Source organism: Symphalangus syndactylus, chromosome 7 (assembly GCF_028878055.3).
Source record: "Symphalangus syndactylus isolate Jambi chromosome 7, NHGRI_mSymSyn1-v2.1_pri, whole genome shotgun sequence".
In the NCBI taxonomy this organism is placed as follows: domain Eukaryota; kingdom Metazoa; phylum Chordata; class Mammalia; order Primates; family Hylobatidae; genus Symphalangus; species Symphalangus syndactylus.
Window position 1 is genome coordinate 125,523,326 of NC_072429.2, and position 1,141,927 is coordinate 126,665,252.

The 1,141,927-nt window shown below is 40.3% G+C and overlaps 2 protein-coding genes, 4 long non-coding RNA genes and 1 other non-coding gene across 38 annotated transcripts; 3 read left to right on the plus strand and 4 right to left on the minus strand.

Annotated features, from left to right (window-relative positions):
• Window positions 1–47,681: 47,681 nt before the first annotated feature.
• LOC129487088 (U11 spliceosomal RNA) lies at window positions 47,682–47,814 on the plus strand. Its single transcript, XR_008659213.1, has one exon. It is a non-coding gene; the product is annotated as a U11 spliceosomal RNA (small nuclear RNA).
• Window positions 47,815–231,460: 183,646 nt separating this feature from the next.
• LOC134737143 (uncharacterized) lies at window positions 231,461–748,684 on the plus strand. Of its 3 annotated transcripts, XR_010121777.1 has the most exons (6): window positions 231,461–231,573; window positions 355,401–355,464; window positions 633,377–633,528; window positions 670,560–670,715; window positions 736,583–736,706; window positions 746,359–748,684. It is a non-coding gene; the product is annotated as an uncharacterized lncRNA (long non-coding RNA). The 3 variants fall into 3 exon arrangements; XR_010121775.1 differs by lacking the exons at window positions 231,461–231,573; window positions 355,401–355,464; window positions 746,359–748,684 and adding an exon at window positions 581,806–584,705 and having other exon boundaries at window positions 736,583–743,693; XR_010121776.1 differs by lacking the exons at window positions 231,461–231,573; window positions 355,401–355,464; window positions 746,359–748,684 and adding an exon at window positions 628,971–629,035 and having other exon boundaries at window positions 736,583–743,693.
• LOC129486808 (serine/threonine-protein kinase Nek4-like) lies at window positions 459,197–558,575 on the minus strand. Of its 28 annotated transcripts, none has more exons than XR_010121773.1 (12): window positions 544,591–544,954; window positions 543,188–543,245; window positions 542,071–542,179; window positions 541,048–541,201; window positions 537,496–537,585; window positions 534,140–534,337; window positions 532,388–532,457; window positions 530,536–530,590; window positions 530,102–530,201; window positions 503,665–504,069; window positions 491,630–491,686; window positions 489,325–490,936 (listed from the first exon to the last, which is right to left on the minus strand). XR_010121773.1 is itself a non-coding variant. In XM_063642957.1 (10 exons), the coding sequence occupies exons 1-7, from the start codon at window positions 544,672–544,674 to the stop codon at window positions 485,582–485,584; spliced, it is 522 nt and encodes a 173-aa protein (XP_063499027.1). In that variant the 5' UTR covers window positions 544,675–544,954; the 3' UTR covers window positions 465,922–466,143; window positions 482,434–482,548; window positions 483,187–483,284; window positions 485,475–485,581. The 28 variants fall into 28 exon arrangements, 13 of the variants coding, with proteins under 13 accessions (XP_063499037.1, XP_063499027.1, XP_063499033.1 ...); XR_010121768.1 differs by having other exon boundaries at window positions 530,520–530,590; XR_010121771.1 differs by lacking the exon at window positions 534,140–534,337 and having other exon boundaries at window positions 530,520–530,590.
• On the minus strand, window positions 630,358–639,696 carry LOC134737142 (uncharacterized). Its single transcript, XR_010121774.1, has 3 exons — window positions 638,880–639,696; window positions 637,857–637,924; window positions 630,358–634,327 (listed from the first exon to the last, which is right to left on the minus strand). It is a non-coding gene; the product is annotated as an uncharacterized lncRNA (long non-coding RNA).
• Window positions 748,685–773,452: 24,768 nt separating the features above from the next.
• LOC134737144 (uncharacterized) lies at window positions 773,453–817,628 on the minus strand. Its single transcript, XR_010121778.1, has 5 exons — window positions 817,126–817,628; window positions 816,225–816,568; window positions 815,201–815,303; window positions 814,577–814,662; window positions 773,453–773,821 (listed from the first exon to the last, which is right to left on the minus strand). It is a non-coding gene; the product is annotated as an uncharacterized lncRNA (long non-coding RNA).
• A 235,609-nt stretch (window positions 817,629–1,053,237) lies between these two features.
• Window positions 1,053,238–1,081,922, minus strand: LOC129485861 (uncharacterized). Its single transcript, XR_008658796.1, has 4 exons — window positions 1,081,776–1,081,922; window positions 1,064,827–1,065,048; window positions 1,055,686–1,055,879; window positions 1,053,238–1,053,473 (listed from the first exon to the last, which is right to left on the minus strand). It is a non-coding gene; the product is annotated as an uncharacterized lncRNA (long non-coding RNA).
• A 2,504-nt stretch (window positions 1,081,923–1,084,426) lies between these two features.
• MYC (MYC proto-oncogene, bHLH transcription factor) lies at window positions 1,084,427–1,089,378 on the plus strand. Of its 3 annotated transcripts, none has more exons than XM_055287240.2 (3): window positions 1,084,427–1,084,573; window positions 1,086,206–1,086,977; window positions 1,088,340–1,089,378. In XM_055287240.2, the coding sequence occupies exons 2-3, from the start codon at window positions 1,086,221–1,086,223 to the stop codon at window positions 1,088,900–1,088,902; spliced, it is 1,320 nt and encodes a 439-aa protein (XP_055143215.1). In that variant the 5' UTR covers window positions 1,084,427–1,084,573; window positions 1,086,206–1,086,220; the 3' UTR covers window positions 1,088,903–1,089,378. The 3 variants fall into 3 exon arrangements, with proteins under 3 accessions (XP_055143215.1, XP_055143216.1, XP_063499045.1); XM_055287241.2 differs by having other exon boundaries at window positions 1,084,435–1,084,573; window positions 1,086,209–1,086,977; XM_063642975.1 differs by lacking the exon at window positions 1,084,427–1,084,573 and adding an exon at window positions 1,085,797–1,085,814 and having other exon boundaries at window positions 1,086,209–1,086,977.
• The last annotated feature ends 52,549 nt before the right edge of the window (window positions 1,089,379–1,141,927 follow it).

The window sequence follows — 1,141,927 nt, forward strand, 5'->3', positions numbered from 1 at the left end:
TTATGTCAGTCCTTACAGAGATCATCCTGAATCAGGGGCTTGCACAAAGACCATGTATAAAGGAAACTGAAAAGCAACCACCACCTACCTCTACTTCTTGTTGAGCACACGTTCAGTGTTGAGTGAGCGAGTCACATGAGCTTGCAAATGATGCAAATGTTTTAGGGAGAGAGAAAAATAAGTTTGTGGGCAAATGACTCCATCGTTTCCTAGGGTTAATGATATCGATTTTGCTCCATGGCATGTAAGAACAGTGGCTTTGAGAAGTGGTTGGTAACCAGCAGCAAAAGGCCAAGGATAGCATCTGTGGTCATGAGAGAAAGTTTCTTGAAGTTTCTCTGTCCACCAATAGGAAGACTTTGATTTATCTTCATTTATCCAGTCTTAGAGTTTGGAACAATTTGTACACACAGTACCTTAAACAGCGAGCTTAGCAGATCTGAAAAAGTTATACTTAGGGTGTCAGGATCTGTTGCTGGTATTTGAATTGAGAGAGGAAAAGCGAGTGGGAGTAAGGACCAGAAAAGTGTGTCCCCAACTTGCCTGATCATAAACTCTACTTGGGCTTGTATCAGTTAATTATGTGCACAACTTTTTTACATAGCACCCTCATCTGTACCAATCACATTTATTTAGTTCACACTGTAAGGTGGATGGGAATCAGCTAGTGTACATTAAGCTTGGCTGATAGGGTCGCTCGTCTTTGGTCTCAGCTGGGCTGGCTCATGAGTCTCTGGTTGCCTGTTCTGGGTTGGGCATAGCAGAGGTTCACATGTCTCTCATCCTTCTCCTGAGGCAGTGGGTTAGCTAAGGCACCTTTTTCTCACCACAATGTCAAAGGTCCCAGAATTAATGCAAGTGCACAAGTGCTTTCCAAATTTTGGTCCAAGAATACCTGACATTCTATTGCAAAGAGTGCAGGTACAAAGGAAGGTGAAGAACTGGAGCCATTAATGTGCTCCACCCTAGGTTCCTTATTAAATATGTTCAGTATAAATGAACATAAATATACTAATATAGAAATATTTGTATAAATATAGTATAGATATTTATATTAATATTTTATAAATAAAAGCATTATAAAAATACATTCATATTTTTAAAATATGGCTTTTTATATTTAAAAGGTTAATATTACTAATATTATTTAAAATATTAAATATTTTATATATGTATGCTTTCTCTATTAATTGCTTTATTTTCTTTTTTTATTTCTTTTTGTAGAGGCAGAGTCTTGCTATATTGTCTAGGCTGGCCTAAAATTCCTGGCCCCAGTTGATCCCCCTGCCTTGGCCTCCCAAAGTGCTGAGATTACAGGTATGAGCCATCAGGCCCAGCCTTGATTGATTTTTGAATCATACTGTCTATTAGTGGCACCTGAGCCTCTGGCTCTTCTCATCAAGTGACTTTGACTCTAACATAAAACCTTTTGAGCATTATTATGATTTTTTACTTTGAGCATTATGATGAACTAATCAAACATGTGTAAATGTGTACATGTGCATGCATTCAGTCATCTTGGAAACGTCAGGTTAAAATTTCTTTCAAAGAAGCTCTGAATCTTTCTTCAGTATTCTTTTTATAACAGTTTTATTGAGATATAATTTACATACCATACAATTTACCCCCTTTAAAATGTACAGTGCAATGGCTTGTACAGAGTTGTGCAACTATCACCATAATAAATTCTAGAATCTTTTCGTCAACTCACAAAGAAATCCTGTACCCTTTAGCTGTGACTCCCAAACCCCTATTCTTCAGTTTTTGAGGCAAAGTTTGTGATAATTTTCAAAAAAACATTTCTATTTCTGTGTTTCCCTAGAGCTTTGGAAATAATTGCATTATAACACGTATCACATTGCAGGGCTATTATTTGTTCCATTTTCTGTGTCTTGTATGAATCTGTGACTTCCTTGAGGAGAAAACATTGTGCATTATGGAATTTTATACTCTCAGCCCAGTGACTGGTACATCTCAGGCTTCAAATAAGGATAGAAGGGAGGAAAGGAGGAAGGGAAGGAGGGAGGGAGGGAGGAAGGAAGGAAGCAAGGGAGGGAGGGAGAGAGGAAAGAAGGAAGGGAGGGAGGGAATTTCATGAACAAATACTTGGTTTAGACTATAGAATATGGTCCAGAGAAAATATTTCCATGGGCTACTTTGGCAAATCTTCATCAGGGAAAGAATAGCATTTTTTTAAGGAAAAGAAAAATCTTGAGTTTTGAACAGAAATCTTTCTCTGAATTAGCACCATCCTGGAAATTCTCAGATGTTTTCTTCACAATCTCGCCAGGATTCTCCACCTAGATCACCATTTATTTGCTTGTATTAGTTCAGATATATATATACATGTATATATATATATATATATGCATATATATATATATACATGTATATATATGGCTACAATCATGGAAAGACTTAAAAGCAACTCATAAAAGCTAAAAATTTATTATTCTCTGACATAAAAATTGCCTCATAGATGGTTGAGAACTGATAGGGAGGACTTGCTCTACAATATTGTCTAAGAAACTTACCTTGGGCTTCATTATTCTCCAGGATTCCATCTTCAATTGTGCTATCTGGTATAACTTCCCAGTATTTCTCCATTCTAGCCAACTGAAGGGCAGGGGCTACAGCCTTAAGGAGAAAACCTGGAAGTTACACACATCATTTCTGTATGCACCCCATTGGCAGATTGAATCATATGGCCATACCTGGTTGCACAGGGGCTGTGAAACAGACTCTTTATTCTGGCTGACCTTGCATCCAGCTGTAAGTTAAGTGTTAGTTTCTCTTTCTAAAGGAAGAGAGGAAGAATGGATTCTAAAAGACAGCTAGCAATGTGTTTCATACTGCTATTATAAGTACCAATAGGCAATGTAAAACAGTTATTGTTAATTTTTCTTGTTTTAAGTTTTATGTATTAACAGACCTTGACCCCAAAAAGTTATTGTGACTTTTAAATATATTTTTGCTATATTCTCCATGTTTACATATGTTTTACGGCATTTAAAAGAAAATGGCACCTTCATAGCATCGTTTTCTACTTTCATAATGGCAAGTCTATTTCAGCTAAATTTTGGAACCAGTAGGTTTTGGTAAGCCAGCCTGGAAAACTTACAATCACTTACAATATCGTTTCTATGGGAAAATGGCTTTGACTTCTTAAGAGAATCTGACAAAGAAGTGTGCTTTTGGAATTAAACCCATTTGAAAGTTGGGAACTGCTAAATGCACTGAGGTTTGCACACATGAACTAGCAGATGAGATTTACTGGAATGTTTTCTCAGTAACGCCTTACGCAATGCTCCAGAAGCTTCTGTACTCAGCCAAAACAAGTCCAGCAAGAGTCCCTTCCTTTCTCCATATGTTCCTCAGGCACACAACGGTTGGAGTCCCTTTTTCACTTCAAACATTTAGCTTTTCATTGGAAAGTTGTTTAGTCGGGAAGTTGTAGCTAGAGTATCTGGGTGAGGATATATTAAGATGTTTGGATTATGAGCTAGATCAAGGCTTTCTTACTCTGGGAATTAGCTAGAAATAAAATTGAGGTCTTTTGAAATAACACAAAGCATTTACGTATCATAACATTAAATAGCTGTTTATAGGATGGTTTGATTCCAAAGTTCTGGATAAGTTTATTAAAGGAGTTTTATAATGCTTTTAAATGTTTTTTTTTTTTTTTTTTTTTTTTTTTTTTTTTTTGTCTTTCCCTACTGCCCTAAGCACATGCTTAGCCTGAGAATTGGAGAGTTTAACATTGATTGTATAACTTGACTCCCAGTTCGGTCTCAACCAGACCAAAACATTCTCTTTCATGCACTTAGCAAGTATTGACTACATGCCTGTTAATAAAGTACTTGAATGATGTACCAGGCATCAGAAAATAGATGTTGAGTGAGACGGTCTCAAACCATGCTCTCAAGGAGGATTACCCTCGTAGAAGAAGACATACATTGAACAAGCAGTTATAACAAGATGTGAGAAGGGTCATATTTGGGGGCATGCAGTGTGTTGTGGGAACAGATTTCAGGGACAGGGATGGATGTCTCAGTGTAAGAGTCATGAAAAGCCTCCCTAAGGGAGAATGAGGAGGTGTGAGACACAGGCAGAGGCAGGGAGAAGATTACGACATGTCTTACTCAGGTGATTATTACATCACTGGGGAAGTGGGGTACCAGAAGAAGAAAATAGATTTACCCTAACACCCATGACTTCTCTGTGAGAAAACAGCTAGCATAGAATTTGACACATAAATGTCAAAAATAAATAAATCAACGACTGGTGGAATTTCAGGCAATCTTGCTGATAGCAAGGAAAAGTTTTCTGCCTATCCTAAGGAGTAATGACCTAACATAAAACCTTCTTCCAGATAAGACTAATGCTTCTAAAATTACTTAGCGACAGCTACACTGGTCAGAGGTTGAGGGATTTATTTTAAGAAAAAAAGCACTGGTAAAGAGATTGGAATGCAGTGAAGATATGAGATCATAAAATCAGTGTCTGAACCAACAGAGCTCCAGAGGTAGTTGTGGTCATATCTTCCATTTTAAACATAGGAGGTCAAGTTTCTGAATGCACGCACTTATGTGTGTGTGTATGTGTGTGTGTGTATGTGTGTGTGTGCGTGTATGTGTGTGTGTGTGAAATGAGTTTACAAACTTCAGAGTGGAGAGCTCTGGGAAGAGTCTTCTACTAACCAAGGAGGTCTTTTCACAACTGAGAAATAAAACAAAAATGATGAGTTAAAGTTTTGGCCAGAGAGAAGTGTATTGGAATGTGAGCTGAAGAATGCTTCTGGATTAAACCCAAGGAGGAGATCAGAAATGGATCTCTTCTTCTCTTGGAAGGCAGTAAAAGAGTCAGAGCACTGGAGAAACTACCTTGAAACGGTATACAAAGAGTTGATATTTCTTTTATTCGTATATATATATAAAATCATTAATGGATTCATTTCTTCAAAGATACATCTTGAGCAACTAATATGTGTTTAGCATTGGGAACACAGTGGTTAATAAGACAGGATTTGTACTGTCATGAAAACATTTAGACTAGTGGGAAGTGACAGACTATTGAAAAAACCTAGTAAATTCTAGGATGGAGAAAACAAAAAGGCTCTTAAAAAATAGGGACAAGGGATAGTTAACCGCAATTTGGTGATGTGTATGTGAGGGGTTTCTAATGAAGGCTTCCTGGAGGAAGTTATATATACTAAAATGTCTGGAAAATACATAGGTCATAATCAGATGAAGGCAAGCAGGAACAGAGAAGGGGGTAATGAGAGTTCCAGGGGTAACAAACAGCATGGGTTGTAAGAGCTCAGAGAAGTGAGAGCATGCTAGGGTTGGAGGAAACCCTGTGAGAACAGCAGACCGCGTATGGTCAGTTGGTGTAGATACAGTGCTAAGTTTACATTCTACAGAGAAATGAGACAGGATTTCTGTTTTATCCTAACAAACCACCCCATCCCCCCTCCCCACTCCAGGATTTAGAGTAAAGCTGTTCAATAGCTATTCTGAAATCATTAGTGCTAATTTTCAAATATTCTACTTTCTGCTTTCAAGGATCAGGAGTGAAATTGCTGGTCCATTTGTAATTAGGTGGGGGCCATATAACTATGTTCTGCCAATGAGTTGTGGATGGCAGTGAGTTGTGAATGAAAGGGTTGTGTCTCACTTCTGGGTCAGAGTTTCTACTTGACAGTGTAAGTCCCTCCAGGTCTTTACCTCCTCCGTGAACAACCTAGCAATATTTCAAATAGTGTCTAAGCCGTCATCCTGGGGCACAGCATGAAACAGAGGCCCCAAATGGCACATGATTGACACGGTGTTGACACACAGAAATACCATTTTTTAGAGGCTTTTTTGAGATGTAGGTATTGTTTGTTACTGCAGCATAACCTAGCCCACTGTTTCAGACACAAAATAGGAAACAGGGCCAGGCACGGTGGCTCACATCTGTAATCTCAGTGCTTTGGGAGGCCGAGGTGAGAGGATTACATGAGGCCAAGCATTGAAGACCAGCGTGGACAACCTAATGAGATCTGTCTCTATAAATTATTAAAAAAAAAGAGGAAACAGAATGTCAAATTAATTTAATTAATAATTATTTTAAAATTTCCCACTTTGTTAGGCACCATAGATTTAAAAGCTGGAAAGAGCTACCGGCCAAGAGCTTAGAGATCATGGAGGAGACAGACTCATGATCAGGTCAATTGAAGTTCAGTGAACAGTAAAAGTGCAAAGCCTTGTGGGAGCACATAGGAGCGCCAGGCACTCCCACCCAGAGGGGTGTAGAGGGTGGAGGAGGCTGAAACTGACTCGGAAAAGATGCAAAGGAGAAAGCCAGGTTGGAAAGACAGGAAATGATATTTCAGGCAATGAAAAGAGTGGGAGTAATAATACAGAGAGATGAAGCCTTGCCTTGAAGAATGGCAGCAAGTATTCTCCTTGTGAAGACTATGAAGCCTGCCATTTTCTGGGCCAAGACTGAGAAGAGGTGTGTATTTGGGAATACAGAACATAAGATGTAAACTTTAGAGTCCGTGGTTCCAGTGGATTTTCTGCAAAAGCCAAATTAGAGCTCAAGAAAGAAAAGAGACAGAAATAACCAATAACCAAGCAGAGCTGATAGGAGGAACAATCTATAATTCCTTCAGAATCCTGCTTAGTGAGGCTCCAATGGAGTAACAGGCTTCCTGTTCAGACTCTGACATCTAAAGGGCTCTCTTTGTCTCTAGAAGCAATAACAAAGAGAAGGAAGCAGGGGACAAAGCCATGCCCATGTGACATCACTGTGCATGATCCTAGAAACTGGAAACCTCTTAAAGCCAAAGCGTATGCAAGGATATCTATTCAGTGGTTCTTTAACAAGAGGAGAAACCTGGCAGAACAGGAGTTTCAACTCACCACGTGGCTTTTCAGGTGGAGGGTCTGTTTGTGATTATTTGAGTGTGGAACAAAGGGTGCACAGAGAAGTCACCCCAGTTTTCCTGAAACTGCTCCTCCTTACCTCATTATTGACTGGTAGCCTTGCACTCAAATGCTGATTTTTCTTAGTTAAATATATGACAGTTTAAAAAAAATGACTTCACTTTCTATTCTAATGAGATGTTAGCAATTCTGTTTTTTCAGCTAATTACTGCATATCTTCCTTCTGAAGACTCCCTTTCTATATATATATGTAATTATATATGTATTCATATACACACAGATATATGTGTGAATATTTGTGTGTGTATACATGCATATACACACACAGATATATGTGTGTGTATATATATGTGTGTGTATGTATATATATATATATATATATATATATATATATAATGAAACTTTAATAACTGCCTCTTGGGAGAATCCAGAGACTCCATCATTGATAAAAATACACTTGCATTGGGTTGGTGATTTTTTGAGATTTCAATTTCAATAGCTTCTTCCATATTAGGCCTCTTTCACTTCAGAGGAAATAATTATATCCAGGTTTGGCTCTGTTCAATGGGGCATGACTACACCAGAATGAGTCTCTTCCTGAATGGAAAAAGAAAATTGAAAAGAAAAAGACAAGGCCTGACACACCAGACCCCACATTATTTAAATCCATTTTCAACGAAAAGCTTGGTAGCTTGGTAAAGACGACCTTTGAAGGAAAATTCCATTGAGAAATCCCATTTCCCATGTTGTAAGTTTAGAAGAATAAATTGCACTCGGGGAGGAGGGGGGAAGTTCCTTTCCACATTTAATAAAGCAGGTGGCCTCATTTGAATTTTCCCATTAGGTCTCCTGGAGCGATCTCAGAAATATGTTGGCCTTGCAAACTGTAACTCGGCCTTGGCTCTCTGTCTATAGGACTCACACAGTTTTTCATGAGCAGTAGAATTAGAGTCTGGATTACTTGAAATGTCCAGCAGAAAGTTATTTCTTAGAGTGTTGGATTTCTGATTTGCTATAGACTATTAAATAAGTTTTCTTATTTTCTGCAGAATATTAATAATCTGACTTTCTAGTAGGCAAATGCCTCATCTCTCAGCCAGCCTATTTTTTTCCTCTCATCCTGTTTTTTTTTCTTTTTATATTTGTTTATTTTATTTTATTTTATTTATCTTTTTAAATTTTACTTTAAGTTCTGGGATACATGTGCTGAATGTGCAGGTTTGTTACACAGATATACATGTGCCATGGTGGCTTGCTGCACCTATCAACCCATCATCTAGATTTTAAGCCCCACATGCATTAGATATTTGTCCTAATGCTCTCCCTTCCCTTTCCCCCCAACCCTCTGACAGGTCCTGGTATGCAATGTTTCCCTCCTTGCCATGTGTTCTCATTGTTCGACTCCCACTTATGAGTGAGATCATGCAGTGTTTGGTTTTCTGTTCCTGTGTCAGTTTGCTGAGGATGAAGGTTTCCAGCTTCATCCATGTCCCTGCAAAGGACATGAACTCATTCCTGTTTTATGGCTGCATAGTATTCCATGGTGTATATGTACCACATTTTCTTTATTCAGTCTATTATTGATGGCATTTGGGTTGGTTCCAAGTCTTTGCTATTGTAAATAGTGCTGCGATAAACATACATGTGCATGTATCTTTATAGTAGAATGATTAATAATCCTTTGGGTATATACCCAGTAATGGGATAGCTGGGTCAAATGGTATTTCTGGTTGTAGATCCTTGAGGAATCGCCACACTGTCTTCCACAATGGTTGAACTAATTTACACTCCCACCAACAGTGTAAAAGCGTGCCTATTTCTTCGCATCCTCGTCAGCGTCTGTTTTTCTATCATAAGAGTCAATGGGGATGTTTTCATCACACATGGAGGGAGAGGGAATTCTAGAAAAAGCATCTGCTTCTGATAGGCTTGGTGTTGAATTCAGTCCTAATCAATCCAAATGTAGGCATTCCCACTCTGTGTGATGGGGCAGGCCATGCAGAGTCAGTTGCATCCCTTTGTTTATTCAACCAATGACTATTGAAGGAACTTGGTTTGATGTGCCAGTCATGGCCCCTGTCCTCATGTGGTATATAATCAGGAGGCAGAGCAAGAGACACTCAAGAAATAATTAGGTCCATCATTAGTTCAATTGTGAAAAGTGTTACACAGAAGAAGTATAAGATGCAATGAGAAGGTATATCAGAGACTCATATGTATGGGTGCCCCCATGCAGGCCAGTAATTTGGTATGTTTTCAAACAGATTAAAACATTTTACATTTTCTTTTTTTTTTTTTTTTTTTTTTTGAGACGGAGCCTCACTCTGTCGCCCAGGCTGGAGTGCAGTGGTGCGATCTCGACTCACTGAAAGCTCCGCCTCCCAGGTTCACGCCATTCCCCTGCCTCAGCCTTCCGAGTAGCTGAGACTACACGCGCCCGCCACCACGCCGGCTAATTTTTTGTATTTTTAGTAGAGACGGGATTTCACCGTGTTAACCAGGATGGTCTCAATTTCCTGACCTCGTGATCCACCCGCCTCAGCCTCCCAAAGTGCTGGGATTACAGGTGCGAGCCACCGTGCCCAGCAACATTTTACATTTTCATTTAATGGAAACAGGAAGAAACTAATTAGAAAAATACTCCATTTTACTAAAGGAATAGCAAACAAGCTCTTTGAGGGCTATGTGTGAGGACAAGATGGATGTTGATGTAGGCAGGCACAGCTTCATGATGTGCTTTTTTATAGGGTTTCAGCAGACTCTTCAGAGTGACAGATTTACTGGGTGAGAGGGCTATAGACCTTCCAGCTACCTACCTTTCACCTTCATTTAGAGTAGTGATCCAGTCTTAACTTTTGGGTTGGGTGCACAATTTCTTCCCATGCCATAGCTAGGAAGTATATAGAATGCTTCCAGAGCATCCCACATAGCCTAATGACTCTCATCTTTTATTTCTTGCTTCACCCATTGAGCCTATATGGCCATATGTTCCCGTATAATGTTCCTGGGGAATCCCAGCAATAACTGGGTGAGATATTTGAGGGATAGTTGCAGATCATCCTAAAGTAGGGGAGGGAGAGAAAGAGCAAAAATTAAATAAATACATTCGGTTACTGGCAATGCCACCTATCCATAACCCATGGGGTGGTAAGAATTATAAATTCTCAACTAACCTCAAATAAATAAATAAATAACTCAATAAATAAATAAATAACTCAAATAAATAAATAAATGTATTTAATTTTTGCTCTTTCTCTCCCTCCCCCACTTTAGGATGATCTGCAACTATCCCTCAAATATCTCATCCAGTTATTGCTGGGATTCCCCAGGAACATTATATGGGAAGATATGGCCATATAGGCTCAAAGGGTGCAGCAAGAAATAAAAGATGAGAGTCATTAGGATATGTGGGATGCTCTGGAAGCATTCTAGCTGACGTAATAGACATGTGTGGAAAAGTCTTGAGGATCCTGAATTCATTAAACAGCTTCTTCTTTTGCCCTGGTTCCTCATGTTTTCCAGCAGCAAAATTACTCTGTCCCCTTGGTGCCTTGGAATGCTCCCAGCGTAAGCTCAGCCCACATCCAGACAGGCCATGCTTTGGTAGCAAGCTGACCACACAAACCCTTGTAAACCTTGTAAAGTTCTTAGATATTTTGGCTATTTTAGCCTTTTATTATTGAAAGAACATATTAATTTTCTTTTTTAAATCAAGGGTGGTGTCTGTCACTTCCACATCAGTTATCTCCCATGAACTTGAAGCTCTGTCCCTCCTCCCCCCTCCAACATGGCCACTGTCATTTTGGGATTCACTCCAGTCTTCCTGGCACATCCCTCTGGTGATTCCTGCCGCACAGCTGCACTGTGGCTCAGGGCAGGAGAGCAGTGTGTGCAAACTGGGGCCATCTCTGAGGGCTGGCCAGCACAGTTCTGGCCACGGGACTCTGACTTCACAGCCCTTTCGTGCCAGAGCTTCTGTACAGCTCAGAGATGGTGCCAAGGCAGACTGGAGTGGGTGCACGGGAGGAAAACACAGACACACAAAGGCCGGCTCCTGCTGTGCCAGGTCTCATGCTCTGACGCGGGGCCCCACTGACTGAGCACAAAAGAAGCCTTTCTTTCTGTCTCCATTTTCTGGGAATGCAGCCTGAATAGAAGCTACAGGACAGGAAATAGCTGATGGCGAGGGCTTAAAACATGGGCTTCGGAGTTAGTGAGAAGGAGATTTACATTTCTGTCCTCAAACTTACAAGCTATGTGACATTAGGCAGATGCCAACGGTCATGGAGCCTTAGTTTTCATATCTATAAAATGGGGATACTGACATCAACCTGTAAGAATTGTGATAATTATATGAGATGAAGCCTGCAAAATGCTGAGCATAGAGACCAGTGGCTATTAATTAGGACTGATTTCTCTGGGTTTGGCTAGATTGTTTGCATGTGACTGTCCCTCCTCCTCCAAAAGGACAAATGTTAGGAAGAATATTTGGCTTGACTGAATTGGTAGCGGAGTAGTGTCACATGCTTGCACTGTGTGGCCCAGGATTACATCAGAGACATCATCTTCCCAGCACGCCTTACCACGCCTTCAAACGAGTGCTCCGTCTGGCACAAAGACCAAGAAAAGGTTCCAGTCCCTTGAGGTTGGAGAAGAAAGCAACGGCAAAGAAACAAGCTATTAATATTAATGTTCCAGGAAAAGAAGAAGAGAGAAAGGACACGGGCGCCCAGGAAGAATGACTCCATATGGCTTTGATGTGTTCGTTTCCAGAGGACGGGGAGCAGCGTGGAGAATACAAAATAGTGAGGAGGAGAGAAATGAGGAGCTGGAGGTGGCCTGGCAGCATCTGAGAAATTACGTGAGCTGTAGGGAGTAGGTTTTGTCCAGACAAAAAGTCAGCCAGCCACACTGCCACCTGCAACCATCAGAGAATAAGCCGGAAAGGGAAAGGGAAGCTCGGAGTGCCCTGTTTGTTCCAATTAGTGGGTGTAGGATATTTTCTATAAGGGTTTATTGTGCTAAACCCAGAGGGCACTGGCATTATTGAGACCTCTTCCAAGTGTCTCCTCTGTGGATCTCTTCAAGCAAAGTGCTTTAGTCCCTCTATTGCGATCCCGTTGTACCTCTCAATTTCTCACATGTATATATTCTCCGTTGCATAAGAGCCCAGCCTTTGCAGTCTGAACTGGATTAAAATCCCGTCTGCACCTCTACCTGGCCATGATACATTTGGCCTATTACTCCAGCACCCAGAGCCCCTGTTTCCTCATCTGTAAGTAGTTTAAGTAGTATAATAGGGTGAGGAAGTAGTTTGTGAGGAATTGAAAAGAAGTAAGAGTGTACAGGACCTAACAACCGTGGTGGGTATTATAGATATTAGAGCTCATTCTCTTTCTTTTACCCATACCAGAGATAGCACAGAGCAAAAGGGTGAAGGAATCTATGGCAAATGGAAAAATCTCAGACTAATATGTTACTAGCAGCACAGGTATTGCAGACCCTGTTGAAAAAAGGGAGCTTCCTCGGGAATACTGCAGGCAAAGCCTCCATACATTGAGTGAACTTTGAGCCCTTTGTACAGATAGAAACTGAGAATACACTGCCAACCCAAGTAAAAAAGATCTCTGACATGTGAAGAAATATTCCAGCCTAGAGCACATGGGAGGTACAGCATTACATTAAAAGAACTTTTTGGAGAAGGTACAAAGAAGAGAAACTGTGCAGCTTCAGATACCCCATCTCACCGAGCTGAGATGATGTTGATGTCTGGCTAAGTGTTTCTATCATTTCCTTAGTGACGGGGAATTGGGGTGTATAGCAGAAGCCCACCAAATAATATCTATAGGCTATTGTACATCATAAAACTTCAGTTAATTGTTCAGTAAAGTCTATTTGCCATGTTTTACAATACTTTTAGTATTGTTCAATTATTTCTTTGGATTATCTTTTGATCATCTTTGTAGGATCTCATATTAAATTAATCTTTAGGTATTAAATTCAGCATGAATGGACTGTACCTCAATCTTTTGTTAACAACATTCTTTTTTTTTTTTGTAGACAGAGTCTCGCTCCGTCGCCCAGGCTGGAGTGCAGTGGTGCTATCTCGGCTCACTGCAAGCTCCACCTCCTGGGTTCTCGCCATTCTCCTGCCTCAGCCTCCCAAGTAGCTGGGACTACAGGCGCCCACCACCATGCCCAGCTAATTTTTTGCATTTTCAGTAGAGATGGGGTTTCACCATGTTAGCCAGGATGGTCTCGATCTCCTGACCTTGTGATCTGCCTGCCTCACCCTCCCAATGGTATCAACATTCTTTTTTCTAGAAAGAGTAAAACCTCATCGAGCAAGTCCCCTTAAGAATGCTACATTAGAGAAAACACTTCTTTAGGTAATCTTGGAATGGGGAAGACCCTTCTAAACACGAAGAGAAAATACTGACAAATTTAGCTATATAAGAATCGAACATTTCTGCCCAAGAAAAAAGCATGAAGAATGACAAATGAAGGATTGCCTTTCTCAACAGGTAAAGAGTTATTGCAGATCATTGAGAGACCATTTGATGACAGAAAGAATAAATATGAACAGGTAAAAACATGAACAGACTGATCTATGAAAAACAAAATTGGCTTATGAGCATATGAAAAAATGCTCAGCATCACTTATCATTAAATAAATAAAAATGATAATACCAATGAGACAAGTTTCCCAGGTTAGACTGGCAAATATCAGAGTCTCATCATATTGGTGAGGTGTGAAGAAATATATATTCTCATCAAGGATTGGTGCAAACTTTGGAGGGCAATTTGGCAATAACTGTCGAAGTTTTAAAAATGCTTGGTCAAGGACTGACATTTTAAATATTTTATCTCATTGATATGTCTGAACATATGAACAAAGATGCATGCACATAGATTTTTTGCAGTGTGTAATATAATAACAAAGACTAGCAACAAACTCAATCAGAAAGAGACTGTTAAATAAATGATTGTTCACTTTTAAAATGGAATACTACACAGCTATGACAAAGAATAATGTGTGTGTGTTTGTGTGAGTGTGTAGGGTGTATGTGTATACATTAAAAGCATGGGGAATTAGGAGTGTTATATGTTTATAAAGAAGTTTCTTGTGAAATTAAGTTAAAGTTAAATAAATACAATTAAGCATTTGTCTGTTGATTTAAAATAATTATTTCTAGCATGTAGAACAGTACTTTGCACATAATGTAAATACCCAAATATTCATTGAGTGTGAAAAAGTAATTTGGATGAAATGTTAAAAGAAAGTATCTCTTTAATGAGAGTAGACCCAATGAATACCTTCATGTCCTTCTATACCCATCATTAACCTCTTTTACTGGGAGTGTAACATGTGGAAAAGTACACGAAACAATATACAGTTCAATAAATTATGACAAAATGAACATCGTATAACCACTAATCTGATAAAGAAATAGAACGTACCCTGTATTTTCACCTATGAGTTCATGGATGCTTTGTCATTAGAGCTTCTGTTTCCTTACCTGTAAATTGGGGATGTTGAAAATCATAACACAAATGTGCTTGTAATATCACATGAGATAATGTTACTATCGTGCTTATAAGTGATAGAGAGTTTTGCAAATGGGGAAGATTATAGGCCATTCAGTGTGATTGATGTGTCAGAGGCTGGTAGGTACCATCAAAGCCCAAGGGCATCTTGCTTGAAGTCATCCCTATGGTCCTTACTATCCTGGGCAGATGTGATGTAGGGAAAACAGCTGCCCATTTATTTATGCTTAGCATTCCAATAATGGAACACTGCACATTTATGCCTAGTGTTCCATTATTGGAACGCTAAGCATGTGGGAGTTATTTATATCCTACTGCTCAAGGTCATCACCAAGGTCTGATTTTTCACACACGTCTGCAATTCAAAAAATTGCAACCTCCAGGATAAATGGGTTAATGGACTTAATAGAATTAACTGGTGGTCAATATCCTGCCACTGCCCTGAGAATAAACAGTAAGCCTTTCTCCTTATTCTGAATCTGTGAGTTTTGCCAGGGAACAGAAGAGATAGAGCCATGGAAGCTCCTGGAAGACTCTCAGAGCGCTTGTTGGAATGGTCTACAATGACTAGCGGAGGAGTCACCTTGCAGTAGCCTCTAGGGATGTGGAGTGGTTTGCCTGCTCTGCCAGGTTCCTTCTAAAGGCACTCTAGCTATGTGACCTTGGACAAGTTACTTAACCTTGTGCAGCCTCAGCTACCCCATCTCTTTGAAGGCAAACTTAGTCTCGGCCTCACAGGGTACTCGGCCTCACAGGGTATCACTGTGGATACCCTGTGATAATCCATGTAAAGTGCCCAGCAAGATGTCTCACTCAGCCCGTGCTCAGACATGTTTGCAGAGTGTTAATCTCTCAGAAGGAGCTGATTATCGACATTCGTTTGCCTAGAGAGAGGAAAGTCTATTTGCCATTTTATGCAGTTTATATACGTAGATACTATTTGCTATATTATACAGTAACAGATTTTACTGGACAATAATCTCACCAGATAATCTTGGTGGATGAGATTGCAGCATGTGGGCTACTTATATTCTTTAGGGCAGAAGAGTTTATGTGGATCTGGAGTGGAGTGGTGGTTTTATGACTCCTGTAGCACTCGGTTGATTCTCCATTGCTCCTGAATAGGTCTTTCTTTGCTCGTGACAGGGTCTCTCCATACAGTGACACATGGGGCTTGATGAGGGAAGACAGGGTAAGTGAAGCTTAGGTGGGGACAATGAGAGCAGGAACACTATTCTTAGGCTTTATGCTTGTGTGGGCAGGGAAGTGGAGGGCAAAGGGAAGAGAGAGGGAGAGAAAATGGCTCAGGACTAGAAATGTGTAAAGCATGATTTGAGAACAAGAAACACTGAGATAGGATGTTCTCTTAGGGAAATATTAGATGCCAATGCAGAACATACAATTTGGGGTCTTGACCGGAAGGCTTTGTTGCCAGAAAAGGCATTAAGAATTTATCCTGCAAGTAGTGGCGAACCATTGAACTTAAACAGTGTGGTGACATGTCTCAAGCACGGGAGGTAAAATTGAATTAGCAAATTAGCTAGAAAACAGGGATAGTTACTAGCTACAACAATTACTATGTTCAACTCAAGAAAAATCCTCTGGCACAGAGCCTCATGTACTTAATATACGCCTGCTGAATTTTTATTTCAAATATAAAATTGCTGTTACTTAGATGTCATCTGGCCTCTCCAGCTTTTAATATAAAATGACTTTGCATTTTATTTAAATCTGAAGTTAAGTGACTATTTCTCTTGCATAAACTCAGTCCAAGGGATGAAATGAGATTAAACATCATAGTATCCCTCCAACCTCCTTCCTCTACCCGCCCCTGCCCATCACCAAAGTCCTCTTTTCTATAGGTGCTAGATGAAAATGGATATTCATTGTGTTGATGATGGCAGGACTTCATGGAAAAGTACCACTGGGTTCCAGCTTAGTCAGCTGCATGATTTCACAGAGCATCAAGGCAGATGCTAATGGGAGGTTGGTGGAGAGGTAGTCAGAAAAGGAACTGACAGTGCAACTCAGAGAATTGGGGGGAAGGTTTAATGGCAAAGATGGAAATTCCGCTGGGCTTCTATGAGTTTAGTTTCGTTGAGAACTAAGGGACAGGGAGAGACCAAAGTGGGAGAACGAATTAAAGCTGCTGAAAGAAGTCCTAAGAGTCAGTGTAGTATATGAGAAGGGCATGGACTTGGGAATCAGCCACGGCCAGATCACAGAACAGCACTGTGAGCTTGGGGAAGTACATTATGATTGTATGCTTACCTGTAGAGAGGGGGATAAAATACGGTTTCTGTGAAGATGAATCAACGATAGGACATGAAAGAGCTTGAGACAGTGTCCAGCATGCATACTTCTCTATGTTTCTGTTTTTCTATTGTTCCTTGTTCTCCTTTTAACTCCCATCACCTAAAATTTTGACACTGGTCGTAGGCACCTATTTTGTTGGAAAATGTCACTGGCCTTCTGTTAGAGAAGAGTAACTCTTTATACTGATGTAGCACTTTGCTGTTTTGAAAGTGTTTTTATGGATATTACTATCATCTGCTCTTCATAGCAACTCTGTGAATTACCGTCTTATCCTAGCTTTTCAACTGGGGACATTGAGGCTCATTGTTGCACAGCTAATAGTTAGTGGTAAAATCAAGTTATTTGGCTTTTAAAGTGCGGTTTTCAGCCGCAGACAGTACAGAGGCATCTATGAGGACTCCCCCGCTTCTGGTATCAATACTGTGTGTAATTGTGGTATCCTGGAAACCACTTTGGGTATCCTTTTAACCTGGTTTTCCAGATGTGTCTTGCCATTTGACCAGGAGACCGGGAAGATTAGAGTGAAATGAAAATGGAGACTGGGCCACCCTGCATTGGTAATAAAGTTTCTCCATGTTACCAATCTTTAACCCATAGCCATGTTACACTGAATTAATTACTAGCTACTAAGAATTGCTTCTAAGGCACCCGACAAAGGGAGAGAACTCTCCCTCGTCTATCTCTCTGCTGCACATATATACCTGCATGCCCCAGTTCTAGCATTAAAAGTTAGCAGGGATTTCAAGATTTCCTCTACATGCACGCAGATGGCTTGCTTATAGTCTTCTGACTCCTGTTCATTAATTTGATGTGCATTTTGTTACCTGCTCAGTTTTCTTTCTTGATTCTGATCATGCTCTTATCCCTGCTATTGTAAGAATGACAACTTCCAGAATCCTGTCTTAATTTAGTCATGTCACAATTATAGCACCCCACCTCACTTCCCACTTCAGCTACTCTGCAGCCTGGGTTAAGCACCACTGTTGACACTTGTGGTTCTTCCTCTGACATAACATATTGACAGACTGTATACCCCTGGCCATCCAGAATTCCATGGTAAGCATGGTGTAGAGCTCTGATAGAGAATGAATGAAGCTGGACAAGATGCCATAAGGCAGTTTCACCAGTGGAGAGAGCCACCTCTCATCAGAGGCTTCTGCCTTCACCAAATATTGATGAGGTCCCTGCCACAGTGTCCTTGTCCTAGGAATTGATAAGGGTGAGGGAAAAGACAAGGGGAGAGAAAAGTATACATGAAATAAAATCTGGTTGACCACAAATCATTGACATGTTATTCCTCGTGTCCTAATTACCTTCGGATGTTTTCCTTGTCCTTTAAGGTTTTATCTATCATTAAAAAATGAATTGTCTCATTTGTGGAGAACCGTGAAAGCTAATTAAAACCGAAACCAAAAGCCACAGATGTAATTATTATGCAATGAGATAAGGATAACATTATCTGATGCCATTTCATATACCAAAAGTGCATTTTAATTAGAACCCCAGGTGGTAACTAAGAAATCAGGTATAAAGACATTTTATCTTTACTGCTTATTTGCAAAATAATTGTGCATCACAATTATTGTTTGAGGGTATACACCAGATTTCTTGAAAATGTTCCCTAAAAGGAGGGCTGTTCTTGATCTTGGCCCATACAACACAAATAAATAAACATAATTCTTTATCAAGACCGATGTGCTGAATCTGATATTGCAGGCATACAAGATTTAGGACCATTTGAAACTTGTAATCATTTAGTATCAAAAGATTAGATTCATTCTTCTTAGTTCTGTAAAGCATAAATATGACATGTATCTGTAATGGCAATGAAATAAATATTTTAAAACATCTACTTTTGTCTTTACACATGATTTATAATGCTATTTTATGACTCTCTGTGTGTACATATAAAATACACAGTTCATTTGAGTGCAGTATAGCAAAATAACAGTAATATACTTGTACATATTGTGTACAGGTTGAAATGGTACTGAGCAATTGGGAAAGCTTTCTAGTAAGTAATTCCTAAAAGACCCTTTCTAGAATCAAAGACATGTGCTGTCTCCATCTTGTGGATGGGAAATGGAGAGGGCAAAAGGGTCAATAGGGTAGAAGGTAATGGCACATGTATACCTATGTACCAAACCTGCACATTCAGCACATGTATCCCAGAACTTCAAACAAACAAACAAACAAACAAAAAACGCAGAGACAGAATTTAATTTTATCTGTACATAAGAAAATAGGTAATCATGACAAAGCATTCTGGTTTTCCAAATTTCACTGAATTATAATCCAATAAAATTCTTGAAACTATAAAAAAACAGAAGGCAAGCAGGAGTGTTTATCTCCCTTAACATCAATTGCTTGCCCAAGGCTAGCAGGAATGCTGTGTTAAGGAGGACCCTGGTACCACCCCTTGGTCCAGGGTAAGTGTGTCATGGAGGTGGTGGATGATCAGTGTCTGCCATGGCCATGGGGATGCTGTGGAGGGTGGTGATGAGGTGCATGTAATCAATTTCCTGGTTTTGCCAAATAAAAACGCTCAGTTGGAATCTACATTTCTGTGTTCTAACTTTAGTTACCTGTTCCCCTTTTCCCCAATGGCTAAATTGCTGTGTGACTTTGGGCAAGCTCTGTAACTACCCTGAGTCACAGCTTCTCTGTCTTTCAGATAGGAACAATGATACGACTCAGTTCTCTTCGTGTAGCGCCAGAATAATCAGTCTGAAATTATTGGTCAAAACCTCAGATTAAAAAACGGACACAGTTAATATGTGTTCTGTCTTGTTTTCTTCATTCAATGTAGCATTTAGGTAACTCAAGACCAGGGTCCCAAGAGATAGGACAGAAAGCACAACTGGAATCAGTTTTGCAGCTTATTTATAATTCTCATTTAAAGACAAATTAATAAATAAAACATACCTCTAAATAAAGATAAAAATAAAGATGAACTTTGCTTAGAAAAATATTTATTCACCTTTACTGTTATAGACTGAATGTTTGTGTTCCCCCAGAATTTATATGTTGCAGCCTTAATACTTCAAGGGATGGTATTTAGAGATGGGCCTATTAGGAGGTAGATTTAGATGAGATCCTAAGGATGGGGCCCCCATACTAGAATTAGTGTCCTTATAAGAAGAGGAGGAGACTGGAGCTCTCTCTTCACCTTGTGAGGACACAATGAGAAGGGGGCCATCTGCAAGCCAGGAAGATGAGGCCCTCCCTCGCCAGAACCCAACCATGCTGTCACCTTGGTCTTGGGCTTCCCGGCATTCAGAACTGTGAGAAATAAATGTTGTTTAAGCTACCCTGTCTTTGGTATTTTTCTGTAGTAGCCTGAGAAGACTAAGACACCTACTATATGCCAGGCTTTGTTATAAATATTTGAACTCCTACAATGAACACAGAAATTCCTGTTCTTGTGCAATTTACATTCTACTATGGATAGATAGACAATACACAAATACAAAACACGATAAATACATGAATAGATAAATACATGAATAGATAAATCCATAGATATATACAATTATAGCAAAAAAGTAGTGAAGTGACATTTAAAGTGTCAGATGGTAATAAATGCTATGAAGTATAAGTCAGCAGGATTGGAGAGACAGCAGGTACTGGTAGGGAGGATGCTATTTCAGATAAGATGATTGGAGGGGTCCCTGATGGCTTGACATATGATCACAGATCTGAAAGAAGTGAGGGGGTTGTAGCTCTCTTGGGGAACACTGTTCCAGGTACAGGTATAGCAAATGCCAAGACTGTGTTCCCTGGGTTCAAGGAACAGGAAGGGAGGCAGTATGGCTTTTCCACTTCTGCAAGCTTTTCCATCAAAGTGCATTCTTGAGGTGTAGTCCATGTATTTCAGGGGCCCAGAAAAATCATACACTGGTGCTTCTGGACATGGCCTCATGTAGGAGATCAGAACTCTTTTGTTACCACTGTCAGTTAATTTTCTATTTTTGCCATTATAGATACATATTTAGACCACAGTGGTGTTACTCTTGCCCTGTAAGTAAACAAATATAATTTATTATTCTTGCAGGGAATAATTTTTTTATTGTTTCAAAGTCTAATTTATTGTGGCAGTAGAAACAAACATAAATGTTGCTTAAAAGGTGTAATCTACCAAACAATGGACGTGTCTCTGACTTATCCAGGGCAGTTTCTCCAGCAGGAGTGTGGAAACTGCATTGTAGTCATCCCTCGGCCTCTTCATTTCCCTCCTTCTCCTGCTCTTCCTGGACAGCGCTTCTAGCTCACCCTCTTCAATGCCAAGAGAAGCCACTCTTTGCTGTGTTCCTACTGTGTGCTAGGGAGTGTTCTGCATAGTCTATGCACATTTGCTCAGTTTTCTCCGTCCTTACAGGGGTGCAATTTTAAGAAATATCAAGTAAGACTGACAAAATTAGGTGACATAAAGCATGTAAGGTGTTTAGCACAGTGCCTGGTACATGGTATTTTTCCTCTGAGTGGTAGCAATTGTTATCACTAGTTATCTTATTTAGTCCTCCTAAAGAAATCTATGGAAGGGGCATTGTAATTCTCAATTTATGGGCCCAGGGAGTTTAAGTAACTTCTCCAAGGCTACTCTGTCAGTTTCAGTCTAAGTTCGGATTTAAATCTCAGTCTATCTATGTGGAAGCCTGTGCTCTTTTTCTTATTCTGTTGCCACTCTGCCCTCTATTTTCCTTCCATGTATAAAATGGGAATAAGATTCATATACCAGTCCATACCTCTATACCTCTATATATGTACATGAATATATGTCACAGGAGTGTTTTGAAGATTAAATGTTTTCTATATGTAATTGAGATGGTATTATTCAAATACAAATTAAGATATTATCTAGATATCTCAATATCTGATATTATTAGGATATCTGTATCAGAAGACACGATGAAATAGAATTAAAAACAGTGAAGAGTGCTAGTCAGTCAATAGTTGTGATGAGGCACTAACAAGCTTGTGGGTATTCAGAGAAGAAAATGATCCTGATGGGCTGATGTAGGTGGAAAAGAAAGCCAGGGAATATACTAGGAGGAGCAGAGTGCAGGCAGGACATTGCAGGTAAAGAGCAGCACACCTGTGCAAAGACCAGAAGGATGTGTGTGTGTGTGTGTGTGTGTGGGTGTGTGTGAGATTGCATGGGACAGTGAGGAGACAGCACTGTGTACAGGCTTCATAGGCAGAAAGAGGGGGATGGAGCCTGAGGTCTTTGAAGGTTTGATGTTGGTATGTGAGGTCTTGTTCCTGTGTACAGGGCCTCAGTCAGGCATATAAGTAGAAGATGGATGGGTGAATAAGATCATGTGGGATAGAACCAAAGAGGGGGCCTGAAGCAACATGTGCTGTGCAAATCTTATACATGCCCGTATTAGCCAGGGTTCTCTGGAGAAATGGAACTGATAGAATATATATAGATACATAGAAGGGAATTTATTATAGGAATTGGCTCACACAATTTTGGAGGCTGAGAAGTCCTGCAATCTGCTATCTGCAAGTTGGAGACCATGGAAAGCTGGTGATGCCATTTCCAGTCTAAACATGAAGGTCTGAGATCCAGGGAGTCAATGGTGCACGTCCCAGTCCAAGTCTGAAACCCTGAGGACTGGGGGTGAGACAGTGGGAGCAGATGGTGTGAATCCTGGTCAGAGTCTGAAGGCCTAAGAAAGAGGAGCACTGATGTCCTAGGGCAGGAGAGATGCACATCCCAGCTCAAGGAGAGAAAAAATTCACTCTCTTTCCTTTTTTTTTTTTTTTTCATTCTATTTGGGCTGCTCAGTGAATTGGCTGATACCCATCCACATTGGTGAGGGCAACTTTATTTACTTAGTCTACATTTGAAGAGTGAAGTGAAGCTTCTCCCTTTCTCTGCCCTGCTTTCTTCCTCTCCCCTCCTCTCCTCTTTTCTCTTCTCTTCTCATGTCTGACTGTCTTTTATTCCTCTTTTTCTTTCTTCTTTCCTGCCCAGCTGACAAGGTAAGGAAGGACGGGAATGTCCTTCTGTTTAGAAGGCATACATGGGCCACAGTGGACTGAGAAGTGTCATCTCGGGTATTTCCACATGCGTCTATGGCATTGTTTTCTCCAGTTATCCAAAAAGGGATTCCAGATCCAATGGCACCATTTCAGGATCACTTTCAAAGTCAAGCCAGAACCAAGATGGGAGTGGCATGGGATGCTGATGCTCTGTCTGCATTCTGTCAGAACCAACATTTCCATGCACGGTGGCCAAATTTCTGATGACCAGTACCTGCATCTTCATGAGGAGACTGTCAGGCTGCTGGAGCCCACTGTGTCCATCCCATGATGGGGGCCTGACATCTGGGATGGGGGTAATAATCAATGACTGCTGGGTGCGAGTATAAGCAGCTCAGCCTCCTCATCCCCCAGATGGAATATTCCTGATGCACGTGTTGCACACAATTTCCCATGTATCCTCTGGGGATGACGCTCCAGCTGTCTACTGTGGTCACTGACTGAACAATGCACTCCTTATTGGGCTTCATTCTTCATCTATCCCTTTTCCATTCCCCTGCCAGTTCTCTGCACTTCCAAACTAAACTCACACCGTTGGTCCTCTTCTCAGGACTTGCTTCTGTGGGCATCCCACCTAGAAAAAGGGGTAGGATGTTAACAGCAGTCTCTTTAGATCTGCCTCTGACATACACAAAAGTCTTCTCTGTTATTGCAGGATTCAGCTAAGCTCACTAGGTAGGAAACAAAATAGAAATGTGAAATCAAAAATCTAAATGCAGTTATAAAGAAAGTCTCTTGTGTATACCTCTCTTAGAACCAGCAGTGATTTGAAAGGAATAACTGGCTGATTACTTAGTGCTTTAAATAAGGGATGAGCGAATGTATTGATAAGGGCCAGATAGTAAATACTTGAAGCTTCGCAGGCCAGACAATCTCCGTGGCAACTACTTAATTCTACCGCTGTAGTGAAAAGGAGGCAATCATAGGCAATATGTAAAATGACGAGTGGGGTTATTTTCCAACAGAATTTTATTGACAAAAACAGAGGCCCAGATTTGGCCTGCTCCTGGTTTAGATCCTGCCTATCTTCATCTATTTAATAAAGTGTTCACCTTGCATTTAATTTCACATGCTTCGTCCTTTGCCTTTCCCTCTCTGTCTCGACCATCCTTCCCACATATTTGTGTTTTCTGCTTGTACTTAAAGGTGCAGCCCAGGGTTTCTTCCTCTGGAAATTCTTCCTTGACCCTCAAGCCTGGGTTAGGGGCTTCTCATCCATTTTCTCCTATTACCCAGTGCTTACCTCTGTCTTGGTACTTACAGCTTAACTGATTATCTTTACTTTTGCACAATTTTTAATGAAAGCCCTTTCAGTTGTGACGGAAATCTATCTCAAAGTTGCTTCAGTGCAAAAAAAGTTTTTTCTTAAGTTTGCATTTATTGGCTTTGTGATTGAATTGCAAATATAAACCTAAAGCACTTTTAACTTTTCCAAAATCTGTTAACAGTCTTGCTTTACTGCAGCCCCTTTCCTCGTGGGCATAATGACACATGTCGCTGTTTGCCTGGGAGTGTTCTGGTTTACATCTTTTGTCCTCAAGCAATTATAAATAGTGCCCCCTTTGACTCTCATTAGTGCCCTGGAATTTGCAATAAATTATATGATCACCTACTTAATGACATGCTAGTCATATTTTCTAACTTCTTTGTCACTTTCAAGGACGAAGAGTTAGTCCTCTCCATTCCTAAACTCATATCTCTTATTTTACCCCAGGCCCCCCACACAGGGGAGTCTGTGGCAACTCTCCATATGCTCATTCCCCTGCCCTGTCCTTGCCTCTCTGAATTTAGGAATGGGAAGGAAAGGGACAGAAAAAAAGGGTATTTCCTTTTATGGTTTTTCATAGTTGTTTTTTCATGACCTTTTGGACTTGATTTTATTATTCTGGCTTGTAGTCCCTTCTGTGTCACAGGAATATAAACACTGGCTGTCTTGTGGGGACATATATGGATTATATTTTTGGGAAGATCTCAAGGGGACCCATCTTTGTATAGTCAGCTTCCTTGCAAGAGGCCTGGTTGAGGCTCAACCTCTTCCCACTTCCCACCTTCATGCGTGGTCAAGCCCACAGCCTCTGGCTGCTGGGGCTCTCTAGACAGACATGCAGCTCTCTTGGAAGATACTGGTAAGATGGTTTGAGATGGTTTAAGACAACTTCTGTTGTATGAGCTCTGCCTGTGGAAATGTCATCTCTTCCTGCCAAATGGAGGTAGTGAGGGTTCCCTTGGCTTTTCTTTCTTGGCCTTTTGGGTCTTTTCCTTTTGTTACAGATCAGCAGCAATGGTCACCCTATTGGTTCAGAAGACCAGAAACTCATACAACAGATCATCACCAGTTCCTGAGTGGTGGAGTAGTGATGGTGGTGGGAACAGCATGTTTTGTACAACTCCATCTTATAGGAAGAAAGGGGGCTGAAATTAGTTGAAAATTATCTTTAATGTTGGGGGTAGATATGTGAAATCGTTGTTTTTTCATAATCTCTCTCTTCCAAAAGACAAATTTCCTTTTCTGCACCTAGTCCCTCCCTGGAATCTTGAAGAAAGTGGAAAGGTACATTAAAGGGGGATATAGTACACCCCAGGGCCTCCAGGGGGCTGTAGGAGAACTTAGCATTTTTTCATTCTATCTTCTCACATTTATCTCTTCACAATTGTTCCTTATGGTTGGTTCCATCACAATTCATGGAAAATGGGAACATCTCTCACTTGACACTTCATACTACCATGTTACACATTCAAAGCACTAACAGGCCACCGTGGAGTTGGCCTTACACAAGAGTGTGCTGGCTTCGGGACTCACTATGTCCCCACCCTTCAGTTCTTCTCCTTTTGCACTGGTCTTATTCTGTTCTAGGTCCCAGAAGCTTTTTCCATGTAGTGAAAGAGAAGGCACATTACTAATGACTGTCCCAGGTTTATATTATTTGCAGTTGCAGTTCCCAACTTAGAGGAGAACAACCTTCACTCTTATTTAATACATATAGACCCCAGGGAATATTTATGATTGGCCCTGCTTAGATCACATATTCAAGCTTTGGCCAAATACTGTGGCCAGGGTGATGAGGTGCTTGACTAGCTGGACTGAAGCTATGTGTTTATTTCTGTGATAGGAGTGGGGAGGAGATGATGTGACTGGAAGCTTCCCACCCCCACCAGGAATCATGTGGAGTTTTAAAATGGGGAAATAGCCATGACATCAGTGACAGGGACAGTGAACTGAAGAGGAACAGAAGAGAGAACGACAAGTCAGTCCAGTTTAGATCATCTTAGATCAGCCAGTCACTTGCCAATCCACTCACTGATTACAAATCCATGAGTGAGCCTCACTGGGATCAGTACAAACTATCCAGCTTAATTGTTTTCAATCCACAGAATTGTGAGCTATATAGCTTGTTATTGTTTTGGAATGATTTGTTACTCAGCAAAGGCTAACTAATACAAGTACTGAGGAATAATGTTTTATCACTATTACTTCACAGATGTGCCACCAAATCTTGATGAACATAGAATTTTAGTTTTGCTGTCACTGAATACACATACACACACATGCACGCAGGCACACACGTGTGTATCTATCACATATTGTTACTGCAAGATCTACCATTAAGTGTTAAGCTTATGTAGGTTATGGAATAAGGTATCCAGATGGTTACAACTTGAAACATGAGGCAAGAGGCATAATATAATAAAAAGTTGGCACCAGAGAAAAAGTGCAGACTTACTAGAGCTTGCACAGGACGTTTGCTCATTAGTAGAAAAGACAGCATGGTCAGAGCAGTAAGTTCTAATGAAATAATAATATAGTACTGAAGAATAATCATCACATTAACAGTGCAGATATTGTGGAGATTTTTATAGATCCATAGAGATCTCAGTGATTTTTGAGCCTCAACCAACACCTTGATTTCAGCCTTGTAAGACTCTGAGCAGAGGACCCAGTTAAGCTGTTCCTAGACTCCTCACCCATGGAAATTGTGAAATTAAAAAGTATATTGTTATAAGTTGCTTATTTTGTGCTAATTTGTTATGCAGCAATTGAAATCTAACACAGGGGAAGAAACATTAGCATGGGGTAAGCTATTAACTATTCCTGAATTAAACTATAAAGTCTATGGGGGCAGGTGCTGTGTCTGTCATGATGGTTAACTTTTTTTTTAGATGGAGTCTAGCTCTGTCTCCAGGCTGGAGTACAGTGGTGTGATCTTGGCTCATTGCAACCTCCGCTCCTTGGGTTCAAGCAATTCTCCTGCCTCAGCCCCCTGAGTAACTGGGATTACAGGCACGCACCACCATGCCCAGCTAATTTTTGTATTTTTAGTAGAGACGGGGTTGCACTATGTTGGCCGGGATGGTCTCAATCTCCTGACCTCATGATCCGCCCACTTTGGCCTCCCCAAGTGCTGGGATTACACGCATGAGCCACTGCGCCTGGCCCATGATGGTTAACTTTTTGAGCTCTGAGACTGAATGCAGGCCCTGCCACTTATTAGCTGTATGGCTTTGAACGATGTATCTCAGTTTCCTAATCTGTAAAATAGGAATTATAACATTATGGTAATTGAGGGGGAATAAATGTAATAGTCCATACACAATGGTTAGCATCCCATATGATGTATGCACTCTGTAAGCATTAGCTATCATATTCAGCTGAAATCACTATTGAATTTGTAGCAGGTGACACAGTGCCCATCTTTATAGGCATTCAGTACATATATACAGAAAGCAAGGAATGGATGGTAGAGTGAGTAATTTGAGTGGCTGAAGAAATGGATAAATGGTGAATAGCTACCCGAGATATTCCATTCGTGTTTCTTTTTCTTTTTTTAGAGACAGGTCTTGCTCTGTCACTCAGGCTGGAGTGCAGTGATGCAATTATGGCTCACTGCAGCCTCAACCTGCTGGGCTCAAGAGATCCTCCTACCTCAGCCTCCCAAGTAGCTGGGACTACAGGAACACACCACCATGCCTGACTGATTTTAGAAGCTTTTGTAGATTCGGGGTCTCACTATGTTGTCTAGGCTGGTCTCTAATTTCAGGGCTCAAGAAATCCTCCCATCTTGGCCTTCTAAAGTGCTGGGATTACAGGCATGAGCCACAGTGCCGAGCCTCAATTCATATTTCTTTAAAAAGTCAGAGCTTTTATAATTTAAGCCTGTCAGTGCCTGTGGGATAAACAGCCAAAGGAGGGCAGGGCTTGCACAATAGGCTGCTTGCTCTCCAGCAGTCATGACAGCAGAAAACTCGTGCTCAGATGCATCACCTGGTAACTCTGACAGGGACCACATCTGGAAATTTCCAGGCTAGGGAGACACTTAGGATTTATCCTTCCTTACTCTGGTCTTCTTTGTTTGCACTTGCTTTGTTCTCTTGCTGAGCTGCTAACTCACTGGCTAAGTGGAAACTCACATTTTCCTTCTTTCTCTTGCCCCCACAGACACCCTTACCCTTGGCTGCATGAAAAGGATATGCTTGCTGAGCAGCAGGTATAAATTAACTACATGAAATGTAGTTATTTCATCCTGGATGTGATAGGAAGAGGGAGGAACAGAAGGAAGGTTTGCAGTGCCGAGTTTAGACTCTGAGAACGTGATCCAGATAAGAACCAGTGAAGTGATGCCTGTTTAATAAATATTAAGAACTGGTAGTCACTGGAGTCTGGGAATTTCAGGCCATACAGAACAGTTCTGGAGCTTTGCAAAATTTTTTTAATGAAGCACAAATTTCCCTCGCTCATGAGAGGCCCTAGATGCAGCTGTGGAATGGAGGAAAGGCACAGAGCCTGGGGTCAAAAAGCCTGTGGTGGAATCCTAGCTCCAAGTCCCATCCTCCAGGTGCAGCTGGGCAAATCACCACTCCTCATAATACACTGATATATTGACATGCGGCAAACAGGGTTCCGTGAGAAAATAAAGGTAGAAGTCTGAAGACGTAAAAAGTTGTCTCTCAGTGGATCTGTTCCTCTCTCTGGAACTCAGCTTCCTCAGTGATCAAATCTGGGGGTTGGTCTGAATGAAACTGTTCTCCAAGCAGGTGGCCACTTCAGGGTACAGCAGGGAGAACTCAGAGCTATTGAGGGGGTCAGACTCTACTCCTCCCAGCATTTACAATGGAAGAAGCTGAGTCAGATTTGAATCTATTCTACAGAATAGTCTTCCTGGTGAAATGTATCTTTCAGATTTTGATCTAAAGAAATTATGAACTTTAAAGTAGTTTTTTCCAATTCTGTGAAGAAAGTCATTGGTAGCTTGATGGGGATGGCATTGAATCTATACATTACCTTGGGCAGTATGGCCATTTTCACGATATTGATTCTTCCAACCCATGAGCATGGACAACAACGATAGACTGGATTAAGAAAATGTGGCACATATACACCATGGAATACTATGCAGCCATAAAAAATGATGAGTTCATGTCCTTTGTAGGGACATGGATGAAACTGGAAAACATCATTCTCAGTAAACTATCGCAAGGACGAAAAACCAAACACTGCATGTTCTCACTCATAGGTAGGAATTGAACAATGAGAACTCATGGACACAGGAAGGGGAACATCACACTCCAGGGACTGTTGTGGGGTGGGGGGAGAGGGGAGGGACAGCATTAGGAGATATACCTAATGCTAAATGACGAGTTAATGGGTGCAGCAAAACAACATGGCACATGGATACATATGGAACAAACCTGCACATTGTGCACCTGTACCCTAAAACCTAAAGTATAATAATAAAAAATAAAAAAATTAAAAAAATAAAAAAAAAGTCTGTAATAAAAAAAAAAAAGAAATTAGCCACTCCATTCGTTGATGACCTCATTCCCATTGATTCTCAGTATATCTTCCTACAGTTCCCAGGATTCTTGTGATTTAATCAGGGAGGTAAACGAGAAGTTAGTTAGAAGACCAAGGCAGCCACATGGTAGCATCAAGGTCGTGGAAGTTGAAACCAGAAGATTTGAGTTTGAGGTTCTACCTTGCTACTGACCAGACACATTGCCCTTATTGGCTTCTTACCCTCTTGCTTTCAGTTTCTCCCTTGTCTAATGTAATCCCAGCTTCCCATGAGTGCCCTAGGGGTCATGAGATGGATGTTCATAAGAATGTCCCACACAATGCCTTGCTCCTGGTCTGCACAGGGAACAGGTGGGATTTGCTGGGATACCAGACCTCTTGCTAGCTGTGTTATTAAATACCAATTCCTGGTGGTCTGGATAGTACAATCTGGTATTTAAAAGCATTCAGAGAGATGCTTGAATACAGGAGAAATACATATATCCCTGCTGTTGCTATGCTGGCTTATGCAATACATCAAAGTGTACTCCAACAGCGGTGCCTGTTGAAAAAGAGGAACAGGTAACCTCCCCGCTGGGCATCAGAGAGAGGGGCCTAATGACTTATTTTTTTTCTGCTATTCAGCTGGTTTATGCATTTGGCATTTAGCCTCAGCTCTCTACATGATATTTATCACCGCAGTTAAGTTGGGGGCAGAAACATTTAGAATGGCTCTGGCTAAGGAGCCGCCTGAGCTTTGTCGTTTTTATGTTGCAGAAACTGAGCACAAGTGTTGTATCTTCCTGCTCATCTTGGGCAGGGCAAGACTTGCCATTTAGATGATAAGAGGAAGGCAAGTCTCCGTGATGGTAACAAGAATACACCAAAATAAGAGCTGAAGTCCTCACCATGTCTTTTCCGTACTCACTGTCCACTGAATGAAAGCGGGAAGGAACTCTTCATGATAGTGTTCACTAATTGATCTTCACTGAAGGCCTTCTATGTGTTGGACACTCACCGTGTCTTCTTAATCCTTTCACCATTCCCATGTGATAGGAAATCACATTATTCCTGCTTTAGGTGAGTTAGAGGCCTCCCAAATAGTCTAAGATTTTTGTTTATGGCTTAAGGGGTTCAGCAAAGACTTTGGATGTGCTGACAAAGAGCTGAATTTTGTACGGTAATGAGGAGTTGATATGTTGAGGAGAATGAAGAATCTTTAAGTGAAGTACATGGCCATACTCTGTAACCTTAAAGAGCCAAGCAAATAAAAGGCATCACCAAATAATGTAGTGTTTCAGGGAGAGAATAAAATCTTCTATTAAAAGTCCCCAAGATTTAGGAGTTGCTGGTGTCTTCTTCTAGCTCTAGACACAGTGCATTCATTTGTTTTTAACCCCATCACCTCCATCTGCCCCATAAAGAGAACATACTTGGCTCTCCTTCCTGTCAAGGTATGATGTGCTGTGTTCAACTGCTTATGTGACATGAAATGAAAGTGTTATGAAAAGCAGAAAGTGCTGGGTGCAGTGGCTCACACCTGTAATCCAAACACTTTGGGAGATGGGGGCAGAAGGGTTGTTTGAGCCCAGGAGTTTGAGACCAGCCTGGGCAACATAGGGAGACTCCCATCTATACAAAAAATATAAAAAATTAGCCAGGAGTGGTGTCTTGTGCATGTAGTCCCAGCTACTTGGGAAGCTGAGGTATGCAGGTCACTTGTGCTTGAGAGATTGAGGGTGCAGTGAGCTGTGATTAGTGAGTGAGCAATGAACAACAGAATGAGACCCTGTCTCAAAGAAAAAAAAAAGAGGAAGAATTTACCAGATGCAGCTAATATTTCATCAGTTCTGGCTGTTCACTGGCATTATAAACCTGAATCCATGATTTCACCATTCACAGATCGTAAAACAAGAGCCTCTTTGGTCTACAGAGTTCTACAATCTTTATGGCTTAGACAGTTGGATGGAAGCTATTTGCAGAACAGTTCTGTCCATTCGGTTCACAAGTTTTTGCTTATAGCCTGCCAGATGTCCCAGGATTGCACTAAGTATGTGTATGGATGAGGAGGTGTGTGGGAAGACAGAAAAAATACAGTAGCATTTAAAAGAAAAAGGGAATCGCTTTCCTGACACCACTAGCTCTTGGTTTCCCTCCTACTTTCCTCACCATTCTTTCTCAGTCTCTCATGCTTCTCTTCCTGCCCACATTTAAGATGTTGCAGCCCTGGGAAGACTTCATCCTTAGACCTTTTCTGTTCTTACTCTAAACTATGGTAATTCTTATTTTGCAAGAGTAGATCTCCATGGAGTACAAGAGAAGAGAACTTTCCTTTTCTTCCAATTGCCCTTTCATATCTGCTCTGTGAGGCTCGTTTTCCCCTGACCCTTGAATGAAGTCCAAAGCCATTCTCTCAATTCTGATCACTCTCCAATAGTCAATTGTCCTCTGGTCACTTTTAGTCACAAATTCTCATGAGAATAATTAACATGGCCAGTAATAATAATCAGAGTTCCATAGACAATTTGAAGTTAAAACTTTAGTAGTGCTGTACCCCTATGAACTTTAATAGGGATAGCACCATGTTTAAGAGGCCAGAGAAGAGACCCAGAGCCAGCAACTGAGATACGGAATTGAATGAGGGAAGCTACATACAAGGCAGACCAGTAGTGGCAGGCTGGACAGGAGAACTGCAACCGCTTGTAAAAAACCATGCAACTTACATCACATTTTCACTTAGCACCCTCCCGCTACTAATCTCCACCTTGCAATCTTCATTTAACCCAAAACAAAGAGCCTCCATCCCCTGTATGGCCTGCGTTCCATGGAGTGGGCCAGCAGTTCAGGAGTTCCTCATGTATAAAGAATGAATCTCCGAATTGGCCACTCCTGGATTCCTTAGCTTGAAATTCTTGAACACACATTATTCTTAGACCATACGGTCATTCTCAGAGTATGCTTAAGTTATGTTATTGCTTTTAGATGCATCTGCCATACGCAGTCAATTCTTAGGGTATGATTCAGGTTAAGCTATTGCTGTCAGGTGCACCTGCCATACAACTTCTCCCTTCCCCTCAACAAGTTCCTCCTTCAGGGTGGAAGTCAACATTAAGAAAGAATAATCCTCTTTCCTACCTTACTATTAAGCCCTTCTCTATTCAACACCCGTTCACTCCAAGCTTTGTGATCAAGCTTTTTTCTCTCTTTTTCTATCTCTGTCTCCCTCTTTCTTCATCAGAGCTGTGAGAGAAAAGATCAAAGAGAGAGGAAAACTCTTACCTGTATGGTACTGATGCACGCCTGGGCATTGACATTCTCTTCATTTAATCTATGCTCGATGTTGATTCTTGTAAGGTATGCCCAGGGTTCCTTGGAAATTCTATCGCCAGGATTGTGCTACTGTACTTCCAGCAGCATGGTGGTACCTCTGGAAGGCCACACATAGTTTCTATCTGAGCTGTTCTGCTGGTCCCTCTCTCTGATTAACATCACATCATCCCTTTGGATCGTCTTCTTAGGGAAGATTTAAGATGGTTGTAGGGTGTGATCTCCCTCTCCCATGTAGCCCTCTTTTGATCCCCAAGAAGCACTCAGGCATCCTCATTCTTACTCTTGATGAAGTGCAGCTAACTCCCTATCCGTAATCGTCTGTCTCTGTCCTGGTGCCTCAGGCTGATAACATAGACCCTGACCTTTACATTTCTGCGATCTGTGTCAGACAGGAGTCAAAGGTGTTCAAAGTGCACCTATTAAACTCTCTGAATAATTTATTTGAGGCTACTTTTACTCTTAAACTAGGAGGGGGTTTCCCCTTCTTTGTTTCCTTTTACTGGGAGGCACACACACAAATGCGAGAATACTCCAACAACTTTCTCCTAAGGAAATTCTCTCTCTGAGATTTTCAACTTCAATTTTCTTATGCCAGAAAAGGGATATTAGGTTAGAGATTGCAAGCCATCTTCTGAAATTTTCTTTGCAATCCCTGCTTAGGTGATCTATCACCTTGCTTTGGGATGTGAGGTTAGTTGGCACCTTGTTTCTCAGGGTCTCAGCTGAAATGAGACAGAATGAGTCCTATTTCAAAATCTTACCATACTCTTGCTCCATAAGCTCATCCCTTCCAATGGCTTTTGCTCTCTAGGGTCATGAATACCATGTAGTACATAAAATCAGCACTTTTTTTTTTAAATCTAAGGACAGTTTAACCCATGTTAAGGTACACCAAAGATCTCAGATGGGAGTAGTTTTTTGGAAAGAAGCAGCTGTTCAACAAGCTGCCCCTGAGGTACTCTGGCTGAGTTAGTGCTGGGGCACAGAACCCGCTTATACACTGAATCCTCTTCGTAGAGGCAAGGACTGTCTTCTTTTCCTGCAGTCCTGGTTTGTCAGGACATGGAAGTTTTTTTGCAGACCAATAAATTCCTGTGTAGTAGCAGACTTCTGCCTCTATGAATTGGCTACAGTCAAGGACAAGATTAAATGGACACTAGAATATTAAGGATTTACTCTAATTTGTTTTAATTGTGATTTAAAATTACATGCAGTGTATTCTTCCCTCTGTACCCCATTATCACCCTAACCAATAAAAAAATTAACCATACCTCTCTTTTATGAACTCCAGATCCACATATCTTACTCCCTGATGGATAATTTCATCCAGATATGCCGAAGTAACTCAAACTTAACATAAAGGAAATGGAAATTATGACTTTCTTTTTCCAAAATTTGTTTATTATACCACATGTCTTATTTTTTAAATAGACCTCATTTCCCACACCCCCAAATCCTAAATCCTAACTTTAACATTTTCAGGTAACATTTTTCCTTCCTACCCCACAACTGATCTGCTGCCCAATTCCAATCAACCTGGCCTTCTAATATGTTGGAAGTCTGTCCCCTTTGGATCCTTGTAACAACTCATTTTACACTCTCATCATTTCCTTTGGAAAACTGCATCAGCATCTTAACTGGCTTCACTGCATTTACTCTCACCTGCCATAACTCATTTTTCACAGAACAAACACTCTAACCACTTTAAATCATGTCTCCCTTACTTAAACTTTTCAAAGGTATTCATCGCCTAGAGTGATGGTCTCTAAGATAGAGGGTGGACATCCCAGGCATCAGTATGAGAAGAAAATATCATAGCTTTTATTTATATGTTGTTTTTATCTTTTAGGAAAAAAATAAATTAAGCTTTATTTATTCTATGGCTTGACTTTGGGGAAGTCCTCACCTAGAAGGTGGGTCAATCCCCATGCGGTCAGGAATGAAAAATGGGAATTCCACAACATGGACGTCTTGACAGTGGTGACCTACTCATTCCCTGGTTCTCAGCATTCTGCAGCTCATTATAGTTTATATGTGAAGTTATGTAGTTCATAGCCCCTCGTTAAAAAGACTTATGAGATTATTTGAGTTATTTTGAGATTTTATGAGTCATTTTAAATAGTGCGAGGCTGGCTAAGGTGGCTTGTGCCTGTAATTCCAGCACTTTGGGAGGCTGAGGTAGGCAGATCACTTGAAGTAAGGAGTTCGAGTCTGGCCTGGCCAACATGGTGAAACCCTGTCTCTACTAAAAATACAAAAATTAGTCAGGCGTGATGGCGTGCACCTGTAATTCCAGCTACTTGGGAGGCTGAGGCAGGAGAATCGCTTGAACTCGGGAGGCAGAAGTTGCAGTGAGCCAAGATTGTACCACTGCACTCCAGCCTGGGCGGCAGAGCGAGACTGTCTCAGAAAAATAAATAAATAAATAAATAAATAAATAAATAAATAAAATAATAAATGGTGTGATCGCTACAATATTACATTGAGAGATAAGCAATTTTTATAGCACAAGATGTTATACATTTTCCATAGCAAAGAATTGAAAAGTATCACGAAACCTAAAGATGGGTTACACATTGCATTAGTCTGTTCAGGCTGCCATAACACAATTCCTCAGACTGAATGGCTTCAACAACAGCAATTTATTTTCTCACAATTCTGGCAGCTAGAAGCCTGCGATCAAGGTGTTGAAAGGTTAGTTTTTTTTTCCTGATGCCTCTCCCTAGGTTTACAGGTGGCTACCTCCTCCCTGTGTCCTCACGTGGCCTTTCCCTGCAAGTGCCTCCCTACTATCTGTTTAAATTCATGGAAGTACTCTAGTCATATTGGATTAAGGACTCACCCTAACAGCCTCATTTTAACTTGATCACCTGTTTAAAGATCTTATCTCGAAATTTAAGACTATAATCTGAGGGCCTGGGGGTTGGGACTTCAACATACGAATTTTAGGGAGATGCATTCCAGCCCATAACACTTTTTTTTTTGTAAACTCATTGGCCTTTTTATGATGAAATGTGGTCAAAATAGGCTGGTGCAGTGATTTATGACTGTAATCCCAGCACTTTGGAGGCCCTGGAGGGTGGATCACTTGAGAGCAGGAGTTGGAGACCACCTGGCCAACATGGCAAAAGCCCGTCTCTACAAAAAATATAAAAATTAGCCGGGCGTGGTGGCATGCACCTGTAGTCCCAGCTACCTGGGAGGCTGAGGCAGGAGTATCACTTGAACCCGGGACGCAGAGGTTGCAGTGAGCCAAGATGGTGCCGCTGCACTCCAGCCTGGGTGACAGAGTGAGTGAGACTCCTTCTCAAAAAAAAAAAAAAAAAAAAAATTATTCTACCTACCATATATTTTGAAAAAAAATTGAATACTACACTTAAACTGTACACCAAAGATCTGTTTCTTCAAGGTAAATGTGATGGTTTAAGAATGAGTAAAAAAAATAACTGTTTGTCAAATAAAACCTATGCTCTGGAAAGAACATTTAAAAATGGGTGTCTAAAAATATTTTCAGTGTTATATGATTCAGCCTTTCAAAAATGAATTAAGAGTGAGATCTCCCCCATGACACAAGTTTACCTATATAACAAACCTGCAGTTATACCCCTGAACTTAAAATAAAAATTAACAACAAACAAACAAATAACAACAAAAAGAGTGAGAACTATGGTAACTCTCACATCTGCATTTATAACACTGGGTGTCATGCTAGACCTCTGTTCAGTCCAGTAGGGATGGCATTATGTCCAGGAGGCTGAAGAAGAGGCTTGGAGACAATGAATGAGATGTAGGGTTCACTGGGGGACATACATACAGGGATAGTCCAGTGGCAGTGGGCTGGACAGGAAAGCTGCTACTGTTTATAAGTAGCATGTCATTTATACAGCATTTTTACTGAGCATTCTATTCCTAGAAACCTCTACCTAATAACCTCCATTTAAACCCAAACAAAGGGCCCCTGGATGGGGATAGGCCAGGGATTCAGACATCCTTTGTAGATGAGTGATTCTCCAGGTTGGCCACTGCCAGATTCCTTAGCTCAGGATTCCAAATACACATTCTTCTTAGACCCATAGGGTCATTCTCAGGATATGCTGAAGTTGTTGCTGTCAGGTGCACCTGTTATACACTGGGAAATAGAATTTTTAACCCATTTAAAAAGCTTTTAAATAAAAATATTATAGTGGGATATAAACCCATTTGATTACACACACACACACACACGCATGCACAGAGTTTATACATAAAACACAACATATTCGTATCAGTTCACAATAAAACTAACATCAGAGAAGACAGTTTTTAAATCAAAGACATTTTAAGTAATGGTGGTGGAATTGAAAGATAACCATTAGAATTTCATATTTGAACCAGCTTACCCCTATGAAGAGTATTTTTGCAGCTATAACATCCATTAAAACCAAGTATCAAAATGAACTAAACTTAGAATCAGACACGTAAATTGCTGTATAACAGAAAATTAAATCAAGATTTTTAAAAAAGACACATATTTGTTTTCATTTGTTAGTGGATAATTTTCAAAAAGATGAAATTGTGACTATCAGACATATGTAAAATGAATATTTGTCATTAAATCTAGTTTATTAATTAATGAGAGAACTGTAAGATGACTAATGTAGTTCAAAGGAAAATCTGAAGAGTAGACATATTTACAGGCAATCAGGAATCCTAAAATTTATTTGCTAATAGCTGCAAAACTGGTTGATATCATGTAGGGCAACAAACTGTGTGTTTCTACAGGGCAGAAATCAATTGTATCTCTACTGCAGAAAATCCATTTGCATTTCTATGGACAAAAATAATTTGCATTATCATCAGTTTCTTACAGTTTACAGAGTTGTAAAATAGCCTAGTCAAAGATAATCAAAGGCATGAAGCTCTATAGGATCAAATAGCCCTGAAGGGTTTGCTAGCTAATGCTCAGCATTCTGCTGTAAGGAAGCCTACTAATCATTTGTGCATTTGAAAGTCCTTTCAATTTTGATGTTGTACTCTCACAAATATATTAGTTGGTAGTACTAATTTTAGCGATATAACCAGAGATTTTGATGTACTATTAAGTAAATTTAAAATTATTTTAAAGTGTTTTTCATTTCATTGCTATTTTCTAACTTTTACATTTACATTTCTATGCTTTTTAATACACACAAAACAGGAACTTGCAAATTTAGTATGATTTGAGATAGACTCTCACTGTGTCACCCAGGCTGGAGTGCAGTGGTGTGATCACAGTTCAGAGCATCCTTGAGCTCCTGGGCTCAAGCATTCCTGCCATCTCAGCCTCTCAAGTAGCTAGAACTACTGGCACGCACCACAGTGCTCAGCTAATTTTTAAATTTTTTTTTGCAGGAATGAGGTCTCACTATGTTGACCAGGCTGGTCTTAAACTCCTGGGCTCAAACAGTCCTGCTGCCTTGGGTTCCCAAAGTGCTGGGATTACAGGCATGAGCTACTGTGCCCAGCCTTGCAGGTACTTCATACAAAAGAGCATATATGTGTGGGTGTATATATACATATATATATGTATGTATATATATACACGTATATATTGGACACTAGTAATTTAAAAAATAATTTACTAATAAAGATGTACTGTCATAACATTTGGAGATCACCACTCCAGAGGATGCAGATCCGAGTTCTCGATATCTACAGAGACTCAGTCTCTTGGCAGGAGTTTGAAACCTCTGCTTCCCTTGTCAACTATGAAGACTCTATCCCGTGCTATTGGCTGGGCTCTTATTCTAAAATGGTAAGCATTTACAAAAAGAAATCTAGATGCGTGCTTAAATCTTGACAAAAATTAACTCGAATGGATCACAGACTTAAATGTAAAATGCAAAACTATGAAACTCGTACAAGATAACATAGGAGAAAATCTAGATGACCATGGGTTTGACGATGATTTTTTTAGCTATGACACCAAGGGTATCATCCATGAAAGAGATAATCGATAGCTGGACTTTATTAGAATTAAAATTTTCTGCTCTGCAAAAGACACTGTCAAGAGGATGAAAAGGCAAGCCACAGACTGGGAAACAATATTTCAAAAGATATATGTGATAGACGATGTTACTTAAAATATACAAAGAACTCTTAAACATAATTAAAAAAACAATTAAAAAACAGGCCAAAGATCTGAACAGCCACCTTACTAAAGAAGATATACAGATGGAAATCAGCAAATGAAAAGATGCTACACATTGTATGTTATCAGGGAAATGCACATTAAAACAAAAATAGGTTATCATTATACACTTAGAATGGTCCAAATCCAGAACACTAACAACACCGAATGCTGGTGAGGATATGGAGCACCAGGAATTCTCATTCATTGCTGATGGAAATACAAAATGGTGTAGCCATTTTGGAAGATGGCTTGACAGTTTCTTATAAAACTAAACATACTATGACCATGTGATCTGGCAATCACATTCCTTGGTATTTGCCCAAAATAGTTGAAAAAGTATGTCTACACAAAAACCTGCATACGGCTGTTAATAGCAGCTTTATTTCAAATTCTCAAAACTTGGAAGCAGTTGAGATGTCCTTTAGCGGGTCAATTAATAAATAAACTGTGGTATATCCAGACAATGAAATATTGTTCAACACTAAGGGGAAATGAACTATCAAACCATGAAATGACATGGAGGAAACAAATGTCTATTACTGTGTGAAAGAAACCCATCTGAGAAGGTTACATACTATATGATCGCATTATATGACATTCTGAAGAAAGCAAAACTGTGGGGGCAGTGAGATCAGTGGTTTCCTGCAGTTGTGGGGAGGGAGGAATGAATAAGTAGAGCACAGAGAATTTTTAGGGCAGTGAAAATACTCCATATGATACTGTAAGTGTGGATACAGCATAGATTTGTCCAAATGCATAGAATGTAAACCCTAATATACATTTTGGATTTTGTATGATAATGATGTGTCAATGTTAGTTAATTAATTGTAGCAAATGTACCACTGCACTGGGGATTGTTGATACTGGGGAAGAATAGGTATGTGTGTGTGGAGGGACCGTATGGGAAATCTCTACCTTTCCCTCAATCTTCCATTAGGTTAGATTTAAGCTTAAATCTAATCTTTAAAAGTGAAGTCCTCAACTGGGCGTGGTGGCTCACGCCTGCAATCCCAGCACTTTGGGAGGCTGAGGTGGGTGGATCATTTGAGGTCAGGAGTTAGAGACCAGCCTGGCCAACATGGTGAAACCCCGTCTCTACTAAAAATACAAAAATTAGATGGGCAGTAGTGGTGTCGGCCTGTAGTCCCAGCTACTTGGGAGGCTGAGGCAGGAGAATCACTTGAGCCTGGGAGGTGGAGGTTGCAGTGAGCTGAGATCGTGCCGTTGCATTCCAGTCTGGGTGGCAGAGTGAGACCCTGTCTCAAAAAAAAAAAAAAAAAAAAAGATTAAAAAAAAGTCCTTGAAAAAATTTTAAAAAATTAATCCCACGTATCTTTAATTCAAGAATGATGATTAAACTAGAATGTTTTATATTTTGAAAGAAGAAAAAATAGTTAGCATGCCCAAGAACCACACCAGTCACCAGCTGTGAAACTTGTTCCTGAAGAAAACTGGAAAAAAGGCTGGCTACCTTAAAAGAGTTTTACTAAATTTATTGGAGGAGAGAAAGCAAAGGAAGGATGTTAATGAGGTTTCTGGAGTCTGGATAAATGCAGGTAATTATATGCAGGGGCTTTATTGATTTGGGAATGTAGGTGACATAATTCTTCAGGGTTGGTGGTCAGAGCTGGGTGGAGGTTTCAAAGTAAATCTTGAAGGGTCAGTTGCTTGATGTTATTTATAGCACCAAGAAGGTGATCCATTGTAAGAATAAATTGAGCAACTCAACTGTCAAATTAATAGGTTTTCAGAGAATTCCTTATATTAGTTTCCTCAGGTTGCTGTAATAAACTCCCACAAACCTAGTGGCTTAAATCAACAGGAGTTTATTTTCTCACAGTTCTGAAGGCCAGAGGGCTGAAATCTGGGTGTTGGCAGGGCTGCACTCCTCCCAGTTTCTAAGGGAGAACCTGCTCCTGCCTCTTATCTTCTTGTGGCTGTCGGCATCCCTTGGCTTGTGGCCGCATCTTTCTCTACTGTGTCATCACTTCACCTTCTCTTTTGTGTGTGTGTCTCCTCTAAACAACCTTTCTCTCTGTTTTATAAGGACACTTGGGATTGCAATTAGGTCCACATAGCTAATCTAGGGTTATCCTCTCCTCTTAAAATGCTTAATTTAATCCCATCTTTTGCCCTGTAAGTTATTTTCCACTCTTTTGCCATAGAAAGGAGTATTTACAGGTTCCAAAGATTTGACATGGACATCTTTTGGGAGATGTATCCATTTAATATCTATGTCTATCCTGAAACTCAGAATGTGGTCTTATTTGGAAATAGGATCTTTGCAGATGGAATTAGTTAAAATGAGGTCATACTGGATTAGGGAGGGCCAGAATTCAGTGACTGGTGTCTTTATACGAAGAGAAAACATCCCAGCACTTTGGGAGGCTGAGGTGGGAGGATTGCTTGAGCCCAGGAGTTCGAGACCAGCTGGGGCAACATGGCAAAACCCGGTCTCTACTAAAAATACAAAAAAATTTAGCCAGGCATGGTGGTGTGCGCCTGTGGTCCCAGCTACAGGGAGGCTGAGGTGGGAGGATCACTTGCACCTGGGAGGTCGAGGATGCAGTGAGCTGTGATTGTGCCATTGCACTCCAGCCTGGGTAGCCCAGTGAAACCCTGTCAAAAAAAAAAAAAAAAAAAAGGAAAGAAAACAGAGACACAGAAACACACAGGGAAAACATCCTTTCATAGTGACAACAGATTAGAGTGATACACCTGCAAGCCAACAGATGCTAAGGCATGCTGGAAGCCACCAGAAGCCAGGAAGAGGAAAGAAAGAGTCTTCTACTAGAACCGTCAGAGAGACAGGGCCTGCCCACATGTTGATTTTGGACTTCTGGACTTCAGAGCTGTGGGAAAATAGATTTACATTTTACTAAACCACCCAGTTTGTGGTAATTATGGCAGCCCTAGGAAGCTAATACAGGAAGGCATTTCTTGGCTTACTACATTCATGAAAAACAAATTTCATCATCCTGGGAAACCGTTAGCGGAAAAGTCAAATGATATTAATAAAGAGCTTGGATTTGAAATCCTGAATCTGCATGGCTGACTCTAGTTCTCACCAGTCTCATCTACAACCTCTATCTCTTGAAGACCATTCTTGCCCCCTAGCAAATCCAGTCTTTTCAGATGACTGAGCCAGCATGACTGGCATTGTAATTTGTTTGATCTTCACCCCACCTGAATTCACCTGAAGCTCTGGTGGGCAGCACCTGTGTTCTCTTCTTCTCTGCTGCCTTCTCTGGTATTTCGAACTTGTTCCGGCACAGGTAGCAACAACCCGGAAATGCTTATGGGAGTAACTCTTGACTAATGAAGATTAACAGTTAGCAGGTCAATGCCTCAACCTTTTTCCCTAGTGGCTTAATTCTGAGATTTTTTTTTTTTTTTTGCTGAAAAATATTCTGTTTTCCTCATTCCTTCACTTACATTTCTTGTTATCACCTCCTATGTTAGGCCATTGTTGCTTTACTATAAAGAAATACCAGAGACTGGGTAATTTATAAAGAAAGGGGGTTAATTGGCTCATTGTTTTTCAGAGTATACAGGAAGCATGGTGCCAGCATGTGCCACTGATGAGGGCCTCAGGAAACTTACAATCATGGTGGAAGGTGAAGGGGAAGCAGGCGTGTCATACTGTGAGTGTGACAGCAAGAGAGAGAGGAAGGAGGTGCCACTAACTTTTAAACAACCAGATCTCGCATGAACTCAGAGTGAGAACACACTTATTATCATGAGGATAGCACCAAGCTCTTCATGAAGGGTTCAATCCCATGACCCAAACACCTCCCACGAGGCCTCACCTCCAACACTGAAGATTACATTTTTTTTTTTTTTTTTTTTTTTGCCCAGGCTGGAGTGCAGTGGCATGATCTCGGCTCACTACAACCTCTGCCTTCCAGGTTCAAGTGATTCTCCTGCCTCAGCCTCCCAAGTAGCTGGAATTACAGGTGCCCACCACCATGCCCAGCTAATTTTTTGTATTTTTAATAGAGATGGGTTTTCACTATGTTGGCCAGGCTGGTCTCGAACTCCTGACCTCAGGTGATCTACCCACCTTGGCCTCCCAAAGTGCTGGGATCACAGGCATGAGCCACCGCACCCAGCCTGAAGATTATATTTCAACATGAGATTTGGAGGGGACACACGTCCAAACCATATCACCTCCCAAGTAGACTACACATCCCAAGTCCCTGTCTCAAGGTCTGCATTTGAGGGATCCCTGAGAGACCCACACAGCATTGGACTTTACCAGGTCCATATCTCATTCTGTCTGTGGCCCCTCTTTCTCTTCTCCATAGAATGAGCTGCTGTGGCCTCAACTGCTGTTGTTGTGCCTCCTGGCCTGGCTCCTCATATTCCCCCAGCCCCCTTCATGGCATTTTACAGATATTTTTCACAAATTAAGAAAGAAGCAGCTTTTAAGGAGTCACACCTGTAACACAACCCATGCACCATTTCCCCCTTTCCCTCTGTTGGAGCCAGTCAGGCAGGAAATTACAGAGACTTTCTGATTGGGTAATATTTCCAGCCTCTTGGCTATGCTAGAGTTCATATGATCATATTCCTAGTGGTTGATAAAAAGCTCTGTTTTTCAGCTTGCTTCAGTCCTTTTTTCCACATTCACCTGAAAGCCAAAAAACATATAGCAAATATAGCTGGGTTGAAGAACGTGACAATGCACTAGTTATTCTCTTTCCTCTTCAGATCCACCCTCCTCTGTGCCCTGGAGGCTGAGCTGTGTACTGCATTTCCCAGAATGCTTTGCCTTCTGGCATCTGGTTGGGTTCACCCAATGAACCTCCACATGTAGGGGTGGTCACAGCCTTTTTCAGTTGCTATTCCCTGGGTGCTTCACCATTTCATAATGGTGTTCCCATCTTTGGTACAAGGGATGTTCATAAAATTCTTCTTAGTTAAAACTTTCAGAGTTCCATTTATTTCCTTCCAGAAAGCAAATACAATATAAAATTATACTGACCAGAACAGTATAAAAACCATGCCACTTTCTCGTAATATCGTCTGAGAAAAGTTACTTAATGTTTGCATCTGTAAAATGGGCATTGGTACTTCTTTGTCAGAGTCATTGTGAGGGCATGCAATTAATATTGGTTTGATTTCTTTTTCTTCCATTCTGGCTCTCATGAAAGAAGCCACAGCCAAAAGAGGATTAATAAGCACTGAAATAAGCATGTATCTTATCCTCCAACTTATATCACAGCATTGTTTTGTTATGTGTGTTTGTTTTATTTCATGTAAAAACAATTATTTCGTGTTGACTTTGACACTTTCTCTTGTCCTAACACCAGCATTTTCAAAAAATACGGACATTTTCAAACAATGAAATTAACCGTTGCCCAGTCTCCTTCTGATTGACAGCCTGCCTTTGTTCAGTCTGGTACAAATGCCTGAGAAAGCATGCTATTCCAACCAGTGGGAGAGGAGCCCAGTGGGACTGTGTGTCTGCTGCTCCATTCGTTGTAGAGGTTAAAGTGTGTGTCTGTCTATAAAAATAGCTCGCTGGACATAACTTACACCCCAAACCCTATATCTCCATAAATAACCCCTGGCAGTTTCATTACAGCCTGGGGCACCCCAGCTAACACTGGCAGCTAACTTAACTCCAGTCAATCTTTCTAATGCCTTTCATGGTTTGGTTTCATTAAGACCCAAGACCATCACTCACCCAGTGCCTGCTCAGCCACCATGTTGATTTGTGTCTCCTTATTGTGTGAATGAATATGCATCCCAGAAGACCTGAGATTTCCTCAGGAAGACAGTGCTGTTGAGTGTTCCCTATTTATTGCTTAGTATAAGAATACATATTACCTTTTATTATATGCCCATTAGACAGTAAAATCTGGTGAGGGATTTCTATTGGAGGGTAGTGAGCACAATTACAAATTTGGAAATGATGTGAAATACACCCTTGCAAAGATATTCAATGATTTATCAAATGCTTTTTTTTTCTGGTGACATGGATTAATTCATAGCCTATGTGAGATCATTAGGGTCCTCCTTCCCCTCACACCCTTATTTCTGCTTTTTGGGCTTTGTTTAACTCTTATTTATGCCCCAGTATATAGCCAAGAATGGGCCAATTTGAATGAAAAAGGGACTGCTCCTAGCTCCCTGGTAAAGCCCCAGCAAAACCAGTGTTTCTCTCTCATTTTCTGTGTAGAATTTGAGGCAAATATCTAGGTATTGAGGGAGAGAAGAGAGAGAAGAAATTTAAAAGATGCTTCTCTGACAGAGTAACCAGGAACTACTTCATCTGGCTCAGCACAATTACCTGCAATGTGGTCACCTCAGCCTGCCCCCAACACCGTTCCCTTATAAAATCTGGAGGCGAGAGAAATTGGTACTTAAGTTAAAGCTTCAACCAAGCAGTTTTCGATTACATAGCTAGAATTTACTCAGCAGATCCTAATGGTTCACTCTAACCTTGGCAGGGTCTCAGTGGCCATATTTTCACAGTTGACTTATTTTTGAATAATTTCTGCAATAGATTAGATATGGGAAGATTTTCCTTGAACCTCAGTCATGCGTTTTTTCTCTTTCTTTCCCCTTCCTTTCCTTCCTTCCTTCCTTCCTTCCTTCCTTCCTTCCTTCCTTCCTTCCTTCCTTCCTTCCTTCCATCCTTCCTTCTTTTCTTGCTTGCTTGCTTGCTTTTTTTCCCCCTCTTAACATTATCCCTAAACCCCTCTGGAATTCTTATCATAAAGGCCACAGGAGATGTTACTCGGTGTTTTTGCCTTCAACTGTGTGTCCGTAGTGGATTTTAATAGGTAGACTGAAGTAGGTTTAACAAGTGCTCACTCAAGGCATCATTGAGAGGTAGATGGAACTTATCTTTCCAGCTGTGTCCCCTCCCTCTAACTTCTCTCTTAGCTTGTGTCAGCAATAAACTCATCCTTACCTGTCACCTCCATCACTTCCAGATCCCTAGTGACCTTATGCAGTCTACTCAGTTTATTGCTTTCCACTCCAGTCCCTTGCCTCTATGCATCACACACACATAAACCTTGATTCGCATCAGTCTTTATAATCTCCACGACAAAAATGAAACAAATAACAACAACCCCTTCTAGTTAGTCCCTGCCTTCCGAATCAATGATTTGTGACGTGTGTGTGTGTGTGTGTGTGTGTGTGTGTGTTGGATACCTTGGGATGATGGTGGAGAAATAAAATCAGAATCTCTGATAAGGAAGGATAGCTTGAAAGATCATACTCAGCATTATGATTTTACATTTAGAAAATAGAGGAAAACTCCTTGTTTCCTTATATAAATTACAGAATGTAAAAAAGGCTTGCCAAAACCTGGACAGACTCCAAGAAAATATTTTATTTTATATAAAAAAAATTACAAAGTGCAAATGTGACTTAGAAACAGCCGGGAAAGAAGGAAAAGTAGTTATTTGCCATTGCACAACGGAAGGGTGTGGTGTCACACTTCCTTGGAGAAGGGATCAACATTACGAAGGAAACTTATAAGGATTCATTTGTTGATTTCACAAATGGAATCTGCTTGGCTAATAGGTTACACCTCCACTGTAGCCTGTCTGTAATGGAAGTCTGGTAACATTTATTAATAAAGCAGTTTGATGCTGAAGGCTGGAATAACAGAAGTGACGGCAAATGGGAAACTGGGCCAGTTTTCTTATTTGTGGCTTCAGTGTGTGAGGTTTCTATCACAAGCTTAGAGATGAACAAAATGTCAAACACATGTCTTCTTTCCCTTGGTTTAAGATTTCTTGCCCCATGTTGAAATACAAGTATCCTTAGGAGCTGTAGTTCTTTTAGACAAGCCTTAGTCACTATCACCTCAGACTTGACAGGATTCTCTAAGAGAAAAATTATGTGGCAGAGCAAGGAGAGTGTATTAGGACAGTGAGCAACTGAAAGAGGGAAAAGGAGGTATCATAATTTGCGTTTTAGCACCAGTACTTCCCAGCCCCTTGTATCCTTACCTGTTGCCATCTAACCTAGTAGTTCTTCTCTTAAAAGGGGTAGAGTCAGGGGAAAATCTTCATGACACTGGATTTGGCAATGATTTCTTCGCTATGATACCAAAAGCATAGGCAACAAAAGAAAAAAATAAATAAATTAGACTTCATCAAGGTTAAACACACTTGTGTATTGAAGGACACAATCAACAGAGTGAAAAGTCAACCCATGGAATGGTAGAAAATATTTTCAAATAATGTGTTTGATAAAGATTAATATTCACAATATATAAAGAACTTCAACTGAACAACAACAACAACAAAATGAAAAGTCCCAATTAAAAAATGGGCGAACTATTTCAATAGACATTACTCCAAAGAAAATATGCAAATGATCAGGAAGCATATAAAATGATGCTCAAAGTCATTAATCATTAGAGAAATGCAAATCAAATTCACAATGAGGTACCACTTTACACTCAATAGGATGGCTAACATCAAAAAACTGGAAGATAACAAGTGTTGGTGAGGATGTAGAGGAATTAGAACCCCTATGCATTGCTGTTAAGAATGTAAAATGGTATTCCTGCTCTGGAAATTGATATGATAGTTCTTTAAAAAATTAAATAGAGAAAAAGGGCTTCGGTCATGAGTGGCCTATGTAGGGCAACCAGATTGCTCTTCGTGCGGAATTGACATCAAGAGCTTTCAGAAGCATATTTTTTGGAAGTTGGGCAGCTGGTAATCATTGGTCTTGGCATCCTTATTATTAAAAGAAAAAAATTAAACAGCATTGCCATATGATCTAGCAATTTCTCTTCAGGGTATACGCCACAGAGATTTGAAAACAGATGACTCAAACAGATATTTGTACACCCATGTTCATGGCAGTATTATTCACAATTACCAAAAGGTGGAAGCAACTCACATATTTGTTGGTGGATGAATGAATAAACAAAACGTGGTATAAACATACAATGGAATATTATTCATCCCTAAAAAGGAAGGGGATTCTAACACATGCTTCAGCATGGATTGACCTTGAACAAATTATGGTATCAGGGCAAAGAGGATTTTCCTTTCCCTTCCTTCTGAATGTTTGGTAATTTGAGTCTATAAAACAAACTGACAATAGATTAACAGGAGAAAAGGCATACAAATTATTTATGGGCAAATGTACAGGAACCACAAAATACAAGACTCAAAGAAGAACCAGTGACTGAGGTGTTTATACTGTACTTATGACTTCAAGACCACTGTGTTCTCATGTCAAGTTTCACTGATGATTCTGTCAGCAAAAATTTCACCTCAGCTCATTGAATGTTAAATTGAATGAAAACTTAGAGATTATGTAGTCCAATTCTGAATGTGAAAACTGAGGTTCCTTCAAAGATGATAACCTCGGGGATGTTTCTCTTGACAGACTCTAAACTGGATGGTTCTAAGAGAATTACAGAATGATGAGTGTTTCTGCCCCTAACCTCTGGGTTTACTAAACAGAACATTTATTCTTGATCCCTGCCTTTTAACTGAGCCACACAAGTCTAGGACCCATAGAAGAGGAAATTTATGGGCCTATGAATCTTCATTTGCTGTTCTGGAGAGCATAATTATGACCTTTGATTTAGACATTCCCCAGAGATGCAGCTGAGCTGGTGCTAATAGCCCTTAGCTATTCACTGGGACATCATTTCTTCCCATCAGGACATTAATTCCGAGGAATGCCTTGGTTCCTCAATTGGCAATTTCCATCACTCATTTCATGACTAGTAATTAATATTCATTAAGAACTCATGGGGCATCTAATCCTCCCCTATATTGGTTAAGTATCTATTGTCAGCAAGAGAGTTAAGACTTGGAGCCCAAAGTCCTAGTTTAAGTTTTGGGTCATTTCATTCAAAATTTATTTATAATTCATGCCAATTATTTATCCTAATCACCTGATACACACGCACATGCGCACACACACACACACACTCCAAGAAACACAAAAACTAGGCCAAGTGCAGTGGCTCACGCCTGTAATCCCAACACTTTGAGAGGCCGAGGTGGGCAGATCACCTGAGATCAGGAGTTGAAGACCAGCCTGGCCAACATGGCAAAATCCCGTCTCTACTAAAAATACAAAAATTAGCTGGTCGTGGTGATGTGTGCCTGTAATCCCAACTACTCTGGAGGCTGAGTCAGGAGAATTGCTTGAACACAGGAGGTGGAAGTTGGAGTGAGCCGAGATTGCACCACTGCCCTCTAGCCTGGGCAACACAGTGAGACTCTGTCTCAAAAAAAAAAAAAAAAAAAAGCCAGGTGCAGTAGCTCACACCTGTAATCCCAGCACTGTGGGAGGCCAAGGCCCGCAGATCACCTGAGGTCATGAGTTCAAGACCAGCCTCAAGACCAGCCTGGCCAATGTGGTGAAACCCTGCCTCTACTAAAAATATAAAAATTAGCCGGGCGTGGGGGCGGGCACCTGTAATCCCAGCTACTTGGGAGGCTGAGGCAGGAGAATCGCTTGAACCTGGGAGGCAGAGGTTGCAGTGAGCCGAGACCACGCCATTGCACTCTAGCCTGGTCAAAAGGAGCAAAACTCTGTCTCAAAAAAAAAAACAAAAAAAAGAAACAGAAAAACAGGCTTTTGAAACAAAAGTACTCCATATTTTGGTATTACTTTAGTATTTTCCATTTGAGTCTACTCCACTCGATGCTGTTTCAATCTCTTAGACTTCATTTTGTTTTTATTATTGTTTTTAACGGTAGTCAAAATCACTTTAACTGATTTTTAACCTACAGATTGGTAAACACTATACAACTTCACAACAAACAAAGATCAACTCTATATTTGTAAGTGCATTTTAAAAACAGCATTATGTAATTAATTCCTAGGAACAACTGCTATATATAGGTATATAGAGAGAGCTAAGTTTTGTTTATTTATCTGCTTTGGGTGTTGGTGGGCTCTGGAGGTGTTTTAATCTTCATTTCACAAGTGTGAAAACTCAAGTTTGGAGAAGACCAAAGCCACATAACTGGCAAGTGGCAGAGGCTGGGTGGAAACCCAGGGCAGCTGACACCACATTTCGTACCCTCTCTACTTTTCTATGCCACAAGCATGTCTATAAATAAGGAGTTACTGTGTCCCAAAACAAAAAACAGGAAGTATTTTGAACAAGAACATTATATTTGATTGTACAAAAAAATCTAGGTTCTAAGTTCTTGCTGCCTAGGACTCTCATATGCTTTTCTAACTCTAGAGCTTGGTGGTATATCACTGCAGATGGAGATCTGTACATTTAATCCAAGAACAGAAGATGAGCTACACCTCACTCACGTCCTTCCCGGTTAGTATTTTTCTCTGACGGTGGGACCTTGAAACAGCTGTGAGACAGTGTGCTAGTCTCCACGAAGCCTGAGATATTTTTAACATCTAAATTTCAATATTCTTATTTTAGCTTCTATCATTAGAAATACCTCCCCACACTCCTTTATGTCTCTCCAAAGACATCTATTAGTGAATGGTTATAAGACACGTTGTTCCTTTCTGTCTTTACCTATAACCATCCGTCCTTGCAGTTCACATGCCTGCCATACTAAACTACTTGGAGCCCTCTGATTATGACTTGCCTATTACATTTCCCTTTCTTTATATGTGCTATTTCCTCAGCCTAGAAAATCTCCCCCGATTTTTGACTGAAGCACTAGTTACTTCCTCTGAATCCTTCTCTAATGCTCCTGACTGGTTTGAGTTGTTTTTTTTTTATGCTTCCATTGTGCCATATGTAAATATGTCATGCAAAGTTGATCATGTTATTTTATCATTTTGCAAAACAAAACTCTCTACTACAGCTAAATAATAACAATTCTTTATTCAATATCATATCGCCAAGCACTTGAAGCCCACATCGGTTGTTTTGCCTGCCCAGGTTCCATTTTGCCTACATCTGAAGACTGCGTCAGGGCTCTGATTTGGGGATCTCCTCCTCTTCCATTGACACAGTTGGTAGAACTGCATCAGTCAAGATGACCCACAATCTCCTGGCCAAGAGTGAGCATATGATTCAAGCTACACTAGCTACATTATGTGTTTTTTCCTAGAATTTGAATCTCAAGTGGAATGACTCATGTATTCTCTTGGTACAAACCAATGGCAAATTAGATTGAATATCAAGAAAAAAACATAACCATAATTGCACTACTTAGCTCAAAAAGATATACATTTCCTTGCATAAAAGTACCTGAAGCAATGGACATCAGTGAGTGAGAGTTTGGAATTTGACCCCACAACTCTTTCTGATATTTGTCCAATATCACCATGGGGCAATAATTCTAAACCACCTTAAAATATTTAAAACCTCTGCATAATTGAAAGACACCATAAAAAGTTAAAAGACAAGACACAGATTGGAGACTATATTTACAACACACATAATGAACAAAGAATTAGAGCCCAGAATACATAAATCAATTTTGCAAATCAATAAGAAAAAAATGAACAACTAAGACGAAGAATCCACAAAGGATGTGAACAGGGAGTTCACAGAAGAGGAAATATGAATGATGAATAAACTTATGAAAAAAATGCTTACTCTCACTAATTATTAGAGGAAATAAAACCACAGAGATATCACTTCATACTGACTGGCAAATATATAAATGTATGAACAGTTCCAGGGTTTAGCAATGATGTTAGAGAAATCAAACTCTTTTTAAAATTAATTTTTTTTGTTTTTATAGATTTATTGGAGACTTGGAAAGTCAGGAGAGTTCAGGGGTGAGGGATGAGAAATCAAAGTCTTATACAGCAGGTCCTTGAATAACATCTTTTTAATCAAAGTCGTTTCATTCAAGGTCATTTCATTCAAGGTCTTTTTGTGATAATGTTGATTTGATAAAAAATTGGATTTATTATACATCGTTTTGTTTAAAGTTGCAATTTTCAAGAAGCTAGTTCTCCCTAATGTTCTTAGATACTGACTTTGAGTGAAACATTGTAGTGCTATACCAGGGGGAGCATAAGGTGATAAAATAGTTTTGCGGCACCGTCTATTAATGTTGAAGACATGCCCTTGTGCCCCAGAGAAATTCTTGCATATATTTAAGAGACAGTATGTATAAGTATATTTATTTCAGCATTGCTTTTAGTAGCAGTGATATGTTTTGGCTGTGTCACCATTCAACTCTCAACTTCAATTGTATCTCCCAGAATTCCCACATGTTGTGGGAGGAACCCAGGGAGAGGTAATTGAATGATGGGGGCTGGTCTTTCCTGTGCTATTCTCGTGACAGTGAATAATTCTCACGAGATCTGATGGGTTTATCAGGGGTTTCTGCTTTTGCTTCTTCCTCATTCTCTCTTGCTGCCACCATATAAGAAGTGCCTTTCACCTTCTGCCATGATTATGAGATCTCCCCAGCCTTGTGGAACTGTAAGTCAAATTAAACCTCCCTTTCTTCCCAGAATCGGGTATGTCTTTATTAGCAGACATTAGTCCATATCAAAACAGACTAATACATTAAATTGGTGCCAGGAGTGGGGTATTGCTGAAAAGATACCCCAAAATGTGGAAACTTCTTTGGGAATGAGTAACAGGCAGAGGTTGGAACAGTTTGGAAGGCTCAGAAGAAGACAGGAAAATGTGGGAAAGTTTGGAACTTCCTAGGTACTTATGGAATGGCTTTGACCAAAAGCCTGATAGTGATATGGACAATAAAATCCAGGCCGAGGTGGTCTCATTTGGAGATGAGAGACTTGTTAGGAACTGTCACAAAGGTGACTCTTGTTATGTTTTAGCAAAGAGACTGGCAGCATTTTGCCCCTGGCATAGAGATTTGTGGAACTTTGAACTTGAGAGAGATGATTTAGGGTATGTGGTGGAAGAAACGTCTAAGCAGCAAAGCATTCAAGAAGTTAATTGGTTGCTGTTAAAAGCATTTCATTTTAAAAGCGAAACAGAGCATAAAAGTTCAGAAAAATTGCAGCTTGATGATGAAGTAGAAAAGAAAAACCCATTTTCTTGGGTGGAATTCAAGTCGGCTGCAGAAATTTGCATAAGTAGCAAGGAGCTTAATGTTAATCCTCAAGACTGTGGGGAAATGTCTCGAGGCCGTGTCAGATATCTTCACAGCAGCCCCTCCCATCACAGGCCCAGAGGCCCAGAAGGAAAAAGTGGTTTTGTGGTCTGGGCCCAGAATCCCTGTGCTGTGTTCAGCCTAGGGACTTGGTGCCCTGTGTCCCAGCTGCTCCAGCCATGGCTGAAAGGGGCCAACGTACAGCTTGGGCTGTGGCTTCAGAGGGTGGAAGCCCCAAGCCTTGGCAGCTTCCACGTGATGTTGAGCCTGTGGGTACAAAGAAGTCAAGAATTGAGGTTTGGGAGCCTCTGCCTAGATTTCAGAAGGTATATGGAAATGCCTGGATGCCCAGGCAAAAGTTTGCTGCAGGGGTGGGGCCCTCATGGAGAACCTCTGCTGGGGCAGTGCAGAAGGGAAATGTGGGGTCGCAGTCCCCACATAGAGTCCCTACTGGGGCACTGCCTAGTGGAGCTGTGAGAAGAGGGCCACTGTCCTCCAGACCCCAGAATTGTAGATCCACTGACAACTTGCACCAAATGCCTGGAAAAGCTGCAGACACTCAATGCCAGCCTGTGAAAGCAGCCAGGAGGGAGGCTGTACCCTGCAAAGCCACAGGGACGGAACTGGCCAAGACCATGGGAACCCACCTCTTGCATCAGCAAGATGTGGATGTGAGACCTGGAGTCAAAGAAGATCACTTTGGAGCTTTAAAATTTGACTGCCTTGCTGGATTTCAGACTTGCATGGGCCCTGTAACCCCTTTGTTTTGGCCAATTTCTCCCATGTGGAATGGCTGTATTTACCCAATACTTGTACCCCCATTGTATCTAGGAAGTAACTAGCTTGCTTTTGATTTTGCAGGCTCTTAGGAAAAAGGGATTTGACTTGTCTCAGATGAGACTTTGGACTGTGGACTTTTGGGTTAATGCAGAAATGAGTTAAGACTTTGGGGGACTTTTGGGAACACTTGATTGGTTTTGAAACTTGAGGACATGAGATTTGGAGGGGCCAGGGGCAGAATGATATGGTTTGGCTGTGTCCCCATTCAAATCTCAACTTTAATTCTATCTTCCAGAATTCCCATGTGTTGTGGGAGGGACCCAGGTGGAGGTAATTGAATTATGGGGGCCAGTCTTTCTTGTGGTATTCTTGTGATAGTGAATAAGTCTCATATGATCTGATGGGTTTATCAGGGGGTTCCACTTTTGCTTTTTCCTCATTCTCTCTTGTTGCCACCATGAAAGAAGTGCCTTTCACCCTCTGCCATGATTATGAGACCTCCTCAGCCTTGTGAAACAGTAATCAAATTAAACCTCCTTTTCTTCCCAGTCTCAGATATGTCTTTATCACCAGTGTAAAAATAGACTAATACAAGTAGTTAGAAAAAAATCCAAATATCTAACACAAATTACTAAATAAAATGATAAATAACTAATGTAAATTAGTCAGGTTTCAGGTGCAGGACCTTGAAATCACTTGGGTGATTTAAGTGGGGAGGGGAACATTTAAGGGTAGTAAGTGGCTTAGAGAATCCTTGGGGGAAGCACTGAAGAAATAGCCTAGAGATGTCTGGTACGGCCTCCAGAGTCACACCCCAGAATGGGGCCCCAATGAAGAGCAGCTGCCTCCTCTGAGATCAGCATACCTCTGGCTCTAGAACCAACCTGCCATGACCACAAGCAGGAAGTTGCCAAGATAAGAAGTTGGAGCTGCTGATTCTAGAACATGCTGCCTCTGCTGTGTGACCTGCTTCTGCAGAAAGGATGCCCCCCTTGGCTGTTTCTCAACACCCACAAAGCTAGCGCCTGGACACTAGAGTCTCTGCCATCACTGGTGCAGGAAAGCCACCTGCTCTGTCCTTTCCCTCCAGCCTCTGCTTGCCAGCAGAAATGCAGGAGCAGAAACACAGCGTCCATCTCATGCCTTCCTTTCGAATCTCACACAGGTGCAAACTAAGCCATATGTACAGTACTACTTCTAAGGGAGGCTGAGAAATACAGTTGGAAGCTTTCTGGGCTTTCCATTACAAGTCATACTGGAAGAAGGATAGAATAAATGTTGAGTGCCAAAACCCGTATCAGTCCATGGTGGATACTCGGGTCCTCTGCCCAGATCCTCTCTTCAGGCTGGCACCCCAGCTTCCCCAGTGCTTGGATTTCCAGGGGCTGAAGGCTCAAAGCTGGGAACTGTCCTTGCACACTGAGAACTGGCTTGCCCAAGGCTATGCTTCTTCCCAGGGCACAATTGCTAATGATTGGTTAATCTGGTGATGCTAAGGACACTTCACCTCCATTTAGGACAACCCTGAAGGCCATCGCATTTCCAAAGCTCCCTGTGGGATAGGCTGAGACCCCTGCCACAGCCAAATCTCAGTTCAACTCTCCCTCTTCCCAGTCTTCCCCTCTTTATGTGTATCTTCCAAGAATACTTCCTAACAATCCTTACCATGGTCCATTTCAGGGTCTAAGAGACAAAATAAAAAGAGAGACAGAGACAGAGAGAAAACAGGATCAGGAGGAGGAGGAAGAGGAGGAAGAGGAGGAGGGGAGGAGGAAGAAGATGGAGAATTATCTAGATCAAGCTTGTCCAACCCACTGCACTCAGGCCGCATGTGGCCCAGGATGGCTTTGAATGCAGTCCAACACACATTTGTAAACTTTCTTAAAACATTATGAGATTTTTTTTTTTTGCAATTTTTTTTAGCTCATCAGCTATCCTTAGCGTTAGTGTATTTGGTGTGCGGCCCAAGACAAATCTTCTTCCAGTGTGGCCCAGGGAAGCCAAAAGATTGGACACCCCTGATCTAGTTAATGGGCTATTATACTTCAGTGAAAATGAACAAGCTATGCCTGGATGAGTAAATTTGGTTAAAACTCAAAATAAAAATGTTGAGCAAAAAAGGCAAGTCGAGAAACAATGCCATATATTTTTTATGTATCCAAATATATAATAATAGAAACACATATGTAAAGGATGAGTGTCATGACTGTTGAGAGACAAATATGGAATGAGAGAGGAATATGGAATGAGATAGGAGAGGAAACTCAAGAGTACTTTCCATTGTATCTTTAGTAGTTGATTAAAACAAATATGACAACATGTAATGATTTGGTGGTCCTGGAATGTTGGGAACACAGTTTATAAATATATATAAATAATGTTTATTATTTTCTATGTTTGTCTTTATGTTTTAAAAACTGTAAAATGTGGAAAAAACATAAAAAGGAAATGGTTGGTCCTGACTCATCCTCATGTTGCATCCTCTAGGGCAGGGCATTCTTTCATGCACCGTGGAGCCTGGGACTGTTCATTTCCTGACCTTTGGTAATCAGTTCTTCAGTTATCTCTTTAATTCTTAGCAGAATATGTTTCTTTTGTTTCCAGTCAAAAGGCACTGATACAGGCCGGGCGCGGTGGCTCATGCTTGTAATCCCAGCACTTTGGGAGGCCGAGGCGGGTGGATCACAAGGTCAGGAGATCGAGACCACGGTGAAACCCCGTCTCTACTAAAAATACAAAAAAATTAGCCGGGCGTGGTGGCGGGCGCCTGTAGTCCCAGCTACTCGGAGAGGCTGAGGCAGGAGAATGGCGTGAACCCGGGAGGCGGAGCTTGCAGTGAGCCGAGATTGCGTCACTGCACTCCAGCCTGGGCGACAGAGCGAGACTCCGTCTCAAAAAAAAAAAAAAAAAAAAAAAAAAAAAAAAAAAAAAAGGCACTGATACATCACTGTATTAGATATGTTACATTATTACTTATTTAAATAATAAATATAATAGTGAATGTAAAAATACTTTCCAAATGCTAAAGAACAATTACTGCTTACTGGAAGTTTTCAAGAGAGCATAACCTTGTTAATCAAATTGTGAAATCTGACGAAAAGAGGTCTTCAGGACAAGTAGATTTGATGATGTCATTCACTGCTTAAGAACCTTTCAGTGATAACCGTTTGCCAGAGCATCTTAACACTGCATGTAAGGCTCATTACCATCTGGCCCACATTACCTTTTTGGAGTCACTCCCCACTCCCACTTCATTCTGTTTCTTTAGGTTCTCGCTCCTCCTCTTCCTTCAGTCTAGGCAGCCTCTCTGTTGAAGAAACTCTTGAACACTCCGAATGCCTAGCCCCTAATCCCATGGTTTGGAGGCCTTCCCTACACTGCATCCCTGATAGAAGGAATTCCTCTCTCACAGCACAATATACATAGTCCTGGGACAGCTCCTTTCTCATTGTGCCAAAAAACCTGTGTGCATGCAGGGACTGTGCCTTATTCACCTCGCCGTGCCAGAGACCCTGGCATAAAGCTGCTCCTCAAAATGTCAGTTCCCTCCCAGAGTGCACAGCTAAAACCAACAAGGAGGTCTCTTCTCTCCTAGGGATGGTCTCCTAGCCTCTCTTTGGTTACTGAACAGTAGGCCAGAGTGGGGTTGATTAGGGTTTCATCTGGGTTAACCAATCTCGCATTGAAAAACACATAACATAAAATTTACCACCTTAACCATTTTAAAGTGTGCCGTTCTGTGGCATTAAGTGTATTCACATTATTGTGAAAATAGATCTCCAGAACTTTTTAATCTTGCAAATAAACTCTCTACCTATTACCAAACAAGTCCCTAGCAACCAGCGTTCTACTTTCTGTCTCTATTAATTTAACTCATTTATATACCCCTTATAAATGGAGATGTTTGAAAGCTCTGCTGCCTTCAGCCCTCAAGTTGTTCTCCATGATTTTCTGGAGGCATCCCAGGCTATGTCTCTGTAGATGCCAGACTTTACCCACTTGGTAAACAGTCATCCTAGAATGACAGCACTCGGAGTCTTCTTTAAAAGCAAGGCTAAAAAAAAAAAAGTAATAATGCAAGGCTGGAGGAAACCTCTCACTTGTGGAGCACCTGCTGTGTGAAGCCACATCTGTGCCTGGTGTGTTTATGAGCATCAGCTTGTTAATCTCATATTCTCCAGATGAGGTGACCGAGGCTCATAGAGGGGAAGGGACTTGATTAGAATCCCATACCCAGGAAGTGGTGGGGACTGGGTCCGCCTAAGCTTCTCATCCTTTCCCATTCCCCTATCTCGGGAGAGACATCTTGTACAATTCTACTCCAGTCACTTGCTTAAATGTCCCTGGAAACTTACCCTAGACTGTTATGATCCAAGGCAAAATGACAAATGACTAGAAAGGAATAGAAATCATCCTTTAATCATCTCCAATGCCATAAGATGCACATTAATGACTTTCTAGGGAGGGAGGTACAGTGCTTTCAGAAGGCATTCTCAAGTCTGGCTGAATACTATCAATAACAATAACAATAAAACAGAGAAAGCAGGGAGCATGTGGACAGGGCTGGTGAGGACTTTGACACAGTCAAAAGTTCACATTCAATAAAGGATATTCATATTTCACATTGAATTTCTTTGTTAGCCCAGACACCTGCGGTCATTTGGAGAGATTTTTTAGGTTACCAGCTTGACGGTCTTTTTCAGGAGAGACACTGAGCACTCCCAAGGTGAGGTTGAAGATTTCCTCTAGATAGCTGGATAAGAAGACTAGGAGGGATGCCTAGAAAATGATTAGCAAGCACATTTCTACCTGCCATTTCAAAACTGTGTGTCAGCCCACATTCAGCTGCTTCGTGTGAACTGAAAAGAGAGAGGTATTGAGACTTTTCTGATGGCCCCTCTAACATTGTAACGCAGTAATCTGTGTGTGTGTGGGTGTGTGTCTGTGTGAGGCGGGAGTGTAGGCTTTTTCAGTTTTCCCCACTTTTTTCTCTGTCCTGACTGAGAAACAAAGAGTATTTTGACCTGTCCAGCTGCATGATTTCCACTGTCGGCTTGAACCCGAGGTGGGGGCTTGAACATTCTAAGGCACTGATGAAGGTATTTAGATTGTTGCTGAAAACATTGAAAGAAACTAGCCTGTGGCTTTAGCCAAATCTCTTAAACCCTCATACAAACTCCGTACCTCAACCCCTGTGACGTGGACTTAATGAAGTAGAACATCTGTTTTGTTCTATGTCCTTTGTGAGGATATACTGAAGCCCTGTCTGTGTGTAAATTCCCCTAATAAATATTTTGGAATAATAAATAAATGAATACATGAATGAATGAATGAATGAATGAATAAATAAATGCTTTAGCCTGATCACCCTGTTGTTTGGTGCTTCTTTCTTTGGAATCCCAGCTGGCCCCATCTTTGAAGAGTTTGGGGCTTTCCCTTTCAGGACCTCCCTTGCCATGGATTAGAGTAGACAGACCACTGTGTGAATTCTTATCCAACTGAGAGCTGCTCAAGCAGTGACTGAGTCTTACTTTTAATTATGGTGAAAGTGAGGATTAATCATCCAAACGGATTTTACTGGAGCCCTCTGGGATGCAGAATATTGATGAAGATAATGCAAGCAGTCAGGAAGCTCTGCATGAGATTCTTTTTAAAAAATTCATGAGACAGTGGCTCACGCCTGTAATCCCAGCACTTTGGGAGGCCGAGGCAGGCAGATCACAAGGTCAAGAGATGGAGACCATCCTGGCCAACATGGTGAAACCCCATCTCTACTAAAAATACAAAAATTAGACAGGCATGTTGGTGCGTGCCTGTGGTCCAAGCTACTTGGGAGACTGAGGCGGGAGAATCTCTTGAACCAGGGAGGCGGAGGTTGCAGTGAGGCAAGATCTTGCCACTGCATTCCAGCTTGGCAATAGAGCGAGACTCCATCTCAAAAAAAAAAAATCATGAGAAAAATATAACACATTCTACAAGTATTGAATTGACAATATACACAAATACATGTTTGTATGAGTTTTCTCATGGGAATACTTTCAACTACTTAATTAGCATTGGATAGGATGCATCCATTCATGGGATATTTGTTGAGAGCCTACAATGAACTAGGAAAACCTGGCAGGAAGACTAGAAGAGGAACACTAAATATGAGGAGGAGAGGGCACGTTATCAGGGCACAAGGTGGTGAAGAGGGAGGATGCATTTGAAAAGAGATTAGGACAATGCTTTTCAGAAAATATTCTCCAGGACAGAATGGTTTATTTGGTGTTAAACCATAGGCCCTGGAACCAAGTAGACTTGGATTCAGACCTCATCTTGGCTACTTCCTAGTTCTTTGCCTGGGGTTGTTATTTAAGCTCTCTGTATTGTGATTTCTTCATCTATACGTAGGAATGGTAAGAATATCCACATCATAAAGTCCTTCTGAGGGCCAATGGATAGGTTACATAAAGTTCTCAGTACAATGGTGAACATATAAAAAGCAGTCAGTTACATTACATTATTATCATTCTCATTATCATTAATTTTACAATGAAAAGCATCCTGAGGTCAAATACGTTTGAGAAGCAAACTTTTTAAAAATGTTAAATAGAATTCTTTACTGCCAGAATTTATATATTTTACATCATGGGGACTGGGGGAGGATTGTAAAGAGTCCAATGCTTTTCCAATGTGTTAAGGCACAGACCTATCCTCACCCCCTCCATGTGCCATTTTTTTTTTATTCTGATGATCTTGCGTATCACACTCCTATAAATGCTAGTGGTCTAGGACAAAGTGAAGGTTTAGATCAGAAGCCTATAAATAATATAGGATTCAGGGTGGGCAACTGAAAGACAGGAAAAGATGATAATTTCTGAGTGAAGGCAGGCAGGGAGAGGCAGCTATGTCTGCTTATCTAGAGAATGATGGCTAGAAGTTGATTGGCTTTTCGACGTCTTATGGTGGGAATTCTGCAAGACCAGAGGGACTGTTCCCTTGCCTCTGAGACAGTGGAGGCTGGTATTCATTCTGGTTATGCTTTGGCCTTCATGTAGACCAAGGAATCTCAACACTCTGTACTTTTTTTCACTTCTTATGTGTCCATCCTGTTTCTGTTCTCCCACACAAATAGTCTGGGCCAGCATCTTGGCAGCAGAGAATTCATTTGTTCACTCAGTCATTCACTTACCCATTTGTTCATTCTATTTTTCAACGCATATTTCCTTCAACAAACTATTATGAGTGACTTACCAGGTGCTGGGCATAGGAATAGCTCCTGAGGACACAGAAATGGAGAATATTCAGTCCTGGCTCTGAGGAAACACAAAGGCTCTGAGGATAGCATGTGAATTTCTATCTACCTGGAGAAAATCTCCATAAGCAACTATTCTAATACAATATGATATCTTCTATAATAATAGTAAATAAAATATTCTTTGGATGCATAGTTTCTGTGATCCCAAGCACTCATCAATGCTGTTCCCATCATGCTGTTTATATGCTAAGATCTTCAATGATCCCATACCCTTCACAAGGCCTTCTGGTGTCTGGGGTAAGAAGATTTCTGTCCCCTTAACTGAACTACTATCAGCAGCCTATCTGACTGCCCCTGCTCTTTCAGGGCTTGGATGTGAACTGCCTTGTATGTGGCTTAATTCCTTTACAAAATTGTATTCTGGACAGCAGAAATTACATCTAATATTATATTTATATGTCTCAGAGCACAAAGATCTTATAATGCATTGTGATGGTTTGAAAGTTCATCCATACATTTTTTGACACTCCTCCCTTCAAGAGGTGAAGACTAATTCTCCCTATCTTGAGTGTGGACTGCACCTTTTCAACTTACTTCTATTGAGCAAAATAAAGCAGAAGTGATAGTATGCAATATTAGAAACTACATCATAAAAGATAGTGTGGGTTATGACTTCTTTTTTGAATCAGTTTCTCAGAGAGGAAGCAGCTGATATGTCACTAGGACACTCAAGAGGTCCACGTGGTGAGAAACAGGCCTCCTGGCAACCATCACAACTAACTATCCAGTCCTGTGAGGAAGTCACATTGGAAGCAGTTCTTCCAGCCCCATTCAAGCCTTCAGGTCTTGAAGGTTTCAGGCAGCCCAAGCTGACATCGTGACTGCAACCCCATGAAAGGGCCTTAGCCAGAGCCACCCAGTTATGTCATTTCTAAGCTCCTGACCCTCAGAAACCATTAAGATAATAAGTGCTTGCTACTTTAATCTGCTAAATTCTGGATAGTTTGTTATATAGCAATAGATTACCAAGAACCAACACACATGTATACTTGCTCTATGAAAGAAAGAAAATACTTCTCAGGCCACCAGTGTCATCCATGTTGCTGAATCCTGTGGATATTTTTTAGTATTTATTTTACTTGTATTCAGCCTCACTCAACACAGAAGCAGAAAATGTCTCTTTTCTCTTTTGAAAATTATTATAAAATATTTTTGTATAAATTCAAGTGTGTAACCAATCCTATTTTCCTTCTTACCACCCCCAGAGGTAATTATTTTTTGAAATTTATATTTATTATCCCCATGCATGATTATCATCTATCTATCTATCTATCTATATTGATATATCTATCTATAGATATCTATCAATATATCAACATCTATCTATATATGTATGGATTGATAGATTGATAGATAATCTATATTTGGCAGTTTATTAACATTGATATGAATGACACTCTTGTGCAACCCACTTTTTTGTGAGTGCAGCATTCTGACGTTTAATCTACGTTGACACATATAACACTGGAGCTTTCATATTAACTGTTGTCTGGTATTCATTCTATGACTACACCACGATTTATTATTAGTGCTCCTTTGGGGGCACTTAGGCGTTTTCCAATTTTCCGCTCTTAGTAACATCACTGCATTGTCATTCTTGTGGATGAATATTTAACTCCATACATAAGAGTTTCTCTAGGGTACATATTTATTTTTAACTTTCTAGATATTATCACAATAATTCTCAGAATTGTTGTACTAACTCAAGCTCTCATCTGATGTATATACAAAGTACCATTCTTCCACATCCTTACCAACAGTTTGTATTAACAGGTTTTCTTTCTTTTCTTTTCTCTTTGTTTCTTCTTCTTTTCCTTCCTTCCCTTGAATTGATGTAAGATATCATTTTTGTTGTATTATTTATAGGGAAATTGAACATCATCTGTGTTCCTTGGCCATTTATGTTTTCCCCTCTATGACTTGTTTATTTACATATTTTGCTCATTTTTCTTTTCAGTCATTTGCCTCTTTTGGATTGATTGGTAAGAATTATTTATAAATGATATATATTAATATTTTCTTAAATAAATGGATAGCTTGTCTGGGACTTATTTAAAAAAGAAACTGTGGTGTCTTTCCTAAGCAGAAATTTAAAATTTCAGTGCAGGCAAATACAGTCTTTTACAGTTTAGGCATTTTGTGTCCAGTTTAAGAAATCACATACTCCTTGTTATGAAAAGGTGGTTACATATTTTTGGATACACAGATTTTACTTTCTCACATTTGGTTATTAATTCATGTGAATTTGTTTGGAGTAGGTATTATGCAAAGATCTTACTATTTTTTAAAATAAGTATCATTTCCTCAGCTTTATGTATTGTATAGTTCATTCTTTCCTCACTGATTGACTGTATTAAAGTATCAAAATGGCCACAGATCTGTTTCTGAAGTCTCTGTTTTATACCATTGGTTATTTTTATCTGTTAATAGGCAACTGCCACACCGTTTTAATTGTTATAAATTTCTTATAAAGTTTGATATCTTATCCTATAAATCATATTTGTCATAGATATTCTTGACACTTGTACAAATAAATGTTAGAAACAGCTTGTTTTGTAAATAGCTTTTTGTGATTTTGATTAGAATTGCATTTAACCTTAGATCAATTTCAGGAGAATTGACATTGCAATCATGTTGGGGTCCTCCATTCATAAATATGGTTATCACCAATTCATTTAGATCTTTTTAAATGTACTTATAAAGTTTTGTAAATTTTTTCTTAAAGAACTTGCAAATCATATCCTAGAAATGGCATTTTAAGCACATTTTAAGCTTTCAATTTCTTATATAACAATTGTATAAGATAGCAATTGATTTTTTAATCAACCCCTTTTTCAACTTTGATGTACTTTTTATTAATTCCAATGGTTTGAAATATTCTGAGATTTTCCACTTAAATTATCTTATTGTCTGTTAAAAGCAATGGTTTTGGCCGGGCGTGGTGGCTCACGCCTGTAATCCCAGCACTTTGGGAGGCCAAGGCAGGCGGATCATGAGGTTAGGAGATTGAGACCATCCTGGCTAACACAGTGAAACCCCGTCTCTACTAAAAACACAAAAACATTATCCGGGCGTGGTGGCAGGTGCCTGTAGTTCCAGCTACTTGGGAGGCTGAGGCAGGAGAATGGTGTGAACCCGGGAGGCGGAGCTTGCAGTGAGCGGAGATGGCGCCACTGCAATCCAGCCTGGGCGACAGAGTGAGACCCCATCTCAAAAAAACAAAAAAAGCAATGATTTTGTTTTTTCCTTTCTGATCTTTATTCTTTTCTATTTTTTTGTCTTATTATTCTGGCTAGAATATTCATTACAGGGTTTAATGGAAATCACAGAAGATATTCGTGACATATTCCTAATGTTTTATTATAAAGTATGATGTTTCTGTAGGTTTATGGTAGATATTCTTTATTAGAACTTTATTTTCCTTCATAGCACTTTATAAAATTTGACTATGTAATTATTTTTGACTATATAATAATTAAAACATAATATTTGCAGATTATTTTTGTAAGTACTTGTTTAATGATCAGTTCTGTCTAATTTTGTTGCTGGAATATAAATAGGTTTAAGGAACTATTTAAGAAAGAAATGAGTGCACCCTTAACTTGATCACTTTACACCTCTAATGAAGTTCTGGTAAAGTTATTTCCCCAGTCTTATCCCTTGCCTTAAGCTGTGATGTTAAATTCATAGTTGAAAGAGGCCTTGGACATTATTTATTCTAAACCACTCGTGTTTTAGATTGGAAGTCTGCAAATCAGAGAAGTTAAGTGACTTCCCTGAAGTTACTCAGACTGAGGTCTCAAGAAGGCTTTTATGGTCCTTCTTGAGATGACCCCTATCTGCTTGAACAACTTCATGTTTCAGATACTCTTGTCTTATATTTCTACGAGTGACTTCAGTATGTCATGTTCTCTCTTTCCTGAATCTTCATACTTGTTTTTCCTTTTTCTAGCACAATCTCCTCATACCCACCCACCTTCCCTCACCTATTTCCTTCTGATCTCAGGTCTTAGTAAAAATATCACTTGCTCCAGAAAGTCTCCCATGACATGCTGACACTTGGAGTATCTATAAAACCTATACTTCTCCCATCATAGCATTTATTTCATTATAAGCTATCACTTTCAAAATTATCTACTGACATACTGGACTTAAGAATTCTGTGCAGAAAGTCACTGCACCAATCTTGCTCACACTTTTATTCCCAGTACCCAGCCCAGTTTTCAGTGCTTAATAAATAGGCCAGCAATGAATGCAGTTTCAGTCAGGGAATGTATGTATTTTCCTTTATAAGAATAAAAGGTCTCTGCTTTTATTAGACTGATAAATATTCAAAACTCTGGTTGGAGATAAAGGAGGCCCTTGCTTGATATGGTAAATGTGTATCTGAAGAAATAAATTGAATGACTTTTAAATGTTCTAAAAGAGATTGCTATTTAAAGGGTTTATTTAGTAGATCTTTTCATGAAGCAAAAAATGTAATTTTAAAAGTAAGCATTGCTTACCTTTTTAGCCTCTAAGACTATTGGAGCTTGTAGAGCCTCGGGGCGTTGATGGCATCTGCCTATGGCCGAGGGGGATGGAAGTAGCAGTTCTTGCTGGATGTGGGAGAAGATGAAACAAAATGTTTGAACATTAATCTCACTGGCATATTTTTGCAAAACATTTATGAGACTGATTTTTGACCTCTTGATAGAAATCAAGGATGCCAATCCCATTTACAGATGAGGGGACTGGGAGATCTTGCCCTTTTGCTTTGAAGAAATCTAGTATGGATAGGTAGTCCCCAAATCACCATATCACAGAATATCAGGATTGGAAGACATTTCTGAGATCAACTGGTCCAATCCCCCATGTTAGAAATGGGGAAACCAAGATCCAGCTGTAATTAACCTTGCCAAGTTCAACAGAATTATTTACTGATTGTCTGGACTGAAACACAGACCTTAGGACTCTGATTCGGATGAGCTCCCTATTTATGAACTGATTTCCTTATTCGGAAGTCGAACAATCTCAGGATTGAGATCCCTTAGGATGTGTGCAGCACCCTAGTTGAGAACATAAAGTGTGGAACCAGAAAGATCTGGATTTCAGTGCAAGCTCCCTTACTTAACACCTCAGTGACTTTAGGCAATTTATACTATCTCTAGGAGTCTCACTTTCCTCATCTGCAAAAGAGTGCACAGTAATAGTATCTACATTATAGAGTGTGTACATCCCTTATAAGGTGATGTACATAAGAAGCTTAGATGAGAGCCTGGCACACAGCAGAAGCTCAGTAGTGGTGATAATGATGATGATGAAGAGGATGATGGTGACAATAATGATAATGAGGATGGTTTTAATGATGAATGGGCTTTTTACTTTGTTACTTCCTCTTACCCATAGATAAATGGGCACATGTCCATCTTCTGTAATCTGAGATACTTAACTCAAAAATGAACCGCAAATTGAAACAAGTGGCTAGAAAGAGGTGGTTCTAGGTGTTACATGGATAGCAATTACCTGCATTTAAGCTTGTTAAAAGTTAATGTGCTCCTTACAGCCTCCAATCCAACTGAGCTGATGTCTAGCTCCTGCCTTAAAAAAAAACTGCTGAAGAGAGACTTTTATTTTCTTCTCCTTTCTAGTTCTCCTCTCACCTCTGCCTTGAAAAATAAACAAACTCTTAGCACACAAATTAATAAGTAAATAAGATGCTAAGAAAAGCCTTCACGTAAATCCAGCTCTCAGGAAAGGTGAGAGGAACATTCTATAGGTTCTAGTGTTAATGACGATTATTTTATAGTTTTCGTCTCCTCCTTTCTCTACCAGCTTTGATCAAGGCTACGAAAAATGGGACACAGAGCTTCCAAGGGAGCTGATTTCTAGGACATTGCTCATTCCTAGGAGAACATATTCCTAAGACCACTTTATTTTTCTAACACAAAATTTCTGTTTCTGCTTCTCAAAAATTTTAAAAGAATTTACCCTCTTGGCTGTTTCCCCATAAAACATCAGCTCAAATAACATGGAAACAAAAAACAATATTTTGTATTATGACATTAGATTTGAGCGTAGCCACAGTCATTTGGAAAAGCATCACAAAATGTTAGAATGACTAATGATAGCACTTAAGCTATGGTAACAAATTTCCACCTGAAATCTGAAAAACGTTGTGGAGCAGCAACTCATTCATGTGCCACTCTGGTCCATTCAGTGTGGCCCCAGATGAGAAAGACGTCATCCAGGATAAATGTAACATGTAGTCATATAGACATGCTTACCTGGCTGAATTCGGTGGTATGTATCATTAAAGCCTTGGCATTATCCCCTGTTGCCTTGGCTGGAGTGCAGTGGCATGATCTCGGCTCACTGTAAGCTCCACCTCCCTGGTTCAAGTGATTCTTCTGCCTCAGCCTCCCGAGTAGCTGGGACTACAGGTGAGCGCCACCACGCCCGGCTAATTTTTGTATTTTTAGTAGACACAGGATTTCACCATATTGTCCAGGCTGGTCTTGACCTCCTGACCTCGTGATCTGCCCACCTCAGCCTCCCAAAGTGCTGGGATTACAGGTGTGAGCCACTGCACCTGGCCTGCACAGGGAAACTTTTCAAACCATTTTAAAAACCATCAGATCTTGTGAGACACATTCACTATCATGAGAACAGCACGAGAAAGACACACCCCCACAATTCAGTCATCTTCCACTGGGTCCCTCCCACAACACGTGGGAATTATGGGAACTACAGGATGAGATTTGGGTGGGGACACAGAGCAAAAGCATATCAGCAATTTTAGATACATATTAAAATTGAGTGGGAGGTATAGAGATTTCCCATGCACCCCCTGTCCTCCACAGATGCATAGTCTTGCTCATTCTCAACATCCCCCACCAAAGTAGTATGTTTATTGCAATGACAAACCTGCATTGACCCATCATCATCACGCAGAGTCCACAGTTTACATCAGTTTCACTCTTAACATTGTACATTCTATGAATTTGGAAGAATGTGTAATGACATGTGTCCATCATTTTAATACCATACAGAGTAGTTTCACCGCCCTAGAAATTCCCTGTTCCCTACCTATTCATGTCTCCTTCTCCCTTAACCCCTGGCAACCCTTGTTCACTTTACTATCTTCATAGTTTTGCCTTTTCCAGAATGTCATAGAGTTAAAATCATATAGTATGTAGCCTTTTCAGATTGGCTTCTTTCACTTAGAAAAATGCATTTACATTTCCTCCATCTCTTTTTATGGCTTGATAGCTCACTTTTTTTCAGTACTGAATAATATTCCACTGGCTGCATGGACTAGTTTATTAATCCATTCGCCTACTGACATATTACTTTTTAAACATCCATAATTGATCACGATAAGCCATTATGCTGTGTCAATAATGGTTTAGATCTTGTAATTTACTATATGCGATAACCTGGGCTAAATCACTTCATTTATCTTGCACGGACTGTATTTCCTCTGTAAAGTGAACTGTGGGGATTAGATGTCCTTTATCTCCAAGCACAAGTTTCCATGGTTATGTGAGAGAGTCTTTAAAAGTGAACAAAGGTTCTGAATCTAAACCATGGATTATCAGTGGTCAGGAATGTTATCCTCCGGGGCTGAGGTTGTAGAGGATGTACAAGAAAGGAATATGGAATATTTGCCTTTTAAACCTTTGCAAGATTCCCTCCCAATCCTTGCCCAATTTGATGTACCCAGTGCTGGATCCCAGGAGAAATTTTGAAATAAACACAAATAAACACAACAATTTCTGGTTAAAAGAATAGTCCTGGAGCCGAACTGATGTGGAGGAAACAGGCTCTGGGAATAGTAAAACCAGATGGGACAGTCTTTCTGGGCTCACACCCATGCTGCTGTGGCCTCCTGGTGTATCTCCCTGCATTTGTTCTCTTCATTCCAGTTTATCCTTCACATGGTTACCAGGGCGATGTTTCTGAAACAACAAATCTGATGGCAACATCATTTCTGCTTAAAATTCTTCAGAGATTGCTTTTTGCCTCCAGGATAAGCCCAAACCTCTTAACATGGCATTCAAAGCTACAAGTCCCCCTCACCATTCCTGCTGCTCACCACTCCCCACCTCCTCATACCTCAGGCTTGCAGAGAATACTGAACCGTTTTCTGCTTACAAATGACTAGGCTCTTCACCTCTGCACCTTTGAAAAGGCTGTTTCCTCTGCTTGAGCCACTGCTCCTCCTCCCCACCCTCCTCTCCATGCTGTGCCTGGGAAACTATTCATCTTGCATCGCAGCTAGAATAGTACTTTCCCTACAGAGCAATTCCTCACCCTCTCCTCTCTCAGACATTTAGTCTTTGACTCTGGTTTCACACATCCCCTGGTTTGTTGCATTTATTTATTTGCATCTCTGTCTCCCCGCTTGTCTGTCAGCAACTGGGAGAGCCTGGTTCATAGTAGGTAGTCAGAAATGTTTATTGATTGCATCAGCAGAGGTAAATAGATGCATCTGAGCTATAGAATGAACCTAATTGTCTTCTTATTTATGCAAAGAGGAGCAGATTAAAAATTAACAAACATGTCCATTCCCTAAGAAAATCTCATAAAGAAGCATCAGAAAATGCCAAGCATTTGGCCTTGGGGGTCATAAACCAGGCCCAGGATATATGTTTGTTTTGTTTTGTTTTGCTTTCTCCAAACTGCTGGGGCCAATGACTTGTTGAAGCTGAACTATTTGGCTGAATTAGTAATTACTGTGCCTCACCTGGTGAAAATCAAAAGGCTGCAAATAAGTGCTGTGTCGTGTTAGCAGCACTTTCTTACAAGCAGGATTTATGAAAATCTTAAAGGACTGTGGAAGAGCCACACTTATAGTGTGAGTGATATTCAGGTAATATTTTCAGAAGGGTTATAGCACTTCTATCAATCATTCTGACAACGAATTTGATGGCCTCTGCCCTCTTCTTGCTACCTTCTTGTGTGATACGTAGATAAAGTATGGGCTGGAAAAGAATAATAAGATGTTCCGTGGCTCTGAAAAGAGGACAGCGTCTCTGACCTAAATTAGTCGAATCACTTCACTGCACTTTCCTCCTGACACCCTGGGTTGGGCTGGGTTTCCTCAGCTCTGCTCTCACAGAATTACACATCTTTCCATTTTAGCTGCATACTCAGTTTGTCATATACATTTGTTAATGCAAGCATTTCCTTATTGTTTTGCTCTTCCAGCAGACAGGAAGCAACATGTGGACAGGGACCACATCCTTAGTACCTAGCACAGGGTCTGGCACACGATCAGGATGTCTTACTGAATGAAGTGATGGGTAAAAGACCCTGTTCAGATAGTGTGTCTATGTAGAAGTGTGTGTAGGTTTATGAGGCGGGAGCAGGGAAAACGGGAGCTGGAGGACATGTAATTGATGTGTGCCTGTGAATAAACATATATCTGCTTCGTTTTGGTCTTGTATTGCAAGTCAACAATCTTCTGCATCCCAGCTTTGCCAGTTCATAAAAGCAAGCTGAAAATGCCTGCCGATATTCTTCGCAAATATTTCTCAAACTGCCTTTTCTGGAAGAAGATTTAGTTTCCGTAGTTTATGTTATGAAAACAATAGATTTTAAAAATTGCTCTCCAGTAGAAATGTATAGGATCATTTGGAATACGCATTTTAAAAATTACACATCTCTTCCCTGTTCCCCTGGAGATGTACAAGCAAGCTCATGGCAAGTTATGCCTTCTCTGCTTCTCGGCTCAAAATCATTATTCCAGATAATGCAAAAGGTAGTCTCCAAACCCCTTGAGGACAGGGGTTATGTCTCCTTTGCTCATCATTTCATCCTCTGTGCTTACAATAGTGCCTGAAACATGTCAGATGCATAGTAAGTAATTGTTGAGTGAATCATTGAAACTTATTCCTGTCATCTGCGTTTGTACCCGCTTTTATTGGTATAGTTTGAATTTTTGGCCCTTTTGACACCTTGTCCTGTCTCCCTAGGATTTGGCTCTCTTCTTGGTTTCTTTCTCATCAGTTAAAATCCTGGTGCTCCAGCCTGTTGCTTCCTCTGTCTGTTGGTATGGTCTTGGCATCTCCCATCATCTTGAGAGACCACTTCCTGCTTTAACTCTCTGGTTTTCTAGAACTGACATCTGCTCCTGCATTTTGGCTCTTATCTAAATCTGAGCCCTATCTTTTTCTTCTTGAGGTAGGAGATCTGGAATGTATTTAATGCTAATAGAGATACATCAAGGTGATATATCTCCAAATAGGGAAACCATTTGTCCACTTAATAACTTCCTTTAGTGGCTTTTGCAGGCAGTCAATTAAAAGTTGAAAGAACACTGGATAGGAAGGCACAAGGCATGAGTCCTAGCCTAAAATCTCCTCAGGTGGTGTATTAGCATTTTCCAGACCAACAGAACCAACAGGATATGTATGTATAGACATACCTCAGAGATATTGTGAGTTCATTTTCAGACCACTGCAATAAAGCAAATATTGCAATAAAGTGAGTCCCATAACTTTTTTTTGTTTCACAGTGCCTATAAAAGTTATGTTTACATTATGATGCAGTGTATTAAGGGTGCAACAGCATTTTGTCTAAAAAACAACATATATAATACCTTCATTAAAAAGGCTTCATAGATTAAAAATGTTAATGATCATCTGAGCCTTCAGTGAGTCATAATATTTTGGTTGGTGGAGAGTCTTGCCTCCATTTTGGTGGCCTGACTGACCAGGGAGGTGGTGGCTGACAGCTGAAGTGGCTGCGGCAATTGACTAAACTATGACTACAATGAAGTTTGCCACATGGATTGACTCTTCCTTTTATGAAAGATTTCTCTGTAAAATATCATAGTATTTAATACCTTACCCACAGTAGAACTTTATCCAAAATGTAAGTCAATCTTCTCAAACCCCATATCTGCTTTATCAATGAAGTTGATGTAATATTCTAAATGCTTTGTTGTCATTTTAACAATATTCACAGCATCTTCACCAGGAGTAGATTATGTCTCAAGAAATCACTCTCTTTGCTCATTCATAAAAAAGCAACTCTTCATCTGTTCAAATTTTATCATGAGATTGCAGCAATTTAGTCACATCTGTAGGCCCCACTTCTAATTCTAGTTGTCTTGCTACTTCCACCACATCTGCAGTTACTTCCTCCAGTGAAGTCTTGAATTCCTCAAAGTCATCCAAGAGGGTTGGAATTAACTTCTTCCAAACTTTTTTAGACGTTAATACTTTGACCTCCTCACATGAAACATGAATGTTCTTAATGGTACTTAAAGTGGTTAATCCTTTCCAGTTTTCCGATGTACTTTGCCCAGATCTATCAGAGGAATTACTATCTATGGAAGCTATAGCCTTACAAAATATATTGCTAAAATAATAAGACTTGAAAGTCAAAAATATTTCTTGATCCACAGGCAATGGAGCCAACCAATGAATGTTGTGTTAGCAGGCACGAAAATAACATTAATCTGAGCTTCTCTCAGTAAACAAGGATCAAGTACATACCCATCCCTGTTGGCTGTAGCTCCTCTTACCCGAAAGCGCCATCTACTGGCCTGTAGGTTACACCACACAGCCCAATATAAAACCTGCTGACGGAAGCGCACATAGCTATAGAGCAAAGTCAAAAGACTCTACCCAATATTCTGTACAGTCACACACCTGTAATGATAAAGGTTAGAAACAGTTTGTCTTGAGGCCATGTCAGAGACCTTCACGGCAGCCCCTCCCATCATAGGCCCAGAGGCCCAGGAGGAAAAAGTGATTTTTTTGGACTGGGCCCAGGGTCTCCATGCTGTGTGCAGCCTAGGGACTTGGTGCCCTGTTGTCCCAGCTGCCCCAGCCATGGCTAAAAGGGGCCAATATAGAGCTTGGGCTATGGCTTCAGAAGGTGGAAGATCCAAGCCTTGGCAGCTTCCATGTGGTGTTGAGCCTGCACAGAAGTCAAGAATTGAGGTTTGAGAACCTTTGCCTAGATTTCAGAAAATGTATTGAAATGCCTGGATGCCCAGGCAAAGTTTGCTGCAGGGGTGGGGCCCTCATGGAGAACCTCTGCTAGGGCAGTGCAGAAGGGAAACGTGGGGTCAGAGCCCCCACATAGAATCTCTGCTGGGGCACTGCCTTTTGAAGCTGTGAGAAGGGGGCCACTGTCCTCCAGACCCCAGAATGGTAGGTCCACCGACAGCTTAAACTGTGCACCTGGAAAAGCTGCAGACACTCACCACCAGCCTGTGAAAGCAGCCAGGAGGGAGGCTATACCCTGCAAAGCCACAGCAGTGGAGCTGCCTAAGACCATGGGAACCCCCCTGTTGCATGAGAATGACCTGGATGTGAGACCTGGAGTCAAAGAAGTTCATTTTGGAGCTTTAAAATTTGACTGCCCTACTGGGTTTTGGACTTCCATGGGCCCTGTAACCCCTTTGTTTTGGTCAATTTCTTCCATTTGGAATGGCTATATTTACCCAATACCTGTACCCCCATTGTATCTAGGAAGTAACTAGCTGATTTTTGATTTTACAGGCTCACAGGTGGAAGGGACTTTCCTTGTCTCAGATGAGACTTTGGACTGTGGACTTTGCTGAAATGACTAATGCTGAAATGAGTTAAGACTTTGGGGAACTGTTGGGAAGCCATGATTGGCTTTGACATGTTAGCACATGAGATTTGGAGGGGCCAAGGGCAGAATGATATAGTTTGGAGGTGTCTCCACCTAAATCTCAATTTGAATTGTATCTCCCAGAATTCCCACATGTTGTGTAAGAGACCCAGGGGAAGGTAATTGAATCATGGGGGCCAGTCTTTCCCATGCTATTCTCATGACAGTGAATACGTCTCACCAGATCAGGTGAGTTTATCAGGGGTTTCCGCTTTTGCTTTTTCCTCTTTTTTCTCTTGCCACCACCAAGGTGCCACCATAAGAAGTGCCTTTTGCCCTCTGCCATGATTATGAGCCCTCCCCAGCCATGTGGAAGTCTAAGTCCAAGTAAACCTCTTTTTGTTTCCAGTTTCGAGTATGTCTTTATCGGCAGCATGAAAATGAACTAAAACAAGGTTCAGTTAAGCAAGAAGACTTAACTATCTGAAATATATACACATCTGACATTGGAACAGCCAGAATCGTAAACAAGTACTTCTAGACCTACAGAAAGACTTAGACGGCCACACAATAACAGTGGCATCTATAGAGTACTCCACCATCATCCACAGAATATACATTCTTCTTATCTGCACATGGAATATGCTCTAAGATCAACCACATGCTTGACTATAAAACAAGTCTCAATAAATTAAAACAAATAAAAATCATACCAACCATACTCTTGAAACACAGGGGAATAATAGAAATAATAGAAATCAATACTAAGAAGATCTCGGAAAACCACACAATTACATGGAAATTAAACTACTTGCTCCTGAATGACTTTTAGGCAAACAATGAAATCAAGGAAGAAATCAAAAACTTCTTTGAAATAAATAAAAACAGATATATAACATACCAAAATCTCTGAGATGCAGCAAAAATAGTATTAAGGGGAAAGTTTATAGTACTGAATGCCTACATCAAGAAGACAGAAAGATCTCAAATTAGCAATGTAACATCATACCTAGTGGAACTAAAAAAACAAGAACAAATTAACCTGAAAGCCAGAAGAAGATGAAAGTCACAAAAATCAGGGTAGAACTGAAGGAAATTTTGACTCCAAAATCCATACAAAGAATCAATGAATCAAAAATTGTTATTTTTAAATAAATAAACAAGATTGATAGACCACTAGCTAGATTAACAAACAAAAAGTGGGAATACCCAACTAAGCAGAATCAGAGATGACAAAAGGTGACATTACAACTGACCCCACAGAAATACAAAAGATCGTCAGAGACTATTATGAATACCTCTATGCACATAAACTAGAAATTCTAGAGGAAATAAGTACATTCCTAAAAACACACAACCTTCCAAGATTGAATCAGGAAGAAATTAAAATTCCGAACAGACCAAGAATAACTTCCAAAATTGACTCAGTAATAAAAATCCTACCAACCAGAGAAAGCCCTGGACCAGATTGATTCATAGCCAAATTCTACCAGACTTACAAAGAAGAGCTGGACCAATTCTACTGAAACTATTCCAAAAAATGAAGAAGAAGGTACTTCTCACTAACTAATTCTATGAAGCCAGTATCACCCTAGTGCCAAAACGTGGCAAAGACAAAATGAACAAAGAAAACTACAGGCCAATATTCTTCATAAACATAGATGCAGAAATCCTCAACAAAATACCAGCAAACCAAATCCTGCAGTATATAAAAATTTTAATTTGCCATGATCAAGTAGGCTTTATACCTGGTTCAACATACACAAATAAATAAATGTGAGTCACTACATAAATAAAATTTTTAAAAAAACTATATGATAGTAAATGTAGAAAAAAGCTTTTATTAAAATCCAACATCCCTTCTTTATAAAAACCTTCAATAACTTGACATCTAAGGAACATACCTCAAAATAATTAGAGCCGTCTCTGACAAACCCATAGCTAACATCATACTGGATGGGCAAAAGCTTGAAGCCTTTCCATTAAAAACAGGAAAAAGACAAGGATACCCACTCTCATTACTCCTTATTCAATGTAGTACTGAAATTCCAAGCCAGAGCAATCAGGCAAGAGAAAGAAATAAAAGGAATCCAAATACGAAAAGAAAATGTCAAGTTATCTCTTTCTTTGCTGACAATATGATTTTATACCTAGAAAATGCTGAGGACCCTGCCAAAAGGCTCCTACAACTAACAAATGACTTTGGTAAAGTTTGAGGACACAAAATCAATGAACAAAAATCAGTAGTATTTCTATACATCAATAACGTTCAATCCAGAGCCAAATAAAGAATGCAATCCCATTTACAATAGCCACAAAAGAAAAATACCTAAGAATATATCTAACCAATCAGGCAAAAGATCTGTACAAGGAGAACTACAAAACACTGCTGAAAGAAATCATAGATGACACACGAAACAATGAAAAAACATTCCATGCTCATGGATTGGAAGAATCAGTATTGTTTTAATGGTCATACTTCTCAAAGCAATCTACAAATTCAATGCTATTCTTATCAAACTACTGTTATTTTTTCACAGAATTAGAGAAAACTATTTTAAAATTCTTATGGGATCAAATAAGAGCCCAAGTAGCGAAAGCAATTCTAAGCAAAATGAACAAAGCTGGAGGCATCACATTACCCAACTTCAAACTATACTATAAGGCTAAAATAACCCAAACAGCACAGTACAGGTACAAAAACAGACGCATAGACCAATGAATGGAACAGAATAGAAAATGCAGAAATAAAGTTGCACACCTACAACCATGTGATCTTCAACAAAGTCAACAAAAATAAGCAATAGAGATAGGACTCCCTATGCAATAAATGATGCTAGGATCCCTAGGTAGTTATATGAAGAAGAATCAAACTGGACTTCCTATCTTTCACCATATTCAAAAATTAACTCAAGATAGATTAAAGATTTAAATGTAAGACCTCAAACTTACAAAAATCCTAGAAAGAAACCTAGGAAATACCATTCTGAACATGTGCCTTGGCAAAGCATTCATGACTAAGTCTTCAAAAGCAATTGTAACAAAAACAAAAATTGACAAGTGGGACCTAATTAAACTAAAGAGCTTCTGCACAGGAAGAGAAACTGTCAACAGAGTAAACAGACAACCTACAGAATAGGAGAACATATTTGCAAACTACACAAATATTTGCAAACTATGCAAATCAACAAAGGTCTAATATCCAGAATCTATAATGAACTTAAACAATTAAATGAGCAAAAACCAAATAACCCTGTTAAAAGGTGAGCAAAAGACACAAACAGACACACCTCAAGAGAAGACATACAAACATCCAACAAACATATGAAAAAAATACTTCACTAATCATCAGAAAAATGCAAATCAAAACTACAGTGAGATAACATGGTCACAATCGCTATTACTAAAAAGTCAAAAAATAAGGTGCTGGTGAGTCTACGGAAAAAAGTGAATGTGTATACTGTTGGGGATGTAAATTAGTTCAACTACTGTGGAAAGCTGTTTGGAGGTTTCTCAAAGAACTTAAAACAGAACTACTATTCAACCTAGTAATCCCATTACTCTGTATACACTCAAGGGAAAATAAATTGTATTGAAAGGATACATGCATTCATGTTCAGCACATCTCTATTTACAGTGGCAAAGCCATCAACCTATGGGCCCATCAACAGTGGATAGAATAAAGAAAATATGTTATCGATACGTATACACTGTGGAATATTACATAGCCATGAAAAAGAACAAAATCATATTCTTTGTGGCAACATAGATGCGGCTAGAAGCCATTATCCTAAGCAAATTAATGCAGGAATGGAAAACCAAATACTGCATGTTTTCACTTATAAGTGGGAGCTAAACACTGGGTACACATGGATATAAAAAAAAAAAGAACACTAGAAACTGAGGACTAAGTGGGGGACTAGTAGAGAGGGAGTGAGACAAAGGCTAAAAAGCTAAATATTGGGTACTATGCTCACTACCTGGGTGACAGGATTATTTGTAATGCAAACCTCAGCATCACACAATGTACTCATATCACAAGCCTGCACATGTACCCCATGAATCTGAAATAGAAGTTAAATTTATTTAAAAAACAATGAGATACTATTTCACACCACCCGGATGGTTACATTAAAAATGACAAATAATAATATGTTAGCAAACGTGTTAGAAATCTGATTCTCTCATACACTAGTGGTGGGAATGTAAAATGGTGCACGTTGTCATTCCTCAAAAAGTTAAATATAGAGTTATGATATAACCCAAAATTGCACTCCTAAGTATATACCCAAGATAAATGAAAACATATGTCCATACAAAAACTTGTATATCAATGTTCATAACAGCATTAGTCATAATAGTAAAAAAGTCAGCACCCCAAATGTCCATCAACTCATTAATAGATAAATAAAATGTGCTACATCCATACAGTGGAATATTATTCAGCCATAAAAGGAATGAAGTACTGATAGACGTTGCAATATAAATGAACCTTGAAAACATTATACTAATGAAATAAGCTAGTCGCAATAGACCACATTATATGATTCTACTTACATAAAATGTCTGCTGGGAAGTCTATTGAAGCAGAAAGTAGACTGGTGGCTGCCTAGGGCTGAGGGGAGTGGGTTCAGAGAGAAATATGGTGTGACTGCTAATGGATATGGGATTTTGTTTTGGGTGACAAAACTTCTACAATTGATTATGATAATGGATAGAAAACTCTGTGAATATACTAAAAGCTGTGGAATTCTACACTTGGAAGTAGTGCCTTGTATGACATGTGCATAATATCTCAATAAAGCCATTTTAAAAATTTCCCTCTAAAAAAGAACTTTTCTTTTGCATTAACAACTTGACTAACTGGATCAAGACGCCTAACTTTTGTCCTATTTTAGCTTTTGACATGGCTTTCCTCACTAAACTTAATCATTTCTAGCTTTTAATTTAAAGTGAGAGGTGTCTAGTTTCAATATTGCTCTGTTCAGAGAACAGAGAGAATTAAGAAGAGGAAGAAAGATGGGAGAATGGGTGGTTTGTGGAGCATTGAGAACACAGAACATTTATTAAGTCTGCCATCTATATGGGTGTGACTGATGGTGCCCCCAAATAATTACAATAGTGACATCAAAGATCACTGATCACAGATCACCATAATAGATATAATAGTAAAGGAAAGGTTTCAAAGGATTGTAACAATTATCAAAATATGACAGAGACATGAAGTGAGCACATGCTATTGAAAAAAATGGCTCAGATAGACTTACTCAATGCAGAGTTTTCACAGACCTTCAATTTGTAAAAAATGCAATATTTGTGAAGTGTAATAAGGTGAAACTACAATAAAAAGGTATGCCTGTATATAGAAAGAGATTTATTTTAACAAATTGGTTCATGAGATTATGAGGCTGACAAGTTCAAAACTTGCAGGGTGGGCTGGAGGCTGGAAACTAGGAGTGAGTCGATGCTAAGGTTCAAGTTTGAAGATCATTTGCTGCAGAATTAATTCTTGCTCAGAGAAGGTCAGTCTTTTCTTCTATTCTGGCCATCAACTGATTGGATGCAGCCCACCCATTTTATAGAGGACAATCTCCTTTACACAAAGTGCAATGAACAGATTTAAGTGTTAATCTCATCCCAAAACACTGTCACAGGAACATCCAGAATAATGTTTCACCACATACCTTGTCACCATGGCCTTGCCAAGTTGACACATAAAATTAGGCATCATAAGAAGTTTCCAAGTAACCCTGAGTTTCTGTTCCTTCAATAAAAAACAGGAAAACTAGATTTGATATCTTTCAACTAAGTAAGAAATTCTGCATTTAAGAACAAGACTAATAGGACAGAGTCCTGAGATTTATTCTGAGATAAAGAATGTTCAAACAGTTTTACCTCTTTTGATGCCTGACATCTAATACACTAACTTATGCCTTCCAGGGAATCATAGATGGTTTTTGAAGGGGACTGAAGACCTAGCTTTGAAAAGAGCCCACTTAAATTTTTTGCTAAACATGATTGAGTAGCATCTCCCTGTCTCAAATGAGAGATAAATTACAATTTTAATTTTAGACATATTGCAATTTCTGTGTTGCCATTATTTCTTGACTTTTATTTTGTTCATTAATTTTCACAAGATTAATTGGCCTTTTGGGCTTTCAAATCAATATGACATTTTATCTCATGGCCTTTTCAAAACATGCTTTTCCTGGAGCAATTTATTGCAGATCATTTCTTTGAGGCTTGCCACCTTTTAGTTAGCCCTGCTGCACTGGACGCAGAGAACACGTTTTTCCCCTTTGCCTTTTGCTTTTTTTGTGACCCTCTGAGAAAAGAAAAATGACCCAAGATAAATAAGCGAGTGTTTGTCCAGCATCCAGAAAAGGCTGCATGGAAAAGTTAAAGTGTAAATACCAATATTTGTAAATACCAATACTGTTGAATATTTGCACAGCCCTTCATAGTTAACTGATACCACAGAGTAGTCTTGCAGATTCAAGTACCTAGAGGGTCAGGCAGGGAGTATAGGCAATGGGTTAGGTAGGTCTTAGGCAAACTGAAAAAATATATGCACACTAAAACCAGCTTCACCTGTTGCCAGGTGGGAGTGAGAGCCTTATGCTACTGAAATTTTCAATAAATGCCTGACATCTGAGATTCCGTAGTATATATCTTAATTTTAAAGGGCTGAAAATTTATTTAAAACATTTAAATCCTGTGAGAATCAACAAATTATGTCTGCAGGCAAGCTCCCAGACTACCAACAGCGAGTTTGTGTCCTCTCTCTATTTTAGAATTTAAGAGATTGAGATAATATACTAGCCTGTTACAAGAACACATTAAAAAATGTTTGTTTCTGTTCGATGTGTAATAGGATGGTAATCAAGGACTCTTCCTGCTGCCTCTGTTTCAACAAGGATATGAAGACAAGACATATTAGCAGAGGTGGATTTACTCTGAAACTGATGAAGGTAAAGAAAGCATCAAGGTGGATTAGAACCCCCAATTCCTTTTCCAAGGCCTTGGGAGAGCCCTTTAATGTGATTACATGATCATTTATTTTTGCAAAACTTACAAAAGTAATACTTTCTAACAGCAATGCATTAGGATCACAGTCTATTGCCACTTGGAGTTTTCTTTCTTTCACACCTCCCAAAGGATCGGGTGTTGTTATAGCGACTAGGGGCATTTTTTGGAAATCTAGATAGAAGGGTCCATCTAGTAACACTCCTCAGTCTCAGCAAAATTGACATTTTGAGCCAGGTAATTCTTTGCTATGGTCACTGTCCTATACATTGAAGGATGTTTAGCAGCATTTCTTACCTCTACTTACTAGATCCTGGTAGCAACCCCCTATTCTCTCACCCACCCAGTTGTGACAAAGTCCCCTGGAGAGATAAAATTGAACTCTCACTCCATTGAGAACCACTGAACTAATGAGAAGTTGATTTGTGGACACAGCTAGTTTGGGTTGGAATATAATTACGTGGTTCCAGGTCACATTTGTGTTACAGTTTACATTCTTGCTAACAGTTTGAGTGTGGGCGTGGTTTTCACAAATACTTGACCTTCTCATAGCACCAACTCACATGGGTGCAGAACCAGGATGGCAGATCCCAGCACAGAAGCACATGGGATGAGGCAAAAATAAAAGCTGGAAATGGAACCACAGGCCTGGGTCTGTGGAAATGTCTTCCAAATCTTACAACTCCTGTGTGAAAGAAACTTGATGGAGACTTTCCCAGTTTTGGCAACAATCCTAGACATTTACATGACATTGCTAATAATGTGTTATGATGCTGAAAAAAATATCGAAATTATCACAATACAAATGAATTCCAAAACAAGCGTGCTAGAAGGAAGACTGGATTGTCTTTCTTTTCACACTATTGAAAATGTTACAAAGTTTGTTGTCTTTATAGAAGGAATCAAAGAGTCTATAGCTAAAATTAAAGGAAAAGGCATAATAGAGGAATGTCAGATAGTTAATAATGATATCACATTTTTGAGTTTTATAATGTTTGTAGTATTCATCAGCTTTCAAAAAATTTGTTTTGTTGTGATTTATGATATCATTCAAAAAATATTCTTTTAGTACCTTGTTTTGTACTATACTTTTATTTTTTTGTAAAGAAGAAAAATCTCATTCCAAATTATAAAAACTTCAGGACACTTAAAACTTAGATTCGCATCTGGATTTTAGATATCAAAATGAGTTGTGAGATAAATACTTAGAGTCTTTATGAAATAACTTTCTGGATAAAGCTACTGGTTCACTATGAGCTCCTTCACATTTCCTCCTTCCTCTCCCCTCCCCATCTTCCCTCTCAATCCCCAAGGTGAGAAAAAGGAGAATCCCACTTTTTACATTAAATGAAAAGAAATGCATCAAAAAGACCACTCAGAAAGCTTGATGCTTAACTTAGCTCCTGATAGTGGGAAAACAATGGGGCAATAACTGATTGACTCTAAGCTGGAAAATTAAGAGAAAGTCAGGCTGGCTGGCTCTTCAGGCAACTGCAGCCAAGGTGAGGGGGCTACAATGGGCTGTCTATATTCAGAGTGTTTAGAGGTGTAGAAATGCATAAGCCAGATGTGGGCTGAACACAAGAGAGAGCTCACATGCAGCTCTTTTACATCCTGTCTGGTAGGGCTACTCAGAAGTGTGATGGAGCTCCAAGGGAAACCACGTAGAAAATCCCGGGGCTGAGGGGCCACCTCCAGCCAAGAAAAATGTGTCACCACATCACAGAAGTTCTATTAAATCCAGGGAAGAACTTTGAAGAACCTACAAGGATGCCAGTGAGACACAATGCCAACCTTTAGACACCAGCCAGACCCAGATGTGTGCAATAAAGTTATAGCAGTACTGGGTAAGTAAGAAATTTCCTGCACTTCTTGAGGAATTCAAATTGTCTCTGTTTGCAGATGACCTGATTGTATATTTAGAAAACCCCGTCATCTCAGCCCCAAATCTCCTTAAGCTGATAAGCAACTTCAGCGAAGTCTCAGGATCAAAATCCATGTGCAAAAATCGCAAGCTTTCCTATACACCAATAACAGACAAACAGAAAGCCAAATCATGAGTGAACTCCCATTCACGATTGCTACAAAGAGAATAAAATACCTAGGAATCCAACTTACAAGGGATGTGAACGACATCTTCAAGGAGAACTACAAACCACTGCTCAAGGAAATAAGAGAGGACACAAACAAATGGAAAAACATTCCATGCTCATGGATAGGAAGAATCAATATCATAAAAATGGCCATACTGCTCAAAGTAATTTACAGATTCAATGCTATTTTCATCAATCTACCATTGACTTTCTTCACAGAATTAGCAAAAACTACTTTAAATTTCATATGGACCCAAAAAAGAGCCCATATAGCCAAAACAATCCTAAGCAAAAAGAACAAAGCTGGAGGCATCATGCTTCAAACTATACTACAAGGCTACAGTAACCAAAACAGCATGGTACTGGTACCAAAAGAGATATATAGACAAATGGAACAGAACAGAGGCCTCAGAAATACTGCCACACATCTACAACCATCTGATCTTTGACAATTCTGACAAAAACAAGTAGTAAGGAAAGGATTCTCTATTTAATAAATAGTGTTGGAAAAACTGGCTACCCATATGTAGAAAATTGAAACTAGACCCTTTCCTTACACCTTATACAAAAATTAACTCAAGATGTTTTAAAGACTTAAATGTAAGACCTAAAACCACAAAAACCCTAGAAGAAAACCTAGGCAATACCATTCAGGACATAGGCATGGGCAAAGACTTCATGACTAAAGCACCAAAAGCAATGGTAACAAAAGCCAAAATTGACAAATGGGATCTAATTAAACTAAAGAGCTCCTGCACAACAAAAACACTATCATCAGAATGAACAGGCAACCTACAGAGTGGGAGAAAATTTTTGCAATCTATCCATCTGACAAAGGGCTAATATCCAGAATAGAACTTAAACAAATTTACAAGAAAAAAAAAACATCAAAAAGTGGGCAAAGGATATGAATAGGCACTTCTCAAAAGAAGACATTTATGTAGCCAACAAACATATGTAAAAAATCTCATCAACACTGGTCATTAGAGAAATGCAAATCAGAACCACAATGAGATACCATCTCATGCCAGTTAGAATGGTGATCATTAAAACTCAGGAAACAACAGATGCTGGAGAGGATGTAGAGAAATAGGAACGCTTTTACACAGTTGGTGGGAGTGTAAATTAGTTCAACCATGTGGAAGACAGTGTGGTGATTCCTCAAGCATCTAGAACTAGAAATACCATTTGACCCAGCCATCCCATTACTGGGTATATACCCAAAGGATTATAAATCATGCTGGTATAAAGACACATGCACATGTATGTTTATTGCAGCACCGTTCACAATAGCAAAGACTTGGAACCAACCTAAATGCTCATCAATGATAGACTGGATTAAGAAAATGTGGCACATATACACCACAAAATACTATGCAGCTATAAAAAAGGATGAGTTCATGTCTTTTGTAGGGACATGGTTGAAGCTGGAAACCATCATTCTCAGCAAACTAACACAGGAACAGGAAACCAAACACCACATGTTCTTACCCATAAGTGGGAGTTGAACAATGAGAACACATGGACACAGGGAGGGGAACATCACACACCGGGGCCTGTCAGGGGGTGTGGGGCTAGGGGAGGGATAGCATTAGGAGAAATACCTAATGTAGGTGATGGGTTGATGGGTGCAGCAAACCACCATGGCACGTGTATACCTATGTAACAAACCTGCATGTTCTGCACGTGTATCCCAGAACTTAAAGTATAATAAAAACAAAACTAAACAAAAAAAAAAAAAGGAAAAAGTTTCCTACTCTTTTTACCTCTCTTTTCTCCCACAGTTCTTCCATACTCAGTTGCAGCTAGATGGTTGGGAAGAAGGTAGGGAAGAGCAAAGAGAAGGATGCACATCTTTCTGCACTGAAGTCACCAGCCTCAGAGTTCATGTAGCAGGCTTGACTGTGTTTCCTCAGAAAGGCCTGCTTACAAGGCTGACCCTTGGCTAGTATCTGAAAACTTGGCTTTCAAGAGGGTTTCTGTCTCTCTAACCGATCAGAGTAGCTCACTGTGCCTAAAAAGTTTATGCAAACAATATGTTTTATGCCGAACTCATGCTTTATTTCTGAGAGACTGGAATTTTGATATGTGTTAATTAGGGGGTGCCTATGTGATAAGCCTCCAATAAAAACGCTGGAACTGAGCCTCTCTGGTTAGCAAACTTTCACCTGTGTTGTTACAGTTCATTACTGGGGAACTAAGCTCATCCTATGTGACTCTATTAGGAGAGGGTCATGGGAATTGAGTCTAATTTTTCCAAGATTTTGCCTCATGCACTTTTCCCTTTGCTGATTTTGTTTTGTACCTCTTTGCTATAGTGAATCACAGTTATGAGTACCATTACATGATGAATCTTATAGGTCTTCCTAGCAAATCATTGAAACTAGGGGTGGTTTGGGGGAATCTCCTGACACAGGCCCTAGTTGTGAGGGTGGAGAGAAGTTTTCCTTTTTAATAAAGATTGACTCTGTGATTATTACAGTGACTAGACACTTTTGGTGACTGAACTGACACTATATTTCAGGCTTAAAGTGGGCAGAAGTGCCATGGGGCTGATCAAGTTTTCGTCCAGTGATAGAACAACTAACCCCATGAAATAAGTCTAATGAGGTACTAAAAAACAAAAACAAAATTGCATTCTGGTTACATCCCAGGAGGCAGGCTTGTTTGGCAGCTCAGTGCCATGTACGTTATTCCATTGAATTCTCATGGTAGCCATGGAAGGCAGGAAGGACAAAGGTTTCATCCTGCTTTACAAGAGATATGAGAGTACATGGTACATGAGAGTTAAAAAGACTTTCCCAAGTTCACATGGCAAAAATTGAAGTTCGGTTCTCTGATTCCAAGACCTGCCTGAGCTTTTTCCACTTTGTCACGTTGACTGGTTACTTATTTTAGAGTGATGAGATCAACCTAAAATTCATTGTCCTATCCTCTAAAAATTAAAAAAGTAAGACTTAATTGCTCCACCAATCTCTTTTCAAATTATCACTCATGTGTCCTTTGAGATATCTAACTTGTTGGGGAGCTTAGTTTGGACTGGGTCATCTTTCCTACTTCATCTAATGATCTTGGAGCAAACTGATCCATAAGAGAATTGAATCGGCACCTGTGCTCTCACAGGCACAGACAAGAACAGGGCGGTGGTCTGTGTGTTTTTGTGTTTTTTGGGAGTGGGGGATAATTTTCTCCTACCTGAGTGACATGCTGAATGTGTTCCATCTGTTCTGCTTTGATCAATAGATATGAAATCCAGTCTTTCTGCAAATACCATCAGTTATGGCTCAGCTAGATTAATTTCACAAGATTAAAAACTGAACAAAACTTTCTCAAACACCATCTGTTCAACAATGAGCTCCGATTTTTCCAGGCACTGTGCTAGATATGATGGATGCAGTAATGAATATAACTTAGCTGTTGAGCCAGGGTGGTTCAGAGTCTGGTGGAAAAGATAGACAAAAGAATAAAATAATGATTCCAGTGGGATGTACTATAGCAGGGTCAGAGAACAGGCTATTCAGACAGACTGCTGGCTTGGGGTCATACTCTAGCTCTTCTATTTTCTAGCTTTGTGAGTTTGGGCAAGTTTCTTAACCTTTCTGTGCCTCTGGTTTTTCATCTACAAATATTCAACTAACATCAACTGTAGGTGAAGCTATTCAATCATATGATATTAGTGGCTCTGGGTTACAATTGTGACAAGAGAGCAAGTCATTGCTATTAAGAAGTTCCCCTCTAATGTGGGAGATGCACAAATAAACAGACAGCCATTATAATCCAGAATAAGGGTTCCCACGAGGGCAATTAAGGGCTACGTGGGAGCACATTGCTCCCTAAATGTAAAGACTGCTCTTTGTTAACTGATTGTTCTACCTGGTTACAGGCCCCATACAGAAAGAAGAAACAGACAACCTGAATCACATTCAAAAGAGAGTCTCCACAATAGTGAGGGCTGCAAAACCACGTGACATGAAAACCGAGAGAATGAATTACGTAGATTTGTTTAACCTAACGAAGAAAAGATTCTGCATACGTCGGGGCCGATTTTCATTCCTCAGAGCTCTCTCCTTTGGAGGCTTCTTTGTTTGGGCCCCACTTCCATTCTTCACATTCAGCAGTTTCTGGAAGACTGACCTTACCATGGCCTGTCCCTCCGTGTTTGTCCCAATCGCATCCAGATGCCTCTCTGGCCTCATCTCCTACTGTTCCTGTGTTTGGAATTGGTGGGTTCTTGGTCTCACTGACTTCAAGAATGAAGCTGCGGACCCTCACAGTGAGTGTTACAGTTTTTAAAGGCGGCGTGTCCGGAGTTTGTTCCTTCTGATGTTTGGATGTGTTCGGAGTTTCTTCCTTCTGGTGGGTGCATGGTCTGGATGGCTCAGGAGTGAAACTGCAGACCTTCGCAGTGAGTGTTACAGCTCTTAAGGTGGCGCGTCTGGAGTTTTTTGTTCCTCCTGGTGGGTTCATGGTCTTGCTGGCTTCAGGAGTGAAGCTGCAGACCTTCGCGGTGTTACAGCTCATAAAGGCAGTGCGGACCCAAAGAGTAAGCAGTAGCAAGATTTATTGCAAAGAGCAAAAGCACAAAGCATCCACAGCGTGGAAGTGGACCCCAGCAGGTTGCCACTGCTGGCTCCGGCAGCCTGCTTTTATTCTCTTATCTGGCCCCACCCACATCCTGCTGATTGGTCCATTTTACAGAGAGCTGAGTGGTCTGTTTTGACAGGGCGCTGATTGGTGCGTTTACAATCCCTGAGCTAGACACAAAGGTTCTCCACGTCCCCACTAGATTAGCTAGATACAGAGTGTGAACACAAAGATTCTCCAAGTCCCCACCAGAGTAGCTAGATACAGTGTTGATTGGTGCATTCACAAACCCTGAGCTGGACACCGGGTGCTGATTGGTGTTTACAAACCTTAAGCTGATACAGAGTGCCGATTGGTGTATTTACAATCCCTTAGCTAGACATAAACATTCTCCAAGTCCCCACCAGAGTAGCTACATACAGAGCGTGGATTGGTGCATTCACAAACCCTGAGCTAGACACAGGGTGCTGATTGGTGTGTTTACAAACCTTGAGCTAGATACGGAGTGCCGATTGGTGTATTTACAATCCCCGGGCTAGACATAAAGCTTCTCCACCTCCCCAGCAGACTCAGGAGCCCAGCTGGCTTCACCCAGTGGATGCCGCACTGGGGCTGCAGGTGGAGCTGCCTGCCAGTCCCGCGCGGTGCACCCGCCCTCCTCAGCCCTTGGGTGGTCAATGGGACTGGGCACCGTGGAGCAGGGGGCTGCGTTCGTCGGGGAGGCTCAGGCCGCACAGGAGCCCACGGAGGAGGGGGAGGCTCAGGCATGGCCAGCTGCAGGTCCCGAGCCTTGCCCCGCGGGAAGGCAGCTAAGGCCCGGCGAGAAATCCAGTGCAGCGCCGGTCCGCCGGCACTGCTGGGGGACCCAGCACACCCTCCGCAGCCGCTGGCCCGGGTGCTAAGCCCCTCATTGCCTGGGGCTGGCAGGGCCGGCCGGCCGCTCCGAGTGGGCGGCCCACCAAGCCCACGCCCACCCGGAACTCCAGCTGGCTCACAAGCGCCGCGTGCAGCCCCGGTTCCCGCTCGCGCCTCTCCCTCCATACCTCCCTGCAAGCTGAAGGAGCCGGCTACGGCCTTGGCCAGCCCAGAAAGGGGCTCCCACAGTGCAAGGGTGGGCTGAAGGGCTCCTCAAGGGGGCCAGAGCGGGCGCCAAGGCCGAGGAGGCGCCGAGAGCGAGTGAGGGCTGCGAGGACTGCCAGCACGCTGTCACCTCTTATTCCCTTCACACTTGCACTGCTCTGGCCACAAGGGCATCCTGGTGTTTCTTAAAGTCTCCAGGCACATTTCCTCCTGGGGTCTTTGCATTTGCTGCCTCTTGTGCCAGTTCTGCCTCTCACCAGTTATTCGCTTACTTACTCCCTTTCTCCCGAAACTTACTCAATGCCAGAGTTCTCCCTGTGGCCCTTCACTGTTTTGTTTTCAGTAGATCATATCTGTTCCAACCTAGAAAGATAATTCATGTACTTATCTTTATTGTCTGACTTTCCCTACTATAACTTAAGTCCCATAAGAGCAACAAGATTTGTGTTGTTTGTCTCATGCTGAGTCCCAGAGCTAATGGCATTATCTGACAGTAGGAGTCCCTCGTACATATCTGTTGAGCAAAAGCAAACAAGAATGGATTCTATAATAGCCAGTGCTCTTGAAAGATTGAATTGGAGAGCTTGGGATGAAATGAGATCCCTATCATTGGAGGTGTTCAAGCCTAGGTTGGAACAACCTTGGTAGTGATTTTGTAGAGAGCATTCGAGAATTGGGTGGTAATTTAATGTGTTTTGTTCTCTTGAATCACTGACAGAGCCGAGTTTATAAATAGATGAAGGGTAAATAGCACTATATTTTACAGAAGCAATGCCCTTTCTGACTGGATCTCAGACTCTGCAGCTAACAGAAAGTACCTAATTGCCTTATGAGTTGGATTTAAAAATAATTATTGATTTGATTAAATATTTATAATTTAAATGCATGTTAATTATTAAATCATGCTTAATGATAATCATTTTGCTAATCAAATATTTTTTAATAATTAAAAATTAAACCATACTGGCTTTATTTTTGATAAATCACAACATCCTAAACCTAATTTTCAGGGTCATATGATTTTAAACATAGACACTAATTACACTGGTGGCATTTTACATTAATTGTATGACCCAATCTTAAATTGGCATCTTGAAAACTAGAAATATAAATTTCACTGTCAAAAACAAATACAGCAATCAGGATGTGTGTTCTGTATGGTCATTATTTTACATATATGATTTTCTTAATGGACAGATAACACTTTTTTTGTTTGTTTTGAGACGAGGTCTCACTATGTTTCCCAGGCTGGACTCCAACTCCTGGGCGCAAGTGATCCTCCCTCCTCAGCCTCCTGAGTAACTGGGATTACAGGCACGTGCCGCTGTGTCAGACTAAACAGTGTTCATTTTTAAAAGAATATCACACAGTAGGAAAATAGTCATTTCATCATATCTTTTCCTTAATTTTAGACCACTGAAATTAAGTATTTTTTTTTTTACCCACGCTTTCTATGGGCAGTAATCCTTGGCTCCTTCTCCTATGCCCCTTCAGAAACATTGAATTTTACACATTTCTGAGTTCCTCCCAATTTAAAACCTTCGGCATTTTCTCACCACAAAAGGACACAAAGTCTTTTGTTAGTTTTCTGGGGCCTGGCTGTCATACTGTGTTACTGTATCTGCTCTGTTCTCATTTCTTATACTTGCATCTCCGTAAGACCCCTGTGTGAAAAGATAGGAAGGTATAGAATTTTAAAATTTTGGATTTTAGAATTTTCAAGTGTTTTACATATCTGTAATTTATGGTGCGTGAATGTGTGCATGTGTGTGTGTGTGTGTTTTAATCTCATTCCAGTTAGTTAACATTGAAGCACCCTTCTTGGCAATACACATTTTAAGTTAGTTAGCCTTTGAAAACCTAATCAGAAGCCTACAGACTAGCGGTGCTATTAGAAGGATGTACTTATGTCATTGTAGTCGTGGTTTCACAGGTGTGTACTTATCTTCAAACTCGTCAAATTGTATAAATTAAATATACAGCTTTTTTTTGTATGTCAATCATACCTCGGTAAAGTGGTTTGAAAAAACGATTCAACTTTCTTCATGAATGATCAACACTAGAGAGTTTATTAATTAGTATGAGAGTTGTTAGACAGAATTTTTAAACTGGTGAAATGAACTGGTCCAAGAACGTGAATTGGCCACATGGATTGCAAGGCCTCTGCCGTTGCATGAACGCATTATAACAATCCATTGATGAAATTACTCTGCTTCAGAATAAATTTGTCAGAGTATATAAAAGAAAAGAGAACAGAAATGTCATTGAGCTAGTACAGTTTGTTAACTTACTTTTTTTTTCTTTACAGCTTTACTAATAAACATTTGAATATCTGACCAAATTTGCTCAGAGACTAGCTTTCTGGGAATATGACAGCCGGTAGAAAGACCCAAAGGGGAGACCCTGCACACTCACCAAACTCCAACCATTAAAAGCTACTTGTAGTTAACCCAAAGTCATTTAACTGTGAGCAACCACGTGGGCTAATGTTGATGAAGATATACCCTTCAGATTCCCTGTGAACTTCGAAACTTGCAAAAATCCTACCAGTCGAAGAACGTGATAACTATCAGAAACATTTGCCAAGAAGTAAAAAAATAAACTATATGGTTTACACTACATTAAGTGAGCTATGAATTTTCTAAAATCAACTAATAGCTTATATGCAAGCAGCAACTATCCTTCAAATGAATTATATTCCCAAAATGTAATTGTATATGGGTCGTTGAAATTTAACACCTTGTATTCATATAAATATTATTGTGAATGGTGGTTAAGTATCTTATTTAGGCCATGAACCTGCCTAACATGAGGTAAACAGAAATACTACAGCTACAAAGACAAATCAGCTAATTTAAGAATCTAACTACTAAATAATACCAAAATATGTAAGTCTTGATGAAGAAGTATAATTTCATTTATTTGAGTAATTGAATTCATTTATTTGAATATGAGCTTAAAAATATGGAGGATAGGATTTCTAAAAGAAAATTCTGGGCAAATTTGTGAGTTTCAATGTTGAGGACACTTAAAATTTTCTTTATAGAAAGTTTGAGTTAGGTTGCTTGGATGTTCAGAAAAGTAACAAACTAAGCAGGGAGATAGAAGTTCTTAAAATAATTGGATAAAACATGAAGAAGATGGGGAGGACTAAATTAGCTAAGGGGAATGCATATAATTATGGAAGAAAACATTTACCTGGGATGATATTAACTTAGCTATAACTAAAGGTAAGATGTTGAGAGAGAAAAAATGAAATAGTATGGTTTGGGTGATTTATTCTGAAAGAGAGAGAAGGGAGGTGATAGTGATAGAAAAAAACCTTCTAGGAAATAGATTTCTAACCTCATCACCAGGACACGGTTAGCTGAAGACAACCGTGGTCCTTAGCAGCTACACCTGAGGTCCCTGAGCCATGGGGCAGCAGCATGCAATGGTTCTCACCCTTTGAATCTTCATTTCTATTGCTTTATGTTTATAAGTCACAGATTTTCAATGCATCTGTAGCACAACTTATTGTCTGCTCTCAAAACCTCAACTTTAAAATCTGAGGTCTTGTCCAGGCACAGTGGCTCGTGCCTGCAATCCCAGCACTTTGGGAGGCCCAGGTGGGTGGATCATTTGAGGTCAGGAGCTTGAGATTAGCCTGGCCAACTTGGTGAAACCTCATCTCTAATAAAAATACAAAAAATTAGCCAGGCGTGGTGGTGGGCGCCTGCAATCCCAGATACTCAGGAGGCTGAGGCAGGAGAGTCGCTTAAACCCTGGAGGCGGAGGTTGCAGTGAGCGGAGATCACACCACTGCACTCCAGCCTGGGTGACAGAGCAAGACTTCATCTCAAAAAAATATAATAAAAATAAAGTAAAAATAAAATAAACATAAAATGAAATCTGGAGTCTTAACTTTTAGGCTCATTATTCATTTAATATAGACTCGAATTATAATTCATGAATCAAATTTCAATCATGATCCTGAGAGAGTAACTAAACAATGCAAAACAAAATGAAGTAATAAAACCCTATTCTTACACAACTAACTTATGAACTAGTGCTAGTCCTTGTTTTAAAACAACACGGAAAGAAGGAAATAACTTCAGTAATTGAGTACCTACTACGTGCCAGACACTGTAATGAGGATGCTCTTTATGCTGTCTGCCTTATTTGAATTCTGTGAAGACGAAATTATTTTTTCTCCATTTTACAAGCAATGAAAACAAAAGCCAGATACATAATATAAAGCATGGACAGTCACAGAGTGAGTAAATGGTGGTTCTTGCATTCAAAACTCAGACTCTATGCCATTATGCCATACCACTTCTCAATCTACTAAGTTCTAATAGGTATCACATCTAAAGGAGGAAAAGATTTGTCGCACTTAACGTCAGAAGACAGGAGAATCAGTCACTTTTTAGATTTATCAAGTTGAATTACAGGAGGATGGCAGTTGTTGAAAGCTCTGTCGGTCATTGTTGCCAAATACCATGGCCAGACAAAAGTTGCATTCTAAATGATCCAATTGTCCAATAGAGATAGAAGCTGGTCCTGTCATAAACCAGGCTGGGAGCAGGTTCTATACCTGCTAACCAGCAGTGCCATTGTTGCTGATACCAGGTTTCTGTAAAGCCCATAAAGATCATGCCAACCTGAGAAACCACATGCTAAAGGAAATCATTAATGCACCAACAATTCTAGTATATTTTTTTCCAAGAGAAGGTGCTAACATCCAAAACATCAGCCAAATGCATTTCATGTTTGTAGCTGTCTTGCGTTTACTTGAGCACAAGTAAAATCGTTCCATATGTACTGATGGGAGCCAGTTTTGATTTTCTGTTTATCTCTGAGTTTGCCTTCTGGGAAAAAAAAAGACAGGTTTCTTTTCTATCATCAAGGGTGGTGATTATAGGAAATCAAATCCAAAAGTTAATAATAGGAATTCATTGCTACAAGTATGTATTGAATGATGCTCATTCTGTCAACAAAGGTGTATTAAGCACCTATTCTATACAAATCTCTCTGAGGATACAAAAAGAAAACGCTGGACTGTGCCTTAGAGAATTCCAGACTTCAGAAAAAGAGATGAAGGTGTTCACACAGAAATAACTCTAATAGTGGGAAGAAATAAAATCAGCCTCATAAAAGAAGTACACATAAAATCTAGCCTGTTTGTTGTACTTGGAGTTTAAAAGGCAGTGCATGGGTTTTGGGGTCCAAAATATCTGAGTTAGAATCCTGGCTTGGACATTTATTATGACATTGGGTACACAATCATGCTGAATCTCAATTTCCTGTGTGTAAAATGGTTCCACTGGCACCTATTTCACAGTCTAAGGTTTAAAGGGCAAAATGTATGCAAATTGCTTAATGCAGAGCTAGGCAGAAATTGCCATTATAAAGCATGAAAAGATTCTTTTATGGAAAAGTTTCATGAAAGAAGTGACACTTAAACTGGGTCTTGAAGCTGGATGGAAGAAATGACATTATCCAAAGAGCAGAGATAGGAGAGCACACAGTACATTAAGGGAACAAACTGGCTTAATTTCTTAGGAGTGGCATAATGATGCAGTAGGAACAGGGAGAACTAAAGCTAAAGAGATGGCTGGATTTTTAAGGTGTATTAATTTGAATGTTGGACTAAAGGACTTTAGATCTGGAAGTTTCCAAATGATAGCCTATAGGTCAAACCCAACCTGCCACTTGTGTTAGTATGGCTCATGACCTAAGATGGGTTGTTATATTTTTTAAAAGTTTGGAAAAAAAAAAGAATATGAACATTTCATGAAATTCAAATTTCAGTGTTCATAAATAATGTTTTGTTTGAACGTAGTCAACTCATTTTTTAACATATTGTTTCCGGCTGCTTCAGCACTACAATGGCAGAAGACAGAGTTGAGTAGTTGCAACAGGCATTGTCCGGCCCCCAAAGCTAAGGATATTGGCTATCTGATCATTTGTGGAGCAAGTTTGCCAATCCTTGATTGAGAAAGTCTCTTGTAGGCCATGGGTCTACACTACAATTAAGGTTTTTGAACAGGGAGGTAATGAGCAAGGAGATGTTTACAAAATTAAATTTGCAGTTGAATTTGAGAAGAGAAGGGCAAGAGTCTGTGATACTTCAGATGCAAGTGATATAACTGGCCAAGAATGAGGGCAGGAAGAATAAAAAAGAAGGGGACTGTTGTATTATAGAAACACTTAAGGCAGCCACAAGCCTGGTCATTCTCTATTTCTGTGTGTCTCATGTCAGCATTTTCAGTTCAATTTAAAAGCCTATATTATATATTAAAATCTTTCACCTACAAAACACCTACTCAGAGAAAGAAAGTGGGAAAGAATTCTGTTTACCCAGGGGAAGAAAGGACCCTAATGGGCTTAGTGGCCTAGCTGGGAGCAGCAGGTTTATGATAATGGCCCAAAGCAGAGGGAGGATTGGGAGATGCTCCAAGAGTTGAATTGTCTGACATATTTCCTTCTGCATATAAACTGGAACTAATCCTCTAGGCAGACGTGGTATCCTGGGCTGCCACCATCCACCTTTTTTCCCCATGGAACAAAAACGCTTTGTGAAAGGAGGATATTTATCTCTATGGAACTGGTATAACCCTAGATGAGGAGTGAATATTTTGGGATCAACTAAAAAGAGCCCAGTAACTAGCCCAGCTCATCTTTGTTCCAGTGTTAAATATTTTAGAGACACCAGACACTGGGGCAGCATTAAATACAGACCATTATCAGTAGCAGACAGAAGAAATTAGAGAAAGCTTATCAGACCGAGATGTTTTGTTTACCACTAGTCATTTAAAAAATTATATTTGCATTCTATACCTTTTGGAATTTTTAAGTACAACAGAGTTACTTTCCCATGAACAAATGATAATCATAAGATGAACTAAATGTCACATCAATATTTATTATTGTACAGATATTGTTATTATATATTTATAATACGACTGACTTTCCTTCAAAGGTTTCTATGGGCATAACATGCATGTGCCTTGGATATCCTCTTACTTTCTGGACTTCAAATGCTGCATTTAGTTATTTTCATAAGTGCATTACTCTAGAACAAGTAACTTAATTTTTTGGTTGGGTAAATGTGGTTATCATGCAGCTCTGGAGGTGTAGCTGTACAAACTGGGTGCTGGATTGTAAGGAAAAGAATTATCAACTGGGCATGGTGGCTCATGCCTGTAATCCCAGCACTTTGGGAAAGAATTATTGGCTGGGCATGGTGGCTCACACCTGTACTCCCAGCACTTTGGGAGGCCGAGGTGGTGGATCACCTGAGGTCAGGAGTTCAAGACCAGCCTGGCCAACATGGTGAAACCCTGTCTCTACTAAAAATACAAAAAATTAGCCATGTGTGGTGGCATGCACCTGTAGTCCCAGCTACTTGGGAGGCTGACAGGAGAATTGCTTGAACCCGGGGGCAGAGGTTGCAGTGAGCCCACATTGCGCCACTGCAATCCACCCTGGGCAACAGAGCAAAACTCTGACTCAAAAAAAAAAGAAGAATTATCTGGTGATAATTATCTGGAGAGTGGTTTTCTAAGTTGCAGAAATTAGCCTGTGGTTTTATATTTAATTTGTTCAATGCTGACTCTGCCATTTGCCAACCATTTGACTTTGGGCAAATGTAGTGTACTCACTGATGGGCTATTTAGCCGCCATCCCCCTTCTTCCCTCCTACAAGCACCCAGTGTTTGTTCACATATGCATCTGTCATGACTCAGAGGAAAGTGGTATCATTTCTAGCTCTGGGAATGGCCCTTATTGTTAGCATTCTAGCACATATGTCCTTGAGCAGCAGTTATTGATTTAGGACTCATCTTATAACCTACGTTGTCCTAGACATCTTGAAGAGAACAGATAGTTCATACCCAGGAGGAAGGAGCATTCTTCCCTATGCTGGACAGGAAAAAGGAAACATGTAGCTCAGATTGTCACCATGACCGATGTGTATGAACATCAAGGGATACAGATATAAGATAAAGCTGGCACTTAGGTCCTTGTATGACACCTAGGGAGAGTTCAGCCACTGTACTCTCAGTTGCAGGTGATAAAGAATATTTCCTTATTGATGGAGTTTGAATAGGGGCTTCAGTTACTTACAACCAAAGCATTCTAGTGGATGGTTAAAATGCCTTAAAACTAAGCTCACTCATCTTTAAGTATCTACTTCATAGAATTTTTTTGACGATTGATGGAGAGTAAATAATTGATTTAGCAAACACTCTATTTTATATTCCCCTTAGTAGACAATATAGTTCTCAGACCGAATATTAGATACTTCATCATATTTGTTGATTCACAGTTTATGTGAAATCTACTCTATTTGCCAACTGTTCACTGGCTTTGTTTTGATTTTCTCTTTGTTTCTACATTTGCTTTAGTACGTTTACCAGATTAGAGAATCACGGTGTCAGCATCCGCTTTGAGAAATGAACACTCCCCTTACTTCCCAAGCCTCTTTCTCTTTTACTGCTTCTTCCATCTTTAAAATAAGATAGAAAACTAGGAAACCGAGGTTATGTTATTTTTCTAGCTCTAGTGAAAAGGCTAGTCATATGAGAAAATAATTTTCACATTTTTTTTGTTAGTGAGAATATTTTTACTTAGCATTGCTAGTTAGCAGCAGAGTTAACCCTTCCCCCTATTTTTGGTCTTTAGTTTTGTTGGTCTGTTTTCCCACCTTATGGGGAAAATAAACCAATACAACAATTCTGTGAGGATAGCTCTCACGATAAGTTATTGTTGGTTTTACTAATTTGCAGAATGTGGTTTGTTGAGAGGGATATGTTAGTCTATCATTGTTAGTTTCACCCTCTACATTTTTGAGCTGTTGTCTTTATATTTTTTTTTTTGCATTAGCATTTCTTTATTAACCCACATCTGGGGCCTGGTGGCGGGTGTGTAATTGTAATAATGTTATTACGTTTACTGGTGTAGGCCACAGGAGCCCAGGTGGCACAGTCTTGGATAATGTCTTTAATTGCTTTGTTAAATGATGTATATTTTTTAGAACTTTCATTAAGTAAGTTCTCTTTGTGATGTGCTTGTAACAATTGCCCTAGGCCAGTAGATTTCAAAGTGCTTTCACTCTAGGGATGTTTAGAGGTGCTCTAGGGAGTCATAGAGAAAAATGAGGTAGAAATCAAAGTCGTGAGGCACCGGCTAGTGAATGCCTCCTAAGAACATATTTCAGCAGAGCCCTCTGATAGTCATCACCAGGGGATTGGAAGTAGATTGAAGATGAAGTCTCTTTGCTAGTCTGGGTGTAAAATCATTTTTAAAAGTGCTATGGTCTGAATGTTTGCATCCCCTCAAGATTTGTATTTTGGTATTGTAACCCCCAAGATATTGGGGTATTAGGAGGTGGGGCCTTTGAGAAGTGAGCAGGTCATGGGTGGAGTTATCATGAAAGGGATTAGTGCCTTTATAAAAGAGGCCCAAGAGAGATGTCTTGTCCCTTTAGCCATGTGAGCACACAATGAGAAGATGGCCTTTATGAATCAGAAAGGGGGCCCTCACCAGACACTGAATCTACCAGCACCTTGATCTTGAACTTCTCAGCTTCAAGAACTGTACTGTGAAAAATACATTTGTCTTGCTCTTAAGCTACCCAGTTTATATTTTGTTATAGCAGCCTGAACAGACTAAGACAAAAAGGTATCTGGGTGTCTGATCAAAGTGAAAGCAAGAGTTCTAGATGGATAGCAAGAGCTGGAGAGGTCTGACTGTGGAGTTCTGACTGCAGGGGACAGCATCTAACCCTTTTTCAAAATCGGCTTTGTGACAGGCCCTGCACTAAGCCTTTAAAAAACATTATTTCATTCAGTCCTTATAACTACCTGTGGGTGGGTATTATCATCTCTCTTTAAGTTTTGGAGAGGTAAACCAATGGGTTCAAGGTGATTCTGCTTGTAAATAAAGAGACAAAGGATAGGACTGCCAGGCTTCAAAGCTACGATATGAGTTTTACAAGATCTCAACATGTTCCAAATATGAGGACTGGAGTTTGCAGGCCTCTACTCTCTGGAGTGAGAAATGAACAGGAGCAGTGTAGGAAATTGTACAATGCAATGGAGATGTAAGGCACTATAAAGAGTTCAACTTAAACAGAGAAACAACTTGCTTATCTAGCAGGATTTAGAGGCTAAGAGTATTCTCAATTAATTTTCTTTTAATATCAGTGACAGAGGCATGCTGATGTCAACTGGCCAAGTCGTTTTTGTCTATTTGGTTATTAAATGCCACTTCCATGGTGAATGCTGTCATAGGCAATAACCTGCAATTAAAAGATAATCTCATATCCTGACCCCCTGACATAGTCCCCATTCTCATGCCTCTTCTCCAGACAACTTAGGATCTAATCTTCCAATCTTTCTCCTTCCAGACTCCCGGCACACCAGCTATTCCATTTGCTTTCCTACATGTCCATATATCTCCTTACTTCAGGCCACTTCTCCTCTAATACAAAGTGGATGTCCAGGTTCATTGACCAAAGCTCTGTTCATTGGGCTAATTAACCTCATTATTATTCTCAGTGGCACCCCTCAATGGGTTTTGAGTTCAGCACCAATCCATTTTCATTATTCCACATACCAAGCCAACCCATCACTGAACCAAGCTTGGTCCTTTTCCTCCTTTGTCAGCTGGTCATAAAGTTTGAACTGATGAAAAGGCACCAGTGTAACAGTGGTGGGTAACATGGGAAAATGGGCCACATCCTCTTGGAGCTTACTTATACCTTATGAACATATTTGTGCCGATCCTGGATATACATCCCGTCTTATGATGGATCACTGTTGGCCTTCATGCACTTAGGTCTTTGTGAGTCAATCTGTTGGAACCCAGCTCATGATAGGCATCTCTAGCCATATGGTCAGTCGATATCCCATGATTAGATGCATGGTCTCTATTAGAGTCCATTAGCACACCAAGATGTGCTCTTTGAGTGGTATATATTTCTCTGCTGCAAGTAGTCCACACAAAGTGGTAGACTTGGAATAAGAGGTCGAAAAGGGTCAAATAAATGAGCATATGAGAATATATCTCCCTATACCAGCAAACCAACTAGTTTATTATGATTTTCAGGAAGGCTTAGAGCTCATCCTACTTACGAAAGTAATAAGAAACATGCTAGTGACAGGGGCACCAGCATCACTTGACAAGCTCAAAGGTGTCTGTCTTCTATAAGTTAAATTTCTCATTAGAGTTCTCTCTCATTAAAGTTCTCTATAACAGAACTGGACTCCTTAATATCAATAAATATTGAAGTATTCCCAAATAGTGGAAGCCAGTTAATGGCACTTAAGCATAAGAAGCAAGGTAAATGTAATCACTATTACAGAGGTAGCCAAGGGAACCTGGCCAATAGAGAGCTATGCGATGGTTAATAGAGCACAGTGCTCCTAGTGGTAAGAGTGATCAGCAGACAAGTGAGTTTCTTAATTTATACCATTACAATAAATCATGAATGGATAATCAGAAGACTGAAGACAACTCCACCAATTAAAAGTAATGGTTCTTTGCCCCATTTCTGGTCCCGAGCCAGTTCTCAGCCTTAGACTACATTAACTGAAGGAGAGGCCAGGTCCTCCAAGGACAGACATTCCAACATCAGAGTAAGTATATACAGTAATGATTCCCTTAGTTCCACAGTATGGGGACCTATGGCCTTTACTTGAGTAACCATACATTGAAGAAATTGGAATATCCAGAACTTCTGAGGGGTATTAGACATATCACAGCATATGGTACGATCATGATTTATTGTTACAGTGAAAACGTATGAGGACGAGGCTGTATATGAAGTCTTAGCCTGGGTTTATCTTCGTGGCCCCATCCATTTCAGAATGTATAATTGCAATGATCATACTTGGTAGTTGACAGAAATTTCATAATTCTTTCTAAAAAATATAATTTCGACTTTTGTTTTAGATTCAGGGGGTACATAGTCAGGTTTGTTACTTGAGTATATTGTATGATGCTGAGGTTTGGAGTACAATTGATCCCATCACCCAGGTAGTGAGCATAGTACCCAATACATAATTTTTCAACCCTTGCTCTACTTCCTTCCTCCCCACCTCTAGTAGTCCCCAGTGTCTATTGTTGGCATCTTTATATTCTTGAATACCAATGTTTAGCTTCCACTTATAAATGAGAACATGCAGTATTTGGTTTTCTGTTCTTTCATTTATTTGCTTAGGATAATGGCCTCCAGCTGCATCCATGTTTCTGCAAAGAACATGATTTCATTATTATTATTATTATTAATTATTTTTAGACAGAGTCTCACTGTGTTGCCCAGGCTGGAGTGTAATGGCACGATCTTGGCTCACTGCATCCACCATCTCCCAGGTTCAAGCGATTCTCCTGCCTCAGCCTCTCGAGTAGCTGGGACTACAGGTGCACACCACCACACTAGGCTAATTTTTGTATTTTTAGTAAAGATGAGGTTTCACCATGTTGGCCAGGCTGGCCTCGAACTCCTGACCTCAGATGATCCTCCCACCTCAGCCTCCCAAAGTGCTAGGATTACAGATGTGAGCCACCGCACCTGGCAGATTTTATTATTTATTTTTTATGGCTGTGTAGTGTTCCATAATGTCATACTTCTTTCTTGACCTGTGGTATAAGAGCTATCATGCTGGAAAAGGGTGAGTGGAAGCTTATGACCTCCCCTCTCCCTGGACAAATTAGTAAGTCAAAACCAATATTGCATCTCAGGAAGAAAGATTAGTTCCTCAGTGTTTGTAACTGAGACCACAGAAAAAATTCTATAGGAAGCTCAGGAGTTTAGGCAGACCTTTCAGAGTTAACATAAATTGAGGCAAGTCGGCCAGGTGTATGTATTTCCACACCAGCCACTCTGACTATAGACAGTTCCCTGGGAACTGTTCCCTGAGACAGTTTCTTGTAGCCAACATCAATTCCCAGTGAAGAACAGAGCTGTAAATTCTTCATGCTAATATTCCCAACAGCTAAAGGCTGGGTGAGTTGGCCCTGCTAAGGGAATCTGGGTGCAGCAGCAAAATGTATTTTACATAATGTCCTTCAATATATGCTAATTGCATTCCACCAGTGCTAGTCCATGATATATGAGCCAGTGCTGGTAGACAGGAAGAAATGGGCTCAGAGTAACAATGTCTGAATTTCCATAGCAATTTATTTAAGCAACAATTGGTACTTTGCTGATTCTAAGAAAGCTTAAATTCCACTTGTATATGTCTATCAGATACCTTAGGAAAGTAAGAAGGCTTAGACGCTGAGTTGGGATCTAGGGTAGAGCAATAGTGGAGCGGGTAGGTACAGGCATACACACCTCTGGCATGCCATTTCCATCTGGCTTGTTCCTGCTCTAAACTGGAAAAGAAGCACGGAGTCTTGTTTACATCTTTTGCCTTCGTTCCTCCCATCCCAAAGCTATCCCTGGATGTGGAAGGAGACTAACAACTTAAGGTAGTCAAGAATTACACCTCTAGAGTCAGACAGAAACAGATTTTAGTGTTAATTCTGCCTTTTACAGATGGGTAAACTTGGCCAAATTTACCAAAACCTGTAAGGCTCAGTCTTCCTATCTTAGCACTGCTGTGAGAATGATTTGAGTTATACTTATTATGGCATATAGGCCATGATTAGATTTTATTAAACACTAGTTTTATTCTTTCTACTATTATTAACAAAACTGGGCAATTATTTTATAGTCTCTTCCTCTCATTATGTGACTCCAAATAAAATTGGGTTAAATGGAATTCCCAAGGCAGATTTAAAGAGCAAAAGTAGTTCTCAAAGAACAACGTATGAATCAGGGAAGAGGAGTCCACCCTATTTGTATAGAATGTCATCATAATCCATCATCATCATTATCACACTTACATAGCCTTGTCATACAGCAGGCATGGTTCTAAGTGATTTTAAAATGTTTTATTGTAAAATCTTAATGACAAAATAATGAGGTAGAAACTATAAACTCCTTTTTAAGATTGAGATGTTGAAGCATTTAGAGATAAAGTAATTTGGCCAAGATCACGTATTTATTAAGAGGCAGAGCTGGGATCCAACTAGGGCAGGCTGGCTCTGGAGCCCATATAGTTTATGATGCCGGTGGAAGAGGTTAGGGGTTCACGTCAATGTCACTGTGGACACTGCCAAGTGTCTACTCTTAGTTCAGGGGTCTTCCACCATGTCTTGCAAAATAATTACCTCTGAAATTCTTAGCAAAAGGGCTGTGGGACCAGAAAGACAATGAATGTGGTGGGTCAGGGACAGTTCTGTGTGAGGCCTTGGTGACAATCCTAATTGATCAAATAACCTCATGTTTTTTTTTAAAAAAATGTTTTTCCTGTCCTAAATAATAGCTCAAGTAAACCAACAGAAATGAGTCCAAATTTATCCTTTTTGAAAAATTACTCATTGGGACCCAGTGTCTGAAGTGACTTCAAGGCCAAAAAGCATGCAAGCAGCTGCGTCTTTCTCTCTATATAGGAACCCTGTTTTTAATTCCCCCCCCTTTTATTTCTTCCCTCATGAAATAGTTCTGGTGTCTTGGTCCATTTTGTGCTGCCATAGCGAAATGCCGAAGACTGGGTAATTTACAAATGACAGAAATTTATTTAATAACAGTTCTGGAGGCTGGGAGGTCCAAGCCTCTGATGAGGATTTTCTTGCTGCATTTTCATGTGGTGAAAGGCAGAAGGGCAAGAGAAAATCAACTTCCTGTGTCAAGCTCTTTTTTAAGGGCCTATAATCTCATCTGAGGGAGAAGCACTTATGGATTGATCTCTTCTTAAGGGCTCTACCTCTTAATACTATCGCATTGGCAACCCCTGAATCTTAGAGGGGACACATTCAAATCATTGCCATCTGGGAAGAAAAAGACTGAACAAATTGTTACATAATTGATGAATTAATAAACCACTATTGTCTGAATTGATATAGTAGAGAAGGTTTGTATGCTTGACAATGTACAACAAGGAGATGGTAGATCTGGGGAAGTCTTCCTCAAGGAAGTAGCATTTAAGCTGAGATCTGAAGGTTGGTAAGACATTACTAGGTGAATTCACCCATATACTGGAGTGAGAAAGAGTGTGGTATTTTTGAGAAAGTGCCTAGGATAGCTGGAATCTAGAGATGAAAAAACAAAACCCCTCTATTTAGGATGGAAAGAAATTAGCTTATATCATACCACAAGGAGCCTTTGGAAGTCATAAGAGTTTTTACCTTTATTGTAAGTGTTGGAAATCTATGAAGGTGTTGTAAGCGAGGGGTTACTTTAAAAATATATCAGATTTAGATTTTTAGATTTTAATTATAGCTGCAATGTGAAGAATAGCCTGGAAGGAAACTAGAGAGGCTGTGGGAGCCAAGTTAGGAAGCAATTAGACATGAACAGAATGACTTGGGTTACATGGCATGGGCAAAAGTTGAGAGATTCAAGAGACATAGATTCAACTTGATGATTCATTAGAGATAAAGCACAGGGAGAAGGAGGTGCCAATTCCAGCTCCCAATTTTCTGGCCTGAGTAACTGGTTAAGAGATGGTGCTTGTTACTGAGATCAGTGGATAGGAGAAAGAAGCAGATAGGAGGAGTAAATCATGACATTGTATGTCTTTCTCTATGAAAGAGATTGCTGTTAATGAGAATTTCCATATATTCAGTTCTACATTTTATTTGGATCTTCTTATAAAAAAGATATTCTGGAGCCTAAAAATGAAAATATTTTAAATCTCACACTTTATGGAAAATGGTAACATTTTGATGTAACAGGAGTAGAAACCATAAGTCATAAAATCACAGATGTTTATGACAAAAATATTTGTATTCCCAAAAATTCCACCCTTGGCTTTCTGTTCTACGTGTCTTCCTGGATAAGCATATTTCCTACCATTTATTCATTATCACTTGCATTTCAGTGATTCCCAAAATGCTTATCTCTAACTTGAAACTCTATTGTTAGATCCAGATTCTTCTATCAACTGTCTACTTGGATGTTACTCAAAGTATCTTAACCTCAACCTGTCTACAAATGAACAAATTATCCTTCCCCCGTTTACTCTTCTGTGTTTTGTATGCAGGTGAAATGATTTGCCATCTAGCTAAGTCCCCTACACCAGAATCTCAAAGAATTCAAGACTCACCTTCTGTATTTCACCAACTACATCTAATCAAGTCACCAAATCTTGTGGGATAACTTTCTTTATTATTATTATTGTTATTATTATTATACTTTAAGTTCTAGGGTACATGCACACAACGTGCAGGTTTGTTGCATATGTATACATGTGACATGTTGGTTTGCTGCACCCGTTAACTCGTCATTTACATTAGGTATATCTCCTAGTGCTATCCCTCCTCCCTCCCCCCACCCCACGACAGGCCCTGGTGTGTGATGTTCCCCATCCTGTGTCCAAATGTTCTCATTGTTCAGTTCCCACCTATGAGTGAGAACATGTGGTGTTTGGTTTTCTGTCCTTGGCGATAGTTGGATGGTTTCCAGCTTCATCCATGTCCCTACAAAGGACATGATCTCATCTTTTTTATGGCTTCATAGTATTCCATGGTGTATATGTACCACATTTTCTTAATCCATTCTATCATTGATGGACATTTGGGTTGGTTCCTAGTCAACTTTCTTAAGTATGTTTTATCTTAGCTCCCTCCTTTCCATTCCTATTGTGATTATTATGTCCAAGGTCTTCATCATTTATCACCTTAATGACAATGAGATTTTCCCACTGGTGGTCATTCCATATGAACTTTAGTATTTTTTTTTCTATTTCTGTGAAAAATTCTATGCGATATTGAAAGGAATTGCATTGAATCTGTAGATTACTTTGGGTAGGATGGAGTTATTGACAATATTAAGTCTTCCAGTCCATGAACACTGAATACCTTTTCATTTTATTGTGCTTCTTTCACCAATGTTTTACAGATTTTATTATGCAAATCTTTAACCTCCTTGGTCACATTTATTCACAAATATTTTGTTATTCTTGGTGCTATTTTATTTATTTTTTATTATACTTTAAGTTTTAGGGTACATGTGCACAACGTGCAGGTTTGTTACATATGTATACATGTGCCATGTTGGTGTGCTGCACCCATTAACTCGTCATTTACATTAGGTATATCTCCTAATGCTATCCCTCCCCCCTTCCCGCACCCCACAACAGGCCCTGGTGTGTGATATTCCCCTTCCTGTGTCCATGTGTTCTCATTGTCCAATTCCCACCTATGAGTGAGAACATGCAGTGTTTGGTTTTTTGTCCTTGCGATAGTTTACTGAGAATGATGGTTTCCAGCTTCATCCATGTCCTTACAAAGGACATGAACTCATCATTTTTTATGGCTGCATAGTATTCCATGGTGTATATGTGCTACATTTTTTTAATTCAGTCTATCATTGTTGGATATTTGGGTAGGTTCCAAGTTCTTGCTATTGTGAATAGTGCCGCAATAAACATACGTGTGCATGTGTCTTTACAGCAGCATGACTTATAATCCTTTGGGTATATACCCAGTAATGGGATGGCTGGGTCAAATGGTATTTCTAGTTCTAGATCCCTGAGGAATCACCACACTGACTTCCACAATGGTTGAACTAGTTTACAGTCCCACCAACAGTGTAAAAGTATTCCTATTTCTCCACATCCTCCCCAGCACCTGTTGTTCCCTGACTTTTTAATGATGGCCATTCCAACTTGTGTGAGATGGTATCTCATTGTGGTTTTGATTTGCATTTCTCTGATGGCCAGTGATGATGAGCATTTTTTCATGTGTCTGTTGGCTGCATAAATGTCTTCTTTTGAGCAGTGTCTGCTCATATCCTTTGCCCACTTTTTGATGGGGTTGTTTGTTTTTTTCTTGTAAATTTGTTTGAGTTCTTTACAGATTCTGGATATTAGCCCTTTGTTGGATGAGTAGATTGCAAAAATTTTCTCCCATTCTGTAGGTTGCCTGTTCACTCTGATGGTAGTTTCTTTTGCTATGCAGAAACTCTTTAGTTTAATTAGATCCCATTTGTCAATTTTGGCTTTTGTTGCCATTGCTTTTGGTATTTTAGACATGAAGTCCTTGCCCATGCCTATGTCCTGAATAGTATTGCCTAGGTTTTCTTGTAGGGTTTTGATGGCTTTAGATCAAACATTTAAGTCTTTAATCCATCTTGAATTAATTTTTGTCTAAGGTGTAAGGAAGGGATCCAGTTTCAGCTTTCTACATATGGCTAGCCAGTTTTCCCAGCATCATTTATTAAATAGGGAATCCTTTCCCCATTTCTTGTTTTTGTCAGGTTTGTCAAAGATCAGATAATTGTAGATATGTGGCATTATTTCTGAGGGCTCTGTTCTGTTCCTTTGGTCTATGTCTCTGTTTTGGTACCAGTACCATGCTGTTTTGGTTACTGTAGCCTTGTAGTATAGTTTGAAGTCAGGTAGCTTGATGCCTCCAGCTTTGTTCTTTTGGCTTAGGATTGACTTGGCAATGCGGACTCTTTTTTGGTTCCATATGAACTTTAAAGTAGTTTTTTCCAATTCTGTGAAGAAAGTCATTGGTAGCTTGATGGGGATGGCATTGAATCTATTTACCTTGGGCAGTATGGCCTTTTCACGATATTGATTCTTCCTACCCATGAGCATGGAATGTTCTTCCATTTGTTTGTATCCTCTTTTATATCATTGAGCAGTGGTTTGTAGTTCTCCTTGAAGAGGTCCTTCACGTCCCCTGTAAGTTGGATTCCTAGGTATTTTATTCTCTTTGAAGCAACTGTGAATGGGTGTTCACTCATGATTTGGCTCTCTGTTTGTCTGTTATTGGTGTATAAGAATGCTTGTGATTTTTCACATTGATTTCGTATCGTGAGTCTTTGCTGAAGTTGCTTATCAGCTTAAGGGTATATTGGGCTGAGACGATGGGGTTAAGTGGTTTCTTAATCCTGAGTTCTAGTTTGATTGCACTGTGGTCTGAGAGACAGTTTGTTATAATTTCTGTTCTTTTACATTTGCTGAGGAGTGCTTTACTTCCAACTATGTGGTGAATTTTGGAATAGGTGTGGTGTGGTGCTGGAAAGAATGTATATTCTGTTGATTTGGGGTGGAGAGTTCTGTAGATGTCTATTAGGTCTGCTTGGTGCAGAGCTGAGTTCAATTCCTGGATATCCTTGTTAACTTTCTGTCTCATTGATCTGTCTAATGTTGACAGTTGGGTGTTAAAGTCTCCCATTATTATTGTGTGGGAGTCTAAGTCTCTTTATAGGTCACTAAGGACTTGCTTTATGAATCTGGGTGCTCCTGTATTGGGTGCATATATATTTAGGATAGCTCTTCTTCTTGAATTGATACCTTTACCATTATGTAATGGCCTTCTTTGTCTCTTTTGATCTTTGTTGGTTTAAAGTCTGTTTTATCTGAGACTAGGATTGCAACCCCTGCCTTTTTTTGTTTTCCATTTGCTTGGTAGATCTTCCTCCATCCCTTTATTTTGAGCCTATGTGTGTCTCTGCATGTGAGATGGGTTTCCTGAATACAGCACACTGATGGGTCTTGACTCTTTATCCAATTTGCCAGTCTGTGCTGTTTAATTGGAGCACTTAGCCCATTTACATTTAAGGTTAGTATTGTTATGTTTGAATTTGATTCTGTCATTATGATGTCAGCTGGTTATTTTGCTCGTTAGTTGATGCAGTTTCTTCCTAGCCTTGATGGTCTTTACAATTTGGCATGTTTTTGCAGTAGCTAGTACTGGTTGTTCCTTTCCATGTTTAGTGCTTCCTTCAGGAGCTCTTTTAGGGCAGGCCTGGTGGTGACAAAATCTCTCAGCATTTGCTTGTCTGTAAAGGATTTTATTTCTCCTTCACTTATGAAGCTTAGTTTGGCTGGATATGAAATTCTGGGTTGAAAATTCTTTCTTTAAGAATGTTGAATATTGGCCCCCACTCTCTTCTGGCTTGTAGAGTTTCTGCTGAGAGATCAGCTGTTAGTCTGATGGGCTTCCCTTTGTGGGTAACCCGACCTTTCTCTCTGGCTGCCCTTAACATTTTTTCCTTCATTTCAACTTTGGTGAATCTGACAATTATGTGTCTTGGAGTTGCTCTTCTTGAGGAGTATCTTTGTGGCATTCTCTGTATTTCCCGAATTTGAATGTTGGCCTGCCTTGCTAGATTGGGCAAGTTCTCCTGGATAATATCCTGCAAAGTGTTTTCCAACTTGGTTCCATTCTCCCTGTCACTTTCAGGTACACCAATCAGACGTAGATTTGGTCTTTTCACGTAGTCCCATATTTCTTGGAGGCTTTGTTCATTTCTTTTTTTCTTTTTTCTCTAAACTTCTCTTGACAGTTAATTTCATTCATTTGATCTTCCATCTATGATACCCTTTCTTCCAGTTGATAGCATCGATTACTGAGGCCTGTGCATTCGACACGTAGTTCTTGTGCTGTGGTTTTCAGCTCCATCAGGTCCTTTAAGGACTTCTCTTCATTGGTTATTCTAGTTATCCATTTGTCTAATTTTTTTTCCAAGTTTTTAACTTCTTTGCCATTGGTTCAAACTTCCTCCTTTAGCTCGGAGTAGTTTGATCTTCGGAAGCCTTCCTCTCTCAACTTGTCAAAGTCATTCTCCATCCAGCTTTGTTCCATTGCTGATGAGGAGCTGTGTTCCTTTGGAGGAGGAGAGGCGCTCGATTTTTAAAGTTTCCAGTTTTTCTGCTCTGTTTTTTCCCCATCTCTGTGGTTTTATCTACCTTTGGTCTTCGATGATGGTGACGTACAGATGGGTTTTTGGTGTGGATGTCCTTTCTGTTTGTTAGTTTTCCTTCTAACAGTCAGGACCCTCAGCTGCAGGTCTGTTGGAGTTTGCTGGAGGTCCACTCCAGACCCTGTTTGCCTGGGTATCAGCAGCGGTGGCTGCAGAACGGCGGATATTGGTGAACCACAAATGCTGCTGCCTGATTGTTCCTCTGGAAGTTTTGTCTCAGAGGAGTACCCGGCCGTTTGAGGTGTCAGTCCACCCCTACTGGTGGGTGCCTCCCAGTTAGGCTACTCAGGGGTCAGGGACCCACTTGAGGAGGCAGTCTGCCCATTCTCAGATCTCAAGTTGGGTGCTGGGAGAACCACTACTCTCTTCAAAGCTGTCAGACAGGGACATTTAAGTCTGCAGAGGTTATTGCTGTCTTTTGTTTGTCTGTGTCCTGCCCCCAGAGGTGGAGCCTACAGAGGCAGGCTGGCCTCCTTGATCTGTGGTGGGCTCCACCCAGTTCGAGCTTTCCAGCTGCTTTGTTTACCTACTCAAGCCTGGGCAATGGTGGGCGCCCCTCCCCCAGCCTCACTGCCACCTTGCAGCTTGATCTCAGACTGCTGTGCTAGCAATGAGCGAGGCTCCGTGGGCGTAGGAGCCTCTGAGCCAGGTGCGGGATATAATCTCCTGGTGTGCTGTTTGTTAAGCCCATTGGAAAAGCGCAGTATTAGGGTGGGAGTGACCTGATTTTCCAGGTGCCGTCTGTCACCCCTTTCTTTGAGTAGGAAAGGGAATTCCCTGACCCCTTGCGCTTCCTGGGTGATGTGATGCCTCGCCATGCTTTGGCTCATGCACGGTGCACTGCACCCACTGTCCTGCACCCACTGTCTGGCACTCCCCACTGAGATGAACCCGGTACGTCAGTTGGAAATGCAGAAATCACCTGTCTTCTGCGTTGCTCACACTGGGAGCTGTAGACTGGAGCTGTTCCTATTCAGCCATCTTGGCTCCACCCCCCCCATTTTCCCACACTGTTAACCCCTGGTAACCACTCTTCAACTCTCTGTTTCTATAAGTTTAAGTTTTTAATATTCTACATATAAATTAGATTACGTAGTATTTATCTTTTGTGTCTGGCTTATTTCACTTAACATAGGATCCTCCAGGTTCATCCATATTGTCACAAAAGACAGAATTTCCTTCTTTTTCAAGCTGAATAGTATTCCATTGTGTGTACGGATGTGTATACACACATAATACATACATACATATATGTACATATCTATACATATGTATCTATCTAGTACATAATTTCTTTCTTCATTTATTCACAAAAAGAAACTTAGGTTTTTTTTTATTCTTGAACAGCCTGAATAATGCTGCAATGAACATGGTATTGCAGATGTCTCTTAGAGATAATAACATTATTTCCTTTGAATAAATACCCAGAAGTGAGATTGCTGGGTCATGTGATAATTCTATTTTTTTTATTTTAGATTTATTTATTTATTTATTTATTTATTTATTTATTTATTTATCAAGACAGAGTCTCACTCTGTCACCCAGGCTAGAGTGCAGTGGCATGACCTCAGCTCACTGCAACCTCTTCCTCTTGGGTTCAAGCAATTCTCCTGCGTCAGCCTACTGAGTAGCTGGGATTACAGGCATGTGCCACCATGCCCGGCTAATTTTTGTATATTTAGTAGAAATGGTGTTTCACCATGTTGGTCAGGCTGGTCTCGAACTCCTGACCTCATGATCTGCCTGCCTTGGCCTCCCAAAGTGCTGGGATTACAGGTGTGAGTGCCACTGTGCTTGGCCAATTTTTATTTTTTATAGGGAACCTCCATACTGTTTTCCATAATGGCTGTAACAATTTACATTCCCATCAACAGTATAAAAGAGTTCCTTTTTCTTCACATCGTCATCAATACTTGTTTTTTGACTTTTTAAAATCAAGTTCAGTTCTTACTTCTTTCCTGAATTAATGCATTTGACCCTGTAACAACCCTATGACAAATACAACAAGATCTGACTTATATGTGGAATCTAAAAAGTCAAATCTATAAACATGGAGACTAGGATGGTGGTTAACAGGTACTGGAGGTAGGAGATGGGAAGATGTTGTTCAAAGGATACAGATTTCATTTAGGCAGGAGGAATAAATTCTGGAGACTTAATGCAAACCATGATGATCATGGTTAATAATAATATTCTGAAAATCGTTAGATAGTAAATTTTAAGTGTTCTCACCACAAGACAAATGATAGGTATTTGAGGTGACAGATATGTTAATTAGCTTGATGTACTCATCCCATAATGTGTGCATATATCAAAATACCACAATATCCCCCATAAATATATATAATTTTTATTTGTCAAATAAAAATAAATTTTTGCCATGTTGATTTTGGATATTAAAGTCAATTAAGAAATTGTTATATTAAACAACTTTAGGCTTCCAGTGATAATGGGTAATTTTAGGGAATGTGGACGGAGAAAAAAAATAGGGTCTGACAGACATCATCACTCTTTCTTATAGAACAAAGCTTTTTATCAGAGGAAAACTAATATGGTTTGGCTCTGTGTCCCCACCCAAATCTCATTGTGAATTGTACTCCCATAATTCCCACATGTTGTAGGAAGGACCAGGTGGGTGGTAATCGAATCATGGGGCAGTTTCTCCCATACTGCTCTTTTAGAAGGAATAAGTCTCACGAGATCTGATGGTTTGATAAGGGGAAACCCATTTTGCTTGGCTCCCATTCTCTCCTTGTTTACTGCCATCCATGTAAGATGTGACTTGCTCCTCCTAGCCTCCCACCATGATTGCAAGTCTTCCCCAGCCACATGACTATAAGTCCAGTTAAACCTCTTTCTTTTGTAAATTGCCCAGTCTTGGGTATGTCTTTATCAGCAGCATGAAAATGGACTAATACAAAGACCAAAGCCTAATCAACCAGGATTTCCAAGATTCTGACAAACAGCTATTTGCATCAGATTAATGCTGTATAACTCAATTATTTCTGCCACCTCCTGATACTTTAACTCTGGGGTAATGTGGTACATCAATGGAATGGAGATGGATAGAAGGAATTCATGTTCTGCTGCCCACTCTCTCATTTTAGGCTCTTCTTCCACCCAAATATACACATGGTCCCTCTTGTATATAATTTTGACTGAAATCATATAAGACAATGATTTCTAGAAGCAACTGCTGTGAAGAGCAAAGCCACAGAGGCACTCCAGACAGGATAATACTTGAAAGTAGCAGAAGTGCACATCAGAGGGATATTCACCTGGAGTCAGGTAACAGCAGGTTCAAGATCTTTTAAGCCATTACTTGCACAGATCTAAATTAAAAGGCCCTAGGAAAAATTGCGCTAATCTAAAAACTATCTTATTCAGTCATATTTTTTAACTAGAACAAAGTCAATAAAGAGAATGAAACTCAGTTCAAATTGTTGTAACAATCTGCATAGAGCAATGAGTAAGTTTGCAAACTTTAGATTTAGATTTGTCTGGGTTCAAATCTTGACCTTGGGCACATTATGCTCTCACTTAAAAATAAAATAACCTTGTTTTACATTTCTCTACATTCTTATTTTTAAGGTGTGATACCCTATTGTGGCATCAGATTATTAGGATAATTATTATATCCTAATATATCCCAAAGGATAGTATATCCTAATATATCCTATATTATATATATCCTATTATATATAGGATATATAATAATTAGGATACAATTATTAGGTTATAATATTATTAGCATAAACATTATCCTAATAATAATTAGGATATAATATGATATATTAGGATATAATAATTATCCTGATAATCTTATACCACAGTAGGGTAGCAAATGTGCACACTTCTGTGTACTTTTGTGTGTGTCTGTGTGTGTTGGGGCTGAAGGATTGGCAGGCATGTGATCTTAAAGATGTTGTATTCATTGCTTTGGACCTGGAAATTATTCGCTAGCCTATGACATACTGCAGTGCTGTGAACATATTTCAGTTGTGCCAAGTTAACCATCCCCTTAGTCTTCAGGGTGACTGGTTAGGACCTAGAAGAGTCACACCTCATTGCAGGTCACCTCTAGTTTGCAAGCATCTTTGTCCCTTGACCACAGTGAGCCATATGAAACTCTGACTTTTCTACTAGTGCTTTGATGTAAAGTTTGGGAAGCACTGCTATAGGCAGAGGGAACCCACAGAAGACTTTGTAAAAGAGTGGCACTTGCCAAGAGGCTATTGTGATGTGATGTATCTAAAATGCTTACTTAGCACAGTGTCTGGCTTATTGTAAGGCCTCAATTGAGGTATGTGTCTAGCTAGGTATGAGCTCATTGAGAGAATATATGTTGAAAAATATTTGTCATGAATTTAGTAATAGAATTAAAATCAAATTGCATATGTTAATTATAAGAGATTAGCAAACAATAGAGTATATAATTGTTTTTACAGCATTTTTGTGTGAGGCACATTAATGACTTAATTTGTTATGTAATGCTTAGTGTGCACATAATTTTTAGTTTCTTTTTTCTTTTTTTTTTTTTTTTGAGACAGAGTCTCGCTCTGTCACCCAGGTTGGAATGAAGTGATACAATCTTGGCTGACTGCAACCTCTGCTCCCAGGTTCAAGTAATTATTGTGCCTCAGCCACTCGAGTAGCTGGGATTACAGGTGTGTGCCACCACTCCTGGCTAATTTTTGTATTTTTAGTAGAAACAGCGTTTCGCTATGTTGGCCAGGCTGCTCTCAAACTCCTGACCCCAAGTGATCAACCCACCTCAGCCTCCCAAAGTTCTGGGAATGTAAGTGGGAGCCACTGTGCCCAGCAAGTGTGCACATACATTGGAGGAGCTCTCAATGAATCACACCTGCTCAGGGGTTCTAGGATTTCAATTTGGGATCCATTGCCATAAAAATCAACAATGATATAGTCCACATTCTTCTATCCCTACACCATTTCCTGGTCTTTTAATAAGAATTACGGATGTTGGGGAATTTAGAGACAAATTAGAAATGATTAATTTTCTTAAAACTACTAAATTCTAGTGGGGGGATTAGATAGATACATAAGTAATTGTGATGCATGATAGAAAGTGCTAAATTCCACAGGACAGGTACAGGAACAAATGCTATAAGAATATACAAAAAGAAATCCTGTAAGAGGAGAGAGAAATCCACTCCATTTGAGAGGATCTGGAAAGGCTTCATGGAGCATGTGTCAGTTAAGGCTCTTTAGTTACTAGCGACAGAGAACTGAATGAAAAAGGGCTTCAGAAAAAAAATAGAAGATATGGACTTTCATTATTAATATTCCATGAAGAGGTATAGCTTCAGGATATTTTGATCTGGTTGTCATACACCTAAGACCAGTGTTTCTCTCTTCCTTTTCAGCTTTGCTTCCTCTGTGATGGCTGTATTCTCAAACAATCTCTCTGCTCACTCCATTATCCTCTGAGGGGCAAGCTTGGCAAAAAGGAGAAAGATGTTTCCAGCTGGGTTTCAGACAAATCCTAAGATTCACCAGGAATTTGGCCAATTTGGTCAAATGTCCACCCCTTGGGAACTACTATGATGGAACGGTAGACTACCTTTCTTGCCTTAGGCTTGATTTCATGCTGTGCTCTACAGCTCGTGAACTGAGAGTGAGGGGCATTTTTCAAATAGGAAAGTGGGTTCTATTTCTAGACAAAAAAAAACAGTATTATTTTCAGAATGGCTACAGAAAAGTCAATAACTATCCATCAAAGGGTTTGATTTTTTTGTCTGGGCCTTGGAGTATAGGTGAGATCAGAAATGTTGAGAGCAAAGTAGTGTGAAAGTGAATAAATAACTTATTGGCACACAGATCCCGTTGCAGAATTCTTGTTGGGTGAAGTCATAGTCATAACCCTCCTCCAAAGGCACACTTCTCATGCCCTTAATTCCTTCCACTACCGTTCTCCCATTTATGTCATGAGAGGTAGCATAAAACTCTGAAGTTGGATCACTCAAAATGACAATGAATTTAGTAAAATTTACAAGTGAGCTCTTTAGGCTTAAGTGTCTTTGTATGGTCTGTCATATCAATGGGCAATCTGTGGGACAAAAAGATACCAGGAAGTTCCATATTTCAGGAAGAAAAGGGTGGATTTTGTATCATATATCTCCCTATATCCAATATAATGCTCAAGAATGATGAAAATGATGATGATAATGACAGCAATTAAGAGTTTTTGAATGCGTGGAATGCATCAAGTACCGTGCTAAGTGCTTTGCATGGATTATTTCACGAAGTCTTTATAACACTACAAGGTGAGGGCCATTTTTATCTCTATATTATAGGTGAGGAAACCAAAACATAAAATATTAAATACATTGACTAAGGAAACAGTCAAAGATCAGATCTGGGATACAAAACCAAACTCTGATCTCTATACCTCCTCTCCCCCAGTTCTTATTCTTCTCTAATCTTAATCTCAGCACCTATGTAAATCAAGTAGCTCAAATCAGAAACTCAGAACTCATCATTGACACCAACCTCTCCTTTACCCTGTGTAAAGACTGCTAAGTGTTTCTCAAACTCCACACACCATTTCTCCTAGACCTACAACTGGGCTACATTTCCCCAAATTCCTGGCAATTAAAGACCATAAGACTGAATCTTGGCCAATAGAATGTGGGTGGAGGTGATGTGTATATCCCATGGTCCTACACACTTCCGATCTGTCTCTGTATCAGTGGAGAGGGCTTGAGGAACGAGGGTAAGGTCCTGAGGTTGGACTGTGCTGCAAGGTGGCATGGTTCCCTAGATGACATCCTAAGGCAAACCCACATTGCTAATGTACATTGGAAATACATTTCTATTTTATTTTTCTATTATTAAGCAGGAAATACATTTCTCTTATGAGAAGCTACTGAGATTTTAAGGTTCATATATAGAGACATTAGTCTATCATGATTAATATATCCACCCTGAAATCCATTACTAAAAATCTATCCTGAATATATCCAGTCTTCTGATTTCCATGCCTCTATCCTAGTCTAAGTTACCACCCACCATCCCTTGTCAAGATTGCAGCAGTAGCCACTCAAGGTGTTTCTTCTTTTTACTGGTGAGAGTCTGTCACCCAGGCTGGAGTGCAGTGGTGCCATCTTGTCTCACTGCAACATCTGTCTCCCAGGTTCAAGCAATTCTCTTGCTTCCGCCTCTGCAGTAGCTGGGATTACAGATGGGCAACATCATGACTGGCTAATTATTTGTATTTTAGTAGAGACAGGATTTCACCATGTTGCCCAGGCTGGTCTCGAACTCCTGAGCTCAGACAAATCACCCACCTAGGCTTCCCAAAGTGCTGGGATTACAGGTGTGAGCCACCACGCCCGGACTTAAGGTGTTTCTTATCACCACCCTTACCCCAACTACATTTTCCATATACTTTCAAAGGTAGACCTTTTTTTCCTTTTTTAGTAAAAATTGTATTCAGTGGTGAAATGATTCTGTATAATACTATAATGCCAGATAGATGAAATTATGTATTTGCCAAAACCCATGGAACTGTACAACATAAAAATGAACCCTAACATAAAGACCTCAGTGGATAATATTGTAACAGTAATGGTTTATCAACTATAAAAAATATACCACACTAAAGCAAGATGTTAATAATAGGGGAAACTGTGTATAGGTCAAAGGAGAAGAGGTATATGGAAATTCTCTGTACTTTCTGTGCAATTTTCCCATAAACCAAAACTGCTCAAAAATGGAGTCAATTAATTTTTAAAAATCTGGTTATATACTTCTTCTCCATAAAATCCTTTAATATCTTCTCATTGTTCTTAAACAAAACATGGTCTATGTGGCCCTAATGGCCTGGCCCCTCCATGTGCCTCCAGCCTCATTTCCCACACTTCACCAACTTCACTGTGTCCCTGACACGTGAACCTTCCGTCAGTTCTTCAAAGGGGGCAAATGCTGTTTAACCAGGACCCTGCACGTGCTGTTTCCTCTAATTGGGCATTTTGTCTCTCTTCTTTGTCCTCTCAAACTTCAGTTTTCAGATCCAGCAACACCTCTTCCAGAGAGGTTATTTTCTCACCATTCAATAAATCAGATTCCCTCACAGTCCCATTATTTTCTCTCACAACTCTCTATTCCACTATAGTATTTATGGTGGTTTACAAAATGAGAAATATTGTTTGTTTTGTTCCCTTTGCAAAACTTAGTAGCTAGTGTGGGAATTGGAATACAGCAGATGCATAAAACAAAACAAAATAAAAACAAAACTTATATTGGACTCATGATGTGCCAAGCAGGGTTTTAATTATCTTATCTATGTTAGCTCATTAAACTTTCCTAGCAACCTTATGAAATAGATACCATTAGCATGTCCATTTTACAGATGAGTAAACTGAAGCCAGAGATGTTAAGTCACTTGCTGAAGACTTCACAGCTTGTCAGTGGTGGAATTGGGATTTGGTTCCAGTACGTGTGGCTGTGGTGTCTGTCCTTTTAACTAGTGTGACTCTCTCTCACTGACTAATAAATGAACAAACCAATGAAGGTAGCCTGTGCTCCTAACTTCTCATTAAACTGCCTGCCCTGTTCCCTGAAATTCACAGGAATGTTCTTGACCATTTTTACTTATGTTTTTTGCTCTTGCTCATCAGTTTATATTCCAAGTCCAAAGCTAAAAACTTCTCATTATCATTATTTCAAATCTCCTCTTATGTTCCTTTTTTTTTTTTTTTTCAAAGGGCAGCTTCTTTTTAAAGTCTTTTGGTTAAGTGATAATAAATATATTGCCTTTCTCTCAGTAGAGTTTTGGGTGAATGGTATTCTGACTTTAGAGGTGATCAATTAACTTTAGAGAGTAAAGAAAGATAAATCGATGTGGCCCATATTCAGCTACATCCTTCAGTGGATTATTACTTGAAGATCAAAGCTGGATTAATGAGGAAAAAAAACCTCCAGAAAACACTAGAGCATTATTGCATTTTGAGCCCATGGAACGCATTTTTCATTTATTAGCTTTGGGGCTTTCTGCTCATATTCTGTACCTGAAAATGTAGGAACATAAAGACAAAGGCAAAAAGAAAGAGCAGAAATAATCAAGAAAAAAATGAGAATCTGTATAGTACAACTGAAAAGGCTCATCTTTAAATTTAGTTGTAGAAACACAGGCCATAGCATTCAAAAAGGTATCAAATGACTTGGAATAATACAATCCATGGGCTTAACTAAGAACTTTGCCACAGGGAAGCCATACACATAAGCGGTTGCTGTATAGCTGTGATTTGAATTGCCAGTCCCCTCTGGGGGCCCAGAAGATTTTAAAGAGAAACTACAGTTGCTTTCCATCAGCTTACAGCATAGAGGCAATTGCTTCTTTAAAAGATATATCTAAATAAAATGTCAAGATGATACATGCTTTTAAAGGAATGTTTGTAGAATGTTCAACACAGCTACGATTCTTTCTGGCACAATTCAATAGCAGTTCACAATTTTCTTTGAAGGGAAATATGCAGGATATAAGGAAACCCGCACTTTGCAGAGATGATAAGTGCAGTTGTCAGATCGAAGTAATATTTTTAGTTATGGCTTTAGTATATTAAATTATATTTTTATGGTGAATTATTTTTCTGGTTAGTTCACTGAGCTTATATTAATGTTAGCATATGGACTTACTATCTGGGAATTTATATAAATTATCAGAATGGGGGTCATTAGGGGAAGACAAAGAGAGGGTCACACAACATTAAGATTTTTAAAAGAAAGTAGGCATAGAACTAGGAATGCTGAGCTGTAGTTTTGGTACTAATCAATGAGCTGTTGGATCTTAGATAAAAATTAATAACTTAATTTTTCCTGCCCTCATTTATATAACTTACAAAATAATTAGAAGTAACTCAGTTGCTGTAGGGTTTTGATGATATCGTGTACACGTATATGAACTAGCTGTGTAATCTTGAGGAAATGGCCTTTTTCATTTATTTGATATTTATGGGATGTTTACCATGTGCCAGATCTGTGCTTGGCCCCCACGATATGGTAGTATGTGTATACTATAGTACATGCTGATATCTACAAAGAAATACATGGTAGGTCCTCTTACAATGTTTATGATTTACTAAGGATGAAAAACTTTAAATGATTAATCCTGCTAATCAAGGTGTAATTATATCCTGAGCTCAAGACTTGTCAGGAAAGGGACATGGTCCTTTAAACCATGAACAAGGGAACTGACTGGTATTGGGAAGGCAGGGAAAGCTTCCCTAAGGAGTGTCCTTGAGCTGAGATCTAAAGAAGAAACAAGAGATAACAAATGGAAAGAGAGACTAGCAGTTCAGACTGATGAAACAGCATATACAAAAACCCTGGGGCCAGCAGAATGGTGACTGGTCAGCTGAAAGAAGGCTGGGTTCCTGGAGGCAGTGTAAACTACAGCAAGTTTTCAGAGAAAAGCAAATGTAGAATAAAATGCCTTGCAGGTGGCATTTGAATTTTGTTGTTCTTTCCAGTTATAACAGGAATCTCAAGCTCCTCACTTAAAAATGGGGGAAATGGACTCAAAGAGCTGATTATGCATGTAAATCACACAAGGCTTAAGTTACATTAATCCATCTTGCATTACTATAAAGGAACACCTGAGACTGGGTGACTTGTAAAGAAGAGGTTTATTTTGCCTCATGGTTCTGCAGGCTGTACAGAAGCATACTGCTGGCATCTACTTCTGGTGAGGTCTCAGGAAGCTTACAGTCATGGCAGAAGGTGAAGGGGGAGCAGGCACATCACATGTCCAGAGAGAGAGAGAGAGCAAGCGATAGATGGGGGAGATCCTACTCTTTTTAACAGCCAGATCTTGCATGAACTTATCACCACTCATTACCTTGGGGAGGGCACCAAGCCATTCATGACGGATCCGCCAAATGCCTCCCACCAGTCCCTACTTCCAACACATTTCAACACAAGATTTGGAGGGACACACATCCAAACCATATCACTGACACACAGTAGGCATGTAATAAACAATTCTCTCAGACCATGTTCTGAACTATAAAAGTCTTTCACTATTAGACCCACTCTTCACCAAGAGGTTCTTATTTTATGCATATTTACAAAGCCTGATGCATTCTCATAAAACATTTTTCTTCTCTACAGCTGCAATAAATAGTAAATAGCAGGTTAATACTACCATTTTAATATCTAAAATTAGTAGTCTGTGGACTACTTGCCCCCCAAAACTTTTCTCTGTCTCCAAGAAAATATTGATAATTGAAATATAATACACATAGAGATGTGCACAAATCATAGCTGGACAGCTTGATGAATCTTTACAAAGTGAACATGTACATGCAACCATCACCCAGATCAAAGAATAGTATATAAGCAGCACCCTGGGACCCTCCTCATGCCCCCTTCCAGTCACAGCCTTCCTTCCTTCCCAGTGGTAATCATTATGCTGTTTCCTGCTATCACTGATTCATTTTACCTTGTTTGGAACTTTAAAATAGTAGACTCATACAGTATGTATTATTTTTGATAAAACTTTTTTTATTCATAACATTTGCAAGATTTTTCTATATTATTGCATGTAGCAGTAATGTATTCATTTTCATTATTTCATAGTATATATGAAATATATAAATATATAAATATATATATATAGTATGTATTCTGCCACGAATACATATAATTTATTTATCTGTTCTAGTGAGGATAACCACCCAGGAACATTTAAGAAATATTTTCAAATGAGAAAATAAATACATTTCTCAAAGACTCTCTTCAACTGTAAAACAAGCTCAATAATAAAATCAAAACTTACTCTGTAAGATTGTTGTGAGGATTAAATGGAACAAAGCATACAAAATGCCCATTCAGTGACACACAGTAAGTCTTCATAAGTAGTATCTACTTATAACTATTTCAGGAATTTTTTTTTTTTTTTTTTTTGTGGCAGACTCTCGCTCTGTCACCCAGGCTGCAGTGCAGTGGCAGGATCTCGGCTCACTGCAAGCTCCGCCTCCCGGGTTCACGCCATTCTCCTGCCTCAGCTTCCCGAGTAGCTGGGACTACAGGCGCCCACCACAACGCCGGGCTAATTTTTTGTATTTCTAGTAGAGACGGGGTTTCACCATGCTAGCCAGGATGGTCTCCATCTCCCGATCTCGTGATCCGCCCGCCTCGGCCTCCCAAAGTGCTGGGATTACAGGCATATTTCAGGAATTCTTTTATAAAAGATTTAGAAAATGGGGGAATGTCCACAAGTGAAAAATGCTACCTTAACTCGGAGTGGCTAGAGTAAGACTCTAGAATTGTGAAGAAATCAAACTAAAATAAACATGCAAAACGCTGTCTGTCACACCTTGTACTTTTTAAGCTAATTTGGCCCATCCAAGTACTATGTACGTGATAAACGATGAAGTCAAGCTGTAGATGCTTAAGCACTTTAATTGCCTTGGGCTGTTCCTGTCCTGACTTTGCACTTGTTCTATCTTGTTTCACCAGGCTCTTGACCCTCCCATTGTTTCTTGGTTTCTGTACCACCCTTGCTATTTGGTACCAAACAATCTTGAATTTAAATATTTATACCTGCTGCTTCTTTATGTCTAGGACTGTAACTTATTCTGCAAATTCCTCCTACTTCTGGTCACCATATCCAGAAGCCTGAAGAGGGTTCAGATAGTTGTGCTGAACATATATGGGGCATTCGATATGTAGACATTGACTGGCATATTGCCTGCAGATTTGAATCATGGTAAATAGGAATTAGTGGAAGCCTAATTATAGATTAATGCCACAAAGTCACTTAAATGACCCTTCGGACACTGTTTGCTTAGCGTATCATTGATTATACAGAGCAATTATAACAGCCCCAGGATTGCTGTGAAGGGCTAATGCACACAACGCTGTCACATTTCCCTGACTCCTCTGTTCATGGGCCATATCCAATCAAAATTCTTACTGCAGAGTACGCTGGTGCCAACAAAATCTCTGAGTCTGGCACAGAGCTCTCCTGTGAATATAGTGAATCCAGCTACCTGGTGGCAATCTCTACTTAAATAATCTGTAGATAGTTGAAACTTAACATGTCCAAAGTACAACTTATTATCATATCTTTTATCATTTCTAACCATTTCTCTCATTTGCAAACTTCATGGCACCATCATGCATTTTGCGTCTTCAGTCAGAAACCTGAGCATTGTCTTTGACATCTCTTGCGACTTACCCATCACATCCAATTGATCATCAAGACCTGTCCATTCTGTCAACTAAACTTAAAAATCTGTCTACTCCTATCTATTCATACTCAGTTTTCCTTGAATGCATAATTTCCAGTCCACAATAACACGTACAACTTTCAATTAATTTTCTTGGTCTTTTTTACTTGATCTCTCTACTCCTACTCAGGAAGACCCCTATAGTCAAAGGGGTCTTTCTAAATGTCATACCTGATCATGTTAATCCCCAGCCTAAAATTCTTTCATAATTCCTTCTTGCCATTTAGATGAATCAAGCCAACAATTTAGCATGGACTGTAGATTCCTTTGTAATTTTGTGCCTGGGGGTTCACCACTTGTAAAGTTCTCCATTCCAGCCATTCTAAGATATTTGGAACATGCCATTTTAACATTCATCTCTGGACATTTGCATATATTCTGACCTCCACATGGAATATTTTTCTTCCTGATTCACCATGTCCAGACTAGTCCTAATTATCCTTAGGTTTGTACTTCTGTTAGCTCCTCCTCCAGTACCTTATACTTACTCCTTCAAACCAATTGTTGACTTCTTTGAAATTGCTTGTTTACTCGTTTCAATCCTCTCTAGACCATAAACTGATTGAGCATAGTAGTCTATCTTCTTTCCATTTTATGACCAGCACTGAGTGCAACACATGGCATAGAGTACTAGCTCAAAACATTTGTTGAATATATGAGCGAATCCATTAAAAGTTAATGAAAGATGTGCTTATAGGAAAGTATTCTGCAGCTGCCATTTTATTTTATGATAGCAGTGTACTAGATGTCAAACCAAGAGTATCTCAGTATATTTTTAAAGCATATACTTATTCTAAGTTTTCCTGAAAGAGACAGATAACCTGTTAAATGCTAAATGCTAATGGAGTACATGAAAGTAAATATCACACTCCAGGCAAGCCATGTTTTCTTTGTATACAGAGATGGACGTAATTAACCCAGTATCATCCATTCATTCTTTCTATAGACATTTACTATTCTCAGCAAAAATCCAAAGACCATAAAAGTTGAGTTCTTTTACTGATTTTTGAGATGTAACACTAACTTATACATATAGATATTCTTGTTCTCTCAGTGTTTGGTGGCTTATAGCTATCTAGCTTAGAAGAGAAGGCAGCTGTGAAGTAGGGTAAAAGGTAATACCTGTATTTTGCCACTTACTTAGCTGAAGGACTTCAGATATGATTTGGCTCTGTATCTCCACCCACATCTCATATGAAATTGTAATTCCTAGTGTTGGGGGAGGGACCGGGTGGGAGGTGATTGGATCATGGGGGTGGATATCCCCTTGCTGTTCTCACGAGATCTGGTTGTTTAAAAGTGTGTAGCACTTCACCCTTCTCTCTCTCTCCTACTCTGCCATGTGAAGAAGGTACTTGCTTCCCTTTTGCCCTTCTGCAATGATTGTAAGTTTCCTGAGGCCTCCCCAACCATGCTTCCTGTACAGCCTGCAGAATTATGAGTTAATTAAACCTCCTATCTTCATAAATTGCCCAGTCTCAGGTAGTTCTTTATAGCAGTTTGAAAACAGGCGAATACAACTTCCTATCAATTCTAGCAACAGAAGCATCTTTTTTTGCTTCCATCTACTTCAAATGTCATCAACTTGTTTCTACTTTCTATTACCAGCCAAGCCCAGGCCACTATTATTTGTCACTTAGCCTTTCTATTGACTTTGCTGTTTCTAGGCTTGTCATAATCCAATTTATTCTCTATCCTTCAAATAGCTAGGGTGATCTTTTCAGAGGGCAAATTTGATTTTGACACTGCTCTGTTGGAAATCCTTCCATAGCATCCCATTGACCTCGAGATAAAATTCAAGTTCTTTATTGTCACCTAGGAAAGTGTGCCAGATTTGGTTCCGGCTCCCTTTTCCCCTTCAGATGGGGAATTCCACGTTTCCTTTCTTTCTTTTGTTGTATCCAGCTACACTGGCTTTTTCTTTAGTCTTAGGTGAGCAATGCTCCAAATCCCGAAGTAGCTACTGTTGCTGGTGAATAGTGCAAGCTCCTCATTATATAGCCCACTGTCTTTCACCAGGGAGGTCACAGAGCTCCCACTGCATTCCAATGGGGACCCCCACACTCTAGGAAGATAGCAAATCATAGAGGGAACAGCTCAAAGGCAGACAGGCCTGGGTTTAAATGCCCACGTAAATGAAAAACAATAATATAAATAAGGAGAATAAAACATATTCACTATTATTTATTATTTGTATAGGGACTATACTAATTGGTTTTCATTTATTGTCTCTTTTTGGCCTGAAAACTGCTGTATCTTATATTTATTCCCATTTGATACATAGAGAATGAATATGCAAAGAGGATAACTATCTTGGCCATCCAGTGAAACAGGCAAAAGGAGGGTTTAAATCTTTCTAGTAGCCAAGGTCTGTGACAGATTCTAGTGACAAGATTCTAGTGACAGAACTTAACTTCTGTCATATATAGAACATTTCCAAGATATAACAAAGTATTTAGTGTGCTGCTTAGCGAACACTAAATTTTTACTATAAATAATTGTCCTTTCTGGGAGGAGCCAACCCTGTTTCTTCTCTGCCCGACCACATTCTTTTCACGCTTCAATGTTTACACAGCTTTTCTCAATCCCTGGTGTCACACCAGTCATCCTCTGACTGACTCTACCATGAATTTGGCCTTTGTTTTGTTTTGTTTTTCATTCACCATGTAGGATCACAAACTCCTGGAGAGCGCTGGCTGCTTTTTTATGTTTTTCTGGCATTTCTCTCTGGACCTTGCATGGTGCAAAGCAATTGCAGACCACTCAATTCAGTGCCGGTTGAATGAATGTATTAAGCCTCATAAGGATCAATCTTGTGACCTTGAACTCATTAGTACTACACTCTAAACAACTGAGCTAATGAATTAGACTAAACATAGTTAATTTTTTTTAAATAAAGAAGTGCTTTGTGAGCCCCATTTATTGAATAGCCCTATGTCTCTTAACTAGGGGATATTTTTCCACCAGGAGACATTTTGTCACGTCTGGAGAAATTTTCGGTTGTCACAAAGCGGGTGGAGTTGGTACTAGCAATTTGTGTGTACAGGACAGGGATGTTGCTAAACATCCTACAATGCACAGGACAGCCCCATCAAGAGAAAAGATTATCCAGACCATCATGTCAATAGCATGGAGGTTGAGAAGCCCTGGGTTAGACTAGGTTATGTCAATAGATTGTAAAGCTTACATAGATTTTATCAGTTTATAAATATGTAGTATGAATCTATGTTGCAGCTTACTTAGATTGCATATAAACGTATGAACAATAGCATAAAACCTCTATCTGTTAAAGATTTTTTGAATCAAATTTTCAAAAACTACTAGAAAAACTCATGTGTAAACTTCATTAATTCAGAACTTGAGGGAAAGCTTCTTCTTACAGTGTGATTTGTATTACACAGGCAACCAGTTTTATGATTTGGCATAATATAACAATAATTCAATGTGTCAACTTACAGAATAATGCTCAGAAGATTTTAAAAATAGTTTTCATAAATTGATAAGAATTATCTGTTACTTACATGTTTTTATAGTCAAAGGATTGATGATAAAGTTTTCTAAATATTTTGAAACTCATTATAATTTTAACACTTCACTCTCTTTTACCTTTATAATTTCAACTAAGAATTGCAACTCGTGTATCAAAGAGCATAAATTCCAAGTTAGTGGTATTTAAATTAATATGTTATTTCATGATAACATTATGATCACATAATTCTAATATTGAAGTATAGTGCAAATGAAACACACACACACACATATCACACACACACAGAACAGCTGATGTTTGGATAGAGGCTAGAAACAGGGTCATGAAGATGGAACACTGGCTGTAAGAAAAGAATAGGATTAGAAACAGGGATTCTTTTTTTGAGAAGTTGAACTTGTGTACCTGCAATGAAAGAATTTTTATATGTTATCCTAATATCTAAATTTTAAAATAAAATTCAAAATCAATAAAGTTTCTCAAAACCAGAAAGATCATTTTTCATGTTAAAGAAAAGCATGTCTTTCCTTGGTCATTTGCACAAAGATTCCAAGAGGGAATTGGAAACTCTAAGTTAGGCATCAGAAACATTTTCACATTCCGCCTTTCTCTTAAGCCATGTAGCTCCTAAGAGTTTGTAGGAAATTTGTCTGAATTTCCATCCTGAAGGTTGGAGAAAGTTGTGAAACCTCTGCCAAAGATGAGAAGACTGTTATAAAAGAGACATCTGTAAAATGATGAGTTATAACCAAGAATTGCTCCAATTCTGAATCCCTGAAGACCAGGGATACCTTGATGAAATTAAAATGATAGCACTTTCGGGCAAGCAAGACAAAGACGGATTTTACATTCTTCTTAGAGAACCTACTATAGACAGATATAACTGTGGCAGTTTGGATCAAAAATGGAATTAAACACATACATGCATATTACCAGCAAAGTTAACTCAAATGAAGCCAATATTTCCATGGTTAAGTAGGTCATCCCTCTGATTGCGGCAAGAAGGCTGTGATTAAAAAAGAACAACTGATTTGTCAGGCTTGATCGCTGATGACTAATTGCTAAAAGAATTCAACCACTTCAATTACCATGAGATTTCTTTATAACATTACCTGAAATAACTGTGCCTTTTGAAAGTGAGACTAATTCTAATGGTATCAATAGCACTTTTGCAATGTAAAAAAAAATTAGCAGATTATTATGAGAGGCACCCTGTTGCAGCGTGATGAGTACTGGAGTAAGAGTAGGGCTCAGACAACCTGTGTGCTGTTCAGCTCTGCCACTCTCAAACTGTGTGGCCTTGGATGAGTCACATGACTTTTATGAGCATCAGTTTTCACATGTTAAGATGGGAATGATAATGCTTATTCCACTTTGAGTTTTGTTGCTGGAGAAAATATTCAAATTCTAGGATCAGGAAAATAAAGAACAGTGGTGATATGGTTTGGATCTGTGTCCCCACCCAAATCTTGTATTGAATTGTAATCCCCATTGTTGGAGGTGTGGCCTAGTGGGTGGTGTGGATCATGGGACTGGTTTCTCGTGGTTTAATACCATCCCCCTTGGTGTTGTTGTGGCAATAGTGAGTGAGTTTTCTCGAGATCTGGTTGTATAGCCCCTGCCCCCAACTTCCTCCTGCTCAGGCCATGAGAGGTACTGCTCCTTCTTTCCCTTCTGCCATGATTGAAAGTTTCCTGAGGCCTCCCTATGCTTCCTGTACAGTCTGTGGAACGTGAGCCAATTAAACCTCTTTTCTTTATAAATTACCCAGTCTCAGGTGGTTCTTTATAGCAGTGCAAGAATGGACTAATACAGTTGGTGATGAAGCATTGACAAGAAGACTAAGACAAGCTTAATTCTGAAAATGACATGTATTTTCTTTGGAGGAGAGTGAATCCAAGCCTATTCTCACATCTGTATTCAACACAATTTCTAAACTTGAAGAGATACACTGATATTATTGAGGGTATGGGGGCAAGATGTCCACTCTGTGGAAGAGAATGCATACTAGACTTCAGTAGAGTGCCTGATGGAGGAACTAAACTGGGAAGCACATGGGTAGTATATGCCTACACTCTGGCTGCAGGCAGATCTTGAGTCCAAGTTGCTACTAGTCACATGTGTATGTTACATACTTGGGTGGAGGAGAGAAATGGAATGGGATTTATTTGGAAGATCTTATCTTTTAATTATTTAATGACTATCCACCATTCTACAATGACCTCCCATTATAGATCCCCTCCCATCATAAAAATAATATTACCAATTATTATTGCCATTATATGTTGGTCACTATCCATATATAAACTTCCTTTAATATTGACAACAATTTTGAGGTATGTACTATTACTTGAGTTTTACACATGAGCAAACCTTTGTTCAGATAGGTAAACTGATTTGACCAGGTCCCCACAACTACTAAGTAAAGGAAGCAGACATCAGCCCTAGGTTTGCCTGAATCCGAATCTGAATTTTCCTGCCATTCGTTTATTCTTTTCATTCCCTGTATAAAACTGGAGAAGCACTCCATGCCTGGGATGGACTCCAAGCTTGGCATTGTTTCTAACGATGAATGATGGACAACATTGCCTTGTAGCCCCAGCTTCTCGGAACACTAGCTTGGTGACCACCTGACTGGAGTGATTTATTGAAATGTATCAGTTCTTGTTTTGATGCGCTTAAGTGCGTTGCCATTGTACCTTGGGGTAAATAGAATGTGGATGACGAACGGCCATGGCAACCACCCATGGAGTTGTTTATGTCTTGAAGCTGCAGTGCATGGCCCCCAGAGGGCTCTTCATCCTGTTAAGGTTTGCTGTGGGTGGTAGAGGCTGGGTAGGGAGATGGAGGGATGAGCACTTACCTGTCACCATGGAGACAGGGATGCTGATAAAGAGCAGGCATCCTGAGGAAGGAGCATCTGGAATAGCAGTATTGCATTTCTCAGAGGGCCCTGGTGAAGCCGACCCTTTTCAAAGTTTCCATAAATAATTTACAATCCATCTCCAAAATTAGTCCTCATGCTTTTTTCTTAGAACCTGCAATTCTTTTGGCAGTAACCAAATTCCAGCTCAAAACATATTGTAATTCTTAAAACATTTTCACCTTAATAAGCCCTTTGGTTGAAATCAGATAATGATGTGGCTCATCTACCTTTAATAGCTGGAGTGGACATTTGGTGGATTTATGTTTGCATTTGAATTTCCTTTGAATAGCAGTTTATGGTTCTTCGAATGAAAGCTTCCCCCAAAGAGCCTCTATTTTCAGCTGTATTTAATTAAACTTTTAAGACTAAGCCTTCCCATCCATGTTGAAACCCAACCAAATTTTTCAGATAAAGAGTGAAGGAGAAAGTTAACTAGCATGAGTTGAAAAACTTATTTTAAAAATAGATTTTATTTATGTGTTCTAACAAAAGGTAATACTTTATAGGGTCTTTTCAAGAATTAAGTTGTGACGCAGATGTGGCAAATTCAAAAGTCTATAGAAGACAAGAAGATAGTATCATTGGTGACATGAGCTATATGCCATATAACAGGGCAGAGTGAGACCTGGAGGAAACTGCAGAGCGTGTGTCTAACCTAACATAGGCATTTGTTACTCAGCTTTGCCATTAAAAAAAGAAGAAGCAATCAGAAAAGCAAAAATGGCAAAAATACGTGGTAAAATTCCCCCATTTTAAAATGATGACAACTAATTTTAAAATAATGGAACAGCTAGTGGTTAAAAAACATGCCAACATACAAAAAAAACATGTCATGTCCTTCCAGTTTGAGACCTCAGTTGATGTATATACCTTAAAACCTTAGCACAGTGCTGGCACCTAGTAAGCTGTCAATAAAAATTAGCTATTCATATATCTATATGAATATATATAATATATAATAAAGTAAAAAATATATAATATATAATAAATTAATATATAATAAACTATATAAATAGAATATGCAATAAAAATTATATATAATTGTGTATAAGACTCATATATATGAATATATATATAAGTATTCATATATATTTTTGTACTTGAAGAGATACTGACAGTTTTGTACTTTTTTCCTCATTTATGGAGGGGAAACTAAGGCTCAAAGAGCTAAGCTTGTATGTGACCTACGTGTTTCTGATCTTGAGTCTCAGCTACCCAGCAGTGGCTGGTAAAAGTGTCATTAACAGCTTATGCTTTTTTAATGCTAACCTGAATTCCATAATTTTTTTAAACAAAACATTACTTTTGCTGCTTTTACCACTCTTGTATTGCATGTCTGTCTTAAATTCAGAGAATTAATAGGCAGAAGCTACTAAGACACAGAAGTGTCTTATTTATTTATTATTAAAGGAAAAAGGCTCATATATGGAAATCTCAATTTAAAAAAAGAAAGACCCAGAGGGGTATTCTGGATTTACTCTTTTGAGGCCGAACTGCCTGCACTGTGACAGTTGCAGGATCTGAATTCACAGTTGTAACACTTTTTTCTTATCTTCAGAGAAAATAAGTCTCAAAAGACTCTTTGTGGCCTCAGTCTAAATTCCGGGTTCCCTAATGCTTTTTTACTTTAAGGATAAAAAGATTTCAAACAGACAAAAGCTTCCTCCGTTCTTGGTATTGCTTACAAAGCAACAACCATGAAGGTAATATTTCATGTTTTTGCATCTTTATTTTTGAGGTCCAAATATGTCCATAGACTAGTACGGAGAACCAAGGAGCAAAATCAAGGTCAGTGAGATGTGAGTTAAAGACCCAGGAAGTAGAACAAGGTCAGTGAATGCAGATAAGTTATTGATCTAGGAAGTTGAAGTAGGTCAGTAAAATAAAATTAGAACTATGACCCAGGAAGTAGAAGGTGGTCAGTGAGTGAAACATGAGCTTGAGATCTAGAAAATAGAATCAGGTCAACAAAAACAAGACAGTGTATTAGTTAGAGAGTAGCTGTTGGAAGTCAAGAATAATGTTTTCTTTATTTCTCTGTCTTTATGCCAAACAAAGGCTGGTAACATCAGGAGATTATTTGAAGAAAAATGAATAATTTCTTTTCTTAAGGCAAAGTCTCACTCTACTGTTTAGGCTGGAGTATAGTGATGAGTGATGTGATCATTGCTCACTGCAACCTCGAACTCCTGGGCTCAAGGGATCCTTCTGCCTCAGTCTCCTGAGTAGCTGGAATTACAGGTGCTTGTCACCACACCCAGCTAATTTATTTTATTTTTTGTAGAGATGGGGTGTCACTATGTTACCCGTTACCCAGGCTGGTCTTGAGAGTCTCGAATGACCCTCCTGCCTTGGCTTCCCAAAATTTTGAGATTACAGGTATGAGCCACCATGCCCAGCCATATGATTCCTTTTAAATTAAACTTTGTAGGTTCTCTGCCTCTTTGCAGTTGTCAAGCTTCGGGGATTTCCTTAACCTCTTTCTGCCTCAGTTTCTTCATTTGTACAATCAAGATAATAATATGGCGTACCTCACAGGTTGTTGTGAGAATTAAATGATGTATGTGAATGCTTAGAACGGTGCCTGATAAGTATTCAATAAGTACTTATTTTTATTATTATTATTAGTATAATTATTATTACCATTATTATTCTCTTTTAAATATTTCAAATTGCCTTTCTCTTTTTTAATGAGCATATTCTGTCACCTACTGGTGTGTTTCTCAATTATCTACTGGCTTCTTTATTGCACAGATCCATCCACTAGTTATTAATTAATAGACAGCAAGGGGGTTCTTCGTGAGACAGGCTCTCTCCTGCTGTGAAATACTATCAAAATCACATCTGCTAATTCAGTAGCACCGAGCCCCAAATTCCCAGGGCATTCTCCCAGAGTAAATCTATGATAAATAAATTGATAACAAATGAGTTGTTTATTTCCTGGTAAAAGGAACATGGGAGAGTAAGAGATATTGGTTTTGTTTTATAAAACAGATTGTCATGCCAAGGATAGCTTTAAATCAGAGACTGTGGGTTTGATACACATAATGCCTGAGGGAAAGAGAAATCTCAGCCTGCTTTCCTTAGCATCACTTGACAGTTGAGTGGAAATTTCCTCTCTATTGTATGGACATAAGTATGATGAAAATCATGTCTACTTGGCTTGAGGTTCTTATAAAGATGAATTTGGGTAGGAGCTCTGTATTAATAAAAAGCACACTGGATTTCTTCCCTCCATCTCCATAGAGGTCTGCTTTTGTGACCAATATCTTTTTTTGTTGTTTCCTTCTTGCTTTTTATTGCTTATTGATGTGCATTTTAACAAAATCTGTATTGCTTTATTACAAGGTGAGATTTTAAGTCCCTGGCAAAGCAGAAGTCTATATAATATAATGTGTATGTCTAGCTTTGATAGTCTGGTTTCCACTGATTTGCTGACTACTTAAACCACTATACTGTTATCAAAGCAGGGCCACTACACACAGTGCATCCCTAGCCCCTGCCCCAAATTTCTACTTTCATAAAAAATGGTTTGGGGAATGCCATTTCAGCAGAATAATAACCATTCTTTCTGTGTGTATGGTGCTCTACAGTTTCAAAAGCTCTTTCCCACACAGTTTGTCATTTGATTTTCATAATAAACCTGTGAGTCCAGCAAAGCATTATCATTTCTATTTCATATATAAGGCAAATAAACCTGAAAGAATATAGTCAATTCATAGAAGGTCACAAAGTGACAGTGTGGGGATTTGAACTCAAGAATACATGACTCCAGGGTCCTTGCTTTGTCCTCTATTCTCAGGCAGAGAGAAGAGATTTCTCAAAAACCAGTCCATTCATTAGAGTGCCTCTTTTTCTAAAAGGATCTGTATACCGAAAGCATGCATAGAGGCACAATCTGAGCCATGAAATGCAGTATTTTTTATCTAGAGTGCCTCTGATCTTGTTCTGGTCCTTTACCTTTTTAAAACTGTTCTGGGAAAAACTGCAAAAAGGTGTAGATTCTTTCTGGGTTCAAGTTTGTTAGGACAGAAAATCATCCAGAGGTCACTGATGTTGCTGGTCACTGGTGAGGTGGCATAAAGGGGAGAGAAGTTAGACCTGGGTTTGGGTACTGGAACCACCAGTTTCTAGTTGTAGTATCATAAGAAATCTCTGTAAGCCTCAAAGTATTTATCTGGTAAATGGGAACAATAACAATATGTGCCTTATATAGCTGGCATGAAGATTAAAAACTTATTTGCTATAAACTGCTTAGTAAAGAACATTGTTTCACAACCACTTAAATAAATTATAGTTACAGTTACTATTATGCCAATTTTTTCATTGCTATTTGAATGGTATAATACAGGGAAATAATCCTACTGGAAGTGCCTCAAGCATATTTTGCCTTTGGGGGTGTTACAAATCTTGGGTTCTTCAGACATAAAAATGATGAGTAAAGAGAAGGATACATGATAAGTGTTTGCTTTCATGCCCTCTATGCCCCATCTGTCCTTGTGCAAAAACTGATCATAACAGTTACCACATTCCTTTCAATAAATTCAGTTTATTTCAACACATGTTATCTGAGGGCCAACCGCGTGTCAGTCACTGAGGGGAGAGATGGAGAGGACATGGGTTTCAGCTTCAAGAAGTGAATGGTTGAAGGGGGATGATGAAAAACAGATATCTTAGAACTGTGCTTCATGTACAATTATGTCTGTATGCCCAGAATAATATGAAAACTATTTAGGGTCATTATGACATACCAGGGGCTTAGAAGATGGTGAGAGGAATCTTTAAAGCACTTTGACATTAACAAAGTATAAACAAAAAGTCAACAAGAGGTGAAAGATAACTCTGAAGTGGATTTCTGAAGTTAGGTTGCCTTAGTCAGTTCCTGCTGCTGTAACAAAAAGCCTGAGGCCAGGTGATTTATTGGGACAGAGGTATATTCCTTACAGTTCTAGAGGTTGGACAGTCAAAGTACCAGCAGAATCGACATGTGGTAAGGGCTGCTCCCTGCTTCCAAGATAGTGCCATGTTACTGTATCCTCACATGACAGAAGGGCATGAAGGCCCTTTTATAAGGGCACTCATCCCACCCATAAGAGCTTTGCCCTCATGACTTTATCACCACCTGAAGGCCTCACCTCTTAATACTATCACATTGGAGTTTAAGTTTTAACATATGAATTTTGAAGGACAAATGCATTTAAACCATAGCACAGGTCATGGGATGCTATTGATAAGATGTGGGCATTATCTTATAGGTTAGAGGTCATAAAGGCACAGAACATGGGCCACATACAGCTCATACAGATTTTAATTGATCTCCAAGATCTTTTAAAAATGCATTCACGTAAATACGAAAGCCTACTTCACTTAAAAATCTCAATGACCATCATCTGGAGAAATCACTCAACCCACATTTCAACACAATATCAATTAACTGGAACTAAAGTGTGGCTACCTACAAAATACCAGGCACGCTAAGATTTGCCACAGTTTCTATCAGCCTTATTAATTACACTTGGCCTACTGCACTCATTTTTACTATGTATTTGATACCCACAGGTATATGAGACTGCCTAATACTTCCTCCATTGTCCAGTGCTTAACATGCGTATAAAACTACACCTATCAGAAAATTTAATGTCGATCTCTTTACTGCAATGAATACTGCTTTACAAAGAGCCAACAAACTGCTCCACTCCCCAAACACCAACATTCTCATCAAATCATCTCTATCTGAATGCAGCAGATTGGAATAAGGCTGATAGGCAGGTTACAGCAAATTAATAGCAGTAATGTTGGTACTACTTCTTACTGCTGCTGATAATAGCTAACATTTATTTAAGTCGACACCATGCTAATAAATTTACATTGATTATCTCAACTGATGGACCTACAAAAGCAGTTATATTATTATTCCCATTTTACTGATAAGGAATATGGGGCTTAGACGTTAATAAAATTGTTGGCAAGGCGCAGTGGCTCATGCCTCTAATCTAGCACTTTGGGATCCCAAGGCAGGCAGATAAGCTGAGGTCAGGAGTTTGAGACCAGCCTGGTCAACATGGTGAAACCCTGTATTTATGAAAAATATTTAAACAATTAACTGGGCTTGGTGGCATGTGCCTATAGTCCTAGCTACTTGGGAGGCTGAGGAAGGAGGATCGCTTGAACCTGGGAGGCGGAGGTTGCAGTGAGCCAAGTTGGTGCCACTGCACTCCAGCCTGGATGACAGAGCAAGACTCTGTCTCAAAAAACAAAAACAAAAAAAATTGTCAAGGTTGGAGTATCTTAAACACACACACAAACACTCTGTAGTGCTGCATACTAGAGGGAAAATCCTCCCAGTTGGTATTATGAGCAGGAGGGGAAAGGCAGAAACAGGAAGAACTATGATAGAGTACATATACTGGGGCTTATGATGTTTGCTGTTTTATATCTTCAAAGAAAATATCATTTTAGCCCAATTCAAGCCTATTCAATGACAGCTGCTTGATAATTGGTCTAAGAGTTGTACAAATAAACCTGCCACTCAGCTATAGACCTGTCTATAGCTGACCACCGTAGCTGACAGAAAGCTATTAATAGTGATCTATAAACTCTGTCAATAAGTCTGAAAGAACTTCTAACAAAAAAAACCCGGAAAGACCAATTTGAATAAATTGGGCGACAAATTTTTAGATAAAAGAAAGGGAACATTATCCTGAAAACTCAGAAGCATAAAAACCTTATGGATATTTGAGAAAACGGCCTGGTATTTTCAGCAGGATATGAGAAAATCTTGCCTCTCTGAAACAAAGGCAGAGTCCCATAGGGAAGAACTGGTTAGGAGAAAAGATAGTAGGATGAGATGAAAATATGCAAATTAGTGAAGTAAAAGATGGCTAAGAAACGGAAAACACTGCAATAGCACAATTAAAATAATTGCCCAAAATAGAAAAATAGGAGGAAAAGTCAGAAATTCTGCTTCCTGAATGGCAGACTATGAGTTTCAGACTAACCTTCTGTTGAAAAAAAATTTTTTTAAATAGGCAAATTGTTTTAAACCAAAATATTTGCACATCAATTTGAATGAATTTTAGGGCCAATAAGGAGACAAAGAATTAAAAAGCCAACATTAAAGAATGTAACAAAATCTTGAGAGATAGATTTGGCCTTTAGAGCCATTTTTCTTTCTAAAATCCTTCCAGTTTGTCAAAAGGCAGATTAGGGGTAGAGAAGCTGAAATGAGATTTTAACAGCCTCATGGGTTTGTAGAGGAAACAAACGAACAAACAAAAAATGTGATTTCAGTACTTGTTAATGATGTGTAGTACTCCATTCAGGTCTTAGAATATGACCATACGGGCTACATCCTATGAATAAAGGTCAATAGATCAACCTGCAAAGGGATTGAAGCTGAGTTTTGAGTTATTTAATAACTGATACTAGATTAAATTATTTCTGAGTTGATCCTCTAGGTTTCCACCTTCTCTAGATGAAAGTAAACTTCTTAAGGTTGAATTTTTGAATATATTTTTATTTAGACCATTCAGTGCTCAATAGAAAATTAACAGGATTTTATGGAGTAAAATCACATGATATAAAATCAAGAGAAACAATGAGCAAGAAAAATGGATTCAGAGGCGATAAATATAATAAAGTTGTCAGACATAGATAAAACAAATAAACAACTCTGTTAAATATGTTTAGGAATGTAAATATAGGACTGATAATTTTGGCAGGGACTTGAAAACTATAAAAAGAAACCAAATTAAAATTGTAGACATGAAAAATATATAGTAAGTATAAATAACTTAATGTATTATGTGTTAAAGAGTTAAAGAGCAGATTAGACAAAGCCAAAAGTAGAATTAGTTAACTAGAGGATAACCCCCCAAGTTATATTATATTTTATTATATCCAAAATAAAGCATGTAAAGACAAAAGAATGAAAAATCTAGAAAAATGTGTAGCATACACAGAGAAGCTAGCAAAAAATCTTATGCACATATAATTGGAGACCCAGAAGGAAAGGAGAGGGAGGGGAAGGGCCAAAAAACAATAAGAATTTTCTTAAAATGACAAAATAAATTAAAGTACAGATTCAGGAAATATCTAAATCTCATGCAAGATTAATATAAAGCAAATCACACCTAGGACCATGATAACATGACTGCTAAAAACTAAGGGCAAAAATTAAAGTCTTAAAAACAAAGTGAAGTGAGGGAAGACATATTAGCTTCAGATAACCAGCAATAAGACAGCCTATTTATCAGAGAAACAAAGAAAGCAGAATACGAAGGAATAATTTCTTAAAAATACTGAAAGAAAAGGATAGCCAATCTAAAATACCATACTTAGCACTGGGTGTGGTGGCTCACACCTGTAATCCTAGCACTTTGGGAGGCCAAGGAGGGCAGATCACCTGAGGTCAGGGGTTCAAGACCAGCCTGGCCAAATAGTAAAACCCCGTCTCTACTAAAAATACAAAAATTATATGGGCATGGTGGTGTATGCCTGTAATCCCAGCTACTCAGGAGGCTGAGGCAGGAGAATTGCTTGAACCCAGGAGGCAGAGGTTGCAGTGAGCTGAGATGGCACCACTGCACTCCAGCCTGGGTAACAGAGTGAGACTCCATCTCAAAAAAAGAAAAAACAAAAACAAATAAACAAATAAAAAAACATACTTAGGAAAAAAGTCCCTCCAAGAATTAATGTAAATTTAAGATCTTTTCAAAGAAGCAAAAATGAAGGAAATGTATCACCAGCAGAATTTGCACCAATACAAATGCTAAGAACAGTTCTTCAGTGCAGAAAGAAGATATGTTATATGAAAGCTCTGAAATGCAAGAATGAATAATAACATCAAAAAGAATAAATGTACAGGTAAATGTAGCATATAACCATAATCCATAAAAATTATTTGATAGAGTTATCAAATAATGAGAACACACAGCTTTAGGAATATGGACAAAATGTTTTAGTCAGCCACATGTGAAAGAAAACTTCTGCAGCCAATAAACATGTAAAAGTGTTAATCCTCATCAGTAATCAAGTAATGGAAATTGAAACCAAAATGACATGTCACTAAACACTCATTAGAATATTAAAATTAAAAGGGTGACAGTAGCCAATTGTTGGTGAGATTGTGGAACAACAGGATCTCTCATACACAGATTTGGAAGTTAAAGCGTAGAATCATTTTGGAAAACAGTATTGACAGAGCAGAAGCACCGTCATCTTGGACAAACACTGCCACTTTAAGTTCCAGCTCCCTTTGTAGTTTCATGCGTTTTAAGAAAATCCTTTCTCCTCTGACTACAAGCAGCCAGAAAGAACAGACAGTAAAACACAGATAAGACAGCTCGGGCACAGAGGGAGCCTGGGGGAAAGTCTCCTGGGTAACTGCCAAACTTCACCCTCATACAATGCACCCCAGTAAAACAGTGGGCCTTAATAAGCACATTCCTTTTTCTTTAGGTGCGCTAAGATAGGGAAGCTAAAAGCAGATTTAGGGGTATGCCTGCAACTGCAGAACAACGTATGGGAACAAACACACAACTCTCCCTCCCAGATAAGTGCAACAGAAAGACACAGAAGCAGTCCAAGCCTCTGATAAACTCTCCCACCCTGTATCCTTAAAAACTCTTAGTCTATAAGAGAGTGGGCCTCTGATCTAACTCGGCCAGAAGCTCCTCTCAAGTTTGTTTTCTCTAAAATAAACCTGTCTTGACTAGTGAGCCACCTTTCATGTTTCTTTCCTCTTTCTTTAATTCTTACAAGTATAACATTATCAAAACTGAAGAGTGTCATGCTTTATGACCCAGCAATTCTATTTCTTTACAAATACCTAATAGAAATGTGAGCACATGCACAACAGAAGACACATTCAAGAAGGTTCTTAGAAGCAATATTTGTAATACCCTAAACTGAAACAACCCAAATGTCCATCAACAATGAAATGATGCGGGCACAGTGGCTCATGCCTGTAATCCCAGAGCTTTGGGAGGCTGAGGTAGGAGGATTGCTTGAGGCCAGAAGTTTGAGACCAGCCTGGGCAGCATAGAGAGACCTTATCTCTAAGAAAAGTTGAAAGGAAAGAAGAGGAGAGGAGAGAAGAAGAGAGGAGAGGAGAGGAGATGAGAGGGAGGAGAGGAGAGGAGATGAGAGGGAGGAGAGGAGAGGAGAGAAGAGGAGACGAAAGGAGAGGAGAAGAGAGAGGGGAGGGGAGAAGAGGGGAGGAGAGGAGAGGAGAAGAGAAGAAGCCAGGTGTGGTGGTGCTCACCTGTAGTCCTAGCTACTAAGAAGGCTGAGGCCAGAGGATGACTTGAGCCCAGGAGTTGGAGGTTACAGTGAGCTATGATTGCACCACTGCATTCCAGCCTAGGTGACAGAGCAAGACCTGAGACCCTGTCTCCAAAAACAAACAAACAAACAAACAAACAAACAAAGATATGATAACAAACCATGACCTAGTTGCACAACAGAACAGTGTAGATCAAGGATCAGGAGATTACAGCCTGTGGGTCAGATATGGCCTACTATTTTTGTATACACATTTTATTGAAATACAGCCATGCTTATTCTTTTACATATTGCCTATGGCTAATGGCCCTCAGGTCTGCAAATCCTGTCTTCTTTACAGGAAAAGTTTTCCAAACCTTTTGGAAAACTATCCCTGGCACAGATCAGTGAAAATAAACTATGGCTACATTTGTTAACAAGTATGAGTGTTACAAATAAACACTTGAGCAAAAGAAGCTAGACCAAAAAAATTACATAAATATTATGTTTTAAACCGTATTTCTGGTCTCCTTTCCCTACTTCTCCCAGAGTTTTTACCATGTTAAAATGTAACCCTGTTCTTCCAGTTTCCCACTAGAAACATCTACGGTTCCACATCCAATTCATCAGAAATCTCATTGTGAACAACATTAAATATCCAGCCCCTGGCTCTACCATTCTGGTTGAAGTCATTATCATCTCTCATGAGGATGATGATGTAATAGCCTTCTCACTGATGTGTCTCTTTCTGCCCTTGGCCCTATGCACAGAAGGCAGAGTAATTCTATTAAAAATCAGATTTGCTCATGGTATTCCTCTACTCAAAACTCTTCACTGCCTTTCATTCTTATTCAGTACAAAAGCCAAAAGTTTCACTCTTACTAATGTGGCCTTTATCTGGCTTTTGATTCCTTGCTGGCCTCATTTCCTACTACTCTCTCTCTCTCACTCACTCTAGCCAGGGTCTTCTTGGAACACACAAGTATTCTCCTGTCTCAGGACCATTGCACTTGCTGCTTATTCTGTCTGGGAGACTCTTTGATGTATCTGTTTGGCTCACTCTCTCAGCTACCTGATGTTTTTACTCAAATATTTCCTTCTTAGTAAGATCTTCTTTTCTCACCCCCATTTAAAAGTTCAGTTTCCCTCTTCTGACCCTCACTTTCACTTTATTTATCTCCAAAGTATTTGGCACTTTCTAAAATGTTCTCCATAGCTCTATTTTCTTTTGTAGGCTCCAAAAGACAGATATTTTTGTTTGTTTCTCTTGTTCTCTGTTGTATCCCCAACACTTAGAACAATCAATGGCATAGAGTAACACCCAATATTTATTAAATAAATAGGGAATTAACTGAGAAGTTATTCTGGAATGCTAAAGAAAAAACAAGTGAGAAAACCACAACAGAAATAAACATGAAGGACAAGGAGGGGAGGTCTGCTCTAAAGGTGCAAAAGTGCACAAAGGAAAAAAAAATCCAAAGCAACTGCAACATGGGCAAAAGAGACATAATTTTAAAAGATCCTCATAGGAAATTAGATTAGAAAGTAATGACAAAAGTGCTCTTGCTTCTTTGATGAAATCAGTGAAAAAAAGACGGATTCCGGCAGTATTGATACCGGGATAAAGGAAATTTTGACAAGCACTCTCAGCTAAGAAAAAAGGAGAGAAACAAACAAAACAGGTTACTAACAAAAAGCACAAATCAGTCTGACTCAGACTTCTTCACTATCAAAAGCCAGAATGAAGAGGAGTGACAGCTCATGAGTTTGAAGAGAAGAAGGTTGTGACCCAAAATCTTTACACATGTCCCAGCTATTTCTCATGCATGTGACAACAGAAATATATTCACAGCTCTCCAACAGCTTAGAGACACGCTACCCATGGATCCTTATTGGAAAAAAAATTACATGAAGAGATGACTATAAAATAAATTCAAATTTAAAAATATCAAGACTAGACACATAACAACATAAATATACCAATATCCTTTGTCTTTATCATCAGGGTAACAATGCCGAAGAATGAATACAGTCGAGCAGAAAGAGCAAAAGATAGAACATCTGGGTGTGAATCCCAGCTCATTCACTAATTAATGTTGTGACTTTGGACAAACCACTCAAGCTCTTTGAGTCTTAATTTTCTTATTTATTAAGTTAAGAAAGCAATACTTAACTCTCACAAGTTGGTTGAACAGATAAAACTAGATAACGCATGTATGAGGGATTTGTAAATTACTCTAAAAATGTCGGTACTTATTATTATTCCCTAATGGCTTATGCATTTTTCAATTAAATCCTCACAGTGGCTTCTACTTTTCAAGGGATGGGCATGTCCACCAACAGGAGAATTGTTTTGGAGCAGTGAAGATAGCTCAGTGTATGCAGAAAACATAAATCTTTTTATTGTGGGTCTCAATTACCACATTCCAGATATCTCTGCAACACAGTGACTACCATCACTTATTTCTATAGAATGCTTAAGAATCGGATCTGGCCGGGCACGGTGGCTCACGCCTGTAATCCCACACTTTGGGAGGCCGAGGCGGGTGGATCACGAGGTCAGGAGATGGAGACCATGGTGAAACCCCGTCTCTACTAAAAATACAAAAAATTAGCTGGGAGCGGTGGCGGGCGCCTGTAGTCTCAGCTACTCAGGAGGCTGAAGCAGGAGAATGGCGTGAACCCGGGAGGAGGAGCTTGCAGTGAGCCGAGATCGGGCCACTGCACTCCAGCCTGGGCGACAGAGTAAGACTCCGTCTCAAAAAAAAAAAAAAAAAAAAAAGAATTGGATCTTACCCTTAAGTCTTTGTGAATTCCTGTATTAACAAATCAGGTTACTCTTTACTGGAATCTATACCTCCTACCTGGAGCATGCTTATTTATTATTCAGGTTATATGTACTAGCTCTCATCCTAGCTAGGGCTGCCTTGATCTTGTGTTCCAGTCTTTCCAACCTTTGCTCAAATCCCTTCTCTGCACGGTCTTTCCTCTTATCTCCAGACACCCATCATTTTTGGTCAGCCCCTTTAAAACCTTTAGTGTGAACTACACATCACACTATTTGCAGCTTAATCATATTCTTTACTATCTTGCATTAGAATTTAGGATTGTGTTGGTTACATTATCCACGAACATTTATACTGGAATTGCAACTAAACTATCACTGATGTCCATAAAAATATGTACACTGATCAGAACAATGTTCATGACATAACATTAAGAAGAAAAAGGAAGTAAAATTATTTGTACCATGTGATCTACACAAAGTAAAAATGCTAGCAAAAAGATTAGAAAGAACTGAACTTCAGGTTGACGGCAGTTATGTCTGGGACGTAGGAATAGGATGCTATTTCAGAAAATTGGTTTTATGGTGCTATAGTTCTTGAGATATTCCAAGGGATCAAACGTTTAAGAAATTCTACAAGTGAAATCCTCCTCTTAAAAATTCGTATCACAAGTAAAATTATTAAGTAATGTGGCATCATTCAGCTAAGATAATTGTTTAAATGTATCCGCAAATACAATTCTCTGGAACACATTTTGGAAACTAAACATTCCAGAATTTCCCTAGTGGATATAAACTATTTGAAAAAATATTTTTGTTTAAAGTTTTTTATATTAACAAAGTAACATATCCTCTTTTGAAGCAGTAGAACAATGCAAAGTTGTATTTAAAAATTAATCTTCTCTTCCCATTCCATTTTATTTCCATTCCTAAGGTAAGAAATATTAGCAAGTTGATGTGCATTAATTCATTTCTTTCCCCACAAAACAAGTATAAATGTACTGATGCACAAATGCTTAGGACTTGAGTTATTTATTTTACAAAAAAATTATTTACAAAAGCAAGATTATATTTACACATTTTGTGACTTTTTATTCTTATCTAACAAAATTAAATAACTATCTCTCAAAGTCTAACTCAGCCTTTCGATTAGCTGGATAATTTTGCAGAGTAATATGCCACCATTGATTTACTTATTTTTCTACTGATGGATATTTCATTTGCTTCCATTTTGTTTTTAACACAATTAATGATGCATCGTTGCACGACCATATTTACGTAGAAGCAATTTTATTTTTATGGGATCAATTCCAATACATAAAATTCCTGAGTTCAAGGACATATATTTATTTTGACTTCAGTAGATAATGTCACTAAAATCATTACTTTTTATTTTAGTAGATATTGTCATGAAAATCATTACTTTTCAATATTGTAACAATCACATTCTCTCTTGGTAAATATGCCCATTTCTCTACATCTTTGCTAGCACGTGATGCTATTATCATTTTTATTTTAGTAGTGTAATGAATAAAAATTAAATGCTTGTATTTTCTTAATAATATTGTCACATACATATATCCATAAATTAATGATTCTTTGTTTTCCTTGGTTTTGAACTTGAAAAAACTGTATCCCGTTATAGGTGTTCTTTCACAACTTGATTTTTTTCCACATTGTTTTTAGAATCCATGTTGAAAATCACAGCTATGATTCTCGTTTTCACAGCTGAACAGTATTTCACTGTGTGGATATATTTAATTAATTTATCCATCTCCTTTCAATGGACATTTATGCTGCTTCTATTTTTCCTTCTCTTTATTTCTACTGGCATCAAGACTGCCATAAATATTCCTCGGAATATCAATTGATATACATGCTCCATGTCTATACAGCTCCATAATTAGGAGTAAGGTTACTAGTTCATAGGATATACACAATTTCAACTCCATAATTTTATTTAGCAAATTCTTTTCTATTGAATTTTTTGATCCATTTATATATTAGAGGCTTTTATTTTGTTTTGTTCTGTTTTTTTGAGATGGAGTCTTGCTCTGTCACCCAGGCTGGAGCGCAGTGGCACGATCTCGGCTCACTGCAACCTCCACCTCCTGGGTTCAAGCGATTCTTCTGCCTCAGCCTCCCAAGTAGCTGGGACTACAGGTGCACGCCACCACACCCAGCTAATTTTTTTGTATTTTTAGTAGAGACAGGGTTTCACCATATTGGCCAGGCTGGTCTCAAACTCCTGACCTCGTGATCTGCCCGCCTCGGCCTCCCAAAGTGTTGGGATTACAGGAATGAGCCACCGTGCCTGGCCTATGTTAGAGTTTTATACAAGTTTTTATTTCCCCAAATTCTTTCCTATACTTGGTGCCATCAGGTTTTAAACATTTCTGAAAAATGTGTTGGTTTCTAATGGTCTATCACTACAGTATCTCATTTTAAATTTTCATTTCCCAGATTTTTAACGAGGTGAGACTGGAAAGAACATCCTTTTATGTTTCTTAGTCTTTCATGTGCCCTCTTCTTGGAATTGTCTATTTAAGGCTTCCGTGAATTTATCAATAAGATATTTGCCATCTTTTACCTACTAATATTCTAGAGAATTATTTGTCTTTTACACCTGTGGAAAAGACTGGTTAACAGTTGGGGGTTTTAACTTTGTTTAATGAGTTTTGATAGAGTTACTCACTGTTCCAGTTTGTTCAAGACTGAGGGGTTTCTTGGGACACAGGACTATAAACTGCTAAAACGTGGAAAGCCCCAGGCAAACCAGGGCAAATTGTTTACTTTGTCTTCAATGACTACACATTTTTAATTTTGACAAAATTGAATGTACTAATCTTTGCATTTATGGCTAGTGCTTTTTGTGTTCCAAAAATAATGCTTCACTTCCTGGATCAGAAAAGAACATATTCTTGTAACTTACTGTCAAAGCTTATCTTTCATATTTAAGTCTACAAACATCTAAAATAGAATTTTGTGTATATTGTGATATAAGAATGCAATTTAACACATTTTAAAAGTTTATTTTATTAAGGTATTGTCTACATAAAGTCCATCCATCTTAAGTGAACAGTTTTGCCAATTTGGGGAATTATATACAGCACTGTAACCTCCACCATAATCAAGATACAGAATAATTCTCTCACCTTAAAGAAGTTTCATTGTGAGACTTCACTCCCAGCCCTGTGGCAAACACTGATCTGATTTTCACCCATTTAGTTTTGCCTTTTTAAGGATTTAATTCTAGTGGAAGATAGAGTAGATAGTCTTAGATTTGACTTTTTTCACTTAGCACTGTTTTGAGATTGATCATGGATTTCATTTCTTTTTATTGCTAAGTGGTATTTCATAATATCATATGTCAAATTTGTTTATCTTTAGCATTTGATTAGTTGGCACCATTTGGATTTGCTATTTTCAGTCTGGGTCTATTATGAATAATGCTGCTATGAATATTCACATAAAAGAGTTTGTGTGCATACATTTCCATTTCTCTTAGGTAAATACCTCAGATATATGGTAAGTGCAGGGCTGACCTTTTAACATACTGCTGTACTGTTTACAAAATGGCTGTGCCACTTTTTTTCATACCAGCAATGTCTATACACTCTTTTTGGTTCGTCCAAGAAATATTTTCTTAAGCTAGTGTTAAAATGATTTCTTCCATGTTTTCCTCTCTAAGTGTTATAGTTTTAGCTTATATGTTTAGATCTCTGATTCATTTCAAATTTATGTGTATGGTGTGAAGGAATTTTATGATTTTTCTTTTTATTTTTGTACATATACACAGCAGTTTCATCACTGTTTTTGGAAATGCACACTTTCCACTCTTTAAATAACTGCACTTACATGGAAAATCAATTTTCCATGTAAGTGCCAGGTCTATTTCTGAACTTTCCATTGATTTATGTATCTAGCTTTACTTCAGTATCTCTATGTCCTAACTAATGTAGCTCTATATTGCCTTGCAATCAGGTTGTATGAGTTTTAATTTTTTTTCCAAAATTATTTTGGTAAGTTCTGTGGTCTAAATGTTTGTATCCTCCTAAAATTCCTATGTTGAAAGCCTAATCACTAATGTGATAGTATTGAGAGGTGGAGCTTTGGGGAGGTGATCTCATTTTGAAGGGGAACCCTCATGAATGGAATTCACATCCTTATAAAAGAGATCCCACAGAGCTGATCATCCCATCCACCATGGGAGAGCACAGAGAGAAGGCGCCATTTCTATGAACCAGAAGGCAGCCCTCACCAGACACTGAATTTGCTGATTATCTCCAGAACTGTGAGAAATAAATTTGTTGTTGACAGCATTTTGTTGTGGCAGCCCAAACAGACTAAGACAGCTAGTATAGATCTCTTCCTTTCCATGTAAATTTTTAAATAAGCTTACCAATGAAAAAAAAAAATCTTGTTAGACTTTTTATTGGAATTACCTTGAATCTGTAAATCAATAAGTAAAGGACTGCCGTCTAGACAGTGTTGACTATTGCAATAGTTATCTCTGCATTTGTTTAGGTCCTTATTACTTTTTATTTACAATGTTTTGAAGCTTTTGTTGTATAAGTATTAGGCATTTTTATTAAATTTTCCACTAAGGATTTTTAATACTATTATAAATGAAGTTTAAAATATTTATTTTCTAATCACACATCAATAGAATATAGAGATGTAATTGATTTTTGTATATTGGTATTGAATTCTGCAATCTTGCTAAAATCATTTATTATTCTAGTATATGTAGATTTTCAAGGCTTTTTTGCATACATGGTTATATAGCTGGAAAATGAGGACTGTTTTGCTTCTATTCTTCTAATCCATGTGGGTTTTATTTCTTTGTGTTGGTGGTGGCATTGGACTTCCAATATAATTTTAAATAGAAATGGTGAGAGTGGATTGTCTTGCCTTGTTTGTGATCAAACATTGGGCTTAAAGTATGATGTTAAATGTTATGATAGTTCTAGGTTTTAAACAGATGTTCTTAAATTGAGTAAGTTTCCTTCTATTTTTAGTTTGCTGAGTGTTTCTGTCATAAAATGGTGTTGAATATTTTTAAATGCTTTTTCCACACCATTGATATAATGATATGGTTATTTCCCTTTATTCTATTATTACAATGAAGTACATTGATTTGTTTTCAGATTTTTAACGAATTTTGAATTTCCTGTCAAAAAACTCTTGATCATAGTATCTCTTTTTCTATGTGGTTGGATTTGATTTATTACCTTTTCTTTTTTTTTTTTTTTTTGAGACGGAGTCTCGCTCTGTCGCCCAGGCTGGAGTGCAGTGGCCCAATCTAGGCTCACTACAAGCTCTGCCTCCCGGGTTCACGCCATTCTCCTGCCTCAGCCTCTCCAAGTAGCTGGGACTACAGGCGCCCGCCACCACGCCCAGCTAATTTTTTTTTTTTGTATTTTTTAGTAGAGATGGGGTTTCACCGTGGTCTCGATCTCTTGACCTCGTGATCCGCCCGCCTCGGCCTCCCAAAGTGCTGGGATTACAAGCGTGAGCCACCGCGCCCGGCCGATTTATTACCTTTTTAAAAGGATTTTTATATTATGTTCTTGAAGAATATTGGTCTACAGTTCTCTTTTAATGGGTCTTTGATTTTGAAATCAGAATAATATGGGTCTCACAAAATGAGCTGGGAAATGTTTCCTTCTTCATTGTCTGAAAGAATTTGTCTAAGATTGGTGTTATTCTCTGAATGTTTGACAAATTCATCAGTGAAGCTGTTTAGTCCTAGAGTTTTTTATGTGGAAGATTTTCAATTTCAGACTCACTTCATTCAGGTTTCTGCATATTTTGATTTCTTTGTCATATATTCTTAGTAAAGATTTTTTGGTGGCAACTCAGCTTATGTTTTTCTCAATGTCTTTATTTTATCCTCATCCTTCAAACAGAGTTTACATGGGTAGACAATTTTAAGATATTGTCTTCTCTTCTGATTTCTATTGTTTTTATTGACAATACGCTCATAGTCAAATTTCTATTTCTCTTCATTTATGATTTGCAAGCTTTTCAAATCTGAGTTTTTATCGCTGTAGCCAAGTATGAAAAATTTGCGATTGGATTCATATTCTGCATGTTTGGCAGGAATATTACAGGAGTAATGCCCTGTTCCTTCTTTTCTTGACTTCTGTTAAATAATGCCCAATTTCTATTTGTTATTTTACTCTTGATTTGCATTTTCCTTATTTCATTAACATGGTGTTATCTTCCTCTCCAGAGTAAAGTTTCCTTCATAATTAATATGTATTTTGTGGGGAGTAATTTAGAACTACATAAATAACGCATTCCTCACTAAACTTTCCATATTTTCACTTGCTTATTAATATCTATGTGGATTCATAGCTTCCTATTTTATTCAATGTATGACAGTGCGCTACTACCATTATTTATTTTAATGCTCCAGTTGTCTTTAATTTAGCCAGTGGGAATCCCTTCAGGTTGGCTTCTGTGTCTTTTTGGTACATCCCATCCTTCTTTGTGTCTTTCCTTGCTTTCTGGCATCAAAAGATGTTTCAGGCCCATCGTATTTTTTCATGCTTCAGCTCTGAATCAGCCATTTCTCCAATGAACCCTCATTCTTTTTTTTTAATTTTTATTTTTAAGTTCTGCGGTACATGTGCAGGATGTGCAGGTATGTTATGTAGGGAGACATGTGCCATGGTGATTTGCTGCAACTATCAACCCGTCACCTAGGTATTAAGCCCAGCATGCATTAGCTATTTTTCCTGATGCTCTCCCTCCCCTGCCCCTGCCCTGACAGGCCCCAGCGTGTGTTGTTCCCCTCCCTGTGTCCACGTGTTCTCATTCTTTACAGTAGAGAATGTTATTTAGAAGTCCTGCTCTAGGCCCTTTCACGTGTGTTCATTACTATTGGAGTGTCATTAGCCCCAGGATTTCCCAGTAGACAGAACAAGGGAATAATATGTGTGTATCCACATGCTCACATATATGTATAAATACATACACACATTTAAATCTATATTTACTTTTCTATCTATACATACTAAAAATTGTAAATATTCTGTAGGCAGAATAATGGCTCTCCAAAGATGCCCATATTCTAATTCCTAAAACCTGTAAACATGTTAGTTACCTTATGTGGCAAAAGAGACTTAAGGTAGTAGATGGAATTAAGCTTGCTAATCAACTGCTCTTAAAAATAGGAAGTTTTGCCGGGTGCAGTGGCTCACGCCTATAATCCCAGCACTTTGGGAGGCTGAGGCAGCGCGGATCACGAGGTCAGGAGATCGAGACCATCCTGGCTGATACGGTGAAACCCCGTCTCTACTACAAAATACAAAAAAATTAGCCGGGCGTGGTGGTGGGCTTCTGTAATCCCAGCTACTGAGGAGGCTGAGGCAAGAGAATGGTGTGAACCTGGGAGGCGGAGCTTGCAGTGAGCCGAGATTGTGCCACTGCACTTCAGCCTGGGAGACAGAGCAAGACTCTGTCTCAAAAAAAAAAAAAGGAAGTTTTTCCAGAATTATACAGGTACATCCAATGGAATCACAAGGGGCCTTAAAAGTGAAAAAGGAAGGTAGTGATGCAATGCGAGCATGCCTCACCTGTCATTGCTGGCTTTGAAGAAGGAGGAAGAGGGCACAATCTAAGGCACCCAGGCAGCCTCTAGAAGCTGAAAAAGGCATGGAAAAAAAATGACATCTTGCATTTCATAAAGAAATGCACCCCTGCCAACACCTTGATTTTAGCCCAGTAAGACATATGTTAGGTTTCTAACTTTCAGAACTGTAAAATAATAAACTTGTGTTGTTGTAAATCATAAAGTGTGTGATAATTTGTTAAGGCAGCAATAGAAAAGTAACACAACATTGATGTTTTAATTCCAATTCCATAGCCCATAGTGTATTCCAATTTTCTCCTGTTTTTGATTTATAACTACCCTTTCCAGCAGTAAGAATTCTGTTTCTTATTGTTTTTAATAAACTTATTTCATCAATCTCTGGGTATGTAAACAATCTCCCATCCCCACCTCCACCTACCCATAAGCATAGATTTCCTCTACGCTCAAGTTCTAACATTGAGTCACCTTCATGCAAAGATGGCTGAATCCTGCTTAGTCTCTGACACCACATGCTGGACTGCCCCTTAATGGGCATGTCTTCCTCACTCTGCTTGGGCTTTGCTTATCAATATTGAGTTCCCTTTCCCCCTGCATTAATGCCTTCTCACCCTGCTTAGTTCTAACATTCTGTGCAACGATTTCTCACTCCCTCAATCTACTGTCTAACTTGGTTTGTCCCAACTGATGGCTTTTCGGCTACATTATTCAGAAAAGGTAAGTTAAAGAAAAGGAAAGCAGGAGGGAGAGAAGAAGGAAAGCATAAGGGAGAGAAAGAGAGGCTCTTTTCTATATTTTCTAGACAGCAGATATTTTACTTATTTTATATTTTCTTCACTCTGTGTTGCATTTTCTATAATTTCCTTGACTTTATGTTCCAGTTTTCTAACACTTTCTTTAACCATGTCTCTCATTTTTTAAACTGGTTTTTGTTTTGTTTTCTTTCAGTTGGCATTTCCCCAATAACCAGTGGAGTCAAGGATAGTTTATTATTTTTTAACACTTACTGGAATTTTCTCTCCTTAATTGCTTAATCAATATTTGCTGCTCAAATTTCTATTGAGTATAAAACATTCTAACAATGGTTATCTCTGAATGATTGTGCTATGGTTGGTTTTATTCTCTTATTTATAACAATCTGTGTTTTCTAAACATTATTTTATACTTGCATTCACCAACAGAAAATTACTAAATTTCAAAATAAAATAATTAAAAGTATTTATGTGACTTATTTCATACTTTCTTTTATGACAAAAACAGAATGACAAATGTTGAAAAATGAGAAAGGATGGGATTTATTCTCTATCTCCTAAATAACTGGATCAGCCCTATAAGCTTCCATTTTTCTTCTTCAAAGCCAGTAATATATTTTTATTACTGACTTTTGAATAATAATTAAAGCCTTTAAAATGTTCTATATCCAGAGATGGATGATGTTTGATTTTCATGAGGTCTTATGAGAATGTTACTGCCAGATTGCCAATAAAATGTCAGCCTTTTCATGAAAGGTATCACATTATTTAATGGATTCAACCTCTTATCCCTGGCATTCGATAGATTAATTTTGTTTTTATTAGTTTCTGACCAACACCATCCTCAATACTTGAAGCTACACACTGCTCATAAAGGATTAATTTTACGCAAGAATATCACCAAGATTAAAAAACGGGGTGGGTGGGGAAATGAAAAGGAGGTAAGATATAGAGCTCCAGCTGAAGTGATCAATAGTAATCTACATTTCACTTGTTTTTCTTCTCACTTCTCTCACTGTCCTGTCATCTCTGCATATCTCTTTTTGCAAATTATAGCATTGTTTTGGTTTATAGGCAACTCAAATTTTGAAGGTGATTTTAGCTAAAAAAAAAAAAACAAAAAAAAAAAAAGAAAAGCCACATGGGGGCCATGTACTATGCACTATGCTGTTGAGAAGTCAAGGACAGATTCTAGAAAACAAGAGGTAGAATGGGGAAAGGGAGGAGCTGGGGGTTGTCATTAGGCACACCTGAATCCCAGCTCCACTGCATCCTGCCTCCATTACCTTGGGGCACTTATTTAATCTTTGACCACAGTTTCCTCATCTATAAAGTGGTAACTAAAATTAACTGATTAATTTCTTCATTAATTCAGTAAGTATTGCTTGAGCACCTACTATGTGTCAGTAATATGAGCTATTCAAAATATTGAATCAGAAGAAAATGGCACATTCTAGGAAGTCAATAAAAGCTAATTTCCTTCCCTTATATAAGAAAATATGTACAGAGGACATTGGATTATAATTTTCAGTTCCCTGATGATAACGTTAAACTGAAATTATTCCATTATTGATCCACTAAGTTGGGGCTTTATGGTGAAAAGCAATATCTTATTACGTGGAAATTGACTTGTAAGTTTAAGTAATAACATTCACAGCCTTGAAAATCCCAGGAGAGAAATGATGCAGAATGTAATTGAGATGTTCTCTGTCAATTTATTTAGTGGCCATTGAGAGGTAGGCATGAAGTTTTAAATAAAGTGTTTTGCACAATACCTTGCATATACCAAACAACCCAATATTTGAAATTATCATCATCATCTTACTCATTTAAATAGGATCCTTTGATCTGAAACCCAGAAATGATGAAAGAATCATATAATCAGTGTTTCTTCACTATAAGTCTATTACATATTGTGATAAACAATAAAAATCACTCACTCTCATGCACCACACACACACACACACATGCACGTTCATCTCAAAATTACGATATATTTTCTTTGGTATTGTGAGGCAGTAGTACCTGAGAATAAGCCTCATTTATAATCACTGTATTTGCCATCTGCTTCCACCAATTAAGATACAGTTTGTGATTTAAAAGTGGTGACTTTTTCCAAAATATAAAATTGTACCTGAATATTAATCCAATGTTTTTTTCTGAACATGTAGCCTGAAGGATCACTGATATGGCTAATTTCCAGATATTGGGAATCTGGAATTCAAAGCCCAAAGAGGAGACAGGACCTGCCCAAGTATACACAGCTTGTTGTTTATAGAACCAGAACAAGACACAGTTCTCTTTTCTTCCAGAAAAGTGCTGCTGGTTCCATTTCTCACTCCTGTCTTCCTTTGGATGGAGGAAAATGATAATGAAACCTAATATAATGCCTATGTCAACTTCAGAAATTTCCCTCAAATAATTGAATCAGTAGGTTTGAGGCATCTTGGGAATCATTATGTTAGACCTGAGACAGAAATAGCCAGTCCCTTGGTTGAAACGTGTTACATTTAAATTGATACTGCTTTTCCCCAATGTGCAATTAGAAAAGACAAAGACCTACTTCTGTAAATGTTGTTAAGGGAAAATGGAGCAGGTGTCTCCTTTCTTTCATTTCTCTGGGTCTGTTGTACTCCTGAAGTCTCTCTCTGTTTAGATGTCTATTGTTCTCAGTTGCCAGGGATGATTGTCCCAGTGGCTGCTGAAGATTGCTTTAGGTGAAAAGATAAATTCACAGGGCCAGGGAAAGGGGCAACCTCAAATGTGCCAGACACTTCCCATACACTGGCTCCTTCAGGCTTCACAACCACCCTGCAGGCCACACATTATGTTTCCTCTATGTATTATTTCATCCATTTATCTAATAGAATATTATTTAATGTCCATTAAGTTCTAGCACTGTGGAAGCAGTGATGAGACTGAATAAAAGAGACACTGTCCCTGTCTCTGTGGATCTTGCTTTCTGGCAGAAGAGCTGGTCAGTAAATGAATAATTAAATACAATTTTCACTGCCAACCCCATTTTACAGATGAAGAGGCTGAGGCTTAGTTGATTAAAGTACCTTGCAGGAGCCATTCACCAATTAACCAGGAGAATGTAAGGTCCACAGCTTGCCCATGTTCCACCACACTGACCCTTAGCATTATGTTTCTGGAGAGAATAAACAGATAGGAATCTCAAGGGGTCACTTTCTTTCAGAACACAAAGTGGGCTGAGCCATCACCAACAAACACAGGCAAATGCAGAGCACCAACAGCCTGAGGTAAAAACCACCACAGGATACTCACAATTTCACTTTTTTTTTTTTAACAGAACTCCTCAGTAGCCTTTTAATTTTATTTTATTTTTAATAGACTTTATTTTTTAGAGCAGTTTTAGGTTCATAGCAAATTTAGGCAGAAAGTACCAAGAACCACACATGATGGCTTCCTCCACCGTCAACATTCTGGACCACAGTGGTACATTTGTTACAACTGATGAACCTACATTGACACATCATTATCACCCAAAGTCTATAGTTCACACAAGGGTTCACTGTTAGGTGAGTGAACCCTAACGTGAACTGAGTGAACCCTAATGTGAATTATCTCTTAAACTAGGGTTGCATATTCTATGGTGATACAGTTTGGCTTTATGTCCCCACCCAAATCTCATCTCGAATTGTAATCCCCACATGTCAAGGAAGGGAGGTGATTGGACCATGGGGGCAATTTCCCCCATGCTGATCTCTTGATAGTGAGTGAGTTCTTATGAGATCTGATGGTTTTATAAGCATCTGGCATTTCCCCTGCTTGCACTTCTCTCTCCTGCCGCCATGTGAAGAAGGTCCTTGCTTCCCCTTCTCCTTCCACCATAGTTGTAAGTTTCCAGGCATGTTAAACTGTGAGTCAAATAAACCTCCTTTGTTTATAAATTACCCAGTATTAGGTAGTAGCTTTACAGCAGTGTGATAATGGCCTAATACATATGGATTTGGGCAAATGTATAGTCACATGTATGGACCATTATAATATGAAACAGAGTAGTTTCACTGCCCTAAAATTCCTCTTTACTCCACCTATTCATTTCTTCCTCCTCCTTGATGCTGGAAATCTACTGATCTTTTACTATGTCATAGTTTTGTCTTTTTCCAGAATATTGTAAAGTTGGAATCTACAATATGTAGCCTTTTCAGATTGGCTTCTTTCACTTGGTAATTTGCAAGTTTCCTCCATGTCTTTTCATGACTTCGTAGCTCATTTCTTTATAGTGCTGAATACTCTATTGTGTAGATGTGTAGCTCTGCACAATTTTAATTCTGCTTGCCCTAGCAATTATCTTTGCAATTAAGAGCACTAGCTCAACTAAGGTGAGTTTAAAAGGAAGACACACACACAATAAAATCTAAAAAGGAATGAAATAAAGAAAAAGAGGAGCAATCTGAAAAGGGAGAGTGCTGGGAGCCCAAAACACACATTTTACACATTACATAATTTCTGAGAGCCTCAATTTCTCACCTGTGAAATGCCCGCGGTAATAGTAACAGTCACTTCATACTGTTTCTATGGTGAGTAAATGAGCTGAAATATGAAGTCATCTAGGAGGATGTTAGGCACCAACAGGTGTGTATGAGTCAGAGTTCTCCAAAGAAACAGAACCAATAGATACATATGGAAAGGAGATATATGGGGGTTATTGGCTCACACAATCGCAGAGGCAAAGTCATAGCGATGATAGGCGGTCTGCAAGATGGAGAACCAGAGAGGCCAGTAGTGTGGCTCCCAGGAAAGCCTGTAGTATGGCTCAGGGCAAGTCTGAAACCTCAGAACTGGGGAAGTTGACAGTGGAGTCCCAGTCTGAGGCTAAAGGCCTGAGAACCTCAGGAGATCATGGGTTCAAATCCCAGAATCAAGAAGCCAAAGACCCTGAAGTCTGATATCAAGGGCAGGAGAAGAAAAAGGCATCCCACTCTGGCAGAGAGAGAGAGAGACTGGGAGAGAGAGACAGAGAGAGCAAGAGAGAGATGAGTATCCCTCTTCTTCTGCCTGCTTTTTCTTAGAGGGGCCCCCAGCCAACTGGATACTGCCTGTTCACATTGAGGGCAGGTCTTAGTTCACTGACTCCCATGTCAATCACCTCTGGAAACACCCTCACAGACACACCCAGAATAACACTTCACCAGCCATCTAGGTATCCCTTGATCCAGTCAAGTTGACATCTGATATTAACCATTACAAGGTGTTTCTTTCTTTCCTCTGGAACATAAAAAACAGTCAATAGTGCTTTCTACCCTATGGTTAAGGTACATTCCTGTAGCCTTTACTTTTATCCACATGATGTTTTGCTTGTGTTAAGAAAGAGCTGCTATTCCCTAGACTAGACCCTTTAGGCATTTTTCAGACTAGTGCTCTGGGGTGCATGTTTGTGGGATACAGCAAAAGTATGGCGTATTTTCTAGAATTTAGATAAATTTACTTTTTCTTCAGTGTACTTATTGCAAGCTTTTTTTTTTTTTTGAGATGGGGTCTCACTCTGTTGCCCAGGCTGGAGTGCAGTGACCCAATCTCAGCTCACTGCAAGCTCCGTCTCCTGGGTTCACGCCTTTCTCCTGCCTCAGACTCTCGAGTAGCTGGGACTACAGGTGCCTGCCACCACACCCGGCTAATTTTTTGTATTTTTAGTAGAAACAGGGTTTCATCATGTTAGCCAGAATGGTCTCGATCTCCTGACCTCGTAATCTGCCCGCCTCAACCTCCCAAAGTGCTGGGATTACAGGCATGAGCCACTGTGCCCGGCCGCAAGCTTTTATTCAGAAACTTTTACGCATCCATTTCCCCTGATAGGCTGAGTTTCTAGAAAGCCCATACCTTATCTATATCTTATTCCTCTTTATATTCCTGGTAAACAGCCTGCTACATATTGGATGCTGATTAAATACTTGTAAACAGAGAGTAAAATTAGATTATTAAAGTCCAATGCAGACTTAATATAAACATCCTAAAAATATCTTTTTTTCATCCCATGCTCTAATACAGGTTTTCTCAACCTCACCACTATTGACATTTTGGATGGGATAATTCTTTGTCACAAGGCTGTGAGCTGTTTAGCAGCATCCCGGCCTTTATCCACTAAACACCAGTGGCAATCCCTCCCCTGTGTTGTGACAACCAAAAATGTCTCCAGACATTGCCCAATGTCCACTGGGGAGCAAAATCACCCCTGGTTGAGAACTGCTATTGTAAGATAACTTGTTAATCATCTCACCCACCATACTTTTCCAATTAAACTTTTATCCACTCCACAAAATATCCTGACTTCCTTTTCTTATTTAGTAGTATGGGCTCCCTGGACTCCCAATGACTCAAGCTTAAAACCCCAAAGACTTCTGTAACTTCTTTTTGCCTTTGTTTTCTCACATCAAATCAGTGGTTAAAAGTCTTGAAAGCTCTACACTCAGGCAGCTAGATAAAATAGTTAGATTTAAATTCCAGAGAAGCAACAAATAATAGTTTTGTGTAAGTATGTTTCAAACGTTGCAGGGGAGAGGTAAACTAAAAAAGTATTTGTTGTTTATCTGATATTCAAATTTAACTGTGTGCCTCGCATTTTTATTTGCTAAGTCTGACAGTCCTATTCTATGCCTAAATTACCTCTCAAATTCGTTCAACTTTTTCTTTTCCTGAGGACAACATCTTAGCTCAAGCCTTAATTACCATTTGCCTGGATAGTTCTGATGGTCTCTTTATTCATCATTAAGCTTTTGGCTTTAAGTACTATGAAACCTTGATGCCCCTGGATAAAATGATAAGGAAATTTATTTTCTCTAAAATAACACATCCATAATGGTTCTAGGCATAACGCTAAGATTACAGCTCAGATTCTCTGCAATCTCTTGGTTCTTTATGTCTCATGGGTCAGTCTTGCCCACTGACTGGTCCTCTCTTCTATGTGTTTCTTATTTTATTTTATTATTATTATTAGCAAAACTCCCATATGTCTCCACAGGCCAAAACTCTAACACGTGTCCATGCTTAATCCATGCTTAAACCAATTCTTGGAAGGACCTCTGGAATTATTTTGGCTAAGCAGGATCCAGTTCCTGAGGCTTGGGCTAACCTCCTCTGTAGTACCTGACTGTGTGGAAGCCAGAATGAAATAGGATTGATTTGAGAGGAATGGGGTGGGGAGATGGGATTTGGATATGTAACTGACAGTGCATTACAGCGTCCTAATTGGATTCTCTACTTAACGTTTCTATTTTTTCAAAGCATATTTTACTTTGTTGCCATTTATCTAATGAACATTTGTTGAGTATCTACTTCATGCCAGATACTGATAGATAAATTTTCCTAAGACACAAATCTCTGCATACTCTCCCACTCTGAAAGCTTCAATGGCTCTCCCTGGCTTATCTAATTAAATATCCACTTGTCACCTTGTCATTCAAGGTTTGAATCCTGTGTTCTTCTTGACTCATGCTATGCTCAGTCAAGAGGCACTCAGTGTTTTCTAAAGATGCCATATGTTTTTATGACTGCTTTTCCTTATCCTAATTGATCCTTTAAAGAGTAAAATGTGGCTGGGCGTGGTGGCTTACACCTTTAATCCCAACACTTTGGGAGGCTGAGGCAGGCGTATCACGAGGTCATGAGATCAAGACCATCCTGGCTAACATGGTGAAACCCCGTCTCCATGTACTAAAAGTACAAAAAATTAGCCGGGCGTGGTGGCAGGCACCTGTAGTCCCAGCTACTTGGGAGGCTGAGGCAGGAGAATGGCATGAACCCGGGAGGTGGAGCTTGCAGTGAGCTGAGATCACGCCACTGCACTCCAGCCTGGGCAACAGAGCAAGACCCTATCTAAAAAAAAAAAAAAAAAAGAGTAAAATGCCACATAATAATCAACCAGATTTTCACAGCAAATATTAACTGTGATATTAACTGTGGGATTTTATAGATGTCCTATATTAGATGGCAGAAATTCCCTTCTATTCCTATTTTTTGTGTGTTTTTATCATGACCAGATGTTGGATTTTGTCATATACTGCTTCCACATCTATTGAAATGATCATGTGGTTTTTGTTTTTTATTCCATTGATATGATATGTTACATTAATTGATTAATTTACATATTAAGCCAATGCTGCATTTCTGTTATAAGTCTCACTTGGTTGTCGCACACATTGTTTAAAATATGTTGCTGGCTTCCATTTGCTACAATTTTGCTGAGGAATTCTGCATACCTGTTCATAGATATATTGATTTACAGTTTTCTTTTCTTGTCAAATTTTTGTCTAATTCTGATATTAAGGAAATTTTGGCCTCATAGAATGAGTTGGGAAGTGTTCCCTCTTCTATTATTTTTTGGAAGAGTTTATGAAGTATTGATATTAATTTTTCTATAAATGTTTGATGGAATTTAACATTGAAGGCATCTGAGCCTAAGCTATTTTTGTGGGTAGTTTTGTTGTCATTGCTGTTGTGTTTGTTTTGTTTTTTAATTAGTAATTCATTCTCTTTATTTATTATGGGCCTATTCAGATTATCTTTTTCAAATTGAATCAATTTCAGAAATGTGTCTCTTTCATCTAATTTGTCTAACCCATTGACATATAGTTGTTCATGGTATTATTCTATAAACCTTTTTATTTCTGTAAGGTTGGTAGTAATGTCCCTTCATTTCTGATTTTAGTAATTTGAGCCTTCTCTTTTCTTTTTGGTCAATCTTGCTCAAGGTTTGTCAATTTTGCTTATCTTTTCAAAGAACCAACTTTTGATTATGTTGACTTTTTTCCTATTGTTTCATATTTTTTATTTCATAAATGTATGCTCTAATTTTTTACTTGTGTAAGTTTATGGGGTATAAGTGAAATTTTGTTACATGCATAGATTACATGGTGGTGAAGTCAGGGTTTTACGGTATGCATCACTCAAATAATGCTCATGGTACCCATTAAGTAATGCTGTAATCTTTATTAGTTTCTTCCTGCCACTTGGTTTAGGTTTGATTTGCTCTTATTTTTCCAGTAGCTTAAGGTGGAAAGTTAGGTTATAGATTTGAGATCTTTCTTATTATTATTTTAATACAGGCAAGTATTGCTCTAAGTTTCTGTCTAAGCACTGCTTTAGCTGCATTCCGTATGTTCCGGTTATGTTATATCTTCATATTCATTAATTTCAAACTATTTCCTAATTCCCCATGTAATTTTTCTTTGATTAATTGGTTACATAGGAATGTATTGTTAAATTTCCACATAATTTCCAGTTTTTCATGTTCCTTTTCATTATTGGTTTCCAATTTCAACCTGTAGTTCTCAGAATCAAATTTAAATTTAATTCCTTTAAGATTTATTGAGGTTAATTTGGGGAGGGGGGCTAGAATATGGTTATTCCTGGAGAATATTTGTGTGCACATGACAAGGATATATAATTTGATGTTGATGATTGCATGTTCTATAGATGTTTGTTGGGACCAGTTGGTTTATTTGTATTCTTCATCTTCCATTTATTTGTTGGTCTGCTGCCTAGTTGTTCTATCCATTATTGAAAGTGGATTGTTATAGTTTCCAAGTGTTATTATTAAATTCTTTGTTTCTTTCTTCATTTCTACCTGCTTCTGTTTCATGTATTTTGGTGCTCTATGATGAGGTACAATGAATGCTTTTAAAAAATCATTTAACATTTTTTTATGGATACACAATATTTATACATATTTATGGTACATGTAATATTTTAATGCAAGCATACAATGTGTAATGAACAAATCAGAGCAATTGTGATATTCGCCACCTCAAAAATGTATCATTTCTGGCCAGGCACGGTGGCTCACGCCTGTAATCCTAGCACTTTGGGAGGCCCAGGAAGGCAGATCACGAGGTCAGGAATTTGAGACAAGCCTGACCAATATGGCAAAACCCCATCCTACTAAAAATACAAAAATTAGCTGGGTGTGGTGGTGCACACCTGTAATCCCAGCTACTCAGGAGGCTGAGGCAGGAGAATTATTTGAACCCAGGAGGCAGAGGTTGCAGTGAGCTGAGATTGTGCCATTGCACTACAGCCTGGGTGACACAGCAAGACTCCGTCTCAAAAAAAATTGATCATTTCTTTATGTTGAGAACATTCCACATCTACTCCTCTAGTTATTTTTGAAATATGCAATAAATTACTGTTAACTTATAGTTAAACTTTTAGTTTAAATTTATAATTAACTTATAGTTAACTGATGTTATGTTATAGTTGCCCTATTGTGCTTCCAAACACTAAATTTTATTCCTTTTAACAATATTTTTACACCCAGGACAGGAACTCATTCTCAATGAAATCCAGGACAGGATTTCATTTACCTTGATGGCTGAATAATATACCATCAGGTATATATACCACATTTTTGTTATCCATTTATCCATTGAGAGAGACAGGTTGATTCCATATTTTGGCTATCGTGAATAGTGTTGCAATAAATATAGGAATGCAGCTATCTCTTCAATATACTGATTTTCTTTCTTTTGCATATATATACCCAGCAGTGAGATTGCTAGATCATATGGTAGTTCTATTTTTAAGCCTTTTGAGGAAACTCCGTAGAGTTTTCCGTAGTGGCTGCACTAATTCACATTGCCACCAACAGTGTACAAACATTTCCCTCTCTCCACATCCTCAGCAGCATCTGTTATTAGTTGTGTTTTTGATAATAGCCATTTAATGGGCTGAAATAATATCTCCTTGTGGTTTTGTTTGCATTTCTTTGATGATTAGTGGTGTTGAGCATTTTTTCATTTTTCATTTGTATGTCTTCTTTAGAGAAATGTCTATTCAGATCTTTTGCCCATTTTGTAAACAGATTGTTTATTGCTGTGTTGGGGTTTTTGTTTGTTTGCTTTTTGCTATTGAGCTATTTGAGTTCTTTATATACTCTGGTTATTAATCCCTTGTCAGTTGAATAGTCTGCAAGTATTTTCTCCCATTTTGTAGGTTGTTTCTTCACTTTATTTCCTATGCTATGTTTCCTTTACTATCTTTTCTTTGCTGTTTCCTTTTCTATGCAGAAGCTTTTTAGTTTGATGTGATCTCATTTATCCATTTTTGCTTTTGTTGACCGTACTTTTGAAGTCTTACTCAAGAAATTTTTGCCCAAGACAAATGTCCTGAAGCCAACACTTTTTAATAAAAGAGAATAGAAAACCTTAGAATGTATTTTTTGCAGTCCAGTTAAGCAATGTTTGAGTAAGTATTGTTTTACTTTCGTGTGTGGGGGGGTCTGTGTAAATATTTTGATGTAAAATATAATTTTTACTGTAAATTGTCATCAAAAGTATTTGAAAGCCATGACTGCCAAACCCTAGTCTTTGCCTTTAGGCTGTCATAGCTTGTACAAAAATCCCATCCCACTTCTCTCCTTTACCTGACTGCTCTTTTCATCAGCGTCAGTTTAGATGATACTTCCTTGAATAGGCCTTTCTTAATTCTACCTGACAAGACAAGTTAACTCTGCTGCATGCTCCCATAGCTTCCTGGACTTCCTCTATTGTAGAGCTTACTAGAATGATTTATCTCCCTCTCCTTTGCTCTACTGTAAGGCATGTGCGGGCGTGGATCATGTAAATCTGAACTGCTCCATTTCTGGCAGCAACAGATGCTTGGCAAGTCATTCGTGTTCAAGGAATATTTACTGAGTGCATAACTGAAGCACAGGATGGTGAAAAATGATACTTCCTATATTATCAAAGACTGGTAAATAAATATATTTATGAGAATTTACTATGTGTTGGGCACTGTGTTAATTGCTTTACATGTATTATTTTATTCAAACATAACAATTTCATGAATGGTGTATTATGGCTGTTTCCATTAGATAGAGGGAAAACTCACCCACATGTAGGTAAAGTAATTTTTCCAATGTTACACTGTACTATTTATTAAAGAGCAAAGCAAAGGTATTAGGAATTGGGGAAAAAAGAGGAATTTAGGAAAAAGGGATGATAGTGGACTGGAAAGGTCAGTGAATGCTTATTACAGAGGAGAAAACTGTTTGGGGCCTTGAAGAAGGCTGAAATGTGGGGCAAGGGTGATGAGGCAGGTGAGCAGCTCATGCTTAGGGGTGGAGAGTGGGGAATTAGAATTCCTCTGATGGTTTGATTTTCAAATATGCAAACTCTCATCACAGCATCAACACACAAAAATAAAAAATTAAATTAAAAAACTCCCTTTCAAGCTAAGCAAAGCAAAACTGTATTCGACTCTGTTCCTTCTCACAAGATCACGGGCAAGTAAGGCAGGCAAGTGGAATGACAAATTAGGATAGCTATCTGGTAAAGTGTTCCTTGTAATGGACTAAATTCACCTCCGGGTTTTAGTGTTGAGGAAATATGAAGGCATTGCACCATCTAGTGGTTCTGTTGGGCCCACAGCCATTTTTTGCTTTCTCTTTTGGTTGGTACTGACATTCTCTGAGACAATGAAGATTCTAGCTTGCTGAAGGATCAGGATAAATCTTTGTCCTTCAAGATTCTCAAAGACTGTGGTGTGTTGATAAAACAAAAAAAAAATGAATCAAGCCTTTCAGGCACTACGGTGGATGCAGGTGTCTTGAAAGATCTGCTTTACTGCTACAAGTGCATAGAAAATCTTAGGTAGATTTCACAAGAAAATTATTGGAAATGGTGCTGATCTTAAATTCAAGAGAGAGAAAATATCTAAGAATTAACAACAGAAATAGATCTCAATGCCAGAGCTGTGAGCCACAGCTCCGGTCAGGGTGGCTCAGGTTATGAGAATAAGTTGTTTCATTTGTTCCATTTCTTGGTTTTGATTAATTTTTATCTTCATTATTGTTGGTATTTTGCTGCTTTTTGAATGCCTGGCAATTTTTATTGGATATCAAACGTTGTGAATTTTACCTGATAGAGTACTGCTATGGTCTTAATATTTTTAACTACCACCCCCACCCCACCATCCCATTCATGTATTGAAACCTAATCCCCAATGTGAAAGTTTTAGAAGATGAGGACTTTGGGAAGTGACTAGATTATGAAGGCAGAGCCTCATGAATGGGATTAGCATCCTTATAAAAGAGATACCGGAGAACTGCCTTGCCCTTCCCCATGTGAGAACATGGTGAGAAGTTGCCATTTCTATGAATCAGGAGGTGTACCTTCACTAGACACGAAATCTGCCAGCACCTTGATCTTGGACTTCTTAGTCTGCAGAACTGTGAGAAATAAATGTCTATTGCTTATAAGCCATCCAGTCTATGGTATTTTTTCAAATAGCAACCAAACAAATTAAGACAAGTACTGTTATATTTGTATTTCTATAAATATTATTGAACTTTGTTCTAAGACCCAGTTAATAGCTTTGACATAACTTGATCCTTTTGGGTTTTGCTTTTAAGTTTAGTTAGGTAGGACCAAAGCAGTGTTTAATTTAGGGCAGGTATTATTTTTTGTACTATCTACAAGCCAAGAATAGCTTTTACATTTTTAAATTATTATAAAAGAAAAAAGAATATGCAACAGGGACTCTCTATGTAGCCTTCAAACCCTAAAATATCCACTACCTATCCCTTTATAGAGGAAGTCTGCTAGAATTCATTTTCCCCAGTACTAAGACAAGACCCTTCTTAGTATTCTAATAAGTTCACCATGTATTATGAGGATTTTCATTCTGGTTCTCGATGACTCTTACAAAGTCTGCTTGACTGTGGTGTATGTCAAATCCACTGGCCTGCCGTTAGCCAAAGAAACAACTAATCCCATCAAAAGTTGGCAAATGACACTCACAGATATTTCTCACAAGAAGATATAAAAATGGCCAACAAACATGAAACATCACTAATCATCAGGAAAACGCAAATTGAAACCACAAAGAGATACCACTTTACTCCTGCCAAGAATGGCCATTATTAAAAAGTCAAAAAACAGTAGATTTTGGCATGGATGTGGTAAAAAGGGAATACTTATTCACTGCTGGTGAGAATGTAAGTTAGTATAATCTCTATGGAAAACAGTACAGAGATTTCTTAAAGAAGTAAAAGTAGATCCACCATTCAATCCAGCAATCCCATTACTGGGCATCTACTCAAAGGAAAATAAATCCTTGTATCAAAAAGACTCCTGCACATATGTTTATTGCAGTACAATTCACAGTTGCAAAGATATGAACCAACCTAAGTGCCCATCAACCAATGAGTGGATAATGAAAATGTTACATAATTGAAAATCAAATTCAACATATACACCTAGATCAAACAGGAGAGTCATTTAATGCAACGCTAACTTTGAACCTTCAGTATACGATTGCGGTTTCTTGTAATGATTTCCATGAATTACCAAGAATTTTTGTTTTAATTTGTTTCTGTTTCAGTGATAATTTTAATAATTTTATATAAGCTTATTCATAATGTTAGTGAAAATTTTGAATTGTACTATTATTAGGAGAGTTCAGAGTGCACATTTATATGTATGTTTCCACAATTTCAATAATAAGAGATAGAGGCAGAAAACAAACAATGTATTTGGGCACCCATGTTCTTCCAAGCACTGTGTAGAACTCTTATATTTGTTCCTTCTTTTCATCCTCACAGCAACTCTTCATGGTAGGTATTAATAACTCTTTTTTTTTTTTTTTTTTTTTTTTTTTTTGAGACGGAGTCTCGCTCTGTCGCCCAGGCTGGAGTGCAGTGGCGCAGTATCGGCTCACTGCAAGCTCCGCCTCCCAGGTTCACGCCATTCTCCTGCCTTAGCCTCTCCGAGTAGCTGGGACTACAGGCGCCCGACACCACGCCCGGCTAATTTTTTGTATTTTTAGTAGAGACGGGGTTTCACTGTGGTCTCGATCTCCTGACCTCGTGATCCGCCCGCCTCGGCCTCCCAAAGTGCTGGGATTACAAGCGTGAGCCACCGCGCCCGGCCTTGGTATTAATAACTCTTTGACGGATAAGAAACTTGAGTTTTACAAAGGTTAAGTTGGTCATAATTCAAATTTTGGGGACATGGTGAAGCAGGACTTAGAGCTCATGTCTGTCTGACCTGAGCCCTTGATCTTACCTGCCATGACATGATGCCCCCACAGCAATCAGAGAGGGAAGTGGAGTCAGCAGCTACATATAATCAGCAATGTACACCCATAACAGTCCTTCCTTACTCATTCATACATGTTGGCCATTAAGAAAATGAGATCACTTTGGATGAGAAAAAATCGAGACTCTGGGCTCATGGCAACTCATGATTCTCATCTGAAGAAGAATCCAAATTTGATATTCACACTTTCTGATTTACTAGTACTGAAAGTAACGGTCTGGTCAAAGCAGTAATTTGGAATTAGTTCTTTGATTAATGACAAAAATATTATGAAAAAATTAAATGTTCTATATAAGAAGAGCATTTAATGGAAGATTCTCAAAAGAAATAATTGCTCACAATCATTTTAACTTAATCTAGTTGCATCAATTGTCCTTACTATTAAAAACAAATTAAGCATAAAGCCTAATAATCCTTTGTGTAGTTTGTCCACAGTACATTTTATCCTGAACATCCATAAGGACATTTAGGTTGTTTCCAGTTGCTTGCTGTTATAAATAATGCTTCCTTTGTATCAGCTTTTCCTACAAAAGTGCAAAGTGAATATATAACTACAACTAATTTAACTACAACTCAGTGAATATTTAAAAGGTCACCAGTTGTTTATAGTCCTTAAGGCCCAGCTTTGGAACTTATACACTGTCACTTCCAATTGCATGCTAATATTGAAACAAGCCTCCTAGTCAAGCCCATGGTCAAGCCCATTGTCAAAGGTGGAGAACTGCTCCACTCATGATGGAGTCATGTGGACATGGGGAAGGCTGAAGTGTTAGAGTGAGTTACCTAGCCTTGGGTAACATTTTGACAAAGTGTGTTTGAAATATATTTCTAGAAGTGGGACAGCTGGGACAAAAATTAAGTGCACATGTAATTTTCTTAGATATTACCAAATTCTCCTTCGTAGTAATTGAAATATTTTTAATTTCTACAGGCAATGGATGCGATTGTTTTTATACAGCCTGTCTTGTCAGCCAGTATAGTTTTAACTTTTATTTCTCTTCGTAAGAGTAAAATTAATAATCCTTTTATGTATTTAAAAGCCATTTACATTCCTTTTTTGCATGAACACTTTGTATCTCTGGCCCTACTTAAAAAATTCATAAGGTTTTGGCTTTTATTTATTTATCTTAAAAGTTTTTTATGTAATAAAGAAAAGGACCAGTTTCTTCATAACATACATGGCAAATATGCTTTCCAGGTTTTTTACTTGGTTTACTGCATTTTGTCATATGCAGATTTTAAATTTTTATTTAATCCAATTTATTACTTTCCTTATTTCTGCTGGATACTGAGGTATAGTTGGGAAATTTTTCCCCATTAGTGAATGGGGAAAAACTTCACCCATATTGTCTTCTCATACTTAAAGAAGTTTAATTCTTTTTTTAGAGTTTAATTCTTACCCTTAAATTTTTTATAAATTTATAATTTATTCTGTTTTAAATAATACAATTTCAACTTTTAAAAAAAGTCCACCCAGTTACCGTACTTGAGATGCTGCTTTATAAAAATATTATTAAAAGTCATATGCAATCAGATCTATTTCTAAATTTTCTACTGTGTTACATTGGTATGTCTGCCTATTCAAGTGCCAGAACAAGCTTTTCATTATAGAGGCTTTATGTTTAAATGTCTGATGAGCTAGTTCATCCAATACTTATAATGCTTATTTATTTCTGTTCAGAGTTCACTGTTTATTTGCATTCATTATCCATTATGGTTATATAACAATTACCACAAACAACTTTGGGAGGCTGAGGCGGGCAGATCATGAGGTTAGGAGATCGAGACCATGCTGGCTAACATGGTGAAACCTGGTCTCTACTAAAAATACAAAAATTAGCTGGGTGCGGTGGTGGGCGCTTGTAGTCCCAGCTGCTCAGGAGGCTGAGGCAGGAGAATGGCGTGAACCCAGGAGGCGGAGCTTGCAGTGAGCCAAGATTGTGCCATTGCACTCCAGCCTGGGCAACAGAGTGAGACTGTCTCTTAAAAAAAAAAAAAATAGGCCGGGCGCAGTGGCTCACGCTTGTAATCCCAGCACTTTGGGAGGCCGAGGAGGGCGGATCACGAGGTCAGGAGATGGAGACCACGGTGAAACCCCGTCTCTACTAAAAATACAAAAAACTAGCCGGGCGTGGTGGCGGGCGTCTGTAATCCCAGCTACTCGGAGAGGCTGAGGCAGGAGAATGGCATGAACCCGGGAGGCGGAGCTTGCAGTGAGCCGAGATTGCGCCACTGCACTCCAGCCTGGGTGACAGAGCGAGACTCCGTCTCAAAAAAAAAAAAAAAATATATATATATATATATATATATATATATATATGTGTGTGTGTGTGTGTATATATGTGTATATATGTATATATGTGTGTATATATATGTATGTGTATATATATGTGTATATATGTATGTGTATATATATGTGTGTGTGTATATATATATATGTATATATATATAAAATAAAATTACCACAAACTTGCTGGCTTAAAACAACACATTTATTTTCTACAGTTTCTGTGGTCAGAAATCTGGGGGCATGGCTTAGCTCAGTCCTCTGCATATGGTCTTACAAGGCTACAGTTAAGGTATTGCCTGAGCTGCATTCTCATCAAGAGTCTTGACTGGGGAGGAATCTGCTTCCACGCTCACTCCAGTTTTGACAGCATTCATTTCTTTCTTTGTCAGACTGCAGGACCCTGACATTTTACAGACTATTTCCTGGAGACTGCTTTCAGCAACCAGGAGCCACCCACAGTTTCTAGAAGCATCTAGGAATATTTCCATATGGTCTTTCCCAACATAACAACTTACTCTATCAACTTATCAAGGATACTCTTTAGAACATGTCTGCTAGACAGTCTTACGTAACGAAACATAGTCATTCAGTGACATCCCATCATCCTTGCTTCATCATTTTGTTCAGAAGCAAATCACAATTCTCACCCACACTCAAAGGGGAAGATCATACAAAGGCATGAACATAAGGAGGCTTGGATAATAGGGTACTTACCTCCAGAAAAAGGTAGCATTTTTATCAGACTTGTTTTAAATTTGTAAGTTAACTTGAAAGGACCAATTTTTAAAAAAGTATTACATCTTTCTGTCAAAATACAGAGTATATTTTCTTCAAGTCATATTTTTTAAACTTTCGAAAGCATTTTATAGTTTATTTTATATAATTTTGAACATTTCTTCCTAAATTTATCTATAAATATTTTATTTTTAATTTTGTTTACTATCTACAATGGGTATTTCTTTCCATTATAATTTCTAATTGTTCTTTTTATGTATATGCATGACATCTACTGATTTTGTTGGTTAATTCTATTTTATGCTTCTCTTCTAAAAGTTGGCTATAGGTTTTGGTAGTTTTTCTATTACTTCTTTTAGATTTTCCCAAATACACAATCATAGCTTCTATAAAAAGAGATAGTTTTACCTTTTCAATTCCAACTTTTATGCCTCTAATTGCATTCTTTTTTCTAATTTCATTGGCTAATACTTCAACAATAGTGTTAAAAGTAATAGAGATTATAGCCATCTTTTTTGTTCATGACTTTAATGCGACTGAATTTAATGTTTCCTCCATTTGGTAAGATGATTGTATCTTAATTTTATCATTAAATATTCCTGAATTCTTGTCTCATTGAATATTTTAAATCTAAGTGTGTTCAATTTTTTTCAAAATACTATTCTATAACTAATAACATTTTTCTCCATAGCTCTATTAATATGATGGATTATATTAATGATTTTCTTAATATTAAGCCATCTTTAATTACTGGAATAAATCACCCTTGGTCATGATGTACTGTTTGTTAATGTGCTAATAAGTTATGTTTGCAAATATTTTATTTAACATTTTGCGTCAACATTTAGAATTTAGACTTTTCTCTACATTCCTTTTATTGTATAATGTTTATCAAATTTGTGGATCATATTGTTTTCCTTCAAAACTAATTTTAAAATTTTTGTTTTTCTTTTTAATACCATTGGGTTTATCTGAGCTTTAAAGATTTTGAAAAATTCTCCTGTGAAACTATCCGGAGCTGGTGCTTTTGATGAGAAACCCTAACTATATTATCTACTGCTCATAAATATTAAGGTTTTTAGACTATGCCTTTACTGAAGTCAATTTCAGTTAATCATATTTTCTAAAAATTATGTATTCCATTTGGATTTTGCAAAGTAATTACAATGATTTTTAAAATTTTTCTACTTTGATGGCTTTTATTTCTAACTTTGTATATTTAGATTTACTCTTTTTCTCATTAGGATTAGTTAGTTGGTGGTTTATCTATTTTTTTGTTATTTTTGTTGGTTTACAAAAGAACCAGCGTTTAGATTTATTTCTTTATGAGTTTCAATATTTTTTTTCTAACTCATTATAATCTGATTTAATCTTTATTAATTATTTCCTTCTGCTTTTTTGGTGGTTTTCTTTTGAACTTCTGAGTTCAGTATTTATGTTTTTTTTAATTTTTTGCTTTTTATTGATATAAATATGTTATACTATACAATCTCTGATAACTGCTTTATCTCATAGAGATAAGATGTCATGCAATCATTATAATCATTTTTCAGAAATTTTGAAACTTTATCTTCCTCTTTGAAATAAAAATTACTTATAGAATTTTTTTTATAAATTCTAGATAGAAGAGGATTTTAGCTATTTTACTAGTTTTTTAGTTTATTGCATTATTATCAGAGAATGCTGTTATTGTTTTTTCAATTTTTTAAGATTTACAGAGGTTTTACTTGGGAATTAAGATGTCTTTAGTTTTTGTAAATGCTCCGTGTGTACTTTTTAAAAAAGCATATGCCTTGTTGGTAGACTATATTATACACACACACAGACGCATGCGCACACACACCCACACACACACACACACACACGCACACACACAGGGAGAGAGATTACTTTATTGGTTATGCATTTATCTTTATTTAGATCCTCCTAGAGCCTACTCCAAGATAAGGTTTTGTGTGTATGTAACCTATGTACAAGATCATCCCTGGAAACAGGAGTGAAGGACTAGAAGGAGTGGATGAAGGAGAAATAATCAGTGTAAGAATGTGTTACTGAAGGTGCTACTTGAGGGAAATGGGGTTCAATGCTCACCAGTCTTCTTTGAGTATTTACAATGCCTCTTACAGTTGCATACTGCTGGGTGAGTGCTAATTAGCTGCAATGTTGAGGGTTACTCTTAGAGGCAGTGCTACCATGGAGTTAAGGAGGCAGTGCTTTTTGGCTGTGCAGATGTGCTTGCACTGGGCTCTTACTAGTGTCTGGATGTAGAATCCCTGGGGCAGAAAGTGAAATAGGTTGCAGATACATGCTTGGGGCAAGATAGTGTCAGCAGGAGTTGAGTCAAAGCCCAACAGGAACTGTGTACCACCCATGTGATTGAAATTAGAGGGGAGATGGAGAGCTTTGAGTTGGGACACAAGTAGCATGAGAAACAGCTGATAAGTCTTAGATATACTTGCTAATTTTTCGTCTGCTTCATCTGTCTTTGCTTAAGATATGTGTGTTAAAGTCTTCAGCTATTAGTCTATGTCTGTGTGTTTTCTCTTTTATCTCATTTAGACAGTGATTTATGAAATATGTTACTATATTATCAGGTAAGCAAATTCTAATAGCCGTAATTGCTTTATAGTAAATAGTTGCCTTTAGCACTATAAAGTGACTTTTAATACTTTTGGGTGTAAATTCTATCTTGTTAATTATCAAGATCGTGACCCTTTCCTTCTTTATTTTTATATTTTGCATTAGCCTAGTTTTGCTTTTTACTATTTTTGTATTTATCTCTTTACATTTTATTTTTTAATAGGCTTCATTTTTAGAGCAGTTTTAGGTTCACAGCAAAATTGAGCGAAAGGTACAGAGATTTCTCATATACTCCCTGACACTCCCCACCCCACCCCACCCGATAGCCTCCCCCATTATCAACATCCCCTGCTACTGCATTAACACATCATTATCACCCAGATACCACCCGGGGATCACTCTTAGTGTTGTACAATCTATGTATTTGACAAATGTATAATGATGTGTCTCTACAATTATGGTGTCATATAGAGTTGTTTTGTTTGTTTTTTGAAACGGAGTTTGGCTCTTGTCGCCCAGGCTTGCGTGCAATGGCGTGATCTCGGCTCACCACAACCTCTGTCTCCTGGGTTCAAGTAATTCACCTGTCTCAGCCTCCCGAGTAGCTGGGATTACAGGCATGCATTACTACGCCCAGCTGATTTTGTATTTTTAGTAGAGACGGGGTTTCTCCATGTTGGTCAGGCTGGTCTTGAACTCCCAACCTCCGATGATCTGCCCGCCTTGGCCTCTCAAAGTGCTGGGATTACAGGCATGAGCCCCCGCACCTGGCCACAGAGTTGTTTTATTGCCTGAAATACTCTTTGTGTTCTGCTATTTTAGCCTTCCCTACCCACAACCCTTGACAACCACTGATCATTTTACTGTCTCCGTAGTTTTGCCTTTTCCAGAACATCATCTAGTTGGACTCATATAGTATATAGCCTTTTCAGATTGGCTTCTTTCATTTAATAGTATGCATTTAAGTTTCTTCCATGTCTTTTCATTTCTTTTTAGCACCGAATAATATTCCATTGTCTGGATGTACCATTCTTTAATTTTTAATCTTTTTGAATCTCTGTGCTATAAGTATGTTTCTTATATATAGCATAATATTGTATTTTGCTTTCTTAACTATTCTTAAAATATTTTCTTTTATGGGTAAACACGTTAAATTTATTGACCTAATAATATGATATGTTTGGTCTCAGTTCAGATATTACATTATATTATATATATATAGTGCATATAGGAATATTTAAATATGTAATAAATGTTATATATTTTTATGTGTTACATCTAAAATATATTTATTATAAATTATACATATTGTAGTTATTTGAATTGTAATATACAATTATCTTTATGTATTAAAGTCTTTCAATATCTTATTTTATTTGCTCTCTTTTGATAAATCTTTTATTATTTAGAAAGGTTTGTTTGTGGTCGTAATTATCTTTCCCTCATATTTTTACATCACAACTTAGTGTCTTCCTTTTCTTCATTATTGTATATCATTTTCCTCTATGACACCATTTAAGTTAGCTAGTACTCTCTTCGTTTTCTCAGCATTTAAATTGAAGTAACACTCTTTTATGCCAAATACTGCATAAAGTCACTGGCAAGTTTATTCTGCTTTTCATATGCTTTCCCCATTTCCCCCATTTTCAGATAATTGCACTGTACCTAAATTGTCAGAACACATCGCCATTACCTGCTATACTGTCTCAGTTTAGCCATTATCTAGTCTAACACACACATACACACACACACACCTATATGTACACACATATTAACACCTACACATCAACACACACACACACACACACTCGTATCTCCATCTCTCAAGTACGAGCATGTGGGGTGGATCTCTCTGCTCTTGGGCATCCTCCTTAACTCCATGGTAGTGTACTGATATTTATTTAATTGGGTGGGCAAAACTATGAACATTTTCCCGATTTCAGAAATTTCTTCTCCATATCAGGTTGCCCAGAGGATAACATTTCATTCTTGTCAACTAAGTTTAAGAGAATTCCTTCTAACCAACTGGGTTAAGAGCCCCTTTTTTTGTCCTCCCTCCTTAACTTAGGAGCTACAATTCTCTATCACCTTGTGAAAAACCAGAGGAAGTCCTTTGATTTCTCACACTTGCTGTTCAAAGTATTCTGTTTCTTGCCTTTTTGTCTACAAAGTTAGATAACTTTTGGCTTACACTGGAACATCAGCTTCTTGCACGATTACTGTTTAAATTCAGTCATTAAATTCAGTCATGGCCATCATAATTGCTAACTGCTAAACAAATCACGATTGTGACATCTGGATGCAATAAAGATTATGAAAGAAAGTAATGTAGAAGAGAGCTGGCTGACAAAAAAAGCAGTAGCATGTTCTACAGGAAGTGATCATTGATTTGGATATGAATGAGAATGGAAAACGTATATTTGCTGTTTCGTTAGAAAGAAACTGATGCCGGGCAGCTTAACATCTATTCTGGTGTAGAACTTTACTCCTTAGGGGAACGAGTTCAACTATGGAAAGAATATTTAACGTGCCCTCATCAGACAGGTGTGAATCCCAAGTCTTACTACTGTTCATGACATAATCTCACTGCCCTATCGTGGGAATATCCAATTTAAACAATTTGCATATTTATTTTTTAAATAAGAGACCATTACTACGAAAAGCAAAATTTTGTTGGTGCTGAGTGATAGGAAAATGTAAGAAAATGTTGCTACATTCAAGCCATCATCTGTCCAATATAGCATTTGTGAAAATACGGAGCATAAAGAAAGTTCAGAAATAAAACCAGTTACCCTGTGTTTTATAGCTCACTGGATCAAATGGCTATACTATTGAAACAGGAAGAGTTCCTTTGTCCCCCTCGCAGGACGCATGATGTGGGTGTGGCTCACTTCTTTGGTGCCCCACTGCTCAAACCTCTGGCGCAGCATGCAGACGGGCAGGCTGTGGGGCTCTGACCCCATAGCAGTGTCTACAAGTGAATGTGTACAGCTGAAGCCTTGTGGGCGTGTGTTACAGGGTGCTCTTTTAGCTTAGCCATAGATAGGCGGCTTGTGTTAGCTACATTAGACCCCTGCCTTATCCTTGCGGACAGAAGGATTTCTGTAACCCGAGGTTCTTGCCTTGGTGTACCAGAAGAATCGGATCGCATGTGGGCTTGGAGAATGAGTGCAAGGTTTTATTGAGTGGAAGTAGCTCTCAGCAGATGGGAGAGGAAGAAGGGAGATGGTTTTCCCCTGGAGTCAGGCTGCTCCGCGGCCCGGGCTCTCCTCCGACTGCCCCGGCCAAACTCTGCGTTGTTCTGCCGGTAGGTGGCCTGCTGGCTTGCTGGTGCCTGCTGGTCTCCTCTCAACGTCCAGCTGCCTGTGTGTCTGCCTGCTAGCGTCTGGGGGTTTCTATAGGCACAGAATGGGGGCGTGGCGGGCAAGGGGGGGTCTTGGGAAATGCAACATTTGGGCAGCAAAACAAAAACTCCTGTCCTTACATAGGTCAGAGGGCATAGGCCAAGGGGTGGAGCCCTAGCCAGGGACCCTGGTCCTCCTCTACTCATCACTTCCCTGCCCCCTTCCATATCATTTAAAGGCACCACACTCTTCCCTTCCCAGCACCTTCCTTCCCCGCTTCCATATCACTATGAATTGTTTTCTTTACCATGGTCAAGGAATGCATACATATTTTTTAACCAGTAATGTGATTTACTTGAGAACCCCGTTTCCAATAGTGATAAAGGGGAACAATCAGCTTAATTTGCAATAAGGGGGGTTTTCCTTTTGCTTCTAGGACAAAAGCCTCTGTCTGAACCAGATGAGGTAGATCGCACTCAAGTGTGGAAACACATTGCAGAATATGCTGGCTTCACTTCTCACTGCATAACAACTGGCAGGGTCCGGAGAACAATTTGTTCTCCAACTTATTAATGTAGAAGCTAAACGTTACTCTTTCATCGTTGCTCTTTCATGAGTAATGCCTTGATTTGCTAGAAAGCTCATTGGGGGTAAAGAGTGTGGATTCTGTATGTTTCAAAACAGGCTTCGGGTTTACGCTTTCAGTCATAATTTGGTCCCAGCAGTATTGCTTACTGGTTGTTTGTACTTGATCAAAGAGCCAGTGCTCTATTCAAGTTTACCAAATATCAAGCAATAGATGAGTTTCCATGCTACCTTTAGATACCAATGCTGCCATTAGCACCTAAAAGTAGCATGGAAACTCATGGATGTTCCCATTACATATGTAAAATTATCTACCTTCATTTTCTAGATGCTATGCTAAATGCTTTACATATGTCAATCCATCTATTTTTTTTTTCTTTTTTCTTTTTGAGAGGGAGTCTCGCTCTGTCACCAGGCTGGAGTGCAGCGGTGTGATCTCGGGTCACTGCAACCTTCACCTCCCGGGTGCAAGCGATTCCCCTGCTTCAGCCTCCCGAGTAGCTGGGACTACAAGCACGCACCACCACACCCGGCTAATTTTTTTTTTTCCTTTTTTTTAGTAGAGACAGGGTTTCACCATGTTGGCCAGAATGATCTCAATCTCCTGACCTCGTGATCCACCTGCTTCAGCCTCCCAAAGTGCTGGGATTACAGGCGTGAGCCACCACGCCTGGCCCTGCCAACCCATCTTATCATCACAATTACTTTATGATGAAGCTACTACTATTACCTTCCTTTCAGTGATGGCACAGTGGCAACAAAGAGACTAAAGTGAGCTGGGATTGAACCCGGAGAGTCTACCCTTTTTGCTCTTGGCCACTATGCTAAACCACTATGGGAAAGCACCATGCAGAGTGCCTGGCACACAGAAAGTCTCCAATAAGCATCTGTGTATCTCTCACAATAATAGTTTACAAGGTATGACTGAATTGATAGATAAAATACCTGCAGGCTGAAGCATGGTACTTTTTAAAGTGTTGTCTGTGGGCTGCACACGTCAGAATCTTGGATTTGACTTCAAACCTACTGAATCAGAAACTGCGGGGACTGAGGCACGGGAAGGCTCATGTTTTGACTATCTCCTCTGGCCAATGTTTTAAACACTAAAGCTTAAAGCCTTTCAATGTGGTTAAAAAATTATGAGCTGGGCATCAAAACATCTGGGATATTAATAGCTCTGTACAATTTGCAATTTGCTTTTGTGTGTGTATGCAAAATAATGCCAAAAATATGTGCATATTTTAAAAGTCATTTTATTGTAAAATCCCAGAGAAACATCTTAGAGTCAACTTCTAAGTACAGCCATTGCAATTAGTAAAATGGTTTGTGGTGGCAAAGAGGAAGTAAGCAATACTTGATCAATAACCTTTTTTTTTTCTGCTATATATAAGCTTTATGGAGTCAGTAACCAGTCTCTCTTACTGCCTGTGTCTTCTAGCCCACATATAACTGACATTTAATTATAATTGAGGAAAAGGATTCCCTACAATTGGAAAGAGTTTTCCAAGCAATATCCAACCTAGCCATTGTACTTTTCTTGCCTAAAGTCAGGTAAGTCTATAAAATGCTTCTTATCAGGGCCGAACATTTTTATAATGGCTTCCACAGGCAGAAGGAATTTATCGGAGCAAGTTTACATTAAAAGACCTTTCCGAATGTCTGAATTCATCCAGATTTTTATAGTGCCAAATAATACAAATTAAAGGTAAGTATGCACATTTACATAAAGAAATTCCACAAACTTCTGGTAATTAGCTTATTAGCTCTGATATAGAAAAGTGGCAGATCAGGTGTGAACCTGAAATGTGATGGTGCTGAATTAGGCAGAGAAAGAGAAAGAGGAGGGACCATTCAGTCAAATGGAAGAAGGTAGTGTCCTAGTAAATTTGTAGGAAGGGTTGGTTATTAACACCATGATGTGGTTTGGCTGTGTCCCCACTCAAATCTCCTCTTGAATTGTAGCTGCCATAATTCTTACATTGTTGTGGGAGGGACCCGGTGGGAAATAATTGAATCATGGGGGCGGTTTCCCCCACGCTGTTCTCGTGTTAGTGAATAAGTCTCAGGAGATCTGATATTTTGTAAGGGGAAACCGTTTTCTGCTTGCAAATGAGTGGTTCTCATTCTCTCCTGCTGCCGCCATGATTGTGAGGCCTTCCCACCCACGTGGAAATGTGAGTCCATTAAACCTCTTTTTTGTTATAAATTACTCCAGTGTTGGGTATATCTTTATCAGCAGCATGAAAGTGGACTAATACACACCACATCTACATTATAGTTAGTCCTAAAGTTATATGGATTATAATTTGCTGTAAATATGAGCTCAGACCAGATGTATGCAGGAGCAGCTATTTATGTAACTTTAACCAACAAACTGCCATCTGCAACCCATCTTCTCATTAACCAAACCCATGGAACAGTGGAAAAGAATGGGAGCTCACCAGCTTAGATAACTCTATTATCCAAGCAACCTGGTGATCCACAGGATGATAATAATACCCAAGATAGATGTGTCAAGTAAATATCTTTTGGAGAAGGGTACTTTTTTTGAAGAAAGGTCGATAACTTGTTCAAGAACACAGCTAGTAAGGAAACAATATTTAAAAGAGGGAGTTCCTCACATGGGAGGGTGTCCTTTGGATCACAGTACAGTTTCTATTAACAAGCAACGTGATGTTACTGAGTGAGGCTCTTTCAATCCCAGCGTCCTAGTCTTTAAAGTGAGTGAAGTGGAATAGGTCAACCTCAACGTTCAGTGAGGACGAATTCTATCCTATAGTGCCGGTCTCAGCACCAATTACCAGCAGAGGGCGCCAGAGCCCTTTGAAAGTGTTTTTTTTTTTTTTTTTTGCCAGTCAGTCTTGGCATCAAATTTCTCAGCCTGCATGAATCAAATTATTGCCTGGGGGTGGGTGGAGGGAAGTGTCACGGAGTTATCTGACTCCCTCTTTCACTTTCTTAAGGAGGGAGAAAAACCTCTTTTCATTAAATTGTAAGAGATATGCTGTTACAGCGTTACTTGTTAATCAAAACATGTTTCCCAAATCCAAATGCAATTAAAGCCGAGTTTTTAGACCTTTATCTCCTCCCTCCTGGGTGTGTATCCCCCTGTGGGAACTCCTGCTGGGAACACTGCTTTGGAAACACTAATATGTGTTGCAGGCCCGTGAATATGGCACCAGAGAAGATGGAGGATGGAAGCTGGCCTGTCAATTAAGCGAAAGGAATCTGAAACAGGAGAACAGACACAGTGGCGTTCTGCAAGGACAGAAACCTCTGCCAGGGAGACTCGCCCCACACACTAATAGCAGATTCAGATTCAGTCTCTCCTGTGGTCTCAGTCGAAAGAATTGCTAATCAAGAGCCAGCAGCCCAATTCATGGAGAGGTTTTTTTTTTTTTTTTTTTTTTTTTTGGAGGGAGCTATTACAAAGCAGTGCTGACATAGTGTGAAGTGCATGTCATAGGGTCTTAGAAAACACCCCCAGGTGCGTTCGTTAAGACTTACGCCTAACTGGGACATTCCAGAGACGTAAATTACTCCTTTGCAATTATTCTTGCAGTATTTTTGACCATGCTGTTAGATATTTCTGACTCACATGAGTATTTCTGGGAAGAATTGTTTGTTTGCGGAAATAAAAATGTCAGCCTCTTCAATCTTTGCACATTTGAAAACCTTTCTTATATGAAACTGAATTGAGAGAGGAAGACAGCAAAATTAAGTCATTTGCTCTGCTCAGGGTCAAGGTAGAGATAAGTTGCCCTTCGCATTACTATCACTTCTCTTCCAAAGGTTGATTTTCAAGGGTAGTATGGGAGCAGGAAAAAACAATGTCATCTGCCCCAGTTTCGGGAACACGTAGGGGGCCCAGGGCAGTGGAATCTAATGTGAGACATGAAGGATGAGGCCGACTTAGCCAGGCATAGAGGGGTTTGGGACGCATGTTCTGGACTAGAGGAAGCAACACCAGCACTGCTTAGAGGGGAGATTGCGCTCTCGGTATTTGGCCCACTTTTCTGGGAAGGTGATGCCACAGAGAACGAGCACTTGGCTATGAATTAAATCAATTTAGCAACATTTCCAATGTGAAGTATGAAAGAATTTGGTCAGGTAGAAATAGTGTATTCTAAATGAAGAACTGGATGTTGGATCAGGTCTAAAAAGAATTTTCTGCTGCAGTGAAATCTAGCAGGGGACAGGAGACTCAGAACTACTTGAAAACCCAAAGGACAATAAATATTCAACCCACATTTCTGTGCAATCTGATATAGAGAGTAGGAAGGAGAGAAAAGGAAGAGCACGATCCTCAATTCAGCAGGTTTAACGGGGGCAATTTTGCCCACTTACCCGTAATGGCAGCCTATTTTCTACTTAACCTGTTGAACTTGAGATCTCTTGTTTTAGGTGTGAATGACAGTAGGATGCCCTTTGCTAAGCCTGGGGACTTAGGCCATGTTTTCTTGTAGCCTTAAACACCTGAACAACTCACTAGAAAATAAAAAGTCCAAATTTGAAATTCTTCCATTTCTTTCTATCTAAATTACCTGACTCCAGGGCATTGTGAATGCAGATGAAAGGACACCATCACTAAAGGGATGCGATATGAGAAAGATCCAAATAAAAGGCTCAGGAAATGGAGCCGTGTGCATCTCTGTGGTTGCTACTTTTGTGTTTAGAGTCTGAGGAACTGGGGTGGGATGGAAGTAGGGAGGGTAAGGGCCATCTTGTAGGGGTTTCTGGAGGGAAGGGGTTCTGGTAATGTAAATTCCCTGGCTGTAGAGTTGAATATTTGAGCTTTAATGGAATTATGGGTGTCCACAACTCAAATCCTACCTGTAGTAAAAAAAGAAATGAAAGCCCAGAGAGACTAACTGAGAGGACAAGAGATTTTCCAGAACCTCTTTTTATGTCTCAACCATCATTGTCACAATGAATCCCAAATGTATCATTCCTTGAGTTCTCCCTACACTCACAGCATGAAGACCTTGTAGACACAAAGCTGTTTAATACACAGTCTCTTTAAGGGGGCACAGCAGAAAAGTATTCATGAGAGAAATAGGCTAGAAACCATTCGATAGAAGGGATTTTGTCTTGTTCATCCCAAATTTGAAGTTGCCACAGTAATGAACTAGGTAATGTGGAAGGACGCAAGGAGGCGATATTTGTGTTGGAGACTTAGAGATGGCATCAGAAATGGCTTCACAGAGGCTGTTGTAGCAGAGCTGCAATGAGACATGAAAGATGTGTAAGAACATGAGAGAAAGTCTGCAGGGAAGGACATTCCGGGGGGAATTCATGTGTACATATTGTTTGGAGGACTGCCAAGCAGCTTCACAGATGGGGGAAAGCACAGGAGGAGTTTCAGGAGATACTGGAAGAACCACGGACACAGACTGGGCCAGGAAGGATTTGGAGTGAAGTCTTTGGATGTATCCTGTAGAGCTGTGCTTCTCACACTGTCTGTGGTACAGGACCAGTTGTGGTTGTTGTTCTTACCCCAACTGTGCACCAATTAAGAGTGTAGAGTTGGCCCCACAGGTGACTCACCAAGTGAGTTCCACAACACCCTGAGTAGACTCTGTTTAATGACACCAGTCTACTCACCACTCATGTGGATAACGTGGCAATGTTACATGTCCATATACGCTTCCAAATGCTCTCTCTGCTTTTGTACTTATCTTTCAGGGACAGTAACAAAGTTCACAGCCTGGTGCCCATCCGCAGACCATGCTTGGAGCAGCATGACTGAGGATAAGGAACCACCAGGAATATCTAAGCAGGGAAATAACTTCATCAAATTTTGCCCTAGGAAGGTTACACTGGCAGCAAGATGGAGAAAGGTTTTCGGGCAGAGACTGAGTCAAGGAGACAATTCAAGACACAGGAGCATCAGTGCAGACAAGAGAAGGCAAGGATCTGACCTGGGGCCCTGAGTGTCCTTAGGGGGAGTAGATTATGCATCTAAGAACCATTTCAGGGACAATGCTGCGCTTGTTGAGTGTTGAATATGTGAGAAGTGGGAAAGGGAAGATTCAAGATTTCTGGAAAACTGTGGGCATTAAGATCCCATTAACTGAGGTTTGAGTTTGGGGCCTTAAAAGGGGATCCTGAAGGCCAACCTAGGGTAGGGGAAAGCCCGTATGACTAAAGGAGCTTTTCTCAGGACAGAACAAAGACAACACAAATTTTGAGGCAGAACCAGCTCCAAACAGGCAAATTGGCATAATCATGTGTATATATATATATATTTGTGTGTGTTTTCAACTTGGTTGTAGCAATGGAGTTTTGCAGCAGGACATTCCTCTGCCCTAAAGTCATGGGCAAAATCACAGATCTGTCAGTATAACCTTATCCCAGCTTCCTGTTTGAGCACTTCCTATCTTTTCACAGACTCAAAAACAAGCCCCAGCTGGTCTGATAAAATTGAAATTACTCGTAAGTGCAAAGTGACACTGGACCCGCTCTGCCACACGGAATGCAGTTCTGCTGTTGGGACTGGCGGGAGAATTTGGAAGGGAGGATTTTGGGCTGTAGGGGAGCTTGTAGCCTGGAAAAATGGCTTTTGTCTCCCACTTACTTACCCAATAAAGGGAGAAATGATTCCAAGGGTCTTCTTGAGTTGGTTGACACGTGCCCACCCCCTCCAACACACACACACACACACAGACACCTCTGCACATCACACAGCACAGGTGTTCCAACCACCTGTCATTTTCCAAACTTGTCTCTTTCCTGTAATGATTGCTGGGCCCCCAGCCTCATGGAGACAAACTTCCCCAACCCCCACCACACCCATAGACAAGGCCTGTTTTAGACTGTCAGACTGAATAGGGACTCCAAAGTGGACACTGAGCTAGGGGACGGCATCTTGAATCCCTGTAACCAGGATAGTGCTTGGCACATGGTGGGAGCTAAATGAATGGCTGAGGAGCAATGAGTGAATGGGGCTTGAATCTGGAAACTGCCGCCTAATCAGGGATTCCTCCCTTCTCCTTCCTTCCCATCTTTCCTACTTCTCTCTCCCTCTTCCTTCCTTTATTCTTTAATTTTCACTTAATATATGTTTACTGAGCACCTACCATGTGCTAGAATCTGTTCTAGATTCAAAATAATCCTCAATAAATAAACCAGACAGGATTCTGCTTTCTTCCTGGATCATATAATTTCTGTAGTTTCAAAGTTGGAAGGATTCTTAAATGACTTTCAGTCCAGACCCACTTTCTGCCCACTTTATGGTTGCATCCATCTATACCAGCCCCTATCCACTAGCCACCTGGTCTTTGCTTACATACCTCTAGTGACGGAGAACTCACTACCTTTGAAAGCAATTACCCTTCACTGGACCATTTTCACAGTGAGAATGTTCCTCTTTCTGAAAAACCTAAATGCTAACAGTTATTGCCTTTGTGTAGTGGAGTGATGAAAGATTTGGGTTCCACCTTTTCTGCATTTTGGTGTTTTCTAATTTTTCTGCAAAAGAATGTTTTGTTTTATTAGAGAAATTGTAATTTTGTTAGATAATTATTGAAAAAACATTTGTAAGAAATAATTTTGTAAATTTTTCCTTGGGAATTTCTCAGACCGTGAGCTGAGAACTCTCTCCTTGTAGCTTCTACAGATTGACCCCAGTTTTGTCCAGAGGAAGCAAGAATAAGATTTTACTTTTTTTTTTTTCCCTCCTTTAGCATTTAATGACCTCTGTCCTTTTAGGATGTAATTACTTATTTTGTTGCCAGTACTTCCAAAGTGTTTGGCTTACTCAGCATTACTCAAAGTTTATTCTAGCAAATGAGGCTTGCATATATTTCCATATTTTTAAGATGTGGATCATTCAGTCTCCCCTTCACTGAAGATATTTGATTTATATTTGTTGACTTTACATGCTATTTCCTGCTTTGGCAATCATGACTATACCAGAATAGGATGTTCTGAGAGTTCTGGGAGGCAGGGTACCATATTGGTTAAGAGTATACATTTTGGAGTCAGAGATATGGGTGCAAACCCAGGCTCTATTAGCTCTGTTGTTTTCAAACAGTTATTTAATATCTCTGGGTTTTGGCTCCCTCATGTATATCATGAGGATAATGATGTTCGACTAACATAACTGGTGTGAGGATTCAATTTGCTAAGATACAAAAGTTCTTAAAATAAAACAGATAAGAAGGGAACAATAGACACCAGGGCCTACCTGAGGATGGAGGATCAGAGGAGGGTGAGGATCAGAAAACCACCTATCAGGTACTATGCTTGTTACCTGGGTGACAACATAATATGTACACCAAACTCCTGTAACACACAGTCTATCTATAGAACCAGCCTGCATATGTACAGCTGAAACTAAAATAAAAACTAAGGAGACAATAGAACATGTGCCATAATTGGGTCTTACTTAGATATTCGACAGAATTCCATTTATTTACATATTTATTTCTAATTAAGTGAATAAACATTGATTTCACAAATAGTTTTTGAACCCTTTTATTAACCAAGATCTCTGCTTGCTCCCGTACTCCCAAGCATTAAAGACTATGCTCTTGATATCTCCTAACTGGTTGGTTTGGTTCTACCTGAGAGCAGACATCCCACTGAGTGTGAGTTTCTTGGTGTAGACGTCAGAAACCTTACAACTGGCTTGATCATGGTCCTCATTTGACATCTCTTGATTTGGACAGGAAGACAAAAATCATCTGAGAATCCAGGAATTCAGGCAGGAAATGGGAAAAATTCCAGACGGACATGAGAATAGCCCAAAGGAACTTGCACTAGTTAAGAAAAGGCCCCTGTCATTTTCAGAAGGGAGATCCTTTACATCTTCTGTCGGATTTGCACCATAGCATTTCAGTTTCTTTGGTGTGATTGCCAGTGGTATTGTGCTTTTAAGTTGTTTTCAAATGTTTGTTGTTAGTATAAAGAAATGCAAATGATTTTCTGTCTTGATCTTGTGCTCTGTGTGGTTCTAGGATAATTTTTATTTTTGGTAGATTCCTTGGGATATTTTATTTCTTCCTTTCCCATCTGTATGCCTTTTATTTATTTATGTTTCTTTCTTTATTGTGCTTGCTTGAACTTTCATCAGTGTGTTGAATAAGAACAGAAAGGGTGGATGTCTTGGCCTTGTTCCTGATATTAGGGGGAAAGCGTTGAGTCTTTTCACCTTTAAGGACGAGGTTGCGTAAGCGTGTTGCAGATGTTCTTTCTCAAGGTGAGGTCATTTTCCTGTATGTCCTTGCTGCTTTTCTATCCAGTCATTCTGTCATTTGCCATGAGTTGGATGTCAGAGTCCCTAAGTATAATTTTGGAATTGTTTGTTTCTCCTTTCAACTCTACCAGTTTTTGCTTCATTTATTTTGAAGCTCTGTTGTTTGGCATGTATGTATGTATGTATGTATGTATGTATGTATGTGTGTATATATATATATATTTAGGATTGCTACTTTTTCCCTGGCAAATTGAGCCTTTTTTCATCATGTATTGTCTCAGTTGTATCTTTTTTCATTTTCTTTTTTTACTATATAACCCATTTTTTTCCACTTTACTCTGATAAACCTGTTTTCATTTAAGATGTTATTAACATCAGAGTGATATATGTCTATTCAATTTGATTTGAAAAAATGCTTTGGCTTACAAGCTCCACAAACTTAATGGAAATCAACTTAACAAAAGGCAGAGTTAAAAGATTTACATATCTGGGTAGTTCAAGAAGGTAGCTCTGGTTTTGAACATAGCTGGATTCAAAGACAAAAAAATTCATTTAGTCTCTTTCTTTCTCTCTTCCTCTTTCCTCCTGCTTTTCTGTGTTAGCTTATTCTCGCTTAAATCTTCTCCATACACTGTCCAAGATTACAACACAAGCTGTTAGCAGTTTCAGATAAACCAGATGGTCGTTTTTGTCAATGGCTTCAGGATTTGTCTGGCCTGTATCATGTCCTCACATCTAAACCAATCCCTATGTCCAGGGAAATGGGACACTGTGATTCACCAGTTTGAGTCATGGTCCCAACCCTGTGTCATCACAGGTTGGACCATATAAGTGACCAACTCAAAAAGAACACGGTGGTGGTTTGTGGGGTGGGGATGAATTTCTAAAAGGGAAATATTATGAGAGATAGAAGTACCCCTAATCTTCTAAAACATCCTGAAGTCAAAAAGTACTACCACCCAATATGCAGCTTTTTATTGTATCCCTCAGGTAAAAATGATTTGAGTATTCAATGAGGCAATAGTAATGAAAAGCCAGTTTGTTTCAAAGCCCTGGTTATGTCACTTTGCTGGAAATATTTGCAAAGAAGTAGGAACTTTCTTCTATATTAACTTCCTCAGCTACCTAATATTTTCTCTTGTTCATTGTCAAGCAAAAATAAATGAAAGCAAAAACCTTTGCCACATGAGTTCAGGAGGGAGGTAGGATAGGAAGTTGTATTAGTCCATTCTCATATTGCTATGAATAAATACCCAAGACTGGGTAATTTAGAAAGGAAAGAGGTTTAATGGACTCACCGTTCCACATGGCTGGGGAGGCCTCACAATCATGGCGGAAGGTGAAGAGCAAGCAAAGGCACATCTTACATGGTGGCAGCCAAGAAGAGTGTGTGCAGGGGAACTCCCCTTTATAAAAACCATCAGATCTCATGAGACTTATTCACTATCATGAGAACAGCACAGGAAAATCCTGCTCCCATGTTTCAGTTACCTCCTACTGGGTCCCTTCCATGACACATGGGGATTATAGGAGCTACAATTCAAGATGATATTTGGGTGGGGACACAGCCAAACCATATCAAGAGGCAAAGGAAAAGATTGGAATGATTGGTGGACTGAGACACTTAAAATCCTGGGAGGTTGTTCCACACATCAGGAGTGACACAGGCACTGACATTCACAGGCAGGAAGCATATGGCAAGAATGAGTAAAATTGGAATGGAAGGTTGTTGAAAGGAAAAATGAAAGAAGGTTGAAAAAATTTCAGGAAAGGAGAAAAGTACCAATTAGCATATGTTTAAGGAGCCGTGAAGGACCGCACAAGTTTATATGCAAAAACACAGCAAGGAGACCGCTCTGCACCTCATTAGCTTTACCCTCCCTTTCCTTATTGCTGCCCTCTGCCCTCCTGTTCTCAGCCTCCCAGGCCCAGCCCAGCCTGATCCATCCCATCTTCAGTGGGCACCCACCTCCATTGCAGCACATGCTCCATTGTACTGTAATTACCTGTTTATGTGGCTTTCTCTACCATATTACAGGTGCACTTTTCAAGGTCAGGAACTAGACATTATTTATCTTTGTGACCACAATATAATAAAGCTTTTTGGACTAATGAGTAAATTATGATAGGAAATTTTCAATCCCATTACTTGTAATAGCAGAGGTGGTCATTTCCCCTGGTGCACTATTCCTTTTGATTAGCAAATGCTCCAGTTTCAGGGAAAACTAAACTTTCCTTTTAAAGTATGATTTCTTCTAATAACCGATGTACAAAAATCTGATCATGAAATCTTAGCTAAACATGTAGCTCTTTAAGTGCAGCAGGAAATTCATGTCTGGGCCTCTCGATCCTCTTCTCTCTTTTGCTTTTTTTTGGTGGGGACGGGGGGAAGAGGCCCTGTTGTATGATACAGTAGCTTGCCATGCCAGCAGTCAGGGTGAGAACTGCTGGCTTCCTTGGAATGGCATTCTCTCCCCCACCCTACCTCTGAATCCCTAATTGACATGCTCAACAGCTGTACCACACTGCTGCCCACATCCTTCAAGACTTTAATGACTGTTTGCAGGATTCTCTGGCCTGCTAATTGTGCCTCTCCTGTTACTCATCTCTCACGAGTGATACTGACATTGTTTATGAGTCCAGGCATTACAGATCAGAAAGATCCTCAATCCCAGACTGCCCTAGGCTGATTTGCTGGGAGTTGGAAACCTTCTGGTATCTTATTCCACAAAGGAAATGATATTCTCCCAGGAGCACTAGTCCCGGCCACCCTGCTGTTGATAACAACCCTCACTTTCATCCACGGGCTTCAGGCCCCTCCTGGGTCCTTTCCTAGATTTTAGTAACAGCAGCAGCTGCCTAAAGCCGTACAATTTCTCCTTGTTGTTCTTGTCCTCTTTCTATCTTCAGTTTTGTTGTTGTTGTTGTTTTAAAGGAGCCTACCTTCCTCAAACTGCTTTCCCAATGTGAGGCCAAAAGATTAAATCACCTCCGGGTAATTCGGACACACCAGCTGTTACTGCTGGCTTCCCATGATCGTCAGTGACTTCATTGAAAACGTATGTGTGATCTTTCAACATATGCACAAGTGGAGGGGAAGAAAAAAGCTTGCTCCTGGAAAAAAGTTCCCGATGTGTCACTGAGTGCATACACATGATGAAACAGGATCTCAGGACAGTCATTGCAAATGACTCCCTGGCCCCTCTGCTTCCTTTCCCCTGATTTTAGAGCCAAATTCCAAAGCTTTGCCACACAGACAGTAGAGTATTTGGGCTGTGCAAGCATAGAGCTCTGGAGGAAGCAGGAAGCGTGAGCAAGGCTGGGCCACCCACTCAAGGCCCGTGTCGCTGTTTTTATCAGTGCAATTGCTGCATTTCTAGTAACTTCATTTCTCAGAGCAGTCTCAGCACTGTTCATGCATTCTTTCAGCAAATAGACACTGGGAGATGCCCTGCAGACGGAGTGGCTTCTTTCAGGGGTCTTCCAGTCTAGTGGGGGAATAAGGATTTGAAAAGGTAAATAGAGCTGTGAAATGCAAAAGTGTTGCTGTTATGGGGAATAAAATAGAATGACTTATCTAGTTTGGAGTGAAAAAGCCAGAAACACCTCTTTGAAGAGCAGCTGATTCTAAAGTTATATTTGGTGCGTTGAACATTATTAAGCTTTTACAAAACCAGTTCCGGGCCGGGCGCGGTGGCTCACACCTGTAATCCCAACACTTTGGGTGGCCGAGGCGGGCGGATCACCTGAGGTTGCGAGTTCGAGACCAGCCTGATCAACATGGAGAAACCCCATCTCTACTAAAAATACAAAATTAGCTGGGCGTGGTGGCGCATGCCTGTAATCCCAGCTACTGGGGATGCTGAGACAGGAGAATTGCTTGAACCCACGAGGCAGAGGTCGCCGTGAGCCAAGATCACACCATTGCACTCCAGCCTGGGCAACAAGAGTGAAACTCCATCTCAAAAAAAACAAAACAGAACAAACAAAAACAAAAACAAACAGTTCTTATGCTATGTGTTGCAAATACAAACATAGAGAAGACATGGCATCTGTCTCCTCAGCCACTCCGTGGTAAAGAGAAATGTAACTGTTCAGTAAAAATAGATTGTTGTCAATCCTGTGATAGAGATAAACCAGAGGCACACATAAGAAAGACAGTTAATATAATCTTGAGAGATCTGAGCAGTTTGAAGGAAGTACCCCCATAGCTCTCAGTCTTGAAGGATGGGCAATACAATAGTAATAGCACCTGACAGGTATGAGGCCTTGCATGTGTCAGGCAGTGTTTTACTTGCTTTCCATGCACTGTCTTGTTTAACCATGGCCACCCCTCTAGATAGAGTTAGTAGTGGTTGACCATCCCAAATTCTAAAATCTGAACTCCAAAATGCTCTAAAATGATCCTGGATGAAGAAATCGTTTGACTGTAATCTCTCCAACTAGCATTATTGGGTTAATTGGCCAACATTCCTTTCAAAGGAATAAATTACTTTCTTGATAGTCACTTTTATATGTGCAAATGACCTCTGCCCTAGAAAGAGAGGGATGGTTAGAACACCGGCCAGAGGATGAAGAAAGTTCAGGTCCCCACTTATTAACTGTTTGATCACATGTATGTAACTTAATCTCACCAATTTTTCATTCCCACCCCTGTAACTGAGGATAGTACTATCTACTGCCTATATTACCCAAGATTATACATGTAACCCTGCTTTGCAAACAGCTAATTGAAAACTACAGTACACATGAAAAGGTGATTATCTAAAAATGCTCAGTGTTGCAACTTCAAGAAAAAATATCTTCCAGAGTTGAAAAGCAGAAGTGTTAAGGATTGGGTGGAAATTTTGCTTGGAGGTATCAATTTCTAATAGGGTCAGGTCTGGGAAAGAGTAAACCCGTGAGTCTTTCTTCTGGCTTCATAAGCCTGATCAACTTGTCCTTATGAAACTTTTAAGGTTCTTGTAAGTTGATTTTTCAGTATTTTTTTCTTTCTACTCTTCACCTAGTTAAGCCCCATTCAGTCTTCATATTTCAGTTTAAATATGCATTCCTGCATGCATTCCTTTATGATTCCCTCCTCCCACAACCAAGTAATGTCCCGCTAACCCATGGTGTCATAACATACAGACTTCTTTTTTATACAAATCTTTTTATAATTATTTAGCAATTTTTTATATTATTATACTTTAAGTTCAAGGATACATGTGCAGAACGTGCAGGTTTGTTACATGAGTATACACGTGCCATGGTGGTTTGTCGCACCCATCAACCCATCATCTACATTAGGTATTTCTTCTAATGCTATCCCTCCCTAGCCCCACACTCCCTGATGGGCCCCAGTGTGTGATGTTCCCCGCCCTGTGTCCATGTGTTTTCACTGTTTAACTCCCACTTATGAATGAGAACATGTGGTGTTTGGTTTTCTGATCCTGTGTCAGTTTGCTGAGAATGATGGTTTCCAGCTTCATCCATGTCCCTGCAAAGGACATGAACTCATCCTTTTTTATAGCTGCATAGTATTCCATTGTGTATATGCATCACATTTTCTTTATCTCGTCTATCATTGATGGGCATTTGGGTTGGTTCCAAGTCTTTGCTATTGTAAATAGTGCTGCAAGAAACATGCGTGTCCATGTGTCTTTATAGTAGAATGATTTATAATCCTTTGAGTATATACCCAGCAATGGGATTGCTGGGTCAAATGGTATTTCTGGTTCTAGATCCTTGAAGAATCACCATACTGTCTTCCACAGTGGTTGAACTAATTTATACTCCCACCAATAGTATAAAAGCATTCCTATTTCTTCACATCCTCTCTAGCATCTGTTGTTTCCTGACTTTTTAATGATTGCCATTTTAACTGGTATGAAATGGTATTTCATTGCAGTTTTGATTTGCATTTCTCTAATGACCAGTGACGATGAGCTTTTTTTCATATGTTTGTTGGCCACATAAATGTCTTCTTTTGAGAAGTGTCTGTTCATATCCTTCACCCACTTTTCAATGGGGTTGTTTGTTTTTTTCTTGTAAATTTGTTTAAGTTCTTTGTAGATTCTGGATATTAGCCCTTCATCAGATGGATAGATTGCAAAAATTTTCTCCCATTTTGTAGGTTACCTGTTCACTCTGATGATAATTTTTTTTGCTGTGGAGAAGCTCTTTAGTTTAATTAGATCTCATTTGTCAATTTTGGCTTTCGTTGCCATTGCATTTAGCAATATTTCTAATGCTTTTCCTCTTAACTAGATAGTATTCTTCACAGGGGCAGAAGCTGTATCTGTTTAGTTCACCTCCACATTTCTAGTACCTATTGCAGCACCTGAGATGAGTTAGGTGCACAACAAATATTTGTTGACTGCATTTAACACTAGACTAATTTTTTTTCCTAATCCTTAACCTTGATATGATCTTTCATACAGTAGCTCCTGCTATATTCTTCTAAGAATTATTAAGGATAGTAACTTTGGAGAGGAAGTCCTAATTTAATGCCTGCATTCTACTGAATGGAAAACTGAATCATAAGAAAGGAAATGATTTGTTGAATATCAACAAGCTAAATAGTGCTAAAAGCTCAGAACTCAGTTTGCTGACTCGTAGCCCAGTGTTCATTTTGCTGGAGCATGTTGTGTGAATGGCATTTCCAGAGTTTCTGAGTGTTACTCTATAAGTCAGGGTTAGCTTCAACTATTTGCCAGGCAAAACCCCAAAATACATTTAGTTTAAAATGGAGGTTTATTCCTCTCAGGTAAGGTCGGAAGGGGTTGTATTCAGGACCAAAGTCTTCCTAGCTTTTACTCTTTCACATGTGGCTTCCATTCCGAAGTTTATCTTATTAACTAGGCTGGCCCTTCCAGCCAGCAACCAAGGAGAAAAGGGAAGGCAAGAACGGCTCCCTCCCATTAAGGACATTCCAGGAAGCCACCATCAGCACGTTGCTCACACCCCACTGGGCAGAACGTGTCATGTGGCCACGTCTAGTTTCAACAGAGGTGGGAAAATGTTCATGTTTATTTTAGGCAGGCATGTGCCCAACTGAGAAAAGAGACTTCTGTTACTAAGGATGTTCTTTTTTTTTTTTTTGAGATGGAGTCTTGCTCTGTCACCCAGGCTGGAGTGCAGTGGCATGATCTCGGCTCACTGCAACATCCACCTCCCGGGTTCAAGTGATTCTCCTGCCTCAGCCTCCCAAGTAGCAGGGATTGCAGGTGCCGCCCACCACACACAGCTAATTTTTGTATTTTTAGTAGAGATGGGGTTTTGTCATGTTGGCCACGCTGGTCACCAACTCCTGACCTCAAGTAATCTGCCTGCCTCGGCCTCCCAGAGTGCTGCAATTACAGACATGAGCCACAATGCCCAGCTGGAAGTTCTTCCTTTTTAATCTCTGAGTAGGATTTGCCAGGGCTGTAATAAGAGTAAAAAAAAAAAAAAAAAAAAAAGAAAAGAAAAGAAAATCGAAATACTTGGAGGTACTCCCATGACATGATAAAAATTTCACATATTTTATTCCCATGACATTTCAACATGTGTCATCTCAGGAGAGATACATGAATCCGTGAATTTTGCCTCTGGATTGACTCCCTTATGGATTGGGTAAGTGTGAAACTGAAAATTCACAGCACTGGTCTCATAAAATATTTTAGTTTTCTCCGTTTATACATTAACTCACTAATTCATCCATTCATTGACTGAACATGTATTGAGGGTCTGCTAGGTGCCAGGTACACATTCAGTTTCTAAGTGTTAAAGCTGGATGAACACATCCTGACTCTTCCACTCTGCAGGCACCATGCTGTAACCAGGTGCTGACTGAGCCATGCAGCAACCATTTGAAATGTTCTATCATCTCAGCAATCTTAAACTTTAAAAGCTAAGGCTGGATTTCCTAAGAGAGGATTACATTGTTTTTTTAGATGCTGCCCCTATAAAATGCTATCTTGCTTCCTTAGGGTGGGCCATATTGCAGGGAAAAGAACTTTTCAGTTATGTGTGCTTAACCTGTGGTCTGGCACAAAGCAGGCTCACATGCAAAACTACTATGTTGTTCTATTTCTTTGAGCACGTGCCAGACACTTTGGTTTACGGAATCACATTGAATTTCTCAATTGCTCTTTGAATAATCACGGTTCCATTGGGGTAAGTTGAGGAGCCTTGAGTCCCACGACCTCACACAGCCTACCTCAGTGACCTCATTCAAGCTTCCTCAAATATCAAGCAACGTGAGTAATTTCACTGTGCTTGTTCTTGCTACCTTCACAATTACAGACTCGAGGAAGATCCGCCAGGCTGTCTTCAAATCAGATCAATACTTTAGTCTTACAAAAATTCTAGTCCTGCCACTGCTGTGAACAGGTGTACCACTATGCCTGATTTACAGAGGAAGTAACAGAGATCAGAGAGGTGAATGGCTTCTTTAAAGCCACACAGCACATAAGTGACAAAGCCAGGATGCAAGCCTCCTGCCATAGGTCCAGTTTCATTTTTCCCCAGGAATACTGTCTGAATGAGTCAATGAACCCTCAGGCAAGAAGGTGAAAGCTTAGGCCTCATGGGAGCCCCCTTGAGCTCTGTCCTTGTTTCTACAGAGCTAATTGTGTTTGGGCAGGAGGCAGATTGCTAACATCTGTGCACAGCCAAGTGTCTCTCAAACTGGGGCAATTAACCACTTGGAACTTTAGAGCAGAACCTCCTTTTAAGGTTTTTTGAGTCCAGCTCCTTTATGTTACAGTTGAAGAAATGGTACAGCAACGTCCCCCATGGGCACACACAGTGACCATGTGACAGGAGCAAGACAATAGCCCAGATCTCCTACCCACTGCTCCAAAGCACTGTTTATACCTCACTGCATGGAGAATGAATAAAGAAGGGAGTGGATTCATAAGGTAATCATATGAGGATGTGGATCACATAAGCATGTGTAATTATGGAATACAAGGATCTTTTGTTCACTGTATTTAGAGGTTAATGCGTGAGAGCTGTGGAAATGTTCAATTAAGGCTTACTGTTATGAGAGGAAGGACAGACACTTAAATCATTTCTCACTCTCTCTGGAAATAGGTATGAATAAGCCACTCCATTTTCACCAGAAGTGGTTCACACCCTAGTTGTTATCAGTTACACCTTAACTACCCTAGCCAGTGATCATTTAATAAGGATTAGTTGATAATCTGTTGAATGGAGGCAGGTGATGTCAGGAGGAGGCTCATGGGGCCTCCTGACAGCCCACTTGATAATATTTCCTTGATGCTGGTCAGGCTTCTCAAAAAGTGTTCTTTGTGCCAACATCATATGGCAGAAAGGTCACCTAGATTGGAATCCTGGTTCCATCATGTGCTACACTCACCCCAGGATTTGAGGCACAAGTTAAACCCAGCTTCAGCTGCAGGAAACCAGTGCTCGCTAGAAGATGCGTGACAGCAGGGACCCTGTCTCTCTGTTCATCAGTGTCCTCAACATTGAGTGCATACTGGACATAATAAGTCTTTAATAAGTTCTTGTGAATAAACTGAGACTTGTGAAAAACACTCAGAATAAAAGGGGTACTGGCGGTGAGAGTGAGACTCGTTAAAAGCTACTTTCACAATAAAGAGAGTAAGGGAGGAAGAGGCTCATTGCTCAGGGCAGAAGACATAATGCTGACAGATGACAGTGAGAAAACAGAGCTGTATTCATCTGGTAAAATGTGTCATCTCTGTCAAGGAGAATGATCTTCCATCTGGAAAAGGAAGAACATGGAGACAAGGATACGTGAGGAAATGTGGTGAAAGCACAGAGTTCAAGATGCGGAAGCTCCACGTGAGGTCAAGTTGCAGAAATAAAAAGAGCTGATTCCCAAGGAGCAAGGATAGGTCTTTATGAAAAACACACAGGCACTGCATCAGGTATTTTAGGGATGCTACTGAATTCCTTTCTCACAACAACTCTGGAAGACAAATATGATTATATCCATTTTACAGCTGAGGAGACTGTGGTACAAAGAAAGTAAATTATTTGCCCATGGTCACCCCCTTGAATACATTATTCAATAAGAGACAAGATTGAAAGCCATATCTAAATCTCATGCTTTTCCTGCTAAGAATTAAAAAAAAACAACTGTAACTGTGAGTAATCTCAGAGGAACTGCAGAGGTGAACTTCAGGGGACTGAAGATGGACAAATTCAATGTTAGGGAAGAAAAGGTGAATGCTACGATGGACGTCTAAGTCTGATATTTGTCCCCAAGAAAACTACAATTAATAATTATGTATCCATATATCAAGATATATACATTTTATTTCATCACTTAAAGAAGGAAGCAGTGATCAACAAGAAGTAGTATGGATTACATAAATATAAGAAAAACTGATGTAAAATTCACCTTCTTTTCTGATGGAGTGTCAGGCTAGCAAAGCATCATGTGCAACTGATGCCATGTGAGTCAGTTTCAGTCAAGGATGTGGAAGTTTCCTTCAGAAGATTTTGGAGGAAACACTTGAGAAATGAAGCCTAGAAGATAGTAAATTTCAATACATATGCATTGGAATGCGGCAGTCTTTAGCTACCCACCATATCTGTCTGTTCTTGGTGTTATATACAAAGTTTTGGTGTTGCAAAAGAAATAGCATTTGAATATAAATTAAAAAAATTTTAATAAATTTTTTAAATTAAAAATTAAATATTTAATAAATTTCATTAAATAAATTTAATAAAAGTTAAAAATTTAATAATGTTTTTTAATTTTTAGCAAGGCAAGTTATTTTATATAGAAGGGTGCACCCTTACAGGTAGAGCAATGGTGAGCGCACACTTGGACAAGGGAGGGGAAGGGGATTTTATCCCTGATGCACGTGGCCCCTGCTGCTGTGTCATTTTCCTATTGGCTAGGGTTAGGCTGCACAGGCTAAACTAATTGTGATTGGCTAATTTAAATAGAATGACAGGGTGAGTGCTTCGGCGGGAGTCAGGGCAGAGCAGGTAGCAGCTAACTGGAATGAGTTAGGGTGGAGCAGGTGATTGGAATGTAGGGTGGCGCAGGTGAGTTAGGGTGGAGTAGGTAATTGGAATGAGTTAGGGTGGAGTAGGTAATTGAAAAAGGTTGCTTTACAAGGAAGTTAAATTTAAAAGTAGAAGGCAAAGAATTGAACATACTGACATATTAATTTTTTGAAAAGAAATTTAGAACTCATATCTAACATTGGCCTCTTTGATAAGCATTTAATTGCTTGATTGAGATCAAACCTGGGTTTGTTAAAATCCCTGGTGTCATGGGGTCAGGAGGATCAGCAACTAGGAGCCTGGGATCAAGGCTTCAGTCCAAGGAGAAACAAGTGTGATAGGAGTGGACTCAATCATTAAGAAGAGTGGTTTAAGACAGGGACACACTCTAGAAATGGCAACGAGACTCAGTATTGTACCAAGCTATAAGTTAGAGAGTGGGGTCCAGGAGTATGAAATGAAGCAATTGTGACGGTGATGGATCAGGACTATAGCAGTCAGCAAGGTTAACTCCAAAGGGTGTCTCCTGAGGAAATTACAATTTACCTAAGGACAATATCCATCAGAGTTTTAAAGGATTGCTGAGCCTGCCAGTTGGCAGTGTGTGTGCATGTGTGAAGACACATGTGTGTCCGGGGAGAGAGTCATGTGACTTGGGATATGGGCATTGAAGACAGGCAAGAGTTATATTTAAGCCAGATGAAAAAGAAATTGCCTAGAGGGATTTATTAGGCAATAAATTATTAGATCATCAGTGGGCTCTTATGTGGCAAATAATCAGTTTGTTTCTTCATTTTACTTATTATACATGTTTGCTTTTCATGTCTTTCTTCCAAAAATGTTTTGAAGTCACTAAAAAGTATTCGAAATTGACTCTGCATAGGTTCAAAAGTCAGAACTAGGACAAACGGTGAATATTATTAGGAATCCATCCTGCCAGACACTGTGGCTCATGCCTGTCATCACAACATTTTGGGAGGCTGAAGCAGGCCAGGAGTTGTAGACTAGCCTGGCCAACATGGCGAAACCCCATCTCTCCTAAAAATACAATAATTAGCCAGGCGTGGTAGTGCACATCTGTAGTCTGAGCTAGTCGGGAAGCTGAGGCAGGAGAATCGCTTGAACCCAGGAGGTGGAGGCTGCAGTGAGCTGAGATTGCATCACTGCACTACAGCCTGGGCTACAGAGCCAGACTCTGTCTCAAAACAACAACTACACAACAACAACAACAACAACAACAACAAAAGAATCCATCCTAACCATCAGAGCTTCAAAACAGTGGATTAGCTTGCTGGGCAAGCAGTAACCTCCCAACCCTGGGAAGTATGCAGATGCAATGTGGCCAGAAGAGATGTGTGCACACCCACACGCACACATACACACGCTCACACTCTCCAGGTGATTTGAGGAGTGGACTCATTTGGCCTACTAAAATGCCTTCGGTGCAGTTTCTGCAAATATTTAAGTTTGATCATTCTTTTATATATTTTGTTTTCAAAATCTTTTTTTTTTTTTTTTACATAGCAAGCACAATATAATTCCAACAAATCTAAGACTTCTGGTTCCAGTCGTTAATGTCCTGTGCTGCTAAACCCAAGCCTGTGAAGGTAAAACTATCTTTTGGGACTATAGCTTAGTCAGACCTATGTTTCTGAAACATAGTGTTTTTTGAAATCATGAGTGTATTCATGAGTGGATTGTGAAATAATCTCCAGTTGCTTTGGAAAGAAGACCAGAAAGGCTGGCAGAGCTGGGAACAAAATATACAGTGAGACTTCTCTCCAATGCCTCAGCCGCTTGCTCCCTGGTCTGCACTATTCTGCTTATACAAACCTTTTATATTCCCTGGTCCCTGCTTCCATCTATGCAAACTTGACTGCCCTTAACTACTCTCTAGCTTCTGGGGAAGAGAGGACACTCTAAAAGGCTACTGATGGCACCGGTGGAGGCATTTTACATTACATTAAAGGAGTTTACGTTCAAAAAAAAAAAGAGGGAGGGAGAGAGATAAAACATGGCTCCCTGCTCCCTGTCCAACCAAGGACAAATCAAACGGGTAGGAAATTATGACCATCAAACTCTCCCTTGGTCTTTAAAGTCACGGCCAAAACTTGGACTCTGCTATTTCTCCCAGAGTCAGGTTTGTAAGTGCAAGAAAATAGATGACACTTCCTGGAGGAAGCCCTCCCCGGAGTCCTTTGAAAGTTATTTTTTTCTTCCTCTAAGCTTTGTACAAGCATCTTCTGAGTTGTCGTTCATTTCCATGCTTGTCTGTCTTTGAAAAACAAAGAAACAAAACCCTTGGAGCAGGCACCCTGGAGCAAGGCTGCCTAGGTCCAAATCCTAGCTCTGCCGTTAACTGACTCTGTGGCCTTTGGGCATTCACTCCTTGGCACAGCAGGAATGGTAACACTGTCCAGCTCACGGGGTTGTCCTGAGAACCTTCATGAGATCATGAAGCAGGCAAAGCACTCAATACAAGTTAGCTACTGTGATGACGGAGGCTAATGACATGGGCTCTGGAATCTGACCTGCTTGGGTTCAAGTTCTTTAGGTTTGTTACAGTGCTCCATAATTAACCTTCCTTAGTCCCAGTCTTCCCTGGATATTAAATGGGAATAATCGCGATCTCTATCTCCAAGGCGTTGCTGTGAATATGATGTGAGGCAAGTGCCTGGCTTGTAACACTCGGGGAAATTTGCATGCCGGGCTCTGAGGTTTTCCAGGGTAGTGACTTGTTCTAACTTATCTCTGTACTTTCATCACCTAGCCTGGGGCTGGCACATAGTGGGACCTATTGAATTTATGAACCTTGACTCTCTTGGCTGACAATCCTCCTCCACGACCCTCCCTAAACATATACATACATGTATAAACCCCATACACACCACACATTCCCACATATACATACAACATACACCCAAGACAGACACAAATACCGTGTGTACCATACAGAAAGCACACAGACACCATACAATCACCAGGAACACTCATATACATAACAAACACACAACACACACACATAACAAACACCATGCACACATATATCCACAATATACGCATGCCACAAACACAAAAGCACCACATATACCACACACAACACAAATACGTACATGTATCTGCATATGCATACACAAACACCATATTGGATACACCAAACACCAGACATATACATATATACATACCACATGAACATACCACACACACACCACAAACCAAACACCATGCACATACACATGTACTGCATACATAACTCTCACTCCACATACATACTATACACACATGCACACATGTGTATGCATCATTTACCTTTCAGCTGCTCTGTTGAGCTGAAGGAAGCTAGGCCAGTTTCAGGGATACAATTCAGCTCCCAGGGCCTGTTGCAACAAGCATGAGGTCTTTCATCAGCTGTGGCCACCTCCCTGGAAAGGCATTCGGAATGAGTTTCAAATTTGCATTTTGGCCTGAGGAAAAGGGAGTGAAGTTATGACTTTTTCCCCTTCTGATTGTGAAATAACACCATTAGCCCGGGTCAAGAAGCCATTTCTCCAAATAAAGCTATAGATGAGGCTGGTTATTCTTTCCAAAATTCCACAAGGCTCCAATTAATTCCATGTGTATGCTATAGTTAACAGGCATTTCTTCCTGAGAACAGCAGAAGATGGTATACTTTAACCACATTTCAGAGAGGCCACAACATTGGGCTGGAAGGTGCGCTAGAAGAGTATGTTTCTTGTCCAGTGGGTCTGAAACTTTCCTGGATTTTAAAATCCCCAGAGCTCATGCTGTTCATACATATAACCAGGCCCCAAACCTCAGAGATTATAATTCAATAGAGGTCTAGGGTAGTGCCCAGAAATCTGCCTTTTGGATAAGTAACCTAAACGATTCTGATTCAGATGACATTTGGAGAAACACCAGAAGCCCTTATTTCATAGCTGGAGAAAACTTGATCACAGTCATAAAATAACTGACTCATACAGATAGTAAGTAGCAAGGCTGGGACTGGACCTCAGGTCTCCTTGCTTTGAGTTCAGTGCTGCTTAAGTAATTGACTTAATTTCATCTTCCTGCCTTTAGATCTCCAAGCATTATAGAGTTGGTTGGTGGCTGAAAAAAGTACTGAATTTGTCTGAGAGCAGACAAGGCTTTTCTGTGGTCAGTCTTGTTCCCCTAGGAACAAGAGGTCTCCTCTTGACTGTCACCAGTTGTTACATAAGGCCACCGGTTATCACATACTTAATTCTTAACCATGCTGGACAGATTGCAATTGCATATTATTTAAAAAGTGTTTCACCCTGCTCAGAAGCCAGACCTATTGCTTAAAGCTACACACCCCAAATCTTCACAGACTTCCTGACTGCTTAGACCAGCTGTTAGAAAACTCCAGCCTGTAGGCCAAATCTGGCCACTATCTGTTTTTGTAAATAAAGTTTTATGGGAAAACAGACATAGACGTTAATTTATGTATTGCCTATGGCTGCCTTTGTACAAAGTTGCAGCAGATCATATGGCCTGAAAAGCCGGAACTATTTACCATCTGGTCTTTTACATAAAAACTTTTCAACCCTTGGCCTAGATTGTTACTTGGGGCCCTCCCAGGGGCCATGGAGCATACATACACAACAACGAACTTCCACGAAGCACTGTGATATATTCTACAAGGTCCCTCCCTACCCATAGCCTAGCCTTTATTGATGAAATCTCAGCAACCTAATGACTATCTGTCTGAACCGTCTTGGTCATTTCAGAGGCTAATAACATTTTCATTAGATGAAGTGAATTTTACTTCAAGGATTTTGTTGAAGTGTCTATTATATGAAAGTGTATCCTAAGTCAAGCTCCATGAGACATGACAGCTTCTTTATTAAGCACTGGGTATCTCTTCTCCCCTCACCCTTCTGCATTCTCACCTACTGTTAAATGTGGTTAGTTTTGCTCTAAGTTTGCATGGGTTAGTCACTATCTTCCTGGATCCCTGAAAGCAGACCTAGAACAGCTGGGCCAAGGGCTGAGGGCCGCTTCCAGAAGCAGATTCTTCTCCCTTCCATTTCTGTTGTTGTTGCCCAGCAACAATTTGAGAGGCCCCAGAGAGATTCCAAAGGCCTGAGGACTTGGCACAAAATGGTTTGTGAGCCATTATTGCGAATGATCCCTGAATTATATTTTTCATTGCACCTTTCAATTCCACATATGCTTGTATACTCACATACTCCTGGGAAATTCAAATAATTTGCACAATAAGAAGAGACTTGGTGTATATATTCTTTGCCAAAGAGTTTTTACTGGGAGACAAGAACAAAATATGACAAAAGGCCGTTATCATAATATGTGTTTCTGTGGGGGTAATAATTTCAAAACCGCTTTTATAGGAAGACTGATCTGATGCTTAAGCCCACGAGGTTTGGAGTTAAAGCACCTGGCCTTGAAATAATACTACTGTCTGCTTTATAGGTTGTTGTGTCAATGAAATAAGAACCTTTGTTTTGTAGCTTAAGTCAGTACTCTAAGAAGGCTGTCGTTGTTCATGGTGATGATAGTATTATGTCCAGAAGGATTAAATTAGAGTGTTACACGTGTGTTTTTATAGGTACACGAAGTCAGAAGGAGAGTTTGGAAAGTGATAAATTAATTGCATCTATAGCCCCACTTACTGGCTTCTTGTTATTCTTGACCTTATCCTGTAATTTGTAGTCTCTGCCCTCTGCCTTTGGACAGAGTTGCGCTTTTCCTTGATCACTAGGATGTTACCAAATATGCCTCAAGTAGATGCTTACAAAGATCTTGAGTGTCTCTGCATCTTCTCTTGAGTGAGCTTGCTTGGATTTGGAAACTTGCCAACTACGTGGAACCAAGCCTGGACTAGTGTGCTGGAGGATGAGACAAGGCATTGCTGAATTGGCACAGCCAAGGTCATCCAGCACCAGGCCACCCTCAAACATATGAGCTAGAAGGTCAGCCACAGTGAGCATAGCTGCCTACCTAACACTCAGCTGACCACAAATGCACGAGTGAGTCCAGTCAAGATCAACCAAACCTAGTCCAGATTAGCAGAACTTCCCAGATGATCTATAAGTTCACGAGATGTAACACATGGTTGTTATTAAAGCCAGAACATTACAAAGTGATTTGATGAACAGCAATGTGTAACTAATAAGAAAGTGTCTACAGTATCTATTTAGTACTAGTTAATGATTAATGCAAGTAGAGAATTTAAATGTAAAATCTTGTGGGATTATTAGATGCTTTTCTTCCCTGTACAAATGGTCGTGGTTCAGAAGCCTAGAAATGAAAACAATGTTCAACTTAGCAATTGCTTCCTTTGTTATAAATACCAACTCAGTCCATAGAGATGGTTAACTAATAAATAAAGCAATGGCTAGTCAATTAAAACTGAGGATCTATTCTAAGTATTTCCCACTGATTACAGAAATGAAGTCTCCTGGAAAGGAGCACACCTAATTCAGGCTAAAAATAGTAAAACTAAATATCTGGAAAAGAGGACATGTGTTTGAAGGAAAATATTCAACCAAAAAAAAAAAGTGGTTTTCTTCTTTTATAGACAACACTAATTTCCTTAATGCTTGTGTCAGCTTTTTGGTGACAAGAAAGGATGAATAAGACACTGCTATGGTTTAAAGTGCAGCGAGAGAATAGTAAATTTACGAAGGTAGAAATGAAAAGCAGAAAGCAAAGCCGATATAGATGAGTGGGATGTTATCATTAGCTTTGATGCTATGATGCTTTGTGGATGATTCAGCTCTGGATGATAGGGTTGAACAGTTCTGTACCTCCCTGGCAAAATTCCAGTGTTCTGAGCATTGGAAAATAAAAGCAGTAGAGAAAGAGCTGCAAGTGTTCTCCCACAGTAGACCTGCAGCAAAATTATGAGGTGCAGATTGTTGGAGTTGGTAGACAGCATGTGAAAGGAATCAGAATATGTTGTAGGCAGTATACAAGCATATGTCATTCATCCATTTATTCATGCAGTGCTATTATAAGATATAGTATGAGCCATAAGGGTGGCATAAAGTTTTCATCTATCTGTCAATTTAGTTAAGATATTTATTGAGTTAGATAATGTGCTAGACACGAGAGATACAAAAATGAAAAGGAACATGGTCTCTGTCTTACAGGAATTTACCAGCTAGACAGAAGAGACAGGGAAAGAAACTGGCATTGATCGTACTGAGTGCCATCATGAAGGAGGTTTGAGATACTGCGTTTTCCTCTCTGTGAAGTCCTTAGTCCATAGAAAGGCCGAGGGGAGAAACATCGGCAGCAACATGGCACCTCTATTAGTGATGGAAACTGGATTGGGAAATGCGATATCACATCTGTCACCTAGAGGTTTTGCCAACAATATTTCGGCCTAGAATTCAGCCCAGCATATTCAATGTACTGTGCTTACCCAGCCTCTGGCAGAGTGGGACAGCTGAAGCTGCCTGGAAAGGAAGAAGCTCTTGTTACCCGGTGGAAAGCAGATGGCAATGGATACTTCCTGCAGTCAGTCAAGCTTCTGAAGGTAGAGGATCAGGGAGGAGCTAAGAAAAGCAGCGGTCAAGATAAACTAAGCCCCTTATCCCCAACCCACAAATAAAATGCTTCAGTCTTTCTTCCATGGGAATGAAGTCAGAGATACAGAAAGAAACCAAATATGTTTCTCTCAGTGGTGTCTATAGAAAAAGGAAGTCAAAGAGAGATGAGGGTTCTCCCCTAAAGTCTGAGATAACACAGCAGGAGGCCCTAACCTAACCTGGATTTGGGGATCAAAGAAAGTTTCATCAAGGTGAAAACACATTCTTCTGGCTCAGGTGGAGTTGTAGAGGTGAGAAAACAGTGAGTTCTTGGGCTTCAGACAAGACAGTGATCAAGAATGGGTTCACAAAAGAGGCATTATCTAAAAACAGTCTTGGTTGGTAGATATATTGCAAAAACTGAAATGAGTTGGCAAGCTCATTCAGTGCAGAAAAAAGTTACCTGTCATATAGTAGGAAAGCCCATGTCCTAGGAAAATGAGTGCCAAATTCAGCAAATCTGTGGAGAATGTATAAGAATGTGGGGGATAAGATAATAACTCTGGGGCCACGTATTGGAGCATCTAGGATGCCAGGATACTAAGATGGAACGTGAACCTATTTTCTTTTCTTCTTCTTTTTTTTTTTTTTTTTTTTTTTGAGATGGACTCTTGCTCTGTCACTCAGGCTGGAGTGCAGTGACGTGATCTTGGCTCAATGCAACCTCCGCCTCCCTGGTTCAAGCAATTATCCTGCCTCAGCCTCCCGAGTAGCTAGGATTACAGGCACGTGCCACCATGCCCAGCTAATTTTTGTATTTTTAGTAGAGACGGGGTTTCACCATATTGATCAGGCTGATCTCAAATTCCTGACCTCATGTGATCCACCCACCTTGGCCTCCCAAAGTGCTGGGATTACAAGCATGAGCCACCGCTCCCAGCCTGAACCTATTTTCTTTATACTCTATCACACCTACCTGACCCCACTGCAGGATTCCAGTGAGAGGTGGTGAGGTCCTGGTATGAAGCAAGGGAGCTGGGGAGATGGAGAGAGGAATACATGTGAATAAAACAGGAAGGCCAGGAAGGCAGAATCTATAGGAATGAGCATGATGAGGATTGCTGAATGAAGACCAATAGTGAGACAGTAAGATGTTTGAGGAAAGGGTGATTTAAACAGAAACTAGAACATCAATGCCATGGACACTAGTCTTCAGTTCTCTGAATGCCCGGTTTAAGGAACCAGCATTCCTTTAAAATAGAACTATTCAGAAGACAGAAAAGTGGGCAAGGTATAAAGATGTGTTGAATCTATACTTAAAGATTATGGCTAAGTTCTGAGAGTGGATGAAATCTCTCTCTCTCTCTCTCTCTGTCTCTCTCTCTCTCTCTCTCACACACACACACACACACACAGAGTAGTAAAAAAAATAAAAAGAAGGTGGTCAAGGAGAGGAGCTTGGAGAAACACCCCTTCTTAAGGGGCAAGGGCAAGCAGAGCATCCCTCAAAGGAAAAATAGAAGATAAAGTTAGTTTGAGAGATTTCCAAAGTGTAGTGTCCCTGAAGTGATGGATGTTAGATAGATATTTACCTGCAGTGTTGATATATTGGCATGGATACACCCTCAATTTTATTTTTCTCCAATTTGACTTTTTTTCTTACCTGCAAAATGGGAAGCAAAATTTCTGCTCCAGTATTTGGTGACTGAGAACCTGGATATTTAAGGATAAAAAGAATAATATTTATAGGTATCAAATTAGCTATCAATTGATTTTACTTTACCATTTCTGCCTCCTGCATCTGTCTGCTAGTTTAACACAGGGAAGGGGCAGTGGAGGGCTGGGTGCTTTTCAGGGGAAGGAGGATCTCACATAGGGAAAGACTCCCTCTCTCTGAGCGCAGAGGACTGAGAAGGTTGTGAGAGATGGAGGAGGAAGGCAGCTAGGGCTGTAACTACATCTCCTGCTCTCAAGGGGGTGATATGCTGACTACATTGGGGGACTATATGGGCAAAGAGCTCTAGCCCACCTCTCCACTAAGGACTCACAAAGTACACCAGAAGGCAGAGAAGCCAACACATGGAATCCCAGCATGGTTTAAGAGGATGGACTGGCATAGAGACAGGGTTTTTATTAGCAGGCCTGAGATTCCCTAGGTGACATACAGCAGAAGGGAAACTAGGTTTCCAGCCCTTGGGACTGCAACTGGGCCCACTAAAGTGGGATTGAGGAGATCCTTCAAGAGACACTGAAAGATGACCTCTGGGGTCAATGTTGCTGTGAGGGTGTGGCATGACTCAGAGAGGTCTGTATTCCATGGTGTCATATTACCTAGAAATAATTACTACCTGTGATTTATGAAAAGATCAAGTCCTTGCACTTAGAGCAAGGGCTTACACATGGTAGGAAGGTTCTTCAATTTGACTTCATAGTATCATAAATTTCCCGATATGCAATGACTGTCTTTGTTTCCCCTTCTTCATCAGATCCCTTGATGTAAGACATAGCTTCAGCCTTATCCTGGCTTCTAACTTCACATCCTCTTCTCTGGTCTTAGTAGAGAAGTAAGAGCTATCCTCACATGCCGTTGAGGGACTCACATGCAATCTAGAGCAGGAAGCACTGCGCAGAGCTAACAGCAGAGACCCAGGAGTCAGACTTCCTGGACTGGATGTGTTGTTTCACGTTTCCTTACTTTGTGACTTTAGGGACTTTAGGGACTTTTCCTTGTCTATAAAATGGGGTAATATGAGTAGATAGCTCCACTCAAAGAGTTGTATAAGGAAGAAGATAATTAGCCATAAAGTTCTTAGCATTAGAGTGACTTGCTATAATTATAGTAGAGATTCTACAGATGTTAGCTCTGTTATGTTTTACAGAAGCTTCTACTACCCTGTTGGCATACTCAAGCCTAGGACTAGAGTAAGTTTTGGACTTGGACAAAGTGAGAACTGAGGAGGATTTTGATGGAGGGCTAAAACGGGTGGTGGAGCCATTAGTCTCAAGTGGGCTGAGAAGAGTTTATTATTCAGGGATGTCAGCATCAACAGCATTGAACAGCCAGGGTTGAAGCAAAACCAAGCAGATTTGATGAGGTGCCACCCAACACACACCCAAAGATTAGGCATGAGAAGCTGCCCTCCACATGGTACCATGGGGTCATGCCAGCTGTATTCCTGCACAGCCAGGGAAGTGCCGGTGAGAAGGAGACCAAGAAAAACAGCAGTGATTTCAAAGAGATGGCCTTAAGTATAGATAAATGATTTAACTATTGATAATATTCATTTTTAAGTTAGCAGGGACTACCTTCAGTATTTTTCTTTAAATATTTAGCAAATTGGAGTGAGGGAGAGTAAAATAATAGAGAAATAAAAGAGCCACACATGCTTTCCACATTGAAATGTAATATAATTCTGTGTAACTTTGAGCTCTGATTTACCAAAATTCCTTTACTATTTCCCTAGCCCATTGCAATCTCATGATTAGGATGGTAAGCCCTGTGGAAGATGGGTGCATTTTGTATTGTTTACTGCTTAATTTGATGTTTGGTGAATAGTAGGTATTTGATAAATAATATGAGAAATGAATGTTTCCTTCCACCATTTAGCATATCCACTTTTAACCAAGGGCCCTAGCAAAATGTGGAAATGTTGACATTTGGTTTGGGGTCATCTTCTTACTCCCTCTCCAATTCTATCCCTCAGAATTTGTGTCTCTATCTTTCTACAATCAACTTTAAGTTGGAAGAAAGGATCAGAGTCTCATTTACACTAACATAAAAAACAATGTAATATGTCATGTCTCCAACAGATGTTTGTTCATTAACTGGTTCCAATCCTTGGCCTTGGGGTGGTGTTTCTGTCATGGGGTGGGATCTATGGGAGCAGTTGGAAGGGAGATGTTCGGTAAGTTGAGAAACACTCGAATTATGCCTCAATGGCACTGAGTGATTCTGCTTAGGTGAATGTGCTTGCTCCAATAGTAAGCTTTGCCTGTAATAACTAACTAGTAATACAGAGGTTTTCATGGGAGACACAGACAACATTCTCTCTCAATCCCCAAGAAGGGAAAAAAATCTAATCTTGGAGTTGCAAATTTCCACTCAAAATGAGCTTTTTAGTTTTTTTTTTTTTTCTCTTAAGTCCAGTTTCATTGCTTCCTCCTTGTGAAAGAAAGATCACACAGGCATGGGTTTCTGAAGGTTATCTATAGCTTTGCCTAAAATGGTTATAATTGGAGCAATGAAATAGTGATAACTGCAAAGCCTGAATAACATTATAGCATTATGCAAAATAAAGGCACTTTAGAAGAATAAAGGAATGATGACAATGCAAATCAGAGCCAGTGAAGGTCACACGTTTTGCATAAAGTGCCTTGCAGTCTAATTCATGTGAACTTCGCCTGAGGAGAGGAAAGTGACTTATTAGAGCACAATGCTTTTTCAAAGAGCATTACTGCAGAGCCCTGGATCTGCTTACACATCCCACAGGCGTCTGCAAGAACTCGGTGAAGAGCTGGGTATAGGCATAGCTGAGCTGAAATTATAGAACCTTTGTTCAGAAATAAAATATCCCAACTTCATCATTGTACTGAAGCTGTCTTTCTTAACCCTTTGATGGCTGAACTGAATAAGAGTTGCTTAGGGAGCAGGGCCAGGCAGTTATTTAAGGGCTGCCATGTTTATTATCTCTTTTTATTCTCAAAGTAATTTGAAACAGAAGAGTTTATTTTTGTCCTTTTTACAATTTAGGATATTGAGGCTCAGAAGTAAAATAATTAGCTTATGGCACGTATAGGTGTTGTAGCTGACATTCAAGCTCTGTTAGATCCTGAAGTCCAAGGTTATTTCACTGTATCATGCCATCTAGAAAGAATTACTATTGGTGCTTTATGAAAGGATCAAGTCTTTGCACTTAGAGCAAGGGCTTACACATGGTAGGAAAGTTCTTCAATTTGACTTCATAGCATTGCAAGTTCCCTGACCTCCAAAGTCTGTCTTTGTTTCTCCTTCTCCATCAGATCCCTTGCTGTAAGACATAGGTCCATTCTGATCCTGTCCTCTAACTTCCCATCCTCTTTTCTGGCTCAGTAGGGAGGATGGTTCTTACTTCATGAGGCCATTGAGGAATCCAAATGCAATCTAGAGCAGGGAGCACTGTATAGAGCTAACAGTAGGGACCAAGGAGTCAGACTTCCTGGACTGGACCCCTTATTCCACGTTTCCTTACTTTGTGACCGTAGGAAATTATTTTGTCTATAAAGGAGGGTAATACGAAGAGGTAGTTCCCCTCAGAGTGGTGTGAGGAAGAACATAATTTGCCATTGAAAGTTCTTAGTATCATGACTTGCATTGTAACAAAGGTTCTATAGATGTTAGTTCTGTTATGTTTTACAAAAACTCCTACTACCCTGCTGGCACACTCAAGCCTAAGGCTAGAGTGCATTTTTCATCATAATCAGAGCCAAGAAAGAGTTTCTGCTATTACTGCAAAAAGGTTTTCTACGTGGCCAGCCTTGCACAGACTAGCCAGATTATTAGACTCACCTGAACTGCTAGGTCAACAGGCAGAGACTGAGTCCTGCCTTGGAAATCCAATCTTTGCTGCACATGAAAACTTGGAGGGGTTTTAAAAATATACTGATATCTAGTCTCCACCCAGGTGCCACCCCAGACTAGCTAAATCTACTGGGATTGAGAACCACTGCATCATAATTTTAACAAGCAGACTTTATGTTTTGATAAGGCAAGGACATCAAGTTCAAGTCTTCACTGAGGAGCTTTCCCTTTAGGTACTGGGTGTAAAACCCCATAAATAGAGCTCATTTGGTTAGTTTGACGTGGTTGCAGATAAATGACTGGGGCAACTGGAAGACCTTCCTGCCCCTAGGAAGGGAAACTCTTTTTGTATAATTTACACACATAAATACTTCACAGAATAATACATGACGGGATAGAGGTATTGGTAATACTCTAAGTTCTATAAGAATTCAGTAGAGAAAAAGAGCAGGTGTGTTAAGAGAGTAGGTTTTGTACTCCAGATGGTCTTGAGTTCAAACCAATTTTCCACTGCAAACCAATTCTGAGACTCTGAAAAAGTTATATACTATGGAGGATGTTAACTGTTTGGCAGGATTGTTGTGAGAATTATCATTACTAATTCAAATACAGCAAAATGTCTGGTTTATGGTAAGCGTTTAATCAATGGTAATTATAATTTTTGTGGGCTGAAGTCTTCCAATATGGTTTCCTGAATGAGCTCACTCAAAAAAACTTAAGCCTTAAGGAATGAGAGGTTTTAATATTCTGTTTGCCATAAAAGCAGAGGAGAGAGAAGAAGAGGCTGAGACCAAGGTGCTGAAGATGGAGAATGGTGATCTGATGGGATGGAGGTGTTAGTTACCTGCTTCACACCCACTTCCACCTTCTTTGGAAACAACAACTTTTGCAATGTGCTTGATCCCAAGTGACAAATCATGATTGGTTATTTGAATTAAGTCATTAACACCTTTTCCACCTTTATTTTATTTTTATTTTTATTTTTTATGTTTTTTTTTTTTATTTTTTGCCTTTCTTACAGGTAAGGGAGATGATGGAACCCAGTTCAGACTAATGAGAGTTAAAGGGAAGTTGGCTGGTGGACTGAGAAGTTTCCTTTCTAGATGAAAAGGACAGATACCTCATTCCCTTTTTCTTCCTGCCTTTATTTAAACTTGTGGTTCTTGGAGCTATGGGACCCACTCTAGGAACCATTCTATAACCATAAGGGGATAGCAAAGAGGATAAAAGACCAATTTACTAAAAATAGTGAGGTTGAAAGATGGAAGGAGGAGGTGTTCTGATAGGTATCCTTGAGCTGCCACATACTTAGGACAATCTATTTACACAATTCTCATTATATAAGGGAGAAAAATTCAATATGGTCGTGTATTGCATTAGCATGATTTGGCTGACTACAGACAGCATAGATGACAGAGGTCCCATAAGATTATAATACTGTACTTTTACTGTATCTTTTCTATGTTTGGATGCACTAACAATAACCCTTGACTTACCACTGCCTACAGTATTTGGTATAGTGAGTGACATGCTGCACGGGCCTAGGAGAAATAGGATATGCCATAGAGTGTAGGTGTGTAGAGGCTCTACCATCTAGATTTGTGTAAGCACACTCTATGATGTTTACACAATGACAAAATCACCTGATGACACATTTTGCAGAATGTATTCCCATCCTTAAGTGATGTATAACCGTATTTATATAAGCCACTGTTAGACCAATATTCTTTTATTTGCAACCCAAAACATTCCCAAATTGTGTATACATATGGCTAAAGCATTGATAATATCGCTTCCCTTCTCCTCTCTAAAGATCAGCGTAGTTCATCCTATTCCTATAGTTAACCTCATAGGTCTAAGAAAAGAAAAGCCTAGAAAAACCCTCTTTTGATGGATAGTTGAGTAAGACACAGAGGAGAACATGTTCACCTATTTTTTTTTTTTTTCCCTAGGAAGCACCTCTCAAATGTGTCTACCTGTAATACACGTTTCTTCTATGGATTTTAGAAAAGGCCACCGAAAATCTAGCCAAGTTAGAGTGAACACTACTTACTTGAGACAAGTGATTCATCCTATTTCTGGAAATCACAATCATGTCACCCAAAGGAAGAGAGCCAGTCTATTGTTTTAATACAATGTGAAGCATTCCCAACAGTTTTCTCGGTGCCCTTCTCCAAACCCTAAGAGTTAAATTCCTCTGATGGAAACTCAAGTGAGCTTGTGCACTCTGAGGGGATTGGGGTCACATTTTCTAAAGGCAGATGACTCCTTTGTCATTTCAGGTGTAAGCCATTGTGTGTGAGCACCACTGTGCATGGCTGTTAGTGCAAAATCTGCTTCTGTCAAGTTTCAGGGAATATAAGGGTATAATCATACTGAAATTGCATAGTCTCATGAAACCACCATGTCTAATCTAGTGTTTGGTGTAACATGCTGCCCATTGTTGCTGCTCAAACATCAGAGGTTTTTTGGTTTTTTTTGTTTTGTTTTTTTCCCCCTCCTGATCTAGAATTAGCCAGAACCATGTGTGCTGATAGATGGAGGATGTGTATATCCCACAATATATTCTACATGGCCTACAAAGACAGAAGTGCTCCAATTTTTTTCCCATCCTGATGTCATAGTGCTTGAAATGTCAGCATTCCTTTGCTTTTAGTTCTTCTCTAAACACATATGTTGCTAGTATAGGTGGTATATTGATGAGTTTACACTAAGGAACTAAGGTGTAAATGGTTAACTTCATTCTATTCTCTTGTCTAGTAAACCCAGATGAGTAAAGGCAGGAAGCTTTAGTCATACTAAACTCTATATTCTTCTTTGTGCTACAAATATGACCTATACTTCTTTTAAATCTTGATTCCTTTTATCACTATGTTCTTGCATGGACTGTGCTTCCTCTCCCATCTTTATCTTCCAACATGGTCTTGACCAGTCAGTGTTTAGCTCCATAACTCATGTGTTGGTTAATTCATTCACTCAGTCACTTGTTCAATTCTCACCATCCCAGCCCTTGTGGAGTCTAGAAAGGAACATAGAGGTTAATCAAAGATTCACACTATTCAATATAGCATTACCACCCTTGAAAGCATTATGATGAAGAAGGATTTGGTGCTATGAGAGGGTATTGTAGGGGGATTTTCCCTGGTCAGGGAAGCAAGGAAGGGCTTTCCTAAGGAAGTGAGGGTTGATCTGTAACTGCAAGGGAAATAAGGGGTTAACTATGCAGCCATAGTTGGCTCCGGGCACTCATAGGATTGTGGATGGTTAGGAAGATTAAATGAGACTGTGAATGCCCTTAGTAGGGTTCCCAGCACATAGTGCATGCTCAATAAATGGTGACTGTTATGATTACTGGTATCATAGTTTTATTGATTGTGAAATGCAGCCATATTCAGTAGTATAACCTTTTAAGCTTTGTCAACATAGGCTAAAGTCTTCTAGTTATAAGGTCTAAACTCATTCATGACTTCAAAACTCATGAACTCATTTTTTGAACTCATGAACTCATTTTGGGGGAAACTCAATTTTTATATCACGGTATGGGAGGCTGAAAAGCCAACTGGACTGATGCCTCAGGCAAGATATTCCTTTCCCTGCCTCCTAAGACATGGAGTTTTGGCTTCTGACCTCTATTGTAAATTGAAAAGTAAAAATCTTACTTCAGTGTTTATCAAAATTTTAAATGTGCATTATCATTTGACCCGGCAAGTCTCCTTGTAAGAATCTAAACTGACACAAATACATATAAGCCTAAAAAAAGACAAGGGCAAGAGAGTTCATTTCAATATTTATAACAGCAAAATATTAGAAATCATTTAAATAACCATCAATTTGGAAATGGTTCTGTACATCTCTATGTCTTGTTTATGAAAGACTGTGCAGGAGTTAAAAACCGTGAGGTAGATCTTATCCAGTAAATTCAAGGAATGTTTCAAAGTAAAAACGAAATGTCACATGTAGTATAATCCTATGTATGAAAAATAAATTGAAAAGCAAAACCATATGTGTGAATGATGTGATGGTCAAGAGCGTATACTCCGATGTTAGACTGCCTGGGTTCAAATCTCAGTTCCCCCAGTCCTAACTGGGTGAGTTTGGGCAACCATTTAACCAACCTGGCATCAGTTTCTTTACCTATAAATATGGATAAAAATAGTACATACCTCACAGGGATGTTGTGAAGGTTAAATGATTTAATAGGTAAAAAGTGCTTAGAACACTACTCTGCTCTAAGGGCTCACATGTGTTTATTATTTTTGTTGTTGTTTGCAATTTTTATTTTTAAATTGTAAGTTAAGAAATTATTGAATATACTTATAAGGTACAAAGTGAGGTTATGATTTGTGAATACAATATGGAATAATTAAATTAGGCTCATTAACATATGCATCACCTCAAACACCATTTTTTTGTGGTGAGAACATTTGAAATATACTCTCTTAGCAATTAAAAAATGTATGATACATTAATATACATGAATACTATATTCACCACATTATACAATACAGACTCTCCTTGACTTATGATGGGGTTATGCCCTGGTAAGCCTATTGTAAATTAAAGGTCAAAAATGCATGTAATGTTCAGACTTGGTGGCTCCCGCCTATAATCTCAGCACTTTGGAAGGCAGAGGAGGGCAGACCACTTGAAATCAGGAGTTTGAGACTAGCCTGGCCAACACAGTGAAACCCCATCTCCACTAAAAATACAAACATTTGCCGGGCATGGTGGCACATGCCTGTAGTCCCAGATACTTGAGAGGCTGAGGCATTGAACTTGGGAGGTGGAGGTTGCCGTGAGTCAAGATGGCACCACTGCACTCCAGCCTGGGCAAGAGATAGAGGCCACATCTCAAAAAAAAAAAAAAAAAAAAAAAATTGGACATTTAATACACCTAATCTACTGAAAATCACAGCTTAGCTTAGGCTGCCTTAAATGTGCTCAGAACACTTCTATAGTTGGGCAGAAACATCAGGCAAGACAGATACAGTAAAGATTGGTGGTTTACCCTCGTACATGGCTGATGGGAAGCTACAGCTCATGTTGTCACTCAGCACTGAGGGAGTATTGTACCGCAGGTCTCTAGCCCAGGAAAAGATCAAAATTCAAAATTTGAGGTATGATATCTACTGAATATATTTGGTTTTTGGACTGTTGTCAAGTTGAAAAACCTGTCAGGAACAATGTATATCTCGAAGAACAAAAACTATTCTTTTTGTCTGATTGAGGCTTTGTACCCTTTGACCATGGTCTCCATGTGTCTCCCAGGCACCAGCTTCAAGTAAGCACCATTCTATTCTCTGCTTCTTTGAGTTCAATTATGTTAAATTCCACGTGTGAGTGTGAATATGTGGTATTTGTTTTTCTGTGCTGACTTATTTCACTTAGCATAATGCTTTTCATTTCTATCCCTGTAGTTGCAAATGACAAAATATCTTTCTTTTTTAAAGCTGCATAGTATTCCATTGTGTATATATTACCATATTTCCGTTATCCATTCTTTGGTGATGGACACTTAGGTTGATTTTATAACTTGGCTCTTGTGAATAGTGCTTCAATGAACATGGGAGTGCAGATGTCTCTTTAACATACTGATTTAAAAGCTTTTGGGGCCAGACATGGTGGCTCACACCTGTAATCCCACAACTTTGGGAGGCTGAGGTAGGCGGATCACTTGAGGTCAGGAGTTCAAGACCAGACTGACCAACATGGCGAAACCCCATCTCTACCAAAAAATTCAAAAATTAGCCGGGCGTGGTGGCAGGTGCCTGTAGTCCCAGCTACTCGGGAGGCTGAGGCAGGAGAATCACTTGAACCCAGGAGGTGGAGGTTGTAATGAGCTGAGATCACTACAACCATCACTGCCATTGCACTGCAGACTGGATAACAGAGCGAGACTCCATCTCAAACACAAACAAACAAAAAGCTTTTGGGTAAATACTCAGAAGTGGGATTGCTGGATCATATAGCAATTCTATTTTTAGTTTTAAGGGAAACCTCCATACAGTTTTCCATGGCAGTTGTACTAATTTATGTTCCCACCAACGGTGTACAGGGGTTCCCTTATTGTTATTGTTATCATTATTAAATATATATGTAAGTGCATAGAAAAAAGGCTATAGAAATACTGCAGATTTTCCAATAGATTCTGAATTAACAAAACCAGATGATACCTATGCATTTATCATAAGTTCCCATTTTATTTAACCAAGGATACAAAATGTAAGGGAGGCAAGCATGACCTCATGTTGCTCATCTTGTCATGTCTTTTGTTCTGGGGCCTTGAAACCTTATCAGAGCCAAAAGCTGAAGGTGATACTCTCCACCCAGGTTGGGCTCTGCCATGTAGAGACGACAGCACTGAGAAGGTGCCTTGTGGGAGAGCTTTATGATTCCACAACTATGGGGTGGGGAGAACTTACCTTTAACAACCTGAATGTTTGGGTTTCAAGGGAGAGTTTGCAAACTTCAGGCTCTCCTGGATGACAAACTGAACTTAGTATTAGGAAGGCCACATTCTCCTGCCAGAGGAAGCAGAGTGGATACCCATGTGTCTTTCCAAAATAGAATACTGTGTGTAGCTTTCCAGCGATTCAGAAAGCCTGTTTCATCTCATTCTGCCTCTATCCCTACCCCACACTCCAGCTCTGTTGGTATCCTTTTTTTCCTGGGTGATTTTGGCATTGAGTTTGACCCAAGGACGTAAGTTAATTTTTCTACTCCCATCCAATAAATTGTTAATGGCAGGGAAAGAAGTGGGGGCAAGAGTTGAAGAACTGGGGGATTGACTGGAAGAGGGAAACCCACAGAGGGAAACTTTCAACTGTTACTCCTTATACTTCTTGGTGATTTGAAGTGTTTGCAATGAGAAAATATTCATGTAGTAAGTCACCTGTGTGTGCTTTTTACATATAAAAAGTTCTTGCTTTCTTTATGTCATCTGTCTATGGAGGCTGACCTTTGGGTGGTGAACAGGATAATGAGAGGTCAAGTTCCATAACTCCTTTTCTCATTCTAACAGAATAACTTTATTTGCTTTAAAATTTTTAGTATGTAATTTTTCACATACAGAAATGTAGAGAGACTATTATAATGGACACATGCCTTGGTTTAACATTTACTAACATATTGCTGCATTTGCTTTATTTTTGTTTGTTTTTTTGCTCAGTATTTTATTTTTTTTGAGGCAGTCTCACTCTGTTACCCAGGCTGGGTGCAGTGGTATGATCTCCGCCCACTGCAACCTCTGTCTCACTGGTTGAAATGGTTCTCCTGCCTCAACCACCCCAGTAGCTGGGATTACAAGCATGCACCACCACACGCAGCTAATTTTTGTATTTTTAGTAGAGATGAGGTTTCACCATGTTGGCCAGACTGGTCTCGAACTCCTGACTCCAAGTGATCTGCCTGCCTCGGCCTCCCAAAGTGCTGGGATTACAGACATGAGCCACTGCACCTGGCCTGCTTAGTATTTTACAGTAGTTTATATTTTAAAGCAAATTACAGATAGCACATTTTAACCTCAAATATTTCAGAATGCATACCTAAAAAGTAAGGCTATTATCTTACATAACAATAATACAATTATTATACCCATAAAAATTAACAGTAATTGCCTAGTGGCATGGAAGGCCCAATCCAAATTCAAATGTCCTTAATAGGCCCAGAAGTTTCCTTCATAGTTGATATATTCAGACCACACACTGCACTGGGGAGTCTTTCGTGGTTTTCTGAAAGGCCTCTGGAGAGCATCAGGATTATGAGGGCGGCCTTGGTCCTCAGCCGGAAAGAGGCAGTTGGAGAATGGCCGTACTTTCCTGGGTGATGGTTTCCCATGGCAGAAGCTAAGGCACCTGGCATTCTTGCTTAATGACCAAGAACCAGAACAGGAACAAGCCTGTGATTACCCATTGACCTGAGCTGGGGATTGTGTGACCAATATGCAAATCACATGCAAATCTGAGAAAACTCCACCGACTTCCCTTAAAGGGGTCAATGAAAAGTGAAAAGCATCTATTAGATTATTGCATCTGTTAGGAAAGAGAATATGTTCTTAAATTTGTGGAATTGAGGCTTTGTTGGTTTATAGCACTTTTAACTTCACTTTCCTTCTCCAGACTAGTGAATTTGGCAGGTTATCAACAGCCCTCTGCTTAAACTTTGAAACTTAGGTTACTTGTCCTCAGCAGAAAATCTCCTTAGCTGATCAGTGCTATTGCCACACATGTACTGCCCTGATTGCCTTAGGACTCCCAAATTCAAGCCCTAATTCTGCCAATAACCCCGTATGAGCTTCATTCCAGCTTTAAAAATCACTTACATCCTCTGGAAAATGAGGGGGTTGACCTAATGCTCTTCGAGTTGATTTCTGGTTCTAAAGCTCTAGGTATCCCTGAAAAGATCTGGCTTTTTTTCCTCAAATGTATCTCCTGGAATTTGATGGAAATTGAGGTCGTAGATATTCCTTCAGTGTGCACTCCTGGAAAAAAAAAAAAAGAAAAACAGCAATCCTCATTCATTTTACTAGCTGTCTCCTCATAATTTTTTTTCCCAGTTTTATTTTGTTTTTGTTTTTGTTGATGAGAAAGATTATTAATAGGACACTTGGATGCATTCATCCAAATTGAAGTTTTGATCCCTTTGAATGATCTTAAACACATGATTTTAAGAAGAAAGTCTTGTGAGTGTTCCATGGCCGAACATGATAACCCAATACTGGTTAAGATACTGGAACAAAACCAAACACTCTCAAAGATGCAAGATTAGAGAGAGGACCTGGGTGTTTAGAGGCTGTGTCTCAGCTTCCTGCACAATTTTGAACACTGACAGGTGAAGGGAGAGGACATTCCTTGAGTCCTTGCCAAGAGCCAGGCCATACATGCATGGCTTTGTTTAATCCTCACCACAACTGTAAAAAGTAAATATTCTTAATCCCATTTTCCAGATAAAGAAACTAAGGTTTAGAAGACAGTTTTAATTACCCACTCAAGGTCACACAGAAACGAGCATCAGTGGATCCTGGCCCAGATGTGGTGCCAAAGCCCTCCCTCCTTCCCCTTCTCATTATCTGCTCTCCTGTGGTCTAATTTTCCTCTAAAAATGATAGACGTTGATGCTGGTCAAGACTAAGAGAATGTGGATACAACAGAAGTGGTGTCTGAGATATTTTCTTTCCAGGTGTATTTGCTGGATGCTTGATTTTTGAGCTGCAGTCTTTAGTAGCCAAGTACAATTCTGTTACTTAATATTAATGACCTGAGCTCTCAGTTCTCCGTTAATTCCAGGTCTTCACTCCCATACTTGTTCTACAGGGATAACTTTCCCCCTTCTTTATCTGGGTACTACTTTCTCATTGCCCCCTTTGAGAGCCGCCTCTGACTCCTCAGGCTAGGCCGGGGCTCCCTGGTGTGCACCCTCCTAGTTCTTGGGCCTTCTCCTTTTGAAGCATGTGTTTATACACATGTAGTTGCTGTTTAGTATGAGGCAGGTTGGTACGGAGCTTCAGTAAGTTTCTGAGTTCAGAGGGAGCCTGGGATCTGAACTCAGAAACTTACTGAAGCTCCGTACCAACCTGTCTCATGCTAAGCTGCTTCTGTACAGCCATGGACCAGGTTACTTAACCCTCATGTGCCTCAGTTTCCTCATCTGTGAAAGAGAGTTAATGATGGTACCTAGTATCCATAGGATATTGGTGAGGATTATATCAGTTAATTCATGTAAAGTCCTTAGAACTGGCAGGTAGCAAGTACTCAATCATTGTTAGCTATCATTATTTTGTCTTGCTTTCAAGTAAACAATAGTTATACTTGGGTGGATACTATTAATATATCTGTCTCATTTACTGTTGTATACCTGGTGTCTGCAGGCATTGCAGATACTCAAAAAGTATTCATTTTAAGCTCTAATTACAACCTTTCTGTATCATGCCTTGCTGAATATCTGCCACATGCTAGGCCAGATATTCAGTATCATGATCATTCTGTATCATGCCCTGAATATCTGCCACATGCTAGGCCAGATGAATATCTGCCACATGCTAGGCTACATGCTAGGAGCTTTCATATGTATGATTTCTCAGAACTCTCATGAATCACTTATTATTGGCATAGCCATTTTTCTGTTGAGGAAATAAAGTTTCAGAGAAGCACACTGATCTGCTTTGGGTCACACAGCAATTCAAAAGCTGGGGTAGTATTGAACCCCATATCTGGATGACTCTGGGCCCAGTGCTGTTTTCTTTCGTCTAAGCTGCCTCTTTGTTCCACAAAAGGACAATGGACCTTATGTAAACCCTATGTAAATAGAAGGTTCTAGTTTCATGAAACCAAAGCCAAAGCAAAGTAAGCAGAAGTTAACAAAAGAGCTACAGTCATCTGATATTTTATTTATTTTTTTCTTTTAAAAAAAGATACCTCTTCCTTCTTTCCTAGATACCAAAAGCAGTGTTGATTTCTGAGCAGAGAACAAAAATCATGAAGGCCTCTGCCATGGAGTTCACAGATTTCTGTGTAGAGGACGAAGCACCACTTTCTAATGCTTATTTATTGGTAATTATGATGGACCTCTTGGGCACGCTGAACTGTAAGAATTCGCAGCTTTGGGCCATTAAGCTAGAAGACCACTGAAGAACTGTTGCTATCTGTACCAAATTAAGAACAGCTTATTTCAATGCGTCTCAAAGTTTAATGTGCACACGAATCACCTGGGAGCCTTATCACAAAGGCTGATTCTAATTGAGAGAGTTTGGGGAGGGACGTGAGATTTGACATTTTATTTTATTTTATTTTTATTTATTTATTTTTTGAGATGGAGTCTTGCTCTGTCGCCTAGGCTGAAATGTAGTGGCATGATCTCAGCTCACTGCAAACTCTGCCTCCCAGGTTAAAATGATTCTCCTGCCTCAGCCTCCCGAGTAGCTGAGATTACAGGCATGCACCATCACAACCAGCTACATTTTTTATTTTTGTATTTTTAGTGGAGATGGGGTTTCACCATATTGGCCAATCTGACCAATTGGTTTCACCATATTGGCCACTCCTGACTTCAGGTGATCTGTCCACCTCATCTTCCCAAAGTGCTGGGATTACAGGTGTGAGCCACTGCGCCCAGCCAGATTTATCATTTTAAACAAGTTCCCAGCTGATGCTGATGCTGCTGGATCAAGGACCACCCTCTGAGAAGCAAGGGTTTATGGGGCTTTCTTGGGCTGCACTCTGGCCAAACGCAGTGACTCCATTAAGGCACGGCCTTTGCAACCACGGGAAGAGCAGGAGTCTGCTGTGGATCCGCCTGCATCCACGTCCAGCTCTGCTGCTTGATGAGAATGGGCCCTTGGGACAGAGTCTTCTCTTGGAATCTGAGTGTTCTCAGGTATAGATGGGTGTTCTGGGTGTTGGGAAGAAGCAACGATTGGATGCAAATTATCTCTAAGGGCCCTTTCAGTTCTAAGATTGCATGACTGCCTGACTTGTTCTAATGACTGCACTGAAGTTGAGATGTGTGTGTGTGTGTGTGTGTGTTTAGGAGGGAGTGGAGAGGAACTTGGAATCTTATGAAAGAGACGTCTAAGCAGTTGTTTTGGAAACCATGTTTGTGATAAAACTCCTTTGCTTTTTATTTCTCCTTTGTTGTCTAGTCCCATTCCACCAGGCGGTCAAGAGCATTTTGTATAAAATACTCCATCTCTCATGCTCCCCGTCTCCCTGGATTCCATATTTTCTGTTGAATTTGTATTCTCTGGCATGTTTAGGGCTTCTAGAAGTTTTTCGTGTTACTATGAACATTGAAGAGACAAAGGAAAGCAAGAGGAAAGGAAGGGAGGAAAGGAGGAAGGAAAACTTACTGTTCCTCTGTGCTTATTAACACAAAACTTTATGGAAACATGTTCTATCACACAGTGTTATTGGCACTGGATTTATTAGGTTGGTGCAAAAGATATTGCTGTTTTTGCCTTTAAAAGTAATGGCAAAAACTGCAATTAGTTTTGCACCAACCTAATATTTCCATCAAATGGGATTTTAGGAATGTTATGAAAAAAAGATGTACCTTCACAAGCAGATAGAGCCTACCTCTCACAGGTGAGATCCTTATACTGACCATAGTCACTGACTTTTTTGGCCAATCTGTCAATATATTAATACATTCAGGGTTGATTGGCATCAGGTGCCATGGAAGGTGTCATAGGAGGTACAGAGGTGCATTGTACGTGGAACCACGGCTCTCAGGATGGTCAGGTCCCCTCTTGAGAAAGAGCCAGCAGACATATAAAATAGGTAGCATATCCTTGCCCTCTCATGAGATAGTCAGGCGTTTCTCCCTCCCACCATTGAGTGCCAGGCCTAACCTCATGCCCCTTGCTCCCTACGTCGTATCCAAACTTGCCCTTGATCTTCATAGGTCCTGGCCTTGTTCTCATCACTTCATCCTGATATTCTGTCTTGGTGCTCAGGATGAAGGTTTAGACTCTGCTTGTTTTTCTCCTCCTTGACTTCAGTCAGATGACGCTCTCTTTTGGGCTATACTATTCTAGACCACCTGAAAAATCTCCATAAGTGAACACTGCCCTGGGGGCTCCTGCATCCTATAACCTCATGGGTCAGTGCATTAGTTGCCTATTGCTGCTGTAATAAATTATTGCAAAGGCAGTGGCTTAAGGAACAAACTTATTATCTTACCGTTTGGAGGTCAAAAGTCCAAAATGGTTCTCAATGGGCTAAAATCACGATGTCAGCAGAACTGGGTTCTTTTTTTTTTTTTTTTTTTTTTTTTTTTTTTTTTTTTTTTTTGCTGAGGCAGAGTCTTGCTCTGTTGCCCAGGCTGGTGTCCAGTGGCACAATCTCAGCTCACTGCAACCTCAACCTCCTGGGTTCAAGCGATTCTTCTGCCTCAGCCTCCCGAGTAGCTGGGATTACAGGTGCCTGCCACCATGCCCGGCTAATTTTTGTATTTTTAGTAGAAACGAGATTTCACCCTGTTAGCCAGGCTGGTCTCGAACTCCTGACCTCGTGATCCACCTGCCTCGGCCTCTCAAAGTGCTGGGATTACAGGCGTGAGCCACCGTGCCCGGCCAGAACTGGGTTCTTTTCGGAGGTTCTAGGGCAGATTGTTTCCTGGCCCTTTGCAGTTTCTGAAGGCTGCCTGCATTCCTTGGCTGATAGTCCCCTTTCTCAATTTTCAAAGCCAGCAAGGGCCCAGTGAGTCTTTCTCATGGTGTCATCTCCCTGGTTGTAAACTTTATGCCTCCTTCTTCATTTAAGGATCCTAGTGATTACACTGGGCCCACTGCCTATTCTAGTATAATCTCCCTACCGCAGATGCAGCTGATTTGCAACCTTGATTCCATCTGCAACCTTAATTAGCCCTGGGAGAAGATTCCACTCAGAGGTAGGCAGGAGGTAGCTTGAGAGGCAAATGGCCAGGGAAGGTAAAAGAGGGCTCAGAAACATTCTTATCTTTATACTATACATTTGCTCTCACCTACTTCACAACTTTGCCAGGAAGTATATCTTGTTGAAAAACATATTATTCTGAGACCAAAACAGAAAATTCAATATGTAGCAATTGCCATCAAAAGGACAAAACAAACATGCATTAAATATTTAAACTACAGCATAAGAAACATCTATTATTAAATGCAACATAGGTTATCAATGCAATAAATAACAATAATGAATAGTTTTCAATGTTTTGTAGGAATGAACTTTATGTCAAGCAATGAGCTGAGTATTTTACATACAGATTATCTTTTAATTTTTAAAACAACTCTGAGGTAGGTGCTATTGATATTTACTTTTCTATTTTTTTTTTTTTAGACGAAGTCTGGCTCTGTCACCCAGGCTGGAGTGCAGTGGTGCAATCTCTGCTCACTGCAACCTCTGCCTTTTAGGTTCAAGTGATTCTCCTGCCTCAGCCTCCCAAGTAGCTGGGACTACAGGCATGTGCCACCATGCCCAGCTAATTTTTTGTATTTTTAGTAGAGACCGGGTTTCACCATGTTAGCCAGGATGTCCTTGATCTCCTGACTTCACGACCTGCCTGCCTCAGCCTCCCAAAGTGTTGGCATTACAGGCATGAGCCACCGCTACTGGCCTGATATTTACATTTTTAAACAAGAAAATATAGACTTAAAGAGGCTTGGTATATTGCAAAAGGTCACAAAGCTGCATATGGAGAGGAAGGATTTGAACCTGGGTTTGATTCCGTCACTCAAACCCAACCACTAGGCTCCACTGCCACTTTAGGAGTTCAGCGGAGGGAACTATCAGACCTGAGTGGCTAAGAAAGTCTTCCTGAAGGTAGTGATAAGTGAACACCCATTTAAAAGGTTGCTCCGCTGGAATCCTCTTAAAAGCTCTCTAAGACTATAGAAAGAACCAGAACTTATTTATCCTAGAGCTACCAAAACCATTTCACCCCCAGGGCTTGCCTGTGTATTAGGGCAATGTGTATTGATGAAACATGCTGCTTTTATTTCAACTTCCCACTTCCACCTTGGTGAGGGAATTAAAAAAGAAATCACCTTTGTTTTCTTTAGGCCTGTAGATTGGCCTCTTTTTTTTTTTTTCAGCCCTTCAAGAAACATTTCCAAGCATGGCCCGAAGAGGGTGTGCTTGGGTGTAGGGGAATGACAGGTGGGACGTGCTCAGTGTGGGATATGCTCTCAGCATGCTTTAGGGGCTGTCTTAAGGAACATAGATTAATAAGGTGGAAATTACTTGTATCTCATTAGAGACTCTGCAGATCACGCAAGTCATTCATTCCTTATTAATCATTCGCTTAGTAGGCACCATGAATATGGAAATGAGCAAGACATGGCCATTTTGAAGATCTAAGAGTGAAAAGAAGAAAATAAGTAGGAATCATCTTCTATGCACAAACTCAGGCACAGTTATAGCAAACATGTATTAAGCACAAAGCATCAGGTGGATTAAACATGTGGTGCTGATATTAATCTTACATTGTAGATAATATTATTCCCTTTCCATGAAAGGAGATCTAAGGTTGGGGTTGCCCAAAGCCCCACAGCAAGCAAGCAGATTAGTTAGGATTCAAATGCAGTCCCGCCTGACTCCAAAACACACTTTGTACTAAACCACGTGATACCCCCTCATAGCCTTCTGGAGCAGGGATCAGCAAAGTTTTGCTTAAGCAGCCAAACAGTAGATATTTTAGGCTTTGCCAGTGAAGAGACAAATGAATGATGTTATGTAGATACATATATATTCATTTAAAATGAAACCAGTCAATAATATAAAAATTATTTTCAGCTCACAAGCCATAGCAAGGCAGTAAGCGGCGTTTTCCTATAGACCAGAGTTTGTTGACCACAGTTCCAGGGCAATTTCTCTCTTCCATATTAACTCTTCCATATTGTGTGTAGGGTATGTATACATATATATGTGTGTAGTGTATGTATACATATATATGTGTGTAGTGTATACATATATATGTGTGTAGTGTATGTATACATATATGTGTGGTGTATGTATACATATATGTGTGTAGTGTATGTATACATATATGTGTGTAGTGTATGTGTACATATATGTGTATGTTTATGTATACATATATGTGTATGTGTATGTATACATATACGTGTGTATATATGTGTATATATGTATATATGTACGTGTATATATGTGTATGTGTATATATGTATGTGTATATATGCGTATATGTGTACTGCATATGTTTACTTATAGAGATGTTTATATATAAACATGCAGTATGTATATTATACTACCTATCTACATATACAGTATGTGTATATCTCCACATATACCTTATCTGACATTCTAATGTATGTGTATACATATTGTTACTTCTGCTAGGATGTGATATCTTTGAAGAAAAAGATCATCTAAGCCACCTTTGCTTCTTTAGAGAGCACTACATAAATTCTTGCCCATAGTAATGCCTAATAATGATAGTGTTGGAACAGATGTAATCCATTATTATTTACCAAAAAGACTCCATGGAGAAGGCCACGCATATTTGTTTTATATTCCACCAAGTCACTAATTCTGTGTCAGGATAAGATGTGGTTTTGCTGCTTGAAGTGGTTTTGGGAAAGGCTCTAGAATTTCAGAGGTTGATTGATTTCCAGGCATCGCAACTCCTGGGCTGAGAAGCACAACAGCCTAATGCTTAAGTTCCTGAGTTTCAGAGATTCACAGATCTGACTCCTAATTTTTTTTTTTTCTGCTACTTTTCCTTTTTGAGAGGGCATGGTTCATAGGTTACAAATATCTGTGACAGTAATGATGAAAAGTTCATATTCTCTGTGTTCTTACTGTGGTCAGGAACTGGTACGGTAGCTTAAACGTGTGAAATCATTTAATTCTTATATCAACTCTCAAAGGTAGGTCATATCATTGTCCGCATTTGTTAGAAAAACAGAGGCACAGAGAGGTTAAGTAATTTGCTTAAGATTACACAGCTAGGAAGTGTCAGAACGAGATTCAAACCAGATGAGCTGGCTACAGAACCTGTACTTTATTATCATTAAAACCCCTATGATATTTCTTCTCCAGGGAAATTTATATGAAAAAGCTGCAATTTCAATAGAACCGGAATGGAGTTTCCCAAACCTTGGGTTTGGAACCTACGGTGGCTCTATCTTTGATCTTTTTCTCTCTAAAATGATGAGCACTATAAAAGAGCCACATCATCTGCTTAGAAAATATTTTTATTTTTTAAAAACTGCATTGAGCAAGTGGTAGATGCTGTTGGAGCGTGGAACTCCACACACCTTTCTGTTCTTTCTGTTCTTCTATTAGCAGTTAGTTAAGTCTCCCCTCGTGGAGACTTCATACTTATAGTGGTTTAAGAAGTGAGGAGAGGCCGGGCGCGGTGGCTCACGCTTGTAATCCCAGCACTTTGGGAGGCCGAGGCGGGCGGATCACGAGGTCAAGAGATCGAGACCACGGTGAAACCCCGTCTCTACTAAAAATACAAAAAATTAGCCGGGCGTGGTGGCGGGCGCCTGTAGTCCCAGCTACTCGGAGAGGCTGAGGCCGGAGAATGGTGTGAACCCAGGAGGCAGAGGTTGCAGTGAGCCGAGATTGCACCACTGCACTCCAGCCTGGGCGACAGAGCGAGACTCCGTCTCAAAAAAAAAAAAAAGTGAGGAGAAACCATGGGGTGTTCAAAGGAGAGCCGTTGTGTCAAGAAGGCTAGAGATAGCTGTGGGCAGGTGATCAGTCTAAAGAAGAGAAGACTCGGCCCATGGCAGTGACCCCCAACCCCCTGGCAGATGGATGCTTCACTGAGGCAGCCAAGCATCATTGTTAAGACCTTGATTGTCTCAGACCTAACTCCACACTCTGAGCTGTGTGCGTCGGGGGGAACTACTTACAAAGCCTCACTTTGTTTATTAGCAAAATGAAGATACTAATACAAATTCCAAACCACTAATTTGCATATCTAAAATCCCCAAATACCTGAGAACAGAAAACATTTTCATAAGCCCATCACAAACTCATCTTTGACCTAAACTGGCATGAGACTGGAGACTGGAGACTTATTATGATATTTCTTTATCCCACACTCTGTGAATATGCACGTATTTTGTTGCAAAATATTAATGTGTTTGATTACAGCATGCTATCCCAGACCCTGCTGGTGGGTTTAAACGAGATACAATACATGTACTATATATTCTTAAATAATAAAAATAGTTATGAATTTCAAAATTTGGCCTCAAAAGTCCTGGATAAGGGATAGTGGCCCTGTACTAACTACCTCATTAGGCCTTGGGGTGGATTAAGTAGAATGAAATATGGAAAGGGCTTAGCAGAGTTAGTGGTACATCATAAGTCAACAACAAATATTTCCTAAATAGCTATTACATTCTATGAATTAGGTATATCGGGTTGAGCAGTTTTGCTCTATTGTCCCATTGATTTTACTCTTAGGAATACTGTAGTACAACTTTGTTTAGAGTCCTCCACTATTGTCTCCCAAGATTTTTTTTCCAAGATGCCTTCTGAATGTTTTGAATCTGGTGCTTTCATGATTTCCAAAAAATCTCTATAAATTTTTTTTAAGACATAGAAGGCTTATATTCCTTATTCCAAAGACTCTTACATAGTTTGACTGAAATATTGAGAGAATTTTTATCACACTACCTGACACAGCCTGTCTCACACATGCATAAGCAACAATGTCATGTCTGCTGCCCAGCCAAGCACAATCAGAAGTGTCTTCAGTTGTTACGAATGTTCACAGATACAATGTAAACACATATGCATCTTTAGAATAGATGATTTGCAGTACGGTCCTACAAAAAGTTGTATTTAGATGGAATTCAAAGAGGCCACCTACAGCATGCTGTAAAACAAACAACAATAAGATAACACTTTCTCACAAGTAGATTTGTTCCAAAATGGATTGGGCTACATTTGGTATTATTAAATTTCAATTCTCCAGCAATAGGGACTCTTGAGTCTGGACAAATGTTTATTGGGCGTATTGTAGCTGGACTTCAAATTTCACAAAGCATTGTGCATGAGGTGACCTTTGAGAACCTTCCAAATCCCAGAGTCTATGAGACTTGAGGAAAGAAGAGACAATCTAAGAGAATGAGGAAACGCAGATGAAACGTCGTTGACCTGCCAGGTTTTGCTTGATTCTTGGAATATTCTCTTCGGAGGGGTTGGTTTTGAAGGTCGAGTGGAGTTCACTTCAGTCATATATTCTGCCCTGCTTCTGTCCAAAACACAAAGTATAGGAAAAAAGTATTGAGTTGTGAAACATAACTGTGATAAAGAAAAAACTTTACATTTCACATAAAATTGTTAGGTCAACTTGGCAACATGCAGAAGCAGTGCGGAAGCAACTCACAGTCTTTAAATTAGCTGCTGCGAATGCATACCGGCATTCTACGGTGAAAAGGGTTTAAGAGTGAACACGACACACCCCTTCATCTCTTTCCCTGCCAGAGCTCTGAATCAACCAAGAGATGCATCCCAGAGATTGTTGGGGGACAGAATGCCAGCTTTATTACTGACAAAGCAAACACTACAGAGCAAAACTACAGTGGGCTTTCCGAGAGTCCCCAGAATTAGTCTGGCTTTTCTGCCCAGTCACTGAAAGGGCTGGAAAAGTCAAAACAAGACAAAACCACCATAAATATCTTTCTCCTTGAGGTAGGACCTTTACCTACTTGGTAGAGAACACAGGTGCTCTCTGAAAGCCATTATGGCCTATAAAGAGGAGCAAAGGGGAGCACTATAGAATGCTCATCTTCATCCCAAACTTTGCAGTTAGATGACCTCGAAGGCCCTCTATGGAGAGGAGTAAGCAGGTGGACAGCGGTATTTAGGGAAAATTTGTCTTTGTGGGGAAGTTCCCTACCTAATTAACCTTCCCTTGTTTGAAGCCTTTTTTGGTGGGACCTGGGGGTGGAAGAGCCCATCTCATTTACAGTTTGTCCTTTGGAAGCATTCCACTCTCCTAAATGGAATTTTTTATTGTACACTTTCACACACAAATTGTACATAACCCTGACCCTTATGTTTGGAAGAAGAGAAATAATGTATTCTATTAAAAGGAGCCCCCCCCCCATTTAACTGCACAATGATGTGATGGTGAAGCACCCCTAGAGAAGTGTCCTTTAGATACATCTGTGCAGAAGGAACTAGCTGCGTGAACTGGGCCAAGTCATGTCACTGCTCTTGGCCTCATTTCCCTTGGGGATTAAGCCCAGTGGGGCACTGGAGGCTGCCTTGGTCCGTTCCAGCCCTCACATTCTCTCACACTCGGCTCTTCTGTTTCCAAGAACAATAATGACTGCAGAAAATATCGTTTTGCCTTAGATTGTGATCTTCATGACTTCATCTGTGTGAACAGACAAACATTAAAAAACAGCTGAAGCATAACACAGGATCTAAGGCCATGTCCAGGGGCCCTTCCTTAAAGCCTCCAGTTGAGATAAACTTTTAAACAAACAGCATTTGTATGTCAGGAGAGAGGTGGGAGAAGGTGGTACGGTATGAAGTGGAGTCTTTATTCAGGATCTAAGCTCTGGTTTCCTGGGACAGTGAGAACTTTGTCTTTTCGGAAAGCTTGCCTGAAGTGTTTGCCTGTTTTATAGCTTGAGGTCAGGGAAGAAGAACAAGACGTATCTGAGCCGCTTCCTCCCTGAGCCTTTCAACCCCTCCCTGCAACCTAAGTCTGCAGCCTCTGTACCCTTTGGCTAGATTCCTGCTCAGGAATCAGGTCAACTCGCACACATGTGCACATACACACATACAAACACATATGCACACTAGAGAATAATTGCACTCCTTTCTACCACTGAGATGAGCCTGATTCGCCTGTGGAGGAAGGGATGGTTTGCTGCATGGCCCTCACACAGTCCTCACTCCTCAGTGACATCCTTGCCTCACCTGGCTTCACTGCCCCTCTCTGGAGGCTGCTACAGTACTGTGTACATTTCCAGTCTACTTTGCCTGGAAGGGTGCTAATTTTGTTTTCACATATGTATAGCACTTCTAGTTCATGAGCTCTCTGAATGCAAGGCCTGTATCTGATTTACCTTTGATTCCCTGGTCCGAGGCCTTAGTATATAAAGAGCCATCAACTCATGATTTTTGAATAAATTTCAGATTAAGGAACATAGTAAACACCTTTTGGGATCTCTGCTCATCTCACAACCACCTCCACTTAACTGCTCACTAATAGCGGTGGACGTCTGGCAGCCGTGTTTCAATTCTCTAAGACTCTCTGTATGGGCCAGAGTCCCTCTAGCAGGTTGAGAGAGAGCGCGCTTAGCCTTTCCCACAGCAGGAACAGGGATGTGAGGTGGCTGTCCTTCACCAAGTATCCAGAGAAACAATGTAAGCTCTACAGAAGATACAGAACTCGGCCGGGCGCGGTGGCTCACGCCTGTAATCCCAGCACTTTGGGAGACCCAGGCGGGTGGATCACGAGGTCAGGAGATCGAGAACACGGTGAAACCCCGTCTCTACTAAAAATACAAAAACTTAGCCAGGCGAGGTGGCAGGAGCCTGTAGTCCCAGCTACTTGGGAGACTGAGGCAGGAGAATGGCGTGAACTCGGGAGGCGGAGCTTGCAGTGAGCCGAGATCGCGCCACTGCACTCCAGCCTGGGCGATAGAGTGAGACTCCGTCTCAAAAAAAAAAAAAAAAGATACAGAACTGAAGACCTTTTATTCACAAAAATAGTGCAAGGTTGTTATAACAAATCAGACTGCGCATAAGCATATGATGGAGAAGCCAGTGTTCGATAATGGCTAACAGTATTTTATAAAAGAAAAATAGGAAGAAGGTAGGGGCTTATCCTACCAGATTAAAACAGTATGGTAGTAAGTACAAATACGGTATGCTGGCAGAACAGATAGGATCCAGCTACATATAGGTGCTTACTCGATAATAAATGTGCCACTTCAGTGGGGAAATGACAGATTGTTATTATTTTCTTAATGGTACAGAGACAATTGATTCCACATTTGGATGAAAATGAAGCTTGCTTAAATGGAGTATAAAAATCCACGTGAACTAAACATAAACATAAAATCATTATTAAAAATAGTATTAAAGACTATTTTTATACTTTGAGGTGGAGGCAGTCTTTCTAAGCAAGATAGAAAACACAGAAGCTGTAAAAGAAAAACTATTAGCAGCGTCAGTTACATTAAAAAATTAATTTTTAAAATTGGAAAGAGATCCCATAAAGAAATAAGCCAGATAATTGTTAGAAAGTATTTGCAACTCATATGATGCACAAGACGATATTATCCCCAGGATACAAGGAGTTTCTACAAATTAAGAAGTAAAAGATAGACAACCAAACAGAATAACGAATGAGGGCATAGTTTTAAGTCTCCCTCCCTCTCTTTTTATAAAACACTAATTTTTATTCAAAGCAATAAGCAAAAGTTTAATTTGTTCTGTGTCCTCTATATGTAAAGTCCATAAAGTTCTGTGGGAATCATCTCCTTTTAAATATGAGCTGTTCAATTTTGACATTGAATTCAGCTAACATATATTAACCGAGAGAAATCAAGAGTGCGTTGAATTCCCACTCAAATTCATTTGACGACTATTTGCCCTACCACGCAGGGCTTTTATAAAGCCCCAGGAATGGGGTGTGCAAACAGTGGTACGTAACTCAATTATTTCTCTTCCACCTTCTTTTCTTTTCTTTTCTTTTTTTAATTGACTAGACTTCTTCAGCAGCTGTTTCAAAGGAAGGGAGGGAGGAAAGTAGAAAGGAGGGGATGCAGGCAGCCTGACCGAATTGGTCCATATGGACTTCGGGATTCTGTTCCTGGTGCAGTTCCTCCTCTAGCCACATGATGGCGGCATGAGCATTGCCGCACTTCTGCACTCTCCAGTCTAGCACTTCAAATCCCCGGTTTTAAAGCCAGGGGCGCCTGGGTGTGTTTGTGTTTGTGCCTGCAAGTCAAGGCCATGCCCAGACTTAGCACTCTCAGCTGCTCTGTAATGCAAGTCGACAGGAAAATCTACAAGGGCTTTTCACGGTCGTCTTTCTAGAAAAATCCCAACAAGGGTTTGATAGTAAAAAGTACTTCGTAGTCATTTTCAAATAGGGGAGAATTTCCTGAAGTATGCAGCATCTGCTCTGCCGGGTTTGCAATCTGTGCACAGGTATTGCAGTTAATGAGCCACTGGCTTGCCGCTTCCAGGGCCAGGCTGGAGCAGTCAGCTGGTGGAATGATGGGAACTGCAATCGGCAGCTCTGCACCAACGTGTCCCGGGATGGAAAATGTGATTTGTGACAGAGAAGCTTGAGAATAATAATGAACACATAATTGCTCCAGGCTGATTGCTCTCTTTCAATTGCAAAGCTGTCTCACCTCTTGTGAGAGGAACTGTAGTTCTAAGCTTTCATTTCTCTAGAACAACTAGAGGCACACCCAGCAACTGTCCTTCTGCCCCCAGTGAAACTTGGATTTTTTTTTTTTTTTTTTTTTTCGAACTCCAGAGAACAGCTGTCCCCGAAATTCAAGAAGAATCCTACTTACTTCATCTCCAGGATGCCTGGAGCAGCTTGTCTGTTCAAACCGAATCGCCCAAGTCGTGAATGTGGCTTTGAAACCTATTAGTCCCATCTTCTGATGCCTGGGACAAGGCTATTATATTGTTGAGTTGGTTTATTGTTGTTTGTTTTTGCCTCCTGAAAATAAAAAAACATTAAACCCCTGCATATGAATGAATTTTCATAGATTTTTCATTTGGTCATCCTACAGAGGAGGCAGAGGCTGTTGACACAAACTTACAGACTGGGACTCCAAAGATCAGCCAGATGAAACACTATGTCCAGAGTCTTCATTTCCCAGCTCAGTGGTGGACAGCAGAGGACTCTAAGGTGGGTTGCCCTGGTTGGAGTCCCCTTTCAGCCACTTTAAGTTAACAGATGTCTCTGAGCTCCAGGTTCCTCATCTGTAAAATGAAGAGAAAGATGTCAATTGCTTGGGTTTTGAGAAAGACTGAAGGAGATCATGGATGTAAAATACATAGCATGGGGCCCGGAACCTGTCCTGTGGCTGGGAGTGCGTGGGTATGTTGCACACTGAGAACCTCTTTACACAATTGCCCATCCTCCTAGCCCCATAGTCTGTGCAAACATTTCCATGCCAATCTCCACGGTATTTGTGCAAGTAATTCTTCCTGCCATGGGGCTTCTCTGGCTGACTTCAGAATGTTGCTCAGCTTTAAAGGATGGACTGAGAGGTTAATGCTGGCGGAGCCACCCTAACCAAAGGGGGACTGGATCTGTTGGATAAATGCATCTGCTCTTTATTTCCCCAAGGGTGATGGTTCCGAGACATGTCTCAAAAGAGGGGGACACTGAGCCACAGTTACTCCCAGGAATGGCCCAACACACAGCATATTTCTACATTCATGTTTCTTTTGCCTGTCACTCAGTGGTGCTTCACTCTTGTTCCTTAGAATCACCTCCCAAATAAACCACCTTGACATGCCCTGACCCAGGCTCTTTATTTGGAAACCCAGGCTAGGACAGGAATGAAGAGAAGCCAGACCTTCTGACTCGAAGGTTAGGAGTCTTTTGATTTACACACACACGTGCACACACACAGACACACACAAACTTTGTTTTGTGTCCATGGCAGGCAGGTGGAGGAAGGGGGAGTTTGGCCAGCTCTAAGGTCTTCCTAGATCATCCCATACGTTGCTGGGGACCTCCAAGGGGCAGACAGTGTCTTCATCAGGTCCTTTAAGGACACAGGTTCCTGTGCATTGATGGCATTAGTGCTGAAGCCCAATTGCCCCAGCAGCAGCAACCAGCTTTGATCTGGGGCTGGCATCGGGTGGTGCCAGCAGCTGTCTCCATGATGTGATTTAAGGACACCATTAGACTCTGCCATGCAAATATATTATATGGGTGGGGTGGCACTCTAACCTTAGGCTTTTTGTCACACTGGGGTAAGTTGGAACTTGCAGCAGGGTAGGCAGTCCTGGGTGAGTGCCATGTGCCCACCCCCACTTTAAGCTGCCATTTATCCATGATCAATTATGAGTCAGCACCACGCTAATACTTCTATGCCCATCAGTCCTTTCTCAACCCAGGCTTTACAACAGAATCACCTGGAGCACCTTTAAAAGTGCCAATTGTAGTCCCCACTCCCCTCCAACCCCATCCATTCTGTTTTAATTGGTCTGAGGGCGTGGCTTGGGCGTCCATAAATTTCCTCAGCTAATTTTCATTTGCTATCAAATTTGAAAACCGCTGATATCCAGTTGTCTTTTTCATCCTCACCCCGACCTTCCTAGGGAAATATCTTTACCCCTCATTATTCAGGATGGGAAGCAGTGAATGTCTTGGAGAAGTTAAGTCACACAGCCAGTTAGCTGTGGAGCAAGGATTCAAATGCAGGTCTGATATGTCAGGCTCCAATCAAAGTAATATTTGCCAAATTTTCTTCTAAAAATCCCAAGGCAGAGTGTGTTCTTCCAAGAGAGGATGTTAGAGTGACCAGAAGCGGTCTGGAAATTTCTTGAAAGTCTCAAGCTTCATCTTAAAAACTCCTCATTTGTTTTGGTAAAAATGGCAAGATTTTACATTATTTTTGACAAAGTTGATATTCCAAGAAGACAGGCTGGGGTCGTTCATACCACACTGTGCTCACAGGGGATTGTATACACTGGTGTGAGCTGCTGAGCCTGGTCTATACACCGATGGACAGGAGAGGACTGGAGGACATGATGAGGGGATAGACATGGAAGAAGGAGAAAGCAGAACGTGGGGAGAAAGAGTGAGGGGCATCTGGGTGCCCTCAGGACTGATTCTGCTAATATTTCTCACCACATATCTTTTAAAAAGTTCTTAGCTTTGGAGGATGCAAGCATTCAAGATTGGTGTAAGAGCACAGCTCATGATGTAAATTTTACTTATCCCATATTTCAGAGGTTGACAATTTTTTTTTTTTTTTTTTTTTTTTTTTTGAGATGGAATCCCACTCTTTCACCCAGGCTGGAGTGCAATGGCACGATCTCGGCTCACTGCAACCTCCGCCTCCTGGGTTCAAGCGATTCTCCTGCCTCAGCCTCCAGAGTAGCTGGGATTACAGGCACCCACCACCATGCCTGGCTAATCTTTCTATTTTTAGTAGAGACGGGGTTTCGCCATTTTGGCCAGGCTCGTCTCGAACTCCTGACCTCAGGTGATCCACCCGTCTTGGCCTCCCAAGACAAACATTTTTAATAAAGGCTTAGATTGTAAATATTTTGGGCTTGTGGCCCATGTGGTCTCCATCACAGCTATTCAACTCTCGCCATAGCACAAAGGTAGCCATAGACACTGCAGAAATGAATGGGCGTGGCTGTGATCCAGCAAAACTTCATGTACAAAAACAAGCAGGCAGGTGGGATTTGGGCTGTGGGCAGTAGTTTGCTGAACCCTGTGCTTATTTTGCTTACTTATAAGTGTGAGTTAGATAATTAGCTTAACTCTTGATCTTCTCACTTGATTTATCTATAAAATCTCAATGTAAAGGCTAGACTAGATAACCATAACAGCTTCCAGTTTGCTCTGGGAGTACACACATGCACCTGTGTTGCTAACCTCCCAAAATGGATTTGGTTTCCGGTTAAGGCACTGAGACTTGGCCAGGTACAGTGGCTCACACCTATAACTCCAGCACTTTAGGAGGCCTAGCTGGGTGGATCTCTTGAGTCCAGGAGTTCAAGACCAGCCTAGACAACATAGCAAAACCCCCCTCTCTAGCAAAAAATACAAAAAATCAGCCAGGCATTGTGGCATGCACCTGTAATCCCAGCTACTTGGGAGGCTAAGGTGGGAGGAATGCTTGAGCCTGGAAAGTCTAGGCTGCAGTGAGCCATGATCGTGCCACTGTACTCTAACCTGGGTGATGGAAAAAAAAACCCTGTCTTTAAAAATTAATAGAGACACTGAGACTTTGAACAGTTTGGTCTAATGCTTCACATCTAACAAGTAGAAGGCCAGAATTTGCACCCAAGCCTTTTGGTAACTAAAGCCCAGATTCTTTTCCAGGCTATAACCATGTTTCTAAGCAATTGTTTGAAAATACTTCTAGCCTAGAGATCTATGAGGCTGTGATTTCATTTACCTTCTCTAGCTGGCTCTTTGCCCAATATGTGACAGTGCTAAAATATACCAGGCAAGCCACTTTTAAACAAATAATTTACCTAGGATTGAATCTAGCCATCTGAGTGCATTGACTTGGCATCCTGTAGGCAAATATCAAGAGACCTATCTCTTTTGGGACCCACCTCCTTCGTCAAAAAAATATTTGGCAGTTCATCTGAAGCATCTCCTCATTTCTGCTCTTCCAGCTGTCTCCGTTATTGCAGGGTCATGCAAGCAATCCCAGAGTGCGATCCCAACAACACTGACCTGCTAAATGCAATAGATACACTCCCCCTGTGTCATTGGCTTTAAATGGTCACTGCGGAAATAGCCAGGAGGCCAACAATCACTGTGGCCCACATGCCCACCCACGCTGTCACTCATTTCCCCTCTACTTCAATTTCAGCCCAACATGTATTTATGTGTCCAATCATTCTAGGCCTCCAAATGAAGAATACAATGTGCCCTCTGCCTCACCCTCTACAAGCTGCGGTGCCAGGGCCTGTGCTAGGTGCTTAAATATATTCTGTCCATTATGCTATTTAATTCTTCCAGCAGCCTTACAAGGTAGAGATTATGATATTCATCCTACATGTATAGAAGATGTGTGCTAAGGCAGGGTCCCTTCTCAAAGAGCTGGGTACATTTAGCTCAAATCTCCATTCTTGTGTGTGAGGACACTTAAGCCCTCCCCTGAGATTGTTGTGAGGTTGTTGGGTACGCCCTCCGCACTTCCTCTGTGGTACACTCATTGTTTAGATTTTGGAATGGATGAATTAAAAAGGAATCAGACAGTCAGATACCAATGGCTCTTAAGCCTCTGGGGTCATAGATCCTTTTGAAAATCTGGTTAAGGTTTAGCAGATTAGAAAACACAGGTAGTCCGGGCACAGTGGCTCACACTTGTAATCCCAGCACTTTGGGAGGCCTAGCCGTGCAGATCACCTGAGGTCAGGAGTTCAAGACCAGCCTGGCTAACATGGAGAAACGCTGTCTCTACTAAAAATACAAAAATTAGCCAGGCATGGTGGCAGGCGCCTGTAATCCCAGCTACTTGGGAGGCTGAAGCAGAAGAATTGCTTGAACCCGGGAGGTGGAGGTTACAGTGAGCTGAGATCGTGCCACTGCACTCCAGTCTGGATGACAGAGGGAGACTCCCTCTCAAAAAAACAAAACAAACAGAAACCACATGTAATTATCTATAGTTTGTATACTGCTTCAGCGGGTTCATGGACAAAATTGAGTACGTGTTAAATGTAGGTTACTATGCTAGACATGGAGCTACTGCTAGCACCTGGTAGACCCTTGGAGCAGATGCTTCTGGAGCCCACCCCCACTACCCTGTTCCTTATCCTCTTGCCCTTACCACAGTGCACACCTGCCCCAGTGTCCACCAGCAGCTCCTGCATTTCTCTAAGGGCTTTCCCTTGGCACAAGATTTGCTACTGTTGTGACGACCTGAAGTGATAGGAAATGAATGCTACCCCCATCCCTCCCACCAGAAGAGTCCTCAGTGTATGCATACCCCAGCTCTCGCTCCATTTAGTGAGGCCAATCCCAGGCACACGTGCCACACTGTCTCTCAGTTCACTCAATCGGATTAAGCTCCATTGCCCACACTGGTTGCTGGATCAAGGGTTTGTCTTTTACTGGATACCTTCTTTTTCCCCACTTTCCTACCAGTGTACCCTTAATTGCCAAATAAATTAGTTTAGTTGCACTGAAATCCTTGTTTCATAGACAGCTTCTGAGAAACCCAAACTAAAATAGCACTCAATAGTTTTATGTAGAATGTGTTATTCCTTGTGCTATGAGTTTTAATGGGTATTAATTTTACAGGTAGGAAAATATGACACATACACGCAGTTACAAGCTCAGAGGTCTAGGGCAAGGCGGATGCTAAGCTCAGCCGGGATCAAAGTCTTTACTCAAAGACTTTCCCTCTTTTTCATTTATTGAGACAACGAAACTACTATATGTCATTGGGTGAGACATTGGGCATACACGGGACGGTGAGTGAGATAAGGTCTCTCTTTATATGCAGCTCACATTCTAAAGAGAGGAGAGAGACAATAAGCACATATAACATGAAATAATATTGTGATGAGGATTATCAAAGGAATATACAGGATGGTGTTAAAACAATTAAAATGGGGGGATCAGCAGTATAGTAAAGGGTAAATGATACAACCTTGGTTAGGGGTTGAGAGAAGTTCTCATGCTCCTGGGTTCTTCATCTCACTTCATTGTATTTTCATACAACAAATGTTTACTGAACTCACACTATGTACTAGAAAAGAAAATGGACAGAATCTGTACTCTTAGGGAGTTTACAATTGCAGAAGATCTAGGGAATAAACAAATGAGGGAAATACCAGCTAGTAATAGCTACTTTGAAAAGAAGAATAATAGGTGATAAGAGATAGCATATTTTGTCCTTTTCCACTGACGTTCCCCAAGAAGATTAAGTCCAGCTACTCTGACGCATACATAGGATATAATAAGTTAATTTCTATGCATCTAGAATGGTACTGGTTATGTACAAACCCTTGAAACAACTGAACCACAAAAATCAAGTTACTAAAAGTATGTGTTGTGTTCTGTGATTCAGATGAGCAACACCAGTTGTGAAAGGCTATCTAAGGGAGGTGTTGTTTAAGCAGAGCTCTGAATGTCGAGAAGCCGGGCCGGGTGCGGTGGCTTACGCCTTTAATTCCAACTCTTTGGGAGGCCAAGGTGGGCAGATCATGAGGTCAGGAGTTTGAGACCAGCCTGACCAACATGGTGAAACCCCATCTCTACTAAAAAGACAAAAATTAGCCAGGCATGTGCCTGTAATCCCAGCTACTCAGGAGGCTGAGGCAGGAGAATCACTTGAACCCAGGAGGCAGAGGTTGCAGTGAGCCAAGATTGTGCCACTGCACTCCAGCCTGTGGGACAGAGTGAGAATCTGTCTCAAAAAAAAAAAAAAAAAAAAAAAAGCTGTCCCTTGAGGGTCAGGGAATGGCAGGTTTGGGGTAGTGGGAAGGGTCACTGCAAAGCCTTGAGAGCAGAGTCTGGCTTGGGTGCTCAAGGAACAGAAAGAAGCCAGGTGAGGCTAGGCAGGTGGATGAGAGGAGTGGGAAAAGAAAATAGTGCCAGAGAAGTGGGAGAAGGTAAATTATGGAGAACCTTATTACCAAAGTTAGGAGCATATATTTTATTCAAAGTGTGGGCAATAGTTTAGACACAGCCAATAATCAAAGAAGGAAGACCAGTTAAGATGCTACTAGGACATGTAATTAGGAGGTGCTGTAGCTTTATCCAATGTGGTAGTGGAATCAACAGGAATTGCTGATGAATTAACTATGAAGGAAGAAAGAAAGAGAAAGCAAAGATAACACCTGGCTTTATGAGTGGCAGATGAAGGGTAGAGCCATTTACTAGGATAGGAAAGACAAAGAAGAAACACATTTGCAAAAATAAACTGAAGAATTCTATTTTGGTTATGTTACAATTGAGGTGACTACTTGAATCGAAGCATTAACATCAAATTGACCTCTGAGTATGTGAGTCTGGAATCTGTAGAGAAAGATCTAAGAGTGTTCACCATAGAGAGGATATGGTCACTTAAAATGACGACAGTCCTGTAGGACTTATTGCCTGGCCTAGGATTTTCACACTCTCAAGATGGTACTGTTTTGCCTGATAAATTACATCCTTGTTCTCTGTGTAGAAAATATACATGGCGAAGTAAAAAGAGTAGGGAAGACCCCAGGACATCACAACACATAGAGGCTGAGGAAAAGGGGAGGAGCACAAGACATTGAGGAAAAAAATAGTTATTGAGGTAGGAGGAAAACCAGAAAAACGTGGTGTCACACAGACAAAGGAAACATGTTTCATGAAGACAAGATAAGCATGTCAAATGTTGCTGGAAGCTCAAGCATGCAAAGGACATCCATGGGATCCGTACATTTCATCTGCTGGAAGTCATGGTTCCAGGGAATCAGACTGTGGCTCTCTATAGGACACAGAACAACCTGGGCCTGCAGAAATCTAGGCTATAGCATCACAGATGAATTAAGGACAGTGGGTGGTGTACATGGAAAGGCCATGGAGTATTTCCTTTTAGCATGCACAGAACAACTGAGACAAATTTAAATTTCTTGAGATAAAAGAACAATGCCTTGTCAATGACATTGGCTGATATTAAGCTTAGAAAATGTAGACATTTATTTCAGAAAATAGAGAGCCTCCAAGGGCTCTGGCTTCCCAATAATGTTCCTACTACTGTTATTGCTACTATCTGTTACTACTTCCACTACTGCTTCTGCACATCATTTCTTCTAACTCCCAAGCCAGTGCTGTTTTCCAGCAGATCATGCTGTCTCAGCAAAGCTTCCTGGCTGGTTATATAAAAGGCAATGTGGGAAAGAGTTAATTGGCAAACAGAGTGACTACAATTTGCAACCTAAGAAGGCCTGCTGTGACTTGTTATCTGCAGAGCTAAGCAGCTTGCTGTACAAGTGATATTCGAAGCTCATTGCTGTTAATGCCAGTGGGGCCACTTAACACCTCCCTGTAAGTGGTCTCAAGATTAATATCTTGCCATTTATTTTATGTTATTTTTCCCCTTTGGAGAAAAGTCTTTCCTCATTTTTCGCCTTCAGGAGTCAGAGCTGAGAGAAGGTCAAACCCAGGGTGAGATGCGAACCTGACAGTTCCTTTCAAACTTCTCCCTGTGCAGCATGAATCATTGAGTTGGAGAATTACTCAGCAGAAAGGAAAGTGCACGGGCATTGGAATCACAGACCTGTGTTAAAATTCTTAGTAACTAAATGAAAGAACTATTTAATTCATCTCAGCGTCATTTTCTTTTCACTTGTTAAAATGAAAAGACACAATGCAATCTGTATCTGAGGGGCTTTTTTGAACAACTCACTCTAATATGGCTTCTACTCTCTCCACTTGATAAAACTAATCTTGAAGTGCATATTCATTACAATTGATGCATATTCTTGCCTGAAACATATTTCTGTTACCTCATGCATTCCTAGTTTTCTTTCTACCACCCTGGTTACACTTGTTCAGTCTTCTGCGCTAGCATTTTCTCCTCTGTCTGATCTCAGAATGTGAAAATAAGCCTTCTCCCCTCTTCTTAAACACTCTCTCTAGATAATAGTCATCATTTCATTAAACACCACGCATGTGCTGACAACTCTCAGATTTATCTCCGTAGCCTAGATGTATCTTTGGAGATATGGTCTAGTTTGTCCACCTGCCCACTTGCCATCTCCACTTGGATGCCCTTTAAACATCACACACTAACATACCTATGAATCTTGAGCTTCTCCTTAAAAAACCGTTCTACTCCAAGTCTACCACATCTCAGTAAATGTCACCATTACCAACCTTATGACTCCAATTAAAAGCCTAAGGTTCATAGTAAATCCCTCTCTTCTGCCCTCCATATAAAATACATCTGTAACTCATAAGAATCCTATATCCAAGTTGTATGGTTTGGGTTTGTGTTCCCACCCAAATCTCATGTCAAATTGTAATCTCCAGTGTTGGCGGAGGGGTCAGGTGGGAGGTGACTGGATCATGGGGGCAGACTTCCCTCTTGCTATTCTCCTGATAGTGAGTTCTCATGGGTTCTGGTTGTTTAAAAGTGTGTAGCACCTCCTCCTCCTCTCTCTTTCTCCTTCTCTGACCATGTAAGATGTGCCTGCTTCCCTTTCACCTTCTGCCGTGATTATAAGTTTCCTGAGGCCTCCCAGCCGTGCTCCCTGTAGAGCCTGCAGAACTGGGAGCCAATTAAACCTCTTTTCTTTATATATTACCTAATTAAACCTCTTTTCTTTATATATTACCCAGTCTCAGGTGGTTCTTTGTAGCAATGCGAGAATGGACTAATACACCAAGGATATCTTAAATTCATCAATTTCTCTTCATCTCCACTAGTACCTCCTAGGAGGCATATTTTTCATTTTCCCCTCCAGATCCGTTTTTCAGCCTTCTCTAACCTGCATGATTCCTTGGCAGACTGAGCTGTATATGCTATTATCAATGAACTCCCCAACCTTTGGGGTGGCTAATTGGATTTAGCTAGTGGACAGTACCAGCTGGAAATTGGGGAGAGGGAGAAAACTGCGGTTGGAGTGTGTGTTCCATGGGCTCCTTTCTTTCAGGAGGGCCATAGACTTACAGGGATCCTTCATAGAAGGTGTCATTCCCATCAGGAGGCAGCCTTCTGTCTCCATGTTCTAGTTAGCCCTCCCTCCACTTGTGCCTCTGTGCTCTGTGTAGTAATGGCTCTCCACTGGTCCTTGTCCCCAAGGAACTGCACAGCTCTCTGTGTCTTCCTTACATCCTGCCTTGCATGATCCCTGTATTTAACCCTCCCAAGCTATCCTTCTTTGAAAATGCTATCTATTTCCTGCTGGGAGCATGACGGTTTCTGTTTTAAGTATTCTGTATTTTTTATTTGAGTCACCAAAAAACAACAACAACAAAACAAAAATCACTGTCCTAATTAGCCTCCCACACTTACTAAAACCAGCCTAATACAGTCACTGCAGCAGAACTGAGTGGTCATTTCAAGACTTATATCATTTCACTTCACTGCTGGAAATCTTTAAGAAGCTTCCTTTTGCATTACAATAACCTCCTTATTAATGGGATTAAGTCCCTTCATGATCTGGCCCCTGCCTACTTCTCAAGCATATTTTGTGATCTTCTATGGCTTTGTTTTTTGTGCTTCAGTCGTGCAGATATAATTAAATTCTTTAAAACACTCCAAGTTCTTTGCTGCCTTGTGGATTTCATGCATGTTCCTATTTATGCCTAGAATCCTTTCCTCACAAAGAACATGCATATTTGCCTCCTCTTCTTGCTAAGGTTTCAGTTTAGTTGCCACCTTTTCAGAAACACCATTTCTGACACTCATCCTAAAGTAGTTCTTTCTTCATCATTCTCTGCCATGGCTTTGTATTATTTTCTTTCATAGCAATGACTTCATTAATTATTATTTATTATTTAATACATGTATCTCTTCGGTACACTGGAAGCATAAATCCATTGCGATGGTGGTGGTGGCAGTTGTTTTTAACTTCACCCCATTATAAACATTGTCTGTCATATAGTAGGAGCCTGATAAATATTTATAGATTGAAGGCATTGGTCAGGTGTAAATACCTGGCTCATAGTATATGTTTATTGAGCATGTACCATTTTACCAAGTGCTTTATGATCCCTGATGTTTGTTAGTAATATTAATAAGATAATCAAGTCCACTATTTCTTTAGGTACTTCTGGTTATCATGGATGGATTTTTGAGACATAGTTCATAATTCAAATATTTAGGGTAATTAATCAATTGATTTTCATAATGGGGGGGCATGTAGGAATACCTACTCTCTAATTGTCCTATTTTCTAAATACCAATCAAGTTTGATGAGTCAGAAAAAAGAGAATGAAGCAAATTTACCTTCTTACAAGCTTGGGAAATAGGACCTGTTGGTGGAGAAGAGTACTAATCTATTCTAATAGATACATATTGTTATATTTTAAAAATAGTTATTATTCATATTAAAGTGGATTCCAGAATAAATACATAAAGGCTTTTGGATGGATTTACAATCTGAGACATCTTCGCCTAGTGGTACTTATCTGAATTACAGGAATAGTACTAGGAAAAAACCAACAAGCCTCTTGGACACTACTATTCATTGCACATTTGAACCAAGACAGATAATAAATGCAAATAGATATAATAGTTAAATAGCACCTATTAAATTTTTAGTTAAATATTTTTTTACCTATTTGGGTGATGAGAAAAATTATAAGTGCCTCTGAAAGGACTTAGATTAAAACAAGTGTTGGGTTTTTTTCATATAAGTTTCAGATATAGGAGAAAACCTTGAGTGGTTGTCTTTTGTGGACTCATGGCATGTGGGGTAGGGAAACAGAAGAAGCAAAATAGCACCATTTTATAAGTGAGGCAGCTGAGGGTTACCGGGATTACATGTTGTCCGAGGTCAAAACAACCTTTCTGAGTTGGAGAGGAGGACGCGTACCTGAGTACCTGCCTCCTGGTACCATGATGGTCAGATTCAGAAGTCCCCTCCAGGCCCACATTTCAATTTTCTTAAATTTATGTTCAGCAACACTTTATACCATGTGTGGTGATTTTAACAAGGTGAATAGTTAAACCTAGGAGTCCTTTCATATCCCTATTATTACCTTGGCCCCATAGCATCTTCATTAAGTTGGTATTTTGATTAAAGTGAGACTCAGAGAAGAAAGATCCCTGCTTTTTGGGAATGTAAACTCGTACAACAGTATGGCAGACAGTATGGAGATTCCTTAAAGAACTTAAAGTAGAACTACCATTTGATCCAGTAATTCCATTACTGGGTATCTACCCAAAGGAAAATAAGTCATTACGCGAAAAAGACACATGCACATGCATGTTTATAGCAGCACAATTTGCAATTTCAAAAATATGTACTCAACATAAATGCTTATCAACCAATGACTGAATAAAGAAAATGTGGGATATATACACCATGGAATGCTACTCAGCCATAAAATGAATAAAATTATGGTCTTTGCAGAAACTTGGATGGCCATTATTGTAAGTGAAGTAACTCAGAAATGGAAATCCAAATATCATATATTCTCACTTACAAGTGGGAGGTAAGCTATAAGGATGCAAAGGCATATAATGGAATGATATAATGGACTTTGGGGACTCGGGAAGAGTGGAAGGTGGGTGAAGGTTAAAAGACTAAACATTGGGTACAGCGTATGCTGCCTGGGTGGCAGGTGGACCAAAATCTCAGAAATCACCACTAAAGAACTTACCTATGTAAACAAAAACTACCTGTACCCTGAAAACTACTGAAATAAAATAAAAATTAAAACTAAAAGAATGAAGGTGCAGCAACCACACACAAAAAAATTTACCAGCTTTCCTGTGGTCACACAACCAGAAAGTGACAAAATAAGGCCTCAAATTGTGGGTGTGCTGATTCCAATTCTTATTGCCTTTTCACTTTTTGATGTAAAGCCAGTGAAAACAGCACAGGTCTCTGTTCTCTTTCTTTCTGTTTTGAGGCAACAATTTTCTTTTAACACCTGTAACAAAAGTGTGGTACCTTATTTCTCCCTAAAGGCCAAAGGGTGGTGCCTTCCTCTGATGATTGCCACAGGCGGTCATCTGTTATCACCTGCTTCAGTGTGGAGCCACTTACAGAATCATGAAAAGAGAATTTACCCTAAAGGGTCTTGCTCAATAAAGGTGCTGAGAAGAGGGAAGTGAGAGGGAATGGAGCTTTTTCCCCCCTGTCTTTACATAATTACTTTTTATAGGCAATGTTATAGCAATATATAATTACAGGCATATAATAATAACTCTGGTTCTCAGGCCCAGAATTCAGGCTATGAGGTTTTGCATAAGTAGAATCTACCTTTCAGTGCTGTGTAGAGGAGAGGAATTGGGAAAGATTTTGGAGGACACAGACTTGGGTTCAAAGTACAGCTTCATCACCTGCTGGCTTTGTAGCCTTGGACACAAAGAACATCTTTTGACTCTTGCTGCTTTATTATCTCAAAGGATACCTCAATAGGCTTTTGAAAGTTTAACTGAAAAAAATGTTTGGAAAATATATAATAATAATAATATAGTAAGTAAAATTAAATAGACACTCTAAAAATGTTTATTTCCTTCCCCTTCTCCATCTGATCATGAGTAATACAGACTTTACCATAACATCTGCCAAGGGCAATGCAAATGCATCTTCTTTTCATCTTGAGAGGCAGAAGGCATGCATGTAGGGGATTGCTAAAAGTTGTGATGCTGTATGCCTATCCAGAAAACCAAAGGCCAGTAGGTTAATGCCCTCTGTCCTCAGTTAAGCTACAATACATGATACAATGAGAACTTTATGTATGGTTTGAAGCTGAGAAGTTTCAAACTAAGATAATTAATATGAATTGGCCAAAGTACACCCAAAGTAGGATATGAGTCAGTTGAGATCCCAGACTTCTGGCCTAGACAAGATCTATTCAAATCCAACTCTATTGGCAGAGTTTATTTTATTTTTAGGACCTATTTTTCTAAAGATTTAAAATTCTTCTCTAAAATCATACCCTAGTCCTTCTTATTTTCTTATCTAGTTTCTCCCTTTTTTTAGGAATCCTTTTAAGCCACAACTTTTGCTCAGGTGTAATAATAATGTTCCTCCTACTGCTAAAAATAATAATGGTCAATATTAACACAATAACCATATGTGATCATTTATATTGTGTAATCTATTCATCAATTTTATAAGCATATAATAGCATTCCCACTTTACAGAAAAGAACCTGAGCTTATAGAGGTAGAGTGAATTGTCCCTGGTCATTAGAGTAAATGGCAGGGCACTTCTAGGTCTGTCTCATTCTAAAACCCATATTCTAAATATACTTTTATATTCTAATATACTGTCTTCATTCCAATTGTGTATACATTAAATGTCTAACCTCTTTTTCATACATTTAGGAGTAAATAATATTGCTTTTTAATGTACTGAATTCAGTCCCTTAATAATAGCAACAGATTTATAGTTTCTATGAGTTTTCCAAAGATAAAACGGCTACTGACTCATCTCCAGTTGATAACTCAAAACATCATACACTTAACACATCCATGGCATCGTGGCCTTCTCTACCAAACCTGTTTCTGCCCAAATCATTCACTGACATGTCACAAAATGACACCATTGTTAACCTAGTGTCTTAGGTGAGAAATTTGGGATTCCTTCTTATCACCTCGGTCTGTTTCACATGTCACATTCTACAAATCAGTAAGTCCTAATGTTTTTACCTCTAAAATCTTAATTAATCCACATTTCTCTATTTCCATTGCCACTGATATTCTGAGCAGAGTTTGGAGCACTCCTGGATAGAGGTGTCAGAGAGGGTATTTGAGAATTAGAGGTGGAGCTTATTCAATGGGCTCTAAATTCCCCTCAAATTATGAGACTTCATGAACTTATCTTCTCTATTGAATGTAACTCTCGAAAGGAGGTATTTAAGGACTCAATATGGCAAATGTAAGAAAAGCATCATTGATCGGAACATGTAGATAAGCACTCAGGCAGCTGTGGGCTGGACTATTTTATGGAGAGGGTTTTTTGTCTATGTGGTTTTGGCTTTATATATTATATATGTATAATATATATGTATATACTTTAAGTTCTGGGATACATGTGCAGAACATGCAAGTTTGCTACATAGGTATACTGTGCCATGGTGGTTTACTGCACCCATCAACCTGTCACCTACATGACGTATTTCTCCTAATGCTATCCCTTCCCTAGCCTCCTACCCCATGACAGGCCCCAGTGTGTGATGCTCCCCTCCCTGTGTCCATGTGTTCTCATTGTTCAACTCCCACTTATGACTGAGGACATGTGGTATTTGGTTTTCTGTTCCTGTGTTAGTTTGCTGAGGATGAAGGTTTCCAGCTTCATCCATGGCCCTGCAAAGGACATGAACTCATCCTTTTTTATGGCTGCGTAGTATTCCATGGCATATATGTGCCACATTTTCTTTATCCAGTCTATCATTGATGGGCATTTGGGTTAGTACCAAGTCTTTGCTATTGTGAACAATGTTGCAATAAACATGTGTGCATGTGTCCTTATAGTAGAATGATTTATAATCCTTGCAGTATATACCCAGCAATGGGATTGCTGGGTCAGATGGTATTTCTTGTTCTAGATCCTTGAGGAATTGCCTCACTGTCTTCCACAATGGTTGAACTAATTTATACTCCCAACAGTGTAAAAGCGTTCCTATTTCTTCACATCCTCTCCAGCATCTGTTGTTTCCTGACTTTTTAATGATCACCATTCTAAATGGCATGAGATGATACTGCTTTATCGTTTTGATTTGCATTTCTCTAATGACCAGTGATGAGGAACTTTTTTTCATGTTTGTTGGCTGCATAAATGTCTTTTAAGAAGTGTCTGTTCATATCCTTTGCCCACTTTTTGATGGGGTTGTTTTTTTCTTGTAAATTTGTTTAAGTTCTTTGTAGAATCTGCATGTTAGCCCTTTATCAGATGAATAGATCGCAAAAATTTTCTCTCATTTGTAGGTTGCCTGATCACTCTGATGATAGTTTCTTCTGCTATGCAGGAGCTATTTAGTTTAATTAGATCCCATTTCTGAATTTTGGTTTTGTTGCCATTGCTTTTGGTGTTTTAGTCATGAAGTCTATGTTCTGAATGGTATTGCCTAGGTTTTCTTCTAGGGTTTTTATGGTTTTAGGTCTTATATTTAAGTCTTTAATCTCTCTTCAGTTAATTTTTGTATAATGTGTAAGAAAGGGGTCCCATTTAAGTTTTCTGCAGATGGCTAGTGAGTTTTCCCAACACCATTTATTAAATAGGGAATCCTTTCCCTGATGCTTGTATTTGTCAGGTTTGTCAAAGATCAGATGGTTGTAGGTGTGTGACTTTACTTCTGAGGCCTCTGTTCTGTTCCATTGATCTATATATCTGTTTTGGTACCAGTATCATGCTTTTTTGGTTACTCTAGCCTTGTAGTGTAGTTTGAAGTCAGGTAGCATGATGCCTTCAGCTTTGATCTTTTTGCTTATGATTGTCTTGGCTATATGGTCTCTTCTTTAGTTCCATATGAAATTTAAAGTAGTTTTTTTCTAATTCTGTGAAGAAAGTCAGTGGTAGTTTGATGGGGATAGCACTGAATCTCTAAGTTACTTTGGGGAGTATGGACATTTTCACAATATTGATTCTTCCTATCCATGAGCATTGGAATGTTTTTCCATTTGTTTGTGTCCTCTCATTTCCTTGAGCAGTGGTTTGTATTTCTCCTCGAAGAGGTCCTCCACATGCCTAGTAAGTTGTGTTCCTAGGTATTTTATTCTCTTTGCAGCAATTGTGAATGGGAGTTCACTCATGATTTGGCTGTTTATCTATTATTGGTGTTTAGGAATGCTTATGATTTTTGCACATTGATTTTGTATCCTGAGACTGCTGAAGTTGCTTATCAGCTTAAGGAGATTTTTGGCTAAGATGATGGGGTTTTCTATTGTACACTTTGGCTAGCGTGCAGCCATTTGTAGATGACGTGCAGGTAATCTCTCCAAACCGAATTCTAACACAGTGGCACGCATCCAGAGTCTGATCTGTGTGGGAATTGCAACTCTGTTAGAAGTGTGCATGTGTCACCTTGGGCTCCTTAGCCTCTCTCAGACATAATTTGCTCATCTGTCAAAAAGATGATTCCTACCTCACATAGTGAGTGGACAAAATGAGATCATAATGCTGATGATAATAAAGATAATGTATATTTATTTATTTCAAGAGCATTGCATGTCAGATAAGTGATGAGGATGGAGAGCACAAGACAGACACAGTTCCTATCATTGGGGAGTTTATTATTTACAGTGATAGACAGGTGTTAAACAATACTCATACAACGCTATGTTGATAATCATTCTAATAACATTGCTATGCTAGGTAGTCAAAGTGTTTTACATATGTTATTTCATTCAGTCCTACAGTAGACCTCCGAGGTAGACACTATCATCACCCCATTTTGTAGATAAAGGAGGTGAAGCACCAAGAAGTGAAGTAACTTATCCAAGATTTTCCAACTACTAGTTGACCAAGTCCAGATTTGAACCCAGGCTGCCTGGCTCTTTACAATCTCCTATGATACTGACAGTGTCAAGAAGGCAAACAGCAGGGCACTGTGAAATAACATACTAGGGATGCTGACGTAGATTGATTAGGGTGTCTGGGAAGCCTATCCAAGGAAGTAACATTTAAGATGAAATTTAAAGGATAAGTAAGAGCCAGGGCAATAAAGTTTGGAGCAAATACTTTGACATGAGTGTGGAACAGACATAGATCAGGTGGGAGGAACCTTGAGAATGAGAGGGGGACCAGGGCAGGGGAAGATGCAGAGACCAGCAAAGGACCAGAACAGGCAGCACTTTAAAGGCTGTGCCAGGGACTGGATTTTAAGAGCAAAGAGATCATTGCAGATTTTATCCAGGGTAATGACATGATATAATTTTCTGAGATCTTGGTGGGTATTGGGTATTATGATATGCTGGGTACAGTAGGGTAGATGGCATTCTATGAAGATTACATTTCTTAAGATCTCACAGGTAGTATGTGGCTAATGCAGAGTTTATTATGAGGCTAACCTGTTTCCACAGCCTTAACCTTAACTGTGGCATGGTCCTGTACAGGGTGTGCCATGTACTCTATGTGATAAATACCTCTAATCCACCATCTGGTATAATTCCATCCAGTCCCATTGCTTTCAGTCACACCCACATGCCAATGACTCCCACACTGATGTGTCCAGTTCCAGTCTTTCCTGGGAATTCCAACTCAGCAGTTGACTTGGTATCTCCATTTGTATGCTTATTGGCATCTCAAAGTTAACATGTGAAAATATGAACAACTGATTTCCAGTTTTCAGTGGCGGCTTCATTATTCCATTGCCCGGGTTATATAGCTGACTGTCATCCTCCATTCCTCTCTTTAGTGCCCCAACAGCAATCTGTCAGCAACTCAAATTGGCTCTACTTTCAAAACATAGCCCCCTCCCCTTTCCGAATGCAAATCACCAGCATCTCTCCCCTCATTCTTGTTAAAGCCTCCTCATAATTCACCTGGCTTCCACAGTTATAAAACTCTTTTGCAGCTTTTCCTCTTAGAGTGAAAGACAGTTTTCACCATGGTCTATAAGACTGTACCTGTTTTATTTTTTTATTGCCCATTTGTTTACATTTAGTCTGTGACTACTTTCATGCTATAACAATACAGTTGAGTGGTTGCAACAGAGACCATATGGCCCACGAATGTAAAATATTTATTATTTGGCTCTTTGCAGAAAGAATTTTCTGATTCATGCTCTATGTAATCTTCACATACTCCCCAAGATATGCACACACATATGCATACTTCTCTGACCTCGTATTCCAACACTCACACCCTTTCCTACTCTGTTTTAGCTACATTGGCTTCCATGCAATGTCAGAAACTTTCTCAGAATGTCCTTACCTCAGGGAAGTTTACTTGCCTTTCCCACTGCCCGGAGGACCCTTCACCCATGATCAAATGCATTCATCCATTCATATGCAAAGCTCCCGAGCTTCCTTTCAAGGTTTTTGCTCAAATGTCATCTGATTCAAACACTCTCTCCAGGTTTCCCTGGTTTAAACAAACAAACAAACAACACTCTCCCCCATTGGTCTCTTTCACTCTCATCTTGCTGATTTTTCTTTTTACCCCTTACTTCCACTGACAGTGTGTAACTTGTATATTCTCTGTCCTTTGACTACAATGTAAACACCATGACAGCAGAGACTTCATTTTATTCATTCCTTCATCATCTGTGACTTGAAGAAAGCCAGGTATGTAAATGCTCAATTACTTTTATGAATAAATGAATGCATGAGAAAATACTTGGAGTGTAGTAGAAAATTTCAGCATAAGTTCTAGAATATTCCTTGGGTGCCTGTCATGTGCTAGGCACTTACTGAACACTTTCACATACATTGACTTCATGTTTAACCTCCCAGAAACCTTGGTAGAAGGGGCCCTTGTTTCTCTTCTGTCCTTTCCTGTAAAAAAAAAAAAAAAAAAAAAAAAAAAAAAAAAAAAAAAAAAAAGATATCCCTGAAACAATGGGCTGTGAAAGCTGTTGTGTACTGAGGGGCAGGAAGAGGCCATGTCTCCAGAATACTCACAAGTGACAATTTCTGAGGTCTGAGCCACTTCTTCCCTCCAGGTGGCTGCTGAGAAAAGCACTATCTCTTTAAAATAGCTCACATCATTAAGATGCTAATAATAAATCATAGTTATGTGATTTTTCCTAAAAAGATTAAATCCAGGATCCTTCCCCAGAAATCCAGTTCCCGCCACAATGGGCATCCTGTTTACTATGCTCTCAATAATAGAGTCCTAACTGGAAGATGTCAGAATGAAATTAAAGGTCAAAGCACATATGGGTGTAGCACTTTTGAATATTTCTTCTTTGTTGAATACCAAATACAGATAGGCATCTCAAAACACTGCCTAGAACCAAGCTTCTTTTTTTATTGTGGCAAAATATACCTAACATAAAATTTAACATTTTAACTAGTTTGAAGTGTATAGTTCAGTGGTATTATGTACATTCACATTGTTCTGAAACTGCGACTACTGTCCAACTCCAGAACTTCTTCATCTTGCAAAACCTTAACTCTGTACCTGTTAAACCAGAACTCACCAACCCTCCTTTCCTCAGTCTCTGGAAACAACCATTTTACATTCTGTCTCCATGAATTTGATTACTCTAGGTACTTCATATAAGTGGAAACATATAGCATTTAACCTTTTGTGACTGGCTTATTTCACTTAGCAGTATGAATTCAAGGTTTATCCATGTTGTAGCATGTGTCAGAATTTCCTTCCTTTTTAAGGCTGTGTAATATTCTATTGTACACATATACCACATTTTGTTTATCCATTCATCTGTTGATAAACACTTGCATTGCTTCCACCTTTGGACATATTATGAATAATGCTGCAATTAACATGGTTGTGTATATATCTCTTCAAGACCCTGCCTTTAATTCCTTTGGGTATATAACCCAGAAGTGGAATTGCTGGAACATACGGTAATTCAATGTTAAATTTTTTGAGGAATTGCTATATTGTTTTCTAATCAATCTTTTATTAAATTTGCCGTAGGTAAAATTTTAAAATCTAGATTAAAAGACTGGCTTTGAGAAATGTTACAAAAATAACAAAAGTGCTGATATTTCACCCGGTTTCATGTCTCATGACTTAGTCACTGACTTCCCAGGTTGCCCTAAGGACCACTTTATTGTTACACTAGGGTGCAAGCACTCTGTCTTTTTTTCTGGTGTTTTGTTCCCCAAATGAGTCAACTGAGGAAGCCAAGAAGGCTGAGGGAACAACGCCAAGCTTTTTGTAATTCTTCCTTCCCTTTTCTCCTAAAATCACCAGCTCGATATTATCCGAACCAAGCCCAAGAGTTATGTATCAAGGCTATTTCCTTGTAACCCATCTGTGACCCTGTAAACCTCTGAAGGGGCATTAACAGACCCTGACAGACCTAGGCTAAAGGGCTGGAATCATACAATGTTAAATTGTGTGGTTGGATTGGAGTATTGAGCCATGTGAATGTCTGCACTTTTTGCAGTCATGAGGAGAGCCCTGGAAATGGGGATTAGGCACAGAATCAGGCTCTATTATATGTTCTACTCCTAATTTATTTAATATGATCTTGGCCAAGATACTTAACCTTCTCTAAGAGTGGATAAATTCTTCTCTTAAGGCTATGTTTAAATAAATAGTAGTGATCTGGTTTGTCTCTGTATCCCCACTGAAATCTCATCTCCAATTATAATTCCCATGTGTCAAGGGAGGGACCTGGTGGAGGTACTTTGATCATGGGGCAGTTTCCCCCATGCTGTTCTCATGATAGTGAGTGAGTTCTCACAAGAGCTGATGATTTTAAAGTGTGGCACTCCCCGCCTTGATCTATCTCTCTCTCTCCTGCCACCACGTGAAGCAGGTCTGTTTCCCTTTCACATTCTGCCATGATTGTTAAGTTTTCTGAGGCTTCCCCAATCATGGAGAACTGTGAGTCAATTAAACATTTTTTTTCTATATAAATTATCTAGTCTCAGGTAGTATCTTTATAGCAGTGTGAAAACAGACTAATACAGAAAATTGGTACTGACAGAACAGGGCACTTTTATAAAGATACTTAAAAATGTGGAAGCAACTTTGGAACTGGGTAATGGACAGAGATTGGAGCAGTTTGGAGGGCTCAGAAGAAGACAGGAAAATGTGTGAAAATTTGGAACTTCCTAAAGACTGGTTGAATGGTTTTGATCAAAATGCTAATAGTGATATGGACAATGAAGTACAGGCTGACATGGTCTCAGACGGAGATAAGGTACTTATTGGAAACTAAAGGAAAGGTCACTCTTGCTATGCCTTAGCAGATAGACTGGTAGCATTTTCCCCCTGCCCTAGAGACCTGTGGAACTTTAAACTCAAGAGAGAAGATTTAGGATATCTGGCAGAAGAAATTTCTAAGCAGCAAAGCATTCAAAAGGTGACCTGGCTTTTTCTGAAGCATATAGTTATGAGTTCAGAAACAGATGATCTGAAATTGGAACTTATGTTTAAAAGGGAAGCAGAACATAAAAGTTTGGAAAATTTGCAGCATGACTATGCAGTAGAAGAGAAAAACCCATTTTCTGGGGAGAAATTCAAGCCTGCTGCAGAAATTTGCATAAGTAATGAGAAGATGAATGTTAATAGTCAAGACAATAGGGAAAATACCTCCTGGGCATTTCAGAGATCTTCAAAGAAGCTCCTCCCATCACAAGCCTGAAGGCCTAAGAGGGAAAAATGGTTTTGTGGGCTGGGCCCAGGGCCCTTTGCTTGATACAGCCTTGGGACATGGCACACTGAGTCCCAACAGCTTCAGGTCCAGCCGTAGCTAGAAGAGGCCAAAGTACAGCTCAGACCATGGCTTCAGATGGTACAAGCCCCAAACCTTGGTGGCTTTCATGTGGTGTGGGCCTGTAGGTTTGCAGAACACAAAAGTTGAACTTTGGGAGCCTCCACCTAGATTTCAGAGGATACACGGAAACACCTGGATGTCTAGGCAGAAGTTTGTTGCAGGGGTGGAGCCCTCATGGAGAACCTCTGCTAGGGAAATGCAGAGGGGAAATGTAGGATTTAAGCCCTCACACAGAGTCCCCACTGGGACACTGCCTAGTGGAGCTACAAGAAGAGGGCCACCATCCTTCTGACCTCAGAATGGTAGATCCACTGACAGATTGCACTGTGTACTTGGAAAAGCCACAAGCACTCAATGCCAGCTGACAAAAGCAGCTGTAGGTGTTGTATGCTGCAGAGCCATACAGGCAGGGCGGCCCAAGGCCTTGGGAGCCCACCCCTTGCATCAGCATACCCTGGATGTGAAACATGAAGTCAAAGGAGATTATATTGGAGCTTTAAAATTTAATGAGGTCCCTGCCATGTTTTGGACTTGCATGGGACCTTGGTCCCTTTGTATGTCCAATTTCTCCCATTTGGAACAGGAACATTTACCCAATGCGTGTACCCCCATTGTATCTTGGCAGTAACAAGCCTGTTTTTGATTTTATAGGCTCATAGGTGGAAGGGAAATGCCTTGTCTCAGATAAGATTTTGGACTTGAGCTTTTGAGTTAATGCTGGAATGAGTTAAGATGTTGGTAAGGCATGATTGGCTTTGAAATGAAAAGGGACAAAAGATTTGGGAGGGGCTAGAGGCAGAATGCTATGATTAGGCTTTGTGTCCCTGCACAAATCTCATCTTGAATTGTAATCCCTACATGTCAAGCAAGGGTCCTGGTGGGAGGTGATTGGATCATGGGGTGGTTTCCCCCAGGCTGTTCTCATGATAGGAGTAAGTTCTCATGAGTGCTGATGATTTTAAAGTGTAGCACTCCTTCCTTCGATCTCTCTTTTTCTCCTGCCACCATGTGAAGAAGGTCCTTGCTTCACCTTTACTTTCCACTATAACTGTAAGTTTCCTGAGACCTTCCCAGCCATACACAACTGTGAGTCAATTAAACATTTTATTTTTATAAATTACCCAGTCTCAGGTAGTATCTTTATAGCAGTGTGAAAACAAACTAATACGGTAGTTTCCTAGAAGCAAATAAAATATTACTCAGAATCGCAAAATATGATATATACAATAGTAAAAATTATTTCCTTTAAAAAAAGATGGAGGCTGGGTGCAGTGGCTTATGCCTCTGATCCCAGCACTTTGGGAGGCTGAAGCAGGTGGATTACTTGAGCCCAGTAGTCTGAGACCAGCCTGGGCCACATGGTGAGACCCTATCTCTACTAAAAATTTTAAAAAATAGCTGAGTGTAATCCCATTACTGGGAATGTACCCAAAGGGTTATAAATCATTCTACTATAAAGACACAGGCACATGTATGTTTATTACAGCACTGTTCACAATAGCAAAGACTTGGAACCAACCCAAATGCCCATCAATGATAGACTGGATAAAGAAAATGTGGCACATATACACCATGGAATACTATGCAGCCATGAAAAAGGATGAGTTCATGTCCTTTGCAGGGACATGGATGAAGCTGGAAACAATCATTTTCAGCAAACTAACACAAGAACAGGAAACCAACACTGCATGTCCTCAGTCATAAGTGGGAGTTGAACAATGAGAACACATGGACATGGGTAGGGGAACATCACACACCAGGGCCTGTGGGGGGTTGGGGGGCTAGGGGAGGGATAACATTAGGAGAAATACCTAATGTAGGTGACGAGTTGATGGGTGCAGCAAACCACCATGGCATGTGTATACCTATGTAGCAAACCTGCACATCCTGCACATGTATCCCAGAACTTAAAGTATATATAAAAAAACAAAAACAATAGCTAGGCATGATGGTGCATGCCTGTAGTCCCAGCCACTTGGAGGCTGAGATAGGAGGATCACTTAAGCCTGGGAGGTTGAGGCTGCAATGAGCCATGATTGTGCCACTGAATTACAACCTGTGTGAAAGAGAGAGACTCTGTCTCAATTTTTTAAAAAAGAGGGGGAGAGATTGAGGGTCAGAACCTCATGGACTCATTGTCACTCACTTCATCTCTTCTTGGCCCAACCTTTAAAGACTTCTGTAGCTCCTTGTGGTACTCTAGTGCTTAGTAGAACTTAGTTGGGAAACCAGTAAAATAGATATCTAGTTATTGATATCCAGCTGTCACATGCATTGATTGAAGTTCTTAGTGACCCCAATATGGAAGTTTCTTTATGAATTGGCTTTCTAAATTCAGTTTATAAAACAGTTGTTCATCAAAAGTCTAAAGATGCAATAATACATCAATGATGATTCCTGCCATCTGTTGGTTGTGGTCAAAACTGATGGGGTTTTACTCTGACTCACTGCTTTGTTTACAACTATTTAAGTTTGTTAATGTTTTAGAGATGAGAAAACTGAGGCTTAGAGAAGCAGTGTGATTTGGCCAATGCCAGCCTGTATGTGGAGGAGCCAGCATTTGATTCTAGGAAAATTTGTCCTTACAGCCTATATTTTTAAAAATTCCACATGATAGTCCCCTTTTAGAAGCCAAAAGTTGATAAGTAGAGAAGCTTTTGTATACAGCAGATGTGAGAGGCAGGAGGTACATCCACTGGACTGTCCACCACCATTGTCCCAATACCACTGTGAGAGGTGCCCATCCCTGGCCAAAATCACCAACCTTGTTCCCTACAAAGAACCAAGTCTCCTGGGCCAGCCCTGTGCAGAGCACTTCAGCAAGTTTCAGAGATTAAAGTGATTCAGTTAAAGGTTCAGAGCTACAAAACAATTTATTTGGTCTAAGATTGGATCTTTGGGATTGAATTCTCCATCAATTTCCACATCTCTTTTATTCCTTTTTGCCTCATAAGGGGCTTGTCTTTTTTAATTACACAGATGCTTCCTCTTCTTTCTTATTTCCTTCCTCAGAGCTCCCTGCAGAGACTTTGCCACAGTTGATTGATAAGAAGATATTGATTCCAAGGTCAGAGTTCAGAAATATTCTTATAAATGAATCATCTTGTTAATAAAGGGTCACCCAAAAAAGAGGTTCAAGGATAGAGATGTTGCTGAAATCAGAGCTCTCAGCAATTGTATCAAGAGAGATAAAATGGCCCAATGTCCCATGCTTAAGAAAGTAAATTAAAGGAAAGGAGAGATAGAATCAAAATTACCATTTATCAAGTGTCTATAATATGGATGCAAGAGTCCTGGTTCTACAATACAAACCTTATGACCTTGGGCAAGCTTCTTAACATCCCCACATCTCAGCTTCTTCAACTGTAAAGTGGTATCATTAACATCTTCAAAGGGTGTTGTCAGGATTAAATGATGTATGTAAAGTGTTTTGCAAAGCTGCTGCCACATAATAAACAATATAGAAATGGTCGTTGTTAACTAGCATTACTGGAATTATTTGTGCTTTTGTTTAACCATCACCAGTATCCTAAGTAGTAGGCATCAACTAGAATTCTAGGTTGGAAAATCATAAAGCAAAGATATTACACAACTCTTGCTTGTTGCTGGTGCAGTAGTGTTTCTCTTTATGACTTACATATGAAAAACAGACCAAGTGATGGCTTTTGGAGAAGGGAGGGATGCAGAAAAATAAAGCCAGCTGAGGGGCAGAACTTGCACATTTTGCAACCATCCTCAGTTTAGTGTTTGGCATTCAATCCTCATTAGTGACTGTGTATGGCTTCACAATAAATCAAGAGTGTGCTATATGAGAAAATGAAGATTTATACAAAGCGAAATTGAACAAATGGTGAATAATTGTTTTAGCTGACCTGACAGCACCCACTTATAAATAACACAGAATGTTTTACTTTGGCAGTAATTTAGTTTTCTGGGCATCCTGACTTCTAGCAATTCTCTATAGAGACCCAGTGCTTTCTGACTTTCCCATACAAGCGAAAAAAAAACTTAGATCATGAGCTCTGTCCTCCCAGTATCACCCTGGCATGATCTATAGCAAGTATGGTTCACATTAGACATTCCCTGAAGAATGTACAGATCCTTTATTTAGTCCTCTGATTTAAGAATACGGTTTGGCCTCTACATAGCAAAACTTGAGACATGTTTAGTTAGGTTTAAGAATTACAGTGTTTACCAGTCTTACAATACAGTCTTATGAAAAAAGTAAAGTAAAATAAATAACATAAATATAAAATAAACCATATTGTGTCATTGTTTAAAATGCCTTTGCTGGCCTCTGGGCATAACACATTTCATCTTAGAACATATTAGTGTAGGAAGCATTTATTTCCAAGCTTATTATCCCAAAGAATGGTATAGATGAATATACAAATCCTTGGGCATATCCACACCAAAGGCTCTATGAATTCACAGATGGCTTACTAAACAAGATACAGAAGCAAATGAGGACATTTTGGCAGACATCTTTGTAGCATTCCAGAATCATAGAATATTAGGATTGAAAGTGTCCTGAAGAGATTATTCTGTTTAACCTCTTGATTATAGGCTCAGTTTCATTCAATAAACATACAGTGAACTTCTGGAATGTGACAGGGATTAGGCTGGGATTAGGTGATGGGTATGTTTAGGAAGGGGAAATGAAAAAAAAGGCAAAGTGTCTGGCATAAAAGAATTCCTATGCTACTAGATGCAAAATTTGGGTACACATGGACTGAGGCAAGTGCCATGAGGTTAGTGTGAATAAAGTAGTAAAGAAACAGTTGAAGGGGAGACAACTCATTCATATTTTTAGCTTGGCCAGCACAATATCATTCTTTTTTTTGTTCCAAGGCAGCATCTTGCTCTGTTACTGAGGCTGGAGAGCAGTGGAACAATCATAGCTCTCTGCAGCCTTGACATCCTGGGTTCAAGTGATCCTCCTACCTCAACCTCTCAAGTAGCTAGGACCACAGGTATACATCTCCATGCCCAGTTAATTATTTTTTATTAAAAAAAATGTATGGATGAGATATCACTATGTTCCCCAGGTTGGTCTCTAACTTCCAGGCTCAAGTGATCCACCTGCCTTGGCCTACCAAAGTGCTGGGATTACAAGGATGAGCCATCACATTCAGCCAATATCATTCTTACATGAGCTTCACTTTACTTCACTCATTCATCAAAAATCTATTGACCATCTTCTATTAGCCAAAATACTGTGCCTGAGTACTTGGGGATGCTGAATGCAGTAGTCATGATCTAGCTTTATTATGGGTCCAAAGTCTAACAAAGAAGGTTGATATTTGGACAGGAAATTGTGGTGTTGTGAGTATTTGGAAATATTGTGTTCCTTGCTCAGATAGACCTGTATGTAACTGGCCTGAAATACTATAGGAAGACACAACCCAAACAGGCCAGAGAATTATTCTCTGTTTTTTGTCCCTCTACTTAAGTCAGAGAGGTGAGGCATATGAATGAGAAGATAATTAGCTTGTCTTTATTTAAAAGCATAGACTTCAGGCCAGGCACAGTGGCTCATGCCTGCAATCCCAGCACTTTGGGAGGCCGAGGTGGGTGGATCACCTGAGGCCGACAGTTTGAGACCAGCACGGCCAACATGGCGAAACTCTGTCTCTACTAAACTACAAAAAAGTAGGTGGGTGTGGTGACAGGTGCCTGTAATCTCAGATACTCGGGAGGCTGAGGCAGGAGAATTGCTTGAACCTGGGAGGTGGAGGCTACAGTGAGCTGAGATCATGCCATTGCACTCCAGCCTGGGCAACAAGAGCAAAACTCCATCTCAAAATAAATAAAAATTAAATATAGACTTCAAATAAATATGAGTTGTGCTAAATTTTGCTTGGCAAAATATATAACTGGTAAACTGAAGAGATCATTGTAATTTCTTGCTACAATTTAGTGCAGTGGAATACTTTCCGGCCTGCAAATCAGGGGTTCTGAATTCAAGTTTCAGCTCTGCCATGGAAGTAGGTGTGTATCCATAATGGTAGGGTCTTAATTATATTGAACCTTGGTTTTCTTAGATGTGAAGTGAGGTAGTTACTCCTGCTAAACTCTAAGTCTGTTTTTCTTTTGAAAAACTCATGACACAGGAAGGCTCTTTGGCCGTCACACAATTAAGCTGAAATATATTTCTAATATATGCTTCAGAAAGAGCCAGTTGTATTGCCTACAGGTGTTACATTACTGATATTCTGTTAACATTGATAATGCATCAGCTCCCAATTTTTTTGTTTTTATATATTTGACCAACCAACATTTGAAAGGCAAATCTTCCAACAAATCATATCCTAAAGTTAATTTTAATTACCAGTGAGAAAATGATTGCAGCAGTCTGCATGGGCTTTGTGCATGGGTTTGTCATTTGGGGTTGTGTGACATTAAGGATCTTTATAACCGTGGATCTCAGTTTTCTTGTCTTAAAATCAGGACTGATTATAGTGTCTGCCTTATTGGGCTATTTAACATAAATAAGACACGTAGTGTAACCATGGTGTCTGGCATATGGTAAATTCTCAATGATTATAGCTCCTATTGATGTGGGCTTTCCAGCTGACAGTGTTGTACCCTCTCTTGAGTGCCTTTTTTTATTGGACTGATTTCTACTCACATAGGTGGAGAATGGTAAGGCTGGGACTTGAAATCCAGCAGATATTGGAGACTGTACTCCATTCACTTCACTGTCTCTCTGATTACTTTTAAAAGTTGATGACTTTTAAACATTAAGATTCATTGACAATAAAATAAAATTTAAGAAAAAAGTTTATTAAGAAAAGACCTATTGATAATATGAGTCTTTGAAACTCTTTTCCTGGTGGACTTCATATACTTATAAAGGTATATACTTTATATTGTGAACTGTTATTCAGCCCATTAATATTAGAAATATAACAATTCTGCTGCTTTGTCTTAGGACAAGAGTTATAGTCCAATTAAGTTTTAGTCATGATTGGACATTAGAATTTCAAAGTACATTTGAGAAACATCATTAAAAAGGATAACTTTTGGCAAGTTTTCTATACCTGAGAGTATTGAGTATTCATCTTTTATGTATTGACTAATTTGTGTATATCAGAGGTCTCTGATTTCCTGTTTGCATAAAAACTAACTAGCTTTTTGATTGAGAGGATTGGATTATTTGAAGAGTATGATGGTGAAGCATTAATAATAGAAGCTAGTGTTTGTTGAATACATATTATGTACCAGGCACTTTTATAGTTTATTTTATATATTATAGATATTTTACTTTACACATTTTATTACTATTTTTATAATAATCTTGCAAACCAGATATCATTATATCCATTTGACTGATTGCCCAGATTGAAATCAAGATTAGCCCATCTGCAAAGCTCAGCAACTTTCACTTCCACTTTGCCAGCCCAGAGTGGAAGGGAATGATGTTTACAGGAGCAATGGAAAGGAGCAGCCTTGCTCTAATTGGCTAAAGAAGTGTGTGTGTGTACTTGTATCTGTATGTGATTATTTTTGTGAACTAGGATATTGTATACATTCAGAAGATAATACTATTAAAATGAAACAGGTCATGAGACTTTTTGCAAAAAAAAATTTATATAAAGAATAACTATTCCATTATAATTCATTTGGGAAGTCTTCACTTTGATCTAACAGGTGAATTTAAATGAGCTAGATGCACATTGTGCTTTTACTCATGACAACCATGATGGTGTCTCTGATTTTGCCTAGCAAGGGTGTGATCAGATGAAGGAGCAAACAAATATTGTGAAAGAAGGAGTAGCTGTTAAAAGTATAACAACTTACATTCATGTAGAACTTATTTATTTATTTATTTATTTATTTATTTTTATTATTTTTTTGAGATGGTGTCTCGCTCTGTCGCCCAGGCTAGAGTGCAGTGGCGTGATCTCAGCTCACTGCAACCTCCGCTTCCCAGGTTCAAGCGATTCTTCTGCCTCAGCCTTCCAAATAGCTGGGATTACAGGTGCTCACCACCACACCGGGCTCATTTTTGTATTTTTAGTAGAGACGGGGTTTTGCCATGTTGGCCAGTCTGGTCTCGAACTCCTGACCTCAAGCGATCTGCCCGCCTCAGCCTCCAAAAGTGTTGGGATTACAGGCATGAGCCACCACACCCAGCCCCATGTAAAACTTTAGTAATCTTACTATTTCAACTTCACAAGGGCACTGTGAAGAAGTCATCTTTTCATTGTCCCCATTTAATAGGTAAGCAAATGATTTTTAAGAGAAGTTTAGAGCTTGCCAGATTTCAAACAGCAAGACACAGAATTAGGACTTAAGCCTTAATCTTTTGGTGCCAAAAACAATGTTTCATCTAGCCTACACTGTTTTGGTGGAGTAGGTTGAGGAGAGGGTCTCCAAGAGTTTTTGGCAGCAATAACCAGCACAGACAATTATTTACATAGCAATAATAAGCACAGATTGGTATTCCTTTGATGTTGTCAATTTTAAATCAAGTACTTAGAGTCAATTGAAAACAAAATTTAAACTACCAGATATATCCCTTGCAGTTCATGATCTGATGTTTTTACTACTGCATTTAAAAAATTATTTCATAAAGTTTACAAGTAAATGAAATTTACGCAAAATTCATTGAGCATTTATTATTTGCAATGGAGCTCTCATTTTAGAAGGATGAAGATAAATATATGAATCATTATAATAGATTTGTCATGTTTTGGAATATTTACTATGGATGTTGTGGGAGAATGGATGACTTCCTTCCTCTTGAGGCTGGTATTAAAGATAACCTTTATGCAGCTGAGGATATTTAAATTGGGTCTTAAGTTGGAAAAATCTGTAGTCATTCACCAGAAATGCATAGGGAAAACTGAATTCAGGTTGAGAAACAAAGCATTTGAATAACATTAAACTGTGAAAAATCAAGGGATTTTTTTAAAAACATCAAATGGTAAACAATTAAATGTGTCTGAAACATAGAAAATAAATAGGAAATGTGTGTAGATATAATTGAACAAGAAATTTGGAATTTGATTGTAACGAGCCTAGTCTGTCTTGCTGAAGAGTATAGAGAATATCCTATGAACACTGGGAGGCCATTGAAAATTTTCAAAAAAGGAAGTGGGATGACCAGATGGGAGCAGGAGAAATATTTCATTGGCAGCAATGTGGAGAATGCATGAATAGGCTGAAAGCAAACAAGGGCTGATGCAGCAATTCTGTTAAGAGATGGGGAGACCTGGGGCAGTGACCGGGGAGATGGAGAATATGCCCCCAAACAAAAACCTAGCTTTGTGGGAATGTTTTCTTTTTTTTTTTTTTTTTTTTTTTTTTGAGACGGAGTCTTGCTCTTTCACCCAGGCCAGAGTGCAGTGGTGTGATCTCAGCTCACTGCAAGCTCCGCCTCTCGGGTTCACACCATTCTCCTGCCTCAGCCTCCCGAGTAGCTGGGACTACAGGCGCCCGCCACCACGCCCGGCTAATTTTTTGTATTTTTAGTAGAGACGGGGTTTCACCGTGTTAGCCAGGATGGTCTCGATCTCCTGACCTTGTGATCCACCCGCCTTGGCCTCCCAAAGTGCTGGGATTACAGGCGTGAGCCACCGCGCCCGGCCTGTGGGAATGTTTTCTAATAGCTTTTGTAGATAGGATTTGTAGCTTCCATCTCATACTACATGTGTCTTCCTCAGAAGAAGAGCTAAGAATATTTCCTTCCTTCCTTCCTTCCTTCCTTCCTTCCTTCCTTCCGTCCCTTCCCTTCCTTCCTTCCTTCCGTCCCTTCCCTTCCTTCCTCCCCTTTCCTTCCCTTCCCCTTCCTTCCTCCCTCCCTCCCTCCCTCCCTCCTTTCCTCCCTTCCTCCCTTCCTTCTTCTTTCTAGACAAATTTTTGCTCTGTCACCCAGGCTGGAATGCAGTGGCATTATCTCAGCTCACTGCAACCTCTGCCTCCTGGGCTCAAGCAATTCTCTTGCCTCAGCCTCCTGAGTAGGTGGGATTACAGGTGTGTTCCCCCACACTTGGCTAATTTTTGTATTTTTAGTATAGAAGGGGTTTCACCATGTTGGTCAGGCTGGTCTCGAACGCCTGACCTCGTGATCCGCCCACCTTGGCCTCCCAAAGTGCTGGGATTACAGGCGTGAGCCACTGTGCCCAGCCTGATTTATTTTTAAAAAAATACAAAAGAAACCAACCCTCACTAAAACCAGTGAAGCAGTTTGAAGCTATGAAAACAATAGCTAATAATATTCCCTCACACTATCCTTTTCCCCCAGGAAACCAATATTAACAGCTTGATGGGTATCTTTGTATCTGTTTTCAATGTTCTTGCAAAACATATAGACATATGTTTTTGGTGATTTTATTAGAAACATCAAATTCATACACAATTGTCTATGATTTGCTTAATTTCTTTATTAAATATCTCACTTTTAGAACACATCATGGACATCCCTCGAGGGTAACAGATAGAAATAAAACTCACATTTTTAGATAGCTGAATAATATTCCTTGCATGGCTATGCCACAATTTGTGCAGTCTTTTTCTTATTTATATATTAAGCTTGTGTCTTTTTTTGTTACCAGAAACTATTCAATGATATTTACATATTTGTAATTATGTTATCTAAACAATGGCTACAGAAGTTTTAAAATAATCATTTTGCCTTTTTTGCACCTTGAAAGAACCTTACACATGTCAACCAACCTCCTAATTTACAGATGAGGAATCAGAAGTACTGAACGAGGCAGCGAAGTGCTCATCATCACGTAAATACTCTGGTAATTCCTCTGGAGCCAGAATCCAGTCTCCTGAGAGCAAACTAGCCCTGTTTTCACAAGGGAGGTATTTATAGGGAACAGAGATTTGGATTCCTAAATGGCTGGGGATCTGTAATCACAAGGAATCCACATTTAGAACTGTTCTTCCAGGCCTGATTTTAATCACAAGTCTACCCTTCTTCTAGCAAACAAAGCCTCCTTTGCCAAAGCCAGGGCTAAACTCACTCCAGCCTTCTGATCTGAGGAAGTGCTCTTTTATCAAGTGTGTGGGGTTTCCTGGTTGGGGGACAGAAAGCATCTCCTCTTCCCTTCCTTGCATAGATCCCTTTGACCTTTTAAACATCCTCGGAGGCCTTGTTTCACTGACTCTCTTACATATACAGCCTCCAGGCTTCTAGGAATAGGTAGACCAACAACAACAAAAATACTCAGTGTTTCTATTCTGAAATGCTAAGTAGGAAAAGAGGCAGAAGACTGGTGACCTTTTCCTTTAGTTATTTCCAGACCTGTCTAATCTTTAGAATCATTCTGAGAGCTTATTTACAATACAGATTACTGATTTCAAATATGACTTTCCAGGGGAGACACCAAAGAAAAAGCAATCTTTTAAAATACATCATTTTAAGTGTATTATTTAGAAACTCAGCCAGGCATGGTGGCTCATGCCTGTAAAACTAGCACCTTGGGGGGTGGAAGTGGAAAGATCACTTGAGGCCAGGAGTCCACGATCAGCCTGGGCAACATAGCAAGTCCCATCAGTATATTTAAAAAAATATTTAAAAAGGAAAAAATTACACACATACTAACATGCAATACATATATTTTTTCCTGAGTTCCCAAGTTTTTCAATGATTAGCACAGTTAGTGACCTGTGGACTGAGTCTAATATTGCTGTTTTCTCAGTGAGAAAGTTGAGCTCTGGAAATGCTCTACACCTTGCCTGAAAACACACAACAATGGTCCTGCGGCAGAGCTGGGACCACTCCCGGTTTCTCAGGTCCCAGGTCAAAGTTCTTCCTTTCAATTGACAAACACAGATTTCTTTTAAAACGGAGAAGATGATTTATCTTTGTCAAAATGCCACCGTGAGAGGATGTAAGAAAAAAATACAAACCAGACAAGTGCTCAGGTTTTCACAGTGTTGGACAGAAGCAGCATTTCTGATCGGCCTGATTGGGGTGCAGGAAGGTGGGTAGCCAGAGGCCCAGGGATGTATGGGGGCCACAGGGTCTCACCCGCCTATTGTATTTCAAAGGCTGGTGAAAGGAGAAAGCTGTTGAGGTAGAGGTCATTTCCATTCATCTCTTAAGCATATGAAAGACATTTAGAGACTGAATGATTTTCAGTCCCTCTAGGTTTGGGAATTAAAGGTAAATATGGTGCGGAAAATGTCTTGGCCTGGCTTTAAAGGCTTGTGTGAAACGCTTCCCAAGGGGGGAGCTGTGGGTCACTAAGAGGTTGCTGCTCACTAATGCCCATGATTGGTTGATGGTGTGCAGCTCCCTCTGAAGTGGCAATCAGTCAGAGTGACCACTGCCCTTTCGCTGCAATTATCAATGGTCTGGCAATTTCCCTCAATTTTAATCAATTTGGTTTCTGAATAGCTCTTTTCTTTATTTTAGACAAAAGAGGCAAGTGTTCTTGATCAGGATGCCCCTGTGCTCCCTGGCAGCTCCTGTTTTCTTTAGGAAGCCGTTTAGAGACCCTGTCCACTATTAGGCTGTGCAGAAGACCTGAATCTCCTTTCATTAGAGGAAGATTCATTTTGGCTGACGTTCCACCTGAGCCCAGCCCACTGTGATCAGCATGGTGACTGCTGGGGGTGCAGTGGGATGGGGGAAGTAAGAGAGAGGTGGGTATAGGGAGAGCTATGGCATGAAAACAGACTTAAATGATTGGGACTATTGGTGTCTATTAGGGTTGCCAGTTACAATAAAAGATTCAGATTTCAATTGCAGATAAATAACACTTTAATATGGAACAAACTTATACTAAATTTTTTCCATTGAGTATCTAAAATTCCAGTGTAATTCGGTGTCCTATATTTGTATTGGTTGGATGTGGCCACCTCAGTATGAATAGTTAAGGGTAGAGAAGCAAATCAGATCAAAGCCCATGAAACTAAAAAGCTGATGGGTAAGTACAATAGCATCAGTGGTGACCCAGCACTTCCATTCATTCCTTTGTGAGTGCATTTGTGTATTTGAAGATTCGTTGATTTAGTAAAGATTTGTTGAATCTTGTTACATAGCCAGTATTTTGATGGGGGTATTAAGATGAACAAAACAGATAAGTGTGATTGAAGATGTGCGAACCAATGTTATGATGCAGTATGTTAAGCATTGATACAACAAATGTAGATACAAATATGGTTATTGGCGCTTGTGCTTTTTTCCATTCATCACACTAGAGGGATGATATGATTTGGCTGTGTCCCCATCCAAATCTCATCTTGAATTGTAGCTCCCCATAATTTCCACATGTCATGTGAGGGACCTGGTGGGAGGTAATTGAATCATGGGGGTGGGTCTGTCTTCTGCTGTTCTCATGATTGTGAATAAGTCTCACGAGATCTGATGGTTTTATAAAGAAGAGTTCCCCTACTCACACTCTCTTGTGTGCCACCATGTAAGACGTACCTTTGCTTCTCCTTTGCCTTTTGCTGTGATTGTGAGGCCTCCCTAGACATGTGGAACTGTGAGTTTATTAAACCTCTTTCCTTTACAAATTACCCACTCTTGGGTATGTCTTTATTAGCAGCATGACTAATACAAGGGCTATGACCAACAGTGGCTGAGAACTCAAGCCAACAGTGCTTTAGAATATACCAATCTTTCTTTATCAGGAATCTTTCCCATTTTATCATCTTCTTCTGACCACATTCAAGATAACTCTTCAGGAAGTAGGTTGAGAGGGTGAATATCAAACACCTGTGTACTCTATTTGTAAAATAAATGGGCTTCAACTGAAAACCGTTCTAGGTATGCAAATTGGGCCATGACCTTCAATATATTTCACAGGTGTGTAAGAAACAAACAAAGGAATATATGATATTTCTACTTAAAGTTTTCTCTAGATAGAAGTCCCAAAGGCATCTTATTAAAGTTAGTTTTTAAACTGGACCCAGACTGTTGCTTGCCATTTTATTTTCTGCAAAATATTATACTAACTTTCTAGTGTGCCTCATTCTCTCTGTACTCCCCAATCCCACATCACATCCACGAATACATCCTTTTCAAACCAGAGTCAGAGTTACAAGAAATGAGTACAGAAAAAATGCAGTTCAATCAGATTTTTTTTTTTTTTTTTTTTTTGAGATGGAGTCTTACTTTGTCGCCCAGGCTGGAGTGCAGTGGTGCGATCTCGGCTCACTGCAGCCTCTGCCTCCCAGGTTCAAGCAATTCTCCTGTCTCAGCCTCCCAAGTAGCTGGGACTACAGGCACGTGCTGCCATGCCCAGCTAATTTTTGTATTTTTAGTAGAGATGGGGTTTCACCATGTTGGCCAGGGTGGTCTTGATCTCCTGACCTCGTGATGCACCTGTCTTGGCCTCCCAAAGTGCTGGGATTACAAGCATGAGCCACCGCGCCCAACCTCAATCTGATTTTAAAAGTGTTCAGTATCTATTAGTTGCTGCAGGCAATTCAGAGATGAACAAGAAACAGTTTGCTTATCTTGTTAAATAAATTTAGAGAGCAGTAATGGAGATAAGAGAGTCCACTGGGGAGTCCTTGCTTCAGACGCTTGCCATGCTCCAGCTGCCTTTGTTGGGATTCCCAAACAGACAATCCACTCCCATAAGAAATCTTGCTAGTGCCAAGTGTGAACCCAACATCTTGGCCATGGGTGACTGGAGTGTATATGATGCTTGGAGTGGATATGTAACTCAAGGACAATTGGCCAGCAGACTGCAGGTGGCATAGAAAGACTGGCCAGTGGATACGATGGTGACCACTGTGACCAACAGATTTTCTCCCCTTGAGATAAGCAAACAGCAGTGAAGAAAAAGACAGAGAAGTGGTTGAGCTAGGGTGAAGAGAGTCCAGGCTCAGAGGCCCCACGGGAGAGGCACAGGAATGGGCAAGGCTGTTTGACCAGGTGTGCACACTGTCTATGCGAAGAATGGCCTTGGGATCTGCACAATAAGCTGGCTGGGATCACAAGTAACCTTCTAGTTCCTGAGTGTTTCCATCCCTCTGAAGCCTAGAGGTGTGAACATCTCTATCCTTCCTGGACGCCTGACTGTGGAGGTGCTCCGGGTTCCCATAAGACATGGTTGAGCTCCCTGCTTTTCTTAAGGTCATACCTTTTCTTACAATAATGTTGTATGATCTTAGGTAATCCAAGGGTGGCCTGTGCTTCTTACAAGCAAAAGGTCAAACTCACAAACCCAAGCCCAATAAGATTATTATGTCACAAGGCAATGTAAGATGTGTGCTTAGAGCAGAAGGTAAAGAAGCTGAGAAATACAGTGGAGTGGAAGGCCAGTTTCTGCTGGGAGACTTAGATACAGCCTCATTAAAGATGCAGCATCTGAAATGGGCTCTAAAGGAGGGGTCAAGAGTTTTCTGGCAAGTACCTTCTAAGAAAAAATAAAACCATATGTTTGTAATAAAAGCATACCTCTGCCTGCGGAGTTGAAATCAGATGTTCAGATTTCGACTCACTAAAACACGTGCATATGCATGCACACATACACACACACACTTGGCACTTACCCATCCCATATCTCCATTATGAAACACCTTCATGTCTTTTCATTTGCTCCCTACAGAGAAAAGATATGAAAGAGAAAGGAAGCTAAGAAAACAATCAGATAGATGGTGATTGAGCTAATATCTCACCTTGTCCCAGGTGCTTATGTTACCACATTGAAAACTCACAAAAATTCACTAATATCATGCTCCCTTTTTATAGGTGAGTTAACTGAATCAGAATAGACACATGATTTGCCCAACATTACACAAACATTAAAGATAGGAGTTTCTTCCTTTTTTTTTTTTTTTTTTTTTTTTTTTGTTGAGACAGAGTCTCGCTCTGTCGCCCGGGCTGGAGTGCAGTGGCGCAATCTCGGCTCACTGCAAGTTCCGCCTCCCGGGTTCACGCCATTCTCCTGCCTCAGCCTCCGAGTAGCTGGGACTACAGGCGCCCGCCACCGCGCCCGGCTAATTTTTTGTATTTTTTAGTAGAGACGGGGTTTCACCGTGGTCTCGATCTCCTGACCTCGTGATCCGCCCGCCTCGGCCTCCCAAAGTGCTGGGATTACAAGCGTGAGCCACCGCGCCCGGCCTGAGTTTCTTCCTTTTTAACTAAAAAAGGTAAAGTAAAAACAAAGCAAAACTTAAAAATTCAAGTATTATCATATAAAACCTGTTCACAAACCACCACTCCCGCCACCTGCCCTTATGCCCTGGACCCAGGTCCTCTCACTGCTTCTTGGTGGCTTAGGACCCACCAGGGCCACACTTTACTCAGACTAAGACTTCCTTCTAATAACCCAGGATCTATGATAATTTTGACTCTCGACCCCATCTTAAAACTTACCTGCCCTATGCTTCATTCCCTGAGATTATTGCCAAAAAATTGATTGTGAAATAAGAAAATCAAACACTGAGATATTAATAAATGATGATCAAAGTATAATCTTTTCTATTAAAGTAAGTTAAAATGGAGACCAGACCTGAAGAATCCTTCAGAACAGGCAAAACCAATTAGCCCTCACAAGTGACCTTACCTCTGGTTTGCAAACATAAGTGAAACTTAAATAGGGCATTGTTTTTTGTTTTGTTTGTTTGTTTGTTTGAGATGGAATTTCACTCGTCACCCAGGCTGGAGTGCAGTGGTGCAATCTCGGCTCACTGCAACCTCCTCCTCCTGGGTTCAGGTGATTCTCCTGCCTCAGCCTCCCAAGTAGCTGTGACTACAGGCATGCACCACCATGCCCAACTAATTTTATATTTTTAGTAGGGATGGGGTTGCACCACGTTGGCCAGGCTGGTCTCAAACTCCTGATCTCAGGTGATCCACCTGCCTCAGCCTCCCAAAGTTCTGGGATTACAGGCATAAGCCACCATGCCCAGCCCCAGTTGGGCATTTTCTTATCAATTATATTAAAGGAAAATCAGACTGAAACTGAAGGCTAACCAGTCAGAAGCCACCAACTCACTTACATAACTGGGAACCTGATAGCAGTAAAGACCAAATAGGTTAACTGTATAATGGTAATCTATCAAATATTTTCTTTGCTTTACTTCCATATTCATCCTATAAAAGCCTTTCCCTCAGATTCCCGTGATGGACCCCACAAGTAACGTCTGATTTGGAGCTGCCCAATTCATTAATTTTGTTTGCTCAAATAAACTCAATTTTAAAATTTTATTGTGCCTCAATTTACCTTTTAACACTTCTTGAGACTATATTGCATTTTATCCTGGAGAAACTGTTTGAAAACTCAGCATATCCCTAAGAGTCAAATTCACCTTATCAGTCCAATAGTTTGTTGTTTAAAAAAAAAAAAATAGGTCTGGCAGATACTAGTTGGAGCCTACAAAGTGCTCCTGAGTCCAGCCCTAATTCTTTTCCTCAGAAAATACTATTCATTTCTCTTCAGCTTTTTTTTTTTTTTAATAAATCCTGGGACCCCCAAATACCAGATTCAAAGAGTACAATAAAATTTTCTGAGCCTGTCACATAGTCCAGATTTAGGTACAGCAACCTTTTTTAAAAAAAAGTGAAATTAGTATTTGTGGACTTAATTTGAGTTTAAGCTGTATTTTGAATCTGATATAGTCATAGGTTGACTAATCAATGTTTATTTTCTGAACAACTGTGGCCTTTTGTAGCCTTTCTTCAGTGGTGAAAATGTACTGCCCCACACCAGCTTGCAAAAGTTGATAAATTCTTAGAAAATTTGTGACTGGTTGACTCCTTCCTCTCTTGCTTCCTTCCTCCTTTTTTCCCTTTTTTCTTTCCTTCCTTCCTTTCTTCCTTCCTTCCTCCCTTGCTTCCCTTTTCTTTCCCTTCCATCTTCCCTTCCTCTTTCCCTCCCTCTTCCCTTTCTCTTTCCTTCCCTCACTCCATTCCTCATTCCCTTCCTCTTTCCCCCTATTATTTTTCCTTAGTTTTCCATCTTTTCTAATATTTCTAATATATACTGGGCATTTTGGCAGGCCCTTTATATAAAACCTCATTTCATCATTATAACAACTAGCTATAACATTTTAATTCAATTTTTACAAATAACAGAGGCTCAGAGCATGTATTTAATGCCCCAAGAAAACACTACCGCTAAATAGTAGAAGTGGAATTGAAAAACAAATCTGTCTTGTTTGGAAGCTCATATTCATTCACAAATCTGTACTGAAAGACACACATGATAAAAACAAAAATAAACAAAACAAGCGAAAAACTGGATTGGTGATTCCCAAACAGACTAGCTCTGCTTCCAGATGTTGCCTTGAAAGATCTATTACTGGATGACAACATGTCTTCACATTCCCATCAGACTTCTGCTTCAGAAGAAACGTATTAACTAAAGTTAAGAATGAGGATGAGGGGGGCAACCTGCTCTGGCATTGTCTGAGGATAAAAGACTGAGGCACAAGATCTCATTACCCATCAGAGAAAGTGAGATGTTTTAGCAGGGTGCTCCATTAGAGGTTGCTTTGTCTTGGTAGGAGATACTGGGTACCACCACACCCCTCACCAACTCTTGTCAAAATATCAACTGGAGATACAATTTGGAAATGTTCACACCTTTTTTAATCCTTTCTTTTCTCTGAGGTTGCTTATTTCCCTCTCTGGACATTGTTTTACTAACAGAAAAGCTCTATAACTCAGCTCTTAGAACACCAAACTCTAGTGAGTTCAGGGTGGATGATTCAGAAACATCTGGATTTAATTTCCTTCTTAACAGACATGAGACTAGAAATTAAAGGAAAATGTTTTTGGCAAATTTGGGGAGATTTTCAAGCCCCAAACCAAACTTAAAACCTAAAATAGAAAAGGATGAACTCGTTTACCCATCCAGTCAACACACATTTATTCAGCATGTGCATCCAGGTGGCTGGCACCACCCTACATGCTGGGAAACAGTGCACAAGACAAGTAAGCTAGACATGTCAGCAGCTTGAGAGAGAAGATAAATTCATAAACCTAGAAATAAGCAGGACAATTTCATATTTGGATAAGTCCTGTGAAAACATAAAATAGGGCTCTTTCATAGAGCCCTTGCACATAGATTATGAGTGGTAGTATCATTTTGGGTTGGGTATTTAGGGAAGGCCTCTCTCAAGAGGGAAGCCTTGTGAAATTCAATGACAAGTGAATCTCTTCAGAGCTCTCAGTCTTCCCTCCACACTCTGCTTCATGTCTTTGATTCAGCCTACCCTGGTTCTGTTGATTCCCACTCTAGCTATTTTTCCAATACTTCATTCTCTCTCTGGCATGCTAAATCTCCACTCAGACTTGACTTCAAGGTCTAATCTAAACGAGGCAAAAAAGTAGGGCCAAAAGGCATGACCTGGTTAAGATCTTGACTTTCCCTCTTAATAGCGTTATGTCATATATACATTTAACTATACCTGATTAAATTTTACAATTTGACAAGTTTTAACTTATTTATGCACCTGTAAAATCATCACAAAAATGGAGATAATGAACATATCCATTACTGTCAAAAGTTTTCTCCTATACCTTTGAATTTTCTCCTTCCTACCTCTCTTTCTAGCCCCCAAACCTGTAACCAGTAATATGCTTTCTGTCAATAAAGATGAGTTTGCATTTTCTTAAATTTTATATAAATTGAATCATATACCTTATTTTTTGGCCTGGTTGTAAAAGTGCCAAATTGTTTTCCAATGTGGATGTACTATTTTATATTTCCACCAGGGGTGTATTAGAATTCTAGTTGCTCCTCATCATCACCACCTCTTGGTACAGTGAGTCTTTTTAACTTTAGGTATTCTAGTAAAGTTGTAGTGGCATCTTACCATGCTTTTAATTTGCCTTTTCCTAACTACTAATTGTGTTGAACATATATTGATGTGCCTAATTGCCATATTTATATCTTTTTTGGTAAAGCGCCTATTCAAATTTTTACACCATTTTTCCTTAGGATTTTTGTTTCCCCATTGAGTTTTTAGAAGTTTTTATATATGCTGGATATATGTCTTAGATACAACATATGAATGTATTTTCTACCAGTTGTGGCTTGTCTTTTCACATTCTTATCAGGGTCTTTTCAAGAGCAGAAATTTTTAATTTTGATGAAGACAAAATTAACATTTTTTAAAATTTTGCTTTTCATGTTATATCTAAGAAATCATCACCTAATCCAACGTGATTTTTTCCTATTTCTTTCAAATTTTAAAATAATTTTAAGTTTTACATTTAGCCTTATGGTCCATTTTGATTTATTTTTTGTATATGGTATGAAGTATGGATTGAAGTTCACTTTTATGCATATGCCTATCCAATTATTCCATCACCATGTGGTGAAAGACTATTCTTTCTCCTCTAAACTGCTTTTGTGTTTTTATCAATGGTTGTTTGTATTTGTGTATATCTATTTCTGAACTCTATTTTGTTGCACCTGACTACTTATTTTGAAATCAGTACCACACAGTAATGTTTACTGCAGCTTGAATAGTTAACTCTTGAAGTTGGGTAATATAAATCTTCCAATTTTGTTCTTTTTAAGAGTTGTTTTTGTTATTCTAAGTCATTTGAATTTTATATAAATGTAATAACCAGCTTGCCAATTTCTACAATTCTGGAACTTTCTGGAATTTTCCTAAAATTAGGTTGACTATATAGATTAATTTTCAGAAAATTAATATCTGCACAATGGAGCATCTTCCAATCCATAATATGGTATATCTTGTCATTTGTTTAGTTCTTTAATTTATTCAGCAATTTTGTCTAGTTTTTAATGTGCAGGAGGTCTTAGACATCTTTTGTCAGATATGTAACTATTTCACAGTTTTGATGCTATTTCAAATGGTATTTATTGTAGTGTCAATTTCAGATTTGCTAGTATATGTAAATACAATTTATTTTTTATATTGATCTTGTATGTTGCAACCTTGCTAAATTAACCCCTTAGTTCTACTGCCTTTTTTTTGGTGGAGGGAGGGAGTAAATTCTACATAATTTTCCATATAAATAATTTCATCTTATGGGATTAAAAACATTCACTTTTTCCTTTTCAGCTTGTTTTTCTGGCTCCTTTTCCTGTCTTATATTACCTGCTGGAATCTTTAGTACAATGCTGAATAGGAGCAGTGAAAGGAGGGCATCACTGTTTTGTTTCTGATTTTAAGGGAAAAGCATTCTGTCATCATTTAAATATGATGTTATCTATGAGTTGTGGTAGATGCTCATCAAATTGAGAAACTTTTCTTCTCTTTCTAGTTACAGAGTTTTTATTAGAAATCAGATTTTTTTTTTTCTGAATCATCCTCCTAAGTGATATTGACCTGTAGTTTGTATTATTGTTGTTGTTATTTTTAACCAACCAAGCAGATAGCACTGATGACCTATAGTTTTTTATTCTCGTAATACTTTTGTGTGCTTTGGATATCAGAGTGATGATGGCCTCAGAATAAGTTGAGAAGTGTTCATTCATCTTCAATTGTTTTAAATAGTTTGTATTTTTTTAATGTTGATAGAATTCTCCAGTAAAATCATCTGAGAGTAGCATTTACTTTGTGGGAAGGTTTTTAACAAAAAATTATTTTAAAAAATAGATATAGGGCTATTCAGTTTCTTTTCAAGTGAGCTTTGGTATTTTGAACGTTTTGAGGAATTTGTATATGTTCTGTAGTTTATCAAATTTATCAGTGTATGAAGTTGTATATAATGTTTTCTTAGTTTTCCTTTAATATATAGAGAATCTATACTGATGTCACCTCTCCCATTTCTGATACATGTAATTTGCCCTCATTCTTTCTTTTCTGATTAGGCTACCTAGTGGTAAATTAATTTTATAGACCTTCTCAAAGAAGCATGTTTTTGTTTTATTAATTTTCTCTATTTTCTTTTATATTTTATTGACTTAAGGTATGATTGTTTCACTTCTTCTGTTTCATTTTTTTTGTTGTTGTGTGCATATGTTTTTGCTCTTTCTTTTCTAGTTTCTTTTATGGAAGCTGAAGTTATGATTTGACACTTTGTTTTCTTTTCTCTTGTGCTATGAATACCCATCTAAGTGCTGCTTTAGCTTCATCTCACAGATTTGATAGGGTGCTAACAATTTTTTCTTTAAGCTCAAAAGTCTTTTTTATTTTTCTTTTGATCTTTTTCCACTGGCCCATATTTATTTAGAAGTTTGTTATTTAGTTGTTACATATATAAAATTTGTCTAGAATTTTTTTTTTTTTTTTTTTTTTTTTGAGACAGAATCTTGCTCTGTCGCCCAGGCTGGAAGGCAGTGACGCAATCTTGGCTCACTGCAAGCTCCACCTCCCAGGTTCACGCCATTCTCCTGCCTTAGCCTCCCAAGTAGCTGGGACTACAAGTGCCTGCCATTACGCCCAGCTAATTTTTTGTATTTTTAGTAGAGACGGGGTTTCACCATGTTAGCCAGGATGGTCTCGATCTCCTGACCTCATGGTCTGTCCACCTCGGCCTCCCAAAGTGTTGGGATTACAGGCGTGAGCCACTGCACCCAGCCCTCTAGAAATATTTTGATTAAACATCTATGTTAACTTTTTAAAATAGACTTTACTTTTGAGAGCAGGTTTAGGTTCACAGCAAAACTGAGTGAAAGGTGCAGAGTTCCCATATGATAATGGGTATTGACAAATGTGTAATGACATGTGTTCACCAGTTCAGTATCATACAGAAGCATTTCACTGCCTTGACAATCCTATGTGCTTTCCTTATGCACACCTGCCTTCCTCCTAACCCCTGGAAATCACTGATGTTCTTACTGTTTCTATAGTTTTGTCTTTTCCAGAATTTTGTATAGCTGATATTTTACAGTATGTAGCCTTTTCAGATTGACTTTTTTTTTTTCACTTAGTGATATGCATGTAAGGTTTCTCTATGTCTTTTTATGACTTGATAGCTCATTTACTTTTATCTCCAAAAAAAATTCATTATCTGAGTGTACTACAGATTATTTATCCAGCTATCTACTGAAAGACATTTTGGCTGCTTCCAAGTTTTGGCAATTTTGAATCAAGCTGCTGTAAACATTGTGTGCAGGGTTTTGTGCAAACATAAGTTTTTAACTCATTTGGCTAAGTACCAAGGAGTGTGATTGCTGGATTGTATGGTAAGAGTATATTTAGTTTTGTAAGAAAATGCCAAACTGTCTTTTGAAGTAATTTACCATTTCTCATTTCCACAGTAATGAATGAGAGTTTCTGTTGCTCCACATCCCTGTCAGCATTTGATGCAAGTGTTTTGGTTTTTGGCCATTAAGATCGTTATGTAGTAATATTTCTTTGTTTTTATTTGCAATCCCTTAATGACATAAGATATTGAATATTTCTATATGTTTATTTGCCATCTGTTAATCTTCTATGGTGATATGTCTTTTCAAGTCTCCTTTTTGGACTTTTGCACATTTTTAATAGGTTATTTTCATATTGTTGAATTTGAAGGTTTTGGGGGGTTTATTTTAGATGGCACCCTTTTTTCAGATATGTCTTTTGCAAATATTTACTCCAAGTCTATGGCTTGACTTTTTATTCTCTTGACATTGTCTTCTGTGAAGCATAAGTATTTTTAAAATTTTAATGAAGTCTGTTTTATCAACTTTTCAATGGATTTTATCTTTGGTATTGTATTTTAAAAGTCATTACCATATTGAAGGTCATGTAGATTTTCTCTGTTGTCTCCTTGGAGTTTTATAGTTTTGCATTTTACATTTAGGTCTATGATCCATTTTGAGTTAATTTTTGTGCAGCACGTAAGGTCTGTGCCTAGATTCTTTTCATTTTTGTTGTTGCATGTAGATGTCCAGTTGTTTAAGCACTATTTTTTGAAAAAAAAAAAAAAAAAAAAAAAACATATTTTCTCCATTGTATTGCCTTTGCTCCTTTTCAAAAATCAATTGACTCGATGTATGTTGGTTTATTTATTTGCCCTTTATTTTGTTCCCTTGATCTATTGTTTATCCTTTTGCCCATACCACACTGTCTTGATTACTACAGTTCTATATGAAGTTTAAAGTTGAGCAGTGTCAGTCCTCTCACTTTGTTCTTCTCCTGAATATCGAATTTGCTATTCTGTGCCTCTTGCCTCTCCATATAAACCTTAGAGGCCGGGCACGGTGGCTCAAGCCTGTAATCCCAGCACTTGGGAGGCCAAGGCAGGCGGATCACAAGGTCAGGAGATTGAGACCATCCTGGCTAACACGGTGAAACCCCGTCTCTACTAAAAAAATACAAAAAATTAGCCGGGTGCAGTGGCGGGTGCCTGTAGTCCCAGCTACTCGGGAGGCTGAGGCAGGAGAATGGCGTGAACCCGGGAGGCGGAGCTTGCAGTGAGCCGAGATCGCACCACTGCACTCCAGCCTGGGGGAGAGAGCAAGGATCCGTCTCAAAAAAAAAAAAAAAAAAAAAAAAAAAAAAAAAAAAACCTTAGAATCAATTTGTTGACATCCACAAAATAAGTTGCTAAGATTTTAATTGGCATCACATTGAATCTATTGATCAATCTATTGATCAAGTTGGGAAGAACTGATGTCTTGACAATATTGATTCTTCCTATTTATTATTTGAAATATTTCTCCATTTTTCTGGATCTTTGATTTATTGTATAAAAGTTTTATAGTTTTCTTCATGTAGAGCTAGTGCATATTTTGTTAGACTTATATATTTTTTTTGAGTGTTAATGTAAATGGTATTATTTTAAATTTCAAATTGTTCTTATTCATTGTGAGTATACAGACGATTGACTCTTTTATATTAAGAATGTACTCTGCAACCTTCCTATAACTGCTGTTCATTCCAGGAGATTTTGATGGTTCTTTTGAATTTTTTTTTTTTTTGAGATGGAGTCTTGCTCTGTCACCCAGGCTGGAGTGCAGTGGCGGGATCTCAGCTCACTGCAAGCTCCGCCTCTGGGGTTCACGCCATTCTCCTGCCTCAGCCTCCCAAGTAGCTGGGACTACAGGCACCCACCACCACACCTGGCTAATTTTCTTTTCTTTTTTTTTTTTTTGTATTTTTAGTAGAGATGGGGTTTCACTGTGTTAGCCAGGATGGTCTCAATCTCCTGACCTTGTGATCCTCCTGCCTTGGCCTCCCAAAGTGCTGGGATTACAGACATGAGCCCCTGTGCCTGGCCTGAATTTTCTATGTAGACAATTATGTCATCTGTCAACAAAGAAAGTTTTATTTCTTCCTTCTCTGTACATTTTTAAATTTATTTTTCTTGACTTATTGCATTAGTGAAGACTTCCCGTATAATGTTGAAAATGAGTAGTGAGAGGGAACATTCTTGCTTAGTTCCTGATCTTTGTGGTAAAGCTTTTTTGTCATTCTTTAATAGGTGTTTCAAAACGGAATGCATAATATGTTTTACTGTAAAAGAAGTTCAATGCTTTAAAATTGTTGTCACATACCAAAATATCTAGTTCAAAGCTTTTCATATAGCATACATTAGGTAATGTTTATTAAATTCATTATCAGTAGTTCATATCCTAATTACTTCCTCATATGTCTACTAAAAACACAAATAGTTCATTTTGCTGATCCACAAGAAGCTTCAATGCTGTGAATTGGCTGTAATAGCTGCAAGATCAGTATCTAATCCCACTCATCCCCAACTCCCCTCTCCAAATTATTTATCCTAAATCAGAGTGAGAATTTGCTTCAGATTTAATACACACAGGAATGAGTTTCAATGCAAAATGAGACTCAAATTACCAAGATAGAAAATCAGAGCAAAATTGTTTATCTTTTTAGGAAGAGACATTTGCCAGAGGAAAGCCTCTTCGATGATTCATAATAACTTTCAAGAACTGATGCACATTTATTGATTCATTTGGTTTATTGATTTAATTGGTTAATGGCTTAAAAATATCAAGAAGATTTCCATTCTAGGCATTCTACTACAAGATAACACTCCAAAAAGCAGTGAAAACTAGGGATAGACACAGAATTTTGCATTACAAATGTGTGATGTAAATATACGAGTGAAGTGATAGCTCTTGAATGTGAAAAAAAGTGTCCATGCTTTTCAAATTTGGAATCAATAATTTAGGTACACCAGAGTCTTTCTATGAAATACAGAAGAAAAAATACCTGCCTTTGGGTACCAGGTTTTATGCTAGGAATTATTCATGTGTTATGTCTTTAATCTTTCCAGTAATCATTTTGTGAGATAAATATAATTTTCCTCGTATTCAGATAAGATAGCTGAAACAGAATGGGTAAGTTGCTTGGCTAAGGTCTCATAGCTAGAGAGTGGCAAAATCAGAAAACACAGAAAATACTCACTGTATATGTGCCAGTGATTGTGTTAAAATATTGAAAGGTATGATTTTGTTTTGTCCTCACATCAGCCCTGTGAGATTGATTTACAGTATTTTGCAGATGAGAAAATGGTGAAACATAGAGCCCAAACACCTTATACAGTGTCACGTGGCCAGCAAAGTCAGCATCAGGATTCATCTTCTGTCTTCTGTAATAACTAATTGTACCAGGAAAGGAAAACATATGCCAGAGAGGCTTTGTGGGGGAGCTCACGTTTAGGCTGGATCTCAAGAAAAGCCTAAACATTATTCTCCAGAGTTGAAAAGAGAGGTTTGTGTGGAAGGGAGATCTTAGGCTGAGAAAGCCCAGGGATCACTGAGGAAGCTGCCTCATGCTGCTCTCACAGATGGCCAAATGGTTTGTCCAATATGCCTCCAGGTGAAGGAATAGCAAAATATTTCCTGACCCTTTCTGCTAGAGTAAATGGAGATCTTACTTCTCAGGGGTCTGGAAGACAGTTGTGTTTTCAAATTGTCGACTTAAACTGATGTGATTTCTAAGCCTACCTGAGTAACTTAAGGCAAGTTATTAAAGCCCTGGAAGTCTCAGTTTTCTAATCTGCAAAATAGGGTTAATATTAATACTTATTTCATCACATATTGGTTGAGAGGAGATTGGGTCACTCAGGGACTGGGGCAAGATAAAAATCTTTGGATTGGATGCTGTTTAGTGACCTTTCCAATTCTAAACTTTTCTGATATAAAATTTGACAAAGTGTTGAGTCTTTAATGATGAAAACCTGGGATTAAAGATATTGTTAGTGAGTACATTGCCTAGAATCTCTCATAAAACTTACTTCCTAGGTAGCTGTATCTAAGATGGATCCATACTTTTTGCATTCAAAAAAGAAAAAGAAATCTAAACCTACTGAGCATTTACTGCCAGGCAGTCTTCCCTTCGCTTTTCATGATGGTTTTTAATCCCTACAAAACACATATGGCAAATATTATTCATATCATTTTGCATTTAAAAGAAATGGGACTAAGAAGTAGAGAAACTTTCCCAAAGTTGCAAAATTGGCAACTTGAGAATCCCAGGTTTGAACTCACATCTGTCTGACTCCAAAGCGTGTGCTCATTATCCTGTGCTGCACCCCAAGCTGGAAGCAAAAGGCTGGGCATGTTAGATCTACTCTAAAATGAGATCAGTTTCTCTCCTCCAGGCCCCACTTGAACAGACCCCTAGTCTGAACTTGAGGAAGAGAGACTTCCCTTCTAAAGACGTCTGGCCTTCCAGCGGGAGGTGGGTATTGTTCCTTAGCATTCCATAAACTGTGTTCTAACCTGCCCACATCCTGTCACTCCAGCTTCCTTCCCTTGCTGATAGCTGGGCTGACTGTAAGCAGCAGCCCTGATATGCACTTTACTTGCCTCTTTGCCCAATGGATACAATGATCCTTGATAGAAAAGATTTATGGGATTCCCACACTTCCAAAGAAGCACACTCCAGATGTGAAGCAAAGTTTACTGACTCTCCTTAAAAATCTTTTTTTACCTAAAAAAAAAAAAAAAAAAAAAAAAAAATTAAAAAAATGAGGGCAGCCCAGATGTGAAGTAAAGGTTACTGACTCTCTTTAAAAATATTTTTTTACCTAATTAAAAAAAAAAATTAAGCAAACAAGCAAGAAAAAAAAAAATGAGGGCAGCTGAAGTGCTTGGTCCACACCCTCTATAGCAGACACTTACTGTTCCTTAAGCTCCAGTGTAAGTGACTTCCCTTTTCCTTTCTTCTTATCGCTTCCTTTTAAAGTGTGCCTGGAAGCATTGCAAAGGGGAAAGTATAAACAATGTCAGGGGTGGTGCTATATTTAAAGGAAATTTAGGTCTTGCATCCTGTCCTTCTCTTAGAAAATAAATAAATAAATAAACTCTCAAGAATTCCTGCACATTTTGTACCCTTCCCTTGGTGTGAGTTTATTTACATAGTTAGATAACCAGTTTAGCCCAGATAATCTCAGATCTGACTTTCTGACTTTCACATTTGTAGTGAAAAGCTCCTAATCTCAGCCTTCTGGACTAACCACTTATCCCTTTAACAACTGTGTTTTTAAAAATACTTCCAGGAATTTCCTCTTTAACATTCCCCAGAAAGGTGTAACATCATAGGGTTTGAGTCAGAATGACTTTCAGAAATGAAAGGAAAGGTATTAGGAGTAAACTGGAGACCCATGAGTGAAATCTTATACTTATGGTTTGTTTGACTTTCAAAAACAAATGTTTTCAAAAGATGTGATCCAACATTTAACAATTAATAGATGTCACATTTTAAAATCCGGCTTTTTAGATTATTTTTAGAGTGGAAGATATGGCAAACTTGGGCTGGCAGTTCTACCTGACAACAATTAGATGAAGTGGAGTAGCCACTGACCCCGTAGGAGAGGCGAATCTTTCTCTTATGTGTCTCTGTGTTACCAATATTAAGGCTGAAGGCCTCTGCGTCTATGTCACCAACATTGAGGCTCAAGGACAACGGCTCCTTAGGTCATTATATTGCCTTTGCATTGTTATTGCTATATTTAAGAAAATTATATCTTATGATTATATCTGTATGACCTTCAGCATATGACAACCTCTTGAAGCGGCGTCATTGTCTGGGGTAAATACCTGAGATTCGTTGTCTCATGGCCACAGAAAACAAAGAGTGAGGTTTAGAGTGGAAGTTTAATAGGTGAAAGAAAGAGAAGAGCTCTCAGCAGCAAAGAGAGGTCCCAGAATAATAGGATGCTCGTTCCGCAGTGGAATGCAGTGAGTTTTATAGGTGGGCTTGAGGAAGCAGTGCCTGATTTACATAGAGCACGAAAGATTTGGTTGGACCAGGTGTGTCATTTATAGGGTGTGAAAAGGCTGGCTACCCCCACCCTCATCTTTTATTATGCAGATAAGTTCTTTATGCGGCCAGCACCATGTTGCCTGTTTCTTTACTGTACATGTGGTGGCAAAAAAAAAAAAAAAAAAAAAAAAAAAAGCGAAGATGGAGCCTCCATGTTGAACATACCTGGCCCCCAGGTAACCCTTTTCTATTAGCACAGTTGCCAGCATTCACCTGTGCAAGCTTCCAGCTTCCTTATCTGTGTTTGCAGCACAGTTTTTCAGGCTGCTCTTTTTTAGGAAAAAAAAATGTTTTCCCTTTTTTTTTTTTTTTTTGTGACAGAGTCTCACTCTGTCACCCAGGCTGGAGTGCAGTGGCGCAATCTCAGCTCACTGCAAGCTCCGCCTCCCGGGTTCACGCCATTCTCCTGCCTCAGCCTCCCGAGTAGCTGGGACTACAGGCGCCCACCACCACGCCCGGCTAATTTTTTGTATTTTTAGTATAGACGGGGTTTCACCGTGTTAGCCAGGATGGTCTCCATCTCCTGACCTCGTGATCCGCCCGCCTCGGCCTCCCAAAGTGCTGGGATTACAGGAGTGAACCACCATGCCCGGCCACCGTTTTCCTTTTGTTAAAAGGAAAATTTTGCTGAAGACTCTGTTGCCCTTACTATCTTCCCAAATAATTTATTTCTAGCTCCTGTATCATACTCTGAGCCTCAAATTTCTCCTAAATAAAATGGAATAATAGTAGTAAATATGTCCTTTGGGTGTTTTGAGGCTAAATGAACTAATATAGGTAGTGTTTAGAATAGTTCCTGATACACAGTAATTGCAATAGATATATTATTACTCTTATTTTCTTCAGAATTTATTGAGTTATTGAGAATTTTTGATGCACAGTAATTGCGATAGATATATGATTACTGTTATTTTGTTCAGAATTTATTGAGAGTTATTGTTCAGAATTTGAGAGTTATTGAGAATTTTTGATACACAGTAATTGTGATAGATGTATTGTTACTGTTATTTTTGTTCAGAATTTATTGAGTTATTGTTAACTAAGAAAATAAGGGTTTCTAATGTAATCTCTGTCTGCTTGACTATGTAATGTTTATATTCTTGGTGACAACATTGATGAGTATCTCATTACTTCATGATATTTTCTAGGGCATATTTATGGAAAGATACATGTAATATTATTTTAAATTATTTTGTTTTTTCCCTTTATAATACTTTTAGAACATAATATTAAGGTTGAGAATGTTATAGTATACATAAAATTTCTTTCTGAGAGTAAAGACGCATTACAAAATACTTGATCTGAAAAGAGGGTGTGGGTTTGATTATGTTGAGTACCTTGGTCTAGTGTTTTCCACACATGGCCTAATTACCTTCTCTGACTTCCTAGAACATTCAAGGGACTATTTTGGTCAATTCTCTGTCTGACTTTGCAGCATTTAAAGAAAGACCAGTTTTATGCATAAACAGAATAGTGATTATCTAATCAAATTGGAGTGACTAAGTTACAGCTTTCTAGAAAAGTAATGCCTGCTAATTGACAACCTTCAAAAGAAGAGAGAAGTATGTCTCAAAGGAAAGGTTCTAAGATTTATCCTTCTACTGCCTATTAACTGGGTTTGTGGCTCAAGGTTTAGGAAAGAGTCATCCAATATTTCATGAAAATCCAATGGTACCTCTTGACACCAGAGTTCATCTCATTCCAAGTGTGATGAAAAACTATTGGAGGGTTTCAAACAAGTAGTTAATTGGAATTATTATACTCTTAAAAGATCACTGTAGTTGCTGGAAGGCACATAATCCTCAAGGAGGAAGGCAGACCAAGAGAAGCAGAAAGATCAGTTAAGAAATATTATCTCAGATGAGGAGTGAAACTACAGTGGTAGCAGGGAAGGTGATGAGATTTGGTCCAATTAAAAGTAAACTTTGAAGGTTGAACAAAAAGTATTCTGATGGATTAGATGTAGGATGTAACAGGCATCAAGCTGGCTCTTTTGGAATCAAGCAATAGCAGGAATGGTGATGCTATTGACTGAAATAGAGAACACAGAAAAAGAAGCAGGATTGAGCACGTGAATTCAAGGGTTCCATTTTGAACGTGGTAAATTTAGCAGCCCATTGTTATCTGAGTGGAAATGCAGCTGGATATGTGAGTCTAGACTTTCTGGAAGAGGTCGGGTCTAGAAATGTGATTTGAGAGTCAGCAGTGTATTAGTCCTTTTAAAATCATGATTTTGGTTGAGATATCTGAGAAGTGAGCACAGGGACTTACTAATGTTGAAAGGTTTAAGAACATCAGGAGGATCCAGCAAGGGAGAAAGAGGAAGAGACCTAGATAGACAGGACAAAAAAATTTGGAAGTATGGACGTCTTGTAGTGACAAACATGTTTTAAGAAGAGAAGGTAATCAGTTGTGTAAAAGATAACTGAAAGGTCAAGGAAAACGATCATTGAGAATTCGTTGTCGGATTAAGCAAAATGTTTCTTAAGCTCTTTCTTCTAGGTGTTTTAAAATGTTCACTATCACGTGTCTTAAGGTGGGACTTTAAACATATTTGTGCTGAGCACTTAGTTAAGGTTTTTAATCTGGGGGCCTGTGTGATTTTATTCTGGGAAAATTTCTCCCATTATTTCATGAGTTTTTTTCTTCCCCTCCACTTTCTCGGGCCGTTATTTCTGGAATTTCTATTATTCAGAAGTTCAACTTCCTGCACTGATTTTTCTAATTTTGTTTTTTCTCTTATTCTCCATCTTACAATATTTGGCTCTACTTCTGGGAGATTAGTGTGACTCAACTCTTTTAAGTGAAAGATAGTCGGGTGTGGTGGCATATGCCTGCAGTTCCAGCTACTTGGGAGGCTAAAGCAGGATCACTTGAGCCCTTGAGTTCAAGGTTACAGTGAGCTGTGATCATGCCACTGTACCACAGCCTGGGCATCTCTAAAAATAATCAACAGAAGATAAATAAGTAGATAGATAAATAATAGATAAATAAATAAATGAAATAAAAGATGAAGGAGAATTCAGAGTCTGATAACTGATAAAGAGAAGAACCTGAGGGATCCATTTGCTTAACTTACCTACTTTACAACAATCACTTCCAACCTTATACCTCAGATCTGGGCTAATACGTAGGAGGGTGTGCACATCTTTTGGCAATCTTTACTAGGATTTTGAAAGCTTAGAAGGAAGAGAAACATACCTGGAGGGGAAAAAAATGTACCTGAGAGATTTACTTGTCTTGTGGCCACAAGTTAAAGAAAACTTCTACCAATACCAAACTAAATCCCAGAAGTTCTGCTGATCTCGGAGGAATTTGAAAGAAGGCATTTTACTGTGGGTTACTCACGTGCTGATAAGAAAGACAGACATATACAATTATATTCGCAAGCTCCTTAAGGCTTTGATGATCAGGGGATGCCAAAATTGTTACCATGCCTGTTCCCTGCACATTCAGCTCTTGACTCTCACCTTACCAGGTGTTTTTCTAGATTTAAAGTTTTTTTGTTTGTTTGTTTTTTGTTTTTAGATGAAGTCTCACTCTGAAACCCAGGCTGGAGTGCAGTGGCACGATCTTAGCTCACTGCAACCTCTGCCTCCTGAGTTCAAGCAGTCCTCCCACCTCAGCCTTCTGAGTAGCTGGGATCACAGACACATGCAACCAAGTCCAGCTAATTTTTTGTATTTTTGGTAGAGATGGGGTTTCACCATGTTACCCAGGCTGGTCTCCATCTCCTGAGCTCAAGCACCCCACCCTCCTCAGTCTCCCAAAATCCTGGGATCATAGGTGTGAGACACTTGATTCTCTTAATTTTCTGGTATCTTGAAGTACTGAAGTGTTATGAGTTGAGTTCATAATTTTATGTAACTCCTTCCACCACGTGCTAAGTACCTTGGTACTAAGAACAGACGACATGATCTTCATCTTTCAAATCTACAACATTTAAAAGTGGAGAAGGGAGGAGATAATAGACAGCCATGGGGTTGGTTGCAAACAGGGTATGGGACTGGTAACTATCATGGTTTTAAACGTTATGTGTAAAGGTTTTCATTCTAAGATATTATTGTTCTGGAAGGGTAAAAGGAACATTTTTTTTTTTTTTTTTTTTTTTCAGACGGAGTCTCACTCTGTCACTCCAGGCTGGAGTGCAATGGCATGATCTTGGCTCACTGCAACCTCCGCTTCCTGGGTTCCAGTGATTCTCCTGCCTCAGCCTCCCAAGTAGCTAGGACTATAGGTGCGTGCCACCACGCCCAGCTAATTTTTTGTATTTTTAGTAGAGATGGAGTTTCACCATGTTAACCAGATGGTATCGATCTCCTGACCTCGTGATCCACCTGCCTCAGCCTCCCAAAGTGCTGAGATTACAGGAGTGAGCCACCACGCCCAGCCAAAAGGAACATTTCTGCATCACAGAGTGACCAGATGTTTACAGACATATTGCCTGCACAAGATCACAAATCCTTTCTATACCTGGTTCCACTCTTTTAAAGTGACAATAAGAAGAAAGTACTAGAGGCCAGGAGCAGTGGCTCATGCCTGTAATCTCAGCACTTTGGGAGGCTGAGGCGGGAGGATCACAAGGTCAGGAGATCAAGACCATCCTGGCTAACCCGATGAAACCCCATCTCTACTAAAAATACAAAAAATTAGATGGGCGTGGTGGCATGTGCCTGTAATCCCAGCTACTCAGGAGGCCAAGGAAGGAAAATGGCATGAACCTGGGAGACGGAGCTTGCAGTGGGTCGAAATCGTGCCACTGCACTCTGGTCTGGGTGACAGAGTGAGACTCCATCTCAAAAAAAAAAAAAAAAAAAAAAAGCAAGTACTAGAAATCAGATTTTGTCTTGTAGTTGCAGAAGAGCAGGTGTCCCAGACAAATCTGTCATAAATTGTACACTTTCTCACATCCCCTTCCATCTGAACTTCACTACCCATGGCATCTTTCTTTTGAAAGAACTCTAGACTGTACTTGGTTCAGGGCCAGCTAATATTAAATGGGGTGGGCAGGGACCCAGTAGCAGCCTATATTTAATTGCAAGATGGTTTGATAGAAAGGATGATAGACAATTACCAAATACCAATCAAAGTCAATTTCCTTGAGATTCAGCTAACATAAAAGAGGAATTAGTCAACTGAGGGCAATAGATCAGATAGGCAAAGAGAAGACATGCTGTCATTGGGCCTTTTTCTTTTTCTTTTTCTTTTTTTTTTTTTTTTTTTTTTTGAGACAGCATCTCACTCTGTCACCCAGGCTGCAGTGCAGTGGCATGATCTCAGCTCACTACAACCTCTGCCTCCCAGGTTCAAGCGATTCTCCTGTCTCAGCATCCTGAGTAGCTGGGACTACAGGTGTGTGCCACCACACCTGGTTAATTTTTGTATTTTTAGTAGAAATGGAGTTTCACCATATTGGCCAGGCTGGTCTTGAACTCCTGACCTCGTGATCTGCCTACCTTGGCCTCCCAAAAGGCTGGGATTATAGGTGTGAGCTACTGTGCCTGGCCCATTGGGCCTTTTTCTTATGATTTCCATGACTTTTTGCTTTTTAAATAGTAACAGCTTAAGTAGGAAATGGATTTGATTAATTCCTTTGCCTCGATATTCCCATCTTCTCCTTTACGAAAGTCTTCCTCCAAGCCAAGAGTTGGGAAGTAACCAAAATACTTCATTTCTCAGTTTTCTTTAAAGTGTTGATTTGACTTCTGTTCTCCCAGGAGCAAGATGAGAGGTGGTCTCTGAGTTGATTACCAAGGTAGGTTTACTTCAAAGTGACTGAGAGGTGAAGATCAGTTTAAGTTCATACAGATCCAGATGTGCCAAGCTTGGGTGGACTTTCTCTCCCTTGTTTTATCAACAGCTTTGATGATGTGCCGGGTAAAGCTGTCTATAGACATTAGCTACTTTGATGACATCAGATATATACTACCTGGCAACCTCAACTCTGCATTCCTGGAAAATCCCAGGAAACTTAAAGGATCATCTAAAAATTTCTTTTGTTTGTTTTGGGAGTTTTATTAAGAATTGTGGGTCAAACATCTATCTTTCAGATGAGGCCAATAACTATATTCTAATTTTCTCTTCAGCAAAGCCACACATACTCCAAGCTAAGGACCAATGCCAGCAATTATATGTGTATATATACACACACATATGTGTGTGTATTTATATGTGTATGTGTGTGTGTGTGTGTATTTGCAGAGTTTGTATGAGGGCTCTCCATGTTTCAGTGGCTATGGAAGGAGAAATAGACTAGGCTGGGACCGATGGATCTCAGGTTTTAACCCATACTCTGCCACTGTCTTCATCACTTTGGACAAATGTCTTCTCGTCTCTCAGTCTTCTGTTTTCTAAATTGGAAAGAATTTAGATGACTGGGGTTGAAAGACTTCTCTAGAAATGATGGTGTCCAACTGCCTTCATTTTAGAAGTGAGAAAACTGAGGCTTTGTGTGGCAAGCTTTTGCTGGGATCCAAGAATGCTCATAAGCAAGTTTTTGCCACTCAGCATTCAGTTTCCATTCCTATGGTGACAGCATTCCATTTTCCTCTAGAGAGCCCCATTCCCTCATTCTCCATCTAGTAAAAGGGGCTAACTGCAGTCACTATTCTTGGAGTGAACATGTGGCTTAAGCCTACTCAGTCAACATGCTTTGTGTCCTCACAGTTTCTCAGACCTTGTGACTGGTTGAGGGATGAGTCATGACTCAAACTAGACAAATGGGAGCCAATGAAACACAATTAAAAACCTTTGCTTTAAGAATTGAACAATGAGGTGTGTGGTTTCTACTGGAGTGTCAGAGTAAAGGTGGAATCAATTACAGCTATGCTTCAATCAAAAGAGGAGGTTCTACTTGAAAATGGAGCCAGAAAACAAGTGACAGAGTGTGTTATGAGAGGAAGATTGAGTCCTGTAGATATCATTTGAATCCCTGGGCCCAACTTAAGCTAAATGTTGGAGCCAGTCTGCCCTCGTTGGAATCACAACTCTGCTACCAACAAGCTATGTGGCCTCCTTGAGCAAGCCTCTAGACTTCTGTATGTCTCAATCACCTCATTGAGGTGAATAAAGATGAGGACTGGAAACTTGTCTCATAAGGTTGCTGTGATGAATACACAATTCCATACCCAAGTGCACTCACGTGCATGTGTATGTACAGTGCACACACTTATTATGACTGGAGTTGGCAGTTGTATGAGCCAGTATGTTCTATATTTTGCTGAACACAGTTTGATCTCTGACAAAATTGATTAATCATCAAGTTAGTGGCAGATCTTAAAACCAGGTATTCTGACCCACACTTCAGAAAAATTAATTTCCCATCACTATAATGATGCATCAAATTAAGGCATTGGACTATACAGAGAAGCAGTCCATATATTCTCTGAGTTTATTGAATTACATTTCAACTGATGTTAAAGTCTAGGTATTCAATTCTGGGAACTGCTGTGGATTTTGTTAGGTGTGATGCTACTGTGTTACTGAACAGGGAAATGGCCTTTCTTTTTTCTTTTTTTATAGATATACACTGAAGTATATAAGAGTCAATGTTATGAAAATCTATATTTTAAAGTAATTGTATTAGGGTTCTCTAGAGTTGACACTCAGTATTAACCATCACAGTAATTTAGCAAAATCAACAAAACAAGACAAAGCAAATATGACAAAATGCTAGTAACTGCCATTCCACTGAATGATGGAAACTGAATGTTTATTATAAAATTATCTCAACTTTCTTGTATGTTTGAAAACTTATATAATGTAAACCTTGATTACAGTTCCTGACTTAATTGTTTGTCTTCCCCATTTCAACGTAGGCACCATAAGGGCAAAGCTGCCTTGGTTACTGTTGTATTCCCAGTGACTGTAATATAGTACCTGCTTAATAAAGACATAAGTAAAGGTGAACAGGTTAGACCTTGTTAGTTGAGAGGAACTTCAGGCCATCTATAACTGAAGATGTGGGTGCTCTGCCACATCCTCTCATCACCAGTCATTCCTGTGCATGCTGACAGCTTTCTACTGCAGGCATCTGAGACTTCTGTCCTGAAGGCTGACCTCAGGGCACTCAGCCACTGCAAGGGGCTGGCCAGATGTGACTTTCCCCAAGAGAAGCCCTGAACCAAGGATGAACAGAAGTTGGAGGACAGTCATTTTAGGTTTCTTGTCCCTCTATTGAAACAATCTGTGGCTTATTCTCTATTGTTTCTCAGAGATTCCCAGGGCAATTGAGCTCAAATTGCCCACTGCATCTCCCTGCTTATGAACCCACTTTCCTTGGTTTACTTCTCTCCCCTTTCTTCCATCTGTACTCCCATACCTAAAATCACTTTTGAAATAAACTACTTGCCTCCAAATCTGTGTCTAAGATACAATTCCCAAGAGACAACCTGAGACAGAACGGTAAAGAAGATCAAGTCTGAGCAAGGTCACCAAGAGTAGATATGGAAAGGAAGGATTGGCTGGAAAAACCTTCTGGATAGACTAAACTAATAGGAGAACTTAGTCTCCTGTTAGTATGGGGTGATTTAGAAGAAGACATTTCTCCCTGAATATATCCTATGGTTTGTGCAGGTCTGACCAAGTCAGTCAGTTGACTTTACTGGACATTGGGAAAAACCCTGTGCTCATCACCAGCTCCACCACTTCTAGAATAAAACAACTGAGTTATTCCACTTTCAACCCCCCTTTCTGCCTTCTCCATGGAGACATTTCTTGGGTGCTGGTTTTTGAATCATTATCCAAGTATTCTTTTCCTCTCTGCTTGGTGACTTTGCAGTACAGTAAAGACATATGCTCCTCCCTGACAGCCAAACCTAAATTCCATCCTGGCTTCTTCGAATGCCCTTGGATGAAAATAGACATTCCTTTCTCCTACAATCTTTGTGTATTCTTTTTTTTATTAGACATGCTATGTTAAATCCATTAATGGAGCAGTTATGCCTATGAAGCTCCTAAATTGTATCCAACTCAAAGCCCCCATAAGATGAAGCACAAAGCTGAGAAAAAATAAAGTTGCCCTAGCTACCCATTGTCCATGGGGTACAATATAATCTGCTTAGTCTGACAGTCAAAGACCTCAATGACTTAAAGTTCCAGAAATACTGGAGAAGATCAAGCAGATCTAAATTTGATTTCTAACATTTTCACCACCCTCCTGGGTGGTTTTGAATCCATGCCCTGTTTCATTATCTCTCCAAATAACAGCATGCACAATCCATAAGAATACAATTCTTATTTACCCAGGCAAATGAGAAGCTTGTTGCTCATAGGAGAATGATGTTAGAGGGATTAATGAAACAAGTAATAAACCTTTACTTCTTCTTATATTTCCAAATACTCTCCCTGAATTATTGCTATAAATCTTCTAGCTACAAGGTATGGAAATTCAGAGTACCTTTGACTTATCTTGCTTAATCTTTTCTCAAAGCTCTCCCTAAATCCTACTGTTTGTACCATCTCAAAGGTTCTCTAACTGGTCTCCCTGGTTCCACACACACCTTCCTAGTAGCCCCTACCCCTATCTCTGTTTTATCTTGCTGCCAGTGGATGGTTCAAAATGTGAATAGTTTTACATTGTCTCTGGTTTCCAAAGATTCAGTAGTTTCTCTACTGAATTCTACTTTGTTCCTTGGTAACTAGATTCAGCTTCATTTCTCTCTTCAGTATCTTGAATCCTATACTTCATCCTTACAAGTCTTGAAATGTTCCCTCAATTTTCCTTCACTGTGCCTTTGCTTAAGCTGGTTTCTCTTCTTGGTGCCCTTCTCAAATATGTATTTGTCAAAGCCCTAAATATTCTTAAGGTGTTGCTCAAATTTTATTCCATTCCCCCAAAATCATGATTTTTTTAACCTATAGTACCATAGCACATGGTTTCTCTATGACAAAATTTACAATCTTGTTTCCAAAAGAGTTTGTTTCTGTTTTCTTCATTTGCTGGTGAGTGTTTAAAAGGCAATTGCTGTTTTATTCATTCAAAATCAGCCATTAGCTCTTAGAACTGTGCTCTGTACATATCAGGGGCTCATTAAATGAAATCCCTAAGCATAACTGCGGGGTAGGGCGAGGTTTGGTTCTTGGAAATGTAAATGACCATGAGGTCATACTGGAACTTCTGACCCTTTCCAATCTCTCAGAGACCAGGAACTGCCTTTGGATTTAAAGAAACAAAACTTTCAGGCACCTACTGTAGTGAGTAGCTTCTGACGTGACTCTCAGTGATCTCTTCCTCCTGGTGTTCATGTGCTTGGGTAATCCTCTCCGAGTGTGAAGTGAATCTCACAACTCACTTCTAATAAATAAAAGATGGCAGACGTGATGGGATGTCACTTTCATAACTACATCACAGGTTGTGATGTCCATCTTGTTAGCACTCTCTCTTTGGTTGATACTCTATTCACTTGCTTACTTGTTGCTAAGTTGTAAGGCAATCTGTGGAGAGATTTACGTAGCAAGGAACCAGCCACATAGCAAGGCCTCTGACTACAACCTTGCAGGGACAGAGGTCTCAGTCCAACAGCCTATGAGAAGCTGAATCCTGCCAACCACCATGTGATGGTTGATGATCACATGGTGACTGATGTGATCATGAAGGATGAATGTGATCATGGAGAATGAAGAAGTCATTCCTTTCCAGTTAAGCCTTGAGATGATTGCAGCCTTGTGAGAGACACAGAGACATAGAATCTTGCTAATCTGTGTCCACATTCTTGGCTTAAAGCGCTGAAATAATAAATGCTGTTGCTTAGAGCCACTATGTTTTGGTGGTAATTTGTTATGTAATAATAGATAACCTAGATATCTACTTTTGAAAATTCTGCCCACCATGTTCATTCTATCTGGACATGCTTTCTTATTGATGAATGGCCAGTGGCATGGATTTAATTGTCCTTCTCTCTCTCTTTTTCCATTCCAGGGCTTTGTGTAAAGATTCTTAGTGCTTATTAGCATGGTTGATAAATTTAGCTTCACAAAGCTAGTACGTAATTATGCAAAACTAGGACTTTAATAGAAAAGAACTTAAGACTCAGTGAAAATATATTAATTGTAGATTACTTAATAGTTTAGGTATTTTGTGAGGGTAACTATTTTCCCAATGCTACAAATAAGGAAAATGAGAATAACTGAAGACATTTGCTCAAGAGCACACATTCAGCAAGTGTTAAAATTAGATGTCAAGTTCAGACATGTGCACTGTCAATAGCAAGCTCTTTCCCCTAAACCAAAGTCCTCAACTGTGGCTATACATTGCAATCACTAAATACATATTGAGAGAGTCTGATTTAATTCTTTCAGGGCACAGCTTGGGCATTGGGACTTTTAGAAACCACCCAGGCAATTATATAGCCAATTTGAGAACCACTAGGTACGTCTCTGAGCCTCCCAAATTTTGTTCATATCCAATGGTACTTAATTACACCCTGTGTTTGTCACCTGATTCCTGAATTTGAAACCAAGCCACTTGAATTCTTTCTGAAAAGAACAGTTTCACCAGGACAGAAGAATCTGTTGAGTACACATTGTGGGGAGAAGCATTTTTAGGTGAGGAAGAAACAGAAGGGGAGCAATAAACTCTGACCTTGAGTTTGTTACACAGTCATTGAGGAAGATTTTATTACGGACCAGGACACTGGTCAGCAGTTTTCCTACATCTTATATAGCTCTACTATTTACTCATATTTCACGTGTCCTTGAGTAATAGTCATTTCCCTTGAGTGACAGTATTTTAGAGTTAGAAAAGAATCTAGAATTTAATCTTTTTATGTACGAGGAAACTGAATCTTAAAAAGGAGAAATGATTTGATAAAGGCCACACAGCAAATGAGTGGCAGAACTGGATCTAGTTTACATGCCTATACTCCTTAGACTATGGATCTTTCCACCACACAAGAGCAAGCTCTTTTTGATTAAATTCTAGGTAGGTAGGTAGGTATATGTTTTATTTTCCAAAAATACGGAACTGAAAAATAATTTCAGGCCTTTTCAAACCCATGCTCTGTTTCCTCCTGCAGAGTGCCAGATTTCAGGAATGTTTCATTTGCTGTTCCTTGTGCCTGGAAACTCTTTCCTTAGGCATACTTTATTGCCATCCTCTTCACTTCATTTATTCTTTGCTCATATGTTGTCACCTTACCAGAGAGGCCTGCCCTGATCACTCAATATAGAACAGCAACCATCCCCCAGCACTCCCTTCTCTTTGTTCTATTTTTTCTATTGCTTTTATCATCAGCCAGAATGTATTTTGTTCAATTACTTATTTCCGTCTCCTCTGCTCACCTTACTAGACTGTAAACTGCATAAGTAAAGGGTCTTTGTCTGGTTCTTTTTCTACTGTACCCCTGAGGCCACCCTGAAGGAGGCCCTCAATAAACATTAGTTAAATGTAGAACTAATAGTAAGATCTTCAAATATGAACCATCCTGAGAATGAATGAATTCAATGTCAAGAGACACATTCAAGTATGGGTTCAGTTACCACTTAATAGGGATCGAGAAAGTGGTCTTCAGACACAAATGAGAAATCAAGTCTGAAGACTTCTAAAATCCCTTCCAAATCGGAGAGTCTATAATGTAAAAGATTACTTCTCCAAACAGAATACTCATGGTTTGCTGGAATTTTCATGGATTCTTTACATAAGCACTTAATTCATTCAATTTTTTTTGTTCATTCAGGGGATATTCAGTGAGAAGCTGCTTTATATGTGTTAGATACAATTTTTGCATGAAAAATGCAAGAATCAAGTGGTGGCTCTCATGAGCTCAACGCTTCTTCTCCATTCCTGACTTTTCATCTTTCTCTAAATATCTCTCTACTTTCAAGTGTTCCTTTATCATTTTTAGAAAGTCGAATTCAGCCTAACATGACCACTGGGAAAAGTAAGAGTAAATTTGTAGCATAACTTTATAGTGTATGAGGTTCTGAACGTCATATAGCATTTATTCCTATATTTTTTGCAAAACAACTCATAAGAAAGGCAACCATGTACCATCACTCCCCAAGGTCTCGTTCTTTCTAAAATAAAGGAAAGAAGGCTATATCAGACCCCCTATTGTTTTATTTCTTGCGTTTGGGTGACTAAGCTATAATATGACTTGGTGAGAATTAAAGACCAGAAGAGAGTTATTTGAGGTATTAAACTTTTCTTGGAGTTACTTCCATTGGAACTATTCTCCATTGCTCACTCTGGAGGAAAGACTAGAAGTACATTTTTGTATTTTTAACCACCAAACCTGACCTTTCTTAGGCATCTTCTCAGGGACTTCAAATCATCTTCTAAGGTTTTTATCAACAAAAATTATCAACGTAGCAAAGACTGTGTTTGACCTTGTGATTATGAATAATATTTTTTAAATATCAGCTTTACCAAGATACAACTCACATACCATAAATATTACCCTGTGAAAATGTAAAATAAAACAGTTCTGAGTATGTTAACAGAGTTGTGCAACCATTATCACTATCTAATTTCATAACACTCTCATCACCTTGAAAAGAATCCTGTACCCTTTCTTGTCACTCTTCCTATTATGCCTTCTCAGCAGTTGTTGGCAAACAATAATTTATTTTCTGTCTCTAAGGATTTTCCTATCCTGAACATTTTATATAAATGGAATTATAGAATATGTGGCCTTTATGTCTTGTTTCTTTCACTTAGTGTAATGTTTTTAAGGTTCATCCATGTTGTCGCATGTATCAGTACTTTATTTTTATAGCCATATAATATACCATTTTTGTATAGATGATATAACACTTTTTATTTCATTGTCTAGATATGTAACATCTTTTATTTCTCCATTTATTAACAAGTAGACATTTAGGTTTTTTACACATTTTGGCTACTATGAATAAGGCTACATAAATGTTTTGTATAAATTTTTATGTGGCCATATGCTTAAATTATTTTGGGTATAAACCTAGGAGTGCAAATGCTGGGTCATATAGTAACTGTGTAACCTTTTGAGGAATTGCCAAACTGTTTTACAAAAAGACTGAGCATTTCATGTTCTCACCAGCAATATATGAGGATTCCATATTTTTTACATCCTTGCCAACACTTGTTATTGTTTATCTGATAACAGGTGTCTTAAAGGGTGTGAAGTTGTATCTCATTGTTTTCATTTGCATTCCCTTAATAGCAAGTGATGTTGAACACCTTTATTTATTTAGATGTGTATGTTTATTGTCCATGTTCACATCTTCTATGGAGAAGTGTCTGTCCAGACCCTTTGCCTATTTTTTTTTTTTTTTTTTTTGAGACAGAGTCTCGCTGTCAGCCAGGCTGCAGGGCAGTGGCACAAACTTGGCTCACTGCAAGCTCCGCCTCCCAGGTTCACACCATTCTCCTGCCTCAGCCTCCCGAGTTGCTGGGACTAGAGGTGCCCACCACCACGCCCGGCTAATTTTTTTTTTGTATTTTTAATAGAGATGGGGTTTCACCACGTTAGCCAGGATGGTCTGGATCTCCTGACCTCGTGATCCGCCCACCTTGGCCTCCCAAAGTGCTGGGATTACAGGCGTGAGCCACCATGCCCGGCCCTCCTTTGCCTATTTTTAAATTGAGTTATTTGTCTTTTTTTGTTGAATTGTGACTGGTCTTTACATACTCTAGATACTAATCCGTTATCAGATATGTGATGTGCAAATATTTTCTCTCATTCTGTGGGTCGTCTTTTCACTTTCCTGATGGTGATTTTGAAGTTCAAAATTTTTTAGTTCTGAAGAAGTCCAGTTGCTCTATTATTCTTGTTTTCGATGCTTATGTTTTTGGTGTTGTATCTAAGAGTTCTTGACTAATTCACAATAATCAAGACTTATTCCTATATTTTTTCTAAGAGTTTTATAGTTTTAGCAGTTATATTACAGTCTATGATCCATTTTGTTAATTTTTGTGTATGGTGTGAGGTAGGGGTACAAGTTCACTTTTTTGTATGTGCTTATTCAATTTTCCCCAACCATTTGTTGAAAAGACTGTTTTTTACTCATCAAGTTTTCTACGCCCTTGTTAAATGTCATTTGACTATAAATATAAGGGGTTGTTTCTGGACTGTTCTATAACATCAGTTTATATGTCTATCATTATGCCATTGTCACATTGTTTTGATTACTGTAGCTTTATAATAAGTTTTGAAATCAAGAAGTGTGAGTTCTCCAACTTTGTTTATTCTCCTTTAATATTGTTTTAGCTATTCAGGGCTCCTTAGAATTCCATGTGAATTTTAAGATTTACACACACATTTATTTTCAAAAATGCATCTGGGATTTTGATAGATATTGTATTGAATCCATAGATCATCTTGGGTTGTACCACCATCATAGTAATATTCTATCTTCCAACTGATAAAACTAAGATGCTCTTTCACTTTATATCTTCTTTAACTTCTTTCAGTGAATTTTTTTTTGTAGTTTTTAGTGAGCAAATCTTGTACTTTTGTGAAATTAATTCCTAAAATTTTTGGTTCTTTTTGATGCTATTTTCTATAGAATTGTTTTATTAATTTCAATTTTATATAATTCATTGTCACTGTATAAAAATATAATTGATTTTTTAATGTTAATCTTGTGTCCTGTGCACTAACTGAACTCATTTATTAGTACTAATAGTTTTTATAGATTCTTCAGGATTTTCTATATAAAACATCATTTCATCTGCAAATGGAGATTGTTTTATTTCTTCCTTTTGGATCTTGATATCCTTTCCTTTATTATCTACCCTAATGGTCCTGGCTTGAACCTCCAGTAAAATGTTCCACAGAAGTATCAAAAGAGGAAAATTTTGTCTTATTTATTGTATTAGGAACAGGACATTCAGCCTTTCACTATTAAGTATGACGCTAACTGTGGATTTTTCATAATGGTCTTTATTAGGTTGAGAAAATTCTTTTCTATTTCTAGTTTGCTGAGAGTTTTCTCATGAAAGAATATTGCTACTGTCAAATTATTTTTGTGCCTCTTACAATCATGGGTTTTTTCCTTTGTTCTATTAATATTAATATGGTGTACTACATTGACTGATTTTCACACATTAAACCAACTTTTCATTCCTGGGATCCATGGTGCATAATCTTTCATATGTTGTTGCTCACTAGTAATTTTCTAGGGATTTTCGCATCTGTGTTCAAAAGGAATATTGGTCTATAGTTTTTTTCCTTATGCTGTTTTTTTTTTCTTGTTTTAATATCAGTGTAATCCTAGCCTCAGAGAACGAGTTAACTAGTGTTCCTTCTCCTCTATTTTTCTGGACGAGCCGTGAATAATTAGTGCTAGGTCAATTCATATTGTCCAGTCAAGTGACAGAAAGAAAAAAAGAATGAAATAATAAAAAATAGTCTCAGAGACATGTGAGACACCGTCAACTGTAACGATATACAAAGCCCGACTAGCTTCGCATTTTCACTTAGCAGTAATTAACAGAGTAAATAACAGCTATAGAAAATGTGTACTGTCTTTCACTTCCATTTCTACAACTCCCCATTCTTTTACATCAGGCAATTTTCACTGATTGTTACTGCCTAGCTTCTGTGGGGACTTAGTTTGCAACCTCTGAAATAGAACAACAACAGAAATAAGGGGAAAGATATTTTATAAAGGGAAAACAGCAGAAACAGAGTAAGGGGTAAGAAAGTGTATGGCTTCTTGAGTAAGAGTAAAGATGGATTTGGCTGAGGAGGAATTCTTTGTAGGAAGGCAATAGTAGACATTTCTGGGAAGAATAGCTGGAGCTAGGCTGTGGAGAGCATAGATAGCAGTGCTTTTACATAAAATTTTGGAGCTTTCAGTGTGTTTCAAAGAATAGAAATGCTAAGTATCTTATTTGATCTCTACTGGCACTCTGCAAATGAGGATTATGGTTGTTATTACTATTATTATTGTTATTATTATTATTTTGAGACAGGGCCTCGCTTTGTTGCCCAGGCTGGAGTTCAGTGGCACAAACATGGCACACTGCAGCCTTAAAGTCCCAGGCTCAAGAGATCCTCCCGCCTCAGCCCCCCAAGTAGCTGGGACTACAGGTGTTTGCCACCTCACCTGGCTAATTTTTATATTTTTGTAGAAACGGTGTTTCACTATGTTGCCCAGGCTGATCTCAAACTCCTGAGCTCAAGGGATGTGTCTGCCTCAGCGTCCCAAAGCACTGGGATTGTAGACATAGCTCACCACACCTGGTTTATGGTCATTATTTCTAAAATGTGGAGATTAAAGCTGAGAGTTGCATAGTCTGTCAATGGCTAATAGCAGACAAAACTGGAAACACAATCGAGATCTCTCAGTCTAGCCCACTGCTGGTAGACAGACAGACTAGCCATCACAAACAAGCTGTACATGGGCCATAACCTTGATTGTTTTGTTCTCTGCTTTCTTCTTAGCACCTAGAATAACATGTAACACTTGGATGAAAGAAATAATTGAATCCTGAGAAGCACAATAAGCACAATCTGCTTATTCTATTGTGAGTTATCATTGGCTCTCTCAGGGGTTTACAGCACATGTAACTCCTGGAAGGTAGAAAGACTTAACCAGGTGCAGCTATTTGCTTCAGCTTCACAGCTCCTCACATAAGCTGAATTGGCTCATTTGTTGGGAATGTTCTGCTTCAGAAGACACCAGAGACTGGGCTCATCACATGACTTTATAATGAGGAAATCTGGCTGACCTTCAAGATGGTAGTAGACAGGCTGGCCATTGGGTGGGGATTGAAGACCATGGTGAAAGGCAGTTGTCACTTGGAAAACATACTCTGTTTTCAGATCATTCCTAATATAAGATGTAACTACTATTTGCTTAGGACGGAGAATTCATCCTGAAATGTATTCCTTCTGAAGAGCCTTTTTTTTTTTTTTTTTGAATAGGGTCTCATTCTGTTTTCCAGGCTGGAGTGCTGTGGTGCAATCACTGCTCACTGCAGCCTCAACCTCCCAGGCTCAAGCAATCCTCCCATATCAGCCTCCCGAGTAGCTGCGACCACAGGTGCATGCCAACATGCCCGGCTAATTTTTTAATTTTTTTGTAGAGACAAGATCTCCTTACGTTGCCCAGGCTGCTCTTGAACTCCTGGGCTCAAGCAATCTGTCTGCCTCAGACTCTCAAACGTCTGGGATTGCATGCATAAACCACTGCACCCAGCCTGAAGAGATTCTTGAGGCTTTGTATCAATATATCAGATCCCCATCTTTATATTTGTGAACCATTTCTGAATCATTGGATTTAGAGTGTGGCATTATAAAAGGCTATAGAATTTTCAAGGCCCAAAACAAAAAAATGTATTTTGTTGATTCATGAATTAGAGGACATCTAATCGAGATTTAGCTTGGTTTCTTACACAAAACACCAGACAGAGAATTTAGAGGCCTGGATCTTTTACATGTTCCAATATAATGACCCTTAGCTGGTCTTATGATATGTCTGAGTTTCAGGGTTCTTCCATGTAAAAACAGGGGTGGAGAATTCCTAAGGATCTTCCAGGTTTACAGTACACTAACTTGTATTTTGCAATGTTTCCTGAGAAGCTTCAAGTTCTATGAGTGATCTTGTTGTGAATGTTGTTACTAATTCCAGTTGAAAGAAGTGAGGGCTTAATTACATCTAAAGACATATTTTTACAGTAATCTCAACAGGTTCCAACCAAATTTGATATTTGCTCTAGTGCTCTGGCAATACTTTGTATATAGCATCTTGTAATTTTTAAAAATAACATGAATTACTTAATTTATTTAACTTTTTTTTCTACAGTAACTCTTAAGGTGGCCAGATAGGATTTAACACGTTTCCATTTTTATATATGAGGAAACACCCTCAAAGAATTTCAGTAATTTATGAAAAATAATTTAGCTAATTAATGGAAGAAGTAGAACCAGAACCTGGGTCATCTGATGGATGGCCCAGAAATTTAAAAATTATTATTAAACAACTACTTATATATAAATATTTTGCTGTGACATCATCTTATGGGACCATAAGACGTGTCCTAATTCTCCAGAAGCTTCCATGTGGTACATTTGTAATCAAATAATTTGAGTAAATTTTGTAAGAGCAATAATTAAAGTGGGAATGTGAATGAAGGGAACACAGAACAGAGAAGAGCACAGTCCCACCTGGGGAGTTCTTGAATGGCTCAAGAGAAGGCATCTGACTATGGTTTTAGAGAATGGATGAGTCGGCCAGGCACAGTGGCTCATGCCTGTAATCCCAGCACTTTGGGAGGCCAAGACGCACAGATCACCTGAGGTCAGGAGTTCAAGACCAGCCTGGCCAATATGGTGAAACTCCATCTCTACTAAGAAACACGAAAAAATTAGCCGGACGCGGTGGTGCATGCCTGTAATCCCAGCTACTCGGGAGGCTGAGGCAGGGAAAAAAAAAAAAAAAAAAAAAAATGGATAAGTCAGGCATAGGATGGAAGAAGGAAATAGGAAATTTCCTGATGGAGGGAACAACATGAACAAAAGTACATAGGCGAGAAACAGCTTTTTCTGTGCAGGGAAAGATAGGTGCTTCTTTCTGGAGCATAGATTGGAAAGTTGGGATTGGAGTGAAGGGAAACTAGAAAGGTAGCTGGAATCAGATCATGAAAGGTTGCATTTACCTTGTAAGCTGGCAGCTTTTCCTGGAGGATGTGGAGGGAAGCTATTGAAGGGTTTTATGTGGGGGCATGACTCGGTCCCATTTGTAGATAGCTCACTATTGTGGGTGCATAGAGGTTGTGAGAGGAGTGCAAGAGAGGAGGCAGGGAATTCAGTTTGGTGGCTTTAGCGCAGGATGGAAAATGCTCAGATGTTCTTTGGAGTGAAAGCAAGCAGTTAATTGGAAAACCAAACAGAAGTGATCATCTTTCCAGAGGAAAGTGAGCTATTTTCCCTCAGTACTTGGTAGCTTAAGGTTGTGCACACCACTTCTCTTAGTATTGTGAATTACAGTCAGATTTCCCATTGGATAAGCTAAAAATACGCTGTAAATAAGATAAAGCTAATGCTACTAACCAAATAAAATTGGTTGACTACTGTAGTTTAGGCAGTGAGCAAAGCCCTTTACATTCATTATATTATTTGGTATTCTCAGCAGTATTGCAAAGTAGGTATACTTATCACAGATGGAAAAATTGAGGCACAAAGCCAATAAGTTGCCTGCTAAAGATCTCAGAGCTAGTGTGTTATCAAGTTAGAATTCAAATGTGGGTTGGTGGCTGGTTGCAGTGGCTCATGCCTATAATCCCAGCACTTTGGGACGCCAAGGCAGGTGGATTGCTTGAGCTCAGGACTTCAAGACCAGCATGGGCAACATATGGAAACCCCATCTCTACAAAAAACACAAAAATTAGCCAGATGTGGTGGTGTGTGCCTATAGTCTCAGCTACTTGGGAGGTTGAGGTGGGAGGATGGCTTGAGCCCAGGAGGCAGAGGTTACAGTGAGCCGAGATCACACCACTGTACCCCACCCTGGGTGACAGAGTGAGACCCTGTTTCCTCAGTTCCCCCCAAAAATACAGGTTAGACTGTTTCCTCAAATGTAGCTCTTCATTGCAACAGGTCTTGAAGTAAAAATAATCAAACTTAGAGTAAGAATGGAGGGCACAGACCAATAAGAGGAGAGGATAGGCTGTGGTGCAACGTGTGTTTCCTCAATGCAGCTCAGTGGCAGTGGTAAAGACCTATGGTTCACTGTAGTCAAAGATTCCAGTGTTCCCACCAGGAAAAAGGAAAAGACAGACAAAGCTACAGTTCCTGTCTGAGTCCTATAGTGATGATGTGAAACATTTTTGCAGGCTTGGATGACAGGCCAGTGAATGAGGCTGAGAAACTAACTCCGCCTCTTTTACTGCTGCATTCCCTTTTAGATTTCTTATATAAACTGTATATTCTGTGTCCCATAGGTTGAAGACCTTTGTTATTTAGAACTTAGATTTGGCCAGGCACGGTGGCTCACACCTGTAATCCCAGCACTTTAGGAGGCTGAGGTGGGCAGATCATGAGGTCAGGAGTTCGAGACCAGCCTGACCAACATGGTGAAACCCTGTCTCTACTAAAAATACAAAAATGAGCCGGGCATGGTGACGCGCACCTGTAATCCCAGCTACTCAGGAGGCTGAGGCAGAAAAATCACTTGAACTTGGGAGACGGAGGTTGCAGTGAGCAGAGATTGCACCACTGCACTCCAGCCTGGGTGATAGAGTGAGACATCATACCAAAAAAAAAGAAAAAACCTAGATTTTGGGGAAACTTTCATAAATGCTTGTGTCTATCTCAATAGTGTTTATGACTACTGATTTGCTATGGGCAAAAAAAGAAAGAAAATAATCTATCTTGGAACTCAAAGCCATCAACTTGACTGATATTCTTTCTGGATTAGTTTCCATCATCTCTCCTCAGCCGGTTGCCTGGAAATGAAGGAAGGCAGAGGAGAAGATATTTTAGAAGTGAAAAGATATACTAGTCATAATTCAGAATATTATCCCATTAAATTAAACCTACATGTTTATAAAACACCAGAAAAATCTAGGGTATTTCTCTCACTTTTCAATAAAATCGATTATGTGAGCTCCCTGAGGGCAAGTGATAGGTCTGTCTTGTTTGCCACTATATTCTCTGTGCATAGAATTATGTCTGCTATATGACAGACATTTCAGAAACTTTGGTTGAATAAGTGAATTAATAAAGTTCTCAAACAATCTTCTTCCTACATTCAGCTAATTTTCAGAAAAACATCAAGAACCTGTGATGTTTATCAAACAAGGGAAAGCCTGTCTTTGAAAGAGCGATTAGGTTGGTTCACTAGTGTTCCAAAAGTCAGAGAAGGAACCAATTGATGCAGACTCCAAGTGGGCACATTTCAGTTCCTTAAAGGAAATGTTTGACAGCTACAGCACAGCAATCACAGAATCATCTGCCTTAGGATATCACAAGAAGGAAGTTAACTTACAGATCAAGTTAGCTGAAGACTCAGAATTGATCCTTGGATTTGACAAAATGGAGATCACTGATGACTTTGTCAAGCTGGTTCTAATGGGGCAAACATCTAGTGAGGGCGAGTATAAGAAAACCTGAGAGAAGAGAAATTGGGTAACATTTAGGATTCTGCTTTGAAGGGGAACAGAGAAATATAGAGTAACTGGAAAAGAAGGGTGGGTTTAAGAGAGCGGTTTTGCTGTTTGTCGTTGGTTTTTAAAGTAGAAGAAAGAATGTTATGATTGTAGGCAGGTGGGAATAATTGATCAGAGAGGAAAGTTTGATGACAGAAGAATGTGTTGAATTACTCAAGTGATCCCCTTGGATAAGTGATGGAGAAGACACACAGTTTTACTGCACAAGCTGAAGGGGTGGTCTTATCCTGGGGCATGGACAGTTCATCTGTAGTTGTGAGGAGGGAGACAGATGTCCATCACTGAGTCTAGATGCTGATGAGTGGGTGGATGAAGTGGCTGGGGTAGTGGAAATTCTCAACAACACTCATTATATGTCATTTCATATTTGGCTTAGGTGTTTTTCTCTCCCATTAGGCTATAGACTCTTTGGGACAGTGGCTTAGACTTATTTACCCTGTTTTTCTGGCAGTTTTTAATTACTTGGCATTTAATAGATACATTTAAGTCTCAATGTGACTAAAAGATACACCTGCATTTTCTGAATACTAGGGTAATACTGGAAGTCTCCAGGATATAGAGGTTATGGGGGGTATGAGAATGGAAAAGGTTTAAAGACTAATTCCAGCAGTATTAGTGAAAAAAGAATATACATTACAGCTGTGAAAAGGCTATGACAGAAGCATTAAAAAGGTAGGTGGAGTACAGATTTTATGGAATCAGTAAGCAAGTTTTATTAAGAGCCTCCCAGGACCCAACCCTATGCTCTGTACTGTTGGGACTTGAAGAGAAGAATGATGTAGGATGGGTCTTGAAGACTTTATAATCTGCCTGTTGTGTCAAAACCTTACATAACCAGGTGGAAGATCATATGGCCCTGACTCATTCTTCCAGCTTATTAGCTAATAGTTGGGCTCTGAAGTAAAAAATGAGATTGAATCCAGGCTCTGCCAGGTTATCATTGAATAAACCTGGATCAGTTATTTTGTCCGTATCTCAGTTTCATTGTCTTTAAAGTAGTAAAAATAATTTTCACACATTGTAGGCTTTTATGAGGATTAAATTAGTCAATATATGTAAAACTGAGAACTGGACACGTAGAAGTAACCTCCACATGTTAGTCACCACTATATTTAAAGGAATAGGTGTGAGTATCTACTGGGCAGACAAGGGGTATGATAGAGAATGTACACTCTAGAGTGACTGTCTGTCTTCGCCTGATTCCACCCAGTGGCTATGTCCTTCTTACGTCTTGACCCCTGGCTGTGTTGAACTGCAGAAAGGGACTTGTTGACTGAAGCCAGAACAATCAAACTCTCTCACTTAAGAATTTGACATCAAAATGAGAGACACAGGAATTGACGTTAGTAGGAGCTGAGTCACATTTGTGGCATCAACTTTTATCAAAAAGGCCACAGGCTCCTGGTACTGAAGTCCTTGTGATTTCCTCAGCTTGTTTTTCCTGAAATTCAAGTGTTCAGTTTCTTACTTAAATCTGTGACTACTCCATTTCCAATAAATCCTTTGTCACCTGAAGAGCAAAAGTTTTTTTTGTTTGTTTGTTTTTTGGCTTGCGAGCAAACAAACTTTTGCATATGTAAATAGATTCCAGGCTCAATGGAGCTCCCAAAGGGAGGGAACTGTACCACGGAGTTTTCAGCTCTTAAACAGGCCATGTAAGTCATTTATTTGTTCAGCCAGCATTTAGCAAGATCGTTCTGTTTTAGCATTGCTACATATTAGGACTACGTGGATGATTCAGATGGAATTTCTGCCTTCAAGGAGCTTGAGTTTTGTAGCCAAGAGATTTCTGTGCTAGATTCAGAAGAAGAAGGGATCAGGCTAATTTCATGGGTTTAGGAGGAATGAGTGGGTTTCTGGTGGTACCATCAAGTATTACTGAGTCTGGACAAGAGATATGATCTTTGGGAACACAATTGAGTACGCTTCCAGTGAGCTGTCATACTCCTGCCTTTATACCTCTCTTCTTAAGCACTTACAAATTATTCCCTTCAAAACGAAATTTGGAAGTCGAAATCTTTGGGGCTGGTGAAAATAATACTACAAACATGCTATTCCATTCATTTGTCAATGGAGGTTAACATACATCTCTCCCAGTTTTGTTTGTTCAACTTTAACATTGTAGCAAGTTTTAGTATCATTTTCAAGTGGAAATAATTTCTCCACTGTCTGCTCTTCTTTTGTGGTGGTTGGAGGGATACTTTTATCCTAGTTAATCTTTTCAGTTTCATTTCTCACTGTTCCTCTATAAACACTGGGACTCCCATCATCATGCTAGCATTCCTTTCATACTCCATGGTTTTTTACCTCCATGCCTTTGTTAATACAGTCTCTCCCCACCTGCTGAAAGAATGTCATCTTCTCATGACTTTATGCATCAATTACACTTGTATTTTTCAGCAGAAATGTTGCATACTCCATGAAATTTTTTTTAACACTTTTCAGCTAAAAACTTCACTTTTTCGAATTCCAAACGTGCCGCCTATACTTCTTTTTACAAATTCTATTACTTGATGCCTCATATCATAGGTATTATCTCCAACAGTTATCTGCCTCTCTAAAACTGTTGGAGGTTGTTGTTATCTGCCTCTCTAAAACTGTTGGAGGACATTGTTATCTGCCTCTCTAAAACTGTTGGAGGACATTCACACAGAATGTTCTAGAGGCTTTGTCTCATCTCTCAAAACAGTAGCCCCTGCTCAAGGCGTCTTCACAGAGCTTACTTCAATTTCTGAAACTGAAAAACAATGCATATTTTTCTAGGTCCTGATATGTGAAATGTAGATTTTCTAGCTGGCTTGATAGATAAGGTAGAGGGAAAGATATATTTCCAAGAAGGAGTGAGGTACATGAGCCTAGGTCATTAGGGACAGACAGGCAAAGACACTTCAATGACTGAGCCAACATGGGGGAGAAGGACAAGGAGGAAGAAGAGCAGGCTGGGTTCCAGAGGTGACAAATCAAAGTAGAAAATGTGTGATGGGTTGGGTTCCCCCAGAAACAGCTGATATGGACATTAGCATGCAGGTTATTTCTTAAGGGCTGTTTCTGGAATTAATACTTGTGAAAAGGAAGGAAAGGAAGCAGGACGGGGAAGTGGAAGATGTTGTGCTGTTATGCAGTCTCAATGGAATCCTCAGCTGATCTTGCAGGAAATTCCGAAGATGAGATAACCCTTCAGAGCTGTCCTGAGTTGTGTCAAGAGGGAAGGCTTTCTCCTCAAGCATCAAGCAGCTATTAGAGGTAGGCTACCCCAGGAAGGTGCATGTCCTCTGGCAAGATGACATCTTTCCACAGACAGATGAAATGTGGCAGCTATTGGAGGTAGGCCACCCCAAGATGGTGCATGTCCTCTGGCAAGATGACTTCTTTCAACAGACAGATGAAATGTGTCTGCCAGCAGCACTTTTAGCAGCTGGAATAGTAAGTCTTTTTGACAATGGGAGGAGGACCTGGGCAGTGCATCATACTGTCCAATACAAGGTGTTTGTGTGCCTAGGGACAATGCAGGTAACTGGAAGCCAAATTGATAAGGCTATAAAATTAGCATTCAGCTTCTAAACAGTGTTTCTAAGTAGACTCAGTAGGCCTTAGTTTTCATTACTGGCAATCAAAGTTATCCTATGAGTTGCAACCTCTATTCGGGTATGAAAATGTAACTTTACTTGGTGGTCTATTTCTAATTGGAAAAATACCAGACAATCCTGTGATATGTGCCATCACATTTTGCACATAGTATATTATTCAGTAAATGACTGTTGAATGCATAAGTGACCAACTAAACTTTTTGAGTTACTGGAAAGCAGCATACTCTGTTCTATTTTATGAACCTCTCCTTAGCACATTTAAAGTCTCTTGCATTTTCTTCTCCATTTCAATCCTGGTTTCTACCAGGGCTGTCCAGTCTTTATGGTCTTACGCTTTGGTTTATTGCCTTTTCTCTTTAGATTTGAAAGGTACCTTTTCTATACAGCATCTCTTTTCTTTGGCATTGAAGAGAACATTCCTCCATTTTCTTTTTGCTCCCAAGGGATGTTTGTATGTGTTTGATCTCCAGAACCTTGCTCCTATCCTGGAATGAAAGTGTCTCACTTACAACATCCCATCTGCACCACCCAGGCACAGATAGATCCTTGTGAAAACTCAAATAAAAGTATATATAAAGGAAGTGGCGTCTTTGCAATGTCTTTTGGCCAACCGCCTGCATCTTACTTGAGCCTTTCCTGCTTGAATGAAAGCCTTGGGTGGTCTAGGGCTTGTTTCCTGGCTTTGGTAAAATTCAAAGATTTGGTAAAATCCAGACAGAATGAGAAAGTCACAGATACAAAAGAGGATAACTTAACTTGAGGATCAAAACAGGTAGTTCTGGGCAGTCATGATCCAAGATGAGTGAAAAGCAATGAATTAAAAATCAATTAACCTTCTCTAATCTGCAGTTTCCTCATCAAGTAGAGATAATAGTATCTAATTAATATATGCTATTAGGATTAAATGAAGTTATATATATTTTTATAAATTAATTTATAGATATAATTATATATATAGACACTTAACATAGTACCTGTTGAGAAGTCAGTCTTTAACAAGTTTACATTTTATTGTTTAATATAGATTGTTATTATTAGAATTCAAGGATGGGGAATACAGCAATGTATTAAATAAAATAGAAATCTCTTTAGAAGCATTTAAAGATATTGGCAGTAGTAGCAATGACAAACTGGGCTTCAACTCAGCAGAGAACAGATTTTTTTAATATGTTCATCAGTCAAAGAGATGAGATGCTGGACTGGGACTCAGGATAACTGGCATCTAGGCAAGCTTCTTCCCACAATGCTTTTGGGCAAACAGTTCAACTTTCCAAGGATTCATAGAATCGTATTTTAAACAATAGTATAGAATAGATAGTTATTGCTCTCCGAATATTTAATGTGCTTCTCTATATCCTTCAGCTTCCCTCACACTTCAGTCACAAATAGCACTGACCAATGAGCTGTGTTCAGAAGTGATATGTATGTTCTTAAGAATAGATGTGTGGCAAGGACAGAAAAGCAAACACAGCATGTTCTCACTCATAGATGGGAGCTGAACAATGAGAACACATGGACACAGGGAAGGGAACATCACACACGGGCCTCTCGGGGGATGGGGGTTGGGGGAGGGATAGCATTAGGAGAAATACCTAATGTAAATGACGAGTTAATGGGTTCAGCAAACAATCATGGCACATTTATACCTATGTAACAAAACTGCACGTAGTGCACATGTATTTAAAAAAGAAAAGAATAGATGTGTGGTCTTCAGGTTCTTTCTTTCCCTGCTGTGGTGAGTATGGAGGGTATGGATTGAAATTAAGTAGCCACAGAATGGGACCAAATTGAAAACCTGAGTTACCACATGGAAGAGAGCTGCCCTAGGGCACTACTGTACTTTCAGTGTGAGCAATCTATTATGATAATAATATATGCAAGTTTTCTTATTAAGCCATTGAGATCGTATCCTATTCTGATGAGCATAAATGGCATAGGATTAGATTAAGCTTGTCCAACCCATGGCCCTTGGGCTGCATGTGGCCCAGGATGGCTTTGAATGTGGCCCAACACAAATTTGTAAACTTTCTTAAAACATTATGGTATATATATATATATGGTGTGTGTATATATATATATATGGGATATATATATATCATATATATATCATATATATATCATATATATATCCCATATATATATGATATATATATATATCCCATATATATGGTATATGGGATATGTATATCTATACCATATATATACACACGGTGTATATATATTTACCGTGTATGTATATCTATACCATATATATATATACACACCATGTATATATATCTATACTGTATATATATATATATATATATATACTGTGTATATCTATACCGTATATATATATACCGTGTATATCTATACCATGTATATATATACCATGTATCTCTCTCTCTCTCTATATATATATATACTCATCAGATATCATCAGCGTTAGTGTGTTTTATGTGTGGCCCAAGACAATTCTTTTTCTTCCAATGTGACCTGAGGAAGCCAAAAGATTGAACACCCCTTAATTAGATGATACCCAAGATTTATTCCAGCTGTAATAGCTCTCATTCTGACCATTAGGATGCATAGAGAATGTGAACACTGTGTATAAACATAAATCTGTCATATTTGTGGTCACTACAGAACTTAGGAGCCACTTTATAAAAGTTTTATTTTATCACAGGTGTGATGATTGGGGCCATGCCAAGAGTTTTGACCTTTTCTGTTTTTTTTTTTCACACATATACATGTGTGTGTACATGTATGTGTGTTATATTGATGTGAACAAAGATTTCTATTACTGCTTTTAACCAATTTTTCTTCTTATATATTCAAAGTGAGATTAATACACAGAGGCTCACGACACTAATTTTAAAAAAGTAATACCAACTTAGTGATAAGGAAAGTGGGATAAGAATACTAAATTAAGATTCAGTAAGGCAAGCAATTAAATTATATCGCTTTTTTTGCATTTAAATTCTAAAATAAGTAGACATATATGACTGTGTATAATTAATGTTATGCCTAGAACAAAGATCATATAAAAATATTCACAAGTTTCAACTAATGGCAAAGTTAATCTGAACCAGAAGTATACATTTCATCAAGAGCAATCACAATACATAAACGTACACACATATCCTCAAACTGCAAATCTATGTGAACGTTAACTATATTAATAATAGTAGAGCTAAATAGCTAAGAGATTGAGTTCTGAAATAAAACATTTACTACCTAGGTAAACTTATAAAAGTTATTTACTATCTCTAAGACTCAATTACCTAAAATATAAAAAAGTAAATAACAGTAGTATAATACTAGGACCTATCTCATGGGGTAATTCAGAGGGGATAATTGCTAATGATCTATGAAAAGTGCCTAACATAATGCCTGGCATAGAGAAAGCACTAATAAATGTCAGCTATAGACATAGTTAAATCACCTCAAAGAGAAATACCTTAGGTAATTTAAGATCGTTTATCTTTCTGGCTAGCAAGACCATGTGATCTGAAGGATGTAAAATTACTTCTATATTGATGTGGTATTTTGTACCAGATTACTTTCCAACCGGAGAGTTTTCTATAAAGCTAAATACCTTGCCATAGTCTGAAAGTGGATATTAGTTCCCACCTTTCTCCACCCAGCCCTTCAGAGACATCACTTACTTCTTGAATGGGGCATGTTACAAGTCAGATCTTCTACAGAAAGGTCTAAAGGGGTGAAATGACTGCCTTATCTTCACCTGGGATTTTCTTATGTAAGTTCATAGTGTATATTTTTGTTGTCGTTGAAAATGGATCTGTTTTCTAAATGTTTAATGATGTGTAAGAAATGATCTTTTACCTATTGCACACAGTAACTGAAAAACTGACTAAAATTAGGATTTTATCATTAAAATTAACAGTAATTGGCTGGGCATGGTGGCTCATGCCTGTAATCCCAGCACTTTGGGAGGCTAAGGCAGGCGAATCACGAGATCAGGAGTTCCAGACCAGCCTGGCCAATATGGTGAAACCCCATCTCTACTAAAAATACGAAAATTAGCTGGGTGTGGTGTCATGTGCCTATAGTCCTAGCTACTCAGGGGGCTGAGGCAGGGGAATTGCTTGAACCCGGGAGGTGGAGGTTGCAGTGAGCCAAGATCATGCCACTGCACTTCAACCTGGGCAACAGAGCGAGACTCTGTCTCAAAAAAAAAAAAAAAAAAATTAACACTAATCAAAAGAAAGATTGAGTAGCTATTTGAATCTTAGACAAAGCAGACTTTAAAACAAGAAATATTTCCACATGTGAAGAGAGGCATTTAGAAATAATAAATGGGTCAATTCCTAAATAAAATACAACAATTCTAAGTATATATGCTCCTAAAACCAGAGCATTGGAAAAAAAAATGAAACAAAATCTGATAGAACTAAAAAGAGAAATAAACAAATCCAAAATCATGATTTCTCTTTTTAAGTTCTATCAGATTTTGAAAAACAAATCTGATTGAAAAAGTACACAAGTAAATTAAATGGGGTTAGACATTTAACAAGTAATTCTGAAATAAATGAATATTTATATATCACTCCTTACACAAAAATAAACTTCATAGAGATATTACAGATATAAATTTAAAAGCAAGAACTATAAATATTTTAGAAGAAAGAATAGGGGGAAAACCTTTATGATGCTGGGTTAAGCATGTTTGGTAGACAAGATGCAGAAAGCTCTAAGTATAAAGAAAAATTTTGTGATTTATTGAACAAATTTTTTTAAAAAATCCGGTCATCAAAAGATCCCATTAAGTAAATGAATGTGCAAGTCACAGACTGAAAAAAAATTGCAAAATATTTTATTGACAATAGACTTGTATAAAAGCTAGATAAAGAGCTCCTACAAACCAATAACAAGAATAAAAACAACTCAATAAAAATAGGCAAAAGTTGTGCACAGACACTTTTTAAATAAAAACATAAAAATGGTTAATAAGCACGTTAAGTTTAACATCATTATTTATCAATGGCATGCAAACAAAAATCACAATTAGATAGCATTTCATACTCCCTATAGTGGTTAAGATTAAAAAGCCTGACTGTATCAAATTATGGCTAGGACTTGGAGCAACTGGAATGCTTAGACATTGCTGATGGGAACAGGAATGTCACAATTATTATCATGCAGCCATTCTACTCCCTGATATTTACCTAGGAGGAATGAAAAAATTGTGACTACAGAAATATTGTCTAAATTGTTTCTAGAAGCCTGATTTTTTATAACCAAAAACCCAGAAACAGATCAAGTATTCACAAACAGGTAAACAGATAAAGAAATTGTGGTATATTCAAACAATAGAATATTACTCAACAAGAAATTAGAGTAAATTGGTTATACACATTTAACATGAATGAATTATCAAAGCACTAAATTGAGTGAAAGGAGGCAGATATAAGAGAAAAGATAATGTAGATTTCATTTTTATATGAAATCTCCTAACAGTCAAATCTAATCCGTGTTCCCAGAAATCAGAAACCAGTTCAAAATTCTTTCCTTTGCTAATCCTATTTACTGGTCATCTTGCCATATACATTTTTCATATAGCAGACTTTTTATAGTTCCCATCTCAACTCTCTTCTTTTTTTAAGCCTGTTTTTAGATTTCCACTAGATACTTTAAAACACTTATTGAAAGCTGCTGTCTAATAGATCCTCAATCTATGCAATCATTGAATTTGCTTCTTATCTTGATTCTTTCTTAGCTTTACCTTTATGTTTCTTAACGCTTCAAGTGTCTTATAATTGTTAGTGTATGTCAGGTCTTAAATGTAAATAACTGTAGAGACTGAAGTAAATAAGGCTTTTCCACGGAAAGGTCACATATTTTCTTTTCAACGCTGCTCATGCAGAAGCCTGAGTCAATCTTGCCTGTAGTCGGGCTGAGTCTGGGCTTTATGTTTGCTTTATTTAGATTATGAACACCACTGGCTTCTAATGATTTGAGATCAGAATTAGCAACTTCTTTTCAACTGGCTGGGGATCTGAGCACCAGGGAGGCTCTGGAGATCTCTTTGTGGTTTATAATCCAACCGCCAGTTTTCTAAATATGTAAAATATCCCTCTGCATTACACTCTGCCATATTTTTGAGTTTCTGGGGAGTTCCCCCCTTTTCTCAAGGATGTCCCTGGCTTTCTGATTTCTTGGGAGATTAATCTCTTCCCTGCCGTCTTGTTAGACTTTAGAGGCCGGTTCATGATTCGACAGCCTGGAGAGTCCCCAAAGGAATTTTCTCTTTCCCCAACTCAGCCTTCAGCATCTTCTGCCCTGCACTCTGCTCCAATCTTTGTCATCCATTGCTTCATACTTTGCGTTGGCCTGACGTATTCAGAGGGGTTTCTCACTTCTCACACTGAATGCCTGTAGATATGTCCAAACTCATTGTGTGGCCAGAGTTTCTTGAGATTGCAAATCTTCACATCAGCTCACTCTGCCATTAAACTTCATTAAACCTTGAGATGATTTCTCCTTCTCCATCTATGGTGAATTCTGCCTTTTGCCAGACAGTACAGATAAAAGCAACAGAGGCGCTCTTCTCATTTAGAAGGGCTTGTTATTCTCTGGAATTTAGTTCATTTAGACATTCTCCTCCTCAGATTTCTAATGGGTTCTTTGATCTTAACAGCTATAATTTTGCAGTTTATTCTGCTTCTTATTGTTACAGTGAGATCGACAGATTCTTACCCCTTTTTACATCCTAATCAAAAGCCTATACTTTCATATTGCCACTATCGTTATTTAATTTATTACTACCCAGGTTAGGTGTTATCAAAGAATGGCCTGCCTGACAAATCCAACTACCCCTATGTTTCTATATCCTTCAAGCTAAGTCTTGCCCTTTATGTGAAATGTTCACTAACCCCCCACCTAGACTATGACATGTTCTGTGTCATAGGATGGTTTTATCTTTCCTGTTTAAAAGAAGGATATTCATTTTGTAATGTGTTTGCACACATGGAGCAGGAAAAGGAATGTTGGGGAGAGAAGAGAAGAATGTGTGAGCGGGACAAAGAGATTGTGCAGGCCACACATGCTGTCTTTGGGACAGCTTTCCTTTGGCTTCAAATTAAAGAGGCATGTAAGAGCTGTAACATCTCTTTGACATGATTTTCTGGAACAGTTGTTTTGGCATTTGGACTGAGGATATAGTTTTGGCCAACCAATGTTGTCATATTTTGAGGACGCTTTATCTCTACCATAAGGAATCTTAGTCCTGAAAACCCTTTCTCAGTAACAATGGCGCTACAAACAGGATTAACTCTGTATGTACTCTGTGAAGGGAAGTCACTGGCTCAGCATCCCAGTTAAATGACTTCATGTCTGGGCTTAACAGAAATGCCTGCTGTTTTGATGTCTGTGCTGCAGAGATGGGGTCCTGACAGACACAATGCCCCTTTATCTAAAGCCATTCAAATCCTTTTTCCTGTCCCCTTCCTTAGTTATCTCTGCTCCAGATGACCAGGTGATGGCTGCTGAAAATAGAGTAGAGAAGAGGTCACTGTCACTGTGGCCAGGAGCACATCATTTAAACATGTGAAAGGGAAGCTTGAAATCTGTCAATTCCATATTCCTCCACTTTGCTTTCTTGTGCTTATGAATATATATGTCCACAATCATTCGCTATGTTTAAGAAAGAGGGAAGACCAGGTACAGTGTCTCACACCTATAATCTCAACACTTTGGGAGACCAATGCAAATCCAAGGAGGATTGCTTGAGCCCAGGAGTTTGAGATGACAGTGCACTATGATTGCGCCCCTACACTCCCGCCTGAGCAACAGAGCAAAACCCTGTCTCTAAAACCAAAAAGAAAAGCGAATTGTAGCTTTTCTCATGTCACCAATTAATGAATGTTTACTGAGCATCTATTAAGTGCTAGGACTTCTGGAGGATGTTGCCTTCGAAAACTTCCAATATTCTTGTTGCCATAATGGCTATTCATATGCCTCTTTTTATACAGCCTCATCACATCCCTATAAGTCACCAATCATTATTATCATCATGATTATCACCACTGTTAATGTTATTTTGTAAATCAGGAAAGTAGGACGAAGAGAGAATCAATACATTGTCATGTGTTATAGTTAGATATGTAGAACTGGAACCCAAACCAGATCACCAGATTCTGCATCCTGAATTCTGGATTCCAGGTTCTGGCTTCTGCACCACAATTGATTCTCAAACCTATAGCTTACTCTTGGGCATACTTTTTTTTGGTGGGGCGGGGAATGAAGTCTCAATCCTTCGCCCAGGCTGGAGTGCAGTGGTGCGATCTCAGCTCACTGCAACCTTCAGCTCCCGGGTTCAATTCTTGAGCATACTTTTGATGAAACACATGGCAGGGTTTTCACTTTTTATTGGCTGTGAGTATACCACAGCTCTTAGAATAGATGCATTCTAGCCATGCTTGTAGAAACCCCTTATCTAACATCTGTCATTTGGAGCTTCAAGAATGGCTCTTTGTCAATGCCAATGAATTTGCAACCATGGAGGTTAGATCCCAAATTAATTCTTGGAATACTGCAGGAAGGAAATAGGCCATATGATTTCCAATAGAATTATCAGCACAACGTAGTGCAGAGATGAAAGAGTTGATGACTAAAAACAGTCCAAGGGTAAATTTTCTGGCAATATTAGGGACTCATTGAGTACTATGGATCAAAGTCTACTTAGATATCATCTCATCATATTCCATTGGTTTTTGGATAATGGATCTGAAATTCAGAGCAGTTAGGCCAAATGTCCAAAATCATTTACTTGTTTATGAGGAGACTTACATCCCTATTTTCTATCTCAAAGTCTATACTCTTTCCATAGCACTACATTGATTACACAACTGCACAATACTGTGCAATTGTCTCTTCTGCACATTTAACTTTCATAAATGAAACCATATTCAGCACCTGTCAAAAACAGAAAAAAGGATATTGACAATTTTCAAATGCAAGTACTACCACCCTGACTTAATTCCACGAGCATATCCTTGCGTGAGCATGAACTGTGAGTTATCTGCCTTCTCCTTGGCTAATCTTCTATCTTCTATCTCTTGGCCTCATTGTAGTATCATACAATTTGTTAACTTTTTTTTTTTTGGGTACAAATCTAAGCCCAGTACTTCACTGCTGCTCAAAGAAACAGCAATCTCTTTGAAAACTGAAGAAAAAAACTGGCTTAGACATCTCAGAATTGAGAATTTTAGGTGCTCTGGGTCCAAAAATTTCCAACAGATTTTCAAGGGAAATTGATACAAAACACAGTTGTGTTTCTTTGTATTGATTTCGGAATGAAATCTTTGCCTCTGTCCCATTTCATTTCTAGAAAATGGGGTTTTATAATCTTTTTATTAACAACAGCCCCTTTCCTCCAGCAAAGTATGACTCAATCTTCTTAAGGGAAAAATATATTTATTAAATATTGAATCTTATTTAAGTGCTCCTTTCCTACACATAATGCTTTCTTCTCTCTCTGTGGTCATAATTGTGAGTTTAATTCATCTGGAAATTCATAATCTACATTAGTCCATCTCACTTTGGCCTGATCTCTTCTTTAAATCCTTTTCTGCTTGTGGCTTATCTCCTCCACATCTAGACTTTAAGTTACTTGAAGGTGTTGCACCTTATGTCTCATATCTGTAGTGTCTTGCATACTCAAGGCAACCAATAAATACCTCTGTTAGAACACATATCTGGAAAGACACATCCCAATAGAAGTAGTATCCCAAAAGAATGAAATTTTTCCTTTTGTTAAGCACTTTAGATACACTATTGCAAAAATGCTAAGGGCTAAACATTTTGAAGAGAAAGGGATATCTCGAATGTAGAAACTGAGGCTGGGAGAGGATCAGTGAGCTGCCACAAATCAGGCTGCTAGTAAGTGTGGAGCGGGCCTCTGATTGCACCTGCCTTGTGCCAGCACAGGTGTTCATGACTCATCCACTGATGGATCTGTGTGCCACTGCTGCTTGCTGAGAGATCAGGCAAGCCTTTGCACAAGCTGTTCCCTCTGCCTGGGACATCTTTCATTCACCAAGATCAAGATTAAATGTCCACTACCTCTTGAGGTGGAACCATCTTCAAGCAATATTTGCCTTTCTCTCCCCTGGGCTCATATCTGTACCTCGTAAGAATACATGAATTTCTGTCACTGCATCATAGGCCTCATCAGCCTTGGTGGTAAATATTTGTCTACTTGGCTGTTTTTGTTTGTTTTTCACTAAAATGAGAGTTCTTTCAGGATAGAGACTGTGTTCATTAAATCTCTCTACCACCAACTCCAGCAGGTGTTTAATTTACATAATGAAGTAAATTTCTTCTTTTACTATATGAATACCTTCTTGTGACTCCACTAAGGAAAAGAACAGTTCAAACCTTCCACCGGCCCACAAGATGCCTCACTGCTGTATAGAATCTAAAGTCTGGTAGACCTCAAAGATTCATTGAGTTTGACCTGGACATTTGGAGATTGAGAAGCCATATCTCTACTGCTGTATTTTCTCCCATTAGAGAGGATAAAGGAAGCCAATCACTCCTTCAGACTTTGCTTTGTGAGGCTCCAAAAATGCTGCACACAAGCTTGTAAATGATCTCACCTCCAAAGCCCTGAGGAGCTAACTAGAGAGGCTTTGTCTCTGAAGCACTGTTTGTAATCATTAAATAGTTTCTTAGGTCTACATCCCAAAATGATCTCACCTCCAAAGCCCTGATGAGCTATCTAGAGAGGATTCATCTCTGAGGCACTGTTTGTAATCATTAAATAGTTTCTTAGGTCTACATCCCAAGGAGAGTTCCCTTGCACAGCCCTACAAGCTTCCAAACAGATAAGGGGTCATAAATTATAACATAGATGAACAGACCAGCCCTTCAATCACTGGCATATTTACTTCCTTTTTCTACAGTAAAGAGAAGTAGACCTCCCCTAGCCAAGATAATTCCCTTGACATTTGCATGTGCACAGCTGGCTTTGGTGGCAGCAAGATGCCTTAGGCCCTGAGCTTTGAAGGAACTGGCAGAGAAAGTGAATTCTCTATCATAAAGCCCTGGTAGACCTTTGTAACCTTGTGGAAAGGTTAATGATTCTGGCCTGTGGTCTATAGCAATGCCTAGGAAAGATGTCTAGTCTCAGCAGCTTAAAGCCAAAGGATGAGTGGTCACCAGATTCCAGGGATCTATAGCTTTGAAACGCTAGGGCTACAAGGAACTTTATAAACTCTCATTACTTCTCTATATCCCAGGCTTTAAGATAATGTTGATTTCTCCTTTTCCTTTCGCCCCATCATGACCAATCAGGTACTAACCCCTCGGGACGGGGGACTCATTTTTGTTCGTTTTGTCTTTTCCAGTTTCCTCTGTCACCCCTGTTCTTGTCTTCATTGCTCACAGTATGTGTTAATTTTCTAACTGAGCTCCCTGTCTCTGGTCTCTCCCTATATCCCCTTCCAATCTGTGTTCCACACGCCTGCCATTTAGCTTCCCAAACTACAGCAGAATATTGAAGAAAGAGGAAATAATTTGAGTTGGACATACATGAATCAGAAAATTTGCTTTACCAGGTACAAGTCCCTTGACTTCTAGGTTTCAGTGCTTCTATCTGTTAAAAAAAAAAAAACAAAAAAAACAAAAAAAACAAAGCAGTATGTTCATGCTTGTAATCCCAACACTTTAGGAGGCCAAGGCGGTGGGCAGATCACGAGGTCAAGAGATCGAGACCATCCTGGCCAACACGGCGAAACCTCATCTCTAATAAAAAGGCAAAAATTAGCTGGGTGTAGTGGCACATGCCTGTAGTCCCAGCTACTCGGGAGGCTGAGGCAGGAGAATCGCTTGAACCTGGAAGGCGGAGGTTGCAGTGAGCCAAGATCACACCACTGCGCTCCAGCCTGGTGACAGAGCAAGACTCCATCCCAAAAGAAAAAAAAAAAAAAGAAAAAAAAAAGTACTTTCCCTAAGAGTACCATTGTAAGAGTAATATCATCAATCATGAATTTCAAACAACTAGCAGGATGTATGAAATAATGTGGATGCTCTGCTCCCTTATTAAACTAATAACATTATGCTAACCATTCCCCTCCTTAAAAAACCGCAGTGACTCCCTATGTATGAAGACATACACATATACACACAATTGCAATGAAAGGTAATATATCTTTATATGTTATACACACTTACACAGCTTTCTATATCCTGGCTACAATGACTTCTACATTGCTAGTAGAATAAAATCCAAACTCCTAACCCTACATTCAATTCAAAAATGACAATCAATCCATCTGTCTCTCTAGTTGTTCTTCCATTCTGCTTCTTCAATACTGGATGCTTCACCCAAATCATACAACCCACTGAGCCTCAGGCTATCTCTTATCTATGGCTTAATTTTTGCTATTTTTTTTTTCACCTTGAAGAACACTTTTCTTGTCTCAGAGTGTTAAAATCAGCCCCATACTTCAAGGCCTCTTGCAGATTCCTCCTCCCCCATAAACTCAGAGTTAATCACTCTCTTGCTAAATGATATTCATACATTATCTAACATTTCTCTGGCTTTTGTCATTTTCCTCCTTGCATTGTTGTTAATGCATACACATATCTGTTCTCTCCTTCAGAGCAGGTGCTATGTTTTACTTATCTTCCTACCCTCAGAAGCAAGTATAGTGGATGGCACCAGCGTATGTACCCATTAAATGTTTGTTGAATTGAATAGAACTAAATTAAATTATTAGATCTTGAGCAATTGTAGGGTACATCTCATGCCTTTTAATCTTGGTGTTATCCATCTCTAATGCTGCTAAGCTGCTGTATCCAGAACCTGTAAGAGAGTTGCAAGGGTCTCATGGACATCTGCAATCTTGGAAGGAACCTGGATGCTCTTCACTTCACCAGTGGACCCTGCTGAGTGACCCTCCCCACTATGGAGGCCTCAAGATGCCGCCTTTCTGTTCTAATCTATTATGTACCAGGGGCAGAACCATAGATTCACTCTGAGTGCAAAGAAATGACCAGAGACTCTTGATTGGTGCAGTAATAACAAGAATTTCCTAGAGAATTACCCTAGAAAAAATGTCTGGTTTCTTACCTAAAACTTCACAATCCACTTAAGAAACAAAGGTATTTTCTTCTTCTCATGTTACATTTATTCACAGTCTGAATTTGCCGGGAGACTGGAATGATTGCCAAGCCTTGTGCAGCTGGAGTGTCACACAGTAACACGTGAAGTTTATCATTTCAAGAAAAGAAGTGGGGACGACAAATTCTGTTTTTTCTGGGGGCCAAATAAGAATAAGTGGTCTTTTATTTTTAGCAGGAGAGAATTTGGTTAAAAGTAAGGAAGAACTGTCAGATAACAAATTGTTTAAATATGCAAAAAACATACAAAATGAGTAATAAGGTTTCTTTATTATTGCTAGAAAACATTAGGATTTATCTGTTCATCTACCTGTATGATTGCCTGCATTATGAAAATGTGGAAATAGACCAGGAACCTCTATCAATTCTTATATATCACTATAAGGTTATAATAATACAATACAGTATAGTAGTCATAGTTTCCTCATCTGCAAAATAGAGAAGTTAATGAAATTATATTGACTGCTATATTTATTATTTTATTTATCAGTAAAAATAGAGTTGCATGTTTTCATACATATCACAAGATTATGTAACATACATGAAAAATAAAATTATTCATGCAATATACTTAGTGCACTCTCGATCTCAATATACTTAGTGCCTTAACTAAGGGCGTATAGTAAACCCTTAGTTAATAAATGATAATTGAGGATGAAGATGGAGGAGGAGCAGGAGGAGAAGAAGAATTGAAAAGATGGCTACAAATATAAAAATTGTTTTCTAAGGGACGTAGCTGGGGTCTTCTGGTGCAACATAGAATGAGAACAGGATCATGAACTTACTAGCCATATTATTTTGGGAAAGTTACTGAAATCTTTGGATTTTGGTTTTGTCTGTAATTTTGGGGTGACATTATTATCTCACAAGAGGTTATAAAAAATCCAGTGAAAAAACATAGCACAAGTTTTGGTACACACTAGGCACCTCTACATGTACCCAGAAATGAGTAAAGGATGGAAATTTGAATTCTCTTTATCCATTCCAACAAATGCATAAAATGACAAATAGAGTCAGCATAAATGCATTTGTTCCACTGGTGAGCCCAGACACAGTCCCAGTCCTACATCTGGAGCAAGTCACCACTCCTTTCATGGTATATTTTGACAAATACTAAGAAGTTCCTTCCATGTCATCATGAAATCTCACTACTAGCAGCTTTCTACATGCCATTATCCCTCTCTCTCTGTGAGCTTTTAAATTAAATGTAAATCATCTTATTAAGAGTCAATACATCAAATTTTTGGTGCCTTAGGAAAGGAAGATTCTTTCAGTGAGCAATTATTAAGCATTTCTTTATGTTCCAACCTCTGCACTAAGAAGAAATTCCTGGTTGCTTTCAAGACTCAAAGCATGTACTGGTATTCTGGAAAAGTTAGAGGAGCTAAGCATTGAAACAGTAATGGGTGTGCCCAAAGCTGCAACCTCTTCTTTATTAAATGAATGAAGATCCGTGACTTTGGGTGAGGCAAAAAGATTTGGCACAGTGAGGTTCCCTACAAATTCTTAATATCTATGGGCATACAACCCACTTAAGGTTTACTATTGCTGTTACATAGCATTTTTCTGTTAAATAGAACAAGTAATCTAAACTAAAAGTTAAGAATAATTGTCCCTTATTTTAGATATTTCTAAGAGTGCTGAGAAAGTAAGAATATGCCAGTATGTAATACTTCATAAACCTAACTATCCTGAGGGACTGCTTAAACACGTGCATGCATGGAAGCACTCCTAACTATGCATGGCAGGCAATAAGAAGCCATTGAACTTGCAATGTCGAAGATATTGAGATGTCTTTGCAGATCAATTTGCTGTCCTGCTGAACTCTATTTCCTGCCTGTTCTTTGATTCATGTGCACTTGCCCGCCCACAGAAAGTTGCAGAGCTTCCGATCCTTTGGATTGCTGGTACTTGGGACAAAGAAGTGCTTGTTTTTTTTGCTCTCTTCCTTTTTACAATGCACTTCCCCCACCTCCAAGTTGTTAACCTGCCCTTCCAGAGCCAGGGAGAGGGAATTAAAGAGAACGTGTAAAAAAAAAAAAAAAAATGGGAGGGTGATGGCTGTGCCCAGATTTCAGCTTTTGTTCTCATCTTAGGCCTTAACTGCTTGCTCTATTAACTTTGAGGAACTGGAGACAGAAGAAGGAAAGAATTGGTACTTGCTGATGTTATCGAGATCTTAGCCACCAAATACACCATTTAGGACCTGGCCTGCTCAGAATTACCTTGTCCTATAGGTCAAGTGCACCAGAAGGGTTGGCCACAGCTTGACAATTAATTAGCTGGGATTCTTCTCAAGATATCACATGTAATGGTCAATTCTGACAAAGAGCAACTCATTCCATCAGTCTCAAACTGGTCTACCTCCTTTCAATCAACTGCCCAGTGAGAGGCCAGAGGGATCTAGGTGTGTGCTGGAGCTGGCTTGTGCAGGTCCTCAAAAGCTGATTGTGAAGACTCATTGTACAGTGGTGGTCAGGGAGGTTGAAATTAGCCACCAAGGGAGTATTTACAACATGAGAAACAGCACACACACAAAATTGGGGCTTTTCTTTTTTTCTTCTTTTGCATTCCCTCTCTCCCTCCCTCCCTTCCTCCCTCCCTTCTTACTTTCTTCCCCTCTCTCCCTCCCTTTCTTTCTCTCTCTCTCCTTCCCTCTCTCTCTTTCTCCCTTTTATTTATATATAATATTCAACTATTTATCTGTCTATCTACACACACACACACACACACACACACACACACACACACACACACATTTGCCTAAACCCCTGTTATGCTGTGGGCTGGACTAGGTGCCTTTTAAAAAAAAAAAAAACTTTTTTTCTTCCCCATAATACTCTTTCTTTTTCATTACTTCTTATCCACATGTGTATTTATTGGTTCTTCAGTTCTCCACCCTCACCCTATGTTAAGCTTCTTGATGGCAGGAACTTAGCCTTATGCAGTACATAGAGGGCACTATATATATATATATGTGTGTGTGTGTGTGTGTATATATATATGTGTATATATATGTGTATGTATATGTGTGTATATATGTGTGTATACATATATGTGTGTGTATATATATATATATACACACATACAAACACACATATATTTTTTGCAGATAGGAAGAAGGATGGAAAGAGGCAAAGGATAGGATTTTGTGGAAGTTCCATATTGCTAATTATTGAGTGGGAAATATCCCTGGGCAAGTGAAATATGTACTTGGATCTTTTAGGCCAGTGTTCTGGGAAACAGGTGCACAAGTCTTGATGTTTTGTATGTGACCCAGATGGCCCACATGGTCCCCTGACTTGGATCATTGTTCTCCCCTCAAAGGGCTTCCTTTTCTTCAAAGGGCTTTAGATTCATGTATGAGTTTTTTTTATTGCTGCTGTAACAAATTACCACATGTATAAGTGGTTTAAAACAACACAGATTTTTTTATGTTGCAGTTCTGGATTTCGGAAGTATAAAATTTAAGTTATAGGTAAGACTGCATTCCTCCTGGAGCCTCCATGGGAGAATCTGTTTCCTTGCCTTTCCCAGCTTCTAGAGAATGACTACATTCCTTGGCTTGTTGTCCCTTTCTCTTTTTTCAAAACCATCAGTCTGAACTCTTTTTTTATTGACTGCCTGCCTCCCCCTTTTAAGAATGCTTGTAATTATGTTGGACCCACACAGAGAATCAAAGATAATCCCAATATCCTTAACTTCAACACATACGCAAATTCCTTTTACCATGCAAGGACACATAATCACAGGCTCCAGGGATTAGGATGTAGACATCATGGGGGCAGGGAGGGGCACACATTTTCAATCAACCACAAAAGGGCAATTTTCCTCCCTATTTGTTAAGACAATAGCATAAGAACCAAACTGAAAGGCCATAAAATGAGCAAGAGTACTTTATATACTGTAAAATATTTTGACCAAAGAGCCCCATGATGATGGAGATTATTCCTTTCTTTTTATTTGGCCCTGTCTCCTTCGTATGGAAATCAGACTGATTCTTTAGACATTCTCTTGATTCCCTAGACATCATAAGAGCAAACCACATACTAATCTCTCTTTATCTTCATTAAGTGGACACTCTAGAAGGCCCTCACTTGGCTAATGACAACTTGCCTATACAGATGTCTTCCTGGTCTCTCTACAGCCACATTCAGGGCACGGGTCTTGTAACTGCCCAGTGGGTTCTCCTTGCCTGCAGCCTAGACAGAGCCTATTTATCAAGACAGAAATTGTAATGGAGAAAGAGTAATTCATGCAGAGCTGGCTGTGCTGGAGACCAGACTCTTATTATTACTCAAATCAGTCTCCTCGAGCATGTGGGGATGAGATATTTTAAGGAAAGTGTGGCGGGTATGGGCTTGGAAAGTGGGGAGTGCTGATTGGTTGGGTTGAAGATGAAATCACAGGGGGTGGAAGTGAGTTCTTTTTGCTGACTTCTGTTCCTGGGTGGGATTGCAGAACTGATTGAGGTAGTTCCAGGTGGTATCATTTGCTGCATCGGAATGAAGGGTCTGCAAAATATCTCACGCACTGATCTTAGGTTTTACAATAGTGACCTTACTTCCAGGAGCAATCTGGGGAGGTTCAGACTCTTGCAGCCAGAGGTTGCATGGCCCCCCAAACCATAATACCCAATCTTGTAGCTAACTTCTTTGTCTTGCAAAGGCAGACTGGTCCCCAGGCAAGGAAGGGGTTTTTTGAGAAAGAGCTATTATCCATTTTGTTTCAGAGTTTAAACTATAAACTAAATACCTTCCCAAGGCTAGTTCAGCCTACAGTCAGGAATGAACAAAGTTTTGAAGTTAGGAGGAAGATGAAGTCGATTAGGTCTGACATAATTTCCTCAGTTATAATTTTGCAAAGGCAGTTTCAGTCTTATATGCCCTTAGGAGCCAGACAGGTAGTATAAATGAGAGAAACTGGCCAGGTGCAAGACACAGGGAGTGATAAGGACTGTGTCTAATGAAGAAGTCTTTCTCTGCACAAAGGGTTTAAAGTTGAATGTTGTCTTAAGCATTATGACAGCCAAATGAAACATGGCAATTGGTGGTATACTGTCCTTGGTCCAGCCATTTGATTCCAATGGGAGAGTCTGGGTGAGGGCTTTATCATCTCTGGCAGCTCCTTTTCTGCTGATGCCATCTCTCCAAAAAGAATGTGCACTCATTTGAGGCAGAAGCCTCTAGGTCTTCAAAATTTTCTTATCCTCTTTCCCTTACATCTATGTTTTTTTTTTTCTAAGAAAATTTCTTCATGTAGCTATTTCATTAGATGATACACAGAAAATTCTCTGTAAGCCAGCTTCAGTGCCACAATCATCGGCTAATACCCAAAGGGCTGTGGCAATTATCTATTATGTTTTCAGTTATTTATCCAAAATTTACTTAAATATATCTATCATTTTATGTCGTAAGTTCTGGCTGAAGTGCTGGTAATCTTAACCCTTACTTCTTTTCCACTATAGATTTCCTAACAAGGAATTTTATCCAAAAGGAACAATGGCCAGATGAGAATCAAATTCACAATTTAGAAGTATCTGGAAGTAAAATACTTAATGACATCTTACTTGAATGTAGATTGAGAAAACATGAGTTAAAATAAATCTGCTTATGTCTTCAGATACAAATGAAATCTCTGGCTTCCAGATTCCCATGAGTTGAGGTTGATTGGCTGCAAGTGGGCCCAGAATTCACTCATGCAACTAACTCCACAGAGTAGAAGGAATAGCCAGAAGTCAGGGGCCAGACACTGTAGAATTACTTTCCACATAAACCCAAAAAGGGAGATGTTTAAGATTTTGCAGAGGACTTAAACTTTAAGACAAATCAACACTGCTCACTAGTAAAACGTGTCTCAATGAATGTCCTGGGCTCTGACAAATTACATTTACAGCCCAGTTTAAGGAGGAGTTATCGAGAGACACATAGAGAAGTATGTGGTGAGTGGCAAGGATATATCCCCATTCCTAATATTATAATATTTACCAAATTCTAGTCCTTTCTATATGGCAGGAACTGTTCTATGAATCTTACCGACATTGTGTCTAATCCTCTGTATATCCATAATATATTGTGCATATGTGTATCCGCCACTGCACTCATACAAGGCTAGATTCATAACAGGGCACTTAACTAATATTTACTAAATAACTATAATGCTTAGAACAAGAAAACTTTATACTGGGCTGTGTGGATGTTATTTGAGAAAGCCCTTAATCATTGTACCAGATTCCAAGGGCTGTTGTAACAAATTACTACAAAATTGGTGGCTTAAAACAACAGAAATGTATTCTTTTTCTTTTTTTCTCAAGACAGAGTATCGCTCTGTTGCCCAGGCTGGAGTGCAGTGGCACGATTTCCGCTCAATGCAACCTCTACCTACTGGGTTCAAGAAATTCTCTTGCTTCAGCCTCGCGAGTAGATGGGATTACAGGCGTGCACCGCCACACCTGGCTAATTTTTGTATTTTTAGGAGAGATGGGGTTTTGACGTGTGGCCAGGCTGGTCTCGAACTCCTGACCTGAGGTAATCTGCTGGCCTAGGCCTCCTAAAGTGCTAGTATTACAGGCATGAGCCACCGTGCCCGACCCAGAAATGTATTCTTTCGTAGTTCTGGAGGTCAAGAAGTTTAAAATCAAGGTGTCAGCAAGGTTGGTTCCTTCTGTGGCTCTGAGGAGAGAGTGCACCCCATGCCTCTTTCCTAGTTTCTGGTGACTGTCAGTAAGCCTTGACATTCTTTGACTTTTAAAGATGTCACTACAATCTCAGCCTTCATTTTCACATGATCTTCCCCTCTGTGTCTCTATGTGTCTCATATATCCCTCTTTTTTTTCTTCAGTTTGAATTTAAGCTCTTCCTAAAAAGCCAGGATAATCTCATCTTGAGATATTTAATTACATTTTCAGGGACCTTATTTCCAAATAAAGTCACATTCACAGGGACTGGGGGCTAACACTTGGACATATCTTTCTTGGAGAAACAATTGAACCTGAAACAGACAACAGTCTTCAGGGGTAGTTGAATAACAGCCAATGAGAGAGACTAATTCCTATTCAGCCAGGCTTAGCACATGATCATGGGGGCATGCATTTTTAGATTTTAACTTTTGTTGTTGTTGTTGTTTTTTGAGACAGTGTCACTCTGTTGCCCAGGCTGGAGTACAGTGGTGCAATCTTGGCTCATTGCAACCTCTGCCTCACAGGTTCAAGCGATTCTCATGCTTCAGCCTACTGGGTAGCTGAGATTACAGGAGTGTGCCACCACACCTGGCTAATTTTATTGTATTTTTAGTAGACTCAGGGTTTTGCCATGTTGTCCAGGCTGGTCTCAAACTCCTAACCTCAAGTGATCCATCTACCTTGGCCTCCCAAAGTTTTGGGATTACAGGCATGAGCCACCTCACCCAGCCTATTCGGGTTTTTATATCCAAATACCACTAACTGGAGACTGTCTTACTTCCATAGAAGACTTCATCTTAGATAATAGAGAAGTGACAGTGCTAAGATAAATTCTCATGATTGGCTAAAGCCTGCTGTTGTGAGCTTATGTAAGTCACCTATGATGGTTAATTTTATGTGTCAACTTGACTGGGCTAAGGGATGCCCCAATGGCTGGTAAAACGCTATTTCTGGTGTGTCTATGAGAAGAATTTGGAAAGAGGTCAGCATTTGAATCAGTAGACTGAACAAAGACCATCTGTGCTTACTAATGTGGATGAGTATTATCCAATCCCTGAGAACCCCAATAGAACGAAAAGAGGGAAGAAAGGTGAATTCTCTCTCTTCTTGAGCTGGGACATGCATCTTCTTTTGCCCTTGGTCATCGCAGCTTCTGGATTTCTGACCTTAATATTCTAGGGCTTATACCAGCGCCCCCACCGCTTGTTCTTAGTTCTTTGGACTCAGACTAAATTGTACCACTGGATTCTCTGGTTCTCCAAATTACAGATGGCATATTGTGGGACTTCTCAGCCTCCATAATCACATGTGCCAATTCCCATAATAAATTTCTTTTTATATATCTATACGTGTTCTCATGATTCTGTTTCTCTGGAGAACTCTGACTAAACAACAACATCAACTAAATTTTTTGAGCTTTCACACTCTCATTAGTATAATTGGGAGAAAAATATGCCCCAGAATTATCTGAGATTACAAACATGAAAGTACTATGAAACCATAAAGATCTAATACAAGGAATGGCCATTTCCTCCAAAGGTCCTGTTGATTAAATTCAATTCCAATTTTCAGCCTTCCTCATTGACCTGCTGCAGAATAAAAGAGCCTTTTTATACTAGAAGGAAGCTGGGCCTGGGCTGGGACTCAGACACAGAGATTTCCCCAAACTGTCATTGAGTCAATAAGAGTGATTGACAGCAGATGAGCTTGCAGCTCACCATGACCCAAGGGTCTCTCTTTTATCCTGGATGCCTGACACCTTGCCAGTCACTCGTCATTGGTGATTCATCCTGTGGCCTTGAATGTGCTTCCTCCATTTGACCCCTATGCATCTCCACCTGTTTATCCTGCCATTCACTACTTTCTCCTTACCCTTCCTGCCTCCCACCTGAACAATGACATCAAGGCAATGATGGCAAACGGCAGCAGTTGGGTTGCCAGGTGATAGACTTCTGAAATGATTTCTCTTCTATCAATGCCTCCAGCAGCTTTGTCTTCCTGTGTGGCTTTATCTCTCAACACAATCATACAAACAAAAACTAGAAAATGTCTTTAATGCAGAATTAGAGGAGACATTTGTATCAAAATGATCGAAAAGTATCCCAGATTATAAAGGATTTCCTAGAACCTGAATGGCATCAAAAAGGCTTTTACTGACAGCAATGGCATAAGCTCTGGGGCCAGATGGATATGGGTTCAAAACTAGACTCTACCACTTGGAAATTAAGTGGCCTTGGATGAGTTAATGTAATATCTCTGAGCCACGGTTCCCACATTTATAAAATGTGAATGACAAATCATAGAACTTTCCTTATAGTTTATTGTGTGTCTACTCAGTTGTAAGCCCTCAATAAATGTTTGTTCAATGAATGATCAGGTAGAGATTGCACAAGGCAATTCATGTAAAATACCTGACATGGTACATGGCACAAAATAAACTGTCAATGTACAATGGTATTACTATTATAGTGCATATCTTAGTCTGTTTGTGCTTCTATAACAACATATTTAAGACTGGGTAATTTATAACATTATACATTTATTACTCACATTAATGGAGGCTGAGAAGTCAAGATTAAGACCCTAGTTAGTTTAGTGTCTGGTGAGTTCCCAGTCTCTGCTTCTAAGATGGTGTCTTGTTTCTGTGTCCCCCAGAGGGGAAGAATGCTGTGTCCTCATGCGGAAGAAGAGATGGATGGGCAAAAGGGCCTAGCTAGTTCTCTGCAACCCTTTAGGACATGATTACAGCCTAGTCATGTCTTAAAGGATCTGCCTCTTAATGCTGTTGCATTGAAGATGCAGTTTTGCCATGAATTTTGGAAGAGACACAAACATTCAAACTATTAGAACGCCACTTCATCCCAAGGATTGTCCAGGTCTCTTCCTTATACTTTCTTGTCCCTTCCTTGTCATAAGAACTTTGCAGAACAATTAAAAGTATAGACTCGAAAGCTAGATTATCTGCATTTGAATCCTGGCCAAACCAAATTGGGCTAGTTATCTAACCTTCCCTGTGTTTGTTTCCTCACAGGCATAATGAAGGTAATAATATGTGTTTCATACAATTGTGAGGATTCAGTGAGTTTATTCATGCATTAGGCTTACAACAGTGCCTAATAGATAATACTCAATGAAATTAACTTCTATTTGTTAATTATTATTGGAGTTTCTATAGTTTGACTCTTGGAAAGTCCAGACACAAGGAAGATTCCTCCAAAGGCATTCTCCTTGGCTCTTTATTGTGTATCACTTTGCATCCTCCAACTGATCTCTTTATGAGTCTATATTGCATTGTTTCCCTGGACTATGACTTACTCCAACAACTAAGGTCATGCTTCTTCCCTCTTTCCCTACTGCTCCTAGCATAGTGCTGGAGTACTTTGATGTTGCATCTACTTTTGAAAAGTGTGTGTTGCAGAATTAGCATAAGATGACATCTTTTAAACGACAAAGCTGTAAATCTTGAAGGACTTTAGCTATACTCTCATGTACCTCTTCTCTTTTATAAGTGAAAAAAGTAAAGCCCAGAGAGGTTGAAACTTGACCACAGACACCTGGTTAGTTAGCAGCTGATTCTCAAAACCAGGTCTCTTAACTTTTAGCACAGCAATTTTTTCACCCATGAGTGAAACAGCTATTTAGAAAAAAAAGAAAAAAGAAAAAAAAAAAAAAGATTCCCACCATATAGATCCTAAAATCTTGCTTTAAAAATGTGAAACCATGATCCTGGTTTTTGGAGGATAAGAGCCACGTTTTGCTGGATATTCACCTGAGCAAATAGGAAATATGAACAAGTCTGAAGACCTGAGAGGACCTTTTGCATTTATTCTCCACCTGGTCCAGGTACAAAGTGAAATGTGGCAATGCAAAGAGAGTTTAGCACGGTAAAAAGAAATAGGTAATATTATAGGATGCATTTGCATGGGTCAGGAACTTGGCTGCTGCTACCCCTCTTTGTTCCTTGTGTACTTTCCATCTCAGGGACTCAGTTTCTTCATCTGTTAAATAAAAGGATTGGAACTGGCTATGTTCCAAATCCTCTTCCCATTCTAGCATTCTGTGAGACTAGCTATGAATGAATGCTAAGTAGATAGTCTGTGCACAAGTGTTTCATTTACTATTACCTCATGCTCCAGCCGGGAGGTTCTGTATTGCCACAGTTATTTTCATACAATGCCTCTCTTTGAGTGACACATGGGTAACTGTTAAACACGACTGTACTGTGAGAATATGCGTTAAATTAGTGTAAAAACTGTATGCCTCACAATTTCCAGATGTCAGTATTTTGTAATGTTGTCATTTCTCTTTTTTCTGTTCAGATGTTCAGCAAATGGAAGGCAAATGGTCGTAGGAACCGTCTCCCTGCAACACATTTCTTTCAGCTTGCTTCAACCAATTTCTTCATAGGGATTCACATGCTCTCTGAGGGCTCACCAAACTAAAACCGTCTCTTAGAATATCTCAGCATGGTGGCAATGCCTCCCTCGTGTATTGCCTAAAATATTGGCTCTTATGTGACTTTGAACACTTGAAAACACAGACAGCCTGGTGGTAGATAGTATTTACCCAAATTAGAGAAATTAAACTCTGAACTGTTCAAGTTTTAAGCAATCAGTTCCAGTTAGTACACACTCAGTTCCAACCTTAAGCATCAAAGAGAAAAAGTGATTTGGCAGCGAGAGCTGCTGGTAGGAGTTTAAGTCCCAATCAACATAAAATGTACATAAGTGCCAAAGCCGAATATTGATCAGGAGGTTTTCTTTTCCCTACTTTCTATCTGCTGTGATACCTAAAGGCTGTTTCTTTTATTAGACGAGAGGGGAAAAGAGGCAAACAATTTCAGAAAAAGATTAAATCTCGTTTGTATGGTACAAGGTTATAAAGCCATAATAGAAAAGCTATAAATTATTCTACCATTAAAATCATTGTTGCCTTAATCTTTTTTTTTTATTATTAAAGTTAATACCAAGTTCTTTTGTTCTGGATACTTAGGAGAAAATGTGCTTTCCCTTAGAAGCTAATTCATGTGGCTGGGCTGAGCTATGTAACCTCAGGGGATCATGGTTTCTATTGTACACTACACATTTATTTATCAGATAGAATGTGTGGGATGGTGCCCTCAGAAATGTGCAATGGAAAAGCCATACCAAATCGGAATGCAAATACGGGATGAAAGGGAATGTGAATCAACACAAAATATGTGTATATATAGACATGTTATATATTTGCTGATTAGGAGAGCGCTAAGAAATATAAATAGGAAAGTAAGGCTCAAAGAAGTTAAGTAATTTGCTGAACTAAGCAGGGTGGCCTAACTTCTGTGACAAACTGCAATAAAAATTCAATGTTTCAGCATGGTACAGTATCTATTTCTTACTCACATCATGATCTGATTGGAAATAATGGCACTCCGAGTAGAGATGTGGAGACCCAGTTCCTTCTGTCTATCCGTCTATTCCATGGCCTCACAGGTCTGCAGAGGATCCTCTGCTAATGCAGACAGGGAAGAGAAGAGAGCCCAAAGAGTCTTCTGAAAAAATCTGGGTAGAGCCAGGCTGGAAGTGGCCGGTCCATATCACATCTGCCTAAATTCCATGAGCTGGAAGTCTGTCATAAGCATCATGAATCTGCAGGACAGTCTTTGTGTGCCCAGGAGGAATGGGAAATGGGTTTGGTGAACACAGTGCCAGCGCATTGTCTTTGCCACTTGCAGCCAGAGTTACCAAGCAGATTGGGAATTTCTTCTCTGTAGCTTCAAATTCTATCCTTTTTCCACTCCACAAAGCTCTAGAATTCATCCTCTGAAAGATTTTTGACACGGATTATAATAACAGCAGTGCTTGAGGTCAAACAAGAGACTGAAATATCATCTAGATGTTTCTAAAGTGTCTCATTTGGATTTATATTGACACAAAGTTGAGTATTTGACTGAATTTTCCAGATCTCATTCATGTTTAACTCAGACATGACCCAGCAGTTGCTTGGAGATATTTGGCCTGATGGAATTTATAATGCAATGTAATCTTAAGAATGTTCTTGTCTCTGCCCCTGTTGTGTTCTCTCTCTAAGGCCTCATCTTTGAGATTTTAGCTATTCCCATTGTTTCAACTGTAAATGCCATGTGGTCTACTCTCCTATATGTTCATATTTTTAGCACCTCCTCCTTCCTGTCTTCTCAACTAGAGGGCTCATATCTAACCACCTGCTGAGCACCTCCTCAATGTCCCACATGCTCTTTTTTTTTTTTTTTTTTTTTTTTCTTTTTTGAGACGGAGTCTCGCTCTGTCACCCAGGCTGAAGTGCAGTGGCACGATCTCAGCTCACTGCAAGCTCTGCCTCCCAGGTTCACGCCATTCTCCTGCCTCAGCCTCCCGAGTAGCTGGGACTACAGGCACCCACCACCACGCCTGGCTATTTGTTTTGTATTTTTAGTAGAGACGGGGTTTCACCGTGTTAGCCAGGATGGTCTCTATCTCCTGACCTCGTGATCCACCCGCCTCGCCTCCCAAAGTGCTGGGATTACAGGCTTGAGCCACCGCGCCCAGCCCCCACATGCTTTTATTAACATATATAACATTGCAACTTACTTTTTTCTTACAAGACATGTCTTTATTTTGTTTTAATTTTTAAAATACTTTTTAATTTAATTGATGAAAATTATATATATGGTGTACAACATGATATATGTCACCATTTTGGAATGGCTAAATCAAGGGAGTAAACATATCTATTACCTCACATACTTTTTTATGGTGAGAACATTTAAAATCTATTCACAATTTTCAAATATATGATACATTGTTATTAACTATAGTCACCGTGTCATACAATAGATCCTCTAAACTTATTCCTCTTGTGTAAGGAATTTATATCCTTTGACCAACATCTCCTCAATCCCAATCCCCACTCCCCAGCCACCATTCTAGTCTCTGAATCTATGAGTTCAGCTTTTTAAAATTCCACATATAAGTAAGATCATACAACATTTGTGTTTCTGTGCCTGGTTTCTTTCACTAAACAATGTCCTCCAGGTTCATCCATGTTGTTACAAAGGGCATGCTTTCATTCTTTTTTAAGGCTGAATAGTAAGTATTCCGTTTGCTAGATCAATATCAGGAAGGTTTTCCCTAATGTTTTTGCTAGTAAAACACTGCTGTAAAACACAGTTTGGGATAGTTATAAGTGTATGTTTTTTAGTTTCGGGTCTTACATTGCAATTTTTAACCTATTTAGGGATGATTTTTGTATAAGGGGTGAGAGAAGGGTCTGGTTTCATGCTTCTGCATGTGGATATTTCATTTTCCCAACACCATTTATTGAAGAGACTGTCCTGTCTTGATTGTACGTGTATGTTTTGGCAATTTTGCCAAAAATCAATTGTCCATAAACGTGTGTATTTATTTCTGGGCTACTTGGTTACATTGACCTGTATGTCTGCTTTGGTGCCAGTACCATGCTGTTGCAATTACAATATCATTGTAGTAGATTTTGAGGTCAGGTAGTTTAATACCTCCAGTTTTGTTCTTTTTGCTCAGGATTGCTTTGGCTATTCAAGGTTTTGTGTGGTTTCATACAGATTTTAGAATTATTATTTTTATTTCTGTGAAAAATGTCATGGAAATTTTTATAGGAAATGCATTGAATCTGTAGATTGCCATTGGAAGTATGGGCATTTTAACAATGTTAATTATTTCAATTCATGAACATAGGATTTATTTTCATTTATCTGTGTATTTTTCATAAACTTTTTATGGTGTTCATTGTAGAGATCTTTCACCTCCTTGGTTAAACTTATTCCTTGGATTTTTAATGTTATTGTTAATGGGCTTGTTTTCTTGATTTGTTTTATGGATAGTTATAAGTGCATAAAAATGCTACAAATTTTTGTCTGGTGATTTTGTATCCTGCAGCTTTACTGACTTTGTTAGGTAGTTCTGTTTTTTGATGGAATCTTTAGGGTTTTCAAAATATAACATCATCTTTAAACAACAACAATTCTACTTCTTTTTTTCCAAACTGGATGTGTTTTATTTCTTGTTCTTGACTAATTGCTCTAAGACTTCCAGTGCTATGTTGATTTGAAGTGGTGAGAGTGGGCATCCTAGTCTTATTCCTGAACTTAGAGAAAAAGTGTTGTACTTTTCACCACTGAGTGTGATATTAGCTGTGGGCATAACATATATGGCCTTTGATGTGTAACAACATTCCTTCTACAGTTAATTTGTTGCGAGTTCTGATTATGAAAAGATGTTGAATTTTGTCAAATGCCTCTTCTGCATCTATTGAGATGATCATGCAGTTTTTGTCCTTCATTCTGTTAATGTGGTGTATTGCATTTACTGATTTGCATACATTGAACCATCCAAAACCCAGGACCTGATGACTTCATGACTGAATTCTAGCTAACTAGATGGAAGTAATGCCAGCTCTTGTCAAACTCTCCCAAAAAATTGAAGAGAGAGGAATACTTCCAAACACATTTTGCAAGCATCACATTACCCTGATACCAAAGCCAATCAAGGATGCTAAGAAATAAAATAAAGTTACAGATTATATTCCTGATGAACATAGATGCCAAAATCCTCAACCAAACACTAACAAATCCAATTCAAGAGCACATTAGAAGGATTATTCACCATGATAAAGGGGTATTTATGCCTGGCAAAACATGACTTTATTTTCATATTTTTTTGTATCATTTGGGCTATCAACTTATGATTCATCTGTATAAATAGATCCAGGTTTCGTGGGTCCTAAGGCTTCAACAATTAAAAACATAATAATATGGGATTCTGAATACTAATTCAATTCAAAAGTAAATATTTAGAATAAGGAAAGCAATTAAAACAAATTACAAATGAAAAAACTTGACAAGCATCACGTTTGTTAACTGACACAACTCAGCTCTATAGTATTTTTTCTTACATTGTATTCTCTGTATAAAATATATCTCTATCTATCTGTCTATCTCTCCTAGTCTTATTTCTAGCATTATTAATAGCAATTTGTTTTTGATATTAATAGCTTATTAGAGTCTTTTCAGCTTCTTAATTCATGGATATGTTATAGAAAGTTTTATAAATTTTTGTCAAACCTGAAAAACTTCTATCAAAGTTCTTTCACTGAATTTCATATTTTCTTTTGAAGTGACTAATATTAAATGCCCTTTAAATTGCAACACGTGTTCTTTTGGGGAGATGGAGTTAAATCTTTTTTTAATTTTTATTTCAATAGTTTTTGGGGGTAGAGAGAGTTTTTGGCTACATGGATAAGTTCTTTAGTGGCGATGTCTGAGATTTTAGTGCACCCATCAACCAAGCAGTATATACTGTACCCAGTATATACTATTTTATCCCTTACCTCTCCCAACCTTCCTCTGCCCCAAGTACCCAAAGTCCATTATATCATCTTATGCCTTTGAATCCTTATAGCTTAGCTCTCACTTATAAGTTAGAAGATACTATATTTATTTATTTTTCTATTACTGAGTTACTTCTCTTAGACTAATGGCCTCCAGTTCCATCCAAGTTGCTTCAAAAGACATCACTTCATTCATTTTCATGGCTGAGTAGTATTCCATGGTGTGTATATGTGTACACTAGTTTTTTTATCCATTCATTGGTTGATGAGCACTTAGGATGGTGCCATATCTTTGCAATTTTGAATTGTGCATGTGTGTGCATATGGTTTTTTCATGTAATTACTCATTTTCCTTTGGGTAGATACCCAGTAGTGAAATTTCTGGATCAAATCATAGTTCTACTTTAGCTCTTTAAGGAATCGCCATACTGTTTTCCATAGTGGTTGCACTAATTTACATTCCCACCAGCAGTGTAAAAGTGTTCCCTTTTCTCCACATGCACACCAAAATCTATTGGTTTTTGCCTTTTTAATTATGGCCATTTTTGTAGGAGTAAGGTGGTATTTCATTGTGGTTTTCATTTGCATTTTCCCTGTTGATTAGTGATGTTGAGCATTTTTTCAAGTGTTTGTTGGCCATTTGTATGTTTTCTTTTGAGAAATGTCTATTCATGTCCTCAGCCCACTTTTTGATGGGATTATTATTTTTTTTCTTGCTGTTTTAAGTTCCTTGTAGATATTAGTCCTTTGTTGGATGCATAGTTTGAATTGCAACACTTGTTCATACCAGTAGGGGCCCTGCCAGGGGTTTAGAAGGGTTTTGTGCAAATGAGAAGCCCCAAAGCTTAGACTTCATTAGCTTCACCTTAATTCTAGCTATTTGAGGTAAACCCTTGTTTATCTGTGTTCATCCTAATGCTGTTTACCCACAAATAACCAATTGCCGAAGGACTTTTAACATGTTCTTCATGGTGGATCTCTGTCTTCATTATGCTACCCTTTTTAAAACTTTATTATCTTAGACATGAACCATTGCAAACTTCTACATTTGCTACTTGAAGTCTTTGTCCCCTTCTTGTCATTCTGAAAAATAATTCCAAAGGAATTATTCCAAAATGATTTCAATTTTTAAAACACTCTTCTACTTATTTAATCACATCTAAAATCTTCTACCTAATTTTTTGGGTCATATATGATCTGGACCAAACTCTTCTTTCTAGTGTGATCTACTATTTCACTCTAGTCTAGAGATTTGGACTTCACCTAAGCAAGGTTTACTACTATGCCATTTATTCTACCTTGAACATGGTGATTTTACTTTCTATTAGAGGGATAAAATTCTCAGCATCTCGTTAGGGCCTAGACCTTTCAGAAGTGAGGAAGTATCTTACACAGCTGTTGGAGTGTTCAGATGTAGCTCACCTGAAATCTGATCCCTTTTCCCTCCTTTGGTTTTCTCTGTGGTCCTTATGATAACCATATTCTAAGTATTTTACATTGCTTATTTGATTTTTTGACACTTGATTTGACATATCAGCATAATGGGAATAATGGGACTATCTGTGCTACAACATTATAATAGAGATTAAATGAGATATCTAAAAAATTGTTGTGTCCTACAAAATACCCTTATTAGGACAGGTATTTGAGTAGAAGGCCTTTCTCTGGACCCCTCAGAGGCAGCTGGCTGAGTACATCTGCTGTGCTTTTCTTTACACAGTGTAGAGAGGCCACTGAGAATCTCTGATGACATGTACTGTGGAAGAAAAATTATTCATGTTTTAATTGTAAACTCTAAAATATTCCTACAGAACAACAACAGTGATTAGCAGATTGCAAAATTTCTAATTTTGGAAATAGAAATCTGAAGATCATTATTTGAGCTAATTTCACCACACAGGAATTTGATTTAAAATTTGTTTTATTCCTTGCCAACTTTGCTCCTGGTATAGTCTAGCAAGGCTTCTCCTTCCTTCTTGTCTACTTGTTTTCAAGGGGTGGGTACGGAGTCTGTTTTTCACTGTGAGAAAGATGCATACTTGTGCCAGAAGGTAAATGAGGCCAGCTTCACTAGCGGTTTTAGCGTCTTTGAAACATAGCCAAGGCTGGATCAGAACCAGAATAAGAATTTCTCAAAGCTGCAACAGATGATAAAAATCCAAAATAGAAACTACCATTGTGATGCAAAGAGGGAAGCAGATGCAATTAGCACAGGAGCCATTCTGGAGGGAAAAAGATGAAGTGCTGAAATGATTTTAGTGGGTGCTTCATTGATTCCATATTTAGGCATCAGGAGTAGTTGTGCTGTAGAAGCCAGGAGTCATGATGAAAGAGGGGTCCTGGTCTTCAGTCCTGGCCCAAATCTTTCTTTTTTGGAGATAATGGTTGAAGGTACGTTGTGCAATGATGGATACAGAATCCTAGAAATGACAGGGCATTAACTGGTAACAGTTACATAACGGTAACATCCCTACCCTTAGTACAAAAGGTGAGTTGGCCTCAGGTAATACGAAGAAAAAAAAAGACCAACATTTATTAAGAGGCGTTTAGCATAATGGTTATGGGCATAGGTCTGGAGGTGGTTAGTCTGAAGCAAATCCTGGTGCCACTATGTAAGAGCCATGTGATCTTGACCAAGTTATTAGGTTGGTGCAAAATAATTAGCCGCTAATGGCAAAAACCACAATTACTTTTGCACATATTTTAAATTATGAGCATCAGTGTTTCCATCTAAAAAATGAGCATAATTATTGCAGTACCTCACAGAGCTATTGTGAAGATGGTTAATTAATCATTGAAAGCACTTAAAACACTAAGTCACTATGCAAAGTTTCTTGCCTAAACCACCTACGTCAATCCTCACAGTTTGAGGTAGGCTTCGCTCTCCCCATTCCATGGATAAGACAGTTAAGGCTCCCAAATCAATGACTAACATGGTGTGTTGTCTGAGGCCTCAGGAGAATATTATAGACTGAGAGGCAGCTCTAGCATAGAGTGGAGATGAGGAGTCTTACAAGGGAAAAAGAAACGCTTAAAGCAGATTCATTTCCCCAAAACCACCCCCTACTGAGCTACTGACTCTGGGTTTTCCTTTCTCTGAAGAAAATTTAAGAGTTTCTTCCCAATGGATTTCTATTCCCCACCCCTCCCCCACCCTCTGGCATCCGTCTATCACAATAGTGGCTCAGGACGATTCTGGAAAAACAAGAAAAATTGTAAGAGAGCTCCTTCTTCCCTCGGGAAAGCTCTGTAAATGAGTCAAGTGGGAATGAGGCTGGTTACTGAATAATCGTCGTAAGAGGGTCACTTGAATTTCTAGCTTGCAGGCTTTCTGGTTTGTTTCTAGCTATATTTCAAGAAGTCTGCATTTGTAAGAGAATTCCTAAGACCACAAGAGTTGGAAAGGATGTGAGGCATCATCTAAACAAGCTTCCATAGTTGACAGATGAAAAAGCTGAGGCCCAGGAAAGGAAGGAAATTTCTTAACAGCTTTCACAGTTCCTTCAACAGCAGAGCTCAAGACTAGTGTTCTCACTATCATTCACCACTTCCTTCCCTTTCATCAGACTGAACTCTTGGCAGTTCCCCAAATATATTGTAGCTTCTCAAAAAATCTTAGCTTTGACACATAATATGTACTCATCCTTAAATCCCAAATATATTCCCACTTTTCATGTTTTTGTTTTGCTTTGCCTAACACCTCATCCATAGCACTCATGTCAAACATCATCTCCAGGGAAACTCATCTCTTATTTGCTCTCACAATAGCCCCTGTTTATCAATCCCACAATCTGATTTTATTACGTCTGTGTATGTCTGCCTTTCCTGGAGGAAAAAGAACACATCTATTTTGTTCATCGTTCTATTCTTTGTCTCTTGGCATCATCATTGGCATATTAGTACAATGTCAAAAATATTGGATGGATGGATGGATGGATGGATGGGTGGATGGATGGATGGATGGATGGATGGATGGATGCTTGGGTGGTTGAGTAGATAAATAGGTGGGTGGGTGGATAAATAGATGAATAGGTAGGTGGATGAATGGGTGGGTTACCAAATGGGTGGGTGGATGGATGGGTGGGTGTGTGAGTGAATGGGTGGGTGGGTGGGTGGTTGAATGGGTGGTGAATGGATGAATGGATACATGCATGTATACATGAATGGACATGTAAATTTTCCTTTGAATGTATAACAAATTACCCAAAACACTACAAGTCTCAGATAACATGAATTATTTCATGATTCCTGCAACAGTTTTTATAATATTATTTTCTATGTGATTTGCCTAGCTTATGATCCCCTGATGTTTCTAAAAGCAGGAAGAAATGCGCAATCTGCTGTAGTAGCAGGTAGAAATTAAATGCCCTCACTGTGTGCTTTGGTTGAAAGTTTTTAGCTCACTATAAGTATTTCTTCTCAACACCTTTACAGCTCATGGGTATATGAGTGTGCTTGTATACTTACTGATTTATCTCCTTAGACCAGCAGGAGATAAAAAGCAGGAGAACTGTATAGGATTCATAAATGGCCCCTTGGACAGTCAAAAGTTTAGTGCCTTCACATGAATATATCCTATTTTATGGGGAGCCAATGAGGTCTGGCAAGCTCTAATGTCTGTTTTGGTCAAATACTACTGTAATTTAAAATCACTGGTATCAGGAATTCCATGTGATGTATGCAGCGGCTCAGCCCTGCCTACCTTTCAATTCTGAAGCAAGAAAGAAATGATGCTTCTGGGTTCTCTGAGTGACAGAACAGTAATAGACTGTTGCATTTTGAATTTTATATTTGCCATAATTTTGATTTTTTTTCTTCTTTGACTGCTTTCTTTTGTAGTCTCATCAGCTCAGAAGGTCAAAGTTGAGATACGTGTTCACACAGTCAAAGTGTAGAACAATGAGCCTATGACAGAAGTGAGGCATGATATTAATTGTACATTAAGCTTTATAGGTTTTTGGATCATCCATCCCTCTGACAGTGGTAATAGGAATCCTGGGTGCTATTATATTTCCTTCACAGCAAAGATTATAAAAAGCAAGAGGAATTACACGTGCTTCTACCGCATCTTATCAGCATTCACACAAGGTTTACTAATATGTATAATCACAATAACTTCCAAAGGTTCCACCTTGGTACTTCTGTTAATTTAATTCAATGTAACAAACACTTACTGAGCATCTAATGAGTGTCAGGCATTAGGCCTAGTGCTAGGGATAGAGAAATGAATACACAGATGTGGACTTTGCCAGTAAAAATAAGAAGTAGAGTTGTGTGCGTGGATTTATATGTTTTAAGCTAAATATGGACTTTTCCTAGAAGAGTGATTCAGATGGCATTTCAGTTCACATTTAGTACTATTTGTGTGACTTTGGGCAAGCCCATTCTCCCCTCTAGGTTTTTGTTTCCTCATTCCTAAGCATAGCACATTTGAGCACAAGTATTTCATATTTCTGTCAATCTTTGAGTATCTTAGAATTTGGAATTTATTCTGTTGGAAAAGTATCTGCTAAGGGTGAAACTGAGACCTGAAGTCTCAGTTGAAAGAGTCTGAAGACATAGCAGTGAATCCACACTCTTGAAGTAGCACATATATTGGAGGCTGTTTCTTGGAATATCATGGGAAGCAGCACCATTTATGTTATCACCATTTCATGAGGGGCTCCACAGAGATTCTTACCACCAGGCTTATGTCAAAGACCTTTACCCTGTTCTTTGAAAACGAATTCAGCGGGGAGGAAAACAAATCAATTGTAACTCATAAGTAGCTCAAGAAACCATCCCTCATCTCTTGATGGGTGTTTTCCCCCAGTGCATTAGGACCAATGTGCTCTATTTTAGAAGAATTAAAATGCTAGATTTTTCCTTATTATGCACCAAGTGAATCCTTATAATGAATGGGTCCAATTTTCAAGAGTTTTAAATAATCACATTGAATACTCCTAACTATTCATTAAAGATTCTGTAGATAAGAGATTGCAAGTGCAGCAATCTTAAGAACCTATGTATAATATTTGTATATCTGATTCCATTCTGTGGAGGTTAAAGTTATAAGATAAACTTAGTGGTTGTATGACTAACATTCACAAAAGCATGCTCATGAGTCTTATCCCAGGGTTTTGTGAGGAGACATTTTTTCCCACTTACTTAAAGAAAATCATATATTTTCTACTGATTCCTGTATACCTAGATTCTTCAAGTATTATAAAGTGAGATTAGCCAGAGAAACAATAGGTTTGGTGAATGGATAATTGGCTGGGGTATGAATTAAGAGCCAGATAGGCTTGGGTATGAAAGTCACTTGAACCCCCTAGTAACTGAATGACTGTGGTAAGTCATTTAACATCTCTGAATCAGTTTTCTCTCCTGTAAGGTAAGGACAGCACTAGCACCTACTTCGCTGGGAGTTTGGGAAAGTTAAATAAAATGTTTCTGGAGAGTTAAAAAAAAAATGCCAACGAATTATCAACAGACAAAAAGCTTACACATGAGCTGACAATGCAAGATTAATTTATAACTTCAAAAATAAATAATATATATTATTTTCTTTGTTAAAAGTATGGACCAGTTGCAGTCATTGACTGTTAAACTTTCCTTGCCCAGGTTCGATTTTATTGACAGTGATTTCCAATCTTGTTTTCTTCATCTGGAGAGCAAAGAATAGAATAAAGACAGAATCCTTTGACCTTCTGCTGTTGTACTGTGGTCTTTCTTTTCAAAGACCACAGAGAAAGATTGAAGATAAACATCTGGTCTTTACTGGTCTTTTCCCTGCATGATCCCTTATATTTTCACTCAGTTGGTGCAACCCAGTTCCTATTCGAATTCTAAAACTTCTGTATAAGGGGTAAATTTTTGCTGCTCCCAGTGTGGTCCAGGAATGTTGGTAGTGAGCAGCCATTTGGTGGTGGTTGTTGTTGTTGTTTTATTTTAGATTCAGGTGGTACACGCATAGGTTTGTTATATGAATATATTGTGTAATGCTAAGTTTCACACTTCTAATGATCCTGTTGCCCAAGTAGTGAACGTGATATCCAATAGGTAGTTTTTCAACCGGTGCCTCCTTCCCTCTCTGCCCCTTTTTGAAATCCCCACTATCTGTTGTTCCTGTCTTTGTGTCTTTAGGTACCCAATGTTCGGCTCCTACTTATAAGTGAGAACATACTTTATTTGGTTTTCCATTTCTGTGTTAATCACTTAGGATAATGCCCTCCAGCTACATACAAGTTGCTGCAAAAGACATGATTGCATTCTTTTTTATGGCTGCATAGTATGGTGTGTATGTACCGCATTTTCTTTATCCAATCCAACATTGATGAGGACCTGGGTTGATTCCATGTCTTTTCTATTGTGAATAGTGAGCTGCCATTTGTTGTGAGTCCATGAGATAAGCCCAGAAATTATATTTAGAAACTTTATAGCAATGTAATAACAGAATGCTTTTGTTTCTATTGAATCTAGTGACACAAATTTTGAGTTTGTATTTTAATACCTTTTAAATTTAATTTTTCTAAAATGCATTTCATTATACTTTATAAAAGCATTAAACCACAATCAACTGGAATTTAATTTAAAAAACATGATTATTTAACTCAGACAGCAAGAAAAGCCCTGCTATAAAACAACCTACACATGTCATTTATTATTAAAACTTTTTGCTATATAATTTCTCAGATCATTTTTTTCTGTTCAAAATATGTTGTGTAGAATTCAAGTTTAAATTAGATAACATTAACTAGGCATGGTGGCTTATATCCCATGGTGGCTGTAATCCCAGCACTTTGGGAGCCTGAGGCAGGAGGATTGCTTGAAGCCAAGAGTTCAAGATTAGCCTGGACAACATAACAGGACCCTGTCTCCACACACACACACAAAATAATAAAAACATAAAAAATTTTAAAAAAAAAGGAAAGAAAGAAAAAAGAAAGAAAAAAATATTAGCCAGGCCTGGTGATATATGCCTATAGTCCTAACTACTAATGAGGTTGAGGTGGGAGGATCACTTGAGCCCATGAGTTTAAGGCTGCAGTAAGCCATGATTATGCCATTGCACTCTAGCCTGGGTGACAGAGTGAGACACTGTCTCAATCGATCACTCAATTAAATAAAATCTTGTGATACTTCAGATTTTAATTTTAATAAAAATAGGTGGAGCATATCAATATTCTACTCCCTGGTGCTGATATTTGGCTGAGTATCTTTGGGACTACCAACCTTGGTAAGAAAGTTCAGGAAATTCTACAGGATTATAGGGGAAATATGATATGCCCACCATTAATCATCATAGGAAGCCAAGGGTGCTAAAAATGAAGTATAGACATAAGCATGTCCATACTTATACAAAAGGCCAGGTATGAGAGCTCCTACTTTTAGTTAGGAGAGGAAGAATGAAGACAGGACAATGAAAATGGAATGGATTTCACCAGAGGCAGAAGTCAGGACAAGGGTTCCAGTCCTGCTTAAAAACATAATCATGTGGACACTAAATGTATGTATATACACATGTATGAAATATGTCACTAAAATGTCTACTTTTCATTTTAGAATGTGAGAGTTAAAGGGAATCTAAGAAATCATCTAGTTTAAATTTCATACTTTACATAAGTGAAAAACAAAGTCCAGCCCAGTGAGTTGATTTGCCCAAAGTCCAGCGAGAAATTGCACGTGAAGACATCCAGCAGGCAGAGAGTGTGCTGTGTCTGCCTTATCATTATCTAGTCCATGCCCACTGGACTGGAGCAGTTTTATCTGAAGTTGGTCATAGGTAGTTGTTCATGTTTAAAGGATGATGTAAAAATGATAAATTTTGCAGGCTATTGGAGAGGCAGCATAATATATTAAAACATGGATTTTTTTTCTTTTATTTGCATAGATTTTTAGGGAACAGGTGGTATGTGGTTACATGAGCAAGTTCTTTAGTAGTGATTTGTGAGATTTTGGTGCACCCATTACTCCAACAGTATACACCGAACCTAATGTGTAGTCTTTTATCCCTCACCTGCTTCCCACCCTTTCCCCCGAGTCTCCAAAGTCCATTGTATCATTCTTATGCCTTTGCCTCCTCATAGCTTAGCTCCCACTTATGAGTGAGAACATATGATGTTTGGTTTTTCATTCCTGAGTTACTTCACTTAGAATAATAATCATTTCATTCCTGAGTTACTTCACTTAGAATAATAATCTCCAATTCCTTCGAGGCTTCTGTGAATGCCATTAATTTATTCCCTTTAATGGCTGAGTAATATTTCACTGTGTGTGTGTGTGTGTGTGTGTGTGTATACACGTATATATAAGTATATATATACACATACACATATATTTTCAAATTTTTGCAATTGCAAGTTGTACTATTATAAAAATGCATGTGCAAGTATATTTTTTGTATAATGACTTCTTTTTCCTCTAGGTAGATACACAGTAGTGGGATTGCAGGATTAAAAGGAAGAACATAGAATTTGGTTCACAATATGATACACCATGTTTTGACCTTGGACACATTAACCAACGAATCTAATCCACAGTTTTCTTATGTCTGGAATAGATATTATAAATAGCGTTGGCAAGAGAGTTTTAAAAAAGAGTATTATTTAAGGACATGACCCAGAGTGAAGTTGACCCTGAATAAGCACTATGCTCTTTAACAAGCTCATCCACCAAGTTAGCAGAACAGTCAGGTACAAAAAGCATCCATGTCTCCACATTCCCAATCTGGCCTTTCTGCAGTAGCATGCGACTTCTCTCTTACCCCTTCCTTGTTGGCTGAATTTCCTGCTTTGTCATGTTTATTGCAGGATTGTAGCAGCACAGTCTGATGTGTAGGAATAGTCAGAGGAGGGTGGGAATTTTGGGACATGGGGACACACACCTGTAAGAACTAACTTATTTCCTGCAAGAAAGATGTTTCAGTTTCTAGCCTCTTGTCACTAGAAAATGAAGGTAGGGCTTGTCTAGCATGAATTCAGTGTTTCACCTTGTTGATCTGCTACCAATAGGTCAAATCATTTATCGGGCATAAAAGTGGGTCTTTTCTTAAAACAAGGTAACTGAAAGGATCAAACTACCATCTGGAAATATAAGGTGGGCTTTCAGCAGCCCAGAAAGCATTGTATTAGCTTCATCCTTCATTTGGTCCTGCCAGGGGAAGTTTTGTTTGCCACTTGTAGTACAATATGTAGACATTGTCTATAGGTGCTATAACAGTAATAACTTGATAAAAGTCTGAAGGCCTTAAAATATCCCTGAGGAAGGGAATACACAGCTCACCATACCATGCAGGAAGCTTATGCTACCTCTTTACAGTTCTTGTTTTGGGGCAGGGGAGGGGTTGAGTAGGAAGAAGGTGGACTCGGTGTCATTGGCACATGCCTTACATACCAGGAACCCCTGATGACCTTTCATTCCTCGCACATTCCAGGTCTCCTGCCTCTCACTGAGCCACCTTGCCTTTAGAAATGTGTGTTGATTGAGAACCACAGCTGGGAACATTTTTGGGTAGTTCATGATGCCGTTTAATGTTCAAAGTCATCCTTTGAACCTTACATTGAACTCTGAAGGGTGAAACCTTGAGAAGGTTCGTTTATGTGGCTGCTTCCTCTCATTCTCTCCACTATTGTTGGCAACGCTATCTATTACCCTGGGAAGCCATTCCTACTCATGTAGGATATCCTGTTATGTGCCCAAATTCTGTCTTTATAATTTACCACTGGCCACAAATAGAAAAGGAAGGAAATGGATATTCATTTAGAGCTTACTTAGCACAGACCCTCAACACACATTATCTCATTTAGTCTTCATGACAATAGCACAATGTGGAGATTTTTATTCTCATTTTACTTATAAGGGAATTAAGGTCTTATACATTGATTTTATTTTCCCAAAGTGACATAGCTAATAAATGCCTGAACCAGGAACAAAATTCATGTTTCTAACTCTAAAGTTGGTCTTTCTATTCTATCATGCTGTATCCTAAGAGAGAAATTCCTTCTAGGTAGCAACAAGCATGAACAAATAGGTCATTTTTCTCATTTGACATATATTTCAATATACAAATGAGCACATATTTATATGTATACATATAGGATTTATATGTATAGGATCTGAAGACATAGTGATGAAATAATAAATAAAGTTTCTCTCCTTAAGAATTTTAAAAATACATATACAAATATTCAGACATATAAATAGGAAATTACATTCATGATTAAATGAAACCGGGGTGTGATAGGGGAAGTTTGAGGTGACAGGAGAACACACAGAAGGGGCATCTAACTCAGGATCAGGAAATATTTCAGGAAGAACAGATATATGAACAGAGGTCCTTAGGAAGCATAGGCATTACCCAGAAAATGAAATGAAGATGAGGTTTCAATAAAGGGATCAGTAAATACAAATACCTAGAGATAGTAGAGAACTGTGTATACTGGGAGAAGTGAATGTTGCTCTATATACATCGTATGGGAAGAATTGTTTGCCAGCACATTAGTGCACCAATCCACAACTAGATACCAGGTTCTGCAGAAATGAGTAAGCCACAGAGCCTCCCCTTTGGCAGTTTATGCTTTTATGGGAGAAATAGACATGCAGAAAAAATGACTGCCCCAGCACATGCTAACATGCCACAGTTAAAACTATCCCAGAGAGGCCAGGCGCAGTGGCTCACGCCTGTAATCCCAGCACTTTGGGAGGCCAAGGCGGGCGGATCACGAGGTCAGGAGATTGAGACCATCCTGGCTAACACGGTGAAACCCTATCTCTACCAAAAATACAAAAAATTAGCCAGGCATGGTGGCGGGCACCTGTAGTCCCAGCTACTCAGGAGGCTGAGGCAGGAGAATGGCATGAACCCGGGAGGCGGAGCTTGCAGTGAGCCGAGATAGTGCCACTGCACTCCATCCAACCTGGGAGATACAGCGAGACTCCGTCTCAAAAACAACAACAACAACAACAACAACAAAAAACAACTATCCCAGAGATAGGGAATACTAAAGTGAGAAGAGAAACGAATTTATACATGTCAGGGAAGGGATACAGAATCAACAAAGGCTTCAGAAACACTCTGAAGACTTCTGAAGACTGAACAGAATTTGAAGGGTTGAAGAGGGACCCACCAAGGAGGGAAGCCAGGAAAGTATATTCCAGAAAGACATGGCATTTTCAAAGGGAGTCCATGTAGGATGCTTTTCTTAGAGGTTTGCAATTAAATCATTCGTCATCTCCTTTGGTGTATTTATTTGAATACATTCTTCACCAGGCAGCAAAGAGGATGCAAGATGACATCAGTGTGTTCTTACTAGAAGTTATAATTCCAGTCCTTTGAATGTTCCCATTTGACTGGAAGTGAATAAAAAAAGAATCTTGAAGAAAACAAACTTTTAAAGGAAATAGGCCCTCTGACTCCACCAGCATTGGACTTGGAGTCAATTATCACAAAATTCTAGGCTCTATAAAAATCAAGGGTTCTATCTACTTACCTTTTTCACTTCTAGGTTCCCCACACCTAGCTTCGTGTCTGGCTCCTAGTACGTGTTCAAAATATTAATTGAATAAAGGAAAAAGTAAGAGTAAATTTTAACCTTGTAGAGGTCCAGTTTTCTCATCTGGAAAAATTAGATGATATTGTCTGCTGAACCACATAGTGTCTGGACTCAGCCTGAATTTGAATCCTGCTCTACCCTTTACCACTCATTTCCCTTTGAGTAAATTATTTAACTTTTAGGTAACTTCTAGATCCTCATCTGTAAAAGAGAGTTGACATTAGCTCCTCAGAGATAGTGAAGATAAAATATAGTTTTATATAAATGACTTAGAACAGGGCTGGGTGCATATAAATTTCTTAGTAAATATTAGCTAATGTTATAATAACTCTTAAAAGATTATTTTCCAAAAAATGGTAAAATTACAAATCTCATACAAATATAAAAGTGAATACATGTGAAAGATTTTATTTAACTCATTAATGTTGAGACTAATGAGGTGTTACAATTAGTTAGTTCATAGGAGATTCCAAACTACAGACACATTTATAATCAGGAATGTTGAAATTAATGAGCAAAGGGAGGAAAGACTAATCTCTTGCACATTGGGGAGGGAAATCAATTGAATCTTCACTGGATAAAATTGATAAAATTTACCTGTCTATGGACAAGAATCATTTTGCATTGCCATCAGTTGTCTATAATGTACAGAGTTGTAAAACAGCTCCCATAGAAACAAAATTAGATAACTGGGAAGACTGTGATGTAGATATTACATTGTTTTCATTGAGATAGGACATTTCTCTATGTTGTTATTATTATTACATAACTAACACCATTAATGTAGGAGTTACATGAGATTATAATGTAAAGATATTATGTAAGCAGAAATGATTATCATTGTTTTCTACTTTTGATACTGGTTCTTTTTAGTATTTTAATATCGTTATTCTTTTTTAGCATATGTTTGGGAATTATTAATATATTTCATTTTAAAAATAATAGATGTTTTGCTTCTTTGATTATAAGAATATTATATGTTCAGGGCAAAAAAAAAAAATCAGTCCATATAAAAAGGTATAAAGGAAAAGGTAAAATCAGTAATCCACCATCAAAAGGTAACCATTGTTAATACTCTCATATGTGTATATTTGGGAGCAGACTACACATTCTGCTTTGTAATTTGATTTTTTCACATTTGATAATTCATCATGTACATTGTATTATGTATCATGTGTCATGATACAATTTATCATGTTATTTTATTTTTATTTTTTGAGATGGAGTCTCTCTCCGTCACCCAGGCTGGAGTGCAGTGGTGTGATCTCAGCTCACTGCAACCTCCACCTCCTGGGTTCAAGCAATTCTTCTGCCTCAGCCTCCGGAGTAGCTGGGACTACAGGCACTCGTCACCACACCTGGCTAAGTTTTGTATTTTTAGTAGAGACAGGATTTCACCATATTGGCCAGGCTGATCTCGAACTCCTGACCTTGTGATCCACCCGCCTCGGGCCCCCAAAGTGCTGGGATTACAGGCATGAGCCACTGCACCCGGCCATATTTTTACATTAGTAAAATGTCAACGTATTTTTAAAATAAATAATATTTTCATGTGTTTAGAATATTTTATTAAACCACCCGGCAACATTTGTCAATCAGTAGTAGTACAAGCTGATTTCTTTGTCCTATACTGGCTCTTTCCATTTGTTCGCTCAAAAAGAAACACCAGACACGCAAACAAGAATTTGCATTTTGCCAGAGACTTGATCTATGTGTCTGGGCAAGTTTAATCTCTCTTTTCTATCTCTTCATTTCCTTAGGGGTAAAATAGAACTTATTGTGGTGAAAGTACAAAGCAAGTTTCTGAGATTGGACTCATGAGCAGCTCACAGATCAAAGATCCCACAGTTGGCCTTATGAAAGCTGAAAATCCCTGGGCACCTGATGCTCCTTCAGCCATCAACAGATAGGACCTCTCCTCTAAGGACCTGACAGGAACAATAGGATAAATAGCAAGGGACAAAATGTGATCACATCCCATCACAATGGGAGTTGTTCCCAAGTAGATTTGTCCCTTCCACATGATGTGTCTGCCTCTTTCTTACATGTCAGCTAGCTCAAAAGGTCCTAAAGGAGAAACATCTGATTCACCTATCTCTTGTAACCAGCAAAGTGTCTGATGCATAATAATTAATGTTACTGTATAACAAGTGAATGAACAAATGACTATAGTGAGGTCAGTTTTCACTCATGATACAGCTCTTAAAGAAACTGATGGCCTGGCGTGGTGGCTCACGCCTGTAATCCCAGCACTTTGGGAGGCTGAGACAGGCGGATCATGAGGTCAGGAGATTGAGACCATCCTGGCTAACACGGTAAAACCCCGTCTCTACTAAAAACACAAAAAGTTAGCCAGGCGTGGTGGCAGGCATCTGTAGTCCCAGCTACTCAGGAGGCTGAGGCAGGAGAATGGCATGAACCCAGGAGGCGGAGCTTGCAGTGAGCCGAGATCGTGCCACTGCACTCCAGCCTGGGTGACAGAGCGAGACTCTGTCTAAAAAAAAAAATAAAAAATAAAAAATAAAAGAACCTGACTAAAAGTTCCATAATTTCCTAATCAAAGGAGCTTCCGTCCTCCACCTGCAGTCCCCAAACGTATACCACCATCAACTGAACCTCTCAGACTAGGAAGAAAAAAAATGCAACCTGAACTCTTCCATTTTCTACCACCTCAATTATCTACTTCTGTTCAGTGATTGAAGATGGAAGATGAATTTGATTACCACAGACTTTTCTATTGGCTCTTTCTTTCCTTCTTCCTCCTTCCTCCTTCCTCCACTCCTGATGTTCATACTCTTCTTGCTTCTTCCTTTGACTACCCAAGGTCCTCCTAGGGAACCTCCAGTGCCCCTGCTTGCAATCTATTGTCTACAAGGGGCAAGGGCAATTACTGAAAAGCTCCGATGTGACCATGCTGTTTCCTGATTAACATTTTATGAATAATCTCTTTTGCCTATGGCTATAGTTCTCAAACTTGTATCAGAATCACCCGGATATGGAATTAAAACATCGATTCCTGGAACCAGCTCTCATAGTTTCTGAGTCAGTAGGTCTGGGGTCAAGCCTGATAATTTCATTTCTGACCAGTTCCCAGGTCCTGTGGATATTTTGAGATCCACTATCTTATGATAATAAACCAAATTCTTCAGTGAGAAATTTATTGAGCTGCTTAGGATATTCTTGTATTTGTACTAAATCAATTTACTTTTCTAGATTAATCTTCTAGTACTTCTACTATTTCTTCTCTCACTGAGGCAAGCATGGTTTTCCTTCTAGACACACCAAACCAACAGCTATTCTCTATACATTCCTTATTCTTTCTCGGTTCTGCTTGATATGTAACGTTCTTCCTCATCAATATTAATTTGTGAAGTTTTGCTTATACTTCACAACCCAACACAAATAACCAAAATTAGTTTTGAAATAATCTTGAGCCCTCTATGAGCTACCTCTAGCTCCACACACCAAGATAGAATAACTGACAACATTCTCTGTCTGTTCTTCATTCTTCCTCCTCCATAAAGTCCTAAATAAGAGATGTTCATTTCTATGCCAATGTACTTAGCTCAGTTATAAAGTCCTTGAAGGCAGGAGTTCTTCTTTCCTTTTTTTCCTCTTCTCTCTTTCTTTCTTTTTCTTTATAAATTACATAAGCTAACCAAGTAACAGAATGAATGATCCTAATATTGATGGAATTTTGTCAAATTTAAGATACACTTTAGTTTAGGGATGAGCTATCAGATCAGCTCCTAATATCGTTTATTGCCCTACATGGGCACTCAGGGAAGAATTAGGTAAATAGTTGGGCAGAAATAGAGTCACAAGAAAACTTTTTTTTTTTTCTGGACATGTAGTCATAGCCAGAAGTGGTTTTATAGTAGCAACACATGTGAAGACAGAAGTCATGACTGCCAACTGGCTCCTTAATATCTACGTTAGGATAGAGGGCAAAGTTAAATGCAGCAAGTACTACTACTAATAGTAATATATTCATATATTAATACATATCATTGTTAAAGTCTTGATATACATCAAGCCCTGTGCTACATACAAAGTAGAGGCCATTATATCAAGAATTTCTACCCTAATCAAAAGAATCATATTTTTCAAAAACATACCAGGAGTCACAAATTTTCCAAAGATTTCTCTAAATTTCTTGAGAGTCAAATGAGTCACTTTTAAATTGTCTATGGTATCATGATCTTGATTAATGTATTTTATTCAACTGTTAACATATCTAAGCCAGATCTTCATTTGTAAATGCCTTTGGATAGTATTCAAGGAAGTCACTTTCCTGAATCTTTTGTAATATTTATAATTTTACCTTACAACTGATTTTTATCATTCAGCAGAAGTTTTAACTCATAAAAGTGAAAATGTATCTTAATAATTAACTTCAAATGAGAGATTGACATTTCTTTCACCAATCTTTGAATAAAGAGCAGAGTCCTTGCCTTTGAAAATGAGCCCATAAAATAGAGTTATGTGTCATCTTTCTTTTATAAGCCACACCCATAATACAGTAATACACTTAGCTGTAATTTTTAGTTCTTTTTCTGAAAGAAGAGAAAATGTAAAAGATATAAACAGCAATCAAAAGACAACCCCTCAAGAGTCTACGTTGCCTCCAATCTTTCACGATAGTGTTTCAATAGCACTTTTGGGAGCGTTTTTTTTTTTTTTTTTTTTTTTATCAACCCTTCCAAAATGTTGACTTATCGTATTTCATGTGTTTACCTAATCTTTTATTAATCAGTTAATTCCAGTAGAATAAATGAGCTTAGAAGTCAATATGACTGATTTTTGACACATGTAAAATTTAACTGCTAAGGATAGAAGTGTAAGGGATTACTAGAAATTGGCCCACTAAACACCAGCATCAGATTATTGTAGAACTCTGAGTGGCTTGGAGAGCAGTGCAGGAGGTCAGTTAAAAGAACTTCAAGGCAGAAAGTCCCAGGCTTACGAGGATTCAACTTTAGGGTGATACAAAAGGAATTCTCAATAGAAATTGTACTTTGAGTACTGATACATTCTGCTTTTCACTTTCATTATAGTATTCAATATAGTATATGAGAAGTTCAACACTTCGTTATAAAAAAAAAAAAAGTGTCATGTTACATGATTTTGCCAAACTGTAGGCTAATGTAAGTGCTCTGAGTACATTTAAGGCAGGCAGTAGGTTAGGTGTATTAAATGCATTTTCAACTTAACATTATTTTCAACCTACAATGCGTTTATTGGGATGTAACCCCATTGTAAGTTTAAAGGCATCTGTACTTCACATATTAGCTTCAGGACATTCCTATGAGGTTGGTGTTATTATTTGAGAGTGATGATTCAATTCTCTCTCTTTCAGTGTTTCTGAGTAGGCCCATAAAATAAAGAACTTTTCTCTTCTTGGAAATATTAAGAGTATGCTAAAATCCTTAGTTTTCTCTCCCCTACGTACTCACTCAGCTCCAAAGCGCACTGGTATTAGAGAGATTAGCCAAGGAACCCTGAGCACATGCAGCCTAACTCTCTTCTCCAATCTCTTTTAGATCCAGCCACCTCTCGGGATACACACGTTTCTCTTCAACTGCGTGATGTGAACTGCGTCACATGGTAAGAGAGCTCAGCTATTGATCAATGGCTTTACCAGTCTTTAGTTCACTCAAATCTGGGAAAGGAGCTGACAGCCTATTTTGTCTTGGGGCCTAAGCAGGGTTCTCCATTCCAGATTCACCAGCGAAGGTCCACTGTCTATTTCTTTTCTTTCTTTTTTTTTTTTTTTGAGACGGATTCTCGCTCTGTCGCCCAAGCTGGAGTGCCGTGGCACCATCTCAGCTCACTGCAACCTCTGACTCCCAGGTTCAAGCAATTCTCCTTCTCAACCTCCTGATTAGCTGGGATTACAGGTGCCCACCACCACGCCTGGCTAATTTTTTTGTATTTTTAGTAGAGATAGGGTTTAAGAATCTTGGCCAGGCTGGTCTTGAACTCCTGACCTTGTGATCTGCCTGCCTTGGCCTTGCAAAGTGCTGGGACTACAGGCTTCAGCCACTGCACCCAGCCGGTCCACTGTCTATTTCTTAATTGTCTCAGAACTTGCAGGAAAAAATGGTGTAATGAATATTATACAATGTCAACCTTATTTTTATTCTACCCACCATTTTCTTCATAGCTTAGGTGTATTATTTTATTTTGAAAAATCCCAAAGAGGTGGACACTACTATTGTTTTAATTTTACAGATGAATTTAAAAATAGCAGAGATTAGATTACTAAAGTTGAGATTTATATAGCTAGTAAGAAAGAAGACTGAAATTTGAATCTATTATTCATTTGTTCAGTACTTTAGTATTGGACTAAAATAACAATAAATCCGTAAGTCCACTTTGGTACTATACTTATGCTTGCTGGCAATATATGCATAAAATAGTTATAGTTGCTAAGTGAAATTTATAGCTTAGAGAGGGAGACTATATTAATTATATATTAATTTAATGATCATAAAAGTAGTTATGTAATTACAAGCTGCAATAATGTCTTCAAAGACCATTCTCTTAATCACTATAGTATTACTATCTTGCCTTGACTTTGAGATTTTCTAGTGCTGGAATTAATATTATTTCGTCTTTTATTGTCTTGTTGAAACATTCCATCATTCTTATTTGATTGTTTTATTATGATCAACTGACATATAAGCAGACCTGAAAACCACTTCCTTGGGAAGATCATGATGGAGATTCTTGGAAATCTCTTTGCGATTACTGGTCCCCATCCTACTGCAGTATCATCCTTTAAGAGGGACAGAATTGTTCCTAACATCTAGATCATGAAGATGAATTCCCTAAAAGAGAATGTTAATTACAGAAAAAAATAAAAACTTAGAGGTCATTCATCTGAGCTTTTTATTATATCTTACGTTATAGAAAAAAAAAATCCCAAAGGCTCGGGGAGATTAAATAATCCATTGAAGATCACATGCTCTGTAGATGTAGACTATTAAGATTGGGACAACAGGCTCCCAGTCCAAATAACTACAGTATCTTTTAAAGCATTAACTTAAGTTCTTTAAACATTGAATTTAGCTAAAATCAGATCCACTCCTAAGAAGAAGTTGTGGTAAGGCAAAATTCTCAGTGTTCTTTAATTGACAGATGAGAAGAGTAACACAAGGTAGATATTTAGTTTTACCCTTGGAGTAATTGCCCAGTATGAAATCCCAAGTATATTATGTGATTTTTTCCCTCCTTTGTTGAAGTATAGAGAGTAGTTCTTTATAAGAGAGATAGTTAATTAAACATACGTCCTCGTTTGCTCAGCTTATTCATTTGTGAAAATAGGACAATGGTATACAACTATTAAGGATATGATGAGAATTAAGTGATGAAATGTATGTAAATGATTTAGCACAGTACTTAGTACATACAAAATATTCAATAAATGTTAACTTGTGTGGGTGCATTGTTGTTGTAGTGCTGTCTTCTCACTATATTTGAATATAGAGTTTCAAATTAATCATTTTAATTTTCAATATGAGGATGGGGGACAAGGAAGGAGGAAATGGTGCATACGTTTTAGCACAAAGCTCCTGATGGGAATTCAATTTCACTTCAAAACCAACTTCTTTGAAAATCACTGCTTTATTCTTAATTACATTTTCGTATCTATTTCTGTGTCTCACCTGAACTTTATATAAAATGTGTTTAAGAGTTGGTACACACAACAGTTAGAATTATCATAATTTGGCAAATGAGTAAACAGAATCAAGATTAGTAAGTGGAAGAGTGGTCTTGTCTAGACTTCAATTTTCTTTAGCCCTATTCAGCATCTCCTTTCTAGATGGTAGAACCAAGCAAAATACTATCTTCATTTCAGCCCCCAGGCAAAGCTTTTCAGCTTATGGAAAACTTTCCCCTAGTCCATTCAAATTCTCTGCCCACCCTCGCCAACCCCTCATTTCCATTTCGATTTTTCTGACTTCAGGTCCTGCTTGATGAAGGCAAAATGTTTTCCCCAGCAATTAGTTTAGCGGAAACTTCACATGTGATATTGTAGCAGACAATGTTTCATTATGCTTTCTCGATCTAAACAGAGAAATCACTGTTCCTGAAGGTGGCCAAAGCACACTCCAAAGGGTAGGGTTACTGAGTTACAGCCCAAGAATGGAGACCACAAGGGAGGCTAGACTCCATTGAGAAAATGCATCAGCGAGTGTGGGTACATAGGAATGCTTAACAAGAGATTTTATGATCAGCATCAATAGATGTGTGTTTTATGAATAAGAAGAATAAGGGTATTCATGTTCCTAAAGTGCTTCAAAATCTCTGGCTGAAATATACTCTCAAGATTTACATTCCCGGCTCTCCCTGAAATAATATGCTGTTTCCCTGCAGGAAATGTTGAGTCGGTTTCCACAGGCCCCCGCACACTGGTGAGAAATTATATCTTAATTGTTCTAAGATCCCGAAACTCTGTTTTGTAGCATTCCTTCAGCAAAGCAACCTAAAACCTGTAGTTAAAATTATTTCAGACTCTCCATGCCTGAAACATACAGAGTCATCAACTGTGAACTAAGTAAATACATAGTTTTCTCTTTGAGGGTAGTGGGTTTGAAGAAATAAACAGGTAAAAGAGTAAGAGAAAAACATTTTGAGTGGAGGGGTCAGATGATGGAATGACTTGAAGGCAAAAAGCATCGTGGCTGTTGGGACATCAACTGTAGGCAGCAAATGGCTGAAAACAAAGTTGCAGAAATAGGGGTCCATTCAAAGCACCTTGAATGCCAGATGAAATCCTAATCAACCAAAAAGATTGGCTTGATGTACATTAAGCTTGTGTTATACATTTACATCTATAATTTACATATTCTGCTAAATGATTTTATTAAACCGGAACTTCTATATCCAGCTTCATTCTTCTAATACTCCTTAATGTATTCCCAGATAAATGAAACTTTGAATTTATTAATGTTAAAATAATACTAATAATCAGAACAACTTGTAATTAGACTTATTTAATCATCATGATCTCACTGAGGACAAGACACCATTAGTTTTTTAATTTCTGCTTTTCAGATGGAAATCCTGAGGCTTAGAGAATTTAAATGATGTAGGATGTGGTATAGCATGTCTCCTTGAGATGTTCCTAGCTATGATCATTGATTTATTTGGAGGTCTTTGAGTGTTTCTTTCGGGGACTCCCCCTTGCATATATTTACTAAGTTATACTATACTCCAGGCTCAGCTTGTGGTCACATACTCACTTTACTTCTCCTCCTTCTAGATTTTTTTAAAAAATATAATCTACAAACCAACCTGATCTTCTGCATTGAGATCAAATTATAATATTTTTTAGTCAAGATGTTTGGCATTATGGTCCTTTTCATTTGATAAGTTTCAGCCTGATGTGTCTGGATAATTTTTTCTACTGATATTGTCTCCTGTCATGTTGATGATTTCCTGTACCTATGGGATGCCCTTGTAACCATAAGGCTCTAAAGGAATGAGAAGTTTAATGGAGCCATTTTTCCAAGAATTAGTGAGGTGGGGCATTTCTCAGACTTTGGAGAGATGGAGAACGCTGCCGCCAAAGAAAGGTACTTGGGTCATAAGGAGTACATTAAAAATGTAGCCAAAATAAACAGCAAACCTCACAATTTTGCCAATGTTTAGATTTGCCAACCTCTGAGAAAGCCTGCCTGCCTTCACTCTGAAGAGAGCCAAACATTAGTGATGGGGAAAAGCAGAATCCTTTGTATTCATACTTAGAGCTAGGATTTACCTATAGTTAACCCTGTACATGTAAATAGTTCAATCACACCACCCATTTTGCTACTTTCAGAGTGAGTAATTACCTCTTTGTGGTCTCCAGGGGACAGGAATTTGAGAGTTCCTTTATTCACATACAGGGCACATCACCAGGCACTGGGAATAAAACAAGGAAGAAGACAGACCTTTTGCTTGCCCTCAAGGATGTTACTGTCCAAAAGAAACTTAACAGAAAACAGGAATAGAAGTTCTAAGAGGCATTGTTTGGTCAATGTCATTTGATGTAATGGGACTTTGCTTTGTTTCTATTTACCTACCTTTAAGTTGTCTTGGTAAATGGATTTTCCAAGTTGTCTTTCTCTGAAAAAGTATGCTGTGAACATAAGAGGTAATTTTATTATCTTAGCTTTGTTTCTAGTTATGCAAAAGTAAATGATGAGGTTTTATATTTAAAATTTGGAAAGTTTAGGAGTGAGAGATAACTAATTCCTTCTAACCTCATCTCCCCCTAAATAAGGCAAATTTGCTTGTCTTGAAAGCAATTTTAGTTATCAAAACATTGGCCTTCTTCATGGTTTTTGGATCCTGACAACCATCAAAATGTGGCAAGCAGCCCATACCTGCCTGGCAGGAAGTTATATTTAGTACTGTGTGAAGCTTTATTTTCCAGTTTCAAACATACTCAACGCTTGTTGCTCAGTTCCAATACTCATGCTTCCAAATAAAGAGGGTTTCTGGAATTCTCTTATGACTGATGGATAACTTGACAAATTTTCTCACCAAGTTCAGAATAAGCTGACACCAACTCGTTCCCTACTATTCATAGTCAGTCTATTTTTGTTGTTTGGCCAGTTAAACAAGTCTATTTGTTGTCATTCCTTTGTCCATCAGTTCAACCAATGTCCCAAGGTGAGTCTTCCAGCATTTAAAATCACATAGAGAAAGGGGCGGGGGTGGAGGAAAGAGAGAAAGAGAGAGTGAGTGGAGAGAGAAAGAGAAAGAAATAATTCTGATGCAAGACTCAGCCAGTGTTTACTCAATTGTCTCACCACGACATGCAAAATGGTGCCTCAAAATTATATTAGAAATATGATGTCCCAGCATTCAATCATACTGTCAAATTTGTTTAAGAATCCAGAATTTGTCTCCATACTTTCTTTCCTTGTAGATTTGCTTTGTTCCTAAACATTCTTGAGCAGTAGTATGATGAAATCTAGGATCTCACAATATGCTAGTTAATTTCCAGCTCCTTCCCTCCTCTTCTGATTTCTCTACTTTCTTTTTTTTGAGACAGAGTCTCACTTGGTTGCCAGGCTGGAGTGCAGTGGCACAATCTCAGCTCACTGCAACCTCCACCTCCCAGGTTCAAGCTATTCTCCTGCCTCAGCCTCCTGAGTAGCTGAGACTACAGGTGTGCACCACCATGCCCAGCTAATTTTTGTATTTTTAGTAGCAATGGGGTTTCATCATGTTGGCCAGGATGGTCTCAATCTCTTGACCTCATGATCTGCCCGCCTTGCCCTCCCAAAGTGCTGGGATTACAGGCGTGAGCCACTGCGCCTGGCCTCTACTTTCTTAATAGCTGCATAAGCTTGGAAAGATTATTCAATATTTCTGATCTTCAGATCCCTTATATTATTATGAGAATAGTAAATTATCTGCTGCATCCATTTCAAAGGGTTGTTGTGAGGAATGAGTAAGATTACAAATAACTTTTCCAATAGATGTACTGAATTCATACCTCGAGTAAAGCAAGTACTCAATATATTTTGGATGGTTGAATGAATAAACGAATGAATGAGAGCAATATATAAAGGAAAATGTTGTGTACACTGTGAACTAGGGACACAGTTGTAGTTCTTACATGAAGAAAATAAACTGTAGGACTCGTCAAAGCCTTTTTTATTCGTAGTGTTTTCCATGAGGGAGATTGTTGCAGAAACATTTCCTAGGACTGGACTTCACAGAACATACTCTAGCTCACTGTGATCAGGCTGGTCAATGACAATGTAACAGACTCTTGACTTGGGCTTTGCTTGTTGCTCCAAAATTGTGAGTAGACTCCAACGCTGAAGATAAGAAATCATTAGTGCCCTAAACATCTATAGAGAGCTACAAATAATCACAGAAATCTTCCTTGGGTGTTCATTCAAAAGCACTTCAGCAGTTCTGCTATTTCTGACAATCAGCCCAGGCACCTAGTCACCTCCCATATCAATCAATGTAAAAAGACACTTGGAATGGGAGTAGAAGTAAGAGTAAATTTGTCAGAGTCTTGAGTTGGGCCAGTAGAATGTCCAGTGAAGTTGTCCTATAATTTTCTGAAGCCAAGAGGAGGGAGTGGCTCCGAACCACACATGGATATTGGATTTCTGCGTAGGCATCTTGCTCCACACTGGTGCCTACCTGTGCAGATGGGAAGGAAAGGAAAGTGGCAAGGAGGCAGAGAAAGCATCTGTACCCTTACAATTTGGTGAGACAAGAATGTATGAATTCCCACAGGTCAAATTATATTGAAGAAAGGAACCTCTCTTGAGTACAAAGAGCCACCTGTGGTGGTCTGGAGCCGGAGGACCACAGCATCAAAGGATATAAGATGCATAGCCAACTGGAGAACCTGAGCAATTAAAGAGATCCACAGTTAAATCTCACCCTTAACTGGTACTTGTGGAAGCCCTGCAAGGCCTGAAGGAGAGCTGACATACGCACCCCAGAGAGCCAGAATCTGGATCCCATCTTAATAAGGCCATGAAGACCAGTGGAGAAGAGGCAGAAACACCAATGAATAAGGAACATTCACATCTTTCTTCCCACATGCCTCTAAGTGCCAGTGCAGGCCCTACAGGCCAAGCTACAGGGAGAAAGGAGATGATGCAAAGGAACCTAAGTGGACTTTAATCACTAGAAGTGAGAAGATAAATCTATTGGAACCTCCCAAGATAATGCCAAGGGTCAAAGGGTGCTCAGATACATAAGGTAAGCCCTTCGGTACTTATAAATTAAAAAAAACAAAACAAAACAGTTGTGGAATGAAGTACCTTAGAAAGGATGAGTTCCCTGTCCCTGGTAGTTTGTAAACAGATGATGTAGAATGCAGTAGTGGGGATGTGGCCCAAGTTAAGTAACTTAGGTATCCCAGATGGTCATGACATATTCTCCACTTGACTCATATCTCATCCCAGTGTTCAGTTTTTCAGCCACTCTGCCCAGACTTCAAGGTGGAAAGAACTCAGCACTTACCCAGCCCCACTGCCTGTTTCCCCATAATATGCCCTCTAATTGTTCAGCATCAGATTTAATATCACCCAAAGAGTAACAAGTTGCCTGCACAAGGCTGTCCCATGTCTGGATAATTTAACAGCTAAGAATCATCCTCATCCTGCAGTGAAAGCTGTCCTTGAAGTTCCCATCTTGTACTTTTGATTCTACAGCCCAGCTAAAATTAGTATTAGCAAATATTGCCGGTGCCCTGACTTAAATGGAGAAATATGGAGTTATCTGTGTAGATGTTATAAAATTATAGGGAAAAAAAGCCCAGCCATTTCAAAATCACTAGTTATTTTATCATTTGACAGATACTTCCTACTAGGATGTTGAAATGTCTTCTGAGCTTAAATAGCATCCACTTTCAAGATTCATAGAAAGTCAGATAGCAAATATTTTGGGTTTTGTGGTCCATACATTCTCCATCACAGTGACATGACTATGCCATATTAACGAAAAAGCAGCCATAAACAATACATAAATGAATGAGAATAGCTGTAATTCTAATAAAACTTTATTTACAAAAGCAGATACCAGGTTGGATTTGACTCCTGAGCTATAGGAATAAAGTAACTTAATTCTCACTGGCAAAAATGTGTTGATTGTAATGGTTCCTATTTTGATGAATAAATACGTGTTTGAGCCTAGTTACGGTGATTTAAAATTCATGGTCTGAAACCGCCATTAATTTTGCAACAACCTAGGATTCATCCCATATTCTATTTTTCTGATGGTAGAGAACAGTAGAAATTTCAATAGACTTAGAATGAAACACTTTTAGGTTTGAGTCCTGCTTATGCATTTTATAAGTCTTGCCTACTTGGGCAAATTCCATAATCTCTTTAAGCTCCAGTTTCCTGATGGAGATAATAACACATGTGTTGCTGAATATTTGTGAGACTTCAACATTCTAAAGTATGTGGAAATTTTAAGTATAGATCTTGGAACACAATAAGGGTTCATAGTGTTATTTTCTTCCTGTCTTTTATCTTTTCCTTTTCAGTCCTTCTCTTCTTTCTTTCTCTTTTTCTTTGTCTTTCTCCCATGCAAAGTCTAGTTATTAGTGAAGTTCACCTTTCGATTCCAAGTTCAGTCTTCTTCTAGAAGCCTGGTTGGAATCCAGGGAGGCGGTGCATTTATGGGCTAGGGTAGGAATAAGGCAACATTCCGAGCGAAAAGTAAATAGAAACATTCAGTTGGAGGATGAACTTGCAGTGATCTCCAAAGACCAAAGAGAAGAGGCTGACGCTGAATTTGGGTCTGACCATATTTCTAATGCACTTCTCAGCAGAGCACTCCCACCTTTGGCTTCTCCCACTCATTTGAATGGCTCTAGCTTCTTCTAAACCATTTGTTCTCAAAATGTGTTCCCAGGACAAGCAACATTGGCATCATCTGAGAACTTGTTAGAGAAGCCAATGCTTGGACCACATTCTAGACCTACTAAGTCAGAAACTCTGGGGGTGGAACCCAGAAATTTGTATTGTAATAAGCCTTCCAGGTCACCCTAATGCATGCTCAAGTTTGAGAACAACTGCCCTTCACCGATTTTACTTCAGGTGTCCCCTCCTACACCAAGGAAAAGGCAGCCTTGAAACTTGGCATTAGACTGTCAAATTTTCTTAAACAGGTGTCCTCCCATGTGAGCCTTAAGTTAGCAAATGCTCTAACTAAATTCAGTACCCCAGGCTAGGATCCTGATATGGGTCAGGGATGTTGATTTAGCTAACTTGTTTCTCCAAAAAATGCTTTTGAAGTGTCTGAGTTAAATAAACATTTGCAATAAACTCAAAATTTATTACTTGGCCTCTTTCATCGCGTCCTTATCAAAATCCTCTCTTGGAGCCTGTTCAAAGGAGATTCGGAAGACAAGGCAGGCTTCTAACTCCTGCTTCCCAGGTCATAGGATTCATGTGCTATGAGAACCATACTGCTGCTGCATGCTTTCATCACTCTGCCCCATCCCCTGAATTTAGAGTAAACATTTCTTCTTAATAAAAATGAATATGAGAAAATTTTAATGTCCACAACTGTCCTGCAAGGTATAAGATTTTTTTATAGATCAGGAAACCCAGGCAGTGATTGGTTACTAGAGTAGATGCTGTTAATTTCACACTCCATGTTCCCGAAGCTTGCTGCTGAGTTCAACTGAAGCTTACAGCTTTTTACTTCAAGTGCTTCTCAACCCATCAGACCAGAAGCTGGAAACTGCCAGGGGTAGCTCTCACACAGTGAGAGAAAAGAGACAGGGGATAAATATCCTAGCTGGCCTCTCCCTTGGCAGGAAAAATCTGAGGTTTACACAGTGACTCAAATGGTCCCCAGAAGGATTGAACCCCTACAGTGGCAATGGCTCATTCGGACCCTCTTTATTGCTTTCTCTCCCTTCTGTCTTACTTTCCTCAGTTCCTTCCTTATTTCAGATCAAATTTCAAATAAATTCTTGTGCTCAAGTTTTTGTTTCAGGATCTACTTCAGGAACCCAAAGCAAAGTAGTTGGATGACTTGATCAAGGTCGTACATATATTACATGAGTGCAAAAGTAATTGCAGTTTTTGCATGGTGGGACTTTACCATTTGATATTGGAATACGTTCTTATAGAAATGTGGTTATGTTATACATCATTTTAATGGACATTTCTCAATTTATTTTTTTTTATAAGGACTTATTGCTTGTTGTTTATTTTATGTTTATTTTAGACCATGGAAATAATATCAGACAAAAAGCAGATTAGAGCAATTTTCTTATTCGAGTTCAAAATGGGTTATAAAGCAGCAGAGACAATTTGCAACATCACCAATGCCTTTGGCCCAGGAACTGCTAATGAACGTGCAGTGCAGTCATTGTTCAAGTTTTGCAAAGGAGACTAGAGCCTTGAAGATGAGGAGCATAGTGACCAGCCATCGGAAGTTGACGAAGACCAATTGAGAGGAATCATTGAAGCTGATCATCTTACAGTTACACGAGAAGTTGCCAAAGAACTCAGTGTAGACCATTGTATGGTCTTTTGGCATTTGAAGCAAATTGGAAAGGTGAAAAACTTGATAAGTGGGTGCCTCATGAGCTGAGCAAAAATCCAGAAAAATCATCATTTTGAAGTGTTGTCTTCTCTTATTCTATGCAGCAACAATAGCCATTTTGCAATTGGATTGTATGTGCAATGAAAAGTGGATTATGGGCCGGGTGCAGTGGCTCATGCTTGTAATCCCAGCACTTTGGGAGGCCAAGGCAGGCGGATCACGAGGTCAGGAGATCAAGACCATCTTGGCTAACACGGTGAAACCCCATCTTTACTAAAAATACAAAAAAATAGCCGGGCATGGTGGTGGGCACCTGTAGTCCCAGCTACTCGGGAGGCTGAGGCAGGAGAATGGCGTGAACTCGGGAGGCAGAGCTTGCAGTGAGCGGAGATCGCACCACTGCACGCCAGCCTGGGCGACAGAGTGAGACTCCATCTCAAAAAAAAGAAAAGAAAAGTGGATTTTATATATGGCAACCAGCAATGATCAGCTCAGTGGCTGGACTGAGAAGAAGCTCCAAAGCACTTCCCAAAGCCAAACTTGCACCAAAAAAAGGTCATGGTCACTGTTTGGTGGTCTGCTGCTGGTCTGATCCACGGCAGCTCTCTGAATCCTGGCAAAACCATCACATCTGAGAAGTATGCTCAACAAATCAATGAGCTGCGCCAAAAACTGCAGCGTCTGCAGCTGGCGTTGGTCCACACAAAGGGTCCAATTCTTCTCCACGACAACGCTCAACTGCACCTTGCGCAACCAGCACTTCAAAAGTTGAACAAACTGGACTACATAGTTTTTCCTCATCCTCCATATTCACCTGACTTCTCGCCAACTAACTACCACTTCTTCAAGTATCTGGACAACTTTTTGCAGGGAAAACACTTCCACAACCAGCAGAATGCAGAAAATGCTTTCCAAGTGTTTGTCGAATCCTGACACACAGATTTTAATGCTACAGGAATAAAGTAACTTAATTCTCACTGGCAAAAATGTGTTGATTGTAATGGTTCCTATTTTGATGAATAAATACGTGTTTGAGCCTAGTTATGGTGATTTAAAATTCATGGTCTGAAACCGCCATTAATTTTGCAACAACCTAGGATTCATCCCATATTCTATATTGCAAAGAAAGTGTAAGATTCTGGTGTTGAGTTTGAATACTTCATTCTTGTCGATATTCCCCAAGGGCCTGGCATTGTGCAAGCATGTAAGAGATGATGGGGCCTTATTTAGAAAATCAGTAGTTGTTGAATTCTCACCTTCCCAAACCCCTCAGCCTTTTTAGAGTAAATTAAATTTGACAATACACTTTTGTATCTCCTATTACTGTTGACTTTCCCAACATCTATATGACATGCACAGGACCATAATACCCAACAGGAAATACGTTCTTAATTTGTTGAGTAAATGAGTAAATCACGTAGTACATTTCACAATAGACAATAGGGGCCTAAAATTTTGAATCACACCAAAGATCACACTGCTGATTAACAACCCAGCAGAACTAAAAGTCCCACATCTTCAGGACTGATTTAGTGTTTTTTCTATTCTATCTTGTCATGCCCTTTAGGGGTAAATGTTTTCCCAATATTTTTCCATCACTGGAAGAAAAGTTATATGGTTGAAAGCAATCTATTATTATGAGTACCACGCAAAGAAAGTAACTGTCCAGAGCAAATTTATAGTGAAAAACTCTAGTTTGTGTTTTTGAACAAATAAGGTCTTTTGGCAGCTGAATATGAAAGATGTGATGACTGGTACAGCCTACACTCAGAGCAGATCGTGACCAGAGGACAACTATAAGCAAGAATCTTTGGGGGCTGTTAGATTCTTCAGGCCACACCACTCTGAAATGTTGACAAACTCTTATAAAATTCTCTTGTCTAGGAGTCAGTAAGCATGTTTTAGCTATCTATTAGGTGCAAAGCCCAAGGCTAGACACTTCTCAAAATGTATGTGTGATAATAAATTGCTCTATATCTTTTTTTTTTTCATCTGCTACTATCCCAAATACAGGCCTCCATCCTAATGTGAGACACCTAATGGTGTAAGACATCTTATGAATATTATTGAAATAGAAATAGCTCCTAATCTGAAGTTTGCATTAGGTTTTTGGTGAATACACTTTATCAAGTTATAGAAGTTCTCTTTTGCAGTTTGTTGAGAGTTTGTCATGAATGGATATTAAAACTTATCAAATAATTATTTATTGAGAATAATCATAAGATTAAAAAAAGTGTTAATATAGTAAATTACTTAAATTAATTTTCTAATGGTAAACCAGTATTAATAACCTCGGGAGAATAAAAATCCTAGTTGGTGATGACATATTCTCATCTTTATTTACTACTGGAGTAGGTAGGCTGATATTTTGCTTAGGTTTTTGTATATGTGTTCAGGAGTGATATGGCTTATAATTTTCCTTAGTTCTTTTCGTTTTGTCAGATTTTCTTATCAAGGTTATTCAAGCCTCATAAAATGAATTTGGAAGTGTTCCCTTTTTTTCTATATTCTGGAAGAGTCTATTTAAGATTGGAATTGTTTGTTCCTTTAATATTTGGTAAAACGTATCCAGATAACCATCTGACATAGAGTTTTCTTTGTAATGAGATTTTAAACTACCAGTTTGATTTCTTTAATGTTTATAGGAAAGATCAAGTTTTCTATTACTTATTAAGCCAGATTTGGTAAGCTTTGTATTTATGGGAATCTATTTTCTCTATGCTTTCATGTTCCTTGATATAAAGTTGTTCTTAATATCCCCATTATATTTTTAACCTATTCCATAACTGCACTTACATTCCTCTTTTTATTTTTGACCAATTTTTATCAAGCATTTATTTATTTTATTAGGTTTTGTGTGTGTGTGAACCATTTTTTGGCTTTGTTGAATCTCACCATTGTATACTTATTTCCTAATTTAGTGTGCCAAGTGTTTCCTAGGGAGTACCTAGTGAACCACAACTGTGGAAGGGGCAGGAAGGGAGCAGAACTATGCAGAGGGAGATGTTGAGTAACAGTGCCGGCCTTAAGAGAGACCTCACCAATCCCTGGGGAGCTCTGGAGCTGAAGTTACCCATCAGAATTTTCCTGTGTCAGACCAAAATGGCTGGGCCTGTGCACACTGTCTTGATCAGTCATTGGATATGGGCTGCCTCAGGAAGGGGCAAGGCCTTGAGAGAGATACCTGCCTGTGTCTTAGACAGTCTCAGAAGGTGATGCCAGCTATATGCTGTCAACTAAAAATACTCCTAGCAATTGGAGAAAATATCTTTCCTTGGAGCATCACCTTGTTCAATAAACCTTCATTGTGTTCATCTTTAGCTTTTCCCATTTTTTTCCAGTGTCTTAAATTAGATGTTAACCTTATTAACTTTCAACTGCTTTTCTTTTCTAATATGAATATTTGGGGCTAAAATTGTGTCTAAATGCTACTTTAGCTGCATCAAACAAGTTTTGGCATATTTATCTTTATTATTGTTCAATTCTATGTATGAGTTACTTAGGAACAAATTTCTGAATTTCAACACATAGAATTTCATAGTTACATTTTTATTATTTCCCAGTTGATAGAATTTGCAATGAGTTTTCTATCTTATAGCTAAAGTGACAGTTCCAAAGTGGAAAACTCTTCACATCACTTCAAATATTCAAACCCATTCAAGGGCTCCCCATTGCCTCCAGAATAAAGTCTAAACTATTAAATGCACTTTAAAGGCTCTTGCTGATATGGCTTGAACTTACTTCTCCCTCATCACTCCTGCACCCTTTTGCTGTCATTTAACCCAATTATTTTTTTATGTCCTCCATCTAGCCAAGTGTGGACTTGCCTTCAGGCCTATTGACCTTTCATAGACCTTGCGCTCTTTTTTTTATTTTCAGAGACTCTTGCTCTGTCACCAGGCTGGAGTGCCATGGTACAATCCCCGCCTCTCCCGTTCAAGTGATTCTCCTACCTCAGCCTCCTGAGTAGTTGGGATTATAGGTGTGTGCCACCATGCCCAGCTAATTTTTGTATTTTTAGTAGCAATGGGGTTTCATCATGTTGGCCAGGATGGTCTCAATCTCTTGACCTCATGATCTGCCCGCCTCGCCTTCCCAAAGTGCTGGGATTACAGGCATGAGCCACTGTGCCTGGCCTCTCTTTTTTTTTTTTTTCCAAATTTATCCTCTAGGTATATTATAGATATCTCTACCTTTTGAAATTCTTCTTATGTAGCCTTGGATAAAGCAGGTACCTTCCCTCTGTGTTTCCATGGTGTTTAGCTCCCACACACCTTACCTCATCATATTGAAATTGCATATTCAAGAGACCACATCTTTTAATTAGACTCTAAACTCCATGAAGGCAAGAAACACATACATATATATCTAATTCTCTATTGTATTTCTAATGCATTACTTAGTGTATGTAGGTATTCAATTTATATTTATCAAATAATAACAGATACCAATTATTATTTACTATTTGTTAGAAATTGTGCAAAGGTTAGTGTGGTAGGCAGAATAATGGCTTCCCACAGAGGTCCATATTCTAATTCCTAGAAACCATGAATATGTCATGTTACATGGTAAGGGAGAATTATGGTTGCAGATGTAACTAAAGTTGCCAACTCATCATCTGCCCATGAAAGGAAGATCTTATCTTGTATTATCTCAGTGAGCTCAATGTAATCACAGAGTCCTTACAAGTGAAAGGAGGGGACAGAAGAGTCAGTGCTGGAGTGAGACAGCATGAGAAAGTCTCAACTGGCCATTGCTGGCTTTGGAGAGAGAAGGCTACCATAATCCAAGGAGGGTGAGCAGCCTCCAGAAGCTGAAAAAGGCAAAGGAATGGACCGACTCCTAGAGCCTCCAGAAAAACTGCAATGTTGTAATTGCCTTATGGTGAGCCCACTGAGATCTATTTTAGACTTTTAACCTCCAGAAATATAATGACTTTTAGTTGCTTTTTGTTGTAACAGCGTTAGAAACCTAGTACGGATTCTGGTAGCTAGAAGTGGGGTGCCGCAGTAACAAATAACTAAAAATGTGGATGTGTCTTTGGAATTGGCCAAGGGGCAGGGGCTGGAAGAATTTTGAGTAGTGTGTTAGAAAAAGCTTAGATTCTCTTGAACAGACTGTTAGTAGGAATATGGAGTTAACGATTCTGCTAATGAGGACTCAGAAGAAAGTGAAGGACACAGTAAAACATATATGTGTCATTTCACAGACTGCCTAATTGTCATATGTAGACTGTTGGTAGAAATATGAATATTAAAGGCACCGTTGGTGAGGGTTCAGACAGAAATGTTATTGAAAAATGGAGAAAAGAGGGATCTTTGTTATGTACTAGCAGAATGTGTACTGGAATTACGTCCCAAAAGTAAAAATTATAAATGATGAACTTGATATTTATCTGAGGAAACTTCCAAACAAAATGTTGAAGTGTTAGCTTGGCTTTTACTTGTTACCCATAAGAAAATATGAAAAGAAAGAGATAGATTTTGGGAAAATGTTCATCAAAAGGTCTCCAGAACTTGATGATTTGAGAAATTCTCAGCCTATTTACATAGTTAAGAGACCTCAGGAAATAGTCTAATAGGTAAAAGAGTAACACATTAAAAAATTAAATTGTTCTCTAAAATTGACCTGAGAATTTTGAATTACAGGGACAGTCTAAGTAGGTGGTTTTAAGGGATCCAGAAAGAAGAGAATTGTAAAAAGTAAGAGAAGATAGAAAAAGAGAGGTCTAGTAATATGCTGGAAGCTTTGAACTGAGGAGAAAGGGTAGTCAGCAGCAAATTTCGAAAAGCTGGAATGACCCAGGGATACAGGAATTGAAGTATCTAATAGCCATTATTGAGTTTTTTGTTATGATGCCCTGTAGAATGTTTCCTGCCCCAAAACTTCAGTCAAATATGCTGGAAGGAAGGGACCATGTAAATTCTACAGGACCAAAAAGGGACACTATTTGAATTAGGTGAGAGAGAAAATAAATCAGAGAAAATGGGACAAAAGTGATTAGAAATTCCTGAAAATGAATTCCCAGATCTTCCTCTGAAGATCTTGGAAAGAGCTGGAAGAAGGTTATGATGGAGATTACTTTGAGTTTCCTTCTTTATGGGATATCAAGTCTTGAGGTGAAGTTGTTTGAAGAAATAAAGGACAGGGTGACATCAGTAACCTGTTATACTGAGGACACTCAGGCATCAGATATCTGGATCCACTAGGAAAGTCACATCAAAAATGAGCATTTGTTTCATTTGATTCACCATAAAAAGGAAAATAACAATGGTGTCTGTTTCATGCATACAGATGTTCATTGCAGCACTATTCACAATAGCAAAGACATAGAAACAACCTAAGTGTTCTAAATGACAGACTAGATAAAGAAAATGTGGTACATGTACACCATAGAATACTATAAAAAATAGTGAGATCATGTCTTTTGAGGGAGTATGTATGGAATTGGAGGCTATTATCCTTAGCAAACTAATCCAGGAACAGAAAACCAAATACTGCATAGTCTCACTTATAGTAGGAGCTAAATAATGAGAACTTATGAACACAAGGATGAAAAAAACAGACATTGGGGTCTACTTGAGGATGGAGGGTGGGAGCAGGGAAAGGAGCAGAAAAGATAACTGCTGGGCTTAGTATCTTAGTGATGAAATAATATGTACAACAAACCCCTCCCCATCACATGTGTTTACCTATGTAACAAACATTCACACGTACCCCCAAACCTAAAATAAAAGTTAAACAGAAAAAAACACAATGGTATCTGTTTGGGATACTCTAGTTCCATTTCTCACTACTCTAGTACGTAGGAGTTTAATCTTAGAACCCTCCCTATGTGGCAGTAACCAAACTCTAATGCATTTCGGAGAGGATGCAACTTGACGGAAACAAGTGAATTGCACAGAGTCTCAATTGCTGTAATGTGTTCACTTTCCTCCAAGGTTACTAGAGGTTTAGACTGAGATGGCACATTCACAACCATGTGGTTAGAGAATTAGTTGTTTGTACTAAGTTTTCTAATTTCTGAGACAGTCATATGAGTGTGTTTTCCATCCCAATACAGAAGTAGTGGTTCCAGAATTTTTTGTCTCTCTCTTTCTCTGATTTATAAAATAAGTAGGTATTCACAGGAAGAAGTCACTCATCCTCTCATCATCTTAATGCTATTATCCTTGTTTATTTGTATCTTAGCTTTTGCATTCAATCCCATTTTATATAGTTGTGACCCTGGTACGCATAATATCATATGTTATACTATTTTTCTCTTAACATTGCGTTACAAACATTTCCTCATATTTTCACATTCTTCATGATTATTACTATTAAACTACATAGTACACCACAATTTGCAGGCCACATAGGACCATCAGGTTGTATACAAGTTGTTATTATACATAATGCTACAATAGACTCTTTTATGCCCTTACTGTTTCCTTGCTGGGATTTCCTTAGCACAAATTCATTGGAACAGAGTATTTGGTTTAATTCATTAATGCATCTTTTTCAAGTCATCTTAACTACTGTTTCTTGATGGACAAGACAGGTATTAAAATACAAACACATTAAAAAGATCTTGGGTTTGCTAGTTATATTGCTTAATGAAAATGACTGCAGTAACCTTTAAATATGATATACTCAACTCAGAGGACATGATTTCTTCCATATATTAAATACTACCTTTGCTGAAGACATCTTACTTTTCCAACCTTTGCTTTTAAGAAGTAGTCTGGAGTGGGTGACATTTATTTTTGTTGATTTGATTGGTTATTGTTATTGATGGTGACATTCCTTTAGAACTCAGATCATCCTCAAAATCGGTGTGCATTTGCATTTACTTTTCACAAAATTGCTCATCAAGAATGTTCTAGAAAAAAATAGCTGGCTGGTATTGGAGACAGCTGTTAACTCTACTCTAGAAAATAGTGTGTTTGGTAACTGCAAAGACAACTAAAAGCTGAAGGAGAGTCATCTTTTCAGTTCTGTTTTTTGCCTGAGATAAGCTTGTTGTTAAGAAACACATTGGTTTAGACGCTAGTCATTTACCACCCTTTGATGGCTCTGACTTAGTTTGGAGAAATTAATCAGTAGAACTTGGTACTGGATGATCATCCATGGAGACCAGAATGAGATCTTTTTGTAAAATGAAGAATGAGATAAATGAAAAGGGATCAGTTGTTTTATGTTTACTATGTTTATAGATGTTGACAACAAATTTATACAATTTAAACAAATTTATAATGGTTAAACAAATCTCCTGTAGTCTTTTCTCAGCAGCAGTTTCCCTAGATAGTCTCATCCTCATATCTGTTCTCAGACCTAGTGCTACTTAAATTACTAGTAATTTAAATTATCCCTTTTACTCATTGTATGCTTCCTGTGGGTACAGAGTTCATATTTTACTTATTTGAACCATATATGTGCCTTAGCACATAGCAAACCATAGAAAAATTTTTCGAATGTGTGAATCAGAAGTTTGCCTACATCAGTAGTAGTAACTAGCCCTTCAAATTTCATGGTTCACTTTATTTTTTCAAAATGAGTTTGGTAGCCAACTGGGCTACAAACTTTTATTTCTTCAAAATTAAATACATAAAGCATAACAAAAACTTATGCTTCCAGTCAGTTCTTACTGGACACGAATACCTGCTGAAAACAAGTATGAACTGAAAAAATTACAAAACAATAACCTGAAATCAGGGAGTGCACAAAAACAGGCAGATCCTATAAAGGAGCTATAAAAACCTGGAGAAAGGGATGTCATGGGGTGAGTTAGCCACTATGTACGGTTTTTAGCACTGCAGAAGAGTGAATCAGTGCCGCATAGTGTAGCTAACACTTCAACAGAAAATATGCAGTCTTTCTGACAATATGACACAGTTCAGGGCAACCAAACCCACTGGAAAGTGAGTAGGTAAAGGATTTCTGGAAACAAGACAGGCAGAGAGAGCGAGTCAAAAATGTTAGCTCGTTGCCGAGTATGTTTGTATGAGGCAGACTCAAAACAACACGGATTAAGATAAAAGCACTAAACAATATTGCACTCAAGAAACAGGCTTTGTAGCTTTAGTACAACTAAGTTAATTTACGGTTCAAACGAAAACATTAACATATTTGAAGGAATACCACAGAATTTAGAGTTCAGAACATGGCTCAACATTATTTAATATATAACTGGGAAAATGTAACATTTTCAAGAGAAAAGGTAATCAACGAAGGTAAAATCCAAAATAACTCCAGTGTTAGAAATAACCGTAAGTGGACTTTAAGGTGGCTATTATTACTGTTCTCAGTGACATAAAGAATAATGTGGTCAGAATAAGAAATAGAAACCATAAAAAGAAATTTAAAAATTATAGAAATAATAACTTAAAAATTTTATTGGATGGAGTTACAAAGATGAAATGGAAAAAAATCAGTGAACTTAAAGATAGGTCTGCAGTCATTATCCAATCTTAGGTAAAGTAGGAAAAAAGGTTTTTTAATTAATGAAAGAACAGATTCTTAGGGACTTGTGGGACATACCACATGGTCTAACATGTGTAATTGGAGTCAAAGAAGGTGAAGAATGGGACAGAAATTTTATTTTTATAATGACTAAAACTTCCTCAATATCATGAAAGACTTAAAGGTATCAATTAATGAAGTTTAGTAAACTCAAATAGGATAAATACAAATAAAAAATACAGAGATATTATAACTGAAATGCTGACCAAAGAGAAAAGATATTTCTAGAATATTTAGAAAGCAGTCAGAGAAAACGAACATGTTGCATATAGAGTGACAACAATGTATAATGACAGCTGGCTTCTCCTCAGAAACTATGGAAATTAAAAGACAGTGAAATATGTCTTTATAAAGCACTGAAAACAAAAACAAAAAAACTGTCAATGTAGAATTCTACATCCAGTAAATGTGTCCTCCAAAAAAACTTATTTGAAGACATTTTTAGATAAAGAAAAACTGAGAAATTTTTGTCAGTCAAAAATTTTTGTCACAGATATAAAGAAGGTATTTCTCACTAAAGAAAATGACACTAGGAGGGGATTTAGATCTTCAGAAACAAATGAAAAGTAGTAGATATTCTAAATATCTCTGCAAATATAAAATAACATTTTATCTATTATTAAAAAGGGTATGATTGTTTCATCAAAATTTTGACATTTTCTTGTGGGTTTATAATATTATAGAGACCTTACAAAGATATGACAATTCTGATAGAGAAAGAAATGGATCAGTATGGTTGCACATTTTCTATATTTTATGTGAATTAAAACAGTATTAATTCTAAATGTATTATGAAAATTAAGATAGTATTTTGTAAATTTTAGACCAATCACTGAAAAATTTATACAGAGAGGTGTGAAAAGAACTTCAGCAGATAATATGCTAAAGAGGAAATACAGAAACCATTAGAAGGCAAGATCCATTAGAGAAGGGATTTTTTTTTTTATTTGCTTTATTCCTACAATAGTGCCTGGTATAAAGCTGATGCTCAAAAATCTATTTTTACATAAATAAATGAATGAATGTATTATGCCTCTGAAAATGCTTTTTACAACTTAAGGCATAATTGAAAAAATTAGAATTATATATATAGATATATTTTGAAGATGTGCAACTTAATTTTTTTGATATACATATCCATTATGAAATAATCATCACAATCAAGCTAGTTAACATATCCAACACATCACATAGTTACCATTTTCTTTACTTTTCTTTTGAAAATGGTATTAATGTACCCTTAACTTAGGTTCTTTTTTCTTCTTTATCTCTTTTATAGGAGATAAATAAAGGCTTGGAGGAAATACAGCATAATACTATTGGTTATTTCTGGAGTGTGGTAGGGTGATAAGAATATGGGTGATAAGAGTCAATATAGTATAGTAGTCAGAGGTACATACCTGAAATCAGACTGCTTGTGCTAGATTCTTGTCACTACCACATACTAGCTGTGTATCTTGAGGCATGTTTGTTGTTCTCTCTGAACATCCATTTTTCTATGTATAAAATGAGAACAAAAGCACCTAAATCAAAAAGTTGTCAGCAGGATTTAATTAAAAGATACCAACAAAGTGCTTGATATAGTTCCTGGCACATAGTAAGTACTCAATAAATACTAAGTTTTCCCCCAGGTTCTAAGTTTTCTGTAATGTTATTATTGTTATGCTGCTCTATTTCTGAAAAACCCTCTTATGATCATACACATAGAAAATATAAAAGAATTGACAAAATAACTTCTGGAACCAATAAGCAATTATAGCAGAGTTGTAGCATGCAAGGTTAATATACAAAGGTCCAATGGCTTTCCTATATATCGGTAATGAACAAGAGACATTTGAAATTAAAAACATATTGCTGTTTACATTAGCATCAAAATGAATGAAATATTTAGCCATAAATCTATCAAAATATGTATAAGGTCTATATGAGGAGCAAAAACTCTGATGAAAGGTATCAAAGAAGAACTAAATAAGAGATACTCCACGTTCATGAATAGGAGAACTCAATATTGTCAAGATGTCAGTTCGTCCTAGCTTGTCCTAATGCAATTCCAATCAAAATCCCAGGAAGTTATCTTGTGGATATCAACAAAGTAATCTGAAACTTCCTATGAATAAACAAATGACTCAGAATAGCAAACCCAGTATTGAAGGGAAAGAATAGAGCAAGAGGACTGAAATCACCTGACTTCAAGACTTACTATGAAGCCACAGTGATCAAGACAATGTGGTATTGGCCAAAAAAAAAAAAAAAAAAGGATCAATAGAAAGCTCATAAATAGACCCACATAAATGTAGTCAATTGATCTTTGACAAATGAGCAAGGGCAACACAACTGAACAAAAATAGTCTCTTCAACAAATGGTACTAGAACGATTGGACCTTCATGTGCACAAAAATGAGTCTGGACACAGCTCTTACACCCTTTACAAAAATTAACTCAAACTAAATTACAGACCTAAATGTAAAACACAAAACTGTAAAACACCGAGAAGGTAACAGAAGAAATTTAGATGATCTTGGGTGTGAAGATGAATTTATATATGCAAGCAAAAGCATGAAAGAAATAATTAACCTGGATATTATATAATTGATAAGCTAAATTTTATTAAAATTAAAAACTTCTGATCGGTGAAAGGTAATGCCAAAAGAATGAGAATACAAGCCACAGAATGGGAGAAAATATTTGCCAAAGACACACCTGATAAAGGACTGTTATCCAAAATATACAAAGAACTCCACGATAAGAAAACAAATGCCTTGATTACAAAAATGGGCCAAATACCTTCACAGACACTTTACAAAAGAAAATATAAGGCAGTGGATAACCATATGAACAGATGATCTCTAATGTATGTCATCAGAGAAATGCAAATTAAAACAATGAGATACCGCTACATACCTATTAGATTGGGCAAAATGCAGAACACTGATAGCACCAATGCTGGCAAGGATGTGGAGTTACAGGAACTCTCGTTTATTGCTGGTGGGAATGCAAAATGTTACAGCCACTTTAGAAGTTAGGGGGAGGGAAAGCATTAGGAGATATACCCAATGTAAATGACAAGTTAATGGGTGCAGCCCACCAACGTGGCACATGTATACATATGTAACAAACCTGCATGTTGTGCACATGTACCCTAGAACTTAAAGTATAATAAAAAGAAAAAAGAAATTAGTTTGTTTCTTACAAAACAAAACATACTCTTACCCTATGATCCAGCAAACATAATCTTTGGCATTTACCTAAATGAGTTAAAAATGTATGTCTGCACAAAACCCTTCACACCAATTTATATGAGAGGTTTATTTAAAAATTCCTAAACTTAGAAACAACCAAGCTATCCTTCAATAGATTAGATAAATAAAATGTGACATATCCAGGCAATGGAATATTTTTAAGCACTTAAAAAGAGATAGATAGCTCTACCAAGCCATAAAAATACATGGAAGAACTTTAAATGTATAAGTGAACTTTAAATGCATTACTAACTGAAAGAAGCCGATCTGAAAAGGCTACATATTGTATTATTCCAACTATCTGACATTCTGGAAAAGGCCAAACTATGAAGACAGTAAAAAGATCAGTAAAAAGACTCCTCTAGGAGTTAGTGGGGAGGAGGGATAAATAGGTAGAGCACAGAAGATTTTTAGGGCATGAAACTATTCTGTACTACAGTAATCCTGTATTACTGATATTACTGATACTACAATGGTGGATACATACCATTACGTATTATCAAAATCTATAGAAAGAACAACAGCAAGAACGAACCCTAAACTCTCAACTTTGGGTAATAATGATTTGTTAACTTAGGTTCATTGATTTTAATAAATGTATCACTGTAGTATGTCATGTTCACAGTGGAGTAGGTCAGACGTGTGGGAACAAGGGGTACAGGGAAACTCTGGTTATTCTGTACAAGGGGTACAGGGAAACTCTTCTGCTTAATTATTCTGTAAACTTAAATCCGCTCTAAAAAAATATAGTTTTTTGTTTTTTTTTTAAAACGTGGCTTGGAAAAAATGTGGGTCTTGTTTTCTACAAAAAGGCGGAATATACAAAGAATCAGGAATATTTAAGTTTGAGAACAGGATGACTCTGCATTCTGGCAGTTAAACTCTGAATTTACGTATTCATTGATGGCTTTTAGAGAAGCGGATGTCATGGAAGGCATATCCACACCTATCAATTACTTGCATTTACTATCCTATAGAACATATTTGGAAAAAGGCAGTAGTTCTCAAAGTGTAGACCTGGACTAGCAGTGCCAGTATCACCCAGGAACTCCTTATAAATGCAAATTCTTGGGACCTGCTTCAGATTTACTGAGTGAGAAACTCTCAAGATTAGTCCCAGCTATTAGTGTTTAAAACTCTCTCAGTGACTCTAATGTTTGCAAATGTTTAAGAACTACTGTCTTGAGATATGCAGATGCTGCATTCAACTCAGTTACTATCTGAGTGCTTCACAGTGTATCCATCATTCATTAACGGTCTGTGGTTGCATGCAACAGAAACTGTTCCAGACTGACTTAAGTAAAACAAAACAAAACAAATCTACAGGAAGTTTATCTGTGAGTAATTTCCAGAATCAAAGAGGGAAACAACTAGACCTCAGGAAGAGTAATCAAAGAAACAGAATTTCATAAGGGGTGTTTCAAAATTGACATTCTTTCAACTGCCTTCTATGCAAGTGTGATTTACTGGGAGTCAGAATTCTAGAACACAGTCACCTAGTGGCAGAGAGAGGAGGTGCTGGCACTGTGACTGATAGTCCCAGAAGGCCCATATTTAGTGGCAGTTTTAGGGACATGGGCAGCAGGGCAGGCAAAACACTCCATTTCAACTTTAAGGAGGCAGCGTGACAGAGTAGAAGGTATGTGGAGTTTGACATTAGACATGTCTGGATTTCAGTCTCTCAACTCTGCTGCTTATTACCACTGGACTTTGGAGAAATTACTTAATCAGCCTACACATCAGTTGCAAAATTAGCTAGTTTGACATGAGGATTAGAGAAAACGTAGACAAAGGAGCTGGCACATAGTAGGTAGTGACTTTCATTGGGCACTATCACCAATCTTTGAATCATCAACTATTGTTTATTTCATTTCCCACAGGTTTAGAGAGGGCTCCTTGGATACCATCTAGATACTAGCTGTTACCCAGTGGTACCCTAGGGGTCAGAATAGGCTAATATTCTTCCTAACATGTCTCATACTTCCAGAGATTAAATTCAGTTGTAGAAGATTTGTCTGAAGGTGAGGGAAAGTAACCTTTGAAATAAAGTCATTAAGAGCTGGCCTTTCTGCTGTATTTCAGCAAGGGGAATGAGTCACCATTTCCCTACCTACATGTATGTGTAAATACAAAGCAAGGTTAGGCAACTACTTGCTGTTGCTTTATTCTCTGTGGCCCTAACCTGCTTCTATGGCAGCAGCTTGTGAAATGGTAAAAAATGCAATGATTGCATGACCTAATTCAGGCCTGGTGCTTCAGGAAACATGTATGGGCCTCTCTGTGTCATACCTACACTCAGAGCCCTAGAGCAATTGAAACAGATCCTTGTGGAAATGAATTCAGAGCCCTACACCTACTCATTACATAACTTGAGGTTAAAGAAACAAAGCCCTGTGGATGGGTGTGCCTGGGTGTGTGAGCCAGAGAGAAATACACAAGATACCTAGAGCCCAGCCCTACTCTTACTAAGCAGAAAAGGAAATCCAGAAAGGACCCCTTTGTCATGTTCTCTGCTCCAGAGCATCCTGTGAGAGAAGAGAAGAGAAAATTAACCTCTACTGTATGTTAGAAAACAGGCTTGGTGATGCTGCTAAGGTTATCTCAAACTTTACAACAGTTGTCATTTTTTGAGCTGAGCATGATGAAGTAACAATCCTCAGATCATGAATGAAGAAACTGAAGCTCAGGAAAATGAAGTCAAATTGCTAATGAATGGTGGTGGGCAGCTTGTAACTGAGATCTGTGTGGCCGCAGCTCCACATTCTAGCTCAGCACCTTGCTGTCAGTGAGAGAGAGACATGGTCAGGCTTCCAGTCCTGTTTTGCTCTATCCCAGTGAGATAGTGTGAGATGAGAGTCAGATTGCCGTCACTCTTACTCAATAGACATTCACAGAACACCAGAAATGAATTTTCTTTCCACTGCATCTTTCTGGAGTAGAAAAAGATGTGCACCATTCTCAGCCAAAAAATGTAAGGGGCTATATATTTGATACAAAGAGATAAACGTGGAAGCTTCTCATGCTCATCTTTATCTTTGTGCAGGATTCTCAGCAAGAAAGAAAGAAGAAAATAGACTCAAAAGGCAGAGGACTTTGCAGGAAGTTTTTTCTTATTGTTTATTTTTCAATCTTGACAATGACCATGAAAAGATAATTTAGCCAATGTCCTCTGAAGTCCAACGTGTCAGTGTCCTATCAAGCCAGAGAATGGATGATCCACACCTTAAAATAATTCCTTCCTTCCTGTATTAATGAACTCATTTATTCACTTAAACACAATAAATATTCATTGATAGATAATTACATGCCAGACATATGCTCATTGCAGACACTCCAGAGATAATGAAGAGCTAGACCTTAAAAACCTCTGAGTCTAGCAGTGAAAACAGCAAAACCTGGTCAGTGCTACAGATACATGCAGGGCACTGGAAGACCGCAGAGAGTGGCTCCTCCAGGAGTGAGATCTCACAGTTCTAAGAAGTTGTGACAGTACTAGAGTTAAAAGGCAGAGAGTGACAGCAGCAGGGGACAGAGAAATATATAGAAGGGCAGTGCCTCAAGCAGAGGCACCCTGTGCAAAAGCAAAGAGGCAGGAGAGACTTTTCACCTTCTAGGAAAGAGCAAGTAATCTAAAAAATTAGACTAGGAAATTTGAGGAAGAGACAGGAGATAAAGTTGGAAAAATAAACAGCTAAATCTGGAAGGAAGTTAAGGATTTTCTCAGGATCCCAAAGTTTGGTAAGTGGTAGGCATGGAATTCAACTCTTTTGGCTCACATTATAGAGATATGCCCATGATACAAAGTCAACTCTTTCAAAAATGTGATCCTTGACCTTCAAGGGTGATTGAAAGCTGCTGAAAGAATAAAACCTTATTACATTTTCTCGTGGTAAAGCCATATTAAATCATACCTTTTGAAGTTGATATATTCTATGATGATTCTTCTGAGTGCTATACAATCCACATTGTTGACCAATAGGAAGCACTGAATAATCTCTTAGTGTTTGACTGAAGTTAAATTAAGAACTTCCAAAGGCCATGACTCCCTTGCCCATCTACTATTTGCCTATTCACTTGCATACATGGTTAGATTCCACATGCGCCCTACTATTTAGCTTCTCCTTCTCTCTGCTTCTCTTTTCCTACTAGTGCACTCTCTCAGAACATGTGCTTTTAGAGGCTCAACTCACCATGTAAGAAGCCCAGTGACTTTGAGTCCACTAAGTTGTGGAGACCATAGGAAAAGACAGCATAGAGAGAGAGAAAGAAGCCCAGGGAGCGTTAGCTGTTGCAACCCTCCCAGCCTTATGAGTTTTCTCAGTCCAGACGCCTGACTAAAGGGTCCCCTGAGATGACCATAGCCCCAGTCTTCATCTAACTGCAACTTCTTGAGACCCTCAGTCAGGAAAGCCCAGCCAAGCTGCTCCCAAATTCTTGACCCTCAGAAACTGAAAAATAATAGACAATGGTTATTATTTTTAAGATAGTAAGCTTTAGAATGACTTGATATGGAGAAATAAGTGATACAGATTGTGAGTGGTCTTTTGAGTAGAAAAGTTAAATGATACAGAATATTGCTTCTTACAATGCTTGCTCCTCTCTATCTTTGACCTGGCTGCTTGTCCTTCTCTTCATCCATCCAAATTTGCCCATGCGTGAAGATTCCACTCAGATCCCAACTTCTCAATGAATCTTTCTCTGATCATCCTAGTCCACAATAATCTCTGTCTTCAACAAGGTCAAGATCAGGAGTCCACAGATCTGCCTGAAAAGAAGAATCCTTAAGGAGTTTGTTAAAGGGACGCATGCCCGGGAGCTAGCCCAGACCTACTAAATTAGAATCAAGGGGCTGGTGACCAAGCATCTTTACTGGCCTGGCCTCAGTTTGTGGGCTGATGTAGATCAGTTTTTGAAAACAAGTCATCTGGACCACAAATTTGAGCACAAGATTATTTATTTACTGCTTTATAATACTTTCTCATTGCAATGAGTCTTTAAATGTTTTAAGAGTAAAACCCTTTTCTCTTTGTTCATTCACTATGTGAAGATTTATTGTGCACTTGCTATTCACTGGGCATTATACTAGGTGCTGGCAGCACAGAGATGAGTAAGCACAAGGATCTCTCACAAAGAGATCACAGGCGATTGCTGCAGGGTAAAAGACTGGGCAGTGACTCAGAAAGGCAGCTGGAGGTGGGATGAAGTAACATGCTCAGCTGGTGCTAAAGAAACCCTGAAGCTTTTATAAGAACAGTCAGCTAGGCAAACAGGTAAAACCAGGGTGAGGAGGCTGGCTGTCATTTGCCCTCCTTCCTTCTGCCCATTCCTATTCATGCACAAATTCTTTCCCCACTTCAAGACCTTCCTTGATATTCAACATAAGCCAATTTTACTTGTATAGAACCATCTTCAGGGAGGACCAAACGATGTGTTCTCTGAAGTTTGTACCCTCCAAAAGATCACTTTGCCCACAGGAGAGTCAACATTCTAACAAATTATTTTAAACCACATATTAAGCACTTATTATATTACAGGTTGCTTTGCCTATTTTCCATTCTTTGCTCAGAGCAATTCTTTGAAATAAGTACTTATACTTTACCCTCTTGCCCACCCACCTTTTCCATTACGGCTATACCTGCCTCTGCATTTACCTTACTTTGGGCCTCCAAACATATACTCATCATCAATGCCTAGCCTGGACCCAGCTAACCCTGTTGTCTATTACCTGAGAACATATTTTTCAATACTAGACTTAAACTCAATATACTACATTATTTTCCTATTGCTGTAAAAAGTCACAAGCTTAATGGCTTAAAAGAATACAGATTTATTATGTTACAGTTCTGAAGGTGAGAAGTCAAAAATGGGTCTTGTTAGGCTAAAACCAAAATGGCAATAGGGCTATATTCTTTCTGGAGGCTCCAGAGAAGAATCCATTCCCCTGCCTTTGGCAGCTTCTGAAAGCTATGGGCATTCCTTGACTCATTGTCTTTTCTTCTAGCATCAAAGCCAGCAGTCTATCATTATCTCTGTCTTCTGACATCCTCTTTCCCTTTTGTAAAAACTCTTCTGATTACATTGGACTCATATGGATAGTCCAGGATAATCTCTCTATCTCAAGATCCTTAATGTAGTCACACCCGCAAAGTACCTTTTGCCATGAAAGTTAAAATATTGCAGGTTCTGGAGGAATTAGGATGTGGACATCACTAGAGTGCAATTATTCTGCCTGTTACACTCAATGTTTCCCAAGCAGTGAGAAACACTGTTCTAAGTTCTCCTTCCTACCTTCCACTGAACACATTTCATCCAAGGATCAGAGGAAAGGAAACTAAAGTTCACACCAGAACCGCCATGTCTCCTTACCAGAGTGCATCTGAATCTAATGGCACAGAGTATTTATTCATCTACAATCGGGTATCATTAACATTATCAATGACGTTCTCCTACTAATTCTAACTGTGTCCTCTGTTGCAATTTTTCTCAACCACTATGTCAGTCGTTCAGATAGAATTTCTGTCCTCACAGCAATTTTGTGAGTTTGCTCTCTCCTCATCTACTCCTTATTCTCACTGTGTCTCATGGAATTTACCTTTGTAGACCACATGATCCATCTATAAAATACATGCTAGCTTTGATCCCTCTATCTCTTTGCCTACACTGAGATCTAGTTGATCCTTGAAGACACCATGCCCTAAAATCCTCTAAATGCAGGATGCTGGTTGATCCTTTGCCCCCTTTTTTGATGTTCTCCATCTTAGTTTCCATACTCTGCCTTTTCAACCACTGTTTGGCTTGTTCTTTTCTTTGACCTTCAGTGGCATCCACCTTCTCCATGGTTGGGTGAATCCCTACTGACTTTTCTGTGCCTATCCCCTATATCCTGAAAATACCAAGAATAAATGACATAATTGAGCAAATGGGCATTATCAATTCAAGATTACCAATAATCATTGGTTCCTCAACTTTGTTCCCTGACTTAACAATATTTCTGTAGTCACCTCCTTTCCCTTCCCACTTCAATATTGTCATGGCTTTCACATACTGCAAGGCCCAGCTCACTTTCTGTCTCCTTACCAAAGCAATGCCTAAAACCACCAGCCCCATCACCATTGATTGTCATAATCAATGCCTCCCTCCTGTTAATTCCAAAACATTTGTCTATACTCTTGGAGCATCTAAGCATTCTCCCTTGACCAAGTTCTTATTTTCTTCATAAGTTTGTAAGATCTTAAAACAGATGTTATTTAAAAATATATTTTACTTTCTTTATCCCTTAGACACTAGTCTTACTACACAGTAGGTCCTAAATATAAATTTTCTGAATGCATGCATGAATTAATCATAATAAAACATTGAAGCATTCTTCAGTGATACCACCATGACAGGTTGGAAACTCATTCATCTGGGCTTATGAAAGCCAGTATTTTTCTTCAACCAGATACTTTTCCCCAACAGGAGACTCAGCATATCGATTAGAAGAAAAACCTCCAGTCACTTGTAGTGACAAGCTTTCTCTTTCAAGTTTGCAAATTCCTGTTCTCAAAACAAAAAACAAAAAAGAGGTGTATGCAAGGTATATATATATATATATATGTGTGTGTGTGTGTGTGTGTGTGTGTGTGTGTGTATAGAGAGAGAGACTTATAAATCTTATCAAAACAAGCTCTCGAAGTTGAAAAATTCTATGTTGTGTCAACAAAGTATAATGGTAGTTATATTACCTAAATTATTTTCAGTCCCCACTTTCCTGGTATTTTAAGCTTTCCTGGCAGAACCAAAAGAAGGGTGGAAATAAAGTCAGTGGGCTGGGGATGTGGGGAAAGGAGAGGTTTAAGAAGGAGATGCTTCCAAGCTAAAAGCACAGAAAATGGAACATCGTTCCAGAAATGAGGCTCCACGCAGCTTTTGACAATGGTTCAAAGCTGTCACGCTTCTTTAATTCCTATATGCGTCAGCAGAGAAAGGTTTCAGTATTCCCACCGAAACCAGAGATATTTTAGATTTATGTGATCCACACCCTTGGAATCAAGGCATTAACATGTTCTGCTGGAGGCACTGAAAAGCTTAGCATCTCCCTTTCAAAAAGGAAGAGTTTCCTGTAAAACAAATGAAGTCAATCATAAGTGGAATGAGTCCAGGTTATTATGGGAGTTCACGTGGCTCAGGCAAGGCTGGGCTTAGAAAGAGTTTCTGCTTGTTTTTCACCTCACACCCTCCTTCCCTAATGAGTTCCTCGTCATTGGCTTTGGGCGCTTCAGTGGCTGGGCAGATCATGTGGTGTGTTTCTAAGTGCTTCAGAGATTTAGCAAAACACTATGCCCTTGCCTAAGAGCCTCCACTCAGAGACAGGTGTATGACTCAGCTTTATCAAGTGCCCTGGGAAGCCAGTGATGATGGGTAATTGTTCTTTAATGCCAAGTTGAGAAGCTCTTGAAGCACTTAACTATTGTTAACCAATTAAGCTACATATAAACATTCGCCTTCCATGGCTAAAGGCCAAGTGGAAGCTAAGGTCATCAGCAGAGAAGCAGATTCATTTGCTAAGATTCAGCTTCTGTCTATTATCAAAGCTCATCATTTTTGTTTAATTTGCGTAAGATTTGCTTTCATGAAAGTCACCAGGATACACCAGTAAATGAGAAATCAAAGGAATGTTCCTACAGTAACAATTCCTAACCAGGGCTTATACCCCTCTGGCGGGCCTTAACAAATCTGCTGTGCAGGTTTGGGGCATATGGCTCAAACTGTTCTCATATCTGCTCCTAAAGAAGACTTGCTTCCCCGTCCCCATTTGACATAGTGAGCTCACTATTACCTTTAGAATTTCATAGTAGTATTATTTCTCAAGTTTTAGAGGGAAGAAACAATTTGGCCAACCACTGACCTTAAAATGTGAATTTTAATTTTTGCTTCTTACAATGAGAACCATTTAAACTTGGTGTAAACAAAGTTCTCAACCGTAGCTGCCCACAGGGTTCATTTCTGATATTTAAAAAATTCCAGAATCATCGTTCCTTACCTGAGGATTATACTTCATTAGGTTTGGAGTGAGTCTTTGAGATGTATCTATATCTAATTCAATATCTAAACATATATAATATAGAGATCTATCTATAAGCATATAGATTAATATGAATGAATTAATGCATCAATGTTTATTTGATCAATAATCAAAATAAAATACATGTCTTATTTTTCTTTGTAGTATCTTCTGCCTCTGGCACAAACACTGGCATGCAGTAAAAATTCAATACACATCTGTTAAATTAACGAGTGACTTTATATCCTTCCTACAGGATATATTATGAGGTTGCTTTTTCTTCTTTGGAGTCAGCTTTCTCTAGATTCTGTCAGTATTCTTTTATGTACCTAGACATTCTTTCAGTTTATTGAATTTACCATGTTCCCTCCCACCACAAGGATGTTATACTTACCTCTCTTCTCACCCTTCTATTTACACTTTAAATTTCAGCTCAAAGACCACTTACCCATAGGTGCCTTCATTGACATCTGCTGGGGAACCTATACTCCTCATGGACAACTTAAGTACATTCCTCATCATATCCTTTCTTGAGACCATTATTCTTTCTCTCAAGATCCTCATATGTTTGAAATTCTATAGTCAGAAATATAAGTATTTGTTTAATATATCTCTTCATCTCCCCACCATACATAAAGCACCATAAGGACAGGTACAGGGTGTGTGTGTGCACATTCCCACTTGCACCACCAGAAATTTGTAATGCTTACACACAGGAAGTGCTCAAGAATTATTTGCGTCCAAGAACTATTTGGATAATGAGTAAATGAGTGAGAGAGTCCCTTTTATCAACATAAAGGCTGACAAACACGGTATCTAGCAGGTGCGGGGATTAAATAGCAAAACTATACTTCTTGCCAGGAAGACTTAGAACCAAAAGAATGGAAATTGGAGTAAGGAAAAAAAAGGTATCATTTTTGTTGCATTAATAGCACCCATTCACACTGTTTTATGAACCATACACTAGTAATGGTAAAAAGTTTGGGTTTGTCAGTTAAGCTTGAATTCATGTTCTCATTTCATCCCTTTACTTTCAACTTTTAACTAATTGAAATATCTTGAATGCCAAACTGGGGAAGCAACTCTTCACAACACACTTAAGAGTGCAGGTTCTGGAGAAAAGCAGCTTGGGTTGGACTCCCAGCTTGAACTCTATTTAGCATGAGAATGGGGAAAGATTTTCATCTCTCTATGCCTCAGATTCCTCATTTACCAACTGGGGATGAGTTAACAGAACCAGATCTCTGGGATTGTGATGATAACTAAATACACTAATGTAAATTAAGTGCCTAGGCCACCGTTTGGCATGCTACCTTTGCACTTTTTACTAGCGCTCAACTAAATGTCAACAGAAGAAAGCGGGAAAGATCTAAAATCAACCCCCTAACATCACAATTAAAAGAACTAGAGAAACAAGAGCAAACAAACTCAAAAGCTAGCAGAAGACAAGAAATAACTAAGATCAGAGCAGAACTGAAGGAGATAGAGACACGAAAACCCCCTCAAAAAATCAACGAATCCAGCAGCTGCCTTTCTGAAAAGATTAAAAAGATAGACCACTAGCCAGACTCATAAAGAAGAAAAGAGAGAAGAATCAATAGACACAATAAAAAATGATAAAGGGGATATCACCACTGATCCCACAGAAATACAAACTACCATCTGAGAATACTATAAACACCTCTACGCAAATAAGAAAATCTAAAAGAAATGAATAAATTCCTGGACACATACACCCTCCCAAGACTAAACCAGGAAGAAGTTGAATCCCTGAATAGACCAATAACAAGTTCTGAAATTGAGACAGTAATTAATTGCCTACCAACCAAAAAAAGCCCAGCACCAGACGGATTCACAGCTAAATTCTACCAGAGGTACAAAGAGGAGCTGGTACCATTCCTTATGAAATCTTTCCAAATAATAGAAAAAGAGAGACTCCTCCCTAACTCATTTTATGAGGCCAGCATCATCCTGATACCAAAGCCTGACAGAGACAGAACAAAAAAAGAGAATTTTAGGCCAATATCCCTGATGAACATCGGTGTGAAAATCCTCAATAAAATACTGGCAAACTGAATCCAGCAGCACATCAAAAAGCTTATCCACCACAATCAAGTTGTCTTCATCCCTGGGATGCAAGGTTGGTTCAACATATGCCAATCAATAAATGTAATCCATCACATAAACAGAACCAATGACAAAAACCACATGATTATCTCAATAGATGCAGAAAAGGCCTTCAACAAAATTCAACAGCCTTTCATGCTAAAAACTCTCAAAAAACTAGGTATCAATGGAATGTATCTCAAAATAATAAGAGCTATTTATGACAAACCCACAGCCAGTATCATACAGAATGAGCAAAAGCTGGAAGCATTCCCTTTGAAAACCAGCACAAGACAAGGATGTCCTCTCTCACCACTCCTATTCAACATAGTATTGGAAGTTCTGACTGGGGAAATCAGGCAAGAGAAAGAAATAAAGCGTATTCAAATTGGAAGAGAAGAAGTCAAATTGTCTCTGTTTGCAGATGACATGACTATATTTAGAAAAACCCATCATCTCAGCTCAAAATCTCCTTAAGCTAATAAGCAACTTCAGCAAATTCTCAGGGTACAAAACCAATGTGCAAAAATCACAAGGATTCCTATACACCAATAATAGACAAACAGACAGCCAAATCTTGAGTGAACTCCCATTCACAATTGCTACAAAGAGAATAAAATACCTAGGAATACAGCTTACAAGGAATGTGAAAGACCTCTTCAAGGAGAACTACAAACCACTGCTCAAGGAAATAAGAGAGGACACAAACAAATGGAAAAAATTTGCATGATCATGGATAGGAAGAATCAGGATCGTGAAAATGGCCATACTCCCCAAAGTAATTTGTAGATTCAATGCTATCCCCATCAAGCTACCACTGATGTTCTTCACAGAATTTGAAAAAACTACTTTAAATTTCATATGGAACCAAAAAAGAACCCATATAGCCAAGACAATCCTAAGCAAAAAGAACAAAGCTGGAGGCATCACGCTACCTGACTTCAAACTATACTACAAGGCTACAGTCACCAAAACAGCATGGTACTGTTACCACAACAGATATATAAACCAATGGAATAGAACACCACACATCTACAACCATCTGGTCTTTGACAAACCTGACAAAAATAAGCAATGAGGAAAGGATTTCCTATTTAATAAATGGTGTTGGGAAAACTGGCTAGCCAGATGCAGAAAACTGAAACTGGACCCCTTCCTTACACCTAATACAAAAATTAACTCAAGATGGATTAAAGACTTAAATGTAAGACCTAAAACTATACAATCCCTAAAAGAAAACCTAGGCAATATCATTCAGGACATAGTCATGGGCAAAGATTTCATGACTGAAACACCAAAAGCAATGGCAACAAAAGCCAAAATTGACAAATGGGATCTAATTAAACTAAAGAGCTTCTACACAGCAGAAGAAACTGTCATCAGAGTGAACAGGTAACCTACAGAATGGGAGAAAATTTTTGCAATTTATCCATCTGACAAAGGGCTATTATTTAGAATCTACAAGGAACTTAAGCAAATTTACAAGAAAGAAAGAAAAAAAAATTCCATCAAAAAGTGGGCTATTGTGGGAAGTTAGGGAACCTGAATGGAGGGACCGGCTGGAGCCATGGCAAAGGAACATAAATTGTGAAGATTTCATTTTAATATGGACATTTATCAGTTCCCAAATAATACTTTTGTAATTTCTTATACTTGTCTTTAATCTCTTAATCCTGTTATCTTCATAAGCTGAGGATGTACGTCACCTCAGGACCACTGTGATAATTGTGTTAACTGTATAAATTGATTGTAAAAAATGTGTGTTTGAACAACATGAAATCAGTGCACCTTGAAAAAGAACAGAATAATAGCGATTTTTAGGGAACAAGGGAAGACAACCCTAAGGTCTGATTGTCTGCAGGGTTGGACAAAAAGAGCCATCTTTTTCTTCTTGCAGAGAGCCTATAAACAGATATGCAAGTAGGAGAGATATCACTAAATTCTTTTCCTAGCAAGGAATATTAATATTAATACCTTGGGAAAGGAATGCATTCCTGAGGAGAGGTCTATAAACGGCCACTCTGGGAATGTCTGTCTAATGCAGTTGAGATAAGGACTGAGATATGCCCTGGTATCCTGCAGTACCCTCAGGCTTACTAGGGTGGGGAAAAACTCCGCCCTGGTAAATTTGTGGTCAGACTGGTTCTCTGCTCTTGAACCCTGTTTTCTGTTGTTTAAGATGTTTATCAAGACAATACATGTACCGCTGAACATAGACTCTTATTAGTGGTTCTGTTTTTGCCATTTGCCTTGTGATCTTTTTTGGACCCTTATCAGTAGTTCTGCTTTTGCCCTTTGTCCTGTTCCCTCAGAAGCATGTGATCTTTGTTAGACCCTTACTAGTAGTTCTGCTTTTTGCCCTTTGAAGCATATGATCTTTGTACCTACTCCCTGTTCTTACACCCCCTCCCCTTTTGAAACTCTTAATAAAAACGTGCTGGTTTGAGGCTCAGGCAGGCATCATGGTCCTACTGATATGTGGTGTCACCCCCAGTGGCCCAGCTGTAAAATTCCTCTCTTTGTACCGTCTCTATTTCTCAGCTGGCTGACACTTATGGAAAATAGAAAGGACCTACGTTGAAATATTGGGGGTGGATTCCCCCAATAGTAGGCAAAGGATATGAACAGACACTTCTCAAAAGAAGACATTTATGTGGCCAACAAACATATGAAAAAAAGCTCATCCTCACTGGTCATTAGAGAAATGCAAATCAAAACCACAATGAGATACCATCTCACACCAGTTAGAGTGGCAATCATTAAAATGTCAGGAAACAACAGATGCTGGAGATGATATGGAGAAATAGGAATGCTTTCACACTGTTGGTGGGAGTGTAAATTAGTTCAACCTTTGTGGAAGACAGTGTGGTGATTTCTCAAGGATCTAGAACCAGAAATATCATTTGATCCAACAATCCCATTACTGGGTATATACCCAAAGGATTATAAATCATTCTACTATAAAGACACATGCTATGTATGTTTATTGCAGCACTGTTTGCAATAGCAAAGACTTGGAACCAACCCAAATGCCCATCAATGATAGACTGGATAAAGAAAATGTGGCACATCATGGAATACTATGCAGCCATAAAAAAGGATGAGTTCATGTCTTTTTCAAGGACATGGATGAAGCTGGAAACCATCATTCCTAGCAAACTAACACAGGAACAAAAAACCAAACACCACATGTTCTCACTCATAAGTGGGTGTTGAACAATGAGAACACATGGACACAGGGAGGGGAATATCACACACTGGGACCTGTCAGGGGGTGGGGGGCTAGGGGAGGGATAGCATTAGGAGAAATACCTAATGTAGATGACGGGTTGATGGGTATAGCAAACCACCATGGCATGTGTATACATATGGAACAAACCTGCACGTTCTGCACATGTATCCCAGAACTTAATAATAAAAAGAAAACAAAATAGTGAAAAGGAAAACATAGAAACTAGTATGTATTGAACACCTACTACATGCCAAGAACTACCAAACATAATTTAGGCCAAATTAATCCTCATTTAATCTTCACAACGTCCTCAAACATGGTTAAAACTTAACTGCAGGAATATTGTATACCTTGCAAATTTTCACAAAGAGAACTCTGGTATTTATTTCTCCTACTTTGTGAACATTGGTTCTTTAAGGGGCAGAAATAGATTATATCTTGCTGAAACTATTTCTTAGAAAATTTATGATTAAAGGAAATTCTTTGCAATCTATCAAAACAATATTTGTATCCATGGAAACTTTCATCTCTTGGAGGCGGATGGCCATCATTCAGATTTCGCCATGTAGGACCTCAAAGAATATTGAGCTTAAATCATTTCTGTAGAAAAGAAAGAGCCCAAAATAGCACTGGGACCTTAAACCAGTTTTTAAACTTCTCTGAACTTCAACATTCTCCTTTTAAAAATAGGGATGATAAATGGGGATCACTTGACTAGCATCTCTCCATTCTACTACCCGCCCCAGCTCCCAGTAATTATCATTTTACTCTCTGCTTCTATAAATTTGACTTTTTAGATTTCAAATGTAAGAACATGCAATATTTGTCTTTCTGTGCCTGACTTATTTTGCTTAGCATCATCCATGCTATTGCAAATGACAGGATTTCCTTCTTTGTGTAATGTCAAATACTATTATACATATATGTCACATTTTCTTTGTCCATTATCTGTTGATGGACACTTAGGTTGATTCCATATCTTGGCTATTGTGAGTAATGCTGCAGTTAACACAGGACATCAAAATGTCATATTGTGTAACATAAGTGTATGCATTTTTAATTTGTCAATTAAACCTTAATAAAGCTGGGGAGAAAATTATAATTTTAAAGAGTATAATGCCAATCTTACCTGCCAGATAATGTCATAGTAAGAATTAAATTAGTGCCATTCAAACCATGATCTTTCCACAGATCACCATCTACCCCCATAACCATCCGCCCCAACCCAGGCTCACTGAATTGGAATTTCTGAAGGTGAGGCTAGAAATCTGTTTATAAAATATCCTCCTATTCATCTTTTTGCATGCTGAAGTATGAGAAAAACTGAATTAAATGATGCAATGAATAAAAAATAACTTTGTGAACTGGAAAACATTTTTACAAATGTAAATGTGTTGTTCCCCACACTACTCTTTCTCTTTCTCCTTCTACCTCCTCTTCTTCCCTCCTCTTTTCTATCCACCCTCTATCTCCTCTACTCCCACTGTCTCTTATCCATTTTGCCTCCTCTCCCCACCAAGCTGAAAATATTTTGTCTATAAAGGGCTTGTACCCTTTCCAGTCTTCAGGGTTCTGTAAACAATAAATATTCATATACCACTTGATATATGAATGCATGGGCAAATGAACAAATTACAGAAGGTGTCCAATGATGTCAACATTATTTTCTTTTTACATATTACATCTTATTCCACCTACATATTTTTTTCCTAAAAACTCAAATGTCTTCACGTGTGCCAGTTCATGTACCTTTGCCTTTAGAAAATCTTTCTGAATCAGAAAGAGGCAGAAATCCCACCCCTATTCCCTAAATCCCAAACCTAGACAGATAGGGAAATAGAAATTGGGAGAATTTTGGTGCTTGGATCAAAACATTCAAGGAGGACAAACCGGTGTCTGATATTTAGATTTCCCAACCTCTTACTGCTGTCCTTTATAGTCACAGTCTTTGGATTTAGAAGGCAAGATCATCTCTAGCTGCCCTCTCCCCAGCAGTGGGGTCTAGGAAAGGATATGTAATTGATCTATACCTCTGTGTGCTTTGAGACTTAAATTAGAGAATATTTGAAAAAGGCCTGAAGCATAGTAAGTGCTTGGTAAATGTTACATCTCTTTCCTCATGTTCTTTTGGGCTGGTTCCTGCAAACATTATCAACAAAATGTACTTGGCTGTCTTCACTAGAAATATCTTTATTGAGAGCAACAGAGTGCAGTCTTGCTCTTTGATCTGCATTCCTTCAACAACTAGGTGAAGGGCTAAAGCTAAAAATGAGAAGTGGAACCAGGCCAATGTTCTCAACATGTGCTCGTTGCACTGTCTGAATCAGAATCCCTGGATATTTGCTAAAAGTGCAGACTCTTGAGCTCTACCCGCAAACTCCCCAGAGTTCCAGGGTGTGTATTCTAGAAATCTGTATTTTTAGCAAGCACTTCAGGTGAGCCTTATATTCTCTTAAGTTTGAGAATCATTGCTTTAGTTCATTAGATTTAAGTCTAGTTGTACATGAGAAAGAGCTGGGAAACTCCTAAAAAATACTGAAGCCCAGATCTCTACCCAGAAACAAATAAGTAAGAATATCTGTGGTGGAGGAGTGGGTGGGCATTGGATGAAAGTTAGGATGGATGGGAAGTGAAGAGAAGAACAGCAACCAGCTAAACCTATTTTTTCTTCTAATATATCCATTCACATTTAAACTTGTCTACTGTGGGAGGAGAAAAAATAAGACAATAAATTATATGAATATGTTTTGTTGAACTTTATTTTTTCTAAATCAAGAGCATGACATGAGCCATCGGTAGCATTTTAGAAAGAAGACATTTTCTGTCTTTCTGTGTAGGATTCACTGAAGCTGTAAAGCCAAGATGAATTGAAGGCAAGGTTAAGATTCTTCTGTAAGCTACCTTCTAGCAAAGATGCTGTTCAGATGACCAATGTGCACTGTTGCACTGAGGAGCCCCTACCTAGCATTTCAACAGCCTGCACTTTTAATTATTATACTAACATTTTGTCAACTGTCAAATGCTTGGAAATCATTTAATATCTTCCCATTTCTATGCAACACGTTTATTGATATTCATGAAGTGAATTCCTTCAGCAGTGTCTAGACTAAATGTCAATAGGGTCTGCTGAGGGAAATACTTTTCACAGAGGGAGGATATTAATAATGGAATTTAGAAATTATTTTTAATTTGCTTTAATAAAGGATTAGATGGAACAAGACGACTGTGCCCTGTTAATATTCTGCATAAATAAATGTAACCTGGCTAAATCACTTTGAATGTCAAAGATGAGGAATGATCAACTTAACCTAATTCACTTTTAGCGGATATCATCTCCATAATTTTGCAGGCCAAAGTCTAGTCATCTATGTTATACTAGAGTTATTTGCTGGTATCCTATGTGGGGCAGTGGCCTTTTGGAGGAAACCTCCAACTTTTGGACATCTGATTCATGAAAAAGATTAAAAACTGGATTTTTCAAACATGCTTGGCAATAACTTGCTTCTCAAAACAAAGCAACAACAACAAAAACAACCTGGGAATGCCCCTCCTAAAATAGTCCAAGCTTCAAAGTGTGAAGAAAGGAGGAAGAACTGCTGCTCCCCAAAAGATCTTACAAAACTCTTGCCATCGCTGTGTTTATAGCAGATCCTTTGCCAAATCTCTCCTGCACTTTACCACACTCATCTCCCCCAACAACCCCAGCAAGGAGATTCAGTTATTGTCCCTATTTGTTTTTGTTGCTTTGTTAAAACTTCTGGTTCAGAGAGTTGAGTTAATCACACTCCTTAGTATGTGACCTATTTTATTATTTTGCTGTACAAGGCCCCTGATATGTAATGAATTTATCCCTTTTTTTCCCTCCACACCCCATTCTCATTCCCTCTTCTACCCATGGATAACTATTCCATGGTATTGTGTGTGTATTTTATTTGAATGTGTTCTTATATAATGGGTAATATGTGAATGATAATGTGTTATAGCTGTTTCTTACTTTTTCATGAAGAACTATGTTTTTAAGATCCATTGATATTCCTCTGTGTACCTCTAATACACTGTGATTATCTGTTAATCTGACTTCACAGATGAGGGAATTGAGGCCTAGAAAGTAAATTGCCCAGCACAGCATCACATAGTTATTAAGTTGTAAAGCTGGTCTCCAGCTCACTTTTACTCCAAAGTTAGTACTCTTCACTACTCCACTATATGGCTTCCCTTTAAAAACATTATGTTTGGTTTTCACAACAACCCTGTGAGGCTAAATAACTTATCTAAGGTCACTCAGCTAGTTAGTGGCAGAGCTCGGATGACAACTCAGGCCTGCCTGACTCTTGATCCTGTGGGCTTTTCATTTTATAATCCAATAACCTGCCATTGCTAAGGTCTTCTAAGTTAGATCACTCTTCCAACTCCTTTCTCTATTAGTAGGCTGGAATATGAGGAGGGTAACTTTCCTTTCCAAACAGCAAAATGTGGGGCATACGGAGTCTTGTGGAGAGGCCTGATGTGTGTGTGTCAGTTCAAATATCACCGTGGACAGTGCTGTGGTGATTAGATTCATCTGGACCCACAGGGACAAGGAAGGCTATGTGGGCAATCTGTCCTCTCAAGGTAGATTTCTGCCAAGGTCTCATGCTGGAATAATGACAGAGCTACTACATTCTTTCCCCAAGGCTGACATGATGCAATAGGTCTGGTGACAGGAGGTTTTTCTTTCTCTAGTTGCCCTTGGACACTTCATGGCTATGTCTACTGGGGTTATGTAAAACTCCTTGTATGCCTTGGCAGGTGGCCCTGGGAATTCGACTGCGTTATCCATGTAGTAAGCACTCAAGCAGGGTGAAATGAAGAGTCAATTCTGCTGAATAACTTCTGAAGCTTTTAGGTCAATCTACTTGGAGTCTAGTCCTGTGAACTAAGCTTATTGTGCCTCAATTAAACTAAAGATGTAAAAAGTGTATGTATATGTTTGTAAGACACTTGATTTCACCATTTTGCATTTGGACAACCAGTTTGGAAGAGCACATTTCCTGATATGCAAAGGAGAGAGAAGACAGAAGTTTTCAAAATATTGAATAGAGTTTTAAATAATTCTAATATAAACTTGAGAAGTTGGCTTGTGTGGAAAAAAAGAATCAGGATGAACTTTGGAGTAAAACAAAGTACAAATACCAAGCTGACTTCTTTCCAGCGTGACCTTGGGCAATTTACTTAACCTTGATTTATTTTCTCAAACATGAACTGAAGACAATGACATCCATTTCACAACTGTATTATGAAATAATATGAAAAATGCATATAAAATGCCTGACACATTATGAGACATTCATTGAATGTTAAGTAACCATCAGAAAGAAGAGACTGGCAAATATTTTAGTATCTCAGCTGATTTTAAAGATCTTTTCTAGTTGCAGTTAAATTATAGATTATTTTTTCTTTGCCCTTTCAGTTCGTTTGGTAGAGGACAGCTTAGCTGGGCCTTGAAGCATTTGGAAGGTCATTCTGTGCATGAATTTGTTTTGGCATTTATTTCTGGCTTCTATATTTTATTTTATGCACTGCCAAGGGGGCATTTTGATTGGCACGGGAGCCAAGTGAAACAAAACACTCCCTCCGAGGGACATACACTAAGCGGCCCTATGAGAACCACCTCCTTTCTGTCATATAAGGGCTGACTTTCTTCCTCTTCACTTTGTTTCTGAGAGATTTTTGATGTTTTCCTGGCCCTGTCAATTTTATTCCTGGCTTGCCTTATTCACCAACACCACAAGACACTATCAGCTCAGACCCAGAAACAGGATGCCAGCATTGCAGAATCCATTTAGACATGGTAACGTCTAGTCTGAGGCTTTCAAGGGACTGTGACTAAATTTATTTTAAAGCTTAAATGGAGGGAAAGGTTTCTCTGCCTGTCTGACACTTGGTTTAACTACTCAGCCTCTCTCCTAGTGATAGAGATTTTGTTCACTGTCCCTTGAAAGATATCAATCACCTGAGCTCACCTGTTCCCATTAGCTGTACTTTTGATCAGTGGCTCCAGAATGAATCATCTGAAAATTTCTGCTGTATTAAGCAGAGCCCCTTTCAAGCAGCCCAGGGATGAAATGCATGATTCAATAAGTTCTGTTCTCTCCAGTGCCCAAAGAAATTTAGGAGATGCAGTGACTCTGCTTTAGAAGAGAATTGAGAGGATCACGTGTTCATAGGAAGTGTGCATCACATTTTGAACTGAAAACTTCCCAGAAAGGAAACGTGTAATAAACAGCAAGGTGACTTAGAGTGAGGTTCGGAGGAGGTGAACCTTCAGTCCTAAAGCACTGTTCTTTCAACATATAGTAACCCATGGTTACCTGAGGAGATTGTTCCAAATGCAGGTTCCCTGCCATCCCTGGAGGATGCTGATTTTTGTATTCAGAAATCTGGAATTCGCAGGTGACCTTGATGGACATTGACCCTGAGAATTACCAGCCTAGAGGTTCTGCACACCTTCCTCAAGGACCATACATTACAAATGATATTTCTAAAATGTCATTTAATCTCATTCTAAATGAAGAAAAAAGAAGGAAAAATGGCTAGTGGTAAAATTTTGAACTTAGGCAGCTGTGTTCTCAATTTTAAATTTTTCCCTGAGGGTGATTATTATCTATTTCTCAGATAATTCTTTCTATCTTCCTTTTGGGGAAAATGTTAGAATTTTGCATCTCTGGCCTCTTGGAGTTAAGTGTGGCCAGGTGGGGCTTTAGCAATAATATGTGAACAGTGGTGTCTGATGAGATTTGGTATGAGGCTGATCTGTCGGTCGACATCCCAGAGTGACTGATGGGCAGAGATTACCTGCCAACCCATATGGGACATGTAGAGTGAGTGAGAAATAAATGTTCATGATTTGATTTACAGGTTGCTTTTTAGTGAAGCAGAACCTAGCCTAACCTGACTTACAAATGGTAACTCAACATGTGACTGCAGGAAAGGAGGTTAAGATCTCTCTTATTATCACCACTGTTAAATAAAAAATGCAATACCCACAACTAATAGTTGTGGGGAAGATTAAATAAAATTAGTTGTGTAGAAGACCCTTACCTACTTCCTGACACATTAGTCACTCAATGGGTGTTGGTTTCTTTTCTTGTTCCCCACAGTCTTTCTCCCCAATGTGTGCATTCATTTGATCATAAGGAATAAATCTGCATAATATTTATAAATAGGTTTCTATATCTTAAGTAGAATAACTCCTTTCTACAAATAAGTAAGTTAATATTTGTAAAAGGACACCTAAGAAGATAAATTTATTCTGTGACTTCAAGAAGCTCAGTGAATCAGTCAGAGTTATAGAATCTTAACAATTAGGACATTCATTGAGGATAGAAGGTAATCATGCCAAACACACAGATTGGCACCTGCAAAGATGATTATGAGAAATTGGGAAATCTGTCTTCAATAAGCTAATAGTCTAGTTATGAACTAGCTTTTCTGCACCATAATTGAGTAATTTTATACAATGATGCAAGTACTATAAGATAGATATGCACAGAATACAGTGGGAACATAGGAGAGTGTAGGATGAACTGTACGTAGGTAGCCAGTGATGACTTCACTGAGATTATATTTAAGCTGAGCATTAAGTGACAAGTAAATGCTGAGCAGATGCAGGAGAAGAAGCAAAAACATAAATAAAGGTCTGAAAATTAATACCTTGTTTAAGGAATGATGGACTGTAGGGTTTGGGAGCTAATGAAAGAAATGGGATCAAGTGGTAAAAGATGGGTGTGTACAGGTAAGTTAGGTCAGATTGTGATGTTTGGATTTAGTGACTGAATAGTGGAACAGTGACTAAGATTTAGATTATAAAAAGGACATGATTAAAGTTGTGTTTGTGAAGAAGACCTTGAGTAAAGTACTAAAGACAGGGGCACATATGACAGGTTTTCAAAATTTCCAGTGGGAGCAATAATGACTTGACTGTGGCTATTATCCTAGAAATAGATATAAAGAATAAAATTCAAGAGCTAGGTCTAGGTAGAATCAAATTGATTACATACTGAATGTGAGAGACCAGAGTAAGTTCAAAAAATGTGATCAAATATTCTAACTGAAACAAACAGGTGATTGACGTGGACATTGGCCAAAACAGGAAACACACATAAAAAATAAACTTCTAGGGTGGGAATGTCATAAATTTAGTTTTGGTTTTTTAATATAATTATTATATAAAACATAAAAAGAATATGGAAAATATATAAGCAAGTTATGAATCATAACAATGAAATGAATACTTGTGAATGCATTACACAACTTTGGAACTAGAATGTTACCAAGAACATAGATGTTAGCTGCATGCTTCTTTCCAATCCCATTCCACTATCTACAATCATTCCCTTCTTTTCATAGTTTTACCACTTATGGCTATATTCTTACACAATAAAATTTTAATTTTTTCTATAGCATATGGTATTCTATGACTCCATTCTTTTATTCAATTATTGTTGTCATATTGCTATTATTTAAGATTTATTCAAATTACTTTGTATAGCTATAGTTTATTCATTTTCCCCACTGTATAACAGTACATTGACTGACTATTCTACAGCCCATCCCCACTCCTGTTGATGCAGTTGGATTATCTCCAGTTTTTTGTTATGGCAAGAAATGTTGCTATAAACATTCTTGTATGTTTCTCCTGGCTTTGATCATTTTGGTTTTGGGGAGCACATTCACGTGTTCTAAAGCTTAAGTAAAACATCTGAGTTAGATACGTGGAGCTGATAATCTCTGAGAAATAGATTATATTTAAAGGCCACTGGCTTGATCGAGGTGACTCAGCATAAGTAGATGGAAGAGAGCCAAGCTCAGGATCAAAATCATCATAAATGGAAACGATTAAGGTATGAAGGTAGGCACACTGAAGGAGATGTTTGAAAATAAGAGAAGAATCAGGAGGGTGTAATAGCAAGGGAGTCACTGTAAGAGACTTTAAAGAATAGTGTAGTCTACACTTTCAAAGGCAGAAAGATTGGGTGGATTTGTTCGTTATAACCTCATCAGCAACTTAAGAAAACACAGCATATCTAAGACATGAAGAAAAAATCAGATAATGAGTGAATGCAAGAAAATAAGGCATTATCTAGAAAATATATTAGTAATGAAATAACCTTGTTTGTTACAGGAGACCAGAGTTGGACTGGGAGATTGAGGAGATGCAGGTTCAAGAAAATGTTTTTGGAGAGACAAACATGTTTATAAATGCAGGGGAGCGATTTGAGATCATGGTAGATGTGGGAAATTTGGTGTAGTCATGTCTACAGTGCTCTCCACAGACAGTCTCCCAATTTCTTTGTATTTAGTCTTTACAAAAATTCTAGAAAGAAGATATTTTATTATTTCTCTTTTTGTCACTGCTCAGCCTGCCACAGAGAACCCAAGACACAAGAAGGAAGGTTAGTTAGAAGGCTTTGCACAAATGCTATTGTACGATGATGGTGAATTGAGTGAGGGAAAGTATTAAGAAGAGGGTAGATTTCAGACTCTTTTTGAAGACAGGAAAAGTAAAGTAAGATTGTTGTTGGAGCAGAAGTGGGCTGTGAAGGAAACAAATGAAAGACAACAGTGAGCTTTTGGGATTGAACAACTTAAATAATGAAGTTATATTGACTGTGATGAAGACTATGGGAAAATAGTTTGGTGTGGAGGAAGGTAAGAAGTAAGGCTTTTGATATGCTGTGTTTGAGATGCCTAATAACACATTCAAGTAGAGATTTTGAGTAGGTAGCTGGATATACAAATCTGGAGTTTAGATGAGAAGTTTAGGCCAGAAATATAAGTGTGGGAGTCATCAGTGTGTAGATATTATTTATCTAAATTCATGAGACCAGAGGAGATCACCAAAGGTATTAGCCTAGAGAAGAAGTAACATTTAGAAATTGAGCCCTGGTGTAGAAAAGATGAATAGAAACCAGAAAAAAAAAAAAAAAAGACTGACAAGGAGAAGGCATCCAGGTAGAAAGTGAACCAGGGGAGTGTTTTTGGAAAATAAAATGCCGAAAGTATTGTAAGGAAGAGGAAAAAATTAACTGTTTCAAAAGCTAAGTTCAAATATGAAGAGAAATGAGAAATGGCTATTGGATTTAGTAGTGGCTAATTGCTATGCTGAACCAGGGAACTTCAATTTCTGCATTTTGGTGACTGATTACACTTCCTAAGTAGCAGGAATGAACTACATTCAACTCAGTGGAAGCCCTTTTTTCTCACATGAGTCAGAATGTTTAGTTGGTTCATTAACCAGAAGAGTTGTTGTTTGCCAATCTTTTGATGTACATCCAAGATTTTTCTTTGCATAGAAATAACTTGCCTAAAAACAAATATTTGAGTTTCTGTTTCAGTTTCTTCAAAGTATGGAAGAACTTAAAGACATGTAAAGCCATCTGAGGTCAGAATATGTCTAGATTTTTGCAACTGTATCCAAATATTCTAAAGTTGTATTGTCCACACCTATTTCAACAGAAAAATAATATCAATTCATACTTATCAACTCTTCCTAAAATGTTCAACTTAATTTTCCTAGAAATTTCTATTTTTTTCTACTTCTCTTTTATTGATTTATAAAACAATACATACAACATGAACACATTTGGGAACAAACACTATTCTTTCTTGGTAAGAGTAGTAGAGGGTAAAGGAGGATGAAACACCATAGCTGCTTTTTGGCCCAGAGGGAATACGCCATGGCCATCAGCCAGTATTTTCATAGTGGGGAGTAGAATATTACTAATTTCCCCCCCAAAAAATGAATTATATTGAGAAGATATCCTACTAAATTTGTATTCACTTGTAATTTGTATACTGACATCCCAATTTATAAAAATAAAAAGGAAACAATATCAGCAACATTAACTTGTCACTGCCCTCCCATTATCTCATGAAAGCTAAACCCCAAAACTTTGCACCACTTCCTTCCCTACATGGACTTCCCATCTGCCAGTCATCCACCTTCTGTACAGCTGGCTAACATACTTTTCAGTTATCACTTCTGGATTATTATTTAATAGACAATTTCCAGTCTCCTCTCTCTTATTTGAGATCTTAAGCTTCTGGAGTGCAAAGTGCAGGTCTCTTTTTTCATAGTGACCACAAATACACAGTTTAATTTTTGAGCACATAATTCTTATGTATTTTTGTTATAAAACAGTCACAAATGTCCATGATGCATTTATGCATTGTAGTATATGAAATGCTCCCTGTCCATATTCATTAATCCAACTAATAATTTTAGAACAATTTCTGGGTGCCAAGCATGATTCTCTACCTAGTTGAAGAGGTCAATGAGGGCCTCTATGAGAATGGACCATTTAAGCCAAGACACAAATGGAAGAACAAGCAGACCTGCAGTAAAGAGAAGAACTTGTCAGGCCCCATCACAGGAATAACTGGAGCATATTGGAGACACAATCATAAAGTACAGTGAGTGAAAGGAGAGTGGCAAGAAATGAGGATGGTGTTACAGGGGAGTTGAGGGTGGCAGCTCCAGGTAGGCTCTGGTAAACATTTCCATGTTATTACAAGTGAAATGGGAGGCCTTACAGAGTTTTAAGGAAAGGAGTGACATGATCTGATTTATATTTAAAAGATTTATCCTGGTTCTGATTGGAGAATAATAGAAGCCAGGACATTAATTGGCAGACTAACATGGATTAATCTCACAGACATTGTATTGAGCAAAAGAAGCCAGGCACAAAAGAAGCACAAGCTGTCATGTGTTTTGATTTCTATACATTATAGACATATAATGTTCTATGCATTAATTTGTGTGAGGTTTACAAGTAGTCCAGGGAGGAGACGTGGACTAGTGCCAGTAACAATGGTGAGGGAGAGGCCTTTAGTGTGTCTGATCCTTGCTATAAACTTTAAACGGGAAAGGAGTGGTAAGATTCTTCTCCATCTTACATAGATATAGAAACAGGTTGGGAGAGCCAATGTCTTGTCCAAAATCACAAAGCTAGTGCCAATGAGCCCAGGTTTCAAGTCCAGATTATCCTACTTATTTTATTAATGAAAAAGATTGAGATATACACATTTATGAAAAGAAATTTTATTCAGCATCAATAAGGAGAAAAATGATTGATCATGCAACAACATGAATTAATTTTACAGACATTACACTGAGTCAAAGAAGACAGACACAATGAGGATCTATTATATGAAGTTATACAACAAGCAAAGTGAATCTGCGGTCTATGGTGATAGAAGAAGAAAAGGGATTACTTCTTTGTGGTTGCAGAAAAACTTACTGGACAGGGCCATGAGAGAACTATCTGGAGTGATAGATGTATTGTATATCTTGATCCATATGTGGTTACATGATTATATATATTTGCCAAAATGTATTGAACTAAATTATTAGGGGAAAAATTCAGGGTACATAAATGCTTTCTTAAATATATAGGGTCAAGATAAGAAACTTGGGATAAGAATCCAAGTTTTCTAATGTCAGGTCATATACTCTTGTCTTGAAGCCATAGGTCTTGGGCCTAAAGCTACTAGAGAATACAGGTTTCTGACCCCTAGATAAATGCCATGACTCTAGTATCCAGTGTAACCCTTTTCCCTTTGAAGTTGTAGCAAATAAAGTCTAGAGTTCAAAGTCATGTCCTGCATGGGCAAAGTGAATGTTCTAGAATAAGAGAAACTATGCTGAGAATGAAAGTTTTTCTGAGACAATAGAATAATTTTAGGTTCTGAACCATGTGAGAAAAGTGTTCTAAGAAAAGCTCTCAAGATCTAGAATGAGGCAGATAACTAAGACAGCTTGAAATAAACCCTGTAAATGGACTGGGGTAGGTTCTCAGGATTTAGAGTCATTCTAATGACACTTTTCACAACAGTGTCCACATGATTGATGCTGTGAAACTGATAATGGAAGGCGATGCCCTTACAGGAATGGCATTTTGGCAAAACTCAATATCTTCTCACAGTTCATTTTTTATAAGATTCTATTCGTGGACTGCATATGTATACAATCTCATTAGTCTGCCATTAATCATTTCTAGGTCTGTCTGTATTCTGTAGTTTTCAAGACTTGAGTTTGCATACATGAAAACAATATGCTCCATTAATATAACATTTTGATTTACAAGGCATTTGGGATCTGAATCATGAGACATTCAGGAGAGGAGAGGTGATGGCTTCTGTACCTATCTGTAGGTCCTTGGGTGAGCTAAAGCCATGATGGAGAGTCAGGTCCCATGAGGTCCATGCTCAAATGAAACCTGAACAACTAAAGGGATGGGAAAAACAGAGATGCTGGCTTTGAGGGTGATGAATTTGTGAGCACTTAGGCTCTCTGATGCTGTGATTTTGTTACTCCTCGTGAATCAGCTTTGCATAATAATGTCACACCTCTCTTTAGAATACATTAGATAATACATTTAGAATACATTATACCTCCACACAGGTATAACGTATCCTGGAAGACATAAAGTGTCCTCTTACCTTGTCCTGAAGTATTTGCCTTATGCACAGCATTCCAAGCCAGGAAGCTCTTGCTAAGTTTAAAAATGGATGGATATGGGCCGGGCGTGGTGGCTAACGCCTGTAATCCCAGCACTTTGGGAGGCCGAGGAGGGCGGATCATGAGGTCAGGAGATCGAGACCATCCTGGCTAACACTGTGAAACCCCGTCTCTACTAAAAATACAAAAAATTAGCCAGGCATGGTGGTGGGCGCCTGTAGTCCCAGCTACTTGGGAGGCTGAGGCAGGAGGAGCTTGCAGTGGCCGAGATCACACCACTGCACTCCAGCCTGGGCCGCAGAGTAAGACTCCATCTCAAAAAAAAAAAAAAAAAACAACTAATGGATATGAAGGTGGAGGCAGAGTTGGGTTAAGGGATCATTACACATGAAGTATCCAAGTTACCAGGAAAAGGTCACTGGACTGAAGCAGGAAACTTCTTGTTTTGGTTCTTTAAGGCATTCTACTCAGCATAACAGCTCATTCTACTACTCTGTATTAGTTTGCTAAGGGTATCATAACAACATTCCACAAACTGAGTGGCTTAAACAACAGAAATGTATTGTCTTGTAGTTCTGGAGGCCAGAAGTCATGATGTCGCTGGTGTTGGCTCCTCCTGAGGGCTGTGAGGGAAGGGTCTATTCCTGATCTTTCTTTCTGGTTTGTGGATGCCCTTTTTCCTGTGTCTCCTCACACCATCTTCCCTCTGTGCATGTCTGTATCCAAATTTCCCCTTTTTATAAGAACACTAATCATGTTGGATTAAGGTCCACCCTAATAATTTCATTTTAACTTGACTACCACTGTACAGACTCTATCTCCAAATACGGTCACACTCTGGGGCACTGAAGGTTAGGACCACAACATATTTGTTTTGGGTGACACAATTCAACCCGTAACATATCCCGATCCTTGGCTTCCTCATCTGCAAAACAAGTATATTTACCTTACACTGTTATTTAAAAATTGAAAAGCAGCCAATGTATTTAGAAGAACTTAGTAAACTGCAGATTCTACGTAAGAACAAGGCAGTAAAAACAATGAGCGATAACAGCATAGCTATACATAATAATAAGAGCTCTCTCTTACTGAGAACAACCATGTGCCCGGCAGTTCTAAATGCATTCACTTATGAACCTATGAAATCTCCTATGAAGATAGATGGTAGCATTATCTCTACTTTCCAGATGAGGAAACTGAAGGACAGCAAGTTTGGGCAATTTGCTAAGGACACAGCTTGTAAGTGGTATGGCCACTTGTAAGCCACTACATTAGAGACCAGAGCCTGTAAGCTTAATCACATCCCTTCCCCACATACAGTTACTAGTGGGAGAACCAACTTTAAATTTCCAGAATAAAGATTATTTCAAAAATAGAAATAGATATTAAGAAATAAAAATAGAAATTATTTCTATAGACAGCTAGGTAAATGGAAAAGCAGTAGTTAAAATGTGAACATATTTTAAGTACGATATACTATAGCTAAAGATAGCATGCAGTACTTTTAAGTAATACTGTATATAGAGAAGTAGATGGAAATAGATATGTAAACTATTAACATTAAATTTTCCTGTAGTGGAATCCCAATTAAAGCAATAATGTAGAGCAATAAGAAGCAAAATCTGCTTGGATCCAGATCATTTCTAAACTTTGTAACTTTGGTCATGTTGCTTTCTGTGAATCAGTTTCTTCATTTAAAAAAGTTGTTATGAGGATAGAACATGCTAGTATTTATAAAATGCTCATAAATGCTTGGCACAAAGTAAGCTATAGACTCAAAAATGGTGATTCCAGACCTCAAGAAATAAGAACTTCAATTTCAGAGAAATCTTCCCTTATTATCCCTGAGGTCCACTCCATAGCTTGATCAAAGAAGTGGGATATTGTGTAGTAGACTAGTGTGGCAGCACCTTCAACCCACAAATAAGTTTGGCTTTTGTAAAGAGAAAGGAAACTAAAATTATTTCAGGACCTACTATGTGCAGAGTTTTTATCTGCTATATACACAGGCATATGCTATTCCATCAATGGTTCGGAGGGCATAAACAGTTAATAAAGCTATCTCAGGGATGATTAAATTGAGAGTTGCTCACGGTCATACAATTTTTGAGTCAGGAATTAATCCCAGGGCTATTTGATTCCAAGGCCCATGTTACTTTCTGGTAAAACAAATAACCATGAAATATAATATATTTTCTTTGAATCCCTAATAGTTGGTGCTATTATACCCCCAATTACTTAAACTGATCCTGTACATTGCCAAGAGATTAAATTATAAATTATTGAGTTCAAAAAGATAATTTCTTCCTCCAAAGAGATGGCATCTTACAATTTAGTTACTCTGACAGCTTTTTTTTTTTTTCCTCCTAGTGAATTATCAGTGGGAACTACCTAGAGAAACCTGTAACTTCAGGTCTTCTGATTAATCGATTTTCTTTGGGTGTTGCTTGACAGTGACAGAATGGTCCATGGGGACAGTTTTTCAATGAATGTTTTCAACAATGATAGGAACACAGAGCTAAGCAGAGTGTCAAGAGACATTTAGTGCAGTAGAGACATCTCATCTGTTTTTCTGCAGAATTTGCATAAAATTAGCATCTGATTATTATCACCTCAGAATGAACTGGAACCCATAAAGATGTCTTTGACTGTAAAAGTGGGGAGGAGACCCTGATGGAAGAGGAGAAGACTTCAGCCTCACAATAGAAAAGACTGTGTTTATGCACCTAAATCTAACTTAGACTCCGTCTAATTCAAGAAACAGGCACATTTAGGGAAATAAAGAAAAGAGGCAGAAGGAGATGAAGCACCTTGGCTGAACCAGAGAAATTAGGGGTTAATGTTCCAGACTGATGACTTGAAGGAGGGTGTGCATTTTTGTGCAAGGGACCATTCTGCAGAAGAAGTAGCACATTCACCCTTAAATGAGCAAAGAGAATCCCAATCACTCTCCCTCTCACCCTCACCTTTTCCTTCATTTATCTAGCTCTTTATTTCCAAGAAGGTCAGCCCTTCCCTTCAGCCACATGGTATTTGGACAGCCTAGGCTCAATCTTTGCAGGGAAAGGCCAATCAGCTAGCTGAGCCAGTCACTGAACAACCAAGTCTGGTAAGCACAGGGGTGAAGTATTTAAGAAGCCTATCATGGCTGGAGGGCTAAAGCCTTGTTCTCAAATCAGCTTTATAGATAATAAAACTGACATTAGAGCAAAACCAAATAAGAGTAATAAGGCTTCTGCTGTGAGTTTCCTGGGTTTTATTTCTCATTTGGTTCCAAATGGGGAGACAAGGGTATATTTGTCATACCCTTCCCCCAGCCTCAACAGATTAAATGGGTTAATACATGAAAAGCATCAATCACAGTGTCTGGAGCATTACCAGTATCAGTAAATATTAACTATTACTTTGAGGCTGGCCCACGTGGCTCCTGGCATTACAGGCACCAGAGGAATTCCAGGGAGACCAGGAGGAGTACAGTCTGGGGGAGTATGGAGGATGTGCTACTGTGTGGCAGGTGCTTTGCAAATTGCACTGAAATAGTCTTGATATTTTCAGAATGTAACGGGATCCCATATACTATTATTCTGAAATTCACTTGCACTTCTTTAGATTTTGTATCTACATGATGCATAGTAACGGTTCTTAATTTGGTTTATTCCTGGCTTATCTATGGTTGTCATTATTTCAAGAGCCTAGTAAAGTTGAAATCAATTTTAGAACTACAAAAAAAAAAAAAGAGATGTGAGTAGGGTCTCACTGTGTTGCATTTAAATGCATTGAAATGGAAGATTTAAAACACCTGATGAGTTTTATTCTGTTTCTTTATTCACTATTAAAGGTAGTACTGTGCAATATTCCCTACCCTTTATTTTTGACACTGACATTGGGCTTATTTTGATTGCCTAAGAGGTCCGGTGCTACAAGCTGGCAGAGGTTGCTGGGATGAAGTGACAAGCAAAGATTTGCTATATTGTATAGCCAGGGGCAGAGACAGGTTTTCTGGGGGCATGAGACTTTTACGGTGGGGAGACACTATTAAGAAATAGAATACAAAATTATGACTACAAAATGAGAGGCCCCAAATCTTATGTTTCATTAGCTTCACTGGGAGCTCACTTCTGCCCAGAGCCAAGGACTGTGGACATGACCTGGTAATGGCATCAAATGATTCCCTTTATTGCCTCCCCTGGGGCAGAAATGGTGGCAACAAAGCAACTTCCAATCACAGCTATCTTCTTTCATTTGACACAGGAAGGGGGAGCTCCCTCTTTAATCTCTAATGGAAACATTAAACAGCAGGTCATCATAATTTCTAGCTAAAGAGTTTTCATAGGACCTCTGCAAAGGTTGCATTCCCCCTCCCCTTGTGGCAGTATGCATAATGTACGTTTTAGGAATATAAATTCAGTGTCTTGGAACACATGATTTAGAATCAGTGTTCAGTTACCAACTATCAAAAAAATAAATCCAGCATATGACTAAGTGAAAGAAGTCAATCTGAAATGGTTACATATTATATGATTCCAACTATATGACATTTTGGGAAAGACAAGACTATGGAGACGGTGAAAAGATCAGTGGTTGCCAGGGGTTAGAAGGAAGGGAGAGGTGAATCGGGGAAGCACAGAGGATTTTTAGGGCAGCAAAACTGTTCTATATGATACTCTAATGGTTGATACATGTCATTATACATTTGTCAAAACACATATGTCTTGGTCCATTTAGGCTACTCTAAGAAAATACCTTAGACTGGGTGGCTTATAAACAACAGCAATTGGTTTACAGTTCTGAAGTCCATGATGAAGGCACCGGCAGATTCAGTGTCTGGTGCAGGCGATCCTCTTGCTTTAACTTCACTGGTGGAAGGGGCAAAGCAGCTGTCTGGGGCTTCTTACATAAAGGTATTAATCTCATTCATGAGGGCTCTGCCCTCATGACCTAGTCACCTCTAAAAGGTCCCACCTCTTAAAACCATCACACTGGGCTTTAGGTTTAGTGGGGATGAATTTTGTGGGGAACCCAAATAACAGACCAAAATTCACTGGGAATTGTTTTGGGGAGACATAAACATTCAGACCACAGAAGCACAGCATATACAACACCAAGAGTAAATGTTTATGTAAACTGCAGACTTTTAGTGATGTCACGGAGAAAAACTTTTCCTCGACTCTCTTAGGTTTAGTGCTTGGGAACCAGTAAATTAAACTAACTAAAGACAAGTTAACAAGAGAAAAGGCACACAGTTTTTATTGATATTTACACGCATAGGAGTTCATAGAAAAGAAATGAAATTCAAAGACGCAATTAGACTCACAGGGGTTATATACCATTTTAACAAAGGAAAGGTTTGGGGCTTCAAAGGATGATAAATCATGGGGAAGTGATTAGGAAAGAAACAGGGAAACAAAGGAAACATAAGGGTTATTTTACTAAGATCTGTTTATGTAAACTTATCTGACTCTCAATCTCCAGTGGTAAGAGTGGCTCTCCTCTTCCCAGTTTAGGAGAGGGAGACACCTTCACAAGAGGAAATATATGCCCTGCTTTTAGTCTGGTAAGAAGAGGGCAGAGAACCCTTCCTACATTTGGTTGTTTTCAATTGCCTTCAGCTCAAAATAGTCCTTACATTGAAGTGACATATTTTTATGGTGGTGGTATATTCTGATCTCTTTCAATGATAATTGTGTGTCAATGAGTCTCATTGATTGTAATAGATATACTGCTCTGGTGAAGGATTTGTTAGTAAGCGAGGTTATGCATGCGTGGAGGCAGGATGAGTAGGTGAATGAACTTTCTGTATTCTCCACTCAATTTTTCTTTGAATTTAATATTGCTCTAAATATAAAATCTATACAATAAATAAAGTAAAAAAAACAAAGTAAAAAACAAAAACAAATCTAGACTGAGGTAAGTAGAAGTTTTATTAGAAAAGATTATTACAGAGGGGGAAGGGACTCCAACTATAAGAACAGCAAGCTTCTCAGAGCTCAGGCAGAAAAGGGCTTTTCTTTTACAGGAAGGACAGAACAAGGCTAGAAAGAACCAGATGTAAGTAAGTGAGGTGGCCTGATTGGATAGTAGATCAGAGAATGTTTTACCCTCAGGTCAGCCACTTCCTGGGAGGAGCCATTGAGAAGGAGCTAAATTCTGGTTCCACTTAGAATGCATCAGAGTTCAAGAGTCTGGGGAAAAGAAAGAATCGTAACCAAAATTTGTTCAGGTCAGGTTAATAGGCATTCTGTTCTAATTGATCAGTGGGGACAATAAATTTAGCTAATCATTTATGAAGCCAAGAACAGGAGTTTGGAGTGTCTGTATCTGGCCTTGTTGTAGGTAAACAATGCTGGCAATCCTTGAGCCTCATCTAACTCATATCGGGAAGGGTGGTCCTTTGGAATAAGCTATTCTCTGAAACACTTTAGTCTAAGTACAATGTATTTCACCAGCAAATACCTTGACTGTGCCTTGGAAGGAAGGGGTTGGTGATGGTGAGTCTGGAAAAGGCCAGAAGACAAAGAGAGTGAGAATTCTGGTCCCTGAGAGACATCCCATATGCTCTCAGGTGAGATTGTGAGAAATGCTGGAAGAATGAAGTGGATGACTACCAAGCCCATCTTATTTCAATGTACATAGATAATACTTCATTTTGCAAAAAATGAAAAGCATGGGACAAATACTAAATCAGACAGGGCACTGGGACAAGAGGCGTGAATTAGGATATGTAGTCATTTACTGTACTAATTTGCATGAATAGAAATGCAGAGAGAGCTCTATAAAAGAAAAATATTTTGTGTGATCTATTAGTATAAAAACTCGTAATTAATTTACTAAGATATAATGATTGATTTGTCATGTTAGGCAACATATTTTCAATGTCATCATCTTATTATAGAGAATTGTAAAGATTTTCTTGTATGTTAAAGGTCTTTGGTCACCATCATTATTCACATGATTGTTATTCACTTGGTTATCATTATTCCTCATCATTAAGGACACTAGTAATCTTCTAAAGCTTTCTGGCTCTTTCTGGGGAAAAGGGCAGGCTTATTACAGGCATTCCTCGTTTTAGTTAGCTTCACTAGCTTCACTTTATTGCGCCTCACAGATACTATGTTTTTCACAAATTGAAGGTTTGTGGCAACCCTGCCTCAAACAAACCTATCAGCACCATTCTTCCAACAACATGGGCTCATTTCCTGTTTCCATGTCACATTTTGGTAATTCTCACAATATTTCAAAATTTATTATTATTATAGCTGTTATGATAGTCGGCGAGCAGTGATCCTTGATGTTACTCTTGTACTTGTTTGGGGAACCATGAACCACAACCATATTAGGCAGCAAGCTTAATTGATAAATGTTATGTGTGGTCTAACCGCTCCTCCAAATGGCCATTCCCCCATCTCTTTCTCTCTGCTCAGGCCTCCCTATTCCCTGAGACACAAAAATATTTAAATTAGGCTAATTAATAACCCAGCAATAGCCTCTAAGTGTTCAAATAACAAGAAGAGTCCCACATCTCTCACTTTAAATCAAAACCTTGACATAATTAGGTTACTGAGGAAGGCATATAGAAAGCCGAGACAGGCCAAAAGTTAGACTTCTTATGCAAAACGGTTAACCATGTTGTGAATGCAAAAGAAAGTTCTTGAAAGAAATAAAAAATAAAAGATGCTACCCTCTATAATTCTAAGAATGTTCAGAGAGGTGAGGAAACTGCAAAGGAGAAGTTGGAAGCTAGCAGCAGTTGGTTCACGAGGTTTAAGGAAATAAGCCACCTCTATAACATAAAAGTACAAGGTGAAGCAGCAAGTGCTGATGTAGAAGCTTCAGCGAGTTATCCAGAGGATCTAGCTAAGATCATTGATGAAGGTGGCTACAGTAAGTAACAGACTTTTAATGTAGACCAAACAACCTTGTGTTGAAAGAAGACACCATCTAGGACTTTCATAGCTACAGAGGAGAAGTCAATGCCTGGCTTCAAAGCTTCAAAAGATAAGCTGACTCTCTTGTTAGGGGCTATTGTATCTGGTGGCTTTAAGTCAAAGCCAATGTTCATTTACCATTCTGAAAATCAGAGTCCTTCAGAATTATGCTAAATCTACTCTGCCTGTGCTCTGTAAGCAGAACAAATTGGATAGCAGCACATCTGTTTATAGCATGGCTTACTCAATCTTTTAAGCCCACTGTTGAGAATTAATGCTCAGAAAAATAACCTTTATTTCAAAATATTACTGCTTATTGGCAATGCACCTAGTTGCCCAAGAGCTCTGATGGAGTTGTACAAGGAGATTAATGTTGTTTTCATGCCTGCTAATACAACATTCATTCTGAAGCCTACGGACCAATGAGTAATTTTGAATTTCCAATCTTATTGTTTAATAAATACATTTTGTAAGGCTATAGTTGCTATAGATAGTGATTCCTCTGATGGATCTCAGCAAAGTACAGAACAACATGGCTTCGAACTGTGCTGGTCCACCTATACATAGATTTTAATCTGCCTCTGCTACCCCTGAGACAGCAAGGCCCACACCTCCTCCTCCTCAGTCTACTCAACATGAAGATGATGAGGATGAAGACCTTTATGATGATCCACCCCACTTAATAGTAAATATATGTTTTCTTCCTTATGATTTTCTTAATACATTTTCTTTTCTCTAGCTTACTTTATTCTAAAAATCCATTATATAATACACAGAACATAAAAAATTTGTTAATTGACTGTTTATGTAATCCATAAGTCTTCCAGTCTACATTAGGCCATTAGTTTAGTTTTTGGGAAGTCAAATTATATACAAATTTTCAACTGTGCGGGTGGCCCAAATCCTTAACTCCCACATTACTCAAGGGTCCACTGTAAGTTGAAAACTCCTGGAAAGGATTCATCACTGTAGATATTAGGGCATTCATGATTCATGGGGGGAAGTCAAAATTTCAGTATTAACAGGGGTATGGGAGAAGTTGATTCCAACCCTCATCGATGACTTTGAAGGGTTCAAGGATTTAGTGGTGGAAGGAGCTATAGACGTGGTAGAAATAGAAAAAGAGGCCAGGCATGGTAGCTCACGCCTGTAATCCCAGCACTTTGGGAGGCCAAGGTGGCAGATCTCAAGGTCAGGAGATCGAGACAATCTTGGCAAACATGGTGAAACTTCGTCTTTACTAAAGTACAAAAAATTAGCCGAGTATGGTGGCACATGTCTGTAATCCCAGCTACTTGGGAGGCTGAGGCAGGGGAATCGCTTGAACCTGGGAGGCGGAGGTTGCAGTGAGCTGAGATCATGCCACTGCACTCCAGCCTGGCCACAGAGCAAGACTCCATCTCAAAAAAAAAAAGAAAAAAAAGAAAGAAATAGCAAGAGAACTACAGTGGGTCCTGAAGATGTGACTGAATTGCTGCAATCTCATGATAAAACTTGAATGAATAAGGAGTTGCTTTGTCTGAATCAGCAAAGAAAGTGGTTGCCTGAGATGGAATCTACTTCTGGTACACAGGCTTTGAACATTGTTGAAATAAAGACAAAGGATTTAGAATATTGTACCTAAACTTAATCGATAAAGTGGTAGCAGAGTTCAAGAGGATTGACTCCAAATTTGAAAGAAGTTTTATTGTAGATAAACTGTTAAATAGCAGCACATTCTGCAGAGAAACCTTTCAGGAAAGGAAGAGTCCATCTATGTGGCAAACTTCATTGTTGTCATATTTTCAGAAATTGCCACAGACACACCAGCTATAAGCAACTACCACCCTGTTCAGTCAGCAGCCATCAAGGCTGAGGCAAAATCTTCCACCAGCAAAATGAATATGAGTTCCTGAAGCCTCAGACATCTTCAGCATTTTTTAGCAATAAATTAATTTTTAACTAAGATACGTACATTTTTAAGACATATGCTATTGCACACTTAACACACTACAGTATAGGGTAAACATAACTTTTATATGTATCGGAAACAAAAAAATTTATATGACTCACTTTATTGTAATATTGGCTTTACTGTGGTGATCTGGACACAGAATCCACAGTATCTCTGAGGAATGCCTGTAGTTTGAATATGAGTGATGCAAAGAAGGATTTTTAGCTATTGTAGTATCTCTGGGTATATTTCCCACAATCTTTTTGGGTTATAGTTGCTCTTGTATCTGTTTTACCTTTCCCAATAGTGACTGCACTTAGCAGAATGTGTGCTAGGAAACATTGTTATTGTTATTGATACAAAAGTAATTTTCTGTAAAGAATAGATCATTTTGTCTGATTCATTATTTTAGTGGCTCTCTGAAAAGTATTTTTCTTCATTTCACTTCTGAAACAGAATCTAGAAAAAAAAACATAAGCTGAGACATTTAGAAACATCTGTACTTTCACACAATGCACAAACAACAAACCCTTACAGAATTATTTTTTGGAACTCTATTGAAATTAGATATTTTCTAAAAGTATTTGCTAAAAGAGAAATGCATTTTAGCTTACATCATATTGTTTTATTTTAAATCTATTTTATTGTGACAATAAGAAGAAAAACAATTTCACCCTCAGTGTAAAACTTATAGATTTTGTTGTTGAGAAACTTCAAAATATACCTCTAAATAGTAAGAAGTGTAGTAAAATTTAAATGAAATATTGGGCCAAATATAGAATGATTGAAAAATCACCCTTGAATTATAAAAAATTGTGTTCATCCTGTGAATACTTTAAATGTCTTGCTCATGGTAAGGACTTAGTGCTATCTTTGTACAATTAACATATAGGGCAAATTTCAATACCAATGACAGTAGATGTAATTTCACATATCAAGTAGTTTCCCTGATAATTTAGGACTTTTTTCACTGACTTCTTGTCATATATGATTATGTCATTACTTTTTTATATAGCTCAAAATATAGCTGATGGAGTGCTTGTGCCCTTCCATGTTTTTTTCATTTGGTATCACTAGTATTATATTTATTTATCTTTTTTTCCAGGACATTTTCAAGATATTTGTCAATTTTTGAGGTTTATTTAAGGTATAACTAGATAATATATTATGTAAATCAGCCTAACCAGGCACACGTAAACTAAACCATGTCACGGGTTGCCGATAGTGACAGATGGAGTGCTAATGCCTCTGGAAATCTCTTCACATTGTGGAGTTTCTCCTCTTCTCTTGGGGTATCTTCTCTATTTTCTGTGACAGATGCCTATTTGCTAGATCAACTGAGAGCATCAGTGCCTATAGGTAATTAAATACAAATAAAACTCAATTTGTGTTATGGTCTGAATATTTATATTCCTGCAAAATTCATATGTTGCAATCCAGTCCCCAGTGTGTTGGTATTAAGAGGTGAGTCTTTTGGGAAGTGACAGGGTCATGAGAGTGGAGCACTTGTGAACAGGATTAGCGGTCTTATGAAAGAGGGAGTGTCTGTTTTTCCCTTCTCCCATGGGAGTGGGAAAATACATATAGAAGCCATTATCCATGGGGAGCAAGTCCTCACCAAAAATCACCTGGCACCTTGGGCTGGAGGCTCTTTGAATCTGCTGGTACCTTGATCTGGAGGCTCCTTCTCAGCCTCCAGAACTCTGAACAACACATTTCTGTTGTTGGTAAATTATCTAGTCTAAGACAGCAGCCTGAATGGACTAGGACAATTTGTTTCTTTTTCGTTTAGGCAGCAATAACTAGAAATAGAATTTCTACAGAGGCAACACACACAAAAATAGGCGTGATTTTATCAAATTAAAACACTTCTGCACAGTAAAAGAAACAATTACCAAAGTGAAAAAAAAAACTGTGGGGTGGGAGAAAATATTTGTAAACCATATATACGATAAAGGGTTAATATCCAAAATATGTGATAAATTCCTCCAAGTCAATAGCAAACAAACCAATAGAAAACCAGAAGCAAAAGAAAAAAGAAAACAAGTTAACCGATTTGAAAAATAGACAAACTGAATAGACATCTCTCGAAGGAAGACACACAAATGGTCAACAGATATCTGAAAAAGTGTGGATATCACTAATCAAGAAAATGCAAGTTAATATCACAATAAGATACCACCTCACAGCTGTTAGGATAACTATTAGCAAAAAAAACCAAAAGCAGCCCCTTGCTTTGTGTCCACCAGAGTCCATCATGGCTGCCACTTTAGCCCTCCAGGAGTCTGGATAGCAGTCCCGGCTGGGAATGTCTGGAGTCCGCAGGCCCCAGTCACTAAGGACAGTTTCTCCTTCAGTATTGGGGTCCTAAGAGGCAGAAATGAGAAATAGGAATGCAGATGGTTGCAGAGTATGGTTGGGGGTTAGAGCGGTGCCCTGGAAAAAAAAAAAAAAAAAAAAGATGAGTGTTGGAAATGATGTGGAGAAAAGGGAACCCCAGTATATTATTAGTGGAAATGTAAATTGGTGCAGCCTCTATGAAATAATGTATATTTCAATACATAATAATGTATATTTCAAAATTGTTTTTAAAGAGTAGATTTTAGATGTTCTCACCACAAATAAATGATAAGTATAGGAAATGATGCATGTACATGTGTCAGCCTGTTTTAATCATTCCACAATGTACACAAGTATAACATTTACATTATACCACATAAATATATACTCTATATACTATATATATATATACTACTATTTGTCCATTTAGGTAATTTTTTACAAATAATTGTTCTAAATAATAAGATTATCTTATAAAGGAGACAGTAGGTTTGTTTTGCTCCAGATGGTAGAGTTAATCCCCGAAGCTAGAAGATGCTTAGAGTGAAGTTTCTGCTCAAAATATTTTTCTAAAAATAGAGCAGCCTAACTATAGAGCAGACTGCCTCAAAGGTGAGGTATGTTGCAGAAAAAAGTCACTGTAAGGGATGTGTGGGATGCTGTTTGGGAATAATCAGGGACTCAGGATAGGGAACTAAGGAGTTTGGGTTGTCTGCTGTATAGAGGAAACTAGAGGAGATAGCTTATTCAGTCATCATTAATTCATTCATTCAGTAAACATTACTGAACACCTGTGTGCCAGGTGCTGTGATTGACACTGGAGATTTAAAGTGGAATAATATCTAGTCACTGGGGCCCTGATGTCAAGGCACATGCTCTAGTGGAAGAGAGGCACACGTAGCAAACAGTGTGTGGAAAGTGCTATGAGGAAAGTATGTTCAGGATAGTGTAGAGAGGCTGGGGAAGAGGATTCCCAACTCACCTGCTGCGGGCAAAGGTGGATGGTATTCATGAGGGATTATCACAGGAGGGATCAACTGAACTAATCCTTTAATATAATACAGTAGGAGTCAGCCCTGAAAATGCTAATAGAGGCAGTGGGGAGGGTGGTGGAAAAAAAAAATAGGTATGAGTCAAAGGAGAGAATTCCAGACAGATGAAAACTGTAAAAATAGTTTAGTTTTACTGTAAAAAGGTCAAAGCCAGAAGTAAGGGGCTGCAAAGTCCATTTAAGCTGAGAACTTTATTACAGCTCCTGTTCCAAGCCCATGCTCTGTGCGACTGCAGATAGGATATTCTAATACCACTTGTGGAAATTAATCTTTTTGGACAAAGGCCAAGAGAGACCCATGTTGTGATTCACTCCCTATGGCAACCCAAAAGGAAGGGTGAATGCCTGCAGATGAGAGTTGTCTTTTCATGCCAGCCACTTAATACAGTGGAAAAAGGAAGAGTTATGGAAAAGGGAAGAGCAGTCCCCATGGTGGGCCTAATAGGAATCATAATCTAACTGATTATCACAGCAGTGACCCTTTCAAATCTGGCCTAACTGAAGCTAACACCACACCAGGATCTGTGCTAGGCACACACCAATCACCCAAGAGATAAGTATCATTATCCCCATTTTACAGATTTGAAAACTGAGGCACAAGATAAATAACAGTTATGCAGAAGTCTTGCTTCAGTGTCTAACTTCCTCATCTCACTTTATTCTGTTTTTCAATGGGAGAAGAGATATAATTTCATGAAGAAAAGTGCCATCTAAAGTGGCACCTTAGACACAGTAAGCAAACTGGATTGGAAGTGAAGAGTCAGTCCCAAGACACTTGACAATGTCTCCTATTTGTAGATTGTTTAGCAAAATGCTTTCACCCGTGTTATTTCATTTGTTGCTCACAACCAATCTGTCTGGTAGGAAAGGCAGATGATATGTTCACCTCCAAATAAGAAAAAAGAAATTCAGAGAGGCCAAGGGGCTTGCTCAAGATTCCACAGTGAAGAATCTACTTGCAGGAATTTTAACAAAGGTTTTCAAATTCAGAAGTCCACAGGATGACTGCCCTTGAAATCCAGTGGTCACATATAATAGGGTGTCTTTGAGCAGGTAAGAGAGGACCAACCTTTCCTAAAGCCTTTCTCCTCTTGCTCTCTGGGCGCCAACCTGAGCAGCCTCCTGAGAGATTCTGGAACATGCTAGGATTTTTCTTGCTTTAGGGCCACAGTTCGTGTCACTCCTTCTTCCTGGAATGTTCTTCACAAGCACTGTGTGGCTCTTTCTCATCTTTCAAATATCTGCTGAAATGTTCCCTTCTTAGAAAGGACTTGCTGACTACCCTGATGGAAGTGCCCTCTCCAACTCACCTCTTTACTGACTCTGTTTTTATTCCTTTTGCTAGCACATTTTATAATCTATATGTAGTGTTTAATGCAACAGTTTGCCAAGGACTGAAATTTGTGTTCCTCCAACAGTCAAAACCCACTGCGACGGTATGTGGAGGTGGGACTTTTGGGAGGTAATTAGGTTTAGATGAGGTTGTGAGGGTGGAGCCCTTCATAATGGAATTAGTGTTCTTATAAGAAGAGACAGAGAGAACGAAGGAAGCTCTCTCTTTCTGTGTGTGTCTCTCTTTCTCTCTGAGACATGGGAGGACACAATGAGAAGACAACTGTCTACAAGCCAGCAAGAGGGACATCACCAGGAACCGAGCCTGCTGACACCTTGATCTTAGACTTTCTAACCTCCCAAACTATTAGAAATCATTATCTGTTGTTTAAGCCACCCAGACTGTGGTATTTTGCCATGATGCCCAAACTGACTAATATGCAGTTTACCTGTACATTGTTTGTTCCTCTAGATTATGAACTCTCCAAGGCAGGGACTATATAGTTCTTTAAAAGATAATGTCATGGCTAGAAGTTTACTGCTATTTCCCCATCACATGGGAAAAGAATTGTCAGAGTTGTCAGCCATTAGAGTTTATTTACCTTAAGGGTGTCTGACTAAATGATCGAATTATCTCCTTAACTTCCTAAATAGCTCAAACTTCATAATGTTTAAATTTGGAGGTATCTGTTGATTCAAGAGAGACGGATTACATGGTCTCTCTTGAATTTTGGGCATCTCTTCCACAAACTTCCAAATATTAGGCCATCTATTACCAGACCTTCTCAACTTAAACAAATCTTACTTTCGACCCCACTTTAGCCACCTTCACCATGGCCTACCTTTTGCCCTTCTTATTTATTATCCATAGTTTTCTAAACTTAGAATCCTTAATCACTGGCATTATAGTTATTTACTTCAACCTCCAACACTTATAGGTCCCTCAAATCCTCATTTATTAAATAGGGAATCCTTTCCCTATTGCTTGTTTTTGTCAGGTTTGTCAAAGATCAGATAGTTGTAGATATGCAGCATTATTTCTGAGGGCTCTGTTCTGTTCCATTGATCTGTATCTCTGTTTTGGTACCAGTACCATGCTGTTTTGGTTACTGTAGCCTTGTAGTATAGTTTGAAGTCAGGTAGTGTGATGCCTCCAGCTTTGTTCTTTTGGGTTAGGATTGACTTGGCGATGCGGGCTCTTTTTTGGTTCCATATGAACTTGAAAGTAGTTTTTTCCAATTCTGTGAAGAAAGTCACTGGTAGCTTGATGGGGATGGCATTGAATCTATAAATTACCTTGGGCAGTATGGCCATTTTCACGATATTGATTCTTCCAACCCATGAGCATGGAATGTTCTTCCATTTGTTTGTATCCTCTTTTATTTCATTGAGCAGTGGTTTGTAGTTCTCCTTGAAGAGGTACTTCACGTCCCCTGTAAGTTGGATTCCTAGGTATTTTATTCTCCTTGAAGCAATTGTGAATGGGAGTTCACTCATGATTTGGCTCTCTGTTTGTCTGTTATTGGTGTATAAGAATGCTTGTGATTTTTGTACATTGATTTTGTATCCTGAGACTTTGCTGAAGTTGCTTGAAAGCTGAAACTGGATCCCTTCCTTACACCTTATACAAAAATTAATTCAAGATGGATTAAAGACTTACATGTAGACCTAAAACCATAACAACCCTAGAAGAAAACCTAGGCATTACCATTCAGGACATAGGCATGGGCAAGGACTTCATGTCTAAAACACCAAAAGCAATGGCAACAAAAGCCAAAATCGACAAATGGGATCTCATTAAACTAAAGAGCTTCTGCACAGCGAAAGAAACTACCATCAGAGTGAACAGGCAACCTACAAAATGGGAGAAAATTTTCACAACCTACTCATCTGACAAAGGGCTAATATCCAGAATCTACAATGAACTCAAACAAATTTACAAGAAAAAAACAAACAACCTCATCAAAAAGTGGGTGAAGGACATGAACAGACACTTCTCAAAAGAAGACATTTATGCAGCCAAAAAACACATGAAAAAATGCTCATCATCACTGGCCATCAGAGAAATGCAAATCAAAACCACAAGGAGATACCATCTCACACCAGTTAGAATGGCCATCATTAAAAAGTCAGGAAACAACAGGTGCTGGAAAGGATGTGGAGAAATAGGAACACTTTTACACTGTTGGTGGGACCGTAAACTAGTTCAACCATTGTGGAAGTCAGTGTGGTGATTCTCAGGGATCTAGAACTAGAAATACCATTTGACCCAGCCATCCCATTACTGGGTATATACCCAAAGGACTATAAACCATGCTGCTATAAAGACACATGCACACGTATGTTTATTGCGGCACTATTCACAATAGCAAAGACTTGGAACCAACCCAGATGTCCAACAATGATAGACTGGATTAAGAAAATGTGGCACATATACACCATGGAATACTATGCAGCCATAAAAAATGATGAGTTCATGTCCTTTGTAGGGACATGGATGAAACTGGAAAGCATCATTCTCAGTAAACTATCGCAAGGACAAAAAACCAAACACCGCATGTTCTCACCCATAGGTGGGAATTGAACAATGAGAACACATGGACACAGGAAGGGGAACATCACACTCCAGGGACTGTTGTGGGGTGGGGGGAGGGGGGAGGGACAGCATTAGGAAATATACCTAATGCTAAATGACGAGTTAATGGGTGCAGCACACCAACATGGCACATGGATACATATGTGACAAACCTGCACATTGTGCACATGTACCCTAAAACTTAAAGTATAATAATAATAAAATTTAAAAAAAAATCCTCATTTATTCAACCCTGGTTTTTTGTCATCTTAGAAATTGCAAATTCTTGAAAATCACATGTCCTCTGTATAAATCAGATCCCTTCGTATCGTATTTTCAATCTGAGTTTGGCTCCATGATTAATCTTCCAAATCAAAGGTTTACAAACTGTGGCCTGTGGAATAAATCTGGTCTGCACCTGTTTTAGTAAATAAAGTTTTACTGGAACACAGTCATACTCATCCATTTACATATTTTTATATCCATTTTCATGTTACAGTGGCAGAGTTGACTAGTTGCGACAGAGTCTGTGTGGCTCACAAAACCTAGAACATTTTCTATCTGTCCTTTATAGAAAAAAGTTACCAACCCCTAATCAAAATGAATAATCTATGAAGTAGAAAGTAAAAGATGATCTTTTGATGCTGATATGAACATATTATGATTAAAAAAACACTTCATTGAGGTTTGATTAGCATACAGAAGCTGTACATAACACATATAACTTGAAGGGTTTGATGATCAGTGTGCAATCATGAAACCATCACTACGATGAATGTCATAAGCATATCTGTCACCCCCAAAGGTTTCCTCTGCCTTATTTATTTATCTATTTTTAAGAATACTTAACATAAGATTTGCTACCCTCTTAGCAAATTTAGCAACTCTTTGAGTATGCAATATAATATAGTTAACTATAGACACTATGCTGCACACAGATTTCTAGGACTTATTTAACTTGCATAGCAAAAACTTTGTACTCTTTGCCCAATACCTCCCTGTTTCCGCCTCCTTCCTCCCCTGGTAACCACCATTCTACTCTCTGCTTCTATGAGTTTGACTCTTTTAGATTTCTCATCTGAGTGGGATCATTTAGTATTTGTCCTTTGATGTCTGGCTTATTTCACTTAGCATAATGTTCACCAGGTTTATCAGTATTGTTGCAAATGACAAGATTCCTTTTTTTTTTTTTAATTAAGGCTACATAATATTCCGTTGCAAATATATACCACATTTTCTTTGTCTATTCATCCGTACATGAACATTCAGGTTGCTTTCATGTCTTGGGTATTGCGAGTAATGTTGCAATGGACATAGAAGAACAGGTATCTCTTTGACATACTAATTTCATGACTTTGGGTAAATACCCAGAAGTGAAATTACTAAATCACATGGTAGTTCTATTTTTAGTTTTTTGAGGAGCCTCCATACAGTTTCCTATAATGGCTGTACTAATTTACATTCTCACCAACAGTGTAAAAACGTTCCCTTTTCTCCATTCTTCATCAACATTTAAATTTCATCTTTTTGGTAATAGCCATTCTGACAGATCTGAGGTGATATTTAATTGTGGTTTCAATTTGCATTTCCCCAATGATTAGCGATAGGGATATTGGGCTTTGTTATTAATAACCTGCTGGCCATTTATGTGTCTTCTTTTGAGAAATATCTATTCAAGTCATTTGCCTATTTTTAATATAATTACTTGTTTTCTCATTATCGAGTTGTTTAATTTCTCTCTATATTTTGGATATTAGAGCCCCTTAACAGATGTATTATTTGCAAATATTTTTCTCTTAACCTATGGGTTGTCTCTTTATTTTGTAAATTGTTTGCTGTGCGTAAGCTTTTTAGTTTGATGCAGTACAATAACTAATAGATTAATGGTCTCTTTTTGTTTTTGTTGCCTGTGGTTTTAGGGTCATAGTCAAAATAATCTTTGTCCAGATCAGTGTGTGGAGCTTTTCTCTTAAGTTTTTTATTTCTAGTAGTTTTATAGTTTCAGATCTTATATTTAAGTCTTCAACCCATTTTGAGTTGATTCTTGTATATGGGATGTGATGTGTTCAATTTCATTCTTCTTCATGAGGACATCCAGTTTTTTCAACACCATTTATTGAGAATTCAGTAAAGTTGCAATACATAAAATCAACATAAAAAATCAGTAGTTTTTTCATACACTAACAATGAACTATCTGAAAAAGAAATTAAGAAAATAATCCCATTTTAATACCAGAGCAAAATACTTAGTGGTAAATTTAACTAAGCAGGAATATGGAAAGATCTATATTCTAAAAACTATAAAATATTGATCAAAGAAATTGAAGATTACACAAATAAATGGAAATATGTCTCATGTCCATAAGTTGGAAAACTAATATTGTTGAAATGTCCATACTAAATGTGATCTAAAGAGTCCATGTGATTTCTATAAAAAATCCAATGTCATCTTTTATTGAAATTGAAAAAAAATGCTAAAATTTATATGGAACCAGAGAAGACCTGAATAAACAAAGCAATCTTGAACCATAAGAACAAAGTTGGAGGCATCACACTACCTGATTTCAAAATATATTGCAAAACTATAGTAATCAAAATGGCATAGTACTGGTGAACAAACAGATACAAAAACCAATGGAATAAGATAGAGAGCCCAGGAATAAATCCACAAATTGAAAACCAACTGATTTTTGACAAAGATGCCAAGAATGGGGAAGGGACAGTTTCTTTCATTATTTATTCTCTGTATTCTTTTCACCTCAGGAAAAATATCCAGTTTCCTCAATTGTATATCCATTCACTCACCTGACAATTCCTTCATTCACTTGTTTGTTTATTCATTTAATCTCTCAATTGTTTGTTCATTCTGTAAATATTCAGATTTCTTTTTATGCATTTTCTCAGAATTGGAAGCATAATACTGAACAAAATAACTATAAATCTCAGCCTCCCATTCCCACATTTACAGTTTGATTAGAGAGGCACATTTAGATATGCAGTGATAATTGCTTTGCTTAGAGAAATTCAAAGTGATAGAACGCACAGTGACCCCTAAGACAGACTGGTAGAGAAACAGAATTCTTCCACTGGGAATGACATGATTATCTAAATAAGTAGGCTCAATCAGGTCAGGAAAGGGCCTGAAAGACTATTTCAAGCAGAGGGAAGGTATTTGCCAAGGTCAGGGTGTGTAGTGGAGAGAATGGGCAGTGGGAGAGAATTATGAAGTGTTTCAATGACTAAAAGTAAAGTAACAAGCTCTTTGTCCAAGAGCTTGGATTGTATCCTAACTGAAATGAATATACATTCAGTGTTTGAAGAAGAGGGATGAAATGGTCAAGTTTTCATTACACAAAAATAACCTGTTCATTTCCAGTTATGTTTATTATTTTTTAAAATTTTCTGACTGCTCGTTTCTGGAAATCTCAAATTTATATTTGCCAAATATTGTCACATTTTCGATGGAGAATACAAACTAAGAATGGGTTAGGGAACTGAGTCAGAAAGTCCCTGTCGTACAATTCAATCATGTTTTTCTAAGGATGTACTTTGGACATTATGGAAACTATCTTAGGCTCTCACTTGGATCCTAGAAAAGAAGGCACCTGTTAAAAGGAATGTCCAGCCCCACCTAATTTGGCAGCTGCCCCTCCAAGCTAATGACATTAGGGATGTAGTGGATTCAAGAGGCTGATGATGCCATCTGGTCAACTCATGTGACTATTTCTATCAGCTTTATTTCTGCAACATCCTGTGCCCACAGAGCGGACACAAGATCGCTTTATAATTCCTTCACCATTTTAAGATACAGATAAACCCAGAACCTTAAAGGCAAGAATATGATTGAAATGTCAAATGGGGACTTGGTGATCTAAATTATGTCCCTCAAAAGCCAATGTCTTGCCACCACAAATGCCCTATGAGTGGAGTTTCTAAACAGATTACTCAAAACACAAACTTTCAAAAAGGGAAAGTCATGACCCTCTGGTCATCAGGGCAATTATGGAATAACATTGCTGGAGTAAGGTTTGCTCAATGCCCAAGAGATGAGCTGGCAACGCCATAACAATGTCCAATTCTTAGTGGGTCCAAGACCATGTGTTACATTTCCCTCTCATGATCACTCACAGCTTCACAGTTCTGCTGTCCTCTTCGCCTCTCTGCCACCTCTTAACTGCACCTTTGACCTCCTATCCCTAAGTTTCAACCCTGTGAGATTACTTGTCTTCTCATCTACACTCTGGTCACTCTGACCCCCATTCTTTAGATTCAAGATTTTCTCTTTTCCTGGATTATTCTCCAGCACAAGTAGAAAAATATTGTGCTTCATTGGAAAATGCATGTTGTTTGAATCACACCCTTTCAGATTATACAATTGTAGTCTTTCATTATCTTTGAGCCATTTTACAACGCTGTAAACTAATATTAATGCACATAATTCTTGTCTATAGACATGTAAATTGTGTCCAGGGGTGATTTAATTGACTTTTCTTCCCCATTGTGGAAAAGGCTACTAGTTTTGCCTCCATTTGCCCATGTATTTCTATATTCCTGATCTGTAAATGCATTTCTGGGTTTTCCCTTGGACTCATTCTAACATCTCTTTGGTTTCCTCATTAATTAATTAAATCTTTAACACCTCTTCATATTTTTGTCAGTATGAGAGTATAAAAACATTATCTTTTTTTGAAAAGTATCTTTTAATGATGACAAAAAGAATAAGCACTGAACAAGAAGTCCTGAGCTCCTACTACAATCCAAAGTGAACTAGTTGCAGTGCCATAGGATGATGTTTCTCCTGAGACCTCTTTACTAGAATCATTTAGGTTGTTATAAATGCAGATTCCTGGGCCTCTCTTTAGACCCACTGAATCAGACACTCTAAGAGGAGGGTCAGGAATCTCTATCTTAGCAAGTTAATGTCCAGGAGAGTTAGAGACTCACTATGACATATGATAAAAAGTAGAAGGAAGGACTTTCCAGCACCTTAAGCTACTTGGAAAGGTAGATTCATGTCTAGATGAAACTACTGATGAGACTTTAGACTAATATGTTACACATACATCTGGAGATGCATGTATAAACCAAATCCAAATAACCCAAAGCAAAATTTCTTTTAGAAATAGTGATAAATAAATGAGTGAGGAGTTTGTCACTCACATCCCCCAGGTAAAACATATCTCTTTAACCTAAATAGGTGCTATAGTTTGAATGTGTTCCCTCCAAAATTCAGGTAATGATAGTTAACAGCAGCTGATATGACAGTATTACACATGATAGTAGGTTATTTAGGAGGTGGTTAGGCCATGAGTGCCTCCCCCAAGAATGGGATGAAGGACCTCATAAAAGAGGCTTCTCACAGCATTGTGACCTCTTGCCCTCCCACCTTCCATAAGTGAGGACACAGTGTTCCTCCCTTCTGGAGGATGCAGCAACAAAATGTCATCTTGGAAGCAGAGGAGCCATCACCAGACAACAGAACCAGCCAACAGCTTGATCCTGGACATCTCATTTTCTCCAGAACTGGGATAAAATTAATTCCTGTTTTTTAATAATTTCCCAATTTCAGGTATTTCGTGATAGCAGCAAAAACAGACTAAGACAACTAGTATGAAAATATACATTGACAAATAAAATTAATCATAATATATGTTTGCTTTTAAAGGAAAATAAATAAACAAATATGCTTTCTGTTGATTGATTTACTAAACATTGATTGACCATCTCCACTGGGGATATGGCATTTAAGAGAAGATCTCTTTGATCTTAGTACTTTTATTGCTTTTTAAATAGGATCAAATACACCCAAGGTGAAAAATAGAACACACTATACATTAGATTTTTTTTTTTTTAAGAGAGTCTCACTCTGTTGCCCAGGCTGGAGTGCAGTGGTGCAATCTCGGCTCGCTGCAAGCTCTGCCTCCCGGGTTCACGCCATTCTCCTGCCTCAGCCTCTCCGAGTAGCTGGGACTGAACTGTTAGAAATTCCTTTGAAGCTAAAATTACTGTTACCATTTGACAACCTCTACCCCTAAAATAATGTGGTGCTCACCAACTTGCTTAAGCTACAGCACTTGCTGTCTTCTCAGATACAGTATCAGAAACTCATAATCCAAGAAAAATCTAAATGGCAAGTGTGGGTTAATAGAAGCCTCATAAAGCAAGAGGTGTTTTGGAAGTGTATGGAAGACATCAACAAATGATATGTATAACATCAAGTGCAAAAGTGTGTGCTAGGAAAGTTCAAAAAAGAAAAAAATAGGTAAGACCAGAGACTGGGGAGTATATAGCTTTTGGGAATTCAGGAAATGCTAATGTCTATGGAGAATTTACATAGGTGAAAGATCAGATTGGAAGCCTTTCTCTGTGGAAGCACTGTGGATCTAAGTCCAGAAGTGATCCTGAGCCACCTACTATGGAAAGGTGTCAGTGAGCAAGAGCCTGTCTGACGAAGATGGAAGCTGAGCAGCCTTCTACTGTGCATCGCCTGTGTACAGGCCAGATTCCAAGAGGCTGATATTCCACTGCTAGTATGATCTTTCTCAGATAGCTGGGTAGAGAGGGAAAAGTTTCACCCCAAATACCAGATGCCTCCAAATATCTAGATGCTTGGTGTTAATGCATTTCAAACAGCAGGTTTGATTAAGCTGTTTTCACTCTCTAGTTGGATGTTGGTTGTCAAGACTGTCATTAACTTCTGGGAGTTCCCAAATCCTCAGAGAGAGAGAAATACACAGTTCTGCCTGCAATCAGGAGCTGGCTTTGAGCCCCACATGGCAACATGCCTGTATTTAATTAGAAGTGGCTTAGTTCTTGGGATTTACTGTGGATTGAGTCTACAAAGCTGGAAGGTTTTATCCTGGGTGTTCCACTGTCTCCTCATGTAGATTTTATCAAATTTCTCCTTTAACCATATAAGGGCTTTCAAAGTTGACATATCACTTGGTTATGAGGGGAAACTAGTAGTATGATTGTGACATGTGTTGTTGAGAGACCATGCTTTATAAGTGTTAATAATTAAAATTATTTTGGACACTAATTATGCTGAAGACTGGATTTTCTACTCCTTCAGATGTTTTCCAGTGGACATATTTTGCCCTTTTAATAAATTGATTGTGAACTTATCTTCATTTCACCTTTATGATATCATACCTTTTCATTTTTGTCTTCTCATAGCTAGGGTCTCCTGGTCCCCAAATGTAGACGCACATCTTACACCAATCCCATAGCCATTTTGTATAAGAGGCACCATAGATTTAACCAGCTTTAACTCCAATATTTGAACATAATATTCAGCATCATCAACTGGCCACCAAGTCAAAACTGAGCACCCTTTAATCCATCAACAAGTTCTCTGCAGCCATGCAAGGTTATGAAATGGGCACAGACATCATACACCGGCTTTGTGTTTAAGAGGTTCATGGTCTACCTGAGAAATGCAACTTTAAACCTAAAATAGACCATCCATTTATTCCATAAATGTTTTTTAAGCTTCAGTGCTATATCAAGCACTGTACTGGCTTCTGGGCTATAATAAATATGTAAAGATCACAAGTTTGAATTTCATAACATTGAACTATAATGTTTAAATATGCTAATAATCATAGTAAATGTCCTTGAGGAGCTACGGAAGATTCCTGCATGAAGCAGAAACGAGAAGTTGAAGAAAAATCAACTGGCTTTGGGGGCTATATAAATATAACTCTCAAATAAAAAGACTCAATAGTTTGATTGATTACCAAATCAATACAGCCAGAAAATAAATGTGTGGCCACAAAAGCTTGAGTGAAGAAAGTCTTCTGTGGACACTAGAAAGTGCTAAGCAGGAAATAAAAAAATGATATTGCTGAGAGCCAGGTGCTTTCTGTAGGACACACAGATACAGAAGGAGGGAAAACAGAAAATCCTACGGTTGTGGATTCAAAATAGAGGCATCACCGTGTCTATCTCATCAGGGTTTAACCAGAGAAAACCAAACCAGTAAGGTATCTATATTAAGAGATTTCTTGCAAAGAATTGACCTATGTGATTTTGGGCACTGGCTAGGCAAATCCCAAGTCCACAGAGCAGGCAGGAAGAAAACAGGCTGGGACTTGTAGGCACAGGATGAAGCTGCAATACTCATGTGGATGCTGCTCTTCTTCAGGGAAGACTTGGCTTTGCTCTCAAGGACTTTCAGATGATTAAATCAGGCCCACTCACATTGTCAAAAATAATCTCCCTTACTCAAAACCAAGTGATTATGGACTTTAATCACATCTATAAAATACCATTATAGTAACACCTAAATTAGTGTTTGAATAACTGAGAGTTGTAACTGATATGGTTTGGCTGTGTCCCCACCCAAATCTCATCTTGAATTGTAGTTCTTACAATCCCCATGTGTTGTGGGAGGAACCAGGTGGAGATAATTGAATCATAGGGGCAGTTTCTCCCATTCTGTTCTCATGACAGTGAGTTAGTTCTCATGAGATCTCATGGTTTTATAAAGGGCTTCCCCCTTTCCTCGGTTTTCATTCTCCTTCTTCCTGCTGCCATGTGAAGAAGGACATGTTTGCTTCTCCTTCTGCCATGATCGTTAAGTTTCCTGCAGCCTCCCCAGCCACGCTGAATTGTGAGTCAATTAAATCTCTTTTCTTTATAAATTACCCAGTCTTGGGCAGTTCTTTATAGCAGCATGAGAATGGACTAATACAGTAACTTTACCAAGTGGACACATAAAACTGATCATTACAATGTACAGTGAATATTTGGTGAGTTAATAGATATATTCATAACTGAATGAAAGAGGATGGTGAGTCCTACTTCAGGGTGGTGTTAGGAGAGTTAAAAGGGTTAGCATAGATACAACACTTTTCTATTATTGATCTAAGGTTGGCTTTTAGGGACTACATTATACATGTGGGTTTTGTTTTCATGTTTTTACTTGCATTTCTATCTCTGCCCGCTCTTGGGGCTATTTGGATGTCACCTCTTCTTCTTCTGAGCTCCAGTCTATGTATTTCCTGTTCCATTGTCACAACCACTGAAGTCTACACTCCTCATTTGATTCATGGAACCGAGATGCCAGCCAAAGACATCCCTTTCCCTCATGACCCAGTTGAAAAAATTCTCCACCCCTCTGTTAATTCTAGAATATTTAGGAGTAAAGGTCTTTTCCCTCAGATATCTGTCAATTCCTGGCCTTATATCTCAAAGCCCTTTTCATCCAGGTTTCCTTGATTCATTTCTTGCCATCTCTGTGCTATAACTCATTAACCCAGGCATAAAACTCATCAACTACTAACGTCCTCTTCCATCCCAGACTCCCCTCACACCAATAATTCTTGAATACAGTAACCCAAATTGAGAATTTTAAGTAAAATTGAAGGTAAATTTAATTTCAGGAGCACATACAACATTAACCTTTAAATAGAGATCCTAATTCTTAAAAAAAAAAGTCTATTGTCTTCCCTTCCCTACCCTAAGCAATATGCAATAGTGTCTCTTCAATAGTCCCAGACTCTTCTTCTCATCCTGGACTGCCCATCTCCTGATCAACCCTTAATTTCTCTTCCTTCTCTCACCCTTCTTTTCAGGATTGAATTAATGAATCCTTTCTTCTCACTCATGCAGTGTAAGTTTCTGCCTCCCTGGGCCTTTCTGTTTACTGACCGCAACAACCTCAGATTATACCTCTTCTACTCCAAGTGCTTTCAAAGAAAGTCCTCTGCCAAGACAAATTCATTACATTTTTTCCCTCTGTTTGCCTTTACTCTCTTTTGTATTTCATCTTCTCATCTAGATTGAATAATCTTTGAGAGCACAGATGTTAATTTATATTTTTTCCTTTCCATTTCTACTCAGCATGAGGTGTCTATTGAACAAACCTGATGAATTTTTATTGCTTAATGTCTTGCTGGAGGAGGGGAGAGAGGTTGGGGGTGGTTAAGGAACTATCAGCAAGCCTAGGAGATATTACAGCTGCAGAGATTTGGCTATCTCGTTCAACATTATATCCTTAGGGATTAGTACATAGGCTTGCAAATAGCAGGTATGAATAAAAAATTATTGAATGAGTAAATGAATTTAAAATATAAGTTACTTAGGCAGTATCTTTAGGCATATCTGTGTTTATGTGGTATTCAATGGCCCACAAATGTCTATATCCTAATTCCTAAGATCTGTAAACATTAATTTGCATGACAAAAGAGACTTTACAGATGTGATTAAATGAAAGGATTTTGAGATGCAGATAATGTCCCGTATTCTTTATGTGGAACCAATGTATTTACAAGGGTCCTTATAAGTAAAACAGAGAAGCAGGAAAATGAGGGTCGCAAAAAAAAATGTGAAGACAGAGAAGAGGTTAGAGAGATGTTGACTCTAGAGATGGAAGGAGTCACAAGCTGTCTTAGTCTGTTTAGTGTTGCTATAAAGGAATAGCTGAAGCTGGGTAATTTATTTTAAAAAGGTTTATTTTGCTCACTCTTCCCATGTCTGGAAAAGTTTAATATCGGGTAGCTGCATCTGGCAAGGGCCTCAGGCTGTTTCCACTCGTGTCAGAACGTAAAGGGGAGCTGGTGTGTGTAGAGATCACGTGGGGAGAGAGGAAGCAAGAGAGAGGGAGGAGGAGCCGGGCTTTTTTTTTTTTTTTTAAACAACCAACCAGCTCTTTTTTTAAAAAAAATATATATACTTTAAGTTCTGGCATACGTGTGCAGAACGTGTAGGTTTGTTACATAGGTATACACATGCCGTGGTGGTTTGCTGCACCCATTAACTTGTCTTCTACATTAGGTATTTCTCCTAATGCTATCCCTCCCTTAACCCCCAACCCCTGACAGGCCCAGGTGTGTGATGTTCCCCTCCCTGTGTCCATGTGTTCTCATTGTTCATCTCCCACTTATAAGTGAGAACATGCAGTGTTTGGTTTTCTGTCCTTGCGATAGCTTGCTGAGAATGATGGTTTCCAGCTTCATCCATGTCCCTGCAAAGGGCATGAACTCAATCTTTTTATGGTTGCATAGTATCCCATGGTGTATATGTGCCACATTTTCTTTATCCAGTCTATCACTGATGGGCATTTGGGTTGGTTCCAAGTCTTTGCTATTGTGAACAGTGCTGCAGTAAACATACATGTGCTTGTGTCTTTATAGTACAGTGATTTATAATCCTTTGGGTATATACCCAGTAATGGGATTGCTGGGTCAAATGGTATTTCTGGTTCTGGATCCTTGAGGAATTGCCACAGTGTCTTCCAAAATGGAACAACCAGCTCTCTGAAGAATAAGAGTGAGAACTCATTTCCCTGGCCCCAGAGAGAGCAAAAGAGCATTAATCTATTTATAAGCAATTCATCCCCATCACCCAAACACCTCCCATTGGGCCCTATCTCCAACATTGGGATCAAATTTCAACATGAGGTTTTTAGGGGACAAACATCCAAACTATGTTACAAGCCAAGTAATGTAAGCTGCCTCTAAAAGATGGAAGAGGCAAGGAAGCAGATTCTCCCCTAAAGCCCACAGAAGGAAAGCAGCCCTGCCAACTTCTTGATTTTAACCCAGTAAGACCCGTTTTGGACTTTGGACACCCAGAGCTGTAAGATGATTATGTTGTTTTAAGCCATTAAGCTTGAGGCAATTTGTTACAGCAGCAATTGGAAACTAATACAGATCACATTCTAATTCAATTAGCATTGTTCCCAGTTCTCTGGACCTCAGATTTCTTTCCTGAAAATCATTAAAAATAATACCTGAAAGTTTAGCACACAAGTTCAGAGTGCCTATTTACTAGAGAGATCAGCATTTGTTTAGGCTCTAAATAGATTTGAGGATGAAATTAAATAGCATACATAAAGTTCCTAGTGATGTTTCTGATAAAAAGTATTTCCTTCAAAATGCCAGAGGCAGGTCCTAAAAACCCACAAAGTAGGTGAACTGGCAAAAGACTGTAAAAAGCAAAGTAGAGGTTCCTCTTCAAAGACTTTCCTCTCCATCTAATTAGGAATAAATAGTAACTTTTCTTAGAAGCAAAATTTATTCAAAGACCTGTGCTAACGTTCTTAAATATCTGCTAGCCGTAATAAAGAAATCAATGTACTTTATGTTCTTAGCTCCCATAATTTAACCTAAATATTTGCCCTGGCATGCTTATACTGGTCCAAGCAAGCATTAGGTCATAGCCTGTTCCTCTTCTTTATTTTAAGGTGTTTTTACCTTTGTCAGCATGCCACAAGTTACTTCCTCCTTCCTTTGTTCTCCTCTGCCTTTGACTCTTTTAAAAAGCTAAGTTGCTAGCCATTCAGGACAAATACAGAATGTGAGGTCCCATTCCAGCCAATGGAAACTGGACACAGCAGTAAGGTGGGCGTGTCAGGTTTTAAATGACCCTGTCTCCTTTGTTCCGTGTACTCTCATGGCAAAACTGCTGGTGAATGTACCCTTTCTGCAATATGTAAAAATTGCCTTGCTGAGGAAATTAAATTTATGTTCAAGTGCTATTTCTTTACAGCACCGGGGTACAAGCATTTCTAACAAGACTATGTAATTTGATTTCAGGAACCTAAAAAAGTGGGATGAAGAACTGAGGTTGCTAATAAATCTATACAACTTATAAGTAAATATTTACTTTACTAATATATAATAATACAGACGTAATTGTAAGACAACATTAAAACATTTTACACATTTTAAATGTGCAATAGTAAATCCTTCACTATTCATGGATATTTGGAATCCCTTGTCACCAGAAGCTCTTAAGGAAATAACTTCTACTTTGTTGCAAATATGTTCTTGGCTTAGTTGAGGTAATGCAAATACTAGAATACTTGTTTGTTTACCAGCTTATTCTTCCCGGAAGCTGGTCCTCCAGTCACTGCCAGTGGGATCTTATGTCTCCAGAAGTACTTAATACCCCTAATAGCCCCACCTTTTAAGCCTCCCTGGGACCTGCCCTTGCAGTGCCTCTTATACCTACTCCACTTCCTCCTCATGGCCTCCTGCAGAATGCCATTCTAAAATTAGATTTTATTTTCCTCACCCACATTCTCTTTTGCAAAGCCTCCAAAAAATTTACTTTGCTTCTCTGCGCCTGCTTTATCTCTATTTTCTACACTTGCTCCTTCTTTTTCTAATTATCTATAATAGGCGTCACAAAATGTGCATTTGTTGGAACCAAAATTTCCATGGTTGCCTCAAAATATACAGATGTAAATTTGCATATAGTTAAATTTTGCATAAGGGAAACTCTCATTTGGGGAGATATGCAATGCCCAATAAATGGCAGTTTTCTTCCCCCCTTCTCCAATGTCCCCAGGCCAGCCTCCCAGTCTGTGCGCTTCCCCCTGACTGCAGCTACCAGGACTCTGCTCTGGGGATTTACGGTAAAGAAAACTTGACAAGGGTATCAAGTTTTAATTAAACTAACCCTCTCAACTGAATGAGTGGCTTAAAACTTTCCTGTAAAAAAACTGCAAAATAATAATGCTGGCATCAAGCAGTAAGAAAAGAGCAGAGCCAGCACCCCCCCCAATCCTGTGACAAGGTGTTTTTTTGTGTTTTATTTTTTTCTTTGGCAGCATTATGGGGGAAAAGCAATGATGATTTAATGAGATCTGATAAGAAGGTAGCCCAAAACAAGGAAATTGTTGAGCGTTCTCTTTGAAGTATGGATTTATACCCACCAACCTTAGCTGCGAACTTTACCTCAAGTGTTATCTGTGCCTTGACATGTCTCCTGGTCATCGTACTAAGCCATCATAATGAGCAAGACATTCAATAAGCAAATGTGATGGCTATGAGGACAGATCTTAACAGGTTTTTTTTTTTTTTTTTCTGGAAGGCTTAAAATCATGCATTAATCTAATACTTCAAGAAATTTCAGTAAAACCTAATGATAATATAGAAGCTTATGTTGTAGTTTTGTAATCAACAGCAAAACATAAAATAAAAAAAAACCATACATCACTGGGGATGTATCCTGCTACAATAATAAAGGCTGACATAATAGATGGAGAACAATATGGTAACAAATGTATTACTTCATCCACAAATAGTATCGAGCTATATATAGACAGACTTGCTAAAAATTTAAAGAAACACACAATCAATTACACAATAGAAAATTTGCTATATGGTGCATGGTGGCATGCAACTACAAATGTTTCTAACATGTTTCTGTTCATAGGATTTTCTGAATTCTCATTTAATATTGAAGCACATCAAAAACACCTTTCCTGTAAAATAAAGATGTCCTTACAAACAATAGTTGACTAAATAAACACATGGTTTTATGGAAGAAATGTGTAAGTATAGCCAGTGTTGGAGCAGATGCTCTGTTTAAAAAGAAAAAAAAATAAGTTAAATTTATGGATCTCACCATGCTTATTTGCTGCTTAAGTCATAGGCAATTTATTGCACCAAAGTTGAAGTTCAAAGCATAAAGAATACTATATATAATGCAATTAATGAAGTTGATGTCCCTAAAACAAGAGAGAATTAGTAAACATTTTGCAATAGTTTTCATGAGATGGGAAATGACAATAGAAATCTTTGTTACAATGCAGATTTTATTGTGGAAATGATCTCATGGCAAAGTTTTTAAAGAGGCTGCAGAACAATAAAGAGAGATAACACGTTTTGCTTTTATGAAAAAGCCAATGTTCCAAATTTGCTGACCTTCTCTGTAAATAAGAAGTGACTGTCAGTAGCCAGCAGATGTGTTTATAAAAATAACCCACTTGATCTGTCCCTGCAAGGTAAGAGTGGCATTTTCAAAGTGAATGAGAGACCTGCTCTCAAGAGAAAATCATACTGTAAAGAGATCATTTCAAAAATATTTATTTGGAAATATTTGAATGATGTTATCTATTTATTTATTTGGTCAAAAATGCCCAACTTGCCTAACTTTATTTTATTACTTCAAACACAGATCAGGGAACAGATCCTACAGTTAGACTCTTCTGATCACCCTGAGAGTTAGTTACCCCTTTCTTTGGTTTCTTCTCTTTAATGTCCTGCATATATGCTGCCATTGTGTTTATAGCACGATATCAGACTGTGTTATTTATATGTGCATCTCCCTCATTAGATTGGGAGTTTCTTGATGTCAGAACACAGCAATTGTCCCACCAGAATGAAAAGAAGATTGCCAAAAGATGCTCTATAAATGTTTGGCCATTGGTTTAAAAAACAAACAATGGATCAATGGGCTCAAAAACAAACTGGCTAATATAAAAATAATAATCACAATGACAATAACAAGGGCTAACACTTAAACTGTTGTGTACTCACTATGTACCAGGCACTGATCAAAGCACTTTGTACATATTTTCTTGTTTAATATTCACTACCATCATCTTACAATATACTATTATTAACCCCAATGTATAGATATAGGTGAAGAAACTTGTCCCAAATCATACAGCTAGTTGTCTGAGACGCAATCCAGGTGATTTGTTCACAGAGCTCAGGTTCTGTGAAGCGGGTAAAAACAAAATTTGGCATCCAGTTTCAAAATGAGAATTGCAAACTAATAGAATATATAGCACCAAATGATTATACCAATAGAATGCTAATTGCATACCAAGGACATTTGGTATAATACAAATTATTCTACTTTAAACATATGGAAATTTGTGGTCCATGATGTTGTAGATTCTATCTTCTCACTCTGCATTTTCAAAGGCATATTGTATTGACTCATTAGATTAATTGTTGGATAGTCTTTATTATAGACTAAATTATAGAATAAATATATGGATACATGCATGAATATTATATATCAGGGGCTTTACATAGTTCATTATCTCACTTCATAGTCACAACAAACCCACTGATAGATCCAATGCGAAGCCTAGAACACTCTGGCTTAGAGAGGCCCAAGTCTTTTCTTAGTGCCGCACAGCTGGTACATGGCATGGTTCCCTCCCTTCTCTTAGTACACACTACCCATGCAGACTATCACTCTCAGTCTTGTTTATCTCAAATAAAGAGGGTATAACTAACTGGAATGTATCCAGAACAGTGAGGCCAGAGTGTGGGGAAGCTCCATAACCACGCTGCTGCATGAGGAACAGCTGGAGAGACTGAGAACATGTGGCCTAAAGAGGAGACTCAGGGAGATGGGATCACGATCTTCAAATATTTAAAAGACATCAAGGGGAAAAGAGATTAAACAAGGTAACGTAGCTCTAGAGAGCAAATCAAGGGTGTTGAGTGGAAGTGAAAGGGAGGCTGGTTTCAGTCAGATAGAAGGAAGAACTTTCTAGTATTTGGTACTACAGTGGGAGACACTATTTTGTGAGATTTAAAAAAAATTTTTTTTTTATTATACTTTAAGTTCTAGGGTACATGTGCACAACGTGCAGGTTTGTTACATAGGTATACATGTGCCATGTTGGTGTGCTGCACCCATTAACTCGTCATTTAACATTAGGTATATCTCCTAATGCTATCCCTCCCCACTCCCCCCACCCCACAACAGGCCCCAGTGTGTGATGTTCCCCTTCCTGTGTCCATGTGTTCTCATTGTTCAATTCCCACCTATGAGTGAGAACATGCGGTGTTTGGATTTTTGTCCTTGCAATAGTTTGCTGAGAATGATGGTTTCCAGCTTCATCCATGTTCCTACAAAGGACATGAACTCATCATTTTTTGTGGCTGTATAGTATTCCATGGTGTATACGTGCCACATTTTCTTAATCCAGTCTATCATTGATGGATATTTGGGTTGGTTCCAAGTCTTTGCTATTGTGAATAGTGCCACAATAAACATTTGTGTGCATGTGTCTTTATAGCAATATGACTTAAAATCCTTTGGGTATATACCCAGTAATGGGATGGCTGGGTCAAATGGTATTCCTAGTTCTAGATCCCTGAGGAATAAATGACCAACTATCGAGAAATTGCAGGGTAGCCCCTACATGAGGTTATGCAGAATGGACCTACTTTCTGTCTCATAAATTTTAGAAAATTAAATAAGATAATTTATTATGGGGTAGTGTTAGTTCCCTCAGTACTTTATCATCTATGTTGATAATGTTAATAATTAATTGCATAATTAACAAATAGAAAAGTATTGTGTGTGTGTGTGTGTTTAGACAGGGTCTTGCTCTGTCACCCAGGCTGGAGTGCAGTGGCATGATCTCGGCTCACTTCAACCTGTGCCTCCCAGGTTCAAGCCATCATTCTGCCTCAGCCTCCCTAGTAGCTGAGATTACAGGCACCTGCCACCATGCCCAGCTAATTTTTGTATTTTTAATAGAAAGGAGATTTCACCATGTTGGCTACGCTAGTCTTGAACTCCTGATGTCAGGTGATTCACCTGACTCAGTTCCCAAAGTGCTGGGATTACAGGCATGAGCCGTCATGCCTGGCCAGCAAATTATTGTTATTTATAACTCTTCAATCCAAGTCATCAGTGTCTATGTTGTTTCCTCAACTATAAAATGATGATAATAATAGTTCCTTCTTCATAAGATAGTTGAGAGGTTTTTAATATCCATATGGTACTGAGAATGATGCCTGAAACATAGTAAGTACCCCGTTTTTATTATATTTCTGTTAATAATAATACATACCATTTACTGTGCTCTTGCTATATGCTACACACAGTATTTCATTTAGGCCTCACTATGTCCGTGATGTAGGCATTAATATCTTTATTTTGCAAATGAGAAAACAGACTGTACCTAGTACGCCATGCTGCTATTGTTTATCTGTTTGAATCTCAAGCAAATCTGCTTGATAATTGATAACAAAATAAGCCTTTTTCTAGGTAAGGAATCTGATATTGTGTTTTAAAAAACACGCATTTAATCCTGGGGCTGCTGCATTACTCCTGCTGCCCCATCCTACTGGGATCAAAGGCACGTGAGATGGTGAGCTGTCCCCTTGCCAATGGGGGTTTGTTAAGAAAGGAAAGTGCAGTACTTCTTCTTTGTTTCTGAATTGCAAGTATGTGTGGGTTAGAGGGGGAGGCTGAATATGAAGGTCCTGGGACAGCCCACCAGGTATCCCATGAGACTTTGCAAAGGAAAAGGAGGTGAGTGACAGCCCAGGGTCCAATAAGGTAGAAGGAAAAGCCGGGCCGTGGAGTTCCTCAGATCTGCTTTCTAAGGGCAACTCTACCACCTCAGCAAGCCACTGAACTTCTCTGAGCTCAGTCCTTTCATTTATAAAATGGGGTGACAATGCTCACATGCCAGGAATACAAAGGGATTGAAAGATAAAACATGTAATTAAGCACCTGTTGTGACATCTGTCAGGGACCCCGATAAAGTCAGCCGTCTTCCTGTTGACTTCTGTTCTTGGTGGTTCTCCAAGATCATACCTTCCATTAACATTTACCGTCACTCGCCCAGCCCATGCCCAATACTGAACAGTGGAGGGATGCGTCACCTAAAGTTATAATGTTGAAACTTCAACCCAAAGCGAGTACTGTTAAGATCTCTGGAAACTTTCCCTCAAATAAGGGGTTTGAATGGGACAAGAAGAAGTTTTACAGATAGCCAATGGAGATGATTTAATGGGGTTATAATAAAAAGAAGAAAGTAAAACAAACCCATGCTTTAAATTCTACCATTTCAGGTCCATATTTTTGCTTGAAAATTGAGATTCCTATTAAACAATGACATTTACACCAAAAAGTAGAGGAGTTGGTTGAAGGACAGGGTAATGCCAGGAGGAATTGGGAATTTGAGAGTCAAGGTAAAGGACTGAAATACTCGGAACACTAAGGGCACCTCAGGGCTCTACCAAAGACACGTAGAAGCTTTGAATTTGCAGCAGCACCCTAATTTAACGAGCTACCTCAGTACGTAGTGGAGCCTTGGAAAACAGATGTCACAAACTCTCATTAGATTGTCAAACATTTTCCAGCATTTCCTCTCCCATTATAGCTGGTTATCAAGATATATAGACACACACGTGCATACACATAAATACCTTGATAAGTTACTAGAAAAAGCAGAAAAATGTCTGACAGTTTAATGAGATTTGGGTGAAAGAAAATTCTATATTTCATTGTTTTCCAGGCACTAGAAATAATTCATCAATGTTTCTAAGACTCATTCAGCGTGGCTGCATTTTTAAAAATATTTTCATAAATTTGAGAAGCAAACACCATTATTAGGCACTAAAAAGCTTGAAGTCTAATAGATTAGCGCTTCATCCTCCTTCACTCAGCTCAGCATTCATTCAACTGGCTCTTACTGGTTATCATCCACACGCCTCCTGACTGGCTACTCAGTGCCAGTGACATTTCCTTCACACGCAGGGCTGGTTTTAAGGTACATTGAGGTGAAAGCAGGTGGCCTGTAAAGTGGTCATTTTAGGATATCCTATTCAAAGACATCTGTGGAAGTGTGGACCAATTTATTGATGAATAACAGTGAAGGGGTTTCCACCAGCAAGCAACATAATTTTTTACAATGATGATGCTGAAGTAGAAAGAGTTTCTAATCACGGACTGGACAAATCAATTTGCAGACGATTTTTAGGAAGAAAAACATTGCAACAGTAAATTGTAATTGATAACTTCTAGAGCCACTTTAAGTATTGCTATTTTAGGATTCTGAGGGGAAGAAAGTGTTCTGCAAAGCAATAAGCAAAGTGATGTGTTACAAGCCCCAAATTTAAGCAATTTGAGAGATAAAAAGAGTCATTACCAATGTGGGTATAGAACATGTGCTAGGCAAATCTCTTTCACATACATGTGGGGAGGTAATAAAATTATGATTTGAGGTTGGGCACAGTGGCTTATGCCTGTAATCCCAGCACTTTGGGAGGCTGAGGTGGGCGGATCACGAGATCAAGAGATTGAGACCATCCTGGCCAACATGGTAAAACCTCATCTCTACTAAAAATACAAAAAATTAGCTGGGCGTGGTGGCACACACCTGTAGTCCCAGCTACTCGGAGGCTGAGGTGGGAGAATCACTTGAACCTGGGAGGTGGAGGTTGCAGTGAGTTGAAATCATGCCACTGCACTCCAGCCTGGTGACAGAGCAAGACTCCATCTCAAAAACAAACAAAAATTATAATATGAAATAGGCATTAAAATATTGTGCATTTAAGAGGAGATTGAGGATTGGAGGCCGAAGAATTACTTTAAATTAACCAGCTTGTGCACTTCAGAGCTAAGATAGCTGGGTTCTAAATTCTGTGATCTTCTTGTTGATTTCTCTTGGAGCAATAATGAAGGCAAAACATCAATAAACATAACAAACTGGGTAAGGGAGACCATTGAGAAGGACTAAGGACACCTTCAGAGTTCTGAGTGAGTTTAAAAAGAAGAATGATGAAAACTTTGATAGAAATAGGAAAGTAGAGGAACTTGTTTTGCTTGAAACTTCTTAATGTTTAGACTAATTATATTTGATGACAACAGTGGTCATTGAGAAAACAAAATCCCCAAAGCAATTTTGGAATAAGAGCCAACATTTAATAATTATCAGACAATTATTCTAAGTATTTTAATATATTTGCTCATAGCAACTCTAAAAAGCAGGTAGTATGAACAGAGAAAATGAGGCACAGTGAGGTTAAATAGCTGGTCCAAGGCTACACAGCTACTATCAGTGGGAGAGTTGGGACTTTGACCCAGAGGTCCAGTTTTAAAGTCCACATTTTTAGCCATTACACTACAATGGAAAGAAATTTAGAAGATATACACAGAAAACTCTAGGCACATATATTAGGGGTTCATGGAATGCTCTGGGCAGTTAAAGGAACTCTTCTTAAAGGAGGTAAAGCTTGAATGAGACTGTTAGTAAGCTATTTTTCACACATTGGCAAATGATGTCTTGTGCAGTGTGTTTTTTTCCCATAGAAAAATAAGATGAAAGAAAAGAAAATTGAAAACTATCTCTATAAAAATGTGTAACGTATCTCATGTTCCAAGAGATCCTTTTGGTAGTATTAATTTTTATCTGCTCACAGTATTGGCTTCATTATTTGGAGTTAAAAATTAACCAGGTAAAAAAAATCAATGCTGTGTATTTGTTTATCTTTCAAATCTGTGTTCTAATTTTAAAAAGTTATTTAACAGAATAAAGCTATCAGCTAAGACAATTGCAAAGCCGTAAACAAACATAGGTTGCGTTTATGCGCATGGTCAGGTCCAAAGTAGATGCAGAATATGCCAAGTTCACTAATTTTAATCCCTATTCAACCCAGGACTATGTACCATAAGATTACTGCTAGTGTTTTCTGAAAATGATGTATCAAGGCATTTTCTGTAGAAATACGAAACAGTGACATACAGTAGGGAGAGATGGATTGAGGCAGACTAGTATAAATGGAAGTTTCCTGAAAGCATTATGGGAAACATCTTTTGGGTATGGTTCTTGGATGAAGAGTTGATTTATTAGTACTGGAAGGGTGTATGGGAGAGAGGAAGTGAGAGGTTATGAGAGAATGACCCTCCTGTGATAGTGAGTGGGAGAATTATTGCAGTATGTACGTTAGCATTGCTATGTGGTGAACTTCTTGGGATTTCCTGGGGTCTGTGCTGGACAGCATGATTAGCCACCAGTCACACGTGGGCACTGGGCACTGACAGTGTGGGTAGTCTGAACTGGGATATACTGTAACTGTAAAATACAAACTGGACTCCAAAGATTTAGTATGAAAAAAAGAATTTGAAATATCTCATTAATGATGTGTATTTGGTTACATATTGAAAACAACTTTGGTATTATATATTGAGTTAAATAAAATGTCATTAAAATTAAATTTTACTTAAACTAAAATTTAAAATTCTATCTTTACCTTTTTTTTTGAGGTGCAGTTTCACTCTTGTTGTCCAGGCTGGAGTGCAATGGTGCGATCTCAGCTCACCACAACCTCCGTCTCCTGGGTTCAAGCGATTCTCCTGCCTCAGCCTCCCTAGTAGCTGGGATTGCAGGCATGCACCACCACGCCTGGCTGATTTTTTGTTTTTAGTAGAGATGGGGTTTCTCCATGTTGGTCAGGCTGGTCTCAAACTGCCACCCTCAGGTGATCCGTCCACCTCGGCCTCCCAAAGTGCTGGGATTACAGGCGTGAGCCACCGTGCCTGGCCTATCTTTACCTTTTTAAGGTAGAGACTAGAAACTTTAAGATTCATATGTGGCTCATGCTATATTTCTATTATGGAACTGCCTTAAGACTTTCAATGGGTAGGATGGACACATCCTTGGTGGGATGGAGAAATCTATCATAGCAGCTGGTCTTGAAGGTAGGTGGGGATATGATAATAACTTAGGTGGGGAGGCTCAGGAGGACTCACAGAATAACTGGCAACCCTGCCCCTGTCTGTAAAAACCCCATCCTGGAGGAAATAAGTTAGAAAAAGGTTTTGCATTTTGTGGAACGAAAAGTCTGTTGCATCTAGCTTGAGACAGAGCAAAAAGAGTTGATTGTCAGCTTCATGAAGACCAGGGAGTCTAAAAGACCCAGGGATCAACAACCAATGAGAGCAGCATAGAGGCCAAGAACCAGGCAAAATGCTGATTCCAGGATTGCGATTCAGGATGATTTCCTTCTATACAGTAATCTGCTCCTTGAAAGGGTATCTAATTGGGCATTGCTTTTACTTGCTGCTTTCAATTCTTTTATGTTCTTTCCTAGTAAATATTTTTTCTTAATTTCATTGCAGCTCATATTTATGCTGGGAACAGGGAGAAATGTTTCACAAGCTTAAGCCAGTCTTTTAAAAGGAGAATGGCAGGACTCCAAAAACAGACGTGCTGATACATACTAGGGAATTTTTAAATGCTGAAAGTTCCAAGACAAAAGAGACTGTGTCTTTATTGTTCTCTGAATTACTCGTACCCAGCTCGGTACCTGGAACATGATAGGGATCCCATAGTGGTTTGATGGATAAATTAATGACTCCAAGAGTAAAGTAATCCTCAGGATGACAAAGGCAGATAGCTTCCCTTCCCTATCAGAATATACTTCTCTTAAAGCTTTTCTTGGTATAATTCTTGGAGAATTTTGCCTTACAGAAGTCAAATCACATACCAAAGTGAAAACTAGATCTTCTACAAATAATGGAAGAATCAAGTCTATCAAAACAACAATTATAGATACCATCAATGGAGGGGTTGTTATGAGACAGGCTAAGAGCTTTACATATATTATCTCATTCTATCTATGCCAGAGAATCAACTATGACATATGTAACATTAAATCTAATTTTATAGATGCAAAAACTGGGGTGTAAAGAAGTCAAAGAATCAGCCAAAATGTACAGAATTAGCAAGGGTGGAACTGGGATTTGAATTCAGACAGTCTGACTCCAGACGCCGTTCTCCGAATTATGCATAATTATATTTCAATTATTAACATTCGTAAATTGAAATATGAGGGATAATGTACCTTTTCATGAAAGCTTTGCTCATTGTGTGGATGAGTGTGTGTACATGTAACTGCACATGTGTGCTATCACTGAGGTAGAAGACATCTCTCTCTCTCTCTCTCTGTTTTGGTCTACTTTTAGTAAGACTTATATTTGATTGAGTTCAGAAGTTTGATCATCTTTTTAACTACCTTGTTGGTTTTAACTATATTAAAAATTAGTCACTTTCAACATATTTGCATAGGTAATTGTTAGGGTGATGTTTTGGATGATCACATGTAATATACTACTACTACACACAGACACCCAGACACACACACACACACACACACACACACACACACACGCAAACACATCCTTGAGCTCAAAGAGCTTTCTCAGGACTACATATTTTACATTTACAACAGGTAATTTAGAAAACTATCAGTCCTATTGAAATTTCAGCAAAACAGAAATACCAGCCTCTGCCTTTATCTTTAACTGCTCTTTTTTTGCTATATACAAAGCTGTTTCTTGCACTGCTACATATACAAAAAAAGTGACAAAGACTTAACTGTCAAACAAGAGGAATAGTTTGATAAATATAATAATTCCATAAGATGGCACATTATACACTACTAAATTGTAAGGACAGTAAAGTTACTGTTAAGTACCAAAAAGTCATGATTAAATGTTAAGTGAAAAAATAGGATATAGCTAGATTTGGATTTGAATATTCATTCTGTATAGCAGTATGTATAGAAGGAAGGATATATACCAAAATAGTAAGAGTATCTATCTGTATTATAATTTTATATAATACAAATTATTCTACCTTAAACATATGAGAATTTGTGGTCCATGATATTGTAGATTCTATCTTCTCACCCTGCATTTCCGAAGACATATGGTATTGGCTCATTAGACTATTTGTTGAATAGTCTTTATTCTATTATCATAGAAGAAATAAATGGGTGCATATATCTGTATACAAAATAGAGGTCTATTCTCCCTGTATATATTTATACTAAAAAATCTGAGACTTTTTTTTTACAGTTGTATATATACAAACATATTTGTTTATTTATATACACATATATAAATCAATTTTATGTACCTGTGGGTATACATGCATCCATGCATATACCTCTGAAGTGCTGACTCTCTAAAGAAAGCCCAGGTATTGGTCAGAATTCATGCTTGGTTCAGGAGCACAGAATTGAGAGATACAAACCTCAAAAAAGAGGGAACTGAATCTTCAAATCTGAGCTGCCTTACAAGAATTTTTAAGGTAACTGTTTTAAGTGTAAACATTATAGCAATGTTATAGCATAATTTGTATGGCACAAGATGGAGTCCTGGTGGCCAGAATTGAGTATGGGAATAGTCAGTGCTAATCTTTGTGCAAAGCACAAAGGAAAATTGGTATACAAGGCGTGAGAGAGAGGTCAAGGAAGCAAATACTATAAAGTCCCAGAAGGCAGTTGGATAGGACAAGGGGCTTGGAAGTGCAGGATCAAGATCAGAGAGCAGGGAAGATGGGGCTAGCTGATCTAGGGAATGGAGGGAGAAGGGATACCCAGAAGCAGGATTCAGGGATTACAGCACTTACACCATGCTCATGGCTGTGCCCATGGACAGGAGAGGCACATGATGGGTGCACATGGCAGAGCTGGTCTAAAGAAGAGGGGGATTCATATCACAGTAAAATTAAGTGCTTAACTTATCCACAGAGCAGAGGAGGTTGTGAAGAGCAGGCTTAGGCTATTTTTCATGTCCGAATGCTCTCAAGACCTCTCAGTGTTGTAGGTAGATGACACATAATAAATATTCCTTGACTTGAATTGGCATAAAAGGGCAAATCAGAAAGCCAGCAGTTCTTTAAGGTTTCAGACTGGATTCTAAGAAGTCCAGACATCTCAGAGGTCATCTCAGGGAGAAAAGGGGAAGCAATGAGGTAGAACTCTGAACCTCCGTTCTACCTAAACAAGGCAGCCCTGCTGTGCTCCGAGTCACATGTAAAGACATCAGGGAAGATATAAAATAGGATTGTGATAGGAAACAGCATTTGAAAGCCATTGCTTTACGAAGGGAAGCGTAGATCCCTTTCTCTCCTTGTTAGCCAATTCAAATGAAGACATTTGGGAGCTAGCAAAGAGGAAGACAGGATTTCTAGGGAGATGTTTCAGAAGCAGCCTAACTATACCCGTGTCTTCAGAAAGAGCAGTGTCGTCTCAGAAGTAATCACCTTCATCAACCAGCAGGTCAGTGTGGGTCTCCTGAAGAGCCTGAACCACCACGGGCAGTGACATCCACTGTTGTGCAGTCAAAAGAATCTTCGCTCTCATTTCCTCCACTCTCTTCCCTTTCCAAATAGGGTATCATAGGAAGATCCTGCCTTTCTTCCACTTCCAACATTTACAAAGTGAAATTTCCATCAGACAGTTGCTTTTGACAAACAAAGGTTGACTAGAAGCTTCTGTGAGAGCATTAGGAAGTTCTCTGGGGAAGCCCTGCCTTTGTTTGGTTTTCTTTGCCTTCAGCTCTGTGATGTTTGCTGTAAAAATGATTACTTTCAGGTGATTAAAAGTGGGGGAAAAAAGGTTTCAAGCTTTTCATATAGCAAATAATATCCCTGTCTGTAGGATTACTTTAGTTAAAAAACAACATGGCTTCAGTGATGCCTTCTCAATGCACAAGATTCTGAGGAATGGTAAGAAAATGAAATAAGGCTGGGCTCAGTGGCTCACACCTGTGATCCCGGGAAAGCCGAGGCGGGTGGATCATGAGGTCAGGAGTTCAAGACCAGCCTGGCCAAGATGGTGAAACCCCATCTCTACTAAAAATACAAAAATTAGCCGGGCATGGTGGCAGGCGCCTATACTCCCAGCTACTTGGGAGGCTAAGGCAGAGAATTGCTTGAACCCGGGAGGCAGAGGTTGCAGTGAGCCAAGATCATGCCACTGCACTCCAGCCTGGGTGACAGAGCGAGACTCCATCTCAAAAACAAAAACAAAAACAAAAAAAGGAAAAGAAATCTGTAGTTAATATTTCAGCAAGCTTTCTTCACTTGTATGCATTTTTAAAACGCTAATGTTAACAGTTTGGGACTTCTAATTTTTATTCTATATTTAAGTGACAAATAAATTGTCAGATGGTACTTCATCATCCTTCTCTCCCATCTTCTTAGAAATATAAGTTGCTTTAGGTGGGAATGCTATAATTTTAGACCAGAAAATACATGCCAGATGTCTCTTATATGAAGCCATCCCGCCCAAGGATATATGCCTTAGTCATTAGGATGTGTTCTAAATATTACCGCAAAGCCCTTGGAAGGATGGGCCTGAACACTCACTTATACTTAACTGCTGGCATGTCGCTTTGTCCCTGTGTCTTGTGCTACTATTTCCATTGATGTAAAGGAAGCACCAATTAGATAACACTCCATTATTAGAGAACCAGACACAAGTCAGCTGAGGCAGGAGACCCGCCTTCTTTTCCAGAAACAATGTAAAGCCTGGGTGGATGAGGGTCTCTGGGCTTCCGCCGTGCCTTGCTTTTGACATTCTCCAGCACACCCTATAAACATGTCTAAGGCTGTCCTGTTTAGTCTGATTATTCAAACTATATTGCCCAGGATAGAGCAAAGGGAAACCTAGCTGAACCCTGGAGATGACAGCAGGGAGAGAGAGTGGGGCAAAGAAGGGCAAAATGGGAAAAACAGGAAACAGGCTAGTGAGAAGCGTAAAAACGCTCAGGGTGAGGAAGCAGGGTTTCTAAGCTCTCTAATCTCCCCTGTGCAGCTGGCTTGCTGTATGGTTTATACAAATTCAGTGGTGATCTCTGTGCAACGTGGTATCACCTGTTTAAAGAGGTCTCATCTTCATTTTCAAAGAGGAATAAATGTTTTTTACTTACTCTTCTGCATGGCTGACCCCTTTTCATGCTTAAAGTCTCAATCTTAATGCCACCTCCTACTTCCTGACATTCCTAGCTAAAGTGGCACTTCCCAGCCCCATTACCCTCTGTGTTTATTGCCTGCATAGCTCTTACTTGTAATGATTTTGTAATAGTTTGATGATGATCATGATGAATATTACTTTACCTATTTATGGCCTCTCTTTTAATATTAAATTCTGTAAGCCCCAAGAGCATGGGGACACATCTCTTTTGTCACTGCCCCATTGCTGGCATTTAGCACAAGCGTGGCCTATAATAGATACCAAACAAATATGTATTAATCATGTAAATGACTAAATCAATGAATGAATCTATGAGACAGTGTAGATAGCAGCACATAAAGGAAAGGGAAAGTAGTAAATTTTTTATCTTCCTTGAAGCTATAGCTATGTATTAGCTTATTAGGATAATAAAAATATATTATCAAACACAAAGCTAAATTATGCCAGCTAATGAATACTAAATATAATAAAATCGGCTGGGCACGGTGGCTCACACCTGTAATCCCAGCACTTTGGGAGGCAGAGGTGGGTGGATCATGAGGTCAGGAGATTGAGACCATCCTGGCAAACATGGTGAAACTCTGTCTCTACAAAAAATACAAAAAATTAGCTGGGCATGGTGGCAGGCACCTGTAATCCCAGCTACTCAGGAGGCTGAGGCAGGAGAATCGCTTGAACCCAGGAGGCAGACCTTGCAGTGAGCAGAAATCGCACCACTACACTCCAGCCTGGGAGACAGAGTGAGACTCTGTCTCAAAAATAAATAAATAAATAAATAAATAAATAAATAAATAAATAAATAAATAAATAAAATATGTAAAAAGTCAGAAATCTTGGAGATTATATTATAAAGAATTTCCACTATATTGATAACAGAGGAAGGCTTTTAATATTATAGTTTTGAATACTAAGAAATTGGCGTCTATTCACTAGTTTGGACGTCACTTTTAAAATACACACGAAACGAAAGCCATTTCGTACTGACAAGTGCTAGATTAAATTCCCGCATATGCTAAAAAAGGTCTCTTTCCATTCCTTTCCAAATATACAATTAACAAAGAGCTAATTATTCTCAGAGAGTCACTTATTTCTTCCAATTCACCAATTAGGATGAGGGCTATTTGTTAAAATCATAAAAGAGGAAATGGTGCATGGGCAAAAAGAAATTTGGAAAGGAAATGTGATTGGAGGAATTATACTGAAAGGCAAAACAAGGGAGAACAGAGATAAAGAAAAGAAAAATTAGAAATTGGAAATAAAGTTATTCCAGCCCCTCTCTAATAACTGCTACTCTTTGGAACAAGGGAAGCAGGACCTGACAAGAAATTTTATAGTCTGACGAAAGGGATGCTAAAGATTCAGGGACGACGGGTCTCTGAATCCAGGCTTTGACTGGATGTGATCATGTCTGAGGCCTTTCGATTCTCACTTGCCTCATCTGGAAAACAAGAGTAGCTGCATCTCCTTCTAAGGGCATTTATGATATGAACTCAGATCTTGCATATGACTGCACCAAGTCTAGCTCAATTCGCGTTAGTTCTCTCCATTATACCCCTCCGCCCAGCTTTACCCAGACTCAGAAGAAAGCCAGGCAACATTTCTACCTCTCTATTATGCAAAAACAAAAGCAAACAAGCAGAAAACCTCACAAAAACAGTTAACTTCAACATTTGGGCTTACACAAGCGATTCAAAAATCTCTTTTTATTTCATTCCCTGTGATTACAGTTATTTTTCTAAAGTGAATGATTCTACTTTCCAAATGCGGTAAACCTACTGTTAAAGATAGTTAATTTTCCTCTAGATGACTGTGGCCCTTGAAAGTCATGAAGGTTGTATTTTTAATTATTTCCCCAGTATTTTTCCTGAAACAGTGTCTTTTTGTCTAAATCAGTCCAAGTAGGTTTTAGCATTAGTCATAAAGAGGATGCTGATCAACAAAGAAATCAACTGAGTGGAAGTGATATTATAATGTAAATAATTTGACATAGGAATATGTAACACTCATAAATATTTATTGATTTATTTAATAAATTAAAAAATGCTTACGATACGTAAACAAGATATAACAATGCAGTCAAGAATAACTCTCTTTATTTCATATGATTTCTTCCTACACATAACTGAATAGCAAGAAAACAAGTAACCCAATTTACAAATGGACAAAAAACTGAAAAGCTGAAATAGATATTTCTCAAAAGAAGACATACAAATGGCCAATAGGATATTTTTAAAATGTTACTAGTCATCAAGGAAATGCAAATTAAAATGACAATGAACTATCTCCTCACACTTGTTAGAATGGTTACTATCAAAAAAGATAAGGGATAACAAGGTTGACAATGATGTAGAGAAAAGGGAATCCTTGTACGTTGTTGGAGGGAATGTAAATTAGTATAGTCACTATGGAAAACTGCATGGAGGAGCTTCAAAAAACTGAAAATAAACCTACCACATGATCCTACTACTGGGTATATACCCAAAGGATTTGAAATCAATACGTTGAAGAGATACCTGCATTCCCGTGTTCATTGCAGCCTTATTCACAATAGCCAAGTATGAAATTGCCTTGAGTGTCCATCAACAGATGAATGGCTAAAGAAAACATATACCCGATGGAATACTATTCAGCCTTAAAAAAGAAGGCAATCCTGTCATTTGCAACAACATGATGAACCTGTAGGGCACCGTGCTGAGTAAAATAAGCCTGGCACAGAAAGACAAATACTGTATAATCTCATATGCAGAATCTTCAAAATGTGGAACTTACAAAGGTAGAGAGTAGAATGATGTTTACTAGAGGGTGGGGTGGAGATGAGTGGGGTACAGGGAATGGGGAAATATTGATCAAAGAGTACAAAGTTTTAGTTAGACATGACAAATAAGTTTCAAATGCTGTTGCACATTGTGGTGACCATAATTAACAATAATGTCTTTTATATCTAAAAATTGCTAAGAGTAGGCCTTAAATGTTTTCAGTACAGAAAAGTAAGTATATGAGATGATGCCTAATTTAATTAGCTTGATATAATCATTCTACAATGTATACATATACGAAAACATCACATTGTATCCCATAAATATATACAATTATTATTTGTTAATTACAAGTAAAAGTTTAAAAAATGGCAAGTAAATCATGTAGCCCCTGAGATACATACATATGTGAGCCTAAGTTGAAACAAACGGCATCATATATCCACCATTACACAAGACTTTGAGCCGACTGAATGCTCACAGAACATATTGGGAGGAGATATTTGGCAGCTGAAGTGGCAAATTGTCATTTTCCATGGGAACAACAACAGTAGAGAGGTTTCCAGTTAAAGTTGCAGAGTTTCTGCAGAGTCTCTAGCAGTGCTGGATCCAAGGGTATGCGGTGTATGCAGGTAGCTCTTGAGGAAACCACAGGCAGATCCTGGCATAGGGGAGCACCTCGGGAGCACATCCGGAGTTTCAGGGCATTTGAAATGGATGTGCAGTCACATCCCACCCAACTGCAAGGGATACCCAGCCTACACGCAGAGGTCAGGAAAGCTGCCCACATTAAGACATTGCATGCAATAGCGCCTCCCCACTAGGAGTCTATGGAGACAGAAATGCATTTTGAGGAGCAATTTCGTGCAATCACGGAGTAAGTGAACCAAGTGAGCTGCGAAGCCAGATTTTCCCTCCTGGGCCACATATTTCAGAGGCACATTACTCAAGCTTGCAACACGTATTCAAAAGACACCAGCTACACTTGGTAAAGACAGCCATAGGAAAGGGAAATGACCCTAGGGTTTAGTAAAGCCAGCTGTTTCCACTTCTGAAGATAATAAAATTAAATAATAAAATAAATTTAAAATGATACAAAGTTCAAAGTTTAACAAATACATTTGAAACTGTTTGCAACAAACACATCTGAAGCCATTTGCTGGCTCTAGAAAGTGTGGGGTCTTTGTTGTGGGGCAGTGTTACCGATTTAGCATTACTTATATCTGGCAAATTGTATTTTTGAGATAACATGTTATGGAAGAAAGTGAACTGAACTTGGAAGTTTGAAGATCTTGATTGAAGTATCATTTCTGCCTCAACTACTTGCATTAATTTGTACAAGTCATTCAACCGCTTTGAACATAATGGGAAAATGGGATGATAATACATGTTGTATACTCTCCAAAGACAGGGAGACTGCTGATATAAGGAGGCACTTTTAGTAATTGATGGAGCAAAATGTTGTTATGTTGAGTGTCGGCATAGGGTCGTGGGCTTACAATGGTGCCATGAGCCTTAGAACAGAGGAAGGACAACTATAGCAATGAAAGGACTAGTGCAGATTCAGAAAAATAAGAAGACAGAAACCAAGGTGTAGTAACATGTTTTAGTATGGAGGGGAAAGCAGTGATAGAAACTTGAATTACATAATTTGTACATTTCTGGGAGATAGAAGGTAAAGATAGCAGCTAATGGAGACAGGACAGGACAGACCCTAGAAGTTTTCTCAAATCTGGAGAGACTGTACTATGGTTTGAATATGGTTTGTGACCACCAGAACTCATGTTGAGGATTGGTCCTCAACTTGATTATGGAAGAAAGGAGGTAAATAGAAGAGACAGAAAGGGAGGGAAGGGTTGTTAACTGCCTACTCTGTGGTAGCCTCTGTATCCAAAAGGTTGACTCAAACATTCACTCATGACTTTGTCTGGCTTAATCCTGCTCATCCCAGAAGACTTGTTTCTAGTGTCTCTACATTTTGGGAAGTCATCACTCACTTCTCTGAAATTTCATGTGGGAGAGCATTTAATTCTGTTGAAAAACTATTTAATACTACATCTACCTTTCTCTATGGAGTCTGAGCTTCTTGAGGGCATGTATCATGTATGTTCTATTCTGAAGCACCCATACCTAGAACAAACCTTAGCACGTAGTAGGAACTTAATAAATATTTCTGAGTTGAATAACTAGGCTTATGTAATCCTCACAACAACCCTAAGCTGGAGACTCAAACAAGGCTGGAAATAAGTAGGTGCCAAGAAGGACTGAGATTCAGACACATATTTGCAGGTAAAACATAGGAACACTGAACATTCACTGAGAACTGACAACTTATGGGGTTGTTGTAAGATATGTGACCAGAGATTCTTGAATGCCAGTCTCTGTACCCGTGCCATGTTGGCTAACAAGAATTGCATGGAATACTTGCTGAAAATACAGACCCTAGAAGTTTTCTCAAATCTGGAGAGACTGTACTATGATTTGAATATGGTTTGTCACCACCAGAACTCATGTTGAGGCTTGGTCCTCAATGTAGCTGTGTTGGGAGGTGGGACCTAGAGGGAAGTGTTTGGGTGGGTCCTGTGGGCAGATCCCTCATGAATAGATAAATATTGTCTTGTGGGAGTGAATGACTTCCCTCTTGCAGGACTGGATGAATTACCACAAGAATGTGTTGTTGTGAAGCTTCTCTTCATGTTTTTCTGTGTTTGCACGCTCTCTCTTGACTTTTTTTTCCTTTTCTATGTTGTGAGGCAGCACATAACCCTCTGCAAGCTGAGCAGATGCCAGTGCCGTGCTCTTGGATTTTCTAGCCACTAGAGTTGTGAGCCAAATAACATTGTTTTTCTTTGTAAATTACCCAGATCAGGTATTCTGTTAGAGCAACACTAAAGGGACTAAGACACTCTTATTCTCACCAAACCTTTATTTTGGTAATGATTTCTCACACTTATTCATTTGCTCCAGAAAAGGTGGTTATTCTCCATAGTCTATCTTTATCTTCCACTTCATGCTTATTTAATCCATCACCAATTCCTGTCAATATATCCTCCTAAATATCTCTTTCATCCACCAACTTTTCTATCCTCACTATTACTATCCTTTTACAAGCACATAGACCACTGCCGGGAACCCTTGACTTGCCGACCTGACTCTATACTAGTTCTTCTTCCTACTGCAGCCAGAGCAATCTTTTTAAGCAAAGCTATGACTCAACATCTACTCTCTTGATAAAATCTCCTAGAAGGCCTCCTAGAAGGCCTTTTGTAGCTCTTAGAACAAAGACTGAAATAAAACCTCTATAATATAGTCTAAAAGTTCCTTGTCGGTCTCACTTCTCCAGCTTCCTCCCTCTGTGCTCCAACCACATGGGCTTGCCTTCAATGCTTCACATATCATCCAGCTTCAAATTCCCTTCGGGCTGCAGGGCCTTGGCACAAACTGTTTTCCCTGCCTGATGTTTTCCACCCTTCCACCTACATTCATCAATTTGACTTCTACTTATCTTTTGGAGCTCAGCTCAGACAAGGTTAGATCCTGCCATTGACATACTCACTAGCATCCTGAAATATTTCTTAATCACAGTGTATGATTATATATTTGTGTGATTAATTGATGAATGTCTGACCCCTCCTCCCTGCTTTAAGACTATAAGTTATATTAATTCAGGGCCTGTGTTAGCTTTACTCAGTACTCTGTACCCCATGCCCACCCCAGCATCCTCAAAAGTAAGGGTGTTCAGTACATGGGTGTCGAATAGATACATGAATAATACAATAAGTCAACAATTGGGCTCAGGAATCTCAATAATTTTAATGCTATCAAAGTGATTTGATGCAGATTTGGGAACAATTATCTAAAAAATTCATCCCAAGCTAAGATCCTGTGATTCTTAGCTATCACAGAATCTGTGATTCTGTGCTACTCTTCCACGCTTCTCATGTACACATACATGGGTATACCCATGAAAAATGTTTGTTAGTTTGTTTGTTTGTTTTGAGACAGAGTTTAACTCTTGTTGCCCAGGCTGGAGTGCAATGGTGCAATCTTGGCTCACTGCAAACTCCATCTCCTGGGCTCAAGGGATTCTCCTGCCTCAGCCTCCCGAGTAGCTGAGATTACAGGCGCATGCCACTACACTCAGCTAATTTTTATATTTTTAGTAGAGACAGGGTTTCACCATGTTGGCCAGGCTGGTCTCAAACTCCTGACCTCAGGTGATCTACCTGCCTCGGCCTCCCAGAGTGCTGGGATTACAGGCATGAGCCACCGAGCCCAGCTGAAAAATGTTTTAAAGCATCTAACTGTCCTTGGCAGGCCTTTAGCACACTGTGCAGAAGGGACATTCTGTGCCTGTCGCTGGAATGACCAGCAACTCTGGTTCCCTGCTTTGCCCAGACTGTTTCTATGTCCCCTTCAGTTTAGTTCAGTTCAACAATTATCTAGTGAGCACTTTCTCTGAGCCAGGCATCTGCTTTGTACTAAGTGTAAGCCCTGCCTCCAAGAACTCATTGCATAGGGAGAGATACACATGAAAACCAACTGATTGTGATTCAGTGTAAAATACATAGTAATTGACAAATGTATATAGTTTCATGGTAGCCCTGTGGAAGGAGTATGCAAGTGTTCTAGTATGGCTTCAAGGAGCAAATGTAGCTTAAAACAGGTTCGGAGGGATTAATAGTTTACCATACTTTTAAGGGGGTTGGGAGGAATATATAGAAATGAAAATTGCATTTTGCAAATGCAATATGAGGAGCCGTGGGACAGTTTAATGTGTTTAGAGAACAACAAGTAACTGTATGGCAGAAGCAGTAAATGTGACGAAGGAGGAAGCTGGTGAGTTTGGAGAAGACTGAGGGATCGTGAGGCATATTACCTTCCTTTAAAAGCCGTGCCCTTTTCTCCCTCTCCTGCCACTTCAAATTCAGGCTTACCATTTACATGTCTATTAGTCCTGGTGTCTTTCTCATGCTCCTTGATTAGTCCTTAATCCACAAGCGCAGCATTGCAATACTTGCCTAGCATATTTCACAGGCAGGGGACCTAATGTCCTTGTGAGAACCCATCTTGCTGAGATTGTCGCTGGCAGATTTACTTCCAGTGTGATTGTTGCAAGAATTTGTCTAACAGAATGATCAACCTTGAGTAAAAGGGATTATGAAAAACTTAATAGCATTGTAGCAACGTGGCTGTTAATGAAATACAGTTGGCTGCTCCCGCTGTTTGGCACCAACAAACCCGACACTGTCAACATCACAATACGATATTTGTTCCCAATTATTTTACAGCAACAACTGAAATACAATGTGTTATTAATCATATTTATTATAAGTATCAATTTGAGAAATTTCTGACATGCCAGAAGATGAATAGGTTTATTATGAAAAGCAATTCTGCTTGGTGCATGCTGGCTGCTGCTGTGTAATAAATAGCCTCTGTGGGGAAAGTTTTTTAAAAGAAAGAAAGCAAAAAATAGCACTGAAAACAGAAAGGAAGCATCAAAACTCTTCAAATACCTGCTGTGTCCATCGGTCAGGCACATTCAGGACATCGCATGCCTTTAGAACTCCAGCAGGTTCCAACAGCTAGTAGGACATTCTAGACTCTGAGAGAGAGCAAGGGAGGTTTTATGACTGGGGACAAAGAAAAGAGACACTGAAGGCAAAGGACAATCTCTGAAAATGCAGTACCCTCCAAACTGCTCCTCCTCTCACAAAAACACCTTCCCAGCATGCACTGCTTTAGGGACTGTGATTATACCATTGACTCTGTCCAGAAAACCTGTGTCCTGAATATATTACAGGGCTCATTCCTTCACTTCTTTCAGGTGCCTGCTCAGGTATTTCTTTATCAGAACAGTCTTTCAAACGACCTCATTAAAAAAACAGTCCTGTCAACCCTATGTTCACACTTTTATTTATTTTTATTATTTTTTAACAATACATAATAGCTGCACATATTTTGGGGGTACATGTAATAATTTGATGCATTCATATCGTGCATAAAGATTGAATCGGAGTCATTGGGATATCCATCGCCTTAAGTGTTTTACCTTTTCTTTATGCTATCGACATTCAAATTACTTTCTAACTTTTTGAAATATACAATAGAAGAATGTTAACTATAATCACCCTATTGATCTGTCACATGCTAGATCTTGTTTCTTCTATCTAACTATATATTGTACCTATTAATTTGTAATTCTGCAACTATATTTACTTCTTATACTTTTCCCCTTCTAGGCTATAAACCAAATGAGAGCTGAGCATCTGTTTGGTTCACTGACCAACACATGCATGCCTACCACATGGCAGTCAAAATATTTGTGGAATAAATGAATGAATGAAAAAAGAAATGGATGAATGAATCATGGATGAATGAATCAATCAAATCAGTAATGTCTTTCTAAACAAAATTTGGATGATTTTGGATGATTATGCCTCTTTAAAATATTTCTTCATTTCCTGCCCCAATTTAGTTTCTACTCAGGACTTTTTCAATATCTTCCAAACCTATTGTTCTTTTTTGTTTATTTGTTTGTTTTTTGAGGCAAGGTCTTGCTCTGTTGCCAGGGCTAGAGTACAGTGGTGTGATCACAGCTCACTAAAGCCTCCAACTCCTGGGTTTGAGTGATTCTCCAGCTCAGCCTCCCAAATAGCTGGGATGAAAGTGTGCACCACAATGCCTGGATAATTATTTTATTTCTCCTTTGTAGAGATTGAGTCTTACTCTGTTGACCAGGTTGCTTTCAAACTCCTGGCCTCAAGCCATCCTTCCACCTCCGCCTTCCCAAGTGCTAGGATTACAGGCGTGAGCCAACTTGCCCAGCCCTGTAATTTTTGAGCCTGTTCAATTCTAACTATTGTCACCAAAAGTAACCTTAAGGAAAAAAATGCATTATCTCCTTGCTTCACTGCGCTGTTAATATCTTTCCTAAATTTTCCATGTTAAAGATGAAGCTCAAAATTCTCAGCATAGCATACAAAACACTTCATAATCAGATGCCTCTTCAAATATCTCGTATCAGAACGGTCTCTCTGACTATCCCTTTAAAAAAATTCCCCCCAACCCTATTTTTAAATTATTTACTTATTTTTATTATATTTTTGATACATAACAGATGCACACATTCAAACAGTGCCCCCAAAACTGGGGCAGCAGAAACAGGTCCTTGCTTGTTTTCTCAGCTTCACCCCCTGCCTCCACCCCATCTGTACTGCTGGTCCAGACATTCCTACAGAGGTGTCCTCCTAAGTTGGCCTCTTCCTCTCCTGCTTCAGAGGCTTTGCCCTGCTCTTCTCTGCCTCTTGTGGTTGGAATGCCTGTCTTTTTCCTGCTGAAGATGTGGATGCCCAAACCACAATGTAAAATTACTGCTTTTTACTTCCATTTACAGCAGAGAAATTCCTCCTCTGGCCTCTCCTCTTCTCTGTGTTTCTTTCTTCATAATTTTTATTTATTTATTTATTTTATTTATTTATTTTCATTGAGATGGAGTCTCGTTCTGTCACCCAGGCTGGAGTGCAGTGGTGTGATCTTGGCTCTCGGCTCACTGCAATCTCCACCTTCCAGGTTCAAGTGATCCTCTTGCTTCAGCCTCCCTCCTGTAGCTGGGACTACAGGTGCCCACCACCACCCCTGGCTAGTTTTTGTATTTTTAGTAGAGACAGGGTTTCATCATGTTGGCCAGGCTGTTCTCAAACTCCTGATCTCAAGTGATCTGCCCACCTTGGCCTCCCAAAGTGCTGGGATTACAGGCGTGAGTCACCGCACCTAGCCACTCTCTTTATAATTTTCCTACTGTTCACCTGCATCAAACTCCTGAATTCTGTCATGCAACTGAACAGTAAGAGAGAAAAACATGGAGCTCAAAGAAAGATGTTGAGAAATGTAGAGTTGTATAGAATTTATTGTATAGGAATGGAATCTGTCAAGTCAGACAAGCGACAAAGACCTATTTACAAAGAGACCCAGTGAAAATTACTGGAGAAATAATAAAGAGAAATGCTGCGACTTTCAAATAAATAATGCTCAAAAGTCACCTGCAATATTTAGGATAGTGTCTGAAACATACAAATATTTATCAGCAGTAAAATAATTTTGTATTTAGTCTAGTCATGGAATAGTAGTCTGTTGTCACTGAGGAAGGACTTTGGGGTAGAAGAAGCATTTGAATGTGTTTGAAGTCTGAGGCAGCAAGTGAGGTTGGATTTTATGTATTTGAAAATGGATCTATCCGGTGGTGGAGCTACCCTCATAAAAGATTTGTAATACACCTGTTTGCCTACAAGATTAAATGTCATTTCTTCAGGGAAGATTGCCCTTCACCATGTGAAATATACATGAAGTATATGTCACAATGTGTGACAGTTCTTTGCTCACATATATATTTCTCCACTTAAAGGAGACTTTTTTTTGAGATATGATCTTGTTCTGTTATCCAGGCTGGGGTGCAATGGGGCAATCATGGCTCACTGCAGCCTCCACCTCCTGGGTTCAAGTGGTCCTCCCATCTCAGCCTCCTGAGTAGCTGAGACTACAAGTGTGCACTCTCAAGCCTGGCTAATGGTTAATTTTTAGTAGAGACAAGGTCTTGCTATATTTCCCAGGCTGGTCTTGAACTCCTGGCCTCAAGTGATCCTCCCACTTTAGCCCAGAAGGAGTCTTATTTCATTCATCGTATACTCTTAGTATCTACCTGTCATCAGGCCCATAGTAGATACTCAGTAGATGTAGATTGAGGTTTGAAGAATAAGAAACAGCTCACAAAGTAGAACACTGGATGGTATTGGAACTAATGTATTCCTTTATTGTCAGCAGAATGGACTATGCCTATAGAAATAATAAAATGGGAGAATTGATTGCCATGGTCTAAATTTTGTGCCCCCTACAATTTATATGTTGATATCCTGACTCCCAAGTCAGGACTCAGAAGTGCCAGTACTAAGAAGTGGGGCCTTTGGGCAGTGATAAGGTTGTGAGGGTGGAGCCCTCACAAACGGGATTTATGCCCTCATAAAAGAAACGGCAGAGAACTAGTTAAATCCTTCTACTATCTGAGGACACGGCAAGAAACTGCTGTTCTCTGAACCTGGATAGAGGACCTCACTAGACACTGACCAGCGCTTTCATCTTGGATTTCCCAGGCTCCAAAACCGTGAGAAATAAGTTTCTGTTGTTTATAAGCTACCAGGTTTAAGGTATTTTGTTACCAGGTGCTGGTAACAGTCATGTTGCCCATAGAGCAGATCCTACTATTACAGTGCCTAGCACATTACCTGCATATGATGATATGTGATCAATTAGTTAACTTATTAGTTTATGAATCAGTCTACCAAAAATTAGGGCAGAAATTGACACAGCATGAAAATAAATATGCCTTAAAGTTTGCAAGGAGACCCGGTTAACCACACACTATTTTCTTTTTCTTTTTTTTTTCTTTTGAGACAGGGTCTCGCTCTGTCACCCAGGCTGGAGTGCAATGGCACAATCTTGGCTCACTGCAACCTCCACTTCCCGGGTTCAAGCGATTCTTGTGCCTCAGCCTCCCAGGTAGCTGGGAATACAGACATGCACCACCACACCTGGCTAATTTTTGTATTTTTAGTAGTTAGGGGGTTTCCCATATTAGCCAGCCCGATCCTGAACTCCTAGCCTCAAGTGATCTACCTGCCTTGGCCTCTCAAAGTGCTGGGATTACAGGCGTGAGCCACCGCACCTGGCTAGCCACTCACTGTTTTCATGTTAGGGTAAGTAAGCTTTTTTGAAGACCATTAACATAAATATACAACCTAAATGTATTTTACCTGAATAATTTTACTCATGGCCACAGCTCGTTCTTTCATAGGCTGCCGTGATGAGAAAGAACAGAGATGAGTAGTAATACTATTCATTTCTGATATTTTTGCAGTAGTTGTTGTAATTCTCACTCCAATTTAGAAAAGATTTGTAGGAAATCACAAGTCTACATCATTTCTTTCTCTAAACTACTCTCTTGGGTAGAATTTATTTTGCAAAGACTTATGTAGGATCACTTTTTTACTACAGGTTTTGTCATATGGGATTTTTATAACTTTTTTTCTGCTGATACAAATGGCTTTTGATCCTTAAAAGGGCAGGGCTGTATTTTCCTTCAAACATTTTAAAAATAATTTAAGAGAATTAATTTTTAGTAATAGCAAGTGAAGAACATTTTAATCCTAGAGCTTAAGAAAGGAGAGGCCCAATAACCAGATGCTGGAAATCTACTGAGGTTTTTTTTACCTCAATTGTCCAGTATCCAGACAATTGGCATGAAAATAAAGGAGCCTAGAAAAAATGTTGAAAATGAAAACAATAAAAGTGACAACTAAACATATTATTTTATATTTGCAAAGCACTTCCACAAATGGCCACAAATTTCATCTCTTTAAATTTTATTCCTGAGTTGAGTAGGAAATAAACCATTTGGAGATTCAAGGTTTAGCTTAAGATATGGGTGTTTCTTGAACCTGGGAGGTGGAGGTTTCAGTGAGCTGAGATCATGCCACTGCACTCCAGCCTAGATGACAGAGTGAGAGTTTGTCTCAGAAAAAAAAAAAAAAAAAAAAAGATATGGATGTTGTCAGTATAATCGGGGGAAAGGAGTACTTTTAACTACTTTGTTGGAAGGAGTTTGAAATCGTTGAGGACTCAGCAGCATGAAGTAGAGAAATTCACAATTGGTAGAAAGGACTATTGTCCTTCAACCTTCATTAAGGTTGACTATTCAACCTTCATTAAAAACAGAAAGTGACAATTTCACAGCAAATTCTAGAACTTTAGATCAAAAGTCAACTCAATATGGGGGATTTATATAAGAAAGAGTTAAAAAAAGACTAAATGTAATATCTATGTTATTGCAAGTGAAAGGAAAGCAGGAAGATAAATACCACAAGAAGACAAAAATGTATCTAACATTTTGGGAAAAGATTGTGGGATCCACAGGAAATTAGAACTTGGAACTTCCTGTTCCACAGAGATAAGAAATATACTTGCTTTTATCTCACTTCTGAAAAAAAGTAAGATGAATGGAGTTTTAGGCCCCAGAGAGAAATTGTAGCTGCAATCACTTGTACTATCTGAGTAAAAATTGTCCTCAGAGGAAAGTGAGTAGGGAGCTGTCTGAAGGGACAGGTTATTAAGAAAAGAGAGGGATAATGGATTGCATTTGCAAGTGCAGTTGGGGCTAACATCAATGCCATCTTCCTAGCTGGTTCAAAAAAATATTCTGGATTCTTTTAGTGTCTTGGTTCTTACCTGTTGTGGTTGCAGAAGGTATAAATGTACCCTTAAAAGAGATTAGGGTGAGAAGTGCCTCCCAGAGCACCACGACCAGAAAGGGAAGAGGAAGGACAGGCAATAGCCAAGGACTCCTGGCAGTGAACTCATGTCCACATCAAGATCTAATCAGCTTGCACTCAACTCATTTCTAGCTCTGCCTTGGAAGTTGGAGCTCCTGCGCTATCAATGTTAGCCCCTGAGTAGGAGCAGCTTGGTACAGTTGAAGACCATTGATCTGGGTCAACAGACTCCGGTTCCTGTCTCAGCAGTGCTATAATCAACCCAAGTCAAATATCATCTCTGGGACTTGATTTTCTTAATTTAAAATGAAAAGAAAAACAAAAACAGAACAATTAGACTAGATAAGGGTTCGGCAAACCAAAGCCTGCTTACCAAATCTGGCATACCACCTGTTTCTGTCTATACAATTGTATTGAAACTCAGCCCTTCTCTTTCATTTTCATATTGTCCATGAAAGCCTTTGTGCTGCCACAGCAGATCTGAGTAGTGGCCACAGAGATGTTGCAGTGGACCATGTTGCAACATGGTCCAAAATACCTAAAATATTTACTTCTTGTTTTAGGGAGTTTGCTGACTGGCACCAGAGAAATCTATGGTCTAAAATCATCTAAAAATTTAGGCACACATGTGTGACCACACATTTCGAAATGCCGTCTTCCCAATCTAGAACACAGCACATGAATCAGTAGGTAAACCTATCCATGTCAATTCTCAAATTTGAAATTAATTCACTTGAAAATATAGCAATTTTTCATGCTTCATATCATATCTGGATTTGGAATAAAGAAGTGTGCGGGGAGAAAAATTCCCTGAGCATTTTAAATCTAATTTCACCTTTATTATGAGACTACTGAGGCTTTTCTTGAGCAAAGGAGAGAGCGTGAAATAGAATAAGGCGCTCAAATCAATAGATTAAATTTATTGAAAGGATGAGTAATTGGAGTAATGTCACAGAATATTAAGCAGATTATTTAGATAGCACATACGTTTCCAGTTTGATTAAGTCAATTCACAGGCCATCAAAAAGTACACAGAAAAATAGAGGGTTTGATCCGATAGCCTTCTGCATTAGAATGTAGTCATTTGCTCTCTTTAGCTATTTAATCTCTTCCACCTGTTCAGAGGGAGAAAATGAGTGATGAGAGAGAGAAGTAATAAGATCATACTGCAAATCCTTACATCGATAAGATAACAGAGGCCTTTTCACACTGGCTAATATTTCATATTGTATTTATAGCTCTTGTCCATGTACAGATTTGGGGTCATTAACAGAGGCGTTGATCAGCAAGTCTTAGAGTGAGTCTAGGGAAATAGTTGCCAAATATGCCTGGGTATCAGAACCATCAACAGAGCCTGTGCCCCAGACTTACTGAATCATGGTCTCTGGTGGTGGATCCCAGGTAGTCACAGCTTTAACTGAGTGATTAGGAGATTCACTGTGCAGCCAGTTCGGGAACCACCAGTGAAATCCAACCCCTTCATTTACTAGTGTTGGAACCATAACTTGCTGAAGATGTACCACTGTCCCAGCCGCTTCACCCTTATTCCCAGCTCATTTCTCTCAGAGAAAACTGCCAAGTCCCCACAAATGGCCTTGCATGGGCCATTTGTGATGTCACCTCTCTGACCTCGTCTCCTACTTTCCTTCACCCGGCTGTCTCTAGCTATCGCCACGCTCTTTCTCGAACACATCAAGCACACTCCTGCATCAGAGGCTGTGAATTTTCCATTTCCTGCTTTGTTCCTCCCCAATATTTGCAGGAACCACTTTCCCACTTAATCTAATTTTCTGTTCAGAAGTCACTTTCACAGAGACGTCTTCCTCAGCCACATGTATTTTCTTCTTGGTGCTTATTATCACCTGACATTTTATATATCTATATATTTGTTTCTTGTTTGTTTCCTACTCCATTCAATTGTAAGCTCTACTTGAGAACAGAAAAGCTCTGTTTATTCACTGTTGTATCCCCAACATCTATATCTAGCACATCATTGATTCTCAACAAATATTTGTAAATGAATGAATAAATGGCTCTGCTAGATTTTTGTCACCTGGATTGCCAGACCAGTGCAATAATAGAAAGCAAAGTAATGTAAAGAGCTTTGCAATCAGACAGCTCTGGCTTGCATTCTTCATGCGTGATTTTGAGCAAGTTACTGATTCTTGCTGAGCATCAGTTTTCTATGTGTGAAGTTGGGGCATGGACACTGGAGGATCATGGTGAGAATTTCATACAGCAGGCCAATAAGATCTCGTTAGGGAAAGAAGGCTAAAGTGGGCCTCGGGTTTAGGTTTCCCCCACTGGGAGTTCCAAGGGGCTATGGAGTTGATAGGATTCCCCATTTGGGCTGCAGAGGAGCCAGAAACATGCTTTAGTTTCTTAATCCTGAAGGAGTGGGAGATTGTGTAAGCCTCATTGGTGCCCTTTTTAACCACATTTCATCAAGATATTGTGAAATGGGGAGCAGCAGGCAGCCTCCTCTGGCCAACATGTATCAGGGCCTCGTGCTTAGTGGGATGTGCCCAGAGTAGACAGGGAATCCCTGGCAGCCTTGCATAGTCCCTCTCATGCCTTGGCTTTCATGGGGCTGGCTGGAAACAGGCCGGTAAGCCCCATGGAACTACTGGGACAAATTACCAAGGAATCTCCCATGACCATGTAGAACAGCCACGTAGAACAGGATGTCTCCCAAGGTGAGATTTAAGGTTTGTGGTTTACAGAAAAGAGAAGGGAGGAAATAAAAAAGCACTGACAATCATTGAAAGCCCATGTTCTAGGTAACTGGCTACTCACTTTTACAGCCCACTAACAATTTTGCTTAATCCTATACATCTATAAATAGGATTATTGTCTTCATTTTCCAGATAAGGAAACAAGACTTGGCAAACATGTAGTGTAGTGTTTGACAATATTATGTAGTTGTTTAGCATGCACATGAACTTGCACGACCTTGCTCTTCCCTAATGATTCTGTCCTCTACTAATTCTGTGATCTTAGAAGCTGTGCCTTATGTATTTGTGTTCTATTTTGTAAAACCTAATGAAAACAACAATAATAATACCTACTCATAGAACAGTTATTGTGATAAATTAAGCTGTTGAGAGTCAGGCACTCAGCCCGACAACATGCCAATAACGTGTACTCAGTAAATGCTTGCCAGTATTTTTAATAATATTGTTAATAAAATAACCCAGCCAGAGGTAGAACCCAAGATTCCAACTTTAGTTGACCTGATTCTAAGCCAACTCTTCTACAGCACCACATCGGCCCATTGATTTAGACAGCATGGAACTCATAGCCCAGGGAATTCATACTCTTGAAGAACTTAAACAGCACAGCTTAATATGGTCCCTTCCAAACATAAGACTCAGTAATTCCAGTAGGAGGGCTGAACAACCTATTCTGAGAGGTCTCCAGGAAAGGAAGCCTGGAGTCTTCCCTGGAAACATGTTCCCTTATGGCACCTCCCTTCTCTTCAGGATGCTGAGGACCTCTGGCTCCATGGACTTCATCCTCCCATACAATTGGTTCCCCTCACAATTAGTTTCTGGCACCGTCATCAAAGTGATCTCTCTCCAAGGACATGGAACAGGATGAAAAACAAATTGTAATTGTAAACTCGAAGTACGATCAGGGCAGGCACAGCAAAGGAGGAAGGTTACATTGTGGGAATCAGGGGTCAACAATAAAAGCCAGCCTGCTGCCTGTCCCCACCAGGCAATTTTCAGGGCTGTTCATGTCCCCACTTATGCCCCCAAACATTCCCATGACAGCAAGGCCTAAGGAAAAGAACCTCTGAAGATTGAGCCTAAAATTAGAATCATTTTTCTCTCTCATTCCAGTTCATAGCAGGGAAGTGGACTGGTTCCTTAAATCCAGAAAGTATCAGACTTATCTGATCAAATCATTAGGGCAACTGTGTTTTTCCTCATCTCCTGACAGCATGGATGAGGAGAAGGAGCCAAAAGACACAGCATCTCTCTTCAAATGAATATTCAACTTCAAAGAAGAAAGTGACCACTGTTAAGGAGGTGAAGTCATAGCCTCGGCAAACCTTTGAAGCTGGGGGAGAAGATGTAAATTCAGCACAGACAAGCAGGGTATAAAAATAAAATCCTTGAAGGAAAAGCAAAACCGCTTTGCAATGGGTGTGAAAGTAAAGGAAGCTGGCCAAGGCCGGAGGAGGTAAACAGGGTTGCATGATGTAACCGCACTAGGAAAAGGCAAACTAGTTGAGAAATATAGAGAAAATACATGGAAGTTGTAAATTGTCTATTTTATCTGAGAACTTGTAAGAATCAAAGTGGAAGCAAGGTCAATTTTCTCAATATTCAGGCCATTATAAACCCTTGTGGGGAAGAGGAAACTTGCTTTTATTTGCTGTTTCTGCAATAGTGTTGTTTGGGTATATGACGGGACCGTGGAACTCTATAATCTTGTATAAGGATACATGCCAAGTGCCATTCCTGATTCCTTTGTAGTTTTTTTTTTCTTATGTCTCCTATTAGTTGAATAATTCATTTTTGGTTTATTTATTCATTCATTCAATAAACTGCTTTTGTGCTTACAATATACCAGACACTCTATTAGATGCTGAATAAGCAAAGATGGACATGACCTTGTCCTTACCCTTGAAGAACCATAGCTCTATATAAAAACACATTTAATTTGTAAATTAGAGGACAGGATAGTTAGTTTGTGATAGAGAAAACCAAATGTTTCCAAAGGAAGACAAAGTATAAAGGTTTGAAAAGTATCACCCCAAAATTCACGTCTACCTCGAAGTGCAAAATGGCAACTTGTTTGGAAATATGGTCTTTGCAGATGTAACTAGTTAAGATAAGGTCATAGTAGATTGGGATGTGTTCTAAATCCAATGACTGGTATTCTTAAAAAGGAGAGAGCATGTGCTCAGACACACACAGGGAAAAAATCCATGTGTTGATGGAAGCAGAGACTGAAGCCAAGAAAAGACAAGGGTTGACAGGAGCCACCAGAAACTAAAAAGAGGCAAGGAAGGATTTTCCCTAGAAGGCAGCATGGCCCAGCTGACACCATAATTTCAGATTGCTAACCTCTAGAACTATAAAACAATAAATTTCTTGGTTTTCTTAAACTACCCAATCGGTGTTACTTTGTCATAGCAGCCCTAGGAAGCTAACATACAGGGAAAGGACATTTAAAGCTATAGTAGTAAGAGAAGAGATGTCCTAAGATGTTTCTTTGATGACATCATGTGATTTTTAATATGGATTTTGCTCTAGGGAACTATCTCTGTCACTGGCAATCAAGGTACCTTGCTCCACTCATCAAGGGGTGGGCCATATCCAAGCTGGAGCTTCTTGATTCTCTCTTTCTGCAGTTTGGATCTTTATGCTGATCATAGCTCCCAGAAAAAAAATAAATAAATAAACTGGCCGTTTTGCTTCCTTGATTCCAGGAGCTGTCCCAGCTCTTGTGCATTCTACAACTCAGTTCTTTGGCTTTTCCTTCTTTGTTTGCTTAAGTGAACCAAAAATGGCATTTATTGCTTGCAGCAAAGAAGTCTAACTGATATAGGTCCCATGATTAATGTTCTGGTTCTTCTTTTACAGAGAACATGATAGTGTTCTTTAATTTCATCTTTTTTTCTATTTTTTTTGTTTTGTTCTGTTGCAAGAATGTATCTGCTATATTTATGGCAACTTGTGGCAATAATGGAAGATTCTAAGGTACATTTTTATAAACACATTTTAGCCCTGGGTAAAATAACACCTTAATTCACCATCTCTTCATCTGGAATCCCCTTTCTTTTAACCAATTTCACCTATCAAAAATTATTTTTTGACCTCAGAAATGCCTTAAGGAATAAATAGAAGAAATAAGACAATCATTGGAGTTTGACTAAACTGGGCTTTAACTGAGATGCCTGCAATCAGTTGTATATGGTCTAAATTTGGACTTAGCCTTCCTGAGCCGTGGGCTTCCCAGGTCATATCTACCAATGGGTCATTCTTGAAATAAAAAAAGTATTATATGGCAAGTACTCAGCCCAGTACCCGACATGTAGAGATGCTAAAAATATTGCTTTTCTCTTTCTTTCTTCTTCTAATCCTGACTCTCTAAAAGTCATCCTGACTCTTCTCAGAGCCTGTCCTTTTTTCTCAAGTGGACCTGTAGCTACAGAAAGTTGAGAATGATAATTGGATAAATGAGGACAGATGTCTCTTTAGTCCCTTTCCTCTTTAGCTTACTGGGGTCTCCTGACTGGATTACTCTCAGCTCAAGGAACCCCTCCCTCAACCTCACAAAGAGAAGACAAGATTCATTTTTATAGAACATTGTTTGTCAATTCAATCCAATCTCAAGTATGTTTTGCCTTTTGAAATCTAAATGTTCATGTTTCTTTTTCCAAGGTATCTATATTCATTTAATGGGGAAAAAAATACCTGGAGTCATTATATGTGCATCTATGTCTTTCTAAATGTGCACAAGCATTTTACTTGAATATTTCCAGGCTCTGCAAGAAATTCTGAAATAGATTTTCATTTGTGTGGCTTCAGGATTCATTTCAATGGCAGCCCAAACATTCTTCCAGCAGAATGGCCAGACATTCAGACCTGCTTAATGTTGTGAATCCATTGATATTTTTACCCTTCCAAAAGCATACACTATTGATTGTGCCTCTCTCTTAATTGCACAGAAGAAAAACTGACTTCTCATGAACACAACTTGATTTCTCATTTGATATCTTCATTTTCATACCAGTGTAACTGAGTTATCAATGCTTGCTTGGACCAGACTATTAAAACAGCCACTTGGATAGTTTGGATTTTTAAAAAGTCTGGCAAGAGATTTGCCTCATTGTTACTATTTGGAAATTTCTAGAAATATGTCATCTGTAATATCAGTGTACTGGCCCACCAACTGAGTTAGAAGTTTCTGTTTGATGTTCTTCCCCCAGGACTCCCATCCTATTCTATCTTACCTCTAGGGTGGCAATGATCACATTGTCCCAGAAAAATGACCATATAACTTTATTATTCAAACTGGGACTTTCAAGAGTGAAAGGGAGGATGGTTATTAATTAAGCTAGAAAAAGGGAATAAACTCAGAATGTCCTAAGTAAAAATAGGTCATTCTGATTTTCACCATTAGTTCAGTGCTGTGTCTCTTCCTCTAGACATTAAGCCCTGGCCATATTTAGCTTGTTCTCTGCTCTATCTCTAGCATCCAACATAGTACACAGGGAAGGATCTGCATTTCAGTCATGGTCCTGTGTCATGGCAAGAACAGATAAAACAATCTCCCTCAAACTTACAACTCTTTTGTTGTAATCACTAGAATATATTATATGTTGGTATCACTCAAGGTAGCAATTGGCCAATCATCTCTTCTTTTCTGGCTAATTGCTTATCCTTCAAGACACCTGATGTCAACTGCATTGAGGTACATTCTTATATTTGTGTAGCATCCTGTCTTGATATCTTTTTTTTTTTTTTTTTTTTTTGAGACGGAGTCTCGCTCTGTCACCCAGGCTGGAGTGCAGTGGCGCGATCTCGGCTCACTGCAAGCTCCGCCTCCCGGGTTCACGCCATTCTCCTGCCTCAGCCTCTCCGAGTAGCTGGGACTACAGGCGCCCGCCACCACGCCTGGCTAATTTTTTTGTATTTTTAGTAGAGACGGGGTTTCACTGTGGTCTCGATCTCCTGACCTCGTGATCCGCCCGCCTCGGCCTCCCAAAGTGCTGGGATTACAAGCGTGAGCCACCGCGCCCGGCCCTGTCTTGATATCTTTGTGCTTGATCATGTTCTATTATAATTGTTTCTTTAATAGACAGCTGAGGACTGCTCTGAACTCCATTTTTTCTCTATACCAGGATTTAGCTCAGAGCCTGTCACAGAATAAGGAAATAATACATGACAACTGAATGAATGTATGTGCAGATTCATGAATGAAAAAATGAAATATCCAGATTGGACATTAGAATATTCTATCTGCCAACTGCTGTTTGGTTTGCCTGATACTAATTATTTGCCTACTTGGTAATATCTATATAGCTAGAATCATGCACCCACAGACTACTATAAACTAAGAGACAATTCCAGACATTAGTAAGACAGAAAAGTATTCTAGTATATCATAAAATATTAAATCTGATAGTAGCACCACCAATGGCATGATATATTTAAAGGTGAACATAGAGCTAATGTTCATATAAAAATCATCCTGTGATATTTGTTGCTGCTTAACATTTTTTAATTCAATTTCATGGGAGAACAAAAGAGTGATTAAGAGCTAGAAAATAGAATTCATGAGAAAAGGTTAGAGGAATTGAAATTATTTAGCCCAGAGGAAAAAAGTATATGTAGCCATTCAGTGATTCAGTGAAACCTCGTTATCCAATATCAATTTATTCAAACGATAGCATAATTTAAACTGACAGCTATGTTTCCAATGAACAAATGACCTACCATTCCTTAAAAAATAAAAAAAAGATAATCAGAAACCTTTTAACTTAAATATCTTTTTTTCTGTCTGATCTCATCTATTTTGGATTATAAAGGATTTATTTTACATGAAATCTTCTGGGTCACACTTTGCATGGCAGTGGAGGTAGTAGATAAGATCAAAGTGGGTCGTGCCCTGATTTTTTTTTCTCTTAAGTTTCTATTTTCTAAAATGCTGCTGTGTTTTCATTCATTCAACAAATATTTATTGAGGAATTATGCATGTCAGCATCCATGCTAAGCACTAGGGACATAGAAGCTATGACACACAAGCTATTTGCATTATTATAACATGTTTCAGTTAAGTTCCTCCCTTACCAAACTTACGCATGTTGGGAAACATTAAAAAGTCATACCCCTGACTTTTTAATGATCACCATTCTAACTGGTGTGAGATGGTATCTCATTGTGATTTTGATTTTCTTTTCTCTAATGACCAGAGATGATGAGCTTTTTTTCATATGTTTGTTGGCTGCATAAATATCTTCTTTTCAGAAGTGTCTGTTCATATCATTTGCCCACTTTTTGATGAGGTTGTTTGTTTTTTTTCTTGTAAATTTATTTAAGTTCTTTGTACATTCTGGATAGTAGCCCTTTGTCAGATGGATAGATTGCAAGAATTTTCTCCCATTCTGTAGGTTGCCTGTAAATTCTGATGATAGTTTCTTTTGCTTTGCAGAAGCTCTTTAGTTTAATTGGATCATTAAAACGTCAGGAAAAAACCGATGTTGGAAAGGATATGGAGAAATAGGAATGCTTTTACACGTTGGTAGGGGTGAAATTAGTTCAACCATTGTGGAAGACAGTGTGGCAATTCCTCAAGGATCTAGAACCAGAAAAACCATTTGACCCAGCAATTCCATTACTGGGTATATACCCAAAGGATTATAAATCATTCTACTATAAAGACACATGCACACGTATGTTTCTTGCAGCACTGTTCACAATAGAAAAGACTTTGAACCAGCCCAAATGCCCATCAATGATAGATGGGATAAAGAAAATGTGGCAAATATACACCATGGAATACTATGCAGCCATAAAAAAGGATGAGTTCATGTCATTCACAGGGACATGGATGAAGCTGGAAACCATCATCTTCAGCAAACTAACACAGGAACAGAAAACAAAACACCACATGTTCTCACTCATAAGTGGGAGCTGAAGAATGAGAACACATGGATACAGGGAGGAGAACATCACACACTGGGGCCTGTCAGGGGGTGAGGGGTAGGGAAGGGATAGCATTAGGAGAAATACCTGATGTAGATGACTGGTTGATGGGTGCAGCAAACCACCATGGCATATGTATAACTATGTAACAAACCTGCACGTTCTGCACATGTATTCCAGAACTTAAAGTATAATGATAATAATAGTAAAGATATCACCCCCCAAAAAAGTCATACCCCTAGGTTAAGGCATCTCTAAAGTACACATATTCTTATTTTGGGGGGCAGGGAAGTAGCAAATTAAGCTATTATCTGTATTGTTTATGGAATTATTTTTCAGATGGGCTCCTGTTGAAGAGAAAATGGGATATAGATCAAATGAGCTTTGAAGGATAAAAAAAAAAAAGAAATGAGCTTTGAAGGATAAAAAAAGAAATTTTTTTAAAAAAGATAATCATATTGGGAAAACTGGATATCCATGTACAGAAGAATAATAATAGACTCTTATCTAACCATTTTTACAAAAATTGACTCAAAATGGATTAACAACTTAAATGTAACACCTGAATCTATAAAGCTACTAGAAGAAAATGTAGGGGGAAAGCTTCATTATACTGGTCTTAGGCATGACTTCAAAAGCACAGGCAGCAAAAGCAAAAATAAAGAAATGGAATTGCATCAAACTAAAAAGCTTCTGCACAGCACAAGAAACAATTACAGAGTGAAGAGATCACCCACAGATTAGGAGAAAATATTTGCAAATCATATTGCAAATCATAACTGTTAAAGAGCTAATATCCCAAATAGACAAGGAACTCAAAACTATTCAATTACAAGAAAACAGAGAACCCAATTTTAAAAATGGGCAAAGAATCTGAATAGACATCTCTCAAAAGAAGAAATACAAATGGCCAACAGCTATATGAAAAAAATCCTCAACATTTTTAATCATAGAAATGCAAACTAAAGCCATAATAAGATATCACCTATTATATTGGCTATTACCAAAATGATGAAAGATAACAAGTGTCGGCGAGGATGTGGACAAAAGCGAATCCATACACACTGTTGGTGGCATTATAAATTAGAACAGGCATTTTGGAAAACAGTATGGAGGTTCCTCAAAATACTAAAAATGGAATTATCCATATGATCCAGCAATCCCACAACTGGATATGTACCCAAGTAAATAGAAATCAGTATACCAAAAGTTAGAGCTATGAAGTTCATAATATTAAGCTGAGAAATATAAAATATAAAACTCACAAGTCAATTGACAAATTAACACAGTAAGTTAGTAATTACTATGACTATAATTCTGGTCTCAGATATCTTACTATCTAGTACTCTTTTCTTCTTCCAAATTAGTATTTTCATTTATTTGCTAATAGTAACTATTTGTATATGGTTGTGAATAACAGAACCCAACTATGATGGCTTAAACACATAATACTTATCCACCTACATCAAATCCGCAGCTGAGTGGTCCATAGCTGCTGTAACAGTGCCACAAAGTCATCAGGGACCTAGACTCCTGTTATTATGCTTTACCCTTTTTGTTATGTAGCTATAATCTTTTTTTTTTTTTTTTTCCTTGAGACAGAGTTTTGCTCTGTCGCCCAGGCTGGAGTGCAGTGGGTGATCTTGGCTCATTGCAAGCTCCGCCTCCTGGGTTCACGCTATTCTCCTGCCTCAGCCTCCCGAGTAGCTGGGACTACAGGCGCCTGCCAACAGGCCCGGCTAATTTTTTGTATTTTTAGTGGAGATGGGGTTTCATGGTGTTAGCCAGGATGGTCTCGATCTCCTAACCTCGTGATCTGCCTGCCTCGGCCTCCCAAAGTGCTGGGATTACAGGCATGAGCCACCACGCCTGGCCTATGTAGCTATACTGTTTAAGGCTACAAGAAGGCTGCTTGAGCTCCAGCTACCACATTGTCTTCAATTAAGTACATTGTTGCTTGACATATATTTAGTTTTGTTGCTAAGTGAAAAAAATACATATATATTGGGTAGGCAACTTGTTACCTTTACCACCTCATTGTTAAGAGACAATTTTCTATGAGTTTCCAGAATTTCTGCACATCTTGTAGACAGAGGCACTGCCTCTCTTTGTTCTGAAGTGATTTTCCAAGGTTGTGTAGAAGCCTTGGAAGCTAGAGATCATGTGTCCCTTCAAAACAGAGAGAAGTTTCTTTACTGTCCAATATAATAAAGGTAATGTCTCTCTCTCTGGGGCAAAGATTAGGCATGTGCACTGCCAGTTATAAAAGATCCAAATTTGCTAAACTCAGTATTTCTTTCCTGTAACACTATGCATCACAGGTACAGGCATCACATGGCCCTATTCATATCACCCTATGTGAATTGAGGCCCAGGGATCGGCTTGAGAAAATGAAGTCACTGGTTACTGTTATTGTTGTAAGTAACCAGATGTCTTTTGTCTCTGACTCCGAAATCTCATGCCATGTGCCAATACCTATGACACTGCATAGGCTACCTTGTTAGCTTGCAAGTAAGTTTCAGACCCTTCACAGTTCTTGATAGTCATCCATAACTCACTTTGTAGGCTATAATATCTAAGGTGTCTAACTCCAAGGTGTCTAGAACAGAGTAGGTGACTAATACATACCTAAATAAACAGAAAGTCCCAAAAGGCATTTTAATGAGTCAGACCACTTGACATAAAGTTCCAGATAATACCACTGAGGAGCCTTATTACCTTCCACAAAATCACTTACCCTCTCTAACCTCAGCTTCTTAAATTAGTAGTCTGCATTTTCTCCTTCCCCTTGCTCAACTTTTATTTCCTAACCTACTGCTAATTGGCTATGGGCCTCATCTCTTCAGAGAAACTGTTCTTCCAGGGTCTCTAGTGACCCACTAACTGGCACAGCCTGCTGACCCTTTTCACTCTGTGTCTCACTCCCTGCTGTTCTGTTGACATTTAACTCCTTTAAACTCTTTCTTTTCTTGCCTTCCATGAAACTTTTCTCTCCCGGTTTCTCTTATATCTCCAGGAAATTATTTATCTGTCTCTTCTTCCGTTATTTACTCTTAAACATTGACATGCCATAAATGCCCACCCTCTCTCCAGCTCTCTTCTCACTCTGTAGAATAAAGTTTATACCTTTAAAAAAAAATTGGTTTTGCTTACCATGTTTGTGCTTATAACTTGAATTGCTATCTCCAGTCCAGATTTTTCTCCTAAGCTTCAAATCTATATTTTTAACCCCCAATTCATTACCTCTACCTGGATGTGTTATTGGAACTTCAAATGAAAACATGTTTGAAGTTACACTTATTATTTATTTTCGCACCTCCCAAACTGGTAGAGCTGGCATCCCTTTCTCAGTGAATGGTATCACCATTCGTGATTTTTTTTTTATTTTATAAACCTAACAACTCTAAGGCCAACAACATTCCCATCCAGTACCATGGCTGTCTCATCAATACTTCTCAAAACACTTGTCTTTCTTCCCACTGCCTCCGCATTAATTTAGGCCCTCACTATCTATTACACTGGCCCAATGTTCAAACCATGTCTCTAGACTCTGTCCTAGTGGATCATAAAAGCCCCCAGAATAAACTTTCAGAACCAAACTCGCATAATGCTGCTGCCCTGATTAAAATCTTCCTTTGGCTTTTCTCAGTGAGAAGAATGGGAGAAAGTTCAAACTCTTCAGCATGATACACACAACCCTCCTTAATCTGACAGTTCCTGCCTCTTCAGCTTCACTTCCTATTTCTCTCCATCTCACAGCCTGTGCCCCAGCCATAATAAACCACTCACAGTTTCCAGTACGTGCCCTGTTAATATAGACCTTGCACTGCTAAATAGACTGATTCTTCTACCTACTATTTAACATCACCCCCAAATCCAGTCTAGGGAATCTTTTATCCTTCAAAAGCTAGCTTAACTTTTTCTAGCCCTGGGAAGTTTACCCTTAACTATCAAACCCTCTCTCTTAAGACTGGTTGATTACTCCCTACCTGGTGCTTCTCTCTATCTTGAAGGATCTTTTTTATCACATTTATCATTGCTGTACCATACTAACTTGTTTACATACCTGAAACCACTAATAAAATTTGTCTTATTTATCGTTATATGTCCAACATAGATCACAAATCCAGATGTGGAGTGGAGGCTCAGTAAAATTATTTAAAGGGTAAGAAAGCCGGAGAATTTGAGTAACACCAGTAAAAAGGCAGTTACTGAAGTGGAATGAAAGGAAGAAAGCACAGAATTTACCTTTTTCATAGTTTGCCTTAAGTAAACTCTGGAATGTTCTTAGGCAATGATGACCCTCCTAGGCCCCAAAATGAGAAATCAAGTTCACCAGAAGTAGCCAATTGGGAATTGCACACTCAAGGACAGTGTCCTTCACCTCCCAGTCGGTCCAAAGATAAGCCAGTGGGGAAAAGGGCAGCTACAGAGCAATGGTTAGTCTTGAACTACAAACATAGAGAACAAACTATGACCATTGGGAAACTTTCTAGTTAAGAAGCACACAGTGTGGCCCAGACTGAGTTTGCCAGATTAGGAGACAGAGAGAGCACTGGGTGGAAGTAAAGGTCAGAAGGCTTGGGTGGAGGTGCCTCTGCTAACCTCACCACTCCTGGGTCCTTGGACAGTTTCTTTCACTTCTCTAAACCTCTGTGTCCCCATATGCAAAATGGAAATGCAAAATACACATTTTACCGAGTTCATGAGTTTGTTAAGAGGATTAAAAAAGAGAATGTGTGTGGAATGTTTTCACAGTGCTCAGAACAGGGTAAGTGCTCAATAAATGTTAACTATTGTTTGTAATGAAATACATAAACACTCAAGCAGGACTCAGCTCTGTTCCAGCTATTCTTCAAGAGGTTGTTATAACCAAAATGTGTGTAAAATTATTACTTATTTGGCTCAAACACCTTTCCTCTTCAATGTGTAGTGGGGTTCCTTTATAGATTTATTACAAAAAAAAAATAAGTTTAAACAACTAAACACACCCTGTGGTATGAAAATCATAAATAGTTACTCTGGTATTAAATAGTTACTGTAGCATTAATTGCTAAACAAATTACATAGAGAACAACACACAGGCATAATGTACCATAGCAATACTGTTAAATTCCAGGCCCTCCTTCATGAAATGTCTCTGTCTGGCCTCCTTTCTAATCTTCTTACTTTCTTTATGCACATCCTGAAAGTCCACTCCTGTCTTCTATACCCCCAACACTTTCATCTCAGATTGTTTATACTCATGTAGTTGCTTCTTTTATTAGTAGTTTTTTTCTAACTGCAATGAACTCTCAGTTTTTTTTGTAATCATTTTCTTAGAGTTTTTATTAATTTTATTATAAATATTCACTTGCCTAATTGCTATTCCCACTGGGGTATTCCACAGAAAACTTAAATTTCACAAGTCTCAATTTCAACTCATTTTCTTCTTCTTAATGCAAATTCTTCTCCTATGACTTCTAATAGCAAACACAAACCTCATACCCAGGATAGTACACACCAAAGACAGATTGTTTGAATTTAACTCCCAGATCTAATAGTCACTTGCTGTGTGACCTGGAATAAATTATTAGCCCCTCTGTGCTTCCTTTTTCTCATCTGATATTGATATTACTTAACTCATAGGGTCTTTATGAGGGTTAAATGAATTATCATGTGTAAACACTCAGAATAGCTCCAAAAACATGGCAATTGTTACATACGCAAGTAGCAACTCACCAAGAAAAACTAACCTGAAAGCCATCTCTGAACTCCTATGTCCATTTAGTCATTCTTTTTTTTTTTGGACAGAGTCTTGCTCTTTCACCCACACTGGACTGCAGTGGTGTGATCTTGGCTCACTGCAACCTCCATCTCCCAGGTTCGAGCGATTCTCCTGCCTCAGCCTCCCGAGTAACTGGGGTTACAGGTGTGCACCACCACGCCTGGCTAATTTTTGTATTTTTAGTAGAGACAGGACTTCACCATGTTGGCCAGGCTGGTCTTGAACTCCTGACCTCAAGTAATCTGCCTGATTCAGCCTTCCAAAGTGCTGGGATTATAGGCGTGAGCCACCATGCCCCACCACTTCTTTTCTAAATATTTTAAATAGATCCATATCGGGATATCTCTACTTTCATTACCGTTGTGTAAACCCAATCTTCTTTAACCTAAATAGTGTAACAGGCTCTGAAATGGTTCATTCATTTGTTCATCCGTCATGTAACAGGTAAATATTCACTTCTTACTTTGAACCTGACAGTGGGAAGTATTAATGTATGGGATAGGCGTGCTCCCCTCCTTCTGGTCTTGCTTCCCCTAATCCAGAATAATCAGACAGTGCCATTGCCCTGTGATCCCCAATGCCTTCATGTCAAAGTCAAAACGTTTACTGTGCCATGATCTGGCCCTTATTTACCACTCCATCCTCTCTACTTTCCATTCCTTGTTTGAATCTCAGCTGTAAGCGCTCATCTCTTTGCTTTTTAGGGAAGGAGCCATGTTGCTACTTTCCTCTGGGACTTTGCACCTGTCATTTACACTGATTTCCTCCCAGATCCACCCTATCCACACACTTTTGAGGAGCTAGTTCGTATTGGCGGTTTCAGCAAGATGTCTTCTCTGGTTCCCAGACCTATGTTCTGATAACACGTAGAACTCAGTCCTATCATGACACAAAATTGCATTGAGTTGCATTTTCTGGTTTATTCATCTGTCGGGCATACTGTAGGATGTATTTCTTAGGGAAATTCTAACCAAAGGAACAAATAAACTCTGAAACTTCAGTGGCTTAATATAGGTTTTATATATATGTATATACAAAATGTATAGATTATATATTTTATATATGTACAGTATGTAATATTTTAGATATAATACACTATACAAAAATAGGTTATATAAATATTCTATATTAATATACTAACATATTTATATATTATATATGAGATATACATCTAGAATATGTTATATATTTATATATTATATATTACACATAAAATGGTAGAATATTTTTATAAAATAGAAAATATATATTTATATAACATATAAATATATTATTTATACATATTTATTCATTTATTATAATATGTACAAGTGCATGTCTCTTCAAGAAAAGAGAGGTATTTCTGGAAAGGAGTTGTCCAAGCAGAGATGACTTTTCCTAGCCTCCCTGTTAATCGCATGGAGTCAGGGACTGTGTCTTGCTTATTGTTTGTTTTCTCTGCCTAACATAGTACACAGCTCAGAGGAGATTCTCAATAAAAAAATATGACATAAATTGATACTTTACCTCTCTGGTTGCAGCTTGTCTTTTTGCTAGTTACACAGATATGGGAAGGTTGTAGGATTCAAATAAATTTTATAATAAGCTGTTTCCTTTTTAAACTTAGAGAGCATCTCTCAAGTCTAGGGGCCTGTCAGTTTTCCATCAGCTTCCCTGCTATGAACACTTTGTGAATCGTCCTAAATTACATCAAAAGAAAAGACATCATGTTCTCTTCTGCTTGGTGATACAAGAGTGCTTTTCCACTGGGAAAAATACTAAATTTTCTATTTCCTGTGTGTTACCAGCAAAAACTTTTTTCACAAGCTGCAGCTTTCTGGGTTAGGGTGAATAAGTAACTAACCAATTAGCTCATTCATTTCCAGTTCAAGGACATCAATAATCCTCTCATCTATTGGTGGCAAATTCTTGTCCTATGTGATGTCAACAGTTTAATCTGTCTATGGCAAGAATTACTAATTATTCATACTTACCTTTTAGCCCTGTCTGTGGCTTCAGAATAATTTCCAACGCAAACATCCAAATTTTGCCCCACAGCTTCTTACATTTGGCATTGCGGTGACTCAGTTCCTCATCTTTAGTGTACTCCTTCATCGTTTTTTCAGATATAAAGATGTTAAAGGAAAGAAAGGTAAAGTAACTCTACAAAGAGCATGCAAGATGTTGATAGCAGAGCAAAACTCAAAATTTTGGGATTCTCATGCTCAGCCAGTATTTTTTTTTTAACCACTTGGAAATAGACATCTAAAGCAGAAAGAAATGTTCCAGAAGCCTTGGTGTGTGTGGGGGGGGGTGAGTGAATGTGGCTGTATGCCCTAAAGACAAATTTTAAGTCTCACAACTTGGCTGTGGGCAAGCTCTGGTGTTTAGCAAGGTCTTATATTTGGGGTTTACAAGATGCTCATTTGTTTCTCAATGGCTCCAGCTTGTCCTTTCACCTGGAATGTTGTCAGGAACCTGGGGCCTTGAAACAGCTGATAAAGATAAGCTTTGAGCCACTGAGTGTCCTTGGGCAAGTTGGCATCCTGCTCCGAGCCTCAGTTGCCTACTCGACAAAATATGGTACTGGGTTTTTGAGGTAAATTTAGATTAACTTGTGTGAATCACAGAATACAATATATGGTGGGTATTACATCTAGTGTCTTTAGGTCCAACCTCAGGTCTCCCTACATGTTGTCAGAAAAAGACATTTGAGCATTTTAAGAGTGAAATCAAAAGTGCACTACCAAGGTTTCTAACAGCCCACTTCTATCCTGGCTTTTCTTCCTGCAATTGTTTTCAGCTTGGGTGAGTCACTTTTCTCTCTGGACCTCCATTTTCTCACCTGTAAAGTAAGGAGATTGGAAAATGATCTTAAGGCCCCTTCATCTTTGAATATCTGTGATTCTATGCTCTCTCTATATCTGGGTCCCCAGAATTCTTTTTCTTGGACTATCTCCCTCAGTTGAGAGAAAATTATAAGAAGGGCTGCTTCCCAGGTTTATTTTGGGTGCAGTGGCCAGTCTCCCTTGAACTTGGCATTTGCAACTAATCTCTATAAGCAAAGTGTGCTCCAATTATGACTTCACCCTACTGGCCCAGCAGAGCTATTGGGTGCTGCCAGCAGGGATAAAGGAGTGTTCCAGCCATGAGGCAACTATTTTGTTACAGTTAATGGACATGGGGTTGAGAGACATGTCCCTCAGGCATTCTCTTGTGCCACCTTGAAGAGGTCATCCTAGGTAAAATTCTCTGAAGAGAAATATTGGCAGATACATATGGCAAAACACAGCCTCCAACTCCAGTCAAACCACCACCACAAGCACGGTGAAAAGCAGAAAAGAACTGTTGGGTGTATTAGGGTGGAGGTGAAGACCTTGGTCCTGCCTTTATGAAGCACACATCACTTCGCACCAAGCATCACACTTGGTGCTGGACACAAAGAGATGATGAAGATACAAAATGTGGTCCTTGTTTTTAAGGAGATCACAGTTTTCTAGGGCAGGCTTACAGTAACTACGGCAGTCAAGATATAAACAATAATATATATCTTGGACATTCACCTAGAGATTAAAATGATTATTCTAGCAAGATAAGTTGTCAGGTACTTTAGATTATAGGTGGGAATAATGAATCTTTCAGAATTACTAAGTGGGGCCTTCCATAGAAGTGTATAATTCAAGACACATTGGTTTCACCAGTGGTGACCTCCCCTCAAAGGCAGATACAGGGGAGGAGACTGGATAGTGTTGGAGGAAAAGAGAGTCAAAACCTACCAGAAGGAGCATCACAAGGGAGACAAAGAACTGAATTGTTTCTGAGTTGGTAATGTGAAAGTTGCTAGAAATAATCCTTGCTCAGGTGCTCTGGGACTAGTTTTTGCACCAGCTGTGTGCACAAAGTGAAAGGCTTAATTGCTAGAACTGTATTACTTTTGGCTCTAGTCTGCTGGACCTTCCATCTCCCAAACTATAGCTCCCTAGAGCTTTCTGGAAGTGGTTTTGTATTCCTGGACTTACCTATAGCATACCTTTAAAGGCAAGGGAAGCTTCTTAACTCCTCTTAAATCAGCTAAGCTATGCTGTGGTAATAATAAACACCTATATCTCAGGAACTTAACACAGGTTTCTCACTCACATCACAGTCCAGTGAGGGCTTCTCTCCATCCTAAAACTTTCCCCCTGGAACTCAAGTCTCTCTACGTTGCCTTGGAAAGGAAAAGAGAGCTGCAGGGTCAGGTTTTTAAGGACCATGTCTACAGTGGCTAACATAATTTCCACCCACATTGCATTGCCCCAAAATCATATGATCCCAACTTATTGTCACCAAAATGCTAGGGATTTGGTCTAGGCCCTGCTGCTCACAGCACAGAATGCCAATCAAAGAGACAATGAGTATTGCCATGGAAGAAGGCTTTTAATTGGATGTTGCAGCTGAGGATTTAGGAGATCAGTCTCAAACCTGTCTTTCAAATTAGCTAAAATTAGGAGTTTATATAGCAGGGAAGAAATGTAACCATGTATAAGAAAATAGGAATTAGGGAGGAGTAAGGAAGATAAATTGGTTGACAGGAAGTAGGTGGAAAGTTAGGCAATCCTGATGGGTGAGGGGTCTGGCATCTCTTTGTCCAGATGCAGTGATCTGGTAAGTTTCATCTCCTTGATACTATCTGGGAGGTGTGATGGTTGGTTTCCAGAGAAAGAAACTCAGATAAGACAAATGTAACTTTCTTGAGTTTTAAGACTTGGGGGATCAATTTGTATGTTTATTCAAAAGAAATAATAAACATTAGTTCTATAGAAAACTTGGACCAGTTTCAGTCTCCCCTTTCTATTTATCAGTTCCTCAATCATGGGGAATTTGGTCATTGATCTTTCTGGCTGCTTCATGCTGAGGAGGGCCATTACAAGCAGCTCCATACTAAGGGTGATGAATCAAATGTTAATCTAATACTACAGTCTCCTTCTATGACACAATCTTTCTCCCTCTAGTCTCCCACTTCCACCAAAGACAAATCATAGCAGGACCAACCTACCTGCAAACTTAGCTTCAGTCCCATATATTTGGCCCGATTACCCACAGAAAGTATAGCAAGCATCATCATCCACATAGGGTCTCTTAAATTGGCTTTCCTGGAACCATTCACAAGGCCATTTCAGTCAAAGCCCTGGGAAAATAACCAGTTCCTCCAACTGTGTCTCGTTGTAAAAGAAAACAGATTATTATTGAACTTATGTAAGCAACCATATTGCCATAAATTAAGAATATTCACAAATAGTTTACAAATTCTAGAGAAATCAGGCAGAGAGAGAAATGTGCTTCAAATTCTATTTATAAGAGTATACTCTACTCAATTGTTAAAGGTTGTAAATAGCTCAAAAGAAAAAGTGTTCTCCAGACCCTGAAAAACAAAACAAAAAGAATCAGCAGTGTTTCAAAGAACCAAAAAAAAAAAAAGCCATAAAAATTATTTCTGTCCTCCATTAGCTCAGTCCACGCAATCAACTCCCACTCTGCTTCATATTGGGTTAGTAATCTTTAAGAACACATCAGCTTTTCAATTAATGTCCTGGAAGTTTTCTCTCTAGTCCAGTGGCAAAATCTCCAGTTATCAGAAACCTGCATTCAGGGATTCTTTTCATGAATTCCCCAAAAGAAGCAAGTTCCAGACTGTAGCTGATGATAAGCTTGTTTTTAAAAACAATTAAAGCAAAATAATTATGGATGAGAAAAGTCTCAACAGACACAATTGACAAGAAATATTTGGTTATTTCTGTGACATACAGAAATTTAACATAATCATAATTATTACTGATAACATATATTAAGACATCAGAATTTTAGGAATCTCATGCATTTATGTTAAAGCTAATTTTAACAAAATTTTATAAACAAATCTAATTTGAATCAGTTTGATCATAGGTAAGAAGTCTTTTATAACCTTTTACAATTTTTTTATTAAAGATAAAATCATTGCTCTAAGAAAACTATTTTATTCCATCACAGTGGCCCAGATACTGGTATCGTATCAGTGTGCTTTAGATATTAACATTTAATTTATAGAAAACCTTGAACTAATTTGTCCCTTAAAATTAGCCCTTACAATCTCACGTGCACCCACATCTTCCACAATAGTTCCTGGGCCTAGAGGGATTGAATAGTTTTAATTTCTAGCCCTGTGTCTCAGGCAAGTTGTTCATTTTGATTGTCACCTTCTCCTGGGTCTGAAAACAAGGCTTTGACTACTGTCAATGTTCAAGATTTGGCATGAGTCTGTGCCTTTTTTAGACCCAAGAGTCAAAGTCCTAACTTAACAGTACAAGGATTAGTTAATAGGACATTTATATTGTAGAAAGTCCTGTCATTCTCCCTAACATGTCACAAATTAAAACACTGTGAATTGGTGTCTAGTAGTTAATGCCTGCAGCACTTTAAATCACTGTATTAAAGTGGTTAGATTATTCCTTGCATATATCTAATTGCTAACATTGTAGTGACAGAACTGTGACCCAAAGCATCAAAAATGTGATAGGTCCAATGCCAAAGTGATCAAAGTAAGACAATTAACTTTATTCTCCATCATTTAAGAAAATGATAAATGCAAATATCAGTTTTGGGAATTCAGTATGAAGATAAATAATCTCTTTTCCCTTAAATACTATACACTGAAACAGGGACAAAGTAAAAATAAGCACAGAATTTTTTTTTCTGCTATTTTAAAAGAGCATCATCATACATTTCCAAGATTGGTTTCTAGATACAGTACTGACAACTATTAGGTAAATTTCAACTCCAGAATCTTCAGGCTAGAACAATTGGGGGTTGGTTTCCAGTTTGTTTTTGCTTTTAATTTTTAATTATATATTTTGTTTTCAAGTACACACATTAAGGCCTAATAGTGATAACAGGTTTGGAATAAAAAAAATCACTAGAAAGCCTGACATTTTTACTTCTACTTAACTCAAGTGAATGTCACTTAATTTTGATAGTGGTAAATACAACTAACATAGTCTGAGAGAAATCCCAGTCAATATAATTTATTTTAAGGACAAGGCTAGTCTTTCCTGAACATTAAAACTTTGTACCCATATCACAGTTTTTCCTCATTACCTAAAAAAAAGATCTGAAAACAATTCAAATTATTGATTGAATTGAATTTCCTTAGGGGAAAAAAACTGTCTAAACATTTCTCTTACCTACTTTTCCAAATAAGTAATGTACTATTTCTGCTCAGAACTTATTTAAAAAAAACAAGGTTTTTTGTTTTTTAGGGGTTCTTTTTTGACCCATAGCTTAAAGCTCTTGTAGCTCTCTAGATCATCAGAGTCAGCAAAACCAATCAAATTTTTAATGGCTGGTGTCCCCTATCCATTTTTACAGGCCTGACAAAGATAGCTTAAGAACTTTAGATAAATAGAGCAAATGATGAATTGTTGGAAATGCATAGGAAACAAAATGACTATTCATAGAACAAAATATAAGCCTTCCATTAAAAACTAAAAATATCAATGGTTTTTTATATATGTATATAGAAGTAAAACCCAAAGGAGAACAAATAGCAAATAATTAAAAATTAAAAGCAAAAACAAACTGGAAACCAACCCCCAATTTTTCACCTACTCAGTTTACTTTGAAGGCTACAGTATAATACAGAGCCTAAAACAAACATATGTTGGATATTTTGTTCCTAGTGTATAAATTAATGTCTCTAAGTCCAGCAACACCGCTATACCTTCTGTGCAATTAAGAAATTTACTTCAAGCACATGACCAGTAAGTACTTTAGTGCTAGTACTATCTATGCAGAATAGCATATACAGTGTGAACAAGGCAATGCAAGCATGTATGTAAAATTTGGCTCCATGCCAAATCTGGGTTCATGCTTAAGTATGTTAAAAAAAAAAAAAATTGCCAAGCTGCCAATATATTTCTTTACAGCATTCCTTCATCAATACTAAGAGCTTTAGCTATGAGCAATGTTAATTAGCGAAATTTCTCCAATTTTCTATCAGATTTTAAAGAGTATTTTACTACTTATTCACACAAACCGCCTAACAGGCTTGGACTTTCTGTTTTTGTCCTAGATTTTCTTTCTTTTTTTTTTTAATGACCAATTATTTTATTTTAGGACAAAAGTTTACCATAGTCCATAATTTGTATCAACCTTTACATAACTTATGAATTAGACAAAATAATTTGTTTTTCTCTGTAAAAACACATCTTCTCTCACACATTTTATATATGGAATAATATATTAATTACAATTCTTATTCTTAGTAGCTTTAAATTTTAGTGAAAACCTAGGAAGTAAGACATTCTGAACTAGCTATCAGATATTAACATTTTAGAGATGAGAACATTCCACAATTTTAAAAAACATGTTTCCCAATGTCATAACCCTCTTTCTTTCTTTTCTTTTCTTTTCTTTCTTTCTTTCTTTCTTTCTTTCTTTCTTTCTTTCTTTCTTTCTTTCTTTCTCTTTTTCTTTTTCTTTCTTTCCTTTCTTTCTTTCTTTTTCTTTTTCTTTCTTTCTTTCTTTCTTTCTTTCTTTTTCTTTCTTTTCTTTCTTTCTTTCTTTCTTTCTTTCTTTCTTTCTCTTCCTTCCTTCTTTCTTTCTTCTTTCCTTCCTTCCTTCTTCTTCCTTTCTTTCTTTCTTCTTTCCTTCCTTCTTCCTTCCTTCCTTCCTTCCTTTCTCTCTCTCTTTTTCTTTCTTTCTTTCTTTCTTTCTTTCTTTCTTTCTTTCTTTCTTTCTTTCTTTCTTTCTTTCTTTTTCTTTCCTTCTTCCCTCCCTCCCTCCCTCTCTCTGTCTCTCTCTCTCTTTCTCTTTCTTTCTTTTCTTTTTTTCTTTTTTTTTTTTTTTTGATAGAGTTTTGCTCTTGTCACTCAGGCTGGAATGCAATAGCACGGTCTTGGCTTGCTGCAACTTCCGCCTCCTGGATTCAAGTGATTTTCCTCCCTCAGCCTTCCAAGTAACTGGGATTACAGGTGCCTGCCACCATGCCCAGCTAATTTTTGTATTATTAGCAGAGATGGGGTTTCACCATGTTGGCCAAGCTGGTCTTGAACTCTGGATCTCAGGTGATCTGCCTGCCTTGGCCTCCCAAAGTGCTAGGATTACAGGCCTGAGCCAGCACACCCGGCCCCATAATCCTTTCTTAATTGGAAGTGACCCAGATGGCCAAAAAGCATATATTACTCACTCCTAAATAACTTCAAGATTTCAAATTACATTAAAAAGTGCAGCTACAAGCATTTATCCCATTTACATGTACATGATTCTTTCATTTTTTCAAACAATTTATCTAGATTACTTCTGAAAACTGAAATATTAGACAAAGCTAGTCATCATTTCAGGTTATTTCCTTGTTAACCTTTTTTATAGCCTGCAAAGGTCAGATGTTCACCTAAGTAAGAACTTTTTAAAGTTAAATACATGGGTATTTTGTCAACAATTCAGAAAATTCAGCTATTTTCATTAAACTAACATTGAATTAGTCTTACTTATCAAAAAAAGTCACACAAAGACTATTTAGTTTTGGCTGGGTATATTGTTTTATAACATTTTATGCTAAACCCCGACACCCCAAAATATCTAGCAGAGACAAATATAAAACCCAGACAAAAAGGTATGCTGGCAATTCTAAAGACATTTCTATTTTTATCTTACCAATAATTTTAAAGCTAGTTTTTAAAATTAACAATTTACTTAATCAAGTGAATTTAAAAAATTCTTGAACTTATTTACTTAATTTACAAGCATTCTTTTGCTTATAAGCAAACTTGGTAGACACAACATATAATAAATGTACATACACATAAACACATCTAAATATGTATACACACACAGACACAAAGATCCAATAGCATTTACCTCAGAACTTTAGCTATGAAATAGCAATACAAACTCACCAGTTTACAAACAGGTTCACATAGCTTAACTATTTTTGCCCCGATACGTAATCCAATGAAGGCTGTGAACCAAAATTTGGGGTAAAGCAGTTCTCATGGCAGTTTGCTTTTTAAAGGCCATACCTTCCCAGATGCCAAAGAGCACTAGGTTCATATAGCACCACAGAAAAACATCATCTATAACCTACTAATCAGACCCAACCCAGCAGCATAAGAGTCTGACTACATGGACTTTCATCTTGCCTTCCCATTCAACAGCAAACTCCAGATCCCAAAGGATACTGGGGCCAGGCGAAGTGCAGTGGCTAACACCTGCAATCCCAGCACTTTGAGAGGCTGATGTGGGAGGATCACTTGAGTCCAAGAGTTTGAGACCAGCCTGGGCAACATGATGGGGCCTTATCTCTCCAAAAATTAAAAAAAAAAAAAAAAAAAAACACAAAAAAACTAGGCATGATGGCATGTACCTGTACTCCTAGCTACTTGGGAGGCTGAGCTGGGAGGATCCCTTGAGCACAGCAGTTCCAGGTTACAGTGAGCCATGATGACACTATTGCACTCCAGCCTGGGCAACAGAGTAAGATCCTGTCTTTAAAAAAAATGGAATATTGAAGTCAAACAGCGTTACAGAAGAATATCAGTTATATCAGTTTATCAAACTCTAATTTCCCATGACTATATCAACACACACAACCACAAAAATATAAACCAACTGCCGTAACAACAAGCTCTAAGAGTATCCAAACTGAAACAGTCAGGGTGCTTCCCTCTCTCAGTTGGGCTTATTCAACTTGTAAATGGAAATTCTTTAAAAAATTTCCTGGCTAGATGTGGTGGTTCATGCCTGTAATCCTAGCACTCTGGGAGGCCGAGGCAGGTGGATCACAAGGTCAGGAGATCGAGACCATCCTGGCTAACACAGTGAAACCCCGTCTCTACTAAGAATACAAAAAAATTAGCTGGGCATGGTGGCAGGCACCTGTAGTCCTAGCTACTCGGGAGGCTGAGGCAGGGAATGGCATGAACCCGGGAGGCGGAGCTTGCAGTGAGCTGAGATCACACCACTGCACTCCAGCCTGGACGACAGAGGCAGACTCCATCTAAAAAAAAAAAAAAAAAAATCCCAAATTGAGAGGAGCAGATACTGTCTAGGCCCACAAAGGACACTTTTACCTATCCAGATGCAGATGTCAAATTTCTAAGGCTGTTTTTCCTAGGTAATCAGGAACATGGTTGGGGCCAGCAGTGGTGGGGCTAGACAGAGAGAGAAACTGAGACTCACCTCTGGCCAAAAAAGGGTCTGGCAGCTGCTTAGGAGGGCTTCCAAAACTTTTTCAGCCTGTGGAAACAAACCAACGAGCAATACCTTACTGGTCAGGAAACTAAATCTATTACGTAAATGCCAGGGGTTCATTCTAGGTTCTGCTGCTTGCAGCACAGAAAGCCAGTCACAGAGACAGTGAAGATAGCCAGAGAAGGCTTGAATCAGGTGCTACAGCCAAGGAGATGACAGATCATTTACAAATCCATCTCCCTGAGCAACCAAAATTAGGGGTTTATATAGTAAGAAAGAAATGTATCCATGTATAGGAAAATGGAAACTAGGGAGGGGCAAGAAAGAGAAGTTGGTCAACAGGAAGCAGGTGGTTGGTTATACAATTATGATGGGTGAGGGAGTCTCATGTTTCATTGTCGAGATGCAGTGATCTGCTAAGTTTCAGCTCCTTAATACTATCTGGAAGGCCTGATGGTTGGTTTCTTGAGAAAGGAACTCAGATAAGACAAATATAACTTTCTTGAATTTGAAGACTGAAGCATCAATTTCTATGTTTATCCCAAAGAAACCATACACATCAGTTCTATGAGACAACTGGGACAATTTCATAACCTTCATTAGAGGTTGGGAAATGTCTTCCTGTATTTCCAAGATGAGAAAACAGTGTGGAGGCCAAAAGTCATTGGTCCCACCCATACTGCCCTGTAATGTACGCTTTTCTCAAACATTTTCCAAATTCACTGCTACAGTGCTCTGAACCCTTTCTATTTTCTGCAGATGCAAATTTAATACTGTATATTCCTGATCTGATATGAAACAAACAACAGCACCACATTTTCCCCAGATATTGTTTTGCCAAGGCTTTGATCTCCACTGCAATGTGCCAGCAAGGCAAGAGGAAAATGAGAGGTCTTTGAGTTCAATGATCTTGTCTAATTAAGCTGGAGCTCTTCCTTGGAACCCCAAGCCATCATAATGTCTGTGGCCAGGATTGGAGCTCTGAACATCCTAGCAACTGGGCTTTGCCACAACCTTCTTTGACCAGCTTCTGTTCATCCACCAGCATTCCTATGCCATAGAGAGTCAATGAGGTAAGACTAAGCCAGATGGACCACGTACAAATCACCTGGAGACCTCTGAATCTGTAGCGAAGAAATTAAGACAAAGTTGAGGAAATCTGAACTGCTGGTTCTCCAGCTACTGTAGTCAAATGAAGAGGAGACAGAAGCCCTGAAATTTTGAATTCTTAGGATGAAAAGGGACACATTGGTTGTATGACTAACTTTATAGGGAAAGACCTTCAATAGTTATAATGTGAACTCAATAAATAGTAATGTAGCAAAGAGAAGTTTCCATGAGGAAAATAACATGTGAAGTCAAAACTTAAAAAGATTTTTCCAAGTTGCATTTCAGAAGAGGGAGGAGAAAAAGCAAAGGAATATGAGATAATGAAAAACAAACTATAACATATTCCTCACCCTTCAACAATAATCTGGAGGTCAAAAGCTAAATTCTTTATCACCAAAGAATCTTTTGACCTTCACATTGGCTTATTGGGTATAACTGTATTTCCAGAGTCACTCTCTGATTCCTGATACTCCTTTACAAAGTGGCCATCAATGAGCTGAAAAAAGACAGAGTGGAGCATCTGGAACGCTGAACAACAGGCTGATTTGACCTCAGAAAGATTGTAAAGGTGGCCTTGTGTTAAATGAGTCACTAAGACAAGCCCACACTTAGTTGCAAAGAGACAGAAGGAAAGCTCATCTCTGTTGATGTGAAATGGCGCAGAGTCTTCTCATCTATTCATGAAAGGAGGAAAAGACTTTGACCATTGATTCAGAGCAAAGATAAAGAGGAAGACCAAGATAATGACATATTTTCTCCACATGCCTTTCAAAATGGTATTTTATTTACTCTTCTTTCAAGTAACGTGAAATAAGGGCACCACTTTTCACAAAACACAAAATACTTTATGGTTTAATCCTTTCAGCCATTCTCAAAATGGGTACCAATCTCTGTCTTACCTATAAGGAAACCAGGGCTCAGAACAAGTGAAGGGTTTGTTCACAATCTCCCAGTTAGTCTGAAGGAGAGCAAAAATCACACACAAGATGATCTGAGTTCAAAACACAAGCTGTGGTCACTAAATGGTCAGAACAAGCTTCTCTGTGCTCTGAGAGCCTGGCAAAGACTGGGAATGAAATGGACTTCCTTGCTTTAAATGGAAGGTGTTGGGGAAGAAAGAGTTAAGGTCTCACAGAGTTTAACTAAAGGCAAGTTTCCTCTTCCCTCAGGAAGGAATCATGGATCATTCTCCAGCTTTTTCTCTAGACCGTGTTCTAATAAGCTTTCTCTCCACTTGGCTCCTGATCTTATTTTAATTTCTGAGTGTAGGGGCTTTTCATTCTAAGCACATTATAGTATTCCAGCTTGCCCATTACCCATCTGTCCCAGGAGTGTATCTTGAGGGCTTAAATGTTCAGTGTGGTGGAGGAAAGTTTAGCACTAGTTTCCTTTGGTAAGGGAATAATTTGCTTATCAAATATTAAACAGAAATGTTTTAGCAGGTTACTTGTTCCTCTGCAGAATGGAACGCTACATAGTATTTCATTACCAGCTAATTTCTTCTGCAAATGAATGACTACTTTCTGAATTTAATTCAACTATGTAAACATTATTGTGAGGAGTCCATTCCACAACAGACCTATGCTCTGCTAGGAGATACAAAAATGAGTAACTCATAGTCTCTGCGTTTGAGACCTCTCAATTCATTTGAGTAAAGTCAGTAAGTGAGTAGCATTCCATGGATGGGGGTTCTCATAAAGGTGTTTTCATTCACCTTAGATGTCATTGAGGAACACCAGCAAGTCCTAAATTATCTGATTTTTAAGTAATAGAGTCTTTTACATATGTAGCTATTTTTCATGCATTGCATGTAATTTTCTTTGGTATCTATATGGATATGCCTCATGTTAGTTTTGATAGTGGTCACAGTTCTTTCCTGAGGACAGAATGGCATATAACTATTAATAATAATGCCAGAATTTGTTGGGTATTTATTATGTGTCGGACGTTAGAGCTCTTCTAGTCAAGAGTCTGTGCCCAGTGAATGTCGTGTACTACTGTAGAGCTTTATTCTCCAAGCAACACAGATGATAAATATATAGCTATTACTCCAATTTTGTAGATAAAGAAACTGAGCCTCAGAAAGCTTCTTAACATGCCCAAAGTCACACAAGAAGAACTGTGGATCCGTATGACTTTTTCTAAGCTTATTTTTAAACTTCTTTAAGACTAATCCAGAGATGTTAGTTTTGCATCCCTTTAAGTGTCATCTTTCTGGCATCTGTAACAAAATCCTTGAATATTCAGCAAGTTCTCTATTCTGTAGGTGGCATAAACTCAACCAACTCCCCAGGTCTGTGTGAGCCCTGACAATTTTTCAGCTTAGGGCTCCCTGATAATTCTTCTTTCCACAAAGTTTTTCCTTGCCCAGCCTCATGGAATTTGGAGCAGTTGATCTTCTCTGGTACTTTGCTCCACAAATTTGAGCTACCTCTACTTCTGTCCCTACTGGTGTCTTCATCCTCAACTCAGATTGCCAAGCTGTTTTGATCTTTGTTGTTTGCCCCACAGTTCATAGATTGTCTCTAGGCAAAAAGCCAGAATAATTGTGGGGCTTGCCTCACTTGCTTCCCTTCTTTGGGGGTCTCATTCATGCTGTGTCTGCTGTCCTGTATTGGAAAATTGTTGGCAAATATTTAATTCCATTTTCTAGTCATTTGTGATAAGAAAGTATGCTGCTAGCAGCAGACATTCTTCCAAGATGTAACAATGTTTGTGGTGTTTAAGTGAAAAAAAAAAAAAAATCACACTTTAATGCGACATATACAGTTTATGCTTATTATGGAAAAATATGTTAATATTCTATTGAATGGATCTAAAAATACAGACATAAAATGTTTGAGGTGCTTGATATCCCAATTGCCATGATTTGATCACTACACATTATATACATGTATCAAAATATCACATGTACTCCATAACATGTACAACTATTATTTATCGATTAAAAATGTCAGTAGTAGTTTCTAGGTGGGTAAGATTGTTGCCATTTTTTTCTTTTTTTTTCTGATAGGAAACCTACATTGCTTAGATAACATGAAAAGGAAAGCTTCAGGAAAAATTAAATGACAAAATATACAGTCCTTAAAAGCAGAATTACAACTAAAATATGGCATCTATATTCATCATTAGAGCTGAGTGATGTCAATCAGAATCAGAGCTATCCTACTAGAAAACTTAATGATACTATTTAAGCATTCAAAGATCAATCACTGCTATTTTACTTAACCCCAATTTCTCTCTATCTCAGACTAAAAAAAAAAATATATATATCCAAGGTGTTTCTTTATTGTTCCCAATAATTTCCCCAAATTGTAGCAATGCCTCCACTTTACAAAGGGTTTCTACTTAAAGCTTTTCTTAACACTTTTGTCCCTCTGAGCTGTGGTGGTAATTTGTTTAAAAATTGCTATTTTATTTTTCTCTCACTCTGGTCTGTTTTATCTTGAGAGGAAGAAGGAAGTTGACATTTACCACTATAGATCCAGCACTGTGTTCTTATTCATATACTTGATTTTATTTGATTTTCAAAATAATCCTGCAAAGTATTTTGGATTCACTTTAGGTTGAAAAGTGGGGAGACAGTCTCAAAAGACAAAAGCACTTGCCCAAGATTATAAAACTAGTAAGCAACAATCTAGAATTGAGCTCTGGTATGTAGATGTATTTTCCAATTCCTTGAAAGACTGTTATTTAGGAATTAAGTAGAATTTCACCCTCCCTTTATGTCCTCTCCTCAATTTCTTCAAAGTTTTATCATATGCAAGTTAGTTCACAAAAAACATGTGGCTCTCTCCTCTTCCAACCATATGCCTGGGTACAACTCTGCATAGTATAGATAACAAAATAGTCTCTGAGCATATATATGCAGATTTGTGAGGTCATTTTCATTTCAGTTATCATCTTCTCTCTACTTCCATAGCACTCAGTTAATTAATTTATATATTCTTTCCTTTAACTGATATGCCTGGGACCCAGGTTATGTAGTAATAAGTAAGACTTGATTTCTACTTTCAGGGTGCTCAGAGTCTAATGTGAACATACATGCACATAGTATAGTAAGTATAATGTTAGAAGTAGCCATGGAGTCCTATAGATGCATAAAGAAAGGGCTCTTTATTTAATTTGGAGAGGAAAGGAGATCAGAAATGGCTTCTTGGAGAATATCATAACTGAGTCAAATATTAAAGGCTATGTAAAAGTTAGGCAGGTGGATAACATAGGAAAGAGGATTCAGGTGTTGGGAATATTACACAAAAAAATACTTGTAAGCATGGAAGAACACAGTGTAAGTGAAAACTCATGAACATTTAAAGCTAGTTGAAGAACAAGTAAGATGGTGGAATGGTGAGAAGGAGGATGGAGACTTAAACACAATTCAGATCTTAGGATGGAAAGTTAACATCTTAAACTAAAGATTGAGTTGTCATTGAAGATTTTCAGGAAACAAATGATGTAATCAGATCTCCTCTTCATGAAATTATGTAGGATACCAACATAAAGAATACTCACGTATTTTACTAAAAGTATTCCAAAAGATAAAGAGGGAATACTCCTTAAATCATTCTATAAAGCCAGTATCACCCTAAAACCAAAACCAGGAAAGGATATAACAAAAATAGAAAACTACAGATCAATATCTCTGATGAACACAGATGCAAAAATCCTCAACAAAATGCTAGTTAACTGAGTCCAACAGCATATCAAAAAGCTAACACACCATGATCAAGTGGGTTTCATACCAGGAATGCAGGGACGGTTGAACATTTGCAAGTCAATAAATGTGATACATCATAAACAGAATTAGAAACAAAATTTATCTTAATAGATGCATAAAAAGGCATTTGACAAAATTTAACATCCCTTTATAATTAAAACCTTCAGCAAAATCAGCATAGAGGGGACATGGCTTAAGTTAATAAAAGCCATCTATGACAAACCCACAGCCAACATTATACTGAACAGGAAAAAAGTGAAAGCATTCCCCTGGGAACTGGAACAAGACAAGGACACCCACTTTCACCACTGCTTTTTAACATAGTACTAGAAGTCCTAGCCAGAGCAATTAGACAAGAGAAAGAAATGAAGGGCATCCAAATCAGTAAAGAGGAAGTCAAACTGCTGCTGTTCACTGATGATATGATCATATACATAGCAAACCCTAAAGACTCATCCACAAAGCTCCTAGATTTGATAAATGAATTCAGCAAAGTTCTAGGATACAAAATCAACGTACACATACAGTAGCACTGCTATATGTCAACAACCAAGCTGAGAATAAAATCAAGTACCCAACCCCTTTCATAACAGCTGCAAAAAAATATAATATTTAGGGATATACTTTACCAAGGAGGCAAAATAGTTCTGCAAGGAAAACTATAAAACATTGCTGAAAGAAATCATCTATGACACAAACAGATGGAAGCACATCCCATGTTCATGGATGGGTAGAATCAAAACTGTGAAAATGACCATACTGCCAAAAACAGTCTATAAATTCAATGCAATTCCCATCAAAATACCATCATCATTCTTCACAGAACTAGAACAAAAAAATACTAAAATTCTTATGGAACCAACACAGAGCCCATGTAGCCAAAGCCTGACTAAGCAAAAAGAACAAATCTGATGGCATCACATAACCCAACTTCAAACTATACTACAAGGCTATCATTACCAGAACAGCATGGTACTGGTATAAAAATAAGCAGGTAGACCAATGGAACAGAAGAGAGAACCCTGAAATAAAGCCAAATACTTACAGCCAACTGATCTTTGACAAAGCAAACAAAAACGTAAAGTGAGGAAAGGACACCCTATTCAACAAATGGTGCTGGGATAATTGGCAAGCCACATGTAGAACAATGAAGCTGGATCCTCATCTCTCGCCTTATACACAGATCAACTAAAGATGAATCAAATACTTAAATCTAAGACCTGAAACTATAAAAATTCTAGAAAATAACATTGGAAAAACTCTTCTAGACATTGGCTTAGGCAAAGAGTACATGACCAAGAACCCAAAAGCAAATGCAACAAAAACAAAAAATAAATAGAAGGAACCTAATTAAACTGAAAACCTTCTGCACAGCAGAATAAATAAACAGCAGAGTAAAAAGACAACCCACAGAGTGGGACAAAATATTCAGAAATTATGCATCCGACAGGGGACTAACATCCAGAATCTACAAGAAACTCATAGGAATCAGCAAGAAAAAAAAACAAATAATCCCATCAAGAAGTGGGCAAAGGACATGAATAGACAATTTTCAAAAGAAGATATACAAATGGCCAACGAGCATATGAAAAAATACTTAACATCACTAATTATCAGGGAAATACAAATTAAAACCACAATGAGATACCACCTTACTCCTGCAAGAATAACCATAATTAAAAAATTGAAAAATAACAGATGATGGCATGGATGTGAGGAAAAAGGAACACTTTTACATGGCTGAAGGGAATTTGAACTAGTACAACCACTACAGGAAACAGTATGGAGATTCCAAATAGAACTACTATTTGATCCAGCAATCCTATATATATAACATTTCTATATATACCATGGAATACTACACAGCCATAAAAAGGAATGAAATAATGGCATTCACAGCAACCTGAATGGAGTTGGAAACCATTATTCTAAGTGACATAACTCAAGAATGGAAAACCAAGCATCGTATATTCTCACTTATAAGTGGGAGCTAAGCTGTGAGGATGCAAAGGCATAAGAATGACATAATGGACTTTGAAGACTTAGGGGGAAGGGTGGAAGTGAAGTGAGGGATAAAAGACTACACATTGGGTACAGTGTACACTGCTCAGGTGATGGGTGCACCAAAATCTCAGAATCACCACTAAAGAACTTTTCCATGTAACCAAACACCACCTGGTCCCCCAAAACTATTGAAATGAAAATAAGAAGTCTAAACAACAATAAAAAATCCTCACTTTTTTTTTTTTTTTTTTTTTTGAGATGGACTCTCACTCTGTCGCCCAGGCTGGAGTATCGTTGTGCAATCTTGGCTCACTGCAACTTTCGCCTCCCAGGTTCAAGCGATTCTCCTGCCTCAGCCTCCTGAGTAGCTGAGATTACAGGCGCATTCCACCACACCCGGCTAATTTTTGTATTTTTAGTAGAGGCGGGGTTTCACCATGTTGATCAGGCTGGTCTTGAACTCCTGATCTTGTGATCCACCTGCCTTGGCCTCCCAAAGTGCTAGGATAACAGGAGTGAGCCACCGCTCCTGGCCCTTCATGTAATTTTGAGGGCACAATTCAATCCACAGTAGAAGGCATCAAATAGGAGGAACTTGTAAACAATGTAATATTCCATTAAAAGGGAAAATATATAAGGACTGCGAAATGTCTGTTGTGTTTGGCAACAGTGGGGCCATTAGGACTTTAAGAAAACTGATTTGAATGGAGTAGGTTACTCCTGGGACACTGAGAACACTATGACACGGTCTGTATGTGGCAGAGCTCAATCTAATGAAGAAACCAAGCAAAGAGTTAGAGAAAGGCTTCACACTTTGCCCTCAAGGGTCATAGAAAGCTTCCTGGAAGAGGCGACAATGGAAATAGGTTTTAAAGCAAAAGTAAGTCATTCAAAAGGGAGTGGGAAGCCTATCAAACTAGAGGAACAGGGTGGTCAAAGACAAAAAGGGTGGAGAATCCAGGCATGGTGGCTCACACCTGTAATCTCAGCACTTTGGGAGGCCAAGGCAGGCAGATTGCTTGAATTCAAGAGTTCGAGACCAGCCTAGCCAAAATGGTAAAACCTTGTCTCTACAAAAAATACAAAAATTAGCCAGGGTTGATGGCACACACTGGTGAACCCAGGTACTCCGGAGGCTGAGGTAAGAGAATGACTTGAGCCTGGCAGGAATAGGTTGTAATGAGCCAAGATTGTACCACTGCACTCCAGCCTGGGCAACAGAGCAAGACCCTGTCAAAAAAAAAAAAAAAAAAAAAAAAGCAGGGGTCGGGGGGTGGACAGAAAAACCACAGTTTGTGAAGAACCATAAAATAATTCAGCATGGCTAAAGAGTAGAGAGAGGGGTTACTAGAGAGCAGAAAGTAAGCTAGAAAAAGATGAATCCAGAGAAGGCATGAGCAACCGGGATTCAAATGCAGGACTTATGAATTCTGCCTTCCCACTGCTAAGCTTCTTAGCCTTTTTTTGTCCTGGCCCAATTTAGGAAACCACTTTGTGGGGGTCCTATTAGGTTTAGCTTTCAGTTGCTAGAAGAGCATGGACTGACATATGCCACAAAGCAGGTCAGAAAATGACTTTGTGTCAACATTCATCCCCACTCCACGCTCCCCACCTCTGCAACATTAACAAGAAAATGAGAACGCCTGCCCAGCTGTCCTGTTGGATGTCACTGGGTAATTGATCTTTTATTAAGAATCTGTAATTGTTCTTCACTGATCTGTGACCTAAATTCAGCGGTGCTGAAGAGTGAGCCCCAGCCAACAGGATTTCCCTGAGAACACGATGAAGTTCCTGTATCAATTCGATTCATTAACTAGAAAGAGAGAACAAGCAGCCAGCTTTTTTTTTTTTGCCCACATTCTTTAGTGAATCATTTGTTAGTTTGACCAGAATTTTTCTGGGATCCAGTCTACAATTCTGTAAGAAAAAAAGACAGCAAAGCTCATTCAAATACTTCTTGCGACATTAATTCTGAGGCAGAAACCAAATTACATTAAGTGGATCTGATTGTCTTGCTATTAAAGACCTCAAGTTTACTCACTGAGTATTTTCAGCCTGAAGAGAAGAAATGCTCTCAATCTGGGTACGGTGTTTGGTAACTTGGGATTAAATAAGAGCCAACTTGGCTCACAAGTGGATTTAAAAACAGGAAGAAAGAGAGAGAAAGAAAAAAAAATTAAGAAAAAGGCAAATACAATACAAACCTAGTACAAGCTTCCAGTGAAAATTTGCGTGTTGTAATAAAGCTTGTAAGAAGGAAGAGAACCAATATAAATGCTTACTATGTCTAAGAATGCCTTTAATTATGACAGCCCAGTTGAGGTCCAGAGAGGGACACACCGTTTCTAAAGAACTGAATCAAAATTTAAAGCTACATCTTCTAACTGAAAGTCCAATGCTCCTTTACCCTAACAGTAATTTTTGAATTTTGACAGTGTGAACTGCTGACTAGTGATCAAGAATGTTTTGGAATCTCATAGGCTGATACCTGCACAGGTAGAAAGCAAACAGCCCTCAACTCGAGTATCATTCCTCATTTTTTGACAGAAATCCCCAAAAAAGAATCATTTCATGGCTCCATCTCCTGTTTCCCTGGCTGAAACCACCTGATGGCTAAGGTCTTATTGTTTAGGCATTTCACGCATACTTATGTGAGAAGTACAAAAGCACCTGGAATAGAGAGGACAGTCTACAACATATCCTCCTGAAGCTCAGTCTTTAGTCAGGAGGCTAAGAGACATACACATTCTGATATTAATGTATAGTGACATCATGCTTTCACTGACATCATCTCAATGCAGTCTCACAGCAAATTTGTAAGGTAGTCTGAACAGGTGACATTATCTCTGTTGTATAAGTGAAGAAACTGAGATTTAATGGGTTGAGTCACTGGCCCAAGGTCACAAAGATAGTGAGTGGCAAAACCTAGCATGAAGCTCAGAGTATGTGGCTCTGTACTAGTATTTCTCACAGCCCACTGTAATGACTGTCAGGTTGCTTTTAAGATTATGAAAGTCCTATATTGAATTATGATTCGAATTGAGACCTTGGAGTCTGAAGATGGAATTACTTGGGAAGAAGCATCACAGTATCTTAGAAGAGTGTCCCTCCCTGAAGCAGATTTGGGGTCTCATTCCATTTCTGTACTTACATTAATGGACCATGTTAGGCAAGTCGTTTAACACATTTGGACCCCAGCTTCCAAATCTATACAGTGGAAGGTATAATTGGAGAGAGTATAAAGCCTTTAGTGCCCACTTGAGAGATTTTCAGAGCAGTCAATGAGACTTTAGAAATAAAAGTGAATTTAAAACATAAAGTGCTTTATAAACCCCAGCATTGCCTTAAACCCTGAGATTGCTTGATGGCCCATTGCGTATATTCACAGGCACTGCCCCAACTGACCCTTACTACAGCTCTAGAAATGACAGGCATTAATTCTTCCAATCCATAGATGAGGCAACTACGAAGTGTTATTTTTAACCCCTCTTTTTTTAAGGAGAAAAACTGAGCTTGAGCACATTAAAAAAATGTGGCCCAAAGTCAATATAGTATATATTGACCTTGGAATTGGAGAATAATCTTCTGTCACAAGAGCAGGAGCCACAGACTCAAATACTTTTAGGGTTATGTTACCAATTGTGGAACACATGTGCATGAAATGAGCTGAATAAGATGCCAAATGACTTGGTATTGGAGAGGCAATAGGGAGTGGTGGGGCCTGTAGCAAACTAGAGAGAGCATGGCTCAGTTAAAAGAGAGTGGCAGCAACTCAACTCCAGCCAATTGTTTCCATACAATATTAAGCCCAGGGATTTTAGAACTTCTAGCTAGAAAAATAGAGGCTAGATATGTATATTCTTGTTCAAAATTGCCTCAATTAGAAGATATTAGCAAGTAATTCAAATGCAATACATTTTTGTATTATCACTATACTGGTCCACATAATAAGGGGACAGTTTTCTTCCTGCTCTCACAAAGTGTTTCAGATTAAGTTATGACCACTTAAGTATGCAAAGACAAAACAGTATATCAGTAATGCAGCGATTGTGAGCATGTACTTCAGAAACAAATGATCTGGGTTCAAATCCTAGTGTTGACATTAAGTAGTTTAATAACCTTGGGCAAGTCGCTTGACTTCCCTATATCTCAGTTTCCCTATCTGTAAAATGGAAGTAATAAGAGTACTTACCGCTTTCAGTGGTTGTGACTATCAAATGAATTGACATGGGTAAAACAATTAGAACAGTTCCTGACACATAGTAAGAGTCATGTAAACATCAACGCTTATGAAAGCTCTCATCCCAGGATAAGCATCTCCTAGAAAACATCTTCGTCCATGTACCAGCTTAATCATATTTATTCTGCAGTTGATGTTTATGCCACATGTTCTTTCTGGGTAGAGAAGCCTGAAGTTATTCTGTTTATCCTGACCTTGGAAAAGACAAAGCAGCTCATGTCCCCAGGGATCTAAAAATTTCACTGGGAATGATCTCCCAGTGTCCCCAAAACCTCGGCCAGCATTTCTCTATTCACAGCTGCACTGAAGAGCTTCCTTCCTGGCTTGTGTCTCCAAAAGGGGATACGATGGCAAGGTCTGTAAGAGGAAGGAAAGGGGACCTTTTTAATTAGCTTTCTCTTTTGAATGACGCCACCACAGATCTGATTCATTTCCATGAATTGAAAAAAAAAAAAAGCAGGGTAGGTGGTAAGCGCTCTGTAAGGAATGAATGAAACTGTCAGGAGAGCACAGATTAGAGGAAAGCTGAAGCTGGAGAAAACAGCCATGTGAATTTGGCCCTCCACCATGACCCACGTTTAGGCCAGGAGATGATGTCAAAATCTAAATTTAAAATGGAGGTGGCAAAAGGTTTGCTTCCATGATTGGCAAGGAGAGGCCAAAAGAGAGATGGAAATGTTGGTCTGCTTCTCAGTGTTGTAGAACATACCAAATTGGTTATCTGGAAACTTTTATGAAAGGATCTCCTGTTTGCAGATCTATTTCTGTGATATTCCACAGGAAGATTTCCTGCTTTCAGGTCACCTTATGGGGTGTGTGTGTGTGTGTGTGCACATAATACATTTACGTGAAAGTTCACGAGCCTGAGGCAGCCTACTAATTGCATGGCATGGTCTTTCCTGCAGACATTTACTCGATGACAAACCGATGTGCCTCTTTAGAGACTGAAGAACAGGACTCAGATCTATGGAATCTGGAGACAGCACCATTACTCCACTAGTTTTCATGTTGTAGGCTCAGTATTAATGTCCCTATTACATTACCTCATCTTTCTTCACGTCAGTCCTTGGAAGTAGATATTAATTCTACATGATAGATGGAGAAACAGGCCCATAGAAGTCTACTAACTTGCCATAGCTACATAGCTACTGAGTGGGATTTTAGTTAGGTCTGACTTCTTCAAAAGCCTAGGCTCTTTTTACTGCCCCCATGCGATCTTCAAAAGAATTACTTGATAAACAAGAGGTTTTTGCACACAAGACTATTAACCATTCTCCAAACCATCACTTGCCTCCATGCCACTGAGTTTCTTTACTTCTGCTGGGAAACTTCTACTGTCCTTTTAAGACCTAATTCAAAAACCCTGTCCTCAGTGAAAGTTTCACTGATCTACCATTCCCTCAGCCAAATACCATCTTTGTCATTTCTGGGATGTCACAGCCTATAGTAGAGGGCTCAGCTGTGTCAGTGATTATACCAAATAATAGGCAGGAATGGCTTTCTGAAATTTGATGAACCTCGTTATGTCTAGGCCAAGTCATGCTCATCATCGACGTCCAGTCCAGTGCCTGACTCATGGTGTCAACAAACCTATCTTGTATGTGTTTGTAGAAGGAAGAAAAGAAGGAAGGAAGGAAGGAAGGAAGGAAGGAAGGAAGGAAGGAAGGAAGGAAAAACTGAAGGAAGGGAGGGAGGGAGAGAGGCAGCAGGCATACAGATATGATTTCATTTTCATAAGCAAAAGAGACTTAAGTAAGAATCATTACTCTTTTTACTGAAGTAAAAAGTCTTTTAGATTTTGATTCAACAAATTGGTTCCCAGTCTAGGCCCCTCTACTATATAATAGCTCATACAGAGCATGTATGTATGTATGTATGGACCTCAGTTTCCCTCAACTGACTGGAGAATATTGCTTGTCTCCAAATGTTCATTAAATATCCTGCAAAGCCTTGCACTCATCAATTCTGCTAACATTTTATTGTATCCTGGCTAAAGTTAACTCAACTCTGGCAGCAAGGAAACCAACTCAGATGGGAGCAGATGGCTTTCATACACATTATTTGCTCTGTTGTCTGTTCTCATTCTTCCTGTTTGTATTTGTTTAGTTCTAAAGCCTTCCCCAACCCCACTTGAAAAAAATGTTTCTTTCTGGGTCAACAGGTGTCACTGTTGAGCAATACAACTATGCCCCCCTCCCCACCCCAACTTTTTGGTGCTGACAACCCTGGCTGCTTACAAGGCCCACCCTCTGCTCAGTCCTGATGTTATCAGGTGAGTGAAATCTATAGTCACTATGTCAGTTGCCTAAACAGACCTCCAAGGAGCACCAATATATATTTTTCTTAATGATCTAATTTCTGAATGCAACTGTAGACCTTACTACCCAGAAAAGGAGGCAACTAGAAAGAAGAAACTATAACTGTTTCCATTTGCAAGAGGTAGCATTAGTGGAGGAGCCTTGTTGCTCCATGTAGAATGTCTAAACTTTAGTGCTTGCACTATCCCAACCAGTTGCCACTGGTATAATGGGCTCAAGCCAGAGGAGCCCCCACAGCAAGTTGGCACAGGAGTGAGATAGGTTGCAGATCACCAAAAAGACCAGATTATTAGTTTAGACCATAGATCTTCCAGGACACACAGAGTTATTCAGGAAGAATTTAAGGGGAATGTATTCACAGAATGTAGGTGGGGATAGAGCAAAAAAAATGTGTCAATTGCTACCTGTTTATTACTCTCAGGTTGATGTGGCTGGGGAGATGAGGAATTGTGTAGAATGGAATGCGATGGAATATGAAATGGTGTGGAATACACTATAGGAATGCAAACAGAATGAAATCAAATGAAATGGGCCAGAACAGACGAAGACATAAAACAGATTATTGTGTCAAAATTATGAAATGAAATAGAGAATGAAATAGAATTAGATGGACTTTTTCATTAAGTGCTTTGAGACATATAGAGATGTGTTTAATTGGCTTGAAAGTAATTAGCAAATTCAGGAAATTGTCATAGTTCCAGGCCAGATGATTTAGCTACATAGGGACCTAAAAGTCTGGTGCTTTTCTTGAATTATTCTACTTTAAAATTAGCACAAGTGGTCACCTGTCATGGCCCACAACTGGCACTCTGTTGTGACAACTAACATTTATTGCCTCTTTGCTGGACACTTTGTATGTATTATTTCATTCAATTATTCTATCAGTCAAATGGCAGATGTCCTATCTTGATCTCTATTTTATAGATGGGGAAATAGAGGCACCAGAAGGTTAAGATACTTGCCCAAGACCACACAGCTGGAAGGTAGTGGAATCAGAATTCAAACATCAGGCAGTTTGGCTTGAGCTTCTACATGCTAAGCCACCACACACACTGCCTCTCATCATGCCAGAGGCTCATAGCCTATGACACTTAAATGTAGAAATATTAAGATCTGCGTATTCTGTTTTAGCCACAAAATATTACTTGCAAAAAGGCTGGAAAACTTGAGAGGGGCACTGCTCTGATACGGAAACAATAAAACAGCAGCACTTAACTCTTCTGCCATACTCAACACAACCAACACTACACTGGTCCCTTCTATTTTTAAACAAGGTTTCGTTGGGGGCTTCCGTGATCCTATTAAACATTCCTAATCCTGATACTCATTTGCTCAGCAAACATTTCCTAAGGGTCTGCAATGAACACAGGCAATCCAATCATTCATTTACTCATTTAACATTTGAACACCTATTCTTTCTCCTTAGGTTTCCTTTCTCTCTCTCTCTCTTTTTTTTTTTTTTTTTTTTTTTTTTGAGATGGAGTATCTCTCTGTCACCCAGACTGGAGTGCAATGGCGCGATGTCAGCTCATTGCATCCTCCTCCTGGGTTCAAGCGATTCTCCCGAGTAGCTGGGACTACAGCCATGCACCACCATGCCCGGCTAATTTTTGTATTTTTAGTAGAGGTAGGGTTTGCCATATTGGCCAGGCTAATCTCAAACGTCTGACCTCAGGTAATCTGCCTGCCTTGGCCTCCCAAAGTTCTGGGATTACAGGCATGAGCCCCGCACCCAGCCCTCCCCTTAAGTTTCTAATAAAGTAGATTCAGTTATTGTAAAAAGATTCTCAGCAATAATTTTTAAAAAGACAATGTGAGAAAAATATAGAATTAATAATCAGGTAACTGAGATCTCCCCTAACTGAGATCCTAGAATGCCCATTTTTTAAAATGCCCCACTGAGGCTACTGATAGCTGCCTTTGTTAAGTGTTTACTACTCGAGAGAAGCTGTACGGTCTGCTCACTGAGAGAGACTGCCTGAGCTCAAACCCTGGCTCTAACACTAGATAGCCTTGTCTCCTTGTATGAGCTACTAAAGCACTCTGTACCTCAGTTTCCTCATCTATTAGATGGGGTTAATAGTATAGCTTGAAAGATAAAACAAGTTAATGTACCTGAAGCACTTTACAGCTTGATACAAATTAAGAATTTCATAATGTCAGCTATTATTCTTTTCCAGGTCTTGCATCATGTACTTAATAGATATTATTTCTTTTTTTAACACTGAGTAACAAGGAGTTTTTGAAAAATAAAATAAACTTATTTTTAGAGAATATTTAGATTCACAGCAAAACTGATCAGAAGTTACAGTATTCCAAAATGCCCCCTGCCTCCATTCATGCTTAGCCTCCCCCATTCTCAATATCCCCTACCAGAGTGGTGCGTTGGTTACAGTCAATGAGTCTATATTGACACATCATTATCACCCAAAGTCCATGGTTTACGTTAGGTTTCACTCTTGTTGTACATTCTCTGGGTCTGGACAAATGTATGATGATATGTATCCTTATTATAGTAGCATACAGAATAGTTTCACTGCCATGAAAATCCTCTGTGCTCCACCTATTTATCCCTCTCTCTCCCCAACCACTAGCAATCCCTAATCTTTTTTAATGTCTCTATAGTTTTGCTTTTAAGAGATTGTAACATAGTTGGAATCATATGGTATGTAGCCTTTTCCTATTCAGATTGGCTACTTTCACTTAGTAATATGCATTTAAGTTTCCTCCATGCTTTTTCCATGAGGCTTTATAGTTCACTTCTTTTCAGTGCTGTATAGTATTCCATTGTCCACCATATCACAGTTTATTTATCCATTCACCTACTAAAGGACATTTTGGTTGCTTTCAAGTTTTAGCAATTATGGTTAAAACTGCTATAAACATCCATGTGCAGGTTTTTGTGTGCACATACCTTTTCAACTCCTTTGGGCGAATACCAAGGAGCATGATTGGTGGGTTGTGTGGCAAGTGTAAGTTTAGTTTAATAAGACACTGCCAAACTGCCCTCTAAAGTGGCTGTACCATGTTGCATCCCCACCAGCAACAAATGAGAGTTTCTCTTGCTCCACATCCTTGCCGGCATTGGTGTTGTCAGTATTCTGCATTTTGGCCATTCTAATAGGTGTGTAGTGGTATCTTATTGTTGTTTTTATTTGCATTTATCTGATGACATATGATATTGTGCATCATTTCACATGCTTATTTGCTATCTTATATCTCCTTTGGTGCAGTGTCTATTAAGGTTGCAGGTCCATTTATAAGTAGGATTGCTGGTTGTATTATTGTTGAGTTCTTTGTATATTGTGAATAATAGTTCTTTGTCAGATGTGTCTTTTGCAAATATTTTCTTCCAGGCTGGCTTTTCTGCAAATTCCTTGACATTGCCTTTCATGGGGCAGACATGATTAATGTTAATGAAGTCCAGTTTGTTAATTGTTTATTTCACAGTTTATACCTTTGGTGTTGCATATAAAAAAAATCACTATACCCAAGGTCACCTAAGTTTTCTTTATGTTATCTTCTAGGTGTTTTATACTTTTATATTTTAATTTAGGTTTATGTTCATTTTGAGTTAATTTTTGTAAAGGGTATAAGTTCTATGTCTAGATTGAGTTATTGCATGTGAATGTTCAGTCGTTCCAGCACCATTTGTTGAAAAGACTAACTTTGCTCCATTCTAGTGCCTTTGCTCATTTGTTGATTAGCAGTTGACTGTATTTATGTAGGTCTATTTCTAGGCCCTCTATTCTGTTCCATCTATCTATTTGCCTATTCTTTTACTAATATCATGAAGTCTTTCTAGTAAGTTTTGAAGTTCAGTAGTAATAGTCCTGCAAGTCCATTCTTCTTCATTATAGCTATTCTGTGTATTTTGCCACTCCATATAAACTTTAGCATTAGTTTGTGGATATCTACAGAATAATTTTTTGAGATTTTGATTGGGATTGCATTGCATCTATAGATCAAGTTGAGAAGAACTGACATCTTGACAATATTGAGTCTTCTTATCCATGAGCATTGAGTATCTCTCCATTTATTTAGTTCTTCTTTGATTTCTTTCATTAGAGTTTTATAGTTTTTCTCATATATATCTTGTACATATTTTGTTAAGTTTATACATAAGGATTTCATTTTGGGGGTACTAATGTAAATAGTTTCATTTTTAATTTCAAATCCCTCTTGTTTATTGCTTGTATATATGAAAGTAATTGACCTTTGTATATAAATCTCATATCCTGAAATCTTGCTATAATCATTTACCAGTTTCAGGATTTTTTGTTGTTGATTATTTTGAATCTTTTGCGTAGACAATCATGTCATCTGCAAACAAACACAGTTTTTTTCTTATTAATATAACTTTTTTTTTTTTTTTTTGCTTATTGCACTAGCTAGGACTTCCAATATGATGTTGAAAAGGAGTGGTGAGAGCATACATCTTTGCCTTGTTCTTACTCTTACTGGGAAGGCTTCTAGTTTTTTTACCATTAAGTATGATTTTAGTTGTAGCTTTTTAGAGATATTCCTTATCAAGTTGAGGAAGTTATCTTCTTTTTCTAATTTACTGAGCATTTTCATTGTGAATGGGTGCTGGATTTTGTTAAATTTTTTTTTCTACATCTACTGATGTGATAATGTGGTTTTTTTTCTTGAGTCTGCTAATGTGATGGATCACATGAATTGATTTGCAGATGTTCAGCATGGCTTGTATACCTGAGATAAATTCCAATTGGTCATGGCATGTAATAATTTTCATACATTGTTGAATTTGATTTGCTAATACTTTGTTGAGGTTTTTGCATCTAATTCATCAGATACTGAACTCTGATGTGTCTGTACCTCAGGACTGTGAACTTCATGCCTGCTTCTCAGGTTTCTTCCACTCCCCCTTTATGTGGGACAAGATAGCTGAAGTGGGCTGGAGTTGGGTTTTCTCCTCCTCCATTTGGAAGGCTGGAGCTTGCTGGAGTTGAATATTTCTTTTCCTCAGGTCAGTTAGGTTCTGATAAAACCCTAGTGGGTTAGGCTCTGGTTAGATAGCTTCCCCTGAGGGCAGACCCTGTTTTTTTTTAAAAAAGAATGCATTGCTCTATTTGAAAAATGCTTCCTTTTTTTCTTCTCTTGCCAAAGCGTGAGGAAATTTTTCTCAGATGTTCAATGTAAGAATGTATTAGAGCTCCCAGAGGTAAAACTCATAAAAGTATTGTACCCCCTATTTCTGGATCCTCTGGGAGATTTATCTCTGACTTGTTGACACTAAGCCTCCAGAAATAAATCAACGTATAGTTCAGGTTTTCCTACCCTGGCACTGGTTCCGATGGATGTTTCAGCCCATAGGTTTCTGCTCCAGTAAGTTGTGATTCTCTTTATCTGCCTATCTGTCCCTCCAATTCTGGGGGCAGTCGTTTCCCTTGTGATCTTCCTTCTCTTATGTATCTAAGAAGAGGTGTTGATACTTTTTTTACCATTTCTTCAGATATTTACTTGTTTTTATGATGGAGTGGGAACCTTCAAGCTGCTTCTATGTCAAACTAAATCCAAGCCAGTCCAACTCAGAAGCCAGGGCTCTTAACCATTACGCAATAATATCTCCTTTTCAAGCTGTTGGGAGGTCTAATAGAGTATAGGGAAGAACATCCAGAAGTTGGGCAGAAATGAAGGGTTTCAAGTGGTCCTGAAAGAAGGAGAGTTATGAAAACAGGAGAGGAGTACATGGGTAGAAAGTGGTGAACTTCAGGCAGAAAAATATAAAAACCGCCAGGCCATCAAAGAAATGTGCCAGCTCTTCCTGGAAATAGCTCATAGCTTCCTGAGGGCCCCACCCAGAAAACCACATTTAACTTCCTCCTCTACTTACTCTATACCTGCTGTTGCCTCCTGTCTTTCTCCTACCACAACTCAATTTAGCCTTTTCTGATTTACCAACTACCGCCATGCCTACAGGACAACTAGGTACTAAGGAAGATCATAGAAATTAGTGCTTCCAGAATGGCCCTGCAATATTCGGCCTATCTAATGTGATGACACCCTGGTCCAAGCCACTATCTTCTCATTCCTGATCTCTATAATCATTTCCTAGCTAGTTCCCCTCATTTACACTACTCCTCCCCAATCTGTTATCCAACCTATAGACAAAGTGAGCTTCCAAATCATAAATCTATTTATCTCACTGTGTTGTATAATGTAATGCTTGCTTTTAATCATTCTTAGATCACATCCAAATCCTTAACAAGAGGCATCTTATGCAAGGTCTTTGTGGGGAGAAGGGACAACAGGAGAGTAGCAGGAGAGTAGAAAACAAAAGGGACAGTGGAGGATATGAAATTGGAAAGTTACAGGGTCCAGCATCTTTCAACATTAGCACTCATCCAGATTTGTAATTTTAGCCTCCATTGAGAAATTCTTTGATTCATGTCAGTAAGGGACAACCTCATTCATTCTGAGGTTCATATGAAAGCTTTGGAGACATCTTTGAATTCTCTTTTCCTCTTACACTCAGAATTTGATCTTTCTGTATATGTGACTTCTTAACCTTCAAAATATCTTAACCAACATAGCTGTCAGCAGCCTGGTCCAAACTACCTACTTCTTACATGGAAAATCATCACAGAGGCCTCTCTAATGATATTGCTGCTTCCCGCTGGCCTCATACAGTCTGGTCTCCATATGGTAGACAAAGCAAATCTCTTAACACCTAAGTCAGACCACGTGACTCCTCTGTCCAGAACTTTCTGGCATATTATCATCTCACTCAGAGTAAGATCGAAAATCTTCACCAGGGCACACAGGGCTCTACTCAAAGCTGCCCACTGCTCTTTGCTCCCATACCTTGTCTGATGTCGCTTCCCTTTCTCTCTCCACTCCAGCACACTGCTCTCTTTCTTGCTTCTCAAACACTTTAAACATATTCCTACCTTCAGGTTTACATCCTTGCTGTTCTTTCTCAGAATATCCTGTTCCCAGATATCCACACAACTTTCTTTCCAGTTTCCTTCAAGTCTCAGTTCAAACATCACTTTATCAAAGAAAACATCCCTGATCATCCCGCCTAAAATCATCCCTCTCATTGCTCCTTTTCCCATTTTTCTGCTTTAATTTTCCCCTTATCATATCCTACCACCTGGCACATCATTATTTTGTGTCTGTTGCCTACCTCCCCAACCTACCCCAGTACGATGTAAACTGTAGAAGTCAGGGACCGTATCTGCTCATTCTCTACTGTATCCTTCATTTTAAGAATAATCCCTGTTATGGCCAAGTGTGGTGGCTCTGGCCCATAATCCCAGCCCTTTGGGAGGCGAAGGCGGGTGGATCACGAGGTCAGGAGATCAAGACCATCCTGGCCAACATGGTAAAACCCCGTCTCTACTAAAAATACAAATATTAGCTGGGCATGGTGGCATGTGCCTGTAATCCCAGCTACGCAGGAGGCTGAGGCAGGAGAATCACTTGAACCAGGCAGCTGGAGGTTGCAGTGAGCCAAGATCGCACCACTGCACTCCAGCCTGGCGACAGAGCGAGACTCTGTCTCAAAAAAAAAAAAAAATCCCTATTACATAGAGGGTGCTTAATAAATATTTGTTATCAATAAGTGAACATCTGTCAACTTTAAGAAGCTACAGCTTCATAAGACTAGTGTTGTTCTCCATTAGTCCCCGATGCATGGCAGAATCTGGCTCAGAAAAGACACTGAAAATATTAATAGAAGAGTGAATGAACAAACAATTAGGGTAGCTTATTGACTGTGAGATGAGGATCCTAAAACATGTAGTGAAAGGGTCTGGAAATGTGAGGCAGGGTGATCTGCCACCTATGAAGGTCATATGAGAAGAACAAGTCAATACTCCATTTTCAGAGGCCCAAGTTAGATTCTGGGCTGGAGGATAGACACAGGGTTGAGGGAACATCCTGGAAGTCAGAAGTGTGGCAAAATTGGGCCTGTAGGAGTGAACACTTGATGCTTTATCCCAGGACATTAGAGCCTATGAGCTCTCTCTGGCCTCTGTTGAGGATTAACATTAGAAATAGATAGGAGGAAGTCTCCACTGGAGTGTCAAGGGCTTCCATGCAGCTGGAGAAGCTGAGCAGTGCAGAGGCTGGGAAGGGCAGTGTCTGTGCATGAGGCATTTCAAAGGTGGATTTTTGTTTTCTCAGCGAAGTTTTTACTTGGGTGGTCGGGGGGACTGTTAGTCCATGGAGAGTTTCCTGGCTTGAACTGAATGTGGATCCAATTCTTCTAGAGAGGCACTGTGCCTTCCAATATGTTTTATTTCAGTGCAGGCACAACTGTAGTGCCACATTTTGCTGACCCACCTGAAATGCAAATAGGAAGAGTCTGCTTTGCTTCAGAGGCTGCCTCCCCTCCTACTCTGCAAGAAGCCAATCAATAATAATTTTACTGAAGACACTAGGTTCCAAGGGACTGAGTCTGAAGAGATGTCTTGATATAACAAGGAAAAGCAAATGGAGGGTGGAGGAGATGCCATTCAAATTTAAGAGAACATAAACAATGAGTTATCTGTGCTATGTATCTGAGAGGCAGTGTGATGGGAAGGAAACAAAGCGAGCTGAGCACTCCAGATCAAGTCTTACTCCGGAACCTACAGAATGTGGGGCTTTGAAATGGCACTTAAGGTTTCTGAGCCTTTTTGATCCAAAAAATATTGTTTCCTATATGCTTCTTAAAACTCAATCAAGAGATTAGTAATATTTGCATAGTATTTTTTGAAATACTTACATGAATTTGTTAATGTAATCTTCTCATTCATTCTACAGAGTAGAAATTAGTGTCATTCTCATTTTATAGAGGAGGAAAGTGAAGATTTAAAAGTTGCAGGAGCCTACCCCAGCCCTGGTGTTATTGTGGCAACTCGGCCACTCAGCTGTCCTCCTCTCAGAGTTTTCTACTGTGGAATCCACGCCCCAGGGAGCATTAACTATATAGAAAATAAACTAATACCATAAATAACCAGAGAAACCCCAAATATCTCTAAATGTGGAACTTTCTAGTAAGAAACTGTGATTGCAGTAATGTCTGAATCCTACCCCATTTCTCAACAACCCCTCTATGAGACATCTGGGAAAATTCTTGAGTGAAGATGAAGGAGAAAAGATAAACAAAGGTCTGGATTTTTCTGAGCTAGATTGATGCCCCAAAGTCTTAGTAAACTGAACATAAACGGCCCAACTAATAGACTAGAGGGGCTCTCCAATTCTCAGTTTTCTTACCAAACCACTGAAGAGTTGCAAAAGTGTAGAAGAACACACACATGCGTGCATGCACACACACACACACACACACACACACACACAAAGAGAGAGAGAGAGAACACATACACACACACAGACACAGAGAGAGATATTCTAGAGGAGCTTTTGTCATAAAGAATGGAAGGAGAGAGGAGAGATGCTCACAGGTAGGAAACGTTTCAACAACCGTTGCTCCCATTTAATCATCAAATTGAGCACTCCACAGGGCAAGGTTAGGGTGAGGTGAGCATGGCCCCTCAGGTGAAGACTTTACAGAGGCATGGATTCTCAGACTTGTGACACCGGCAGGGTCAGCACCTGAGAGTGGGTGCTTCTGGAAATGTTGCACCCTGTGAGCCTCACTTACATTACCCTAGTCCCAGGTCTGCAGTCAGTATCCTAAAATCAAAACAATTTATCAGTAAATTCTGCTCTTATGGAGGATCTAGGTGAGAAGAGGTGTGTGAACCTGTATCTCCCCACAACCCTAAGCATGGGCCTTCTTATTGCCTTGCATCTGCCATTCCTCTAGACTCTCAATCCTTCTCAAACTATACTGCACCTGGGGATCTTGTTAAATTGTATTCTGATTCAGTAGGTCTTGGGTAGGGCCTAAGATTCTAAATTCTAACAAGCTTCCAGGTAATATTGATTTGTGATGGTCCACTTACCACTCTGAGCAGCAATGCCTAGAAATGCTGGTCCTTCAAATCCAAGTGATAACCCATAGTAATTAACTCATTAACTTAGTTCTGCCATAAAGTCAGAACAAAGCAAGGAGAAACAGAACCTCTGCAGTGAATGGGGGCATTTCTGAGGGCGACTTGAAAGCAGAAACTCAAGAGCCTGAATGAATAATAAATATGTAAGCTTCCGGATATTTGCAGAAATGTAATAAAGTTGTAAGATTCAGGGGCTTATAATAAGGTTGGCTTAAACCAATAAAATTATGCTTGTTTCATACTGCTTCCATTCCAAATGGCTTCTTTCCAGATAGATAGACCTGTCCTCCTGAAAAATCTAGTCATCTCATAGAAAGACCCAAATAGCAAATTGAAGCTTTTAGGTACTGTCTTGGATCATTTTGTGTTGTGAGAAAAGAATACCTGAAGTACCTGAAGCTGAATAATTTATAAAGAAAAGAGGTTTCTTTGGCTACAGGCTATAAGAAGCCTGGCACCAACATCTGCTTCTGATGACAGCCTCAGGCTGCTTCCACTCACAGTACAAGGCAAGGAAAGGCTGGTGTGAACTGATCACATGGTGAGAGAGGAAGCAAAAGGGATGGGGAACAGGTACCAGGCTCTTTTTAACAACCAGTTCACTTGAAAACGAATGAGTGAGAACTCACTCACTTCTCCTCCCACTCCAGGGAATGCATTAATCTATTCATGAGGAATCTGCCCCCACGACCTGAACACCTCCCATTAGACCCCCATCTTCAAAATTAGGATCCAATTTCAACATAAGGTTTAGGGGGACAAACATCTGAACTATAGCAGGCACCTTTGCACATGCATCAACTCTGCATAATTCCTGATATCTTATGGGTGCAAATAAAGTGACTCAACATTCATTTAGCTACCATTTTCAAAAGTGTCCATAATATTAAGCACAAAAATTTATACTATTACAGACATAATTTATATTGCATGTATATCTTCTTATTCAAAATTCCTTATTTTCACATGATGTTGTGCTTGGCAACCTAGAAGGACATGCAGACCACACACACACACCACACACACACACACATACACACATGTACAAACATGCACACACACCACATACACACAGCACATACACACATACACACATACACATATGCACACACATATACCACACACATACACACACACACCCCATGCACAAAAGCATATCTACAGCCAGAGGAAATCCTTGACAAATTGATAAGACATTTAAAGTTTTTGAAAACAATTTTATATTGACAAATAGGACAAAAGAGGATTGAGTAGCTGCTACGTAAGAAATATCATGTGAAACATGATAAATCATGTTAGATCAAAAGTATCATTTACTTGTATATCCCCAATTCCCAGGAAAATGTTTCATATACAGCATGTAGTTCATTTCTATTTTAATGTATATAAATAAATTGTTGGAAAAAAAAAAAAACAGAGACATGGAAATGCCATGGTAATGATTCCATCCTAAAGCAGTATTTTAGCCAGGATTAGGGGAGGAAAGACCAGGAACAATCTCTACCAGTGGGACCTGGAAAGAGCAGATCAGGGAACAAGTTTTCAAGTAAAGCTTGAACATTTAAGGCAAAACTTTAGTCTTGGTGAAATAAAATTTGGGACAGGAAGTGAGAGAGGAGTCCAATTATTTTGGCCAGGCCAGTTTGAAGGGCATCAAGGAAAACCTTCAGAGGAGTCAACATTCCACCATTCAGTGTTGACACCAGATACAGCAGGAACTAACCATGGGCAGGAAACCATTCTTGATTCAGCCATTGCTGGCTGGGGTCCATGCATACAGCTTAACCTTGCCAAATAGATCTGGAGCTGCTAATTTTCTCCCTTGTGACTTACCACTATCTGGGTTTCCTATATATTTTACCTCCTTGATCCACTAGAACATGGACTCCATGAGGGCAAGAATGCCTCTTTTATTATACTAGCATCAAGAAAAGTACCTGGCAATGGAATATTATGCAACCATAAAAAAGAATGAACTCCTGTAATTTTCAGTAACATGGGTAAGCTTGGGGGACATGATGTTAAGTGAAATAAACCAGGCATAGAAAGATGAATATTGCACATTCTCACTCATATATAGGAACTAAAAAAGCTGATCTTATGGAAGTAGAAAGTGGAATGGTGCTTACCAAAGGATGGTAGGGGAGGCAATAAAGAGGTTATTTAGTGGGTACAAAAATACCATTAGAAAAAATAAGTTTTAGGGTTCAATGGCACACTAGGATGATTATAATTAATAATAATTTGTTGTATATTTCAAAATAGCTAGAAGAGAAGACTTGGAATGTTTTCCATACAAAGAAATGATAAATATTTGAGATGATGGATATCCTAGTTACCCCTATTTGATCATTGTATATTATATGCATGCATCAAAATATCACATGAACTTCATAAATATGCACAGTTATTACGTATCAACAAAAAGAAGAGTGAAACAAAATAGGTACTCAATAAATATTTATTGCATGAATAAATAAATGAAGTAGAAAAATTAATGAAGGTATGAATGAACTGAATGCACAGAAGCATTGTGGGAGGCTTAGAGTACTTCACTTTGAATCAGGAATGATGATGCAGAGTATCAATATATGAAGTCTGGCTTCAGAAGAGATTACAAATAATTGAGAAAACATCGCAGAAACATAAGAAAGGTTAAATAAAGATATGAGAATTAACTAGCCAAGGAATAATTTCAGAAAATGATAAACATTTTTTTGCATTTTAAGTCATGTCATTTGACTGGGAAATGAATGTAGAAAAAGAAAGGACAGAGACATGTGGCGTGGCCACCACAACATTTTTAGAGATGAGGTTTCATAATACTTTTTTTTTTTTTTTTTTTTTTTTTTTTGAGACGGAGTCTTGCTCTGTCGCCCAGGCTGGAGTGCAGTGGCGCAATCTCGGCTCACTGCAAGCTCCGCCTCCCGGGTTCACGCCATTCTCCCGCCTCAGCCTCTCCGAGTAGCTGGGACTACAGGTGCCCGCCACCACTCCCGGCTAATTTTTTGTATTTTTAGTAGAGACGGGGTTTCACCGTGGTCTCGATCTCCTGACCTCGTGATCCACCCGCCTCGGCCTCCCAAAGTGCTGGGATTACAAGCGTGAGCCACCGCGCCCGGCCTCATAATACTTTTTAAAAATTTTCCTGGATCATGAAGATCTTTTCCAAAGAGTCAAAATCATGAAGATTAAAACCACAAATGTTTATTGTCTGATAATGCTATCAACGTTGATTTAAAATTTGCATGGAAATGCCATCAAAAAGGCTATCTTAAAAGGCATATGTCAGGCCAGGCGCGGTGGCTCACGCTTGTAATCCCAGCACTTTGGGAGGCCGAGGCGGGCGGATCACGAGGTCAGGAGATCGAGACCACGGTGAAACCCCGTCTCTACTAAAAATACAAAAAATTAGCCAGGCGTGCTGGCGGGCGCCTGTAGTCCCAGTTACTCGGAGAGGCTGAGGCGGGAGAATGGCGTGAACCCGGGAGGCGGAGCTTGCAGTGAGCCGAGATTGCGCCACTGCACTCCAGCCTGGGCGACAGAGCGAGACTCCGTCTCAAAAAAAAAAAAAAAAAAAAGGCATATGTCTGGGCCAGCCCAGCCGAAGAGATTCCTGAGATTTATAGATTCTTTAAAGTCATGGCAAACTATTCCAAGATACAAAGAAGCTTAAGATAGAAAGAGAAATGATATCTCAGCAGCACTCCCTCTCTGAGCCAAGGTCTCCTTACTTTTGGCTCTGTAGGCATCAGGAGTTATCTAGAAAGTTGCTCAGCTTTGCTCTATGTAAACACCTTGGGCTAAGTGACCCTCCCACATCTTTGTTTTACATTTATAAAAGAGAGGGTGTGATTAGTTTTTGTAGGCAGCAATTGGCAGAAAGTGGATCAGTTGGTCAGAATTCTAATCAGTCACCTCAGAGGCAGTGAAAACGTCTCATGCTCAACCCAAAGATGGGAACTTTCTTTGATAACACAAAATTTAATTTGTTGTGGCCCCTTACAATGTCTCCAGGCATGTGTGATATCAACTTGGAAGAGGGGGTGAATTACTGGGACGTTTTCTTTAAAAAGGCACAAGGAAGCACAAAGACATTATCAATTTTTCTTTATGGACAACAATATGTTTTTAAAATAATTTCTTAGCTGCTTCTTACTAAATCCTTTATGTTAAAGATAATCTGTTAAAACTTAAGATGGTATAGAAGTCATATTCATCTGATAGAGGAGAATTATTGCGCATAACTTTCAAGTCATACATAGCTAATGACTACATCATCCTGATGTTTCCCTCTTCTATAGACAAGAGAAAGTTTCTTTCTTCTGATTAGGAGAAATTTGTCACGAGGACTCAATAAACACAATAATAAAAGCTAGGTTATTGTCCTCTCGGTTCTTCAATGTCAAAGAAATAAAAGATAACTTATTAGGAGCTAATGTTGATAGAAATCATTTCATTACCAAGATATGGAAAAGCAAATATATTAATAATTCCTTAATTAGAATTACGCATTGTAGAAAGTTTGAGGATCCTGTGACTGAATTTTAACATCAACTTGGTCTGAAATTACACAATAGTACTCAATCTCATAAAAATAATAGCACAATAGTTCTCAATAGTACAATAGTATTCAATCTCATAATTTCAGACCCGCAACCATCAGGTTGGTCTAAAATTACACAATAGTATTCAACTCATAAAGATACTAACAGCAAAATTTGGCTACAGAAGAATAGAAATAAGCATGTATGGTTTTGCTGTGACTAGTAATTAATAAGGGATAGTGAAGAAGATACGTACTTTTATCTTTAACTTTAATTTCTCTAAAACCATTCATACATGTAGACATGTAGAGTTTCACATACATATGCAGCTATTCCTGCACACCTGTATATATAATCTTTATAATTATTAAAACCATAATTAGCTATAGAAGTTCAGTTTTAGTATTAAAGTTTACATTCTGAATTTTAAGAGATAGCAAGTAAAAAGGCATATCAACCTTTTCAAGTTGCCATGAAAAATGAATGAATGTATGAATGAACAACTATTATTCAAAGGTAGCTACCACAAGTGAGGCCCTCATTGCCACCTGGTGGCAGCATACCCTAATTGAAGAATTAGTTTTTAAGTGAAATTGAGAAGCCTACACACATAAAGTGACAAAATCACATCACGTGAGATATATGACACACATGAGATAGTAGAGGGTCACAACCCCTGGTAATTTGAATGCAATACTTCTATTTTTATTTTCTACCTCAAATAAAGGGGAGTAACACAACTCCCTGGTCCCCACGGAGCATACTTTGGTTCCAGGCTGGATTCCCCACTGGCGATATCTAAGAGTGCTCATTTAATGAGCCACAAAGCTATTTTACCCATAAGGTGGCCTGAAGCCTATTCAATTGCCATATTGACTAAAAATGTTTTTTAAATGTTTTATTATGTCATTCTATGGGCAGAGTGTAGTGAAAATAACATTGGTTATCTATCTAGACCAGCAGTGTGTTCTAGGGATACCTACCCTTTACTTCTCAAAAATTCTCTGTAGTTCAATGAATTTGTGCACGAAATTATTTACAAAAGATTATTTTATTAAATTAATCCCAACGCCCAGGCCACAATTCAGACCAATTATACTAGAATCTTTGGAAATGAAAATAGGCATTGATATTTTTGTTAACATTCCAATGTCCGGCCAGTGTTGAAATCATTGAACTGGAGTAAAGGTTGAAACATAGACCAAGGAAAGATAATTTTCCTATTTAAAATTAAGCAAATTTACAGCAAAGATCAATATAAAATCCAAGCATATATAAAATATACGAAACAAAAAAATGCCATCAGCGTCTATCCTTCAGTAATGAAAAATTACTGTTTCCGTTATTGAAGAGCAGTGGAAAGTAAACTAGCTTTAGCTGATAGCTTACTGTGGAGGAGCTTTCTATTTACATTTCATGTAAGAACAATGTATTTAATCTTCTCCCACATCTTCACCCATGTGGTAAGCAGACTGTATTATCCCTGTGCCCCTTGCCGTTTTGGAAACTAAAGCAAAAATTGATTAATTAGCACAGGATCATGCAAGTTTTAAATAGCATAGCATGTATTTAAACTTGACTGTATGACTCCAAATCTTCAGTGACGGCTTGCTGAATTCAAATTGTTTGAGAAACAGAATAGCAGCCATCAGACATCCAAGGATCTCCCTTGATTCATGAACTGGATTCAAGAACTGGAATAAAGAGATACTTTACTTCTTTTCAAGCCTTACAAACCACTAAGGCCAAGGCCAAAGTCTTAACAGTAGCACTGTACCCTGATTCTAAGCTTGCATTTGGAATTGATTCAATAGTAGGAATTTTCACTAGTATTTTACAGGTTTAGAGACAGAAACTCCGTTCAATGATGCATCTGACTTTCCCTGTGTGTTTTCTCCTTGTTTACCTGCTGGCCTGCTAAAAGAAATCTACTTCAAATGCAAAAAAGGTAGAAGGTCAGCTGATTAGAAGTTAAATGAGTCAAAGGCAAATTTTCAGTGGAAAATCTTGGTAGAAAGAATGACTTTTTCAGCCATAATACAGACTACCCCAGTAGTGTCAAAGTGAGGTCAGGCATGGTAGCTGGTTCACGGTGTTCTCTACTTTGGACTTCCCCCAGGCACCTGAGCTGTTTCAGTTTTGCCTTCTGGGTATCTTCATGATTTAATCAGTCAAATAGTAAAATAGGATTTACTCAGCTTCTACTCAGCCTCTACTTTTTTTTCTTTTTTTTGAGGCGGAGTCTCACTCTGTCACCCAGGCTGGTGTGCAGTGGTGCGATCTTGGCCCACTGCAAACTCCACCTCCCGGGTTCAAGCCATTCTCCTGCCTTAGCCTCCCAAGTAGCTGGGACTATTGGCACCCCCCACCACACCCGGCTAATTTTTTTTGTATTTTTAGTAGAGAGGGGGTTTCACCGTGTTAGCCGGGATGGTCTCGATCTCCTGACCTCGTGATCCACCAGCCTCGGCCTCCCAAAGTGCTGGGATTACAGGGGGTAGCCACCATGCCTGGCCAGCTTCTACCTATGTGTGCTTAATGTAGGTCCCTTCCACCATAAGTTTGCGCCTGGTGAAAAAATATATATATATATATGCACATATGCAAGTCTATTCATGCCACTTCCGAGCTCAAAATCTCTACAGTGACTTTCTCTTGCTTTTAAAGAAAAAATTGAACTCACAGCCGAGCATGCTAGCTCATGCCTATAATCCAAACACTTTGGGAGGCTGAGGCGGGAGGATTGCTTGAGCCCAGAAGTTTGAGACCAGCCTGAGCAACATGGTAAGACCCTGTTTCTACCAAAAAAAAAAAAAAATTATCTGGGTATGGTCATCCACACCTGTAGTCCCAGCTAGTCAGGAGGCTGATTGCTTGAGCCCAGGAAGTCAAGGCTGAAGTGAGCTTCAATTGCGCCACTGCATGACTGCAGCCTAGGCAATAAAGACTTCGTTCCAAACAACAACAAAAAGATGAGATTTTTGACAGATTCTAAGACACTGCTTTTAGACTTGGCCTTGCCTAGCCCTCTGAAGTCTTCTATCTCATCATCTTTCTTTCAGTTCCCTAAAAGTTTATTCTTCCCTCCTCAGGACCTTTGCCTATATCTTTCCCTCTTACTAGAATTCAGTCCCAGCTTCCATACTTCTCTCAGGGTATCAATAACTGACTGCCATGTAACATGCCAACCCCAAACTCAATGTCTTATAACCACAGCTGTCTTATTAGCTCATGGTTCTATGGCCAGCAATTTGGGCTAGGATCAGCAGAATGGTTCTTCTGTTATTGCCTGGAATCACTTTTGCAGCTGCAGATATTTGGCATCTGTACTGGGGCTGAATAATCTAAGATAGCCTCCCACACAGTTGTTGCAGGCTGTCAACTGGTTGGACTCAGGGGACTCAGCTGGAACAGTTTTTCTCTTTTCTACCAGCCTCTCATCTGCTAATAAACTAGACTAGACTAGACTTCTTCAATTGGCAGTCTCAGAACAATATTCCAAGGAAGCAAGAGCAGAAACTTCCACTTTATCTGTTGGACACTGCAAGTCAAAGGCCAGTCCAGATTTAATGCATGGGGAAAGCAATTCTACCTCTTGGTGGATAAGCTGGTCATCTTTTATATACCACACCTGGCTAACTAATGCTGACACTTCAGATTCGGTTCCCACATCTCTTCTATAGGAGGACATTACTCTGAATCATCAGATACAATAAAATCCTATTATATGCTCTCAAATCACCCTGTTTATTTTCCTTATAGCATTGGTTTCATTTTATAAGCAAATTTTCATGTGGTTATTTGATTAAATCTGGTTTCCCTCCTGAACTGTGAGCTCTATGAGGGCAGGGAGAAAGTCTGTATCTTTAGTGTCTACCATAAAGTAGGGCCCAGCATCAGGATTCCATAAGTGCTTGTTGACTGAACACATGAATGTGAAACTAAGCTGGGAGGAAAGTGGTTTAGAAAGTTACTCTACCACTTTCTAGTTGTGGGACCTTCATTAAGTTACATAACCACTTTATTATTCAGCTTTCACATAAGCAAGCTGAGTGTATTCACACATAGTAGGTGCCAATAAATGCCCTTGAAAGCAGTATGAGGTTAATCACTTAATATTGAATGAAAATTGTATATTTTATCTTCATATATTTTTGGTGCATGAGAAATCACAGAAAAACAGGAAATTGTTAACTCCTACATTGATTAACATTGGCACATTTATAAATACTGTTCTAACTACTCTTGTATCATTGTATTAGTCCATTTTCACACTGCTGATAAAGACATACCTGAGATGAAGCAATTTACGAAAGAAAGATGTTTAATTGGACTTACAGTTTTACATGGCTGAGGAAGCCTCACAACCATGGCAGAAGGCAAGGAGGAGCAAGTCATGCCTTACATGGATGGCAGCAGGCAAAAAGAGAAAATTTGTGCAGGGGAACTCTTTTTAAAACCGTCAGATCTCATGAGACTTATTCACTATCACAAGAACAGCATGGCAAAGAATTGCCCCATGATTCAATTGCCTCCCACCAGGTTCCTCCCACGACATGTGGGAATTCAAGATGAGATTTGGGCAGGGACACAGCCAAACCATATCAGTCATATATGTATAAACAGGGGCAGAGCAAAGTAATGTATAGATTCAATGCTACTCCTATCAAGCTAACATTGACTTTTTTTGCAGAATTAGAAAAAACTACTTTAAATTTCATCTGGAACCAAAAAAGAGCCCATATAGCCAAGACAATCCTGAGCAAAAAGAACAAAGCTGGAGGCATCATACTACCTGACTTCAAACTATACTACAAGGCTACAGTAACCAAAACAGCATGGTACTGGTACTAAAACAGATATATAGACCAATGGAACAGAGACCTCATAAATAACACCACACATCTACAACCATCAGACCTTTGACAAATCTGACAAAAACAAGCAATGGGGAAAGGACTTTCTATTTAATAAATGGTGCTGGGAAAACTGGCTAGCCATATGCAGTAAACAGAAACTGAACCCCTTCCTTATACCTTATACAAAAATTAACTCAAGATGGATTAAAGACTTGAATGTAAAACCCCAAACCATAAAAACCCTAAAAGAAAACCCAGGCAATACCATTCAGGACACAGGCATGGGCAAAGAATTTATGACTAAAGCATCAAAAGCAACGGCAACAAAAGCCAAAATTGACAAATGGGATCTAATTAACTAAAGAGCTTCTGTTCAGCAAAAGAAATTATCACCATAGTGAACAGGCAACCTATAGAAAGGGAGAAAATTTTTGCAGTCTACCCATCTGACAAAGGTCTAATATCTAGAATTTACAAGGAACTGAAAACAAATTTACAAGAAAAAATCAAGCAACTCCATCAATAAATGGGCAAAGGATATGAACAGATACTTCTCAAAAGAAGACATTTATGTGGCCAACAAGCATATGAAAAAAACTCATCATCACTGGTCATTAGAAAAATGCAAATCAAAACCATGATGAGATACCATCTCACAGCAGTTAGAATGGCAATTATTAAGAAGTCAGGAAACAACAGATGCTGGTGACACTGTGGAGAAATAGGAACGCTTTTACACTGTTTGTGGGAGTGTACATTAGTTCAACCATTGTGGAAGACAGTGTGATGATTCCTCAAGCATCTAGTACCAGAAATACCATCTGACCCAGCAATCCCATTACTGGATATATACCCAAAGGATTATAAATCATTCTACTATAAAGACACATGCACACGTGTGCTTATTGCAGCACTAATTACAATAGCAAAGACTTGGAACCAACCCAAATGCCCATCAATGATAAAGAAAACATGGCACATGGCTTATACCATGGAATACTATGCAGCCATAAAAAAGAATGGGTTCATGTCCTTTACAGGGACATGGATGAAGCTGCAAGCCATAATTCTCAGCCAACTAACCCAGGAACAGAAAACCAAACACTGTGTGTTCTCACTCATAAGTGGGAGCTGAACAATGAGAACACAAGGACACAGACAGAGGAACATCACACCCTGGGGCCTGCTGAGGGGTGGGGCCCAAGGGGAGGGAGAGCATTACGACAAATACCTAATGCATGTAGGGCTTAAAACCTAGATGATGGGTTGATAGGTGCAGCAAACCACCATGGCACATGTAACAAACCTGCAGTTCTGCGCATGTATCCCAGAACTTAAAGTAAAATAATAATAATTTAAAAAAAAGGGCAGAGGTAAAATGGTAAAAAAATAAAATAAAAGACAGGAGCCTGAGGTCAGCCACCAGCAGTCTTTGTAACCCTCAGGTGGCACATGTCTTTTTTTCTCATAGGTGGGGAAAATTTCCAGGGTTAATCTACTATCTTGCCAAAAATAACCATGATTTGTCAGTTAATCCCCTGATATTCTTTGTGCTGGAAAATCTGTCAGAATGACCAAAAAGGCTTACATTCTACAGTCTATGAGAAACAAAACCACTGGGGTAGACAGAAATGAAATACAGTCATTAGTAGTAAGTTTGAGGTTGACTGCTCTTTAAAAAAAGAAACAGGTTTTTTTTTTTCTTCTGTTTTTCCAGTAGTGTCACTCTTCAGGGGCCCCTCTTTACTTTGTACTCTTTGACAGTCAGAAATATACCTACCCATTTCCGATTTCCTGCTATTGTGCTTGAAATATGGATTTCACATATTTGGGGTAATCACTTCATCAGTAAAGTTGGCCTTCGTAAGTTAAAAACACGCAAATTTTAGAAACTCAATGTTCTGTGGGTTACAAATGACTGCCCACCATGCTGTTGCACTGGGGCAGAGACCTTTGTAATTTCTGAAATACGAAGTACTATTTTTTCTTCAATGCATTCTCTCTCTTTTTAGTTTCTCCATCCTGTCATACATCTGTCCAAAGGGACTTCTCAAAAAGCACTGTATGGCAGAAAAGGTTTTCAAAATGCATGACAGAATTATAGCAAAGAGAAATAACTCACACCAAAGTTTTTAAAATATCTCTAGACTATGGCTAGGAACTATTACTATGGCTAACACGTGTAATTTCAGCATTTTGGGAGGCCAAGGCGGGCAGATCCCTTAAGTCTAGGAGTTTGAGACCAGCTTGGGCAATGTGGTGAAACCCCGTCTTTGCAAAAAATACAAAATAATTAGCCGGGTGTGGTGGTGCACACCTGTGGTCCCAGCTCTTCACGGAGGCTAAGGAAGGATGATCACTTGAGCCCAGGAGGCGGAGGCTGCAGTGAGCTAAGATTATGCCACTGCACCCCAGCCTGGGAGACAGTGAGATTCTGTCTCAAAAAAAAAAAAAAAAAAAATCTCTGGACTATAAACTCTCATGAATCTAGCATTATTTGGATCAGAAATATATTCGTAGGATAGACTGTGATGACAAATAGATCAAATTTAGGATGCCTCAACACAAGAAATATTTTTATGTGTCATTATATATATATTCAGGAATTGAAGCCGATAGTGATTCTGCCATCTTGAACATGTGGCATTGCTGTCTGTCTGGAGGGTGCCATCACAGTCAGCTAGAAGGGGAAAGGACACAGAGAAACACATATGGAGTGGCCACATCACATCCATTCACATTCCACTGCCCAAAGCTCATGGCCACAATTAATTGCAAGAGAAGCTAGGAAATGCCATCTCTATATATACACGAAGGAAGAAGTGGAAGGTGGACTTTTGTAAACCATATCGCATGTAAGAAAAATTAGGCTGGGCGCGGTGGCTCATGCCTGTATTCCCAGCACTCTGGGAAGCTGAGGAGGGTGGATCAACTGAGGTCAGGAGTTCGAGACCAGCCTGACCAACATGGTGAAACCCTGTCTCTCCTAAAAATACAAAATTAGCCGGGCATGGTGGTGCATGCCTGTAGTCCCAGCTACTGGGGAGGCTGAGGCAGGAGAATTGCTTGAACCCGAAAGGCAGAGGTTGCAGTGAACCAAGATTGCACCAATCCACTCCAGCCTGGGCAACAAGAGTGAAACTCTGTCTCAAAAAAAAGAAAAAAAAGAAAAGAAAAAAGAAAGAAAAATCAAAACTTTCAATAAGAGAATATTATTCTTCAGTATTATTTTCCATCATTTCCCAAAGTGATGCTTAACTTCCTGCTAGACCAGCTTTCATGCTGATCTCAAAACACAGTGTTCTTCCAGTCTGTCTCATGCTCTCCTATATCTGCAATCTTTGCTCTGCACAGTGGTAAGGACCATTTTTCTAATTCTATATTCTTGAATCACTCCCAGTTATTCCCTGGATAAAGTAATATGAGGCATGGTGTGTCTCTGAATTTCTTTCTTTATCTCTAAAATGGGAATAATACTAATATCAACCTCATTATTGATACGTATTAAATGTAGTTGACTTCATATATGTAAAGCACTTAGCATAGTGAACATGTCTGAATTATTGTTCTATAACCTTATATTCCATGATTCTATCTAATACACATCCCAACTCAGTGATACACAGTGTCAATGACAGAAACATAATCAGCAAGAATAACAATCACTTATGCAGTGCTTCCTATGTGCCAGAAACTGTGAGATAATAAATGTTTGTTGTTTAAAGCCACTAAAGTTTAGGGTGATTTGTTACATAGTAGCAGATAAAGTGGTAAGAGGTTATGTCTACTCTGTTTAACTGTTCTGGGCCTAGTTTCTTACAGTCGCTAGTGTTTCATCTGTAAAATGATGATAATTCCCCTTTTATCCATTTGTTAGAATTATATTAAAGTATTACCTTAGACTAAGACACGTGTTACAAGGGATATGAAAGTGTTTCACTCAATGCCCAGCACATAGAAGATATTTAGTAAATATTTCAATAATACTTCTGCTGCAACAAATCACTGCAGCTCTCTCTTCACTACCAGCTTGGATTTCTAGCAATCGAGAGAGTTTCTTTAATGAATTCTTACACATAATTATAAGATCCTATATAGGTTGCTATCCAAGAAAACTAAGGAAAAAATCATTTCTACACTAATTCTCAGCATGCCTGAACAGCTTACAAAGGAACCTCTTCCCACGTCTCAGTGTCACACTCCAGGATTTTAATGTCCCATTTCTGAGAAACCATTGCAAGCTGCGGTAAATGCAGTCCAAATGTATAAGGACTTGGTACATTGGTAACAAAGCAGATGCAAGAAAAATATGCAAACTCAAGAAAAATGCAAATTTGAAACAGTAAGTGATTTCACTTGGTCATGAAATACCCCAGGGAGTGCACCAGGGCAGTGATTTATTAAGAGAACTTTTAGAAGCAAGTGTACAACCCCAAGTGCTCTGTGGGTTTCTATAAGACCCCACTTTTACAATTGGGAGAGACTAGATTCTGACGGGCCTTTAATTTTCTGTTCTTAAAAACCTAAATAATAAGCATTGCAAACACTCAGCCAGTTCATAATTATTTTCATTACAGTGACTCTCTTGGGGTTTTGCTGATTGGTTTTTATTTGGAAGGTGTAAATAGAGTAGGCAAGTAGGAAAAACAAAGCACAAAAGAGGCAGTGCATCTCTCTGCTTGAGGAAAACTCACTTTGGACAGCACCTTGAATGCGATCGGGGAAGCTAGAGTGTTCTCCTGTTCTTTGCTGTCCTTGCCAGTGTCTTCTCCTGAACTCACATCAGAAGCATGCCTTCAAGGGGAAAATGCAACAATAGTAATATTAATAATAATGAGTGAAATGTATTAAGTACTTTTGTGCCAGTACTGTTCTCAGACAGCCAGACAGACACACACAGACACACACACACACAAATAAATATGTATATATACACAAATGCTCCTCAACTTACAATGGGGTTATGTCCTGATAAACCCATCATAAAGTTGAAAATCATTAGTTGAAAAGTTGAACTATTATAAGTTGGGACACACACACACACACACACACCCATTAACTATATTTCACAAATGAGGAACAGAAAAGTTAATAACTTGACCACGGTCTTACAGTAAGCAGGTGGTACCTGCAGGGCTCTAACCCAGGCACTCCAATTCTAAGGTCAACTTTGTTAGTGTTATCTAAAAAAGAAAAGCAATAATAAATTATCCACAAGAAAATTTTACAACTCAAGTTTTTCGTACTCTTTAAAAAGGCATTTTTTTCACATGTACTCTCATATTCTATGATTAGACCTAATCATTCTCACTTCAAAGCTAGAGAAACTAAGACCAGAAGAGCTTCCAGATCTTGACTAGTACCACTCAATAAGTGGGATGACCAGAACCCTGTACTGATGATGCAGACTTCACCATATAACAGCTTGTGATATTGAGTGAGTTGTTTCACCTATACGACCCCTCTAAACCAATTTACTATCTAGAAAATGGGAATAATAGCAATTTCTATGTAATAGGTTGTTGGAGCACAAGATAAAGTTATATGTGTAAAACATTTAGCACAGTTCATGATGCATAACAGGTCTGTAGTAAATATTTATTATAATTATCAGCAAAATCATCTCCCTCATAACTGCAGTTGAGTTTCCTTTTTACATTATTGGAAAGAAATTTCTCAACTGAGTTTCAGTTGAATACAGTATTAGATTATTCCTTAACTGAGTTTCAGCATTTTAAATGTATACTCCCTACTCAAAACTACCTACTAAATCACACCTGTAACTCCAGCACTCTGGGAGGCCGAGGCAGGCAGATCATGAAGTCAGGAGATCAAGACCATCCTGGCTAACACGATGAAACCCCATCTCTACTAAAAAATACAAAAAAAAAATTAGCCAGGCGTGGTGACTGGCACCTGTAGTCCCAGCTACTCAGGAGGCTGAGGCAGGAGAATGGCATGAACACGGGAGGCAGAGCTTGCAGTGAACCGAGATCGTGCCACTGCACTCCAGCCTGGGCGACAGAGTAAGACTCTGTCTCAAAAACAAACAAACAAACAAAAATTTACCTACTAAAAAGAAGTTCTTCAATGCTTAGACTTTGAACAAAGGAAAACTCTGCTCTAACAGGAAGCTGGTGACGTAGAAAGGTAAAGTTTCACTTCACAGGCACTTTGATTTCCCTTCAAGGTGGACACTGAATGATTTGTGTGTGTGCACATTTTTCTATGCATTATTCAAAATTAAAATTCCTTAGAGGAAACCACTGAAAGCCAATCATTTACAAAACTTAAAAAATGACATCTTGAAGAGTTCTTTGGTGCTCATTCATCAAACTTAGCAATGATTTAACTGTAATTCTTTATTCAGATTCATCTCCCACAAAATAAAGATGCCATAAAGCTTTACAGTACTGTATCCTAATGAATAGAGAAACTAAAGAAAAAGTAAGATGAGCAAGTGAGAGGAAAACCCGAAAATGAGGCTGCCCTGGCATGTTTCTAAAAAGAAAGAAACAAACAAACAAGCAGCCCCTCCTCTCAGCTCTTAGGAAAGAAATATTTAAACTTGACAATATCTGCACTTCATAGTTGATTCATAGCATGACCTATCTCAAACAATTTAAGATTCAAATGAAGTTTGCAATTATTCTTTCTATATCACTTTGCAAAACATTCTCATAACCTCATCCAGCCCTTTCAAATCAATCCTGTGAGGTGAGCATCACTGTGTTCCCATTTTACAGAGAAAGGCACTGAGCCACAGAGAGATTATATACTCATGATCAATAAGCTGGTAAGACTAAGAACCAGGAATGATACTGTCTTCCTTCTCCAAATATCCTGTTCTTTATTATGAGTACCTAAAGAGTATTAAAAATTAATTACAGCTCAACAATAGTAAGTAAATGTCCTCATGTGAAATCCACGGTTTAAAACTTAAGGTTATCTATTTATCAAATAAATTAAATCCTACTCACTTAATATTCATTGAGCTCATTCTGTAAACAAACATTTGGCCAGGGGCAGATATGAAATATGAGGCTCAATCTGTGATCACAGAGATGAAATATACAATTTAGAGAGAGAAAGATAAGCATGGTGACAAATAAATAATGTATGAAAATTAGCCATTATCTTAGGCCAAATTTTTCTAAGCTGTAAGCTGGCTTCCTACTTCTGCCAGGTGTTAATAATTGTTTTAAAAAGTGGAGGAAGAAGGGTACTTCATGGTGGGAAGATATTCATTGAGGACATAAGCATCTTCCTCTTAGAAATTAACAATGCACTGTGGCCTATTGCAAGTTTTGAAAGCCCTGCCAACAATAAAAGCCTGATTAGTTTTTATTGACTCAGTATCTCCTAAACACTTTTTCATGAAACAAGGTTACTCACAAATCTTGTTGAGGAACTAATGTCCTAGGAAAGTGGTTTTCAAGCTTGAGCATGTACATAAGTATCATTGGAAAGGTTGCAAAAATACAAATGTGTGGGCTCCACTCCAGAAATTCTGATTCAAGTGGTCTCATTTGTCATCTGAGAACTTGCGTTTTTGTCAAATTCCTAGCTGATCTGATGTTTCAGGACTGAGAACTTAATTTGAATAGTATCTCTACAGAACAGTTTTTAAAATGTTCTGCTGGAGTAGGATGATTATACTTAACAAAAATGTAATACACTCAGGTGATGGACACCCTTAGTATCCTGACTGGATCACTACATATTATATACATGTAACACATTTTCTCAAGTACCCCATAAATTTGCACAAGTAAATAAATAAAATTATACTTTTCTCAAATAAAAAATAAAATAAATGCTCCTCTAGAATGTTAGAATCTTTCTGATTTTTTTGTAATAATCATAAATACATATAAATATTCTCATCATTACATGCATGTAGTTACATTCCTTTACATGATGGCACCAGAAAGAATACCCACTCTAAGAAGGAAAGAATGAAGAGAAGAAGGCATTGTTTAAAAGACCTATTATGAGAGTAATTCAAATTCTATGTCTACCATTATTAAGCTGTTTGATTTTGAGCAGGGATCAGAAGGCATTTTAAATTGAGGTGGAGATATGCACAAAGCCACGTGGGAAATGTCATGTGTCCCTGCATAAAGAGAACAAGCTATTTTGCTTGGTTGGAGATGAGGAGACAGAGGCTGTACATAAGAATGTGTTCAATTTAAAGCAACAAAATATATCGACCAAACTACTTTGAGCAATCAAGGGGATATATTGGCTCACATCACTAAAATATATACTGGCATAGCAGATTTCCAGTTTGGTCTGATCTGCTAGCTCTGTCCCCTCCAGAATATAGGCTCCAGGCAGGCAGGAAGGAAGAGGACCTCAGTTCTCTTGGTGTCTAGCACTTTGCCTATATTAAGGTAGGTCCTCAATAAATTCATGTTGTAGGAAATGAATGCATGTCTTCAAAGATGTGGTTACTTTCAGTATCACTCCTTTCCTCACGGTTTCCACTTCAATCTTAGTCTAACTTGCCTTAGGGACACAAGATGGCTGCTATTCGCTTCAATTAGCTAAACACTTCTCTTTTCATGGCTGTGAGAGACTAGCTACCTCTTCTATAAATGAAATTTCTCTTATTTCTGGGCACAATAGTCTCTATTTCCCAGCCTCTTTTACAATTAGGTGTATCCATGCAACTCAGTTCTAGCCAATGGCGTGTGAGTAGTAGTGATATCCACCACTTGCAGACCTACACATAAAGGCTCCCAGACACATCTTCTGTGCTCTTTCCTGGAACGCTTGCTTGATGCCAATAAATACAGCAACCTTAGCAGCTACATATTGCAGTTGGCAGAGCTTTCATGTTTCAGCCTCTTCACATTTTTTAGTTTTGTTGTCACTGTTTTTTTTTGTTTTGTTTTAATTGATTCAGGAGCTGACCTATTAAAAAACTGAAGAAAAATAAAGCATTTTGTTCTGGGTTTCTCATTAGGAACATGAGGTTTACTCTACTGCAACTGGCTTAGTTCATATGATCATCCCCTGAGGTGAGGGAAAAAGATGTGCGAATTGATTAAGCCAAGGTCACATGGTTGAAATGTAGAATTGGGTTTTGAGGTCAGTTTCCCTAAATCACCCAGATATCCAAGTGGAAATCAGGCTCCATTGACAAAAGGGAACAGTTCTTACAAACACAACTACAAATGTCCAATCCAAGTTGGCAAGTTCCAAGCAAGGAAGGGCTTTCCATTAAAGAATGTGGATGCTACCTAGTGGGCAACTGGAGGCCACTGGCATACTTTAAGTGTGGTAGTAACACTGTCAGGTTTTTTAAAATTACAAAATGCTTTAGCGTAGAGAAAATTATAAAGAACAATATAAGTAAAGGATATGCACTCACTATCCTGCTTAATCAAATGTCACACTTTGCCAAGCTTGATTCAAAGTTTGTAAAGCAAAGAAACATTACAGATATGGCTGAAACATCCTATGTGCCCCACTGCTGATACATACCTCTCTTCCCAAGGGTAACCACTTTCTGACTTTGATACTTATCATTCCCAGGCATGATTTAATACTACTGCCGAATTTGCATATATGCATAAATAATATATACAGTTGTTTGCATGTTTTAAAACTTTGTATTAAATAATATCAAATAATTAAAATTTTTCACAAATCGTACTTTTAACTCAATCTTTTATAAGATTGCCAATAATGATATCTCTTCAGCTCATTCATTTTGACTATCATATTATTTTTCATAGTATGACTATGCCATGGCTCATTTATCCATTCTATTATGGATAAACATTTGTGTTGTTTCCATAATTTTGGTATTAAAAATAATGGCATTGTGAATACTCTTGTGTGTATATCATTGTGTACACATGCTAGAGTTTCTCTAATGTATTATGGTGTATATTGCTGGGCCAAAGGCTATGTAAGTCTTCAACTTCCCTAGATGTCATACCAACTCATACATATATGACTAGTGTGAGCATTCTCAGTGCTCTACATTGTCCAGATTCTCCATGAAGCACTGGTGGCCTTTTGGTCAGGTTGACTGATATTAGAAGGTTATTGCCAAAGTCTATGTGAGAGAGACTGAGGGTCTGAAATACCTAGATGTAAGGGAGATAAAGTGAGAGAGCAAAGAAGTTAACATATTTAGGAACAAAATCCACATGATTTTGTGATTGATTATGGAGAAAATAAGGAGAAGAAGGGAACAAGAAGATTCTCAAGTCTCCAGATTGAACACAAGAGGAAGCTTATGTGCAGTGAGACTGATGACAAATTCCTTTTGAACATAGTGCCTTTGAGGGCTTGGTAGTAAAAAAAGAAAGCACTATCCATCAGGCATTTGGATATTTAGGTCTGGAAGATTGAAAAGAGATCAAAACAGAAAATACAAATTATAGAATCATCGAGATGGGTAAAATTAGAAGAGTTGGATCAAGAAAAATACCTAGAATCAGTAGAGGAGTTAAGAAAACATCTCTGGGAAACATTAATATTTAAAGGTATATAAAAGGAAGAGAAGACTGTGGAGAAGACAGAGACTGAAGGAGATAAAGTGTGTCATATTGTAGTAGCCAGAGGAATAGAGCTTCAAAGAATGAGTGGTCAACCACATTAAATGCAGCTAGAAAACCAAGAAGGTAAAAAATGAAAATTAAACATATACAATGAAGTTATTGAGTCCATGTTAAAATGGTTTCAATGGAATAGCATTGATGGAAATAATTGCAATTAGTTAAAGAATTTTAAAAAAAGAAAAAATTAATACAGCTAACTTTCTCAAATTAAATTTTTTGAAAATAAAACAGTGAGATGGAATTTGGGTGCACGATGTTTGTTGAAAATCAACACACATGAAAGGAAAGAGAATGAACCTAAGAAAATTGGCTCCAGAGTCTACTAATGTAAAGACTATGTTATATTGTCTCTCTATCTTTAGGGAAACATATACCCAATTCATCTTGTGTCACCAGAATCAGATTCATCAAACCCATTTTGGACCACTCTGATCACTAGTTTCACCCTCACAGTCATAGTCAAGAAACTAAAGCAAAGGACTACAAGAGCAAAGGACAGAAAAGGAAATGTCACTTTCTCCCCTCACCTTTGCCCTCTTTGATTTTCTCCATTGTTGCTAAAAGGAACACTTAGAAAACTATGAAAGAAACTTCTGCCTGTAAATGAAGCTCCATGATTATGAATTCTGAATCCTTGTAACAGAAGGACGAATAGGACTGATCCATGACTTCTATTAGTAGAGACTGGGAAGGTAGGTGACTTTAGCTCACCAAGCCTGATCACAGCAAAATAGAAAATGATCATAGTGTCCCCTTTTTATCCTGGGGTAACTATGAACATTCAATGGGAGCCAACTACTGTATTAAAGTCCTGGGTGCAGCTCCTGGCACATGACATGGCCCACAAGGTTGTAGTTCTGAGTACCCTTGCCCATCAGTGATGCTGGGGGGAGAAGGGAGGGCAGCCTGCTCACTAGGGAGAGCAGGAATGAGGCTAGGGAGGACAGGGAACTGGCAAAGTTGTCTCCTGTTTGAGAGAGACTTCAGTTAATGTTCAGTCAACTTCCTGTGGTGCTAAGAAGTGAAAGTTGAACTTGACTATCAAGGAACAGAGGCAGGTTGTTAGCTGGGCCCCTGGGAGGAAGTCAACAAGCTCCACCACATCTGACAACACCTCCTGCCTGCAGCCCTTCCCCCAGGTCAGGCAGCTGCAGACCTCATGCTTCCAACTGAGGGGGAATGAATGGGTACCAAGAGTAGATGAGTACTTCTTTCCCAGGGGTGAGTAGCGGGTGAAGAAATCAGCATGTAGTGGACATTTACATGTGCCGGATACCTCATATATGTAGTGTGGTGTCATTATCCCCACTATGCAGATGAAGACACTGAGGCTCAGGGACTTGTTCAAGACACACGTCTGGTCAATAGGGAGCCAGGATTCAAAATCATGTCAGTCTGGTACTTAAGTCCTCTGTTCTTTCCACGACTACATTAGATGTATCCCTAGATAGTCTGGGTGTAAGAACATGAGTGTCCCATGAAAGGAAGTGGGGGCTCTTGGAACATACCTCTTTAGGAAGCCTTCCATCATTGTGCTGCCTTCCTCCTCTGTGCAGCCTCAACACTCACTGTTGAGCCCTTCTCTAGGAGTTTGCAATCTAGGGGGAGAGATGGGCACGTAAGGAAATAATTTCAATGTAGTATGGCAAATACTGAGCTAGATAAACGCATGAATGACTATGAAGAACAGAGGATTGGGGTCACCTAACTCAACATGAGACTCATGGAAGTCTCCTGAGGAGAAACCTCTGAGTCCTAGAGAGTGAGAATTGGCCAGAAAAATTAAGAAGGGGCAGGGAATTCCACAGAGAAGTAACAGATAAACAAAAGCAAACAGGCATAAGATAGTCTGGAGTCTGGTCAAATTACAATCAGTTGGAAGTAGTAGAGAATAAAATTCAAAGTGGAGACAGGGGAGAAGTAAAGCTGAATAGATAAACAGGGTCAACTTACAGAGGGTCCTATGCAGGCTAAATTCCAGGTGCTGCTATACAAATACAGGAAAGAACACCCATGAAGTATTTTAAGATTTCTGTGGAATATTTTAAGACCTTTTGTGGACACCTCATGAAGCACTCCTGTATTTGGAGGCAGCACTGGCAGCAAATCAAACATAAAAGGTATGTACATCAAATATTGACACATTTATTCAACAAGTACATATTGAGCACCTACTATGTGCCAGGCACTCTCTTCATCATCAAGTATTCCGGCACTAAATAAAACACAAAACACACTGCCCTCTTTGAAATGACAATAAAGAAAATAAGTGAATTATATATTATCTCAGCAGATATTGCATGGTATGTAGAAAGCATATCAGGGAAGGGGGTGTGAAGTATCCTGAGAGCAATTACAATATCAATAGGATGTTAAGACAGCTCCTACTGAAGTCATGTTTAAACAGACACTTGGAGGAGAGGAGGGAGTTGGCCAAGCCGATATTTGGGGAAAGGCATTCCAGGAAGGGGGGATCAGCCAGTTCAAAGCCCTGGGGGGTGGGGGCTGTGCTTGGCATATTTGAGGAGTGATAAGGAGGCCAGCGTGGCTGGAACAGAATGATCAAAGAAAAAGGTGGTTGTAAATGAGGTCAGATAAACAGTAAAAGACAAGGGCTTTTTAGGTCATCTAGAATTTAGATTTTTTCCTGAGAGGGCAGAGGAGCCACGAGAAAGCTCTGAGATGAGGATGAGATGATCTAATTCAAGTTTTAACTGGATAGTTCAGAGCAAGAGTGGGGGCAGGGAACCAGCGAGGAGAATGTGGCAATAATCACGAAAAGTGGTGCAGTGGCTTGGACCAGGGAGTTAGCGGTGGAAGCAGAGAGAAGTGATGAAACTCTGGATATGGGAAAGGGTGGGCAGGAGAGAACAGTGCCCAAGATGATCCAGGATTTTGGCCTGAAAAGCTGGGGAAAAAGACAAAACAGCAACAACATCAGTGGAAGGGGTTTTGGGAAGACCAGGTGTTCTGGTTGCAGCTTTGTTTTGCCTTAAAAATATTTGAGTGCATAACCAGTAATGGGATTGCTGGGTTAAATGGTAATTCCATTTTTAGTCCTTTGAGAAATTGCCACACTGCTTTCCTTAGCAAACTAAGGCAGGAACAGAAAACCAAATACCACACGTTCTCACTTGTAAGTGGGAGCTAAATGATGAGAACTCATGAACACATAGAGGGAAACAGGAGACACTGAGGCCTAGCTGAGGGTGGAGGTTGGGAGGAGGGAGAGGATCAGGAAAAATAACTAATGGGCACTAGGCTTAATACCTGGTTGATGAAAGTATCTGTACAACAAAGCCCTGTGACATGAGTTCCCTATGTAACAAACCTGCACATGTACCCCTGAACTTAAAATAAGACTGTATACATATATATACATATTTGAAAGAATTAAACTTTTGATTTTTAATAGCATGTTTTCTGTAAGATTTTGCAATTTAAACTTCACTATATTTTTATATAAACAATTAAGAGTTGAGTTGACCTTGATATTACATAATACAGATATTTTATTAACATCTATTAATTTTTAATTCTTTGATTTTTTTCCAAATTTTCCAATAATATACCTACTTTTCAGATTTCAGGCAGGCCATCGAAAAGCTCCTAGTTCTAATTACTGTTCCTGTAAAGCTTTATGAATAAAACAGTCCGGCCTGTCCTCTATAGTCTAAGGTAGAGAAATATAATAAAAGAAATATAAAATAAAAAAATATATAAAAAATATAATAAAAGAAAATGCATGAATTTTTAACTAATATGGTGTGGGTTCTAAAGCCCAGATAAATTATTTCATTTAGTTCTCACAACAACCCTCTGATGCAGGCACTATTGTTTCCCCCATTTTAATAATGAGGAAACTGAAGCACAGAGAGCTTGGTTGACTTGCCCAATATTACCAAACACTGTGTGGCTAAGCTGGGATTTGAACCAAGAAAACTCTCTTCCCATAGGTCGTTGAAAAATTATGAAAGGTTAAGCCACCTCTCTGCTTGTGTTGCCTGTTTCCACCATGTGAGTCCAATGTGTGGTGACAGAGAAGGGTAGATGTTTGGCATCTGTGAATTCTGTGGATTGTGTGTCATGATTCTTTATTTCTGTCCTCTGTATCCTGAATTGCCACTACCCTGAGCAGGTGATAAGAGTAAAATTCCATTACATTGGTCTTGAGGGGATGGGCAAACACTTTGGACTCTCTTGATATTCTAGTTATTAAATATTGCTCAGCGTAAGTTAAACAATGAATGAGACTTGTTGATGTAAAACATGTCTCAACATGTAAAACCAATAGATGGTCCACCTTTGGAATATTTCTGAATAAACATGGGGCACCAAGTCAAAGAGCAAGAGGTAAAAATGCCTAGTGTGAATCAAAATCTACTCTATGATAGGGAATCTCATGGGCTCTGAAGGATTCTGGTCACACAGGGAGTAAATAGCAGACTCTCAATTCAATGTCAGATGTGAGTTCACAGGCAATGTTTTGGGACTTCATCCTGTCTTTTCCCTGCTCTGGGAGTCATAAGAACTAAGTTCTAATCCTAATTCTGTTGTTATCTACCTGAGTGACACTAGTTAGATATATAACTTCTCTGAGGCTCAACATTTACATCTACAAATAAAGAAGGCTAGAATACTAAAGCCTCTTCTATTTCTTCCAATCATTGATTGTATAGGCTCTTACTCTATAAATGGTTTCTTCTATTTTAGGGAAATTAATTATTTTGTTCTTATGGTGTTGCTGGACCTGTTGCTTTTCATTGCTGTAACTACTTCTCTTTGTTGAAGACCTTTGCCAGACCAAATGTGATGGGTGTATAAGGCTCTGGCATTTTGCCCAGGTCTATAGCACATAGAATTCCACTAATGGGTCTGCTGGGCATCTGACACCACAGAGCCATTTGTCATAACATGACAATTCCATTTGGGCAGGGATAAATATTAGCTTTAACGATTTTGGACCAGAGTTTGTCTAGAGAGAGAGCAGAGTACAGAGCCAAAAGCATCATCTTTAGGGCTAAGCAGGCATGAGTTCAAATCCCAACTCAGCCACTTACTGGATATGTAGCCACAGCCACAGCCAAGTCTCAATTTAAATGTCACTTTCTCAAACAGGCCTTCTAGGGTCTCCCAGGTTGGCTTAGTCCAGAATACCGGTTTATCCTTATGGTAACATTCATTCCGTCATCACACACTAGTATTTAATAAATGCTGTGGGAATGTGGAACAAATATTTGTTAAATAAAAAGTTACTTAATCTTTCTCTGTCTCAAGCTTCACTTCTGTGAAGTGGGCAAATGGTAGGACAAGTTTCCTGTGCAAAAAGAATCAGGTCAAAGTGCCCTATAAATAGCAAAACACTGTCACAACCCTAGATAGCATGATTACAGTCTGAAATAAACTAGTTCAAAAAGCAAATCTCAGACTCAAGTGGGGCTTTTTCTAGTTTAGAACCTCGAGTTAGAGGAAGAAAGAAGGGGGCTAAAGTGTGCTGCGTGTCTAGATGTGCCAGGTACTGTAAGTAATAGAATGTCACACATTTAATATTTGTCTGAAAGTGTGAAAGTGTGAATTTCCAGAAGAGGGACACGGGGTCTTGGTAAAAGCAAAGTTTGCTCTAACTTTTCACACACTTTGGCAGACTGCTTTGCCTTTTTCTCCTAAGTTGGAAATTTTGAAGCAATTTCTGCTAGAAGGGAAAAGCTAGTGATGCTTATCTATGTTCAGAACTAGAAAATGGCCTCTTCTGCTCCCCAGTTTGGCCCCATTGTTATTCACATGCTGCCTATAAAAAGACAACACCCCCAGAAGGTGGAAAAGATGAATGTGCAGAATGCTACACATAGATACTCATCTAGGTGAGATGGCGTACACAGCAGATTTGGGTCTACCAATAAGATACTACCCCATTTGGGATGACACACCTTCCTTAGAAGTGACAGTGGCAGAACATGGACAAAGGGACTAACTAAAAGTATGTGGGTTCTGCAGATTGCATCTAGAATAAGAGTCCAGTGATGTAAATTGTAGCCCAAGTCCTCTTGCTTGCTAACATCCTCTGTCTGCCTCAGTTTTCTTACCTGCAAAGTGGATCACTGAACACCACGTCTCTTTATTAATTTATTCATTTGCTGAAGAAGCAAGCTGTCAAAAAGCAACTGCTACATATGTCAAGAAAGATGCCAGATGCTAAAATAAAATACAAAAATTTGATTCCTACAAATTGCTACCATCGAGGTGTCATAGTCTAATGAAAGAGAAAAACATGAGCGTGAATAATGAAGTTAGCAAAAAGTTCAAAAGAAAAATAAAAGGTATAGATATTAAAAATGAAGAAGTAAAACTATCTTATTCAGAAAGGATATGATTATGTACGGAGAAAATCCCAAAGAATCTACAATATCAGACTCATCAGTGAATCTAGCAAGATCACTGGATACAGTTTATATATAAATGTTATCAATAATTGTATTTCTGTGCCTGACAACAAAAAATTGAGACAACTTTTAAAACAACAATGTTTATAATGACACCAAAAAATATCAAATTAGAAGTTCATGTAAATTGTAGTTTCCAAGCGCTCCCACTGGAAATTGGAAGCCATTGTTGAAATAAATTAAAGAAGATTTAAGCAAATGGAGAGACTTACCATGGTTATGGCTCGAAAGACTCTACATTGCTAAGGTGCAGTTTACTCCAAAATTGTCTACAGATTCAATATAATTTCAGTTAAAGTTTCTGAAACTTTCATTTGTTGTTGTTGTTGTTTTTGGAATAGACAAGCTGATTCTGAAGTTTATATACAAATGCAAAGGACCTAAAACAGCTAAAGAAAATTTGCAGAAGAAAGAAACTAAAAGAATTACACTGTCAGATTTCGAGACCTACTACAAAGCTACGATTATTAACACAGTGCATATTGGTACAAGAATAGGCAAATAGACTAAAGAAACAGAAGACAGAGTCCAGAAACTGAACTACACATACACGATCATCTGATTTATTACAAAAGTGCCAAGACAACTGAGTGGGAAGAGAATGACGTTCTACGTAAATGGCAACATTGAGTATCTGTATGGTAAAAAATAAATCTTGGCTATATGTTATATAATATGGACAAATTAATTACAAATGTAGTATACACCAAATGTGAAAGGTAAAACAAAATAACATGTTAAAAGAAGGATAGTATCTTACCTTGGGATAGCAGATATTTCTTAAACAGGACACAAGAAGTGAAAAGGCAAGCCACAGCCTGGAATAATAATTTTATCATAATATATGTATATGTTTCTATCTGAGAAAGTACCCATACCCAGAATACATTAAGAACTCTTACAAATTAATAATAAAAATGTGTTATTAATATATACATATTATGTATATATTATATGTATCATATGTATATGTATCATATACATTGATATGTATGTATCATATGTATATGTATCATATATATGATATGTATGTATCATATGTATATGTATCATATACATATGATAAAAGCACACACACACACAAAAACTTTGATCAGGCACTTCACACAGATTGCTCATTAAGGAAATGCAAATTGAACTACACTGAGTTACCAATACATACTCATCAGAATGGCTAAAATTTTAAAAGACTAATACAATCAAATATTGGTAAATATTGGGAGTAATTAGAACTTTCATATGTTGTTATTTATTGTGTGTGAATTGCATCAACCCCTTTCAAAAACAGTTGGTTGTGTCAGTTAAAACTGAACATCTGCCTGCCTATACTATATGACCAGTAATCCCATTACTAATTATATATTTAAGAGAAACAAAATATACTAAAAACATGTGTAAAACTCTCCATAACCAAACCATTCATAACCATGCTGATTCATAACAAGAACATGAAAACAATTCAAATGTTCATTAACATGAAGAAGGATAAAATATGGTCCATTTATACAATGGAACACTGCTACTTAACAAGAACAAACTGCTGATATACACAAAAACATGGACTAAACAAGTACGTTGGGTGAAAGAAGTCAGACACAAAAGAGCGTATACAGTACAATTACATTTATATTAAGTTCAAGGACAGGTAAAACAACTCTGTTGATAGCAGTAAGGAGAGTGGGCTCATCAGCAGGTATTGGTGGAAAGAGACACAGGAAATCTTTTAAGGTGATTAAAATGTTCTCTATCTTGACTTAGGTAGCGGTTACACAGGTGTACACAGGTATACACGTACATAAAAAAATCACATAAGATTTGAGTTATTTGCATACCTTACTACATGTATTTTATACCTCAATAAAAAAATGAAAAAATACTCTTTAAAAAATTACTATATGTCACATTTCCTTGGTTTCTCTCTCCTCTCTCTTTCCCCCCTCCTGTTTCTCCCCTCTCTCTGTGTTTCTCTCTTTTGGCAGATAAGTCAAACCTCAGAGAAATAAAGAAATCCACACGCACAAATTTGAATTCAAGTTGTCTCCATTAACCACCAAAATGGAGACAGTAAAGTCAAGCTGGGACTTGAATTGCCTGCTTTGGATATCTGTAACAAAGTCTTGATGGATAATTGTCCTGAATCCCACTTTACTTTGTGGCACATACCTTCCTGGTTTCTGGCTTGAGTATTAAGCAGGGCATGCAGCAGCAGAGGAGAACAGATTTCCAATTGCAATGGTCTTGACTCATCAAGTGCACTAGATTCTGGAAATTAAGGCTTGCGTTCTGCTAATTGTTAGCAGAGTGGGCTCCAGGACTATCGCATAGCCCTCTGGGTATCTGAACCCTCATTGAAACATGAAGGGGTTGAACTGCGTGTTGTTCTAATGAAAATGCAGCCTTCACTCATGCAACTAATATTTCCTGAGTGCCTGCCACAAACCAGGTGTGTTACATAAGGGACTGGAACTCAGGAGTTCGTTTTTACTTTATTCAATATTAATTATAATTTTACTTTGTGTCAAAGAAAAAAAACACAATATCACTTATTTAATCCAGAGATGATCTATAAACCCTAGCAGTGGCGGGCGGGGGTGGGGGGCTGCAGGGGGATGGTAAGCAGGGGTACAACAGCAATGATGACAGTAAACAGAAACGCCCTGCTTCCCTCAAAAAAGAAAAAAACCCAGACCTACTTGCATGACGGGGTTCTTACGTGTCCATTTGGGAATCTGAATGTTTTGGGTCTTTTCATTTCCCTCCTCCCACAAAGAGAAAAAGCTAATTCCATACGTGTGTGCGCACACGCGCATGTATGTACGTATGTATGTGTGTAAGGGTGTTTACATGTATAGTGAAAGTGCCATAGCTATGTATTTAATTTTGTGTACATGCATGTTTGTGTATGCGTGTGTTTCTTAGTGTTTGAGCATAAGGATGTGGACATGTGTGGTCTGTGTTTGTATTATGTATGTATATGTGTGTGGGAGGGAGGGTGTACATAAAGTCTGTTCTAGATTTTACCTTACTCTAAAAGCTGACTAATAAAATGAAAAATGTGAGTCAGAAAGGTGAAGGGTTAACTGTTTAATGAACATGAAGTTCATTCAGAAAACTGTGGTTTGTAACTGGTGAGAGGAAGTATTGAGCAATTTCTTGTAAAGTTACAATAGCCAGATCTGCAAAGGAAACCCCTCCCAGCCTGGAATTCCAGAGTGTTTCCTAGAGCTTGAAAGGTAGCCAAAAAATGAGCAGTCATTTAAAAGGGAAGGGAATGGGGGGAAACCTGGAGTGAAGGACATGAATCCATCTGTCTTTCCCATCCACTACCCCATCCCCCTCTTTCATAAATAGTTTTAAGAGGAACTAATAGACCTCTACTTAATATCTTCTCTCCTACCTTTTCACTTTTGTCTTCCTCATGCCTTCTCTTCTAGTGTGGCTCAGTGCTTAGTGCAGGAGAAACCAGTAACCCTGAATTCCAGCTCTTCCTTTCTCACTACATGAATTCAATTTCCTCATCTGTCAAATGAGTATATCAATTCATATCTCGAAAGCAGTTGCTGTGAGAATCAGATAAGCATAACCTCACAGCTTATGTCTATTAGAACAGCACTTGGCACATGGTAAACGCTCCAAAGTATTTGTTAAATGAATGAATAGATTAAAAGGTGGCATGTTTTGTACTAACCTTTTCAATGATAGTATAAAACCATTTGGTCATAATGCGGAAGGTGAAGTAGGGAGGGATTCCTTTAATCTGTATTTTATGCAGGTTCCAAGGGAGCGTGGTGGAGAGAAGGATGCAGATAGTCTGGGTGAGAGCTGGAGGCAGGAGTCAGCAGGAAGGACTGAGGCCGTTGGTGCTTGGGGAGTGAAGGCTCCTTTCTGCCCCGTCCTAGGCTGTCTAAGTTCCCCACCCATTCCGTCTGGAGATCTACCTCAAACACAAATCCCTCAATTGACCACAGGGGGCGCCCCTTCTATGAATTTGGTGCTGATTGTTGTGATCTGCCCAGCACAGTGAGGAAAACACAAAATTTGCAGACCAGGCATGTCCAGGCTCAGATTCCTACTCCAGCACCTGGTAGCCAAGGGACCCCAACTGTTAAATAGGCAGGGTGATGCCTGCTTTCCAAGCCTGTTGGGAAAGAGAGGGGAGTGGGGAGGAGTGGGAGAGAGAGAGAGACTGAGCAAGCATACCAAGACTTAATATAATTATATTTATATTAAAAGAAATCAATATCAGATGATTACAATTTGGTTGAACTAAGATACACAGTAGAATATGGAACTAATATGCAATATCACAAAGTATTCTGGCGAGCCTTCCTACAGAAAGAATTGTGGGTGGATGGGGAGTAGGCATTAGCTACTATGTGAGTGCACAGAATACTCAGCCTTCTTCCAGATGATGAGCTAAAGTTCAAAGATCAAGTCACATACACACCTTCTTTCTCATCCCAGGTCCTGTTCTGCTTGAATTCAAATGGCCATCCACACCTTGCCTGAAATACTTGCAATAATTAAGATACGGCTTTCTCCCTGCTTAGGGTTTGGTCCATGATTCCCTTAAGTGGCCTCATTTCAATTAGGACTCACACATTCCTTCAACAGTAATTTTGTGTCAGGCTTGGTTAGCAACACAAGGCTCAAGCATAAATGGGACAGAATTCTTTTCCTTTTGAAACTCACCAATATAGTTATTGTAACAACTAGCTGCATTGTCTTTTTCTTTTCCCCTCAATTCTAAGCACTACGCAAAGGCTTTAAAGCAGTGGTCCCAAGCCTTTTTGGCACCAGGGACCAGTTTTGTGGAAGACAATTTTGTGAAAAGACAAAATGTAGAAGACCATGGACCGGGATGGTTTGGGGATGATTCAAGCACATTACATTTGTTGTGCACTGTGTTTCTACTATTATTACATTGTATTATATAATGAGATAATTATACAATTCACCATAATGTCGAATCAGTGGAAGCCCTGAGCTTGTTTCCTGCAACTAGACACTCCCATCTAGGGGTGATGGGAGACCGTGACAGGTCTTTAGGCATTAGATTCTCATAAGGAGCGTACAACCTAGATCCCTTGCATGCGCAGTTCACGACAGGGTTTGTACTCCTATGAGAATTTAATGCCACCACTGATCTGACAAGAGGTGGAGCTCAGGCAGTAATGTGAGCAATGGGGAGTAGCTGTAAATACTGCTGATCTCACTCACCCACTGCTCACCTCCTGCTGTGTGGCCCAGTTCAGAACAGGCCACAAACTTGTACTTGTCTGTGTCCCCAGGGTTGGGGACCACTGCCTTAAAGGCCTTCATCTCATTTAGTTTTCATCGAAATTTTGTGTGGTAGGTACTCTCATTAGACCCATTTTATGGGTAAGGAACTGAGAGTGTAAAATTGGTTATATAACTTGCCTAAAATAAGTCAAGTCTCTGATGAGAGGGCCAGGATTCAAGTTCAAGTAGTCTGACTCCAAAATCTCAAAGCACTTTTGTAGTAGGAAAGAGAAATGAATGGAATGGCATAGAGTCATCCAGATGACTGCAGTAGAAAGGGCGCTTTTCCCGTGTGCAGTGTTATTTTTTCAGGGCTTTGAAAGATAAATAGGAGCATGCAGTTAAAAAAGAGAAGAGAAGGCATTCTAGGCAGAAAGGCCAGTGCTTACACAGAATCTCAGAATTGTAACAGTTCCTATTACACCCTGGCAGTGTGATGCGAAGGCTATTGTCAGGCACCCTCCTGCCTCCCAGTGGGGTTGAGAAGGAGTGAAGGGACACTGGCAGAAGTGAAGCTGGGAAGTTTGCACTTGCTAGTCGGGACTTGCATAGCCATCTTCTCAATGCCAAAGAGGACCTCAGTCTCTGTGTGCACTTTGTTTTTTTTTGTTGTTGTTGTTGTTGATTTGTGGCCCAGGCTAGAGTGCAGTGGTGTGATCTCTGCTTACTGCAACCTCCATCTCCCAGGTTCAAGGGATTCTCCTGCCTCAGCCTCCCAAGTAGCTTGGATTACAGGCGCCCACCACCACAGCTGGATAATTTTTATACTTTTAGTAGAGGCGGAGTTTCACCACGTTGGCCAGGCTGGTCTGTGTGTGCTTTGGATTTGAGACAATCTGATGATTTAGAGTTGAAAATGGGAGTAGATCGGGTGATTCTCTAGTTATCACATTTAGTCAAATCAGATCTGTGCATCCAAAATCATAAGGCAAGTTTTCCTGTGTGGCTCAGTAATGTCCTTAAAGAAATAGTTCTGATGTCCATCCAGTGTTTTTTCAGAAAGAGCATCAGGGTTGACAATAGCTGTGATGCTCCAGACAGAGCTGCAGATAATAGTGTGTAAGGTTCAGGGCAGTGGTTGAGGGGCTGTGGGAGGGTGGGGAGGGAAGATGGATGACCTTTCTCAACCATCCGTATTTGACTGGAATATTGTGTGACTTGTGAAATAGAATTAAAGATATGATCTTCTTATGGTCTTCTCACAGTTTTCAAGGGATTTGAGGAGAAAACTGTTAGCCATACATAGCTGTGGACAAGAAAATCACCTATCAGAACATATTTATCTAGAAAAGGAAAATTTAAACAGCCAAATAGAAGAGTTATTAGCTTTCTTTTTCCTTCTCTCTAAGAAGGTTATTTAGAATCAGCTTTCTTACTCGCTACATCCTATACTTAGAAATGAATAACCTGCACATGACACTTTCAAAAAATCACCTTTGCATTCTGAACCTAGCTGGGAAATTATGACAACAATGAAGAGATATGTGGGCGTCCTCACATTTTGTGTCTTAAAATGTCCAGCTCTCAGGGTGAAATATTTTCCCCCGTGAAATCCCCATTGAAAACAGAAACCAGAACTATGATCTAAAAGAAAAATATCTATTTGAATATTTCTACTTGTGAACTGACATTTTTAGCTATTTTAGTACTTTTTTTTGGTGACTGAAGCATAGCAAATAGAGTTTTGTTTCCTTCCCACAGATACCAGATTTCTTCGAACAGTACATAGAACGGTGCACATTACAGGGCATTTACCACACAAAAAAACAAAGGCACTGGAGGAAATAAGGGTTGAGGGAGAGGGAGGAAATGGTAGGTACCATCTTACATGGGGATATAGTTCTCACAGATCACCAGGTAGTGTCATGTGATCCGCGTGAGTTTCCTAAGGGAGAGAGGGGCTCTCCTTTTGTTCACGTTGGCTGCATCCCTGCATTTCATTAATTCTGAAAGGCAAGTGAGCAAGACCCTCACTGCTGAAATCTGATCAGATGTTATTGATGAATCATGGAATTCCAGAGTTAGGAGCTGGAAAGAAGGTCAAGAGGACATCTGAGTCAGTCTCTGACTAGTAGCAGGTGATGGGTTATGATGTCAGTCTTGGAACCAGACAACTAAGGCCCAAAGGTGTTCAGGCATCCCCTTCTGGTCCAAAGGTCAGCTCCAGGGACCAGGCTGCAGGTCTCTGACAGCAGAGGATAATTCTCTTTCTATATCACACATGCCACCTCAACTAACCAGCATGAACATAAAATCTGCATTGTAGCCAAGCCTATAGCTGTGGAAAACACAGAGTTCCTTCTTCTCACACCCACTTTTGAAGAGGTTACTATAAATGTGTGGCAGATCATCACCCCTGGGGCTTAGCTTTGGGATTTCCTAAATCTCAGAGAAACGTAAGCACAACGGCCCCATTTTGCATACCTGAACTCAAAACTGAACAAAATCATACTGGGTGTTTTGTTTTCGTTTGCAGCCAGATATTTTTAAATAGCCTTTTCTTATGCAATATAAAAATAATACATACCCATTAAGAAAATAAAAGATAAATATAACAACGCTTTTTCAAAAATATCATTCTGCAATTACAAAATTGGCACACAGCATGGGTCAGCAAACTTTTTCTCTAAAGAGCTAGATGGCAGATATTTTGGACCTTGAGGACTTAGGGTATCTATTGCACATATTCAATTCTGCTGCTGTAATGCAAAAACAACCATAAACAATACATAAAGAATGAGTGTGGCCATGTTCCAATTATTTACAAAAACAGGTGGCAGGACAGATTTGGCCTGTGGGCCATAGTTTACCAGCACCTGGCATATAGAATTGAGAATTTTTTTCCTATGTTTATCACATCAGATATCCAACTGTGTATACTGTTCTTTTCACTTCATGTTGTACCATAAATACTTTCTTGGATTATTGAATAATCTTTACATAGTATTTTGCACAAAATGGTTGTTTATTATCCCATTTTATGAATGAAGCAATATTTGCATGACCATTGACATTTAGATGTTTTCCAGTTTTCTTACTATTTTACATATTGTGATAAACATCAGTATACCTTAGATTTTTGTCTTCGTTTCAGGTTATTTCCATAGGGTATATTTTGGGATGTTGAATTAAAAAAAATATACTCTTAGAAAAAAACTGGTAATTCTTCAACTCAAAAGGCTTCACCCATTTTCTCCTAGAGCTGTGGATGAAATTGCTCGTTTCTCCCTAACCAGACCAACACAGAATATTAGACTTTGTAAAGCATTGCTTATTTGATAACAAGGATGTCTCAGGCAAGTGAAGAATTGAGCAAACATGATGCTCAGTCACTAAGCCTCCTCATCCTTTACTCAGTAGGCCAGATGACCCTCCTCACTCCACTCCCAGCCCCCACCCATGGCCCCAGACAGAGGGCAGAGAATGGAACCTATTATCTTTCTGAATGTTCCTTCCCTCTTCCTGTCCACCTCACATCTGGATGGAATACAAATCCCCTGACTTCCTGTTTCTCTCCCTACAATAGGTCCCGAATGTCAATTTCAAATTAACCCTTTTTTTGCTTTTTGCTTCTCTCACTTCAACCCCAAACTCTCTTTTTTTTGAGACAGGGTTTCACTCTGTTACCCAAGCTGGAGTGCAGTGGTGTCATTACGGCTCACTGCAACCTTGATCTCTCAGGCTCAAGCAATCCTCTTGCCTCAGCCTCCCAAGTATCCGGGACTAAAGGCTTGTACCAACAAGCCCTGCTAATTTTTTATATTTTTGTAGAGATGGGGTCTCACCGTGTTACCCAGGCTTGTCTGGAACTCCTGGGCTCAAGCAATCCTCCCTCTTCAGCCTCCCAAAATGCTGGGATTACAGGTGTGAGCCACCACACCCAACACAAACTCTTTATTGTGGTATTTTCTCAAAATGAGTTTCATTGAGCTTTACCTATTTAAAAGTCTCCATTTGGCCGCTCTTTGTTAATTTCTTTCACTAAGGCAGGCAGTTCACAGGAGTATGTGAAGAGGCCCCGTGAGCAATAGGGAGTAGTGAGGTGTGTGGTACAGAGAGTCAAATGCAAACACTTTCAACAATGTTCCCGGAAAAAAAGATAGGTCTATTGATTAGATCAGGCCTATAAGGTCTTTCATTTGTGATCCTGGTTCTAGATAATTCACTTCTACCTTTATCGTTCACTAGCCAGGCACACAAAACCTTCACAACCTGCCCTGCCCAACGTTACACTGCTTCCTTCCTCCACACCCCACAGCGCACCCCCCGACTGCATGGGTAACCCATAACCAGCTAAACTGAACTATTCCAACACACATTTCAGCCTGCCTAGTCTTTTGTTCATGATGATCCCTTCTTCCTCAAATACTCATTCCTCTTCTATGGTTTTTATCAATAAAGGCTCAAAATCACTACTCTGATACTACCTGTCTTTCAAATGTCCAACTACTGGGGCATATCAGTCTTCTAACAAATATTTATTGGGCATCTAGTATATGCCACTACCTGTGCTGGGCACTGGGAATACAGCTGGAGCAAGACAGACCCTGCCATTCTCATGCAACTTACAATGTAGCTTCTGCATATTGATCTTTCTATTACTTGGAAGCCAGGGGCTCCCCACTCCCAGACTGGGAGCCCCCTGAGGACAAGGGTGGAGTTCCATTCATCACTAAGCCCAATGCCAGGCACAGGGTAGGTGCTAAGAGGATGTTTATGAAATGACTACATGCTGTGTTGCTAACAGGAAGCAGGGACATCCTTGAGGACAAGATAGTGTCTGATTCACTTCTGTATCCCCCACAAGCAGTTAGCACAGAACCTGGCACCATAAATCCTAAGTCAATAAGCATGGGAGGAAATGAGTGACTCGCTTTAGTTTACCTCTTTACTCCTTTCCCTATAATATCGCCAAAGAAAACAAAATCCTGCAAAAAAGCAACCAGCAGATGGTGGGAAAACTGGTTTCTAAACCTGAATATCACTATAAATGAAAAATACTCTTTTATTTTTGGGAAAATATGAGTTTTGCATCTTATTAAGACTGATGTGTTTTAGCTATAATTAATAATCATCATCATTGCTGATGGCTGGTTCACATATTCACCACTTGTTGGCCGAGGGAGCTTGGGTGAGGGAGTGATCTCCTCTGAGCCTCAGTTTTCTTTTGTATAAGATGGAGATATGAAAGTATATCTATCTAGAGTGTTGAAGGATAAGTTAATTAAATGAGATAAAGTATGTTTTAGTGCTAGTACTAACACATACCCCTACTATGTTTTACTAGGGGTATGTTTTATTCCTAGTACAGAGTAGGTATTTAAGAAGTTGTAGATTTTTCTCCTTCTCATTATTATTCCAATAATCTAGTGTGACAGCAAAAATTAAGCTTCTATTTTAATAAAAGTGTCTCCTATTTTTTCTCCAATCAAAATCACAGATTCTTATTTTAGGGGAATCATGTCTATTGGTTGACCCCAGAGAATTCTGAATTATCTCAGTGTGCAGTACGATGTCATATTAAGGAACTATAGGGCAGTGGTTGAGAGGGTTAACAAGTCAGTGTTAAGTGTGTCCGTATTAAATTCATTCATTTATTCAACACATATTTATGGAGGACTGATCATGTGCTAGATAATATACTAGGTGTGGGATACAGTGGAAATCAAATCTTTGCCCTCATGAAGTTGACAGTCTTCTACTGACAGAAGACATTCAAGCAATACATATATACAATTTATACTGCATTTATATTATATGAAGTGAGAATGAGAGTGATGGAGGAACATCAAAAAGGGAAAGAGGCAAGGGTATGCTGTGGGAGAGATCGAATCTCTGTTTTTAAACTCGTAAGATGCATGGCCATAGGAAGGATGACCTCCACAATTTGTAAAATGCAGTGCGAAATGAAAATGTAGCACCTACTGTTCAAAATTTTGAGTCGATGACTGCAGAAAATTGAACCAGGCATAGGTCCTTTTAAGCACATGCCGGACCTGTGCAATCCCACAGAGCAGACACCGGTGAAGCTGATCCTGAACTTGAGCAAGTTGTTGATTTTTCTCAGCCTCAGTTTTTAGTTGGGAAAGGGCTTGGAAATATTGAAACATGTGATAAGAGAAAATGAATCTAAAGCTTTTTCCTCTAGGTACAGTGTTAGACAGTACAAAGGGCATTTTTACCTCCAACACATCTTTCATGAAGAGTTTTTTATCCAGGTTTCATGGATCCCTACAGTAAATGGATTTGCCCAAGTTCTAACAAGATTCTGGAATCTCATATGTGGGTGTGTTCGTGTTGGGGTATGTGTGTGTGTATGTGTGTGTGTATGTGTGTATGTATGTGTGTATGTTTGTGGGGTGTGTGGGTGTCTGTGTTTTTCCTCTGGAAAGCACCATAGTCTCTGCTACATTTTTAAAAAGGTACATAACCCTTTCAACAGGAACCATTTACTTTAAATGGAATCAGAAATCTCACTATAAAAAAGCAATAATATTAATTTCTACTGTGTGTATCTCTTACTGTTTATTCCATGTTCACAATTCATCTCATTTTCATTCAAGACAACCAACTGGGCTAATTAGAACCGAGATTTGAGCCCAGTTTTTCTCACTGACTCTAAAACCCATCCATGCTCCTAAACCTCCTCACCATTGGAGGGCATTGCTGTTTACCCTTTTAGTTTCAGCTATACTATCAAAAGCAGCAAACCAAGGGCAGGGACCACAGCTTGACCTTAAACTATTCAACTGCACTTAATTACCCATTGTAGTGGAAGCACATAAATACAGGATGTCCCCTCACTCTGCCATTCTGCTTTGCATCATTATCAAAAAGACAAAGGTAATTCATGCCTAATTACTCACTCACCGCAAGGTCAGAATATTTATTTTTATCATACTTGTGATTTTTAGGATTAGTGATATCAGTATTTATTGATGGCTAACCTAAATCAAACATCCTGTTGGTATCTATAAAGAGCCATATAGTTATTGTCGCAGGTATGCTGAGTCACAAAGCAAATACAAAGTTTATGAGTTGTCAGGGAAAAGGCTGCAGGGAGGTAGAGATAAGTGTGCCTGGGTAATCACAAGTGTCTTGCGAAATATACACATTGTTTATTTATATTGTCCATTTATCAAGCTCAATGGGGGCTTGGGAAACTGAAAATAACCAAAATAGGAAAAATTATTAGTATTACTTTTTAAATTTGCTGCTGGCGCTGACTTTTTGGTTCAATTTATTAAATACTTATTTTAGAAATTATTCTCTGTTTTTAGTGGAATAGAGCTTTGACCAGCTTGAGAAAGATGAGAAGTAGAAGAGAAGGGGAAATAAATGAGGCTTATGTGACTGGGATTAATTTACTCAGAGATCTGGAGTAGCAATAACTTGTGTCTTTCCAAAACCCCCGCAGTCAATTAATGAGATCAATTTAAAGTGGCAGTATTGAAAGGGAAAACCCAAACACTTGGATATAGCAGTATGCAATTGACCTATTCCTTTTTCCATTCAGATTCAGTCAGTCAAATATATCTTATTGACTTTGACTACTGTCATCATAACTGTGTTAGCTAATTGTCTGAAGTTTTCATTCATTCTCTGTCTTTGCAGATGTCACTCCTATTCAATCTGTATTTCCTTGCTCTGTCTCGCTCTCTATCTGCACTAACAGGATATACACATGTGTGTGTACACATTTTTTTTTTCTTAATCTATCCCGTTGTTCCTCTTGATGTCCTTGGACAGATCAGCAGTCTGAAAATCTGGCTTCTGATAGAGTCTTACTAGAAGTAACTACCTGTGAAACTTGGGCAAGTATCTGACCTCTCACTTCCCCCATCTATGAAAGGAAGATGTGAAAACAAATGGTTTTGTGGGTCCTCTCCCACTTATTCACTCTATATTTCTGTAATTTTCTATCTAGTTTCCATGGAGCACAAGGTCATTAGTAATATGCCCCATGACTCTCCTTAGATTAATCAGACAAGCCAAAATTGGGGGAGATGTGAACAAAGTCTTAGAGTCTAGTTGATAGTAAGAATATGAAATGAATATGACTCACTGATGCGATATAGTCTTCAAAAAACTAAATTTGGTGTTTGAATGTGTAGAAATATATTAGGTTTTAGAACATAAAATTTCTATTTTGGTAGATGAAAAATGTTGAACAAAGGCAATTTCATAAGGTTCATAGTCTGTAGAGTGAGATGGAAGCGGAAAAACCTCACTTTGCTCTGTTCTACTCTACTTAGCTCATACTTTAAGTAATCATTCAGTTCTTGATGCCATACAAATGAAGAGGGTAGTGGACAAAAAGAGACACACACATTCAGTAGATAGCAACCCAGCTGGGAGGGGACTTTAAGGCATGTCTGGTTAATGGGGAAAAAAAATAAAGAGGCTCTTTAACTTGGAGGTGTTAGCAGTCTTTTAGTCTTTAAAAGATAGGTGCAAAAGACAAAATTTTTCTGTGTGTGTGTGTGTGTACATATATATATATGTACATATATTTAATGCAATATGTGACTAAGTAGTTCATATAAGTGACAGTAGTAATAGTGACTAAGAAGTTCAGGAAAGATTCCGATCCGTGTAAGGAGGAACTTTTTGAATGGAGCTGTCCAAAATTTAAATGTGCCATGTCAGCTGCTTACAGTGTGCCATTGCCAGGGATGTTTAAGTTCAACTCAAGCAGCACCAGGTGGTAGGTCTAGGACACTGGCTATCTACCTGGGGTGAGTTTGTCTCCCAGGGGACATTCGATAATGCTTGAAAATATGTTTGATTGTCACAATTTTGGGGGTTGGTGGGAGGGTGCTATTGGCATCTAATGAATAGAAGTCTGAGATGTTTCTAAACATCCAGCAATGCACAGAACAGTGCCCTCACTATAAAGAATTATCCAAGCCAAAATGTGCCAAGGTTGAGAAATCCTAGTCTAAACAGTTTGATACAGATGTTTAATTCCTAACATCCCTGCAGCCCGGAGAAAAAACTGAAATTGATCTATCAGAACAATGGTTATGTAGGCAATTGTTTATAATGACATTTAAAAAAGAATGTTAATGACACTCAGACATGTAAATTTTAAAACATGTAACATTAAACATAAAAAAGAATACATCTCTATTTTATAAATATATTGAAATATTGAGTGGTTAATTTTGATCAGTGAGGTTATTCATCTTTCTGTTTTTCTTTTTTCTCCGTTTTCCAAGTATCTATAATTTACCAGTCCTGCTTTTACACTCAGAAGAAGAAAAAAAGAATCTAAGTTGAATTTTTAAAACCTGATATGTCCCTGAGGACTGAATGGCACATGGTAATAAGAATAACCATAATAGTAACTTCAATTTAGCTAGCAGCATACGAGGAGACAGGCCCACTCATTCACTCCCAGTCAGAATGTAAATTGTTATAACCCCTTTGGAAGATAATTTGGCAATATGACTGCAGAACCTCAAAAATATTCATATGCTATGACCCAGTCATTCCAATTTTGGGAAGCTAGCCTAAGGAAATAATCAAAAATAGGCACAAAGATGTTCGTTTAAGCATGATTTATAATAGTCAAAAATTGGATTTATAATGGCTACAAATTGGAAACAGTCTTAATTACTAGAAATAGGTGAATGGTTAACTAAATTATAATAAATCCTTATGATGTAACACATAGCCATTGAAAACAATATTTACAGTTACTGATAATGGGGGAAGAAATTTAAGACGCACAAATAACTATAAAAAATAAGAGTCCAAAATAAATAAAAAGGATAATCCCCAAAATGTAAGTATACAAAGAAACCATGATGTTTGAAAGTGTATGTGTTAAAGTGTTAACAGAAAGTAAAGATCTTTAGGATATGAGATACCAGTGTTTTAAAAAATTTTTTTCTTTATATTTTTATGAACTTTTCTAATTGTATATGGTGAAAAACATAAATTGTATAACCAGACAAAAACTTTAATAATATTTGTCAAATGCCAAATCTGAGTCCAAAGCCATTGTCCATTTTAAGAAAATCATCTGATTTAACATCACAACTACTTTTCAAGAGACCCTCCTGCCCATTTCACAGAAAAAAAAATTTGGCCTAATATTCCTCAGTCTCCATGTTTTAACTTAGATGTTGTTTCCTCCAGGAGGCCCTCCTTGACCTTCCAATTCTGGTCAATTACTCTTTCTCTGAGGTCTCATTACTTTACTGATTTTATATATATATATACACACACACACACACATATATACATACACACATATACATACACATACATATATACACATATATATACACACATATATACACACACACATATATATATGTTGTGCCTAGCGAGTGTATGACACAAAATTTCCATAAATTGAATGAATTAATTAATTAATAAAGAAATGAATAACTTACCCAACCTGGTAAGTGGCAGGGCTGGCCAGGTCAGTGCAACTTCAAAGTCAATGTTGTCACTGAATGCTCCAGATGGATTGCAGAGAAGACCAAAGTTCATGTCTCGGAACCTTTCCCAATGTACAGGGCTTATTGTTGGGACAGAGTAGTGCCTGGCCTAGAAGTTAAACATTCATCCAGCTAGCTATTAAGGCTTGAATGCCTTCAAAGAACAGCATGGATTTTTCTGTGAATGGTGAGCGTTTTCGCAATGCTTAACATGGCAGCTGGTAATGATTATTGCTCCTGTTTCCCTCTGAATTTCATGTTCGTTTACTTAACAGGGCATTGCTAATCTAGAAGAGGGGAGTGGGTGAAGAATCCCATTTGTAAAGAGGATAACAGGTTAATGAAAAGAAGCAGAGGTATGTGTAGGTGATAGTGTTTCTACAAGGCTCAGTTCGATTGGTATGATTTAAAGGCAAGCCTTGGCTGGCTGGTCATAATAAGGGCCACATTATGGAGGGGATTTACGTGGCAATTACCATGGTCCTTCCTAGTGGGATACAATGTTTTAGGGCTCCCTGGATACTTAAGATTAATGTCTGAATCAGTAGTGTTATTGTTGCAAGATCTTAGTGTGATGGGAGCCATTGGAGGCACGAATTTTTATCCCTTATCAGAACGTAAAATATCTCATAGTCTGCAAGAACACCAATGACTATGGCCTGAAGTTGCCCTAAAATAGTTTAAGCATCCTGTTGATTGGTTTTTTTTTTTTTTTTTCGTTTTCCTTGGCAACCAGAATGCATAAATGAGTCTAGAGCTACTTTTGTTCATCCAGGTAATATGATTGAAATGGGAATTATACATGTTTAATCATTTAGAGAAGAGGGACTAAAAATCATAGACCTATAGCAAATTAAATGATTATAGAGAATCTACCATGTAAATGACTGCAATTAAGGACTTCTTCATGTACCCCGGGTAAGATTCACAGCATCTGGGGCAAACTCACCATGGTTTTTCCCTTAATGTATTTATTAAGAATTATGATCCTGAACCTCAAGGAGCCTTGGGGAATTTTTGGATTCCTGCCAGGTATGTACCTGGCCAAGATTAATTTGGTGAATCAGCAATTCCCAGGAACCATATCATGAGTACTAAGAGAACAAATTGATTTGTCTAGTAGTATGTTTCTCCAACCTAGATATCTGTGCAAAAAAAAAGTGGAGTGAATATGACTCACATTCCAAGAAGTTCTCCTCCAAGGAAGTGGTGAAAATATGTAATGCTTATTTATTATTCATTTTGAGACCCAAATTATCCAGTCAATGGGATCGATACCTTACTCCTCTTCCCCAGAAGCCTCACAAATAAAGTCTTAACAACATCTCAACAAAAATAAGATAGGGACCTAGACATGGAGAATATGGCTGTCTCATGGATTCCAAGCAATCAGATAGAGTATTGAGAAATGCTGTTGAAACACGAAGTTCCTGCTAAAGGTGTTGGTGGGATTGGGATGCCAGTGCAGAGTGATACAATATTTGGACAAGAACACATAACACGTAAGTGTCTGAATCCTGTTCTTGTCTATAATGACATCTTGCCATTAAATCCTTGAGAACAATGAAAAATAATATATATTAGCTGAATCGTTTGCTAAAATCCAGTGTAGAACTCAGTAGAACAGACAGGACTACATGGAAGATTCCTTTTTTGTGGACAGGGTATTGCCAACTAGCCTCAAATTAAAGCAGGGCAGAGCCATAAAACTATTATAATCCAGGGGAACCTGGATTTGAGGCCTTTTCATTTTGAAAGCATTATTCAAATCTACCCAGAAAGTCTAATTAAATCCTTATGGATCTACTTCTAGTTGGCTGCTATCCAACTAGCATTCTGAAACCTGAATGCTCAGATCAGCCCTCCTTCCCATCTTGGTGGAGGGGCAGGGGGAGTAAATTAGAGGAACAAAAGAACAAAAAAGAGGCTTTAAGCTTCTGCTAGAAGCCAGTATCACAAATCTAGAATGATGAGCCAAAGCCAAGATATAGTTGGCCTGGGGCAGCCAATATCCTTCATTTTCTTATTCGTTCACTAATTCACTCATTTATCAGGTGGACATTCGCAGGGCACCAGTGATGCTGTCCGGCACCATGTTTGGTGATGAGTTACCAGACGGTCTTAGCAGGTGAAAAGACTGGGAGCCCACTGGGAAGGATACAAAAATTATTACACAGCTATCAGAGCAAGAGGGAGGTTAGTAAAAGCTGGTGGACCTTAAAGTTTCTTTACTTTTGCAAGTGTAAAAACTGGAGTCAAGATAGAATTTGGGATAACAGATGCAACCATAGTCAAAGAATGAGTCTAGTGTCTATAGAGAAGTTGTGATATTTGGAATTTTCCATGTGCAAACACACGTGCACACGCACACACACGCGCACGCACACACACACCACACACTCCTCACCTTTGCAATTTTCATAGGGAAACATGAGGAAATAAGTATATGGATTTTGGAATTGGGCAGTGTTTTGTTTCAGCCCCATATTCGCTTGCTAGCTATGTGATATGTGACTTTGGGCAACTTGTTTATCTTTTCTGGGAAAACATATACCTCTAGGGGTGCAGTAAGGGATAATTGGGAACAGTGGAGGGTGTACCTGGTACAAAGCCTGGGGTGTATATGCCGTTTAATAAATGATGGTTTTCTTTCTCCTGCATCTTGAGAGTAGATCCAATCTATTGTTTATTCTTTACAATAGGCATGGTAGAGTAAAAGGAACAAAGGAATAGAGGGAGGAAGAAAGAAAAAAAAGAGAAAAACCGTCAGGCCAGGCGCGGTAGCTCATGCCTATAATCCTAACACTGGGAAGCTGAGGCGGGCATACCACGAGGTCAGGAGTTCGAGACCTGCCTGACCAATATGGTGAAACCCCATCTCTACTAAAAACACACACACAAAAAAAATTAGCTGGGTGTGGTGGCACGTGCCTGTAATCCTAGCTACTGGGGAGGCTGAAGCAGGAGAATTGATTGAAACCGGGAGGCGGAGGTTGCAGTGAGACGAGATTGCACCACTGCACTCTACCCTGGGTAACAGAGCAAGACTCCCTCTCAAAAAAAAAAAAAAAAAAGAAAAAAGAAAAGCAACCATAAGATGAGCAAGAAGCTAAGTTTACAAATAAATGTGATCCACACTTCTCAACATCAGGACAGGTCCTTCATGCTTAGATTCCAGGTCTCTTTTGTGAATGGGAACAGTCAACACTTATCCAATGATGCATTTAAGAGCACCAAGTTTTAAAAAGAGACAAATGTCAAAAAGAAATGCCATTTATCATCAAGCACCATTATTAAACACTAGCTTGTTGGCATATCTGTAAGTCTGGTTGTCATTTTGCTAGGTGGAGAGGGCAGAATTTTGGAAAGTATCTAGGCCACACCCATGTTTCAGAATAGTAATTACAAAAGCCACAATGTATTGGTCACTTAGACTCATCATATGTTTGTCCTTTTATTTTAAATACCCCAAGAATGGAGGTCTTTCTAGCCTAATTTTCCAGCTAAGAAAATCAAGGATAAAAAATTTTCATGTGTTGTTACTTTATCCTTAGTACCCCCATGGGAAGTAGGTATAATTAGCCTCATCTTAGAGATGAGAAAACTGAGGCTCAGAGAGGACTGTCCTGTAACCAGAAAGAGGGTGTGTTAGGATCTGAACCCATCTGATGAAAAGCTATGCTCTTAATTAACAACATTTCCCTGTCTTGCAAGGACACATGTAGGTCACAGGATACCTGGGGAAGGTAAATGCTCTGTCCTTTTCTCACCAGTACTACAACTTAGTAACAGCCTCTGGCCCAAAATGAGACTGGACATTGACTTTCATGGATGGAAGTACACATTTCTAACATGGATTCATTCAGAAGCACCCAGATTTCACAAGAGGAAATGATGAGGCATTTTTCTGAGGTGTTGAAATTGCGCCCTTTGTCAGTCACAAACAAACCAAAAAAAAAAAAAAAAAGGCTTTGAAAATTCCTCAAAGGTAAAAGGTAGCCTTTCTTCTCCCATAGTTCTGATATAGTCCCAAAAGGAAACAAAAGCTTGCATAATTCTAGCCCCAGTGATTCTTCTTTCCTTCTTATTAGCTACAAATCTTCACCACATTTTTTCTTACTAATTAGTTAAATGCTTAAGCTCCTGAGTCACTGAGTTGTCTACTGGTTATAGCTTGTTCTAGCTCTTCCACCCTTAAATGGAACTTGCAAGGAATTAGGCCCTCTGAAGATTCCACATTCAAGTCGTGAAAACAAGCCAACAATGAAATCAATCACTGCCGAGAAGCGTGGACAAGCACAAGCGTTAAGACCCACTACTGCTGAGTCAGGGCCTTCAGATATGCTGCCAATGGGAAGAAGAGAGAAAAATTATGTTTATTCGTTTATAAATGTCTGCATTCTTGCCTCCAAAGCTCCCGATTTCACACTGGTCCAGTTGGGTTCTCTTTCTTTTGCTGCATTCAGGAGCACAGTTGTATTTCATCTACTGCTTGAGAATGTGGTGGAGCTTGTCCCCAGCAGTGATGGAGCCAAACATAAAGCAAATTACCTTTCCCTGGGTGGCTAATGGAGGCTCTAAGAAGCCAGAGGTTGCCCACAGCCATATGGTCCGAGAGAATAGACCATGTATTTCTGGAAGCTTTATGTGACTTTCTCCAAAAGCATGCACAGGACGTGGAACTTGGCCTCCTGTAGAAAAGGCATGTCTTCAGCTTAGGTTATTCCTTTCTTGATGCTCACTATGATGTCAGGCTCCTAGTAGGAGAGCCATTAATAACTGTCATGTAAACCACAGGAAACAAAGCTACGAGTGGGATTCTTTAGCTATACTTATTGAAACAAACCCTTTAGTATGAATGTATGACCTTCTGCTGATTGGCCCTAAACACTTTTCCAAAGCTTCCCTCCAATTTACTCATCAGCAATGCAGCTGCCAGAATTCTCACCGTTCCCAAGCAGCCATATTCTCCCAGGCTTCTCTAGTTTACATTCTCCACCCTTCCTTTGTCACCAGGTATCATCTAAAAGTCATACCTGATTATGTCACCTACGTGCACATGCACATACAAGGACACACACACACACCCCTCGTTAGTCCGGATCTCCCTGTTTGCATGTAGAATGAAGTCTAGAAGTCTAGGCCTGTTAACATAGCATGTAAGACCCTCCTCAGTTGACCTCCAAAACTGCACATCCAGCCTCATTTCTACTCTCCCTCCTTCATCTTTTTCCTTACTGATGTTACCACAAAATTCTCTTATACTCCTCATCATTTCCAAAGGAGACCAGGCCTGGACTCAGTACCTTTGTGTACTGCTGCTTTGCTACGTGCTGTTATCCTCTCCTTTATCTGTACGAAGCAAACTCTTTCTCATCCTTCAAGAGCTAGTTCAAATATCCTCCTCTGGGAAGCCCTTTCTGAAGCCCACAGATGGAGTTAGTTATACCCTTTACTGTGAGCACACCAAGGAAAAACAGCTTTACTCGTGTGCATATCTCACTGTGTTGTAATAGCTTACCTGCCTATCTCACCATTAGACTGCGTACTTCTAGAAGGCAGAAATCTTTTTCTAATGATTTCTTATTTCCCAGAACCTAGCATAATGCATATTAGAAAGGGTTGCTTAGTGTATATTTTTAGAATAAATGAGTGCCTTCGGTGACTTCACATTTGATGGGCAATCTTGGCCATCCTAAAGCATTCCATGCCATCAGATATACCCTGCATTGCCATGAGATTTATCATTGGCTTTTAGAACATCATCCTCCCACTTTGAATAAATGGTCTAGCAGATAACACAGTCCTAAGGAACAGAAAACCTAAGTGTTAGCTCTAGGATTCACCAGCATTTTATACTTGCTCAGGACAATAGAGGATGCAATTAGAAGCTGAAATGATTATCTAATTTCCCATGCATGGTAGATCCTAAGTAACATGCTCAGCAAATCATATTTATCCTTTGAAGTTGAGAACTAACTCCATACAGTAGAAACAAGACCAGGTACTCTCTAGATCTTGTTTCTGTTTGGAGAATCCTGGTCAAAGAATTTCAAGGCTAAAAAGACCGCCAGTATCAATCACTCTATTTTAGAGATGACAACATTGAGACTTGAAGAGGAAAAGAACCAGGAACGTGAATAAAGGCAACCAGTTAACAAATACGCCACAGATAATGGTAGAAAATCCTCCGCTGCATAGAAGAAAGAGGGTGTTTGTTGAAGGTTCTGGGTTTTCTCTATTTGCCCAATAAACAGGTGCAGCTCTGAGCCACTCCACTGTGCAGTAGATCCTAGACCCTTCTGTGAGGCAGAGCAGATCTAAAAAGCTGCCTTAGGCCTTGGCAGCTCTCACTGTCCTTATAGAACATTGACATTTGTGTTAGGGGTGACTAAGAGAGAAGATTTGCATTGGTTAGAAATTAGTCAGATGGCATTTCCTTAGGCTTTGCTTTCATTTATCAGTGAAAGGTTGTGTAGGAAGCATTTGATTTTCCTGTTATATTACTTTATTAATAATCTGTAGTTATTGGCTAGTTTCCAGAAGCCTAAAGCAAGAGATCTTGATAATGAAGGACACCCTAAAAACCAGAGACCTTTGGGCAGACACTGACTTGGGGCATTAGGAGAACTCATTACGAGTCCTGGATCTTGATTTTCCCCTTTGTAAAACGAAGGACTTTAACCGGGTACTCTCTGGGTCCTGTTTCTGCTTGGAGAATTTTTAAGACCTCAGAGTCTGTCTATGAACTGTTTTTTACTGAGCACAGTTCTCTCATGCATCCTATGTGTGCTCATTTCTCAGGACACAATGATAACAAGATGGGCTTCATTCCTGCCATCATGGAGTTTTAGCCTAGTGGAGAAAACAGATAATACCATTGGAAAACTCACACTGAAGAAAGATTGTTACCAATCCTTATGTATGCAGTGAAAAAAACAATGAGGCTCTGAGGGTTACAACTACACAGTATAATGAATTACACAGAGGGAGTCTTCAACTTAGATTGAGGGCCAGGGTGTCTTTTCTTAGGAGGAGGTTTGTAATCTGAAACTTAAAGGACAACAAAATCTAGTCATGGCCTAGATCATGGCTCATGGCCTGTAATCCCAGCACTTTGGGAGGCCGAGGTGAGAAGATCACTTTGGCACAGAAATTCTAGACAAACCTGGGCAAGATGGTGACACCCTGTCTCTACAAAAAAATAATTAAAATTAGCTGGGCATGGTGGTGCATGCCTGTGGTCCTACCAACGTGAGAGGCTGAGGAAGGAGGATTGGTTGAACCCAGGAGGTCAAGGCTGCAGCGAACCTTGATCATGCCATTGCACTCCAGCCTGGGAGACAGAGCAAGACCCTGTCAAAAAAAAAGAGTGTTAAGGCTTGAGCATTTCAGGGAGAAGGAAAAGAGTGTGCAGAAGACTGAGGTCGAGAAAAGTTTGGGCTGTCTGAGAAACCAAAAGGAGAAAAGGAGAGAAGTGTCAGTAGAGTTCAGTGAGTGAGGGTGCAGATGGGGGATTATAAAATATGAGATGTGAAAGAGGGGCAGGTGCAGAAAGATCAAAATTGAGGTTTCTGTATTATGTGGAGAGGTAACCTAATTTGGTTTACATCTTAACTCCATTATTCCAATGGCCATTTGGGGAATAACCCAAATTAGGGCCAGCACAGAGGCAGGGAGAAAATGTAGGAGGCTTCCACAGTAGACCCAGTCAGAGAGAATGGTGATCAGGTGGAGACGGAAAGAGGTAGATGTGTTTGGTTGGTATTTTGGAAAAGACTCTGATAGAATTCCTTGATGGACTCATACTTGGGTAATCATTGAAGAGCAAGTCACTGTGTTAGGGGCTGGGTGAGATGAGTATACAAAAGTAAAGAGAACATGACCTCTGGCCAAGACCTTGAGAAGCTCAGAGTTCATGTAATTTTTATAAAATTCAAGTGAATAAGGGTTACAGCAGCAATGAGATGTTCTTTTGCTTTCACAACAGATGAGGCCTCCATGAATGGGGAGTAAGAAGAAAAGGTTTCACAAAGGAGTATGCCTGTGAGCTGGGCCATGAAGGGTGGGTTCTGATCTAACAAGCAGAGCAGGGGGAAAGCCCTCAAAGCAGCAAGAGCAAAGCCACATGGTGTGAAGACTGCATGTGATTCAGGAACCATGAGCAATGGTAGACTCGTGCCAAAGCACAGTGTGTAAGGAAGACAAGGCTGGAAACGTATGCTGAGGTCTGACTGTGAGAGTTTGAAGCCCCACTGAGAGGTCTGCACTCATTAAGAATTTCTGAGAAACATGATTAGTTCTACAATTGGAAAAATAATTCTGGTGCTAAGAACTAGTAAGGTATAAGATAAGCCTAATCACAGAGTGATTTGAAGTTGAAAAGAGTTTATAAGTTATTCTTTCAGAAATCTCTGTTATTGAGGTGTGAGGCAGAGCCAGTACATAATGTCTATGTTCTGAACCAACTGAACAGGGAAACAAAAGACTAACATTAATATCAGACATTTGTAGAGCATTTACCTTGTGCCAGGTAACATTCTGAATGCTTTATGTACATTAGCTCATTTAATCATTTCAACTCTAGCTTGATAGGTAACACAGAAGGGGTTTGAATCTTAGCTGTTTGAGGTCATTGTCCATGCACTCACCTATAACATTGTTCTGTCTCTTTCTGCAACCGTAAGATAAAAATATTACCTTCATTCTAGAAAACACGCCTTTGCAGAATAGGTTTATACCTTCAGGCATGTGGACTTTCCAATCCAAACTCCAGGAGTAGACAGATACCCACCAGGACTGGGCAATGTAGGAAAATCTCAGGCTTCAGCTAGGACTGTTTCATACAATTTCCTGCATGGCCAGGAACAAGGGTGAAGGCATGCACTCTGTGAGCAGCCCATTGGTGGACAGTAGGTCATGGGACTGAAGGAACCATGTTACACATGCCTGAGTTTTCTTTCCAAGCTTGGAAACCATATTGAACACCCCTCCCTTGGGGAGAAGCGAGTGAGCAGGTGGAGAGACGATAGTAATATTAGTATGGTGGAATTTCTTCCCCATAGATGGAAACACTGAGGGCTAAGAAGAAGGGCCTCTCCTCCAACATGTGTTATCTAGCAAGGCTGGTTCTATTTAAGAATGATATATAGTCTAGTGTAATAGAATACAATATGCCTAGATCTAAAATTATGTTGGAAAAAAATCAACATTATGATGTGCTATATTCAGTCAATGAGTAAATATTTCTGTGCCTGCCACATGCTCAGCATTATAATTAGAGCCACCATGAAAAATACTTATCCATGATCCTTTATGCTGTCAAAGCCTAAATTCCCCAATTAACCAAGAATCCTGGATAATTCCCAAAAAACAAATTTATTATTTGTTTCTATGGTTGTGTGTTTGTCAAAAATTGAAGCATTAATAGAAATAAGAACAATTTAGACTATAAAATCCATAGGCTTATAAAAATGCTAGCATCAGCACATTCCAAAACTGCCTGCCTCATCCCTTGATGGTATGTGTGATTGCTGTCACAAAACTAGCAGTTAGAATCCTTTGTAACTGAAGATATAAACCCAATTTAGAAATATGTCTTTACTAAAGGGTGGAAACTTAGAAACTGAAACGGATTTACCACAATGAACTAGAACTAAATGTACCAACACAGGCTCAAAACACTATAAGATAATTTTTCAAATTTATTTAAAATTAAGAAAAGAAAACTGGGTAACATTGAATCACAGACAGTTGAGAACACTGGGGTTACATAGTATTAACATATGATTACATGATCATTTGTGATAAACAGAAAATTTTTAAAAAAGAGAAAGGAGAAAAAATAAAAAAGAAAAACAAAAATAGAAACAAAAACAAAAAAAGAATAGAAAATGAAATGAGAAGAAAAATTAATCAATGGCAAATCACTGGAGATCGATCATTGTGTATAGATTTCCCTTCTGAAAAAAAATAACAATAATTAAACACCAGCTAAGCCTTCTTTCTTCATTTGATTTTTGTGAAAAATTGTAATAAGATGTATCTCTAGATCGTGTGCTTGCCAGAATCTTTGCTGTTTGTTAGGTGAAAGATCATTGATAAGAATCTGGTGTGGAGAACACTCAAGGAAGCATTGCAGCTCAGTACAAAACAGTGGCCAGGGAAGATCCACTGAATTAGGAGTCAGCAGTCATTATTCTACTATGTGCTAATCTTCCATGAGCTTCGTCAAGTCATTAAAGCCTGGGACCCATCAGTTTCCTCATCTGAAAACTGAGAAAAGTTGTTCCAAATTCTCTAAGTCCATTCTAGCTTGATCATACTAGCATCTTATGTGCAGCTTCTTAAAGTCCAGCTCACACCTCTGTCAACTCCCTGTATGATATGACTTCAAAAGAAAAACACCTGTGGTTTGGTTATACATATATATTGGTTATACATATATATGGACATATATATGTCCACTCTTCTCAGATCCACAGCTGCTATCAATATAATAAATGGGCAGTATCTGTAGTATCATTTATTAATAAAATGAAGTTTTTCTGGCATATACACAACCCAGACTATTAGGTCATTATCTCAATAATCCCTTAGTGTAGGGGAAAGGGCAGAAAACACTTTCATTTTCTGTCTTGAGCATTAGCAAGCCACAGTCCATATAATTTAATTAAAATAACAAATGAATAATCTATAATTGACCTGTGTCTGTTTCTCCAAGCCAAAGGGTAAGTCAGATATACATGATTTTAAAATCTCTTGTTATTTTCAATATAAATTGTTCAGCTAAGTATCCAATAAATTGGAAGAATAAATGTTACTATCCAGTGCAATAATCTAAAACCTACTGGTCATCTACAATATAAAATGTTAGATTCTAAGGAAACTTCAGAACTTATTTTACACAATTCTTTCACCTTTATGGTGGAAATTTTAATTTTGCCACTTCCTTTTATGAAGATCAGGAAGTTACAAAGACAGAAAGGTAACATACCTCAACAGTAAAGAATCAAAGGAAGTTAAATAATGTACCAAGATAAATCAGTTTCTGGCATCAAAAATCCTGTCACTTGGACTTGAAAACTGGTGATCCTGGGATAGAGCCTAAAAATAGGTCTTTCATCCATATATATATATACACATACATATATATATACATACATACATATATATATACACATACATATATACACATACATACATATATATACATACATACATATATATACACATATATGTGTGTGTGTGTGTATATATATATATATATATACATATATATATATACACATATATATATGGAGAGAGAGAGAGAGAGACGGAGTCTCACTCTGTTGCCCAGGCTGCAGTGCAGTGGCGTGATCTCCGTTCACTGCAACCTCCACCTCCCAGTTCAAGCGATTCTCCTAGCGTAGACTCCTGAGTAGCTGGCATTACAGGTGTGTGCCACCACATCCAGCTAATTTTTGTATTTTTGTAGAAATGGGGTTTCACCATGTTGGTCAGGCTGGCCTTGAATTCCTGACCTCGTGATCTGCCCACCTCGGCCTCCCAAAGTGCTGGGATTACAGGCATGAGCCACCACGCCCGGCCAATCCTAATTAATATTGATTACAAATTATTAAAAGTCACTCAAATTGTAATTATAACATTCTTATGCCAGCCGTTCTCAACAACATAGTATCTGCCAAAAAGTAATTAACAAATACTCCCTGTGTTCTTGTTGCTGAAGGAAGTGGGATGAGAAAAGGAGACATTTAAAGGTACTCTACAGGAGGTATAGATTCATTTTTCTATGATATAGGGTGTTTATTTTTAATGTGGACTACACATTGGAAGTAATATTTCTTGATTGAAAAAAAGGCTGGGAATAATTGCTTACAGCCAGAAAGCAGAAGATATAGATCTAATAGAGAAACAAGTAGCCCTACAAGAAACAGCAAACACAGACTCAATGTGTATGAGAGAGACAGGGGTTGCAATTAAAATGACCAACCACTCCAGTTTCTCCAAGACTGTCCAGGCCTTCTCCCACATCTCCAGAAACGCCCCCATAGTAGGTAAACCAGGTTGGTCACCTAAGCTGCAGCATCTTGCTGCCATTCTGTAACAAGCAAATACAAGAAGGTTTTAATTGGTAACCCAAGCCTGGAGAGCTAGCCGCACCTAGCCAGTATGGACAATGCAAGTCAAGAGAAGTGCTGGACCTACTGAAAATAAATAACAGGACCAAAATGAGATGGACCCCTTACCCATGCTGGTAAAGAACATTAGCAAGTGTTTAGTAAGGGAGGGCCAGTGCCTAAATTGAGAATGCATTACGTGTTCTCTGTAGTGTCCTCTGCGCCTGTATATGAAGCCGAATTGATAAATGCCTGATTCCCAAGGCCAGGAGTCCATGCTCTGCCCAGACAGGCACAGAACATTTACCAGAGCACATTTTCCTGCTGACTCCTGTTCCAATGGGAGCACAGAATCTGCTCAAGAAATGTCTCTAGACCAGTGGTTCTCAAACTTTAATGTGTATTGGAATCACCTTGTTGAAACGCAGATTTGATACTTTGATTAGGGGAATGCTGGCAGGGAAACTGAGGTTTTGCATTCCTAACAAGCTTCCAGGTGATGCCCACAGACCACCCTGTGAGTGGCAAGGCTGTGAGCTCCAGTAATCAACCAGGTTGGGAGGCTGATTACTGGAGATGAAAGATGAAACCTATTTGACACACCCAACCTATAGTAAAACTACCTACTTATAGGGCTGCTCTGAGGGTTAACTGAAATAAGCCACAAAACCCTCCTAGCACAGTGCCTAACATCTAAACCACATATAGTTTCCATGCCAAATGATGGGTTCCATCACTCTTATTAGTAGTCTTGTAAATGCAATTTATATGAAAACTTCAGAAAGCCTGGTTTGTAGAAGTCAATGAGAAGAGTGGGGTTATTAATATATATACACTCAGTTCTGACTCACACAGAGAACAAGGCTTCTGCACAGCAGAATTCAGAGGAGGTCTGCTCTAGTGCAGGGCTTCCCAGCCCTGGCTGCACGGTGGAATCACATGGATATCTTGCGAAAGACATGAATGCCATTACCTCACCCCCGATCAACTGAATCGGAATCTCCAGTAGTCAGATCCAGGCTTTCCAGAGTACAGAAAATTTGCAGGTTATTCTAAAGTGCAGTCAAGTTTGAGAGACACACACATAAGGAAACTAGAGCTCCCTGAGTTCTGAGGTTGACTGTCAGCTCTGCTTCGACAAACTCTCTGTGCCCCATTTTCCTAATTTGTAAAATCAGAGTAATGGAAATAACAGTAGTGTCTATCTCAAAAGGCTAAATAAATCAATTTATGTAAAGCCCTTATTACAGCTTAATTTATGACTATGCTACATTTGGCCCTACCAGAATGGATAGGTGGTGCATGACTGTTACTATCAATATCTAAGACCTAGTACCTAGGTAAGAATTAATTCTACAGAATTCTGTATTTAGACCTGTTTGTATTCAGGATGCTATATCTTATACAAGCATTATTTTAGGCATAGTAATATGACATTTTAACATATTGTAAGCACATACTATTTTCAGGCATAAATACATATTATGTACTAAATACTATACTATTAATATATGCAAGGCAAAAGAGTATAATAGGAATCAGATTCAAACATGAATTGTGGTTCTACCATTGACTATATATGTGACCTTGAGCAAGGTACTTTTCTCATCGGCAGCCTATTTCCCTATCTATCAACAAGTATGATGGTAATACCTACCATTTAAGGATTATTTCAAAGCACAAATGGAGATAATCAATGTAAAGAATCTGGTATAGCACTTGGCACTGAATAGGGGCTTACTAAGGGCATTTCTCCACACTATCTATGTGTTTTGGGGGTACAGGAATGAATAAGATACCCCCAGTTTCCATAGTCTACTGGAGAATATAGGAAACAGGCATACAAATTTCATTGCTTCCTCTTTAAAATCCTCATATTAGAGACATACAATGATAATGAGCTAGAGTCTATTTATAGGAAATAGGAAGTTCATTATGTTTATGTGCTCGGTTCCTTGATATGGTACATCCGGGAATTTTATTTTTTTGTATGTGCATGGTTAGCCATTGTTTTGATTTTTGATGGGTTTTATACTTGTTACAGTTTTTAAAGTAGACATGATTTGGCAGATGTTTAGAGTAGTAGGTGTGCGTTGCTTTTGATGTCTTTGAGAACACAGAGTCCTCGAGGGCTTGGATGTCTTTCTATAGTTGTATTCTCTAACTAATAACTATGCAGTTCATGAGCGTTAAACAATGTCACTCCAAGTTATATAAGGGGCCATTCCACAGGAAGCAGAGGGAGTTAGTGTAAGAAAAAACTGCACATTCCACATGGATATTGTTCCACCCCACTCAACAAGTGGCAAAAGTGACTGAGGAGTTCATAGGGGATTCTGGAATGGATCTTATAATATTCGTAGAACGTGAAAGGTGTATTGAACCTACCAATTCCTTGATAAACTGATGATGGCTAATAATAATGATTCATTCGAAACACTAATGCTTACTCAAGACTCAGAAGATGGGTTGAATTCGCATTTACATTCCTAACTAGATGTTTAATTGTATCTAAATACTATTTAACATTTAAATAACACTGTAATTTACAAATAAATATTTCTACCACCATTTAAGTGGTGACTAAATCATGATTATTTGATTCACACATCATTCTGTGTACTATTACTATCCCATTTTACAGATAAGCAAGTCAAGCCAAAGAATTCATAAGTAATCAAGACACAGGTATTCATCTAGTCAACAGCAGCAGTACCTATGAGCCCCAGCCATGTCTCGTATCCACTGACTATGCTTTTCCCACTAAATATTGGCCATGTTGGGCAATATGTCTTGTTACTTGCCTGTGTGTCAATTTCTTTATCTCTTGACTCTACTTCACAATGAAAATATGATAAAAATGAAGCTAATTAAGAAAAGAAATTCTGGAAAAAATAAAGTTTTGTGTAAGCCTAGATTATTATGATGTTTCAGGAAATGTAGAAGTGGACCAGAATTAGGTGTGTGTACAAGTAAACCTGCCATCCTCATTGAAGCCTAAAAACCAGGCACTCTGAAATTTTAATTATTTTTTGGTTAACACTGCATTTCTAAAAGCCTCCTGGAACATTTTACTTCCAATTGCCAATTCTTTAAAATCCTCTTGGGTTGAGTCCAAGCTTGAAAAATTTCATCTGAAAATGAATGTTTTGGTTTTTTTTTTTTTTTAACATTCATAAAGTTCAGGGCATAAAGTACTCTTTCACAGAGAATAAAAACAAAGTTTACAGTGGAAATCATGTCATAGACAGGCCATGGGGCACTTTTCTCCCTAGCCAATCAGCCAGAGCTGGGTAAGTGAAGGATGGAATCTGGCCCTAGGGAAGAGCTTTTTAGGGTAGACCCAACCCCCTCTATGAGACTGCTCCTGCTAACTACGCTGTGAGTGTCCTGGGCTTGCAATGAACTCAAAATTCTCATCTGAAGTTTGACTTTATTTCACTATACATTGTGAAAGGGTGACTTCTCCAATCATCCAAAGGAAACATGGTCTCCTTAGCAAGACTGGACTAAACCAGACTAAAGCCATTAAACCTGAAATCCAGTGCTGTTAACAACGTGGAACAAGTGAGCTCCATGCCAACTGGTTTTCAGCCCCAGGTAGACTATTTAAACAGTCTGTGAACTCTTTCCACCACCTCCATTCTTTAATGCTTCTTAGTGAATTTAAAACAAGTGATCCCAAGCCACAGTGATGGCTTAGGAGCTGCCAATACCAAGCGTATTGAAATGCAGTGTTCCCTTAGCTGCCTACTCTTTGCCCATATTACGCCGCAACTGTACTGAACCACCTACAGATGCCCACACATGCTATGCTCTCTGTTGTCTTTGTGCTTTTGAACCTGAGAGGCCCCTCCCTGAATTTTCTCCCTCATGGCTCCATCACCACACTCACCTCTCTTTCTGGTTCAGGACACAGGTCAAATCCTTCCTTCTCCCTTAGTCCTTGGACTAGTCTGCAAGATCTCAGGTCTGCACTCACAACACACACTATGTTTGCTTCCATCTCAGCACTTCTCTTCCCATTACTTGCCTGTATTTTTCTGCATTCAACCAGTTATGAATTCTTTAAACATTTGGTACATTCTACTCTAAAAAGTTTGAATAAAGAATGACACACATACAAGCCATTCACTGTTGTTTAGGTGGCAGAAAACTACTAGTTATCAAGTGCCTTCAATATGCCAGGCACTGTGCTTGGTACTTCAAGTGACTTTTCTCATTATGTTTTTCCAAATATGCCGTGAAGCTGATATTATTACTAACATCGTCATTTTATAAGTGAAAACCTTGTGCTCAGAGAAGCTAAGTAATTTAGAATTGTTCCAAAACCATACCAAGAGAAATTGTATTCATTTTGGAATACAGTTCCAATTCTGGAGTATTCCGAATGGAATCCCATGTCTGTCTAACTTCTAATCTCAAGTAATTTCCATGTCATCATATTCCTTTCCTTACTTCTAGGGAATAGCACTGGTTTCATGCTTTCAGATTTTTTTTTTTTTTGAATTAGCCAAGTGTCAAATGCATTTTTAAATTTCCTTGAACAGGGACCTGCACATGCTCTGGTGTGTCATTCAGAACCCCCTTCAGAGCCAAAGCACTAATTTACCCAGTTGATGGGAGTGTTGGATGCTAATTGCATTGCCCTCTTTTGGAGACCGCTAGTTTGCCCACAGTTACACTCCCTTCCCAGAGTCAGTCTGATCCAACGTTAGTCAGCGTAGATGTGCTCTTTGCCCCAGTTCAGGAAAACTCTGCGGGCCCACCCTAGTGCTAGAGCTCCCTGTGGAATGGGCTAGTCATCCATTGCAGCTGCCTCACATTTCAACTTCTCCCTCTGCCAAATCCTGTTTCCCTCACTCTCTCTTTTTTTTAAATTATACTTTAAGTTCTAAGGTACATGTGCACAACGTGCAGGTTTGTTACGTATGTATACATGTGCCATGTTGGTGTGCTGCTGCACCCATTAACTCGTCATTTACATTAGGTGTATCTCCTAATGCTATCTCTCCTCCCTCCTCCAACCCCACGACAGGCCCTGGTGTGTGATGTTCCCCTTCCTGTGTCCAAGTGTTCTCATTGTTCATTTCCCACCTGTGAGTGAGAACATGCAGTGTTTGGTTTTTTGTCCTTGCGATAGTTTGCTGAGAATGATGGTTTCCAGCTTCATCCATGTCCCTACAAAGGATGTGAACTCATCCTTTTTTATGGCTGCATAGTATTTCATGGTGTATATGTGCCACATTTTCTTTTTTTTTTTTTTTTAGAGATGGAGTCTCGCTCTGTGGCCCAGGCTGGAGTGCAGTGGCATGATCTCGGCTCACTGCAAGCTCCGCCTCCCGGGTTCACGCCATTCTCCTGCCTCAACCTCCCAAGTAGTTGGGACTACAGGTGCCTGCCACCACGCCTGGCTAATTTTTTTGGTATTTTTACTAGAGACGGGGTTTCACCGTGTTAGCCGGGATGGTCTTGATCTCCTGACCTTGTGATCCACCCGCCTTGGCCTCCCAAAGTGCTGGGATTACAGGTGTGAGCCACTGCGCCCGGCCTGTGCCACATTTTCTTAATCCAGTCTATCATTGATGGACATTTGGGTTGGTTCCACGTCTTTGCTATTGTGAATAGTGCCGCAATAAACATACATGTGCATGTGTCTTTATAGCAGCATGATTCATAATCCTTTGGGTATATGCCCAGTAATGGGATGGCTGTATCAAATGGTATTTCAATTCTAGATCCTTGAGGAATTGCCACACTGTCTTCCACAATAGTTGAACTAGTTTACAGTCCCACCAACAGTGTAAAAGTGTTCCTATTTCTCCACATCCTCTCCAGCACCTGTTGTTTCCTGACTTTTTAATGATCGCCATTCTAACTGGTGTGAGATGGTATCTCATTGTGGTTTTGATTTGCATTTCTCCGAGTCCCTCACTCTCTTATAAGTGGTGTTTCCGAAGACACTGTCCAGTGAACTTTCTGCATGCAAGTCTCCATCTGAGACACTGTTTCTCAAAAAAACTCAACCATAGATATGACAATGAGAAGTCCATGACTACAAATTACTAATCAGAGTAAAAAATTGCAAGCAACATTTTAGTGATGGTTTAAGGATAGAATGCATGTCTCTCCAAATGCACTCTCTGGCCCAGAAAGTACCATGGATTTTATAATTGTAAATTGGACTTGCTTTGCAGTGAATGGTCAGCCCTTGAGCTTCATAACACCACCTGTTCACTCTGTGACTTGGTCTAGGTCATGTAGCTTTTGTAAGCCTCTGTTTTGCATGGAACTCCACCAAGGCATCAGGCACGTTTTTCAAATATGCCCTATGGTAAGGGAGGCAGAGCTCTTGGGTGCTGGGCACTCCAAAAAGTCACTCATCTCTTAATGGGATTGTTTATCTAGTGGCAGCCTCCACTTTAAGAAAAATGAAAACCACTTTTCTCAGTGGAATAAGCCACTACTATGCATGCCAGTCAAGATTTCAAACATACGTGTTTTTAATTACGACTATACTCAGCTAAGAGTAGCCAATGATATAAGTAGGAATCACAAATTATGCCATATAACCATTCAGCCATCACCCATTCCTTATTAGTCATGATACCCATAGTTTCCAATATCGTACCTCGTTGTCACAGTTACGGTGAGATTATATTGAAAAATATAAACAATGTATATCTAGAAATGGCAAAGTGGTTCACCCTAGAGAAGAGAAATCTCAGGGAAGACATACAATTGCAGCTCCCTTTATGGGGTTATTACTCTGTGTTACTCTATGCCAGACCTGCATGAGGAGTTGTTGATCAGTCGGTATAAAGTATGAGTTATGTAAGACGGGTCAGTTCTAGTGATCTACTGTACAATGTAGTGCCTATAGTTAGCAATAGGTTTTGTGTACTTTAAAATATGTTTAGGAGGATAGATCCTATGTTAAATGTTCTTACTACAAAAGAAACACAAAGGAACAAAAGAGACTCTTTTTTTTTTTTTTTTTTTTTTTTTTTGAGACGAAGTCTCGCTCTGTTGCCCAGGCTGGAGTGCAGAGGTGCGATCTCGGCTCACTGCAAGCTCCGCCTCCCGGGTTCACACCATTCTCCTGCCTCCCTCCCGATTAGCTGGGACTACAGGTGCCCACCATCACACCTGGCTAATTTTTTGTATTTTTAGTAGAGATGGGGTTTCACCGTGTTAGCCAGGATGGTCTCCATCTCCTGACCTCGTGATCCGCCCATCTCGGCCTCCCAAAGAGCTGGGATGACAGGTTTGAGCCACTGTGCCCAGCCCCAGAGGGACTTTTTAGAGGTGATGGGTATGTTTAGTACCTTGGTCTTGGACTGTGACCATGGTCTCATGAGTGTATGCATATATCTAAACTTATCACATGTGCACATTAAATGTGTGCAAATCATACCTCAATAAAACATTCATTTTTTTCTTATCTTTAATTCTGCTATTTTTTTTCTTTAGATACCACCAAATTCACTGGCTATTTACCATTCAAAAATCTAGAACTATGCAGAACAGGCACTCTTCCTTTCCATTTTATGGATGAGAAAAATAAGGCTTACAGTGTTTTAATACCTTACTCTAGTCCACAGAGCTAGTAAATGCCTGAGCCACATTTCAAATCCAGGTTTTTCAGAATTTAAAACCTTTATTTTTATTTTATTTGTATTATGTTACCTTCTATGTTTATTTTTCACTATTTTATTGTCACTTTTTCAGCTTTATTATAATAAGATCATTTAACATGAGATCAGCCTTCAGCAATTTTTAAGTGTATAGTCATTGTTGACTACAGGTACAAAGTCATAGAGCTGATATCTAGAGTTCATTCATCTTGCTTAATTGTAACTTTATACCAATTGATGAGTAACTTCTCATTTCCTCCTTCCCCTTAGCTCCTGACCATCTACAATTCCAGTTTTTGACTTTATAAATTTAACTATTTTAGATATCTCATAAAAATGGAATCATGCAGTATTTGTCTTTCTGTGACTGGCTCATTTCACTTAGCATAACATCCTCAAGGTTCGTCTATGTTATCTATATTGTAGAATTTCCTTATGTTTTAAGGCTGCATAGTATTCTGTTGTGTGTAGAGACCATATTTTCCTTTCTTGCTTGCTTGCTTTCTTTCTCTTTATTTCTCTCTATTTCTTTATTTCTTTCTTGCTTGCTTGCTTGATTTACTGCTTCCTTGCTTTCTTGTTTTCTTGCTTTTCTTCTTTCTTACAGGGTTTCACTCTGTCGCCCAGACTTTACTGAAGTGGCTTGGAGACAAGCCAACCTGTCTTGGCTCAGGTGATCCTCCCACCTCAGCATCCTGGGTAGCTGGAACTACAGGCACAGGCATGTGCCCCTCTTTTTTTTGTAGAGATAAGGGGTTTCAGCATGCTTTGCTCAGGAAGCTGGTCTCAAACTCCTGGGCTCAAGCAATTCACCTCAGCCTCCCAAAGTGCTAGGAATATTGGCATGAGCCACCACACCCAGCTACTGTATTTTCTTAATCCATTCATCTGTCAATGAACATTTAGTGTGTTTCCACATCTTGGCTTTTGTGAACAGTGCTGCAATAAACATGGAAGTGCTAATATCTTTCTTCAGTATTCTGATTTCAATTTTTTTTGGATAAATACACACAAGTGGGATTGCTTGATCACATGACAATGATGGCCACAAGAACATTTGGGCTCACAGCCTATCAGTTTAGCAGTCCCAACAGAGAGAATGGTTACCCTTTCCTAATTGCTCTAGAAAAATCTCAGGATTGCATCTGAGTAAGTTGGCTTTGGTCACATACCCACTTCTGAACCAAGCACTGAATATTAGATACTTTACAATTATTGTCCAGAACTGAGGAATGTACTGACTTTCAAGCTAGAAGTTCAGCTCAAAGGAGCTAAAATCACCTCCTTCTAAATTGTGTGAACAGAGACAAGGAAAAGGGAGATTCTCCAAAGGAGGGGTGAACCAAAGGAGAAGGAAGGAGGTTGGAATGGCTGAAATGGCAGATGCCTTCTATGGGAAAGAGATTTTCATATCTGCAGTGCACATTGTTAGAACTCTTATCTCCTCCACTCTTACAGTGTCTGTGCACCGAAGCCTGACTGCCAACTGCCAGCACTATGCTCCTTTGCCACAAGGCTGAAGTTAGCTCTGCCTGTACAAGAGGCAGATCAGCAATTCTGGCCTGCCACTTGCATGGAAGTTAACTCCTCTCAACAGCAAATTCAATCAATAATTGTGCAATCTGGTAAATAAATACCCCCGCTCCCTTACCCCTTGGGTTGGATAATTCTGAGATACATATGCTAGGAATATAGTCCTTAAAGTTCTCTAACAGAATTAAGCTTCACTTATCTGAAGCTGAAAGTGTAATCAAAATATATCCCATATTGTGGCTGGGAGTGGTGGCTTATGCCTGTACCCCTAGCACTTTGCGAGGCTGAGGCAGAAGGATTACTTGAGCTCAGGAGTTCAAGAACAGACTGGGCAACATAGTGAGATCTTGTTTCTAAAAAAAAAAATTAAATAGCCAGGCATGGTGGTGCATGTCTGTAGTCTCAGCTACTTGGGTGGCTAAGGTGAGAGGATCACTTGAGCCTAGGAAGTCGAGGCTGTAGTGAGCTGTGATTGTGCCACTGTGCTCTAGCCTGGGAAACACAGCAAGACCCTGTCTCAAGACATATGTATGCGTATCCTGTATTGATTTTCTTCCATTCAATGTGTCACTTCTCCATATCCCTATCTTATATTATGGAATAACCTCCCAAAGAAACTAATTGTGCTTGCATCCTTGTCTTACAGCTAAAAAACAATGAAATAGGCTGTTCCATGAAGTAGTGAGTTTCTCAGCAGTAGAAGTTTTCAATAATGCGTGGAAAAATGAATTTGGGGAGATTCAAAAATAAAATAGGTAATTGGATTGCAGGACCTGCATTTAGACCATGCAGTCCCTTCTAAGGCTAAGTTGAATTATTACTTGTTTGACTTGTGACAGAGTCATTCTTGCAGAAAAAGAGATTTATGTTCATGTGTTGGATTCTGAAATTTGTGAAAGGAGATAATATAAAAAGTTCTCTGGGGAGGGAATATTTTTTAAAGGTTATTTGAAAGTACGAGGTTTAAGCCTCCTCTTTTGTTGTAACCTGTTCTTATAAAAAGATCTTTTTGAGTACTCTGTGCTTCCTTTGCTTGGGAAGACCTCAAGATTACAAGAGGATGTCATTTCCTTGGCTCTGACTAGTTTTAAATTTTGACACCCACCGTCATCCAGGCAGAGAAAGAGCCTTCCCAAGATAACCTAAAGTCAGGAACATACATGGCTGCCACATACGTTCAAAAGGAGGTGAGAATGTGTCATCATCTAAAGTTCTTTGTGTTGGTTTGGACATGTGCCCAGGACACAGAAGTGTAAAGGAAGTGATTTCTCTCAAAATAAACACATCAATCAAAAAAAGATACAGAATATAACTATTTTATCTTTTTGATGTGTGAAAGAAAGCAATGTCATATGAAATTTATTCCACCATGATGATTTTACTTCCCCAGTGGTAATTTTCTCTAGCTCATTCATAAAAATACTAATAATGGACAAAATTTGAGTGTTAACTATGTATTGGGCACTATGAAAATGACTTAATATAAATCATGCATTGAATCCTCCCAAGAAATGTAATGGGTCCCATGTAAGCTGTCCACATTTTACAGATAAAGTAACCAAAGCCGAGAGGCTAAAGAGGCTTGCTGAAGTTCACACAACAGTGAGGTGCAAGTCTCCCTGTCTCCAAAGATGTATTAGTAATTGCTGTGTAACAAATCACTCCAAAATTTAATGCTTAAAATAATAAGCATTTATATTGTTCACAAGTCTACAGGTCAGCTGGGAAGTTTTTTCTGGTCTTAGCTGGGTTTATTCATGCATCTGCAATCAGCCCTCAGTTGGGTAGGCAGCTGCTGCTGTTTGGACTCACTCATATGTTTGGAGGTGACAACTGGCAAATCTAGGATGACAACTGGCAAATCTAGGATGTTCGCAATTGAAATAAGTGGACTTTTCTCTAGCTAGTCTCTCACCCTCCAAGTGGCGAACCTAGGCTTGTTTTCATGGCAGTGGCAGTGGTATGATGTCTAGGCCCCAAATGGACACAGAATCATTTGTATGACATTATATTGGCTGAAGTAAGTCACATGGCCAGCCCAAATTTGAAAGGCAGGGAAAGAGATCCTGCCTCTTCATGGGAGAAGCTACAAAGTCATGCTGCAAACACACGGAGAGGCATTCAGGATTGCAGTTAATCCACCATGGATGCATATGTTTCTACCACTGTGTCCTTCCTTGCATCCTGGCACCTCTCTGGAAAAGTATACTGGCAGGTGTTCTTCACCTTGGTTTTGCCTGAATGAACATCTAAGAGAGAGATAGCCCATTAATTGCTAATTTTGAAAGAGACTTTCAGTCTTGTACTTATCTCCTATCCATGTTAAATCTCCTCTTTCAAACCTCCCACAAACAGGCATTCGGCACCTGCCAAGACACTTCCACTGATGGGGAGCTCAATTTTATTACGTTAAATTGACTTTCGTTTACTTTTACAGTAAGTGCTTTGGAATAGGGCTCTCACCTCTATATTTGTGCAATTTCTTTTTCAGGCATCCTGTTCCAATGCTCTTCCTTCTATACACTGAAATCTTCCTTCTAGTAATTCCCCATCTCTGCTCTTTTTCTTGCTCCCTGGAGCAGACTAAAACAAATCTGTGGCTTCTCCTATATGACAACTATTTTATATCCGAAGACATTTATCAATTTCTTCAGCAATTCTCCAGGTCTTTCCAGATTTAATTATTATTCAGCTGCTCCTCTAATGAGATCAATACACTTTATTGTAGGTACACAGGTTGTCAATGTTCTTTCTTTACGTGGCACCCAGAGTCATCTGCATCCTCTGAATAAAACAGAACAAAATTGCTTGTTTTTCCTCCTCTACCTCTTCTTCGTTTTGTAGTTGCAGGTCATTCTTACTGCATTAAATCGAATTTGTTTTCTCACTCAAAGTAAGTAATTTGGAACAGGGCCGAGAGCCCTATTTTTGTACAATTTGTTTTTGAACCAAAGGAGAGGTATCATCTGCCTTTCTCCTTTTATTATTTCCTCTGTAAGTTCAGTCCTTTCCTTCTAGTCAGTTGCTGTAAACCTTTATGCTTTTATTTAGGCTGTTTATTCATCACTCAATGGTCTTCTACTGAGATACTCGTCAGTACCTTGGTTTGTGATAGCTGCTTGGAACAAAAAGCTGGGTAAACCCCAGCACTGGCCCTTAAAGAGTTTTCAGGCTACTGGGTGAGGCTGTGGTTTAAAGCAGTCTCTTTCAGGTAACCTCAGGCTATTTGAGAAGCATGCTTATTTTTCAGGGTTTCTCCTATACCCTTCTTCAACATTTCAAGAGGACACTTGGGAAAATAGACTGTGTGGCCCTGCGGTGTCAGGGGAGCATTGTCTGGTTCCCATGCTGTCTTCTGCTGCGGACTTCCTCAGCATGTTGATGCTTTTATTGGGTCTGGATGTCAAGGATATCGATGCTCTTATTGTCATCCTCTGTAATGACCTCAGGTGTTTCTGTGGCCTCCAGTCTTGAGGTCCACATTCTGAATGTGCCCTCATGTTGACTCCTGGCTTCCTCCAAGCTCAGGATTTCCATGTTACCTGAGGGCCAGTGGCAATAATGCACTGTGGCCCTCTCTCCAGTTGGTAGTGACATGTGAGAGATAGCCTGAGCCACGTCTTGGCTTCCCTATGACTTTCTCACTACAATGGATTGTTATTCCATGCTTACTATGGAACTTCTTTGAGGGGCTTGCAGACTCCCTAGGCTTTTTCTGAGGATTCAAGGATTCCAGTTCTGTTTTACTTATTTTCTCATAAATGAGATTAGGTTTCTATACCCTCCAGCTTGACATTTTACATGAAGGGGTGAGCTGGAACTCGGATAGTCATGTTGTACATCTTGAATAGTCATTCTGTTCTTCTATCTTTAACACTCAAACTCCTCCCAAGCACTCTGGTGGCTCTCTGAGCCATCATTTTCCTGCTGTGAGAACTTCCCTGCATCAGTCACTTCTCACAATTTTTATAATCTGCTCTGTAAGTGCCTTCAAGTTCTGCCTCAATGAAAGTCATAAGACATTTTTTGTTTGTTTTGTTTTTTTCTCTGTCAACAAAACCAGTCATCTGTACATCGAAAGCATTTCCCTTCATACCACTGTCTTACTGTATTCTTGGAACAGTATTCCAGAACTCAAAGCAACAGAGTCTCTGTTTTCAGACTGGTTCTTCTCTTAAATGAAGGAAAAAATGGTCATTAACTTTATAGGGGCAGAAAGAAAAGGGACAAGGACTTCAGGAACTAGAGGTTCTGTCTACATGGGGACTCATGATACTATTCTCTCAACGATAGATCTGGAAGTTTGATTTACCATGAAAAAAAAACCCACACTTTTAAATGCTTAATTCCTGTTAAACTTATAAAGAAAGTTGGCATGCCAAATAATAAACAAAGAATTCAGGAACCAGACTGGTGAGAATGATGTGATTTGAGGGAAGATTTTCTAAAGGCTTAATGGGATTTCTTCACTTTCTCTTATTTTCTGTACCATCTAAATTCTAATAACGGAAAGACTGTTAACTTTCCATTATTAGAGCTCCAAGCCAGTCACAAAAAGAGAAAAAATTAAAGAGAGAAAAGAGAGAGAGAGAGAGAAAAGAAGAGCAAAAGGGAAGGGAAGAAAACAGAAAGAGAAAGGAGGGGAAGGAAGGGAAGGGAGGGGAGGGGAGAGGAGGGAAGTGAGGGAGAGCAGAGGGAAGGGGAGAGGCGAGATGGTGAGGTGTGGAGGACAAGTTAAATATTAAATTTGAACTCAATTGAGCATGGACACAAACAATGGTCACCAAGTCCCAGAACAGGTTGTGTGTGCCCCTTGAGGCATTCATCCAGCACTGTTTCAGAGAAATCCCTATTTCAATCTATTCCTATATGTTAGTTATTGAAAAACAATAGACAATTGTAAGAAACAAGTTGACCTTTTTTTTTTTTTTTTTTTTTTTGAGACGGAGTCTCACTCTGTCGCCCAGGCTGGAGTGCAGTGGCGCAATCTCAGCTCACTGCAAGCTCCGCCTCCCGGGTTCACGCCATTCTCCTGCCTCAGCCTCTCCAAGTAGTTGACCTTTTTGTGTTCCTTGAGCCAAAGGGCCCTCATGACTGGGCCTCACACCAAATAACTCATTACAAAAAGAGCTAGGGTCCCAGAGTGCGCCAAAGCTTCAGGAGACCGCCCCTCATCTGTGCACAGATGAGTGGCCAACTCTGGAGCGCAGGTTGTTGCTTCCTATTCTGGTGATGAATCCTTCAGTCTGGTGAGTATAAATATATACATATGGATATATATATTTATATATATCTTTCCCTTCTTCCCTTTTCATTACAATTTGCTTATTATTTGCTTATTATATCAATTTGCTTATTATGTCTGCATTGCCATTTACGTGGGATAAAGGTTGTTTACCCCAAAGGCATTGTGTATATGTCTTTTCTTCTCCCCTTGCACGTTTCCTGCACAGAACAAGAGGAATGGAAAAAAAAAGGGGAGGGGAGGGGAGGGGAGGAAAGGAGAGGGGAGGGGAAGGGAGGGAGGGGAGGGGAGGGGAAAAGAGAAAATCAAAATGGACCAATGACCAGTGTCTGGAACACTAAACCCCAAATTAAGTCTTAAAATGACTGAACATTCTGAGATAAAAGTGACACAGACCCATCCCCACCCCAAAAGCAAAAAGGACAAGGTAAGTGACAGACAGAAAAGAATGTGGAGACTGTGACATGGAATCCCTTAATTTCTAAGATTGCTCATTGTTCTGTTGGAAACAGGGGGTTATGTAAGTGGCTAAGACAGAGCCAGTGCACAAGTGAGTGGTAGAGAGAGTGATAAAGCATCTCCTATTTTGAATGAGATCTTCTATCTCTTCTCATACATATCCCAATCCACAACAGCGAAAAAGTAATATGTAGATTCATTCATTCAGTGACTCAGCAAATAGTATGTGCCATGCATTTTCCAAAACATTAAGAATGCAATTGGGAGCAAAGCAGACAAATGTCCCTTGCCCTGATGGGAGAACACAGGCATTAAATAAAATAAGTAGATCAAAATATAGTATACTAGGTGATGAGAATTGTTATGGGAATAAGTAAAGCAGGTAAAAAGGAATGAAGGCCCTCTGTAAAGGAGGATGCTGTTTAAAATAAGGCGAAGGCAGGCATCTTGAGACAATTGCATTTCAACAATGGCCAGAAGGAAGTGAAGGGCACCTGAGAGAAACATGTTCCAAGCAGAGGAATCACCAAGCACAAAGCTCCTGAGGCAAGGCTTGTGGACTTGTTTCAAGGATAGCAAAAAAGGCCAATATGGATGGACCACAACAGGGAGGAGAGCCTGCTGTTAAAATTGGAGACATAGTGTGAGCTGGCCATTTTAAGAATTTAGACTTTTATCATGAGTAAAAGGAAAAGAACTGAAGGAGCTGGGTGTGGTGTTTATAGGATGTACACTACAAAGTCATCACTTAGCTGCTGTGTTAGAAGTAAACTATAAGTGAGCCAAAGGCAGAAGCAGAGAAATCAGGTATCAGGCTGTCAAAAAAAAAAAAATCAGAGATGATGGTGGCATGGACCAGGGTGGCATTCTAGATGGTGAGTGGTAGGTGGACCCTAGACAGATTTTGAATACAGAACCAGTAGGATTTGGGAATGTATTAGATGTGAAATGTGAGCAAAAGGAGGAGTTAGGCACTTTTGTTCTAATTGAAGGGATGGAGTTGCTATTTTTTGAGGTCAAGACTACAGAAGGAGCAAGTTGGGGAGGAAGGAAACTGGGAGTTTATTTTGGGTAAACTTTTAAAGACATTCAAGTGTAGACGTCAAATGAGTAGTTGTATATGCAGTTCTGTTGCATTCACAGGGGAGACACAGATTTGGCAATGAATTTGGGAGTCATCAGTGTATAGATGGTATCAAGGCCATAAGACTATATGGGAGTGAGCATAGACAAATAAAGGTGATGTTTAAGAACTGAATCCTAGAGTATACCAAAGTGTATTGTTTGGGAAGTTGAGAAGCAAACAGAGGTGATTGAGATGGAGCAGCCTGTAGGGAATATGAGAATGGTATCCTGGAAGAAATGAGAAAATATTTTCATTGCAGAAGGAGCCGTCACTAGGTCCAATGTTGCCACTAGGTCACTTAAAAATAGGAATGAGATCTGCAACTTGCAGGCCTTTGGAGACATTAGCAAGAGACAATTTTATAAAGAGGGAAGAACATAAGCCTAAGTAGAGTGAGTTCCAGAGAGAAAGGGAAAAAGATTTAAGAGATACTGAGAAAAAGCATCTCTTTAAAGAAGTTTTGCTAAGAAGGAGAGCAGGGAAATGTGGTATCAAGGAAAGGAGTTTTGAAGATGGGAGGAATTACACACAGGCTTCATTTGCAAATAAAAATATTGGTATGGGAGGCCGGGCGCGGTGGCTCAAGCCTGTAATCCCAGCACTTTGGGAGGCCAAGGCGGGCGGATCACGAGGTCAGGAGATCGAGACCATCCTGGCTAACACGGTGAAACCCCGTCTCTACTAAAAATACAAAAAATTAGCCGCGCGTGTTGGTGGGCGCCTGTAGTCCCAGCTACTCGGGAGGCTGAGGCAGGAGAATGGCATGAACCCGGGAGGCAGAGCTTGCAATGAGCCAAGATCGCGCCACTGCACTCCAGCCTGGGGGACAGAGCAAGACTCTGTCACAAAAAAAAAAAAAAAAAAAAAAAAAAAAAAAAAAAATATTGATATGGGAGATAAAGGGTGCTTTCTGAAGCACCATCCTTGAGTTGGTAAGAGGGAATGGGTTCTGGTACAAAAATGCAGAGACCGGCCTTGCATACAAACATGGATTGTTAATTCACACTAACTGAGAGAGAGGTGAGTATATAGGGCAGATACAGGCGAGGTAGACATGGCGAGGGGATTGGGAGAAAGTTACCTTCTGCTCCCTTCTCTTCTCCCAGTGAAACAGAAAACAAGATCCAGACACTATAGGTCACTGTGCAGTCACATTTTTTTTGGATTGAAGGTCCTAGAATGAGTGAGTTGGAAAGATAGAGTGTGGTGGTTAATAAAGTGAAATACTTGAAACCGAGATTACAGGGAGTGGCAGTGATTTTAATGCCAAGACCTAGAAAGAAGAGAGAAGAGGTAAAAGAGTTAAGGTCAAGTTACTGGTAAGATTATCTTGACTGCTAGTGAAGTCACCAGTTTATGATATGAACAGTATGATTATGATTATGAGAACAGGTCAGAAGTTAAAAACTTCAAAGAATAAGGGGGAATTCTCCGAATCATGGGTTTGTAGATGCCTGCAATAAAGAGGGGCAACTAAAGGTATAGATGGGTGACATAAACTTCAAAGCGAGTTTTCAGAGAGCAGGCAGGGAGAAGCATCTGGAGGCTGGAATGAGGAAATAAGAGGACACCTAGTCAACCTCCAGGCTAGTGATAGAAGGAAGCAGAAAAAAAAAGTGACAAATTAGAAGGACTTTATGAGGAGGCAGGGATCCCAGGAGTATCTGAGTTTCCATTAGAGCAAAAAGGCAAAAAGGGATTTATAAAGAAGCGGCACAGGTTATAAGGGATTTTGCTGATGACTGATCTGGAATTGTACAAGGGAGGGTGAGGGAATTAGAAAGAAGTGAAGATGGGGTCAGATTAGGTGGTATACAGAGCAGTATTGGGAAAGTATATGGGAGCTAAAGGATGAGCTGGGTGTCTGGGGCTTTTGTAGTATTTTATGGACATGGAGATCAAGAGAGGATCTTCTGCAAGACACCAGTGGTGAGACTGTGAATGTCAGAGGAGGTAGGGTGTGGGGTCTTTCTTGGAGCACCCAGGGCTCTGAGGCATTCTCTTCTCCCTCCTGCCAATGGCAGTATGGAAAGCAAGGAAGAAATAGTGTTACTATAAACAATTAAGCCTGAGCCCCCTCCTCATTCTAGCCAATGTTTTTGCTTTCTTCATTCATCATACAAATACCTTTTCAGGGCCTTGTAAACCTGAATACTAGAATATAATAGTGAGGAAAATGTCAGTTTCTTCTCTCATGTAGCCTTCAGAGTATTGGGAAAAACTCCGTTCCAAAGCCCAAGACTCATTCATTATTCTATACCACCTCTTCAGGGGATGCTTAATTACCTAAATCTGAGTATCTATGATCTCAGAGAAGGGATCTCGGCTGGAAATATAAACTTGAGCCATAATCACGTATAATATGGCCTAAGGAAAGAGTCTACACTCAGAAGAGAAGGACTATCAAGAGTCTGAAAAATTGGGGGTAATTGGAGTGGTTCCAGAAAATTAAATATTGAGAAATGTTTCCTTTTTTATTTTTATTTATTTATTATTTTTTTTTTTTTGAGATGGAGTTTTGTTCTGGTGCCAGGCTGGAGTGCAGTGGCCTGATCTCAGCTCACTGCAACTTCCACCTCCTGGGTTCAAGTGATTCTCCTGCCTCAGCTTCCTGAATAGCTGGGATTACAGATGCGTTGCCACCATGCCCAGCTAATTTTTTTTTTTTTTTTGTATTTTTAGTGGAGACGGGGTTTCACCATGTTGAGAAATGTTTGCTTTTTAAAAAGGGAGTGTGTTATTTTTCCAGGGGTGGCATAACAAAGGACCACAAAGTGATGGCTTATCACGTTCATCCTCTCACAGTTCAGGAGGCTCGAAGTCTGAAATCAAGATGTGAGCAGAGTCGGTTCCTTTAGAGAGCTCTCAGCCAGAGCCTGTTCCCTGTTTCTCTCCTAGCTTCTAGAGGTGCCCGCAATCCTTTGATTTCCTTGGCTTATAGATGCGTCACTCCAATCTCTGCCTCTATCTTTGCACGACATTCCTCCCTATGTCTCTGCTTCTTCAAATTTTCCTCCCCTTATAAGGACTCTAGGCATTGGATTTAGGGCCCAACCTAACCCAGTATAACCTCATCTTAAACTGATTACATCTGCAAAGACCACGTTTCTTTTTTTGGATGACGTCTCTCTCTGTCACCCAGGCTGGAGTGCAGTGCGCAGTCTTGGCTCACCGCAACCTCCGTCTCCTGGGTTCAAGCGATTCTCCCGCCTCAGCCTCCCCAGTAGCTGAGATGACAGGCATGTGCCAACACACCCAGCTAATTTTTGTATTTTTAGTAGAGACGAGGTTTTGCCATGTTGGCCAGGCTGGTCTTGAACTCCTGACCTCAGGTGATCCACCCGCCTCAGCTTCCCAAAGTGCTGGGATTACAGGCGTGAGCCATCGCGCCCAGCCTGCAAAGACCATATTTCTGAATAAGGTCACATTCCCAGGCTCTGAGTGGACATGAATTTCGAGGTGACACTATAGGGCCCACTACAGGAGAAAAGGATAAAATTATAACAAAACCATGTGATATTCCATGTTGATCATTTGCCGGTAGCTTCCAGGTTTTTTTTTTTTTTTTTTTTTTTTGATCATTTGAGTTCATCAGAAAAAGTCCATTTTCTTCCTATTGGGAATGCTTTTGATCTACATGTAAAGTCACTTGGTCATGTCTCTTGCCAGGTGACTGTTTTCTCTAGGTCAGTGGTCATCATTATTAAAAGGGATATTGATTCCAACCCCCAGGGTTTCTGATTTAGTGGTTCAAGGATGCGGTCCCAAAATTTGCAGTTTTAAAAAAGTTCCCAGATGATGTTGGTGTTGATGTTGCTCGTCCCAGACAACACTTTGACTCCCAGAAATGTAATTTCTCTGACTCTGTACTTAAAGAGTTTCTAGTTATGTCCAGTCATTGATGTCTCTATTTCCTGTGTGTGGTTGATGACTAGGTGTGTGGAGAGAACCCTATATGCAGGACTGTTGTGCTGAGGTCATTATCATAATACTGATAATTATTCTTTGTATCCCATTACAAGTTGCAAGGTATCTTCCCATACTCTATACAATGTGACTTTTGAACCAGTGATAATTTGGTTACTGTTGCTCCATTTTACCCAGGAAACTAGTTCAGAGGTGTAGTGTGCCTTGAGACACATCATTGCGAGCTGATGGTAGAAGCTGGGTGGCAAATTCTCACCTTTTTATTCTAGAGCCAGTGTAATCTGCCACCCAGCGGCTATTTTATAGATTTTGAACCTAAGTTTTGATGAGAACTATCTGGGTGGTGCTCTGAAAATCACTGCAAATTAAGACAACACGCAGTTTTGTTTCATAATTGTATTTGTGCTACCAACTGCATCATCAAGGTGGCGATGATGGTGTTTCCCCTCGCTCTTCTTTTCTAATCTTCGTAAAGGGCTCGTCAGCTCAGTTGAGCAGAGTTCTTTGCTCCCTGTTCCCTCTGATTGTCCAAATGGCAAGTTTTGTATATGCTAAGGTTCACTTCCTAACAAGAATTCTCTGAGGTTCATTGGTTAATGATCCTTTCTTCTCGGGAACCAGAGAAATAAACATGATGTCGGTTGTGTTCTGTGCGGGTTGCTTCAACTTTTCTCTTCCATACTCTCTCTCTGCAGCATCACGCATCTGATGCGTAGGAAAGCTGAGATTTGAACCTGTGCCATCTGTTTCAAAGCCTGCCTCTAACCACTTCACATGGCCCTGCTCACTGCCCTCAACAGCACTTCCTATTCTATCAGAATCTTCGTGAACTCCAATCTGACATTGCGGGTGCTCAAGCAATTCACCCCACACATTTGCATCTTCACTGTGCTCCACCCAGGCTGGCTGTTGCTGGTGGAGGAGTTTCCAGCTCATCTCCCATACGTGCTGTGCTCACCTGTGGTTCCTGCCCTCATGCAGGTGACAGGTGTCTGAGTAGCTGAAAACACAAGCTTTAGACCCAGGCAGCTCCAAATATGACGCACCACTTTTTCTTCTTACTGTATAACCTTGAGTAAGTCACTGATTTTTAGAACCACTGTTTCTTTATCTGTAAAATGGGTACAAGAATATCAAGTTTGCATAGTCGCTGTGAGAATTAAATGGATAATTTATGCAGCAAGTAGCAGCTCAATCATTGGAGCTTTTATTATTTGTGTCATGTTATTGCCTCTGCCTAGAGACCCTAATCTACTCCTTTCTGCCTAAGTGTTCTTCAGTGCTCCTCTCACTCTTTTCTCACACATGAAAATACTTTGATCGGTCCTGCCATGATCACAATGATGTGTTTAATTCTCTGGGAGCCTTAGTGTATTGTACAGCAAGTAGCTTCCTAGTGTCATTTCCAGCCTAATGTGTCTTTCACACAATAAATGACTATTTGAAGACTCTAATTCTTCATTTAACAACAATAATAGCCACCATTTATGGCCCTTAAAATTTGCCAAAAGTAATTGCACATAAGGCTGCGGTAAACACTATTGCCCTATGTGGAAGGCACTACTATGATTTCCCTTTACAGGAGAGAAAACTGAAGCTCAGTGAGTTTTAGTAGAGTGCTAGTAGATCAGAGTTGAAATAAACCCTAAAGTCTATTCCGTTTCATTAGGCCCACACTTGAAATTCCTCTACAACTCGAGTTCTCCTGTGACAAGCGCTCACTATCTCTGAGACTAATCTCGCTTTCTCTCTCCTCTCTCTCTCTCTCTGTCTCTCTCTCGACCAGGCTGGTCTTGAACTCTTGAACTCTTGCCCTCAAGCAATCCTCCCTTCTCAGTTTCACTAAGCATTGGGATTACAGGCATGAGCCACCGCAACCAGCCCAAGCTTGATATTTTTATACCCATTTTACAGATGAAAAAAATGGTGGCTCAGAGAAGTCAGTGACTTGCTCAAGATTACACAGGAAGGAAAGGAATGGGGAGTCATACCTAGAGTTGCCTGGATCCAAAGCTTGTGTTATTAACCACACACACACACACACACACACACACACACTCTCTCTCTCTCTCTCTCTCTCATCGTCATCATCATCTCATTTATCTCCTTGTGGAGGCTGCAACTTTCTTAGCCACTTTTAGTCCTCAGCAGTCCCAAGCCCTTCAACCAGAATAGAAAGCTGAAAGGCCCTGACTCCTCCCTTCTTTTCTATCTGCCAGCAGCACCAAACAAACCCTGCACGTAGGGTTTCTCCCCTAGGTATGCATAGTCGTCCCTCGGTATCTGTGGGAGATTGGTGCCAGAACTCCCCCATGAGTACCAAAATTCACGGATGCTTAAGTCTCTTACATAACATGGCGCAGTGTTTGCAATATAACCTATGCACACCCTCCTGTATACTTCAAATCATCTTGATTACTTATAATACCTAACACAATGTAAATGCTGTGTTAATAGTTGTTATAGTGTATTGTTTAGAGAAAAATGACAAGAAAAGGATGTCTGTGCGTATTCAGTACAAATGCAACCACCATTTTTCCCTCAAATATTTTGACGGTGGCTGGGGTTGAATTCAGGAATGTGGAACCCACAGATAAGGAGGGCCCACTGTATTTTGCTCGGCTAGCTTTCCTTCTCTTCCCTCCTTGCTGCTTAACCCTGAGGCAGTCTTTCTTCTCTCTTTATCCTCCAGGGCTAGGTGAGGGGCTCACAAGCCGAGTCATCATGCTGGGGTGCAACTCTCTTTGCATGTCTATCTCTCTCTCCCAAATTAGGAGCCTCTTGAGAACAGGACCTGGGGCTTTGCTCTTTAGCTTATCTGCATGGATCCAGTATAGTCCCTGTATACAGCTGGCTCTCAGGATTTATTGAATAAGTGATTGCTTCCTGAATTAGTATAAGAATGCCAGCCAGGCATTTTTCAGCTGGGTGTGGTGGCTCATGCCTGTAACCCAGCACTTTGGGAGGCTGAGGTGGGCAGATCACGAGGTCAAGAGTTCGAGACTGGCCTGGCCAGCATGATGAAACCCCCCCACCCCCGTCTCTGCTAAGAATACAAAAATTAGCCAGGCGTGGTGGCGTGCGTCTATAGTCTCAGCTACTCGGGAGGCTGAGGCAGGAGAATTGCTTGAACCCAGGAGGCAGAGGTTGCAGTGAGCCAAGATTGCGCCACTGCACTCCAGCCAAGGCAACAAGCAAGACCCCGTCTCGAAAAAAAAAAATATGCCAAGCACCATGGTGAGCACACGGGTGACCCTGCATCACTGCTTGCTGACTTGGTCTTAGTAAATATGACACTTCTGGGGCTCCTGGTGAATGTCCTGACAGAGGTGGCTTGGCTTGAATTGAAATCTGGGAGTGCTACATGAAGGCACTGTGAGACAACTTACGCCAACTCTGACTCTCTTCATGGCATCTCACTGATGCCACCTTTCTTGCTTTCATTCACAGTCTTGAGCTTCTCTCTGGCCAGGGGGAAAATTGCCTTCAGGATTGAAATGAATAGGGTGCGGGCAAACCTCACCTCTGGATCGTTATGGTTGTGAAGTTGCTACAAGTCAAGCTATTTTGCCAGGAAGTTTCCGTTAATTTACATGGCTTTCCAGTAAGGTGCAAACAAACATCTGAGGCTTATCACTTCCAGACATCACCCTTCTCTTCCAATCATCCTTTGGAACATCCTATCTTGAAAGTCTTCTTCCTTTCCATCCCTGCTGCTCTCCTCCACCCCCGCTGGGAGATGCCTCTGTGATGCCTTAATAAGTTCACATCTTGCAACACATCAGACCAGATCTACTCTGCTTCCAGCCAGCCTCACTAGCTATAAAATCTTTGCTGGACCTCAAAACTCCTTCTTACCCACATTCACGTTGGTAAGCCTGATGCAGTTCTCTCGTGCTTCAGGATGAGGAAAATAACACTTGCTTTATTTTCATTTCCATTCCAGTCACTGGGGCAGCCATGCTTGGTGACAAGGCTCTGATTATGAGGCTGCAGGCTGGCACAGTCAGCAATGACTAATCCTAACACAGTAGTCAATGTTAGTTAAGCTGCAGGGGAAAAAGCAAAAAGAAAACAGAAGCATTAGCAATTGCACGGTTGGAAATAAAATACTATCTGGGACAATAGACTAAATCAAAAGATGTTAATTCACCACTATTCAACAAAGAGGACCTGAAGGAAATATAAACAGTGACGAAGACAGGAAGCCCGTCCTTGCTGTGCTTATGGGCTGGTTGGGCACTGGACTCACCCAGTGTAAGCCTTAAGAAGGAACTCACCTCCCTAGGCTTGCTGTTAAAATAGGGAGTCTGATGGGAGTACTGGTATACGGCCTTTTTAGTACGAGGAATGTCTCTTTTGTTGCTTTTGCCCAAGGATCCAATGTTTGGAAAGAATCTGGTCCAAAAATAAAGGATCGCCATTTTCATGAGTCCTTAATTCCTTGTATCAGTTTTCTATTGATCAAAGATATACAAGTCACAAATAAAAACTTCTGATCAACAGGAATCAGAAAGTAAATCCAACTTGAAGCACAGTTTATTTAATATTTTAGATAGTTTATAAAGTCTTAACACATTAAGCTGGGTGTGGTGGCTCACCCCTGTAATCCCAGCACTTTGGGAGGATGAGGTGAGTGGATCACTTGGAGTCAGGAGTTCAAGACCAGCCTCGCCAACATGGTGAAACTCCATCTCTATTAAAAATATAAAAATTAGCTGGGTGTGGTGGCACAGGCCTGTAATGCCAGCTTCTTGGGAGGCTGAGGCAGGAGAATCACTTGAACCTGGAAGGCAGAGGCTACAGGGAGCGGGGATCATACCACTATACTCCAGCCTAGTTGACAAAGCGAGACTGTCTCAACATGAAAACAAAAAAACAAACACAAACCAGTATTAACAAATTAACGAGTTATTTCCTTGGGCTTTTAAAAATATTGGGAACTGCTCATGACCTCACTGCTCCCAGCTCCACAGTACCTTTGCTTTAGTTCTCAAAGTGTGATATGAAGGAGGAGTGATGGTCTGTGCATTTGTTCAGATATTCAAGCTGTCCCTTTGCTTCTTATGTGCAAGTGATTTTCAGTTCCATGGACTTGAGTTTTTGCACTATTTTGTGTTAACCTATTATGAAAATTCTTCAAGGGTTACTAAAATTGGGTTATTTATAAAAGTAAATCCTGTCTGTTACCAGCAATTACTGAGGTCTCTAATTCAGGACTGTCCTGAGTGTTGGATGTCACATATGTCAAAATACTGCAAACCTCCTACTGCAAATGGCTCGTGTAACCAACATTATTAGAGAATATTTCCTGTTTCGAAATTTATTTTAAAAATTAAAATTTTAATTTAAAAGTTAAAATTATTTTGCCACTTTAAAAATCTTTCTAGCATAGATTATACCCTTAAACAGAGGATGTGAACCTATTTACCTTTACTAATGGCCATTATTAAATTCACTTTTACTCTGCTTCTTGCACAGAGAGAGAGAGAGAGAGAGAGGGTGGTGGTGGTGGGGGGGAGGGTGGTTCTGAAAGCCTGATGCACAATTCAGCATATCTTTAATTGGCAATTATATTTCCCCTTTTTCCCAAAACCTGTTTGAAATAGGTTTCTGTCATTTACTACTTGAAAAAGTTACTGATACTCTTCTTGCGGGGTATCAGTGCAGTAGAAATTACACTTGAAGGTATTAGGTTAAATAAAAGAGCATCGGAAATCTCTTAACACAAAATTGATCCTCAATAAATTAGTTGGTAGACACATTCTTCCGGAAAGATAGTGAACTCGATTTTCTACACATGCTTTTATTTGGCCTGAAGAAAATAAAATCATGCCTTACTTTTTTTATTCTTTTCTCTTTTTTTGTGAGATAGGGTCTTGCTTGCTCTGCTGCCCAGACTGGAGTGCAGTGGTACAATCACGGCTCACTGTAGCCTCAAAGTCATGGGCTTTAAATGTTTCTCCCTCCACATTCCTCCTGCGTTCTGGGACTACTGGCACACACCACCATCTCTGGCTAACTTTAAAAATTTTTTTTTTTTTTTTTTTGTAGAGATGGGAGTCTCGCTATATTGCCAAGGCTGGCCTTGAACTCCTGGGCTCAAGCAATCCTCTCACCTTGGCCTCCCAAAGTGCTGGGATTACAGATGTGAGCCACGATGCCCTACCTACTTTATATTTTTAAAGAGCACATCAGAGTCTTCTAAATACTTACATAGCTAATATTTTACCTCATCTACAGACACCTCTCTACCTCTTTCAGCTATTTCATAGACTGTTGACCATGTAGCCAGGCAGAGAGGATGGAGTTTGGGAAGAAGATGTATTCTTAAGGAGAGGGATTTCATTCCAAAGGCAAAAAGATCTACTAAAAAATATTTCTTGAACACCTTCTATGATAGGCCCTCGGACTATAGTAGTGAATAAGACAGGCAAAACCATTGGCTTCACAGACAGGAAAATGCACAGAGCAAGCAAGGCTGCTTTATTTCACTCAGGGCTAGAGAGACTGGCAGGCAATTGCCTGTCATCTCCTTTGTCTATCTCCAATGAAAACATCAAAATCTGATGAAAGTAAAAGAGATAAATCTGGGACAAAAAACTTAAAGTCACTACCTAGCCTGCATTAGACTTGGGTCATATAGCTTACTCAACCTTTCTAAGCCTCTAATGGGACTTACCTTCCAGGGTTGCTGGGAAGATCCAGGAAGATGATGCATATTATGCAATGTACCTGGTACTCCCAAGTTCTCAGTGAGGGAATGGATTCTAAATAAAGGAGGACTGAAGGAGTCCGCTGGCTTTTCTCAGAAAAGTCTATTTCATATTACAGAAGCAGTGCCAACACACTATATACAAATATATACATGTATAACTCATTCATAATTTCAACACCTCCTAAAAATACTGCATCCATCTGCCTATGTCCTTTCTCCCTGTGACCACAAACACACATGACATTTGAGCTTTAATCAGTGTAGAGTTACCATTTCTAAATTTATTGTTTTCTTCTCTGAATATAGTATAAAAACAGTCCATGTTTACACACTACATTTGTTATAGCTATAACACGTTATTTAGACATTATTTTTAAGTGTACACTTATATTCATCCAGTTTTCAGCAGTATGAATAGCGTGGCAAAGTATATCCTTATGCAGAAAAGGTGACACTTCTTTCACTGTAAATCCTTAGAACAGGCCATTGGGATGGTAGACTTAAATTTTATTAACATCTCTCTACAATGTGATTATAAAATATTTTTTCAATTATCAAAATCCTATGGAGAATTTAGGGAAATTGAAGGAATGGGGCTTCTCGCGACATGTGAAGTGGTTATGTGGAGAGAGAACAAGGATTTCGTGTGGAATGAGATGTTTATAGGGAGGAAGCATTGGAATCACTGTGTGAAGCGGTTGTAGGGGAGATTACTGGGGATTACGAAGGAGTAAGAAGTGGCTTTTGGTTGGAGGATTGGAGTTTAACACGGTGTGTGAAGATATGTCATATTTGAGGATCGGCATTACTCTGGCATGTGATCGGGCTGTGGGCACAAGAGGATTAGGATTTGCTGTGGAGTGTAGTCATTTAGGGAGCATGGATAGGGGTTTATTGCGGAGTGGCTTGTAGGGGTAGAAGAAGTAGGGGTAGAAGAACTGCAAAGAACTAAGGGGTTAAAAGTGGATGTTAGCTTACAGAATGAGGATTTACTCTGGAATGAGAAAGGGATTATGAAGGTGAGTGGACCGGGGTTTACCTGGGAATGTGAATTGTTTGTAGAGAGGAAGGATTGGGGATTCACATGAACTGCAAAAGGGCTGGGAGAGGGGAGAGCGTTGACTGTGGAGTCTGAAGCATTTGGGGGAGGAAGGATTGAAAATGACTGGGGAGTGTGAAGCGGGCTTGAGGATGGGGATCCTGTGGAGTAACAAGCAGGTGTGAGGGTAGGGGGACTACAGTTTATTGTGGGGCATGAAGCCGTGTGGGAGAGGAGGTTTGAGGATTCCTGTGGCGTGTGCAGCATGTGTAGAGTAGAAAGACAGGTGATTAATGCGAAAGTAAAAGAGCCGCGGCTGTCCTGTAGAGTCTAAGGCATCTGAGGCTTGGTGAATTGGGGTGTATGGTGGCGTGTGAAGTGGTTGGTGAGAGGGATGAGTAGTACTTAATTTCAGATATAACCTGGTTTTGTGGAGAGATGACTGAAGCTTTCCATGGGCTTGAAGCAGGTGGCTGTGGGGGAAGAATTGGTACCTTCCAGGGAGTGTGAAGTGCAGTGGAGGTGGGAGGGCTTTCCTGTGGAGCGTGACATGGTTGTTGGGTGGGGGGTTGGAGATTGCTGTACAGCAGTAAGGGGCTTTGTGGTGGGAGGGTAGGGTTTCATCTGAAAGGTCAGGGTTTCTGGTGAGGGAGGATTCAGGTTTAGTGTGATGTGTGAAGCACTGTTGGAGGGAGGACCGGGTTCTTGGAACATGAGGTGGTGTGGGCAGGGATCATCAAGGATTGCTAGCAAGTGTGAAGTGGCTGTAGGCGTGAGAATTTTACTATGGGGTGTGAAGCGGTTATAGGGGAGGGAAGCGTTGGGCCTCGTGTGGAAAGGTGAATTACTGTGGGGGAGGAAGTTAGGGCTTCCCACGGGAAGCGAAGAGGTCTGAGAAGGGTAAGATTGTAGTTTGCTGTGGACTGTAAAATGGCTGTTGGGTCGGATGATTGGATTTACTGCAGAACATGTAGTGATTGTAAGGAAGGACAATTTTTGCTTAATGTGGAATGTGAATTGGTTGTATCAGAGGAGGATTTGTGTTTATGATGAAGTGTGAAATGGTGGAGAGAGGGATTGAGGGTGACTGTGGAGTGTAAAGTAGATATGGCAGTGGGAGGTTTATGGCTGATTTTGGAGTGAGACATGGTATCCTGAGTTATATTTTGCACCCTATCTTTCCATAAACTATCTCTTAAATGTGACTAAACATGTCCCTCCCAGGGAAGCCACTTAGAATCATGGGAACCCTTCCACCACCCATACATCCTTCTTCCCCTCCATTTAGTCAGAATAAATTTATTTGAGCACTTTAATGTACCTGGCCCAGTCCTAGGAGCTGGAAATATAGAAAACACAAGTTTTTCATTCATGGAGCTCTCAGTTTAAAATAAAATGAGAAGCTCAAGAGCAGAGAAAACAAGTTACTGAGTTTTGGGGTCAGCTCTATGCTTCAGAGAGAGTGGGCAAGGGCATCTTCAGGTTTCCACCTTAAGAATCCATTTCAGTTCTTCAGGAAGAAATGGTGCCCGGCATTTGGGTGTGACATGCCCTTCTAGATAATGCGCATGGGTCTAGAAGTAGCTATCCCTTTTGGAATCCTGAATACCGCAGGTGAGGTACCATCTATCCAGAGATCCTGGTGAGCTCTGGGTCCTCTGGGACAAAGGACATAGAAGGCAGCATTGAATAGAGCAGGGACCCTGGAGTTGGCTAGATCTGGGCTCAAATTTCAGTTCTGCAACTGTGATGGACATCTGCCATTTAGCCTATGTGAACACCCTCTCCACATTGTGGTAGTTCCCTACAGTGTGAGTCTCTCCACTCCAACATAGAATCCATTTTCCCTTTTTACATCAGGGCTGACAGGTGACACAGGCCCTGCTCATCAGACAAGTTCTGGGAGATACATTTTGAGGGGTCAATGACATTCATGGAAAGGGAGGCAGGATGCAAAGAATTTATTCAGCTGTTGCAGACTAATGCAGCTGTAGCCTGGTTCTATAGTCCCCAGTTGGGGTGGCAGCTCCTGGCTCATAGAACCCTGATTATGGTAGGGGCAGCTGCCCTCTGGGTGTGTTAGTTCCAAGGTGTGGCTCTGGGAATCTTTCCTGAAATTGTAGTCAGTACATCATAAAAGCCATTTTATCGTTGTGGTAGCTATCTACCACCTTTAATAGAACTCTTTCTGCTGAAAATAGCTGCATTGAGTTATGTTGTCTATGTTAAAGAAACATGACCATAACAAATACTAACAAGCTTTGAAACCACGAATAAATCAACCTGCACAGGTCCCTTGGCCTATAGGGGCAAGCCAGCTTAATAGTTATGGGTATAGACTTGCGATCAAGACCATTTAGGTTTTAATCCTGGCTCTGACACAAGTTATGTAAGCTTGAATAAGTTATTTTATCTCCTGGGGTGCCTGTTTTCTCCTCCATGAAGTGAGAATAATGTTGTTTACTTCATGGGGTTGTTGTGAGAATTAAATGGACTAATTCATATTAGGTGCTTAGAAAACTACCTATGATACACAAAACATTGAATAAAGATTACTCATAATGATCACTCTTTCTGAGCCTCAGTTTCCATTTATAGACTTGAAGCGAAAACATTTACCTCATAAGTTTGCACTGACAATCAGATTTTAATAATGCATTTGATTATTTCCTTCCTTCCTTCCTTCCTTCCTTCCTTCCTTCCTTCCTTCCTTCCTTCTTTCCTTCCTTCCTTCCTTCCTTCCTTCCTTCCTTCCTTCCTTCCTTCCTTCCTTCCTTTCTTCTCTCCTTCCTTCCCTCCTTCCTTCTCTCCTTCCCTTCTCCCAAAATGAGGAAAGAATGAAATGGTATTGACAGGAATCTGAGGACCACCTAAGGCAAACTTGACCTACTTACCAATTTTGAAGTGTTTCATCGCCTTTGGGATAGCTAGAATTAGAACTACACCCCAAGAAAAATGCATTGTCCAGGGAGAGACAGAAAACAGCTATGCATGTTAACTAAGTTTACTTAAAGAGTCAAGCAGTTTACATTTATATAAGTTTCTACTGAGTAAAGAACTTTCAACTAGATTTTTTATTGTTGTTTTTTAATTGTAAATTGACAGTTTATATAAATGTATGAAGTAAAAAGTGATGTTGGCCAGGTGTGGTGGCTTATGCCTGTAATCCCAGCACTTTAGGAGGCCAAGGTGGGCAGATCACTTGAGCTCAGGAATTCAAGATCAGCCTGGGCAACATGGCAAAACCTTGTCTCTACTGAAAATACTGGGCCTGGTGGTGCACACCTGTGATCCCAGCTACACAGGAGGCTGAGGTGGGAGGATCACTTGAGCCCAGGAGGTGGCGGTTGCAGTGAGCTGAGATTTTGCCACTGCACTCCAGCCTGGGTGACAGAGAGAAAGAGACCCTGTCTCAAGAAAGAAAGAATGAAAAAAAGTATAAAATAATGTTATAGTTTATGAACACAATCAAGCTAGTTAACATATTCATCACCTCAAATACTTTTCTATGGTGAGAACATTTGAAATTTACTCTCTTAGCCATCTTGAAACGTACAATGCTTTATTATTAATTATGTTTACCACAACATGCAATAGAATTCTAAAACAGGAAAGAATATATTCCTCCTGTCATTTTATACCATTTGATCATCTCCCCATTCCCCTCACCCTAGCCTCTGTAATCACTGTTCTATTTTCTATTTCTATGAGTTTGATTGTTGTAAATTCCACATTGTAAGTGAGAATGTGCAGTATTTCTTCCCGTGCCTGACTTATTTTACTTAGCACAATGGTTCTCCAAGTCCATCTATGTTATTGCAAGTAACAGAATTTCCTTCTTTTTAAAGACTGAATAGTATGTCATTGTGTGTTTATATCACATCTGCTTTATCCATTTATATGTTGACGAATGCTTAGGTGGATTCCATACCTTTCTATCGTGAATAATGCTGCAGTGAACATCAGAGTGCAGACATCTCTATAATAAACATTTCAAATCTTTTGGGTAAAGACCCAGAAGAGGGATTGCTGAATCATGTGGTAATTCTATTTTTTTGTTTTTTTTTGGGAAACCTCCATACTGGTTTTTATAATGGCTGTACTAATTGGCATTCCCATCAAAAGCATGTAAAGGTTTCCTTTTATCCGCATCTTTGTCAACACTTGTTATCTTCTGACTTTTTGATAAAAGCCTTTCTGACAGATGATATCTCATTGTGGTTTTAATTTGCATTTCCCTAATAATTAGTCATGCTGGGCATTTTTTCATATGTCTGTTCACCATTTGTATGTCTTTTGTTGAGAAATATCTATTCACATCCCTTACCCATTTAAAATTTTTTTCTTGCTATTGAGTTTTTTGAACTCATTATATATTTTGGATATATTAATCTCTTATCAGATGTATGGCTTGCAAATATTTTCTCCCAGTCCGTAGGTTGTCTCTATACACTGGTAATTGCTTTGTTTTTTGTTTTATTTTGTTTTGTTTTTGTGCAGATTTTTAATTTTATGTAATCCCATTTGTCCATTTTTGTTGTTGTTGCCTGCACTTTTGAAGTCTAGTCCAAAAAAATCATTGCCCAGATTGATGTCATATAGTTTTTCTTCTAGCAGTTTTAGAGTTTCTGGTATTACATTAAAATCTGTGATGCTTATGAGTTGATTTTTGTACCTGTTGTGAGATAAGGATCCAATTTTATTCTTCTGCATTTGGAAATCCAGTTTTCCCAATACCATTTCCCAAGAACATTTATCAAAGAGATTTTTTCTCTTTCCATTGCATATTTTTGGTATCTTTGTTTAAAATTGGTTAACCATATGTGCATGGGTCCATTTATGGGCTCTTTGTTCTGTTGGTTGATATGTCCATGTTTTCTGCCAATACCATGCTGTTTTAATTACTACAGTTTTTTAGTATAATTTGAAGTCAGGTAGTGTGATATCTCCAGCTTTTTACTTTTTGCTCAATATTGCCTTGGCTATTCAGAGTATTTTGAGGTTCCATATGAATTTTAGAATTGTTTTTTATATTTCTATGAAAAAACATGTTGGGATTTTGATAAGGATTGCATTGACATTATAGACTAATTTGGGTAATATGGGCATTTTAATATTATGAATTTTTCCAATCCATAAACATGAGCTATATTTTCATTTATGTTTTCTTCTTTTTTTATTAATATATACTTTTGGGGGTACAGGCCTTTCATCTCCTTGGTTAAATTTATTTCTAAGTATTTCTATATTTTTGTAGCTATTGTAAATAAGATTGTTCATTTCTTTTTAGATAGCTCATTGTTATTACATAGAAATGCTATCAATTTTTTGTGGGGCATGGTGGCTCACATCTGTAATCCAACACTTTGGGAGGCCGAGGAGGGCAGATCACGAGGTCAGGAGCTCGAGACCAGCCTGGCCAGCATAGTGAATCCCCATCTCTACTAAAAATACAAAAATTTGTTGGGCATGTTGGTGCGTGCCTGTAGTCCCACCTTCTTGGGAGGCTGAGGTAGCAGAATCGCTTGAACCCAGGAGACGGAGGTTGTGGTGAGCTGAGATCGCACCACTGCACTCCAGCCTGGGCAACAGAGCGAGACTCCATCTCAAAAAAAAAAAAAGAAAAAAAAATAGAAATGCTATTGCTATCAATTTTTGTGTGAGATTTTTGCATCCTGCAACTTTAGTGTATTCATTTATTAGTTCTGATAGTTTTTTTTGGTAACGTCTATAGAGTTTTATATGTATAAGATTATGTCATCAGCAAACATTGACAATTTTACTTTTTCTTTTACTATTTGGATGCCTTTTATTTTTATTTGTTTATGTATTTATTTTTGCCTAATTGCTCTGGCAACGCCTTCCCATATTACACTAATTAGAAGTGGCAAGAGTGGGCATCCTTGTCTGGTTCCAGATCTTAGGGAAAAGGATTTCAGCTTTTCACCATTGAGTATAATGTTAGCTGTTGGCTTCTAATATATGACCTTTATTGTGTTATGGTACATTTCTTCTATACCTAATTTGGTGGGAATTTTTATCATGAAAGAATGTAGAACTTTGTCGAATGCTTTTTCTGCATCTAATGAGATGATCAAATGCTTTTTATTCTTCATTCCGTTAATATAATTATGAGTTTTTATACTGCCTGGTTTTAAATGACTTTTATGTTCCATTTTTGCAATGTTACAGTTTTTCCCATTTTGTTTCTTGAGTAAAACGTTTTGATTAAATAGAAGCAGTTTTCCTTTATTCTCAATAAATGTTTTCCTCTAAGGAAGGTAAAATGATTTAAACATGAGCTTTCTCCTCAGGCAAATATTAGAACCACTGTAAACAACCCAGATTTTCGGAGAAAACAGTGAAGAGGCTTTAGATCAGCAAAATAGTCGACACGTGGTCCATTGGTATCTTTCCTTTTTTAATGTGAATTTTAGCCTATATATCAATTAACTTTCATTATAAGCCATGAAAAACCCAATTTAAGTTGTTTGTGGGCCAAGAGAAAGTTGATGAGAGTGGCAATGTCAGCTGCATTGCAAGGATGAAAACTCATGGCTACAGCCCTAAGATCTGGAACCAGACAAGGATACTCTTGCTGAAGAGAAGAGAGCTGCTTCTAACCACAGATGGATTTGCCACTTAAAGTCCATTTCAGGTTGGACATCCTCCCTTTTCTTATAGTCATGCCATCTAGAACATACGACCTCCAGGGTCACCAAGGCAGAGACTAAGAGGGACAGAGGAGGGTTGTAATTAACCAGCTGGCATGCATTATTTTCACTCAAGTCCATTGGCCTGCTTTATTCACATGGCTTCAATCTAACAATAGGGAGGCTGAGAAGTATAGGTAAGCAATGGCTGTTGGGAGAGTCTCTACTGGCTATACCACAACAGTTATCCCTATCTTTTCTGGTTTGCATAAGGAGGTATATTAGTCCATTCTTGAATTGCTATAAAGAACTACCTGAGATCAGGAATTTTATAAAGAAAATAGGTTTAATTGGTTCACAGCTCTGCAGGCTATACAGGAATCATGGCTGGGGAGGCCTCAGGAAACTTACAATCATGGCAGTAAGCAAAGGGGAAGCAAAACATGTCCTACATGGCTAGAGCAGGAGGAAGAGGGCAAAGGGGGAGCTTCTACACATTTTTAAATAACCAGATCTCATGAGAACTCACTATCACGATAACAGCAAGAGGAAAATCCACCCTGATGATCCAATCACCTCCTACCAGGCCCCTCCTCCAGCATTGGGGATTACAATTTGACATGAGATTTGGGTGGGGACACAAATCCAAACCATATCAAGAGGAATTTACTCTAAACCCTAAGGCCTCTCTCCACTTACCTTCTATTGAGAGAAAAAGTGACTTCGTTACTGGGTGCCTTTGGAAGAAGGATTTAAGCTTGTTGGTACAGCCTCTCCCTTTCTTTCATTCTTTGAAAGTGTACCTGAGAGTAGACAGCATAGATTGTGCTCTTCTCCTTCATGCTTCAAGCTTTGCTGGAGAAGAATTCCCCCATCAATACAAGGGTGGGGAAACCCTGTAATGACCTAGCAATGCTTGAGATTGGACGAATAAATTTGTTTTATTTTGAGATTTGATGTTAAGAAAGCCATCACTGCTATTTCCTTTAGCCGTAAACCCACAATAGTGTTTATCTATAGTGGTGGTGATATTCTGATACCCATCTGTCTCACTTCAGTGTCTTTCTCTCAGTTGGTTCTGAATTCAGGCAGGGAACAAGAGCCATGTTGATAGACCCTAGAGCCCAACACCAGCATCAGTTTGTTCAGTTGTAAGATGTGTTCAATCAGCATTCAGTGAATGAATGCACCTGTAAGAAACCTGAAAGATTATCTGGTAAAACATGCCCTTAGAGCAAGATAAGTAGAATCCAAAGCAATGATCTGATGCTCAAAATCACCTATATTGACAACTGATTCCCAAATCCCTGCTCCATCTAACATATATTGCTAATACCATGCCCAGAGAGAACACAAAGCAATATTTATTATATGACAAATTCTCTCCATAATTTTAGAGAATTTTCCCTAAGGAAAGAAAGGACTTTTTAAAAAAGAGAGATTAAACTTTTCCAAGTATATTACATACTATTCTTTTCCTGGAGGTAGGGGGGTAAGTTCTTTGCCACACCCCACACCTACCACCCAAACTGTTGAATACTTTTGGGTGAATCATTCCCAATCTGAACTGATAATCCTTCCCGAAACCTTTTCTTTCCAGACCATAAAAACACAGAAGCTTGTTAATCAGACAACTATTTAACCCAGTCCCTCCCTAGTCCTACAAATGAGCTCCAAGCCCATAACGTATAATCTACCCACCCACACATATTGAAATGAGATTATTGTTCCCACAGAAAAGAGCCCTGCAGTTGCACAAGTCCCAACTTTGCTCCCGAGGGCGATAAAAGGGACAAGGAAAAGGCCTGGAGTTGTTTGATAGGCTTCTAAGGAAGGCTCAGAAAGGATGAAAGGTTACTCTCCCAGGTACACAGTGTGGAGCAGTGTTCCAGCAAACATCCAGAGGGTTCCCACACTCCACCCAGGCACGCTCCCCAACTCTTTGATCTAGAAACCACCACGAATTACTGATCATTACAGGTGGCCGGAGTGGATGAACCTATCTTTTCTTAAAAAGTAAGAGCTGCCAGGGAGGAAAAATACCCTCAAAGAGAACACTGTGGCAGGTGGGAATCCAGGCTGAGGAGCAGCTTGCCACAGCAGAAAAAGAAGAGTTTTGGGGATTGTGTACACCTAGATTCCAGTCTCAAACCTGCCACTTAGAATCGGTGAGAATCAAAAATACAACTACTGAGTCCCCTCTATGCGCCAAGAATGAAATTAGACGCTCTAGTGATAAATGTCCGTAAGACCTCAGCTGGCACGACCATCACCTGTGCTGAGTTAGACCTTTTCCACCTTCAAACTGTAGATAATAAAACCAACATCACGTAATTATTATAAAGAGAGGAGAAAAATCCAGGGACAATGCCTGGTGCACAGTCAGCATGCAGTCAACGGGAGTGCTGACTCTTTCTCACTCATTGGCAAGCACTAGTTGCAGGGTGTCTTGTATGACAGGGTCAGACACCCAGCAGCAACTCTGGAGAGCATCCCAGCTATACACAGTTTCAGGTCAGCAGCCAGGATTTGAGCTTCAGCTCTCTTACCATCCCAGAGACTACAGGAGCCCCTGGATTCAAATGACACATCTCAGTGGACACTGAGAAAGGTTTAAAACAGATTGGACCTCTCAGCTGGCATCATGGAAGTAGGAGTCAAAGAGACTTGCTGCAAGGTCACTGGAGGTTTAGAAAAAGACAGATGTTCTTTGACATTCCCTGGTTCCTTCTTAGAGAGACAAACATAAACAGAGAAAATCAGTTTGTCCTTTGAAGAAGAAGTTCCAGATGGAAACAGCAAGGCTGTCTTACTCTGTGAATGTTTCCTTGACCCATCCCCACCGCTCCCAGCAAAGCCCAAATCCCTTGGTCACCACTGTCCTGTAAACAACCCTCTAATGTTGCCTGAAGCTCAATTATAAAAATATCTAGCTTCTCCCTAAACTAGACACTCCTCCAGGGCAGAGAGTGTGTTGTACATGTGTTGATATTAATCTGACAAGGAAAAAAGCCAATAATTATTAAGTGCCTACTGTACAACAAACACTTTTTTTTTTTTTTGAGATGAAGTCTCACTCTGTTGCCCAGGCTGGAGTGCAGTGGCGCGATCTCAACTCACTGTAACTTCTGACTCCTTGGTTCAAGTGATTCTCCTGCTTTAGCCTCCTGAGTAGCTGGGATTACAGGCACGCGCCACCATGCCCAGCTAATTTTTATATTTTTAGTAGAGACGGGGTTTCACCATGTTGGCCAGGATGGTCTTTATTTCCTGACCTCATGATCTGCCCACCTCGGCCTCCCAAAATGCTGGGATTATAGGTGTGAGCCACTGCACCTGGCCAACAAACACTTTTAAAATACAGAGATATTTATATATTATATATACTTTAAAAAAATTAAACTAATCCATATATACCATATTTTATACTTTCTTTTTTCACTGAAGTTTGGAGTGATAGCTGTATTTCTTTTAATTGTTATGAATATTTCCTCATATAGATGTATCATAATTTGAGCATTCTATTACTGATTGATTTTTATAATTTTTCCTCTTCCCTTTGCTTTATCAAATTTACTATCTGTAGTCTTTGTCTGCATCAATGATTACTTCCTAACAATAGACTCTTAGAAGTCACTATCACACTGTCTTGTGTACAGCAAGACAGCAAGGCATAGAGGTAATAAGCAATAACTCGGGAACTAAACCACATTAACTAGCTGTCTAACCTTAAGTAGGACATTTAACTTTTCTGGTTAGAGTTTCTTTAAACCATAAGTGATCGTAGTAACCAACTCATAGGGCTGTGGCAAACAGTAAATGAATTAATATATATAAAGCACATAGAATAGTCCCTGCCACATACTAAGTGCTCTATTTTTACTATTATTATTTATATTTATACAGCTGTGCCCCATAAGACTGGGAGACCCTTGAGGACAGTGGCCATGTCTCACTCATGTACTCCACCCCCCTCAGCCTGGCACTGAGAAGGAGCTCTGTGCATATTTGCTGAATAAATAAGATATGCGAATGGGGAAATCAAACATTGACCTGGTTGTGGTCAATATTCCATAGTAAATAGTTCATTAATTTGAATTACATTTTTATCCATATGTATATACACATGTATATGAAACCTTACACAGTCTTTCACACTTCAGTTTGGAATGAGTTTCTCGCATATTTTCTGGAGACAAAGATGTTAAGTAGAAGAAAAAGGACACAAAAGGTCTAGGTGCCCCAGGGAAAGAGCAGAACAGACACCACCAGGAGCACATAGAAGAGAGGAATGATGTGGTCAGTTCAAAAACAACGTCAATGCCTCCTCAATATCATCTAGCGTTGGCTCTGCACTTGTAAAATTATATTAGAGTCAGGCTCCTATTCACTTAACTGTGATTGATCATTTCCCTTCCCATTAAGAGAATAAACCTAGAATAGGGAAGCAAACAAGGACAGAAGCCAATGATTATTGAGTGCATACTGTAAACACACACTTTTAAATAATAGTATTATTGGAATTTCACACAGACACCCAGTAGTTCTGTATGATTATCCCCTTCCCACAAATGAGAAAACTGAGATACAGCCATGCTTGGTCATACAGCTAGAAAAAAAAAACAAAAAAAACAGAGGAATGATTTAAACCCTGCCCTCTTTACATCTTGGTTCTAACCTTTTCTTCCTTGTTTAAGCAGAACGGACCCAAATAGGGCTCATTCCTAAGAAGCAAGGCTTTGCGAGCTTAGCATCCTGGCATTCTCAACCAAGCAGGAAAAGAGAGTTCATCAACTTTAAATCTCATTCGTAAAACTGCCTATAAGCACAGTCATTTTCCTTTGTTTCTACTTGGGTACCATATTGGGAGATGGGAAGAAGCAATCTGTCCTGAAACAGGTCCAAATAAGGCCTCTCAGTCAACAAGTTGGAACTTGTATCATCAGGGAACCAAAACTGCTGAATGTTCTATAGTTGGAGGGGATCCACCACAGGAGACTATCAGAGGCAGCATTCAAAATTTTACATAAACATTCTTCAAATCAGCAGCTTCTGCCTTGATTGTAAAAAGTGGAAAAAAGCAAAGAAAAAGATGTTTTGTTCTTATTTTTTGTTGTTTACTTTTTCCTCATTTTACATTTGTTTTCATTTTTCATTTTTTACTGTGTCAAATTGTGATCCTAGTCAAAGAATCCTGAAATGATTTAATGTGGTCCCTATGAGGGTTGGGTGTTTTATAGAGAAAGGTTTAAATATATTTGGAATATACGTGCTGCTTAGGCATATGAATTATGCCATATGCTAAGGTAAAATCATAGATTTATTTTCAATTTTGCTTCCAAGTATTTCAAAACACAAATCTTCTATTACCTCATGTGTTATAATCTCTTAATAGGGAAATAAAATGGAGACCAGAATTTATTTTCCCTATACAGGTGAGAAAACTGAAGAACTAGGATTAAGTAACTCACCAAAGTCTGGAAAAATAAGAGATGTTTTGAAAGATAAGAAAAGGAAAAGAAAAACCTACTCATTTAGGGTCCTGGAATAACAGTAACATCTAACGTTGCCATAACGTTGTCACCAATGCAAGGATCCTTCTAGTATATCCTTAGGGGACAGCCATCCAAATCTTGCTTCTGCACATCCAACAAAGGGAAGATGTTTTTCCTCTCAGTGGGAACCCATATTTCAAAGAAAATACTCCACATGAGAAACGCAGATGCGTCGCAGGCACTAAACAGGCCCGGGGAATGCTGGAATCTATCTGCAAGGCAGTGCTAATCCCAGGTGGTTAGTGATCAGTGACATGGCTCAACTGTGGCATATTGAAGTATTCAGGAATTTGTTTCTTCAGGAACAGTTATGTATGTGTCTAGTTCAAATGCTGAGTCAAGACCTCACCCTTGCTCATGTTACAAACTTATTTCATTTTAACCTTCTTATAGGGATAGAATTTGCATGTGTGAGATAGTTAGAATGCCAAATATTTATGAAGGATTTCCAGTGCTTTTACTCTTGTATTCTTACAGTCACTCTAAAGAAGCATTATTATCCCCATTTTACAAATGTAGAAATTAAGGGTTAAAAATTTGTCCCAGTGGGAAAGCGGAAGACCAAAGACACTATCAGTGTTAAGGGCTGATCTTGGTATTATACTAGGAACTTTCAAAAGAAGTTGTAATTCTAGTTGATGGATGGTGGTCTATCACAGGGGATGACTTCTGAACTTGGCTTTGAGGATGAAGGAGAAGAAAGCTTTTCAGATTAAAGGAACAACATCAAGAAAAGACATGGGGCCTTGAAAGAAGATAGTGAATTTGCAATACTTCTTAAAGGTAGCTCACCTGACTCTCCAACCAGACTCTCTTTATTATACCCTTATACAGAGAAGGTACCTGTATGTATTTGTTGATTGCCTGCTGGGAGATTAGCTGATGCCATTCCTATCACCATGACAATCAAGTGGGTTTTAGCAGCTAATCCTATATTTGGAACCTGCAGACCTATTTTCAGATGCAAGCACTGAATCAGAAAAGTGGAGTTGGAAAAGCTTAGGGATGGTCTTCTCTAGAGCTTCCAAACTTGTCTTTAGTAAGGAAAATCTTTTTTCAGACAATATTTTCAATGTAGCATAGGTAGGCATGTATTCCTTGGTATTTTGTCTCAAATAAAACCTAAATTGTATTTGAGAACCTACCCTTTTCACATCTAGTATGTAGGATTGACCCCAACCCAGCTCAAATTTGGGTCAGTAATTGGTTTAAGCCATGCATCAGGTTGTATTTCTCTGGGACCATGATTGCTTTAGGGTAGGCAAGTGGTCTCTGCTGATTCAATCAGATTGATCCTCAAAGCATTGCCTGGGACTACTGGACTAGAATAGCTTCACTGGTTGAGATGATGAGGATGTGAAGGCTGGAACTGCCAGGAGCCATGGCTGCTACCATTAGCAGTTCTAGCCTGAGGCCAAAGCCAGCACAGAAGGCAGATCCATGAGAAATATACAGAAATGAGCTTCTAATGTAAATAGAGTTAACCTGCTGGATCAAGCTGTTTCCTAAGCCAGTTGCTTCTGGCCTTCTTAGTTAAGTAAATACATAGATTATCTTCTATGCTTCACCCAGTTTGAGTGGGATTTTCTGTTAGTTGCAAACGAAAGCATTTTTAAAGAATCCAAAACCCCATAATAAGAAATAGATAAAACCAGGTTCTCCCAGTTAAGGTGATGGTAAGAAACTTAGAGTCTCACCCACAATGTACTTTCAATTTCTAAAATGTGGTGCAGATGAACTTTACTATCTAGTTTAATTCTTTTATTTTACAAATGGCCAAACCATGATTCAAAGCGAATATTAAAATATTGACAATACACGTGAAGGAATACAAACATGGGTACAAGTTTATTTGTTTTTTAAAAAGCAGATTTCAGAAAATTGGACAGGATGAAGGGTTGCTGCTTAAAAATTAGAGAAATCCCAATTATGCAGGATTCAAAATAACATGAAATAAGCCATCAGTAATTACAATATAATCACTTATGTAGTATAAACATGTTCCACAATGTCTATAAAAAGTATTAACAGTTATTGCCCTATAGATAGTTGATCATGCTTAAAAATTGCATTAAAGCACTGTTTGCTACTTTGACCATGCTTATAAACTTCTAAACTTGCCACAGAAATTTCTGGTATGTTCTATTAAAAATACACTTTTCCTAGGGAGGGGCTGGTTTTATACTATGCCATTCATTTTACCTGTTGTTTCAACTGTACACAGCTTTACACTATGATGCATTACCCTGTAACCTCAACTTTCTCTCTGACAGACATCACTCTTGCAGGGTATATCCTTATGGCAAAATAAAAGAAATTCAACAGACAGATCAAAATTGGGGACACAATATAAAAGGCACATGGTAGACCATTTTGCGATGGTCAACTTGTAAAACATCATGATCCACAGAGGTCAGAAGACTGATCAAATTTACATAACTGGTCAAAGAGAAGGGAAAGTAGAAAATGTGTATGAATATATAATCAATAAATGAGTCATTCTCAGTTTAAATAAAGTTATCTTCAGAGAGGTGCTAAATCCACAAACCACATTGTCTTCATTCTTTTTTTCCAGTGAATAAAAAAGAAAAACAATTTAGTAGTTAGATGAACGGATTTTAAACTAAAATTTCAAAGAGCATTATTTTATTGTGTCTCTTATCTAAAGATCAGTCATTACATGACCCCTTTCCAAAGTTTAAGAAGTGTTTTATAGAAATGTGTCTGATTGAAAGCTTGGTACTCAATATAAAAACGTTTTTATCCTTCTGGTTGATGGAATGGAAGTAGTACTTGTAATAATGAGGCAGGAGAATAGGGTCTGAAGGCAGGCAACCTCAGGCTGATTCAAACTTACTTCCTAGAACTAAATCAAAAGGAAAACCTCAACTTTCCATGCCCAAGTAACAAAAGGACCAGAGGCTACTCCCTTTGCAACCCCCAGTTTTCTGTGTGGCAGATGAAAAACTAAAAGTACCTCCGATTGGTCCCTTCCCACAACCAATCAGGCTGACTGTGGGCCAAGTCTTCCTCGGTATAGAAGTATAACTTTGTGACTTCAGTTTAGCCTCTGATTGGTCGCTTTTCACAACCAATCAGACGTTTGGTTATGGTGTAACTTTGTAACTTTGCTTCGGGCTCTGATTGGTTCCCTACCTCAACCAATCAGACTGATTATGGGCCACTACTTCATTTACATAGGGGGTACACAAAGTAACCAATGGGACACCAATGGGACACCTCTAGAGAGTAAACCTCAGAAAACTCTGTAATTGGGCCCTTGAGCCTCTTGCTTGGGCCACTCCTACCCTGTGGAGTGTGTTTCCCTTTTCAATCAATCTCTGCTTTTATTGCTTCATTCTTTCCTTGCTTTCTTTATGCATTTTGTCCAATTCTTTGTTCAAGGTGCTAGGAACCTGGACATTCTCCACCTGGACATCATCTACCAAACAATAACTCATAAATTCTGGTTAAAAAGAGAAACAATTATGAATTTTGGTTACAGATAAATAATTAAAAAATAATTATTTTGTACTATTCTTGGTGACACATACGAGCCCTTTTTATATTATTTTTTCTTTCATCTGAAAATTTTGAGTAAAGGAGAGTTTTAAAAACTTCATTTATGGTTTGTGGCATAGTCACTGAGGTATTTGAGAAACACTTAAGAGACTGGGAATTGGTACACAAAAATATAATGATTCATTCATAAGAATCTGAGGAAGTTATCTTTCCCCCATATAGAGAGTGAGTAATTTAGTTACTCAAACCTTTTCATTTTGTTTGGACTATCTTAGGTCAGTGAAAGCATTATTAACTAGTTATCAGAGTCATGGTTTATTAGAAACGCCAGCTTGGGTGGGTTTTAGTAAAATTTGAGGTCATGCAGCTTTTCTTAGACCCAGAGAGGGAAACTGAGGGATCTACTATCACATGACAGCATGCTGAGAGGAAACTGTTTGAATTCCAACCTGCTCCTGCATATATGTGACTTCTGGCAAATTACTCATCTTTTTTTCGGATGACTTCCTTAGTTTTCTCAACTGTAAAATGAAAATATGTATAGTATTTTAAAGGACTGTTGTAAAGATTAGATTAGTTTAAAACTCTTAAGATGATTTCTGGCATATGGTAAACCCTCAGCATTAGTCTTTATTAACATGTAAGTCTAGTGAAACTGACATAATTAGGCAGTTTGTGCCATGAATGGCTTCACCTCGAGGAAAGCTAATGCAGAGAAACCTGATCTCACCAGCCAGATAAATGTGAGGCTGGTCTCCCAGGTCAGCCTGGATATTCACTGCTTGTGGTGGGCAGAATTCTAAGATGTCCCCCAAGATCTCTGTCCCTCTTGTTCAGAGCCTTTATAACCTCTTCCCCAAGAACACAGGTAGAATCTTTCATGTGATGGGTTATTACTCTCATAGTTAGGTTACTAATCAGTTGACTTTGTGTTAACCAAAACAGTGATTATCAAAGTGGGCTTGACATAATCAGTGAGCTTTATAAGGGACTGGGCCCTTCCTGGAGTTAAATAGATTTGAAATGTGAGAAGCTGCACTTAGAGGAAGCTGCATGGCAAGGAACTGAAGTAGTCTCCAGAAACTGAGAATAGTCCCTGGCTTGCAGTGAGCCACAAAATGGGAACCTCATTCCTACAGCCTCAAGGAACTGAATTCTTCCAACAGCTATGAGAGCTATAAGGGACTCTTAGCTCGAGAGGAGACCACATCCCAGGTGGTACCTTGATTTCATCCTTGTGGCACAGTAGGCAGAGAACCTGGGTAGATCTGCCTGGACTCCTGACCTACAGAACTACGAGATAATAAATTGCTGTTGCTTTAAACCACTACGTTTGTGGTTATTTATTATTATGCAGCAGTAGAAAATGAATACACTGTTAATGATCCAAAGTTGTACATCATTCCCCTGGCTTATCAGAGGCTGGGAGAGTAGATAGTAAAAGCATGTGATTATTATTTTGCTTTTAATCTGTCCCAGAAAGGGAAGCACAACTCAGGGAATTTTGTGGTCCCAGAGGATGGCTGTGTTCATTCTTATGACCCTCTGCAGGAAGATTACTGTCATCCCCAAATATCCTCTTCAGCAAAGTCCCTAGAAAAGACTTCTTAAATTTTGTCATCCTTTAGGCTTCTGCTTAATTGAAATAAAGAGAAACTTCCCCTAATCACTCAGTCTAATGTCCACCTCTCAGAGGCCCTTCATAGTGCTGGTCCGTGATTATCTTTCTTATTTGCTTTCTGGCTTGCTACTATGCTCTGATTTGAAAGTAAGAAACATGAAGGCAAGGACCTTGTTTATTTTGCTCACTGTTTTATCTCCAGAGCCAGTACAAGTGGCAGGCAATTAATGAACAATTGCTACATGAAAGTATAATAGAGAAAGGCAGCCAGTGCCAAAATTGCAAACACACGGCACTGTTATACACTCAAATACCCAGCATTCACACACAGCTCTATTAAAAGGTGTTTTGTTTTGTTTTGTTTTTTTTTTTTTTTTTTGAGACAGAGATTCGCTCTTGTTGCCCTGGCTGGAGTGCAATGGTGCGATCTCAGCTCAACACAACCTCTGCCTCCCAGATTCAAGCGATTCTCCTGCCTCAGCCTCCTGAGTAGCTGGGATTACAAGCATGTGCCACCATGCCTGGCTAATTTTGTATTTTTAGTAGAGACGGGTTTTCTCCATGTTGGTCAGGCTGGTCTTAGACTCCCAACCTCAGGTGACCTGCCTGCCTCAGCCTCTCAAAGTGCTGGGATTACAGGTATGAGCCACTTCACCTGGCCACAGCACTTTGTTCATATTCTTGTAATAAAATTTTTGATGCTAGTTTATGAGATTCTTGAGGACAGAGGTAATGTCTTCTTATCTTTGTACCTTTGTGCTAAACACAGTGATCAATGTGTAGTCAATGTTCAATAAATGTTTGTGGAATATGATGGCAATTGATAATTAAATGAAAAAATAAAATTATTCTCCACATGTATATATATGTGTATATATGTGTGTGTGTATATATATATATATATACATATTAGACTAAGTGTAATTCTTTTTTATTTTAAGAAATATACCAATTTTTAAACAACATCTTAACCCAGTGAAATCCATTTTGGGAGTCTGGCCTTCTGAACTGTGAGATAATAAACTTTTGTTATTTTAAGCCACTAAGTTTGTGGTTATTGGCTACAGCAATAAGAGACTGAGGCATAGGGGGAGGGACAGAGCTGTCTCAGGCAGATGTCTCCTCCTTACAGAGATCAGCTTGCATTGCAGGACATATTATATATTGGTTTTGGGTCCTGCCATTAACGGGAACTGTAGATTTTACCTTCAGTAAAGCTTTTCTCATCATCTCTCAGGCTTCCTCCTTAACCTTGTGCCTGCATGTGATATGGCAGAATAGAAAGAACATGGGCTTCAGAATCAGAGAAACATAAATTTAAATCCCAGTTCCACCACTTGTCAGTAACATGACCTGGGACAGCTAGCTCCACCTCTCTGGTCATGTTTCTTCATCTTACGTTCAGTATTGTTATAAGGGTTAGAAAGCAAAGAAATCATAACGATGAAGATAATGTTATAATTGATGACCAAAGCAGGCTTCCAAGGAGGCACTCACACTAGAGTTTTTCTGCTCTGAACATCCACAGGATTGCAAGGTGGCAGGGCCTGTGGAAAGCTGGGTTGTTTCTGTATATTCTGGGGAAAGAAGTTTGGTGCCACCAGGCTCAGTCCTGGAGTGAGGTAAAAGGCAGCAGAGACTGGCTAAGAACAGAAAAGAGGAGACAAATGAATGGCAAAGTGCAAGAAATTCTGTGATATGAACTTCCCTGGGACTTTCTAATCTTCAATAATTAGTTCTAAATTTATATGATCTCAACATGAGTGTGTTTTTTATGGGAAGTTTCATTGAAGCTTATTTTTAGAACCACTTTGATTTAGGATAAAACAGAGAGAAGATTCAGGCAGAAGGTAATTATGAGAGGGTATATATAGCCCCTAGAAATAAATAAAAACCAAGGAAGAACTTCGGACTTCCATCAATTGTGAGATTGAGCCGAGATTACCAAACTCCCTAAAAGATAAGGCCAGGGTCCTGCTAACAACTCCTTGCAGGAAAGCCTGGAAAATTATAGACAATCAAATGGTGAGGACTTCAATTTGGGTGGTGTTTTGTATGCTTTCTTCTCTCATTTGAACCATATTGACTTGCCAGTTTGCCTAGATAGAGATATGGAAAGAAGTTGATCTAACAGGAAAACAGTGGGGATGGCAGATGGTAATAACAATCAAGAGGTCCATTGCCCCTTCAGGACCCAGAATTTATTCCTTTTGTTCCCAATCACCCCTCTGCCCTCTAGTCCAGTGCTGTCTGCTGGGGAAGGCTTAACACAAGAGAGCAGGTGGCTTCATGGGCCTCTCATTTGGGTAATGAGTTGGAACATTTACCTAAAGCCAAGCCCGAGGAACTCCCAGCTGCTCCATACTGGAAGTTGACACACAGTAACATATATGCATATGTGTGTGTGTTGAGATGGTGGGGGGGATCATATTTTTGTAATAATCAACAAGCTTGTAACTGTTTCCTGCCTATGTTATAAACCAGGATAAGAGCTTCCTGGATCACTTGATCTCTTTTTGTGTTGGTAAAAATAATCGAGCCTGTCTTTAGGCAATTAGCCACCTCTTCAAGCCATCAACTTTATGCAAAATATCCAAGGAACTCCTCCTTGCCTTTTCTGAACTACTGTGGGAAATGATTGGAAGGAGACAGCCAAAGGCCAACAATATAGGGCGAGGCCCCTGGGCATCCTTCTCAGCTCTGGGGAAGGTTAATGAATTGTACTTGGGGAATAAAGAGAACTTTGACAACAGAGATTCTGACAGTTTCATAAGGCAGGAAATGTGGCCATTATCAACCCAGAGCTGGGTGTGCAAACACAATCTATGTGTTTATATACCTTCTCCTAATTTGTGGACATTGTTCAAATGGAAGAGGAAGAAAACACAAGAAGGAAATCCTCTTCCTTTTGGCAAGACAGACAGAAATTCACATGCTTGACCTGCATCTGTTGTCTCAAGGAACAAGTCACCTTCACTGTGTTGGGTGTCACAAAGAGAGTTTAAAAGACAGCATCATCACCATCAAATTATTCATTCAAAAGCCATTTATTGAGCACTGATTATAGAACAGGTGCCAAGGTTACAATGGTAAGCAAAAAGTGCTTGTCCTTCCTTTGCCTCATGGAGCTCCTCTTCTAGTCATTGTTGTGGTTCACCTTGTCATCATGCTCATTGCAAACACCACTACCATCTCCCTTTTTATCTTTTAGGGCAATTTAAAAAATTATGTGGCTGGGTGTGGTGGCTCATGCCTGTAATCCTAGCACTTTAGGAGGCCGAGGCAGGTGGATCACCTGAGGTCAGGAGTTCAACACCAGCCTGGACAACATGGCAAAATCCCGTCTCTACTAAAAATACAAAAAAATTAGCCAGGCGTGGTGGTGGGCACCTCTAATCTCAGCTACTCAGGAGGCTGAGGTAGGAGAATCGTTAGAACCCTGGGGGCAGATGTTGCAGTGAGCCGTGATTGCGCCGTTGCACACTATCCTGGGTGACAGAGCGAGACTCTGTCTCAAAAAAAAAAAAAAAAAAAATGTTTATGAAGCACCCAGGGACCAAAAAAAGGAACATAAAAATAAAATATTTAAAAAATTTAAAAAGCAAAAAAGAATTATCTGGAGATTTTATTAAAAGGCAAATTTTCAGGTATATTTGCCATGCTATGAATTAGAAAATCTTGAGGAGAGTCCCGGGACTCAATATTTTCAAAGTAATTCAGATAGTTCTGATGTACATATTTCATAGTTTATATTTTGCAAATATTGTCTTATAGCACTTTATACATTTTTGTCACATTCATTGTGTTCTGAATATCACAACAGTCCAATAAGGTAGATAGAATGGGAAGTATTACCTCCAATTTACTTATGAGGAAAATGAATGCATAAAACTATGCATTTATCCTAATTTAATATAACTGATGTCTAATTTGTTCAAGCCTCTGTTTTAGAAGTTGCAGAGAAGAATGAGATACTTAATGAGTTTGTATTAGGAGGGAAAAGCAATGTATACAATGTGTCAGATGCTTTGCATGCTATATTACTTGTAACTTACTCTAATATATATTAGTAATACATGCATATAAATGCATTATATTAGCCTGAATTTAAACCCTGAGGGTGATACATTTCTTCATTTACTAGTTTGTTCATTCACTTGTCTAATATTTATTGAGCACCAATTATGTGACTGGCATTGCTTTTGGTATTTTGAATGCAGTGGTATATAAAACACATTTTAAAAGCCTTCCTGGAGCTCATATTTTGGGGCAGAAACAGAGATCAGGAAATCACAGCATAGTGTGATTAGTTCATATTTGTAGGGGTATATCTAGGAGTCCACACTCTAGATAGAACAGTGAGAGTGCTTGGTAGCACTATCCATATCTACATCAGAGGGTTTGCTGATTAGCATAAGGATGCCAGCAATAATTCCTTGGTGAAATAAATGATATTCAAGATGTGTAGTTGACAAGAAACATTATAAGACAAGTCTACTCTTTCATGAATAAAGCAGATGACATTGACAAGCCCAGTAGCCTAACATCTTTGGCATAACTAGGTCTAGAATTCTATTTGATCATCTTTCTCCTCCAATTAATGGAGGTCTCTGTCATCTTATCTTTTTTTTTTTTTTTGAGATGGAGTCTCGCTCTGTCCCCCAGGCTGGAGTGCAGTGACACGATCTCAGCTCACTGCAAACTCCACCTCCCGTGTTCACGCCATTCTTTCGCCTCAGCCTCCTGAGTAGCTGGGACTACAGACACCCGCCACCACTCCCGGCTAATTTTTTTGTATTTTTAGTAGAGACGGGGTTTCACCATATTGGCCGGGCTGGTCTCGAACTCCTGACCTCGTGATCCTCCCACCTCGGCCTCCCAAAGTGCTGGGATTACAGGCGTAAGCCACCGTGCCAGGCCCATCTTATCTTACTGGATAATTTCCTGAACCTGTATGCACCTCAGAGTAAGGATTACATGCAAGGTGCTTATTGAAACAACTAAAAGGATAGAGAGGGAGAAATCACCAAGTTTCTGGGAATAGGCTGCATGACTATTTAGGACCTATTTGATAATAAATGTTTGTACAAGTGGCAGAATTCTTTCTGAGACTTGCTCTCCTCAAATAATCCCTTCCTCAAGTAAGATTGTTGGGGAGCAAATTCACAACCCCACCTGCCTGTTAATGTCACAGCCATTGTTTGCCAAAATAATCTGACAATTATGAGCAGACAAATTGACATACCAATTTGTAACAGACTGTGTCATTTAATCTCTTACAATAATAAGGTGGTGTAGACAATCTTATTATCTCCATTTTACATATTAGGCACTTCAGGTTTAAAGAGGTTAAATAATTTACCTGATGCTGTTATTAGATATTGAGTAGCAGAGCAAGAGTTTAAACTGGTTTGTTTCTAAAGCCTGTACTATTTCCACTTACCCATTCTGGTTTGAGAAGATCCTGGTGTCATAAAATCTATGTAAAACCATCTCTCAACAGTTCTCAGTGGCCTTGTGTTTCAGCTGGTCATTCTCTTTCACACCAGCCACATTCAACTTACCCTTGAGTTTCCTCTCCAACCTTCTGTCTATGAAGAGCCAATTTAAATTTCCCTTCTGGCAGAATTTCCCAGTAGTTGACAATCACTTTTTAATCTATGTTAAATCTCTTCTCCCTCAAGTAACTAACTGAAAAGTTTTTTCAGATGAAATAATAGTTTTTCTGTAGTTTTCTAATACTCCAGAGCACCTAGTATGATACAATACATGTAGAAAGCATATGATCTTTGTTGCCTCCATAGGTAAAATGGAACTGCGCAGCTTAGAACATACTGCCTGGCATATAATAGATACTTAGAGGTATTCACTCTTGAAATTAGACTTTTCACAGGATTCTGGATGATATCGTGGATGTCACTTTCAGTTTAGATGATCAGAACTAGAAAACCAGTGAGAATTCCTTTTGCAATTTAAAAGACTCATTCTAAATGGCTATTATTTACTTATTCTTTTAAATATAGGGCTTAAAGGTCTTGGAACAAGAGGTTCATTCTTAATATATAATGTACGTATCCAAAAATCTGAGTCAGCAATGAGGTTATCTGAGGCCAACCTGAGAAAATATTTGTGGAGGGAGGTCCTGGATAGTGTGAACAGAACTGAGATGGAATACAGAACATGGGGAAGGAAAAGGGTGCACGGAGCCAAAGCTTTACATATTAGATTTTCTCCACTGATTATAAACAAATTAGAAGAGAAGGTAGTGCATGCACCACATATTAAGTTCAAAACAGCCGTTTACTTACTTTGGAAACACAAAGCACATTTCACATCTTGACACTTCTTAATGATTAGTGTGCTGAATACCATTTGATGTCATTTAAAACAGACGGACTTTGCAATTATTGCTTAGTTACATGCAGACATGTGATAGAATCACAGCATTTAATATATGCATGCTCATGTATATAGCTATGTGTAACTTGTTTCCAAATCCAATACCAATCTGAACAATTTAACAGGGGATTTTGTTAATTTATGAATTTCTTTAAATTAATGTTCTATGGTGCAATACAAATTCATCAGTTTTAGGTATACGTATTTGAAAAGAATTAAATTATGAGAAATTGAGACTGTTGCCAAAATAAGAAATACAGTCATTCTGTGAACAAGTATGTATAATATAATTAGGAAAAATAACTCTATGAGCTTTATGCAAACTCAAAAGGTAGAAAAATCATTTCAATTAAAACTTAGGAAAGAAGTGCTTTTATGATACACATGTATATGGTAAATACCCTTAACATATTGAACTACAAGAAACAGCAATTTTATGATGAAAGCATTGGTTTTTAATGTGATATAGTCTTAGATATGGGTCCCTGTTCTACCAGTTCTAGCTGAATTTACTTTCTATTTCTGAGCTTTAGTTTTCTCCCCTTTAAACATGAGGGTAAGCATAACTGTTCCTATCTCAAAGAGTTGTTTGAATAAATGAGATAGTATACATTAAAATTCCCATCACACAAGTGGCATCCAGTAAAGGTTACTTACCTCCTCCTCTTTTCTTGCCTCTGTTGGTGTTTATTATGAATCTAGCCATATGTTATTCTATTTGGAAGGGCCATAAGATACATACAAGAGGATATAGGCAGGCATTCTCTTGTGTCTTTCATGCATTGTATGCAGAAAGTAGAGAGTGGAAATTTTGAAAAGTGCTGGTTGAGATATTCCCAATTTTTTCCTACTAGGCTATGGCCAGCAATTTAATTAGAGACGAGATCTCCAATTAGCCAAAAGAAAGTCAGATGACAAATTATTGCTATACTGAAAAGATACCTTGAATATAGGAAGTCCCCAAGGAGCCTTGATGGGCAGCAAGGAGGCAGGAGGAAGAACCAGGCACATGCTGAAGGCCAAGGCAGGGCAGGGAGCCAGGATGTGACAACAGAGTGAAAGGAACCAGCAAAGCACACCAGCAGGAGAGGAAGATTCCATTTGAATCCAAGCTACGTGACCCATCCAAGTCCTAAAGCTCATCAATGTTATGCACCTTCTCGGCATACCCAGGTGCCAAGCACAGGGCAGGTAAGGAGCGTCTTCAATGACATATTCTGATCTAATGAAGCAAGCACTGAACCAGGAGCCAAGAGACCCGGATTCAATCCCTCTTCCACTTAGAAGCTCTGTAATATGGAGCAAGTAAATTCCTTCAGTGCCCTCACTTGTAAAGCACTGATAATGTTGGCTGTCTTTCACAGGTAGTATGAGATCCAAAAAAAAGGGAACATGAAACAACACAGGTTAGTGGTCAACGACACAGACTGCCTGGATTCAAATCCAGATCCTGTACTTACAGCAGCACCCAATCTTGCCAAGTGTAGCTGTACCTCAGTGTGATCATCTGAAAAAATGGGATAATAAGATGCCTTTCTCATAGAGTTGTAGGCAATAAGTGATACTAGTAGTACATGTGAAGTGTTTACAACAGAGCCAGACAGAAGACATTCAGTAAATTTAATGTGAACTATGATTATTAATGAGAACATTAATAATCAAACATCACCTGTTTGTGAACAGGTGCTGTAGGAAGAAAACAGAACTTGGCCCCAGAATCAGACAGACTTAAGCTCTGATTCAAATTCCATAAATATGAGCTGGATGATTTGAAGGACATTCAACTTTTCTTAATAAATATATATATATATATATTTTTAAATTTGCAAACTAGGCATGTTAATTCACTTTACACTTTGTTCTTACAAAGATTTGAAATGGTCTATGTCAAGCAAATAAAATATGGTATATTTTCGATGAATGTAATTATGTACAGTTGTAGGGTGAGAGACACGTTTAGAAGGCATTGGTATTAGAACTGATATTATTGCAAGTTTTTTCCCAAGCAATGGATGACTTCTCAGATGCTAAGACTGTGACATTATTGAGTCAATGTGAACAAGGTGAGCCAGTGCAGCTGGAAAAGGCGAGAACCCTGTTAAAAACAAGCATAAATGCTTCTTCCTTTATAGACAACCCAATCAGAATAGACATTCAAACAATTCATCTGTCCCCTGTGGTTTACATTCATAGCGCATTTTGCCCAGCCCTCTCTCCTCTCTGGTCCCATGTGTTGGTGAGACCAATGAGAACAGTACAATGTCCTGGGACAGAAATGCCACAGGTAGCCTGAGGACATGAGCTCTTTGTCCTGTGGGTCTCAGACATCAACAATGCTGCCACTGTTCTCAGAAAGACTGGAATGTGGATGGAGGCCAGCTGGACCCAACTACCACAAAAGCAGACCAAAGAGTTGCAAAGGGGCCAGAAGGAAGGCTAGAAGATGGGTATTTGAGAATGCAGGTTGTGGTGCACTCTCACAGTGCTCTTCAAAGCACTGGGCTCTTCCCAGTTCAACACGTGCCAAATACCCAAAGGAGCAAGCAACATGCTTCTGATTCCCAGTAGAAAGTCATGGCTTAGAAGACCCGTGAAGGGGAAAATTACCTCAGCAATGACTAAGTTTCTCATTCATGGCAGGTGCTTTATACGTCGATCCCATTTGGTCCCCACAGCACCTGTGTCAAGTTTCAATCATCCCAATGATGAAGGTGCATTGTAACCCTTCAATCAATTTTCGTTATGATTATTGTTGTTGTCATCATTATTATTGGAAATGGAGAGAAAGAGACTCATGGCAGTTAACTCATTTGCCCAAATTTATACAGCTGGTTAGCGACAAAGCTAGGACTCAAACTAGTGGTTTATCCTTTGCATCAAAGCCTACAGCCTAAATGACTCATTAAACACCTTCCCTGAACCAATGGCTATATTAGGTGCATAAACAGAGATGAAATGGTTTGCTCTAAAAAACTTAAAGTCTAGTGAAATGTTTTGCAAACTCTGGGACATAGCCTTTGTAGTTCACTAAGCTACTCTGAAGTCATCACAAATGCATTTTTAATAATTTGTTAAAAAATTTAAGTATAGAATGCATATTACATACTAGTATTTGATGACACTTTTGTTTTAATCATATGTAAATATACATATATGTGTATGTATGTACCATATCATAATGTACAAAATATATCTTTTTTTTTTTTTTGAGACAGGGTCTGCTCTATCACGCAGGCTCTGTTGCCCAGGGAGAGTGCAGTGATGGCTGCACTGTAGCCTCAACCTAAAAAATAGCTCATAAAAATTGTGGTGAGAAACTTTTGGAAGCTATTAGTTTAGTGATTTTGCAAGCAAAAGACACAGAGATTTATGTGGGGAATTCCCTACTTGCTAACTCTTGTTCTCAGTCTCTTTACGGTATCTCAAGTGGAAGAGAAGGATTATAATGCCCAAGTCAATGGTTAGGACTTCATAAAGCAGAATTCTGTAATCCACAGTGAACATCTCAGTATACTACAAAATTCAATAGCATGATATGAATTAAGGTTTGAATTAAGCTGGAGTTAAGGTAATTTTTTTCATTCAACAAACATTCAACTAACATTTGTTTATCCTCCTCTGGGTACTAGGAGTATATTTTCTACTGTACTGGTACATTCTCTACTGTACTAGGTGCTGAAGAGAGGAGATTCAAAAGACAGATATATTATTGCCCTGTCCTCATAGAGCTCGCAAGTCCTTTCACAAATACGAATTGAACACCCTGTATGCACTAGAACCTGTGCAAGAATCCGGGAATATCAGAGTAATGCCAAACAATGTTGGAGTATGAGGATCACGAAAAAATATGTGCCCCTATATACATTTTTTTTTTTTTTTTTTGAGACAGAGTTTTACTCTTGTTGCTCAGGCTGGAGTGCAGTGGCACAATCTAGGTTCACTGCCACCTCCGCCTCCTGGATTCAAGTGATTTTCCTGCCTCAGCCTCCCTAGTAGCTGGGATTACAGGTGCCCACCACCACGACTGGTTAATTTTTTTGTATTTGTAGTAGAGACAGGGTTTCGCTATGTTGGGCAGGCTTGTCTCAAACTGCTGACCTTGTGATCCGCCCGACTTGGCCTCCCAAAGTGCTGGGATTACAGGCACTAGCCACCGCGCCTGGCCTATATATGTTTTAATATAAAGATTTAATTTTATTATTTTATTTTTAATTTATAAATCATGTATATTTATGGGATACAATGTGATGTTTTGATCTATGTATACATTATCAAAAGATTAAATCAACATATCCATCACCTCAATAATTTATCATTTTTGGTTGTGAGAATGTTAAAAATCTTTTTTAGTAATTTTGAAACATACAATACATTGTTATTAACTGCGGTCATCATGCAGTGCAATAGATTATTAAAATCTTTTCTCCAAGAAATAATATTTATTTCTCCAATAAATAAAACTTTGTACCCTTTAGTTAACAACATCTTCCTTTTCCCCATCCTTTCCCCTTTGCCCCAGCCTTTGGTAACCACCTGCCTATTCTCTGTTTCTAGGAGACTGACTTTTTCAGATTCCACATATAAGTGAGAGCATATAATATTTGTGTTCCTGTGCCTGGCTTATTTCCCTTAGTATAATGTTCTCCAGTTCCATCCATGCTGTCACAAATATTAGAACTTCCTTATTTTTAAAGACTGTATAGTATACCATTGTATATGTATACCATATTTTAAAAAATCCATTAATTTGTTGATAGATTAGACTGCTTCCATAACTTGGCTAGTGTGAAAAATGTTGAAATTAACATGAGAGTGCAGATGTGTCTTTGACATACTGATTTCAATTCTTTTGAATATTGATTTCAATTCTTTTGAATACACACCCATAAATGGGATTGTGGATTATATGGTCATTTTATTTTTAGTACTTTTTTTTTTTTTTTTAGGAAACTCCCATTTTCCAAACTTTTATGCTAATTTACATTCTCCCCAGCAATGTACAAGTGTTTGTTTCTCCACCTCCTCACCAACACTTTTCATGATTTGTCTTTTTAATAGCAACTGTCCTAACAGGTTTGCAGTAATATCTCATTGTGGTTTTATTGCTTTTCCCTCATGATGATAGAAATTGAGTATTTTTCATATACTTATTGGCCATTCATCTGGCGTATTATTATGTTTGTAATTTTTTTAAGAACATTAAAATCATTGAAGAATATTGAAGTCTAAAAGTAGGTGTACTAAAATTCAATACATTATTTTAAGATTAAATATTTTATTTATACCCAAAATAAACTTATTTTAATTTTAATTTCCTGTTTTGTTGATGAGAAAACTCACCAACATATTCAAAATCAACTTCTTGCTTATCTCGTTTTCATCTGGGGAAATTGCTATGTTTAACAATTTCTCTTGACCAAATGAAATGGTCTTACATAATGATTAATACAAATCCAGTCTTATTTAAAATATTATGTTCACAATGGAATGTTTGCACTAATTTCAATTTTTTTTTTTTTTTTTTTTTTTTTTTTTTTTTTTTTTTTTTTGAGACGGAGTCTTGCTCTGTCACCCAGGCTGGAGTACAGTGGTGCCATCTGGGCTCACTGCAAGTTCCACCTCCTGGGTTCAGGCCCATTCTGCTGCCTCAGCCTCCTGAGTAGCTGGGACTGCAGGCGCCTGCCACCACGCCCAGCTAATTTTTGTATTTTCAGTGGAGACGGGGTTTCACCGTGTTAGCCAGGATGGTCACGATCTCCTGACCTTGTGATCCGCCCACCTCGGCTTCCCAAAGTGCTGGGATTACAGGCATAAGCCACCGTGCCCAGCCACTAATTTCGATTTTTAAAAGCACTGCACTAAAATATTATTTATCTTGGTTGTTTATGTTTTTTGCTTCCCCTACACTCTCACTGAATTTTGCAGCCAGTCAGGTGCTTCGCTCACCTCACCCTTAGTCCCAGCACTGAAGAAAAACATCAGCAAAATAAGACAGAGCCTTTGTTCTCCAGCTTTTATAATCCAATGGGAGGTCAAAGTAAGTAGACGCATACTAGCTAACATAAATGCTCTTCTAAGTACACTACATAAATTAATTCATTTAATTCTTCCAGCAATTTTATGAGGCATATACTACTTATAATTCCTGTTTTACCAAAAAAAAAAAATAATAAAGAAAAAAAGAAAGAAAGAAAATTTAGGGACAGAGCAATTAAGAAACAAACTCAAAGTCTAAGAGACTATGCCTGTAATTGAACCCAGACAGCCTGGTTCCAATCCTGAAAAATCAACCACTGAGTAGTCTCTAGATTAAGACAGGTGGTTGTAGTTTTTTATTTAAAGGATCATCAGCTCAGCTGGAGAAACAAAAAGAGAACATGATATTACATCATATAGGACTTTAAAACCAACTTAACAATAATAATTATAATAATTAACACTTTGGGTAATCTGCCCCCAGATAGTTCTCCTAAAAATGTGATCTTCCTTCCCTGAGCTATATGCTTTTCATTCCCAAGGAGGATAATAGTAATTCTCTCTACCAGTGCTTAAATTAAATCAGAGAATTTCCTTAAGATGAATTTGCACTCACAAATTGACATCTTTTGCACAGTAATTAGCCACACGGAGACCTACTACGCTGAATCTATGTCTCTGAATATTGCGTCTTACTCATTCTTTGAACAAATATTTATTAAGCACCTACTGTGAGCCAATTTTGTTTTTAAAGAAAATATAAAATATCTTTAAAGCATCAATCCACAAGTCTGTTTTACTCTGAATTCTTTTGGAGGCATCCCTGAGGAGGAAGCAGTACTAATGCATAAAGCTATATCTTCAAATATAAAACTATATATAACACACATCTGCATGACGGCTTATGGGTTACAATGTGTTTTCATGTACATTATTTCATTTGCTATTTATCCTCTATAATGTCTCAGGAGATAAGTAAAATTAAAATAACACTAATTTAAAACACTCTAATTAAAGGAGCCTAAAATGGTAAGCACTAGCAATAGATAAACTCTAATTGTTGCCCCCACTGAGGAAGAGAGTTTGAAAAAATAGGTCATACATAATGGTTTTCCCTGTAGGGAAGGAAAATAAAATGCTGAAGCCCTGCCACTAACCGCTAACCACTTGGGTGGTATCAGGTTAAATCATTAAGCTCTGTATTTTAGTTTCATTACCAATATAGTGAGTTTTCAGTCACATGCCAGTTTATCTATCTCCTAGAGTGAGATGAGTCCCTCAAGTACAGAGATTGTTCATCTTTTCATCTCTGCAGTTCCCATGCCCAGTACAGGTCCTGGTATGTAAAGGGCACCCAACATGTATGTTGAATAGATGGATGGATGGATGGATGGATGGATGGATGGATGGATGGATGGATAAATGGATCAGTAGATGGATCAGTAGATGGATCAATGGGTGGATGAATAAGTGACTAATTGAACTGGTTTTGTCTACCCTTTTGGACCTTGAATGTGTATCACTCACCCATCACTTGAATCCAGTGGTGGGTGCTAGCTCAACTATGGCATTTGCCCAGGGTCTTTGCACTTGCTGTGGAAGAGATATGCTCTTGTATGAATTATTTACCTTCTTCATTCTACTTGCCATTTGGATTCCACATCAAATATGTTTTCTTCAGAGGTTTTTTCCCTGATCACCTCTTAATGTTGCCTGCTTAGTCCTGTTTTATCAGTTACCCTGCTTTACTATCTTCAGAGCTCTTAGCACTCTTTGAATGATATTAACTTTTGCTAATTTACATATATGTTCCTTGCTTTCCCCATTGAATGCAAGTTTCATTAGGCCAGGGAATTAGTTTCTCTTATCCACTACTGAACCCTCAGTTTATAATATAGTAATGGTACTTAGTAGCACATAATAAATTATTGTTACATGAATGAACAAATTAGCCTCAATCACTCTTTCAGGTACTGATATGACCTAATATTCCTGCTTTAAAAATTATTTTCTGGTAATTGGACCTGGTAATTGGCCTTATAATCTTGGTTGCAACATTTTCTCCAGGTCTACTTTCCCATCTTAGAACCCTTGAACTTTCTCACCCATCTTCTCCAGTGCAAGTCCATAACCCATAACTCCCAAAACTCTAAAAATAAAATAATTTCTTCCTCCTTCCTCTTTCCCATGAAACTTTCATTGATCAGGCTTATTCCTAGATTTCCTCTTATGAGAGGATCTAGAAATGGATGGATGTACGGATGAATGGATAAATGAATGATGAATTCATTTATCAATTGATGAATGATGAATTCATTTATCAATTGATAAATGAATGATGAATTTAAAAATACCGTCAAGGTTTATGACAGTTTTCACCAGTTGAGTACTTGTAAAAATTCTTTTGTTTTCTCTACAAAGCTTTCTCCAGTGAAAGAGAATTGCCATTATTCCAGGACCCTACTACTACTCTTACAAAAACCCATTTTGAGTTTGGAAAAAATTGACTAATTAAGATAAAATATTTAAAGCTGCAACTGAAAATCAAAACAAACATCAACTTTATTACTTAAAAAAATGGATTGGAGGATGTGATATAGATGTATTATGTCAATAAGCTTTGTTCCAATTATCTACTGCTACATAACAGCCACCCAAAAATTAATTACTTAGCAACAGTCATTTATTTCACTCATGAATATCCAACTTGGGCAGAGCTTAGTAGGGACAGCTTGTGTCTGCTTCATGTGGCATCAGCTGGGATGGCTCCATCAGGCAGGAGGATCGATGTTCAAGGTGGCTTACGCACATGATCAGCAGGTTTGTTGGTAGGCTAGTTCTGGCTGCTACTGAGCCTAGCTGAGGGGATCAGCTGGAAGCCTTGCATCCTCTCCGTGGGCTACTTGAGCTTTCTTGCAACCTAGAGCAATATTACAAGAGCAAACATTCCAAGAGAATAAGGAGGATGTGCATACCATTTTTATGCCGTAGTCTTGGAAGTAACAATATTATCACTTTTGCCATACTCTATAGATCAAAATTGTCACATACTCTACTGCCTAGATTCAAGGTTAGGGAAAAGAGACTACATTTATTTATTTATTATTATTTTTCTTTTTCTTGTTTGCCCTCAGCCAGTGAAAGTCGAGAAAGAGACTCCATTACTTGACGGAAGAATGATAAGGTTCTAAAGAGTCTGTGAGACGGGTGGTATTGTTGGAACCATCTTCAGAAAATAAAATATGCCACAGGCTTCCCAATACTGAGTTCCAGAGTTAGAGGGACATACTCTTCTTGTCATAGGCAGCTCTGGTAAACCCACACTGATGCCTGCCCCTGTAAAACTTAGGGCATAGAGCAACTGATGGGAGAGAAAGGTTACACTGAACTGAATTCTAAAACCCAATCTTAGCCAATTAAACACAAAGAATCATCTGCTAGAGTTTCTAAGAGAGAGAAGAATACTGTTTTACACAGGATTTGATGGTGTGAAGATGTGAGGTTTATACTTATTTCAGATATTTTGTCAACATTAGAAGAAATAGCTAAGGAATAATGTCATCACACAGAGGAGTCAGAGACAAGAGATAATCCTAGTGGCATTATTCAACTGAATCAAATGTTTAAAGTTGGATGCAACATTGGACTTTTAATTTACGTGAGCCAATACATTCCCTGTTATTAATATTTGCAAGCCATTGTAAGTCAGAATTTCATTCATTTACTACCTATCCTCCTACACTCTGCATGCCACTAGGAGAGTATCTCATAATGACCAACACTATAGATGATAATGATATATACATCTTGGAAATTCTCTGTCTGTTCCTTTCTTACTTCAGCAACATATGGTTTGGACCTGGGCAAGTTCTCCCCAAGACTTTTCCAGTTGCCTCTCCTTCGGTGGGCTTTCCTACTTATTTACAGTGTCTCCTACCTCCAACCCATTCCCCATCCCCACCATTCGGCAACCCTCTCACCAATACCCACATCTTCTCTGATCTGATCACTCACATCCTTTTATCAGTTCTCCCATTTCCCACTTCTTTAAGTACAGAGTTCTCAATCTTGTCTCTTAAGCCTCTTCTTTTACCTTTCTAGATTTAAATCCCATGAACTCGATAATCCATCCCAACTTTATGACTCAGTTCTCTGACAAGAATGCATCTTTTTTTCCTCATTTCTCAACTTTGTTCTTGCTATTCCTTCTATAATATATTAAAGATGGCCACAGATCCCTTGCTATTTCTTTCATCAAGAGGGGCAGTCTGTATATCTAGCACAAAGAAAGGATAAATATTTAAGGTGATGGACATCCTAAGTATACTGATTTGATCTTTACAAATTATATAAATGTATTAAATTACCACATGTAACCTCCCAAAAAAGAGTCTGAACCTTTTTTTTTAAACCTGGGTTGGTCTTGGGGACATGACTGATCAACAGAATGCAGCCGAAGTGACATTCTGGGATTTCCAAGACTAGGTCACCAGAAGCCTTAAAACTTCTTCCTGGGTTTCTTAGAATATATGTTCTCTTTGTTAACTGGGTTTCTTGGAATGAATGATTTTTCTTGGAACACTTTCGAATCCCAGCCACTGGAATTCATGCTGTCAAAAAGTCCATGCCAGCCATGTAGAGTAGATACAAGATGAAATAAATGCTTGACCAGCCTTCAGCTGTGCTATCCATTATGAAAAAGGCACCAGATGTGTGAGTGAAGCCACCTTGGAACCCTCAGATCAGCCCACCTGCAAGCTGAGTACCACTGAATGCAAGCTGAGTACCACTGAGTTACCTTGCTTGATGTTCCTTGGAACACAAGAAGAAAGCAGCCAAGCTCTACCTAAATTCTAGATGCACCCAGTAGAGCATCTGTGGCCACTGTAGTTAAGGTGAAAAGGAAAAAGAAATTAATTCTAGATCCATCTTAAAATGTTTATGCACACAAAAGAGATATCTTGAAATGGTTACTTTTTAAGTCACTGAGTTTTAAAAATAATTTGAATATAGTAATAGATAACTAGAACACTCTTCATCAAAGTAGGGCTAGGTTCACTAGAAAAATCATAAGAAAATCTTACCTCTCTCTTCTACCTGAATTTAAAAGACTTTTGGACAAGAATATATCATTGCAGTTTGATGGTGCTAGACAGGTTTAAGGAATATTTCAAGCATATGATCCTTTTATGTATCTTGTTATAGTTGAATTGTAGAGTTGGCAAGGTGTGGGCAAAAGAACATTATTGCAATGGTGGTAATATGAGGAAATGATGATATCACATTAGAAGTCCAGGAGCAAGTAAGAATGTACAGTAACTCTGTACTTAAAGAAGTGGGAAATGACCCTGCTTCTAAAAGCTCATTTCTTAAAATGTAAAAGAAAATTAGCATTGCTTATTCTTCATGATAAACATTTTAAAATTATATTTTGCAATGAAGATTATTTCTATCTCCCCCTCTCTCTATTTTTTTCTCTCACATTCCCCCGATCCCTGCAATAAAAAAAAAAAAAAAAATAGGGGATTATTAAGTGTTCTGAGTTTTTCTGTTTAGCCAAATTCTGTCTGGTGTTTGTAATTTGCAACTGATTATGAAGTTTTACATATTAAAATAAAGAACAACTTTGTCATATTTGAAAGAAGGCCAAGGTTACATCATCCATTTATTTTGACATTAGACACAATCAGCCCAATGAAGGAGAAGGAGGAAAAGGAGGAGAAGAAGAAAAGAAAAAGAAAGAAAGAGAGAGGAAGAGGAAGATGATCAGAGTGGAAATGTGGCCAGGCGCGGTGTCTCATGCCTGTAATCCCAGCACTTTGGGAGGCTGAGGTGAGCGGATCACGTATTTATATACCTCCTATGGCATATACCTCTCTGCATTTTTATAATTGCCATTTATATAAGTTTCTAAGTTCCTATAGTATTGTCCTTCAAGGCAAAAATCCTGGTATTATCTTCTTGATATTCTTAGGGCCTAATGTTACCAAAATGCCAGGGCTTTGGTCTTGGTCCTGTTGCTTGATGCATGGAGAGCTAGGCCCTGAGACGAGAGGTGTCAGGTAAGAAGGCTTTATCTGGGTGCTGCAGTGAGGGAGACAGGAGATGAATCTCAAACCTGCCTGACTAAAATTGGGGGTTTATATAGCAGAGAAGGAACGTAGCTACAAGCAGGAAGGAATTCGGGAGTGGTAAGGAAGCAATCATGATGAATGAGGGGTCTGAGCTCTCATTATCTGGATGTGGTGATCTGATGAGTTTCAGTCCCTTGCCTGAGGGTCAGTTTCCTGAGAAGAGAATTCAGATGGGGCAAATAAAAGTTTCAAATTTTAAGATCAAGAGAGTAAATTTCTATATTCAAAAAACCCATAAACATTATTTCTATGGAGCAATTGGGCTGGTTTCACTAGCACAGTGCTTGGATATCTTCAGTGCATAACTGAGTAAATAACTGCTCAGTAAATAACTGCTGAATTAAAGGAAGGTAGCGATGATGGCAGTGTCTGTGGAAGTGGTGCTGGTTAGGAGCCACGATGGTAGTTTTTGGTAGGAATGTTACTGAGGGTGGTGATGATGATACTGATGATAGAGGTAGTCCTACTGATGTTGGTGAGGTTGGTATTGTTGAGTCCTAAATGAGAGAAAAGAGCACTAAGTTATCTAGGAGAAATATCATTTTGATAATGAAGGAAAACATGGTGGTAACCCTGATTGCCAGTCTATGCAACAGTTAGCAGGAGAAAATAGCAGATTTTCTCTGATAGCTTTGGGATCTGATGAATAAATAGCAGAGGCTACTGGGAGAAATTTTATCAGCCTCTGGAGAGTCCTTCTAGCTGGCTACCTAAATGCCTCTTCGCTCCAGGACTTAGGTTTTTGAAGGAATTGAGCAATGAATATGAAAGAAGAGGGATAAATAGTCACACCCAGAGTGATTTCCCGTTTCTCATTGTCTCATGCAAAGAAAAGACATTCTTTAGAAGGGATCCTTCCAAAGAAAACGTCCTGAGCACCTAAGTATCCTGCTTGTGGATCCCCAACAGCCAGCACGCTGACTCACTGATATTTGTGCAGCTCCCATGTGCCAGTGAATTATAATGAGAATATTCTGGGCAATCAAATTACTGGAGCTGAAGGGGGTGGTGAAGTAGGGATTGCCCACATAGGTCACTTTCTAGAAAGCAGGTTCCAAAAATGTCTTTCTGTGCACTGAGAATTGGATCTCACCATTCCAACAGAGGATATTTTCTGCCCGTAACATACATAGACTGAAGGAATTAAAATGCAATGAGTTTAGCTGAAAGCTTACTGTACTTAAATCCACAAAAATTAGGTACTTTTCAACTTATTTACCCTGCACTGTATTTACACCATTTCCCTCCTGCCTTTGTTCTGTAAATAACCATTCCAAAATCTAAACTGCCTATCGAACAACAAAGCAATGATTCAGTTAATAATTATAAACCTTAACAATTCAGCATGCACCCACTTATAGAAGAACTAGATATCACTTGCCTGAAATATTTGACAGTCATACAAGAAAGCAATGGGCTACTTAAACAACGCAGTCATGTTGGGAGCTGTTGGGGAAGGGGTAAGGGCGGGGAGGATTGTTTTTGAATGTAACTTCATCTACGTGGTTCCAATGGATTCTTTCCCACACAAGATCAAGCCTACATCTCACAGGGCTATTAGGTCTGTATACTTCCTTGTGCTCTGCTCCAAGAATTAGTGAGTCATGTTTTAAGCACAAATTCTTAACATAGGTGCTACCAGGGAACAAAGGAAAACAAAATGCCTCATTCTTTTATTCATCTTTTGAAAGGAAACTCATGGCGGAAACATTTGTATAACATTCCATTTATATAACCTGAGAAATATCAGCTGAAGGAAAGAACAGTACAGCTGAGGAAGGGGACTGTGGTGTTTTCTTTCCACAAGCCCATGCCCCTCCTAAACTATTAGTTCCTAATGTGTTTCACAGCTCTTGGGCCAGCAAGGAAATGTGAGGGCACATCATGTGAGGCAGAGAGGTGGAGGGGAGCACATCAGGAGAGCCCAAATGCTCCAGCAGGTATTAGGAAATGCTTCAGTAGAGTGTTTGCAAGCATGGGCTGCAGAGTCAGGCAGATCACTGGCTGTGTGACCCTGGGCAGGTGGCTGAACGTCTCTGTGCCCTAGCATCATTGTTAGGAAGAACGAGGATAACAAAAAAAAAACATACCCCATGGACTATAGAAAACCATGTCTGATACATAAACCAAGTTCAACAAAGCCCCTTGGGTCCAATTCTGGTTTCTTCTCTTGGACCTGTCATTTTGCTCCTCTTAGTTTTGGTCTCCTCATCTTTCTCTGAATCTTTTATACTTGAGATTGATGGAAAACTTACAGAAATGTTCTGAAAGTGGAAAAATGTCATTACGACCTAGCCATAGCTCACACATGAATCCTCAGTGTGAACCAAGAATCAACCACTTGTGATCAGAAAAGCGAAAGGAGGAAGAATACAAGTCTTTCCAGCTCTTTATTGCCCATGCATCTTGGATATGTTGAAAAACCTTTATTGACTATCTTCAAGTCAGTTTATTAATGCTCTAATATTTTTTATTTCTGTCATAGTATGCATATGATGTATTAGACAGGGCTCTGCGTACAGATGGGCAGGGTTTAAATGACAGATTTAAGGCAGTGGCTCACACCTGTAATCCCAGCACTTTGGGAGGCCAAGACAGACAGATCACTTGAGGTCAGGAGTCCGAGACCAGCCTGGCCAACATGGCAAAACACTCTCTCTACTAATAATACAAAAATTAGCTGGGCTTGGTGGCACCCACCTGTAATCCCAGCTACTCAGGAGGCTGAGGCACAAGAATTGTTTAAACCTGGCAGGCGGAGGTTGCAGTGAGCTGAGATCACACCACTGCACTCCAGCCTGGGGTGACAGAGTAAAACTGTCAATCAATCAATCAATCAATCAATAACAGATGTTCTCCTATGTGCCCTGGAGCAAGTGAATTGAACCCTGGTTTTTCCTGCAGCAGGCTTACCAAGGTTAATTGTGTTCATTGGTCTTTTCAGAGAACCAGCTTTTGCTCCTCTTTATCCTTTTTACTATGTTGTTTTCTATATCACAAATTTCATCTTTTGCATTGTCAATTCCCATGTATTCCCTCATGATTTACTTTGTATTTTTCCCTAGATTCTTAACAAAAATTATTTATTTTCAATGATAAAATAATAAAGGCATTTAGGCTATACATTTTTCTATAATAACAGATTATTTCTAATAGGTTTTGACAACAAGTAATCGTCTTTTCACTGATTCCTAGATAGGATTTCATTTCTATTTTTATTTTTTTCTTGGCTCTCAGGCTTATATTAAAGAACATTCCATATTCATACTTTCCCAGTGGTTAAACTTTTAAAAATTCTATTTACTTTGCTTTTCTATTTGTAGGGCATATGAACTATGGCCCTAGATTCCTAAATTTACTGAATTATAGTCAGAAAAGGGCAACTTAAAAAATCTGTATTTGGGGAAAAATCATTATTATTTTTAGAGACAGGGTCTTGCTCTGTCACCTGGGCTGGAGTGCAGTGGTGCAATCATAGCTCACTGTAGCCTCAAACTCCTGGGCTCATGTGATCCTCCCACCTCAACCTTCCCAGTAACTAGGACTACAGATGCATGCCACCACATCTGGCCAACTTTTAAAGTTTTTGGAGAGATGGGGGTCTCACTGTGTTTCCCAGGCTGGTTTCAAACCCCTGGCCTCAAGTAATTCTCCCACCTTGGCCTCCCTAAAAATGCTGAGATTACAGGCGTGCTCCCAGAGTGCTGAGATTACAGGTGTGAGGCACTGCTTTTGGCCCAGGGTAGTTTTTAAAGTTATTTTTTTATTGTGATCAAATACTGCATTTTAAAAATTGTTACTTAGATGTAAGAGAAGAGTTAATATCCTCTCTGTGTAGTTCCTTACATATACAAAAGCAAGCTTATTTAAATTACTCAAGTATATCTTTTGGAAATATCTGTCAAGTTTTTCAATCATATTCTGAGACAGGTGAAACTGTTTTATCTTGCATTTCTGAATTGTTCATCTTGCTGTTACACAATAAGACACTGATTAGATGCTTTAGGTTTTGAATTTTTTCCTTACCTGATTGACCAACTCTCTAAGTCTCAGTTTCTCCATCCATAAAATAGAAGTAATAGAAGTAATAATGCCTGTATGTAGAGTTGTAAAAATATACAATGAGAAAAATAACCTATTTTACTTATCTACCTTGCAGTCCTTAAGCTAATTATCTCTTAGTCCCAAGAATAAAATCTTGGGATTGGGAAAAGGCTTCTTAATTTCTATTCAGGGGCCTCATATCATTGAGATTCTTCTCTCCTATTAACTACCAGGCTATGGATTTGAAAGAATCTCAGTTAGAAATATAATAGCATCATTCTGGACAGAAGAATGAAAAACTAGTGTTCTAAACTGGATCAAAGGGTGTCTTGTGAAATAATGCAGTCATTGTTCTCTATAATTTTGCTCCAATAGGTCAAGGATATACTAGTATATCAGGGGTAGCTATGGATCCTGGGATTTCCCCTTTACCACAAAGGAGATGATGTAGGTGTGAAATTCCAGGCACCTTGCCCATCTTTTGTAATCCATTCTTCTTTTTTTCTCTCTACCGGTTGCTTCAGATTCTAACTCTACAGCCCACCTGGCTTAGAGTGCTGATGCCTTCTCAAGGCTTCCTCACTAAACTTCCTAGAAGCTATTTTCCAAGGAAGGTAGAGTCATTGTTCTGGAAAGCTAACTAAACTACATTCAATGCTTATCAATATCAGAGAATTCATTTTGGGTGACTCACTCAACATATTAACTTTCACATTTTAAATGATATGCTTTTACTCATTAAATATACACAAAGCTTTCTCTCTCTCTCCTCTTTCTCCCAGAAGTGTTTGTGAAATGCTTTCTTTTTCCTGTATGTTTAAATACTTCTACAAAGTCATGTCTTTTACAAAAGAGAGATGTTAGTAGCAAAAGGTACAACATTTGCTAAACAGTTCAGGTGGCATCTACAAACACCATCACCCTGAGTTTTCACAAACAGCCTGAGAGAAGATGTCATGTTCACTTTTCTGAAGATGAAACAGAGGCTCAGAGGAATCAGCTTACCGAAGGTCTCTCACAGCTGGCAGATCGAAGAGTCTAAACCGTTTCTGTTAGGCTCAAGGTCCATGTTCCATTTGGTTATGCTCTCCTCCCACAAAACTCCCTTAGGTTTTGGAAACTGAAAAAACGTATGTGGAGTGATTGCTTGAGGTTCCTCTAGTTAGAACTGATCAGTTGAGCCACATCTACAGCAATATTAGAGAGGGAGGAAACCCATGAGTCCTCAAATCTTTTTTAAGAGAATCACTGATGGTCTTGAATGCTTAGATGGTCCATATGGACATTTGGTGCTTTTTTTGTTTGGCGTAAGTGAAGCAGCATCATTATCTGGGGTAAATACCCAGGGTTCATCATCTTGTGCCAAGAAGATTAAGGACACAGACCACACGAGGAGTGAGTTTAGGAGCAGAGGTTTAATAGGCAAAAGAAAGAGAAAGGAGACCAGTTCTCTCCCTTGTGAGAGAGAGGAGCTCCCAAAAGGGAAAAAAAACACCCCTTGGTGGACTGCACCAGAATTTATAGGCAGGCTTAAGGAGGTGGTGTCTGATTTACGTAAGACTCACAGATTGGTTCAACCAGGCGTGATGTTTACATAGTGCAGAGGGAAAGGCTGGTTGCCCCACCCTAATATTATTATGTAAATGGAGTCTTTGCCTGGCAGGGGCCATATTGTCTGCTCCTTACTGTACACATGGTTTGGCAAAGAGAAGGGAAGATGGAGCCACTATTTTGAACATGCCTAGTCCCAGGTAGCCTTTTCCTGTCGGCACAACTGCTGGCATTCACCCGTGCAAGCTTCCAGCTTGCTTATCGATGTCTGCAGCTTAATTATACAGGCTGCTCTTTGTTAGAAAAGAAAATGATTTGGGGGCTGCTTTTCATTAAAAGGAAAACTTTACCAAGGACTCCTGTAGCCTCACTATCTGCCTAAGTAATTTCTTCTTAACTCCTATATCATGAGGATTGACATTCTTCAGAGGTAAGGTGTTATGCTGCAAGTTCGTATTATTTGGCAAATTGATGGGAAGATGTTACAGTAAATAGTCTCCAAAGATGATGCCATGAATTATTTTCCTCTATGCACATGATAGTCTGCCCACCAAAATTTATAATCTGCTTCTTATTCTCTTAAACCCGGAGTGGACATTTGACTTGGCTTGATGAGTAAAATATAGCAGAAATGATGCTATGCCAGTTCCAGGTTTATCCTTTAAGAAGTCTGGCAGTTTCTGCTTTCATTCTTAAAGTCAGCCACCATCTAAGAAATCTGATTAACCTGAGACAACCATGCTGTGAAAAAAAACAAACCAGCCACATGGAGGGGCCACATGGAAGAGAATGAGGCGCTGACCATGTGAAGGAAGTCTTCTCAGATCTTCCATCCCAGCCCAGACATCAGCTGGATACAGCTAAAGGAGTGACTCAGTTGATACTACTACACAGAGAAGAGCTGTGTGCTGAGCCAAGGCAACCTACAGAATTAGGAGAAGCATTGTAATTTTCTGTTTAATCCATTAAGTTTTAGGGTGTGTTATTACACAGCAATGGAAAATTGACGGATGTTTAGGTCAAGAATAGACAAAAATAAAAAATAAAAAAATAAAACGTGTTCTAATGTCCCATACATAATCGACCAATTGCCAGGAGTTTGCAACTCTGGCTGTACATCAGAATCACCTGGAAAGTTTTTTAAACTACAGATGCTCAAAGCTTAATGGAGGCCTTTAAAATGCAAAATTTTGAGTCCTGCACATTTGCATGTTTTTAAATTCCCTCAATATATATAAAATGAGCAGTTATTGTACTAACCCACAAAATTAAAGACTCATTTACTTTAAGAAGCTCCTTTTTCAAAATTCAAATTCTTTCTGGGAGTGATAAATCAAGCAGATGGTCACAGGATTACATCTGTAATCAGATTGTTTTCTTAACTCCTGGCTAGGATTAGCAAATGTAGAGTACAGGAGAGCTAAATACAATGCATGCACACACCTGACCAGGGAGCTATTGATTGAGGTCCCAAAGAGATGTCATTAGAACAGCCTACGGTGAGCTTGGGCCTAATGGGTGCCTGGAAATTGGAAGACAGGTGCAAAAGGGACAGTGGAAGATTGACAAAGGCTGATTACAACTATTTTGATGGGAAGTCACTGAAAATCACCCCAGGAGTGGCCCTTAGAGCTTGTTATTGAGGAACCTAAGAAATTATTATGGAGGTTACTGAAAGGGACCACAGTAAAGATCAAGTCAGATAACAATACCTGTGCTCATACCAGACCTCTCAGAAGGCCAGGATACGAAGTAGTTCTGATTCCTCTACCCTAATCAAATAAATAGAATGTATCTAAAGATAAGTCCAACAAGAGTCAGAGTTCAGTGTTGAAAATGGAGTGTTGAAGAAAGAAGGCTTTTGCTGTGAGCCGGGGAGTTCCTCTGTCTTTGTCTTTTCCTTCATATTTCCCCCAAGCTGCCCAGACCACCTTCCTCACAAAGCCTCACAGGGTGGTTACCTCTCCCTGAGGAGTGGTGAGTCAGCTCCCTCTGAGAACTTTTCACTTTTACTATTTCTCTCTTACTGATCCTGTACTAAGACACACCTGGGGGTTTTATGTTCCCTAAAGAAAGGAAGTGAAACGTACTGCATTTCCTATACTACTTAAGGTTCCTTTCTCGATGTGAAAAGAGGAAGAAACCTATAGTTCCTGAAATCTCTTTACTTCCTGTGTTGCTAAGTCAGTAAGAAGAGAATTAGCATGTACTGAGGACCCACCGTATGCTAATTGCATTACCTACCTCCTCATATAAATTATCATGCCTTATGAGTTATACTTCTTGAGATAAGTTTTGTGATCCCATTTGACAGAATAGGACACTGAGGCTAACATTTTGAGGTTACTTGCCTAAAATCATATAATTAAGAAATGATGGGAACAGGATTTGAGCCCAGATTTGGTTGATCTATATCCTGTAATTCTAGCCAACAAAGTATCTCTGCCAAGAATTAAAAAAAAAAAAAAAATCATTATTTCAGGGTCTGGAGTGGGACATTTTCAGCAGATCATTTTGTTATCATACGAATGCAGCCTAACTACCTGCTACTCCAAGTGAGAGTCAAAATCCAGCAGCATTGGTCTTACCTGGAAGTAAGTACTATTGACGCATGCTACTCAGGTGAGCTCTGCTGACAGGCCACATTGACATCATCTGGGAGCCTGTGTGAAATGTGGCATCTCAAGACCCACTCCAGGCCTACTGAATTAGAATCTGCATTTTCACAAAGTCTCCACGTACCTTAGTAGGCACATTAAAGCTTGAGAAGCACTGACCTAAATTAATGTGTTCTAATTATTTGAGCCTGATACCTCGCTGAATATTTTTTTCTAGACACAGTGCTACCTACGTACTTGAATTCCTAGAGTCCTCACATTTCACGATTTGGGGGGAGGGGGGGCACCTGGAAACCCAAAGAGGCAAAATAGTGGGTTGTAGACATCCCAGTAAATTAGTGGCAGAGTCAGACCTAAGATAAGTCCTTACCAGATGCTCAATACCTGTCATTTAGACATCATGTATTAAGCTCTTGGTCTATGCCAGGAACCTTGCTAGGTGCTGAGGATTCAGTGGTGAAAGAAATAATTTGTGCCCTCAAAGAACCCCTGATCCATTGAGGGAGACAGATACACACACAAGCAATTATAAAACAATATGGCAATGGGGAGACAGAGTGGCACGAGGTGACATGAAGCTTCCAATAAGAGAAACTTGGAGTCACCAGGCTTTGTGGAAGAGGTGCAGCCTCCGCCAGACCAGGTGCTACCCATTTTGTGATTAATTGATGTACCAGCTCCCCCTTTATCCTTCATTCCCCTTTCTCCTTTTCCCTTGTCTTCACTCCATTCTCTTTACCATCTCCCCTTGGCCTGGGACCCTTCTACTTCTCAGATTCCCATCTTTTCCTTCAAGGCTTTTCCTGCCTGCTCACCCTAATCCACAAGTTCTGCTTTCTCTTAACATCTGTAACTTTTTGGTTTATTAGCAGTTTCCAAATCCTACTGCCCACCAACATCACCTTAGGAGCCTTAAAAACTAAAAAGCCCCATAACAGGCCCTACCCTCAACTCCGGAGATGATTCCAGGGCATCATTTTTCCCCAGAGCTGCGTGTGCAGCAAGGGTTGAGATGAAAACCTTGTTGACCCCACTCGCCTGCCATCTACCCATAGCAGCTTGCATTACAGAGAGAGGCAGAGTTTACAAAGGCCTCTGCACCCATCATCCCATTTGATTCCCACATCAGCCTCGTAAAATAACAAGTGAGAGGTGCTTAGTCCATTTTACAGATGGGAAAACTAAGTCATAGAGAAGTGAAGTCACGAGCCCAAGTTGCCCAGATCTTGGACCCACGTCTTCTGACTTGCCCTGTGCTGCTTGGAGAATATGTGTATGGTTAGAATGAAGGCAAAGTCCTGCCTTGCTCTTTCGATGCCCCCATTTCCCCAGCCTAACACATGTAAGCTGCTCAGCTCAGAGCTAACGGATGGTTGATGGTTGATGACAACTGCTCATTGAATGAGGCATGTGTCATTTCCCCAGGTTTTGAAGGCCTCCACCAGAGAAAGAGGAACTAGGAGTTGGGTATAAATCAGAAACCATATGACCAGACACACTTGAGCACACTCTGTGAGAAAAGGGAAGGATGCAGACAGCCAGAGGTATTGGAACTTTCCTCAAAATCAATCAGGAGTCATGCTCTGATCAGAAGGGCAGATGAGAGGATCATGAGGACTGAAATGTTCTAGGACTTTTTTCCTTCCCACCCAGCCACCACCTGCTATCCGGTCTGAGCAGTGGTCCTGTGAATGGGGCCCTTCTTACCTATCCTTGCCTAAAAAGTCAACAAAAAATATTATGAAACTCCTCTCTCTCCTGATCCTGAAAGCAGTCCAAGAAGTAGGGCTGATGAGAGGAGCCCTTAGCAGACATAAACTTGGGCAGGAAGAGGTTGGGAGTGAGGACTAGGAAAAAAACTTCTATTGTTTTATCTTTTTTCGTAATCTCTTCGCTAGGTTTTCTCCATGTTCTGCTTCAGAAATAGACTGGATATGTCTTATGTATGTTATGTTTTATTCCTCTCATCTCAGGAATAATTTCCAGTTCTTAGAAAAGAGCAAGGCAGGGAACGGGCAGGGGCGGGCTGAACGCCTCCCTGCTGCGAGGAAGGAGGCACAGATAGGGCGCACGGGAGAGCTGACATTACACAATCCGCATATCAGCATTTCTGGGGCAGCCAGGAGGTTATTCCTAAGGGGAACATGTTCTAAACCAGCAGAAAATAAATGCTGCTTCAAAAATAAGCATTTCAGGCTGTGACTTTCCTGGGTCAGAGAAGCCTTGTTATTTTTCAGAGTAAATCTGCCCCAGTGCACACGGCTGCTGCACCAAAAGGGCTTATTTCAGAAGGCATTGGGTCCTTATTTTCATAAATAAATAAATCCTCATAGGCCTTTGGAATCTGATTATATTTGGGACAAAACTTCTAAATATAGGGCCATTGTCTGAAACCATGTGACCAACACCAGTCTTTTAACTTAATTGTATCTATTAGAGAATGGCATGCTTCCAGGGCCGGGATTAGGCTGTAAGCTGGTTCTCAACAAATATCATGGGTTCTTTTTTGTTGTTTGCAGGGGAAGTGGGGACAAGTGACTTACTCTTGATTAGAAAAACTAATACTTTCATTTCCCCCAAGATAAAATAAAACCCTCTTCATGGGTGTTTGTCATTTTTCTTGGATAGGACAAAATCCTATTCTCAGAGAAAAGCCTAATGCACACATCCACCCTGTGTCGCTAACTGGTGGAGATGATGGTTTCTATCTTGTTGTCTTTTGTTAACTGACCCATTCCCAACTTTATTATTATTACTATTATTAATTATTAATATTATTATTATTTTGAGACAGAGTCTTGCTCTGTTGCCCAGGCTGGAGTGCGGTGGTGCAATCTCGGCTCACTGCAACCTCCACCTCCTGGGTTCAAGCAATTCTCTGGCCTCAGCCTCCTGAGTAGCTGGGACTACAGGCACATGCCACCACCACACCTGGCTAATTTTTGTATGTTTAATATAGATGGAGTTTTGCCATGTTGGCCAGGCTGCTCTTGAACTCCTGACCTCAGGTGATCTGCCTGCCTCAGCCTCCCAAAGTGCTGGGATTACAGGTGCAAGCTACCACACCCGGCTCCAACTTGATTGATGTAATTTAGAGTGACGTTAACTCTATTCATTCACTAGAAAACTATCTACTGGTGTAGACCAAGTCTGAGGAAACACTTGGTCTATAGGACAGATGGCTGGCTTGCCTTGATGAAGCTGTCTGTTTAATGGGTAGGAAGACGTTAATAAATAATCACACCATAAGCCCTCTAGTTTTATTGGAATAAATTCCTTGAAAAAGGGCTGTGAAGACATAGGCCTTGACCTTGGAGTATAGGCAGGGGCTTCAGGAATGGCTTTGCTGAGGCAATAACGTTTCAAATGAGACTTTCAGGAATAAGAGTGGGCTAGGGAAGAGAAGCTGGAAGGGCAGGTGTTCTTGGCAGGGGGGATGGCCAATGTGAGTGTCCCGAAAGAAGGCTAGCTTCTGCCACCATGCCCTGCCTGCAAACTAGACAGGTAGCAATGGTAAATGCATGGCAGGTGATTGGGACACAGAAGAGGGATACCAGCATCAAAAAGGTTTCCTGGAGGAGACTCATTTGAGCCAGGTGAAAGGAGGCAGGATGAGGTACATTTCTGAAAGAGGAGATTTGGCAATGTCACAGAGGCAACAGGGATTTCGGGAGTGAGATGAAGCAAAGTCCAACTCTTATTGCAGGGGTAGGAAGCTAGGGAAGTGTGGGCAGAGATTTGAAACCACCACATGGAGATGTGGAGAGAGTGGGAGCACTGGAAGGCCAATGGGGTGTTGGTGGAACAAGGTCAAATTGAAATGTTTGGATGACAGCTTCGAGTGAAGCAAAATTAGAAATAGGGCCTCCTCATAAAACTGAATAATCACACTTCAGGCTTGCTCCAGGTTAAATTTTGTTTACAAAAGCAGGGGGCAGTGGACGGGATTTGGCCCATGGGCTGTGGTTTGCCTACTTCTGCTCCGGACGGGAGACTGGAGGTTCAGGGAAAAGCATAGGGTGTATACTGACCATGGTGGGAATCTCTTTTGGAGAGGAATGCATTAAGTGAAACCATCTTGCTGGCATCTCTTTCTGTGCTGGTTGGTTTCTTGTGGTTCAGAAATACAGTCAGTAAGTCAGTCAACAACTCTTGTACAAGAGTTTTCTAAGTTTCAGGTCTGTGCTAGGACCCAGAGATCAGTGAGAACAAAATGGAAGGGACATCTTTGTGCCCATTCAGTGAGCTGGTGCATGTTGATTGTCCACTATGGGGCAGGCTCTCTGCCAACACCTTGAGATTCTAGACTAGTACTGAACAAGTCTAGTGGCACGTCTATCCCTCCATCTTTCCATCCATCCACCCAGCTACTCAACAAGCATGTCACGAACTTCTGCCAGCATAAGACATGTTGGCAGAACTCTGTGGGATTTATTGGTAACCCAGCCATGACTCTTGCTTCCAACTTGCCTACCTTCTAGAGAGATAGATAAGCCAAGTGCATTAAATATCCAAGGTCTGAGGTGGACAGGGAAATGTACTACCAGCAAAGTACAGATGGGGGTGGGGTGGGTGCTCAGAGCGGAATTAGAAGACTTTCAGCTGGAAGAGATCAGGAAGGCTGACAAGATGACATCTAGTTTCCTGTTAACCCTTTAAAGTGACATATGAGTCTCTGCAAGGATTACAAGCAGATTTGAAAAGACAATGCTCTTTTGTACATGCTATTAGCCCTTGGGTCCCATCAGGGCAAGTCTTACAAATGCCTTGTGATTTCACAGTCCTGGAGATGGCTCCTTTCTCCTACCAGCAAAAGTATCTTACCCAGCACAGTTTGCCTATTTGCTAGGAATTTTCATATGTGTCAGCTCTTGAGTTGGGCACTGAAAGGAGTTATTAATAGAAAATAATAATAATAATAATTCTTGCAATAGCTGTGCAGTGTATTGTTCCATCTATTTTAAATATGGGAAAGCTGAGGCTAAGAGGATTAAGTAGCTTGCCTGGTATTACAGAAGAGAAGGAAACAAGCACAGAACCCATATCTCTTGACTCTCAGATGATTCTCTTTCTAACAAATTCTCTGCTTGCCAGTCTTCAGATTCGTAGCCTGTAATTTGCTTTGACTTCTTGCTCCATTCAGGTCAGCTCCCTGCTTGACATTTCATTCTCCACTCCATTTCTCAGAGACGGCTCATTCTGCTTTACTCCCACAACCACTGCACCAGCTCCGTGCTCATCATTATTGGGTCAACAAACATTTATTTTCTGCCCACAGGGGATCACAGTCTATTATCCAGGATTTTCCTGGGTAATAAATTGGCCTTCTCACTTTTTACTTGCCCCTTTCAAATCTGCCAGTCAGATACTAATAATAAGCCATCTCCTTAGCGTAATGTAAGACACATTCGCTGATTATCTGACTTGTGGCTGGCATTGTCCTGGGTCCTGAGGAAGAGAAATTACAAATTTACAAATCTCGTAGTTTACAAAGCATTTTACTGAAGCCAGATAGGCCTCAGGATAAATAGCAAACTTCATTTGAATTGGCCATAGGGAGTCTGGGCAAAAGAAACACTCTCGATACAGAAAGAAAGAAAAGATGAGTTTTCTGAAAGAAGAAGAAGCTTGTGCAGTATTTGGCAGCCCCAGCCAACAGCACAGAGGGAAGGGAGAAAGAGCACCTCATTCCCAATTGTAGGGCAAGAACAGATTCAATACAGCTACATAAGGAGCCAAGACTGAATTAGATGGGTAGGGAGGATGTCCTGTTACCTGAGCCCAAACGTTTAACACCCTTTGATCACTTTCCGTCTAGAGAGACCACTCAGCAAAGGTCATTGGTTATGACAATTAAACTGTTTTTCTAAATAGAAGCAATTTCAAGAAGGCAGGTTGACCTTTGGGAGAATTTCTCGCAGCAATCACTTCCTGATTGATTGGAAATATCTGCAAATACACGTGTCCTGAGAGGTGAATGAGAAATGTGTGCAGTTACTGTTTTCCCAATGAGTCTATTTGTCCTTGTGGAACAGTTTAGGGGAGAGTAGCATTGAGGAAACAAAAATGGCCCAGGGATCTTGGAAGCTCTATGTGTGAGTATATTCCTCAGTTTTCGGATTCAGAGGATTGGCGAGGGATGTGGAAATCATAGACAGAAGGCACTGCAGAAGAGGAGAGTAAATGACTTTAGGTCACTGAACTGGTTTTTGATAGAAATCAAGTTAAGAAAAATAGAAGTCAATAGTACTAAGTTTGAACTTTATCTTTCTAAAAACTGCTTCTGTGGGCAGAGTTCATATGCTGGAGGAATGAATCATAATGACACCCCTTGGTATGACCCTGGGGAGAATAAATGTGACTTAGTTGAGGTTTCTGCGGATGACATTCAGAAAGAAAACAAGAGGAGAGGGAAATACTCTTTCTCTCTGTCACACTGTCAGGTTAGAAACTCACTTTAGGGGCCACAGCCTATGACAAATACGCCATGCAAATTCTGTGCTTGCTTCCACGCTCCATTTCTTTGCCAACTATGTAGCTAAGCAAAATGGAACAAGAAATAGTGTCTTGGGAGAAATAAAATTGCTGGATTAGATACAGGCCACCTTTACATAAGAAAAAAAGTTAAATTATGCTACTGGTGAAATGAGTCCATTTGGGTTATTGTGGAATTTTATGTGAGACTGAGATAGCTGATTAAGATGATGATACTTGAGTATTATCATTTTAGTAATAAATATTTCCAGAATCAAAGTGAATAATATGTAGGGAAGAGGGAGGCAAACTGCAGCCATAGGCCAGCAGCCTGGTTTTTTGTTTTGTTTTGTTTTATGGCTCTTGAGCTAAGAATAATTTTTAAATTTTGAAGTGGCTACATTTTATTTTATTTTATTTTTATTTTATTTTATTTTATTTTATTTTATTTTATTTTATTTTATTTTTAGGCTAGTCCAGTGAATACATTTTAAATGCTTATACAAGCACTGAGTGATAGCCTCAATTTTGCCTGTTGTCTCACAAAGTCTACAGTATTAATTATCTGTATCTTCTAAAAAACAGTTTGTCAGCCCTTGGGACAATAAATAGTAGATACAGCCTGGGCATGGTGGCTCACACCTTAATCCTAGCACTTTGGGAGGCCGAGGCACGTAGATCACCTGAGGTCAGGAGTTCGAGATTAGCCTGGCTAACATGATGAAACCCTGTTTCTACTAAAAATCCAAAAAATTAGCTGGGCGTGGTGGCACGTGCCTGTAGCACCTGTAATCCCAGCTACATGGGAGGCTGAGGCAGGGGAATCACTTGAACCCGGGAGGCTGAGGCAGGGGAATCACTTGAACCCGGGAGGCAGAGGTTGCAGTGAGCTGAGATTGCACCATTGCACTCCAGCTTGCGCAACAAGAGTGAAAATCCATCTCAAAAAATAATAATAATAAAAAAGAATGTATAGTCTCCTGGGTCAAAGAGATCTGAATTTGGATTTTGCCTAGATACATCATTAATTCATTTCAAAATACTTATCAAGTAGGTATTCTTTCTTCACTTGGCTTCCAGGATGCCACCCTCTCCTAAATTTCCTCCTTCCTCACTCACCAATTCTTATCAATCTTCTTTGCCAGTTGCTCCCAGTCTTCCTGATCTCTCAGCACCAAGACCACAGCTCAGGTCTTGGCCCCACTCCTCTTTTCCACCTGTACTCACTTGGTGCTTGTGCTGAGAGTTCATTCTTCCCATTGTATTTACTAACACCAATGTGCTGATGACTTCAAAATGTGTACTTTTAGCCCAGACCTCTCCCTTAAACTCTACAGTCATAATGCAACTGTCTTCTTTAATATCTCCATTTGATGATGAACATATATCTCAAACTTAACATGCACAAAATGGAGCTTCTGATCTTCATCCCCAAACCTGATTTTTCTAGAGTCTTCCTTGTATTGGTAAATGATAACTTCATTCTCCCTGTTATGTCAGTTTCTTCATTGGAAATGGGCATAGAACCTGTCTCAGGGCTGATATAAAGAATAAATGAGATAATATAGTGTTACTGCTTCTCATAATACCTGCTACAGTCAGCACTTAATAAGAGTGAGGAGAGGAGAGCATAACCTTTCCATTCTTTCATCTAATGGTTCTGTTCTTTCCTTCTCTTTCAGACCCTTACTATCTTATCCTAGAACCATTACAAAAATATAGTAACTGGTAGCCTTGATTTAGTAGTAAAGTGGTAATTATAGAAAATATTATTCTCCCCATTTAAAGATGAGGAAAACGAAACGGCCAAGATGCCCTAGTCCCGCCTCTTAGCAAGCACCAAAGTTGGAATTTAAACACCAGCCAACTGAAAAGCCAGTGTTCTCCAGGCTCATCCTCTGCAACACAGCCTTCACCAGCTTACTCTCAGGTGAAGCGCACACCCTGTGAGGCTAAATATGACAACAAAACAGGGTAACTGGACTATGGGAGACAAGAGCAGGGGTTCCTCAACTGAGCTAACATATCAGAATTCTCTGAAATTTTTATGCAGATTCCTGAGCTTTGCATTAGAACTACTGAATCAGGTCGGGCCCAAGAATGTATAAATTTTTAGAACTCAAAAGGCACTTTTGAGCAGTCAGATTTAGGTGCTCCTGCTCTAGGTTTTAAAAGGAAGATTTCATAATATTTAGAGTCAATAAATATAATACAATAACCTACAACTCTCAAAGAGAAACCAAAAACTAGAGTTTCCAATATATAAATGGGCAAAGGGCATAAAAGGAGGATTTACAAAAGAGGAAGCAAAATGGTTAATAGAAATATTTCAAGTTATGAGACCTACTTATATTCAAATAATACAAACTTCTAAATGTTAATAAAATGCCATTTTTAGCCACCAAATTAGCCAAGTTTCTTTAATACAAATACAGTATTCCTGTGAGTATGTGATGAGATGGGCACTTTCATAAACTACTGAGAAGGCAAATATTGGAGTTACCACTTTGAAAAGCAGTTTGGTAGCATGTACCAAAGTCTTGGAAATGCCAGTAGTCTTTAATTCAGAAACTCCTTTATATGAATATATCCAATAAAATAATCCAAAAGGAATGAAAAAAATATATACCGCACCTAAAATACATTTATAACAATCATTTACAAAAGCAAAATAAATAAAAATAAATGAAATGTTAAACAAGAGAAAATGTGAATTATTCAGCATCATTGTATTATTAAGCAGTTATCAGATCTTTCAGAATACACTATATTATTTCATTTTACACAAATAAGTAAATATATATGCCAGGGGGGAAAGTTCGAATGTCCTTACACCAAATTGTTAACAACAGGGTCTGTGTGTGGAGCATAATATTATTCTACCCATATAAATTTGTTCAGACAAATTATGCTAAATCCACAACTCAAAATACGATGTTTCTTCTTTTTAGAAGGTTCTACCCTGCTTTCCAGGCTGGTAAAATATTTTTGTTTTGAGAACTAATGCAAGTGTCATCTCCCCTAGAAAATCTAAGTGTTTTTTACCCAAGCAGTGATCCATTTATCCCCTTTATTTGTTAGCACAGATTACCTTTATTTTAGCACTTACTTGCTATTCAAAAATTATCTGTTACTGTATTTGTTCCTCCTAGCAGACTATGAGCTGCCTGAAGGCAAGATCTGGGGGTCTTACATGGCCAAAAGTGTTTATTAAATTAAATTCCTTGAATGATAGAAAGAAAGCTCAATGGAAACCTTCCATTTAGTGTCTGTGACTCCATCATAAAGAATGCTATGCAAATTGCTAAGAGGATAGATAACTGTTTTTACCACCAGAAAAAAAAAGAGAGAACAGAAAATGGTAAATAGTTATCTCATGTTGATGAGATGGTGGATGTATTAATTACCTTGATTATAGTGATTATTTCAAAATGTATATGTGTATCAAGACATCAAGCTATGCACCTTAAATATATACAATATTTGTTTATCAATTATACCTCAATAATTATGAAAAAAAAAACTGTGAAAGACTTTTGGCTTCTATTTAGGATGTAGAAAGCAGGAAAGAGTGCACTCCTAGAGGTACTAGAAAATAATGCTAAAGAATCTGCAAATTCACAGCTTTTTATTTTTATTTTTATTTATTTATTTTTTAAACTAATCAGAGAACTGAGGTCGCAAGACAACAAACTGATCCTAAATAAAAAATAAGAAAAATGCCTTCAGGAAGAGCCAGGACATGAACACCTGTTTTCTTAGGATAGACGCCACCAGTAACCATACAAGCTGTTGATGATAATTCAACTAATGTTTTAAAAATTGGTAAAGGCTGAGTATGGGTTAACATAAGATTATGGAATCCCTGGAAGCCACAGAGAAATGGGAGTTCACACTATTCACTGGCTCTTCTCAATAGACTACAGATTTCATCAGGTGTTCACAAGAATGATTGGAGGCAGGGTAAGAATCCAAGAAAAATTTACTCATATTTCAAAGAGAAAAATAGCTGCCTGTGTAGGATAGGATTGGAATAAAGCCATAGATTCTTCACCCTACCTCTTCTATAGAGCACATAGCTTAAGCTTGTAAGAAAAAGGCAATAAACAATGTTGGCCTTGGGACAGTGGTGAAGATCCACTGCATCTGGGGAGAAGAAATAAAAATAGACTCTCTATCTCTGAAAGAAAAGCAACAATACATGCTGAGCTCAGATAAACAGGTCTCTTGCAGTTTAGGAAAGGGCAGTATCATGGAGAAGGCACCACTATCAGGGTATTCAGGAACACAATGCCTATCTGAAACTGAGCCTCAATCCAAACAACAGAAAACACTCTGCTCCTCTCCTCAGTCAACAGCAGGTTCCTGCTATGAGAGGACAAGAGCATGTGAAAAAATCATCTTATAGCATCAGAGAAAAGAAAAGACCTAAACCTGATAGTGGAGCAGATCCTGAGGAACATCATCTTGCATATGAGTCTCCAGTCTAAACACAAGTTTCCTCCAGAACTTAAATCTTATTGTGCAGGAAAGGTAAGTTATATAGTTTGGATATTTCTCCCCTCTAAATATCTTTTGGAAATGTAATCCCCAGTGTTGGAGGTGAGGCATGTAGGAGATGTTTGAATCATGGGGATGGATCCCTCATAAATGGCTTAGCACTGTCCCCTTGGTGATGAGTGAGTTCACACAAAATCTGATTGTTTAAAAGGGTGTGGCACCTCCTCCCTCTCTCTCGGTCCTGCTCTTGTCATGTGATGTGCTGGCTCCCTGTCACCTTCTGTCGTGACTGTAAGCTCCCTGAGGCTTCACCAGAAGCAGATGTCAGCATAATGCTTTCTGTAAAGCCTGAAGAATCATGAGTCAATTAAACTTTTTTTTCTTTTTTTTTGAGACAGAGTCTCACTTTGTTGCTCAGGCTGCAGTACGATCTCGACTCACTGCAACCTCTGCCTCCTGGCTTCAAGCATTTCTCCTGCCTCAGCCTCCTGAGTAGCTGAGATTACAGGTGCCCGCCACCAAGAAAAAAAATAACCTAGCCTCAGGTATTCTTTACAGCAATGTAAGAATGGACTAATACAGAAAATTGGTACTGAGGAGTGGGGCATTGCTATAAAGATACCTGAAATGTGGGAGCAACTTTGGAACTGGGTAATAGGCCCGAGATAAGAAGAGTTTGAAGAGTGCAGAAGAAAGTAGGAAGATGAGGAAATGTTTGAAACTTCTTAGAGGCTGGTTAAATGATTGAGACCAAAATGCTGAAAGTGATATGGACAGTGAGGTTCAGGCTGATGAAGTCTCAGATGGCAATGAGGAACTTATTGAGAACTGGGGGAAAGGTCACCCTTGTTATGCCTTAGCAAAGAACTTGGCTGCATTGTGTTTATGCTGTAGAGATATTTGGAAGCCTGAACTTAAGAGTGATGACTTAGGATATGTGGGAGAAGAAATTTCTAAGCAGCAAAACATTTAAGATGTGACCCGACTGCTTCTAACAGCTTATACTCAGATGCAGGAGCAAAAAAATGACTTAAAGCTGGGATTTATATTTAAAAAGAAAGCGAAGTATAAAACTTTGGAAAATATGTAGCTTTGCAATGTGGTAGAAAAGAAAAGCTCATTTTCAGGGGAAGAATCTAAGCAGGCAGCGGAGTGCCCACTTGCTGGAGAGATCATGATTAAAAGGGAGCCAAATGCTAATAGCCAAGACAATAAGGAAAGGCCTGAAAGGCATTTTGGAGATCTTCAAGGCAACCCTTCTCATCACAGGCTCAGAGACCAAGGAGGAAAGAATGATTTCATGGGCCAGACCCAGGTCCTCACTGACCTGCACAGCCTTAGGACACTGCTCTCTGCATCCAGGCCACTCCAGTTCCAGCCTCACTCAAAAGGCTCCAGGTACAGTTTAGGTCACAGCTCTGGAAAGCACATTCTGTAAGCCTTGGTGGCTTCCATGTTGTATTAAGCCTGCAGGTATTTAGCACACAAAAGTAAAAGAAGCTTGGCAACTTCTACCTAGATTTCAGAGGATACATGAGAAAGCATGAGTGGCCAGGCGAAGCCTGTACAGGAGCAAAGCCCCCACAGAGAGCCTCTGCTAGGGTAGTGCCAAGGGAAGATGTGGGATTGGAGCCTTCACACAGAGTCCTCACTGAGACACTGCTTAGTGAAGCTGTGGGAATGGGGCCTCTACCTTACAGCCCCTAAAATGATAGATCCACTAGCAGCTTACATTCTGAGCCTGGAAAAGCCACAGGCATTCAACTACAACCCATGAAAGCAGCAACATGGGCTTCGCCCAGGGAGGCCACAGGAGTGGGGCTGACCAAGGCCTTAGGAGCCCACCCCTCATTCCAAGATTCAGGGCAAAGAATCAAAGGCGATTATCTTGAAACTTTAAGATTTAATGACAGCCCTGCTGGATTTAAGACTTGTGTGGAGCCTGTAGCCCCTTTATTTTGGTCAATTTGACTCCCTTTTAAAATGGAAATGTTTAATCAGTGCCTGTATGTCCATTGTATCTTGAAGTAAATAATTTATTTTGATTTTACAGGCTCATAGGTGGAAGGATATAAGTCTCAGATGAGACTTAGGACTTGATGTTGGAAAGAGCTAAGACTTTGGAGGACTTTGGGAAAAGATGATTGTATTTTGCAATGTGAGAAGTACATGAGATTTGGGGGCCAGAGGGAGAATGATATGGTTTGGATGTTTGTCCCCTCCAAATCTAATGTTGAAATCTAATCCCCAGTTTTGGAGGTGGAATCTGGTGGGAGGTTTCTGAATCATGGGAGCAGATCCCTCATGAATGGCTTAGTGCCATTCCCTTCATAATGAGTGAGTTCACATGAGATCTGGTTGTTTAAAAGAGTGTGGTATTGCCCTCCACTCTTTCTCTTGCTCTCACTCTCACTATGTGACATATTGGCTCCCTGTCATCATCTGCCATAATTGTATGCTTCCTGTGACCTCACCAGAAACAGACACCAGCAACTTGCTTCCTATAAAACCTGCAGAACAGTGAGCCAATTAAACTTCTTTTTATAAAATAAATTCCCCAACCTCATGTATTTCTTTATAGCAATGCAAGAATCGCCAAATATCATAAGCATATCAGTAACAAATCTCAAACTGAGCTTAATTTCTGACTTAAATGACTCAAACCAAAGACTATCTTCCCCCAAAATCCTGGCAAAATTCACAGTCTACCCAACTGATTCATAAAAATTACATATATCAGTCTTGTCATATAAAAATATTATGAGGTATACAAAAAATAAGACACAAAGAAATAAAACATATTGTCAAGGACAGCGCAATCAATGGAACCAGACTCAGAAATGAAATAAATGTTGAAAATGTCAGGGAATTCAAAACAACTGATTAAGATGTTGAAGACTCTAGTGAAAAAGATACATAAGTTGCATGATCAGGTGAATGAATTTAGCAAAGAGATCAAAATTTTAAGAAAGAATTAATTGCAAATGTTAGAAATGAATAAAACTCTAATGGAGATGAAGCATGCCTTTGATGGGCTCATCAGTAGATTTGATGCAACTGAAAAAAAAAATTAGAGAACTTGAAGGTAGGTAATTAGAAATTATACAATCTGAAATACAACATACAAACAGAGCAAGAGTAGTGGAAACAATAATAGGTCATCCAAGAGCTATTCAAAATATCAAACTATTTAACATTCAGTACATGTCTTTGGAATTCCAGAGAAGAGACAGAATGGGACAAAAGAAATCTTTGAAGAGATAATAGCTGAAAATTTTCTAAAATTAATGAAAGACATTAAATCACATATCCAGAAAGCCCAGAGAATATGAAACGGGATAAACACACGCACACACACACACACACACACACACACACACACACACACAGAGACCACTATATATATCATATTTGAACTGCTGTAGAACCAAGGCAGAAATAAAATCTTTAAGGCAGCAAAACTAAAAAAAAAAAGACATATTACATCAATAAAAACAAAGACTTTTGTCAGAAGCTATATAAGCCAGAAGATAATGGAGTAACATCTTTAAAGTCTTGAGAGGAAGAAAAAAAAAATACTGTAAAGTAAAATTCTATCCATGGTGAAAAGAAAAATTTTTTAGTGAAGGAATCATAAAACTTTTTTAGTCAAACAAGAACTGACAGAATTTATTGCCAGCATGCCTGCAGTACAAAGGAAGTTCTCTGGGCAGAAGGAATTAACCAGACAGAAATTTGGGTCTATGAAAAGAAATGAAAACTCCTAAAAATGGCATATAAAAAAGTACATATAAAACCTTTAAAAATTATTTTTAATTATTCAAAAAGATTATTCAAAAATCTACAGTAAAATAATAGCAATATGTATATTCTTTGTATAGCATGTATCAAAGTAAAATGACTGACAGTAGTACAAATGTTGGGAGGAGGGAACCAGGAGTCACTCTCGTTTAAGGTACTTAAACTACACCTGAAGTGGTATCATTTTATTTCTTTTTCTTTTTATTTGAAACAGAATCTCATTCTGTTGCTCACTCAGAGAGTACAGTGGCATGATATAGCTCACTGCAGCCTAGAACTCCTAGGCTCAAGTAATCCTCCCGCCTCAGCCTCCCAGGTAGCTGGGACTGGAGGCATGTGCTACCACATCTGGCTAATTTTTATTTAGTTAGTTACTTTTAGAGATGAGTTCTCACTGTGTTGCACAGGCTGGTCTGAAATTGCTGGCCTCAAAAAATCCTCCTATTTCAGCCTCCCGAAGAGCTGGGATTATAGATGTAAGCCATCATGCCCTGTTTGTATTTGAAGATATAGATGCTGATTAGCCAAAGATGCATACTATAAACCCTACGGCTACCACTGAAAGCATTTTTTAAAAGAGATATAAATACGTAAGCCAAAGTGGAGATACCATGGGATTATTAATACTCAATTTGAAAGAAAGTGGAAAGTAAGAAAAAAATAAAGATGGAGCAAATAGAAAATAGCTAGCAAAATAGCAGATATTAATCAAAGTATATCAAATAATTAGAGTAACCATAATCAAAACACACATAGGTGTATTAAAAGATGGAGATTATCAGACTGGATAAAAAAGCAAGATGCAATGTTATGTTTTCCATGTCTTCAGAGAGAAAGACATACTAAGGTTTAAAGTAGAAGCATGGGAAAAGATATAACATTCACACACTAATTTTAAAAATTTAAGTAACAATACTGCATCAGACTAAGTAGGCTTCAAAATAGGGAATATTGCCAGGGATAAAGAGGGCCATTACATAAAGGGGTTTATTCCCCAAGAAGACATAACAATCCTAAATGTTTAATCATCTAACAATAGAGCTTTCAAATGTATGATAGAACTGAAAGGAGAAAGACAAATCTACAACTAAAGTTGAAGTCTTCAACACTTGTCTCTCAGTAATTGATAGAACAAATATTAAGAAAGTCAATAAACATACAGAAAAGCTAAACAACACCATCAGCCAAGTTGACCCAATTGACCCTTACAGAGCAATCCACCCAGCAACAGCAGAATACACATTCTTTTCAATGTGCATGGCAAATTTACCAAGATAGACCAAATTCTAGGCCATCAAAAGATGTTATTTGCTTTTGAAATATGTGTTTACAGGCAGATCCGGTTTGGATTATAAAGCAAAGATCTAATACATAGACATATCAGAAACTAAAATAAGCCATATCACCGTGTAATTAATTTCCCACCAGCAGACATATTAGAGGAAGCTTTGATGACTACACCCAGATATTATAAGTAGGAGAGTGACTTTTCTGACTTTTAGTACTATAAAACCGTTATTCAAATTAAACCATATAGAGAAGCCTAGAATATAAAACAGATACAAGGAGAACCACTGTAAGTATAAGTCTAACTGATGTACCCTCAGACTCTACAGTGGGCCTGAGATATACCGCAAGTTAGCTAAGACTCTACTGAACATGACTTTAAACTACTGGAAGAGAGAATTTAGGTAGGTTGTGTCTGTTAATATACCTTTATCTGAAATTTTCTACAGTCATCATTCTCCATACCTCTAGCTGACTGTGCCCTCACTCCCTAAATTTTCTATAATCTTTGTTCTGTAAACCAGGCTCACTCTAGATAATAATATGGGTCCTTGAATAAGCCTGCCTGTATTCAATTTTCTCTATATAGTTTTCATAGTTGATAATGCTAAGAAAATTCCATAACTTTTCAGTCTTTGTTACTTGACATGAAAAGTGGGGATACCAACAACATCTATCACAAAAGATTTTCTTTCGGTGAAGTTTTTGTAAGTTTTTTTATTCAAATGAAGCATTGAGTTAATGCATATGAAACAGTTAGAATAGTGTCTGACATATAGCAAAAATTTAGTAAATATTAGTCATTATTTTTATCCGTCATCAGCAGCTTTTTGGTGTGCAAATAGAAAGGGCTTTGAAAATGGATAGATATGGGTTCAAGTTCAGCACTGCCAATTAATAGCTCTGTGAGCACAGGCAATTTACCTCCAGATTTTTACTTTAATGTCCTCATTATTTGTTCCAAACCCATTGATTGAGCTCCTGCCATGAGCTTGCTACTCTTCCTGGTTCCTTTTGTACAAAATTTGGGTGAAGAGGATTCAAGCAGCTAAAGGATGCAAGTAAATTACTTGGGAGTGAATTGGAGGGTGCCGAAAAAATTAATGTTGCCTAGGTCATCTCTAGGTCGTAGGTCTAAGATACAAAACTATCCATTGAGAATGCAATATTTTAGATGTTCCTCTATCCCTTGAGCTTATAAGACAACCTGAGACATAATTCGTATCAATAACTGCTTGCTGATAAAAATGTAATTGCCATCCAAATTGTGGTAATAGAGCACGTGGGAATTATGAACTATGGGCCCATCTATTCATAGTATAGTCAGAAATAGGACTCTCTTATACATATTGCAGTTCTTCACATCTCAAGACCTAGCATAAAATCTGTATTTTTATATTTATTACCATTCATTCATTTGGATATGTACTTGCTAGAAAGAAAGTTGAAGAAGGTGCAAAAAAAAGTATGAGGGAAAACCTCCAAATTGAAAAAATATATATTTTAAATTTGTTTATTCTCTCTTCTGTAAACTTGGAACAGATCATGATGATGAAGTATAGCCAAAGACAACCCCAAGTAAATTTTCAAATAAGCTACTGTGCAGAGATGAAGTTTGAGAGTCACCATTGGACCTAAATTCAGCAGCTTCTAGCATTTGATTGACAACAATGAATGTTTCCCATATGTGATATCACATAGTTAAGCCCCCTCCTCCCCGCAAAAGATTATGTGTGCTGTCTCACTCTTCTTTTTTAAAAATAAATATTTCTTACCCTCGAGGCCTCTCCAGACTTTCTATTTTGGGCAGTTCACACCACTTGACCCTTTCTGATTATTCTTGTCCCTCAACAGCAGACTTAAGATACAAACCTCCGTCTCTCATTATACTCCTCCTATTTCAATCCTTATGAATGTGCCATTTACAATATTACCTTGAGTTAGGTGGATATCTCTTTACATCTCTTATCTTAACTGCATTATGTGTGAAACTTGTTGAGACTCTAAGAATGCATTTTTAATAGGATAATAGTCTTTCCTAGTCATCCTGAGTACTCAGCATTCCCCAAAAGTGCTATGTGCTCACTGTCATATCTGGGCAGCTCTGAACATGCTCTTCTTTCTACTCATCATTCTCTATTTTATCTGCCCTGGCTAGTGAACGCTTCACATCCCTCACAACTTGGTTCAAGCATCTGTTTTCTGCAACGACTTTATATCTTAATACGCCAGTGACAGCACTGGACTGCTTTGTCAACAGTCGCTGTGGTAGGCGGAATAATGCTCCTCCAAAGTCATCCAGGTCCAAATTCCAAGAACCTGTGAACGTGTCAGCTTACATGGCAAAATGGATTTTACAGATATGATTATATTAGGGATCATGAAATAGGGAGATTTTTCTGGATTATTAAGATGGGCTAAGTGTAATCACAAGCACCTTATAAAGCAAAGAAGTAGGTGAGAGAGAGTCAGAAATGATGGAAGCAGAGTTAGAGTAATGCACTTTGAAGACGGAGGCAGGTGCCACACCATGAACAGGAATGTTGCGGTCTCTGGAAGCTGGAAAAGGCAAGGAAACAGATTCTCCCTAGAGCCTCCAAAAGGAAAACAACTCTGCCAACAGCCTGAGTTTGGCCCAGCAACATCAGGCATCTGACCTCCAGAACTAAGACAATAAATATGTCTTGGCTTAAACCAAATTTTTCATAACTTGTTACAGCAGCATTAAGAAAAACCAAAAGGGCCAGGCACGGTGGTTCACACTTGTAATCCCAGCACTTTGGGAGGCCGAGGCAGGTGGACCATGAGGTCAGGAGTTTGAGACCAGCCTGGCCAAGATGGTGAAACCCTGTCTTACTAAAAAAAGAAAAATTAGCCAGGCGTGGTGTTGTGTGCCTGTAGTCCCAGCTACTCGGGAGGCTGAGGCAGAAGAATCGCTTGAACCTGGGAGGTGGAGGTTTCAGTGAGCTGAGATTGTGCCACTGCACTCCAGCCTGGGTGACAGAGTGAGACTCCATCTCAAAAAACAAACAAACAAAACAAACAATCCAAAAGAACCTAAAAAAAAAACCCCGATTGTTTTAGGGAATGAAGACCATTCTTGTGTGGTCTTTTTAACTAGTTAAATGTCTATTTTCCTTAACTATTAGTACAGGGTAAAATAAGGGCTTAGTAAATTAATTATAATTAACAAATAAATACAGGGATAATTCACTGGACAATTGTTAGAAGGATAATCAGAAGTTGGATGGAACAGTGGACAGTGCTACAGACTCAGGGTCAGAAACATGAATTACAATTTTATCTCTGCCACCTGCATGGAGATGAATCATTTCACCTTTGAATCTAAGCTTCTTTACCTACAAAAAGAAATCAAGATATTCTTTGGTCTCCGAGGTACCTTCCAGCCACAAGACTATGTGACCACATGCCAGGGAATTTTTGGAAGACATGCCTGAACTGGGTCAGGGGTTGGACTGATGACCTCAGAGGTCTCTTCCAGCTCAAAGATTCAATGACACAGACACAGCAGGATGCATCTTGTGTAGAAAGTATTTCTAAGACAACTGATTTTTCTGAGTCTCCTGGGAGGAGGGGAAGTCCTCTGGGAGCAAACAAAGGCACCAGTAGCTTTGGGTCAAGCCCTGCTTCAGATTCGGGCCAAAGACAACGAGAATGCCACAAAGAACATCAAAGGGCAGAATCTGGCCCTGAAACAAGAAGAGGGATGGAGGGGAAGTCATGATCTGCAGTAAAACAAATAAATAACCTTTAAAATCACATCTGCAGACGCTCTAACGTTCTTAAATGCTTTCCAATAAGCTTTGCTGGTAGCTTGCCACAAAGCCTGTCCAAGAGGATTTACAACAGATGGAAGCAGGGAATACTGACCTAGGCCTGATTCTGCTACTAACCAATTGGGTGACCTTGGGATCATCATTTCACTTCACTGGGCTGTAAGTTTCTTATTTCAAAGTGAGAGGACTGAATTAGATGACTTCTGACCTCCCCTCTAGCCTCAAAATCTTACTGCCTTCCAGCCCAAGCAGTAATCATGGATTCTCAAAAGCACAATGGTTAGTTTGGTATTGAACAAGCAGTCATTTGCAGGAAAGGAAGGAAGGAGGGAGAAATGGAGGGGAGGGCTATAGGATGTTTTTTTCCTTCTTAAACAATTTCCTTATTGTTTCCTCCTGTTTATGCAAATGCTTAAAATTAGCAATGACCACTATCCTTTTAAATGACCCTGCTCTAGCTAAAGTTGTATAGATCAGGCTTTGAGCTGCTGCTATCTGTGTGTTCTTAGGCAGAACTTCAGGCGAGGGCCTCCCAAGCATGAAACCCCAATCCCAAGATAATGCTTAGAATACTTAATCCTCCTTGTCCTTGGCTTTCCAGTGTGGGAATCCAGCAAGATGGAGCACTGAGCTATCTCCTAGATTTCCCATTTTAGGACAGGTCTTGGAATAGTTTATGATGTAACTGTTTCTACCGCATTTACTTCAGACCATCTCCTATCTAAGCCAAGATTGTTAGAACAAGAACTTTTAGTTTTTTGAGAAAGGCCCAAACAAAAATTCAAAAGGGAGATGGTTTATATTTGCCAGATGTTAAAAGGTGTTCTAAATTTGAACTTCAATAAGTTTATAATTTTACCACGCCCAATCCTCCAACAGCTCCCCAGACGCCATATAAACACATAGCCAACTGTGCCCATGGGATCACTTTCAGTTCCTAGACACCAGGATATAGTTACCAGGGAAGAATGCAGGAGAATTGTAAGGATAATAAAGTTTGTTCCAAGAGCTAATTGTAAGTAATTCCATATATTTGTGGAATGCTTTAAAGCAGAATTTTCCCAAATATGGTATATATACATGTAGTATTATACAATATGCAAAATAATTTTAGGTGGGATATATTGACTATTTCACCCAAGACTGATATCTTGACTTTTCCTATCCCTTGCTGATGGGCATTCCTGCTCTCAGAGTGTAATCCCAGGAAGAAATGCTATAAAACTTAAAATGAGGAAGACACATATTCCATTACCATGTTTCCTGAAAGATCTGTCACTTCCAAATTGCTGGCTTACTCTGCTGCAGTAATGCCATGACTCCATCCACATGGCAGTTTCCATTTCCTAAATCCTATTAATCATCCCTAACTTTCCGAGCATCCCCTCATCCCCAAAGCAGCTTTATATCTCTTCAAGCTCTCCCAGTTTTTCAGCTTGACCCTTATGTGATGTCCTTAAACTAAATGTTTCTTGAAACCCCTGTCTCTAGTTTTTCAGTCACAGCCTCTTTCTAGCTTCAGTACCCCATCCTACCACTCAATCAAAAGCCTCCATCCCATTCTACTCCAATCTTCCTTCTCAGATTGGAGTTCACTTCTTTCAGTGGGTCAACCTGCTGCCTTGGAGCTTCCTCTCCCTTACTCATTCCACTCATTTCATGCCAGTTTCTTGAGCCAACACAATGAAAAACTGCTCCCCAAGCCCAGGATCCATTCCTGTCTGCTCTTCCTGAACACATCCATGAGCAACACTTTCTCTCTTGGGCCATGATCGTTTCTATAGTTTGCTCCTGTTTTTTTTTTTTTCTTTCCATTAATTTCCCTTTATAAATAAATGTATTTAAGCAAAAAAGAAGTAAATTGACTTAATAAAAGTATATTTACTAAATACTAAATAACAGTGAAAGTGACACGTGGGTGTGGTCAAATTTTGGATGATTGTAAATGAATGAAGCTTAGTGAAGACTTAGAATTACAGAATATTCTCTTGGTTTTTAAAATTTGTTTTTTGGTTATCCTGTAATGGCAAGAAGGATGGGAATAATTAGTCCACTGTTCAGACAAGAAAGCTAAAACTCAGAGTTTGTATGAATTTCTAATACCATACAGCAAGCAGCTGGTAGATGCAGGACTAAAGTGAGAGCCTACTGACTCCAAATCCAGTGACACTCTCCATGCACATGTCCTTAAATACAATTTCTTCTTAGTTGAAGATATAGATGCCAGGCATAGACTCTAGGAAAGGGTACCTCCCAGGAGTAAATATACATAAAATAAATATAAATATTCATCTCAGATAGTTTGAACATGTGTCAAATTAATAAGCAGTATAATCTATAGCCAAGGAAAAGATAGCAAATCACTGAAATGTAAATAAGGTTCCCTTAAAGAATGTGGCAGAAATATGGAACACAAATGTAACTCTAGGAAAATAATATAAGACTCCTACAAATTCAAATAGTAGATGTTTAAAAGGATATATTGCCAAAAGATAAAAAATGCAGGTCCTGAATAAAGTCAAAAGAGCCCAGGTTGAATCCCAGCCCCTTCACCTACCTGCAGAGTGATACTGGCAATAGGCCTAATATCTGTGTTTCTTTACCTTTAAGAAGGTGGCAATAACAGCATCTGGCTCCTAGAGCTGCAGTGAGGATCGAGTGAGATAATTCTCATAAGAATAGTAGCACAGAAAATGCCCAGTTAGACATGGTGGCTTGAATCTATGCTTTTACTCTGTTCTTTTATGCAAACCAATAAAATGATTGTAAAGGAATGAAGAAATGATATAAACTTACAAGAACAAAGAGGACTGGAAAGGTAATGACATCAGTTGTGAGATGTCAACTAAATTGTTAACTATGGGAAACAAAAGGATAGAGGTAGCCAACTGACCAGAGCAGAGCAAGCTGAAAACTAAGTCCATATTAGGGATGTCAAAAGCTCGTTAACATCAGAAGACCCAGAAAAGATAATGGCTCATTGGCATCCAGTGTATTTGAAAGGGGAAAAAATAAGAGGGTTGATTGACAATATGTGTAAGGAGGAGTCAGAACCACAGATTCACTGTCTAGTCCTAATAGCCAAATAACTACTTCTTCCCCAACACTTACTATCTACAGAGGCTCTATTAGAGAAGACCAGAACATGGAGACACTAGGACTATCTGAGGGTGGATACAAGAAGATATATCAAAAATGTAAAAATTAAGTCAAAATATACATTTTGAAAAGTTCTATTTATGATTTTTCCCTAACACTGTCATTCAGGTCTCTATTCTCCAACTGTGACATTGGAGAATTCTTCTCCATGGAGACTATCCGTCTCAGGAGGAAAACAAACATGCAGATACTATCACAATAAAATGGCAGATCCTCTTCTCATCACTCTACAGTGAGGTCAACCAGTTGACAGCCCCAATCACATACACAGCACCTCTAATTAACTTTCCAGTGCTCCATTCTAGTTATTAGTGGAGTGCCAAAAATCGTAAAATAATTGAGGAAAATCTTGAATATATAAAACAGAGAACAAAGTAAGCATTTACAAAATAAAAATATCCTTGGAATTGTTGTGAAAGCAAATATTAAAGTGTCAAGAAAAAGGGAGGATAATTGGAATACTAAGTTGAAGAACTCTTTAGAAATTTGAAAAAATAAAAGTTGATGAGATAGAAAATCCTGGAGAAAGGTAAGAAAATTAGACAATCCTCTGGGGGGTCTAATATCTAACAAATATTAGTTCCAGGAAAAAAAATGACAGAGAGATTAGATGGGAGGAAATTAGGAATTTTTTAAAAATATGCACAGAACCAAGATATATGGGCTTCTAGACTAAAGGGATTTAACAAGTTTCCTACATCATGAAAGAAGAAAGACCCACATCATGGGGCATCATGACAAAATTTAAAACTCCAAGAATAAAAAGATACTAAATGATGCAATAGAATAAAAAATTGCCTTTAAAGCATGAAAAGTTACAATGACATTGGGCTTAATAGCAACATCAAAAACTAGAAGACAACAGAATAATATTTTCAAACACCTGAGAAAAAATGGTTTCCAACCTAGAATCCTATACCCTTAGTCCAATGTGTGAGGAGATAACAAAGACATTTTTAGACACTCAAGTTTCCCAAAACTGTTGTCTATCAGACAGCCTTACTCAGAAAGCTGTTGGAAATCATATACCATCAAAGTAAGTCAGTGGGAAAGAGATCTAGAAAACAGGAGATTGTTCCCTAGGAGTACTGACAGTTCACTGCTATTGCTAACCTTTGGGGTACGCACACTCCCATGTTTATGTCTCCAAACCTTTACATAGAGTCCATTTATAAAACTCTCCTCTGTTACCCAGTGTAAGTTTTGTATCTGTCTGCTGCATGACTGATATATATTTGATATGCATAATCAATGCATATTTAACAAAGTCTAACACAACTAAGCAGATTGGGGGATTGTCAATGAGTTCAGTTTTTCATGATCTCCATTGCTTTGGAGAGACTTGCTTGAATAGGAATTATTCTGCCAGTCCATAGGGAAGGCGTTCCAGGTGCCAGAAAGCCCCAGTGAGATTCTCTCATGCTCCTAACTACCCAGAAACTCAATGTAGGCAATTATTCTGTACTTGTTTTTTATTACTCTAAGACAGACTCACACAAAGTTAGCAGTTTAAAATTACACCTATTTGTTAGTTTACAGTTTACATGAGTCAGAAGTCTGAGCATGGCCTAGCTAGGCTCTGTGTTTAGGGACTCACAAGCTCGAAATCATAATGTTTACCAAACTCAAGCTCATCTCATCTGGAACGAGGGATCCTTTCCCCAGCTCATTTAGTTTGTTGGCAGAATTCAGTTCCTTGTTGCTGTAGGACAGAGGCTCCCATTTCCTTGCTGGCTGCCATCTGAAGCTGCCATTCTTGGCCACTAAAATATACTCTATTTGTTGTCACATGGCTCCCTCTGTCTTAGCCAGCAGTGGAGAGTCTCTATCATGTTGAATATCTCTTATGCTTTGAGTCTCTGACTTCATTTGTCTCTAATCTGTAGATCCAGATTTAAAGAGCTCATGTAATTGGGTCAGGCCCACCTGCATAATCTCCCTTTCAATGAACTCAACTGATTAGGGCCCCCAATTACCTCTATAAAATCCCTTTTGCCACATATCATCATATTAACAGGTCATTTCACACTCAACGGGAGGGGATAATAAAAGGGTATAGGTTATTAGCAGTTGTCTTCAACTTCTGCCTACTGTACATTGCCTTTAGCAAGCCATGTTGCCTGGCTCCAACACCCAGGATCTAGGTCCCATACTGCCAGTGCCATCTTGCTGCATTGTGTAGAGGTTACTGAATTGGCCAGAACACATGTGGAGTCACATTGCAACTAAGTGGATGATGATGACTGGGCTGTGGGCATGGGCAATGGTTGAAGGCCTGAGAAGGCCTGGACAGAGTAGGACAGAACATAGCCACTTTTTTCTTTATGGAGAATTTAGAGCAATAGTTTTCATGCATAGCCCCTCTCCCTAATACAAACTTATATAGTACCCATGATGATTCCCACCTCACAAATGAGAAAATCGAGGCTCTACAGGATTGGGCCAATGTCCAAAGTTACCCACAAAGAATTGGTAAGCTAGGATTCAAGTGAAGATATGTAACATTCCAAAGCCCTGGCTCTCAGTGACTAAGTTCTAAGACCACCCAGATAGTTTTGTGTTATAAATCCTACCTTCCCTTCAACAGTCCTTCATTGCCATTGGCCTGAACTTGAGCTACTTGACTGAAATTTTCCTTAGGATGAGTTCTTTCCCAGAAATGTCTAATGATTACTATTTCATGCAAATTGATCTCAGGTCCTCCAAAGATGATTGGAGAGTTATGGATCTTTACACAGGGACACTGCTCAGCAAAGAGACTATCATCACTTAAGACTGTCATTCATGCTCATCAATGTGACCGCACATTGAAATTAGTGTAATTTTAGCTAATGCTAAAGAACCTTGAAATTTAATTAGTATGTGCAACCTAATCATTGATAAATGTGTTGGACTTTTGAAATATTTAAAATAGCTCAAGTCTCCTATTATTACTTTGACGGACATTTAAGAACCAAAATAATCCATGATAAGAAACAGTGTTCTATTTAAAGCTAATCGTTTTAAATTTGCAATTGTCCCAATAGAAAACTTTGCTTAGGATTGAACTCCACATCCCAATCCTAGAATAAAGAACCGAATGTATTCTGGAAAATTACCACAAGGCTTAAGATTCACAATAAAATTATATTGAGCAAATTGTGAGTGTGTGCAGCACCAAATCAATTAGATGAATGATAAATTTCTTACTAAATTAATCAATAAGTGGGCTACTCTTTAAAACTCTGAGAAAATATGAGATTGACTAGGTTTTCCATCTCATCATGTCAGTTCTATCATAAGACTTTTTATTATGTTTTATTTTCATTGAATAAAATTTCATACCCTTAGTAAGGACATAAGGATGCTTGTGGCTCGGCTCCTACCTAGTTCTCCAGATTCGTCTCCTGTATTTCCTTTTTTCCTGGTTCAATGAACCAATATTGATTAACTGCCTAGAGTGGGCTAGAGATATAAAGACAAGCAAGACAGTCACTTGAGTGTTCCTCTTAGCTGTGCCTTTCTGGACACACCATACCTGTGGTTCCCAGAATATGCAGCTTGTTGTATACTTGTCTGCCATTGCGTGTGCCTCTCTGATGTACTCCTCTCACTCCTCCATTCCCATCCTTCTGGTGACTTCTCAGCCTCAATATTTCTGCTTCTGTAAAGACTTTCTTGAATTCCATTCCTTCAGCTCCAGCAGCTTACCTTCCCCGGGCATTGCCTCCTTTGTGCATGACTGTACATCAGCATTTACCACATTTCTATAAGTGATTTCTACTGGCTTTCAAACTCATCTCATGCCATGCTCTCCATTCAATCCATACCAGCCTCCTTCATTTCTCGAATGCACCAAGTTCTTCATGGCCTCAGATCACCTACACATGGTGCTTCCCTGGCCTGGACAGTTCTTTCCCCACATTGCACTTACTCTAACTCACCTTTCAGGTCTCAGCTTAAATGTCACTTCTTCAGAAAGTCCTTCAGTGACTACCCAGTCTTATGCAAGTCCCCACTGTTATAGCTTCCATGACACCTTTTGCTTAATTCACAGTACTTATCACAATTTTAACTTATTTTTGTGTTTTTCATTCATCTATTTATTCCACAAATATTTATTAAGCACATATCATGTGCCATGCACAACTCTAAAGGTGGGATATTGTGGAGCAACTCTCTTCTCAGCTATGAGGAGAGATAGATAATGAACATATACAGAGATAAATAAATTAAATAATTTTAAGCAACGATAAATGCAATTGAGAGGATAATATAGGGTGATATTTCTGAGAGTAACCAGGAAGAGGATACTATTTTAGTTCAGAGAAGATGTGAGCCAGGCAGAAATGAGGGGAGCTATTCCAAGCGAACAATATCATGAGCAAAGCCCAGGGATAGGAATGAGTTTGAAATGTTCAAGGGACAAAAGAAAGTTCAGTGTTTATGGACAATGGTGAATGAGCAGGGACAGAAGAGAGAGTGAGGACATCGAAGTCAGCAGTCGAGGTCAAGTCATGTCAGGTCATACAGATCATGATCATAAGTCTGGATTTTATTTTGGGAGCAGTGAGAGCTCTGGCAGATTTAAAGGAGGGGGATAGCTTACACTTTAGAAAAATTACTGTGACTGCAAGGTAAAGACTGGACTATTAAAAGTGAGTTCAGGCAATCCAGATATGATGCTATTTCAGAAGCTCAGGCAAGGAGAGACAGTGTCTTGGACTGTCACAGCAGTGAGATGGTGAAAAGTGGTTGGATTTGGGATCTATTGGAGATGTAATTGATAAGATTTATTGATGGATTGAATGTGGGTTATAAGAAATGAGACAAATCAAGGTTTTTAGGTTTTTTGCCTGGGAAGCAGGGTGTATTGTGGTACTCATATTAGGCAGAGAAGTCTGTGGAGAGGGAGATTCCTTTGAAAGACTTCAGGGGTTGGGATCATTGTCATTATTGTGGCCGTGTGAAATGTGATATGCCCTTTAGATTCCGAGTGAAGATGTCTACTGGGTAGTTACGTGAATGTATTTAACTTAGAATATGAGTTTTTGCTGGAGATGTAAATCTGAAAGTCACTAGTACATATAGAATGTATCTCAAGCTGTGAACTACATGAGATCATAAGGTAAAAATGGGACAGAGAAAAGAAAGGGATTAGGACAAAGCCTTGGGATACTTTGACATATAGACATCTATTCAATTTGGGAAGAGCCAGTATAGGCATTGAGAAGGAGCAGCCAGAAAAATATAAGAAAAACCAAGAGATTGTTATAGCAGAGAATTTGAGCTGTAGCTAGAAGATGACCTTACCAGGCAGGATTCTAGTAAAAGTTAGAAGGCACAGTCAAATTAAGATAATTCTGGGAAGGTTTATTCATTAAAGTACTGTGTATGAAGATATGTGCAGGACACGGGCAACCTTAAGAGATGGCACTGTAACTCTGTGCTTTGAGTGCAGTTTCTAGGGAAGTAAATACTCTGATGCTATTCTCCTCTCTTCCTCCAATCTCCTGCAGGAGGTGCTTATTTAGCAAATTCAACCTTAAACCTGAGTGCATGGAAACTATTGACACAGTGTCCAAGGTGGAGAAAGGTCAGAGTGGATCCAGAGGAGCCAAGAGAAGGTGTCCAGCATGGTGACCTGGGCTCAAGTCAAGGTCCTTATTTCTCTGGTAAGAACAAGGATACTAAAACATGTTTGAGTGCTGATGAAATTGATCCCATAGAGAGAAAAATGTTGACAATGCTGGGGAAAAGGGGAATAGTTGTAAGAATGAGGTATTTTAAAGTGTTGGAAGAATGAGATCCAAAGAGCAAGAACTGGCTTGTCTTAGAGAGGAGTAGAGACAGATCTTCAATTATCATGGGAAGGAATGTACAGATGGAGCTAGGGCATAGAATCAGTGGAGGGAATTGAAGATAATGTTGATTTCATCTAATTTTTCAGTAAAGTATGAAAATAAAATATCAGCTCATGGGGAGAGGTCCTGGAGACTTAAGGAGAGAGAAGATATGCAATGATTATCTCAGAAATTGGAAAAGTAAATCTGCTATAGAAATGTTAGATTAACTGTTATCTGAGTTAGATTATCTGGTAACCAAGTGCACATGCAAAGTGAGTCCTGTGAGTAATATTGTGATATTTCAACTTCTCAGGAGCAAGCTCAGACTAAGTGATTGTTTGGATTTATCCAGTATTTATCTAGTCAAGAATGGCAAAAGGAGAGAAAGGAAAGAGAGATAACTGGTTTTTCAAGGCGTTGATCTTAATGATGGGCCATAAACTATAAGCTAGAAGGTGAGAGAAGTGAAGATGAGAAGGGAAACATACATAGAGAAAAAGCTGTAGAAGGGTGAGTGGATTTGAGATAATGATGTCAGTCTCCAGAGGGAAGATGCCGGAGTGAATAAACTACCAGGACAGAAGAGTACTATATGCAAGTGGAATGTACTGATATCAAGATTTTGAAGGTGATGCAATTGCTAGAGATGACAAATCCTAGGGCATGACTATGTGAGTAGGTGGCAGAGGTGGGTGGAGGAAGAAATGGTTGGAGCTACTAGGCCAAAGAGCTACTGGGCCAGAGTCATAGAGATTCCACCTTCATGAATGCTGAATTTGCCAAGAATGATATCGGACAGAGAGGAGAAGAGGAAGAAGTAAGCCAGACATTCAAGTTATCAGTCAGTTAATAACAACAAAATAATTACAGACATTTATATGGCACTTAAAATATACCAAACACCATTCAATGTACTTCATGTGTATTACCTCATTTAATTTTCACCTCTACCCTATCCTCATTCTAAAGATGAATAACCCGGGTCCCAAAGTATTAATTAACCTTTTTTACTGTCATAACTAGTAAATGGCAGAGACCGAATCCAACCTAGGCAATCTGATTCCAGGGTCTATGACCTTGACCATGAGTTTCCTCTACTGCTCTAAAAAACAATAATAAAATATGTAACTAGAGTCAACACTTTCCTCTATGCCAAGTTCTTTTGAGTAATAAAGTCTAATGATGGGCTTCAAAGATGCTAGGATTTTTGGAGTAGGGAAAGACAACAGAGAGAAAGGAGGTAGCCTCCTCACCCCCAGGCCTCAAGTTATCTGAGGTGTGAGAGAGGAAACAGTCACCAGTCACAGGGGAAGCTGCTTTATCAGGGAACAGAAAGTCTTCATTTACATCAAGGAGGTGATAGGACCAAGAAACTGTGGAACATATGGGGGTTTATTCATGTCTTATTGTGAATTCCAGTGGGCAGAGAAAGATGGGGATAGATTCAGATTTGATTCACTGTGAATTCCAGGGGTGGGGAACAGGGGTTTAGAAGAGCAGAAAGAGATTCGGATAGAGTCATATTTGGGAAGCCTGCAGGCAGGTCCATTGATAAGAGATTAGATGGGAGCCTTGACCTCTGATGGTGACTAAGGAGGGAGGGATGAGAAGTGTAATGGTTATGTGATAAGTCCCAGCAGTCCAGGAGCATCAGTGATAGAAGTCCTGGGTTGGGGAGGGAGCTTTACCTGAATACACTGAGACCTGAGGAGCTTGCCATTGCTGACATACGCTGACAACTGGCAATATGCAATAAGGTAAGGCCCTCAGGGCAATTTATCTGGTCCATAAACATATTTTATTGGTCTTTACACCCCCAGTACCCAGCAAGTTTCCCAGCACACAGTTGGTGCCTGTACTCTTTACACAGTTAGCAATGTCAACATTATCCAGCCCCTTTGTACCTCTCTCATTTGAACATGAATTACTATCCTCCATGCTCACCCAACTTGCCACACTGGGCTCGGTTGTGTTCCCAAACCTACCAAGCTCCTTCTCATCTGAGAGTTTATGTAGTTATTAGCCCATCTACCTGGACACCCCCACTCCTACTCAGCCAGTTCCTCATATGCTTGGCTCTTTCTTATCACTCAAACCTCTGCTCAAATGTTTCCTTTTCAGAGATGACTTGCTTGGCTTCTTATCTTCAGCATCACACCGCTGTGTACCTCATCATCATATTCTATTTCTTTTAGAGCACTTATCACCAATCACTTGTGTATTTGTTTGTGCATATGTATACTACTGGTTTCTTGTACATTTTCTGTCTGTCTGCACTAGAATGCCTGTGAAGGCAGAAGCATAATCTGTCTGCCTTATCTTCATGTCCTGACACTTAAAATGGTAAATGCAGTAAATATTCATTGAAAAACTGTTGAAAAAATATTTTGTTTAAATATCTTCCAAGTTTTCAAGCACAACAACCATTGTATATTTAAAAAGCCCCCATAGTTCATGAATAACCAACCCTCTGTAGCCTGGCAAGATCAGGATCTGGCTCAATATTCCCGAAATAGCTCATCACACTTCATCTGCAACTAACCGTGTGGTTTCAGTGGCCGAAGCTGAATAGCCACAAGGGGAGTAAGCAAGTATTTGGCAGGGTCATTTGCCAAAGAGTCATTGCCCCTAATTAAAAAGCAATTAATTATGGGAATTAAGGAAAAGAAATGGTCTTCATGTCCCTGGGCCACCTTTTCTGAATGACTCAGGCGGCCCAGGGCAAGTCAGGACATAAAAGTAAAAATAAGCCCTGTGCTCTGAAGCCACACTGAGGCTTTGACAAAAAAGCTGATGAGATGGCAGGTCACAGGTAAGGAGACCTGAGTGTAGAAGATTTTAAGGAGCATGCCTTTAAAAGTAAAGGGAAGAGAGGAAGAAAATGATTTTTATAATTGCAATTTAAAAATACTGATAAAAAAACAACATAAAATTAGCATGGGTTAAAGAGAAACAAGATTTACGGCACTGGGAAAACCAAGGAGAACCCGTGCAAAGTGTTGTCATGGGATTAAGCAATTGAGATAAGCCCTTTCCAGCTCGAATAGAGGGTATTAGTTTGAAAGCAAAGTGGGCTTTGTCTCTGCCACTTGGTCCATTTGATTTTTATTTTCTGGTCAACTTGACCTTTGAGTCTTACTCAAGTGATTTTTGACCTAGTTGTGGCATGGGGCCTGAAGCTATATAAAACAGTAACTTATTTGATTACATTGCTCAGCCACTATAATATTCCTTCATGTTTTTCCCTATTTTTGAAAACGTTTTCTCACCTCAGCTAAACAAAACTGGTCTTTTCAGTTTATGACTACAAACAACAGCTCGTATTGTTTTAGTACCTTCCACAGTTAAGAAATGAATTTAGCAATCATCCAGTTAATTCCCAACTCTCTGCCCATTTTATGGATGAGCAAAGTAAGCCCTAGAGTGCTGAAGGACCTGGCTGAAGCGCACAGCTACCAGGTGGCAGGTTGCAGGACAGAAAACCCAGCTGTTGAGCCAAGTAGACCCACGTTTGAATCTATCTCCACTATTCATTACCTGTATGAAGGGACCATAGCTTCTGTATCTGCAACAAACAAGACTATTTCTTTTGACTGAACCTCAGTTTCCTCATCTATAATATGGGAAAAGTTCATGAATTCCGTAAACATTTATAATGGAGAAGCACTATCCTGGAATCTAGGGATGTAGATACAATAAAAAAAAATAGACACGTGAATTTACTCTTTTGATAAATTGGTAACTATGAATCTCATCAAAAGAAAGCAGAATGGAGATATTCTGAGTAGGGGGTTTGGGGGAGAAATAAAAGTGATTCCTCCTATCTGCTGCTAAGGCCATGAAGACACTACACCAAGAGGAAGAGTAGGCTTGGCCAGGTCCCTGTTCCAGGCCGTGTTGAAAAGGCTGTTAGCTCTCTCTCCTTCACACCTTCAGACTCTATACACAGACAATATTCTCTGTGCCTTGGTGTGCAGTATTCTAGAATAATGGCTTCTATTCAGTAGGGGTTTGACACAGACATTTTTCATGTTATAGCTCATACAGAAAATTTAGTTTTCATAGAAATCTATAGCCCAACACAGGGATAGGTAAGTGTTTCTGTAAAGGGCCAGATGGTGAATGTTTTTGGCTGTGTGAATTATATAGTTTCTGTCACAGCTGCTCGACTCTGCCATTGTAGCTAAACAGAAGCCATAGACAATGTGGCCAGGGACAAGGATGGCGAAGTTCCCATAAAATTTGATTTACGAAAATAGGCTATGGGATGGATTTGGCCAACTGACCGTTTGCCAACCCCTGGCCTAGCACAAAGTTAAAACTCAATAAGTATTAACAGTCATTCATTAAATCAAAAATAATTTACTGAGCACCTTCTGTGTGCCAGGTACTATCCTGGGATAGAGGATAAAGCGTTCAGTGACAGGACACAGTTCTTACCCTCATTGAGCTTACAGTCTAATTCGTAAATAAGTCGTTATAAAATACAAACCAATATGAAGGAAACAACTGTGGTTTTGAGATAAATAATAATCAGAAACCCAGATCATCTGACATCAAAGTGTACATTCTTATATTGCTTATAAGCTATTTGGGGATGAGAAATAAATCTATTCCTATCATATCATACTGATTATGTTATACTGACTAGCACAGTTCTGGGCACACATTAATCACTTCACAGAAAACATGCTGACTTTAATATCATAGTAGGGAATTTGGGTTGTAACGGAGATGGAGAACTTTGTATATGTGACTTTTCCATCTTTACAATCTTCTTTCACTTTGTAGATGCAGTAAAAATTGCCTGGCTAATTGATGTGAGTAATATCATCGAGCCCAAGGCCGTGGGCAATACTAAAGCAACCTGTTTAAATCCCAAATCTCAAATGACTTTGAAAAAAATTGTGGACTAAAAGCAGGAAATCATCCCAAGACTTTGTCTTAACCTAAATTCCCCCTAAAAAGTAAGACCTGAGATAGAGACTTTCAGAGAGTTTATTTTGGAGAAGTAACTTCAAGAAATGGGGGGTGGGAGTTGTGGAGAATGAAACAGGGAATGGACAGGTGCACTATGGAGCTAACACCACTGTGAGCATCTGGGGCTCAGTCCCACTTACAGACCCTCTGAGAAGCCTTGTAGAATGCTCTGTAGAATTGCTACCTAGGGGATAGAAGAGGGGAGTATTTATCCGCCACTTTACCTTCACTGGTCAAGGGTTATCCCAGAAGGCGCTACCTCTTCTGTACTCTGAGTTGCAATATGCATCAGAATGACTGAGCAGTTTCCTTTAAGTACTGCATATTAGCCATGTCATAAAAGGCCCAGGGCAGAAAGCAAGACTTATAGGGTGCAGCCAAGGCTAGATGCTGTTGGTTTGACCTGCATGGTAACTGGTTATTTTAGCAATGGCTAGAGTAGAACATGTAGACCAAGAAGGTGTAAGATGGAACGCAAGAGCTGTTCTGCCAAACCAGTATTCAGGATATAACAGTGTTCAGGATACAGCAATATTCAGGGACATAGAAGTATTCAGGGATGCATCACAGAAAGTTCTATGCTTTATTTGGAGTGAACACCCAACCATATGTCTACCACCAGTTCTCACTTCCAAACTTCTTTCCTCAATTGAGATAATGATAATAATCTGCCTTCATGTACCACGTGCATAGTACTTTTATGAACATTTGACTCTCGCAGAAATCTTGTGATGTAACTAAGGTCTGACTATTATTCTTCCTTTTTTCTACATAAGGAGACCAAGCTCAGACAAGTTAGGAGAATTAATTGCCTAAAGCATCATTTTCCAATGGAACTGTCTGTGATGATGAAAATGTTCTACACATTGTCCGACACAGTAGCCATTAGCCACATGCAGCCATTGAGCCTTGAAATGTAGTTCACATGACTAAAGAACTGAATTTTTAATTTCATTCAATGTTAATTAATCCTGATTTAAATTTTAATGGCCACATGTAGTGAGTAGACAAAGCAGTGGCAGACACTTTAACATGTCTTTTTCATATTGCATTCAAAATATTTTTCACTGTTGAAGTGCAATGAAAGAAATGTGTTGACTTTCTTCATATTGCATTCTTATTTACATAGTCAATTATAAATTAAACTATTTCCTTGTTTCCTTGCTATCACCTGGTTGCTTTCCAGCATTAACTGTAATGTTAAAAGAAGGGACTTAGCTAGAAATAACACTGAATAACTAATGCAACCTAAAGCAGCAAGAATCTTCATGGGAACAGAACAAACACAAAGGATGTCTACCCTTCCTCCCTCCACCCACTTGGATTCTTGTTTCTAGTTTGCACCTGGACATAAGGCCATTTTGTACTTCCACACATAGAGCAAAAATGTTCTACACACCTAAAATTATAGTGTGTACCTTGTGCAACAATGCATCTAAAACACAATTTGCATAAGGTGAGACTTGCATAACTTGGGGTTGAGATTTAAGACTCTATTTCAAATCTTCTGAGTTTTAAGTTTAGGACTCTTAAGCCTAGGACTTTTTATTTCATATTTTACCACTTCTTAATTCAAGTATGATAAGCATGTCAAATTCATGTTCATTCAATAAATGATTCACGAGCTACTAACTTACACCACAATTGTTTTTTAAATATTTATGTGTTGTTTGGAGGGAATGTCATTTTAAATCTAAAGACAGTAGTAGATCATCCAACCTGAATTGTTAGAGAATGAGACACTTCATATTCGTGTATTTTTCAGAAAACTGAAGCTTACTTTAACCCTTAAAGAATGAGCTTTAAAATCCTATCCATTTTTTGTGGTAAATATTTCTGCAAGAAGTCTCTTACTTTCTTAAACAGATTACTTCATACTGTTTTATCATGAATTGACAATTTATAATTGTATAAATTTGTGGGGTACAACATGATGTTATAATTTATGAGTATAATGTGGAATAACTATATCAAGCTAATTAATATTTTCATTACCTCAAATACTTAACATTTTTTGTAGTGAGAACATTTGAAATGTACTCTTAGCAAATTTGAAATGTACAATTCTCTATTATTAACGATGTTCAACACACGGTCCAATAGAACTCAAAAAAGAATAAATCACATCATTCGTGTCTCACAGATTTTATACCCTTTCATCATTAATTCTCCATTCCCCCAGCCTCTGTAACCAGCATTCTACTCTGTTTCTATGAGTTTGTTTTAGATTCTACATTTAAGTGAGAAGATGTGGTATTTGTCTTTCTGTGCCTGACTTATTCTACCTAACATCATGTTATTCAGTACAATTCGTGTTGTCCAGATGAGAGAATTTTCTTTTTTAAGGCTGAATAGTATTCCACTGTGTATATATACCACATTTTCTGTATCCATTCATCCATTGATGAACACTTAGCTTGATTCCATAACTTGACTCTTGTGAATAGTGTTAAATGAATATAGAGGTGCAGACATCTCTTTGACAAACTGATTTCAAATGTTATGGGTTAATTCCCAGAAGTAGGATTGCTGGATCACGTGGTAATTCTATTTTTCATTTTTTTGAGGAAGCTCCATACTGGATTTTATAATGGCTGTACTAATTTACATCTCACCAAAAGTGTACAAAGTTTCCCTTTTCTCCCCATCCTTACCAACACTTGTTATCTTTGTTTTTTTTCTCTTTACCAGTTTTTTTATTTTAATAATGACTTTTAAAAAAAAAAATATATGAGTAGGAAGTTGCATTACTGTGAATTTCTTTTTCTTTTCTTTTTTTAAAAATTTTATTATTATACTTTAGGTTTTAGGGTACACGTGCACAATGTGCAGGTCTGTTACATATGTATCTATGTGCCATATTGGTTTGCTGCACCCATCAACTTGTCATTTAGCATTAGGTATATCTCCTAATGCTGTCCCTTCCCTCTCCCCCCACCCCACAACAGTCCCTGGAGTGTGATGTTCCCCTTCCTGTGTCCATGAGTTCTTATTGTTCAATTCCCACCTATGAGTGAGAACATGTGGCATTTGGTTTTTTGTCCTTGCGATAGTTTACTGAGAATGATGTTTTCCAGTTTCATCCATGTCCCTACAAAGGACATGAACTCATCATTTTTTATGGCTGCATAGTATTCCACGGTGTATATGCGCCACCTTTTCTTAATCCAGTCTATCGCTGTTGGACATTTGGGTTGGTTCCAACTCTTTGCTATTGTGAATAGTGCCACAATAAACATACATGTGCATGTGTCTTTATAGCAGCATGATTTATAGTCCTTTGGGTATATACCCAGTAATGGGGTGGCTGGGTCAAATGGTATTTCTAGTTCTAGATCCCTGAGAATCACCACACTGACTTCCACAATGGTTGAACTAGTTTACAGTCCCACCAACAGTGTAAAAGTGTTCCTATTTCTCCACATCCTCTCCAGCACCTGTTGTTTCCTGACTTTTTAATGATGGCCATTCTAACTGGTGTGAGATGGTATCTCATTGTGGTTTTGATTTGCATTTCTCTGATGGCCAGTGATGATGAGCATTTTTTCATGTGTTTTTTGGCTGCATAAATGTCTTCTTTTGAGAAGTGTCTGTTCATGTCCTTTGCCCACTTTTTGATGGGGTTGTTTGTTTTTTTTTGTAAATTTGTTTGAGTTCATTGTAGATTCTGGATATTAGCCCTTTGTCAGATGAGTAGGTTGCAAAAATTTTCTCCCATTCTGTAGGTTGCCTGTTCACTCTGATGGTAGTTTCTTTTGCTGTGCAGAAGCTCTTTAGTTTAATTAGATCTCATTTGTCAATTTTGACTTTTGTTGCCATTGCTTTTGGTGTTTTAGAAAAACTGGAAGCATTCCCTTTGAAAACTGGCACAAGACAGGGATGCCCTCTCTCACCACTCCTATTCAACATAGTGCTGGAAGTTCTGGCCAGGGCAATCAGGCAGGAGAAGGAAATAAAGGGTATTCAATTAGGAAAAGAGGAAGTCAAATTGTCCCTGTTTGCAGATCACATGATTGTATATCTAGAAAACCCCATTGTCTCAGCCCAAAATCTCCTTAAGCTGATTAGCAACTTCAGCAAAGTCTCAGGATACAAAATCAATGTACAAAAATCACAAGCATTCTTGGACACCAATCACAGACAAACAGAGAGCCAAATCATGAGTGAACTACCATTCACAATTGCTTCAAAGAGAATAAAACACCTAGGAATCCAACTTACAAGGGATGTGAAGGACCTCTTCAAGGAGAACTACAAACCACTGCTCAATGAAACAAAAGAGGATACAAACAAATGGAAGAACATTCCATGCTAATGGGTTGGAAGAACCAATATCGTGAAAATGGCCTTACTGCCCAAGGTAATTTATAGATTCAATGCCATCCCCATCAAGCTACCAATGACTTTCTTCACAGAATTGGAAAAAACTACTTTAAAGTTCATATGGAACCAAAAAAGAGCCCACATCGCCAAGTCAATCCTAAGCCAAAAGAACAAAGCTGGAGGCATCACGCTACCTGACTTCAAACTATACTACAAGGCTACAGTAACCAAAACAGCATGGTACTGGTACCACAACAGAGACATAGATCAATGGAACAGAACAGAGCCCTCAGAAATGATGCCGCATATCTACAACTATCTGATCTTTGACAAACCTGACAAAAACAAGCAATGGGGAAAGGATTGCTGGGAAAACTGGCTAGCCATATGTAGAAAGCTGAAACTGGATCCCTTCCTTACACCTTATACAAAAATTAATTCAAGATGGATTAAAGACTTATATGTTAGACCTAAAACCATAAAAACCCTAGAAGAAAACCTAGGCAATACCATTCAGGACATAGGCGTGGGCAAGGACATCTTTGTTTTTTTTATATAAGCCACTCTGACAAGTGTTGAGTGATATCTTCTTATGGTTTTAATTTGTCTTTCCTATACGATTAACAATATTGAGAATTTTTCTGAAAATATATTTGTGGCCGTTTGTCATCTTTTAAGAAATGTCTATTCAGATCCCATTTTTTAATTGGGTTTTTTGTTAAGTGAGCTCCTTCCATATTTTGGGTGTTAGCCCCTTTTTGGATATATGGTTTACAAATATTTTCTCCCATTCTGTGGGTTGTCTATGCATGCCAGTAATTGTTTCCTTTAAGGTGCAGAAGTCCTTTAATTTGATGTAATATTTTGTCTATTTTTGCTAGACTAATGTCTTCTAGTTTTTTCCTATGTGTTCTTATAGTAGTTTTAGAGTTTCTAGTCTTAAATTTAAGTCTTTAATCTAATTCAAGTTAAGTTTTTATACGTGGTGTGAAAAAAGGGTCAACTTTCATTTTTCTGCATGTAGAAATTTGTTTTTTCTAGCACCATTTATTGAAGAAACTATCATTTTCTCATTGTGCACTCTTGGAACCTTTGTCAAAAATCAATTGACCATGTATGTGTGGGCTCATTTCTGAATATTCTATTCTATTTCATTGGTCCATGTTTCTACTCTTTTGCCAATACCATCCTGTCTTAATTACTACAGCTTTGTAGTATAGTTTGAAATCAGATGGTGTGATACCTCCACAAACATTTTTCTTTAATCCATTCACTTATACATTCATTTATTCTTTCAACACATATAAAACAAATACTACCCATAGACCATGCACTGCGAAAGGGTCTGGGGCAGTCTGAGGAAATAAATCCATTCTGCTCTCAAGAAACTCAAAAGTCTTGAACAAAATACCAGTGTCCCATTCAGTCACTGTTATTCAGAATAGTCAAAATATTCTGGAAGCCATCTCTTTAAAAGAGTAAAAGAAACAAGTGTAATCAAGTTTAATACTGTATTTTAATTCAATATATCCTAAATTTAATCCTTTCGACATGTATTCAATATTTAAAAATTGTTAAGGTATTTTACATTTTTTTTATATTTAGTCTTCAAAGTTCCATCTGCATTTTACGTGTACGGAACATCTCACTTCATATCAGGCATGTTTTGAGTGCTTAATAGCCACGTGTGACTAGTGGCTTTTCTATTGGACATTGCAATTTCAGAGCAAAACAAGTATTGGTGATTAATCACCAATTCACTACAAGGAAGCAGATACTTAAATATTTCAACTTTGTATGTCTGTTAACTTCATATATTCATATGCCATGTGAATATTTTAAGTTCATATGGTTTCTCATTCTTCTGCCTCACAGGCAGCCTGATTTCCTTCATTATTGTTGCAAATTTGCTCATGTCTAGCAAATGCCAGTGCCTCCTGTTTGTCATTTATTATTATAGTCTGATATAAGCCAGAAAAAATTGGTAGTAAAATTGAGTTGTATTATTCAAAACAGAGTAAATGGGCTCTAAGTAGGGGCTAAAGAGACATTTCTGTGAATAAAACATACACATTAATGTATAAAATTTCTAACACAGGTTTGACTTCTCAGAAGCCTCTTCTCTCTTTCAGTCTTCTTGGTCAGTGGTCCTCCAAGTGTCCTCAGGCCCACAGCAGCAGCAGCACCCAGGGAGTTGTTAGAAAGGCAAAGTCCTTGTCCCCACCCCAGACCCACTGAATCAGAAACACTGTGGGTGAAGTATATAGCAATCTGTGTTTATAAGCCCTCTGGGTGATTCCGGTGCCCACTAAAGTTTGAGAACCATTATTCTAAAATGTTCAGACTGCTATATACATGGACTTGAGATGAAAAAGTGTTCCTTTACTACTTTTCAATTCAGTATTTTGATTACTTGAAAAGGTAACAAAGAGGTCTGTTTTTTCTCTTTGAAAAATGGTAGTAAAGTAATGTCAGTTAATATATGTACATATTACTTTCCTATTGCTGCTGTAGTGAATTATTAAAAATTTTATGGGCCTAAAACGGGAAAAAATAATTTTCTTTTAGTTCTGGAAATTAGAAGCCCCAAAGGGGTCTCACTGGGCTAAAATCAAGGAGTCAGCAGAACTGCTTTCATTCTTGGAGGCTTTAAGGGAGAATTTATTTCCTTGTCTTGGCAACTTCTAGAGGACACCCACATTCCTTGGCTCATGGTCTCTCTAGCTTCAAAGCCAAAAACATCCGATGAAGTCATCGTCAGGTCGCAGCTCTCTGGTTCTCCTTATTCTGCTTCCCTCTTCTACTTTTAAGAGGCTTTGTGATTACATTGGACCCACCTGGCTAATCCAAGCACACAACCTCATCTCATGTTCAACTGATTAGCAACATTAATTCCATCTGCAACTTTAATGCCTCTCTAGCATGGACCCTAACATATTTACAGGTTCCAGGAATTAGGACATGGGTAACTTTGTGGATCATTATTAATTAGACAGTGATATATCCCGATGCAAAAATTTTAAAAATTATTTATCCTTGCACATTTTTAGGTTGATATCTAGCATTTTTCACTAGAGTTGCAAAGGATGTCATTTCTTGCGTTTTGCAAATCTCAATATTTACATCACTCTTAAAAATATCTAAATGAATTTAAATGTGATGGCAATTTGATATAGTTATTATCCATTTAATTTGTTTTTCTATACAGGTATGAACTCTTTTCCAACAGTTGAAATTGTATCGCCTTCCTTTTTTCCTAGCAAACATGTTCCCACTTTCTTTCTCCAGAGACTATTATATTGACATATTTTCCACACTTTAGGGTTTTTCATTGATTACTCCAACACACATCTCTACAACAAAATTATACACATACTATACATATAATTATGCACATAGATATGTGTGTATATTCAATTTTCTGTGATCATAAAGTTTTATGAGTTTAAATTTTTTCTTCATACATATATAAATGTTAATGCAATTAATGTGAACAGACAATTGAGCTAAAGAGATTATCCATTTTATAAATATTTTAACTTAAAAAATAAATTTCATTAGAAAGACACCTCTTTGCTATATATGGGGGTGGAGAGAGAGGACATTATGGCATCTTGATTAGATGAATCTTTTTTAAACAATATTTCAAATAGTCCCTCTGAAGTTTTCACATCTCAGCACAACCCTTTGTAGTATGACTCTGTGTGTAAGAGACAAGGCTTGATTTGATAAAGTGGGACAGGGACAACAGTGAAAGCAGTAAGAAAGTCAGGATGCCCAGTCGATGCAGAGCAACTTTTCTCACAGGATGTGCAGACTGTGCAGCAGATACAATTATAAACACATCATGCATTATTTTCTTCTTTGAGTGCAATCACAAAATAGAACGTATCAGCAGTCCAATATTTATAGGGCACACATCTCTAGCAGTACTACAAATAGCATGACTGCCTGTGGGTGAGGTAATATGTTTTATGCATCCCAACTATCAATAATAAACACAAATTCCAGTCAACCATGCTAGAGGAAAGACTGAGTTAACTTCTGATTCCCTGTAAAGAAAATGATATTGAGACACCACTGTCATCTGGCAGGGAGATCTTTGAAAAGACAGACAGCCCAAAAAAGTAGGAAAAAAGTTTTATTCAATTGTGTTTAAAAGTAATTAATTAAAATATTACTATGTAGATTTTTCTGACATTAATTATATTTGTTAATTTTAGTTCATTGTGCAACTTGTGATATCTTATTCTGAGTAAATATTCATTTTCACAACTAATTCTGTATTTATAATTGGTATGCCTTTTAAAAGGGAAACTCTATTATTTTAATTTTAAAGTATAACCCAATAAATCATTGTCAAGCCAAATTGAATGGAATTCACTTCTTTTTCTTTTCTTTTCTTTCTTTTTTTGAGACAGAGTCTTACACTGTTGCCTGGTCTGGAGTGCAATGGCAGGATCTCAGCTGGGCTCACTAAAACCCCCCCCTCCTGGTTCATGCAATTCTCCTGCCTCAGCCTGCTGAGTAGCTGGGATTACAGGCATACACTGCCATGCCCGGCTAATTTTTTTTTTTTTTTTTTTTTTGTATTTTTAGTAGAGACAGGGGTTTCACTATGTTGGTCATGCTGGTCTCCAACTCTTGACCTTGTGATCTGCCCGCCTCGGCCTCCCAGAATGCTAGGATTACAGGTGTGAGCTACCGTGCCCGGCCATGGAATTCATTTAATCAAATGAAAAACAATTACTATTAATTGACTCTTGGTGTATGCCAGCCACTCTGTTTAGACTGTTTGGAAATGGTGTTTTATTTACTTCTCAAAAAACGAGTGACCAAGTGCAAGCATGCAGAACCATATAAGTATGTATCATTGTCCATATTTCACTGCCAAGGAAAAATTAAGTAGAATATTCAGTCTCACAGCCAAACAACTCAGAATTAGATACTAGAATATTTTGACAATAAGTAGTAGAAACCATCAAGTCATTATTCATACACTCAAGGGGTCAGCTCACGGGAGGCGCAACATAGAGCAAAGAAAGTGGGAAAGAGAGCTCAGCATGGTTGCGGTGGCAATGGCGATGGAAACCAGGTATAACTTTAAATAGGGAGGCATCATCAATAGGGCAACTTTGAGAAGAAATTCAAGAGACAAGAGGAATCAGTCATGTCAATATCTGAGGCGTGAGCATTGCAACAGCAAATGCAAATGTTTAAGGTATTCTGGTGTTTGATGAACAAAAAAAAAGCCAATAAAAGTGGCAAACAGTGACAGCTGAAGCTGGGGTTGGGTGTGGTTTGCAGCTCACAGAGGTTTTGTAAGCCTTTGTTAGGTTTTCAGCTTCTACTTTGAGCAAATTGCAAAGCTGCTGTGGGAGGATGCAGAGTTACTGATCTAACTCACATTCTCCAATCTGACTGTAGCTGCTAGGTGGAAACTAGGCTGAAAGTTGGGGAGGGTGGAGCAAGGGGAATCAGGTAGAAGGCCACTGTAGTAATCCAAACAAGGCAGTGACAGCAGCAGAGGCGGTGAGAAATGATCCAATCATAGACTTATTTTGAAGGCAGAGCCACAGAATCTGCTGATGGTATCAGGGAGGTATGAGAGAGAAAGGTCAAAAATGACTCCAATTTTTCTTTTCTTTTTTTTTTTTTTTTTTTTTTTTTTACCCCGAGCCAACTGCAAGAATGGAGTTTCCATTTATTCCAGGGTAGTTATTGTGCTAGGTTTTTTATTCAAATTATCTATAATTTTCATGCCAACCCAACACTGCAGGCAAGATGGCAGAAGCAAGGGTAGAAACAAAACTCTGCCTTTCTCAGAGTCCTCTGCATCACACTTAGCAGCTCCATGATCTGGGGCAATTATCACTTTTAAGAAGGATTTAGCATGTGCTAGGCACAATGCTAAACCTTCTTACATTAATTTTTCGATTTAATCCTCAAAACAACTTGATCTGGAAAGTGTTATTCATCTACATTTTCAGAAAAGGAAAGTGAGGCACAAAAAGGATGAGTTGCGTACAGTTGCACAGTGAGGAGGTAGCATAGCTCAGATGGGGAGGTACTAATATGTCTTTATGACTCCAGAGCCCAAACGCCTAGCCCTTACATTAGAACCCTCAAACTTACTCAGCTGGAATTGCCTCGTCTATACACTGGAAATTATATCTGCCTTTTAATTTAATTATACATAAATTACCTGGCATACCATAGACACCCAATATCAGTGTCTCTTTATCAATGTCACATATGCATGATGTCATGGAATTAGCACATAATGCTAATTGGCTACTCCTAGTGACAAATCCAAGTGTCTGAATATGTCTCTGTAATCAAGGTTTTATTTTGCTTCATTTTTAAACCACAATTTTGAGTAAAATTCTTCTACCTCTTGATAAACAAGCAGTGAGTGGTGGCATGTGCAGTGAGATGGAAGGAGTTACCAGTGGACATGTTGCCTCTCCAAGACAAGGCCAAGCAGCCAGTTCAGGAAATAAGATAAACGGAAGTGGTGGCAGGGCCTAACCGTATCCACACAAGTAAAAGTCATAAGGGGTCACAGTGGTATCATTTTAAAGAAGACAATCAGGGACTTAGGAACCCCAATCTGCCCATCTTCTCTATCCTCATCTGTCAAAATATTAGTTTTAGGTGACAGGATTTCTTAATTCTTTCCAGTTTTATATATCTATGAGTGGGGAGGGAGAGAAGATAGGGTAAAAAAAGAAGGACAAGGAAAGGAAAACGCAGGAAGGAGCTTCCTTTGATGCCTTTCAGAGATTCTATTTGTCCTGAGAATGGCTAATTGCATTTTCAGCCTTCTATGACTGAGAAGACCCAGAATTTCTCCTGGTTCACAGTTTCTCCACCTTGAAGAAAATGACTGTGAGACCTCAAAGAGCCATTCTGGGTGTAATGATAACAAACAGAAAGGGAATGTCATGAGGATATGAGATGAAAGATGCGATAGATGTGTAAGTACTACAGAGGTATGCAAAAAATGAATGGGGCATGATGTCTGCCTGAGAGGCCAGACAAGCAGCAGTTAGATATCCAGTGATGAAAGATCTCCATGGGCAGGAATGCAGATGGCACCTCGGGTCCAGGAGCTGAAGTGAGCATCCCTCCGTTGACAGAAAGCATCTAGAATGTGTCAGCGAAAGGCACTGGAATTATCATTCCTTCTTGAGAAGGCGAGAAGAAGAAAGAAGAAGGAGGAGGAGGAGCAGGAGGAAGAGGAGCAGGAGGAGCAGGACAAGGAAGAGGAGGTCTTCTTCCCTTGAGGAATTCTTAGTCTCCTGGGAAAGATAGCTCTTTATGCTGATAATATGCCACATTTTCTTATGGGTGTTGATGGACATGCACAGTTTAAAAATATCACAAAAAGGAGAGATGAGTGACAGTAGCTGATAGAGGGTGAAAGAGGACTTTACAGGGTAGTGGATGCCATAATAGAGCTGTGAGCACTAAACTGGAATGTGCCAAACACAAGAGAATGGTGGTGCCCTTCCTGAGAGAGGAAAAAAAAAAAAAAAAAAAATGCAAGGGCAGAGGAAGGAAACCATCTGGCATAGGATGCCACTTCTTATCTTAAATGAGAAATCCATGACCTCCAGTCATCAAAGCTTCACTTCATTCATTCACAAGTCCTTTCCGGATCCATCCACTGTGAAAAGGAGCCCAAAGATAATGAATTTGTAAAATTTTCATTTTCAACCTTTAATTACATGGAATATATTGAGCTTCTAGCATGCAGCATGGCATATAGTAGGTGCTCAATAAATAATATTAAATTTATATTAATGTAAAGGGAAAAATAGGGAACTACAAAAATGTTTTTGTCAGTAGTAATTTTCTTGAGGTATTCTTTCTTAATCAGTCACACTCTCTTGATATGAAATTTAATTCCATTCAACAAGCATTTGCCGAGTGTCAACTGTGTTTCAGGCACTTGGGAAGACAGGCAGAGCTGCTTCTCAGTTGGTGTGCACCAGAATGTTCTAGGAGGCTTCTATCTTGGTTAGCTGGAGAGCATGATTGCCAGTTGTGAATGATGAATATCTCCCTGAGTCCAGAGATGAATCAGATCCTGTCCTTGCTTTCAATGATTTACAATCAGCCGGGTCAGGTGTGGATCTTTCTTGCAGCAGGAAGGTTGGAGACCAGCCCTGCCACTGAATTACTGCGTAACTAGGAACACCCACTGAGCCACTTACAAATGAGTTTCTCCACATGTACTCAGTAATAATCTCACCTTCCCACCTCACAGAGATTACACCAGTTACTAAGCTATTGTTTCTCAGCTCCAAACCCACCCTCCTATACCCTGCTTGGACTTTGAAAACTGCCCTAGTCCTGAGCTGCTTGCCCCCCTGTTCTGTTCTGCCAAACTGGAAGGCAAGAGTCCAGAATGAAAAATAACTTGTTTTTGGCTGGGCACTGTGGCTCATACCTGCAATCCCAGCATGAGGTGGGTGAATAACCTGAGGTCAGGAGTTCAAGACCAGCCTGGCCAACATGGCAAAACCCCGTCTCTACTAAAAATACAAAATTAGCCGGGCATGGTGACAGATGCCTGTAATCCCAGCTATTCTGGAGGCTGAGGCAGGAGAATTGCTTGAACCTGGGAGGCAGAGGTTGCAGTGAGCTGATGTCATGCGACTGTACTCCAGCTTGGGTGACAGAGTGAGACCCCATCTCAATAAAAAAAAAAAAAAGGAAGAACTTGTTCTTGCTGCACTGTTTGCTATTCCTGTAAGTGTCATCCTGGAACAGTCTTCATCTAGTGGCAACAGATGATTCAAGTTTTCTGCTTTTTTCCACTCTCAGACCAGCCTCAACATGCCCCTGGAGAGGTACCAGTGCCAACTGGTGGGGCAGCACCTTCTCTTCACCAGTGGGGATCCCATCTTCACAGGGTCTCTTTTCCAATGTCTTGAATCTGATAATTCCAATCTCTTATATTTGTAAGGTTAATAACTGCTTCCTGCAGTAACTTCACTTTTTTTGTTACCTTTTCATTCCTCTTGTATTTAGCCAGTTCTCTATTAAATTTTCCATTAAGACAACTAGTGTGGTTTTTATTTTCTACACTAGAGCATGATGGATTTGGTGATGCTATGACAATTGATTCACATTTACTTCCACAAACATGTGTTCTGTCTTTGCTATGCTAAGATGCCATGCTAAGTGGTAAGGACACAAAGATGAAAAAGACAGAGAGTCTGACCTCAAGGATGCTCCTGAGCTAGAAAGACACATACCATGCTCACTCTGTACAAAACCAATCAGACCATACTCCAAGTTAAAATGCAAATACTGCCAACAAAGTGCAGTGACCACACAGAGGGGGCAGTGACTGATTCTAACTGAAAGAGTGTTATTGGCTGACAACAGGGCTGCTCCATGAAGAATGAAATTTTATAGAAAAAGCAGAAGAGGAGTGGGTGGAGGCACAGGAAACAGCAAGAGCTCAGAAGAGTAAAATTGTTCAGAATGTCAGGGAAAGGCAAGCAGCTCAGCAGAGTAGAAACAACACTGAGGCTGTGATGGGAGCGTGTAAGAGCTGAGGCAGAAAGGGGGTGATGGGTCCTTGGATGGCATGAGAAGAATTCGAACTCTTATTCTCCCAAAAGTAACAGACAGTCATCAAAGGAATTTGTTTGAAGAGTGTCATGGTCAGATCTGCCTTTCCAAAGATCACTCTCAGTATCCCAGAGAAGATAGGAAGTTGAGCTATGAAAGGAACTCCACTGGGAGATAAAAGGACTAAAGTAGGGCATTGGAGGGGTGTGTGGAGTAAGGGGCAAATTTGAATGAGATAACATATGTAAAATTACTTTGAAACATATAGAATCTTGATAGAAAATCTAGGTATTATTCTTGTTTCCCTTCATTTCTTGCCACTATGCTAACAGTAGCCACATCCCAAGTAGGAAGATATCCATGTCAACTTCAGGCTCTAGGCCTTGCATACTTTTCTCCATTCCTCCTGGAACACATTTGCAGACATTTAAACATTTTCAAATTCTATCTTGTTCAGTCCATCTCTTTTCTAATAATTATATCATTATACAGTCTGGGCATTAACTCCTTCCAGAGCTCAAGCCCCGTTTAGGGAAGCTTGTTGGCCAGTGCTTGTTGGATCTCCAAATGACTTCTTGGACAAGATTTGGAGTCCTAGAGTGTGGATCAAGATTAAGCCTGGCTCTGTCATTTACTGGCCTCAAAATGTCTCATCAATTCTCATTTTCTTAGCCTGTAGAATGGGAATCCCAGTAGCTATCTCAAAGTAAGTGATTTCCTGGGATATAACAATGAAGTCTGTAGGAAACCTAGCATGAAGCTCAATCCACTTGAAAGTACGGTCAGAGCATTCGTTGGGAGTAAAGTCTTCTGTGTTCATCACTGTATATTTATTGACTGGCTAGCTCATACAAATTAGCATTTGCTTGTCTTGTTTTGTTTTATTTTTTGTTTAGTCTACGTGAACATAATGAGGGTCACTTCTGTTCCATAGTGTTCTTATAGAAGCAGGAATCCTGAAGAAAATTCCATCTCTTTATATTTCACTGTGTCACCTTTTGCAGTTTCCTAAAGTCTTTCATTTTAGTGAGCAGATTGGCCTTTTTCAGAAGCCAAGGGATTGTTATGTCCACATTACAAGAGAGAAAATTGAGACCCAAAGGCAGGGAATGATTTGAGCATGTTCACAAGGCTAAAATAATACAGTTGGGATTGGAATCAGATGTGTCCAACTATATAGTTCATTCTTTCCTGGACACAGAGTGGTAGTAAGATGTCCAGGATTCGCTGTTGGGGATGGGGAAGAGTTGTGTTGAGGAAAGAATTAGGGGTCTTGCACTCAAGCTAATGAAGGACAATAGGGCAAAGTTCTGAGCCCCTCCCTAGGCCCATGGTGGGGCAGTTATCCTCATTTGGAATCTATATCTAGATGCCTCCTTGCTTACAGCCTTCCTCTGTCAAAGGGTAGTGCTTGAGCCACAGGAGATGCTTCTGCTTCATTTTCATTTTGTTTCCTTCCGTCTCTTTCTTTTCCTGATGGACTTTATGGAATCCACTGTCCTTGTCATCTCTACTCATTGGCTTAATTTGTTTATAAAGGTATCCACTAAGAAGGGCCTCCTCCTCATCCTTTCCCCTTTTCTATCCTTTGGTCCTATCCCTCCATGTGCCTGTGTTAGCTGCAGGGGAAAATAAATAAACCTGCCCACATTATGCACATAGGGAATTAAAATTTAACATCTTTTCTTTTTAACTATGACAAAACACTTTAATTATACTGAAGCAAGGTGAGTGCTGAAGGCAAAACCATATCAACAGAAACCAGAGCAAACACACTCTTTCCCCAAGCTAGACAGAGTAGGAAACAGCTTTCCATAAAGCAAGGGCATGGGGATGGAAGACAGCAAGACCCACGTCCTAAAGCTAGTATCACCACCTCCTTCTAAATCTGTGGCTTTGTACAAATAACCATCTTGTCTCTCAGAAAAGCTTTGCTGATCCTGACATACTGACATATATGTTTTTTCCCTTTGTAGGGATGAGACAAATTGTGTAACTGATTGTATTTCCTTTTAGTTCTATCATGAAGCTCACTGGTTTGTCTGGGGCTAAATTTAAATACATAAAATGATATCTGTGAAACCACCCTTGCAAAGATTATGGCAGTGAAAGAAATCTACCATGGCTGACTCCATTTTACTTCTAGCCTAACAGGCTAGTTGTTCTCACTCGTTCCTGGGCATAGGACAAGGTAACCATGGGAGCAATTTAGTTTATAGTTTAACTTGGAAACAAGGATAATAATAGTTCTTCCCTAAAACTAACCCCCTCCTTGTTCAGGAACCAAAAACAAATAAAAGGCCATGAAATTAGAATTATGAGAGGAACCTGAATTCTGCTAAGATTCAGAATAAGCATAGTTTCTATTAATCCTGCTCAGGAGTCATGTGGCCAGAGGTCACAAGATTTGCAACTTCCCCAATTGCTTCTGTAGATAACATTGTTCTTGTAGAACCTAAGATTGTTCTTTTGAGATGTTTTTCCGACTTTTGGATTCTGGTAACCGAATGACCCCATTCAGACCCATGACTCATGACTTAAGTAGTCCTGTGGCCCCCTCCTTGAGGCAGACTCAGTAGTGCACAAGGACCGTTTTCCACACTCCTATGATTTTGTCCTTAACCAGTTAGCAGCACCCAATCCCTAGGCCCCTGCCCACCAAATTATCCATAAAACTCCCAGCCTCTGAGTTCTCGGGGACATTGATTTGAGTAATAACTCCAGTCCTTCCACTTGCCCAGCCTTGCATTAATTAAACTCTTTCTCTGCTGCAACCACCAAGTCTCAGTGAATTGGTTTTGTCTGTGCAATGGGCAAGCAGAACCTGTCAGGTGATTACATCTGCATCATTCCCAACTTATCCTCTGTTTTTTTATCTTCTCAGCATCCCTATTTTCCATGATTCTGACTTTTTATGTTTGTATTCATATTTTCTTTCAACTTTTATTAAGTGAACATGTATATTCATGTTATTGAATTTTTATACATAAAAGCAGATTATAAGTAAATAATCTCTTCCCACTTCCATTTTTAGACCTATAAAGGTAGATAATAGCAACTACCACATAGCATTGTTATGAGGCCAAGATAAGGCAAAATATATAAAGGTTTTAGCATAGCCTTGCCTATTAAATGTGAGTGTTCTCATTTCCTCTCTGAAATGGAAGCGTTGGCTGCCATGTGTGGCTCATTGAAAATGTTTTCAATCGGATATGTCAGATCTGAGGTGTGGGACTACGTAGCCAAGGCTAAAATAGTCCACAGATATGAGCATCCTCCAGCATGTCATAGCTGGGTGCCAAGTCAACAGTCACCTTACAGTCTTCAGGGTTCTCTCAGCCTTCACTACAATAAGTGTAATTTTATGCAGTGTTGGTGTTCAATAGTCCATGATCTTGGGCAAGTTATTAACCTCTCTAAAGACTCGGTTCATTCATCTATAGAGAAGAAAGAATAGTATTATCTCTCTCTCTCTTTAGACTTTAATGAAGATTATGTGAAATGGAACATGTAAATTGTTTATATCATGTAGTGCTTAATGTTAGTCGTTAACTCTAAGCCCAATAGTTAGTACTATTGTCATTCCTTGTACTTATATTTTGCATCATGCTATCTCACCTAATCTTTCTAAGTTAGAAAAGCAGGTATTATATTATTACCTCCATTTTGCAGATAAGGAAATTGAGGCTCAGAAATGTTTCATGACTCCACAGTTTAAAAAGTGACGGATATAAGTAGAAATTTTTGCATAAGAAGGATTTAGAGTCATCTAAAGTTGTAGAATAAACTAGGGCAGTTACTTCAGGTCCAGTCCATGCCAAATTTGAGTCTTAAAACTTTTAAAAGACATTTAATTGGAAGGCCATTAGGCTGAGATGGCTCCAGTGTTTTGGGTTCTGTATTAGTCCATTCTTGCATTGCTATAAAGAAATACCTGAGACTGGGTAATTTATAAAGAAAAGTGGTTTCATTGGCTCACAGTTCTGCAGGTTGTACAGGAAGCATAGTGGCTTCTGGGGAGGCCTCAGGAAACTGATAATAATGGCAGAAGGCAAAGGGGAAGCAGGCACATCTTACATGGTTGGAGCAGGAGGAAGAGAGAGAGAAGGGGGAGGTGCCACAAACTTCTATGCAACCAGATCTCATGAGAACGAATTCATTCTACAGTACCAAGAGGGGATGGTACTAAACTATTGAAGAAGGATCCACCCCTATGATCCAATTATTTCCTATCAGGCCCCACCTCCAATATTGGGGATTACAACTGAAAAAACAGAACTTAAGTTTAGCCAATCTGAAATCACCAACTAACCTCCAACTAGAGACTTCCCACCAGATTGTACCTAAACAAGGCAAAAGGCCTATCTGTAACCAATCAAGCAATTTCTTTGCTTTCATGTTCACTCTACAGAAGCCCGCTGCTCATGCTGCTGAAGCAGAGTTCTCTGAACATTTTCCAAGGGGAGTTCTGCCTGATTCATGCTCAAATAAACTTTGTTAACTTAATTTTGTCTAAATTTTTTTAACATATGTGGGACTAGAATGAAATGTCCATCACCTAGCATAGCACCAAGCTCACTTCAGGGACTTTAGAACTGCTTTAAAAAAAAGAATAAATAAATAAAAGCTTTATTGAAGTATAATTGATATACAAAGACCTGCACATATTTAATGAGTGATATTTATTACAATTTGATGAGTTTGGATATACGCAAAAACCATCAGCACAATTAAGGTAATGGACTTGCCCATCACCTTCCAGTTTTGTTGTGTTGGCAGTAAGAACGTGTAACATGAGATCTACCCTCTTAAATTTTCTGGTGCACAGTATCATATTATTAACAGTAGATAATATGTTGTATAGAAGACCTTTAGAATTTATTAATCTAGCATAATTGAAACTTTATACTTATTGAACAACAACTCTCCATCTTCTCACTCCTTGGCAACCACTACTGTGGTCCCTACTTCTATGATTTTGACCATTATGGACATGTCATAAAAGTGGAATCTTGTAGTATTTGTTCTTCTGTGCCTGGCTTACGTCACTTAGCATAATGTCTCCCAGGTTCATCCGTGTTGGCACAAATGGCAGGATTTTTTTCTTTTTAAGACTAAACAACATTCCATTTTGTATATATACTACGTTTTCTTTATCCATTCATCTGTTGATGGGCATTTGTGTTGTTTCCATATCTTCGCTATTGTGAATAATGCTTCAATGAACATGGGAGTGCAGAGATAAATGAAGGCTTCGATGCACAAATAGAAACAATGGGTAAATATAGAGCCGCACTTGGGAGACAAGCCTATTTTAAGCTGAGAAGAAGATTATGTTCTCATCAGCTTACTCTTTCCTAGAGCTATCTGTTGTTCTCTAAAAGGCAGAGCATTGGATGGTGCTGAGATTGCCTCAGCTTGTGAGCTTTGGAGCTAAAACAGATCTGGGCTCAAATCCTGGGTTTTGGTATTGTTAATATATTAAATCTTTGGTATTCTAAGGAATGCCCACTACTTTCAAAAGAGATAAGTAACCTCACTTCTCCAGTCATGAACTTGAGGCCAGATGAGATTTTGAGTAAAGTAAAAAAAAAAGACTTACTCATCAAATAATCTGAAATATTTTCTTGTGAATGTAAGATAATTTTTCAAGGCAAGTACAGGAGGTTTTACTTTATTTATAGAGAGAAACCTATAAATAGGGAAAAAAATGTGTTGTCTTACCAAGAAGGGACTAGTCCATTTTGCATCTATCTCATTCATTCATTTTATCCATTTCTATTCATCAAACCACCACATTTTTCTCACTTTAAAAAATCTAACTTATTTCATGCAGAATGGGTTCTAATATGAGGTACCCTGTAATGTCAGGGAGCTATCCTAAGTATTATGTTAACTTCCATTTCTACACATTTTTCATACGGATATTCATATTACCTACTCCTTGGAGATGCAAAAGGTTTGCATTGCCTTCATATACCCCCAAAACTCAGCATGATTTGTTCAAAATTTTACTAGTCAGCAATGAAATAAAAAAAAATGGTACATCATGCACAATGATAAACTACCCCATGTGGTTTGGATAAATTAAATACTTTAAGCTTTCAGTCTCCCTAATGATTTGGAAATGAAGAAGCTGTGATTTATGACTCCAGCTGATAGGTTAGATCTGAAGTTTACACTTTGAAAAATGCCATATTTAAATTCCCCTATAAATAAAAAATAATATTGCTTTAAAAGCCCAGCCTAAGATATGTATGTAATAAATTAGAGATACTCATATTGAGTGGGGGAAATCTCCAAGACTGATGACTTTCTCCCTTGAAAAAATGCACTGAGTGAACCAGACCTAGGTCTGTGTCTATCTGCTACCACTTAATCACCAGTTATTGTCCCTGTCTGTCCAATCATTCATTTGCTCATCCTAATGACTACTGTTAGAACCACCTGCACTAGCTCAGTTGTAAAGATGATCTGATGTGGTTTTTAAGTCCAAATCAAGTATTTTTAATCAGGTAGTTTCAAAAGTCTTGATACTAATATCATTCTTTGCTCCTCGTGTTTTTTGTTTGCCTATGTGTTTATTCCAATGACATGATTGCTTTTGGCCTCTGATTTGCTTTCCCAAAAAGTAACAGAACTGAAGCAGGTAATCAACATGATGCATGTTAGTAGGGGAAAAAAAGTACCTGGAGAGGAGTCCGCTGACCCACGGTCCAGTTTGGCTTCTTCTCCTTTCTACCTTGAAGTCATTCACAAATTCCTTATTCTCTCTGGGATCTTTATATTGCAAGGGATTGGCTTATTTGACTCCTAAACTTCCTTCTGTCTCAACAACCCTATAGCCCAATGTTTAGTGTGGAGCAAACCTAAGTTCAAATCCTTTAACAAGTTACTTTATTCCCTCTGAGTTCTAGTTTTCCCGGATATCATGTAGGGATAAATAGCCCCACTACACAGAATTGTCATGAAGATTAAACAATAGAAAATACAATAATTTCTAGTGCATAGTAAGCACTCTAAATAATAGCTGTCATTATTACTTTTATAATTTGTATTAACAGTATTTTCATTATTATGCTAGACAATAACCAGATATAAAGCGAGGAAAGGTGAATCTCACAAGCTTCAGAGAGAAGATGACATCAAAGTAAGGGCCTTCTCTCACTTGTTTAATAGCCATAGCAGTCAAGTCAGCAAAGTAGCAAAAAGAATTAAGACAAATACCATTTCTTCATGACCCTCAACACTCACCGAAAGCTACCTAAGACCTCACACATGTAGACCTGAATTCCATCTCTGCCACTTACTAGTGCTTGGTGTTGGGCAAGTCACATCACCTTGTCAAGCTCAGTTTTTACATCAACAAAATGCAGCAGTAATCCCTACTTTATATGGTGATAGCATAAAGTAAAACTGAATATTAAGCACTTTATTTTTTACCCAGTCGACAGCAAGTGGATAAAAAAAAAGTTGCTCCTATTACTATTATTATCATTATTTCGATTATTATTATTGATTTTTCTGGTACTGCTTCTCTGTCTCTGCTAAAGCCACAGACACTCAGTCCCTGGTGTTTTCAGGTTTCCTCTGAGGTCCCATCACTTCCTTTCTCATTTACTTGCACCATTCCACTTGACAGGCTCCACTCCCTTGCACTTCTTCCACTTTCTCTGCTTAGTTTTTACGCAAGTCCTTAGCTTGCTGAGAAGGGCTTTTGTCTCATTTATGATTCATGAGGCACTGAGTATACAGATGGCATTATGTAAATGTTTAATAATTGCCATATGGTTTCCCCGGAAATGCTGTCACTCAACAAGGAATACAGACTTGAGGCTTCTCACATGTGAAATAAAAAAAAAGGCAGACCTCCACTCTCCTGCTCCCCTTCACTGCTACAGCCTGAGAAAACAAACAGAAACAGTTCATCTCAGGCTTCTAGGTGTTTAGAGACCACCACATTTTGGAGCAGTAAAAAAGTAAATAAAAATAAATGTCAGATATTACTCTTCTGTGTTAAAGACAGACGGCTCAGTCGGTGCTACAAAATTCCAGTGTCTATGTTAATTATTATATCACAGAGCACAGTTTTAAGTGGCTGAGTGGCCATGGGGTTTTCAATTGGATCCACTTCCATCATGATCTCATCTCTCCCGGCCAGTTTCTTAAAGGGTGTTGCAACAGCCATTTATTTATGAGGTTCTGCACTTTGGATGGAGATGCATATGTAATGGGGAAAGACTGCACATTTGACAAATGGGAATCATGATTATCTGACCTACTGACAGTTGCTGATGTGCTCTCGTGACCTGTAAATGTTGCAGCTGACTGATTACAGTAATTGATTGAGAAAACATTTGTCAATAGTTTTCTAATGAAAGAGAGCAGGGAGGAAGAGATTGCTGGAGCACCTAGGAGCTGGGTTTTGCTTAACAGAAGGAGCACTGACCCATGTTATAGACAATCGCAGAATTTCTATAACATGGAAATTCCTCATCTATAAAATGAAACACAATACCTCTCACCAACACTTATAAAGCACCTACTATGTGCTAGGTTAGAGATCATAAACTGGTGATATGTAAGTGGAATATAACCCTCAGACTTGGTCTGTGTGTTCTACGCCGTTGATCTGCACCAGCGTTTTGTTAAAATTGGAAGGAAATTGCTAATATTTAAAATCAGGATATTTCACGTGAAAATCTAGATTTCTAGTATCTCAGAAAAATCATTATTTGGCAGCACTGGGCCAGAATTTCTGCAGGGCAATTGTTGTCCTGACTTGGGTGGCTGGTGGAAATGGGTGTGTACTCCTAAGTTTGTCCCAATTGCTACCACTCTATTACTTCATCTTTTAATGTTCACTGTCTTGGCCCTGTGGGGATTTTGAGGCTGAGATTCCTATTTTAGGTTCTGAAGACACAAACACATACACAGAAAAGAATGATTTGAGGCCCTTCCTTGAGCGTACTCCTGATGCTATAACTTTTTATGACAGTAAATAGTTAGTATCTAGCAAATAAGGAAAAATAGGCTTTCTTGTTTATTAAAGACTGCACAGTGAAGCCAGCCCACGTCTATCAATATGGCTGCCATATACAAGAAACTATTTTAAAAACCTTTACAATACCCTGACTTTGATGGTAGCTGGAATTGTAGATAAAGGAAGACTGCATTTGTAAGTAGTGGACTTGGGCAGGGTTTTCAGTAGTGTCACCTGATTGCTGGTGACCTATAACGAGTCCTTCACTTCCTTGGAAATCTTATTCCTCCAGAGCCAACAGAGTAGGATGTTGAAAAGTGTTCTATAAACTATAATGCTCTATACCAGAGGCAGTAATCTATGGCCACTGGTTTTTGCAAATAAAGTTTTATTGGAATACACTCATTCAGAATACAAACTCCAGAGCAGTTATTTTCAAAGTATAGTCGTCAGGCCACTTGGTTCATAAATGCCTGGGCCTTGCTACTACTACAGATTCTAAGGCTCCACTGCAGACTTCCTGAAACAGAATCTTATGGTGGGAGAAGAATGCCAGACTCTGTTTTAAAAAGAATCCCAGATTATTTTGATGAGTCCTAAAATTTGAGAGCTTCTACCCTAGGGATAGCAGCCCCCTCTTTCTGTACTAATTGGCACACACAAATTTGGAAGGAGACAGGAAATTCGTGTCCAACACAAAGCGTGACAGGCATGATGAGAGCTAGCGGCATGAATTATGAATCTCCTCTTGTCAGAGAAAACCCTTCAGGCAAGAGAGACCTAAGCTGGCTTTTAGTGGAGTCGAGATAACCTGGTTAACCCCAAGAGTTCCTCCTCTGGACAGCTGCCTCATGAGGGAGCTCTCAGAATCACTTCCTGCTCCAATGCCCAGACCCACACTTTGACTAATTTAGTCCAGATGGACTCCCGCCTACCATTCATTACTTATGTGGGTGTTAGCCCGGTGTAACTTTAGTTCGTCTCTTATGGGTCCTCTTTTAATGGATGAGGGCATATGTGTAATGAGAACTCTGAACACACAGAACTCATAGGGCTTAGTCATACAACTAGTTTTATTTTTTTTTGTCCCCGACTGTCCTTTTAAACCTACTAACAAGGATAATCTTTCCCCTGCCACTAGGTGAAAATTCAGGTTGTTCCAAGGCTTTTTGGATCACTTTTATAAGTCTTGAATGCCTAATCTCTAATCATAAATCAAAATATTCAGTTTAATACATGAACGAAAACCCCTATCTATATTTAAGGATAAGACCTTCCTTTCCCCTGGTCCACCCCAACTGCTAGAGCCTGTGGTAGGCAGGTAGTCCACCTTGGGGAAGAATCACGTCTCACGTTCTCACGTGTGACTTTCTCCACTGACTAATTACTGTTTCTGATCCTCATTTTCATTCAGATCAGGGTGGAAGAGGAGAGAAAAAGAGGTAAGGGAAATAGGAAAGTCCTTACTTTCTTATTTGTTGTACTGCTGTGAATCAGCTCTGCTCTCTCTGGGCCTAATAGGTGAACCCTATAGACTAAACACTTTTCAGTAGGCCAGACTCAAAATGAGCTAAATGTTTTTGCTGAACTCATCTACAAAATGAGCTACATGCCTTTGTTAAGCTCACCTACTGCAACCTCAGTTATACAGAACACGGATTCACCCAGGCCCATAGATAAAGTTCTCTACCTACCCAACATGTCCCTTGACGCACACACTCAGGGAGTCCCATGGGTAGAAGGCAAAGGAGCTCGAGGCTAGCTCTCTCTCTCTCCTGTGTGCCCACATCTGGTCCAGAGGATACTCACACATCCTATTCACTCCATGATTTGCTGCGTGCCAGGAGAAGGAGTCACCTCTTTCTCATGTGGCCACCAAGCAGCTCCCCAGTCTTTCCCTTTTGCTCAGTAGAGTCCCCTGAAGGGAGTCAGACATCAATCCACTACTCACTCCCAAATCCTAGATACACACATTATGCTCTCTGAATGGTCTCACAGAAGCACCTCTCTCACTTGGCTTGAAGTGAGGGACAGACATCCCCAGACACGTCCTGAGAGGAGTCAAAGCCTGTCATCAGCTCCTCCAAGAAATTATCCCCAAATAATCTTCTGTCTGTTGGCTTCTGACCATTTTATATTCTGCATGGGATAGAGTTTTTTAAAATTAATAAAACTGGGTTTCAGGTATCTTCTGTGAATTTTTTTCTATGCTGATACCTAATATCTACTCAATTTTAACTTTATTAGTTGAAACTTGGAATATACTAATCTTCAGTTATGTTACCATTATGTCATCTTCAGGATTAGCTATGAAAAAATTACTTCCATGAATAAAACATCTGAAAGAACAAAATCACCTAAGAAAATCACAAAATATAGCAATTAGCTCAGGCTCCCAGCTTAGGCTTACCCTCAGCAAACTTCTAGGAGAGATGCCAATATCTATAGAAAACTGGGTTCCCCCATTATTTTCAGGAGGCTAGCTCTGTGGTGGATGAAATGCTCCTCCCACAATGATGCTGTGTTGTCTCTCTCTTAACATCCTGCGCTGTGACTGTTTGCTGCCATTTCCCCATAAACTGAAAATCTCTTGAAAACACACTTCTGTCTTATTCGTCTCTATTTCTCCAATGCTAGCAACGGTTCAACACTTAGAAGACACTAAATAGATGTCAATGGAGTAGGATGGAAATATTTCTCCCTTCCCAAATTTACCTGTGATAGCACGGTCAGCCACACTGAGAGAGAGATGACTGATGGCAGCTGAAAGCACTAAATATTCCAGGCATGTCTGTGAACAGATCAAAGCATTAAGGAAACAGTTGATAGCGACTTTGAAAAGTGAGTCTTTCTTGTCTTCTAAAATCATACCACGAGTGGGTATGCCAACAAAGAAGGCTGTTCCACCTCCTGTTACATTTTATTGTGCATGTGGTCCAGGTATATCATAATTCCTTCCAGGTGCACCCCTGGAACACAACATTTGTAGCATGACCTAGTCAGAGATCTGTTTGAGGCACAAATTTCTTGTTTGCCACTTAACTTCTTTAAGAGCACTTCCTTCATGCTAGCGTTCTCCCTAACTTGCTCAGATTGTTGGGCTTTGCAGAGATGCACCAAAGCAAGTGGGATAAAGGAAGCCTAGGGGTCTCTTCCTAGGAAACTGAGCCATAGACTGGGAGATTGTAAGAAGCCCCAGAGAATAGAATCTATACCTGTGGACTGAGCTTCTCTTCTCCTGGAAATCAAATTGCCTTATTGTTCTGGGCACCAAGGCCTCCACTCGTGCTGCGCTTTTGCCGCATTTTGCTCATCCTTTGAGCAAAGCATTTACCATGCTCTTTTACAGTGAATTCACGAATATCCATCCTTTCAAGACTCAGAGCTCCTTGCAGGGAGGAATTTTTGTCTTGTCTCAGAAATCTGAGAACCTAAAACACATAGTTTTGTTAAATGGGTGGATGTTAATGTTTGTTGGATGATAGATAGGTGGATGGATGGATGGAAGAATGGATGGATGAATTAATCTCTTGCATGTTTACCATGTGGAAATTAGAATTACACGGTGTCTCTGGATTCTCTCAAAGCCAAACAGTGATCAGGAAGAATCTGGAAGTAATACTATTCTCTATCATTAACAGCAGCAGCAATATCTCATAATGGCATGATATATCTAAATGTACAAGGAAGAATATTTATCCATAGTGTATGAGAAAATCTCTTTTCTAATATAAAAATATATAATAAAGTATATAAAAATATGTATAATATATATAAAAGCTATTAAATTTTGTATTTAAAACATATTTAAGTGAATTGCCTGAATAGATTCTGATTAGAGTATCTGTCATGTTTTGCTACCAGCATCCAGCAGTTCTTCTTCAGATAACCACGCTCTGATTGTTTTCCAGAAAACCACCTTTCCCAACAGCCTCAGCCCATGTGCCTTGATTGAAGTACCACCATAGGCCAAAGATACTCACAGTATTTATTCTTCCTGACCCTAATGCTCGATTTAAGGGTAGATATCTGTTCCAATCAGAGCTAGAGTAATAGTATGAGACTTTTGCTTAGACTTCTGGGAAACTCTCTTTCTGCTTACCTAAACCCGAGAGAAGATAAAATCTGGTTCCTCAAGAGAATATAAAATCTGGTTCCTCAGCAGCTGTCTTTCTTCCATAAGGAGGGCAATTTGTCTGAGAAGGTGATTACCTTAGACTAGCAAATGAAAGAGAGACTGGGCAATCGTAACATTATTTAAATCTTGGAATAATGCTATATCTTAACACTACTTCTGTACTATCTTTTTCTGTGTGTGCATAGTTTACAGTTATTTATGTTTATATATGATTACTCAAACAAATATATTTTTTCCTAAAGCTAAGCGGGTAAATTTTTTTTGCATTTGCAACCTTAAGTCCTAACAGATTAATTTCTCTTTTCAAAATTAAATCCTTGTATAAGTTTTTGCAACTCCTACTATACACATGGATAAAGTCAACTTTACCATTGTGGGAAGTCCATGTATGAACTCAGGTGTTTCACAAATAATAATATGTACTTACTCATCCAGGTCCTGTGCCAGATTCTTGAAAGACAAAAATTACATCCCGTATCTCAAGGTGCTCACACTTTTAATAGGAATTAGATTTGTAAACAACTAATTATAATACAATGTATGTGAATAAAGTATTAATATAAGTAAAGATAGTGTAGTGAACACTTAAATGAAAAATCAATTACTCCTGATTTTTAAATAATATTTCTAATATATAGTCACAAAATAAGTTAGTATGGTAAGTGGGTGGATGGGTAAGAAGGAAGATCTTTTGCATATACTGGAAGGCTTTGTATATAGGGAGCTTTTAAATGATTCTGATACTGACATCACTATTCCAGAGCAATTTAAGGCATACTCTTTGAGGGACAGGACTCAGGCTTTAGTAATTTAGAAGCTCCAGAGGTGATTCTAATTTTCAGCCAGGGTTGCCAATCACCTTTTATAGTTGCCAACGACAGCAGTGATGCTCAACCTTCTCGTGCATCCAAATCACCCCGGGCAGTTTATGAAAAATACTCATCCTCAGTCTCCACACTCAGACATTCTGATTCAGCTGGTCTAGGGCAGGAAACAGGTGTGAGGGGGTTTAAAAGCTCCCCAGTTGACTCTAATATTCAGCCATAATTAAAAACCACTAATTTATAAGAAACTCATCATTTTGGAGGTGCCAACAGAGTCCTATGTATCATGCTGAGTACATTTATATGCCTGATCTTCTTAAAAATCTTTCAAATAGCAGCATTATACAGATAAGAAAATAGACACTCTGAAAGCAAAATAACTTGACCAATATGACCTATATAAATGACAAGAGCTGGAATTTGAACCCAGTTTTGTCTGGTTTCAAAGTCCAAATTCTTTTAACCTCAGCATTCATCTATTCGTTTATTGTTAGTCAGTCTGTTTTTCTTTCAACAAGTACTTAGTGTCTTTTAATAAGTGTGTGGCTTACGTCCCAGGATGCAAAGCATCTCCACAAAGTAGCCACCTACCTCCTTAGGAACACAGCCTTGTAGATCTATATGTGAAAGACAAATCCCTGTTTAATGAACCAGCTTTAAGCCACCCCTAGTACCTCAGGCTGCAAATACAGTTTGGTTATTCCAGTCTCTTTGCTCTGGACACAACACAGTCCCAGTGGCTTCAAAGAAGGGCAAGCCATATTAATCATACTATGGGAAGTCACTTCTAGATCACTAACTCAAAAGGCAAGTGACATGAAATACACCTGGTCCTACTCTAGTCAAATGACTGCAGGGAGAGTGGCAGGTAGGGTTTTCTGTTGGAGAAGGAGCGCTTGGGAGAGACAGAAGGGCAAAGATAGTCTTGGTGTGAGAAGCAAGATTTGCCTCCTGGCTACAAGGAAAAGCTCTCTTTGTCTTTCTTAGTCCCAAGAACAACCTGCCCTTTGTGATCAAACCTGCCAGCAATTTCTGCCTGAAGGACTGGAAAAGCCTGTCATCTCAGCAGACAAAGGAGGCCTCCAGCCCCAGAGGCAGTGCAGCCAATGAAGGGGAAGGGGACAGCTACCTTTCCTTCCACTCACCTTGATGGCCTCCTGTTACAGGTGCCTCCCTGCCATTTCAGAGATACATGCCATCCTGCCATCTGCTCTCAGAATGTTAGAATTCAGCGAATTCTATGCTTCTCTTGTTGTCCACACACCGAATCCTTAGCCCAGCTTGGAGCAATTTAATTCCAACCTACATTTTCAGCTTCATCACCTGCTGCTACCCACAGCTTAATGACCCTTTAGTGTAGTCACTGCAGGATCCTTTCTTTTTGGCTTTCTCTCACAAAGTTTCTTTCCTGCTGCCAAAATTACCTTCTCCCTTCCTTCCTCTTGGAAAACTCTCACCTACATAGTTATCTACCCTACTAGGAAGACTTCCTGTTGTACTGGTGAAGAGAGTCACCTTTGTAATTTTTTATGAAACAAAATTTTCTTTACCTCTATAATTCTACTGATATTATACTCATCTTAGGGGCTTAGAATTAAATAATCTTTACATACTTGGCTCATTTGTGACCTCCTCCAGGAAGTCATTCTTGAGGCCCCACTTTTCAGTCTTAGCCCTCCTTCATGCTCTCATAATGCTATACCAGTAGCTCTCAAATGTTAGTGTACGTCAGAATAACTTGAAGAACTTGTTAAAATGCAGGTTTTTGGGCCTCATTCCCAGTTACTGACTTAGTAGGTCTAGCATGAAGCCCAGGAATTTCCATTTCTATTACATTTTCAGTGATGTTGATGCTGCTGGCCCAGGGATCACCCTTTGAGAACCACTGGTCTATATTAACTCAAACATAATTCTCTCATTGTGCTTGTAATATGTGTGGCAAATTACTTATTTATGATTCCCCTTCCCCACTCACTACATCAGTCAATAAGGAAATTTCAGAAAAATATAAAGCAATACAAAAAAAATTCAGAGTATACTAATTATCTATTGTGCAATAAACAACCCCAAAACTTAGTTCAAAACAATAAATATTTATTATAGCATTGTTTCTGTAAGTTAGAAATCAGGAGTGGCTTTGATGGATGGTTCTGGCTCAAGATCTTTCTCAAGGTTGTACTCAAGCTGTTGGAAAGGGCTGCAACCTCATCTGAAAGCTCAACAGGGAAAGGAACCTCTCCCAAACTTACACTGGTGGTTGTTAATAGGACTCAATTTTCCACTGGTGGTTACCAGAAACTTCAAGTCCGTCCCACATGGACCCCTCCATCAGATGGACTAATGTGCTCAAAACATGGTAGCTGGCTTTTCCCACAGCAAGTAACCCAAAAGAGACAGTGAACACCCAAGATGGAAGTCACAGTCATTTATAACCTAATCTTAGAAGTTATAGCTTCTGCCATGTGCAGGTGGTAAAACAAACAAACCCTAGTTCAGTGAAAGATGGGACTACATGAGTGTAAGACCATGAATTCTGGCTATCACATGGGGTAGTCATAGAGAATAGAGATGCCCCTTTTATGTAGGGTGTCTAGGGAAAACCTTTTTGGGGAGATGCTATGAAAACCAAAATCTAAATGAACAGAGATAGCCAACTGTATGACTTAGAAGTAGAGAATTCCAGGCAGAGGAAAAGCAAAGGCTCTAAGGTAGAAATGAGCTTGGTATATTTGAAGAAGAGAAAGAGGGCTGGTAGAAGAGCCAGCAAGGAGCAGGAGGGGTACCTGTTATTATTAACATTAACATCAAAAACTTTTTTTATTATACTTTAAGTTCTGGGATACATGTGCAGAATGTGCAGGTTTGTTACATAGGTATACACATGCCATGGTGGTTTGCTGCACCCATCAACCCATCATCAGCATTAGGTATTTCTCCTAATGCTATCCCTCCCCTTGCCCCCCACCCAACAACAGGACCCAGTGTGTGATGTTCCCCTCCCTGTGTCCATGTGTTATCATTGTTAAACTCCCACTTATGACTGAGAACATGCAGTGTTTGGTTTTCTGTTCCTGTGTTAGTTTGCTGAGAATGATGGTTTCGAGCTTCATCCATGTCCCTGCAAAGGACAATGAACTCATCCTTCTTATGGCTGCATAGTATTCCATGGTGTATATGTACCACATTTTCTTTATCCAGTCTATCATTGATGGGCATTTGGGTTGGTTCCAAGTCTTTGCTATTGTGGACAGTGCTGCAAGAAACATACGTGTGAATGTGTCTTTAAAGTAGAATGATTTATAATCCTTTGGGTATATACCCAGTAATGGGATTGTTGGGTGAAATGGTATTTCTGGTTCTAGATCCTTGAGGAATCGCCACGCTGTCTTCCATAATGGTTGAACTAATTTACACTCCCACCAACAGTGTAAAAGCGTTCCTATTTTTCCACAATCTCTCCAGCATCTGTTTCCTGACTTTTTAATGATCGCCATTCTAACTGGTGTGAGATGGTATCTCATTGTGGTTTTGATTTGCATTTCTCTAATGACCAGTGATGATGAGCTTTTTTTCATATGTTTGCTGGCAGCATAAATGTCTTCTCATCAAAAACATTTTTAAAGCATCTACTATGCTCAGAGTCTTATCAGCCATATAAATAAGGAAAAATACATCATTTGTTTTTCTTTTTTCTTTTTTTTTTTTTTTGAGATGGAGTCTCGCTGTCGCCCAGGCTGGAGTGCAGTGGTGTGATCTCTGCTCACTACAGGCTCTGCCCCCCGGGGTTCACGCCATTCTCCTGCCTCAGCCTCCCAAGTAGCTGGGACTACAGGCATGGAAAAATACATCATTTCTAACTTCAAGGAACTGATCTTCCAGTTGAAGAAACCTTTCATGCTTTTTAATTAGTGCAATCAGAAAGTCTAGATAATTTAGCTTCAATGCACTCCCATTATCACACCCACATTTTTTATTGTATGAGTTTCAATTACACTTAATCAACTCAGGAGCAAGAGTTTGAGAAAAAAAAGTACCAATTAGTTGAGTGAAGCCAAGACTATGCCTTATATTTGTCAAATTTCACGAGCCAGAACCTTTCCAGTCTTGGAGAATATGCAACCTGGAATCTTGAAAAAGCTGGAAGAGACTTCAGAGATCATTCCATCCTTCTGTCTTCATCTCCAGCTTGATTTTTGAAGAAGAAACTGAAACCAGTGAGCTAGAGAAACCAGCCCAAGATCTCAAAGACTGTTGGACAGCCCTCCATCCACTAATTGGGTTAATGAGCTTAATGAGAACCTGTCCCATGCAAGGTGCTCAGGGTAGCAGAGGAACAACTAAACTCCCGTCTCAGGATTTCTAGGTCAGCCTGTGTTCCACAGCAGAGATAATCCAGAAGCTGCCTTAGGTGTGGGAAGGAGCAGAGAAAGGGGAAGAAAGAGGCTAGGACACAGCCTCCAGGCTCTCCTCTGCTCAACCACAGCAGAGACACTTTCATCTACTTTATATGTAGGATTTTATAAATGTCTCTGCTAAAAGAAGATTGAAAGCCACTTTATAACACCATTCTTTTTTCTTTGATAGTTAAGCCTAGAGGTCAGCAAACTTCATCTCCTAAACCCAATCTAGCCCACTGCTTTTATTTATATGACCTGTGAGCCAGAAATGGCTTTTGCATTTTCAAATGGTCAACAGAAAAATCAAAAGATAAAATAATATTTTGTCACACATCAAAAAGTAGATGAAATTCAAATCTTGGTGTCCATAAATAAAGTTTAGAACACAGCCACACCCATTTATTTAAGTATCATCTCTGGCTGCTTTTGTGCTACTGTTGCAGAGCTGGGTAGTTGTGACAGACCATGTGGCCTGCAACCTAAAATATTTACTATGTGACCTTTATAGAAATGCCTGCCAACCCCTGGTATAGCCAAGGGTCCAATAGATACCTAAATCCCTCCTTCACATCTTCCTTCTCTTTTTATTCCTTCTGCTTTCCAGCAAAACTTCATTATATGTTGGTATTCAGAATATAGTTTACTGGGATCCACAGGTCTGCCTTTGATGCTAGTGTATTTTGGGGACACAACACTAGGGTTTCAGCTTCCTGATTCAAACCATCCATACCCTATCTGCTCTTTCTAATAATATCCTGTAGTCAGCATTGCAGAAAGAGTTTGAGTGATTACCTCCCTACTCTTATCCCCCAGCCAATGAAGCATCTGCTAATGATATGAGCTGTTCTTTCCTGTCCCTGTGGTCCAATAAAAGCCTGGGTTACAGAAAGAACGAAGCTGAAGTGCATAGACAACTCCACCACCCACAGCTACTTGAGCTCCTAAATAGCTTGCTAGAAGGGCAGATATGTGAAGAGGAGTCTGGGAGACACGTTGCTTATTCTTGTTGAAGGTGTGGATTGCTAGCAAAAGGTTCATTGCCAGAGGTAACCTAGGTCTGAGGAAGCAGAGGCCAATAGTTTTTACATGCATCAGAGTGTTAGACAATAAGATGCAGTGTAAAGGTGTTTGTTCTCACTGCTAACCAAAGACAGGCAAATTAAGACTATTAAAGTATCCTTTTCTACCCACTAAAATAGTTTTAGAGAAAATTTAAGATGACAAAGCTCAGCGTTAGTAAGACTGTAGGGAAAAAGAAACACACACACATTGGAAAAATCATTTCGGAGATCAAATTTGTAAAATAAATAAAGAGCCAATATAATCATGCACTTTGACAAAGGAATTCTCCTGCATTCTTCTAAAGGCATAAATTAAAAACAACAACAACAACAACAAAAAACTTGTACAAACAAATTCATTGCAAGATATTTACAGTGTGTTATTTAAAGTAACAAAAAGTCCCCAAACTCTAAATGTTTGATAATACATTTTGATGTATTAAATTACGGTAAACTAACCCAAAGGAAATATGGTCATTAAAATGACCATGTTGTAACATACAAATTCCTTTAAAAATAATATGAAAGTAGAAAGGTAGAACAGAGAACATTGTATATATACTGCAGTTAATGTAAAAATACGCATGCATCTTAATAAAAATGACATAGGAAGTTTCTGACAGTTCTTTTCTATTAGCCATGGGGAGAATATGGGTGAATTTTTTTTCTATTTTAGCTTTCACAAAAGTTGTTGTAATAAGTAAAAGGCTTTGTTTTACTTATAAGCATATATTTTAATAAAAGAAGATGAGAAAAGAAGAATGAGTCTTCTTTATAACATTACTTTTAGGGATACTGAGAAGCAGCATTACAGTTGAGAGAGCTGGGTTACAACCCACGGTGGGTACCTCTCAGGACCGTGATGCAGGGATCCAAGAGGGAAGGAAGATGTGCTCTACCCATGAAATCTGGTAATCGTGACATCGATAGAGATGGATGCTTCTGATGGGAGGCAGAGACAGGGCCACTGAGAAAGTGACTCAGCAGGGCCAGATGGTATTTATTCAAGAGCTCATTTATTTGGATCAACTAACGTATGAAATAGCAGGGATTCTGACAAGGACATGCAATACCTCATTTCCTTGAAGATTAAGGAGCTGCAAAGGAAGTATCTATCCTCCAAAGAGAGCCTAAGGAAGACAGAATGAGGCTCAGACGTGGCCAAGCCCTGAGCAGAGCCCAGCTTCCATGAGATTGATAAAGACAGAAAGATGTTTGCCTGGAGTTATGGGTTGAACTGTATCTCCCACCCCCGCCCTCCCCTCCCAAAAGATATGTTGAAATCTTAACCCCCAATACTTTAGAATGTGACCTTATTTGGAAATAAGGTCATTGCAGATGTAATTAGTTTAGTGAGATTGGATTGGTGTGGGCCCCTAACGCAATACAACTGGTATCCTTATAGGAAGAGGAGCGCACACAGAGACACACACAGGGAGAGCACCACATGAAGACACAGATGGAGAGACGTACAAAGGGAGTGTCCTGTGAGAGAGAGGCACAGATGGAGTGATGCATCTAAAAGCCAAGGAACGTCAAAGATTGCTGGCCATTACCAGAAGCTAAGAAGGGTCAAAGAAGGATTTCTCTATAGGTTTCAGAAGGATTATGACCCTGTTGAGTGCCTGATTCTAGACTTTCAGTCTCCGGAACTGTGAAGCAATACGATTTCTGTTGTTTTAAGCCATCTAGTTTGTAGTATGGTTTACAGATGCCCCAGCTAGGAGACAAGAATACCCTGAAAGCCTCTGTGGTCAGCTGAGTGAGTCTGAGCCAGTTGCTTTTCCTTGCTTATCTTTTGGATTGCTGCTGCTGGTTGCAACTTGGGTCTTACTGATACAGAGACCAAGTAGAAATAACCTAGCAACTGGATACCCAGCTTAGGCCCAAAGGAGGGTACACAAAGCAGAAGTGTGGGTTCTGAGCCAGGCACCTTCTCCCCACAGCAGCATGTAAGCATTTAATAGTGGGAGGACAGGAGTAAAATGGGAGAACCATAGGAAGGTGAATGTGGTGCCCAGATAGTAATATGTAGTGTATGATATGTATAGTGAGTGAGGAAGCACCTGGATTCAGAGTTCCAATCTCAGTTACACCACCTAACTAGCGGTGATCCTTTAAGTTACTTAACCTCCCTGTGGCTCAGTTGTCTCATCTATAAAAAGGGACTAATAATAGTTCCTCCCTCACAGGGCTATCGTGAGGGGTATGTGACTTAATACCTATAACTTGCATAGAACTGAGCCCAGCGCATAGTGTGATAATGGTAAACATCACCTCCACCTTTCCACATATGCCTTTAAAGGTATTTTATCAACTATTCTATGATGCCAATCTTATTAAGTTATGAGTAGAGAGAGAAACTCAGGCTTAAGAGGTTAAAGGAAATAGGTTGAAGAACATACACAAAATAAAGCAACTGGGCAATTGGAGATTCAAACTATGACAAGAAGGAGCAATGGAGGACAAAGCAGGAATGTGAGATGAAAGCCAGGAACTTTCTGGTAAGCAGATCAAACTGGAAGCCAGATTACCTGGCGCCGTAGTGCATCCTTTGTTCCATTCTTCACTGTCCTGATGTCCTAAGTTCTGGCTGATCTGCCATCAATTTGCTGTATGGCCTTCAGTAAGTCACTTGCATTTCTCTTTTTTTTATTATTTATTTGTATTTTTTTATTTTTTTATTATTATACTTTAGGTTTTAGGGTATATGTGCACAATGTGCAGGTTTGTTACATATGTATCCATGTGCCATGTTGATTTCCTGCACCCATTAACTCGTCATTTAGCATTAGGTATATCTCCTAATGCTGTCCCTCCCCCCTCCCCCAACCCACAGCAGTCCCCGGAGTGTGATGTTCCCCTTCCTGTGTCCATGAGTTCTCATTGTTCAATTCCCACCTATGAGTGAGAACATGCGGTGTTTGGTTTTTTGTCCTTGCGATAGTTTACTGAGAATGATGTTTTCCAGTTTCATCCATGTCCCTACAAAGGACATGAACTCATCATTTTTTATGGCTGCATAGTATTCCATGGTGTATATGTGCCACATTTTCTTAATCCAGTCTATCATTGTTGGACATTTGGGTTGGTTCTAACTCTTTACTATTGTGAATAGTGCCACAATAAACATACGTCTTCATGTGTCTTTATAGCAGCATGATTTATAGTCCTTTGGGTATATACCCAGTAATGGGATGGCTGGGTCAAATGGTATTTCTAGTTCGAGATCCCTGAGGAATCGCCACACTGACTTCCACAGTGGTTGAACTAATTTACAGTCCCACCAACAGTGTAAAAGTGTTCCTGTTTCTCCACATCCACTCCAACACCTGTTGTTTCCTGATTTTTAATGATGGCCATTCTAACTGGTGTGAGATGGTATCTCACTGTGGTTTTGATTTGCATTTCTCTGATGGCCAGTGATGATGAGCATTTCTTCATGTGTTTTTTGGCTGCATAAATGTCTTCTTTTGAGAAGTGTCTGTTCATGTCCTTTGCCCACTTTTTGATGGGGTTGTTTGTTTTTTTCTTGTAAATTTGTTTTGAGTTCATTGTAGATTCTGGATACTAGCCCTTTGTCAGATGAGTAGGTTGCAAAAATTTTCTCCCATTCTGTAGGTTGCCTGTTCACTCTGATGGTAGTTTCTTTTGCTGTACAGAAGCTCTTTAGTTTAATTAGATCCCATTTGTCAATTTTGGCTTTTGTTGCCATTGCTTTTGGTGTTTTAGACATGAAGTCCTTGCCCACGCCTATGTCCTGCATGGTATTGCCTAGGTTTTCTTGTAGGGTTTTAATGGTTTTAGGTCTAACATTTAAGTCTTTAATCCATCTTGAATTAATTTTTGTATAAGGTGTAAGGAAGGGATCCAGTTTCAGCTTTCTACATATGGCTAGCCAGTTTTCCCAGCACCATTTATTAAATAGGGAATCCTTTCCCCATTGCTTGTTTTTGTCAGGTTTGTCAAAGATCAGATAGTTATAGATATGTGGCATCATTTCTGAGGGCTCTGTTCTGTTCCATTGATCTATGTCTCTGTTGTGGTACCAGTACCATGCTGTTTTGGTTACTGTAGCCTTGTAGTATAGTTTGAAGTCAGGTAGCGTGATGCCTCCAGCCTTGTTCTTTTGGCTTAGGATTGACATGGCGATGCGGGCTCCTTTTTGGTTCCATATGAACTTTAAAGTAGTTTTTTCCAATTCTGTGAAGAAAGTCATTGGTAGCTTGATGGGGATGGCTTTGAATCTATAAATTACCTTGGGCAGTATGGCCATTTTCATGATATTGATTCTTCCAACCCATGAGCATGGAATGTTCTTCCATTTGTTTGTATCCTCTTTTATTTCATTGAGCAGTGGTTTGTAGTTCTCCTTGAAGAGGTCCTTCACATCCCTTGTAAGTTGGATTCCTAGGTATTTTATTCTCTTTGAAGCAATTGTGAATGGGAGTTCACTCATGATTTGGCTCTCTGTTTGTCTGTGATTGGTGTACAAGAATGCTTGTGATTTTTGTACATTGATTTTGTATCCTGAGACTTTGCTGAAGTTGCAAATCAGCTTAAGGAGATTTTGGGCTGAGACAGTGGGGTTTTCTAGATATACAATCATGTCATCTGCAAACAGGGACAATTTGACTTCCTCTTTTCCTAATTGAATACCCTTTATTTCCTTCTCCTGCCTGATTGCTCTGGCCAGAACTTCCAGCACTATGTTGAATAGGAGCAGTGAGAGAGGGCATTTCTGTCTTGTGCCAGTTTTCAGAGGGAATGCTTCCAGTTTTTGCCCATTCAGTATGATATTGGCTGTGGGTTTGTCATAGATAGCTCTTATTATTTTGAGATACATCCCATCAATACCTAATTTATTGAGAGTTTTTAGCATGAAGGGTTGTTGAATTTTGTCAAAGGACTTTTCTGCATCTATTGAGATAATCATGTGGTTTTTATCTTTGGTTCTGTTTATATGCTGGATTACATTTATTGATTTGTGTATGTTGAACCAGCCTTGCATCCCAGGGATGAAGCCCACTTGATTATGGTGGATAAGCTTTTTGATGTGCTGCTGGATTCGGTTTGCCAGTATTTTATTGAGGATTTTTGCATCAATATTCATCAAGGATATTGGTCTGAAATTCTCTTTTTTGGTTATGTCTCTGCCAGACTTTGGTATCAGGACGATGCTGGCTTCATAAAATGTGTTAGAGAGGATTCCCTCTTTTTCTATCGATTGAAATAGTTTCAGAAGGAATGGTACCAGTTCCTCCTTGTACCTCTGGTAGAATGTGGCTGTGAATCCATCAGATCCTGGACTCTTTTTGGTTGGTAAGCTATTGATTATTGCCACAATTTCAGAACCTGTTATTGGTCTGTTCAGAGATTCAACTTCTTCCTGGTTTAGTCTTGGGAGGGTGTATTTGTCGAGGAATTTATCCATTTCTTCTAGATTTTCTAGTTTATTTGCATAGAGGTGTTTGTAGTATTCTCTGATGGTAGATTGCATTTCTGTGGGATCGGTGGTGATATCCCCTTTTTCGTTTTTTATTGCATCTATTTGATTCTTCTCTCTTTTCTTCTTTATTAGTCTTGCTAGTGGTCTATCAATTTTGTTGATCTTTTCAAAAAACCAGCTCCTGGATTCATTAATTTTTTTGAAGGGTTTTTTGTGTCTCTATTTCCTTCAGTTCTGCTCTGATTTTAGTTATTTCTAGCCTTCTGCTAGCTTTTGAATGTGTTTGCTCTTACTTTTCTAGTTCTTTTAATTGTGATGTTAGGGTGTCAATTTTGGATCTTTCCTGCTTTCTCTTGTGGGCATTTAGTGCTATAAATTTCCCTCTACACACTGCTTTGAACGTGTCCCAGAGATTCTGGTATGTTGTGTCTTTGTTCTTGTTAGTTTCAAAGAACATCTTTATTTCTGCCTTCATTTCATTATGTACCCAATAGTCATTCAGGAGCAGGTTGTTCAGTTTCCATGTAGTTGAGCGGTTTTGAGTGAGTTTCTTAATCCTGAGTTCTAGTTTGATTGCACTGTGGTCTGAGAGACAGTTTGTTATAATTTCTGTTCTTTTACATTTGCTGAGGAGAGCTTTACTTCCAACTATGTGGTCAATTTTGGAATAGGTGTGGTGTGGTGCTGAAAAAAATGTATATTCTGTTGATTTGGGGTGGAGAGTTCTGTAGATGTCTATTAGGTCCACTTTGTGCAGAGCTGAGTTCAATTCCTGGATATCCTTGTTAACTTTCTGTCTCGTTGATCTGTCTAATGTTGACAGTGGGGTGTTAAAATCTCCCATTATTATTGTGTGGGAGTTTAAGTCCCTTTGTAGGTCACTCAGGACTTGCTTTATGAATCTGGGTGCTCCTGTGTTGGGTGCATATATATTTAGGATAGTTAGCTCTTCTTGTTGAATTGATCCCTTTACCATTATGTAATGGCCTTCCTTGTCTCTTTTGATCTTTGTTGGTTTAAAGTCTATTTTATCAGAGACTAGGATTGCAACCCCTGCCTTTTTATGTTTTCCATTTGCTTGGTAGATCTTCCTCCATCCCTTTATTTTGAGTGTATGTGTGTCTTTGCACATGAGATGGGTTTCCTGAATACAGCACACTGATGGGTCCTGACTCCTTATCCAGTTTGCCAGTCTGTGTCTTTTAATTGGAGCATTTAGCCCATTTACATTTAACGTTAATATTGTTATGTGTGAATCTGATCCTGTCATTATGATGTTAGCTGGTTATTTTGCTCATTAGTTGATGCAGTTTCATCCTAGCCTCAATGGTCTTTACAATTTGGCATGTTTTTGCAGGGGCTGGTACTGGTTGTTCCTTTCCATGTTTAGTGCTTCCTTCAGGAGCTCTTTTAGGGCAGGCCTGGTGGTGACAAAATCACTCAGCGTTTGCTTGTCTGTAAAGTATTTTATTTCTCCTTCACTTATGAAGCTTAGTTTGGCTGGATATGAAATTCTGGGTTGAAAATTCTTTTCTTTAAGAATGTTGAATATCGGCCCCCACTCTCTTCTGGCTTGTAGAGTTTCTGCTGAGAGATCAGCTGTTAGTCTGATGGGCTTCCCTTTGTGGGTAACCCGACCTTTCTCTCTGGCTGCCGTTAACATTTTTTCCTTCATTTCAACTTTGGTGAATCTGACAATTATGTGTCTTGGAGTTGCTCTTCTCGAGGAGTATCTTTGTGGCGTTCTCTGTATTTCCTGAATCTGAATGTTGGCCTGCCTTGCTAGATTGGGGAAGTTCTCCTGGATAATATCTTGCAGAGTGTTTTCCAACTTGGTTCCATTCTCCCCGTCATTTTCAGGTACACCAATCAGATGTAGGTTTGGTCTTTTCACATAGTCCCAAATTTCTTGGAGGCTTTGTTCATTTCTTTTTATTCTTTTTTCTCTAGACTTCCCTTCTCGCTTCATTTCATTCATTTCATCTTCCATCAGCGATACCCTTTCTTCCAGTTGATCGCATCTGCTACTGAGGCTTCTGCAATCTTCGCATAGTTCTCGAAACTTGGCTTTCAGCTCCATCAGCTCCTTTAAGCCCTTCTCTCCATTGGTTATTCTAGTTATCCATTCTTCTAATTTTTTTTTCGAAGTTTTTAACTTCTTTGCTATTGTTTTGAATTTCCTCCCGTAGCTCAGAGTAGTTTGATCGTCTGAAGCCTTCTTCTCTCAACTCGTCAAAGTCATCCTCCACCCAGCTTTGTTCCGTTGCTGGTGAGGAACTGCGTTCCTTTGGAGGAGGAGAGGTGCTCTGCTTTTTAGAGTTTCCAGTTTTTCTGCTCTGTTTTTTCCCCATCTTTGTGGTTTTATCTACTTTTGGTCTTTGATGATGGTGATGTACAGATGGGTTTTTGGTGTGGATGTCCTTTCTGTTTGTTAGTTTTCCTTCTAACAGACAGGACCCTCAGCTGCAGGTCTGTTGGAGTTTACTAGAGGTCCACTCCAGACCCTGTTTGGCTGGGTGTCAGCAGCGGTGGCTGCAGAACAGCGGATTTTCGTGAGACCACAATTTCAGCTGTCTGATAGTTCCTCTGGAAGTTTTGTCTCAGAGGAGTACCCGGCCGAGTGAGGTGTCAGTCTGTCCCTGCTTGGGGGGTGCCTCCCAGTTAGGCTTCTCAGGGGTGAGGGACCCACTTTAGGAGGCAGTCTGTCCGTTCTCAGATCTCCAGCTGCGTGCTGGGAGAACCACTACTCTCTTCAAAGCTGTCAGTCAGACAGGGACATTTAAGTCTGTGGAGGTTCCTGCTGACTTTTTGTTTGTCTGTGCCCTGCCCCCAGAGGTGGAGCCTACAGAGGCAGGCAGGCCTCCTTGAGCTGTGGTGGGCTCCACCCAGTTCGAGCTTCCTGGCTGCTTTGTTTACCTAAGCAAGCCTGTGCAATGGCGGGCGCCCCTCCCCCAGCCTCACTGCCACCTTGCAGCTTGATCTCAGACTGCTGTGCTAGCAATCAGTGAGACTCCGTGGGCATAGGACCCTCTGAGCCAGGTGCGGGACACAATCTCCTAGTGTGCCGTTTTCCAGGCCCGTTGGAAAAGCGCAGTATTAGGGTGGGACTGACCCGATATTCCAGGTGCCGTCTGTTACCCCTTTCTTTGACTAGGAAAGGGAACTCCCTGACCCCTTGCACTTCCGGAGTGAGGCAATGCCTCGCCCTGCTTCGGCACGCGCACAGCGCGCTTCACCGACTGTCCTGCACCCACTGTTTGGCACTCCCTAGCAAGATGAAACCGGTTCCTCAAACAGAAATGCAGAAATCACCCATCTTCTGCTTCGCTCAGGCTGGGAGCTATAGACCGGAGCTGTTCCTATTCGTCCATCTTGGCTCCACCCCCCAGTCACTTGCATTTCTTAACTTACATCAATGTTTCTCAACCTCAGCACTGTTGATATTTCAGGTCAGATCATTCTTCATTGTAGGAAGGTGTCCTTTGTATTGTAGAAGATTTAGTAGCATTTCTGGCCCTTGTACACTAGATACCAATAGCATCTTTCCCACATGATAATAAAAACTGTCCCCAGACACTACCAAATGTCCCCCGGAAGGGAAAATTGTCCCCAGCTGAAAATTATTGACCTACATGATAGGATTAAGTTACCTGTGAAACTGCCTAATTGAGCCATTCTGAGGAGCAAATTTGATAAACACATTCTTAATCTTTAAAAAAACACAAAGTATTACTAATATAAGATATTGTAAGACACATAAAATACTATTTGTTAGATGTCACTTACCACATGCAAAAAAAAGGTAACATCTTTCTCCTTTCAAAATGTTACAACCAAGGAGGGAAGGAAAGAAAAGTATGAAGGCAGTGAGCACTGTTGAGGTCAAAAGGCCTAGAAAGAAATTACCTTCAATTGAGTCAATAAGGGGATTTTATAAAGGAAATAGGACATGAGCCACTTATTGAAGGATGGGAACGATTTCTGCAGACAGAGATGAAATCTCCCTTAGAGACAGGGAGATGCATACAAAGTTATCACACATCAGGAGCCAAGTGAGAAACCAAGAAGAGACTAAGTTGATGAGGACTCCTGAAATAACTTGTTTTTTCCTCTTCCTAGAAGGCCTTTCCCACTTTCACAAACCCAATCATTCTCGTCCTTCAAGTCTCAGTTGAGATGCTACCTCCTCTAAGAAGACTTTCCTGAACTCCCAAATTTAGCAAGATACCGCTTTGCGTTGTTCCTCTTTGCTCCCAGTAATAACCCCCATTAGTTTCTCTTATGGGGCTGCCACTGGCAGTAGGGTGGGTTGGTTCTTCATTGACTAATTGAATAGGATTGTTTTATGCATTGTAGAAAGTTAAGTATTCTTAACTTTCACTCTCTAAATATCAATGATATTCCTTATCATTGTGATGACCAAAAATCTCCATGACACTATCCCAGATATCTCTAAGTAGCAATAAAAACCACATCGCAGTGAAAACCACATCTTAATACTTAATATGTTTTGCCTGAAACCATGCGCCTGTCTCCTCCTGTTGACAGTAAGCCCCTCGAGGAGACTGTTGATCTCAATCATATCTGCATCACTAGGACCTACTCCAGTTCCTAGTTTACAACTGGTATTTGATAAATATTCAGTGATCTACCAAAGCCTAGATTTTATCTAGGGGAAAATTGTAAATTCAGAATTGGAAGATAAAGTGGGGCCAGACTGTAAACAACTTTGAATATGCTAAGAAACATGAGTTTTATTCTATTAGGTGAAATCATATGAAGTTATCATTTTTGTAAGTCAAAATGGTCAATTTTCAGCAACTGCATATAACCTTTCCTAATGTAAGCCAGTATAATTTTTAAAAAATTGAAATGTTTTTCTGGCTTAAATACCTACCTTTGGTCTTATCCTAATTAGGCACGAATATTCATGCAATAATAGATTATATGCAGTAATTTTTTAATTAAAACATGAAAATAATTTCGATCCTTAACAATTAATTGATCATTTACTCACCCCCTAACAATATATTATGTGCTACATGTAGAGACAGGTACTGCTGTAGGAAGCTGTGCTGTAAGCAATGGGGATGGATCCACTGCAGTCTGAGGATAATACTGGTAATAATGAAATAAGAGAGAGGAGTGTTTTTAAAAGAAGGGGGAAGAAGAGAGGAGGAAGAAACTACAGAGAACAAGGAAAACGTGGAGAAAAAAGAGAAGGAAAAATAACAAAGTAGGAAGAGAAAAGAGAAGAAACAGAGGGAAGAAAAGAAAAGGCAGTAGGAGATGATTACTATGAGCTCAAATTTGTTTCTCCCTTTGTTCCCAAGTTCCACTCCAATGCTGCAGTACAATCAGCTCAGAGCCTGATTATCATGGCTGACATAGCATAGCGCCTGCTTATTTTTAGATGAAATTAATCATTTTCATGTGTTATTTTTGGTTTAGATAATAGCTCGAGTACACAGCAGCTTCTTCATTAGCTGCCAACAAGAATGTAAACAAGGTTGCATCTCTCCTTGGCAGGTTCTATATTCAGCTCTGCCATGAAGAAGCTGCGTTCCTGCAGAAACTGAGAAATCTGCTTCTCCTGCAGCCCGTGAGAGATTGCAGAGAGGGGCTTAGGCAGTCATAAGAGTAGCTGGATGGAAGGGAACTGGAACTGCTTTGATTCCAATGCTCTCTTTGTTCAGTTTCTTTTAAGTCAGGAACTATTTGTCAGTATTATTGGCATTTGCACTAGATCATTCTTTGTTAGGGGCGGGGGCACTTTCCTGCACTTTGCAGGTGTTTAACAGCCTCTAGCAAATAGATGCCAATAACATCCCCACCCTCACCCAAAAATGTCTCCAGACATGGCCAAATGCCCTCTGGGGAGATACTCCAAGACACCCCCAGTTAAGAGCCACTGATTTAAATCAATAAAATGAAACCATAATCGAGTAACCCAAATCATGGCGGAACAGACTTCCAACCACTTAACTGCAGAAATTAAAATTTCCAGGGCTGTCTTGTATATGTGAACGAACAGAATGCTCATATTTGTCTCCTCCTGCCTCTGGGTTGCTACTGGGGATCCTTGAGAGATAACTGCTCCACTGGGCACAGACTCCAAGCTTTCCACTGGTGGCCACTGCTGCTACTGCCCTGTCTGGCCTTGGAGGATTCCTCATCTCACTCCTTCCTTGCTTCATACCAGGCATGCACCATGTCTTCCTCTTTCACTCCACACAGCAGAAGAGAGAACCAAATGTAATTGTTTCTGAAGTTTTTTTTAAAGGCTCAGGGACACTAACAACACAATAACCATGATCCCCGCTCTGGCCTTCCCTGGCCAGCGCTAGGCTGGCTTGTCATTGCACTCCTAGCTTCTCTCCATGGGGCCAGACATAGCATGCTCTTCCCACTGAAATCTCTCTAGTTAAATCCATTGCATTTAAATGCAGCCAAACTATGACCCCTCCTTGCACCCAATACCTATAAAAGAAGGCATTTTTCTCAGAGTCCAGAATCACACTCACTTCCCAAGTCCTCACTTGCCACTCTAGGACTCACCTACTCCCAGGATGACTGCAAATTGGAATATACATGAGTCTCTGCTCTTATCCGCAGAAGTGTACCTCACTGTTTCATTTTCAGAAAGGTAATCACCCAATAGGCTGACATTAGTGCCCCCCCACTCCAAGTCTAGGCACATGCAACACAAACTATTCAGAAAAAGTCCATTTTTCCTTAGTTTCTCCTCATCAAGCCCAAAGGGAAACATCTGAAGACAACTCTATATGCAAATGATCATATTAAAACATGAAGAAGTTTCATCAAAACCTAGAGAAAAGCACAAAACCAAGGCCGAGACAGGAAAGAAGAACTGGTGGCAGAGGTGAGACATTAGGGGGAATAACAAAAAGTGACCAGAAGTCAGCCAGATAAAGTTCACAGGGAGCTGGGCAGGAGGGGAACCGCAAGGTGATTTTCAAAGCAAATGCACCACATGGTGGAAAACAGCTTTGGGAGGCCGAGGCGGGCGGATCACGAGGTCAGGAGATTGAGACCATCCTGGCTAACATGGTGAAAACCCATCTCTACTAAAAATACAAGAAATTAGCGGGCATGGTGGCATGTGCCTGTAGTCCGAGCTACTTGGGAGGCTGAGGCAGGAGAATCACTTGAACCCAGGAGGCAGAGATTGCAGTGAGCCAAGATCGTGTCACTGCACTCCAGCCTGGGGAACAGAGCAAGAATCCATCTCAAAAAAAAAAAAAAAAAAAGAAAGAAAGAAAGATACAAAGATACAATACAGATTTTCCAGGATGCCAAGGATGAACAGTGCTGAGAGATCACATTTGGGCCAGGTCAGAGTCTGATCTAAGAAGACTAGAGGAGACCAGGACCTGATGACTTGATTTTAGAAGATGATCCCAAGGTTCCTGGCTGGGCTGCCCTATGATGGTCCCTCTGACAGCTGGCTACTCCAGAAAAGTGCCAGCCATACTACCCTTTATTTATTTTTTTTATTTTTTTTGAGACGGAGTCTCCCTCTGTCACCCAGGCTGGTGTGCAGTGGCGAGATCTCAGCTCACTGTAAGCTCCGCCTCCCGGGTTCACGCCATTCTCCTGCCTCAGCCTCTCCGAGTAGCTGGGACTACAGGCGCCTGCCACCACGCCCGGCTAATTTTTTTGTATTTTCAGTAGAGACGGGGTTTCACCGTGGTCTCAATCTCCTTGACCTCGTGATCCGCCCGCCTTGGCCTCCCAAAGTGCTGGGATTACAAGCGTGAGCCACCGCGCCGGGCCACTACCCTTTAAAAATAAGTACCAAATCCCATTTTCTGTTAAAAAGTTACTCTTAATTTTCCTAACCATAAGGGTGGTAAAAAGAAGAACATTTTTTTCTTGTATTGATTAGGCCAGAGTGAAATGAGAGCTTACTATGAGCACTAAGGTGAAGGCTGGCTGGCATCACCCTGATCCCCAGGCAGCTTGTTCCCTCGGGACGCCTCTTCAATGACCCTGGGTGTGATTTTAGGACCTACACTCACCCCTGACTTAGAGAAACAAACGCACACATACTCAAGCATTCAGGCTAAGTGTTATAGACTAAGGGTTTGTGTCCCCCTAAAATTCATGTGTTGAAATCCTAATCTTCAAAGTGATGGTGTTAGGAGATGAGGCCTTTGGAAGATGATTGGGTCATGAGGCTGGAGCCCTCATGAGTGGGATTAATGCCCTTAAAGGAGAGGTCCCATGAGCGCTGTCTAGCTCTCCACCCTGCAAAGACAGTGAGAAGTCATCAATCTGCAACCTGAAAGGGTCCCTTACCAGAACTTGCTCATGCTGGTACCCTGATCTTGGATTATCAGCCTCCATAACTGTGACAAATAAAAGTTTATTGTTTTCTGGGCGCGGTGGCTCACGCCTGTAATCCAGCACTTTGGGAGGCCGAGGCGGGCGGATCACGAGGTCAGGAGATCGAGACTGTCCTGGCTAACACGGTGAAACCCCGCCTCTACTAAAAATACAAAAAATAGCCAGGCGTGGTGGTGGGCGCCTGTAGTCCCAGCTACTGGGGAGGCCAAGGCAGGAGAATGGCATGAACCCGGGAGGCAAAGCTTGCAGTGAGCCGAGATCGCGCCACTGCACTCCAGCCTGGGCAACAAAGCAGACTCCGTCACACAAAAAAAGTTTATTGTTTAAGTCACACAGTTGATGGTAATTTGATATGTCATCCCAAAATGACTAAAACACCAAGTCAAGGAATTTCTACTTTCCCAGACCAGTTTAGACTACTAGTTTCCACCTTCTCTGTCCAGTACTGAATGTGAATAAAATATCAAGGGGGAGAGAGCGGCTAATTTTCTTTTGCGACACTTATCCAATGCTGACGCTGCTGTCTCCTCTTAGCCACAGCCTTGTGGTTGGTGATGGTTTTCAGATAGGATTTCCTAATCCAAATCCAAATATCAGATACAGATAACAGCTTTAAATCGAATCTAAAAGAAAAGTCAGATTGGGCTATCCCAGTAAGCTTGTCAGTAGAAATAGTGACTCTCACATACTTAAGGCATTCCCTGCAGAAGTAATGATCACCATTAGGTTGGGAAGGATGGCTGTTTCTACATGTGCCAGGAGTTTTTCCTTCATGGGCTGGGCTGTTACTCAAGATTCTTTAAGTTTCAAACAATAGAAACCCAACTAGAATTTGTTTATGCAAAAAGACAGGAACTTACCGGTTCCTCTAAAACACGGAATGTGGATAGATGGGTCTAAGCTGTATGATGGGTTTCTGCCAGAGCAAAAAACCTCTCAGGGCTTTCTGTCCTTTCATCTCTCAACTATGCTTCTATTGATGTGCTGACTTCATCACCTTCTATTGAGATAGGCATCTTCCGTGCAACACAGACCATGCCAGAGGCTGATCTAGAAGCACATTCTAAGGTAGAGATGAACACATCTCCTCCTTCAGCTCCTATTTGAAACCACAGAGAGAGATGCTGATTGGCCTGGTTTAGGCCATGTGCTCATCCCTAGACAAATCAGAAAAGCCCAGAGTATAGGGCATTATAATTGGCCCAGGCTGAATGGAGCCCTTTAGATCTACAGTGAGAAAGGCAGAAACAATCCTTACCTGTTAGTATATATGAACAGTTACCGCTCCTATCTAAGCCAGGTACTGCATCCTCTCTTATATACTCAAAGGTTTTGCATTTCAAATGATCTCATAGATCTCCTATCAATCGTTCCTCCCTCTTATTACTGTACATATAGGTGCATACGTCTGAATGTTGGAAAGGCAGGGGAGAAAATCAGTATCCCCTACTACAGATAAGATCAATAAAGCACCTTTAAATCTAAGCGAAATTTTCAAAAGTTTCAAAATAGACTTCTAACTTTTCTAATTTTGTGTTACATAATTTTTACGTATCTGTTAAATCAGCGATTTTTCCCTCTTGTTAGATCATTCTAATTAAAATATAAATATACTGATATATAAATATATCCTTCTATCTTAAAAGAAAAAAAAAAACACTTCCTTAACCTCATGCCCCCCTCCAACAACTGCCTTAGTTTTTTCTCTTTACAGACAAATTTATTGAGGATTGACTATGCTGTTTCCAACTCTTCACCTCTCTTTCTCTCTTTAACCTGCTTTTATCAGATTTTGTCTCCACCACATCAGTAAAACTACTTTTGTGAAGCTCATCAACATCCTCCATCTGGCCCAATCCAACGGGCCCCAGTTTACTGACTTCTAAGCCTTATTTGACAATTGTGCGCACCTCTCTTTCTGAAACATTTTTTTCATCTGGCTCTGTGACCACACATTCTCCTAGTTCTGCTTTTGCCTGCCTGGCTACTCCTTCAGAATCTCCTTGGCTGGGTCCTCCTCTTGTTCACAACTTTTAAATGTAGTAATGTGCTTGGCTTATATGCACTCTGTACTCTCTCTGGGGAAACACATCCATGGCTTTAAATAAAATCCATGTGCTGACTACTCTAGTTGAGAACTCTCCCTTGATTATCAGGCTTGTGTTTCCAGCTGTTTATTGAGTGCCTTCATTAGCATGCCTAGTGATCTTAAATTTACTAAGGCCAGAGCAGAACTTTCCCACCTCCACTTCACATTTGCTTCTCTCCAATCTACTCAATCTCCTTTAATAATAGTACTATTCACTCAGTTGCCCAGCCACCAGCAAGTACTATTGATTCTGCCTCCAAGATACATTCTGAGTAGCATCATTTTTGGCAACCTCCACTGCTACCAGCTGGTGCATGTTACCACCAAATTTCTCCTGGACCACTGCAAGAGCCTCCTAGCCATCTCCCTGCTTCACCTCTTTCTCCTTGACAGTTCATTCTCCATCCAGCCACAAGAGTGATCTTCTGGAAACACATTCAAATCATGTTTCTCTCTTGCTTAATATTGAACACGCTCTCCACGGTATATTCTGAATTGTATTTCTCCATGCTCTTATTCCCTTTTACTTCTCCATTCTTTCCTCTCTGGCATTTTTTTCTGTTCCTCCTCCATACCAAGCTTATTCCCTTCTCGGGACCTCTGTTCTGTTTATTCTTTTTAAAAAGTGCATCCTGTACCGCAGTTCTTTACCCAGCTGTCTTTTTTTGCCATTCAAAGGTCACTTCTTAGAGAACCTTTCTTCAGCAATCCTTTGTACAACCGGCACATTTAGCTGGTACCTCAGGAAATCTTTATCCCATAACCATATTTTATTTCCTCTGTAGCACTCTTTTAAATGACACCATTTATTTACTTAAATATATTTGTGCTTTTCATCTTCCCCCCATTGGAGTGTGAACAGGTACCATATCTGTCTTATTCCTTTGATTTCAACTCATTTGCCTGTGTGTCCACAACTCTTTGATCAATATCTGGCAATAGTAAATTCTAAGTAATATGAAAGAATAAACTTGTGTCTCCCATTGCTCTTTTCGTGGTAGATGTACAATAAGTTCTTAAGAAATAGTTGAATAGATAGGATGGTGGGTGGAAGAGTGGCTGGCTGGCTGGTTGTGTGGACAGAGATAAATATGCAAAATCAACCAATTTAATATCTCCCCATTACTTGCAAATATAGGATAGTGAGCAGGTTCTTTAAGTAATCTATAGCTGCATTAACAACCAGCCCAAAACGTCATAGCTTAGAAAAGTAGTTGATTCTGTCTCGTAATTCCGGAAGTTCATTGGGCGATTCTTCGGGTCCACATGGTACTGGCTGGAATGCTGGCGTGGCTACAGTCATCCAAGGGCTAGGTTGAACAGAAACATTCAAAATGGCTCATTCATGTGGCTGTTGTGGCAGAGTTCAGCTGTTCATCTGGGACCGTCAACCAGAAAAACTACACATGTCATCTCCATGTCACTTGGGTTTCTCCTGGCATGGCAGGTGGGTTCTGAGGCTTCCCAGAAGTGAGTGTTCTAAGAGATTCAGGCAGACACTGTAAGACTTGTTATGACCTAGCCTTGAAAGTCCCAGGACATCATTTCTGCCACATTCTACTAAACAATCACTACTGTCAGCCTAGATTTAAGACTCCACCTCTTGAAGTGGGCAGTGTTGGTGAAGCCATCTTGGAAACTGTCTACCATACCTGTAAACAGACAGCCCACTGGCTTCTGCACGGAAATCACATTTATAGATTTTGATTCTTCTGTTCTTTTTATTGAAACCACTTTGGGAATATGCATCTATGTGTTTTATTTTAAGCAGATCAGATCTTACTAATCAAAACTGAGTAAAGTAACAGACTTTCGTAACTCCAGCTTTCATAATTCAGTAGCTGCATATTCATTATTGGAAAACTCACTCTTCAGAATTCCTTGCCTCTTTTTGGTTCCAAAAATACAATCTTGTTTCACTTTCTTTAAAGTAGTCTGTGTATTCTAATCACAGTTCTCTGTTTTTTCCGTTGCTATGCTCCTGCCACCTGTTCCCTTTCCACAACCAAATTTCCTTCTCTTTAGCGCAGATAGGCTGATACAGAAAGAAAAAGTCAGTTTCAAAATTAAGAGCTAGAAAACAAGATCTGCACAATCAAATGAATATATAGTCAAGGCAAAATATTAAGAGTTGAACTATTAAATTAGTGATTGGGTGCTGTTCAGTTAGGATGCTACTGCCTTCCCTTTCAGTGTTTCTCACGTAAGTATCACACATGGAGTGACAACAAACAAAAGCACAGAACACCCTGCACTTCACCCCAGACGTACAAATCAGAAGCTTAAGGGGCATAGCTGGACCCCTGTATACATGTTTTTTTTTATTATACTTTAAGTTCTAGAGTACATGTGCATAAAGTGCAGGTTTGTTACATATGTATACATGTGCCATGTTGGTGTGCTGCACCCATTAACTCGTCATTTACATTAGTGATATCTCCTAATGCTCTCCCTCCCCCTTCCCCCCTCCCCCCTCCCCACAACAGGCCCCTGTGTGTGATGTTCCCCTTCCTGTGTCCAAGTGTGCTCATTGTTCAATTCCCACCTATGAGTGAGAACAGATCCCTGCATATATGTTAAAGATCCACCTAGGTGGCTCTGATGTTCTGTCGGCATGCATTACTTCTTCTAGGTATAAGATACCACATTGCAAAGGAAAACCTAGCTAATTTGCAATTTTGGTTTATCTTATTAACACACTTACTATTTTCCCATTGAAGCAGTGACTGGAACTATTGGTTATGTTTCCCGGTGTGTTTTATATCTCAGTTTCTGGATGAACATATTTGTACATTTATAAAGAAAAAGTAAGAAGAGAGCTTTCAATATGTGAAGATTCACTTTCCAGGCATCTTTTCAACATTGATCCTAATCTGCAAAAGACATTGACCTCACAAGAAACAATTGCAATCAGGTTCTCACTGAGCTGTTTCCTCAAGTGCACCCCTGTAAGTGGGCCACAGCTGCAGCCAGCAGATTTTGCACTTCTCTTGTTCCTGCTGAGGATGAAATGTGCTGAAGCCAATAACCTGGTGAATAATTCATTTTTCCAAGGAACAATTGGTAAGCCTCAGAATTGCTTTTTACCCAGACAGAGAGCAAATTTAAACAGTAATAACACTTTCTGTATGTATAGAATCTTATAATCTTTAAAATCATTCTCCTAACAATGAGGATAATGACCATAGCTAATATTTATCAAAAGCTTATCATGTGCCAAGTTTTGTGCTATGTCCTTCAACATAGATCATCTCATTTAATTTTTGCAACATTCTGAGACAGGTGCTGTCATTTTTATCTCTCTTTTTCAGAGGAAGAAACTGAGGCTTATAAAGGTTAAGTAACTTTCCCAAGTCCACACAGCATTTAAATCCACATCATAGCCATCATGCTAGACTGCCTCCCATTTCTTTATTGATCAGTAGACAGATAGAAGCAGACATATAGACTCATTTGATAATTATGAAAACCCTGGGTGACAAAAAGTATCACATATTATGGTTACCAAATCAGATAAGAAAATTTAGACTGCAGATTTAAAACAACCTGTTCAAGTAACACATTAGCAAGGCAAAAATCAGTTCTCTGATCTGAGTCCTGTGGTCCTCCCATAGCCCTGGGGCAACTCCAACAGAACCAAAAAGATTTATTTAATTTTTGCCTTGCAGTGTGCATGGGAGTGTGTCAGGGGAAAGGGACCGGATATGGCAGTGTACTGAGCCCTACGATGACATTTTCAGCCAAGAAGAAGAATGCTTCATCAAATCTCCCATCAGCCCAAGACTAGATTGTACCAAGATTTTGCAATATGAACATAATGTTCTCTACTGTCCAGGATCTAATCCTTTTCCATCGGGGAACATATTTGCAAACAATGACTCCTAACTGATGAGGAACAGGATCCAACTGTTACTCCACAAACTAGGACCTTTACACCACATTGGAGGCAATAGCCCTGAGGTTAAAGGGCTGTTCCGTGTCTAACCACTGAAGAAGCTCTTGCTTGAAGGAAGGTTTCCCAAAATGAACCCCCAAAGAAACTGAAAATGGCATGAACGTACATCCTGTTACTCAACACTCCCCGAGTTTCATAACGTGAAGTCAGGAAGAAAAGGTGCCAACATTCCTGAATGTTATAATCATTAAGGAGCAAACTCTTAATGTTCCCACACTTGAACGTTAAAGAGATGGGATCATTCAGTCTCCTCTTTACTTATGGAATTGCTGCAAAACCATATGGGCTGAATTAGGCATCCAAGGCTAATGTTTCCTACTGTTCCTCCTGGGGGTCCTTTGAGGCTCATCCCAGGCAATTGGCTTTAAAGACAAGGATATCCTATTTGGAAACACGGTCATGAGCCCTGATATTAATAAGCACTTTCTAACTTCAAAGCATCTTTATAACCATTGCCCTAATTAAATCTCATAACTTCCCAGAGATAATTCAGGCTTCATCATTTCCACTTTACAAATGGAGAAACTGAGGCAGAGCCCTATGGAATATGAAACCATATCCCCACCTGATTGAGGAACCACTAGAGATTTTAATCAGTTTCAGACTAAATTACAATGTTAAAGTTTTAATTTTTTATTTTACCATTTGGTGAGATTAAAATAAGGCATTTAATTGTGTATTCTGATGGATAAAACCACCAGATCTGGTTGTGTGGCCTTGGCACAGGGATCAAACTTCTCTAAACTTTAATTTCCTCATTGGGAAAAATGAAAATAATAACAGAGTCTACCATAATGGTTTTCAGGTTAAATAATGTATGTTAAGTTTCTGGCATGCAAATAAGCACTCAACAAATTGTAGCAGTTTAAGCCAGCTTATTTTCCTTCAGTTACCCATTCATTCCTTCATTCACTCGTTTCCTAGTATTTATTACAGCCCATTGAGTGCTGAAGGCTGTGCAGTCCACAAAGGATACAGCAGTGAACAAAGCAGAAAGGGGACTATTTCCTACATATGGAATATATCTTATTTATGATTATAAATTAATTCACACAAAATGTGGGTTTTTCCCTATTGTTGATTTTGAACTCATCTCACCACTTACTTATAAGGTCTCTTTGATTGTTCTTTCAGCTGAACCATCACAGTCCTTGCACAGAGTGGGGCAGCATTGACTGAGTTCCACTAGCAAATACTGGAGATGTGGTTCCTGTTGGCCTTTTAACTGATGTGATGGAATAAAGTTTTCTACAATTTGACAACTAGTTTATAAGTGGCAGAGTTTGAATTTATTTTTGTCTCAATGTATGCAGTTGTGGGAATCTGTATTAGATTTCTGTTGCTTGCAGGCACTGTACTGGGCACTGTGGTGAGAAGGAGGGGCAGGAGGAAAAGCTTAGGCAATGCGGTAAGGTTAACTGAGGCCCTGTAGGATCTATAGCATTTTTAAAAGAAATAGTATCAGTAGAAATGTCATTCCAGGGGAGGGCACAGGATGAGCAAACCCATGGAGTTCTGTTCTCTGGAGCTTCTTGCCTGGGGACCTCAATGGTCTCAGCTACTCCAAATTGTCTTCTGCACTCTTCTAATTATATTTATATGTATTTGTATAATGTCTGTATGCATATGTGTATATATGTGTGTCTAAAATATACATATATATTTTTTCATCAAACAAATGCTTGTTGAATAGTAACTAAAAAAGGCATTTATTGAGCTTTTATTCTAGGTCAGAAGTGCTGAAGGATGCCCTGACATATATTAGTACATTTAATCATCCTGAGATTCCTATGTATATAATTATTTTTCTGATTTTACAGAGAAGGCAACAGATGTTTGGAGATATGAAAATTTTGCTTGTGGTTTATAAGTGGCAGAGTTGGAATTTAAAGCCAGTTGTGGTCATTGTATTCAAACGATCATCATACCAGAAAGGATGAAAGGGAAGGAAGGAAGAAGGGATATAGGAAATGAGGAAAGGAGAGAGGGAGGGAACAATTTAAAAACCATTCAGCCTGGGCGCAGTGGCTCACGCCTGTAATCCCAGCACTTGGGGAGGCCGAGGTGGGTGAATCACCTGAGGTTAGGAGTTCGAGGCCAGCCTGGCCAACAGGGTGAAACCCTGTCTCTAGTAAAAATACAAAAATTAGCTGGGCATGGTGGCACATGCCTGTAATCCCAGCTACTTGGGAGGCTGAGGCAGGAGAATCACTTGAACCCAGAAGGCAGAAGTTGCAGTGAGCCAAGATCATACCAGTGCACTCCAGCCTGGGTGACAGTGAGACTCCGTCTCTGAAAACAAAAAAACAAAAAACATTCGGCAACACTAAGGGATGGCAAAAATGAGCTACACAATTCATATCCACATTTTAAGGCCCAAGAATTTAGTGTTTGGGCTCACTGAGAGAAGATGGGGAGACACATATCAAGAGAAGATATGTGATGAGAGACGAAGGAGGCGGTGTAGGTAAAGATGGAAGTGTAGCCTTAATCCTGCAAGCTTCACTCAGAAGAACACCATAAGCTGCATAGCAATGGCAGCAGAAATTATTTTCCACAGGAGAACAGACATACAACTGACACCTCTCAGCACCCGGTGGCCAGGCAGAGCCTTCGATATGTCAGTCCAAGCCAAGGAGTCATCTCTGTCCAGCCAAATCTTTTCATCCTTCAAGATCTAAATGAAGTTTCTCTTCTCTGAAGAAGTCTTCTTTTAATTCAATATTTGCAGAAAAGCAACCTCCAAGAAATCTTTCATGAAAATGCCAAGCCCCCAATGCCCTCTCCTTTGTCTGAAGCCCTTGTAAATAAAAAAGTTATAAAATTGACAATAATTAATATTTACTAACTGTACATGAGATTCTAGGCATGTTTTCATTATTTAGGCCTCATATTTTAAATAATTGCAATGATCTTCGGAATAAGTTGCTTTTTATTCCCGTTTTACAGAGGCCATAATGGTTAAGTAATTTCCCAATGTCACTTCACACTCAAGTGGCAGAGCAAGGTGGCCAACCCAAAGCCCACGTTTCTTCTCCTGTAGAAGTCTTCCTCGTGGCTGACTGCTTGAAGATTTAGCCAGGTGTTAACGGATCAAGACTGGAAGGGACTGGTGAACCATTTGCAGTGGCTCCAAAGGAGCCCTTCAATGGAAAAGAAAGGAGAGAGAGAAACTCCATGTGTGGAAGCTTGATCTGCTTTGAAAAGAGCTCAGCTTAAAGGATGATATCATGGGGACTGTCAACAGGAATCAGAGATGCATATCCAAGGGCAGAATCTAATTTCAATTCCAGGACATTTCGTGAAACAGAATGCAAAGCAACAATTATCTGCTAAATGGAAAATTAAAGGCATAAATAAAGTCAAAGCTCAAACCAGTGAGGCAAAAATCACACGGGCTCCAATTTCCTTTTGCTGCTTGTAGCTGCCAGTTTGAAGGGAAGGACACATGGGGATAGTAAAAATATGAGAGCAATGGACCACATTTAATCGATAGTGAAGGCTCTGATCCCACAAATGCTCCCCTTCCCAGTATTAGCCCTTCCCCACCTACTGCCAAAACCCAGCAAGCTGGATGGAGCAAGACCTCTGAGAAAGAGGCCCCTGTTCTCTCCATAGGAACTTCACTTTCCTATAAATGAACTCCAGCACTGAGTAAGTTCTGGTAAAAAAGAGCTTTATTTCCCCAGACTCCTTGTTCCTCCACTTCTGCCAAAATACATTTCTTAAGTGTTCCAACCTGAAACACACACATGCACACACATACACACACATATGCTGCCAATTTCTTGGTATTTTGTCAATACTGACTTTGCCCCTTTTCTAAATCTTCATCTCCAATTAAGGCTTCCTGTTTGATAGATAAGTGGTGACACATGACACAGAATAAGCCCAGTGGAAGACTTTGTTTCCCATGGGTCCGTATGTAAGACACTGGGTCAAGTGTCGAATGCTTTGGGCCATGATTTACAACCAATGCTTGTGACTTCCACCCCCCCCCACCCTCTGTCTTCCCTGCTCTCCTTTAAATTCTTCCCCACAAGTGTGTTTCAAACCTTTTCCCTCCTATTGATCCCCACTGCCTCTTTTACTTAGACCACTGCAAAGTTCACCACTTCAATTCCACTCTCAAAACAGCTGCAACAATGACTTTTCTAATCCATAAATTTGATTATATTTTTCCTTTGTTCAGAAAACACAATGGGCTCCCATTGCCTACAAGATAAAGACCACCTTCTATGGCCATGCCTACCAGGACCTTCATCAATAATCCCCCTTAACCTCCTCCACCACTGATGTCATTCATTTATCTTTTCATTCATTCATTCAAAACCATGAAGCATCCACTATGTGCCAACCATCATTCTGGACACACAGCCAAACTAAACTTCTCTTTCCCAAACACTTCCTGCCCTCTTACAACACTGCCTTCTCACAACGTTCTCTTTGCCAGAAATGCTTCTATTCCTCTTCTATCAAACTCTCATTCATCTTTCCAGATTGAGCTTCCTTGGTGTGTCCTCTGTGAAGCTTTGCCTAAGACACACGCACACGTGCACACACATGTTCCAAGCAGGTTCTGTCTTCTGTATCCCCACCCACCATGGTTTTATGGAAGGACCATGACTTGTATCACTTTGAGAAATCACTGCCTGCTTGTCTGTTTCCTTTCTAAGGCAAAGATGGTATCAACCTCAAAGGCAGGAGAGCATTATATACTTTTCTGTATACTTAACTCACTGATTGGCACATAGGAAGTGCCTGTGAATGTTTGCTGATTGACACCTTCCTCCACCACCTGGCAAAATAGCCACTTTGCCATTCCAAGCTATTCTGAGGAGTGAGCAAGGTGAGTGGCTACCTACCCAATGACACCTTTCCCATCATGAAATTTTACTATCACCACTAACCTACACCCCAGTCTCTGCAATTGCGCCATTAGATATTTAGTTCTCTGTACACACCACCTTTTTTTTATCTTTCCACTCTTGTTTTCTGATCCAGGAAACACAGTCCTCAAGAAGACAGAATCTGAAGTCAGAGTGCTTCTATGAACCCACCAGCTTTGCCATTCTACCTGGGCAACCTGGTATCATTTCCATCCTTCACTCATGAAATAGGGATCCTCATAATACTCAGCCTCCCAAGGTGGTTGTGAGGATTCAGGAAGGTGGTACTTATGAAGTGCTTAAAATAGTAAGTGGCACACTGTAAGTGCCAACTATGCTAAAGTATTTGCTATTATTGTTGTTGTTGTTCTTATTTTCTACCCTGTCCTGCCTTCACCTTCCAAACCAAGTTTTTCGTAACCCTGAAACTCGTCTTTCCCTTTCAGGCTTTCCTGCTATTTCTTACCTTGAACGTCCTTCTCTTTCACCTGTTCATTCTTCATGATGGAGCTCGAGTCTCCTTCATAAAGGCACCAAAGACCACTCCTCACCGATTTGTCTCACCACTGGAGCCTGTGCATGCCCAGATCCCAGCATTTGCCACTTCTGGTTTACAGTCTGTTTCTCCTACTAAGTCCAGAGTGCTGTGACTTCAGGGATGGTGTCTATGCACCTAGCATAGCCTTTCTGAAGTCCTTCCCTGGGCTAGGCATTGCGGCAGCTTCTGAGGATACCACATAGCTCAAGCATAATCCCTGCCCTCAAGAAGCAGACAAGAAACTAACCTGAAAGTCTATGGTGATGATAAATGTGATATCATATGGTCCCTGCCCTCAAGAAGCAGACAAGAAACTAATCTCAAGGTCTATGGTGACGATAAATGTGGCATTGTTCTTGGCAACTACAAGGAAATCAGTGAAAAGGGGAGGACAGAGAGAAGAAAGCCCAGAAAAAGGAAAGAAAGCAAGAAAAAGAAGGAGGGACGAAAGAAAGAAAGAAGAAGTGAATTGAGGCCATGGAGTTACTTCAGTTGTCAAATGTTCCACTGGAATATATTTACAACTATGAAAAGGAATCACTTTCACTATTCCAGACACATTTTTGCTGATTCCTTTAGCACAGTGTTTCCCAAAGAGTGGCCACCATGCCCCAGGAGGCATTTGACCATAGTGTGCAGAAGGATATTTCAAATTGTAATAATTGCATACTTTAATGTGTGTTAGTACTAAGTTTCTAGCCTTTCAAACTTATTCTTTCATGGATATTATTGCTTTGTTTAGAGTGAGTGTAAACAAATTACAAGTGAGTAAAACTGGGGGGTTCTGATTTCATGTCTTGCCTAGAAAAGAGCTTCTGAGGAGAAAAAATTCTAGGTCTACCACCAAGGGAAGGGGACAGCTAAAAGCCAAGATTTCAGAAGCCAAGGGCAGGTCTTTGGCTCTCACCCTGCCTGACCAGCACCTTCAAAACATCTATGCACACTCAACAGTTAGAAAGGGGCTCCTCGTCTGTTTTTGGTCAGCAGACTTCAAAAGTCTCACACGCTCTCAATTCATAGATAGAGAGATGAAAGCCAGGAAAATTAAATGAGTTATCAATATTTCACTAGTTTAGACTAAATCTATCTGTAGAAAAGGTAGTCTGACCAACTGCACTTTTTAAATAAACTTTGTTACTCCCATCACAGAACGTGTTCCACAAAATCAGCTTATGCGAGTAATTCTTTTCCAGCCTTAATCTCAAACCCCCAAGGAATCTCATTTGGACTCAGCATTTGTGTATAAGCAACAGCAGAACAAATGGTGCAATAGCTCATTAATATCCTTCTTGGCAGGATATGCCGTTAAAACATATATATCAAGTTATAGTCATGATAGGATCACACCTCATTTTAAAGAGTACATGGGGCTGTGCTACCTGCAGGGTGTTAGCCCTGGGAAACAAGCAGCTTCCAAAAATAAAAATGTCTAACCTGCTCATTATCTTGCAAATAAATGACTTTGTGCATCTTCCTCTTTTTCTCATGCTTACTTTTCCCTTGTATTGTGCCAGGCTTCCTGTACCCTGTTATTGTAGGATATTGTCCTGACATGCTACAACACAACGTAGTATAGTGAATATTGACACAACCAGAGCACCATGGCAAAAACACACACACAAGAAGAGCAAACTGAAGACTTTCTCTATTGATTCAGGTAGCAGAACAGCCTGAGGCCAGGCAGTAACATATCTGATTAACCTTCAGTACACCAGAGATTCCTAACAATTCTCAGCTGAGCATTATTGCTGTAGCCAAAGCAGGAACTCCTCTGAACCAAAGAAGGTCTATTGACATCATGCTCAGGTAGTTGGTCAGGTAGATTGATTGCTCATCCACTCTTAACTCGGGTGGATTGTCCACATTTGGACGACCTCATCCCTGGTCACTGCCAAAGCCACTAGTTGAGTGAAGACAGGCAGTTGGTGTCATTCAAGACTAAATGATCACCAGACTAAATTAAATTATGTGTTTGTAGCATCCCTAAACCCCCTTCTCAGAACAGAAATTGTCTTGCATGTTAGACACAATTTTATTTGGAACTGGCAATGAATTTTTTTCCTGGCTCTCACCCTTCAACCGATTGGTTAACTCCTATTTCTTCTTCAGATTTCTGTTCAGAAAACACATCTTCAGGAAAATCACCCCTGACTCACCCAGGCTAAGTCACAAGCATGTTATAAGGTCTCATCACACCATATGCCTCTCTTTCAAAACCGGCACCTGCAGAAATGTAAGTGTACATTGATTTATGTAAGTATTTGAATTATGACTGTTTTTGTATATGTCCATGAGCTCCCTGAAGGCATGTACTTTGTCTGCTTCCTCCTGTTTCATAACTATCATGCCTAACACACAATAACCTCTCAATTAATAGCCAAGTTTATTAGTAAAAAAAATTGACTGAATGAAAAAGTGAATGAACGAAAAGGTTGCTACCAACATAGGCATTATAATGAGATGATATCAGTGATCTGAGCTCTGAACAAATTTATGCTTCTCTTCCTGGGTACATACCTGAATTATATTTCCCAATCTCCTTGGAGTTAAAATACAGTGATGTGACTTTTGAGACAGGTGACTTCCAGGTCTGGCCCTGGAATCTCCAACACCTGCTTCTTCAAGCCCCTTTGCCCTTTTGGCTAGCTGAGATTAAAATCACCATAGCAATCTTAGAAGCAGATGTTAAGGATGACTTAGTTCTGTCAGCCTAGGTCCCTCAATGAGCACATGGAGCAGAATCACCCAACAACATGTTCGGCCATCTTCAGAACCGTTAAATTGAACAAGAAAGAAATTTCTGATAAGTGTGAGCCTTTATGTATGTGGAATTTATTTGTTGTATCAGTTAGAGTTACTTGAAGTAATACAACTCTTCCCAGTGATCTTCAACTAGAAAAGAATTTGGAGGGCATGTTAGAATCTCATGGGGAAAGGGGCAGTTGGAAAAATCTTCCAAAGTATAATCACTGTCTTATGTACTTCATATATAGTTTGCAATAAAAGCAGAAATTTAAAGATATATTTGACTAGATGAAAGGATTTGTGGAGGTATGGAACACACACATTCACCCACATGTGTGGACACAGAAGGCAGATACAACAAAAATTACGGTTCATCACTAATAGTGGCAGAGGATGGGTTTTGAGCCACTTCCTTTCAAACCAACCACAACGTCATAAGTGATCACCATCGTTCTAGTTCCTGTGAAGAAGAGAGAGCTGTGGAAAAAATGCTTTATGCCCTCAAAAAAGACAGCACAAAATTTCAGTTTAAAAGGCTTGCCTCCTATGTGATTCACTAGCAATGAAACCTTGGAAAAATTATTTCACCCCTCTTTTCCTTCATTTGTTAAAAGAAAGTGTTTAAATTTGCAACTCAGCATTGTTTTAACGTTATATGATTCAACTTATATAAAAGGCCTTGTGGAGAAGAGATAAAAGTACATCAAAGATTATAGCCAAATGTTTCTTATGCTGGAACAGAGTTAGGTACAAAGGGTTATAGAAACATAGCCTGCCGGGTTGAATAGTAAAGAGGAGGGACAGAGAAGACTTATGGTAGGAAATAATCCCTAATTCCAGGGCCAAATTTGGGATTCAAATAATAGAGGCCCTAGCAATTCTGAGGTGATCAGGTGGACTTTCCTGGATGTTCTGGGTCTTGACCTGATTGCCAAAAAATGAATACAAATTCAGAGAAGAAAGCTAGTATGAGACTACCAAATGATCATCAGACATTTCTTGAACACCAATTAAATTGCTAGGTATGCTAAAGTTTGCAAAACTGGTATAGACACCAAGAGGGAGGTATCAACAGAGACTCCCCAGGAGCTAAGAGGAAACCACCTCGGACTGGAAGTCAAGAGCCAAAATTCTAGACTCTACTCTGTAATTAACTACCTATTTGAATTTGGAAAAATCACCATCAACTTTCCCAGCCTCGTTCTCCGCATCTGGGAAATGAAGGCGTCGTCCAAATGATTACAAGCTTCTTTTCCTGCTCTTATTGCATGATTCCACTTCCACAGCCCTCCAGCATTTTTTAGCAGCTGCATCGCTCCATAGAGCCTGCAGGGGGCACTAGACTGGGAATTAGAAAACCTGATTTCCCTTCCAGCTCCACCTCTGACCAATTGCGTGACCCTGGTCAAATTGCTTAACCTCTCCGTATCTCAGCTCCCTATCCATAAAACAGAGGGACGAATAAACTCTCCTCCTACCACTAAGAGGTGTAACCAGAGTTAATACCCTCATCGTCCTTTGAGCTCAGCAGATGAAAGGCACTGAGAAAAGTACGAAGAATTTTTATGTGCTATTGACTTTATTTTATTTTATGTGGGGGAGGGAGTCGGCCCCAGCTGGAAAGCTGCTTTCTCTGAATCAAAGGGCAGGAACCCAGCAAGTTTCTCAGGATTGGGGCCTTAGACTTGGCTGTGTATACAGACAGTGCCAGCCAACCCCACAGTTCAGTTTCCTTTAACCTGGCCCTCCAGGCAATAACTGCAACTCTGCAATTTAACAATGTGTTCTTTGTCCCACAACTGTTCTCGTTTCTCAACTGCCCAGGTAATATGTTTGGGCCTGTAGGAAGAGTCAAATAGTTAATAAGGGGAGGGTTTGGCATGCCCTACGAAAGTTCTACCAGCAAGTCCCAACAAGAAGGTATTCTGTGTCTCCTGATTCCTGACCTACCCCCAAAATGTACGAATGTACAAGGAATGAGCCCCCTTTCCCAGCAGGCTGTAATACCAGTTTGGCCTATAGCAATGCATTGGTGAGCTGTGTTTTGTTTATGGTTTTATGCCATCTATTTTCCCATGGATATTATGTTTTCTAAAGAGCCCTTAAGTTTACGTCAGCTTTTAAAGCTACCAGCAGCACCATTTCAGTTCATATTAAGCCCTTAATATGGTATGAATAGGAGAGCTATTAGACTAAAGAGCCATAATCACCCCTGAGGAAAACATCCATCACCAACCTTTATGTGGTCCCTGAACTTCTAAAAGGTGTCATCTCTCTGGGGTGTATCTGGTGAGAGCTTTCTCTAGGAGATGCCAAAAAGCCAATGCATTAGATGAAGCTTGGAAGGGCATTTTCTAACCATTACAAATTGCCTAGTCTAGCATCTCAATTTCATCTACGTGATGAGCCTTAATTAAATTTGTTGGGGTTTGATCCTTTATCCCCAGATGTGGCGCTGACGGAGATTGCTGACATAAATAATGTGTGCTCCAAGTGCTTGCCAGGCTCCTGGCTCAGCTGGGACAGCTGTAGCTTTTTGAATGTCATTCCCAAGATATCCTGCAGGTGTTCAGCCTCCCCTGTTCTACTCTGGGAAGAGAGCCGTGGGCAAGATCAGCCCAGATGACACTAGTGCATCTTGACAGAGCATTCCCACTGGACAGGTGCGCTACCTGCAGACACCTCCAACAGTGAATGCACCCCCTGGCTGCAAGTATGGTCTCGCCAAACGGAAGGCATTTCTTGTATGAGTCTCGAATCTGATGTTCTTTAATAAGACTTCCTCTAAAACTGTATACACACACGCACCTGAAACGTTATCAGACTTTTACTTATTTGACAGTAATATTCCAGGAAATGGTCCAAGTAGCAAAATCTTCTCTCAGTGGCTTTCTCGTTCCTCATTTCTGACTTGCTCTCCTGCTGTCTACTGGAGCCAACAAGAGAGGCATTCTCACTGTGGAAGTTGTTAGTTCATTACAGCCCAGGTTGATCTCATCTCGCTCTGGGTGGGGGTTTTATTCTGAAGATTGGCTGGTAAAAGCCTCCACAAAGTCTTAGCCAGAACATTCACAGCCCTGTGTTGACTTCCGCCTCAACCCTGGCTTGAACTTAGCTGACAGCCCTATAGATTTGCTCAAAGGAGCTTTTCTTGCTGCAGGCAACAGAAAAGAGTGGAAAGAACACAGGCATTGGAACCCAGGAGACCCAGGCTCACCTCTGGCTCTAGGACTTGCTCACCATGTGATCTCAGATACATGACATCATCGCTGAGTCTCAGTTCCCTTATCTATGAACCAGGGATACTCATACCTTCTTCACAGGACAGGAGAGGCACATACAAGTTCATATCTGTCTGTCTCTCTATTTCAAATGATTCTATGACATCAGGAACAGTTTGGCTTCCCTGGCCTGGTCTTTCAAAGGATACACAAGGCCATTTACAACTGGCCTGAGGAACAGAAGAAAAACTTTGGCAAAGCTGTTGCAGAAAAAACAAGGATGAGACATAAAAGCAATTTTTATTCTTTTTCTGGTGGAAATCCAATCAAGGAGAAGAGTGCTCCTTTGATTCTATATGCTTCTATTATGCCCAAAGCTGAGAAACTAGTGTTTGCCCAACACATTAGAGTCCACATGACGAGCCCGTATCTATGATGGTGTTTGATACCGAGGCTTGATTAGTAAGACTAAAAAAATTGCCACCACTGCACAAGTGAGGACAGTAAACCTCAAAGGAGTCAAATAACAGCCTAAAGTTTATGTACATTTAAATGGTGGATCAAAGAAACAAGGCTAGTCTCTGAATCCAAATCTGGGGTGCCTTCTCCTCTTTTATTGCCTCTCTTGCTCCCATTGGCCTGTGGGCATTCATTATATACTTCAGTTTGTTAAATGTTAGGAGGAAAATCTAAAAAGTAAATTGCTAACACAAAACAAATGAAAATTCCAAATTGATGATAGCCTGTTTTCTAGCACAAAAATGACATTATGTCATATAAAAAGCTGACACCACCTGTATTGCTAGTTGCCTCTATCACACCTTCTTTCTGACCCTCTCTTTAGACATAAAGAAGGGCTGGTCATTTTTAAATGATCCCATGATCCCTGGACTCTTTGACTTCTCAAGGCTTAGACTCGTGCTTCCTGGAATGTCCTTCATTCCTCTCGGGCTGGTACATTCCAAGTCTCCCTTCAGCACACAGCCTACATGTGAAGAACACGATCGCTGCCCTCCAGCAAGGCCGGGTAAAAAGAACCACTGCCTTAGAACCCTGCAGATGCAACTTTAGTAAGAGCCCTTAATCCTAGGTTTGGGACCCTGGGAAGATTGCTTTACTTTTCTGAGAATCAAGGGAAAATTATACTGTCCCTCCAGCAGTGATGGAAGATTAAACAAGAACATGTATAACAACAGCACAGCATTGCTACTCAGTACCACTCAAGAATTGCTACTCTACTTCCCCTCCTTCCTGCTTCCTGTGTTCTCCAGAAAATCCTATATGCCCACCAATTATAGTGCTAATCACACCGTATTGCAATCATTTGTGTCCTTTTCACTAGACTGCTAGTAAGTTCCTCAGTGACATGAAAACAGACATTTTTATCTTCATGCCCCAGAACTCAGCTGGACATTCATTAGGCATTCAATACATGGTGAATGAAGAAGCCATATAAGAGCAGGAAGTTATTCAGAAAATGTTTCCCTTTCTTTGACTAGGAAAAAAGTATGTTATCTCTGATTTCTATAAACCAGCTTTGTCTGAACCTTTTGAACTTCAGGTGGCTTCAAATGTTGGTTCTAACTGGATGGCTCAAGCCAGCACGGATATCTCCATCAGGAATTTCCCATCCACATTCCACAAGCATCTGTGCCTGTGCACAAAGTTGGAGGGTAAATATCTGAGTAGAGTTCCTCCTTCCTGGATCTGCCAGCCCAGCATGCATGCAGTTCAACAGTTCTTAAGCTGGGCCAAGAATCCACACATTATAAAACTGACATGAAAATAGGCACTAGCCAGATGGAATGGAAATCAAGCAGCAGATCTAAGGCAAGCAGGGAATGGAACCAAAGAACAGTTCTCTGCCTCTCACCCCTTTGTGTCCATCTTGTGAAAATCTAAGTTCATTTGAGATCATTAGCGGTTGGGTGACCACAAAGCCATGAATTATTTACCCTCTCTTTACATCAGTTTCCTCATCGATGAAATGCAGGAATAATATTTTCCATAAAATAGGGATATTATGTGGCAATATCCTCACTCCATGAAATATTTATTTGGATTAGGCTTTCCCTGTGCAGATCCAGCCTTGAGTGACATCCACCCTAATTGCAAAATAACTCTGAGAACATTTCATGAGTACCATTAGGCATCATTGCCTCCTGCATAACCCCATGAATAGGACCATTGCATCATGTCACTATTTCTTACCCCACTATGCTGGGGATGTTGTCTTCTATCCTAAAATAAGATGTTGCGGGATAAAGATGCACCCTCTATTTAATGACTGAAAAATGCTGGGATTCTTTCTAGGACAGCAGCATTCCAGGGACAGGGGCCTCGAGGATTATAGGGACTTATTATAAACTCTAGAATGCCAATTTCAGAAAAGGTGTGTGGCATAAGTGTTTCTATGGTTTAGAAGAATACTTGATGACATTATGGAAGATGAATTAGAGGAGGGAGACAGTGGTTGCTGAGAGATTAATTAAAAAGTTTTTCTATAGATCAGAATGAGAGACGATAGGATCCTGACCTAGGCCACTAGCAAAAGGAGGAAAAAGGAGAGTAAAATATGTACACTTTGAATGCAAAAGCTGCATGGTTTGGGGACCAAATTTACAAATGGGAATAGAGTAGAAAGGGAAAAGAAGCAAAATAGCTTATCTTAACACAATTAAGTATATTCCAAGCCTCCTTTCCCTAAGAAGCCAGGATAAACTCATCTATTTGTGACAAATGTTTTGTCAAAATAATATTTGTTCAATAAGATTTCCTTCTTAAGATATTTTATCATTTAAATCACCCCCAGAAGAACAGAACTAAATAGTAAAAGTGATTTGGTCATTAAACAAGAGGGTTAGACTGATCATACCAGCTCTTGAAAGCCATTTCTGTAGTTAATCACATAAGAACGTTGACTCCTTAGAATGGTTGAAATGGTAGCATTCCACTCAGAAAAGCCTAATCTAATCCTGGAGCACCAAGGTTACAATCCTGAGGCCAAGGTTTTAAATTCCAACTCACCCGGGACGAGTACTTTGTACAGACTTCATCCCTAACCTAGGTGGGCCATCTCCAAACAGAAGCTTGGGACAGTTCCATGGTCAGCTTTTATTTTGCATTTTAGTAAAATAGAAACAGTTGTCTTATGTGTGTAGCATTCAAACATCTAGAAAAAAAGAAAACAAAAACTGGGTTCAAAAGCGTTGGAGTTGGTGTATAGAAAAAAAAAAAGCATAAATCTCAGGATTCCTCATAAATTCCATAGGATTCTCCTAGGTAATAAGAAAGAAAAATGAAGGAGAGGGAGATTACCACTGGATATGTTTGGACACAGGGCTTTGGAAAGCTGGACAGATTGCTGTGTCAGTCGGGCTCTTAGCAGGCAATAGGAGCACACCCAAATTAGGGCACTTTGAGGGGAACCACTGCACTCTAGCCTGGGCAACAGAGTGAGATGAAAGAAGCAACAGAAGGGAAGGGAAGGGAAGGGAAGGAGAGGAGAGGGGAGGGGAGGGGAGGGGAAGGGAGGGGAAGGGGAAAGGAGGAAGGGGAAGGAAGGGAAAGGAAGGGAAGGGAAGGGAAAGGAAGGGGGAAAGGGTGAAGGGGAAGGAAGGGGACGGGGAAGGGGAAGAGGAAGGGGAAGGGAAGGAAAGGGAAAAGAAAAGGCACTATTTACCAGGAGTGAACAGGACCCCAGGAAACCTTAAGAATATTGCAGTACCCCAGGGTTCATTATAGATTTATACATCAAGGCTAGAAGGGGAAAGTGGATAGAGTATTTACTGAAACCTGGAGTCAAAGAGGGCCCAGTGGAGAAAGGAGCCGAGAGCTTTGGTCGAGGTTACCCTGCAGGGAGGGAGCATGTGAGTCATCTTTCCAACTCCACTCACCTACTCCCTTCAGTCTTCTGTTAGTGCTCACCCTTGTCTGAACCCAAGTAGACACCAGAGACATGGGAACCTGTTGATTTGGTCGATACAGGTCAGTCTCCTGGGGAATAGAGCAAGGTAGAGGAGAGTGGAAATGGCATCAGAGAACCGAATGGAAGATACACAGCTCAAATGCTTTCCTGAGAGCCCTTACATTCTATAACATCCTATTTAATGTGCACTGGGTTGTGCCAAGAGCTGCACCTATTCAGCAGCAGTTCTCAGGCTGATGTGATGGTAGACATATGCAGTGAGAATCTCAAAGAATGTGTTTGGGTTAATTCAACTGTAATAGCAGATTTCAGAATTTGTTTATAATCCTAATGAATGACAAAGATCCTCTATGATTTAAGGGGAATTTTGCTTTAACATCCACTACTCTACAACACATCTGTGGATGGGGGCTGGCCAGGTAGTATTATACTCATTTTCCAGGTGAGGAAACAGCAATCTCTTTGCCCATCTTAGTTCACAAAGCTCAGTGAAAACTTGTCCCTGGGTTCCGTGCCACGAATGCCAATGGCCTAGGTCTGCTTCTTAGCTTGCCTTGGGAGAAATAAATTAAAAACAATGATTTCTCTGAGGAGCTACTTGTAGGAAACTCATCAGCTTTAGTTTCAGATACTTTAACAAGACGCTAGTGTCTCATTCAGCAAGTCTATCTATCAGCCAACGTTTTTGTAACCCTCCCTTCTGCAAGATACTTTGCTAGCAACTGAGTGGAAAGAAGAGGTGAGGAGTGTTAGGATTTGGAGACTTGGTAACACCATATCAGATAAAAATCTTGTCCTGCCTAATGGGAATTTACAGAAAAAGGAAAGAAAAGACACTATTTACCAAGTGAACAGGACCTCAGGAGACCTTAAGAATATTGCAGTACCCCAGGGTTCATTATAGATTTATACCTCAAGGCTAGAAGGGACAAATGGAGAGAATATTCACTGGAACCTGGAGTCAGAGAGCCAGGTAGAGAAAGGAACTGAGAGCTTTGGCCAAGGTTACCCTGAAGGGAGGGAGCAGTTGATTGTAATGGAGAACCAACCCAGATGCTCATCAACAGGAGAGTGGAAAATAAACGGTGATGTATCCATATAATGAGTAGTATACAACAATAAAAGGGAATAAATTACTCAGGCATGCTGCAATATGGGTAAATCTTAAAAATAAATTAAGCCAATGAAACCAGACACAGATATATACTGTATAATTCAATTTACATGAAATTCAAGACCAAGCAAACTAATCTTTGTTGATAGAAATTATATTAGTTATCTCTTGATGTGGAGACTGAGTTGGAAGGACCATTGAGGACACTTCCGGGATGGTGGAAATGCTTTATATTTTTGACTCAGTTGTGGTTGCATGGATATATATATATATATATATATATATATACCTGCAAGAGAAAAATCATCAAGTGGCATCTATAAAATTGGTGCAATGCATGTTTATAAATTAGATCCTAATATTTAAAAATAGAACAGGAAATGCTATAGTGAAACATGCATAGTGATTAAAATGCTGTCCTTCCAGCAGTTTTCTTCTCCACATGACTAATGCCCTGAAAGCCTTATGCATGTGTTTTGGGAAACTGAACTACATGGTTGTAAAGAGCATGGGCTTTGCTGAGTGACAGATGTAGCTCAAATTCTAGCTCTATCACTTGTTAGATGTGTGACCTTGAACAAGTCATATAACTTCTCTGAGCCTGAGTTTCCTCCTTGGTAAAATCCACCTCCAACATACAGTGTTGTTGTGAGAATTAAGTAATAAAATGAACGAAAGAACTTAGCCAACTTCCGGGAACATTCTATGCTGTCAATAAATATAGGCTACTGGTTATTATCATTGTTATAAATGCTGATTTTCTGCCCTCTGCTCTACTTTACCTGCAGTGAGAACAATTCAGAGAGAGAAAAGGAGGGTGGGCAGAGGGAATGGATAGTGTCTGTGAATTCTCTTTTCTTTTCTTTTGCTTTTCCAGCAGTTTCTTATAGGGCACATTTGAGGCTGACTGCAGTGGAAGATGTAACTGACTGGACATCATAGGGACGTGGTGCATCCTGTCCCTATGATGCACCATGCCTGGCCTGCGGGCCTTCTTAATGTGCAGGGCAATAGCCAGTGCTGCTGTCCCCCTGCAGGCAGACGTGCCACAGTTGCACTGTGGGGCTCTGCTGGACTCATTAGTGGCTCCCTCACCCACAGCCTTCACAACTGTGACTGGAATTCTTCGCAGAGCCAGGGCACCTGAAGGCAAAAGGTGAGGCCTCTGTGGTGTCTGCCAGCCGGTTGCTTCCATAATAGAGTATTGATCTCCACCAGAAGAGTTTCAAGCCCTGTACACCCAGCATTGGCCATTAAAGGCAGGCTTCTGCAGATGGCAAATCCATCAGTTACCAGTTTGACATTAACAAGCAATTACAATGCAGTCCCTGTGTTAGCTCCACTAGGGGATATCAGAGTGATTGCTTCAAGTGGAGAAAGATGGGGAAAAAAATTTGATCAGTTCAGAGTGCTTCTCTAGAATTCAGGCCACTGAGGGTGAGACTGTATGGTGTCACAGAATGAGCACTAGACTCTGAGTTAGGAAATAAGGGAGGCTATTACTAGTGACCTATATCCATCACTTTCCTTCTCTTAGCCTTTCTGTCTTGTTTCTAAAGCAGTGGTTCTCAAGCCTGGCTGCACATTAGAATCACCTGGGAAGATTTTCAAGCTCCCAGTACCAAAACTATGCATCAAACCAATTATATCACAAACTCTGAGGGCAAAACCAAATATCCACAGTTTTTAAGGCCCTTCAGGAGCTTTCAATTTGCAGGCATAGTTGAAAACCTTGAAAATGAGAGCGGTAGCTGAAATTAGTGATCCTTAAGGTAGTAATGCATGACTTTCAAGAACGTGAATCCTTCAGGTGCAAATCATCTGAGGATCTTGTTACAATGCAGGTTCTGACTCAGTAGTTCTGACTTAGTAGGTGTGAGATTCTGCAGTTTTATAAAAGCAACCAGTGGATAGAGCTGCTGCTGGTCCTCGGACAACATTTTGAGTAACGAGAGCAAAAAGGTACCTTTTCTCTCAAAAATTTGAAAAGCCCAGTGCAACACTGTCTAGTAGAACTTTCTGCACTGAGTACAGTAGTTCACGCCTGTAATCCCAGAACTTTGGGAGGCTGAGGCAGGCAGATCACTTGAGGCCAGGTGTTCGAGACCAGCCTGGCCAATGTGATGAAACCTCGTCTCTACTAAACATATGAAAATTAGCTGGGCACAGTGGCACACTCCTGTAGTCCTACCTACTCGGGATGCTGAGGGATGAGAATTGCTTGAGCCTGTGAGGCAGAGGTTGTAGTGAAAAGAGATCGTGCCACTGCACTTCAGCCTCCGTGACAGAGCAAGACTGTTTCAAAAAAAGGACTTTCTGCACTGATGGAAATTTACTATGTCTGTGTTTTCTAATATGGTAACTAGCAGCAACACGTGACTACTGAGCACTTGAAATGTGGCTAGTGCAACTGAGGAACTGAATTTTAAATTTGCATTCAATTTTAATTAATTTAAATTTAAATAGCCTCATGTGGTGACTTGATATCACAAGTCTAGAGGTTTTAAAACATGAAGCATATAACATGGCTAAGATGGGGTGTTCATACTATATACCCACGAGCAGGATTACACATGCTCTTCTCCAGAAATAGGCCCCAGTCCATGGCAAGAAGTTCTCTTCCTGGCTCAAATTAAGCCCAAAGTCAATATGAACAGAGTGTGTTGACTCTGGGTGGAGCATGGGAAGAAAGTGACTAGAGACACAACTGAAGAAATAATCACTGTACTGAGCCTCTTAGAACAGGCTGAGGACCCTGAGTTTTAAAACAAGGGCAATGGCAAAGATACGGCCACACCATCATGACGGTACAGAGAGGGAACACTTAATATTACCTAGAGCTGGCAGGGAAGACAACCAGAAGAGCAACATTTGAGGTGATTCTTAAAAAAAAAAAAAAAAAAAAGGAGAGATACATGAGAAATCCAAATTAGGATAGAATTCCAGAATTCCAGAAGAAGTGAGTAGCATGTGCAAAAAAAAGAAAGCAAAAATTAGCAAAGGGAAAGTACTAAGTGTATGTCACAGAGTAGGGAAAGTGAGGGTCTTAAGAGGCATTGAGAAGTCCAACCTCAACTAAAGACAACAAAAGACAAAACCCATGGTGACAAACCTTGTCTTATTTTAACAGATAACAGATATTATTATTAAGAACATTTTAAGAGGTAGCTTCCAAACAGGGTCACTGCATACAGTTATATAGGGTGCACACTGTCCAATTCCAAGGCAGCTGTTTGCATCAATACAATGTAAATGGCATCCCATGGAGTTGTGCAATATGCCAGCCCTACCCTCATTTCTTTCCTTTTTAAATTTTTTCATTAAAGTTCTTTCTCTTCTGGACAAGAAAACCCTATGATAATAGAATCTTCAAACTGAAAGCATCTATAAAATGAACCCCAGATTCCTGGGGCTGTAGCCTTTCGTTAACCAAGTAAGATGAGGAATTACGGGTGTCTGATGTGCCAGGTACTATTCCAATACTTACTTAAAATATATCACCCCATATTTCTCACAGTAGAACCATGAAGTAGAGACATTACTGCATTTTCCTATGAGAAAATGGACTGAGATGGTTAAGGTGAGATAGTATAGGTAGAAACTGTTAGAACAATCGTACTCAGCCTTAACTAATTTCTAGATCCATGCTTTGTCTGCTCCTTTATTATTCCTTGAAGATGTTAGGGGAAATTCATTAGTCCATTTCAACAATGTACGACTCCTGTGGAAATAACTTACATGCCTATGATTAGAACACATAGGTTCAGACATCACAAAGCTTTGATGTGGCTGAAATTCTATCAATTTACTGGGGCAATGCTAGTTATCTCTTGGTGATTTGTGCCTCTGTTTGGCAGTAGTCTCTGCCTTAGATCCCTTGGAAAGAGAGAAACTAATTACTTAAAATTTTATTTGCCATCCTATCAAAATATGACTACCTAGGGGAAGAATAATTAAGTGGATCATTAATGGTTCCTGTTAACTCAGCTTCCTTTAAACAGCCTTCCCAAAAGTTTCACATTGTATTTTGGCTAATTCTCATTGGCCACAACTTAGTGCCATGGAAGACTAGTAAATACAGTCTTTTAGCTGGATGGCCTGCTATCTTATATAAAATGAGGTTAGGTTGCTGAGACAGAAAGGGAGAGCAGATCTTGGGAGGCAGCTAGCTGTTTTTGCCATCCCAAGTGTTGTGATTTCTACCTGCTTTAGATTTAACCTATTTGCCAGTTTCTCTGCATCCCATGGTCATGGTTCTAGTTGAGGTCCAACCTCAGAGAAATAGCTACTTAAGTGATACTGGGATACTTTGTACAGAGCAAAGAAACCAGTCTTTATGCCACTTGGAATGGATTTTTCCAATTGTCCTGCCCCCACTGAAGAAAACTCTTGGTTCAGAAGAAACAATGACCAATGACGTAAGAAGGACTAATGTTTCCACCTGCCTCTCAATTTAATAGCAAGAGATTCCACATGTCAGACAGGAAAGAAGGCTAGGAAGGAAAATGAGCATTAAGATTAATAATTGATGTTAATACTGACAACAAAGACAAACAATAGTGATAAATGAAATGGCAGAACCAAGGAAATTGTTGTACTGTGATATCTTTCTTTCAAGCAGGTCAACTGTGTAATTACTAAACTCAATTTCGTCAGGAATTTCATCAGCATCAGAGCCCCTGGGCCACCAGTCTTCAATGTTTGCTACCAGTGTGTTACTGTCTGCTTGTCATTATCTAGAGACAAAAATGGAACATTACAATGGGCTTTATGACCCTTCTGTACCTCAGCATTTCCATCCTGCCCCCTTCACCTAGCTGTACCTCATTATCTATCCCAGTGCCTGGCCTGTAATATCCCCAGAAATTATTATTGCACCAAACAACTAAATTAAACACAAAGGCTTATTTAGTGGATTCACAATTTTTAGTTGTACCACATAGTCAAACAAGTAGACGTTCAGGTCACAAAATCTAGCCTGTCTCCCTATGAGACCACAATGCCATTGTCTGAACAGATTAAATAAAGCAGAGCATCATCTCAAACGATTTTCATGGTTCAAATCTAGGTATCTATACTACCAGCTGTGAGGCTTAGGCCAATCTGTTAACTCTATTTCACTTTTCTGCTAAATGAGACAATGTGGACTTTACTTCATTTTGTGAGAAATAAATAATCTAAGTAACTGGTCAAACACATTTTGTGCTTCTTAAAAAAAGGTGGTACATACACACACACACACACACAACACCCAATATAATACAATATTTTCAGATGACACTAGAAATATTTTAGTCAGGTCTAAAGGAACAGAAGTTAATGATAAAATGATAAACAATAAATAATAGCTACTGTTTAGTGAGAAAATTACACACATCTTACTTGACTTAAACCTCACAACAGAATTGAGCAGCAAGTTATTACCCTGAGAAAGGGGACTCAAGGTTGGCAGGATAACAAGTGGGAGAATCTAGAGGTAAAGTCATATCTATCCTATTGGAAACACTCAAGAACGGCAAATAAGCGTGAGAATTTGAGCAAGACTGAAGGAGAACATTTAAGTTCCCTTTCTAACTCATATCCCAATTCTGGAATCTAATATTCCTTACTACAGAAGTAAAGATGGCCCCATGGAGAAACTGGCAGCATAGCATGATGGAAACGGAATAGAATCAGGAATTGTTTTGTGCCTGTGCATCTGTGACTTTGGTGTTCTGACTCAGACACATATTTGAGAGGTAGAAAGGGGAGAAGAGGGTTGCCACATTACGTAACAGAAAGGAGCCCACTGCTTAGACACTTACCTTGTGCCAGACATTGCACTAGGACTTTATTACCTGCAACCCATCCTGCAAAACTGTGAAGATTTGATATGATCATTCTCATTTTATGGTTGAGAAACAAGGGTTAAGGACATTAAAAACTTACTCAATGTTTAAACATTTGCCTCTCTTATTCTAAAGCCCCTTCTCTTTTCACAATCCCTGTAAGACACAGACATCCAATATTTGAGTGGCAGAGGCAAAAACATGGCCTACCAGAACCATTATGATAGCTTTACAATATGCCCACCAATTATTTGATACTTCTCCTGCCAAATGGTGAAGGCTAATTACCCTCCTACAGAATGTGACTCACTTCTAATGAATAAAATATGGCACAAGTAAAAGTGTGCGATTTCAGAGACTAGGTCATAAAGAACACAGTGGCTTCTTCCCTGCTCTCTCTTTCTTCGATCATTCTGTCTGGGGGAATCCAGCTGACATGTCGTGAGGACACTCAAGCAGCTTTATGGAAAGACCCACGTGGTGAGCAACTGAGGCTTCCTACCATCAGCCAACAAGAAACCGAGGCCTTTGCCAACAGCCAAGTAAGTGAGCCATTTTGGAAAGTGGATCCTCCAGCCCCTGTTAGGCTCCCAGATGACAACATCCCCTGCTCTCATCTTGACCACAACCTCATGAAATACCCTGATCCAGAATACCCAGTTAAGCCACACCACAACTGCTGTTTTACAAAACTGTGAGCTAATGTGTTAGTTGTTCTTAAGCTATTAAGTTTTGAGGTGATCTATTACACAATGATAAACAACTAATACACCCATCCAGTGCTGAAGAAAGGGGTTGTCAGGAGGGTAGGATTTGCACTATTAAATCTTCATAGAGTGCCATTTCCCCTCTCTACACCACACTTGCCACCAACTATAAAGAAAGAATTAGGTAAGGGAGTTTCTTTGGTTGCAGCCCATTTTGCCTTTGGTTGTCAATGGTAGAACCATTTCCCCCAAATCTGCGGGAAATGAGAATCAGAAAGAAGGACACACCATTCCATAACACAGAACACAAGCAGATGGCTCCCATGAAGAATCTAGCAGGATGGTGTGGCAGAAGCAGAATGGACTCAGGAATCATGGTGCCTACACTGGAATTTCAGATTGGCCACTGACACAATGAACACATTATTCAACATTTCCAAATCTTGGTGTTCTTATCTACAAAGTGAAGATAATAATTGCCAATTCACAGGTGACTATGATTTAAAGAGATTACTTTCGAAGAGTTCCTAACACATTCATTCAACAAACATTTAATGATGCTTCAGGCACTGTGTTCATTACTAGTGAGAATATGACACACAGAGCCATACGGTCACAGAGCTTTCAATGAAAAGTAACATACTTGAGTAATAATTTTTTAAGTGTGGTAAAATGTGTGGCACATAGTAGGTATTCAATAAATACTTGTTTTTTTCCTCATTTTTACCTTTTCCTAGAGTGCTACTTGATGGTAGCTGTAGTTTTTCTTCAAGGCATCCTATTTGTCCTGATACAGAACCTCTTCTGACCACTAAAGGCATAGTCCCAAGCCCTCACCATTCCCTCACATATTCCACAAAAATGTGAGCATTAACCGTTCCCCATGATACAGATAATTCATTTTTTAATTTAATTTTTTAAAATTTTATTTATTTACTTATTTATTTTGAGACCAGGTTATGAGACTGGCTAATTTTTGTATTTTTGGTAGAGATGGGGTTTTGCCATACTGTCTATGCTGTTCTCAAACTCCTGAGCTCAAGTGATCCTCCTGCCTGGGCCTCCCAAAGTACTGGGATTACAGGCATGAGCCATTGCACCTGGCCTGGATAAGATTTTTTTCTTTTTTTGAGGCAGTGTCTTCCTTTGTAGCTCAGGCTGGAGTGCAGTGGTGTGATCTCGGCTCACTGCAACCTCTGCATCCCAGGTTCAAGTAATTCTCCTGCCTCAGCCTCCTGAGTAGCTGGGATTACAGGCGCCCGCCACTATGCCTGGCTAATTTTTGTATTTTTAGTAGAGATGGGGTTTCACCATGTTGGTCAGGCTGGTCTCGAACTCTTGACCTCAGGTGATCTGCCTGTCTTGGCCTCCCAAAGTATTGGGATTATAGGCGTGAACCACCACACCGGGCACTGATAATTCATTTTTAAAAGAACATCATATCTACCTTAAATGCATTAAGATTCACATTTGACTCATTATTCACAGTGAACATTAGGAACTTAAGTCCACTCAGTAACAATGCACCTATTTATGACTCTTAATTCAAAGATGTGCACCTATTTACCCTGGACCAGCTCCTTGGAAGGACATGAAATAGAGGATAATAATCGCATCTTTCCAAATTTGCTATGAAACTGCATCGCCAAAAACTGAGACTCATTTTCCGATTGATGAATCAAATGACAACAAAATCTCCAGGGCATTCTGAAACCCAACGGGGATTAATGATTAGGCATACCAGTGGTAGTTAGGAGACTTGCCCAAATTTCCAGTTTTCTGCAGATGGCATCTAAGTTAGAAGACTGTCATAAATTTATTCATGGCTTGGCTTTCTTCTATTTGCTCATTGGTGACACTTTTATATAAAAAGGTGTTTCTATGGCTAGGAAATCCCAGTGGAGATTAAGAAACCTGGGTTCTTCAAACTAATGGGGTGGCCTTTGATTAGTCCTAACTCCCCTTCCTAAGCCTCAGTTTCTTTAGACATGAAGTGAAAGCAATGGATTACGTTGCCTTAGACTTTTTCCCTGGATCGAAAATGATGTGCTAATTGTGCCTTTCCAACAATAACTGATACCACTAGTGAACATTCTTTCTTAAGCCCGTCTATTAAGGACTTCATTTATATTATTTTTCTAATCTTTAAGCAAACTCTGAGATAAGTGACTATGATGTTTATTCCATAGATGCAAAAGATTTGTCAAGTAACTCCCCAAAGTAAAAGGGAGGGCTGGAGTTTAGACTCGTGACTGTTCTGCTCTAACCCAAGTAATTCTGGATCTCAGACTCCCCAAATGACAAGTTATTCCAGAAATACTCAGAAAAAGGAGGGTGCCGTATGTCACACATGGAAAAATAGAAAAAGTAACAGAATCCAGCCAAAGGATTCCCAGAAATTGAGGCTCTTCTGTTCTTGGCATTTGCATCTTTGGATGTGTGTTTTTTACATTGCTTTATGCGAAAGGTATGTTTCAATGTGATTTTTTTTTCTCCTCCCGTCTTACCACCGAGGAATCACAGGGAATAGACTTGACATCTGTGAACTCAATTTACCCTAGAAAAATGTTTCAGTCACACTTAAAATAAAAAGGGCATCAATTAGAATAAGAAGGACACTTTATTGCCTAGGAGGACTGAACTTTTTTGGACCTGGGGCACTTTATCAGCTTCATCTTTAGCTCTAGTATAATCAAAAGGTCAGGATCTCCATTGGACCTTAGAAATTTTTTATTTTTCTGTAAGATTTTCTGAATGCCTGCCATGTGTGAAGGGAAATGCCTGGACTTCTATGCATACGTATTTAATTGTCTCCCCACATCTACCCAGGAAGACAGGCACAGTGAGCCTTTCATGTTGTAGATGAGAAATCTAAGTCTCAAAGACAGAGAAGGAATTTCTCAAGGTCACACTGTAAGTAAAAGGCAGAGGAGGGATTAGAACCCTGGATCCTCTTTATTACACCAAGTCTGCCTCACAAGGATGCCAGTCTCTCATCACTCATTGGGAAAGACCCACTCCTCCCATTCATGATAAGTTAATGCTATCCAATACAAACCCCAAAGCAGGCATAAAATATGAAGCAGCAAAACTCAGGCAGGCAGAAAGCAGAGTGGTTTAGACATGGCTGTTGTCTGCAGCAGGGAGAAGTTCCTGGCAACATGACCCTGAAAATAACAATGAGTGACTGAAGCTAAGAAGGAAGAATCTTCCAAGGACTCTGAAACTAGATATTTTCTCAAGCCCCACCTATGGACAAACACAAATCATGGAGAAATAAAGATGCCAGTCTCCAGGAAGCACCAGAGTTAAATTCATTCTGGCATTTAACTCCTGGCATTAACAGTTAGGTGGGAGATTAAAACAAACCAACACACAAACACAAAAAATAATCAGTGGAAAAAAGTTAAAAAAAAATCAATGGACAGTGGTTTCATAGCAGATGGCAAAGAGGAATATTAAAAGCTATATTTTATGTGGAACTCCTTTTCTTCTGATTTCCTTATTAGATGTTTTGTATATCGAGGCCCATAGCTCCAAGCAGCCTCCATAAAGTAGAGGCTAAGAATTACAATTTGTAGGTTAAAAAACTGTGCTTGAAATTCCTTGTTTGTCCCTTGTTTGCCATTTCTCTACCCTTCTATACCTGGCCCACACCCTAGGAAGATGACTTGTATAAACTACGTAAATGAGCTCCTTGCCTTCTGGCTCCTAATTGGGTTTAGTCAATGAGACCTATTAGCAGGAAGATCGGAAGGTAGGAGGATGACATCTGACTCTTTATTACTTTAAATTCCTTCCTGTCAGGTCTTAAATTGGCTGCAACCTTCCTTTGAAAGTTGCAGCTCCCTTCAGAAAGCTCTTTCTTGCAGCTCTAGCATCTCCCCAGACTTCAGTAAATACTTCCTCCCTGTGCCCCAAGTCCTAGGCTTAGAGTAAAAATGGGTCTCTGCTGCCACTAACCCTGGGATGCTTCACCCTCCCTTGTGAGTTTCCCTTAGTTCTGCCCACATCTTTGTAAATAGTCTCTTCATGGAACTTTCCTCAATTGCCTCTTTTAAATGTTTGAGCTGGTTATGTTGGGAAGGGCCCCACGATGGGAGGAACAATGACTAAGTCACGGAAAGGTTAAGTAGCTTGTGCAAGGTCATACAAATAGTGCATTAGTTAAAGCAATGCTTGTTTCTGTAACAAATAAACCCCCATATCTCAGTGATTTTAAGTAAAGATACATTAATTTTTTTTTACTTACGTCAGTCCAAAATAGGGTTCCTGAGTAGCAAGTGGCTCTTCTTCAAGTGGTGATCCAGAGAAGAAGCTCCTTGCATTTTCTGGCTCTGCCATATTCAACACATCTTTCAAGGTGACCATGTTCATCAGCACAAAGCTGGAAGAGGGAAAGAGTATGGGGGCTTGAACATGGCATGTTGTGTGTCACGTCCTCTATTCATGTTTCATTGGCTGAAGCTCAATTGCATGGCTGTCCAATTGCAAGAGAGTCCCAGAGATGGTGAGCTCAGGAGGATTAAAAAAAGAGTTTGGGAAAGCTCTTGACAATTTCTACCTCAGAAGTGTGTTTGGAAACACAAACTCAAATCCAAAGCTTTTCACTCAAAACACAAGGCCTCCAGTTCATGGTGTATACAGTTATTTAATGTGTGCATTAAGTAATAAGAATCATCCATGTGTGTTCCGGAGGGGAAGAGACAGAACCAGAGAAAATTTTATAATGTGATAGTGTCAGCCCATGATTCTACCAAGGGAGTATCTATTCTGAAAAAGTGTAAGATGGGAAACAGGGACTGCTGCTGCCTCCACCTATCACAGTAAACACTTACTTTACTTATATTACCGATAAAGTAATATGTAAGTGACTGCACATAAGTCTAGCATTTAAGGACATTGATTTTTATATCACTTGTTATTTATATTAAAAAACCATATATATATTTAATAGTAAATATCACTGTAAAAGGATTATGTGAACAAAAATATGCATTCCATGATGATTTACAGTCCCAGTTAGAAATTCCAAGGGTCATTGATTATATGCCCTGTTTTCTTTATCCACTAAATTTAGAACCGACATCTCCACTGTATTCAAACTGTAGCTCTCTCTCTTTCCACTCACATCTCTGTGGATTTCTCTCTACTGCCTGTGAGTTTTATAGTGTTAGTACATACTCTGAGAACACAGACACAGTGGGACTTTTTGCATTGCTATGTAAATCTGCAGATTCACTACTCAATAAGTATTGACCTGTTGACTTTGCCTTTTTTCCACCTCATAAGCATCTCCAATGATCCAGAAATGTGGAGAAAGAACAGGTCCCATGAAGGTAAATTTTCCCTGAGTAACCTGGGGAACTCACATAAAAATGGGCTGACACAAATGTTATTTCAAGATTTAAAAACAATATATTTGAATCCTACATCAAGAAGTAAAATATCATAAGCTCTCAGCCTGCTGATCGACTCTACAGCACTGTTTCTCATCATTATAATATCCAAATATAAGAATGTGGAGGAAAGAGAATTTCAAGCTCCATAGGATTATCATAGATATTACTCCATTGATCTAGTCATTCACTGAGTGTAAGACCATGTGTCCACAGCAGTGAAGAAACTTCTGTTCCTGCCATCAAGGATCTTACCTGGGGTAGACAGATAGTGCACACATCATCAAATTTTTTATAAAAAGGTAATTACTGCTGGCAATAAGTGGGGTAAAGGAAATCAAATTCAGGTGCTATTTTAGAAAGTGCTCTGAGATGAGCAAGTGGCATGCTATTTTAGAGAAGTGGTCAGAAAAGGTGCCCCTAAGCCTCAGAGCCCTGACTGCTGAGCAATCTAGGTAGAGAGTGCAACCTGTGCAAAGGCCTTGAGATCGGGATGGTTTCAGGAAATTCGAGAACACCATGAGTCCGTGTGGCTGCAATGGCAACATTGAACATGAGGTAAAAGGTGGCCAGAGGGATTTTCATGGCCTGTGGAGTTTGTAGGCCAAGGATATCAAGAGTTTGAATTGTGTTTGAAGGGTAACATAAAGCTATGGAGGTAGGTGGGTGAACAGAAGAGAACCATCATCTGTTTTGTTTTGTTACAAGGATCACCCTATTTGCTACATGCAGAATAGGCTCTTTGTGTGTGTGTGGTGGTAGGGAGGAGAATTGACAAGAGTAGAAGCAGAGAGATAAATTGAGAGATCAGAAATGACTTGGACCACAAAGGTAGACTCAGAGGTGGTGAAAGTGGTCAGATTAAGGATGCACTTGAAAGTGGAGTTGTCAGGACCTGCCGATGGCTATGGCATGGCTGTGAAGGAAAGTGAAGAATCAGGATGGCTCCCAGGTTTTCAGCCTTGGCACTAGTGAAAGGATTGGCAACAGCTGAAATAGAAGCAACTGGGAAAGATGTTCTGCCCTAGTGGTGGAAAACATGCCACTGGCTCAGCTGGATACTTCCAAAGGGCTGCTCTGGTAATACCTCTAGTCAGCAGATATTTGATGAGTACTTCTGCCCTATCCTCAAGGAGACCCAGGCTGCAAAGAAAAACTGATACACAAGCAGTTGATCATGCTGAGAGAGAAAGCCCACAAGTTATTCTGGGAATAAAGAAAAGGACAATGAAGCCAAATGTGGACTCAGGAAGGCTTTTTGGAGGAAATGACACCTAGCTAAGACTTGAAAGAGGAATAAAAGCCAAAGAGGTTGGGAGAAGCAGTCAGGCAGTGGAAACAGCATTAGCAAAAGCACAGAGAGCTGGAACAGCGTGACAACAAACCACACACATCCCACCCACCAGGGAAGTGGAGGGTGGAAGGGAGCACAGGGATGCAGTTAGAGACATTTGCAGGTTCCAATCATAGATGGTTTTTATGCTGTTCCTCAGACATAAGCATCTATCCTATAAGTCTAAAGAGGAAACCATTGAAGAGTTTAAGAAAGGAGTGCCAGTGTCAGGAATTAGGATGACAAGCTCAGTTTCTAGGAGGTCCAGATAGTAACAAATAAGAACATGTCTTTGGCATTCATTGCTTCTACCACACATTTTGCCTTTGATCCCGGTTTTCTTGGGTGAGTTCTTCTATTGTATGTCCATAGTCTCCTGGTCTAGAAGGTATAAAAGCTTATTCTTTAAGTTTAATTTTCTGCATTCTTCCAGTAAAGGTCTAGCATGGAAGAAGAAATCTACAGAGTTCCCTGATATATTGCCTGGCTAGGATTTAAGCAAGATATTCATGAACCATCTTGAAATATCAGAAATAACACTCCCAAACCCACCACCACTATCTGCATAGCTGCTGCCATTTAGTATCAACTGATTTTTTAACTTAGAGTCAATAGCAATGACTAAGTGAGAAATCTCAATAGCTATTTAACTATGAAAAGATAGACATCAAGTCAAGCACAAACTTCAAAACTCTCTAAAATACTAATAGCTAACATTGGCTGACTGTTTACTTATATACCAGGCACTCATCTAAACACATTTCATGCACTAATTAAATGTTTTCAAAACAGCTCTAGGAGATATTTAATTTGACAAATGTAAAAACTAAGACTTAATTTCTTTATCCAGGGTCACACAACCAGAAAGTAGAAAAGCCAAGATTGAACTTCAGGGATCTTGACCCTAATGCCTTTTCTGGGAAAACAGTCCATAGCTTTACTCAATAATTCTTAAATCTTTTTATTTAAGAAGTATTCTTGAATAAAACCTTCTCTTCCAGAATATTCTCCAAGTCCCACTAACCAAGTTCAATTCCTACCTCTCCCATAATCTTTCCTGCTTAATAGGAGTCATTGCAATCTGATCTCAGATGGCATACGCATTCTATACCAGAAATGTGGTTAATTCCACTGCATTTATTCCCATAAAAACAAGAACTTGTCAACAAAATGAAGACAAGTTTGATTTAAGTATTAATACTTTAAAAGAGTTAAAGGACTCTTTCTTTCTTTTGCACCCTACACATAGAATAAGTACTCCACCAAATGCAACTATCAAGTACCCAGCACACATACACTATATATACCACATACACATATATAAGCACACGTGTGAGTTTGGCCAAAACACATAATAAAAGAAGAAAATTGCAGCAACTTCTGAACCAAAGAAAATGAGAAAAAAAATACATGCCATACAACATTAATTGCAGCAGCATCTGTAGGCTGCAGACTATGTGGGCACAAACAAGATTCAACTTTGTGCACGTAGTTGAATCTTGGCCTTTTATTTGCTATTTGTGTGACACTGAACAAGTTAATCATGCCTCAGTTTCCTCATTTGCCAAATTTGCCACTTTTTTCCTGGGGGTTTACCCTGTAAGTCTCTTGAGCAATAGTCACACTCTCAAGAAGATTCGTTATGCTCTCATATTTTCATTTTGTGTCTTATAATGCATTGATTCATCTTTTGCTCAATTTGACTTCTAATATTCTACATGGCTTAAAGAATAAAGTATGTGGACCTGTCCAGAGCAGATGACCATCTGCCTCTAAGCTTGAGGCTCTTAATTCCAGCTCCATTGCCCATTGGTTGTAGTCATAGAACAGGGAAAATTTAATTCAAAACTCTCAATCCACCCTGGAGAAGGAAATTAAAGCCCAGAAGAATAATATGCCTTGACCAAGGTCACAGAGTATGTTAACAATAAAGCCAGAACTAGAAGTCAAAGCTTCCTGTACTCAGCCCAGTTTCTACTAGTAAATATTTCCTGAATGCATATTAATGTTTCAGGGCCTGTGGATACAGAAATGAATAAAGCACAGTCCCCACACAAAAATATTGCCAATTGTATTGAACCCAACAGATGACCAATTGCAGTGCTTCCTAACCTTGTTTGTGTCTGTGTCTGAGACACATGATACTTTCCTAACATGGGCCCTTGGAGAGTTGATTCCCAGCCACTCAGTATTTACAAACTGGAAATTCACTAACCTGTAACCTGTACCAGTTCCCAGTAGAAACTTGCACATTCAGAAATATTCTGAATAATCCTCACATGGAAGATGAGGATGCTTCTGAGGAAGAAAATGCCAAAAGTAAGATAAATCAGACCAATGACTTAAAGCTGCTGGAAAGACATGTACATTTAGCAAGACGTCTGGAAGTGGGGGCTCTAAAGCTGATAGAATAGCTTGTGACCTCAAAGCATTAGATTGATGTCTCTCACCTTCTCTCAGTCTTTCCCTCATGGGCTCAGGTTGGCATCCCTATCTTTAGGTATCACGATTTGACATAACTGCATTTAAAGGCAAGAAACACAAGGCAATCAAGATGGAGCAAGTGGTGTAGCAGGAGGAGAGAGAGAAGAACAGAGAGAGAGAGAGAGAGAGCACTTGCCATGTATCTCTCCTTTTAGGAAGGAAGATAAATCTATCCTAGATAACCAGGAGTACCCTTAAATCTCCCTGGGCAGAGCTGGCTCACATAGCTGCCCCGCTGCAAAGCAGGCAGGCAAGCATGCATCTGGCTCATTCAACATACATAATTAGAGTCAGGTAAGGGAAAAACCAACTTCAGCATGACTATTGGTAGGCAAACAAAAATGTCTGCTGCACCCAAACTGTGTAGGTTTGTTGAAGGAATGCATGATCCTCCCTGGGAGTCATAAATAGCTCTACTTGCAGAGCCAGCATCCAGGAGTTTGCAAATCTCTAGTCCTCAGGCCTAAGAAAACTTTCTGAACCAAGCTGGAAGGGGGAAGAAACAGGCCAGGCATATTTCAAGGACACCTGCCATTCTGGAAGGGGGAAGAAAGAGTCTAGGCAGATTTCAAGGACACCTGCCATTCTTCTACACATCACATTTTGCCAGATTTTACCCTCCATGCCTAGGTCCTCAATGGCCTGGGATAATGGAATATTACTCTTCACTAAGGCGTGGAATTCTGCCATTTACTACAGCTCAGAATTTTATCAACTGTTGATATTGGAATTCTACCCCAAGCAGATCTTTCATTTAGCCATCATCCAGGGCTCAGAATCTTGCCATTCCCAGAACCTCAATCCCCACCCCATTTATTTCTGAGAACTTGAGGGTAGCAAGAAGATGTCAAATCCCAACCTAGTGAGTCAATGTAATTGATTCCTAATGAATAATCAGTTGCCTTGTAACCTCCCAAGATAGCTGTGATTAGAAATCTGGATTCTCAAAGCTAACTTTGGGTCCACCCATTGCTGAGTCTGTCCCCTCCTCCCCCAGCTCCTCCCTTGGAAATGTCCCAAAACAATGTGCCATGAGACTCATCTTCCCCTCTATGAGTAATAAGTCCTGCAAGGGGCATGTCAGAATTGCCCTGACAGGAAAGCCTGGCGACCTGCCAGAGGAACCTTTCACTTTTTTCCGCATGCTCTGCTCTGTTTCCCTTTTCCTCCTAAAGGGAAAATCTGAAGGCGTTCAGTTTAGTCACCCAGGGTAAGCCGTTTTGACTTGTCAACAGTAAATACTGCTCTATCCTAACTCCCCATGACTGACACACAAGCCTGTTATTTCAACATCACTCTCTGAAACCTCCCTCCAGAAACCTCAAGGCAGTTGTATATGTTGTTAGTAGGTCTATGGGCCTGGACAAGGCATTCTGGTGTAGTGAAAGTCAACGTCCCTGGAGTCATTCAAACTGAGTTGGACTCTCAGTCTCTTCACTTTCCAGCTCTGGGATATTGGCTGCTTATCCAGTGAGCCTCTTGTTCTCCTCTGTAAAATGGAGATAATAGTGCCTACTTTACTGGATTGTTGTAATTAATAAACATCATGCTGGTAAAAGGTTTACACCTACAATGGTGCCTGGAACACAGCAAGTGATTTTAGAAAGTATACACATAGAGGTGTGTGTAGGTGTGTGTGGTGTATGTGTGTATGTGTGTATACTCACTCATTCATGCATGTATGCATTCAACAAATACCTCCTGCCTACTAACTGTCTGGTCTTAATCTAGGTGTTGGATATGTAAATACTAAACAAAATTGTCAAAGTCCCATCTATGTTTAGAGTGGAAGATGGACAATAAATAAATAGATGTGTATTGTGACAAGTGTCAATAAGAGCTATGAGGGACAATAAAACATAGTAAAGAGATGAGGAGGACTAGAGAGGCCAAGGCATCCATTTACATAAGGTCATCAGGGCAAGGCTCTGACAGGGTGGCATGGAAGGGAGACCTGAAAGAAAAGAGGGAGAAACCACATGTCTTGGTTCCTCTCCACACACTGCCACCAAACTATTTCTCCTATAGCCTTCCCAAGCTCGGTAAATGATAATTCCACTCTAGGAGTTTTCCATGTCAAAAACCTCACTGTCAGCCTCGACTCCTTCCTTCACACCCACGCTATGCCAACTGTAGATGCGGCCAGCTCTGTGGATGTCTGGGAAGAAGGCTTCCAGGTGGAGAATAGCAAGGTCAAAGGCTGAAGGGCGGAAGCTCCCTGGCCTGCTGTGGACAGTGAGGAGGCCAAGAGACTAGAGAAGGATAGTGAGAGAAGGCCAGAGGATCAGCTGAGGTCACTCACCTGGGACTTTGTGGACAAGATTAAGGAATTTTTAGTTTTCCTCTCAGGAAGAAGGGAAGTCATTGGAGATGTGTGGACAGAGGAGTGTCATGCTCTGAATTCTATTAGAAAGGAATCACTCTGGCTATTCTGTGAAGAGACTAGAAGGCCAAGTGCAGAAGCAAGGGATGCATCAGGAGATTCCAGTGACAGATAAACTGGGAAGCCATGGTTGCTTGGTCTAGAGTGGCCATAAGAGAATTGATGATAAGACATCATTTAAGGGTAAATTTTGAGGACAGAGTTGGTTGCAGTTGTTGTTGGAATAGGCTTGGATGTGAAAGAAAGGAGTCAAGGCTGACAGTAAGGTTTTTGACCTGAAGAATTCCTAGATTAGGATTATCATTTACTGAATTGGGGAAAGCTATAAGAAAAGTAGTTTTGTGGCAGTGAGATGGGAATGGGGTGGTGGAACCAAGAGTTCATTCATTGAATAAATATGTTACTGAGACTCTCTTGTGCCAGGCGTCTTGCTTAGCACTGGGAATACACTGATGACTAGACAGAAATAGGCTTTGCTCTCATGAAACTCAAGTAGCACAAAGAGACAACATTTATTGAGTCCTTACTAGGAGGCAAGCACCATGCTAAGTACTTTTTATTTAATGAAGCTGACTGTCTGGTAGGAGAGACAGTCATTAAACCAGTGATTATTCAAATATTTATTTAATTATGAGTGGAGAAGTACAGAGCATATCCCTGTGTATAATTTGGTAGAACTGCTCCCCAGGCTCCTTAGGGAAGGTGATACTGGGCTAGAGTAGAGAAGCAGTATTTTTGAGAATCTGGCCAATATGGAAAGATTTACTGACATATTCAGATTCGAGACTTTTTTGTTTTTTTAGACGGAGTTTTGCTCTTGTCACTCAGGCTGGAGTGCAGTGGCACAATCTCGGCTCACTGCAACCTCCGCCTCCCAGGTTCAAGTGATTTTCCTGCCTCAGCCTCCCAAGTAGCTGGGAATACAGGTGCCTGCCCACAGGTCTGGCTAATTTTCTGTATTTTTAGTAGAGACGGGGTTTCATCATGTTGGCCAGCCTGGTCTTGAACTTCTGACGTCAGGTGATCCACCTGCCTTGGCCTCCCAAAGTGCAGGGATTACAGGTGTGAGCCACCGCACCCGGCCTGAAGACCACTTATTTTGCAGGCATGTTACCTCCCCTCTTATCTCTGGGAGTGGGGAGGACATGACCTTCTGCTTGAGTCCATGGATTCAATGATCAGAACCTCCATGATAGAGGTTCCAAAGTGGTCTAGAATCTCTGCCCAGGCCATTTCTTGGCATGGCAGGCTATCCTCTCTGCTCCCTGCCTACCTATCCCACTTGGGCCAATCCAACAGGAAACATCTAGACTGCAGAAGACAATGACTTCTCCCTCTGACTACCACACTTCTACATGAACCCCATTCCTAGGCTCCAAATTACCTCTCCAACCCCATTTAAATGTGTTCCATTGAGCCTCCGATCATGTCTCATCTTGTATGATTCTGAGATTTATCTGATTGCTTGTTTCCCAGCAATACTGCAAACCGCCTGAAGACAGGGATGGTGCCTTGTTCTGCTTCTGTATCCCCAACAGGCATCAGAATGCAAACTGCTCAGGGCTGAAATCACTTGAGTGAGAGACTGTGAGCCAAAGACCTTAACATCATTTAAGAGAGGATGTTTGGAAAGAAAATCATTTTTTCAATGCTCAGAGTTCAGCCTGACTCAGGCTAACCAACGTGCCTATGCAGCTAGGAGATATACCAGAGTGTCAGTTTATTAATTTTCACTGTGGGGAAGAAGACAAAAGGTTTAGGTTGGTCTGAGTTGGTGAGTTTCCTTCTCAGAAGCCAAGTCACAGGGGAGCCAAATCATGATTGGAAACCATTTTATTTTTATTTTCTCTCTATGAGAAGCCATTTTTGCAGGAATCAGAAAATAATTGAGCTCCTTATGACGTAGTCTGTGAGAGGACTCATGGCAGCATAAATTGCCATTTATAGCTAATGGGGTTATTTCTCCAGCCTGGGTAACCTTATGACATTGTCCATGTATTTCAAGGCATCCAAATCTCTTCTTTGCTGGAAGTGTAACACCACCCACTAGAGCTTACCAGATTAGCCTCTTTAGGCTGAAAAAGATGCGCAGTAAATGATGAACACACAGACATGGGGTTTTTGCTTCACTAGACATAGCCCAAAGGAACTAATTTGTGCTTCCCTTTTCTTTTTGGCGTATTTTGAGAGGCAATCCACCACATGTTGATTTCAGACTGAAGAAGGTGAAGTTGAGGGCCTGGGTGTTCTAGAAACAAACTTTATGTATAGATAATTAAGTTTCAGACAACTAGCTTCAGAGACTACTGGAAATACCTTAGGGTTAGCATCAACAAGAAACTTGAACGTTTAGAAACCATGATGATTTCCGATGTGCCCACAAGAAATTAAATGTTTCAACACAAAAGTCAGGTGTTGAGTGCGTAGGACTGTACAGAGTAAATCGTTCTATTCTTTCTGCATAGTCCTCGATAATTGAAAAAGTCCTTTCAGAACAATTTCGTAGGGAAAGAAAACTTGCATTTTGTGCATCAGCTTTTGTACTTAGGCTTTTACATGTGTTAACACTTATGTTCCTTGCGAAGGCAGATGAAGAAAATGTAGCTGAGTGAAGTTGAGTGGGTTGCTTATTGTCAACAAGTCCTGAGAGACAGAGTCAGTAATTGAAATCAGAGTTGGGGGCTCTTGTCCAAGCTTCTCCCACAACAGCATTCTGGGGCACTTCGTGGAGAAATGCCACTCAGCAATCTGCATTCAGCTCTGCTGTTACTGTGGTTTTCAAATTGGCTACACATCAAAAAACAAGTGAGAATCTTGTCAGCCACAGATTTCTAAGCCTGACCTCAGAGGTTCTGATTCTCTGGGTATGGCATGGGCCCCAGGGTTCTAGATTTTTGCATCAGGTAACTATGAATACTCCAGGTCCCTGCGTTCATACAAAGCACCACGAGGTGATAAGTATTACATATTCTTGTTCCTGGTCCTAGGGTTTATATTTAGCTTAATTCTATAAAATAAAAACTTAGGACATTTAACATACCCTGCCTCATTTGATAGGGTTGTCCATGAAATTGAGAGACAGTGGAAAACTCATTGATCTTGCTATTTACCATGAGTCATAGACCTAGTAACTTAGCCTCTCTGAGTTTCAATGTCTCCATTATTGAAAGCAGGGCTTATAGTAACTACTCTCTAGAGATATGAAATTCAAATACCATAATATGTGTATTAGCTGTAGCAGTAGCCATTTATCAGAGCAGGAGATGAAGGGCACAGGTTCTACAGCCTGACTGCCTAGAGTCATATCCCAAAGCTTTCAGCTACTGTGTGATCTAAGGGAAGTTACTTAACTGCTCTGTGCCTTAGCGTTATAATCTATAAAATAAGAAATAATACTAGTACCAACTCAGAGACTATCAGGAGAAATAAATGAATTAATATGTAAAAGGCTTTGGCTGCATCACAGAGAGTTTGGTAAGTTGTGTATTTTCATTAATTTCAAATTTTATGTTTGCCTTAATTTTGATGTTAGTCCAGGAATTATTCAGGAGTAAAATGTTTAATTTTAACGTATTTGTGTAGTTTTAAGAGCTCTTCCTGATATTGATTACTATTATTATTGCACTGTGATCCCAGAGTGTGCTTGATATTATTTCAATTTTTGAATTTATTGAGACCTGCTTTACAATCGAGCATGTAATGGACTTTAGAATACATTTTTTTGTGCAGATGAGAAGAATGAATATTCTGTCATTGTTGGGTGAAGTGCTGTGTAGATGTCTATGAGGTCCAATTGGTCAAGTGTTGAGTTTAAATCTAGAGTTTCTTTGTTAGTTTTCTGCCTTGATAATCTGTCTAATACTGTCAGTGGGATGTTGAAGTCTTTTACTATTACTGTTTTCATCCAAAGCAGTGATAAGAGAAAGTTTATAACCCTGAATGCCTTCATCAAAAAGTTAAAAAGATCTCAAATTAAAAATCTAACTTTGCACCTAGAGGATTAGAAGAAAAAAAAGAAGAAGAACGAACTAATTCCAAAGAAAATAAATAATTAAAATGAAATAGAAGAAAATAATTAAATTAGAGAACTTAAGGAAGTTGAGATGCAAAAATCCATACAAAAAATCACTGAAAGCAAGAGTTTATTCTTTGAAAACATAGACTGCTAGCTAAATTAACAAAAAAAAATGAAAGAGAATATCCTAATGAGCACAATCAGAAACAATAAATGATATTACAGCTGATCCCACAGATATGCAAAAGATCCTCAGAGACTTATGAACTTATGAACAACTCTATGCACACAAATTAGAAAATCTTGAAGAAACAAATAAATTCCTGGAAGCACACAATCTCCCAAGATTGAATCCAGGAGAGATTAAAACACTGAATAGACTAATATCAACTTCTGAAATTGAATCCATAATAAACCTAACAACAACAACAAAAAAAGCTCTGGACCAGATAGATTCACAGCTGAATTCTACCATGCATACAAAGAACTGATACTGATTCTACTGAAATTATTCCAGAAAATTGAGGAGGGGGGACTATTCTCTAACTCATTCTGTGAAGCCAGCATCAGCCTGATACAAAAATCTGGCAAAGACACAACGAAAAAAGAAAACTTCAGGCCAATATTCCTCATGAACATAGATGCAAAAATCCTCAACAAAATATTAGCTAACCAAATCCAGCAACACATCAAAAAGTTAATACACCATAATCAAGTAGTCTTTATTCCTGGAATGCAAAGGTGATTCAACATACACAAACCAATAAATGTGATTCACCACATAAATAGAATTAAAAAGCAAAAAACATATGATCTTCTCAATTGACACAGAAAAAACTTTCAATAAAATTTAACATATTTCATGATAAAAACCCTCAACAGACTAGGCATCAAAAAATATACCTCAAAATAATAAGAGTCATCTATGACAAATCCACAGGCAGTATCATATTAAATGGGCAAAGGCTGGAAGGATTCCCCTTGAGAACAGAAACAAGACAAGAATGTCCACTCTAACCACTCCTATTCAACGTAGTACTGGAAGTCCTATCCAGAGCAATCAGTCAGGAGAAAGAAATAAAAGGCATTCAAATAAAAAAAACAAACTATCTGTTTTTACTGATGATGTGATTCTATACCTAGAAAATTCTAAACACTCTGCCAAAAGGCTCCTAGAATTTTAACAAACAATTTTAATGATGTTTCAGTTTACAAAATCAGTGTACAAAAACCAGTAGCATTTCTATACACCAACAATATCCAGACTGAGAGTAAAATCAAAAACACAATCCCACTTATCATAGCCACAAAAAGGATGAAATATCTGAAAAACACAGCTAACAAAGAAAGTGAAAGATCTCCACAAGGAGAACTGCAAAATGCTGCTTAAGAAAATCAGAGATGACACAAATAAATGGAAAACCATTCCATGATCATGAATTGGAAGAATCAATATTGTAAAAATGGCCATACTGCCCAAAGCAATTTACAGATTCAGTGCTATTCCCATCAAACTACCAACATCATTCTTCACAGAGCTAGAAAAAGCTATTCTAAAATCTGGTTTCTATATGAAACCAAAAAAGACCCTAGCCAAGGCAATCCTAAGCAAAAAGAACAAAGCCAGAGGCATCACATTACCCAACATTTAAACTATACTACAGGGTTATGGTAACCCAAACAGCATGCTACTGGTACAAAAATGGACACATAGACCAATGGAACAGAACAGGGAGCCCAGAAGTAAGGCTGCATACCTACAACTATCTTATCTTTGACAAAGCTGACAAAAACAAGCAATTCAGAAAGGACTCATTATTTAATAAATGGTGCTGGGATAACTAGCTAGCCATATGCAGAAGATTGAAGCTGGAACCCCACCTTTTACCATATACAAAATGGATCAAAGATTTAAATGTAAGACCTCAAACTATAGAAATTCTAGAAGACAACTTGGGAAATACTCTTCTTGACATCAGCCTTGGCAAAGAATTTTTGACTAAGTCCCAAAATCAATTTCAACAAAAACAAAAATAGACAAGTGGGACCTAATTAAACTAAAGAGTTTCTGCACAGCAAAAGAAATTATTAATAGAGTAAATACATAACCTACAGGGTAGGAGAAGATATTCAGAAACTATGCATCCAACAAAGGACTAATATCCAGAATCTATAGGAAACTTAAACAAATCAACAAGCAAAAAACAACCCCATTAAAACATAGGCAAAGGACATGAACAGACTGTTCTCAAAAGAAGACATACAAGCAGCCAACAAACATGAAAAAAATTCTCAACATCATTAATTGAAGAAATGCAAATCAAAACCACAATAAAATACCGTCTCTCACCAGGCAGAATGGCTATTAATAAAAAGTCAAAAAATAACAGGTGCTGGTGAGGCTGTGGAGAAAAGTGAATGCTTATACACTTTTGGTGGGAATGTAAATTAGTCCAGCCACTGTGGAAGGCAGTCTGGAGATTTCCCAAAGAACTTGAAACAGAGCTGCCATTTGATCCAGCAATTGCATTACTGCATGTACACCCAAAGAAAAATAAATTATTCTACCAAAAAGACACATGCACTTTTATGTTTATCCCTGTGCTACTCACAATAGCAAAGACATGGAATCCACCCAGGTGGCCATCAATGGTAGAGTGGATGAAGAAAATGTGGTACATACACACACATGGAATACTATGCTGCCATAAAAAAAGAATGAAATCACGCCCTTTGCAGCAACACGGATGCAGTTGGAGGCCATAAACCTAAGCAAATTAATATAGGAACAGAAAACCAAATACCACACATTCTCACTTATAAGTGGGAGGTAAACACTGAGCACACATAGACATAAATATGGGAATAATAGGTAGTATAGACACTAGAAGGGGTAGCGAAGGAGGGAGCATGGGTTGAAAAACTACCTATTGGGTACCACACTCACTACCTGGGTGACGGAATCTATACCCCAAACCCCAGCATCATGCAACATTCCCATGTAACAAATCTGCACATGTATCCCCTGTATCTAAAATAAAAGTTGAAATTAAAAATAAATGTTAACTAATATTTATTGAAGGCACACTTTTTTTTATTGAGGGTATACTAGTATTTATTAAGGGCCCTGTGTCAGGCTATATATATACGTATATATATATGTGTGTGTGTATATATATATACATATATATACATATATATGTGTGTGTATATATACACACACATATATACGTATATATATACACATATATGCGTATATATATACGTGTATATATATATACACGTATATATATACGCATATATGTGTATATATATACGTATATATGTGTGTGTATATATATACGTATATATATACACGTGTATATATACGTATATATACACACACATATATACGTATATATATACACATATATATGTGTGTATATATACATATATATATAATTTACCCCAACGCCTCTGAGTCAGGTAATATTAGTTTCCTCATTTTACAGATGACAAAAATAAGTCATAGTATCTTGCCCAGGTCTGACAGCTAACAAACGGGAGAGCTGGATTCTGAACACAGGCAGGCTCCAGAACTTAAAAATACTATGCAATATTGCATAGTAGTTGCAGAACTCAAATAATAGTACTATTGCATAGTTTTATGCAATATTTCATAGTATAATGCAGAACTGAAAAATGCTATCACGATACCACTATGTTGTGCTAGTCATTGCACATTCTCATCTCTTCTTCTGGCTGTAGGCTTCTGAATAGGTGGGAACGAGTTGCATTGTATCTCCTGCCTTTGGTACAGAGTCCTGTTCATGATAGAAAATATGCTTAAAAGAACTAGAAAGACAGGGAGGAAAGGGATGACACTTGCATTTTGGCAGATGTTTTAAAAATTCTGGAAACCCAAGGAGCAGTTGGCCAGTCACAGGCTGTGTGTGCACATGTGCTTGACCACACTCTCTATTCCCCTCCAGTCAGAGCTTAAACATCTTTTCATGGAGCTCTGCTGTGGAAAGGCTAGAAATACATTCTGCTCTCTCTAAAAGCAAGAACTAAAAATACACAAATTAGCCAGGCAAGGTGGCGGGCACCTATAACCTCAGCTACTCGGGAGGCTGAGCCAGAATTGCTGGAAACCGGGAGGTGGAGGTTGCAGTGAGCTGAGATCATGCCATTGCACTCCACCCTGGGCAACAACAGCGAGACTCCGTCTCCAAAAATACAACAAAAATCGAGAGCATAATCCACAGGAATGAATCTCCAGTGTAAGAATGGTGACACTAATATATCCAGGAGAGGGATCCTAGACTCAGGACAGGTTATATGCTGCAGAAGAAACATAAAGTAACACTCTCCCAAATTGCCCATAATAGACATGGAATAAGGAAGAAATAAATCTTATTATGATCTCAAGTTCTGAGAGCTGTTTGTTACACAGCATAGCATAACCTAGACTAACTGATTTTTACCTCATCTACCCATTTACCAAACTCTAATCATCCTAACTCTAATATATGCAAACGACAGTTTACAGCCTGGAAGTTTATAGAATCCAGCCTGCTACTGAGAAAGCAAAGGCTAGAGAAATCCCAACATGATACAGTGGTCGACCAAATGCTCACCACTGTTTTCTGGGGCTCTAACTCCAGGCTGTTGAATCTCAGGAAAGGTTGTTTTTCATACTGCCCTTTCAAATTATAGCACCTTTGCTGCCTCCATCTAAAACTGGCCCTTGCACTATCTCATCGACTTTTACATTCTGATGTCCCCATTTCAGAGAGATTTCTTTGAAACAGAGCCAGTCCTTCCAGTAAGCATATATAACAGAATGGTGATTTCAGAGAGTGGAGCCTGGTGGAAACAAAACCCAGACATGTAAAATTTGACACCTTAACCGACATAAGAGCCCACATTCCCTGCGAGTTTCCACTCTCTGCCTCACCCCACCTTCAACATGCCCATAATTTTATTCAGAGGAAAACCACAACCAGCACTTACCACCAGAGTCCAAATTCCCTGGCAGCAGCCTTGCTTTTAAAAGGGAGACATGAAAAAAATTGTCAAGACCTATGGGGCTTTCTAACACATTAAAAAGGCCCTCAAAAACTGTGTTACACCAAGTATAATATTATCTTTTTCTTTAAAAGATTTCTTAATTGGTTCCATGCAAAAGGTTTATAGGTAATGGGTTTTAAATAAATAATAATGTTCCACCACCCTGACTGGCCAAGAAAGTAAATGCCTTTTTCCCTGACTTGGGTAAGCATTGGGATGGAAAAAAAGGCCTGTGTGAAAATTTTGGCCTCACCATAATAAGGCAAGACCTCAGTTTGGGGGCTCAGATGTCATCAACCATGGTTTAGTTTCAGTAATTTGGTTGCAACAATTATTTGGCAAGCACAGTGCTAGGTATTGGTGAGACGGAGATGACAGACTGTATAACTGAATACTCAGAATAATTAAGTTAAATTTATTTATTTTATTTTATTTATTTATTTATTTATTTATTTATTTATTTATTTGAGATGGAGTCTTGCTCTATCACCCATTATGGAGTGCAGTGGCTCAATCTCGGCTCTCTGCAAGCTCCGCCTCCCCAGTTCAAGCCATTCTCCTGCCTCAGCCTCCCCAGTAGCTGGGACTACAGGCACCTGCCACCACGCCTGGTTAATTTTTTGTATTTTTAGTAGAGACGGGGCTTCACCGTGTTAGCCAGGATGGTCTCTCTGCCTGCCTTGGCCTCCCAAAGTGCTGGGATTACAGGCATGAGCCACCGCGTCTGACCATTAAGTTAAATTTATTCATAATTAACAAGTATGTTAATTAATATTGAATAAAGGAAGTTTATTTGGGCTTCGGTCTTTCTGTGCTCCTCACAATTACAAAAATACAGCATACCCTTCTGGTTCTCAAGGAGTTTCCAATGCAGATCTCTGATCTGGAGTGCCTCTATTCATTTTTGCCCTGAAGGTAGTCAGTGAGGCTCATCAGAAATTTTCTGATTCTCTTCCTTCCAGATACCTCCTTATGCTTTTGAACTCAATTGTTGCCATGGGCTTGATTTGGCCAGTGAAATGTAAGTGAAAGCAATGTTTGTCTCTTCAGGTAGAAGCTGAGAGCCAGTGCTTACTTTTGTTTCATTCTCTCTTCCTCTTGTCACTTTCTAAATGGTAGCGGCCCTATCAGCCTGGGTCCTGGAGTGAAGAAACATAAAGTAACACTCTCCCAAATTGCCCATAATAGACATGGAATAAGGAAGAAATAAATCTTATTATGATCTCAAGTTCTGAGAGCTGTTTGTTACACAGCATAGCATAACCTAGACTAACTGATTTTTACCTCATCTACCCATTTACCATTTACCTAACTCTAATCATCCTTCAGCTCTCTGCTTCATGGTTACCTCACAAGAGCTTCATAAGATGCCAAAAAGTTCATTTCAATAGTTTCCAAAGCTTCCTCAATATAATGCTTATCATGATTATAAGATTGTTAGCTAATTTATTTATAGCCCATGATTGGTTATGAGCTCCTTGAGAGAAGAGTCTAAGCTTCATACACAATCTTATCTTTAGTATATAATGTAGTGCCTGATACAAAGTGCTATGGTTTAATGTATGTGCCCCTCCAAAATTCATTTTGAAACTTACATAACACTATTAAAATGTGAGGCCTTTTGAGTGTGATTAGGCCATGAGGACTCTGCCCTCACAGATGAGATTAGCAACCTTATAAAAAGACCAGAGGGAACTAGCTAGGCCCTTCTGTCCTACCTCTTCTCTTATGTGAGTACACAGAGTTCATCCTTTTTTGTCCCCTTCCACTGCAATGAGGGCACAGTAAGAAAGCTCTGTCTTAGAAGGAGAGAGTAGCTTTCACCAGACACAGAATACACAGAATATACTAGTGCTCTAATCTTGGACTTCCCAGACCATATAACTGTGGACAATAAATGTGTACTGTTTATAAATTATCCAGTCTCTGATATTTTATTATAGCAGCACAGATAACTAAGACAGAAATTGGTACCAAGAAGTGGGGTGTTCCTATAACAAATACCTGAAAAATGTGGAAGTGGCTTGAAATTGGGTAATGTGTAGAGACTGGAAGAGTTTGGAGAATCAGACTAAAGAAATAGCCTGTATTTTCGTTAACAGAGTATTAAAGTAATTCTGGCGAGGGCTCAAATGAAAACAGCTGCAGAAAGAACCTAAATTCTCCTAGAGACTAAGTGGTTGTAAACAGAATGTTCATAGAGATACAGACAGTGAAGGCCATCTTGATGAGGTCTTAGGTGGAAATGAAGAACAAGGCATTGGAAACTGGAGGAAACGTCATCCTTGTTATAAGTTGGCAAAGAACTTGGCAAATGGTGCCCATGTTCTAATGTTTTGTGAAAGGCAGAAGTTATAAGTGATATACTAGGATATTTGGCAGAAGAAATCTGTAAACAAAGTGTTGAGAGTGCTGCATGACTGTTTATAGGAAAAGATGAGAAAGGAGAAACAACTTAAAGACAGAGCTTATAATCAAAAGGGAAGCAGAACTTAAAGAGTTGGACAATTCTCAGCCCAGCCATTTTCTTGTAAAGAATGGAAAGATACTGTTTTGGACAGAATAATCCCAAGGGTGTGGTCAAGTGACTATTTGACAAATAAATTAGTATACCTAGAAAGAAGCCAGATGCTATTCCATCAAGACAATGGAAGAATGACACCGAAGTCATTTCAAAGATCTTGGAAGCTGCCACTCTCATCACAGGCCCAGAGTGCCAGGGCCCTGAAGGCAGAACAATTTCATAGGTGGTACCTCGAGGCTTCACCACCCAGGACTGCCTCAGGCTTCTGCTCCACTCATTCTGTCCCAACACTCTTTGTCTGTCCCAGCTGTAGCTCCTCAAGTGCACCCAGGAGTGGTTCAAACCGCTAGTCCAGAGAGCATGAGGTAAACCATGGCAGCATCCATGTGGTGCCAACTGAGCAAATGCTCAGAGTGCATGAGCTAAGCAGGCATGGCTACCTCCTCCTCGACTTAAAAGGATGCTTACAAGAGCCTTGGGGCCTAGGCAGAGAACTGTCACAGTGGCAGGGCAACCACAGATAGCCCCTACTAGGGCAATGCTTAGTGGAGCCATGGGGGCAGGGCCACTTCTGAGACCCCCAGCCTGTAGAGCCACCAGCATGCAATGCCAGCTTGCAAGAATAACAGGTATGTGACTCCAACCTGTGAAAGCTGCAGCATAAGCTGCGCCTAGCAAAGCCACAGGGATAAGGCTGCCCAGAGTCTTGCGGGGACCAACCCATATCCCAGTGTGTCAAGAAGTCAGGAATGGAGTCATATAAAATTATTTTCAGTCCTCCAGATTTGAGTGTTATTTGCCTTGTTGGGTTTTGAATGGGAGTGGGACCTACTACTCCTTTCTTCTTTCCTTTTTTTTCCCTTTTGGAATGGGAATATGTATCCTATGCCTGTCCCACCACTGCATTTGAAGCACACAACAAAATGTATTCATTCTATCCCAATAATTCCAAAAATCTTAATTCATCTAGCATCGACTTTAACTTAGAAATCTAGAGTCTCGTTTAAGTATCATCTAAATCAGATATGGGGGAATTCTTCTCCAGCAGAGTCTACGAAATCTGACAAGATATAGATATCTATATGTCCACATATGTAACTATAACTATCTGTTGAATTCATTCTCTAACCACTTCTATCAAGTCACTGTGCTAAAACTTCTTACTTAATGCTCATTAGTGTTACACACACACACAAACACACACATACTTGCTGCTAGATTTTACTGTCTTGGTGGATTTTACTCTCTTGCTGCTAGATAAGGGGTAACTAAGGAAAGCTATACCTATCTTAGAGTTTGCACATCATCTGCATTATTGAAAGTAAAGTAAAAGCCAAATGAGGGAAAAGAGAAGTTTACTGTGTCATGATCATTGTCTTACCTGAAACAATTAGGAAGTCACCGTTCAGCTTTCCAGGCTATGTAATTGTCATATATCATGAATGGCTGATAAGGGGTTGAATCTGTGAGGTTTTCCCATAGAGGAAAGGGAAATACTGATTCTCACTTTAGCCAACAGCAGTTGTCTCTAACTCTCCCACACTGTTGAGAAGAACTTAAGAACTATTTTAGTGTGGTCTTTTTCTTATTTATTTATTTAGAGACAGAGTCACACTCTGTCACCCAGGCTGGAGTGCCGTGGCGATCTCGCCCCACTGCAACCTCTGCCTCCTGGGTTCAGGTGATTCTCCTGTCTCATCCTCCCTAATAGCTGTGATTACAAGCATGCACCACCATGCCCAGCTAATTTTTGTATTTTTAGAAGATATGAGGGTTTGTCATGTTGGCCAGGCTGGTCTCGAACTCCTGGTCTCGTGATCCACCTGCCTCAGCCTCCCAAAGTGCTGGAATCACAGGCATGAGCCACCACACCCAGCCTTTAAGAGCTATTTTATTTCCAATGCAGAATGGAACCTCAACACCATCATGGATGAGTTCCAGATTCATAAGACTTTAGGCCTACAGCGGACATCAGACACAATCCAACTGAGCTCCTTCACTGTAGATATGTGGGAAAGGAGGCCCAAGATAGGAAAGAGACTTGCCCAAGGCCACACATCTGGTTAATGGAGAACAAAAAACAATACTCATTTCTCCCAACCACCATGCCAGTGGGAGTTCCAAGTCCACCCTGCCTGAGAGCTTCATGACCACCTCCAAGATGGCCCAATGCTGCCCTTCAAAAGGGATCAGTACCTGGGCAAGCTGATGGTGAATTCATTAGAGGTGAAATAAATGCTTGTAAAAGGGAAAATGGAGACTTGTAATTCTACCTCTTGATTCAAAGAAATCCTTTCATTGGGTCTAGAGCGTTCATAAATCTCTATAATTTGAAAATTGAACAGCACAGTTTTCTATGAACAAGTGCAAAAACAGGGTCGGAAGTTAGGAAAATTGTAAAGATGGGATGTGACATTGCTGCTTCCCCAATCTTTACCTACAAAACCTCTCCTTGCTCTCTTCTATTCTATCAAATCCTAGTCTCAGACTCTTCATTTACACTAAGATGTAAACAACTAACAGCAAAATGGCCACTTCCAGGGGCATTTGGAGACAAAGGGATGACATTGCGATTATTGACCTATCACACTGGGGATATCAGAGCCAGAGAGAAGACATGGAGTCTGAAAAGAAAAGCTGTTCCCACAACAAAGAATTATCCAGCCCTAAATGTCCATAGCGCAGAGGTTGAGATATCCTGCTCTGGGTTACAGAAAGTTGCATAAATTCCTAGCATGAATCATCAGGTGGGCACCTTGAGAGCAATCTGCCATCTCCATAACTTTTTACCTTTGCCTTTTTTTCCAAAAAGAAAGGGTCTAACCAAACCATGCTTATGACCAGCCTCAGCTGGTCATCAACTGGCACCATTGGCATCCTGGCCCCTGTGTGTTTGCACAGTGCCTGCTACACGCTTTCACTAAATACCTCTCAACCTCACAATAATTCAGGGAAAGGAGATAGTATTGTTATTCATACCCCATATACAAAGAAACAAAGGAGACAATTTACCAGGTTTTCACAGGGAGGAAGAGGAAGGGTCAGAATTCCAATCCAGATTGATCCTAGCTCCAGAAACTAAACTATCACACTATCACACTTCAGACAGGAGTGCAGATTATCAAACACTAACTATTTTAAGAAATGTTCAGGGGCGGAGCAACAGCACAGGTGCCATCCAGTGCTGTTTGTGGAGGAGGTATTCGGAGGCCACATCATAGGGCAAGGCATTTCTTCCTAGGCTGGGTATGATAGGTAGAATAATGGCTCCCCCAAAGATGTCCACATCTTAACCCCTGTAACCTGTGGCTATTACCTTACACCATGAAAGTGACTTTGCAGATGTGATTGAATTAAGTGCCCTGAGTTGGGGAGATTTTCCTGGATGAATCAGGAGGGCCGTATGGAATCACAAGGGCCCCTATAAGAGGGAGGCAGGAGAGTCAGAGTCAGAGGAGAAGTGAGGATGGAAGCAGAATTTGTAGGGGTATGGGCAAGAAGCCAAGGAATGCAGATGGCCTGTAGAAGCTGGAGAAGCAAAATGGATTCTCTCCCAGAGTCTCATAAGGAGTGCAGTCCTGTGAACACCTTGATCTTAGCCCAGTGAAGCTGATTTCCAGCTTCAGACCTCCAGGACTTTAATGATAATAAATTTGTGTTGTTTTCAGACACCAAGTGTGCGATAATTTGTTATGGAAGCCATAGGAAGCTAATGTATGTGGATTGCTACGTAAAGTATAGAACACACGGTCCAACTTGAACTTCAGATAAACATCGAATAATTTTCTAGTATGAGTATGCTCCATGCAATATTCGTGTGTCCTGTATTTTCATTTGCTAAAACTGGTAGCCCTAACCAGCTTCCCCCTCCCACTCAGCCCCTGCATCCCCAAAGCCCTTTTCCAGGTCTGCTCTGTTACAGTGGTATCATTATACCTGCTATTCTGGGGTTAGTCTGTGACTCAACCAAGCGAAATTGTTAAGGCCTCAGATAAATAGCTCTGAGGGAAAGTTATTATTCTATATCATTGCCTATCAATTATTTATAGTTTATAATGCGATGCCATTTGTAATGGGTAATATGTTTTCCTATTGTGTTGTAATATCATCCAACTCATCAGAACAACCATTGGGGAGATGGATTGGCTTGGTGCAAATAGCAGTGCCTAGTAACAAGCTGTGTGCATTTTTAAACCTGGAAACCACTGCTCTTTCAGATAAGAGGAAACTCTTCTTTGAATTCAAAGAGAAGGGTCCAAGCCACCTTTGCTGACAAATTGATTTCCTGAGAAGCAGGGCAGGAACTAGGGCAAGGCAAATGTGCACAGGGTACAAAATGGAAGGAGGCTCTTCATTTCAGGTGCCGACCCTGCACTTGGAGAATGTGAAAGTGAGTGCTGCTTTAAACCTTGCACCCTGGGAGACTCACTTGCCTCACTCTAGTATCAACCCTGCTAAGAAAACTCACATGAAGCCATCAACAAAAGCCAAAGCTAACCTAGCCTCTTTACATGGCTTATGGGAAACTGAGGCCCAAAAAGATGTGGACCAGCCAAGATTCAATTTGCTTAGCGACTAATGGACCTAGTGGTTGCTACTGCAGCATCTGCTGCATCTGCCAACACCTACCCACTGAGCTTCAGCCAGAGGCTTGAGGTTTGCACTGCCCTCTCAGCCCTGGGACTAGGCCCTGTCTCAACTGGATTAAGCAAATCAGTATAATTTTGTATCCCTGATCCCAGTGATTGAGCACTTAACTCAGTCCTAAGCCAGTAAATAGGTTGTATGTCCCTGGCTACAGTGGTTAGCTCCAGGATATACATGTGGGGCAGGGTGAAGCTCATGACTTTGATTCACGGAGAGAGAAAATGATTCCTCTTTCCTTTGGAGGGTGTGGAATACAAATAGAAAGTCTGGAACTGCTGCAACCATTTATTACCATGAGAAAAGCCAGAATGGAAATGAAAGCAATCATATATAGAAGGGAAAAGGTGAGAGAATCATAAAGGGAAACAAGATTCTTCACCAACTCTCATCTAAAGGACCCACTACCTCTGGACTATTCTGTTACATGCACCAATAAATTCAGATTAATATTTAATCCAGTTTGAGCTAAAATATTCTGTTACTTGTACAAAAGAGGTTCCTAACTGGACAATGACCTTAGAAAAGCCAAGTTCTACAGCTACACTGCCCCATAGAACTTTCTGCATTGATGCAGCTGTTCTATATCTGTGCTGTTCAATACAGTAGCCACTACCTGCATGTGACTATTGAACATTTGAAATGTGGCTAATGTGACTGAGAAATGGACTTTTAAATTTTGTTAATACTAATTCCTTTCAGTTTAAAGAGCCACACAGACCAGTGGTTACCATATTGGTCCATGCAGCCCTACAAGCTTCTTTTCCTTCATTTCATTTGTTGCCTCCTCCAGAAACCAGCTCCAGATCCTTTCTTTCCTCCAGAGTTGGTTAGGCTGATCTTTTCTGTGATCCTATAGCAATTGAGCATTCCTCTAAAATTGTGATTGCCTCTCATAGAATAATGATCTTTTACCATGTGTATCTCCCACCTTTGGTTGAGGTTTTAAAAGGCAAGGCCCATTCCTGTGTCCAAGCACTGAGCAGAAGCATTGCCATGGTGACTTTTGAATTGGATGAGGTAATCTGTGGCCCAAATGTGTACCAGATGTTGAAAGGCTTTGTAGCTTTTAAGAACGTAAGACAATATAAAAATGTTTGTTATCATTATTAGTTATTGTTACTATTTCTGATTGTTAACCTTGATCCACTTCTCAATTTGCTATGGGAGTCTCAGTCACTGCCCTCGGATGACTAGAAATTTGCCCAGCCTTGTGACATCTGTGACCATCAGTGTCAGGCTCACTGGCTTCTTACCCCTCTGCTGCCTTGACTTTCTTTTTCTTTTCTTTCTTTTTTTTTTTTTTCCTTGAGACGGAGTCTCGCTCTGTCACCAGGCTGGAGTGCAGTGGCGTGATCTTGGCTCACTGCAACTTCCGACTCCCCTATTCCCTGGTTTAAGCAATTCTCCTGCCTCAGCTTCCTGAGTAGCTGGGACTACATGCACACACCCAGCTAATTTTTGTATTTTTAGTAGGGGCAGAGTTTCACCATGATGGCCAGGACGGTCTTGATCTCCTGACCTCGTGATCTGCCCACCGCGGCCTCCCAAAGCTGCCTTGACTTTGTGGCTCAAATGTCCTATTTCCCTAATTATCTGGCTTGGTCCTCTTAGTCTGCCACCTACACACTTGTGGGTGAGAGAGGAGGAGCTGGAAGACAACGCAGAGCTGCAGTTAAGGCCATTGCAACTGCCAGGGTGTGCTATGTGGCTTCGGTATGCTTCGAAGCCAGTATGGTTTGGCTGTGTCCCCACCCAACTCTCATCTTGAATTGTAGTTCTCATAATTCCCACAAGTTGTGGGAGGGACCCAGTAGGAGATAATTGAATCTTGAGGTCAGTTTCCCCTATACTGTTTTCATGGTAATGAATAAGTCTCATGAGATCTGCTATTTTTATAAGGAGTTCCCCCTTTCACTTGGCTCTTATTCTCTCTTGCCTGCTGCCATGCAAGACATGCCTTTCACCTTCCACCATGACTGTGATGCCTCCCCAGCTCCCATGTGGAACTGTGAGTCCATTAAACCTCTTTTTCTTTTTATAAATTACCCAGTCTCGGCTTTGTCCATATTAGCAGCATGAGAACAGGCTAATACAGAAGCCTCCTCCTCGAGATGTGCTTCCTGATCCCAGGCCTTTAAACCAGGGGAATTCATCAAATTCATTCATCTCCTTAACAAATGTTACTGAGTTTCTAAAATGTATCAAGCATGTGATGAGGCACTGGGGTTCTGTCAGTGAAAAAGACAAAGTTTCTGTCATACTGAAGCTCACATTCTAATAGCGGAGACAGACAGAAATAGTACACTATATAAATAAATGGCTACAGTAAAGAACAATAGAGTGTGGGAATAGAGAGTAAGCAGGCAGGTAACTGCAGTGGTCCAGAAAAAAGCAATGGTGACAAGGTCCAGAGTGGTGGCAGGTGAGACAACAGAGTGTTATCAGATTTGAGACCGGGAACTTCTTAAGAGTCCTTTTTCTTTTGCCCTCGGTCTCACTCCTTGATTTATTCCAGCTCTGCCAGATCAGATCTTGTCTTTACATGCCCCCACCCATTCTCAGACACCCTCTGTGCCTTAACAACTAATATCCTGTTGGTTCTTTCTAGGGAATAACTTGTACTCAGCTTCTGGGGTTCCCTAGGGTTTTCCACTGGAATAAAATTTTCTCCTAGCTGAGCCCACTGTCCAATTAAGAATCAGACAAAATTTAGGAGATGCAAGTCACTTCTCCTCTCCGGATCTGTTTCTTCTTGTGCAAAGTGAGATGTTGCACAAGATAATCTCTGGTGCCCCTTCCAATTTAATATTTTATAATTATAGCCTATGTTTTGAAGAATAAAAATATAATAAGAGAAGGGAGAAAGAAAGAGATGAGGAGTGGGGGGAAAGAAAGGGGAGGAAGAGGAGAAGAAGGAAAAGCAGGAAAAAGGGGAAGGGAGAGGGGGAAGGAAGAAAGGGAGGGAGGGAAGAAACCTATTTGTAAGGCCAAGTTAAAAATTCAGTGCCACAATAAATACTTCGGTGTGAGGCTGTAGAAAATGGCAAAATGAAAAAATCTTGGCATGTAAACCCACAGGTGACTCCTAGGCTAAGAGAAGCATCTTCTACCTCCTGCACTTCCTGATCCCCATCCCATTAGCATTTCTGAAATGCCTGGAAAGATGCTCCCTAGCAGGGTGGAGTCAGGAGCCCGCCGTCTGTTCCTTTCTCATTTAATCTGAGCATAATCTGGTGCTTTGGGCTGTGGAGTGGATTTCTCTCTCCAGTCTGTTTCTGCCTGTCCTGTCTTGAGGTGCACTAGGCGGGGATCTCAAGTGTGTCCTTGGCCTGCAGTGGGGACTTGTGCATCTGAAGGAGCAATCAGGCAGGGGCCTGGGGCAGCCTGCTCTATAACGATGCCCTCATTCCCAGGAGCAAGACTGAATGCCAGTTACTCAAATCCCATTACTGGCTTTCTGCTTCAGTCATTACCAAGAGTTTTTCATATCTTCTGGTGTTCAGGAAAATATTTCTATTTTCAGGAGAAGCAACTCTGCCTTATACGCGAAAATTAACCAGAGATTCTATTATTGCTGCAAATTCTTTCCTTGTATTGCATTTTATTTAGGCTTTTAAAAATCCTTTGTTTATGCAGTTTGTATCAGGGGTATTTTCTGGCTTACAGGTTAGTAGAGAATTACGGAAGATTCAAAATTTCAAAGATTCTCTAAGGGGGAAGTGGTCTATTCCAGTATGGGCTTATATTCCAGAAAAAATAAAAAAGCGTACTCCCAGAAAGATTTGTCTGGGAAATGATTGCAAATGAGAAAACTCACTCAGATGTGAGAAATGATACCACCCTAGACTTTCAGGCTGGGCCCTAAGAGTGGCGACATGGATGTAAAGAAGATTGCCATGAGTCGCCAGCTTGCCTGCTCCTTAAGATGCTTGAGGTTCCCAGTGAAAGCTGAGAAACATGAAATTACTTCTGAATGTGCCCACAGACAGGACAGTGTAAATTGTAATGACAGAGAAAAAGGCCTGCTGCAGACCTCCTTGACGCGATCCTAAGTGGGCTTTACAGTCGTGTGGCAGGATAGAGTGAGCCTCATTCTAAGACTGAGGAAACTGAGGCTCAGTAACCCCAATTTGATCAACTTGGGTCAGCAAGCTCAAAACTGCTCTAAGCCAGATTTTCTTATTTTTTTCTACCCAGCCCTTCTACAACAGGTCTCTACAACTAGTGTCTTTTATGACCCAGTGCTGCTTTCTGACTGGGAACATACCAAGTTCAAGGTCCCCATGTAGTCCTATAGTATTCACAATAGGAATAATGACATTTTCCATGCAAGGAAAACATTTAATATCTTACAATGCACTTTCACACTTAGCATCCCACTTGACCCTTACAACAATTTCATGGGGTAAATACTTCTTTCCATGTTTATGAATAAAGAAATTGAGGCTCACATTCTGTTAAAGCCATTGCTATGGCCTTAACACATTCTGTTATGCCTCCAAGAACACACAAAATCTGGTGGCTGTTCTGGGAGCTAACAAACTCTGGTTTAAGTCCTAACTCTGCCATTCTCTAACTTTGTGACCTCAGGCAAAATGCAAATTTTTTTCTGCATCTCAGTGTTCACATGCGATAACTAGAGGGAAAGGGTACTTGCCTCATAGGGCAGATTCTTCATTCATTCTACAAGCATTTATTCAGCATCTACTATGCTCTAAGTTCTGGAGATACAGTAATGAACAAAACAAAAGCCTCAGACTTTGTGGAGCTATGTTCTACTTAGGAGAGACAGAGAAGAAAATATATTGCATTTGAAGGTGATAAATACTAAGAAATATAAAACAGGGAAAGAGAATAGGGAGTATTGGAAGGAGGAGTTCAGTTCAAATCAGAATGACAAGGAAAGACTGCAATTGAGAAAGAACATGCAGTGAAGACCTCAAAAAGGAGTGAGGGGCCAGGCACAGTGGAGGAGGATTACTCTTGTAATCCTCGCACTTTGAGAGGCCAAGGCAGGCCAAACACTTGAGCTAAGGTGTTGGAGGCCAGCCTGGGCAACACGGTGAAACCCCATCTCTACAAATACAAAAAAATTAGCTAGGTATGGTGGTGGGCTCCTATAGTTCCAGCTACTCAGAAGGTGGGGATGGGAGGAACACTTGAGTCCAGGAGGTCAAGGCTGCAGTGAGCTGAGATTGTGTCACTGCACTCCAGCTTGGGCAACAGAGTGAGATCCTGTCTCAAAAAATAAAGGGAGGAGTGGGCGGTGAAAGAGCAAGCTTTGTAGGTATCTGGAAGAAGAGCTTTCTAGGCAAGAGGAAACAGCAAGTTCAGAGGCCCAGAGGCAAGACACTGGGAGGGTGGTGCCTCTGTGTTCCGGGAACAAGGAGGCCACATGGCTGCACTGGAGTGAGCGAGGGAGAAAGAAGTAGGAGGAAGATCAGAGATGTAACTGATAGTGCGAGGATGGGGCACTAATTATGCAATGCTTTATGGGACCATTACAAGGACTTAGGTTGTTTTCTCTAAGAGTAATTGGAGGCTTTTGACGTAGGAGTGCCATGATCTGACTTCAGTTTTACCAGGATCACTCAAGCTGCTATGTTGTGTTAGACCGGAGGGATCAGGTGTGGGAGCCAGTTAGGAAGATGTTAAATGTTCTCTAGGAAAACAGGATGGTGGTTCGGGCTGCAATGGTAGCCACTGAGATGGAGAAATGATAGGAATTGGGTTTTATTTTGAAATCCAGCCAAGAGGGTTTGCTGATGAGTTCTATGTGAGTGGGAGAGAAGGAATGGGACTACGAGTTTCTTGGTCTGAGTAACTGCTTTTCACAAGAACGGAAGTATAGAAGTAGCTCTGCAAGAGTGAGAAAACTGAACAATGAATGTATATTTTCTCCAGCTATACAGTGTCCAGCACAGAGTATGTGTTCCATAAGAGGTAGATATTACTATTAATAATGTATCTGTTCACCTGGTTAAATATTTCTGCAGACCTTTGCCCTACATCCAAGCACTCTGAGGAAGCACATGGTCAGGCTGTTTTCCACCAGCAAATGGACCACAGAATCTTGGTACCATAGTGGTTTTAAAAGCCCCTTTGACCCATCAAACATGCTCTGGACTCAACACCTTTGCACAGGCTGATCTCCCTCTCCACCCACCCTTCCTTCCTCTCAGCTTCTCAATACAGGAAATGGACAAAGGCACAAACTGGAAGTCAGTGCAGATTCAAGCTTTGGTTTTATTCAGAGAGTATTCCTTAATGCTCACAGAAAATCTAGCCCAGCTTCTCCTATTACAAAACTGGAAGCTGAGGACTAGAAAGATGAAGTGGCTTGCAGTTTCCCCATCAGTATGGTGAAGAAACTGTATTAAATAATTCCCAAGGATTCTTCTAGCTCTCACATGGTTTCAGGTTTTCAATAAACACAAGATACAGTAAAGAGCAATCAAAATAATGACCAACTGATTTCACTTTCCTTCATTACCCTCATCTAAGCCACCAGCAAATTCTAACTCTTCCTCCAAAATAGACCACACTCTGTCACTCTTTTTTTTTTTCTTTTCTTTTTTTTTTTTTTTTTTGAGATGGAGTCTTGCTCTATCATCCAGGCTGGAGTGGAGCGGTGCGATCTCGGCTCACTGCAAGCTCCGCCTCCCAGGTTCACGCCATTCTCCTACCTCGGCCTCCTGAGTAGCTAGAACTACAGGTGCCCGCCACCACGCCGAGCTTTTTTTGTATTTTTAGTAGAGATGGGGTTTCACCGTATTAGCCAGGATGGTTTCAATCTCCTGACCTCCTGATCCGCCCGCCTTAGCCTCCCAAAGTGCTGGGATTACAGGCTTGAGCCACTGCGCCTGGCCACTGTCACTCTCTTTTTATGGCCACCACCATAAGACAAGCCACCACCATCTTGAAATGAACAGCCAGAGCAGCCTCTAACTGGCTTCTTCCCTTCCTTACTCTGGACCTCCTACTTGCTATATGCATGTGACAGTCTGAACGATCTGTTCAGAATTTGAACCAAATGTATTTACTTCTTTTCTCAAAACCTACCAGTAACTTTCTATCATGTCTTATCTTGGCCAATCAGGCCTTACATGATCTGGCCCCCATTTTTCTCTTTGACCTGCTCTTGCACCACTACCCCCTTATCTACAAGCCTCTCTGACCTTCTGCCTGTGACTTTGATATTCCAGGCACTCAGGCTCCTAAGAGGGCCACCCCACCCACAGTGATTCCCACCTCTCCGTATTCACATCCTTTGTGTAGGCTGGACGTAGTGCTTTGCCTCTAAAGAACAGAATATGGCAAAGGTGATGGGATGTCACATCCATGATTAGGTTGCAAAAGACTGTAACTTCCATCTTATTGGCTTTCTCTCTCTCTCTCTCTCCTTCTCACTTTCTCACTCAGATGAAGCAAGTTTCCATGTTGTGAGCTGCCCTATGAGAAGGTTTACTTGCTAGGAACTAAGAGTGGCCTCCAGCCAACAGCCAACAGGGAAGTGAAGCCCTCAGCCTAACAGCTTGGGAGAAACTGAATTGTACCATCAATCATGTGAGTGAGCTTGGAAGCTCTTCTATCCCCAGTCCAACCATAACAGGACTACATCCCTGGCCAACACTTTAATTATAGCTTGTGAGAGACCCTGAGACAGAAGACTCAGTTAAGCCAGGCCCAGATTCCTGACCCATAGAAATTGTGAGATAAAAAATATTGCTTTAAACCATGCAATTTTGGAGTAACATATTACACAATAGACAACTAAAACACCCTCTCGGAACATTTTCTCTTCTTTTTCTCTCAGCCAGAAATTCTATTTCTACTCAGGTCTTCCAATGGTTGGCTCTATCATGCAGCCTCTCAGCCCAGATGTCCCCTTCTCAGAACTTATTCCTTAGCTAACTCTACACTCAGCCTATTACTCTGTTTCATTATGTTTATCCACTTTTAACTGCTGAAAAGATTTTATTTATTTACTGATTTACCTGTCTTCTCTATCATAATAAAAGCTCCTCAAGAAGAGGAACCTTCTCAGATATGTTCAGAGCAGAATCCCAGCTCCTAAAATAGAGCCTGGCACAAAGCTCCCTTCAATAATTACATGTTGAATAAATAAATGAAGAAATTATGACTGAAAAGGAGTCAGGGGTGGGGGAGGAATGGAGATGCTCTACCACATGGTTTTTTTAAAGCTCTAGGACATTGGGCCAGCATTTGCTCTCCTGATTTATCCCATTTGTCTGCTTGAGTACATTTAAATTTTGAAGGACCCCAGGTTGTTTGTTTCTTTCAAAGATTACCCCCTAACTTCAATTTTCCTGCTTGAGTTTTCTGCAGATCTCAGCTGAATTTCAGGGTGGCAAAAACCCACATCCTCTTCCGCTGACTCCACCTTTCTCTTCTCCTCTTCTGCAACCCACCAACTAGTTTCAACACACCTTTCCTTCTGAGTGAAGAGCATTTAAAAGATTGTAAAGCTTATTGAACTCTTACAACACCATATCTTTATCTGTTAAGTACCAATGACTCAAAAATAGAGTAGTCTCTCCTGAAATTCATGTGGTTTTACAAATTAAGGAGAAAGTTCTAGGCTCAGTGTGGATTGCCAAGTGGTGAAAATTTGTTATGTATCTTTTGCAAGTACCTGCTTTCTTCCTTTCTACTGCCATTTTGTCCATAGCTTGAAGGAATAGAGTGAATTACATCCCCATATTGTCACAGAGAATAGGGAATAAAAGATCATCCCATTTTTAAGGGCCCCTCCACAGAAAAATACCCGAGGATTTTGTGTTTGCTTTATTCTTAAATGCGACCCATAAATGAGAACATTCATCCAAATGTCCAACTAATATTTGAAAAGGTGTTTCATTGGTAATTTCATTAGTAATCAGGGGATGAAAAATAAAAACACTATTACACACTCCAAAAATCGACTTAGATGTGAAAGATTAGAAATTCTAAGTATGGGCCAGAATGTGGAACAATGAAAACTGTCATACTTCTGGTCAAAGTGTAAACTGGTACAAGTATTTTAGAAAACTATTTGGTATTATCTACTGAAATTTAATATAATACTATGACCCAGCAGTTCTAGGTATATATCCTCAGAAATGTGTGCACATGTGGACCAAAAGACACGTACAAAAAAGTTTATAGCGGTATTAGTTACAATAGCCCCAGTCCAGTAACAACAATAGTTCTAGTTCAACAATAGTAGATGGATGAACAAATTTTGGTATATTTGTACAGTGGAATGCTACATAATAATGAAAACAAACTACTACTATATATAACAATATGGATGAATCTCAAAGACATAATGCAGAACAAAAGAAACTAGACATTTGAAAATGCCTACAGTATGATTTGATTTATATGGAATCCAAAAAAAAATAAGACAAGCAAACTTGGTTACCTTTGAGGAGAGGGGAGGGGCTGGATATGGGGTGATATGAGTGAATTAGGGGATCCCGGAGTGCTAGCAATGTTCTGTTTCTTTGACCTGGGTTGTGGTCAGTTTGTCATAATTTAGTGACTTGTTCACTTAAGATTTGTTCACTTTTCTGTGTATTTGCTATAGTTCAAGTAAACAGTTTAAAAATTCAAAAAAATAAAAATAAATAAAAACAAATAAATGAAGACATATGTCAGTTCAATACCAAAACATCAATAACATGTCTGGCAAAAGGCAAGGACTATCGAAATGGGTAACAAAGCAAAATCTTCCCTCTGCCATTTTCAAGATACATGCCTATAACACAACACACAAAATATAGTCAAAGATATTCATCATACAATATTCATATTAGCACAAAATTCATTTAGATCTAAATGTCCAATAAAAGAGGATTGTGAAAGTACATTACAGTGTATTTCCACAACAGAATACGACATCACCAATAAAACTCATGTTCTCAAAGACTTAGTAAAATGCTCCTGATACCTCGGTAAATGAGATTCATTCAAAGTGAAACATATAACCCGAGCCCTGTTTGTATGTCCTTACACTTTCTAAAGTAATTTTTGTCTTCAGTTGCTCTCTTTTCCTTTCTCCCTTCTTTGTAGCTTCTGTCCTCCCTTCCTTTTCATTGTCCTCCAAAGGAAATCTCATTCTCAGCAGCCATGATTTCATGAGACAAGATTAGGAGAATGGGTAGAGAAAGACTAGAATGCAAAGGTAGTAAAACTTTAGATAAAATTCTTTCTTGTTGGGTATGGTTTCAGATTCTCCTCTATTATGGAAATTCTAGGTAATGAGCAAAGAAGAGGCAAATTTAAAAGGAGGCCAGATACTCGCGGACATAAAGGTGGCAGCATTAGAAACTGGGGACTACTAGATGGGGGATGGAGGGAGAGAGAGGAGAAAGAGTTGAAAAACTACTGAGTACTATGCTCAGTACCTGGATGGTGGAATTAGCCGCACTCCAAACCTCAGCATCATGCAATATACCCAGGTTACAAACCTTCACATGTACCTCCTGAATCTAAAATAAAATTTGAGGAAAAAAAGAAGGCCAGAGAAACTCTTCCTTACTATATTTAAAAGAAGCTTAAAATAGGGTAAGAAAGGGTTATGGGAGACTTATAAAGAGGTGAGGATAATTTGGGATAGGTTGGAGAATCCAGAAGCTATTATGTAGATTTTGGGTGTGGAAAGATAGGAGAGTAATAGAAACAAAGGTTTACGAAGTTTTACCATGGTTTATGAATTACATTCCACTTAACATTATTTGAAGACCAGAGGTAGAGCCTGTATTTTTCCTAATATTATCTATGGCTAATTGAGTAGCGATTCTTTGAGTATCCATGAACACATGAAGTCCTAGATTATGTTAAGAGCATAAAGTAAGACATTAAGGTCATCAAAAAACCTTGTCATGAAAAAATCCAGCAGTGGTTATTTCTCTATAGTGGAACTAGAATTAATTCATATTTTGTTCTTTATATTTTTTGCAATTTTTCCCAAGCTTTCTTATATAAGAAAGTGCATGACTTATATAGCCCGAAAAATGCATATATAATATATATTATTCAGAAAAATGTTCCAATAAACATACTACTGTCTGTCCCTTCAATTGCTGCTGGAAGAATGTTTGATAGCGAAGCAGAAAAAGAAAGAACAGAGAAAGGGCTCTCTGAGTATATGGGGTGGGGATGGGAAAGGAGCAGCCATGGAACTCCTCCCACCATGGCCTTAGACTTGTTCACAGGAGAGCAGTTTGCCCTAAGTAGTTTTGTAGAAGGCATTAAAAAAAATTGCATCAGGCTGGAAGCGGTGGCTCACGCCTGTAATCCCAGCACTTTGGGAGGCTGAGGCAGGTGGATCACGAGGTGAGGAGTTTGTGACCAGCCTGGCCAAGATGGTGAAACCTTATCTCTACTAAAAATACAAAAGTTAGCCAGGTGCGGTCGTGGGTGCCTGTAATCCCAGCTACTTGGGAGTCTGAGGTGGGAGAATCGCTTGAACCTGGGAGGCAGAGGTTGCAGTGAGCTGAGATCATGCCACCGCACTCTGGCCTGGGCAGCAGAGCAAGACTCAGTCTCAAAATAATAATAATAATAATAATAATAATAATAATTGCATCAATAAAACAGCAACTTGCAATAGAAATAGTTATGACAGTCTGTTTTATAAGTAATCAAAAGATCTGTACACAGAATTTGATGTGAATGATGTATCTACAGAGAGCCAGTAATTTAAGTGCACCCAGAGATGAGTGCCTGCCTTGAATATACTCCTGCAGATGCTGCCAGGGGAGGAGCAGTATGGTCTGGAAAAAGCATGGACTTGGGTTCTTTGAAGTTAGACAAGCCTAGATTTGAATCTCAGTTTTGCCACTTACTGGCTATGTGACTTTAGTCAAGTTATTAATTGTTTTTGTGTCCCCGCTTCTCCATCTGTAACATGGATTTAATTAAGTCCATATCACCTGGGTACTATGCACAATAATTGAGAAATGGAATTATATAATATACATTTAAGCACCCAGTGGAACTCTGAGAAGTAAGAGGTGCCCAATTAGCTTTATCCTTACTGCCATTCCCACTTTAGCTCCCGCCCCCCACCACATCTCTTCTGCCGTGCCCCGAAGTTCTCAAAGCAAGAGGGGCTGGGTGGGGATGGGAGGAGTTGGGGGCAGGGAAGGAGTCAGGGAGGGAAACTGATTGGAGAGATTATTTTATCATAAAATAATTTTCCTGCCAATTTCTTCACTTACTCCTGGATTTATTTTTCCTTTTGTGCATAGATAAATGTATGTGTTAGTGTATTCCTGTCTGAATTTAGAGGCATTTCTTAAAAAGTCATCCAGTGTCATATTACATTAGTTCTTAAACTTCACATACAAGTAAGCATTCCAGAGCACTCATGTGTCTTGGGATGTACCTTTTATCAAACAATCAAGAAATTATAATAAGCAAATCTGATATAATCTTTATGAAGTGCCAGAAACTTGTCTAAATTTTTTACCCTACAAAGTAGGCGCCATGACGATCTTCATTTTGTGCATGAGGAAATTGAGGCACAGAGAGGCTGAATGACCTGACCAAGATTATTCATCAGGCCAATGTCAAGTCTGGATTTAAGCTCAGAGCAGCAGTCAAGAAAGTGCGGCTGGTGGGCCAAATACAGCCCATCAGATATTGTACAGAGAGGACTTCTGTAGCCAGCCTTCTCCTCCCTCAGGGTCGCCTCATCATCACTCCCTTTCTCTGTTACTGATCCTAGTGTTCTGTTTTTATAGCTCTCAGAACCCGATCCTATTTATGCACTGACTTGTGTATCATTGTGTATACATACATACATTGTATATTGTATGACTTGAGTTAAAAATAATTTCTACCTTTTTTCTCTTTTCCCACACTACACTGATGTAAGTTTTTACTTTTTTAAATAAATATATATTTAATACAGTCCCTGACTCACAATGGTTTGACTTACAATTCTTTGACTTTACAATGGTACAAAAGTGATATGTATTTAGTAGAAACGGTACTTCAAGTACTCATACAACTATTCTGTTTTTCACTTTCAGTACAGCATTGAACAAATTGAGATATTCAAAGTTTATTATAAAATAGGCTTCATGTTAAATGATTTTCCCTAGCTATAAGCTAATAGAAGTATTCTGAGTGTTCTTAAGGTAGGCTAGGCTAAGCTGTGATGTTCAATGGGTTAGGTGTATTCAGTGTGTTTTTGACTTAAAATGATATTTTGAACTTCAAATTAATTTATCAAGACATAGCCCCCATCATAAGTTAAAGAATGTCTGTAGTTATACAATAAAATTGTCAATGTTTCCTCTTGGCCATCCAAACCTAAAATATGTACAACCCGTTTCTTTACAAAAGAAGTTTGCTGCACCCTTATCTAGTGTATCTTAATTGCTATAAATATCCCCTCTCATTACATGCAGTTGCAAGCACAATCTGCAACCCACGGCGATAAAATTATCAGTTATCAAGCAGGAAGGCATCATCATCATCATCCCTTCCACTGTACAGTTGGTTTGGGGTAACACAAGCAGCATTGTATGCAGGCATGGTCTGCCAATTAGTAACACAAACGCTGTGGGCTCTCAGGGGCTATCAGTAGCTAGGATAGGTGCTGAGGCAAATACAGTGGTAGAAGACGCTACCTTCATCCTGAAGATTTACCATCAGAATATCCCAAAATAGTGCATTAAGAGCTATCCAAGTCTTTAGGTGAACTAAACCTTCAGCCAACATATTCTCTAGTAGATTATCAAGCCACCTAGTGAGAGAGATAAATCAGACAGACAAATTTCTGTGTTTGGGGGGTAATTTGTCACTCACTCTGTGCCTCAGTTTCCTTTTCCATACAATGGGGTTGGTGATGACATCTACCTCATGGAGTCATTGTAGGATTTGACTGGGACAATAGATGTCAAGTAGTTAGCACTTTAAGTAGCTGAGACATAAACCCTTAATAAATGTCTAGTATTACTGGTATTGCCCTAGAATTTCTTAGTGGTAGAACAAAGAAAGCTTTGTTACTTACTTTCTACAGAGTAGAAAGGCTTCAGCGAGATTATAGTCACCCTGAAATTGTACTAAAATTTTATATTTAAGATGCATTTTTCTGGGGAGGGTTTCTGTAACTTACTGCAGATTCTCTGAGAGATCTGGAACTCAAAAATATTAAGTGCCATAACTCAAAATGATCTGAACTGTGGGAGATTCATGAAGGCTTTCGGGAGAAAGATGTGTGCCTCCCTAGAGATGTCCCCTCTGATGCACCACAGAAACCTGTCAGTTGGTACTGATCTACCCTCCTCCTCCTCCTTCTCCTACACACACACACACACACACACACACACACACACACACACACACACACTTCATCCTACTCTCCAGCATTCAGGGAAGAAAACAGAGGCAAAGGTTGAGAGCTGCATCCTTGCAGTCACTGCTCTTGGGACTTCTGTAGCCAGTCTTCCTCCCTCAGTGCCCCCTCATCATCATTCCCATTCTCTGTCAACTGATCCTAGTGTTCTTTTTTATAGTTTTCAGCAACTGATGATATTTATGCAGTTACTTGAGTATCATTGCCATCTACTATTTGAATATAGGCTCCATGAAGATAGGAACTTGGTCTGTCTTGCTCATGACTAAATTCTCAGTATTTGGCTCAATAGATATTTGATCAACAAGTAAAAGAGACCCCAAAAATCCCCAGAAAATTTCAGTTCAGCTTGCACATGAACAATGAAAGGCAACTTGAGAATCTTGACTCTACTATGAATGCCAAATAGCCTGCTTAACCAAAGTTGTCCAAATTCAGCTAAGGGATGCATCAGGATGGACACTATGAGTGTTTTGTGTGGAAACAGAGTGAGGGTTTACCTATCATTAAGCAACTTGTGAGTAACGAGTGTATAATATCCAGGATGTTTTGACATTTGGGCTTCTTACATCTGACTGCGGCCACCTCGGGCCGGTACATAACTTAGGGGTAGGGTAGCTACGCTTATAGACCTGAAATTCTAATATAATAATAAGACCAAATATCTGAATTAAGACAGTCATAAAAATAATCTTGGGTTTCTTTTATTTGTTCAAACATTCAACAAATATTCATGGAGCCTTGTTATGCACTAGGCACTGGGAACTGAGCTGTGAACAAAACATAAATCCCTATACTTGGGATGTTTACATCCAAGTGGAGGACTAATGAGAAATCCTTCTCCTCCCCCAGTCCTATTCTCTAATGCCCTTCAATATCTGATTTGATCAAATTTACCAAAAATACTTTTTGCACAATGCAGCACACTCACATGCCCCTCATATATAGACAGTGCATCAAATGTGTTATGGTTGACAGTAGTTGTTCTCAACCAGGGGCCATGTTGCCTTCTCTCTAGAAGACATTTTTGTCAATGTCCGGAGACATTCTTGGTATCACAAGAAGGGGGTTGTGCTAATGGCACCAGTGGGGAATGCTGCCAACCATTCTACAATGCACAGGACAGCTCCTCACAACAAAGAATTAACTGGTCCCAGATTACCTAAGTGCTGAGGTTGAGATGCCCTGGTCTACAGTCGATATCCAATAGCCAGATCCAAGCAGCAGTTATACTTTCCCTGATTTCCTTTAATATAATAATATCCAGCATTAAAGAGCTATTGTAGACATTGGGAGTTTTCCCACTGCTCAGAACTTTTTAAACACCCTTCCCTCATCTAAGAAACCTTTCACATCCCCAAGGTAGAAACAAGAAACTCACTTTCCCATTCTCCTTTGTAATGCTCCACCTCAGCCACACCAACCACAATGAGTGAGAGTATCACTGAGAAGTGAGCAAGATGAGAGAGCCGATGCTGGGTACAAACTATTTTTTGGCTAGAGATGGCAGTGATGGCCGGAAGTGGGATTTCTGACATCCTGAGCCCAGAATGTGAGCTGTGGTCTCTGTCCTCAATAGCATCGATGGAGTCTGTACTGGTGCATTCCCACTGTATAGTATGGATGTGATCCTTCTCCATAGAGCCTCCCAATGTGACTCTCCAGCCATCCTAGAGACCTGAAGCGCTAATATTCTTCAAAAAACTCTTTTTTCCCCTAAACCCACTTAATGGGTTCTGTTTGCATTGTCTTATAATAACAAGCAAAAAAAACTGTTCACAGTCAATAGGAAATCTAAGAAGGATGGACTCACAATTCACCTAGAACTCACTCACTGGGTTACACTAATCATCTTATTTTGGGGTAAAAACCACCTTGGCTACTAACATAGTAAAACACCTTAGTGTGCACTGCATCAAAAAGGTATTTCAAAGATAATGTCTTCAACAACAGCAAAAGAAGAAACCTTGTCCTCTGTCTTATCAAGTAGCCAATGCTTCATCCAGCCAGTTTTTCCCCAGCTGTAAATACAACCTATGTGCGTATGTCTCTATTTTGCAAGCACAGGAAATAGGAATCATAAGCCACCTGTGCTCCTTTCATATCAAATTAAAAGGGAGAGAAAAAGATTGAAAGGAAGCGCATAAAGATTTTAAAGTCAGACTGCCCTTGAGCCAGCTTGAAGGTTGGTTTAAGTGGACTATGATGCCAGCTTGTGAGGACATGCTCTACCATGGGAATGGAGAGACGGTCCATGGAAGATGCACCACCTTCATCTTGTATTTGCCACTGTGGGAGAAGACTGACCTGTTAGCCTTTTCTGCTCACCAGTTCATCTTTTGCTGGGAGAGAGAATTCTGAGTGCAGAATTCTTCACATTATCCATGCAGAACTAGGAAAATTCCCAAAAGTTATGGGTCTGTACAGAGTTAGTGTCACAGTAAGAATCCCACTGCCCAAGCAATAAGGTCTAAAATCACTATCTTATTCAAAGTAACAACGACCACTTACCTCATGCCTCATATGTGCCAGATACTTTTCTTACATTACTTTTAATCTCCATAGCAATTATTTAAGGTAGATAATATCTAGAGATGAGGAAACTGGGGCTCTAGGAGTATGCATGATTTGTCCAAGGTCTCATAGCAATATCTTAGTAGAGTCTGTCTAGAATCAAAGCCAATTTGTCTTTTTGCCCTATCATGATTCATCTCTACTTCACTCTAACTCCATCCTAAAAACCACCTTCCCCATCCACTATATAAATGAATGATAGCACCACACTTTCAGTAAAAGGATCTAGACATTCACCATCCCCCTATCATCCTAGCAGCAACTGCAACGCTTGGAAAATAGTCGAGGATTAGTAAGGGCTTGTCAAATGAGACACAGTTTCTTGTTCTGACCCTGACATGAAACAGGTAATCAAGTAAACATATATTTTATATATATTCACTTCACTTTCCTAGGCACTAATTTCCTTATCTATAAGACAATGGTATTGGGCCAAAAGTCTAGTCTTAAAGGTTCCTTTAAAGTCATTTATTGAAAGTTTGTCTGATACTTTTTTTTTTACTAAACTTTATATATTCCTTAAATACACACTCAAAGAAACATGTACAGGTAAATACAGACAAGCTCTATCTAATGGTAACTGTCACTCAGTATATAAAGACATCTTCTCTCAGAGAAATTGGTCACATGTTCTTTCTTTAGACAACTGTTCATCATGTCCTTTGACTAATCATAAGCCAACACTAAGAAGTTAAGAGTGCCAAGAAAAGGTAACTGTGTTAAGTTGCATTTGTATTTTTCCAAGTATTTACTCTCCCCTTCTTTCATATCTATAAGAGGATTATCCATCCCCACCCACTGGCATGTGCTTACAGTGCCTCTGTGAGGGGAGTATATCTGTTCTTCTTCACAATGAATTGATCACATGCCTTGCTTTGGCCAATAGAATGTGAGTGGGCATATGATGTGTGCATGTCTGAACAGAAGTCATGAAACAATTGCCTGGTACTGATTTATCTCCTGCTTTTTTTTTCCTTTGGTGTTAAATTGGTATGTGCGAGATAGAGGTTGATCTTTCACCTTTGACCTGGTATTGAGAAGGCACCTGAGGCAAAACCAGAGCTGATCTAGAGTTGACATACACAGTGGACATATAAAATGAATAAAGGATAAACCTTTTAGATTGTTAAGACACTGTAATTTGGAAGATGTTTGTTACTGCAGCATAACCTATCAAAGGCTGACTTATAAATAATATTTCAGATACAGTCAATTCTCACTGTTCACAGTAGTTATGTTTTATGAAGTTTCCATGGATACTGAATTAGTGAACACTGAACTAACGTTCCTAGGTAAAATAGAAGGTTAGGTTCCCGTGAGCTCTGGTCAAAACATTTTCATCATCCAAGCAATACATAATCTGGCTTTATGTGTGTTTCTATGTAAAGACACCTTGTTCAATATATTTTGTTGATTCATTAAAATTAAACTCATGGCCAGCAGCATTATAGCTCATGCCTAAATGAGGCTTATCTAACATGTGTATCTTTTCCATAAGACATTTCACAGTCTTCTTGCACTTAAGAACACTACACAGCACTTCAGCACTATGCTGAAATGGGGCTGTTTTAAACAGAAAAATCACCACCAACAAAAATTAGCCAGGAGTGGTGGTGCACACCTGTAGTTCAAGCTACTTGGGAGACTGAGGCAGAAGAATCATTTGAATCTAGGAGGCAGAGGTTGCAGTGAGACAAGATTGCAGCACTGTACTTCAGCCTGGGCAACAGAGTGAGTCTCCATCTCAAGAAAAACAAAACAAAACAAAAACAAAACAAAACAAACAAAAAAACACTTCATCAAATAGCATAAAAATGGGGAAAATGTGGTGCTAAGTAGATTGAAAGGGACACTTATTACAATGTGAGAGCTGAAATGAGATAGCAGAGGCTCACCTTGTTTACCCTCAGCTAGGATCATGTGTGTCAGCTGACTTAGATGTTTTGCCACCCACTCTAAGCATGTCCAAGAATCACTGTAAAAGCACCATAAGTATTGATTTGGGGATTTAAGTATGTTTTAACAAGTAGGTGAGTTCACAAATATAGAATCCATGAATAATAAAGATCTACTCTACTTATATGTGCCACATCATTAACCCTCATAACAATCCCAAAAGATGAGTATTTTTATCACCATTGTAGAGAAAAGTAAGATTCTGACGGTGAGATAATGTGTCCAAAGGTATAACTAATTCGTGATAAAGCAAGGATTTAAAGGTTTTTAAAGTCATCCAGGTTTGCACGGCTCCAAAATCACAATACGGCTCTTTTCTATGCCCCATATTGTCTCCCAGTAGAAGGAAAGTTGATACGTGGCACCAAGACTCAACTTCTCTGCCTGGATTTCAGAGCCTTGCTTAATCTGATTGCTCATGGTATTTTCCATCTCCATTCAACCCATGCTCACCAACACCCTCCTCTTCAGTGAAGAGATTTCTTTCCTCCGATTGTGCTCAGCCGCCATTTTTAGTTCTACTTCGACACGCAATATGCTCTTCTGTCAGGCATCTGGTCCACATTCTCAAGGCTGGTTGGAGAAGCTTGGAGATTATTTGGTACAATCTTGATGCTTCCAGCTCAGACCCAGAGAGGGTCAGTGATTTTCCCAATGTTAGTGAGAGTCTGAGTAAGGACTTGAACACAGATTTGCTGACCTTGGGGCAATTATCCCTGGGATTGTTTCACTTTTCCTCCTACCCCAAAAGCAATTACCTTTAACCTCAGAGCAAACAAATGAGGCAGAGGAGGGGTGGGAGTGGCAAAAGCAAATCATTACCACTCAGAGGTGTTTACAAATGATTTCAAAGGGTTTTTAGGAAGGAGACAGAGCTGATGACTTTGTCGGTCAAAGAGCCTCCTGTTCTAAAAGAATCAAACAAACCATTGAAGAATAATAGCAGAGACCTTCTGGTCTTTGAATTCATACAGCACCTTTCATCTCTGAAGCTCAAGGCTCCTTCCAGACATTATCTCATTCTTCTTCCCAGATCACCAGTAGAGAGTAGTTGCAAGTATTGTACCCATTTTGCTGATAGAAACATTAAGCCTCAAACGCAGTAAGAGATTTGCTCAGAATCAGAAAAATCAACAACCTTATTCTGCAGAACCAGGGTTAAAGCTGAGAACTAGAATCAAAACTTAGCCCTTTCAAATCTTATCCTAAGCCATAGAAGTAATTGTCTAGAAATGAGACTGAAACAAAGGGGAAAAGACGACTGGCATTTGTTGAAGATGTGTTGTGTCAAATGTCTCATATTAAAGATATCACGGGTCCTTGGTATCCATCCTGTGAAGTATAAATTGTTATCCTCACTTTATAGACAGGGAGACTGAGGCTAAGAAAGTTTCAGTAAGAAGGTACTCAAAGGCTAAATAGCAGAGAAAAGATTTGACCACAGATATTCATAACATCAAAGCCAGCATCATTGATAAAACTGCAGAAAGTGCCTGGTATTTGCAGAAGACTATGATAGGCCCAATAAGCGTACAGTGAAGCACAAGATGAAGATGTAGCAAGAACTTATTATGCACCAGGCATCAGAGATCCGAAGATAACTAGGACATGCCCTCCAGGTGTCAACACTCTATTTGAACAGAGAAGAGGAGCATATGGAGCATATAGAGAATAATCCAGAACCCACTCTCTTGTTGAGTACTTTCTATGTGCCAGGCACTGTGCTCTTCATGCTAGAGATTCAACAGGGAACAAAAACACAGTTCTTGCCTTCGTGTAGCTCACTATGCATGATTGTCAATGTATTCCAAGGGATGCTGCATACCCAAACATTCGGGGCAGGCACAGGAGAAAAGGGAGGACTTTGACTTTGTGTGCTCTATCTTAAAACTCATGCAAATTTAACATCCTACTCTATAATATATGGAGGTTCATTTTAACATTACTATATATTTCCTAATAATCAAGTTAAATTGTTTGCCTTTTTTTTCTTTACCAACCTTTCCAAAACAGTTGAGACTTCAGGGTACCGTTCACGTTGACTCTGGAGCATAAACGAACTCCTAACAAACTAGAGCTATACCAACAGGATGCACAAGCCTGATTTAAAAGTGCGGGCCAATAGGCACAGTCCAATTCTGTTGACACCACTTTGATTCAATATCGTTAGTGTCTACTATGTGCTATTATGCACAGTGTTCAGTGCTAGGCGGAAACAAAACAAAACAAAACCAACCAAAACCAAAAACTGGGATAACGGAGAAGAAAATCTCAAATTATTTCTATTCAATGAAGTTAGAGCTATGGCCAAAATAGCTAAAAGGGCCAAGAGGGGACACCCAAACCAGATTAATAAGCTCCAGGTTCTTTTCATATTTGCACATTAAAAGCACACAATAAATGTTTTTGGCTGATAGAGTCACATAAGTTTTGTCTTAATCTTACAAAATATGTGTTCCTTATAAAGCACATGATGATCACACCCAGCCTTGCAGCTCCACATGGGGGGGAAAAACAGGGTAGGGCTGCTTTCTGGACCCAGGAGTCTAATTAACTCTCTCATCAAGCCAGTCCAGTTGGGCCTCCAGCCTCCTACCCCACCCCCACCTTGGATGTACCCTTTGGCAGCATTTACAGGAGTGGTCACCCTTTCATTCCCCAAGCAAAGAAAGTTTCTCGCACGGTGATCTATGAATGTCTGCTCATGACTTCTCTGGAAGTTAATTCTATCACCTTGTGGGTTGGATTGACAACTGCCAAAGGATTTCCTCACGCCTTTGGGACATGGACCTCCTGGCAGTGACTCTTTCTACGCTGCTGCAACCTGACAAATTTAAAAATGAATCATTGGCCGGGCGCGGTGGCTCACGCCTATAATCCCAGCACTTTGGGAGGCCGAGGTGGGTGGATCACGAGGTCAGGAGATCAAAAAAATCCTGGCTAACACGGTGAAACCCTGTCTCTACTAAAAACATAGAAAATTAGCCGGGTGTGGTGGCAGGCGCCTGTAGTCCCAGCTACTAGGGAGGCTGAGGCAGGAGAATGGCATGAACCTGGGAAGTGGAGCTTGCAGTGAGCCGAGATCATGCCACTGCACTCCAGTCTGGGCAACAGAGCAAGACTGCATCTCAAAAAAAAAAAAAAAAAATGAATCATTATGTTCTATCTACATCCAAATCCTTTATTTTTCCCTCCTAGTTATGAACTAGCCCAGAAACCTCAGTCTTACTGCACTTTCTATTGTCAGTATATTCAGATTAAACTAACATTTACTGAGAATCCACTGTGTGTGTGTCTCTCATGTTTATAAATCTTATTTAATCATATGTCCTGATTAGCCCTGGGAGTTAAATAAGTGTTACCATTTTCAAGATGGGTTCTCTGAAGCTTAAAAAAATAAGTTACTAAGCCAAGTCTCCAAATTCCAGTTCTACTACTTTTCCCTCTTAACAGTGTTGCCTAAACCTTTGGATAGATAGATAGATGGATGGATGGAGAAAGAGACAGAGAAGGAAAGAGAAAAGAGAAAGGCATATATATTTTTTTTTCTTCATTCCAGGGGCCCACCCTGAAACTACTGAATCACAGTCTCTAGAGGTTCTCAGGCAACTAGCCCAGCTGTTTTTGCCAACTGGAATTTATGAGCCACCACAAGAGACCACATGCAGCTTCATCTAAAACAAATTATTTTTAAGCACGCAGAGTGAGCAGTGATATGAGGAGTGCACAGGAGTGCCTATGCTTAAAACTGTCTTTTCTTCTGGTCTCCATGAGTCTCCTTTGCAAAGTCAGGTATTACAAGATTCTAGAACACATATTACCTGCCACTGACAATTTAGTTGTTCAGCAAACATTCATTTGTTGAGTTGCATGCCAGACACTATACTAGATGATGGGACAACTAAAGGGAAATGAACAGTTTTGTCTCTATGTAAAAATAATAATGATGATGATGATGAGATGGGACTTCAACTGAGGAAGTGCCATTGGGGAGGTATGTAAAAGGTGCTATGGAAAAAAAGCAACAGGAACCCCTTGATAGAAAAAAAAAAATGTGAGGGGTGGAGCCAAGATGGCCAAATAGGAACAGCTCCAGTCTACAACTCCCAGCGAGAGCGACGCAGAAGACAGGTGATTTCTGCATTTCCATCTGAGGTACCGGGTTCATCTCAGTAGGGAGTGCCAGACAGTGGACGCAGGACAGTGGGTGCAGCGCACCGTGCGTGAGCCGAAGCAGGGCAAGGCATTGCCTCACTCGGGAAGTGCAAGGGGTCAGGGAGTTCCCTTTCCTAGTCAAAGAAAGGGGTGACAGACGGCACCTGGAAAATCGGGTCACTCCCACCCTAATACTGCGCTTTTCTGACGGGCTTAAAAAATGGCACACCAGGAGATTATATCCCACATCTGGCTCAGAGGGTCCTACGCCCACAGAATCTCACTGATTGCTAGCACAGCAGTCTGAGATTAAGCTGCAAGGTGGCAGCGAGGCTGGAGAAGGGGCTCCTGCCATTGCCCAGGCTTGATTAGGTAAACAAAGCAGCCAGGAAGCTCAAACTGGGTGGAGCCCACCACAGCTCAAAGAGGCCTGCCTGCCTCTGTAGGCTCCACCTCTGGGGGCAGGGCACAGACAAACAAAAAGACAGCAGGAACCTCTGCAGACTTAAATGCCCCTGTCTGACGGCTTTGAAGAGAGTAGTGGTTCTCCCAGCATGCAGGTGGAGATCTGAGAACAGGCAGACTGCTTCCTCAAGTGGGTCCCTGACCCCCGAGCAGCCTAACTGGGAGGCACCCCCCAGTAGGGGCAGACTGACACCTCACACGGCCGGCTACTCCTGTGAGACAAAACTTCCAGAGGAACGATCAGGCAGCAGCATTCGCGGTTCATGAAAATCTGCTGTTCTGCAGCCACCGCTGCTGACACCCAGGCAAACAGCATCTCGAGTGGACCTCTAGCAAACTCCAACAGACCTGTAGCTGAGGGTCCTGTCTGTTAGAAGGAAAACTAAGAAACAGAAAGGACATCCACACCAAAAACCCATCTGTATATCACCATCATCAAAGACCAAAAGTAGATAAAACCACAAAGATGGGGAAAAAACAGAGCAGAAAAACTGGAAAGTCTAAAAAACAGAGCACCTCTCCTCCTCCAATGGAACGCAGTTCCTCACCAGCAACGGAACAAAGCTGGATGGAGAATGACTTTGACGAGTTGAGAGAAGAAGGCTTCAGACGATCAAACTACTCCGAGCTACAGGAGGAAATTCAAGCCAAAGGCAAAGAAGTTAAAAACCTTGAAAAAGAATTAGACGAATGTATAACTAGAATAACCAATACAGAGAAGTCCTTAAAGGAGCTGATGGAGCTGAAAGCCAAGGCTCGAGAACTACATGAAGAAGGCAGAAGCCTCAGGAGCCGATGCGATCAACTGAAAGAAAGGGTGTCAGCGATGGAAGATGAAATGAATGAAATGAAGCGAGAAGGGAAGTCTAGAGAAAAAAGAATAAAACGAAACGAACAAAGCCTCCAAGAAATATGGGACTATGTGAAAAGACCAAATCTACGTCGGATTGGTGTACCTGAAAGTGACAGGGAGAATGGAACCAAGTTGGAAAACACTCTGCAAGATATTATCCAGGAGAACTTCCCCAATCTAGCAAGGCAGGCCAAAATTCAGATTCAGGAAATACAGAGAACGCCACAAAGATACTCCTCGAGAAGAGCAACTCCAAGACACATAATTGTCAGATTCACCAAAGTTGAAATGAAGGAAAAAATGTTAAGAGCAGCCAGACAGAAAGGTCAGGTTACCTACAAAGGGAAGCCCATCAGACTAATAGCGGATCTCTCGGCAGAAACTCTACAAGCCAGAAGAGAGTGGGGGCCGATATTCAACATTCTTAAAGAAAAGAATTTTCAAACCAGAATTTCATATCCAGCCAAATTAAGCTTCATAAGTGAAGGAGAAATAAAATACTTTACAGACAAGCAAATGCTGAGTGATTTCGTCACTACCAGGCCTGCCCTGAAAAAGGTCCTGAAGGAAGCACTAAACATGGAAAGGAAATACCAGTACCAGCCACTGCAAAATCATGCCAAATTGTAAAGACCATACAGGCTAGGAAGAAACTGCATCAACTAACGAGCAAAATAACCAGCTAACATCATAATGACAGGATCAAATTCACACATAACAGTATTGACTTTAAATGTAAATGGACAAAATGCTCCAATAAAAAGACACAGACTGGCAAATTGGATAAAGAGTCAAGACCCATCAGTGTGCTGTATTCAGGAAACCCATCTCATGTGCAGAGACACACATAGTCTCAAAATAAAAGGATGGAGGAAGATCTACCAAGCAAATGGAAAACAAAAAAAGGCAGGGGTTGCAATCCTAGTCTCTGATAAAACAGACTTTAAACCAACAAAGATCAAAGGAGACAAAGAAGGCTATTACATAATGGTAAAGGGATCAATTCAACATGAAGAGCTAACTATCCTAAATATATATGCACCCAATACAGGAGCACCCAGATTCATAAAGCAAGTCCTGAGTGACCTACAAAGAGACTTAGACTCCCACACAATAATAATGAGAGACTTTAACACCCCACTGTCAACATTAGACAGATCAACGAGACAGAAAGTTAACAAGGATACCCAGGAATTGAACTCAGCTCTGCACAAAGTAGACCTAATAGACATCTACAGAACTCTCCACCCCAAATCAACAGAATATACATTTTTTTCAGCACCACACCACACCTATTCCAAAACTGACCACATAGTTGGAAGTAAAGCTCTCCTCAGCAAATGTAAAAGAACAGAAATTATAACAAACTGTCTCTCAGACCACAGTGCAATCAAACTAGAACTCAGGATTAAGAAACTCACTCAAAACTGCTCAACTACATGGAAACTGAACAACCTGCTCCTGAATGACTACTGGGTACATAACGAAATGAAGGCAGAAATAAAGATGTTCTTTGAAACCAACGAGAACAAAGATACAACATACCAGAATCTCTGGGACACATTCAAAGCAGTGTGTAGAGGGAAATTTATAGCACTAAATGCCCACAAGAGAAAGCAGGAAAGATCCAAAATTGACACCCTAACATCACAATTAAAAGAACTAGAAAAGCAAGAGCAAACACATTCAAAAGCTAGCAGAAGGCAAGAAATAACTAAAATCAGAACAGAACTGAAGGAAATAGAGACACAAAAAACCCTTCAAAAAATTAATGAATCCAGGAGCTGGTTTTCTGAAAAGATCAACAAAATTGATAGACCACTAGCAAGACTAATAAAGAAGAAAAGAGAGAAGAATCAAATAGATGCAATAAAAAATGATAAAGGGGATATCACCACCGATCCCACAGAAATACAAACTACCATCAGAGAATACTACAAACATTTCTACACAAATAAACTAGAAAATCTAGAAGACATGGATAAATTCCTCGACACATACACCCTCCCAAGACTAAACAAGGAAGAAGTTGAATCTCTGAATAGACCAATAACAGGCTCTGAAATTGTGGCAATAATTAATAGCTTACCAACCAAAAAGAGTCCAGGACCTGATGGATTCACAGCGGAATTCTACCAGAGGAACAAGGAGGAACTGGTACCATTCCTTCTGAAACTATTCCAATCAATAGAAAAAGAGGGAATCCTCTCCAACTCATTTTATGAGGCCAGCATCATCCTGATACCAAAGCCAGGCAGAGACACAACCAAAAAAGAGAATTTTAGACCAATATCCTTGATGAACATTGATGCAAAAATCCTCAATAAAATACTGGCAAACCAAATCCAGCAGCACATCAAAAAGCTTATACACCATGATCAAGTGCGCTTCATCCCTGGGATGCAAGGCTGGTTCAACATATGCAAATCAATAAATGTAATCTAGCATATAAAGAGAACCAAAGACAAAAACCACATGATTATCTCAATAGATGCAGAAAAGGCCTTTGACAAAATTCAGCAACCCTTCATGCTAAAAACTCTCAATAAATTAGGTACTGATGGGACCTATCTCAAAATAATAAGAGCTATCTATGGCAAACCCACAGCCAATACCATACTGAATGGGCAAAAACTGGAAGCATTCCCTTTGAAAACTGGCACAAGACAGGGATGCCCTCTCTCACCACTCCTATTCAACATAGTGTTGGAAGTTCTGGTCAGGGCAATTAGGCAGCAGAAGGAAATAAAGGGTATTCATTTAGGGAAAGAGGAACTCAAATTGTCCCTGTTTGCAGATGACATGATTGTATATCTAGAAAACCCCATCGTCTCAGCTCAAAATCTCCTTAAGCTGATAAGCAACTTCAGCAAAGTCTCAGGATACAAAATCAATGTACAAAAATCACAAGCATTCTTATAAACCAATAACAGACAGAGAGCCAAATCATGAATGAACTACCATTCACAATTGCTTCAAAGAGAATAAAATACCTAGGAATCCAACTTACAAGGGACATGAAGGACCTCTTCAAGGAGAACTACAAACCACTGCTCAATGAAATAAAAGAGGATACAAACAAATGGAAGAACATTCCATGCTCATGGGTTGGAAGAATCAATATCGTGAAAATGGCCATACTGCCCAAGGTAATTTATAGATTCAATGCCATCCCCAACAAGCTACCAACGACTTTCTTCACAGAATTGGAAAAAAACTACTTTAAAGTTCATATGGAACCAAAAAAGAGCTCGTGTCACCAAGTCAATCCTAAGCCAAAAGAACAAAGCTGGAGGCATCATGCTACCTGACTTCAAACTATACTACAAGGCTACAGTAACCAAAACAGCATGGTACTGGTACCAAAACAGAGATATAGATCAATGGAACAGAACAGAGCCCTCAGAAATAACGACACATATCTCCAACTATCTGATCTTTGACAAACCTGACAAAAACAAGCAATGGGGAAAGGATTCCCCATTTAATAAATGGTGCTGGGAAAACTAGCTAGCCATGTGTACAAAGCTGAAACTGTTAGACCTAAAGCCATAAAAACCCTAGAAGAAAACCTAGGCATTGCCATTCAGGACATAGGCATGGGCAAGGACTTCATGTCTAAAACACCAAAAGCAATGGCAACAAAAGCCAAAATTGACAAATGGGATCTAATTAAACTAAAGAGCTTCTGCACAGCAAAAGAAACTACCATCAGAGTGAACAGGCAACCTACAAAATGGGAGAAAATTTTTGCGACCTACTCATCTGACAAAGGGCTAATATCCAGAATCTACAAAGAATTCAAACAAATTTACAAGAAAAAAGCAAACAACCCCATCAAAAAGTGGGCAAAGGACATGAACAGACACTTCTCAAAAGAAGACATTTATATAGCCAAAAAACACATGCAAAAATGCTCATCATCACTGGCCATCAAATAAATGCAAATCAAAACCACAATGAGATACCATCTCACACCAGTTAGAATGGCCATCATTAAAAAGTCAGGAAACAACAGGTGCTGGAGAGGATATGGAGAAACAGGAACACTTTTACACAGTTGATGGGACTGTAAACTAGTTCAACCATTGTGGAAGTCAGTGTGGTGATTCTCAGGGATCTAGAACTAGAAATACCATTTGACCCAGCCATCCCATTACTTATTGGGTATGGACCCAGCCAGTCCATACCCAAAGGACTATAAATCATGCTGCTATAAAGACACATGCACACATATGTTCATTCCGGCACTATTCACAATAGCAAAGACTTGGAACCAACTCAAATGTCCAACAACGATAGACTGGATTAAGAAAATGTGGCACATATACACCATGGGATGCTATGCAGCCATAAAAAATGATGAGTTCATGTCCTTTGTAGGGACGTAGATGAAACTGGAAATCATCATTCTCAGTAAACTATCACAAGGACAAAAAACCAAACGCCGGATGTTCTCACTCATAGGTGGGAATTGAACAATGAGAACACATGGACACAGGAAGGGGAACATCACACTCTGGGGACTGTTGTGGGGTGGGGGGAGGGGGGAGGGACAGCATTAGGAGATATACCTAATGCTAAATGACGAGTTAATGGGTGCAGCACACCAACATGGCACGTGGATACATATGTAACAAACCTGCACATTGTACACATGTACCCCAAAACTTAAAGTACAATAATAAAAAAAAAGAAAAGAAAAAAAAATGCTGGAGGGGGTGGAGATTTCTGCCTGTGTTCTTCAGAATGCGGTATGGGAAAATCTGGGAAGAAAAGAAATTTAAGTAAGAGCAAAGACTTTGCAAAGTTTGTTGTGTTGACTTTTCCTCGTGCTGCTTCCCCTCGCATGGGAAGTCATTAGCTGGATAGAAGAGACTTCACAAGAACTGCAATGAATCAAGATGTGTTGGTTTTGTTTTGACACATGGAATTCTTAGGGATTTGATGGTTTTTTTTCCCAGCCTTCTCCATCAAAGTTGTTTTCAACCAGTCCTGATTGGACCGATTGACTCATCCTCAGATATCATAGTTTTCCCATTACAAAACCATGAAACTGATGCCAATAAACCCACTCCTTATTCCCAGAGGGCTAGGGTGAGTCCTTGCAGAGGGGAATTGCTAGGGATGGCACCTGGCAGAAATGGATCATCTGTCTTTCCTCCACAATTATGGTCCCTGCCATTGTGAAGGAAACATTTACCTCCTCCTCACCCTCAGGCCCCCTTTTCCTGCACTTAGGGTCTCATTGCCCCTCCCCACCCTCCAACAAGTAGCTGGTGCTTTCTCCTTGACCCCTGACTCACTGTGGGGAGAACTCTGCCTCAAGAAACATCTTTTCATCTCACTCTCTAGCTCCAACTGTCCCTTTGCCTCCATGGGGAGCTCCTTGGTCTCTCCTGCGGTATTTCTCTGAGGGCTCACTCAGACCACTCCACTCCACCTGCCACCAGTGGTCTCATACTGAACTATAAATCTGGCCATCCTCCTCTCCTGTTTGGTATCTTCCATCCCCTTCCCATGTCTGGCACATGATGACGGCCTCAACCTCCAATTGACTCTTGGACCCCGTACCATCCATGCCTTTCCCCTTGAGCTACTGTGGAAAGCCCATGCTTGCTTCTAAGTGCTCCATGGTTTGGTTTGGTTTAGTTTTCTGTCATGTCATTCTCTCTGCCTGGGACAGGATTTCTCTCTATCAACACTGAGCAATCTCCTGCTGACCGTATGCTCAATGATTGTGTCTGCCTTGTCCCTAGCATCCAGATCAACACCTAGCAAATAAACAAGTGCTCAAGAATGTATGTTAAATGAGTGAATAAGCTAGTTAGCAAGAGAGTGAAAGAGAATGAATGGATCCTTGGAGAGTGCAGGCCTTCACTGTGAGGCCTCTGGAAGCCTAAGTGAAGGACATACTCCTTCCTCTGGGCTAACAGCATGTGAAATATCCCTCTGCTGTAACTCTTATCACTATTACGATGTGGAATCTCAGGCTCCCTTCTTGGGCACATAGTTTGTGTCACATTTTGTATCAGCAGCACGTAATAGCCATGCAATACATAATCAACAATTTAGTTTTACGAACCCATTTGACCATCCACATTCCCCACATCTCCTCACCTCTTTCTACAGCATTTTCTGACTCCTCGCTTTTCATTCTATCTCTCTTACCTTCAGAAAATTCCAGACCTTGCTCCTTTACCCTAGTATTACTGCCTGAAATGCCCTCTCCTGCATCCTTTCCTATGTGTAATTAAATCCTAAACTCCTCATAGCTAACAAAAGACCATTCTCCCAAGCATCCCCAGCCTTCAAGAACATTCCTCCTGTGGCTCCCAAGACACACACATGTCTCTTTGACAATAATAATAAAAACAATCATTTTTCAGTACCAGAATGAATCTCAGGTGCTTTATGTATTACATAAATTCAGACATATCTCTTTTTATTGTACTTCTCTTTACTATGCTTTGCAGAGATATTGCATTTTTTTTACAAACTGAAGATTTGTGGCAACACTGCATCTAGGAAATCTATCAGTGTCAATTTTCCAACAGTGTGGGCTTATTTCATTTCGCTGTGTCACATTTTGTTAATTCTTTGGTAAGTTCAAGTTTATTGTTATTATTCTATCTGTTATGGTGATCTGTGGTCAGTGATCTTTGATATTACTATTGTAATTGTTTTGGGGTGCCACACACTGCACCCATATCAGACAGTAAACTGGTAAATGTGTGTGTTCTTACTGTTCCACTCCAACCAGCCATGTCCCCCATCTCTCCCCCTCTCCTCTGGCTTTCTACTCCTTGAGTCAGAAAAAAATATTGAAATTAGGTGAATTAATAATCTTACAATGAACTCTAAGTATTCAAGTAAAAGGAAGGGTCACACATCTTTCATTGTAAATAAAAAACTAGAAATGATTCAGTGAGCCAAGATCACACCACTGCACTCCAGCCTGTGTGACAGAGCAAGGCTCTGTCTAAAAAAAAAAAAAAAAAAAAAAACACCTAGAAATTATTAAGCTTAGTGAGTATGGCATGTCCAAAGCTCAGCCTTTTGTGCCAAACAGCCAAGTTGTGAATGCAAAGGCAAAGTTCTTAAAGGAAACTAAAAGTGCTATTCCCATGAACATATGAACGATAAGAAGCAAAACAATCTTTTTGTGATATGGGTAAAGTTTTAGTAGTCTGGATAGAAGATCAAACTAGCCACAACATTCCCTTAAGTGAAAGCCTAATTCAGAGCAAGCCCCTAACTCTCTTCAATTCTGTGAAGTTTGAGAAAGATGAGGAAGCTGCAGAAAATGAGTTTGAAGCTAGCAGAGGCTGGTTCATGAAGTTTAAGGAAAGAAGCCATCACCATAACATAAAAGTGAAAGGTGAAGTAGCAAGTGCTGATGGAGAGGCTGCAGTAAGTTAACCAGAAGATCTAGTTAAGATAAGTTATCCAGAAGATCTAGTTAAGATAATTGATAAAAGTAGCTACACTAAGCAACAGAATTTCACTTTAGACCAAACAGCCTTATATTGTAAGAAGATGCCATCTAGGACTTTCGTAGCTACGGAGGAGAAGTCAATGCCTGGCTTTAAAGCTTCACAAGACAGGGTAACTCTCTTGCTAGGGGCCAATGCAGATGGAGACTTTAGGTTAAAGTCAACGCTCATTTACCATTCTAAAAATCTTAGGGCCCTTTAGAATCATGCTAAATCTACTCTGTATGTGTTCCGTAAATAGAACAACAAAGCCTAGATGACAGCACATCTGATTACAGAATGGTTTGCTGAATATTTTAAGCCCATGCTTCAGACCTGCTGCTGAAAATCAAAGGTTCCTATCAATAATATAGCTACCCAAGAGTTTTGATAATGCTTTTAGTTATCCAAGAGTTTTGATGAAGATGTACAAGGAGATTAATGTTATTTTATGCCTGTGAACACAGCATTCCTTCCATAGCCCATGGATTGAGAAATAATTTGACTTTCAAACCTCATAACTTAAGAAATACATGTTATAAGGCTACAGTTGCCATAGATAGTGAGTCCTCTGATGAATCTGAGCAAATTAAATTGAAAACTTTCTGGAAAGAATTCAGCACTTTAGAGGTCATTAAGACCATTTGTGATTCATGGGAAGAAGTCAAAATATCAACATTAATAGGAGTTTAAAAGAAGTGGATTCTAACCCTCATTGATGACTTTGAAAGCTTTAGTGGAGGCAAGAACTGTCGATGTGGTAGAAACAGCAAGATAATCAGAATTAGAAGTGGAGCCTGAAGATGTGACAGAATTGTTACAACCTCATGATAAAACTTGAGTGGATGAGAAGTTGCTTCTTATGAGCAAAAAAAAAAAAAAAAAGTTTCTTGAGATGGGATCCATTCCCAGTGAAGATGTTGTGAGCATTGTTGAAATGACAACAAAAGATTCACTACAATCAACTTAGTTGATAAAGCAGCAGTAGGGCTTGAGAAGATTGACTTCAATTATGAAAGATCTGTAATACTATGGGTAAAGTGCTGTTAAACAGCATTGCAAGCTACAGAGAAATCTTTTGTAAAAAGAAGAGTCAATCAATGCACTAAATTTCATTCTTGTCTTATTTTAGGAAATTGTCATAGCTATCCAACCTTCAGCAACCACCACCCTGATCAGTCAGCAGCAATCAACACTGAGACAAGACCCTCCATCAGCAAAAAAGATTATGATTTGCTGAAGGCCCAAGTTTATTATTTAGCAATAAAGGTTTGTGTGTGTGTGAGATGGAGTCTCACTCTGTTGCCCAAGCTGGAGTGCAGTGGCATGATCTCGGCTCACTGCAACCTCTGCTTCCTGTGTTCAAGTGATTCTCCTGCCTCAGCCTCCCAAATAGCTGGAACTACAGGCGCCCACCACCACACCTGGCTAATTTTTGTATTTTTAGTAGAGACAACGTTTCACCATATTGGCCAGGCTAGAACTCCTGACTTCCGGTGATCCTCCTGCCTCAGCCTTCCAAAATGCTGGGATTACAGGGATGAGCCACTGCACCCGGCCAGCAATAAAATATTTTTTTAATTAAGATGTGTACATTTAAGAATGGGCATGGTGGCTCACACCTGTAATCCCAGCACTTTGGGAGGCCGAGACGGGAGGATCACTTGAGTTTAGGAGTTTGAGACCAGCCTGACCAAAATGGTGAGACCCCACCTCTACTAAAAAAAAAAAAAAAAAGTTTTTAAAAATTAGCTGAGTGTGATGGCATGCACCTCTGTAATCTCAGCTACTTGGTAGGCCGAGGGAGGAGAATCACTTGAACCTGGAAGGTGGAGGTTGCAGTGAGCTGAGATCGCATCACTGCACTCCAGCCTGGGTGACAGACTGAGACTCAGTCTCAAAAAGTTAAAAAAATAAGATGTGTACATGCTTTAGACATAATGCTGTTTCACACACAGTAGACTACAGCGTGTAAACATAACTTTTATATGCACTGGAAAACCAAAAACTTCACGTGACTTGCCTTATGGCAATATTTGCTTTGTTGCAGTGGTCTGTAACCAAACCCACAATATCTCAAGGTGTGCTTGTATATTCATTTTTATAATCTCCTATACACAATATGGACGGATAAGAAATTGAGGCACAAACAGGTTAAATATCTGTCTTAAAGTTGGGCAACTGGTAAATGATAGAGCCAGTATTTGAACTTGGCCATTATTCATTCATTTATTCACCGATTCATTTATTCATTAAACAAATAGTTATGGAGTGCCCATGAGGCATTATTTCCAGACTTCAACACTTTGTGGTATTATTCATTTGGCAAACTAAACTATTCTGTTGCTTAGACAAAGTGTAGGCAGACAAAGGAGGAAAACCAGAAGGGATTACAGGCTCTGAATCAAAGAAAGGCAGAAAAAGGGAAGAGTGAGAGACGAGTTTCAGTTTCAGGTGAGATACCTGAAAGGGCAAAATTTCCTAGGGAATAGCTTTCCTCCTCCAGGGCTCCAGGTCGAATGAATTCCCTGAACTCAGGAACAAGCGTCAAGACTTGTTTTATTGGTATTTACAAAAATAGGTTTTAAAGGATCAGCGATTTGCAGATTCCAGTTGGATGTGTCACACACACACACATCTCTCATTCATCACATCTAAGAGAGGGGAGAAGGAAAGACACGGCTTTGAAAGTCTAGATATTTTGAAAGGGGTGTTTTGGGATTTCAGTGATTTCTTTTTCCAGCACCAGCTGTATCTTGGACTGTGTTTTATCTCTCTTTCCCATCTTCCAGGCAGGTCAGTTAACCCTTTTGGGCTGTGTTCAATCAGGGTTAGTGTGTAATAAAGATCCTCTGCATTTAGAATTACCTTTTTTACCTGTAAACCCTCTTCAGGAGGCTGCAAACTCTTTAAAGACAGAAGCTGCTGTATTGATTTTTCACCTGCTTCAGTGCCTAGAGAGGAACAAGGGAAAGAAGCGGAGAGAAAAAGGAGGAAGGAAGAAACAGGCTCAAGGGACATCTATTCTACTTGGTACTTTACAAGGTAGTGTTAATGAAATACACTTAAATCAAGAGTTCTAGGTTCAAGTTCCAGTCCTGACAGTGCCTATACATCCTTGGATCATCACTCAGACTCTCAGAGCCTCAATTTCTTACTCTGAGAAATGGAAATAATAATGCCTACTTCACCAGATCATTGGGAGAATTAAATAAGGTAATGTATTGGGTAACATTTTGTAACTGTGTGCTACTGTGTAAGTTAAAATTGTGTGAAGGTTTAATAACAGGAACTGTTCTTTAAGACTTCAAGGAGTTTCTGTCAGAAGTTGAAACTAGAGGATTTACCAGGATGTTTCTGGCTTTATAGGGGTCATGTCCCTTTTCAAGACGCCTCAGTTGACCAGTAAACGCATTCCTTTCAAGGTTTAATATTAAAACAATATCAAATTCTGATCTAATCTGGATCAGAAGAGAAAATACTCCAACCTACCATTGTCAACCACAACACTAGTTGTGTTTAATGGTGATGGAATTCTGTCACTTCCACCAACACTTTTTGAGCATTCTCTGGATGCAGGGTATTCTGGTGTATACTGATAAGAAACAACAACCAAAGATAATTAAGATTGACCTCATCCTCCAAGATGCTTACAGTCTACTTTGCTTCCCTAAGCCTCAGTTTTTCCATCTACCAAAACAGAGGCTTGGAAGAGATGTCTCCAAGACACTTTCTACCATGACCTTTTGAATTTCGTAACTCTAATTCCAGAATTCAAAGAGTAACTGTTTTACCTCCCACTGAATGATTCTTCTGGTAAAAAAGCTCTCTGCTAGCTAAGCTAGCCAAGACACCATACCTGAAGATAATACCTAAACTTCTGTTTGTGTCCCAGGAATCCCAAATTGATATCACACCAAAACAATGTCATTTATACAATTCATTATATAAGTCACTCATTAATACATTTGCTTAGTTGATTTTCATTAAAATCCTGCAGGGAGCATTATTATACCCATTTTTCAAAAGAGATAACTGAGTCATAAAAAGATTAAATTATTTGCCCAGGTCACACAGAAAGAAATTAACGTGGCCAGGGCATAAGACCAGATTTTCTGTTTTTAAACATATTTTTTTCTCTCCCCTCCACCCTGTAAGAGCTTTTATTACCAAGTGATTGAGAAGCACAGGCTTGGGGACACTGAATTTGACCAAAGAAGCCAATAGAACCATTCCAAAAACCTATGGTTCCCCCTAAAGCATTAGAAAGACTCAGAACGGGTTAAATTCTCCCTGGCTCAGTCCCAACAGACATTAAATTCACCTGTGCTCGCTCTGAAATAAATCAGTGTCCCTTTCTGCTGCTGCTGTTGTCTGGAAATAATGCAAATGCAATGGGCCTTTACTGACATTGTGCTTCCCTGGAAGGATACACATAATAAATTGTCCCTTAATACTGTTAAAGAGACATTTTCCTCTTACTCAGGAGCTTTTGGGGTTGGACTGGGCTACTCACCCCACAAGGAGGAGGACATGTGTCTTGTCACTGGCCCAGTTATTCATGTGGCCTCTCATCTTTCCTTGGCTCACTGCATTGCAATGTTCAAGGATGCACTTCCAGGCCTCCACATCAAGTCATAGGACTTGCCGGTAACCTAGATTGGTTTTCTCATTTGTAATTTGAATTTGTTTTATGTTATGCACTTGTATGTTTATTTATTCGGATGCTTAGAAGCTGAAGATAACTGGTGCTCCTGGTCCATGCCATTCATCAATTGGAAGAATGCCAAGCTGTTTCCTCAGAGGACAGAAGGCATTGGTCTCCCCTGCAGGAAGCCACTGCTGCTCCTTAATTGTTTGCTAGAGGAAGAATCAAGGGTAAAATTTAAAGTAAATGGCTGGCCGAGTTGCACTAATTCATCAAAGCATGTTTCAAGTCAGTAGTCAGAGCATGCATCAGCCCCCGGCGCCACCAGCTTCTACGAGAGTGGAAAAGCCAGCAGACCTCTGAGCAGATGAAATCATTAGGAGGCATTCAGCAGGGCTTGAAAAGCAAAGAGAGAGGAGGTGGGGATTTCTGTGTGTGCTCCCTTTGCCACATGGGAAACACCAGCTGTCTGTGACCTAGTTATTCAAGAAAGGAAACACGGAAGAGAACCCACAAAACTGTTGGCTACATGAGAACCCCATTCTCCAAAGACACACTGGGTATTGAGAAAACAATTAGCATCTTCTAGTCTGACTCTATTTTTTTTTTTCTTAGAGATTTTTGGTAGCGATAAAGACAAGCCCAATTACAGTAGCTTAAGAAAATGGAATTTTTAGGGATAGCCCATGGATAGGAAGTAAAAATCCTGGTTCATGAAAGATGGGAAGTGGGAACTGGAATGTTTTTGGAAAATCTGTTAGCATCTCACCTCTTTCTCTTGCTCTCTCTCTCTCTCTCTCATTACATGGCCCTTTATTTGTGCAACAGTTCATTTTCCTACTTCTCTATGAAGGTCTCTCTTCTTGCTTTTAAGCATGAAGCCACTCATTCATTCAGTAAATATTTATTTAATGCTACCAGGTGCTGGCACTGCTCAAGATGCCAGGGCTACAGCAGTCAACAAAACAGACAAAATCCCTGCCCTTGTGAAATGTACACTGTGGTGAGGCAGGCAGAAACTGAACAAGATAAATAAGTAAAAGATACAGTATGCGAGAGGGCAGTGAGTTCTTGGAAGAAAAGATGAAGGGAGGGGAAGTGAAATGCTGGCAAAGTAGTTGAAATCTTAAATAGAATGGTCATGGGAGACCACACTGAGAAAGTCATTTCTGAGTGAAATCTGAAGGAAGTAAGAAGTTAGCACTGCAATTGTCTGGGGCAGAGCATGCTGAGGAGAGGGAATAGCAGGTGCAAAGGGCCTGGGGTGGTTCAAGGAGCCAGCGGAGAGGCCATTGAGGAAGGAGGTTAAGCAAGTGAGGGGGACTAGTTAGAGGTGAAGTCATAGATCTGGGGCACAGATCACAGGGGCTTTCTAGGTCATAGTGAGGACTTAGGCTTTTACTCTGAGTGAGATCAGAATATCCCAAAAGGCCACCACAAGCTGATATCCACGTGGTCCACCTAATCCAGTAGTCAGTCCTTATTGCTAACTTGCACACAGTCAAGCTCCCTTAGTCTCCAAAAGAGGAGATCCAAGCAACGATACTTCATGTGCAGTCAGCTTCGAGAGTCATCCTGAGTTTTCAAGGCTGACACAAATATCAGTCTAACTACCCAGTCCACCTGTGTAAATATTTGGGGAATAGTGGAGGGTTAAGGAAGAGACCTAGTCTGAGATAAATTGGCCAGGCTCTGCACACATTTGGGTCTCACAGAATTAACTGGCAAATGCTAGTAAGACTATCAGGACCTTAGGAAATAGAGATCCCTTTAAAAAACTCTAATTTCCAGAAAGATTTTCACATAAGACCTTCACACAAAGACAAAATTAGAATGTGTGTTCTCTCACCATCTCCTTATCTGGAGAGTCCTTAGATGTGGCAGAAGGACCCACAAGAGTTGTCAGAGGCAGTTGTGAGGGGTTGCCAGTCATGTTAGTATTAATAGATATCATGCGAAGTTAGACACGTTTTCGAATAAATTAGAATGAATTAAATATTAACCCAAAATGTCATTATTCTCACTCCCTACCCTCCCAATATGCTTTCCTGATGGAGAAAGAAAGGGTGGCACTGTGGCTGGAATACAGAGCCCACAGGACTTCAGCATGTCCTACACATAAACCTCCTCCATTTTGTGACCCTTGGTGGAAAAAGTATGAGAGCCACATATCCTAGAAATAACTGCCTTTCCTCCCTAGATGCCTGCCACAAAAACAGACATGTTCTAGAACTTTCTTCTCCCCAGTTCCAAGAACACTGAACTCATGGTAATGGCCAAACAATGATCTTTTTCTAAGGACAATGTCAGAATGCTTTACTGTGCCATTTTCATAATCAGATGCAAGAAAGTTACCATCTGTAGTTCAGCCATAGCACTTCACATGAAAGAGGAAATGACTAAATATATATTTACATAGCTCTCATGAATATGCATTTTGTAAATGCACAAATATGTACAATTACTTGATAGACTGTTTTGGTTCCTATCTTTCGAATATTTAATACAACTGTAAATGTTTAATTCATATTTACTGAGTTGATTGAACAGTTTCTAAATTATCCCAAGCCTTGCTGGAAACGAGATTGAATGTTTCCAGTATATTTGCACACTAGGATTTGGCCAGGAGAATCCACACTTACTGGTTAAATGATGATTTTCTTAGAAAGCATATTGAATAAGCTGCTGGTGAAATCATCTTGCTGACCACAACATAGAGGGACAGCACCAGATCTAAGTCCACCCATGACCTGCAGAGCCTCTCATGACAAGGCCCCCCGATGCCTCTTTGCACCTCTGCCTGCACTGCCCCTCATCACTAAGCCACAATCAACCCATGCTCCACCTTCAGTCCGTTGCACCAGCTGCTCCATGTGTCCAGAATGCTCTTCACATAGACATCAAGCCTTTGCTCTAATGTCACCTTTCCAATGAGGTATATCTTAACCTCTGCATTTAAAATTGCAATCCCATCATCCCCCAGAACTGCTGATAGCCCCTACACTCCCTTATACTTTTTTGTCTATAGCAACCACCCCTCACCACTTTATAACTTTTATGCTTTGTAGTCTGTCTGTGTCCACTCACTAGAATACAAATATCACAAAAGCTGGAATCCACTTTTTTTTTTCGTTGAAAAACTCCAAATCCTAGAAGGAAGCTGCCATTTAATATGTGCTCAATAGACATTAGAGGAAGGAAGGAAGGAAGGAAGGAAGGAAGGAAGGGAGGGAGGGAGGGAGGGAGGGAGGGAGGGAGGAAGGAAGGAAGGAAGGAAGGAAGGAAGGAAGGAAGGAAAGAAAGAAGGAAAGTCAAGAGACCTGGGCTCAAATCCAGCATGGGAATGAGGCAAGACCAGAGCAGAGGAGATTGTCCCTGAGCTCAGGTGACGCCCACCTGGCCAACTCTCCACAAAGCTGGGTCACACTGTTTAGAGGACAGCTCTTGGCAGTAGTAGTAGTGCTGGTGGGGAGGGCTTTGTCATCATATTGTGTGTGTGTGGTGTGGGACTTTTCCTTAGTTCAGCTAAAGACAAGCTCTCTGTCACAAGGCCATGAAAGATTAGGCTCACAGACAATTTGAAGGGTGAGAATAATGGGATTTATTGAGCAAAAGGAAAAATGGGGGCAGAACAGGGACTCAGCAGAGCCAGAGTCTTCCTAGTATGTGCCTCCTGCCTCACAATTGAATCCCAGCTACCACTCAGGAATAGGAAGGGTCAGGCTCTTCCCCACTGCAAATGGTGAGAACTTCTGTGGCTCCACCCCAGTGTGCACTCCTCCCAGTATGCAGACTGGTTGGAGTTTCTCTGTGGACCCTTTCCCATCTGGTGGTCTCACATGCAAAATGGAAGCATTTGAATCTCCTTCTGAGAGTAATCTGAAAGTTAAATGAGGTAAAGCAAGTGAAAACATGTTCATGTATTAGGGCAAGGGAGGAAGCAAAAAGGAAGCAGAAGGATTCTCCTGAGTAGGGGAAAATTCTTTTAGGGAGATGCTTACCCCAGAATTATTAATATTTGAGCAGAAGCCAGGAGCAACTATAAAACACAGCCCATCATTGCAGACCAAAGACAAAGCACCTCAAAATGCACCTACTACAGTAGGCACATTTTGCAATAAAAATATTAGAGAAAGCTACATCTCCTTGGAGTAAAGTGTCACAGGTATCCAATAACAGAAAATAGAAAAAGGCATGATTGCAAATATAGAAAAATAGTAGATGAAGACGCAAGATCCTAAAATGTGTATTTTGGGCAGTTTGTGACAGATCAAGTCACATTTATGACAGATTGAGAATTAACCCAAAGCAAAATCAAGAGATCATTTAAATGTAAAATGGAATGATAGACACAATTGAATGGGACAAGGAGACAATATGAAAATAACAGACAGGCAGAGGACAAAGAATAAAGATTAAAAGAAGGGGACTCAACCCAGAACTGAAATAAGATACCTCACTAATTCTCCTGTCTGCAGACATCACCAATATTCTGGTAAATAAAATCAATGATAATTACCAGAATGACACTATAGTTATCAATGAAGAGTGTTTGTAGTTTGTCATACATGTGTGTGAATGTTCAAGGGGATGTTTAGTAAACTGTAAATAGCGTGGGTTCAGTTCTGCTCTGCTAATCCTATATGCCATAATTACAAGGTCTCAAATAAATGCAAACCCTTCAATTATCAGGAAGAGTTATCTGAGCCAAGTGGAACCAACTGACAGTAGCAATCAAAATTCTATTGCCCACAAGGGTGTGGGGGAAAGAAGTACTTTCAAAACTTTAGTGGCATTATAAACTGGCTAAAAATATAAATACTTCTGGAAAGTAATTTTGCATACTTGCATATGCAAATATTCCTGTAAAAATGTGCCTAAAATTTATTCCTCTACTCTTCTCCATCCACCTCTGTAATACAACTTCTGGGAGTGCAGTCTACAGAAGTAATACAAAGATCCTGGGGAAACAATGTTATTTTGCTCATAGGTGTTTATGACCACATAATGTTTTATGGTAAAAAATAAAAAACTACATATATAATTATTGTGGGTATAGTTTAGGATTTCATGATGCTTTCTTTTCGTTTTTATTAAACGTGGTGTGTAGAGATATAATTTACATAGAGTTTCATATATTCTAAAAATGTCAATTTTTAAAAATGTATATGGTCATATAACCATTGTCAACAAGATATGTAACACTTGCCTGGAGTCCCAGCTACTGGGAAGAGTGAGGTAGGAGGAGCACGTGAGCCCGGGAGTTCCAGACTGCAGTGCACTGTAATCATGCCTGTGAATAGCCACTGCACTTCAGCCTGGACAACATAATGAGACTTTATCTCTAAATTATTTTTTAATTTAAGAAAAGATATATAAAACTTGCATCATCTCAAAATTTCCTTCAAATAGTCAATACTCACTTCCTGCCCCAGGGAATCTGCTGGTATAGTTATTTCCCTATGGTTTTGCATTTTCTAGGTCATTATATAAATGAAATCATACAGTACACAAACTTTTGTGTATGCTTTTTTTCACTTAACATGATGCATATGAGATTTATCCATGTTGTTATTGGGTAATAGTCTACTGTATGAATGCAACAAAATTTGTTTATCCATTAACGATTCATTTTATTTTGATATAATTATTGATTGTCAGTGCATAATTATTAATTATCTAAATTACAGATTTGAAAGATAGTACTGGGAGGTCTTGTATACCTTTCACCAAGGTTCCTTCTATGGTTCCACCTTATATAACTATCATACAATATCAAAATCAGGAATTGACAGAGGTACAGTGTGTGGCGAGGGGGACAGGCAGGTGCATGCACAAGTTTGCACATGTGTGCATGTGTACTTCTATGTCATTTTATCACTTGTGTAGATTTCTGTAAGTGCTTCTGCAAGATACAGAAGTATTACCTCCCACAAAGATTATTATGCTACTCCTTTACAGTTACACACCACCATGCTTATTTCCTTTTGCTTTCTTCCAACAATAATGTAATCGTTTTAGACATTTCCTGCTTTCATATACTTTTTTAACCCCATTAGACAGTGTTATATTTTTTTCTTCAATCATCAAATATGATCTAGAAATCTCAAGAGAAGAAAGTCTACAGTATTTGCTGGTATTTTTACTCTTTCTATTGTTCTTCCTTCCTTCCTGATAACCCAAGGCTTCTTCTTTTGTCATTTACTTTCTTTTTAGAGGAATTCTTTCTGAGAACCTCCCTTGCTAGCAACATATTCTCTTAGTTTTACTTCATCGGAGAATATCTTTATCACACCTTCATCCTAGAAGGATATTTTCTCTGGATATAGACTAATTTTGGAAAGACATAGTTCTTGTCTTTCAGCACTTAAAAAATATGCCATTTTCTTTTGGCCTCCATGGTTTCTGATGAGAAGTGTGTTGTCATTTGTACAGTTTTTTCTCTATAAATAAAATGTTGTTTCTAATTCACTGATTTCTAGAATTTTTGTCTTTAGTTTTTAAATGTTTTGCTATGGTGTGTCTTGGCTGTTATATCTTGTACTATTGTACTTTGGATTTCTTTGGGCTTATCGTATTTGAGATTTCTCGGGTTTATCATGTTTGAGGTTTACAGTATCTTGAATCTGTAGGTTTATGTGTTTTGTCAAATTTAAGAAATGCAGCAATCATTTATTTAAAGACATTTCAGATATGACTTCTTTCTCTTCTTCTGGGACCTCAACAATATTAATATTCAGTCTTTTGTATTAGTCCTAAAGGTCTCTGAGGCTCTGTTCAATTCTCTTCTGTATTTTTTTCTGTTATTCAGATTCAAAAACTGTCCATTATTTTATCTTTTGCTTCGCTGATATTTTTTACCGTGTCCTTCCATTTTGTTATTGAGACCATCTAATGAGTTGTTTATTTCAGTTTATTGTATTTTTCAGCTCTAAAATTTTTACTGAGTTCATCTTTATATCTTCTTTGCCAATACTTTCTACTTTTTTCTCTTTTTTTCCAAACATGTTCATAATTTCTCACTGAAGCATTTTTGTAATGGCTGCTTTAAAATCGTTGCCAGACAATTCTACAATCTCTGTCATCAAGGTATTGGTGTTCTTTGATTGTATTTTCTTTTTCAAAATTTACTGGTTTCTTGTATAATAAGTGTTTTTTTAATGGAATCCTGGACATTTGGATTATGAAACTCTAGATTTTCTTTAAATTCTCTGTTTTAGAGGGCTTCCTCTCATATCAAGCCAGAGGGGAAAGAGTGACACTACATTGACACTATAAGGCGAAGGTGGATGTCCAGATACTCCACTCAGTCTCTGCTGAGACTCAGAAAGGGGGAGGATTCCTCATGACAGCTGGGTGGGAGTGGGAATTCAGGCTCCTGCCAGGCCTCTGCTAGTACCACTCTGGCTGGTAGTGGGGTGGATGGTGGTAGGGAGGTGAGGGGTGTGGGGGAGATGGACTCCCTGCTGACCATTGAGGATGAAATTCTCAAGTTCCTACTTTACCTTTTCTGATGCCACCCAGTCAAGGGGGTTGGGCACCTTCTTACATCTTGGTGAGGGTGAAAGTCAAAGCTTCCTGCACAGCCCTGGCTGATAAGGTGGAATGGGCTACTGTTTTTACAATAGTAAAACGGTAGAACTACTGTTTGGTAGTTGATGTCTAAAAGTTTGTTTTTTTTTTTTCTAGGCTGCCCTTTCCTGGTCCTCTGGCTGGAGTGAGCAATCTTGTCTTGGGACTCTTTTCATTTGCATTCATTGACACTTCCATGTTGCCAGTTCCTCGAGAGACCAGTCCTGGGATAGATGAGACCAAAAGAAAACGCAGGAATCCCACTGCCATGTCATACTCTGAGTCCTGAGGCTTCCAACAAGTTGCCTTCTTTTCTCCACCTTTCAATGTCTTCTCGTGCTTATATTATACATAATATCCAAAGGTTTTAGCTTTACTTATCCAAAAGAATGGGAAAAAATATCCATCCATTTCATTTCAAAAGATGTTTATAAGACTATGTTGGAGCACAGAAAAATAAAGTCATAATATTAAGGGAAGAAACATGATATAAAATGTTCTGCATACTACATGCAAAACCACATCTCTACTAAAAATACAAATAATTAGCTGGGCATGGTGGTGCATGTCTGTAATCCCAGCTACTCAGGAGGCTGAGAGATGAGAATTGCTTGAACTTGGGAGGTGGAGTTTGCAGTGAGCCAAGATAATGCCACTGCACTCCAGCCTGGGTGACAGAGACACAGTCTAAAAAAAAAAAAAAAAAAAAAAAAAATCTGCACACTGTGGTTACTACTATGCATGTATTTTTTAAATCACAGATATTCAAGAAAAAAGACTGAAAGAAAATATGCCAGATGTTAATATGCACTGAGTTAGTGAAGCAGAGAGAGGGATAAAGCAATTCTCTTCTATTTCACACTGTTCTATATGATAGCGAGATTACATTAAACATATAAATTAGATTAACAAAAAGTATTCAGTCACTCAGACAAGTAAAGCTCTTAAAAATGAGACCTGCAAAGAGATCCGTTTCAGTATGGCTATGCTGCGCATTCATAAAACTACATCGTAAACTTCACAGTTTATGAAGTATATAAAGGACAGGCATTGGGGTTGCTTTGTTGAACAAATCTAGCAGATATTTGAATGAGGAGAGTAATATAGTCAGTAGAAAAAAGTGCAAGAAATAAGTAGAGATACAAGGGATATTTTCTGCTGAAGCACGTATTCTCTGGCACAAGCCCACAATAAATTGAAATTGACACCAACAGTTGGCTCAAAAATAATCAACTACAAATATGCTCAACACATATGCATTCTCTTGGACAGAACCACAAAGCATGGTCTGCATTGTTCCTAACAGCTCTTTAGAAGTCACCAGATGCAGTTTAAGCTACAATAACATTGTGAGGTACAAGTTAATTACATAGTTACCAGAAAGTCACACACTTTTCTTTTCAGTAATAGTGTAGTAAATAAATACATGCTCACTCCATGGGAAATGGTGGCAATTATTAAGAGCACATATTCACACCATCATATTGCTTACTGATAACTGTGCAGTTAACCAATGGCAGTGTGCTAAAATGAATATTTGTGTTTCCCTGAGTTTTGCATGCTACGTGTGATGCATGTGAAAACCAAGCATAGGGAATTTCAAGTATGAACTTCAGCGTGTGAGTGTTGTTAGTGGTCCAATCTCCGTCCCCAAACATCCCCAGAATAAGGCTTCTGCTTTATAACAATGTACATCTATTTTAACCAATTGTCTAGCGTATAGTTAATGCTCTATAAACTCTTTGTTAAATGCATTCACAGAAGGTAACAAAAGATTTTTGTGACATGAGTAAACCAAAAGGAACACATAAACCTGACCTACTTTATGTTTGTGTTGGTGTTTCAGAAAAGAGCTTTGGCTTTGAATTCAGAAGTTCCTAATCTGAATACCAGGTCTACCAATTACTAATTAAGGAATATCAGATGAATTACTTGCAGTATTTGAATTTCAGATTTCTCAATTATAACAAGGATGTAAAGAGGTTTATTATGTCGCTCAAATGAGAAAATGCATGTAAAAACACGTGTAAACCAAACGAGTACTATACACACAGGAAACAATGTTATTATGGGGCTACTATTTAAACAGTAGCAAATTCAGGCCTATCTTCAAAGAATTATACATTATCTAAGGACCTCTCATTGATAGTAAGAAAGAGGTGGTAAGAGAGTCAGCACAATTATTAGTCATAAGGGCAAGGGAATGGCCTAAGAGGAATCCATAATGAGTGATCTGCAGTGTAAATAATCCACAAATTTTGGACACAAAGGCTCAAATCTAGAACCAAATCTATGGCAGGAAGTTTCTAAAAATATAAACGCTGTGGGATTTTTGTGAAGTTACGTACCTCTATGACATATAAATGAGCTCAAATAATTTATTTTTCTCATTTCAATTGATTCATTTGGCAAGAATAACGCACTCTCCAGTAATAAGGCTAGAGGAAGGATAAACAACTGTGGAAATTTATTGCCTCCAAACCAAAACTGTGCATCTCCCCAAAGCTCTGCTTTGTACTGTCAGAAATAACTCTGGTTCTTAGGTTAATGGTGTTCAGGAAAAACGCATCACATGTAGAACAGCTTTTGCAAGCTAGAAAAAAGTCAACAACTAGATTTTTCTTATTTATTACAATTCATCAATAGAATAAAGCCCTTCTATTCAATATGAATGGATTCAAAGTTGGTTGTTTAATTGAAAAATTTGTCAAAATGGGTTAACATCTATCTAGTTGAAAAATATGTAAATGTTTATGTCATCACAAATCTTTTATTTTAAGGCTCAGACCTTCTCTTTGATGATGGGTTTGGTCGTTGATGTTCAAATCATGTTTCTTGTGTAAGCCATAACTCCTGGTTTTTCACTGGAGGAGGATGATAACTTAAAACACTTGGGACGAAATCTGACTAAGACCCCAGTAGATTCCTATGATGTTTTCCTCGAACTTTTACAGTTGTCTTCCTCACACCTAATTCAACATTAATTTTGTTAGTAAGTTGTCTTTATCAAGCCTGTGTGGAGCATTTATCTTATACTTCATCGACTCTCCTTTTGCACTCATATTTCATCAGTTTGTATAATAATTAAGTGGTATAACTACAAGATACAGTACAGCTGAGACAAACAAATGTATGTACAAATAAAACCAAAATACAGAATAATTCCTTGGTCCCTACTTTTCCTTTTCCGACAAACATAGACATTCAGAAAAAGAAGAGAGCATTTCTTAAACCAAGGTAAACTGAATTGAATTTTTAAAGTTCTTTCCATTTCCACTACCCTCTGCAAAAATGTTTGCTATATGCTTATTGTCACCATCAAAGATGAAGTCACTCTCTTTCTCTCTCTCCCCTGAAAAATACAGAATTTTATTTTGTTTACCTGAAAGCTGTGTAATACGACTTTGAATTGAAAGTATTTATTGTCTATAATAAGATATGTGTTACATTGGTAGCTAGTCTTTTTGTAAGTAAACTTTTCTTATTTTAAAACAGCTTCATATTTGCAGAAAAATCTCAACAACAGTACAGAGTTCTCATATACCCCACATCGGGTTTGCCTCATAGTTAACAGTTGCTGGCTTTTTGATGTAACCGTAAAGCATTTAATCTGGAACAAAATAATCTCCCATTTTACAGAAGTCATCAAAATGTACTCTTTCTTTTGTAAAGTTATTATGCCGTTTCTGTTCCTCACTGCCAATCCAAAACTACAGCTACTAAAGGGATGTACACTTTTATTGTGTTGACCACCCAGCAACCCTTCCTTCAAATGGGACACAAGCACCTAATTTCCAGTTTGAGGAACCACACCGCCCCAACTCACAGTTTTTGGCATTCAGGTGGGGTGATTCCAGGGGTGGACATGGGGCTCAGGCCTGGCCAATCAGAGCACCTCTCACTCCAGCCACAGTAATCAAGGAGTGGCTGGGGGAGATTGTTGCCACCCTGTGGGAGCAGCCTTGGATTATCTCAGTTTACACCTATTGTCCTGAGAGGATCATTAATGGATTTTCCTTTCACCTTCAAAAGCCGAAAATGATACAGTCCCTCTAGTGAAGGTCTTGAGCCATTCTGTGCACGACTTTAGCTGCCTCCATAGTTATATGAACCAATAAATACCATAGAAGAAGAAGGGGGAGAAGATTGGCTTAAAGTCATTTGACAAGCAAAGAATGTCACTTGCCCTGTTCCTCATCACAAGTTCATGGTTGCAATCACCAAATCTTTCTGTTTGGCCACTTCAAGTTCATACATGCATAACCTGCACTGGCAACACTGGACCATTTCCTTAGAAGAAGCACATGCAAAGACCTGGAAGCAAGAGAGGGGAGAATATGTTTCCAAAACGAAAGGGAGATCAAGAAGGAGATCAAGTGCAGAGGGAGGTGAGGGTGGGAGGGAAGATATCAGGCAGGGAGGGTAAGCAGGGGACCATGTTGCTCAGGCTGCAGAGAAGCTTGTGTATTATTCTAAGGACAATAAGGAATCAGGAAAGGATTCAAGCCAGAAGGAGGGTCAAGACTATATGCTCATTTTGGAACAGTCTCTCTGAATGCTTAGGGAGAATGAAAGGCAGATCTGAAGGCAGGAAGCTGCCTCAGGAAGCAATGATCTTGAGTTGGGGCTATGACAGTGGCAAGAGTAAGAAATGTATGTATTAAAGATATAGCCAGGCAATTCTCACGGGTCGAGCTTGGAGTCTCATTAACGGAAATTCCTGTCTAACCCTGGTCTCCTTTCCCTTTGCAGACCAAACCATTAGGCCCCAGAATACAGCCCTGCACAAACAAATATTTGTTCAATTAATGAGTCTCAATAGTTTGATAGTTGAATACAATTAGAGATTCAAGCCACCTCCAAATTCTCTAGCAAAGAAATTTTGTCTTGGTTCCTAGATTTTATCCATTCATAGGGGAAGTAATCATGCATCATCTACCTCAATATGGCAGCCTCAATTGCTTGAGCAAAAGCTGAAGTCAAATCTCTAAGATTTTCAAATACTTTGTTAAGGGTAACTATTCATATTCTTTTGCCCTTTAAACAGTAGAGAATCAGTAAAGTATTTTCTTGGTTCCGTTGGTATTAGATAGAACTATTGACTTTCCTCCTCTTTTATGGCACCATAAAACATGTTGTACTGAAATAAAGGTTTACTTTGCAACTGAGAATTCATAGGCAAGCCTTCCTGCTGATTCCTCAGAACCCGGGACAAGTGTGTCACTGTTTTTGTTGATGGAGGTATTCTTAGAACCAATTAACTACCCTTTCCAGAGGAATCTTTGGATCATAATTAGCTTTATGTGTGTGTGCACGCACACATGTTCTGGAGAAAAGAGAGAAAGTGTACCACATATAAATGAGTAATTAGGTTTCTGCTAAATTAAAAATTTTCCCAAGTCATGGGCTGCACTTAGATGATCTGTTTCTATTCTGCTAACTTCTGCTCAGAGCAATCACTGCCCATGAAACCATCATGTTTTCTTATTCCACAGAGGTCATAGAAGTTCTTTTCTTCTAATGGAGAAAGAAACCCTTGCCCATTTTCTCCTGTGCCTGCAAAGGTCAGAGAGATGACGAATAATGCTCCAAAAAGATGTTTAGCCAAAGGAACTTTAGCTCAAGGCTTTGACTTTTACCCCTTAGACTAAAAGGACACAATTTTGAGTTTCGGTGTCATGAGATCATGAAAGAGGAAGGGACCTCTGTGTTCAGCTAGGCAGAGAGGTGACATGAAAAAGAGAAGTGCTCTAGAATTAGGCTTGAGTTCTGTTGGGGGCACCTCCTGGCTGTGAGGCCTTGAGAAAGATGCTCTGTCTCATTTGAGCCTCATTTTCCACTTCTGTAAATTGGGGGCAGCAAATACTGAGGGTGACATCATCTTCACTGCATTACAGTGAGGGTCACATGAGATAGTGGCAAGAAAAGGCACCTGTGAACTGTAAATAACTAGAGGAGTGCATGTTGTTTTTTGTTATCTAGGTTGCACCTTTTCCCAAAATGGAAACAGAGGTGCAGGACTTACCCAGAGCAGCAGCCTGGTGACCATCTAGAGTCCCAGCTCCCAGTTCAGAGCCCCTTCACCTCTGCACATGACCTTCCAGTTATTGACGCGCCTCCAGCAGGGCTATGTTTATCTAATGTGTCAAACTCAATTCTGAGGACAGCCATTCTGCCCAGTAGTACAGCAGCTAACATTTAGATGGGAAATCTTAGTGTGTTTGGACTTATCATATCTTAGTTTAAACTAAATAATTCAACCAAAGCATAGGAGTATTCCTTTTTCGGAGCCATCTCATTCTCAGAATTACAATTATTGATGTCACCCAAAGTGAACACTAGCTCTAATTTATCTGAGGCCTTCCCTTTTTGAACACGGAAAGTTCCTCATGCCAGGAACTTCCTCAGTCCCAAGCAAACTGAGAGAGTCATCCATCCCAAATGTCTGTATTTCTCTGAATGTCTACAATATGCCAGGCACTGTTCTGAGCTCTTTATTTACAATGGTCTACTTATTCATTTTGAAATATAGATGAGGTAGGGCTATTTCCACTTTATGAGGTGAGGAAACTCAGTTCTGAGTGATCCAATAACTTGCCCAAGTCACACAGCCAATGTGTGTTGGAGCCAGGACCCAGGGCATTCTGAATCCAGAACTGTGTCACGTAACGCTGACTCCCCGAATGCCCTGACGTTCTCAGGAATTGTGGGTGGGCGGTGTAAACTGCTTCACACCAGCTTATTTTTTAATCTACCTGCCAGTTGTAACGGTTCTGCATTGATTGGAAAATGGTTCTAGTATTCAAACTTGGGAGTGTGATAGTGAAAAGACCACTAAAAAAACGCATATAAAGTCCTCAATTCAAGTTCCTACCACACTGTTTCTTGACTTTACATCTTGAAGTGTTTTTTTCCTTATCATACGAAATGAAAATAATAAAACCTACATCAAAGTAATACCGTGAGACTCAAAGTGTTTAGAAAACATTTGGTAACCTAAGAAACCCAATATCTTAGCAAAGTGAGGCTTAATTTATTTACATCAGGTTAATTATGTTATTGAGGATTTATATGGTGTCACTGTACAAGCTTAATGGCTCTGTTAGCCTCTAATTTTTTTGGTTTATTTCCCAAAATTTACTTTCACAACCAGTATCTTCTGGACACCGTATTGCACACATCTGTGGTTGCCTGCACAGTAGGAATTCTTTTATTTCTCTTGATGAGATCCTGATTTCCAAGTGTGAACGTCATCTTGTCCCCATCCTCATTCTCAAACATGAGCTTTAGCCAATGAGCACATGAACCAACCAGTGTCAGTGAGACATTTGTGAGAACTTCTGCGAAACACAAGTTCTCGTCATCTTCCATGGGCAAATTTATCTTCCCCACTGGATGTGAACAATAATAGTTAAAGCCACTAAAGCTATCAACGGTAGACTTAAGAGTTTTGAGTGAGGGAGAGAAGACGAATCCTCACGTCGTAAAAGCAGAATTAAAACTAGAAAGAGAAATGGATTTTTTTTTTTTTTTATCAATTTAGCCTTAAATCAAGTCACATACAAATTCCAGCTCTGCCCTTTCAAGACTGAGTGAGCTTGGGCATGGCCATTAACTTCTCTGAGCTTTTGTTTCCTCATCTGTAAAATAGGGATCAATAGCACACTCCTTACAGTGCTGTGGTGAGTGTTCAACTGGATAATGATTGTCAAGTTGCCTACCACAAGGCCTGGCAAATAGTAAGTGCTCAATGAGTGAGGGCTTTCCCTCGCTGCCCTGCCCCTAGCGGAGAAGACTGGGCAGTGACTATATAAAAATGATTTGAAAATAAGATTCTTGTTTGGAGTTTAATAAGACTCCAAGAACTTTGCTCATGCTAGTGTGTAGTGTGTGAGATACAATAAAGGGAAAGGAGGCTAAATTATTTCTTACTGTCTCATTTTCATATCTGTTTACATAATTCAATTTGCATTTTTATTTGCATATTAATTCACTTTCCAAGATCAACCCTGGACCAAATCCTGATGCAGTATTTTTGTGTGTGTGTGGCTGTGTATGGGATATAAGGTATGGCTTTGGGAAGAGGACAAACATGACCCTAATAAACAACTGGCTAGAGGACACAATTCCTTCAGTTATAGCCATCCTTAACCTCCTCATTCCCAGTCTCTTTAACCATATACTAAAACTGTGGTCTCACTCAGTCTAGGATTGTCCCATATTAAGATAAATCTGAAAAAGAGAACAATCTTTATTATTAGAGGAGAGTAGGTCTTCTCTGGCTGTTCAGCTGTATCTTGGAAACCCAAAGATGCAGCTGGCCACTCTTCAACAACAGCAGCAGATAAGGAAGTAACATGTCTGCTCCATCTGAACACCATCCAAAAGGAAATCCTCTCCAAGCCTACAGGAAACTCCAAGACTACAACTGGCAAGAGAACACAGGGAATAAGAAGCAGCTAGGTTTAAAGGCAGGAGCATAGAAATCAAGAATTTGCAGCCACCTCTGCTTCAACTATGTATTTCCCACTCTGGGAACCAGGGTTCCCACCTGTAAAATGGGCAGTCAGAAATAATGAAGAGTAAGAAACAATCTCAACATCAGGTCAGCCACTTCCAGCACAATCCTGGAGTGTGAGCACATACCCTAGACCTATAGGATAACAGATGGAGTGAACCCTGCAGGAGTACAATAAGTACACCAGTGCTCCTTCAAAAACTTCCTTCCATTTCACAGGATTCTTTTCTTCCTAGCAAAATCCTTATCATCTCTGAGGCCCAGCTCAAATGCTGTCTCTTCTGTGATGTTTTTGTAACACTCATTGCCCAAGTAATCCCAGTTATTCAAGCTCTTAACCCCACAATGCCCTGTCCACAGACTCTGAAAGATGCTGATGCATTGTTGCATCCCATGTCTGTTTCCCCAGCAGGTTGTGAGTTCTCAGTTGAATTCAATTTGCTGTTGCAGAGTCTTTACCAAACCACAGAAGAATCAAAGTTGAACAACATGGAGTATCTGCACTGGAGCAGCCCAGAGTTCAGGGATGCACACAGAACAAGAGAGATTCATTACAGACATGAAGCACAGAGATGTTGGGGTTTTCTCTGTTGGGAAGAATAAGAGGTCCAGAGAAGCTTCCCAAAGAGATGGCACCTCAAGGGTCAGGACCTCACCTTATTAATCTCCATGTCCCAGCATCTACTACAGCATCTGTCACAGCTGGGATCTGAAAATATTGGCTAAACAAATGAATGAATGATATCAATACACAGGATTTTTCCCCATTTTCTGAATAGTCTGGACTAGGGGAAATCTCAGAACAGTACTTAGCACCTAGTGCGTGGTCAATAAATTCTTGTTAAACCACTAAATAAATGCTGGACAGCTGAACTGAAAATTACTCAAGGCCCCATTCGATTGCATCAGCCATGAAAATCAACACAGAATTTGCAAATCTATGCTGGCATTTAGCACTTAAGATGTAAATAGAGGGTGTCAGCCATGTGGCTAAGATCAGCTCTAATTCAGTGTTCATCTCTGAAATTCATTAATGATTAAATATTTTTTTTCCTTTTCTCTCTATGGGAATTGAAACAAGTATCACGTATCCAAAGACCAGGGTTCAGTTTGGCCCAACATTAATTTACTTAATGTTTCAACAAAAATTTATTGACCATCTACTAGGTGCTGAGTGCTAGAATTCATTGACCAGCTACTAATGAAGTGCTAGATTTTAACACAGGGATATCTGTGGTAAAACAGTAAATTCTCTAATCTCATCTAGAGGGTTTGAAGGTTCTGCCTTTGCCTACCTTCTATAGTCAGAGACTACTGGTATTTCAATCCATAGGTATTAACTGAAAGTCACTCTAGTTCCCTGCACATGTGAAGCAGAGCATTTTATTATTTTGTCCTTGTTGCTCTATCTAAATGTCATTCCCTCTTCTCCATCCCATCACTTATTTTGTCCTTGGAATTCCTTCTGAATTTCCTCAAGATTATATAGAAGCTCCATGAAGGCAGGACACCGTCTGACTCATTGGCTCCTGAGTCCCTTGAACGTAGTGCTGAGCTTGGCATATAGCAAGGGCTCAATAAATGTTTATTGAATGAATATATGACATGATGAATGATTAGATGAAAACGTCTCCTTTTCCAGGAAGTTTTCCCTATTTCTAAAAAGGAGTTAAGGGCCTCTGCTGAGGGCTCCCCAAGTCTCTCCTCTGGGTCTGGCAGAGCACATTCTCCTTCTCCATTTTCTCCCGTCTCCACTGCTCAATGGAGAGCTCCTCTAAGGCACAGACCATGAGTGTTTCATCTCTAATTTCCTGACTCTAGCAGAGGGATGTTCACAAAGGATGTGCTCAGACAATAAATATTGATTAAACTCAACAGACCTAAACGAAGGGAAAGTCTAAACTCTTGGGTAACTCACTGCAGATTGGCCCTCGATCAGTTTCTAGGGACCCCCTCTACCCCCTGAAAATTCCGGTGGTACTGAAGAGCTTCTTAAAGTTAAAAAGCATCAGTGGGGTGGAGGTGGGATGTATGTTGATCATCAGAGGCCAAAAGTCCAGTCACAGCTGTGGGAATGAGGAAAAGAGTGAATATAGGACTATTCGTATTTCTTACCATTGAAACTAAAAATCATATTCTGATACTGTACACAGAGGAATCAAGTGCATTCTCCAGCAGGCCATTGACACTGGCCTGTTTATTGGAACTGCGAAAGAGTAAGCAACCACAAAGGCAAGAATACACAAGTACTGTTCTCATCCCAGGGAGGTGATTCATGGGCTCTTCCTGCCATCTGGTTTCCTGGCAGGGATGGTAGAGGCAAATCTGAGGCGGGACCACTTGCTGCTTAGGATAGCAATGTGGTAAGAAGCATCATCAACCTGCCATCATCACCAGTCATACAACTTGGGGCTCTCCCCTCTTGATAGCACTGCCCTCAGGCTGCTCTTTCCTGATGGTAATTTTGGTCATGGGGAAAAGGGGCCAATTTTACCCTTACTTTCTCCCCCATAATGGTACCTGATGGCCCTCATAATTGTAAAAGCACACAATCTCACAGCAGCTATTAACTTGCTGACACATCCTTGAGTTACTCTTCTAAAATATATCCCTAAGTGGATTGCAGAAGTCTCTGGGTGACCATAGGATCAGACCATCCAATGCAAGACATCACCAGTCCATTGCTGTCACTGAAACCTGGCTTTGTTGGGATGGCATTGGTCTGCAGCAACCTTTCCAGCACTGGTTCCTCAGCCCACTGGAGCCAAGGATTTCTGGTGGGAACATCTGGTTAACCATAGGATCTTTCTGTTCTCCATATTACCCAGACATGCATGCATTAGGGAAGAAAAAACAAACGTTTATACTCTCAATCTGCTCCACCCCTCAAAAACGGTATAATGCCTAAAACAGGTCTGGTTTCTATCAGAGACAGTTAGGCCATCTCTCTGTATTCCACTTCCCTCATATATTAAAGTAAGAATACATACTTCTTTTTAAAGTTAAAAAGAAGAAGGATCAGCTTCTTTTGAGTATGTAAAGTCTCAGTGGCATCAACCAATAAGTGGAGACTCTTAAACTCTCCAGTGGTGGAATAATGCAGACACCCTTGTGAGTTTACATGTTTGTGCATGCTTATCATGTGCTAGAGAGTGTGCTAAGCACTTTACAAGTCTTATTGCTCCTAATTTTCACAACAAACCTAGGAGACAGGTATTATTATCATCTCCATTTTAGAGGTGAGAACACAGGCTCAGAGATAAAGTGATATGGCCCAAATCCCCATGGCTAGTTAAATAGTGGTGCCTGGGTTTGAATCCAAGTGGCCTAAATTCAAAGTCCAGGCTCTTAGCCAATACTCTGGGTTGGGGTAAGAAGAAAATTGGAGAATGTATGAATCAGAGATATTCCAGATTAAAGGAAGCTTGAGGAGCTCCTCGCCAACGTTTTGATGTTGCAGGTGGGGAAGTTTTTGAAATTGGAAGCTCCTTAAGGCTTAAATTGTTATGAGCCAACACTTGGCAAGAACGAGTTGCCCAAGTTCTTTGCAATTCTGATGGCTAGGTCCATATACTCTAGCAGAACATTTTGTACACGATTGTTGCTCAAGTAATATTATTTGAAGAAAGAATGACAGTTTGACTCAAAATGAGAAGATCTCGACTCATACTTCACCATGAAAACTGATTCCTTTTCTGTGGCCATTTCTTCATCTGTTAAAAGGGCATAGTGGTTTCTGCTTAACTTTAAGACACCAAGGTAAAAGTTTATATAAACCCACCGAGGCACATTCCTACAATGCACATTTATACATCCTTAGTGGCATTCTGATGGCTAATAAAAGAAAGACTTATTGAAAATAAAAACAAGAAAGAAAGAATAAATAAAAATGAATTTTCATATTGTTGCCAGACTGAAAACTCCCTTAGAATAAGGACGGTGTTTGGATTGGTCACCACTGTATCTGTAACGCCAAGTAGTTATTACTGTTTGTATACATTTGGAGAATAAAGAAATGCATCACCAAGAATGTTTAATACAATGCAAAAGGAATTTTGAGAAAAAGGTAGGTGGGAAAATGTAGGATACAAATTTGCACATATGGTATAAACCCAGCTCCATAAAAAAGCAAGAAACGCATAGGGGAGAAAAAGAATTTAAGCCCAGAAGGAAATATACAAAACACAGAGTGGTTTGCCTCTGGATAATAGAGTAATGAGGAAATCATTTTTCTGCCCCATTCAGTTTTTTCTGAATTCTTTAAATTTTCCACAATGATCAATTGTTAATGGATAATCAGGAAAAAATGAAAAATAAAATTACTCACAGAGTCCAGCTTAAAAACCCAAGTCCTAACATAAGGAGGTCACTGAGTCTGAGCAGCTTGGGTGTGGGGATCTTGGCCGTGAGCTACCCCACTGCATACCATTAGAGCAGACGTTTAGCCCTGAGTCATATTCCACAGCCATATTATACACTTGAACTTGCCTTCCCCAACCCTACAGCTGCACAGCAGACATGCTCAAAGTCCCATATGCTTCTTTAGTGCAGATTATTCAAGAAACACAGGCTGGGAGAAATGGCATTGTCAGGAATATCGCAAGACAGACAAGACTTGCAGGTGCACAGCAGCAGAAACCCACAGCCATGGTTATTTATCAAGTGAAGCTGGAATCTAAAGGGATGAACAGACCTAGAAGCTCCTTGTGCGGTCACTTTGTCTGTGTCTCCATAGCCAGCCTTCTCAATTTGTTGCAACTTATAAATAAGCATGTTTCTGAAATCTCCAACACATTTCCTATGGGACCAAAGAAGATAAAGAGATGGGGCCAAGTGTGGATGAGTGGAGAATACGGATATGCTCAGGCCAGGCATTTCGTATGGCTTGCAGAGATTTTACTGAGTGATGGAAGGTTGCAGGCCCCCATCAGTCCATCAGGGGATGCTCATTTTGAAGTGAAGATCTGGACCCTCCTGCTCCACGTGGCCTGCTCTGGTTTATGGCTCTGTCTCTGGTTGTCTATTAACATGAGTTAGTGCCAGTACTTTATAGTCTAAACCTTTGCAACAGAAAACAGCCATTCTTTGAGCTCAGTGAGCCCAGCAAGAGTAACAATGTACGGAACAAGGAGCATCATTTCTCTGGATGCTTACTTTCTGTCTCCTTGCCGTAATGTACAACTACAGTCTTCTAAGCACAATACTTCTTTTCAGCAAGGCTTTAAAATACAGTTCTGCCTCTCTCTATCTCTATTCTCACTACTCCTGTTCAAAGGTCTAGTCTCCCTCACCTCTCTCCTGCACTGCTGGCTTCTACCCTTGGCCCTCTCTTCCATTCTCCACTGGTAGCCAGAGTGAGCTTACAGAAACAAAATTGAGACCATCACATCACTCCTCTGCTTAAAATAACTTAGAACTCTCCACATTGGCGTGCAAAGGGCTGTTTGACTTGAGCTTCCTTCCTGACACCCCCTTGAGCTACTTGTCTCCTTTTCTATGTTCCAGCCATGCTGTTTGCAAACCTACCTAGCTTGTTCCTACCTTGGGACCCTTGCACTGACAACTCTGTCCACCAAAAAGCCTCCCCACCTGAGTGTAAATTAGTTCAACCATTGTGGAAGACAGTGTGGCAACTCCTCAAGGATCTAGAACCAGAAATACCATTTGACCCAGCAATCCCATTACTGGGTATATACCCAAACGATTATAAATCATTCTACTGTAAAGACACTTGCACACGTATGAAACTTGCAGCACTGTTCACTATAACAAAGACTTGGAACCAGCCCAAGTGCCCATCCATGATGGACTGGATAAAGAAAATGTGACACATATACATCATGGAATACTATGCAGCCATAAAAAAGGATGAGTTCATGTCCTTTGCAGGGACATGGATGAAGCTGGAAACCATCATTCTCAGCAAACTAACGCAGGAACAGAAAATCAAACACCACATGTTCTCACTCATAAGTGGGAGCTGAGCAATGAGAACACACGGACACAGGGAGGGGAACATCACACACCGGGGCCTTTTGGGGGGTGGGGGGTTAGGGAAGGAATAGCATTAGGAGAAATACCTAATGTAGATGACGAGTTGATGGGTGCAGCACACCACCATGTCACACATATACCTATGTAGCAAACCTACACACTCTGCACATGTATCCCAGAACTTAAAGTATAATAATTTTTTTTTAAAAAGGCTCCCCACTCTTATTTACAATCTTCTTTTAGTTTGTTCTTGATAAGCTTTCAGCTCTTGGCCACAAATAGTCTCCAGGGTCCATCTAGTTCAATTCTCTGTTTAAGATTTATTCCTAAGAAAGAGGAAGGGAGTGGGGAAAGGGCTGAAAAACTATCTACTGGTTACTATGCTTAGTAACTGGGTGACAGGGTCAATCATACCCAAAACCTCAGCATCACACAATATACCAATATAACAAACTTGCACATATACACCCAAACCCAAAATAAAAATTTAAATTTAAATTTTAAAAAATATTTCTTAAGATATTTATCCCTAACTTTGAAGTATATTGTTCTTTACAGTCTGTTTCCCTCTATAAGAAAGCAAAGCCCATAAGAGACTAAGGATCTTGACAATATGAAGCTGTATCCCCATTACCTAGGACGGTGGCAATATCAATTCATATGTTTTTAATGCATTCTTGAATAAATGAATAAAACAAACTCAAGCTTAAATGGAACCCAAAATCACAGAAATGCTGTTCTTCAGTACATTACTAAGTGCAGTGCCTCCTTGACCCGTCTACCCTAAATCATCAAAGGATAAAGAAAACCTTCAAGAAGTGATTCTGAATCCTAGTTTCACCATTTACTCCATGATTCTAGACAAGTCTCTTAAATTCTCTGCAACTCAGTTTTCTCTTCTAAAATAGAAGACGTAAGAGAAATAAAAACAGCTGTACCTAGAATTGTGATGCCTATTCAATGAGTGAATGTATGTTGGGCACTTTGAACTGTATCTGACACATGTATCACCATGAGGATATTCTCCCCATGTTGACAGCATTGTGTAATAAAAAAGCTCTTAGCTCTGCCGCTGTAAATAGGCAGGAGGGGGCCCAGCAGGGAGCAAGTCCGAAAGCAGGGAGACCCTGTAAGGAGATTGATCCCCCCGCAGCTGACTCGTAATGAGGCTGGGCCAGGGAAGAGGCAGTGCAAGTAGAGACGAGCTGATAAATTAGCAGAGCAATGCAGAAGTAGAATTAATAGGATTCGTCTATTGTTGGAGCTATTGGAGGGAGGAGTCAAGAGCAGGAAGCTGAGGATGCAAATCTGGCCACCCGCGATAGGGATGAGCAGCTGTCTACTCACATCCACTCATAAGCCAACCCAGGAGATGCTCAAGGCACAAATCACATACAACCTGGAGCCTGCCTTGAGGACGTGGGTGCAAAGAGGGAAACCAGCAGAGACCAAAAAAAAAAAATAATAAGTGATGAGGGTCACCCTGCAGGTAAAAACAGAGGACAATGTGGTCACAGAATGGGATACGATTTCTTCAAGTATAGGAGATTTGGATAGGCATCACAGAAAAAGTGACAGCCTGCAACTTTTTTATTGCACCCCTTACAACATACCCAAAAGCATTGGTGAGGACACAAAAACTACAGACAAGAATCAGATTCTAAAAAGACAATTCTCTTTTCCATTCCTGTGCTCTCCCCTGCAACTTCCCAATCCCCCACCTCTAATTAACCCGCCCGCCCCTTCACTAGCTTCTGATTTCAGGCAACGTCCAGTACTTGTTCCACCTTTTTCCCTGACCAGCCATCAGGAAGACCTTGTATGTTCCTCCTACACACCCCTGCCCCTGGACTCAGGAATTCTTCCATTTTCCCATATTTGGGCTATATTAAGTAGTAAGCCCACATGCTTTCTGTTGAGAAAATACAAAAAGATGTTTCCCTGTGTCATAAAGAAAAAGAGGTAACCCAGGGAACTTTTTGTCCCTCTAGTTATCTTCCCACAGGCCCATCAAGCATCAGGCAGTTGGTGAAAAAGAAACACAGAGAACCTAGGAACACAATGGGAAGACCATCATGGGCCCTTAGGGGATCAGTGAAGGCTTATGATGCAAAAAGAAGGTCCCAGATACCTTAAAAACTCCACTTCCCTCTCTAGGATCCTCAACAGAGCTTGAAACCATCCCTCTATGCAGACGTTCGTAAATAAGGCATATGTAACTCTGTGGTTTCCTGCACATAATTGATCACAGTTGAGCTGCTCAGACATTAAATTCAAAGGACATCAGAGGAGGACGAGTTCAGTAAAGAACACTGAGAAAGAAGTAGACCCTGAGCATAGATCTTGGCATACATAGGTGGGAAATTGCCTCTCAAGGGGTCATTATCCATTCAATTACACACACTTTAATCTGGAAAGAAAAAGTTCCTGCCTTGAGTAAATTACTGTCTGTTAGGGGAAGTGAAAGTCCACTAGGGGTAACAAATAACAAATTCGAATGCCTTCTGGGTCCAGCAGATACCATCAATACCTATCATGACCAAGGAGGTGGGTGGCCTGTGAAAAACCAGAGAGTCCAGGGCCACCTGAAATACCCGCAATTTCAGAAACATTTTACATTTCATGACTAGCAAATAAATACCTCTGGGGTAGTGAATTTTCAAAATCTCACATAGGTCTACTTAGAGCAGAGTTTCTCATCTTCAGCAATATTGACGTTTGGAGTCAGATAATTATTTTTGGGTTGAGAAGTGGGCACTGATATGTTCATTGTAGGATGTTTAGCAAGATCTCTGGATTCTGCACACTAGATACCATTAGCACCCCCATAGTGGTGACAATTAACTGTGTCCCCAGACATTGCCAAATGTATCCAGGGGAGCAAAATCATCTCCTATTCTCACCTCCTGAGAAAGAAGTGCAGGATATCACAACAGCAGAGGGCAATGGAAGATGACAGTCCCATGCTAGAAGCTGCTTTACAAACACAGTCACCTGCTATCTCCACAACACGCAGATGAGGAAGGATTCATGACCCTCAATGAAATGAACAAATGCAAGCAAAGCCAAGTTGCCATTAAATGTGGCAGTTACTGTTTATTTATTTAATTTATTTATATTTTAATTTCTCTCTCTCTCTCTCTTTTTTTTTTTTTTTTTTTTTAGAGAGATTGGGTCTCACTGTGTTGCCCAGGCTGGTCTCAAATGTCTGGCTTCAAGCAATCCTCTCACCTTAGCCTCCCAAAGTGCACTCCACCCTGCCAGAGTTACTATTTAAATCCAGACATTCTGACTCTGAGGCTGCGTTTTAAACAGCCTGACATCAGGCCTCAAGCAGGGGATCTTTCAAAGGACAGGATGATGGAGCTGAGGCTCAAGAGACAGTCAGCCTTCATCTCTGTGTGTGGAGCATCCCTCCAGCTATTTCCCTGTCCACGGTGTAGAAGATGGGCTGGCGAGAGGCCACAGATGTCCGGAGGCTGCTGCAGTTGTATTGATGATAAATGACAAGGGTCTGCACTTGAGCAGTGGGAGTAGGGATATAGAAGATATTAAAACTATTTAGGCTGGGTGCAATGACTCACACCTGTAATCCCAGCCCTTTGAGAGGCCGAGGCAGGCAGATCATTTGAGGCCAGGAGTTCAAAACCAGCCTGGCCCATATGGTGAAACCCCATCTCTACTAAAAATACAAAAATTAGCTGGGCGTGGTAGCAGGCGCCTGTAGTCCCAGCTACTCAAAAGACTGAGGCACGAGAATCTCTGGAACCTGGGAGGTGGAGGTGGCAGTGAGCCAAGACCGAGATCATGCCACCATGCTCCAGCTTGGGCAACAGAGTGAGACTCTGTCTTAAAAAAAAAAAAAAAAAAAAAAAAATTAAAGACAAAATTGACAGGATTCATGATTGATTGAACTAGGGAGTTTTAAAAAATTCTAGAATATTCCACAATTAGTCATAATGCTTAATATCAGCTGGTTTCACAAACCAACTATCACAGCAGCTTAACAATAAGTTTTATTTCTCACCCATGTTGGTCCAATTGCGTGTTTGGCCAGCAGCCTTCAAAGAAGTGACTCAGGGATTCGAAATCCCTGCATCTTATGGCATCGGCCTACTCTAGGTCAGGGGTCAGCAAACTACTGCCTGTGGACCAAATCCAGCATTGCTTGTGGGCCAAATCCAGCCACTGCCTGTCTTTGTAAACACATTTTTTATTGGGACACAGTCATGCTCATTTGTTTACGTATTATCTACGCGTGTTTCACATTACAACAGCAGAGTTGAATAATTGCAACAGATGCAGAGACTGTATCATCCATAAGGTCTACAACATTTACTATCTGGCTGTGTGCTGGAACAGTTTGCTGACCCTTGCCCTCAGCTCTCCTTGGAGTCTCTCACTGGATTTCATGCTTCTATTGGCCAATGAGAAAAAAGAGAATGTAAGAGGGCTCACACGAGAGGTTTATCACCAGCTGGACCTGATGCATGCCCTTCCTGTGGCCACACACTGTTCACTGGTCAAGACTCAGACTCATGGACCTGCTCACTGCAGGAAAGCTGGGAAGCACGCAGGCAATGGTGGATAAGGCTGAGAACTTACAGTCTACGCCACACATCCATCCATGGCTCTGGAGGAACTTCCTTTTGCTGATTATCATCCTTTGGTTTCCTTAGAATGGAAAACTCACATATTCTTGCAAAGTGCTATAAACAACCATATCTCACTGAGATGCATTAATGACCAACATAAACTACTGATTCCTGAGTTTAAACAAATGTATTATGTTAGTTGATAATCTTAGAATAAACATGACCTCAATTAATAAATTTTCTCAGAGCTATATACTCTCTATTAGTTCAAGTAAGCATACAAATGGAAATTCAGTTTAACTGGATAATACAGAGTGTCTACTTTGTGCTCAGCACTGTGCCAAGCAGAAAGAAAAATAAAGACATACCGGATACCTGCCAGGACCTCATCCTATGCGTGAAATACATAAATATAGGAATAACAAAAGAAGTATTATGTCTAAGTTCAAAAATATGAAGTTTTATCTTCTCATCAGCTCAGAGAAAGAATATATCATGAAGACTGGGATAGTTGGGAGTCACTTCCTGGAGGGGGGAAAAAAGCCATTATAATTTATAACTGTGTTCAATAAAAATTAAAAACAGTGAAAGTTGATCAAATGTAAAAAACACTTTAAAACTTAGAAGTCATTCTCACTATGTGATCTTCTTTAACATTCATCAAAATTCTGTAATTTCCAGTGTCATCAGGACTAGCTCAGTTTCAGTGAATTCCAGCAAGGGATGTCAAGTCACCTGAGACCTGGAACACACAGCCTGCGAGGAGAGCAGCAGGCCTGAAACAAGGGCGGGATTTTTCTTTTTCTTTTCTATTTTCTCCCCTTGCCCCCTCTTTCTGATTTTTACTCCAGGGCTCTTTCTACTACCACATTGTCATTAAAAATAAAATAATGTCATTTGACAGACTTAAACTGAGATAACCACAGAAAGCTCCAGATCTGCTCCAAAGCAAACAGCAGCCAGGAAATCCTTTCCATGCACAGACAGTAACATTTCTCCTTAGCTCAAGGACGGTGCAGCCAAGGGTAAAGGAAATGAGGACACAGGTTGAATGCTGTCCCTGAAGAGTGCTCCTTCCAGGAGCTCAGGTCAAAGGCAGCTTTGAGATTAAAACACAGCTATCCTGATAGGGGAAGGAAGTAGCACTGTGAGGGTTGTCAATTTTATCAAGTTCAGTAAATGAACTAGACAAAGAACAATTGATCAAGAATATGCAGCCCTTTGTTGGCAGTTCTGAAGAATTCTGGCTCCTCTCTGGGGTCATGCTCCCAGGTCCCCGTGGCCCATACCGTTTGTCATCTACACTCACAGGCCGCTGGGATGGTAAGCTCCTGAATGACAGAGGACATCTGGGTGTGTGGCACATGTATGTACACAGTTTTCTGCCTACATATGCAGGAGGTCTCCATGTTGTGGTAGAGTAGACACCTGCTATTATGGCCCACTTGTGTCAAGCATGTCCATAGGGTGAACTGTAGCAGTCACCATGACAAGTTTGGCAAGAGGACTTCCCTTTGATGAGGAAGTCACCATGGAAACGGGAGACAAAATGAAGTCATTTGCCTTGGCCCTTAGAAATAAAGTTCACATCCTTAGTGTGACATATCTGTGTCCTGGTCCCCATTCACTGGGGCAATCTTTCTGTGTCAACTCCTGCTTTTCAATGTCCCACCAATATGAGACGCTCAGTACATTACTCACCATATACCTGGGCTTGCTTATAATTCCACTTCCTGCTTCCTGGTGTGCCACTCCCACTTTCTCCACCTGGAAAACCCCTATCCATGTGCCATACTTAGCTATTAAGGTCAGTTCATATGTGACAATTTCTCCAAGGTGTTTTTTAGTGTCAGGAAGCCACTCTTTTCTGCTTTGCAACTGTAACACTTTGTATGCATTATTAATATAGCACACGTTACATTCTGTTGACACTCTATGTTCTTCTCTGTCACTCCAACCAGTCTCGATAGTTGAATGGACAGGCATGACATCTAATTCTTTTTTGTTTTCTCCAGGCACCTATCAGAGTGTCTGACATGTAGTAGACATTCAACAAGTGTTTGCTGGAGATGGTAAATCTCAGGGGGAAATCTGGTTGGAAGGAAACTGTGAGGAAGTGGAAGGAGGCAAGAATTGAAGCTTGAAGTATTCTGGCCCCACCACTCTGTGCCCTTGGAATCATGGACACTTCAGCAAGTATCTATTTCTTCATTTAGAAAGTGGGAGTATTTTGTCTAGCTTACATATTAATAACAAAGTCAAGATTAGGCAATAAAAAGCTAGGAGGAAATAGTTGATTAATTGTGTCAACAATGAATTAATAAGGACATGAAAGGAATTTGCAACATGTACTTTTAGCAACACTGATTCATTGCTACAGAGTGATAAGTCAAGAAGGAAAAAACAGAAGATGGTATCAACTGGTAGGATAAGAGGAGGATCTAACCTTTTGGCCAATTTGCTAAGCAATCAATTCGAATTTACATCCAAATGGTCATTTGGTCTCAGAATAATAAAGAACAGAGAAGTAAGAAGGTAGAAACTAACTGAATGAAATCATGACTACTCTAACTCTCCTTATCCTTCCAGATGATGTTTAATCACATCATTTGTTGGTGTTTGCATTTGTTTATTAATATTTGTATTCACTAAGAGGCCCACACAGCTCACTCTCAGAGTCTGGCAGCTCCAAGGAGATCACTTCCACTGTAGGTAGATTTGCTCTTATCAGCATCATTGCCTTAGAAGGGGAGAGTGTTCCATCTGCCTTAGTCAATAGTAGTAATAGTAGTAGCAATGGTGGTGAGAGAAATAAGCAGCAATGGTTGTGTTATGGAAATTCACCTTTATTGAAATCTCATCAATGACCATGTACTGGCCAATCATTTAACTACATCTCAGTTATTCTTCAAAACTCACCTGCAAGTGACTTACCATCTTTTACTCAACTAATATTTAATAACACCTTCTAGGCACTAGGGATATAGCACTGAACTCACCAGACAAGATCTTCAGTCTCATGTCAATTATTGCTTGCTGGTGGGAGAAGAAAGATAACAGACAGGGGGGTGGAGCAAAGATGGCCAAATAGGAACAGCTCCGGTCTCCAGCTCCCAGTGTGAGTGGCACAGAAGACGGGTGATTTCTGCATTTCCCTTTGAGGTACCGGGTTCATCTCACGAGGGAGTACCAAACAGTGGGTGCAGGACAGTGGGTGCAGCTCACTGTGCGTGAGCCGAAGCAGGGCGAGGCATTGCCTCACTCGGGAAGCACAAGGGGTCAGGGAGTTCCCTTTCCTAGTCAAAGAAAGGGGTAACAGACGGCACCTGGAAAATCGGGTCAGTCCCACCCTAATACTGCGCTTTTCCAAAGGGCTTGGAAAACGGCACACCAGGAGATTGTGTCCCGCACCTGGCTCAGAGGGTCCTATGCCCACAGAATCTCCCTGATTGCTAGCACAGCAGTCTGAAATCAAACTGCAAGGCAGCAGAGAGGCTGGGGGAGGGGCGCCCGCCATTGCCCAGGCTTGCTTAGGTAAACAAAGCAATCAGGAAGCTCCAACTGGGTGGAGCCCACCACAGCTCAAGGAGGCCTGCCTGCCTCTGTAGGCTCCACCTCTGGGGGCAGGGCACAGACAAACAAAAATTCAGCAGGAACCTCTGCAGATTTAAATGTCCCTGTCTGACAGCTTTGAAGAGAGTAGTGGTTCTCCCAGCATGCAGCTGGAGATCTGAGAATGGACAGACTGCCTCCTAAAGTGGATCCCTGACCACCAAGCAGCCTAAATGGGAGGCACCCCCAGTAGGGACAGACTGACACCTCACTCAGCCAGGTACTCCTCTGAGACAAAACTTCCAGAGGAACTATCAGACAGCTGAATTTGTGGTCTCACAAAAATCCACTGTTCTGCAGCCACCACTGCTGACATCCAGCCAAACAGGGTCTGGAGTGGACCTCTAGCAAACTCCAACAGACCTGCAGCTGAGGGTCCTGTCTGGTAGAAGGAAAACTAACAAACAGAAAGGACATTCACACCAAAAACCCATCTGTGCATCACCATCATCAAAGACCAAAAGTAGATAAAATCACAAAGATGGGGAAAAAACAGAGCAGAAAAACTGGAAACTCTAAAAAGCAGAGCACCTCTCCTCCTCCAAAGGAACGCAGTTCCTCACCAGCAATGGAACAAAGCTGGAAGGAGAATGACTTTGACGAGTTGAGAGAAGAAGGCTTCAGAAAATCAAACTACACTGAGCTACGGGAGGAAATTCAAAACAATAGCAAAGAAGGTAAAAACTTTGAAAAAAAATTAGACGAACGGATAACTAGAATAACCAATGGAGAGAAGCACTTAAAGGAGCTGATGGAGCTGAAAGCCAAGTATCGAGAACTACGTGAAGATTGCAGAAGCCTCGGGAGCCGATATGATCAACTGGAAGAAAGGGTATCAGTGATGGAAGATGAAATGAATGAAATGAAGTGAGAAGGGAAGTTTAGAGAAAAAAGAATAAAAAGAAATGAACAAAGCCTCCAAGAAATTTGGGACTATGTGAAAAGACCAAATCTACGTCTGATTGGTGTACCTGAAAATGACGGGGAGAATGGAATCAAGTTGGAAAACACTCTACAAGATATTATCCAGGAGAACTTCCCCAATCTAGCAAGGCAGGCCAACATTCAGATTCAGGAAACACAGAGAACGCCACAAAGATACTCCTTGAGAAGAGCAACTCCAAGACACATAATTGTCAGATTCACCAAAGTTGAAGTGAAGGAAAAAATGTTAAGGGCGGCCAGAGAGAAAGGTCGGGTTACCCAAAAAGGGAAGCCCATCAGACTAACAGCTGATCTCTCGGCAGAAACTCTACAAGCCAGAAGAGAGTGGGGGCCGATATTCAACATTCTTAAAGAAAAGAATTTTCAAACCAGAATTTCATATCCAGCCAAACTAAGCTTCATAAGTGAAGGAGAAATAAAATACTTTACAGACAAGCAAACACTGAGTGATTTTGTCACCACCAGGCCTGCCCTAAAAGAGCTCCTGAAGGAAGCACTAAACATGGAAAGGAACAACCGCTACCAGCCACTGCAAAAACATGCCAAATTGTAAAGACTATCGAGGCTAGGAAGAAACTGCATCAACTAACGAGCAAAATAACCAACTAGTATCATAATGACAGGATCAAATTCACACATAACAATATTAACTTTAAATGTAAATGGGCTAAATGCTCCAATTAAAAGACACAGACTGGCAAATTGGATAAAGAGTCAAGACCCATCAGTGTGCTGTATTCAGGAAACCCATCTCACGTGCAGAGACACACATAGTCTCAAAATAAAAGGATGGAGGAAGATCTACCAAGCAAATGAAAAACAAAAAAAGGCAGGGGTTGCAATCCTAGTCTCTGATAAAATAGACTTTAAACCAACAAAGATCAAAAGAGACAAAGAAGGCCATTATATAATGGTAAAGGGATCAATTCAACAAGAAGAGCTAACTATCCCAAATATATATGCACCCAACACAGGAGCAACCAGATTCATAAAGCAAGTCCTGAGTGACCTACAAAGAGACTTAAACTCCCACACAATAATAATGGGAGATTTTAACACACCACTGTCAACATTAGACAGATCAATGAGACAGAAAGTTAACAAGGACATCCAGGAATTGAACTCAGCTCTGCACAAAGTGGACCTAATAGACATCTACAGAACTCTCCACCCCAAATCAACAGAATATATATTTTTTTCAGCACCACACCACACCTATTCCAAAATCGACCACATAGTTGATGTAAAGCTCTCCTCAGCAAATGTAAAAGAACAGAAATTATAACAAACTGTCTCTCAGACCACAGTGCAATCAAACTAGAGCTCAGGATTAAGAAACTCACTCAAAACTGCCCAACTACGTGGAAACTGAACAACCTGCTCCTGAATGACTACTGGGTACATAATGAAATGAAGGCAGAAATAAAGATGTTCTTTGAAACCAACGAGAACAAAGACACAACATACCAGAATCTCTGGGACACGTTCAAAGCAGTGTATACGGGGAAATTTATAGCACTAAATGCCCACAAGAGAAAGCAGGAAAGATCCAAAATTGACACCCTAACATCACAATTAAAAGAACTAGAAAAGCAAGTGCAAACACATTCAAAAGCTAGCAGAAGGCTAGAAATAACTAAAATCAGAGCAGAACTGAAGGAAATAGAGACACAAAAAACCCTTCAAAAAATTAATGAATCTAGAAGCTGGTTTTTTGAAAAGATCAACAAAATTGATAGACTGCTAGCAAGAGTAATAAAGAGGAAAAGAGAGAAGAATCAAATAGTGCAATAAAAAATGAAAAAGGGGTTATCACCACCGATCCCACAAAAATACAATCTACCATCAGAGAATAATACAAATACCTTTATGCAAATAAACTAGAAAATCTAGAAGAAATGGATAAATTCCTCAACAAATACACCCTCCCAAGACTCAACCAGGAAGAAGTTGAATCTCTGAATAGACCAATAACAGGCTCTGAAATTGTGGCAATAATCAATAGTTTACCAACCAAAAAGAGTCCAGGACCTGATGGATTCACAGCCAAATTCTACCAGAGGTACAAGGAGGAACTGGTACCATTCCTTCTGAAACTATTTCAATCGATAGAAAAAGAGGGAATCCTCTCTAATTCATTTTATGAGGCCAGCATCGTCCTGATAACAAAGCCTGGCAGAGACATAACCAAAAAAGAGAATTTCAGACCAATATCCTTGATGAACATTGATGCAAAAATCCTCAATAAAATACTGGCAAACGAAATCCAGCAGCACATCAAAAAGCTTATACACCATGATCAAGTGGGTTTCATCCCTGGGATGCAAGGCTGGTTCAACATACACAAATCAATAAATGTAATCCAGCATATAAACAGAACCAAAGACAAAAACCACATGATTATCTCAATAGATGCAGAAAAGGCCTTTGACAAAATTCAACAACACTTCATGCTAAAAACTCTCAAAAATTAGGTATCAATGGGACATATCTCAAAATAATAAGAGCTATCTATGACAAACCCACAGCCAATATCATACTGAATGGGCAAAAACTGGAAGCATTCCCTTTGAAAACTGGCACAAGACAGGGATGCCCTCTCTCACCACTCCTATTCAACATAGTGCCGGAAGTTCTGGCCAGGGCAATCAGGCAGGAGAAGGAAATAAAGGGTATTCAGTTAGGAAAAGAGGAAATCAAATTGTCCCTGTTTGCAGACGACATGATTGTATATCTAGAAAACCCCATTGTCTCAGCCCAAAATCTCCTTAAGCTGATTAGCAACTTCAGCAAAGTCTCAGGATACAAAATCAATGTACAAAAATCACAAGCATTCTTGTACACCAATAACAGACAAACAGAGAGCCAAATCATGAGTGAACTGCCATTCACAATTGCTTCAAAGAGAATAAAATACCTAGGAATCCAACTTACAAGGGACATGAAGGACCTCTTCAAGGAGAACTACAAACCACTGCTCAATGAAATAAAAGAGGATACAAACAAATAGAAGAACATTCCATGCTCATGGGTTGGAAGAATCAATATCGTGAAAATGGCCATACTGCCCAAGGTAATTTATAGATTCAATGCCATCCCCATCAAGCTACCAATGACTTTCTTCACAGAATTGGAAAAAACTACTTTAAAGTTCATATGGAACCAAAAGAGAGCCCTCATCGCCAAGTCAATCCTAAGCCAAAAGAACAAAGCTGGAGGCATCATGCTACCTGACTTCAAACTATACTATAAGGCTACAGTAACCAAAACAGCATGGTACTGGTACCACAACAGAGACACAGATCAATGGAACAGAACAGAGCCCTCAGAAATAATGCCGCATATCTACAACTATCTGATCTTTGACAAACCTGACAAAAACAAGCAATGGGGAAAGGATTCCCTATTTAATAAATGGTGCTGGGAAAACTGGCTAGCCATATGTAGAAAGCTGAAACTGGATCCCTTCCTTACACCTTATACAAAAATTAATTCAAGATGGATTAAAGACTTACATGTTAGACCTAAAACCATAAAAACCCTAGAAGAAAGCCTAGGCAATGCCATTCAGGACATAGGCGTGGGCAAGGACTTCATGTCTAAAACAGCAAAAGCAATGGCAACAAAAGCCAAAATTGACAAATGGGATCTAATTAAACTAAAGAGCTTCTGTACAGCAAAAGAAACTACCATCAGAGTGAACAGGCAACCTACAGAATGGGAGAAAATTTTTGCAACCTACTCATCTGACAAAGGGCTAATATCCAGAATCTACAATGAACTCAAACAAATTTACAAGAAAAAACAAACAAACCCACCAAAAAGCAGGCGAAGGACACGAACAGACACTTCTCAAAAGAAGACATTTATGTAGCCAAAAAACACATGCAAAAATGCTCATCATCACTGGCCATCAGAGAAATGCAAATCAAAACCACCATGAGATACCATCTCACACCAGTTAGAATGGCGATCATTAAAATGTCAGGAAACAACAGGTGCTGGAGAGGATGTGGTGAAATAGGAACACTTTTACACTGTTGGTGGGACTGTAAACTATTTTGGAAGTTAGTGTGGCGATTCCTCAGGGATCTAGAACTAGAAATACCATTTGATCCAGCCATCCCATTACTGGGTATATACCCAAAGGACTGTAAATCATGCTGCTATAAAGACACATGCACACGTATGTTTTTCGCGGCACTATTCACAATAGCAAAGACTTGGAACCAACCCAAATGTCCAACAACAATAGACTGGATTAAGAAAATGTGGCTCATATACACCATGGAATACCATGCAGCCATAAAGAATGATGAGTTCGTGTCCTTTGTAGGGACATGGATGAAACTGGAAAACATCATTCTCAGTAAACTATTGCAAGGACAAAAAACCAAACACCGCATGTTCTCACTCATAGGTGGGAATTGAACAATGAGAACTCATGGACACAGGAAGGGGAACATCACACTGCAGGGACTGTTGTGGGTTGGGGGTAGGGGGCAGGGACAGCATTAGGAAATATACCTAATGCTAAATGACGAGTTAATGGGTGCAGCAAACCAACACGGCACATGGATAAATATGTAACAAACCTGCACATTGTGCACATGTACCCTAAAACCTAAAGTATAATAATAAAAAAAAAGATAACAGACAAAAAAAAAAAAGTAACCACACTAGATAACGCATTTTCTTTTTCTTTTTTTTTTATTATACTTTAAGTTCTAGGGTACATGTGCACAATGTGCAGGTTTGTTACATATGTATACACGTGCCATGTTGGTGTGCTGTACCCATTAACTTGTCATTTACATTAGGTATATCTCCTAATGTGATCCCTCCCCCTCCCCCCATCCCACAACAGGCCCCAGTGTGTGATGTTCCCCTTCCTGTGTCCAAGTGTTCTCATTGTTCAATTCCCACCTATGAGTGAGAACATGATAACACATTTTCTAACATGTGACAAAAAGTGACTGAAAGGTGAACTCTATTTTAGGTAGGAGAAAACTTATTAGTCTCATTTTACCAATGAGGCATTAGAGGCTCAGCGAAATTAAGTAACTTCTCCAAGATCACATAGCTACCCATGGACAGAGCAAGTCTGTCTAAATAGGAAGCAATAAAATAGCATATGCAACAGAATATAGTCAAGAATTAGATGTATTATGCTTTAAGCCTTTGTTTAGTAGCTTCTTAAGACTAGGAATAAAAGTCAGTGTTGGCTACATTGGCTAAAAATCTTCACAAAGGAAGAAAAAGTTAAGCTCGTCTTGGAGTGTGGTTAGGATTTAGAAAGATAGAAAGAAAGAAAAGAGTTGTGAGCAGGAAGAAATGGGTATTTATCGAGGACTTATTAAGTGGCAAGAACAAGACAAAAAGTTTTAGATATGGTGTTTAGTAAATATTTAAAGTTATTTTTTGTTTTTGTTTTCGTGTTTCTTTTTTTGAGACAGTGTCTCGCTCTGTTGCCCAGGCTGGAGTGCAGTGGTGCAATCTCTGCTCACTGCAAGCTCCGCCTCCCGGGTTCACACCATTCTCCTGCCTCAGCCTCCTGAGTAGCTAGGACTACAGGCAGCCACCACCACGTCCAGCTAATTTTTTGTATTTTTTAGTAGAGACGGGGTTTCACTGTGTTAGCCAGGACGGTCTCAATCTCCTGACCTCCTGATCCACCAGCCTCGGCCTCCCAAAGTGTTGGGATTACAGGCGTGAGCCACCACGCCCAGCCAAATATTTAAAGTTTTTTAAATTCAGGCTGGTTATATGACCTTTTGAGGTGACAAAAGATGCTGGGTGTTGGGCATTGTAGGTAGGAACTGGCATGCTATATGCAGGGAAAACTAAAATGGCTCAGGTACCTGAGGAAGAAATTTATATTGGGGATTATTGAGAAGTATAATTCAATGGGTTATCAAACCAATGAGAGGCAACTGAAGACATTGAAGGAGAGGTGGTGGAAGCTGGAATTGGCATAGGAGACAACAGGAACTGTAGCAATTTTTTCAACAAGGAAGTAAAACTCAGATGTTGGAACTGAAACCATCTTTTACCATACCCTTTCATCTTGGAGTCATCACTCTCAAATCGAGCTCCCCAGAGATACTCCCTTCTTGTATGATATTAGAATTAGTTGTATTACTTATTTGCTAGACTGGGCTACAGAATAAGAACACAGATTATGTCAACCCCTCCATCCTCTTGGAATTTGGCACTGGATCAGGCACACAGTGTTTGATTTCTTTTTTTTTTTTTTTTTTAGGATTGGAAAAATATTTTTTTTTTTTTTAATTATACTTTAGGGTTTTAGGGTACATGTGCACAATGTGCAGGTTTGTTACATATGTATCCATGTGCCATGTTGATTTCCTGCACCCATTAACTCGTCATTTAGCATTAGGTATATCTCCTAATGCTGTCCCTCCCCCCTCCCCCCACCCCACAACAGTCCCCGGAGCGTGATGTTGCCCTTCCTGTGTCCATGAGTTCTCATTGTTCAATTCCCACCTATGAGTGAGAACATGCGGTGTTTGGTTTTTGTCCTTGCGATAGTTTACTGAGAATGATGTTTTCCAGTTTCATCCATGTCCCTACAAAGGACATGAACTCATCATTTTTTATGGCTGCATAGTATTCCATGGTGTATATGTGCCACATTTTCTTAATCCAGTCTATCGTTGTTGGACATTTGGGTTGGTTCCAAGTCTTTGCTATTGTGAATAGTGCCGCAATAAACATACGTGTGCATGTGTCTTTATAGCAGCATGATTTATAGTCCTTTGGGTATATACCCAGTAATGGGATGGCTGGGTCAAATGGTATTTCTAGTTCTAGATCCCTGAGGAATCGCCACACTGACTTCCACAATGGTTGAACTAGTTTACAGTCCCACCAACAGTGTAAAAGTGTTCCTATTTCTCCACATCCTCTCCAGCACCTGTTGTTTCCTGATTTTTTAATGATGGCCATTCTAACTGGTGTGAGATGGTATCTCACTGTGGTTTTGATTTGCATTTCTCTGATGGCCAGTGATGAGGAGCATTTCTTCATGTGTTTTTTGGCTGCATAAATGTCTTCTTTTGAGAAGTGTCTGTTCATGTCCTCTGCCCACTTTTTGATGGGGTTGTTTTTTTCTTGTAAATTTGTTTGAGTTCATTGTAGATTCTGGATATTAGCCCTTTGTCAGATGAGTAGGTTGCAAAAATTTTCTCCCATTGTGTAGGTTGCCTGTTCACTCTGATGATAGTTTCTTTTGCTGTGCAGAAGCTCTTTAGTTTAATGACATCCCATTTGTCGATTTTGGCTTTTGTTGCCATTGCTTTTGGTGTTTTAGACATGAAGTCCTTGCCCACGCCTATGTCCTGAATGGTATTGCCTAGGTTTTCTTGTAGGATTTTAATGGTTTTAGGTCTAACATATAAGTCTTTAATCCATCTTGAATTAATTTTTGTATAAGGTGTAAGGAAGGGATCCAGTTTCAGCTTTCTACATATGGCTAGCCAGTTTTCCCAGCACCATTTATTAAATAGGGAATCCTTTCCCCATTGCTTGTTTTTGTCAGGTTTGTCAAAGATCAGATAGTTGTAGCTATGCGGCATCATTTCTGAGGGCTCTGTTCTGTTCCATTGATCTATGTCTCTGTTGTGGTACCAGTACCATGCTGTTTTGGTTACTGTAGCCTTGTAGTATAGTTTAAAGTCAGGTAGCGTGATGCCTCAGCTTTGTTCTTTTGGCTTAGGATTGACTTGGCGATGCAGGCTCTTTTTTGGTTCCATATGAACTTTAAAGTAGTTTTTTCCAATTCTGTGAAGAAAGTCATTGGTAGCTTGATGGGGATGGCATTGAATCTATAAATTACCTTGGGCAGTATGGCCATTTTCACGATATTGATTCTTCCAACCCATGAGCATTGAATGTTCTTCCATTTGTTTGTATCCTCTTTTATTTCATTGAGCAGTGGTTTGTAGTTCTCCTTGAAGAGGTCCTTCACATCCCTTGTAAGTTGGATTCCTAGGTATTTTATTCTCTTTGAAGCAATTGTGAATGGGAGTTCACTCATGATTTGGCTCTCTGTTTTTCTGTTATTGGTGTACAAGAATGCTTGTGAATTTTGTACATTAATTTTGTATCCTGAGACTTTGCTGAAGTTGCTAATCAGCTTAAGGAGATTTTGGGCTGAGACAATGGGGTTTTCTAGATATACAATCATGTCATCTGCAAACAGGGACAATTTGACTTCCTCTTTTCCTAATTGAATACCCTTTATTTCCTTCTCCTGCCTGATTGCTCTGGCCAGAACTTCCAGCATTATGTTGAATAGGAGTGGTGAGAGAGGGCATCCCTGTCTTGTGACAGTTTTCAGAGGGAATGCTTCCAGTTTTTGCCCATTCAGTATGATATTGGCTGTGGGTTTGTTGTAGATAGCTCTTATTATTTTGAGATACGTCCCATCAATACCTAATTTATTGAGAGTTTTTAGCATGAAGGGTTGTTGAATTTTGTCAAAGGCCTTTTCTGCATCTATTGAGATAATCATGTGGTTTTTGTCTTTGGTTCTGTTTATATGCTGGATTACATTTATTGATTTGCATATGTTGAACCAGCCTTGCATCCCAGGGATGAAGCCCACTTGATCATGGTGGATAAGCTTTTTGATGTGCTGCTGGATTCGGTTTGCCAGTATTTTATTGAGGATTTTTGCATCAATGTTCATCAAGGATATTGGTCTGAAATTCTTTTTTTTGGTTATGTCTCTGCCAGGTTTTGGTATCAGGACGATGCTGGCTTCGTAAAATGTGTTAGGGAGGATTCCCTCTTTTTCTATCGATTGGAATAGTTTCAGAAGGAATGGTACCAGTTCCTCCTTGTACCTCTGGTAGAATTCAGCTGTGAATCCATCAGGTCCTGGACTCTTTTTGGTTGGTAAGCTATTGATTATTGCCACAATTTCAGAACCTGTTATTGGTCTATTCAGAGATTCAACTTCTTCCTGGTTTAGTCTTGGGAGGGTGTATTTGTTGAGGAATTTATCCATTTCTTCTAGATTTTCTAGTTTATTTGCATAGAGGTGTTTGTAGTATTCTCTGATGATAGATTGTATTTCTGTGGGATCGGTGGTGATATCCCCTTTTTCGTTTTTTATTGCATCTATTTGATTCTTCTCTCTTTTCTTCTTTATTAGTCTTGCTAGCGGTCCATCAATTTTGTTGATCTTTTCAAAAAACCAGCTCTTGGATTCATTAATTTTTTGAAGGGTTTTTTGTGTCTCTATTTCCTTCAGTTCTGCTCTGATTTTAGTTATTTCTAGCCTTCTGCTAGCTTTTGTATGTGTTTGCTCTTGCTTTTCTAGTTCTTTTAATTGTGATGTTAGGGTGTCAATTTTGGATCTTTCCTGCTTTCTCTTGTGGGCATTTAGTGCTATAAATTTCCCTCTACACACTGCTTTGAACGTGTCCCAGAGATTCTGGTATGTTGTGTCTTTGTTCTCGTTGGTTTCAAAGAACATCTTTATTTCTGCCTTCATTTCATTATGTACCCAATAGTCATTCAGGAGCAGGTTGTTCAGTTTCCATGTAGTTGAGCAGTTTTGACTGAGTTTCTTAATCCTGAGTTCTAGTTTGATTGCACTGTGGTCTGAGAGACAGTTTGTTATAATCTCTGTTCTTTTACATTTGCTGAGAAGAGCTTTACTTCCAACTATGTGGTCAATTTTGGAATAGGTGTGGTGTGGTGCTGAAAAAAATGTATATTCTGTTGATTTGGGGTGGAGAGTTCTGTAGATGTCTATTAGGTCCACTTTATGTAGAGCTGAGTTCAATTCCTGGATATCCTTGTTAACTTTCTGTCTCGTTGATCTGTCTAATGCTGACAGTGGGGTGTTAAAATCTCCCATTATTATTGTGTGGGAGTTTAAGTCCCTTTGTAGGTCACTGAGGACTTGCTTTATGAATCTGGGTGCTCCTGTGTTGGGTGCATATATATTTAGGATAGTTAGCTCTTCTTGTTGAATTGATCCCTTTACCATTATGTAATGGCCTTCTTTGTCTCTTTTGATCTTTGTTGGTTTAAAGTCTATTTTATCAGAGACTAGGATTGCAACCCCTGCCTTTTTTTGTTTTCCAGTTGCTTGATAGATCTTCCTCCATCCCTTTATTTTGAGTCTATGTGTGTCTCTGCACGTGAGATGGGTTTCCTGAATACAGCACACTGATGGGTCCTGACTCCTTATCCAGTTTGCCAGTCTGTGTGTTTTGATTGGGGCATTTAGCCCGTTTACATTTAACGTGAATATTGTTATGTGTGAATCTGATCCTGTCATTATGATGTTAGTTGGTTATTTTGCTCGTTAGTTGCTATAGTTTCTTCCTAGCCTCGATGGTCTTTACAATTTGGCATGTTTTTGCAGGGGCTGGTACCAGTTGTTCCTTTCCATGTTTAGTGCTTCCTTCAGGAGCTCTTTTAGGGCAGGCCTGGTGGTGACAAAATCACTCAGTGTTTCCTTGTCTGTAAAGTATTTTATTTCTCCTTCACTTATGAAGCTTAGTTTGGCGGGATAGGAAATTCTGGGTTGAAAATTCTTTTCTTTAAGAATGTTGAATATCGGCCCCCACTCTCTTCTGGCTTGTAGAGTTTCTGCTGAGAGATCAGCTGTTAGTCTGATGGGCTTCCCTTTGTGGGTAACCCGACCTTTCTCTCTGGCTGCCCTTAACATTTTTTCCTTCATTTCAACTTTGGTGAATCTGACAATTATGTGTCTTGGAGTTGCCCTTCTCGAGGAGTATCTTTGTGGCGTTCTCTGTATTTCCTGAATCTGAATGCTGGCCTGCCTTGCTAGATTGGGGAAGTTCTCCTGGATAATATCTTGCAGAGTGTTTTCCAACTTGGTTCCATTCTCCCCATCATTTTCAGGTACACCAATCAGACATAGGTTTGGTCTTTTCACATAGTCCCAAATTTCTTGGAGGCTTTGTTCATTTCTTTTTATTCTTTTTTCTCTAAACTTCCCTTCTCTCTTCATTTCATTCATTTCATCTTCTATCAGCGATACCCTTTCTTCCAGTTGATCGCATCTGCTACTGAGGCTTCTGCATTCTTCGCGTAGTTCTCGAAACTTGGCTTTCAGCTGCATCATCTCCTTTAAGCCCTTCTCTCCATTGGTTATTCTAGTTATCCATTCTTCTAATTTTTTTTCAAAGTTTTTAACTTCTTTGCTATTGTTTTGAATTTCCTCTCGTAGCTCAGAGTAGTTTGATCGTCTGAAGCCTTCTTCTCTCAACTCATCAAAGTCATCCTCCATCCAGCTTTGTTCCGTTGCTGGTGAGGAACTGCGTTCCTTTGAAGGAGGAGAGGTGCTCTGTTTTTTAGAGTTTCCAGTTTTTTTGGTCTGTTTTTTCCCCATCTTTGTGGTTTTGTCTACTTTTTGTCTTCGATGATGGTGATGTACAGATGGGTTTTTGGTGTGGATGTCCTTTCTGTTTGTTAATTTTCCTTCTACCAGACAAGACCCTCAGCTGCAGGTCTGTTGGAGTTTACTAGAGGTCCACTCCAGACCCTGTTTGGCTGGGTGTCAGCACCGGTGGCTGCAGAACAGCGGATTTTCGTGAGACCACAAATTCAGCTGTCTGATAGTTCCTCTGAAAGTTTTGTCTCAGAGGAGTACCCGGTTGAATGAGGTGTCACTCTGTCCCTACTGGGGGGGTGCCTCCCAGTTAGGCTGCTCAGGGGTGAGGGACCCGCTTTAGGAGGCAGTCTGTCCATTCTCAGATCTCCAGCTGCGTGCTGGGAGAACCACTACTCTCTTCAAAGCTGTCAGTGAGACAGGGACATTTAAGGCTGTGGAGGTTCTCGCTGAGTTTTTGGTTGTCTGTGCCCTGCCCCCAGAGGTGGAGCCTACAGAGGCAGGGAGGCCTCCTTGAGCTGTGATGGGCTCCACCCAGTTCGAGCTTCCTGGCTGCTTTGTTTACCTAAGCAAGCCTGGGCAATGGCGGGCGCCCCTCCCCCAGCCTCGTTGCCGCCTTGCAGCGTGATCTCAGACTGCTGTGCTAGCAATCAGCAAGACTCTGGACCCTCCGAGCCAGGTGCGGGACACAATCTCCTAGTGTGCCGTTTTCCAGGCCCGTTGGAAAAGCGCAGTATTAGGACGGGACTGACCCGATATTCCAGGTGCCGTCTGTTTCCCCTTTCTTTGACTAGGAAAGGGAACTCCCTGACCCCTTGCGCTTCCCGCGTGAGGCAATGCCTCGCCCTGCTTCGGCTCGCGCACAGTGCGCTTCACCGACTGTCCTGAACCCACTGTTAGGCACTCCCTAGTGAGATGAAACCGGTACCTCAAGCAGAAATGCAGAAATCACCCGTCTTCTGTGTCGCTGGGGCTGGGAGCTGGAGACCGGAGCTGTTCCTATTCGGCCATCTTGGCTCCACCCACAGTGTTTGATTTCAACTGGCAAGGCCATGGCAATCAGGCAGACAGGTTACTTAGAATATGGTGAAAAAATGGCACCAAATTAGGGCATCACAGCACCAGATAAAACTAGGCAGAGATTTACCTGAGGTGGCCCCAGGCAGCAGAGCCAGAGGGGCCTGACTCTGATCCTACAAAGGGGAACTCAGAATCATCACTGTGAAGGTGAGAAGAGCCATCAATTCTAAAGGATGAAGGAGCCTAAACTGATAGAAGAAAAATGAGCCAGGACATCAGAAAGAAAATTAAAAACAAGGTGGAATACAGCGTGAAGATTGATTCGGGGCAAAAGATTTGAAGCTAAAACCACGAACAATGAGATTCCTTGATGGAGTTTCCCTTTGTATGATGCCTAGAACCAGCAACAGGGGAGGTGCAGTGATTTAAGGATGACTCACAGGGATGGATACCTGTTGAACACACATTAAAAAGATGAAAGAAAGGTAGGAAGGAAAGGAGATAGATGTGAGAATCATAGATAAGGACAGGGAACTGAGGAAAGGGAAAAAGGAAATAATCCATGATATTTTCAGAAATGATTTATAACAGAGATTGGTAAACTATGACCCTGAGCCCAATTCAGTATACTGTTTTTATAAATAAAGCTTTGTTAAATCACAGCCACACCCATTCATTTAAGTAATATCTATGCCTGCTTTCAAACCGTAGTTGCAGGGTTGTTGTAAGAAAGATTATCTAGCTCACAAAACCCAAAATATTAACTATCTAGCCCTTAACAGAAAAGGTCTGCCACCCTAGTGTACAGTAAAGGAGTATTGCAATATGGCTGCTAAGTGGCTAAAGATAAAGCTGACATTCTATATTAGGGCCAGAATTTTGAATGCCTTGCTAAGGTGTCTGAACTTTTTCTGCAGGCAATAAGGAGCCATGCAAATAGCCTAAATTTTTTCTCTACATAAGCATAATTCAAAACCAACCAAAGAACTCAACAGTGTTAATCAATGTGGCACATGAACAATAAGAACACTACTGGCATGTTTAATCAACCAAGCTCTGTTCTGGCTTCAATTCCCTAAGACTTAAGAACTGTATGCTGGTCACCAGTCTGCCAAATTAGAGAGTCACAATGCCACTGTGGTCTTTAAATTTCTAATGTCCAAAATGGGGGAAATAATCCCACCTGTGGGCTTATTATGAACATAAAAGTTAGATAATAGAGAAAAAATATATTAAATAAATAAAATATTTTACAAAGGTCTGACATCATTCATTCACTTACTCAATTAAAAAAATGTATTTAGTGCCTATTGTGTGCAGGGGAATCCAGAGATGAGTGAGATTAAGGCCCATAGACTAGAAAGAAAGATGGGATGCAAACGTCAGTGCCAAGTTCACACATAAAGCAAAGTAGGGAGAAAACCACTCAGCTTGGGAAGATGTAGGCTGTCAGGAAAAGGGTCCATAGGAATGGTTCCCAGCAAGGAAGAAAAGATCATGTTGCTGAGGAAGGAGATGAAGCTGCTTTCTATGTACAGCAAGTGCAAAGGCCTAATGTAGTTCAAAGTGAGTGGCACCTAGAAGCCAACTGTGGATGCAAACAGAAATGAAGCAAAAGATGGAGGGAGGGAATGAAAGGTTTTCTGTGCTATGCTAAGGAACTTGGACTTTATCCATTGGAAGTAGTGAGCCTTTGAAGGATTTGGCATCCAGGAAAGACATGGTCAGAACTGGGTCACAAATATCTCCATTGATCAGACTGTTAGTTGAGATTCCAGCTTTTCCTCCCCTGCATGAATGAGGGGGCAGAGCATAAGACTGGTCATGACGGACGTTTCAATGACCTTTCCATTTCAGGCAAGTCAAGGTTACCACTCATAGTCATCATCCTAGCAGTCATTGGGGAAAAGCAGCTGGACAAGAGAAAAGAATGATGGCACATGAAACACCCTTGAATAATCCCCCTAAATTGACCCCTGGCCCTGGGACATCTGCCTACAAGAGAAACCGTGCCTGCATCTGTGCCATGTTTCACATTTCCCAGGCCTGTATCTTCTCCAAACGCAATCTGGACAGCCAATATTTATCAAGCAAGAGAGGAGACAATCAAGATATTCAGGAGAGGATGGAAAGAGCAAGATAATTTCTTGATTTGGGTTTACATAGTGGATCAGGGTTTGTGTTGTTCTCTCACCTCCAAAAACCTCATTGATATCTTCTCCACCTTAGAGGAAAAGAGGACTAGGAAGCGATTGATATAAAAAGAATTGCCATGGGAAAGATGCCCACGTGGGACAGTGCCAAAGCTCTCTCTCCTGATGGGACCCTCTGCTAATGGAACCACTTGATCAAGAAGGACAAATTTTTATTTTTGTTCCTAAAACTTCAGCGTGTCGTGGAAGAGAGAACAGGACCCGGTTGCAGTTTGACATGCACAGAAGCCCAAAAAGGACTCACTGCTGCTGAGAGGTAGTGTCAACAAAAAGGAAAGTATGGGTCTCGTAGGCAGATAAATGGGGGTCTAAAACTGGGTCCCAAGCCATACCTCCTGTGTGACCTTAGGGCACGTGCTAAACTTTCCTAAGCCTCATTTTCTCATCTATAAAATGGGTAATATATTCTAATGAATAGGTAATATATCCCAAATGCTAAGCACAGTATTTAATGCGTACTCAATATACCCTATTATTAAAATTATGCATAGCTTAATGCTCAAGATGAGTTCCCAGGCCATTTATTTAGTAAAGTATGATGTGCTTTAAAAACAAAAATAATAATCCTACAACATGAAAGTCATAATACGCCAAAAGAAATGTTTGAAGAAATGGCATCCATAAAATAAAATAATTACTATTTAAGATTTTCAACAGATTCCTTTATTAGCATGTAGTAGATATTAGCATATAGTAGATATTCAGGAAATTTTGTTGAATGTTTAAATTATTGAGCTAATTAATTTAATACATGATATAGGCAGATTTTAAGTCTATAAACGTGCATAAGACAAAGCAGTATTAATATAAAGAAAGCTTACATAGACTGACAAAACTGAAAAAGTACAATTGCCAAATGATTGAAAGAACAACTCAGAGAAGAGGAATTTGAAATTACCAATAAGCCTTTGAGCAAACCAATGTTAAAACAATACATAGTTGTATAAACACAAATGCAGACTAAAGCATTATTCACTATCGAGTTGTAAAAGATTTTTAAACTAATAGCATCCTATGATGGTTTGGGTGTCATGAGGTGAAGCAATTCAGGCACAGTTAGTCAGAATGGACATTTACTAGCCTTTCTGGAAAGCCACTTTTCAGCACTATTACAAGCCTTGAATGATCTGTGTAGTTTGACTCAATAATTCTACCCCTAAAAGCCTACAATATAGAAATAGGAGAGCCATAGACAAGGATTTATCTATAGAAATGTTTGTCACACTATTATTTATATAGTATCAAAAGAAGAATAAAAGGAGAAGAAGGAGGATGAAAGAGGAGAGGAAGAAGGAAAAAGAAGAGGAAAGAAGGCTAAATGTTTAGCAAGAGAAGAATATTTAATAACATGAGGCTTGCTCTTGATATAAGTTTAAATAAAAGAGTGAATAAATCATATTAAATATCAGTATGATCATAATTTAGTGAATAAATATTAGATAGATGTAGATAGATACAAGGACAAATCCAAAAATAGATTAAAGACAGAACATAAATTCGACAAAATATTATGTAGTAATTTTGCATAGTTATTTGTGTAAATAAAAAAAGGCTGCTTAAGAGAGAATAAAAATTTTATTCTTATCTAACTTCTAAATAGCAAAAAATGGGAACCCAGGACATTCAGATGCTTCTTAGCTTATAATGAGAGTATGTTCCAATAACTCTATCTTAAGTTAAAAAACATTTAATACACCTCACTTGCTGAAGACCACGGCTTAGCCTAGCCTACTTTAAACATGCTCAGAGCACTTATATTTGTCTACAGTTGAGGAAAATCTAACACAAAGCTTATTGTATAGTAAAGTATTGAATGTCTTATGTAATTTATTGAATGCTGAAAGTACACTTTCTGCGGAATGAATATCACTTATACACCGTCATGAAGTCCAAAAACCTAAGTCAAACCATTGTGAATTAGGATAGTGAAGTAATATCATCAACCAGCTAAGAGAAAACCATAGTCAATCTGCAATTGTATGCACAAAGAGGGGTAACTTGTGGGAACTAGAGGATGACGCAATAGAATTAAAATATAGGGCAGCAATAGCAAGGGAGTTTGGATGAAAAATAATCAGTTAAAATATTATGTATTTTTATATTGTTCAAGGGTATAGAAAAGATAATACATTTAAACTTTGTTAATATGGTATGTGTGTTAAAATAGGTAGGTAACTACTAAAATGATAGTCACACAGCATATAATTGCCAAATAAGTAGAGGGGAAAAAAACGGAAAAAAAAACTAAATCAATCACAATGAAGGCAAGAAAGAAAAAAAAAAAGAAAAGAAACATAAAAGACAGGAGAAGTGGAAAGCACATAACCAAATTTTTCAAATAAATCCAAATATATCAGTGCCTAGTCTGCTCCAGCTTCCACAGCAGAATATCATAGACTAGGTGACTTAAAAAACAGAAGTTTATTTCTCGCAATTCTGGAGGCTTGAAATTTGATATCAGGGTTCCAGTATGACCAAGCTTTGGTGAAGGGACTCTTCCTGGTTTGCAGAGGGCCACCTTCTCACTGTGTGCTCACCTGGCCTTACCTCTGTGTGTGCACGGGGTGAGAGAGAGAGAGAGAGAGAAACAGCAAAATAAATGGTACTGAACAACAAAATAGGATGGCAAACAAATCAATGCCTGGATTTTATGACAGTTTGGTTTATTGTTCAGAAATATTCACCCTTTTTCCAGTTCTACCATGGGTGTGTTAAGTGCCCCACCCACTGAGGTGACTTGTTTTAACCAACAGTATATGATATGATTTGGATGTTTGTCCCTGCCAAGTCTCATGTGGAAATGTGATCTCCATTTTGGAGGCAGAGCCTGGTGGGAGGTGTTTGGGTCATTCAGGTGAATCCCTCAGGAATGGCTTGATGGCTTCATGTTCTCACCCTGTGTTGCACGCAAGAGCCAGTTGTTTAAAAAAGTGTGGCACCTTCCCCCTTTCTCTCTTGCTTCTATTCTTGCTGTGTGATACCCTGGCTCCTCCTTTGCCTTCTGCCATGTGTGGAAGCTTCCTGAGTCCCTCACCGGAAGCATAGCAAGCCCTGTTTCATGTACAGCCAGCAGAACTGTGAGCCAAAATAAAACCTCTTTTCTTTATACCTTACCCCGTCTCAGGTATTCCTTTACAGCAATATAAAAACAGACTAACACAGTATAAGAGCAGATATAATTGGAGCAAAGGCTTAAATATGTTTATATATATAAAATGGGGTTTGGCCTTTTATACTTCTGTCAAAATGATGAGAAAAACATGCCTTAGTCTATGGTCTAAAAAGGGTGAGAGACACATGGAACAGACCTGAACTTAACCTATAATTTGGAAAAAAGCAAACAGCAGAATCCCACCTAGACCAGCCAAACCCAGCCAATTCACACATGTGAATCAGTGTGAATCAGAATGAGACACTGAGTTTTGTAGTAGTTCCTTACACAGCATATTTTGTGGCAATAGCTAACTGATACAGAGCTATATGTATAAACCTGTATCAGCCAGCCCCAGAGAGACCTATAAATATATGACTGAGAGTAAGTCACCAAGTGTATTGGGTAACAGCTAAGTGATATAAAGTAATATTTATAAACTTCAATCTTTTTGTTGAAAGAATAACAACCAACAGTTAATGGATTAGAAAAATGACAAAGAATGTACACATGAAAAAGAGAAAAATGACAAAATCAGAAAGCAATTACATTATAAATCAACATCCATATCCCTGCAAAGAACGTGATATATGCTTATAGATTCAAAAAGCTCAGCAAACCACAAGCTGGACAAACCCAAAGAAATCTATGGCAAGGTTCATTATAGACAAACTTCTGAAAATTAAGGACAAATAAAAAAATTGAAAACAGTGGGAAAAAATGACTTTTTATAGAGAAAAAATGTATGAATGACTGATTTCTCATCAGAAACCATGAAAGCCAGAAAGAAGTGACATAACACATTTAAAGTGCTGAAAATAAGTCAACTCAAAATTATATAACCAAAAAAAAAAATATTTTCCTGCAATGAGGGGGAAATCAAGACATTCTCAGATGAAAAATAAGAAGAATTTTTGTCAACAGAACTACCCGAAAAAAATGACTAAAGGAATTTCTCCAAACAGCAAGGATATCTGGAAGAAAGAACAACAGAAAGAGGAAAATTACAGGTACATATATTTTGCTTCCCCTTTTGAGTTTTCTAATTTATGTTTGATAGTCGAAGCGGCATTTTTAATATTGTCTTAGGTGGTTCTGAATGTATGTAGAGAAAATACTTAAGACAATATATTATAAATGAAGATACAAAGGAAGGAATGTTTTTACACTTCACTTGAACTAGTAAAATTTCAATACCAGTAGACTATTATAAACTATGTAAATACAATTTAACATATATAGCAACTACTTTAAAAAGCTATACAAAAAGATACCATCAAAAATATTATAGGTAAGTCAACATGAAATTATAAACCATGTTTAAGTAACCCACAGGAAGAACAGAAAAGGAAAACAGATACGTGAAAATCTGAGAGAAAAAAAAAAACAGAGAACACAATCGGAAGCTTCATTCAACGTAAGGGTACTAGAAGTTCTAGCCAGTGCAATAAGAGGAGAAAATTAAATAAAAAGGCATATGTGTTGAAAGGAAGAAATTAAACTGTCTTTATTTGCAAGTGACATGATTATCAGCACAGGTAATCTCGAGAAATATATAAAAAGATTTTTAGAACTAATAAGTTAGTTCAGTAAGGTTGTAAGCTATAAGATAAAGGAAAATCAATTGTCTTTGAATGTATCAACAATAAACATATGGACATTAAAATTCACAATACAATACAATTTATGTTCATTAAAAATATAAAATGCTTAGGCATAAATCTAACAAAACCCCCACAGTACTTGTAGGTGAAAACTATAAAATATTGACTAAAAATTAAAAATCATCTAAATAAATGGAATAACAGCATGTCCATGGATTGAAAGACTCAACATAGTCAATTCTCTTCAGATTGATACACAGCTTTAATGCAATTCTTATAAAAATCTATGCAAGATTTTTTTGTAAATATAGCTAAAACAATATTGGAAAAAAAATAGTGAAGTGGTATTTCAAGGCTGACTATATGGCCAGAGTACTCCAGACTGTGATATTGGCAGAGGCATTGTATTAGGCCGTTTTCACACTGCTATAGAGATACTACCTGAGACTGGGTAATTTATAAATAAAAGACGATTAATTGACTCGCAGTTCTACATGGCTGGGGAAGCCTTAGGAAACTTACATCATGGCAGAAAGCAAGGAGAAGCAAGCACCTTCTTCACAAGGTGGCAGGAGAGAGAGAGGTGCAGGGAAAACTGCCACTTTTAAACCATCAGATCTCATGAGAACTCCCTCACTATCACAAGAACAGCATGGGGGAAACCACCAGGGTCCTCCCTCAACATGTGGAGATTATAATTCGAGATGAGATTTGGGTGGGGACACAAAGCCAAACCGTATCAGGTATATACATATAAATGAATTAAACAGAATAGAGAAAGCAGAAAGATCCACGCAAATACACCCAAGTGATTTTTGACACACGTGCAAAGGCAATTCAATGGTGAAAGGAGAAACTTTTCTTTTCTTTTTTTTTTTTTTTTTTGAGATGGAGTCTTGCTCTGTCGCCCAGGCTGGAGTGCAGTGGCATGATCTCCGCTCACTGCAAGCTCCGTCTCCCGGGTTCACCCCATTCTCCCGCCTCAGCCTCCCAAGTAGCTGGGACTACAGGCGCTCGCCACCATGCCCGGCTAATTTTTTGTATTTTTAGTAGAGACGGGGTTTCACCATGTTAGCCAGGATGGTCTCAATCTCCTAACCTGGTGATCCACCCGCCTCAGCCTCCCAAAGTGCTGGGTTTACAGGCGTGAGCCACCACGCCAGGCCCGATAGCCTTTTCTAGAAATGGTGCTAAAGCAATTGAATATCCATATGAAAAAAAATAAATCCCATGAACCCTGACTTAAATCTCACAGTTGATAAAGATGAACACAATATAGATGATTTACTTAAATGTAGAATGTAAAAGTATAAAATTTTTTTAAAAAGAGAGAAAACTTTAAAGATCTAGAGGTAGAAAAAAAATTTTTTAATTAATACCAAAGCACAGTGCATATAAGGAAACACTCATAAAAATGGATCTTATTAAAATTAAGAATTTTGCTCTGTGAAAGACCCTGTTAAGGGGTTAAAAAGATAAGTTACAGTTGTAGGAAATATTTGCAAGCCACCTATCCAAGCAACAACCAATATCTAGAATATATAAAGAACTCTCAAAACTCAATATTAAATGCAAATAATAGAATTAGAAAATAGACAAAGTACATGAAGAGATGTTTCACCAAAGAGGGTGTGTGTTTGTGTGTGTGTGTGTATGTACTGTATATGGCAAATAAACACATAAAAATATTCAATATAATTAGCTGTCAAAGAAATCCAAATTAAAACCACATTGACATATCACTACACATCCATCAGAAGAGCTAAAATAAAAAATACAACACTAAAGTCATTTATCACAAAGAAATACAAATTTATGTTCTACAAGAATTTGTACATAAATGTTCATAGCAGCTTTATTCACAATAACCAAAAACATGTCCTTCAATAGGTAAATGGTTAAATCAACTGTGGTACATTCACACCATGGAATACTACTCAGCAATAGAAAGGAATAAAATATTGACATACACAACAACTTGGATGAATTTCCAGAGAATTATGCTGAGCAAAAACAGTGACTCCTAAAAGGCTACACACGGTATAATTCTCTTTATATAACATTCTTGAAATGATAAAATTATAGAAATGGGGAAAAAAATCAGTGCTTGCTAGGGGTTAGGGAAAGGGTGGGGGTTAGGAGAAGGCAGTGTGGCTATAAAATAGCAACATAAGGGAAACTTCCGTGGTGAAAATGTTCTTATCTTGATTGTATCAGTATCAATATCCTGGCTATGATAATGTACTATAGTTTTGAGAGATGTTAGGATTAGCAGAAAGCTAGTAGAGAATACGTGGGAGCTCTCTGTATTATTTCTCAACCCCATGTAAATCTACAATTATTTCAAAAGAAAAGGTTAATTTAAAAAAGCAATACTTGTGCAAATATTTTAATGAGGTATCCTAATATTACACAAGATACCTCTTGCAGTTTTCCCAGAAAGAATTTTTAATGGATCTTTAAGAATCAGACTCAATTGATTCTTATGACTTTAAAATGGAAATCTTGGCTTATCAAAAAACTTGTACATCCTCAAAAAATGTAATTGGTGTTTACATATGATATACTAAAATTAAATTTTTTTTATTGTGGAAATGTTAAAGTTTGGGTCAGAATTTATAAACAAAAAGAGTCAGAAAGACAGAAAATATAAATCAATTTTTCTCAGTAAAAAGGAGATAGAAAATATAATTCTAAAGAGATATATTTATGGTGGCATTATTAAATATAATACACACGATAATTTAAAAAAGTGTAAGCCATTTATGGATAATATGGTAAAACTTAATGGAAAGACATTAAAGGAAATCTAAATAAATGGTAAGCTATATAATATTCTAAGTAAGACAGTATCTTAAAGATGCTAATTTTCCCCAAATTGATCTATAAATTTAATGTTATTTACCAAAAATCCTAACAGCATGTTTTCATATATCTTAACTGATTCTAAAATTTGTACAAAAGAACGAAAGTTCAAGAATAGCCAAGATGCTCCTGAGGATGTAAATCAAAGTTATGGGACTTCCCCAGTAGGATATCAATAATTGTTACAGAGATTTAGGGATTAAGCCAGTGTGGTGCTGGTGCAGAAATTAACAAAAAGACAAATGGAAAAAAATACAGTGCCTATGAACAAACATATACCCAAAATGGAAACTGTTATTTACAAAATAGTCATTGCAGATCACAGGAAAAATAACTTTTTAATAAATTGCACTGGAATAATGATTATTTATAAGTATTACATTGATATTTGATCCCAGCCAAAGATCTATTTCAAGTGGAATGATTTGAAGGTTAAAGAGCAAACTATAAAGCTATTAGAAGCAACATAAGAGAATATGTTTGTGGTTTTGGGGTGTAGAAGTATGTTTTTAAAAAAACACAAACCTTAAAAGAAAAAACAGACAAATTTCACTATATTGAAGTTAAGAATTTTCTTCATCAAAAGACACAATAAAGAAGCAAAAAGCCTCGAGCTGAGTGAAGACTTTTTCAAACATAATCAATAAAGGCTTTGCATCTGGCATCTATAAGTATTTCCTACAAACCAAATATTTTTAAAAAGACAACCCAATAGAATGGGAAAAAGTTATAAACAAGCATTGCACAGAAAAGGACACACAAATGGTCCAAAAACATATAATGCTTAGCCTCTTTGATAACCAGGGAAATATATATTGAACCCACAAACAGTTACCATTTCATGCATGACAGACTGGCAAAAATTTTAAAGGTGTACAACACCAAGTGTCAGTTAAATTGTGGATCACTGAGAACTATAACACATGGCTGGTGCGAAAGTACATTGGCACAGCCATTTGTGGAATGTTTTGGCACTGAGCAATAAACGTGAACATGTACAGTGAATATACCACAAAATTATAATATCTGAGTTCTTGGGGCAAACAGGCAAGGTCTGGAGCTGCCATAGACTTTTCTACCCCAACACCCCCACAAACAGTGTCATCCAGGTCCTGCAGGTGAACCCCTACAGACAAGCACAAGAACAGATGAACAACTTCTGGTGACCACTGCTTCACTCGTCAAAAGGAATGAATACAGCTATGCACATTAATATGGATAAAGTTCAAAACACAATGGCAGGAGAAAGAAACAAGTCACAGAAAAACATATGTGGTATGATTCTGTTCACATAGAGCCCAAACAGACAGAACTAAGCCTTATATCATTTAGGGAATTGTACATAGGTGACAAACTTATAAAGAAATAATAAAATAAAAATAGAGAGTTTTACATTTGCTTACAATTTGGTCAAATAAAAATGGAGGCCAGGCCAGGTGCGGTGGCTCATGCCTGTAATCCCAGCACTTTGGGAGGCCAAGGCGGGTGGATCACAAGGTCAGGAAATCGAGACCATCCTGGCTAATGCAGTGAAACCCCGTCTCCAGTAAAAATAAAAATTTAAAAAAAAAAAGTAGCGAGGTGCCTGTAGTCCCAGCTACTCGGAAGGCTGAGGCAGAAAAACGGCACGAACCCAGGAGGCGGAGCTTGCAGTGAGACTAGATCGCGCCACTGCACTCCAGCCTGGGCGACAGAGCAAGACTCCATCTCTAATAAATAAATAAATACATATTTTTTTTAAAAAATAGGGGCCAGGCGCGGTGGCTCACGCCTGTAATCTCAGCACTTTAGGAGGCCGAGGCGGGTGGATCACCTGAGGTCAGGAGTTCGAGACCAGCCTGGCCAACATAGTGAAACCCCGTCTCTACTAAAAATACAAAAAATTAGCCAGGCGTGGTGGCATGCACCTGTAATCCCAGCTACTCGGGAGGCTGAGGCAGGAGAATAGTTTGAACCTGGGAGGCGGAAGTTGCAGTGAGTTGAGATCACGCCATTTCACTACAGCCTGGGCAACAAGAGCAAAACTCTGTCTCAAAAAAAAAAAAAAAAGGTAGGGGGCAAAGGGTAGAGGAAAGTGGGGGAGGGGTGGCTGATTGGGAACAAGGAAAGGGAGAGAGTAGAATAGATAATTATGCACATTGGAGTCAATTATTTGAGAATTAATACCTTAATGTCTTCTTTACTGAGTTCTACATAAGCTCTAATCACCTTTGCCCTAGGCTCTAGGAATTTCAATTTATATGTTGATAATGATTCCTCAAAGCACAGTGTTCTAAAAGGAAAATGCTATTTTGGAGAAATCAGCCTGTTACCAAAATCCATTCTGCACCAAGCCATCCAAACATCCTGCCCCTTAAAAGGTGGTCTTAAAATGAAATAACGCTTAAGAGGTGAATCAGGTGAGGAAGTGAACTCACAAGCAGATAGGGAAAGGGCAATTCTAACACATAATTCACCCCATATAAACCAGTGTATTTATCCGCCTCTTCCCATCGCTTTGCATTTCCATGATGTCTATCATCATGCCACCAGGGCCATTAGATGCAAGATATTAAATTGGAAGAAAGCTGTTAAATAAATGGGGCTTTAGAGAGCCTAATGAAATGTACCTTCCATACACAACAGGTCCTCAGAGGGAAGAATTGCCAGTTTACAGGATGATTTATGTGCACCCTGAAGTTAGGTCTATGCCAGAATTTTTAGTACTGGGTAAACTCATTTAATCCTATATTTATTAAGCATAGGTTAATAATTTCTGACGGTTTTACATGATGGCCATAGCACAGTGCATGGGAAATAGAAGAAATGGGTGCTACACTAAGTACTATAATTCAGCAACTGTGCTACTTTGGGCAAACCATTGAACTTAGCTCTTTCCAAGTATAATCATATAAAATGCCTACCTACAGACCCACGGGTCTGTGGAAGTGTCAAATAGTTTATTATATGAAAAAAATGAACAGGTAGCATAAAAGCTCAGACCAATTTAAATGGGCAATCACATATACTTAAATCTGGAGCCACCAAACAAAATTCCAGGTTGGGGTCCTTTATCCTATGGAAAACCAACCAATATCCAAGGAGCAAAGACTAAGATTTTTGTAATCTACCCTTTTCCAAAGCAAGGTCAGATTTGTACTTAGGCTGACCAAAATGTTTAATTCTGATGAGGCCGTATCCTTATCTTACAAAATGGAAGAGGATAATGGTGGGAGAGTACAATGAGGCAGATGCCAATCTATATTTCTAGTGAATCCAATTCTACAACTGTCTTAAGAATAAAACCCAGTACACAATACAATAAAATCTACAATACAAGAGGGAAGTCCATGCACAGAAACGTTCACTGAAGCATGGCTTGTAATGCAAAAAGGGGGTGGGGTGGGTAAGTAAGCCAAATGCAAAGTAATAAATGAGCTGTGGACACCTATTATGTGCCAGCCACCACCTTGGACACTTCACGTATATTTTCTCATATGGACTTCACACCTATCCTATGAGATATTTATTTCTATCCCCATTTTGCAGAGGAGGAGACTGAGGTTCAGAGATAGTAACTCTCAGTAATTTGTCTAAGGATACATGCATAGTCTAAATCTATCTAATTCACTCCACTATGAATTCTTGTCATTATTCCTTAGAGTGTAGACATTGGGGAGGGCTTCTAGGTGGGACCACAGGAAATTAGGTAATGTACTGGGTACCTTCTGTGTGCTCATCCACCTCCATTCTTGCTCCTTCTCCACCTGTTCTCAGCCGAAGAGACTAACCAGTGTGGGCTACATCAGTGGTCTCTCCACATCTCCCTCATTGCCAGGTGGCCACAGATTGGAAGCAGGAAGACAGAAAAGTCAAGGTTTTTGGTTTAGAGCTGGCTGTGTCCCTCAACTCAAGGTCTGAGCTTCCATCTCGAGGAGGCTCTTTCTCCAGTGTCCTGAAACCAATCTGGCAGCACTTCACTCATTCAGGCAAGGGGGTAATACGGCCCCACTGTCCTGGGTCAGAAAACTGCATTATCCCTTGTGGCTTCTCTACATCCCAAACTCTCCTCAATCACAGAATCATTATGTGCCACTGTACTTTAAAACCCAAGTGTGAGCCAAAGGCAAAATGAACTGAGGCTCCTCAATGACCAGCAGAGTGAACTTCGCTGGGGGATGAGTGTGGCCACTGATTATGTGGCTGAGGGTTTCTTCAGCTGGTGCAATTTCATTCCCAAGATCCCTACTCCAGAAGCTCAGTCAAAACACTAAGACTGCTGACCTAGTTCCCAGAAATAGAGGTGTCTTTCCTGCAGACCTCAGAATGATACAGATGCTATGGTTTGCTGGATTTAATCCCTTAATGTTTTACCCAGGGAATGGTAATAGTCTAATGAACACGGCAGGCATTTGGGGCTAAGAGCAGAACTATGGTGCAAGAGTTTGCATGTAGCATGGGAGTCCAACAGATACAGTCAATTCCCTGACTCACCAGCTGACCTTGGGCAAGCCACTTAACGAATCCATTCCTCAGTTTCTCCAGCCATAAAATAAGGATAATCATAGTTCCCACCAGAGATACTCTTCATCAGGACCTTTGATGTCGGTTTCCACAGACAAAGGGCTGGTATAATTATCCCAGGTGCAGTAATGAGGAAGGCAGAAAGCCAGACTGTTTTTTATAGGACTTCTCAGGTAGAGTTTCCGGCTTCTGTCCATGAGTCATATGGACAATGGGCCCAGCTTGCTCGTAGAGTGGAGCTGCCAGGGAGAAGAGTGGAGGGCTGGGGGATGTTTTTCCAAACTTCATAGGCTTGAGGGGTACCATGGTTGAATAAAGACAAACAGGACTTCAGAAACTGACAGGTGTGAATTCTTATCTCTTTCCTGTTGCTTACTTCATCTGTGACCTTGGAAAAGCTGCTTAAGCTTTCTGAGCCTGAGTTCTCTAATCGGCTGCTCGTTGTTGTTGTGGTTGTTGAGATGGGGCCTCACTCTGTCACTGCCCAGGTTGGAGTGCAGGGGTGAAATCTCGGCTCACTGCAACCACCACATCCCAGACTCAAGTGATCCTCCTACGTCAGTCTCCTGAGTAGTTGGAACCACAGGTGTGCGCTACCACGCCCCGCTTACTTGGTATTTTGGGTAGAAATGGGGTTTCGCCATATTGCTCAGGCTGATCTCAAACTCCTGAGCTCAAGCTGATCTCAAACTCCTGAGCTCAAGTGATCCATCTGCCTGAAGTTCCCAAAGTGCTGGGATTACAGGCTTGAGCCACCACGCCCAGCCCACAGCTTTTGAATGGATAGATGTGATCGTTTAATCAAAGTGCCCACCAGAATGCCTGACACATTGTAGGTGCAAAAATGTCCATTCTTTCTCTTTTTAAAAATAGACCTTATTTTTTAGGGAAAGTTTATCTTCACAGGAAAATTGAGCAGAAAGTACAAAGAGCTCCTGTATATCCCCTGCCCCCACACATTCACAGCCTCCCTCATTACCAACATTTCCCACTAGAGTGGTGCATTTGATACAATTGGGCCTATGTTGGCACGTCATTTTCATAGTTGCCATCAAGGTTCATTCTTGGCATTGCACATTATATGGGTTTGAACAAACATATAATGGCATATATCCACCATTATAGTATCAAATAGAGTCGTTTTATTACCTCAAAAACTCTGTGCGCTATTTATCCATCCCTCTACCCTAATTCCTGGAAACCACTGAACTTTTTACTGTCTCTATATTTTGCCTTTCCCAGAATGTAATACAGTTGAAATTATGCATCATGTAGCCTTTTCAGACTGGTTTCTTTCACCTAGTAATATGCATTTAAGATTCTTTCACGTGTTTGCATAGCATGATAGCTCATTTCTTTTTAGAGTAGAATAACAGTCCACTGTCTGGATATACCACAGTTGACTTATCTGTTCACCAGTTGAAAAACATCTTGGTTATTTTCAAGGTTTGGCATTTTTAATAAAGCCGCTATACACATATGTGTGCAAGTTTTTGTGTAGACATAAATTTTCAACTCATTGGGTAAATAACAGGGAGTGCAACAGCTAGATTGCATGGTAAGAATCAGTTTAGTTTCATAAGAAACTGCCAAATTGTCTTTTAAAGTGGCTGTACCATTTTGCATCCTCATCGGCAATGCATGAGAGTTTGTATTGCTCCACATCTCCATCAGCATTTGCTGTTGTTGGTGCTTTGGATTTTGCCATTTTAAGAGAAGGTGAGTACCTTCTCTTTTTAGGAATCCCAAGGATTTGAAGATCAACCTGGGAAATCTCAGCTATGACTTGGCATTAAGCAGTCACCTAGAGAGCAGCAGTAATCCCAAATAATAATAAGTGATAAGTAATAATAATGAGACCCTAACCACTACATAAGTAATAAGTAATAGTAATAAGACCCTAACCACTACATTTTGCACAGTATTTCTTTCCACTGTTATATATATATATGTGTGTGTTATATATATATGTGTGTATATATATATGTGTGTGTGTATATATGTGTATATATGTATATGTACATATGTATATATGTGTATATATGTATATATGTGTATATGTGTATATATGTATATATATATTTTTTTTTTGAGATGGAGTCTCACTCTGTGGCCCAGGCTAGAGTGCAATGGTGCGATCTCGGCTCACTGCAATCTCTGCCTCCCCTGTTCAAGCGATTCTTCTTCCTCAGCCTCCCTAGTTGCTGGGACTACAGGTGCGTGCCACCACACCTGGCTAATTTTTGTATCTTTAGTAGAGATGGGGTTTCACCATATTGGCCAGGCTCGTCTTGAACTCCTGACCTCGTGGTCCACCCGCCTTGGCCTCCCAAAGTGCTGGGATTACAGGTATGAGCCACCATGCCCGGTCCATTGTTTAATATATTATCAGCTGGTATTTATCACACTTTCTACTCAGTTTATTTCGATGGCATTATAAACCAACACAAAATCTCTGCCCAATAAAATAGACATATTTTGGCCATATCTAGAGCCAAGAAAGTGAACATGAGCTTAGAATAACACAGCCACCTACTTTCCATTTGTTTCATCAGTAAGTATTAATCCAGTACCTTCTGGATTCTCAAAAGGTTTTGACAAAAAGAGCAAATATTTGTGCAGAGATGAGACTAGTGACCCTTAGAACAAGAGTAAGATTGGGATCAGGAGAGGCTGGAAGCTTTTCCATTTGGAGAAAACCACACAAGCCAAGTTCCTGAGAAAAGCTTGTGGGACAGGAAGATAGAGAAGAGGGTGGCAAAGACTCTAGTTTATCTAGTTATGATCCAGAATTGGATCATAACTGGCACAAACTAATTGGTGATATTAGGGTCCATATTGCTGAGCAAAGATAGTTGAAGGGATGAAACATCTGTACTATGATCAACATAATTTGCATAAGGACACCTGCCGACAAGGAACACACTTTAATCTCATTCGTTATAGTGCATTGCTTTTGTTAGCCTGTGACAGATGCATTTTAAAGCCTGTTTCAATAAAGTGGAAAATGGAGTTATGTCTATGCAGTTTAACCAAAATATAGGTCAATTTGGGTTGTCAAATAGCCAGTTGAGTTATTTGGCACTCATTTTGGTTTTCTTTCTTTGTATGTTTTGCTTGTTTCATTTTGCATTTTCCAAAATGAGGATATTGGGGATAACTAACTGTTAGGTCCTTGTTATTCTGTGCATATATGATTTTGTCCTAAGACAAGATGAAATAATCATATCTCATTTTACTATCCAGTTATTTGGGGTGTCATCTTAACTAGCAATTAGGATTAGCATGTTCCTCAAGCTCACAAAGACATAGCTGGGATGACAACATGTTCTTTGTTCAGAGTATTTGACACATTGAGGACTCCTGACTAAAATAAATAAATTATAATAAGAAAGATAACTTATTTTGACTTTAAAATAATAGATGACTAAAACTCATTTTTCCTCAGACCATGAGAGCAATTTGCCAAGCTTTATTAATGGGCATCTTCATATCCTTAGAAAGCTTAATTGCTAATTAATTAAAAGATGATTGGATAAACAATGGATTGTACTACAAAATGAAGATAGGAAAATTTACTGTCATGGTGTCTAATGAACATTCTTTACCTATTGCCCTACCAATCTTTCAGCTCCTTAATTTCTGAAGTAAAGATCCCCAAGAGCCATTTCCTGAAAATTAGAGTTAAATCAGATCAACATTAAAGGACTTCTGGGTCAAACTATGTTGAGGGCCAGCCACAGGCAATCATAATTTAATTAAAGCAAGAGAGGAAAAAAAAATCACACCAAGTGAAACAGCCTGGAAGAGTGACAAAAGCCTTTGTCTTAAAATCAGAATACCTATGCTCTAAACATTTACTACTGTGGAAACTAGTGAAAGATAATCTAATTTTTCTGAGCTTCATTTTTCTCATCTATAAAATGGATATGATCAATTCAGCTGCAAGTAAAAGAAGCCCAAAAGTAACAGAGGACTAAGCAAGACAGGCATTTATTTTTCTAACTTGCAAAAGATCCAAAGGTAGACAGTCAAGAACTCACAGCAGCTCTGCGCCACAGAAATTTCAGAGCCTAGGTTCCTTCTATCTTGTTTTTCCTCCATGCTATAGTCTAAAAAGACTTCTCAAATCCTAGCCTTCATGCCCACTTTCAAACCAGCAGGAACGAATGTATAAAGAAAAAGGGGCAAAGCATCTACACCAGATCTCTGTTAAGGAAAGTATCTGGAAGTTTCCACACAACACTTCATCTTACATCCCACTGGAGAAGCTAGTCATACGGCCACATCTAGCTGCAAGGGAGGTGGGAAAATGTAGTGTTATTCTGGACTGCCATGTGTCCAGCACAAGGGATTTTATCACTAATAAGAAGTGGTGAGTGGATGCTGGGCGCAGTGGCTCATGCCTGTAATCCAGCATTTTGGGAGGCTGAGGAGGGTGGATCACGAGGTCAGGAGATCAAGACCATCCGGGCTAACACAGTGAAACCCCATCTCTACTAAAAAAAATACAAAAAAAATTAGCCAGGACTGGTGGCAGGTGCCTGTAGTCCCAGCTACTCAGGAGGCTGAGGCAGGAGAATGGCATGAACCTGGGAGGCAGAGCTTGCAGTGAGCAGAGATTGCACCACTGCACTCCAGCCTGGGTGACAGAGTGAGACTCCGTCTCCAAAAAAAAAAAAAAAAAAAAAAAAAAGAAGTGGGAAGTGGAAATCAGAAAACGCCCAGCTGTCTCTAATCCAAGATACAGCTCAAAGCTTTGTTAGGCGAGTACACGGAGAGCATGGATATGAAATAGCTAGCAGAGTGTCTGGCTGATAAAAAAAAAAAAAAAAAAAGCCAGAAGTGTTTAATAACTTCTGTCTGAATCAGATAGACAAAAAAATAGAATAAGGTTTTCCTGAGAACTTTGACTCATTAGAGAATAACGGGAGTAGGCTCTCTTAGTACCTGCATCTACAGCAGGATTAAATTCCCCAGGGCAGAGATGAGACACGGAGTGGCTTTTCTCTGAACCAAGTTTCTGTTCTAATGTAAGGAGCCAAGACAAGCATCTCATTTCTCCTCATCTTTGATTATACAGTTTTCTCTCTCCAAATCTTCTTGCCCATTTTTCGCCTTGCCAAGACTCAGTTCAAATATTGCTTCTTAAAAGAATCCTTCCTGACCCCCCAGGCTGGGTTAGATGCCCTTTTGCTGAATTATTGTAAGAGTTGGTGCATACTGCTTTCACAGAAATTCTTGCTGTGTTGAAATTAGTCTGTTTACACGTCTCCACCACTGAAGTGTGAACTCCTTGAGGAAAAATATAAAGCCTTAGACATCATCATATTCCCCAAATTTTTCAAAATATTAGATCTCAATCCCTTATTTCTGTGCAGGGAACTAGAATGTTTGATGAACATTACAGGACATAGTTGGCAAAATGATAATATAACATTTTGTGCACGACTTGGGAATAGAATAGATATATGGTTCTCTTTGTTGACTCACTGAGTATCTACGGGCAGCATATGGCACATATTAATGGGGTCCTTGGTCGATGCTTGTTCAACACAATAATACAACTTGTTCAACACAATAATTGAAGGTTAATATTTATTGAGAAGCCAATAATCCAGAGTGGATAGTGACAGGTTTAGGAAAGGTAAAGCACTCCGTATTTATGTGCTCTTGGTTAAAGAGAGAAGGATGAGGCTAGGTGCAGTGGCTCATGCCTAATGTAATCCTAACATTTTGGGAGGCCAAGACAGAAAGATTGCTTGAGTCCAGAAATTGAGACCAGCCTGGGCAACACAGCGAGACTCTGTCTCCACGAATATATAATATTATATATGTTAGCCAGGCATGGTGGTATGCACATGTGGTCCCAACTACTCAGGAGGCTAAAGTGGGAGGATTGCTTGAGCCTGGGAGTTTGAGGCTGCAGTGAGCTATGATCACACCACTGCACTCCAGACTGGGTGACAGAGTGAGACAAAACAAACAAATAAACAACAACAACAACAACAAAACAGAGAGAAAGAAGGATGGAAAAAACAAAATCAAAAGATATGTGTTCTTTTTAACCTCCGGAAACACGAAGCGAGAATAATTCCCATGATACAACGTTATCGGAAAAACAACAACAATTAGAAACTGAAAGACTGAGAACTCTGTTCCACCACTGACAAGCGTATCACTTTAAGTATTTGTTTTATTTCTCCTGGTCAATGTGTTGGGGTGATGGTGTGGGTTTTAGCTCTTAAATCAGATTCTTAGCCTTGGCAGCATTGACAGTTTGGACCAGATAATTCTTTGTTGTGCAGGCTGTCCTGTGCACTGTAGGATATTTAGCAGCATTCCTGGTCTCTGCCCACTAAATGCCAGTAGCACCCACCCATAAACATAGACTGTGACAACCAAAACTGTCTCCAGACATTTCCAAACGTCCCCTAGGTGGGTAACAGTGCCCTGCCCCCTCCCAAACACACACAGTTGAAAACCACAGTGTAGACTTAAATAAAATTACAAAAGACCCCTCTATGGAAAATAATATACTTCCAAAATTAACATATACTTTCTTTTTCAGTCTCAGTTCTTTTCCCTAAAAATTAAAATAAAATAAAATAAATAGGCTGTTGCACTCTAGAAACTACTCTAAAACAACTACATGTCAATTATGCAAAAAAAGTCGGAAAGTTCCAGTACATGAGGGGGGAAGGAACCCTTAGGTTTAACACAGAATTATCTCAGTTAAGGTAACTGCATAATGAATCTGACATAAACATCAATTTGACTACATGTTGCTTTCATTAAAGCAAAGAAACCAAAAAGGTGGAAGAATCCTTATACCTTATGCTGTATGCATCACAACACACCAGGTATACTAGATCCAGTTCTGGGAACCTCATTTCAAGAGTAATGGTGCAAAGGGGAGCAGCCAGAATGAGGAGAGGTCAACAGACCAGGTCCACTCTATTCCACAGTGATTCAAGAAACGTTAGTAAACATGTTGACTCCTATGTTCCAGGAGCTGTGGAGATGGAGTTGGATGCCACATTGACACTTCCCTCTAGAAACTTACATTCTAGTAGAGGGAGCCAGTGTGCAATAGAATAGCATGGCAATAGACACACGGCTATATTGAATAGTGGGACTGTTGCATAGCTGAGAGTTATGCAAGCACCAAGTATAAAGAAGCAGCTTCTGAGTTGATAGTGCTGTTTTGTGCCTTTACAGAGGTATGTTTTAGAAAAAATAACTCTAATGGCAGAATAAATAATGGAAATAAGAGAGTGAGACTGAAAGTAAAAGAAAGCCACTGGGAACCCTTGCAGTAGTTCCCGTGAAAAATGATAACATCACAAACTAAAGTAGTGGTGATGAAAATCGAGAAGAAAAGATGTTCTGAGAGCTAGTTGAGAAGGTAGAATCATGAGAACTCAGTGATTGGATAAGTATGATGGGGAATGTAGAGGAAAAGACATCCAAGATGACTCTAGCTTCAAATAAGAGAAAGGATTGAGGAACAAGGGAAGTTTGGCATTAAACGAACACACAAAAAAAGACTACAGGGAGGCAAGGCTGTTGTTTCCACGTATCAAGGACATTATCATGTGAAAAAAAGTACTGGGTGTGTTCTGTATGGTCCCAAAGCTTTAAACTGGAACAAAGAGATAGAAGTTCAGAATGATTTTGCCTGAATGGCGGAAATAATTTTCTGAGACTCATTGTTATCCAAAAATTAACATTCTGCAGGAGGTGGAAGCTCATCAAGACAGCGCCGAGGGAGATAATGGACAGCTACCATGAACCGCATCTAGAGATTTTCACTGCTCTCCTCTCAGCTTGCTTCTTCTAGTAATGTCCTGATTGTTACCCCATCCTGATTGTTCTTCAGGGAACCAAAGCCTCCTTCTGTCAATTACTTGATTCAGATAGAATCAAGGCTCTTCTCTCCTGCACCAAGGGTGGTCCTGTGGCTTCAGCCTGCACAGGAAAAAGTCTCAGAGAATGGCCCCAAGATGAGCGTGTGACCTAAACTATGGAAAGAGGCTCCTCATCAGAATTTTTGCAGAAACAATTAGGGAAGGCTTGCACTCTCTGTGTGTGGTGTAGCTAAGATGGTAGAAAGTAAGAGTGAGAGAGAAAGACTCAAGGACATGATCAAGAGAGCCTTTAGATGCAGCTGTCCCTCAGAGTAGTTACACTCCAAGATTTCATTATCACCTGTGATCTTTTGATCTATTTTTCTTTAGCCAGTCAGTTTGAAGTAGGCCTATTGTTATCTGCTCCCCAACCCCCCAAGAATTCCTCCTGTGGCTACTTGTACAGGAAGAAAATTCAGGCATAAAATGAGAAGCGACTCGCAGACAATAGGTCACTATCAGCAAAGTTTTTAGACCAATGTATTTTGAAAACAACTGAAAATCTTTAGATTCAGAAGAAATCAAAAAAGATATCTCACTTACTGTAAGGGGTTAAAATAAACATACAAGGTAATAATAAAGATGTCTTTCATTGTAACATTACTTAGAGAATTTACCAATAGCCTTCAATGTATCAAAAGCTGGCACATTTCTCTACTGGTTCTGCTCATTTTTTTTTTAAATTACAGTACTTTCAGAAATATACTAACAAAGAAAAAAGGACAATTAAAATTTCCAAATCTGGAACAACTGGATTGGAGAAAAATATACAAAATAAACCCCACAAGGTTTTAATTCTAAGTACTTTAGACCTTACAAGCACCATAAACATTCTGTTGTGGCTCTTCCTCACTTAGGATGCATGTTAATGCCTTTAGCACTTCCCTCTAAGACCAGTAGCACACTAAGTAGAACTGAAATGTTTTTTATTACACTACTGGATCATTCTTTTAATAGGGGATACAATCTCATTACAAGCTCTAGTAGTCATCCAGATTAAAATCTTAATTGTCAGGATTGGTAAAAGTGTAATAATATATACTTATCCTTTTTTTGGTAATGGCATAATTAAAGAAGAGCAAGAATGTTTTTCTGTAAGCAAGGCTTCTCATCCTCAGACTATGCACATTTTCCCCCTTTCAAGTGGTGTATTTATGCAGTACACATTCTTGAGAAACTATACAATATTTTAAAGATTCTCTTACATTTTAGGGAATACACTAAGTGGTTTACCCTCCTGCCTTCCAAAATATCTCTTTTCTTACTTCTCTTCAAATGTGTCCGTGTAATCAATGTGAGGAGAATGAACTTTGGAAACAGAATATCTGTGCTCATGTGCAAAGGAATCTTCACTTCCTACTACTGTTGACTTTGAGTAAATCAGTTAAGGTATCTGAGACTCAGTCTTTCTCATGCATGACCTGGAACTGCAAATACTACATATGTGGATCCATTTTTTTAAATGTAAATATTCTAAAACTGTAAGTTCTTTTATTATCTTTATTTTTTGCTTTTTTATTTTTTTATTTTTTTATTATTATACTTTAGGTTTTAGGGTACATGTGCACAATGTGCAGGTTTGTTACATATGTATCCATGTGCCGTGTTGGTTTGCTGCACCCATTAACTCGTCATTTAGGATTAGGTATATCTCCTAATGCTGTCCCTCCCCACTCCCTCCAACCCACAACAGTCCCCGGAGTGTTCTTTTATTATTTTTAGAATGAATGTTCACTGAGTGCTTGCTGTGGGTGATGCACTGAGGCAATGCGTGTTACTTGTTCTTTGCTATTCTAATATAGAACCTCAGAATTGGAGTGGACCTTAAGGACTCCCAAGGACCAGGCACATCCCCTTGAGCTAAACAACTATCCTTTCCTAGGTTCCTCTTTAAAGCAGGCGTCAAGCTGCCATGGTGGTATGGATTTGAACATGTAGCCGGGAGAATTATGGCCAAGAGTGAAGCTCAACCTTAGAACGTTGGACAGAATGGTATTAGCAGGTACAGATGAGGGTCAGAAGTGGAAACCACCCAGGAATCAATGATGGAAATTAAATGAAGATGGATGAATGAACATATATTCAATATAGACTATAAAGATGAGGACCAGAGCTGGAAATGGGTCAGTAACAGGAAATAAATGAAAAGACAAAGGAAGAATCCAAAAGTTTTATCAGAATAACCAAGCAAATTGTCACGTCTGGTAAAAGTCACAGGTGCAAGTTATGTGAAAGAGAACTCTGTAGTCAGAGATGAGAGTAATTTGGAGAGCTGCTGTAAATAATCACACGTACAGTTCTGGTGCACGTGATAACGTGCCTGCTGAGGTTGTTTATCTAGCCATACTCTCCATGAGTCCTTGCCTCGCTTCTTTTTCTCATCAACTCCTCCTATAGAAGGAACATGTTTGCTTATTCAGTTAGCTAATTTTTTAGAGCCCAACTTTTCCCATGACAGATCTGAAGATGCTAACAGAAAAAAAAAAATACAAAATAAAATTGTTAAATATAAATTCTAAAACCAGGACTAGAGAAAAATATAAATTAGTATAGTTAGAGAATATAAAAGAAAGGTAAAAGAATTAATAGATTTGGGAGAGAAAGAGACTGCAAACAAAACAATCATGAGGTTTTTACCATTAGCTGCAGTTGAGCTGAGATTTGTGTTCTGAGCTCCCTGTGGGCCAGAAATTAATAGAAAATACAGACAGAAGGTACATCTTTTAATATCCATAGGGCAAAAAGAGATAGGTGTTTTCCTTGAACATACCTCTAAATAAAAATTATCATAAGAAACTTCCAATAAAAGGTTTTATGTAATGGAAGAACAATGTTCTACAGCATCTCCAGAACAAAGGAAAAGCAGATATTTCCTTCAAGGAAAAGATTGTTTCCATTGAGGACTCTCTATTGGAAATACAGATGTCAATGTGAAGAAAAGAGTGGGGCAACAGCCTCTAATCCCACAAGACTCTTTTCTCCCAGTGTGTGGAGCCCCTCCCCACCCCTTCTTAAAGTTCTCCATGGTTCTGACCCCATCTCTCATCAACCCTAACTTTATGATCCAGGTTCAGCCTACACATCCACGCTTTCATCTCTCTTGCCACATCCCACAAAGATCAACCCCACTTTTTTATCCACTTGAATGTGAAATTATCTAAGGACTAGCATTCTTTTAGGCTTCAAGTAAAACTTTTGAGAATACTGGAAATGCTCAAAGAGTGCCAACTCTCACTCATATAACCACTTAATTCTGCTCTCAAGTCTTAGTCCACACTTGTGCTCTGAGACATTTAACACTCTATACTTAGTACCTAATAAATAAAATAACAATTACTAATTAATAACTCTTATAAAGTGCTTATGATGTTTCCGTCATGTGTGTTATCTTATTGAATTCTCTCCACAACTCTCAAAGGAGATATCATTACCATTTCTATGTCACAGATATGGAAATTGGGCAAAGAAATCAAGTAACTTGCCCAAACTTACACAGATAGTGGTAGAATTTGGATAACAGAGCCAAAATGAAAGAATAAGCAAATAAATACAACATGAGGAATGACACTAAGTGAAAGGCACGTTCATCAATGTGAAGAAGTGGAGTATTCATCGAGTGCCAGAAATTATGCTCTGTTCCTTAAACACAGCATTTTTATTAGTCTTTCCTAACTCTGTGAGAGAGTCATTTTCAATCTCAGTATAGAGTTCCCATTCTAGACAGTTGCTCTAAGAAACCCAGAGATCTGAACTGAGGCCCCATGAATCTGGATCAGAGAGCAAGGTTTTCAAGTCTCGATTAAGCTTTGCTATTTATATTGTTAAATCTTTGGATGTTGAGGACCCTCAGGTGAGTAAGAACAAATTCACGGAGTCATTACCACTTTCTGTAGGTACCCACCTCAAGAGGGATCCATGAGATACAATTTCAGTGATTGCATGAACTTCAGTAACAATTACATATGAGTTTGAATTGTTCTAATTTTAACTACTGTTGTTTTTTCCTCCTTCTGACAGTATTATTTGTACCCAATGCATAGATGACAATGTGAGTAGTCAGGATTGACCACAACACCCATCAAAGAATTAGGACAATTTAATAAATATGAATTGAGTGAGATCTTTCATATGCCAGGCACTGAGCTTGGCACAGGAAATACAGAGCTGAGAAGATGGGCATGGGCCCAGCCCTCAGGGAGCTTATAGTGTCACCATGAAGACAAACACTAACAAGCAATTTTTCAAAGCACTGCTGTTGATAAACCATTAGGAATAAAGGGGGAATGGGTGCAAATGGGAGAGAATTCGCTGAAATGAAGCTTATGGCCACAGTTGCAGCAGCAGGAGATGGCACCCGGTTGGAGACCACATCCCTGAGCAACAGGGTAAATGCAATCAAGTTCCAACCTAGCCATTATACTCAAGAAGGATCTTTATCCCCATGTAACAGATGAGAAAATGGAGACTCAGGTTAAGTTGCTGTCAAAAGTCACACAACTAACAGGAATGGAGCTAGAGCACAAACCAGGAAGTCTGGCTCCAGAGGCCATGAGAACCAGTTCTTTGGGAAGAGGTAAATGGTCAATTCCCAAGGACCTATGCAGTCCAGCAGAAAGGGGCTAACAGAAGTACCCTCTTCCCCAATTTGGGGGCCAGTAACTTTTGCTGTGGCTATTTGGCCTGAACCCCACAGCCAGCCCCTCAGAAATAGTGCAACAAGGAGCTTAAACCCACCAGTTCCTGAAACCAAGACTGTCAAACAGTGGCCTGTCTAGATACAGAAAGAACTAGAATCATCTACATCTCACTGGATGCTCCAGAGGAACAGCTGGGGTGGGTGAGAGCAGCTGAGAAAGTCTGACAGCAGCTCCAGGCAGTCCTGACACAAAGGACATTTCTAAACTGGAGGTAATGTGAATCTAGCATTGGTCAGCTGTCCCAGAAATCAAATTTGGGGCAAAAACATCTAGCCTGTATTAACCTTTTACATTTCCAAATTGCAGCCTTAATCTCTTTCCATCAGCTTACTTATAATTGCATCAGAGACCCCACAAACCTATCATTATTCCTCTCGGAGGCCCTGAGGCAAATCATTTGTGTGCTCTCTGATTGAGTGCCCTGTTAGTTAAGTGGGGAAAAGGGAAAAAAAAAAACCTTCCTCACCACAGTGCTGTGAGAATTCACAAGATTCCTGCACACTGTGCTTGGAAGATACATCATCCCCATCAGAGAAAACCTGTCCCTTGAGTGTCAGGATGCAAAGGGTGTATGCAGGAGAGGGAGAAACCGAAGTTTGGCATTGAATTGTTGCTTCTATATGTTCCTCATTCATTTATTTGTTCAAAAATAATTTTTGAGCACTTACTGTGTGACAAGCATTGTGCTGGAGACTAAGGATTCAATGGTGAACAAACCACAGCTCCTGCCCACAAGCAGCTGATGGTCTTTAGAGCAGTGGATCTCCATCTGGCTGCACATCTCAGTAGCCTAGAACACTTCTAAAAAGACCCATTCCCAGTGCACCCAACCCAGGCTAATTAAATCAAACTCTGTGAAGGAAGGGCTCCAATGTTTATTTAATTTCCCTAAATGGTTCTGGTATCTAGAGAGGGTTGAGAACCACTGGTCAGGAAAAAAGGAATTACCTCCTTCTGTCTGCCCTTGGTGCAGCCTTCATACTTTGTTAGAATATTTCACTATAATCATATCAGACCCTTGGTACCTGCAGGAAGACCCTTGTTATTTTGTCTGTATGAGAGTCAGGTGTCATTTGCAGCTTCTCTGAGGCATGAATTGGAACTCTTGAATTGGAAGACTGGGTGTAGAGGTAAAGCCATCAGCTGGTGATGAAGCCTGGGTCACTCTTTGGCATTCATGATTCCATGTCCTTTGAAAGAAGGTTTAACATCAATCGGTGCTTTCCCTGTGTATAGACAAGAACTGATACTTAATAAGTAATCAAGTAATTAATGAGGGTGGTAGTAGGCACCTTGTTTGTATTTACTTGGATCTCTTCTTCCAAAGATCCTTCTCTACCATTTGGTGAACCACTCCTCCATCCTCTCTCTAAATCCATGTTGTCTGGGTAGAGCTGCCTCAAAGCTCTTGGCAGCAAAAGGTGGCACCTGCCCAAGATCAGGCCAATATGTGAAACTGTATTCTCCTTGCCTAGGACACAGGCCAGGACAATCAATGTCCATCAGTGGCCTTTTGCTGGAACAATCAGCCGTCATTCTTGCCCATGGTTATTAAGCTAGCATATGGCAAATTAGAGGCGCTAGTGGTCTTCTTAGCCACCAGCTGGGGAGAGACTGGCTGGGAACAAGATCAACTCAGAATCCTGCTGATCTGGTTTGAATACCTGGATCCAGTTGACACTGAAGATCTACCCCTGATCTTTTTATTATGTGGGCTAGTCATCCTCCATTTTTTTTTTTTTTTTTTTTTTCTGTTTTGAGACAGAGTCTTGCTCTGTCACCCAGGCTGGAGTGCGGTGACACGATCTAGGCTCACTGCAAGCTCTGCCTCCCGGGTTCACGCCATTCTCCTGCCTCAGCCTCCCAAGTAGCTGGGACTATCGGCACCCACCACCATGCCCGGCTAATTTTTTTTTTTTTAGTAGAGATGGAGTTTCACCGTGTTAGCCAGGATGGTCTCCAACTCCTGACCTCGGTGATCTGCCTGCCTCGGCCTCCCAAGGTGCTGGGATTACAGGCGTGAGCCACCGTGCCCGGCCTCATCCTCCATTTTTGATTTCAGCCTATTTAAATCAGATTTCCTCTCTTGCAGTTAAAAGAATGTTCACTACCACACTGGATAAATAAATGAATTCTCTGCTCCCTTCTCTTCAAGTAAGAAAACTTAAGAAAAAAAGTATAGCTTATTCCCTTATCTCTCCAAGTTACCAAGAAAGACTAAAAAGGATCTGGCAATAACTGATAGCACTGACATTTGTCTAATGCAACTTTTCCCATAATGTGCTCCACAGAACATTAAATTTGCCCATGTCCAAGTAAGTTTAGGGTTAAATTGTTAAAAGGTATCTTTAGTGCAAAATTTCTCAAGCCTTTTGATATTGATATCAGTGAGAACTGTAAACCTCTCACAAGAACTGCAGTATACTACATTTTCCCAACTTATTTAAGCACAGGGCTCTTTTTTGTCCTGCATCTCCTGAGATTAGAGTTTTGGAAGAAATGTCATTCTAGCTGCAACCCAAAGAATGTTCTTTCCTTTGCTTGGAATACTCTTCCCACATCATCCACTACCAAACTGTCCAATTTCTACTCAACTATCATGTCTCAGCATAAATACTACTTTCTCCAAAAAGTCTTTAACAACACCACTACTGCCACCTTCCCCAATCTCAGATAAGGTTATTTATACCCATCATTTACTCTCTTACACTGTATACTTCTGCTTTCATGGTATTTACCACACATAATTATAACTATCCATACATTTCCGACTTAGAATATGTGGTGGCCAGTTCACAATATGTTCCCCAATGATTCCCACCTACTGGTATTCATGATCTTTTGGAGACACTTCTCATGTGAATGTATGGCCAGTCCTATGTGATCAATAAAATATGGCAAAAGTGAAGATATGTGACTCCCACGGTTAGGTCATAAAAGGTGTTGTGTCTTCCACCTGGGGTTCATAAATTGCCCACTCTAGGGAAACCAGACACCATGGCCTGAGGACACTAATGTGTCCTTGTAGAGAGGAGCTAAGGACCCCAACAAACAGCTGGCACCAGCTTTCTAGCTCTGTGAATGAGCCAACTTGGAAGGTGTCCTCCAGCCCTGATTAAGTCTTCAGAAGAATGAAGCTTCAGCCAACATCTGACCACAATCCAGTGAGAGGCCACAAGCAAGATCGGCCCAGCTAACCCCTTTTAAAGTTCTTACCTACAGAAACTATGAGAGCCAGTACTGTGAATTGCTTACTATTGAGGCATACTCCCCACCACACACATGAATGCATGTGCATGAATATGCACACATACTACCAGGGTCATAATTATAGTACTTGAAACATAGAAATCACTCAATATTTACAAAGTAGATGAAAAATAAATTTATGAATAAAGTAAATTATGTATATATAAAAATTATATATGTAAATATATAAATTATGTATTTATATACATCTACATACACACACAGAGGTAGATATAATATATGCACATGGACACATATGCCTCTATAAAATGTATATTAATTATAGACATATACAGGTATAGGGGGCTGGTTGGTAATTTGGGTTATAAAATAAAAAGAGAGGCATTCCTTCTAAATCACAGGAAGATTCTCAAATTCAATATTTCACTGTGACTATAGCCCTGAACTGGGAAATCCAGGAGATCTGGCTTTAATATCACATCTGTGTGATTTTTATGAAGTGACATAACCCCCTGCCCCTGCCCCACCTCCAATGCTAGAAAATGAGGAAGTTACACTAGAGCATTTTCAAAGGCCATTTCAGCTCTACCTTTCAATGACTCCAAGGCAGTGAGCTTTCTGGAGGTCTTGTACCAACATGGCAGGGAGGGAATGGCCATTCTGAGGCAGAGCTGAAGAAAAGAAGCCCATGTCACCTGCTGAAGTCCTGTCTTCTTTGCTGTTTCTCTTCCACTGTTTTTAGCTTCGGATTGGGCAGAGCTAATGTGTCCCCAGATTGTAGGAAGTGGCAGAAGCACCCCATCCCAGGACTGTTTGGGTGGCGGTGTGGGTCTTTGGTCATGGAAATGGTGGTGCTGTTGTTATTCACAGCCCTTGGAGCACTAAGACCCAGGGTCACTCCTCAAAGAACAACTCCTGCCAATGGTCTCACATAGTCAACTCTTAACAGATACAACAGCCACTTTCTAAGAACACAGTGTAGCTTTTAGGCAATCTGCCTAGAAATTCTTTTCCACTGAATTCCTGGAAGAGGCCGCTTGATTTTCTCCACACCCTAGACTCAGAGGAGCAAGCCAGAAAGCCAAGAATAGCCACACACGGCACCTGAGAAGATTGTGTCTGCACGACCCAATCTCATGTAGGGTGGAAAGAGCTGTTCTACAAGGAATTTGTGAGGGAGACATAAATTCTATAATTCTGGTTTGATATTACGTTGGCGGGGAAGGGGGTGGGATGGAGATTAGAGCTTGGAATATAATACCTACTATTTACCATATGTCAGGTACATCACATTTGTATCTTACTTAATTCTTATGAGTTCTAAAAGGCACAAAATTTTAATGCATTTTATGATTCACAGGACATCAGGTTGACCACACAGAAAGGTCTTATCCCAGTCCAAGCCCTCCTTAAAGACTAGGCAATCTTGCTTCCTAAACAAAGTCAATGAGGATGTGAGTATGTGTGTGCATGTGGCATAGAGGAAAGGTTAGAAAAATAAACACATTCTAGTGCAAGATTTGGCAAACTATAGACTGAGTGCCAAATTCATTATGCTGGTTAATTTTGTAAATAAAGTTTCATTGGAACACTGCCATGCTCATTTGTTTGTATGTAGTCTATGGCTGCTTTTATGCTACCATGTTAAAGTTGAGTAATGTGACAGAGACCACATGGTCTACAAGCCTAAAATATTTACCATCTTGCCCTTTGGAGAAAAAGTTTGCTGACCCCTGCTCTATAAGACAATGGTAATATAAGGCATTACCTTATATTGGTAAGGCACCTTATATTTATCTAGGATAACTACATATCTCAGACTAAGAATATATTATTAACTTTTCTAATTAGCCTAACTAAATACTAAAAAGAGTTTGAAAATTAACCAAATAATATTCACGGTCAAACATCCATTTGCAGGAAAAACTACCAATATTGTTCCTGTATTCTGGAAGTCATTAATAAAGCTAAAGCCATCAGTAAAATAAAAGCAGACATTACATATAGAGCCATCCTGAGAAAGTTTGCTGTCCAAGGAGTTAGTCCCACACCATCCTCTGAAAGAGTCAGTGCCATATTGGGTCCAAGGAGCTGTCACTTTAATCCATTCTATGGGGACGTTGAATCAGTCACTCAGATAAGAAGATGATGAGGCTGAACAGGTAGCAACCTTTTCCCCTGTCCTTATGAGTCCTCATTTCCACCCCTAGAGAATGAAGTCCTCCATTAGAATTTTTGGGATGAAAGGACAAAGGGATTGGGGATATCCCCAAGTAAGTTTTGGAGTAGTAAGGACTCCACGAATCAATATAATTTAGCAGAAACAAAAGCTCTCAGAGGCAAGTGACTTGACCAAGGGCATATGGCAATGGTAGGGCAGAAGTTATCACCCACTTCTCCAAAACCCAGAGCAGATCTTGCTCCAATGTGAATTCAAGTTTTGCTGTCCACAGGCAAACAAGAAACTTCCCCTCACTGGCACTCTAATTCCCGCCATAAAAGGACAACGTTGGCCTGGATCAGTGTTGCCCAAACCTCAGCCATTTCTGGAGCATCTTTACAATTTTACCAGGACTGTACCATACATACCATTATCAACTTACTGTATTTAATTGAGTCACTTTCATCTTAAATTACTTTACTGTACAAGAAAACTATTGCATTTCAATAAATGGAATTTAAGTATGAATTATCCTAAATAGAAGTAACTATGTAAATTTTACTATGCTATTAAATTCCAGGTAGATAAATGTTGCCCACCCAAAGCTTTGTTCCTGAGCCCTTTTCTGTTGTCCTTGAGAAAGACTGAAACAAATGTTGGAGAGGTGTTAAAGAGTGATACCAAACTGAGAATCTCTCCAGGCAAATAGAAAGAGAATTCAAAAAAGAACAACCTTCTCACAATCTCATACCATTAATAGTGTTCTCCTCAGACATTTGGAAACACTGACATCTAATTTCACGAGAATTCCAAAGCCAGCCAAAGAGTTGGAGGAGGGGTGGAATTGGAAGAATTGAAAATAAGAAATATTTCTGTTTAAAATGAATTCAATTCCTTTAGTTTTCTTGTTGGCATCTCATGCACAGCAGACACTTGAGTATCATTGCATAGTCAAGATAACCTTTAAGGTTGAAACTTTATTTCAATTGTAGAAATTCCTTCAATTCCTCAAGTCCAGGAAGATTAAGTAATTTACTCAGGGTCACAGACTGTGGATAGAGTAGCTTCAGACAGAGGTATATTTGATGCCACAGACCTCTTTTTTCCTCCCTACAGTTGAATTTTGTCTCCTTTGCAATCTCAACGGTCCTGCCAGTGATCCAACCCCTGCTTACTGGATAATGAGAATAATTGGTCCCTGTCCTCCTTGGCACATCCTTTCATGTGCCTGCCAGAGTCTGAGCACCTCACCTGGCTCATCCTCCTCTGCAGACTCACATGCACTTCTTTCTCAACCTCTTTACATAAATCCCACCTTGGCAACATTTTATCACTCTCTGCTCCTCTCCTTTTAACTGGTTCCAATCTCTCAGCCTCTACTCTTTAAGTGGGATTTCCAGGACTGAAGACAGCCTGCCACAAGATCCTGAAGACACAGCAGGGTTAAACTGAACTATTACTTGGTGCATCGTTAACAAGTTTCTCTCTGACTGCAGCAATGGACCAGTGCCAGCTAGGGGTTCAGGGTGATAGAAGGGGGCATATGGGCAACCTTTGAGAAATGAAGACAGTGACATTCAATGAAGCAGTGGCGAGAAAAGTAGTCAGGTAAGATGGCAAGTGCAGAAGTGTGAAAATGGAACTCAAACCCATATAACAAAAGTATTGAACACCAAGTTGGCATAAGGCAGATTCCAGGTACAAAGATGCATAGAGTGGAGACACAAAGAAGAATAAAAGATCCTGTCCATCAAGGGAGCCACTGTCTAGCTCTTCCCTGCCCAACATGGGAGCCACTAGCCACACATGGTTACTGAGCGCTGGAAATGTGTCCAGGCCAAATTGAGATGTGACGTAAGGGTCAAATACATTCCATATTTTGAAGACTTGGTCTTCAAATGGCAAAAAAGCATGTGAACATCACAGTAATCATTTTTACATTGATTACTAATTGAACTAATAATATTATGAACATATTGGGTTAAAAATTTTATTAAAATTAATTTCATCTGTGTCTTTTTACTTTTTTTTAAATAAGGCTACTAGAAAATCTAAACTTGTATATGTGGCCTACATGACATTTCTGTTGGAGAACACTAGTCAATTCAGCAAGGTGGGTATGAACCCAACACAGGAAACACATAAAACTGTAACACATGATGAATTAGACACAAGTGTCTATCATCAGGAGGTGGGGGGGATTCCAAGTGGGGGAAACACAGCGATTACTTATGTACACAATTCACATCCTTTTCACAATATCCATTGGCTACTGAGCTTTAAAAAACTCTCTTCTCATTAATTTCCTTGTGTGTTCATAGATCTGAGAATAAACTCTTTGTGTGCAAGGACAACCTCATCTCCCTTTTTAAATTCCCTCAGTACCACCTCCCAGAAGTTATTTCAGTTCTAGGCACACAAGGAATGCCTGCAGAAACCAATGAACCTCACATGCATTTATCTAGACTCTATTTCCCATGAGCCAATGTCCATATAGGCAAGTATTCAAAGTGCAGGAAAGCTATTGACCAGAGCATGGAAAGGACAAATAGACACAGATGTCATCAAATGGACATACAGGAGCATTTACTGGCTGCTTACTATACACCAGGCTCTCAATTGCATTCTTTATATATGATATCTGACATAAACTTTAAACCATCCTGCAGGAAAGCTAATCTTATCCTATTTTACAGATGGGGAGACCGAGGCTCCTAAAAGGTTTGTAACTGCCTAGACGTAGTTAATAAGAAGGCAATAATGAAAGGAGAGATCATGTCCACTTACTTGAAAGCTCAGGGATATCTCTTTATGGGGCACATCTGCATGAGGATTTCAGCTTCTGCTTTGAATTATATTGTTAACTATTGTACAAGCAATTTGTCTGAACATTTGGAGAAAGGTGTTGTGTAAGTACCTTTATCCTCTCTGTAGGAGGAAAATTCAGCAGGATACAGGTGACATGACTTTGCTCTCTTTTGCATCCAGCTGCCGAAAAGTATCCCTCTTTTGGAACTCCAGATTGTGTCTTAGCCTGCAGGTTCACACTATTTAGACTCCCAAACCCATAATGTAAGACTTGGAAACCAGCCAGTGAAAGAGAGAGGGAAGGAATATTTTTGCAATTGCTTCAAGAACTTTCCAAGAGCTATTCTTGGAGCTGGGAGTGTTGACATCAGGCTCTCAAAAAAAGAACAGGGAAGGATTCTAATATGGAAATATTTTAAACTGTGTGCTTGACAACATATGCTAGATCTCACCACCATCCCCGAAAAAAAAAAAAAAGCCACTAGTGACAGAGGCTCGGGTAGAGTAACTGAATACGGGCTGGCTCATTGGTGGACTTGCTAGTGCAATAATCCCATTTAATCAAAGGTGATGTGGGGTAGTGATTGCCAGAATTCAGATTCCAGCTTTGCGGCATACTAGCCACATGACTTTGAATAAATGAGGCTTTCTGTACCTCAGCTTCCCCATCAACAAAATAAGCACAATAATAATATCTGCCTCAGAGAGTTGTTATAAAGTTTAATTCAAGTTCATATATATAATGTGTTCTCAACAATGTAAGGAGTAGCTGTTATTATTATCATTTTTAATGAGCTATCCCAACAGGTAGCTCAGTTCTAGTATCTTCAACAAAGAAAGGGTAAAACAAGAGTAATGCTACTTAAAAAGACACTGTCTCCCCAACAATGCATGGAAATAGTGAGATTTTCTTGTGTCTACATTTAGTGGAGAAAGAAGTAGAACAAGTTGGTAGAATATGAGAAAGGCAAACTAAGGCATAAAGAGATCAGAAAAAACAAAAGGAGTTACTAAGAATGTAAACTTTATATAAGATAAGTCCCCATATTTTCTAGGAAGGTTAAATCACAACCTTCCCCCATCTCTATAACCCTTTTCATTATTTCATTATTTTCTTCCCTTTACACCATACTTTGAAATGATATGTCAGTAAGTTCTTACTAAGTAATAATTTAAAAGCTTTAATTTTGTGTGTTATTTGGAGATGGAAGTAACTGCCCAAAAGAGGTCCTGAAATGATTTAAAGTGCCCAGTTATGTTGAGCTGATAAAATTCTACTCTGAAGGATGGTGTGGCAGTATGAATTGCACAAAATGCTCAGTATGTCCTTTAAGAATTCTGATGCCAATTAAATCCATCACAAATATCAGACTGGAATGGAGTGTCAGGAACCAGTATATCCGGAGCTATTTCTTGTTTCCTGATTTGTCAGAAAGAGCTCAGACACAAAGCTCAGAGTAATTGCAAAGCTGGACAACAATTTTCAGATCGATGGCATTTTGACCCTAACTTGAGACTACTTAACATTCAATCTCTGCATTTAACAAGCTATTTTCTTATAAAGTAATTTTAAATTATATCTCAATTGCTTTTTTGCACTTGAAATACAGATAAACAGAAAAATAAACAAAAAGATATCATGTTGTCATGATACTTACCTCCAAATATGTTTGTTCATGCCTCATCTATGTGATTAATGTTCAATGGTCAAATAAGAATTTCTTAAATTAAACACCACCACCACCATCCATCACAGTCTAGTCATAAAATGTTCAGTTTCACCATTTGTAAAATGAAGCTAAAAGCATTTACTCTTGCTTTGAGGTTTGAGGATTAGGCCTACACCTTCCATTTGAGTTCATTCTTCCCCTCACTGGGACCACCAATAAACAGAAGAAGCAATTGTGGTTGAGAGCATAGGCTTTGCAGCCAAACTTTGAGGTCTGGATCCCAGCTCCAACATCTTATATCTCTGTGACCCTGAGGAAATGATCTCTTTGAGCCTCAGTTTCCTCATCTAGAAGGCAATACTCATGAGCATATCCACCCAAAAGGGTTGTTGTGTGGACTTCCACAGATGATGTAGGCTGAGAGATTGGCACAGTGTCCAGCAAATAGTGAACAATTGATCCATGTCAACTACCCTATCATCTTCATTCAATGAATGAAGCTCTGAAAGGACCAACATATATCTAGTGGGTGTCAGTAAATACAAGTTGAATGAAAGCATCTGAGGCATTGTATCCTTGGGCCCAGGGCAGATAGCCCAGGAGGAAGGAGAAACCCTTGACAAAATTATTCTCCCTTTGAAAGCCAAGGGTCACCAGGCTATGTAGTTAAAGCATTAAAAAGCCAACGTTCTAGCTTCTCTTTCTTGATCTACCCCACCTAGGGGAGAGAGAAAAGGAAATTTTCCCCCAACTCCACCGAAGCCTCCTAATGAGCACATAGAAGAGAAGGGAGGTCTCACTTCCTTGTCATTGTCTCATTTTAGCTTCTTCTGGTATTACCCTACTTGGTGAAACCTGAAATAGGATTGTGAGGCCAATTTTATTACCTAGTTATAGATGTAAAGTGATGCAAAGTGAGCCCACACTGTTGATAGGATGTAAATGGATTCACCAAGCTAACACTGAACCATAATTCAAAAACCTCAGGCCTGACACTGTCAGATCCTCAGGCTCTGGGTGCACATGGGTAGTGCAGAGTGCATCCCAAGCACTGAAGATGACCACCTCGCATAGGTGCACTTCCAGAAGACCAGATGGAGGCAGCTGGGAAGTCTTCTCACGGCCCTCATGCCTTGGCATCCTGATGACGCACTACCCTGCAGAGAGTGGAGGGCACCCAGAAATTCCCCAACCCACTCACTTTGCTTATCAGTATCCTGTCTTCCCCTTAGTAAGGAAAACAGAAAGAGAACATGACTGTTGAGTTCAGGATGGATGGGCACAGAAACAATTTCATAATGTAGCCTTCTTTCCTTCATCTTTTCAGTAAATATGTACTAAGGACTTAGGTATCAGTTTACTACATTGCAAAACAAACCTCCCAAAAATTACTGACTTAAAACGATAACTACTTTTTTTTAGTTCTGCAGGTCAGCAATTTTGTCTGTGTTCTTGAGGGCAAAACTGTATCTTATACAGCTCTAGATTAGTGGTACCAAAGGGCCTTGCACACAGTAGGCATTTGATAAATCAAGTTGAATGAATTTAGTAAGTAGAAAACAATGGATGATGGTTTAAATCTCCTTGGGGCTCAATTTATGAGCAAGAGGTCAATCATATTGACCAATATGATTGCACTCATTTTAGCAAGTCTATGTTCCCTGTTGAATCTCTGTGTCTATAAGAATCTCTGGCAAATAGTATGTGATTATAAATATTTTTAAATGAATGAATGCTCTTTCCAGAATCCACCACTTTCTAACGCTTTTCTAACGCTCATCCCCTTTTCTAACGCTCTATCAATGCCATGGTCATCTGTTGCCTTGATGGTTGTATTAGCCTCTCAATTGGAGTCTGGGTCATTGTCTCTTTATTACCCTCAGCACACCAGCCAGAGGAATCCATAAAAATATGAGTCAAATCATGTCACTCCTGTGCTTGAATCTTTTCCTTGGCCCCTTTCTAACTCAGACTAAAAGTTGAAGCTTTTAGAGTGCCCTACATGACCCCACACTTCCTGCCCCACTGTGTCCTCTGCTTCTTCTTGTCTCCCCTCACTCCCTCCTCCCCAGTCACACTGGCCTCTTACTGTTCTGTGAGCCCACCAACTGCTATTCATCATGCTTTTAAATTTGTTATTCCAAATGCCTTGAAGGCCCTTCCTTACTTCCTTCAATCTTTTCCTAAATGTCATCTTCTCAGTGGGGTTTTCCCTGAAAACCATGTTTGTAATTTCGTTGCAACCTCTTCTTTATCTGCTTTACTTTTCCTTATAGCCCACTTATCTCCATCTAGTATGCTATATATTTTACTCATTAATTTTGTATGTTGCCTGCCTCCTCTAAACTAACATATAAGCTCCCTATGGGCAGGAAGTTTTATTAGTTTGTTTATAGCTAAATTTCCAGCACCTAGAACAGTGTCTGGAACAGAGTAGGTCCTCAATAAGTAACTATTAGATGAAACCATAACATGCTCTATGAGAAGTGTACATTTTCTCAGCTAACACTGAATCCATGCCATATGACCCATCAATTCTACTCGTAGGTATTTGTACAAGAGAAGTGGAAACTATGTTCACACAACATTGTACACTAATGTTCACAGTAGCATTTGTATAAAGCCACAAAAGGGAAACAATCCAAATGTCCATCAACTGATGAATGAATAAATAACATGTGGCATATCCATACAATAGAATATTATTCATCCATGAAAAGGAATGAGGGATTACACATGCTGCATTGTATGAACCTTAAAAACATGAGGTTAAGTGAAAGAAGCTGGTCACAAAGGATTACACATTTTATGGTTCTATTTATATTAACTGTCCAGAACAGGAAAATCCATAGGGACAGAAAGGAGATTGCTATTATTCAGGGACTTGCTGAAGTATGAAGTGGAGAGTGACTGCTAAAGGTTATAGAGTTTCTTTTGGAGGTGATTACATTTTTCTGGACTTACATAGTGGTGATGGTTTCATAACTATTTGAATATACTAAATACTCTGATGTGTACATTGAAATGGGTTATTTCTATGGTATGTGAATTATCTCTAACTTTTCTTTTTAAGTTGAAGAGACAAAACAAAAAACAAAAAACTTGAATCCAACATTACCCATGTCATCCCAGAGGTTAGATCTCAAGTCCAGGGTCACCCAGCTACCTAGAGATGAAATCAAGATTTGCACTATTTATTCAAAGAATTATTGCCTCAGGTTCTGTTTTGTCTTAAGTACTGCTTGGTGAAGCAAACAAAACAAAACAACATAAAGAATGCATTTAATATCCAGTTCATTTGGAGGACAGACAGCTATGAATACAAATAAATAAAATTGAAGACTCCACCTAAATACCAAAAGATAGGTGGAAACCAAGAGCACAGGAACACAGAAGGGAATATTGCTTATTAGGGATGGTTTTCTGGAGCCAGGCTGGAAAGAAGGTAGGGATTCTGCAAGGACAGGAAAGGAAAGGAGGAGCATTCTGGCACATGGAGCTTGAGAAACAGCATGCAATTCCCCAAAGGTCAATGAGGAGTGCAGAGGAACAGAATGCAGGAGAGACAGGCTGAAGAGATGCACCCCGAGGGTGCTCAGTCCCCTGCTATGCAGGCTGCATTTTCTCCTGTAGGCAACATGCATTGGCAGAAGGTTCATGAGCATAGAGCTGTTATGACAGAATATATATTCTGGCAAGGCTAAGCTTCCAGCCATGTGAACCAAGAATTGAAGAGAGTCATTGATACAGTTTGGATCTGTGTCCCTGTCAACATTTTACATTGAATTGTAATCTCCAATGTTGGAGGTAAGGATATATTGTAATCTCCAATCTGGGAGGTAATTGGATCATGGGGCTAGATTTTTCATGAATAGTTTAGCACCATCTTTTTTGGTGCTGTTCTCATGATAGTGAGTGAGTTATTATGAGATCCAGTTGTTTAAAAGTGTGGCACCTCCCTGCGTCCCTCTCTTGCTCCTGTTCTGGCCATGTGATGTGCCTGCTCCCCCATCACCTTTCACCATGATTGTGAATTTCCTGAGGTCTCCACAGAAGCTGAGAAGATGCCAGCATTATGCTTCTTGCACAACCTGTAGAACCGTGAGCTAATTAAACCTCTTTTTCTTATAAATTACCCAGTCTCAGGTATTTCTTTATAGCAATGAAAGAACAAACTAATATAGTCATGCATGACAAGGAGGGACTGCACAAACACATGAGGTTAATGCAAAAGCTTGGGTTCAGCCTGTGGCAGTGGAAGTGGCCAGGAATAAACATGTCCCAGAGGCATCCAGAAGGAGGATTTCGTGGCCAATGGGACACCGGGGGAAAAAAGTCACAGATGCTGCAAAGTATCTCACCTCAGAGGCAAGAGAGTTTTGCTATTTTACTAATTTCCAGAGGGAGCACAGGAGGTGTGGGAGCAGGTAAGATGGGGAAAAAAATGAGTAACATTTGAGAAATTTTGGCTTTGAGTTGCTATCAGGGAATTGTCCAGCAGATAGTTGAACAAGGAAAAACTATTACAGTATTAGCTACATGTAAGAAATATTTTGAGCATACACTACATCCCACAGAATGTTCTCAGCATTTCATATACATTATTCAATTTCATCTTATCAAAAGCCCTTTGAAACAGAGAAAGACAACCTTCTCCTGCCTGCCTTCTCCTCACCATAGCCTACTCCCACCTCCTGCCTTCTATACTTTGTATCTTCTCCCCACCCAAGCCTTCATCCCACCTCTCCCTCCTCTCCACCGTTGCCTTCTCTCTTTTCCTGTCTTTCTTCTCTCCCATCCTTTCCTACTTCTATCTTCTCCCTTCCACTACTGTCTAAGAGAAAGAACCTTGGATATGATTTTATATTAACTGAGGCAATGGATACTTCTGAGAACTGAGAGGTAATCTGAAAGACAAGACTTATTTGCCCCATGCTCTTATTTATTAGACAACCATTACAGTGGTCCACCCTTATCCACAGGGGCTGTGTTCCAAGACCTTCAGTGGACTACTGAAACAGCAGATAGCACCAAACCCTATATATACTGTGTTTTTGCCTATACATACACACCTATGATAAAGTTCATGTATAAATTAGGCACAGTAAGAAATTCACAACAATAACTAATAATAAAGTTGAACAATTGTAACAATATGTCAGCATCACTACTATTCTGCTTTGGGGCCATTATTAAGTAAAATAAGGGTTATTTGAACAGAAGCACTGCAACACCACAACAGTCGATCTGATATTCTAGACAGCTGCTAAGTGACTGACAGGCAGGGAGCATCTATAATGTGGAGATGCGGGACAAGAGGAGAACTCATGTCCTGATCAGGACAAAGTGGGACAGTGCGAGATTTCATCACGCTACTCAGAAAAGCACCCAATTTAAAACTTATGAATTGTTTATTTCTGGAATTTTCCATTCAATGTTTTTGAAACTCCCTAAGTAAGGAAATCCTGGAAAGCGAAGCTACTGATAGGAAGGACTATTGTAACTGGACACATCGTTTGTGAGAGGCGCTGTTCTAGGTGCTGAAGGCAGAGCTGTGATGGAAACAGAAACCCTTGCTTTCATGCAGCTTACATTCTAAAGAGAGAAGAGTGAGGATAACACATCAGAGAAGGGAGTAAGAGGCAAAAACTCAGCTCAGATTGGAATGGAGGGAGATAGTTTGGGGGAGTTTTAGGTGAGAGACAAGGGGGAATGGGGTAGCTGCTGTGTCAAGCAGGGAGAAATAACCTATGTATAGTTTAGCCATGAGGCTGAACTCACTAAGGTGAGAACAGAAAGTAAGTTTTCTCTTTCTGACCACTGCCTCCCAAACTACCTCTGTACTATTTCTTCCCTTGGCTCTTGGATGAACTCTCAGACAGTTTCCATGGTTTTTACAATCACTACTTGGTAATAAAATTTCCAATTACTTTGGCCACCAAAAAGACCACCACTGCCATTCTCCTTTCAATTATTGTGCCTAAGTCAAGACAATGATTCTTCTCTGGGCTTCATTCAGAGCTGAAACTTCTCACCTCTCCCAGGCTCAGGGAAGATGCGGATCTCTGATCCTGTAAGATGCTGTGGATATTTGCTTTATTTTGTGGCCCAACTTTCCTTTCTGCTTTATCTCCCCTTAGATAGCCAGCCTTGGATCCTGAATATTCCAGAGTTAGGCTTATGGAAAGAAGAATTAGAGGAGAATGTTGAAGCATAGTCAATTGGTACTGTCACTATCCAGCTTTGGTGCTCTCCAGACCTGGAGGTAGTAAAGGCTGACTGTTTCTTCCAAGAGGTGCTTTGTAACTTTTCTCAGAGATTCTCCATCAGGAACTTTAACTTGCTTTCTCACAGTCACTGTTTTTTCTCCTGGGACTGCCTTCAACTCCAACCTTCAGCCCTGGCATTTGGTGGTCCACTTCATAGAGACACTTTCTTTTTGGTGTCCCATTTCACCTCTGGGAAGACCACATGAGCTTCAGCTCATTTCTGCTTATGAGACAGACCCCAGCAAATTTTAGTACCACAAATGATGGAAATATTCACCACAAATGTCTGTCCTTTCTCTCTTCTATGCAGCCCCAATGAAGAAACCACAGAGTTGCTATTCAGATTTCTTAGGAAAAGTCAGATAACTGTCCACTGGGTTCCCTAAACCCTAGGGGGTGCATATCAAACTCTTCAAGTGGTCCTTAAAGCTGCTGTCACCATGCAGGGGGTGGGAAGGAAATTTCTACAGAACTCCATGACCCTGCCCCACACATGGTCTTGTTAGATCAGCTGTTTTAAATCCTAAAGCAGTAGTCAGTAAGGCTTTTCTGTAAAAGGTCTGATAGTACATTATTTAAGCTTTGCAAGCAAAACAGTCTCTGGCAATTCTCAGCTCTGCAATTTTTTAAAAAAAGAAAAGAAAAGAGCAATGGGCTATACTTAAGCAAATGGGCATGGCTGTGTTCCAATATAACTTTATTTACGAAAACAGATAGCAGGCAGGATTCAGCCTGTGGGCTCTAGTGTGACTCTCAAAAGGTAGGTGATGACCCAATATTCTGATTTTCAGCCTTCCCATTGCAAGGCCCGTCAAGATGGGGTAGCACTTCCCTTGGAAGACAGAGGTTCTTTCTTTATTGATTTTTCTTGCTGAAGTCAGAGAGACAGAAATGGTCTCATTTTTAACATCCTATTAAACACACACACACACACACACACACACACACACAGAGACGGGGGGAGGAGAAAGAAAGAAAAATGACAGAAACAAAGAAAGAAATTGGTAAAGACATTTTGAAAAAACTTGCTGCGTGTTAAGAATGAAATTCCCTATAGCATTTCTGAGATGACTGGTCATGCAGGTGGCTGGGTCTTTTGACTGTGACATGTGGTGGGAGGAGACCAGAGTAGCCCAATTTTATCTGAGATGTAATAGGTTCTCTTTTCCTCATTTTATAGTTGGAAAAAACTAGTACTATAGAGATCAAATAACCTGTCTTTGGTCCCACAGTTAGTAAGAGACAGAACCAGGATTTAATTCCAGTTTCCCATGACCACCAAATGCTATGTAGATTTTTCTTAAGTAGATTATTGTACTTGTTTCCTATTACTGCTGTAACAAATCATCACAAATTTAGTTGCTTAAAGTGGCATAAATTTATTATACCACAGTTGTGGAAGTCAGAAGTCCAAATGGGTTTCATTGAGCTAAAGTCAAGATGAGATGTCAGCAGGGCTTTATTCCTTCTAGAGACTCTAAGAAATAATCTGTTTTATTTCCTTGCCTTTCAAGTTCCTAGAGGCCACTTGTATGCCTTAGATTGTAGCACCATTCTCTGTCTTCAAAACCAATAGTGTAGCATCTCCTGTGATAGTTAATACTGAGTATCAACTTGACTGGATTGAAGGGTGCAAAGTACTGATCCTGGGCACGTCTGTGAGGGTGTTGCCAAAGGAGATTACCATTTGAGTCAGTGGGCTGGCGAAGGCAGACCCACCCTTAATCTAGTGGGCACAATCTAATCAGCTGCTGGTGAATATAAAGCAAGCAGAAAAATGTGAAAACGTGAGACTGGCCTAGCCTCTCAGCCTACATCTTTCTCCTATGCTGGATGCTTCCTGCCCTAGAACATCAGACTCCAGGTTCTTCAGTTTTGAGACATGGACTCGCTCTGCTTGCTGCTCAAGCTTGCAGACAGCCTGTTGTGGAACTTTGTGATTGTGTGAGTTAATACTTAATAAACTCCTATATATATATATTCTATTATTTCTGTCCCTCTAGGGAACCCTAATATATCTCCTGACCTCTCTTGTCCCTCTGTTGCCATTGTTATGTATGTCACTTTCTGTCTGACTCTAAGTCTCTTGTCTTCCTCTTATAAGGCTGTTGTGTTTACACTGAGCCTAACCAGATAAGCCACGATCAGCTTCCCATTTGAAAATCATTGAATTAATTATATCCTTGAAGTTCCTTTTGCCATGTGAAGTAACATATTCATAGATTCTGGAAATTAAGACATAGACATCTTCTAAAGGGGGATAGTACTGCTCCACCTACTGCAATTATTGATTACAATCCAGGAGATGAATGTGGTCTTTCAGAAAGAATGCTTAAATCTAAAAGGGAATCAAGATGAAAAAAAGAACTTAAAGAAAGCATCTAAAAGTAGAGCCAGTGGAGGAAAAATGAGAAATTGCAAAGAGCTAGGAGAAGAATTGCATAAAAGTGCTTCCCGAAAGCCCCAGAGGAGAGAATTTCAAAATTCTTGAGTCACAAAGTCAAACGCTCTGAACTTGAAAGAGGACAGAGGAACACGATCTCAGGCAGGAGACCACCAGCAACCTTAGCAAGGGGAAGATTTGGACTGCACAGGTGGTGGCAGCGTAGAGGCACACTGTACAGCCTGGCCCAGCCCAAAACCTTTCTCCTAGCCCAGGCCCCCTGTTCACAGGAAGCATCAGCACTACCTTTTACCTCGGCCAACCCATCCATATTGTGAACTCAGCTTATTGGAACACAAAGAGCATTTGGCTGTCATTTGGATATAATTTGAAAAGTCAGGAGTTGGACTTTGGAAAAGCTGCTTCAGACAGCAAGAATATTTTAGTGTAAGGGGAAATATATTCATTTGATGAAAGGTGTAGGAACCAGGAGTGGGAGGGAAGCAAGGTTCCCTTGGTACCACCTGGAGTCTCAGCATCCATTTTATTTTATGTGGCATCACCATCAGTTTTTGACACCAGCAGCGAGATTGTTAAATGAATATTTAATCATGATGGGGTTCTCTCCTTTCCCATGCCTTTGGTCCCCTGGTTCCAGCCTTTCTAAAGTAATAACTTTGCTTATCAAACACCAAAACTGGCGCTTCCCCATCCTTATGCTGGTACCATGGTGTAGACTATTTGTGGGTTCTGAGTGACAGGTGGCTGGTAAGGCAGCAACAGAACAGCTCCCAGAGGCACCAATTGATGGGGGCTTAGATTACCCCAGGGAGGATCATGAAACTGCAGAAGCCATCTGGCAGGGCTCTCAAAGCACCTGTATGTCGAGGCTGCTGCCAATATCTCCATCTCAATTAGGCTCATGCGCAGTGATTTCCCTGCTGTACTCACTGACTCGCACAAAATCTCAGGGAAGAGCACAGGCACCAACCAAGTGATGCTGGAGAGAAGAGGAAAGTTTGGAAGATTACTGAAGAAATCTTTCCTCTACGTCCATGTGGTGAAAGAGAGAGGAATGCAACACACCTCCCCATGGAAGAAAGCAGGGAGGATGACCAACAATTCACAGGCGATCTTGATAGCTCTTACCATGCAGCACATCCACCCTGTGACATTGGGCTACTTGGTTGCCATTTTTAGGTGTGTGGAAATTGAAGCTTAAAGTGGGTAGGTAAGTCCCTGAGGTCCCAAGGATGATGAGTGGCAACACCAAGGTGTAAGCCATGTCTGTCTGACTCTAGGGTTGATGTGGATGCTCACTACAGTTCATTGCTTATCGCAGAGTCAAAGTTCAAGATCCTTAAGCACAAGAACTGTGTCCTGTCTTGCTCTTTTTGTATCCATCACCTCCTCACTCTCACCCATGATGCAAGCTCAGGACCAAACACAATGGGTAAGTTTCTTCTCCACTGTAAACCACCAGTGTTTTATGTGGAAAGTGGGGTAAAAACACCCATCACTTAACTCCATAAATGCCATTCCATCTCCATAATGAAGACAAACTCCAGAGATGGTGCATTTATGCAACTGAGTATTGAGTGAGCACATGCTATGTGCACTAGGCAGTAAGTGGTAGGCGATTAAGGAGATGCAGATTAGAGACTCGGTATGACAGACATGCAGCAGTGGGTGTTAATTACTACTAAGTGTTCTTACTGTGCTCGGTAAGCGTGTTGCATACATGGTCTCATTTAATAGGTGTGTGTGCATGCATGCATGAGTGTGTGTGTGTGTGTGTGTGTGTGTATGCAGGGAGAAATTGAAGTGGGCACATTCCTGGCTGGGCAAACAGCAGGAGCAAAGGTACTGAAGTAGAAATGTGCAATGCATGTAGAAGAAACTAAGTAAGTTCATAATATTCTTTAATTTATTTGCTTAACAAATATTTATTGACACCCTCTATGTGCTAGGCACTGTGATAAACAAAGGAGAAAAGGAGTGAACCAGATATGGTCCAGAGTGACACTGATAACAATTACAAACAGCGATACCATGATAACTGTAATAAAACTACAACGTTAAAAAGCAGGAACACAAGATAACTGAATTTCAGGAGGCTAACCTTTTCTGGAAGGTTATGGAAAGCTTCCCTGATACAGCATCAGTGAGAACAACAGAGAGTAGAAAAGTAGGGTTCTTCCCTTCTGGATACAGGCTAGATGTTAATTTAATAGTGAGCTTCTGAGAGAGTCGTCTTGACATGAATTCACCACAGCACTGGGGTGGAATCAAAAGAAGGAACTAGCCTGCAGCCTAATTTAGGACCAGGAGACATGGCATCAGTCAAATGAGACTCAAAGCAGGATTGAAACTGGGGATCCCAGGCAAAGGCTAGGAGTATGGACCTCCCAGGAGGGTCCCAAGTTCACCAGAATAAGCATTGTGCCTTTGGATAGTTCCAGTACCTTTTCCAGGCACTTTATCCACATGGATGTTTAACATGAATTGTCTCACCTGAGACTCACAACAAGCATAGGGAGGCAGGAATGGGAACAAAAATCCTCATCTGACCCAGAAGGGAGCTGGAAGGAGGCCTTATGATTAGACATGGGACTTCCCATTCTCAACCAAGTCCCTGTGCACACAGCATGGTCACCAGGCAAGATCGTGTTGAGCCTCACCTCCTACTTATTTTTCAATTAATAATAACCATATAAAGAATCCTTGCATAGTGTTCTATTTTTATTTTTCACAGCATTTTCCTTTCCACCGTCTCATTGGAGCATCTCATCAACCTTGCTAAGGAGACAACAAACTACAACAAAACCCCACAAGGCTTAGAGACACTTGCCCAGAGCCATGCAGGTGAAAATATGGAAGAAACAAAATGCCAATTTAAGTCTTCTTGCATAGACTCCTTTGATCTTTCTGATACTCCACATCACACCACTGATCAATTCATTTATTTAAGAAATGTTTACTGAGCAACTTTCATGGGCCAAGCCCTTTTCCAGCTACTGAAGATGCAATTCGCATAAGGAATTCACAGAGAACAAGTAACCTGATACATTACAGAACGTATAGCTAGAGTAGTGGCAAGGTGCTAAGGGGTACACAGAGAAAGAGACACAAGAGCTTCTTGTCTTACGGGGTAGAGGGAAATGGGGAGGCTTCATGCAGGAGCTGGCGTTTGCGCTCAGATGTGGTGGGTAGGTAGGAGTTTTCCAGGGCAACAAAGCAGGCAAATATCTGAGCCCAGAGGAAGCGGCATATTCAAGGGTACAGGCATGACCAGGCCTGACTCTTCCAGGGAATATGGCTCTAGTGAATACAGGAGAGATGAGAGAGAACGCTGGAATGGAAGGAGAGGACTTGATACCAGAGACTGAGAGCAGCCAGAGGGGTGTTTTCAGCAAGGGACAGGCACATTCAGATTTTTGGTTTGGCGAAACCAGCCATGTGAAATTTAGAATAAAAAGTGGAAAAAGAGCCTGAAGATGGGGAAATAGGTAAATTATGAAAGTGGCAGTGTGGAAGAAGGAATATGGCATCTGGGAGAAATCTGGGAATACTATTGGAATATTTAGTGACTTGGATGAGAATATGAGAGAGAACACAAAGGATGACATGAAGCCTTCTACCCTGCGAGGTCAAGAAAATGGTAGAGCCATCCAGAAAAGCCCTATTTCCTAACACACGCTCATGGATACACACACACCACACACACACATACACACATACACACACACACATACACACACGCACAGGCAAGAGAGGCTAGGTGCAGTGGCTCACACCTGTAATCTGAAAACACTGGGAGACTGAGTTGAGGAGTTTGAGACCAGCCTGAGCAACATAATGAGACACTATTGCTACAAAAATTTAAAAATTAGCTGGGTGTGGTGGTGTGCACCTGTAGTCCCAGCTACTTGGGAGGCTGAGGTGGGAGGATAGGTTGAGCCCAGGAGTTCGAGGCTACAGTGAGCTATGATGACACCACTGTACTCCAGTCTGGGCAACAGAGTGAGAACCCATCTCTAAAAAAATAATTTTTAAAAAAAAGACAAAAGAAATGGAAGCACATAAGCATGTTAGCAGCGTTTATCCTTGGATTACAAAATGCTTGCCAGAATTTTCTTTTTAGTTTTTTTTTTATACTTTAAGTTCTAGGGTACATGTGCACAACATGCAGGTTTGTTACAACTGTATACATGTGCCATGTTGGTGTGCTGCACCCATTAACTCGTCATTTACATTAGGTATATCTCCGAATGCTATCCCTCCCCTCTTTCCCCACCCCATGACAGGCCCCAGCGTGTGATGTTCCCCTTCCTGTGTCCAAGTGTTTTCATTGTTCAATTCCCACCTATGAGTGAGAACATGCGGTGTTTGGTTTTTTGTCCTTGTGACAGTTTGCTGAGAATGATGGTTTCCAGATTCATCTACGTCCCTACAAAGGACATGAACTCATCCTTTTTAAGGCTGCATAGTATTCCACGGTGTATATGTGCCACATTTTCTTAATCCAGTCTATCATTGATGGACATTTGAGCTGATTCCAAGTCATTGCTATTGTGAATAGTGCCGCAATAAACATACGTGTACATGTGTCTTTATAGCAGCATGATTTATAATCCTTTGGGTATATACCCAGTAATGGGACGGCTGGGTCAAATGGTATTTATAGTTAATCTTAGGGGGAGTTACTGTCGAGGTTGGTCTCGAACTCCTGGCCTCAAGCAATCCTCTTGCTCACAGAATTTTCCCAATGTTCTGTATGAGCATGTATTATATCATGCTCAGAGAAGGTAACATTTTGAAATTACTAAAAATGGTAACAGTTACACTTTCTAACAACTACTACATTCTCATATTTTTATGAAGTAAGAACACAATTATCCCCATTTTACAGAGGAAAAGCTGAGCCTCGGAAAAGTGAAGTAATCTCTTCAGGGACACATATCTATTAAGTGGCTGAATCATGAGTCGGCTCAGATCTGTTTGATTCCAGAAGCAAAGGCCTGACTGAATACCTGACATTGTCATGAATTAAAAAAAAAAAAAGAAGGAAGTAGATTTTAAAGAGAAGTGCTCATTAAGTTCAGTCTTGTGAGTCATAAGTTTGAAGCACTGAAGAGATGACCAAGGATGTCTTTAGAACAGGTTAAACATTGACTGGAGGCTCAGGAGCTCCTCTTTGGAGGTGTTGATTTGAGAATTGTTCAGAGATGGTCAATGAAACAACAGCAATAGAGGAGACGATCCGGGAGTAGTTTAGGGATGGTGAATAGAAGGAAATAGCCAAAGACCACTCAATAAGGAAAGGGGAGTCACAGGAGAGATGCAGGTAACCTGGAAACTGAGGGAGAGAGGACTTTCAGATTACTGAGCATGATCAAGTGGCATAAAATGGCCTTTAGGCAGAGTCTTATGATGAGTTTGACACGAGAATATTTATAGCATAAACTAGACTGAACATAGTCAAGGTAGGAAGTACAAAATGCTCTTTCAAGAACGGAATTGACGAGGAATTGGTGAGGGAAAGATTGTAGTTCAAAATGATGGAGACAGGGGAAGGAATTTTCCCCTTGCAGAAGGCTTGACTCCGCTTTTAGGCTGAATGGAAGGAGTGGGAGGGTCAGAGGAGTCAGGACAGAGAGAAAACAACCCGAAGAACAATCTCCTCAAGGAAATGGAAAGGGATACCACACACAGGTAAGGGTTTACTCTAAAGTGCTCCTCAAAGTTAACAGTCCAGTTATATAGACACTGTTGCTGCAAAACAAACCACACTATATGCAAACTGTAAAGTAAAACAATCACCATCTTATGCACGCTGCTTCTGTGGGTCAGAAATTGGACAGAGCACAGTGGGGATGGCTTGTCTCTGCTCCACAGTGTCTGGGGTCTAATTTAGAAAGACTCAAATAGCTATGAGTGACTCAAATAGCTGTGGGTGACTCAAATGTCAGGGGGCTGGAATCACCCAGGGTCTTTCGCTCATGTGGCTGATGCCCAGGCTGGGATGATTTTAAGGCTGGGCTCAGCAGGGTCGATTCTTTGAGCACTCATGTATGGCCTGTGCATGTGCCTTGGGCCTCCTATGGCATGGCAGCAGTGTTTTGAGAGGAAGCAATAATCCTCATGGTATCATCACTCCTATTTTGTTGAAAAGAGTCCTAAACCTCAGGAAGTTCATGTCACTTGTTCAATGTCATAGAGCTTTACAGTGTGCTCTCAATTTTGCCTAAAAAATACATTCATATCACACATAGAAAAAATTCTGGGAGAATACACCTGAAAATTTTAGAAGTAGTCATATCTGAATAGCATAATTTTTATTTCCTTTCAGATTTTCTGTTTTGTTTTTATGTTTTAGCAATGATTATGCATTGCTCATACATTAAAACTTTTGTTAATACTTTCTAGATGAAGCCTTCTCTAAGCAGTCTAATAACCCCTTGGACTTAGTTGTTTTCAGGACAAGCCCAGGGGTGGCATCTCCTGGATGGAAATACAAATCAAACATCTGCTAGGCATGTACCAAGGGTTTCATACTTGACATTATCTTATCTTGGAGAAGAGATTCTCACACTATGGGACTGACTCAGACATCATGCCTCTTCAGCCAGGCAGAGGAACTGACATTCCCTAAGGTATCCTATAGCATAGCTATATCAGAGATGGCCACATGAGGAGGCCAGGACATCACTGAGCAACATGCATTGTGGTTGAGCATCATACTACCATGACCAAGAGTCCAGGTCAAGAATGCCAGTGTGCTTCTCTCAACATAACATAGCTTGATTCTGGGCTTTTAGGCTTTTAGGTTCTTTCTATCTTCTGAAACTCATCCAAGATTTTCAGCTCATACTTTAAACACGTTGAGGGTATCTTTGAAACACAACAGCATCTCCCCGAGATTGCCTACCTAGTTTATGCAGTTTTAAGTTGGGGGTTTTATTCATTTAAGTGAAAATGTAAGAATTTTAATTTAGGTTGAAATTTTTTAATGTTAGCTTTGAATGCAATTTAGATGAAGCATAATCAAAATGCAGGTTCAAATTCAACCAGCCCTTTCTGAGAACTGTGCCTGGCACTGTGCCCAGTCCTCTCTGATGAGCATACACTCTCGTCTTCTCAACATTCACCCTGCCTTCTTCTGTCAACCCCAAATCAGGTGAGGCCAGCGAGTGAACAGTGTCTGAATTCAACCACTGAGTTCACCCAGAATCCAATTGGCCTTGCTTGTGAAATATGTTATTTTGATGAGGAATCAGGGGACCAATTAGCTGAGAGGCTTTAGACAAGTCCTCCATTTAGTCACCTGTAAAATGAGAAGAGGACAAGGAATTGGATGAGGCATCTCTAAGACCCTTCTGGCCCTAAAGTCTTGGCTTCTTCAAGTTACAGATGTGAGCATGTCTCTTGTTACATCAGAGCTGCCCTTTCTCTGTCATCAGACAGCCACAGGCCCACAAGTTATCTACCAGGAGGCACACAAACATATCCACACACATTCTGAGCCCACACCCCTGCAGCAAACAGCCTCACCCAGTTTCACACAAAGAGAAGCCACCTGCACATGTGACCAACCCTGGTGGCTCCTGAGCAGCTGCTCCTCTTTGCTCTCTAAGGCAGCAAAAGGGATGTAGTTCCCTCATCGAACCTTTTTTCTCTTAAAGAATCAGAAGCCTCCTTCACTCTTGCCTTCTCACTATCTGGAATTCAACCCTGTTTACTATAATTGGCTATTTAGCTATCTAAATTTTCTATGTGACCGTGAATTCTACAAGGAAAACACCTATATGTCATCTTACTGAGTGTTTTGGCTTCGGCAACTAGCTGAAAGCTAGATACAGAGGCATCGAGTGCTGAATAACCTTGTCACCCCTCCCGGCCCACTCTTCTGGTGGATTAGAGATGACTGCATGTTCTCTGACACCTCTCCAGTCAAGAGGTGAAGTCCAAATCCCCTTTCCTTCTATCTTGGCAGGCAGATCCCATTTTTTTTTTTTTTTTTTTTTTTTTGAGAAGAGTCTCACTCTGTTACCCAGGCTGGAGTGCAATGGTGCTACCTCAGCTCACTGCAACCTCCACCTCCCGGGTTCAAGCAGTTCTCCTGTCTCAGCCTCCCGAGTAGCTGGGATTACAGGTGCATGCAACCACTCCTGGCTAACTTTTTGTATTTTTAGTAGAGACGAGGTTTCACCATGTTCCCCAGGCTGGTCTTGAACTCCTGCGCTCAGGCAATCCACCCATCTCAGCCTCCCAAAGTGCTAGGATGACAGATGTGAGCCACCGTGCCCGGCGATCCCATTTGTATTATTCCTAGTTTCTAGATGAGGAAACTGAAGCTCAGAGGCTCAGAGATGCGATCCTCAAGGTCACCCAACTAGCAGGTGGGAAAGCCAAGATTCAAGCTGAGATCTCTCTAACCCCAAAGTTAAAGCCCTCTATAACCACTGGGCTGTCTTGCTTCCCAAACAATGTTACAATGCGTGTGCCTGTTTGTGTATATATGTGTGGCATACAGAGAGGTAGAAAAACTGGATACCTCCTTGAGCAAGCATTGGCATCGTACAGCCCACAGCCAAATCTGGCCTGTTTTTATAAATAACACCTCATGGAGCCGCAGCCACACTCATTCATTTACATACTGTCTATGGTTACTTTCACATCACCACAGCTAAGCTGAGTAGTTGCGACTCAGCAACCATGTGGCCCGAAAAAGCCTGAAGTATTGACTATCTTGTCCTTTATGAAAAGTTTGCTGATGCCTGTTCTAGAGGATGTACATAGGAGATTACTTGCATCCCTTCAAGAACACAATGGGCCTCATTTTTTCCTGAGGCAAGATATAAAGTTACCATCTTGTCCCAGTTTTTCCTAGACTTTCTGTTATTTTTTTCCAGAAAAACCTCTTAGTCCTGGGAAAACTGGGATGGTTGGTCATCCTAGTTCTAGATTATGCACCACAGACTCTATATAAGTGTGCAGTTCTGCTCTCCCTTGAAATGCCCTAACTGCAGCTTCCTCGGCTGCCTAAGAGGGAATCAGACGCCCCAGGCACAGAAGGCACTTCCTTCTCTGCCAAGGTCCCACCACAGAGCAGGCCCAAGGCAAGGCCACCCTGTTAATAAGCTTAATTGGATTTGCCAGCTGAGCCATGAATTCATTATCCCTGTCAATCCCCAGCCTTAGAGAGCCAAGAAAAATTCCTAGAGGAAATGTTAAAGGTCTCTTGTCTGGGCCTGCGCCTCCCTTCTTTCTCTCCCTCCCACCCTGAAAAGGCATATACAGTGTGCTACCTTCTCACATTCCAGGACATGAAGGAGATACTGTCAATGATGCAGACATTTAAAGAAATAGCATTTTCATAATGAAAAAAATGTCTGACTGGTTTTTTGTTGTTGTTGGGTTTTTTGTTTGTTTTTTCTTTTTTTGAAACATGGTCTCCCTCTGTCACCCACGCTGGGGTCCAGTGGTGCAATTAATCAAGGCTCACTGCAGCCTCCATCTCCTGGGCTCAAACAATCCTCCCACCTCAACCCTTCAAGTAGCTGGGACTACAGGCGTGCGCCACCACACCTGGCCAATTCTTCTGTATTTTTTGTAAAGACAGGGTTTCGCCATGTTGCCCAGGCTGTTCTCGATCTCTTGAGCTCAAGCGATCCACCCACTTTGGCTTCCCAAAGTGCTGGGACTACAGGCATGAGTCACCACACCCGGCCAGTCTGGTTCTTTTTTTTTTTTTCTTGCATGTTTTCACCATGTTCTTGGGGTGTGTATAATAGGAGTGGAGTAGGTGATGTGCATATACATAGCCTATGCATAATTTCTCAGATGCATGAACTTTCCCAGGCTTAATAATTGGCTTGAAGGTCCCCTCACTTTAGACATTCACATCCTGATGCACAGAGGCCCACATAATGATAGTTGTATGGACGAGTCATCTACTAGCGAAATTATCTAACACAATGCCAAAAACCTGGGTGTGAGCTGAGACTGGGAGAAAAGCAGCCAGAAAAGGCTTCTCTCCCTGTGCAGTTCTCAGAGGGAGGCTGGAGCTGCCTCAACAGCAGAAAGAAAAGGGAGGGCCTCTTGCCTTCCTCCCAGACTTGAGTGATAAACTCTGAAGACAAGCGGAAGAACAGACTCAGCTTCTGCAGCCCCTGACCAGGAAGAGAGAAACGACTGGAGCAGTTTCAGCAAACTGCAGTCCTCAGGCCACATCTGGTCTCCCTTTGTTTTAGTGCAGCCTGCCCACAGGCTAAGAATGATTTTTACATTTTTTAATGGTTGAAAAAATTAAAAGAATACTATTTGTGATACGTAAAAAATATATGAAAATCAAATTTCAATCTCCATCAGTAAAGTCTTATGGAAACATGGCCAAACTCACTTGCTTTTGCGTTCTCTGTCGCTGCTTTCCCATTTCACAAATAAAGAAACTGAGGTCCAGAGGGATGAAATAAATGAATCATGCCAAAGTCACACAGTTCGTAAGAGGCAAAACTAAGATTTGAGCTTAGGTCTGCCTGCCAACAAAACGCCATCACTCTGACAAGCCACCCTCTTGAAGGAGGCAAAGAAGTGGGTTCTTGGGTGAGTGGATCAAGGAGAAATTTGGATGACCAATGTCAACTCAAGCCTGAGGGACAAGCCAGTGTTAATCAGTGGACAACAGCTCTCTCATGAAGGGTGTACAAATAGAAGATACCTCAACAGAAGCTGAGAGACATTGAAAAATACTGCATGGCAGCTCCTCATTTTACAGAAAGGGAGTCCGGGAGTTCGAGGGCATGAGAGATAGAAGACTTTGCCTAGAATCATCGAGACAGTCACTGCCAGAGCCGAGTGGAGAAGCTACCACATCATTAACCCCAAGAGATGAGAGTTGGGTGCCAGCTTCAAGGAATGGGGTCAGCGGGAGAGGTGCTCTGGCTGGCAGATTCCAGTTCCACAGGCGGCCTTGGGCAATTCTGGAGACAAACATGGGTCAGAGGCCAAACTAAGGCTTAGTTCCCCAAAGTTGCAGAAGACAAAATAAATTTGCATTTTTACAATGGGATAATTAATGTGAACTAAAGTATACTTGTAAAAGTTGATCTGTTTGAAAAGGAAAGAAAATGTCCTAAGAAAGACCCAACACTGGGATCAAAGCTCAATATTTGCAGTTAGTATCTGAGCCCCACTTACTAAATGCCTCTGTCCTAGTAGTACTTTCCTTTTCCAATTTTGATCAGAGGAGAGACTGAGCAAGGAGGAGAGAACCACATGCATAAGTCACCAAACCCTCATCAAGCATGTGTTGTGCATCAGGCTTTCTGGGTGCATTATCACTGATCCTAAAAGACAGGCAAAATCATTTCCATTTTATTTGTGAGGAAACTGAGGCTTAGAGTGACCAAGTGATCACCTGAGATCATACAGCTAGAAAAAAAACAGAAGCCAGGTGTCTCCACACTTGGAGGAGGGGTGAGTTTAGTAAATATGAAAAGGACTTCTTTCTCCCAGACCTGCTGGGTTTTTCAGCCTCACTGGTATGGCCAGATGCCTTTCCTCCCTGGCAAGATGTCTTCTGCTGAACTCTCAGGGCTGAAACCAGGTTATTGAAGGGAAGCTGCCACCTTGGGGAGTTAATGCATCGCAGATGCAGATAAAAAAGGCAGATTGCGAGATTCCATACCTGCAATCAGATGGCTCAGATTCCTCTGTGGGGCCAAATGCCACCACAAATGTCTTTTTGATATAGGCTGAAGGAGCTGATAATGTAAACCTTAACAACCCGGGCAGGCCCCCTTTTCATCTCCCTGATCACACTCATCTCAGGATGAAATGGGCCGCAGGGAAGGGTTCACAACTCAACTCTCAACTCCAAAGGTTCCTGAAAGATAACCCCACACCTTGTGCAAAGTTATGACAGGAAGCCCCACAAGGCCTTTGTGATAAGCTCTCCCAGCACATTGCTGGGGACCGACAATTGTTTGGCAAAGGGGTGGTGTCCACTGCTTCAACTGTGACTTTGGACCAGAGAGTTGTAACAGACAAATGTGGCTCAGGCCCGGCAACCATGCTCTGCCTTGTGTCAGGAACTGGCTGAGATTACTTCAAGAGGGAAATTGATGCTACTAAACCCCTATGTGGTGTGAGTGACACTCTAGTGGCAGGTGACAACCCTGGATACATATCAAGGGGATGGGGAGAGACATGCTGAACTGGTTGCAGTTGAGTTTGGGGAGAGTGTTTTAGTGCTATAACCACTTTTAGCTCCAGACTCAGGCTTCTGCTGAGTTTCAGCTCCAGTCTTTCATATTCCACATAATAGATGACCTCCTGCTACTCCCAGTTATCTGGGAGTCTATGAGCCATGAGTCTAAGTGTCTCAGAAATCAACTACTGGTCACCCACCCCAGAAAGACAATGGAAGTCCAACATTGTAGGAATCTCCCCAGCCCATTTCTCCAAGCCTGCCCAAGCAGAGTTCTAGAGCTTTGATCTATGCCAAAGATCTACGCCCAAAAGGCCAAACTTCTAGAAGTTCCCACATATACGTAGCATGCTGGTTCCTGGCCCCGAAGCCTTTGTGTGTGCTGTACCCTCTGTCCAAAACTCCATTTCCCCACTCGTCCACCCACCCATCACCTCTTTCTTCATAACGTGGCACAGACATCCTCTCAAAACCAGTCTTTCTCTGAACCTCCAGGGTGGCCCTCCTCCTCTTTCTCTGTGCTCTCGCAGCCTCCTACCTCACCCCACTGCCCTTCTCTCTCAGCATCTCTCTTGTCAACACTCAACTAGGTGTCCATCAATCTTCACCACCAGTCAAGCCCACGGATGGTCAAGGCATGGCCTTCACCATCCCTAGAGCTGTACAACTAGTGCTTGGCCCATAGAAGATTTTTAATAGACGCTTACCTTCTTAAACACTTGGAAGAATGAACTGAAACCACAAACTCACACTAGAGCAGCCTCTTTTAGAAATCTCCTCATTTATTTGTTCAGCCCACGTTTTTGTGCGCCTGCTAGGGGTCAGGCACTGTGACAGCACAGGAAAGACAATGGGGAGCAAAAAAGGCCTTGCCTCTGCCCTCAGGGAGCTGATTCGTGGCAGAATCAAACAGTAGTGGCACTATTAACTTTTTTCTTTATAGACATTTTTTAGTTCTTTTTAAAAAAATTTTTAAGTTCTATTTGTAATTAACAAATAATTCTATATAGTATATATATTTACATTGTGGAATAATTAAATCTAACAATTTTATCACCTCACATATATATTATTTTTGTGGTAAAAATATTTAAAATCTACTCTTCTAGTAATTTTGAAATATATAATGGACTACTATTTAGTAGAGTCAACATTCTGTGCAATAGATCACTCCCATGTTTATTGCAGAATTATTCACCATAATCAAGATATGGAAGCAACCTAGGTATTCATTATTCGATAAATGGATGAAGAAAATGTGGTGTCTATACACAATGGAATATTTTTCAGCCTTTAAAAAGAAGGAAATTCTGGGCCAGGCGTGGTGGCTCACACCTGTAATTTCAGCACTTTGGGAGGCCGAGGTGGGTGGAATCACCTGAGGTCAAGAGTTCAAGAACAGCCTGGCCAACATGGTGAAACCCCAACTCTACTAAAAATACAAAAAATTAGTTGGGCCTGGTGGTGCACCTGTAATCCCAGCTACTCTGGAGGCTGAGGCGGGAGAATTTAGCTTGATCCCAGGAAGCAGAGGTTGCAGTGAGCTGAGATCGTGTCGTTGCACTCCAGCCTCAGCAACAGGAGTGAAACTCCATCTCAAAAAAAAAAAAAAAAAAAAAAAAAAAAAAAAAAAAACAAGGAAATTCTGTCATTGGCAGAAACACGAATGAACCTGGAGGACAGTATGCTAAGTGAAATAAGACAGGCAAAGAAAGACAAAAGACCACATGATCTCATTTAAAGGTGGAATCAAAAACAGTCAAAGTAGAGAGTAGAGCATAGAATGGTGGTTACCAGCGGCTGGGACCAGGGGGCAGATGGAGAAAGAGAAATGTTGATCAAAGGGTACAACGAACTATTTAACTGTGGTTCTGATAAATGCTACCAAAGAATGAGGCCAGGATTGGGTGGGGGAGGCAAATAAGGCACTGGCCCCATGTGCAAAATTTAAGGTGGAGCAAAAACAAACAGGGAAAAGACAAATCAAAATTAATACAAAAACATTCGTGCTCAAGAAACTATCCAAAATGTAAACAAAGCCCAAAGCATCATGCCAAGTCACAATGGAGCCAAAGGCATAAGGAAAATATGCACCCCTATAGACATTATTTTGCATATTTTAATGGTTATTTTTTTCCCAGAACATTAAAGTAGCTGAAAATCACTGAACAATGTAAAAGTAGGATATTAAAACTCACAACATTATTTTATGTTTAAATATTTTATTTATTACCAAGCAGAATTTATTACCTTTTTATTATAGCTTAAGCTAATTAAAAAAATCATTTAAGATTGTCACTTGGTCACATGAATTTATCAAACATGACAATCTTCTCCAGTGAAAGCAAGATAAAGAAATAGACACCGAAAATATTATTGAGTGCTTGCTTCCAAAAAAGCCTGGAATATACATTTTTCCTTTCCTTCAGGCACCAGCTTGGCTCAGAACAGCATGGGTCTTTATTAAAAATTTGCGATTTTGTTCACCTTGAATTTTTTGCGTTAATTTTGATATGTTAAATAATTGCATTAAAATACTATTTATCTTGATATGAAGGGGGTTTTATGGGCACCCACTTAAAATTTTGCACCCAAAAGTGAGTCCCTCTTTTGCCTCACCCTAGTCCCAGCCTTGCAAAATAAGGGTAGAGGAGGCCAAACCTAGCCTGAGTGTGAAGGAGGCCTCCCCCAAGGATGTGACAATGAAGGTCAATCCTGGTGGAAGATGACACAGTTAGAACTGTAGAGGGTTCTGCCTACAGTTAAACCCTGGGCCAGGAAGGAGCTTGCTAAAGAATAACAATAATAACTGCAAACACAGACATTATGCTAGTATGCAGAGGCACTGTCCTAGCAGACATTCATTTGATTCTCACTACAAACTTATGTTGCTGGTATTATTATTACAATTTTACAGACCAAAACTAGGACACAGAAAGGGTAAGCTAATAGTTCAAAATCACAGAGCCATGAAGTGATCCAGCCAGAATGTGAATGCAGGCAATCTCAGGCCCAGTCCATCCTGGAAACCCTTCCCCTCTCTCACTCAGAGAGAAGTTTACATTGGCTAGGGTGGAGTGAGCCACCCGGAGGCTGCCATGAGTGGAGAGTGAGATATAGGGCCGAAAGTTCCAGACTTGTGAAGGTCCCGGTAGGAATTCTAAACCCTTGGAGGAAAAGTAACTGGTGACATTTTAATGTTATTTTATTTTGCCTCTTTCTTCCCGCTGTCATCTTTACAGGTGTCTTGTGATTTAATCTTAGAAATCTGGAAATATTCTGTTCAGATGGTCCCCGGAAAGACGTAGAGCAGAGGTGTTTTATTCTAATTTACTTTATAGTTTAAATGAGGGATGTCTCTGCCAAGACAGAGTGGATTCCAACACACTGCTAATGCAAAGCCTTGCCCGTACAGCCATGAGGTCAAGGCACCTACAGCAAACAAGAACCTCAGCATTGTCAGTCATTGGCCGTATTCAACAACCCTGGACTACAGAGGTAGTAACTACAGAGGTAGTAACATACAGAGTGGTCAAGCACACAGGTTCTGGTAATAAATTGCCTTTGTCTTGACTTTGCAACCTTGGGCAAATTACTTAAAGCCTCTAAACCTCAGTTTTCTCACCTTTAAAATGGGGTGTCATCACAATGTCTGTCATCACAGAGACTGGCTCAGCTGGTCACAAAACCCATTTTTCTCTTCTCCTAGCCCAGAACTAGCCTATGCTTATTGCACAGATTCCCTTGCAATTTGGTGTGGCTGTGACTAAGTCTTGGCCAAAAGAATGTGCACAGAAGCAATGGATACCACGTCCAGACCTGACTCATACAACCTCCTTTACTGCTGTCTGCTCTCTTTCTTCCTTTCTCTGTCTGCTGGCAGAATGCTGAGCCCCAGGGTGACTTCAGAAGCTGTGTGTTGAATACAGAGCATCTGTCAGCCGGAATCCCTGATTAAGTATGTGGAGCAGAGAGCTACTGTCTTGGACTAGGTTTCCTCCAAGCAGAGGCTGAGACAGGGATTAAAGTGTATGTGATTCACTGAAGGAGGGATCTCAGGGAAAAGGAAGTGTAAAAAGCAAGAGAGGACAGGAAAAGGAAATAACCGAGTGTGTGGTTTCAGCAGGGTACTAAGCTGCGGCAAGATTCCACAGGAACCCTGGAGCTTGAATTCCACCAGAGCTGGGCCCACTTGGAAGCAAGTGCGGAGGGTGGTCTTAGTACCTGTATCAGGCAGTAATTGTCTAAAGCCCACCATTGCCACCCCACGAGGTGGGAGGTGTGACCTCCTGGGTGAGGCAGATCCATCTCTCCTCCCCCAGCCATTCTGCAGAAATCAATTTTCTGAAAAGCGGGGTAGCTGTGAGCCCCTTGTACCAGTGGAGGCCTGGGCGCTGGGTAGGGCTCCAGTAGCACCCACTATAGACATATCACTTCCCAATCAGGAATTCCTGATTTATGAGAGCAATAAATTAAGTTCATTTTCTTAAGCTTCCATGATTTCTGGGTTTCTATGTATCACTGTAAGGAACATAAGCAATACTGTGTACTTCATGGGGTTATGTAACGATTAAATGAGATGCTGCATTTGAGTTGCTTAACATGTGGTACGTGTTCAATGACCATTAGCCACAATTAGTAATTATTGCCCTGTGGCAGGTAATAGAGATGGAGAAATATCTGTTCTGCCTTCTCTGGAGTGCCTCGTGGCCTTGTGGGCACAAGACAGATGGAAATTAATGATTACAGAAATACAGTAGGGACCATGTCTGAAATGTGCTCATAGCCACTCACACCTGCATCTACCTAGGAACAGAATAAAATGTTTCAAGCCAGAAGTGGTGCTTGAGTTGACTTCTCAGGAATGAGCAGGTGCTCTCAAGCAGGCAAAAGAGAGAAGAGCACTTCCAGCAAAGGGGACATGCATTTATGCTACATCCAAGGGCATTTCTTGTGCTCCGAGGACTCTGTAGTATTCACACAAGTGTTGGCCTTGTCTGCTGAATCAGTGACCTCTAGAGTTGAAGCCCAACTGCCACTTGGCTACATAATCCAGGACAGGTCATGAAACCTCTTGATCCGTGGCATCTACAGTTGTCAGGGGTGGGAGAGGGATAGTGACACCATCCCTCCCTCAAGCTTGAGATAAGGTTTTGATTCCAGAACTGGGCAGCATAATACCTTGCCATAGGGGGTGCCGGATTAATGTTAGCCCCTGATATAGTTTGGCAGTGTGTGCACCTCAATCTTATCTTGAATTGTAGTTCCCATAATTCCCATGTGTCATAAGAGGGATCCGGTGGGAGGTAATTTAATCAAGGGGATTGTTACCCTTGTGCCGTTCTCATGATAGTGAGAGAGTTCTTATGGGATCTTATGATTTCATAAGTGGCTTCCCCCCCTTTTTCTCAGCACTTCTCCTTGCTGCTGGCATGTGAAGAAGGACATGTTTGTTTCCCCTTCCAACATGATTGTAAGTTATCTGAGGCCTCCCAGACCAGCAGAACTGTGAGTCAATTAACCTCTTTGCTTTATAAATTACCCAGTCTCATATATTTCTTCATAGCATCATGAGAATGGACTAATACAGCCCCCTCCTTTTTCTTGCATCCCCTCCAGCTCCATCCTTCCCCTGGTGGTCTCCCAGAGTGTCAATCTCAGGAGAACTTAGTTGGAACCAAAAGCTTCCACCTCCCAGCCTCCTTAAACCTCACCTTTCTCCTCTACATCAGTCCCAAACTAGAGGCTGAGCTACTTGCTAAGGGCCATACACTTTCCATCCACACTCCCATCCCCATTCTCCCACCAGTTCCTGTTCACAACCAAGGCCCCTTCTCCTTTCCCAGTCTTCCTCTTGCATGCTCCACTAGCTAGCAGAAGTTTGAGGAAGTATTTATGTGCAATGTACAAAGTGAGTTCCAGTTCCCTGACAGCCAGCTTTATTTTTAGCAGCCCTCCAGGCTCCTGCATGTCTCTTTCGAGCTCCTTGGCTTCCTGGTCTTTTCAGCAAGAGCAGAGATGTGCCTGGATACAAACAAGATACACACTCTGAGTCTTTTTTACCTAAATATTTGCAGCTCCCAACCAGCAAGTCTAATAGTCCAGCCTTCTCTCTGTGATACTATTTCGTCTTCCCTACTCCTCAACTCCTTGTTTTTCCAGTTTTTGGATTACTGCCAGGAGCAATCATTTCCCTTTCCCCATAAAGGAGCAGGCAGATACTTACCTTTCCAAATACAGAGACACTGGAGCAGGAGGGGCTGCAGAGCCATATTTGGCAATGAATCTCAGCTACAATTCTGCAGGACAAGGAAAATCCAAGAGAGGAGACCCCAAAATAATAATAATAAATAAATAACAAAAAAAACTCACACAGGAGAAAAGGTTTAAGGCTTTAAGGATAAACATGTTGCTTAGAACCTAGGGGTTGGGCCTTATAAGTCCCCTTAACCGCAGCCAGGGAGCTGAAAACTGACATGGCTAAGCCCAAAACACAATAGACACAGCTCTGCTGTCCCCACTGTGTATGTGAGGGTCAGTCCACTGGGGCTGTATGTAAGCCCGTGACTCTGGTGTACCTGCCAGACTTGTGCCCATATCCTTCATTCAAGGTACACAACCTGTCTGAGCCTGTTTTCTCATCTGCAAAATGAGATAATTAATGATACCTTCCTTGTAGGTTTCCTGTGAGCATTCAATATGATAATTACAGAAAGTACTTATCACTGGGCACTGCTCCGTCCACTGCCAGCACTTAGTAAGGGGTTGTTGTTATGATTTTCATGTTTTACATTCATTTGCTACAAAAACCCTGGAAACTCTTCCCAAGAAATGGGAACTCCTGAATAGGATGATTGGCTTATTTTTTTTTCTTGGCAGAACTTAGCATAGCATAGTATCATACACTCAATGTTGGCTGAAGATGAAAAGGTAGAAGACATCATTCCTAGTTTATAGAACAGGTCTAAGAAATAAGGGAACCCCAGTTTGTATGCCTCCAGCCCTTGTCTTTTCACTAAACCATGCTTATCCTGAGCTGCCTCACTTATGAAAATGATTTGTAGAGACTGTTAAAGTTATAATAGGTGTTTGTTGAGGGGTCAAGAGGGCTGGGGGTGCTTCCATTTCAGACCAGAAACAGGCAGGTGCCGGCTGGTGGTTTCTTGTCCTACACAGGTGTTCTGCATTGCCAGTTCTAACCCTTGGAATTTCTCAGATGGTCATTCAGCTACCCATTCATTGACTCATTCTTCCACTCATTCATTCATCAAGGAGTGATTGCAAGCCTGGGAACAGAGGAGACAAAACGCAATGAGACATGGGCTCTACCCTCGTGAAGCTCACAGTCTACCAACAGACACAGCCTGTAAATAAGCAATTGCTGCATACAGAGATGAAGGTTTTAAAGAAGATTTGCTCGAGGTCCAACTAGAGATGGGGGAGTAAGAGGTCAGAACTACTTTGGGGGCAGGCACAGGGGTCAGAGAGGACTTTATCCAGAAGTAAAAGCTGGAGCTGGCTGGGACCTCATTGACTGAACAGGATGAAAAAGGCATTACCAGCTGAGAAAACAGACAAAGGCACAGAGGCATGGCTGAGAAGAAAGCATTAAGAAGACCACAGACAGCCAGGTGTGATGGTGCATGTCTGTAGTCCCAGCTACTCAGGAAGCTGAGGCCAGAGGATTACTTGAGCCCAGGAGTTTTAGGCTACAGTGAGCTACAATTACACCACTGCACTCCAGCCTGAGCAACAGGGCAAGACTCTGTCTCAAAAAACAAACAAACAAACAAAAGAAACAAACAACTGGGAATGCCAGACACCTGGGAAGAGTTAGGAGCAATGCAGTTGGAGAAGGCAGCAGAAACAGGCTGAGCAAGCCTCATGGGCTTTATCCTGAAGGCAGCTGTGGACCACTGAAAATTTTCAGGCAGGGAAGTGATATGACAGATTTGCATTTTAGGAAGAAGGTAAGCCTTTCTGATCCATGCATGAACTCATCAGGCCCACTTAAATGAAGCTGTGCTCTATGTTTTTCTTCTGACTCTCAGCAGCATTTGTCACTGGAGGCCATCTCCCTTTCTTTGTATTCTGGGACCGAGCGCGAGCTTGACTCTCCTCCCACCTCTCAGGTCGTGCCTTCTCAGCAAGTTCCTCTTTCACAGGAATTTCCAAACATGAATGTCTTCCAATTTTTCTGCCAAAAACTAACTGCCTTCATTTGCTCTCTGCTCTGTCTCTTGGGAATCTCATCCACACCTGCAGCTTCAACATTTTAAAGTACTTTGAAGGTGAGTCCTCAACCCAAATCTCCAGCAGGGTTGTATGTATGATAGAGAGCCCCACAATGCTGCTAAGTTGCCTGAAGATTACTGACTAACATTATAAAATCTTTCCAGCAGAGCAGATTTGTAGCCATATGCAAGAGTTTAGCTAAATCCTGTTTTATGTTAAGATTGTCATAAATGTATTAAAGTATTAAAGAGGTAAAAAGTAGCATGGAGGTGGGGCACGGTGGCTCACGCCTGTAATCCCAGAGTTTTGGGAGGCCGAGGCAGGCAGATCACAACATCAGCAGTTCGAGACCAGCCTGGATAATATGGTGAAACCATGTCTCTACTAAAAATACAAAAACTAGCTGGGCGTGGTGGCACACGCCTATAATCCCAGCTACTCAGGAGGCTGAAGCAGGAGAATCACTTGAACCTGGGAGGCAGAGGTTAAAGTGAGCCAAGATTGTGCCATTGCACTCCAGCCTGGGTGACAGAGTAAGACTCAGTCTCAAAAAAAGAAAAAAAAAAAAAGTAGCGTGGATAGATACTGTGACACTCATCAAATAGATTCTTAGCCCTCTTCAGCAAGTGTTTACCAAAAATGTGCACAATATACAACCCTAGGCTGGGCACTATGGAATATACAAAGGCATCCTTTCACCCTCTCCTTGTCCTCAATGTGTTTTCACACCAGTGAGAACAGTGAGGGGCAATAGGACATTGTGACCAAGAGCACAAACTTTGGGCTTGACATACTTAGGTTTGCATTCTTGCTCCTCACAAGCATAATCTTGGGAAAGTTATTCCATCTCTTTTAAGCTCAGTTTCTTCATCTGTAAAATGGGGAACATAGTACATCCCTCATAGACTGGTTTCAAGGATTTCATTCAATCAAAACTTAAAACATAATGCCTGGCATGTTGCAAGGACTCAATCCATGTGGTTGAAAAATATTCAGCCACTGTGAAAAAGTTTGGCAGTTCCTCATTACAAGTTATCATGTGATCCAGCAAGTTCACCCCTAAGTATATACCCAATGTAAATAAAAACATTTGTGCACACAAAATCTTGTATGATAGTGTTCATAGCAGCATTATTCACAGCGGTCAAAAGGTGACCGAACTGTGCATCAACAGATAAAAAATTGTGGTACACACACGGTAGAATATTCAGCAAGAAAAAGGAATGAAGTCCTGATATATGTCACAACATGGAGGGATCCAAGAAACATGATGTTAAGCTGAAGAAACCAATCACAGAGGATCACATATTGTATTTTTCCATTTTTATAAAATGTCCAGAAGGCAAATCCAGACTGAGGAGAACACCACAGGGAATGGGAGAAGGAGACTAGAAGGCACTGCTTAATGGGAACAGGATTTCCTCTGGGGTAATGAAAATGTTCTAGATAGAAGTGGTAGTTGCACAACATTGTGAGTGTATTAAATGCCATGAATTATTCATTTTAAAATGGTTAATTTTATGTCATGTAAATTTAATCTCAGTTTTTAAAAATTGGATCTTTTTTGGCACTGAATGAATGAAAGCACAGCATGCTTTTCCTGGTCCTGGGCTGGTCCTGGCTTTTATCTTGGCTTGAAATTTTGTGCATTGATTCTGTGTCCTGAAACTTCATTGAAGTTTAAAAATCATGGGGGCAAGGCAGGACCCCTGAGCTCCTCTGTAGTCCTCAGGTTCTAGCAGAAATTCAGTAGACAGTTCTTGCCTTTATGGAGCTTATAGATGGTAGGAGTGTTCATAAGCTCTGAAGTGAAGTTAACATCTTGTATCCACAATCTGCAACCTCTGTGCAAAGCATTGTAAAGCTCTGAGTCTCAGTTTCTTCCTCAATGAAATAGAAGTAGTAATAGTGCCAGCCTCAGAGTTGAGGTGAGGATTAAAGAGGGATGAATTAGTTTCCTAGAGCTGCCACCACAAATTTCCAGCAAGTAGGAGGCTTACAGCAACAGAAATGTGTTCTCTCATAGTTCTGGAGGCTAAACATCTGAAATCAAAGTAATAGCATGGTCATGCTTTCTTTACAAGCTCCAGGAGAGAATCCTTCCTGGCCTCTTCCAGCTTCTAGTGACTCCAGGCATTCTTTGGCTTATGGCTGCAATCTTTGCTCTATCTGCACATGGCCTCTCCTCTTCTCTCTCTATCTCAAATCTCCTTCTACCTGTCTCTTTCACCCAGGCTGGTCTACCTGTCTCTTAATAAGCACATTTATCATTGGATTTAAGGCCTAGCCAGACAACCTAGGATAATCTTATCTAAAGATTTTTACCTTAATTACATCTGCAAAGATCCTATTTCTAAATTAGGTCACATTTACTCTTTCAGGAATTAGTACATAAATATTATCTCTTGATGGGGGCGGGTAGCTACCATTCAGTTCAACCCACTGTTGAAGAGATAATCCTGTTAAGTGCTTTTCTGGCACTTAGTGAATGTCAGATATGTTCTTATGATCACCATCATCGTTGTCTTCTTTATTATTCTGTGGCCATATCCCTGTACGTCTCTAGGACAGAGTCTAACCGAAACCTTCAGCTCACTGGGGCTCCTCCCAGGCCACAGACCTTCCATTCTTTTTTAGGATGCTGGAGCCTTTTCTCGTGTCTCCCATTCCCTCGACCCCAGTCCAAATTCAATTCTCACTGGGATTATGCAGCTCTTCTCCCTCAACACTACCAACCACTTGAAGCCCCCCATTTCTGCACCCACCCACTATTCTGAGATTCTGGGATCTTAATCCTGTTTGATCTGTTGGACTATATGCACTGGACTCTTCAGGTGCCCCTACAGAGCTGACCCTCCACAGCCCAGTGGCTCTCTCCAACTCATTCCGTTTATTTGGGTCTTGCTCACTCTTGGTGGAAGCTGAGGGACCAACACACATTCATCCTCAACTAGGGAGCTGATAAAAAGCAAAGGCAGGGCCGGGCGCAGTGGCTCACGCCTGTAATCCCAGCAATTTGGGAGGCTGAGGCGGGCAGATCACGAGGTCAAGAGATCTAGACCATCCTGGCCAACATGGTGAATCCCCATCTCTACTAAAAATACAAAAATTAGCCAGGCTTGGTGGTGTGTGCCTGTAGTCCCAGCTACTCTGGAGGCTGAGGCAAGAGAATCGCTTGAACCCAGGAGGTGGAGGTTGCAGTGAGTCAAGATCATACTAATGCACTCCAGCCTGGGCAACAGAGCAAAACTCCAACTCAAAAAGAAAAAAAGCCAGGCATGGTGGCTTATGCCTGTAATCCTAGCACTTTGGGAAGCCAAGTCTAGAGGATCACTGGAGACCAGCCTTGGCAACATAGTGAGATCCCACCTCTACAAAAGAAGTAAAAACTAGCCACATGTGGTGCTGTGCATCTGTTGTCCCAGCTTTTGGGAGGCAGAGGCAGAAGGATAGCTTGAGCCCGGGAGTTCAAGGCTACAGTGAACTATTATTGAGCCACTGCACTCCAGCCTGGATGGCAGAGCGAGACCAAAAAAACAAAAAAACAAAAACAAAAAACAAAGGCCTGGGCTACATTTCCAAATCCAGTTAAATCAGAATTTCTGGGGCTTGGAACCCAGGGCTTTATATATATATATATCTATTTATATATCTATATATAGATATATAGATATATATTTTATATCAAAATATAGGGTGGGTAGGCTCTAAATAATTATTATGTATATTTTATATATTGTGGTGGCAACTCTAGGAAACTAATTCATCCCTCTTTAATCCTCATCTCAACTCTGATTCCGATGGGCAGCCAAGATAAAGAATGCCTACCCTGGAGCATAAGCATCCAAGAATGGCATTGCTCCATTTCTAAGCACTGGAAATTTTCAAGATGTATAAAATGTGACTATTGCTTACTAAACAGTTCTGGAGCAGAAAGAGTTTTATGGGGGAAAGCCTGGGTCTTGGTGATAGGCTTGGAATCAAATCTTGCCACTTATTAAGCTGCGTGGCCCTGACCATGTTCCTTAACCCTTCTGAAGCTCTGTGTTCCTGTGCTTAAAATGGAGTTAATAATACTTATCTCACAGAACTGGTGTGCAGAAGTCATGAATATTAACATCTAGCAGTGTCTGGACCATAATAAGGAAGAGTCAAATTCCTTCTCCTTCCTCTCCTCCCAGAAGTTACAAAAAGTTTAAATCAAATTGCAGACACCAAAACTGTACCTTCTACCAAAGGTTTGTTGGCCCCAGGAAAGGGTTAATTGTTTAGTTTAGCGTCTTAGATATGTGTTCGCTAGATTAGAGGCAATTCCAGAAATCCACTCCCAGATGATTAAATTAGGGTGAGGAAAAACGGTGAGGCCGATTAGGCTGTGGCTTCGGGCCACTTGATGGTAATTTGACTAGGTTAACACAGACTGCTGCACACAGAGATTTGGCAGGCTACAATAGCTGGTAGATGTGAATGTTCTGGTGAGCTTTTTGGCAGAATCCTCCCTGTTTTCCCATCAAAAGAGAAAACTAGAAGGCCATGTGTCCAAGCTGCTTGATCTTCCTGAGAAGCCTTAAAGTTCCTGTCCCTGACCATCCAATGTTTTCTCTGTTGTCCCTATAAAATCAAAAGCAGATTCCCCTGTGACACCAGAAGCCAGAACCTAACAGACTGGAAGTGAAGAATTCAGATTTTACAAATGCTCCCAGCATTGTCTCCGCATTTTGCCTTTTGCAGGAACACCCTGTGGTATTCCGGTTCCCAAACTCAAACACATATTCCTTTCCCTTACATTTTATGTCTTTTTACCCTTCCATTAGCAGTCTGCAAACACTCCTCTTGCAATTCTCCTCCCCTGATGTATTATTCCATTCTCAGGCTGTTATAAAGATCTGCCCAAGACTGGGCAATTTATAAAGGAAAGAGATTTAATTGACACGGTTTCACAGAACTAGGGAGGCCTCAGGAAACTTACAATCGTGGCAGAAGGGGAAGCAAACACATTCTTCTTTACCTGGTGTCAGGAGAAAGACGTGCCAAGCAAAGGGGGAAAAGCCCCTTAGAAAATCATCAGATCTCGTGAGAATTCACTCACTATCATGAGAACAGCAGCATGGGGGTAAATGTCCCCAAGATTCACTTACCTCCCACTGAGTCCCTCCTATGACACTTGAGGATTATGGGAACTACAATTCAAGATGACATTTGGTTGGGGACACAGCCAAACCATATCACATGAGCTAATAAAGACAGAGTCATCTGTAATGTCTCTCACACATCTTTTCCTCATCTCTTTGTCCCTGGTGCCCAGCAGAATGTCTGGTACATTCATCCATTTATTCATTCAGTCAGTATTTATGGCATATCTGCTGTTTTCCAGGCACGATACTTTACCCCTTGTGCATACTTAGTGCTTGCCACATAGAAGATAATCCACAGAATAATTGTTGAAGTAAATTAAGCTTATTTAGAGCCCACCCACCCTAATGAACTGGTTTGTAGATAATACACTAGCAGAATTCCAATGGGCCATGCATTCTCAGATATCCTGAGCAAAATGTATCATCCCATATGGAAGCTCATATCACTACCTCAAATCCTCACCATGAAAGGAATTTTAGAGTTCACTTAAACCATTGGATCCCAAATGTGGATCCCTAGGTGATTCTGATGCCAGGGTTGAAACCAGTCCAACCTCCCAACCAAAAATCGTCTCCTTGCTACAGCTCCTCCAATGCAATTGGATAGTAGGTTTCAATGCCCTTTACATAATACCCAGCCGCCTTACCAGGACCAACAAGGATCTGGTCCCTGCCTGCTCTCATTGCCTAGTGCTCTGTCCCTCTGCTCACTACACCAGCCACACTGAGCTTCTCTCTGCTCCTGAGTGCACCAAGCTACTTCCAACCTCCAGGCCTTTGTCCTTGCTGGTCCTTCTGATCACTCAGGTCACACCTCAGAGGTTATCATCTTAGAAACACCTTCTTTAGCCACCCAGTAAAGCACAATCTATTACACACACACACATTAAACACACACACACACACACACACACAATACAGTCATTCTTTTACATTCCCTTTTATTGGGACAATGGCACCCATCACTAGCTACAATTACCTTTGTATCTGTCTGTTCACTTACTTATTGTCTGTCTCCACTACTAGGATGGAGATTTCATGAATGCAGAGATCTTGGCCGGGTGCAATGGCTCACACCTGTAATCCCGGCATCTTGGGAGTCCGAGGCGGGAGGATCACGAGGTCAGGAGTTCAAGACCAGCCTGGCCAAGATGGTGAAACCCTGACTCTACTAAAAATCCAAAATTTTCAGCCAGGCGTGGTGGTGGCTGCCTGTAATCCCAGCTACTCTGGAGGCTGAGGCAGACAATTGCTTGAACCTGGGAGGCAGAGTTTGCAGTGAACCGAAATTGCACCACTGCACTCCAGCCTGGGCAACAGAGTGAGACTCTGTCTCAAAAAAAGAAAGAAAGAAAAAGAGAGAGAGAGAAAGAAAGAGAGAGAGAGAGAAAGAGAGAGAGAGAGAGAAAGAAAGAAAGAAAGAAAGAAAGAAAGAAAGAGAAAGAGAAAGAAAGAAAGAAAGAAAGAAAGAAAGAAAGAAAGAAAGAAAGAAAGAAAGAGGAAGAAGGAAGGAAGGAAGGAAGGAAGGAAGGAAGGAAGGAAGGAAGGAAGGAAGGAAGGGGAGAGAGAAAGAAAGAAAGAAAGAAAGCAAGCAAGCAAGCAAGCAAGCAAGCAGAGATCTTTCATGTCTTTTTCACTACTGCATCTATGTCTAGTACATAGTAAATGTTTCATGAGCACTAGTTAAATGAATGAATCTGTCAGCAAATCATTCATTGTACTAAGGAAGGTGAACCTTCTACCTCTGCTGTATGCCCCTAGTGATGGAGGGAGGCATCTCACCCCGGTTCAAGGCCACTGTATTCCACTGTGGCCAGTTGAGATTATTACAGAATTTTTCCCAGTGCCAAGCTGTCACCTGCCTCCCTCTTGCCTCCTGCCACTGGCTCTGCTTTAATTCCCTGTAGCTGCCCCCAACAAGCCTGGTCCTCCTGCCATATGACAGTCCTTCAAATATTTGAAGACTGTTAAGTTTCCTCTCTGCCTTCTATCGTCCCAGTGAATGGCTTCCTGGAGATGTTGTCAAGAAACAAGGCTGTGTTTACATTTAATGACTGTGCCCATAAAACACTTCAGCTTCCTGAATCTGTAAACGGCCTGTGTTTTTATTTTCCAGGACAGCTGCCGACACACTGCCAGGGTGGGGCTTGCACTTGCATTTTCCCATCTCCGAGCTGTCCCTGGGAAGAGTCCAAGGGTTGTCTTTACAGACCCTGATAAATATGCATCTGACAATATCAATTTCTAAGAAAGGTACTTGGGAGCTCCTTAGAAGAAAAAAATAAAAAAGATGTGGGGGAAGAAGGAAGTCCCTACAGCAGCTCCCTGCAGGAAGGGGGTAATAAAAGAAGCGTAGAATAGGTCTTCCTTAAAATTTTATCTTTGTCTCCTCCACCTGCCTTCCCCAATCACCCTTTCCAAAATAGCACATACATCCCTCCACCACCCCATTGTCGGGCACTTTCTATCCAGTTTCCATGGCTTCATTTTCTTTACTGCTCATGCTCTTTGTCTACTTATTTGTCTCCCTGTTATCAACTTATAACTCACATGTTTATTTTGTTTCCCCCAGTAGAATGTAAGCTCCCTAAGGACAGGGAGCTGTCTGTCTTACATGGTATCTAGCCTCAGTAGGAAAATATTGCCTGGAGCAATGTCGGTACTTAATAAACAATGAAAGGATGGATGAAAGAATGAATGAATGATTGTAAGATCTCAGGCAGGTCACCTGACCTCTGTGAACCTCAGTTTCCTCTTCTTTAGAATGGGATAGTGGGGAGGAGATAATCTCATCACTAGGCTGTTGTATGGATCAAATCTGAGGATACCTGGGGAAATGTTTCACCAGCTGTAACTGCCAAATATTCCTGTTCATTGTGTCACACACTGACATAGGGCTGGACTTATAAGCAGAAAAAGCTAATGCTATCCCTTCGGTGTGACTTCAGGGGCCCAAAAGATCCCACGGAAGGTCTCCCTTATTGTTTAACCATCTGGAAATTCCACCATTAGGCATTCCTTTCAGTAAAGGCATCATGTTCCCACTAGAACAGAAATGCTTTCCTCAGTTTGAAGATGGGAGGGCAGAGATAATGGAGAAGAGATAGCTCACTTTCTCGTCATCTCAGCTACTCTCCTTTCAGCCCCCGAGTCTTGCTAACTTTTCCAACACTTCAGATGCATGATCCTGGATTACTTTTACTGCCAACTATTTTTGAAACAGAGGGATGGACTTCACTATCATCCACCTATCTTTCCAGCCTGGCTTAGGACTTCGGAGACATTTTCCATCTGGCTCTCAGTCATGTCCCAACACACATTCCATAGCAGGGGAACTTCTATGTGCAAGGTCCTGGTCTTGCCAAAAGAGAACAGGACTCCGAAGATGAGACTCAAGGCAAGGCTTTGGCCCAGACAGTCCCAGTAGGATTATCACTGTCTGGAAGCAGAGGTGGGGTATCCTCCATGACTTTAGGAGTGGCAGCAAGAAGTAAACGTAGAAGAGGCATTATACCAACTCCCCACGGCAATGCCTACCCTCTGGCCAACGCTTCCACCTACTTACTGTTCCTGATACCCTCCCTTCCTCTATCACATTCCAACCTTGATGCAGTTCATCCCCCAAAACTCATTCACTTATTTAACAGGCAGGGGTTCAGCTCATGCTCTGAACTGGAAGCATATGTAATCATTGTCCTGCAAGGCCTCAGCGTCAAGTGCGAGAAACAAGAGAAATGAAAGGGCGCTGCACAGTGTTGAGGCATCTGTAACCAGGGTGTTAAGGTACTCAGAGGAGGAAAATAGAGGAAGGTCTTTTAATAATATTTAGGAATGTCTGGGAATGCTTTTGAGAGGAGGGGATAAAGTGAGTTTTAAAGAACAAGTGTAAATTAACCCAGAACGAAAGGGAGGAAGGGCATTGAAACTTGGAGAATAGAATATGCAAAATGAGAGTAGAGCATCTTCAAGGAAGTTCAAGGAGGTTGCTTTGGCTGGAGGGGAGAATGAGTGAGACAAAAAGGGCCTAAAGAAGCAAAAAGGGTCAGTTGATGACAGCCTAGTAGAGTAGGCTAAGGGGTTTTGGCTTATATGATAGAATGTCATATCCCTTTTATCATAAAGAGAGAGTCACTGAAGGAATTTAGAAGTGATCAAAATTGCACTTAGGTTAATTACCTCAGCTATGTTTGGAGGACACATTCTGAGAAAAAGGTTCAATAGAAGAGTGAAGAACAGGCCAGGCATGGTGGCTCACACCTGTAATCCCAGCACTTTGGGAGGCCGAGGAGGGCAGATCACAAGATCAGAAGTTCAAGACCAGCCTGACCAATAGAGTGAAACCTCATCTCTACTAAAAATACAAAAAATTAGCTGAGCGTGTTGGCAGGCACCTGTAATCCCAGCTACTCGGGGGGCTGAGGCAGGAGAATCACTTGAACCAGGGAGGCTGAGGCTGCAGTGAGTGGAGATGGGGCCACTGCACTCCAGCCTGGGTGACAGTGTGAGACTCCATCTCAAAAAAAAAAAAAAAAAGAGTGAACAACAAAGAAAAAGCTATGGTAAATTTCTCCTAAATGGTGGTGACTCCCGAAATAAAGCAGTGGCAGTTAAGGGGGTGGGAGGGTGCTCAGTTTGGGGCATGTTGAGTCCAAAGGTTTTAGAGGCAGATGGACCTGGATCTTTACTTCGGCAGTGCCTTTGCTTAATGGTGTGGCCCTGCAAGACAACAATCTTTCAACCCAGTCACTTGTTCTGGAAAGAAAGGATAGTAAGTTCCACCTTGCCAGGTTGTGAGAATCTGAGCTGAAAATGTCAAATGTACAGTACAGAGCCAGACTCACAGTAGGTCCTCAATGATGATAGCCTTTATGTATATCACAATTCCTGAGGTAGAGAGGACCATGATGCTGCATCTGCCAATCATCTGCATCATCAATGCCGAGTACAGTGGTTATAGACTATCCAACATTGTGTAAGACTCAGAACGTCATATCTCCTTCTCAACTGGTGTGGACAAACTTATAAATAAAGTCATTGTCTTAATAAGAAAAACCAACAGGAACCTGAATGACCATCAGCCCACAGGTATTTGGGGGATGCCTTCTGCATGCCTAGCATTGCACTAAAAACTAGGATAGCCCGAAGAGGTACCCAGTGAAACACTGAATGTAACACTTGACCTCAAGAAGTTTCCCCTCTGGCTGGGAAAATAAATTAGAAATGCCTGAAACGGTTGAAGAACAATACCTCTTTTCAAGTCTTATCTTAGTGGCTTTCTTTACAACTTTGTCCCTAGTAACCTTGCCCTTCTTCCTGAAACTCACCTCGCCTTTAATTTCCAGGGCCCTACTCTCAACACTGATGGATGTTTTTTTTCATTCTCTCTTCTTGGTTCTTCTTCCATCTCTCTTTAGTTGTTGGTGATCTCCAGAGTTCCTTGGCACTCTTGCCTTACTGCACATAGCTCCCTGAGCCACACACCCAGGTCCATGGCTTCAGCTACCCGGACCTCTGTATTGAGCTCAGCGCTAACCTGCTACACTACCTTCCAGGTAACAGCTCCTGGGTACTCTACACACATGCCAGACATAACATCTTCAATGAAGAACCCATTGTTTTCCCTTCAACCTATTCCTCCTTCAGGCTGTACCTGAGTTTATTATATTACTATCCATTTAGCTGCCCAAGTTCTGTTTGCTAAGTGATTGTAACATAGTGATTAAAAGCACAAGTGCTAGAACTGAGCTGTCTGGTTTCAGATCCCAGTTCTTCTCATTTGCCCGTGACCTGCAGGTTATTATATATCTCTGTGCTTCAATTTTCTCACCTATAAAACAAGTACTTCAATAGTGCCTACTGTATTGAGTTGTTGTAAAGATAGAGTAAGTTAATATTTATATAAAGTGCATCAAACAATGTCTGGCACATCATAAGTAATATAAAGGGGTTTATTATTATTATTTTCGATTTCTCCTACTCCCTCAAACCTCTACAAATGATTTGCCCTCAGCTTCAGTAAATTCATCCTATCAGGAATCTCACTTCTCCATCCCAATTGCTGCTGCCTGTGTTCAGGCCTTCATGATCTATGACAGACATTTTCAAAGCCGCATCTACCTAGTGCATGTCCCCAGAGTTTAGGCCCTGGTGACTTCCAGGTGATGCTCACATATCTAATGCCAAGACCTAGCTCTCAGATTCTGTGGTTCCAGAACCCTGGTGTCCACTCCAGGGCACCATGAGTTCATGTGGAGTCAGCGAAGTTTCCCCCTCCACACTCACACTCCCCACCCACAAAATTCCACTATCTCTTCAGCATTCCTCCTACTTTGCGTTCCTTTCTTCAGTCCTTACTTATTTCCTGGTCCTTTTAGTCCACAGACAGGTAGGAAGCTGCAAGCAGCCTGGCCTTTTGACTCTCCACTTGTTCTCCCCTAGGGTCCCTCCTTCTGGATTGATAAGGGTGGGAACATTCAAGCTACCGATAAGACCTCTGCTCCCAACTCCTGTCCCTCCACTCCCTACGGCTCAGCTTTGAAGTTCCAAAAACCCTGCCTCTGTGACCTGATTGTGTTATCTTCATAACCAAGGTGAGAAAACAGAGAATGACTTTATGGTTTCCTGTAAGCAGCCTTCTCCAAAGCCATGATTTCCTATGATGGGGGGTGGAAGAAGATCTGGGGTTTCTCAGAAATTACAGCACTGTCTGGCACAGGGTAGGTGCTCCAGAAGCTGTTAGAGCAGTGGTTCTCAACCAGAGGCCATCTTGCTCCCCAGGTGACATTTGGCAAAGTCTGGAGACATTTCTGATTATTACAACTTGGGGGATGAGTGCTGCAGGCATCCAGTGGATAGTGGCCAGGGATGCTCCCAAGTATCCTGCAATGCACAGAACAGCCTCACAAGCAAAGAATTATCTGGCCCAACACATCAATAGTACTGAGGTTCAGAAACGCTGGTTTAGGAAATGGAGAGAAAAGGAATGGAAAGAGAGAAAGATACTTCTATGACTATAAAGAGTGAGGTACCATGGCATTTTTGCTCTGCTGGTCTTTTAATCTTCATGTATCCACACTTCTAAGAGATGTCAAAAACCCATCGTGGTTCTAAACAGTATACAGGAAAAGTAAGATCTACTTATTTCCTTGTTTTACATGTCCTGACAAACTCACTTGAGAGAGGGCACAAATTCATGGTTCATGGTGTCCAGAGACCTTATAGGGTCCTGGCTGAGTGGCAAAGCAGCTGGCATGTTAGGGCAAGTTGCCTCAGTGGGCTTATCTACAAAGTGGGCAGAGGGGCTCAGGGTTCCCTTGGGGACAGTGAATTCTCAGATTCCATAGAAAAGGGAGGGCTGACATCAGCAAGAGCTGGAGGACCTCAGGGAGGAGGGCAGGTGGGCTGGATTGTGCACTGGCCTTGGAAAGAAGAGATATCTGAGCCCAGGACAGCAAGGGGTGAACAGAATTCAACAAATTGAGGTGGGAAAGAGGGTTTTAAGAGAACCGCACAAGCAAAGCCTTGAAGTAGAGATGAAATGTGTGTCTGACCCATTGTAGTTGCTCATAAATGCTGGCTCCTTCACCCTTAAGAAAACTGAGGTGAGTAGATGAAGCTTACTCTACTGGGACCCCACCCTAGTCAGACCGCCTGACAGCGTCCTTAGTTACAGAAACCTTAGGGCCTTCAGTGACATTTCAGAAGGGGAGATCTGGGAGACAGTGCCAAGACCATCTACTTGAGTGATTCAACACATTTCCTGGTAGGAAAACCCTTTTCCAGGAGAATTTCCTCATAATTTTACTGTTTTTTAATAGGATCAGTTTATTGGGAAAACACATAATGGCAATAATTTAAGAAGCTCTATAAAGTGTAAGTGAATGTGTTTTAGTCTTCCCAAATGGTGTTTATGTACTTCTTTTTCCTTTTAATAGACATTTTTAGAGCAGTTTTAGGTTCACAGCAAAATTGGGCTGAAAGTACAGAGATTTCCCGTATACCTGCTGCCCCCACAAATTCCCAGCCTCCCCCATTATCAGCATCCCCCAGGAGATTGTTTCATGTGTTACAGTTGAACCTACATTGACACATCATTATCACCCAGAGCCCATTATCACCCAGAACCCATTAGGGTTCACTCTTGGTATTGTACGTTTTATGGGTTTGGACAAATGTATATTGACATGTGTCCATCATTATAGTATCCTACAGAGAAGTTTCACTTCCCTAAACATCTTCTGTGCCCTACCTCCCTCCCTCCTGACCCCTGGACACCATTGATTTTTTACTGTCTCCATAGGTTTTGCCTTTTCCAGAATGTCATATGTTTGGAATCATATAGTTTGTAGACTTTTCACATTGGATTGTTTCACTTGGTAATATGCACTGAAGGTTCCTCCATGACTTTTTATGGTTTGTAGCTCATTTACATTTAGTGCTGAATAATATTCCATTTTCTGGATGGACCACAGTTTATGTATCCATTCACCTACTTAAGGACATCTTCCAAGTTTTGGAAATTGTGAATAAAGCTGCTATAAACGTCTGTGTTCAAGTTTTTGTGTGGATGTAAGTTTTCACCTATATGCTGAGAAATGGACATGGACATGGGAGGCAATGTGTGTTGTGGTCTCTGGACAATGTTCAGAAGAGAAACAGATGGATGAGTTTCCTGGGAGATTCTGCAGTCTCCTTGGACTCTTGGCTCTTAAAAAGTGATAGCTAGAGAAAAACATCATGTAGCAGATCATGCACACCAAGCTTCAAGAGGAAAGATGACTTCTCAAACACCGAGAGTTCTTTACTGACAGGTTCAAGACCATAGCCCTGCGTCCCTGCCTGCCTGCTGGCTTCTACCTCTGCTGCTTTCAGATACCCTTATCTAAATCTCAATGTCCTTCTCTAGATTAGAGGCATGTCACATCCACCCAGAAGTACCCATCAGTATGACTGTTTCTATGTCATACTATTCAGTGGAGGTGAAGAAAAGTCACACAACTTTTCCAAACAGTTAAGTCCCAGAAGGACTTTGCTAGACCTGAGGCAGTGAAGCATGATGACACAGACCCTGAAGTCAGATTCAATCCTTTGCTTAACAAATATTTTGGAGTGTCTACTTATGCCAGACATCATTCTAGGAGCAGGGTTACAGGAGTGAGTAGGGTGACTTATGACCCCTGATCTCCTGGCTGCCACTTACTGGTCAAGTGGACTTGAAATATCATTCGACGTCTCTGAGTGTTAGTTTCTTCATTTGCAAATGAGATTTTTATTTTAAAAACTACCCTATAACAGAACTGAGACAACATGTGCACATCTCTCAGCCGGCTGCCTGGGACATGGTGAGCATGCAGTCCAAGTTACCTACTGATGTCACCAGGCTAAGGCAGAGCCCTGGGGCTGTCCAGATAGAGATTTATGTTAAAACTCTGGGACAAGTGGATCTTTTGCCTGACCTCTACCATTAAATAACAACAAGATTGAAAGCAGGTGCCTTTTTCCGTGTAGGTGCTTATCCACCAGTACATGCCCTTCCTTCTCCCAATCTCTATGCAATGGCCTCAAAGAAAAAATCAAAATAAATCTTTTTCCTAGAAGCCAACTGACCCTTCCTTTGTTTATTAAATATTCCTTAATTGCGAGTGCCACCTGCCCATTGGAACTCCACTTGTCTCTAACATGGTTACGGTGGTCAGGACACCTGAGCCTCCTTAACTGCAGCTCAGAGTCCTTGACTCCTCCTAGGTCAACCTCTCAGCTTCAACATTTACAGGCAGATCTACAAAGGGACTAAGATCCAGCCTGAAGCTGCTATACCTTTGACCTTTGCAATTGTTTGTGTTTCAAATTCAGTTTTCCAAGACATTGGAAAAAAAAACACAAAAAAACCCTCCTTCTATTAATTGAGCAGTGGGTCTCCCAAGGCCTAGGTTAATGGAACACTCAATAGCTTCTTCATCAGATGAAGGCTGCCCCCCTTTCTGCTTGAGATTCTTGTACCCATAGAGAAGTTGTGTTTTGTGTATTCTAAGTGGTTATGAAGGTCATAAAGAATCAATGGGGCCTTCATAAAGCCTCTGGGCTTCCTTTGTCATGGTACTAAGGTCCCCTGAAATTATTGGCTTGACTTTCACCTGATGATTTTCAGCAATAATCTGGCCAAAGGCTTGAGGCATAGCTAACACCTGGTCAATGGTCCTTAGAAAGCCACTGTAGAGGCCCTACCAGGTGGTCTTAAGAGGGCAAGTATCTTAATGGCAGCTGACAGTTTGGTTCTGTGCAAAATGAGGCCACAGACCCCAGGAGAACAAGAACAAATCTCTGTGTTCAGAGAAGATTGAAGGACACTCTCAGCATATCTCAAGAGGAAAGTTTAAGGAGGGCAGTGAGTTAAAGCTTTGGAGATAAGTATGGAATTACAGAAGTTTACAGCTTCCTAACCCTGGGAGAGGAAAGATAGAAACCAGAAAATGCTCCTGGGAAATTATTAACAAACCCAGTCTTCAAGGGTCTAGTGGCCTTCATTGTCTGAAGTTTCTCCTTCACCTACAGGGTCAGGTCCAAATTCTTCAGCCTGGCTTTCAAAATCTTTCAGAATCTGACCCCAATATAGGGAACAACTTGTGATGGCAAAAGTTTAGGGACAAGATTATAGCACCCAAAGTGGGGAAGCCAAGTTCAAAGTAAAGCCTTCGTATTTTACAGTTCTGAATGTTCAGGTAAGTTACAAATTGCAACCTTATAAGATGGGTCTTTTAATTATTTGTTAGAGAAAGAAACAGAGGCCTAGAGAGATTAACTAGATTTTAGGGCTCATGTGATAGAAAAAGGCAGAACTGGGGCTAGAGCAAGAGTCTGCTTCCTAAATCTTGGTTGAAGCATGGGATCCTGGTATTATGCCTCCCCTGCCTCTTCCATCCTTAGGACATACTAAAGACACACTCTGCAAAGCTCCTTTAATCACTTTATACGCTTTTGAAAGTTTCTGCTAATTAAAGTCTTGAGCTTCCCTTATTCTGTGCTGAGATGCTGTGTCCCTCTTTGCATTCATCTGCTGTCCATGTTTGACTCATTAAATATTCATCGGACAGAGTATGCAGGAGAATGATCTTCCTCAGATCATCTTCCCTTTCTGTCCTCTCCTGAGAGAATTTTCACTTATTCTGTCGATTTTACTTTGTATTATCTTTTCCCTAACCATAAACCAAACTTCAGCTTACAAAAGCCTACTAAACAAGGCTCAGAGGGGATGTTACACACACACACAGAATATATATATACATACATATAGGTATATACACATACATACATACAGAGCGAGAGAGGGCAAATCCCAAAGTCAGAGTGCATATGTCATCAACTGTAAATCATAAGCCGACCCCCTGACTTCCTGACTTGAAAGTCAACTCCAACACACATGAGAAGGAGCCTTCCATAGTCAACAGACTGGGAAAGTTGGGAAGCAATTCTCTTTGTCCATTTCTCTTTCTCCATTCTTCAAAACAGCCTGGAGGTGGGGGTTAAATATTTGGGAAGGAATGAGGGGAAAATGCAATAATGATAGAAACAAACTTAGGTGTTTTTCTTTTCATCCTCAAAGACATCTCAGTTTGGGTCATCATACCTAGTTGCTTAACAAACACCTCCCAAATCTCAGTGGCTCAGCACAATAGAAGTTTATTTTTTCCTCCAATAAAACAATGCAAGGGGCAGGGCATGGTGGCTCAAGCCTGTAATCCCAACACTTTGGGAGGCCGAGATAGGCAGATCACGAGGTCAGGAGATCAAGACCCTCCTGGCAAACATGGTGGAACCCTGTCTCTACTAAAAATACAAAAATTAGCTGGGCATGGAGGTGCGTGCCTGTAATCCCAGGTACTTGGGAGGCTGAGGCAGGAGAATGGCTTGAACCAGGGAGTCGGAGGTTGCAGTTAGCTGAGATAGTGCCACTGCACTCCAGCCTGGTGACAAAGCACCTCAAAAAAAAAAATGCAAGGATTCAGTGGGCAGCTGTCTGTACTGTATGTGATCTGTGTGTGATTCAGGGGCCCAGGCTAAATTATTTCTACCTTAGGGCTCTATAACCCTCATCCTTCACAAGGATCTTTGAACCCCCTGCACCCAGACTGCAGATGGGGACAAAGAGAATGAAGAGGATTGCTTGGAGGGTTTTTCTGGGCTAGGCCTGTGATTCCATTGTGCTTACATTCCATTGGCCAGAAACAGGCACCTGGTCACACCTAATTGCCTGGAGACTCGGACAGGAAACCTAGCTGTGTGCATTTTTATGAGCACATCGCAGGTTCTGCTACAAAGATCTGTTCCACACGGGGTCCTTGAGTTTCAGAGAGGTTCAGGAAAGCCTGCCAAACACACTGAGCAGCCTTGAGGGGAGGCCAGGCTGGCCCCCCTAGGGTTCCAATGAGTAGATCGACGTCAAGGTTGGATTTCATATGCCCAGAACAAGAGCAATTTAGGCCCCAGGAGCCAGAAGAAAAGCCAAGCCAAAGGCTACTGGATAGAGAAAACTGAAATTGGAATCCCCAAAAGACCAGAGAGACCAGAGGCAGAAATCAAAGTTGAGTTGCAAAGCCAGAAAGTTTTTTAAAAAAAAGAAAAAAAGAAGTAAAGAATTGGATGAATAAAATAAGAGTAGTTCAAGAGGGGTTATGGGAAAGGGTCTAAGCAAAATTGGCCCAGACCCTAGAGGGAGTACCTGGGTTATCATTAGAGATTAGTGGGTGTGTAGTGTGTCTGTGGATTGGCTTGGCTTAAAGAGGCAGGAGCAAGAACTTCCCAGAAGAGTGAGAAGGAAAACTCATAGTTGACTGTTATGGATTGAATTGTGTCCCCTCAAAATGTATATGCTGAAGTCTTAACCCCCAGTACTCCAGAATGTGAACTTACCTGGAAATAAGCATATTGCAGATATAATTAGTTAATCCAAGATGAGGTCATACTGGAGTATAATAGACCCCTAATTCAACATGACGTGTCTTTACAAAAAGAGGAAATTTGGACACAGACATGCACACAGAAAGACTGGCTTGTGAAGATGAAGGCAGAGGTTGGGGTGATGAGTCTACAAGCCACAGCATGCCAGTGACTGCCAGCAAACCAGCAGAAGCTAGGCAGGGGGCATGGAATAGGTTCATCCTCAATTTTAGAGGAAGCATAGCCATTCAACATCTTGCTCTTGGACTTCTGTCCTCCAGAATGGGAAGAAAATAAAACTCTCTTGTCCAAGCCACCGAGTTTGCAGTACTTTATTCTATCAGCCCTAGCAAACAAATACTCTATGATGCTATAGAGGCAGCATCAAGGGGAATATTGTATCAAGGGACAATGGGAGCACAGTGATGTTGCGTTCTGTTCACACCCCATGAATCCAGCTTATTCAGCACTCTGGATATCAAAAAATGATATATTTATTAAATTTATAATCTGAGCCTTTGAGTGAGTGAAAGGACACGTAACAAATATAAAAGAAGGGCTAAGTGCTAGAAGAAAACCTAGGCAATACCATTCAGGACATAGGCGTGGGCAAAGACTTCATGACTAAAACATCAAAAGCAATTTCAACAAAAGCCAAAATTGACAAATGGGATCTAATTAAACTAAAGAGCTTCTGCACAGCAAATAAACTACCATCAGAGTGAACAGGCAACCTACAGAACGGAAGAAAATTTTTACAATCTACCCATCTGACAAAGGGCTAATATCCAGAATCTACAAAGAAACAAATTCACAAGAAAAAAACAAACAACTCCATCAAAAAGTGGGCAAAGGATATGAACAGACACTTCTCAAAAGAAGACATTTATGCAGCCAATAGACATATGAAAAAATGCTCTTCATCAGTGGTCATCAGAGAAATGCAAATCAAAACCACAATGAGATACCATCTCATGCCAGTTAGAATGGCAGTCATTAAAAAGTCAGGAAACAACAGATGCTGGAGATAATGTGGAGAAATAGGAACGCTTTTACACTGTTGGTGGGAGTGTAAACTAGTTCAACCATTGTTGAAGACAGTGTGGTGATTCCTCAAGGACCTAGAACTAGAAATACCATTTGACCCAGCGATCCCATTACTGGGTATACACCCAAAGGATTATAAATCATGCTACTATAAAGACACATGCACACGTATGTTTATTGCAGCACTATTCACAATAGCAAAGACTTGGAACCAACCCAAATGTCCATCAATGATAGACTGGCTTAAGAAAATGTGGCACATATACAATGATAGACTGGATTAAGAAAATGTGGCACATATACACCATAGAATACTATGCAGCCATAAAAATGATGAGTTCCTGTCCTTTGCAGGGGCATGGATGAAGCTGGAAACCATCATTCTAAGCAAACAATCACAAGGACAGAAAACCAAACACCGCATGTTCTCACTCATAGGTGGGAGTTGAACAATGAGAACACATGGACACAGGGCGGTGGGGGCCTGGGGGAGGCATAGCATTAGGAGAAATACCTAATGTAAATGACGAGTTGATGGCTGCAGCAAACCAACATGGCACATGTATACCTATGTAATAAACCTGCATGTTCTGCACATGTACCCTAGAATTTAAACTATAACTAAAAAAAAAAAAAAAAAAAAAAAAAAAAAAAATGGGCTAGGTGAATGTTATGGTAGTTCCAAGGAGATAAGGCTGGATGTGACCAGGGATGGAGGAAATGAAAATTGGCCTGGACCTTGAAAGCTGAGTTCATCTTAGGAATGCAGATAATAGAAAGATAAAATTTTAGGTGGCAGAAATAGTGCTGCTCAAGTACCCCCATGGTGCTATGCAGTGGCCCCCTCACTCATGGAACATTTCCCTCCTAGATCTCACTTGTAACTAGAGCCAGAGTGCTGAACAAGCTGGGTTTGTGGGGTGTGAGCAGAAAGCAACATCACTGTGCTCCCATTATCCCTTTAAAATGTATTCAATGGGGAAAGGTCATCCTCTGGCCTCAAATGAAAACTTGTACAATCCAATGAATTTTCTAATCACTGCTAATTAATGAAAGTCAGTGTTCCTTTATATCATGAAGTATCCTGCTTTCGGATGTTGGAATGCCTCTTCATACAATAATCTGCAATCCAAACTTGATTCCAAGGTCAATCTTCTCATGTTCCCTGGGTAAGGCCCATGCTAGCTGAGAAGCCTGGAGCTCGGACTTCTCCTTCATCGGGTTACTAAGTGGCTTCTTCCCCTCTGGAGTTGGAGAAGGGTAAAAATTAAGGCAAGGGGCACATGAAAATTTTTGCTTGCTTGGTATTCTTGTAAGCTGGCTCTATATTCTTTGAGCACAGCAGATATTCAAAGATGCCTCTTTTTCTTAAGAGATATTTTTGTGGGTTCTTTGGGGGTCCCTCCAAATTTGCTCTGACCTACAGCTCCCTTGATGCAGAGGGTGCACACTTCTGTTCTGGCTGATGGTTTATTCCTTCCACATCTCCCAAGAATATGGCCATAGCTCCAGCTGAGATCTCAGCTCCACTCTAGGAAACCCTACGGAACGGACAGACTACAATCCCACTCTGACTCTCTTGCATATAGAACATGGAAAGAGTGTTGTATTTTTATCCCTGAAAAGCTCTCAGAGGACAAGCTGCACAGTGTAGCATTCTCTCCGTTGGATCGTCCATCAGTAGCTGGCCAGGACATCTCTTATCCCTCAAATGTCTCAGGTGGGAGTCAGGCTTAAGTCCACTGCAACCTGCAACTTCGAGAGATACACACTCTGCTCGCTGAGTGGTCTTGCTGAAACCCTTCTAGGTAGACTCCAATGAGGGACATGTTCCCTGCCCCTACCCACTGAGCTCAGTGGAGAAGCAGCCTCTACCAGGAAGTCCTCTTTCTTCTAAATCATCTTGCCTCCTGACACTTTCCTATCCTGGTGTAAGTGAGGCACTTAAGAGGGAGCTAACTACTCTTGACCACCGACTTTTCACAAGTTCTTCTGGGTGGTCAATCTCACAACACATTTTGGTGTGTGATAATCTGTCGTCATAGGATCTCAGCCAAAACATCCACGTTAACTTCCTTTCATATAATTCTTTACTACTCTGCAACTTTCCCAAGAGTGAAATCCTTGTGTTTTTTTTCACTTTTATAGCCCAGCCTCAGACACAGTATTCAAGAGTCATTGCTTGAATTAATTAATAAACTAATAGATACTGTAGGATTACATAAAGCAGGGTCCTCAAAAATTAAAGATATCAGCTTGACTGAAGAAGAGAGTTTGTTTAGGGAAGGATCAGGATCTAAATAGGAAGGAAGGGCTTAAATAATTGAGGCAGAAAAAACTTTATGGACTATGAAGCAGAGTGGAAAACAATATAGGTTTCAGGGACAGATGGATCCAGGTGAACACAGCTCTGCCATTAAAGTTGACTCTGGACCAGGAGCAAGGTTCTTAACCTCTCTGGCACTCAGCATTCTCACTGTAAAAAAAATATCATCAATTCTATCTCATAAGATTGATATAAAGTTTAACTGAGACAGTGTATGTAAAGCACCTGGAATAGGGCTTATCACACAGTGGGTGGCTGACAGAGAGTAATAATAACTTTAAATCATATTTGAGTACATCTTGTGGGTCGGGGACTGTGTTAAATGCTTTATTTATTTTATTTAATTTTTACACCAAGCCAATGAGACAGGGAGCAAGTTAGCCTGATTTTAGCACAAAGAATTAAAGTTAAATGCCGTGCTCAAAGTCGTAGAGCTGGTGAGAGGCAAACCTGGGATTTGGACTCACATCTCTCTTCCTACAGAGCCTGCTGTATGTTACCCTGACATCTCATGCATCTTTAATGAAGGATCATTGTGTAGCTGGCATTAAGAGACTCTAGGAAAGAAATGGTAGCAGATATGAAGGAGCAACATGCTTCAGTCTCATGCTAAAAGCAATTATAATTTTATTTTCTTAATTACAATTAAATCTGTGATTTGCAGAATAAAACATTTGCTGGAAATTTCTCAGGAAATAAAAAATGTTAGTATGACTGGAGTACACACTGTGGATAGTGACCCACAGTGAGGGTCAGCTGAGAGAATGTGTGAAAACACTTGGAAACCTATAAAGTTCTTAAATAAAGGATGGCAGTAGGTTTTCAGAGGACTTGGGAGAGCATGATTACTCTCTTGAAGGCTTGAATCCATCTCTCCCCACCAAGGTCTTCCTCCCACTAAAAGAACAAGAATGATGCGGAGACAATGAAGAGTCAAGAGAGGTGAGAATACTGTGGGAATGCACCTCACCAACTTTGAAAGGCCCAAATCCCAAAGGAATGACCATCACTCTTGGAAAGACAAACAGAGAAGGCCTGGGGTAGACTTTAGGGTGATTCGGGGCTTGTTTTGTCTGACACTGGGACCAAAGCAAATGTGACCTGAATATTCAACCCTAAGATGATTCCAGGACACATTATTAACAAGTAGATTGTGTACACCTAGGAATATAAATGGTGAGCATCAAGCCATCCAGGTCTAATTCATGAGGTCTAATGGATGGGCAAATGCAGGGCTGGGACACCTTTGGGGCAGCCTAGAAGGAGAGTTTCCCAAGGTCCTGTGGAGCCAATGGGGCAGGGGAACACCTCAAATACCTCCACTGGAGCCTCAGAACTTTAAATAGACCCATATCATACTTCAGTAAGAACAAAGACAATAACAGCAATAATATCTGCTGTGTAGGTGTACTCAGAGTGTGCCAGGCACTGTGCAGAGCATTTTCTACACATGACCCAACTTAACCCCTAACACAACCCTGTAGAGTAGATATTTGAATCACCAGCATAACAAAAATGTGGAAAACGAGACACAGAAGGATGTGGTGACTTACTCAAGACCACACAGACCCCTTGGTAAAATTTGACTTTGAATTCAGGTCTATGCAATTTCTAAATCAATGTTCATGATAATTATGGTATCTTAAACATATTAGGAGGTTGAGAGCTAAACTGGAGGCCAAGATGAAGATATAAACAGAGAATGGAAAGGTCTGAGCAGCAAGCAAAAAAGGAAACAGATATTGGACTCTGAAAGTGGAGTGCCCCACCTCTATTTCTTGTTAGCTCTATTCCTTGAGTAAGTTATGCATGTCCTCAGTTTTTTCATCCATAAAATGGGGATATTAATAGCAGCTACCTTCTATGGTTGTTGTAAGAACGTCATGAGATAATAACCCGCAAAGCACTTAGAACAGTGTCTGGCATGTAAGAAGTGCCATTTTAGCTACAATTACTCTGAAGTGTGGGTGGGCTAGGCTGTGTGTTTGAAACTATCTTCCTGACTGCCAAGGCCAGATGGTTTCCCTAGGAGCTTCTTCAAGAAGCTACCGTGAACTGGAAGAAACTAACATTGGTTTACCCACAGCAAGGCTTGGCAAACCCATGGATTTCCCTTTCTTAATAGGGATTCAAACTGGGAATGTTCTAGGCATAACAGATGGTGATGTCAACAAAGCTATTAGGTCTCCTGTGATTTTTTTTCCCACATTTATTGGTTTATTTTAAAGGATATTACAAAGGATACAGATGAAGAGATTCATAGGGTGGGATACTGGGGAAGGGGTGTGGAGTTTCCACAGCCTCCCTGGGCAAGCCACCCTCCAGGAACCTCCATGCATTCAGCTATCCAGAAGCTCTCTGAATCCTCTTCTCTTGGGTTTTTATAGAGGTTAATCATTACTTAAGCATGATTGATTAAACCATTGGACATTGATGATCAACTTGACCTTTAGCCCCTCTTTCCTCCCCAGAGATTGGGGAGTGAGTTGAAAGTCTCCACCCTCTAAACTTGCCTTGGTCTTTTGGGTGACCAACCTCACCCTGAAACTCTCAGACAAAAGACACACAAAAGATAGCAGTGTGGAGAACCCAAGGATTTTAAGAGATCTGGGCCAGGAACCATGGATGGAAACCAATATATCATAACACCACAGTCCACTCCCTGGTTTTCGACACGGATCCCTTACATCAAAAGAATATACATAGTCAGTAATAATTAGTCCACTCCATCATATTGCATGATTATCTTCCCAGGGTGAGGCCACTCAGGTTTGCAGGCTTCCTTTTGATCTTGTCAGGTTCTACAAGCAGGAGCGGCCTGGGTAAATACACAGCTTCACCCTCTCAGGCAGCTTGAATCACTGAGCTAAGGGACAGTGTCATCTCTTGCTCTGAAATTCTTTTGAGTAGTTAACATAATATTGAATTTCCCTCAGTAAGAATCCATGGTTTCGGCGAGAGGTGGAGCCAAGATGGCCGAATAGGAACAGCTCTGGTCTCCAGCTCCCAGCCCCAGCGAAACAGAAGACTGGTGATTTCTGCAATTCTGCTTGAGGTACCGGTTTCATCTCACTAGGGAGTGCCTAACAGTGGGTGCAGGACAGTCGGTGAAGCACACTGTGCGCGAGCCAAAGCAGGGCGAGGCATTGCCTCACTCGGGAAGTGCAAGGGGTCAGGGAGTTCCCTTTCCTAGTCAAAGAAAGGGGAAACAGACGGCACCTGGAATATCGGGTCAGTCCCATCCTAATACTGCACTTTTCCAATGGGCCTGGAAAATGGCACACTAGGAGATTGTGTCCCGCACCTGGCTCGGAGGGTCCTATGCCCACGGAGTCTCGCTGATTGCTAGCACAGCAGTCTGAGATCAAGCTGCAAGGGGGCAACGAGGCTGGGGGAGGGGCGCCCGCCATTGCCCAGGCTTGCTTAAGTAAACAAAGCAGCCAGGAAGCTCCAACTGGGTGGAGCCCACCACAGCTCAAGGAGGCCTGCCTGCCTCTGTAGGCTCCACCTCTGGGGGCAGGGCACAGACAAACAAAAACTCAGCAAGAACCTCCACAGACTTAAATGTCCCTGTCTGACTGACAGCTTTGAAGAGAGTAGTGGTTCTCCCAGCATGCAGCTAGAGATGTGAGAATGGACAGACTGCCTCCTAAAGTGGGTCCCTCACCCCTGAGCAGCCTAACTGGGAGGCACCCCCCCAGTAGGGACAGACTGACACCTCATTCAACCGGGTACTCCTCTGAGACAAAACTTTCAGAGGAACTATCAGACAGCTGAATTTGTGGTCTCACGAAAATCCGCTGCTCTGCAGCCACCGCTGCTGACACCCAGCCAAACAGGGTCTGGAGTGGACCTCTAGTAAACTCCAACAGACCTGCAGCTGAGGGTCCTGTCTGGTAGAAGGAAAACTAACAAACAGAAAGGACATACACACCAAAAACCCATCTCTACATCACCATCATCAAAGACAAAAAGTAGATAAAACCACAAAGATGGGGAAAAAACAGAGCACAAAAACTGGAAACTCTAAAAAACAGAGCACCTCTCCTCCTCCAAAGGAACGCAGTTCCTCACCAGCAACGGAACAAAGCTGGATGGAGGATGACTTTGATGAGTTGAGAGAAGAAGGCTTCAGACGATCAAACTACTCTGAGCTACGAGAGGAAATTCAAAACAATAGCAAAGAAGTTAAAAACTTTGAAAAAAATTTAGAAGAATGGATAACTAGAATAACCAATGGAGAGAAGGGCTTAAAGGAGCTGATGGAGCTGAAAGCCAAGCTTCGAGAACTACGCGAAGATTGCAGAAGCCTCAGTAGCAGATGCGATCAACTGGAAGAAAGGGTATCGCTGATGGAAGATGAAATGAATGAAATGAAGAGAGAAGGGAAGTTTAGAGAAAAAAGAATAAAAAGAAATGAACAAAGCCTCCAAGAAATTTGGGACTATGTGAAAAGACCAAACCTACGTCTGATTGGTGTACATGAAAATGATGGGGAGAATGGAACCAAGTTGGAAAACACTCTGCAAGATATTATCCAGGAGAACTTCCCCAATCTAGCAAGGCAGGCCAGCATTCAGATTCAGGAAATACAGAGAATGCCACAAAGATACTCCTCGAGAAGGGCAACTCCAAGACACATAATTGTCAGATTCACCAAAGTTGAAATGACGGAAAAAATGTTAAGGGCAGCCAGAGAGAAAGGTCGGGTTACCCACAAAGGGAAGCCCATCAGACTAACAGCTGATCTCTCAGCAGAAACTCTACAAGCCAGAAGAGAGTGGGGGCCGATATTCACCATTCTTAAAGAAAAGAATTTTCAACCCAGAATTTCATATCCCGCCAAACTAAGCTCCATAAGTGAAGGAGAAATAAAATACTTTACAGACAAGCAAACGCTGAGTGATTTTGTCACCACCAGGCCTGCCCTAAAAGAGCTCCTGAAGGAAGCACTAAACATGGAAAGGAACAACCGGTACCAGCCACTGCAAAAACATGCCAAACTGTAAAGACCATCGAGGCTAGGAAGAAACTATAGCAACTAACGAGCAAAATAACCAACTAACATCATAATGACAGGATCAGATTCACACATAACAATATTAACGTTAAATGTAAATGGGCTAAATGCTCCAATCAAAAGACACAGACTGGCAAACTGGATAAGGAGTCAGGACCCATCAGTGTGCTGTATTCAGGAAACCCATCTCACGTGCAGAGACACACATAGACTCAAAATAAAGGGATGGAGGAAGATCTATCAAGCAACTGGAAAACAAAAAAAGGCAGGGGTTGCAATCCTAGTCTCTGATAAAATAGACTTTAAACCAACAAAGATCAAAAGAGACAAAGAAGGCCATTACATAATGGTAAAGGGATCAATTCAACAAGAAGAGCTAACTATCCTAAATATATATGCACCCAACACAGGAGCACCCAGATTCATAAAGCAAGTCCTCAGTGACCTACAAAGGGACTTAAACTCCCACACAATAATAATGGGAGATTTTAACACCCCACTGTCAGCATTAGACAGATCAACAAGACAGAAAGTTAACAAGGATATCCAGGAATTGAACTCAGCTCTACATAAAGTGGACCTAATAGACATCTACAGAACTCTCCACCCCAAGTCAACAGAATATACATTTTTTTCAGCACCACACCACACCTATTCCAAAATTGACCACATAGTTGGAAGTAAAGCTCTCCTCAGCAAATGTAAAAGAACAGAAATTATAACAAACTGTCTCTCAGACCACAGCGCAATCAAACTAGAACTGAGGATTAAGAAACTCACTCAAAACCGCTCAACTACATGGAAACTGAACAACCTGCTCCTGAATGACTATTGGGTACATAATGAAATGAAGGCAGAAATAAAGATGTTCTTTGAAACCAACGAGAACAAAGACACAACATACCAGAATCTCTGGGACACATTCAAAGCAGTGTGTAGAGGGAAATTTATAGCACTAAATGCCCACAAGAGAAAGCAGGAAAGATCCAAAATTGACACCCTAACATCACAATTAAAAGAACTACAAAAGCAAGAGCAAACACATTCAAAAGCTAGCAGAAGGCTAGAAATAACTAAAATCAGAGCAGAACTGAAGGAAATAGAGACACAAAAAACCCTTCAAAAAATTAATGAATCCAGGAGCTGGTTTTTTGAAAAGATCAACAAAATTGATGGACCGCTAGCAAGACTAATAAAGAAGAAAAGAGAGAAGAATCAAATGGATGCAATAAAAAATGAAAAAGGGGATATCACCACCGATCCCACAGAAATACAATCTACCATCAGAGAATACTACAAACACCTCTATGCAAATAAGCTAGAAAATCTAGAAGAAATGGATAAATTCCTCAACAAATACACCCTCCCAAGACTAAACCAGGAAGTAGTTGAATCTCTGAATAGACCGATAACAGGTTCTGAAATTGTGGCAATAATCAATAGCTTACCAACCAAAAAGAGTCCAGGACCTGATGGATTCACAGCTGAATTCTACCAGAGGTACAAGGAGGAACTGGTACCATTCCTTCTGAAACTATTCCAATCGATAGAAAAAGAGGGAATCCTCCCTAACACATTTTACGAAGCCAGCATCGTCCTGATACCAAAACCTGGCAGAGATTTAACCAAAAAAGAGAATTTCAGACCAATATCCTTGATGAACATTGATGCAAAAATCCTCAATAAAATACTGGCAAACCGAATCCAGCAGCACATCAAAAAGCTTATCCACCATGATCAAGTGGGCTTCATCCCTGGGATGCAAGGCTGGTTCAACATATGCAAATCAATAAATGTAATCCAGCATATAAACAGAACCAAAGACAAAAACCACATGATTATCTCAATAGATGCAGAAAAGGCCTTTGACAAAATTCAACAACGCTTCATGCTAAAAACTCTCAATAAATTAGGTATTGATGGGACGTATCTCAAAATAATAAGAGCTATCTACGACAAACCCACAGCCAATATCATACTGAATGGGCAAAAACTGGAAGCATTCCCTCTGAAAACTGGCACAAGACAGGGATGCCCTCTCTCACCGCTCCTATTCAACATAGTGCTGGAAGTTCTGGCCAGAGCAATCAGGCAGGACAAGGAAATAAAGGGTATTCAATTAGGAAAAGAGGAAGTCAAATTGTCCCTGTTTGCAGATGACATGATTGTATATCTAGAAAACCCCATTGTCTCAGCCCAAAATCTCCTTAAGCTGATTAGCAACTTCAGCAAAGTCTCAGGATACAAAATCAATGTACAAAAATCACAAGCATTCTTGTACACCAATCACAGACAAACAGAGAGCCAAATCATGAGTGAACTCCCATTCACAATTGCTTCAAAGAGAATAAAATACCTAGGAATCCAACTTACAAGGGATGTGAAGGACCTCTTCAAGGAGAACTACAAACCACTGCTCAATGAAATAAAAGAGGATACAAACAAATAGAAGAACATTCCATGCTCATGGGTTGGAAGAATCAATATCGTGAAAATGGCCATACTGCCCAAGGTAATTTATAGATTCAATGCCATCCCCATCAAGCTACCAATGACTTTCTTCACAGAATTGGAAAAAACTACTTTCAAGTTCATATGGAACCAAAAAAGAGCCCGCATTGCCAAGTCAATCCTAAGCCAAAAGAACAAAGCTGGAGGCATCATGCTACCTGACTTTAAACTATACTACAAGGCTACAGTAGCCAAAACAGCATGGTACTGGTACCATAACAGAGACATAGATCAATGGAACAGAACAGAGCCCTCAGAAATGATGCCGCATAGCTACAACTATCTGATCTTTGACAAACCTGACAAAAACAAGAAATGGGGAAAGGATTCCCTATTTAATAAATGGTGCTGGGAAAACTGGCTAGCCATATGTAGAAAGCTGAAACTGGATCCCTTCCTTATTACACCTTATACAAAAATTAATTCAAGATGGATTAAAGACTTATATGTTAGACCTAAAACCATTAAAATCCTACAAGAAAACCTAGGCAATACCATTCAGGACATAGGCGTGGGCAAGGACTTCATGTCTAAAACACCAAAAGCAATGGCAACAAAAGCCAAAATTGACAAATGGGATCTCATTAAACTAAAGAGCTTCTGCACAGCAAAAGAAACTATCATCAGAGTGAACAGGCAACCTACAGAATGGGAGAAAATTTTTGCAACCTACTCATCTGACAAAGGGCTAATATCCAGAATCTACAATGAACTCAGACAAATTTACAAGATTAAAACAAACAACCGCATCAAAAAGTGGGCAGAGGACATGAACAGACACTTCTCAAAAGAAGACATTTATGCAGCCAAAAAACACATGAAGAAATGCTCATCATCACTGGCCATCAGAGAAATGCAAATCAAAACCACAGTGAGATACCATCTCACACCAGTTAGAATGGCCATCATTAAAAAATCAGGAAACAACCGGTGCTGGAGAGGATGTGGAGAAATAGGAACACTTTTACACTGTTGGTGGGACTGTAAACTAGTTCAACCATTGTGGAAGTCAGTGTGGCGATTCCTCAGGGATCTCGAACTAGAAATACCATTTGACCCAGCCATCCCATTACTGGGTATATACCCAAAGGACTATAAATCATGCTGCTATAAAGACACATGCACACGTATGTTTATTGCGGCACTATTCACAATAGCAAAGAGTTGGAACCAACCCAAATGTCCAACAATGATAGACTGGATTAAGAAAATGTGGCACATATACACCATGGAATACTATGCAGCCATAAAAAATGATGAGTTCGTGTCCTTTGTAGGGACATGGATGAAACTGGAAAACATCATTCTCAGTAAACTATCGCAAGGACAAAAAACCAAACACCGCATGTTCTCACTCATAGGTGGGAATTGAACAATGAGAACTCATGGACACAGGAAGGGGAACATCACACTCCGGGGACTGTTGTGGGGTTGGGGGAGGGGGGAGGGACAGCATTAGGAGATATACCTAATGCTAAATGACGAGTTAATGGGTGCAGGAAATCAACATGGCACATGGATACATATGTAACAAACCTGCACATTGTGCACATGTACCCTAAAACCCTAAAGTATAATAAAAAATAAAAAAAAAAAAAAAAAAAAAAGAATCCATGGTTTCATTTCTTTACTCTCAGTTACCATTTCTCCTTCTCTCCATGAATACCCAAACTTTTTCACCTTTGGAAGGGACATTAGAATCGTCACTGTGCTGGTCTAGATTATAGGCAGCAGTACAAGTCTACCAAGTACCTCCTTCTCAGTCCACTTCCATTCTGATAGGATAAGGTTACATAGGTGCAGAATTAGTGAGCTATTTTTACCACCAGGCACAATAGCTGCATTTATTCTTAGATCAGTTTTGCTAGATGAAGGCACATGCCCATCAGGCCCTTTGGAATTCTGATATAAGGTTTAAAAACATAGGCCGGGCACGGTGGCTCATGCCTGTAATCCCAACACTTTGTGAGGCTGAGGCGGGCAGATCCCCTGAGCTCAGGAGTTTGAGACCACCCTAGGCAACATAGTGAAGCCCCATCTCTACAAAAATGCAAAAAATTAGCTGGGCATGGTGGCGCGCACCTGTAGTCCCAGCTGTTCGGGAGGCTGTTGCATGGGAATCGCTTGAGCCTGGGAGTTGGAGGTTGCAGTGAGCTGAGATTGTGCCACTGCACTCCAGCTTGGGCTACAAAGTGAGATTCCGTCAAAAAAAAAAAAAAAAAAAAAAAAAGACATTGTCATTGTTACACTTTCTTATTAGGAGTCATCCCTGCTTCTGGTACTTGTAGTTGCAGCCCTGGTCCTAGCAGCACTGTGTCAGGTAACAGAGAAAACACAATTTTTGGATGATTTGGAGAAGAAAAAAATTATAGCCAGGTGCAGTGGCTCACGCCTGTAATCCCAGCACTTTGGGTTGCCAAGGTGGGTGAATCACCTGAGGTCAGGAGTTTGAGACCAGCTTGGCCAACATGGTGAAACCCCATCTCTACTAAAAATACAAAAATTAGCCTGGTGTGATGGTGCATGACTGTAATCCCAGCTACTCAGGAGGCTGGGGGCACAAGAATCCCTTGAATTCGGGAGGCAGAGGTTGCAGTGAGCTGAGATCACATCATTGCATTGCATCATTGCACTCCAGCCTGGGTGACAGAGCGAGACTCCATCTCAAAAAAAAAGAAAAGAAAAAATTATAGTTGTCATACCAGCATACTCTCTTGACAAGAACTGTATAGCCATACCATCATCCTCCCCAGCTCCTCTTCAACCAGAAAAACAGAAAAAAATCTAGTGGGGACACTCTAGTCCCACTCATGCTTTTATTTCCAGCATCCCCAGCACTTCATGCTTTTATCTCCCCCTGTTTTAGACAACCAATGTTTCCATTGCCCATGCTACTTCTCTATTAAACGATTACTCTCAGGAGGATATCTCTCTGCCCATTGTTGGACATTATGGGCTGTACAGTGTGCTCCTTGGTCTGAAGAAATGATGGTCAGCTGTCCAAGTTGTCCAAAGCCATTCTACATTTCTCTCTGTTTTTTATGATACCCTGAGCATTTACATCTTCCACCAAGTAAGCAAAGCCCACTCCACAGTCAGAGTCTGTGCCTGACAAGACCCATTTTTCACCCCCAGGGCTGCTAGTACAAGTCTCACTTGCCAGCTATGTTCAGGGCCTTCCCACCAGAGAATCTGCCCGATAGCCATTAGCAATCTCTATCTCTTTTCTTGGCATACAGAACAGCTTTTACTGGCATTTTGTGCCTGAGAGGTGCCAGAGGACTGTGTCTAGATTCAGTCTATCTCTGCACTGCTCACATATCCACTCATCTTAGGGACCCAGGTGGCCACCTCAAAGAAGCATGCAGGAATATCTGCTTGTTGATTGTAGTCACCTTCTGAACTTGGAAAGGGGTTCTTCTGATGGGCACTGACTTGTTCTACATTAATGCACCTCTCAGATTTCCATAGGGCCATGCTCCATATGGGCGTCTCTTTAATTGGACAGGTTTCCATTGACCTTTTCCCTGACCATGGAGCCAGGTCGTTGCTCAGTGCTAGTGAGTCAATAAAAACCCAAATACAGGCCAAGTGCCGTGGCTCACGCCTGTAATCCCAACACTTTGGGAGGTCGAGGTGGGCGGATCACTTGAGGTCAGGAGTTCAAGACCAGCCTGGCCAACACGGTGAAACCCCGTCTCTACTAAAAATACAAAAATTAGCTGGTGGTGGTGGTGCCTGCCTATAATTCCAGCTACTCAGGAGGCTGAGGCAGGAGAACTAGAACCTGGCAGGCGGAGGTTGCAGTGACCCGAGATCATGCCACTGTACTCCAGCCTGGGCAACAGAGTGAGACTTCATCTCAAAAAAATAAATAAATAAAAAATAAAAAAAAAATACAGAGGCTTCTACTATTGTTTAATTCTTCCATGACTTTTAGGAAAACAGCATGCAATTCAGCCCACTGAGCTGATCTGCCTTTACCTTCCTTGATCAAAATAACAGCCTTCCAGACAGGATGGTGTCCATTGACCTTGGAGCTGCCATCTGTAAACCACGCAGCTCCCTGTTGGTCAATAAGGAGCTGTTCACAGGAGTTGATAGAATCCGGCAGCACCTCCCACAGTTCCAGAGCCATCCTGGGAGAAACGAGGCTTTCTGCTTGTGAGTACCTCCTCCTTGCATTCCCCTGGTTGCATGATCTTGTATAAACCACTTCTATTTTATTAGGAAATACTCTGGGCACTTGCATCTCCATTAGAGCATTTTTCTGACATCACCCAAGACATCATGGCTATTTCAGATTTCAAAGTCATTTCATGTCAGATGCAGCGATGCATAGGACAAGGTGTGGGGGAAGGAGCACGAAACCCCTTCCCTTTCTTAAAAGCCCTTTCCATGTCAATACATATCAAGCATAAAGGAACTGTTTAAAAAGAAAAAAAAAGGCTAGGGAATGGGCTCCTTAGGGGTGATTAAATGAGATATTTCTGGATATATACGGCCATCAAAGAGAGTTGCACTAGGCAGTCTCACAGAAAAAATTCAAATCCAAGACCCCATCTTTCTTTGCCATGGTGACATGAGCTTTTCCCAAAAGGCAGCAACAATAAGTACTGAAATTTGCAAGGTTTTTTCTAGTTCACCTTTCTCTTTCATATACATCATCTAAAACAGCACTCTGCAAACTTGGCCTAATGCAAAGAGGAATCTTTTCTTTGATTTGCTTGCTTATTTACTCATTTAACAGATTCCTTTTACATGCCCATTATGTCCCAGTCACTGTTCCAGGTGCAGAGGATACAACTGTTTAAAAATATAAATTATCCTCTACCACTGCCCCGGCCCCTCCTCCTTGGGGAGGTCCCCAAGGGGATATAGGACCAAAGGCGAGGCTGAGGATCCTAGGGTGCTGTCACCTGAGGCAGGAAGGGTTGCCTCCAAAATAAATAAATAAATAATAAAAATATAAATTAAAAATGCAGTTCCTGCATAATAGGGTTTATAATATAGGAACTATACAATAAATACATATGTCAGGCTGTGTTAACCTCCAAGAAAAAAAAAAAAAAAGCAAAGCAGCAGGAAAAGAGAAGGATCTTTCAGTTGGGAGTTCACAGGAAGTCTTTCTCAGAGAGGGACATTTGAACAGAAATACGAACAAAGTTCAAAATAAGCCACTGAGGGAAAGAGCATTCCAGGCAGAGGAAATGGTAAATGCAAGGGCCTGAGGAATGGCAGTGGAGCCCTGGAGCCCTGTGGCTGGAGCAGAGTGAGAGCGGGGCAGACACTGAGGGATCTGGTCAGAAGTGCAGCTGACAGTCAGAGGCCTCTGCTTTGAGTTGGTGTTTAATTTTTTTTTTTAAAGGAGAATCAGAGGTCTATGTCAAATTTACAGACCACTATGAGAACTTCATTTATTTATTTATTTATTTATTTATTTATTTATTTATGACAGGGTCTCACTCTGTTGCCCAGGCTGGAGTGTAGTGGCACGATCTCGGCTCATTGCAACCTCTGCCTCCCAGGTTCAAGTGATTCTTCTGCCTCCGCTTCCCAAGTAGCTGGGACTACAGGTGCACACCACCACCATGCCTGGGTAATTTTTGTATTTTTTGGTAGAGATGTTTCACCATGTTGGCCAGGCTGGTCTCAAACTCCTGACCTCTGCCCGCCTTGGCCTCCCAAAGTACTAGGGTTGATTACATACATGAGCGACTGCACCTGGTCTAGAAATTTAGCCTTTACTCTGAGTGAGATGAAAAGCCACTGAAAGGTTTGGAGCTAAGGAGTGAAATAATCTAACCTAGTGTATGATTTTAAAATATCACCAGGAGAACAGGCCACAAAGGGACACAAATGGAAGCAGAGAGAAGAGTCTACTGCAGTAGATGAGGTGGGAGATGAAGTAGCTTAGAACAGCATGGTGGCAGTGGAAGTGGTGAGAAGTAGACAGGTTGTTAACGTATTTTGAAGGTAGATCCATCAGGACAGGAGAGGACAGGAGTCAGGGATGCCTCTAGACTTTCAGGTTGCTCACTTGGAAGAAAGCAGCAGTCATTTTTTAAGAAAGAAAGATTGGGGTAGGAGTAGTCTTGGGAGATACCAGGAGTTCCGTTTTGAACATGTCAAGCTTGAGATGCCTACTAAGCCGGTAGTTGAATGCAAGAGTCTGGAGCATAGAGGAAAGATTCAGGTTTGATGTTTTCCAGTTTCATCCATGTCCCTACAAAGGACACGAACTCATCATTTTTTGTGGCTGCATAGTATTCCATGGTGTATATGTGCCACATTTTCTTAATCCAGTCTATCGTTGTTGGACATTTGGGTTGGTTCCAACTCTTTGCTATTGTGAATAGTGCCGCAATAAACATACGTGTGCATGTGTCTTTATAGCAGCATGATTTATAGTCCTTTGGGTATATACCCAGTAATGGGATGGCTGGGTCAAATGGTATTTCTAGTTCTAGATCCCTGAGGAATCACCACACTGACTTCCACAATGGTTGAACTAGTTTACAGTCCCACCAACAGTGTAAAAGTGTTCCTATTTCTCCACATCCTCTCCAGCACCTGTTGTTTCCTGATTTTTTAATGATGGCCATTCTAACTGGTGTGAGATGGTATCTCACTGTGCACATGTACCCTAAAACCCTAAAGTATAAAAAAAAAAAAAAAAAAAAAGATTCAGGTTTGAGAGAACAATTGAGGAGTCGTTAGCACGTAAATGGAAGACTCGTCGAGCAGATGAAGAGATGCTAGTGAGGTGGAGGAGGGCGACAGAGAGTGAAGTTCTTGCTGCCAAGTGAAGAAATGATTCTACCAGGAAAGGATGACCAACTGGGTCAGACAGTCAAGTGAGGCCACTTGAAGATGGAGGATGGAGCTGAGGATGTCAAATCAATGACTGGATATAGCCACATGAAGGCCACTGGTGATCTGAATAGAAGGTGGTTTTAGGCTGGGCTTGGTGGCTCACACATGTAATCCCAGCACTTTGGGAGGCCGAGGTGGGCGGATCACCTGAGGTCAGGAGTTCAAGACCAGCTTGGCCAACATGGCAAAACCCCATCCCTACTAAAAAAAAATACAAAAATTAGACGGATGTGGTGACGAATGCCTGTAATCCCAGCTACTCGGGAGGCTGAGGCAGGAGAATCACTTGAACCCAGGAGGTGGAGGTTGCAGTGAGCCGAGATTACGCCATTGCACTCCAGCTTGGGCAACAAGAACGAAACTCCATCTCAAAAATAAATAAATAAATAAATAAAAGAAGTTGGTTTCAGTAGAACAGTGTAGACCAAGGTCTGCTTAAAATGAGTTGATAGAGAACGGGAAGAGAGTAAATGGTGACAAGTCCAGACAATTCTTTCGAGAACTTCTCTGCAAAATTTGTTCCATAAACTTTTTTGTGAAGTTTGTAGAGAAATGGAGTGGTTGCTGGTGGGCATCTCAGGTCAAGGACAAACTTCAGTTTTTCATTTTTTAAAGACAATAGTTGTAGAGAAGAAACATTAATTTCTGAAAACCAGAAATGATCTATTGATTGATCCATGCTGACTATTTAATTATCCAGGAGTCTATACTAATGAGACACTTCCCTAGATGTGACACACTCGACTGCCACAGTTACAAAGACCAAAGAGGCCATCCATGTTGAAAGCACCCCATGCTGAGGTGGGCATAACACCAATTATCTACAATATTCCTAAAGAGGAAGCCAGGAGCCTTCCAATTTTTTAATGGAGCAAATACATAGTACAAGGAAAATATAAAAATTAAATTGCTAGAAATTTGACCAAATCATTAGTTAAAAAAAAAAAAAAAATTCTTCCACTAAGCAATCTCCATTCCTAAACTGGAAAATGGTTGGAATCATTGAGTTTAAAAAACATTTAAATTTGCATTCATTAACTCATGCAAGCCACATAATAACCCAGCAGCCATGTGGATTCCTGTTGCCCTTTGTCTACTGCTGTGCAACAAACAGCCCCAAATTTAGGAGGGAAAAGACAACTATTTCATTATGCTCATGGAATCTATGGGTTAGGACACTCAGGGCACAGTGTGGAAAGGTTCATCTCTGCTACACGATGTCAGTGCCTCAGGAGAGAAGGGGCAAATGACTGGCAGTAATTCTCAGAGCAGGGTGCTGGAACCATCTGCAAGCTCATTCACTCATTTGTCTGGCTTCTGGGCTGGGATGACCTAAAGGCTGTTGATCAAAGGCCTCTCTAGGATCCTCAGGGTAGTCGCCCTTTCTGTATGCACCTCAGGGTTCCAAGAACAAGTGTTCCAGCAACAGAGACAGAAGCTGCGTGGCTTTTTATGACCTCACTTCAGAAGTCCCAGTTTCATTTTTGTTATACACTCTTGGTCAAAGCAGTCAGAATTCCACTTAAATTCAAAGGAAGGGGACCCAGAGCCCACCTCTCAAAAGTAATAGTGTCAAAGACTCCCAGCCATGTTTTAAAACTACCACATCCCATCTGGCAGAGGGAAGAAAATTCACACAAGGTGTTAAAATAAACACAATTATTAATAACAAGGTGGTTAAGTAACTTGCCCAAGGCCATACAGGTAGGTGGCAAAGGTGAAGTCTGGTTTCTTAACCACTGTACCCTTCTCCCTCCTGACCACCCTTGATAAAATGGCGCTCCCACTCTTCTCCCCTACAATACTTTATCCTGGTTACACTGCTTTCTTTTCTCTATAGCATTGATTACTTCTTGGTCATCAATCTCCCCCTCTACAATGGAAGCTTTGTGAAGACCAGGACTTCGGTTCATTCACTTTTATGTCCCTATCCTCTGGTACAGTGCCTGGCATGTAATCTATGCTATAAAAGAAAATTGTCAAATAAAAAACCTATTTTCTTTTTATTTAGACTAATATCAAATATTGAGAGAAAAACTATAATTCCCAAGACAGCCCCGGAGGTTGAGGCTGCAGTGAGCCATGATTAATTGCACCACTGTATTCCAGGCTTGGCGACAGAGCAAGATCCTGTCTCAAAAAAATAAAGATAAAAAAGCCTCAACCTCCAGGGCTCAAGCCATCCTCAGCCTCCCAAGTAGCTGGGACCACAGGCACATGCCACCATGTTCAACTATTTTTTTACTTTTATTGTTTTGTAGAGGTGAGGTCTCCTTGTGTTACCCAGGCTGGTCTCAAACTCCTCAGCTCAAGGACTCCTCCTGCCCCAGCCTCTCAAAGTGCTGAGATTACAAGCATGAGCCACAATGCCTGGCCTGAGATCAACCTTCCAAAATTAAGATCTGCTCAACTACAAACCTTCAAGGTAAAAATTATAATCCCTACACATACTTTCAACTCTATCTCTACAGATTATTGGATTTGTCTCAAGGAGGCATTAGGTAGCTTTTGCTCTCACAACACTGTTTGGGAGGCCACATATTTGGTAGTTGTACATTTTTACTAATGACAGAGTAAAAATAAAAGCCACCAAAAGAAATAAATGTCTTTGCTAAACCCATTTTAGCCTTTCCATGGGGCTGCTGTCCCATCTTCACCTGCTCAGGTTGCTCATTTGCTGAGACCCCAATCTCTCCTCACTCCCCTGCATCCAGCCCCAGCCCCTACTGTCTTCTCCTCTGGCCCAAGGCCCCAGTTGTCCCAAACTCCTTGCAGTTATTTTACTTGCAGACCTTTCCTGAAATGTCTTTCCCTCCACTCTTTCTTGTCTTCCTGGCTCAAATTAAGCATGGCCTCATGTAATGGGGGCTGAATGGTACCCCCCAAAGATATGAGATCCTAAGCCCTAGAACCTGTGCATGTTACTTCATAAGGTAAAGTTTTTGCAGTTGTGATTAAAGATTTTGAGAGGAACAGATTATTCTGGATTCTCTGGGTGGGCACTGGATGCCACTAGAGGTATCCTTATAAGAGAAGGGCAGAGGGACAATAGACACACAGAGGCAGAGGTTGGAGGGATGTGGTCCCAGTCAAAAAAAAAAAAAAAATGCCAGTAGCCATCAGAAGCTAGAAGAGGCAAAGGAAGAATCCGCCCCTTTAGCCTCCAAAAAAGGCACAACTATAACAATATCTTGATGTTAGCTCATTGAAACTGACTTTGAAATTCTGGCCTCCAGAACTGTGAAAGAATAAATTTCTGTTTTTTCAAGACACCGTGTTTGTGCAAATTTGTAATAGCCACCACAGAAAACTAGCTTGCCTCCTCTAGAAAGCCTGTTTTAACTACCTTTTCCTCCAAGCCTTGGCTAGGGAGTCCCAGCTGCAACCTCTGTTTCCTTCCAGCAGAACTGTTCTACCAGTGGATGCAAACTCACCCACTTCCAAGGGCCAGCAAATGACAACCATTTGTGAAATGAGTAGAGAGTGGTACAAACCAAAGGGCGTATGTCTCTGCAAAGCACCAAGAAAGAGATAGGAACAACCACAGAAAGATGGTCTAAGGATATGGAAGGTAATTTACTAAAGAAGGTAACCACCTGAAGCCCAATAGACATATGAAGAGTGCTCAAACTCATTAGTCATTAGAAAAAATAAACGTAACATGAGAGACACAAAGCTGGAAAACACCAAGAGTTGGTGGGACTTGCAGATTTGGGAACATCTACATGCTTCTGGTGGGGGTGAAAATGCTGAAATGAAAAATCAGTTATGAATGCACCACACAATCCAGCTCCCACTCCTAGATGTGTTCCATAAGGAATCCTCCCCAGTAGGTCCCTCAGGGGAGCATGGGTTGCTTTGTTTCTCACAGACGGTGGCAGAGTAGGGAAGAATCCATTCACGTGACCATCTTTGGAGGAGGGAATAGGACTATGCAATGGACATGAACGGAGTAGCCAACAGCAGTTAGAATCCATATGTATACACAATAACAGGACAGATCTTCAAGTACCAGGCTGAGTCCAGAAAATAAGAAATAGAATGAGATATCTGAGATAACATCATTTTTGTAAATTAAACTCTACACATACAAAGCACTATGGATCTTACCAGAATACCTACAAACAGAAAGATAAATGTCAATACATTAGAATCTTGCCTATAGGAAGAGGAAGATGGGCACTAAAAGAGAAATAAATAGAAGCAAAGATAAATGAGACGGGATCATTTATCTAATGATAAATTATCTAAGATTCATTTATCTAAGACAAATTGCAGGGACCGATGGTGTTAGGATAACACTGTGTAATTGGCTGAAGAGTTTTATTAACTCAACCATCTGAGGAGTCAAGTTTAAAAAAAAACATGCTCACCTACGCTGTTTGGAGATTTTGGAGAGAAAGAAGAGCCTCAAATTTTTGACACTTCTTCCACCAAGGCAATAGAAGTAATGTTGCATGGTATCAGAAGCTGGGCCATAAAAGGAATTTTTCCTCCCAGAATAGTTCCCCTCGTACTCATCTGCCATGGCCCCTGGAGAGAGGACATGGAGGTATTCAGGTCAACAGTCCCAACTGAGCCCTGCCTTCAATTCATCGCAGTCCAGGAGCTGAACATACCAATGAAGAAGGCATGCTGGGAGTGGGCCTCCCAGCCACACACAGCTCTGCCAGCCCCGAGGTGTTAGAGCACCTCCTAAGAGTCTTCCCGGCCCCAGACATTGCAGAGCAGAGACAAGCCATCCCCTCTGTGTCCTATTCAAGTTCCTGCCCCATGAAATCTGTGAGCATAATAAGATAGTTGTTTTTTTCCACTAAGCTTTGGGATAGTTTGCATCACTGCTGTAGGCACCAAATCATGCCTTATCTAAAGGAGCAATTACTTCCTAGCTCCTGCCAACTGTTTCCCCACGGAAATAAGCACTCAGGTTAGCTAAATATTCTACTTTTTTTCAAAAGAAATGGAAAAATCCAGTGTCTTCTGATTTTTAAATGTTAAAAACTATTTAAAAAAAACTTCCTAAAATAGTGAAGAACAAACAAATCTTATTTGCACTTCCTAATTGGCCTTGGAGCCACTGATTTACAAACTCTTAAACTGTGTACTGTTTGTCTCTCCCCAGAGGGTCTGTGGCTCATGGCTGTTTATCTCTGTGTCCCTCCCACCTTCACAGCCTCAAGATGGGCCCCCTAACCAGAGACTCCATCTCTCGACACTGGCTTGGGTCAGGAGTCTGCCACTAACTGGCTGCCCAACCTTGTGCCTCACCTCACTTCCCTTAACTGCCGAATGGAGGCACCAATATCTATCTCAGCTGCCTCAAGGGCTGGTGTGGGGCTTGTTTCAAACAAGTGTGTGTCTAAAGAAGCAATTTGTAAGGAATGAGGTGATACAAAAATGTACTGGTCAAAATGGTGGCCCCCCCAAAAATATGTCCATATCCAAATTCCTGGAACCTGAGAATGTGACCTTGTTTGGAAAAAAGGTCTTTGTAGAGGAGATTAGGTGGACTTAAACCCAATGGCAAGTGTTCACATAAGAGACAAACAGAGGGGCCTGGCGCGGCGGCTCACACCTATAATCTCAACAATTTGGGAGGCCAAGGGGGGGTGGATTACTTGAGGTCAGGAGTTCAAGACCAGCCTGGCCAACATGGTGAAACCCTGTCTCTACTAAAAATACAAAAATTAGCTGGGCATGGTGGCATGTGTCTGTAATCCCAGCTACAGGGTGGCTGAGGCACAAGAATCACTTGAACCCAAGAGGCAGAGGTTGCAGTGAGCAGGGATCATGCCACTGCACTCCAGCCTGAGCAACAAAATAAGACTCCATCTCAAAAAAAAAAAAAAAATGAGAGAGAGAGAGACACACATAGAGAGACAAACAGACACAGAGAAAAAGACAATGTGAAGATTGAGGCAAAGACTGAAGTGATGCAGCCACAAACCAAGGAACAGTGGAGCCACCGGAAGCTGGAAGACCCAAGGAATGGAATCTCCCTCTGGAGCCTTTGGAGGGAGCACAGCCTTGCTAACACCTTGAATTTGCACTTCTGGTCTTCAGAGCTGTGAAAGAAATAAATTTCTGTAGTTTTAAGCCAGTTTGTGAAAATGTGTTACAGTACCCATAGGAAATTAATAAAAGATTAGGTCGGTGCAAAAGTAATTGCAGTTTTTGCCATTAAAAGAAATGCTTGCAATATAAGCATTATTTATACCATATAATACTTATATATGCAGAATTATCATGGCCTCAACGTTGAATCCTTTAGTAGTACATCTTGTGGAACTTTGTAACTCATGAGTCATCAGGCTGCTGACTACTCAAGCTTATAAAGACCCCTCCCTGAAACCACTATCTGGTCCTTAATCCATAATACCTGTGAAGTCACCACCATCCCGGGAGAGTTACTTAAATCTTGCATTATTGTTTAATATTTTCATTTCCCCTCTGGTGATGAATTCCCAAAGGTGGTGAGCCCTTCACTCAGCAGCAGTCCTGGAAAGTTCATCCTCAAAACGCCAGGTTCAGAACCACCTAGAGCACGTCCTAAAGATTTCAAATCTCAGGCCATGCCCTAGACTTAGTGAGTCAACAGCCAGGCATGGGAAGGGTGGGAGGAATTGAGAATCAGTTTTTTGAACAGATTGAGCAAGGTGCCTGCTATGCACACCAAAATTCGAAGACTGTCAACATGAGAAGGGGTTAAGGGGCCTTGAGCCACACAGCCTGGGGCTGATTTTCAGCCCTGCTCTTCCTAGTCAATTAGAATCTTAAGCAAGTTTAAGGTCTGTAACTTTTAGTTTTCTTACCTGTAAAATGAAGGTCGTGAGTATGGCTCATCAAGGAGTTGTGGTAAAAGAGGGATTAGATGAGATTATGCATGCAAATCACCTAGCATAGTTGCATAATAAATTCTGGATATTGTAAATACGATGGGGATGGTGGTGAATGATAATGGTGATCATGATCCTTTCCCCTAAGTACATGGCCCAAGGGCCCCCATATTTAGAACTATGTGAGCCTTCTGGGTGGTCTTCCCAGGACTAATTTATCATTCAGTGGGGTGAGGCACTCGCTGCAAAATTCTAATTCAATCATGTTGAATTAACAGAATCCATATCACCTTCTCAAAGAAGGAGGAAAATCTAGAAAATGAAAAGATAATGGTGACTATCTCTTTATTTGGGCCTTCCAAGACTACTAAAAGACTTTGGTATATGTTCTTCTTTAAAAAAGAAAAAAATAGTAAATTTGACTTTGTCAGTCCTCTGCTTAGTCATTTGTGTCAGCATGGCATACAGTGGCCCACAAGACCCACCCCTTCCTACCTCTCCCATCTTGCCTCGGCCTTCTTCCTTTAAACATGTGCAGTTTCCCAATAATGGTACAAGGTTAACCCCCAATGCCTTTCTGCATGCTGCTCCCTGTGTCTCCAATGTCCTTCCCCTCCCCTAGCCCACCCCATCATCTATAGCACTCCTGCTCAACCTGCAAGACTCAGCCTAATCATCACCTCCTCTGTGAAGCCTTCTCTGATTCCCTTACTTCACCACCATAGTTTCTATAGCAAAGTTCTTCGTCTCCTTCTCTGTGCCATCTTCTTTTCAATATATACCCTGCATAGCATAGATGTTAGGGACATCAGATCACCTGGGTTTAAATCCCAGGACTATGACTTACTAGCTGTGTGACCTAATCTCTCTGGGTCTCAGTTCCCCCATCAGTATAATATGAATTGTTACAAACCTTAAGTGAGGTGATTCTTAAGTATCAAACATGGTTCCTGGAACTCAGTAAGCAACTAACAATATCCACTACTCTTATTATTATTCTTCAGAATGGTCCAAAAATACAAGTAAGGTAATCTCTTCCTTTTGCTCTCCAGACATCCACAGAAAACTTATAGAGACAGTCGATAATTACATGGGTGAACTACAGGGGCTCAGACTTGGGAGGAACCTCAGAGATATTTTGGTCTAACTCAGTTTTAACCACAATAGGACAGTATCATTTTGACTTGGGATGGAAGCCAGAGGGCTCCGTTTATATGACTGAGGGACCCAGAACAAACCAGAACACTTTGGAAACCCTATTCTCACAAAGTCCTTGAGAAACAGGTTGAAGGTAAGAACCCAAGGCCTCAATTTCTAGATGAAAAACCTGAGTCACAGGGCTGTGTGACCAGCAAGGAGGGTCAGCACCTCTATGGCCATCCAGGCCGCTCTTCCATGCTGTCCATTGACAATCGCCAGACCAGGAAGCTGTTTGGGTCCCCAGACTGCTGTGGTTATGGGAAATGAATGTGAGGTGACAAGCGTTAGGTTATAAGAATGAGGTAATGTTCAGGTTTTTGTTGTTGTTCTTAAGTGTTCACCGTTTATGGTGAGCGTTTGTTTCCTCTAATTTCAGAAAAGCCCTGTCATGAGAATAGGCAATGAAGCATTCAGGAGGCAGCACAGCTTTGTAGAGAGTAGAGCAGGTTTCAAACTGCTGGGGCCCAGGGCTCACCTGTCTGTCACCAGCTAGAAGAACTCTGACAGGTCTGTGAGCTCTGAAAGCTTCATCTTCATCGGTAAGGGGTGGGCAATGGTAATGCCTCCCTTATGGGGCTGTCATCACCACCCTAGGTGATATATACAGAACTCCTGGCCCATAATGAGCACTCTATAAATACTACTGTGCTATGATTGGAGCTGGTTGGAAAACTGTAAATGTAAACTCTCCAGGAGGAAGTGCAAACTGTTTTCAGAGACCAGCTGAGTGTTAGATCGTCCCTAAGGGAACAGACATTCCTTAGACACCTGCTTTGTACCAAGCCCTGCACTAGCACTCTACATATGTACCTGCATCTCTGTACCCTCCGCTCCAGGTACAGCACCTTGGAAGCAGTCAATAAATACTTATTGATTGTATGTATGTATGTATACAGGAATGAATGAACAAATTTATTTAATCCTGACAATATTGCCAGATAAATATTGTCATCTTCATTTTATAGATTAAAGGAACAGAAGCTTTGAATGGTAAAATCACTTCTCTAAAGTCATAGGGTTAGTAGGGTTAATCACCGAACCACATGAGGCCTCTCTTAAAAATGTTTGTAAGGCCGGGCACAGCAGCCCATGCCTGTAATCCCAGCACTTTGGGAGACTGAGGCAGGTGGATCACCTGAGGTCGCGAGTTCGAGATCAGCCTGACCAACATGGAGAAAACCCGTCTCTACTAAAAATACAAAATGAGCCGGGTGTGGTGGTACATGCCTGTAATACCAGGCACTCGGGAGGCTGAGGCAGGAGAATCGCTTGAACCCAAGAGGCGGAGTTTGCAGTGAGCCAGGCTGAGGCAGGTGAGATGTAGTGGAGTGGACAGTCTGGGGAAATCCGTGTTCAGTACAGCCAGTAGACCACGCTGACAGATTGGTGTGGCAGGTTAAGGAAAAGAACAATATGAAACTCAGCCTTCTGGCTTGAGCCACTCCCTGAGACTTTAAAGCCTAGATCAGAAGCAGGTGGAGAGAAGACCAAGAATCTAGTTGGGGAATTTCAAGGTGGAAAGGCTTGAGAGATATCACAGTGGAATGCCTGGATGAGACCTGACTTGGAGAATTCCTCATGTGGGGTACCATTTAAAGCTGTGGGAATGTAGAAAATTACCATGGCTTAAAGTGGAGGACAGAAAAGTGGTAAATATAACATAAGAAGTAGTGCAAGCCTGAGGAAAACCAATATTTAAAAGCTGGGTAGACAAGAAGAGAATAAGAAGGAGTAATTAATGACCAAGGAAGACAACCAGGAGAATAAACTTGTATTGACTCAAAGGACAGAGAAGCTTAGAATTAGGAGGTCAGGTCTGGTTCAACTGCTTCATTTTCATATGGGAATCTATAGCCCAGATAGGGGAAGTGACTCACCCAAGATGGTACAACTAGATAACCTCAGAAGAACTTTCTAATGATGAGCAGTATTGCCCAGTAGTGAAACAGACTTTCTCCTCAGGCAGTGGACTCCTCACTATGGAAGGACACAAATAAAAGCTGAATGGTACAGCTGGATGCTAGGGAAAAATTTTTTTGTTTGTTTTGCTTTTTTTTTTCTTTTAAGAGACGGGATCTCACTATGTTGCAGAAGCTGGTCTTGAACTCCTGGGCTCCAGTGATTTGCCTGTCTCAGCTTCCCAAAGTGCTGCGATTTCAGGCATGAGCCACTGGCCAGCTAGAGGATAATTCTGTATGTGTTTGGGGTGAGGGGCGGTAGCCATGGAGGGAAGATTTTCCCCAGGCAGAAGGTTGTAGAATGGGTGACTCTCAGGTATGGCTAGTATACTTTGTATCTCAGGATTCCCAAGGTCTATTTATTAGCACATGAATGGAAAGATAAAAACTCATAAATGTAAACGATCACTTGATGAAAAGAGAGGAGAGAAAACAAATCCATTTACAAAACATATAGGTTGCAGAAGTTTCTTGCTGAGGCTCTCTAACTATGCCAAGAAAGAGATAAAACGTATCAGCAGACTTCCATAAAGAGATAAAATGTTATCAGCCGACTTCCATAGGGTTCCCTTCCTCTGTGGATTCTTCATGACTACAAAGTATCAAGAGCTTGAAGATGGAAGAGTCTGCATATCCCTCATTTGGTAGACCACAGTGTGAGTGCCAGATCTCCCCACCACCCCTGGGAGCATAGGTCTACCTTCCCCACCAGGAACCGTGGGCCAGATCTCACCACCACCCCTGCGAGCACAGGTCTACCCTCCCCACCAGGACCCATGGGCCAGATCTCACCACCAGCCCTGGGAGCACAGGTCTACCTTCCCCGACAGGAACCGTGGGCCAGGGTTTCTGTGTGGGCATTTGCAGGACAGAGTGTGAAGCCCTTTGTAAACATTACCATCATGACTTATTTACAAGGCATGTGAGTAGAGCAATCTGCCACCAGTGCTTGGAGGGAAGCAAAGAGAGATAAGGTCACAGAGAGAGCACTCAGAGGCAAACCCACAAAAAACCCTCAGAATATTTGAGGGAGGGGCTACGTACTTCTTCTACTTTTATTCTCTCTGCCGCCACTTCTCCAACGTTCACACTGGCTTTCTGTTTCTCCCTTCCATCTCCTTCCTCTCCTTACCCTCTCTCAGGCCTGCCTGCCTATGCCATTTGGCCACTCTATTTAGTCCAAGATGCTAGGAGCCACTATGGCCTCCAAATAATAAGGGTCTTGTGGACCCTAACATGAAGGAAGGGGGGACAGGTGGGTACAGATGGAGGAAAATTGTACACAAGGGTGCAAGAACCACAGGGGAATCACGCTAGGGGCAGCAACTCTATTTTCTCCCAAAAGTAACAATACAGGATATGGAGCAGGAGGAAACTGAGGAAGAATTGCCGAGTGCAATAAGAGCAAGAGCTGGTCAGGGGTTTACAGGAGGACTCTCAGGTGGCACAGGCATTTGGCTGAGTAGAGGTGCTGTGATACTGGGGTAACACCAATCTGCACAGTCGTGTGGCATCTTCCAATAGTGCTCAGAAGCAGGAGTGCTGGAGGAGAGGGCTGTAGCAGTGACCACATTTGGGGTTTGGCTGAATGCTTCTGGCAGGAGGGTCAGAGCTCCACAGAAGCAGGAGCATTGATAAGAGAGTTATTCTGGTGATCAACCAAGTGGCCTAAGTTAAAAGGGAAGCTGTGAATCCAGTAGCCACTGACTGATGGGGAGAAGATGGAGCAGAAAGCAGGAAGGAGGCAGACAGGAGGAAACTGGTGTCAAAGCAAGGGATATTGAATGTGAAGGCTTCAGAGATGAAGCCAGGCAGTGCTGACGTTTGCCAGAGTATGGCTACAGGATAGGGTGGCTGAGGTGGAGCAGGGACGAAGGTCATCAGAGTTGGCAAGGTCGAGGAATGAAAAAGCAATGATGCTACTGTGTACAATCAATGTTCTCAGGGACACTGAGGTCAGTCATGATGACAAAAAAAAAAAAAAGGTGAGGTAAGGACCCAAGCCAGGATCCAAGTCGCCAGGGAATGCTGGGGAAGGAACAACCACAGCTGGGAAAGGCAGAGGCGTTCACTGGATGGCACAAGCCTCAGAGGAGAAGGCAGCACCATAGGGAAAAGGAGCAACGAGTCTGAAAAAAGCAACAAAAGACCAAAAGCTGTAATGAGGAGCTGTGAGGGAGCCAGTCAGCCCTGGAATCCACCCACAGCCCGGAGCAAGTGGAGCTGTGAGAGAGCCAGGGAGACGAGGGAGACAGGCTAGAAGGAGCAGGTCTCGGGAAGAGTGCTGGCTGCTCCCTAAGATGGGAGGAGGATGTTTCAAGCAGCCGGTGATATGGAATAGTGAGCACAGGTGAAAGGTTCATGAGAAAGGGGGAGCAGCAAAAGCAGAAGGCAGGGAAAAATGAGGAGTGCACCAAACACACAGAGGTCCAGAAAACCTATATTTGGGGATTCGATGATAAAATCAAGATTGAAGGTCTGGTGTGGTGGCTCACACCTGTAATCCCAGCACCTTGGGAGGCCAAGACAGGCAGATCACCTGAGGTCAGGAGTTCAAGACCAGCCTGACCAACACGGTGAAACCCCGTCTCACTTAAAAATCAAAAATTAGCTGGTCATGGTGGCAGGCACCTATATTCCCAGCTACTCGGGAGGCGGATGCAGGAGAATCGCTTAAACCTGGAAGGCGGAGTTTACAGTGAGCTGAGATCAAGCCACTGCACTCCAGCCTGGGTGACAGAGTAAGACTCCATTTCAAATAAATAAATAAAATAAGAAAAATAAAACAAAATCAATATTTAAGAGACTTTAATGAGAGATGTACAGACATTATGTGATTTTTATAAAGGTGTTTTTGTCAAAAAATCAAAATCACAACCCAATTGTCCATCCACCAATGAATGGATAAGCAAAATATGTCAGTCACACAATGAAATTCTGATACCTGCCACGACATGGATGAATCCTGAAAATATTATGCCGAGTGAAATATGCTGAACACTAAAGGACAAATACTGTATGATTCCACTTAAAGGAGACACCTAGACTAGTCAAATTCGTAGAGACAGAAAGTAGACTGGTGGATGCCAGGGGCTGGGGGAGCAGAGAATGAGAGTTGTTGTTTACTGGATGCAGGGTTTCTGTTTGGGATGATCAACAAGTTCTGAAAGTAGATGGTGGTGATTGTTGTACATTGCAAATATACTTAATGCCAGTGAAATATACACTTAAAACAGTTTAGATGGTAAATTGTGTGTTACATATATTTTGTCATAGTAAAAAAAAAAGGTATATTAAAAAATTGAAACCAAATCTGATCAAGCCTCCAAATTCTACTGCCAATTTATAGGGAAAAAAAGGAGACAGAGTAACATGTTAGATGACACTACTGGGGGTACAATCAGTAAAGTTTATGATTTAAGAAACTTAACCAACAACAGGGAAGCTTTTTTTTAATAACAAAAACTCAAGAGAAAAAAAGGAGAGATGAGGGAGAAACCCTAATTAATAGGGACTTAAAAGACATATCCATATTGAATCCTAATTTAAACAAAAACAATTGAGATAATTTGAACACTAGATATTTGACAATATTAAGAAAGTATTGTTGGCTGGGTGCAGTGGCTCACACCTATATTCCTAGCACCTTGGGGGGCCAAGGTGGGCAGATAGTTTGAGCTCAGGATTTCCAGACCAATCTGGGCAATATGGTGAAACCCTGTCTCTATAAAAAATGCAAAAATTAGCTAGGCATAGTGGCTCATGCTTGTAGTCCCAGCTACTTGGGAGGCTGAGGCTGAAGGATCACTTGAGCCTGGGAGGAGAAGGTTGCAGTGAGCCGAGATCACGCCACTGCACTCCAGCCTGGACAACAGAGGGAGACCCTGTCTCAAAAAAAAAAAAAAGAGAGAGAGAGAAAAGAAAAGTATTGTTAATTTATTTTGGTGTGATAATGATCTTATAAGTATGTTTATAAAAGAATCCTTATATTTTAGAGATACATAATGCAATACAGGTGAACTGCTATGAGGTCTAGGACTTGCTTAATTAAAAACATCCAGGCCAGGAGAGATGCAGTGTCATAAGTGAACAAGAGTCTTCACAAAACAAGGTCATCCATGAGCTGAAAATTGATGAATTTCATGAAGGGGATGGGTTTATGCAGATTCATTATATCACTATTCTCTCTACTTTGGAATAAGTTGGAAGCATACCATAATAAAAGGTAGGGAGAAAATGGATTTTTGGTGGACTAAAACCAAGTAGAAGATATTTTAATGGGCATACATGTAAATCCCATGTTTGAGCTCAGAACGAAGAAGGGATACCAGGTGTCAAGAATTTACACAAAAATGATCTGGGATTTAGTTGGCCCTGAGATCTGCATGGACTAGTAAAGTGGGGTATCTACTACAAAAGTTAATCCCACCTTAGGCCAAGAGCACGACAGGATCCTCTGTGTTTAGGTTTGCTAAGGAATGTCTGGAATAGTGTGCTCAATTCTCAACCCCAGAATTTACAGAAGACATTGTCAAACTATAAACTATTTACTGCCAAGTTCAGCAGAGAGAAAACAAGACTTAGTTAAGGACACAGTGGTGAGCATTCCAGGGAGGCAACTTTTGGCTAAATACAGGGGTTTGTGCCACATCAGGAAGTAGCATGAGATATCACAGTGCTCTTCAACATTTTTCACTCCATTATCCCGAAGGGCAGAGAAGGAGGAGGTAGCTGAGGTAGCAGCACAGACTGGAAAAGTCTCAGAAATTTGTCTAGTCTTTAAAAATTATATGAATTTGCATTCTAGGCAATAATACTTTAAGCTGGTAAAGATGATGTTCTAGAAGTATGCAGTCGGTCAGGGGCAGTGGCTCATGCCTGTAATCCCAGCACTTTGGGAGGCCAAGGCGAGTGGATCACCTGAGGTCAGAAGTTCGAGACCAGCATGGCCAACATGATGAAACCCCATCTCTACTAATAATACAAAAAAAAATTAGCTGGACCTGGTGGTGTGTGCCTGTAATCCCAGCTACTCTGGAGGCTGAGGCAGGAGAATTGCTTGAACTTGGGAGACGGAGGTTGCAGTGAGCCAAGTTTGCGCAACTGCACTCCAGCCTGGGTGACAGAGTGAGACTCCATTTCAATAAGTAAATAAATAAATAAACAAACAAATAGAAGCATGCCGTCATCCTGTGGCTTCCTCTGCCACTAGCATACTATGCCATAATGAGGTGTAAAAGGAAACTTACTCCAGGGAGAGACACATAAAGGGGTGAATAGAGCTCCAGCATTCATAGCTCTGTGCCCCTCGATGAGTGATTTTACCTCTATGAGCCTCAGTTTTACTCATCTGTAAAATGAGATTATTTACATGTACCTAATAGGTTTAATGTATGGATGTCAGATTCTCTACAGAACAATTACAACTATCATTTATTGAGCATTTGCTATGAATCCTATAAAGTCACTTCTGTTATGCTGCTTGTTTTGAAAAAGTGAAATTGTTCCAGCACAATTGATACAATAGGAAACAATTTGAGCATAACATACATTTCATGTTTGCTTATGCAAGATTTCATCTGTGAGAAAAACTAGGTGCACCCAGCTGAACCAAATTATGTAGGAGTACACAAAACACACCTCAAACATCTCCCAGCCAGTTACCTCAGCTGGGATGTTGTATATTCAGCATAATACACAAAGGTGTGTGTTATGAACCACACCCATCCACATCTGGTATAACAACTTTCCATCTGATTTCAAATAACTCTTCTATCACAACTTCTCAATAACTCACAAGGTACAACCCTTCTGACACCCACTTACACAAGTAAACTTTGAATTATTCCCAGTAAGATAAAGTGCAATATTTTTGAGTATTTATGCATTTTTAAACTAATGTGTACAACTGTGCTACCATTTTATTTGGGGTGTATATATATATATATATATATATATTTGAGGTATATATATATGCACCAAATTAATTAAAAACTGTATGATTATATATATATATAAAACTCGTGACATTTTTGAGTATTTTCCCCTAACCCCATTCTCTCCATAAGCCCCATGGTTTTTGTGTGATTTTTAGGAACACATGTGAAGTACTATAGCAGAACTGGATGTACAAAGCAATTTGCATGCTTTCAGTTGTCCCAATAACTCAGGGAAATGGATGTTATTATCCTCACGTTGTAGGTACTCAGTAAATGACAGCCGCTGCTATTACTAATAATAATTGAATAAGTCCAGCATTGGGAAAAGGCCTCTTGTCGGTTACTATGGCACTTTTGCTTATTGATGGTCAAGCAGTTGAATGATGGACAATATGTTTTTGGTGGGCAATGTAGTCCCTTCTATTTCTCATAGTCTTCAGTTCTGGACTCTTTTGGCCAGGAGTGTCTATCAGAGGCCTCAGTTGGCCAGCCCCTCCCTGGCTGCCATTTACCCACCAGACAGGTCAGGCAAGCCCATGCCCTGGCCATTCCCTGTTCAGTCGTGGGAGGTGTCTTCTTAATGCTCTGTGACTCAGTACCTTCACTGAAAGATCAATTGATCAATTTGCTCGAGAAGCTTATTACAGTTCAGCCAAATACTTTTTATAAAATCTGCATAATTACTTGTGGCCCAGATGTCTGGAACATCTGTCACTTCCTGCCCTGTGTTCTCTGTGAAATGAAGGCCTAAAATGAGTCACTGGAAGCTTCATGTCATGGATGCGGGTTTGCCTTAGATGCCCTCCCAGGTCCTCGCAATTCTCGGTGTCTAATTCTACAGGTTTCCCTTCTGGATAGCTTTTCTTTCTTTCTTTCTTTCTTTTCTTTCTTTCTTTCTTTCTTTCTTTCTTTCTTTCTTTCTTTCCTTCTTTCTTTTTTAATAAGTTACTTCTTGAAACCAAAAGCTAAGAAGCACATTTATTCTTTAGTCAACACATTAGATTGAGAATCTCCTCTGTGTTGGGTGCAGCACAAGATACTGGGGATAGAACTGGAGGCAGCCCAGATGCAACCCACCATTCATCCACATGGAGCACACAGACGGTTGGATTCATAGAAACAACCTAACACAGGTCTACATATTTTAGACATGCTTTCAAATTAAATTTTGAGAAAGATGCCCACAATTCTTCTCTTCACTCAGATTTCTAGGGCAAAAGAAAAATAGCAAGTTAAAAATCTCAGCTTTGCCACTTCATAGATTTATCACCTTGAATAATTTGATTACCCTCTCTAAGCCTCAGTTTTGTCATCTGGACATGGGAACTCTGCAGACATGGAAGAGTTGCTATATGGATTACAAAGCATATATCATATAAATAGCCAGCACAGCAGTACATGCTATTCTCTTTCTTTCAACTCTATAGCCCTTAGTTTTCAAGGTAGCTAGCACTTAGCCCAGGGGGCTTTAAGCCCCTGTTTTCTGGAAGCAAGCTCATTCATCACAGAACCCTGCAGTTACACCTAGAGCTTCACACCAGTGTTGGTCCTTGTGGTTTGGGTTTGAGGACACAGAGAAGTGGCCTTGAGCTGAGTCTAGGAGGGAAAATTTGCCAAAAGGTCTTGGCATGAGGTAGCCTCACCACTCTGCAGCCCCTCAGATTGGCCCCTTGAGGAGCCTCCAGATGTGTGGGTATGATAAAAACCAACCACGTCTTAATGGAAAAAGAGGCAACCCAAGCCACCCACCTTTCCCACCCACGTCTGCATTTGCTTCTCTGAAATTGAGTTTTCTTTATCCTTGTTAAATGGTCATTTTGATCCATTAATCCACTTCTTGACTCTGTGCGACAGAAATACTTAGTTGTTGGCTCATTTTTCACCAGGGGCAAAGGGAGGGAGTGATTCTGACATCAATCAAATTCACAAAGGGTTTTTTTCTTCATGAAATATAATAATACTTTATATTTCCAGTATTGTCAAGAGGTGAGTTGTGAACAGCCAACACAAATTAAAAGCAGTAGCTGTAGGTTTTGGTCCAGACAAATTAATATGCAAGAGAATGCCAAAATGAGGTGTGGCCCCACATAAGTGACTTTTCCCGAGGATTTGCCTGAGCTGCATTAAAAAATATTGAATGTACTACATGCTAGAAACTTTACATATATTATTTCTGACTGCTCAACAACCTCTGGAAATAAGAATTATTATCCTCAGCTTGCAAATAAGGAAACTGAGGCCCAGAGAGGTTGACACCAAAAAGTCCTCACTGGCCCCTTTTTCGGGATTATCTTTTCTGACTTGGTTGAGTATCCATGGAATTTGGTTTTCATCGAAATTGTGTTTATTGATACCTTTCTCTTCTTGTTAAATGCCTATCTCTCCTCCTCCATCCACAACAGCCAAGAGCGCAAGGATGCTATTTGTGTTATGTATTTGGTCAACAAACACGTGAGTCCCAGTGTGTTAAGCTCTAGGCCAGCTTCTAGGAGTCTCAGTAGTGACCACAACAGCTTCAGGCTCTCAGGAGCTTACAGGCCAGCACTCAACCCTGTAACCTCAGCTTCTAGCTGAGTGCCTGGCACACCACAAACATTCAATCGATATGACATTGACTGCATGAATCCGTGAGAGTCAGATCAGCCCGCTCCTGAATCCTGATGCACCCAAGCCTCCCTTATGGTGCCTCCTACATGCCCTTCACAGTGTCCTTTACATCAGGCTATTTCCTCCTGCTTTCTTCTCACTGTCTCATCTGTCTCCTTTACAACCCAGACATGTGCCAAACCAAACAAGCCTTAATCAAGCAATGCCCTATCAGATCCTTTGAACCCACGCCACCTGGATGTCAAAGCCCATCTCATTCAAAGTTCCACCCAAAAAGCCACCTCCTCGGAGAAGCCTGCCCCGACCCTCCATTGCAGACCAAGATCATTCTCCTGTGCCATCATGAAGCACCTGGCCTATACCTGGATTTAGGCACATATCACACCATGCTGGCATTATTTTCATGCTGCCGTTGCAACTAGGCTGTGAGATCTTTGAGGGCAGACTCCACAAGTTGCTCATTTTTGTGTCGTCTTGTATTTGTTAGGAAATTTCAACACCAAGTAATAGAAAACCCAACTAATAGTTTAAACAGTAAAGACCATTATCTCACAGAAAAGGAAACTTTGGGATGTGGAGGCTTAATTTGAAACCTCCATAAACACTTCAAAGAACCTGCACTTTTCATTGTCCCGCTCTGTCTTCCGCATTAGCAATGTTTTTTCTTATGTTTCCAGGATGGTAGCCACAGTTTCAGGCATCACATGTAGACGCAACAGCCGCAAAGGGAACATGAGGAGAATAGGGACACGTCCCCTCTCGAATGTCTCTTTCAGAGATGAAAAACACTTTCTCAGTCATTCAAGCTGACTTCCCCTGATACCTATGAGCTAGAAGTGTGTCATATGTCCATATCTAAAGTAGTCTTGAGCAAAGAGAACGAGACCACCTTGATGGCTGAGACCAATTATTTCTTTCCTCCAGAAACACAAGGTTTCAGTGGAGAGTGAACAAAATCAGAGCTTTATTAAATGAGGAAGAGTAAGGAATGAATGAAGTTGACAACCCAGTGGCATCTGCAATTCCCTTGCGACTTTTTACTTGCCAGACTCACTCTTCTCCTAAGTAGCACAATGGAATTGTTGCTTATGGTAGATCTAGGTAAAAACTGGCTGGATTTTTGGAGGAGTTACCAGGTCACCTGTAGCTGGCCTTTCTCTATGCAGACCCAATACCACCTAGGTCCTTCTGCTCACTGTGGGCTAGTGCTGTGAATTCATTCATTCACTCATGGAAGCATGTTGATTTCTATCACGTACCAGCCCATTGACTAGGTGCTGGGAACATAGAAAATAAGCCACAGACCCTACCCTCAAGTGGCTCTGTTACTGCTCAATCTCATTTGTTTTTTCCTCCAAAATATGAGATAGGCAGAGAAGATGTTTCTTTTGTACAGAAAAGGATATTGAGGTATAAATTAGCAATGTGATATTCCTGCCAACACAGAAGCTCACCTTAGAAAGAAATGGTCAGAAATGTAAACAGCCAACTCTAAGCCTTATTCTTATTCCAATCAGCTACAGATAATGACCCCACTTGAGATCTATTCCATGGGACAAGGTGGCAAATGAGGCAGAACACTAGTGCTTCTGTTCCCCATTCCCCAAACCAGCATGTTCCAGAATGTGTTTCTATGAGATGTTCCTGGGAAGAAAAGAGTTCCATGGTCAGATAATTTCATGAAATTCTGCATATTAGCCCTGACCTCTCTCAGAGAGTCACAATTTGCTTTAATGCACTGAAGTCTCTGAGAAGTCCTGAAGTATGTGAGTGGTTTATTTCTGCTGGTTAAAATTTTAATAACTCACAAGGCCAGGTATGGTGGCTCACACCTGTAATCCCAGCACTTTGGGAGGCCAAGATGGGTGGATCACCTGAAGTCAGGAGTTCAAGACCAGCCTGGCCAACATGGTGAAACCTTGTCTCTACTAAAAATAAAAAAAATAAAAAAAAAAGGCGGGTGTGGTGGTGGGCACCTGTAATCTCAGCTACATTGGGAGGCTGAGGCAGAATTGCTTGAACCCAGGAGGCGGAGGTTGCAGTGAGCCAAGATCGTGCCACTGCACTCCAGCCTGGGCAACAGGAGCGAAACTCTGTAAAAAATAAAAATAAAAAATCACTCACAAAACACTTTTTCATTGCAAAACCCCTCCCAACCTAATTCATTCATTAAGTAATTATTGAGTATACACTATGTGGCATGGACTACATAGTTTTGAGCAAAACAAACATGGTCCCTGCATCCACGGACTTTATCAAGTAGTGGAACTAAATTCCATATCACCAAGAACAGTGCTCACTGGGGTAATAAATACTAACATGAAACGCCATGATTGACTTGAGTGTTTTTGTAACTAATTACTTAAGTTGATCTCCACAGGTATTGTCATCAACCCATCCACAGTGACACAAATGAGAATCAAGTTCAGGACTATCTTCCTGAGATTATTAGTATCTACATGAACCATATGTTTCCAAATATCCTTTGATGTATTAGCTGGATTTAGGTGCAATAACAAAGAGTGCCAAAATCCCAGTGGCTTAAAAAAAAATTTCTTTCTAGCTCATGTTGTATGTGGATGGCTGCAGATAAGCAGCTGTAGAATCTGCACCACCTGTCTTATGCTGAGATCCAGCCTGGAGGAACACCCCTCTATGGAATGTGGCACACTCTTGGCAGAAAGAGCAAGAAAGCAGGCAGAAACTCATGAAGACTCTTAAAGGCTTCTGCTCGGGCACAGGGTATGTTACATCTACTCACAGTCCACTGGCCAACACAAGTCACATGGTCAAACCCCATGTCCATCAGTGAGTCAGGAGATGTATCCTTCTCCCTCCTATGGGAGACACTGCAAGTTACATGACATTACAGGGAAAGGGGTCACGTGTAGTCCTCTTAAAAGGAAGGGGCAGGAAGTGAGTAGCTGTGGACAACACAATGACCTGGGGAAAGGAAGAACAGCCTTGTATGGGCTTATGACAATGGGCTCTGAAGTCAGACCCACCTGAATTTGAATACAGGCCTGCTAGTTATTAGCTGAGTGGCCTTGGGGATATTAGAAAAACAATCTAATCCTCAGTCCCTTCGTCTGTAAAATGGGAACATAAGTATCTACTTTACAAGGCTGCGGTGAAGATTTAATGAGATAAAGCTTAAGTTCTTAGCACAGAGCCTCATATAATAAAACATTCAGTGAATGACAAATATAAAAATGCCAAGAGTTAGGCTGGGTGCTGTGGCTCATGCCTATAATCCCAGCACTTTGGAAGGCCAAGGCAGGTGGATCACATGAGTTTGGGAGTTCGAGACCAGCCTGACCAACATGGAGAAACCCCATCTCTACTAAAAATACAAAATTAGCCAGGCATGGTGGCACATGCCTGTAATCCCAGCTACTCAGGAGGCTGAGGCAGGAGAATGGCTTGAACCCAGGAGGCAGAGGTTGTGGTGAGCTGAGATTGTGCCATTGCACTCCAGCCTGGGCAACAAGAGTGAAACTCCGTCTCAAATAATAATAATAATAATAATAAACAATGCCAGAGTTTCTTTGCATTCAAATCGGTGGTCTTCAAACTAGATCTCATGAGCACCTATGATTCTCACCACTCCTGGTGCCATTCTGACCTTCCTTTGGTAAGACAGCATCCCTCAACCCAGAAAAGGCCACTGGGTCCACAGTGAAGTGGAGGAAGAAAAACAAAGAAAATGATAACAGCTGGCAGTTTCGACAAGCTATTCCTTTGGAAGCTGCTCAATCATGGACAAATCAACTCTGGTGACACATGAAAATGATGTGCCTGGAACAAGTAAATATACCTTAGACTCGTGATATCCAAATCTGGCTTTGGACATCAGGAGTCTAAGGTATATTTTTGACTCCTGCAATTCATCCAGGAGTCAAAAAAGTGAGTAGATGAAGGCCTCCAGGCAGAGGATCAGCGTGGGAGGCTACAGGGTCTCCACGAGCAGCCTGAGTTACTGGGAGGACAGGCAATTCTCACCCTCTCTACTGCAGGAGGAAAAGCAGCCCTGTTCCCATGAGTTCTCGCCCAAAGAGGCCCAGGCCATGTGTGCTACCTTCCTCTTTGATAAGGGGGACTAGTTTCAGCAACATGACCTCATGCCCTCTGCAAACTGCATCAAGTCATTAGCAATGATAGAGGTAACCTCACCATCTTCAGTAATTACCCATTGGATCTTTGGGACAGCAGTTCCTTTGTACGTAGGAAGCAGGATAAGAAGGGTTTCAGGGAGCCCTGTAACTTCTCCCCTGTTCTCTCAGAGAGAGAGAGAGCTTAGGTCTTAGAGTAGCTCTCCTGCTTCTCTCTAGAATATCTGCCATAAGAAGGAGCTGAACTCTAAGGCAGCCTTACCCCAGCCTTGCAGCTGTTACAGAGCCTGATGGTTGTGAATACAGTCTTACATCAGCTAACCTGGCTCAAATCTTATCTGTGTGACCTTGAAGAAGTTGTATAACGTATCTGAGTTTTGATTTCCCCCTCAGTAAAAATGGGGATGTTAATATAAGTTATTTTTTCCCTTTTCATCCTTCAGCCATTGTCACAACTCTCATGATCACCCTCTCATTTCAGACAAACAATTGATACATCATTCACTACACTGAGTCTTCACCTGGGGTAGTTTCTTTAAATGGAACTGCAGATCATCAGAGAATTACTTCTCGATGTTTGCATGTGAGCCTTATATTACATAAGCTTATTAACATATTTACCCAAACTGATTCTCACATTTGTGGATTGTTATATTATTGCATTTTTTTTTTTGAGATGGAGTTTCACTCTTGTTGCCCAGGCTGGAGTGTAATGGCACGATCTTGGCTCACTGCAACCTCTTCCTCCTGAATTCAGGCAATTCTCTTGCCTCAGCCTCCCGAGTAGCTGGAATTACAGGCATGCACCACCATGTCCAGCTAATTTTTTGTATTTTTAGTAGAGACGGGGTTTCTCCATGTTGATCAGGCCGATCTCAAACTCCCGACTTCAGGTGATCTGCCCACCTCGGCCTCCCAAAGTTCTGGGATTATAGGCATGAGCCACCGCTCCTGGCCCTTTTTTTTTTTTTTTTTTTTTGAGAAGGAGTCTTACTCTGTCACCCAGGCTGGAGCACAGTGGCACAATCTCAGCTCACTCCAGGCTCCGCCTCCTGGGTTCAAGTGATTCTTCTGCCTCACCCTTCCAAGTAGCTGAGACTACAGGCACATGCCACCGCTCCCAGCTAATTTTTGTATTTTTAGTAGAGATGGGGTTTCACCATATTGGCCAGGCTGGTCTCGAACTCCTGACCTCGTGATCCACCTGCCTCGGCCTCCCAAAGTGCTGGGATTACAGGCATGAGCCACCGCGCCTGGCCTGTTATATTATTGTTTAGAAACATTTGCTACCATCTTAGGTTTCTTATATCCTTTCTGTAGGTTTATTATACGTCAGTAGAAAGTTTTCTAAAATAGAAGTTGCCATGTCCTATTGTGCTTCTCCTGGTGCCCTCTCAATGGAAGAAAAGAGTTTCACCCCCTCCCCACCAGTGACCCCGAACTGAATCATGGGAATGTCTTTGGTTAGCGGAAGGCAAGCAGAACTCAGCTTCACATCCAAGCAGAACCAATAAGAGTTCTGCCATTTCTCGATTCCTTCTGACACATGAATACCCGTGCCCAGACGCCACCTGCTCCTTCCAAAGAGACGAGACCATGGAGCAGAGTCATAGCTGGCCTCCAACCAACAAGTAACATGAATAAGAAATAAATGTGGTTCTTATAAACCACTGAGATGTGGATGTGGTTTGTTAGGACAGCATCACTTAGCCTAAACTATACAACAACTGTGAGGTATGGAAATTGATAAATACCCCATTTCACAGATGAGAAACTGCAGCTGTGATTTGCAGACACTGCAAAGCTGGAGAATGAGAGCGCAAACCTGCGCATGCTTTTTTTTCCAAACCTTGTACTCATCCTACTACACTATGTGCTTCCCAACCAAGTTTGGTTCCTTTGTAGAACTTCTCATAGTTCAGATTTTTATTTATTTTTACATTTTTTTTGGGGGGGGGGCACAGGATCTCACTCTGTGGCCCAAGCTGGAGTGCAATGGTGCAGTCATAGCTCACTGTAGACTCAAAATCCTGGACTGAAGCAATCCTCTCACCTCAGCCTCCCAAGTAGCTGGAACTATAGGCACGTGCCACCATATCCAGCTAATTTTAATTTTTTTGTCAGACTCACCCATCAGTCTAAGCTCCATGAAGGCAGGAGCCATGCCTATCTTTTTCAACATTTTATTCTCAGCTCTGAGTACATATTAGACACTATTCCTTGATGAACAAATGAATGATCAAATGAATGAATGTATCTGCCCATTGAATAACTTGATTCTTTCATTTCTATGTTGGGAAGAAAAAAAATGACCACACAAACAAGTGGAAATTTTGCATTTTAATTTTTTTAATTTTTAAAATTATGTTTAAATTTTTTATATTTATGGGGTACAAGTGCAGGTTTCTTACATGCATATATTGCATAGGGGTGAAGTTTGGGCTTTTCGTGTAACTCTCATGCAAATAATGAACATTGTCCTCAATAGGTAATTTTTCAACCCTCACTCTCCTCCAACCTTTCCACCTTTTGTTATCTCCAATGTCCATTATTAAAGGTGGGAAATGTTTAGATTCAAAGTGGACATTAGACCCAGTGACCTGGCCGGAATCAGGAGGTGTGGATGGATGACACCCTTACCGTCCAACTCATTCACCTTCTCTAAGTATTACTACCACCATCACTCAAGCCCTGCCCAGGAAAGGGATATCTGTAATCTTAGACTGTGCTGGACAGCTCCACCCATTGGACCCTCAAACTGGGTGCATCCCAAACATGCCTCTTCATTTTCTTCCCCAAACCTGCCTCTCCACCTGCATTGCTGTCTTGCTAAGGGCATCACTCTGCCCAGTCACCCAGCCCAGAGACGTGGGAGTTAACCGGAGTCTTCCTTTCCATCCCTAACCTAGTTAGTCACCCAGTCCGACTGACGTGTGAGATTACTCTTCACTTTCCTAGCTCTTCTGACCTGAGTTTCAGACCTTATCACCTCTCTTCTGGACCTCAACAGGCAGCTGCGCTTAATACTCTCTCCATCCCCACACCCTGGATCCTCTAAAACACTTTCCATACAGCTGAAGGGAGACATTCAAAATAAACCATATATCCATATATAAATAAACAAACATGTCATTTTCCCGCTTAGAAAAGGTAAGGGATATTAGATATTATCTGGCTCAGTGTTTTTCAAACTTGTTTAATCATAAGAATGACGTTAGGGCATTTATTAAAAATATAGCTTCCTGGGCCCCACCCTCAACCTACTTACTTGAATCTTCCATGGAGGAGCCTGGGAATCTGTTTTGAATAAATATTTCAGGCTGTGCTTATGATTAGGCAAGTTTAGAAAACATTGAACATTGACGTAGCCTACTAGTTAGAATGAGATTCAGCTGTGAGTAACAGGAATCTCTAAAACAACAGTTAACTAAACAAGATAATGGTATTTCTCTCCTAAATTAGGCTGGCCATTGGTCCAGGGCTGATAGGACACTTCCTGGTATCAGGAATACAGGCTCCATGTCGCCCACCATATTTGGCCTCAAAATCATGGCTCAAGATGGCAGCATCCACATTCCTGGCTCAGGATGGAGGAGGAATGAAAGGTGCATGGGAGCTGTGTCTCAGGGGGGCTCCTAGAACTGCCAGGTGACTCTTCTGAGAGACCACTGACCTGAAGTTGGCCACACAGTCGCTAGTTACAAGAGAAGCTGGGAAATGCAGTCTGCATGTCCCATCAGAAAATGTGGGCAAAAACAATATTGGGAAGTAACTATGAAGACCAGTACTCCTATTTAATAGAAAAATAATCCGAGGTCCAAAGAGATTAATTAGTTTGCCCAAAGTCACAGGACTAGGTAGTGTCCCCAAATATGGCTGCAGTTTGTTTACTTTCAGTTACTGAAAAATAAGCTATCACACAAGGAGATGTTATTGCTGATGGTTCACACAGGGTTGGCAGTGCTTTCTAGATGGCATGGAACAAAGGAACCATATCTATATCTCCAAAGGTGGCCACTGTCTTTCTAGATATCTCTGTGAGACAAGAAACTTGACTTTTCAGGAGGTGACCATCAGACATGATATTTGCAGTAAGAGAGAGGTGCTGACCTAAAGCAGAAAGATTTTTCAGCTCTGAACCCTTCAGTCTATTAATGTCTACACCCCCTGTTAAATGAGATGATCAAATGCCTTTCTATGGTGTCAGCCTCTCTATGTCAAGGTTTCCATTAATCTTAAAGCAATGCTAAAGAGTTCACCACTGCACCACTGCCTCCTTTGCCTAATTCCCCTGATGCCTTTTGTTCCCCCCATTTTTGGCCACAACTAACCATTCAGTCATTCAACAAATCCCTCTTGGGCACCTCCTCTGTGCCAGACACGATGCTAAGCATTGGGAGTAAATGAAGAATAAAATGCAGACTAAGCCCTCAGGGCATCCCCCAGCTGGTAGAAGAGACAGGCAAATAAAGTGATTGTTACAGAATCATAATCTCACTACACTGGGAAGTCTGAGAGGCCTGAGGTCAAGTCTCAGCACTACTATTTATTACCTGTGTGATCCTGGGAAAATCTGCATTTGATTTCTCATCAATAAAATAAGGATAAAGTTCCCTATCAAATAGGGTTTGGGTGAGGATTAGCAAGGTAATGTACAGGACTTGGCACATTATTGAATGTAGATGATAATAATGTATTGTATATTTCAAAATACCTAAGAGTACATTTTAAATGTTTCACTATAAAAAATGATAGTTAAACAAGGTTATGGCTATGTTAATTAGTTTGATTTAATCATTCCACATTCTATACGTGTCTCAAACATCACATTATACCCCCTAAATGCAGATAGTTATGATTTGTTGATTAAAAAAATATTAGTTTCATAATGATAATTTTTTTAAAAGAGCCAATGCAAGCTTTACCATATTCCTTTTCCTGCCTTGAAATTCATGGAACCATGCATCATGATGGAGCTTCTATCGCTTGGGTCTTTGAGTGACCAAAATGATCCGAGTAGTCCTGCCAGCCTCCAAGGGACAGATGGCACGAGCAATAAATGAACCTTTGTGGATCTAAATCACTGAGATTGGGATTGTTACTGAAACACAGCACAGACTGCCAAACTGGAAAGAGAGTCCTATAGACCACACCAACCAGGAAATACACCTGGGAAACACCTGCTGGGAAGATGCACATAAACACCTACGGGAAAATTTCATTTGCAGCAGTTGGCATGACAGCTGGAGCAGCTCTCTCTCTTCACTACAGCCTTGCTACAAAAAGCATTTCTCCCTCTGAAAGAAGCAAGTGGTACCCATGGGGGAAGATTAAACCATTTTTCTTTCTTTCCCCTGCTAATTCTCTCAAAATCCAGAAGTCGAGCAATCTCTAAAACAGAACCACTTACTAAGTGCTTATTATGTATGGAGGCTAGTGCTGAGCAATTCATGTCTATTTTTCACCCAGCAACCCCAGGAGATTACTGCTGTAATGATCACTCCTATTTTCTAAACGAGAAAGTCGAGCCTTAAAGTGTTTAAGTAACTTGCTCTAGATCACACAGATGGTGAGTGTGCAAGTTACGCTTCCAAGCCCGTTTGTTTGACTCCACTTCTGCTTGTTATGCTACAAGGACCTGTGTCCGGGGGGCTAAGGAGAGCTCCAGCTATGAAGCCTGAGAAGCTATTGCAGGTGCCCCTTTTTCCCAGGATTCTAGTAAGTCTACCATCTGAAGTGATCCTGTCACATGGCATATCCAGTTCATCACAAGAGCACCAGATCACCAGGAAAAGGGACAAGTAGAGGAGGGTTAGCACCCTCCCAAGCCATTCTCAGGCCCATACTGCTTTTCTTTTTCTCCACTCCACCTCTACCCTCAGCAGCAGCTACACAATGATGTCATAATTATAAGGGCAACAGCATCCAGTAAGTTAATGTAGGCAGGCCCAACCTGGGCTGCTCCGGGTTATAAGGAATAGAGGTGCTTAGCCTCTGGGGATGCGCAGGAGGAGTCTAGACGAACAAACACAGCAATGCTCATGGCTCGCAGGGTGAAAGATGACCCCGTGGTTGTCATTCACCACACTGCATCTGGATCTTGACGTGCTCTTTTTTCTGTATGAATTGCTCTTCCCCACATCACCTGTCCTTGTCTATACTTCTTTATACACCTGTCACCCCTCCTGGACTCAACAAATGTGAAGCACAGGGAATACATTTTATTCATCTTCATATCCCTTGAACCCAGCTCAGTGCCTAGCACACAGTGAGTACTCAGTGAATTCATAAATGAACACTATAGCCCAAGTGGGGATCTTCATGTTTCTACAGCATTTTACTCCCTATGAAATACTTTGACTTTTGTGCTTTTCAAAAAGTCTGTGAATCAAGCAAGGCAGATATCATTCTCTTTTTATGTAGGAGAAACCAAGATTCCAAAATTTTAAGTGACTTTGTCAAGATCACCAGTGAGCAAGTGGCACAGCCAGAAATGAAACTGTGTTAAATAACGGGACCACAACAAATACTTGTTGGAGAGACAGCAAGAGAAAAGGAGAAATGGAGAGAGAGAGAAAAAAAAAAATAAAGAGGTGATTTGGATTCAAACCCTAATTCAATGGTCTGACCATCTGCCCATAATAACTTGGTGAGACTCACATTGAGAGGCTGAATCAATGATTGTTTGTATAGTCAGAGATAAGTGGACACATTTCGCGTTGAGGAATTATCAAACAGCAATTTTAGTAATGTCGTTAGACTGTAATAGAGATAGAATGCAATTTAGATACGCATATCCTCTTTCTAATCATTCGTCCATCAGCCTTGGAGGTCAAGTTGAGTTTAACCTTCCTCAATGGCTGTACTTTTGGTTTCAGTCTCTCATACTCACTGCACCTCCTGTAACTTCTATTCAGCATGCAATGAGAGAGGCATGTGTCCAGAGACTGGGAAGGCACAGTGGTTCTGCTTTGTTAAAACAAAAAAGGCTCGTTGTAACACTGGTTTTTCTCAGATAGTCAGCCTTGTCTACACTTCCACAAATTTACCCACTTGAATACGCTGTAGTATATTTTAGGAAACTCACAATGGTTCTGCAGAAAGGACTGTTTGCATGGAGGTTTTCAGCAGCCTTAGCAGGCATGATGTTTGGATCCTGGAAATCATCTATTTTTTATGTGTAAATAAACAGTGAGAGGAAAGGAGAAGGCATCCATACAATTTTAATGAACAAGATTCCCATCGGTCATCAAAAGAAAACAAAAGGTAGCTTAATGGACACAAGGAAGCTATTTTTCTAGTGAGTTCTCTGCTCAGCTCTCCTGGGAAAAGGAGTGGCTTCTAAATTAAAAAAAAAAAAATCATGCTCTGAGTATTTTTTTTTCCTGTCATTTCATTGTCTTTGATCTTGCATTTCCTAAGAAAGAAGCACTTAACCTCTAGTAACAGATCAATGTTGGAAATGTACGCTTTATTTTAAGATCCTTTTCTAACACATGGAAACTCTGTATCTTCACAAGTGAACTTAACATGATTCAAACAGATTGCATTCCACAACCAATGTGCTTCAAAACTATTGGCTGAATTCAGGCATAAAGCTGGTTTTTTTTTCATCAACCACTAATGAATTATTTTTGAAATAGCAACTCTTTTCCAAATAAAAGTTACTTAACTAAATTCGAGCCATGATGTTTTAAAATCAGTTTGCACATGGACACTACCCAAGTGGATTCTCCTTGCACCAAAATGGCAGATTCTCCATGGATTTCTCCTGAAGGGAGGTGAAAGCCTCCTCCAGTCATACAAGTAGTCTGTCATGAATCTGTTTGAATTCCCTTCCCAGTGAATGAAGTGTATTATGTTGCCAGAAGGATACTCCATCATCTATAATAAATATTCATCTGCATGTATCATGCACTTGAGCTGCATGACTGATGAACTCCAGCTCCGGAAATGAAAGGGAAACGCACTAAGACAAATGTCACCTTTCAATGCTTCTCCCACAGATAAATTGCAGTTAGATTTAAACAAAGTCAGTAATTTCATACTTTCCAACTGGTGCCTGATTCAGCTCAGATGGCCCCTACTCTGTTTAAGGGTGCTAATACCCAGGTTGGTTAGTTGAGTTTTGGCAATCTCTACTAGGGAACAGTCAACAATTTCTACTTCATATGCTTATTGAAATACAATTATGCTAAATACACTTCCCCAGGTATTTATGCATGTTGGATAATTTAAAATTTGGGCAGCTTAAAAGCCAACATAGGTATAGCTCTTTTGAAAAATAATTTGGCACTATGCGATAAAAATGTATTTCCCCTTTAACTCAGGAATCCCCCTCCTGGGGATAAATCCAAAAGCTTTACAAGGGGAATCATTTATCTCCCAGCGTCTGTTTTCTTTTGATGAGGGGAAATTCCACATCCCAGAAGATACTCTCTTTTTCCCTGCAGTCCCAGAGGGAAGGGAGGAATTTGGCTGATGAGTGGATTTGGGAGAAGGAGCCACAGAAGAACGCTCATACATATGTTGGGCTAATTTTCTTTCTCCATGCTCCATCTGGGGAGACAGTTTGGTCTGTACTGAACAATAAGAGATGTGAAATTCAATTCAGAAAAAAAATTTTAGGAAATTGGCATAGCTGATACCTTATTCTGTATCTAACTGGCCTTAACATCTCTCATTCATTTGTATCAGATCTTGTGAGAGAAAGAGAAAGGTTTCATGTCTTAGCCCTTATCAAACCAACAAGCTTCAGACTTAAAGATGTCCACTGTGAAATTATTTGTTACCTAACAATGGAAATGTTTTATGAGCAAAATCCACTCAGTGTGATGCATAACACTAGGCAGCCACTACAGAGCATGTAAATACGATGCCTCGAATATACTTGATAATATTGAAGCAAAAAACAGAAGGATAGATAATACTTGCAAAACATTGATAATTATGAAAAGAGGTTGGTCAAGCTTATCAGAGCACGCAGAGTGGTGCCATGGATCCTACGAGGGGAATACTCAGCCTCACCACTCTGACATGTTCTTTACATGGCCAAGACCAAGAGGAGAGCTCAGTGACATCTGATGTTTTCCCTGCTGGGACTCTGCCTACTCCCACAGTACCTTTATGCTTCGGAAAACGTACATAGTTTAATATAAGCCGTAATGTAAAGTATGTGACAAGGTGTGAAACCAGACAACCCATACATTCAACAACAATGATGATACCAGAAATATTCATTAAAACTAAGCAGCAACATCAAAATGCTTGTGTATTGCTGAATACAAAATGGAAAACCCAGGGCACAAAAATCCATAGGCACAAAATGATGAGAGTATGTTCTAAATTGGGTATTATTGCTAGTATCTGATTCTGTACAACTATGGTCCTAATGATATGTGAAATTTCATAGGAATTACATTTAAAATTTTACTTGAAAATATGATGGTAAAAAAAGAAGAATTCAAAGACTTAAAGTGATGTTAAAATGCTGGGATTATGACTTCTATTATTTAAATGTATTTTTTGGAAATGTATCCTTGATCATTTGAGTATGGAACAAGAATTCTGTGCAAATATTACACATTCTTAGGGAGTGAGTCCTTGGGCAAGGTAAATATCTTTTATGTCTTTGGTTGAAACATGAAATGAGGAAATTAAGACCAGAAATTTGATGAAGTCGTATCATTAGTAGAACTAGGTCCTTATTTTTTTTGTTTGAGGAAACACTTATAATGTTGACTCCATTGCCCTTTATTGAAGTTTTTTTCTACAGACACCACTAGACTGTGAGCTACATTCTTCTGATTCATTTCTTTATCACCACCCAGCCTAGTCCCTGATACTTAGTAGATACCCAATAAATGAACATTTGAGTTCTATTCCATTGGGTTGTCCTCTGATTGCTTCAGAGACCTTTGACATGATTTCACAGCAAGAATTGTAAATTATTTGGCAGCCAGGATGACTTTGGCCAATATTCTTTTAGCGTCTTCCCAAAACACACAACACAGGACTAGGTACGCTACCAATGAATTGATTGATAGTTGAAGAGAAAATTCAAAGCTAACAATTGTTTTAACTTTTATTTTAGGTGCAGAAGTACATGTGAAGGTTTGTTACATAGGTAAACTCATGTCATGGGGGTTTGTTGTACAGATTATTTCATCCCCCAGGTATTAAGCCCAGTACTCAATGCTTATCTTTTCTTCTCCTCTTCCTCCTCCCATCCTTCACCCTCAAGTAGACCCCAGTGTCTGTTGTTCTCTTTAAAGCTAACAAATTTACTGATACATTTGGCTTCTTATGAGCCATTGTCCTCGAGCACTTTCAACACTCATTGAACATTTACTGTGTGCCCAACATTCTAACATGCACTGTACGTGCATCTTCTTATTTAGTCCTCACAACTCTATGCAACAAGCATTGCTGAAATCCCTGTTTCCTAGTTTAATAAAATGAGGCATGGAAGAAGCAAGGACAAAATTCACAGCTACTGAAAAGAGAGACTGCGATTCAAATGCAGAGTGTCTGACCCCGGAGCCCAAGCTCATGGGTACCCCTATGTCATGCTGAATTTTTGCTAGTCTTCTCTCTGGCAGAATTTGCATGACAGGGGTAAGAATTTTAACTACAGAGGGTCCTGGCATATTTTTGTTATTACCAACTAAATGTAACTGGCATCATAGTGTTGTTCATCACGGTTTCCACCTACCATAACGTCTGCCAATGTGCTGCCATACCATTGGCCTAAACACTGACACAGAGAGAGAAGTCAGATCACAGAGGTAACCTGTCTTGATTTTCAAACAGATAAACTCTGGCAAACAATATATTTTTGCACTCAACACTGATTCCGATTCCAAAAATTCCTGGAACTGGCAAGAAGATGGCAGAAGCAAAATGTAAACATTGTCAGTGCTTCTAACAAATGATAGTTAATAAAACCTGAAAAGATTATAGCTCAGGAACTGATTTCTTGTGTTTCCCATTATTTATTAATTTATTATACGAAATCCATTGACCTTTCCGTGGGCTCTTTTTTTTGAGGGAGAGAGAAAGCTGGAGCGTTAATTATGGTTTAGCTATTTTATTAAGCAGCATTAGCATACAAATAGGACATCAATAACCAATTACAATCTTCATCTTGGGAAAGCAGGTCTCCTCCATCCCCTCTGTGAGTGCTAACTCAGCCACTTAAAGGTCTTGGGCACTTCATGATGACGGCATTCAAGGCTCTTCTCAATCAACCCCCAGGTGGTCTCTCTAACCTGACACCCTGCCCCTCCCCTCTGCATGCTGTTTTCTAGCCAAGCAGGCGTCTACCTGCTGCACTCCAAGCAGAGCCTATGCCCATCAGCCTGTGTTTCTTATCTCCTGCCAGTCCTGGCCACCCAATCTCTGACTCTAATTTCTCAATTCTGTGCACTCACCTCCCATTCTTCATTTATTCAGCAGATGCTGAGGGGTACTAGCTAAATACCAATCATTGAGTGACTCAGGGGAAACACCAGGAGCAAAGCAGACGTGATTCCTCCCAGCCTGAGGCCCCCATTCTAGCGCAGGGGTCAATAAACTTTCTCTCTAAAGGGCCAGATAGTAAATATTTTGGGCCCTGCCTACCACAGTGTCTGTTGCAGCTCCTCAATTCTGCCTTTGTAGTGGGAAAGCAGCCACTGACATGACACAAATGGATGGAAATGGCTGTGCTCCAATGACAGTTTGTTTATACAAAAACAGGCAGTAGTCTGGACTTGGTCTATAGGCCACAGTTTGCTGACCCCTGGTTTAGAGCATTGAACTCTGAAGCTGAAGAGGGCTAGGTTAGAAATCCAGCTACTCCACCTATCACCATGTCGCCTTCAGCAAGTTTCTCTGCACCTCAGTGTCTTCATCTGTAAAATGGGGAAAAGGAAGTATACATCAGGCTCTGTTTTCCCAGTAAAATCCATCCTGTGGTTCCCATGAGTCATATCCAGACTTTTTACCGTGACCTGGAGAGGCCTTGGATGATCTTCCTCCCACTTACCCCTTTTTTTTTTTTTTTTTTTTTTTTTTTTTTTTTTTGAGACTGAGTCTCGCTCTGTCGTCCAGGCTGGAGTGTAGTGGCGCGATCTTGGCTCCTGCAACTTCCACCTCCCAGGTTCAAACGATTCTCCTGCCTCAGCCTCCCGAGTAGCTGGGACTACAGGTACACACCACCGCGTTGGGCTGATTTTTGTATTCTTAGTAGATATGGGGTTTCACCATGTTGGCCAGGCTGGTCTCGAACTCCTGACCTCAGGTGATCCGCCCACCTTGGCCTCCCAAAGTGCTGGGATTACAGGTGTAATCCCCTGTAGGATTACAGTGGCCCCACTTACTCTTCTACCTCTTCCTCAGGTTCTTGAGCCCCTGACTCCATTTCTGTGGTGCTGATCTTCCTTCCCACCCCAGGGCCATTATGGATGCAGCACCAGCTCCTGGGACTGCCCTCCTCCTGCGATCACATGTCAGCTCCTATCCTTCAGGGTCCAATTTCAAGCGCAGTTCCCTTCAAGAGGCTTTCTGTGACCATCCGGTCTATACTCACCCACACACACATGGAGGAACAGCCACCAGTACTTCCCCATCTTCACTCCTTGTTTATTTCTTTGGTAGCATTTACGCCAATTTGTATTTGTTTGTTTAACTCTTCATTTTATGTCCCTCGACTAAATTATCAGTCCCATGAGTGCATGGACTTCACTGTATCTCTAGCATCCAGCCCAGTGTTGGCATGAACTGATTAATCAATGAAAGAATATTTGTGTCATTAGTAAGTCCATCAATAAATGATGGCAGGTGAATGCGACTCAATTTAAAAAGCAGCGTGGTGTTTTTTCTCTGCCACAGTTTCATCAAGCACGGTAGACCAATGCCTCATGTCTCTTCGTTTCCTCTGGCACTAATTCCATCTTAGAGCTGGTTACATTTTGATTTCTGAAATGATTACATCGTTGACATGTAGCATTTAATTTGAGTAAGTCCCAAATATCCCACACTGAGATACCCCTAGGGTTTCTAGGGTTCTCTTCTTATTATTTCTGATGAGTTTTCTTCTTTCTCTGAAGAACCCCTTCAGACGAAAGACAGCAAGACCAAGGTATGAAAAATTGACCAGGGGTTCTGGTCTCAGCTCCCTCAGGTTGGCTGTGTAAGCCTAGACAATTCAAGCAACTTCTCTGATCTTGTTTCTTTCAATTGCAAATGTAGAAGATGAACAGATTAAGTAACAAAAATCTAATACTCTGGAGCAGTCACCAGCTCTTGAGCCACTGGTGTTAGCAGATAAAAGAGAACAAGAAAAAAAATTGAACATACCTGCTTCAAAGGAGCACACCACTTTAAAGCAAGTAACCCAACGTTACCCCCTTTTGTAGAGCTCTCAGCCAGAGTGGACTTGCTTGGGCCAAGCCAGTCCCTGAAATGATTAATTATTGTAACAGCAGAGAGTTAAATGAAGAAGCGACAGATGGCCCATGTGAAATAGTCTAAAATCACCTGCTATGAAATTAATTCCACATCTTGGAGGCTTGGGGCTCAGAACACCATGCAAAAAGTGACTGTTGATAAATTGTGTGTGTTTGTGTGTCAGCCGCTCTGCAAACACCTAAATAATATATGTCGTGTCATGTTTTCTTTCCTCCATCTCCTTTTAATGCATTATCATTTATAGAAAACTGCAGGGAAAGGTGAAACATCAATCAAGCCATTAATTCCTGAGATTATGCTAATGAGATGCCTGGAGCGTTTGTTTCCCAGAATAGCTGCTTCCCCCAGCCCCAGGAAGGAGCTCTTGGCTCCCCCCAGCTCAGCCCTCTCTGCTTAGATCAGGAGCCATTGGCACCCAGCGGGGTGCTCCTCTTAAAAGGGCACTGTGACGTCAGCACTGGCATGGGGAGGATTTGCCCAGCCAGACAGCAAAGGCAAGCCGCAGATGAAACAGAAAATGTGTGAGACAAAAAGACCAGAGAGATGTGAGAGCCCAGCTAACGAGCTCAGGAGGCCTCTGCCACAGTTATCAGTCCTGCTGGCGAGCACAGTGGAAGAGGAAGACAAAAATGAAATAAAAGCAGTAAGAGCTTTTCGAGGGATGGGGAGATAGGCGTGATGGTTAAAAGGTACAAAAAATCCAATTAGACAGAAGGAAAACCGTTGTTTTGTTTTGTTTTAAGTCCTAAAGCACAGCAAGGTAAATATACAAATATTCCTAAATGTACGATGGGGTTACGTCCCAATAAACGTGGAAAGTTGGAAATATCTTAAGTCGAAATGCATTTAATATGCTTAACCTACAGAACATTATAACTTCACCTCACCTACCTTAAATGCACTCAGAACACTTCCATTAGCCCATAATTGAGCACAGTCATCTAATACAAGGCCTATTTTATAATAAAATATTGTATTAAATATCTCACAAATTTATTATATACTGTACTGGCAGTAAAAATAGAATGGGTACTCAAAATATGGTTTCTACTGAGTGCGTATAGCTTTTGCATCATGAAAAAGTCAAAAAAATTGTCTCACCTAAGTAGTCAAGAACTGTCTGTAGTTTGTAGTTTGTGTGTAGTATTGTGCATTTCTAAAGTACTTAGAGAGTAAATTTCAAATGTTCTCATTACAAAATAATGTTAAGTTCTTGAGGTGATGGATATGTTAACTAGCTTGATTTAATTATTCCACACTGTATTCGTAAATTATAACATCACTTTGTGCTCCATAAATTTACACAATTATAAATTGTCAATTTATAATTTTTTTTAAAAAAGATGCTTCATCGGCTGAGATGACAAGCAGAGGCCACAACAGCCATGATTTCTACTCATGTGGAAGAAAATCAGAGTAATGAGGTTGTTGTCAGAGGAGAAACCTCAATTACAGTAACTACCACTCACGAGGCACTTATTGGCCACTGTACAGCAATGTTGCATATTATTGCAAGTACTGTCTCCCCCCACCCTCTTATCAATGAGGCTCAGAAAGGTGACTCAAGGTTGTCCAGCTGGTGAATAACTGTGCTGTGTTGCAAATCCAGGTGCACCAGATTCCAGAGCCTGTGATCATTCTGCTTTGCATATTGTATATGTATATTTAAAAACTGTGCTAATGAAGCTGACAGGGATTAAAAAGAAAAAAATTAAAAAAATAAAAAATAAACTGTGCATTTAAGTTTACTCTTTGGAAGTCATCCAGAGAAACAGAAAATGAGTTTGGATGTAATGTCTTTAAGATGCTTCAAAACAAAATCACAGGCTACAAACAGATAGGATGAGAAAGCTTATGGTGACAAAGCAGCTCTGTAGCTTGACAGTGGTGCTGGCTGATCAAATCTACATTTACGAAAAAACTGCATAGAACGCAGGCGCGTGCACACACACACACACACACACAAGCGCTGTGGCTTGCACCAGTGTCAATTTCCTGACTGTGATGATATTGTTCTATAGCTATGCAAGATGTTACTATTGGGGGGAGCTGGTGTTGTGTCCTTGGGACCACCTTGTACGTTAGTTTGCAACTTGCTATGAGGATATAATTATTTCAAAATTAAAAGTTGAGGCCGGGCTCAGTAGCTTACACCTGTAATCCCAGCACTTTGTGAGATCAAGGTGGGCAGATCACCTGAGATCCGGAGTTCGAGACGAGCCTGGGCAACATGATGAAACCCCGTCCCTACTAAAAATACAAAAATCAGCCAGGCATGGTGGCACACACCTGTAATCCCAGCTACTCTGTAGGCTGAGGCAGGAGAATCTCTTAAACCCAGGAGGTGGAGGTTGCAATAAGCCAAGATCGTGCCACTGCACTCCAGCCTGGACAACAGAGTGAGACTCTGTCTCAAAAAAAAAAATTAAAAGTTGAAAAAAAACCCCAACAACCTCACAGCTAACCCTTCCAAGAGAACTTTTGACAGAATTCTCAATGGTGTCAGCTTCTACTTATTCATGCCCCCATTACTGACTCTATTTCCTGGTTATTAGAGGTGCATGGTCTTTGGTGGTAAGAATTACACAAAAAGGTCAAACTATGAAAAAAAAAGATGGCAAATTTGACTACTAAATATAATTTCTTACAAAGACATCATAAACTACACGAAAAGGTACACATAAACTAGAAAACAATATTTCAAAGCATATAAACAGAATATGTATAATACAGAATATATAATCACATATATATACATGCACATATATATGCATATTCATATATATATCCAGAATAATATAAAGAATTCTTCAGCAATCAATAAGAAAACAATATACAACCCAATAAAAAAGTAAGCAAAAAATAGAGAAAGACAATTCACAAAAAAGGAAACGCAATTAGTCAAAAATCACATATAAAGATGTTCATCCTTACTAACCATCTGAGAAATACAAATTAAAAATAATAATGTCATTTCACATCATCAGATTTGCAAAAATTTTAAAGTCAGACAATACCAAAAGTGAATGGATAGGAAAGAACTGGAATTTTCACAGATTCTAATGGTAGTGTGAATTATTGCAACAAGTTGAGGAGCCATTTGGCAGTACCTAGTCAACCTAAAGGTGCGCATACCTTTAAGCCAGCAATTTCTCTCTGAGATGTGTACTCCCAGAGACACTCTCACAAGTGTGCATGAGGATGTGCATGGAGTTTTATGTATAACAGTAAAACATTTGGAAACAAGCTCACTATCCATTCTCAGGTGGTTCTAAATCAAGGCAATTGGATGCCAGGTCTGAGTTCTTCAGCTCAGAACCATTCTGCCAGGTTGCAGCTTAGTTTAAGGACAAACTTTCTAACAGAAATGGCATCCCACAAAGCACTCAGCTGGAACCAGGCTGCAGGAGGTTAAGCTGAGGCTCTAGTTCCTCTGATGCCAGCTCTAGGAAATTCAAACACATTTGTGAAGTGTAAACACACTTTCATGTTCTAAAGGCCACTGTCAAGACAGGGAACTGGGCTCAATCAGTGACCCCACAAGACTGTGGGCATGCTGAATCCCTGCGAAGCCAAGAATGCACCAGGGATTGGAAGAGATAAGCCAGAGACCAGCAAGATTCAAAGCAGATGAGCAGGCCACCTTTCGCTGTCATCTATGAAGAGAGAATGGATAAGGCAGCTCGTGGGGGGCATGATGGAAAGATGGGAAGTGGGGGTCTCTTGGTCAGAGGAAGCTGTTGAGCAGCCATTGAATGGGAAGCAGGGTGAAGGAGCCACGTATTGGCCAGTCTTTGTGCTATGCTCTGTGCTAGCTGCTTTCTAAAGGTTATCTCAGTTAAAGTGAGAGCATTCTTCTCCCTCCTTAATGGAGATGTGGAGATTGAGTTCCAGGGAGGCTGAACAATTTGCAGGCTATAACTGATGGATCCAGGTTTCAAACCCAGGCCAGTTGGATCCCAGAAGTTACTTTTCTCCCCTGTGGCTTCACTGCCTTTACTTAAAGTGACTGCTTTTGTAAGCAATCTATTCATTTGCACTTTAATTCCTGACATTTTGAACCATGAACCCAGATTCAGAGCTGGCTGGGAGGACCCACTCATTGAGTTTGGAAGTACTGATTAGCAGGTGGTTAAAGTGTGGCCTTTAGAGACAGGTGGACAGAGTTGTCTTTGGAAAGGCCCTTAAACTACCTGAACCTCAATTTCTATGCTATGAACTAAGGATAAAAGAAATAGTACTTACCTGGTGGGAATAAGATGATACAGACAGCGGGCTCCACCTTGTTCCTGGCACCAAGCAAAAGCTTGGTGAGAGCTAAATGTAAGTACTTTATGTGTATTTGGTTTTTTCCTCCAACTAGATTCTAAGTTCATATTTGGAGACACACTAACTTCTATTTATTTTGCATGCCCTACAATGCCTAGAACAATACTTTCTATCTGTAAGGGTTAGTCCAGAGTGCACTGCACAAAAACAGTCTTTACTAGACTGCAAAATCTGAAAGAATCCTTTCTATACCCTGAGGCTTTACATTGAGAAACTGGTGTTGTTTTAAAACCTCAACCCCTGCTAGGCACTGTGGCTCTTACCTGTAATCCCAGCACTTTGGGAGGCCACGGCATGCAGATCACTTGAGCTCAAAAGTTTGAGACCAGCCTGGGCATACTGGCAAGATCCCCGTCTCTATAAAAAAAAATACAAAAATTAGTTGGGCATTGTGGCACATGCCTATAGTTCCAGTTACTTGGGAGACTGAGGTGGGAGGATGGCTTGAGCCCAGGAGACAGAAGTTTCAGTAAGCCAAGATCATGCCACTGCACTCCACCCTGGTTGACAGAACCAGACTCCGTCTCAGAAGAAAGAAAGAGAGAAAGAAGGAAGGAAGGAAGGAAGGAAGGAAGGAAGGAAGGAAGGAAGGAAGGAAGGAAGGAAGGAAGGGAAAGAGAGAGAGAGAAAGAGAGAGAGAAAGAAAGAAGGAAAGAAGAAAGAAAGAAAGAAAGAAAAGAAAAGAGAGAAGAAAGAAAGAAAATCTCAGACCCAGAACAAATATTAGAGCGGGCTAAACTGGCAGGGTTGTCACAAAAGCTGGAAATTGTATCCGTTTCAAAACTAGAAGGCACATCTCTTAGATGCTGCTTGGTCTATGGTGGTCGATTCACTTTGTGTGTATCTAGAAAAGACTTCTGCCTGTTCCTAAATTGCGAAACCCTAGTAACTCGTTCTATTATCATAAGGACAATATCCCTTTAAACACACCTTAAAATGTAGAGAATGAAGTCTCTCAAGAAACAAGCTGCAAAGGTGGCTGGTCTTCTGAATATCTTATCACAGTTAAAGTAGGAACATCAGACAGAAAAATGCCGGTGACCAAAGTATCCCATATTTGTCTAGCTCCAGCACATGCATGGTTTCATTTGACCTTAACCATAACACCGGCGAAATGTCCTTGTTAGACCCATTGTACAAAAGAGGAAACTAAGATATCCAGAAGACTAGTCAATTAACAGATACAGAATCACAAAGAAGAAGAGGCAGAATGTAAGCCCAAGACTACCAACTCCAAACCAAAGTTCATACCTTAGGTTTTATTGCAGAAACTTTATTTCTAAAAGCACCTTTCCTATCTGACCAACGACTGATCTCTTTCACGTTGTAAAGTTCAAACAGCTAATTTATCAATGAGTTTCACCTTCCTCTTAATCACCAACAATTACTTTTTCACTTTGTGTTGGCGGTGTTCAGCCCTGCTGAACAAGATGCTTCCTTCTTAGAATACCCCAGGTGAGAGCAGGCACACGGGATTCTCGTGTGAGCACTAATGTTAATCTGCTGTGCAGCTCACTGCTCCTTGCCTTTATCATCTCCAAATCGGAACCCCAGCCCTTAACCATACCATCGGGTTGTTCTCAAACTGAGATAATAGATGTAAGTCATTTTGAAAACGTTACAAGCACTATACAAATGTAGGCATCATTATTACCAAGGCAATAAAAGTATTTATCACACTGATAAATGGTGAGTATGTTTCTGTGCCTCTGTAGTTTCCAAGAACAGGAGTAATTGCAGTTGGCAGATAAATCCAAGGCAGTTAACCAAACCCAGGAGTATTAGGGAAAAGGCACAAGTTGGCCAAATCCAAATGATTTTAAAACACGCTATAAAGAACATCACGCTCCGGGGACTGTTGTGGGGTGGGGGGAGGGGGGAGGGACAGCATTAGGAGATACACCTAATGCTAAATGACGAGTTAATGGGTGCAGGAAATCAACATGGCACATGGATACATATGTAACAAACCTGCACATTGTGCACATGTACCCTAAAACCCTAAAGTATAATAAAAAAAAAAAAAAAAAAAAGAAAACTATAAAATTTTTATTGTATCTTTGTTTTATAAATTGAATTTTCAAAAGTTATATGATCCTCTTGTTATTGCCGGAACAGAAAAGGTATTGGTTTTGATATATTTACCTTATATTCAAAATTCTAATAAACTATCTTAGTACCTCCAAAAAAAAAAAAAAAACACGCTATAAAAATAAACAAGTATTCCAATATAATTAATTCCAGTTTCGTCAATCCTTCCTGCTACTTGGAGCAATGTAGCTTGTTATGAAGCAATTACCCTTTGGATCCTTTTAATCCCAGCTGATCATTTTCAGCTTTAATTGTCTTGCTGGGTTTGAACATTGTTGTAGTTCAAATGCAGCCAATTAGCATGGCCTCAGCCACCTTGTGATATTTTGCATGCAAAGAATACTCCTTAAAATCCCTGGTGGACTTTGTCCCAGATTGTACCAGTAGCCACAGTTCACACCCTCAGGTGCTTATTAAGTAGAAAAAAATGCCAGCAGAGGCTCAGAGAAAGCCCTGGAAGCAGCAAGCCAAGTTCACCAGGGCTCAACAAAAAGGATCAGGTTTTCATAATGCTGGTGTCAAAATCTGGCCCAGGATGCCTGGACAGAGAGGAAGACCCTCATCACTGGAGATGATTAAGCAGATGGCACAGGAGAGATTCACACGTCTGGATGGGGCTGGGAGGGGGAGCAAGGTGGCCTTTGTGATCACAAAGATTTCTCTCTCCCCTCCTTGGGTGTCTGTGATGCGAGGTGATTTGGTAAGCGACGAAACAAATACAGCTTTGCATCTAGGATATATAGGCTCAAATCTTGGTTCTGCGATTTACTGGCTGAAAACTGTAGGAGAACCTTACAGACGTGAACAGGGAACATGGTTTCAGGGCTTATTCTATTATGATTGGAATGATTATTATTTAACTCCTCTGTGGCTTAATTTCCTCATCTGGAAAATGGTGATCATAGTAGTATTGGCTTCATGCAGTTGTTCTGAATATTAAAGGAGCAAGCACATGGAATACACTAAGCACAGTGTCGCTATACATAAGTGTTCAGTTCCTTCAGCCGCCTCATCACCATCATCTTTATTCTCTTTTTCGGTGGTGTCATAACTACTGTTCCTGACTCCTTCCTCGCCCACAGCCGTCTGCCCTCCACACTGCTGCTGGATGCTCTTCCTAAATATAAGTCCAATCCTGTTCTGCATTTGAATAAATCCCTTCCACTATTCCCCAACATCTACGGGATAGAGCCCATATTCTTTAGTCTAGTAGTTAATACCCTTCAAAGCCAGTGCCTTTTTCTCTTCCTAATCAATGTCCCCCATCCCTGCCTCCCTTGTAGCCTCTACCACAAACCACTCATTGTTCACCAAGTCCCTAGTGCCTGCCACACAGTAAGTGCTTAATGCATTTTAGCTATATGTTTTCTAAGTAAGTGATTTTGGCATATCTTACTTATGGAGGGAGGTTAAAGTATTGGGAAAAGTAGGAGTCCAAATTTCAATTCTGCAGTGTGGTAACAAGTTCCCTAACCCCTCTGGAATGGTTAATACTGAGTGTCAGCTTAATTGGATTGAGATACAAAGTATTGATCCTGGCTGTGTCTGTGAGGGTGTTGCCAAAGGAGATTAACATCTGAGTCAGTGGGTTGGGAAAGGCAGACCCACCCTTAATCTGGGCACAATCTAATCAGCTGCCAGCACAGCTAGAATATAACCAGGCAGAAAAATGTGAAAAGAGAGACTGGCCTAGCCTCCCAGCCTACATCTTTCTCCCGTGCTGGACGCTTCCTGCCCTCGAACATCAGACTCCAGGTCCTTTTGCCTTGGGACTCAGACTGGCTCTCCTTGCTCCGCAGCCTGCAGACAGCCTATTATGGGACCTTGTGATCATGTGAGTTAATACTTAATAAACTCCCCTTATATATAACTATTCCATTAGTTCTGTCCCTCTAGAGAACCCTGACTAACACACCCTCTGAACTTCCATTTCCTCATTAGTAATAGATGGGAATAATATTTCCTTGTTGTAGAGTAATGGTGAAGAGTAAGTGGGATAGCCTATGTATGGATTCCTGCCATGATGCCTTGCACACAGTGGGAGCTCCACAGCCACCAGAGGCCCTCCTTTCACCTTAATCCTCCCTGAAACCAGAAAGCAGAGCAATACGAGGCAAGACTTTAACTCCCAGAGCAAGCTTCACTTGGCAACAGATTTGGCTGTAAGAATAGTCATTGGGCAATTACTAAGCACTAGACGATGTGCTTGTTTCTGGGGAGGCAAGTGAGGAACACAGACCAACTTCTCACTCTCAGGGAATTTAGTCTCACTTAAAAGTCCCACTGCATCTCAAACCAGTCTTGAAGATGATCACTTAAGGAGGCAGGTTATAAGGTGAGGAGAAAATGCTATCAGCCAGGAAGCTCTGAAAAGTCATGAGTTTCAGAATTTAGCCCTTCTCCAAATTTGGAGAAATTAGTCAAGCCTGACATTTTTCTTCTCAAAAGGCAGTGCAGTAGATGTGAAGCATGTAAGTGACCCCCTCAGGGACCTCCTGATAAGTGGAGAAAATAAAGCCACATTAACAGAGACCATCTTTCATTACCCCATGTTAAAATGCAAATACCCTAGGATAGTCAAAAAAATAAAAAACAAACAAACAAAACACTCTGTAAAAACAGAACAAAGTTGAAGGACTAATATTACCTGATCCTGAGAATTATTATAAAGTTTCAGAATCAAAACACTGTGGTATTTGTATAAAGATAGACAAATAGATCAATGGAAGAGAATACAGGGTCTAGCAATAAACTCATGAAAATTGACAATGAACTTTTACAAAGGTGCAGCAGAAAAAAGGATTGACTTTGAAACAAATGATGCTAGAACAATTGGATCTTGATATGCAAAAAAAAAGGAAACTTGGATCCGTACTTCATGCCACAAACAAAAATTACCTTAAGATAGATTATAAACCTAAATGTGAAACCTTAAACTCTAAAATCTATAGAAGAAAACATAGGAGAAAATCTTCATGACCTTGGGTTTTGCAAAGATTTCTTACATATGATGCAAAAGCATTAAAAAAAAAGGATGATAAATGGGACTTCATCAAAATTAGCACTTCTGCTGGGCATGGTGGCTCAGGCCTATAATCCCAGCACTTTAGCAGGCCAGTCAGGTGGATCACTTCAGACCAGGAGTTTAAGACCAGCCTGGCCAACATGGCGAAACTCTGTCTCTACTAAAAATGTAAAAATTAGCTGGGTATGCCTATGCATGCCTGTAATCTCAGCTAGTCAGGAGGCTGAGGCACAAGAATCACTTGAACCCCGGAGGCAGAGGTTGCAGTGAGCTGAGATGAAACCACTGCACTCCAGCCTGGGCAACACAGCGAGATTCTATCTGAAGAAAAAAAAAATCCACTTATCAAAAGATACAGGCACAGACTGAAAGAAAGTCCTTACAAGTCACATATCTGAAAAAGAATTTATGTCCAGAATATATGAAGAATCCTCAAAATTCAACAATAAGAAAATTGAAAACTCAATAAGAAATTAGCAAAAGATTTAAACAAGATTTAAACACATACTCCAACAAAGAAGATATATGGATGGCACATAAGCACATAAAATATGCTAGGCCAGGTGCAGTGACTCACACCTGTAATCTCAGCACTTTGGGAGGCCAAGGTGGGCAAATTGCTTAAGCTCAGGAATTTGAGACTAGCTTGGGCAACATGACAAAACCTCGTCTCTACAAAAAATACAAAAAATTAGCCAGGCATGATGGCACGTGCCTGTAGTCTCAGCTACACAAGAGGTTAAGGTAGCAGGATCTCCTGAGCTTGGGAGGTCAAGGCCAGAGTGAGTCAAGATTGCACCACTGCACTCCAGCCTCGTGACAGAGTAAGACTCTGTCTCCGAAAAAAAAAAAAAAGAAATCAACATCTTTAATCATTAAGAAATGCACACTAACACAATGAGATGCCACTACACGTGTATTAGGAAAGCTAAAATTAAAAAGTCTGACCATACAAAGTGTTGGCAAAGATGTGAAGCAACTAGACCTTTCATATGCTGCTGCTGGGAATGTTAAAACGGCACCATCACTTTGGAAAACAGTTGGCAGCTTCTTTAAAAGTTAAATACATACCTACCTCATCATCCAGCCATTCTTCTTCTAGATATCTACAAACAAAAAAAAATGACAACAGTGCCAGACATGGTGGCTCATGCCTGTAATCCCAGCACTTTGAGAGGCCTGGGCAGGTGGATCACCTGTCAGGAGTTTGAGACCACCGTTGCTAACTTGATGAAACCCCACCTCTACTAAAAATACAAAAATTAGTTGGGCATGGTGGTGCATGTCAGTAATCCCAGCTACTCAAGAGGCTGAGACAGGAAAGTCACTCAAACCCCTGGAGGCGGAGGTTGCAGTAAGCTGAGATTGCACCACTGCCCTTCAGCCTGGGTGACAAAAGCAAGACTCCATCTTAAAAAATAAATAAATAATTTTTTAAAAAAGAAAACATATGTCCATGCAAAGACTTCTACCTGAATGTTTATAGACACTTTATTTGTCATATTCAAAAACTAAAAGCAACCACATGTCTATCCCTGGGCGAATGAATGAATGTATTGTGGTATAGCCGTACAATGAAATACCAACTCAGAAATAAGTAAAAGAGCCAGACAAAAAGAGTTCACTCTGTATGCTTCCATTTATATAAGATTTTACAAAATGTAAACTAACATGTGGTGTGGAAAGGGTGCAAAAACAGAAGTCATTACAAAGGGACATAGGATGCATTTGGGGGTGATAGATGTGTTCATTATCTTGATTGTGGGGATGGATTTGTGGATGTATACATATGTAAAAACACCAAATTGTATACTTTAAATACATCAGCTTACTGTGTGTCAATTATACCTCAGTAAAGTTGATTTAAAAAGAAAGATACGGCTGGGCATGGTGGCTCAACACTGTAATCCCAGCACTTTAGGAGGCCTAGGTGGGCAGATCACCTGAGGTCGGGAGTTCAAGACCAGCCTGACCAACATGGAGAAACCCCGTCTCTACTAAAAATACAAAATTAGCCAAGAGTGGTGGTGGGTGCCTGTAATCCCAGCTACTTGGGAGGCTGAGGCAGGAGAATTGCTTGAACCTGGGAGGCAGAGGTTGCGGTGAGCCGAGATCACGCCATTGCACTCCAGCCTGGGCAACAAGAGTGAAACTCTGTCTTAAAAAGCATATATATATATATATATATATGTATATATATATATATATATGAAGAAAGATGCCTGATATACTGAAAAGGTGTCAAGATGGGAAAAAAAAAACAAAAGCAATGAGATACAGAAGAAGAGATATAGGGGAGACTTGAATCCCAAGTGCTCTAAAAGCAGAGAAATGCTACTAATCACTTTATCACCCAAAACTGGACTTCAGTCTACCAGAGTTCAGGCAGATGAAAAGTAGACTGAGAAAATGCTGAAAACAAATTGATGTGCTATAACCTGGAATAAAATTCAAAGTATTTGCACAAAGCTGATCTACACAGAGAGCTGTATGATTTTAAAAATTTAATTACTTACTTAGAAAATAACACACAATACACACACACACACACACACACACACACAAGCTTAAAAACAGTGCCAGTAACTGGTATGACAAGAGATGAATACATTTAAAACCAACCAAATGTTTGGCTGGAAGCAGTCATTCTGATCTTCTGACATTGCTAATACATCAGACAGAGGCAGCAGGAAGAGTTCCACTGAGGAAGATTCGAATGCAAGTTGAGAAACCAAACAGGTCCCAGTGAGTTAAGGGGTCAGCCCTTGAGAATGAGGCGAGATGAGACCCAGCAGAGGGAAGGCAGGGAAGAAGGCAAAGCAGGTGTTAATTTCACTACCTAGCGGCACTGCTGAAACTCTTGACAGCTACGATTGCCAATGGGCAGGTATCAGCTTCTAATGTCTGCTCTTAGTTGTTACAGGTCAACAGGTCTGAAAGGGTTCATCTGGTGTTCCCCTCATTTTTTCAATTTTTATTTCAATAGTTTTTGGGGTATAAGTGGTTTGGGACTACATGAATAAGTTCTTTAGTGTTGATTTCTGAGATTTTGGTATACCCATCACCCGAGCAGTGTACACTATACCCAATGTGTAGTCTTTTATCCTTCATCCCCCTTCCAACCTTCCCTTCCACTGAGTCCCCAAAGTCCATTATATCATTGTAATGCCTTTGAATTCTCATAGCTTATCTCTCACTTATAAGTGAGAACATATGATACTTTGTTTTCCATTCCTGAGTTACTTCACTTAGAATAAGGGCCTCCAGCTTCATCCAAGTTGCTGCAAAAGACATTATTTCATTCCTTTTTATGGCTGAGTAGTATTACATAGTGTAGATATGCCACATTTTCTTTATCCACTCATTGGTTAATGGGCATTTAGATTGGTACCATATTTTTGCAAATGCAAACTATGCTGCTATAAACATGCATGTACATGTGTCTTTTTAATATAATGACTTCTTTTCCTTTAGATAGATACCCAGTAGTGGGATTGCTGGATCAAATGGTAGTTCTACTTTTAGCTCTTTAAGGAGTCTCCATGCTGTTTACCACAGTGGTTGTACTGGTTTACATCTCCATCCGCAGCATAAAAGTGTTCCCTTCTTACCACATCCATGCCAATATCTGTTGTCTAGATCTGACAAACGAGTTCACTAAAGTCTCAGGATATAAAATCAATGTACACAAATAAGTAGCACTTCTCTACATGAACAATGATCAAGCTGAGAATCAAATAAAGAACTCAATTCCCTTTACAATAGGTGCAACAAATAAAATAAAATACTTAGGAATATTGTTAACCAAGGAGGTGAAAGACCGCTGCAAGGAAAACTGCAAAACACTGCTGAAAGAAGTCATAGACAACATAAATGGAAACACATCCCATGTTCATGGATAAGTAGAATCAATATTGTGAAAATGATCATACTGCCCAAAGCAATCTACAAATTCAATGCAATTCCCATCTAAATAACATCATCATTCTTCACAGAAATAGAAAAAGAATCCTAAAATTCATATGGCACCTAAAAAGTCCCCCTTGTTTTGAAAACAAAGAAACTTAAGGTTTGAGGGTTGAGGTGGTCTTCAAAAAAAAAATCTAGCTTTTCATGACTGTGTACCACAGCAACACCCTCTTTGAAAAGACTCTGAGAGTCAGCCCAGGCAATGCTAGAGCCAGACTCCCTGGGCTTACATCCTGTGTCTTGTGTCTCCCCTACTCCTGAAAGTGCAACTTTGGGCACGTTATTAAGCATCTCACTTTCTTTAACTGTAAAATGAGGCAACTAATAATACCACCTCATTAGGGTTGTTAAGTCAGGGTTCTCTGGAGAAATAGAACCCATAGGATGTGTGTGTGTGTGTGTGTGTGCGCACGCGCACGTGTGCACGAACGCATGCCAAGAGAAAGTTTAAAGAAATTGTCCCACACAATTGGGAGGCTGAGAAGTCCAAAATCTGTAGTGTAGGTGGGCTGGCTGAAGACCCAGAGAAGAATCACAGTTCCAGTCCAAAAGCTGTCTGATGGCAGAATTCCTTCTTCCTTCAGGGAAATCAGTCTTTTTCTATAAAGGCCTTCAACTGATTGAATGAGCCCCACCCATGTTATTGAGGGTTATCCACTTTACACAAACTCCACTGATTTAAACGTCTACCTCATCTAAATGAGAGAGGTGTAGAATAATGTTTGACCAAATATCCAGGTGTCATGGCCTAGTCAAATTGAACACATAAAATTAACAGTCACAGGGGTGCTCTGAGACTAGCCCTCATCTTCTCCCTTCTCACCACTTCTTCCTAACAAATTTCACAACAGTTCTCAGGCTTAGATTAAGTGTGAGTGAAATTGCCTTCTCCATCTTCTCTCTCTCCTACCCTCTCATATTTCCTCTTTGAAGAAACCCTGGCACCTCATCTGCCCCCTCCCCTTGTTTGCTTATCACAGTTTCCCAAATAGATCTGTTCTCTCTAACAGTATCCTGTGCTCTAAACTAGTGGCTTCCAACTTTGGCTGAACGTGAGAATCATCTGGGGAGAGCTTTTTATTTTTCATTTTTGAGACGGAGTCTCGCTCTGTTGCCAGGCTGGAGTGCAGTGGTGCAATTATTCTAAGATGCTTATTCCTCACATTTTAACATCTCTGACACTAGGATGCCACTTACAATTCATAGTTTCCTACAACTATAATTGGTAGCATTTAAAAAATTATCTTATTGATACATAAAATAAAGAAGCATCACACAATCTATTGTGCCTTACATGAAGTAGAATGTGGTCTATTCAAAAGGTCCAGGGCAACTCTAGGCATAATTGGTACTTAACAAAAAGTTAGCTCTTTTAAGTTTTTGTTTTTGTTTTTTGTTTTTGAGATGGAGTCTCACCCTGTCACCCAGGCTGGAGAGCAATGGCACGGTCTCAGCTCACTGCAACCTCTGCCTCCGAGTTCAAGCGATTCTCCTGCCTCAGCCTCCTGAGTAGTGGGATTACAGGCATGTGCCACCACATCTGGCTAATTCTTTGCATCTTTAGTAGAGATAGGGTTTCACTATGTTGGCCAGGCTAGTCTGGATCTCCTGACCTCGTGATCTGCCTGCCTCGGCCTCCCAAAGTGCTGGGATTACAGGAGTGAGCCACTGCATCCGGCCCTGGGGAGCTTTTAAACATCTTCAAAACCAGGCCACACTACAGAGAAATTAAATCAGAATTTCTGCAGGTAAGTCCCATGCATTTAGTTTTAATTCCTTGGGTAATTCCAACTTTCCAATATGCAGTCACATTTGTCCTGTGCCCTTTTCCTTCCAAGACTAATCCCTTAGCAGAAGGTCAGATATCTCATCTGCTTCTATCTAGTGATGGATTACATGTTTGTTTTCATGAGTTTCCTATAGAAACAATGCCCTGATTAATACACAATACATGACCCAAAAAATGAGAATCCCAGACAGACCAGTGGGTGAAGGGTGTAATTTAGGATACTATCCCGCTAATTACATCTCATAGAAGCTCACCTGCTTGAGGGATCAGCCTTACTCATGCCCTATGTGCTCATGAAAGAGTGCATATTCATGAGCCATGGATGTCAATGGCAGCAAGAAAGAAGAGAAAATAAACACACTCAACCAGTCGGATCTGCTGAGTCAATCATGGAATCCAGCGAGACATGAATTCAAATGTCACAAGTAAAAACCAGTAGTAATAAGAACCATCGTTAATTGGGTGTCTTGCCAGACCTAATGCTGTAGTGCTCAGTTTTCTTTGCCTCTAATCTTCACTACTCTGAAGTGCAGATCTTTTTATCTCCAAGTTAAAGAAGGAGGCCAGGCTGAGAAATGATAAGCAAGGTGGCCAAGGCTGCACAATTAAGAAAACCAGAATATGATTTGCAAAGCATCTTCACATCCATTATCCCATTTGATTCCAAAACATCCTGACACATCTCTCTTTTCTCAGCAAGTTGTACTTCTTTTGTCTGCCATTTTACTAAGTATTCATTTCACAGACAAGAAACCCAAGATGCCAATACATTCTGAAATGACTTATCCCAAGCCACATACCCGGTTAGTCATGCAACCAGGACTCATGCCTCAACTTGCCCATGCCAACTCTCCTTCGCTTTCATTTATATATAGGGCTGTCTTTCTATCCACTGACTTTTCAGAAAGTTGAACTGCTGTTATCTGGCTCTTTATTAAGGTATATGAATATTGAAGTAACTTCACCAACTTAAAATAAGTCCCTTAACTTTCTTCACGATTCCTCCTCCCCTCATCCAAAGGATGGGCTGGCTCCCAGCGACTACATTCGTACAATATGATACCCCAACCCTCTTCAGTTAATTAAACCAACAATGGATCTTTGACTCAGAATGAACCAATCAGATTTTTTTCCTCTGCAATTTGAAATTACACTGAGTGTTTCTTTCTCCATGTGGTCATAGCTGTAACACATGACTTAGACGCTTATTAGTAGGTAACAATAACCATTGGTAATGCTTGCCAAATGTGCCCAGCTCCCTGCCTTCTAGGAACCTGGTAGGATTGTCCTGCCTGGGCCCCTTGTGAATAGTTCGGTCTATGTGCCTAGTGCCTACCAATCACTAGGGTTGTGAACAGATGTGACGTGTGCACTTCTGGACAGGATCACATCAAAAGTTTTCTCTGTCTCTCTCCCTCTCTCTTACGAATCAGAAACCTTTGAGGTGGTGGCTGCTTTATCAGCCTGGGACTCAGAGTCATGAAGCAGGAACTGGAGTTCCCCAGCCAATACACAGTGGACATGTAATGTGAGCCAATAATAAAATCCTTGTTTTTGTAAACCACTAAGGTTTGGGGGTTGTTCGTTAATACGGCATAGTCTAGCTTACTCTGACTGATAGTTATAGAAATAATAGTAAACACTTATAAACCAATAGGGTTTGGGAATTATAACTACAGCATAGTCTAGACCAAGGATTGGCAAAGTATAGTCTGTGGGCTATAGTTTTATAAACTACATGTAATGGAATGCAGCCATGCTCATTCCTATTTACACATTGACTATGGTTGCCTACATGCTACAAGGGCAGAATTGAGTAATTGCAAGAGAGACCTAAGAGCATAAAAAGCCTAAATTATTTTCTATCTGGCTCTGCATAAAAAAGGTTTGCTGACCACTGACTTAGACCATTCTGACTGATTACAACAAAAATAAGAACAATAGCAAATACTTGTGTAGTGACCATTCTAGGCATTTGACACACATTAACTCACTCAATCCACACATCAACCAGTTTCCCTGCCTCCGTGCTTGCATCTGCTGCCTTCCTTAAATCCATTTTTCACATAAGAAAACCAAACCCATGAGTTTTCAATCATTCAGTGTCTCTTCATCACTTATCTCCTACCTGTTATAAAAATTTATGCAAATTCCTTATCTCTGTGCCTCAGTTTCCTCATCTGTAAAGCAGGGGAGATATCAGTAACTACCTCATAGACTTATTAGAAAAATTGAATGAGCTCATTCAGCCCTGACACTTGGCACAGTTCAATGCCTGGCACTTAGTACTATAAGTACAATCATCAACCACATGATGTTTTGGTCAACAGACTGCATACACAACAGTGGTGCCATAAGATAATAACAGAGCTGAAAAGTTTCTGTTGCCTAGTGATTTGTTACAATTGCCTACAGTATTCAGTCAGTAACATGCTCTACAGGTTTGTTGCCTGTGAGCAATCGGCTTTACCCTATAGCCTAGGTGTGTAGTAAGCTATCCCATCTAGGTTTTTGTAAGTACCCTACTCTCTACGAGGTTCCCACAAAGACAAAATTGCCTGACAACACATTTCTCAGAACAAGTCCCCGTGATCAAGCAACACATGACTGTGTTACCCTTAATAACAAAACCCACAACAATGAAAGCAGACTCAAGTATCTTTATTTAACAAATGAGAATATTCATACTGCCGCATAATACCAGTACATAGTAGGGACTCAGTGAGTATGCATGGAATAAATGAATGTTTCTTGTTCTCATACCTGACACTGACTTCTAGGATCCTTGCTAGGGTACATCCCCTACCACACCCTAAAATAAATACTACCTGCATTTTTCTCCTGCCAGATAAATGCAGTTGAGTGATTCCTTCCGAAGCCATTTCTAATACTATGATGCCATAAAGAAGGTCGTTCAGCAAACTAGATGGTAGTTACCATGTCACTTTTAAACAATGGATATTTTGAATTCCACAGAAAATGGTGTTAGGTAAAGAGTGACATTTTATTGTAAGTTTCCTCCAATGTCATCTCATTTACTTTTAAATTGAAGTTAGGTGTGTTTGAACTTGTCCCTGAACTCTTAATCACTCAAAACACAAACACACAGTTTGTAAAGAAAGTTTGCCTCCTGTAAGACCCACAAGGCAGAGGGATTTGATGATTTTTTTTTTCTTTCAAATCAGTAATGAAGATTTTTCTTCAGACACACTTTCTCCTTCTGTCACTGCTTAGCTCTGCTTAGCTGTACCTACATTCTCTCTGAAATGTTATCTCTGTGAATCTCATCTTGCCCCTTTGTTTAAGCTGCTGTCTTTCAAGAAGCGTTTCAAGGGAAATACACCCTGAACAGCATCATCAAGACTCAGTAATGTCTTCTGATTACACGTTTGATCTGTGTGAATTCCATTTCTCTCTCGCCTTCTTCATCCTAGTAACTACAGCCTTTCCCAGATAACATCAACACACCAGCCTGATAGGGCCAGCAGGAGAAGCACCATTCCAGGGATGAGACAGAAAATCTCTAATTGCTCTGAATTTCATTACAAGTAGCAGGAGAGAGGAGAAAGACAGGAAGACAGGAAGCGCCCTGACTCTCTTTGAATCCAGGCTGGGGCTTCGCTCAAAACAGAAAGGCTGGCTGAAGAGTATCGCATCATTCCCAGAAGACCAGCCTCTGTTATTGTTATTGTCACTTCTATTTTTTTTTTTTTTTTTTTTTGAAACAGAGTCTCACTCTACTCTGTCGCCCAGGCTGGAGTGCAGTGGCACGATCTCGGCTCACTGCAACCTCCACCTCCCGGGTTCATGCCATTCTCCTGCCTCAGCCTTCTGACTAGCTGGGACTACAGGCACCTGCCACCATGCCCGGCTAATTTTTGTATTTTTAGAGGAGACGGGGTTTCACCATGGTAGCCAGGATGGTCTCGATCTCCTGACCTCATGATCCGCCCGCCTTGGCCTCTCAAAGTGTTATTGTCACTTCTAAACCTGCTCTCCTGTACGTTAATTCCCAAAAATCAACCAAGAAGCTAAAATTCTAAAATTCCATATTCTTGATAATCCACCACTTAACTGTGCACCGGCCAAAATGATTTATCTGCAAGGTTTCTGTTATGAGTTGAACCATGTCCCCCAAAAAGACATGTTAAAGCTCTAACCCCAAGGACCTGAAAATGTGACCTTATTTGGAAATAGGGTCTTTGCATATATAATCAAGTTAAGATGTGATTACACTGAATTAGAATAGGTTTTATTCCAATCTGACTTGTGTCCTTATAAGATGAGAAGCAGCACAGAGACAGATACACAGGGAAGAGGGCCATGTGAAAACAGAGGTGGAGACTGAAACGATGCATCCACAAGCCAAGGAAGGCCAAGGATTGCTCTTTGGCCTTCTGTGAAGGCCAGAAAAGAAAAGGGCAGAAGCTAAGAAAAGGGCATTAAACACATACACCCCAAAGCCTTCAGAAGGAGCACAGCTCTAGGGCCAACATCTTGACTTTGGACTTCTACCTTCTAGAACTGTGAGAAAATACATTTCTGATGTTTTAAGCCACCCAGTTTGTGGTACTTTGGTATGGCAGCCCCAGAGGAAGTAATATAGCCTCCAAGCTGCCGTCTCCTGCCTCTTTTCCTTCACGTAGGACAATTCCTCACCTACGTGAGCTCAGCATCCTCTCTCAAGCCTATCCCAGATCCTCGGATAAGACATTTGGACTCCTGTAATCTCTGCTTCCCTCAACCTAACACTCTCCAGGGTGCATTCTAATTATCTCTCTCTACCCACAAGACTGTATCTCAGTCATCTTTGAATGCTCTGCACAGAGCCGCTTGCTCAGTAGACATACAACCAATATGGAAAGATGAAAAAAGTGAAGAAAGTGGTCAGATGAAGGAGATGGGTAATGTCTGAAGTCAAATGTGAAAAGGTTCAAACAAAGATATGACAGAAAAAAATATTCATTCTAAGGGTACAAGTGACTAAGGCTATAATCTAGTGAAGGAAATATAGATGATATTGAAAAAAAAAAACTGAAGCAGGTGGAGTTTGGGAACCAGAGGAATATAGGTTAAGGGAAAGTCCATTTCAAAATGCAAAAACAGAGTTGAGGAGGCAAGTTAATGCTGGTGAACATAATAGGTTGGGATAGAGGACACGTGAGGGGAAGCAAAGTCAGCGGAAATAGCAAGGGAACTTTGAATCCTACAGAAAACTTATTACTGGCTGGAGCACTTACCTTCCAGATTCAGCTATGAGCCCATCTTAAAGACAGTACCCTCCATCTGACAGGCATACATAAGGACTAGTTTACCAAATGCCCCACACTCAAACTAGGGAATGCCACTAGGTGCCTCATCCAGGAAGCTTAGTGGGGGAACCTAGGACAGACTTGCTGATACAAGTGATGGTGGGGTTACGAAACGTCATGCCCATAACCCCACTGGATATATCCCACTGGAATAGCAGCAGCATGAGGTACACAGTGGTACATCAGAAAGAACCTACTATGGACCTAACTACAATGATTTTATTTAGATCTTGCCCACCAGGTGACATAAGGGTCATTATCCCCATTTCACAGATAGGAAGACTGAGGCTCAGTGAAGCTAAGTGACTTTTCTAAGATGCCCTAGCTCTAGTGAGTGCTTAACTCATTACGTCTTGCTCTAAATGTCCACCCAGGTTGCCTAAGATGACCAATACATGGGAAAGCACTTTGATATTTGTTGAATGGCTTAGAAATAGAAGAAAGTATTCACACTCAGAACTTGCTAAGGCCAGAGATGCTCAGTAGTGAAAAATGGCTGACTCAAAAAGTAGTGTATTTGCCCACCCTCACTGAAAGGTCACCATAGAGAATCTTGCCTCTGTAAGTGCAGTGGATACCCTCAAAAACCCACCCTACTGTCATGTTTAGTCTGAACAATTTGCCTTCTCCTGGTCATACATGGCTCTTCATTGCTCTCCTCCTCTTTGCTGAATCTCATTTCTTTCTTCTCTCTCGCCTTAGCTCTCCACTTTTGATCATGCTTTCAGGAGCTCCCCCTACCCACTCCACCTCCCACGATGGATTAATCTAATTACTTTGGGACTCAGCTCAGAAGTCCCAGAGAACACCGTGGCTTCTGCTTATTGTTTCATATCCCAGCACTTGCCATCTGCTGCATTTGTCTATTGACATATCCCTCTTCCCCATTAGATTGTAAGACTGTGGGAGGTGGGGTGGCATCTCATAGATATACCCCTAGTGCCTAGCACAGAGCCCAGCATGCAGGTTGCCTTGTGGATTCTATATTGAAAGCATCATTACATGTTGAACTGTGGCAGTCCATCCACTCTCTGATTTCTCTTCTCCCCTCTCAGCTGCACAATTCCACACAGATATGTTGACAAAGACACTATCAATGGCAAGCTGCAGACCTTGCCTTGTCTGCCATTCTTCTAGAAAACATCTATCCTCTACAAAGCCCAACATACAAGATGGTAGAAAAGAGGAGAATCATGGCCAGTTCCTGGAGCATCCATAAGATCTGATGGAGACTGAGATGGGTAGGGTCCAGATCCTCTTTTCTTCCTTAAAAGTGGTTATCTCCATGAGGATGAGGATCTTTAGAAGAGCACTGGCTGGGCCAGGCATTTCCCAGAGTTCTTCTGATCCCAGGGTCCCTGCGGGACTTCTCTTCATGTACAGCTCTGAATAACTTCAATCAAAAACAAGGAAAGTAAAGCAAGTTAGAGAACCCTTCCAAGGGGCCTAGCCAAATAAGTAGAAAGATTGGTTTGGAAAGACTTTGAAAATTCCAACCTTTATATTATTGCAACAGACAAGAAGAATCCAGACTTCTGGGCCAGAAAAGAATATGCTGAAAAGTCCACACATATGACACGCAAGCTGTGGGCTCAGTATTCCACTTAGGAAAAAGAATCACAAGGACAATCCTGAATTGGTTCCACATCTGTGGAATAAGGGACAGTCACTGGGCTGACTTTTGAAGATAGAAAGATGAATTATTAAAGCAGTGCTTGCCCTGGAGGAATCATAGTAATTTTAAAACAAAAAAGTCAAAAGAATTACATAGGTCAACCTTTGACTCCATGCCCAATACACTCTTCCAATTCGTTTACTGAAGAGCTATTCATTCTTTGCGGCCTTTCAAATTTTTCACACTGTGGACCACTTCATAAAGGGCAAAAAACAGGGATCATATTAGCAGGGTGTAAAAGGGGAAATTACTAAGAAGTCGGGGATGGATTCACTTGTGATGCTTGTGAATGCATTCTTCTTTTTATTAAATATTACAAACAAATTAATCATTCATACTCAAAACTTGTCAGTATGACAAGAGGCCAACCATGAGATCATCAACTCCATCAGAGTTGGAGAGCATTCATTCCTATTTACCCTTTCAGACTCATCTAGGATTTCGCTTCCTCCAGGAAGCCTCCTTGATTCCCCGCTTTATCCAACAGAATGAATTCCTTCTTACCTTGGCCCTCAGCATGCCACACAAACCTATCATTTCTGTATGTTTGTTTATGTCTGAGTCCAGTATTGCACCATGAGCTAACTCAACAAGGACTGAGTTTTGCCCCTGTCTAATCCCCAGATTTATCACAATGACTGGTACATATAGGTGCTTCATGAGTCACGAGGGTCTGTTGAATCAAATCAACACAAGTCTAGAAGGAGAAAGTCAGTCCGCAGGTTATCAGGTCTCTGAAATAAACCATTTGAAAGCATTAACCCAAGGCTCAGCATAAATAAATAAATTAAATTAATTTGCCTTGGAAAGTCCAGCCACCCAAATCTTGGGCCACCTAAAGGGATAAATTGCCACTCTGCACTGCCAGACAAAATGACAGCCAGCCAGCTTTCACCAACCACTCTGAAGTCACCCACCTGTGCAAAATTAAATCCTCTCTAAAGGCATGGAAAAATTAACTGAGTCATTCTTGACCAAAATGTGGTTTCCAGTTACCTAAACTTCTCCCACAAAGAGATGACCTATCATATGAAGATTCCTAATTCTCTCAGGGGAGTTTAATAGATTGGCTATTGACCAGATGCATCATCCAATAAACCTTCCTGCCTGATCTCAGCCAAGATCTCCCACCTTCTCCTTGCAGGGGACTGATTCATGCTCTAGGACACCTGCCAGCAGGGCTCTTGACCTGATTCCCAGGGAAGGACAGGGCAACCTAAGAGAACAAGATAGAGGCAGGGTGGAGGCACAGCCTGAAGGCCAGCGGGGAGGGAGGCTTCCCCAGAAGACAGACGTAAGCGCAGCTCTGGGCACACACATTGGCTGTTTACCTGGGATCCTCACACAATGTGTTGCAAGTGTTCTTTCATGGGCAGATTGCAGCCTGCAGATTACTCAGCATCAGCAAGGGTGAGCCTGAGGGGAAGCCACAGCCTTCACAAGGAAACCGGCCCACACCCAGGTTGCACCTTTTACCCCGGGAACTTGCCCCGGGCCATTTCCTATGGAGGCTGCCAAGAGAGCCCCACTTGAACCTTGGCAGGGAGGCAGTGCTTGCCCGGGGTGCTGGGGAGCTGCTGTGGATTCTGGGAATTGTTTCCTGTCCTTTCTCCATTGTCCACTTTTCTGAATTTTCCAGTGTATTCTGGGGTGTGTTCCAAAGAAGGTTTTACAAAGGGAAGATCACAATGGAATTTTGCAACAGCCTTCTAGCCATCCTCTTCCTCAGCTGCTGTCTTGTCCCATCTACTCTGTCTCCCTCAACACTCCAGAGTGAACTCCCTAGAGGACTCACCTGAGCTTCTCACTCACCTTCAGGAACCCCATCAAGAGCTCCCTGTTTGTTGTGGTCCAAACTCATTAGCAGGACATACACTGCCCCACCCAACCTTAGCCTCCACAGATTTATCTCCAAGCTCAAAGAGGGGGCCAAGGAGCAAGTTTAGGGAGTGGTGACTCTCATGACCTCCATTAGCAACACCCTCATTCTTTAATGTGCATTGTCAGCTGTTTCCAAATCTTATGCAGAGAACTGTGCAAACACAGCCTCACAGTCCCCTCAATTACTCTTAAGAGCCCCGTTACCATAGAGAACCTGGAGGCACCCTGCCATGCTCTCATCACATTGCCAGCTTAGAGGCTAACTTGTAGTTTTCCAAATATATCGTGCATTTTTTTTATCCACCAAATAATCTTTCTGGAGCCAGTTACCGGCAATCCCATCAGGAACCACGGTCAGGCCCAGTCTTCCCAGATTCCCCAGAGGGAAACATGCCACTGAACCAGCAACTGTGCCTTTGCCAGAAATTCCCTTCCTGCTCAGCTTCCTACCTGTTGAGCAAACTTCTACATCCTCAAAACTCAGCCCAATTGCCATTTGCTCCGTGAGATCATTCCTGGCCTTCTCTTAGTGATATGCCCTCTGGGCTGTCATCATCTCTTGGCAGACTTGCCTTGGTGGTCTCTTTTGCTATGTGTCTCTCCCCATGCGAATGTAACCTCCCTGAGGACAGGAATCACTGTCTCATCTCTGTATCCTGATGGTAGGAGCACAATCAATATTGGTGGCATGTAATAGCCCCTCTCACAGCCTTTAAGATCCCCTTCAAAATGTGGACCCAGTCTGACCTGCAGCTCTGTCCACGCCTCCTGGTTACATCCAAGCCTCCAGACCACTACAGCCACCACCTCCTGGCCTCCCTGCTTCCTGTTCAATTCCCTAGTCTCTATTGCCCCTACAACATAAATTCAATCACATCTCCCCAGCTCAAAATCTTCTGCACTTAGAGAAACATTCCAAGTCCCTACCACAGCCCACCAGGCCCTATGCAACGTGGCCCCAGCTAACTCAGGTACCTCCTTTCCTCTTCCCCAACTCTCCACACCTCACGACAGCCACACTGACCTCACTGCTTCTGAAGCCCACCCAAAAGCATTCCCACCTCACGCCATTGCCCTGCTCTCTCCTCTGCCGAAACACAGTTTCTTCAACATGGTCACCCCTCATTTCTTCCCACTCTGCAGTCCCTATCCCTGCGGTGTTGCTATTTTCATAGATTTGTCATTGCTAGGTAGCACAGGCATTGCTAAATACGCTCCTTGATTTGCTATCACCTGTTGCCCACACTCCGTGCCCTCAGGGCTCTTACAGTTGTCCCAAGGCCTTACATACAGCAAGCGTCTCCTGAGTAAGCTGCTCTGGGCACACACGTTTTCTGCTCCTTGGGGCAGATCCTGAAAGACCCCAGGGTGAGAGGGATACAAGGTACCACCTTCTCTTTTTCTCCCAGTTCTGATCCGTGTCTAGGCACAGAGGTGTGGTCATGGAGCTGCCAGGGCAACAGCTGGGCTGCAGGAGCCTGCACGTGGCATGCCTAGTGCCTGATGAGAGGCTCATTCCTGAGCGCTGTATCAGCGCCCAGGACTGCTCACGGAGGAGGAGCTGCAAAGCCAGGAAGCATCCTGCCTTGGCTAAATCACACTCCTCAAACCATTTCCTGGCAATATATGGGACAACTTGAAAGGTGACAACTATATAGGCTAACCTTTGTCTGCACTCCAGCCATGACAATAGTCTGGTCACAATTCTTCTCTACTAGACCTTACTCGAGAACCTCCAATTCCTGTTTCCTGGAGTTTCCAGGGGCTACAGGATCTTTCCAGTCCTTTCCTGACTCTCTCTCCATCCGGACTCTCCTTGCTCCAGTTCTGTAATAAACTGCTTGTGGTCATTCTCCCAGCATGCCATACCCTCTAAAGCCTCCACACCTCTGCTTATGCAGATCCTTCCTCCTGGACTGCCCTTTTCCCTCTCCGCTGATAAATAAGTTACATTCATCTTTCAAGCCTCTGCTCAAATGACACCACCTCTATGAAGTATTTCTTGACACCTCCTTCAAGTGGGTTCCAGTCCAGGCCAAGTGCTCTCCTTCATGCTCCCATCCCTGGGACAAATTCTATCATATATCTGTAGCATTTTATTTCACTTTCATAAATGTTTCCAGGGCTTTCTCCCCAACTAGGGCTATGAGCTCTTAGAGAGCTGAACCTTTGGCCGGGCATGGTGGCTCACACCTGTAATCCCAGCACTTTGGGAGGCCGAGGTAGGTGGATCACTTGAACCCGGGAGGCAGAGGTTGCAGTGAGCCAAGATCGCGCCACTACACTCCAGCCTGGGCAACAGAGGGAGACTCCATCTCAAAAAGAACCAAACAACAACAACAACAACAACAAAAACAGAGGGAAAGCTGAACCTTTATTCACCAGCACTATAAAGCCAGAGAAAAATTTTAAAATGCAAATCAGTTGATGTCACTCCCTCACTCAAAAAGCCCCCACTGGCTCCCACCTCACTCAGACTCAAAGTCAAAGTCCTTCTTCTTACCTACAAGAACCTACACAATCTTCATCCTGACCCTCCTGTCCACCCATTAGCTCTCTGGCTCTACCTCCTGGGACATGCCTGCTCACTGGCAGTTCTCCAACTACACCAGCCTCCTCCCTGTTATTTGAACATATGAGGCACATGCCCACCTCAGGCCCTGTGCACCGCTGCCCTTGCTTCTGGAACACCCTGTCCCACCTTTATTTATGTGACCATCTCCCTCACCTCCTCCTATCCCTGCAGTGAGATCTTCCCTAACCAGCCCACTTAAAACCAAAGCCCACCACACTCTGAGCACGTTGTCATTTCCTATGTCCCTTCTCCACCTTGCTTTTCTCTATAGACTTTATCACCATCCACCATGCTATGTGTTTTATTTATCTATTTTGGTTATTGTCCATATTGCCTCACTAGAGCTTCAGAGGGGCAGGAATTTTTGTCTGTTTAGCTCATTATTAGAGACTCAATGCTTTGAATAGTGCTTGGAACATAAGAAGGACTGAATATTTTTTGAAGGAATGAATAGTATCTCTAGCATCTAGCATATTTCCTGGTACATAGTAGACATCCAGTAAGTAATTGTGGAATAATGAATGAAAGAAGTCAGGTGGAGAAGGAGAGAAGAAAGAAAAGACAGAAGCGAAGGAGAAAAGAAGAGAGGCAAAAGGGGAGAGAGAAAAAAAGAAAGGGAAGAAGGAAGCGAGAAAGAAACAGATACAGTAGGGAGACAGAAATACAAAGAAAAACCAGCCCTTATTTGCCTAAAGTCCTCAGACAATTGTGTGTGTTGCAGGCTTAGACAGTATTAGGTCGGGGCAAAAGTAATTGCTGTATTTACTGTTAAAAGTAAAGGCAGGCTGGGCGTGGTGGCTCAGGCCTGTAATCCCAGCACTTTGGGAGGCCAAGGCGGGAGGATCACGAGGTCAGGAGATCAAGACCATCCTGGCTAACACGGTGAAACCCCATCTCTACCAAAAATATAAAAAATTAGCCGGGCGTGGTGGCGGGCACCTGTAGTCCCAGCTACTCAGGAGGCTGAGGCAGGTGAATGGCATGAACCCAGGAGGCGGAGCTTGCAGTGAGCCAAGATCGCGCCACTGCACTCCAGCCTGGGAGACAGAGCGAGACTCTGTCTCAAAAAAAAAAAAAATGTAAAGGCAAAACCGCAATTACTTTTGACCAACCTAAAAGACTTTTTCATCCTAGAACTACCTGTCTTAGATTTCCTGGGAAATTTCTCTGCCCTCAGCTTCTTTTTTTTTGCCAACACAGACCCACCCAGAGATGAAAACATGAATGTTTTACAAGGGTGCTTGGTCATTAGTTTGTGACTCATACTGGCAAATTCTAAACTTCAGCTTCTCTACCTGGGATACCTGCATGCATGCAGCTCCTCCAAACCTTTGGCCAAGAGCTCTTCACTTAATATTTTAAAGAGATTTTTGTTTTTAAAAAGAGTGCATTTCTTTTTTTTTTTTTTTTTGAAATGGATCTCACTCTGTCGCCAGGCTGGAGTGCAGTGGCGCAATCTCAGCTCACTGCAACCTCTGCAACCTCCTGGGTTCAAGTGATTTTCCTGCCTCAGCCTCCCAAGTAGCTGGGACTACAGGCACGCAACACCATGCCCAGCTAATTTTTGTATTTTTAGTAGAGACGCGGTTTCACCATGTTGGCAAGGATAGTCTTGATCTCTTGACCTTGTGATCCTCCAGCCTCAGCCTCCCAAAGTGCTGGGATTACAGGTCTGAGCCACCGTGCCCAGCCTTAAAAAGAATGCACTTCTTTATAATTGTAGAATACACACAAAGACACAAAGAAAAAAATAACCAAGTGTTAATCTGTGTTTGTTTCCTGTACTTACATACATGTATATGTAGTTATCAAGCCTGGCACAACGGCTCACGCCTGTAATCCCTGCACTTTGGGAGGCCAAGGCGGGCGGATCATGAGGTCAGGAGATGGAGACCATCCTGGCTAACATGGTGAAACCCCGTCTGTACTAAAAATACAAAGAAAAAAAGAATTTAGCCAGGCATGGTGGTGGGCGCCTGTAGTCCCAGCTACTCGGGAGGCTGAGGCAGGAGAACGGCGTGAACCCGGGAGGTGGAGCTTGCAGTGAGCTGAGATCATGCCACTGCACTCCAGCCTGAGTGACAGAGTGAGACTCTGTCTCAAAAAAATAAAATGTAGTTATCAAAATACATTTACACTGTGCATGTATATCACTTCTCATGTCTGGAGTTCTACTATTCCTGGATATGTGCTTAGCACATAGCTAGGGAAGCAGCTTGAGACAGTGGAAGGTGTACACTTTGGAAACTGACATACTTCAGACGAGTCCCAACTCTGATACTTGGTGGCTGAAGATCCCAGTTGAATTATGTAAGTAAAGCGATGTTCCCTCATACTCTGCCAGGACTCAGGGACTGTCCAAGTTTACACCTGCTGTTTCAGTGTAATTAATAAGAACACCCCTTTAATGCTCAAAATGTCCCAGTTTAAACAATAAGTTATATGGTCCTTCTATCCTTCACCCTGTGAGCTTTGCTTTTCTCTACTGTAAAAATATAGAAAACAATATCCATTTCTAAAGAACTATTATGGGAATTGTATTAATTATCTTTGCTGTGTAACACAAACTACCCACAAATTTAATGACTTAAAACAACAAGCACATTTTTCACTCACATATGTTCCAAAGATCAGGAGTCTAAGCATGGATGAGCAGGGTGGTTCTGGCTTAGGGTTCCTCATGAGCCCTCTGTCACATTGTCACCTAGGGCTGCAGTCATTTGAAGGCTGGATTGGGCTGGAGGATTTGCTTTCAAACCCATTAACCTGGCTGCTGGCTGGAGGCCTCAGTTTCTCACCACGTAGGCTTCACCTTGGGGCTTCTCATGACATGTGAATGATCCAAGAGAGAAAAAGAGGGAACACCATGGAAGCTGCAAATATTTCTAATCTCAAAAGTGAGAACACAGCCTGGTGCCGTGGTTCATGCCTGTAATCCCAGCACTTTGGCAAGTCAAGACGGGAGGTTTGCTTGAGTCCAGGACTTCGAGACTAGCCCTGGCAACATAGTGAGACCTCGTCTCTGTGAAAAAGAGAACTAACCAAGTATGCTGGTGTGCACCTGTAGCTCCAGCCACTCAGGAAGCTGAGGTGAGAGGATTGCTTGAGCCCAGAGGTCGAAGCTGCAGTGAGCCGTAATTATGTCACTGCACTCCAGCCTGGGTGAAAGAGCGAGACCCTCCCCTTTAAAAAAAAAGGTGAGAAACCACCAATTCTGCCACATAGACCCACCCTGGTACAATGTGGGAGGGGACTACACAAAAGTGTGAACACCAGGAAGGAGGCAGGATCATCGGGGCCATCTTCAAGACTGGCTACCACAGGACTTAATGTAAATACTGCTTGTAAAGTCCACGGAACATAGCAGACATGTAGCCAATGTTAGCTACTTCAAAGCAGGATCAGACAAGGAAATCTTCTAAAAATAATAGGCAGCCCTGGTAAGTTCTTCACAGCTAAGGATTTAAATATTGTGTCTTTCTTATAAGCCAATTCAATTCAGTTCCACAAATATATATTATATACCTACTGCTTGGTATTATGTCCTTGAAGCCAAAGGCAATTCACAACTAACTACTGAGTTGTTGTAGATCCCTAAACTCATTACCTATATAAACAAAAAGGTAGTGTTTTCTAAGTCAAGATGTTTCTTTATATTCTTAAACTTCTGAAGATGTAATCTTAGCATGTCATTTGAGTGTCGCTGTCAGAAGCATTTGATGTTTACTCCTACAAAGTAAGACTAACAGAGTTTTCTATAGTCAATGCACGAATAAGCTAATTTGCAAGGTGTTTGGATATACATCATATTGAAGTCAAGGCTGCAATTCTAAGCATGTAAGAAGAAGAAAAGAAATTAAGTAAGAATTCATCTAGCCCTGTGGTGGACACCGTCGTTGATGCTTAAAAATAATGAGTTTTGATTGAGCTTACAGAATCCATTCAGAATATAAGCTCAACTAAAATTTCACACTTCAGCACTATACAATTCACCCATCTGACCAAAAAACACTCGTACTCCAAAAGCTATTGAAACAAAAATGTGTTTTCTAAAAAAGTGAGTAAAACATATTACCTCCACTATCTGGGGCTGCAGTCATCTGATCCACGTTTCCATTAAATGAATTATTGTGATAATTTTTCAGCTATTTCCCCTTCCTTCTTCCTTTGCCCTCCACCCTACCTATTCTCAACACATCATCCAAAGTGACCCATTTAAATGTATCTGATCACATCATTGCCCTGCTCAAAAACTCCCAGTGGAGTCACAGAGGCATTAATGCCCTGGCCATATCCATTCTGCATTCAGCTGTGCAAGCCAATTAGGCTCTGCAACCCTCTGCCTCAGGGCCCTTTTCCTGGCTGGAGAAGCACACATAATCAAGTCCAGAGCAAGCAGAATGTACCAGATAGTTAACACCTTTGGACATGGCCTTCAACCACCAATGGTCAGAGAGCTGGTGGATCAATTTCCCAGGTCCTTCGGCCTTGGGTTGTGATGACATGCAAGCATTCTCTACACTGTCTCCCAGTGGTCCCTTGCAAGACCGAGCTACAGTTGCTTACAGTCGCAACCAGCTTGATATTACCCCTTTTATTGGGTTCTTTTTCTTTCCTGTCTTACCTCTCCACTCCTATTCTGGTGCTTCCTGGAATCACTTTCCACATAAACTACTTGCACTCAAATTCTTGTCTCAGGATATTCTTCCGAGTGAACCTCCACCCAAAAAAATGGCTTCCCCTTCCAGGGCAAAGGCCAGAGTCTGTGCCGTGACCCATGAGGCCCTGCACACTCTGCCCTCCTATCGTTCTTCCTTACGTTCACTCCACTCTAGCCATCTTGGTTTCCTGGATGTTCCTGGAATATTCTAAGCATGGCTTCAACTGAGCAGCTTTCCTCGCTGATTTCCTGTTCCTGAGATACTTGCTTATGTTTATATGTTATATGTTTATAGCCAACACTCTACCACCAGCCCCTCCAAGTAGAATATAAACACAGAAAGGAAAGTGATTTTGCTCTGGGTTTTTTTTTTTCTTCTTCTTTTTCTTTTTTCTTTTTTTTTGAGGTAAGATCTCGCTCTGTCACTCTGGCTGGAGTGCAATGGGGTGATCTCGGCTCACTGCAACCTCTGCCTCCAAGGCTCAAGCAATTCTCCTGCCTCATCCTCCCAAGTAGCTGGGACTACAGGCACACGCCACCACACCCAGCTAATTTTTGTGTTTTTAGTAGAGACGGGGTTTCACTATTTTGGCCAGGCTGGTCTCAAACTCCTGAGCTCAGGTGATCCACCTGCCTTGGCCACCCGAAGTGCTGGGATTACAGGTGTGAGCCACTGCACCTGGCCTGCTCTGTTTTATTCACTGCATCATTTCTAGTAATTAAAATGGTGCTAGATACATAGTAGATGTTCAACAGATACTTGTTAAATTATTGAATTAAGGATGACTTGAATGAAACCTGATTAGGTCCAGTAAAAATGCTTGTGAAATAGCTGCCAGGCCCCTAGCTGTTATTATTGGAGCCCCTGCAAGCAACCTTCTACTTCACCATGAATAATCCAATCTTTTCACTTTCCACATCATGAGGACCAGAGAAGGTAAGCATGTTGCCTGATATTACAGAGCTCCCCAGTGGCAGAGCTAGGAGCAAATTCTAGCTCCATCTGGGTTGTGGAGGGACGAGGACCAGTCTGTCTCAGTTTAATCTCAGGTGTACCACTTATAAGCTTTGTAACTGGTAAATAACCCGGGCAAATTTCTTAACCTTTCTGAGAACCAGTTTTCTCGTCAGTAGAATCGGATGATACACCCATTTCAACAAATTCAGATGATTACACAATATAATGAGTATAAAAGAGTTTGGCACATAGTAGGTATTTATTAGGTGCCCATTGAATCTAAAGAAGTACTAACTTAAAAACATTCAGAAGAGCAGGCACGTGCTTACAATAATAACAGTAATACTTTATTGGGACTAACCAAGTCCCAAGCACTATGGTAAGACATTTTACATGCCTTATTTCATTCAATCCTTACAACACCCTCTGAGGTTGATTCTCATTTTATCCCTTTCTCCAGTTAAAGAAACCGAAGCTCAGAGAGGTTTTCTAACTTGCCCAGGATCACTAAGACAAAGGCCGTTGCTCCGACCCTGGACTCTGAGTTCATCATCACTGTGCTATACTGCTTAGAGACGTGGCTCTTAGGTCCTTAGAGATTTCTTCAATTTCAAAGACTTGTGAAATATAAAGGACACAGTCTGCTTCTCAGCAGGACCAGGGTAAAGGCATTTCCAAAGTCTGATAATTACTAGCTCTTTGAAATCTCTGTTGAAGGAAACTGGGCTGCATTCATCGTAGGTTGTAGGGTCTCACAGTGCTAAAATCTAGAATCCAATTCACTATCAATCATTGAAGCCCACCTTCACCCTGGGTAGCAAGCTTCCCTTCGGAAAGTAAAGTCATTGCTTGCCTGGGTGTGTGTGTACCTCAGTCTCTCTCTCACACACACACACACCAGCTCACCTTCATTTACTGACACCTCTAGCCCAGCGCTTCTCAGTGTGATCTAGAGCCTGACCTTCAGCAAACACCTGGAAATTCTTTAGAAATGCAGACTATTTGCCAAGTGCGATGGCTCACGCTTGTAATCCCAGCACTTTGGGAGGCCGAGGCGGGCGGATCATGAGGTCAGCAGTTTGAGAGCAGCCTGTCCAATATGGTGTAACCCCGTCTCTACTAAAAAATACAAAAATTAGCCCTGGGTGTGCTGGTGCATGCTGGTGAATTCCAGCTACTCTGGAGGCTGAAGCAGGAGAATCGCTTGAACCCAGGAGGCAGAGGTTGCAGTGAGCCGAGATCGCACCCCTACCCTCCAGTCTGGGAGACAGAGTGAGATTCCAACTCCAAAAAAAAAAATGGAAAGAAATGCAGACTATCAGCCCCCACCCCTCCACCCCACTGTCCCCAACCAGACCGATGGAATCAGAACCTCTGGGGATGGGGCTCAGCACTTTATTTCAGTGATCCCTCCAGGAGATTTTTATACACAGGGTACTGAAGTCAGAACCACCGCTTTAGCCTGCAAAAAGCAATTTGTCCAATCTCCCCACCACTTTCTCCAAATTGAGCTTCAGTATAAATCACAGCTCCTCTTGCCCTTTAAATGTCAAGGATCCTGAGCTCAGAGAACAAGGACCTCAGCTGGGAATGCCGGGCTGAGGCTTTGGCCCTGGGAGCGTTGGGGCCTCAGCCTCCGCCAGGCATTTGCAGCCTACTCAAAAATCATAGCTTCTCGGAAAGCCACCTCCCTTTCACTTAGAAATACAATAAAATTCACATATGGAAGAAAAAGATTAAAAAAAAAAAAAAAAACAGGACTGGAAGGCAGCAACAGTCTCCAAATAGAATGAGCTGGCTTTGGGGAGGGCCGGGGGTGCTGAAATGAAGGCACTCCTGGGGCCTTGTTGCCTTGCCAAAGTTAGGCCATAAACACTCCCTCCGCTCGGCGACCGCGATGGCCTCATTTGGTGCTGCTCACCCACTTCAGTCATATAAAGAGCGATAAAGAAAGACAAGGGCGGAATAACCTCTAAATAAAAGATGAGGTAATTTTGAAGGCACATTAGGATTTTATGTGTATTATGGCTTGTGGTTTTTTATTCAAACCCAGGGAGGGCTTGCACTGAGGCTGGACCTGCAAATGGTCCAGGGCTGGGCTCCGCAGCTTGGATGGTTTGGGGAAGGCAGGAAAGAGAATGAGAAAGAGAGAGAGAGAGAGACAGAGAGAAAGCCATTTTTCATCCCTTTGGCCTGGGTTTTATTGCACTAGACGTTACCACCAAAAGAATAAAAATAAAGCATCCCAGGTCGGCCCTTCCTCTCAGGTTTTTTTCCTGAAGGGGAAGGTTGGACAGAAACCTCAATAGGACAATACAGACCAGTCCTGAAATGAAAGGCTCACTACTGGTGGCCCGGTGCAGCCTCAAAGCTCCTCTGAAAATGCAGCGGGGTGATGCTTTGCAATTCAGATGGGGTAGCCTTTGCAGTACCAACATGTCTAAATGCCACAGGAGCCTGGATAAGGACAAAAGCCACCTTTAAGGGTCCAAGAGGACTCAGGATGGGGAAGGGCGAAAGGGGAAGGCTGGCCCACTGCAAGTTCTTTTCACAAAGTGTTTTTAGGCAGCTCAAGACAGTAAGGAGATCTGGCTGTCCCGGAGGGCAAAGCCCTGAAATTAACCACCAAGTCTCCTTGCTGCCTCTATTTCTCATGTACAAAATCAAGACTGTGCCATGGACATCATCAAGGCCACCTCATTCCCTGAGCAGTCACTAAATGTCCCCCCAAACTAAGGCTTTACTTGCATATCTCCAGCACCCTATAGAATGAGCTTTATCCCCACTTCACAGACATGGAAATCGAGGCATACAGAGCTGTAATACCTCACCTGAGAAGAAGTAAAGGAACCAGGATTCAAATCCAGGTCTCTTTGGCTTCAGAACTCACACTATACCTGACAGATGTTTGGTGATACTGACAATGTTAACAATATTAAGAATAATTCATATTCATGGAGCACTTTCCATGTGCCAAGCACTGTTCTAAGTTCTGTATTATCTCATTTAATCCTCACAGCAGCCGAGAATGTTTTAACCCACTTGACAGATGAGAAAACTGAGGTCCAGAAAGGCAAAGTAAACAGCCAAGTTCACACAAGCAGGCAATGGAGCATTTCTGCCATGAATCACACAGAGGTGCCTGCAGGAACCACATTCTGTTCTGAAGATTCCGCATTCTTTATTCCATCAATGTGTTTACATTACCTACTATGTGCAGAGCACCTAACCAGGCACTCAGGGGGGACAGAAGCTTGCAAAGATGACACCAATCTGGTGCTTGCCTTCAGAGCAGCCTAGAGTCTAGTGAGAAAGGCAGATACATGCACAGGAGAGTTTATGCCACAGTCTTCTCTGAATCTGGGGTCTTCTTACAGGGGGCCTCTGTAAGCCTGTCTCCTAGGAAGTTTCAGTGGGGTTGTTCCCGTAGGCACATATAGACTCAAGCAAGCTTCCCAGTGTCAATCAGCCTAATTCCCTGAGTCAGCAGCAGCAAAATATAGATACATCCTAAATCCTTTGAAGGACCAGTAGCCCAGTGTGTTTCAAATCCAGGAAAGGGCATCGCAGGTCTCTATCTCAACCCCTGAAATACAACAATTGGCTTGCTTCAAAATTGTTTGGCCATCTGTGGGTACCCCCATCCCAGCCTGAATCACCCCACCCTAACAGAAAGGGACATGGCAAAAACAGAACCAGAAAGATATAAGAATTGGATATTCAGAATTGGAAAGACCTGGGATGTCTCCTAGGCAGGACTTCCCCTCCCTAGCTGAATGATCTTGGGCAAGTAGTTTAAACTCTCTGCGCTTCTGTTTTCTCATCTGTAAAATAAGGATAATGTATACTCCGTTTTAGTACTATTGTGAGGAATAAATGGATTAATACATGGAAAGCTCTTAGAATAGTGCCTCGTGTCTGATAAGCCCTTCAAAAACATTGCCAATTGCAATTTAACTAACAAATATGTATTGAAAACCAGCTAGAACTAGGATGATTGACATAGATAGGGTCCATACAAAGCACTGTGCCCGATGCATTCCAGGGGTTCAGTAGCTTTGGAATGAGGAATCCCAGTATCTCAGCATGGGGAGGCTTCCAGCATAAAGAGGTCAGTGCTTTCTCAGTGGGGCTTAGTGGTGCACAGGCCCCAGATCCAGGTAGCCTAGGGTCAAATCCCAATTCTTTACTTGATAGCTATAAAACCTTAGATGAGCTAATTATCCACTCAAAGCTTCAGTGTCTTCGTCTGTCAGAGGGAAGGTGGATAATGATAGTACCTACATCCTAGGATTTGTGGCAAGAGCTAATCCCTGACAAGCACATAGTTTAGAGGACATAGCAAATGCTCCAAAAATGGAAGCTATTATTATTGTTATAAAATAATAATTATTATAGTGTTATATTACCCAACTTTTCTGACCCAGTTAAATGGTGTCTCTTGCAGAGATTCTTCCAAGTTCTCTCCTGCTAAAAGTACTTACCTCTTCTGTTTATCTTCATTTCTCTCAGAAAATATATCAATTTTATTTTATTTAAATTATGTATCTCCCTATTTTATCTATCCCATTGGACTGTAGGTTTCTTGAGGTTAGAGATTTTGCCTGTTTGTTATAGTATGGTCTGACCAACATTTGGCAAGTCTTAGATATCCAATAAGGTTTGTTGAATAAATGAATGAATGAGATGATAAGGGTATGACTAGAAGGAGAGGTAAGGTTAAAGCAGGTGGATACTGGGAAGAGGCAAGGGTGAAAGCGTGCAAGGGCATAGAACATGTTGGGAAATGATATGAGTGCAGGTTTTTATTTGTTTATTTTGCTTTTAGCTAACACTTTATGCCAGAAACTGCTCTGAAGACTTTTTTCTTTTTTTGAGATAGTCTTGCTCTGTCACCCAGGCTGGAGTGCAGTGGTGCTATCTTGGCTCGTTGCAAACTCTGCCTTCCAGGTTCAAGTGATTCTCATGCCGCAGCCTTCCAAGTAGCTGGGACTACAGGCGTGCACTCCTATGCCTGGCTAATTTTTGTGTTTTTAGTAGAAACGGGGTTTTGCCATGTTTCCCAGGCTGTCTTGAACTCTTGGCCTCAAGCAATCCACCTGCCTTGGTTTCTCAAAGTGGCAGGATTACGGATGTAAGCCACTGTGCCAGACCTAGAGTTTACATATATTAAATGATTTACTTGTCATAAGAACCCACTGGGGTGGCTACTATTGTCATCCTCATTTTCAAGAAGGTGTAACTGAAAAAGGAAAGATAAATAATTTGCTGTCAGCCACATGGCCAACAGGAGGTGGAGATGGGACTTGAACACCAGCAATTAGGCTGCAGGGGCCATTCAGGTTGAATGACATAGCAGATACAGCCCATAAATGGTTTGCTTGACACTCACCAACTGCCAGACCATCACTGCAGCCCCAGCTTCTCTCCTCTGGCTCAGGGGTGGGCCCAGCCCTTCTCATTTCCCCCCACCCCACCATGGCCAAAGACAAAAGTCCTCTTCAAAGTCCTCCCTGATAGAAGCTCCATCCAGGTCACTCCACAGGTACAGTCCTGCAGCAAATATAATAGCCAGTACCTATCCCGGAGTGAAAAAAATTGGGCAATACCATATTTGGGGGTGCCTGATGAGAGAGTATGATGGGAACACCACTTTGTGCCAGCATGGCTGAGCTCTACACACCTGGCTATGAGCTGCTCCTGGCACTTTCACTGGGACATCTGGAATCCTGGAAATGGGGCCACATTTTAGTCCAGGCAGGAAATTCTACTCCTTGTTCCATTGCTCCGCTCATCTGGGTGTCAGGCCAAGACCTACTGCTGGATAAGGCAGATGGCAGAAAGGCTGGGCAGGCACAAAGCCACCACTCCTACCTGAGGGACTCAAGAATGATATCGAGACACAGGCAGTATTATTCCTTCTCCTTATCCAGGCTGCTCATTTTGTTTGTTTGTTCGTTTGTTTGAGACAGAGTCTCGCTCTGTCACCCAGGCTGGAGTGCAGCAGTGTGGTCTCCACTCACTGCAACCTCCACCTCCCAGGTTCAAGCAGTTCTCATGCTTCAGCCTCCCAAGTAGCTGGAATTACAGGCATGCACCACCACGCCCAGTTAATGTTTATTTATTTATTTAGTTTAGTTTAGTTTAGTTTTTTTTTTTTTTTTTTTTTTGAGACAGAGTCTCACTCTGTCGCCCAGGCTGGAGTGCAGTGGCATGATCTCCACTCACTGCAAGCTCCACCTCCCAGGTTCACACCATTCTCTTGCCTCAGCCTCCCGAGTAGCTGGGACTACAGGCACCCGCCACCATGCCTGGCTAATTTTTTGTATTTTTTTTAGTAGAGATGGAGTTTTGCCATGTCGGCCAGGCTGGTCTTGAACTCCTGGCCTCAAGTGATCCACCTGCCTTGGCCTCCCAAAGTGCTGAGATTACAGGTGTGAGTCACCACGCCCAACTTGTTCTTTTGAATATCCTGCTCAAGTAAGCACCTTCTATCCACCAGACCCAGACCTGTAAGCTCCCCTCTATCCCTGCCTGCACTCCATTTTTCTCTCAGGAAATTTATTTCTCCTAGGTTCTCATCAGAGGCAGTCCCTGGCCTTGGGCCTTAAGTCAATTAGTCAGCAAGCAAATATTTATTGAAGACTTCCACAAACCAGGGCCCCTGCTAGGTACTAGGGACAACCCAACTTCTTGTCCGACAAGCATTAAACTGGTGCTCACAAATAATTACTAATGTGATGAGTGTTACACAACCCAAGAAACAAAGGGAGAGGACAGAAAGAAAGGCATGTGAGGAGTAGGGGGCCCCACAGGGACTCATTAGCTGAGCACTGCTATTTTACAGAAGGAATTGGTGTGCCTCGCTCTTTGAAAGGCCCTGCCTGGTGTCCATGAATACCTCCCGTAGCCCCATGTGTTGCAGAGGACAGAGCAGACATGATCTCCACCCTCCAGGAACATCTCCTTTGATGGCTCATTAACATGAGAAAATGGCGAGTGAAACCTACAAGCGGCTCTGTGCCTGCTCACTTATCCGGGACAGTTACTCAGAATTCACTGATTTCATCTCTGGAGGAAGAATCCTTCTTTCTTTGGAGGAGAAATCCTGGATTGTGCATCCCTGGTAGCCCAGAACCTCAAATAGAGGGGCCCGGTAAATGATTGTCCAATAATTGGATGAGTAAACAATTCAGAAAAAAGTGAGGACCAGAGGAAGAATTCAATTAGTGAGAAGGATGACTCATAGGTAGGGTGACCATATGACCCAATTGGTCAGGGTTAGTCTCCATGTAAGCCTGTCATCCTATAGTAATTATGATTCCCACCCCATTTTACTCTTGGAAGTGTCCCAGGTTATATGGTCCATGATGCTCACCCTACTTAGAGCACATTTTGTAAAGAAATGCAGTTTTGTTCTTCAGATCGTAAGTGGGGCTAGCAGCCAATGCCATTTGCTCCAGGTGGGCTAACAGCTCATGTGGCGGGTCCATTGTGTGCCCCAAATCTATCTAATCTTCAGCTGTGAACACTCAGAAACACTAATGCAGATGGAGATTCAGGGAAAAAAACTACACAAACCAAAATCAAAATGCATGGATCCAAAACCGAGGTCCTCCAATGTCTTACTGACAAAGGGCACTGTAATTCGTAAAAATCAAATCATTCACTTAATTTATTTTTCCTGAGCTTCAATCTCATTGTCTTGGAAATGCAGGAAATCATACCTGTTCTACTTCCTTGCCAAGCTGCTGTCATAGCCAATGGGCTCGTGCGTGTACCTCCTAAACTGTTAAGTGCTAAACCAATACAAGGTGCTATTATAAGCTAGTTCGATATCATTATTAAATCTTACGTATTCAACTACACCCGCGTTCACAGGTCCATCTGACTCCTCACCATGCCCCTCCTCCACTGCACTCCCAAGACAGACATGAGAATGAGACCACGCTCCTTCCTTCCTCCTCGGTCAGCATCAGAACCTTTGCCTCCCCTGTTCCCCTGTGGCTTCCTTCAGGGCAGGAACCTTCTCCTGGTCCCTCCTTTACCATGGGGCAGAGCCTACTGCTTGACACCAAGTAGATAGATATTCAATCATTCTTGCTAACAAATGAATAAAAGAAAGCTCAACTCTAGTGCCACCTCCAGAAAGCCTGCCTCAACTTCCCTGGGCAGAGCCATTAGCCAAGGCCTCTGAACAATTCCAGCTCCTTCTCTGTTTCTTATCAAACTGGACTCCAAGGTCAGTACCAATTTATATCATCTGACTCACACTCCTCTGGGGCTAATTTCTCATGTTTTGTCTCTCTCTTCTAGTGCCCGACATTCTTTTCAAACAAGGAATTTGGAAATGGTTGCTGAATGACACTTTTTATCTCTTTAGTTTGGGGTTTTCTGCACATGCTGTCCCCTCTGTTTGGTGTCCTTTTCCCTCTCTTCTTCACCCACTTACCTTGTATCATCCTTCAGATCCCAGCTAGAGCACCCCTCCCCGCTAGGAGCCCTGGCTGCTCTCCCTGACTTAGAAGAGCCCCTTCTCTTAGCTCACTCAGAGCATCGTGAACCTCTGTTTTCCAGGGCTCACCTTGGCAGGAATAGTACATAACTGTATTTTTTTTTAATGTCTGACTCCTTAACTGGACTGTAAGCCAAGGTGGAACCAGAGAATAGAAATCTGGCCTGCTTGTGCATTGTTGTATTCCCACAACCTAGCACAGTGCTGGAGGATAATACATACTGGTCAAATGAATCAAGGTGATAGAAGGGCACTCGAGAGGAAATGTCAGGAGTCCTTTGGAAGATGAAGGTGGGCATTCTGGCTCCACTAAAATCATCATCATCACCCTCTCTATCAAGTACTTTATATGGGTCTGGCCCTGAAATAAGTGCCTTTGTATAAATTTACTCCTTTAATCCTCACAACCACTCTGAAAGAGGGGTCCCATGTTACAGAAGAGAAATGTGAAGCACCGATTTTTAGGCCTGAATATACTTGTGAATCATTCAACTGAACAATTTTCTCAACCTTGTAACCTGTAAGTTCTAAAAAATTGGGAAGGGAGGTATACATTTGAGAATGCATTGGGGGGACTTTAAAATAACTAAGAAATATCTGAAATAACATCTATTTTTTTGTCCTAATTTCTGTTTTTTATATGTATGAGAGTATAGGAGGGAGGATGGCAAAAAAGATCTGATTTGTTTTTTCTGCTTTCTTCTAAAGACTTGTTTTGGCAATTCTGGAATGAAGGTGGGAATGGGCACCCATCTAGACATTGCCCTGGGAAAATCACTGCTCTTTGTGCCTAAATGTCTTCATCTACAAAAGGTAGATAAATAATATTTACCTCATGAGGTGTTTGGAGATTTAATTAACACTTGCAAAGCACTTTGAATAGGAGATGAAAGGCCCTGTTAAAGGAACTATTAGTGTCAGCACCTAGCGCTCTTTGGCCACTGAGGAAATTTAATCAGGATGGGGAAGTCGGTGCAGGCCCCTCCTAGGCCATCCTCTCCTCCACCAGAAGCCATATTGGCCTTTCACTATCCTCCAAGCCTGGAATTCTCTCCACCAAGCTGCTGGTTATGTCATTTCCCTGCCTACAATTCCCTCTCTTCAATTCTCTCCCTCCTCTTTTCCAAGTATTAAATCCTCCAGGACTACTTCAAGCCCCATCTGCTCTGCAAAGTCTTCCCTAATCATTCATTGACGGATTCATTCATTTACTTATTCATTCGACAAGGCTTTGGTGAGAGCCTCCTCTGTCCCAGGCTCCACGAAGAGCCCTGAGGTTGCTGTAAATTGCGTATTCTTGACCTCGTGTGCCGGAAGGGGAGACTGGAGCTCAGACAGGTTACAACGCGTCCAAGGTCACAGCTAGTTAGTGAGTAAATCTGGATTGAAACTTACATTTCCCAGGCTCCAAAGCCTGTGGCATTTCCTCTCCTTTGTGCCACTTCCCACCACAGATCAAGGTACACGATACAACAGAGTAAAAGATTCACCTGACTAATAACCCACAAGCTCAATACAAACTATGTCACTAAATCTGATGTATGGGTTGTCCTTGAAATTCCTTTCATAACCAGGTCCCTCTCAGTGGCATCACCAAGGGCTTACTTGGGGGTAGGAGGAGAAGAAGGGAAAGAGCCTCATTCTAAGAGAAAAAAAAAACAATAAGCTGTGCCTGCTCTATAGGCACTGCTTTACATGTCCCACAGCCTGACCCTCCTCCTGTCAGATTGTCATCGCTCAGTTCCTCTCCAATAAGAACTCAGAAACCCCAGTGCTTTCTTTTTTTCAATGCCAGGGAGAAAACTTACGGCAGAGTAGATAAGAATATAGACTTTTGACAGTCCCAGAAGAGATGCTGCCCTGCCTCTTACTGGCTGCAAGACCCTGGACAAATCAGTAAGCTTCCCTGGGACTCTGTTTTCTCATCTGTAAATGAGAACAATGATAACACCAATCTTCCAGGGCTGTTGGGAGGATTAAATAAGCTTCTCTATGCACAGCCCCATGCTTGCACACAGTTAGCCCCATGCTTGCACACAGGAAGCCCCATGCTTGCACACAGTTAGCCCCATGCTTGCACACAGGAAGGCTTCCATAAACTCACTGTCCTCTCTCTAAGATATGGACACTCCCACAGCCACATACCAGTGTCTTGAAAAGTCACTAGGTGGCCAACCCTGGATGCTATCAGTAGGTATCATGGCTTCAGAAATGCACAAAGTGCTCACTGTCCACCAGATTAACTGCCTTACATTCTGTAATTTTGCTTTGACACCTTTACCATAACAGTATTGGGCTATAGAGGGCTGTGCTGAGGAGCTATGGAAGTCTACATGTGAATAAACACCAACTTTCTTTCCCCTCATGAGAGATCAGTGGAGCTCAGGTGTTATATGCCACCACTTAGAAAACTATTGAGACAATTAATCATTGCACTAGTCACACAGGACTCAAGCTAACCAGAAGGCAGAGGACAAAGTTTGGCAGTCAGCACAGGAGAGAAGCTGAAGTCTCCACCAGCCAACTCATGGAGCCCCTGAACAGAAGGCTGGAAAGAGAGAAATTTGACCACAAGTTTGGGCTGGCTGCCTTTTGAAAATTAGGAGACTTTATACTAAAATACAATTTCTAGATTATCTTGATAAATTGGAAGATCTGGCCAGATTTGGGCTTACATTCTGGCATGCCAGCAAACAACTGGAGCTGAGAAATGGCGGGCCTCTCTTGGGAACTGGGCTCTCCACTTCTCACTGGCCTCACCCCTGACTCCCAGTGCACCACGCAGCTTCACTGGCTTCCATTACTTGCCTAGCCCCGGTGGGCATTTGAGTTTTCTATGCCTAACCAAGCAGTCTCAGAATATGCAACTTACAGCAACCCCAGTGCTCTGCATGGAGCCCGGGATATAGAAGGCTGTCATCAAAGCCTTGTCGAATGGATGAGTAAGTAAATGAATGACTCAGGCAGTGAATGGTTAGGGAAGATTTTGCAGAGCAGATGGGGCCTGAAGTGGTCTGTTATACATATTGTTCCTCCTGCCCAGAAAGCCTTAGCACCCAACACTCTTTGCCTCACTAACTCCTACTCAGAACTCCTCCTCATTCTACAAGATATAGCTCAGCTAACACCCCCTCCAGGAAGCCTCTCCTGATTACCATCTCCATCCTTCCCAGATTGGGCTCCTGTTTATGGAGTTTCCATTATCTACTGCTGCATAACAAATGAACTTAAAACGTAAGTGACTTGAAACAACCCTAAACATTAATTATTTCACAGTTTCTGTGGATCAAGAATGTGGGAGCAGCTTGCCTGGACAGTTCCGGGGTGGGGCCTCCCATGAGACGGCAGTCATCTTCAGGCATGGCTGAGACAAGAGGATCTACTTCCAGGATGCACTCACATGATAAGTAAATTGGTACTGGCCATGGATTGGAGGTATCAATTCCTCACTACATGGAACTTTCTACAGGGTTGCTTGAGTGTCCTCATAACATGGACTGACTTCTCCTAGAGGGAGAGATCCAAGAAAAAGAGTCAGAAACTGCAAAGTCCTATATGACCCACCTTGTAACTCACATGCCTTCATTTCTGCAATACCCTATTTGCTACACAGTTTACAAGGTGGGAGGGAACTGATTGCATAAGGAGACACACAAGGTGGCAAGGAACGTGGGGCACAGTCCTGAGTGTCGGTGGCCTCTCACCTCTGTCACAGCACTTTTCATTTGGACTGTAGATGTTGCCCTATATTTCTCTCTTAGTAAAACTATGACTTACTTAGAGATTGTTTCTTTAATCCTGATATTCCCAACACTGACAAATAGTAGCTGCTCAATAAAAGTGTACAGACTGGGCGCAGTTGTTCATGCCTGTAATCCCAGCACTTTGGGAGGCTGAGGCAGGCAGGTCATTTGAGGTCTGGAGTTCGAGGCCAGCCTGGCCAATATGGTGAAACAGTGTCTCTACTAAAAATACAAAAAATTAGCCAGGTGTGGTGTCACATGCCTGTGATCTCAGCTACCCGAGAGGCTGAGGAAGGAGGATCACTTGAACCTGGGAGGCAGAGGTTGCAGTGAGCCAAGATCACACCACTGCACTCCAGCTTTGGGGACAGAGCAAGACTCTGTCTCAAAAAAAAAAAAAAAAAAAGCATACCATGTCACTCCTTTTCTCCAAACCCTCCAGTATCTTTCTATTTCACTGAGTGAAAGCCAAGGTCCTTTGAACAGTCTAGAAGGCCCCACACTGCCTGGCCGCATCACCTCTCTGCCTTGCTCTTGTGTTTTTCTCAGTGCTCACTCTGCCCCGTCACCTGGAGCTGAAGCCTGTGGTTCCTCGATCACTCCAGGCAATCTCCTCTCTAAGATCTTTTGACGGACTGCTCCCTCTTCTTGACGGGTATCGCTAGGATTTATCCCATCGCTTTCTTCAAATATTGCCCAAACATCACATTCAGAGAGACCTGTACTGAGGCATCCTCACTAACAGCACTTCTGACTCCCTTAACCCTCTTCAAATTTTTCATATAGCACTTGTCACTACATTATTGATTTATTTGTCATGTTTATTGCTCATTTTCTGTCTCCTCACTCCAAGACATAACCTCTCTGAGAAGTCTTTGTCTATCTTGTTTGCTGATAAAGTTGTAGCACCTAGATCATGGTAGGTGCTCAAAAAAATGTGTTGATGGGCCAGGCGCGGTGGCTCACGCCTGTAATCTCAGCACTTTGGGAGGCCGAGGCAGGTGGATCATGAGGTCAGGAGTTCGAGACCAGCCTGGCCAACATGGGGAAACTCCATCTTTACTAAAGATACAAAAAAGTTAGCCGGGAGTAGTAGTGTGCGCCTGTAATCCCAGCTGAAGCAGGAGAATCGCTTGAACCCGGGAGGCAGAGGTTGCAGTGAGCCAAGATCACACCATTGCAGTCCAGCCTGGGCGACAAGGTGAGACTTGGTCTCCAAAAAAAAAAAAAAAAAAAATGGTTGATGTTGGCCAGGCACAGAAGCTCAGGCCTGTAATCCCAGCACTTTGGGAGGCTGAGGCAAGTGGATCACCCGAGGTAGGGAGTTCAAGACCAGCCTGGCCAACATGGTGAAATCCTGTCTGCACTAAAAAAATATAAAAAATTAACTGGGCATGGTGATGGGTGCCTATAATCCCAGCTACTCAGGAGGCTAAAACAGGAGAATCCCTCGAACCGGGGAGGCAGAGATTTCGGTGAACTGACATCATCGCACCACTGCACTCCAGCTCCAGCCTGGCGACAGAGCAAGACTGTCTAAAAATGATAATAAAGCATTGATGTAAATGAATAAATGAACCAACTAATTCATTGGTGCCGCACCCCTTGAGATTAGATGTCAGGAAACTGCCAAATTATTTAAAAGTGTAAATTAAGAAAATTCAAGATTCTCTTTTGGTTTAGACAGAAGGTTCTAGAGATGCCCAGAAGTAGGTGAACCTTGCTCCGAGTTTAAAATGAGACTCTGTAGGCAAAAGATTTAGCCCTTTGCTCAGCATGCAGCAAGCAAACTTTGAGGATTAGCTCCCTTTGCTTCTGTCACCTGCCACTTTCAGCACATGAAAGAACTTCCCTGCCCCACAGCTGCAGGTATCCCCATCATTCGATAGTGTGTGACCATCAAGTGCATAAACTCACAGAAGAAACTTGACTTCAATCCCCAAGAAGCTTCCTTACTTATGAGCTAAATGGATTTCAGCAAATTGTTGCACTTCTTTTTGCCTCAAGTTTCTCATCGGTAAAATGTGAGTTGAAATAGGTGTCTTTTCACACTTGTGTGGTAAGGATAGAATGAGACAATGTGTGTTGCTTACCACAATGTCTGGCACAATCATAATAAGCATTCAATAAACGCTAAACATTATCATTATTCAGCACTTATGCTGCAAGGCTGCAATGGAATATATTAAAAGTGTCAAAAAGATAAATGTAATAAACAGTGTTTTTAATGCCCCCATTAGTATGGATTGGAAGATTAAATCTGTTCTAATTCCTGCTGTCTGGGTAATATGCCAGCCAGGAAACCTCAAATATAAAATCGCTTCATCTACCTTTCATATGAGAAGAAAAAAATCAATGCATTTTTGTTCTCCTCTCTTATCCTTGGCTTATTTATATGCCCAAATAAGGTTACTGTACAAAACACAATTGTGTGGTCTATAAATAATGAACAGCTCCTCCATGTAGTCAGCATCAGCAGAGAAAAGTTCTAAATGGATTTCCTTTGCCGGCATCGTTTTCTGCCCTAGATCTGACCCTAAACGTAAATATAGGCAGCCTGGTTGGCATATAAAAGGCCCAATTGACCTGTTGACCCAGTTTGCAGAGACAGCTCCATGCACAACCACTTTAGCAGCTGCTATAGAAAAACCTTTTAGCCACACAAGCCAAAAGCTGCTCACTCATTCACTGCAATTAATCCTTGAGCCCCCAGTGCACCAGGCACTGGACTCAGAGACATTCCTGCACCATGCTTTGAGACACCCACTTCAGTCTAGCACTGGTGGACTTGAGTCTTGCAAGTTATGGACAAAGAATAATAAAGGCTTTTTAGTCATTCCTAAGAGAAGTGGCTGGCCTGGCGCAATGGCTCACGCCAGCACTTTGGGAGGCCAAGGCAGGAGGCCAGGAGTTCAAGACCAGCCTGGCCAACACAATGAAACCCTGTCTCTACCAAAAATACAAAAATTAGACGAGCTTCGTGGTGCATGCCTGTAATCCCAACTACTCTGGAGGCTGAGGCACGAGAATTGCTTGAATCTGGGAGGCAGAGGCTGCAGTGAGCCGAGACCACGCCACTGCACTCCAGCCTAGGTGACAGAGCGAAATTCCATCTCAAAAAAAAAAAAAAAAAGAGAGAGAGAGAGGCAGAGAAGTGGCTCACCGTCATGCGGCAAGATTTAGTGATAAATTCTACCTTAATCTTCTTCAGGATCCAGCTTTTCCTAGTGAAGTAGCAGATCTTCTCTATTTAGCAAACTTCCATATCTTGTTTTCCTTCTGTTGCCCTCATCTGCCGTGTTATTCCAGCTGAGTAATACAGAAAGGCAAAGTGATTCTACAGGCGTGGTTATAACCTCACAGAAATAGGAGGCAGTGAAAGAATGGGGGCTGTGGGCTGTGGGCTGAGTCCCAAGGGTCACTGTAAAAAAGAGCATTTCATGCACACGACGTTGTCTTGTGGAGGCTGGCAGTCAGGTAGTCATGGCTTCTCTCTCTCCACTGCCATTGGAAATCAGAGCCCCAGGTCACAAAAGAAATCATAGTCAGTCTTCCTTCTAGCTTTTTCCAGTTGACAAACAGCTATCCCATGTTTTTATTTCATTTGATCCATACACCACTCTGTCATGGGAACACTAAGAACTTGTGAGGAAAAATAGCTTACCCAAAGCCACAGGGTTAGTAAACAGCAAATCCATTAGTGAAAACTGTGTTTATCCATTCTGGAACCCTCCATACAGCGTGGTGGTGGTTAGCTGTGTAGCCTCTAAAGCTGGCTTGCCAGGGGTCTAATCCAGGCTCTGCCCTCAGGCCTCCTCATCAGTACAATGGGCATGCCGCTAATAGTGCCCATCTCATAGGGTGACTGTGAAAATATTATAATAAAAGCAGCTCTGTAATAAATGTGGTTGGCACACAGTGAGTGCCCATGAAGACTTCCAGGTTATGACCACTATCTTTGCACCAGACTGTCCACTGAGGCAGAAGCTGCTACTTGTCCCCCTTGTTCCAATAATAAAATCTCAATTTTCCAGCCTTCCTGGCAGCAAGGTGTAAATACAAACTCAGGTTTGTCCAAAGGGATATAAATGGAAGTGAGGTAACTTCCAGGCACCATCCTATGGATGAGACAGCCCATCTCTCCACCCTCCTGCTGGCCCCTAAGCAACCACCTTGGACCGAACCAGAAAACCACATGTTGAGGATTGTAAAGTATCAGGATAGAGCCACCACACCACACCACACCGTGGGCAGCTGTATTTTGATGAGAGCTAAGTCACCTTCATCTCCTTCTCACAGCAGGGAGAACTAAAGAAGTTCCACCCATCTCGAAGCAGCCTCTGTCTCAGGACCAGAGCTGGTGTCCCCGCTCACTGGTGCTCCAGACACCTTGGATGCTGAGGGCCAGCTGCTCTGCCTCTGCCACCAGATGGGCCCAGACAGGCTGACTGCAACATGAACTGACTGCCTGCCACGTGCCAGGCATGAGGATGAGGACTGCACATCCTCACAGGAGGTCTATAACAGCTCTGCAAAGTGGCTGTGCAACCCGTTCCACAGGTAAAAAGTCTGAGGCCCAAGGAGGAGCTGTGGCACTGCCCTGAGACACAGCCCAGATCTAAAATTCAGGCTGCCTGACTCCACATCCTGCACTCTTCTCACAGAGCACCCCAGAGTCCTGCACCCTCATGCAGAGCTCCTCATGCCCCAGCTCTCAAGCCCTGGGGTATATAGAGATGAAGTTGCCATGGAGTACTTGCTATCAGGGAACCAAAAGCCAGACTTCCTAGGTTTGACTCCCAGTTTAGCAACTGTGGGAACTTGGGCAAAGGAACTCTAACCTCTCCGAGTTTCAGCTTCCTCGTCTGCAAACCAGGAATAACAATTCACAAGGTGTTATAAAAATTAAATCAGTGAACATGTACAACGCTGCAAATATCAAGTTATGAGTAGTAGTACTATTGTTGTTGTCCTTGTTGGTTTTTGTCTTAAGCCTGAATCCCTAGAAGCATAGCCCAAGATGGGGACTCTTGTGTAAGTGGTATATTGGGGCACTGTCTGGAGAGAAACATAAGGGAAAAGGGAGGGGAGAAAGGCCAAGGAGCTAAGCCACGTGGTGACTTCAGCTGAAATCTAGGCTCAGCCCGAGCTCTAGAATGTGAATGGCACCACAGAACTGCCGTACTTTGAGTTGAGGCATGAATAAGTCATTATCTGGGAGCCATCCATGTGGCGAGAACACAGCCACTCACGGGGATGGGAGTGGGGGCTTTTATTAGCAGAGGGAAATTCTTCAGAGAAAGGTGCCACCGTTGGCCTTAGAAATCAACCACCCTGGCAGCTGGACCCAGTGAAGGGGAACCAAGTGAGGCATGAACAACATTGACAAAGTTAGTGTGAGTCATCAAATGCCACCTCTTTCACAAGGTCTGTCCATCCTCTTAGCTAGAAGTCATCTTCACATGCCCATAACATTTTCTCTCTACCATGCCTACTAAACTGAACTTTGTTTAATACTGTATTATAGCCATTCACATACAATTCTTGATGAGTATTCTTCTTGCTCCATGCTCATCCCTCTGAGCCCTTGAGAGCTGAGATGCTGCTGAAGATGGGGCTGTCCATCATGCCTGCACTGTACCCCCAGTAAGTAGCACAGGGCTTGGCATGTGACAGGCTCTCAGCCAACCTGACCAGAGACTGAAGGATGCCCTTATCTCACACATGCCAAGACACAGGGTAATATAATATCAGTTCTTGGAAATACATGGACAAAAACATTAATATTCAAGTTTTAAAGCCCAGATGCCAGTAAAAATTGTCTTGTGCAATGATTGTAGATGAAGAGTCTGATGTTTTCAGTAACTCAGAGTGTCCACCACGAGTGTCCTGATGCACCTCCTTAAATGTTGTGTTTTAGGCAGGGCATGATGGCTCACGCCTATAATCCCAGCACTTTGAGAGGCCGAGGCAGGTGGATCTCACTTGAGGTCAGGAGTTTGAGAGCAGCCTGACCAATGTGGTGAAACCCCATCTCTACTAAAAATACAAAAATTAGCCAGGCGTGGTGGTGCATGACTGTAATCCCAGCTATTTCGGAGGCTGAGGCAGGAGAATTGCTTGAACTCAGGAGGTGGAGGTTGCAGTGAGCCGAGATGGCACCGCTGCACTCCAACATGGGCGACAGAGTGAGACTCCGTCTCAGGGAAATTTAAAAAAAAAAAAAAAAAAAAAAGGTGTGCCTTAGGTACCTCACTCGTTTCAACCTAGTATCAACCTTGATGCCCCAAATCATCAGATTGATAGTCATTATGTGCACCCGAGGCAGCATTAATTTATTCACCAACTGCTTATTCTGGGCCAGGTATTATGGTCACGAATATGGAAACCACATTTGGTCATTTCCTCAAGGAGCTGCCAGCATTTGGAGGATACAGACATGAATGCAGACTATCTCAGCATCAGATGGAAGGCACTGAGAAGGAAGGGTATGCTGGCAACACCTCTGATCTCTGCTATAGGTGGAGGTGATCATGGCAGGCTTCACAGAGAAGGTGACACTCCAGCTTTGTCTTGAAGGTTGAGGAGGAATTTGGCACAAAAGGACAATAGAGAGAAGTGCAATGTGCATATGGGTGGGAAAAGGGACAGGCTACATGGCTGGGGAAGGGGAGAGGGATTTGGAATGGCCAGACTTTCTGGGCCAGAAAATGGCTCATCTCAGATTCTTGAAAGAAATATTCATTGAGGAGCTTCCAGGTTGGTGAACACATGGGCATACTGAGAGCACAGCACACCTGGAGAGGACACAGAAGCTCCATGCAACCCATGTTTCTTCCATTTGGCTGTTTATGAGTTGTACCCTTTATAATAAGGGTATAATAAACAGGTAAACGATAAAAAAGGAAAGTAGAGGAGCCGGGCACAGTGGCTCACAGCTGTAATCTCAGCACTTTGGGAGGCTAAAGCGGGCAGATTGCTTGAGCTCAGGAATTCGAGACCAGCCTGGGCAACATAGTGAAGCCCTGTCTCTATCCAAAAAAATACAAATTAGCAGGATATGGTGGCATGCGCCTGTAGTCCCAGCTACTCAGGAGGTTGAGGTGGGAGGATCACTTGAGTCCAGGAGGTTGAGGCTGCAGTGAGCCATGATCGCACCATTGCAGTCCAGCCTGGGCGACAGAGCGACACCTTGTCTCAAAACACACAGAGAGAAAAGAAGTAGAAGAAAGGAAAGGAAATAAGGAAGGAGGAAGAGGGAAAGGAAGAATGAAAGGAAATAAAGAAAAGGGGAAAATCGTCACTAAGGTAAATAGTAGCATTGTAATACTATAACAATCAATAATTTGTTGAGAATCAACAATATTTCAGAACCTTTATAGTCATTCATTATATCATTTAACCTCCACTACAATCCTATAAAATCCATATTAGAACTCATCCCCCCATCTGACAGGTAAGGGGGCCCAAAGGTTACATGACAGCCCATCATTCTCTAGCTACTAGGAAGCAAGGCCTCAGTCTTTCTGACTCTCTCCAGAGAGGGAAAGCAGTTACCCCTTCACATTGACCAGGCATTTAAAATCTGCATATCTGTGCCCAAGATAAAGTTGGTTGAGTCCAATAAATTTCTGAATAGACTTCCTCCTATAGTTGATTGGGATTTTTTTGTGGGAGTTGTTTGTTTAATTTTTTTTAGTGAGATGGGGTCTCACTATGTTGCTCAGGCTGCTCTTAAATTCCTAGGCTCAAGTAATCCTCCCACCTCAGCCTCCCAAAGTGTTGAGATCACAGGTGTGAGCCACCATGTCCAACCTTCTAGTTAACTGTTGATTCCTTAAATGGTTTTTCCCCCACCTTAAAAGGATGACAGATTCGTTAAGCTATGAGACAGTATCTGCTCATTAATGTGTGCTAAATTGCCATGGAATTTCTATAGAATTAAATTACACTTCAATGAATAAGCAAATAATTCGTCAAGACGAATGTCACTCCCATGAATGCCAAAGTAAGACTTGGACCATTTACTTATCAAATGCTGATTTAAAAAAAAACTCACAATGAAATAATAAATAAATCATTAACTCAAAAGTTTAATTTGGTATTCCAGCTCCATCAGGAAAATGTGCATAGCACCAGGTACCCTCCTTGGTTTCCAAATAAGGTAGCAGTCAGAAATATGAGCCCATTCATTTTCATACAGCTGTACAATTACCTGCTAAGGCTATGTAGCTAAAATACAAGCACACACACACACACACACACCCCTCACTCACACACACAAAGCCAAGCACCACAGCATCTATGCTACTTGATAGGAACCATATTCAAATGCAATAGAAATATTCAGAGCAAATTTGGTATTTTGTACAATCTGCCTGGCCCTGAGCACCCCTGTAGATCGAGATAAAGAAGAGGAGCATCTTCCTACTCTAGAGTTCTCAAAGTGTGGTCCCTGAACAAGCAGCAATAGCATCACCTGGGAAGTTGTTAGAAATGCAAATCTCAGGTCACTCCCCTCCCACTCCACCCCCAGACCTGCTGACTCAGAAACTCTGGGGGTGGATGATTCTTCCAGGTGATGCTAACACAGCTAAAGTTTGAACCACTAGTGTATATGTATAAAATACCAAAGAAGCTAGGGATTTTCCCTCAGATAGACCCAAGTTTGAATTCTAGTGGCTAAACACCAGTTGTATGACTAGGCTGGTTATTTCACTTCTCTGAGCCTCACTTTTATCATCTTTTTCAAAAGAAAATTAAGAGATGAATGATACCACCTTCCTGACATTGCTGATGAGGTCACTGAGATGACCCAAGTGATGCCAGGGGAGCCAACACAGACCTCCATGGATTCAGCATCATCCCCTCTCCCTTCTAAGTTCCCATTCTAAGGGCTCATTTCCAAGAATCCGCTTCCCGTGTGGTTCCCAGCAAGAGTTTGCCAGTGAGAGGACTCGGCTAGACCCAGAAGGCACAGAGGAGGTGGGGTCATTAGCCGTGGAGGTAGTTGCAGCCAGGCCTGTGTGGTTCACAGCAGCTTCCCACACGGTTCCTGAGAACCACCAGCTTTCCCACCATAGTCTAAGAACATTAGATTGGCATTTCCACACATACTTGAGCATTAGAGCTCATGAGAACTTCTGTTATGGCACTTCAGGATAAGATCAGCCACAGTGGAGATCCAGATGTCTTTTATAGTCCTAAGTCCTTTGAATAAAGCCCTTGCTCCTTGGAATCTATGGTGCACCTTCTGCTGTCCAACCAAACCCTGAGATACACATCTAATTTCCACATTTACCCAGGAATATCTTATTTCTATAATAAGCAGAAAAACCTACTTTCTCCAGACTCGAGGGAAAGTCCTGGGATCAAAGAAATCCCCCTTTCTTTAAAGACCTTCCTTCAAAGAATCATACAGGTTCACTGTCACATTACACTCATATATCCATAACCTATTTTAGTATTTTAAATAACTGCTTACAGATTTCCTGCAATTTTGAGTGTGATTTTGCTTCGTTGCAAGCCACCTGCCCCCATGGAAACCAATCATCACTATTTATGCAAATCAATGGAGAAATATGATTCAATTAACAGAACCTTGCTCAACAGTCATCATGCATTGGCTTGTTTTTTATTTGACTTTTAATGTTTTTATAATGTCACATAAGCCGTTTTTCTCCCCTCTTGCAGAAAATGACTAAATGTAAAAGACAAAATAATAATGAAACCTCAAATAGGTAAAGCATTTACAGCACTTCAAAGCCTCCTGATAGTTTATCTCTGGTCAACAGATATTCTCAGACTCCTGCAGAGAAAGAGAACGAGATGCAGAGAGGTCACACAGGTTGTTAGAGAAGAGCAGTAACTAGTACTGTAGTTCCCTGAAGGCACTAACAAATCCCAGGTCCTTGTTGCATGAAAATAAGTCTGTGATTAGATACTAAATAAATTATCTAGTCCTCAGTAATAAATTCCTTGTTAGCAGAATTAGGTCACAGCTACAAAAGTGGTTCTCTCTCTCTCTCTCTCTGTCTCTCTGTCTGCTAAAAAAAGATTTTTTTTTTGGAATTTTACCCATGAAAATCTGAATGGGAATTTGAGTTCTTTGGCTAAAAGGTTTTTCTCAGAACATGGGCAGCTTTCCAGACTTCCGTTTTATAATGAATATTCCTACTATTTTTGACTTCTCAGTTTTCCAAGGCCACGGCTACCCAATTTGGCTGTTATAAGAATGTTGTTACTCTAAATCTGTTAAGCTCTGCAATGCAGAAATTTTCCCAAAACCAATTCACAGAGATGATATCACTGAGGATACGGTGGAGGGAAATATCCCAAGATATTGGTCCCATTGATTTTCAAGTTGGGTAAGAAAATATAACTGGTGGTGAAAATGAAAGTTGAGGCATATTCTAAAATGAAATCTTAGAACAAGATAGAGAAATAAAAAACAAAAATAAGTGGCAAAGATATCTATATAAATCTCTCATACTAAATTTTTAAAATCTCTCACACTGAGTGTTGAGTGTATAAACAGGATCAATGCTATCCAGACAACTGCAGCTTTTCTCTCCTAGGGTTAGATGGTCCCTCCAGGCAGCCTGCTTCATCAGGATCTAACATGACCCTTCAAATTGTCTCTCAGAGATGACCAGCAACATCTGGTCCATGGGAAGCATGGAAATTGAGAGACAGGATGCTTGAAGATTTGTTTGAAAAGAGCTGTTTCCTACCTAAAGGAAGGCTTGCTTTCTAATACTGTATTAGTTATCCTTTGCTGCATAACATATCACCCCAAAGCTCAGTGACTCAAAACAACCATAATGATTTGTAATTTCTCACGGTTCTATGCCTGCAGAATTCAGGAGCAACTCGCCTGGTGAGTTCCTACTTCAATTTTCACGAGGTTGCAATCAAATGTCCTCCAGGACTGCTGTTATATGAAGGCTTGATGTGGGCTGGAGGACCCACTCAAAGGTAGATTATTCACACAGATAGCAAAGTGGGTACTGGCTTTCGAGCAGTTCTTCTCTGCAATGTCATCTCCATGGGGTTACCTGAGTGTCCTGGAGTGTCCTGGAGTAGCTGGCTTCCTCCTGAGTAAGCAAGTCAGGAAAACAAAGCCAAAATGCTACAATACCTTTTATGACCTACCCTCAGAAGTAATGCCTTGTTATTTCTGCCATATTCTATTGGTCACAGAGGTCAGGGCTAAATTTTTATGGGAGGTCATAAAAATCAAGAGGCAAGGATCACTGGGGACCTTTTGGAGGTCTGGCTAGCACAAATACTGATGCAGGCTGGTAACAGTAGCTTACATCTGTAATGCCATCACTTTGGAAGGCTGAGGCAGGAGGATCACTTGAGTCCAGGAGCTCGGGACCAGCCTGGGCAGCAGAGTGAGGCCTCCACTTCTAAAATAATAATAATAATAACTCATGCATTGCATATGACTTACACTGAGAAATCTAGAAAAGGCTGGCAAATGCAACAGTGTCAACAGAGTGCTGGGCAAAGGATGTGGCATTTCATGGGCCAGATGTAGAGCTCTCTGGGAGAGACCTGATGTGGAGTTACCTAATTGCAAACATGGATATAAAGGCCAGAGGCAGGGCTAGATTCATGAATATGAAGCCTGTACAGCCACACAGGGTCCTCCACTAAGAGGGACCCCACACTTAGGTGTAATGCACTGCCATTGCCTTCTCGAAATTCTGAATACTTTCTGAACAAGGATCCTGACATTTTCATTTTGCACCGGGCCCCACAGATTATGTAGCCATTCCTACCTTAGTAGCCATGGGTGAAAATAATGACCCATGGAAATAAAGAGGTGATTGATTGCTCTGTCAAGAAACCATGGATGAGAAGTCCCCAGGGACAGGGTTTTCTAATAAACTCATAAAAGCATCTATAAGAAAGTAAGTTCTAAACTGCTGCAAAAACTAAACAGATATCTAATTGCTTGATATCTCCAATAGCCTGAGTTCCTCCAAAACGCAGAGCTTAAGACAAGGGTTTGCATGCAGGTAGTTTGTTTTGGGAAATGACCACTAAAATAAAAAATGGGAGTTAGAAAGAGTAAAAGGGGAGGAGAAAGAGCTGGTCCAAGGTTGCATCATTGAACTCATTGCTCTGTGAGCAACTGGGGCTCAGTCTCACCAGAGGGCTTGCTAAGGAGCTTTGTAGGATGCTCTACAAGATTGACCTTCTGAGACAAAGAAAGAGGAAGCATTTGTCTTCCAGTTGCCACCCTGATGGCCAAACATTGCTCTATGGGTTTATAATGCTCTCAAGCATGCATCAGAAAGGCTGAGTGGGTCCCTTTGGGATGCTGCAGGGTGGACGCAAAGAGGCCCTAGAGCAGAAAGCAAAGAATATACTGTTTCCAGGCAAATCCCATTACAGCTGGTCGCTGAAGCAAGAGATGGAGTGAAAAAGTGGATGCGAGGGGCTCCCGTGGCACTACAGTCTCCATGCCAAAGTCAGCCAAGCAATAACTTCCTTGCTCCTCTACTCACTCCTTCCCTGAGCTCCATCCCTGGGGAAATGGGGGAGGGAAAAACTAGCAAAGATAGAAGAAACCATCTCTAGCCCTTCCCCAGTTGAGGCTTCCCTCTTGAGCAAGGAGAAGGCAAAAGCCTCAACTGTCATCAATTTGGAATTACATCGGAACGGGTAGTTTAATTCCTCCATTTGAGACATTGCTTTATGATAAAGTGAAAAGGGCCTAGGAAAGTCCTGGGGCCTGCCTGAGTTTATTCTAGGGCCATGGGGATTAACAAGCCCCCAGGGTGGACTTAAAAGGGGTTGGATGGTATAAGCTGGAGAAAGCTGCTTTGTGATTACCTCCTCCAAGCTTGTTCATCCTAATCGAAGACATTAGAAATATCCAGAACGCACTTGATAGAACAAGAAGACAATGTTAAGCGGGTGAGGGGGAATGTGTTGTTAGTTGAATTCCTTTCATGACACAAAAATGGAAGCCAGAACTCATGCCCATTTCACATTTCTTTGCTTTTTGAGATGGTGTTCATTCTGCCTGAAATATCCTGTTCCACTATCCAATTCACCTCCCCTATCATTTGTCCCCTCCTGAGACAGGGAGGGTTTTGTTATTATCATTATATAGTATTATCATATATATAGTCTGCCTTATACTAGAAATATTTATGGAGGCTTTTTTAAAATAGAGCAAAAATGACACAAATTAAAAGGCATGGAAAATGAAAGATAAAAAATAAAAACCAAGTGCAGGAAATTACAACAGAGTACAGAGCGAGACTCTGTCTGTTGCTCTACACATACCTGAAGTTACTGACAGCTGATAAGGGTACAGTTTTGGCTCTCAACTCTCAATTTTGTACCAGCAGCTGATACAAAAAAGGGAACCTGATCCAGTCTCAGTTAGCATCCATAAGGCAAAACCCACACCACTTCTCAGGAAAAGCAGAGCTACTTCTGATTCTGAAGTCAGGTGGACAATTGCCTCTAGGGATCTCCTAAAGAGCCACACAGTGTACAAAAATTGAACAACATCCTCCGTAATATCTTTTCTATTTATTTGTTTTATTTATTTATTAGACAGAGTCTCGCTCTGTCGCCCAGACTGGAGTACAGTGGCATGATCGTGGCTCACTGCAACCTCCGCCTCCAGAGTTCAAGCGATTCTTGTGCCTAAGCCTCTCAAGTAGCTGGGATTACCATGCGCTACCATGCCTGGCTAATTTTGGTATTTTTAGTAGAGACAGACTCCTGGCCTCAAGTGATCCACGCGCCTCAGCGTCCCAAAGTGCTGGGATTACAGGCATGAGCCACCTCACCTGCCTAACATCTTTTCTACAGGCAATTTTTTTTTTTTTTGAGACAGAGTCTCACTGTCACCCAGGCTGGAGTGCAGTTGCACAATCTCGGCTCACTGCAACCTCCACCTCCGGGGTTCAAGCAATTCTCCTGTCTCAGCCTCCCAAGTAGCTGGGACTACAGGCGCCCGCCACCACGCCCAGCTAATTTTTGTATTTTTAGTCGAGATGGGGTTTCACCATATTGGCCAGGCTGGTCTCAAACTCCTGACCTTGTGATCTGCCCGCCTCAGTCTCCCAAAGTGCTGGGATTACAGGAGTGAGCCACTGCACCCGGCCCAGGCACTTCTTATAATGTCCCTGAATCTGTGACACAGACATGACAAACAGGAGAGAATCACCAAGACCCAGGCTGACTTCAGACACCTTCGGGCCACCATGCACTATGGCTTTAATCCCCTTCATTGCACTCACCATTTCTCGTTGCAATCATTTCTACATGCATCTTTCTCCTTTTATTTTTTATTATTTATTTAATTTTTGAGACAGGGTCTCACTCTGTTGCCAAGTCGGGAGTGCAGGGTTGCAATCACGGCTCACTGCAACCTCAACTTCCCAGGCTTAAATGATCCTCCCACCTCAGCCTCCTCAATACCTGGGAACATAGGTGTGTGTCACAATGCCCCACTAATTTTTTAAAATTATTTTTTATAGACACAGTGTCTTGAGGGCTAAAAGCCATGTCTTGTTTATGTCTGTGCCACCACTGCCAAACATTTGGGTTGGTATGTATACCACAACATATTTTCTGCATAAATGAGAGAATTACGGATTAATGCTTTTAATTAATGCGAAGCAACATAGAAAGCAGGAGACAAATGATCAGATGCCATTTCGTCTGGAGCTCTTGAGAAACTAAATCATGCACAAATGAGATCAGCCAGCCTCTAAGCTGCAAGAAGCAAGGTGGGACGGAATCTTCCAGTCAGCCTCTGAGTGAAAGAATCAAAATGTATAGTACAGAGATCACAGATTACAAAATGTCTCAAAACTTGTCATCAACGCCCATGTTGGTTCCTTATTTCTCGTAGCCATATCTGCACAGTATGTGCACCATGTTGGCCAGGCTGGTCTCCAACTCCTGACCTTGGCCTCCCAAAGTGCTGGGATTACAGGCGTGAGCCACCATGCCCGGCCCCTTTTCTTCTAAGAGTTCATCTTATAATTTCAGCCATCTCTGATTTTCACTTAGATGGGCCTCTTTGGTTAGAGGAGCAGCGTGATAAGTCTTGATGTAAATTTTGACTTAGAAGTGAAATAGATAGTGTTCTTTTTTAGTTTTGTTTTGTTTTTGAGACAAGGTCTCACTCCATTGCCTAGGCTGGAGTGCAGTGGTGTGATCACAGCTTCCTGCAGCCTTGACATCCTAGGCTCAAGCAATCCTGCCACCTCAGCCTCCTGAGTAAAAAATTAGCATGTGCTACTGTGCCTGGTTAATTTTTTTTTTTTTTTTTTTTGAGACGGAGCCTTACTCCACCTCCAGAAGTCAAGCGATTCTCATGCCTAAGCCTCTCAAGTAGCTGGGATTACCATGTGCCACCACACCCGACTAATTCTGGTATTTTTAGTAGAGACAGACTCCTAGCCTCAAGTGATCTACCCGCCTCAGCCTCCCAAAGTGCTGGGATTACAGGCGTGAGCCACCTCGCCTGGCTAACATCTTCTCTACAGGCAATTCCTTTTTTTTTTTTTTTTTTTTTTTTGAGACTGAGTCTTCCTCTGTCGCCCAGGCTGGAGTGCAGTGGCATGATCTCAGCTCACTGCAACCTCCACCTCCCAGGTTCAAGCAATTCTCCTGCCTCAGCCTCCCTAGTAGCTGGGACTACAGGCGCCCGCCACCACACCCAGCTAATTTTTGTATTTTTAGTTGAGACGGGGTTTCACTATATTGGCCAGGCTGGTCTCAAACTCCTGACCTTGTGATCTGCCCGCCTCGGACTCCCAAAGTGCTAGGATTACAGGCGTGAGCAACCGTGCCTGGCCAATTTTTAAATTTTGTAGACACGGAATCTTACTCTGTTGCCCTGGCTGGTCTCAAACTCCAGGCCACCCAAAGTACTGCAATTACAGGTATGAAACACCACTCTCAGCCTTTTCTTTTTTTTTTTTACAAAATAAAATACACTAAGATTTGAAGAAATCTCACTCATCTTTAAAAAGATTCAATGGCAATGAATCACTTTTCTGCAAAGGCTAGAGTTAGAAGAACCCTCAGTTGATGGCTTTGTTCATTTTTTTTTTTTTTAAAGATTCAGGTTCACACCTGTAATCCCAGCACATTGGGAGGCCAAGGTGGGCAGATCAGCTGAGTTCAGGAGTTCGAGACCAGCCTAGCCAACATGGCAAAACTCCATCCCTACTAAAAATACAAAACTTAGCCGGGTATGGTGGCGCATGCCTGTAGTCCCAGCTACTCAGGAGGCTGTGGCAGGAAAATCACTTGAACCTGGGAGGGGAAGGTTGAAGTGAACCAAGACTGTGCCACTGCACTCCAGCCTGGGTGACAGAGCAAGACTCCGTCTCAAAAAAACAAAGTGCACTGTTTGGTCAAGAATTCAATTCACGATAATCAAGCAGCTCCTAACACAGCTCCCTAGTCACATTTTCAGATTTAGCTTTTGGGAGAAAAAAAAAGTCTGTATTTCCCTGTAGCTCTATGGGATAAGCCTTCCATACCCCTCTTGGGTTATTATATTTGAAGGATTCCTGAGATATGGAATGAAAGAACTAGCAAAAAGCTATAATGATCGCTCACATTTGATTTTAATTAGAGAAAAAAACAAATCCCTTGCTCTCCTCCCTCAGCTGGGATGGGATTCTTCTCCACGATGCCTCTATGGTTTTTCTTTCCTTGCCTTGAGTGCAAAGGCAATGTGCATTTTTCAGAGGGAAAGATGGCAAACATGCCCATCTCAACACACATACATTTTATTAAGTATATATACTACGCAGAACCCCCCAAAAAATTTAAATGTGCTTTTTTTTTCTAGATCCCTGAGGAATTGCCACACTGACTTCCACAATGGTTGAACTAGTTTACAGTCCCACCAACAGTGTAAAAGTGTTCCTATTTCTCCACATCCTCTCCAGCACCTGTTGTTTCCTGACTTTTTAAATGATTGCACATACATTTTATTAAATATATATATACTATGCAGAACCCCCCCAAAAAAATTTAAATATGCTTTTTAAAAAGGCTAGGCTGGTTTCAAATGTTCTCAGAACCAAAGCAACACACCCCTTTCAGAGGGCTGGAGAAAAGGCTGTTGAACAAGCTCTCACGGCTCAACAGTGGAGATCTGAACAATGTATCTGACTATCAACATAATTTGAGAAGAGAGGCTCCCTCTTAACCTGTATTTTTGGTTCACTCAAAAAAAGTGCTCCTGTCAGCCTTCAATTTCTCTACCTGGGTCTCTAGTCTGAGGACAGCATCCTTTGGAAGGCTTCGGCAATTTCTGTGGAGCCATGTTTAAATTGGGTGAGTGGAAAACTAACTCCCTTTAAGAAAAGTGGCATTGTTTTGCAGTCAGGTAATTCCAAGTGGGCTCGCTGGTTACTTTCCATGGGAATAGTCTTTGAGGAAGAAAGGGCCTTTGTTGAGTTTTGTTTTGTTTTGAGAACAGTCAATTGGTTCTTTCTACTCTTCCTTCTGGGGCACCAATCTTTCCAAGGATAACCACAAAGTGCAAGCAAAAATAATGAAAAAGGAAAGAAAGAAAGAAAATCTGTATGCAAACCCAGGTTGTCATTATCTGGGGTTGTTTTTTGCCATTCTTGTCTTCTGACTCCTACCTGGCACACAGATCACTCCTGCCCATTACTCGCTGTCTTGTACATGCCTTGCTGGTACCTATGGAGGACCATGGAGGAAAATCATTGCTGTAAATTTCCTCCTTCTCAAGGAATCCTGCTCCCTGAGTTTCTGCTTAAGTGACTTCTCACCTTCAAACTCACTGAGGTTATTCTTGTTTGGCTTCAGATAAGTGGCAGAGATTTTAATTGTTCTCAATTGGTCGTTTTATCAGGGTAACTGTTTCAGTTTTCTTCAAGACAAATGATTAGGTCCTTCGGTCTTTATCAGTATATTAAGTATGTTCTTCAGGTGTGGACTTAACTTTGCCCTCCACTCCTGGCAACCGTTTCCTTTCATAACTTGGGTGTAGTTTAAACACAAACACAAACACACACACACACACACACACACACTTGCTCAGAGTTATTTTGGAAAGTGTATTCTTTACCAATGACACCAAACCAACCTCAAAAGAGTTAAGGATTCCTTAAAAAGGAGAAGAATTTCTATATTAAGTCTGAATTGAGAAAGGGGGAAAGAAAGGAATAAAACAGAGAGTGATAGGAAAAATTAGGAGGTCTCAATGGATTGAAAAGGTAGCAATAAAGGACACTAAGTGTGCACAATGGCTGGGTTCTCTGTATTTTCTCATTTCATCCTTAGGACAACTTAGAGAGGTAAGAAACAGTTTTTTCTCTTTTTAACAGATGAAGAAATTGAAGTGGAGAAAGATAAGAAGCTTGCTGAAAGACAGTGAATGGTAGAATATCTCAACAAGCCAAACTGTTTTCAAATTTTACTGATGAAGTAACTAAGGTTCAGAGATGTAAAGCAATTTGCTCAAGGTTAACCAGTAAATCAGGAGAAGAGCTGTGATTCAAGCCAGGTGTGTTGCTCCAAAGTAATTTTAAGGCAAAACCTGAAAAGCAGGAACTGGAAGGTGAATGAATATATACTGTGAGATGATCTTTTCCTAGTTTAAATAAATCTCAGCCAGCAGCCACCCAAAGAATCTACTGCAGGAGAAGTGCAGGCTTTTATTATTGCTCAGGATAGGCTAAGCTATGTTGTTGCAATAATAAATAAAGCCTGAAATTTCAGTGGCTTATAAAAAAAAAAGAAGAAGAAAGAAAAAACATTTGATTCTTATTCACACAAGTCCACTGCTGGTCAAGCAACTCTGCAGTGCAGCTTTCTTTGGTACTTCTAGTATTCAGACTTCTTTCATCCTGTGGTTCCATCATCCCAATAGAACAATTCTATGGTCACCCCAAAGAAGAAAAGAAAAAAAGAGGAGACACAAAGCTCTTAATGACCTTGGCTGTGAAATAACATGCATCATTGCCACTCACAGTCCATGGCCAGAACTAATCACCGGCATCAGCCTTCCTGCAAGGGAAGCCAGGAGACATAGGCAGCCCCTTGGGTATTTGGTGAGTGCTAAGTACAACTGTGCAACACTCCCCAACTTTCCTTGGCCTCATTTTTTTTTTTTTTTTTTTTTTGAGGCAGATTCTCACTCTGTCACCCAGGCTGGAGTGCAGTGGCACGATCTCATCTCACTGCAACCTCTGCCTCCCAGGTTCAAGCTATTCTCTTGCCTCAGCCTCCTAAATAGCTGGGACTACAGGTGTACATCACCATGCCTGGCTAATTTTTGTATTTTTAGTAGAGATGGGGTTTCACCACATTGGCCAGGCTGGTCTTGAACTCCTGGCCTCAAGTGATCTGCCCACCTTAGCCTCCCAAAGTGCTGGGATTACAGGCATGAGCCACCATACCTGGCCTCCTTGGCCTCATTCTTGAGTTTTTAATATCTCTGTAAAAAATGAACACTATTGAACCTTAGTATAGGCCTTTTGGGAATAGCAACAGGTTAAAGCAATTGCAGAATGCTTTCTTCAACAAAATAGTAGCATCTGAAATTTGAGTCATGATGGGGACCTTTGGAAGCTCTAGGTATTCCTGAAAAATCTGGAGGTTACTGCTGCAGCCCTCATATGATGGTTTCAAAAAAAAACTGCAGGAGATCCTCCCACCTCCACATTTAAGAAAAACTGAGAACACCCACCTTTTCAACTGGTTTATGATGGGTTATCTTCAGAACAAAAGAAATATTCTAATCTAATTTCAGCGGCTTTCAAACAAACTGAGTGTTTAACACATAGGCCTTTTGATTCCCACAGGAGGAACCATCACATAAGCTTATATTGTTAAGTGAAATATGCCCAGGGTAGAATCTCATTCACAAGCCATGGAGAACTAGCCCTGGAGAACTTAAGATCACAAAGCTATGGAGTAAGAGAACAGGGATTAGAATCAAGCTGTTGGACCCCCAAGCCCAAGCTGGTAACTACTGTGTATTCCCCCACTCTTTGCTATATTATCCTCTGCCACTCAGTGCCCACTTAATAATAGGCTCAATTCCAAAACACTGCATAGTTCTTGATGGGGACTTTGGTGCTCCAGGGACAAACTCTGAGCAGAATTTGGCCACTATGTGCTAAACTAAAAACTCCAAATACCCATCACCTTCCCCAGTGGAATTATTTCCAGCATTGTTATTCAAGCTCCCCTCTCCTAAAACTACAGTTATTTAGAAGCAAAGCATTAGGGAGCAAGATAATGAGGCTTTGAAATTACCAACATTACTTAACCCCAAAGCTAAAATGGAAGCATTCACAGCTTCCCTTCCTCTCCTGGTGACAACCAATGTCTCCAGTTCACCACTGAGGAACTGGGAGAAGTGTGAAGATGCAAAATTCTACACTTTCAGAGCTGGAAGGGAGTTTCACGCAGCTAGTCCCAATGCACAGATGCAAAAATGAAGCCTGGAGAGAAAGGGATTTGTCCACAGAGCTAACCAGAAATGTGAGAAATCCAAAGGGTTTTTCTGTCTAGCATTGCATTTGATTCTGACGAGAACAGTGTGGAGCAGCAGAGCACATACCTTTACGTTAGAGAAGACAGGCTGAGTTAGCCACTGCAGGGCATCCAGAGGGTCTGGAGCAACACTGAGACTAGAGCCACCTTCCTACTCCTAGAGCATCACACAAGACTTGCCTAGGCTGATTCCGATTCTTCTATTATTATTTTTTTTTTAAATGAAGTCTGCTCTGTCACCCAGGCTGGAGTACAGTGGTGCAATCTCGGCTTACTGCATCCTCCACCTCCCAGGTTCAAGCAATTCTCCTGCCTCAGCCTCACAAGTAGCTGAGACTACAGGTGCCCACCACCACACCCAGCTAATTTTTGTATTTTTTTAGTAGAGATGAGATTTCACCCTGTTGGCCAGACTGGTTTCAAACTCCTGATCTCAGGCAATCCGCCCAATTTAGCCTCCCAATGTGCTGAGATTACAGGCATGAGCCACTGCACCGGGCCTGATTCTGGTTCTTAACTGTGTGTCTTCAGGTAAATCATGACTTCTCTAACCTCAGTTTTCTCATCTATAAAATTAGAATCAGGATGATTCTGAGTGCTAAGTGATTAAGATGAAATAATGATGCATCAAGCTCTAGGTGTAGAATTACCATGTGACACATGCTGCAAAAATGATAGCTGTTTATATGATAATTTTTGTACCAAATCTGATTTTTTTTTTTTTTGACACAGGATCTCTTTCTGTCACCCAGGATGGAGTGCAGTGGAATGATCTTGGCTCACTGCAACCTCCTTCTCCCAGATTCAAGCAATTCTCATGCATCAGCCTCCCAAGTAGCTGTGACGACAGGCATGCACCACCACACCTGGCTAATTTTTGCATTTTTAGTAGAGACGGGGCTTTTCTATGTTGGCCAGGCTGGTCTTGAACTCCTGGCCTCAAGCAATTAACCCACCTCAGCCTCCCAAGGTGCTGGGATTACAGGTGTGAGCCACCACACCCAGCTAAATCCAATATTTTTAAAAAATACTACTTAATAGGATAAGTCTGGTGGCTCATGCCTGTAATCCAGCACTTTGGGAAGCCAAAGCAGGAGGATCCCTTGGGCCCAGGAGTTTGAGGCCAGCCTGGGCCACATGGTGAGACCCCATCTCTTAACAGAAAAAAATAGCCAGGTGTGGTAGCACAAGTCTGTAATCCCAGATACTAGGGAGGCTGAGATAGATGGGAGGATCACTTGAGTCTGGGAGGTCGAGGGAGGTCGAGATAGTGGGAGTGAGCTGTGATCAACCACTGCCTTCCAATATAGTGAGATGGAGTCTCACTCTGTCCACCCAGGCTGGAGTGCAGTGGCACAATCTCAGCTCACTGCATCCTCGACCTCCCCGGACTCAGGCAATCCTCCAAACCTCAGCCTCCTGATTAGCTAGGACTACAGGCATGTGCCATCATGCCTGGCTAATTTTTGTATTTTTCTGTAGAGGCAGGGTTTTGCCATGTTGGCCAAGCTGGTCTCGAACTCCTGGACTCGCAATATGCCTGCCTCGGCCTCCCAAAGTGCTGGGATTACAAGCGTGAGCTACCGCGCCTAGCCTTTTTTTTTTTTTTAATCACAGGAAAAGTGATTCAAAGTATCACTTCAGAGACACAAAATTTTCTTTGAGCTCTGATGTAATATTTAGATGATTTATTCACAGAAGGTGATCTGCTAATTCAGGGACCTTGTTTTATGGCCCAAATTCTTTCCAGTTCATTCAATTCCGCTTTCTCAGAGACGGGGGTAAACGTAGCTTTCTGACAGAGGTCCTCATTTTGACATTAAGTAGCAAAGAAGTGCTAGTGTTTGGGTTGTTTCCTTTTGTTCATCATAGACAGCTAAATGGCACATAGGCCACCTTGGCTCATACCTGTAATCCCAGCATTTTGGCAGGCTGAGGTGGGCAGATTGCTTGAGTACAGGAGTTTGAGACTAGCCGGGGCAATATAGTGAGACCCTGTCTCTTCACATCCTTGTGGTCTCAGCTACTCAGAAGGCTGAGGTAGGAGGATTGCTTGAGCCTGGCAAGTTCAAGACTACAGTGAGTCGTGATCACACCACTGCACTCCAACCTGGGTGAGAGTGAGAGATCCTGTCTCAAAAGAAATAAAAATGAAAGACACATAATTCACAATCCATGTCAAGAAGACCTTGCTCACTCTGTTTTCTGAGTGGACTTTGTGGCCATTCTCTTTCTCCTGAGCTATCTGTATCATAGCTAAGTTATGCAGTCCTAGCCCTCCAAAATTCTTACCTTTACACACATTTCTTGAAAGAGGGTTTTGCAGCTAAAACCTTTACCCTCAGAATTTTATCTTATCCATTAGTGGGTCATCCAAGACATTTCCACCAACCCAATAGTGCACAAGTAAAGCTAAGTGAACATTTGTTGAAAAAAAATTACTAAATATTAAGTTTACATTGATTGAACACATAATATGCGCCAAGTACTATAAGCACATTATATGCATTATCTTAGTTATTCCTCCAAGAATTCCATGAGGTATTTATTATCCCCATTTTAAAGACAAGAGGATGAAGGCCGAGAGAGTTTGAGTAGTACAGATTTATGGAGTAGGGACAAAAGCATTGGAATCTGATGTCCTCTCTTCTCTAACCATGACACTGCCTAGTTCAGAAATTACAAATCTGAGGAAGAACAAGTGAATGGACAGTTAATAGGAATGTCCTATTGATTTCTTCAGGCTCTTTCTCTCAAATGGCTAAATGAGGGTCTCCTGACCTTCCCTGCCATCCATCTCTTCTGCTTACGTCAACTGCTTGATTTAATTGATATCTTTCAGGAAGCCAAGGTTGGCTAATATCAACTTCAATGAAACTTCAGCTTTACAGATGAACCAAAATGAACCACATTTTCCCAGTGATAATCCACTAAGCTTAGCTCATGCTCTCCAGCTTCAAAATCTCCATCCTGTCCTCTTCACACTGCCTGAATTTGAATCCCTGTTCCACCATTTACTTTTTTTTTTTTTCTTTTTGAGATAGTCTCACTCTGACGCCCAAGCTGGAGTGCAGTGGCACGATCTTGGCTCATTGCAACCTCCGCCTCCTGGGCTCAAGCAGTTCTCATTCCTCAGCCTCCCGAGTACCTGGAACTAAAGGCATGCACCACCACACCTGGCTAATTTTTGTGTTTTTAGTAGAGACTGGCTTTTGACACGTTACCCAGGCTGATCTTGAACTCCTGGCCTCAAGTGATCTGCCCACCTTGGTACTATTTATTCTTGAATCCCAGGCAAGCTAACTTTCCCACACTGCAGTTACCTCTTTTGTAAAATGTAAATGAAATGGGCACTGATCTGATTGGGTTGCTGTGGGGAATAAATGATGAATACATGTAAGTGCTTATTGGAGAGTCAAAGGCTGAAAATCTCTCCATCCTTTCAGTATGTCTCTGGGACTGCATTAATGATCTCGTCTGGAGAGACAGAGGTTGCAGTGAGCTGAGATCGTGCCACTGCACTCCACCCTGGGCAACAGAGTGAAACTTCATCTTAAAATAATAATAACAATAATCTCACCCAGAGACAATGGCCAATATCTCAAGGCCCTTGATGAGTGAGAGAGTGGACCAAATCACCCTTCTGTTTTCCCCTGTCCATCCCCACCCCAGGTTTCATGTTGAGATTTTACAGAGAAAAAAAACACAGTCCACTTGTAAAACAAACCAAATAAAGGCTGGGCGTGTTGGCTCATGCCTGTAATCCCAGCACTTTGGGAGGTCGAGATGGGTGGATCACTCGAGTCCAGGAGTTCGAGACCAGCCTTGCCAACATGGTGAAACCTCATCTCTACAAAAAACTGCAAAAATTAGCCAGGTGTGGTGGTGTGCACCTGTAGTTCCAGCTACTCAGGAGGCTGAAGTGGGAGGATCACCTGGGCCCAGGAGGTTGAGGCTGCGTGGAGCCGCGATCATGCCACTGCACTTCAGCCAGGTGACAGAGGTGAGAGGCCTTGTCTCAAGAAAAAATAAAATAAATCCAATAAAATGTCTGAAAACTCCTAACCTCTCAGTGTTCTCCAAGGCTTCTTTCATTGCAACTGTCAGCATCTTCAGTTCTGTGTCTTCTGCACCGGGAGCCATCTCTGCAGCTCTTCCCATCCACCCACAGCACTTTTTATTACACTGCCAGGTGTAGCCATCATTTACAGGGGAGCAGCCCTCTATTCTGATAAGGCATAAAAAATGAGCTACGGACTGATAGTCCAGCCATGTGTCCTTCTGCCTTATCTGCAAATCCCATTATTAGCAATTTTCTCGAGCCTGTTCAGGTCACTTCATTCTCTTATCCTCACCTACAAATGCTCCTGTTCAGTCTTTCTTGGGCTCCTTTAGGAAAATGCACTAATAATGTACTATTTTTTTAATTGGAGTATCAATTAAGATGTGTTTCTGTCATTTGTGCAATTATTAGATGTGTTTCCACTGTAAATCAAAGAAATGCAGACTACAGCAAAGCTGTTTTTAAAATGATAATAAACAGTACTGACATGAGTCTGGTTAGTATAGCATGCTCAACTATTCCTGAGGCAGTGCAAATTACAACATCTCCTTTTTTCCTCAAGCTTTAGTAATATGAATCAAGGACTTTACAAATGCCTCTGATTCAATAACTCTGGATTCTACACTAAGAAAAGTATTCTAAATATTAAAAACAGATTTATTCCCAAAGATGTTCATATCAGTGTTATTTACCATAGCAAATCAATGACACACTTCAAATTTTAAAAAGGAAATGATTAAATGAGGTATTTCATAACCACATAATAGACTATTTTGCAGCCATTTAACATTTGCTTTCAATGATGCTGACAATTTTTGTAACACAATGTGAAATGGGAGAAAAGGCAGATACAAAGGAACATTTATAGCATGATTACAAATTTATAAAACAAAAACTTTCATTTAAAAGAAAGATAAGAAAATATAAAGGCACAAAAATAAATGAATGTTATTATGGTAAATCCACATATTATTATCCTTATTCTGTGAAAAAGAATAAGGGTCCTAATTTAGACAACAAGGTCAGGAAAGCCTCTCTGAAAATGTAGAAGATAAACAAAAATTAGTCAAGGAAAAAATTAAACAAGGAAATAGCCAGGAAAGGCCAGGTGTGGTGGTTCATGCCTGTAATCCCAGCACTCAGATGGGCAGATCACCTGAGGCCAGGAGTTTGAGACCAGCCTGGCCAACATGGTGAAACCCCATCTCTACTAAAAATACAAAAATAGCTGGGTGTGGTGGTGTGTGCCTGTAGTCCCAGCTACTCAGGAGGCTGAGGCAGGAGAATCGCTTGAACCTTGGGAGGTGGAGGCTGCAGTGAGCCAAGATCGTGTCACTGCACTCCAGCCCGGGTGACAAATCGAGACTCCATCTCAAATAATAATAATAATAAAATTAAAGCAAAAATAGCCAGAACAAAAATTTACATGGAAAATTTAAATTAAATTTTTAAATTAACCAAGGAAATAATTAATCAAGGAAAAAAATAGCATGTACAAAGTTTCTGAGTCAGGAAAAACAGGATAAATAGGAATTATTGAGGCACTGACTATTAAGTGCTAACTATACATTGACAGTTGAGTCGGAACTAAAACGTCCTTGCATTGAATAGTATTCATTTTATTTGTTGACAAGAAAGCTTGCAACTAAAAGTCTGAGCCTGGCATGTGATAGGAAAAGGTAGTAACAATACTACTTGTCCCCAAGGCTGTCATGGAGTAAAGCATTGCTAGACCTAAGCACTTACAACAGGCCTGGCAAATGACCAATAAGCAGATGGAAAGTTGCTCAATGTTGGCAGGACATGGTGGCTCAGGCCTGTAATCCCATCACTTTGGGAGGCTGAGGCAGGGCAGATTGCTTGAGCCCAGGAGTTCAAACCAGCTTGGGCAAGGTGGTGAAACACTCTCTCTGCAAAAAATACAATAATTAGCCATGCATGGTGGCATATGGCTGTAGTCCCAGCTGTCCCAGCTACTCAGGAGGCTGGGATGGGAGTATCAATTCAGCTCTCAAGTTCAAGCCTGCAGTGAGCCGTGACTGTGCCACTGCACTCCAAGCTGGGTGACAGAAAAGACTCTGTTTCAAAAAAAAAAAAAAAAAAAAGAAAAGAAAGGTAAGTCAAAAAGCACAGTGAGATACCACTTCACACCCACTGACATGACTATAATGAAAAAGAGAGAAAGATAACAACAAGTATTGACAAGGATGTGGAGAAACTGAAACTTCATATACTGCTGGCAGGAATATAAAATGGTGCTGGCCGGGCACAGTGGCTCATGCCTCTAATCCCAGCACTTTGGGAGGCCAACGATCACCTGAGGTCAGGAGTTCGAGACCAGCCTGGCCATGGTGAAACCCCATCTCCACTAAAAATACAAAAAATTAGCTAGGCGTGGCCGGGTGTGGTGGCTCACACCTGTAATCCCAGCACTTTGGGAGGCCGAGGCGGGTGTATCATGAGGTCAGGAGTTCAAGACCAGCCTGGCAAAGATGGTGAAACCCCGTCTCTACTAAAAAATACAAAAATTAGCCTGGCGCGGCGGTAGTGGGCACCTGTAATCCCAGCTACTCAGGAGGCTGAGGCAGGAGAATCACTTGAACTCGGGAGGCAGAAGTTGCAGTGAGCCGAGATCATGCCACTGCATTCTAGCCTGGGCAACAGAGCAAGACTCCTTCTCCAAAAAAAAAAATTAGCTAGGTGTGGTGGCAGGCACCTTTAATCCCAGCTACTCGGGAGACTGAAGTAGGAGAATCACTTGAACCCAGGAGGCAGAGGTTGCAGTGAGCCGAGATTGTGCCATTGCACTCCAGCCTGGGCAACAAGAGCAAAATTCCATCTTAAAAAAAATAAAGATAAAAATAAATAAATAAAATGGTGCAACCACTTTGAAAAACAGTTCAACATTTCCTCATATAGTGAGAATAGAATTACTATATGAAGGCTAGGTGTGGTGGTTCATGCCTGTAATCCCAGCACTTTGGGAGGCCGAGGCCGGTGGATTGCTTGAGCTCAGGATTCCAAGACCAGCCTGGGCAACATGGTGAAATTCTGCCTCTACCAAAAATACCAAAAATACCAAAAATTAATTGGATGTGGTGGCATGCACCTGTGGTCCCAGCTACACAGGAGGCTGAGGTGGGAGGACTGCTTGAGCCCAGGAGGCAAAGATTGCAGTGAGTGGAGATTGTGCCACTGCACTCCAGCCTGGGCAACAGATGGGGAGACCCCATCTCAAAAAAAAAAAAAAGCAAAACTATATCAAAACTATATGATCCAGCATTTCCATCCATCAATAGATAGACCCAAGATAAAAGAACACATATATTTACACAAACATTTGTACAGAAATGATCATAGCAGTATTATTCACAATCCCCAAAAAGTAGAAACAACCCAAATGCCCATCAATGGATGAGTGGACAAATAAAATGTGATATATCCATGCAATGGAATATTATTTATCAATAGAAGGAAGTGAAGTACTGATAATGCTATACCATGGATGAACTTGGAAGTGATTATGTCACATTAAAGCAGCCAGGACAAATGACCACACATTGCATGACTCCATTAATATGAAATGGCCAAAATAAGCAAACTCATAAAGACAGAAAGTAAGTTGATGTTTGCCAAGGGCTGAATATGTTGTGGGAAACGCGGAGTAACTGCTAATAGGTACAGGGTTTCTTTGGAGGGTAATGAAAATGTTCTAAAATTGACTGTGGCCGGGCACTACAGCTCACACCTACAATACCAGCTACTCTGGAGGCTGAGGTGGGAGGATGGCTTAAGCCCAGGAGTTCAAGACCAGCCTAGGCAACATAGTGAGACCCTGTCTCTAAAAGGTTTTCTAAAATTAGCCAGGTGCATATGCCTGCAGTTCTAGATTCTCAGAAGCCAGAAGTGGGGAGGATCACTGGATTCCAGGGGTTTGGGACCACAGTAAGCTATGATTGTGTTACTGCACACCAGTTTGGGTGACAGAGCGAGACCCCTTCTCTCAAAACAAATAAATAAAATTGTGGTGATAGCTGTACAACCTTGTGAGTAACTAAAAATTGTTGAACCATGCACTTTAAGTGCATGAATTATATGGCATGTGAACTTTATCTCCATAAGGCTGTCATTACAAAGTTAAAAAGGGAGGCAGGTGCATGAGCACGTATGTGTCTAATATTAGCTAAAATAGTATCACCATTATTAAACAAACCTTTAAAAAATACCTTCTTTCGGAATGCAATTCTTCCCTATAATCCGAACCATGAATATACCAGGAAACTTTTTAAATCAGGGAACAAATGCCTACGAAGGACAGGCACAAGCCAGAAAGGGACTATGGATGAATAAGTGGGCTGAGCATATGGGAGCGGCGGAGACTGGGGCAAACTGAACAGCTCCTGGCCCTTTTAAAAGAAATCGGCTGCTCCTCAACTCCCATCCACTTCTGAATGCAGGCCCAGAATTACCAAATCTGACTGTTTAAGGAAAGGCACAAATTCAGATTGTTAATGTGAAATCTATTGACTTGTAAGTGTTGGCACCTATTTTTAAATGTTATAAATGCTGAGAGGGTCAAAATCTGTCACCCAAGCCAACCTACCGGTAAGCAAGACTTGGTCCTCAAGCAAGTTTGCTGCCTCTGCTCTGAGTACTTTAGCATGACTTTCAAAACCTCCCACCTCCCCCTCGCCCTGCCTAAACCCACTTTATCCCTCAACACCACTGCAAGAAGTTATCCAAGCTATGGAGAGAGACAGAAGAATTCATACGTAAATAAAGAGTCCCATAACATTCTCAAACATGCCAAAGTCAGGCTAGGGTGGCATGGAGAGGGAGTGGGGCATAAAGTTTTTGATTCCTAATCTAATTAAAGAGCCCTATAACAGATTCTTTGTTCAAAGACCAAATTTAATTTACAATTTTATATTTCCAATGAAGTCCATTTTTATTAATTTCCAGCACAGTATTTGGATATACTGGCCAGAACTTCAATAAGTTCATATTTAGTGTTTCACCTTCTAATGTATTCCAATTAATTATTTCAGTTTTACGGCAAACTGTCTTTGGCCAACATCCAAGCTGGACACCCCATGCCTCTCCACCCACCCAAAAAGCCAGCTCGGGAGGTGTCAATATAATGACTAAGGAGCTGAATGGTAAAGGACAGGAGTGGAAGGAAATTGCGCCTGCAATTATGCACTAATGCTTCACCAGAGAAGCAGATGGCATTCCTTGCATAAATTATTATTTATCCTTGGAATTCCCCTCTGCCTATTACCAAATCAACCCTTGAAAAAAAGTCTTTGTTGGGTCTGTGAAGTCCCCTGGCCAGTTTCCAACATCTGCTCCCTCCCTCACATCCCACCCTGCAGAGCTGCAGCGAGGGTAAGAATTCCAACATGGCCCACAGGCAAGGGTTTCCGAAAGCATCGACGTTCTAAATACATTTGGATGGAGGTGCACAGAAAGGAGTCTGCTTTATTTTGCAGACTGGGAATCCGGATGCAATGACCACAAGCAGAAAGTGTGGAGCAGAACCTCCCAGCCTCGGCTGTACCCCCAGTGATAAGGCTTGCCACATATAGATGTCACCAGGTTGCCCACCACAGCACGGGGCTTAGGCTGTAATGTGCATTCTCTCATGGAACCCTTGAATAAGGATTGAGGTGGGCAGTGATGTTCCAATCTGAGGACATGAAATGAAGAAAACAGAGACTCTGAGACAAAGAAAAGGGCTTTGCGTTTTTTTGTGGTTTTTTGGCTTTTTATTTATTTATTTATTTATTTTGTACAGATGAGGTCTCACTTTGTTGCCCAGATTGGTCTCAAAGAATGGTGCTTTGGATTCGATCTTTTTGTGATGAAAAATAAAAATAATTAAAAAAAATTTTTAATTTAGGCCAGGCGCGGTGGCTCACACCTGTAATCCCAGCACTTTGGGAGGCCGAGGCGGGCAGATCACGAGGTCAGGAGATCAAGACCATCCTGGCTAACACAGTGAAACCCCGTCTGTATTAAAAATACAAAAAATTAGCAGGGCGTGTTGGCGGGCACCTGTAGTCCCAGCTACTCGGGAGGCTGAGGCAGGAGAATGGCGTGAACCCCGGTGGGGTGGAGCCTGCAGTGAGCTGAGATCGCGCCACTGCACTCCAGCCTGGGCGACAGCGAGACTCTGTCTCAAAAAAAAAAAAAAAAAATTTAATTTAAAAAGAATACTGCCTTTTTTTTTTTTTTTTGACACAGTCTCTCTCTATAGCCCAGGCTGGAGTGTACAGTGGCACAATCTCAGCCCACTGCAACCTCTGCCTCCCAGGTTCACGCGATCTTCCCACCTCAGCCTCCTGAATAGCTGGGACTACAGTCATGTGCCACCACGCCTGGTTAATCTTTTGTAGAGATGGGGTTTCACCATGTTGCCCAGGCTGGTCTTGAACTCCTGAGCTTAAGCGATCTGCCCACCTCAGCCTCCCAGACTGCTGGGATTACAGGTGTGAACCACCACGCCCAGCCAGAACACAGTTAACCTTAACATCAACAGGCAGCTACAATTTTTGAGTGCCTGCAATGTCATTTAACCTCCAGGACAGCTCTAGGAGACAGCTATAGTTGTTGCCATTTTCTACAGATTGAGAAACTGAGGCTCAATTAAGTGAAGTAATTCTAAGGCACCACACCCAGTCAAGCGCAGTGACAGAATTCGAACTCTGGCTTGTAGGGATTCACAGGACTGCCAAGGCTTATGTTAACCCATTTCTTCTCCTGTGCACCCATCACTGCCTTGTTCTCTGCTCTCATTTTCTTTATTTTTTTTATTTTTTATTTTTTTATTTTTTGTGATAGAGCTTCACTCTTGTTGCCCAGGCTGGAGTGCAATGGCATGATCTCGGCTCACTGCAATCTCCGCCTCCCGGGTTCAAGGGATTCTCCTGCCTCAGCCTCCTGAGTAGCTGGGATTACAGGCATGTGCCACCACGCCCGACTAATTTTGTATTCTAAGTAGAGACAGGGTTTCTCCATGTTGGTCAGGCTGGTCTCGAACTCCCTACCTCAGGTGATCCGCCCACCTCGGCCTCCCAAAGTGCTGCGACTGCAGGCGTGAGCCACCGTGCCTCGCCGCTCTGCTCTCATTTTCTTACCAAAACCAAAGTCTACTTTACAAGCACAGATATTATTAACTTGTCTTATGAAACTTTCCAGAAGAAAGAGAAAGAATATATGTTTTAACAAGCCCCTTGGAGGACAAGGATTTGTCCATTTTTCTGTATCCACTGTCTCAATACTCATGGTGCCTTTTACCCCTCGGCATTATGCCCCAGGAAAATGGCAAAAGTAAGAGGTAACCTCTCCTTCCTTCCTCATTTCCCTAAGAAAATTCGCTCGGGTCATCACCAGCAGCAGAGAAATAGAAAGCACCGGGCACCTGGCTCAACTGGGGCAGTGACAGGGCAGAGGCAGCCCAGGTTATGATATCAAGAGTTTTCTGGTGCTGAATCTCATGACTACTATTCACCGTGTGAGTTTAAGCAAGTCCCTGTAAACCTCAATTTTCCCCATTTGTTAAATGGAATTTTAACCTACACCTCCTGGGATTACTGTGGAGATTTAAGGAAGCAATGCAGTGGGGCTTTCTAACCTTTTTAACTCACAGAGATACATTTCCCGTATTGTCCAAGTGCATACACACACACACACACACAGAGAGAGAGAGAGAGAAAAGATTCATAAAAGAATACTTCATCTGCAATACACTTTGATATTTTCTGTGCTAGTCCATTTTGTGAAATTGCTCATCATGAGTCATTAAATTCATTTCTTATTTACTATTTTTAAATTTTTATACCATGTAGAGGGCTCAAGTGAGGATTTCTTTCACGTATACATTGCATAGTCATCAAGTCTGGGCATTAAATGTATTCATTATCCAAATAGTGAACATTGTTAAATTGATTTCATGATCCACTAAGGGATCATCATTTGCCATTTGAAAACTCTGACAGTATGAGCTTCTCCCTAGCCCAGTTCCTGTTACCATCTTCCCATTCTTCCCTTCCTTCTTCAATTCAGATAGGGTTTTTCCTCCAGAGGGATTATAAAGTTGTGAGGAAAGCACCTGCAGGGGGTGCTGTTCCACACTGTTGTTGAAGTGTGGTTTGGTTTTTATTTCATTGCATTTGCTTTTTGGTCAATGAAGGCAATTCATCTGGAATGACTCCCATCCTCATCACCCTTTCTCCAACAATGTGGGGGCCCAGCTCATCAACAAGGACACCTGAACAGAGCCCTACCCATCGATGGAACCAAAGCAAGGGCAAGGAAGAGTTCTCAACCCTTCTCTCTATATATGATTAAAACTGGGTTAGGCTAGGTGTGCCTTCAGCTCGGAAGCGCTCTCCAATAGCATTCCTTCAATAAGCATTTACAGAGCGCCTACCACATGCCAGGCATGTGCTGGGCTCTGGAGACCACCCACTCTGTGAATAGCACCTTGAGGGAGTAAAACACAATCCATACTGACCCCAGAACCTTCTCCTCAAGGAACAGACATTAAAAAGCACAAAAACTATAAAGTTGAATTTTTTTTTTTTTTTGAGATAAAGTCTTGCTCCGTCACCCAGACTGGAGTGCTGTGGCACCATCTGGGCTCACGGCAACCTCTGCCGCCCAGGTTCAAGCAATTCTCCTGCCTCAGCCTCTCGAGTAGCTGGGATCACAGGCATGCGCCACCACGCCCAGCTAATTTTTGTCATTTTTAGTAGAGACAGGGTTTCACCATGTTGGCCAGACTGGTTTCGAACTCCTAATCTCAGGTAATCTGCCCGCCTCAGCCTCCCAAAGTGATGGGATTACAGGCATGAGCCACCGCATCTCTGGCCAAAACTTGAATGTTTGTTTGTTTGTTTGTTTGTTTGTTTGTTTGTTTTGAGACAGGATCTCACTCTGTCACTCAGGCTGGAGCACAGTGACACAGTCTTGGCTCACTGCAGCCTCAACAGCCAGGGCTCAAGCGATCTCTCTCCTCCACCTCAGTCTTCCGAGTAGCTGGGATTACAGGCGTGAGGCACTGCACCCGGCTAATTTTTTTTTTTTAATTTTTTTGTAGAGACAGGGTCTCACTGTGTTGCTCAGGCTGGTCTCAAACTCCTGGGCTCAAGCGATCTGCCAAAGTGATGGGATTACAGATGTGAGCCACCACGCCTGGCCAGACTTGTATTTTCTAACACAGAAGAATGAGAGGATGGTTTAAACTCTCAACGGAAGGGGAAAGGATCATGAAAAGCTCCTACAGGGAGACGCTTGAATTGGATTACTAAGACGTATGAGCAGAGATGTCAGGCTGGCAGCCTTAGGGCCACCTCTGCCCATAGACACACTTTGCTTCTCCGTTTCTTTTTTTTTGCCAACACACTGCTGCTGACTTGAAATCTCCATATAATTCTTACAATAAGTTGCTAACATTTTAAAACCTGGATTTCCACCCTCCCTGAAAAACTGGAAGCATTGCCACCCATGGGCCCATATTTCAGGGTAACCACCAGAGCAGGTGCCAAATGGGAGCCACCAGATCTACACAAGCAAATACTCTCCAGTTTACCATAGTCTCCACCACTCCCTATTGTATTCTTCGTTTAGATTTCCTGCCAAACCTCTGTAAGCATCTGAGTTGGCAACCCTTGATGTGTTAGCAGAAAATGTGGATCACAAGTTAGAAAGAGTTTCTAAACCTGGGTGTTGATCTATGCTTTATGCTTTGAAGGAAAACAGTTTTTCCAATGTCCAGATCTGCTCACCAAGGCAAAAAAAAAAAAGCAAGCTGTAGATTTCAGTAGTAGCCTTGTCTAGCTAGCAATAAAGGTGCCCTGGGTTTCCAGGACCACACCCCAGGGATCAGCCCCAGGGCATCATATGAATTCAGTGAAAGGAGGGAAATCCTAACATAAAGCGTTGATTCGTATTAAGTAGGAACAATGCCTAATTCTGCCTTCCTGAACTTCCAGAATTTTGCTTTTTCTGAATAGAGTGATCTGCAAAACAGCATACACTTGGAATAGTAAGTAAGTCGTGCAAGAGTTGGAGACAGGAAGCAGGTGGGTTTGGAATTGTCTCCAAACATTAGATAATCTCTTTGTGATTCTAAACCTCAACTTGACAAGCTTGTATTAGTCCACAATTTTTCACACTTGATGAAGTGATAAAGGACATCAATTTCATGGAACTCACTATGAAACACCATGAAATATTGATACATTTAACTTAAAACAGCTCAATACATAACTTTCTGCTAAATCTGGAACTCACATTAACAATTGCTAACATTTGCTGAGTGTGGGCCAGACAGCAGGCTCTGTGTTGAGTGCCTTATCTCATTTAATTCCTGTAACACCTTCAATAAGATAGGTGCTACAATTATAGTAGTCCCATTTTACAGATGAGAAAAGTGAGATTCAGAGAGGTCATGTGACTTGACAGATTTATCAGGTGATCATGACAGAGTAGGTCTCCAACCAACCTGATTCAGCAACCTGTTCTTATATTCTAGATTCTTGTATAGCCAAAAAGTTATTGAGAAAGTCTGCCCATTGACTTCATTCTCTTACCCAGTGTAGAGTGAGCATACATTCATTCATATTAACTATGGGCCAGACTTGATTCCTGGCCTTGGGACTTTTTTTTTTTTTTTTTTTTGGCAGGGGCTAACATTCTATTTTTTTCATTTATTTATTTCTCTCTCTTTTCTTTTAATTATACTTTAAGTTCTGGGATACATGTGCAGAACACGCAGGTTTGTTACATAGGTATACACATGCCACGGTGGTTTGCTGCACCTATCAACCCATCATCTACATTAGATATTTCTTCTAATGCTATCCCTCCTCTAGACCCCTAGGACATTTATAATCTCATGAAGAAGAGAAAAAGGAGGCCTTTCTCTGATAGCTAGAAAACCACAGTTTGTCTATTTTAGCCAGAGACCCTGGATTCCACCCTGAGAACAAAGGTTTATGTTTCAGAACAGCTTAATTAGATGCTTTCCAGAACTTTTTCTGGCTCCATACTTTTATGATTCTGTAAGATGATCATGGGAAAAGGAAGAGTCCACAGAGAAAATGGGGCTTGAGCTTGGGCTGGGAGGAAAGGTGGTTCTTAGATAAATCAAGAAGAGAAGAGACAGTAAGTCTGGGGAACTGCCTGAACCAAAGTGCTGAGGTGGAAACTTGTGTGTCACTCAGAGTGGCTGTAAATAGACCTGTTTCTCTGAAGTGCAGAGTTGGTAAGAAATAGGGTAAGATAAGGAGGAGGCCAGATGCATGAGGGCTTGGAATTCCAAGCTCATAAGGGAGAACCTCATTTTGGACCATGGGGGTCAACTGAAGAATTTTAAATGAAGAGGAAAGTTAATCAGTGCGCAAGGTTAAATGGAGTGGCAGAGACTAGGAGCTATTAGGAAGCTACTGCAAGATGATTCTAACAGCTATAGGTAGTGCGTAAAAGAGGAAGGTGAGCCAATAAGGGAAACATAAGAACAAGTTGAATATGTGGGAATATAATCAGGAGAATGTGGAGTGAACCCAGGGATTCTCAACCTCAGCACTGGTGACATTTTGAGCCCCACTCTCTGTTGTGGGAACTGTCCTGTGCAATGTAGGACATTTGGCAGCATCCTTGGCCTCTACCCACTAAAAACGCCAAGCAGTAAGGCCCCATCCCTTAGTGACAACCCAAAATGTCTCCAGACATTGCCAATTGCCTCTGGTTGAGACCCACTGATTTATGGAAATCAAAAGAATAATCATTTCCAAAAGCCTGACAGCAAACAGAAAAGTCCAAAAATAAAATGAGAACAAGGCCATTGGCTTTGGTGGTTGGAGGTCGTGAGATGCCTTCAAGAAAGCACCCTCTATAATATCAAGTCCACGTAGAAGAAGTTACAGAGGAAACAAACAATATAAAAGTAAAAGCAACCAAGGGTGAGCTACTCTCAGAAAGTATGCCTTTGAAAAGAAAGTCAGAAGCCATAGCTTGGGATCTCTGCAGATCCCTAAAAGAATAGATTCCTATTCTACTGACTTTCTATGAAGATCAAATTGTAAAAAGCAAAAGTTTCTCTCCAAGGGTTTCCTTTGCAGTGACCTGTATGTCCAACCATGCAAAGGCCCATTGTGTGGACATATGTTGCCCAAATGGACCATAGCAAAGACAGGCCACTGAGCCAAAGTGTGGAAACTTTTGAGACTGGCTTGAGCTTGGCACTTCTAGAACAACAAACCAAGCCTTTGAAGAGGTTCAACAAAGGAACCATTTGTCCACTCTAGTAGCTACAAAGTCAGGCAGGGTTGCAGCAAAGAACAAAAAAATAAAAGACGGCCAAGCTGGAGATATGACCAGAGTTTACTAGGTCCATCCTGAGACCTTCTGCTAGGGTCTGAGATCTAGAAGACAGTGAATAAGGAAACAAACCCAAAACTCAATGCAACACAGGATATGGAAGCTCTCAGGCCTTACGTTAAAAACATCTACTAATTTTTCTCAGCTACTTTAATGAATGCAGTGTACTAAAAGCCAGGAGGGGAAGGGACGACACTAAGCAAAAAACATGCATTTTTTAAAATGCACAGATTTTCTTCACTGCCGTTTTTGTTATCATTCCTATGAATTAGTGATGCCGAATTTCATTTTCTCATCTGCTGAAGAGCTTTCCTGCGCTCCTCTCATTGGAACACATGGTTGGCATTAAAATGCTTGTGAGAACTTCTCTTCCTTTAACATTCCCTGGCTAGCTTGGTTTTTAATCTAAGAGCCCTTCTTTCAAAATGATTTTTCCACTGGAGATAGATATTTATCATTCTCTTCCTTCACCTCATCTCTTGACAGGCTGCACGTGACTTGAAGGAATTTTAAAAATAACAGCTCAGCCACCCTGAGGAGCTTCAGTCTCACCCCCAAGTTCGCTGGCTTTTTCATCACCACGTCCGGTTGCTTTCCATATTATTAACTGCTCTTTTCACTACAGGACCAACTCAGTAGGAAATTTTTTGAGAGTTGGGGAAAGAGATGTTCAAAGAAAGTGTTGGGATCGGGGGAAACTGGTGTTATTTTATACAAGTCACATTCTGAATCTCCCCTTTTGTGTCTCTGGGGAGAAAGGAGAAAGTTTGATCAAATTGCTCATTATTTTCACACTTCTTTCTTTTTTCCTAAGTATAAAAATATATGACTACTACTGTGAGACTATGTGATTGTGAGAATGAATGATTCTTTTTTTTTTTTTTTAGAGATGGCATGTCACCACATTGCCCAGGCTGTTGTCAAACTCCTGGCCTCAAACGATCTTCCCACTTGAGCCTCCCAAAGTGCTGGGACTACAAGCATAAGCCACCACACACGGTCTTTTCCTTGCTTTTTCTATTTCTCAGTGGATTTTTCCAATGGACACGTATCACTTTGGTAATCATATATGATACTAGTTGTAATCTCAGCCATTTTTCAACCCAGCAAATGTCTATTCTAGGTCAAATATGTCTCAAAAATTACTAAAAGAAAATCAGTTATGTCCTTTAACCTGGCTGAGGTCTGGCTTCGTTATCTCTCATGTAAAAACGGAGATGGCACAAAACAGCTCCAAGCTGTTACTTGAAAGTAACACCTCAGGTGATGTCACCAGCCTGGGGGAGAGTGAGGTTGAGTTCTGAACCCACAGGCATTACATCTGCCTGGGGTTCGCATGCCCTACACTGGACTGGCATAATTTGAGAGTCAGATCCGAAGATACGGTATATCTGCCATCTTTAGCAACTTTCAAAAACTACCCTATAAGGTCAAGCTGGACCTACTTTTGGTTTTGTGATTGTTGTTTGTTTGTTGTTGAGGGTTTTCTTTGAGGGGAGTGTGTGCCCCTGTGGAGAGCACTCATTTAGCTTCAATTAAAGTAATGCCAAAAGTGCCAGATTCCTGGGAAATCAGCCTATGAGGCTCCTGCAGGAAGGACCCTCCACTGCCAGAAGTCCTTAAGGCATCTAAGTGATCAGACACCATCAGGGATTCTTTGCCCCGTAAAAACCTACTTGACCAGGTACATGTGCCAGGCAAATTTCCTTCACATTTACTTCAACCTTATTGCATACTCATTTTAGTATTAAAACTTTTAATAAAGTGCTCCTATTCCTTCACACTTTTTTTCTATGAGATCGCAAATACCCCTTCTTGCTATTAAAACAATCACTTATTGTTCACCAGCCCAATATTTTAAAAGTAAAAATAATAAGCCAAGACCAGGAGCGGTGACTCGCACTTGTATTCCCAGCACTCTCAGAGGCAAAGGCCAAAGGATCGCTTTAACCCAGGAGTCTGAGACCAGCCTGGGCAACATGACCAGACTGCCTCTCTACAAAAAGTTTAAAAAATTAACCTGGTGTGGTAGTGCACTCTACTCCCAGCTACTGGGCTGGGGTATCAGGCTGAGGTAGGAGGGTCGCTTTGAACCCGGGAGATTCGAGGCTGCAATGAGCTTTGATTGTGCCACTGCACTCCAGCCTGGGTGACAGAAGGAGACCCTGTCTCAAAAATAATAATAAGAAGAAGAATTAATAATAATAGACCAAACCAAATACCCATCACCTTCTGCTGTGCCTCCCCTTTCCCCAATAAATCCAGTGTCTTGCTTTCAAATTTTGTGGCTACAAAAGATGATGAGTTTCTAAGACGTGGGGGCTAAAGCTTGTTTGGCTGTTTTAGGGTTTGTTGGAATTTTTTTTTTCGTCTATGTACTTGTGAATTATCTCACGTTTGCCATCACCGGTTCTCCATAGGGTGATGTTCATTAGCAATAAGTGGTGATAGGTTAATTTTCACCATCTCTTATGCAGTTGAACAGTCACCTCTGAACCACTTTTTCCTCCAGTAACTCCTCTTTCTTCGGCCCTTCTGCAGCCAACCTGAAAGAATAGCAAGGTGGTGGCTGGAAACTCGTTTTAAGGAGCCGCCTGTCCTTCCCCTGCTGGAAAATTTGCACCTCGGACCCTCCCGCTCCTGCCCCCACCTGACCCCCGCCCTCGTTGACATCCAGGCGCGGTGATCTCTGCTGCCAGTAGAGGGCACACTTACTTTACTTTCGCAAACCTGAACGCGGGTGCAGCCCAGAGAGGGGGCGGAGGGAAAGACGCTTTGCAGCAAAATCGAGCGTAGCGATTGGTTGCTCCCCGCGTTTGCGGCAAAGGCCTAGAGGCAGGAGTAATTTGCAATCCTTAAAGCTGAATTGTGCAGTGCGTCGGATTTGGAGGAAGCTACTATATTCACTTAACACTTGAACGCTGAGCTGCAAACTCAACGGGTAATAACCCATCTTGAACAGCGTACATGCTATACACGCACCCCTTTCCCCCGAATTTCTTTCTCTTTTGGAGGTGGTGGAGGGAGAAAAAAGTTTACTTAAAATGCCTTTGGGTGAGGGACCAAGGATGAGAAGAACGTTTTTTGTTTTTCATGCCGTGGAATAACACAAAATAAAAAATCCCGAGGGAATATACATTATATATTAAATATAGATCATTTCAGGGAGCAAACAAATCATGTGTGGGGCTGGGCAACTAGCTAAGTCGAAGCGTAAATAAAATGTGAATATACGTTTGCAGGTTACATACAGTGCACTTTCACTAGTATTCAGAAAAAAATTTGAGTCAGTGAACTAGGAAATTAATGCCTGGAAGGCAGCCAAATTTTAATTAGCTCAAGAACACCCCCCCCCCCTAAAAAAAAGGCACGGAAATAATACTCCTCTCCTCTTCTTTGATCAGAATCGATGCATTTTTTTGTGCATGACCACATTTCCAATAATAAAAGGGGAAAGAGGACCTGGAAAGGAATTAAAAGTCCGGTTTGTCCGGGGAGGAAAGAGTTAACGGTTTTTTTTTTTTCACAGGGGTCTCTGCTGATTCCCCCGGCTCGGTCCACAAGCTCTCCACTTGCCCCTTTTAGGAAGTCCGGTCCCGCGGTTCGGGTACCCCCTGCCCCTCCCATATTCTCCCGTCTAGCGCCTTTGATTTCTCCCAAACCCGGCAGCCCGAGACTGTTGCAAACCGGCGCCACAGGGCGCAAAGGGGATTTGTCTCTTCTGAAACCTGGCTGAGAAATTGGGAACTCCGTGTGAGAGGCGCGGGGGTGGGACGGTGGGGTACAGACTGGCAGAGAGCAGGCAACCTCCCTCCCGCCCTAGTCCAGCTCTGGAACAGGCAGACACATCTCAGGGCTAAACAGACGCCTCCCGCACGGGGCCCCACGGAAGCCTGAGCAGGCGGGGCAGGAGGGGCGGTATCTGCTGCTTTGGCAGCAAATTGGGGGACTCAGTCTGGGTGGAAGGTATCCAATCCAGATAGCTGTGCATACATAATACATAATACATGACTCCCCCCAACAAATGCAATGGGAGTTTATTCATAACGCGCTCTCCAAGTATACGTGGCAATGCGTTGCTGGGTTATTTTAATCATTCTAGGCATCGTTTTCCTCCTTATGCCTCTATCATTCCTCCCTATCTACACTAACATCCCACGCTCTGAACGCTCGCCCATTAATACCCTTCTTTCCTCCACTCTCCCTGGGACCTTGATCAAAGCGCGGCCCTTTCCCCAGCCTTAGTGAGGCGCCCTGCCGCCTGGTGCGCGCGTGGCGTGGCGGTGGGCGCGCAGTATGTTCTCGGTGTGGAGGGCAGCTGTTCCGCCTGCGATGATTTATACTCACAGGACAAGGATGCGGTTTGTCAGACAGTACTGCTACGGAGGAGCAGCAGAGAAAGGGAGAGGGTTTGAGAGGGAGCAAAAGAAAATGGTAGGCGCGCGCAGTTAATTCATGCGGCTCTCTTACTCTGTTTACATCCGAGAGCTAGAGTGCTCCGCTGCCCGGCTGAGTCTCCTCCCCACCCTCCCCACTCTCCCCAGAAGCGCCCCTCCCGGGTTCCCAAAGCAGAGGGCGTGGGGGAAAAGAAAAAAGATCCTCTCTCGCGAATCTCCGCCCACCGGCCCTTTATAATGCGAGGGTCTGAACGGCTGAAGACCCCCGAGCTGTGCTGCTCGCGGCCGCCACCGCCGGGCCCCGGCCGTCCCTGACTCCCCTCCTGCCTCGAGAAGGGCAGGGCTTCTCAGAGGCTTGGCGGGAAAAAGAACGGAGGGAGGGATCGCGCTGAGTATAAAAGCTGGTTTTCGGGGCTTTATCTAACTCGCTGTAGTAATTCCAGCGAGAGGCAGAGGGAGCGAGCGGGCGGGCCGGCTAGGGTGGAAGAGCAGAGCTGCGCTCCGGGCGTCCTGGGAAGGGAGATCCGGAGCGAATACGGGGCTTCGCCTCCGGCCCAGTCCTCCCGCTGACCCCCCAGCCAGCGGTCCGCAACCCTTGCCGCATCCACGAAACTTTGCCCATAGCAGCGGGCGGGCACTTTGCACTGGAACTTACAACACCCGAGTAAGGACGCGACTCTCCCGACGCGGGGAGGCTTATTCTGCCCATTTGGGGACACTTCCCCGCCGCTGCCAGTACCCGCTTCTCTGAAAGGCTCTCCTTGCAGCTGTTTAGACGCTGGATTTTTTTAGGGTAGTGGAAAACCAGGTAAGCACCGAGGTCCATTTGTCTTTTAATTTATTTTTTTATCGCTTTAATGCTGAGATGAGTCGAATGCCGAAATAGGGTGTCTTTTCTCCCATTCCTGCGCTATTGACACTTTTCTCAGAGTAGTTATGGTAACTGGGGCTGGGGTGGGGGTTAATCCAGAACTGGATCGGGGTAAAGTGACTTGTCAAGATGGGAGAGGAGAAGGCAGAGGGACAACGGGAATGGTTTCTAAGACCAGCCTTTCGAGATTTCTGCCTTATGAATATATTCACGCTGACTCCCGGCCGGTCGGACATTCCTGCTTTATTGTGTTAATTGATGTCTGGGTTTTGGGGGGCTGGGGGTTGCTTTGCGGTGAGCAGAAAGCCCCTTGCATCCTGAGCTCCTTGGAGTAGGGACCGCATATCGCCTGTGTGAGCCGGAGAGCTCCGCAGCCTCTGACTTGTCCCCGTCTCCGGGAGGGCATTTAAATTTCAGCTCACCGCATTTCTGACAGCCGGAGACCGACACTGCGGCGCGTCCCGCCCGCCTGTCCCCGCGGCGATTCCAACTCGCCCTGATCCTTTTAAGAAGTTGGCATTTGGCTTTTTAAAAAGCAATAATACAATTTAAAACCTGGGTCTCTAGAGGTGTTAGGACGTGGTGTTGGGGAGGCGCAGGCAGGGGAAAAGGGAGGCGAGGATGTGTCCGATTCTCCTGGAATCGTTGACTTGGAAAAACCAGGGCGAATCTCCGCACCCAGCCCTGACTTCCCTGCCGCGGCCGCCCGCGGGTGTCCTCGCGCCCCTGAGATGCGGAGGAACTGCGAGGAGCGGGGCTCTGGGCGATTCCAGAACAGCTGCTACCCTTGGTGGGGTGGCTCCGGGGGAGGTATCGCAGCGGGGTCTCTGGCGCAGTTGCGTCGCCGTATTGAGTGCGAAGGGAGGTGCCCCTGTTATTATTTGACACCCCCCTTGTATTTATGGAGGGGTGTTAAAGCCCGCGGCTGAGCTCGCCACTCCAGCCGGCGAGAGAAAAGAAGAAAAGCCGGCAAATGAAGGAGTGTGGGGGGTGGGGGGGCGGTACTGGGGGTGGGGACGGGGGCAGTGGAGAGGGGAGGTTGGGAGGGGCTGCGGCGCCGGCGGGGATAGGAGAGCTGCGAGGGCGCGAGTGGGAACAGCCGCAGCGGAGGGGCCCCGGCGCGGGAGCGGGGTTCACGCAGCTGCTAGAGCCGAGGCGCCTCTCGCCTTCTCCTTCAGGTGGCGCAAAACTTTGTGCCTTGGGTTTTGGCAAATTGTGTTCCTCACCGCCACCTCCCGCGGCTTCTTAAGGGCGCCAAGGCGGATTTCGATTCCTCTGCCGTTGCGGGGCCGACTCCCGGGCTTTGCGCTGCGCGCTCCCGGGGGCGGGGGCTCGGCGGGCACCAAGCCGCTGGTTCACTAAGTGCGTCTCCGAGATAGTAGGGGACTGCCCAAAAGGGGTGAAAGGGTACCCCCTTTATTCCCCCACCAAGACCACCCAGCCTCTTTAGAGGATAGCTCTGCAAAGGGAGAGGTTCGGGACTGTGGCGCGCAGTGCGCGCTGCGCCAGGTTTCCGCACCAAGACCCCTTTAACTCAAGACTGCCTCCCGCTTTGTGTGCCCCCTCCAGCAGCCTCCCGCGACGATGCCCCTCAACGTTAGCTTCACCAACAGGAACTATGACCTCGACTACGACTCGGTGCAGCCGTATTTCTACTGCGACGAGGAGGAGAACTTCTACCAGCAGCAGCAGCAGAGCGAGCTGCAGCCCCCGGCGCCCAGCGAGGATATCTGGAAGAAATTCGAGCTGCTGCCCACCCCGCCCCTGTCCCCTAGCCGCCGCTCCGGGCTCTGCTCGCCCTCCTACGTTGCGGTCACGCCCTTCTCCCCTCGGGGAGACAACGACGGCGGTGGCGGGAGCTTCTCCACGGCCGACCAGCTGGAGATGGTGACCGAGCTTCTGGGAGGAGACATGGTGAACCAGAGTTTCATCTGCGACCCGGACGACGAGACCTTCATCAAAAACATCATCATCCAGGACTGTATGTGGAGCGGCTTCTCGGCTGCCGCCAAGCTCGTCTCCGAGAAGCTGGCCTCCTACCAGGCTGCGCGCAAAGACAGCGGCAGCCCGAACCCCGCCCGCGGCCACAGCGTCTGCTCCACCTCCAGCTTGTACCTGCAGGATCTGAGCGCCGCCGCCTCAGAGTGCATCGACCCCTCGGTGGTCTTCCCCTACCCTCTCAACGACAGCAGCTCGCCCAAGTCCTGCGCCTCGCCGGACTCCAGCGCCTTCTCTTCGTCCTCGGATTCTCTGCTCTCCTCGACGGAGTCCTCCCCTCAGGCCAGCCCGGAGCCCCTGGTGCTCCATGAGGAGACACCGCCCACCACCAGCAGCGACTCTGGTAAGCGAAGCCCGCCCAGGCCTGTCAAAAGTGGGCGGCTGGATATCTTTCCCATTTTCACTGGCAGCTTATTTAACGGGCCACTCTTACTAGGAAGGAGAGATAGCAGATCTGGAGAGATTTGGGAGCTCATCACCTCTGAAACCTTGGGCTTTAGCGTTTCCTCCCATCCCTTACCCTTAGACTGCCCTTGTTTCCAACCCCCCTCCCCGTTTGTCTCCCACCCCTCAGGATTTCATTTAGGTTTTTAAACCTTCTAGCTTATCTTACAACTCAATCCACTTCTTACCTCCCGTTAACATTTTAATTGCCCTGGGGCGGGGTGGCGGGGAGTGTGTGAATGAGGATAAGAGAGGATTGATCTCTGAGAGAGTGAATGAATTGCTTCCCTCTTAACTTCCGAGAAGTGGTGGGATTTAATGAACTATCTACAAAAATGAGGGGCTGTGTTTAGAGGCCAGGCAGGGCCTGCCTGAGTGCGGGAGCCAGTGAACTGCCTCAAGAGTGGGTGGGCTGAGGAGCTGGGATCTTCTCAGCCTATTTTGAACACTGAAAAGCAAATCCTTGCCAAAGTTGGACTTTTTTTTTTTTTCCTTCCCCCGCCCTCTTGGACATTTGGCAAAACTGCAATTTTTTTTTTCTTTTTCATTTCCAGTAAAATAGGGAGTTGCTAAAGTCATACTAAGCAATTTGCAGCTATCATTTGCAACACCTGAAGTGTTCTTGGTAAAGTCCCTCAAAAATAGGAGGTGCTTGGGAATGTGCTTTGCTTTGGGTGTGTCCAAAGCCTCATTAAGTCTTAGGTAAGAATTGGCATCAATGTCGTATCCTGGGAAGTTGTAGTTTTCTTGTCCATGCCATAACCCAGCTGTCCTTCCCTTTATGAGACTCTTACCTTCATGGTGAGATGAGTAAGGGTGGCTGGCTAGATTGGTTCTTTTTTTTTTTTTTTAAGACGGAGTCTCACTCTGTCACTAGGCTGGAGTGCAGTGGCGCGATCAACCTCCGACTCCCTGGTTCAAGAGATTCTCCTGCCTCAACCTCCTAAGTAGCTGGGACTACAGGTGCACACCACCATGCCAGGCTAATTTTTTTATTTTTAGTAGAGATGGGGTTTCACCATGCTGGCCAGGATGGTCTCTATCTCCTGACCTCATGATCCGCCCACCTCGGCCTCCCAAAGTGTTGGGATTACAGGCATGAGCCACAGCGCCCAGCCTAGATGTGGCTCTTTGGGGAGATAATTTTGTCCAGAGACCTTTCTAACATATTAATGCCTTGTATTTGTACAGCATTAATCTGGTAATTGATTATTTTAATGAAATCTTGCTAACGGAGTGATTTCTATTTCCTTTCTTAAAGAGGAAGAACAAGAAGATGAGGAAGAAATCGATGTTGTTTCTGTGGAAAAGAGGCAGGCTCCTGGCAAAAGGTCAGAGTCTGGATCACCTTCTGCTGGAGGCCACAGCAAACCTCCTCACAGCCCACTGGTCCTCAAGAGGTGCCACGTCTCCACACATCAGCACAACTACGCAGCACCTCCCTCCACTCGGAAGGACTATCCTGCTGCCAAGAGGGTCAAGTTGGACAGTGTCAGAGTCCTGAGACAGATCAGCAACAACCGAAAATGCACCAGCCCCAGGTCCTCGGACACCGAGGAGAATGACAAGAGGCGAACACACAACGTCTTGGAGCGCCAGAGGAGGAATGAGCTAAAACGGAGCTTTTTTGCCCTGCGTGACCAGATCCCGGAGTTGGAAAACAATGAAAAGGCCCCCAAGGTAGTTATCCTTAAAAAAGCCACAGCATACATCCTGTCCGTCCAAGGAGAGGAGCAAAAGCTCACTTCTGAAAAGGACTTGTTGCGGAAACGACGAGAACAGTTGAAACACAAACTTGAACAGCTACGGAACTCTTGTGCATAAGGAAAAGTAAGGAAAAAGATTCCTTCTAACAGAACTGTCCCAATCAATTACCTATGAACTTGTTTCAAATGCATGATCAAATGCAACCTCACAACCTTGGCTGAGTCTTGAGACTGAAAGATTTAGCCATAATGTAAACTGCCTCAAATTGGACTTTGGGCATAAAAGAACTTTTTTATGCTTACCATTTTTTTTTTCTTTAACAGATTTGTATTTAAGAATTGTTTTTAAAAAATTTTAAGATTTACACAATGTTTCTCTGTAAATATTGCCATTAAATGTAAATAACTTTAATAAAACGTTTATAGCAGTTACACAGAATTTCAATCCTAGTATATAGTACCTAGTATTATAGGTACTATAGACCCTAATTTTTTTTATTTAAGTACATTTTGCTTTTTAAAGTTGATTTTTTTTCTATTGTTTTTAGAAAAAAATAAAATAACTGGCAAATATATCGTTGAGCCAAATCTTAAGTTGTGAATGTTTTGTTTCGTTTCTTCCCCCTCCCAACCACCACCATCCCTGTTTGTTTTCATCAATTGCCCCTTCAGAGGGTGGTCTTAAGAAAGGTAAGAGTTTTCCTCTGTTGAAATGGGTCTGGGGATCTTAAGGTCTTTTAAGTTCTCAGAGGTTCTAAGATGCTTCCTGGAGATTATGATAAGAGCCAGAGTTGACAGTTAGAAGGAATGGCAGAAGGCCGGTAAGAAGATGAGAGGTAGGCAAAGGAGATACAAGAGGTCAAAGATAGCAGTTAAGTACACAAAGAGGCATAAGGAGTGGGGAGTTGGGAGGAAGGTGAGGAAGAAACTCCTGTTACTTTAGTTAACCAGTGCCGGTCCCCTGCTCACTCCAAACCCAGGAATTCTGCCCAGTGAGACAGCTGATGGGGACAGGGCGGGAACCAGCTTCTGCTGCCTTTACAACCAGGCGCCAGTCCCGTCCATGGGTTATCTCATAAACCCCAGAGGATCTCTGGGCGGGAATGCTACTATTAACACTATTTCACAAACAAGGAAATAGAAGAGCTCAAAGAGGTTATGTAACTTATCTGTAGCCACGCAGATAATACAAAGCAGCAATCTGGACCCATTCTGTTCAAAACACTTAACCCTTCACTATCATGCCTTGGTTCATCTGGGTCTAATGTGCTGAGATCAAGAAGGTTTGGGGCCTGATGGACAGACCCGAGTCATAACAATGCTAAGCTCTATTTGTGTCCCAAGCACTACTAAGCATTTTATGCCTAACTCCACATCAACCCCATGAAGGAGATACTGTTGATTTCCCCATATTAGAAGTAGAGAGGGAAGCTGAGGTACAGAAAGACTCATCCACATGCCCAAGATTCACTGATAGGGAAAAGTAGAAGTGAGATTTGAACCCAGGCTGTTTACCCCTAACCTGTCCAAGCCACCTCTCAAACAACGGTAGGAATCAGCTGGCTGCTTGTGAGTACAGGAGTTACAGTCCAGTGGCTTATATATTTTAAGTCTCAACATCTAAGCCTGGTCAGGCATCAGTTCCCCTTTTTTTGTTGTTTATTTTGTTTTTATTTTGTTGTTCATTGTTTAATTTTTCCTTTTACAATGAGAAGGTCACCACCTTGACTCCTACCTTAGCCATTTGTTGAATCAGATTCACGGTGGCTCCTGGGAAGAAGCCAGTTCAGATCATAAAATAAAACGTATTTATTCTTTGTCATGGGAGTCATTATTTTAGAAACTACAAACTCTCCTTGCTTCCATCCTCTTTCACATACTCATGACACATGCTCATCCTGACTCCTTGAAAAGGTATTTTTGAACATGTGTGTTAATTATAAGCCTCCGAAAACCTATGGCCCAAACCAGAAATGATGTTGATTATATAGGTAAATGAAAGATGCTATTGCTGTTCTAATTACCTCATTGTCTCAGTCTCAAAGTAGGTCTTCAGCTCCCTGTACTTCGGGATTTTAATCTACCACCACCTATAAATCAATAAATAATTACTGTCTTTGACTCTGACTCCTAGAATAATCTATTCAAGACCTTAATTTCTTTTTCTTGATCCTTCTTTTGAGTCCTAAGTACCGCCATTACAGCTTCAAATTGGCACATCATATAGGTGAAATTCAAAGGGAGATGCAATCCACAGAAGTATAGTAGTTCAAAGGGTTACAAAAGCAAGGCACTCTTAAACAGCTCAGTCTTTGCCCCTTTGTGGCCCAGGGCTGGAGTGCAGCTCTGGGGTGACTCACTTGGGAATCGGGAAGGTGTTAGTCTGAATCACTAAGTCCAGGCAAGCCCTCAGAATAGGAGAGAGTGTTCCTAGCAAGGAAAACAACTCTCCATTCCAAATGATCAGGAAAGAACTTTAGGGATGTGGAGCTTGGCTATGGGAATAGAAAGGAACCATTCCAAGTGCCTATTAGGCCACTCTTACCTTTACTGAGCCAGAGAATGGCTCTGAAAACAGGACAGATGCCAACTTCCTTCCCGAAAGTCAGGCTGATCTTGACCACAATACAAATTGGCCCTCAGAGCCTATCCAGGGTGTCCCAGGGGTCTCTGCCATTGTGCAATCTATTTTGTAGGTAATAATCAAGAATCGGACGTGAAGGGGAGGAGTTTGCAACTTGGTCAGGAATATATAAGAAGGAATAAGCTAATTCTGATTGTGCCCTTTATCCATGACACTATCCAGGAATTAATGACTCTCCCAGAGGATTCCTGGAATGATTTTGTTTAGGGACGGAATGTATGAAGAGGAAGGAAGTGTTATTTTATGCTGCCATTTGGAAGCAACAAAGGAGATCAACAGTATGAAAACAGTTAATCAAATTTGAAAATGAACAAAGTTTTCACAATCCCAGCCTAATACTTAGAGAGCTCACAGCTTAGATGCATAAGTAGAGACTTCTCTGCTGGTTTTTAAGACAAACTCTCACACAAAGCTTGGGAACAAGGACAAAAATGTTGCATTAGGGGGTTTTCTGTGGTTTGTTTGCAATAACTATAATTGGTTCAGTCAATAATTATTTTTTAGTATACACGCTAAGGGCCCCCTAGCATTTTTTCCCAACGATAAATAATCCTTAGTCTAGAAAATGCTGAAGGATGTTCTCCACCCTTGTCTATAAATGCACTTCTAGATGACTTTATAAAAGGCTCCCCCTTCGAGGTTACAGAACATTATAGGACTATATTAAAGGAGAAGAAGAGAGGCTGGTCGCGGTGGCACGGCCTGTAGTCCCAGCTACTCAGGAGGCTGAGGCAGGAGAATCGCTTGAACCTTGGAGGCAGAGTTTGCAGTGAGCTGAGATCGTGCCACTGCACTCCAGCCTGGACGACACAGCGAGACTCCGTCTCAAAAATAAATAAATAATAAATAAATGAGAAAAGAGTAAAAACAAAGCCAGTAGGATGGGAGCAAGGACTTATCTTAAAAAATAAAACTAAAAAGACTCTGCTGCCTACCTCCAAAGCCTTAGCAAAAAGTCTTTTTTCTAGCTCCTTCAGGAGAGAACTTACACCAACTCTCCATTTAGAGGAAAACACCCAGAAATGCTGGCTTTGCCAAACTGGTTGGAGACGACTGTAAATGACTGTAAGTTGATTACGTTTTTAATTTTGTTTCATTCATTATTAGCCTATACTAAGCTCTTTCGGAAGACAGAGTTGAGGGAAACAAGTGTTCATGGGATGTAGATCTTCTGAGGGTGAAAGGAATGCTCTTTGTTTTCAAAGAATGCCTGAGAGCTCAGCCACAGTCTCCAACACTTTCTTTCCATTGTCATCCCCGTCAGCGCATTAAGGGATAAAACACTCCAGTGCAGTTTGAGGTCTATGGGGGTGGGAAAGGAGAGAGATCAGAGAGAGAGAATGAACCTTTATTACATGCATACACTCTTCCAGACTCTCCATCTCACCAGACCCGACAACAGCCGGCTGGAAGAATGTGACGGTTGTTGAATGTGACAATACCAAGGTTTAGGCAATTAAATGGCTGTCCCCAAGTCACACAAGGACCAACAACAAAACAACAGTAATATGGCTGAGCATGGTGGCTCACGCTTGTAATCCCAGCACTGTGGGAGGCTGAGGCGGGTGGATCACTTGAGCCCAGGAGTTCGAGACCAGCCTGACCAACATGACAAAATCCTGTCTGTACTACACACACACACACACACACACACACACACACACACACACACACACAAATTAGCTGGCCGTGGTGACAGCCTGTAGTCCCAGCTTAGGCTGAGGCAGGAGGAGAATCGCTTGAACCCGGCAGGAGGGGATTGCAGTGAGCCACGATTGCACCACTGCACTCCAGCCTGGGCAACAGAATGAGACTCTGTTTCAAAAACAAACAAACGAACAAACAAACAAACACCAGTCATAGTAGTTAACACTTACTGTGTGCTAAACATTTTTACATGTGTTATCTGACTTTATCCCCAAAGCAGCAGTTAGGAGGTAAACTCTATCTCCAATGCCCATTTCCCAAATGAGAAGACTGAAACTTTGAGGGATTAAGTAAGTTGCCTGAATTCACAGATCTGGCAAAATGGTGAAAGAAATTATTTATTCATTCACCAACATTTGAGCATGCTGTTTGCCCGCACCATGCTAAAGGTAGGAAGAGATACCAAGATAAATGGGATGGATAAGGTCCTGGTGCTGAGGGGTTATGGATTAATGGAGAACAAAGAAAACAGGCATTTTTTTCTTTTTTCTTTTTTTTTTTTTTTTTGAGATGGAGTTTCTCTCTTGTTACGCAGGCTGGAGTGCAATGGCACAGTCTCGACTCACTGCAACCTCTGCCTCCCGCGTTCAAGGGAGTCTCCTGCCTCAGCCTCCCAGTAATCCTGTGGAATCACAGGCGTGCACCACCACACCCAGCTAATTTTGTATTTTTAGTAGAGATGGGTTTTCACCATGTTGGTCAGGCTGGTCTCCAACTCCTGACCTCAGGTGATCCACCTGCCTTGGCCTCCCAAAGTTCTGGGATTACAGGCATAAGCCACCTCGCCCCACCGAAAACAGGCAATTTGAGTCTATTTTACAAACACTTTAGAGCTTACTATGCAGCAGGAGGAGGTTCAAGCTCCAGGAGCTGCTAAAGGCACTCCTCCTCCCCCAAGAGAAAATGGAATCCGGGAAAGAGCCCAGGAAATTCTGGAAGAGGAGCCAAAGGAGAAGACATCATCAGAGAGATAAGGAGAAGCTCGGAGGAAAGCGTGTAACCAATGTCAGGGAGGAAGCCCTGGTGTGTCAAAGGCAGCAAGAAGCACAGCAAGATAGCAGAGGAAGGTCTGTTGGATTTAATCACATGAAGGCAGCTTCCTGGCTACACCCCTCATGAGTGGGATGACAGCCCCATTCACCGGCATCCTCTCCTTCATTCCCTTCATTCAATCCATCTCCAGAAATGGCTGCCTTTTTGTTCTCCCAGCACCCTGCCCTACCTTCTCCAAGAGTTCCCAAAGCATGATTCCAGACAAGCAGCATCCACATCACCTGTGAATTTGCTGCAAATGCAGGTACACAGCCTGAATTAGAATCTCAGGAGATGGGGCCCGGAAAACTGTTTCAATAAGCCCTGGAGGGCTTGATTGAGGCACTCTGCCTTCTCCATCATTCCCAGTGATCCTCTTCCACGATCCTGGTGATACTTATGAATCACAGTTAAAATGATGCCCATCTCTGCTTAAAACCGTCCAGAGGGGTCCTGCTATCTTCAGAATTAAGTTCAAAGCCATTCTTCCCAGTGGTCCATGTTCTGTGAGCTTTTTCAGATGCCTTGTCCCCTCTGTTCAAAGCATTGTTCATCCACCACCTACCCATCCACTGACACTGCTACCCACCAGCCTGTCATGCTCTTCTTCATCCTTTGTGGCTCACCTTCCAGTAAGCTCTGACCTCCAGACAAGTTTCCACAGGGGAATGGGAGTGCCTGAGATAATACTGCTCACTTCTGTGAAAATCGCTCTTCCAGCCTCCTAAATCAGCTCCTTGAGGAATGGACCCACTATCAGTCTTGTTTAACAATGAATCCTCAGTGGCAACATAAGTGCTCAGCATCTAATGGCGACTCAATAATCCTTTGATGGGGCTTGGCACAGTGGCTCACTCCTGTAATTCCAGTACTTTGAGAGGCCGAGGGGGCTGGATCACAAGGTCAGGAATCAAGACCAGCCTGGTCAACACGGCGAAACCCCGTCTCTACTAAAAATACAAAAATTACCCGGACGCGCTGGCAGGCACCTGTAATCCCAGCTACTTGGGAGGCTAAGGCAGGAAAATCATGTGAACCCAGGAGGCAGAGTTTGCAGTGAGCCGAGATTGTGCCACTGCACTCCAGACTGGGCGACAGAGAAAGACTCCGTCTCAAATAATAATAATAATAATAATAGTCCTTTGATGAATGGCGGAATAAAGACCCATTTTGATGGAGTGAAGGATATTGGAGCATGAGTTGCAGAGGAAGCACGAGCAAAGTTCTCGACCACCTTTCAAGACTCAGCTAGGAAGAGAAGGAAAGAGATGAATACACCAAGTGAAGTCAAACATTTTTATTTGGATTTACTGGATTGACTCAAACTTTCTTATTTATTTATTTATTTATTTATTTATTTTGAGACGGAGTCTTGCTCTGTGGCCCAGGCTGGAGTGCAGTGGCATGATCTCGACTCACTGCAACCTCCGCCTCCCGGGTTCAAGCAATTCTCTGCCTCAGCCTCCCTAGTAGCTGGGATTACATGTGCCTGCCACCACACCCAGCTAATTTTTTGTATTTTTAGTAGAAACAGGGTTTCACCATCTTGGCCAGGCTGATCTTGAACTCCTGACCTCGTGATCCACCCACCTCGGCCTCTCAAAGTGCTGGGATTGCAGGCGTGAGCCACTGCGCCCGGCCCAAATTTTATTTTATGTTATCAAAGATAGAAGAGATAATTAGTTTAGATACTGATGGGACAGAGCTGAGAGAGGGAGAACTGAAGATACAGGAGCAAAGGGGATGATGTAGCCAGATGTAGGCATCTCCAGGGCAGTTTCCATCTTTGTTCAGTGCCTGGAGCTCTCAGCTGTGTGTGGAACTGAGGTGAGGAAGAATGCATTCCCGAACACAGCCTCACCTCCAGGTGGTGATTCTTCCAGGTAGGAACTTCAAAGGCCAGGCCAGGTCTCCTTCTCTGGACTCCCAGAGCCCTCCACCCTTCCTCTATCACAGCACAGGTTCGTGTGCTCATGTGTGTAAATAACCTGTTTAATTCTCTTTCCCTATTGCTAGATTCCTTGTGGGCAAAGACTATGTCTTTCTCTTTCATAATTATATCCTGAAGACCAGGCATGATGTCCACTCTCTAAAATTGTTTTGAATAAATGAATGAGCACATAAACAAATGAATGAATAAATGGATGTATGTGCATATAGTTCAAGTTTCTACTTCCTGGGGCTGTCTTTTTCACCCCACTCAGTCCTATGCTGCCTCCTCAGCTCATGCCAAATCTCTTCCCTTATGTCTACCTATTTCATTCCAGATAGCAAAAGCCTCAGCAATAGCTTCTCTGAATCTATCAGTCAGGATATCCTGGTGACAAATGACAGAAACTCAGCTCAAATGGGCAAAAGCAAAAAAAAAAAAAAAAAAAGATAGTATATATTAGTTTATGTAACTGAAAAAGCAGGAATGACTCAATCTAGAGGCTTACACAATAGCCCATCTCTGTAGCTTCATCTCAGTCAGGATCTGTCTCCACCTGGGGCAAAGGTGGCTGCCAGCCTTTGGAGGCTTACACAAGCTTCTCAAAGACAGAACCCCTCTTTCCCTCCAAGGCAAAAGCCTTAGACAGGATTCCAATTGTCTCCCGCAGTCATATGCCCACTCTGAGGCCAGTGGATCAACTGGATCCCAGCCCCCACCCTGTGGTAGCTTTGGGGCCCCTCGGTTGGTAGCACCATCAGGAAGGGGAAAGACAAGTTCTAAAAGGAAAGGATGGGCACGCAAAAAGGAACAGATGTTCTCTGCATTGACTCTTTGGGCAATTGTGGTGCAAAGCTCCTGAGAGCTACATAGAATGTAGCCCAGATGTTTTTAAAAACCTGGTTTTCAGAATTACCTTTTGTGAAATAGAGATTTTGAAAGTCCACCTAAGAACTGCTAAACCAGAATGTTCAGAGAGTGACGCCTAGGATTTCATATTTTTTTAAAGCTCCATAAGTAGGCCAGGTGTGGTGGCTAGATCTTGTAATCCCAGCACTTTGAGAGGCCAAGGTGGGAAAATTGCTTGAGCCCAGGAGTTCAAGACCAACTCAGGAAAGATGGTGAGACCGTCTTTACAAAAAATTAAAAATTAGCTGGGTGATGCATGCCTGAAGTCCCAGCTATATGAGAGGATCCCTTGGGTCCAGGAATTTGAGGAGGCAGAGAGCTATGATTGCACCTCTGCACTCCAGCCTGGGTGACAAAGTGAAACCCCAGCTCTAAAAAAAAAAAAAAAAAAAAAAAAAAAGTTCCACAGGGGAAGGGAGAAACAAATAAGTTTAGGAATGAATGTCAGGGCAGATGGCAAGTGGCTTCTGAAGTCCCATAGACTTGAGTTTCTATCTGGCTGTGCTGCCTAACCTAGAGCAGATAGCTGCCTGATCTAGAGCAGACCTTGCTGTTTTGAGCCTGACTTTCCTGATTTGCAGCAGGGAAAGAAATAAAGGAGTGGCCAGAAGAGTGTGGGAGCCATACCTCTCTGCCAGAGCTTTTGAGAGAATTAAATGAGACAAGATATGAGAAATGGTCCAGCACAGGTTTAGTAAATGAGAATTTCTTTCCCTCTTTCTCCTCCCTCATCCTTTCTTTCCTTCCTCCCTTCTTTCCTTCTCTCTCTCTCTTTTTTCTTTCTTTCTTCTTTCTCTCTTTCTCTCTCTCCCTTCCTCCCTTCTTTCTCTCTCTCTCTTTCTCTCTTCCCCTTCCCTTCCCTCCCCTTCTCTTTCCTTCCTTCCTCCCTTCTCCCTCTCTCTTTTTCTCTCTTCTCCTTCCCTTCCCTCCCTTTCTTTCTTTCTTCCTTCATTCCTTCCTTTTTTCCCTCCTTCCCTTCCCCTTCCTTCCTGCCTTCCTTCCTTCCTTCCTTCCTTTCGATTGTGTCTCACTCTGCCACCCAGGCTGGAGTGCAATGGCATGATCATAGTTCACTGCAGCCTCAACCTCCTAGACTCAAATGATCCTCCCACCTCAGTCTCCCCAGCTAGGACTACAGATGCCCAGCTAATTTTAAAATTTTTGTAGAGATGGGTATTTTCTATGTTGCTCAGGTTGATCTCAAATTTCTGGGCTCAAGCAATCCACTTGCCTCGGCCTCCCAAAGTGTTGGGATGACAGGTGTGAGCCACTGTGCCCGGCCTCACCCTCCCTTTCTAATGTATCACAAAGTCCTTTAGATTCTGCCTCCGAAACACTCTAGGCTCTGTCCACACATCCCCTGGCCCATTGCTACTGCTGTCTTGCTGCCTACCATCACCCTGTGCCTGGGAGTCTCTGCAGTATCTTCTCCCTGCAGGCTTCTCAAAGGCACAGGAGTAGGCTACCTCAAAAGCTAACAGAGCAGATCACTCTCCAACGTATAGGAATTTAGTACTCTCCTTGCTCCGATTATAAAGTACAATTATCTTCCTACCTGTTCAAGATCTACCCTCAGATTACCTTTCCTGCCTCATCTGCTGCCATATCACCTGCTCTGATCTAGGCTACAAACTTATGGAGGTAATTTCTAACGTTTCTGAAATGCTAGGCACATTCTCCCCTTGGGTCTCTACCCTTGCTCTTTCCTCTGCCTGAGAGATGTTCATTCAGCAACCCCCCTCCTGTATCTCCATGTCTCAGTTTGAATGTCACTTCTTCATGGAAGCCCTCCCTGATCTCTACTTTCCTGGTTCCCCTTATCTATAGTTATCTTGATCACAATAGCCAGCAATCGTTAGCCACTGTGGTACCCTTCTCATTCACCAGGCTATTCATGTTTCATTTTCTTTCACAACACCCCCTTAGAAAATTACACTTCCTCCTTTTACACTTCAGGGTCCTGAGATTTAGAGTCAGCAGGTAACGTTCTCAAGGTCACATAGCAATGCAGTGAGAAGACTCACCCTAGTTCTTTCTGATTCCTTGTCACCAGCCTTCTCCACTTCTTGCTACTTCCCATCAACCACACCATATTGAAATTGCCTATTTCCTCCTCTTGCTTCCCCATTAGAATTGGAGTTACTTGGTTATATGTCATGATATCGCCCATGTTTAGCACAGAATGGGTACCTAGAACAGACCCAATTACATGGTTGAATAAATGCAGTCAGTGTGCTCAGGTGCTGAGATCCATGGCCAGAAAGAGACTGGTGATAGATTTATGCCCAGAGGAGTTTGTACCTGCCTGGTTGCTTGAGGGTTAAAATATAAGATGATGACTCAGAGCTGGAGACAACCTTAGCATTCACTTTCTAGATGAAGCCCCTGGAGAAGATGCAATCTTCCTGAGATCCCTCTACTGGCTTTTGGCTGAATTAGCTTATGACCTCAGGGCCCTGGTTGAATCCTAACTGATATCAAAGCAAAGTAAGACCTCAGGTCTTCTGAGATGCAGGATGCTTACTTGCCTTACTACTAAGATGAAGCTTTCAAACTCACCCTGTTTCCAAGTCCATGCCAGGTCTTATCCACACACCCAGACTGGCCCAGTCAACAAATATTTATCGAGCACCTCCAATAAACAAAGGAGGCACCCGTGTGGAAGAAACAGATTCAACAGTCTAGTGGAGAAGAGTGGCATGATACAAGTATTTACATACATAATTACCTAAACAGATGCAAAGGCACAAAGTAGTGGGGTGAGGAAGTACAGAGTATGTGGGGGCATCTGACAGCCTAGGAGTTCGAGGAAGTTTCTCAGCCAAGACGTGGAGGGTGGGTAGGAGTTAGGTAAGTCAAACATCCTGAGACCCTGCTATGGGAGAGGGGAGACATGCTCAGGAAATGGAGAGCAAAGCAGAATGGAAGGAGCAGGAAGGACAAGACAATTTCCACCCCTGGGGGAGACCCATGGGTGGGCCCAAGTCAGATCATCCAGGGACCTGACGAAACATTTTGAACTGTTGTCTAAAGACAAACTCCACAGTGGGGAAGGTCACATTGATTCCACCAGGGCTATCTGGGTCCTGTGGTCAAGGTGGCACCATCCTCATGGTTAAGGGGAAAGTAGGTCAGGCATGGTGGCTCACACCTATAATCCCAGCACTTCGGGAGGCCAAGGCAGATCACTTGATATCAGGAGTCTGAGACCATCCTGGCCAACATGGTGAAACCTCGTCTCTACTAAAATACAAAAATTAGTTGGGCACGGTGGCGTGGCCCTGCAATCCCAGCTACTCAGTGGGCTGATGCAGGAGAATCTCTTGAACCCAGGAGGCAGTCATTGCAGTGAGCTGAGACTGAGCCACTGCACTCCTTGCTGGGTGACAGAGCGAGAGTCCCTCTAAAAAAAAGGGGGGGTGGGGGGTGGGGTCAAAGTCGTGGTGCTGAATGTTAGGACACCAGATTTTCTTTTTTTTCTTTTTTTGAGACAGAGTCAGAGTCTCTCTCTGTGGCCCATGCTAGAGTGCAGTGGCACAATCTTGGCTCACTGCAGCCTCTTCCCCCCGGGTTCAAGTGATTCTCCTGCCTCGGCCTCCCAAGTAACTGGGATTACAGACACCTGCCACCACGCCCAGCTAACTTTTGTATTTTAAGTCAAGATGGGGTTTCGTCATGTTGGTCGGACTGGTCTCAAACTCCTGACCTCAGGTGATCCACCCGCCTCATCCCCCCAAAGTGCTAGGGTTGCAGGTATGACTGGACACTGGATTTTCTACACTGCCATTATCTCCCTCTAGGCCTCAGTATCCTGCCTGGAGCATGCGTCAGTAAGTCCAGACCAGGTAACGTTAAGGTCTCTCCAGCTGGGACAAAACAGTAATAATAAGAATAGTAGGCTGGGCGCAGTGGCTCACGCCTGTAATCCCAGCACTTTGGGAGGCTGAGGTGGGCGGATCACAAGTTCAGGAGTTCGAGACCAGCCTGACCAACATGGTGAAAACCCATCTCTACTAAAAATACAAAAATTAGACTGGCATGGTGGCACACACCTGTAATCCCAGCTACTTGGGAGGCTGAGGCAGAATTGCTTGAACCCAGGAAGCTGAGACTGTAGTGAGCCGAGATTGCACCATTGCACTCCTGCCTGGGCGACAGAGTGAGACTCCATTAAAAAAAAAAAAGATTTCAATGAAGAATAGTAAGGCCAAGCGCAGTGGCTCACACCTGCAATCCCAGCACTTTGGGAGGCTGAGGCAGGATTGTCACTTGATCCTAGGAGTTTGAGGCCACCTGGGCAATGTAGCAAGACCCTATCCCTACAAAAAATACAAAATTTAGCAATGCATGGTGTTGTACCTGTAGTTCCAGCTACCCAAGAAGCTGAGGTGGGAGGATTACTTGAGCCCAGGCAGTCAAGGCCGCAATGAGCTATGATCACACCACTGCACTCCAGCCTGGGTGATACAGTAAGACTGTGACTCAAAATAACAAGCAAACAAAAAGAATAATAACACTAGCATTTATAACGTATTTTCTGTGTACCTAGTACTGTGCAAAACACTTCTCATTGAATCTTCATGACAACCACATGAATAGGTAACTATGATTATGCACACTTGACAGATGAGAAAAAAGACTGAGGAATTAAGTAAATAGTGCAAGTTCCCCCAGCAAAAAAGTGAAAGAGCTGGGATTCAAGCCCAAGTCTGCTCTGACACCCAGCCTGACTCATCTGCCATCTCTTACTGCTAAGATACTTTAGGAAGTTTCAAAACCTGAAAAATCCATGATGCCTTGTGCCAGTTTAACTTGTTTTAAGGCTGTTTCAGCTGCTTTGAACTTTTGATGAGGTGCCCTGTGTGACTCTGGATGGCTCCCAGATGAAGCACTGAGGAAGCATTCCCCGAGGTGCCGGGGCCTCCTCGAGATCTAATAGCAATGTGGCATGATGAACGCAGAGCGCCCCAGCCTCGTGAACCCTCACCAGGTCTACTCAGGCCAGACAGGGATTCTGAGGTTGTTTTTCCAGGAGCCTGGCAGGGTCCCCTCTCTCTCCCTAACAAACCAGGCTGTCATTCCCCTCACCTTGCAAATAATCTCCCTCCCAGGCACCGAGACTGCTGCCTTCTGCAGCATAAATGTGAACACTGTTGTGGAATGCCTGCCACACTCCCGTGGGCTTTTGCCAGAGGGCCTCCCGCCAGTGATCTGCCCTTCAGAAACTGGCCTCGGATTTCTCAGTCTCCATTCCTGACCTTGGTGGAGAGAGGTTTGGGAGTCTAAATACAAGGAAATCAACCATCAGAGCCGTGAGAGTTAACCAGAGTCCAGAGAACAATCTGGATGGAAAGACTACTAATGTCATGTGAGTGGACAGCCTCATTTTACAGGTGAAAAAGCTGAGGTCCAGACAGGAGACAGATGGTACACAGAGGACACAGACATTCAGGTTGAGACAGCAGGTCAAGTTCACTTCCAGGGAGCCTTTATGGCACTGGGACTGCTCAATATTCTTTCCTTCTCTTTGGGTAATGCACCCCATCTCTTTTTGGAATTTTCTCTCTTTTAAAAAATTTATTTTTGGCCAGGCATGGTGGCTCACACTTGTAATCCCAGCACTTTGGGAGGCCAAGAAAGGTGGATCATTTGAGGCCACGAGTTCGAGATCAGCCTGGCCAACATGCCAAAACCCCATCTCTACTACTAAAAATACAAAAATTAGCTGGGTGTGTTAGCGCACACCTGTAATCTCAGCTACTCAGGAGGCAGAGGCACAAGAATCACTTGAATCCAGGAGGCAGAGGTTGCAGTGGGCCAAGATTGTGCCACTGCACTCTAGTCTGAGTGACACAGCGAGACCCCGTCTTAAATATATATATATGTGTGTGTGTGTGTGTGTGTGTGTGTGTGTGTGCATGTATATATATACTTTATTTTTAAATTAAAAAAAATTTTTTCAGTAGAAAATTTTTCAGGTTCTCACCATGTGGCCCAGGTTGGTCTTGAACTCCTGGACTCAAGTGATCCTCCTGCCTTGGCCTCCCAAAGTGCTGGGATGAGAAGTGCTGGGATTACAAGCAAATGTCACCAGGCCCAACCTGGAATTTTCTCTTACTCATTGTGGGTGGTCTTTGTAGGCCCAAGGAAGTGCCTGCCCTCTTTTAGCCACAGAGATGTCCAGAAAAGATGGCGCAGACTCTTTCTCTCAGAACTTTGAATGTTTTTTTTTTTTGTTTGTTTTTGTTTTGTTTTGTTTTGTTTTGAGACGGAGTCTCGCTCTCTCTCCAGGCTGGAGTGCAGTGGCACGATCTCAGCTCATTGCAACCTCCGCCTCCCAGGTTCAAGTGATTCTCATGCCTCAGCCTCCCAAATAGCTGGGACTACAGGTGCATGCCACTATGCCCAGCTAAGTTTTGTATTTTTAGTAGAGACGGGGTTTCACCATGTTGGCCAGGATGGTGTCGATCTCTTGACTGCGTGATCTGCCCGCCTTGGCCTCCTAAAGTGCTGGGATTACAGGCGTGAACCACTGCACCCAGCCAGACTTTGAATCTTAACTGGAATGACCCTGAACAGAGCACATCTCTTCTGGTGCCTGTCGCTGGAGTGACTGACTCATCCAGCTCTCTAAACACTTGGCATTGCCTGGGTCAAACCTATCTCAGCCCTGGCTTCCGTATCTCCATCAATTCTAGAGCTCTCCAACACCCTTCTAGAAAATTCCTCTTAGGACTAAATTAGCCAGTAGGAGTTTCTGTTTCTTGCAACTAAAAAGCCATGAAGGATGAAGCATTCTTTAAACTTTCCCCACAATTTCATGCTGTCTTGCTCTGAGGCAACAACCTTTAAAAAAAAATGGCACAGAGGCAGACACACTGCAAGTCATAACAAGGTATACATACAACCAAACCCTGGGTAGTTGTATCTTTTCAGTCAATGGCTGCATATTTTGTTCTTTCACTATCTACATTTGGGGATAGTTTGTACTAGAGTTCAGCCCCCACTCACAACACAGCTGATAGGGTGGTCTACACACTATACTGTCTCGAAGTATCAAACCCAAATAAACTCTGTGCGGTTTAAACACAATTCTCAGATTTTTTTAAAAACTGCCTTTTTTTTTTTTTTTTGAGACAGAGTCTCGCACTATCACCAACTTGGAATGCAGTGGCGCGATCTCGACTCACTGCAACCTCCGCCTCCCAGGTTCAAGTGATTCCCATGCCTCAGTCTCTCGATAGCTGGGATTACAGGCACCCACCACCATGCCCAGCTAATTTTCGTATTTTTACTAGAGATTGGGTTTCATCATGTTGGCCAGGCTGGTCTCCAACTCCCGACCTCAGATGATCCACCCGCCTCGGCCTCCCAAAGTGCTGGAATTACAGGCGTGAGCCACCAGGCCCGACCAAAACTGCCATTTAAGAAATTACTATTTTATGAAAGGTTTTGTGCTAAGGATTTTATATACCATCTAATCATCTGAACAATTCTACAGATGGTGCATTACTCTCAGCTTAATTGCATTAATGAGAAAACTGGCCCTCCAAATTGGGAAAGGGGCAGTTGTAAATGAATGTCAAGGTCACATAGTTCACAGTGATGGTCTTTGGGTATAATCCCAGCTCGATCTGATTCCAGAGTCCTTGCTCTAAAACCTTAGGCTGAATTGCCTGGAAATGACTCAGTGGAGCCCCAGTCAAGTGGTTCTCTATTCAGGGAATGCCTCACCATAGGATAGGTGAGTATCAGGATCTCCAGGGAAATTGTCATTTGAAATGCATATTTAATATGATGTTATAATTTTATATTTGGAAAGTAAAAGGTAGGCTGGGAGCAGTGGCTCACACCTGTAGTCCCAACGCTTTTGGAAGCCAAGGCGGGCTGATCACTTGAGGTCAGGAGTTCAAGACCAGTCTGGCCAACATGGCGAAACCCTATCTCTATCAAAAGTACAAAAAAATTAGCCAGGTGTGATGGCACATGCCTGTAGTCCCAGCTATTCGGGTGGCTGTGGCATAAGAATCACTTGAACCCAGGAGGTGGAGGTTGCAGTGAGCCGATCATGCCACTGCACTCCAGCCTGGGTGACAGAGCAAGACTCTGTCTCAAAAAGTAAATAAAGTAAAACATAAAGACAATCCCAATGTTTTTGTTTGTATTTTTATTTTTTTTGTTTTTAAGACGGAGTTTCGCTCTTTCACCCAGGCTGGAGTGCAGTGGTGTGATCTCAGCTCACTGCAACCTCTGCCTTCCGGTTTCAAGCAATTCTCCTGCCTCAGCCTCCTGAGTAGCTGGGACTACAGGTGCCCACCATCATGTTCGGCTAATTTTTGTATTTTTAGTAGAGACAGGGTTTCACTATGTTGGCCAGGTTAGTCTCGAACTCCTGAGCTCATGATCCCCCCGCCTCGGCCTCCCAAAGTGCTGGGATAACAGGCATGAGCCACTGTGCCCAGTCCCCCAGTGTTTTTAATACAAACCAGGCTACCTTTGAGAGTGCAAGTGGCTCCTGTGGTTGATTAGGTCTGGGTGTTCCCAGGCAAACCGGGATGTATGATCGCCTTTCCACAGAAGAGAAAACAGGTGCACATAGGTGAAGATGGCATAGCCAGCAAGTAGTAGAGTAGGTATCAGAATCCTGAAATAAAACAACACCCAACATTCCCCTGTGACTTTTCTGACAGCCCGAGTTCTTCCAACCTTTTAAAACTCTGATCAAAACTAGTTTCTGCCAGGAAACCCTTCCCAACTAACCCCAGCTCCTTCTGCATCTTTGTCTTCTGACAGCCACCTTGCACTGTACTTCATGAATTTTCTGTTGAATTATAGACTGTGGTTTTTCATGTGTGTGTGCACATGTGTAAACAGGCAGTCCTTGTTTTGTATGGTTCTATTTTTTTTCTTTTTTTCTCAGTGTGATAGTATATCTCGTGTTAACTGAGACCTCACCTTGGTTACCATGGAACCATGAAAAACGAGGACACAGTTCTGATACAAATGAGTTTCCATGAGTACAGTGGCTTACAAAGTGAAGACAGCCTGTTCTCTGTTTTTCATTTATTTATTTATTTATTTATTTTGAGACAGGGTTTCACTCTATCACCCAGGCTGGAGTGCAGTGGCGCAATCATGTCTTACTGCAGCCTAGACCTCCCAGGCTCAAGCAATCCTCCCACCTCAGCCTCCAGAGTAGCTAGCACTACAAGCGTGTGCTACTTGCTACACCTGGCTACTTTCTAAATTTTTTGTAGAGACGGGGGTCTCTCTGTGTTGCTCAGGCTGGCCTTGAACTCCTGGGCTCAAGCAATCTTCCTGCATTGGCCCCCCAGACTGCTGGCTTTACAGGTGTGAGCCGCCACACCTCGCTTGTTTTTCTCTTATGATGGTATATCAGTTTCCTAGGATTGCCAAAACAGATTATGATGAATTGTGTGGCTTATAACAATAAAACTTTATTCTCATGGTTCTAGAGACTAGAAATCTAAAATTAAGGTGTCAGCAGGGCTGTGCTCCCTCTGAAGATTCTAGAGGAAAGTCATTCCCCGCCTTTCCCAGCTTCTAGTAGATGCTGTCATTGCTTGGCTTTCCTTGGCATATAGATGCATCTCTACAATCTCTGCCTCTGACTTCACATGGCCTCCTCCCCTGCATGTGTATGTATCTCTGTAAATCCTTGATTTTTTTTTTTTTTTTTGAGACATAGTCTCACTCTGTCACCTGGGCTGTAGTGCAGCGGTGTGACTTCAGCTCACTGCAACCTCCACCTCCCGGGTTCAAGCGACATTCTCATGTCTCAGGTTCCCAAATAGCTGGGACCACAGATGCATGCTACCCCGCCCAGCTAATTTTTGTATTTTTAGTAGAGACAGGGATTCACTACGTTGGCCAGGCTGGTCTCGAACTCCTGACCTCAAGCGATCCACCTGCCTCAGTCTCCCAAAGTGTTGGAATTACAGGCGTGAGGCACCTCGCCCAGCCTGGATTTAAGGATTTAAATCAGTCATTGGATTTAAGGTCCACCCTAATTCAGTATGATCTCATCTTAACTAATCACATCTGCAAAGACTCTATTTCCAAACAAGGTCACATTCTGAAGTTCCTGCTGGACATGAACTTGGAGGATCACTATTCAGTCCACTACAGGTGGATAAGCACCTCCAGGGCTGGATTTATAGCATAAATCAACTCCACTTCCAGTGCTAAACTATCAAGTACACACAGCAGGCACTCAATAATCCAGGTAAGACCCATTCACAGGGGCGGATCTGAATGAGGGCAATGAGCTCCGTTCACTGGAAGCCAGTTTTATTTTCTCCTTCCAGCCCTCTGTACAGCCAACCACTCCCAAGCCCATTTCCTTCCCTTTTTTGACATGGCTTTCTCTTCCTGCTCCCCACCCACCCTTGCTGCCTCTTCTCTTTCTTCCTCCCACTTTCCCGCCTTGAATGACAGTTTAGGAGAAGCCGTTTGTGTATGCATGTGTGCGTGCATGGGCATGCATTCTGGAAGTAAGGAAGCCCCTCCTCACTTTGAGCACCTTCACCCACCCAAGCATGTCGTTATTCTCTGCTTTTAGGGTGCAAGACCATTAGGGTTCCTCTGAAAGTTGAACTAAATTCTCAACCCTTAGTCAAATGTCCTCTCTTAGCCACACACCCTTCCGATTTTTTTCTTCCAGAAGTCCCAGGCGAAAAGGTTCCTCATTGCTAGCACTGCCTGTGCCTTCCTCTTTTTAGTTTCTGGATGTCAGTTCACTTTTTTGGTGAAAAATTAACAATATGTTGTCACTTCATGAACACTATGCGCCAAGCAGTGTGCCAAGCCCTTCACACACATTATCTCGCCCATTCTTTATGTGTTTCTCATTGTACCAAGAAGAATACTGAGGGCTTAAGCAACAAGGTAGTTTGTCAAAAGTCATGCAGCTGATTGAAGGTGGAGTCAGAATTCGAACCTACGTTCATCAGATTCAAGAGTGCATTCTCTCCACCACAGTATAAGGTTGTGAAAGCAATCCTTGGGAACATTATTCCTTTAGACTGCTTCCTAGCCAAGCTTCCTGAAAACACATAAGACCATTGAGTACTAACTGCTGTTTCTTTAAGGAGTTAAGGTTAACAGACTCTTTACACTTCCCTTCTCCTCTGAAATCACTGGGGTGGGAGTAGGGTTGCTGCTAAAAGGGAACTCATTGACAACCTGCAGATTTTTATACAAAATCCCCTTGGAATTGGTTTTTCTCGTAGCAGTTGCTTTGAGCTTCTGAGTGCAATAACTTAAGGTCTAAAATGAAAACTCCTCAAAATTTCAAAATACTCCTCCTTGTTGGCAGATTTCCATTAAACTTGATTCAGCATTTTCAGTCAGGGAACAAGTCACAAGATATCCCCAAATCAGAGGCAACTAACAGACACTCTAATCATGGTAAACTTCTCACAGTTTTATGAACAAACCATTCTCTCCTGCCTCTTTGCACCTTTTCCTTCTGCCTGACACCTCTCTCTGAACCCAACTATTTGCCAGTGGCACAGTTTTGAGGGAGGTATTTAGCCATCCTGACTCTGCCCTGGAGGAGTGCTTATCTGAACCCTAAAGCAGACCTTCATGTTTCACTCTCAGGGAAGCCTGGGAGGGAGAAGGTTGTTAAAATCTGGGCCCTGCCCCATATCTACTATGTCAGAATCTCTAGGGTGGATCCTGGGGAAGATGCATCTCAACAAGTTCTCCAGGCGCTTGAGAAGATGTCCTGGACCAAGGTTCCAAGCGTTGAATCGTTACTTCATCTTCACAATTTTTATCTTGTACTTTAAAAAAATTAACAAACACTAATGTTGAGCTTACTATGTTCCAGGCACTCATGCAGTGATCATAGCAACCCTAGTGAGGAAGACACCGTTATCATCCCTGTGCTGCAGACAAGGAAACGGGAACCAAGTGGTTAAGGAACTGGCCCCGCCAGGCGCGGTAGCTCACCCCTGTAATCTCAGCACTTTGGGAGGCCAAGGCGGGCAGGTCACGAGGTCAGGAGATGGAGACCATCCTGGCCAACATGGTGAAACCCTGTCTCTACTAAAAATACAAAAAATTAGCTGGGCGCAGTGGCGGGTGCCTGTAGTCCCAGCTACTCGGGAGGCTGAGGCAGGAGAATGACGTGAACCCGGGAGGCAGAGCTTGCAGTGAGTGGAGATGGCGGCACTACAGTCCAGCCTGGGCAGCAGAGCGAGACTCCGTCTCAAAATAAAAAAAAAAAAACAGAAATTGGTCCGAAGTCACCCGTCAAGTAAGCGGCAGAGCTGGCCCCTGCCTGCTGCACTCTCCTACTTCTTTATATCTGTGGATTTTTTTTTCATTTAAATAATTGATTTGAATTTCATGTAAAATCTATGAGGGCAGAGATTTTCAGCTGTTTGTTCACTGCTGGATACCCATGGGTTAGAGCAATGACAGGTGGAGTAACAGTCGATATATATTTGTTAAGTGAATAAATGCATAGAGAAAATCTCAACGGTGGAATTAAGGTGTTGGTTATATTTTTTCCTTATATTCACTAAAATTACACAGATATAATTATTACCATAAAAAGTCTGTGTAGGCAGGGTGCAGTGGCTCACGCCTGTAATCCCAGCACTTTGGGAGGCCGAGGCTGGCAGATCATTTGAGGTCAGGAGTTTGAAACCAGCCTGGCCAATATGGTGAAACCCCGTCTCTACTAAAATTTCAAAAATTAGCCAGCCGTGGTGGCGCGTGCCTGTAATACCAGCTACTTGAGAGGTTGAGGCATGAGAATCACTTGAACTCAGAGGTGGAGGTTGCAGTGAGCCAAGATCGCACCACTGCACTCCAGCCTGGGTGACAGAGTAAGACTCTGCCTCAAAAAAAAAAAAAAGATTATGTGTATCACCTTAATTCCTGTCCCGTTTCCATACTGGTATCTATACCCTAGTTTGGGAAGCCCTAAGCTTCAGCTTACTTCTATTATTATACTGACCACAGTAAACTGTAATTTATCTTCCAGACTGTAAGCTCCCAAGAACAGGGACTCGATTTGCCCATCCTTGTGTCCCTGTGCTTGAGGGTAAAGGCCAACAGTGCCATTCTCCATTCTTGCTAGAAAGAACTGGTTATAGATTTGATTGTTCCTTCAAATCCTTTGAGATATGAAAGAAAATGATAGGATTCAATGGATGGCAAGAACAACAAGAGGAAGGAGGCCTGGAGTGGAGCCCACTAAAGGGAGGACTTCCAGGTTTGAGCTGATGAGCATCAGGACACCTGCACTCTACTTCTGGCTGATTCTTCATGTCCTGGAGACAGTCTACTACTTTGAACTGGTGGCCTTTCTCAGGCTGCGAATTCCTTGAGATAAAGATCATGTCTTTCTTGTTGTTCACCAGTTTATCTGCAGAACCTGCTTAGTAACTGGCACACAGAAGATGCTCAGTAAAAAAATGTGGGTTGAATGAATACATGAGGGAAAAAATTGTTAAATATGTTCTGATTAGGAAAGTACAGCATGCTTTCTCCCTCTTTTTCTTCTGTTTCCACAGTCTCCTAGGGCTCTAATATTTCCATAAAATATGGGTTTGTGGAAGGCAATTTGGTTGGAAAGGTTGATTTAAAGTTGTACGGGAGGTCAGGCATGGTGGCTCACACCTGTAATCCTAGCATTTTGGGAGGCCAAGGCAGGCGGATCATGAGGTCAAGAGATCGAGACCATCCTGGCCAACATGGTGAAACCCCGTCTCTACTAAAAATACAAAAATTAGCTGGGCTTGGTGGTGTGCACCTGTAGTCCCAGCTACTTGGGAGGCTGAGGCAGGAGAATCGCTTGAACCCAGAAGGTGGAAGTTGCAGTGAGCCAAGGTCGAACCACTGCACTCCAGCCTGGCGACAGAGCAAGACTCTGTCTCAAAAAACATATATAAAATAAAGTTGTATGGGAAAAGCATTACACATAAGCTGGAAAAATGACAATAAGACACATAAAAGAAAAGGGACTGTGGAACTTTCCCTGGGGAAGAGTATATGTCCAGTCCCACCCCAGATATCAGCCTCCAGCCCCCTAGTTGTCAAACTCTGGGACTGGTGCAGTGACCTCACCAGAAGGCATGAGCTCCAGCGAATTATTCAGAATATTGGTTCTGCTTCGGATGAGATGCCAATGAGAGTATCACCAGCTAACTGCAGGCAGGGAGGAAGTCAATGGTAATTAAACTTTGTTTCCTTGTACACAGCAGCCACCACAAGGTACACAGGAAATATACAGGCAGAAGTTGCCAAGAGCAACTGCAGATGAAAACTAGTAATAAAATCAAGTACCACTCCAAAAAGAGACGTTGGAGAAGAATGAAGCTAGAGCTATACGGAATTGTACCTGAGATGGCACACACGCTTATGATGCATCAGGTCACTACCATCCTAACATATCAAACTGAAAATGTCACCCCCATCTGGAGACTGGGACACGTTTTATTGAAAAAATGTGTTCTCTTGTTTGTTTATATGCTCTGCACTAGTGGCTGGTTCAGTAATAAATCTGTAAGGGCCTTTTTTTAAATAAATAAATAATAAATTAGGAAAAAAAAAAAAAAAAAGACCGTGGCTCCTATCTTGGGCACTTCTTGCATTCTGCCTCCCACCAATCATCCCAGGGGACGTCAGCTGCCACTTTGATGGCTGCGCTTTGGAGAGGCCCACGGAGGAGGAACCAGTGTCTCCAGCTAACAGTCAGCAAAGACCTGAGAAGACCTGAGGCCTTTCCAAAGTCGTGTGAGTGACCCTGGGAGGGAATGCTCCGAGAGTCCAGCCTTGAGAAGACCACAGCTTTGACAGAGAGCTTCGGTGCAGGCTCCAGAGAGACCAGGAGCAGAACCACCAACTAGGCTGAGCTGGGATTCCTGTCTCAGAAGGTGTGAGATAATTAGTGTTTATTGTTAACTTGCTAACTTTTGGGGTAATTTGTCACACAGCAATAGATAATTAGTATATCATTTAAAAAAATTACTCTGGGGCCAGGCACAGTAGCTCATACCTGTAATCCCAATACTTTAGGAGGTCAAGGTGAGAGGATTGCTTGCGTTCAGGAGTTAGAGACCAGCCTGAGCAACATAGCCAGATCCCATCTCTACAAAAAATTTTAAAAATTAGCTGGGCCTTCAGCCAGGCGCAGTGGCTCATGCCTGTAATCCTAGCACTTTGGGAGGCTGAGGCAGGCAGATCACCTGAGGTCAGGAGTTTGAGACTAGCCTGACCGACATGGTGAAACCTCGTCTCCACTAAAAAAAAAAAAACAAAAATTATCCGGGCATGGTGGCGTGCTTCTATAATCCCAGCTACTCAGGAGGCTGGGGCAGGAAAATCGCTTGAACCCAGGAGGTGGAGGTTGCAGTGAGCCGAGATCACACCACTGCACTCCAGCCTGGGCGAGAGAGTGAGACACCGTCTCAAAAAAAAAAAAAAAAAGAAAAATTAGCTGGGCCTGGTGGTGCATGCCTGTGGTCCCAGTTTCTCGAGTGGCTGAAGTGGGAGAATCATCTGAGCTCAGAATGCCAAGGCCGTAGTGAATCTTGATCATGCCACTGTACTCTAGCCTGGGCAAAAAGAGTCTCTGAGACCCTGTCTCAAAATAAATAAATAAATAACTCCATAGAGATAGTCATTAGCTTTGTTCACCAAGTGTTTCCAGTTCTCCCTCCTCCTGGGAACATGGTAGAATTAACTTCCCTGCCCCCTCTGTTAGGTGTGGCCTTCTTATGTGCCTTGGCCAGTGAAATGTGAGTGGAAATGAGATATGACACTTCCAGGCAAAAGTTTTAAAATCCAATGTGCAAGTGACTTTGGATGTGTCTCTTTGTTCCTGTATGACAATCTTGGAAGCATAGGGATAGAGCTTTTTCGTCTGGGCTCCTGGCTGAGCATGACACAGAACAGAACCATCCAGTGAACCCAGGAGGAACATACAGTGTAAGAAATAAGCCTTTGTTGAGGCCGGGCACTGTGGCTCAAGCCTGTAATCCCAGCACTTTGGAAGGCCAAGGTGGGAGGATCACCTGAGGTCAGAAGTTCAAGACCAGCCTGGCCAACATGGTGAAACATCATCTGTACAAAAAATTCAAAAATTAGCTGGACGTGGTGGCACATGCCTGTAGTCCTAGCTACTCAGGAGGCTGAGGCAGGAGAATCGCTTGAACGCGGGAGGTAGAGGTTGCAGTGAACTGAGACTGCACTACTGCATTCCAGCCTGGGCAACAGAGTGACCCCACCTCCAAAAAATTTAAAAATAATAATAATAATAAGCCTTCGTTGTTGTAAGTCACGGAGACTTTGGAGTTGTTTGTTACTACTAGCTTACTTTGACTCATATAAACCACAGTGTCTGTTTGACAATTATAATTTAACTCAAAATGTAATTCAATCAAACCTGCAGCTAATCAACAGACCACATTACCATTTTGTTCACCTGAGTTATTAGTATTTGCATCTAAATCAAGATTTACTATGGTCACTTAATAGGGATATCCATAAGGATCATCATTTTATTATAGTCACCTTTATAAGAATTCATTGGAGAAACCTCTATCTCAGTGCCAAGATAACTCTTCTCTTTGGAACCAGAGATTATAACCTTACTTTTATTTATTTATTTATTCATTCATTCATTTTGAGACGGAGTCTCACTCACTCTCTTGCCCAGGCTGGAGTGCGGTGGTGCGATCTTGGCTCACTGCAACCTCCACCTCCCCCATTCAAGCAGTTCTCCTGCCTCAGCCTCCCAAAAAAGCTGGGTTTAAAGGGGCACCAACATGCTGGGCTAATTTTTTTATTTTTAGTAGAGATGGGATTTTACCATGTTGAGTAGGCTGATCTCCAACTCCTGATCTCAAGTGATCCACTCACCTCGGCCTCCCAAAGTGCTGGGATTACAGGTGCGAGCCACCATGCCTGGCCTATAACCTTACTTTTATTATGTGTATTTTGTTTTAAGCTCTGAGAACATTAGGAGCAAATAAATGAAGAAATTTCCCTTTTTACCCTGGCTGGTAGGAAGCTCCAAGTCAAACTGCAGTCTATCTACAGCAAGCTCATAAGATTGTATGGCACTTATTTTTAGTCCTAACCTTGTCCTGGCTTCATTCTATTTTTCTCTTTTTAATTTTTGTTATCCTGATTTCTTTACTTATTTTTTCTCTTGTTGATATATACCCATGAGGAACCTCACATCCATTTTCAAATGAGGAACGAACATTAAAATATAGGCAGCATAACTTGTAAACATCAGTGACAGACAAGCTCAAGCATTAGCATCAGAAAATATCTGGGCTTCATCTGAGTTTGACTATGTAGTAGCTGTGTAACTTTGTAAGAATCATTGTGTCTCAGTTTCTTCCTTTATAGGAGAAGTCAGGGTGAGAGGCTAATAATATCTCCCTTGAAACTTTGTGTTGAAGATTATACTGGGGAAAGTACTTGGCCCTTCATAAGAGCTCTTACCAAATTTTAGTTTTCCTTCCTCAACCCCAAATCCCTTGAGTAGCTATTTGCTCTTGGCCTTGCTCAATCATCTTCCCGGACGGTATGCAATGCACCCTGGTGAGCTCAGAAACATCCCCTGCTGAGGAAATGGATTTCAGCTGCACCAGGAGAAACTTAGGTCAGAAGAAAGATGGGGAAAAAAAGGACTGGATAAGAGACAATTACATCTGTCCAGTGCCTACTACAATCCTTAGCATAAATGAGCTCATGCAGTTACAGTGGGAACAAGCAGGCAGAAACTCTGGTTTCTGGTAGACACTGGTAGATGCTGCAGTGTGCCACAGAGGCCATGGGGCTGCCTCTGAGAGGCGTCCTAAAGGGGAACCTCTTCAGTGTGTTCTTGCTGGAAAGCAAGAGACAAGTTATTCCAGTTCATATTTTAAAATAGTATTCATATATGTAATTCTGTGTGATGCAAAAGGTGTCGAGCAGGGTATTCCAATCTCAGCACTACTGACATTTTGGGCTGGATAGCTCTCTGTTGTAGGGACCATTCTGTGTCTTTTTTTTCTTTTTCTGAGATGGAGTCTTGCTCTGTCCATTGGGCTGGAGTGCAATGGCGTCATCTCAGCTTACTGCAACCTCTGCCTCCCGGGTTCAAGCAATTCTCCTGCCTCAGCCTCCTGAGTGGTTAGGATTACAGGTGTGTGCCACCACGCCCAGCTAATTTTTGTATATTTAGTAGAGACGGGGTTTCACCATGTTGGCCAGGCTGGTGTCGAACTCCTGACCTTGTGATCTGCCTGCCTCGGCCTCCCAAAGTGCTGGGATTACAGGCGTGAGCCACCGCGCCTGGCCACCTGTTCTATGTCTTATTGGATGTTTCTGTATGTCTGGCCTTTGCCCACCAGATCCCAGTAGCTCTCCCATCCCAGGTCATGACAATTAATAATGCCTCCCGGCATTGCCAAATGTCCCTTGGGAGGCCAAATTGTCCACTCTCCTCCTGTGTGAACCACGATGTAAAGTAACAAAGCACTGTGGCATGGTTCAGTATTTATTAAGCATCCACAGAGTGTGGAGAGAGAAAAATGCTTATGACCTGGGCTTGCTCCTTAAGCAACTCATGACTCATGCAGCAGGAGGGGAGATGAAGTGTCCACATATAATTGCCTTTAAGTGTGGCCAGCGCAGTAATAGAGAAATGAGTGAGGAAGGAAGTACAACCTGAGTTCAGCAGGGGAGAGGACAGCTCTTCTCAGAGTAGAGAGGAGGGGGATTCTTTGGTAGAGTCTGGATCTGAAACCATGGACTGCCCTCCCCAAAGTGGGCCCACTCCCTCCTTGGTTGCAATGCTTTCTTCAGCACCCTGTATGTTTTCTTCACAGCAAGGTCTATTATTTATTTGAGACAGAGTCTCATTCTGTCACCCAGACTGGAGTAGTACAGTGGTGCTATCTCGGTTCGCTGCAACCTTTGACTCCGAGGTTCAAGCGATTCTCGCTCCTCAGGCTCCAGAGTAGCTGAGATTACAGGCACGCCCCCACGCCAGGCTAATATTTGTATTTTTAGGAGGGACAGGATTTCATTATATTGGCCAGGCTGGTCTTGAACTCCTGGCCTCAATTGATCTGCCCACCTCGACCTCTCAAATTGCTGGGATTGTAGGCATGAGCCACTGCACCTGGCCAGCAAGGTCTATAATCTAAAACAAACTTTTTTTTGGTTTCCTCTTTTTTTTTTTTTTTTTTTTTTCCAGACAGAATCTCACTGTGTTGCCCAGGCTGGAGTGCAGTGGCATGATTTCAGCTCACTGCAACCTCTGCTTACCGGATTCAAGTGATTCTCCTGCCTCAGCTTCCCGAGTAGCTGGGATTATAGGCATGCACCACCACACCTGGCTACTTTTTTTTTTTTGGTAAGCATTCAACAAATGTTAGTTTTAATAGGACTTAACATATAGCATTTTTTATTCTCAATCCACAATTATACATATTATACAGCATATATATGTGGCCTAGGGGTTACATATGTATTTTTAAATGTTTTATTACTTAAAAGATTGAGTATTAGTTTCCTATACAATAGAAACTGGGCATGCCAGTACACAGGCAATCCATGAAGCACTGTTCACAAGTCTTGATTTTCAAAATAACATTACAAGGTAAAATAGTAATATGCCCAATTGGTAGATAAACAAACTGTATCTAGTGGCAAGCATTAATGAGTAAAAAGAATAGAGCACTCCTGACTTCAAGTCCAGTACTCTTTCCATTTACCACCTCCCTCCTGAGTAGCTGTTAAGGGACATCTATCTTCTTATATATATATATATATATATATATATATTTTTTTTTTTTTTATTATACTTTTAAGTTCTAGGGTACATGTGCACAATGTGCAGGTTTGTTACATATGTATACATGTGCCATGTTGATTTCCTGCACCCATTAACTCGTCATTTACATTAAGTATATCTCCTAATGCTATGCCTCCCCATTCCTCCCACACCACAACAGGCTCTGGTGTGTGATGTTCCCCTTCCTGTGTCCATGTGTTCTCATTGTTCAATTCCCACCTATGAGTGAGAACATGCGGTGTTTGGTTTTTTGTCCTTGCGATAGTTTACTGAGAAGGATGGTTTCCAGCTTCATCCATGTCCCTACAAAGGACATGAACGCATCCTTTTTTATGGCTGCATAGTATTCCATGGTGTATATGTGCCACATTTTCTTAATCCAGTCTATCATTGTTGGACATTTGGGTTGGTTCCAAGTCTTTTCTATTGTGAATAGTGCCACAATAAACATATGTGTGCATGTGTCTTTATAGCAGCATGATTTATATTCCCTTGGGAATATATCCAGTAATGGGATGGCTGGATCAAATGGTATTTCTAGTTCTAGATCCCTGAGGAATCGCCACACTGTCTTCCGCAATGGTTGAACTAGTTTACAGTCCCACCAGCAGTGTAAAAGTGTTCCTATTTCTCCACATCCTCTCCAGCACCTGTTGTTTCCTGACTTTTTAATGGTCACCATTCTAACTGGCGTGAGATGGTATCTCATTGTGGTTTTGATTTGCATTTCTCTGATGGCCAGTGATGAGGAGCATTTTTTCATGTGTCTGTTGGCTGCATAAATGTCGTCTTTTGAGAAGTGTCTGTTCATATCCTTCGCCCACTTTTTGATGAGGTTGTCTGTTTTTTTCTTGTAAATTTGTTTGAGTTCATTGTAGATTCTGGATATTAGCCCTTTGTCAGATGAGTAGATGGCAAAAATTTTCTCCCATTCTGTAGGTTGCCTGTTCACTCTGATGGTAGTTTCTTTTGCTGTGCAGAAGCTCTTTAGTTTATTAGATCCCATTTGTCAATTTTGGCTTTTGTTGCCATTGCTTTTGGTGTTTTAGACATGAAGTCCTTGCCCATGCCTATGTCCTGAATGGTATTGCCTAGGTTTTCTTCTAGGATTTTTATGGTTTTAGCTCTAACCTGTAAGTCTTTAATCCATCTTGAATTAATTTTTGTATAAGATGTAAGGAAGGGATCCAGTTTCAGCTTTCTACATATGGCTAGCCAGTTTTCCCAGCACCATTTATTAAATAGGGAATCCTTTCCCCATTTCTTGTTTTTGTCAGGTTTGTCAAAAATCAGATGGTTGTAGATGTGTGGTATTATTTCTGAGGGCTCTGTTCTGTTCCATTGGTCTATATCTCTGTTTTGGTACCAGTACCATGCTGTTTTGGTTACTGTAGACTTGTAGTATAGTTTGAAGTCAGGTAGCATGATGCCTCCAGCTTTGTTCTTTTGGCTTAGCATTGACTTGGCAATGTGGGCTCCTTTTTGGTTCCATATGAACTTTAAAGTAGTTTTTTCCAATTCTGTGAAGAAAGTCATTGGAAGCTTGATGGGGATAGCATTGAATCTATAAATTACCTTGGGCAGTAAGGCCATTTTCACAATATTAATTCTTCCTATCCATGAGCATGGAATGTTCTTCCATTTGTTTGTGTCCTCTTTTATTTCGTTGAGAAGTGGTTTGTAGTTCTCCTTGAAGAGGTCCTTCACATCCCTTGTAAGTTGGATTCCTAGGTATTTTATTCTCTTTGAAGCAATTGTGAATGGGAGTTCACTCATGATTTGGCTCTCTGTTTGTCGGTTATTGGTGTATAAGAATGCTTGTGATTTTTGCACATTAATTTTGTATCCTGAGACTTTGCTGAAGTTGCTTATCAGCTTAAGGAGATTTTGAGCTGAGACGATGGGGTTTTCTAGATACACAATCATGTCATCAGCAAACAAGGACAATTTGACTTCCTCTTTTCCTAATTGAATACCCTTTATTTCCTTCTCCTGCCTAATTGCCCTGGCCAGAACTTCCAGCACTATGTTGAACAGGAGTGGTGAGAGAGGGCATCCCTGTCTTGTGCCAGTTTTCAAAGGGAATGCTTCCAGTTTTTGCCCATTCAATATGATATTGGCTGTGGGTTTGTCATAAATAGCTCTTATTATTTTTAGATACTTCCCATCAATACCTAATTTATTGAGAGTTTTTAGCATGAAGGGCTGTTGAATTTTGTCAAAGGCCTTTTCTGCATCTATTGAGATAATTATGTGGTTTTTGTCTTTGGTTCTGTTTATATGCTGGATTATGTTTATTGATTTGCATATGCTGAACCAGCCTTGCATCCCAGGGATGACACCCGCTTGATCATGGTGGATAAGCTTTTTGATGTGCTGCTGGATTTGGTTTGCCAGTACTTTATTGAGGATTTTTGCATCGATGTTCATTAGGGATATTGGTCTAAAAATCTCTTTTTTTGTTGTCTCTGCCAGGCTTTGGTATCAGGATGACACTGGCCTCATAAAATGAGTTAGGGAGGATTCCCTCTTTTTCTATTGATTGGAATAGTTTCGGAAGGAATGGTGTCAGCTCTTCCTTGTATCTCTGGTAGAATTCGGCTGTGAATCCGTCTGGTCCTGGACTTTTTTTGGTTGTTAAGCTATTAATTATTGCCTCAATTTCAGAGCCTGTTATTGGTCTATTAAGAGATTCAACTTCTTCCTAGTTTAGTCTTGGGAGGGTGTATGTGTCCAGGAATTTATCCTTTTCTTCTAGATTTTCTAGTTTATTTGCGTAGAACACCTGGCTAATTTTTGTATTTTTAGTAGACATGAGGTTTTACCATGTTGGCCAAGCTGGTCTCAAACTCCTGGCCTCAAGTGATCCGCTCGCCTCAGCCTCCCAAAGTGCTGGAACTACAGGTGCAAGCCACTGCACCCAGCCTGTTTCTTTATAAATGTATTTGTCTCTTTCCTTCACCAGCCCCTAGTGACAAAGACTACATTTGTCTTGTCAACTCTGGAATCCCTGGCCTCCAGCATAAGGTAGAACCTACATCAGGGACTCAACAGCTATTAAGGGGAGGAAGGAAACAAGAAAATAAGGAAAGCAAGGAGGGAGGGAAGGAAAAAGAAAGGGAGGGAGGGAGGGAGGGATGAAGGAAGGAAGGAAGGAAGGAAGGAAGGAAGGAAAGAAGGAAGGGAGGAAAACCATAGATTCCCCAGGCAAGTGAGGTGGGAAGAGCATTCCAGGCAGGCAACCTTATGTGCAAAGGCTCAGAGGTCAACAGGACTGACTACATAATTTGTAGGGCCCGGTGCAAAATGAAAATGCAGGCTTCCTTACTCAAATGTTACTAAGAATTTCAAGACAGCTACCACAGAGCATTAAACCAAATGTGGGCTTTTCTGAGAGGGGGAGCTCTTTGTGATTGCACGGGTTACCTGCCCATGAAGCCCTTCTTTGAAGACAAGCATCATGAATGATCAGCAGTTGGGTAGAGCTTGCCTCTCTCAATCCACACTTTGGTCGCAATAGGTAGTCAATGTGACCTCTAGCAACCACACCATGTTTCCTAACAGCTGAAGCCAGTTTCCCAGAAGAGAACAGAGCTCGTGTAAGTGTGTTCTTCCAAATTTGATGTTGATATTAAGAAATACCATAGGACGTGTTTTTTCGGTATAGGCTGCACAATGCGTTGCTTGGTGAAAGCTTGCTAAAACTCTCAGCAAGCCCCAAACAGAGCTGCAGTGTGTGGAGTTCTGGATCAAAGCCTGCCTGCCGAAGGTAGAAAGTATTGAGTTTTTACTGATGAGGCCCATTCAGCGTCTAGTCAAATCTTTCTCTATTCTGTGCCTGGCGAACATGGCAATTTGTTATCAACCCACAGAGTGAGCTGTAGATAAATGCTCTCTGATCCTATCTTTGGTAAAACCTGTAATTTACAGGCTCTCTTAGGGGATAACTGTAATTGGAACTTTTATGTTATGTTTTACTTTCTGCTGTGATTCCCCACAGGTCCATTTGCTTAGATACATCTAAAGGGCACCTGTACTTGGGTCTAGTTTTGACCTTGTACTTGGTGTGAGTGTGTGTGACTGCATGTGAGTGTGGGTTCATACATACACACATACCCTTTCATGAAATTTGCACATATATAAATATGAAATAATTAATTACTTTATTTGTTTTGTTTCTGTTAAGCCTAGAAAAAGCTGGTAATCCCAGAGACATTGGAAATGCCGTTTCCATATACAGCCAGTAATCCCATTACTAGGTTTATACCCAGAGGATTATAAATCATTCTACTAAAGAACATGCACGTGTATGCTTATCATAGCACTATTTACAATATCAAAGACTTGGAACCAACCCAAATGCCCATCAATGATACAGTGGATAAAGAAAATGTGGCACATATATGCCATGGAATACTATGCAGCCATAAAAAAGAATGAGTTCATGTCTTTTGCAGGGACATGGATGAAGCTGGAAGCCATCATTCTCAGCAAACTAACACAGGAACAGAAAACCAAACACCACATGTTCTCACTCATAAGTAGGAGTTGAACAATGAGAACACATGGACACAGGGAGGGGAATGTCACACACTGGGGCCTGTCAGGGGGTTGGGGACAAGGGGAGGGAGGGCATTAGGACAAATACCTAATGCATGTGGGGCTTAAAACCTAGATGAAGGGTTGACAGGTGGAGCAAACCACCATGGCACATGTACACCTATGTAACAAAGCTGCATGTTCTGCACATGTATTCCAGAACTTAAAGTAAAATTATATATATAATATGTATTTATTATATATATATAATATGTATTTATTATATATATAATATGTATTTATTATATATATATTTATAATATATATGTTGGTTTATAATGGTCTCCTTCAGGAATGGAAAAGAAAAGTAAAGAAAGTTTCATCTACTAGGCATTTCCTTATCATGTTAGTCTCTCTCATATGCATGATCTCATGAACTCTTCACAAGAACCTGAGAGATGGCTACTGTGATCATTCATTTAATTTTATGTGTCAACTTGACAGGGCCAGGGGATCGCCAGAGAGCTGGCTAAGCATTGTTTCTGGGTGTGTGGGTGAAAGTGCTCCTGGAGGAGATTTGTATCTGAATTGGTAGCCTGGGTAAAGATCACCCTGTCCAGTGCAGGTGAGCATCAGTCAGCCTACTGAAGGCCTGAGTAGATCAAGAAGGCAGAAGATGACTGGATTTGCTCCCTCTCTTCCTGGCTGCTGCAGCTCAATTGAACTTCCCCTGCCCTCAGCACTCCTAATTCTCAGAACTTCGGGCTAGCTTTGGAATCTATACGAAGACTCTCAGACTTTCCAGTGACACCACCAGCTTTCCTAGGTCTCCGGATCTGCTTGCAGACAGCAGATCGTGGGACTTTCCAGCTGCCATAATCATGTGAGCTCCATCCTTATAATAAATCTCTTTTTAGCGTTAGATAGATAGATAGATAGATGATAGATATAGATAGATAGATAGATAGATAGATAGATAGATAGATGATAGATAGATAGATAGATAGATAGATAGATAGATTAGATAGATAAATATCACCTCAGAACTGTAGTTGAGAAATCTGTAACTCTAAAACCCACACAGGCCGGGCTTGATGGCTCACGCCTGTAATCCCGACATTTTGGGAGGCTAAGGTAGGCAGATCGCTTGAGCCTAGGAGTTCAAGACCAGCCTAGGCAGCATGGCGAAACCCAATCTCTACAAAAAAATATTGAAATTAGTGGGGCTTGGTGACACATGCTTGTAGTCCCAGCTACTTGGGAGGCTGAGGTGGGAGGATGGCTTGAGCCCAGGAGGTTGAGGTTACAGTGAGCCAGGATCATGCCACTGTACTTACAGTCTGGGAGATAGAGAGAGACCCTGTCTCAAAAAAATAAAATAAATAAATAAAACCCATGTGATTTTCATGAAACCACATTTCTTCTTGAAGAGAGTAAAAAAGGGATGAAAGAAAAATGGAGTTATATTCTTTTGCTTGAGGATAAAAAAAGTACACTGAAAACTATCCCATGGCTTAGGAATTAGCCTAGACTCAACTGCCTATTTTGTTGGCAGCTAAAATCTCATCTTCTTCTACTTGTTCAACCTCAGAGAGTCAATCAACAATCAAGCAGCCATTGTATTAATAGCTGTTATAAGCCATAGTAATGGAAAATTCAAAAGAATAATAGTTTGGACTGTGTATGGTTTCAGAAGGTATTTTTTACTGCTTTTACTGTTAGGAATGACCAGAAAATCATTCCCATCACCTCCAGCAAACTATTGACTCCACACTAGCCTTCAATTCTTGAGAAAAGAGTGTGAACTAAGGTCGCTTGGGGTATCCACTTTCTTTTTCTTTTCTTTTCTTTTCTTTTTTTTTTTTTTTTTTTTTTTTGAGACGGAGTCTGGCTCTTGTCCCCCAGGCTGGAGTGCAGTGGCATGATTCTCGGCTCACTGCAACCTCCGCCTCCCGGATTCAAGTGATTCTCCTGCCTCAGCTTCCCAAGTAGCTGGAACTACAGGCATGCGCCACCATGCCCAGCTAATTTTTGTATTTTTAGTAGAGACGGGTTTCACCATGTTGGCCAGGATGGTCTCGATCTCTTGACCTTGTGATCCACCCACCTTGGCCTCCCAAAGTGCTGGGGTCACAAGCATGAGCCACCGCACCCAGCTGAGGGATCCACCTTCATGGTGGTGCACTCACATGGGTGGTAGGTAGGTTGGTGCCAGCTGTCAGCTGGGAGCTGTGCTGGGACTGTGTGCTGGGAGCCTGGGTTTTGCCATAGCTTTATTGGGTTTCCTTGCAGCATGGTAACTCGGCTTTTTTTTTTTTTTTTATGGGGTCTCTCTCTGTGGCCCAGGCTGCAGTATGGTGTTACGATCATGGCTCACTGCAGCCTTAACCTCCTGGGTTCAGGTGATCCTCCCACCTCAGCCTCCCGAATAACTGGGACTGTAGGTGCATAACAGCACACCTTGCCAATTTTTGTACTTTCTGTCATGATGGGGCTTCACAATATTGCCCAGGCCAGGTTAGTTCAGTTCTAAGGGTGAGTGACCCAAGAGCTCCAGAGACAGGCTTTATTATGCTTTATGACCTAGCCCCAGAAGTCATAGTATCACTTTCCTTGTAGTCACAAGCCCAGCTAGATTCAAACAGAGGGAACATTGAATCTACCTGTCAGTGGGAGGAAAACCAACCCACACTGCAAAAAGAGATGAGAGACTTTCTTGAGGCCATTTTTGGGAAGTACAGTTTGCCACAGAGTGGTTGTAATGAGTTAAACATTTTATGAATAATATGTGTTCAGATGCCTGGTAGAGTACCTGGCACGTAGCAGAGACCCAATTTGTGGTGGCTGGTTTACACACGGATATGGAACCAAGGCTAGTCAGAATCTCAGGAGAGGCCTTCAACAGGTCAACAGGTATTCGGAGTCCAGTGATTTTTCAGATAGCCTATTTTGCAGTGATCTGTATCACCCTTGCTCTCACCTCACAATCATAATAAAGAGTGTGACCGTCCTGACATTTTGCTTTCTGTATTGCTCTCCTTTTCCGCCAGTTCATAACCCACGTATTTGGTCAATCATGAGAATTACCAGAGACAGGCAACACTGTGGCATTGTTTAGTCACATCCCATTTGTCTCATGGCTGGGTCTATCCAAACTGTCTTGTATAGCTTGGCTCCAACACAGTTTGTCTACAGTGTGTGAAAATGGATGTTAGTGATAAGACAGGATGTGAACTTGACCTACTGTCAGTCAAATAGGAGGTTTTGGCATGGAGTGCTTCTGAGCCACTCCGTCTCAGCTGTAGAGATGCCAGTATAGCAACAGAGCTTCTCTGTTCAACTGATTTGGAGCTGGAAAGAACCGTCAAAAAGGGCCAGAGACAGAACGGCACTTGCCCAAGGTCATAGAGCAATTTAATGTCAGAGTCATGAATTAGAGCAGGGTTTCCCAGCCTCACCACTATTCACATTGTATTTATTTATATGTTTTTAAATATAAACAAAATGGGCTCAGAGGGTAACTATTGATATTTATTTATTTATTATTTTAAGATGGAGTCTTACTCTGTTGCTCATGCTGGAGTGCAGTGGCGCGATCTCAGCTCACTGCAACCTCCACCCATGAGGTTTAAGTGATTCTCCTGCCTCAGCCTCTCATGTAGCTGGGATTACAGGCAGGTGCCGCCAATACACCCAGCTAATTTTTGTATTTTTTATTTTTATTTATTTATTTTTTTGAGACGGAGTCTTGCTCTGTTGCCCAGGCTGGAGCCAGGCTGGAGTGCAGTGGCAGGATATCAGCTCACTGCAAGCTCCACCTCCTGGGTTCACGCCATTCTCCTGCCTCAGCCTCCCATGTAGCTGGGACTACAGGCGCCTGCCACCACGCCTGGCTAATTTTTTGTATTTTTAGTAGAGACAGGGTTTCACCGTGTTAGCCAGGATGGTCTCCATCTCCTGACCTCGTGATCCGCCTGCCTCGGCCTCCCAAAGTGCTGGGATTACAGGCGTGAGCCACTGTGCCCGACAATTTTTGTATTTTTAGTAGAGAACCAGGTTTCACCACTTTGGCCAGGATGGTCTTGAACTCCTGGCCTAAAGTGATCCAATGGCCTCAGCCTCCCCAAGTGTTGGGATTACAGGTGTGAGCCACTGCTCCCAGCCACTATTGACATTTAGATCAGAAAATTCTTTGTTGTGAGAGGGCTGTCCTGTGAATTGCAGAATAGTTAGAAGCATCCCTGGCCTCTATGTATCAAATGCTGGTAGCATCATTTTCTCCATTTGTAATGGCCAAAAATACCTTTAGATACTGCCAAATGTCTCCTGGGGCCAGGGTTGGTGAATTACCTACAATAGAGAACCACTAGACTAAAATTCAGGTCCTCTAGTCGCTTGTAATCTATCCAGCTAAAATATTATTGCTAAAAATTTATCAAGACCAAATTCAGATGCTGAATTGGTAGGGCTTTACTGTAGAAAGAAAACACACACACAAAAAAAGACAAGTTAAAATATAGAATCGTCTACGAGATAACAGGCCTGATTTCTCCAAAAAGTCAAAGTCATGAAAAAAAGGAGGCAGGAACGACTCTTGGAGATTAAAAGAGACTCATGACCTTGTCCTTGATGGGACCTGGTTTTAGAAAAACATAGCTAGAAAAGATATTTGAGAGACAGTTGGAAAAATTTGATTATGCTATTATTGTTTAATTTTTTAAGTGTGGATATCTTGTTGTGGTTAAGAGAATGTCCTTGTTTTGGGGACATGCATGTTGAAATATTTAGGGATAATCTGTAACTTACTCTGAAATATCTCAGCCATGAAAAGTAATCAAATATGAGGAAATGTTAATAATTAATGAATCTACATTGTAGATCTGTAATATTCTTTTTTTCTGTATGTGTGAAAATGTTTTTAAAATAATGTGAATAATATAAATAAAATAAAGGTAAAATTAAGAGAAAAAATTGAAGTTTTCTGAAGTTCACAAAGATGTTCATTGCAGCAATGTACATAACAGAAAAAAATCAGAGGCAACCCTAACTATTTATCCCTAAGCAACTCCTAAGCATAGTTAAATAAATTCTGGTATTCTAGATGAGGTAGAATACATGAAACATTCACAAAGAGAAAGACACAAACTTCTTTTTTTTTTTTTTTTTTGAGACAGAGTCTTGCTCTGTCACTCAGGCTGGAGTGCAGTGGTGTGATCTCAGCTCACTGCAACCTCCACATCCTGGTTTCAAGCAATTGTCATGCTTCAGCCTCCCATTAGCTGGGATTATAGGCATGTGCCACCACACTTGGCTAATTGAAAGATACAAACTTCTGTTGACAAGCCTGAATTTGCAAACAGGAGTGGAAATATTATGAATCAATAATGACTGTCAAGAGTTTCCCTCATCCTGGGACATCAGTTTTCATGACGGCAGCCGGAGTTATCAACTCATTCTCAGATTGGCAATGGGTAGCTGTGATGCAGCAGCTCTGTGGATGCTGAGCCATCCAGGATGAAACCATACGTGATGGAAATATAAATCTCAGCCCAGTGATGATCTATACTGCAAAAAATACCACTTTCTTTATTTTGTAAATATTGACTTTGCATTAAACTTCCATTCCATTGGGACAGTAAAATTCCCACCTCTGGAAATTTAGCATTTCCTTTTTCTCAGGATCTGTCTCTCTGGAGGAGATTTTGGGTTAAACCATCTAACATGGCATATATATATTTAAATATACATATAATATAATATATAATTTAATTAATATATAATATATAAATTTATATATAACATATAAATATATATTTTAAAATATATATTTAAAATGGCATATATATATTTTATATATATACACATATATATATATATTTTTTTTTTTTCTTAAAGAGAGAGTCTTGATTTCTCACCCAGGCTTAAGTGCAGTGGTGCAATCACAGCTCACTGCTGCCTTGACCTCCTGGGCTCAAATAATCCTTGTGCCTCAGCCCCCGGAGTAGCTGGGACTGCAGGTGCAAGCCACCATGCCCGGCTAATTTTTATATTTATAGTAGAGACAGGGTTTTGTCATGTTGGCCAGGCTGGCCTTCAACTCCTGCGCTCAAGTGATTCACCTGCTGCAGCCTCCCAAAGTGCTAGGATTATAGGCATGAGCCACCACGCATGGGAAAATGGCCAATATTTTTAACCTTCCAAAATTCCAACTTCATACAGTTTAATCTAAAACATAGGACCATGTTCATTTGAATGGGGATGGGGAAGGGACTGAGGAGAGGGAAAAATGGAATAGAACTGGATGTCCTAATATGGATGGCTTTCTAAGACAAATTCATTATTGAGAATGTGTATATACATATGCAAACAGATAGGCTGCCAACCACTGAGTGAAAATAGCTTTATAATAATATAAGAAGGCTGGGCACAGTGGCTCACACCTGTAATCTCACTCCTTTGGGAGGCTAAGGTGGGAGGATTGCTTGAGCCCAGGAGCTCAAGACCAGGTTGGACAATGTGGCAAGACCCCATCTCTACAAAATTAAAGAAAAAAAATTAGCCAAGCATGGTGATGTTCACCTGTAGTCCTAGCTACTTGGGAGGCTGAGGCAGGAGGATCACTTGAGCCCAGGTGTTTGAGGCTGTAGAGAGCTATGCTCTCCAGCTTGAATGATGGAGTGAGGCCCTGCCTCCAAAAACAAAATAATAATAATAATAATATAAGAAAGGCACACATGGAACAAGGCTATGTATTTTCTTGAGTGTTTGTGTATGTGTGAATATAAAAAATATATGTATAAATGTGTTATACGTCTACACAAATATGTATATATATTTTATATTTAAAATGGTGGAAAACATAAAATCCAAATGGACCACAATGACTGCCCTGGGGAATGTGAGATTTGTAGTGAGTGCTGTAATGTGCTGTTCAAATTAGTCCGTCATGACCAAGACAGTTATTACCTCAGCTGGCAGCAGTGCTGCTTGCTGCCTTCCTCTCTGAGCTGACTTCTCCAAGGTTCTGTCCCGTCTCCAGGGGCAGCCTACCTCCAGGGGTGCCAAGGCAAAGTCCCCTTGCCCCAACTATGAACCTCTCCAAAGGACCATCTCAGTGGCAGCGCTCCCTGTGGGGTTGGCTAAGGCCTCTGAGACCCGTGTTAATCCCAGGGGCACTGCCTAATAATCCTCCTGCATGCATATCTGCGTCTTGTTTGTTTGGGTTTTTGTTTGTTTGTTTGTTTGTTTGTTTGAGACGTGTCTCCCTCTGTCACCCAGGATGGAGTGCAGTGGAGCTATCTCGGCTCACTACAAGCTCTACCTCCCAGGTTCACGCCATTCTCCTGCCTCAGCCTCCCCAGTAGCTGGGACTACAGGCGCCTCCACCACACCAGGCTAATTTTTTTTGTATTTTTCATAGAGACGGGGTTTCACCGTGTTAGCCAGGATGGTCTCGATCTCCTGACCTTGTGATCCGCCTGCATAGGCCTCCCAAAGTGCTGGGATTATAGGCGTTAGCCACCACACCTGGCCTTTTTTTTTTTTTTTTTTTTTTTTAGATATAGTCTTACTCTGTCACCGAGGCTGGAGTGGAATAGCGCGATCTCAGCTCACCGCAACCTCCACCTCCCGGGTTCAAGTGATTCTCCTGCCTCTGCCTCCTGAGTAGCTGGGACTACAGGCATGCGCCACCATGCCCGGCTAATTTTTTGTATTTTTAATAGAGAGAGGGTTTCTCCATGTTGGTCAAGCTGGTCTCGAACTCCCGACCTCAGGTGATCTGCCCACCTCAGCCTCCCAAAGTGCTGGGATTACAGGCATGAGCCACTGCACCCAGCCTGATTTAGCTTTTAAAAGTGTACTGCTGACCGGGAGTGGTGGCTCACATCTGTAATCCCAACACTTTGGGAGGCCAAGTTGGGCGGATCACCTGAGGTCAAGAGTCTGAGACCAGCCTGACCAACATGGTGAAACCCCATCTCTACTAAAAAGACAAAAAATTAGCCTGGCGTGGTGGCGCATGCTACTCGGGAGGCTGAGACAGGAGAATTGCTTGAACTGGGGAGGCAGAGGTTTTGGTGAGCTGTGATCGTGCCACTGCACTCCAGCCTGGGCAACAGGAGCGAAATTCCAACTCAAAAAAAAAAAAAAAAAAAAAAGCAGCTAAGTCAGCACCATTACTGCTTACTCACAAGCATTTAATGGCTTGTATCTTACTGAATGCAGTCTTTCGCCTCACGTAACGTTGTCCTCCAGCCCCTGGACAATGTGGTGCTCCATTACTCCGTGACCTTAGTGCTGCTTCTCTCTCACGGGGTCTTTCTGCACCACTCCCACTGGCATCGTTGCTGCCCCACCAGCCTGCTAGGCAAACTCCCATCTCAGGGCTTTTGCACTTACTCTTCCTTCCACCTGAAAGATTCGTATGCTAGATATTCACATGACTCACTCCCTCACTTCTCCTAGACTTTAAATAATATTACCATCCCTGTAAAGTCTTCCTCAATCTCCCTATTTAAATTTGCAAAGGCCAGGTGTGGTGGCTTGCTCCTGTAATCCCAGCACTTTGGGAGGCTAAGGCTAAAGGATCTCTTGAGGCCAGGGTTTGAGACCTGCCTGGGCAGCATAGCTAGATCCCATCTCTACAAAAAAATTTAAAAATTAGCTGGTTGTAGTGGCATATGCCTATAGTGCTAGCTTCTCAGGAGGCTTAGGTGGGAGGTTCCCTGGAGCCCAGGAGGCTGAGGCTGCAATGAACAGTGATTATGTCACTGCACTCAGCCTGAGTGACAAAGCAAGATCCTATTAAAAAAAAAAATGTCGATCACTCTGTGAAGTTCTCCCATTTCACTGATGAGAAACTGAGACCTTGAAAGGCAAGTGTCTAGTTTAATAACAGAGGAGGAGCAGAAAACAGATGTCCCTTTTCTTGGCACTTCTCACCACAGCTTCTGTCTTTAGGATACATAAATTTTTTTAGGAGCCAAGAAATTCCATGATGGCAATTTAAAAAGCAATCAGCTTCTTTATATTTGACCAATGACAGATGAGCGCATGGTTTTGTTTGCTATAGATAAACTGAGTTGATTAAAACATCAAAGACTTCCTGCCGGATGGGCCAGTCCAACCAGCTTATGGTATTTAGAGTTGATGTCAATGCATTAAAAAAGGTAATAAATTAACCCCATTATTCTTGGCCATTTATAAGGAACTGCTCCTGCTTGGGAGAACCTGTGCTTCTGGTTCTGGACTAAGAATTGCTCAACCTGGACCTCATTAATAGGGCAAGAGCTCAGAAGAGCATCCATCTGGCTTGGATTACCTTCAAGGATGGAGAAAATGGAGCATTATAGTTAATACTCTAGTTAATACTGAAAACACCCAGTATAATGCGTGGTACCTAGTAAGCTCTCAAAAAACATCTGCTGAATCTAAATTAAAAACAGCAACAGTGACAAAACCTTTCTAAAATGTTTTGCTTAGGCTAGAGGCGGGGGCTCATGCCTTAATCCCAGCACTTTGGGAGGCCGAGGCAGGTGGACCACCTGAGGTCAGGAGTTCAAGACCAACCTGGCCAACATGGAGAAACCCCTTCTCTACTAAAAATACAAAAGTTAGCTGATCATGGTGGTGCAAACCTGTAGTCCCAGCTGTTCGGGAGGCTGAGGCAGGAGAATTGCTTGAACCCAGGAGGCAGAGGTTGCAGTGAACCAAGATCACACCACTGCACTCCTGCCTGGGCTACAGAGCAAGACTCCATCTCAAAATATATATGTATCTATTTGCCTCATTTTTGTTATAATATAGTGGTTATAATTATGAACGCTGGAATAAGCTGAGTGATCTTAAATAAACCACTGAAACTTTAAGTACCTCAGTTTCCTCTTTGACAAAATGGGATTAATAATAGTGTTTAACTCATAGGTTGTTGTGAGAATTCAGTGTGGTAACCCACAAAAAGCACTTAGACCAATGTCTGGCACATGATAAGCTCTATGTAAGTTTGGCTATACTGTCTCCCTATGTGCCAATTAGTTTATTCAACCAATGTGTACCAGGCACCCTACTTTGGGTTCTAAGCTCTGTGCTGGCTCTCAGGAATACAAAAATGCAAAGACATGGTTTCTGTGTTCCTGTAGCCCACAGTCATGGCAGATACTGCTAACTGGGAATCAACAGACCATTACATTTGTGAGCACATGTTGGTGTATATTTATCCAAAGTGGAGAACTCACCGTCTTCACTATTTCCTCAGAGGGATCCATGACCACTCCACAAACAGAGTTTTAAAACCTGGTTAAGGACCACCTTAACTTTGTTATAAATATTGTTATTGTTATATTGTTATAAATAAAGCAGAGGCCGGGCACAGTGCCTCATGCCTGTAATCCCAGCACTTTGGGAGGCCAAAACAGGCAGATTGCTTGAGCCCAGAATTTCAAGAACAGCCTGGGCAACTTGGCGAAACCCCATCTCTACAAAAAGTACAAAAATTTAGCTGGGCATGATGGCACAGTCCTGTAGTCCCAGCTACTCAGAAGGGTGAGGTGAGAGGATCGTCTGAGTTTCTAGGAAGTCAAGGCTGCAGTGAGCCATGATAGTACCACTGCACTCCAGTCTGGGTGAGAGTGAGACACTGTTTCAAAAAAAAAAAAAAAAAAGAAAGAAAGAAAAGAAAAATAATTTCTAGTATTCGAGATAGCACAGTAGGTGATTATAGTTAATGACAATATATTTTATATTTCAAAATAACTAGAAGAGAAGATTTAAAGTGTTCCAATACAACAAAATGATACATATTTGAGGTAATGGATATCTTAAATACCCTGATTTGGTTATCACACATTGTATGCATGTATCAAAATGCCAAATGTGTTTCCATAAATATGGACAAATATTATAAAACAGTACAAAGTTTTTGTCAGGTGTGGTGGCTCATGCCTGTAATCCCTACTCTGGAGGCTGAGGCAGGAGGATCACTTGAGCCCATGAGTTTGAGGCTGCAGTGAGCTAGGATCACACCACTACACTCCAGCTTGGGCTACAGAGTGATACTCTGTCTCAAAATAATGATAAAATAAATACAATTTTTTAAAAAACAGAACAAAACTGGGATTCACGCAATAATATTTGTCTTTGATATAGTGTCCAACTGAGCCAGATTGAGAGATTGTATTGCTTGTTCTCTCCTATTCACTCTCTCCCATTCTCGCCCTGCTTCCCTCTAGGTAGAATATACTTCTGAGCTCATTGACTTTGGGCTTATCAATGATAATTACTTTGACCAGGGGGCTGTGAGTGGGTGTGACAGATGCCAAGTCTGAGAAGAATCATTAAATCCATGTTCAGGAGTTAGAAATGTCTCCCTTGATTTTGTACTCTGCCATGAGAACAACACATCCCATATATGAGTTCATCCATCTGCTCAGATCCCCAAATGAGCAGACACACTGAACCATGTTGAGCCCAGCCACAGTTAAACTGCACATCTGTGAACAGAAAGCAGTTGCCAACCACTGAAACTTTGGAGCTATTTGTTACTGTGGTAAAAGCTAACTGGTACACTGCAGCAAAAGCTAACTGGTATATAATTCATGCTCAGTAACTGGCTTCTCCCTTCTCTCTTGCCAAGAGCAAAACAGAACTTTCAAGGAATGACTTGAAGATGTTGAGGATACAACATTTAAGCTGTTAAAAACCACATCAGCTATAAAGACGGAAGAAGAGGCCAGGTGCAGTGGCTCACGCCTGTAATCCCAGCACTTTAGGAGGTGGAGACAGGCAGATCACTTGAGGTCAGGAGTTGGAGACCAGCCTGGCCAACATAGTGAAACCCCATCTCCACTAAAAATACAAAAATTAGGCAGGTGTGGTAGCAGACGCCTGTAATCCCAGCTACTAGGGAGGCTGAGGCACAAGAATCGCTTGGACCTGGGAGGTGGAGGTTGCAGTGAGCCAAGATCATGCTATTGGTCTCCAACCTCGTGACAGGGCAAGACTCCGTCTCAAAAAAAAGAAAAAATAAAAAAAAGGAGAGTGAGATGTGGGTGGGATGGAGTAGATTAGAATGTGCGTCTGAGACTACAAGCTGTGCACCCATCTCTTTCCCTCTTCTTTGGGTACACTGTATGTCACTGAGCTCTGGCAAAAGGAATGTGGATGAATGTAATGGGAATCACTTCCAGGTCTGGCCTATAAACCCCCACCCCACCCCATGCTCACTCCTCCACAGACTTTTGCCCTTTAGGCTGTTTGGAATGGTGACCCCAGGGCAACTTGGAAGCCACACGTTGAAGATGAAGAGTTGTCAGCAACCTAGAGCCCTGAATGACTGCCTGGAAGAGCTGCCTCACCACCTGAGCGTCTGTGTTAGACCAGCGGGACATTCGCTAAAGCAATTAAAACAGATTTTATTCAATACTACTCATAGTCAGGGAAAGACCTGAGCTCCATTCCAATTTGTGCCCAGGTATGTGGGCATTTTAAAGGGAGAAGGAGGGACGGGGGATGGCAGGGCTTGAAATGAGTTAGGGAAGTGAAAAATTACAAACAGCAGGAAGGGAAAAGGGCTTGGCCCATGTGACTGAGACTAGCACAGGACCCTATCTTCAGGTGTTGGCTGGAACAAACAGTAAGTTCTTTGAATTTTGTGGGCAGGAACTTTCAGGGTGGGCTCGAATCATGCTAGGGAGGCATCCTTGTGCTGTTAGAACCATGTTAGTGTGTGTCCAAGGCTTTTTTTTCCCTTTTTTTCAGAGACAGGGTCTCATTCTGTTGCCCAGGCTGGAGTGCAGTGGTGCAATCACAGCTCACTACAGCCTTTAATTCCTAGGCTCAAGTGATCCTCCCACCTCAACCTCCTGAGTACCTGACACCACAGGTGCACACCACCATATCTGACTAGTTTTTTTAAAAAATATTTTTCTAGAGATGAGGTCTCCCTCTGTTTCTCAGGCTGGTCTTGAACTGCTGGGCTCAAGTAATCCTACTTCCTCGGCCTTCCAAAGTGCTGGGATTACAGGCGTGCATCACCATGCCCAGCCTGTCCAAGTCTTTATAGGCTGAGGTTAAGACCTGGTAAGAGATTGGGCAAGAAGAGAATCTTTGCCATCACCCTGTTGGGCTTATTCCATTAGTTTACAAATGAAACCCAGGAAATACTAATGTAGATGGGTCCCAGCAGGAATTTAAGTACTGGTAATTCTTAACAAATGTTTATGAAGAGCTTATTATGTACCAAACTCCCTACCACACCTACATCCACAATCTTCACACCTACATCCACAATACCACATCTACATCCACAATCTTCATTTGCTCCTCTACTTGCAAGATCTTGTCTTTACAAAAAAAATTAAAAAAATCATTAACCAGGTATGGTGGTGTGTGCCTGTGGTCCCAGCTACTCAGGAGGTTGAGGTGGGAGCATCGCTTGAGCCCAGGAGTTTGAGGCTGCAGTGAGCTAGGATTGCACCAGGCACTCCAGTCTGGGTGACAGACTGAGACCCTGTCTCAAAATATAATAATAAATTAAACAAACAAACAAACAAACAGATAAGTAAGTAAACTGGCCGACGCAGACACTGAACCTTGGTTAACACAATCCCAATTCCTAATCCCTTTCCTCCTTGCCTGCTTTTGCTACAGAGGTTGGAAAACTCCAATACTTGCTATCCCAGCTTTACTTGCAGCTAGCAGAGGCCATATGAGAGCTCTAGCCAATGAGGCTGAATGTTTTACCATGGGTTGGTTGAAAGGTTTTTGCTTTTTCTGGCAAAAGGGACATACTTGGCTTAGGCTGCTTCTTTTACTTATTCCTGCTTTAACCATGGATTTGATGCCCAAGACCAAGAATATGCTGCTCTGACAATACTAAGCACAAACAACAAAGAGTATTGTTTTTTGCATAAGAAGAGGAAAAATGATCTCTTCTTTTATCTCTCACTTAGAATTGTCTAAGTTTTCCCAGAAGCTCCCCAGTAGCTTTCCTCTCACATGCTATTGGCCAGAATTGGATCAGCTGAGCCCATTCCTGAATTGATCACTAACAAAGGAAGTAGAATCACGTGCTAGGCTTAGACTGATCACTGGGTAGAATGGATACTGGAGCATCAATCAAAGCATGCCCTATAGCAGGTAAATGCGATCACAAGATAAATAATGACTTTCTGAATATAAAAACCATAGGAATAAATAACAAATTAAATGACTGGTGAATATGAGCTTATTGACATTAAAGCAAATTTATAAAACCACACATAAACAAAAGGAAAAGGCAAATAAGATATCAGGGATGTATATTTGCAATTTACAGGCAAATAAAGTGTTAATATCTCATAAGTCACTTCTAAAAATTCACCTTAAGGAAATCATTATGGACATATGCAATGATTTAGTCACAAAGATGTTTGTAGCAGAACCGTGTTTAATAATGGAAATTTGCAAGCAAGATGAATTCCCAGCAATAAGGTACTGGTTAGGTAAAATATGATACAAACTTACAATGGAATGCTACAGGACTATTGAAAAGCAACGTCACAGAGATATATGTACCGTTACGAAAAGATGATTGTGATGTATTATTAAGTGGCAAAATCAGAATACAAATAATGCACATGGTTTGTTTCTATATACCTGAAGAAAAATGTAGGAGTATGTGCGTGTGTATGTGCATGTAATTATGTAGAAGGATGTGTATTTCAGAGTTAACAATGGCCATTTCTGATGGATTTGTTGACTTTTCTTTTTCTTTTTCTTTTTTTTTTTTTTTTTTTTGAGACAGAGTCTCGCTCTGTCGCCCAGGCTGGAGTGCAATGGCACAATCTCGGCTCATTGCAACCTCTGCCTCCCAGGTTCAAGCGATTCTCCTGCCTCAGTCTCTCAAGTAGCTAGGATTATAGGCACCCACCACCATGCCCAGCTAATTTTTGTATTTTTAGTAGAGATAGGGTTTCACCATGTTAGTCAGGCTGATCTTGAATTCCTGACCTCAGGCGATCCACCTACCTTGGCCTCCCAAAGTGCTGGGATTACAAGCACCGCGCCGGGACATATTTGTTGATTTTTTAAACTAGTGAGCATTCATTGCATTTGTAATAAAATAAACAAGTAAAGGAACTTAATTTAGGGAACATATACCAAAAAGTAAATGAGCACCTCAACAGCAAAGTGGTCAATGGGCCTAAGCAAAATATGTTCATAAAATAAAGTACAATGAGCCAATGATCAGGTGTGTAAGAATTTATTCTTGGTAATAAATCAGTATGTAATTAAAACAAGAATGAAATGTCTCTCTTTTTATTCCCAATCCATTGAACTGGAATGCTTTCCCCCCATGAAAAGAATAGTGCCTGGTTGGGAGTACAGGGAAATGTACAAGTTCACAGGTAAAACTGTTCTGAAGAACAATTTGTCAACAGGTAGACATTCAAAAATGCCAATTTTCTTTTGTCTGAGCAATTATTATTATTATTATTATTATTTTCATTTTTGAGATGGAGTCTCACTCTGCTGCCCAGGCTAGAATGCAGGGGTGCCGTCTCAGCTCACTGCAACCTCTGCCTCCCAGGTTCATGCAATTTTCCTGCCACACCTCCTGAGTAGCTGGGATCACAGGCACATGCCACCACACCAAGCTAATTTTTTTTTTTTTTTTTTTTTTAGTAGAGATGGGGTTTCACCATGTTGTCCAGGCTAGTCTCAAACTCCTGATCTCAGGTGATCAGACTGCCTCGGCCTCCCAAAATGCTGGGATTATAGGTGTGAGCCACTGCGCCTGGCCCTGGTCTGGGCAATTATTTTTTAAATTATTTTTATTTTTATTTTTTGAGACAGAGTCTCACTCTGTCACCCAGGCTGTAGTGCAGTAGTGTGATCATGGCTTACTGCAGCCTTGACCTCCTTGGGCTCAGGTGATCCTCCTACCTCAGACTCCCCAGTAGCTGGGACTACAGGCTTACACCACCATGCCTGGCTAATTTTTGGATTTTTTGTAGAGATGGGGTTTTGCCATATTGCCCAGTCTGGTCTCAAAATCCTGGCTCAGGTGATCTTCCCGCCTCACCCTCTCAAAGTGCTGGGATTACAAGCATGAGCCATCATGCCTGGTCTAATTTTTTTTTTTTTGCCACTGAGTCTCTATCTGTTGCCCAGGCTAAAGTGCAATGGTGCGATATCGGCTCACTGCAACCTCCACCTCTCGGGTTCAAGCGATTCTCCTGCCTCAGCCTCATGAGTAGCTGGGATTATGGGCTTGCACCACCAAGCCCAGATGATTTTTTGTATTTTTAGTGGAGATAGGGTTTCACCATGTTGGCCAGGCTGGTCTCACACTCCTAACCTCAGGAGATCCACCCACCTCGATCTTACAAAGTGTTGGGATGGTGGGAGAATAAAGATGATCAATGGGGTTCCAGGAAGTGCTGATTCATTAGGAGCTGGCCTTCTTTGTCTCTGCTGCTTGAAATAAAACTAGTCTTGGCTTTCTGTCACCTCAGGGGCAGCTGTGCTGTAGAAGGCACAGGTGACTTGTTAGCAAGTCCTGGTTCTGCCACTTGCTGATTTGCTTAGACAAGACTTCTTTGTGCCTTGGCTTGCCTGTGTGACTTGGTAAATGAGAATTATAAGAATGTCCCTGCCCGGGAGCTGTTCAGAGGCTGAAAAGGAAGACCAGACTCAGTAATGCCTGGAGGCTGCCAGGTAGGGCTGGGGCCAGCATCACCTGAGTCCTAGCAGGAGAAGAAGAGGCAGCCTAGAGTCTTCTGTGAAGTGTGCTTGGAAGAGAGACTGGGGCCAAGCCACAAAAGACAGAGTGCACAGCTGAGCCCCAAAGAAGGATTTTCTAAGAGAAAAGAAAAAGCCAATGAGACAAGACAGCTAGATACTGTGTAGATAGAGTCAGAAAAGAAAAATCTGCATCTTCATAAGATAAATCCGGAGAGACTGTTGAGAGTCTATTAGTGGCAGAGAATTGAATTCAGAGGGGCCAGTTGTGCTGCTGCAGAATCCAGAAAAAAAAGACAGAAGCCGACAAGGCACAGTGGCTCACACCTGTAATACTAGAGCTTTGGGAGGCCCAGGTGGGGGGATTGCTTGAGCCCAGGAGTTTGAGGCTGCAGTGAGCCACAGTTGCACCACTGCACTCCAGCCTAGGGTGACAGAGTGAGACCCCGTCTCAAAGAGAGAGAGACAGATTGATTGAAGAGATAGAAGCTCATTCCAGAGCAATGACCGTGAGCATGAAGAAAGGTAGGTGGGTGAATCTATAGGACTAATCAGTAGACAGACATTGGGAAGAGGAGAACTCAGGTTCATAGCCTCAGCAAGTGGTGGCACCTGTCATAACCACTCTTGAAGCCCTGAAGCCTGTTAGGTCAGGCAGAAAGTAGAGGACAAAATTTCAAATCATACATTTACAAAGAACATTCGTCATGCACTCCAGCCATCCTGAATTGCTAACAGTACATCAACCTATACACATACACACTGTTCCCCTTTGCTCCAATGCTCCTATTCTCTTGGACAAATGGCAAACTCCAACCTATTTTTTGAGTTTCAGCTCTGGCCCCACCTCCTGGGGCAGTCTTTTCAGCCTTTGCCAAATAAATGCCTCTCTGTGCTTCCACCACACCTGGGATTACCCCCTCTCATTCTGCTCTCACAAGATCTAGGATGTCCATTCGTTCACTCATTGGTTCTATATGGAGCTACTGATATGTGATTCCTGACCCAATAGAAAATGATGAGGATGGCTGTTTGTCTGACTCAAGCCTTTGTGAAATGATTGATGGTTCTCTAGGCCTTTTTCTGTTGTTCTCTCTGCCTGGAACACTCTAACACTCTATCTGGTTTTTATGGCTGGCTCCTTCTTTCTTTTTTTGAGATTGAGCCTCTACCTGTCGCCCGGTGGAGTGTAGTGGTGTGATCTCTGCTTACTGCAACCTCCACCTTCCAGGCTCAAGTGATTCTCCAACCTCTGCCTCCCAAGTAGCTGGGACTACAAGGTGCATTGCCACCACACCTGGCTAATTTTTGTATTTTTTGTAGAGATGGGGTTTTGCCATGTTGGCCAGGCTGGTCTCGAACTCCTGGCCTCAAGTGATCTGCCTGCCTTGGGCTTCCAAAATGCTGGGATTATAGGCATGAGCCACTGCACCCGGACGGCTGGCTTCTTCTTGTTGGTCAAATTATCTAGAATCAATTATCTTCTTGCCCCATTTTCTCTTTAGCTCTCTGCCGAGATTTATTTTCTCAATAGCATTGACAATTGTTGAAATTACCTTGCTTATTGGCTTATTTGTCTGCTTCTTCTCACTAGAATATCAACCTCACAAAAGTAGGGACTTGGGCTGTCTTATTGCACACATAGCCCTGAGGACTAGCACAGTGCCTGGCACATAAGAGGAATTTGATAATGTTTGATAAAGGAATGAATGGGTTTTGTAGATAAGGATGCAGATATAGGGCCAGGCATGGTGGTTCACGCCTGTAATCCCAGCACTTTGGGAGGCTGAGATGGGCAGATTACTTGAGGTCAGGAGTTCAAGACCAGCCTGGCCAACATAGTGAAACCCCGTGTCTACTGAAAATACAAAAAGTAGCTGGGTGTGGTGGCAAGTGCCTGTAATCCCCACTCAGGAGGCTGAGGCAAGAGAATCCCTTGAAGCCAGGAGGTGGAGATTGCAGTGAGCCCAGATTGTGCCTGGGTAACAGAGCTAGACTCCATCTCAAAAAAAAAAAAAAAAAAAAAAGGATGCAGATATAGAAAAGGTAAAGACTGGTACTGAGCATAAAATTATTTCATTATAGAACCAATACTAAACAACCATGAGAACTGCACTCACAGAATGGAGAGTGGTAATTGAAAGACAATAGCACAACGAGGCTAGCGCAGTGGCTCATGCCTGTAATCCCAACACTTTGGGAGGCTGAGGCGGGTGAATCACTTGAGCCCAGGAGTAAGCCAGGCATGGTGGCACGTACCTACTCAGGAGGCTGAGGTGGGAGGACTGCTTGAGCCTGAGAGGTGGAGGCTGCAGTGAGTCGAGATTGTGCCACTGCTCTTCAGTCTGGATGACAAAGTGAGATCCCGTCTCAAAACAAAAACAAAAACAAAAACAGAAAACAACTAACAAATATAGGTGAGGTAAAGGGAGATGTGAGAAAATGTGTGAATGTAATAGTAAAAAGTTGCCTGGACTTTACAATGATGAGGCCTACAAATAAAACATCATCATGCCACTCTTTTCTAGCTTTTCATTATCTTTTCTGAACCCTTGTAGCCTTATTTAGAAAGCAGTGCTTCTCATGTGGTAAATAAATATTTAAAACATAACAATTTCTTTAGCTTTATGTTAGCTTCTTTTTCTTCTATTAAAAAAATCAGATTTCTTAAAAATTGCAACTGTGAGATATTAGCATTGTAAAATATTTTTCCTATCTATTTGTCAATCTCGCATCCATCTGTTCATCTATATCAAGATGCCTCTATGTATCCATCTGTGCCCAAAAAGGCCTTATCTGATATTCAGGAAAATTATTTCTGGCTGATAAAATTTGTTTTTCTTCTCTATTTTTTTTTTTTTTGCAGAGTTTTAATGTTTTACAATGTGTATGTATGCGTGTGTGTGTGTGTGTGTGTATATAATATGACTTTTGCAAGAAGAAAAGTGACTTTTAAAAAATGAAAGCAGGCCTGGGCACGGTGGCTCACGCCTGTAATCCCAGCACTTTGGGAAGCTGAGGTGGGTGGATCATGAGGTTAGGAGATTGAGACCATCCTGGCAAACATGGTGAAACCTCGTCTCTACTAAAATACAAAAAATTAGCAGGGCACGGTGGCGCACGCCTGTAGTCCCAGCTACTCGGGAGGCTGAGGCAAGGGAATCGCTTAAACCCGGCAGGCAGAGGTTGCAGTGAGCCGAGATCGAGCCACTGCATTCAAGCCTGGTGATAGAGCAAGACTCTGTTTAAACAAACAAACAAACAAACAAAAAAACAAAAGCAGATATACCAAAATGTTTATTTTGGATGGTAGGAATATTAAAATATTATTTTTTCTTTGTATTTTTACTGAAAAAGTGTTTTAATTCTAAAAAAGAAATTAATAAAAAGGAAAATGTGAATCTAAGATTAGTGAATGAGAGCTGGAGACCCAGAGAGGGCAAACAGCATCAAGGTCAAATTTGAGTGAGTCCTGGGTGAAAGTGTCTTTTCAGCCAGGGGAGATTTTCCATGCAGAAGCGACTGGGCATCATCTGCCAGGACATGGACAAAGATGTCTGCCATTAGAAGCTGGACCTCTCATAGCCCACCAGCATTCCCCAGGAGGACACTGGCTTCCTCAAGGTCACAGCCTTTGGTTTTTGGAAAAAATTATTAAGCAGTGAAAGGATTAAGGTCTCACTGCTCCTATGGCATGATGTATAGATGCAGAGGTTTCTAATCATCCTCTCTTTATATTTTAAAAGATGGATGACAACTAGATGACAACTGCAGCCCAGTCCCTCTCAGAGCCGGGCACTAAACAGACACCTGTCTAGCCCCT

Excerpts from the sequence above, each read along its gene's own strand:
- LOC129486808 (XM_063642957.1), bottom strand. The coding sequence starts at position 544,674 with ATGAGTCAAGACCATTGCAATTGGAAATCTGTTCTCCTCTGCTGCTGC. Across the intron at positions 543,246-544,590 it reads TCAAGCCAGAAACCAGGAAG|GCTGTGGCTTGCCTTTTCAC; the intron begins GTATGTGCCACA and ends TTATTATTCCAG. Across the intron at positions 530,591-543,187 it reads GAAATATCTGCTATCCCAAG|ATAACACTAACAAAGTTGAC; the intron begins GTAAGATACTAT and ends TTTCTTTTTTAG.
- MYC (XM_055287240.2), top strand. The coding sequence starts at position 1,086,221 with ATGCCCCTCAACGTTAGCTTCACCAACAGGAACTATGACCTCGACTAC. Across the intron at positions 1,086,978-1,088,339 it reads CACCACCAGCAGCGACTCTG|AGGAAGAACAAGAAGATGAG; the intron begins GTAAGCGAAGCC and ends CCTTTCTTAAAG.